General features: G+C 39.0%; 7 protein-coding genes across 19 annotated transcripts; all 7 read right to left on the bottom strand.

Annotated features, from left to right (window-relative positions):
* Nucleotides 1-1,346: 1,346 nt before the first annotated feature.
* Nucleotides 1,347-40,733, bottom strand: RALBP1 (ralA binding protein 1). Of its 3 annotated transcripts, XM_067290700.1 has the most exons (10): nt 40,591-40,728; nt 20,444-20,737; nt 13,474-13,932; nt 11,307-11,656; nt 9,867-10,028; nt 7,270-7,401; nt 5,886-5,993; nt 4,980-5,101; nt 4,436-4,559; nt 1,347-3,174 (listed from the first exon to the last, which is right to left on the bottom strand). In XM_067290700.1, the coding sequence occupies exons 2-10, from the start codon at nt 20,685-20,687 to the stop codon at nt 2,911-2,913; spliced, it is 1,965 nt and encodes a 654-aa protein (XP_067146801.1). In that variant the 5' UTR covers nt 20,688-20,737; nt 40,591-40,728; the 3' UTR covers nt 1,347-2,910. The 3 variants fall into 3 exon arrangements, with proteins under 3 accessions (XP_067146801.1, XP_067146802.1, XP_067146804.1); XM_067290701.1 differs by lacking the exon at nt 7,270-7,401 and having other exon boundaries at nt 40,591-40,729; XM_067290703.1 differs by lacking the exon at nt 1,347-3,174 and having other exon boundaries at nt 4,484-4,559; nt 4,943-5,101; nt 40,591-40,733.
* A 6,467-nt stretch (nt 40,734-47,200) lies between these two features.
* TWSG1 (twisted gastrulation BMP signaling modulator 1) lies at nt 47,201-72,927 on the bottom strand. Its single transcript, XM_067290699.1, has 5 exons — nt 72,823-72,927; nt 70,152-70,317; nt 62,755-62,854; nt 58,090-58,356; nt 47,201-49,663 (listed from the first exon to the last, which is right to left on the bottom strand). The coding sequence occupies exons 2-5, from the start codon at nt 70,272-70,274 to the stop codon at nt 49,482-49,484; spliced, it is 672 nt and encodes a 223-aa protein (XP_067146800.1). The 5' UTR covers nt 70,275-70,317; nt 72,823-72,927; the 3' UTR covers nt 47,201-49,481.
* A 2,507-nt stretch (nt 72,928-75,434) lies between these two features.
* On the bottom strand, nt 75,435-144,082 carry ANKRD12 (ankyrin repeat domain 12). Of its 3 annotated transcripts, XM_067290697.1 has the most exons (12): nt 143,953-144,082; nt 121,216-121,353; nt 113,256-113,403; nt 103,113-103,259; nt 100,787-100,981; nt 96,984-97,126; nt 95,256-95,403; nt 89,057-93,735; nt 82,045-82,143; nt 80,188-80,331; nt 77,123-77,218; nt 75,435-76,757 (listed from the first exon to the last, which is right to left on the bottom strand). In XM_067290697.1, exons 2-12 carry the CDS (start codon nt 121,300-121,302, stop codon nt 76,572-76,574), a joined length of 6,072 nt encoding a protein of 2,023 aa, XP_067146798.1. In that variant the 5' UTR covers nt 121,303-121,353; nt 143,953-144,082; the 3' UTR covers nt 75,435-76,571. The 3 variants fall into 3 exon arrangements, 2 of the variants coding, with proteins under 2 accessions (XP_067146798.1, XP_067146799.1); XR_010883323.1 differs by lacking the exons at nt 75,435-76,757; nt 77,123-77,218 and adding an exon at nt 80,438-80,596 and having other exon boundaries at nt 80,249-80,331; XM_067290698.1 differs by lacking the exons at nt 113,256-113,403; nt 121,216-121,353; nt 143,953-144,082 and adding an exon at nt 111,922-111,940.
* A 2,913-nt stretch (nt 144,083-146,995) lies between these two features.
* NDUFV2 (NADH:ubiquinone oxidoreductase core subunit V2) lies at nt 146,996-168,808 on the bottom strand. 3 transcript variants are annotated; one of them, XM_067290695.1, is made up of 9 exons: nt 168,678-168,761; nt 166,598-166,676; nt 166,337-166,399; nt 160,346-160,408; nt 160,133-160,249; nt 158,318-158,486; nt 155,663-155,772; nt 151,542-151,618; nt 146,996-150,635 (listed from the first exon to the last, which is right to left on the bottom strand). In XM_067290695.1, exons 2-9 carry the CDS (start codon nt 166,604-166,606, stop codon nt 150,542-150,544), a joined length of 702 nt encoding a protein of 233 aa, XP_067146796.1. In that variant the 5' UTR covers nt 166,607-166,676; nt 168,678-168,761; the 3' UTR covers nt 146,996-150,541. The 3 variants fall into 3 exon arrangements, with proteins under 3 accessions (XP_067146796.1, XP_067146795.1, XP_067146797.1); XM_067290694.1 differs by lacking the exon at nt 166,598-166,676 and having other exon boundaries at nt 168,678-168,808; XM_067290696.1 differs by lacking the exons at nt 166,337-166,399; nt 166,598-166,676; nt 168,678-168,761 and adding an exon at nt 162,855-162,926.
* Nucleotides 168,809-268,125: 99,317 nt separating this feature from the next.
* On the bottom strand, nt 268,126-379,139 carry MTCL1 (microtubule crosslinking factor 1). Of its 2 annotated transcripts, none has more exons than XM_067290692.1 (15): nt 378,155-379,139; nt 366,274-366,498; nt 364,559-364,717; nt 321,800-321,859; nt 314,426-315,748; nt 313,330-313,485; nt 304,961-305,083; nt 301,622-301,852; nt 299,734-299,922; nt 291,611-291,778; nt 285,667-285,921; nt 281,311-281,616; nt 278,889-278,920; nt 275,929-277,489; nt 268,126-269,357 (listed from the first exon to the last, which is right to left on the bottom strand). In XM_067290692.1, the coding sequence occupies exons 1-15, from the start codon at nt 379,013-379,015 to the stop codon at nt 269,133-269,135; spliced, it is 5,874 nt and encodes a 1,957-aa protein (XP_067146793.1). In that variant the 5' UTR covers nt 379,016-379,139; the 3' UTR covers nt 268,126-269,132. The 2 variants fall into 2 exon arrangements, with proteins under 2 accessions (XP_067146793.1, XP_067146794.1); XM_067290693.1 differs by having other exon boundaries at nt 304,961-305,053.
* Nucleotides 379,140-409,784: 30,645 nt separating this feature from the next.
* Nucleotides 409,785-437,736, bottom strand: RAB12 (RAB12, member RAS oncogene family). Its single transcript, XM_067290691.1, has 6 exons — nt 437,399-437,736; nt 423,743-423,803; nt 415,998-416,136; nt 415,341-415,430; nt 413,374-413,478; nt 409,785-411,902 (listed from the first exon to the last, which is right to left on the bottom strand). Exons 1-6 carry the CDS (start codon nt 437,643-437,645, stop codon nt 411,789-411,791), a joined length of 756 nt encoding a protein of 251 aa, XP_067146792.1. The 5' UTR covers nt 437,646-437,736; the 3' UTR covers nt 409,785-411,788.
* Nucleotides 437,737-475,258: 37,522 nt separating this feature from the next.
* On the bottom strand, nt 475,259-979,732 carry PTPRM (protein tyrosine phosphatase receptor type M). Of its 6 annotated transcripts, XM_067290684.1 has the most exons (33): nt 979,323-979,732; nt 865,521-865,643; nt 809,019-809,284; nt 797,518-797,596; nt 794,541-794,656; nt 773,610-773,784; nt 762,932-763,225; nt 703,946-704,254; nt 700,432-700,541; nt 695,667-695,868; nt 691,248-691,350; nt 664,386-664,659; nt 663,200-663,236; nt 657,870-657,944; nt 639,310-639,442; nt 575,771-575,922; nt 573,240-573,314; nt 572,969-572,995; nt 568,196-568,383; nt 536,346-536,433; nt 530,124-530,200; nt 527,246-527,282; nt 509,404-509,501; nt 496,793-496,909; nt 491,921-492,075; nt 491,487-491,622; nt 490,753-490,902; nt 490,108-490,281; nt 487,616-487,747; nt 484,393-484,518; nt 482,420-482,583; nt 480,178-480,313; nt 475,259-476,036 (listed from the first exon to the last, which is right to left on the bottom strand). In XM_067290684.1, the coding sequence occupies exons 1-33, from the start codon at nt 979,393-979,395 to the stop codon at nt 475,983-475,985; spliced, it is 4,455 nt and encodes a 1,484-aa protein (XP_067146785.1). In that variant the 5' UTR covers nt 979,396-979,732; the 3' UTR covers nt 475,259-475,982. The 6 variants fall into 6 exon arrangements, with proteins under 6 accessions (XP_067146785.1, XP_067146786.1, XP_067146787.1 ...); XM_067290685.1 differs by lacking the exon at nt 572,969-572,995; XM_067290686.1 differs by lacking the exon at nt 657,870-657,944.
* Between the last annotated feature and the right edge of the window lie 48,143 nt (nt 979,733-1,027,875).

The raw sequence follows: 1,027,875 nt of genomic DNA, 5'->3' as shown, positions 1-1,027,875 counted from the left end.
CAGTAAATACAAGCCATGCTTTTCTTTATTGGAAAAACAGTCTTATTGTAAGTCAATTTAAATATGTTTACAATAACTTGGTAATAGGAGGAAGTCTGTCTGACTTGGAATCAGTGGCTAGCTAAGGCTTTTGCTTGTATGGACTTCATGAAGATGACCTACTGTACAGGCATTTGCTTACATGACCAGGCGTTGCTGGTCCTGTGGGAGGTGATCTTTGTAGCACTGTGCATTAATTTTATTGTAAGGCACTCTGAAATGGTAAGGAAGCTTACAAATTGGTCTGAACACCACAGACCATTGTATTGTATTTACTATCAATCATCTGATTTATTAAAAAAATCAGATGTAACCTACAGAATGGCTTCTTCAGCTAATTTGCATTATTACAGCCAGTCTTCAAAATCACTGCTGCTAGCATGGCTTTTTCCCTAAGAGCACTATCATCAGATGGCTTTCCAGTAGTGCTGCCCCTAGCAGACTTGCTGGTAGCCACCCCCCTTTTGGGGAGCTGTTGTGCACCAAGCAGGGGCAGCAGGAGCAGGGGGCCTGCCCTGGCCCCTGCCTTTTGGCAGGGCAGCAGCCTGGGCTGCCCCTGCCCCACTCAGAGCCTGGTGCTTTGGCCATTGCAGGGGATGTCATACTCAGGGCTCAGAGCAGCAATTCAGTCCTTGCTCCTGCCTGAGCTCCTGCACCAGGACCAACCTCCAGCTATCGGAGTGTAGGAAAAGTGAGCACACTGCTCTTAGCCAGTTGCCTGCACTCATGCTTTTAACCATAGCCTTTAAAGGACTTTTACCAATAACTGCATTTTCAATAAGTGCATTTATCACTAGGGGTATAATTTGCTTTAATGGAATTTGAAAGAAGATTTCAAATAAACATCTCTTCAGTGTTTCAAGTTATTGATTGCAATTGCTACATTATTGCAACAGCAATTCAACTTTCATTTCAGACTTGTCAATAGTGATGCACTTCCAAGTGCTTTGTTACAGTTTGCAGGAGAAGGAATAGTGTTCATGTGTTGCAAGTAATAAAAATGTGAATAAAGTTAAGAGGATGGTTTTTACTTTTACAGCTGAAATTTCTAATAGTTATAGGGAAATAAAGACTTCAAAGACTTTTAATCAAATCTTTGATCAATTTAAAAGTGATCTTCAGCTGAGTTAGGGAAGCTTTTTATGAAACTCAGTTGCAGACACTTTTCTATAGGAGAGCTGAAATTAATAGCTTCACTTCTGTTATAAACAAACATCTCAACTGCAGGTAGCTACACAGGAAAAAGGACTATAGTCCGCATTAGAAATACTCACTGTGAGGTAGAGGATAGATAAATTAGAAACTACTTCAAATGGCTGTTGAATTTATTTGCTTGATAAATACAATCCTAACAAAATAAAAGAAGTTAACCAATAGTAAGAGATTTGTTTGAAGAACATTAGAAAAATCCATGACAATTTGATAGGAATTAGTGTGAATTAAACAAAAGAAGTTTAAATATTGCCAGCAAATATAAAATGTTTGTAATGAAGGCATGGGAGAATGCTTTACATTTGTCATCTGATCACATTTTCTGTCTTTATAAACTTTTTTCCAAATTTTAAAAAAATACTATGCTGTTTTCTATAACATATCAAAGCATTATTTGTACAAAATCAAATCATGGCCAATGATTCACAACAGTGCAATAGATAGATAAGGAATACAACCACATCCAACAGGTGCTGAAAAATAAATATCCAGATTAAAAAATAAGATGGCCTATATGCACTCTGTGGAGTCAAAGTCAATTGATATATAGACAGTACAAGTCTCATGAGTGTACTTGAAACATTAAATGGCCCTTAAATGCCAGCTTGGATGGAGGCTTTTGATTGCTAGAAGCAGTAAAATAGCCAAACCAAAAAGTAAGTAAGAAATCTCTCCCCCCCCTTTTTTTTTTTAACAAAACAAAAAAAGTCTATTGCTGAACCCCCACTACCTCCAGTTGGCATCATTCTTCAGATTTATTTGGAAAGCACAAATGGCTTGCATTTCTGTAGATGGAAATAGTATATTGCTTGGTCAGGCAGAGCTATCTTAAGCAACATAACCCATCCCCATTACTGACTAAAACATCAGTCAGTGGCTTGCTCAGAGGGACTGAAGCATTTAAAATGGATTAAGAAAAGGCTGTTGGCTGTATGGTAGCAGTATGAACACAGCATATCTTATACAGGTATGATGATGGTTGTTTTATAAATGAACAAATGGGTTAACTACATTGCTAAAAGACATTAAGAGCTCCTGATGAACATTTCCATCATACAGAGACATAAATAACATCTGTCAAGTTTTACATTTATTCAGTACATCTTAGAACAAAAATGAAATTGAGGGCATTTGTTAGGTAAACACGATAGCCTGCCGTCTCCCAACATTTTAGCCAAACCAAAATAAATTTAAAGCTCCCTTGTATATAATCTGCATCAGAAAGGTATCAAAGGCACAAGCAAGAAGTGACTAAGTAAGCAGAAATAATGTGAATGAGAATGAATAGATTCACAAGGCAAATAATTAGTAAGTTTGGGTGGGTTTTTGTTTATTTACTGAAAATGAGATCTTCCAATTCTGCTCCAATGAATGCAAATAATGGTTTTGGTTTAAAATAAAACTGTTACTGAATTATTTTAATCACCTGAAGGAAACCAGTCTTGAAATAATTGATACTAGCTGGAAAACTCTTTTGGCCTCTCCAAACTCACCTGAGTCTGATGAGTAGAAGCCACCAGTATTAGAGACAAAGTCTCCAGGGTTTAAAAGTTTCTTTACATAATGTACACAGCCAGCAATAATTTGTGCAGTTTGAATAAAGTTACAGTAATTTGCACAGTTCAGTTAGTTGGTTTTATGAATACCCACGGAGCCTGATCAAATCGGAGTTTCCTTCCTGTCTTTACTTGGTGATGGCTTGACTTGCTGCTCCTTGCTTGCTTTTGGCTGCTCTTTGGCTGCTTTTGTCTCTAGGACACTGTCTCTTTGCTGCTGAGAAACACCCCCGCGTTTTTCCGGCTCTTCCTCTTCCTGCACCTGCTGCTCTGATTTAGCTCGCTGCAACAATCGAAGCTGTACTCTCAGTTCAATGATGGCCTCTCGCTCCTCATGAATCGCTTGGTTCAGGTGATTGTTCTTTATCTTTTAAGCAAGGAAAACAAATGTCAGTGCTCCTTCTTAAAAATAATTCCTGTAGCTAGGGGACCATTAAGCATTGCACAATAATAAAGCTCTGCTGCTAACCCAAAAGGAAATGTGCACCTACTCACAACAGTGATTTAAAAACAGAATGCATGAAAAACAAAATCCACGCTCTTAGCTGGAATAGAAGGTTTTTAGTGATCAGAGACTTTAGAGCTGTAGCCATCAAAAAAGCAGATGTAAAAATGAATACTCTTGCCCTCCTTGTGTAGGTATCCAGCACTGACTTTGTTGAAACTTTGCATTTAAAAATTACTGCTGAACTTGCTTCATCTAACTAACTCTGTGGAATTCCTGTGAATTAGGAATTTTATTTAACAAAAAGCTCCTCTCATTTCATTTAGGAAGCAAGGTTAGGGAGGTTTGGTAACAAGAAGGCACCATGTTCTTCTGCCTTAGACACAGACTTTTTCTGCATATGTCCAGTCCTTGCTGTACTGTCCACTAGCCCTGTGTTTTAGTGACTTGGAGTCTGTGGCTAAGAACAGAAATTAGAATTTCTGGTTAAGGCTTTTCACCTTTCTGTGCCTCCGCTTTCTCACCAGAAGAGAACAAGACTTGTCAGTAAATGCCAAAGCACAGTTTATTATATTCAAATGAGATCTAAGCACTCAAACTCTTCATATAAGAATCAACTCTGCTTTGGTATTTTTGTCAGTCTGGTTCAAGGACCCAGTATATCCACCAGAACTTGCATCTTTTTCTAATTCACCATATGGAGAGAATGGTTATGACTATGAGTAATAAATCTCCTTCAGAAGCTGAACTAATAACAACAGCACAATGGAAAGACAGCGCTATTGGTCCTTTACAGCAGCTCTTTGCACAGTTGAGACTCATGGCTCAAGCCCAGTGAGAACAGACCCCATCAGGTTTCCCTTGTTGAATCACAGAACTGCAAGGTGTTTAGAGAGCGTGCCAGTACCAAAGTATGTGAAGAACTGCAGTCGTACAAATAATTGGGTTTATTCTAAAAGGAGAACATGTGATGCACATCCTAACCCACACCTTTGTTCCCCCCCTACCCTGGTCAACTGCTTCTGAAACCAGTTCCTCAGAGCCCTGTACAAAATACAGGCTTTCATGGCAAGGCAAAATAGGAGTAAAACAATCAGTCTGCACACATGCAACACCTCTGAACAGACTAAATCAAGTAAGCAATAAGGGAGAGTACCAGTTAATGCTAGGATTCAAATTTTACCTCCAGTTCCTCATTCTGCCTCTGCAAATCTTCCAAGATGACCTGCAGCTCCTCCTCATCTTCACTCTCACTTTCACTCTCAGAAGAATATTCCTCAGTTTCACTTCGACCATGCTGCTGGCGACTGAAAGAGCAATGACAACCCATTTAGACACCTCCTCACGTTTGCCAGAATTGTAGCAGAGTAAAACAGTTAACTTATGTCCACTGAATAATCTCCAACAGTTTTAAAACAAAAATCAGAATTTGCTTTAAAAGCTTAATTTAATAAATCAATGATATGCTATGGGGATTTTTTTGATTTTGGTACACAGAGTCTACTTTCCTTTAGACCATATTTCTGTAGTTATATTAAAAAAAATAGCCTCAAAGGTGCAAAGTTACTGAGAATTCAATAAAAGGAACAGGCTTTCAAATACGCTAGTGTTCACAGGGTGATCTTTAAAGTGTAGTTTAGAGTATTGTTTCAGAAGAATATATATGTATTTTTAATCAAAGATTGCTCGCCTGGTTGGGGATCTGATGTAAGCAGGCTCCCTTTTACCTTTGTATTTCAGCTATTTCTGCTCGAAGGCGATCTATTTCTTCTTTCTCAGAGGCAATCTGTCTCCGCAGAAACTGCTCCATGGCCAGCAGTTCCTCTTGTTCTGTTAAAATCTCATTCTCCTGCAACGATCAATTAGTTCACCTAAAAAAAGCCTTGACTTTATGGCCCACAAGGAACATACTACAGGGATTACTCTGTAATGCTGTGCCCTGAGAAGTGATGAGATAATGTGGCTCTCCAAAATACTTTCAGTAGAAGTGACTGGCGTGCCTTCCTTAAACTCCGATTCATCAAAACCTCAAAGCAAATGTAACTTCAAAACCAACAATGTCTTTTCTGAATCCTCAGACAATCATTTTACTGAATAGTTGTGGAGATGACCCACCAAATTCTGGCATGTTTGGCTGCCTACTTCCTTAAATCATAGGGAAAGCTCTGGATAACTAGAAAAACAGCTAGAAAAACTGAATTCTGAAATATGTCTTTCAAGAGGAATATGAGGGGAAGATTGCTGTGGAGAGAAGATCAAAGCTACTGATGGAAGCGAAGGAAAGCAGAAAAGCCAAAATAGCTGTCTTACTTCCTCTGATCTGCCGGAAAATAGCTGGTTAGATTTGGAAGTACCTTCTAAATATGTTAACAGGAAGGGGTCTGTATTTTTGTTGCATAGTGTCTGCTTTCTGCTGTTAACAGTCTACCAAGCTTTGGGTTCATTCCTGCAGTCAGCCATTCCTTCCCTACTTTATCGACCATTAAAACAAAGCCTTGATTTTTATGGACAGAGAGAGAACCCTAGAAGCTTTAAATTTTTCACTGTATTGGAAAGAACAGAAGTGTGTTTAACAATTCTGAAATATATGAAACAAGAAAATACCAGCAGACAGATAAATGGTTGCCATCTACCTGTGCAAGCAGAATATTTATAACTTCTTCATTCTCATTCATTTCTTCTTTGGAGACATCCTCCTTTGAAAGGCTAGCAATTTCCTGTGCAATCTTTGTTTCACACTCCTGCCAGAGAAAGAGGACAACTTTTAAAAGGCCAGCCTTCCCGGTCACTTTAATTTACTGTAAAAAAAAGATCTGTGGAATGTATTATCTTTTCAAATTTAGAATCACTGTCTCAATTATCTTGAAAGTTTACAGGCAGGTCTGTTTTTAATTTCAAAGCTTGCAAAACAGAATGCTGGAATGCTATATTCATTGCTTGCCCACCTTTCTCAGATATATGACAGTTTAAAAAATACAGTTGAAGTCTGTTCACTTTTGAGTCTTGCAGTTATTCATTTTGTTATTCCAAAACACATTGTTTTAAGCATGTAACAAATATACGCTCTGTCCAGCTAAGCTTCTAATCTTACATTTTGTTTTGCAAACAGCTGGAGTCTCGATCTTGCTATCCCTAAGGAGAGCCAGATAAACAGAAAATGTGAGTGCTCCTCAGACACTCTTAAGTTAAGATGACAAAATCTGCAGTAAAGAGATTTAAAAGGTGGTTTGATCTAACTGCACTTTGCACTGTCACAAAATAGGGAGCGCTCATCTATTTGTTTCCAGGTTGTATGAATAGTAAGAATATGCACATCCGTAGCTGGAGGTTACCTGCTCCACCTAAAGAACACCACTCTGAGTATAGGAGACTAAACTTACATTCCAAAAAAGGTCCACTAGATCAAATGACCCTTTTCCTACTGAACCCACAAAAGCATTCAAAGCAATCTTTACTATATATATGTGTACCTTGGAAATAAATGGAACAGCAAAATTGAAGCATTTACAGTTGACATAGAGCTCTTTCCTATTTTCCCCTAAACATGCATTTCCATTCTTTCACAGCTCTGTAACTGGAGAGTTACTTAAAATAATACCAGAAATTATGCAAAATTGACTCTAGAAAGTATTCTTTATGTTTTTCTTTAGTGTTTGCAAGCTAAAATTCACAGAGCAGAATGAAAACTTGAATCCACAGCCAGGAAGTGATAATAAAATTCCACAGCAGCACCTGTCCTTTCTAAATCCAAACTGTAACACACAAAATACTCATTAAAAACTATGAACATTGGAAAAACAGTCCTCAATCTGTGGTTGTAGAACCATCTCACCTTTATGGTATTTTCAATTATAAGATTAAACAATAAGGCTGAATGATGCTCCAAAAGAAACAGGGATAAACAGTGAATAACCTATGGTCATAAAATTTTGGGAAGAATTGCTGTAGTTAAAAATATCCCTACTTAAGTTTCATCTGTGATTTAGATGTTTGGTCAGTAAATAGAAAGTTACCCACCTGTCTCTTAGCTTCTCTTAGTTTCCTTTTAAGAGCTGTTAAAATTCTTTGCACCTCCCAGAGTCTCTCTTCTTTGGATAAGTCTTTTATCCCTGCCTGCAAGTCTCGGTGTAAACAGTTTAGTAGGAATTCCTAGAAATATTGCCAGAGAGATCATGGTCACTGCAATGATTGTATACTTGGTTAATTTTCCTGACTTTAAAAGTAATTGAATCATCTTTTGTGGTCAAAAGTATCTGGACTGCTAAGATGATGTTCAGGGATATATCTTAAGAAGTTCTAAATTATTTGGTCTTCCTTATTTAAATTTTTCTTCCACTGATAGTCTAGCAGAATCTTTTCATAAGTTACCTTCCTCCACTAGCATGTTTCACCTATATTCCATTTTAAGATCTAACCCATAAATTACAGCCCTCAGTAAGACTGCTAGAAGTAGCTTCATTAAGTCCCTCTTAACATCATCAGTTTCTCTGGTAGGAATCCCAAGTCTATTCTCTTTTCTAAAAAACTGCTTTACTCTTTAAATTCTTTCCAGCTAAACCATTAAGGTTTACTTCTCAAATGTAACTGAATCTCAGAGTCTCAGTATTAGCTGGTTTTTGCCAGTTTGGTTTATACCTGAGATTTACTCCTATACAGTTACTTGCAGAACAAAACAGACATATCATGTGGTCTCCCTCTCCCCAAATCCTCTCTCCCTGCAGATGCTGCAGTTTTGCATTCTTCTCGTCCTCCCTTATTTTGACCCGATCTTTGCGCTCGCTGTCATCTCTCTCCGATTCTAAGCAGAGAGCGGAAGTGAACTCCCTCTACAGCTTATTTGGTTTTCCCTCCCCTTTGCCTCCATTGCCCACCAGGACTCTCAGCACTATTTACAGTAACTGCATACAGCATTAAGGTGGTAAACTGGTAGGACTGTGCACTGCCTCTTGCACCAGAAGAGCCTGGGGTCAAACTAAAGCATTTAGGAGATTATGCTGCTTCACACAATGCGTTGTTACTTCCCTTGTCTTTAACCAGTGAAATTCACTGTCAGAGGATGATGTAACTGAAAAATGGTTGCATGATTTTAAACAGTGATTAGATAAACCTGAAGAAGGGAAGAAGAAAAATAACACAAAGTGATCATAGATAATTAAAAAACAACACAGAAAACAGATGCTACCTGCTGCCACTGAACTAAGCAAACCTAAGCTGCAGTGGGCTGGGACAGCTTACCGGGAGGTGTTGCTGCATGTCTGCCCTCTCGCAGGTACATCTGCTACCAGCTGCTAGTGTTAGGTTGCTTAGGTTAGGATCATACTAAGTGTCAGGTTGTTTTCTTACATTACATTAATCTGTTCTAATTCCACTTTCCACTGAAACCCCTCAAAGTAACAGCCTAAATGATACTGTATTTGCATAATGGTAATATATACAGAGCTGCTTTGTTGTGCTGTTTTTCAGCTCTCTGAAGTTGCAAGTCATTGAACTATAGCAGCTGATCAGGTTAGTATGAAATTTCCATTTTCAAGTTAATTCTTAGTGCATATATAAAGTTTCATGAATAACTGCAGGAACTATTAAAAGCATATGCTTCAAACTGTATAATGAGAGAATAAGCATTTTGCGAAAAGGTTTATCCAATATTACACTATTTCAAGTTCACCAAGAAACCTTCTACTTTATCTTTAAGATAAAGGAGAACAAAACAGAAAAAATGCAAACTGTATTCAAGCTTAGTGCAGTGAACTTGATTAGTGAACTGATTTTTGGATGAGATTTTTTTGCATTTTCTTCTCCTCCTACCCAGTAGATTAAGAGGGAGTATCTTTCCCCATGGACAAAAGTAATTTCTGTTGAGCAAGTTCCCTAGCTCTAAATTGAATTTCAGAGATTTGTTCCTATTTCAAAATGTATTTTGCCAGATCCCTCCCCCTAATTCTCTGCTTAGATGGTTGGGGAGAAGCCAGAAGGATGCCTTTTGGACCCCACCGCTGGTCTGTGCTGTCAGGGATGCCCAAGCGATTGCTCTTACACTGGCTGCTAAGAATGAAGCATCGTGCAGGTGCTACAGCAGGGCTGTATTATTAAAGGATTCTCACAACAACAGAGAAATCCTGTATCTGTGCTAAAGTCTGATAAGGCAACTTTAAGACAGAAGTAAAATGGTGTCTTTAACATATCAGAGAGGGGCAGACTGAAAAAAAAAAAACAAAAATCCCAAAACACCAAAACCCTTTTTGACGTCATGGCAACAGGTCTGGAATTCTATTTTCAACCAAAAACAAGCATTAACTTAAACTCAGCACATGATCTAGAACTAGCTAAAGAGGGATATTAAAGAAACCACATTCTTAAACATGTTCTCCCTATCTTCCCCCTCACCATAAAAATACTGGGTATTTAGCAAAGCAATCCAGAAAAGATGTAGCTATATTCATCTTCATAAGACCATAAAATATCTTTCCACACATGAAATGGGCAAGAATACCACTACTCACGATGTTATTAAAAAAAAAAAAAAAAAGCAAAAAGCTTATGAAAATTTGCTACTGAATATATAAAAAAACAAGGCAAAGATGCACAGAAAGAAAAACACTGAAGTAATCACCAACCTGTCGTCTAATTTCTTCTTTAATGCTTTCTTGTGTTTCTGGAAGCGCTGGCATTGTTGCCATATTTGACCAGCGAAGAGGTTTTGTCACTTGCTTTAGGGTCACATTCCCAAAGAACTCTTGAACGTGTGTAAAAAATACATATAGGACACGGTTGCTGATCTGCAAAGAAAGGACAGACAAAATACTGGTTAAGAGAATGATTTATTTACATAATTTTCTGAGTATTATGGTTCACAGCCTAAGATCCTATCTTTCTCTAGAAAGGGAACAGCCTTTAGTAAGCACATCTATGAGTAGTAGTCATGTTTCAATCTCTCCAAAGAGACTGAAATTTGGTTTAAAATGATATTTCAAATAAATCACCATATATTCACTAAGCTGCCTTCCAAGTCTGTATCTCTGAGGCATTTTCATGCTAAGTTCAGAATTTTCACGCGACTTGCACTACTGTAATTATTTCTATCACTGATAGGTATAGAAATGTATTAGATCTTTCTTTTTACTCATGTAAAGGTAGTCAGTGGTAGCTACAGGCAAGAAGGAACACTGGCCATACTGAGCTTTTGCCTGGTTGCTGGCTACCTTCTTCTCTCCCTGCCAAAAACTAAATATTTTCCACCACTTCTCTCTCAGATGATTTAAAACAGTAAAAAAAAAAATAGTTTGAAAAAAGCTGCTACTGTATTCCTTGTTTTAACATGAGACAGAAGCAAGTATTTATTTTGATGCTATATCCTAAAAGAAGAGTTACTGTCACCACCTACATTTTACCATCTGCACCACCTGCATGCTAAAAATCAACTTAAACAACAAAACATGATTGAGCCTGCATTGTTTTACATTAACTGTTGCTTCTTTTGTTAGCTATAAAGTGACTGGCACAGCAAAATAATAATACCCAGCCCTTTTGCTACTGGGTTTTCACCTAGATTATAAATTATAAAGCAGAGCTTTAGAAAGAAAACCCACACCCAGTGCTATGTTTCCATTAGGCCAAGTCTGCACCAGGATGATCTGTTTGCAGCCCAGGGTTCACTGGCTCGATATGGAAGTCAGGCAACAATACAGTCTTCACTAAATTATCACTAAATCACAAACACACGGATATTGTGCACCTGCAACAATTATTAGCTGGGTTCATTATTAAATAACTGCTGTTTACAACAGAATTAACACCCTGGCAGCAATCTTTGTAATGCTTTCATAATTAAACTGCATTTGAAACCCAAATACCAGACAAATGTTATGGCAGCTCACATTCAGAAAGCCTCGTTTCCACTTCCATATCATTTTAAACTCCCGAGGAGTTAAAAAGAAGCTGTAATTTAGCTTAATCTTATAAGCAAATTTCTGATTTACGCCTGCAAGAGAATACCTATATACAAGTCTTTCTTGGACTGAAGTTCTGCTCTAACACTTGCTGTGTGGTGCACATACCTGGACAGTAGGGCTGAGCACTATAGAAATATTCTGGATGTTCATTTTTGTTTCCAGTTCTTTTGCAATAACATGATCCATGTGCACAATCAGCCAAGAAATTAGGAGATGGTTACACTCTGGCAACTCTTTCAGCAACCTCTGGCACTCCTGAACTTTCTCAGCTTCTGTGCTCTTTCCACAAGCATCTTCAAAGCGGGGCATTAGCTCTTTGGTAAGCAAATTTTCAGGCAGTTCTCGAAGATACTGTTTCAGCAAGCTGGCTACTGTATTGGGCTCGTATTCTTCCAGGTTGGGAGATTCTTCTCGATCATAGGCTGCTTTTAGCTCATCAACTTTTGATTTTATTCCTTAAAATATGTAGATGAAGAATTAAGAGAAATCTTGAACTGTAAATCTATAATAATTATATTTAAACTTTCTGTCCGAGATGCATCTTTCATCTCTCCTTACAAGGCAAACTAACTGAGGAATACCTTTTAAAGGTTATCCAAACATGACAAAGTCAAAGTCATGACTCAAAATTACACAATCACTGCTTCTCAGAGCATTAGCTACTACTATGAGGCAAAAATACTGCACTTCTGAATCGGAGCTGGAGCCAGCATTCCCTTACATCAACGAACCTAAAACAGGGTGAGGGCAGATAGGGAAATAAAAGATCAATTGTGTATCTGCATTCAATTTCTTTGAGGTTGTTCAATTATACAGCCCTGACCTGAGCAAGGAAATATTTTCTTATCAACATGAACATTGTGCAACAAGTTCTACATATAACAACCTTCCTTTGTCAAAAATAAAACACACCTTTTATTTTCCAGATTTCCAACTGGCTTTCCTCAATGAGGCGTTTGAGGCACTGTATAACTAAAGGCATGTTTACATAATCACTCAACATAGCTAATATTTTCTGTGAGGTGTTTTTATAACTCACTGACATTGTGATTGTTCAACAGTCAGAAAAATTTTCTTCTTAAAGCTCAAATACCCACTTGAGTTACGCTCGCTTAATGTACTGCCACAGCTTGGATCACATACGAAAAGCAAAACTGGCTGTACTCTTAGCCCATGGTAAATGCAAGGTAAAATGCATTCAGCTGTATTTAGTGAAGTCTAAACAAGTTAGTCATCACACACCTGCTGGTGCTCAGTAGCTTGTTAAGCCATGCAATTGTCTTTTTGAGCCCTCAATTTAAGCAATTTTGTACACACAAGAGGGTGCTATTGCACTGAAGAACACCTAGAAAGCACAAACATGAAAAATGTGGTGTGGGAAACAAACCTTCCCCCACCAAAATTCCTAAAGCATGGCTCAAAAAAAATGTGCAACCAGAATGTTCCAATATGCAAGGTTGAGAAACTGCTTAAACTGTTACCATTTTTATGCATCCCTAACAAATACCATGCAGATCAACAGTGAAAAGAGACCTTAATGAAGCCTCCAAAATTGTCTGAAGTACTGTTTTACAGTGCTAGATAATAACTGGTTTCAAATGCTTTTCCTCAAATTCCTTTTCTCACGTGTTCTTGCTCCCTTCACCATACACACAGAAGTACTTAGAAAAATTATATTACAGGTGAAGTTCACAAATAGAACAACTGTTTTGTTTAATATGACTAAAACTGATGTTTTATAAATACACAAATGTATTATGTAAGCTGGTGTTACACAACTACCATGGTTGATTATCCTGGTGTTGCTAGGCTTAAATACTGAAGCTTGCATTTTCTGCTCATTATTTAATTTGCTCAAAGATTTTTTTAAGAAGAAAATTGTACAATGGAAGTGGATGGAAAAAGCAGCTTGGTGGGAAGCTTAAGTAATAAATGGTTATTTCTCAGCTTTGCTTTGCCCATCAACCAGCACCATACAGCTAATGCAGAAGATACAAGCTGGCCGTACCAGCACATTTTATTCATAGTTACTGTCCTACCACAAAAGGCCCAAATAATTATATTTTTATTGCCATTAAAAAGTACCACTATATTAGCAACTTCTCTGGAATTTCAGACTCATGGATTTGCTTAACTTTAGCTACTTGATTATCTTTTACGTAATTAAATTAATACAGCTTTATGTGGCTGTATGTGTTGAAAATGATAAAATAGTAAGAAAATTATAAGTAAAAAAATCTTAGAAACCTGCACCTCAGTGTGCTCAGAATACCTGAAACTCTGTAGATGCCTTCACATTTCATGCCATACTTCTCTACATAATCTATACATTCACGGAAAACTGCTGGCAGGCGGATGCCATCATACATCATGGTCCTGTCTACTGCATCAGCCAGAGGAATGCCAAACACAGGTCTGTGACTTGGAACATCCACTTGAGGTATCTCTGTCTCCTGAATTGGCTTTTTCTTTTTCTTCTTCTCTTTCCACTGTTTTACAACATCTGCTGCAGTTAAGTCTTTTGACTTCTTCTCTTTATGTTTGTCTTCCTTATGTTTGTCTTCCTTATGTTTTTCATCTTTGGGTTTCTCTTTTATTTTAAAATCCTTTTCCTTTTTTTTGGAAAAGCTGGGTTTCTTGAAGACATGTATCCCCTTGGACCGCTTCAGCTTGGAAGGACTTTCCGCTTCATCACCAGAACTGTCTTCTTGAAAGGCAGCATAACCTTCCGCTATTAGACAAAGGAGGAAGAAGCAAGAGGAGGACAGATGTAAGTTTATTTAGTTTATGTATATTTTGTAACTAGGAGAAAAAAAGAAGGGGGAGAGAAGAAGTAATGTGAATTAAAACATAGTGCCTGCCTGAGTCTTCAGAAGGTTCTCTTAAGTTGTTACAGAGTTAAGTGGACAAGGATTAATTCAAAGTTGCATATTCATATCAAAAATAAGTCACACATCTCCTGAATGATCTAAACATTTAATACTTCATATACTTACTCATTATGACAATGTCCATCTTATGGGCTATTTTCCCATTTAATAGTCAAGGAAATGCAAAATAAAAACAACTGTCTGGCAACTTCTATGTTCCTGTAATCAACAGTATAAGAATTGCTGTTAAGGATCATCTACTACATACACACATCTCTAACAAAATTCCAGTAAGAACAAACTACGTTTCAGTCCCTTATTTGCCCAATCCCTTTCCAAAACACTACAAATTTTAAGATAAGCATGAAGTTAATAAAGTTTTAACCTCAAATAAAAATGCCAAAAAGGTGAAAAAAGCCCAAGGAAACTTACTTTTCCATTAGGGGAGTAAGACAATTCCAGTAACACTAGCACAATACCTGTCAATAAAGTTGCGTATTTGTCTTAAAAAGCCTAGGTGAGAGCTTGAAACAAGTCCATGGTCAGAGTATGCTATGTCAGCTGCAAAATACCAAGTGTTGTCTAAAACATATGCACCAGTATTTTTATTAATTACACCTCTGCAGCTAGCCCTGCCTATCCTTCAGGCAAGAACAAGGAAATCTTTAAAGGTGCATTAAAAAAAAAAAAAAAAAAAAAAAAAGGCAGTGCAAACCCAACATACAAACCAACACAACTTCCAAGTCAATTAATTGTGATTTTACATACAAAGTACTCCTTATAAGGAAAGCAAGCCTGAAACCTGTTCAGCAAAGAAGATATTTTATATATCATTTGCACAGCCTAGGTCCCCCAACCCAGTGGGTAACCAGCTCTTGCTTTAACGTGATGCCCCCATTATACAGATCCTTTTACACTCTTTCATTACTGGAAATCAGTCAGTGCCTCTGCGTGAATGAAGCAGTGCACCAACAGTCAAGTGTCATTTCTTAGTGAATAGTTTTGTGTGGTAGCAAATCAGGTCATTACTTGGATTGTAAGAGAAAGCATTCACGGATGAGATTCTAGGCTGTAATTCTTACAGGTTAAAGAGCTTGTGTCAAAGGAACCAAAGCTCATTAAAAATTGTCTTCTGTCCTTCCAGTTCTGGAATATACTAAGAGGTGGAGAGTTTCTCAGCATTATTTCAGCAAATCCAAGGAGCTCTCTATATTTTGAAGCTTCCTCGTCTGCTTGGTAGAAGGCAGTTTTTAATAGTCAAATAAATACATGAAATGTGTGAAAACATGGAATTGTCATAAAATAATTAGTCATTTGACCAGTTCACCTTTCCCATCCTGGACTCTTCCCTAAGACTGCCAAACACATGCACTTTCATGGAAGAACAGAGAGATTTCAGCATTACCCCTGCCCTAGTGAATTTTTAATATAAAAATGCAAACTTTGACTCGAGAACAACCAGCAACCAGGTCTCTGTCCTCCCAGTTTACTGGCTGTACCATGCTCACTCTTTTTGTAACCTAAAATTGCAAATGGGTAAGGAAACCTCCTGCAAAGCATAAACTAAGGATTCACACCTCACTCTGATGTGGAAAGTACTGCTGATGCACCAACTACGGGGCAAAAAAAGGAGCATATTTTACCGTTATGCTTTGTGAGAATGAGACGGGTCTGGCACTGAGTTTTAAGACAGAGTTCATAGATGCAGTTCCTGAGGCAAAAGCTAAATCTTCAGCAGAGCCCAAAACAATCTGTCCTCAACATTTCCTATTGCCTAGCTTTAACAGCCCAATATCTAACGTAGTAGGGCTTTTTTTTTTTTTTTTTTTAAATAAGAAACCATGTATAGTACTGGCATGTTCTCTGTGAGTCACATACAGGGGACCTAAGTTTGGAGTTTGATTCCATCAATAAACAAAGCACCTGTGTTACATGTCTCAACACTCAGTGTTGCAACACAAATCTTCCTGCATTTCTAGCTCTTTGGTAATGTAATACTAGCAATAACATGTGTTCCTGAAACTGGTATTTCTTGACTTTATGAGAAGACATGAAGTAGCAAGTCAAATACAAAACCAGACTATTTTAATTTGTCTCAGTAACATAAGTCAAAGTTTAGGAATATATACTACTCTCAGATTACAGAGAAACTCTCACATGACTCTTCTACAGTAGCCTGATTTTCTTTAGATGCAAGTATACTCTCGATAATAAAATTACTGTTATCACTTTTGCCAGTGATATAGTATACTGAAATATAAACATCCTGAATATATACAGAAAAAAGTAAATTTATCAAAAGCTAAAAAGTAAATTTATTCAGAGTTTCTCAGCACTCCAGATCAATAGAAAATAAAATTTTGTTTGCAATAGCAGCTATTCGATTATTATGTAAGATAACAATGGCTTCAGTACAATTTCCAACAGATCTCCCTCTAAACACATCTAGTAGCCACCACTGTTGTAGTATTCATCTTCGTTAGCAATTTACACAGAAATGAAGGATCATAAGCATGGAGACAACTTAAATTTCATTGTTCTATCTAGAAAACTGGGGGTACTATTAGAGCTTCTACATGGTTGCCAGAAGTCCATACTGATGATGCATTCCTGAGCAGAAATTATTTTGGAGAAAAATCCCTCAAGATGCTGAAGAAGCAGAAAAGGTGGTGAAAGAGAACAGGCTCATCTCTTCCTCCTGGTGGCAGTGAGCAGAAAGAGCTGCAGATCGCTGGAACCCCACCCAGGCAACACAGCAACACAGGGAAGAAGATCAAGCTTAACATCTATTTGGTGACCAAAGATTTTCTGGAGCAGGTTTAGCATTCTGCTTCTGTCCCCAGATTAACCATAGGAATAGCTCAGCTCTCATCTAACATGCCAAAAGAACACATGCAAGAAAGCCCCAACACAGTAGGAATACAGTTGTCAAAAAGATTTCCTTGAAAATTCAGAAGAGTCTCTACCTATGATACTGCTGTCTTCTTATAAGAGAGTTTAGCTTACAGTTCAACTTATTCTCCATTTTCCCCACAAAAATTAAATAAAGAAAATGATTATAAATAAAAGATCCTAGCTGCATATTGAACCCATCCTGTCCTATGGTATCAAGCTCAGAGGTAAACTGAGTAAGAGATGCACAACATACAGACCCCCTATTTAAAATTGATCTCCTACAGAAATTCTGCTGAATAGAATCACTTTTTCTTTTTAAGCATTTCCTATAACCTTCATCTTCTGTAAGGAACTGCATGTTTTATGGCTTTACCAACATGTGATTACTGACAGAAGGTTAAACTTGTATTTATTTTTTTTAATCAGTTACTCTGGTTGCAGTCTCACATAAACCATTACTGGTTCAAAAAAATCTGCCTTTGCTCTCACACTGCCACATTGCAAGTTCTTGTATGGACATGCATTTTTTGAATCAGGGGAAAGATCTGAGTTAAATCTATTTCAGTTTTTTTTTAAAAAAAGAAAAAATTGCAACCCAAACAAATCTCCTAATCTAACTCACGCTACAGCTCACCAACACTAGTACTATCGCAGAGGAGCAGCGGGAATAGAAATGAGGGGCTGAAACTGTTTCAGCAGCTGATACTGCACATGAAAACCAATATTCCATTTAATTTCTTACCATTCCCACCAAATTTTTTGCACTTTAAGTCTTCCCAGGATAACTGCTTTATAGTATTAGGTTATTGCTATTAACATGAAAAATATCAAATCATACTATCCACATAGGAAAAAAAGATCCCTTACTAACATACAAAAATGCTTTCTTACAATACATAATAATGCTGATGCTAAGAATACATTATTTACACAAATAAGATTTACCTAAAAAGCTAACTTAAGAAACTTTGGGATATTTATCCTTCCCTCTGTGTACCCTGTCTCCCAGCACCTCTGAAGTCCACATTTAGAGTATTATCAAAATATCCAACAAAGACCTTTGTTGTATTAAACTTGCATGCAATTTTAGGACAGTTTGGATGACATTGTCATTAATTTGCTAACATTTTAAGCTCAACAAACATTCTGTTATAATTTAATGTAAACAGTTGTCTTTTTCTCATTGAAATGTTCAATGATATCTGTTTAAACCCCAAATTACATGACCATAGCAGTTTGCGGCCTGCTATCAAGCACATGGCCAGAAAGGCTGCTGGTGAAAAGAAACAATCTGAATATACGGCATACAATTTAAAAGATGGAATAAACTGAAGATGAACAGAAGTATAGAAGGAATAACAAAAGGCAAAGCTGGAAGGGGAGCTCCTAAATTTAACTGTGTCAAGCAACTGTAAAGAACTATTGTTCATTTACGTAAAATGTTTGCTTGGGGTATATTTATAGTAATGATCACATTTAGATGGCACATCAGGATACTGAAAGCTTCATATTTAACTTACTCTTGTGTTTGACTGGCAATTATATGGCATACTTAGAGCTAAGAACACAATTTTTACATCACAGCTGCAAGAAATAATTTGGTTCTTCCTATGTTTTGCATTTTCTTCTTTTTGAGGATTTACTTTATACCTTTAAAGCTTCTTCTAAGTAAAGAAAATTGCTTTTTATCAGCCATAAAATGTGTTGTAATCTCTTGTGGAAGAAAGCAGTTGCAGTGCTAATGTGCACAGCATTACGCATATGTGCTGAAGAAGCATTTTTCCTCTTCAACCTTCAGTTAGGCTATCACCATAAGACACACACAGAATTGTACCACAAAGAAACCCATACTATGTATAATGCTGACCTCTAAGAATTCTAAATTTAGAGGCATCATATCCAGAGTTATAACAGAAAGTTGATTTGCAAAGAGGAAAAAAGAACAACTAATGGCTTGTATATATACCCACCCAATGAATCTAAAAAATTACATCATCACTCAAATCAATCCAATATTCTGTATTAATGGTATTTACAAGAGAAAAAAAAAAAAAGGAATGTATTTGCTCAAAACCGATAGTTTAAATTTGCATAGGTTTTAACTGAAGATTAATATATTTTTGAGTTACAGCAACCACTAGGCACACAGTCTTTTAACAACCACTCCTTCTGAACTGTGGTAGAATCAACATTATTCCTGGATTCCAGGAAACTGGTTTGATTAAAAATAGTGCAGCAACAGCAAATGTATACAGGGTAATTATTTAATTAAATATGTGCACGCATATTACAAATAGTCACCATATGCATTCTAGCAAGCCAGAATATCATGTACTGTCTCTTTTTTTTTTTTTTTTGATGTTCCAAATTTCACATGTAGGGGGTAGCAAGGTATTATGGCATCCAGAATGTCCAGCCTCCAGAGAGACAGGAATTACAGAACATTATTTTGAAATTTTATTAAAACAAACAGCACTAAGAAGAAGCACTGACATTTAGGCTGTGATATTTAGGTTTCACAGACTTGAGACAGTTAGGATCTTTCCGATACCAAGAGCACTTGGTGTCATCTCAGTGTTTCTGAGCACTTTGTTCTTTCAGAAGATGTAGAAAGACTATACTGAATAAAAACTATTTCACGTTTCCAAAATTTTTTGCACAAGTATACAGGCTGGAAGTAAGATTTCTCTTTTATGGTTTTGGATGGGGGTGGAAATAGTACTTTGCTTAAATGAAAATTTCAATTTTAGACACTGATACACTGACAAAGAATGGATTCTATAGTCAGAGCTTTACTTTCTCCCAACATTTAATCTGTCAGTTCTTGTAATTCAGATCCTGATAATGGCTTGCACATTTTTGGACTCTACACTATTACTTAGGCACTGCTGGAGGAAACTTTATATTTAACCAAGAAAGTAAAGGAAGAAAAAAGCACACATTTTATTTCTCCTCAAATAATTATGCAGGGTGCACATGAAAACTTGAGATGGCAGACAATAACAAACTATATGAGTACAGGAGATGCAAAGGAAAAGGGTTAAATTTAATAAAACTGACACTTCCTAATTAAGAAGTATAAAAATCAGGTCAAACTTTCAGTTTTATTTTAGTTAGCATGCCAGCTATAATAATCAAAGAATCTTTATTTGGAAATACACTTGGAAATCTCCACTGAGAATACGAACAGATAATGGGATGAGAAGAACTCCATGCCAGGCCCAAGCACTATTTAAGACTTTGCTAATAAACATGCTTATCCAATTCTGAGCATGTGCTTTTTGTTTGTTTAAGGTTTTTGGAAGAGAAGCAGGTATTGCACAAAGTCTGTTTGTATAAGCCCACTTCTTTCACACTTAAATAGATAAAAAAGCATCGGAAATTCTACAAGGTTTTGATAGCGTATGAGAGCGCGTTCAAGAGAACGTGAGTGCAAGAAAAATTATAAGCATGAAATATGAGAAATTGCCAACTTACTTCTCTTTTCCTTCTTCTTAAATTTTCCTTTCTTCTTTCCATGCTCCTTTTCATCATCAGATACTATATCTGGAGGCTCATGCAAGCTGTCATGAGGTGGTGAAGGCTCACCAGTGCGGTACAATCCAGGGAATTTTGTAGGACTGATTTCTTCAGAGCTGGGAGTACGAGCAAGACCCCCACTGTGTTCTACCCGACGATGTTCACTGGGGCTGCTAGTGGGAGGCAGGAAGCACTCGGTCATTCTGATTCCCTGATATCAGAGTGAAATCTTCTGCTACCTGTCCATCACACCTGCAGCAAAGAAAAAAAAAACCCACAGAATTTAAACAACTGAGTTTTAGAGCACCTTGTTTAGAGCTCTATCCTGAAAACACAAGAAACAGCAATTCATTCTACAATGACGAGTCCCATTGATGTCAAGAGTCTGCTTATAACCGTATGTACTAGGCTTAGTGCTTGCAGAATCTGTCCATTAACTCCTAAGCTAATCTTGCAATATTAACACACTAAGAGAACTGTCAATTTTAGCCTTCTCTATGCTGTTTAAAATATTACATATTAAGTATCATAATAGTTAACATTTAAAATAATTCTTATAAAATTCAGGAGTTTGCATACTGATTATTAATACTTATTAAAAAACCCAACTTTTAAAAAAACCCTAAATGACCAGAATTTCTGTTCAAGTCCTAGCAGGCTAACAAGCCAACTTTAAATTTCCACATAAAATAGGCTTTTCTGGAAGCTCAAAGTGAGCACTGCATTTAATGCAAAGCTCATGTTCTTCTTTCCCCAGCATATTTTATAGATGCAAATAAGGACTTGCCTAGCCTGTTGCAGTAAGAAAAGAAGCAGCCTAAAGTCAAATTCATCTTCTATTCATGGTAATGCAAATTGAAGAAGGTAGAAAAAGAATGATTAAGTTTTTCTGGTATACAACAATCACAATTTCACATTTGGAAAGGCTTTAGTAGGTCAGCTGCACCCAGATGCAGGTACATTGTTCACTAGGGTGTTATGGTGGAAAAAAAATCTCAGATGAAAACTGCTGAAGAAAGCCAATTTATAAATTCCCAGCAATGAAGCTCCTAAGCAAAGCAAGAACTCTTCCCAGCACAGATAAATGTCAGAAATTCTACTGGAACAGATACGCCATATGGGACTTCATACCTATGGAAACAGCTTCGCTGAACTTGGCCTCTTCTGTCTAAATAGTCACTCGGATACGAGCCCTTCTTTCAAGGGAAGGAACAGAAACAAAAATAGAGCAAACCCCAGGAAAAGAAAAAGCCATTTTCACACCCACTAGTATACTTGGATGACAGCTCAAGTCTTGGTTACATGGTAAATTTAATCCAACTTAAGTCTGTGCTGCTGCTGAAAGGAAACTGAGCTATTGGAAGACAAACACAAGGGAAAATGATTTTTTTGTTTGTTTTAAGCTAGACCAGCTCTGTAACCTCACTCATACACTAAACACTCATACAACTGTCAGAGCAAGCACAAGGAAGGCTGAGTGTGGGGTGAAGGTGCACTGTGCTGCAGACCTGAAGTGATCACGGTTGCTGTGTAACCATGGCTTCAAAAAACAGAATTATAAACACAAAAGCCGCAGCAAACCTATTTCTGCCAGAATCTTAGTTCTGACAGAAATATATTCAGATATAATAGCTCTGGCTTCTGTACTAACCTATGGACCCTGTAGTCCTCTCTGGAACTCTTGCTATTTAATGTTGATGCATAGACTATAACTACAAAAAGAGAAAAAAAGAAAAAAATTAGCCAACTCTGTGCTAAACTAAGCAAACTCAGATAGTCAATATTTTATAAAACCTCAGTAAGGGAAACTAAGGATATGTACTGGCTTAGTTGGTACTCCTGATACATCACACAAACTGGACTATAAATTCTTATCCAAAACCAGAGAGCCTAAAAGAGAATAGCATTAATATGGGACACAACTATTTCCTGTGGGTTTTTTTTTTGGTCATGCTTATTGGGATCTATTTTGTTACATTTTTTATGGATATAAAATACTGCACTGTTATACTAATTTGATACTGTGTTTAAACAAGTGACTGGTGTGCTCAAGCAATAAATTTTTAATAGAAATGCACAGGTGTCTAAAGTTTCAGGCTTCTGGATATCAAAAAGGGTCAAAACTTTCAATCTAGATGCACATTCAATATTACCAATGACATAGATTGGCAATGCTGCTGCATCTTATCTGAGCATCTGAATGATCCGTAAAATTATTTCCCAACGCCTATTTTCATTTAACCACTCCCACAAAACAAACAAACAAACAAACATCACCCCCAAAATCTACCAAAAGCTGTAAAACTGTAGAGAGTATTTCAACAGTAATTCATGGAATGAAATTAAAAATATTACATATAAACATTTTCTGAGAACAGGATGGACCACACCTATAAATCAGTCTACGTCTAGAGTGAGCAAGATGGGTAAGAGAAAGAGAGGGAAAGGGCAATGTCATTGTAAAAGCACATAAACATCACCCTGGAAAATGAGAACCTACATCCTTTGCCTCTGCCAGAGCTCCTGGGATGAAGCCAGTCAAATCCCTCACCACATTACACAATGTTCTTTAACAGTGTTTTACTCAGTTACTGAGTTCCTGGGGTCTAATTTGCAGGATACTGCAAAGCATAACATGGATTTGTATTTTCCCAGGTTAATAATTTTAAATTTGTATCCACTTAAGTGGGCTCTTTTTTTAATTATTATTGGTGTTAAACTCTGAACCTTCAGTTCTCTGTATGCCAAACAGAGTGAAAAATTCATGTGTATTTGAAACAGTCTCTCACTACAGAAGATCAATCACAAACTGCTTATAGAAATTAAGTTACTCAAATCAGAATTTGAATAATATACAGTAAGACAGAGAATGATGAGAAACAAAGTATTCATGATATATTTTTTAATTGATTACTATTCATTCTTTATTCTGACTAAAGTAGAGACACTAAGAAAAAATAAAGATGATAATAGTACATATTTGTAAATGGAACAGATTAAGATCGCAGTTGCATTTCATAATTTGTTTATATTACAGTTTTAATAAAGATTTTAATCATTATTTTCTGTATGTGTAATTTCCTAGGCCTTTAAATAAAACAGAAATTCCATTACGTTCAAATTATAACAAGGCTCATCAGCAGAATCAGAGCCTTTAGGCCTACCACAAAAATCTCTTCTATTCTTACTAATGGATGATAATGCATTATTGCCATACAAATGTGTACCTTTCCTCTGGCTTTTACAAATACTTGCTGTCAGCAAGGAATGGCAAGACTGAAAAAATTTGGATCCTCTCAACATTTTGAGAAGGAACATTTCTAACTGGCAAATTCTTCTGCCAAATTCTAGAGCTTTTCTCCCCATCAGTCTCTCAGACTTGACCCCTTCTTCCCAACCTGTTCCTGTTTCAATCCTGTCTCTCTTCCCTAGCAGGTTCTTTGCTTCAAAACTCTGCTCTTGACCTATACAGTTCTCATCAGTCAGATTTAACGGATCAGTACTGCCACATGGCGAAGGCCACGCTATTCCCCCCGTTAACACACACACACAGAGCTAGTCCTCATCCCTGATTCCAGTAGGTCACTCTCACTCCCTTTGTGAGCTGACTAAATTTGCTACCCACTCTAACAGGTTTCTGCCGCTGAACTGGAAGAGTTCAACAAGCACTAGAGATGGAAAGCAAAGAAGGGGCTGAATCATGATGACAGGAGAGTGACCTCCCTCTTTGGGCAGCTCAGTTGTTTTGTGATATTGAACACTAGCTCAAGCTCTCTAAATTCCATCTTGTTCTAATTATTTTCTCCATAACTTCAAGTTTCAATTTCTTTACATCCAGTGCCAGTACTCTCACAGCTTCTGTCTCGGTCTGTTTCTCCTTTTCATCATCAGTGTGCCACACACAACACACATTCTTCATCTGCTCTGTGACCCAAATTCCTTGCTCAGTCTCACTCTTCCTCCTCCCCATGTTCTTTATTCAGTTGGTTCCTACTCTCCTGCTGCACCTTGCTTGCTTACCAGATATAGCTCTCCCTCTTCTTCCTCTTTTTCTGCTTAGTTATCAGGTCCAGTTTCCTCCTAGATATTCTTCTCCTGCTGCAGTCATTTGATTCCTCATTGTTAACTGCACCTCATCTTCTCACCTTGTCCACATTTCTCCCACTAGCTCTCACTCTCTCCCTAGTATCGCAAGAAGTTGTCACCTTCCTTACCTTCCTACCAACAGCAGACTCCGCAGCTCCCACCAGTTCTTGTTCTCTTGACATTTGATTCTTTTTCCACAAGAGCCAAGAATGTTGTTACATGAGCTCTCACAAGCTCATCAGAGCTCATCTCAGCACAGACCTAGCTATTCTCTTCAGTACCCCCCAAAACGCAGTATCAGAAACGTTCGTCCTGCTCAGCACTGAGTTGAACCTTCAAAATAACTGAATATGAAAAATAAAAAGCCTTCACTGAACACCTGAATTGTGACCTTTCTTCTATCCTCCAAAGAAAGGCAAAATTAGAAGAGGTTGTAAACACAGAAGGCAAAAGGTACATCCTTAACACAAAACCTCATCCTAGCCATCGCCACTATCTTTGAAGTCCATTCACCAAACACAAGAACGGGATGTGGGGAGAGAAAGGAAGATGCCTGCAGAACTAACATGGCCAAAATGTTTTTTTTCCTAGTCTCATTCTTAAAAATAGCTGAACTCTTCCCTCAAACATTCATCCTGAGCTATGTACCTGCTAAGTACAAATTAATTTTAAACAGCCGAGGTTTGACAAAACTGTAAAAAACTGAAGATAGAGAGGGGCATGGTAGGCAACCTTAATAGATCTCACTTATTACAATATGTCATAAAAATTGGCATTAACACATTGAAAGTAAGGCACAGTTTAAAAGACCAAACAGCTCTTGCATTCAGTACAGAAGGCTCCATTATTTCTATTTTGCATGTATGTATTGTGACTTTGCACCTCCTCACCAACTGTAAACAGCAGAAGCAAATAAAAACAGGTGATTGCATGCACAGATGCCGTTCTGTAAAACTGTTGTGCAGAATGAAAGATGCCAGGAAATTTTCTGTAACAAGAATTATGCAAGACCACACCTGAAGCACTGTGGGTGTCCCCAAACCACTCCATCTCCCCACAGACACACCCTGAAAGTCCATGTGTTACAGTGGTGACAGTCCCAAGAAATCAACAATCAAACGACAGAGGCAGAGTGGGAGCACTCATTCAGGCACCACAGCCTACTATATGATAACTACACAAAAATCAAGATCCAGAACACAGCAATATTTCATGGTCTTAGGCGGTTAGTCCCAAGAGCTAGATATTTATGAAGAAAGAGGAATTATCCTAGTAATAAGCATAGCTCACTTTGAAAAAGTAGTGAACCAGAAGAGAACAGAACAGAAAATATCACTTGTGGTCTGAAGATGTCAAAGCACTTCAGAAACAGTGGTAATCTTTCATACAGCTCCTGAAATGGCTAAAAAGATGACTCAAAGATGAGAAAACAGAGTTGGGAAGAAGTTATTTGCAAGTGCATACAAAGTCTGAGACAAGTATACATTCTGCATCTAGCTCAGACTACTACTACTATTCACTGTGTGAGCCATTAAAACTATGGTGCTTCTAAGAGATGAGCACATTGATAAGTAAGCCCATACTTAATCTTCTTACAATTACTGCTGGCTGTCAACTACAGCAACAGCTTAAACAACAAACAGTTTCTACAAGCTTAAAACTAACAAACCATTTGTTTTAGTCATCAAATAATAAATGTGCTGAGGTTTTATTAGTGCAACAAAATACAACAGTTTAAACTGCCTTTTGCAAAAAAAATGCTGTTTTCACAATGTACTGACAAAGCTTAATAAAAAAAATACTGCTTTTGCTCAAATATTTCTTAAACTGTAACTCTGCCTTGTTGGTTCAATTACATGTAGTCAACAGCAGAACAACATCAGAGGCCATCTATTTTATTTAACAAGCAGTACCCAGGTGTCCTTTTCTTTCTTTCATAAGGCAATATGGCCATGAAAGTAGAAGGAAATGGGAAGTGCATCATGTAGACAGGTAAAGCATGTTTAAAATTTCACAAGTCGGAGTAATGGCGTAAACAGAGCATTAAGTAACTCCCTTGTGAGTCATGCACTCTCCATAATTAGCAATAATTAGAGCCTCAAGGAGGGCTTTTGCAAGATTTTCTGGATGAAGAAAATAAAATATAAATTGCAGAGCTTCCAAATCTAAGAGTATTTTACAAGATACTTGATGCTGTAAGAATGTTAAAACTTACTTTAAAAGAGCGTGGGTAACCACATCAACTCAAGTCACGTAGGAACAAGCTGTACATTTTTCAAAAACAATGCCAGCAACAGATCAGCTCTAAAAGTAACAGTTAAGTGTGCTACTATTTATCTTTAGATGGATAAAGTCTGCCATGATTACAATACCATCCAAAGTATTTCCAGTTCTGCTCTGAGAGTCTGTATCAGCTCAGATGCAGTGATACGCAAATACACAAAACTAATGTATACTTAGCTCTTGCAACCAGAGAGTTATAGACCACATCCTTATCTGAGTGGACTGTTGCAGGATCCAGTCCAGGTTCAGAATAAGTAGCCGTATCCAAGTTACTCCATTTTATCAAAGGTATTGCAGCTGTTCATTAATCCATTCAATAAGAGACCCAAACTTAAAAAAAAAAACAAAAAAAACACTTTAGAAGCATCAGAAACAAGGTTGCCTGCACAGTCACATTATGATAAAACCTCAAGATATATGGTAGCATCTACTTTTCAGTTGAATTCAGTTCAGGCAAAACAGTATCTCAGCCTCTGGTCTACCAATTCTGTAGACCACCACCAGGCAGCAATTTACTGGATATGTTTTCAACAGACAGTCTTGGGGGAAACACTGGAAACTAAATCTTGGACTCATGGTAAGAGTTAAGTGCTTTGCTCCAGTGAGAACGTCCCTCAAAAGAAAGTGACCATAACTGCAGAGGAAAAGCCCCTGTCCCAGGCCCCTGTTCCATCTGCGACTCAGTTTCCTGCCCCGGCTGTGAGTGAGGTAAACCTGTGCTGTCACACTACCTGTTTTGCCCCAGCATCCTACTTCTCTGGCAAGTCACACTGTGATAATTTACATCCAATTGTCTGCTTCAGTACAGGCTAAAACAGATATCTTAGAAGAATAGCCTAGGCACAAATCTTTGTTATAAAATAATGAGCACAGCCATATACAGAGGATAGACAAACTATGCCGTGCCTGGCTCTCATGCTCACTCCCATCCTTCAAGGATATTTCAGCAAGCCCCTTTCATGTGTTAAAGCCCTTTCCCCAGTTAAACCAACTGTCATGGAAGTAGTTTCAAAATGGTACATTATCCTATGATCACAAACACATATATAAAAGGCATTCTCATAAACAACTAACAAACTAACAGCTGGAAGGACTGCCATTTAATGGCTTTACACTGCATGACTCTAGTGAAGTTACAAGCAGAAGGTCTGGACACAGCATCATGAGGCAGATACTGTTACGAAGCCAGACTTTTGCAGGATTATCTTGACTAGTAAGCTACCTGCTTACTGTGACTGCCCACCCAGAGAATCACTTCTTATTCTTCATACTTCTTGGGGAAGTGCTGGTCTACAGCTTATACCTCATACTTCTTGGGGAAGCACTGCTCTACTGCTCAGCATTTTCTCATTTTACCCCTCTGGTATACGGCTCCTAGCTCTGATGTTCTTGTTACCACAAAGTAACCTGACACCAATACCTCCACTATTCTTATTCAGCTGGGCCCAGCTTACTAGTTTTCCATTCCATAGGTCTAGTCCCACTGTTTCCCAGGCTCAGTACCTCTCCAATAGCCTTTTATTCCCTTCTTCCATTTGGCTTCATGCAGTCCAGTTCTTCCATCATCAGAACTGTACCTCTTCTCTCTCACAACCTTCTTCTGACCATTCAGATACTCAGCATCTGACCTACGCAACTCCAGTTTTACCTTTCCTCTTCTCCACACAGTGCCTCATCTAATCTCACCCCAGTGCTGCTCGTTGTTTCCCAGTGCCACCTTCTATTTTTCCCACACTTAATCCTAATTAAGGCTTCTGCAAATTACAGTTCACACAGAAGTAAGGAAATCTGGGAGGTCATCCCTGCAAAATTTAGATTTCCACTCTAAAATGTGGACAGCATTAAAAATGTTTGCTTGCTTAAAATATTTTTGTTACAGAAAAGAGATTTTTTTCCTGTTATCTTCATTCTCAGAAACAGTCAGAAGTATTTGGTTAATGCTTTTTGTTTTTGTTATTAAATATCAGCCTAAGAAACCAAATCTGGCAATTTTCAGGCCAAATGAAAATACGGTAACTTTTGATAAAGGCTAAAGTATTGAAAACAAAACTAATAATATGAAGTGTCCTGCAGATGTATCAAATGCTTCTGTAGTTCTGAAAAACACCACACTGTATAACATTCATAGCACCCTTTCTTGCTTAGATTGGCTTTAGGATCAATCCTTGTACGGAGATCCTGTCCCTCTTCTTCCACCTCCCCAACCCTTGTGCCAGCACTAACACTGGTGCAGCAGAACAGCAATTTTCACTTAAGCCACTTAACAGAGGAAGGGAAGAAAATGCAACATAATAAAGTGTGTGCAGTTTACATTTTATCAATTGCTATAAACATACAGGTTTTCCCCCCTCCCCCCCCCGGAACTATATACAAGTTTTACACAATTCACATTTCAGAAGGGAACTCTAATCCTTGGTCACCAAAGATCTGCAGCAAGTCATACATCTGTTGATGATCATATGAATTAATATAATTTTTATACTCTTATCAGTTGCTGAGCAGAGTCTATTTAATGACAAATTCCCCTTATCGCAGAGATTTTAATTATGGCATTAGATGCAATTATCATAGGGTCACACTCCAGTCCCTCAAATTAAAGCTCAGCCAACTTGAACACACCACTCTGCTTAGTGAAGTCAGTTAAAAACAAAAAATGAAAGACAATCCCCCTCTCCCCCACAAAAAAACATGACTGGTTAAGCCGAATGTACTAAAAGTTCTATTCAAAAAGCAAGTTATAAACACCACAGTGCAGAGGGGGAGAGGATGGGAATTCAGCAAACAATCAAAATAGAAGCCATTGATTTGCCATCAAATATTTACTAGTTTTGTGCTTTTCTGATATTCTTTCAAAAGCTTCTCCAGATTGAACATGATAGGTCACAAAACAAAGGACTAGAAACCAGTCTTCCAAAGAGGCTAGAACTCTGCACATTCAGTTCCGTCACCTGATTCAGAAAAATATCTTAGGCTATCTATAGCCTAAACTCAAGGCTTTTTTTTTTTTTTAAAGAGTGAATTAGCTAACACATGCTAAACTATTCCAAAAGACATGCTAAGATATTCAAAATTATAAACAGCAAATATTAAGGACACTGCACAATCTACGTTTTGGCTTTAACCCTGGCAAGAAATTTGGGATATGTCTGCACACCAGAAATATGTAATGTAATATAACACATTGGCATACCCATGATAGCATTATTTTACCTGGCACAAGCAAGAGCAGCAGTAAAGACGCAACAACACATACTGAGGCTCCTGCCAGCAGAACCAGTTCAAGTTGTATGGACACCTTGAACAGACACTCAGTTTACTTGTACAAGCAGAAGCCAGTGCCACAGCATTACCAGCATCTTTCTGATCTATGCCAATTACAATGAGACCAGAATGGGTATGCCCCCCGACAAACAATCCTTAATTTTCATCTGTTGATTTGTGCTTTAAAAGCCATTTGCTACCACATACTAACACATTTAATTTAGTACAGATGAAGCCTACCAACATTTTGTCAACTAAGTAAATCTGCTGATAATGTGGAGGAAACGACAAAGAGCGCATACACTGCTGGAAGTACTGCTATGCTGAATTCACACAGTCTCTTTTCAATCCATTATTGAGATATTGTCCTTCATAATGAATATCAAAAAATCAATTAGGAGTGGCATACTTCTTCACTGAAGTGGCTGAACTTTGACCATTATTTTATTTACAGAATTTTCAAACAGCATTAAGTCCCTTTTATGAAAGTCACTTCAGAGTCCTTTAACTGTGAGGTCAGTACTAACAATTTAGTTTATTTTACCAAAGTCAAAGAAAATCTGATTCTAAGGCATTATGATACTAAGAAATTAGCATTTTCTGAAAACAAAAATAATGCTATACAAGCCTTTACTGTTAAAACTGTGAAAGTTAAGTTTCTTGAGCTTTACATTCGATTTTTGCCACTATGTATTGAATGCAGATGAAGAGTTGTATAAATTACAAGCTGTCATTTGAACTGATAGTTCTGTAACATATGGAGAAACTAAAAACAGCTTTGCTTGGATCTCTTCACAGTGTGATATATGACACAGATGATCAGTTTTAATGTATGACTTTTTCAAGTTTAAAACCCCGTGTGATCCAGTGCAACACAGGCAAATCATATGCAACTCTTAGTGAATATTTTGTTAAATTAAAACAGAACTGGGGTGGTTGAGACGAAACCCATTCCACAGAAGCAACAGAAGAGTAAAGAAAGACTGTGATCTAAAAAGACTGGTTATTGTATAACATCTCCTCTGATTTTTTTTAATGATTATTTAATAATTATGCCATAGCCAAAAATGGAGATGCTGCAGATAAAACGCCTGGAGAAAGCAGGAAGTGAAACTTTGACTATTTTTTTCTAGGTCAATAACCACTAATGGTAACTTGATAATATACAGGAGTTTTTATCAAGTCCATACCGAGTAAAATGCATTGTAGATTGGGTCTCCATGCAAATGTTTTCCCAACTTATATATATGGATAAGAGTACGACTTTTCTGAACTTTCAGCACAGCACTTTTAGCAAAACTTTATTGTAGATGCACTTTTATTCACAAAAATAACTTTTTTCTGGTACAGCTTATTTCATTCAGAGGTCTGGTTTGAGCCACGTTAACAAAATAATTCTTCTATTGGTCAAAGTTATGTCTATACCACTTGAATCTGCCGGCATAGATACCAATGTCTGTCAAACTCCTGCCACACAAAGCAAAATTCTCTTTTGATTACGGTCTATGAGCCTGCATACAACAATAAGACTATATGATCTCTTCTGTTCAGGCATTTTTCCATTAACACCAATGGCAACTCTTCATTAAGACCACATGATGAACTTAGCCTTTATTTAAATTTCTGATTTTTATTTTTTTTTCCCCCACAGTTGGGATTCATAAATTCTGTTTTCCACCTTTGCCCCAGATTCAATCTATACCCATAGGGAAAGTTAATTTAAATATATACAAGCTCAGTAGATTATTAATTATGATTACCACCTCCAGGGCAGAGATGTTGCAAAATTTCACAAATGCGAACACTGAAAACATTCACAAATGCGCAAGGAAAGGTGTGGCACCACCCAGCTTCAGGTAGCAGCTGGTCTCCGTAGTTTTCTTCTATAGTGAATGGCTAGAAAGTACAGAATCACCCTCTGTGGTCAACAGAGGCTTTTTCCAGAGGGAAACATGAGAAGACTTCTCAGTAACATTATGTACTGAACCTACTGATTTCTCCTTCCAATTCTATTTCCATTACTTATCAAGAATGTTCTGCACCAGCAAAAGATAAGTAGAGTTTTATACAGCTTGTTTATCTGATCTGAGATTGTTAGTTTTTCCTCAAATTAAAGATAATATAAATAAAAGAGAATTCTACATCTTAAGTTACCGTGTAGAACTCACTTAACTTTCACAGATAGGAAAAGGAGGCTGAGACTTCCTAGCAGGAAGGTTGTGGAGAAGAACTTGGAAACAAAGTTTGGAGAGAGAGAATTAAGCTGAAGTACTTTTGGTAGCTATTTAAATTCCTAACAAAGGGAATAAAACTAAAAATGGACAAAAAGTGTATGATGACTATTTGGGAAGGATTTGTAGTATCATTTAACAAGTGATGAACTGAAATAACAGCAGTACCCCAAAACACCCAGAAGTTTGCAATATTTAACTTTATGCCAATTTACACAGCAAAACGGCCTTACAAGGAAACTTGTGTGAAACACCAGATTTCTACAAAAATGTATAAATATCTTTAGAATTTTAAATTAAGTTCACATACATTTTCTAAATCAAGCTTCAAGTCAACATGTAGCCCAATGCAGCAATTTTTGGCAATCTTATGGCTTCAAAGCAAAACACTAAAAAAAAAAAATCCATACAATCCTATGAAATACAAAACAATTACTTTTTCAATTTAATTACTAAAATAATAAAAACAAATGAAATAATAACACAGATAGACATTAAAACTGTATATGATTTGCCTTTGGCCAAAAAGTTCAGTATCTGATAGCACAGGACCAAACAAGTTCAGATGACCATTCCCAAATTTGTTTTGCAGTCTTGTCTACACAAGAAGAGCCAAGTTTTTTTAACAAAATTAGTGCAGTTAACTTAATAGAAGCCCTAGCATATCTAGAGTAAAATAGTTTTATTCTAGGCATAGTAGTGATTCCAGGAATAATCTAGGTACCAATGTAATTATATGTTAAAAATACACATCTATAACAAAATCAGAATTGCAAAATAGCTGATGTTGGAAGACACCTTCTGAAGATCATCTGGTCCAACCCCCCTGCTCAAGCAGGGTCACCTAGAGCAGGTTACCCAGGACCGTGTCCAATTGGGTTATGAATATTTCCAGAGAAGGAGACCCCACAACTTCTCTGGGCAACCTGTTCCATCGTTCAACCACCCTCACAGCAAAGAAGTGTTTTCTGGTGTTCAGGTGAAATTTCCGGTGTTTCAGTCTGTGCCCATTGCCTCTTGTCCTGTCACCGGGCACCACTGAGGAGAGTCTGGCCCCATCCTCTTTATGCCTCCCATCAAGTATTTATACACATTAACAAGATCCCCCTGAGCCTTCTCTTCTCCAGGCTGAGCACTCCCAGCTCTCCCAGCCTCTCCTCAATGCCCCACTCCCTTAATCACCTTCATGGCCCTTTGCTGGACTCACTCCAGTAGCTCCATCTCTCTCTTGTCCTGGGGAGCCTGGCACTGGACCCAGCACTCCAGACATGGCCTCACCAAGGCTGAATAGAGGGGGAGGATCACCTCCCTCGACCTGCTGGCAACACTCTTCCTAATGCAGCCCAGGGTGCTGCTGGCCACTTTTCCCACAAGGGCATATTGCTGGCTTATGGTCAACTTATTGTCCACCAGGACCCCCAGGTCCTGTCCTGCAAAGTTGCTCTCCAGTCAGTCGGCCCCTAGCCTACACTGGTGCCTGGGGTTGTTCCTCCCCAGGTGCAGAACTTTGCAATTCCCTTTGCTGAATTTCATGAGGTTCCTGTCTGCCCACTTCTCCAGCCTGTTACGGTCCCTCTGAATAGCAGTGTAACTATGTGGTCCCCATAATGTGGGCACTTCCTTGTTTACACGCATATGTTTGGGGCGACTCTACTTCCACCCTGTTTTGTAGATTAAGAGGTCCCTTCTGTTTACATCACCCCAGACTCTTCGTTTGCCAACCCCATCCATTACTTCCTTACTTGACCGTTGGTCATTCCCTCCCTCCCCTATCATTCCTAGATCAAAGCCCTCTTCGCCACTTTGGCCAGCCTGTTGGCAAAGTATCTGTTGTAATGATACACAGTAACTGCAAACTTCTAGGACATATGTTTGTATATGTTTTAGACGCATTCAAAGTCAGACCGAAAAAGCGTATTAAAACATTTAAGAAAAAGATTCAGAAAGAACTCTCAACCCAAGATAAAGCCAAACCACAAGAGAAAAATGTAGGTCAGGTCCTCATAAAACTGTCAACACACAAAAGGAGTATTGCAGCTAACAACTGATACAACTTCTCAGTTTGTTTTTTTTTTTGGTAGAGAATACAAATTTCAGCATATTCTAAGATATATTTATGGTACAGTCATTTTCAGAAAATTAGTTGTCCCAATTAACTTTGACAAGGAACTCTGATCTGAATCCACATCTGAGTTTGACAGTCGCATTAATCTACTGAACCACATAGACAACAAAATAAGAACTCCGTATATTCATCACTCCCTCTTTCATTTTGAAAGTTGCCTTTCATTTCCCCCAACAACTTTTAAAATCATTTTCAAAACAAGACAGATAAAAACCACTTGATTACAGAGTTTGTATGATATGAATTGTGGAGAACTACAAACCCAAATTTTCAGGATTAAAACTTCAGAAGCATTACCCTTCTCCTGTGAAAGATCTTCTCATTTGAGGTTAGCTTACAAAAGTCTAGTACAACACTTAAAGAAATTGTAAAGATTAAAACATCTAAAGAACAAAAAAAGTTGAAATCACTAGGCTGACATAATCCAAAGAGTTTCTGGGTAAATCTATTCCATCAGATGTTTTTTCCCCAAGATCTTACATTTTTAGTTTATTCAATCAATTAAAACAAACAAACAAAAAATCACAAAGAGCTCCTTAGGCTATCTTAAAATTATAGTATCACCTCTCAAGCAACCACTACTGAAAATTAAAAGAGTAAGGTGACAAAAAAAAGAATACTTTTTTTCATGTCTAATCAAAATAGGATATTTCAGATTTTGTAAAGACTGCTGTTATGGTTATATGTCAGTTAGTTCACGATATTAAAATATATTGGAGTTGGATTATTACAAATATAGTAAAATATCTGACAATTTAATATCTTTCATCAAGCCTTCTTAAACAAAGACACTCAGTGATAAGTAAAAGTATTGTATTGGAAAAAGGAAAAAATAACCAAAAATTACAGATTTCCATTGCAACACAATGGAAAAAACTCTACTAACACCATGAAATGAGACTGTTTCACTGCTGGCGTGTTTAATTTTAGAATTTACAATTTACATTCAATGTACTTTATGCTAATAATAGTTAGTGAAAAGTTATTTTCACTGTAACATAGAAAAAATTTGTTTTCTGAGTGGTGATGTTCACATTTAAAAACAAATACGGATAGGCTAAGAATATTAAGATCGCAATCAGCCTAATTACCAGGATAAGTTGCATGTTAAAGTTCAAAAAAATGATTATAGCAAAACACATTAAAATTATAGTTTCTTACTCTTATGCATAACTCCTGTTCTAAGGAGCTTGGCATGGTTTTAAAGAGAACTGAAGTTCTTGCAGAATTCTTAATCCAATTTTTGTGAAAAAGGAAAGCTGCAAATTTTTGTCATTGTGATAACTCTTTTTCCACAGTTAACAGTACTATTATAATATATTGTGCTTTTTAAAAAATATTTATCCAGCTCAAGCCCTGGTAGTACCACAGGACTATGTTTGGTCCCATGAATTCCTTCCTGCCAGATGTCTGTCTTCTAGCAAGAAGTTCAGTTATTCTTCATATAAAAGCCCAGTGATCCCACTGAAACTGTGAAAGAGGAAGCAAGCTTTGTACACTGGCTTAAGCTAGATCATATACACAGAAACATGAGAAAATCTGTATTATAGAGGACAAAAGTGAAACCCTCCTATATTTTGTCTACACATAAAGAACTGACTTGAGTGAACTAAGTGCTATCATATCTATAAAATAACCACCTTAAAACCAATTTTATTTTACTTACAATAATTTTCATTTTGGTTCAAACCTGCATTCCGATTCAGAATTTCAAACCTTACCACAGACCTTACTCCTTATGCTTCCTCTACAGCAGCCATCTGGCCTCTTCCCACCTCATGCAAGCAGCCATCACTCATCCCTTTCTTTCCTTCTATGCCTCCAGAGACTAAAATAGCCAGTCTAAAAAAGCTCAACTTCTTGTGAGCACAAAGGATAATAGGGAAGGCAGTGTGGAAATGAGAAAACTGCTGCTACTAGTTCCGAATCTGCCCCTTCCACTGCATTGAAGTAGAGGTCAGCAACTACTGTTAGGAAAAAGCACATTTCCCAGCAGATAAAATAGTGCATCTCTATATACACATACATTGTCTTCCCCAGCTTTGTTCTTTGTGTTGGGTTGTAGTTAGCAAGAATCATTAAACCATCCCGTTTCCTCCAGGAAAGACAGTGACCTGGATGGAAGCAAGCCAAGGATTGCCTACAGGGTCATACCATAAATTAACCTGTAACAGTAAAAACTGTAATCCTTCTTTTTAAGAAATCTCATATTGAATTGATTGCTTAAGGTCTGTATTTCTTTCTCCTTTTCCCAGCACTTAAAACAGAAAGACAGATGATTAATGGTAATTATTAGGTACATGCCAGTGAGGATGAAGTGACTTAAATCACTTCTTTCAGACATCATTATATCAGAATAATTACCTGATTTAATTCTGCACATAAAAAAACAGCACTGAATTTGATTATTTAAAACTAAATATAACATTGTCTCTACTATCCCTTTTTTGACTGGGATATATACCATAGTCATTCATTCAAGCTGTTAAATAGCTCCCTATACTTATTCAGATTGATTTAACTATTATTTGGTGAGCACTCTTTCTTATTTATTAGACTGTTAGTTGCTTATTTTTTATTCGGCATGTTATGTCAAGCTGCTTCTGGAAGAAATTAGGAATTGCTGAAGACAACAAATGTTCATTATCTGTATTTTTGTTTGCTCAGTGTTATCCAAGCTACATAAGGAAAAAAACAAACAAACAAACAAACAATGTCTTCTATTTAAATAAGTTTTATTTACTTACCAAAGTAGTTCACTACTATTAGGTGGTGAACTGATTGCTCCTAAACATTACAATCTCACATTTTTGAATTAGGAGATCTCAGTCTCCCATACCTACTTGGAATTCATGGATTAGACAAGAAAAACATGCCTTCCCCTTTTTCAGCGCACAAGCAGTAATAAATTAAACCAAGAACCCCAAATAAACCTAACAAATCCTAACAATCCTAACAAAATACCTATGACTGAAGCCACTGTACTTTGATTTTATCTTTTTTGCAATTTCTTCCCTATTAGTTCAAAAACTGTCACAATACTTTATTTATGAATCCTACATAAAATAATTCTACCTAAGTATGCTATCTTCTAGTAAGAACATCATAAACTATACTTTGACTGGATCACCACTCCTTCCTTACTCAACCAAGTTCCCCATGCAAGCTGCCACCCCTTCCTTTCAATGAGTTCCTGCTGTATCTGCCCATCTACTGCAGCCTGAAGAAAAGCTGTTGCAGGATCCCTGCTGTTACTCAACATAGTAAGAGAGGAAGGCTTGCTGGTGCTGCTGCCAACATCAAGGGCTCTTTCACTCCACTCTCCCCTCACAGCTTCAACCAAGTTTGTATTTGCCGAAGCCATGCCCAAGAGGTGAGGGGTGAGGGATGGGCCACCGTGGGGAGGATAAGTAGGGAAGGGAAAAGAGTCAAACCCTTCTTTTTTCTAAAATCAACCTGCATCCCCACCTTTCTGATTGGGCAGGAGACAATTGCTATTTGGACAGTAATCATCTCCAGACACCATCACATTTGGGGATGCAGCCTAAGTGCAAGACTCCCACTGGCTACATCCAGCCCAAATACAGGATTGTTTGTTTTTTTGAGCAACAATTTCCAAACTATGGTGCACAAGGTACTGGTGAACAGAACAACTGATGAATTCTTCATGTGAAAGTCTGAAGCAGGTACATGGTGAACCATCACTAGTTTTAAGGGTAGTGAGTGATTCACCAGTTCAAAATATACTCAGATGCATTAGTTCAGAGTAAAGCTTAGCAGGCTATATTAGACATACTGTTAACTGAAGAAATAAGTCATACTATATTTTGACATTTAGATGCCAGTTACATGACACCAACTTTTAAAGAAGGAAAATAAGTTTGCATTTGTTTGTATTTTTAAACAGCAGCGTTTTTCATATTGGTCTGAAATAGCTTGTCAGAAATAGCACTGTTTACTCAGAAAACATCCAAGCCTTTGTTGCAAGAAAATAAAGATAAATCATACTAGGGAAGTGCCTAAAAGATACAACTGAGATCAGAACCCCGAAGTGTGATACAGTACACATGCACATCAGTTTTGCTTTAACTACACCTATAGAATTAAGCAATACAGCTCCGAAGCAAGAATGCAGTTACTGCAATACAAAGACAATATATTCCAGTATGGACATGCACATACAGAAATGGAAATAAGCTACACTATATAAGAAATCTTTCTACTTGTGTAAGTACAATCACACCAGGGGTTCTACAAGTGAAAATATTACAAAAAAAAAAAAAAAAAAAACACTCTAAAACAAAAACTCTCAAGCCTCACAAAAAAACAAAACACACTTAAGACAAAATGATGCCAGAATTGCAGCTGAATTATTAACACTTTGAGGCAGCTATTCCCATCTTCTATTTCCATTTCAGCTATAAGGAAACTAAAGAACAGAAATTATTTTCTCAAAGTTATAAATAGGAGACCCCTAGAACAGGAAACTTAAAAAGTTCCCTGCTCTTCCATAATAACACCCTACTTTGGGCAGAATTACCTACAACATTACAGTAGGGCTTTCCAGTAAATTTCAAACATCTCAAAGTAATAAACACTCAAAACCACAACAGTTTGGAAGCTTTTTTTTCTCCCCACTTTTTACTCCTCTGCAGAAAAGAGCCCTCCAAGAGTACGTGTCACACTGATTGTATAGGACTATACCAAAATGAATTAAAGTTGTATGGTATCATTCATCAGAAGTTGCATGCAACATTTCAAATTACATCAAAAATGAAGTCAAATGTACTCTTTAAAATTTGCTAATAAATTCATATCCATCTACAATCATATCAAACATAGCCTTAATATCATCCTTGAATTACACTGCATTACAGCAATATTGAACATTTATGATAGTAAGTGCTTCAAGAGCTTTCCAGGTGAAAAATAGGTATAAGAATACAAACACTGCTGTTCTGCTGTACTAGAAAAGACTTGCACAAATCCATCTATTTTGTGCAACTAGTTAAAAGGCCTTAGACTGTTATTTCTGATTAGTATTCGTCATTAAAAATGACCGTGAACTTTAGGGACAATAGAAAACCAACTGAAACCAAAACATTCTCAGGAACAGATACTTTTAAATGATCATTGTGGTTTCCTGGTAATTTCATTATGCTTTGTCTTAACATACATAAGTACTTAAGGGAAGATCTGCTTTTTTATTCATATATCATGCACTGGTATATGATGTACACACTTTCTAAACAACATCATCAGGCAGCAAACACAGCATGCTTAGAACTTGTTAAACATACTAGATGTAAAGCTATAATGATGTCAGTGATGATAAGAGTTTTCTGATTTTAAAGATGTAACCTCCAGGTGAAGGTAAATGAATTAAAAAAAAACCCAAAAAACTCACAGAAACCAAGGACATAACCCAGAACACTCTAATCTCAGTCTGAGCTACAGTAAATCTGACACATGCTTTGAAGCGTAAGATTAAGATAATAAGAAAGTACGGTTCAGAAGGAGCCTGACATCCACGCAGGGATGCACGATGCTCATTCACATTAAGGACGTGAGCGGAAAGAAGGTCATCAAATAAAGCCTAAGGACCGGACCCCTCTCCTGAGGGATAAGACAGGAGACAAGACAGTGCTGGGACACACGGTCTCGTTCCCGGCACCCCCCCGCTCCTCCACCAGGGCGCGCCCGCCACCTCACCCCGGAGGGGGCCCGCTCTGAAGGGGAAGCCCTAGCCGGGACCCCCCTCCGCCCCCGCGAGGGCGGCTCCCTGCGCTGCGGAGCCCGCGCCGCTGCGCTTCAGCCGCGCAGCTGAGAAGAACGGCGTGCGGGGAGGGAAGAGCAGGGGACCGCCGCCGTCCCTCACCCCCGGCCCTGCCGCTGCCGCTGCCGCTGGGGGAGGAGCCCCTGCCGCCCCTCCCCCCTCAGCGCCCCGGCCGCGGGGGGAGGCCTTGAGGCTGCCCCTCCCCCCCGGCAACCGTTGCCGGGGGCCCCCTCCCCGCCGCCCGTTATCCTCCCCGCCAGCCCGGAAGTGGCTTCCTCCTTGCCCTTCACCGGGAAAGGAAGGCGGCCGGGCCGGAGGCCCCCGCCCCGCCCCGGGCACTAACCGTCGGGGTCCAGCTCGCCGGCGCGGCGGCTCCGCCTCGGCCTCACGCGCGGGGCCCCGCCTCGCGCCCCATTCCGCCTCCGCCGCCCGGCCCGCAAGGACGGCTGAGCAGCGCCACGAGCTCCCCAGCACGCATGCGCCGCCGCCTCGCTCCGCGGCGCGGGGCAGCGGCTCGCGCGGCCTGGCGCAGGCGCAGAGCGGCCCAGCGCGGAGGCGGGGGGAGCCAGGGGTGGGAGGAGAGGCGCGTGCGCGGTGGCGTTGGTGGAAGCGCGCCGGGCCCGCGCGGAGACGACACCTCGGAAGAGGCGTTCTGCGCACGCGCAGAAGGAGGGCGGGTGACGGGGCGGGGAAGGACACGCCCGCCCATGCCCCTCCCCCTGCCGAGCTTCCCGTGCGCGGGGCATGACGGGTACTGTAGTTCTCTCGGCGTACCCTAGCGGAAAGGGTGGCCAGCCGCTTTCCGGGCGGCGGACTACACCTCCCAGCGACCTCGCGGGGAGGGGGCGGCGGTGGCAGCCGTGTGTTAGGCGGTAGCGAGGTGCGGCCCTGCCGTCGACCTCGCGTCCGTCTGCCTCGCTGGTTTTTAAACCCCCGCGAGCGCTGTGGCGGGGGAGCGCGGGGGCCGCCCCGCTCCTCGGTGCAGAGCCCCAGCCACCGCAGGCCCTGCTGGCTGGCAGCACCGCTAGGGGAAGGAGCTCCTCGGACAAGCAGCCTGCAGCCTCCCGGGCGCGCAGGGTGGGAGGGGCCCCGGCCTGAACTGGGCCCCAGCTGCAGCCAGCGAGGCGCTTCGGGGCTAAGGATGGAGCGGAGCGCTGCTGAAGGGGGGCCCTGGCGTGGCGCTCCCTTCACCACTTCTGCTTCAATGACATAAAAACTTAAAAATTCTTTAAAGTTCACTGAAGCCACTCTGAGCAGACGGGAACAGCAATGTTTGCCTTTTCGAGCAGATTTACGAGAAACATAAGCATTAGCAACAATTCAAGTAGTCTATGACTAAACCAGTTGTGAGATAAACCCCTCAAAACTTGTAACAGTGGAAAGTCAACAAACATTAAAAGACACTGAATACAGATGCAAAAACTGACACAGCTCTGTAGCTGTTTACATCCAGCCTGCCTTCTGAACAACATTGCTACTGATTTCCATGTTTACACTGCAAAAGAGAGCAGCCATCTACTTTGGCTTCATCTTGTGCAACAAATTTGAGCTTGCATCATTACCAGTTTGTCTTTGCTGTTTTGTGGCATACAAGAAATTGGAGAAATACTCTGTGACTTGAGGAGGTGATCTGTGCCAAGAAACACATCTCCAGCTCAACTTGCATCCTGTTTATAGTGATATTAAAGGAATTTTGTATTCTTTGTTTCTCACCATACAAGTTCCTGATTATGTTAAGCACCTGCATATCTTGAATCCTTTTCAGGATTCCTAATCAACAAGGGAATTTGTTCCAGTAAGAAGCAGACCAATTCATTCCCACAGCCTCAAACATAATCTGTGAGCTATTGGACACATTAATACTGCGGCAGTGCGCCACCTGCTTCATTTATTCACTTGAGATTCAGTGCTCCTTAGTCTTTGTCAAATGGGCTCTTTGTGCAACCTTCTGGGGTAATGTAAAAGATCCCCCACAGGAATTTGTGCTATTCAGTAGAAAATACAAAAGGGAGGCTTGTAAACACTCTGATTAGTGTTGGAGCACAGAGATATTGTCTCCACAGCGTATTACATAACCATGCAATTCCCAGTTTCCCTCCTCCCTCCCAGAAAGAACAGTTTAAAGGCAAGTACTTACCGTTTTATTTAACTTAACATCACAGCTAATGTTTTTTGTTATGCAAAGGCTGTATTATTTTTGGCAAAAGGAGGAAAGAATGGTCACTTTAGAAACATCTATAGTAATTTGAGAAGATTGCCTGTAAGGCTCTCCACTTGAAGTGACAGCCACCAGAGGCTCTCAACTCCAAAGAATAAGTATTATCAGAGGCTGGTGTTAACCTAAGTTCACACACAATAGGCCCATCAGTTAATGAACACAGAATGAATCTTCCCCCATTTTTTGCCAAAAACAAACAAATAATTGCGTGCAGTACTAGACCAGTTCGCCACCATATGAAATACAATTGGGTAACTTTAAACTTCAGAAACCTTATTGTGGTCTGAGGCCTACTTACACAGGCTGACACAGAGTGAGACACATTCTTACATCCTACACCTCCTTACAGTCACTCTTCTTAAATTCTTGCTGTTTTAAGGACAAAGTCAAGCAAGGATTCTAAGACGACAAGCTCTCTGCTTTGAAATTCAGTCTTGCTGCTGTACCTGAGCCTCATAAACGTAATAAAATAATAACGGAGTGATGCTCTAGAAAGCATTTTAGAAAAAAAGGGAAAAAAGCAGAGCTGTGTAAATGAACAAATAATTCCCTCTCATTACCTCTCAGCTGTAAGACTGCTTCAAGAAAGCCAGTTTTGGGGCTGAGTTAGTCTTTTTATTAGTGAAAGATAATGGATACATCTTCTAATTGGCAGTCTGAAATAGTGCCTGAGAAGCCATTGTAGTATCTCAACTTCTAGGTTTATTCAAAGTTAAAAAAACTTCTCCTCTGGTCCATGTGGACAGATCTGCTGGTACCACAGATGAACTTCATATGAAATTGAGCACTGTCCTTCTTGCTTATACAATTAGGAGAGCTATGTATAAAGGGCTAAATACTAGGTATCTTCCAGAGATCAATTCAACTTTATGACTAAAGGCCAAAGTGAGCATAGTCATTTTATTATAGAAACCCTCAATTTTCCTTTGTTGACCAAGCACATATTTGAATTGAGAGGAGAGCATAATGAAACACCTATTCCCATAAAGATGAAGAAAATGTGTGTGTGACAGAACTGGAAAGAAGGGCCTACTCTTCCTGTGGCCCTCTCTTTCTTCACTCCTGTTTGCACAGCAACTTGTTTTGAATGGGGAGAGGATGTGATGAAAAGTGTTCACTCAAAACCCTTTGAGAGATGGGACTCTAAATGGGCTGTACTATTCTGTGATAACTTTAGTACAATAAGTTCTATTAAATCGTCTACCGTTGTGGGCAAACCACAATTAGACACACTGCTTAATTCTCATCAGCCATAAAGAAATACACAGCAGTCATAAAGAGGTATAGCTGATAAAAGACACTGGCCACATATGGAAACACATATGCAAAGTAATGAGAGCTTGAATATACAAAGGAAAGTGCAGAAAAAATAGATTAGTTAATGCCTTCAAAAAAACAACAGTTATTCTTAAGAAGTATCACCCAACAGGAAAAAACAGAGCCAAAAGAGCGCGTATGATAAAAAATCAACTTGCTATACTGAGCTCTGCCTATACAACTCCCATTAGCATTATGGAATTACACCATTCACAGATCTTTGTAGTAGGAAGAAAGTTTAAAAATACATATGCAGTGAAAAGGATATTAAAACACTGGACCTTGGCAGCCTTTTATCTTAGCTAGATTTGTTTGAAAAAGACCTACTTTGTTCCTTGCAATGTCTTGTGTCTAAGCATACTTTAACAACATATTACTTTGTCAAACAGATCATACCAAGAACTCACCCATCAACACCACCACACCTAGTGGCAAACCTCAGTACAAGGGGTTTTTTTTAAACCCCAATAGACATTATAATACATGAGGTTATGCGATAAAAGGCTCATCTCCGCAAGCATGAAGGAGAACTGATGCATGATGGCAGGTGGGGGAATCACAATAACCCAGTCAGAGAAAGGAGTCCCGGGGCTGGGGGGACCTGTGACCATGAGTTGGTGGGAGCAGCTCTCCTGAGCATCTTACTGACTGAGGGGGTCTCTGTTGGGGGTGTGGGACTCAGTATAGGCTGCAGGGAGAAGTGTCTGGGGGTTGTACAAAACTTCCTATGGGATGTTTAGGGGAAGAACCAAAGGTGGGAAAAGGGAGGGATCAAAGTGGTTTGGGGAGGAACAAGTGTGGGAAAATAGCAGGATAAGGGGATAAAAGGGGCTGGTAAAGTGCAAACAGGCTGCTGGTCAGGACACTTCTCTGGCCATGCCCTGTGCTTCATCACCAGTCGGTCCTGTCTGCTCACTAAATTTCATTTCTAGCTATTTTCCCATGTGAGGGGGCTCTATTCTGTGTGTACATGGAGGTTTGAGTGCCACCAGAGCGGGGCCATGAGTCACAGAGGCTGTGTCTGGGATGCCACACTGGAGACACCAGAGTGTGTGCATATGATGTGGGTCTATGCGTCCGCAGATGATTGCGACCCAACGTCAAGCCAGACTAGCCAGTAGCACAGTAAATGGCTTGGGAAGGCAGGCAAAGACCAGAGGGCCTGCAAGTTCACTACCAGAGGCACCAGGAGGTCCAAGCCAACTACTGGGGAGACCATGGGAGTTGACTGAGACACCCATTTGTGTGGCAACCAGAGACAAGAGGATCCAGGACCAGCTACTGGCTCAACTAGGTGTCTAAGGCCAAAGGGATCCGTAGAATGCGTGTGTGTGTGCACATGCCTGTGCAGGTGCTGGTGTACGCGAGGGGGTCCGTGCAGCAGCAGCTAGAGTGGGGCTGTGGGCCTCAACATGCCCAGGTGCCAGCAACTGCGGACACCTGGGAGCCAGGGCCAGTTACTGGGTAGACTGAGTGCCCAAGACCAGCTACTGGGGGATCCATACTGTTTGTATATGTACATAGATTTCCCATAATGGACCTTCACCCTGAAGCAGGGAACAGGATGAGGCTGTTGGTGCCATTTGTGTAACTGCTGAGTGCTTCTGTCTGTGTTGATCGCTGCGTGTGTGTGTGTGCGTGCGCATACGCGCCTACTGGCAACGTGTGCTCAGCCTTGCTGCTGGCTGGACATAGAAACCTAGAGCTGTGGCACCCTTGCCTCTATGAGGCTACCGGATTTGGCACACCCCTAACGTAGTAACGCATCCAGAAAACAACAGGAAGTGACTGTGAGCAAGACAGTAGCTGAATAAATCCAGCTGTTATTAGAGATATGAGCAAGTGCCCTCATAACCATTTTTGAAATACTAGATTTAAAATTCACTGGATTTATTAAAAGCATTCTAGGAAACCCAAGAAATCACATGAAAGCAATGTCACATTATGACCATATCACTCACTCACCTTCTCTGTAGGGCATCAGTGATTCTGAAAATTGGGAGCAACAAATGCCTGTGAGAAAAAAAAGCTTCAGTATGACAGCTGCAAAGAAGTATCAGGAAGGCGAGTTTCCAGGATTTACAAAGCTCATACCCTCAAAGAATTGTTATGCCCTGGTGAATAAAGATTGACAGGAACTTCAAAATCCCCTAGTACTCTTTCTCTGATGCACAGTGGCATTGTTTCTGGGCTCACAGAATCAAAATACAGGCACTACAGCCAACCTCTGCTGTTGTACCTTGTTGTATTTTGGGGAGCAGCCAGTAGGGTATATCCATGTGAATCAGCCAAAAGGCTGATCCTGGGATTTAGGTAAAGTATTCCCAAGAGGCATCCATTGCATTACGGTCTATTTCCAATTTCATGCTGCCATCTGTAGAGACTTAGCCCAGCAACTAGAGTTCCAAGAAAGGTGACTTTTCTTTTCCTTCTAGGCCTTAAAAAAGAACCTGTCCTAAAGGTGTTCTAATTCACAGCAGCTGAAAAAAGAGTCTACACTGCACTCTACTTTGTACCTCTGCCAGAAATCTCATCATCTTCTGATCAGTAGGGCTTCAGCCTTAATGGCAAGAATGGTAGGATGGCCTGCAACAGGAGAAATTACCTGTAGTTCCCTCCAGTTCCCATCATGTTGTCACAGCAGCCTGCTGGGATGGCCCGGTCCTGTCCTGGGCTGTATTCTACGCCTCTGATTTAATTCTGCAGTGGCAACTGAGTTAATTCCCTTTTGTATTATATTACTATTTCCAGAATTACACTCTGATTTCTGAAGTTTTCAGAATGCAAAGGTGAAGGAACTAGAACTTTCTATATATTTCTCTACTTCTAGAGAAAGAATAACAAAAGGCATTCAACCCCTTCTCAGATAGAACCCTAACAGACTACAGAGATTTATATAACTCTGTATAGTTATATAACTAACGCACTCCCTTTTTTGCTTCCCTTTAAGTTCAGCAATTAACAATTGTGTCAGGAAGGATAATGATAAAAAAAACTGACCAATGCTTTACTTAGATAAGATTCTAGCTGAAAGCTTTTTACGCATGTTCTTAAGTTATTTAAAGTGCATATGTAGGTGATGGTTTGTTCACATCCAGGCAGAAGCAAAATAAGAGCCCCCAAAATAACTTATGTTTTTTTCTTGCAACATGAATTAGGACTAAATGCACAACCGCCCAAAATGATTACATTTCTCTCAGAAAGATCTTTTTGACTATTAAGCAAGTTCCTCTTTTTTGATTTATCTGAAGGAAAAACTATTAAGAGTAGACAAAAAAATTAATTTTGGAAAAGACTAATATAAAAAGGTAAAAATTCTCTGTATTATTCTATCAGTTTAGAACATAACAATGGTACTTTTATAATATGCTTCCTGGTAACTTTTGCCTTGAGAAAATCATGAGAAAGAAACCACATAGACTGGTAATGTATTTTTATTAAAATACCTCTTAAAACACTCATAATAATAAAATACGTTTGATGTTGCTGTATGACATTTGCATACATACAACGCTTACAGCAAACTCTAGACAGCATCAAGAATTACAAAAATAAGGCAAGCCTCAGAAAGTCTGCATCCTCGCTACCTCCTTTCAGGCCTGTTACACAGATGTATCAAATTCTGAAGCTGTTTCACACAATTTTTCCTCGACATTTGTTAGGAGAGTCTCTTCTACCCTCCTGTCATCCACCCACACTATTCCTTTGACTTGACCTCATAGTGAAATCATAATGAGGTAAATGAATATAGTGTCGCAGATCCATGGCAGCAGGCTCCTATCCAAAAACATCAGCCCTGTTTTTCTCCCAAGAAGATTTTGAACTATAACTTTATTTTAGTTGTTTCAAGTAGTCTAACATTGCAAAATCTTAAGTATGATCTGTAGGCACACTTACTGTTATGCTTTCTGTTTTGATCAAAAACAATGCATCATCCTTCAGTTAAAAGCAAGTAGTCAAAGCTACTCTTACATATTCTTCCTCTCCATTCATTTTAAAGAAACTCATGTAGAACAAAAGACAACATAAGATATTGTCAAACAAGGGAAGAACAACTCCTTCATTACAAGCTAAGTTTTTCTATTCACGTCTGTGATTTTTCCCACTTAATCCCAAGTTTAAAGTAGGAATAGATTTCGTTATCCACTAGTTCAGAACAATAAACAAACCATCATCTTTCAAGTACTTCTGTATAGCTGAAAAAGAGACTGAAGAACTGAGACTGAGTAACATTATTTCACAAAAGTAGGATATTTTCATTTCATCTTATTCAAAGTCCTATATCAGGAGAATGAAAAAAAAAAAAAACACACTCAGGAAACCTTTTCAAATAAAATAAGTTTAAAATGACTGCTTTCATTTGCGCCTGGTACAGATAGATGTGTGCAAAGACAGTTTGATCTGCCTAGACTGAGGCTAGTGGGAAAAACATGAATAATCAACAATTTTCCTACATATACATATATATGTATATGTATAAAAATTAAGGAACTAAAGCCAACATCATTATAAATACCAAAAGCTGATCATTAACTATTCCTACTTTATTCTTACACTTAGTACCATTATCAATGGAGACCTAATGGGGTCATAATAATTGCTCTGTAACAGTCAGCATATTAAAACTTTACTTAGAAAAATGGACAGAGTGCTCTATACTCAGAACATCCTAGTTTTGCCTTTGAAGACACATCTTGCCTTCGTCAGTGACAACTTCTCATGAGGATAAAAAGTAAAAGTAGGTTTTGGAATAAATATTCACAGCAAACTACTAAATGTGATATGGGCCTGCTACCAGCTGCTCAACTGATAACCCTGTGGCACTTGCTAGTTCATGTTGTTTCATTTTTCTTTACACATTTAGTCTTTTATTTCATAAAAACCTTTCATGTTTCCTTTACTGGACCGAATGTTCGGGCATTAAGCAACCCTAGAGAAAGTGCAAAAGGAGGGGGATGCAACTGCACTTAACAGCTTTATTTTGGTATCTAAGAGAAGACTGAAAATAATTTTTTTAATGCAATACTTGCATTAAATGTACTTACGAGAATGGAGCAGATGAAATTTGGAGGGAAAGTGTTCCATACATAGTGTTTTGTTGGGCTGCCCTTCTAAGAAGTTTGGATTTTATCCATGACAGCCCATGTTTTGAACTTGAAGAGAAAGAATGAATTTTTCTTTTTTCCCAAATATCCTTTTCACAACAGAAGGCTAAGCTCAAGAACTGGAAGGTAATAAAGCAAAAAACAAACAAACAACCCCCCTCGCCCCTCCCCAAAACCAACCCCCCAAAAAAACAGTATCCACTTGATTGTTTGTCAAACTTAGAAGATGGGAATCTTGTTACCATATTCTTAAGGTTTCCCTACTCTAAACTACTAGATACAGTATAATCAATACATTCAAATCAAAGCAAAACAATCAGAACAGCAAGTATGAGCATGGCTATAACATCTGAGCAGAAATAAAGAAAAACGAACTTAAAACATAATGGTTGAAACTCTACTACTTAGCCTTGCTTACATCAATTAAAAAAGAAAAAAAAAATGATTTCAAATTTTATACATCTTTTCTTAAGCCACCTACATTTAATTGCAACCAGTAGGTATTCCACCAGAATGCAATATTTCCAATCCCCATCTCTTTAACTGAGAGAGATTACTTTGGCCTCTGTATTACTATGTTACAATTTTCCTGCTTCAAAACATGCAGTTCATGCATTTTACAGTTTTACTGCCATAGTCGACGCATTCTGGTCCAATACACTCACAGCAGGCATTGTGAAACCATCGGTATTTGGATGCTCCCATGGACTCGCAAGAGATCTTGCACTGATGTATTGACATGCAGTCATCAAAATATACCACAGTGCACATGTGTTCTAAACCAAGGGGAGGAAAAAGTTTGGTTTAAAAAGTTTCAAAATAATTAAAAAGTTTAGTTAAAAAAATTAAGTTAAACACGCACCTTTTGAAATAGGAGCGCAAATCATTAAGACTCTGAACCGCAAGGGGAAAAAACGGTGATAGTAAAAGCAGAGAGAAGAGGCAGAGACACAAGGTGCAATTATTTCTATAGTCACAGGCAAGAACAGCATTATCCCACCCCCAAGTTATGAGGAATACCTTGTAAAGTGTAAAGATGAGCTATGTCAAAATAACAAGCAAGCATGTGTCCTCTGAAGGTAAAATCTGTATCACCAAGTTATCAGTTTTACAGTTGCCAGCAGTTATTATATGCTATCATGAAAAACTTAGTTTTAGAAAAGTTAATAAAAAATAAACACTTACTTAAACATTTCCTTCTCCCCTCCACATTTCAACAGTATTCTTAAGCCATATTAAATCATAGAGTTGGAGAATCCTGTTTTTCTCAACTTAGAACTGCACACTTTTTCTTTTCTAAAGCAACACAAGCTTTACTACTAAGATTGAGAAACCCTTTCTCTCAAAGGGTTGACTCTGTTGTTCTAGCATCCATGCAATTACTTGAAATGCCCTGAAGTTTGGTGTTGTAACCCAAAATTGAAGTTGAAGCATTCACCACAATAAGAAAACAAAAACATCCCTCCCCAGTCTACTTCTAATTCTCAAAGCTGATAGATTCTAACAATTTTCTTCTGTGCACACTGGGTGATTATACTGCAATTCTGTTCACACCCCAAAAGGATCTTGATTGTATCACGCTTACTCCAGCACAACATGGCATACTTTGGGGAAAGCACAACTGAAGGCTGTCTACAGACACACATTTCACTTGCACACAGACTGATCCGTCTGTGGAGAAGTCAAGAGTTTCTAGCCAACTACTACTACTTGCTTAAGGTACGTGGCTCCAGGAGAAACATGCTTACCTACATTCCAACATGGGTTGGAAAAACGTAATCTAAATATATCTGCCAAGTCGGTGTTTATTTTTGTTGACTGATCATGGAAAACGGGGAGTAATCAAAGGACTCTGGGAACAGTGACATTCTTAACCACAGCATTTATTCTGTCTCTTGTATGTGAGTATGGTTATTAGCAACCTCTGTGGTATACAGCTTTCATGGCAAGCTCCTAAGGCAGAGGTCCTAAGGTGAGGTGAGGCCAGCAAGGAGCTCCCTCACTCTACAAGCCGTCAGACCTGTGCAATCCATTTCCCCTACATCAACAACAGATGAGCTCTGTGGTGCCCATGCTTTTGGTTGTGTGGCAAAGGACAACGCAATGTGCAGAATGAGAGCACGATGTACCTGCTAACTTTTCTGTGGACGCTTCCTCCTCCTGGACACCTGGAAAGCCTGTCTACGCTTTAGAATTATCATTTATGGAAACATACATGGGGGAAACCTGACCACTGTAAAACTGTTCAGCTACTTACTACCTGAAGAGCTGCAAGAGGGTCACAGGATGTGCTGCCAGTCCACTGAAAGCAAGATATTAAACCTCCTTGTTCAGGCTCTGAACTGATGTACACTTCTTGTGGACACTATATATTATGCAACAGGCAATACGGATCTTGAGGAGGAAGGGCAAGAGCACAGCTGAAGCAAGTTGCTTTCTGTAACTAGCTGGACCAAACCGGAAAGCTGTGCTGTGAGGAAAGCTGCAGTTGTCCAAGCAATCTTGGCGTACTCGAAGTACTGCTGGGAATGTCAACAAAATACGCTGTAGCTGTATAAATCCTGTCCCATTCTTGGCACTTCTATTTCTATGACGCTTTATAATAAAGCTGGGGGCCTAGCAAGCAGAGGAAGAGAGTTCTCAAAGAACAAAACCTCTACTTAAAACCAGCCTATATACCTACAGCTTTAGTAAGGAAACATTATTCAGAGAGGGAAGAGGAAAAGTGCAAAACAGAAGTATATGCTATGATAGCATGCGCAGAGAGTGACCAACAAGGCATACTCCTAAAATGCTCAGCAAAGCAGAACAACACTTGGGAGACACCACCAGCAGTGACTGGTGTAGCTGCCAAAGCCTCATCGGTAAGCAGTCACCCAGGTGCCACAGAGCAGCTACGGGTTGTCACAGAGAACACGCAAGGACTTGGCAGCATTTAGTCACTGGCAACAAAAGGCTCAGAATTGACTGGGTCCCAAGAAGGAACACATACCCTCCATCTCCCAGGAGGCCCAGGCACACCCACGTATCTTGTCCCCCCTTGCTCCTCACAGGATGTTTTCAGTGGAAAGGTAGGGCGTAAGAAAGCAGAGGTAAGTCTCCAGGCAGAGTTCCTCATCAAATCTAAGCACCAGTGTCCTGTCAGTCATTCAGTTTAGTGCCGGTATGCAAGCACAGGAACCTTATGGAAGTTCCTCTCAGAAGCACTCATCCTCTCTGTACCGTCTTGCTAAATCCCAATTCACTCCTTTGATACCTTTTTGGCTGTTTTCTTCTCAAGCTTGACCTTAAATGCCATAGATAGAGTTGGTATTAAAAGGCATCAGCTAGAGAGCACAGAGTCTCGGGCACCAAAATGGCAATTCCTGCTAATTCAGGAAGATTTCTTGTGGCAAAATCAGCTTTTGGCATGCCATCTCCACCTGAATGACCTAGTCTCTGAATCAGCTATAGATAGCAAGACCACTCATGGCTCTGTCTAGATAGTAGTGGAACAATCCTTTACAAGTAGCTAGAGTCCGCTCTAAAGGGTGGCCAGAAGTGCTCTCTGCTCTTGTGCTGACCTCTGCACTCCTAGTTGCAATGTGCTAAGGAAAACCATCAGGTGAGGGATGCCCAACACTGTGCACACTCTGTTTGGTTAGCCACTCCTAGCCACTTGCAGGCTGTCTTCACACCAGAGAATGACCAGCCTGGTCTGTTTTAGCAGAATGCAGCAGAAGTACCAGTTTACAAGTCCCGAAGAAGCCGAACTCATCAGATAATGCCTGCATAAACTTGAAATGAAACTCTTAGTTTGGAAGATGAGCCAGAGATTTCCAGGATGTAAGAACATTGCTGCTGAACTACCTATACCTAATTAGCTATACCTGAAGTTCCTGCACACTGCTCAGTGGAATAAAACCCACACATGTCACTATGCTGATGGGTCAGGATACAGACATGGCCTGTGAAAAAGTAGGCTGTAGGACAAAGGCAGAGCATGTGCAGTTACATACAGCAGCAGACCAGTGCAACCAGTAGTGCCATTCCTAGAAAAGCAAGCTCTGGCCCTCCTCCAGCAGCAAGATGTGTAAAGCAGCCAGTAGCTGTTACTGGCACCCTCTTCCAGCAGTCTCACCCCGCTATGCCTTCAACAGCAGGCTTAACTGTCCAGTCTTTGTTTACTCCAGGGCTGTCCTTCCCCTTTTACTCCTTCCCATAGGGCGAGCTGGCTAGTCCCAGCTCTTCCTGCAAAATCCAGTTCTGAATGTAGCATTGTGAAGCCTTAATGTAGTTCTGATCCACACAGAGACACAGTCTAGTCTAGCTCTTCACTGCAAAGACAAAACTCTGCTCTGCCTTCTTTTGCCAGCTTTTTTTTTTTTTTTTTTTTGCACACAGATTTCAAGGCCTTTTCCTTCACATCCAGTCTAAGGATCTCCTTCACTAAATACCCTATTACAGGCCACAGTAAATAGCACTGAACTAGGTTCAGAAAGCGGCTGCTTGAAACACCATTTTCTCACAGGATTAAAAAGCCCACGGCAGCTTCCTCCCCCTAAGGGCCCAACCAGTTTAGCACATTCCCTCTGTGGATCATGCTCTGGCTGGAGGTACTTAGGCCTTTCTTTACAGGTAACACTGAGATGATCTTTTACAAGAATAAACATTTCTCTTAGTGGGAGGGAGGCCAGAGGACTGGCAGCACTAGGGTCATAACCGCTGACAGCAGTCACATCCTGTGAAACTGGACAGACTGACACCCTGAACCAGTCTCCAGAACCAAAACAGAAACAGAAGCCAGGCCTCAATCTTACTAAGGTGGCAACAACAACCAGGAATATCAATCTTGACTGACTGGAGTGGAGAAGAAAGTCTGTTTCCACCTGCATATGGAAGCCAAAAGGAACAGGTCCTAGAGGACTAACCCAAAAATGTTGTAAAAGTAGAGAAGACTGTGAAAGACATTTGCTGGTGGCAGATCTGGCTAGTTCCCAATAGCTTTGCAAGAGGCTAAAGGATGGACATATGCAGAAGAATATGCTATCAAACTGATTCTGAAGTCTCACTCATTCAGAGACTTACTAGGTAAAACTAGTACACTAGTAAGAGCGTACTTTGCTCATCACAGGATATGCCTGTCCCCCTCCTCAGCAGGGTCTGTGTTTCTGCATGCACGAATGCTGAATTCTTGAAAGCAGGAGACAAGAGTTCCTCAAAGCATTAAATCCCTCTTCTTAGGCTACAGAAACAATCTCAAAGAAAAACAATACCTACAGGCTCACTAGAGATCCTGGAGAGTATTTAAATTGTTTCAAAAACCTAATTATGTAGTCATCACTTGACTCTCTCAATGCAGATAAAAAGGATATTACCTAGTCCACTAACAGCTCTTTCATTAGCATTCTGGCAATTTTCATGCAGAAAGGACTACAGAACAGAGTCTTGGCAGGTGGGAACAGGGAAGCAGGGGAATCCCAGGTACACAGCACGTCTTCTCGGAATATGAAAGTTTTTCACCTTTTACCAACTGATACTAAATGAAGGTTGTATGAGAGAAAGAACAATGTAGGATCAAGCCTAAATTCAAAAAGACCAGAAGAAACGGACTCATGTTTCCATTGGACTTTGTTATGATATTCTTTGTGCTGCAAGCAAGACCTATATTGGTACACTACAGAGAAATTCAGCAAGTAAGAGGACAAAAAACAACTACTTCTTGTAAATCAAGGAAAAACACCTTTTTATGAGATGAAGAAAACTTCCACAGTTAATTACAGTTCCCCATATGCCACCTTTGAAATCAAAGATGCTATATAATTTGTCCACTGATTTGTTTATCAGTAGCTCTAAGAGCACTTTAGAAAGGTAACTGTCTGTCAGGCAACCATACCATTTTATGCCAGTCAGAAGTTATAAAAAGAAGCAATTTTTAATAGACTCTGAGGGTACCTACAGAAGTAGTTGCCCTTCACTGGATTTTTAGATCTTCTTTACCCAGCTGGCGCTTGCAGGAAGTGGAAGTACAGAGCTGACACCATCCACAGTGTCACCAAGTGGCTGAAGTAAGAAACCCTTAACTCCAGCATAGATTTTGTTTCATCAGTTGCCAAAAGATTATCTACTTCCCTCCCCCCTCCCTTGTCAACAGCCTGCCATGATCTGAAACAATTAAGCTTAGCTAAACATTTAAACTTGCAGTTCAGAGCTCTGAGGGTATCAGCAAAAAGTAAAGAAAACATAAGAATAAAGTATGAAAGTAATCCTAAATTAATAACCTTTGCAATCCTTTCTGAAGTAACAGGTCAAACGCCAAAAAACCACTGATACAAAGAATTACACTAGCTCCAGCAGTTCCACATACTTTGGCAGCTAAAATGTTAAAAGTCATTTCACAGGAGGAAAGGGAAGACACTCATTAAGATAATAAGGGGCAAGTTTAAGGTCTAATAGCTCACAGTAGGCCAGGGCTAGAAAGCAATGCTTTATATCCCACTGCATTCCAGCTTCTCAGTGATCCACAGCAATCCTTTCAGGGCCCAGTGGCTTCAGATACCTCAAACGCAAAACTGTTTGGTTCCTGTGGCTAGCACTGCTTTTTCTGGCACACAACCAGAATAGAATATAGCAAGTCTGGCATCCTAGACCAGTTTAACGTCAGTCCCTACATGAATCTGTGTTGAAATTAAAATCAGAACTGTTTTACACAACATGACAAGGGGTATTTTTAGACTGAACCTTTCAAAATTTTGGGATGCCTTCCATAAAACAGCACACAGTCTACTGTCCCCTTTCCAAAATCTACCTCTCATTAGCCTCCTCTCTCCTTATAGACAAGAAAAGAAAGAGGCTCCTGCCAGCATTCCATGCCAGAGCTAAGCATGCAAGGGTCCACGGGTGGACCACAAAATGGAGGAGGCACAGCACTGTAAAGAAAGCTTAAAGCATGTGTGTTCCTACTCCCTAGGAGATTTTTTTGCAAACCCCTGAATGTCATGCCCTTGAAGACCACTAGCTAGTCAATCATCTGAAGGACACCTTCATTTGTAAGATCTACTATTAATCCTAGCAGAATGTTTGAGGAGAAGGAAAGGGTAAAGATACTGTGTCTTCAGTCTCTTCCACTGCAGGTTAAACTTGCATATACTGCAACTCAGCACACACACATACAGTCTTCGTCTATTACAGCAGTTCTTCTAAAAAAAATGCTAGCTTGTTAAGCCACATAATAAGCGTAACTGACCAAGGCCAGCAACCAACATTTCCTGTCTACCTTCTTGTGTTCTGACAGAATATCTGTGATAATCATCCGTGTTTTATAAGCAAACTTTAATAGGACTTCTGCAAAAGCAGAGCACTACAAAGTTATCTACATTGTGACCAAGAAAAGACAGACTCCTCAGCAGGATTACCTATTTAGATACTTAAATTATAGGATTTTGAAAGACATTTTCTACCTTTTCCAGTTCTTTGCTGACTACTAAGATGGAGGAGGCAGGTAGTGAGCAATCATAAGAAAAGATCTGACACTTATTTCTGTTCTAAGTGTCTACTGAAGTCTGAAAACCAGTGGCACTTGGTAACTATTTCCAAATATAACTTATTTTTGGAATGTCATCATTCCTATGAAAGCTCTCTGAACCTGATCTCGAATACATTCTCACTAAATGAAATGAAGGAGACTTTTCACTAAGAAAAAATTGCAATGTTATGTATTTTTCTGTTTTGTTAAACTCAAAACTCCTCCACACCCTTGAGTTGCATTTCAAATTCCAAGTTAAATCCAAAACTATCATTAGCCCATCCTGTTGGTATGGTAGTAAAGGACTGTCAGGGAACTGCCATATGGGCTGTAGTACCTAAATACACTGGGATATATTCAAGACCGTTCCAAGCATAATTTTTTTCCTAAGTATAATTTACATCTTTAAATACTGTACTGTTTGCACACATGGCATTTTGTGGCTTGCCATTTAACATGGCTCTCTGCATCATTCTCATAATGGAGAGCAAGCATTTTAATAACGTCAAAGGCATATGAATGAGATGTTTTCTGACCATCTGTTTTCCTAGTTCTGGAATTAATTTATTTTTCTAACTTGCCTTAACCAAAGGAAATTAGAAAAGTTGCCATTACAGTTCCATTTAATCAACAGCAGTCTTACTGCAAAATGTAACTAGGTCAAAGGTTCACAATGGTATGGAAAAACAATATGCCCCTCAATTAGGATATCTTTCATGGATAAGATTTAAAAAAAGCCATCACAACACCTACATATAGAGTTACTAATATTTAAAGTGTGTGTTGGGAAGTACAGCATTAATTATACTATAATAAAACAAATCAGATGTTCTTTTTTCCAGTTAAGCAGCAGTTTTACTAAGAAGTGCTTATGAGATCCTTCTGAATTTGATGTTAAGATATTCAGGGAAAGATATTTCAGATTTAGTATGGAAGTCAAGAAGCAGAGAAGACTTTCCTTATCCCACTGTTGTCACTACCTCAAATATCTCATTTTTATTCTCCAGCTAACAATACTCTGAAGTCTGTCCTCTGAACTAAAAGTGAAAATAAGGGGAATGAGTCTGTATATTGAAAAAATTCTCCCCAAATTACTTATTTTTAAGATTCTGTCATCCCCCCTCAACATCAAGAGTGATCTTGCTAATCTTGCTCAGATTTATTATTAATCCTGGATTTCCTACAAGCCATCATTCTGAAGAGTTCAAGTTATGCCAGCTCAGACTCAAGAGCTGAACATCTATTCCAGATGTAGTGGCTTATGGCACGTTGTTTTCTCAAACCTCTAAAGTCATGCATTTGAGTTGCCTAGCTCTGCACTGATATGTGATTTGGATTCAATTTCTGGTCTGTCCTGTCTCCTAAAGCACAGGTGACCGCTTCAGATTCAAGGAGCATACACTGTTAGTGTGTGCACATGAAATAACATGAACAAACTCCGTCATGCTGCAGGAAGAATTTTAGATGACAAACTCGTGGTTCAGTGCCTCCTAAGATCATCAGACACTTCAACATCATTTTGCCTGTTCCTCAGTACTTTTGCTTCACTCCTTTTGTTACGCCACATTCAAACTTAGACTGAACTTTTCACACACCTTATCTGGGAAAGGAAAAGCTGAGCAGAGAAAATACATTGAGAAGGCTCCTCCTAGAAGAGACCAGAGGAAACATTAGGAATTTAGACACTATACTTGTTACCTTTGTCACTGGAGTAAGGTGCATGGACATTGTTGCTTGGAACAGAGACATTCTGATGCTGTGGCTGGTTCACTGTTTCTAAAAAGGAAACTAGGTTCTCGTGATGCGACAGTTCTTCTGCTACAGGAAAGGAAACAATATTCCAGTTCAGCTGAGTATCCCCTTCTGTGAGTGCCCGGAAAAGTGAAGGAATTGGTTCATGCAACTCCTCTACAGTGCTCTTGGATGTTGGAGGTGTATCACTGTAATTGCGAGGATTGCACATACCTGCAGAGAAATGAAACAATGGTAACTTAGACAAAACTTCCTAAATTCTTCTTCAAACGTGTGAGAACACTTAGAAAATGAGGTTGTTTCTTGTTAAGCAAAACAGAACTCTCTTATATAAACCCCACTCTAAACTCAATAGCAGAAACCACCGAATACAGTAGGACTAGCTTCCAATACGGTAGGTTTCAGATCTCTGCAGAACTGTGCAAAACACACGTGCAAACTGTGAGATCTAAGTGAAAAGAATTCAAAAGAAAACCTCTTCTACATAGCATTTCACTTCCCTTTTTATGCTAGCATTTCAGTTGAGAGTATGAGAAGTTCAATGAAAGGTTTGCTTCCCCTGGGAAAAGAGACAGAGCACAGTATAATCGATACTAGAATAAATCCGGAATGAAAGCTTATGACTGAACAAAGATAGTATCTTGACAAATCCTGAAGTACATGAAACTTTTGATCATAATTCAAGTATTCAATCTCATCTGCTTCAGCAATGCAGTAGATCTTATTAGTCATCTGCCAGAGATGCAAAGATCAGTATCAGGAGAGAGCACAATCTCAATTACTTTACCTTCCTGGAGACAGCTGAGATAAGACTAGTTTTGCTACTTAGTTGGAAGGATCACTACAGACAAAACGCTTATTTCCAGGTTACCTCTTCCTCATTTTTCAACATCTTTTGTGGTATCTTTTTTGAAACCTATTGTTCTTTATTGTAATCCTCTTTGCCACTTCCTGCAAAATGTTTTTGTGACACGCAATGCAGGTGCCAGTTTTTCATTAACAGTATAAACACTACCATTTATTACCAGTAATGAAACTGAAGGGTACCTTCATTTAATCTGAACATAGAAACCATCACGTTTAAAATGAAAAGTTATGTCTGTATAGGTATTTAAACTCAGAAATGATAAAACACTATTAGAAGTCACCTGGCAAGAGAGAAACAAATCCACTTTCCTCATGTATATCTGGATATGATTTTGAGTAGTTTCACAGATACAGTTTTAGATAGCTACAGCTGCCAAGTACACCAATTCTTAGAGCTGCTTCTATGAGAGCAATATGGGATATACATGTTCAAGATCTACCCGCACGAGGTCGGAAAAGCATCTCCTGCCCTGTAGATGCATTAGGACTCCAGCTTCAGAGAGTGGGTTTAACTAGAACCATATACAAAAAAAACCCTTTTCATTTTAAGTAGATATGATTTTTGTAATGAACAAAACAAGAGTGAATTTTGCCCATGATGCTTTCAGCATGAGATCTGGCATATCTCAAGCAAGCAGTTAGCATTAGCAGCATTTAAAAACACGAACAACACAAGACAGGCAATTCCTATAAAGGTGAGCCAAGTATTGGGTAGGGGAAAAAAAAAAAAAAAAAGCTTCTCCCCCAAAGAACATCAGATTCCACTAAAAAAAAAAAATTCCACTTAAGCAAACTTCCTACCATAGATAATTTTCTTGATACTCCTCTCAAAGCAGTTCATTCTTCACAAATGTTCCTGGACTCACTGCTTTGATAAAAAATTTCTATCACTGCATTATCACCTTTCAGTAAGCACTTAGAATACTCACAATACAATTTTAATAAAGGAAGTCCAAAGTTTTCATTAGGAAGATATCAAATCGGGTAAGTTTGGTACAGACACATCAACAGAAAGTTTATTGGATGTCGTTGTATTAATGTTGTGAAGTGGAAACCAGTGAGATTTTCTAGAGGCTGCGTTTGTCAACTTGGATTCAGAATATGGTTTTCACTGATAAAAAGAACACACAGGAAAAAAAATTATCAAGAATGTTTATCAAAATATTGCAGGATGTGTAGTTAGTGTACATATCAATCCAACAGAAAAATACTATATTAAGATCCTGCCAAGGAACCATTTTCCACAGCTTAACAAGTAACTACTCATTCCACAAAGATCCTTCACTCTTACTATTTAAAGAGTGTTTTAACATTTAATTATAATACCATAACTTTGGACAAAATAAAAAATAAAATAAAATCTCAGCACATGAACAACTGGTAAAGAACAAACATGTCCACATTACTGTTATTGTAAACCAATGATTTAAGGCAAGAATTGATAACCAGGATTTAAAAGGTAACTATGCCGCTATGCTAGAGCTAGGTCTCCTATAACTAGAAGGAACACAGATGTATTCAAGTTGTAACGAGTCATATAATATTCCTGTCGATTTAGGAATTTTTTCTCTTTCCTCTCCTCCTCTTACCCATCTCTCTTACTATAGATGATTACTGAAAATCCAAGCTCCCTTCCAGCACCACAGTTCTCACCATAGAGATTCTAGCCAGCCCACAGAGTTGTACACTACCTTTCTTGGGCATGGATGAGAAGATGCAGAGATGGGCTACTGAAACAATGGGAGCAGAAAACTCTTTACATGAAGGGAGTAGAAGAGATTGCTTAAACATAGCTTAGAAAAATAAAGGAGAGAGAAACCTGTTGTTGTTCTCCCTCCTCCAGTGCCTTTGTCCCTGTCTGGGAAGGAAGAGCATGTTCACACAACACAAATGGCATCAACTGACCATAACTAAAGTTTGTGCTGGAGGGCAGAAGGTAACTCCTAATCTTAGAACAGACATGACCCGAAAGACAAGACAACCTGTCTACCTTTATGATAGACTTGATCAGTTTGTAAAAAGACATTGCTAATACTTGAGCTGATAGCTAAGAACTCTACTCCAGGAAGCACTGGATGTTTTGCACTCCTGTTTCCTTATTTGAACAAGACATACTTGGCTACAGCAAGAATGACAGGGAAATCTCTCATCCCTGACTCTACATTAAAGAAAAGAAAAACTCCTTCTGAATCCATGCTCTCCCAGCTCCTGTTGTCTCTGCTGATGTTCACACAAGGAGCAACACAGAACCAGCAAGAACTGAGGCACTGGCAGAACTATCAAGAGATGTTTTAGCTTAATTAATACTGGGAAACTTAAACCAAAGCCATGTTAACTCTTCTCCTGGCTATGCGAAACAGCTGCAGAACAGGGAATAATGTGCAGATTTAGAATTAAACCTATGTTTGGACTTGGGATTATGAAGAAAAAGAACCAAGAACTAGGTTCTTCCTCTCCCTAGAGAACATTTGCATAATAAAGCTTGCTTTCTACAGCAGATAATGGTTCTGAACTAGGGAAATAACCTGCTATCCCATTTCCTATCCCACATGACAACAGCACACACACACAAAAAAAAACACAAAAAAAACAGCATTACAAAAATCAAGCAGACATTGGAAGGGCAAAGGGAATGGGGGGGGGGAAAAAGTATATTTTACTTTGCAAGGAGACCACTGAAAAAAGAATTAAGATCAAATAGAAAAAATAAACTCTAAGACCTAGTTCTAAATGTACAGCCTGCACAGGTGCAGGGGCTGGAAACACTTTATGCCATTTGGAAGAATCACACCTGCACAGGGGTATGCCTTTCCACTGCTGACAGAGAGAATAAAGCACAGGCAAACTAGTCAGAACAGGGTGTCAGAAAACATATTCACAACACTATGGAAAGGAGAAGCAATGAACTGCTTTGAAAAGGAACATTTTGAAGCTAATCATCAGCACTAATTCAGAGAAGAATCAAGCAGACTGCGAAGCTGAGTGCAGGTACAGCAATCGAGATGTATTCATTTCATGGAAGCCAAAAGGATTTTGAATGGCAGCAGAGGAACCCTTCCAACCACCACAAGATGATGAAACTTTTGATACAGATGCTAAAAGTGAGATGGAACTAGACTATGAGACTATGTCCTCCTGAAGCAGGGGTAGCATTCACTTGCAGAAATTCTGGCACTCTGAACATTATGTTAGTAATACCGCTCTTCTTGTCAAGGCTGTCATCTGATCTTACAGTAACAACCGGTATGCTTCTTTCTTATCCTCCAGAAAGAGCTCTTTTTATAAATAAAAGTTTGTTGAAAGAGTTGGGCCATGCATATCTACTGCTAGTCCCAAGGATTCACAAAGGAACTCAAACCTAAAATTGTCACCTCGGGGTATTTGCTGATGCACTTCACAGTTAGAAACCTCCATACAGTTTCCAATCATATGAAGCAGGTGCTGCATAGAGTTTCATTAAGGTTCATAAGGAGTTTATGTCTTAGGGACAAAATTAGCAGTCGGTTACCATGACATTAACCAAGTGAAATCTGAACTACCACAACCACCCATTCCATGAAGTAGATAGGGCCTCCTAATATTTTGTTCCTCACACTAGTTTGTTCAGCACCCAGAGAATGAGCTCTAAGATGTTTAAAGCACAGATTCTGTTCTGACACGCTACTTCTATAATAAGACTGAAAGCTCAACATGTGGCAGCAGGAAGCAATTAAAAAATCCCAAACCAAACAAATGCAAACTTACCAACACAGTCACAGCATTCATCCCAAAGTGTGCCTAGACAGAGCATGCACTCCTTACAGCAGGAACAGTTCCCTTCCCCAGGGCGGCACTGACACAGCTCCTGAAAACAACATAAATTCATTACACCACAACAATCCCAGATGTAAAATGTTAACACAGCAAAACAGTTTTTCCTCAAGCCATAACTCAAATTATGGAATTAAAAAAAGCTTAATATACTAATATAGCGAATAAATGGTAGAATAGTTCTAGCCAAAGAATCAATCCTAGTTTACAAAAGGACATTTTGCAATCTTTTTTAAAGGTGAAATTCTAAAGACAAATCTGAAGTCATCTAACAAGCACATAAAAGAAAAAAAAATTCCTGTTCATGTAAAAACTGTTCACTCCTTTGTATGACTGAATCTACAGGTTCTTTGAATGTTTTCCCTATCACAACAGGACATTTAAAGATGGATGTTTCTTCATATATAAATAGTACGCATAATTTTTTTTAAGCTAAATTATAAGCACCATGCGCATATTTATGAAGATATGCAATGTCTACCATCGCAGCTATTCATGGATTCTAAAAGAAACTTATTTGGTGGAGTCATATAAACACAAGATTTTGCATAACTTTGAAAGCTTGTTACACATCGATCTGTATTTTAAATATTAGTGACTTCTTTTTTTTTACCCTAGCAGTCCAGCTGATTCATTTTTGCTATTAAGAAAAACACTTCCAAGACTTCTGTAGCCTCTAGAAAGTAGAAATGGGATGCATATGCATTTTTCTTTAATAGTTATTAAGCTATTATGCCAGAAAAAGCATGGAAGCAAGAACATTCAAAACTTTTTCTTCAGACTATCTAAACCTGGAGGCGCTGGCTTGGCAGTCCTGCTAAAGACAGACACTTGCAAACTTTGAAGTATGGAAATTCCCTATGTGTATGAAGAAAGTCTGAAAACCAGGTGGTCTACTTCCCTCTCTAACTCACAAATAGCAGTAATTCCACTTCAGCTGAAAGACTGTAGCTACTTAGCAACAGTATACAGGCTTGGATCACGCCATAGTGCAAAATTTGAACAGTTGAGAAGTCACTTTTAGTTACACTACCAAAGAATTTAGTTTTGATAGCATCTGTTTGACAGTCATGTTGCAAACAGTTGGTAAGAAAACAAACTCTCTTGTTAAAGATTCCATTAACTTTGTTTCTCGAAAAATGTCTGAGAATGTTCTCACTGGAAACTGGTTTATTTAGTGGAAACACTGATTATGGGATCCTTTCCACCATCAGTTTTACTGGAATAGTCATTTGCACATCTGTGCTATGGAACAGATTGGGGAAACTCATCCGGCTTAAAAGGAGAGAAGAAATCCACCTCAGTTCTCTCATTCAGTTCTGTAGAAGTGGGGAAGGGACATGTCACAGCACATTTGGGAGACAAATGAGGACAGGAGAGAAGGAAAGGAAAATGGTTCACTATGAAATTCTCCCAACCTGGAATAGCCATTGAAGGCTCCATCTTATGTAACCGCAGCTGGTTCAAGACACCACTCATTAGAGGCAGGCACAAACATCAGCTGTTAAGTTAAATGAAAGGAAATGTCTCTCTAGTGTCTTGGAAAGAAGCTGAGAGGGTGAACACCCCACTTTTAAATAAGCCTTTGCCTGTTATTGTTAAGAAATGTTAGGCAGAGAAGAAAGTTAGGCATTCCTACACCAAACTTGAGCAGCTCTTTTGCTAGCAAAGGCAAAGCACATAGGTGCATTTAAAGTTGTACAACTGCCATTCTCTCTTCATTCTGCCACACTGACAACTGCAAATGTTCACACTCTATTCAGTGCAGAGGGATCATCATGCAGGTACAAGGAAGAATGAAGAATGCATTTAAGAGGGTGAGGCCACTGCAAGGTGCTTCTGGGGCCAAGGTTCAAGAATACAGTGAAAGAAATTTCAGGGCTCCCCAGTTAAAAAGCTCCTAGAGCTAAAACAGAACATACCCCAAAATTTGCTACAGACATACTATAATGCATTCATACAGCAGAAATTCATTAATCCATCTTCCCCCTCCCCCCATGCACTTTGTCTTAGATAAGGAAGTCAGCATAAAAACAAGATTTACAAACTATTGTGTGTTCTGGGTAATGCTGGAGAAATGTTATCGCCTGCTTAGGTTAATCTGAATTGTTTGCACTGCTGAGTGACTGAGCATGGACCCCCGCTCTCCACATGCATTTCTGCAATATGCAGTTGTGGTAAGTCTTGAAGTGTTATTTACAGAGTGGAAAACTACTGAGATTCTTTTAATTCCTGAAGTTTCCTAATGTCACCTATTGCTATGCTGTTTCCAAGTGAAAGATGAAAAACAGGCTCATTAATAAGATACACAAAGTGTTCCATAAGAGGAGACACCACAAACTTAGAAAGATGACTTATGTGAATGAATGACGCATTTCTAAAGTACTTATTTTACTGTTTGATAAACAGATTGTGTCAGTCTTGAGAATAAAGATCCTGAATAAAACAACTTTAAAAACAACCATGAGTAAAAGTATTGTTACCTTGGCCAGAGCCTAACATGAATATGTATTAACATTAAAAATCTCCTATATATTTGCTTTTCAACAGTAAAACTGGGCAAACAACACTGAACATAATAAAGACGTTGCAATGCCAACAAGTCAGTATGTGGGAGGAGGCTATTCTCCATAAACTATTAAATGTAATATATGAATCAAGGCCAGAAAACTCACTAAATGTGACTCAGTTTATAGGTTGCACTATGTGAGCCTAAGGTAGGAAAATATTGGCACAGAATTAAATGCAAACCTAAATTTCGCACTTGCAACATAAGGGAAAAAATCTCTGCTTAGTGTCTATATGTGTAAGCACTATACTGGGATAGCATCACTATACCTACTAGTGTTTTAACAAGTTCTTTTTTATAGGAAGAGCTTATGAGCATTGTAACTTGACTTTTTTTCCTCCCAGCTGGGAGAGGAGGATGGAAGAAAGAGAGCAGTCTAATTAGTCTTTTGTGCAGTTGTTCAACTCCCCCTTCTCAGAGTTTGACTGTCTCTTTAGGGCAATAACTGTATGTTTTTCCATATATGTGTTTATACATATATGGTTTCCTTAACCACTTTTGAGTTCTTCTGACTGACTCATCTGCATTGGATACTTGTACAGGATACATCTTTTTAAAAGAATGCTTACATGAGACGTGGGTGAAGTGAAGCAGAATGAGAAATGCTCCTTGTTGATAGCTGGGGGTGGTGAGGCGTCAGTGGAAGAAAATATTACTCATAAGCGAACCTGGCAACTACCCAAGCTGAACTACTGAAGGTGCATCAGAAAACGTATTTTGCTAGGCAAGAATAAGCCTCTCAGTCTAAAAATAGAGCATTAAATAGGAAGTAGACATTTTCATACAATAAAGACACTTCTGCTCCAGAGAGCAAATAAAGATTTTTACAAGGTATTTAATACCTGCATTTTTTCAAAGCTTTCTTGAAATGACACAGACCATTTTCTTAGTGCAATGAGAAACAGGACCTGAAGGCATTGGCAACATCTTTGCAAACTGGAGGGGGGAGTGGAAGAGAAAAAGAGCTAATGTTTTTTCCTAGAACAGTTTAATAACAGAAAATCTCCTGGAAGCAAACCAGACAGAACTATTTTGTTAAACCAACTGTGTTACGTACTACAGCTACAACATACACACCAAAAGTAATTTTTAGATACCTAAGCCCCAAAGTAAAAAAAGTGGTGTTTATTCCATACCACAAGGCTGAAAGAAGTCTTGGAAATCCTTTCAAGTGAACTTACAAGTTTGCACACAAGATGAACAGGAGGTGAAGACAAAGATGAGAGATTTTAACCAGAATGACACAGCAACAACCAAGGTTATTACAGGCATGTAGTGTTGAAAAGAAAAAACTCTGCATTTTTTTTTAGAAAACAACCCCCTCTTTGGAAGGATCCAAAATCCATACTTGAACTATAGCCTTGTTTGTTTCCTACCTACAGCAGTATTTTAAAGAGCCTTGCATTTCAATACTGGGTTTAACTAACCATATGTATCTGCTTAATCTTTGGCAGATTTTACCAAAAGAGGTATCAATGAAGTACGTCTTTCATATTACCAGTAGCTATAACACAGAGGCAGGGAGGAAGGGAATATTTATTGTTCCAGACTAGACGACAAAGCTAGGATTTCAACACAATATGCACATATCACCCAATTCCTACTACTGCAGATAGCTCTGCACCTCAAGAGCCAGCCTGGAACTTGCCTCCTAAATCTGCTTGCCAAGAACAGTCGTGGGAACATCTCATCCCAGAAATTTCAGCTTTCAAGGACTTCCTCCATGTTGCAGGGACACAATACACTTCCACTCCACCCACCTAGCGTAACTGCTGTTCTCATCTCTCTACACATGGAAACATCAAAACAACCCATGTGTTGCAAGTCAACAACAGATGTTCTGGAATAAATACGCCATGTGCAACTAGGATGCAATAACCTACCTGAAAAGCAAGGTGACAGTCAGCTGTCAACTTCAACCCCCTAATCTCAGACACATAGGAAGGAGCTGAACCAAAGCCTTGACGGGAACTAATTTTGTGGGCCCACTCTGCCTACACTTTCAAGTCTCATCTACAACTCCTTCAATAGCTACAGGAAGCCACAAGTTTTTGCAAACACTAAGCTCATTTAGAGAGATGCCCAAGCTATTTTCTTACAGATCTTTCCTTAGAGAAACACAAAACCTAGAATACAAGAGCACCAATGAAGCTAGAGCCCTTGAGATGTAGAAGGAAAGCAGAAGGCATGCAAGTTGTTAATCTCATGCTCTGTTCTGGATCTAACAAAATAAATATTTATGTAGGGACCACCCTTAAGCAGAAAGCAGCTCATAAGGAGTGGCAGTAATGACTGTACTGACTTCTAGCCATGCTGGCAAAAGTATTTATATTAACTGTATGCTTTTTGAGAGATCAGGTCTTTTGTTTTATTATTTCTCCAACACAGGCAGCCTCACTTTCTGCATGCAGATGACAAACACTCACATTCTGTTTGTTACCCCAGTAATCTTAGAGAGATATTATTTTGGTTTCAGGCCATGGATTTTGCCAAACTAGAACAGCTATAAAAATAGGTTAGGGAAAAATGTGATGATTTAGTCAAGCAAACTCACTCAACACAGTTGGGTTTTTTTAGGTTCAGATTTCTCTGGAAGAGTTTAGAGGAGAAAAAAATTACAAAGATATATTGTGTATACCTATACAAGAAATAACATACACTTCACATGTCAGTGCAGTGCTTATGCCACAACATTGAAAGGTCAAGAAGAAAGATGATGACAGCTTAACCCCTTTAAATTAAGGCTTTAGGACTCTATATCCACAATCAGGCTAGTCTGACCTGATCTGTTCTTCTATAAAGAATGAATACTGACTGGTATGTCAGGCCTGTTCACAAGAAGAGAGTAGCCAGACAGTGAAAATGAACAACTTCAGTATTCCCCTGTAATTGTGCACAATTCAAATGGTCAACGTGTAATCTTAGGGAACCTTAGAGAACCGCATGTAATTTTGATTTTGGGGAAATACATTAAAAAGGAATTCCATGTCACCTGTATAAAAGTAAGAGAGAACATATCTACAACAAACAAAGCAGTACAGATGTCTCTTTGCACACACAGGGCTGTGTCACTACAGAGATGCCAACTTAATCTATATACAACATAGTCACGTTAGCCGCCTCTACGCAGCACTGAACCTCAGCTACCTTATTCTCGTCCTATATTCCCATCCCAACTCCAATATTCAGACCAGGCAATAAAAATAAAGTTTAAATGCTAGGTCTCTCAAACTTGACTCTGATAAATGGGAAGTGAATACTTGGGATGGAAGGTCTGTCCTTTCATGGATGGCGGACTCCATCGGTGGTAGAAAAAAAAGGAGAATATAAATCTTCCCTATTTCCCCCTCATCCCCATTCCAAGACATCCTCTAGACCAAAAGATTTCTTCCCTAAACACATATCAATGTAGCTGTACCACTGCACTGGCTATTTAAGTGCCCTGTACATCCAGCCTGGCACCTTACTTTCTAAAGGTTTCAAGCCTAGCGGTGATACGGAAAAACACAATAGGAAGGAACTGAAAAGTGCGTTAGTCCATCACACTGCATGACGCCCTACCCATTAGCAAAAAGACTGTCATTATCTTTGAAAAAATAAAAGGCAGAAGCTACCATAGCTAGCAATTCTATGCACAATGGCTGAGCTAGCAGAAGCAGCGTTTTTTGTTTTTTTTTTTTTTAGCAATAGCTCTGCTTTTGTGTTTCCAATCTACAGAGAGGCAGCAAAGAACAGTTTCTTTTAAGGAAGCTGACTGACCACACGAAGGCTACTTTCTTCAATGCGAAGTCAAAGAACAACCTCAAAGCACCTTTAGTAAATAAAGATTTGGCAGTTATCAGAACTGCTTGCAATCCTGCTAAAAAAGCATCTTTTGTTTGGCTGCACCCTGCACCTCTTAACTGTTACTATAAGATATGTAAGCTGGTCTCAGTGTGTTTAACTGTGTGGACGTACACACACAGAGTCAAAAGCAGCAGCTGGAAACAACAGTTTAGTAGTTCAACCGAAACGTCTTTTTTCTTTTTAAAGGTAAATCTACATGTTTTCAGAGTTGGGTCATTACAGTGAGTAGCCATAGGTCCTCTCTAATCAAAAACTAGATTCATGTTTTTCCAGACACACTTTGAGACTCTCAGAGAAGTTAGGTCCATCCTGGTGTTAGCTACTCTCGTTCATGTGAATTTTTAAAGCATCTTTTTATCTACCATAAAAATGTTGTATTATGAGCAGCATCAGACACCAACTACTGACGCTCTGCCTGGGCCAAGAGATTTAAGAAAGTGAATAGATTGCAAGTTAAGGATCTGACAGATAAGGGAACAGGGTAAGCACATCTGAAGTTTCGGTATTACAGGTATCTTTGAGGAACACTAATTGGCTTACATAAACCTTTCTAGGAAAAGGTGTATTTGAAATTATAGGGTCTATTCACAATATTACCAATAAAGAAGAAAGATATTGAAAACTAACAGCATGACTAGTACTGGCTTCTAACAAAAATCCAAAAATCATAATCCTTGACTTGAAACTGTTTCCATCAAAAAAAGACCAAAAACATACATATATACACATGCACTTACTATTATCTATAAAATGGCTGTTAATCTGCATTACATGTGCAGGAGTCCATAACTAACTTCTTAAAAAGCGCTATTTAACATAAAATACAGGTTAGTTGTATCACTGGATCTTTTCAAGACATAACTTCAGAAGTGGTGTTTAAATGCTTAAAAGCAAATGAAAGAAATACTACTCATACCTGTATCAGACATTTACTGACATCACTAGCACAGAGCGCCTTATTGCAGCCTGTTGAAGACTGGATCCACAGCAAGAACAGAAGGGCAGTTACCATGGGCACTGTGATGTACTGTGACCTCATGTTTCCTGCAGGTGAGCAATTTTCACGAGTACTTCAATTGGCACTGAAATAAAAACCAACAACTGAAAAGGCTATTGGAGCAAAAGTTAAATCCTATTTCCCCTCCCCCTTTTGATTCCTTCAAAATAGGTTCACATTTTGGACAGAAAAATTAAGTAAAACTGGGGTGCTTAACAACAAGGCCAACTCCTCCTCCCCACAGCAAAGCCATTTATTTGAAATTTTCTGCTATTACACCTTCAGATTAAAACTGCAATAAACTAAGATGAACAGTGTGGAGTTGTAATATCTAATAAGATATCCTATCAGCATATCCTATCAGTATTGACAATAAAAAAAAAATCAGAAGAGAAAGCCCACCAATAAAGACCTAATTCTGTAAATGCATAAAGGAAAAGTATATTTTTCATGTAAGATCTCTTCAGGTTAAAGGTGCACACAAGTGTCTCTGGCCAAAGCTATGCAGCAACACTTTTACCACTTGTATAATATTATTGCCATGGCATCTTCAACTTAAACACATAGCTGTTTTCATACTGACAGTAAGGTGTCACACAGACTTTCAATTCAATTACAAAATTGTTGTGAACTTTTGACCTTTTAAAAATACAGACACCAACATTAAAAACAGCACTACAGACTTTGAACAATGTAATTATAAATAGTCATGCAAGTGACTGAAGTCAACAGGACACAAACATCTGTTACTTCAGAGGGAAGAATTAGATTTGTTCAAAGCTTTTTGGCTTTTTCCATTTGTGAAAATTCACCATCCTGACAGGTGGTACTTGTTACAAACATAGGATGACTACTGGAGTGCCAGTTGCTTATTATTTGCATTTAGCATGTGAACGCAGTCAAAAAAGACAAGACCCTGCCGCATTAGGCGCTGTACCAACATATAATAAAAGGCAGCCCATGTTTGGGCAAGCTTACAGTGAGCCTGTATTGTTCTCATAGGAAGAAAAAAATGCCAATGGGGCACTGGATTTTTTTCTTTCAGTATCTAGAAATGTTTTTCCACTTTACAAACTCAACAAAACTCAATTAGCAACATCATAACATGAAAAAAAAAGCAGAAAAACTAGCCAACATGTAAATGAAACATGATCTGGACATGTAATGTTAGTGTCAAATTAGTATTTCTTATAATGGTTATTAAATGCTTTTGAATCTTTTAATGCTCAGAGAGCCATGATCAGTACCCATGCTGGATTGTAATGGGCCTCCACCCTAATATCCAGAGGCATACAAGAAGAACATGGGATCTTTCCTCACGGAAGAGTGTCACTTACTTTCTCTGCTATCGTAGTGCAAGAAGTTTTCCTTAAACCAAAACTGGTCCAAAATAAAATCCATAAGGCATTACATTCCAGCTAGAGGAAGGCCAGGCACAGAAGCCAATGCAAGCCTTCTGCTTTGATATATTAACGATTAAGACATGTTTTAACACTGCTCCACATTGTTTCAACACCAGTCTGCATTCAGTCGGTTATATAAAAGGTTTCTGAAAACTGAACTGGAAAGGTGCCATTTCTGTGAACACCCTGCTCCTGTTGAATTAATCCAACAGAGGGGAAAGGAGGACTGATCACTTACTCGAGATTCCCACCCCCCATCATAGTATATTCATTTCATTCCACCTAGTTCTGGTTCCCAAATTTGTTTTTCTTTTTATTCGCTATTCCTCTATCCCTCATGCATATAACCTTTCTGCCCACAACCCGTCCTTTCACATAACCACCTGTAGTTTAGTTACCTCGTGCTGAGCCTCGAAGGGACCCTTCAAGGGTTGGGTCAGGCCCGCCAAGCCCCCGATTCAGTACGTTTTCTCTCTGCATCAGCAGAACTTCTAACCAACACGCTCCAATTGGAAGGGGGAGGGGGATAAAATAAAATAACACCCCAAAATCCAGCACACCTCAGCTGGCCGGTCTCAACTGGGCCACTTCTGGCAGCGGCCTCGAGGCACGCCGCCACCAACATGGCGCCCGACGGCCCTGCCCGGGCGCCAGGCCGCTCGCGCCCCGCTACGGCGCCACCTCGGCGCGGGGCCGCGGGGGGCGCCGTGACCCCCTGCCGAGGCGGCCCCGGCCGCCGCCCCGAGGCCGCTTCCCCGCACGACCCCCGGGCTCCGCGGGCCGAGCGCCGCGGGGCGCCGCAGCCGGTTGAAACCGGCGCGCGCCGACACGGGGCGGCCGCGGGCGGGCCGGGACCCCCCGCGGGGGGCGGCGCGGCGCGGCGCGCGGGGGCCGCGGGGCAGGGAGGCTGCGGCGGGCGGAGCGGCCTCCCGCCGCGGGCGGCGGCGCCGGGGGCGCCGCGGGAGGCGCCCGAACTTTCGTCCCACAAAGAAGCGGCCGCTGCCGGCGGCGCGGGGAGCCGAGTCGAGCGGAGCCGAGCGGAGCCGGCCGCCCCGCCACCGCCTCCCCGCCCCGCTCCCGCCACCCGCTGGCTCCATCCCGCCGGCAGCGCAGCCCGCGCCCGCCTCCCGCCCCGCGCTCCCCCCACCCCCGGCGGCGGCGGCGGCGGCGGCGGCGGCGGCTCTCACCGGACGGCGCCGCGGGCCGGGCACCCCCGCTCCGCCGGCGGCTCTCGCTGCTGCTCCGGCGGCGGCGGCAGCACCGGCGCGCCTCAGCCCGCTGCTTCCCCGTCGGCCGCACGCAGCGCGGAGGCGGCGGCTCGGCCGCGCAGCGCCCCGCCTCGGGGCACCGTCAGGCGCCAGGACCCTCCCCCCGGCCGCCGCGGCCCCTCCGCCCCGGCGGGGGCGGCTCCGCGGCGGCTGCGGGGCGAGTCCCGCCTAGCGGGACGCGGGGGCGGTGGGAGCCGGGCGGCGGGTGCCGCGGCAGGGTGGCTCGGCTTCAAAGCGAGATTCCCGAGTTTTGCCGGCAGGAAGCTGCCCGCGGAAAATTGGAAGCGGGAGCGCAGGAGATGAGGGGTTCCGCGGAGTTTCCCAGCGGCGGTGCCTGCAGAGGGAGAGCGCCCCCGACCAGCAAGTGCTCCGGGCCGCCAGCGGCAGGCACGAGGCGGGGAAGAAAAGCGAGTTTGGGGGCAGCCGTGAGGAGAAGCGAAGGGCGTAGGCCGCCCGCTTGGCCCTGCCGCTGCAGGCACCTGCGATGGGGGCAGCAGCCCGGCGAGAAGGCGGCGCGGTTGCGGCTCCGGCTCCGCAGGGAAGCGGAAGGAAAAGCCTTGGAGGAGGTTCTGCAGCACCTGCGCAGGGGCCGGGAGGCAGAGGGTTACCTCCCAACTCCTGCGGGAGGAATCCAGAAAAGCCACAGCTAGAACCTGATCGAAGCTTTGTGCAAAGCAGTACCGTAATTTTCTCCAGGTTTCTGTAAAAGAAGGAAAGGGATCCTCATATTTGGGACAGTCTGTCTCAAAAACGTTCTTGCGTTGGTGGTGTATCTTCCTCCACGCCAAGCTCAAAGGGACCAAGGTAACGAGTTCGATCCCTAGCAGAAGAACCCAGGGATATAAGCAGTTTCCCAAGAGACAGCAGAAATAAGGCCTTCTCCCCCACAAGTAATTAGTCTAAGCCTATTCCACCTTCCTCCTCCCTCCACTCTTGCACCACTTTTTTGATGGAAATGCACATGGATTCGGCATCATCCCACAGAGCAGACGTGAGAAAATACATTACTGGAACAAAGCCTGGGCTCAGATCAGAGAAGCCCAAAGATCGTGGCCTAAGGGACTGAAATGCTTGAGGATAGTTCCCTTTCTTTGGGCAACAAAACTTTTACTAATCAATCTCAGTTGGAAAAAAAAAATTGTTGCATCACAGACTGTTAAGAGAAAGTTTTCTCTCTTTGTAGAGAAAACAGGCTAAACCTGAGAAACATCTGTCCTCGGATCTCCTTAGTTAAAGATAGAATACTGCTAAAATATTTTAAATTTAAATATTTTTAATTTCAACAAAAAATGTTTCTGCTGATACTTCTAGAGCATAAACTTCTTTCCCTATTTGGCTTGTGGTAAACATGCTTGAACCTCACGCTGCCCTGCAAGACCTGTGTGGCTCTTATTGCTGCCACTGAATGGCACAGGCACATCCTTGCTCTTTGTGAACAACTTTTACATTTGCGTACTGAGGTACCACTGTATAATTACTTCTAAACCCAAGTTTCACCTATAGATCTACCTAATTGTCTCCTCCATCCCAGTTTTTTTTTGCCCTCACCCCCCCAACCCCTTGCCTAACACAACCCATGCTCCTGCAACCCAATTTATCTTTTTGTAAATGAAATACTTCAATTATTCATATCCCACATTTCAAAAAGTCTGTATGAGGTTCTTCCACTTCCAGATACACATTTACTTCTTATTACTCTAAGTATTTGGAAGCAGTGAAGTTGTGCCCATTTACTACTTTTTAAACACCTTGCAGCTCTATCCCTTTTTTTTCCTCATCTTTTAAAGTACTTTTCAAATTTTACTGCTACTTTCAGAAGAATATTACATTTGTATGTTCCTCAATACATTTTCAATTCTGAGTGATATCAGTAAGACACTCCTTTGTAAAAGCAGGATCAACTTCTCCTTCCTCTAGTACCTAACAAATTAAAAGTGAGGGGGAAAAAAATAAAAGGTAGTACAGGGCAGGAATTACATATTAATTGGTGCTTTATCCAGCTTTATTGTGTTTGAGTTGCTATTACTTTATTCTTGACTAACTAGCAATGATGTATGTGCACATGGGAAACTAACACTGTCCTTATAGTCTCTTGTTCAGTGCTTGTTTGCCCTCCATCACAAGAAAAGGTACACTGGGCATTCGTACAAGCATAAGGAATAGTGTTCTGTAGTAGTTCATCAAATAATTAAAAATCAGTTCAAGCCAAGTTCTGTAAATCTCTTTTCCAGGTAACCAGGTCTCTTGCATAAGCCCCATTTCTTTCAGATGTAATTTCGCCGAAATCAGATCCCAAGCATTCTTGAATATTTTATGGCCTAGATGGTAACAAATCTTTTCATGAATATCTGTAACCTTCCACTAATAAATAATTAACTGCATGCTCATTAACAGTACTAAGGATTAAAAAGCGTTAAATTTTGTAATGCAGGAATTTTTTGTTTTCAGTTGAGCCTCTTTACATATTCCCTATAACAGGAATGATAAAATTTGATACATCAAATGTTACAATATTAAGAAATTCCAACTAATAACATGACCAATAAAATTTATTAAACATTATATTTACAACTATTTACATATCCTTCCATAGATTAATATTAAAATAGACAATATACAATTTAAGAATTTTCATTCAAAGGCATTTTGCTGGAAAAAATAGGCTCTATTACGAGACCACCATAAAAGAGCTTTTTTTTTTTTTTTATGTTTTACACAAAAATATTTTTAGTATAGTAAGTCATAGGTATGGCATTACAGACTAATATGAAATATGGTCTTGTAAATATTACAATTGTTTAGGTATCAGTTATTGAAGTAAAGGAGTTAAGAGTTCTGTGAAGCATGCAATACAGTTCAGTTTCAGTTCTTTTACAGTTACGGTGATGAAACAAGCAGCTAAATCAAACACATGCCTTGTTAAAAAGAACTGCCAAACAGGAACACACTACACTTAAAAAAACAAAAAAACAAAAAAACCCTTACAACTTTGGTGCAATAAAACATCAGACAAAAACAGTTTTATAATTAAAATATCTATTTTATACAGTTTGAACATTAATTACAAGACTATTTACATTTGCACAATATGTATAAAATAAATTATTAAAAAATGAAAACAATATTACCTCTTTTTCCAGAAAGAAAACTGTACAGTAATTTACAAAATATAATAAGATTAATAGACTATTTTCCTCCAAATATTATATTTTCTTCCACAGGCTTTTTCATCTTTTTTTTCTGTGGGAGTTCAACTGTTACTGAAGTTTCATAATACAACAAAGCTTTACAGCAGACTTTAAGTATCATTTGTTTTTCGGTGGCTGTTTTAGTTATTAACAGCTTCCAGCGCTGTTAACTCACCGTGTTTTGTCTTTTTTTTAATTATTTATTTATTTATTTTCAGCAATAAGCCCTAAAGCTATACACAATTTTTAAAATACAGATAATGGTATTTACTGGGGAACTGATTTTTAAAATTAGCATCCATCTTCTGTATTTGAACAAGACTCCGTTTAACATTTTTCTGAAGGAATAGCTGAATTATTGAAAAAGGTAGTATTCCACAGAATTAAGTGCTCTATCTTAAAAGAAAAATACATTTGTGTATCACTGCACATCAGTCTCTAGTTGTCCAACTGAAAGAAATAGACAGATGATGCTAGTTGTCATATTGGTGTCAATTCAAAGTCATCATTAACATCAACAAGAGGAACATAAAACTCCTGAATTTCATAAATGCTGATAGATTTGTATGTAGCAGGATCGAGTTCTTGTAGTTTAAGCTGCCACTCCAGTCTCTGTACCGCATTTAAAGCTGCTGCTTCATGCTGCTGCCTCATCAAAAGGCATGTCTATTTTAAAATTTAAAAAGAAGTTATTTCAATATTTGAAAAACAACAATACAATGAAAATTTAAGAAAGAAAAAAATATCTAGGCATCTCTTTAGCAATGTGGAAGACACATTTAGATGGGAATAAATAGTTTCCTCGCTATGTATTTAGGAAGTCACAGATTATTCCATTAAATTATGTATCAACAAAAAGTCTGCTTTTTATATTGCTGGACTCTCCTTTATGTGGCCCTTAAAGCTGCTACAATAATTTATACTGCACTTAAATCTACTACCATCTTTGTAGTGACATTAGAGGCTTTTCTTTATAAAAGATATAGATATGATATGAATGAAAAGATATATGGAAAGACAGAGAAATATACCTTTAATTTGTCAAACTTATCATCGACGTCCTGTAACCACGACATAAATTGTCTTGCATTAAATCGATCCCTCACTGATGTTTTACTGTCATCAGCCTACAAAGAAACAAAAATTTTTTTTAACCAAGTTTTATTTGATAATTCACTTTTATACTGTAAAACATGTGGGACATTCATAAACAATGGTTCAGATGAAAAATAAACTCTTTAAGTATTAAGCTGTGTATGAGCATATATGTTGACCACCACTTTCACTATGAGCCAGCTCCTCACTAAAAATGGGCATTTTCAGATTCCCTCAAGCTAAAGCTATTTATCATACTCTATTTTTAAAATTTAGAGTAGGAGGCTTCAAGATTTATGCTTTAAAGTCTTAATCAGTATAAGGCAGATCTTCCACAAAATCACTTTTTTTTTTTTTTTTTTTTTAAATCCAGTAACAAATGGATGTCCCTTCAGGGAAAAGCAAAAACATTAAATAGGAAAAATTAAGCAATCTGACTTAATTGGCTGCACAAGTATTTAAAAGCAAGAATAAGAAAAGTATTTTACCACCAAATCCCCAACTGTTTGTGATAGGAAAAAAAAAAAATCTGGGAAGCACTTTCATGAAAAACTAGCTTGCTTTTTCAGACTTTTGGGGAGTGAAAGATGTGTCAAAAGAGATTTAAAAAAAGAAAGAGGACACTTATTTGTCCTGCCCAGTTAAATCCATTAAAAAATTTACCCCCTCCCCCCCCATTTTATAAGAATCTGGAATATCAAATTTGTCCACTGTGAGAAACCCGATACTCTACAGATGGTCTTAAAACTAGACTATGCCAATTTAACATTTAAATAATAATCATGAGATAGCACAAGTTCCTGTTACTTTCTAGAAAAGAAAACCAAATCTCCTGGACACTGCAGGAACATGCTAACTGTAACAATGGGCAAGAACAGAAAAAAAACACAGGGCAGACACAGAAATTTCTAGAAAACAGCTGTTTGAAGATTCAGATATTCCCCAAATGAAAGTTCAACAGATTTGTTTGGAAAGAGCTCTCAACAAGGCTAGTCTCGTAATTCTGAGCTGTGGCCATTCAGGTGAGCTGTAAGCAGCTGACAGCCTGTCCGCCAAAAACCGGAGCCTCTGCCCCAGCTGCGGTTTGGCCCACATGACTCCAAGAGCCGTACGTAGCATCCACACAACATGAACAGCTCCAACGGCAAGCCTAGCAAGACCATGAAATCCTGCGGAAGCGCTTCTGAGACGGTCATTTTCCTGCCAAGTAAGTGTGATCTTTGCTTACACATCTTTGTCAGCTGTTTGCCCCAAAAGAAAAAAAAAATTAATCAGAAGATGTTTCTTCACTGTACAACAAAATTAGATTTGCTGAGAGAAGGACAACGAGAAAGTGGTAGAATGAATTACTGCAAGAGAATGATTTCTTATACATTCACTTTCTCCCTATTAAATTTCAATTAGAGCATCGCTTTCAAGCTTGTAGTTTAAAATATAGGCTTCAATGATAATTAAAAGTATACTTAATACTCTGCTGAACATTATGGGCAGTACTACCATCTTCCAGCAAAAATTACAACAGCGTGAAACACAAAACTGCTGAGGTAGTGAGAGGGAAGGAGAGACTATTTTAAGTGTAACAATAGTAAAAATGGCAGCAATACTTGAGGAAAAAATGACTTCCTCTCTCATAAAAGTTCCTTCTCTCTCACAGAATTCAAATATAAAAACAGTTTATTTAAAATCAATTGCAACATACTAGCTACATGCAGATATACCCCTAACTCAGATGTGTATCAAAGTTCTGAAAATCTTTTAAGCTGCCTTTAAGTTAGGGCAAAAAAAAAAAAAAAAAAAAGGACATTCTGAACTTTAAAACTAACGATGATGTTTTAATTGTTAACAAAAGAAAAGATCTCATTTTTGCCCTATCAATTAGGTTTATTAAGGAAATGATTATTTAAAAATTTGTCAGTACAAAGCTGAAAATGGGAGAACCATATAGTCTCCATAAAGCTGATGATACCTCTTGCTCAATCAGCTTGTTCTGCAGAGCTCTAGTTCTTTAAAAGATAGAAAAAACCTAAGAGCACAGATTCAGGAAACACTAGAAGCTATAAAAATCTTATAATAGGTTCCTGAACTAAAGTAGAATTCCATGTATGTCTGAAATGTAGGTGTTTCATTTTAAAATGCCCACTGTTCAATGTATCAACATTTTTATTACATCCATAACAGCAAATTTCGTGTTCCTTCTATTACGTGCATCTTACGGACACCAAAATGGGCTATGATGCAGTTTCCACTCTTGTTAGCAGACCTGTTCACAAAATACTGATACCATGAAATTGTATTCTCTCAGAGACATGGCTGAAGCAAATCTCAGATTTATATAGTATGCTGCTCATTTTATTTTTAACTAGAAACTACATGCTAACATTGAACATGTAAATAACACGGAGCTTCTAGGTTTGAGGTGATTTTGAAAAAAATGCTTTGATCTGGTCATGTTCAAGACCTTCACTGCTAGTAATCTGTTCTTTATAGAACAGTTTAATGACCATCTTATGGAGAGCAGAAAAGCATTATGCAAATATCTCTACAAAACATTTCAAAACTTTAAAAATCAATCTCAATACTTCACACACTAGCACTTCCCAATTCTCTGGACTGATGATGTTACCGACTGTTACATTCTGACAATTTTTGTTTTGTTTAAGCTGTTTGTGAGCTTCCAAAAAAACCCTTGTATTTACAATTTAAATTAGATTTCACAAAAACCAGCAGAATAATATTGTCATCTCATCCTTTGTATCATTTTTGGAGGTGATGGAAAAATAGACAGTACAAAATGGAAAAGCAGTATACATGTACCTGTATCCTTTTTTTATTGCACACCCAAAAGCAGCCTAATCAAAATAGCAATCTCTAATGTGCAAAATCTTAATTCCAGTCAAGTCAATGACAATTTCACCACGGGACTAGAATTCTCTCCAAACACTCCTTTTGAGTCAGATTACAAAAGAATTTTTTTCTGAGATCCCGAAATACATCTCTTTACCTGAGCATCCAGAGGCACATTATAAACCTCGGCATCCAGCAGAACAGTGCAGGCACTGAACGGTAGTGCTTGATTAGCTAGAGTTCTTGCTGCTCGATAATGAACACGTAGAACTTCTTGTTCGTTAGAAACGATAAGCTTTTCCTAATGGAATAAAATATCAATGTATAAGTGTACATTTCATAAATTAGCATTTCAGTTTGGTTCATAAAAATGTCTATGCATTTAAATATTTCTCTTTTTGGCTTACATTTTTAAAGGTGCAGGAAATGGACTGAAAGGGGAAGGGGTGGCTGTTCATCCAATCAACTCCAAAATTTTTATTTATTGATGCCAAGAATATTTCTTGGAACTGAAAAAACATTTTTCATTGTTGGGTGAAAGTCAGGCCCAGGTTTTCCACTTAGTGCTACTGAGACAAGTTCCAGTTGATGAAGAAGGTGAATAAAAAAATATTGGAGGAGATAAGAAGCCTATGATTAGCATACAAGTTGGTAACTGTCAACTGCATGAAGATTTTTGTCATGTGCTTGTAAAGTCAGGCACATTGGCCAAGCAAACTGAAGCAGAAATAGGCTTTGTGATTGGCATTTTCTTTTTTCCTTTTTTTTAAAAAAAACAACATGCAGAAGCTTCATAAATCCACAGATATGTGAAAATTCTCATTTGATTTAAGACAAAAAAAATATGGTCTCAGTTGGCCTAACCTAGTTTATAAGATTATGGAATTGAATTTGATTTGAAAAACAGTATATTTGAGCAAAATGACTAAAAATACAAAACAAGCAGAATTTTATAAGACACAAAAGAAGTTATGTATTTATTACTGTTCTGCAACATAGTGGCTTTAATTTTTATCAAAAGAAAACAAGGTGTATTAAAAAAAGTTGGGAAGATAGAAAGGTCATGTCTTTCCTTTGTTTGGTCACAACTAATTTCTTTTCAGTCAGAACTTGAACCATGTTTACATTCTTCATGCTTATTTTATACCTAGCTTTGACCAAAATACTGAATTCAAGTAAAATCCTTCTACTGATTTGTTAAGCCATATCAAAAATAACTTAATCAAAAAACCACTACATTGAGTTTTCATGAGCCAGCTGCTTGTAAAAACCATGTGGAAGCTCTTAATGTACTTTATGCATGAAAAAGGTGTCCTGCCTCTGCGTCCACAAGCAATCTGGCCTACAATACTAACAATAGATCAAAATCTAGTCTGCCCAGGAAAAATGTCTGGACAACCTATGAATATAGAAAATTCTTATACCAGGGATATTTTCTCCAATTCTGTATTCAAATTCAGTGAAGACTACAAATGTAGTTCTAACATAAATTTAGGCAGTTTTTACAAACACAATATTGCAAATAGTAACATTTTAGTCTTAGAGCTACATGAGTCTTCTGATTTAAATAAACTACAAATGTAGCTGTCAGTTACAGAATTTTACCATTACTTAAATTCATTTATTTAAAAAGACAAAAAAAAAAATTAAATTCAAAGACTAGTTCTAAAGCTTACAACCATTATTAGCTTTCAAAACTAGAATCTGCAGCTTTCTTCTCACTCCCCACTGCCCATAAGAAAATCTGAGCTACATCTTACAGCAATTAACAGACAAAAGCTTCTTACCCCCTTTAGTATACTACTAACAGTTCTCCAGATTATCATATAATACTGAATTTATATTGTTACATTTTTGTAGTATTTGTCTGATTCATAAACTTGGATGGAAAGTATTTTATTTCTAAAGTATTATTATATTGAGCAAAGCACAGTCTATCCATTAAAACAAAACAACCCCCCCCCGCCCCGAAGTTTAAAGTTGGAAATTAAAAAAAAGTCTACTTTAGTCTTACCCTTTCAATACTGTGCTGTAAACGTAGTTTCATCCTTACAACCTCCTGTTGTTTAAACAGTTCCTTAAGTGGGTCTGACAGTGAGGGAGGTGGTGTAATCTATGGAAAAAGTTTTATAAATAGTATAGTGAATATGTGTTTAACATATGTTTTACATGGCCTGTATGATTTGAGCGTTCATTTAAGAAAACATAAGCACATTATTTTTTAGGAAAGAATTTGAGAATTTTGTTATGTACCATTAATTAGGTGATTTCAACCCATTTGCAATAACAAGTTATCAGGTTTATTAATTTTATGATAAACTTTATTACAATGGCATTTCATACTGTTTAATGCTTTTAACCAGTCATTGTCAGGATGCCACAGTTATTCTTTAAAAGAGCTATACATAAGAAGATCTTAAAATACAACTTGCTTCCAATTTTAAAGACTTTTTAAAGCACAAACTGTTCATTTTGGAAGGTTAAAAACTGTCTATTCATATACAAGAACACAGTAAGAAAAATTAAAGATTTCTAAAGAAATGCATATATACAATGTCACTGGCACCCTATATAGCACAAAAGATGACAGACCACATTCCTAATCTTACAATCAGAAGGAATAAGCAAGCACACAAAACTAACTAGAACCCCAGGCAGTGACTTGGGGGGGGGGAATTGCTCCCATAAGTTATTCAAAAAAAAAATTACAATTTGTTCCTAGAAAAATATTCAGATAGACTTCTCTGAATGAACTATCTACACTATTATTGACTGGCTACACTCAAAACATTTCCCATTTTTATGGTCTATTATAGTGAACAACAGATACTATTATCCCGACTGATCTATATCTGAAATGATACCTGCAGCCCTCATGACAACTACAGAAATTAGATGTTTCTTGAGAAGTAACTAATAAACAGAGTTTTAAGGCTCTAACCAAAGTTTACTTTACTCTATGCAAGTTCTCTCTGACAGTTCAGCATGCTTTGTAGTAGCTGCTAGATGTAAGTGCATTGATACGGTTAATGCATTAAAAAGCTAATAAAATGTTTGTGGCTATCTGGATATTGCATATTACCATCATACATACTGTAAGGGTAAAAAGTTTTTTTTGACACTGCAATAACAAACTGATTTATCTACCAAAAGTTATTTAATCATTCTTATCCTGGAAAATTATTTCAGGATAATTTTTCCCCCAACTGCAAGTTAGCCAGTATTTTTAGAATTAAAGATCATATTCAATAACTATTTTTATATTCATTAAGTTATTTTTGCTGTAAAAGTATATGCAACTCCTTCATAAGTTTCAAACTGCTAAACAACACACACTTCTCTCAATGAAAAAGGCTTGGCTTCCAAAACACTGAGTAAGGTTTATGGCATTTGTCATTTTGTCAAAGTCATCAGTACATTAAAAAAATGCTACTGGAATAAACTCTCTCAATCATAATGGATTTGAATGTCTTCATGGTCAGCCTGAGATATTTTACAGCCTAGTTTTGCCTGGAAACTTTATATTCATGGCACACTAATAGCACTGCCATGCGCTTTCAATAAAATAAGACAATATGTTCCTAACACCACCATTTTTTTCAAAGTAATTTTACTAAAAAAACGCAAGATCTCTTAAAAATCTCAGTCCTTTTCTCAATGGAGAAACACACAGCAGCAGAAGATAAATCTGTCTGTAAATTTAAAATGCTGCTTCTTCCTCTAAATTTATAAACCATGTAATTTTTCCAGGAGAAATAAGAATCAGCAGCATAGGAAATAGGTGGAAGGACATAATTATCTAAACAGCAAACTTGTATATGTGTTTGTTTAAATATACAAGAGAAGCTGGCATTATACATGGGGGGGGGGGTGTTAAAAGAAAAGTCTCTTTCAAATCCCAGCATTGTTTCATTAGATTACTGCTTTGACTGATTATCAACATACAGATTTTCAAACCAATATCTAAAAAGGAAAGAAGACTTTCATTCCACCTAATACATTCTTAGCACATTTGCAGTATTACTAAAATCCACGGCACAACAAAATCATTTCAAACAGCAGGTGGCGCCATAAACTTGCAAATCAAAAGCCTCCGAAATTCAGCTCTCACCGACGGGGCTCGATTTCTCCTACAGAATTCATGATGTTGATTAACATGCTGTTTTGAAAGAGAAGCGAACAGAAATTTTATTTCTTGTAACCAGGAAAAATAAAGTACAAGGTGTACCTCCTAGAGATTCAACCGTACTAGAGGAAACGCACCCAGGAAGAGGGCACCGGAGTGTGGAAGCCTTGCAGCCAAGGCTGCCTTCGCGCGCAGCCTCGCAGCCATTCCCTGCGAGCACCCAGCACCAGCAGGAAGACTTCCTGCCTCGCAACAACAGCTCCTTCCAATGCTAGAGTTTCCTACAGCCCCTGTACAAACACCGCTTGACTCCAGCAAGTCATATTCTTTCAAAATATAAATTTAAATACAGGATTGAATTTGTTTACAGTAGTTTATCAAAGTTTTCTCTCTTCTTGAAAAGATTGGAAAAAAAGAGCCCGAGATCCTTAAGTGCTGCAAACAATTGCAGTCCCTGGACACCGCCTCCTAGAAATTCCACACTGTCACCACGACCAGATTTGGACAAAGGAAATAAACGTTCTGGTCTCAAAGAAAACAGAAATAAAAGGCTTCAAGGAAAAAAAGAGTTTCAAGGCTGCGAGAACAGCCAGAGGCTCCTCCTCCTCTGGTCAAAGTGATGGTTACTAAAGAGGCAACACAAGATGTGTAGGGAAAATACAGACACATATTTGGAACTGCAGGAACAGAGCATGAAACCAAATATGCCAGAAGGAAAAAGTGACCTCAGTTTGTTTTATAACCGAAGTAAGTTATCAGGCTGGTTTCTTAGGAGCCCAGAATCCATAAAGATGATTCTTTAAGTACCCTGAATAGAAGACCCCCAACCTTCTCAGTCTGCCTCAGAAGTCCTGTTGGAGGAACCACCAGCACCCAGGACTAGACCGAACGTGGCCCTTCAAGCCTTTGCTCCCCTGCCGCAGACGCCAGCCCTCCGCGCTGCAGCACAAACAGGAGTGCTCTTGAGCAACAGCTAAGGTTCAAGACATACCCTCACCACCCAAGCACCCCAAAACAAGCTTTCTTCGCATCCTTCGTCACAGCTACAACAGCAAGACCAACTCTTCTCTCTTTTGCCTTCAATCCCCCTTTGTGACTGTTATAAAAAAAAGAGCAACATGAGCTAACTCAGATTCGCACATAAACAAAAGCTCCATGATTATTTTCATACCTCCCTGCCCTCCTCACCTTGCCTTTGCCATTGAAATCAACAGGGTCACTTTCCCATGGAAACATTTAATACATTTGGGAAGTATGTTTCTGGTAACATTACTAAAGGGAGCTTTTGCCACTTAAGTTTCAAGGACAACACCCAAGAGCCTGGACAGAATCCCTTTTGCTAGAAACATGTTAGCTAGACAGCCAGAGAAAACTGGAAATGAATACTCCTGGTATCTTCTCTCAGGGAGCAATATAGATAAAGATGACCAAACCCAACACAATATACTGATGCATCAATCTGAAAGGCAGCACAGCTAAGTACAATTTAGATTTATTGTGTTAGAAGATTCAGATTTGTTGAACTGACCTGATATCACCTATCTCTTACTTTATATTTACATTGGTGAGAGGGAAGTCACAGTTCATATGCAACTACTCTTAAGGCCTTAGGTGATATGGGTCAGAAATTACAATATATAAACAAGACAGTGGAACTCAAATTTAAACTCACCACCTCCTGGTTCTCCTTCAAGCATCTCCTAAAGGATGCTTGAAGTTTATCAAGTGTACAAACAATAGTTTATCATTAAAAATTCCTGCACGGAGAAGTGTTGTGTTTGCAGAGCTCGTCTGTATAAACTACTTAATAATTTTAGTTTGTCGCTATTGAATGTAACAATCATGATAGTTCCCATTAAAAATACCATAAAAAGGAGTATTGCTAAACTGAAGATTTTATACTCAAAAATTAATGTTTTGTTTATAAATTGATGTATGCATTTTCCAGCAACATGAAAGTAAAGGGGTATATACATGTTATTATGCATGATATGATATGCAACTGTTAAATGACCTTTACATTAGGAGAGTTTTAAATATTTCCTTAGGTGGTTCTTTAATGATTTTCTGGTAATCTGATTTTTGCCTCATTAATTTACATAGGCTACTGGAAAGTAGATATTCTTTCTTAAATTATTATATTTAAAATATCACTGTGTGAATGTCAACATGAAGACAATATATTTAGCTTTTACACTCTGAGACTCGGAACAGTTTGTGCATAAACACTGTAATCTCCCCTTGGTTTCCAACTTCTGCTGCTTTCTTATATTCTTACTCCTAATGGAAATAAACACTAATTTCATAACCATTTATTGTGGCTTCTCAGCATCTTTTTTTTTCCCCCCCTCCTAAGTGTACAACAAAAAATTTCACCTGTTCTTTCTACAACTGTGGAAGATTAACAGTACCATAAACGTACAAACAAAACAAGTATCTAACTTTAAATGCCAGTATCAGCAAGATTTGTATGTATAGGGAAACAACCCAGAAATCTAAAAGAGATAAAAATGAGTAACTGCAATCCTTCAAGAATTATTCATATTTTTATCAACTTGTTAAAAAAACAAAAAACACACTCTAAAAAGTAATTAAAAGTCATGAAAATGGGCACATGCATTCATCTCTGATATTTACTGGACTTAAGCTATCCAAGAATTTGCACTACACAACTCCCTGAATTTATTCTCATGAGTTACAGAGTCCTTATTATACATAGTCAGAGAGACAGGAAGGAAGTATGAGGCAAATCTTAAATATCAAGTCAATAACCCTCTATTTTTCTTCTCGTGCTTACACACATTCCCATTTATGACAGGGAAACAAGCTGCATTGCCCAGGTAGAAGATGGGCCAGGGAAAAACTAAGCCACATTTCTCCACTTTGCGGTTATCCCAAATGAAGCACTCAAGTGTGATGCCAAATCAGTGAGTTGTAGCTTGGAAACAGTAGGTACTCGACTAGCAGTTGCTATTAAAACAAAACAAAACAAAACAAAACCTCTGCTTCTGGTGATAAAGATGTACTACAGAAACTACAACAGCTACTGAGAAAGATATCTAGACTAGGGAAAGCTGGCAGCCAAGCTTACTATACATCCTAATCCATTTACAGACTAAGTAAAAGTGTCATCTTGCCTGCATTTTTCCTCAGACTATAATTAACTTGTTATTTATTTCAAAGAACCATGATCACCATCAGATAAAAGAGAACTTGCTGAACATGAGAGGATATACACGCATACATACTTCTCAGGCAGACATGGGGCCTAGTGGAAAAATAAGAGCAAACAGCTTATGTGGGAATTATAACTACTTCTGGAATGAAGCAAGGAAAAATTTTAAAATTTACTTCTATACATGAAATTTGTGTTCATTACTTACGTAATCAAGGGAATCTGCAGTTTTCTCTTGGAGAAAACTAAGGCAACATCTCAAGTAGGGGCAAGTTATCTTAAAGGAGTGAACACAATAACTAGTCCATTCAGAAATCTGGAGACTGAATACTGGACACCTCGATTGTGTGTATGAGATTTCACATGCACAAGTAGTTCAGACTAGCAGACATTTTTGCCACTGAAGGATTAAGTTATTCTCCCCATTCCCCCTAAAGCCAGAGGTTTCCTTAACTTGACAAGTAACGGGCATATAATCAAATACTACTGAATTCTGACACTTCCAAGTTACTGCATGTCAGCCAAACAACTGCTTTAGGAAATCAAATACATGGTCTTAGCCTATTTCAACTACCAAGTGTATTAACTTAAACCTTTCCAAGGGATTTAAGTTAGTATGTTTACCTTAGAACTGGGGCAGTTTAAATAGGAGCACCTGGTCAGTTCAAGTGAAACAGATGATAGGTGGAAACCTATAAAGCCTCCTTCTATTTCCAGGAATAATGGTATTTCAAGGTGGTTAGCAAAAAACTCTCAATACACTATGTTTTGGAACTCCCCTGTCCCCACTTTTTGTGACAATAAACACAGAATCAGTGGTGCTGAGGAGCAAAGAAAGGAAGCATCACTCAAGTGCTACAGTGATTGTGTTGACTTGTGTAACTGGTTCTTCAGAACAGAGATTGGCAGTGATCACGTTATTTTATGATACCTTGAGGGGCACCTCCACAGCAAATAGTGATATTAACTGCACTTGTGCCAATTATTTGCTGCATTACACAGAGGACTCAAATTACTCTTTCACAATTCTGACATGGGCACATTGCTAATGATACCTATGGTAAGCTTAAAACTAGACAAATGTCCCTGAACTACAGGTGTTCTTCAGTGAAATGGAAAACAATTTCACATGATTAAATAAAATTCAGAACACTCTAAATTGATGGATTACAAAAGCCGGGACACAGCCGATCACACTTTTTGCTGTTGAGGGTATGAAGGAGAAATTGAAATAGTTAGCAGGTACTCTCTTACTTAAAACTTTAGGTGATGAACTTAAAATCTTAGAGCAGAGCACTCCATCCACCTCCAGATAAAACATAGCTTTGAATAATTAGTTTTAGCTGGACTAATGCCAGCAGAAATGTGGAGAAGCTCTCAAAAATTGTCTTTATTTTTTAAAAGGATAGGTTTTACACTAGGAAACACTTTGAAATATGAGAAAAAATTGTTTATGTACCTTTTACAGGTTTCTTACATGATTGCTTGTCTTGTAATGACTGTGACACCACTGCTTATATTTCCATCAAATGGGGTTTTTAGGTATGATGTCAATATTAATTTGACATGGGTCAATTCATGATTTTCAACACAAGTATTTTACTGAATCCTAAAGATCAAGAGTAAGATTTTTCAGAAGCAAGTTATGAAGAACATGAAAGTTAAAAAAATAAAGACAAAATATGCCTTTCATTGTACCATATACTAAAAGACCATGTTACTTACAGTTGGAATGCATATCTTGCTCAAGGGATTGCCATCTAGGAGGTATGATCCATTGAAGGTCACGTATTCATCATAATATTGAGGTGCCTGAGGAATAACACTGCACAGTAATTTACGCTTCTCTTCTATTTTTTTTCTTATGTGTAGGTATTCAAAATATGGATTTGCTCTCTCTGAACTGTATGGCTGAATCTCTTCGAGTTTCAAAGAATCAACAATAGCTGCCAAAGACTGCTGTGTTTTCTCCTTGGCTTGCAGTAAAGAAGGGTTCACCTGCACAGGCTGAGGTACACGAGATACTTTTCTTTTACGTGGGTGATGTACCTGAGCATCATCTTCCTCAGTTAATCTAATTCTTCCTTTCATAGATGCTGATGATTCAGACTCTTTTTCTGATGTCAGTGTGCAGCCAACAGGATTCTGCTTACCTTGGTTAGCAAGCAAATTTGCTCTATTTCTTGTGATTCTTTGAGGTACTTCTTGCTCTTCCACTTTTTGATCCTCAGCAATTTCTTCTCCTTCTAGTTTAACTATTTGGCTATATTTATGCACCTCTTCCTGCATAATCTGTTGTGAACTATTTTCCAAATTAGTTAAAGAATACTGTGGTGGATCATCTGTCAACATATTTTCTCTATCTGCAATGCAGGTTTTTTTATTAACTGTTTCGTTCATAATTTCCTTTGACATTCCTGAACTCGTTTCACAAAGATCAGTGTCAGCTTTATTATTAACAACATGCACTGAAACCAAATTTTCTTGTTGGCTTTTTTCATTTCTAATATCTGTAGCATCCACTGTGTTACTATCTACTTCAATTTGAGCATTCTTGCAAACAAGTTTATTGAATATGTACAAATTTGCATTTAATTGTGAACTGGGATCCCCCTCAGCATCTTTTTCTATCAGTACTGCACGCAAGTCATTCACCCTTTCATAACCCTGTGAAATATCCTTAGGAGAGCTCTCAGAATACACAGCAACGGGTGCATCAGCCTTCTTAACGTTTGAAGGGAAGAAAGCATTTTCTATCTCTCTGGTACTACTAGCATCTGTATCCGAAGTAGAAGTTGTAGTTTGAACTAGACTTTGTTGTTGTACAAATACTGAATCTTGACTAGTAGTGCCTGGTAAAGAAACGTGTTTAGATATATCTGGGAGTGGCTGGATAGATAAAGAACAAGGCGACTGAGAAGGCAAAAATGATGCAGATTCCTGAAAACTGGAATTTCCCTTAATTTCAGCATGCTGAGGCAAAAATTCAGGTAATTTTTGCTCTTTTAAAGTCCTGTTTTCAGAATTATGCATTACTACAACATTATTAGTATCTTGCTCTGATACACCATAACCTGAGCTGTTAAACTCGTTGTTTAATGAATTAAGTCTGTTAAAAGGCACATCCCACGGTTTGGTCTGCTGAATCATACCACTTTGACTACATGGCTCTAAATGCATATTAAATTCTTCTGAAGGGCTCATTTGAGCAATATTTTTAATAGCACTTGTACCCGTTGCTACCTGCTTGTTGCTGCTAACAGCTCCAGTTGGAGATGGTGTAAAGTTTGACTGCAAACCAGACATACTATTTTGAAAATCTCTTTCAAGCATGCTACACGATAGTTCTGGTTTAGGAGAAGTGCAAGCATAACTCTGAACTGATGGTAGAGCATTCTGATTATTTTCTTCTGATATTCGAGCCTGTTTGCTATGCTCAGGAACAGCAGCAGGCATACTGCATCTTCGCACCTCTACAACAGGTCTACACTCATCTAAAATGAGTTTAACATCTTCAACAGATGCTGATCTAACGTAGGCTGGTGGAAGTCTGTTTGTGAAAGGTGGCTTAATGCGATCTGCCAACTCAGCGATGCTATCAGTCTCTCTTTCAAGAAGGGCTGGTGATTTGGCACTTGCCAAAAATGGTGATTGTGAAAAAGACATTTGGGAATCAGAACCTTCTGGCATAAAGTCTGAATCATATTCAATTATAGGCCTTGGAGTAGTTACTGTGGTAGGGCAAGAATCCTCAGAGCTTGCAACTGAAACCATAGACACTGATCTTGAGCTCAGACCTGTCTTTTCACTTTCTGATTTTGGAGATCTATTTATACTATCTAAAACCAGTGATGATTTCAGATTTACAGTTTTTGTATCTACTGATTGTGATCTATTACTTGTAGCTTCTTTCTGCTGTTTTTCCTTCACGCAAGCATCGGACAACTCTGAGCTTTTTGAACGAATCAGTTCTTTGTTTTTTACTTCCGTTACTGAATGTTTTGCTTTTTCTTTTATCTTGTTAAGTTCTAAGCAAGTGCGATTTCTTAAACGTTCCTTCTCTTTCTGTTTTATTTTTTCTTTATGTTTTCTATGCCACTGCTCAATTTCCAAATCTTTAAGACTAAGCATTCTTTCAAAACTAGTTTGCATTAAGTCATCATTGACTAATCTTTTTTCTTTAGGTCGAGCATCCTTTGGTGCAGGGGATGGCTTGGGCTTAAGTTTCTCATGTTCAAGTTTTAGTTTAAGTAAGCTAGTGTGATGCAGTTTATCTTTATGCTTGTCTCTTTCTTTGTATCGGTCTATATCTTTATCTTTTTTATCTTTCTCTCTACCATCTGGAGTTTTCAACAAATCATCTTTTGGTTTTTCTTTTAAAAATGACAGTTTGTCATGCACTGTTTTATTACTTTCTGTAATACTGCATCTCCTTTCTTCTTGCACATGTTTTGAGTTTGCTACTGTCGAGCTCTCTTTATCTTTGGATTTGTCTTTTTTTTCAGATTCCTTTTCTTTGTCTTTAGTTCTATTTTTCTCAGATTTACTATATTCAGATTCTTTTTCAGACTGTTTGACTTTTCTTTCAATACAGTGTTTTTCTTTGCTTTCAGCCAAATGTCTGTCTTTATCAACCTTTTCTTTGTCATGCTTCTTATCAAACTTTTCTTTGTTTCTTTCTTTGTCATCGAGTTTTTTAAAAGTACCAGTGCTTTTTATTTTATCATTTTCTTTATGGGATCTTTCTGCTTGCTGGAAATTGGGTTTTTCCTTTACTTTCTCTATACTTTCATTTAGTTCTGCTTTTTCTTTCTCTGACTTGTATTCATGTTTTACCTTTTTCTCTTTTTCTGCACTTTTTCTTTCTGTCTTTTCAGCATCTTTTTCTTTGACTGAGATTCGTTTTTCAGTCTTTTCTTTATTTTCCTTTAAATTTTTTTCTTGCTTTTCAGTATCTGTTTCTTTTTCTATTGAATGCATGCTAGCTGCCTCATCTTTAACACCTAAGCAAAACAACTCCATTTCTTTATCTGCAAGCACAATTTCTTTTTCTTCTTTTGTTTTTTCATCCTTGAGAAATTTCTCATTTTCCTTTTTGTTTTTCTCTCTCTCCTCTTTAGTATTTCTCTCTTTCTGGAACTGTTTAACTAATTTATCTTCTTTCACCACAGCTTTTTCAAACTTTGATTTTCTGTCTGAAGAAAGAGATTCATGTTCTATATTTAATAATATATCTTCGGTTTCATCACTTTTGAAAAAGTTCTCTTTCCAAAATTCTCTGTCAAACTCGATACTTCTTTGGACCTCTTTAGCATTATCTTTATGTTTATGTTTTTCCTTTTCCCCATCCTGCTCCTTTTTATGCTTATCCTTGTCTCTTTCTTTGTGTCTTAATTTATGCTTTTTAAGTGTTTTACCTTCCTTGTCCATCTTTTTCAGAGTATACTCAGAATTCTCAAATGTTGGGCTATTATCTTCCTCTTTAATTTTAGGACTTGATTTTTCACCAAATTCTAAGTGAAAATCTTTCTGAGGATGCTTGCTTTTTTCTTTATGCTTGCAAGATTTGCTACTAGAACTTTCTACTAGATATTCAGAGTCAGTGTTGTGGTCATACCGACCTAATTCGGATTGCAATGTTATTTCCGAGCCTCCTGGTGATGAGCAAGTTTTAGTGTTTTCTTGCTTTAGTGGTGTTGATTGCTTTTCACTTAATCCACAAGGATGTTTAGGAGATTTGCCAGCAGTGATATGAAACAGATGTAAAGAAGAATCTTCTTTTGGGCTGAAAGATTTCTTAAAAGTTTCTTCCTCTCTAGTTTTATCTAAAGAATCTAACCCTGAAGTAGCTACATTTGTGACTCTAGCATTTTCTTTTTCTTGCTTTAGTTCTTGATTCTCTTTATTTTTGCTCTGATTTTTTAGTTTCCTTTTAACTTTGCCTTTTTGCTTGTGTTCATTTGTACCTACATATTCTTTCTTCACTCTTACATCAGAATGTGATGTCTCTGAAATAGAACAAGGAGAGACGATCTTTTTGTCTTGAAGTACATCTTCATCTGAACTTTCAGAACTTGAATACAAAACTCTAGATGATTTCTGTTTTTTGTTTTTAAATGATTTTGAAAACACAACCTTTTCTTGCTTCACAAGTAAACTGTTCTTTTCTGCTTCAGTCTCATCCTCTTTCCTTAAGTCTTTTCTAAGAATATGTCTGTCGTCAATCATTTTTTTCATTTCATCATCATCATCATCTTTAAACTCATACTCATCAACAGCAGATGGAGGTGATGCCTTATTAGGGACTATTTGTTTGCTGTCATTGACTACAATGTCTTTTTCTGCTTCTGAATCAACATGGCCTTCTACACTGGAAGGATTTACAGATGGAGCCTCTTCAGAATCTAGATTGAGAAAACCAAGAATTAGTTGAATGCTGATGGAATTTTCTTCACGCTTTGAGCACAAAATGGCAACTTTATAGAAAAATATCAAAGTAGAATATCACAATGAACATGGCCTGTTCAAAAAATGACCATTATTGCTGCAGTTCTTGTCATATAGCAGTTGATGCTTAAAAAAAACCAACCCCTCCAAAAAGATTTCATAATGTACAGCTACTACCAATGCCATACTCAAACATCTTTTTATACACACACACACACTCTTAAATCTATTCACTTTTTGTATGCAGTAAGATTAATTTTGATAAAATTTTGAATTTTTCAAAATAAATATCTAAAACATTAAAATGAAAGAGTAAGATACAGAATGACAGTCTTGTACTACAAAATTCATAGGAATGGAAATTATATTAGGTTTGTAATTCATGAATAAACCCAGGAGTTTCTGTAAATTTTATAAATGTATTAAACTTATTTTAATCTTCATTAGTATTCATAAAAGTCTACCACATATACCAAAGGGCCACGAAACAAGCCATCAGTTACACTGCTATATAACTGATATCCCTTAAAACAATATGCACTATACTTCAAGCCCCTTTTTGTATGCAAAAAATATAACACTATGGCAGAACATGTATTTACCCTTTGCACAGGGCAATATGTCCTATTTTTTGCTTGAAATATAGGGAAACCTTGAATAGAAAGCATTCCCTTTTATTTTTTTTCTTCTTTTTCAATTTGTCAGAGAAAAATAAACTGACTTTAACCATTACGTGACATAATGCTCTCACTCTCATAATTTTACTCAAAAGAATCTGAGTTCCTGAAGATACCATGAAAGAGGAATGAAAAGTTCCTGCCTACTACTCAAGCAAGTTACTCATGGTCAAGAATCTTTGCTTCTATGGTGACAGTAACTCCTTCTGTGCTCTGACAGGTGATATCTGCTCCAAAATCTGCAGGAATACAGTAGGGGTCAAGGATTACTGCCTCCCCATAAACAAGATACTAACTCCTCACCTTTACAAATCAGTGATTCTCTCACAGGCAGGAACTTTGACTTAAAAAGTAAGTATAACTAACTAATATTCATGTACAACACCGGCTCCTGATTCATCTACTGAGGATACGAAATAAGTGACTTTGGGGCTAAGTTTCCCAAAGAGACCTCTCATCAAGCACTTTACCATCTAATAAATATGATATTTTCTCCATATTTTTCTCTGATAAAAACCACCATTCTGAGGTAGGGCTGATTTGGGGAGGGGAGAAGGAGTCAATAAAGAGAAGGAGAGAGAGGGAAAAAAAAAAATCAGCATAAAAATTTCAGAGAACTCAATTCAATTGAGCATCTGGAAAACGAGAAGCGGATAACCACCTTAGCAGTATCAGTTGCTACCTGCAGCAACTCCTACTAGCTAATGTTACACAGAAGATTAAAAACATCTAACTTCATCTAAAGTAATACGCTTTATGCATGTATGTGTAAAAGTATGCAACTAAAGGGCTACTTCTACCTGAGCAACTGTCCTCATCATCAGAAATAGGCACCTCCCTTTTCAATAGCATTTCCAACTCTTCGGTTTCAGCTACGTCAACCGGTCTCTCCCCATGCTTGTTGGCTTGAAATGGATTTCCACCATGTCGAAGCAGCAACTTTACAATCTGTGGCATTAAATAAGCGAACTTTTAGTTTTTCCATAACATGTTACTTCACCAACAAAAATCTTTAGTTGCACATGAAACAGATAATGTGATATGTGATCCCTAACTCTTATCTATGAAGTTGAGACTGAAGAGCAGAACTTCAGTACTGAAATGTAAAGTCCAAATATACATAATCTGTTTGTTAAAAGAAGTAACAGAAAAGATTAAAGAAAGGTGTTCACGATCACACAGACATTGTATCATCATAAAGGAAAGCAACACTGACCTTTTTGTTCTTGCTGTTCTAGCATTTCCTGACACAATTCATCTGGTTCCTCACCAAATCTCTCTACTCCTGTGCACTCAATTTACCTCCTTACTCCAAATTTTATAGCACTTAGCTCTAAGGATCAGGAAAGAGTTTAAGTAGCAATACTATTGATTTTTACAGCATTTCAAAGAAGCCCAGTTACAGATCCAAATGCCTTGGGGGAAGATCAAACCACCCCCACTCCCAGCTGAGTAAGATCACAATGAAATCATCAATTTCTCTAACACCAAGGGCAAAACTGTTAAAAGTTACAACGACACCAAGGCCACTGCATTTTCAGCTCAATATGCAGTATCAGTTTATTTTTTTCTTTGCACTATGTACTAAGAATGGAGAGATTCAGCAGGCAGTGATACAGTAACAAGAAACTTCAGTTTTTTTCTAATACATACCTATGACCATCTTGGTGACATTATGTATGTTGAGACTGGACAAGCAAGATATCCTGTTTTCCAAATCTCTACTATTATTTTATTCAAGGTCCATATAAAGACCCATTTTTGTTTAAGATACCCATAAGAAACATGTAACAACAGTTAATAATAAAAATATCACAATCAGATTATTGTAATTCTCTCTAGCCTTCAAAGAAGATCCTATCAACCTGAATGTCTTGTGCGGAAGGTAATCCTGACTTAAGAATAGCTCCTACTTTTTGTCTTACAAAGCATATCACATAGTCAGTAATTAAATAAAAGAGACAGAAGGGGAGAGTGGAGTCATTTTTGCATCCGGTTTGTAGAAAACAACGATAGATTCATAAATTAAATGAATCACTGCCAATATTTTACATTATCTTCTCCTCTAAGTCATTAATTGTAATTTTTGAAAAAATAGTAAGAATATATTTACCTAAGCTCTGAGTCCATAAACAAATATATGAAAATAAATTTAGAGTATATTTTACCTGTGTGTATATAATAGGAGTATGCGTGTGTGTGTGTACACACACATGGTTTAGAAGCATTTTTCTGTTGAAAAATCTATACAGTAGAAGTCTTTCAAAAAATATTTCTATTTATTAAAAAAAGTAAAAGAAACTTTCAACCATTTAATAAAGCAGACACTAATACAAAACATCTGGCAATAGAAGTAGGGTGAAAGGCAAGATGAAACAGAAAACCAAAACAAGTTTAAGATGTCCCCAAAACAGCAGAAATAGCATTATGAAACCATTTGAGAGTGATTAGGACAGTCAGAATTTGTTCTAATGACTGAGAATTTCAAACTACTTATTTATCCCCTACCACTCCCACAACACACTCACATTTCTATGCCCACTGCTAGCAGAATCATGAAGTGGTGTATCATCATCCAAGCCCTGTGTGTTCACATCTGCTCCTGCTGCTATCAGGACTTTAGCAACATCATAGTAACCAACATTGCAAGCTTCATGCAGAGGTGTCCAACCTACAGTAAATAGTGGTAAGTGCAAGTTTGAAAGGTCAAAGATTGAAGGTTTTTTTTTTTTTTTGCTGTACTCTAAAACTCTATTGCCTTAAAACATTTCAAAATACATTCATACACAATAATTCACAAGAAGGTAATAGCATCCATCTGATGATCAACATATGCTTTATCAACTGTAAGCTTCATGCCAACAAATTCCAAACTTCACTGTGATTAAACTGAACACAGAAGTCACTAATCAAATAGTAAAAGAGAAAATCTGGCCAAAAATCCGCAGGCTAAATATGTTAGAAATTCTTTAAACACATTATTAGGTACATATGAACAGCATCATTCCTTCCAATAGTATGGTTTCCAAACTGTTTCTAGATAGAATAAATTATGACAAATTAATACAACCAGTGTTTCTTTAGAGTCATTGAACATGTACCAGGAATAGCTAAAGACATTCAGCCACAATTAATCTAGATAACAGGCTACTAACAAATATCACCAGAAAGCTGTCTTCTAGAATATTAGTCATTTTTAGGAATTTTGATTTCCTCATTGATAATCTTAAGTCCAGTGCTCCTCACTTTTTTGTAGCAGAGCCTCAGCCAGAGAAAAAGACCAACCACCACACACCATATTCCATACCTCAATAAACTCCTCTCGCCACTTGATGCCTTCCACTTCATAGATGCCCTCAACTTCCAGCCTGCTGTTGCTGTTTCAAAGCCCAGTTCTGGGAACGTATTCAGCTTTTGTTTTAAACATAGCCAGTGCAAGTCTGGAAGAGTTTATTCACTTGGACTCTGTCTCTCATCAGTAACAGGCTTGTACCTCAACTTAGGAATCCATGACTAGATCCTTCAGTAAAATAATTCCTCTTTCATCTCTCGCTCAACTTCTGACCTTCCACTCACTTAATGAAAGGGGCTTCTAACTTACTCTGCAACTAAATACTTCTTCCTGATCCTTCAATACTAAATTTCCTCTCCAATAACTACTTGGGTCACTCTCAGCACTTCCTGGCTACCTTGTTCTTCTTTCTCTCTTCTTGACACTTGTCCTTTCCCACCCCTGCCAGTGATGACACTCTTCTGCTCTCAGCACTTTGATCCCCATCTTCTTCCTTCCTTCAGTGATATGCTTCATTAACTCTCTCCATAATTCGTTCTTCTCCACATTTTACCGCTTTGTCTTTCTAAACTGTCACAATGTCCAGCCTGCCAACTCCAGCCCTGGCTTGCTCTCAACATGTTTCCTTTGCTCCTGTTCTCACACAGCAGTATCTTCACAGAAGATCTTGCTGGCAGATATCCCATAAGCAGGGTTATTTCCTCCATTACTAATTCATTTTCTCCTTCTTCAGTTCTGCCAAATTCTTAACTAAAAAAACTCAAATTCTCTAACTTCCTTGAATCCTAAATCCTTATTTGTCTCCACCCATGACTCACTCCTCAAATCCTCCCCTCTTCTTGACTTCCTCCTCTGCACAGAATTTTGAAGCTCAGCCATCTCTGCTTCTCACTTTGGATTACCCATGGAAAAGCATTTCATTTGACCCCAAACACCTCCTCCAGAATTCTTAATGAAGTCTCTTGACTTGCTCCTAAATCAATTCTCAAAATCAACTCTCAACCATCCTCCTCATCCTTCACCCTACTTTTAATATTAATTAAACATCTCTTCTGGAAGTGTTTCTATTCACCACAAGATTTATATTGGTCTTACTCCTGAACCTCCTCCTCATTCTCTAAAACTGCTCTTTTAACAAGGTCTTTTCATCTCTCCTCTGAACTTCTCTGAGGATCCCACTGGATCCACCTCTGCTTCCTTTCTCTTCTTCCGCTACAAATCACTCCTGGGCAGCCCCATCTTCAAATACAAATTCAGCTGCCCTCTCTCTTCCAAGAAATCACTTATCTGTTTCTTACCTAAATCATGTTTTTGTCCATCTCATTGATATCTTCTCTTGATGTCAAGCTTGAGCTGACAACTAATCACACCATACAGTTGTTATTTTCCTTCACTGGTGGCTCCTAACATCTCACAATTCCCACTGAGAACATAATTCTCCTTTATAACCATTCTCACCCATAACCTATGAGTCATTCAGGACAATAACCTGAACACTTTCAACAGGCTTCTCTAAGTCTAAATCCACACAGTTCTCTCAACAGTATCTCACACACTCAGAACTCTCATCCAGGCTTTCAATATATTCTTCCTACAATTATGCAATGCCTATTAAAAAAAAAAACAAACCTCAAAAATGGTTAGGCTGTTGGTACTGCCAGTTAGCTATACTAACTGATATTCTCAATATTCTCTGTATTCCCTTGGGATGCCAGCAGCTTCCCACAAATTTTATTACGTTTTCTTCAGCATTACACTTTCTATAGAAAGCGGTCTCAACAAAACCGACAACTCTGCTCTTTTGTATAGTTATTTCCCCCTCTTCCCATGATTCACTTCTACTGTGAATGCAAACAAGCCAGTGTTTAATAGCTAACATTGAGAGGCAGAAGCTCAGGAGCAGTTTGTTATGCTGTTTATAGAACATGTGTTTGATGGGTTTGAGTTGCCCTTGCATTTAAGGAAAAAAAAAAAACCCACAACCACTGAATCCTAACTTCTACAGATGCCTCTTAGACCCCCCACAACAACCTCCCCAGCCTACCCAACCCTGTATGCTCTGATTTATCCTTCCTTTCACTCTGTTCCACTCCTCCTCATTACCCCAACCCCTCTCCTATGACCTAAATCTCTATCTAATACCCTAGCTACTTCTTATGCCCTTTTGTATTGGCTGAGGAAAAAACTAGCAAGTACTTTGACTTAATTTGGTGCCTGGCCAATCAACAACTGGCAACTACTGAAGTCAAAACTGCCAGTTCTATTTTCTGTGGAGGCATTACTTGGGGTCCCTCAAATTTACCCTCCCCCCACCAATAAGACATGTAGAAAGTCACCTATTGTGAGACTGTTAAAAGCAAAGTAGGCAGAAGTTTCCCAGCAGGTTTTAAAAGTTTTTTGGGGTGGGGTCTTACAGACAAAGCAACAAGCAGTACAGACTTATTTCCTTATTAAAAAAGGTACAGAAAGATACTAAATAAAGGATACTAAAAATATGGTACAGGAGGCATCTTAATGATTATTGATCAGAGATGTAATCACAGCAAACACCAACATACCCAAACTAGTATTAATCTAGATGACAAATGCAAGCTATACCACACTTGTCTGCTTTACTCCATATTAGTTGTCCCCGTGAGACGATACACACTACAGTGCTACCAGTTTCACTGCCATTACTAAACTTTGCATCTCCTTATATAACCTACAAACACATTTTCAGTTACAGACTTTGCCTAGTATAATTTTATGAAGTTAACAAGCATGCACATTTATTTTTGTGCATGCATAGCCTGCAAGGATCCTGGTCACAACTGGAACCTCCAGATATTAACATACTATACTAATAATATACTGCATACTATATTGTCCAAGTACTACCCCTGCCATTAGAATTAAAAACGTGATTTGAAAAAGTCCTAGTCGATTTTAAGTTATATTTTTTCATTTGCATGCAGAATAAACTAAAATTAAACTTCTGAGAGGAAGTTCAATATTAATTTTGAATTTGAACAATTAAGAGAATGTGTATCAACTTACCTGCAAAATCTTTTACATTCACATTTGCACCTAAACTGATAAGCTCCTTAACCTGTTTAACATCCCCTCGAATGGCTGCCATATGTAGAGGAGTCTCCCCTCGTTCATTTCTCTTGTTAACTTTGTCTTTTTGTCTTGAAGAAGAGCTTGAAGTTTTCTTCTGTGTTGGTGTTGTTTGCAAAGTTAAGGTGGAATCTAGAAATAAGTTTTGAAACAGTCACTGTAAGTTATTTAACACTATTTTTACTTTACCTTGTTTTAACTCTTAAAGATGATAAAAATCAGCAAATAATTATGTTTAAATAAAGAATGTAACCGACTTCACATGTATACACAACATGTATTTGCAATGTAAGAAAGGGTGTTTACAAAGTCTTACTATTTTTCAAACAGATTTCAAGGACAGATAAATCCTATCCAAAGTACAAGGTTCACACTCTCTGGTATAGACTCTTTTGAAATAACACAAAGCATCGCCATGCAGATTAGTGTCATTCCCCTCCTCCCCCTGGCATAGTTCCAGCTACGTTGCTTGTGGGATGCCAGTTTAAGGATTAATTACTGGCTGTGTATTCTACTCCCTGCACTTCCTGAGATGTGTCAACACAACTGTTTTTTGGGACCTGGACAGTAAATAGCATCAATAAAGCAATCCAGGTTAAAAAATAACCTGGAGAGGAGGAAGCAGCAGCCAGGACAGGAACTTTTTAAATCACAGAGGAAGTCGTACCAAAAACCTATCTCCTGATCTGCCTGTACGGAGTTGACGTGCTAAGAGACAGATCTGCAGTATGTAATGCATCTAAAGATGCAGACATATCCAGTAGAATTTTCAACAGCACCTGAGCAGACCAACCACCCACTTCCCAAAAAAATGCTAACTTCTAAGGTGGCAGCTGCTAAGTTATGCATTCATGAGTGCCTAATTACAGGCACTTACAAAATGCCTTTGAAAATCTGGTCCCAACTCTATTCTCATTATCAGTAGCTTGATAAAATGCATTTTCTCAAAAATAAGAGAAGCAGCCACAAAGCCAGATTAAAACAAAGGGAAAGACTGTATTACGACAGTCTATATTGTATTGTCTTGTAGTCTTTGGTTACAGGGAGTGAGTTAAAATAATATTCTGTAATTAAAAGAAAGTTATTAATGTATTTGATTACGTAGTTGCTTACTGTTATTAATGTATTTGATTATTATATGGTTATGACAAAAAAAATCTATGAGTATAAATACATACTGAAATCACAGAGTTATATCTAAAATATTTCCCTCCAAATGTTATTCTGTTGAAGAATGCCTACTAGTTAAGTGTAATGCCTCACCAAAGTGGTCCAGTTCAATTTCAATTACAGTTTAAAGAAAAGTATGCAATACTTCAGATTCCTACTGGTTTGATGGAAAGGAGAGAGCCTGGAAGCCCCAAATTCTTCTGCAACTTTCGTAACAGCTGATAGTGAGCTAGACCATACCAGTCCCACAGTTTTCATCTTCACAATTCCTAGGGTTCAATCTCTCAAACTGAGAGCATGCCTATGGGTCAGGGACTCTAAGATTTTCATATATAGGTTAGACTTCCCCAGCATGAGAGACTTAAAAATATCCTTTTTTCAGAGAGTATTCCAAAGCCTGAGGAATTTTCTAAAGACACCTCCTGCTGCTCTTCAATGGGCTTGCCTTTCTCTATATAAATCTAGTTTTAAATACAAAAAGATAGTCAAATATTAATTAACTGACACCAAATTCCTTTGGAAACACTATTTACTTTTAAATGCAGATTTTATAAAAACATTACACCTCTGGAACATACACATACTTTTCTTTTACCCCCAACAAAATTGGGCCAAGGACAGTTTGTAAAAACACCCCCCCCACCACCACCATTAAATACAAACAAGTGAATCCAGTTTTCTTCTAAATGAATACAGAAAATCCTGCTCCAAATGGAGACAATGGGACAGTAGTTAAACTCCATGAAAACAGACGTCGTTTCAGTAAAAAAAAAAAAAAAAAAGCATATGAAACAGAGTGTTTGAGAGAGAAATTAATCAAAGAAAACAGATTTTCAGGTTTTACAGCTAACATAACTCAAGAACCTTGCACATAAATATAGAAGGTCAAGAATTTTCCAACAAGGCACTACTCTTCAGTGCAACATAGAGTTTTACTAGGATTATTTGCACAGAGAGAATGATATTTCCTAATTCAAAAATTTTTCAATAAAAATCAAGGTTTGTTCAAAAACAGTAGGTTTCAGACTAATCTTACGAGGAAGGAATTAAACAGGCAGGAGAAAGAAAACTGTTAACTTTGTGAGAGTATCACCTGGGCTGTTGTCTCTTGCTGTCATCTGCATAAGAAGTGCCATCTGTTTGCGCTCTGACAGAGGATAACCAAAAAGAATGCCAACTGGTGTTGATTTCTTATTTCCAGCATCCTTCTTCATTTTCTTTTTCTCCGGACCTTCTTTTTCTGGAAATATTAATGTATAATACTCTGAAACTGCCATTTTATTAAAACATTTTCATTTTTAAAGTATGTGAACTGGTGATGGGAGGGGAGGGGGGAAGAGGATAAAAACAGAAATTGCATCTTTGATTTGTTACATTTGTATTAGTTTTCGTTACCTGTTCTAATCATATCAGGATAATAAGCTACTGAGTAAAGTACTTAAAGCGTTAAGGAAGATTACTTAAAGACTCTAGAAGACAAAAAGCCTGCTGTTGCAGCAGTAAGATCTAATATTTGCCACAATTTGCAAGTTAGATATCTAAAAAATTTTGTAAGATCAGCTAGTCCACTTCCTGTCTCAAATACAGATCTGAGACTCTGTTCCACTCCACTTCTCTCAGGACACAGTGTTAATTTTTTTTTTTAACCCAACAACAACTTAATATTGATGTCAGATAATGGCATAAAAGATTGCTTCTCTCAAACTCATCCTGTTACTTTAAAGCAATTTCTTCTCCAAAATTCATACTGTCAAAACATACAGCTATTTTATATATTTTTATATAAATAACTTCTTTCCTTTTATCAGTATTTACTGAAGTTGTTTAATATTTCATCTCCAAGTTTTAATCTGGGAGCTAAGACTACACAACTGAATAAACAGATGATTTTCAGAGCTATTCAATACCTACAAACTCTCCCAGAACTCAAGACCAGTTAAATGTGTTCTCAAATCAGACAACTTTTTTTATACCCTGAGTAACAAATTTTGAAACTAGAGGTTTTTTTGTGTAGTTTGGAAACTCTGGCCTATGTCTTTCATCCTTTTCAAATGCTCTTCCTTCATTTTTCTATAGATGTCTCCTAAACAAAACAAACATTAACCTCAAAGTATGATAGAAAACAACCGATTTGTGATGAGGTAGCTTTGACTAAATTGCTTTTAACTGCAATAGTATTTAATGAGCTTAACATCAAACAAATACAAACTTTCATACATTAAATATCTTTCATACTACTTTCCAAGGACCTCCCTCCCTGGTAAATAATTTTTAACCGTATGTTTCTGGAGATGTATTAGTTTGCATTTATTTACAGCGAGGACCATTCACTTTCTGTAATTATCCAAGCAACTGCTCTTTTTTCTGTCTTAAAAAGTTCTTGTCAACTTAAATATTTTACATTCTGTAAACAGTTCATATTACTTGCATGTTACATCTATGATATCTATGTCTTTCCCCAGAGCCCTAAGATTACTGCTTGAATATAAACACATTGGATATCAGAGATGGCTCAAAGAACCATAGGAACATATTTGATGATTTGGCCTTAAAATTTTTAAACAGTTAAATTTGTAACCAAAAAGGTCAAGAAGGAACATGCTGAAGTGTATTCTAATGGTATCAATCAACAGAAATAACATCTTAAAATCCTTTAGCAAATAATTCCCTTGGTTTTCCTTCCAAAAAGGCCCAGTTTAAGTAATGCATATAGCAGACAAAACAGCTCTCTAACAATGCCAGCAAGTACTAGCTTTTCCAGTGATACCGTTCACTTTACTGCACTCTCTCATTTTGGCAGATTTCTTACCTTCCACCTTCTCAGCAGGCCATTAAGCAGTCAGACAGCATTCTGCTCCCTACAGTCACAGGGAACCCCAGCCCACCCTCCAGACTGCACTACTGACAGCAAAGAAACAGATGCAATTCAGTAAGGAGAAAGAGTGTCTATTGCCTGCTCTCTCCTCTGTGGCTGGTTGACGTGCTAACCCACGAAATAAGCAAAGAACATGACACAAGAGGTTGGACTCATTAACCAGACTTGGCCATATTAAAATGCCGAAACTTGGTTGGGGAGTATTAATATTACTTAAATAAGCCTGGCTGCCACACTGATCTATTTAGCTCTTCGTGTAACACCTTCCCACATCCTATTCTTACTGTAACCGATTACCATCTGATGAGGTACTGTTCATCCGGTTTTAATTAGTCTAAGTATTTTGGGCCACATGAACAAAAAGTATGGAAATGCAATTAAGGTACACTGAAGATGTTTTAGGGCTTTATTTATATTACCGTCCTTATCGTTGTATTGGTCTCCCAGTTTCCCTTCCTGAATCTGAATCTCAAACACCTGATTCAAGTCATTTAGAACTGGCAGGAGGTGACCACTGAGCTAGAAGACATGACTTTTGTATCAGGGATATATTTTAAAAGCTTCATTAAAAGTCTGTCATTTGCAAAAGCAGAAAATCTTAAAACAGAAACGGCCACTGAGGCAAACTTCACTCACTTTCTGCAGAGAGCCAAAAAGTAGTAAGAATTACAAATTACAAGCTTTTAAGTCCCACTGCAGTTCCTAACCATGTACCATTCCACACTCTGTTCAGCTCCTTTTCTGTCTTCTGATTTTCTCCATTTCTGCCTCAGTCCCTCCCTGTCCCTCTCCTTGTTGCATTCATTTCCTCTCTTAGCTCTTTTTCTGCCTGCCTAGAGCTCTCTACATCTCATCTTCTAGGCTTGATTACATACACAGGCCCTAGTAATGCACCACACAGGAAAGCACAGAGTGCTTTAAGAGTGCATCTTAAATTCTCTAGTGACCAAATAATAAAAGCATGCTTTTACAGACTAAACAATTATACACAAGACTACTTTAAGAATGGAAAACTACAGACTTATAGTCTATAGTACATAGTAAAAATTACAAATTTATCTATCATGTTTAAAAAGGAAACAAGGAGATCCCTTTTACATATGTAATTGTTAAGATTTTCCTTAACTGCATGCATCTCACTCCTGAACATCTAAAAATGCATTCAATATCCAAATCAACACTAGTGCCCTATTGGAAGAAAGTCTGCAATAGAAAAATCCAAAGAAAACCTACAGTGAAACTGTACTTTCAACTTTCACTCTGAATATGCAGTTCTCTAAGGATATCTCACTGCACACCCTTTGTTGACTAATTTAGTACTCCCACCAAAACAACGCATTTCAGTTTGCTGTTTCTTCCTTATGCTATTTATTGCCCATGGTTGTTTTCTAGAAAAACAGATTCATTTTCATTCTGAATTATTCCTCACAATGTTTAAGCTATGCTCAGATTGGGAAAATAATGAGGGGGGGGGGGAAGTCTTTCGATGATTTAGCTTTTACTTTTTCACTACATACTGTACTTTCCAGTTATTTTTATCTACATTTTTATCACTTTGTTAAAAAAGTCTACTCAGCATATGAGTGCTGTTTACTCACGTCTTGTGTTCAGTGTTGTCAACAACAGCAAGGTCCTACCCACATATTCAAATGCATTTCAGTGGTGTGTCAAATTATTCTTCTATATAGAGTGTGTGCAAAGCATTTCTAGATCTTACCAATTAAAGGTACCAAGTAAAAATGTAATTGCACTCACCAAGTTATAATGCAGTTGTGCCTTTATTATTTAAAAAAGCCCCACCATCTTCGTTTAACTTTACGTTAGAATTTGTATGGGCTTTCAGAAAATCTAAATAGCTGAATTCAATAAATGAGTATGTTCAACAATAAAACTAACCAAAAAGAGGTTGTCATTGGACTCCAGCTGTCACACCCGATAATCCATTTACTTGAGTATGTCCTGTAAAAAGGTATTAAATTCTCCCCCCAGTTGTCACGTGAATGCCCTGGATCTGAATCTACCGGATAAGACGACACAGGAGAAAAGGGGTGAAAGGAAGCAAAAAGAAGGAAGCAGGGCATCTAAAAGAACTACACAATCAAAAAAAAAAAAAATATATATATATATATATCTCTGGATATTTAGTCAAAGACTACTTTTTTTTTTTAATCCAAGAAAAAGAATCATACAGCTGGCGATTAAGAAAAAAAAAACACCTACGTAAATCCACAAAAAAATTATAGAGGGTCAGGAACACCCATTATGCTAACTGGGGAATAAACTGTAAGGTTTGCTTTCACTGCTCCAGGGGTATCATTGCACAGTACACTGTACACTATGCTTCGTTAGGAATGTTCTGGAACCTTGACTATAGAGCTACTCTCTATTTGGTGGTCACAATTGTGTACTTGATGCTTATATAATTTGAACAGTAATAACTTCCCTAATTGAGGAACGATATCATTTTAAAAGATTAAGCTTATGTAGAAAATCACTTACAAAATTGACAGTTAATGTCAATTTTTAAAAGCCTAATTTTTTTTCATTTTCAATACTTTGTTTTCAAAATTTATGGACAACACAAGTATCATCCTTCTTTTATATTCACTTTCTGGTCACTTTTAGGTGTTCTTCAACAGTTAGAAACATAACATTGGGGAATTTCTTATTTGTTATAAAACCCCCAAATCTCTTTAACTGCCTGTATGTTTTATCATCTTTATAGAACAGTCTTCAAAATATGCAGCCAAATCTGGCTGGACAACATTTCTTGTAACTTTTTCCTTTTGCAATGTATGCTTTCCATCTAACACTTAAAAAAAGGATTATAAATAGTCAGGGTATGTGAAACAGTGCTTCAGGTGCATGAGCACTTTTCTTGTGGAAGGGCTTCATGAAATTCGCTCACAGCGCTTAAACGTACTGGCAGGAAAAACACCAGCACCATTGGCAATTACTTTAGGAGAGCTTATGCATGACAGGTTACGTCCCAAGGCAACCAATATACGTGTATATATATATTTTTTGATTTGGACATTACAAATTCCTTGGGCAAATAATTTCTAGATTCTTTCGGAATATAAGCTGGTAAACAATATACAACATGGATTTCTCAAAACAAACCAGGCCAAACTAACCCAATATTCCCTTTGGTCAAATAACCATCTCGGTGGACAAAGGAAATGAAACAAAAAGAACAAATTCAAACTTTAGGGGTTCACAGTAGTCTAGTTTCATGTAAAACTCCCACTATAACGAGAGTTATAAAGAATAACCAAAATAAGAAATGGGTCCCTGTGAAGCTTAAAGATAAGCTGGTTAAAAGAAAATTAATAATGCTAAGGAATTTATAAGATCGAGTGATATACAACAAAAGACTAATATCCTTAGTAGTAATAAACAGTAGAAGACAGGTCAAGATGATGATCAGATCTACAGATGATGATGTCAAGAGAACTACAGTTACTATTAAAGTGATAAGGAGATCTCTGTGATCCTGATAATCTGACTTAAGTTATTTTAAAGAGAAATGCATCATGATTGACCGCTTCTTCCTATAGTCAGTTAAGAGAAAGAGAATGATGAAAATGTGATGAAGGGAACAACAGTATACTGTACACTGCAGAGAAGTAGCAATATTTTTGTGATGCCTAATTAATCAAGTTTTTGACAGGTACTTATTTAACAAAGCCAACATACACACACACAAAACCACCTCCACTTCCCACCTCTAGCCCAAACTACAGTTAAAAAAATTTTTATAAGGTTTGAACAACACATTAAGTCCAAATCCAGCAAGCAATTACAGTTTTTTTAAACAGACCCTTTAGGAGCCCCACTAACCTCAAGAAAGGACTGAAGGGCATATATTTAAATGTGCAAGTGTGTAACTACAGGAAGCACAAGTATATACATTGTGTTACTATGATGTACACATGAAGCACAAAGAGGAGTTATTTTGCTTTTCTTGATGACAGTTAGTGTCAAAAGAAATAGGACTGTGCCATGTTTGGGCAATTTTAAACAGAAATTGAAGAGACCAGAAAAAAAAAAAAGACCATTATAAACAGTCTGGAGAACATCATTTGAAAGAAGGATCAACAAAATTAAACATACTCAATGTTGTTCCAAGACTGAATTATAATTTTGGGTTTTTTTTTTGTGAATAGTCAACTATGCAATAAGATTATAAAAAATACCTATCCTTATCTTCAGAATGAAGAGATCTTCACCATCTTCAGTTATGCTCAACTTCCTAGACAAATCCACTTGTCTTTCTTCAGATTAATAAAGTGGAGCAATCAAAGAAACCTGTCCTTCAAAAAAACGGCACTTGCTTCTTATTCTCACTCAGATAACCACGTCAGGGGTTTATTTAAAAATAACCAAAACAATTAAACAAATTCATGAAACTTAAATAATGTTATTTAAGTATTCTAAATCAGTGATGGCCTTTAAATAAAAGGGTGTCTTTGGATTGGAAGACCTGAAACCAGAAAACATATAAAAATAAATGTATAGAAAATGTTTTGCCCTCACTCGTCAATTCTACCGGTCTAAATCAAAGCCTGCAGGTAGAATCTTTCATAGAATTAACTTCAATAAGGAGTAAAGCTACACTGCAATTAAATTCGATTGCAGAATATGTAACTATATCATGTTAGTTGTGGTTGCTTTGATAAAAGAACGGGGATGTGGTAACAGAGACCTCAGCTAAGGGCAGCTCTCCAAACAAGGGCAGTGTATTCAATGTAGACCTGCCCCAACAAGTAGTAGCAGTGTAGCAGAAACACCCCTGCACATAAAAGAAACTAAGAATGGGATGCTGTTGCTTAGAGATAGGTATATTGTGCTACTTGAGGTGCTCTAGTTATCTCACTGGCCTCTTCAGAAGGCCACTTCAGATGGGCACAGGTTTCCCATGGCTCATGTCATATCCATCAGCCCCGTGCAGATTTCTCAGCTATCTCAGGCATCTCAAATGGCATTACCTGACATCATTTAGGCACCTGGGCTCCATCCTAACCAGTATGAAATTATTAATGAGGTAACCTATAGGCTAAATCTGAAAATATTTCCATTAATTTGTTGCAGCAAAAGCAGTTTCTTAAGCAAAAACAATGATTTAAAACCAAAATTAAATAAACAGCAAGACTAGAAGTTTTCTAGACTCTTATGAAACACTTTAAACAGCTTGATTTCAGTCTTGTCAAAATTGGTTAGGTGTAAAATTTACTACATAGTTTTGTAGGAATAATCAAATTTTAAAAACAACTTCTAAATGAAGTTACATTTGGTTTGGCTGTGTATGTTCCTTACCACTTATGGTTTCTGGTCAATTTTAGCCAATGGTATCTGAACCAAAAAAACACCAGAAAAGAGCAAGAGATGGTATAAGAAGAAAAAAAAGAGAGGTTGAAACTGTTGATGAAAATCTGACAAGAGAGACAATATTGCAAGTTCACAGGAAAAAAGCAGGGTAAAAACTAGTATTTATCAAATAAAAGTATTTTCTACAAAAATAAAAAAGATAAAAACTTAGTTTATGTTTGAAAATTCTGGACGTAGTATTGAGACAACTCTAATGATGTAATGGTCTATAAATAACATATTCACAGAATGGTAATATGGTGTTTATAACTGATAGACCCAACTAAATAGGATGAAACCCAATTATCATGGGGCTTCAATCATCAGAAAATTTAAAGGCTAGCAACCTTGTGTATCTTGAAGATAAACCTTTTATTTTGCGTAAATTTCAGCTTTTATCCTAGATGCATTTTTTATAGCAATTGTTGATTTTTGCTCACCCAGAAACATTTTTTAGAAGACCCTAAATCTTTAAAAACATTTGGAAAAACAAACTCAATGGTGCTGTTGTTATCATCTGTTAAAGAGAATCTATTTAGCAAACCAGTAACAACATTTTAGCTATTCTGAATTTAAAAAAGCATATTGGAAGTCTAGTTATAAGTAAAATGATAGGGAAAGGATAAAGTACATCCTGAACTGCAGTGGATAATGGCAAAAAACAGTAGTATCATATATTTTTTCAGAATCTTTCTAATTATGAATTGTACATACATCCTTTGATCATGTTCCCTAGAATACTACCACAGATTTTTATAGGAAGTATCAGAAGAAAGCTGAGAAGTCTTTAAAAACAAAGAAAAACACTCCACTAGCACTACTATGTGTTCCTGAAGGCACATATATCACTTCCTTCTCTAGCGTAATACAAAAGACACCTTTAAAACATAACAGGAAGTTTTTCATCACATCTTTTTCTTTTTCCCCCCTCTGTCTCTGTTTACTCTCTCATCTCCAAAAATCAGTCTCTTCCTTCTTTTCTTGCTCAAATAGCATTTGCCATTCTCTGTATACAGTTGGCAGGGAGACAGTCTGTCAGAAGTAATAGCTTAGTCCAGTGACAGCAAACCTTTTCAGTGTCTAATGTGAAGTTTTTTTGTTTTGTTTTGTTTTAAGGATGATGCATCACTGCAGATGATCACTGATGTCAATCCTAATCCATGTCAGTGCCAAACTTGGTACCAGAATAAACAGTTAATTCTCATTGGTCTAATCTAATTGGTTATGTACAGAATCAGCACTACAAGAACTGGGTTCCGGTCCCAGTAATGCTGTGGCCTCTATGGCCCCTGGAAAGCTTATGTTCATGATTCAAGTTCCTCATCTGTGAAACAGGGTGGTGGCTCTTACCTCCCTGCCTCAGCAGTAATGCATACAGAAATCTGCAAAATGGCTTTACTGAATTGGACAACAAGCTATGATGCTTACCACACAAGAGTTAAAAGCTATGTACTTTCTAGTGTTACACTGTGTTAAGTATTTCTTGCCCCACTCCAACTGTTTAGGTCGTCTCCCTGCTACACCTTATAACAAACATTTTGTAGTGCGTGTATTGTCTTTTTGCGTATGTTTGAGTGCCTAGAATAATCCATCTTGCTTGGGGCAATCGTAACAAGAGATACTACAGCAAGAGAAATACCAAAAAAATTTACATTACCTTACAAGATGTGACAATGAATTATTTGATGTTGATGGAGGTGGGGAGAGATGACAGAAGATTTTCAACATGGAAAACATTACATAAGTACTAAATATTACTCCTAATATATTTATTTACATTAGGAAAAATAGTTATGGTCTAATACTAAGCAATAGATTTAAGAAAGCAGATGCTGGGAGCATACTTTGAATTTAATACTAGGAACATGGTCTTTTCAGAATCAAGTGGTATAAGCCTCTAAAATTCCATAAAATATCACTAAAAACTGAGATCTAAAGCCAAAAGTTTTGGGGTTTTTTTGTAATGTGACTATTTCAAATTTGGATTTAATATCATATTCTCTTCATAGTAACAAAAATAAGTATGTAACATCCAGGAGGCAAACCTTCTGCATGTAATCAATTCTGGACAGAAAGAAAACATGTACTGATGCTTATACTTCTATATATTGCATTTAATTCTAAACATGTTAACAGAATTACCAGTTTATGAAAACAGTCAAGCTTATAATGAGCACTGTATGAGAAATTACAGTATTGAATTACTAGTTCATAGTACGGAGAAATTTGGGGAATGCTTTCCAAAGGCCTTCCAGAAGGCACAGATACTGTCTTGCTAGCTACAGAACCATTGCTGGACTATGGGATACATCTAATCATGTAAACTCAGGGATAACTGTACTCTGTGAATTACATCCAAAGTATTTCGTCTTGATTTGAAAAGAGCCATGTTAAGAATGGTATCTTGAAGTCTTAAAATCAATTCTAATAGCACATGCTTAAGTTAGGAAAAATTATCAGCCTATGCAGAAGAGGTATCCTGAAAAGATCATAAGAGTTTAAACAAAATGAAAAGTTCCCTCTCCATGACTAATTTAACAACAGTTGGTTCCATAATCTTAGCAACTTTTTTTTATGTGGAGGACAAAATGCTTCCCCACCTTTCCCATACTCCCTCCCCAAAAAAGGCTACAAAAGGCAGAGAACTGTGCCTCAAAGCAAGACACCTCTCTTCATCAGTTTACTTCTTTAAGCAAATGGACCTCTAAATGACAATGAAAGGAAAGACTTACGGCTAAAATAGAAGCAAAAGAATGAGGTTAGGGAGTGACTGGAGAATGCAGATACTATGCTGGCATGCTAGCTTTTGGTAAAGTCAGATAGGATGCAGGCCTATCAGACTGAGATTCAGCAATCAGAAGCAAGCAACTTTTATACTTAGTATCCTTTTTCATAGGAAAAGAATCAATGTAGAAAACATAATATACAATTAATAAAATGAGGATGTATTTTATCAACAAATAATTAGTTAAGAAAATAAAAAGGTTCTACCTGTGTCTGAATTGCGATCTTCTTTTCTGGATGGGCTAATAGTAAAAGGAAGTTTACGTTTCATGGAAGACTTTTCTTTCATCTCCTTGCCCACATCACTCCTATCCACTTTTGGAGTTTTGTTGTAGGATGCAATCTTGTCCTTGCTCTAATATAAATAAAAAGTATACTAAGTAATTTTTGCATAAAGCAGAATAGTCTCATAATGTATACAGACTGAAAAGAATTTGCTGTGTGAGAGTGTATGTGCATGTGTGTGAATATATGTATTATATAGTAGTTTTTTGAAAAAAACTTCTAAGGTAACCTTACTAAAAATAATGGCATTTTTTTTCTTTTAAAGGCAGAATCTTCTGTGTTATTTATACTTCCCAGATACATCACTGTGGGACTGCCGTTCACTATTAGAGCCTTGATTAATAAGCAAAGGAACAATACCAACTGGCCAAAATTTATTAAGTCTGAGGATTTTTACTGACTTTCTTTCTCTGACCGTACCATAATAATCACATTAAAAGCTCAGACTGCAATTCAGACTGTGAATAATAACAAACAATTAAGAAACCACCCTCCAATAACCTCCCCCCTACCTCCACCCCAACCCCCAAATCCCTCCATACAGAATCCCTTTCCATTTCAACAAGGAGAAAAATAGTGCAATGTATCATATTCTGAAGCACAATTTACCAAGAACTTAGCAAATCTATGAAGAAATTTAATTTAACTGGTAACAAATTCAGAAAAAAAATAAGTACAAGCCATTTGGAATTTTCAGATACAGAAGCCTGGGATTTTTGGCATATAAAACATTCTAAGATAAACATAAAAACAGTGTGGGCACAGTCTTAATTTATATTTGTTTGCTTTGATAATATAGGAGGTTGAAGCATGTAAAAGATAGCAGGTTAGTAAGAAGACTGCTTGAGAAAACCCTCTGCAAAAGATGCCTTTTTTGCCTACTGATCAAGATGCAATGTACAGAGGTAGCATTTTCTCTTCATTACATGCTACAGAAACACATTACTCAGCTATGTCATATACCCCAATTCCACCACTTTAAATCACTCTTAAGAGATGAGTGAAAACACTGTCAGATTAATCTCCTAAAGGTAGAAGGGAAACGTACACTTATTTGACAATCAGTAAATATCAAAAGGCTGTTCCTTGGTACTTTTGAAGCAAGAAGTGAAGAGATTTATTCTGATTAGAGAAAATTAGAAAATAACTCCAAGGCATTATTCTCTAGAGTACCTTTCCTTTATTTAAAAAATACACAGGTAAAAAGAACAGTTCAATTATATCACTCTACCCTTTTACTTTAAACTACTGCTAAAAGGATGGACAGAAATGATTACAAAAAAGAACCCACAGAAACCCTACACAGTTCAGAAGACAAACGTCTGCACCAGGGAAGTCACACAGAAGGATACAGAGCAGCCTAAGGGAGCATTCCTGAAACAAAAGGCTGGTGCCCCCAGAGAAACCTATTTTCACTTTGAGTTTGAAAACCTGAACTAAACAAACAAACAAAAAATCCCAAAACATAGAAAACAAGCAAACAAAAAACCTCAAGCCTCTCTTGCATGCTAGAACAAGAAAAAACGGAATCCCTTATACTTGCCTAAGCTCTTGGGAGATAAACTGTCTATGCTATTACTTTTGAAGAAAACTAATCAAACATAACCAATCATTAATCCTTGCAAATGTGTGTATAGATCTAGGAAGGACAGACTTGAACTATGTTAAGCCCATTCTGATTTCTTTCACCAGACAGAATAGTTTCCCATCTCAGTTCTATCCCACCAGGACCTCTCATCCCTTGTTCTAAACAGCTTAATCCAATTATTTCTCATAGGTACACATTTAAATTTCCCTCAGTATAATAACGCGATATTAAAACTTCATTGCATTTACTAGAATTTTATCTTACATTCATTACTATGCAATTGAAAGGACCAATCAAAAAAATAATTTAGAACAGGAAACCTATTCAAATAATTGTTCTCACTTTGTTCTGTAGAAAAAAGGCAAATTTTCCATGCTTGGTAACCATTAAAAACAAGAGCTTTTTGGGTACTAATCAGTAAGATATATTGGGCAAGTGGTCACAAAGAGACACAAGTTGCTTAAGTAATTTGATAGCTTTACATTTATTCTTATTCTTAAAACTCATACATGCATTATGCAAGAAAATTATGAATGATGCACTACTTTTTTGATAGATTACTGAATGTTAATTTGTGTGATCGTCTAGTTAGAAGGAGAGACATCCAGTTGAAAATGAATACTTTTATATAAATAAATGAAAATATACTGAAAATAAAAGAACAGGCTATACACAGAAACTGAAAAATACACATCTTTGGATGAGAGTATTTTGTTCATTAGCTATCGTGGAAAGAAACATTTAGCCTTTTCAAATGAAAAGTATTCTAGAATTTGCACTCATCTACAAGATTTTCATTGTATTCAAGCTTACTTATTTTGAAGCATTTTCTTCTCCCATTTAAACTGAATGCTTCTATTAGATTTAACATAATTTAAATTATACTCGGGGAGGCATACAGAAGACTTAGCAAAGAAAGAAGAGTATTTTTACCCTTAGCGATAAACAGAAGACAATTAAAATGCTATCTAGCAGTGTACCTGGAAAAGTTTTAAATAAACTGAGCATCTAAAAGAAAATGGCAGAGACTTGTCACAGGTAATAAAGCCTACTGAACAGGTTAAGGGGGCACTGGGAACGACACGAATAGCTACTGAATGACTTTCCAGCTAGAAGGGTGCAATGAACAAGGGTGTTAGAGAAGCCTAACACTAGTCAGCATTTTCAGTGACCACTTCAGTGCTGAAATAGAAGTGCGATTACATATGCAGACAGCATCACACCTGGGAGAGAGGGAGAAGTAAAGAACATTGGCAAACAGAAAAGAAAATGACTAGCGAATTTGAAAACCAGTCTAAACTGTGTAAACTAATGAAAAGTTAGTTTCAAGTGATCCAAGAAAGCAGACTAAAAAAGTTGACATCTTTCATACAGCAATCTGTTACTTAGAAAATCTGTGAATTTTCTAAGGAGGTTCATGAATTCAAAATGAAAACTGCTAATCGGATAATACACTCAATGAAGACACAATAATGTTCAAATAAACGAGCCACTGCTGCAAAGAGAAAGGCATTACAAACTCTCCATGCCCACTACAGTTGGAGAACAATTAATGGCTTTAGACTGCAGCAGGAGACGAGTATCATGCTACTTAGTATCTGACTTCATGCCAGTCAGGCTAATTAAGTACCAGAATAAACTCCCAAGGAGAGTGGAATTTCCACCAGTCAGTTTTAAAGAAAAGGTCTGGCAAACATTTGTCAGGAATCAAGAACAGCTTACTCTGCTCTGGGGCAATGGATGAACTGGATCTGCACATCTCAACATTTAATCCATGCCTCACTGGTAAAATGCAATAACAAATAAGAGAAATTCTCCGTGTCAACAGAATCATACTTGTGTGCTATGATGAGGCATGCACAATTTTTCATCTGTTCAACACAGTCTCAGAAGGCTAAAAGAACAGTAGACTGGATGATCTCTTAATACACCTTTCCAAATCTATTTTTTGGTACTTCTACGATCAATGACAACACATGAAAAGAGACAAGAGAATACCACATAAACCAGCAGATGCACTAAGCCCAGAGAGAATGAGCCTTTTTTTTCTCCCCATCAAAGATAATTCTATGCCAAAGAGTGTCCTGCATGGTATAAAAATGGTTTGGGCTATAAGTATGTGTGGACTCTTCTAATATGAGCTTAACCTCTTAGAAAGCCAAAGTCGTTTCTCCCCTGGACTATATACCATTTATTTTCTGACTTTGGGCCATTTATGTTTTAAAGTAGAAATTCAGATAAATTAAAACTTCGTTACATTTCCATCTTTATAAAATATCTCATGCAGACACTGACTGGTCTACCTGCTGTACATAGGCTTATGATTTAGTATTTTATGGTCCCAAGATGAACAACTGAAATAAAAATATACGTACCCTAAAGCATATATGATATAAGCTCAGTTGTTAACAGGAATGTCAGTCCTAATGATTTTAAGCTCTCCGAACACCTGAAAATTTAGACTTTTCACTTAGCTATTTACTAGTTGTTAAAATAGCCTAAGTGTTAACTTTCATGGACAAATATAAAAGACTGAGTCTTATGACAACAGTAACTTTACCAAATTTCTCAGTTCAACAGCTAAGAATGCACAGTCAATACGAGCTAAACATTTTTATCAGTCATGAAGGGGAAAAAAAAAAACCCTCCAAGTGTTTGTCTTTTGTCTTAATATATTAATCATTGGAATACTCTTACCACGTATATTTAGGCCATTAGTTTTTATTCAGAGAAGAACTTTTTAGGGAATGCTGTCCTTTAACATTATTCAATTCTAAGATGTACTGTTTTGTGTAAAAATTATTGGCAAATAGGCCTCTGCTACCTACATCGTATCTATGAACATATCAGGGAACACCTATAACTCCATTGCCCATCTTCTGTTCCTTTACAGTGACAGAGATTAAGCTGCAAGAGCAGTCTGAAGAAATTTCTGCTTCAATAACAACCACACATTAGTGAACACAGAAGCAAGCAAGAACGAGCAAGCTTAGTGCAGATGTGATTTATCTCTACTATTCTACAGAAAAAATAAAAAGCCAAACATACACAAAAAAGAGAGTGATGGGTAGAACGCATCTTTTGTATTAAAATGTTTTGGGACTGTTGCAAGTGTCTGGATGTTGAAGACCCCAGGCTCTTTACATACCACCATTAGACACAGGCATCTCTGATGGCAGAATGAATGCCCACATAGTACTGAGAAAAGTGCGTGGACAACAAGATATTTTCCAGATTAATCAACATGCTTCAATATCAAACTTAGCATGTATGTCCATATTTCTAATTCCTGTACTGGTGATTAATCTTCACAACACGCATGTTTTTGTTGGAACAACCAGCTAAGGACAAACTCTCACCAGATCCAGTATGTCAATGAAATGATTTTGTGTGACCATTAAGAACAGAATGTTAAATTACTGCTTTCTAAATCAAATAAAAAACTGCCATATTTCTACCTGTATTATCTAGAGTTCTAGTAAGTGTTACTACCTTCACTATTCTGTCCTGTGAAAAAAATAAGCCTTATCTCCATATAGATCATTACATTTCTGTAGCCTTCTTTCATCAGAACATCTCTGTTTCAGAAGATTATCCAGCTTTTGCAGAGACTGCATGATAGGAGGGTAAATGGCACACCTGACATAACTGCTTCTGTTATTAGCAGAGAAGGAACAGTTTCTGGGGATCCGAGGCAGGAGGTTACTGCAGAGGAAGGTGTCAAGGCAACCAGCAAATACCGAATCAGGCACAACAGCTGTTGCTACCGTATAGTTCAGCTCCTTTGGGGGTGACTGGGCATTCAACAGCTACTCCAGAAATTGGCATCATTCTTCTGCTATGGTAGCATGCAACAGGGAAAGGAGGTGAGAAGAGAATCAGAGGTGGACAGCGGAAGAGGAAGAGGGCCCTCAGAGGTAAACTCTTAATATTTTTTTTTCTCCTCCAAATTGAAGTGCAGAGCTCTTTGTACGTAAAATGTAGAGCTTTTGGAGAAAAAAGTAACCCGCATTATGAAAGTATAACATTCTATTTCTACGTATTTAAATGTACAAACAAAGGCATTACAAACATCTCAAGTTACACCTTAGTGGGGAAACAGTATGCTGGGAAACTTAACAAAAACTGGTACATTCCAGCAAATCCCCTATTTTGGTTTGATGAAAGTGAATGAAAGATGAAAAGTTGTTTCAACCTCTAAATGTATTATGCATTTTTTTAAAGACAAAACTTGAAAAGAGTGGCATAAAGTGGGTTTGCTAGCATGAGCAGCTCTTGATTACACATCTTCAAGATTTTCTGAGGTGTCAGAAAGCTTCTTCAGAAACATGGAAGTGTCAAGATAATGAGACAGTTCCTAAATCCAGAAGATAATTTCTTTTATTAGTTAGTTAAATAACCTAAAAGCTCTACAAAACATAGCTTGTCTAAAAGTGAATAAAGAAAAGGCAGTACTGGATATCAATGAACTTCATTGCAATAACCTTCCTATTCTTGCTGCCTGTGGGGCCCCAGGGATTCCCCCCTCCTTCCTAGTGTTGAATATTCCGATTAATTTGATGATATCTCAAGCAACAACCAGGAAAAAAAAATTCTTTTCATCCCTTCATTAGCAAGCCAATTTTCCCCCATTTTATTTCCTCTGCTATCTTCCTCTTTTTCTCTAACAGTAGCTCATCACAGCTAGCAGAAATAACGTACTTTTGCCTCACTTTCCTGGGATGCAAAAAACAATCGAGGAACAGACTGAAAGTTGTTTTGCCTGATTCTTCTCAGAAAGCAAACAGTTTGAAGCAGATGCTGCACCCTCATCTTTTACTATTTTTTGTTTCTCCTTGTCTTTATATTCATTAATCTAGTGGTTTTACAGAGAAGACAAACTAGACTTCAACAACACTGTGACAGTAATGTGTGCACACACATATACACATTTATATATATATATATATACACACACACATATATATACACACGCACACAGGGAGCTAAATGGATTCTAGATGGATTCTCTCTTCTTACAGCAATAAAAAACTCTGAATTCTGAGCAACTTTTGACATTTTTGTTAAAATCTGATTTTTTCATTTAATACATATAATAGTTGTTCAAAATATATTAAAGATGACTGCTGCAATAGAAACATGTTTCACATAAAACCTAAACTACAGTTATTGGTTAACTCTGGTACAGTTAATCAAGAAATATCAATCTAATAACCAGTATTTTTAATATAATAAAATACCTTCAGAAACTGTGGCTGGATTGTCATTGACAAACAGTAAAGGCATCTTTTAGGGGAGAAAAAATGAGACGTACTCATTACTCTACAAATCATTTTCCAAAGTAATCTTACTGCTATAAAGGAGAACTCTAGGTATGGCCCAACCTCAACTTGACACACCAGATGTTTTTTCTGACTTATGTTCTCTGTGCATAATCTAACTAAAAGTATTATTCACAATATGGAATATTCTTCTTTCTTTTGTTATTCGTTAGTGCTACAGCTAAATTATGATTGTCTGCTATATGAGTGCACTAGCCAGAAAAAAAGGGAGAACTGGGGTATTTGCAACTTGGCCCTAAAAGTTAAAAAACAACAGGATAAAAAACAGTACCACCAAGTAGAACTTCAGCCTTCACATTTATGAACAAACAACCCACCTTTTCCATTACTTGACCTCACAATCACCCTCACTCTCCAACACTGCAAAAATGGATCGCACTGTTTTCAAAGTAGACTCGCCTCTACAGAAATTGCACTTAACCTGTCTGCAGCATTTGGCTTTCAAGTCCTCCTAACAGCGAGAGCAAGTCCCTGTCCTGGGTTATGAAACAATTGAAGAAATTTGTGCTTGTTCATTGGTCTGTGTTTTGCTGCAGGCCTTCAGAAACCTTTCATGTATTACTTACACAGAGTAAGACGCTTTAAATTTAATAAAATACCAATACTGGTTCCTGCAAGCATATAAAGACTTAACATAAGATATGGAAACTATGCACTAACTTACATAAAATAAACCCAACATACCCAGCTTCCTTTCAGGCTTAATTGTAGGTTACATTAAAAGGTATAAATTCTGCTCTCTATTTTAATTTCCACTTAAAAGCATATTAAAAAAAGTTACACTAAATTTTTTTCAGCACTCAGAATATATATCAGAATATATATTCTCAGAACTCAGAACTATATCAGAATATAGATTTGTATTTATTTCTTTCCATTACAATAGCATAAATCTTGATACAACACATTATTCATTCCATCAGAATTACAGACATGAATATAATTTTATTACCTTTCTTGTAGTTTGTTTCTCCACCATGGTACTATCACTGTCAGAATTTTCAATTTGAACTGTTTTTGTAGACCCAAATTTGGGCATTTTATAGCTGTTTAGCTAGTTGTATCTTGTATTAGTGAGTTCATTATGTGTCTGCAAAAAAAAAAAAGAAAAAAGAAAAAATGCATTATATAAAAATACATATTTACAATGTCACTATAGGAAAAATATGTTGTGACTGTAGATGGCAGTGGAACTGGTCAGTACTCTAAAAAAGCAGACTATACTCACAGCTGGCCTCAAGCTCCCCATTTGGCTACAGCTCCATCCTTGGCGTAAAAACTAACAGGCCTAACACAAATACGGCTACTAGTGGAAACAGTGTCGTATCAAAAAAACGCCAAGTCAGTTGCTGAACTGCCTCATCCCTCTGACTTACCTCTTTGACAGACTTAATACTTTCAGGTATTTGACAGTTCATTGCTGTTCGAAACCTCATTTCATTTTACAGGTAGTAAGACTGGGAGGATGCACAAGATCATTTCAAGCAACACTGCAAACAAAATTAAGCTTTCTAGTCTGGCAAACTGAAATATTATCTATATGAAGCATTTCAGAAGGAAGGTCAGGTCTTGATGATTTGCTATCCTTTCTGCTAGAACAAAAGACATACTGCTTTTTCCTTCTACAGCTTAGGCCTGGATCTAGGAGTCTTAATTTCCACTGTCTAGCAAATGAATTACATAAGCCATCACCATAGTATCTAAAGCTCTAGGGCTCTGTCACGTTTCATCTCCAGGGCACACCAAATAGGTGTCATTAGGGTTTCATGTATTTGATTTTTGATTTTTGCATGTTAGCTTTGACTGTACTTTTCTACTTAAAGACAATGCAAAAGATGTCTAAGATCTACCAGGGAAAGTCATGTTGTCCTAAAAACTTATGTCAGAAGCATAGTAGAGGACTGCTCTTTTTCATTTCCGGCACAGCTAGCAATACAGTCTAGTGCTTTTTAGTATTATTTATTCAGCATCTTGTTAAAACTATAAAAAAGTTGTAATAAAACAGACCAAGATATCCTGTCAGCACACTGACACATAGAAATCCATTAAGTACTGTGGTAGTGAGTTTAGCAAAAAAAACTCGCAAGCTGCATCTCTTCTGAATAATAAGAGAGGAATAGAGAAGAACTAACACTTCTCACAGTGTTCTGTGCCAGTAAGGCAACTGCCAACATAGCAGCTAAAAATTAATGGGAATAAGCAGGGCAAAAACAGCTCACTACTGTGCATAAGACTAAAGAAGAAAATATGGCAGATGAGATTAGAAAGCTAACCGAGAGAATCTGTATTGAGAACTCTCATTTGACTTGGAGAAACTCATGAGCTCTTGCTTTCAAGTCTCTAAGGTACACTGCAGGTTTTCATTCATTCTGCTCAGCTTTGTTAAGTGTCCGATGGGTTGTTAGGTCCCCACATAACACTCGGCACAAATTCCCAAATTTATGAAGAGATCTGGAGCTTAACTAAGACTCAGAAACTTACTGCAGCTTGGGGTGAAAACCAAGAGGTCTAACATATAAACATTGCTAATGGCTGGCGGGGGGCACACGCACGAGAAAGGGAGCAAGTGAACTACCTCATTTGTCTGACTTGCCTCTTCCACTCTTGTAAGAGTGCCTGAGAGGAAAGGTCATGTGGAAGGTGAAACTGCACTTGATATCATTTTAAAGCTGTTGAGGTTTTATGGGTCGTTTTGAACTGATGTATTATGTTAAAAGGGTTTCTAGGGCCACACTCATACTGAATCTTGCAGTAATTCCATACCTCAGCTAGGTATTGTTTCAGGTATAACTTTTCCATTGTTGCTCTATGATTAAAATTTTGCAACTATCACAGGGAATTTGTTGCTGTTACAGGACCAGCAACACTATTTTGGTTGTACGCAGGTAACTGACAATGGAGACCAGTATTCTTGCTTTGGTAAATGACTTTGGAAAAAAGCATTTTTTGCACGCTAGCCCTGACACCCAAAACTTCAGATTCAAACAAATGTCTATCCCAACAAAAAAAAGAAGAGAGACCTAAACTAAGGAACACTTTCTTAAAGAATACTTGGTTAAGATGAGTACTGTTGTACACCAAAAAGTAACGCCTTTTTTTTTTTTTTTTTAATTCTTTTAGCAGGAGAGGAGAAGAAATAGCTTCAAAATGCCCAATCCAAACCCCACAAAAATTAAGAAATGCTGTATTGAAGTTTGCTCCTTTCCTCCCCTTCCCCCACACCCGAGTATTTTTCTTTTAACGCTAACCACAAGCTTATGAAAAACAGGAAAAGCTTAATTAGAAGCTGTCTCACATATAACAACCTGACCCTTGTCTTCATGATGATGTCAATATATAAAATACAGCATACAGAAATTCCTACTGTTCTACCCTTACCTGAGACAAAGACACCCACCAGTGTACCCCCCTCATTTAGCATACTGTCAGTACGATTTATGCAGCACTACTGATATGGAAAGCGATCACTCATGTTTTAATGGACATCAAAGCATACCCTTACAAAAAGCAAAGAAAAAAAGGCAAGTAATACCCTTTGCTGCTGCTGTTGCAACTGTAACAATGCAATGGAAGCACTATCCTAGAATTAGTTTCCTGTAGTCTATAAAAACATTTCTTAATCCCAAGAGAAGCAACCAGTTGGTATCTTCACAGGCAGAGAACACTGTGCTGATCATGGCATATACAGAGTGCTACTGTAACAGTAAATATTTCTATTTTTATAGGTTTAACAGAAAACACAAGCCAAATCTGCTTTTGCTCACTTAGCCTCTCAACCCCTCTCATAAAGGGTTTCAGTTGCAACAATTCCCAACTGCCGTACTGCAATAAATTACGTGCCAGTGACAGCTTTTGAAAATAAATTTCATTTCGGAAACAGTTATGCTCATAAACTGGAATTACAACTCATCAATTTATTCTGAGGTGATGACAGTGTCCTGTAAGTTCTTCCTGTTGTATTTGTATATATCATCACTACAACTATTTTAAAACAGATCAACAACATGTAAACACAATCTTTCTCTACTCTTTTAATCAAAATATTTTTCACTGTATCTTCTGCGACTTTCTGTCCTTCCTTTTCCTCTACAACTCGACTCCCTGAAACTACCTCCACTCTTGTTTTGCTTCTCCCTCCTGCCTGTTCTGCCATTCCCTATACCCTTCTGCTTCTGACAGTAAGAAGCCCAGCTTCATAAGCTTAATAGAGATTATATAGCTTAGGCTTGGCTCTGTTCCTCTTTAAAATTCGCCTCATCAGCAGGGGTTGAATAAGACTAACTGAACAAGAGTTCCTCCTTCATGAAGGGCATAGTCTTCCTGTGTATCTTTTCAAGTCTTATTAGATAGAAATAATTTATATGAAAAAGCTAGAAGTATCATTTGGGGGGGATGAAGATGTTGATTTTTTTTAATACATTTTAAGTTAAGGGTATTTTCAAATAATAAAGTTATCAGAATTATAGTTTTAAATACACAAATGTAAGCGATGAAGAAGAAATCATAGGACGTTTCCATTTCCTTCACCACGTGATCAAAATTAAAAGTAAACTCACTCAATCTTTGACTCCAAGCTAATTATATTTTCAAGAGAGAACTGCTTCAGAATATCACTAAAACTTAGTATCACATATTGGATTATTAGAGCAGAACCATCACCAACTAGCACACAGCGTGTGGGAATATTTCCGGTAAATGTTCTATGCACCAGGTTGCTATTTCACAATATCAGTGTGGAATAATTTTAAAACGGACATAAACACTTCAAATATTTGAGGAAAAAGTACTTTTTTCTGAATGGCAGATTTTTTCTTTTGAGAGATATCACTATAGTCCAGAAGAGAAAGCAAACTATTCAACCCATGACCATGAGAGTTCTCATTATAGTAAGATTCTGAAGAAGTGGTTTTACTAACACTTGAACTTTATCTGTATTTGCATGCAGCTCAGTGCCATGTTAACTGATGTTCTGAACACAGCCAAACATTTGCTTGCAAAGTGAGAATGTAGAACATTATCAGGTTCTTCTAGGGAAACCTAGATCTGTCTGAGTTTCTTAACACAATTACTGGTTCGACAGGCAGCTTTGATCATATATTTCAAATCATGAGAACTCTCAATTAAAAGTTTAATTTTTCATATTTAAAATTTTCTTTGTTGAAGTTTTTTTAGTAGCTCTATTTTGTGCTTTTCAATGAAATATAGAACCTGCTTCCTACTAATGAAACTTCTCTGTATAAAACAAAATCAGATACTCTGATTATGCGGTCTTTATCTTTGGATGTCTTTCTTGCACATTTGGTATTGGTTACCAATATACCATTATTTGAAATACTGTTCTAGCTTTTCTTTCAAGCATTTTTCATCTCAGGCAACTAACATTTCTTACTTTCTCCTTAAAAAAGTAATAAAGATAGGAATTCTGACAAATCTATAAGCAGTGATTAAAAGACTAGGAGTATTTAGTTTAAAATAGAAAATGAGGCAATTTAGGATATAACTCGCTACAGAAAATGAGTGCTATAATAAATCTCTAACACCAACAAGTTACTGTATTAGATTTACATAAACTTACATATAGCACTAATAAAAGGGCATAATTTCACACATGTTAAAAAAAAGAAAACACTATGCAATTCATGCTGTATCCCACTGGCTGCTGCCATTATTGTTCAATGCCTTCAAATCAGTTCTTACATTGAGCCTCACTTCCTCAGGAACTGAGGCCCACACAATTACGCTACAAGCATACGTATGACTCACCAATGACTTTCAAGACACTAGGTGATTTTGTCTGAATCTGATAGAGAAAAGCTCTGAAAGATATTAAGCACTTACAAAATTTCACAGCAAAAGGTGGCTAGAGGAGAACAATACAACCAATAATCACTGTTTCCTCCAAGGGCAAGCTTTAGTGTAAGCTCTACTGTATTGTCTATTAGAAAAAAAATCCACGTGATAGCCCTAATAAACCACTTCTCTTCCTTTCTCCCCAGTTCCAAGGAAGAGTTTAAGTAGGAACTCGCATATTCCTAGAGTCAATCAACCATGATACATAAATCTATAAGAAATTAAGCTTCGATAGTTCTGGTGCTCATAAAACTATTTGTTTCCTTTTTGGCTTACAGTGTATTTTTACTTTCCTGTTCTGCCATTTGTCTTTCCCATAACACAGAGCAAAAAGTTACATGATGCTTAGGTAGGGTTTTCTTTGGTAGCACTTAACAGTTGATCTTGAAAGTTAGCTGATGGCCATTATAGCAAAGCAATGGGGCATAAGACTGAACTACTGTGATAATAGCAAGAGCAGATGGGTAATTTCCAAGACACTGACTGCATTTATCTGTGAGCTCAAGAAAACGTCTGCATTTAGAAGGAAGGGGATCTAGCATAAGGTAACCTTCTTTACTGTTTCTGATATCTTACTTCACTTGCAAAGGAAAAAAATAATTAAAAACACAGTCTTTTGATAAGGATTTACTGCTGACTAGGAAAACATGACTCAACTGTACAAAGTTTCTGCTGTATTTGACAGGAGTGCTTTAGAATAGCTGATATTTTAGAAATGGGCAGAGATGATGGTGATTAGTCTAAGAAAAGTAAACTTACGAAAATGACAGCTAAGGCTACATCAACATTAGCAAGAAGTGCAGCATATCAAAAACATGTCTGTAGAGTGGAATAGTTGGTAAGGAAAACTCAGAATTTCCATTAGTCACATTTAGCAGTTTTGCTCTGGACTAGTTCTAGTGCAGTCCCATGTACTAAATGCTCATTAAGGACTGGAGCACATTCAGCACATTCCTGAAGTGCATCTCTTGGTTTAGCTTTTTATCAAGGAGGAATCCAGCTAGTGGTCTGAAGCCATTCCACAATGAGAACTAAACTACAGCAAGGAGAGATGATAAGGATAATCACTCGAAAGGTATACCCCGGTCCAAATTAAAACATTGATGTAGACAGCCCCTTAGACATTTCCACAACCCCCTCGCCCCCCAAAACTTTGTCTCTTGCAAGTTTGTTTAGAAATGACTGGTCAGCTCTAGAATCTCAATGATATTAAAAGCCGATTGTGGAAAGAAAATAAAATCGATGTACAAGAATGTGAGTACAAGAAAGAGAAATTTAAAGAATTTAAAGAAATTAAATTAAAGAAATTTAAAGAATAACATATTCTTTCAGAGAAAGCCAGTTAGCCAACTTTTATGTATGTACTGGCTAACTAAGAAGTATGTATGTAGCTTCAGACTACCCATGACTATCTTTCAGTGAGATTGTCAAAAGCAGCTGGTGTTAATGCAATTAGAGAAAGGGAATGGAGAGAGCACAAAGGACCAAAATCCACAGAAACTGGGTTGTTTGTTTTTTTTTAAACTTCAAGGAGCAGAATTTAAGCAAAAGGTTATTAACAAAAAGATGTCCATTCAAGGAATTTTCAAACTCTTTCAATAGTTTTTTCCTTAACAGGAAAGTGAAAGTAACTTGTTTATTTCACCATAAAAGCATCCTTAGGCAAACAGAAGTCAGAGACGCGATTTCTTTCTTTCTAAAAGGAAGGTTCGCAAACTCCGACATTACTAGTGATAGATGAAGCACTGTGATGGGATACATAGCAGCACCTTCAAATTTTTTTTCTTCTTACAGAAAGCATTAGTTGCCTCTATGCTGACAGTTACTCAACTGTAACTTACTGCTGTACAATGAAACAGTCCCCAGCGCAGAAGAGGAAAGTGCAGGTGCTGGTCTGAGTTACTGCATGCACTTTTGACCTACAACATCCAGTAAGGAAAAGGGGCTTGAGGTACAATGAGAAAATTAGTTGGAGTGTTTTGGTTTGGGGTTGGGGACATGTTAAGAGGAGTTTGGGACTGTGGAGAGAGATCATCCAGGCCTGAGTATGCAAAGGTACAATGTGCATTAGGAAGGCAGGAAGGTACAGTAGTTTAGAGACAAGTTTTTCATATTTAAAAGTTAAATCAAAGAGCCGCTGTATTGCTTCCCGAGATTTCCCTGGCAGAAGTATGTATATTTTTATCCTTTGAATGATTAGAGCTTCAGATCAACTAAGTGAAAGAATGTGACTGACAAGGAAACAGCAGAGAGACAAGCTTGAGAGAACAAGTAAAAAGGGATAGTGCTTGGAAAGAAAGAAGAGTCCATGATCAACACAAGAACTTTTTTCTCTAAAGCACCAAATACAAACCAAATTCTTAAGTCTTGTCATTCCTGTACTCTCAGGAAATACCTGTAAAAACAGCACAAGCATCCCACCTCCATCTCCTTGTAGTTTTAACAGAGAATGACAGACTAATAACTGTTGCCAGTTTTCCTTAACTCCTTGGAAAGATGTATTTGTGAAAATGAAGGTTTAAACACTGTTGATGTCTAATGAGAATACCAAGATGAAGACAGAGGATGGGACATTGCCCAATACTTGTAAAATATTTGCCAATAACAAAGAGCTGCCCTTGGGATTCTATACCGTTCTGAGCTTGAGGAGGGAACTGGTATGTGTTTCAGTTTTTCAGATATAGTAAGCTCCAACAGGCTTATTGCAGCTCGACTTCACATCAGAACCAATACTGCTAGAAGGAGCAGATGCTGTAAGAAAGCAGTGAAGACCTTGTGAGCAGCACTGCCAGGAGATAGTAATAAAGACTGGGAATAAAGGCAGCAGGAAGGCTGGGGAGAAAAGGTACAGAAAATATAATGGAAGTCAGGACCACTTTTAAGAAGTGCCAGGAAGGGAACTATAGCCCAAGACAATGTTCTGCTAGTTCCACTCACTTTGCCCTTTTCAGTCTCTTCCCATTCCATCCCTCAGCATATTTTCTTCACCTAGCCAGTTATTCCTCCCACTTGTCTTATACTTTTTAATCTCTTTGTCCAAAAGAGAGAAGATTCAGATCCCGAAAGAACATCTTTCATATAAGAATTATCATTTCACTTCACGGCATATTGAAACATTCTCAAGGCATCTGTATGTTCTCTTTAGCCTGAAAATTTGCAAGTTTGAGGGAAGGAGAGTGGAAATCAAGATTAACTTATGATGAAGTCTCCCCTTCAGTATTTTCTGTAATATAGCTCAGTTCAGTAAAGTGAAATAAGATTCCTCCAAAAGATGGCCAAGCCCTTTTCTCCTTCAATAGAATAAGATGCCAGCCTGCCACAGAAAACAGCCCTTTAAATAGTAAGCCCAGACTTAAAAATGTCATTGGAACATTATATAAAATATTATTTTAAAATTTCAAAATGAGTGGTGATGGTAGCCACGAAAATAATAGCCTTTGTACCAAGGTTTTCAAAACAGATGACTCTATAAACACAGTTATTCAATAATCCTTGCAGTTTATTTGATCTTTGTAATGAAGACGATGAAAAAGCTAATGAAGGTGCACCTTCATTTGCACCAGAAACCTAGAACTATTTTTGCTCAAAGTCTTATAAAAACAAAGTTACATGGATCACACACAAGAAAAAAGACTTTTTTCCTCCCAAACATATTAAGCAACCAAGACTGCTGCCAGAGTCCAGCATCCTAGAAAGTAGCATGCATTATCATTTCTAAGTAGGATTACTGAACAACTAAACTCCTGAGGTGCTGAAGTCAAAACCGACTAGATATGAGATCTGTATGCTAACGGACATTTTTTCCAGAAGATGATAATATGTTAGACATATGCAGCTATAATCCGTTAAACATACACTGAAGTACATCCATATAGGCAAGCCTGGCTACTGCTGCAAGCTAGGAGCATACTGTCCATTTAAAAATTTTAAAACAGAGCACATTTAGGTTAAGAGAAGATGAAATAAGAGACAGCAATTTTCTTTGCATATGTTATGTTATTTAAAACCAAATTCTAAAATCATCACTTACTGTACCTGGTGAACACTTAAGGCTAGGAAATACAATGAACAGAACAATTTATCAGGCACTTTTTGCCCTCCACACCAGGGTGTCTTACTGTACTTGCAATTCTGTTCTTCAGCAGTAAATCAGTGAATAAGTTACTAAATACTAAGTTACTAAATACTGACTTTAGGTAGCACCAATTTAACATATCGGAGAGAACAGTACCTGAATGATGCATGCAGTGGCTTTTACAAACAAAAATGTTCTTGTGATCTTTCATTTGGAAAATACCCACGAGCTCCTTTCACACGTGATTGAGACAGTTGAGCCCACACAGGTTCCACTGTCACAGTTAGGATGAAAGAGCTGAGATCCAGTCCGTACTCTGAAACAAACAGGGTCTAAGGCAACAGTGTCTGTTGCTACATTAAGTGCAAATGCAGTACCCAGTGTGGACATGAGTCACAAATCTGGCAGATTTTATAGCCTTTGATAATAAAATATAACAAAAAGCTTTTTTGATCCAGAAGTAGAGAACTTATTATAATTTATTATAATTTTCCTTCAAAATTTGCACAATATTTGAGATGAATTTGTGGCTAGAACATGCAACACTGAGATCAGTTTTACTCCTTTCTTTGCTACACCTATTGTGCAACCTCAGAAAAAGTGCTTTTACCTCCCCCCCGCCCTCTCCACTGCAGTTCTCGCTCCAAGATTTTAGATGATACAGCAGAATAAAAGGAAAAAAAAAAAAGCCAGCCTAACACAAATTCCTTTCAGAAATATCTGCCATGAGGAGACTTGGATATGTATATTTTGGAGACTCTCTAGATCCAAGCTAATACATGGAATGGACCAGTAGACTTACTGTCCTATCAGACTATTTTTACATTTTAGTTTGAAATGTTTAGAAAATTGAGATCAAGAAATATAAGGATTCTACAAATCTTTCTGCAATAACAAAATACCAGAACTTCATTTTATAAAGGTGTCTTTAAACAGCAGAGCAGGAATGAGCAGGAACTACTCACAACCTCCAGAACAGCTTTTAATGTACTCTGAAGCACCTACTCACAGCATGCCAGACTACACTACACAGGGATAGGATAAAGTCTCTGAAAACATCTGACACTCAGGCAGCAAGAAATATTTTCCAGTACTTCAGCAGGAACTCACCACTACTTCCTACCAAAATAAAGAATGTATCTAATAGTCTAGGAATTTCTACTAGGAAGAACAAAAAATGAGAGGACATACAATCCTCTCCTATTTAGAAAACAAACTAGGAGCTTCACAGGAGTTTTGGTGCATTTGCATATACAAGACCTTGGGCTACAAATGCCTTCAAATCTATATTCTAAGAGTCTGAGTTGATTTGTGCTTGGTTTCAAGTTCCATAAATCTCACAATACTCTCAGATTTATTTCAGTGCTAACAGCAGCAGTAGACTTGTCAACCTCTTTCTAACAAATACACTCCTTTAAAGGAGTGACTGAATCCTTAGTTTTCTGATTGAATCTTAACAAGTAAAGTATTATTTTTTAACTGAACATGTGCTTACAGAAGAACACAAGGAATTTTTTGCTCATAGAATTATAGACTAGTTGAGGTTGGAAAGACATCTGGAGGTCATTTAAGTCCCTCAGTCATCTAGTAACTCAGACATTCTCAACTCTCCTTTTGTCTTACATAGGGTAGGTTGAATTTATTACTTGAACAGGAAAGAAAAAAGATAAAAGAATGCTTAGCAAACACAAGCTTTCCTATCCATTAGTAACTGGTGTACATACAAATCATACAACAGGGTTTTACAAACAGCACATCATGATAAAGAAAACTTCAGCCCAAAAGGAATTTAATTACAAAAGATTTAATTTACAAAATCTTATTCACTCATTGAAAATACCACATGCCAGTATGTCTTTCAGATTTGCTGCATGGATTCTAACAGAATTTTAAAGGTACTACTGGTTTCTAAATTATAGATATATCATTCTTCAATAAGAGTTGCACAGAGTAAGAACTTGCTCCTCTCGTGTCACATCTCATCATTAGAAATATACCTACATCATCTCCAGTTTGGACCTCTGTGATGTTCTCTTGCAACTACACTTAGAGCAAACGCCAGACAAACAGGACTGAAACATCTATTGAAGCGGTGCAGGACATCTCTCAGGTCACGCACTTCCAAGCAAAACTCCACAATTTACCTGTCACAATAAAACCAACACACTGGCACTAATTTGCTTCCAAAACCATGTACATTTTATATATATATATAAATCTATTTAATATCTTACAGATTTTTATACTTCCTTGGATTTAGCCAAGCTAGAGTCATTTTCTGAACATTCCTTTTGAACTGAACCTCAAGTCTGCCCATCAAAACCCCTCCTGAAATACTTAAGTAGCATTCAAGACAGAAAGTAGACTTCAACTTTCTCTGATCATTCTTACTACTGGCAATTAAAGGTAAATTCTAATAGCAATTAAAGAAACTTGCTTCAGTTGCTGTGTGAAAATTTTGGACATACTGATGAAGTTCCAAGGAACCACTGATTGGATATGCCTGTAGAAAGTAGCTTCACTTGCTTCCAGAAGAAGAAAATTTATTTATCACTCATACCACAATTCCTTGTTGTTTTAGCTTGCCTTGAATTCTGTTAAAGGAAAGGAAACTAAAAAACAAACCAAAAAACCCACATAAACAAAAAGGAGGACTTATCCCGGACAATAAAAACAATACAGCATTTACTGTCCATAAATTAAAAGTGGGAAGAAGGGTTTGATTTCCCATTTTTGATGTCTCTTTTTGTCTGCCATACTAAAAGCGAACAAGAGATGAAGGCACATATTGCTGCAATAGTCTCAAGAAAAAAAAGAAAAAACAAAGGAAAAAAATATTTTGTGTTGGGACTCAGAGGGATACTCTTCAGAGGAAAAAATTCTACTTCAAACAACCAAAAAGGTGGATTCTGCTTTTAACAGCAGCTCTACACATAGATTTGGTGACCAAGGTTACAGATTTACCTAACATCTTGTTGAGACAAAAAAGGAAGACAAGAATTTTGTTTTAGCAAATGAAAGATATGTTTAAGGACAATACATAAGAAAACTCTACAGGGTTTAAAACTGATCAATGCATGGCTGAACTGAGAAGGATGACTCTGAGATAAGACACAGCTAATAGAAGACAATGATGTTTTAAGTACTGCAAGAAAATGATGGAAGGGGGAAAACTGATGGTACACAGAATCTGCTCCCTTCTTCCCCCTCAAAATCAAGGGCCTGGTATCGATGACTCTGTTGAGTTTAGAATGGATTGGCCATCCATGAAAACCTCTGACAGAACAACCAAATAGACAAGATGGGGAAAAACTGATTTGAGTGATCAGCAAGGAGACAGCATTTAAAGCCAATTTTGTGGATAAGAGTACCTACCATTGTCATTTTAAAAGAATGCAGGATCAAAGAGCACAACCTCGAATGCTTGAAGAATTAAGAAGTTGTGAGGAAACTGATCCACTAAAGACTTAGAAAGAGCAACCTAAAAGATTGATAGAAGAATTGCAAAAGCTCAAGAACCACAGAAAGGCACAGAAATAAACACATACATATTAATAGAAACTTGTGGTCTGACTAAGACAGAGGGAAAACTATACTTTGAAGAACTTACTTAGTCCAAGATTCCCAGAGAGCAGAAGACAGATTTGAGAAGATGAAGAATGAAATACAAGGGAGGAAGAAGAAACAAAACCCAGCATTACACATAGAACACTCCAGTTGGTGTTCTCTGAAAAGATGCCTAGAGTATTTGGAAGTGAAGGAGGGACCAGAAAGCTACACCCATTGACAGGAAAAGGTTTAAATGCATCATTTAATGCTGTTCTTAAGACAAGGTAGATCAAAGCATGTTTATAACAGGAAGGAAGAAAAAAAATAATCACAAAATACAGCAATGAATGTAAAAAAAAAAGCAGGAAAAAAAAATCACAACTGAACAGATGAAGAGCAGCTTAAAATCAGTGCAAGAAGATAATTAAGTCTATGTAACAATCACACCAAAGAGCTACATTAAAAAATATTATGGTTACAAAATCAAGCCATTGGAAGTTTAAAATGCCAAAATTAAAACTTCCTTCACAATCTGAAACTTCAATAATTATATAATTACATAATCGCATTTCATTCTCCTTCCCCATGGCCCTCTTCCTGGCCTTAACGTATGACGTGGATGCTCAATTAACAGTTAACCAATATTTATTTTCTCATCCTGTGAATGTTGTATTTTATTTATTGCGTTTTCTAAACCTTTTGCTTTCCATGGCTTTCATCATAAAAGCATTTGATCACTTCTCAGACATTCATTTATTTCCACAATATTCCTGGAAAATGAGAATGCATTATTTCCTTCATTTTACAGATTGGGACTTAGAGTCACAGAAATATTAAAGTCAATAGCTTTAGTAATTTGCCACATCCATAATTACATCAAGGACCTGATTTTCCAGAGTATACCATGTTATACAGCACTTCATATTTGGTTTAGACCAAAGCTACCAGTAATTTTGGTTGCAATTTTTGCAACTGACTCCCTTTCCCCACCACTGCGAAGGAAAAAAGCCTTAAAGCAGCTGCCCACAAGTGAAGAAAACACTTATCAAATGCTCATAAAAAGTCTGTATTTTAGAGGAATTCCAAAACATTCAAAAAAACCCCCAAACCTAATTTTCAGGGGCAGCACTCAACTTTCATCAATGTGGGACCCTCTTTTCTCTTCCTGCAACCTCCTCCTAAATTAGAAAACTTATTCCAACTTCTGCAATAAGTCAGGAATCTGACAGCAGTATCCTTGACTACACGATGGTAGTTTATCCCCAGAGATTCATCCCGCTCATTATGTAAAGTGGAGTCCCCACCAAAAAAGGTCAAATCATGATCTCATTCTGCTATCTGCAGAACGGCAACCAAGTAATGCTACTGTACATGGCAGGTGGCATTTCATACACAGCAGAGCATGAAGGTTAGTTACACTGCACTTTTCAAAAAGAGGGGGGCATATATGGCCAAGAAGCACTTGTTTCACTTCTATGGATAACACACTCTCATTTCCTTCCTTTACTCTCTGAAGTTTCCAGTCCCAGACAGACTTTGAGCTCCTCCCACTGTAAATGTCACTCTGCACATCAAGATTATGAAAATTTGTTGGTATCTGACTTCTAAGATCATATGGAATTAATTACTGCTTATGTCTGGATAAGATACTGAAAGTTATAGAAATCAACTTTTTGTCAAAGTATCCTTGCAAGTGCTATGACAAACAATCTAGTTTCAATTTCTTAATAGAACTCGAGGGAGGGGAAAAAAACCAAAAGGTTCCTAGCTATCTATAAATGACTTCTTACATTCTTCCACATAGATAACTCTGCACGGAAGAATTAAAGAAAATGAGTATTTCAGGCTTTAGTTGGTTTACTTCTATTTTAACGTTTCACAGTAGTCTACTAAGTATTAAAACCCAGGTATCCAAAAAGGTGCCATTTTCAAAGGACTAGACATACCCAAAGAATCAGTTAGATTCACGGAACTAAGAACAGGGAAAATCCTTCTGCATTAAGTTACGTCTCCCCAAAAGACATCAAAAGACTGCCTCCCATGTCCCTGACAAGGTGCTGAGAAAAGGTATGAAATAAGAGAAGTAAGGAAGGGGTGAACTCGTTCCCAGTTGACCCCTTAACGCCTCCAAGGACACTCAGCTCCTTCCCAAGACATTTTTAAAAAAAGATGATATGGGAATTAAATTGTTTACATAACATTGTTCAGGGTGAAAACCAATGTTGACCAACCATAGCCTAAACTGACAGGCAACACTAAGGGGGCACCACCCTGAGAACAGGAGAGTGCAGAAGATGCTGCTTTGCAATAAGGACCCTGCAAGAAAAATTTCACACACTGAAAAATACACACTGAAAACTGAAGCATGGAAGCACTGAATGAAATGGAACTTGAAGGAACAAAAAAAAATTTTCACTTTAATTTTTGAACTGAAATAGTTTTGCAAGCCTGAAAACTCAAACATTAATTGTTTACCAAAAGAAAAATAAAGGGCCATGGGAGTGTTGGTGCAATAGGTACTTCCTGATCTACATCTAAATCCTACAGATATTTATAGTGAGGATAAACTTTCAGAACACAATTCCTGCTAACGTGAGATTATGGCCAGTAGAACTATTCATTACTTCACAAAAGTCTTTGGAGACCTATGGGCTAACTCAATACTGAAGGCATGTGGACTGGACACGTATGTTACTGATGATCTTGCAAAGCTGTAATCTTAATCAAATTTTCACTATAGAATTTGCAAAACACTAGTTTTTCTACAAAAGCACAAGATAGCAGGCCATTTAATATCAAAATGGCATGCCAGATCATTCAGAATGGAACAATCTATATTAATAAACCAGAAATATATTGCTGTTAAAAAAGTCATCCCATTCTCTCTAATCATCATTTTCTCCTTAATAGCCAAAGAAGCGCTACATGCAAAGCCTTTGAGTTAATATTTTATGACAAAGCTAATTTAGAATGAAAAGTGTTAAAATACTGAAGCTAAAAGTTTGTGTAACCTGTATTATGTAAAGAAAATGACATTTATATCAAAGAATGGTTAGGAATGGTTTAAAAGCAGAAAATCTTCCCTGATCCTGAAGGAGCTGTGTTGAAGCTTATGTATATGTATGTGTGTGTGTGTGTGTGTGTGTGTGTGTGTGTGTGTGTATATATGTATGTGTGTGTGCATATATATATATATATATATATATATATATATAAAAATAAAAAAAACAATAGGGATCTTCTAGCATAAAAACAAAAACATGCATTTGATCTCCCAGGAACGGTGATAAAACCTTCCTTCCAGAAATCACTGATACTGGCTCCTATTTCAGTTGGGTTAGAATGGCTCCTACATAGTGGCAAGGGGCATGATTCCTTCTGTACTACATTCACCATTTCTACAGCATTCGCGGCATTCCTGCAAGCAGGATAGTAACGAACTGCAACGAGAACTTGAGACAATCCTGAAGGATGTTTGTCAACATTCTCTTCTTCTCAAGTGCATTTTTATACTGTCAGATAAATCCCTTTTCTTCCCAAAGAACATACTAGCGCTGCTATTTTTACATATAGCTTGTTGTTCCGCAAGAAGGCACTGGGAAGAAACAAAACAGATAGCAAAAAGAATGCAAATACAACTGGTTGAAGAAATAATTGGTTTTCTCCTTGAAAGGAATTCTGCAAAATCAAAAATGCTGTAAGTTTCTCTTCAGATGTTACCAATGCTCAAGTGACCATTTCTGAAGAAGTGCTCTTATGAATATTTATGCTCTAGTTACTGTTCATATTTCTTCTTTCATAATAGAAAATAAGGTGGTTTCACTTTCAGTTTCTCTCTCATGAGCATACTTAGTTGCTCACACTGGAAAAGACCTTCTTCAAATAAGTTTTAATTCAAACAACTTAAAAAACCCCCACATTTTTAAATCAGAAGTTGTACTTTTTAGCAATTGAGATGAAATGCAAAGAAGTCTTTATGCAAACATTTACTTTTTTTTAAATTTAGATGACCAATTAAAGGCTTCACAGAGAATCTGTATAGTAGAACTTAGTAGAATACACCAGAGTGTTTTACAAGACTATCACACGCAGGTAGCACAATAACAATGCATCCTTTGACTACTAAAAATGAAATTAGTCAGGAAAAACCCATTACCTACAACAGTGGAAAAAAGTTTTATTCGACATCTGAAAGGAAAAAAGTTTGACAGTTTTAGAATTTATCAACCTTTTAACAATAGGCTCAGGAAGGAACCACAGCAAACTATCTGAAATTAGCACTTAATATTTTATTCACACTATTAGGCTGAATTCAAGGTTCAGCTGCTCATGGCCTTGAGCAACCTACTCTAGCTGAGCCTGCTCTGAGCAGGGGGCTGGACTAGACAACCTCTAGAGATCCCTTCCAAACTCAACTACTCTACGACTCTACTCTATGAATCAGAAATTCCACTGTTCTTTAACTTGGAGACAGCACGTCCACTAGCAGTTCTCTCCTCCTGCTGATATATTCGGCATATGAAACATATGAGTTAAATCTTAAATCTTACATTCTCCAGCAACTTATGCTATGTAGCCCAGAGAGCATGTATTTCAACAGAGACTTAATACAGGTGGCTAGAAAAACCTGTGTACTTTGTGGATACTGATATGATACTCATGTTAGATCACTAAGACAGCATAGAATTCAAGCTGGGAAGTATCCTATTCTTACGGAGGGACACACCTGGCTACCAAAATAAACATTTACATGGAAAAATCCCGCACCTCTTTACTCTGAAAGCCAGACATATGTACGCTTGCAGAGTGCCTGAAGGGACCTCCCGATCTACCAGACAGCCTCTCAAAATAAAGGAGATTCTTGACCCTATAAATAGGAATCTATTTCAGGAAAGAAGAGAAAGAGCCACACTTGCCCAAGAACACTGGTTCTCAGGAGCTGAAGACACTGCCCTATTGCAAAATCCATTACTAGTCCTCCCTTTTAATCTACAAGTCTAAAAGACTCATATGTTCACAGCTGCTTCCTCTCAACCTTTTTTAGGATGATTTCTGGGTTCAAAGGAAGCACCTGCAGAAATATTTTAGCATAAGATGATACTCCATTAAGCTAAATAGAGAAGTGGAGTTGTAAGCCTCAGTTTTGATCTATTGATTATTCCTTAGGCACGTAAGTAAACAGATCTTTGCCAACTAAGAAAGACACACACCTAAGAGCCCTTCTGTCAGTACTTGGACAAACTCAAAGAGCAAGCCTATTGCCTACTACGCTTAAATTCTTTATACAGGAATTTACATCTCCATCAGGAAATTTCTAAAGATCTGCAAGCCAAGAGATTTCAAATACACTTTCTATGTTACTATATTATTACTAGAACCTCAGTAATTTCTATTTAAACCTTCATTAGCTTCTTTGATAATTATTCAACTTAAAAGCAAGAAAACCCAAAGCTTATCTGCAGCAGTCCCAGAAGGAACAAAGCTTAACAACACACAAAGGCCTTTCATGGGCTAAAAGCAGAGGAACCACCAATGCCTGCCTGCTCATAGTCCTTCAACTTTAACAGGATTCAGCATGAGTAAAATGGTCTGCTCTAGTGCTGTCTTATTATTGGCAGGACCTAAAACAGTAGATGCAGAAGAGTAGGCCTGCTTATAGATCCCCCCAATCTACTGAGGATGAGAGACTGAGGCTCTCATTCTGGCTACTTTGTGAAGATGTGCAAAATATCCAACAGTCTTTATTGCCATCTCATGGCCATCCCACTCATCACACAAGTAACAACAGAATAATATACCAGTTCCTTTAGTGAAATAGTTTTTCTCAGGGGGAAAGAGGTAGTGGGGGAACAGATGAAACTGAAACAGAAAACAGAACAACCAGAAAAATGTTTGCATGAATGTATAAATATTCAGAGTATTGCAATTAACGCTCAATGTTTTACTATGTCATCTGGAAATCAAAGGGATTAGAAAGCAAAAAACAAGTTATTTTCAAGAGAAAAGAAATTTTTTTTTTAAATCCAAGTGTAATATGGTTTTCAAGACACATTACCCACTCTAGAAAAATATCAGTGAAAAAACTTTCCATTTTTCTTTTATCGGTAAGCTAGTAGTAAGAATCAAGACTACCAGGTAGCAGAACAGTGTAGAGCACCATAAAAAGTTGATTTCTCTCAGTCAGCATTCTTTGTAGCATATCATCTTGAAGAGAACATACAGAAGAAGGAGATGTTTCCACAAACTAGCTAAGGAAACTATCCATCTACCAGAGCCTGAAAGGTTTGAAAAGCCAGACACCTATTAAGCAGGACTAATACAAAAGGCTTTGAAAGAGAAAGGACACTGCAGGAAATGCCTTCAGGTAACTAAGCTCATTTCTGCTATCATCAAGTGATGGAACTTTCTAAGACTTTTACCACAATACTTTTGGAACTACAAAATGTTATTCTTTGTTTTCTATTGCACTTCATACGTTCTGAAGCTAACAGGAAAGATAGTGCTTTCTATCTCTGTCATTTTCCAGTCTCATGAATGCATCACATGGGGCAAGAGCAAAGCGGTTCCAATACACTCCATCTCCACCAGGCTACTGGCAAGTGAAAAGCTCATAACAGATGCAGGGAAGAAAGCGTCCTAAGTCTTCTTCCTCCATCTGCATTTTTAGATTTTGCCTCTAATATAAATCATAATAATCTCTCCAGTATTGCTAATGACTTCTCTTAACATAAAAGTGTGAAACCAATCCACTTATGACAATATCACCACCTGGGGCGGTGCAAGTAGCAGCCATGAAACTGGGGAGGGTTTATTCATTTGCTCTTTGCTAAAGATAGGAGCAGTTGCAGCAGATATATAGACACTTCTGGGAGATCCATGGAGACAACCCAAAATAAGCCAAGGCAAGGTCATACCAACTCTAAAGGGCTTGAAGTCTCTCTTTAAATGAATGTCTAAATTTTACAAAAGGTGTCAATAAAGGTCCTCAACTGATAAGCAACAAAGTAAGGCTCAACGAGCTTATAAAGGAACTTTTCTAAGAGTTGAGTTCAGGTATAATAATGAACTGCTAAGAAAACAGCTATGTATGTTAGCAGGGCTCTGACTTCTGTTATTCAGTTAATAAACCCATTCAGTGTCATAACAGAAATGCAAGATAGAGTTTGAGCTAATATTTATTTCATACCATCTGTCAGTAGAATCTAAGTAGAGTCTAATGAGGTAGTTAAAAATACAAGCTGATCTGGAGAATAAATGACCAATCAACATTTATACTACTCCATCTGCAATAGAATATGCAAAACAAAAAATGCCAAACATTCATGCCCAGCCCACCTCTTCATAAAATAAGATCCAAAAAATGTCAAGAGTAAGTTGTTCTGAATATGTGTATTCATAGTGCGGTAGCAGGTAAATCATTACATACTTTGCGATCAACAGTTCTTTCCAATTTTGAAGAGGACCAACTATACTAGTCTTCCAGACAATTTCATCAGTGTAAGATCTTCTAAACATGACAAACCAGTTCAACAAATACATTTTCTTTTTATATATCTGTACGCTCAATATTGAGGAAGATATTCTAGCTTAGCCATTTGTAGGTGCTAGTGTTTCAGCTAAAAGGGTATCCAGGACTTTTCAATCTAGTTAAATTCATGCTGCAAAAGGTTTTGGTTTTGTAGCAATTTAAACAGACAAAGAACGGTGCAAAGAAACCACCACTTGAGCCTATGATTGATAATCTCTACTTAATAAACATGGGCATTCATTTTTCAGTTTATGCTTTTAATCCTAATGTAAATGGTATGGCATTAACTCCCCCCCCCCAATAACACCAAAGATATCTTGACTTTTCACACAAGCACTTAATCATCCTGCTTATTATCAGTCTTTTTTCTCAAATAGGTTATCTATTGTGCAAGGCTGTTGTAAGAAACTGTAAATGAACTTAGTTTGTTGCACCAAGCTTGCTTTCTTACACAACATCTGTCGTAAGTTTTGTTGTCTATAACATTCAGAGTTCACAAATAATTTTGAGTAATTCTTTGTGTGGGAGAGCAACTCACAAAGGGATGGCAATGGGAAGGGAGAAATCCTTGCATCTTTCAGATTCAGCTGTCATCTTTGTGAAAGAACCAAAAACTCCGGCGAACTATCTGCATGCTGGCCAGACTCAGCGATTACTAGAGAAAAGCCACGAAATCAAAGAAGGGACTCACATACTGAACAGCAAAAGACTGACACAAGCACAAGAAGACTGCCACTGCCCACTGGATGCCAAGAACAACATTTCCACTTCTTGTTTTTTTAGCTCACAAGACATAGGAAAGTGTAAGCACTAAATAAAAATACGACACAGGCAATAAATGGGTTTACCACTACCTTCCCCACAAAGTATTCTGCCATAGCTCAAACACTGCAATTTTATCTGAGCAGACAGTTCCTCAAGCTTGAACAGAGACCTACTGAACTCATACAGGGTGAGATTAAGGTCCCCAGCTCACCAAGTCACAAGGTTAGCTGAGAATCTGAGTTTTCATCTAAAGAATGAAGAAAAGCAAGTGACACCCAACATCTGCACAGATCTGAAATAGTAAGAACAGGTGTAATATTCTGATGTCTTACAGCTTCACAGCACCCATGGTACTTCCTGGGCTCACCATGTCCCTCAGCCAAGTAACTAAGATGTAAACACAACCAGGTTGCCACCAACTTCCTTACTGAAAAATACCAAAACCCTTGCTGCTTCAGATCTAGAGCAGAAGTGCCTCCCCTCCAAATCATGACATGTCAATAATAATAAATTATTTTAATAAAAGTTAATGATTTTTTTATAGACACGATGATCTTGCCCTTTCCTAGCGTTCCAAGATTAAACTGCTTTTTCCCAGAACGTAAGCATATTTGGGGTATGTTTCACATCTGTCTGATAGCTTTTTGTTCCTATAAGCATTACAACTTACTTACTTTTCTGTATTAAAGTGCTATCTTATCTCATAAGCTATCTTGCAACTAAGAGATATAAAATTCAGAAGCCATACTAAGAATTTCTTTCACATGGCTCACAAAGGAAAGGCATAGAACATATCACAGAGTCTAAGCAATATCCAGAACACATCTGGTTGATAATACTGATATTAAACACTCATTTATTGGGAGTTTCAATTAAAAAAAAAATCCTTTCACTTATCAGCTATCCAATCATTTAAAAAAAAAAAAAGACTAGCTATTAATGATGGCACGTAGGTAGTCAGGCTGGAACTGGAAGGATGAACTATGCAACTGAGACTGGCATTCATTCATTTCTTGCCCTTCCTTTGTTGCTTAGTGTCACCTGCGCTGTGCGAGCTACCGTGCTCCACCTCAGAGGCGGCTGCGTTTTGGTGACAGACCACGCAGCTGAAGGTATTATTCTGCAAAACAACTGGAGAGCCTTCAGCGTTTAACGGAAGGCGTTAGAAACGAGCCACGCACCCGCCCTGCGTTTCTTTCGGCGAGACCAGGCTACCCTAGCGCGGCGGCACGGCACGGCGCAACCCCACGGAGCAACTTCTGAGGCCGCCCGGGCTGCCAAAATTCCCGAGAGCGAGGCAGGGCGGCGGGCTGCGGCGCCGCTCCCCGCGCCGCCGTGCACAACGCCATGCCGCACTCCGCCACTCGCGCCCCAGCCACCCGTGCAGGCGGGCGGGCGGGCGCGCTCCCGCCCCGCCGCCGCCGCCTTCCCGCCCCGCAGCCGCGGCTCCCGCCGGCCCCCCGCGCCCCCCAACAGCAAAACGGCCGGCGGCGAGCGGCGGGGCAGCGGCGGCGAGGGCTCGGCGGGCGGGAAAGGCGCAGCCGCTAGACGGTGACAGCGGCGGCCATGGCTCCCGCCGTGGCACTGACAGGCTGACAGCGGAGAGCCGCTGCCCGCCGCTGACATGCCCGGCGGCGCGGCGGGGGGCGCGGCAGCCCCGCCGCCCAGAGCGGACGGTGCTCCGGGGGAAGGAGGGTGCCGGGCAGCGGCGGAGAGCGGAGCCCGCGCTGCGTTACACCCCCCGCGAGGGGCGCAGGCTGGGGGCTGCCCCCCGCCCCGCCGCTGCCCGCCCGCCCGCCAGAAGAAAGGGGGGCGGCACCCCTCGGGCGCGGCCGCTGCCGCGGCGGCGGCTGCCAGCGAGGGGCTCGCACGCACAGCCGCGGCGGGAGGACGGGGGTGGGGAGGCGCTCCCCGGTCCTTACCTTCTCCCGGGGACAAGCGGCGGGACGCGTCCTCCTCCTCCCCGCTCCCCCCCCGCGTGACGGCCCTGTAGCGGGGGTCCGACACGGCCCCGGCTTTAGCCCGCCGCCGCCAGCGGTGCCTGGAGGCTCAGCCCCTGCTCCGATCGCCGCGCTCGCCGCTGTGGTTGTCGGGTTTGGAAACACCCCTCCCCCCGCTCCCTCCCTCTCACCCTGCGCTGCCGTTGCCGCTCCCCTCCCCCCTTCCGCCGCTTCCCCCCCCCTCCCTTTACACAACGTCGGTTTTAGAGTAGCGCTCCGCCGAGCTCCCATTGGCCGCGCCCGACCCACGTGGCCCTCGCACAGGGCACGAGACGCGGGCGGGCACACGCTACAGCGAACGTTACACGGCTCGGGCGGTGGTTGGGGAGGGAGAGGCGAGGGGTCAACGTCATTGTACCTCCTCCCCCGAGGGAGACGGACACGCGCGCACTGTCTCTCGGGTTCGTTTCTGTCGTGCAGGTAGAGCGGCTCGATCTCGCGCGCACGCACACGGCAGGGAATAACGGGCTCGCAGAGCGCCGGGAGCCCGGGCAGGGGGGTGTGAGGGAAGAAGGTGGTGACGGGAAGGAGCGAGCAGTGCGCACGCGTCGCGGCGTCTGTTCTGTTCTTGGCTGTTGCGGCTGGAACATTCTGGAAATGGCAGCGTCTGCGGTGGCCCGGCTGCGGCGCCTCCGACATCGAGGCAGGGAAGGGACGAGGGGACGAGAGCTTTCAAGTCCTCTCACGGCGGGAACCGACCTGGAACCACCGACGCAGCCCCCCCCCCCTCCTATCCCACCCGTCGCAGCCGCTCCCTCCCTGGGGAGGGGTTTTCCGGCGGCGATGGCGCAGTGAGTTTTAACAACCGGCGCAGTGCGCATGCGCGGTGGGCACAGCCCAGCGGCTCTATCGCATCCCAATGAGGGGGGCGCGGCGGGGTACGGACCCTAGTGGTCAAGAAGGAGCAGCTGCCCCCGTCGGCTAGGGGCCGCCTTATTATCGAGCCTGCACACGCGTCCTGCGTACCGGGAAGCTGTAGTTAAAGGGCGCGCACCTGCTGGGAGGAGGCCCTGAACGCAGGTGCGTGTGATGCGGTGCCGGAGAGCCCGGGGGGGCAGTTGGCCTTTCGGCTACCCGCCCAGGGGACGAGCCATCGGCTGCTGCGGCACGGCCAGTGCTTTCTCCTGCGCCTCGCCTTGCCTGCAGGCACATTGCTTCCCCCATCTCACTTCGCTGGGCATGGAGCAAGTGCAGGTGAAGAGCTGCAGGATCAGCTGTAAGGGCCATGCTGCCCCCAACCTCAGAAGACAGACGCATCATGCAAGCTGAAGCTTGGGCCTGATTCTATTTAAAAACCAAAACAATTCTTGCTTGCATTTTTCCCTTTCACAGGGGAGATAGGTCAGATGTCGTATACATGCATCAGGAGTTACAGAAGTAGACTGATGCTAGTCCTAGTTGTAGTGTTAAAAACTGGTCATTTGTCTGTGCCTTTTATTCTGAAACAGTTTTTGCATCTGCTTATTAGAATAGCATTATGTGTTAAGACTAAGAAATTATGTGCTTTGGTATTCATGAAATATGTTTTCAAATAATAGCCTTCAGGTTGCCTCTGTAAGCAGCAGAAGGTAGTTGGGCTGCCATATTTGCTATTTTGAGAAGAGGGCAGCAAAATAAATCTCTTCCATTTGTTCTAGCCTGTTTCCAGATTACTTTCAAGTGGTAAGGTGTAGAAAGCAGGAGTTCCTTAATTATGCCAGTCAGAAATGTAAATTTTCACAATAAAAATATAACATTTTCAAAATGAAAATAATTCTGAAGTTTGAATGGAAAGAGATATTCTGGCAATTCTTTATTGGCTAGATATCTTAAAATATGCCTTGAATAATTCAGTTTGGCAAGAGAAAGTAATATCTATTTCTATTTATAGAAGAAAAACACCATAGTACATTCTCCTTTTTAAACAGGCAGACTGTTTATCATGCCCACTATCTTCAGTGATCATAGATATGGTAATGAATAAGTAAGCAAATAAGTGGATTCTAATCTCATTCTTACTTATTCAGTATACCTGAGATAATACTTTGTTTAAGGTGAGCTATCTTGTATAGACTTCCTCAATACTCTTATCTCCACCCATTGTGGTCCAGCATGGATAGACATGGTTGGCATCACAAGTTTCAAAATACCCTTTGTTTAGCCAAACTAGTTTGATTTGCTTTCAAAATTTTATTGTACAAATCATGGTATGGATCAGTTGCAGTAGGTAAAGCAACTGCCCTCATTTTTATTTGATTTGCAGGTATGCAGGCACCTGTGACCACATAACAAAGGGAATTGCATACACTTCCTCTTCTTTAATGTCTGGTTGATTGCAGTGGTCATCACTTGAAGTAGCTAGCAGATTGAAGAGTAGGCAGAGACTATAACTGACACCGTAAGTGGAGTAACAAGCATTTCCCAAGGCATCTTCTCACAGTATTACAGGGTAGATGGTGATTATTCACCTTCTAAAAATTACAGGCTACTGGTGTTGTGCAGTGGTGTAATACTGCATTCTGATCCTTGTACATCAGCAGTAGCAGCATAGAGTTCCACAATTTCAATATGTTAATGGTATCCAAAACCATTACTAACAGGGAAAGAATCTTATCAACATGAGCACTTCTGCAGCAGATGTTAAGATTTGATGATAGTATCTATCAGTCACTAAAAAAATAGTTCTGTAAGCCTAAGAACTAGTGTTTAAGCAATGACACTCATTGCCACCACTAGATTAGTTTCTCCCTGTCTCCTGAAGCCCCTCCTTTTTACACAGTACAGCTGCAAAATTTCTTTGTAGCCCTACTGCATTCACTTCCATAGTGCTTCCCCTGACTTGCCCTCACCAGTGAAATATCTTGAGAGAAATAATTCACAGTTGATAATGCAAGATAAACGTGCACAGCATCTAGTTGACCTGTATCATTGCTCAATTCAAACTAGTAATTGAGTGACTGAGTGAAAAATCAAACTGCAGTATGAAAAGTTTGAAAATAGGAACTTTATTCTAAGAACTTGCAAAATGAACACACTGATGGATGTATACAAGACAGGCCTGTGGTAGATAGTGGCAGGTCAGCCAGTGAACCAGTTAACATTTTGGACAGATATAAGTAGCAAGAAACAATGAAAATCTGTCTGTCTGGAACTGTGTTCTGTCATTAATTTTCTAGCAGTGCATGGAGTTCATGGAAGTCTTTTTTTCCATTATCCAACATCAAATACATCACTGGTTATCCCATCTTTACCAAGGGAAAAAAACAACAACCCATTCTCCCAGTCCAGTGGATTCTTCTAGTGTGTCTTCTGCTTCCATGCTCTGACATTTCTGTTCCTTTCCCAAGACTTCTGCTCTCGGTAGCCTTACCCCCCGCCCCCAGTTAAAGGTCTCTCTTTTACTGTGCTGGTAAGAATTAGGGAGAAACAATACAGTATGGGGTTTTCTTTCCTCATGCAAGGAGAGGGGTAGGCAAGACAACACAAAAACATGGAATGATTGTTACTGCTGCTTTTACCAGTCTAAGGAATCAATTAACTTCTGCTGCAGTTAACTTCTTTTCCATTTAACACACCACCCGATACTTATATAGTCCAAGATACTAACCAGTAGCTTTGATCTGCAGAATTAGAAGCATTTAAGTACTTGACAGGTTAGTTTCAGTTGCCCAAAAATGCTATCAGAAACCATCTGCTATTAATGGTTAAAAATAGCAGAAATGATGTCCTTTCAACAGTTCTGTTATCTAAGAGTCTTCAATAATACTAGTAAAAGCACACAGTATTATCTGGAGCTATTCAAGAATCCTGGAGGAATTAACACACTCAAATCCTCCTCTTCTATTCCAGAACTCTTTCAGAATGATCAGCTTGTTAATCCTCACCACAGTCCAACATAAAGTGAATTTCACATCCATAGTTTATCACAAAGTATGCTCCAAGACTGGACTGAATATAAAATTGAAGTTCAAATTATTGAACATGTAGCAAATTACATATAAAAAGAATATTATAGAAGCCTGAATGTTTTCAGTTGGAACATCTGAAATTTGAAACCTTAAGATTTCAACAAAACCTGAAACAATCTCAAGTGTCTGAATTTATCTTTAATCATTTATCTTAACACAATGATTACCAGTTTTTGGGGGGTTTTTTGATACAGAAACCATGGCAAGTCTTTAAAATCCCTTGTGGGCCACAAAGACTCATAATTGAGTTGGATATGGTGAGAGAGAAAACCAGTAGTTCCTTGCTTATTTTCTCTCCAAGTATTTTACAGTCCTACAGCTGCCTTACATATCTGATACATCACTAGTTAAATAGAATATTGTATCAGGCAATAAGGAACATAAATAAATTGCCATTTTCCAATCAAGTCATTTGCAGAGTTATCCTGTTACGTATTACATCAAAATAATGGTAAAATGCAATTTGTGTGCAGAACACCATTAATATGACATGTCCAACAAACAGAAGACTACAAAAGATTTTCATATAAAGATGCCGATGAATGGGAGGAGAGAAGTGGGACAAGAGAGCAAATTGTCCAGTCCAGCTTTAAGAATGGGAGGCATTCTAGAGCTTTGTTTCAAACTCTGTAGTGAGCAAACTAAGCAGTTCTAAAACTGTCTCTCCCTTAAATACAATTGTGCAATCAGTTTCAGTTATATACAAAAACATGAATAGTAGTTGTAGCACTTTATAGTTCCATAATGCATAAAAAAATTCCTCATTTATATTCAAAGTATACATTAAAAACTTGCCTACTCTGATGCTAGGTTTGGAATAAGGAAATCCTTTTCTATATGAACTGGAATACAGCTTTGTTATTACAGTACAGCAAACAGTTTAGTTATAGGCTGGTATGTTAAATTCTACCTTTCCTTGCATCAAAACATGATGCTGGCTATCTCTTTATTTTATACTAGGGAAAACAGTGTCAGTTCACATAGTGCCTCTGGAAGTACTGCAGGAATGCCTGGCCTGCTACAGGAGTGTAGCCATTAAGAACATTAGAATAACCTTTCAGAAGGGTATTCAGCAACTTTAAATTACAGATAATCTTTTGATTCAGGTATTAGTTTCTTATATGCACAGTATATCATTTATGTACAAGATTTTTAATGCTTATTAGGTGGCTGCTTCACCCATGTCTTGCATTTGTATTTATAAAATTCACTTTCCCAGTTGTTTGCAATTCACTGATTTCCTTTTATAAATTTAGTATTGTACAAGCAAGTTTATATATAAAATAGGTATATATCTATTTTGCTCTCAAAATACCAACAGCAACACTACTTGTGTAACAATATGGCAAGAAATTTCACACAGCCTGTTGAAAGAAAGGTGGGACTTGAAAGGACAATATGAGATAAACATTATGTGGAGAAATTAATAGAAAATTTGACTCAAGAGGGAGAACAGTTTTGGAAAGCTATTGTTAATCAGAGTACCAAAACTAAAGAGGATAAAGAATACAGTAAAAATACTACAAATCAACTCCATTGATCACATTAGTTGTAAGAAGAGTGTACTTTCATGGCAGACAGAATTCCCAGGATTTTTATATGGTTTCAATTGATTAAAATGTTCACATTCCTTAACATTTAAATTACTTTGGAATGCACATTAAAAATATGATTCATTTGCCTGATTTTACAAGCACATATATATTCAGTATTAATATGCAATCAGTTGTTTTTGTTATCTTGAACTTTTTTTTTGGTATCAGGAAAAGAAATACCTTCATTTCCTACTTCTAGATTAGTTCTTAAAAGTAGCTGATACACAGCAGTAAGGTCAAAAAAGGACCTGTGGATCAAAAAACTACCTTCATATACTACACTTACAGTGTGTTAAACTATTCCATTGTATTGCATTTTACTCCAACTGCACGCTTTGTCTGTGTTTAATAAATTTGTACAAAAGTGACTTACTCGTTGTTCATTCTTTTAGTAGATTATTACTGTTCCTTTATTTTTTTGAAACATGGTAAAAAGATTGTTAAGTTTTTGAAGGCCACTGAATGGTAGTAGAAAGAATTAGACTTAAGTAAGAATCATCTCTTACTGAACCTACCAGATTTTTACAGAAGACATCTTGGAGCACCTTTCCTGTTACATATTTTTTATTGAAATTAAAAGTACCATGCAATGAAATTTTGTTAGAGAATCCATTTTCAGTTTGTTTGCTTATGCATTTGCCAAACCTTCAGTTTAATCAGTTTTGCTCCTTCTTCAAAGAACCTTTACTTAGTAAAAGTTGAGAGAATTGTCACTGGAGTTAACATCTTTTGACTTATTGATGTTCATAAATGGACTCTTTGAGTGAGTCACTTTACAGTCTACAGAACCACTTTTTTATGATCTGGAACTAATTATGATTATCCTCTACAGTAGTTAAGACCATGATGAGTTAGAGACATTCCAATTCCTGTTACTTGCTTCAGTTTTTTTAAAGTAGTAAACATAAATCATTTCACTGAGATTAAAGTTACTTTATTATTTTCAGAGTTTATCATATATTAAAATCCTCAGAGGTCAGCTCGAACTCCAAACCCTGGTCCCTTGGGTGGTTCAGTCAGAGAAGTCAGGCCACCAGCTGGCTCACAAGAAAAACGTCCACTCCTGAAAAATGACAGCAGTGTTATTTATTGCTGGTATTAACCTCAAATATTGTTTAATCACTGGATAGATGGTTAAAAATCTGACTTGAAGCCAAGGCCACTGTTTTCCATTGTTCTTCCTATTCATCCTTCAGAAACATGGAATACTACTGTAAGTCAAAAGGCTTTCAAATTCAAATACAGTGCCAAACATGCAACTTGATAACTGAAATGTATAATAATGCCATCATTTAGGTTATTTTTATAGGTAGGTCAAGCAAAAGTGACTTTGATCCCAGCAATACCAAAGGCTATCCAGTTTTACCAATCATCCTTAAGATGCATCCCTGTACTTAGAAGCCATAACTTTTAAGATTATCTTCTTCCTATTTAAAAAAAAAAAATCATAGAAACAATGGGAATAAATCACATATCCAAGTGAAATGGTACTAATTAATTGCTAAATTCACATATACATCTGTATATTTGGGCTGACAAAGAACAAAGGGAAATAATACATAAGAAAAATTCAGGCATAAACCTTCCACAAACTCTAGATCTTTCTGGTTATTGTCAAAAATCCCCCAAATCAGCAGGAGTTTGTTGGTTTAAGTGATCTGGGCAAAAACTCTTGATGTCATTCACCTGTTAATTAAGTACTGAGCCAGATCAGAATTCCCATTTCCTCATTTCCCCCTGTAGTCAGTCCCTAGGAACATAGAAATAATCTTCTTGCAGTTCTTTCTAGTTCTTGCTTGGCTTGGAAGATACAGAAGGGCACTGAACACACATCAAGCTGTTCAATAAATTAATGAATGCTTTTTAGCTCTAAGCAGTTAACTAAAATTCCTGTAACAGGAATTTAGTTTCTTTTCCCCAAAGGATCAGCCTGCAAGTAGTTGGCCATTATTATACAAATACAGCATACCTTGGACCAGGTTTGGGAACTCTGCCAGCCTTTAGTTCATCAATTATGTCTTCAATAGCTTTGGGTGTCAAATCTTCCTGTAAAAAAAGATCATTGACTATTAAAGCAAAAATTAGTCAGTAACTGTGCTAAATGCAGCATCCACAAATCATCAGATTAGCAGCCCCCTTGGCTGTGATCCTAGCATAGGTAAGTTTGATCCTACCATTAATACGTGCATACTGATTTAAAGAATTACGAAAAACTGAAAAGCCTAATGTCATATTCTAATGGTAAAATTTATATGTTGTACACAGTTGCAGAAATAATGTTAAAATTAACAATATTCAAGCTGGTCATGTAATAACATGGGTTTGTTTTCAGCTTCCCATTGTATTAGCAAACTGGATTTCTGCCTACCCAATACATGCATGCTGTTGCACACGCTGCATGACTTCAGCTGTGCCAAAAAATTGTGGGCACAGTGCAAGAGAACAGTTCTAAAAAGAAAAAAAATTACCAGATGTTGTGATAGCAAAATAAAGTATTTATATATATATATTTATATATATACACACATATTTATATATATACACACACACACACACGTTACTTAAAGGCTGAATTCTTTCAACAGATAAATGAATTCCCTTGGTCTGATGACATCCCAGTTAGTCATAATTCAGAAACTTAAAAGTTTGCAGATGGTGTCAAACCAGACCTTTATTTCCAAATAAAACTGTTCTAGAGTGCTTTTAAAAGCTTATCAAATACGAGTTTAAAAATATTTTCAAAATTAGTTTAAATAAAATCCATGATAACACAACTTCTCAGTCCAGAATTATAGAGAGGCCACTATAACAGAAACGCATCATTCATCCAAAGCTGCGTAAGTCAAGAATGTGACTGAAAGGAAAAAATATATATATATGAATTCCATTTTAGCATATAGTCTCGCTCCCTTTTCCTCTACCATGCCAAAGCTTTTGCTTCTTAATACTATTCTTAAGCTTCACATTTCTTCCATAGGCTACACTGTTTCCCTCAGGAAACTTTTACAACTCAAACTACTTAAGACAGCATTATGCTAGCAGTGACTCAGTGACATTCCCTAACTTTGTGAAATATGGTATATTTTAAAGTTAGTATCTGCACTAAGCTAAAAAAATTGACTTCTCACCAATTCATGGTTATGGGTTTTCCTAATACACTATTATGCCTCTCGCTCCAAGTCAGCTCTGTACTGAAAAAAGTACAGGTTAAAAGGGAAATAATTGCATTGACTAAAATTCTAGTTTCAAAGCAGAATTTCCTTTTGATACAGTATTTCTGTGTTCTCATTTTGCTTATCCTGGCTATGTCAGGAAACTCAAGAATCTAACTAAATGCAACTGTGAAAAACACCAGTTTAAACTTTAAAAATTTCATACAGTACCAGTATGCTGTATTTACATGAAATATGAAGGGTAAAAGACAGTATTTGGTTCCCTTTGTAATTATTATTTTAGAAAAATGGCACAAGTAAGAAAAATTGTCTGCTTCAGATGCACATTTTTCATTGTTGTACAGGAACAATTTCTAGAAAAGGAAGACTAAAACAGTTGAAGGAAACATCTTTAGAAGGACAGAGACAAAATATTACCTAAAAGGTTATTAAGCAAACTAAATAGTCATAAGAGTGAAATGGAAAGTGTTCTGCATTGGAAACCAAGAGGCACAAGAAAAAGTAGTAGTGTTTTATATAAAAAGATAATGAAATGCTGTCATAATATTCTGTACCACAAATCTAGCTTAACACATTAATGATTGGGGAACACAGACCAGTAAGGTTGCAACACATATAAATCATTCTGTTGTTTATCAAAATAAATGACAACAAAGGTGAATTGGAATAAAGAGTTATGAACAAAATTCGAACTTTTTTAAAAAGGAGTTTGATACCAATATACTGTAAAGAATAATTAGATCTACTCATAAATTCTATGATAGCTTAAGAAAAAAAAAACAAAAACCAAACATCGTATCAATGAAGGCACTCCCAATGTTTATCTCTGGCCAGGAAAGATCATGTTATTAGATAAAGAAAGCACAGCTCTTGCTCCCTGCAAATACATAGCCTTTACATACAGGAGAGGAAGTATAGTCTTCATTGCAAACAGCACCAGTGAGATGCCATCCAAAAAGACTACATAAGGTTTTGGAGAAGTAGGTGGTATTCAGCCTGGATATAGGTAGTATTTAGTCTGAAAAGCCAGTACTGTCTTCAGAAAGACATCCAGAACAAGGTACTGGCTACTATTTCATTCTTTACAAATGCAGGGAAAGGAGACACTCAATGAAGTCAAAGGAAAATTCTCAATTTGTTTTTCATCACTCTTTCACCATACATCAGACCTGGAGTACACAAGAATCAAACTTCTAGGGCCAAGAACTTACTTTCTGAAAAGTAAATGATGTTACTTATCAGCCATACATGGCTGATACTTCAGAAATGCAAGAATACCAGCATGTAAGATCTTTGAATCCCTAACTAAAACTGTTTTGGTGTGCTGAATGAGGATTACAAAGAAACTTTCTTCATTGGCAGGTTATTCTAAATAGTATTTCAGGATTTCTGTGGTTCATATATTTAAACAAGTCCAAAAAAAAAAAAAGTTACCAGCTTCTTACAAGAATTTTTAAACAGATAAAGATACTGTGAAGAGGATCCAAATCTTCTTAGCTATGTTCCCAAAGAGAGTTTCTGAAGAAAAAAAACTATGCAACTTCCATGCAGCCATCATTTTAGCACTCAGTAGAACCATAAAGATAATCTCCTGCTTAAACAAATGGAATACTGAAAGCAGTGTTAAGACACTGTGCCATCAGTTACACATGTACTACCATTCAGTATCATTAGGAACGTTGTATGGTAACATGTTAAATTCATGATAAAGCATGTACTGACAATGAGCTTTGTATTTCAAGATACAAAAAACCCAATGCATTGTCCAATATTCCAATATTAAACTAGAAAAGTATAGAGCTATTCTTCTGTAGTCAGGCTCCATACAGAAAGTGTCCCAGTCAAATTTTAAAAAGAGAATATTGGAAGCATCAATCAAAACATGGAGTAGGGATTGCCCAAGTGACTTTCAGTATGAACTGGATGCTTTCAAGCATCATGTTTTTGGAGCTTTAATTATCACTTATTAATGTTAATTTTCTGTAATCTTAGCTCTAAACATCCCACTTGCAATATATTGCACTTTTGTTAATTTCACCATTCTTGCAAATGTGACTGATTCAAAGTTTTTCCTCTGGGGGAAAAAAAAAAACAAAATGGAAAATAACATTTTGTTCTATACCACCACATGTCTAATACTTTTTGGACTTTTTCCACAATGTTCATATAAGCTTATGCCCCAGATTTTTTTTTTCTTTTCCATCATATGCTACCTAATGACAAAACCAGGCTGTTTGGGCTTAAAGCTTTAAAACACTGTCTGTGTTATTTCACATGTGGCCAAAAAAACCCTGAAACAAAACCCAAAGCAGAACTGTCACTGAATTTTGTTGAATATATTTAATGTTAAGGGAGCTGGGTTGGTGTTAGTATATGGAAAGGCAAAACCAGTTAATAATTAGGTTCCAAGCCGAAACTGACTTTTTAGCAGATGATACATCTCCTTAACTTGATTAAACAGGATAAGGGAAAAAGTGAAAACTACAGTAATTGGAATAAGGCTGTAATGTGGAGAGTTGTTTAAAAACAAAAATATCCCCCCAAAGAGTAACATTCTTTCTCAATTTGAAAGCCACCTGCAAGACTACTCATTCTACTATATGGATATGCCAAAAAAAGTACCTCCATAAGGATCTCTATTCATGATCTCATTACAAAAAACGAGAACATTTATGATGTCTATTTTTATAGAGACCAGAAGACATCAGTACATTATGATACAGATGAAGTGTTCTAAGAGGCCAAGAAACTACAAGATGCTGCTCTAGGTTGTAAGCTGTCCCTGCAATAGGAACTTGAAGTAACTGACCAAAGCTTCAGAATCTAGAAGAATGAAAATACTTGATATATAAAATTAATAAAATATAGGTTACGCACTAAAGAAGTTTAGTCTTTTAAAACAGAATGAGATACTTACATAATAATTGTCATTTATTTGTACCATTGGGGCATTTACACAAGCACCTAAACATTCCACTTCTATCAGTGTGAAGAGTTTATCAGGTGTTGTTTCCCCAACTTTTATACCTAAAACAATAAAGAATATTAGGTTCATCAGTGGTTATTAAATAGGATTAACAAAGCAAGATTTTAAGTTCTCCATGATTCTTTCATTACTTACATTTTGGCCTTAAACACATTTGCACAGTTAAAATCTCTTAAATGAGTCCAAATGTGAATTCTTCAGATACATTTTGGAGACTTGATTTACAGTTTTACAAATATGATTTATTAAAAAATAATCATGAAGTGACACTTCTGAGAAACAGAACAGCTCTGCTTAGGAACATTTTTAGCAATCAATACAGTGGAAGAGATAAAGAGGGAGAATATAGCTTTCATATACTGATGTAAAATGCGTAATATTCAGTGCTGAGTACTGAATTCCCAAATTAACCAAGATCTAAGCATTAAGATTGTTGGCTACAAATTTAGAAACAACTTCCCAGATATATACGTTAAGGTTTCTTTCCTGAACAGCTCTGTACGTGTACTTAGCTTCCATGACATTTTTTTCAGTGATATAACCAATAAAGATACGGACATCCCCAGCAGACAGGTAAGCCAAATAGCATACGAGAATGTGATCTGGCTGTAATAGTATCCTTTTTGCCCTCTGAAAGTACCTTCCTTTATTATAGATGGAGCCAGTGGCAAAAATGCTCTTGCAACTTACACAAATATATTATTAAGATCACAACAGTCATGGAAACCCTACTTATAAAAATTACAATTACATTATATTCAAAAGGACATATGGGTTATACAGCAGATATACAAATATGATACAGCAAATCTTTCAAAATTAAATAGTTATCAAAATGCATTCGTAATAAAAAAATGCATGTACATGTACTTTTTAATCTGTCTCTCTGTATGTACCTCCTAAGCACTTCATCTTAGGAGTTTCCCCAGGTTTTCTGCATCATATATTCTATGAATTCCTAGCTTCAGAAATGTTTGCTGGTGTAATTCAGAGCACTAATTTCTGACTACTACAATATTTCATGATTTGTTGGCTACGCATCTTAAAACCACCTCTCTCAGTCTTAAACCTCCCCTCCCCCCTCCCCCATACTGGGGTTCCCAAACTGAGTTCTCTCAAATAAGGCAGTGGGAATAGGCCATTCCAATGATGGTCCACCAGCCGACAAACTGGTGGAGTTCTTTTTCCTTCTAGCTGAACTATTTAAAATAGACACCTTTCTGGTTACTTCAGTGAACATTATTAACAGATACTAAGCTGCTGGATTTATATTAACCTGTAGTAACTGTACCTAATAATTAAGAACTGAAATGCAAACAGTTGAATGAAGATAATATTGCTATTTTAGTAAGACTGTAACATTGCAGCCTCTTGCCTTTTGATTATTTTATTAGCATAGCCACAATACTGTTCACATGATACTATTTAAACAAAGAAATTATGAAAAATATTTACATGGGAAAGACTCACATGTGCTCAAAACCAGTACTAATATAGGATCAGACAGAAGTAGATAGTGAGAATAAGGTGATTTCTCATCATTGCTATTATTGCACCAAAACTAGTTATTTATCATGTTATAGAGGTACTACACTACAAAAGCCACTTTGCATGAAATCTTTCAGCCAATCCATGAAAGAAAGCAAGCTAAAAAGCAATTTTCCTCCGTAGTTATTAGACGGAGAATGAGAACTCATAAAAGTCTAAGTAAGGTCTATGTCTCAGTAATAACTACATAAATATTCTTAGTATAGAAAACAGTTGCTTTTGATTTCTCAAACTAACAGTTTTAACAGAAATTAAGCCATCTCTGAACAGGTACAAACCATGAAGAACCTCAGCAAAAAATGCTTTTTTCAGACAACTGAGTACATGAAAGATAAGATCACAAGCAACTTTCTGCAACTCTTATCACAGTGGTTCTTATGAAATGTCAGTATAGCTTGTGACTTCATAGAAGAGAAGTTGTTAGCTGCTGATCTTTGCCTCTTCTCCACATAACTCCTTCCCCCCACCTCCCAAAAAAAAACCCCCAAACCAACAAAACCCATGAATTATCTCTACACCTCGTAAGATGTAGGAGTCTCAACTGACTTTTCATGTGAGGAATTTATAAGTTATGTTCATATTACCTTAAGTAAATTGTTAAATTTAGTTAAGTTAAAAAAAATTCAATAATAATCTTCATATAGCATATACCTGAAAAATCTTATTTTGCATATAAAAAAAGTTCTGTGGCATTCACAATCCTCTTCTACATATGGAATGGGGCTTAATTCTCAGTCCAAGATTCTTTTTCAAACATCAGTAAGAATGATTCACTTCCTGGCAAATTGCCTGTAAAACCATTAAAGGCACTCCAAAGCAATGGCCTTTTCTGTTCTACTGTACTGTTATCTTCCAATTTGGCATTTATTCTTCATTTTCAAAATCTGAAATGTTGAGTGCTTACCCCTACAATGATTTCATTCTGAATTTTAAATATTTTTGCACTGTCCCCACCATATGAAGAATTTTACTTCAATTAGGAAATAATGCGTTATTAAACCACACTTAGAAAAAGCAAATTACAAATTTGTATCATACCAAGTTTCTTCTTAATGGCTTCTAAAATACTGTCAGAGTCTCTCAGCATGCAAGGCGTGGTAGTGCAGACTTGAATATGGTATTTCCCAACAGGTTTACGATTATACATTGTATAGAAGGTTGCTACTTCATACACTCTCATGGGAGGCATTTCTAAAACTTCAGCAACCTACAACAAGGGGAAGACAGACACTATGTTGAATTCTCATAGAGCACCAGTAAAGAAATTTCATAATTTCAGTAAAGTCACCTGTCCTCTATCTGCAGTAATAGAGTAACACCAGATAAATGGGAGGGAGCGGCTATCAAAGCACAACAGTACTGAAGCACTGAGAAAAGACACCCAAGTTGTTGGATGGAGCCAATCCTGCTTGAGCACAAACTCCACTAAGCCACAGATTTGCACAGTTAGGAGCTCAAGTCAGCAGTCCTCCTCCAGCACCTAGCATCATACACACAAGCTGGTTACCCGGAGTCAGCTGGGTTCCAGCTGCCCATATTGGCTCCAGCTCATACTGCACTTGCACTCTTCTGCTGTGCGGCCACTTGTATGCATTTGCCTGCACTAACCCACTTAAGCCTTTTGGTAAAGGGAAAACACCCAAGCTGGTATTACGCTCACCTAATTCAGACACAGCAGGTCTGTCTCAGGTTCTGTGATACACCAAGGCTGGCCCTAGAAACAGCACCACTACATTTGTAGACTGGTGTCACAGCTAATAAATACAGAGAGAAGCAGGATCCATGGAGCCAGTTCTGGTATAAATATCCCTGGCCTCATTAAACTGGAACCCTGACAAACTGCTCAGGTTGAGAATTAAATGCATTTTCAAAAGCCTTATTGCTTTATGTTCCAGTACCTATAGCAGGCAAATAACAAACCATGGCAAATGTTGGTATCTCAAACTTAGGCTAAGCCAACATAAGAGGAGACTTTTCCCATTCAGTAGTAGAGATTTGAGACTTTATCCTACATTTTAGAAACAGTAACAGACAATTTGTTTTTTCTAAATGGGCACTTAACTTATTCACTAATCACTACAATGCACACAATCCTCATTTAGCACATTAAGATTGAACTTAAAGCATTTTCACTTTAAAACTGACGATACACCAGCAACACACAATATGATAGATTCATTCACGTGAACAAGAAACTAAATTTCACATTTCTAGGTATTTGATTACCATCATGTAACCTATCACTTCGGAACACTCTGCTTGCTTATTTTGACACAATTTTAATATATAATTTAGTAAGAAAATAGTCTTACAGGCACTTGCTATGGGGTGTTAAGAGACCCTCATTACACATACTGCACCAAAGCATAGTTTGCAGAAGTCACAGTCCTTAACACAGGCATAGAGATTAAGTACATTCCTGACAGTAGGGGCAATGTGTAGTGTCACTAATCTACAAGAAAGGAGAAAAAAAAACTATCATCATAGTTTTTATCTCTTCCCCAAACTTATCAGTGAACAAAACCTTTCAAAATTGTATTCCTATTTCCAGGATGATTCTGATAGGAAAAAGAGTCTATCTAAATAAGGACTGTGCAATTTTTGTTTTGTTGTGTCAGCAGTTTCTAGCAATGGACTAACATTATGTAAAGCGACAGAGCCAAGAGTTTACTGCGTCAGTTCCCCCCCCCCCTTTTTTTTAAGGGTAGTCTCATGGGGGATTCTTGTAATTCTGTGCCACATTTAAATTCCTGCATTAGTATGCTTTGATAAAAAAATGTTAATATCCTACTATTAATAGTTAGATTTTAAACAAAAAATGATAAAATTATACTTTAAAAGATAATTGAGTACCTTGTTCATAGCTGATATGGGCAACCATCCATGCTGTCTTTGGGCCAGATCTAGTACTGCCATCACAGCTGCAGATTTGTGTCCTCCTGGATAGTTGTTTATGATTGCTTCTATTCGCTTTTTAAAGGGAAAGAGGGGAGGAGAAAAAAAAAGTTTCAATACTTATCTAAAGTCAATTTTTTGCATATTTAACATGCTTTTTTGTCTGCATACCTTCTGGTTTTCAGGTGTGAACTCAAATGGAGTATCTGGATTATTTTCAGGACTGTCTCTGTGCTTAAAAAGAGAAAATAGATGTGTAAAAATAGGGTTTTCAGGAATTTATTCAGAACAGATTTACTGTTGTAAAATATATTCCTATTAGATGGTTGAGTTTCTTGAACAAAATGGATTTGATACATTTCCAAATTAAAATTTCATAGTTTTCAAATCATAAATGACTAAATACCTCCTTGAAAGTTATTGAAAATAATGACAATTATTTCATCACTTTTAAAGATGATGACATTCTTGTGATTTCCTATTAAATTTATTGAGGAATATGATACATTCAAAACAGACATTTGTTATACTGTTAATACAGTTTGGCAATTGTGTACAAACTCATCGGGGTGGATTAACAGTTCTCTCATTAACACCTTAATAAACAAGGCACTAAACAATAGCCCTTCCCCCCCCCACAACAGACCTTAACTGTAAAAACATTTAAAAGTCATCAAGAAGCTTGCTATATAACTAAAACATCTACATGTTCTTCAAACACAATATTAACTGATTTTATCATACACTCTTGATTAGAATTTGCAACAGATTTCAACAATTTTAATTTAGAAACAATTCTGAACCAGAATGGAAGAAGCAGAATATTGAATTCACATTTCCAAAGCAAAATATTCTGCATCACATAAAATTGAAATTACTTTTGATTTTTTTTTTCAGAAAATACATTTAAAAGTTTTGAAGAATGTGACATTTTCCTTTAATGAAATCTTAGTTCTGACAAAATCCTTACCCACCAGGAAAACTTTCTGTGCAGTTTTAGCTATCTCTAAGCAGCTTGTTATGGCATCCTTGAAAATACTCTTAGCTAAGTTTGATTTCAAATTTATTCAAATTTCAAATTAAAATTAAATTAAAATTGAGAAAACTTCAAATTAAATAGAAAGTTTGGGGAAAAATGCAACCTATTCTTGAGGCTTTAAGTTAAAAGTAGTCCAAGATCTGCTAGTAAATAAAGCTTTTTAAGAAGTGTATTTATGAGAAAAATCCACTCCACTGACTATCACTTTGATTGTTCTTTCGAGTAACCTAGGGTACTTTTGCAATTCCCACACCGCCTTCTTATTAAGCAGTAAAGGACACCTTGAACAATCTTCATATTGCAAGATCCTAAAAGACTTAATACCATGAAAGATTATCTCCAATGCACAACATTGTGTTCCAAGCACTCAGCATTCTCTTTATGCAGATTCTTATGTTTAGAAATTTTAATGTTGAAAGACCAAATACTTAACTTCCAATTTCATCTGTTGGTCTAGTGAGAGATTCTCTTGCTCATCTTGCCTACATCCTGGAGCAGACAGTACTACCACCACCATCGATTTGAGAGCATGTACCTCTACCATCATTCCAAGCTGCATATAAAACTACAGTCAATATATGGTTATCTACCAAGGATGACTTTCCCTAATAACAAGAATTACAGAAAGATAATTGATACACTTTGAACACACTAATCTACTATTAAGTATGATTTTATTGCTTATTGTGTGGTCTAGACCATGACATAAAACACTTTTTAGGAATACAATTGCCAGTATTTTAGACTGACCCTTCCAAATAAAGGATCTAGCTCCTCATACATGATGCTGGTGAGGGTTTTCTACCAGTTTCAATTAGAGCTTTCAAAAAGAGGTTGATGGCGGGGGGGGACACACACGACTGCTTGGAAATTTTTCCCTTACAAACTTGCTCTACTTCTTAGCTGCACAGATCAGATCCATGATAAATATTTCCATAACTTAAACTTTTCCTCCTCAAATCTGCATGTTTTTTTGTTTCAGGCTGCTGTTTTGCCTTACATACACATTTGATAGTTTGCTTGTACTTGATCTCAATTTCGTTTGCAAATAAGTATGTTTGGTTTATTAAAACCTCCCTCTGTTCAGAACAGCTGTTATTGCCAGTGTATCATCTCTAAACTGATACTCCTTCTCACACGTAGGATATTTCAGGATAACAAAGACTTTTTATCTGCAGCTACCGTCTGTCACAGTCAGTTCTGTGCAGCAAGGCCCCGAGACATGTTATAAAAGGCTACACCACAAGTGAACACTAACTAAAAACTGTCACATCTGGTGTTCTCCAGCTTCCTAAGTGAGCTTCATCTAATTCTGTACTGTGGACACAAGGCAATTTGATAGTTTTCATCAAGAGCTTACAGAGTACTAGGCCTACCGAGCTGTCTGGGATATGCCAATCACCTGCTCCCTAATCTTCCATTCATCTGAAATGTACCATTTATCTGAGACTTACATGAGCCGATTTGTTCCTATATGATAAGGATGCGTTTCTGCCTTTTTTTAAAGGCTACAAATTCTGGAGAACAAGATTAAACTCACTGCTTAAGGCCACAATATTGGAAAAGATATTACATTGAAAAGAATATATTAAGACATCCTCCCATACTCAAAAAAATAAAAACAATGTCTGGACCAATTACCACAATCTGTTGAAGAAAAAGATCTCTATCCAGACACATTTTTCCGATTCCTTTCTTCTGTGCTCCCCAATTTCCTAAAGTCTCACATAATGTGTTTTAACCTCAAGGACAGCTTGACTACAGGCATACCTCATTTTATTGCACTTCGCAGATATTGCCTTTAAAAAAAAAAAACAAAAAAAACACAAATTGCAGGTTTGTGGCAACCCTGTGTCGAGCAAGTCTATCAGTGCCATTTTTCCAACAGCATGTGCTCACTTCATGTCTCTATGTCACATTTTGTACATTGTTTATTTAGACATAATGCTATTGCACACTTAATAGACTACAGTACAGTCTAAACATAACTTTTACATGCACTGGGAAACCAAAAAAACCGTGCGACTCACTTTATTGCAATATTCGCTTTATGGCAGTGGTCTGGAACCGAACCCGCAATATCTCCAAGGTATGCCTGTATAACACATTTGTATTGCAGGATTCAGCCTACCTACTTATAGTGAGAACCGCACTGTGAGAGCCCACCCAGATAACTGTGTCCTCATGTTGGTGATATTATCTCACGTAAGGTGCTAAAGCTGCTGGATGTTTATATCAGATTCTGTTTGCTGCAACAAACTGGGCTGCTTTATTATTCTTTTTCAGTGATCTATGATAAAATTCATCTGTCCTTCTGGACACAAAGAATTATTAAAGAGAACTGAAGAATTACAGTAGCATAACCTGAATAATTTAGCTTTCACCCACATTGCAAAGAAGCTGGTTCAATATCTAAAGCAAACCTGAACCTTGAGCTATGCCCTATGGTAAATATCAGTCTAAAAAAACATTTGTAAACCAAAATGAGAACTCTGTGGCCTGCAGGTGAAAAGATATTCAGGACAGCAAACTGGTAAGAGCCCACATCAAATCAGCACAGAAGAGAAATGCCCTATGTCTCCTCCATGGGGGAAGAAGTACCCTGTATTCACTGCTTCAGCAGAAGTAGAGATATAAATGAAGAACATTGGAAATGCTATCAAATCCAAGTATTGTGCTCACCATCTTCACAAGCAATTAAAATTATATTATAGCAAGTCTCTAACTTTTTGTACAGAACTCCTATGCAGCTCTATATCCAAAGTCCACACAAGGGCAACTGATGTGCTGAGGAAACTCAGTTCATGTTTAAGACCATGAAGTAACGAAGTAGGAGAGTTAAACTTTAGCTGTTAAAGAGGATAAGGACAGGTAAAAGTCAAAGACAGAAAAGGCACGTTTAAAGAAAAAAGGCAGCTGTTGTGAATAAAATTATCTTTGAAACTGGAAGTTTTCTAGCCATCAGAAATATAGTAAATCTGGTTGCCAAGGGCAAACAATCTACCTAGTTTTTAAGCTTGATATGCTTCCATGAAGAGTATCATACAGTTGCCTGTGATGACACCAGACAATCTCTTTCCAGAGAAAGTCTCTTCTTGTGTGTTTCTGAAAAAGAGGGAGTTGCAGTAGGTAGAAATTTTCTCATTTGGGTAAGTGCTTCTGCTAATATGTAAGAAAACAAAATGACAAAAATTTGCAAAGGGATACAAGGGCACATAAAATAATACCACCCTTAAATAGTTAGATTTTAAGGCAACCAGGTCCCTCATCAGCATGTTCCCTGCTCTTACAAAAGAAATATGCTGTATGTGTCTCCCTTCCTCATACCCAGGTTTCATATACGAAAAGCACAAGAAGCACTGGACAATGTGCTCTGTTTTGCAAATCAAAAACAAGACATTTGTGTAAACTGACATTCAAAGAGAACCACCACAATGGGAGGTTAGAGTTATTCCAGAGTAAGCCCACTATTCCTCTGCAAGCAGGTTTTAACAACCTTTGACACTTTAGAAAATAAGACAGACAGCCATATGCTAGTGATATTCTAGAAAACTAAGACTTTTTTAATATTGCTTTTCTCTGAAGAAATGTGGAAAGCAATAAAAGTCCCATCTTCTGACTGTATACAAACACCTAGTATTGATTAAAATAATACCTTCAGCTCAACTCAGCAAAAAGAGTTCCTCTTTATATTTGTTTTGTTAATTAGCATCTGAAAATTGCTCCAAAGCTTTTTAGTGGCAGTTAGGGCAAACAATTACAGGCATACATAATGGCATCCAACAATCTTCTTCCCATAGGCCTTTACTTTATAGAAGAACAAATATGTCCCCATAAAAACAGAAAAATGCAAACAATTTCCTATTCTCTTCTAGCAGAAGTTCTGTAGGAGAATAAAAATAAAAGGAGTGAATGACACTATTAAATAAAAGAGCAGCAAATAACATGTAGCTAAAACACCCAGCTCTTCTTCTACCTCCCATTCTCCCTTTTTGTACTTCTTCCTCCAGTAAATCATTTAAACAGTAACATAAACATAGATAAATGCCTGGAGAATTTACAAAGCTATCTAGCTTCATATGCCAGACACTGACATCCATTAAGATGCCAAAAACACCTCTTCCCTGCTTTCACCAACCTCGGACTATTCTTGAGGTTTCCTAACTTGTCAACTTACACTCACATTTCCTCTATTCCTTGAATACTAACTCTCACTCCATAAATCACCAATGCCTGCTCAGGTTTCTGGAAAAGTGTAGGAAGCATGTACTGTAATCCAATGATAAGAAAAGCTGTAGAGACAGCTGCAGAAAGGAGAAAAAAAAACTGTCCCAAAATTCTGGGCACACAGCTCCAACAAAATGGTTAATTCTATAGTAAAATGCTGATTTCTACTATTTCTACTATTCCATGTTGTGGAAAATGCCAAATTACTAAGCTGTTGAACTGCAGAGTAGACAGAGCTCTGAATAAAGCAGAATGGGACAGAACCTCAAAGATGCTTCAGGTTCTCTTCAGAGGTACAAAGACAACATATCCATTTCATACATTTCACATTTAGGGGCAGGGCTGCAGTCATTATCACTGTTTATATGTATTACAATAATGCCTAATGGCCTCATTATGAATCATTACTCAGTGTGCTACATGACACACAATACAAGTGAGAACTGCACTTTTCAGATGCTAGTGAACTTGGCCAGAATGAGACCTAAGGGTAAATTTTGTGGCAAATTTTAGCAGTCAAGAAATACGGCCTGCCTAGGAAGTTACAGTTCAATTCAGCTTGTATGATTAAACAAATTTCCCAGCTTACTCTCTATTACCTGTTTCTGGGAAAAAACAGATTCATTTTTATATTGACTTTCAAAAATTAGAAGTTTAACAAGCTTCACTTATGAACTAAACTAACAAATTAAAAAAGGAAACAAGAACTGTTTTATAATGCAAGAAGTTTAAACAAAATCTTATCTGCAAACACATACACACAAATACTGCATGAAATGATACATTAAATATAAACCATTCTATTGAACTTCTTCAGGTGGATTAAAAAAAACATATACAAATCTTGTTATACATGCTCTTTTCAGTAAGGCAGAGAGCATATGGAAATTACTTACCACAAATAAGGCTCCACTGGCGTTGCACACAGCTGTTCTATGCAAGTGTCGGATTTGTCTTATCTACAAGCAAAATAAAGTAGATAGTGTTAAATCAATAGGCAATAATTTGCACAGCTGCTACAGGCTGCTTTCAGAACTACCTTCATTTCTAGTCTAATTGTAAATCATTGAGTGTCTTGTCATGACTAATGATTTAAATTAAGTGGAGAATATTAAGGGCTCTTCTGTACTATTAGGAGAGCACATCTCTTAACTCACCTTGATCATTTCAGACAATGTAGAAGTGAAATCCTTAACTTCAAACTGGTACTTCTTTGCAACACCTTAACGTAACTGCCTTGAATACAAATTCTCATCAAACATTTCGTGAAGAATTTTCCCAATTTGTTATTTTATATTGTGTATGCTTTCAAAAGTTTGCAGAAACTACCATAACTACTGAGGTCCTTCTCTTGTAAGCATTTACACACTTTGGCAGCTTTTATGTAACCGAATAATAACAGTAGGGTTAATAGCACAAATCATAAGGTTATGCGCCTGAAATACCAACAAAACACAGATCCATATGCAAGTTGTGTTCAACTAGTCTCTGCAGGACTGTCTGGATCTGTCATGCCAAAAGAGATGTGCACTGCTAGATTCTGATCAGCATCACTAAAATCATTCTATGATATTATCTTATCATGAGCTAACATTTTGTATCAAATTTCATTTTATATCAAGTTTATATTAATTTTTACATTGAATTCTAAATCAATTTTCAGAGTTCTTAGAGTAGAATAAATATATCTCAATAAAAAAATCCCTCCTTAACAGCTTAGCTTCTGTTATCTTATAAAGTCTGTGGGATTTCAAGTGGATCAGCATCAAATTAGCAAAAATAGAGGCACAGGCTCAGATCTGAAATCCAAGCCTAACTACCAGGCAACTATCATCACTGCTCTTCTATAAAAAAATAACTAATCAGCTCAATCTTTTCAGCAGCAGATCACATAGTTTCACCTGCCACACAAACACCACAAACTGCAGTCTCTCTCTGTCACATGAGCAGTCCTTCCAGAAAGTATGGGTTTTTTTTTTAATTCTGTATTATGCATATTATGCAGTATGCAACCATTTCCTCCTTGCTCTCCACTTCTAGTTCACCTCTAAGCAGTAGCCAGGGAAGCGATTCATTTCTATTAAGATCTCAGGGGCTAGAATGACCTCTGGGATGCACAAATTGTACTATGGACTGCAGACCATTCCTACTCACCACCTTTTCCAGGACACTCTTAGTCTATTTTCTTTATCAACTGACACAAAGCACACCAAGCTAACTGCAAGCCTGAAGTCAGTTTTGGGCCCAGCTTGAGTGCCCTTGATGAACCAGAAAACATGTAAAAGTCAGACAAAAGAAAATAAAGCGTAAGCAGCACACACAAGTGAATCTGAAATTCAGCAGACAGTGCTGAAATGAACACATAAATGAAGATGTGATACTCTGGTATAAATCTCACTAAGTGCATCTAACACAGTTTTGTCTCCAACGGGAACACCACTACATCATAAAATTCAGGTAACTAATGATAAGAAACAATCTCCAAAACACTTTATGGCACTGATGCCTGCTCCAGATCGCTCTCTGCAAGAATCTGTTTCACTCCAACAAATATAGAGAGCAAGAGCTCCATAATTCTGTGACACTTCTTAGGTCTGACACTATGAAAATACCCATCCTCCTGGTCTCTAAGTGAAAATGCTTATTCTCTCCCAAGATATTGCTCTACTCCCGAGAACCAAAAAACTGTAAAATACCAGGCTTGAAGAACTATGAAAAGTCCTTGTTTTTAAACTGCCTTAAATAATTTCAACTGGTGCGAAGAGTTAACTAAGAAGCGAAAAGCAAACTAAGAGAACTTCAGGGAGTTTCCAGTGGTTGGCCTTATGCACAAGGGTAAGTCAGAAATACTCCAGAAATATTATTTCCCACTGGGAAAAACCTCTCAATAACCTACAACAAACACCACGCACTCACTGCTAGAGCCCGCTGCAGAAACAGCGGCCCTACCGCTCACTAACCTTACTGCGGCAGGCAAGTCAGCTAACTGCGGCAAGCCCAGGGCCGCCGGCGGGGGAAGACACCCGGGAGCGCTGCCCTTACAACGGCCACGCCGCGGCGGGGGCTCCCGACCCGACCCGACCTGCCGCCGCCCGCCTCAGCGGTGCCCCGGCCCTCCCGCGGCCTCCTCGGGCCGAGCGGCCGCGACGCCTGCCCCAGCCGGGGGCCCCCGCCGCCCGGCAGACCGCCTTTCGCCGGCGGAGAAGGACGCCGCCGCCCCGGCAGCCTCTCCCTTACCGAGCGTGCCGCAGCAGCCCGAAGGGGAGCGCACAGGAACATGGCGGCGGCAACGGCAACCCCCCCCTCACTCTCCTTGAGGCCTGCGCTTGCCCTCGGCGCAGCAGCAAGGAGAGCCACCCCGCGCATGCGCCGGCGACGCCCGCCTGCGCGCGCGCGGGGGGAGGGCAGCTGCCGCGGCGGGCGCGCGCGCGGGGGGGAGGGGGCAGCTGCCGCGGCGGGCGCGCGCCCGTGCTGAGGCGGGGTTCGGGCGGTCGCGCGCGTGGGGGCCGTTGGCGGCCGTTGGTGACCGTTGGCGACCGTTGGTGTCTTTCTTCCCCAAAAGGGGCGCGGGGCTTTGGTCTTCGCGGGGCAAACGCTGGCTTGGGGTTAGGGCTGCGGAGGCAGTAATGGTGGTTAGTCCCTGCACTGTCACAGCCCTGGGAGGAAAGACGGGCTCCCCAGGATGGCGTGAAGGTGGGGGTCTCCCCCACAGCCCTTTGAAGGGTGTCCCCCACCAGGGAGCTGGTGTCTGCCATAGGAAAGGTTCCTGTGATGTTCCCCATCACTGCTTGATAGCGACTGGGTTTTCCTGGCAGCTTCTTTACTGCGTTTAAAAACGCAGGACTGACAAGATGTGTCCACGACCATAAAAGCCAGAATTTGTTTATCCAAGTGCCTGAAATGCTTGACTTCCTCAAGTGGCACGGATCCACTGAAAAAGTAGAGATCAGTTCCACAAAACAGCAACCTTATAGCCAACTATTTTTCAAACAGCAAATAGATCTCTTCCACGAGGAAAAAAAACCAGATAACCCTCCCTCATTAATATTAGTAAGAATTTACTCCGTTAGCTGGTATCTTTATTGTGTTCTGGAAAGAAAAGTTATTCAGGGCATCTCACCTGCCAATGTTGAAATGCTGTCCTGTCAGGTGTGAAAAGTCTGTGTCAAGTAACACATGCAAACCATAAGATGTGTATGAGAACATTCTGTGAATTTTAACCCGTTGTGACTTACTTTCTGTGACGTATAGTAGTGTGAAAAAGCAAATCCCTGTGGAAGCAAATATTTATAATAAAATATGAACAAAATTACAGAAACCAGTGAATTTTTATGGTTCTCAGTTTTCTTCCTCATCTTGCTGCCCAGCTTGGTTGATTAGGACATTTAAAGCCTGGACTACATGTATCTATGTTTTGACCTTCCTGGGTCAGAAAAATCTAGACCTTTGGATATCTTCTTGGCCCCTAATAAACATTCTAGTTTCACTTAATACATTAAAAATGTTGGCACTGAAGAAAATAATAATTGATTCTCTCTTCTTTAAATGCGACACATTGTTAGAAACTTTGGACACAATTCCATCTTTGTGAGACCCTTATTGTTCAGATCTCCAGGTGAGAAATGCAAATTTATCTTTTTCACTGTAAAATAAATCCACGTTCTGCAAGTAATAATTAAAAAAGAAGTAATTTTTACTGATGGGAACTCATCATTGCAGATTTGAAAGCACTAGCCAATGTTCTAGTATCTCCCACCATCTCTTTCTTCTTCCCGAGCAGAAATATCCCCCACACCCTCCACTTTCATGTCTACCCTGACTCTCAGTGATACAGCCTTATTAAATTCATGCCCTTATGCAGTTCTCAGTGAATATCTACCCACATATATTTCACCATTATAAAAAATGGTAGTGATCTGCTGGTTGACATTAAGAGTATCAAGTACTTTTACTAAATGTGTGATATAACAAAAATTCAGCCCTTTTACTGTGTTTTCCTCCATCCAGAATGTTTGCTATTAATTCAGTGTAGTTTTTCTGAAGTAAATAGGCAGAACTGCTTTTTTTACTGCAGGCAGACAGAACTGTTTTTTTTTTGTTTTGTTTTGTTCTGTCATGCCACTTGAAGCCAGGTTAAACTTCACTAGCGTAAACTGAATTTTATAAAAAACTTTTCATGGCTACATTATGGATTTGTACTGATAAAATGACCCTTCAGGACACTGTGTCGAGATAAAGGGTCAGAGTAGACAGGACTGCAGTGCCTCACCTCTATTGTTGGACCTGGAGGGCTCCTGTGAAGAAACCTGTGTATATTGGCAAGACAGATGGATCCATCCACGGATGGATGGCCCACCTCAACAGATAGGTCTAGACAAAGCCAAAGACACTAAGCAATGCACGTACTGGAACAATTTGAGATACTTTATTTTACTAGTCTTTTAGGTAATTGCACATATACATACCCACAAACATATACCTATATATGTATGTTTTTGCATGTATGTATTTGGCAACTGCTATTGTTACTGTTAATGTTTTTTAAACAGAATCCTTTTCATTTACACAAATCAGCCAGAATGTGGTACTAGCTCTCTGGTTAGACTACTGCCATTTAAATTTGGCTTTACTGCAGTTAGCAGTTGTCTTCCTGCTCCTTATTCTTCATTTCCTCAATGCTGAAAGCTACTATCAGCATTTGTAATTTAAGTGCAGCTACCAGTATATTTTTGTTGATTTGCTTTTACTAATTATTTAGTCTCTTATCAATCTCATTTCTGTACTCATAGGTTACCCTGAGATTAATTCCTCAAACACTGTCTAAAGCAATGCAATTATAATGGTGCAGCAATATTCAAGCATAGATTACAGATTCTGTTGCTAGGCCAAATTTTTATATCCTGTTGAGAATGTGCCCTAGGCATACAGTCTAAGAATAGCAAAAGCCATGTATGATTAGAGTCAGGGAGTGTTTATGTGCAGACAAGTTCATAAACATTTGATTATATAATATATAATATATAATTATAGTAATCTATTAATTATATAAGGGTTAGCCCAATACACATTTTTCATTTGGACTTTATAAATGCGTTAATAGGCAAGAAACAAAAGCATTTGCAAGCATTCAGATTTTAAACTCAGGTTATTTATTAGAAGATAATACTGAAAAAATAAATTGGAAACAGAGTGTGACCTTGAATGGGAGTCCAGTATCTGCAGTGATCTGCAGGCTTACCCACCGGCTTTGTGCATTCTGCCTTCTACATGCATTGAACATGCATTGAATAGGGACTGTGAATGTCGGCAAGCCATTTGAAGAAATTCTTCTGAAAGCAGGTCATCTGGAGAGAACATAAACACTGTCAAATGGTATCACAGGTTTCTTATCACATTAAAAAGCCTTTGATCAGCTCTGCTGTCAAATATTTTTTTAAAAAAGAAAGCATTAAGATCTTGCTAGAACCTCAGCATTAAATGTTAGTATGTTCATATTAGCCAGTATAGTATTCTATTTTAGGAAGTGTGAAAACACAGGAGGAAAATAAAAGAGGTCATATTCAATAATAAGGACCTAAAATCATCAGAAAACAAAAATTCTCTGTTGGAACCTTCACATTTCAAGACTGTGCGAAAAATTGATGTGTATCCCCAGGAGTGTTTCAAATGAAGAAAAAATGGTGTTATACTTGAGATTGATTACACTTTATCCATCAATAATTTATGTGTACTACAGAGCAGAATTAGTGTAAAATATGATCTAAGATTCATTTCTGTAAGCAAACTAGAGGCAAAGCAGACAATGAGCTGCCTGCTAGTTTAATATGCTCAGCTGAGAACTGTAAATATTAGAATGGATATTTTTTAGCATCAGAGAAGGAGTTCTTCCAACAAAAGACAACTATATGGATAGTGTTGAGATTGTGCATGGAACCATTTCTATGGAACATTTTTCTTCAGAGAAACAACTGTAGAAGGATAGAAAATGGAAAGAAAAAGAAGGAACATGGAACAGAAAAAAAGATAATGCAATTGCTTACCCACAGCACTGAATAACAATTAAGAACCAAACTGGAAGTGAACTCCAGGGAATACTAGCTGTAGGGTGGAGGCTGTCTGGGATGATAATAATCCTTACTATACCAGAGAAACCTGGAAGGTATAGTAGGTGTTATAGCATCTGAAAAGACATTTCTAAAGAAGGGATGTGACACTGCCAAAGGTAACTGGCCATATCTTCTGTGCTAAAAAGGTGCATTTTTGCAATGCTATGAACTATACATAATAGTTACAGATAAAATCTTGGTTGAAACAAGGCACCCATCAATTTTTACTGCAAGTCAACACTGCACATTGCCATCTCTGTTCCTGAAAGTCTTCTACTGTAGATCTGTTGACCTGTGCACTTGAGAACTTAGACAAGAAGAAAATGTAAGGAACAAGTGACAATTTATATCTATAGCGCTGCAAAGGGGATTGATAATCCCTTTCTTATAGCCAAAAGCATTAGAGGAACAGAAACACATGGAGGAAACAACACAAATTATTTCAGCAGAATAATTCTGCTACTTTCTTAAAAATATAAAACACATTTCATTATAAGCACAGTAAATCTTGGAATGCTGGGCTAGACTTACTAGAAATGTAAGAAAACAAAAAATCAAGCCTTGGCTATTACTGTTGAATTTGAGCTAGAAGGGAAATGACGGTTTCATTTGGTCTTGGTACTTTGCTGGTGGAAAGTGAAGCTCCAGTGAAGGAGAGGCAACTAAACTGATTTTCCTCAGCTGAGGGTCTGACCCACTAGTTTGTAAGGTGTGAGCTTTCACAGCCCATTGTATATAACAAATATGTTTCAGTTCTTTTGTTACTGATCTATTTGCTTCCATGGCTTGAGTACTACAGACACTTGTGTCTCTGTTCCACAGTTTGCATGAAGCAAATGGTAGCAGTACCAGTAAATGGTGGAGAAAGAGACTGAAAATAAGCTCAAGCAGTATTGTGTACCTAATGCAGGTAAGGTGTTTGTAACGTTGGCATCAAACAATACCTGCTGAATGAATGAGAGGAAGTTTTGCTGTAGCTAGGGAGACGTAAACTCAGTAAAATATTGACATGTGGTTTAGCCAGGTAATGTATTGTTTATCATAATGTTTGATATATATTTAAATATAGAAGTAATAAAACCTGTACTTAAAGAGGATGTGATGGCATTCCTTCATGATATAATCTGTTCTGTATACAGATGGCATTTCATATGATTACAAAAACATGATGTGCTTTTTCTTTACAGTGTACTTCCTTTAGGACACATTACCCTTTATTCAGCATGCCTGCACACTGCTTGTGTTTCTAGATGTTGCTTTAATGTTACTGAGCTCTGATGAGCAAGTCAGTCATTTGAAAAATTCCTCCACTGACAGAATAAGGAATGATAAAGGATATGTTAATGATGTTAATGATGTTTGCTATTTACACCATGGCATTGTACAAAGATATCTTTTATGTCCCCTGAATAGATGTGCTCTTCCTACAGGTTGCAAATCTAGTGTTTCAATATGGTATAGCAGTTTTAATTTCACCCTTGTGTGGAAGTACATTTCATATTATATATGAACATGGAAATGTTTTTGAAGTTTAGAAAGAATCTTAATTTTAAGTATCCTTTATTTGTACTACTCATGTTGTTTAGAAGTACGTAACAATCATTTGAATGTGTCTGTATAGATATTTGTGTTGGAAATAAAATAATCATAGTTAGCATATAATTAAGACCTAGTTCTGCAGAGATGAAGACCTCTTTTAGAATGTCATTAAGAATTACTATCTTTATTTTACAGATAGGAAAAAGTGAGGCAAATGTGTACTGACCACTGGTCACACAAGAAGTCACTGACAGAGCTGGAAAAGAACATAAGTCCACTGACCTATAACTTGGTGTCCTGTACTTTTCCCATAGGCTAAGAGAAATTCAGTTCCCAATGATCAGGCATTCATATTTCCCAGTTTACAGTGTGGGAAGGGCACTAGGAACAAATTCCTCTCAATTAAACTATTAATAGAATGGGATGAGGAGGTGAATGTATTCACACACTTAATATTGACACTCAAATGCTCCAGCTAGGAACTTACACTCCTTCTACAGTTATCTGACTCTCTACTGACTGTATATAGAGCCTGAAGAGCTACTTCCCTAACTTAGTCTCCCAAGTTGCATACTGAAAGCTATAAGGAAGAACATCCTCCAAATTGTTTAAACAATACGATTTTACTTTTTACATTGCTTCTGTATTTAGGCTAAATATTAATTTAAGCTTAGGAATGATTTGATGTGTAAATAAATAAACTGCTGTAAGAGTCACAGCTTTTCTCCTCAGCAAGGCTATGAAAGGCTGGCCTGGCCTCCACTGGCATCTCCTGACTTTCTCATGTTAATCATCCATGAAGTTCAAACACCATTCAGAAAAGGGATCAACATCTTTCTGAAGCAGCTTTGGACTTTCTTTATTCAAAAGGGCAGCTAGAACTATAATTAGGTGCAGCTAGTCTTCATTATTTAGCTCTTTTATTATTTATGTCTTCAACCCACATTGCTTGTGAACCTCTCATCTTGTTCTGGCAGAGATGGGAGTCTGACTGTTGCTCTACTTGCTTTCATGAGCTCCAAGTGACACAGCAATCACTGTGGCATGGCCCTTGCTTTCCAAGCTGGGCTTCAGGGTGCTGACCAAATGCAACAGTGAGGTTGCAGTCTCTTGCTTGCATCCCAAGCAAAAAATCTACCAATACCCCCCGTCTACCTTTCAGGCACCCTGTAATGACGTATCTAAAAAAAATGCACAGAAGCAGAGATGTGCCTTCCTTACCACAGTAACTACCTGAATATATTGTAATTCTTGCAATAAAAAAATTAAAACTCACTCACTGCAGTGTCTTCCCCCCAGTCCTGTGCTGGGTAAATTATTTTTTGACACTTTACAGGTTAATTTATTACCAGGTTCTGCAGGTCTTGTGGGGAGTGAGAGGAAAGGCAACTATACTTTTAAATGGAGCTAAATGCAGGATGGACATCATGGGACAGAGTTTTAGTTTGCTTTTTGTTAAGCTCCTGACCTTCAATGTGTTACTTGCTTTTTGCAAAGATCACGTGTGACCAAAATGATGACAGCTTTAGTAATAAGTTGCTTTGCCTTGACATACTCTTTAAGAACAATTTTCTTCTTTTCTGCAACACCCAGCTTTCATCTTTCTAGGATGCCTTTCTCCCCAAATCCTTATCTGTGAAGGGTTAGCAGATGGAAAGGCAAGACCTTGAGAACAGCCTGGTGGGTTTTGAGTGGGTGAGGTTAAAGTGAAATACAGTAGCATTGTTAAAGTAGATTTGACATTACTTCAGTGCTTTTTTGTTTTATTTTAAAGAAAATAAATAAAAATTTAGACTACAAGTTGTTTTAGAAAGAGGGAAATGCAGAAAACGAAAAGCAGCAACCTACTTAAAAGCAGTGACCTACTTAAAAGAAATTAAAATGCATTAATCCTCTTGGGGTTGAAGTTACAAAAAGTCCTAATAACAAAAAAAACCAGCACAACGAATGTGTGCATGAAAGGAGACAACATCTTCATTTCTCCCTTGAGGCAACAAAATTCTACCAGGGATGAATTTGTCTCCTAGTCAGGTTATTATTATGCACTTATTATTATGCAGTTTAAAGGGACATTTTTACTTTGCCTAGTAAGACTTTTAGGGCACTGACTTTTTAATGTGTTAGTATCTTGTCTGAAAACAAATATTTCTCACCCTGCCAGGTACCCTAGGTCATGAATAAGTCTCTGCTATCCTTGTCTATTATCCTGTTTATTAGAACAATTATATTGTATTTCACTAAGATTTTTGTTCTTTTTTTGCTGTGATGGTTGCTGACTGTTACATAGACCCCTCCGAGATGACCAGAAGCTGTTTTTTGTTTGTCCTCTCATCTTTGATCTGTTCACCTTGGATGGTCCTTCCAGGAGTTAATACTTCTGTTAGTGTAGCTCTCACTATCACTGTGCCATATTAGCCTTTCCATTGCTTCAAAGTGGGTCCCCAGGGAAGGAGTCTGTTTTACCTAATGTAAATCAAAACATGCAGACCTAGTCAGAGCTACATCCACAGCTCTATGGATAATAATTATGAGCACAGGAATTACACTTGTCTGATTTCCAAAAGCTTTGAGAATAATTAACTCCATTGGGAACAGACAAGCTAATTTGGTACCTTTGTGGATTATTAAAATCCAGCTGTTTCCACACTTTGATATCCAGGATGACAAAAATGGCTGCCACGTTGACAGAATCGTCCTGGCACACAGGTTCTGCTTACGGCACGAGAGCTTCCCACAGCAGTGTCACCACCTGCGCCCTCACACTTTGCCAGGACCCAGTGCCAACCCTGGGTACCAACAACATCACTGCATCAGTCTGGGCCACTCTTTCACCACCAAAAGTGACTATAATTCAAGGTCTCCACACTGGAATAGGAGACAGCAGGAACTCTACCAGGCCCAGAAACATGTATGCCCTTACCTGTCTGCAGCTCACTATTCCTCGCCCTCCCCCCCACCAAGATGCTGAAGTTTCAAATTTCTCATTTGTTTTCCCCTTCTGACCATGTTCCTAATGACTTACTGTCATGCTCTCTTTTAGTTTCTTATTCCCACTCAACACTATCCTTAATTATCTCCTTACCCTCTCACTCTTCTCTATTTCATCCTTTTCACAAGTCCAAGCACGATTTAACCTCTGATATCTTAAACAAAAAAAATAGTGCCCTTGAACTCACCTGCTTTTCCTGTTTATTGCTTCATCATCCTTTCTCTGAGCTTACTTAACAGTTTAAAATTGCTATCTGGTCTTCCATCAAAAACCCTCTCTAATGCAGCTTCTGCCCTTGTACTTTGCTGACACCTAAGTCTATCTTTTATTTCAGTAACTACTGCATACTTTCCTCTGTCGTGGGCAAATATCCTAAGGAAATCAATCTTTCCCCATTCATAGTCAGTCTGAATATTGCTGAAAATACTGCTTTCCTGAATTTGGCCACAAAATTCCTGTTATGACTTTCCTTTATTCTCCAATGTATTATAAATGGCTTGTTTTTGTTTTAAGGCCTCTCATGATCTCTTGCCCTTTTAAGCTGCATTAATAACATTTTTATTTCTTCTATTCAGTCCCCATAATTATTATGGTTCAACTGTACAATAGCTCTTTCTGTGTCAGAAACTGCATGACAACACGAACTATGAGACAAACAGACACACCAAGCATCATGTTGCAGCATAGAACCTGCGTGACAAAATCCATGGTCCACACTGCACCTCACTGCTGACTGTCACTCCTCCAAGATAGGCAGGGAGACACCTTGCCACTAACTCATCAAGAGAAATGCCTGTCTCCAGTGGAGGTGCTGTCATACAGGAGCACGTTCTCTCTTTCCTGGTCATCATCCTCCTGCAGGGTGACAAAAGATTGCTTGGCTTTGAACTGCCACCTCACATTTGCCGTGAAGGCAGCCATCTCAATTGCAGGATGGTGAGGTATGCGACAAAACCAAAAACATGGGAACTCATGGGCAGGCTTTTGTGTAACTCTGGTGGAGTCAAGACTGCAATTTTACTCAAAATCTGCTCATCATGCGCTGCTGACCTGTCAGGAGACTTTCAAACCCTCTGTGCATATTTTAACTCTCCTCTTCTATTAAACCATGATGCCAGTCTGCATTGGCCACTTGTTTCATTTTCAAATGAATGCCTTCATACTTCCCTGTGCTGCCCACTGTGCTGGGGAGAAATTTCCTATGTGTATGAATATCTAAAATAATCTTTCAATTCCTTGTTAAAGTTCTTTGCTCTGATGTCTAAAAATCCCATGGCAACAGTTAAGGCTGCTGGGACTGATACCAGTCCTGCTGATGAATACTGTTGTGTTGCTTCCTTGCACTTCCCCATCTGTCTATATCCTTCTGTCCTCTCTTGTTTAATACTTAGATTTAACCTCTTGGGGACAAAGATAGAAGGTAAAAAGGGCTTTATTCAGAACAGTCCCAGTGACAGAAGCAGTTCTAACTATATACATAGGTCCTGGCAGAAAAAGAGCTATATTAGAAATAACCATAAAGGCTTCTGTGGAAGTGTGGTGTAGAGGTAAGGGTAACAAAGTCCTAGCTGTATTGCAGATTCCTTATTCTCATCTATCACAGTTTCTCATCCATTTGTGGTGTGGATGATGCTAAATTGCCAAGTGTAATATTTATAATCTCAAAATCTGCTGTCTTTCCTATTTTACATGATCTAGCTGTAATTGGTGTTAAATTATTCCTATTTATTCTGGAAATACAAAATGTGTTACTTTGCTCTTAATCTGCATAGACTGGAACCATCTGCTCTGGTTCACAGTTGAAGAACAAGAGATTATAAATTCTGTCTAGTACTTATATCCAGCCCTCATTAAATAAATAATTGTTACTGCTAACAAGTCGTAAGTCAGAGAAATGTTCAATTACAGTCTTAACTTTAAGCGCATGAATGACCCATTCCCTTTTAAACACACCATTTAAGTACACATTTATCTTTTGCTTCCACCTGCTGGTCAGAAGGCAGCTTTTGGTCACCCAGGTAGAGGCTGGGTGGAGGCTGTCCTCAGGTGAGTCAGTGATTCTAAGCCCCACGTTGAGTAAAAGGTGGTTGGACAAACAAGGAAAATCATGCTGCACTCAGGTGGGGGATCAGCTAGTTTGCCTCCAGTATGGCAGGAAGCAAGTGTCAGCAGGGATAGTTGTGCGGTGTGAAGATCTATTTGTGAAATATATATATTTTTTGCCTTGCACCCAGATGTATCACAAGCCTGTTTGATTTAAAGCAGAACTATGAGGCATCCTGTTTGTCTTGCACTGGACATACCACAGGACTGTTTGATTTAGGGTAGGAAGTTAAATATTGTGTAATATATGTTTGCTTGTCATAGTTGCACAAAAATAGTAAAACTAAGATAGTTGTACCCAGTCTGCAAAAACTTGAAGGAATCAGATGACTGGCATCCAGTCTGCAAACATGTAACACCCACCTGAAGAGGCTGGACTGGACCATTGCTCAGGAGAGTCTAAAACAATTTGGATAAACCAGAACAGACACTTTCTGACCCATGAAAAGAGGACCAGACTGGTCTTGATCCATGAGAAAACTATATATAAACACCAATGATATACAATGGAACTTGGGGAAGAGAGAAGATGCTCACTTTGGTTCTGGCTTCTCTTGCTGGAAAGATCTCAAATTCGGCCACCTGAGCCTTGGAGACTAGGAACCATCAAATGATGCAGCCATCAGAAACCACAGTGCAGCACCAGGCTCATGGTATCATAGATCTAAGGCTTCACTAGTATGTTTAATTAACACTTCATTTTTAGTTGGTAACAGATAGCAAAAAAAGACGCTTAACTGAAGTGCTGGGATCTTCCTGCTGTCTTGGCCTCTCAGAACACTCCCATCACAGAGGTCCCCAGGTCCCTAATAAAAGCAGCTGCAACAGTTGGCGAAAGTCACTTCTGCTGTAGTCACCACTTTACCAGGCTTTGCAGGGGCTGTACAGAAACTCCTCTTGAGAGGAGTAAAACTGCCCAGAAGGTGAGGACAGGAGCAGGATACCTGTGAATCCAATGGACCAGATGTCCTGTGCAGGTAGATGTTGGAGTACGTTGAATACATGCACTGAGCAATAAGTATTCTCACTGGTTTTGGATATTCAGTCTATACAGATAGAATTGTTTGCCACACTTCATCCATGCCCACTGTCTGTGTCATCCTCTGGCAATCAAAATACTGATTCAGTTTTGTTTTTAAATTCAATTGAATAACATCAGAGGAGAATTTGGCATTATTTGCTTGATAGGTAGATTTTGCTGCAGTCCTAAATAAATCAGAGAAAGAAATAAGAGCAGCAAGGCTAAATGTGTTAGAACAGATTTGAATCTTTATTCAGCTTTTTTCCATGATGCAAGTCTTTCTTCAGCTCACTATCTACCCTTATGTCTGCTAAAACATATTTTGAATGGTGATGCACTCTTTCTGGAACTGTTTACTCAACTTCTTTGTTGTATTTATGCAACATTTTACAAACATGATAGGTCAAATTTTTTCATGTTGACATAATCCAATAGACTTCACTTAGGTTTGGCTAGAAGGAGTTTGTTCCAATTAGTTTTATTTACAGATTTATTCAAAATTAGGAAATGCTTTTAAAACTCTAGCTCTGCATCCAGCTTTCTGATTGGCTGACCTTAGGACTGGAAAATGCCAAGGCCTGTTTTTCTCTTGTGAAAAATGACATTCATGAATAAATGTAGGAAACTTCTAGCTCCTTATCTTGAAGTTATTATTGTGTTTTTCTGTATAAAATATTTCAGCCACCAATTTTTAAACTAAGTTTCTCAAAAAAAAACAGTTCTTTTTTCCCATCCTTAAAAAAAAAAAGATTTCCCCATAATTACACTGGTCTGACTTCTAGGGGAAGCAATAAACTAAGCTCTGAAGTGTTGAAAGGAGGAACCACAGACCTCCTTAATGGATTTAGACTGAAGTAGGTTTAAAGATACTAAGCCTTTTACTGTCTTTAAATATAGGAAATGTATTTTGTGTCATAGAAAATATAGGCAGATCTCCTGAGTCCCAGATCCTCTCAGGACTGGGAAGATGTAAAACTATCTTAAAGTCTAACAGTTTTTTTAAGATGGTTCAAGCACAGCAGACTCTCACCCTGGAGCTTTAAATCACTGTATTTCTCATGTTTCATTATGAATATAACACTTTTTTCTTAATCTGGAAAGACCTGAGATAATGAACCTTATCTTCATGTCATTTTTATGGCTGCATAAACTAGTCTAGTTTGCTTATAAAGGTTTTATGGCTCCATCTGAGCCTTATAGCTTCTTTAATCATGGGAATGAGGTCACCTGACTTCAAAGGAGAAGGTATAAAAATAATCTCAGCTCCTTTTATCATACATGGTACAAATAGCATATGTAAGTCTGCTTGGTTAGGCAGCCCTCATATCTGACTTAAACTTAAAACGTCTTCCCTTGTGTGTAATGCTGCAGCATCATACTCACACCCAGCAATACTATTAAAACTGTATGAAAATGTATCTACAGCTAGTAGTCTGGAATGACGCTGGTTGCGTCAGCTAGCTAGTAAACAGCTAGCTAGCCATGCCTTACAGAGCAACTCTATAAATGGATATATATCTTTTCCAAACAAGCAGCTGAACCCAGTTAGGATAATTTTCATCGTTGTACTTGAAAAGGTACATGCATCACCCCGTCTTCATTTCAAGTGGGAAAATCTCAATTAATGGTACTGTTACAAGAAGCAGGGCAGCAACTAAAATGATCAAGAGGCTGTTTCAAGACAAAAAAAAAGAGGTGCTCTTTCAAGCAATACATAGTTAAATGTGGAACTCACTGCTATGCAGAGTTACCAATGCCAAAATGTTATGAAAATTGAAAAAAAAAAAAGTAAATGAGACATATCCATGAAAAAAAATCCACCAAAAGCTATTAAGCCCAGATGTTACCTCTTGGCTGGGAAGTGCCTGAACTTCAGGCTGTCAGGAACTGGAAAAATTTGCTATCAGTATTTGTTTGCCCTATCACACTGTGCCCCACTCTCTTAGTCACTGATGGACTATTTGAATTTTCAGTATGACCTCGTGCACCCATTTCTATATTCATATATTATGTTCTTTAACATACATTACAAGTGCAAACCAAGAGGCCTAGAGCGGTATCATGTTTTAACATGCAAAATCTTAGCATTGAGTCCCAGTGAGGACTTCTTTCAGATGTTTGGTTCAGTTCAAACAACGCAAGAAGGAAACCTCAAAGCTTTGAGGTTAGCGTTTTTTAAAAGACCAAACTTCCAACCCGAAGACTGTGCATGCACTTGAAAGGTTGACATTTGTGTCATTGTCTAATAACAGATATTACCTCTTCTTATAAGCCTTGCTTTTCATTGTTTCTTTATGGTGAACACAGTATTTAAAACAAGGTTTTACCAACAATTACATTAGAGCTTCTCTGCAAAGATTTGGCTGATTGATTTAGCCTGTCCTGTTTTCACGAAACAAAAGGATGAAGTAAAGGGCATTCTTTAATGTAAGAGATGGACAGTCACTCTGACTAAACTGCTAATTTCTGTTAGCATCAATACCTTGTTTTGTCATAGCTTCTGTCTCCATCCTGTGAGGCTTTTGCATAGCAACAAAAGAAGTACAGTGCTGCACTTGTGAATTTTAAAGGCCAGCTTGTTAGAAAACCTGCAGCTAAAATTCAGAATATTCTGAGGAAAAGGCACAAATATGCCAGTAGCATCCTGTAACCTTTGAGATTAACACAGCTGGTTAGCTTCTGCTACAGGGTTTATTTTGTCCTTGGAAGTATCACTCCACAGACTTGTTATTTAGTGCCATCCAGTGGACACTTATGTCAATTGCTCAGGTCTGTAGTTAACCTGGACAAGATGCCAAACTCGAAGTATGGTAAAACCACAGCTCTCCAACACACCAGACTAGGTCTAACCTGGTGCCATAGCTGAAAGCCACCTTTGTCATTAGTTTAACCGGAGCTATTGCACTTTTTACTGAAGGTGAAGAATGACCACAAGTTCCCTTTAGTTGTGGGGTAGTAATTTGTCCATTTATTATTGCTGTTATCTAAGTAAATCTGAGTCTTTACACCTCAGAGGTGTAGAGAAAGAATCAGTCCTATATAAATATCTAAAGAATCAAAACATTTTGGGTTGCTAGAGCTGACTTCAATGAGATTTGGATAGTTGCGCTTTTCATGAGAGTGGCAATCAGGTGGCAGACACCACGTTTTTTATATGAGCGTGCATGCAAAATTTTAGAAAATAAATGACAACATGAAGTACTATTCAAAGGGTTCATCAACATATATTTCAGAAGACTATCTTACTCACAGTAGGTGAGCCCCTGTGTGAATTATGACCATCATCCTAAAGGAATACCATGGTATGTTTCATACAATTTTATTATGTATGTGCGATACATACTATAAGAAGAAAATTCAGTTTCTGTAAATTTGTGAATGTCCTAGTTAAACAGCTGAGGACTGCTTACTTTAATCTGAAATATACAGAATAGAGTGTCTGGTAGCTGGTGCTATACAAAAATCCTGCTGACATTCTTTTCTGCAGTGATTTCTACTTTTGAGTTCATCATGCTGCTGGATACACACACTTTAAACCATTGGTAATAGAATATTTCCATTTTAAACATGGCAGCAAAAGCTCTCCAGACATGTATGAGGCATATTATTTGTATGTTCTTAACAAATAAAACTTAAGTGATGGAATACATCATTCTGTTGTTTAGTATGCCATTTATAATATACATCTACATGTTACCTAGATAGCTACTAAGTCAAAAATTATGAGGGACCTAAGCCAAATTTTAAGAAGAAAGCAGTGAATGGCCTTTTTTTCTCAACTGCACCATGTCCTAGACCACAATGCTCAATAGTCAAAGGTATCACGCTTTTGAGTTGTAAAGGCTACGTCTTTTTCCTCTCAAAAATGTATCATTGAAATATGACACTTATCAAAACAAAAAGTTATGAACAAACACTGCTGTTTTGAAGACATGTTTAAATTCTGAGACTCCCAATGCAGTCTGAACAGAAGCAAGACATTATTTTACTACACAAACAATAGATGGCACTGCTTTCTCCTACTGAATGCATTGAGAAGGGCCTCCTTTTATTTGGGTAAGCTTCTCCATTCCTCTGCATTTAGGAGAGACTGGTAAAAGGAGGGAACTGTCCCAGTTCAAAAATCCACTTTTATAAATTTTAGATTATGTCTTGAAATGCAAAACACAAGTCTGCAGTAGACAAAGTACAGTATTTTCAAGCTACAAAATATATGGCACAGGAGTATGGAGATTAGGGAGATAATACTGTCTTTTGCAAATCTGAAATACATCTTGAAAAATCCTTATTTATAAAATTATTCTTTGATTACGACATGCAAGATAAAATGGAGAAGTCACCAAATACTTTTCACCTGATCCTTTGGCACCATTGGAATAATTTACATAATTTTGAATGGTTTCTTTTGTGAAAAGTATTAGAAGAAAACTGCTGTAAAAATTAAGGGATATTCATACAGGTTAAATGTAGCCAGAGGAATTAACCTCTTTTGGCTCACTCTGTAGCCACTGAGATGAGAAAAATTCTTCTGCAATCCAGAACATCTGAAATATCCTATAGAGGAACCTGTCTGTCCTGACAGACTGTAAAAAAAATGTGTTAGGAAATTAGTGCCCTGGGAAAGAGCTAAGAATATCACTGTTATCATGACTAAACTTCATAATTTTAAAGAAAAATGTGGGCAAATTTCTCTGACTCTGCAGAGCTCTGGCAAGAGATTTTATGCTCAGGAAGAAGTCTGAGCAAAAAATAAATTGGTGTATGAACTTGGCCGCTTAAGGAAGTGCTGTACTTCAAATCTATTCTTCAAAGAAAGGCCTGTTTGCAAAGCGTATTCTTTTCCTGTTGCCTCCTTGCGAGCAGGAAGATGATTCACAACAGTTCTTTGAGAAGAGCATGTACTTCTTTCTGCCTCTTTGCCCACAAAATGGCTATCTCAGATTTCATAGGCCAATTCCATTTCAGCTGGAGGGTCTCTGCAACTAGGCAGACAACGAATGCTGCCTGAAACCATCTACCGTATCTTTCATGAGGCAGGAAATGCAATGATACCACAATGTCTTGGGCCAGCATATGACGTTTGGATGTCTTATCAAGCAGTTTCCCAAATGTGGAGCCAATTCCTCCTACCTGAATGAGCCCCAAGGGAGGTGACAAATCGGCAGGTATATTATTCATATAAATATGAATTTATATGCTCAAGTCTTTCCAGGAAACAGAGGCCTACAATTTGATAGAAAACATACGTTTTTACGTTTAGTGACACCATTTGCCATGCAAATAACAAATAGAAATACTCATTTGCAAGCAAAGCTTTCAGATTTGCATGTGTAAGCCCATATAGGTGCATATGGGGCTCCACCTAAGGCAAATGTGGCCTGGTTAATGCTTTGGTTCACTATCCTTGGAAAATACCTCTGATGAAGTACTGACTGTGTATCCCACTGTTCCCTGAAAACCGACTTTTCTTAAGACAAATGTAAGTATTTGAAACTCTTTTTATGCCTTTACAGTGCTAAGAGATCCCTGAAAATCTCCAAGCAAAGCTAAAAGCGATTTATTTGCAGAGCTCCGAAGTTCCTCTTATTTATATATGGGTGAGGACACTCCTGTATGTGTAAGAAATCTTAATATAACCAAATCTTCATCCCCAAAATGGCAATGAAGAGTGCTGCCTAAGTCAGCACAAATTTTTATAAGCTAACCTTTGCAAGGCAGTAGCTTGTGAATAGCAATTTCTCATCTCCCTTGCTATACTGTAATTTATTGCTCTGGAAAGACATTTCAGGTAAATTTACCAAAGGCAAATGTAATGATAATGATATATTAAAAGCTCCCAAGCTGGTTAATCTTTAGAGGCAATGGAAAGTTTATTGAGAGCAATGGAACAGCCCGTGCCAGCCTCCAGTCACAAGATAAAGGTGTTTATTTTTAAAAACCTGAGTGAGGCTTGTACTTCACAGCCTATTTTCCACACTACTGCACTGAGGTCAAGGAATCTTTGGTGCTAGACAGGAAAGTGCAGCAGCTTATATGCCCAGTGCTCCCTGAACGCTAATAGGGTCTCAATGTCAGAGCCGAAATAAAAATACCCGGTAAGGTTAGTTAGAGTGTAACCGTTCCTCCGAGACTCTTGTATTCAGGATTGTCTTGCTAACACACGTAGACACAACACTGTGCACAGACCCACTCTCCATTTCATTCTGTGGAGCACCATGAGATATCACTTATGTGATCATGCTTTTGTGCTTTATACATTTTTTTTATTAGTGGGGGAGAAAGAACACCTAATACAGAACTGAAGAGTTTATTTAAATACTTTTTTTCTCTGGGGAAGTTTATCATCTCTACTGGTTTAATTATATCAGTAAGAGTATGTTAATTTTTGTCTCCTTGTGAACCTCTATGGGATTTTAAGCATGTTTTCATTTTAGCTTAAAATGCTTTTGAAGAGACATATGTTAAACTGCAAAGAGACTTTCTAAATCCTGAGAGAAACTACATAAGTTGTCATACTGTCTTAGCAGTAGCAGTGTAACTATATTGCTATAGCTGTATGGATAATTTCCCTGCACTGACAAGTTTTTGCTTTGTGGCAGAGACTCTGTATCCAGAAATACTTCCATTTTGTTCCCCTTCGGTAACAGTGGTTGGAAGCTCTACTGTGAATTGTGCACCTGTTACAAGGTGGGGAAGGAGAGGAATGTTGATCCAAAACTTAATAGATAGATGTATTGGCTATAGAACTAATTTCAGTAATGGAACATAAAATTTCACTAACGGATTCCCAGTGGAAATATTTTAATAGGTAGCAGCGCTCTCATAGCTAGTACACTATTTCTGACTAGGGACAATTGTAATTACAAGGGGCTAGAAAATGCACTAGAACACCTGATTCTCTTTCATCCTGAAGACACCCGACACAATTACTGTACATAAAAAGACCTTAAAATAGATGTAAATATAGTTTACTTTTTATATAGAGCCTCTTCACTCCACCAGAATGGCATTAAGTCGCCTGAGAGCAGGAAGAATGAAGTTTAGAGTAGCAATGGCTGTAGATAAGCAGAGAAAACACGGTTTGCTTGAGAAAGTACTAACAGTTAAGAAATGAAAAGATGTAACCCAAGAACTGTACACAGTACATTAAAGTGGATTCAAAATGGATATGTCTTCTTTATATTGTTGTAATAGTATTTGTTCACTTAATCAGGGACTGCAGTTGCTGTAAAGACTGAACATCCAAAAAAGATCAGTCTGAAAAAGATAATTAGCACTTTAAGAAGTGTGGAAAAAATCAAGCATCTGAAGTGTGATATTGCAAAAGCTAGTTTAAAGTTGGAAAGGGCAAAAATTTAAAGTAACTCATCTATAAAACTTTTAAGCATTACAATTTCTTAGCAGAGAGGCAATCTCCTATACCAGACCTCTGCTAAGCCCAGGTGGAAAAGAACGGAAGTATGTGTCTGACAGAAGATATATTTTACTGCCCTTAATTTGTGGTTGAGAGTGCAGTATAAACATACAAATACATAAAATCAGATGCAAAATGTGTGTATATTTATATTTCCTGTGATTATACTTTTATGAACAAATAATAGCAACATCAAAACAGTATTACTATTGAAATATCCAACTCCAGTCAGAGCTTTGGTATCTATGTGTGTAAATGAAGGCATATACCTGGAGCTCTACCTTTTGAAAATCTAGAGTTGACAGAGTTGTTGGTCAGATGGGAGCAGGAACTACAGAAGCATGAGTAAAATCCTAGGGAAATACAGCTCCTAGTAACAAATACGCAAAATGCAAAATTCCAAGACCTTACTGCAGGCATTTGCAGGGGCAGAAATTACAGCAAATGCGGGCTAGCAATACAGCTGTTTTCTATCACAGCAGGGAGTTTAACTGCAGCGGTGCTTCAAATTCAAACAGTTCAGAGATTTTGTTGCTATGGCAGCATCAGCCCTCCACTGTAGAAGTCCAAATAAATGCAATACCATTCAAGTCCTTTCACTTGTGCCCGTTTCATTTCATAATAAAACCTCAGAGAGACAGCATTTTTCAACACTAACACAACCACTGTATTGAGTAAGGTTAAGGGTATTGCTTTTAGGAAGTACATTTCACAGCATTTAGCTTGATGAAAAGAATCGTGGCTCATAACACTCTGAAGAATGTTTTCATGGCTAATCATGCACTGCAATCATTTTATTTTTCCTGAAAAATAGCTTCTACTGTTACATAAGCCTGCAGCTGACAATCTCAGGGACTACATGATATTTGTACTTCAGCCAGCTGATATTCAATGAAAAATGAACTTTTTTATTTATACTTACAGGAGTATAGATTGTATTTATCCTCTCACTATCCCGGTGAGGTGAGGTGAGGTGATGTTAATTAAAAACCTTTTTAAACCTGGGGATCTTCCTTGCCATCATATGAAATATTTTTACCTCTCTGCAAAGCATGACATTGATACATGTGCCATACATGTATGTTGGTTCAGCCAAGAAAAATAACACAATTTTTTTTCAACTTGCCACGCTATTAAGCTGTTTCATTCAATGGGTAATTCAGAGAGAGATTCACAGAGATTTGCCCATGGCAACTGAAGTCTGCAAGCAGGAAAATTGATTCCTGGTTTCTCAATTTCCAATTAAGTGCCATAACACTTGCCTTGAGTGCTGCTGCTTGGCTGTTCCAGTTTACAACGAAATCAGCGGCGCTACATCAACTTCTTGTCATGCTGAACTCCCTGGAACTTCAGCAAATCATTGGGGGCTAGTTGGTTTGTTTTGTCCGGTGGATTGAATGAGCAGGAAAAGGCACAAACACTTCAGCCTTATTCACTTTTACCACTGTGAGCTCCAGGCTTTGCTCCACCCACCCTGAGCAGTGGAGAATCCACATCTGCTGGTCTTGTCTTGGTCAAGCAACCACAGCGGGGCTCTGACTCCAGCCTTCCTCTTTCTACAGGAGCGCGCCTTGGACAAGGCAGAGGCAGGTAAGGCAAGCCTCAGCTAAACCTGCAGGGCAGCAGCCTTGCAGCAGTATGTGCTGGTTCACACTTAAGGCCGTAAAATTGTTTAGTAGTAGGGACAAGGGCAAATGTATAAGCAATATAAAATAGTGGGGAGAAGAGCTTCTGTGTAAAATCAAAGGGCTTCTGTATGAAAGCTTCGCACTTTTGGCAGATTGCTCTGAGGTACGAGAGCTTGGGCTGCAGGCAAAGCATCACACAATGTGGATGAAGAGACAATCTCGCTTTCAGAATAATACACAGAAAATTTTGTGAGATCTGTCAAGATCAGAGAATCCTGTGTAGGTTTTTCTCTCAATAAGGACTACAGGTTGGCAATAAGTAATTCGTATATACTTATGAGTAGCCTTGAGCCATCTCTTAATTCTTCAATCAGTAAGTCACCAAATCCTTTATTTTTGAAATCAGATTTTAGTATATATTTTTTTCCTTTCATATAATGAATTTTGTTCACTGTTTGTTCATTTTGTTCAATGTTTGACTGGGTAGGTTTCTGTGAACACAAAGAGGAAGACGAGAGCATCTTAGTGTGTTCACATTAAGACTGCACCAATTTCTGTCAACTTCTGCAAGAGGAAAATGGTATTTACCTTCAGTTTCTGGTGGAAAGGGCCGGTTGCAACCCCCTCCCAACTATATGGAGGTTACTCAAGGTAAAAGGAAAATAAATCCCCATACCTAGGCATTTTCGGTGTTGCTCTGGAGATAATATTTTTTCTATTGAGTCCAAGCTCTGAGAGCTAAGAGAAAGGAAAGTGAAAGCTGACTGAAAATTATTGCTTGGAAAGTGGCTCTCTGAAACATTTTTCCCAGTCATGAAATGCAAAATATCTTGCTGGCTAATTCATTCTTTATATCAGTAAATCTAGATACTTATTTAAATGTATACAAAAGATTAAGACAGTCCCATGCAGAATACTGAAGGCCTTTTTTATACATTAAAAATAAAATCAGATGCTGCACCAATCTTTAAAAGAACTACAGAGTTCATTCTGAGGCCAGTAAATTTGACTTTTGTACCTATCAAATTTATAGAAACTATAATAAAGAATAAAATTAGTGGATGGAGTGTAAATATGAGATATAGGGCAAAATCAGCACAGATTTCTTTTCATTGACAAGTTTATTACAGCCCTTTGAAGGTGTCAATGAGCAGATACTGCTGTTATTCATACATATGGTTTTTCAAAATCTTTCAAAAAGATTCCTTGGCAAAGGCATGTAAGCTGTCGTGATCTAAGGGAGAAGATCTCTCATGGATTAATATTGTACTGAAAAACAGGAAACAAATGGTAAGAATTAATGTTCTGTTTTCATAAATGTATTTCACATATCATGAAATTCTTGCCACTCATCTCAATAGGGTTGTACTTTAGCTAGGAAGGATGCTGAGAAGAATGGCTAGATTAATCACTGAAATGGAACACTTTCCACATAAAAAGAATAAGCAATCTAGAGCTCTTCAACTCAGAAAACAGACAGTAGGAGGAAGGGGAGGGATGTGATAGATTTTATAATACCATGAGTGGTGTAGAGAAGGTGATTAAGGATTATTTCTCGCAATATGAAAGCTACAGAAAGCTCAGTGAAATTATTGGGTAACAGGTTGAAGAGCAAACAAAAACAAGTACTCTTTCCGTAGAGTGCATAATTAAATCATTAAACTCAGTGCTGCAGAATGCCATGGAGTCCAAAGTTTAAATGGATTCAAAAAGGGTTTAGAAACATTAATTAGAGACCCTCTAGTTCCTGACATCCTAAATCAGATGGCTGCAAAATCAGGGGATACACTAGAAGGAAGATCCCTCTACATCTATGCTATTCTTCTTGCCTTCCATAACCATTGTTACAGACCACAGTGGAAAATAAGAACTTTGCCTAGGTGGGCCTGAGCAGCTATGGCAGCTTGTATGTTTGAAGCCACCTAACAAAACAAACCAAAAAACCCCAAACCCCCACAGAGGGAACTCAGAATGTAAGAAGAGCAAACCTCAAGTCTTATATATGGCCTTCTGCCAGAATATGGCAATAAGTTTGGCTCTTCAACAGAGTTGTGCTACTTTGGACTATGGTTTGGATGGTACCCCAAAATTAAAGTTTCTCAGAGAGGATCTTCCGACAACAAGGCCTTTCTATTTTGAATTTGAGATCTGAGTGAGTTCAGTTTGAGTGATTCCAACTGAATGGAGCTGTGGCAGCATAACTTGGGGGAGAAGTGGCCTCGTAGGTAAGCAATCCCAAATCATTTGGAAGCTGATAGCCAGCTGAGGACAGTCACAGCATATGGGGGCAAACTGAACATAGGGAGAAGCTCTCTTATGTAAGTGAGATATTGTGCCTACATTAGTTTCAACTAGCAGCTCCAGCAGTTGGCAGTGTACTTGGTCTTTTGTGGGGATATGGTTCAATGCTGAATTAGAACCATGGTTATCATGAAAAAGTTTTTTGAGGGTAAACAGTCTCCATCTAGCTGGACCTGGTAACTTCTTAGTTTTCCTACAAAAAGCACTTCCAGATAGAAGCAGGTAGTTAATGACTTTGAATACACTGTAAGTTGAGAATTTTAGCTCTGAGGTTTGTGTCTTGGTATTCAGTCATTCTAATTTAAATGCAACATATTAATCTTGTTGTTTCCCAAGGAGTTTTTGCTATAGATCTTTTAAGTGTCCTAGGTGAACAACAACTGCAGTAAGACACTGTCACGTTAGTGAATAACTATAAATGAGCAGACTCAATAGGACTTCATTGTTTGAGAAATGTGAATGTCCTTATGAATGTTTTGAGTCATGTTATTTGTGTTTAACTGCTGTGAATATACAAATACATACCTTCTGTTCAGTTCAATACCACAAGGTTATTCTTCCACACAGCTACATATCAGCCCTGGGATGGATTTTTTTTATTATTATTATGTGCATGAAACACTACATATCATCCTAGTGTACTTTGGAGGAGAAGAAAGGAATCCCTCAGACATGCTCATTTAGCACTCCTTTGGCTAACTAAGAAATGACACCAGGATGTTTTAAAGACAGTCTCTACAGTGCCTTTTTTAGGCAGATTAGAAATAGTCACCTTTTCGAGACTCATGGCAGTCTTTTTTAAATGTTTCCTATGTTTTATACTGCTGAACGAAGGGAGAGCAAAATGCCACTCTGAAAGGCTGAAGCTAGAAATGCGGGTGAAAAATAATACAGGCTTTTTTCTTCCACTCTGAGTCTGCACTCCTTTCTTTCCTGATCCACTCCAGAATGATACTTCTTCAGTTTAGTGGTTTACAAGAATTATTAACTGATGTGGAAAAAAGCTGCTAATTTGAAGGCATTTAGATTCCTGATGCTTCCAGTTGAACAGCTAATTTGATGAATCACCTGCCATATACAGTGCTGGGCCCAGCATCAGATTGCATTCAGCCTTATCAGCCTGTTGAAGTTTGATTCTTCATGCAAGCCCACAGGATACAGTTACTATCGCATATGGGCAGCTCTCCTTCCTGTGAAGTGGATTGTGTCTAAATAAGTCACTTATGCCCCAGCTGGCATCTGAGTTAGCAGCAGGTATTGGCTGTCTCTTAAGAGAAAGAATTACATTTAAAACAAGCAAGAATTTTCCTTGTTTTGGGGTAAAATTGAGGGAAGTTCACAGATTTGTTAAGGACTTAATGACCAAATTAACTCTGACAAGTGAAAGCAAAAGAGAATGATGCTTAGAGTAGGATTAATTTAACGTGTAGTATATACATTAGGACTCCTCTAGAATGATCTCTCCCCAGAGTATTTTTCTTACATGTATGTGAAAAATAGAGAGTTCCCTGAAATGATTATTTTCTATTTGAACTCAGCCTTTCTTATTCTCCTCCTTAACTTTTTGGTTCATTCTGGCTTTCCTCCCTTGCAACAGAATCATGCTTTACTCTTCCCCATCTCAAACATCTATTCTTGACCTTATTTGTTTCTCCAGCCACTTCCCCATCTTCTTTCATGTCACTGAGAATGATTCTGCATTCTAGGTCTTATTCATTTTTATTCAGTCTCTTGGCTCTTGGCTCTCAGAGATTTTGTTCAGCCCATTGCTTTCCCTCTTTCTTGAGAGGGAAAGGTCCACATTCACACTGCGGAGTCTGCTTCTAGAACGAGGCAGCTGGCTTTTGGGTGCAGCCACAATCTCCTGCAGCACCAGCATCCTCTGGTGAGTCTGAATGAGGTTCCTAAATACCCCGAGGTCCTGGCCTAGTGTGATTTGCTGAAGGCCAGAGAGGGAATCCATGGTAAGGAACTGAAAGCTGGTCAGGCAGGAATTTTAACCATTGGGACTAATTTCATGCGACTGTCATACTCTGCAATTGTTTAGTTATAAGATCTAAAAAATCCACATCTGGAGGCTGATTGCCTGGAGAGGAGGATCAGTAACCCTTTTAATTCTTGTTCTGCTCATATAACTGCAAATGGTATCATAACATGAGGAATCCTTTTTAAAGGCAGCCCACCTACTTGCTTTAACGACCTCCCAATATTGAGATGAATAGCTGGCACTTAGGGAAAGGGAGGGAGAGTAATCTTATTTTGCTTTGTAAACCAGAGTAAATGTGACACAGAAATTTCTGAAGGGTAGCTAATGTAGAACACAAATCTGTTGTTGTTAGTCACTTCCTATGTTGTCATTGCAATTCTGAAGCCCCTACATGACACTGTTTATTATAACAACTCTTAATTACATCTGGATTTTTTTCAGAAAGTCATTGGTGGTTTTTAAAATGTGTTTAAGCACTCATTACTCCACAGATGCTTTTTCTTTCCACACAGTGAAAGCATATGTAAATACAACTTCTCCTGTCCAAGTAGAAATATACTGAGTTGACTGGAGAACAGGTGGCCATATTCATTTATCACCTGAACCCCAGAAAGAGAGAAGCCTGCCTCCTGCACAGTTTGAAGCCAGAATAGAATTGGTCCCTCAGTGACTAGCAAACCTAACTGTAACACACTGCAGTGAAGAGTTTATGGTCCTGCAGCCTGAATAACCATCATTACAACATGAGATAGGATTGGGAATGAGAGCTGGCAGAAAAGGAAGAAGGCAGGGTGTTGTCCTTGGATGGAAGTAAAAATGGAATTCCAGTCCTCCCCACAACTCCTTCACTGCCTTTCTCCTCAGTGGGTTTTAAATTTGGAATATGTATTTGATGCAATTGTTAGTGCTAAGAATTTACTGAAAATGGTTGAACAAGCATTCTGTCCTGTTAGGTATTAGTTAGCTTAATTCCCCCAGAAGATTTTAAGGTGAAACTTCTCTTTAATCTCAAATATGTAACCCAGATGAGATCTTTACATCTGGGCTACAGAAGATTATAATTCAGGCTGCCAGCACGCATAGAACCTAAGAACTGTTGGACGATTCTGCCTGGACAATTAAGACTTATGTGCAAGGCAACAGCTGAAGTACCATCCTAAAGCAAAGCTAGGAGCTGCAATAATTCCTTCACTTTAAGTCATAAACCCACAGGATAGATGCCCAGCTAATCCCTTCATCAGGATGTGGTAATCTCAGATAGGAGAGGTCTAATTAGACACTTGCTTCTTCTGCTATAATTATAAAAGTTTCCACAAAATGACACAGTTGTAAAATGCTTATATATGAGAGGAGAAGTTAGGGTGTAAGAGTGCAAAACAAAAAGGAAGTGTTTTGGCTTACCCTGGAACTAGATACATGGATAAAACCAAAGGGCTAAATGAATGAGTTGCTTCCATGGCTCTTACAAATGATTTTCCTAAAACATTTTGAAATAATGCTCTTTGACCTATAGTGCACAAGTCTCACAGGAGTGCCACAGCATTCAGTGCTGCCCCCAAATTCTCTCTGCCTCTTTTTGCTTCCTTTACTGATGTTCTTGAAGCTTTTCTGAGCAGGAATCTTGGACCTGGAGATATCTAGCATGCTTTTTGAGCCCCCTGAAGTAAAGTAAGCCCCTTTGAGCCCCTTAAAGTAAGTAAAACACCTAACATCCTAGACTTGATTTGAACTCACTGTTATCAGCACGAGTCCCTGCTCAGGGTAGTATGAAGCTGAAAAGATGAATGGAGCATAGTAGATCAAATCTTGCTCTCTGTTTCACCTATGTGACTTCACTGGGTTCAGTGAAAATCCACAGATGTAATTTAGGGACAGACTTGTCTCACTGTGAGGAAAGAAGAGGAGCAGGATTGCTAATGGCATTTGGGAGTTAATGAAGTTATGGGATACTTAGTAAGAGACAGCTGGAGGGATGGGGGATGATGGGTGCTCATTCTATAGCCTGCTGTGCTGATAGCAGGCTACTATCAGCTTTTTAAGCTAGTCTACTGCTGCTTCTTCAACAGGCATGATATGATAGGTGTGTTAGCCATGCTCTGATGCCTGACACACTGAGCCCTTCAAGGAATTTAGAGAAGGGAACACCTTTGTCGTCAGTTCCTGATTTGGCTTGGGTGTGATCTCCACACAAAGACCTTCTCTGGCATTTGTTCAACCTTTCTAGGAGGCATCCATGAAAAGTCAAGTTCCTGGCATTAACCTCCCCATTTCTGGATGCCCTCTTGGGCTTTTGCCACTCGTCATAGAAACATGCTAGACATTGCTGCATGCAGTCTTGTTTGTTCTATGTATGGAAGTGATTACATGCTGTCTGGCCTCCATGTCTCAGTCTACAATCGAAACAACGGTGATGTTGATTTCTTTCTTCACCAACAGAATCGGGCTGGGGAGAACCAAAACATTCAGGGAAATGCTTCAGGTCTCTTTTTCATTTTAAAAACAGTTCTGAGTGAAGAATTTGGTGCTTATTAATAGTCGCATTTATTAATAGGCACAAGGCTTGCAATTCGAAATCCTCTGTCTATGGGGACAAAAGTAGTGAAAGTCAAACTGCCCATCATTGCTCTGTCAATTGCTTTTTCCCCAAGGCTATTCAGCGTAAGACCACCTTCAGAAATTAGAGAACAGTTCATTTCCATGCCTCTTGGATGCTTAGTCTGTTTACTGAAATAACAAGGATCCCAGCTATTAATTTTTTTAATGTGACTGTAGTATCTCTTCTGTACAATATCTCCATTACAATTGCAAGTGTCATCTGCCTTTTGTAGTGCACCATAGCAAAAAGGTAAAAATGATGGGATTATACAAGAAAATGAAAGTTACAGAAAAGGAAAGAGATAACCAAGAGTCCCAATCTACCACTAATAAAAATCAGCAGGTATTTTCCATTGATATCCATGAATTCTGAGTTGGCTTCTAAGGAAATTGACCACTTTCTAAATGTGATATTTATTCCCAACTCAGAAGATATGCTTCTGAATGAATAATAAAAAATCTTTATAGTTTTCAGGTATCAGGAGCATCAGAACAAATCTGAATAAGTATTTCTTATTGTTTTCTGAGTAGGTTTAAATATATCAGGTATTCAATCAAGAATAATGACCTACTGGAAACTGCAAAGATCACTCCTTTTCTTTTCATAGTTGGAAACTGGGCTACACTGTCTCATTTAACTGGCTAAAAAAGATGGGGGAGAGGAGAGAAAATAAGATAACAATGTCTTAAGCAGTGATGGCATGAAATATTTTATTCAGGATTTCATTACCATCTCTGATTCTTGTAGTTTTTAAATAAGCTCTCCAGCTGAAAACTGGTCAAAATCCAATGTGTCAAATCAAGCAGTACTGAAACAAATTTAAAGTGTGTTAGCTTGACCGATTGGGAATAAAGCCAGATGCATACAATAAAAATATGGCTATCAAAATATATCATGCCTTTAAAAAACAATCAAGAGGCTTGTTAGTCTCATCATTTACCAGGAGGGAGAAATATGAAGAGAGAATTAAAAACACATTAGGTCATTTCAGAGCGGGGAGAAAATGTGGCCTATTGTGTCTTTTTTTTAACCCTTATTTCACTGAAAGATTACAGCTGTAATATAAGCTAGGAAAAGCGAAAAAAAAAAAAAGTACAGAGTGAATATTTTCCATGTTAAAACTAAGCTTCATCAGAGACAATAAGCTAAAAATCAAAACACAGCTTTCAGAGTCTATGTCCAGGGATGAGTAGGTTAGACAGGAAAGCCTAGGAAGACCTTTCATCTACTAGCATGAGATTGTTTTCGATGTTGTATCCCTAAGTGCACTAATATCACTTTGATTATCTGAGGCTATGGGCTTTCACCACACTGAACACTTTAAGGGATATACAGATAATGTATCATTGGTTTCATAATTCTTGTGTGATAAAAAGGGATTTTTTTCCTCTTCTACTGTTAAAATCTTTCTTTCTCCAATTTTAACATCCAGTTCCCCAGCCTGTTTTTAAGCACTTACCTCTTTCCAAACAGTACTTCTTCCCCTGGTGTTTTTATCCTTTCTAGACAAGATTGTCAAAAACTCTCAAACTTAGTTTACTGCTGTCCTTACTAGAGTTAAAGTTAAAGTACTTGGTGGTGCTTTAGCTTTTCAACTGTTAAAGTCAGTGGATGTAACTACTTGCCTGACAGGTGCTATGGAAAATCTGAATTGTCATTTTTGGATTCAATTTTGTATGGAAATTTACAGTTGCTTGCATTTCTGGCAACTGGAGCAGCAAAAAAGAAACTCTCACTTGGATGCAGAAAATCTGCTATGACCTTATTTTGGAATTTAAGAAGAATAACACAAGCTTGGCTGAACACTCCCCCCCCCCCCCCCCCCCCCGCCGCCAGCCTCCATCTGCATTCCTTCCACACAGCAAACAGCCAACACAATCTTTCCTACTCTAAGAAGGCAGTAAATATATAAACTAAATGGAGTTAATAGTTATTTTCACCAGTAATGCCAGTGGTGATTTCCAGTCAACATAACCTATCCCAACACCATGCATAATTTAGCCATATTTTAAAGGTATTGAGCTCTAATTAGACTTTCATATAATTAGTTAGATTACCCCTACACACTCTGAATTCAGCCCATTCTGAACTTTGCCTGAGAATTAAGCTCTTCTTCTAAATGTAGGTATTTAGACTACCAGGCAAAACCCTCTCAGAGACAGGGACAGCTTGCTTGCAAGATACTCTTCACACTGGCTTCAAAAGGCTTGTTTACCAATTACAATGGAATTGTGTAAAAGACAGGGATAATGTAGCAAATTGATCCAAGACATGTAATCCAAGGATTTAGTCCCACAAATGTAAAGCACAGATTTAACCTTATTCCCAGTGAACTGCCTGGTACAATCAATGGGTTACTCATAAGAATAATGCTCTGCACCTTTTTCTGCATGCAAGCTCAGCCTTTTGTTAAGAAAATCATTTTAGACGAATCGGTCCTTGATGATAAAGGATGAAAATTCTGTGTCTCTTGTAGATTGGATATCATTTAAGTTATTGCCAAATGAAAAAAATATAGAATTTTATTGAAATGACTGTCACAATGAATTTTTACCTTATATTGTCTCTTGCAATGAAGATCATTCAGAGAAGAACACAGTGCTTTTCATTACTTCTGTTAATGACTGAGGTGTTGGCAAGAGGCCAAGGATTCCTTTCTATCCTAAGTTTACATGAGACGATGAGAAATCCATCATAGTCAGCTGGATCAATAAATGGAGTACAGCAACTGGAAATCTTCATGAGTTCCTCAGAGGAGGCTCAGAGGATTCAAGAACTATGTTCTCCCAGGAACTTGGTGGTACTTCTTGCTGTGCTAACTTGATGACCCTCCTAAAGAACTTCCATTTTACATTAACAATTTGACATTCCAGTACCACTTTTGGGGTACAGGTGGTCTCGAACCTCTTTTGGAACAGAAGAATGAAGATACAAGCATCAGGGCCCTGATTGCACCAAGAGGCTCTGCAGGCTCTTTCCCCCCACTCCAGGGGTTTAGCAGCCTCTGTTCACCAGCTCTGATATGGTGTAGCTGTGTAACCTTAAATCAAACTGTGGTAAAAACAGAATCACAGAATCATGGAATGGTTGAGATTGGAAGGGACCTCTGGAGATCATCTAGTCCAAAACCCCTGCTCAAGCAGGGTGACCTACAGCATGCTGCCCAGGACCATGTCCAGACAGCTTTTGAATATTTCCAAGGAAGGAGACTCCACAACCTCTCTGGGCAACCTGCTCCCGTGCTGTTACCCTCACAGTAAAGAAGTTTTTCCTTATGTTCAGACAGAGCTTCCTGTGTTTCAGTTTGTGCCTGTTGCCTCTTGTCCTATCGCTGGGCACCACTTTACATGCTCCATTCAGGTATTTACACACATTAACAAGATCCCCCCTCAGTCTTCTCTTCTCTAGGCTAAACAGGCCCAGCTCTCTCAGCCTTTCCTTGTATGAGAGATGCTCCAGTCCCTTAATCATCTTAGTAGCCCTCCACTGAACTCGCTTTAGTAGGTCCATGTCTCTCTTGTACTGGGGAGCCCAGAACTGGACACAGAGCTCCAGATGTGGCCTCAGCAGGGCTGAGTAGAGGGAAAGGATCACCTCCCTCGACCTGCTGGCAACACTCTTCCTAATGCACCCCAGGATACCATTGGCCTTCTTGGCCACAAGGGCACATTGCTGGCTCATGGTCAACTTGTTGTCCACCAGGACTCCCAGGTCCTTCTCCACAGAGCTGCTTTCCAGCAGGTCAGTCCCCAGCCTGTCCTGGTGCATGGGGTTATTCCTCCTTTGGTGGTGGAATAACTTTCCCTACAGCTGTGAGGGGAAAGCTGTGAGAAGCCTTGTTGAGGGTCTCCCCCTCCTTGGGCTAGGCTGTTGCCTGCCATTCTTGGTTGTTTGAGTTACGTTGTAGGTATGTCTGTGTCTGCTCTAGTACCTTGCTGACCCTGCTTTGCTCACTGGCTTCCCAGCTGGACCTCAGACCTGTCTTGTCACTAGAGACTTTTCTGGCAATCCAGGCTCTTGGCTGACTCAGATTAATCTCACCGAACTTGCTCTGCTCTTCATTTTTGTGTACTGTGGGGCTGCGCCCTTGTTGGTGAGGTCCCTTCCTGCCTTGCTGTCACCCTTGGCTCCCAACTCCCCTTCCCAAGTGGGACAGACCACTGCTGCTCCCTGACAGTGAGCTAAAGCAGTCTGTAATAGAGCAATTTTATTCTGGCACCATCTAAAAAGGCAATTCCAAATAGCAATACTATACTAAGGAACCCTCCAGATAAATAAAGATGACCAAAGCAGCTGAACAGGATCACCTGGTTCAAGCAGAAACTGAACAAGAAGACTCTGTTCATGATGGCAGTCTTCATGGTGACCCACTCCAGTCCCCAAAGCTATTCTCAGTAGCGTGGGGCAGAAATGTGGCAATGGAATCTGTAGCAGCTAAAACCCTGGCTTTTCTGGGAAGAAACCTGGATTTTAAACATCCATACTAGGTAGTTGTGTCAAAGCCAACATTATTTAGTTGTGTCTGGAGAAGGAGAGAAAGACAAATGTGCACATAAGAAGCAGGAGCCATGAGCTAAAAAAGAAGCCCCATAATAAGGTCAAATTAGATTAAATTAATAAATGCGAACTAATGCATCAGAGAAAAATAATCCTACCTATACTTGTACAACAATAGGTTTTAAATTACCTGTTACTACTGGGGAAAGAGATCCTGCAGTCTCTGCATTTAGCTCTTTGAAAACATCAGTGGAAAGCAAAAGACAACTCAAATGACAGAAATTATTAAGAAAGGAAGAACTAGCAAAACAGGAAGCATCATTATGCTCCAGCATAAATTCATGAGTAGTGTGTGCAGTTTTGGTTGTCTGATCTCTAAGAAAATAGCTTATAACTAAAATCAAACACTCCCCCCCCCAAAAAAAAAAAAAAAAGAGAGAGAAAAGGATGACCTTTTTCTTGCATTAGCCTTGGTATGGTAGCAAACTTCTTACATGCTTTTATCAATGGCCCAGATATGCTTTTTAACAGTTCTAATCCCTTTGAAGCTGACTGCTCTAGCTGTTAGTGGCACTTTGTACTGAGTTTCCAGCACTTGGGCTTTCTCTCCAGGCCATTAGATAGCAATCCTTACAGTACCCTTGAGGCAATTATGACTAGTATGAGTTGTGATTAGTGCTAATTTTGGAAAAAGTAAGTCAAGCATATAGCTGGGAAATGGTTGTAACCATCTGTGATGTATCCAGCCACATAAATACAATCTTCCTTTTTTTTTCTTTTACTAGCAAAACATCTTTGCTAGCAAAACATCACTAAGACATGAACTCACATATTTCATGGCACATGAGGCAAAATTTCAGAGTCCTGCTAGATAACTGAAATTTCTCAAAACCCTGCTGAACCAAGTAGAAAATCAGTCTGCAAAACCCACGAACATGGAGTCGCAGGATCTGCAGGGTTTCTGCATCAGTACGTTATAATATTTGAAAGCCGAAGCAGCAGGGTCAGCTGTATACCTGACTGCCAGCTACTGGCTTGCTTACTCCCTCTTTCTTTGCAACTCGGCAGAAATACAGCACCTGGTGTAGATATATGTCTGACAAGAAACAGTATGGCACATGGCTGGGGTGTGAGATTGGCAAGTAAAATCAAAACTGTGATGGGGCTTTCCTCTCGTACTGTCCCTCGAATACTCCTGATTTGACAGTATTTGGGGTGAGGTTCTTTCCAAGTATGCAGTGTTACTTACACATGTGTTTGCCCTATAAGGACTATTAGCATGCAGAAGAGAAAAGTGGGCTGGTTGAGTTACCAGAGGTGTAGAACACAGCTGAAATGGCAATGCTTTCTATTGTATGGAATTTCTGATTTTACTGCAAGGCAGTACTCAAGCTAATGTACTCATGCACTTTATAAATATTTTAAGTAAATACAGACTAATAATAGTTGTTCCTTTTTTGGTCAGATCTTTTACATACGGCAAGATCAGGAGCCACCCTCTATCTCACAAATTTATAACAGGGTAAGGGTTTTTTTTTTTTTTATTTAAATTAATTCTGATTTATACAAGAACAAGAGAGACAAGAATCAAGCCCCCAGTTTTCAGCTGGAGGCATTTTTATTGAAGTTGTCATTCTAGCTTTCTTATTTCCAGACAGTAAATTTACTCACAGCATAGTCTTTGTAAGTGTTTATACAGCACTGAGGAAGCTTCTAGTAGGGTGCTCCCCTCAAAAAAATGCTTGTTCCCTTTTCTGATGTACAACCCTTAACCCCTCCATCAAGCCAGTCAGATTTTTCATCTGCCCTCGTACTCCATTGCACAGCAACCCTCCAAAGAAATCTAGGAGCAAAATATGGGAACTGATATTTCTGGCGGTCAAAAATCAAGTAGATTAAAAATGTTTTAGAGAAAACATTTTGTGAGGACACTACTCTAGTATGCATGATGGCATTACAGGTTGCAGATGTTTCCTTTGTTATGCATCACACCTGTAAAGTGTCTGCCTACATGGCCCCAGTGTGACAATAAGCTTGTAGCTGTAACCAAAAACAGAATAACAAAACAGTGCTGGCATCAGAGATACTGTGAAATGGAAAGTAAGCAAGACCTCTGTTTTTGATTTGCCAAGTCAATTTTGCATGGCATATTCATATATTTTGTACTTTGCTGATACACTTAATGCATATTACAGAATATGCCCCCCCCCCCCCACCCAGCACCTTTCATTTGGGAAGTGTCATCCCCTAGCAAAATGCTAAAAATGGCTGAGAGAAGATCTAGCATCAGTACTACACTATTTTTGCCTCTGTGTGCTTTGTATGTGTGTGATACTTTTGGCAGCTGCTTTGGAAAATCTACTGTATGTTTTTCCCCCAATTATCTTCTTTTCTCCCTATGTTTTTTAGCACAATGGTATTCAGACAAAATTAGCTCCATGTAGGGCAGTAGTCTGTGTGGGTTTAAGTGAGATAAACACTGAGAAGGTAATTTTCTGACTGCTTACTGCTGTTGGTATTGAAGGGGCCAAATTTTACTCCATCTGCTACTATTAGCACAGCAAGTGGCCCCAGCCATTTTCAGGCATTGGGGGTCACTGACTTTGTCTTTCTGAATTAGAGCAGTGCAGATCTGGAGGCACTGAAATAAATAGCAAAGACTGAAGGGGAGGGCACTCAAAAAGGTCAATACCTGCTGAACTGCTCATACTCAGAGAAAGGTATTACTGGATATATGAAAAAATTCCCCTTTGAACAACGGGTTTAAATGGGACTTCAGTCTTGCACAGACCTTGTGCCAGTCCTCTGCCTGCGAGAGAATTTCACACCATGAAAAAGAGAAAGAGATTTAGGTCCAAAATAATTATACCACACTTTTAGAAAAATCAAAGTGGAAGCAATCTAATTGAAAAATGCTTTTATAAGCAGTAAATATATACCCCCAAATGTGAGTGAAAACTATTGCTGGTCTAAAATCTCTATTTTTAATAGGGTTTAAATAGGACAGATCTGAACTGAGAGAAGAACAGAAAAAATTCTAAAAATAGCCACCCACTATTAGCAGTTGCAAACATGCATTGGAACTCTTAATATAATTTAGCATGGCCTGGAACAAGGCCCTTAATGCAAATTAAACTCCCCAGGTGCCAAGGTAATAATGAGATACATTAGAAATCTTACAAAAATAAAAAATCAGATGATACCATGGGCACATTGAGCAGATACAGAATTAATGACACTTGGAGGACTCCATTTGAGGATACTCTATCTACACACTGGAGAATACTCTGAAACTCATACCTGGTGAACCAGGTATTCACCTCTTGTCCATTTTCAGGCAGATTTGGTTGAACCAGTAAGACAGGGAAAATTTGGAAGTTCAGCAGCTGGAGAGACTTGAATGGGTGCTTGAAGGGATTTGGAAGTCATTAAAGAGGTAAGAGTGGGAGAAAGAGTTAAGTGCTCCTCTCCATATCACACTATGATCCCTGAGGAGGAGGCAAATGAAGTAGCAAAATTCTTTTAGGGATCTACTGATAGGCATTTTCTGTGAAAATAAATTTGCTCAGCATCAGAAAAATAGCTTTGCTATTCTTTACATATGGAAGTGTGTTTAGTTACTACTTGTATTTCAGCAGAGCTAGGGGCAAGATCTGTGATCAGGGCCCCACTGTGGTAGACACAAAGTAAGCAAACAGCCTCTGCTCTGAAATATTAAAGCCCAGCAGTCTCAGGCAGAGAGAACATACCCAAACTAGCAGAAACATAGCCCGGTAGAGAAAGGATTGATTAAATACTCCTGTTGCCATCGCCTTGAACACTGCATTAGCACCTGTAGCTGCACTTAGGACTGATCACATATACAAGAAATGACTCAGGCTTGGGCCTTGTGCCATAGGGCATATCTAGGCCCTCCTAATACAGCAAGATGGGCCTTACTAACACAGTTACTTCTCAATCTGCATAGCTTCAGCAGTGGCCAAGAGGACTTTGTCCAGTAGTATGACTCATTGGAGGAGCTCCCGTACCTTTTGGTACTTCTCCTGTGATGGGGACACCAACAGTCAGATGCAGTCTCTGGCAGCTGGTCCGACATTCCCAAAAGCTCTTCTGACTTCCAGGAATGGCTTTGGAGGTGTGTATCTGGTGCCATATCCCTACACAGACAGGGAAGATAGGAGGGTAGTGGTAATGGTGCAGGAACTGTCTACCCTGAAAAGGTGTAAGATGAGCTCTGCAGTGGCCAGTTAGGGCAAGCAGTTAAGTCTTTATGGCAGCTTCATGCTGATGAAGGGAGCAGTGCAAAGCCTTTCTGTGGGACAGGATCTAGCCCTTTCTGGTGACTTGTCCAGATGTAATACATAATGGTCCTCCAGTGAATAAAGTGAATAAATAGCATATTGAAGTATTTTGTCGATAACCTGTATTATCTGTATCTCCATCCGCCATCTATGTTCTTAGGTATTCCTCAAAGATAAGAGATAGGAGATCACAAATGTACACTAACAAGATGTGTGAACTTTTTCAAATAAACCTGGAAATTGTCCCAACTGAAATTTCAAGAGTAAGTAAGTTCTCAGAAAGTTTAGCTGATCTTCTCTCTGCTGCTGTTCAGTATTGAACACTTTCAGGGCCCTGCTACAGCTGTTGAAGTAGTGTAAAATTACTGGAATTCTTCTCTCAGAGTGATCAAAAATGACAGGAAAAAGTAATATGAGAGAACATCTCATGTAAAATTTCTGTCACTCTGCTATGGAAAGTCCAACAGGTTTGGAGAAACAACATACTTTGGCTCAGGGGACTTCAGAACTTTTGCACATTTGTTCATTAATTATTTCTATTACAGAGGTGCTTTAAGGCCCATTTAGTGGTGCCCATTTTATTCTGAAAGTTTATAGAAATAAAATGTCTGTTCTCTGAACAACTCACAGTTTACATAGGTGAAGAAGACAAATGTTTTCCATATTTAATACATGAGGAATTGAGGCAGTGGGATGTATCTGAGACCATACAGAAAATTAATGATGGAATTAATAACTGAAACCAGGTCCTAAATCTCAGCCTTGTGCCTTAATCACAAAAGCATACATTTTCTTTAAATATATGGATTGTTGGAAATTTTAGAATGACATAGATGTGGCTAGAATGTGGCATTTAAATTAAAAGCCCAGTCAGACTTCATATACTCAGCCAGCAATATATCTGTGGGAAACCCTACTTTTAGAAAGATTTCACAAGAGATATTTGGAACTACTTGCTGTGTTGTACAGAGGACTGTGTTGCAGAATACTGATGAACTCATTTTGAACACAGATTTTGAAATATTTTTATCAACCCCTGGGCTCTGAGTGATTTCTGAATAACAAATGACTTATATGAATAATATAAGAAATGATATCCTGCAGCTGTCATCTTAATATTTACATAATAGTTTCTTCAGCTGCTATATTGATTTAGTGTACAAAGCCAAATGATTTATGTGAAAGTGCAATTCTTTAAAAAAGTTTCACAGTCACATTTTTCAAAACTTAAAAAAAACTTATGAAGTAATTAACACTGTAAAAGATATTTTCTAAGTAAACAGCAGTCCAGGAGCTGATTTATCTAGGACATACAACTTGCAGGGGTTTTGAGTTACAGCTTAGTATCAAAAAAAGTGAATGTGCTGAAAAAATTTAGCAGTTTCCTCCTTAGAAAGCAACACCTTTTGAACAAAGAAAAAATAGACCTGTAAATTCCATAGGAAGTGTAACCTGCCATATCTGTGCTAGCACCATTTAACTATTTCTCAAAACTTTAGAATCCTTGTGGTTTTCCCCTTTTCCCCTACTTGCTGTGTTTCTTGGCTGTTTCTGTGATGTGGCCTTACAGGAGAAGAGCAATATTCTTCACACCTGTAGCCTCACCTACTAGCACACTTATTCTCATTTTTCCTCAGCCTTCTACACTCAGTTTTTTGTTGGCTTTGTTTTTTGAGCAGAGCTGCTTGTCATTTTGCAAATATACAAATACCTAGGTTAATATGGTGGGTCAGATTCAGAGCTGAAGTGTAAAGCAGTATAAATTTCCTGATGTGACATGCTGGTAAACAGGCACCCTTAGTGCCTAGAGTTTTGGACAGCTAGCTGGAGTGTGATAGTCGTTCATCATGAATGGCAGTGTGCACAGAAATAACAAGAGCAGTTACAAGGTCTGGGCACTGCTGTGTACCCGGGGAACAGGTCTGAGCTCCCCAGCCCTGGGCAAAAACACAGCCCCTTCTGCCTGAAGGCACAGAGCCAGGTAAGGCTTGGAAGCACAGGAGTCGGGCTGGATGGCGGAGATGAAAGGAGTGAGGCAAAAGGATACAGGAAGGCATGACTTCTTGTCTACATAAAGATTTTATGTAGCTTGTGGAGTCAGGAAGCCTGGCCATCTCTGAGATATGAGAAAACAGGGCTACATTTTCTCTGTGCCATTTTTCTATAAAATTTTGAGAAACTCACCATAGGTTTTTAAATGGGCCATTAAAAATAATCATTATACAGCAATGAAACTAGAGGCAGCCGTGTGTGCACCCACCATCCGAAGGAACCGGGCCAGAGACGTCGCTGTAACCCAGGGTGGTGATCCGGATCTTTCCTTCACCTCTTCTTTCTTTCTTTCTTTCTTTCTCTCTCTCTCTCTCTTTCTTTCTCTCTCTCTCTCTCTCTCGTATGTTACGGGCCACTCAGCCCTTTATAAGGTTCAAGGTTTAAACAGCTTCTGCCATAAATAAAACTCTTCAATCGATTGTTTGGTATCATAGCACCTTAATTTAGCCCAAGGGTATTCCAAACACTGGTTATCTCAGTGTGTTGTCCAGGACAGCCCTCTTGGGACCTAACAGCCTGTAGCTGTTTCTAAAGGCCATGTCCATCTCAAAAGCCAGTAAGGCCACTGCAATTCCTTAACTCATTCAGGCCAAATTTAGGAAATGATCCCCTAAGAATGTATGTAAGGACTACTGCTATTAGAGACAGGCTTAAGTAAGTGAACAAATGCTTTCCCAGAGCTGCGCCTATTCTCCCTTGATCAAGTCCTTTTTAGGGATAGTTCTGTGACTACGTGCCATAACCCTGCAAACAAACACGCTCTCAAAATATGTTACAATGTAAGTTACAACTTGACTGTTTATGAGACACTTGCAGTTAATTTTTTTATTTGCCTTTCCATGGCTATTTGCCAAAATCAGCAACAGTTGATGCATATATAAGAGCTAGAAATTCTCTGAATAGGCATGCTTATATGTACATTGAAATATGCCCCAAATAGTTATTAAAATGTGATTTTGTCAGTTATGTTTCTAAACCACATCTTCGAATCATTACTGAAGTAAAAAAATATAATACAATGGTACACCTTAAATAGGACTTTTGGATAAACTTTTGGCATCCAGGATTGCATGATTCAGCCTCTAATTTCCAACATCTGCTTTAGACTGATTAGCAGAGATACTCAATACTAATTATATTGAAGTTAGCAACTATGTAAAACATAATTGTGAATCTTCATAATTTCATGGCTCTTCAATTTCTGAGCTGTTAGTAACTACAAGGCATTTAGTTGACAGTTGATGTCTGCATATGCAGATTGAGACAATCTTCTGATTTTCTTCCTGATTTCCTTCAATTGAATTATAGTACAGTTTGTGTTACTTCATCTACTTGTGGGTGAAATTGTACGTATTAGTGACCTGAATGAAAACCAGTATAGAGAACTCTGTATTGACAGTGGGAAAACAGATGTACACAAGAGAAAGAGCGGGAACTTTTAAGTGCATTACTAATAATTTATATACCTCTGCCAAAGCTCAACACCCTTTAGTTACTGCGAGCACAATTCACCATTTTTGTCTGTCCACTGCTTTTCTCCACTTTAAAATTCTGAGTCAGATCTACCACATCACTTTGCTGAGGCTGGCTGTCAGGCACCCTGCAGCTAATCAGCCCTGATGGTAAAAATGACAGTGGTATGTACAAGGGCACAAAGACTGTGATGTCAACAATAGTGTTCACCGAAGATGGGAGGCATGATAAAACAATAAGTTATATGGCTCTTTGCCAGCTGGCAAATGTAAGCTTTTGTAAGAGTTAATCCATATGGATGAATGTAGAATTAAGCAAAGCAAAATGACACTCTTCCCTGTTTTTAGCTAGAGGAAGGCCAATATCTGATCAGTTTGATTGGTGCAAAATGTTATAGTAGAAGGTGAAAATAATAATATTCATGGAGAATGTCTGAATCCTCTCCTTTAACAAGTACCCATCAAATTATTTATTAGTGTTGCTCAGTGTGGATCACCTCCTGGTGAAGAATAAGTCTTTGAGGAGCAGATCCTCTCTTTCACAATCAGGTTCTGCAACATGTCTAATTTCTACTAATTATCTTCATATAGAAACTGCAGATCCAATCCTGTAAATCCTATTTCTCAGAGATAGTCCTTTAATATGTGAGGATTCTCACAACAGAAGCATACTTCTGAACAAGGAATCGCATCCCTGTCCCCAGTATGGCTGGTGAGGAAAGAAGCTATTTAGGACTTTCCCTGCTGTTGGAAGTGTTATGGAGTACAGATTCAAATTTCGCTTTCCATCTGTCCTGAGGAACTGCGTTTAGGAAACTCTCTTTAGCACCACTACCTTTAAAGCCACAGGAGCTGGGTGTGACGCAAGCTGCTCCCAGGCTTCTCTGAATGACACCAGGGGTTGACGCCAGGTCAACAATCCCAAGAGCTGAGGGGGCTCAAAGCCACCGAGCGGCGAATGATGCAATCCACATTCCCTAAAGGGGAAAAGGGGGAGCACAGATTGAATCCTTATTTGGTGATGTAATCTGTGGTGCTTAAATACAAGCATCCTTACATACTGATTAATTGCAGCTAGAGCCAGAAATAACCAACAGTATTATTTAATATTTATACTGTGTCATAACTCCGATCTTCAGTGCAGCTTTACAGAACTTTGCAGAAAATTATGGACCTTCAGCATGAGATATCTGGTTAGAAAATTAAAAGAAAAAATATTTTAACTCAAATGAAAGCCCTCAAATATATTTAAAATTACTATATATGTATCATAGCTGATTAAGCCCTTACTTTCCTCGACAACATATAAAAAAAGAAGGAAAGTATAATTAGATGTCATGAAGCTGTGATTGTTTCTAATTCATTGGACAGACTAGCTGTCAGCAGGATAAATGAATCATCCATAGATAACTCATATTGCCATATTTATGTGAGTGGGACTTTTAAAAAGAAAAACAGTCAATAAAAATGAAATTGAAAATGAAAATATTGTTGCAGGACAGCATTCTGAAAGCATGCCACAAGTAAAAAATAAAATGTGATAAAAAGTAAAATGTGAAGCCTGTTAGCTCTTTCTACTATTGTTCATATGTTTTATTGTTTTACTGTTTATATGCCAAGCTGATATTTGGCATATACAGTGTATTGGCTCACTAATTTTGTCTGTTTCTTATTTAGAAATGAGAAGTAGGACAGTGACATGGGTATAGAATGGGGAGATCTTCCAAACAACTTTTACTAGTGCTAGTAACAGTGGAGAAACAGGTTTGTTAAACTGAAGGAACAAAGAAAGTCTGGAATAGATTTGGACATTTATGCCAGGCATTTTGAAAAAAAAAAAGAAGAAGAAGAAGCCATCTCCTCAACAGAGGGTACATTATTTTTAGTAAGTGGGAAGGAGAATAAGAAGAGCAGATCAAAATATCTGACAAGACTGAGGGGTGCTAGGGAAGGAAAGGATGAGCCAACCTGATCAGAAGGGAATAAAGTTCCTATGCTCGAGAAATAGCAAATATTCCAACTTCCCTCCAATGACACAAAGGAAACATAGGTAAGCCTTGCACAGCGCCACACTGGATGTATTGTGTATGTCACATCTCTTTGACCTGATTTTCCTTCCCATTGTCAGCAAATTTTGTTTTCCTTACAACACCAAAGCTTTAGGCTACTTTGAGAGGCTTGGCATGATACACCAAGTAAAATAACCATTAATCATAAATCAGAAGTTAGGGAAGAACATCTACTGTACACCGCGAAATAGGTATTTGGGTTGAAGACTAAGAAGCCTTAGGTGTGGGAAGGGTGTGGTACTCCAGAGACACGGAAGGTGCTGAACAAACTCCAAATCGATCAGCGCATGTAAGTACCCGTATAACTTGGTAGCCACCTAATCACAGCGCTGAGTCTGAGTGCAGAGGAAGCAGCAGAGAGTGTTACATTACGATCTACTGCACATGAGCTCTGGAGGATAGGGAGTAGGAAGTTTAAACACTGAAGCTGGCGGTGGGTAAGAGAACTTTAAAAACATCCCGAGACCAACATCCCTGTTCATCCTGTGTGGGTGAATCATTAGACAGTAACAGAATTTCCAGTGGGTACTTTTAGTGAGTAGCCTTACATATCACCAGTATAATGCTGCATTAACTTGCATGTATCCTTTGTAAAAATGGTAGTCTGTTCTAAACAGAGGAGGCCTGAATCTGATCCCTTTCTCCCTTTCACAGCCAAATGAATCGAGACCATTCCCAGGAAGATCTATTGAATTTCCTTAATGAAGAATCAGTGAGTGACAGAGACTGTGTCCTGCACTCATCCTCGGAGCATGTGACTCATATTTGATTCTTATTTTTTAATGGTAAAAGGCTTTTTGAAATCCATTTAAGTCTATTAGGGCTCCCAGAAAACTGTGCACTCACTCATTTTCTCAAAATAAATATCCTGGACTTAATGGAGCGTAGCGTCCTTTCACTACCAGTACCCAAGAACTCCAATTATGCATTATTAAGCTATTAAACTGAATTGAATGAAAGGAATTGGCACTTACTGGCAAGATCACTGTTCTAAAATGCTCTGTAATAAGCTATCGAAAAATTAGCAAGCAGCTATCTGCCATCTAAACTGCCATCTCCTACCAGCTGCCGTCATTTTGTTTGCTCTAACAGTTGGAACACATTTATGAGCACATCTTATGCATGCACACGTATACACAGAGGTCCGTGCACACAGGGGGTCTACCTGTGCTCTCACGTACTGAGCTGGCAGTAGGTTTCAGCAAGCCAACTCATTCAGAGCGTGCTGTAGGCTAGTTCCTGCAGCATTTTCCTCAAAATGACAGTGTCCCCCCTGGAAGTCTCTAAAATACACTCTAAGATCAGATAGGATATAGGGCTCTAAAAACTTTAGGATGGAAAGCAAAAGCCTCCCTGAGCGCCCCAGATAGCTTAAATTATATTTAAGATATATATATATACATATTTAAAATATATATATTTTAATAATAAATGAATGAACGGTAGACCTTCCTTCTATTTATTGTTCCATTTTGTGTGCAGGCAATGCTGAAAGGGGAAAAGAGCCATCATAAACATGTTACATTCTTGTAAGATGATATGATCCATAAACTTGGGATTTCCAAATAAAAAGCTGATGGCAACACCATAAAAGGCTTCAGGGATGTGCAAACATCAAAAATGATTATCTAATGCTTCACCTGCTTGAAAAATCAAAGAATAAGTGATTTATTATTGACTGCAAAGCAAAACAATTCAGCCTCTTGGTTTATGCGTCTTAAGAGTGCTGTCCAAAATCCACAGCCAACCTTTGTGGTCTCTGCTGCACACTGTGGATTTATGGTAAAGCAGTGCTTTTGTTGTTTTGTCTGTGCAATGCTGACATCCATTATTATACATTTCATTTCTTTTATTGCTCTTTTTATTTTTATTTTCTGACATTGATTTTATAGGTGACAAACATTCCCCTGAGTTATGACTGAGTTTCCTCCTCTCTCTTGCCCTAACACATGTATTAAAAACATATGTTTGGATCTGTCTGTTCAAAATTGCCACGGTACAGAGTGGAAAGAGCAAATAAAAATGTTAATCAATTATGCAGGGCTGATGGTGGAGTTGAGCCAGAACTACTATCCCTCCCTACTTTTAGCAGCACAATGCAGTTCATCTCCATGGAGTTCTATTGTCAATGAGCCCAATAAGAAAATACAGTCTCCTGTAAGTGTATAATAAAATCTAAGTTTATACTGTACCAGATAAAGTTGTAAGTAGTTTACAATGACTGTGCTGATTGCACTAATAAGTAGTTGCAGATTTATGACTGCAAATACATTTCTTCCACTCAGTGATGAGCTCAGTACCCATTTCATACAATGCTGACATGAGCCATTGTAGTCTAGTACATAATCTGTTCACCTGCCTGATTCAAGCAAAAGCCCTGAACCCTTCCATGCATGTTCACGCAGTGACCTGGCTAGAGCTACAGTTTCCCAAACATCATGCCTCACATTTGATACCTGAATCCCTGTTTAAACACTTTAAATACAATTTGTTCACAAAGTTGCTGAGTACTTGCGGTCTCTTTGCAGATACTGAAATGAAACGGTCTTCACCCACATTTGTTCAGGTATGATCAGTGTGTTTGGTCTGGGTGAATGACTGAGGCTTTAGGGATTTGTTTGCTTGGTGCTACTCTGAGCTGGGGTAGGGAAGCTGGCTTGTGAGGGAAGCATCACATAAATGACCCACATGGGCTTCTCATCTTGTTCCAGTGGCCTTTTTTCCTTCTTTCCAAACACAAAATCAATAAAATATATATGATATCTTTTTAAGCAGAAATCCTGTTAATTGTAACCATAATAATGGAAATGATGTGCAGTCATTTTGGACTGGGACAAGACTAAATGCACATTCACTTATTGAGGAATGTGGATTTACTGTTTCATAGTCTCAAACATTAACATTGTCCCACGCAGTCAAAAAAATTCAGCTATTCAAATGACCTGTATATTTAATAGCTGTTAGTTCAGTTGGAGGTAAACAAGCACTGACTTAGTCTAGACTGCAAACAAGGATTTTGGGACACTAAGAAAGGGCTTACACGTCTTGCTATATAGCTTGTAGAAATGAGTATAGGAAATTATTTATGAAAGTAATATATTACCAAAATCATCTCACAGACTTCTCATTAACTGGTGCATGACAAAATGCATAGTGTTACAGATGTTTGGAAAAAAAAAACAAAAAGAAAATGGTATGTCATGAACTCTCCTGAAGAGTATTTAAATGTGTGGCAATTAGATGCTTAGTATCAGTTTATTTATGCTCTTCCACCTTTTGTATATTTTTCTTCATCATTTTGCTAAGCTTGCTTTCACTCTCTCTTGGAGGAGTGTAGGAGACAAATATATTCAAAAGTTAGTGACAGTAGAGTATTACTAATGTCATCTGCTTTGAGTTAACCTATAAAATAGACAGAATGATACCAAAACTATACTACATTTCCAGTTATGTCAACTACACACCTTTTGATTAAAAAGGGAAGAAAATAAATAAAAATAGTCCAGATGTTTTAACAAGTCTTAACCTTTTCTGTAGGCTAGTTATTTCCCCATTCTTTTAAACTCTTTTCTTTTATAGATATTTATTTTCTTGAGTTTCTTACTTCCTTCAGTTAATTTTTTCCCCTACAATGTTCCTCCACCTTACTGGACTTTTAAAGATATTCATTTCACTTCTTGATCTCTGAAGGTTTTTTCCTTTTTTCTTTATGACCAGAAGTCTACATGGATTGATCTGTGACAATTTATCCATTGCTTTTCAGCACAGCTAACACAAACTTTTTTTTTTCAAGCACTTTTCAGAGCACAGAGGTGAAATGCTAGTGACTTTGGATTGGAGGATAAATAGATTTCCTCCTACAAGCATAGCTTCTGCTTCTTCTCTGCTATGCTACTTCTTGAATTCTTCTCTCTATCGCACTGGCATCAAGGAGCTCAGTTCATCACTGACTTGAATCTTGTGTAGCTGCCTATGCTCTGGCAAAGAATGTTTCAGTCACAACAAATGAAAACTGCTATGTTAGGTGCCAATGGTGGAGAAAAATACCCTCTACTGGAAATTTCTTTCCTTAAATCCATTTTCTGGTATATTTGCATTTAAGAGCTTTCTAGATAGAGGCTGCAGATATTGCAGAATGCCACAGAATCCTTATGGAGAAGCTTCCATACCCTTGTTTGAGACCACTAGGAATATGGAGTACAGCAGAGAGACCACTGTGGTACATTTAATCTGAGCTATGCAGCCTCTTCCATCCATAGTGCAGCCATACATACGCACACCTCTTAGAATACACGCAAGGAAAGTCTCTGCCTCTCTCGCCCAGCACCTGTTTTGTAGGGAGTTTTTTAAGGTCTCACTTTCAGTCCTGGGAACAGACAGTCATCCTGCCAACAGGTAGGAAATGCATGGATCACTGCCAAAGTCCAAATTTAAAAGAGTGGGTATGTGCTAGCGAAAGGCTGTATTTTGCAGGTGTGGCTGTGGAACATCTGGCACAGCTGGGGGAGTTCAGAGAGCCCTAATGAGTTAGGACTTACTGGAGATTGATGTAAAAAAAACAGTTTTCACAAACTTTCAGCCTTTCTGCTGCCAGAAGCACCTTAGCCCGCCTTGTGCTGTCTGGTCTGCTGGAAGAGTGGACAAGTCTGGGGTGGGCACCAGGGGAAGAGGGCAGAGGGTAGGCTGCTAATCCAAAGAAGCCGCTCAGGCATCTGAGGAAGAGCTGCCTCCCCACCACTCTCCATGTACAGCCTGGCAAGAGTGACTGACAGGAGTTTAATACAAATGGTTCATCCCCGCTTCATCTGTGTGGCAGGCCAGAGATACATCACCAGAGACTGTCAAACGTGCTGGAGAAATCTGTCAGTTTTTCATACATGGCAACTGTCCATCATTTATAACCTTCTGTACCTGAGCTCCTGGGGAGAAGCAAGCTGCAGACGGGGAGATGCCTGGTGGAGCTCAGGCAGCTGGCAGGGCTCCTGCGTGGCAGAGGCAGAGCGGGCAGAGCAAGGCAGGCAACTGGCACAGCGTGGGGATGTTCGCGCGGGGCCGGCCGCCGGCGCTGCGCAGGGATGTCCACGCGAGACTGAGCGAGCCCAGCACTGCGTGGGGACGTCTGACGCACACAGAGTGCCCGGCCCACAGGGGAAAGCGGATATGGGCAGCAGCAGTCCCAGGTGGCTTTGAACACATGCCATTTCAAAGATTTTTTGGAAGATTTCTGCCTATTTTTTGCGTCCCCTTTGCGCAGCTCGCAGAGCTCTTTCATCCTAACGGTTCCACACAGAGAGACGAGGCCATTTTTTGCCGGTTTGGCGTTTCTGCCCCCTCTCCAAACCCAGCGCCCTGCAGCCCCAGCGCCACCAGGGGGCGACGGACTCAACGGTTCCCCCCAGCCGCGCGCGGGCGGCCGCCGCCGCCCCCTCCCCGCCGCTCCTCGCGGAGCAGCGCCCTCAGCGGCCTCGTCCCCGCCGCGAGATGGCGCCGCCGCCGCCGCCGCCCCGACCGCGAGATGGCGCCGCCGCCGCGGCCGGCCGGTGGCAGGCGGCCCGAGTGCCAGCCGCGGCTGCCCGTGCCGCGGCTCGGGGCTGCCTGCCCTTGCTCCGGCTGTGCCGCTTTATTGAACACCGGCCCTCCTCGGGCGCGTTTGCCTTTTTACAGGAGCGGCACCGCCGTGAAAGGCGTCGCGGCGGCCGCACTGGGACGGCTCAGCCCCGAGGCGAGCTCCGCTGGCGGCGTTAGCGTGGCCGCGCGGGGCCTTTGGGCTCACTGGCCCTCAGGGAAACGTGGGAGGAGGCTGCATTACAAACGTCGTAAGAATTTATGCATTTCAAAAAAAATTTTTTTTCAGTGTGTTTAAGATCTGGGCCGTAGCCCAGGAGGCAGCCGTGGTACCAAATGGGGGAAATGACAGTGTAACTGTAGAGGGTAACTGTAAAGCACAGACCTGCGTGCGGCTTGCCAGGGCCTGGCTGAGACTCACCGTGACTCCAGTCCCTGCCTCCATCTTGAGGAAGAACGACCCCAAAATCCAGGCCAAGCTTTGTGGCTGCTAGTGGCCTTCCTCCAGAAAGGGAAGTAAAGGCAGAGAAAATAAATATTCTCACAGGGAGAGGCTGCAATGCAGAGGAGCCAGGGTGGAAAAGACAGGGGAGCAGGGCCGTGTAGCTCTGCTCCTCTTCCTCATCAGTGTAACAGCCAAGGAGGCCCTGCAGATCGTGGCAGCTGGTCCTTTTTTCTGCGGGGACCGAGGGGAGAAAGGCTAAGGCTGTTCTCTGGTGGGAGCGGGCTCTGCTAGCAAAGCTGGGCTAGGCAGCGAGCAAGCGAGGCCTTCGTGAGGGTGGACAAATATGCCTGGGAGTGTGAAAGTGGGGCTGCACGTGTTGCACTGGCCGATTTTTGGATGATGGTGGAGGTGCTGGCAAATGCAGGTGCATGTGTGTGCTGGCAGGCAGCTGGAGCGCAGCTGTGCCGGCAGTGCGGGGTTGCTGGGGGTCTTGGAGCCAGGCTTGCAGATAGAAATGGTTGCGAATAGGGCGGCATTTTATTTTGCCCCAGAAGTAAATTTTCACAGAAGGCTGGGCTTGGAGAAACTGTTGAAGGGGCTATACTCCGTGGATGTCAGATCGCGTACCCTTCTGCCCTTTTGGGATTTGCCTGAGGACCTAGTGAAACTGCAAGGTGAAAAGGTGGCATAAAACCATTTTAGCTAAAACACGCTAGCTTGACTGAGACAAAACAACAAGCAGGCCAGAGCTTTGGCTCTGGCAACCGGCACTTGGGAGCACTACCTCACCTCCAGCCACCCTCCAGGGCGGTTTTTGGGGAGTTCCCAGGAGTGGCAGCTGTGCTGTAATTCCTCCCTCCCTGCGCTGAAGGCAAAATCCAGTCTCTGCTGGACACGCTTAATTGTCTGTTGCTTTCAAGCAGCACTCTGTGTTTGTATGCATATATCTATATATGTAGTACATATATAAATAATGTAATATAGTTACATTACTGACATTGAAATGCAGGGGGAAAAAAAGAGTGTGCTCAGACAGTAGAAGCTAATTTTACACAGAGGAGTAGCCGCAGGCAGATACAAATTAAGAAACCAGGCAAATCAAACAGCCAGCCCTGGAAGCAGTGCAGAATGCCAGTGCATAACTAATTACGTATTATGAGCAGACACTGATGACTTGCAGGCAGAGGAAGGCGACATGGTTAGGATTATGAAATGGTCTTACCTCACAGCAGCCATAACCCCAGTGAGTCTCAAAATGTTCTCCCTCACAAGCATCTGCATTTTCAAAATTAGGCAAGGTGAGGCCATACAAAATCCTTTGCGGGAAACAAAAAAGAAAGCATACCCTCTGAATAATCCTTTGCAATCTCCCACTGTGATCACTTTTCTCAGATGGGCTAGATAACAACTATTAAAGTTGATTCATGGGTCTCCACTTCTCCAAAATCTCACCATTACATCTGTCAGGAGAGGGAAGGAGTAAAGGAGAGAAGGGCTGTATAATGCTTCAGATGATAGGGGTAGAGTACAGGCAAGGGAGGGTGCAGTAGGAAGGAAACTGTGCCTTTAACAGGCTCTGTTATTAACCAGGGGGAACAGAAGCCTTTTGTGGTGCCCAGGTTGCTGTTATGAAGCCCTGATCAGTTATACTCTGGATGTGAAATGAGATTTCCTGCTGTTGAGTCGCTGCTGAGTCACTGCTGAGCAATCCCTGGAGCTGGCAGCTGGGCGCTATGACAGTAAGTGTATAAATAATCTCTCAGATGACTCCAAGGAAGTGCAGTACTCTGGTAACAGCTTGATCAAAGCTGTAGCCCTAAAGGCCCTATACCAGCAAAACCAGAGAATGACATTTCGGATGTAGTCTGGAGGCATAAAGAAAGGTGTGATTTTGGTGCGGAAAGGCCAGCATTAGCTGAAACAGACCACAAGCAATTTATTGCCAGAAAGAGCCTGGCAGATAATAATGTTCTTTTCCTCCCTGCTCTTTCATGATTACAAAAATCACCTCATTCAGCTATGCACATCTGCAAATCAGAGCCAAACCTGGAAGAGCTGTAGTGGTTGCAGATATCTTCTCTGGAGCATTTGGTAAGGGTGGAGTGGCATTCAGAACTGGATTGTGCAGTCCTCAGATTTACAAAGCAGAACAATGCACAACCACAACAGAAAGCTCTGTTATGTTTTAGGTGAAGATTGCTAGGCTCCTTTTGAGGAGAAATCTCAAAGAGAGACTTAAGAGAGCCCTTAAGAGAGCCCTTAGGAGATTATTTCAGCCCTGCAAGTTAGTTTCATTAAGAGGCTGCTTCTGCATGTTGGAACTTGCCTGACTAATTTATTTATTAGTTATTGTTATGTTTGGTTGGAGAAGGAATATATAGAGACCTATACCTTTAAAGGTCTGGCAAAAGGCAGCTGGAACTAGCTGTGTGGTGCAAAATTATGTTTAAAGACATGATCGACTGGAGTATTAACACTGAATGAAGCAGGACTTCATACAGAGACTTGTCTGTCATACATCACCAAACACCCTTCTTTTTATCTCCTGCTCCCCCCTCCTGCCCCAATCTTCCATTTTGTTCATAAGTAAAAACAGGGAAGAAAATCTTTGTATTTTCTTTGAAAACACTGTCAAAGACTGGAGGAGGACAGTCTCGAGTAAAGCAGAAGACTAAAAAGACTTGAAAAGCAAACATATCAATCTGACTGTTTATGAAAAATCCTGATAAAGATTCTCTATCTGATGCTGAAAGGTCATTCTCAATGCAGTACATGTTTTCCATAGCCATGAATGGTTTCTTCCCCCTCTGAAGGCTTTTATAGAAGATGGTGAAACAACAATGCAAAATCATAATGGTTAAAGCGCAATATATAGCAGAGAACAGAGATGAACTGATGTTCTAGTGAAAGGAACAGTAAATAATAAACAAAACTATTAGGAAACATGAGAGACATAGGCCATTCTGTAGCTAATAGATAACAATGACAGTGCCCTAAGGATAAAAGTAGGAGAAAGCAACTACAATGAGTCTTTTTATATCAGTATATTTTTCATAAATATGAGAAAACAAAGTAAAAAACCCTCAAAAGACAAGTTGTCTCCATTTGTTATTAATGCAGGAGGAAGAATTGAAAGTGCCTTTGACCCCAGAGAGTGATCTGAGTGCATCACAAGTCTTCCAGGAATAAGGGCAAGGAAGATGAACTACTGAATAGTGCAAGAAATAATGGATGAATAACAAAAAAAATGGACATAAATCTGTTGCAGGATGAAGTATGAGGCAGTAGTGGCAACTTGGCAACTTGCTAAAATTAAACTAGTGAATCTAAGCATTAAATGTATCTATGGTGTATCTTGTTTGATTCACTGAGAATACATTTGAGATTGCAGTTGGCAAACTGTTTTTTAGTGGTCTAATAGACTGAATTTGAACAGAGAGAGAGAAATAAATGATTTACAACACTGAATAAATGATTTACCACATTTTCTTGTGGTAGTTTTTGTAGGACACTGTGGCTTAGTATATGTGGTCCTCACATGCAGGTTGCCCAAGTCACCAAATACTTCATACTTCAAGTGTCCACTCCTCTAGCTTTAGCACTTCTGTGGAGCCCCTCAGGAGCAGTTGCTAGAGCCACACCAAATTTTTCTTGCACACTATACTGTGCCACTCAGTGACTATGTCAGTTTGTAGTACTGTGACCTCTTGAACCTGAAAATCTCAAAGAAATGTGACCATCCTCAAATAAATATCTCATTTTAGAAAGGATTTATTTGATTAATGCATTCATTGAAATCTATCCATTTATTTAAAAATAAAAGTTTTATTTAGACAAAAAGACAACTCAAGGTTAAAAAGTGTAAGGCATGGACAAGAAAGCAGGAGAGTCAAAGAAAAAGCTCAAACACAAGATGTTAAACTCTATGACAGTAATTCAAATCTTATCTCAAATAAATGTAAATAGTCAAAATCTTGCTTGCTCTAAGCTTATAAAGGTGCCATATAGTTCCGTGATGTGCCTTATTTCTTATACCCTTTCCAATAAAGACTACTTTTAGAGGCAGGAAACAAAGCAAAACTAGCTGTTACCAAGGAGGATCACATTCCTATGACTATACAAGGTGGCAGTTTGTATACATATTCAGGGTGGAACCTGTTTTTTTTGTGTGTGTGTGTGTGAGAGCACCTTGGAGCTGGTTGAGTACAGGTTGGTTTGCACTCTAAAAAATCTCTCAGACCTGAGTGTTGCTTCTGCATGAGGTGATGACACTTAACTGTCTGAATGCAGATGAGCTTTCACCACACTGAGCCTTCCCTCTCTGCATCTCTCTTCCCAGTAAGGCAGAGTTTTCCAGTACCCTGGCAGGTTGTCCATCCCAGCTTCCACAGCAAGGGAAGCCTTAACAGGAGGAGCTTGTCAGACAGTCTCTACATATCTGAAGGCACCATCCTTTGGGAGTCTCACCTGTAACTGGCAGTTTGTTGGTGCAGAGAGCCTACTTTTTTTTTCTTCCCCTTCAGAAGCTGTTTCATAAACCTCGGCGTTTCATAAATGGTTCCTGGAGCAGGACTCCAGCTAAACCTGGCAGGAATGCACTGCTTGGGACGGCCAAACATAAAATGCTGTTATTTTCTGCCTTCTCTGCACTATTCCCCATATATGTGTGATCTGTGATATTTACAGGTTTTTAAAATGTCAAGGAGCCTACAGAGTACCTTTGATTTGTTCCAACACCTTGAAATCAATGGACTGAGAACAATTTATGCTAGCTGAGAATCTAGGCCACAACATAACTATCATGTGCTTTCCTATGTTCAGCCAGTTCCTCATTACTTCCATTATGAAAGAGAAGCTCTGAATAAAAAACTTACTTTGTCCTCATCAGTATAGATTCTGGGCTCCCTACAAACCTTAATACATTCGTCCTCACAAAATCCCTTTGAGGGGAGTGCTATTCTCCTCATTTTATATGGTGTTTAGAAACAGAGAAATTACGTGAATTGCTCGATGCCAGGGATGTCTCTTAAGTTCCAGTCTAGTGTGTGGGCTTGAAGATCATCCCCTCTGCCAGATATTATTAAATGAACCTCAGGATACAATTGCAGACTTCTTGAAGCTCAGTCATGGGTGAGTGAGATGCTAAAAATTCCTCCTGTCTCATTCCCCATTAATGGTATGCTGTGGGCATTCTCCAGCTCTTTGGCTACTTCTCTTCAGCTTTATCTGTAATTCCTCCTCTCGCATCAAGTGACTGAGGCAGTGAGTCTAATACAGAAGTAAAGGAGAATCTTGAGAGAAATTGTGATTTGATGCTGTAGCCTTCATCTGTTCATGTAATTAGCTGTTTGTGTTATTACATTTTGGCCTAAAGTCAGATCAAACTAAACTCACTGGGGAACATGCCATAAGAAATGGATTAACGTTTCTCAGGGACAAAACCTTGGGTATTGTTTTAAGAGAAAAAAAATACAATCAAGTACTATTTTAAAGGTATTTTTATGATTTAGAAAAAAAAGGTGGACCAGAGAAGATATGATGCCAAACAGTAAATTTTTGATGTTGTGATAACTCCATTTTCATGTTGCAGTAAAGTGTGAGTGGACAGGTCCCTGGCACTATCTGAGAGCAGTAGGGGACTGTGTGAACCTATGTGAGGGAACCTGTGAACCTATGAGTTTTTTTGTATCACTAAACCATTTCAATAATCTTGGAAGTCTTGGAAGAGCATTCAGTTTTCTTCAGGAGTGTGCAAATCTCTCTCTGCTGCTCCCTACATTGCCAAGGGTCCATTGCTGGTTTCCTTGGCAACCAGGGGAGAAATGGTGATAATTTCTGGGAAATCTTCATGAAATGTTCTTACACTGAGCAGTTGCCATTAGGAGAGAGCAGGTTGCACAAAGTCCATTCTCTTAATGCTGAGCTAGCTGGAGCTCGCAAATGAAATCTTCATTGGGAAAAGGCAGCAATCTCTGGATGTGGATCTTGCCCCTGAGTAAGGCCATTGGTATTTGCAGCTCAGAGCCTGTGCCATGATGAAGGGAGGGTCTGTATTTCCCTGTGGAAATACAGGGAAAATTGTGGGCTGCCCAGGGGTCAGCTCACAGACTGGAATTGTGGTAGGTTATGGAGCTCTTTGAGTTGAGCAGGTCCTGAGCAACAGGAAAGAAATAGCTGGCTCTCAGGAGACCTGGGGAACACAGGTGCTTCAGATGCGACTGAATAAATTGAGAAGTGATCCCTGCAAGTTCAGAAGGACTTGTGTATACCATGAGCTGTCTTCTGCTGAAATCTATAAAGTAGCAACAAGAAAATCTAATGGGGAAATAATCATGATGTTACCTTATGACAGTTACCTCTTAATTAATTAAATATCACCTTGTCTCCTTACCCATTGCTTGTATCAGCTTTACTGATTTCTAACCAGACCTTTGTAAGAGCCATTTATGAGACTGGAAGGAAGAGTTATCTCATGCCTGCCTGACAATTTATATCAGTGGATTTAAACAGGGGAGAGGACAGTAAATTGTTGTGACTAGGTACAGTGCTGTGAACAGATGTAAATTGCCAGCCCACCAAATACTTCACAGCCATTAAATGCACATGTGTATTGATTAATATGTGCTTTTTCCTGCTAATGGCACCAATTTGTGAACAACCAGGGTATGATTCTGACATTCATTATCTGTTCAGTGACTTGAAGGGGATTCAGCTGATTTTGCCCTTGACTTCCACAAAAATCCTTCATAGCATTACTAGTGCTCTATAGATATGAGTTACATAAATGGTGATTAGAACCTAAGAGCAAGGCTAGTACCAAACACTGCACTGCAAAAGCAAACAGGAGCTGTGTGGAATAAGCTGTGCATATTTGTATGTAGTTAGAGAGCTTTGTCAATAATAAGAAGAAAGAATGAAGAATAAAGGCTGACAAAGCCTCTTTCTTCCCTGTCCACTCCCAAACCCACACAAACTCCAATCATTTTACACTGCTTTTTGTGTCTTGAAAGAATTCCTTTTGCTAGCAGCCAGCATCTTACCCTGCGAACTCCTCAGAGAAGACAGCCTTCATGTTTTCATTTCATAAGAAAGAACACCATTGATATGTTGTCACTAATGATCAACAGCAGAGGAGGGACATTTAAAATAACTCCCCTCCCCGAAATCTGTGGGCTGAGATCAGAAACATTCTTTCTGAGCCCTGAGCGCAGTGGATTGTTTGCTGGGGTCAGCTGTGTATCCTCCCTGTCTGGCAGAGGATAGGCTTGCAGGAGCACGTGCTGAGAGCGGAAAGGCCCTAAGGAGGTTTTGGCTCAAATCTCATGCATATTTGTGCCAAACGCTTCATTTGGAGGGCAGGAGTTGGAGAAACCAACTAGGCAGAGCTGTTTGTGAGGGATGAGAGCAGGGCTGCAGTGGGCAGGAGGTCTGTGAAGTGGAGAGAAGCTGAGCAGTTCCTCCTGACTGCTGTGCTGTGACTGACCCGGGATGATGCATATGGAAGAAAGGGCTTTGTTGGGGCCGGTTCTGGTCATTTATGACAGGTTGTGAAATGGTACAAACCCGAAGGTTGATTTGTTTGGAGAAAGAGGAAAATCTCCTTTAGGAAAGAGGGGGCATAAAGCACAGTTAAAAACAACCAACAAGAACAACCATGAGGTGCTGGACACCTTGAGAAACTGGTATAAAAACTAAATAGATGGGAAATGGATAATAGCTCCACTTCTGGCACTTTTAAAGTCCTTTTATAACTATTACCTATTTTTATACTATAACAAAGTGAAAGAAAACTAATTTTGTCACTTATTTAGAGCCACATCTCTTCAAACAGCCAATTCTTTCAATGGAAAAAGCTTCATTCTTTCTTTCAGAAGCTCAAGGAAATCCAGGAGGAAAGAGAAATTTATTCACTCTTATTTGTCATCACCTGAGGCTTTAAAAAGCCTGAACATCTACTAGCTCCCTCCCCCAAGGAAAAACAGAAAGCTTTCTGTTTTGAGAGAAGACAGATACTCTGAAAAGAATAGAGAGGAAAAGATTGCTTCTACCTTTGTGATTAACACGATCACTCTTTCCTGAAAAGTTTGTTCCTTTAAAATATATGGGAAGGGTGGGGATGTAGAGAGAGGTCAGAGACAACTGAACAGCAGAAGGATGAGACAAAGACTGAGAAATCCTGTTCTGTCACAATTTGCAGTTTCACAGTTGCATCTCTTCTGTACCTAATAGTTTTCTGGTGGAAAGTAAATCATGTTTTTTTGAAATTATATAACTTTGCTGTAAACTTTGTAGAATTATAACAGGAAGAAGAGGAGGAGGAGGAATAGCAACACAGTTACATCAGTAGAAACTGTCCTTAGAGCTGTGTAAGTGCTTACGTAGTTATGGCTGATACCAGGTCAGAAAGTAGCTGCAGCCTCCACAGATATTTGAAATCAACTACATCTGCCACAAACCACACGAAAAGAATCTGGTGCAGTTCTTGAATGTGCAAGGACATATCCTTGGGGAGATAATGGCCTTAATGATGAGGTTTTGAGGGAGTTAGAAGAATTCATTAGTCATAAAGAAATCTTGATGGGCCACCCAGTCACTCAGGAATTTAAGATCATTCTTGTTCCTAGTAAGATTATATATGAATTTCAAAAACATGTAAGAAGAAACAAATGTCTCAAGGATTGGATGTGAAGGAGGGAATAAGCAAAGGGAGTGAATTTTTGGATTTTTAAAGTAATTCAAATCCCCATTGAACTAGAAATCTGACACATGAATGGTATGACAAATCAATGCATTTTGCCTTCAAAGGCAGTCTTCCTTATTCTTTTGGTTACTGCCAAAGGAAGATGCAAACCATCAGGTACAAACTACTTCCCAAACTAAAATGAAACGTGGTCATAGGATCTACCTGTTACTTTTGGAACATCAGGTTAGTTGTCACAATTCTGACAAGTCACGATTCTGTACTCAATCCCATATACACATTTTGTTCAGCTTTTAATTCATCTTTTTGTTCAGGGAATTTGAATTGCTAGGCACTTGTATATGGAACTTTTGGAGCAGGCTGATTCCTTGTTGGAAGGTAAACAGTGGACATGCAGTTTCACAGCATTCATTCTTAGTCCACTTTAATCAGAGCTGGCCAGACCAAGGAGAATGTCATTATTTGACATTGGTTTTGTTCCAGTTTGAAATAAAATTTAACTTGTCAAAGTTTTTCAGAAAGGGTGAAATTCTGGGGGGAAAAAAGTTACACGGTAAATATCAACATGTGGTAGTTTTGAAATGGCATATGCCCCCTCAAGAGATAGTCATGGAAAGCCATTGGACAAGGAAATACAGAGACTGTGATGCTCCAGAGTTGGAGCAGTCTGAATAAAGGATCTTCCATGGATCCAAAAGTTCATCTCAGCTTTTATTGGGGCTCTAAAGTGTTTTGAGGCTTTCACGTTACTGTTTCTGTGGCAGAAAATCTGGAAGTGCTGGTGGAGCAGGCCTGCCCTGGGGCAGCGGGTACTGCAGAGAGCTGGGCTTTACAGCAGTTTTACCAGCTACCTAGGTAACTTGCTGTTACTTGAATTGGATTCAACAAAAGTCCTAATGGAAAACAACTTCATAATAGCACTATGAGTTTTATAAATCAGGATTTTCTGATTCAATTTTGTTGAAAAACTACTAGCCAGCTATAGTTGTAATCACTGCCTATATATGTTTACCCACGGAGAGTCCTTTATTCTGGAGAGAGAGAACAAATGGACTCAGTGGTTCTACCTTCAAAGCTGAGCCAAAATTTGCATCTTTTAGTAGCTCCCTATGGAAGTGGCTTTAAATTAGTCTCCTCACCCCCTGCTGATCCCATCTGTTGTATATAAAAACACTGCGGCTCTGAAACACATCTCTCCATGTAGGTGCCTGGCTTCCTTTCCTTGGGTCTGGCTGTCAACAGGCAGCCCTGAGCATTGGTTTGTCTGGCTATTTGAAGCAGAGTGTGTCCATAGAGGAGAGCAGACTGTCACATACTTCCCAAGACAAGTATAACTAATAAAAAGAAAGGCACTGGGATAAAGTTGTAGCAGGGCCAAGTATCTCCATGAGTTTGGGTGATTGTCAGTATATATATATATTTTTTGGCAATGATTCAGTCTAAATTCTGCAGTCAGGATTTTCATAAGAGCTCAGCGATGCTCTTTGTCCCTCTTGGAATCATTAGTCAAATTAGCACTGGCTTCACTGGGACAGATTTAGATGAATTCAGTGTGCTTTTGAAAATATTTTCATTGCTCTTTCTAGAAATTCCATCTCCAGACATTTGTGGAAAATACAGTTTTATCTTGGTGATTATGTTTTGCTAAATGCTGCTATGTTAATTCAGGAATAGGCGTGTTTTTTTTTCTGAAGTGATTTTTAACCAGACTTTGTAAGAAAATGTAATTTAGGAGAACATTTGACAGAAGGGTAGCAGTCTTAAGTTCCTATTTCTTTTTCTTTAGAATGAGGAATTTTTTAGGCAAGAAATGTTCTGTTGGTGTCCCTAGTCAAGAACAGATTAGTGTGAACTCAAGTCTTATTTGGCGAGAGAGAGGAAGGGAAGAAGGAGAGAAGAGAGAGAGGAAGAGACAAGGGGAGAAAGTGATCATCAGCACCCTAATTTACAAAAGGCTCCAACAGAAACTCATGCTTTATTAGACGCTAATGAATCCAAACCTTGGTCACATTTAAATGGTTTTGGATCATTTCAGACAGGTATGAGGGAGAAGTTAGGAATGCTATAAATATATTTTGTGTTATTTAGGTAATGAATAAAGTGAAGTAGTTGCGATGAGGTTCTCTGGTCACACTTTATATATACTAATGATATACAGTATGGCAGTCCTCTTAAACTATTACATTTATTTTGTTATATAAAAACTAGTTTCCTACATTTATGTAAAACTGTAGGGAGGGAATCAAAGCTGGCAGATTGTCCACCCCATTTACCAACATAGTGAATGTTGATGCATTTCAGCTATATACAATACACAATAAACAGAAAAGAGCATGCAGCAACTGTTACTCTGTCCATTAGATACTTGAGTAATGGGATTTCAAAAGCTTTTCACAGGTTCAGCGTTAGCCTGGAAGATCTCCTATCCACTCTTAGTCTGCTAGAGAAAGCCCTTTCTTTTTAACTTACAAAATGATTTAATGCACTGGAGGTTTGAAAGAGATGGACTAAACATCAGTAATGCTGGAGAGAACTGCAACATCGCAGGTAGCAAGAATCATCGCAACCATTTCTGTTATACCACTTGCCAGGGGATTATTTCTTATTAGTCAAAGATCCCATGGCAAACAATGTTGCAGTCTAACAATTTTAAATAGCTACATATAGAAAAGCATTTAAAGTTTTCTAAATGCAGAAAGAACAAGAGTATATTACTACATCTTGATTCACTTGCCAGCGGTGTAACTACCAGCAATGAGGCTAATGCTGCACTTCCAAGCCCATTGCCAGCAGAACATGCAAAATGCACTTAAATGTCTCTGCCTTGACAGATGAGCTCTGGGACATTTTGGAGTGCTTTAAAGAGATTGGTGCACACTGCTGTCTTCCTGCCCCTCCCCTGGAGGTTACTGCTTCTGGAAGGGGTATCTGTATACCTGGACACATGCATGCGCCTCAGCAGTCCTGTTGTCCGACCAGAAGCTGCTGCTGGAGGTGGATTTAAGCAAGGGTGCCAGACTTGTCACAGCAGTCCCAAGCTGCCAACACTTCTGTGGGGGCTGGGACTGGTGGCAGATGACTGGGAGAAAAAACAGCTGAATGATACTTGCTCAGTGAGCATGAATCAGGGCTATAAGATCCTATTTGATAAGACAGTGGTATGCTGTTGTGCCAGTGATTCTGCTGCTCTGATATGTTGTGAAGAAGCAGCAGGAAGGTCAGAAGATGGGAAGGTCACATATTTTCTACATATCCTGATGATTCCCCTGATAAACTGCATTCATTTGAAGCCTTACATTTTGCTCTGAATTCAGTAAGAACATTGTCATTATTTCAAAAGAAGCAGTTGTAAGCTTTCAGAGTGGAACAGGATCACAGGTCCACCCTAAGTTACATTTTTGTCCCATTTCACTCAGAGTAATCATTTGGATGTTTCCTGTCTTCATCTTCTACCTTTTTTATCAGGGTTGCCTACAAAGCTGTTCAGTCTCACTGATACTCCAATGAATTCTGGGGTACATCAGACTGTAGCAAAAGAATAAATGAAATACAGTAAGCTTCTAAAAAGGTAGGTTTTTTAGCAGGCTTTTGGGACAATAAAATAATGTAGACAATTGAATGAATGGTGTAGCAAATAACCATCCTCACTTTAGTCCAGAAATTGGGAACGTTCCTGCAGGGACTTCTTTGGCAATTGTGCCCTGTGTCTGACTTAGGAGTATAATTACTAGTGATTGCACAGGCAAATGATTAGCAATGAGGGAAAATCTGCAAATGAGTCAGGGCCTTTGGGGTCATTTGTGCCTGAGGAAATTAGTGAGAAGTTCCAAGAAACCTGAAAACTAGTCACGAAGACAACTCAGTTTTGGCAAATGATATATATATAAGTAGCAACTAAAATAAACAGGGAAAGCAGAGGAAGTCAGAAAGTCTGGTTTTCCCTAAGTCTGTGTCTTATTTCCAGGCTTGACCTCCCTGCAATAATCGCAGCCCTTTAGGAGATCCCTGTCATTGCCTGCAGCTCCCACTTCCACCTAATCTTAAGCCTGGCCATGGTATCTCCTGGCCCTGCCAAACTCACACCCACCGCTTTGAAAGAGGCAGTACCTGGCCGAGGCTAGCTCTGAACTGTGTCTGTGCCAGCTGGCCAGCTGGCGCTTCAGAGGTGAGGGACAAACGCTAAGCTTATGCAGTCATTAACTCAACAGGCAGATGATTTTCACAAAACTTGTTGGAATTTAGGGCAGGATTCAGTTGCCTAAACATTTGTGCCATTGTCTACACCTGGTGTGCTGGCTGGAGACTTCCAGGCAGGACTGGAGCTACAATCCAAAATACATTGCAGACTTCTGCCTCTCCGGGGCAGCAGGTGGAGGATGTGTGTGGGCATCTCAAATAGCACTAGATGCTTCTGGCTGAGCAATTGAATTGTCTCATATTATCTATTAAGGGCTCTGTTAGTGTTAGATTTGATGGAAATGGACAGATAGACAGGCAAATGCTACAGAAGAGACCTCATTTCCTCGGGAAACCAGGCTAAAAATGGTAGTGAGTAACCACTGAAAGTGAAAATTTGAGCTACCAAATTTGATTTGAGCATCGTTGCTTGGTAATAAATTAGTTAGTGCAGAAAAGTAACTAGCTCTATAAGTCACTGTGAACTACTTTGATTATTTCATCAATTTGCAGTTAAATACTTGAAAAGAATTCCTCTATCAAGCTGTTTATTCACACCCAAACTTAACAACTTCTCTCCCTCAGACTTCTGACAAGATACAGTTATGTTGATAGTCTCTCCAAAATGGGTGCATATCTCCAGAGAACTAGATGGAGAACATTAATGTTTAGAGTGACATTAAACTGAGATAACAACTTTTAATCTTAAGCTTAATAGGACAAAGTGATCTAACAGTAAACTCTCTTTATTACCAGATTCTTGAGTCAGTCTTCCTGTAAGCACATATGTATAATTATAGAATTTAATATGCAGTAACTGTTCTTTTGAATAGTCCCCTAAAGCTTGCTCAGTTAAAATGATAACTATATGGAAAAAGGGGAGATAATGTATGCTAAAGTTTAGGATAAAAAAGTGAAGTGCATGAAAATGTGGAGTTAATGATGCAGTGTAAAGTCTATCCCTCATACAGGACCACAGAAAAGTTTTAGCCTCTGTTTCAGCTTTTCAGCTGTTTCAGCATCTCTTTCTCTTCATGAGAGTACATGGTCATAGCCTCCCACCCAGGTGGAGCTTTCCCTGTTCTAGTGCCTGAGCTAAACTGAACACGTGGCAGTCAGTTGTTTTCGCTTACTGCATATATGCTGATGACTGAGCTGGATTGATTGCTTCACCACACAAAATTATGAAAGGTGCTTGTTAGTGCCTTGTTCCATTAGGATGGGACTATTAAAATGTAGAAGTAATTTCTCCAGGGCTATATATATACAACTGGCCAGGACACAAAAATAAGATTTTTTAGTATGCAGTGTGCAATAAGTAGCAATCAATACTTCAGTCTTGGCAAAGTTTAACTCTGCAGAACAGTCTGAAGATAGAGTTCATGCCAAATAGCTGCATAGGATTTAATGCAATACAGATATCTGGAATATTTTAATAAAAAGAGGGATTACTGAAAACATTTGGCTGTTTCTTGAACATGCAGCAAATATTACTGCATTATATGCCATCTATAACAGTATTTGCTGAGCATGTACAATGTATTAAAAAGCTCTTGCACCCAGGCCTTATGAGAAGTTTCACCATCCAAAAAAATGTGCCCATTTTTAAGGTTTCTAATTAGCCCAGAATTGTTTGGTCTGGAAATAAAATTGTATTTGTGCCAAGCTCCACTGATTAAATAGCCTTGAGATGAGATATAAAACTTTCTAAACTCTTGTTTGCAAAAAGTTTTTCCTAGGACAGCAGAAAACTGAATTCTGGACTCTGAAATCCCTGATGTCTGCTCTTTTCAACTGTGGTAGAAGGAAGAAAATTTTCTTTCCAATTAACAAGTTTTCAGATTAGGCAGGATTTCAAAGACTGTCCCTGTCATGATGAAACTGCATCCTGGGCTCAGTCATTAAGCTAATGCAACACACGGAACATGCATATTAAAACTAAAACTTAGATTAGCACTTGGTGTAACACTTAGAAGAGCTACTATATTAAAGAGTGAATGGATTGTACTGCACATTATGTTCCTTGGGCCCCTCAGTGATACTGATAAATGTGAAGAAATCCACATCTGAAAGGAAAATGTGCTTTTCCTGACCCATTAGGAATGGAAGAAGGCTCTGCTGATCATCATTGCCTTCATTCAAGCTTGAAAAGAGTGAAGAAACTGACAATATTTCAAAACTCTGAACAATAGTAGAATAAATACCATTATAAAATCCCAAATAAAAGTGCAAATAGAAACTTGGGCAGAGGAAAACTCTTATTTATCAAATTCTGTTACACCTGATTGGACTCCATGTGAATAAGATCAACCCTTCCTGTACCAGACCATTGCTGAATGCTAATGGCAGGGTCCCTGTGAAAAGAAGATGTAGAATCATATGTCCTCTACTTTTCTGGCATACTGTAGCCCTAAATCACTGCATATACATAAACAGGAAGACTGAAAGATCAAACCTGTCAATGTCTGCCATGGGTGTTGACAAAATGTTGACATCCTAGGGAGCAGAGACCGATGATGCATGCACACCAGAAGGACACTGAAAAGAAACAGTATAGTGTGTCCTGAATGCATGCCAAACATTAGAAGTAGGATTATATTTCTGTGGTATGATATAAAGGAGATTATGGCATTGAGGTAGTATGTCAGGTGTTTCACTGTCCTCACTGATGAGAAAATTTCTGTGTCAAAAGGTCTCCTTGGTAGTATTTGTTCAGTAGGAAGTAGCGAGATGTTGCTGCTGTGACCAGTGTGGCCACATGCTGGGAGCTTTCAAGTAAAATTGGAACTTGGCCAGGTGTGGGTCTCCCTCTTGATCTTGTGTCCTTTGCAGTATCTGGTGTCAAACCATTTTTAATGTCAGAGTGCTGTTGGATTCCTTAACATGTGAAGACTGCCAAGAATCAAAGGACCTTTTGGAATCATACTTTATGCTTAAGAGTCTAAACTTTACTTTCTTCCTGGCTTACCAACAGTGTATGTACTATAATGTCTAGAATGATAATGCCAAACTAGTCACCACATTCAATTTTGTTTAAAGGACCAATGTTTTCTTCTACCACAAAAGAAGTTGTCTGGCATTGACATTCCTACTTCAGTGCTTCTCAACTGGTTTTATATTTGAAGTATAGGAGCCAAACTGCTTCTCTTTCAGTATTTACAGAACGTTATATTGCATGATGGATTGTGTTCTGGTTTATGCCATGATTTTATGGCATATACCAAATAGCTGGAAATTCATTCTCTAAAACCAAGAACTCATTAAAGTGGAAGACTGAAATATTTAATATATAGTAAGCTGGTGGTATAGGTGAGTGACTTCTTTTTTATGGAAAGCTAGGAACCTTCTAATCCTTGACCAGCTGTCAGTACTTTTGCTTTTTAAATTTCATATGCAGTGTTCAGAGTTGGCTTTGCTTTTCAGAGTGTTTGTTCTGTCTCAAAATACTTTCTGTTGAAAGCCCTCTAATAAATACAAGGAGGACATTTGCATGGTTCTTTAACTTTGACCTTTGGATGAGATATTCTTGATAGAAATATTCTTGAAATACCTTTTCATGGTAGTGATGTCATATCTAATGGTGATAGAAGCTTTCAGTACTCTCACTGGATGAAATTAAGGAACATCCACATTGCTTGGATAAGTTCCATTTTCGCATGTTACCTTACGGTAAGCCATTACTTCAGATAGTTTTGAAACAAACTGTATATAATGATGTATCATCTAAGAGCCACTCAAGAATCTTCAGTAACAGTGAGATAGATGCTGTCTCTGATCATAAGCAGAAGAAGCATTACAATATGCATTACAGTATGCAAAAAGGGAGGGCAATAAATAATGAGTGGAAAAAAGGAAAAGACTAACAGTAGTAAGAATATGCATTTAAATATACATATACATGCATACAAATACAGAATATGTGTGTGTGTGTGTGTGTGTGTGTGTGTGTCTGTATTTTAGCATGGACCAGCAAGAACTTGCTGCACCCTGTCGTTTTCATACCAAAAATCTGCCAAGCATCAGCAGTCTCTCCTGGTCCTTAACCTAGTATTAATTAGTTGAGGGCTTTTCTGGTGGAAATACATGAATTGGGTCTACACAGTAGTTGTGGAAGTATATGCCCAGGTATTAGTGGGCATGGCATAGTCATTTTTTCTCATAAGTAATCAGTGATAAGACTGGTATAAGTGAAAACGTGAAGGAAGCCAAGAGGGTGATCCAGCAAATAGAGAGGTATGTCTGTCAAGCAGGGCAGAACTGAGATGAGTAGAAATTATGAGGAAGAGAGACTTCAATTTGGTGTCACAGGATAAGAGTGCTGAAATGGGAGAAACCATGGACATAGCATTCAAAGTTGGAATGAACTGAAAGAACAGGATGAAACATTCAAGGAGTGAGTGAATACTCCCCTCTGAGACCTTCCTACCTGTGCAAACATAGAAAGAAGGTCAGGTTCTGTGACACTATGGAGAAAGAAGACAGCTAGATATACTTACTGTGTGGTACAAGAGCTAATCCATTATTAAAGAGTGCCCGTTCACAGTCTTGGTGGCTTAGGGTAACTAGAGCAATCAAGAATACTGTATTGGTAAAAATACAGTATTATTTGATGGCCACAAAATCTGCACTAGGCTTTGAAAAAGCCACCTATTGGAAGCTGTGTCCCTTCACCCTTCAAACAAACAAACAAACAAACAAACAAACAAAAACAACTTGAGAGAAATGTCATCTAAAAACTTCAAGTAACATAAATGAAAACGAGGTTGGGAATGCCAGTTTATGTACTAAGTATGTAGTAGGCTTCTATGATCCTGTTGTATCAATGCTTTTGTTCATTATTCCCCTGCATTATTTTTCTGGAATGTCACCATAAACACAACCATAACAACTGTTTTTGCTGTAGGAGGCTGTTTGGGATATTTGACTTGAGAGTATCTATAGTTACTTGAAGTATGCTACCTGGTAGTCAAATTTTTCTGAAGAACAGAAAATTACATGGCAATTGTATGAGTGGTGTAGAAACATCGAGATGGTATTTCTGTGTAACAGGACCTGAACTGAAATTGGTTTCACCTCTCTATGCACTATATCTCTTCAGATAGACATTTCTATTGATCTGGACTCACCAGCAAATTAGACTAGTAAATTAAACAGTGCCAGCGAAAATTTCTTGGCAGTGGGATTTGATCTTTTAAGCTATTACATGTTTTAAACAGTCCCTGTCACGGTTGTGATCCAGGTCAGTTAGCATTTTCCCCCAAAATTCTCAGGCACCCTTAGCAGGAACGTTCCCACCAGCATTACTCTGTTTTGAGGGCTGTGACTGTTCAATAATATGGATGCAGACATTCCACTTGCAGCGCCAAAGGATGGTCCTAAGCACATTTAATTATTACTACAGATGTAGCCCGACTGGAGCAATCTAATCGCCTCTGGTTCACATCTCTAGTTTTTTTGGTGCATAACCAAATGCACTGGCACTTCTTTTAAATTAAGAGCAGCTTAAATGTATGGATGATATCAGTGATAATTCTAGGCCATTTGTTCATCTGAGCTGGTGTTTGACTTGTTAAGCCCTCAGTGCATGCATTCACTGTCATGCACATGGATGGAAGTGGTAGGTACCCAGCAATTAGACTAAGGCAGAATTAAATGATGCTGTGCTTGACCGTTATGTACATGCAGAGGTAAGAGAGAGTCTAAAGCAGGTCTTTAGTGTCTTGTTTTTAATGTTTCATTTTCATAAAGTGCCTACAAGTATTTTTTTTAGGAGACCTACTACCTTTTCTTAGGAAAAGAGCACATCACCACTTTAATAGTAAAGGTGAGTATAGTGTACTTCTTAAAATGCTCTGCATGCGTTAACTTGCTTAGCTCTACAAAGCTGCTGTGAGGAAGAGCAGTATTATAGATGGAGGCATCAAAGCTGAGAAGTCCCAAAATCTCATGGTGTTTAATGTAGGAACAACGAAGTTAAAGCCATTAGCCCCAGGACTGAACCCACCAGAAATGTAACTTACTTTCACTCAGCAACCCGAATCCAAAGCTTCTTCCCCAGACATCCGGCTTTGCAGGCCAGAGGATAATAACGTTTTTGCAGAGAGTTCTAATACAGGTGACTTGAGATGGGCTGAATGCAGGAGCAGGTATCTCTTTCTGGATTGCAACCTCGTTGCAGAACTTTTCTTGTTTTTTTCCCCACCCTGTCACATGGTGTGATCCATTTTCAGGACCTGGCAAATGCAACAGCAGATTTTCTAATATCTGTGACTGAAGATGCAACAAAGCTGATTATTGATCGCTAACACTGTAGTTTAGACTGAGAGCTGTGTGGTTTTGAAATGATGTGTAGTCAGGCAAATCTTAGTCACGTGTGTATTCTAACAAGAATAAACAAAAGTTATACAACTTATATTTTAATATTGGAAATAGATTTTCGTCAAGAGTTTTCTCAGTTCCTTGTCCTGGTATATGTTCTGGTATCAGTCTTTGATCCTAGCAAAAGACATACCATCCCTTATTCCAGGAACAAGGAGGATTAGGTCCTCAGCGAGGTGGAGTTAACCTTAAGGAAAGAAAATGAACACAGGGAGAGATGGAGAGGCAATCTTTTTAAAGCTACACAAGGCTTTTTCTGCAAAGATTTTTAATACATTTTCATGCTCAGAAGATTGGTTCAGACAATCCTGATAGCACTGGGAAGAGCTAATCCTCTCCAAAGCAAATGCACCTTATGCAGCCGCTTCACGATTTCAGGGTGCTGCTTACTGATCCAAAAAGCCTCATGCATTCAGAGAGAGAATGTGGCAACTAAGTGAGTCCATTGACTTATTTCCACCTTAGCAATGAAGAGTGAATAGGCCACCAGTAGCAGATCCATCCATGGATGGAGAAGGAGAGTGCTTGAATCAGAAATAACAGAGCTGAAAACAAAAAGAAGAAGAAAAGACAAAAGGACTCTAAACCTACCCAAGGCTGCCTTGGCCAAGCCTGGTCTTCAGAAACACTTGGACGTTTGCTGCAGGCAGGAGGATGAAAGGGATGCTGCTGAAAATGAATAACTGGGCTGATCCCAAACATTTTCCTCTTGTGCTGTGGATCTTTTCTCAGAGAGGTCCTGGGTTTTCCTTAGGACTTCCTGATGTTTATTCAGGAAAAGTTCTGATGGACTTTGAGGTCCTCCTTCCTGGCCCTTGGGCATCTCATGGACACTGAAGAAAGAAGAAAGTCTTAGTCATGTGTGCCTAGACAGGTATGTCTGTTCTCTTGGAACTATCTGACTATGGAGATTTTAATTACATCGTGAAATGATGGGACCTGAACCTTTTTCTTACAATAGCAAACCACCAGTAGACACTCATGTACAAGAGCTAAGTTTATGGTAAATACCTTCCTTTTCACTTTCCTGTGCAAAGAGTATAAATTTATTTACAAACATTTAGAGATACACAACATTCTCAGTTTAACATTTAGAGATACACAACATTTAGACATACACAACATTCACAGTCCCAAACACCATTATTTTTAAGGTCTTAATTTTGGGTATTTTCTTCAGGCAAACTGCATTGTTTATTTATGAAAGTAGAGGAACACACAGTAAGATTTACCATCACGTTGTTTTCCATGGAGTCCAACGTGCCTTAGAGAAAGGTCTTAGAAAAGAGTTTAAGGACCAAATTTCCTCATTTACAGGCTTATTTTGAGGAGCTTTTTTTCTCATGAGCGGTCCTTTCTCTTAGGAAATTAGGCTACAGAAGAGGAAGGACCCTTCTGTTTATTAAGCCCAGGCCCCCAGTTTAATGTGCAACTGTGTCATATAATACCACGCATAAAATTTAATCAAACAGTGTCTTAACATTGTTTCTCATGCAAATGCCATCGAGTGCAGTTGGAACACACAGGAATATAGGGCAGATCAGAGCCTTAATCTTTCCATGACTGTTTAACATAACAAAAGCTAACTGGTTGAGTAAGCTAATGGAGAACCATGTGTTTATTAAGAGAAGGGAGACAAAGAGTGAAGTCTTCCAGCATTCAGCATGATTCTTTACCATTCAACAGAATATCTCAAGTTTGATGAAAACAGAGTATTTCCTATTTTGCAGACTCTAAAACTGTATTTAGAAGGGAATGCTTATAATAAACGTCTGTATTATATCAAGAATGACTCTTTTCCTACAGAAGAGGAGCAAGGGAGGTCATCTGAAAATGCATCTTCAATGTGAAAGCTTATACTCCACTGGGGAACTGAGCAATTTTTTTTCTGACAGGCATTTCACTGAAATAAGAGTTTCTGATGCAGATAGATTAGATTTTGAAGCAGTCCCTGAAGGTACAGAGCAATGAAATTGGATTTTAGGAAGCTCAGGTAAAAAGATATTTTAGTTAGATCATGTTATTTTCACATGCATTATTTATCTTCGAATATTACATGGTGAGATGTAGGAACCAATTCCCACTAAACAATATTGGTAATGTACAAAAAGGAGAGACATTTTGAAAGTGCCCTGTCTGTTCACATTAGCAAAAGAAAATATTTGCTGAGCTTGTATTGTTAAATTTAATGAGTCATTATTGGACGACATGTCAGTGAACTTGAGAGGTTTCCTAGTCTAATGGCTTAACTGTGTATTTGGATGCCACTAAAAATTATAAGCCAGATTTTCCTTTGCAGTAAGGTTACAGGCTTTTTGCTATATGGGAGTGTCTACCTAGCACAGGTATTTCTGAAAGATACTGCACTGTGCCATTTTTGAACAAGGCCAGGGCTGATTAGCCTGAGCAAAGAGTTTTGCTTCCAGCTCTAAGCTAGCTGCCTGAGCAATAGCTAAGGCTTACCTATATTGTGCTGTATTGTGCTGCATAAATATACATCAAGCAGAGTTGCATAGAATTTAACTAAAATCATGTTTTAAAAATCCATTTCATGTTAAGACCTATATAGGTTTATTTAGTTCAGTTTAAACTGCCTTATATCAGTTTAGGATATGTCTCTTGCAGAGGCAAGCTAAGGCAATATAAAATGGCTTTAAAGCAACACACATATGTATGCCTTAAGCTCTGCAGTGATTTAACTAAAGTGTTTTTTAAACCAATTTAGTTAAATGGGTACAGTCTTTGTGTTTTGACAGGCAGTGAAATCCTGGTGCTTTGAAGTCAGCTGGAATTTTGCCAGCATAGTCAGGATTACTTGTAGAATCTTTAGGCTGTGCCAGTGCTGGGAAGTGCCAGAGAGAGAAAATAAGCTACAGTCACAAAAACTTATCTACAAACTGGAAGCAGGATCTGGATGAACATTGCGTCTTTAGAGTAATTAAAACCCAAAATGAAATGATGGGCTTAGTTCAATATTCATGAAGCCATCAAACTCCTCAAGCACTGCTTCCCTATGAGTGTCTGAAAAAATCAGTCCAAACTCTTAAAAGAGAACAAAAAACTCTAAACCTAAAACTTCAGGAAAATAACATAGCAGAAAAGCAATCAAACTTTGTGTAACATGCCCCTTCCTTCCCCCTCCCCTCCCTCCCCCCCAAAAAAAACCCTAAGCCATCTGCCAGTAAATCATTGATCTGGACATGGATAAACCACAGGGCAAGAATAAAATATTCATAGTAATTAGTGATATAGACAGAATAGAAACCTCTTCTTTCCATTTGCTGTTGTTACGGTGATTCTTCCTCCAAACACTCTCTCCTCCCCCTAAATGACATTGGCTCTTCCCATGGCTTTCCATCTGGCTCTTGCTTTCTTGTTTATCCCAATGAAATTAGCTTGACTGCTCATTTGTCACCTTGGAGGTGTAGTAGCTGTGAACATGTGGTGCGGAGAGAGCGGGACAAGCAGATGGTACTTGAGAATAGATAAACAGACAGATGCATTAAAAAGACAGCAAAATTGTTGGTATGAAATAGCGTCTGGAAGATGATGAATTGGATTTGTGTTTGGTGAGGCATGGCCAACTCCCATATGCAAAAAAGTGTTGTTCCCTCATCCTTGTTTTCTTTGAGACTGTTGGCACAGTCTGGGGTTCTCTGCTTTGCTGAAGCTCATGGCTAAGAAGAATCAGTGATACCACGTTTGAGATAGATAGTACGCTGAGGTTTCATGTGAACTGCTGGAAAATACGCCACATTTTCCTGGCTGTTTCTCCTTAACAAAACGAAAAACACAGCTCCATAAATCTACACAAGTCACTTCTGTTATTCATATCTGCTGTGTGTTCTAGAAATAGCTCAAGTCAGTGTGCCATTTATAATTTCTGAGGTATCTTTTTTATGTGTAATGAATATGTGTACAGTGAAAAATGATAAATTTCATTATACATACACTTAACTACATCACATGCAGAGCTAGTTTGGATTTATGTCAGGGTAACTAGGATCAAAATCTGTTCTCCAGAAAGAAACAGTGCGAGTTATCCTAGGAAACTTGTGAGGAATTAAAGACACAAGTAGAGGGACAATATAGATGCAGATAGAACTGAGAAAAAAAGAGTCATCATTAATAAAAAAGAACCCTATTCCTTAGGCCAAAAACAATCTTTTGATCAAATCAGATTTTCAATGATAATGAAAATAGTATATATAAGGGTGAGGCACAGGAGAGGTTGCCTATTAAAAAAGGATACTCAGACAAAAGCAGGAAAACATTTACCTTCAAAAGTTAGCCCCACATTTGTCTCAGCTACTGAGGTGAAATTTCTGTTTTCTGGAACATGAATGGAGTGGAGCTGGGATACTAAGGTCCAAAAACTAATAAATTCTTCTCCCTGGAAGATTTTACAGCAAAATTACTGAGTTGCAGCTGTACACAAACAATCATACACACATATACATAGCCTGGATTAATGAAAAGCCAACAGTTTAAAGAGGCTACTGGTGGCATAGGAGCCCACCTTCCAGTCCCTGTGCACTGCTGGGATGGAGGGATGGGCTGGAGCTGAGGTGGACAATTGGAGGGGAAAGGGAAAAGGGGGAAGGGGAAAGGGGAAAGGAAAGGAAAGAGTGTTGCTAACGTTGTTACCCATGGCTGGGGCATGGGGAAGAGCTCTAGGCAAGACCATAGCCAGGCTTGAAGCACACTTTTAAAAGTGAGGAGGTTTCAGGCTTGTTTTTTCGATCCCTGATGCTGCCATGAAAAGACTGCCAGGAACCAAGTTGCAGCAGTCTCTGTATTTTCTCCAGACCTCAGAAGTTACAGACTTTGATTTCCCTGGATTGGGAAAATGAATCTAGCTTCCAAAATGTTCAGTGCACGTTTCAGAGCTGCATTTCATATGCTGAGGACACAAGTGGAATTACAAAACCCAGGCAAATACTCCTACTTAATCCTCATTTGTCATCTCAGAGATAAGTATACACTGCTTTTTTGACCTCAGCACAACACAGAAAGTAGAGACTAAAGATTCCTGAAATGCAGCTTTTATCCTTTTAACTGATTTCTTTCTTATCTTCATTTCAGAGTTCAGGGAAGTAAGGGGGATTTGTACACACTGGAGCCCTACTGGTTCCTCCATAACTGACACAAAATAGATTCCTTATTCTCTTTGTTATGGAGAGAGATTTTGCTCTGCTTTATAGAGCAAATATATCTGAAGTAGGCAGGGAACGAGAAAGATTTGATTTGGGACTATTCTATTGGTTCAGAGACAGTGCTTTGGCTCCCTGGGCACTTTAAGTCCCAGATGGATTTTGTCTTCACATTAGTTCTGAATAGTGTGTAATCCCACCAAGTCTCATTCACCTTAAGTACCACTGTATTCAGTGCAGTGATGCACCTCAATCAGTCGGGCTCGCTGACATCCCGTTAGCCCCAAGTTATGGCAGGGATTATGAAGGAAAGGCAGAATCCAGCCTGCAAGCATGCTCAATTGGGAGCTGGGCTGGATACCATCCTCATCACCTTTGCTCTGCACCTGGGAATGAAGAACAGCAACTTTCATCTCCCTGAGATGCTCCTTTTTAGGCCAGACCTGGTGTTCTCACTATGCTCCTGACACAACCCCTGCTAAGGTAAGACACTGAAGTTAATCCTCCCACCTATGTTTAGCTTAGCAGAGAAACTTTGTGCGGGACATTTGAGAACTAAGAGTTACTGAGCTAACCACTTCTTAAATCTGTTTTGGTTGGCAGATGTATTAGCGCCACCCTACCTCTGGGTAACTGGGAAAGGTATGTTTAAAATTCCTATACTGATCTGTTTGGAGACATAGGCTTGTAACTGAATGATGGGAGACCAGCATGACTCAGACATCTGGTGCACAAAAGAAAAAAGGAAACCCAATAATTAAATCCAAAGTTTGTTTTAAAATGCAAATGTAGTCAGGTTCTCTTGACATTCCAGTTTGCCCCTTTCTACAAAGGGAAGAAGGCTTCATACAGTGATTTCCTTTGTAAAACAGAGATTAAAAAAACCAACCAAACAAAAAGGGAAAATGTTGCATACTAGAGGGATTTGCATAGCTCATAGCTGCTAAAGTGGGTTTACTGGCTCACAAATAGCAAATAAGATCTCCTAGCACTCAGACAATGACAGGCACTGGAGAGTGGAACCACACACTCGTATCATTATGGTGACACATTTCATTTGTAAAAATGAAGTGATGGGCTTTTAATTTTAAGGTCATTTTTTTCCAAGGAATTACAAGGACAGGTTAAATGGGGTGGACTGCAGTGGGGGAATGTTCAGGAAGAACACTCCTTGGGTCACAATTTGCTGCAGGATTAAAATGAAATCCCAGATTTCCAATGTTATTTCACTCCTTCTAGGAGAAGTAGACTTCATTCTTTAGGATGAATTTCTGTATTTCTGTAGAAAGAGATATTTCATACAGATACCGCTGGCTGTGGCCAATACTTAAAGTGCGCAAAAGTGATTTCAGGATGAATTTAGGATCTTAACCTCCAAAAAACCAACATGATTCTTATTTCTTGAATTGTAAGGATATTAGCTGATGTTAGTACTACTGGCTAAACTTTTAGGAAGCTCACATGACACAAGTGTAAATTACTTTATAAAAACAGGTAAAGCTCAGTCAGGGCAAAGCCGACAAGGTGTTTCTTCTTATCCTACTGAGACTGCTCAAGAGCAATGTAGCAAGGGTCTGACAGCTCCACCTCTTTGTGTCATGACAGGACAGGGAGGACTTTCAATGAAATTGAAATTCATCATATTTAACGAATTTGGCCCTACATCACACAAAGCAGAAGATCAACATAGTTGTAAGAATGAGAAATGAAGTCATTCTTTAGTCCTCGCATTTTAGGAGGAAACAGACCCTTGCTTATTCCACAGCTGTCCATCCTGAGGAAAATCAGCATTCAAATAAATTAGATTCATGAACCTAATGATCCAACTTTTATATCAACAACTGTCAGTGCAACAGAAAGAACTCCAGTAAACTTGTGCCTTTTTTTTCTGCTGCTGTATATCATGTGTAATACTATACATCCACATAAAATAAATTTACAGTGCTGGTTGTGCAGGTGTAAATAGTTTAGAGGCAGAGGAACATCTGTCAGTCAGAACTTAATCACAGTTTTTGCATATTCCCCCTCTCTCCTATAATGAGATTGATTTGTTTTTATGTCATTAACATGGCTCAGCATATGATGAAACAGATGATGGGAGATCATGTCCTGCCACTAGTTCTACTACCACTGATGCTTGACAGATTGGTCCCTACTGCTGACTGCTGCAAAACTGAATGGCCTCCAAAAAATATTTATTTGGTTTAAAATCCTGACACTCTTCGGTTATAAGCTCATTCTTGTATTAGTATGCTACTTCTCTGTAAATTAGATGCCAAGCTGAATTTGCTTTGTGAGCATGGAAACTAAGAGGATGTGTCATTAGGTCCTGCGGAGAACAATGTACTGGAGATGGCAAAGGCACTGGCTACAGCCTAATATCAACTGACAGATCCAAGGATCATAGTCACATTGTCTTAAAATTTACAATTTACATGTCTCACTAAGCTTTTCATCTTCTGAAGAGAGAAGAACTGACAACATCTGGCAATTGCTGAAGAGTACATGGGAACATAGATTTTGTCACCTTTGGTAAGACCAGTTATCTATTCACAACCAGCAATCCTTTCTGCAGCACATATATCAATTCTCTAACAGTATCCCAGACCTCAGGCATCAGACGTTGGAAGTCTTCTATATGGCAGTGGTCTCTCTGGGATCTGACTGAAAGTGTGAAATCTTTATGGGCTTTGCTGAGCCAAACTGACTTTTACTGACTTGCGTGAATCATCCTGATGATTTCAGCTGTTGAATGTGAATAATTGCTCACCATTGTGAGAAAAGGTTTCCCAGTTTGACTTTTTTTGCTGCTCACTGCTTGTTTATCATCCAGTATATTAACTTTTCCAGGTAAATTTGGTACTGTGGTCATGTTATGATGGCTCTTCATGGAATCAACCAGAAAAAATGAAACAAAGACGACTGAGGAGTATATTTTTAACATGTTTGATCCAGGGCTTAGAGCACTGCCAAGTCATTCAAAAGCACGGAATACTAAACTAAATGAGAGGCTCTTTAGTCACAGTCTTTCCATCTGCAGAAGATGATTTTAAAATGACTGGCTTTTCTAATGAATGGCTGTAATGCTAAAGCCTGAAGGTACAGCAAGAATTTGAACGCACAACAGTGCGTCCAAGAGGAGATCAACATCTAATGGGAAAATATGAGGTGAGAGGTTTCATTTCTGCTATGCAAAGGCCCTTCTTCTACATAGACAGCTGGAAAACAGAATGAGGCCAAGGGCTGTCTTGTCTTAGCATTGGTAAGCACAGTGTCCTCGCCTTTAGTTTTTTCACTATATCTGTTCAGTATATCAACAGTTTGAAGAGCTATTGAGGCAGCATTTTTCTTTATGTCTCTTTTTCATCCAATCTGCAGAATAGGAATGAGTAGACTTTCTTGGGGCCAACTGAGATGAGGGCTAACATGAAGGTGACTCAGCTAAGAGGAGGATGCAGAGAAGTAAGGAAATTTTGTCAGCTCCTTCCACTAAATAATCTTGCTCTCTGTTTTCAGTTAAGAAATCTTGCTGGAATGTTTGTCCTTGGTGAATGCTTGGTTATAATGTGGAAAAAAAATTGTTCTTGTTGGTGTCTATGCTTGACTAAATCGGATCCTTACCAGAATTCTTGCTTTGTCCATCTTCAAAGTTGATTGCTATAATGCAGTCTTAGCTGGAGCTATTTTTGAAGATCATGAAAGTACATTTGCCACTTGTTAACTTAGCAGAGATAACTAACAAGGAGGGAAATTATATACATTTGTAGATTTGGAGAGGAGAAGATCTCCTTCTCAATACAGGAGAAACATGGCAAAACATGTCTTTACTGGTTACCATCTGGCTTCCAGATGATAGTTTTTATGTATAATGATCTATTAATTATTTATTCTTCCAGGTGTCCTAGAGAATACTCTCTCCTAGTTTAGTAGAAATTATCAGGAGATAGTATAGGAAGTAGATAATTTCTGATTTCTCTATCTCCAGATATCTGTCTGGAGTGCTTCATGATTCTAATTCAAGAAGCACCTTTAGTGAAAGATTCTCAGCTCCAGAACTTTCTGCACTCTTAAGTTAAACTAAATTTGGTACTTTATATTGCCAGACATGCCAATTACTTCTGTTCTTTCCTAAGGATTTGGTTTGAAGAGCCAAGTAGGTTGATTTGTGAGTAGTCTGAAATGCAGAGTTTGTAATGATAGTATGAGATTCTGATAGTCTCATTAATTGCAAGAGACAAGATTTTTAAACCACTCAGACAAATCTGAAAACTCAAAAATGCCCCCAGATGTGTGTAGCTGCAGTTTGGTGACTCAGTATGAGCAAATAATTCAAGGTTTAATCAAATTGAGTCACTTTGTCTTTTTGTTAGAGAAACTTTCATTTCCTTTTCAATGTATTCACATTGACAAATTCTTGGATTATCTATAAATTCTACCCAACTAATCCTTAAATGGGATCATTCAAATGATTTACTCTCAAACTGAAAATATATGCTGTGTTTGTTCAGTTCTATTGGTCATATACTATTGCTTCTGTTTCTTCACCAGGTGAACCACCAGCATCTATGAATTTTGGATTAAGCATACTATAGAATTCATAATTATAAATCTGCTCTGTTAATGGTTAGCAATTTAATTCCAGTGAGTACTTGAACATTGTTCAAGTATTCGTGCCAAGATTTACAACCACATCAGGATTCCTGTACAAAAGAAGAAACTAAAAATGTTAAGAAAAAAATTCATACATTTTTTTTCTCAGTTTTTCTCTAGATGTGCTAAATAAAAAGAAAAGCAAAATAAATCCTGACTTTGAAGAGATGATGGAGCAGAGCCTAGAAGAAATGTAAAATTGGACTGGAACTATCCCAGAGACTTTCTCCTGGAAATAAATCTTTGCAGGACAGTTATGTCTTCAGAGTAAGTTTGCTGGTCCCTCTGAAAGAGTGTGTGAACTACATTAGTGCATTTCCCAACAGCCTTTGTCCAAGAGATCATAAGAGTGAAATAGCTCTTGGGAGCCTTAGGCAAAAGTACCCAATAGTTTAGTCTAGCTTGTTTCTAAATGCTTAATGAACAAGGCTGGGCTGTTCTGCAGACTGGTCCAGCATGTGGTAAACACATCACCTGAAATGAAAGGAGAAGAAGTAGAACAACCTGCCCTGAGTCATCCATGGTGCAAGCCACATGGTAGAAGGGAAGGAGAAAGATCTTCCCTTTTCTCACAGAGGAGAAGTACACTGAGACAAGACTGTTGATTAATAAACATTATTTAAACATGAGGTAGGAAAACAAGCAGCTTTCCAAGTAACTCCCTTTACTACAGTAGCCAAGCAGAAAGCAAGCCAGCTCCTTTAATTAGGACATGATAACTTGCTCGCTTATTACTTCTATCAGCCAGCTGCAACTTATCATAACCTAGTTTAGGAGCTCCCAAGGACAGAGAGCATATTTTGCAGGAGGTTGATGCAGTACTTACTGCTGCAGAATCCTGCTCTATAACTGACATTACAAACACTATTACTACCACTAAACCCAACAGAAGAAGGTTCGGGGACAGTATTATCCCCAGGAAAACGTGTATAGGTACAGAGCTAACAAAGTAGCCAGGTTACATATGAACCTGATAATAAATCTCAATAGGAACAGTGTCAAAAAGAAAATTTATGTTCTTTCAGCTCATGCAGTAGAAGGGGGAAAGGTCATATGACATTTGCAAAAAGCAAAGCATGTGCAAGGTTTTGCTTACCCACAGAGCTACCATTAAGAAAAAAACTAATCCAAATAAAAATAAAAAGGCCCGCTGGAATAAAAATGTGTACACTGCAGAGAGGTGCACTTCCCTTGCCTTTGAGACACATTATACAATATTTATTGCCCATGAATAATTTGCTAGAGCAGTCCCTATGCACCTTCTGTTGTTACACAGACAGCACAGGCTGCAGAGACCACTTCACCACATAATGTTCACCTCCTGGAATATTTCCGGAAACAAGCAGGTACTCAGTCTGTTACAGAGTTGGGTTTTTTTTCCTTCCTCTCTCAATAAAGTAAAATGGATGTAAACCGAAATGAGCTTTAATTAAAAGTAAGCATGGCTGCACACTAATAAATCTTGCTAGTCTTTTGAAATGATCTTTTTGCTCTATGTGCCAGTCTGCAATTCTTGCCTTATCCTTCCTTCTTTGTGTTCCAGAGATTTCCCTTTTGCTCTTGCATGAGAGAAATTTGGCATGTTGACTCGTTCTTGCATTCCTGGTCAAATCATAACCAAGACTAACTCTTCTCTTTCTGCAGGAAATAAGACAAGAGACCATTTTTTTGGCTCTTCACAACTCATCAGGATACCTCATTCATCCTTCCTCCATTTCTTTCCTTCAGGTTTCCAAGTCAAGGACTTCTCTTTCTCAGGACTGATGTGTCATCCAGTTACCAACACTTTTTTCAGGAGATGAGCTCTGTCTGACATGATCTGTATAAGCTCTCGTAGCCCCATTTTCCCTTCAAAGTGAACAATCAGTTTCTTATTCCCTATGCAACTCCAGAAGATCAGAGCTTCCTAACCTGTACCCAGAATAGAAACAGCTTCACAGCTGTTTCCAGGGCTGGAAAATAAATGGTTTATCCCATCTGAAGATGTTTTTTTTGTTGCAACAATTTTACAGCTATTTTTATCACACAGTCTTTGAGACAACTTTCAGGACTCATGCGGTTTTTAGTAATGGTGGATATTCAGCCCAGTTCTGATAAGCAGCTAATCACGGGGGTGATAAGCTGAGATGATTTCCAAAAGACCAATTCATTTTTTGTGACTGTCACCAGGTCTCAACAGCTGTGCAAATATCATTTAATCTGACTGACTTAACACTATCTGGGCGCTCAATAGTGATTACTTACTTGGGAAAGCAAGTCACCCTACTTAGCACCTTCTGGAGACAGTCTTCTGCTTAACACACAGGATAAGGCTTGAAAAAAGCATGCCTTGAAGTCCATGTAGGAGCTTCATAAATTTGCTTGACTATTGCTTCTTGGCTTTCTGCCCAAGATTTTGATATTCCCTTTGCTAAATAAACCTTCGCTCTGGAGAATTTGTTTCCTTAGATGCTTTCTCAAGGTACTTTGATATTCATGTAATTTTTGTGGTTTTAGTGTTCTCTCTAGTCCTTCTCACAGCCATACAATTAAAAGAAAAAGGATCTCAGATAATCAGTAGGTATTTGTTATATCAGAACCTTTGATAATTGCACCATAGGGAATGCTACATCTTAGTCTTTGTGATAAATATGGGCAAGAGTGAAGAGAAATGAAAATCAGCCAGTGGCAGGTTTTCTTATAAGGATTCTTGGTCCTGAGGAGAGCATGGTAGAGGGAGCATGTCAGACTTCTTTAGACAGTAGGATGTGGCTACACACGTACTATATATCTATCCTCTACATATATATCATATATACATTTCTTCTGGAACTATGGCCTCATTGTCTTTGGTTCTAGCTGTCTGTCTGTCTGTTGAAGGCAGCATCTTAGGAAGGTCCCACTACACAACATAAAAGGCACCAGTGTCTTCTCTGTCCTAGCTGTAAGGAGGAAGTTATAAAAAAGCATTGTGGGAAACACTTTGCAGAGAAATCTCAGTGGACAGTGTAGCTGTAACCAAGAAATCAAAACAAAAATGCTCCAGAGAAGTTCTGAAATCCTAGCCCTTTGGAAACCAAGGGTGCATACATCATAAATCAACAGCTGCACGGAGCTGATATCTGCCTGGCTCTTTTGGGCTGGGATCTCTTTCTCTCCTATCCTTAAAAAACCCTGAGTTATATACTTTGAAATGGACATATGCTGTATGGAAGTAGTTCTTTTCATTTCAGATCCTTGCTTTCAGGTCTTTGGTAAGTCATGAGTTCCCTATCTGAAGTGGGCACCAGTGAAGAGACCTTATAGCTGCATTATTAAAACATGCTTTCCCTAGAAAATGGCAGAAATATTACTAGATTTCAGTTGTCTCAGGGTAAATCACCCCATCGCTACTGATAATGTTCCCCTACAATCAAGGTGGGTTTTTAAATGTTATAATGACTTAAGCACTCGGTGTTAGTTTCTTAGGAGATTACTGAGTAATGATGATAGAGCAATAATATTTCAGGAGCTAATATGTGATCTTATCCGTGTAAAGTGAGATCAGCGATGTATTATATGTTTGAGAGAGAACAAAACTACATTTAAGGTGTGTACTAGCAATGACATTTATTCTCCAGTCAAATGCCAAAAACAGTTGTGATTCTTTTTGAGAACTGGAAGAAGGAACTTCACCTTCATTGCTTTCAAGCTATGTGGCCTTAGGCCACCCAGAGCTCATATGACAATCTCATTAAGGGAAAGAGGAAAAATATGAGTCCTGGTGGAGTTGTGTGCATTCATCATGGGAATCTAAAAATAAAGTATGGGAAAAAAACAAATAGGAATTTGTGATGCCCTGAAACTCCTGTGCTCTGTTAAAGAAAGCAGCAGAAGTGTATTTGCTTCTTGACATAACGCTCCCAGAAAGCCCTCCTTTTTAGTGAGCCTTGTGTTGTTTATCTGGGAACTTTCTCAGTGATGTGAAAAAGAGAAGAAAAAAGATCAAAAAACAGATTGCACAGTAAGTAATCATACAAGAGGGGAAAATGTCCCTCTAAGGAGTAAAGAAAACTCACGGCAACTGTAACTGTTCACCTGGAAATATCTTCTTTGTCAGCCCCAAGTCACTCATTCTTTACTTAAAAATAACTCTTTTCCTCTGCTTGTGGACTCTTATTTGGTCTTGGAGGAGAAACGCATCCCAGGAAGAGTGCCTGAAGTCAAGAAGCCAGGATCACAGCAGCAAAAGTTTCCAAGCTCAGGGTACAACATAATTGCTGTCAGGTGTTTCAGTTGAGAAGTAAACTTGGCTGAGAGTTTGGCTACAAGTCCTACAAAGGGACAATTCCCCCCCAAAATTGGGAAGAATCCCTACACTGAACAAATGCAGAGGGACTTGTGATATCTCAGGCTTTGTCACCTTTACTTAAGGCAGGAGGTGGTAGGGAAGGAGCAGGGTGTCTTTGCCCCTAGCCACAACCCTTGCCCATGTTTTACCCCAGGCACATCTTAAAATGCAGCAAGCCATCCTCAGGGTGCAGTGGGGTCTATCTTTCTTCACAGAGTGCCAAGCCTTTGTATTAAGAGGGCTCACAGATCGCAGAGATCAGCAGTTCAGCTGAACCCAGTGGACAAATTTGCCTTTCATTTTCACAGGAGCCAAACTTTTGGCTTCCGTGTCTCTCCAGTCTTAATAGATGCTTTTTAGCAGTGCTTCAGAAGTGAAAGTTTTGGTATTCTGGGGTTTTGTCCAGAGCTGTGAAGTGTCTCTACCATCTGTTACTTGGAAGCATGGGATGCTGTAGCACGTGCTTATTCACATGAATACCTCTTACCTGGCAGCACAAGCCCCAACACTCCTTTTCTGACCAGCCTCTGTCATCCTTGTCCACATCCTAGGATGCAAATTCCTCACTTCCACCTGGACATGTTGCAGCAGTCTGGGTGGCTGTTTCAGGGAGATGCTGCACTTATAAGTCCACTGAGTTTCAGTCTCATTCATCTCTCCCCACACACCAGACTTTCTATGCAAACATAGCAAAACTTCATTTAACAAGTTCCAGAGACCAGGTTTTGGGTGCAAGTGTGGAAACCAAAGGTTACAAGTAAAATAGGTGTTAAACATAAACCAAGCCTATTCACACTAGAAATTCTTCCTAGCTGCTTTGATATCTCTCACTCAGAGGCCCTACAGCATTTTCTAGTTGTGTCTAGCCAGGGCATCAAGATCATTAAAGCTGTCTTCCTGTGTTGCTACTCAGTCCAGCTCCAGCTACTAAATACTCATATTATTTTACCAGATATCCATTGTATGTCCAATCTGTGCCGCTCACATTGATCTGCTAGTTTTGCCAGCTTTCTCTAGCCCACACAAGATGTTATCAATTTGAGAATGGGTTGTGTTACTTTTTTGTGTTATGAGTCTGTTAATGATGACTGAAATGACATCCCTCTTTGGGATGGTACCTACCTGCTTCGTCATGGCTGGAACAGTATAAATTAGTTTAGGATAGAAAGAGATAAATTGAAACTGCTGAAGAACTGGAGTATGATTGTAATTATGTAAATTGGAGGTATCAACAGTAAAACAAACGTTCAAGCTGTCAAGGCTTCCTATTGGAATAAATTTATTTATGACTCAAATGTTTACAGAGCTCATATTGTATACCAAGGATTTAAAGCAAAGCCTAAAGAAAACAGGTACACAATAAACTTAATCATTTTATAGATGGGGCTGGCACTTACTTTTATGAGAACATATGGTGAATATTTTGAAGATAAATGTATGCAATACAATTTTACCTCCAATTTTCATATTTTACAGCAAGTGGCTTAAGGCCAAACAGGATAATATCCCTATGTGGAATCTCCCACACCACTCTCAATTGATTCAAGACAACAAATTTAATGTGGGCTGTCAGTCATTTGTGGATTCTGTAAGTTGAGTGCTTTCCCAGATGTTACCCTCCATGGGTCTAAGCACTCTCCTCTCTCTGGTTCACAGCTCCTGTGATAACTAGATGTATTATTTTTGATAGCATGCTAATTTTTTTTTAGATATTCTCAGTGCATAGAACCTCCGTGACATCTTTGCATTTAAGAAACCCCTTCTGTTTGCAGCAGGAAACTGATAGTGCATTGACTCTTAGAAAGTGTTAACAAAAATCAAAGCATGTTTGTTTTTAACAGTATTTTCCCCTGTAATTCTGCCCTTTTCCTCTTGCTTTTAAACCTCAGTGCTGTAACAGGATCAGTATAAGTGGGTGCCCTTACTTGGAAAAGCTGAATGCAAAAACAGGATTGCTCTCTGATCAAGTGATTGCACCGTTTAGGTGGTTTGAATCCTACATTGGTTTTCAAAGCATTTTCTTGACTTTCCTTGAATACAAGGGACAGTTTGAACCTCCTTTTGCAGTGGAAATTAAAATTTGATCACCATTTTTCTTTAAGCAAGTAAGAATTGTATCCCTGACAGAATACTTTCCATCCCTGAGGCATCCAGTATATACTGGGCTAATGGATCAACCCTAGAAAAGCGGTTGTTGTCACACTGTATTATCATATGTTATATTTAGCATAACATTACTGAAATAATGCAAGGCCACTAGGCAATGAACAGCCTAGGAGACAGCTCCCAGGGCAAAAAAGCTTACGAGTCAGATAAAGTTTGTCTCTGGTTCTAAAATAGCTCTCACCAAAATCTAACATTTTAAATATGATGAAAATGGGGGAAAGAATTTTACCTTCGGTTGTGTTTTGAAACCCAGTGAAAGGAAATAGATCCTGGGACAACTCCTGCTGTCTGTCCTTAATGGACTTTGTGCTGACAGGGCCCATCCTCTGCTGCACAGGGACCGTAGAAATGGTACCAGATCAGAGTATCTGGCTTGAATTTGGTGCCTGGGTCACTTCAGTGACTCTCATTGGAACTAGCAGAATAAATATTAGCAAAAATTTGGCACTTTTTTTTTTAACATAGATGTTAATGGCTATAAAACTTGCCAGCAGAATCAAGCCTTGCAATGTATTTTTTGCCAAAGTTTTAAAATCAACAAAAATGTCTGGCATCAGCCAGATTCTCAGTCTGAATCTGAAACATTTGTGATCTGGTAAAGAGCGGGATGCGGATGAGCTTTTGATTTTGACTATGTCTAAACCTGAGCTTCTGGCCTGGACTTATATCAGAATTAAGGCTCAGTTTAAATGTACTCCTAATGCTAAGTGTGGACTCTCACTAGCTTAGTGAGTTATCTGCACAGCCTCCAAAAGCAAAGTTACTCCTCCACCACACTATTCCCTATGTGGCTCTTTAGTATCAAGTACTGCCAATTCAGTTACAGGCTTCATACGCACCCCACATATAGGACAATGAAGTTTCTTTTATCTGGACACTTACCTTAGCTTATATGGTCTTTGTTCTTTTAAAACGTAATGTAAAAACGGAGCTTGGCACCCCTCATGAGTGGTCTGGAGGCACATCTCCGAGGCGCTGGGAGGTGCTGTCCTTCATGCTGCAGCAGCTGTGTGTCCTGCCCTTGCACTGCTGCTCCTCTGGAGCCGTGAACGGGTTCTGCTTCTTGGCTCTGTTGCAGTGATCGATCTGCTGTGAGCTCCAGCGAGCTGCTGTAAACATGGCCAGCGGGTGGCCTGGTCTGAGTGGATTTCTTTATGCACTACAACCCCCTCCGGGCCTGATCCTCTCTTCTTTTCCTTTCTGCAGGCCTTACGTGCTTTAGGTGCACCTGCAATGGAGAATCGAGTCCCAAAACTGGAAGAAAGGGAAGCCTACTTCTGTGAAGAAATTGCGTAGTTACCAGTAATTCTAAAGCCAAAATAGTATAACTGGTGTAAGTTACTGAATCACATGAGGAGAGGAAGAGGCAATCTGTAATACTCAGTGTCTTTCACTGTTTCTATCTATAATTTGGATGTTTAAAACTTCAGTGAAGAATTATGAAGAAACATGAGGGTGACATTCAAGAGGACTGAGGAAATATCAGTTGTTAATAAACTGAGAAAATTAGATACAATAATGAACAGCACTCTAAATGTGCGACCTTCCTACCCTCCTCGTTCTTCAAGGCAGAATGCAGACTCCTACTGTTGATGCCAAAGGAGAATATCATTGTAATAATATAGCTACTCAGTCATAACCATATCAGTGTTAATTAGAAAATTTTGCCTTTTAAGATTAAAGTTGTGCCCCAGCTTTGAAACCTGATCTTATTGAGAATGTGTGAAGGAATCATTTTCAGTAAAAGGTCGTCCTCTGCAACTGCTACAGCAAACTTTCTTCATTTCTTAGAATAGCACTAGATTTCCAAGAACAGCTTTGCTGTCGTTTCCCTCTAGGGCAACCTGGTGCCCAGACAACCTGTGCTGGAGCAGTTCACAGTGCTTATCAACAACATGCACTGCGTAAATCCTCCTTTTCAATGCAGGCCCAGGTGAGCTAAGGTAAGAGAAAGTCTGCAGAGAAATGGTGCTCTGCAGGGTGTTGGGGTCTCTTTCAGCACCACAATAAAACCATGTCCCAGCTGCTTTGCTATACTAGCTCCCACCTCAAAAGAATATATGCATAGCTTCCAGGCACAGACCAAAACTTGGTGCCAGCCACACAACCAAGTGCAACATTTGACAGATCTGATCTTTTTTTCTTCCTTCTTTTTGTTTTAAATGCAGACCTAGTCCCACCCTGACCAGTAAGTGTAAGGAAAAGGACTGAGGTGGCACCAGATAGCATTTTCTAAATCTGCAGCAACATGTTTGCTGTGCAAACAGTTCCATACAATGTCCCTGCTGCTTGCCAAGCTGCCCGCAATTGTGCTGTGAAATGGCAAGAGGCCAGCGCCACCTTTGAGACTGATGTCACTGCCAGTCTGCGACATGCCTGCGAGCAGTATGTTTTCATAAGGATCCATGCTCCTTGTTTGCCACTGAGACCAATTTTTATTTGCATGAAAATCGCTGTACATGGCAGAGTGCCACCTGCAACTCCCAGGAAGTCCTCAAAGATGCTGGTTTGAACTGAAAGGTGTTTTTTTTTTATGGAGGCAGTTGAGGAATAGGCACATTTCACACTCCTAGGGTGGAAAGCTACTGAAATGCAGAGTTTTTATACTATTTATACTATTGTTTTGTGCTGTCATTCTTGGAAATAGCAGGAAACAAATGCTGGGAGTACTCCCAGCTGCCTTCCTCATCGTGCTCTGGTGTCTCTTTCATGCCAACCAGGCAGAGCAGCAGGCTGGTGAGAGGGAGGTCCAGTCTGGGTGCTGGGGAACTACTGGAAAGGCAGCAGCTGAAAGCCCACAGCCTGGCACTTTCTCTTCATGGAGGGTGGCAGCGTACCAACCAGTGGTACACAGAGCTGGCCTCTGCCCAGGGATTTTCTCCGTGACCAGGATGGTGGGGCCCAGAGGAATCAAGTCACAGGATTGCAGAGTCATCCTCTTACAGAGGCTGGAGGTTATAGCCAGGGCTGTAATGCCTCAATCTGCTCTTGCTGGTGAGTCTTTAGGCAACATAAGACATCTCTCAATAACTTTTCTTATGGAACTTAGGAGCTAAAATGCTCTGCAAGACTGAGAGACCTGCTCCTTTACACCAGGGTGATGCCTTGCTCCTGCAGATGAGCCTAGTTTAGCCTGAAGGCCCTTCTCGTTTCATGGAAGAATACACAGGATCTGGAAACATTTACTAAACCTTGCCATTGACGTATCATAAGTGTCAAGACAGCCTAGTGAACTAAATGCAGTCTAGGAAGGAGTGGGAAGGGAGTGTTTTCCAAGCTCTGCTCCACCTCACTTAAAAGAAATCATTTAATCTTTAAATGCCTCAGTTTCCCACCTGGCCAAACAGCAAACATCACAGTGGGGGAAGCAAAAATATTCCCAAGAAGCAAGTGGCTGTGTAAGTGTTGTCTAAGCTCATACAGGATCTAAGCAGGGAGAACAGTTTCAAAATTCAGACAATTACAAAAGGGTCTTAAAGTTAGATGCAGTCCTCCTGGTGCTTGCATCCTACATCTCAGCTCCTGGCCTGTTCTGGAAATGGGATGGGCAGCTGTAGCCTCTCATGGCAGCTGTCTCTTGTTTCTGCTATGATGAAGCCTGAACCATCCCTCTCGAATCCGTTGGGCACTCTGTCTTCCTGGATTAGCAATTTTTCCACTGATGGCTTCCTCATCCAGTTTGAAAAATACAAATAAATTGTCACAGAGAGCAACAGTGTCTATAAAAATGCACTCCCACCCTCAGTCACAGAACACGATCAACTAAAGGGCATCCAAACAGCATTATGAAAATAGTTAAAAATGGATCTTTTCTTGCTAGCTTGTACTGCTACTACATTACATTTCCTGAGCAGTTGTGGAGTCTCTCTATTCAGAGAGGCCAAGTTCCAAAAACCTCCTGGTAAATCTGTTTCTTTCACTGCCAGAAAAGCAGAGACAAAGAAATTCCTTTTTCCTGCCTCTACTTGCTGAAATTTAATTAGTACCACAAGTTTTTTTCAGGTAGTAAGGAAATAACTTCTTTTCTGTAGTTTATTTCAGTAGAATAGTACTGCATAGAGATTCTGTCATTAAAGTAAAGACAAGTTCCCAGTTAAACATGGTGCTGTTGCATAGAGAAAAACTTAAAAACTGTGCGAAGACATCCCAATACAACATTACTAGTTAAGCTTCACTTTTTAGCTCCACCTTACCATGCAATGTATATAACACCTAAAGCTAAAATCCACTTAATAGAATCCAACATTTCCATAACCACATGGCACACTAATCACTAGAAATAGGTTATTTACACTGCTAAAGAAGACACACCACAGAAGCACTATAGTAAGAGCAGATTATTGCATTACTAGCATAATAGAAAGACAGGTGTGGCTCAAATACCACAAACTCCAGCCAACCTCCCTTGAATTTCCTCCCACGCTTTTTCAAAGACCTTGTACAAATCACCTCTGTAGTTGACTGTCTCTGATCTGCTGGGAGGCTCCATCTCACCTCAACAAGGAGTGATTGGGCTTCAGCTTTTGTCACTTGGTCCCCTCCTAGTGTGACACATCTTGCGGGGCCGCTGCAGGGAGTTCCTGTTGGCACAGGTCAATGCCATGCATCCCCTCTGCAGCTGCCCTCTCAGTCATGTATTTGCTATCAGAGAACCGGACCGAAGATGATGGCCTGAACGCATACCCTCAAGATGCCCAATGGGCCAGGCCAAGGACATCTCAAGGATGCTAAGGCAGCCAAAGGTGTTGCTGATGATACCTTTCCAGCACCACAGTGCTTTAGCCAGAAGAAGAGTGAGGTCCATCTGTGCTGCACAGGACGTAGCCCCAGTTTCCCAGTTCCCACAGGAACTGAAGACCAGGAAAAACCTCAGCACTCCCTGCCCTACGTATGAGGCACATTTTCTTTCATCTTGAAAAGACTTATCGTGACATGTGTGTGCTTGTGTAATTAGTTATTTTCGTGTGTATACATAATAAAAACAGTCTCCACTGCACACGTCTTTCCCAAGGGAGAGGATGAGCAAATAAATTATGGGACAGATGTTAGTCATGTTGCTTATTAAAGCATGGGATGGCAGTGATCATACACTGAAGTGGCAAGCATGGCAGGACAGAGTAGAAGAGAGGGGGATATTTTTAGGTGCCAGTTTTTACATCCACTTTTTCAGAGGAGCTGAGCACACAAAGTGTCTTTGATTTCATTTGGGACACAATGTTTCCTCTTCCATTTCCTATTTAGAAAATACCTGGTTAACTGAAGGCAACCCTTCTTCAAGTGATACCTCCCCTCCCAAAACATTTGTTACGGTTAGGTTGCCTTTGGACTTACCAAAATCTTTTTGCACATCTCCACAGTGAACAGTAGTGCCTTTTGCCTGTTATTACTGTTATCTTGCTGCCAAAACCAATTTCCAGCAAGTTCGGTCAATAGACTAAACTCCAGTTAACTTGGTTTACATTTAGATCCAGGGATGTTTCCTATGATTTCCAGTCTGGTGTAACATATTTGGAGGACTAATTACTATTTCTTATTGCTTTTGAATACACTGCTGAGGGTATAGGTGTCTCACTGAAGGTTTTGCAAATTATATGCTCTATTAATGGAATGTGTAGCTATTTTAAACAGTCATCATAAAGCGATATAATGCCATAGCTCTACAGTATCTGGCAGGTGTTTTATATTTTTACAGTCCAGTGGCACCCTATAAACTAATTCTTAAGTAGGGAAGGATTTGCATGCTGTTTGATGTATGTGCCAGCTCGTGGCTTGCTGCTCCCTAAAGCTAAGGCTTGTTTGCATAAAGCATGCATCAAAGGTAGTTTTACAAACATGGCAACACACTCAGATGCTTGCTGGAAAAAGGAAGCTAGCTGTGATGAAGTTTGAAAGCCAATGTATGCATCTTCTGATAGCGTCTGTATGCTTAAGACTGATATGGAAAAGAAATCAAAATTTAACAGTAAAAATTGTTTAGAAAGAAAAGCAACAACAACAGCAAAAAACGCCATGACTTATACACTATTCTCTAGACGTTTCTGCAGTTACTGTCTTGCCTAGTCCTTCATTAGCACAGAAAAAATGCTAGGCTCCACTCACTGAGACTTGCTAAGTTGCTTAAAGGACAATTTTCACTGTCCATTTAACCTATCTGTAAAGCTCTGCATTGCATTTATCTTCTTGTTCTGAACTGAGCTTTTAGGCACAAAGACTATATTTAAAAAGAGTGCAGCAAATAGTATAGGGTGACTCAGCTTTTTAGTTTCCGAGGACTAGCTTTGCAATATTCTGCTGTTAAAAGTTGAGTGATGCTGATATGGGATAGAAAGTGAAGCTAAGCAGCATGGAAAAGTCCAGCTGATCTGCTCCAGTGTTGGTCTGAAGAAATCTCCTCTACCCTTTTTTGGAAAAGACCATTTTATAGACCATGCAAGGACTCTATTGTTAGGGGATTGGTTTTGCCCCATATATGTTCATATATAGGACAGAGAATCCTGAAAATAGATAGATAAAGATAAAACAAACTCTCGGGTTTTAAAGATAGATAAATAGCTAGGTAGATAGCTAGGTAGATAGATATAACTTTATTTTTATTTGGGACTCTGTTTTCAAGGTATGCACTTCATTCTGTTGTTTTCTGTGACTACATCTGTTTATAAGTGGTTGCTCCTTAGTCTACATGTACTTTCAGAAGATTTAATGACCAGCGTGTTGCCTGATGTGTTTTGCTTTTGATCAGAACCAGTGAGGTCCTGCCTCTAGGCATCTGGCAAGGAACTTTTTGCATTTAATGCATTATTTTCTGTTTAAACAATTCTTTCTAGGCTGTAATTACTGTGTCTGTGCTGCAATATGCACCAAGGCTAATCAGTTGATCTGTCAGCATTGTCTGCTGCCCTGACAAGGGACTAAAATCATTGCAAGCCTGACCCAATAGATGTCAAGGTTAAAAATGTCTCACTGCTTCTTCAAATTGGCCGTTTTCTGCTTTGTGACCTATGCAGGCTTGAGAAAAGCGTATGTGAATTTAAACTAGATTTTATTGAGTAACCTGACTCCCACTGTAAGATATATTTCCACATTTCCAATGCTTTCTGGTATGTAGGTCACAGTAAATTTAGTTAACTTGCTAAGTAGCTCAAATCATAATTTAATTTTGGGGTAGGGTGGTTTTCTTTCATTCAGGTCAAGAGTGGCCTCAGGTAACAGTATGCTAGTTCCTTATCCTGTTCTCTGTCCTGGCTCCACTTTGGTTTCTGAGTTGCCTCTGTCTAACCTGAAGAACCAGCACCAGAGGGACTTTCCACACTGGCTTTGGGGTGATTTGAGGGTAGCTCACTCAGCTGGGAGAAACCAGAATCCCTGGTTGTGGGACTGACTAAATCAACCCGTTCTGTAACCGGGAGCCAGAGTTAGCTGAGCAGGGCTTGCAGGACAGGGTCCGCAGTGAATGGATTAATGCTAGTCACTATAGTGCCAGGGTAGTTGGCAAAAGACAGCTCAAGTCAGGACGCCTCCAGCAGGTGAATGCAGCCAGGGAAGTGCGCATGGGATGTGGCTATGGAGGATCCTCTTTTACCCCTCCTGGGAAACCTGCATGCTTGATCACCTCCCTGAAATGCCTGTACACCAACGCATGCAGCATGGGGAACAAACAGGAAGAACTAGAGATGTGTGTGCGGTCGCAGGGCCATGATCTCATTGCCATTACAGAGACATGGTGGGATAGCTCGCATGACTGGAGTGCTGTCATGGATGGCTACGTGCTTTTTAGGAAAGACAGGCCAGGAAAGCGAGGTGGTGGAGTTGCTCTTTATGTGAGAGAGCAACTGGAATGTATTGAGCTGTGCCTAGGGGTGGATGAAGAGGGAGTTGAGAGCTTATGGGTAAGGATTAAAGGGCAGGCTAGCATGGGTGACACTGTGGTGGGTGTTTACTACAGGCCACCTGATCAGGAAGAGGAAGTCGATGAGGCCTTCTACAGACAGCTGGAAGTAGCCTCACGATCCCAGGCCCTGGTTCTCATGGGGGACTTCAACCACCCCGATATCTGCTGGAAAGACAACACAGCTAGGCACAAACAGTCCCAGAGGCTTCTGCAGAGCATTGGTGACAACTTCTTGACACAGGTGGTGGAGGAGCCAACAAGGAGAGGTGTGCTGCTGGACCTCGTACTAACAAACAAAGAAGGACTGGTGGAAGATGTGAAGGTCGGGGGCAGCCTTGGCTGCAGTGACCGTGAGATGGTGGAGTTGAGGATCCTGCGAGGAGGCAGCAGGGCACCAAGTAGGATCGCAACCCTGGACTTCAGGAGAGCACACTTTGGCCTCTTTGGGGACCTACTTGGAGGAATCCCATGGGTTAGGGCCCTAGAAGGAAGGGGGGTCCAAGAGAGCGGGTTAATATTCAAGCATCACTTCCTCCAGGCTCAAGAGCGGTGCATCCCTATGAGTAGGAAGTCAAACAAAGGAGGTAGGAGACCTGCATGGATGAGCAAGGTGCTCCTGGCAAAACTCAACCAGAAGAAGGAAGTATACAGAAAGTGGAAAGGGGGACAGGCCACTTGGGAGGGATATAGGAACATTGTCAGAGTATGCAGGGATGCGACGAGGAAGGCTAAGGCCCGTTTGGAATTAAATCTGGCGAGAGATGTCAAGGACAGCAAGAAGGGCTTCTTCAAATACATCAGTACCAAGAGGAAGACTAGGGAAAATGTGGGCCCTTTGCTGAATGGGGTGAGTGCCCTGGTGACGAAGGATGCAGAGAAGGCAGAGTTACTGAATGCCTTCTTTGCTTCAATCTTTACTGCTCAGGCCAGCCCTCAGGAACCCCAGACCCTGGAGGCAAGAGAGAAAGTCTGGAGAAAGGAAGACTTTCCCTTGGTGGAGGAGGAGTGGGTTAGAGATCATTTAAGCAAACTTGACACCCACAAATTCATGGGCCCTGATGGGATGCACCCACGAGTGCTGAGGGAGCTGGCGGATGTCATTGCTAAGCCACTCTCCATCATCTTTGAAAGGTCATGGAGGACAGGAGAGGTGCCTGAAGACTGGAAGAAAGCCAATGTCACCCCAGTCTTCAAAAAGGGCAAGAAGGAGGACCCAGGGAACTACAGGCCAGTCAGCCTCACCTCCATCCCTGGAAAGGTGATGGAGCAGCTCATCCTGGAGGCCATCTCCAAGCATGTGGAGGAAAAGAAGGTGATCAGGAGCAGTCAGCATGGCTTCACCAAGGGGAAATCATGCTTAACCAATCTGATAGCCTTCTCTGATGGAATGACTGGCTGGGTAGATGAGGGGAGAGCAGTGGATGTTGTCTACCTTGACTTCAGCAAGGCTTTTGACACTGTCTCCCATAACATCCTCATAGACAAGATCAGGAAGCGTGGGCTAGATGAGTGGACAGTGAGGTGGATTGAGAACTGGCTGAATGGCAGAGCTCAGAGGGTTGTGATCAGCGGTGCAGAGCCTAGCTGGAGGCCTGTAGCTAGCGGTGTCCCCCAGGGGTCAGTGCTGGGTCCAGTCTTGTTCAACTTCTTCATCAATTCATCAATGACCTGGATGAAGGGACAGAGTGCACCCTCAGCAAGTTTGCCGACGATACAAAACTGGGAGGAGTGGCCGATACACCGGAGGGCTGTGCTGCCATTCAGAGAGACCTGGACAGGCTGGAGAGGTGAGTGGAGAGGAACCTCATGAAGTTCAACAAAGGCAAGTGCAGGGTCCTGCACCTAGGGAGGAATAACCCCATGCACCAGGACAGGTTGGGGGTTGAGCTGCTGGAAAGCAGCTCTGCGGAGAAGGACCTGGGAGTGCTGGTGGACACCAAGTTAAGCATGAGGCAGCAATGTGCCCTTGTGGCCAAGAAGGCCAATGGTATGCTGGGGTGCATCAGGAAGAGTGTTGCCAGCAGGTCGAGGGAGGTGATCCTCCCCCTATACTCAGCCCTGGTGAGTCCACATCACAGAATCACAGAATCACAGAATCGCTGAGGTTGGAAGGGACCTCTGGAGATCATCTAGTCCAACCCCCCTGCTCAAGCAAGGTCACCTAGAGCACGTTGCACAGGATTGCGTCCAGGCGGCTTTGGAATATCTCCAGAGAAGGAGACTCCACAACCTCTCTGGGCAACCTGTTCCAGTGCTCTGTCACCCTCACAGTGAAAAAGTTTTTCCTCATGTTCAGATGGAACTGTCTGTGTTTCAGTTTGTGCCCGTTGCCTCGCGTCCTGTCGCTCGGCACCACTGAAAAGAGTCTGGTCCCATCCTCTCGACACCCTCCCTTCAGATACTTGTACACGTTGATAAGATCTCCTCTCAGCCTTCTCTTCTCCAGGCTAAACAGGCCCAGCTCTCTCAGCCTTTCCTCATAAGAGAGATGCTCCAGTCCCCTAATCATCTTTGTAGCCCTTCGCTGGACTTGCTCCAGTAGTGCCACATCCCTCTTGTACTGGGGAGCCCAGAACTGGACGCAGTACTCTAGATGTGGCCTCACCAGGGCTGAGTAGAGGGGGAGAATCACCTCCCTCGACCTGCTGGCAACACTCTTCCTGATCTGGAGTACTGTGTCCAGTTCTGGGCTCCCCAGTACAAGAGGGATGTGGCACTACTGGAGCAAGTCCAGCGAAGGGCTACAAAGACGATTAGGGGACTGGAGCATCTCTCTTATGAGGAAAGGCTGAGAGAGCTGGGCCTGTTTAGCCTGGAGAAGAGAAGGCTGAGAGGAGATCTTATCAACGTGTACAAGTATCTGAAGGGAGGGTGTCGAGAGGATGGGACCAGACTCTTTTCAGTGGTGCCGAGTGACAGGACGCGAGGCAATGGGCACAAACTGAAACACAGACACTTCCATCTGAACATGAGGAAATACTTTTTCACTGTGAGGGTGACAGAGCACTGGAACAGGTTGCCCAGAGAGGTTGTGGAGTCTCCTTCTCTGGAGATATTCCAAAGCCGCCTGGACGCAATCCTGTGCAACGTGCTCTAGGTGACCTTGCTTGAGCAGGGGGGTTGGACTAGATGATCTCCAGAGGTCCCTTCCAACCTCAACCATTCTGTGATTTTGTGATTCTGTTAACCCAGAGTCCTTCCAACCAAGAGCTCCGTCAGATCCTTCTGATCAGGGAAATGTTTCTACTAAGTTATTTAGCTCTGTGCTAGGAAGATGCAGTAATTATTTGCTGAGCAAAAGTAACCCACGTACATGGGGAGATGATTAATGCTGACATGTTGCACTGTAATACTGCAGTTTCTGAGTAAATAATTGTTCTTCTGTTCTTAATGCGAAAAGGTTGTAAAATTCAGGGAGTAACGTCCCACAGTTTCTCCTCCACTGGATATCACTACGTTCTTCAAGATGTCACCACTGGACAGGTCAATCTATCACCCTGAAAACTTGAGGGCTTATATGACAATTGGTTAGTGTTATAGACAGGCAAGGTCCCAGCCTGTAGCTCCACATGCAACAGCACAACTCAAGGTTTGCTTCGGCCAAGTCGCAGTTTCAGGGCTGCTCACAGGGAAATCAGGATCCGGCTAATTATTTACTGAACATGGCTTGGGGCGCTGGCTTCCAGGGGCTAATTCTGTCTTCCTGATTTATTTCTGCTTTTCTCCCAACTATATCAACACCCTACTACTTCTTTCTCTAATAATGTAATTTTTTTTTTAATGTGATTACACGTCTATTCATCTTGATATAATATATTTAAGATGGCTGTACAAAATGATATATTTAACTTACATTTTAAATGTAAGTAGTAAAAATAGTAAAGCTGTGGTGTTGTCAGAGGCATCACAGATGGAGGGGAACACAGATAATTTGTGGAGCCAAGGCTTTGATTTTGTCTAAGATGTGATTTCCATGACAAACCACAGTGCCATTGTACTAAGAAAATACCCTCTCAAAAGTCTTTGGTTTTGTCATGGAAATAGCCGTAACAAAATCATGGCCTTCATTGTTCTTCCTCTCATTCATGTATGCAAAGTGGATATTTTTTTCTGTACAACCAATGTAGCATGCAGAAAATCTAGCAATGAACAATACAATGCACATCTCTGAGACAACATCAGGAATCAAGGCCCTATTTTAAAGACAAACATGCTGAAGCCTTGGTCAGAGATTTGTGGTAAGTTCCTGAAGTATCCAAGTTGCTTGTCTTTTACATGGGAAGAAAATCAATGAGATTTATGTTTCTAATTGCCTAAGCACTTAAAACTGCAGTTCTCAGTAGGTAACCTGTATGGAGCACGCCTCACCTATGCAGCTTAATATCAGTGGCACCTTTTTCAACACCCCAAAACTGTGCCCTGTTGCCCATTACTGCAGGGTTTAGTGTTTTGGAAGCCACCAACTCAGTAAGAAAAAAGCATCTGCCGAGAAATGGCTTTGGGAGGAGGCTGTCCACTTGCACTGAGTGCTCTCATCTGCAGCCTAATCCCCAGGGATTACAGCAGGGAAGGGGGCAGGAGGAGGATGAGCAGAGCACCTGGGCCCATGACATTTTTCTGTGTAAACCTATTCTAAGGCCTTACTGTAGGGATTAAAAAATCCAATTAAGGTATAAAAAAACCTCTAGGGATTTAACAAGACAAAACAAAATTTTCTATTGTCAGCATTTAATAGGATTCCCATTGCACAGCCTAGCAACAGATTCTTCCCTGTTAGCACAGTATCCGCTTACATTGCTCCGCCAGACTTATTGCCATCAAAAGAGCCACAGAAAACTCAATAGCCAGTCTAGTTCTTTTCCCTCTTCTCATGCAGCCATCCATGTACTTGTAGCTGCCGAAGACACTGTATTAGATTTTTCTTTCCATGACCTTCTCATCTCACAGCTCGGCCATGGCCCTGGGCAAGGCTAGCTCCGTGCGTGAGGGAGCATTTCTGCCACCCTCCACCCACGGGCCTCCCGCAGTGCTGAGCTATACTGGATGGCTGTAAAACCAGATGCTCCTTAGGAGGTGCTTTAGGTCTGTGCAACCCCAGCCCTACCTTTCCCTCAAAATAGTTGCTTCTTAGGGAAGCACTGTCTTTTTTCAGGCTCAGTGGCCCGTTGAGAGATCCCTTGCCTGGGACAGCCTGCCCAGACCACCAAGCACTGCAGGATTTGTCTTGCAAATTTTGTGGAGGATGCCAGGATTGGCTGGAGCCTCTGCATGGTGTTTGTACAGCAAAGAAGAATGAATAATGGTAGGAGAAGTCCTGGCTTGGCTCTTCTAGGAAAAAAAATGGACATTTTGAGAAATAGAGGCAGATTTTTTTTTATTCTAGAGACATCTCTAGCAGGGCAGCTATATCTCTCATTCAGACTTTGAAGGCAGTGTGTCTCATGCTCCTGCAAGATGGATAAAAAGATGATAAACAGGGAAGGGAAGCAGACTTTGCTTAAAGCCATTATGGCTCTCTGGAAAGCAGGCTGGGCTATGTGAGGACTGAAGACATTAGCTGTCATTTTGCATGAAAATTATATGTACTCAACAGCTTAATATTACTCTAGCAGGCTGCAGTGATTTACTTAACTGGAAGTCAAACTAGGGGAACTGGGAGGAAACAAAATGCTGCCAGGGATATGATATCTCCAAAGAGAGCAGGAGGGAGCTTGATGGCTGCAGATACGGGGGAACGCAGGGGGAGATGTAAGGAGAGGAAGGATGGCATGAGCCTGACCCTTGGCCTGGCGCAGAGGTGCAACGCAGATGTGGTGCTGCCCCAAATTCGGACATTGGGTCCCATCCATCGCCGGGACAAGAGACAGTGCCTGAACACGGAGGAGGAAATGGCATAAAATCAGTGTATGGGGCTGCGGCGCTGCGGGAGCTGGCTTGTCGGAGAGCCAGCTGTGGGCCCCAGTCCTTCACCTAATTACCAGCTGAGTACTAGGTAATATCCCAGGGCCATAAGCTCAGACGCCGAAAAAAAATTCCCTGAGCGAAATCCAGCTATCTATTTCAGCCTCGTCAGGCGAAGCTACGACAGATGTCTTCACATCCCTTTAAACTAATTTGTGTGGCAATCTTTGAGGCTGCTCTTGCCCTGATTATTCATGAGGCAATAATTCAGCAGCTCCACGGACACCAAGTGAGCCACAAATCTTCTGAAAAGGCTTTTTATTCTATCTTAGAAGCCTTTAAAATAACCTTAGATGGACTACAGACCCATCATTTATTTTATAATTTATTTACGTGATTATGGAATGTGCTGGACTAATGGGGAGGGGGGAAAAAATCCCCCGACTCTATCAGTAGCAATTTTAGAAGATAAAAATCCTGGTGTTTCCAAAGGGCCAGTAGAAACGTGATATTTCTTGGTGTCGCTGTATTTGCTAATTAGACTAGAAAGGAACTTATGTTTAATTAATGTGATTCATTTTAAGATTGTCTGCAGAATTTCTATTTGCACTTAACCTTCTCCTTCTTGCTATGCGCTGTCTCACCCTTGTTTCAGTGATTTCCTGCTCTCTGGTAAGCAGTTTACCTGACAAACCACAGCCAGCTGCTTATCCTCAAATACCTTCTTATTTCAGGATGGCCAACAGCTAATGCTCTGGGCTGGTGTATTTCCTGATTTGAAAGGCAAATACCACTTTCTGATATCAAGGCTACAAAGCAGTCATCTGAATTTTCTTCTGCAGCATTAAAAAAAATTACAGCTGTCACAAGGGACAGAAGAGTATTTTTACTCTCTGGTAGCTAGTACTGCATTTGCAACTTTTTTAACTTACTTCATCTAGGAGAAACAGCTTTTAAGGGATCAGTATCCCCTGCTGCCCACCCTGGAAAACTGCTCCTGGCAATGAAGATTTTGAAAGCAAACAAGGATCTTTCATTTGTGAGTTAGGGCTTCTTTAATAATCATTGTGACTCTTCTTTGACCTTCTAAACAGTTCTTGGGCATGTTCCTCCTTCTATTCCCAAACTGAAATTCTTGCACCAGTTAAGTAAGTGTTGCAGCTAGAAGATTATCAAGATTTGGAAAAAAAAGTAGGGTGGCCACCATCTATCATTTTGTGTATTCAAACTTGGTGTGTCTACTTAATGCTCATGAAAAATGCTAACAGTGAGGCTTTGAAACAACTGTGTATCTGATGCGATCAATGCTTTGGGAGTGGGACTAGACACTGCTTTTTGGCTAGGGCACCAGAGAACCATTGGACAACAGTACTTTGGTCACTGCTACTTCAGCAAGTGCCAATTTTCACAGTGGTGACCCAGAGATGGACATTTTGACACTGGATTAATAGCCGCTGTCCTAACTGACGTGGGACAGATAAGACCTCTACCAGCTTTTATCTGGGAGCTGACCCAACAGCTCAGGAGTTTGTTCTTGTCCAACAGCTGAATTAAACTTCCTAGAAAACCAGCCATAGCACAGCAGGACAGGATGTGAAGGAGCTTATTGCTCAATAGCACAAACCAGGAAAGCTTCTAGGGAGCCCAGATGGTGCTCTTAAATAACCGAGCCTAAGCAAGGGGAAATCAAACAGGAATGAGCCAGTTCAGCCATGGAATAACTGGTCAGACCAGTCCTGGGGCTCCCAGAGAAAGCATATGGCCAGACAGATGGTACCAGGCAAAATAGCTCAAGTGCCTTCCACGTCTTGGGAAGGTTTGAGTTCTCAGCTGCATTTAGTGCTACACATTAGCCACCAGCTTTACAAAAGCTCTGGTTTTATTGGATTCTGTGTGTAATGCAGAAGAGACTTGGATTAACAGCGATCTTGTCATATTTTTGATATTACGTTTACCTGGCTTATTTTCACTCACATGAATGACTGAAAGCCACAAGCCATACCACCTCAGAGGAGCTGCGAGGATAGGTCCTGCTACCGCAGTGAGCAAACTATTTTGCAGAGGTCAGTAAGGGACTTCAGAAATCTTCCCATGGCCTGATCGAGTGTCCACAGGAGTCTGGAGAGCCCAGCATAATAGGTACCTTGCCATTACTACTTTCATGTAAAGCAGCATTCTCCTTCCCTTATGAATGAAGGAGGAGTTTGGAGGCTTTTTTTCTCCAGTCAAATGAACCACGGGAACTACGATTGGAAATAAACATCATGAAGCAATCTAGCAGTTTGTAAATACTAAGGGTTTTATTTCCACTTCACATGGTCTCCAACAGACTCTTAAACAAGACCAGTTACAATTCAGTATGCCCAGAGTTCTCAATGTTTTTTTTCCCCAAAACAAAGGAAGTTCTCAGTAAACACTGTACATAGCCAGTCGAACAGTTAACAATAATTTAAAAACTCTTTTTTGTATAGTCAATGCAAGAATACCAACAATAAAAGTACAGTACAGGTAAATTCACAACAATATTACAGTGAAACAGATTGACTCACATTTATGTGATGGTAGAAGTACAGTAGCAGTATGTACATGCACTAAAGTGCTAGGACCCAGAGGCATGCAAGTCAAGTATTGTATGTGTATTTTACAGCTAACTCCATAAGACTTTCTGAGGCATTCTTTTTTTACATTTTTTTTTTCTTGAGTTTACCTGTATTCCCCTCCATCTTAATTAATACAATTCTAGTGAACTAGCTTAATGGCTTTCTTCACTACTTAAAAGGTACTGCTTCAGCCAGTTGAAGCATCTTTAAGAACCTTACCTTTAAAAACTGATAACACTGACATTAAAATAGAATAAAATTAACTTAAGACCCTAGTTTTACATGAAAAAAACCCCCAACCCCCAAAAAACCCAAACCAAAATTGAAAACAAATATAACCAAAAGGGAGTTGGTATTTGGAGAGAGCATGAGCACGTATTCAAATTCCCTTAAAACTTAATTTACATTTTATTTTAAATCTTACTTTATCTGTATATCATTTTTTACTTTTTTTTGTTAATATACTGTATGTAGAAAAGATGGAGACAAAAATAGTTTTCTCAGCTATGAAAAAAATTAAGTTATTACAGGCACATTAACTGTTTCATTCTAGAAACGTCTCAGTTTCACAGGGTGGACATTCAGCAGCTGCGTTTGAGGGCATTTGGTGACCTCCACCACTCGATCTCACCCTCTCCAACAGAGACCGCTCACGGGGGAGGCTGCTAACGCGAGCGGCAGCGGCTCACTCCCAGGACGCGTCTGCTGGGCCCGCGGCACTGGCCAGGGTCTCTGCTGGCGGCTCCTTGCTTCCGCGCTCCTCGGAGGAAGTCAGATCTCCGGTGGACTGCGACTGGGAGGCCGTGGGGGAATGTGAAGCCCATCGGGACGGCGGGCGCCGGTTCGCTGGTCTCTCTGGCCGGGAGAAGCATGGTTCAAGGGACGGAGCTAGTGCAGAACAAGGTAGTTCCTTTGCAGCCAAGAGAGCAAAACAGTGGTTAGTGACTTGTATTAGAGGTGTTTGGGATCTGCAGAGAATTCAAAAAATCAGACTAAGCTAAGCATCTGTCATGTCACAGGACACAAGCAAGCAGCAAACATAGTTCTATGTGTGAGCTCCAGATATCTGCATATATGTCCATGATTTATGGAACGAATAAGGAGAGAATGAAAGAAGGAGATTTGGGATGAGCTGAAGTAGCTGACAAACTTCCATTTGCTAATATGCCTTGTGCTAGAAAAGAAAAGAGCTGAAAAATATATTTGCATGACAATTCAGTAAAATCCACTAGTCATCACATTGCTCTAAGTGCTGACCTGGCATAAAAGTGCCCAATTCTACATTTACAAGGGAGGTGAAAATCAACCTCTCTCTCCTTTTGTCTGCTGCAGAGTTCAGACTGACGTGTAGGAAAGACTTCCTAGCAAGAGAATAATGACTACAACACTAGTTATGACCCCCAAATGGCTTAAAGATGAGGCTTACCTACAAATTTCAACTTCTAGAACATCACTCCTGACTGTCAGCTGCTTGAGTCTGAATTACAGGAATCAGTGGTACTGTACATTAAGGACGACATTCACGGAAATAGAAGAAAACTGAAATTTTATTTCTCCACCAACTTTCCACTACTCAGGACTGATAGCCTGCCGGTGCAATTAGAAACACACTGCACTTGTGATTTTTCACCCTGACACTAAGTTGATAATTGCTTCTAATATTTATGGACTTTGCTCTTAGCACAGCTAGACTTCACGCATTGCTTTGCATGCTTATTATATCAAGATGACTGACTGTGGGAGCAAGTCTGTCCTCTGATGCCAAAGCAGAATGTCTGAATTTCTCTGCCTACTTTCGAATTTGTAGAAGCAAATCAGCTGAGTTTGTCAACCTATAGAAATGCATACACCGAGGAGAAGTCACTGGAGAGGACAAGAGAGCTGAATAAAAATCAGTCTTAGAATCAGAATGCAAATGATGATAGAGATTACAAACCACACAATGGAAAGGAGAAGCTCTGGCGTGGTGAACCAAAGAGAAACAAAGGGAGCAGTGGAACAATGCAGTAGGAAGAATTCAGTGTAGTTTCACATGGAGAAAGAGAAGAGTGACTAGGGATGGAAGATATTGGATCAGGTAACATGATATGAACTGTGAACAAACAAGGTGATATGCCATTGAATATCTCAGTTGAATTGCGAGGATCAAACATGAATGTTTCATGACCTATCAAAGACACAGAGCTGAGGTATAAGAAATGCAGCGTTTGGGGGTGCGTGTTTCAGGGCAGAGGGCCTCATTGGACTCAGGGAAGTCTCTGCACAGGGCTCACCGCAGTGCCTTTGGTTAACACGCAACCCATGGGGTGATCCGAGGTTGCACACCACTGTTCAAGGCAGAGCAGTACTCATCCAGCGTTGCAGAGCGCAAGGAACGACAGACGCGCTGGTGAGTGGCTGCAGGTCCTGCATGCATCCAGCTCCCTCCGTGCATGCTCCCTCCTCCCCCCCATAACCTGCCCTGTAAACTTAAAAACGACCCACTGTAAAACAACAGTAAAGGCTACACTATAAATCAATGCTAACAAGGAGACTGACTCCGTGTCCTGACTTTACCTCATCCCACTGGGCCTGGGGCAGCGCATGGCCTGTGATAGCTGCCGCTCTATTCAGGTTTGTTAAGAGAAAGCCATACGCAGAGCAAGACTGACAGGCAGTGCAACGTGATGAATTGAGGCTATGCAATTTTTGGTTTGGCTCTTAGACTCTTTCTAAACAGCAGCTTAAAATGATTATCTTTATAGCTCTGCTGGCTTCTGGCTGCTTTATCCTAGTTTCACAGGAGTAAAGGAGAGTCAGCATTGTAATAGCGAAATTTATTGCTGCTGCTGTCTCCCAATTCAAAAGAATCGCTATAGCGTACCCACAGATGCTGGGCAGCTTTTACGGACAGGCCGGGTGAGGCTCTTATCTGTGGCATACACACGCACAGCACAACACGCGCTGCACCAGCCATTGCTGCTACTCCAGGGCAGAGAACCGAGGGACAGCGTAATCCTGCACCGCGCTGGCTGCCGAGCCAGCGTGGTGCCCCCACCTGCAGCTGGGCTGCCTCGGGTACCTTAAGGAAATGGAGCCGTTACAAGGAAACTGCCAAGAACAGTTTTTGAAACCCCAAATGTCCTCACTTACCATATGCAGCTGCCATAGGTACCTAAGCCAGAAATGTTTAAAAAACTACTATCTTTTGGGTAATTTAGTTTAACGGTTGCTTTTGGAGGGGGGGAGCACTTCTAAGCCTGGACATTGACCCCGGGAAAGATGATTTTGGCTTTAGTTGCTAGTTCTTTCCTAGACCAGGCTGTCAGCCACCAAGGCTACGTCTGTGTTAGTGAATAAAACAGGCTCTGAGGCGCAGTGGATCGTCACAGCCCATGTCTATATGGTGTCTCCCCCCCACGCTGTGGCAGCTGGTGACCCCCCCCCACCCCGAGCCACCAGGGAGCGCCCCAGCTGGCACTGGCCAAACTGGGCTGGGACCAGCTGGGACCCCACGCACCCACCAGCCCTTGGGCTGCTGCTCAAGCCTACTCCCCACCCCGCCCAACATCACTGCATACATTTACCCGGGTCTTAAACTTTGTCAGTTTTTAAAGTTTGAACCAGCCCCCTCCTCCCCCAAATTTTCACTGAAGTTTGACCTTTTCCGGGCCGGCCTACGCTTGCGCCCCATGCACCAGCGGGAGGCTGGGGTCCCGTCCTGCGCGCTCCCCGAGCGATGCATGTGGGGAGCCGTGCGGGGCTCGGGGCGCCGGGCGCGCAGGGCAGCCGGGGCACCGCCGGCGGCCACGTCCTGCCATTAACCCGCGCATTCGAAGCGACCGCTTTCGGAAAGGGCTGGAAACAAGGCGGAAAGGACTTACAGCAGTGAGGCAGGCAGGGTTAGAGTCCCCAGGGGGCAGTTAATAAGACAGTTTGGTTCTGGACAGAACAGACAGAAAAGAGAAAGAAAGCAAGTAGGTTGGAAAGAATTGTTTTAATCAATTATTTTTCAAAGTGAAGGTTTCTTGTCGGCAAGGAAGTCTCCAGATGTTCCTACCCATTCAGATCATGTTACCGCTGTACCACAAGGGAAACTACTTATGATAAAAAAAAAGATAAGCCACTAGCAGAAGCAGATTTAGAAAAGAAAGAAGCAAACAAACCAACCCCTCGCAAACCTAGCAGAGTCTCAGAAGTGGACATGGCATTAAACAGTCCAAACATTTCTACTCAGCAGAGAAAGATGTCTTTTATCCTTTGCCAAGCCTGATTAGGGCCAGGGGAAAAACAAAAAAAGTTACTGCGAAAGAGGAATAAAGCTGTATTTTTTCCTTTGTTTGATTTTGAGAGAGTATTTCTGCTTAGGAGATCCTTAAAAGGCAAAAAAGCCACTAATTTTTATGTTACATGGATGCCCATATAAAGCTTTGATGAAAGCTATTTGCCTCTCCCTTCTTGCTCCTACTTAACAGTGGCCCTGAAAGGGAGACGCAAACTGAAATAAAAGCACTCGCCTTCTGCCACCATCTTTCCCACTTTTTTACCATCTCCTTCCAGTGCTGCCGGGTTCAGCTGCAAGTGCACAGCAGTTGCTCTGCCCTGGCGGCCAGAGGACCACCAGCTCCCTTTGCCATGGATCCACGTGGCCGAGCCTTTCACCCTGCTGTCTCCAGAAATGGGTCTGGCCCCCACTGCCATTTAGCTGTGTAACCTCCATGATTTACACCCTTGCCAGCTATAGAAGAGAAATGTTCATACTGCTCTAATATGGACAGCTGGGTAAACCTAACTTGCATTTTTATGGTAATATTTATAAATTCCATGATATGCAAGTAAGATAGTGGTTTAGCGAATTAGCAGGATAAGATACTACTAGGCTGCATTGGGTTGATGCAAATTTGCTTGTAGGCAGCTTTGGGCAGGTTAGAATGAAAATACAGAGCTACTATGAAAATGCACTGCTACTATGTATGCATATACAGGCACACATACGTATGTGCGTAAATATATATATATATATATGAACTAGATTTTATATTTTCAGCAGGAATATAAAAGCAAATTATGCAACTGGAACATCCAGAAGCTCAAATTAGAGAAGAGCTGCCAACAAGTGCTCCAAGCAAGTTTAAAAGCCATTAATATGTGATGCCCTGACTGCAGAAAAAGGAGGGCTTTCTGTGGTAAGGGGGTCACTTGTGTTGTCCGGAAACCCCCAGGGGAGGGGGGCGCCCAGCAAGGAGCGGCAGAGGGTGGCAGGGCTGCGCTGGCCGGCACGGCTCCGAGCACAGCTCGCCTCCCTGGAGACCACACTGCATCCACTGCCTCTTGCTTGCGACAAAATGTGCAAAGTGTAACTTGTACGTGGTGTCATTTGTGTGGCCAGTGTAATCCATAAATAACCCAAGGCACTTCCAGAGTCTAAACTTCTTTGCGGTTTTGTTTTCAGCAGGAAATCCACACTCCATAAATGCATCTTGCAGAGAGCCACCTCAACCGGGAAAAGCTAAGCCCGTCACGTGGACGCCCGCCACCTTCTTTTTCCAGGCACATTCTTGGGAAAGGACAGGACCACCTCAAGTTCTAAACCTGGGCAGCTAGACAACAGTTCGAACAACCGAGTAAGACTTGCAAGGAGGAAAAAGTCAGAGCTCTGAGGCTTAGCACTCAAAAAATTAGACAAAAGATAGTGAAAATTCACAAAAAGGAACAATTTTCTACCACGCTGATGGTAAATGAGTTTTTGCTAAACAGCACTGACACAAATCTCTCCATGCATCAAACTCTGGTACTGATGTTGGCTGTGTTTTGCCAACAGCAATTTGCGATGATGTGGGATGACATCAGTTTACTTATACTTGAAATTTGCTGAGACATTTAAAAGATGCAGGAGGAAATCAAGAGTTTTCAGTGATGCCTTGAAGGCAAAGTTGAGGTGAAGCTGTGAGCGTATACCACATACTTTCTAATAAGGAATGGTAATGCATTCTCAGTATTTCAAATTATAGGCAAAATACAGAGATAGCTAGAAAGATCCAGATAAATGAGGCTTCTTTCCACTTTTATTTTTTCGAGTTTTACGCACAAGCTCACTGTCTTTCATTGTTATTTATAATGGGCATGTAGGGGTTTTTTTAATATATACAAACTTTCCTATTTATTTCCTTTTAAACAGCATATAGGTAATATATCCTCAGCTTTGGACGCTCTGTTAGGAAAAACGATTATGCCCTCTGAGTAGTACCTACAAAAGAGGAGCATATCACCTCCATTTAGAACAACCAGCTAGTGAAAGGCAAAGTGCAGAAGAAAAGTCTCAGTGCTCAAGTTCCCAGAAAAGCCTCTCAACCCAAAAGTTGACTGAGAAAATGGGTTTTGTCCCTTCCCTTGAGGCTTTCTAAGGCAGGAGTGGTAGGAGCGAACCCCAGAGATGCTGCTGCTCCCCATCTCACCCCAATGAGGCTGAGGTGGCGCCAGGGATGAGCACTGCCAAAACACGGGGATGCCACAGAGACAGCCCAGGGTGGACAGCATGACAGGTTCCTGTCCCTACCCTGGGAAATTTCCCTGACCAGCTTGAAAAATGCCGTTTCACTGCTGCGCCAGAAAGAAAACAGGCACTGGTAAGTGCTGGGCATAGTTCAGCTCTCTCAGGGCTTTCCTAGACCAACTCTCTTCTGCACAAAGGTTCACAAGGAACAGGAGACTTAGACATTGACAGCTCAGAGAGCTTTTGTCCATCATTACACCCTCTTTGTGGTCTATTTCTGTAGCATATTCCTGTACCTGAGGATCTGACTCCCAATACTCGGGCATATCTGCTGAGACAGATAACTGTTACACTTTCAACAGTACAGTAAAACATCAGTATAGATTTGTTAAATATTAAATAGGTTTGTGCTTAGACTAGTTGATTCTCATTATTATAATTACTATTATTTTGCAAGGCAGCAACAATCAGTTCCAAATTTCATGCTGTTTAATCACATTTACAGACCAGAGTCAAGCTTATTCAGATACATCCAGAAAACGTACGCCGAAGGCACTAAAGTTCTGGATCAGGGCATTGTAGTCACTATTTTTAACACAGCCTTGTTAATACAGAATTACCCATTCTTGCATAGGAGAAACAGTCTACCTTTCTGGCCAGCACAATACAGAAATTTACTCAAACCCAGATTAACATCTGTTAATTTGTGATGTGTTTTGTGAGAGAAACCCCTTATCCCCAGGCATTCAGGGGAGAACCATCTTTATCCAGTAAGGGATAAAGCTCTTCTCATGCTTTCAAGCCCGATAAGCTGTCAGGATAAAACTCAGATTCTTTAACGAGTTCTTCAGTGACTAATCCAACAGTTTCAAGACTGGGACTTGCTGGTAGTACTATGACATGACTAGGTTATTGTAAATACACAGAAGGACTGCAAGACATCTCATAATGCATTTGTTCAAAGAAGGGTGCATTTAGCTATAGGAGGAAAAACAAACAAACTCATTACCTCTATGGACCCTGGTTCTACTTTGACAATATCTGCTGTGCTGTTGTCATTGCTAAGATTTGGTGGGCTGTGTGAGGGTAGCCTTCTCTCTTCCTTTAAGGCATGCTCCAAAAGTTTCTTATTCAAGATCCTGGCAGCATTTTCTGCAAGTGTATACCCTGGAGGAGCAGATAAGTCCTGCCTGATACTTGTCACCTCAGTCCCTTCTTCCTTTTGCGTCTCTGTCCCCAAACGGAGAGGACTGGGTGATCTGCCACGGGCACTTGTACATGGCTCCTGCACTGGGCCCAGTTCTGGTCTGGGTTCCGCTGACCTGGATCGACTGCTAGACCTTGGGCATTTTTGGAAGGTCTCATGAAAGATGGGGCTATGGTCAATAATGTTGAACAAACTGGAGAGGCCATCATTGATGGTGGTATGGACTGGACTCTCCCTTGTAGTAGTTGATCTAGCCCAAGCGGACTCACTGAATCCTTTTTGAGGTGTACCAGGCAATGTCCGGTTATTTGGCTGGTCTGATTTGGGAAGGATTTTCCTTTGCAACTTTGGAGAGCCGTATTTGGGGGAGCAGCATGTGCGTTCAAACTTAGCCTGGACCTTTTCAATGACAGGGGTCACTTGCCTGCTTCTTAGGCTTCTGGATGGTGAAGAGACAGGAGTGGATCCCCCCTTTGGTGTCAGACACTTGTGTGGACTGCTGGTGATACTGCGCAGGGTTTCCGTCTGCAAGCCAACACTGATCGTCTGGGTGGTCTGTGTCCCTGTCGTCCTCATCCCATTGGTTTGACAAGCCGTGTCCTTAAACTGAGGCTCTGTTGAATTAGAGTTAGAGCGTATTGCATTTCGGACAGAGAAAGCGACCTCCTTCATATCATCACTCATGTTTTTGGACATCTCCAAGCTGTGCAAGGGTGAGGCAAAGCCCACAGTAGTGCAAATAGGGCGTTCAATGGGATGAAGACCACTCTCCAGAAAATCCTTATGATGTTTGGCCAGGTCACAAGGCCATCTTCCAAACATATCCGAGGAAGCACCTTTTGTCTCACTGACACTCCCCATAGCTTTGGTCACAGAAAACAGGAAGTCTGGCTCAACCTGGTTTTTCCCTTCGCTGCCAGCTATCACTGAATTATCAAACCTACGGACGACTGGTGGGCTGTGAAAGACCCGAACTCCCATTTTTTCGGTTACACCATGACTCCTCGTTGGCTGCTTCTGGCAGTGCTCTGGGCTGGTCATGGTATTAGTTGTCATAGTGATACTGGTGGTGAGGTACCATGATGACGCCTGGAAGGGATCTGAAGCAGGATCATTCCCAGCTTTCCCCATCTCTGTCCTTTCTGCCCAGGCTTCTGCAGGCTTCTCAGCAGCCCCACCATGGTTCCTAGTGTTACTGTAATCCCAATTTTTATTGAACTCCTCGATGTATTTCAAATCATCAGGAGACAAGGGAGGGGTTATATCATCTTTGCTGCTAGATGAAGGCAAGTTTTTTTCTGGGAGAAATGGAGAAATATCCATCAAACGCTGGAATTCTGACATGGAAGAAACAGACATCGCCCTGGAAAGGGGAGCACAAAAGTATTACATTTGTACAAACTCTCATAGAACTATTTTTATTTCAGCAGAAAACTAACTCAGACAACCCTACTTTCACTAAGGACTTATATATGAAACCACTTTAGCCCCCTCTTTCACTGAAGTTCCCTTTTACTGTTTTTTAAAAGCTGTGAAATGCAAGCATTCCTGATGAGTCATTAAAAGTACCCAATAGTTTATTAATGGCTCTTAATTTACTGTTTTCTTGTGGATTGCTGCTTGGCAAATGTCTGAAGTGTGCAGCAGTAAGATGCATTTCAGAAATATATTATTGATAGAAAATGAGTCTTTATGACAATATGAGGTACACTTTTCAAAGCAAGCGCGGAGTATTTCCAACTTGCTGTGAAATCCACAGGTCTACCCCTGCTCCTGAGATTGCTCAGGCTGCACAGCTGGTGCATAGCGATATGGGACAGCCTAGATGCTGTTATATTTAACTGGCTTGGTGAGTTGAGCTCATGCTATAATTCAGCAAAAGGGAATCCCTATGTGATTATGCTAGATTCTTGGCTTTCCCCACACTTTGCTAGTTCATCGAAATTAAAAACATTCAGCTGAGTTATCCTACTGCTTCACTGTAAGAAAAATCAAACAACAAAAGAATCTTTCTGAATGGAATTATTTAAAAATGAAAATAACTGTAGTTATCAGAGTATGCTCAATGAGGTAACCAAAGCTGGATGAGGATTCAGTCAGCAATGATTATTATATAGAAATGTTCCAGAAGATACAAAAAAATGATATTGTGAGTTTTAATCAAGAACACCAGCTGCAGACTTTGGGAGCATCTATACTAGTGTTTTAATTGAGATCAGGAGCATGTTTTTGAAGTGAACCTCCTATTCAGATGCTTTGGTTTGCATTGGGGGCAATCTCAGAGAGCATGGACTGGATGCCTTTGGGATGCAAGTGAGCTGGAAGATGTTCTCAGAAGCATGACTAATGCACTCCAGCTTCAGGTGGGCATTCAGCCCGGGGCAGCAGAACAGAAATTGTCCAAAGCAAAACACCCCTGACATGCAAAGGGGTGTCAGGTCCTCAGCACCAACTGCTTTCCTCTATACATCAATGTCTATAGGTCTGCACTACTTGCTAACATAGACATAGCCTTCAGTGTAAGTTGAAGCCTCATGCACTTTCATACAGCTCAGTCTTTGTGCACCACAGCTGAGTGTGGCCCAAGTTAATCAGAGAACAGAAGCATACTGAGACAAATTAATCCCTGGATAAATCCATTAATCTGGCTCAGAAGCTGATGAGGAGGTGGCATGGTTATGCCTGGGGTTTGTGGTTTGGGCACGAGAATGCTGGAACCCTGGCCGTTGGGTATTTGCTGTTTTTCCTGCAGTTTCACTCACCTTTGAAGATTTCCTTTGTGTGTTTCTTCTTCCTGAAGCAAAACAGAAACAAAGAGGGTAAGTTATTTCTGAACCTGTTCGTGGCATTAACTAGCGGGTGTTTTGTCATTTACTTCCAGGTAGTTCCACCAGCTATGTTCATCTCTAAAAAGCAGCTGACTTTTGCCATGATAAGGAATTATAAGGTGCCTGTGGGAATATTCTTCCCTTTAAACACAAGCAGGAAAATTGTCAATCACATTAGAACAACAGACTGCACAAAGAAAGAGCGTGTCTCAAATCTAAAACAACCTTGAACTTTTATAGTCCCATGTTATCAGAAATAGAAGTAAGCTGCAAAAGACTCTTTTCCACATGTACAAAATATTTTGTTGGACCATATCTTTGTGAGTGAACTTGTTCTTTGGAGTTAATCTGCTTTACAACAGATGAAATAAGAGATAAAACATGGTCTTCTGACATAAGATTTCATTATACATTCTCTAGGAACCAACAAATGGCACCAGTTGAAACTCATTAAACTAGCTATATTAAATTTGTGGGAAAACTATTACTTGTTTCATAGGGGGAATACCTACAGCTTGCTAACAGCATTAAGACATTTTTATGGCAATTATTTCCCTTTGACAATTCCCATAATGAGTTTTTTTTTTAATAGATTCTCCTGAACCAGTTGCTCTACAGCTACTGTTTAACTGCTTATTTATATTTCTAATAAAATATAGGAAATACAAAATATGATAAGGAACAAAAAGATAATTAGGACCAATTATTGTTATTTGACCCCATGAAATCAAGTACATTACCAGCGTATAAGTGTGTTTCAGGTTGTGACTATTCAAAAAGAGCACCTTGTCACTCAGCAAACATCCTTCCAGTATTTATCCAGAGTCAGGGGAGAAACAGGACTAAACTGATTCTCCTTCCACTTATTCTGGTGTAAGTCTGGAATAACATTACTGGTTCCAATGGAGTTATTACAGAGTAAATCTAATCCAAATGAATGGAGAATCAGGCTGAAGGCTGGACTGATTTTTGCTATGGTTAGTACTGCAAAGAAAATACAGTAAAAAGGGATAGTCAGGAGGGTTCCATTGCTTCTGTGCATCATCAGTAAAACTATTCATTAAACTCCAGTCAGTTTCACTTGAGCAAAGCCGTGGAGGGGAAATGACTTTGCACAGGTTTCACCAAAACATGCTTTGAAGCAAAGAAGCACTTTGAAGGAAAGTACCACTAAGGACCTAATTCTGCTGGCAAAGTTTTTGTTAATGGTGGTAACGTCTGAAAAAGGGAAAACGTCTCCAGAGATCTCCATTCTTAAATATCAGAGTGAATTTAAATTACAGAAAACAGCAGTCAAATCCAAAGCAGTCAGTCAAACACAAAAACATCAACCCCTGACAATGGTATCAACATTTTTCACTAAGCATCTGGGCATGCATGAAATAAACAGCTGAGAAAAAATGGGTATGGAATCCTGTATTGCCACCCATACACTCCTGCCATTGAAGGCAATACACATGTAGCTACAGGTACTTAAAATTTAAGAAAGGCAGTCATATTTCTTGGTGCTCTCAATTTTTTTCTCTGTTTTCTTCCAGACAACTTGATTTCCCAATCCTTTAGCTAAGTAAGGATGTTTTTAGGTCTCAAAGAAAAGCTTAGGTCACATTTTCACAAGCTGAAGTGTTCAATTCAAGTCACACTGGTGCAACTTTGTCAGTCCTGCAGGGAGCTTGTGATCTGACCTGTTGTCGAACTTTTTCCCAGAGTGGTCAAATTTTCAAGCCTGAGTACATACATACATATTTGATGGGAAAGTTTCTGCTTCCCTGTTAGCTATGATTTGTATATCCAACCAGTATTTAATTTCACAGATGTGATTAAACTGCACAGTTGTGGTTAAGGTGACCATCCTCACCACCACGAATATAATACAACAGTTGACAGGTTACTTTGTACCAGCCTATAGGGTCTGGGACCCCAGGTTTCATTTAGCACAGATATAACTGAACTGTGAAGACCTGGATCTCGTGTCAGTAAGTGTGCTTTGGTGCAGATTTCAGCAGGTCATAGATGGCATTCACTATGGCCTGATGGCACCTCTTAGTACTGTGTTTTGGTACTTACTAGCTTTTTATGGAGTAATCTGTAACTTTGCTGATGAAGGATAATTTTATTTTTTAAAAATCTCATCTCACTGACTCATGCTAATCTGTTTAGAAGGCAACCACCATGGGATAACCAGAATTACCTCTCTACAGTACTTACTGTACTACTAGCAAAATAGAGCCCATGTTTCTTCATATATATGTATATATTTACAACCGGAAGGGGTTTAAGACCTTGTAACCCAATATGTTATGTCATATGTAGTTATCCATGAAACTGGCTTGAGACAAAGCAGAAGAGAACGTACTTCTGTTAAGCCCGTCAAGAATTTCTCCCGCTCCACTTGCCGCGACCGGTGCTCTTCAGATTCGTCAGGGGAATCCAGAGACAGCGACTCCAGAAAGAGGTTTTCTGTGGCAGTGCACCTATCGCTCTCCTTCAGCTTTGACAGTGACCGATCATCAAACTGGATGGCGTCTGAATCAGAGTAGGATCTTGACCCCATCGGACGAGGCATGTGAAGGTTCCCCTGGGTTGCAAATGGACGAAGGCTACTCTCCTTCTGGTCACAAAGAAAACTGCTTCCTCTTCGTGGGCTCACTTCTTTCTGAAGCTGGCAATGAGACAAATTAAAACAAACAGCAATTATTTATGTAGAGGATGGTATTCTTCATTCCTCTTCTATAGAACTCAGCTTTCCATAGGAGAGAGATGTGTGTGTCTTCAAGAGGCAAGTACGGCACATGGGCTGAGATCACAGCTTAGCTCTAGGGATGCCAGCTTTGCAGTACTGCAAAGTCCTCTTTCTGAAAAGGAAGAGATGTCTCAAGGGCTTTGATGCTATGCCTCACTGGATTTTGAGTGATTAAATATATATATATATATAAAAATATAAAAAAATTATAAAAAATATAAAATATATATAAATATATAAACACACACAGTTTTGCATGTTTATGTATATATGTATACCTACACATAAATACACACACACTATATATAACAAAGGCTTTGTTTTAAAAACTGACTAGCACTAATGCATGGCTAGAAAGTTGGCTATTTGTACACAACACTATTGTCGAAGAGATGAATTAGGCACAAAAAGCATGTCTGAGGAAAATGCATATTTATAGAAGGACCATCAAAGTTATTAACTCTATACTTTGCAAAAGCTGGGTGAAGAGAGGGTTGCAGCATGAGTGAAATTCAACTACTGCCAATCTTAAAATTAGACTATGTGACCAACTTTCCTTTCAGTTGTAAATACAACAAGACGGATGAAGTGAGTGATATTTTCAAACAACTCATGATAGGAGGAATATGATACATAACTCTGATGTTCTGCTAGAGCTACCTGCTAAGGTCTTTATCAGGCCCAAGCAACAATAACCTACAAATGCCTAAGTCATTGTTTAGGACTTTGAAGACTGAGGACCTACAAAAACATATTAATTAAATCTTCTTGGGTGTGTTGGGAAAAAAAAAGACATCATATGGCTCAAAACCATTTTCAGTCAGGATGCAAATAACTAAATTTGCACTTGGGCTGCAGTCAGGGGATTTTTGTTTGATTTAGGCCTGAAAAAACTGGATGCGTCTTTGGTGTTTTGCTCATTATTTACAAAATCTGAAACAGTTTGATTAAAAGGAGCTAATTTAAAATATCCCATACATGTAGGGGTGGAAGGTCTCTCCAGAGATCCTGGAGTCCTTTCCACAGAATATGAGCAGGACCCAGAGCAAACAAAAATAGTAATTGCATATTTTCTGTATAAGCAGTTCTAATTCCAAGCCCTTCTGGATTTTCATGGATCCTTATGATATGATGGTCTGGGAACTTTTAAGAGAAAACAATACAGTTTGTTGCTTACTCTCTGACTGTCAAGCAACTGACAGGCGAATAAAAATGACAAATACCAGCCTAAATTTTAAGTGACTAATGATTTTGTGTCCACATCCATCTATATCTATAAACACACAGCTTTTCATACAGGTAATTTCATGCATTTAAATATTTGGCGGTGTGATCTGTGCAGAATTAGCTTTGGTAACATAGTGGAAGGGGAGTCTCTAAGGGAAAACAAAGTGACAGTCCACTTGAAAAGAATAAAACTTTGAGCTCTGCAAAAAGTAGGTCATCATGCTTTTTTATATGTTAGTAGTATTCCCATAACTATCCAGAGTGAAGTATTTTAAATATTTTCTACATTGGTGTGAACTTTCCCCTTATCATGCATGTATTATTCAGGAACTATGTGAAAGCAGACAGGCATAAAGCATTGGTAGGAAACTTGGCACATAGGCTTCTACTATCTCTTAGACTCTGTTTTTCAAACACACACACTGGTGTAGTCTCTTCATCCTCTATGTATTTCCATACATGGAATACACACAGAAAAACACGGGGGAGAAGGACTTTAAAGATATACTAATTGCTTCCATCTAAAGCAGGGCAGGAATGCAATCTGAGAGGATATTCCACTAAAAGTCTGCAAATATTTGGAAGCTTCCTGTCACACAGGGAAATGTTTGATTGCAAGCAAAGATGGGGTTATGAATTTTTGCAGGCAGATAGTCAAGTCTTCAAATGCTATTTCTGATTATCCAGTTCTTTAAAAATAGCTTGATATCATATTTTTTATTTCCATATCTATCACTAATACTGTGAACAACTTGGTTGTACAGTAAATATATAGCTGAACTGTAGAGGTTTCAGAATAGTACCAAAAGGAATCAGTTCCAGGACTAGTTTAGGGCTATTTTGTAGACTCTCCCAAGATGACCCTGAGAGATTATATCAGGTTTAAAGAGAATTAAAGGCTAGGTAACATTAACAGGGATTCCTCTCCCCCTCCCTTTACTGTCCCCAGATCTCAGGGAAGAGAAAAGCAGTTTTTAACCAGGTTAAATCCCTCAGGTTATTGAGGATACATCAAGGAGATAACATCAAAAAATACAGTTCACAGGGAAAGAAGCATAAACATCCAAAGAGGTACCAGTGACTCTCCAAACAAAAGTTTGTGTCCATGTCCTTAATAGAACGGGAAATTTTCTGACAACTATTTATTCCCCATTTTGCATGAAGAATCCCCAAGAGGTAGTTTTGTCACTGAAACTCAACAACTAGAGACCAGCCCAGTCAAACCATGGAGAACTCAGCATCCTCTAGCTGTGAAGCCAGGGAATCAGATGAGTCTGATAAACTGCTGGTCTCAAGCCCTCCTCGCTCATGTGCATTGACTGTTCTATCTGAGACTTAATATTGGTCTGCATTACACAGCATTGTAAGTGCTTGTTCTGTTAGCTTCCCAAACTATTCTCAAAAACCCTTAGACACATGGGAGATTAAAAAATCCAGAATATCATTTATTGATATTTTAAATTAAGAAGCTCAAAAATCACCTTTCTTAGTCGATAAAGCTTTCATATTGGTCACTACCACCATGTTGGTCAGACCTACACGTTTAGTAGTGATTTTAGAAATATCCATAGAGTACAACATTTTCCTAGGTACTTCTCCGTAGATTTAAAAGCCATAGCTTAAAGTGAGGTCTCGTATTGCACTCAACATTTACTGCCTGGTGAGTTTTCCTTAGCTTCTTGTTGCAGTCCAGACATGGGAATGCAAGGTACAGATAATGGACCCTTTTCAGAAACTGGTCATGAGATCACACCAGGCTTTCATCAACTTAACATGTGAAGCCTCTTTGTGCTTCATTCAAGTGTAAAGCTCCCTAGAGAGCATGTACAAATCTGCTGCAATTCCATTTTTGATGTCCTAAGGACAGAAAGTAATCAGTTAATTGAGGAATCACAATTTTTGTTGTTTTTCTTCCTCTTCCGGGAATGCATGACTCAGAACTGAACAATGTTCAGCCAAAAACTGTGTATTAGCTATCCCTCATTGAACTTGATTTTTTTATTTTTTCTGTGGCTTCTAGCCAAAGAATAAATCCATTAGGTGCAATTTGGAACAACATTTTCAAATCAGGCTCTAATACTAAGCAGATGAAAGTGCAGATCAGCATGAAAAACAAGTGGACAACCATGCAATTATTCGATTTGCAAATGATAGCAGAGGTGTGCACACCATTCATGTGACCAAGGCCAGAAGTGTTTTCTGAATATTCAACATTGATAGCTGCTTATTTGTTATCAGTAAGGGCTCTTCACTATTATCCCCTGGGTTCCCTTGCTAGAGAAAAAGAATTCAATTGAGACTGAATAGTCACAGCAGCTGCATCTTTGGTGGCAATTCACGGATGAACAGACTTTTTTTGGCAGGAAGCTGTATATCAAACCTTGAATAACCCTGTGTGTGGGATTGAGTGTTTTAGCATGAAGAGATGCATATAAGCTTTCAAACAGAACTAATCAATGTGACCATCCTTGTCTGGGGTAAGTGAAATGAGGCAGGAAATGACCTTTAACCTGGAGCTGATTTCTCACAAACATTATTTGATATGGATTATGAGCATTCTCCTTTTATTCCCTTGTGTATGTAAACTGTTTTGTACCATGAGAAACACTGATGTAGTCAAGAAACTAAAATTATTCTTCTGCTGTTTTTTAACATAGTTTCTCAGCCCTGGTCTGAATACAGTCATGGTGCAAAGCTTAATGCTTGCAGCCAGTCATAGATGACGCAAAAGTGACTCCTTACCTGCTCTATCCGTCTGATCAGCTCCTTCTTTTGACGCTCCCATTCTCGCCGGTCTCTATCAAGTCTGTCCAGGAGCTCCACTTTTTCCCGATTCCAGTTCTTCTCGCTGTGCTGGATTTGCCAGCGGAGATCCATCACCACACTGTGACTCTCAGCCAGAAGCTTTTTGTGCTCCTCTCTTTCCCTTTTAAAAGCCCCCTTCGCATCAGAGGTGAGGCCTGTTTCTCCTGAGGCATTCTCACTCTTCCTTTCCAGCTGCCATCAAAATAAAACTTTATAAGGATATCAAACTTTCTGAAAGTAAAAGCCCATGTCTGACAAGGACTTTGAGTTAAGGCCTAACTCCACAAAGATAATTGCATAATTATGGCAATTCTTAGCTCCTAGGATCTCAACAAATGATCAAAGATGTTCAACTTACAAAAAGTTTTAAAATCAAAACAGTAAAAATCATAGTGAATCATTTTGCCAGCTCTACCAGCTCATGCTCTAAGGTATCAATGTGATCTCTCTGAAGGATGCATGGGTACCAGCAATGAAGAAACACGGAGCTGAATTCCAACCTCATCATTATCTCCGAGACACCCGCCAGGTCCCTGACCAATATTCTGCCTTTGCTCTCTCACTCAGACACTCAGTGCACTCATTTTCTGAAGGGACTTTTTGCCCAGAGTGATCCTCACCAAAAGCCTTATTGTATAGATCCTCACAACTTTCAGCAAGAGAGGATATTACCAAGACAAAGAGATGTACCTAGATCATTCCCCCATCTCTGCAGTTTCTGGTTCCTGAATTGATCTCTAGGGTGGTCAGGCAGTTAGTTGATGCTACCTTCTCTCTCTTCTCCTTTACTCTGTATTCAGGGATCAGCTCAATCAGACCAGAAGATCTGGCCCAAGGTCATGGGAAAATGCAGGCTGGATGGAGCCTCAGGAGGTCTATAGCCCGAGCCTAGCTCAGAGCAGGATCACCAGGTTGCCCTGAGCTGTATCCAGTTGGGTCCTGACAAAACTCTGAGGATGGAGACTGCACAGCCTCTCTGGGCAACCTGCGTCACTGCTGCACTGTTGTCAGGGTGAAAAAGGTGGGCTTGTGTAAGTTCAAGAATTATCTTGTGATAATGAAATGAAGAATTTGAAACTTGAAACTTGACTTTTGTTGACAACTCAGTAGCTGTGCAAGTGAGTCAGAGTGGGACACATCACCATCCCCTGGCTCTGCAGGCAAACAGGAGTGAAAAGCAGTGAAAACTCATTTCCACCTCTGAAGCCAAAGTTATCTTCAAAAACCAAAGGCAGCAGGTCTGCTGGGAAACACACTCCTTTAGGAGGAAAAGAGGACAACACCTTCAAACTGTCATATGTGGAAAATAAGTCCAATCTGTCTGAGCAAGGGGAAGTTCAGACTGGAGTCAGGAGAAACTAGTCTCTGGAACAAACTCCCCGAGTAAGTGGCAGAAAGCTCATTGCTTGAGTATTTTAAAATTGTAATGAGAGAACATCCTTCACAGCTACTTGTACTGACAGGGAGATTTCAAACACCTGCTTCCTCTACCACTAATTTCTAAAGTCCTGTTATTTTAAAACCAACCAAAAAATCAATTATAAAAACATAGGTCCTTTTTTAACCAAGTTCAAAGGACATCATGTCTCTCTCCCTTTGTGCAGCGTAAATTTGTGCAGCCAGAATGATGCTGACAGCATCTGATGAGGTTCAGATGTATGATATTTTGTACAGACCCAGATGTTAGAGACTGATGGACCTTTGCCTTTAACTATTCATACCTGTAAAATCTACCTGAAGTCAGATTTGACAGCAGTGGGATATTTCTGCCGCTATTTAACTCAATAACTCAAGCTGTCAATAAACAAACAAAAAGGCAGGTACCAGACTAGGAAGAGAAGAAATAACATCAGATATGTGAAAAATTTCAAAACAGAGCAGAAATGCTAAGATTTTAAAAGAGTACTTTTAAGATGGAATCAAGTATTAAGGATTAATGGATTAATTAATTAGGGATTAATCAAACAAATTAATTTTTTGCTCGAGTTCATTCTTTGACTCGAGTCCGACCAAAGTTAGCGATAAAACTTCCACTGACTTCAGAGGCAGTCGAGTGTAAGTGGGTGCAGCTAGCCTGACAGATGGGAGCCTGGAGACCACCATGAGGAGTCCTAAAATGACTTTGCTGCTCAACAACTGCAAATCCCACTAGGCCTTAGGGAGTAATATAATATACCCTATTTCTACATTCCTTCTCTGTAAAGCAAGGGCAACAATTACCTATCTTGTATTATGGGGTAAAATCCACTTGCACATAACAAACATAAAACAATAAAGTCTGGACTGGCTCAGACTTTCTGAGGCAGATGTGGTGTCTTTGTGTTTAACATCCCTTGGTGGACTTTGCTTCCCTGGAGGTTGTTCCTGAGGTCTGAATCTCTCCCTGCTCCCAATACCCACAGGCATACGTGTGAGGCTGTCCTGAGTGTGACTTCATGGCTCGGTCTGGTGGGGCAGCATGCCCCAGCAGAGGCACCTCTCTGCTGCAGGTCCTGGAGACACCGTCCCTGAGCATGGCTGCTCAAGAAGCCAGCAAGCTTTGCTGTCCTCCTGCCCGCTACTCCAGCACACAGACAGCTTATGCTTCAGCTCAACAATACTTAAAAATATTGCTGCCAAACTCATTGCTAACTGAAGATAATGGCCCCTTACTCTTTTTGCTACATCTTCCCTCTGTGCATCCCCAGTTCCCCACTTCCCCAGTTTATGGTGCTGCTGGAGTCACAGCTGCTGCAGCTGCAGCCAGGCTCAGCGATGCTGGCACCCATTTCTTCAGGGTTGCTTGCTTTGAGTTTACTATTCTGTGGTCCCAATGGGTTGCCTTCTGCAAGTGTCTGCTGGGACTACTAAGTAGCTGTGACACTAAATAATCATCTATACCAAGAGTGTCACTGCAGAGCTGAGATCAGCCAAACTGTAACGGACTCTAAAATGAAGTAAACTGTATACAATTTCCTTACACTTTAGCCTGACAGAGGATTATTTAAGACTTGTTCTTTGCAATATATGCAAGTCATCTTTCAAAGGGCATTAATACCACTGCAGACTTCCCAACTTGCAAGAGGAGCCCTTAGCAGAGGCTGCTGGAGCATCTGGAGTGCAGACTCAATCTCACACATTTGCCGTCTCCTGGGGAATAATGTCACTTGCAGTAGTAGCTATGGCTAACATGGTAAGTTGCAAAGACATGCCAATGTCTGCAATAAATTCTTGACCTGGCATGAAGCATGAAAATGTCAAAATGAACCTATAAAGCAAAAAATGCTCTGCTGCAATAGATAAAATTTGTATAATTATCTTTTAAAGCAAATTCCTTCTTCCTTTCTTTTCAAATCTAAAAAAAATACCAAAAAGTTGTACTACATGAATATGAATACAAAAAAGTTGAAAAGTTGAACAAGACACACTCTCTCTCTCCCCTTCCCCAAAACAGTGGGATTTTTCACTTGCCCAGCTGGAGGCTAAGTATTACTGGGATTCGTTATTGGCTGAGAGATATCAGAATCCCATAGTTAGGAGCAATCTCATTATTTCTTATCTTAAAAACAGTGCCTTAGGATCCTTCTGCCAGAGAAGATGTATATGCATTTCTGACAGCCAAGACTTTTATTTTTAATGATATACACTGTGTTAAATTTTAAAGCTCCAAAGCAGCAGGCAACAGTATATGATCATCTCTGATATGGAGTGCTTTTTTAGCAGAAGAGTTTTTTCCTTTCCTTTTATTTCTTTCTTTCCTACACAGAGAGTTCCAGCATCAAAACATACCAGCATCAAACCATTGTCAGTAGCCATTAACTAGGAGGTGTTTCTCTCGAGGAAAATGCTCTAATTGACCTCCTGCTTCACAAAAAAGGGGGCAAACAGCAGCAGTGAAGACAGCAGTGGAGACTAGGAAGGCCTCAACTCTCTACTGGCTTGTCAGGAGTTGGGCAGCTCTCTCCTGCCCCGGGGAGGCACTGCTCTCTTGCTACCGATCAAATTGACATCGTGAGAGGTCCTCTACCCACACTGACATGACACACTGGGCTATTTCAAGTTGTTATCCCACACGTTGGTTGGCACTGACCAGCAAAGGCTGTTAACGTGACTATAGGTAACACTGATGTTTCACACGTCGTTCACTAGCTCCTCCCGTACTGATTCTGAAATTGAACCTACAACAAGAACACCCCAAATTTTGAATCACTAACATTAGGTTTAGTTAATTCCTATTTCATGTTTATAATATTTCTATTTTCTATTTTAATTTTATATTATATTTTGTTTTTATGTTGCCGCCTTGCAATTGTAAACCAATACTTGTAAATCAGTGGGATGCTCACAGTGTTTGTGCTATCCTATTTGACAGTCTAATGATTTATGTGGTATCTTTTTGCTGCTTCATTAGGGACTTGATTTCATTGTGAAATATAAACCTCTTTTGGGGAATCTGCTAAGGAAGTCAGTTTCATGTCTTAAATACTGATATTTTATTCTCTTCATTTGCTTTAAGAAATAGAAGAAGAAACATCCACCACTCAGCAATTACCATATATGATGAAGTATTACCAGTAGGATTGCACAACAGTAGAGGCAGTGAAAATAGTCTGACAAAACCACCAGAAGAAAGGGTGCAAATCTCTCTTCTCCCAGGGCAGGTATGGGAGCACTGTCCCACTTGCCAAACACCAATCAAAGCGGCAACCTAGGTGTGTATTGCCCATATGAACACAAAGCACGCAAGCTCTAAATCAGCAGATTTCTCAAACTCACTTTCTCTAAGTTTTGGTCTTTGTTCCCATGTCTAGCTTAAGAAGTAAAAATGGTGATTGCTTTTATTTTCTTCTTCAAGTGATCTGTTGTCTGGAAATTTGTGTGCGCTAAGAAGCTATTGATCTGAATTGAGAATCTGAATCCACTGAGAGAAAATGCTGCTAAAATTAAAGCTGCTTCTGTCATTCGTGGAAACAAGCCTACAGTACCTGGACAGGGAAAGAAGTGTCCACATCTCAGCATTGTGCGTCAGAGTGAATCTCCTGACAGTGCTTCGATGTTCAGTAAATCTTCCTAAATGTACCATCATCTCAGCAGCAAATATTAATATTATATTTGTCTTCTGCAGAGCTGTTCTACAACTATAAATCTTTTCTACAGGACCTGAACACATTATTTCTCCTACCCCTCCCCTCTTCAATGCAGTAAACCAAAGCTTTTACGCCATCAGCTTTGGAAACGAATCCATGTGGTTTACTACTGGTTTGTTTTCATATTGCCTCAGGAACAGTATGTCTTCTGTGAACAGCAGTTTGCAACACTGCAGCACCTGGCACCAGATTTTATATACACTCTTCTCACAGTAACTTATGGCAGGTAGCTAGAGCTTTCTCTTCATTGGGGTACCATCCATCACCAGTCAGCAGCTTTGACTGGCTGGTTTAATAGTACATACTGATCTGATGCTTCAGTATTATTAAATTACTTGTTTCTCTCCCATGCAAATAATGCAGTTATGTGCCAAGGCACAGTGATGAGCTAATTGTGAACATGCCAACATCAAGACATTTTCTCTCCTATAAATGCTAATGAATACAGACAGCCCCATATCTCATTATCGCAGCTGATACATTACCAGCCAACTCTTCTGATGAAATAAAACTAGAAGAGGTTCAGTTCCTTTGTCCTCATGTATATTATATAGTACCTGCTCCATGAATACCATACTGGGGCAATTGAAACTCAAGAGGCACTCAAAGAGCAAAGCATTGCTCAGGCATCAGGGAGGCTTTAAGATGCCAGGCTAAAATGGATAAATATAGTAATTTACCTGACTGCCACAGATTTCCTATTCCATTAAGTGACTTGGCCATTCTTTACCGGTATCAGCCACTGGGGACACTACCTGCTCTAGGTGGCACTTCAGTTCAGTCATTTCCACCTCCCAGGCCGCCTTGTCCAGAGCGTACTGCTGGTGGAGCCCATGGCGCTCATGCTCGTCGTCCCGCAGCTCCGAGCGGAAGTCATCCAGCAAACCCTTCAGAGCATTTAAGAGTTTCCGATTTTCACTTGCCTGCCAGAACAAAGAAATGTTTTAATTCTAATAACTTTAGCTTCCAACTTCATTTTTTAGGAGGAAAAATGTCCATATGTTCATTGCATGGAAAAGAAAGTGCCTGGGTTACCTTTTGCATGGGAAAACTAAAAATAGCAATACCTTCTGTGTCCACTTTTTCTTGCTAGTCCTAGTTCTGAAGCATCCACAGAAGCCAAGGATACTTAAAGCATGCTGAAGAAAACACTAAGCATCCTTCTGGATTGAGGACATCTGTAATAGCTTCCCTTCCATTACTATAATCCAAAGGTAGAATATAAGGTCTGTCAGTTAGCTGTAAATCTCACACAGTCATTGCTGAGCATCAAACCTCAAATATATGTAAAGTCTGTATTAAGAAAAAGGATTAATTTTCAATGCTTTGGCATTATAAGACAAAGTTACTCTGGAAAAAAATTTGAGGTTTTGAGCTGAGTATCTCTGCTAAGGGGTTTCATGCGACTGGGCTTTTTATTTCTCTTCAGTCCCATGTAGTTCCACACAGACTAGCTTTGCAACAGCACCCAGTTTAGTACCACAGTTAAAATGCCAGGTAGGATGCTTTTCCTCTTATGGAACTGGATCAAAGAGCAAATCCCCACCAATATCTTGTAGAGAATGCCATGGTCATATTTAAAATGTTCACTAATATTTTAAATGCTAACCAGAAGCCAAGAAAAGAGTCAAATGAGAAGTTTAGCCCACAGCTGACATCAGATCTTGGCAAGTACTGACAGATATGTATGTATACTTACTCAAATCACTATTTTTTTTTCTTAGTTCGGCATTGGCATTTACTTGGCATTTATTTTCTTCAGACTCTCTAGGGACTGGCAAAACCCATCATTGTTATGTTAAATACTGAATAACATTTTTTAAAAGTTCATGCGGTATCAGTAAACAAAGTTTCCTCCTACCCTTTTTGTAGTCCTTGAATTAGGAAACAGAAATGTGCAACATGATTTATTTATCCGAAACCTCAATCAAATATTCCCAGTGAGCCTCTCAAAGATCAAGGAGTAGATTGTATCATCTGTCAAATTTTATTTTGAATAGAAAAGACTTTTAAGAAAATTGCAGGCACAGCATGAGCAGAAAAAATTGGAAAACTTACTAAATATATTTAGCATTTAATCACCTGGATCTCATGAATATGCTAGCTTCCTTGGGAAACCTAATTCAAATTATCTGGCTTGATTCTTGCATGATAGTCTAATTCATTTTATTTTTCATTCATCTTTTCAAGTGGAGGTTTCTTGCAATTCCTCTTATCTAGTGTTTCACGAAGCAGCTAAGTGGGGACTTCTTTGTAGCTAGAACAAGTAAGCAGAGGTACACAAAAAAATAAACAAGAGTGTCTCAGAGAGAGACATTCAGATATATATTTAGAATTTGACAAAGTCAGGTTGTCCTGATTTGCCTCACTATAAAACTGAAGTTGATGGATGTGAAACACCCTCGAATTCAAGATTGTTCAGATAAAGAGCTTTGGATAGTGCCCAGCGAGGACAATAAGAACAATTTATTCTGTAGCCTAATTACAAATTAAATGTAAAAATTAGGAGAGCAAGCCAGACATGCCATGTCCTTTATATCTTATTTTGCTTTCTTTAGGGGTTAGTTAAAAATTTCTTAATGATCCCTGAAGGCTCAGACTATTTTCCCAGTGCACAGGCAACACACTGTAAATTCGCAGAGCCACTGATCTAGGACAAGTTACAGTACCATGGTCTCCTGATTTTTCCTGAGATCTGCTCAGTGTATTATGCCCAGCTCTGCTGGCCAGGCACGTATGGTGGTGTAGCACCATTGCTGCTGGGAACTGCAAGGGATCAGGAGAATGGCAAAAACAGCAGAGCGTCCCCCACAGGAAAGCAGGGGTCACAGAGGGCTGCACCCCAGTGTGTCCCCTCAGTAACTCTGAAGCAGGGTTTCAACATCCGATCCTTCAGACTTCAGTTCTGTGACTCAAGACCAAAGGCTTAGAGGAATCACAGAACTTGGAGCCCTAAAAAATTAATGATTCGAGGTTGGGCTGTATAGAATAGAATTTTGCACAGGCAACTCAGCTGATTTCATGTGCACACTAGATGTTTGGCATCACCGAACCCACCTCACCAGCTTTTGTGATCATTAATTAGACATGTCGTTGCACCTTTTTCTTGAAACAAACAAGTGTGGTCTACTTTTTCCAACCCATTCAGTTCATCAGCCAAAAAATGCTAGACACATAGGGAAATGACTGCAGGTGCTCACTGACTGACCTGAAGCTGTTTGGGCTAATGAAATGTAATGATGTGCAACGTGAGGTTGTATAAGAAACACACCCACAGAAGCAGAATTAACTCCATTAACATTTAATGCCAATTAGCAGTAATCTACTACGCAGCAGCATTCTCCACTATGCACATAAGATCACCTACTTTTCAATATGTGATGAAATTTTACATGTTTCCACCATGAATTTTCATTCTGATACCCAATTAAGGCTAGATTCTCCAAACAAGTCCCTTGTGTAGTAATCAGAATAAAGTCTCTTTTGAAGATTTGTCCTTAGTGTCACAATGGGAGCTGCTGGGTACTGAATGCTTCAAAATCTGGCCTCACCTCCTTTGGAAAACCTTGACTGCAAGTGACTATAAAGTACTTTTATTCAAGAGCCACATTCTGTGTTTTCTGGTATGCTGCATCAAACTCTTTCTCTGGCAAAGTAATCAAAAGGCTCCACAAGGGAAAAGAGGCAGAAGAAGAACAAAGCCAAATGAAACAAAAGCAAGCTAAAGCATCCTCCAGCTTCCTCATTCCTGTGCATGCATTTTTTTAAGCTTTAGAGTGACATAAAATTAGGTTTTGTGAAGAAAGAAGCAATCGACTGGTACAGAGAGGAGCCAGGAGAACCTCACCGCAGGTTTGCAGCCTGCTGGTGTGAGGGCATGTCTTATTTGTAGACGTGTTACATCAGTGTCACTGCATAAGACAAGTACTCCAGGTACCCCTCTGGGCTTGCTGAGATTTTAAATAACTTGCCAATATAAATACAATATTCGTTACATTCTTCTAATTCCCGCAGAGGAGTCCCTTTTGCATGACTTTGTATTTGCAATCTGAAGTTGAAGAGGTCTGTGTGATTATTTTTCTGTTTTGCCAAACTGGAGTATTTTTAGAGAACAGACAAGGTACTTTTGAGACAATGTGCTCGGAAATACAATGTTTACATTTGGAAATTTTTTAGTGTTCTGATGGCAAAACTGTCAAATAGCTTTTGCGTAAGAGTAAGTCCCATAGGTATATAATAATGATTGTTACGGTCTTCCTGCTCCTCCCAGGGATGTTTTACTGAGCACAGGCAGAAGAAATGGGGCATGGCTGTGATTCCCTGAGCAGTCCCCCATGTAAGTAGCTGTCTCTTTAGTACCTTACCAGTCACTATAATTTAGACTGATTCACAACTGATCTAAGACAACAAAATTTAAAAAGCAGTTTAAAGTCTTGTGCACCCACAGGTCAGGCTCTACAGGCAAATGAAACAACCACTGACAACAAGTGAAAACTTAACATAGCAAAGCTCAACTCAGTTCCAGGACTTTGGAGTCTTTACTAAGTAGAGTCAATCCCAGAGATGTGAGCCTCCAGCTCTAGAAATATTTGGGACCAGAGAGGTTGTTTGAAGCTTGGTTCTGCTTTTAATCACAGTTTTTCTTTTCTTTGAGAAATTCATTTAACAAGTTAGCCACAGTTTGGGATTACAAGCAGTTTAGCAGAGCAGTGAATTAAAAACACAAGGTCAGGAGCCTAAACAGCAAAGAAGAACTGTGCATTTTCTCTCTGTAGTCACAGATCTAGGAAAAAGTGAAGCTGGATATTTGTGCAAATCATTTTAGTATATTTAGGTCTTAATTGCTATTCCCTTAGGCTTTTTTTAAGCTAAGCTTTGAAAACAAATATACGAGCAAAAAAAAAAAATCTAACTGGAGATTTTCTGGAACCCCCACAGCACAACAAGTGAGTGTATTGATTTTTAACGCTTTTTCTATTGGACAGTAGATATGTAAACTCCTTTCTTTTTACTCCCCTGAGCTTACACCACCCAACAGGCATTTCACCCTTTCTAGTCAACCAAACCAAAGCACCTTCGTTCTCCACAGGCAGCTCTCCCTGCTCTCTCCATGCACACGCAGAAATGCTCACTTACAGCAAGCCCTCCTCTACTGCACCACCAGCCTGACTTGCCTGCTTGTCTCCTGCCTGTGACCAGCCTTTCTTCTTGGCTCTTGAACCTTGCCACTTCCTTGCCCAGCCTCTTCTGCCACTCACCCTGGTTATCAGCCAAGGGACAGCATTAAAAAATGCAAGCCAGACCATTAAATATTAAAAATAAATGTGGGTTACTTTGAGTTACAGTAAGCTATTTCTTTTTTTCTGACCTAGTTATCTCAGTCACTCTTAGACCATCACAAAATTTCCTTCCTCATGTAAAATGAAGCTTAAACACTTTTAAGTGCTGATGCATTTCATCTTGGGGCTTGCCAGGCAGAAACTGCAACTCTGGGCTCTCCTGGGCAGGTGCAGTCCTGAGAGAACTCTCCCAGCTACACCACTCACCCGAAATTCCCCACATATACAGCTTTTATTTCTGACTGAGGGCTTAAGAAACCTGCAGAAGACCCCAAAGATCCTGGGTGGTTTTTAGCACAGGCTGACAAGTCAGTAGTATAGTGGGAGGTGAACACTGCTGAGATCCATGTCTTCAGGAAGGATGGGCTCTGGGTCTGCTGATACTCACAGAGCTTTTAGAGTTGGGATTTCACAAGCAAGTTTTTTTTGCTCTAGCTTTGTTCAGTTAATGGATGTATTAACTAGTGTGTTTTCAAGATTGTATGTGAATTAAGTGGAGCTGAGGTTTATAGGAGAAAGTCTCTAATGTGTGTAGAGCAAGGACCAGTTTCTGTGACCTTGGTGAGAACGGTGAAGGACCTGTATGGAGGAGGTCTGCAGGGCCAACCCTTCCACCGCAGTGAGATGGACAGTTTGAGCCAAATCATACTAAGGTGTTGGAGGTCAGCGCTTGGCTCTGGCAGAGCCTTGAGCCTACTTCAATCCACCCCTCTGTCACAGGCCTGCAGAAGACACTTCTGACGCCCTGAATTTACCACAGGATCAGAATTAACCTACACTGAGGCTTCCTATTTCTCTGTCAAAGAGTATGATTATAATCCTTCCTCCCCATTAACAACTACAAGCCCAGTCCTCCCCATTAACAACTACAAGCCCAGTAGCACTGAAAACCCTGTTCAACCCATTCAACCACATGCCTGTCAATAAACATAGTGCTTGTTGGAAGATTCAGTGCACTATAACATAGACTGAATGGGTGAAACAAGTAATAATGCTTGAGATGAGAAATATTGAGCAAACTTGCTCAATCTTGCAATGTTTAAATAACACTTTTTTTCCTGGTTGGAAGGTAGGAAACCTCTTTTACCTTCACAAATCCATTTGGGTGTCATGCACTATTTAATAGAAATATTTGCTCTATCAACAGGGGTCTGTTCCTATGGCTCATTTCTTTAAACGAGATTAGCTAGAAATGCTGTATTAGAACATCATGCAATGTTTATAAAAATGAATCACATGTGATCCTACTTATCATTGTTGCCACTTTAATTGAGATTAATCTCCAAGCAATGATTATTTCAAAGAAGATATATTTTATTTGCATGTTCTTGGTCATTTTAAGGGATATATATGGAAAGTTATTATATGACAAAGGTTGTACTGAGAGAGTATATTGGTTTATATTTATTGTACTCATTTTAGATTAAATCAGTCTACCAGTTGAATGCAGCAAAATGAAATGCTCAGGAGCATCTCTTTCACAGACTTCTTCCACCTCTACCAGAGAAAAGCTTGCTGAGAGGACAACGGTGATGGGTCTGGGTTTGGTAATGTTCCTGAAAACAAAAGTGTCTGACCTCCTCCAGGATTAGTAACACTAGACCCTTTCCAAATGCTAAACTGATCAAATGAATACTACCTTGGTAGCAAACTTCACATGAAATCGTAGCTAGAGATGGAGTTGTCAACCTGTACTATTAAAAAGGAAAGTAAAAGAGTACATGAGCTGAAAGTAGAATATGAAGTGGCATAGAGATTGCTCTTCTTTCTCTACTATTTTGCACTCAAAGACAAATTCTAACTGAAGTTACACCTCGAACTAGAGAGGTAGGTTGCAAGAGAACCTGTGTATCTCCCAGCATCAGTCTAACTTTACTATAGGATGGAGATTTACTGTTGCCCACAGTGGATCTATTAGACCACATAGACAATACGTAAACAGACACTGCATAGTCCTGAGAATTTGGGGAATTCAAAGAGAACTTAAGGAGAAGAACGGAAATGCAGAGACACACACTATCCCCAGAATCTGCAGCAAGTCCAGCAGTGTAATGTGGTCGTGGAGAGCTTTCGCTACAGAAGGGGCTCCAAGTCAGGGGCCTGGACAGAGACTGAACATAAAGCATAAGGCTACAAGAACTTTTTCACTGAATATGTGCTTTACTCAGATTTTTTGCTGCTACTTCCATTTGCAAATAATTCCATAAAATGGGATGCTGTCATCTGAACATTTTCCATTTTAAAAATATAAGAAGATGCACCTGAAGAACTACAATAGAAGCCTTAACTCTGTCCCCTTTGAATGTTTGTTATTATTCTTATTATTAGGATTGCTGGTATATTCAATGCACAAAGCATTGAATTCATATGGCATATTCAATGCACAAAGCAATGCACCAAACATTGAAAAACTCAGTGTGAGGATGTGTGGCAGTACCATATTTCATGTCAATGGATTCTTGATATTACTCAGTTAGAGAAATTAGAAATTATGAAGTTCTGGTTGAGCCTTAAATGGGACACAAGGTAGGGTGTGGAGCAAATGTCGGTGAGACCACATTTTATCAGAATATAGCTATATGTTTTCTGCTGGCAGGTGTGACTTCAGTCTTTCAGCAAAACACACAAATTTTGGATTTTGGGTAGTTCACCACACATTTCAAAAATTGTTGAATGAATGAAACAGAAGGCCTGAGGAAAAGAACAAGTGGTTACTCAATTAAAGATAAGCCTCTTCACAAGATACGTGCAGAAAAGAAACAGCTAAAGCAGTGCAACTATTGTGTACAAATGACGGAAACTAAAAAAAGGGATATTTCAGTTTGTTTCAGTCTGATGGTAATATGTCCTACCTGTTAGTTTCATACTGTTTTGTATTAAATTTTACCATACTTAGGAGTTTTTGCAGCCTTTGAAAATATATATGTAGTGTGGTGGCGAAATCAAACTTCTGATTTGCTTGTTTTTATTGAGTGCTGAGTGTTAAATTCTCTGCACATTGCTCTGACACATAGAGGCAGGGTGGAGGAGACATCAGGGAAAAGTCAGTATGATTTGCCTTTAGGTATTTCAAAACAAGGTCCAATGACAGGAAGGAACTTTTGCATTGTTTTCCCATCATCTCTAAGGGAATCATTAAATACATGTGCTAGTTTCTTAAATAATTTAAAGGAAGTAAAATCACCTCTTCTTGCTAAAAGCTTGACAGTAGAATACAATAGATATGCACAGGCAAGAGAAGTATGTAAATTCTGCAAACCATCACATACAGATAGATGTTTCTGGGCAAATGGCCACAAGAGGAAATAGGATTTTTCACTGATAGCATCTGCCAACAGGAGAACAGTAATCATGTGGCTCCTGATTAAATATAAATCTAATGGATGAAATCCATTGTAATTGCTGTGTAGCTAGAACTGCTGTTACGAGCATGATTCCAGGTGATTTAACACAGCAGCAGAATAAAATGCATCCCTTCTTAGAAAATTCACATTTTCCATTCCCAGGACATGATATACAAGTGCCTTCTGGCACGGTACCTGCTTCTGCTGCTGCAGTAATTCTGCAGTCTGCAGCTGTGGTCTGTGATCAGTGCTTTCTGCGGTGGGATGCTGAGAATAATCTGTCAGTGCAAAAACAACATCCTCTTCCTCCTCCTCTCGCTCTGCATCCTCCGCCTTTTGCTCAGACGGAAGGCCAAATTCAGGAAGGGCCTCAAGATGCTCGATCTAAAATGCATGAGATGGGACACATCAATAGTCTTCCTGCATTTACCATGGGGGAACAGAAATCTACTGAAGGACTAAAGGAAGGGACTATTTTCTCCTGAGGCTTTCTGGCAGGGTATAGTGACTTCTATTCTGTAGGCTACCGGGAACAGTCTTCCATATGACCATTGAGTGATACCATCTCACTTATTGCATATGAGAACACAATGCTATGCAGGCCTGCAAAATAGGAGATCTAACTGTTGTAGCTGTGCAGCTGAGGAGATGGATGTATGACCACCATGCAGTGTGATGGTTATAATCCATCATGCATTAATGAAAAACTATACAGGACACCGGTGGTATTGTACGATCAAGAAATGGAGATGAGGAAGTGCCCAAATCCAACACTTCATTCTCTCTATTGAATTAACAAAAACTCATGACACCAATAATGACAGGAGATGGATTGACTGTAAATTAACCAGTCAAGAAATCCAAACAGTGAAAAATGAAAGCTGTTTTGATATTAGAAGATGAGTTAGTATACACAAAAGCAAATTAGTACTGCCAAAGTAAAGTAGAAGTAAATTATTTCTAAATAGCTACTCATCTCTTGTTTCTGACTCATATTACCACAGCTGATAAAGGTAAGGATGTTCATCCACCCTCTATTTGGCATATAAAACAGTGGAGTATTCTACCTCAGCATACTCCTACGAGACCTGAAAGGTTACTTGTTCTGCCAAATGCAGCAAACACTGAAAGACACTAGGTACATAAATATCAGAAACACTGAAAAAAAATTACTTAAGTGTTTTAGCATGGTTTCAGAATTGCACAAACATGCAAGATACCGCTATCCTTCCCAGGAATTTTGGACAAAATGCCAGAATGGGCAAATATATTTTTCTACCTATGCTTTCTTTAGGTAAGATTTCCAAAGCAATTGGTAATTCTGGATGTGCAACTTGACAGAGTTTAGCAGCACCTTTTTTCACAGTGCATTTCTGGAAATCATGCCCTGTTAAGATGTGCCAGCTTGGGGATTCCAGGTTGCTTTGTATTTATGAAATTCCTGATCTTAGTTTAGTTGCTGCTTGGAAAATCACGATGATGACTACTGGCGTACTGCTGCTGACGGTGATAGACGTGTGTATGCAGAAAAGGAACAAACAAGAATGAATCACTGTAAGTTCCCACAAGAAGCTGTGTAATTCTCCTGCCAACACGAAAACAGAGCTTCCCTCCATCTGTATTGCTGAAGGCTCTGTAAGGAACACACTGTATACTTGAGAAAAATGACAGCACTCAACCCATCTAAACAGATTCGACTCCATCAGCTCACTAACACATTTTTCTTTCCAAAAATTACTCAGGAGTCATATCTTAGAGGCCTAATTAAATCTTCATTTACTATGAGAGGATTTTTCAGGACCAGATGTTTGTACTAGCTAAGGGTTTAGATTCAAAGATAAGTGATCTGTAACATAAAGATACCATGCAGAATACCCTTTAGCACAAGCCAACCTAATAAAAGACTTCATGTTTTATCTTCATCCCCTTTAAGCCCATGTATAATTATAAAGTTGCTGATGCCACATCATATTTAAAGCTTGCCCTTAAAGAAGGGGCATCCCAGTACCCATACCGCCAGTGGCAGTGCTAGAAACTCTTTCCCTCTTGCAATTTCATTGGGTTAATGTGATGGGCCAGTTACCTCTAATATGTCCTCCCCTTCCTCCTCCATTCGCTTGCCTTGCCGCCAGTGCTTCAGCAGCCACTTCAGCTTGACATATAGGAGGAAGGTGTCCTGCTTGAAATGCCTGAGCTCTTGCTGCAGCAGGCTTTTCTCCTGGCTCCAGGTCTTCTCTTCCAGTTTGTTCTGCAAAGTCAAGCTCTGCACTTCCAAATCTTTCCTCCGCAGAATCTGCAGATGCTCCTCCTCCAGCTTTAATGGAATGACAGACACAACGTCAACAGGGTCCTGTCCTTGGGATCTCCAGCACTTGTACTTAGTTGGGTGAGATGCACTGAAATCTCTAATTTGTAGCTATTGAGTCTGGCAAGGGTTCTGACGGTTGAGAAAATCAGAGGACCGCAGCTGATAAACTTAGCTTAGATAACCATATCCAAGTTACCTGCTGTGGGAGCGGCCCGTTCGTTTACTTTAAAGATGCATGAGAACTCTGCTGCTACTTAGACATTTTACACCCCTCGTGCTTTCTTTCCTCTCTTGATTGTGTCCCTGCAGTACGTTTCCAGCACAGCCTAAACTGCTGCACATAACATGCCTGCTAAATGCATTTCCAGCCATTGCTACAAGGTGGAAGTGCAGCTACCCTTCAGACAACCTGGAGTATTACCCTCATCTTTTCCCTCCTCAGCCACATGCTCGGCCCTTCCTCTGTGGTGATGCTTCACGCTCCTTCTGGAAGGGCAACACTTCCCAAGGAACTGCATCCAGCATCTCAGACACAACTATTGGACCTTCATTTCTCACAGTCCATACTCAGAGGCACCTGAACAACTCATGATAAACACTTTCTCATTCTGTTATGACTAGATAAGGGATGCACGCAGGAACTGAAGAGATAGCAATAGGCTGCAACTCTGCATTCACCATGTCTGAGTTTCAGTACTAGAAACACCAGGAAAAGCTCGCAGTTTGAAGCCCAAGTATAATTACATCTGTTTCGACACAAGCCCACCTGAAATATTATTCTTTAAAGGTGACTTCTCCCTCAATATGTCAAAACCAAATAATGGCATGACTCTGGCCCAGTAACACCTACACAAGTTAGTTGTACGACATCTCATATTCTAACTGAATATTGTATTTCCACTTTAACCAACCAGTGGTTCATATGGATGAAGAAAAGGCACACAGAAAAGGAGCACAGAACCACTGTTTACAGATGACAATTTCTACTATTTTCCATTCTGTTGTATTATTCACCTATGTGGAAAAACAGTCTCTCTCTCTGCTTACCAGCTCCATAGATGAAATCTATGAAAGCCATAGTAAATTAATGACCGCAATAGTTTAAACCATAGGAACATACTCTGAGATGAAGAACATGCATGCAGTTATGAAGAATACTTCAGAAATTCTTCAGGAGCATAGGAAGAAAGCCCCATCAATCAATACTGCTAATAAATATCAGTTTGATTTTCACAGCAAAATTCAGATGCTTAGGAGACAGCCTCCTCTTCAATGCTAGATAGTTTACTAATGACTCTGTTGCCTTTAAATTATATGCTCTGGCATAATGCAAAGTTTCAGCATATAAGCTACCATGCCTTTAAAAGTTAATGCATCTTTAACACAGACCTAGACAATATGGAAGATTTTTAGAAGAAAATTTATTATAATTTTGTTATAAAATTTTATTATAGTGAACAATCTTTTAAATAAGTATAAAAACTTGTAAATACATTCCTGATTGATTAAATCAGAATTATTTACAATAGTTACTTGCTTAAATGGGTTTATAATGCATCTTAAAAGTGATCTGAAACAAAATTAGATATAATGGTCCAAAAAACATACACGCAACTTCTGATAACACTCATGGGGATTGTAAACTGCTAGCACACATTAATTCAATGTCATTAAACATTGTCATAAATGAAATAGTGAAAAAAGAGGTTCTTATAAATTTAATCATTACAGGAAGAGACAAACAGATTTTGTGTTGATGCAGGTTCTTCCACCAAATGAAGTTATGGTTAAATACAGCAAAGATCTATGAGTCATTTCCACCAGAAATCCCAGAAGATGATAAAAAACGAGTAATATCAACAGGATGGGCATAATCTGGAAAAAATGAAAAATCCAGAAGATGCTTTTGTTCTTCTGTTTCTACTAGTTTTAAGTGTGAATAGTTAGCTTTGACTCTGCTGCATTTTCATTGTTTTACAAGCTGTTATGATCTAAGTCACTGTGGCCACAAATGCTTGCAGAAGACCCTGGTGGAGGTAACTTCATAGAGTATTATGCTTTTTCAGTGGATAGCTACTGCAAAAGAAAAGAATTTTAAGAGGCAGGCACAGTTTCCAAAAAGCATTCATGGCCAAGACAGCTAGGCTGGTTGCCTTCAAAAGCCTCCATGAGAAAGCTCCTATGGAGATCAACTGGAAATTAAAGCTCTTTATGATAGAAAATGGAGAAATACCACTTGGGCATAATGAGATTAGCTGGCACAAGGATAAATGCTTTATACCATACAGCAACTATGCTGAATTTAGGCTATGAAGTAAATTTAAAAAGAAAACTTCAGTAAAGAGCTAAACAGCCTGCAAAAATCAGCAACAGATTTTTTTGCTCCAGGAGCTAGAGATCCCAGAACGATTGACTAATATGTTCCAGCCTTCAAAAAAGCTGGGGGAGCCCATGTAACAAAATATGATTTCTTCACTGATTATGAGCAAGAGGAATGGAAACATGGGGTACTGAGAAATACAAAAAGATCCCAATTTGCATCTCACTCATGAGAGTGTAACAGCTCCTCTGACTTTAGACTAGTGTTGGATTTTTTTTTGGATTAGGAGAGGACAGAAGTGTCAAAATTGTGTTCCCAGACAGCACAGCTCTTCCTGAGCTCACAGAGAGCTGGAGGGGCTGATAAAATTCCCTCTGCAATATTTCACACAGCTTCCCCTTGCACTTATCCACCTGTCTTACTCAGACTGGAGGCTGTCTGGCGGGCAATGCCCCTTACAGCTTGATTTTTCCCTGCGCAGGATAGTCCCTACCATCCTACCATGGTTTGAAAATTTTAGGAGCTACCCTGACAACCCAATGCAATGGTCTTTTTCTAACATGGTCTACACAGAGGGGAGGACAAAGCTCCTCTCTAATGAATGGAGAAGCCAGATTCAAAGTAGCAGAACTGGTTTGAGTTGATATTTTCCTAACTTCCAGATTCTTCATTTACTTAGATGAGCTCAAAACCCACAGATTTTAGGACACAAATTCCCACATTTCTGACAAACAAGGTTATGGTCCACACATTATGGCCACGCGTCTCTCCCAGCAGGTGGGTTATGTATTTACCTGAATGATCCTTTCTGTAAACTTTTCTTGCTCCTCTCGGTGAAGTCTCGTCTCCTGCTCAAGTTGAGCCTGAAGCTCCTGTATCGATACACTCTGTACAGGTAAAACATGGGAATCCCTGAGCTGATCAGCAGGACAAAGGATAGATTTAGCAGAAAGTGTGTTTCGGTGGTGTTAAAAAAGAACAACAGGACAGACATCTGCACAGTTTACAGTTATCAACAGTTCAAACCAAAGCACAGTGTGCAAATAAACAGCAATGCTCTAAATATGTGTGGGAACTTCCTGTGTGGCCTCTTCTGAAAACTAAAGCCATGATGCTCATGTTACATGTTGCATATTCCCTTCAGGCCTCTGCTCTAGAATTGCACACGAGTAGCTGAGACAGCTCAGCGTGAATAAAGTTTGCCAGATTAGCTCCTATTTACAGGATTCCATATTTGGTGGTGTATTTTTCTATGATAATCAAAGCTATCAAATTTTAACATCTCTGCAGAAGATGTATCTAAGGTACATATATTGCCCCCAGTTATTTATTCATTTGCAATACTTCTGGTTAGACAGTTAATGGGATAGCATTTATTAAACCAACTACGCATAAAAAGTCCCTTTCTTCAGATACAGAACAGCTCTCTGCACAAGTCAACTTTATTCTGCAATTTCTGCTCAAAACAATTACTCCACAAATGTCATGGTGATAAGCTATGTGAAGAAACATATCTCAGTAACTATCTGTAGCAAAAGTACTCAAGAAAGGTTTTAATTCTGAATGCCAGCCCTACAGACTCACCTGGGATCTAACCATACCTTTCAAGTACCTCCCCTTCCAGGTGCACACTGTTTTAATCTTAATACTTTCAACTTTACATTCTGTATAGATTTGGCATCCCATCCACTTTGCTGCTGAAAGGTACTTAATTCAAAAATAAAGACCCAAGAAGGCAAAGCCACAGACCTCATCATGTTAATGTTAATTAATTACTATGTTAATTACTATGTTAATTAATTACTAATGTTAATTAATTACTATGTTAATTAATCCGGTGGCATTTAGACTCCTGGTCAGCACTTTCTATGGCCTTCATTTTGTGTCTGTCACATCGAGCTAAGATTGATTAGTCTGTGTAGATGTGATGCTCAGCCAGATTTCTCTCCTCTTCACATGTGCCAGCAGTGTGACAACAGAAAACGCTACCTTACCGAACTGCTACTTCTCAGAGTAAAGATGCACTTAAAGAAGGTGTCACTTCAGGCTTCAAAGTGCACGTAATCCCAAATTCTCTGTTGGCCAAGCTCCAACCTCAGTAGCTGTGAGGATTTAACGTAGGTTGTGGGACTTTTCTCGTGGGCTGCCCGGCCACATCCCCTGTGGCACCAGCCACGGTGCCTTCCCTTTCCCTGTGGACCCCTCCCGCACCCGAGAGCAAAACCAGCCACTGCGGCAGGCCTGCGCAGGCACTTCTGGCTGTTCAAAAAGTATTTGGGCCTGGAACAGACCCCCCTCTCCTCCTCCAGGGCAAAGGAGATACAGCAGATGGACCCATCCCACAGGCCACCCACAGTACATATACTTTCTGGGCCCCATAAGCTTCTTCTTTACTTCATACACATATTGGCTTGTGCACATGTCTGTTTTGTACCTGAAAAAGTGACAGTTTTAGTCCTCCGAAATGTACACTGAAGGTGACCAAGAGTGAGTTATCACATCATCTGTCTTATCTCCTTGTCTAGTGCATCAATGTGTCTGCAGACATTTTTTATTGTACAAGGCCAAAATTCAGTCTCACAAATAATTTGGAAAGAATGGTTTACAGTGGGATCTGCCAAGTTTGCGCAATCATTTGTAAATCAAGAGATAGTTTTATGCTCAGGTACATCAATTTAGCTTCCTTGTCCAACAAAGGAAAAATTACTTTAATCAATAATTTCTGCATTCTTTTATTCTGATCAGGCTTCTTTAAGAATACGGTATACAAGAACCAATGTATCTAGTTAATTCAAGTGTAGTTTCAAAAATGTGTGTTCCTTTCTTTACAAAATCAAAATTAGCCAGAACCATGTGAACTCTGCCTGGTGAAAACAGTTACAGCATGGAACTGAACAATTTAATCTCATGTGCCTCAAGGAAAGGAAACAGCACAATTTATGTAAAAATGTATATGTTGTTATTTAAAAAAATACAGGAAGTATACCTTATCTTAATATAAACTCTCTTTACAGTCATATTATTACACATTTAGGTAGTTAGAAATAATGTTAGTCTTGGGATTCCTGAAACTGGAAGCTGAATCACAGCAGCAAAAATAGTTAGCAGGAAAGGTTTGGGTTTTTGGCTATTCACTTCAAACATCTGTTTTCCAATGAACAATGACTTGCTAGAAGATCACTTGTTCTAATGCAGAACATAGTTCTACATTAATGTAATGGAGTTACATTGTTACAGATGTACTGAGAATGCATTATATCCGTGAAATTCGGACAAGAAAATAATGTTCTCAAGCAAGTTCTTGTTAAAAGTGCAGCCCAAGCAAAGCCAAGTTTTAGGAAACTTAGGTGCTTGGACTATGTAATAATTGTTGGAATTACTAGCAAGAGACTAAAAACATTAAGACAGATATAGCATTACAACCACTCTAAACAATGCAAATCTTTTTCCCATTGCCTTGCCTATTTATGGAAGAAAGTTTTCCACAAGCAGTGAAGTAAACGTGTTGAAAAGCAGTTGATGCATGAATGCAGAGCTGCACTGTCGAGAACACCTTTTTCCCTCCAATACAACCTGAGGACTCTTCATAGCCTATAATTTCATATAATACAATTTCTGTTAGAAGGCATTGGAATTAGCACTACTCAAATCAAGGGAGATCAGGCTGCTTAAGCGCCAAATAGATTATTGCTAAATGCCTGGATCTTAAATGAAGAATATGTAGAAATTTATCATGTTGAATTTGTATATGCAGTTCAGGTAGCTGATGTTGCATTCATGCATGTCTCTGTGCTCATATTTGGAAATCAGGCCCCTAACGTAAAATCAGCATGGTGTAGTCCGTGGCACAGCTGTGGTTTTGCTTTGGCAAACAGCGCTGCTACAACATTGACACAGTAACTGATATCCCATTAACTTCCATTCTTGGTTCATCTCCTTTTTTCTCCTTGGTGAACATAGTGCAACAGGAACAGAAAACATCGCACACATATTCCATTTATGAGGACACCCTGAACGCGATGGCCAGCACGCCACACACCAACACCACAGGAACAGACACAGACCCACTACAGGAGGACATACAGACACAACGCAACGGGAACTACAGGCTAGGGCTCCTCCGTCACAACACTACAGAAACAATTGCACCTCATCTGCAGTGTGACAACGACTGAAAGTTTTCCATGAATCTCAATTATTGCATTTCCACAGCTACTTCTGTTCTTGTCAGCCAGCGCCAAACCCTTCTCCTGAGCCCTTCTCCTCTCACCTGTTCTCACTCCACAACACGCTAATCCACGCTGATGTCTTTATCTCAAGAGGATATTCAGAGAAAAGTTATCAACACAGTGCGGCCTCACTACCCTTTACTCTTTGCACCAACACCTTTCTGCCACTCTCAGCCTGCTGAAGGCTTCAGGTTACTTTTCTTCTCACAGAATCCTACATTTCTGTGATGACTCATTTTGCAGGAGCGTCATGCACTGAAAGATACGGCTGAGTTTTATTTGTTTTCTCCATTTTACCATAGCTAATTTAAATCTCAATTTGCCTGGAAACTTAATCAGTTTATACGCAACAACTGTGAACAGCAAATTTCATAGAAGCACTGTTTTTAGCCTTTTTTTCAAGAGGGGTGGAGCAAAACAAGGCCTGAGGAGGCAGGGTAGAAAGATGGTCTCCAACATCTATGTGCAATTCCAAGGAAGTGAAAAATTAAACATTTTATACTGCTCATCTAATGCCATGATTATAATACTTTAATATTTTGACCTCACATTAACAGTCTAAAACTGCTCCTTTCGTACACTTGACAGCTGACTATTGCAAATACAGGATGACCCAGATTTGACAGGAACTTCCAGGGCCTTTTGTATTGCTTTTTACATATGATACTAACAAGCTAAATTCTCAAAGGCTGCTTCTGAAGATGTACTCTTCTTCTCCCCCCTTAAAAAACAGATGGCGTATATTCCATTTGCTAGTGCACATCAGGCACAACCACTCGTGTGGTTATTTGTCCGCGCTTACACGAAGAGTTTCTGATTCTGTGAAAACACAGAACACTTTACTCCAAATGAAAAAAAAAATCAGTCTCATTATATGGATAGTATACAACGTCCCACTGAGTCAGTTAGAACTCGGATATCCAGATTTACATCATAATGGGTCTGTCCAGCCATTATATCGTCAACCTTTATGGAATCTTGCATAGCAAGAAAGAATACGATTCATCAAAGTAAATTATTCTTGCTGCCTCTAATCTCGGTGGGAAGGAATACTGTCAGCACCAGTTTGTCTTTCCTCTTCCCACAGTTCTGAACTGGAAGCGTAGTGGACACTAAGAGATACAACTTTTTATGTGGTGCCCATTTTTGTTCACAATTAAGGAAACTCGCAATGTATAAAATGTTCACTGTTTCCTTTCTGGGGAGAGAAAATACTAAATCAATGCAAAAGAAAAGGATGTGCAAATTTTCAGCACATGGCTGGGAGTCACTGCAAAAGCCATCCAGCTGAAAAGTTTTCAACTGGAATTATGAAAACTGCACAGAAGAAACACAGACACTCTAAAACCAGCTTAAATTAAAGCATTCAGACTAAAGACTGAACTTCCCCCAATGTGTCCAAATGGAAGCACATAGAAGATTTGATACAGATACAAAGCAGGTGATAAAGTGACTTACCTAACTTGTACATCACTGCACCTGGTTGGCTCACATTTAACCCAGAAATTAATTTACAGTAATAGAGCTGTAATACATTTGTTATGGGCATAACAAGTATGAAAAATGGATAGACAGCTTATAGAATGGTCTACAAGAAATTACTCTTCAGTGTGAGCTCCAGCTGCCTACTTATTACTAGATCTTATGGGAAACCTTCTTTTTAAGACATGCTCTCACCTTCCCTAACCTATCCGCTTTTATTTTAATTCTCTGGTGACAACTTGTTCCTTTTAAGTTAATTCACTTCAGCGATTCCTATGTGTTCACTCTCCACAACATGGGAGTGATGGAGATTTTGTGGCATTTCTGTACACAAAAATAAATGCACAAATGTTTAAAAGCTGTGTGTGAAAATAATCACATTATCCAAATTTGAAATGCAAGGATGAATATATGTGTCTTGGGTGATATATGCTTATTCAGGCAAGGACAGAAGCAATACCCTGCGACTGAACAACCAGAACTAAGCAATACAGTTAGATTTTAGAACATCTGGTATCAAATACTGCAACAAACAGTGTTTGATCATCTGAAAGAGTAAAATTTTTCGTCTCCAGAATGGCTACTGTCCCTCAATAAACAGGAGGAAATTGCAGCCTGCTTTAAGGAAGCTGCTTTTTGTTTACGGATATTCCATTGGTAGAAAGGTTAAAATTCACCAGATGAAAAATTATTCACCAATTTTCCACTGGTTTCCACTTGTTGCCATAGTAATCCTCTGCTCTGTGCCAGGCATTTGCTCCATAAAACATTGTGATACCTTTTTTAGTACCTCCATGTCTTTTAGTTATGGCAATTCTTGCTTGCTCACTCACTTTTTCTTTGGATGGTAAAGAATGATTTCTCCCTCCTTCCTTAACCTAGCTCTGCTAAAATCATGAATAATGTATTGAATAGCCACTCCAATGGGCTCCAACCTCCTGCAACAGCAGTTCAATGGCTTGTTTCAGCAAGAAAACAAAGCCCTGCTCTTAGGGCAATCTCAAGATATAATTTCCCTTGGACTGTGACTCTGACCCACCTCTTTAACATGCAAATGCATTCTAATAATACTGTTGCACTAACAACTGCAGTGCAAAGACCAGACAAACGCAGATGTTTACAGTTAGGCTACAGGGTAGTTTCAAGCACAAGTCAGTCTGCATTTATTGTATTTAATCAAACAATTAGGCTCCCACGATGCTCATTTTAAAAACAGGGGGGAAAATGGCCGAATGGAAACTGCTCAGCATTGCTTGGGAAACTTTTCATTTAAAATTCAGCTTGGAAGAAAATGGACTTAGAAAAATGGGTTTGCTTGCTTATAAAGAAATCATTTGCTTAACTGAAATGGAATGTGTTCTTCTCACGCTGAAAGTCCATACACAGTAAAAAGAACATCCATCAATACTGGACAGTGTGAATATTTTCACTTCCTAAGTTAAAGCAGATAACAGCTTCCTTGCAGCCATCTCTGCTGTGGAAATGGAATGACTCAAGTTTTCATCTGAAATTTCTGTGGTAATAAAAAGAACCCTCTGGAATTTGAAAAATATATTTTTCTGCTCATTCATCTGGCACAAAAAATGGCTGTTTTTGGTAGCGCAATGTTTCAAATTAAAAAAGAAAAGAATGAGACAGATAACAAAAAATTATTTGGAAGAATATTCTGCCTCACTTGGGCTTAATTGTACCATTATTAAATGGTTGCCCATCCATCGAAATGTTTCAGTGTAAAGCAATGCAATATACTCTGTTGCTTGTGTAAATCTGATTGAAACAAAGATCTTAAACATATTCTCCATTTGGGCCATGAGCCCCATTCATGCTCACTTTTTGAGCACATCTGGACCTCATCTGGATATTGTCTACCTTTGGTTATAATTACTGGCTTGTTCATTCTCAGGCTATGGTGTGAAAGCTGGCCAGCTCCTGTTCAAACCCAATTCACTGTACACAGTTTACAAATCATCCCATCTTGGAAGAGGAAAGAAACAGGTTGTGCCAAAGTTACCCAAATCCCCTGTCTTAATAAACAGAGGGCTCATAAATACAAGACTTAATACGACAATGAGGCTGATCTAAGGTAAGAGGGAGTTAATAAGGTGACAGTATTTAAACAAAAACATTGTAAACATCTGCTTTAGTCATTTTCTGACCTAATCTACAGTAATTATTGATCAATCCAATTGCAAAAAGATCCATGCTGAACTATAAGATTTCTCGACCTCATCTTCCTGTTTTTAATATGAGGAAGAAAGACTTTATCTTTCAGTGAGAGACTTACTGTGCCCTGGATTTATCAGATAACCTTTCTGAAGTTTATTAGCACTGCTAAAAGTGAGAAAGTGGAAGAGAAGCTGCTGAACACATTAATTATTCTAACACTACCAAAACTCTGTACTGTCAGGATGTTTAAAACAGACTAAACAAAATTAGCAGGCAATTACCTGTGTTAAGATGAAGGGCCACTCTCCCTCCGACATTCAATACAGAATTTAGCCGTTTGGCTACTAGCCACCCTGAAGGTTTCTCTTCCTACTCCTGCTTTCTAATGCTTATTATTGCTTAATCACAAATACAGCTGCTTCAGCCAGCATTCTTCTTTTTCCAGACCATATTAGTGGTTTCAGATATACTAAGGCCTCTGTGTGCACCTTTAGAACCAAAAACATATTTAAACTTGGCCCCCAGTAGAAGCCACTCTAACCACCACAGTTTCAAGGTGGATTTCGCTTGCCAGTGGCCAGCAGAAAAGATTTTAAATGCACTAAGTTCGCCTTCGCAGGATAGAGACTAGAAATTGTTTTCTTCAAGACCCGTTGTAGTGTCTGGACAATTTATCTTCCTGAGAAACCAGCTGGAAAGATGTTTACAGAGGCTGATATGGCCTCAGGATGGATGAAGATTCAAATAAAAACTGACCAATGTTTTTGACAAATGGAAAAGTATTCAACAGCCATAGCAATGGAAGGTTCTGCTTTAAATGGGTATTTTTTGGAAGCTGCAGGGTGCTGTGTTTCCTGATGAGAATTACCATGCACGCCAGCATCAAACCCTCTCCTGTGCAGACTACTGCTAGGCAAAATGCAGAGAGGTCTCTATCTGTAGACCTTCCAGACTTAAAAAAATCTGACAAGGTGAAACCTGGAGTCACACACATTACAGCAGGGAATAAAACCTCTTTCAGAAATTTTTTTGTTGTTATATTCAATTGTATGTGGTCCCTGAGCCACATTTTTCCACTAAGCAAGGCTACTGGGAGCAGGGTGACGTGTCCAAAATCAGGACCGCATTTGCTCCTATGAATGTGCAGGGGGGAAGGAGGTCACCAAAAATTTCACAGCACGGGTGCTGTGTTTTGTCCAATTTACTCCCCCAACCCCTGGCTTCTATTGCTCACATCCTGGCTACGGCAGCAGGAGGCAGTGAGTAAGATGGGCTGCTTTGCTGACCTCTAGACTGAAACAGCCCTTGTCTCCTGGCCTGTAGAGTTTAATGTCTCCATCAGCTTTGCGGTGTGGGTCGGTGGTGGCTCGCTGGTGGTGAATCTCTTGCTCCTCTCCACGATCTTGTTTGAGCTGCCACTCCATCTGATCCCTCAGTTTGGACTGTTAGGTGCATGGGTGGTTTACAACAAAAAAACAAAAGGACAGGAGGGAATAAAGAAAACAAAAATGGGTAAGGTAGACGACTGAAAAACTACAAGACAAAGAAAAGCGTGAACAGAAAAAACAACTTAAACACAGTGGCATAAGAAAGTGAAGAGAACAAAACCAAAATGAGGATGAGCAAAATGATGGGCTGAAACATCTGAAAAGCAAAAAAGAGAAAGAGAGGAAAAAAGAATGCAAACACTGGTTATGAGGCGCATGCAATGAGGATGCATGAGTCAAACCAACAGCAAGCATACAAGTCATGAAGGATACGGGATACAAGGCTCTTCCTTCCTTACTTGTGCTGTGCAGAAAGCCATATCCAGTGTGGCAGATGTGGCAGCTTAGGCATGCGCCCATGGGCAATACTTTAGGAAAGGCAGTCCTTCGCTGGCTACAGCGCTTCTCACTCGCTGCTCGGTTATGGGAGTGAGCTGTAAGTAGGCTTTTCAAAACATACCACTTAGAAAACTGTTTTGGTTGGGTTCTTTTGGCAAGGCTTTTGAGAACACGCCTGACCCTTGTAAGAGAGCATAATAAAGACCTCTACACATTTCTCAGCAAGGCTGCTAAATTACTTTCACTATAAATTTTTTTTTAATTAATCTCTTCTTTCATGGGGAAACGCTGCTGTTAGAAACAAAAAGAACAGAGATCTCTACTGCACCAGTGGATTAGCCTTTTTGCCATGAGGAACCGCCTCTGAATTAAAGGAGTTGTGCAAACAAAACAAAAGAAAAACCTATAAAGTGCTTGTTTAACATTACACACTTTAATACACCGCAGATCTGAAATCATAACAAAGCAGCTGTAAGGAAAATTAGCTCTAGGGTAGCAATGCCAGCAAGAAAGAGAAACAATAAACAGAAAGAAGGCGAACGAGGGGTCAACTTACCTGGAAGTCTGTGATTAACTCCTTTCCCAGGTTACCAATGGGAGAGTCTCGAGACATGGACGTCATCGTGGATAGAAAACTGGAAGACTCTGTGAGATGGGGAAGAGGGGAGAGGTCCTCCATCTGCTCCTTAAGGCCCTCCCCAATGTGATCAACCTTCTCCAAGAAGGTCTGCAGCTCCTTGCGGAAAGCTTTCATCCTGGAGTTGATGGTGTCCAGGAGCTCTGGTTCATGTTTATCTTCTCTTTCCTCATCGCTTTTGAAATCCTGCTCTGTGGACAGGCTGCTGGTTATACGCATCTTTGCGTCATAAATCAGACTGTCCATATCAGTGATAAGGCGGTCCACCGTCCTTTCAAGCTGCTCTGCCTCGCGTTTGATGTTAATTAAAGACTCCGTGTCCTCTTTCACTCTCAAGAGCTCGGTGGAGCACAGGTCACTGACCTCGGATGGCTTCCCGCTCCCAAAACCCGACGTCTTCTCGTAAACTTCTTCTGAGTCGCTTTCGCCCCCGATCGGTCCCTCTCTCTTCGGCTGAGGCAGGCGACCCTCTTCGCTGTCGCTTTCTTTCTTCCCGGCGTCACTGTCGGCGTCGCTGTCTCTGGGGCTGGAAGTGCGTAGGCCCAGGTGAGAGGCAAGGTCGTAACGCTGCACGTTGGACATCAGGACTCTGTTCTCATACTGGAGTTTCATCACCTTCCCGCTCAGCTCGTTGATTTGCAATCTGGCTGATTTCAGCTCCTCTTGCAGAGGCCCGCCGCACTTCGAAGCTGTGTCATCCAGCCAGCCGGGCTCCTGACCAGGCTCAAACTTGAATTTGCTCAGCTCGTTTGTTAGCTGTTTGTTATGATCCTCAATCTCAGAGATTGACCGCCTCAACAGTTCTGCCTCCTCTTCCACAAACTGCAAGTGACGGCGCAACTCTGTGGCCGACTCCACAGAGTCGCCGTACGGCGAGGTAGGAATGCTTGAAATGTGGTCCCGGCTAAGACACTCCTTCTCATACTGGCACCTCATGTCCTCCATCTCAGCTTTAATCCCCCTGTTCTCCACCTCCAGTTCCACTATTTTTCTGCCCAGTATGTTGGCTTCCTCTTCCACCAGCTTCAAGCGAAGCTTCAGCTCAGCCTCCCTGGTGCTAGGTGGGCCCCCAGCCTCCCCGGTTGGGAGCGGACTGTCCACATCTCCATAGATGGACTTATATTTCTGGAGCTCCTGTTCCAGTTCATCCTTTTCCCTCCCCAGTTTGGCCATCTTCTTACGCATCAGCGCTGCTTCCTCTTTGGCAAATTGCAGCTGACACTTCAAGTCAGCACTGTCCTCCTGCCAAGAATAATCCCCCCCCCCCAAAAAAAAAAACCCAAACAGTTATATTATAATAAAAGCATGATAAGCTGTTACCATTCCCAAATCTTTGCTTCCCCACCCTCTGAACTGTATCTGGTGTTATGCAGACAATACAGAGACAGAGCTGTGCAAGTCACACCGTTGGCTTGGTCCTGCTTGAATTGGCAAAGCAGCTTGGTCAGAGTTAAAGAGAAAAAAATCAGTGTGCCAGTACAAGTGCTCACTGATGCAAGAGTGCCAGCACAAGGGCGCTTAAAATTTGGTTCTTCCCAAATACTAAACAAATTTTGTGGAAAATACACATTACTCAAATGAAAGGGTGCCAAGATTTGTTTGCATTTTCTTTTTCCTTTACTTTAATGATACTTCTGATCACTTTTAGCATCATGAAACAGAGACTAACTACTCAAATGAGGTTGCTCGTCATAATCCCAAATGTTGGGCTTCCTTAGCTAATAAGCACAACAAAGTGTGCTAAGCTGCATGGTTGCTTTGCAAAGTGAAGCAGCACGTGCTACATACTTTAATTACAGGATCTTCACAACACTGTGAAATAGCTCAAGTGCCTAACTCGCTTTCTATTGGAATAGGAAACACTGCTGTTGTTACTGGTGCTATTATCATTACGATGGAAGAGAGTGTGATCTCTCTTTCTGGTATGGATAACTGTTTAGAAGGGAAATTACTGAAAACAAATTCATTAAGCCATGGTTACATCCAAACCCATTCCATGTGAAAACCTGCATTTTTCAGTAAGCACCAGCCTATTAACTGCAAGAGTTTGATTTTTTTTTTTTTTTTGGTGTTGGGAACTCTAACATACTGCATCTCACAGAAGCAAAAACTCCAGTGTGCACTGTGCTGACATAAGAGACAAGGTTAAGTAAATTCTAAACTGATGAACAATTTCTTTGCATGAATCACTTTCATGAATTGTCATGGAGATACAGGCACTTGGCCTCATAAGAGACACATTTATCAGCATTAGCGGCATAATGGAAGGCAGTCTTTGAAAGACGATCTCTTGAGACAGCAGATTTCATCATTGTTGTGAGGCCATGTGGACATACGTGCAATTATCTTTGGAAACTTCACTTCAGTCTCTGTAGCACTATTATCTTCCACAAGCACCATTTTGTTACAGTTCCTAGTAACAGCAACCAAATCAGGAGAAAACATGACTGATTTTAATTATTCACCCAGATCAGGCTATTAAAAAAAAAGATTTACAAAACTAATTAAGGCTCAGCAGCCTGAGGAAATGATTTAATTTCTAAAGTACACATTCTTGCACATTGCTAATGGTGTCTTTTATGTTATCTAGATTAATCTCCCCCTACCCTATTTAAATATATACCAATTATGTCTTAATTCTGGCTGATAATACCTAAACAGACAGAGAATTAATTGGTTGTACATTTCTGAACTCAGTCAGCTTTGCTACTGCTTTTGCTGGGAGCAGGTTGTGGCTTTAAAATACTAAATAGTCAAAAAGTTATCTGTATATGTAAATAACATGAAACAGGTAAACAATAACCAAAATATCTGCTAATATGCGGTTGTCAGTCATCTCAGTGGTAACCAGGAGTACCCGAGTCAAACACAACTGCAATCAGTTGAGTAACTAAAACCCTGGTCTTCATGTTTCTGGCAACATTAATGTAAGGTTTGTAAATACAATCCAGATACATATAACCCATTACAATCAGAGTACTGATAAGATGGGCTTTTTTTTCCCTATCTCTTTCTCACATACGCACACCTCCTTTTCACACTGTGAAGGCAAAAACATTTGCAAGTTGCTTTTCTCTTTATTAACTATAAATTGCAAATTAAGTAGCTGATTAAAACCTGGCAAAACTCAATGCAGCTCCCACTGAAGTCACTCTGAATTTTAGTTGCTCTGGCTGGCTAAGGCTGTAAGATTAAAACATCATCTTTGGTCAGGGCTGCACAATACATTACCTCTGTTTTTTCTATCGTCAAGACTCAGTTTATCCCCACTGTTGTAGGTTTCACTCTTAAGGCAGTACAGAGATTACCGGGAAAGTTAAATCTAGATCAGTGCTGAAAATCAGAACTTGCAGGTGGGAGAATTAACTTTGGTTTCTCTATTTATCTGTTAATAGCCCAGAAAAAAATCGCATCTTACATTTTCCTTATTCTGCCTTTGTAATCCAGTATTCTTCATCGTGTCTGTTGTCTGCCCTTGGCTGCGAGAGCCTGGCAAGCCGGGGCACTAGCTAATTTTTTGCACCTCAACTTTTGCAGACAGTTGCATTCACACACAGGTTGCAAGGGACAGCCTGCTGGCACGCCTCCTCCCGGGGTGTGAGCATCAGGGATCTGCTTCTCCCCAGAGCTCAGGGGGGCTCCCGGCCTGACGCCGGCTGGATTTCATGCTACAGGGACAACAGTCACTAGGTCACACTCAAGACAAGGCAACACGCATGGGGCAGCTTTCGAAGAAAACTGCAGCGCTTCAGTGGATCAGGCCCCTAATGTTTTTGTCCGGCTTTGCTGCACAATACAAACTCAATGCTTCTGTGGAGTCAGGGTGTTATTATAGCAGGAGAACAGCGCAGTTAACTGTTCTTATAATGACACCACTTTATTGCTAGTTTTTGTGAAAAAAAAAAAGTATCACATTTGTAAGTTGTTTTTTTTTCGCAAGAGCTGAAACAAGCACTTTTTTTTTCATAAAACAAACACAAGCCTCATAGAGATGACGGATGTTAATCTCGCCTGCTAAATATGGATCCTGTTTGGAAAGGTGAGAAAGCTCGAGATCTTCCCTGCTTCTCTGTCCAGGAACCACGACTACTGAAAAGCCCATTCCCTTGACAGGTTTTCCAAAGGAACAGAACGGCCAAGAGACATTTATCAGCAACATCTAAGCATGCCAGAAGAGTAGGACTCCAACCTTCATGCATATGTCCCTCTGAAACTTTGTGTACAAGAAATATCAGCGTTTTCTTGATCAGTTGAAATCAAGTAGAAACAGCAAGAGGGTGAGATACCTACGTAGACAGCAGAGGCTTTAAAATATAAGGCAAACTAAGGAAAGGGAAATCACAGAAATTAAAAATAATTCATTATTAGTTAAACCACAAATGTAAAGGGAGAAAAAAAAGATGGATGATACAGTCTGTGCATCATTCTGGAGGAAGAAGAGGCTGGGATCTCAGGGGCTGAGCTCTGGCACAGCCTGACTGCATTGCACATCCAGTATAGGGACACTTTCCTGAAAGGTGTATGTACGGCAGACTATATAGAAAGGGAAAAACTAATGACAGTGCAAAAATGTTCTATCATTAATGGTGCTAGTCACTGACTTTAAGAGATCATGAAGGTTAAATGGGAGTTAACGATTACCGAGAGTGAATATTTGCATGCCATAGCACCACAGCTCTGTATAGCACTTCAGAGGGATGTTAAGGGAAAAAAGGCAGAAAGAAAAAAAGAGCTCTCCCTAAAGAGCCTACAGTATAATTTAGGCAAATGTAGAATGTGGAGATAAAGAAATGAAAGGGCCACTCAAATTCATTATGCAATGTAAATGACATGATGAGAATGAGGAGCTGATCAAAAATTCCCAAGGATGATATTTCTTTTCTGGCAAGAAGACACAAAGATAGATAGAGACCAACACCATCTCCTCTACCACCACCTGCTCGAGGGTACTGTCAGGCAGAAGATGGGTAAGCGTTTTGGGGTTGCAAGTCTGGTGGCAGGGCAGTACGACCAGCACCCAAGCATCTGGCTGATGCCAGTACTCCTACCTTGCGCTGGAGAACCACTTTTCTTTGTGTTTTGCCTGGTGCCTGGCATTTTCCAAGAAGTTCCACTTTGCAACTCTGCTGAATAAAAACTTTTTTCTTCAATAATACTAGAGGCGGATAGGCACTACTAAGAATTCTGTTTTTACATTACTTTCAAGACAATCAATTTTACAGGTATTTACTCAAGGTACCCTGCAATGGGTGTGGTGTTCCAGCTAATCTTCATGACAAGCTCCCAGTAAATAAAAACACCAGTCTTCCATAGTCTTGGAATATTTGGAAGTACGCAGATGGCACAGATTTACCGTTAGAATCTAAATTAGTGGCTACTTTTCACTCACAAAACATGCACGGGGATAGAAAAAAAGAGGAAAGGGTTCACCCTGTGGGCTTGAATAAGCCAAGCTCTTGTTTTCAAAGGTATTTAGCATCCAGCTTTAGGTATCTCAGTTGAGTTATTTAAATCACACCAAGTTGGCTGTCCCAACGTGCAGCATTTTGAACCTCCCTGGCTATGCCTGTCCTCACCAATTTGTGGCCCAGGGCCTGGCAGCGGGTTGACCACGTCAGGCACCTGCTACAGGGCGTCCTGGTCCCAACCAGCTCCTTGCTCTGAACCAACACTCTGCTGTGGGGACAGTGCTGGGTAATGTCCCATAGCTGGGACATGGCCAGCACCTATGCCTATAGGTGCCTATAGGTCAGCTAGGACATGTCGATTTATAACATCGTTTCTCAATCTTTCCTATCCTAAGGAATTTTTGAAGAAAATTCAAGAGCCACCTTGCGCAGTGCTGCTGCAATGGTTTTCATTTACAAACACAAATCCTGTGCTCACCTGAGTTACAGCATAAACTTTTTTTTTCCCTGGGTGGCTTGTGGGATCCTGTTCTTCTGTTGTGCATGGTGCTGAGCTGACCCAGGGCTACTCAGTTAATTTTCTTAAGTTGTTTTTAAGGCTTCCCAAGGCAAACTATGGCTGCTTTTAATGTCTGGATTTGGCAGGAGAACGCAAGCACAAGGACTCCATCCTCTCTGTACTTGTTTGTATTTCCAAGAACGGCGAAAAGGGAAGACAGCGTTGCCCACAGACCCCAGTGCACACACCCTGCCTTCATGTATGTTCATTTATAATTTGCATGTGTACATGTATATATAGTTCATGTATGTATCTTCAAGACTCATAGAAGAACAAAGTCTCTGACCTAACTGATGATTTAAATAAGTCTCTGTAACAGGCAATGCACGAGAAAAGCACAGTGCCCCATTTTAAAGGCTGATGATGTTGCACACGTGTCTGCTCTGCGGGGCCGCTACGTCTGCCTGCACCCCAGGTAAACAGGACGCAGCTCACAGGCGCCACTGCGGCCAGGCTCCCGCCTGCCCACACACCTTTTCAGCTGCACACGGGGATCAGACCAAGTGCAGCATGCTCTAATGACTTATTACGGTTATAATTACAAATCAACTGATTTTAAGACCTGTAAGTCTTGGCTGCGTACGCTGAGTCTGCTGAGGCAGGAGGACAGGAGGTGCAACCTTGTTTTAATGAAGATATGATGTTGCTCTTGGCTCCCTTCACCACGAGGTGAAACCCTATCCCCAGCTCTCTGTCTATAAACAGTAATGGTATGGATGCTGGAAAAGGCTTCAGCCCCTACCATCAGCACAAAAAGCAGAGGAAACTGGGCAGACCACTTTTCTGCGATGAGCCAGCCTACAGGATTTCAGTAAAATCAGTGTCCAAAGGGAGACAAAGTGGATAGCTCAGACTCTACCTGCGCTAGAGGAAGCAGGTATTTGATGTTCACATGCTGTTCACTGCACATGAAGGAGAAAACCCTGAGCTGTGGCACCAGAAGCCACCAGGCGCTGTTGCTGTGGGGGAACTGCATTTGCTGCCAAGATGTTCATTAGCACAAAATCTTTGGCACCACATATAAATTTAGTTGGTCCCTAAGCTATGATCCAATTACTCTGCGAGACAAGGTGATTTTCTCTGCTTGTAGAAAACCTGCAGCCTGAATCTACTGATACAAGTACAACGAACCTGAGAGGCAGCACGGTTTAGAGATCAAATCTGTGTCCTAAATTGCTTCTACATCATCTCTGGAAGGTCTTGGTAGAGTAAGGCCTAATTGCACTCTAGTTAATGTGTCTGATGGTCCTATAAACATCCATAAAAAGAAATTTTGAGTTTTATCATGTGATTTTGCTCATAATTGCATATTCTTGAAAATCGTACCTGGGTAAATGCCTTTTTTTCTTTGTGCATTTCTCTGCTACCTCTTCTCTTCAGGGAACTCTAAAATAGAAGCAAAGCTGCGTTATTGATAAGCTAAATAAAAAGTCTGCAAGTTTGAGATCACCATTATAAAACTGATATTGACTGAGGAGAAAGGGATGATATTCTCCTGTGCAGCTGGCGATTTAATTTTCTGTATTAATCACTAAAAAAGAAGAGATGATCAGGGCCTTTTCTGTGAAATTTTCAGTGCACAAAATTTCCCCCGTAAAAAAGAACTGAAATTAGTTAAAAGTTCACAGAGGCAAAATCCCTCTTTTATTCTCCTCTGGCCCATTGCAATTTTGGGGAAAACTTTCTTTTTGAACAGGGCAACGACTTATGCTTGATGAATCCAGGGCAGAAGTCCAAGAATGTTATTCACAGTGGATGTGAAAAACATTTGGGAAACATCAGAGAAAAGCAACGTAGAAAAAGGGAAGGTCAAAGATGTTTAAGCCATGTGGCATAACATTATAGGTTAATCCTTGCTAGCAAACACACTGAGGAGCCCAGATAAAGACCAAGTGAAAAAACATTCTCCATTTATTTCTGAATTTATTTTGCAAATTAGATGAGATTGGCTTTGCAAATCTTTATATCACTTTATAAAAAGTTTTTTAAGACACAAGTTTAAGTTTAAGACAGAAATGATGTCATCACCACTGTTTGGTTTTCAGAAACCTCTCAGCACTCAAATGGAAGAGGATAGTTTTCCTTACAAGTGGGAGGTGAATCACAGCCATAATGTTACCAGTTTTTGCATTAACTCTCTCAACCTTGTGTTTGAGGACCAAGTTCAAACCAGTGTGAGTTGGATCAGTTTAGATGAGGCATAAATCTGACCTTTGCAGGTTAAAGTATGCAAGTACCATACGGGAACAATAGATATCAGGCAAAGAAGTGGGAAGCTAGAAACTACCGAGTAATTTCAATTAAAAGTGGGCTGTATTGCTTTGGTTATGCCCCAAAGTTTCAGCTCTCCTGGAGCCTGCTCCCTATACACAGGAGAAGCAAATATTGGGCTCTATTTCAGCTTGCAGTTTCTTCCTTTCTGCCAATTCCAGATCCCTTTCACAGAGATTTATTCCACCACTACCTACCATGGCCTGCAGTGACTTGCAACATGTTTGCACAGAGAAGATATTTCACGTGTTTACCACTTCAACAAGCAACACAGCAGACTTCAGCAAACTCCAGTGGAAATATTAATTTTTCAGTCCATAAAGGCAGGCAAAGCCCGAAGGATGATACTCCCTAACGATCAGCCTGACACTGTGGCTTCTTCCATTTACTGCGAGATTACATTATGGCAACCTCTATTTACATTTGTTGCACAAGGGACAATTCCCTGTGTGATGGAGCAGCACACCCAGTCCGGGGCCAGCTGCAGCATCCGTCGGGCTAAATCCTGCTCTCAGTAACCAGTGTTAACCTCGTGATGCCCAATGTGCTTATGGGACTTATTTGGCATTTACAACTGTGTAACTGAGAACGTAATCTTGTCCTCCTGAGCCCAGTTCGAAGAAGCTGGTACAGTAACGGGCCTGCAAAATATGAGCTCCTGCAAGGAGGGAGAGGCATCCTGCTCATTAGCTACGTCCCCTCTTGTGCCCAGCCGTCAGCTGTCCAAAAACAGGACGAGAACTCCGGGGGACACTCGAGGCGTAACCAGCCAACGAAAGCTCTCCATGGCTTTGTGGCTTTTTCTGACTATTAAGGTAGGCTTAACTCAGCTACGGAGCTACCACAAATTATAATTATGGCATGCTAAGATGAATCTCTCCTTCTGCTCTTTGTTACACACAGTTAAATAGTTAAAAGCCATTCATACCCAGCACCATATGCGCAAGACGTTCTACAGTTTATTTTTGTTAATCTGCTCCCTACTTTAATCCAGTGATTTCCTATAACTAATGAAGCTGAGTAAGAGAAATGTTTTTTCTTGGTAAGGCAAATGTTTTTTTTCTGGGTACTGAAACAGTTTAATGAAAAAGATTTTAAACACTGAAAACATCATCTGAAAACCTGTTACACAAGCTTAGCCAGGATAAACAACGTTACTGTGTTTTCTCTTTTTTTTCCTCAGCATAGCATTATTCTGGAGACAGATGTGTGACTGAAAGCAGTCACCAGTCAGAGCGGCATCATGTCCCGGTGGGCAGGACGGGTCGCTGCAATTCAGGAGCTACGGGGCATTGTCCTGGCCCTGATACTCACTACTTTACTGTGTGACTTCAAGCAAGAGTAACTCGAGCAAGAGGTCGAGCAAGAGATATTGTCTAGTTACTGCATTTAATTTGCAAGCTCTCAGAGTCAGGGCTGAGTTTACCAGTTTCTGTGGGGGCCTCAAAGCACTGCTGTAACAAACTACCAATCGTGCCAGAAATGCAAAACCTTGTGTCAAATCCTAGCACACCTTAGGCAGGCAAAACATTACACTTAGAAACATATAACTTAAGAAACTAGGTGATAAAACATGTGGGCTATGGCATGCAGCAGAAAGTAATAAAGCCTTTGCTCAGTCATAACAAATAATACGAGATAAAGTTCAGGTAACAGAAATAGATCAGGTGATGAGAAAACTAAAAGGTAGGGATCTGGCTTTGGAAGTTGTATGCGCCACTTCTCACTGAAAAAAAAGGATTTCACAGATACAGACTAACAAGTTCTTAACAAAATGCAAAGATAGGGCCTCGCTTTAAGCATTTTCATATCGTTCTGTTTGCTTTGCATGAGAACAACCTTCTGATCAGCATTCGGCTGGAAGGTTGCTCTGTATTTCCACGATGCAGAGATTCAGCTGCTAGGCTGAGTCTGTCCTCAGCCTAAGTGAAAGAATGTAAGATCTTTGGGGGTGTCTTATAGAGCGAATATCAACGGATTATAGAGCAAAACCTCCCAAGTGTCAGTGCAGGACCAGAAACATAGGCATGACAACGAAGGACTACATGACCCATGATCTCCGTGACCTCCTCTATGTGAGAGGAACATCTCCATTTTACTGCTGCGGGACCAGGTTACGTTTGTGTATGAAACACCAGCCGACAGCTGATGTTTTATCAGCACTAAGGGCAGAGGGTGCCACTGCAAAAAGAAGTAGGCGGAATACACTACCAGTCTAAGTGATTGCATTTAAAATGTACAATAAAGGAGCATTTCCCTCTGATATGTAGGAAATTGCCATCAGAAGCCAATTTGAATTTAAGCTAGAAGGAACATTTTTATACTATTTTTTATACTCAGGAGACCAATCAGAGTTGGCTAAAAAGTCTTTCAAAGATGGTTAAACAAGATTTTATTATTCCTTTGGTTAACATAGTCTCTTAAGAAAGAGGTTACTCAATGGAAAATTTCTTTCATCACAGTTTCACTATAGCTTGACTGTGACCACATCTCTCAGCTACAGAGAAGAGCTAATATATGGGGTTAATAAACTGTGTGGTATTGTAACAGTTAAATTCTCAAAAAGATTGTTGGATGCAGTGATCACAGTATTAATAGCAGGAAGAGACACAGTGATTTTCACTTTCTCGAGGAGCTCAGCAAGCAAAAAGAAGAGATAAAGTGCATCCTTCAGTGAAATCCATTTTTAACAGACCTGAGAAGAGTCTTGCAATCTGAGCAATGAGAGCAGAAAGAGAAAATGAAATTACCAAGGTGGGGAACAGTAAGCAGCAGCCAGTACATTGGAATTAGATGTTGAGGAAGACATTGAAATAAAGTCTTAGTTAAGAGCAGTCATAAATGTGAACACATGATATGTCCCAAGTTTTCATACTAAGAGGCAAGGATGAGACTAGAGGTGCCAAAAGGAGGCAGTAGAGAAGGACTTGGAAAAAAGATGAGAGAACCAGCTCCTAATAGCTGCCAGCCTGTCTTTTTATTCACTGCTACTAATAGGAGGGAGTCATTTTGGGTGCAGCCTGGCATCTGCAGGCAGGTGCGGGCTTGACATCGTATATGCATCAAACTGAACCTGCTACATCAAGGAGTCAACCATTGAAGTGACAATGTTTGCAACTTAAGAACAGAGATGCTGGCTTATAAAATCTGGCTCTGAAGGCAATTTCTGCTACTGTGGTGTGCAAGGAATTATGCACAAGCATCACTATGGCTTATGAGCTGTATCAGTAACGTTCCATGTGCAATGATGACTTGCGACTGATGGCTTGGAAATGGATTATCACAATTTTGGTTTGCATTTATTAGAATGTACTGCCTGTGAGAGAGCTGACATTACTTTAAAAACAAAAAAACATGCAAGAGTGATCAAAAATGCTTGCTCTAAATACACCAGTAGCTTAAACAGGCTGCTTTCAGATTACTGCTACCTCTAAAGCAAACCGTTCCAGAGTTGCACATGGGCATTTCACAGTGAAAGTTAACTTCTTGCTGGCTGTTAAGCACCCTCACGTTCAGCAGTGTACAAAACATTCGGAGGAACACCGTCACTGCCCCACAGTACAAGGCTGATTCAAAAATCTTTCCAACAGACTGACCCTTTCATATCAGTTTTACTCCCAGGCACACCAGTGATTTAAATGAAGGTAGGTCTGCTTCGCACCGGAGTGAATCAGAAGAAAACCGGATTCACTTGTAACAGATGGTCAGAAGGTGCATTTATCCGCGAACAGTGTTCGTTAATTGCATCACTAATCCCTCTTCAGGAGCGCCTCATGGGAAGTGTTTTTCTGGCACTGTGCAGGACAGCGTGGGAAGGTCATGGCAGAGCATGACAAAAACAGGGGATCTCCTTGCTCCTTAACCGGTAAACTCCCCCTCCGCACAGATTTGGCTCCACTGGCCACTTCAGACAGTTTTCTCCTCAGCTTTTTGCAGTGTTCGACTTGCCAGACCCCAGCATTCATGGGGTGCAAGATCCCCCTTCAGAGCCCCCCCTCCCCGGCTTGCCCAGCCTGCTCGATAAGACAAAACCTTTTGTGCAGAGATCTGTCACTCTCAAACTGCTAATGAATAAGCTCTTTTAACAAATACACCACTGGAAGAACGTGAACCAGATGTGCTTCTTAGGAGGGGGCAGGGATACATAGCTTTTGGCTATCACACTGCAACTTTCTGAAAACTACTTCCTGCTACCGTCACCCACCTACCTGGTGAAAAGGAAGCATTTCCCATTTCTGTAGCAACATCACTCTTTTTAATGGTAGAGTGTCCCTTTTTAAGGCCTGAGGTGTCTCTAAAGACAAGGTATCCCACTGAAATGTTGTTTTGGTACCATCCGGTACTTCTGTATTACAATGGCTCTCAGTGAAAGTACAGCTGCAGATTTTTTGCATGTGGACTCTCATCTGTACCTATGGGATGGTTAATGGAACCAGGAAATACAATGAAATACTAATTGCTTTTCAATTGCTGTAGGCCCTTGAAAAAGATATCTCACCAAGCCCTGATAAAGCCGGCTTTGACGCAAGCGATCTATATCTGCACTCATTCCCATGTGTGTTTCATTTACTAGAAACCTCGAAATACTGTGATATTCATCATTCACATGACCTAGCAAAGCAAGCCATGTCTGAAATGTCATAAGCATTACAGTTTGGGATGAAAGCTATCCCTTGAGTAAAAAAGCAGCAAAGCCCACTAGCTTTCAGCACCAGCTTAAATTTCCCTGCCACTTCATTACTCTATTGTGCTAGGCTTATGAATAGGGGCTTTGGAAGAGCTTCCTTTTTTTGGCCTCTTACTGCTCACACATGGCACCAGTTGTCTCCCACTCCTTCCCAGTGCCCTTTGCATGTGCACTGACACTGCAGTCATAGAGGCTAGACTGGTGTTTACAAATAATTGGGTCTGACAGACCTGGGAACACGCTGCAGCGAAGGAAGCAGCAGGGTTACACCTGCTTTCCAAGAGCCTCAAAGGGGAGGCTGCAGCTCTAATCAGAGGTGGATGGGAAACAGCTGGGCCAGGTCAGTGTTTGCTCACAACAGAACATTTCACTTCGTATTTGGTCAGTGGAGGCTGACAAGGGGACCTAAAAGCAATATAATCCTTTTTATTAATGTAATAATTACTCAATAACCATTATAGTAATAACTGGTAAGCAATTACAGCATGGTGATATAGTAATTGTTATTAATATAATAACTGAGATGATGCAACAGACAGCCAAGATCCTAAACTGGTGTATTGTACACCAGTATACTAACTGGTGTATTGCTGTCTTATGCAATGCTTCTGACCAAATACTTCATTTATGTTTTAAGTTTAGTAAAATGTATTTTAAAAAGTCCCCACAAGTGACATTGTATTGAGACATAAAATGCCCAAATTACATGATACATGTCATGATATATAAAGAAAATTATAATATTCTGAGACCAGACTTCCCTTTTTTTGTTTCCTTTACAGGTGAAGTAAACCAGAAGTAGTACTGCTTCTCTCCCCTCCTGCTAAACCAGTGATGTGATGCTGATGTGCCAAGGGGAAATGTGCCCTTCCAGGCCTTTCATCCCTCCATATAGGCCGCTATTAAATGTGAATTCGCCATGCTGCACCTGTCCTTTAAACCCCACATCCCAGACGCACTTGCTGCTCCCCGGCTGTTGCACAGCTTCACGTCCCATCCCTGCGCCAGAGGAGGAAATCAGAAGCGCAGCTTCCTTAGGAAAGTCTGGGGCAGGAGTGCCAGCAGCACTATCTGGAGGGATCTACCGGCCAGTTGCTGCTGGCCCTCTGCCCCTCCACCTCCCTGCCGCGCTGCGGCCGCGACTGTGCCATACGCCAGCCGAGGAGGCTGCACCCAAATCGCCCCGCAGCAGCTGAGCCGGAGCCCTCGAGCGCGAGCCTGCCCTTCGCCCCTCTCGCGGGGCACACGCACTGCCTTGCTCGCCCCTCTTTTGGGAAGAGCTTCCGTTCACAAGCCGGGGTGTAATCCCGGAGATGTGCGCTGCGCTGACACAGCCTGAGCACTGTAATTACTGTATTAGTATTAGATTGCAGTAGACAGCTCATGAAAAACGTGCCAGGCAGGATATACACGCAGCAACAGAGCTGCCCTGAAACTGCTTACCAACAGTGACACTATTTTTTTGTCTGCCACAAAAACATATGTAACGGTACGTGTCCGATGCCTGTTGTTTTAGAGCAAGCATCGGCATGCCGGAGCAGCAAGGAGTAAGCTGAGAAAGAACCAGTCCCGGGGAAGGTGGGCGTCTGGCCCCGGCGATGCCAGCGTGCGGCTCTCTAAACAAAACATGGGGGCAAAATTCTTGAAGAAGATGAAACAGCTTGCAAGATTTTTATAAACCTCTTTTTTTTTTTTTCCTCTCTTGTGAGGACAGATAGTGCATCACTCTAGGCAAACTAGGCACCTGCCGGTGAAAGCAAGTCCTGTAAAACAACCCCCAATAGAGCTGCTCTATCATCGGTGTTGCTCCAACTCAACGTTGCCAGCATCACTCAGCACCGGCAATGCAAACTGCACAAAAGCAGAAGGTGAAATACTCTCCTCTCCTCTCCATTTTCACTGAGAAGTGCTTTAAATCCTAAATCTTTCTTTAAGGAATTGTACCAAATGTCCTGCTGCCGTGCCACAGGCCTTTCAGCTGGAGCTGCTGATGGGCAGCCGGCCAGGGCTGGGTTTATGAAATTGGACTGCAGGACAGGCAGTGCTCAGAGGGGATTATGAGTTTACATTTCCGAAGGAAGACAATATGAAAGCACTTAGCACCGATCAATGCACACCCAGCATGGCGTTTCTTGTAGCACAGGCACTCTATTATAGGCATAAATGTACTTTTTTTCAGCAGAAGACTAAGAAGGCAGTATATGCTCAGAGATAGATACCTGTTCTCCAACTGCTCACAAACAGAGTTAGAGCCCTTTCATCTTCCGCTCCTGAACGAGTTTGAAAAGTAATGCTACGTGGCTGCTGGTCCCTGTTGTAGAGCTGCACTTGAAAAGCAAAATATGGAGTTTCACAGTGATGGAGAGAAGCAGAGAGACGTGATCGGGACAGCACTGTTAAAGGAGAGGACAGGAGCTGAGTGAAGCCCCAAGCTCATGCAAGGCTAATGCAGCAACTTACAGCACTAGGAGAGGCAGAAAACACAGCTCTGAAATCTCTGTAGTGTTTAGGATATAGGTGTAGAAAGCAAATCTCAAAGAATCTAAAAAAACCCAATTTTTGGAACTCCTTTTGCAGAGGAAGATATGCAGAATCGCTGAATGTCTGTGCTTCCAGCACTAATGAATTAACACCTACAGGATTGTTTTTGCTGTTGGGGGGCAGACAGAAAATTTTTCGAAGAGCAGACAACTATAAGCACAAGCATGTTCAATCTCCCCTGGATTAGAACAACTTGCTGTTTCTATAAAGTACTAAATGAATTTCTAAAGAAGCAAAGAGATTAAAGGTCAACCGAGATGATCCTCAATGAACGTGCCCTAGATAGTCTTTGTAATCCTTGGTTGCCCATCTATTATTTCACAATCCTAAGTGCACTGTCCTCTGACTAAAGGTTTCTATTTTTCATATTAATAGAATAAAAAGATGAGAAATTCACGCTAGTAGATGGTGACATTTTTGAACCTCATATAATCTCTCCTTGTAACACACATTCCCATACATCATTCAATGCACATAACAGTTTACTGATAAGTGGTGTGTCACTCCAAAGACATACATATTCAGCAAGTCATGGGAGCCACAGTTCAAGTACAGATGAAGTTAGTTCTGGTATAGCAACAAGGCTATCAACTTGTATGAAAGAAATTCAAGCTAGAGTTAGCATTTGTAATTAAGAAGCAGTGGAGCACAGGCCAAGGCAAATGCAGGTGATAAGAAACGGAGGCAGCTCCTGCAACCAGCAGGCTGCCCCACCAACCTGCTGGCAACCGATAGCACACGTGGCTCCAGGAGCAGCAGGTTTAGGAGCACCAGGTTTCCCTGGTTACTGCCACGGGAGAAAAGTATTAGGCTATCTACGAGTCCAGTCTCAGCTGAAAATGGTCAGTAGGGTAAGAAATTATTAGTTAGAACAGACAGTATAACTGCAAAAGCCCCACTTACTTAGTAAAACTAGTCTATAAAAGTGTGTCAGGAGCAATCCTGACACAAACTGTACAAGATGAATATATAGCTCCATGTGGACGCACTTGGAAAGAAGTACGACAAGCCCAAGCAGGAACACGTTCCTGTAAACACCAAAAATCAAAGTGCACAAAAGCATTACGAAAGTGGCCGTGGAAGCTAACAGCAAATTAATTCTGCGTGACACGTTTTTCTGAGGCTACCATGACATGAGCAGGTTTATAGCTTATCCTTCACCATTATTCCTGCTTCTGGGCTTGGGCCGTGATTGCCTGGGAGCACAATCCCATTGCCTGTGGCCCCAAGCCTTCCCTGGATCTGGGGAGTGCTGCTTTCCAGGGGAATTGCCCAAAGGAGGAGTTTACTCTTTCAAATTTATTGGTTTTCAGCCCTCTTTAAATACATGCTGTTAAGGGTCTGACTGCTGAACTTTGTTTGGATACAGCTTTGCTTATGAAACACGGCATTTTATCTATTTTTCCTCAGCAATGGGCAAAGGAGAATAAAACAGAGAAAGCAGATGCCATACTCATGTTCTCTTAAAACAGCAAAAAGACTAGTTTCACCAATCTAGAAAACTCCAGTATCCATAACCCAAGGCAACAGTCTTTACTCAAGCAACTTGCTGGTTATTGGGATACAAGACTAAGGGACCTGGACCGTCCCTCTTATGTTAAGTTCTTACATAAATTAAAGATAAAAAAATAAAGGAGTGGGACAGCTTTGCCTGGCCATGTGCTTTGTCTTCTCACTGTATTCTATTCCAGTACTTCTGTTTAGTCCAATTCAAAATATCCAAGTTTCATCACTTCTCTTGAGAATTTACTCTATGCTTTTAGTAGTCCTAATAGGAGAGAATCTCTCATCTCTGACAACTTATCCTGCTGTATTTGTACCTATTGGTATTTTTAATACTTAAGCAGACACAAGAAGCCTAAAATGCAATACAGATGCACAGCTTTTTAATACTATCATTACGCCCAATTCTTGTGTTCCCTCGCGTGGAGTGAGCTGCGGGCTCAGCCGAGGCTGGCGTTCAGGAGCTCATGTATGAAATCTCATACCCTGCAGAAACCGCCAGCCCTGCGAAGGTTGGCACAGCCGCTGAGCAGCGCTGATGCAGGGCAGCAAGCACAAGGGCACTGGTTGTAGGCACAGTGGCTGCACAGGCCGAGGTCACTTGGGAAACTTCTCTTCTGCCGTTTCCTAACCTTTTGAGTGATTGAATTTGTAACCTTAGTCATGCTTTACACAGTATTTTTATGTTTATGCTAATAAATGGAGACTGACAGCACTGGGTTTGGAGGGCTTTCTCTCAAAGGCTATGAAGTTTTGCCCTTTCCTTCGTACCTTTACATACCTACTGTAAAATGTGCCTTTTGCTGAGACCATTTACATTTCAACAGTAAAATGGAAAAATCCCACCACAGCTCTCTGGATTGTGCTGCTGCACATCCAATCTCAAATGCAGAATGAAATATGAAACAGGTAAATAGCTCTACAGACTTCATAAGTCTCTGGAAGCTGATGCTGGCTGGGGTGTCCTAAGGTTGTAACCACAGTCTGAAATGCATAAATTGTAAGAGCTTAATGAGCTTATTGGTCCCATTTGCACAGCTTGTTGCGGTTGCTGCATAGTAAAGAAGAGGTCCCTGAAGATGATACGAGATTCAGCTTCTGAAATATAATTTTCTGACATTAACTCCGAAGTCCTCCTAATCTCTGGGTACTTGACATGCCAAAGTACATCAGAACAGGAACTTCCTCACATGTTTTGTGTCTGATTTGCCTACAGTGAAGAATCTCTTCATGTGTAGAAAGCTTTGCAAAATGCTCAGGAAGAGTAAAGTTGCAATGGCATGCATCTGCTGGTGACTGTAGGCTGGGAAAATATTCTGGGGAAGTTCCTTTTTATTATACTTATTGACATAAAAAAAAAAAAAAGGAGGCACTTTTACTATAAATCACCACATGAAATACAGGGATTTAACCATGTATACATGACTAAATACCAGGTATTGCTATGAAATATACTTCTATGCCAAAATCACACCACTTTAATGATTTTTTTTAAAGGTCTTCTCACATTTCCGTTGACTTCAGTGAATCTTGGATTAGGGCTTCAGGAAGTACCAAGCTCTAGTTCTCTTCTCTGAAACCAAAGTTTTTAGGAGACCGGACAGCATACTGCAGAGGTATTTAATGGTCCCTAATCCATGACTGCTGTTGCTCTGCTGTGATTAAAAGTCAGGCAGCAGGGATGCCTGGTAAAAGGACACGACGAAGTCAGATCATGGGGCAAGAATACAAATCTTGGATTATTTTGTGAAGCCTGAAAAAAACAGCAAGTGCAGAGCTGTGAGGGGAGAGGGGACTAGATAAACTTTTAGCTTTCCCTTGGCCTCCCGGCTCTGCCTAGCCCTGGCTGCAGGAGTGCTGCGGGCTGGCGAGTAGCTGCCAGGCTTGCCCGACTGCCAGACAGCACCGCCGCTCTTACGTTTCACTGAGGATCCTGCAGATCCTGCTGCTCTAGCAAAACAAAACAAAAGGAAAAAATCCTGAACTATCTAGCTAAATAGCCTTTCTCTACCACTGGTCAGGGCAACCGTTCCCGAGAAAGCTGGTACTCTCCTGGCAATAACAAATTTACCACTATATTCTAAAATAAAAGTGTCTGTCCACACTGGTGGATCACCTTTTGACCTGAAACATGGCAGCTAACAGCAGAATAGGATTTATCCTAGCTTGGGTGCAGAAGATTAATGACTCTGAATAATATGTATGCATGACAGTGAATAGAGTCAGCCCTGTGAAAGGACTTTCACAGACCTGCATTTTTTTTTTTTTACATCAGCATTTCTCAGATGACAGTGTCTACAACAACGAGAAGTTAATACACCTTTCATTCTTTTAATTAAAACACTTATGAAAACTATTTCTTATTATAATTTAAGTCATTGTTTGCTCTTTCTTTGTGTGTCCTAAGCCATCTGGAAAACACAGCTCCTTGCAGGTAAACTCTTTCTTTGCTCACCCTCAGGTACAGCAAGAATGCCTAGAGCAGAGTAAGGACATGAGTAGCTACTTTGAGAATTCCTAGAGAAAAATGCTGATTAAAGAACTGCATAATTTGGCCCTGCACAAAGGCTAATAAGTTGTGACATTTGAAAGGAATCCCCTTTTGAAAACACGACCTCCTTCACGTATTTCAGGTAGGGCACCCAGAAAATGTAGGTGTGCAACCACAAGTCAGTTGGCTTGCAGAAATTTTGCTCAGATATGCAGCTATGAAAAGCGATAAACAGGACAGCACTGTATATGTATTAGGACATACACCCTTCAGAGCTGCTGCAAGAAGTTGTGTTTTGCTGTTCAGAAGCCAGAGTTACGGGTTGGAGCAGACACAATCGCACTGGGTTTGCAAGATTTTATTCCTGTAAAATTCCTCACAGTCCTAAAGCAGGCTCACTAGAGCCAGGACACCTGGGTGCATACTCTGCCCTATGAACGACAAGGAAGGGGAATAAAACTGCTTTATGGGACTGATCTTCAAATGCAGCTGCTGATTAGGGATGAAAATTTTAAGTGATAACAGTTTTTAGGGAGCATCTTGAGAACAGATGCATTTCTATTCTGTTTTTAGAAACCTTGATGCACTTTTTTTTTGCTTTGACAAATTTGGAGTCCCCAGACCCTTTTGCCAGCTATTTTCTAAGATCCAGGCAAACTTTGAGGCCCTAAAATGTTACTGGGAAGTAGAAAGTTCATAAAAACACAGGCAATTAGTACCTGGTCTTGACTAAAGCATCACTTCCAACCCTCCCATTTCTTTTTATCCCTGCCCTACCACGTCAGGCTCCTGGCAGGGAGCACACAAGCTCTGGCTGCAGCTTTTGGATAAGCGAGAACAAGGAAGAAGCTGGGAGGAGCCGCACATATGGGTGTTCAGGCCTCTTTTTTAGGTAGGACTGCACTGAACAGGCTAGGGGTGTGAGCTTGGGACAAGGTACTACCCACTGTGCATGCCGAGGAGGTCAGACCCCACATGCTGGAAGGGGAGAGCCCTCAGAGATGCACGGTGTTTACTTTGAAAAAGACCTGAAGGAGAAAATAAGCTGGACAAAAATCAGGCAAAAGTTTGCAGACTACACAAATAGCCTGAAACATATAGAACTCTTAAAAACTTGCTTATCTGCAAACTCTCCAAAGGCATCTGCAGTTTTTTAAAAGAGATAACAAAAGGAGCTCAGGGAAACTTGGAAACTCCAGCCTGCCAGGTGCTCACATGCTCACTCGGTCTCCAACGCAGCTGCACACATGCACAAATAGGCACTTTTCCGTGTTATTTGAGCACCCATCAGCATCATCACAGGCAGGCACACAGCACTATCTCTGCCTCACACACATCTGCATCCACATGCTACCTCGCCTCACCAGTCTCAATGCCAGAAAAACTCTTACTGACCACCCTGAGTGACCCCCAGTTTCCTAATCTGGCTTCATTATTTCCTCTTCATTTTACATATAACCCAAGCATGAATTTCCAAAGCATTTTCACTTATATGGGAAAACTTTAGAAAGCTGTTTGTTCTTTGAAGGAAACAAAGAAATTTTAAGCAAAACTAGAGCTAGAGTAAAGCAAAATAAAACTCTAATTGATAATTATTTTTAATGACTTGGAACCGAAAATTCGGATGAGTCCTCTTCAGACTTTGCCTATTCATTTCCCTGTCAACGTAAAAATGGCAGGTTTCAGCCAAACAGTTTACCATTATAATGACAACTAAAATGGAAGCTTGCTGCAACCTTAAATTCCAAGAGGCATAATAGATAATCGATTTTAATAGAAAGCATATACTTATCTGAAAACTCCATCCCCCTTTAATTCCACCTGAAAATTCCTCACACTTTAGGAATAATAAATGTTCGATTCTGACTGGTGCTTAGAAAGGATATTTTTTTTTTACCTTGCTTTCTGTCACTAGGCTCCTGTCAGCATTATTTATGCTCTGTATCACTTGTTGCTACAACTCCAGTAATGACTTGCAGATAGTGCAAGATGAAATAAGTAGGGTCTATATTCCTTTCAAATGATTCAGCAGGGATTTTCTTTAAAAATAAATTTTTTGAATACCATTCAGCACTACTGAGACATAAAACAAAAAACTCATTATCGCCAAGTAAGACAAAAAGAATAACAAAAAAAATCAACCCCCCTCCCCACCAAAATTCAATAATCATTTCTATTTCTGCATAGCAAGGTGACTACATAGCATTCCCTGCTTTTCAAGGGAACTTCAGGTTTAGAAGTTGTGCTGCACATCCTAATGCAAGTGGCTCATCACTAGTGATGCGAGGAGGCATCCCACTGACCTCACTTCAGGCGGGATGGCACAGTCACAGCCCTGTTATGGGCAGGCCCAATATTTAAGCACACTTGTCAGGCTTCACACAGCTTCTCTGAACGACATACTTTCCCCTAGCCCTGCTTTTTCTTCTATTTAGGCACTTTTTTCTCTCCTCTGCTCTCTAACTTCTATGTTGCTTTTCCTAATAAGGGTGAATTTAACCGGTGAGCCTTTCAGCAAGCTCTCATGTATGATTTTACAGTTTCCACAAGGAATCCTAGACACATTCATGAAGGCCCCACGTTGAAATATTCAGTCACACAATAAACCTGCAAGGGAACGACACTTGCTGGCAAGAGCTAAAGGACTGAGCCCAGGGTAAGGGGCTGACAGAATGGGGAAGACTTCTAAAACTTTGCAATTACTGACTGCAAAAGTATGCTGAAAATACTCCAGGCTACCAACTGATTGTACTTTTATTAAGTATTTCAAAAAGCAACGTTTAATGTTTTCCTTTGAACCAACAGTTATTCCTCCGAATTTTTTCTTGAAATAGTGTTCTCCACACAAGCCACAGGCACTGATTTTTCCTGAATAACAGGGCCTCAAATCCAAAAGTGTTGGATATTGGAAGCAATGCCAGGTGTCCCTCCGCGCTGTAAAGGGAAACTGGTGTCTCTGCCACTGCTATGGTATTAACACATTCCCAGGGTTGAACAGAACTTGGGGATATATTTCACAGCAAGAAACTATACAGGGCCTAGTGCAGGAATAAACTGCAGAAGCAGTATTTTCCTTCTGGCTGGGTTTTAACAATGAATGCAAATGCATATAGGCTTTTATAGTCTTTGAATGTTTCTATTCAAATCTTTCCATTCAAAAGCCTTTTTTTTTTTTTTCCCCTCAACCACTGATCATGAAAACAGAACCTAAAAAACAACTGGTCCTTTTCTGAATCAATACTCTGGCTACGACTGTGCAAGAGTGTCACCTGAGGGGTGACATTTTTGCTTGGCTATTCCATCCTTTTCTAGATGAAAACAGAATAATCCCAATGTAGAAAATCTTACCCTTTCAAGGTGTTTCTTGGGAAATGAACTGGAGAGTATCCAGTTCGATGGCTGCGCCACACTACAGATAGGCTGACGCTTTTAACTCTTCTGTCAATTCTGAACTTTGCAATTTTGTTTCCTTATGATCCTGCCACTGCTTTCCTATCTGCCAGCGTGTCACAGGGGAGAGATTAGCTGCACCTCCAGAACCCACTGGAGTCTCTTTGTCCTTTCTGGCGCGGCACAGCACTGCGCACTGCCAGTTATCCCTTTTGGTGGGGGGTGATGCAACAAAGTGGCCCAGAGCCCACAGAGCTGATACTAACTCGTTCAAACCACAGAAGTTTTAAACCTGGTGATGCTTGGATATTTGTGCAGGTGTGGCCTGATCTCTGTGCACAGCTGTAAAAAGTTGCTAAATGAAGAAAAAAAAAAAGTCACATTCTTTCCCTTCTTACTTACAATTGGATGTTTATGAAGCAAACAAACCCTAAAATATGTAGACTTTCCTGCAGAGCCTTGAAGAAGCTGCACAGTCAGCAGAGCCTTCTCAGATATTTAGTCTGAAAGTTCAGCTGTAAAGGTCAAGCAGCCACATAGAAAGAGGAAGAAAAATGCCCACTCTGGGGCAGAACATGCAGATTATTCTGTGACAGAGGCCATGATTTAGATTTCTTTACAGCTCTATTTCTACAGTTTTACAGACAGATGACCAGAAGCAGCAGATCTAAGTGCAGGTCCGGTAATCAAGAACTGCTACATGCTAGTCACCACTTCAATAGCAGTTTCCTGTATCGCCTAATTTCTGGATTGCAGTTTGCCCACATATATAACTCTCAGGACTGTTGCAAGGAATAAATCTTTGCACTTTGAGTTTGAAAACAGCTGCATATTATATGTAGAATAACTACCATAGTTAAGGTCACTTGATTATTCCTCAGGCAATAGAAATTAAAAGATCAGCTGAGAGCTATCATGCAATTATCTTACATCCCATTTAGAAAAACTATCTCTGTTAACCTTGACTAAAATCTGTGCATAATTGGGCACAACTTAAAAAGCAGACAGGTATTACAAATAAATATACCTCAGATGATTTCACAGTTACACAAATAGCAGTCATAATTTATTCTTCATTTCTCTTTGATGTTCCCACACACTGAAAACGTGTCATTTCACATTATGGCAGCTATCCTGGAAATGAGCCAAATTCAGCATTGGTGTTAATAGGTGCAACCCGGCATAAGCCAACCATGATGCAGCTGCTTCCAGCAGAGACGATGTCTGTTCAAGCTCTGTCAAACTGGGAACGTAGTAGTTTTATACCTTTACGATAAGCACATGCAATTCTGCTCCCCTATTTAATTCTATACCGCTGTCTTCTTGAATGTGAAGTGCTAAATCAAAGCAGGTTGCACAGAGAAGAGAAAAGGTAAAATCACAGTAGAGATAAGGAGATTCCCAGGAAAATCCAATGGCCAGGTTTACAGCTCTGAACTGCTGCTTTTCAACTGCAATCCTGAAGAGGAGACTTTCTGATCTCCCTATTTTAAGCTCTGACAAAAGACAAAGATTTTCAAATGAAGGAAGTGCTTTGAGTTCAGTAAAAGAGGCTGCTGCTGGTATGAAGACTCGTGCAGAGAAACAAGTATGCCATGGTGGGGAAAGGGGCCTTTTCCCCTGGGGCAGGGATAAGCTAGGTGCAGCAGAGCTGCAGACGCTGATGGCTGAGCCAGGGTAAGGGAACTGCGTGTCGCAGATTCGCACCTGTGGATGACATCTTTGGTCACCTCCACTTCCGGGCATGAGCCCAGAAATGCTGTCTTGAGCAGAAGAATTTCCAGCCACATTTATTAGTTGCTACGGAGGCTTCCCAAGAGCTTGCAGTGCTCAAATTCCAGTGGCATGGGCTACAAGAGTTAAGATCTCACCCCCCCAAAAGATCCTGCCCTTCATCTGGAAATGGGCACATGGGGAAGGTCCAGCCCAGGAGAGAAAAGGTCTGTGCTCTGGAAATGTGCACCAGGCAAGACCCCAAGAAGGGGTCAGTTATAAGCTCAACCTAATGATAAAGGTAAGAGCAAACAGGGCAACTGTAAGCGGCGAGAGGGGCACAATCGCAGTGAGAACTATCTGCCATTAAGAGACAATAAACACTTCAGACCGATTTATAATTGAAAATAACACCCTGACCAACAATTAACGGGGCTGCTTAGGGTTCCCCACTGGCTGTTGATGATCTAGTCCAAAACTGAACTTGTTCCTCCACATCCTACCAGTTCTTCTGAGCCACTTCTAGAAAAGCAAGAGAGCATGTTATTTATTCAGTTACATCATTTGGTAGGGAAATGTACAGTCTCTGCTCTCTGCTGACATGTGGAACATGCCATGTAATCTCCACATCAGAAGAACAGCAAAATACTCTTCTGTCCTTATCTGCAAATGAAAGTCTGACATCGGTCCCACGCAGGCCTGGGCCCTCGATGTTCTTGCTGGATTCCTGGGGATTTCCCACCTCAGGGTTCATTGACTAATCTCCACCAGTCTGATGGAAGGACGCCAGTTCACTTTGCACTTTCCTGAACACTGTGCAATCACAGGATTCAATTTAAAGTTCCTAATGGCCAGCAATCGGCTCCTCAGACACTGATCTACCGAACAGTAGGGTGCTCAGCTACAGAATAAAGGAAATGCGGGAGAGGGCATTTCAGGCATCTGCTGCTAATGAGAGAACCATCTGTCTTTCTTCTTGGTGAAAATCAGCTATTTATTCTGACATTTCCTTTTCCCCAAACAGTTTTTCTACTGATGACCATAATATTTTAAAGTAATGTAATCTAATTTTAATAGTAGTAATTTTAGAAAAAAAATAGCAACAAGGATAACTGTTGCTATCCTAGCAAACAGAAAAATAAAAAAGTACGATGCTCTTAAGATAGAGAAGGTACAAGCTAGTCAAGCCTGTAAGTCCAACCACAAACAAGGCTTGCTGGTGATAATTACACTCATTTAAAGAAAACTATGGTCACAGCTGTGAAATGAGTTACCAATACTGAATTCTTCATATGGATCATTCTTCTATCACAAACAAAAAAAAGGCGCTGGATACTAATTAGAAAAAGCAAAGGAAAAGCTCACTGTTAGCAAAAGCTTACCATAAATATATAAACTGGGATAGACTCTCCCTGGTCTTTCTCAACCAATATATGTCTCTAAAAGGAATGAGTCCATTTCAGGATGGCAAACTGTCCTTGAATGCCTGTAAATGTGAGCACTATTTTAGCAGAAAGGTAAGAAGAGGATACACAGACCAATCAAGCAACCCACCCATCTTTCAGTATCGTGTCTCCACCGCAGCTAACACCAGCTGCCCCAGAGGAGTGGGTAAGAAACCTCATGTTGAGTTATTAAAGGACTGCCTGCCCAGGAGAGGAAGTCTCCTGTTTATTATTACCAGCTACAGACTGGCTTCACACCTCAACATGAAGTTTGTGGCCCTTTCAAGACTTTCAAGACTTTATCTTTTTTTCAAATGGTGCCATTACAATCTTGAATATTAGCAGCTAGGCAATGCTTATGCACCTCTAGCAAATGTGAATATTCTGCAATGTAAAAAATAGACTGTATTGAATTGCAAAATGTGGTCTGAAGTACATGAGTGGTTTTGGATTTACAATTCCTTTGATCTGCTGGCTCAAATCAGCAAGCATGGGCCAATTCAGACCTCAGAGGTGAAGCTGGGGAAGGCTTCACCTGTTTCTTTGGATGGGAGGGTAGAACTTGGTCTCTCTCCAACCTCCCCCAAATAAATTTTAATCTCATCTGAGTCCAGACCTCTTTGCATGGTTATAAGCCAGTTGGTAAATGAAGAACACTGGATTTGGACTTCAATTTGGACTTCTGTGAGGCAAACATTTCCCCAAATAAAAAGACTTTGCTGAGGAGCTTTGTCAGCAGCAGCATTTTCTGATGTTTAGGCTGAAGTTCAGTTTGCAAGATTTATGGAGGCAACTAGAGAAAGGACAAATACACCCTGCTGTCGTGAAGGGGGTCTCACAGGAACATACAGCTCATAGCTAGAGGCAGCCCCTATCCCTTCACACTGAGACCTTCCCACTGGCCTTCGAGATGTTGGCATCACACAACAAATAGAGTGAGCCCAGAGCTCGTACTAACCTGACTTCTCTGGGATGCAAGCTGGTTATCAGGGATCAATAGCAGCAGTAAATAAAATCTAAAGGTAAAAATCAACATGATACATGAGCTACTTCTCTTTTAATAACTTTTGCTTAACAAGGGCATTCCCACGTACCAGGAAGTTGGATCTGACTCATGTATAAGAAGGAAGAAGCTGGTCACCCCTGTTTTGCATAGCTGGGACAGTGTGCTAAAGCATTGCATAAAGTAAACAGTATCCCAAACTTTTCTTTAATCAAGCAACACAAAATACCTAAACGGGAACTGCTAAAAGTAGCAAAGCTGGCACGAACTTCTGTTCTCACAGTGAATAACGCTTAAGTAACTCTTGCTTATTTTGCTGTTTGCCTAAAGCACCTTGAATATGTCTACTTGTCTCTAAAGGCACTTTAGACAACTGTTCTAAAAAAGCTGCTTCGCTGAAAGGGAACTTGAAAAAACATTTTGTTGATATTCTTCTGTTCTTCACTACTGCAACTGAATGCTAAGTTTGAACAGATCTGGAAAAATGTACTTCCTACATAGACATTTTTTTCCTTGTTATTGTCTTTGCACTGAAAACGCAGCTGAAGGCGTGAATAGCTGCAATACTGCAAGCTACAAATATATTATTCATGTGTTAGTGCTGCTGGGACAACTGGAGCACACTTCTTCCAAAAGGAGATGTTTTCAGAGAGAACTGACAGAGCAGATTTTCCTGCTCCTCTAAGAAAAGAGAGTACTCCAGGTGCATTTGCCCATCAAATGACAGGACAGATATTTCTGGTTTTACAATCCAGTAGAGGAGGATAAAGGCCTAACAAAATCTTCACAATAACACAGAGTATGTGTCAGCAGCTTTATTCAAAGTAGTTCCTTCTTGGAACATTAAACAACATGCCAATTTAATATTTTTCACTAAATGATGAGCCCAAACTGCATCGACAGCAACGTGACCTGGGAGGGAGAAAGATTAAAGACAGCATAGTTACTCATGGGCATCTGCCACCACATTGGCTAGTCTTATTTGGTATGAGAGTGACTGATCCAGGAACATGGAGGCTATTTTATAAAAAGGCTACACTTCACAAAATGGAAAAATTAAAAAATAAAAATGAGGGTGTCAGGTTATTTGACTAAAGGCTATATCACAACAAACATAACAACCTGGAGAGGATTAGAGGAGCAATGATAGGTGGAGGAACCCAAGTAACCTAATCAGTGAAAACAGAGCACAAAAACTGGCTACTTTGATGACCATCAAAGAAGAAGATTTGACTGTTGTCCCTGGTGGGAAACCCACGAGACAGCTGAAGGGAAGAAACTCTCTTCTCTGGACTGCCACACAAACTACGAGGCTACTGCCCCTGAAGGGGCATATGCTTATTATGGGATGCAGATGGAAACAAATTTTGGGATGGTGTAAAACTTATCCAGTTTGCAGCTTGTCAGTTTGGAAAGATGAGATACAAAATTTTGCAACGCTCACTTGCTTAAAATGGGTGGGAAAATAAGTGTAAGGAAAAAGATGGTGCCACTAGACAGCCCTCATACTTATTCTCTCTTTCCACTTGGCATGGTTTATGTATCTCCATGGATGAACCCACATGGGCATGAAATGCACTACATCTGTATAGTCTACACATCCTGCACCTGCATATTTTATTTATAGGGCTGAATAAGACAGCATAGGTTCTTTTACTCCCCTATTACAGCCCTTACTAGCTGTGCTCAATTTCACTCGAGCACCTCCATTTTGACATTAATGTGCTGTGATTAGGTTCACCTATTTAGTGCCTACACAGCAAATGACCTCATCATATAAGTTTTCAGGAACGAAAAGTCACTGAAAGAAAAAAAATGAGGCCACTACTGCATTCAAAGAATGGAAATCACAGGCCTGTTTCCAAAATGTTGTACTGGAAATCCCATTCTGAAGGTTATGATTTTCTTGACAGGAACCAAACATAATCCACTAAAATCACCTCAAATTATGAATATTGAACACAGAAGGAGCCTGCTTACAAAGGGAATCAAGAATTGTTCCAGGGAGTCAGGAAGGTATGTAACTTCAAAGAACTAATTGAATCTCTCTTCCCATAATTCATCATCATGGGCAGAATATGGTGAATCACAAGGACTTTATCTAATGTGCAAGTACTACAATGTTCCTGTCCAGGCCTGACTTTAAGCTTTCATACATAGCACCCAGTTTGAATGGAGACCTAACATAAGGAGCTTTCTCAAATCTGTGTACAAGTGCAGTTATTAAGTGACAGTCATATGCGAGACCTCTTCATAGGCATTCCTGGTGTCAAAAGATCCTCCAAGTCAGGGCATTAGCAGAGCACACATTTCTCAACAGCAACATGTCTTGGGTACACTTTTTTGGCCATAAGCAGAACTGCAGTTACAACTTCAGACTGCCCTTGTTTTTAAGAACTGTACTGATACAAAAATAGAAAGCAGCTTTGAAATCTGCTGCTTAGATGAACAGAAAGTTATAGGTCTGTAGGGCCCTGAAATGAGCTAAGCTTAACAGGGATCAAGGGAAGCAGCCTTAAAATAGCAGAGATGAAATGCAAAGATACATATGACTAACATGTTCACACCTTGGTAAACTCCTGCCTCAAATAGCTGAGAGACTTCTCGAGGCAAGTGAGAGTCTGTTCTGGTCAGGATTATACTGTGGATATTTTCACCTTAGCGAGTGTGATGTTCAGTGGCACATAAGGGAAAAGTCACCCTGATACTGTCTATGCTGTGTTACTCAGCTGTACAGGCTGAACTGCACCTTCTGCTTTCTAGCCGGGCCCTGGCAGAAACACTGCTTGTGCTTTAGATTTGGAATTATTTGTTTCTGTTCTTTTGGGACAAGGATCTCCTTAATTTAGCTTTGAATTCTGGAAACGAAGCACAACAATTTGTCTAAACCACAGCTACATGACTGCTAATTTTAACATTTGTGATACATGCACAACATTCTGGAAAATGCCTGGAAAAATCTCTACCAGAACTTGGAAAGTAAATGAAAGAATCAAAGACAGAAACCAATTTTTTTTAAGATATTATTGTCAATGTGCAGGAGGCCAACATGAAACTTTGTTTAGAGCTGAACTTTATCATTCTTAAACTAAGAAGCAGAGTCTGTTAGGGAGAACAATGCTGCAGCCGTGTTATAGGGGAATAATTGGAAGACAGAGATTGCAAATGCTGCCAGCCTTTTCCCAGCTGGCAATATACCCCCCTGACTCACCTGTACGTGCCTAGGGGGAACATGCCACAGCCCAGTGGGGACTAACCTGTGTTCAGTGAAGCCACCTCACTCAAGAACTTATGAGGTACAAACACAAATAGCTTTTCAAGCACCTTCAATCACTTCAGCTACTTTTTTCCAAGCACTCAGTAGTGACCTACTGGTCAAAAGAGCATTGGTGCTGATACCAGTAATTCCCTGCTATTTGATGTCCTTGAATATTGGCTCTCCAGCCTCCAAAAAAGCTCAAATCTTCAATTTTTCTGCCTTTGAGCCTTTTAGTAAAGACACCACCACCTCACCTTTCCCACCTACCACTTGAATTCCTGCTGAACACAGAGAGTACAAGCCTGAAGTAGTCGTGTGAAGCACACCGGATTACTGAGGAAGAATAAAACCAGGCCTTGCCACTAAACTGAAGAATAAGGTTGCTTGCAAGTAGTGACTAATCCCTCGTTGTCTGACTCGATTTAAAAGGAGGTGTGCGGTAGGAAGCAAATACTTCCTCCTCAAATAGCCTTCAAATCCCAGATGGTCCATGCCAACCCCTACTCTTTCACACATGTGAGCAAGGACACCTAAATCGATCTTACAAGCAAAGGTTGCCAGCAAATTCATTTCAAGCCTGTCTTGGTATCCAAGTTCCCAGGTAGTACAGAGAAAAGCGATTCCAGCCTGGGGTTGTGGCTGTTTTGGGGTGCAAACAGTACCCCGGCTCCATCTTCTTGTTCAATAGATCCAGGGTGTGGGGAAAAGCCCAGAGCTGTCTTTCGAAAGGCCCTCTCCTAAGGAAGCAATATTTCAGAGAGGGCAGCATTAGAAGAAAGAAATGTTGCTGCCAACTCTCCGTTCCCAGCTATTTGCTCCATTGCAGCCCTGGCCCTGTGAGCACCCAACCTGCTGGGTGCTTGGCTGCCTGCAGGGCTGGTCCCAGGGGTCCCCACGAGCTACTCAAGCCCCTCATGCCAAAGTGAACATGCGCACAGCAAACATGCCCAGAGGCAGGCAAGGAGGTCACTCACATCTCCTGGATGCTTGTGGGAGGTGATGTAAGTATATGTCCACAAATAAGACAGCTGCAAAGAGAAGTCCACGTGTTAAAGGCATGTCCTCTTTGACAAGGCGGCTGTCTTTAAAACCGTAGCAAAACATATGGATATTTAAATTAACCATTACATTAAAATGACAAACCAACGGAGGCACCAACCAATGAAGTTAACTGTTTCTGGAGAGAGAAGAGGAATAAGACTGGCAAGGAGTGTCCACCGGGAAGGGCTGCCTGAAGACCAGCAGCTTGTGTGAAGTAGCTAAGCACTACTTTATTGTATTTATTGAACTAAGATAGAAATCACTTAATCCTGCTTACTCATCAGTTCTAGCCTATGGAGGATACGGAAGAATACCACTGGTCCCTCTCCCATGTGACTCAGAAGACAGTATGAAAGGCAGAATGACAATCAATAAAAATGTAATAAAATTCCCAAAATCTTCTGGGTTAAATTTCCCAAGTAGTACTGTGGCAGCATGGGATTAGTTCTTACCCACTTCTCATCTCCTCACCAGTTTATACATCTAGCATTTGTTTTGTCTAATTCTTTCCTTTCACTTTCCGCCTGTATGACAACAACCCTTGTGTGCCTTGATCACATTTAATACTCATGCTTTTCCTGCATTAGATCTGATAAATGTAAAGAGAGGCCTAATAAATTGCATATAAATCCCTGTCCAGAAGAGTTAAAAACTTAGAGGGTATTTCTGCATATATTTTAATCATCAGGAAGAAGGATTACAAATATCTCTACACGGACTTCACCCCATCGCTAGATTCTGCTTCCGCCAATCTCACTGTGAAAAATGGTGCCGGCCGGGCTGTGCCGAGCTCTGCGGCACCGTGTCCATCCCCATCGCGTCCCGGAGAAAGACCCCGGGCTGAGCCTGGCACCGAACATGGGGCACCGAGCAGCAGCTCTCCCACTGCACAACCCCGAGCCTAAATTCCCACGTGATCCTGCAGCCCACAGGCTCCACAAGTGGCTGCAGATCTGTTATGCAGCTGTTCCTTTGAGATACCTACCCATGCAACTCCTGTTTACTCCAATTTTGCATGGAAGATACAGAGCAGCAGTTAATCCTATTTTACTACAGCTAGGATTAAGCTTATACATCAATGATGGCAGTCTAAACCTTGCTAAAAATCCTTGTTAAAACCATGCATCAACTAATCAGAAGCGTATCTTTCCAAGATACATCATACATACAACATACAAAGGACAGGGTCTTTTTAAAAACTGGGCTCTAGGACTTCTTAGAAATTATCTAAAATTATCTTTGCTTCATTCACCATTGGGAGAAAATATTAAGAAGACCTTGGTTTGGTTGAATTACTGATTATGTTTTCATCTAGCAATTTCCATTTAAAAAATACCAACAGTAAGCAGCAAGATGATAGCGGGTACTTAAATTTAATTTATTTTGCCAGAGAAAAATTATATAAGCAACTGCATTACTAGGATGTCCCATTTTTAATTAAAGTTCCTGAGGAGAAGATAAGCATCAACTAAGAAAAGCCAGTCATGTCTGGAAGCCGTATTGAAAAAAAAATCAGATGCCAGAACACTTTACAGAAATGGACATTTGACATTTGAATGAGGATTTCTAATAACTCAGATGAAAGAAGAATTTGAATACGGAGCTCCAATCTAGGTCCAACTGAGATGTAACATACCTTCTGTTAGGGATTTGGGGCTGTGAAACTTCTCGGCTGCAATGAGTATTTTTTAGCAAAGTTATGCATATCAAACTGAGAGAGACATTTGCATGTTCCCTTTGGGAAACAAGCTGGGGGTGATCACTGACAATGCCCCAAACAGACGCTCAGCATTAAGGTTCAGAAAATTCTGCAGGAAATCCCTCCAGGCTACTGGGACCCCAGGTAAATCTCCATATTCCGCATTCACTACATCCTATATCCAGTGCTGCATTCATTCCTAAAACTCATGGTAATATTTTTCCTTGTACTACAGGTCTGGATGCTCGCTTCATACAGATGCATGTCTAGTCTCTTTGACTCTCCCTAAATCCTTGCCCTTAGTGATAATCATGTAGCAGTAAGTTTCACAGACTGGTGACTTGTTTACACTGTCTACAGAATAAGTTATTCCGTAATAGCTTCTGCCTCTGGGGACCCTCTACACCAGTATAAAAGTCTCTTTATCCTGGAATGGAAGAGCAAAGCAAGAGCTTTTGTAAAACATCAACAGCAGAACAACTTTTTCTGCAGTCAACACTGAAGACAAATGATGGGGGATTAAAGATCATTGTTAAAAGCTGTGATTTGGAGCACTGTGAATGAAAGGAGACCCAAACAAGGCAAAAACTCTTTCCCTTTTCCCCTATTATAATTCTCATCTGAAAAATAAAACATAACATAAAGCTGCATTCATGTATATCCCTGGACTAACTACTATAGTTGCACTTGAAGAGTAAGTATTCATTATATATTAGTTGGGTCTCAAAGCCCAATGACTATCCCTACTCTAGAGATCAGGAACAAAAAATATATATGTTTAAAATAATTCTGTGCTTCACCGTGCCCCATCACTAAGTCCGGGATAAATCATGCAAGGAATTCTATGATGTAATTTATTAACTTTTGTGAATTACAGCGAGACTCCCAAATTTAAAACATGCTGGTAACCCCAAATATATTACTAAATGTCAGTAAATATTGTGAAATATTTTCCTTTCATTTTTGAAAGTAGGCAAAAGCTACTCGTACTCTAGGTAGTTATATTGGTTAAAAATTGGTTTAAGATTGCTAGAAATTCTTACATACACAACAGCCCTTTGTATTCCTGATTTTTTTCTCAATTACTATTTTCTTTGTAGTAACTGTAATAGTAGTAAATGGCAGTATTCATTTATTATCAACACGCTCTTTCTTCTTTATTAATTTATCTTTTCCTGCTGCTGTTCAAATCCCCTGGAACTCAGTGGAGAATGTCCTCAAGACTGACTGCATTAACAGAGTAGCTACCTTCTGCCTGAAATGAGTCTCAGACATTATATAGGGCTCCATGGATGTGGCTGAGCAGCAATTTGAATGTAGCTATTCCTTAACACACCCATATATGAAAATACAGCCTCAATCTCTGTTTATGCCATCACAGGGAATGCTGAAAATAAACATCATGAGATCATCACAGGGAATTCACTTTGCAAAAAAGGTCGGGAATGAATAATACAGACAGATGAATGCTTCCATGCAAATCAACTTCATACCAAAAAACAGGGGAGGTCTCTTCCAACCTCTGCTGCACCAAAGAACAAATGGCAATTGCAAACAAAAAACAGAGTGCTTGTTTTTCATTAAGGCGAGGAAGGAAATTCTGTCTGCCCTCTGATAGCTGTTTGTGCCAGCTGAAAGTGAATTTATAGCATAATTGAAAATACATTCCTTTCCTGCTACTCGCTTGCTTGTGCTGAGCATCATTTTGTTGATGCAAATTTATCATGTTCTATATGTGAAAGAGCTGCTCTGTTTCAACAGTCCCACTCTTTGCACCATCAGCCTCTAAAAATCAGGGCATTGTAATCCTCGGCCCCCTCCTGGTTCCTTTCATGCAAACACGGCAAACAATCGCAAGGCAAAAAACAGAGCATATATACAGGCTCAGACAGCTATTATATCTTCTGAGAATTAAAAACATATTTTCATTGTTACAGGTGAATTTTCACTTTAAGTTTGGCTCCAGTGTCCCTTATTTCAGCAGCACATAATAAATGGTCTAAAAATACCTAAGTGCAGAAGCAGCCAGAAGAGGAGAAAGGGCAACCTGCAGCTGATATGTTTGTAAACAGTGCAAGTGCCCCATGCAGTAGCCTCCTGGCAAATCCGAATGCTGTTCCGTAAGAGGAACGTTTGTACATTGTTTTAATTCCCCCGACATTCAGCAAAGCAAGGGAAGGACACGTATTGGCTTCTACTCCTCGCGGCAGACATATGAATGATGCGGCTGCTCCCCAGGGCAGAAGTTGGTGGGGTGGTTCCTGCCCTCAGATGTGTTATTGCAAGAACAGACTACCTCCACTGATTATAGCAGAGGGTAGTAGACTTGTGCCAAGGAATACAATCTGTTCAGCAGATTTTTTTTTTACTGTTGTTTATGAACAAACCCTGATCCCCTGCTGAGATTTCAGGACTGGCAGTCATAAAGTAAAGCTATCGGGAAACTAAACAAATTTACTTTGAAGGCCCACTTGATCAAACAGTGAGCCCCAGATGCCACTTTTCATACAATTTTCAAGAACAGAAATACCCTTTTAAACTAGCCTTCTCAACCTCTCCTGGTCCAGGTTTTTGTTCATTACCTGTTTCCACAAAGCTAGAGTCTGGAGCAGCGGCAGCGGTACTGCGGCTGGGTAAAGGGGACTGCGGAGCTGCTGGTTCCCACCACACCATGGGGTAGGAGTAGGCACTCTGCCAGAAGATGTTAATGCGAGGTTTTAAAGTCAGAAATCCCTAGATAAATCCAGCCCTTGAGGAGAATACACAACTGCAAGGTATTGAAACATGGATATTTTACTTAGCCCTATTCAAATTGCCTTATCAAACCTCATGCAGCTGTTTACTGTTGAACATCAAGCTAAAATAATTGGTGCTTTGATACATGTGCATTAATCTGAAGGATTCATGAGGTCTATAAAAATAATCAATTGTTTGAGACAGAAAAAGAATGGTTTTTTATTAGGCAATCTGCGTCCAGAGATTGTCACTGTTTCCTCTGAAGGCTTGAATTGCCCTCACTGTGTAGCCAGCTCTGCTTTAAAAACTGCAAGTAGACAGCAATCTGACCTTTAACAGCTCCAGGGATCCCGTTCCCTTGGTAATTATATAAGTACTGTCATCAGTTTTTCTTTCTGTATTTAACATTCACATGAACTGAATGCTGAAGTTCTATAAAACTTATCATGGATTGATTTTCCTTATTTGGGTAGTGATGTGATATTTCACATTACATTTCTTCATCAAATTACTACCCAAACAGCCTCTGAAACACACCCTCAGTCATGCCAAAACCTAGGTCTGCAATAAAATAAATAAAACAAAGTAAAAAGCCAAAGAGCTATTACACCATGAGTTTTAAAAAAAAGAACTGCAGGTAGCTGTGGTCATTCTGATGTCTGTTCATTTCCGGTCAAATACTTAATCTTTTATCAAAGACCAAAAGATAAATTGTCCCTGATATGTATACTATAGAGACAGATTTTGATTGATCATACAGCCCAGCTATAATAGCTAGGATTGCTGGCAAAAAAAACCTAAAAGCACAGTCATTATGATTTCATTATGGTAAATCTTTCACTTGAAAATAAGGGTCAGTACTTTAATGGGGAAAATAGAAATTCAATAAATCCTTAATGGTGCCTAGTTGTTTTTATAATAATGGTGTTACACAGTAAAAATAATTCTTCTTGCAAATGTTTGACTGCCAATCTGGTTTAAGATTTTAAACCTTTATGAGGTAGAGTAGAATTTAAGAGGTAGAGGAGAAATATTACTATTAATGGCTGTGCTTGTAATGGCTTGATTATGGATAATCAGCTATGAGCAATTGCAACACAAGAAGCTCCTGAAAATTATAACTAAATCGGAAGCATCTCAAGACTTTCGATTTCTCTTCCCCCATTACAAGTCTTCAGAGTGATTACTGCCACATCCTCTTCTCCCAGCAGTCCCTGCTTGGGAGACAAGAGTAAAATGAGACTTTGGTGGTGGGTGATTTATCTGAACTATTTCCTCTCACAACTGCTTCAGCGTTTCCGGAAAACTCATATTCTTTCCATTCTCGTCTTTGACGAGCAGCTGAATAAAACTCAATTCCAGTGCCTCACAGCAAGCAACAAAATGACCAAACGAGGAACCAAACAAGTTTCAGGCTAGAAAGTGGATGGAAAATAAGGCTTCAATTTTAAAGAACAGATTGTAATATGATGCAACTGACAACCTTTGCATTCTAATTACTGCTCCTGTCCCCTTCAGTTATGTCAGCCCCTGACCCGGAATAATGGTGCCAGGATCCAATCAACACCCGCACTTAAAACTAGTTAACAGAGTGTCGGCTTCAGTTGCGAAAGGACAGTAAATGCCTTTATTAGCAGGCAATCGCAGCAAAGCTTGGCAAGCATTGCCAGTCTTCATATACTGAGAATGAAATGCGGAGTGTTTCAGGAAACTGAACAGAATGTATGGAAAGTCCTTTTTCTTTCTCCCTCTCTCTTGCTCTGTGTTTGCCAGGAAAAATCATGTAAAAAATGTTATGAGATCTTTCTGTTAATACCAGATTCTCTGAAGAAGTCTTGTACCAGTGAATAGCACATCCACAGCCCTGCTATTGTCATTACTTCTAGGGAAAGCATCAGTTAAGACAGAACCTGAAGCATGTGTGAAATGCTCATGCCAGTGGTGCTCATTCCCATAAACCTCTTCTTTCTGCTTGGAAAAAGTAACTTTCCCTTTGACCAAGAAATACACTGCCAGACTTTCTCCTAATCCTCTTGGAGTAAAGGCACAACAGTGCTGAAGTGGTCCACAGTACATATTCATACCGACTCGGTAGGACACCATTTCATGCAATGAAATACTTGTTTCTTCTTCCAACAATTTCATAGCAAGAAAGCGTGTGCAATGAAAGCCAGCTGCGGGTGTGCTGTTGTTTAATCTTCCTGTACAGAACTGCAGAAACTCCTTCTATTTTCCACTTTTTTTTTCAAAGAATATATAACAAAATTGTCATATATGGTTATTACTCTTACAACAGCAGTGGCAAGAAGAAGCGAGGGTTATCTTTGAATCTGTGCTCCCTGAATTGCTATCTCCTCCACAGCTGTCTGGACTGATGGATAATCCATTCAAACGAAATGGCACAACCTTTACCAAGAATGAAATCAACACTTCGTAGGATGAAAAAAAAAAGACTTAATTATTCCCTGACATGTTGTCTTTCAGTTCCTCTGGTCTTTGCACTTACAGATTACAGCCAAGACTAGAATGGAAGTGACAAATTATCTCAATAAGGGAATGTTCTTGCAGTATTTTCAGAGAAACTGAGAGCAGGTGGAACAAGCAATAGCACAAAAAAATCCGCCTGTTTTAAGATATCTTTGCTTGCCTGATGCCCTGAATAAGGGAAAACTTCTGGCAGAAGCTGTAAAGTAACTTTTTGGAATAGTATAGCTCAGCTCGGGTGTGCCCAAAGCCCTGCTCTTCAGAGCTGCCCTTAACCTCCATGGCTGGTTTCCGAACACTGGAAAGTTGAAGGTTCAACTCAGCATCCCAACTGGCAATATGCACAGAAAAAGTAAAAGGTGAAGAAGACAGGAGTGGAGCAAGAGATGCAAGAATCCCACCAAAGAGGGAAAAATAAAAGTGGAGGGAGGAACCTTTTTTTTTTTTTTTTTTTTTTAGCAAACTAACCCTAATTCCTTGTCCCTTTTTTACCTTGTAAAAGGTAACTCAGAAACTATAGAGTCACATACACTGACAGCTGACTGTAGCAGGACACTGTGGAGAACTTAAGGGCTGCCCTTCCATACAGATAATTTTGGTGGATAATGGCCAAGTTACAACAGCAATATATCCAAAAGCAATAGATCCTCTCTCTCTTCCCCTCTGTGAGTCCTCTACCTGCTCTTTGCATGGATGGAGTTATAGTGATGTGGCAAAAAGGAGACTCTTGCAGTGGGGGGCTGAGGATTAAAATTTTTCCCCTTAATTAAAGACCACTCCCCACATATATCATCTTTTCCTCCTGACGAGTGATTTCCACCATTTCTCATCTCTGTAAGTAATTTAGGACCTATTTTTTGCCTGCCCCCAGACTAATATTGGAACCTTCTCCTATAATGGCCCACACAGTTTGTGATACCTATGGCAATATGTCCTGTATCTTCTGGTCTGGGAATAACCAACAAATGAATAAAGTCTTCATAAAAGACACATGGGCAAGGCAATGGGAAACCAGAAGGACCAGACTCTGGATAACTGAAAGTAGAGATGAAAAAACAATGCTCAACTGTTTTTGATAGAAAAATTCATCATATGCAACAAAAAATATTAAAGAGAAAAGCAACTGCCATGCTTCAGTAAATTACTAGATCTAAACCTGCTTCAGAACTGTTTGTTATGTCGTAAAGGAATTACTTTATTTCCTCCTTCATCACTTTGAATATTTTTGTTTTGACACCCCTGAATCCAGGGAAAGGAATTTATTCTGAGCTGTGCACAAGCAGTGGTGAGGAGAGCTGCGTTCACCAATCTCCACGCAAGACCCAGTTTCTTTCAGCACAGCTGACTGCAGCAAAAGCCTGCTGAAGAGATGGAACTGTAACTATTTTGGAGTGATCCCTGAGAAAGGGGCCTTAAATAGAGCAATATGTACATCTGGCAGTCTCAGATGGATCATTCTGCTCCTTCTGCCCACGCAGACATTATGTTGATGTCCCTAAATATCAACCCAACTTACCTTCTCCAGCTACTGTTACTGGAGCAAAAATTTAAAAAATCATATCCAGGTAAGAATATCTTGCCAAACTTATGTTCCTTAGGCTCTGGCTTTCATCTTGCAACAAAATATATAGTGAAAAGAAAAGGAAATGTAGAAATAAGAGGTAACATACCTATTAGGGACAGGCAGTGAGGTTTTATTAGGTTCAATGAACCACTGCATTCTCAATTACTGGTACTAAAAGAAACTTCAGATTTTCTCACATCAAGGCACAAAACTAAAACCAAATCAAGCGAAGCCTTCAGTGTGTGTCCTCCCACAGAACAGAAACAGTCTCCTTCCTAGGCATTTCTTAACAGTCTGAGTGTAGGAACGGGGTGACAAAACATGACAGCCTTGCAGAGCTCCCTAATGATCTAACTGCAGGCAAAATCTGTGGGGAGCAAGCAAGTACATAAATTGCTCATATGTGAATTAGAAAGGGGCTGAAGTGCTGCACGTCACCACTTTGGCATTTATTAGGCTTGTGAAAAGAGCAAGATGGGTGAACGTGTCCTCATCTTTGGCACAAAATAAAAAGGTTATTTGCAGGACACTGTAAAACGAGCTGATTAGAGGTTGCTCAAAGACTCCCCACTGCACAATCCCACTTCAAGCCCATGTTGAATCCGTTAGACTTTTGGCCTGGACATCAACCGTGGCAATGAGTTCTGCCTAATTGTGAATTGCTGTACAAGTATTTCTCTGTTTTAAACCACTATCTGGTAACTTCATTGGGAACCTTCTCACTGGGGGGTGAAGAACTTCTTTAGGGAGCAAGGCAAGGCATGACACACCACCAGGCTGGATGGTCTGACAAGCTGTGAGGCTTTCAGCGGAGGATCCAGGCTTACAGTGCAGTGCCAGGTATATGCAAGTGGGAAAGCACAATGCTGTAACATAAAACTTGGCAAGACTATTAGATCTTAACTCCTCATTCATTTTCTGACAGCTTGAGTAGTGTGATGTTAATAATTCATACATTATCTGTGCAATAAGTTACATTCGCCTCTTAAAAATAGAGCTAGAGAAGCAAGTGTAAATAATTAATGTGCAAAGAGAAATAATTGATTAACCCCTTCAAAGAAGGACAAAAATCAATGACTGACTTTTTTCACCTGTCTAAGCATTTCCGGGCAGTATTGCCCCCAAGGTTGCCAATATGCTGATGTGACACTTATTTGTGTGTGCAACACCACCACAACAAAAGCTGCAGGCAATTTGGGAACTTTGGTAAGACAATATGAATCTCACAAAACTCCTGTTTTCACTCCAACAGACTGTCTCTTACTCCTTTCCATCCCACTAACCAGAGCTCCAGATGCTAGGATGAAATTACTGTAGATGTGACAGGAAAACAACTGGCATTTGCTCGCTGTTAGCCAGCCAAAGCAAGGAACAAAAGCTGCATGTCACGGGGACAGCGTGACTGGGTTTGCCTCCGCTGCCAGCTTGCACTAAGCATCAAATGAACAGTGCTTTTTACAGGTTATGCCCTTTTTCATTTAGCTAGAGCTCCCTGATATGCTAGAGGCCAGATTCACTTACGATCTGTGCTGGCTCCTCTGAACCTGGCATCCGGGAGAGGGAGGAAAACCGGGGAGGGCATTAAGTGAGATAACCTGAGCATCTCTGAAAGAGATCCCATGGGCACCCGTCTCCAGCAGCAAACACCTCCTGCATAAACAGTTGCCAAATGGTAGCTGATCTGAACTTTCTCAGAGAGTAGAAAGGTGAGGAATATACCTGATTAAATTCAACATATGCTCACCTGAGAGTATTCCATCCTTAAAAGTTAGCTTATGCTCACATAACAGGGGTGTACTCTGACAATCTGCTTGCCCCAGGACAAAGCCTTGCCTATAGCTTGACAAGGAAAGCAAATGGTATCATCTTCATCAGACTTATACCCCAAGTGAAATGTGATTTAGAATTTGGAAAGCAAATTTTCAAATTCTCCTTTTTTTTCCCCCAAAAGAGTACTTGAGGATTTGCTACCCATTTTTTACAAGGGCTTGCTAAAAAATCACTTTAATTATGCTGTTGATAGCTTAGGGGAAAGAATCGAAAATAAGCCCCAATTTTTCCCATGAATGTTTAATACAGATGTCACAGTGACTACAGTTTGTTTGCATTGTCACTGCTGAGGCACATGTGACACACAGCTGGATTATTTTTGGTAACTGGGTGGAGGATGGGGAGAAGGATACACAGTCTGAGCTTCATGGAGGTTGTCTCCATATCAGTTTCACTCCTGAAAGACTTCTGCTAAATACTAACAAAAAATATGTGACAAACTTAGCATAGGGGAATTTCGGTTATTACACAAAGAAGATTTCCTTATAACTAACCAGTATCTCGATAATCATGCAGCTGTGGAAGATCATTGTTCCTGCTGCAAATGCCATCACCTAAATGATGATTCTCCATATGCAAAGGCCAACTGAGGTCCACCAAAGCATTCAGGAGCGAGGCAGTGAACAGGGTGATTTAGAGGAAGCCCATCCTGGGAGCAGAGGCTTTGCTCAATTTCAGTAACAGGATGGCAGGTTTTTTGCATGATGTAAAAATCTGGATCTCATCAATAAAGTTACTATTACTTTCTCCCCCCAAACCTCACTTGAAACATTATACAAGTATTTGTAAGCAGTGTCAAATGATTGCTGGCAAGTGTGGACTTTGTAACAAATACCTAGAAAATAATGACTAGCTAGAGCTTGGTGGGAACTTATCTGCCAAATCATAATTACAGATGCACATACTGCCTGGTGTGTGCATGGTATTTATGAACATATAAGAGGGGGGCATAAAACATCTTGAAAATTGTGTTTGTTTTTTTGTTGATGTTTAAACATATTTTTAAAACTTTTAAAAAGAAAAATGGACAGTGGATTAGAAGTATGCTACAGTACTGTTCCTTCAAAAAATGTTTCTTTTCACTGAAACTAGTCCCTTTATGATATATATATTTGATTGAGCCAAATGCATTCCCATGCCTTCCCTCTGCCCTGCTTTTCGAGCGGAAGATTCCACTGTTTGTACAGCTCCTGAAATGACATATTGATTATGAATCATTTACTGTGCTTTAGGTACCAATTCATTATTTATCACAGAGAGAAAAAGGTACTGGAGACAGAATGGTGCTGCAGTACAACTTTTATGCAGTCAATGGCTTTACTTACGATTAGTGCAGAAGACTACATTACTTACAGCTCTCACAAGCAGTAACTTCTAAGCAGGGTTACTGAGTCAACATGGTGATTTTAATCACCTTATTAATCAGGCCTTCTTAGTGTTATTTGACCCTATACCTTACAAGTCTTCTCTTTGCCCTGTTTCTCAGTGAATTCCCATCATGTAAACTCACCGATAACAACGAATAGAAGTCATCTCCTACAGAAATCAGAGAATCTTCACAGCTTACCCTGTTTCATCCTGGCAAGTAAGAAAGTCTCACCAGAGAAATGACTGAAGAACATTATGTGCTACCTTCATGAACGTGTGCAAAGTCCTAGCTAATGAAAACATAGGCAATATCTACAAAGAAATAGATTAGTCTAGAAGTAGACAGTAAAGGAGTAATTTCTCCACCAATTGTGTACTACCTTGGACCTCATCTATGTATTTACATCAAAGAGAAAAGAGGGAAAAGTGATGTCAGATTGGAATAGTCATGTTTTACACACACTGCATATATTATGCCCTACTAAAAAGGTTCAAGGCAAAGAAAATCAGACTGTCATGCTCAGTTCTAAGAAGTAGCCTCCAGATGTTATTTTGCTATATTATGTATATTTAGCTCTATATTTAGATTCTTCTATCAGAAGAATGCTCTCTACTTCTAGGGATGTTAAAAGGAGTCATGCACATGTATTTCAGAGCAAAAGTTGTCTCTAAATAATATGCCTGAAAGATATTTCAGCTCATCTCATATATTTCTATCATTGTTTGAAAGTATCTGAATGCAGCTTTTCACTCTGTTAAAAGGAACAAACATCTTAACAACAAAACTATTACTTTGACTATAAAGCAGCAATTCTCAGCCTGTGCCTCCAAAGCCAGGTGCTGTGGGGAGGAGGAGAGGGTAGGACTCGGCATGACAGCATCGCCATTATCAAGTGAGCCGTGGATTAAAAAGCCTTGAGAGAAGCCATTGTCCTAAAAAGCCTATAGGTAACCTGGGAAATCCCAGTTACAGTACGTGTTGCCTTTCATCTCAGTCTAAGTGTTCTAGAGAGACATCTTGGAGACACTACTAACAGCCAGTGGACTTGCACTTCTCTCAAATGGAAATGAATGGAAACAGGTTTTCTTGCTTTCCCATTTTGCCTCTGCCCTTCTTGGCAAGAACGCCAAGAGCCATCAGCTGCAGTGATGGTTCTCCACTAACCGGATGTGATTTCCCAAACGGATACACCCAGAGAACAGCACTTGTGCCCATAGCGGTCCCGACAACCTGGAAGGCTCGAAACACAAATGGTTTCAACTCAAGATAGGACTCGGCCAAGAAAACCTCGGCATCACAGCTATGCCAGAGGTCCTTGCGAGAGAGAGCGCAGCAGCTCCAGGTCACTCCTCCCCTGGTCCTTCTGCTTGCAGCGGCAGTCAGGACAGACTGTCACCTGCTCCGCAGGGCTGCCCCACAAGCAATAAACGCCCCTTTCTTCCCCGTTACACAATTCTCATTCATTTCTTGCTAAACCGGGTCATAGCTCTCATGTCAAATCCTCCCGCAGCTGCTACCCCTGTCCGTAATCCTCCCCATCTTTGTGCCGCCTGGCTGGGTTTCCTTGCCCGACAGCCCCAGCGCTGCCACGGCCGTGTCCGCCTTTCTCTCCGCTGCCTCACGCCTCCAAGCCCACACAAAGCTCATGGGAAAACACACGCTCAGCAGCTGCAAATAACACCTCGAGTCAGTCTCCTCGCAGAGAACAAAAGCAGGTCTGGTGCCTTTTCGGCACATTTATACAATAAATAGCAGAGGCGGTTTACTCTTACGCAGGTACTGAGTTTTAGAGAGAGGATTGTTCTGAGAGGTATTGCAGGGGAATTAATCATCGCTGCATGCAAAGGCACCGACACTTTTCAAGCATGATTTCAGTTGTTTAAACTTACTCTAAATGTGTATCGTCTAGGCGTGAAATAGCTTTGCTGAGTGACTGCCTCAAGCGGAGGGGGAGGACACAAACTGTTTGACCGGTTACAAGAGTGGGGCCAAGTAAGGAAGGCATCCCCTAAAGAGGCCCTGGTCGCCCCAGGGAAACTGCAGATGTTTAGGATGGGTTAGCTGTTGTGTGGACAATGTTCACATCTCCAAGTTGAGACTTTGAGAAAAGATCTGTTTTGTGAACGCTCAGGAGAGAATTGTTAAGGGTTTCACATCAGTGCTGCATGGTCCATCAGTGTCAGATGTGCTTCTTCCCCTTGCAGCTCCCATACGGCTGTCAGGCCCCACTGGCACCGCAGGGCAGCTAAGAAGAATCTATTTTGGGGGCTGCAAGGAGGGAATGGGGGTTTCCTTGCAATTGTCACTGGGCACACTGTATTACTGGGCACAGACACTTAGTTTAAGGAAATCCCTCACAGGGAAACAGGTCTCTCCTGTGATTTAAGTAAAATTAATTTTAAGTGTACAAAATCTATATTTATCTATCATCTTATTCAAATTGATAGAATTAATATTAAGTGATGTTTGTATTTGTTCACATGATTTTAAAGGAATTCAGCTCACTGGACTGGCAGAAATCACTGGCTAAATCACCTGCGGCCAGGGCAACTTTTAGGGCAATCACAGCCTGTTCTACAGGTGCAGAAAGAATATATTCTTTGTGCAATGTATTCAAATAGTTTGTTCACCATGGGAAAACCAACCAGGGGTTGACAAGGAAGCTTATCTTCTTTTTTTAACATATGAATGGAAACCATTCAGTGACCATCAGCCGTATTGTACGCTGAACGAGATAGGAACAGAGTAGAAAAAATAATATGTGATGATGTAATTAAAAAGCATATGATAACGAATAGGCACAAAGAGACATAATTACAGCTGCACAAACAATCTTAATTCTGAATTGTCCTGACCTCTGAATAATTGACTTTACATCCTTCTCTGATTTCTTTTTTGACATTTCAAGGATTTTCCCAAAGAAAGGAAACTTTGGAAAGAGTTTTCTGAACACTGGCTGGCTGATCAAGTTGGATTCTTAATAAAGAGCAGTATTCCTCAGGAGCTGAATTAGAAAATCAGGAAAGAATAATACAAGAAAAAATGGCAGTTGAAGGGATGTGGCTGAGAGTAATCTGTTGGCGATGGTTGTTTTTTTTTTTCTCTCTGTCCCAGCAGCCTATTGACTCAAATGCCCATACTAATAACCTAGACAACACAAGAAAAAAGAAAGCATCGGCAGTGGTATGTATACTTATCGAATTTGTGAGGGTACACAGCCTTTGCTTCTAAGGCTATAAGGAAGCAGCAGCTTTGGTAAGTCACAGAAAATCCTAGCAAATTCCTAGAAGGGACAGTTCTTAAGGACATCCCAATTTTGCAGAGGATTTACTACAAAGAAGTGTTCACAGCAGTAGGAAAATTCAGAAGCTCTAACAGAGAAAGAAGTAAGCAGCTGCCACAAAAAAGGCATCAGAGGAAGGCTCAAAACCAGCTGAGAATTCCAGAGTAATAAAAAGGAAGAGCTGAAAAAGGGAGACTGAAAAAGTAGGTGAATATAACTGGTGGGGGGAAATTCAGTGAACCACAATGCTGCAGCAGTTACAGAAGACTGAAGCAGAATAACTTGGTACAGTCCGTAAAGTCAAAAAATACTCAGAGAAACATTATTACCCAGTGAAAGAAATTGCTTGGAAATGCAGTGGAAGTATTTCAGGCAAGAGTAGCAGAGTGATGAAACTACACGCTGAGAAGCAAACAAAATCTGAACAATTTTTGGAAAGAATTATGGGAAAGGAAAGCACCATATTATCCTTTGGCTCAGTCGACTGAAAAAAACAAAGTAGAGCGGCATGATTAATCAAAGTGAATGCCAGGGTACTGATGACATTTAGAGGAGAATGGGAATGGTATCTAATTGGGAAACAAGAGAACTGGATAAAAACCACAATTATTTGTTTAAAATTCTAATTAATCCATATCTTAGCTCAAAACCCATCTACAGGAAATCCTGGGGTGATGAAGCATGCTTATTAAAACAAAAACAAAAACAAAGGAAAGAGCTGGCATTACCCTAAAACCCTGCAACTGGCTCACCTATGATCTAGAAGCTCCTTATTTGAATGCTCAGTAAAAAACTGAAAACCTTTTGATGATGGGCAGTATCTGGCAGCTACCAGAACAAACCAAAAGAATCTCTATACATGTTTTGGACAGATTATGCAAAAGCTTATGAGAGCAGGTCATGAAACTGGAATCCAGAAGTGTCTGGGAGCGGGAGGGGAAGTATATCAGCTACAGCACAGCAGTAGAATAGGATATAAGAGCACTGTGAAGGACCTTGGCAAGTGACTTCTCGTCACCCTTCCTCTTTGTTATAACTTTGTTTCTATTATTTGCAATGCTGAGACATACTGAGAAATGCTGTTTAGTGAATAAAGAGGAAAGCCTATCTCATATCTACTTAATGTGACAACTTGAAATTACATGGTCAGCAGAAGTTGAAAATTCATACCCCAGTTAAAACTGAAGGCTTTTTTGAAGGAGAAGATAAGAATTTTACTCAGACTGAACAAACCTGCATATATTTCACACACACACACACACACACACACACACACACAAAAAAAAGAAACTTGTTGAAAGTATCACAGGAGATGGAAATAGGTACTGGGATAAAAGAATGTATAACAGCACTGAACACTGTAAGTGTTCAGCAGTTCTTCAAAGGATTATGACAAAAAATGAAGGCTGCTTTAAAGAAAGAGTATATTGAGAGATGTGTACAATTCTTAAAGATACTTTAGCATGCAAAATACATTAAAGGTAATCAACATACATGCCATTCCACTGCAGTAAAGAAATTGGACTTGAGGGAATTATATAGCAGGACAAAGCAGAAGTTTGGACTGAATTAAGTAATAAACATGAATTCAGATGTGAGAAAATCTTTATGTTGATCAGAGGATGATAGAAGAAAAGGGCTGAGAATAGTCAAGGATATTACAGAAAAAAGAGCATATGATGACAGTAAGCTGTATCAGGGCAAGAATACTGTCTAACTGGGTCTGGGGCGACGCTCCAGGACTAAATGAGAAAGATACTGCTTCCAAGTGCCAGCCTTCAGCTAGACGAGATGCAGAGTCAGAGTGGATTGGTAACAAGCCATATGGCCTTTGGGGCACTTTTTCTCCTGATATATGAAGGACTAGTTTTCTTATCAGCATGTTTATAATATTTTCTTTTACAGCTTCATATGTATTAGATGTTTTCAAAAAGAAATGGCCTCTGGTAGTTATTTGAAAACTTTTTGAGGCAAGAACTATCCTTTTTTGTATTTTTCAGATTTTGTCAACAACTTTGCAAACACATACTTATCTGGCACACATATCGCCGTATTTCTCAAACTTTTGAAAATGTGACTCCCTTTTGACTCATCCATCTTTTTGCAACCTGCTGAGGTCTAAATCTCCATCTTCTAACCTACTGAGATCCTCTGAAATTTTTTCCGACCCCCAGCGAAACCACCACTTGCATTACAAAAGAATGCATTGCAATTTATTCCTCACTGTGCCTTCAGAGCATCTTATAATTCTATCTGTCCATATCTCCTTTCCCTACTTCTCCTCCAGCCTTTGCCTCTTATAGGAGGAAAGTCTGCTACCAAAGTAAGGCTACATTCACTTCAGGTTGCACTGTAGTAGAGATAAAGTTGAATTAGCTGGGCTTTCCGGCTCTACTTGGCTGCAGCAATGTAGGAAGCAGGGCAAATTTAGCTTGGTGAGAGCCAATCTGAGAATCCAGCACTGCTGGAGCATTTTCTTTCCCATTGCTCACCCACAACTTAGTTCTCCAACTGTTTAATCCCAAAGACCATCAAGCAGTATCTAGTGGGCTTGTATGATAATCAGCAACAAACAAGACATTATATACAGTGCATGTCACAGTATCTGTGTATAGAAAACAGACTGTATCCTGTAACACAGTACCATATCTATTAAGACCAGCATTCACGAATAACATTGAGAAAGAAGAAGAATAGCTAAAATATCATCCAGGCTTTCCTTTTGTGTCAGACTTCTAAGTAATCTAATCTATCATAGCAACATTGGTGCTTACACTGGCTGACATTTGTCCCATCATGTACAGACCGCTCCAAAACTCTTGCACTGGACTCCTTCTCCTCATAACTCTCATGCACGGAAAAAATAGATAGGGGTTGTCCTTATTAAACTGAATCAGGCTTTGTGCCAGTTGACATGCAAGCATTGTTTGAAAGATTAAAATAACACATAATTGCACCAGCTCTCTAAATCTGACCACAGCTCAGAGGATAAATGCCTTACCTCATTATGTTTAAATATTCTGTCTCAATCTGGTTTAAAATGGAGCAGAGGCTCTGAGCTGCCAATCTGCTGTACTGTTAAGAGAAGAGAAATACTGCCACAGACCAGGATATGGACTCTGGCAAAGAGCTGTGTTTAGTACTTGGCTTCCCTTTGTTGTCCTCTACTCCTCAGCTCACTTGCTTCCAAGGATCATCGCTTCACCCAGTATGACTAGGTGTCAGCTCTAATTGAAATGATCTCTTTTCTTAAGAGACAGCACTTCTGCGCCTGGAGTGCAATGTTATTTATACATTACAGACCACATTCCTGCTGCCTAACCATGCTGGTGGCTCCCACTGTCACCACTGAACAGCATCTGCCAAACCGGCGGCTCACCTATCTGAGCTAACCCTTTGGAGACGTGTCACGCAGACCGAGTTTGAATCTAAAATAGGTGGAAGTCCCAGTCCGGGTAAAGGAGAGGCAGATTTAACTGGGCTCAAATCAAAGATAATTTTGTTCTGGTAGGAACAGAGGAGCTAGTTTAAAATGGGACAGAAGCAGCGTGAGAAGCACTGGACAAAACCACCAACATCAACCAACTACCTCTCTATTGTTTCTAAATTCCTAATACACTTGGGATAAATAACAAAGGTGAGGAGACCTTTTGGACAATTGCACAAGCAGTGTCAGCAGGGATTTCTTAAAAGAATTAGTCTAAGATGCTTGTGCATCAACCTTCCTGTCTAACCCAGGAACGCAGTTCTCCACGACTTTCCTGATTATTGCTTACCTCTTTTAACTTGTCCAGCTCATTTTGCAGTGTCTGCTTGGATATTTCCACCTCAATGATTTGCTGGCGAAGGACTTCATTTTCATCTTCTGCTTTAACACGTTTCTCCTCCACGCTTTCCAGCTCGTGGTGCAGTCTGACAGAAACATCTTTGGCTACCTGGTCAAAAGAGCACAAAAACATGAAGATGATCTGAATAGGAAGAGCAGCACCTACAGCAGGAAACATATTACAGCCCTAGATAGTAGAGATACTGGAGATTAGTACTAGAGTACTATCTACTAGAAATAGTAGAGAGTTCAATTCATCTATGAGACTGGCTGTTGATGAAGGACTGCAAGCCTTTCAAATACCAAAATGAATATTCATTTCTAATAAAGAAATCCAAGATGAAAACCTCTTCAATTCAAACCTCTTCAACCCTCTCCACCTCCCTTTCCACATTATGCTAAGGCAACAGCATGGACAGCATTAGGAAACAAGCAGACACCATGGCTGCACATCAAAGTCCCAGCATATCATGCTGATAAAAAAGAGGATGAGGAATTGTGCTATACAGCTGATAGGTCATTGATCAAAACCACATCCACGCAGCAGTCTCATCCACCAGAATTTGCTGCTCTAGCAGCAGTCACAGCCAGGCAAGAGTGATAGGAAAGCACAGAAATATATGCTAGCTTAGGTTTTCTGAGTCCAGCTTAACAAGAATGAATATTTACTCCAAAAACATTCTGAATGGTGATTCATCATTCAGAATGATGAATTACAACAATTCAGCACAAAAACAAAGCAAACAAACAAAGAAAACCAATATCTCTTTCACTTGAATCTATGGACAAGTCTTTTACCAAATAATGTATAATTTTTATGATGATAAAGTTAACATTTGTTTTCTGCCACAAAAAAAAAGGAAATTGGGTCTGACATCTTGAAAAGCTTGATAACTTGATATGCCACTCTGACTTCCATTGCTGGGAACCAATAATTCCAATTTCAGAAGGTTTTATGTTTTGCATTTTCAAGTACAAAGTGCTTAATAATTCTGGTGGTTAGCAATCCCTGTCTACAGAAGTTATTTTCAAAACAGCTACAAGAAAGCAATATTCAGATAGACAATGGCAGCAAAAGCTAGATAAAAATTATGCCTATATAAAGCTTAGCCTTGAAGGAAACATTTCTAAAAATCTGTTTCAATATGAACAGAATTTTTTAATGGAAATTAGCAGTTTTATTCTCTATTTGCCCCCTTAAATGTTATAAGAATCTGCTCATGGATGAGCACCAGAAAGAGTAGCTCATTAGGAACTAAGAAATGAGTAACTAGACTTTTTTAGATATTTGACTTAAGTAAAAAGTGAAAAGGAAGGAAACAGAATGAATAGGGAATAGTACATCAGGTTTTGTTGATATAATTTGGGAAATCTAAGATTTTGCATAACACAAGTAAAAACAAAACCCTTTAAATCTTTCAAATGCACAAATGTAACTTGACTGTGTCTCTTTCATTTGACTCAAAGAACATATTTTTTACTCAGTAACACATCTTTTCAGTATGATAAGCGGAGCAGTTGTTTTCTACCGCAGAATAAGGAAATTGGTCCTGACATTTTGAGAACTACCTCCTGTTTCGTACGTCACCCTCGCTCCCATTACAGGGAACCAAATCGCAGCCTGCTCCCTTGCGCTATGACTGGACACATGAGTCTCTCACCTACCTTTAAATCTTGTTCCAAGCTCCTAATGAGCTCTCCGTCCACTTGGCCTGTTTGTGCAACTTTCAAGCTTTTCTGCTCTGCTTTCCTGAGACGATATTGCAGAATCCGGCAGTTCTTGTTTGCCCGGTCCAGCTCTCGCCGGAGCTCCTGCAGCTGGTAAACATCTTCCTCTAAATAACTGTCACGCATTTCTTCCATTTCAGCCCGAAGTTCATCCAGCTCATCCTGTGAAAAGTCAAAACAGTGCTCCATCATACCTCGAAATCTCACCCCTGGGAAAAAAAAGGAAACGTGCTCACTAGGATAACATACTAATAAAGTGATACAGATTGCAACATGCAGCAAAAGGCATAGGAATGGCAGTTTTATCTCAGCATTGAATAATTACGCTGAACTAAATTTATGAATGCTTGCTACATTCCTTACAATTGTTTTAATAATGAAAAACAGACCAGGGTTACCAGAATGCTCAACTGTCTCCTGAAACCGATAATACCTTCATTTTACCATCCCCAATTAAAACAAAAAGTGCATAATAATTTGCCACTATCTCAACTGATTCCTTGTTTTATTTAGATTACAGCAAACCTGTTTAACAAAGTACCTCAACAACCCTTGTGATGTGCCTTTATAGCAATCTGCAATTCCTAGAAACGGAATTATCCCTTGAAAACTTTAATGAATCTTTGGCATACGAACTTCTTGCCAAATGCCCAACTGTTCCATACCAAAGTGCTGTCTTGTCTAAGCCCAGCAGCATGGACATGCTTAATGACAGATGGTTTGGGGGGCAAGAAAGTGGTTTTTGGTTGGGTGAACTCATGTGTGAATGACAGAACGACAGTCACAAAACAAAACCTTGTTGGGCCAGTGGGAATATAAACTGGTCATTGCTTTCTGAGGATTGTGAACTGTCCCAGTTCCTCATTATACCATGGGCGGCACACGCTCTCTAAAGTCAAATTTAAAGATTTGCAGCTGAACAGGATAAACTCTATCATTCCCATTTGTTTAATCTGTGCATGACTGGAGCTCCAGAGCTAAAACTCTTATAAAGGTCTTCCAGGCTCAGGGGTACAAGCCATTAAATTACTGCATGATGGCTCTAAGGAAATCTACAGCTCTATTAACTTTGAGCTAAGTTGAAAAAAGAAAAAGGGAACTCCGTCAAGAAAAAGAACAAGGAGAAGAGTATTTTTCACTATTAAGCCCTAATCAAAATTTTTCTTTTAATTTTAAGCATATTTCCTTATTTAAAGCATATTTATAGATGAAATGAACTATAAATTTTTAAATGGGGCTATTCAAAATTTCATTTGATATTACAAAGACCAAATTTTCTCTGGAAAGCGTAACTAAAATAAGATATAAGCAAAGCCTGCGGCAGGGCTAGCTGCGCTGTTACCTCCATTCAGATTTGTAAGGGACACTCAAAACACCGAGGATGGCTGGAGAGGATTTCACACTTTTTTGAGGTGGTGAAGACGCTGCTGTGGCATTAGCACCCTTGCCATGCCCCCTGCGGACTGGACCACCTGCCCAGGCCCCTGCGGCACAGCAGGGCACAGTCGTCCCAACCCTTCCCTGTCTCCCACCCCAATCCCAGCTGCACATAAAAACTTCAGTTTTTATACAGTCATGTCCTAACTCAAGTTAGCAGAACCAGCACAGATCAAATTGTGGGTGACCAGAAGACCTGTTACTTCTAAAATGACCGCTCTGAGCTCAGCAGTGAGGCTTTGCTCCCCCAAGTACGGCCCTCCAAGGTCTCTGCACGATGCTCCTTAAATGCTCAGAAAGGGCAGACCAGGTTTCTCACAATCCCGCCATACTCGTGTATGTTCCCAGTGTGTCCAGATTTCTGCAATGCTAAAACCAAGGGGCATCCTGCCCTGTAACCTCGCTGGGACAGCTGCATGAGCAGGGGGCTTGTGTGCAGCGAAAAGCTCAAGGGTTACTCCCAAGGGGCTGGATCACACTTGAGCCTGGTACTGTCTGAAGAGGAGTAATGTTAAACACAGTAGCAGAAGTTACCTCTGCAGCAATGACATACTCATAAGTTGCAAATCTATTAATTAACCACAAACAGCATACTGCGAGGAAGCAAACAAGCTCTGCAGACCAAGCTCAGCAGAATTCTTTCAAAGGGTAATTTATGGTCCAGGCCCTATGTACTATGTGTGATATAGCCAAATGCTCGGGTCAGTTTAGAGCCAACAAACTGGTGTAATTTTAAATGACTGATATTTTTAAAAAGGAAAATATAGTAACATACTCCTGAGCGAATTGGGGAGGCAAGCTCTTTCTTTCTTTTTAATATACATACTTTTGCACTATGCTGCTTCACATTTATAGGTAATTTCACAATGCAAAGTAAAAATTTAACCATGGAGATGCAGAAGAAAAAGTCAAGGTTTTAGAAACTGGTTAGGGAGTTGCATTGGCTTTTGAACCTACGAAAAAAAGTACACTTTTGTTTTAGCAGTACATTAAGTAGACATTTTGGCTCAAGTGGTGATTCTGAAAGTGCAAACTTCAGCTATCAGAGCCAATATAGCCTGCTGAGATGAACAGAACCAGAGTTACTGCTTAGGGCTGTCAACAGACTCAGGAAGCCTCTTTCAACTAGATTTAACCTCAATTAACTTTTTAATAGCATCTTCAGAAACCTAATGTTAGATTAAGAATTTGGTTGTAAACTGAATATTTTGAAACACAGTTCCACAATAAGGAGAATATCTGTTACCACAAAATTAATGAGACTCAGTCTATATTCTTATGTTTATACTTCAAGAACTAAGCAACTATTTTAGTGTATTAAGTGTCCTGCAAAGAGTAATTATAATTTTACTGCTGATATCTTAAATTTCCTTTTTATCTAAATCAGTATCTGGAATTAGCAAATCTGGCCCATTTTTGAAGACAAATAACCCACTACAATATTTGACTATACAAAAGTTCTTACTGCAACCTGGACTGGAAAGTGAAACTCTCATCATTTTAAACACCGCAGTTCCCTGAAGCAGTCATCCCACTGAAACGGCGTATTCCCGAGCCCTTTCGGTGGGCACGGAGGGTCTCCCAGCCTCACCACTCACTCAGGCTCAGCGGGAGGTTTGAATCCAATCCCTTTCCTCCCACCAAAGAAGTTCCCAGAAAAGCTGCAAGAATTAAATTTCAGCAGATAGGCATGTCTTTTATCTCCGCTAAAACTTAAGTTTTCTCAATCTCCCTCAACAGCATAACCCTGAGTTTGCAAGTCTGACTTTTTTTTATACTTGCTTCTGGTTTGGGTTATAAATGCACAGTTTGCTTTTTTTCTAGTGTAATTTTGCAGATAAATTAAAATTTAGTAAACATTCAAGAAAAATGGACTTTAAAACCACTCTTGTTTCTCTTCCAGAACCTTCTATTTTAATTTGACTGACTAAATTGAGTTTCTTTTCCACACTCATGCCCAAAAATGTTTATATAGAAAGAAGAGTGTGTCCTGAGCCCTTGTACATAGGCATACAGCAGTCTTCTGATGAGTTTTAAAACAGGGCAACATACGTCCAAACACGCGGAGGGCACAATTAATTTTGACTGTATAAGGAACAGAAAACTAGTTGCACAGGCTGCACACAGCGATACCCTGCTTTCTGTTGTAGTACTACGTTGCTTGAAACTTGTAACAGTGTAGTCTTTCCAACCAAGAGAGGAGGGGAAAAAAGGGGGGGACAGATCATGCCTTTTTGAGTGGCAAAATGAAGTCCTATTTTTATACATTAAAATAAAAAAAAATGGGAGCAGGTCAAAGTTTTACCTCTCTGAAATTTTGAAATATAGGATAACTATACATGGTTCAGATTTTGTATGACAGCACACAGCTGTGGATACTGGCATTATCTTTTACTAGTTACAGAAAGACATAATCTTGCACTGGATACAGCACACAAAACCAGTGGCAAAGATGCAGATGCTTCTGGTTCTTCACAGCTTATTCCCCTCCGTAGGTACTCGTCATGCTGCTACAGTCATTGAAACCTTGCGTGAACATCTGCTAAGTCATCGCTGCTACGATGACCTACAAATCCAGGACAGCTCCAATTCCCGTTCTGAAGTGATGGGTGCATAGAAAAAACAAAGGAAGCTAGGCTAAAATCTGCTTTATTTTTTCACAGTTTTAGCATGTAGTTATAGTGCAAGCCCATTGACAAGAGGCTGCGTAAAAGCAGAGTGTCAGCACCCAGGAGTCGCTTCTCCGGCTGCGACAGGCTACGGACCAGGACACGAACCAGCGCGCAGTGGAAACCAGGCACTGGCACGCAATGCAAAAACTGCCCAAAGTGCAAGACAAGAATGAGAAAGAAACCTTTCCTTTTCCCAGGCGCCTCACTGGCCTCACAGCCTTCCCAGCGGGATCTCCTAGGCACAAACGCAGCACCGGACCGGCTGGCCAGGAGGTTTGGCTACACGCTCTAGCTGAAAGGGTTTCATTCAAAACCCCAGAGAGGAAATGAATACGGAGAGTGATGATTTGCAGGACGATTTGCAGGCCTCACAACAGCCAGGGAGAAAAGACCCAGGGAAGTGGAAATTGCAATTGAAACTATGATGGCCCAACTTACTATACAGGCAGTCCTATCACTTTGGGAGAAAACATGTCAGTCACTAGTTAAATCAAGGGCAAGCGCAACAGAGCCAGAACCTTAACAACTACCAAACTCAGTAGTTCACAAAAAAAGTTGCTTTGGCTGTGAGGCAGTTGGAAATACTAGCTAAACTCAATCCCTGACTTCATTAAAATTTATCATTATTATTACTGTGAGTGAGAATTAAAGCTCTTTCTCTCAAGAGGTGTTGAGTTTCATACTGTGGACTTCAATTTTTTAAAAATGAAGAGAGAGATCAGCATAGGCACATAACGGCAATTAAACAAGTAAGAAAGCAGGCTTCCCTCTGTGCATCTAAAAAATGAGAGCCTGCTCCCTTCCTTAAACAGGGGGGTCCTGCTCCACGATCCCACGGGGCAATTGCAATTGCAAGGCGAAGTGCAGCCATAAGAAGCTTCACTTCACTGTACATTCCTGAAGAGGATGAGAGCCTCCTCTTGATACCCTTTAATTTAATGGTAATTACGCTATTAACCTCTGCAACATCAGCACCAGGCAGAAAGTCTTGGAGGAAAGAATATTCTTTAGGAAAAAGCTAACCTGCTTTTCTTTCCAGATGTCACCCTGATCAAAAGGAAAAAATGGAAGTGTTGGGATAAAGCAACTTCCTAACTGGCAGCTCTTTTTAGAGCTGTGCTCGTGCTCGTGCTCCTGAGCCCAGCTGCTCGTGCTTCAAGGTTCTTGGCCCAAATGACTTCCCAAAGGCCAGCTAGATGGGGACGAACAGGGATCACTTTACCAGTCATCTCAGTGGAGAGGCTCAGCTCATCCGAATTCACAGGGTGGCTGTACGAATCCAGAGGAACACTTAAATTGCTGCTCCAGTTGCAGAATTCCCCAAGATTTCAGTGAAAAAGCAACAGAGTAAGGAATCACGGTTTCCATGTCAGTCTACTAAGCCAAGGTGAATAGGCCAGAAGGGGAAAGTGTGTGCGCTGCTTACATTTCTGCATAGCCCAAATGCATACTGATGGTGTGATTTCACATCTGTATTGTGCAAAGTGAAGACACGCCTGTCAGAAGAGAAGCCATTATGCCATTAATACCTTTTATTGATGTCGTACTTTTTTATTATTGATTTAATTTATAATGAAATGTAATTAAGGTTAAATGATAGGAATATGTCTTATTTGGGATTCTAAAAAAAAAAAATCCAGTCCTGCAGCTCTTATAGTGTGTAACCCACACTCACACGAGCCATTCCTGCTGCAATGAACAGGAATACTTGCACAACTGACTGGCTGCGCCTACCTCTACACGGGCAGCCTGGTCGAGTAGTGAGGTTTCAAAGTAAATCCCCCTGCCTGAGCATTCGTTCAGCCCACACAGTACACACGAACTAGATTCTTTTTGAAATAAAATAAATGGAGAACTATGTTCCAAGCGTGCGCCAAATACACCCCAATGGAGACAGATGGGTTTGAACAACTGATGAGTCCTCTGGACAACTTTGAACCACAGGGGTGATGGGGATGTTTCACTCAAGAAACCAGACTAAATCTGGTCCAAAGGAAAGCCCCTGAACTGCATGTACGTGCAGAGGCAAAGGCCTCAGCACCAGCTGAGTCTAGACCAGCCCACTGATCTGCCCTTACTGAGCTGAATTACTGGCTAATGCAGAAACAGCTCTTAACTCAGCATGAATAAAAGATTAAAAACTGGACCTTAAACATGACTCAAAAGATGGAAATTCTAGAAACGACTATTACAGAGAAATTACATACAGAAAATAGCATAATGATGGATGTATACTGAATTCTTGACTATGAATTTACAATCACATGTAATGCCAAGTTGAAAGCTTTTAGGTTCCATTGAATTAGAAAACACCAGTGTCCAGAGGTTACATACTAGCTTGGTAACATCTGCAAACTAGGAAGACAAAAACATACAAAACCAATAATTTGTACAGCATTTAAGCAAGCACAAACAAAGGATGAAATTCAATTGTCTATGTAAAAAACTAAGTATTTTTTAATTTATCCAAAAGGCATATTTATAAAATATGTCAATATTTTTCTAAATAAAAGGTTACTTAGTATATGTTAAATCAAATGAGCAGAAACTGAGCAAGGGAGGAAGAGGAGAAGTTACAGTGGGTAACTGCTGTTGTACTAGGGTTGAACCAGAAGTTGTAGCTAGTCCTTGGTAAGTCTAGTGTTCATGAACTACAGTTTACATAATCTCTGTTTTCATATTTTGAATACCTCAAACTGTCTTTATGTAAGAGATGATGCTACCGCTACGGAAAAAGCACATCCCCCATATCACTTTACCTACTTTGGCAGAATTGCAGTAGGGATAAATGTGCTCTATAAGGCTTTGGTTGAGAATAAAGGAACCACCAACCTTTTTGACTTTTGCAAAATATGTTAATGAACTGAAGGTCCCTGCCCCCCTCTTACTATTTAGCTCTCAAACCCAACTACTTCAAAAGTCTCACACTGATATTCAAATGTGGTCTGCAGCTTGCATGCCTTTACCGGACTGAATGCTGCTAGCACAAATTAAGGTGAGAAATCTCAAAAATCACAAAACCATAAGCACCTGTTTATTTGGGGGCTGTTTTGAGTTTGCAGGATACGAGAGAGCGCCCAGTGTCTGGCAGCTTTTACATTTCACTCAAGCGTTACTCCTACTCTTGTTCCAACGCGCTTCCTTTCCCGGAGCAGTTTAAAGCACCAGAGTCATTGCCCGGCCCATGCACCCTTACTGTCCCCCGCGGGGCCACGGCCACGGCCAGCGACTGCTGCGCGGCGCACTGCGCGGTCAGGCGCGCCGCCGCCCGCCGCACGGGGCCGGGGGCCCGGCCGGCGCCTGCTGGGGCCCTTCTGCCGCTCGGCTCCAAAGCGCCATTTCGCCCCCCACAGCGCCGGGGGGTTATTACCTCCATTCTCCTCACGACTAAATAGTTACTGGGTGGGAAAAGCAGCAGGTCCAAAAGAGCTGGGGGAATACCCTTGGCTTTGCTAGCCTCTGTAACCCTCGCTAAACGAAAAAAATCACTCCCGTTGCTTCGAATCGCTGATGCTCCGCAAAGATCCTTTGACATACACAGCTTCCTGCAGGTTAATAACAAAAATAAGGGTGTTACTTCTCACAAAATATGTGAATTCATCTGAAGTGTATGGACTCAAAGATCTACAGTTTAGAGGGAGCTGAGAAATAAAATATAACCTCATATGACATATACCGCCATTTGAAGCAAAAATGAACATCATTTAGGTGTATCAGAGTGGAAAAAGGGGCCTGGAGTGGCCTCTGACTCAATTTATGCCCAGGGTATGTCACTGATAAAATTAATAAAGAAAGAACAAAGACAAAGCAAGGCAAGCAAGATGATCATCTAAGAAATCTAGGCTATTTTAGAATATATTTTTGTGCTAGTCTACACTGTAGCAGCGCTTCCAGCATATTGAACTTATACCAACACACTTGCAAAGAAAACGCCCAGTAAAGCAAAGCTAAGTAAATATCAGATATATTTTAAGGACAGTAAGAAGTGCTGTGCTTCATGCAGAAGGGTTTTTTACACTCTGTCCATGAAGGACGAAAACAGAAAAGGGGCATGTGTCAAATTTATACTTCATAACTAAAATATCACTTCTGTTTTTGCTGACGTGTTTATTTAATTGAAACAATCTGAATTAAACTTATGCCAAGATAAAGCAACAATGTTTTTATTTGTTGAGATTTGGGCCCTTTCCATTAGGATCCCAGATCCTTTAGAGGGATCTATACCTTAAACAGCTTCTTTCAAAGTTTCCTGGGACTTGCATAAGGCATGATGGTTTTCCATGTGCTCCAGACTTAAAAGTAATTCTGGAAAACAGTCATTTGTGTAGGCAGTATTTTGCTATTATAAACAGGACTGGCTAGCAATAACTAAAATTTTATCTTCTACTAGAATTTACTGATGACCTTCCAGTTCCAGAGTCAGCCACCATGACACAATTTCACATCATCTGACCTCAAAAAGTAAGTGATACCTTATAAATGCTACTCTAGTATTACAGTCTTCCCACAGAGGCAGCCAAAATAAGATTATGTAAGAAATACACAGATATGAAATCAAGGATGAAATGTCACAGAGGCAGCAAAAGAGAGACTTTACACTGTAAACACTGACCCTGAGACACTTCATGTACATGCTTAACTTTATGGTTAGTTGAGTACTTCTGGAGCCAAAGCCTCATCCAGGGTAAAATGACAGAGTCACTGGAGCTACATAAGCTCGTAACTTTATACCAGTTTGAGATGTGGCTCATAGTATTAAGTCTTAAACATTTGCAGCATCAACAGCTTGCTCTGCAAAGGCTTCCATGGAGCACTCTGGGAGACTTTCTAGTACTCTTTGATTACAAATAAAGATAAATGATTACAGATAAATGAACTAGAAGGGTTTCTTCTAGTAACCCTTTAATTTTCAGCAATCTTTAGCACTAAGCAAGTCTGTGTGTGCCTATATGTATATATCCTATTCTATATCCTGTAACTTGCTATATGAAAGATAAATTTCCCTGAAGTTTCCCTTAAAATTATGTGCACCATTCCAGATGCTGGGAGGGAAAAGGAGTAATGAAAACTAGAAAATTCAGCATATGGACATACTCAAGAAATTAACAGCTTCTTTGGGGATTTATCTAATCATTTGTCTATTTACAGCTTCCCCATTATTGCTTAACCACCTCCAGTTAATGGAGAAACAGTCGTCACCAAAGTAGAGAACAGCACCTCAGAAAAACAAAGAACAAAGCGACAAGTGAACAACTCATGCAATGCTGTGGTTTTCACTTTCAGAAGACTAGAGAAGTGTTTTTAGATGGGTTTACCTAGGAAAGGAAAGTTTGGGAATTATGCCCCTTGTTCTCCTGGTAAATTTTGAACCACAAGGCTGATTCTAACCAGTCTGACAGAAGAGCAGAACCTCCAAACTGTATGAACACAGGTGGCCAAGGAGAGAAGATGTGTGTGTGGGGTGTGTGTGTGTGTGTGTGTGTGTGTGTGTGTGTGTATACACATAGGAAACACACACACAACATATACTCACTCCCCTCAGACTTGTAGGCCTGAAAAAGCTACTGTCCAAACCAAAATAGAGTAGGGCTGGGACACAATGGCTGGAGGTGATGGAGACATCAAGGTGAAAGACTTGAAGACACTGTCACACAGGGCAAGAAGTTTGAAATAATGCAGAATAAAGTTCTTTACTTGTCAGTCGGGTCCCTTGGTCATTATGTACCAGAGGTCCAGTACCCTCCCAGTGGCCTGTCCTAGACAACGCAGAGGAATGGGCATGGAAACTCACAGTAGACAGATAATGTCCTCCTCAACATCAACCCCTTTTTTTAAGTTTCCCATAGTTAGAAATTATCTTGGACATGAAACAGGAGGCTTAATACATTCTTCATAATGGTCAACTTCACCAAATTCATTGTCAACTTCAGTACCATAACTCTGCAAATCCTGTTATCCAAAAATACAGCCAGTTCCTTTTCTGGGTACTACTAGGCCTTTGGTCCCAAAGACCAATGCAGTTTAACTACTTGTAAAAACAATTATTTTATCAAGTCTGAATTTCATTACATGTCCTCTTGTTTCTCTCATATAGAACAGAAACTTCCGATATAGGTTCTCTGCACTGTCCATCTTTTATGGACTTTAATGCATTTCTCTAATACGCTGCAGAGTCTTCCATCCAGTGTGAATGTTACAAGAGCTTTGCTATGCCCCAATAGTTTTATTGCTCTACTTCTGCATTATCCTTTTCTAGATGACCAGCACTGCCTATTGTATTCCAGTGCATATAGTGGCTATGGATCTACAAAATATTATGATATTTTCTTTGCTTTTTCTCCATTCACTTTCTAATGCAATCTAGCATTGCCTGCAGTTGCACACTAAGCATTGCTCTTTCCGTCGTGATGCTCCTGAGTTAACACAATGCATTTAAAAATGAGAAAAGTACATATTCAGCCTTTTTTTTCTCCTCTGAATGTTTTGAATTTTCAATACTGAGATTTATTTCCCATCCTCTGCCTTCATTTTTTACCCATTCACCCCCCCTGGTTAAGCTGTCTGTGGAGCTCTGGCCAATCTTTGCTGGACTTAAGATAAAAAAAAAAAAAGAAAAAGAATTAGTGTCATCTGAAAAATCTGCTGTATCATTGCTCACTCCTTATTCCAGTTCATGAAGCAGCACCAGACAGCACAGAACCTTACAGCACCCCTGCTGTTAACCTTTTGCTATGCTGAACATTGTTTCTTGTCTCCTAGCCAAAACTGCTTAACAAGACTAGTCTACCTCTTCACCATCCTCCTCTCTCCCAAGGTTACAAAACTCCAGTCCTTACTCGAGCAAAACTCCCTTGCATGTCCACGGTCATTTTGCTTGAGAAAAAATGGTGTTTGTGATATCAGGGAACAAAGATTGTCCTCACCAGCAGCAGAGTCAAATGGTACAGTATCTGTGGTTACATGATTATCTCAGTTTATTTTATTTATAGATCTTTATGGATGTAGTCTCTTTGCTGTGCCAAAAGATCATATTGTAAGTGCTAGTCCAACAAAAGGTTTCTGCAGGTCAAATCAGCTCAGTGCACTCCTGAATTTAGCTTTCCTGTTTTCTCAGAGGATGAATGCACATATACTTGCTTTTCTACCTGTACAACGATGCAAAGACTCCTTTTCTTGTTGCTATTGTTACTGTTAGTACTTCACAAGGAGTGGCTTGGTTTTTCAGTGACAAAATAACACAATAAACGGACAAGATGATACTGTCATCTTTCCCATATCAAATGAGTAATTTTTTTTCTTTCCTTTAACGGCGATAGTGAGGAAAACAGTTCCTGGAAAGTGAGGTCTTGGTAACCAGCAGCGTGTTCCCTCTGTTTTAGAAGGAGTTTGGCTGCGGGACCGCACGCCGCCCGAGCACAGCATTGCCACCCTACCCGTCGCACCGCACTTGCAATCATCCAGCCGCTGTAAAACAGGCTTTTGCGGAGAAACACGACCACACGCTTGAGCCCCTTATCTGCCCTTTGAAGCCCCGCCACGGCCCCGCTCCGCACCGAGCTCCGCGCTCCGCAGCGGCGCAGACAGGCGCGCCGGCACCCGCGGGCCGAGCGCGGCTCCCCCGCGGGGCCGCCAGCAAACCCAGCGCCGCGCCGCGGCGGGGTCGCGGGGGCGACGGGGCGGCGGGCCCCGGGCAGGACCGGGGGTCTCACCTTGAGGTACTCGTTCTCCGAGCGCAGCTCCTCCATCTCCCGCTGCAGCTCCTCCGGCGCCGCCCGCGGCGGCTCCCCGCGGCCCGGCGCTCGCCCCCCGCCCGGCGCCGCGGCGGCCCCCGGGGGCGCGGGCAGCGGCGCCGCGGGGTCCCCGCGGGGGCCGGGGGGCGGCGGGGCGCCGCGGCCGGGGCCGGGGCCGGGGCGGCTCGGCGGCTCGGCGGCGGGCGGCGGCTCCCGCTCGCGGTCGCTGGAGCCGGTGCCGGACTCGGCGTCGCTGCTGGCGGCCGGGGCCAGGCGCTGCTCGTCGGAGAGCGGCTCGGAAGGGCAGTCGGAGAGGTCGGAGCTGCTGTCCGTGTGGCTGACGCGGGCCAGCGCCGCCGCCGCATGGCCGCTGCCCGCCGCGACGCCCCGCTTCCCCTTCCTGCCCTTGCCGGGCGGCGGGGCCGCCTCGCCGCCGGGCTGCCGCCCCGCGCCGCGGCCGCCGGGCGCCGGCTCCGGCCCGCGGGCCGCCCGCTTGGCGCAGGGGGCGGCCCTGGCGGCGGCCCGCCCGGCGGCGGCGGCGGCGGCGGCGGCGGCGGCCTTGGCCCCCGGGGCGGCGGGGCGGCGGGAGAGGCGGCCCGGCGCCGCCAGCAGCCCCGCGGCGTGCGGCGGCGGCGGCGCCCGGGCGGGGAGGCTCGGCGACTTGGGGGGCGCCGGCGGCGGCTTGGCGGAGGCGGCGCGGGCGTGCAGGTCCTTGAGGAAGGGTCTGGCGGGGGACGGCGCGCGGTTCAGCCGCTTCTTCTCGGCGTGCGGGTGGTGGTGGCTCGGCGGCGGCCGCAGGGTGTCCCCGGGCCCGGGGCCGGGGCCGTTCAGCGCCTCCATGGCACGGGCCGGGGGCGCCGGGGCGGCAGCGGCGGCCGCGGGGGCGCCCGGCGGCGACAGGAGCGGCGGTGCCCGCGGAGCCCGGTAGCAGCAGCACGAGCAGCCTCCTCCAGCCTTCCCGGTTGCTTTCTCATCACTTCTGCTTCTCCCAGCCACAGCCCTCACACTTTTCTTTCCCGATCCCCCTCGTCCTGCCCCCCCCCTCCCCCTCGCTCGCTCGCTCTCTCCCGAGCACTGATTTGTTTCAATAAAACGAATCCCGATCCCTCGGCGGCAGCTTCTCCTCCTCCCTCTCTCTCTCTCTCTCGGCGGCAGCTTCTTCTCCTCCCTCTCTCTCTCCTTCCCCTCCCGCTCCCCTCTCTGCCTGGCTCGCCTCGATGCAGCTCAAGTTGTGATGCAGCCCGAAAAAAAAAAAAAACCGACTCCCTTTCCCTTGAATCCGATGCAGAGGAGTCTTTCCCAGCTGCCTTCGCCTCCGCTCGCAAATGCTCGCTCAGCCCCCCGGCGCGGCTAACCCCATCGTTCCCCGGCGCCCGCGGCCCCGGCCCCGGCCGCCGCCTCCGCCGGCTCCTGAAATAGCCCAGCCGCTGCCGGGGCCGCTCCGGCGCGGCGCTCCCCGCCTGTGCGCAGGATCCGCCCCCTCTGTCAGCCGGCCAAGCTGCTCTCCCTGCAAACTACTTTCCTCGAGCTCCCCGCACGCCGCGTTGTCGGGGCGCCTCTGCCAGTCGCTTCCTATAAGGAAGCTCGATTGGGGGGGGGGACATCGTAGTTTCCCAGCCATGAGATATATCGCGTTGCGTGTTGATCTCCCCCCCCCCCCCAAGCTAAGACTCCACGAAAACCCTCTCTCCAGAGATTTGCAGCAACAAAACAACAGCCACTGCATTATTGCTTTGCTCAAGGCAGGCACAGGTTCACCCAGAGGCAGGACTGAGTATCCGAGGGAATCAGCAAGTTCCTGGCTGGGGCTAAACTACAAAAGGCATGGACCCATCCTTCTGGAGCACAGGGATATGAAATTACAGCCCTTAAATTTGCAAAGCACCCGAAGAATAAATGAAAGGGAGGAGAGGCTAAAGCGTGGGAAAGAGGCATAGCCTAACTGGGTAGCGCACAGCAGCAACAGTCAGGATGTTTCTGACTCCTCCACTCAGGCACAGTGAGACCTTGGACAAGCTGCGGTGGCTCCCTAACGTTTATCTGTCACACAAAGATGGTAAATGCATGCTTATCTCATAAAGTCATTGGGAGGCTTAATCCACCCGAGGCTGAACGGCAGTGATTGCAGTGCGCTCTGGGGAAGTGCAGTCTAAGTGTGTGTGTGTGTGTGGGGGGACACGGTGTGCCAGCACCCGGGGGTGCTCAGGGTCTCCCACCCTGCTCATCTAGGTGCAAAGTATTACCCTGAAAGGCAAAAGCCCTTGGGACTGCTAAAGCCTGAGGGCGCCAGATACCATCACAAAAACAGTTGGGGTGGGCTGAGGTAAGGTCAGCATCTGGCCTGGCGAAAGGGTTCAAATCCTGGTCTCAGGGTGGCAGCCAGGTCCAATGCGTTGGGTCACCTGAAACGGCCCAGGTCAGCCTGTCTGGGGAAAAACTGGGACAGCGCTGGTATCCTGGGGCTCCTCGTCTCAGTAAATGAGAAGTTTTAGTGGGCAAAACTGATTTATCCTGCTGAATAGCAACACAGATGCTGCCCTACTAGTATGCAACATGTAGTCATTATTTGTAAGGCGCTAGTGGTGAAAAATTATTCAAATCAGAACTTTATTACAGGTCTCCAGAAATTAGGAGCAGCTCCTCAGCACCTCCCTGGGTAGCTGGCATGGGAAGTGCCAGCCCCACGAGCTCGCCTGATGACAGGGTTTCGGCAACCGCCAGCCCTTCAGGGGCTACCCGCGTTCCCGGGGGTGACGCTCAGCACCTGACACCTGTGAGGGCTCCAGCGCCTTGGCGAAAGCCCCAGCCCCAGGGCCGAGGATCTGGGGACACATCCCAGGGCCGCTCTCATCCCCCACCGAGGGGTCGCCTGCCCCGAGAGAGTGCCATGGTCCTTCCACACTTGGCTGGGGCAGGAGGGCAAACTGTGCCACAGAGTGCGGAGAGATTTTTTTTTTTTTCTATTGACAAATTTAGCTTCTGCTACAGCTTACAGTTTTCCCCGGTTGGCACCACTGCTGGTCAGTTTAGTTCCTTCATCCAAATGCTCCTTTTAGGTCACATGGCAAAGTATTTTTGAGCAGTTTGGCAAAGGTTGCATTGCTACTGCCTCTCTGTATGTGCAGTATAGATAAATATGAGGAAGACTGTGTGGGGCCAACTCCTTTAACATTTATACAAAGTACTCTGAGGAAAGGAAAACGCAACAAGCCTGCTCTCAAGTGTAAGCTACTTTTTCTCCCTCAGTGTACAATACTCATAATTGACTGATAATTGGATGAGATAACCAGTCTATAGAAGCAATATGAAGCAGCTCTGTTAGACTTCCATCTGGAAGAACAGCATATAAAATGTACACTATTGTTACATTTTAATGCCATGACATTTATGTCAGACTACTACACTTATCAGTCTTTCCCTACTAAGCTGCTGCGTTGTTGGTTTGTTTGGCAGCCCATTATTGGGCCGTTAGAGCAATCCTCCTTTTCCAAAATTCTAGAGTGAAAGAGATGATGGTTGCTGTATTTCATCCTAAGAAATATTAATTATTATACATGCCACCCTAGATGATAGATATAAGAAAGGTTGTTTTGCTCTAGTATGTTGCCACTCTCACTTGATTTTTGTTATTACCTTTGAAGAATAGATGGGAATTCCAGCTTCATCTACTAGATTTTTAATGTTTTTAAGTCCTGTGATGGAAGAGGAACTGCTCTGTCATAATTTATGAGTACTCTGTTTTGACGTAGTTGCCCCATGAACACAAAAGTTCAATTCAAAAGGAAAATGAAAGGAAAAAGAATGGCTCAAGATAAGCCACTTTTCTACGAACAATAGTTGAGAGACAGTGCCAGGCTTCTTTGCACTGGAGGGGAAAAGACTTAGGAAGGTTGAGAAAAGAGCACGTTCACAAAGGGCTGGGAATTATCTTATCGGGGGGAATTAATCTGTGACACTTGAGTGCCTGGCAGAGTCCACTTTGCTTAGGTTACCTTGTAAATATTACATTGTAAATACATGCATACAGTTTTTTTTTTAATGACCCCTTTTTCACTACATGCTTGCTTTCAGCTACTAAATGCTTTACTTTTAAGATGTCTTGTTATATCACTATGCATTATTGGCCACAAGTTCCTAAAGACAAAGACAAGGAGGACCTAAACTCTGTCAGACTGACTGTGAAGATGCCCTGGATAAATACAGATTCTAGCTTCAGAATAACTAAAGGCCCAAGACCTGGCAGGGAGACCTTAGACTAGAAAGGAGACTGGCAAGCAGATACCTCTATAAACATTTATCCTTGTATTGTGTGTGTCTTCCTCTCACTGAAGTATGCAATGAGGTTTGTTATCCTTTGCATTCAGAGGCATCATCAGTTCAACTAGGCATCATAACAAGTGATTTATTTACATTGACACTCAAACAAAATCGCAGTGGAACTGAGAATGTAAGACAGCTAAACACACTTCAGACTGAGGCCAATGCACAGTCACACTAAGAGCCCTGTACATTGCTCTAGCAGTATAAAGAGTTTAATAATAAAGAAATGCAGTATCAGTAACCCTTGCTGGGCACGTGCCTAGCTGGATACAGATGGCAAATTTTTGTGGTATGAGCCCAGCTGTAGTGTTTTGGCTGTGTTCCTCTGTCCTCTGCTGTCTGTGTAATGCCATTTGGAGATCCCTAACCAAGTGGTGTAAATGGGCATGGCGTGAATGAGAATAAGACCCTAATATGAAAGCTAAGTACATACCACAGAAATCTCCATTGGGCTAGGCAAATGCCCGGTAAGGAATACTGGTATCATATTTCTTATTTATTTATATCAAACCATTTTTCCCTTTACATAAAACTCACTAATGGTTCACACAGGAGCATGCCACCACAGACTGTCTATCACACTTACCCTAATTCTCCTCTCCCATTCTTTTTATTTGCTTCTAATGTTCAATTGTTGTCTCTTATCTTAAATTAGTCATACATCCCTGGTGGTGGAACAGTTTCTTACATGCTTGTGCGGCTCTTAACATAATAGGATGTCTGGGTGGTGGTTAAATAATACGAATAATCAGACACAACACTTTTACAACAAATTTATTTTGGCAATGCTGATGTCCTTTGTCTGATATATGCAGACGTTTGATAACCAAGTTGTACTTGCATAAATAATTATGAAGAGTAGATGCTAAGCCTGACTATTTAGATTAGCTATCAAACATTTTACAAAGCATAAAGCACAGTTTGGCAGTGCAGGGCTCCCTAAATTCCTTTCTAGGGCTGAGGCACAGGAGAGTTTACAATTACTTAGGGAAGATGTGAAGAGGCTCAATCTAAATGTAAATTTGTCCCTCAGACAGCCCAGCTTACAGTAACCTAAGCCTAAGCTGTTATTTTCTCCTATTCAATGAGATCTACTTCAATGACACCATAAGAAGAGATGGCTTGTAACGGCCAGGCTCAGTGTTAAAAGGGAGCGCTGATGTTTATGGAACTAAAACGAAACAGAAAATGTAGACACACAAGTATCCACGTATGCCACACATATGGATAAAACAGCATATATCTGATTGATTCTATCATTTTTCCCCCTTTATAAGTTGCAGATCATGGGCTGTAATTTCTTTGTGGCCACACTGTGCTCTGTGATTAGACAGTCCTGGAAGGATCCTAACCAGGGCCGGCAGGTGTTACAGGAGACAGCAACAACGACCGTGCACAGCTTCAACAGAAAAATGGGTGACATTTTAAAGTTCATGAATCCAATTTTTATGCAACCTCTCCCTCAACTGCTACCTCTTCTTGGGGGAGTCAAAGCCCCACAGTCCTCTTCTAAGCTTCACTCCTGGTCCCTGGAGTTACAGCTAGACGGTGACGGCTTATTACTGATCCGTACAAAAGCCTACCATTAAAGGCCTCAGTGCTCAACTGGAGCCTCTGTGCTACAGCAGTCTAATGGCAATCACTCAAGCAGGGAATGGAAATAGTGCTGTGAGCTTGCTCCTGTAAAGGACTTTGGTATCAGAAGGTGGCCACTGGGCATTGCATGGCCGCTGCTAACTCCTTCTGGATCTGGCAGGGATTGCCCCCCCCCCCGCCCCCCAAATGCAGCCGTAATCAACTCTGCTGAGAAGCAGCAGCCCCCCAACCTCTTGCAGAGGGTCTAGGGGCAATGCGGCAGGGCAGCAAGGGAAAGGTCTGACTGCGAAGCCCTCCCCAGCCGGGAGGGACTGAAGCCCAAACCCCCCAGTTTGAAGCCCAGCTCCACAAATAGCGAGGCGCTGGCACCACTATCAGTCACTCCTGCCGGGGCTGAGCCTTCGTGTGAAACCTCCTGGGGCATGGACAGGAAGCAAACACAGCTTTCTTGCCCCTCTTGCTAAGGAAAGGGCATGAGCCTCCCTATGCAAGCAGCAACCGGCCCCCATGGGCCCCTCCTCTCCCCTCCTCTCCCTCTTCAGCCACCTCTGCGTTAGTCACCGCTGTCCTAGCTGCAAATTTGCCCTCCCATGTGGTTACATGCTGCTCCAGCAGTGGGGAATAGAGCCACCGCTGTGGCATAGACCCCTTTCCCTCCGCCACCGCTCCCACACACAGCGGGCAAGGGGGTTGCGCTGGCCACACAGCATTTGCTGCTCAAACAGCAGCTATTTCCTCTGGAAAAAGACAGCAGCTCAGAGAGAGACATGGCATGGGCTGGATCTGGTCAGTGGGCTGCCTGGTGGGCAATAACGAAAGGCTCCTTTGGTCAGGGCGCTCATCACAGATCGGGGGTTTGGCTTCAGTGACAGAGGTGACTTCCAGGCAGGTTCTCTGAGCCCCAGGCCACCATGCAGCACGGGAAGGGTGGGGAAGGAGGTGGTAATCCCACTGCCATCTCCTCCAGCGAGCTCAGTCCTGTAAGCGTGGCAGAGATGCTCCGACACCCTGGAGGCCAAGGCTGCTGGGGGGCTTGGGGAGAGGAACTAGCTGCTAGCTGCCCGTGGGGGTACTTGCACACTGAGCTGAATGCTGCAGCTGTGTTAAGGGTGGGCATTCCCCAGTGCACCCAGGCCTCTTCTCACAGGAGGAAATTTCAAAGCATCAGAATGCTTTGAAATGCTTCCAGCACCGGAAGGCAGGATTTTTCCAGTGTGATGTCTCCTTGAGTGTCACAAAAGTTCATGCTGAGGTCTGACTCGGTCTGCTACCCACTTTCGCATCTCTGCATAGTACAAGCAACTGTAGGGTCCAATGGGGAGAAAAACCCCAAATTTAATTTATCGTGCTATAGGTACCAAACATCATCCATGGACCTCAAGCACTAAGAAGCACATACCCTGCTGTTAGAATTATTGCCTATTTCAGAGCCAAATGAGGCAAACATGCAGCTTCCAATATTAATGAATTTGTACTTTTTCTCCCCACAAACCATTCATGACCTCAACAACCACCCACGTGCACACTTAAAAATCCATTGTCAGCTCACCACTGTAGGTGCAAGTACCTTGGATCTTGTTATCAAAACAGGTAAGCTGAACTGTCTGTGGCACAGCACCATGTACTGCTCATTTTCTGGCTCCCTAACTTTCAAGAAATTACATACTGCATCTCAACAAGTCGGCCTTTTAAACTGGAGTTGATACAGCTTCTTCTGTTTCTGGTTAACCCTTACGTGCTACAGGTGTGGCTCAGTTCAGTTGATCATTATTTCTTCTTTGCTAACTGTACTAAATCAAGACTTTCAAAGCCATGAAACATTTGGTTGGTTTGAGCTCCTGGAGTTTTGGTGACATTCAGAAGGGAGCAATCAAATAAGTAAAGAATCGTTGGGAATCAAAGGTTGCCTGTAATCAGAGGAACCAAGAAGAGAAATAATGCACTCTGTGTCTTCCTTCATAGACACGAAGGAGTTCACACAGAAAGGTAGCATTAATCTATCAGATATTCAGAGAGGAAAAAGAAAAACAGGTCATATACTTGTTACTTACAGAAGACAGATGCTTTTCACAGATTCTGGCAGTTGAAACTGATATGCATACTGGATATGCTGTTGTAAGTTATAGAGTTATAGTTTGATATTACCTCAACACCAGAAATATTTCACACACTTATGAAACATATATTTTAAAAGCCTAGGAGACAGATTAATAAGATGACTGTTGGCTGGCAGTGTTAGTTTGGATATTCTGCAAGTGAAAGTGTCACCTTTACACTGAGCAAAACATCAGTCTTATAATATGATAAATGATCCATTTCTAATGTACAGTTGGCTGAAGAAAGCTGCATAAAATACCATATTCTGCACACACACATACCTCTGATAACTAACCAATATCCAAATATAGCAAACATTCAATAGGATTAACTTCCTAGATATATCCGTGCCAAATTTAGCAATTAAAGCTTCAGTATTTTTCCACAGAGTTTCATTCCCACTGTATTATTTCCTCCGACCCCTAGCACCTCTTCAGCTTTTTTTTTCTGGCCATGATTAAGGGATGCAGTTTCCAGCAGAAAGTAAATACAAAATTTTTTTCATTCTCACTTAAACTCCTCCTAAGATGCCGTTTGTCTTTGGGCAGATCTGCTGTATTCTTTATTTTGTCTTTTTTCAGTAATTTCAATTAATCTACCTCCAATTGATCCTAAACCTTTAGAATCCCAGGCTTTAGGGTTGGTTTCTTTCAAAGATCTAGCTGTTTTTGAGTTAAGTCTGGTTTTGGAGACAGCTGCTCCCTAGTTTTTGTGTCTGTGAAAATCCAAAACAATTGCTTCTTACGAATACCCGGACTGTGATGGTTTCGAGTAGCTTTGTCCTCGGTGCATCTGCTGTTCTGTTAGGGTTCAGGGAAGCCGCCTGTGCAACTCCGCTTTCTCAACAGTGTTTCCACGTGGCATTCCCCCTCCGACACTCCCACCAGAATTTGGGGCACTTCACAGCATCCTTGTCGTGTGACAGTCAAGCTCTCGATGACGTAGGACCTTGGCGGCAAAGCACACAGTTACTTCCTGCAGCTTAGGCTCATCTGAGCAGGCTTTACAATCAGCTGAGAAATCAATGATTTTTAAGGAACATGCAAACGCACACCCACCTGCCAGTGACTAAGTACTGAAAAATAAAGGCACAGAAGAAGCAGAAACCAATGAGTAGGAATGTATTATCCCCAGATAGGGAGAAGCACAAGCCAGTAATACTGGCTTCCATACTTCAGAGGGATGTTTGGAAATGGAGCATTGTTTGCAGAGGAAAAGAGAGGCACCATATAGATACAAAGGCGTACAGGATTCACAAAAAGCCCAATGGTGTGTACAAGGCTCCATACTCTTCCAGCAAATAAGTCATTTACTTTAATTTGTGAATTCAGACAAATACTGTCAGCACCTCCTGTTCAGAAGTCAAAGGATAAGCTTTGCTTTTTTTACTAACTTGTCTCGTAGTCAATACAATTAATATAATATTAACAATACTTGTAGTATATTACAGTCTTTATCTGATCTGTAGCAGAACCAATAATGTACGGTTTCCTTGCATTTGTAACAAATGGTTCAACAATGAAGCTTTTCACTAAAATAGTGAGTTAAGGTCCACCAAAAATATTTTAAGATCAGCAAAACATTTTTTACTGTACCATATCAAGAAAGAAGTGTCCTTAATACTGATTGAATAGCATTCTGAAAAAAAGACTTGAAAATTAAGCAATGATATAACTATTATATCTTTTTTGAACTTTGGGATGTTCTGATTTCAGGCTGATTTGAACCAGTTAAATGTCATTTAGTGCTGGAAATGCCCACATTTTATAAAAAATAAGGTATAATCTGATAATTAATTAGTGCCTCTCAGTTTGTAGGGTTCATTTCAGAAATACACTGAAGTGGGACAATGTCCTGCCACTGCAGGAAAACCAGGTAGGAGGAGGAAAAGTTTTGTATTTACCTTACCTTGTTTGGACTCTATTCTCTAGCTTCTGAAAGAAGAAACAGCTTTTTTTTCAATTTCTTGCCTGGCAGTGGAACTACAAGCCTGAATATTATCTATTTATAATCGTGAGGTTACAGCATGGTGCTAGCACAGTGATGTTAAACCTACTTGAATGCCTTACATGTGTATAATTATTCCAATATTCACACAAAGATCTTTTCACATTAAAAACAAAACAAAACAAAAACGGAGTTTCTTGGATACGTATCTTGGTCTGGGAGTAATTACAAGTTCCCTGTGCTGTCTTTTTGATACTAACGTTGCACTAGCAGCTTCCTGAACTAATTTATCCTACCACAGGATAAGAACGATCATTTGTCTCTACCGGGTGCTGTGGCGATAGGTGCTTCGGGAGCGTCAGAGCTGTGGCAGGAGTGAGAACGAACCCCTTTTGCAGCGTGGGTTTGCGAGCTGCACTGCTGCCACCCCACTGTGGGGCGAGTTTGGAAGAGGCCAGAAGATGACTCAGCCTTAGCTGTATTGTAGACACTAATAAAAAATAGCATAATGAAACTGGAGAGACTTTCACAGCATGACTAATGCTTTTCTAATATGTCCAGGAGTTTATGAAATGCAAGGAAACAGCAATTGCAATTTATTTAAAAATTTTTCTACAGCATTTTGATAAATCTGTCTTAGGAGCCTGTTGACAATTCATCTTGTAATGAATTGAAAACTGACTGCAAGGTGGGAAGCATGTAGGAATAACTGGCAAACATGGAAAGTGGTTAATAGTGGAAATCTGTCAAGGAGTATTACAATAAAATTGCTATTTTCAATCTATTTATTAACAATTAAGAAGATGTGAATGAGGAAGCACCAAATTTGCTCAAGACTGACAGGCTCTAGGAAGACCTTAATGAAATTAGCTAAGTGACCATTTTGTGAAAAATTTACATTAGATCCATGGAAGATAGTAGACTAGAGCTGAGTGAATAATTATTTCTAAAATATATTCATCATTTTTAGCTTCTGCCTATGTGTGCAAATTGCTAAAGATTCATTTTTGGTTTCCAAAATACATTACTTATTTCAGTTATTTTATATTCATAACTTGCTTATGTCAAGTTATGTCCACTTTAGCAAGTAGGACCTCAAAACACATGCCCTAATTCCTACTTCTGGGCTGGTGGAATCTGCAAGCAGCAATGCACATTGATTTCTGTGCTCTTAACCCCAGAGTAACCTTCATGTATGCATTGATTAACTATGATAGAGATTTCTAAAAGTTTAGAATTAGCTAGATTAAGAAAAGTGAAAGAGAAATGTATGATAGAGTAGAAAATGTAATGACAAGACAAGGAACATGAATGAACCTTTCTTCTCTCTTCTGTTTTGTATCAGAGGGAACTCCATAGAGTTTTTAAAATTAAAGCAAAAACATATACTCTGCACCATAGCCTATCAGCAGCAAGGAAAGCTTGGCTAACAAATTTAAAAGAAAATTTAGAAAATTACACGAGTAAATACCGAATTGGGGGAATAGATCATAATAAAAATGGAATTTTGAAAAAAATTCATAGAAAGAATGTAGCAAAGTTCGACAATTTGTAGGACTCAAAATGATTGAACCAAGATCACTGTGGCAATTTTTTAGTGTAGTAATTTTATCAGGTTTGTAAGGGAAATTTTCAATAGTTAAGAACATAACTTTAGTTTGCTTTAAAAAAGAACTATTCTGTCGGTTAAAAGTAAAAAAATTATGTTGGGCAACAACATCTAAGAAAACAGCCATCTGGGCATCTTAAAATGTGTGTGCTGAGAAAAATTTGGAGATGAGAAGTGAGCCAATCTTTCGTCACTGTTTAAAGGTCTGTACTGAACTTGAGAGTTTTGGCCATGTCTAATAGCCACTGCCAGTTTCTCAGTGCATCATCGTAACAGACCCACCCAACACATCACAGGCCTTTGTCACACCAGGATTTTGTGTCTCTCTGCATTTTATGTTATCTGATGAAGAAGCCACTCAGCCCTTAATGGGTAAGCAGCATTGTTCCAAAGAGTGCCAGCATAATGTGGCATTTAATGAGGAACATAGTATTGCAGTCTGATTTTAACAACAGCAAGTTTATATTTGTTCCACTTCTCATTTTTAATTCATTGTCACAAATGCATTAATTTTGTATCATTTGCATTATACACAGAGCCTTTCCTGCAAAAGGAACACTAAGAGTCCATTATTTTTATCTTTTTTCCCTGTTCTATTTCAGTGTTAGTCACTTCTGCCTTTTCCACATGAATCAATGTTGCTTCTCCCCCAAAACAGGCATGTGGGACTCTTCAGACAAAGTGCTGATATTAAAATTGGGGCACTTCCCTTTAGTAATAAACACTGTACAATAATGCAAAGCATTACAGTATGACAGCCGCCACTTGAAGAACAATACATACTTGACTCACTCTTTTTGCTGTCTATCAACAGTAACGTATTCGCACCTTGCAGTGCTTCTGCATGCCACACAACAAGTTGCATTCTCATTTCTTTTGGACTCTCATAGTAAGAATCTTCATTGCCACTCTCCTGAGAGATACATCAATTTTTATAACATTTCTGTTCTCCATTGAAGTGCAGGAAAAATCTTAAATGTCTATTAAATTGCCAGTTTGTCACTAACCATTTTTAAGCTTAATCACCATTTATAACTTTAAAGCTCTGTGTAGTTGCTTTAATTGTAGATTCTGTACGCTGTACTTTTTCTATTCAAGAACAAGAAAAGAGTTTATAATCTCAAGAGGCAAAGAGATTGTACTGTATGTATATTCTGTATTATTTATGTATGTATTATTTATTTTCTTGAAGAGATTAAAAAATATGAAATGAATGCTGCAGTCTAGACTAACACTGCACTATGTGACTGCATGAAAGAAATTAACACTCAGAATATAAAAAACAGACTCACTTTTGGCATGAAGTTTATTCTCCTTCACTACTCTTGCTTAAGCATCCCCATGCCTTTGTTATCTCTGCCTCCTGCATTCTCATCTCATCTAACTCTTGTTCATTCAGTGTATCAAAATCATGCTTGCCCTTTGGGCCATGTTACTACTCTCTTCAAATCTTTCTCCTTGCCTGCAGCATAATTTTAAAGATCTTATCCTACCATCTTCATGGGTTTACCCTTCCTGCCTCTTTCAGCACATGAAATATGAAAGTTCTCTGATTAGTGGTGGAAGGATGCTGGAGGCCCACAGAATTTGAATCCTTTATGTTTAAGTCTGCCACTGGGTCAAGACAGAGCAATATGATGCAAAGTTGCTTTGGGGTAAATATTGTGTGCCTGATCTGTAGTGGAGAGGGACTGCATAAACCACCAATTGAAATCTTGTTGTGACAGAAACTCACAAAGCCACCAAATACACCACCAAAAACAAAAGAGAGAAGAAGGAGGTCTGAGAAGGAGGGTGAAAATGATGATTGCTACTCAGTGAACTCAAAACCCGTGTGCGATGAAACAAGGTATGTGCCTTGGTACCAGGAAAACCTGGTCATGGGTGCTTGCCAGTGTTCTCCTATCTTACCTGTTTCAGGGCAAATAATGTGGATTATCCAACTTCCTTGCATCAGCCCAGGCCTGTTACCAGTCACTGAACATCACCACACTCACACGAAGATCCTACGTTGGTCACCTTTAATTTGTGTAATTAAGCTGGATGCCACTGGCAGATCTCAGGCACACTGTAAAGGGAACAGAGTAGCTCTAGCTCTGCTCTTCATTTCTTACCTCTTCAAACAGCAGTGAACACCTTCTTTGGTTTCTCATTCTCATATCCGCTCTCAGGTGCCTCCAGCTTAGAAAACTCCTGCCTTGCCTTCATGTCTTATCAGTACAAACTTTGCTTCAAGCTTCTTGTCGAGAGAAACTCTGACCTATTCCAACAGGACAATTATGTCCCAGCTACTGAGGGGATGGTGGTCACAGGCCCCCAAATAAAGTTGCATTTCATGGTGGACACAAAACATGGCTTCGGTGCCTTCTTTTGTGTCAAAAATGCCACGTTTTGGGCACTTGTCCTTTAAGAATTTTCAAGAACATGTACTAATTAGCTTGATGTATAACTATTTAAATATTAGGAAGTATGGCATTTGTATCAGGGTTTTTTTTCTTCCTCTTAAACAATGGAAGAATACATTCCCTTTTCATGTAGTTAATATTAATTTTATCGTGTGCCTGGGATATACCGAAAGAAATTAGGTTACAACTCTGCTAAGTTATTAATGGCTCTTCTAGCTAATCAATCTTTGTGATTAGATAGACTGCAGGCAGGTTCAGAACAACAACTGAGGTAATTCTTCAGCGGGTCACTATGATATCAGAGATAAGTCAGCTACTTGCTTCTCCGCTGATAAGCTAACTGCCCGCAACAGGTCCGTTCACTGTAACGAGGTGGCAGCGTCTTTGGCAAGTTACACTGCTGCGGAAACCATTGCTACAAGCACAAAGACTAGGGCTTAGGTTCTCCTGCTCTCGCTTCATATCCGTTCGGTCTCACTGTAACAGCCCTGCAACCTCAGAGATCAACTGTAAAACTGCAGGCCAGATTCACAGATTGTGTCTGAACTGCTTGGTAATGCTCTGAATCCATAAACTTCGGAATATAGGAAAAGTTCATAGGATAATATAAGCTGTAAACCCAATGTTACTGGATGGCATGCTTTATTTTATATTCTTTGGCAGCTTGGTGAATTTGCCCATCTGGGTTGTTACTTCAAGTTTTATCTAATAAGTGATGCTAAATAATGATATTCTTTTTATTTTTTTTCTCAGTGTTCACATTCAAAATTCTACATTGTTCCAAATGAATAAAATTTTCCAAGCAAAACTAGCTGGTATAAAGTTAAGAATTGAAGTCTGTATTGCTAACTCAAGGCTACAACACACTATAAAGCAAAGCCTTTTAAAGGATACTATACAATACATTACAGAACTAAACTTTTCAAATCAAGATATTCAGGATTAATGCTAAATTTAAATCCAAACATCATGAAAGGAAAAAAAATATACAGTCCAGCATGTCCCCCCACATGTGATTGCCTTATACTAATGCTATGTAAGAATTTACACGAGGAAAAAAATCATCCCTTACTTTTGTCTTGTGGTGATATCAGGAGGGAAAAAGATATCTTAAAACATTCATTCATTTTTTAAATTTTGTCTTTATCTAACCTGACATCATAAATACTAAAATATTCAAATCCAAACTGTATGGTTATTGTCATCATAGTGGAGAGCTCATTTTGTCTGGGATCCTCAGTCAAGTATTTTCTATTTTAGCACACACATTTCTCTGCACTAACATCTTAACTCTCACATTTTGGGAGTTTGTAACTGCTGAGATACTTAGGTTTGTGACGCTTTTGGAATAACCACAGCATATCTGTACTATATTTTGCTTTTAAGTTTGTGACAGATATTCTCAGTGCTGACTCAGTCTTGAAGTTATTTGTATTTTCGGGCAAAAATGCTAAGATTACATTGCCACTTGAGACTCTATGTCTCCTGTCAACATAATATATGCCTACTTTGTAAGCAGCTTAGGACAGGGACCGTGTTTTATATGAAGCGGAGTGCATAACCAATGCCCTTATTTAGTAATAAACCATGTTCTCATTCCTTCCGCCTGTAGTGCCCGGTGGCAGAATGGGATTTATCAGAGACAACATGAGTGGAAACACAATAACATCTACTAAAACACATTTCATATTGCTGCCTTTCTTGTCGGATGTTGAGGACGGCAAGAAGCGAGCGCTGTAAGCTCCTGTGTGCCTTGGCAGTCGATAGGTATTACGGGCTCCTGGTTCCAGAGCAGCCCTGGGTCACTGCACCCTCCGCCTTCCCAGGAAGCAACAGCGCGACAGAAACAACAGCGTTATCGGCAGGAACGCGCCGCTTCTCCCATCCCTGCCCTGAGCGCCCACAGAAATATGCTGCCTTTGAAATTCACATGCCAGGATATTATTTAAAGATTTACGGTTCCCGACTCTTGCTACAGTTCATTCTGCTTCTTTGTTTAGTTGGCAGGGAGAGGGAGGGAGGAGGGGACTGGATTATCCTCAACCCCCAGCAACAAAAGCTAGAAAAGCTCTGCCTTAGGCATTTAATAATCCACATTTCTAGAGAATTACTAAGTATGCCTGAATTATCTCCAGAAAATGTGGCATGTTTTAAAATAGTCATTCATAAAACTTGCAAAACATTTTACCTCAAAACAGTTCTAAAACCAACAGTTTTGTTCTGATCTGGTATCCACTATGGCATACCATAAGAGAGTAGCAAAACAAAACCAAACCAGCAGGCTACTGAATTAGTAGAATTAGTTAATATTTAAACTCTCTAAAGCTTTGTTTTACAATCATCTACTTTACCTTTACACTGCAAATGCTACACAGATAAAACTAATAAATGTGTATTAGAATCACTGTGATGGAAATATTGACAAAAGGAGGGGGAAAATTCAGGTTTTTGGTCAAGTGAATAATTACTTTTCAATATGAAAGACCTTTACAGTTGGAAGAGAACTAAAGAATTTGCTTCTCTGAATATAACATGGGAGAGAGGGATTTGGGTATTTGCTTATTGATTTTTTTTTTTTTTTACACAGGAAAAAAACTACCTAGTCTTTTCTCATGGTATTAGATAGATATCATGCAATGGCTCAAAACACTGATTTGCTTAATTGCATTAGTCCACTCCCCTCCTGTTATGGGAATTCAAGCTTCAATGGCAAATTCAATCTCCTAATGAGATTATGGTGTCGTTCTCAATATGAGGCTGTAGGGTGGCAGTAAGATGGGCAAGGGAGCCACATGTTCCTTGGTGACTGGCTGAGTGGTTAACCCTGGTAAAAAAGGGTGGAGGGAAAAATCAGTTTGAGTGACAGTACTTCATCCTTTAAACTTCAGCTCACTGCAGAACAAAGCATAAATAGTGCCAAGCAATGACCATGGGGAAATTACCCTTGTTTTAATCTCTGTCGCTTCCAGCTGATGTCAGTAGAAGGGGGACAAGACAAAAGACCTCAAGCTGTGGTAAAGATCATTAAAATAAAACTGCTAGAAGAGTATATAGCCATGGACATCACTGTGCCATCTGTTAAATATTATTTTCAGTTGAATGCAAATGTTTTTCTTTGTTATGCAGTTTGATACTATTATTATTATTCTACATTTAATCCATTTTCTATAGCTTGATTCCTTTTTTATCCTCCTTTTGTAATGAAGGTGCCTTCTAGTCAGCTCCACCAGCTAATCAAATTGCTTTCTCTTCATTACTCACACTGAGGTTTTAGAGCCTAGGAGGCTAACTGAAATATATGATCTTGACTTAAGTTCCATGGAAGAGCTGAAACTATGCCAGAAACAAAGTGCATTGCTATGTTATTATTGCAGTCATATTGAGAGCTGGTGATATCTTTCAAATTAGGAGGTATTTAGTCACAAACATGCTCAATTATTATACACTAGTAAAATGTGGTTGTTTTTCACTCACTGCCTTCAATGAAAAAAAATTGGTAACATTTATCCAATAAATTGTGTTAAGACAAATGTAGGGCAATATTAAAGAGATGAGGTCTGTGAATGGAGAAAGACAAGAGTTTGTTTTGTATATTACTTTTTTCCAAGGCAAAGATATTTCTGAGTCGGAAGACAACATTGCCTACCCCCATTTAAGCAGTCTGTAACCCACAAACATTGATCCTCTGAGCTTGGTTTAATTCACAAGCAGTGCAAATCTAGAGGATTTCTATTGGAACCAGTAAAGTTAGACTGTCATGAAAAATGTTTGCAAAAGCAGAATTGCTTCCATTTTCATGAGACTGCTTATGTGAAGAAAGACTGGAGATGCAAGCCTGTGCATGAAGTTGAACTAAGGGTTCCGAACACTGCAGGCATCTAAAAGTGAAAGAAAACTTACTTTGATCGCCATGTGCTACTAGTGGCTGGTTTGTCTCTCTGGCACTCTGCTCCTGGGAGGGAGGCACTGCTGAACCACTGTGTCCTGGTGCAAGGGGAAGAAGAAAAGGACAGTCCATTACAAAATGAAACCAGCAGAAGTAGCTTCTAACTCCTCTAATACACTCTAATTCAGTACAAGTGAGAGTTTAATCAATTGCCTAAATCTTTTCACTATTTTTAAATCTTAGGGACCAAATGGAAATCACATTTTAAAGAGAGAAACTTAATTATGCTCCTTCAGAGGTAGTCATTTGCCAAACAAGAAGTGACAAGGTCAGGTCTACATTCCTTACCTCTTTCCTTGTCTGTGAAGGTTTCTGGTGTCCATTACTGACCTGTCAAATAAAAGTTCCATCACAGTAGTGTTTCCTCTATTGTGGATCAGGCTACGATGGCTCCTGGCAGACCATTTTGACATAGCTGGTCACCAAGTTTAAAACAGAAAAATCAATGGGTTTTTCATTTTGTTTTTTCGTTTGTGTTTGTTTTCCCCTGTGCTTTTGGGAAAGCCCGTAATTCTTATAATTGCTTCCCGACCCTGGTTGTCAAGATCTTCTATTTTAGAAGATAACTACACTGTAATCAAAGCCACCATTACAGCACAGCTAGGCAAACCTGCCGCGGCTTTAATCTAGCTGGATTCAGATTAAAGGTTTCTGTAACCTTTGGGCTGCTGAAGTCACTTGCAGTGAAGCTGTTGCAGCCAAGCCTTCGGGGGCCCTCACCATCCTGCCAGGACGGCTGGGCGCTTGCTTGGAAGAGCCATGCGCAGGAAGAGCCTTTGCCTGACAGTGCTGACTGCCTTGCCTCACTGTGCTGGAAGCAAGTCTTGGATTGCCTCAAAGAAATAACTCCTTTTCTCTAGCACAGTTACCTAGATTGTCTGTAGTTAGGTCTTCAAAACATGTCATTCTTTGGTCTTTCAGCCCATTTATTAAATGCATAGCCAGTTTTGCTCATTAAGCTTTCATAGTTCATGCAGGCTGAGAGGTCAGCTCCAAACGCAGCAATTATCATTGTGGCTGTTGGGCACATCTGCAGCTCCTTCTTTTCAGCTCTGTTTTTTTTTTTTTTTCTGAGAAATTTTCCTTCTCTGCTTTCTTGAAGTTGCTTTCTTGTTTCTTATTACTCTAGAGCCCAAGAAAAGACATCCTGATGTACTTTTCAGAAAGTCCAGCAGTATAAGTAAGTTAACAGCTTAAAAAGTTAAAAGACTGGGAAGAAGGAGAGAGATTCTCAGTACTTTTTTCTTAGATATTTATCTTTGATACATAAATTAGAAGCCCAGTCTCTATAGACTCTCCTAAGAGTGAAAGAGATGACTCCTCCTGAGAATGATTTGATGTAGGAAACTAATTTAGGCATCCAGATTTAGATGAGTTAAGTATATGATGCAATGACTCCCTCCCACTCCTGTTCATTTTTCCACTACTCACATGGGTAGGAAATTCAGATGTATGTTACTATTTTTTTAGCCACATGATGTGACCCCTTATTTCTAATGAGAAGAGATTAACCTTTTGAAGTGTAAGAATGAAATTACACTCTCTTCAGGACTAGAGCCGTGAGCTAATATAATCACATATAGCCTAGAAAAGACCTATGCGCACACCAGAATCCCAGACCTGAAATTTGCATCCATAATAAGAAAAACAGAACCCAGGTTATTTAAATGGGCTCAGGATCACAATCCCAATCCATTCTGTTTTGGTCAAGACCAGAGAATAGTTAGACAGAGAGTGAGGATGTGAACCCAAGTCTCCACCCACTGTTTCTGTGGGAGAAAAGTCATCTTCCAGCTAGGTTTTGCCATTGACTAATCTTGCAATAACAAGAATTTTGATTGTCATGGAGAGGCCTAAGAACTAAAACGATCAGTTAAAATGCAGCACAAACACTATTTGGAACTGAGTTTTGGGTGTGTAACATATACTTGTGACAGTGTTTGGCTGTACTATGTTCTGACCACAGCTGCAAGCACTCATGTAGCCAAAACATCTGTCTCAGCTATGGAAATATTAGAGTTACTAGAAAATGACTACCAGTCATCAGGAGGGAGCACCTTCATCTGACCACATGTTATGAGAAGAATCGTGGAATATGGGTAATATTATTTGGAAATTAAAAAAGAAGGAAGGGTGAAAAAAGGCCAAGATAGACCTTTCTTGTGTTGCAAAGGAAATAGGAATAAATGGGATAAAATGCTCTCATGATTCCAATCCTGAATTTGAGGAACTCCTTAATTATGGCTCTGTGCCAGAGGTGAATGGTCAAGGACACTGCCCTTCTGACAGCCAGCAACATTTTCAAAGTATTTGACATACACTTAGGTGCTTGTGCATCCACAGGGGAGGAATAAGAAGGTATAATGTAATGGCATTAAATAGGTTTATCCAATGCAGAAAATACTTAGCTATATTAATCCATCTGCCTCCTGGTTCGGCTGTCTTGTGCTTCAGATGGGATGCCAAGTTAAATATTGTAATGTCAGAAAAGCAGGTTCTGCTACTGTTATTGGCACAGTTTGAATAAAAGTCAAGGTATAGTTTCCTGTTCCACTAAAAAGATAGCCCTACGTATGTATTTTAGAAACAACCAAAGTATGTACATTTGGATTCTAGCTGAAAGATGCTTCCAGTCATACGCTAATAATTTTGTTGGCAAGATCTAGACTACCTTCTTAAAATTATCAATTTTTTTTCCAGTTTTTCTCTTCCATTTCAATGTGTCCACCTCTGTCTTCCTTTTTCTCCATCCCTTCCAATTCTTTTGTTCTCATTTCAGTAGTTTTCTTCCCACTCCAGACTGTTTCCTCTCTACTACTTTTATTCCACAGGACCACCAGTTCTGCAGTAATCCAGAGGAACTTTCTCATCACTCATCTTCTTTTTCCTTCCCTATTTCCCTGGAACATCCCTTTCATGCCTTATGCCATTCCTCAGATTTATTTCCCCCTGCCCCACACTCCCTAATCTTAATCTCTCCTCGTGCCCTGACCTCCACTTCCTCTAGTGCTCAGGAGGCTCCTGCGAGCCCTGTCTTGTAGGTAAGAAACATACATGAGACTTCCATGCTGCTTCTCTTTGGATCCTGTCTGTGCCCTGTACTGCGCTCAGCCATCATGTTTGCGACTGGCAAGACACTGCTTTGATGGTTCAGCTGGGCACACCAGGAGCTCCACTCCAGGGCTGTGAATGTAGTCATCATCCCCGCTAATTATGACAGGCTGACAATGCAGGTTTAATACTAACAAGCACAATCTCACCTTCTGGTACCTCATTAGTCATTGCTTGTTTAGTCTTTCTCTCATTTCTTCTCTTTCATGCTTGCTCACTTCCATCTCTCACCTAAATTCAGTCTATTTGTGATATATTCATTTCCAGTCTCCATTTTCTCATTGTTTTCTCCTCAAGCAGTCCTCTAATTCTCTTGCCTATAGCAAAGGTGGCCAAATGCACCGAGCAGTTAAAGCATGGCTAAATGGTTACTGAACTCCCAAGCCCTCACTAGTGCACTATTTTCCTTTGCAGTATGGAGTTAAATGAGAAAGGGGACATGAGGGGTCATATGCTTGGGAGAAAGGCCATGATACTAGCCACAGCTGAGACATACTTTCTAAGGAAGGGCTTTTAAGGGAGATCGAAGATCAGGCTGACCAGATGTGTCTAGCATGCAGTGTGCCAGAGGAGAAAGGGAACAGGTCCAGCTCCCTCTAGTCAGCCTTCATTGAAGCCACTCATCAATAACGATGGGATGTAAAGGGAGAAGGAAAGCACAGTGAAACAGGGCAGAATTACTCTTAGCTGAATTACTATTTGGTATGCAACAGAAGGTTTGACTGTCCCACATCCCTATTCTCATTTGCATTCTCCCTTCCATTCATTTTATTTACTCTTACCTTTTGCAATATAGGAAATAGGAATCTCGATGCTTTATTATACAGCATACCACTGTCAGAAAGACACTGCAGCAGCATAACCTCCTTTCTTCTCACTGCTTATACCCTGTTTCTCTCCTCAGGGCAGAGCTGGAACATGTTAGGCTTTCTCCAAGACCAGTGACTCACTAAAATTCTACGAATAACTGAAACAAACAAAAGCTCCATCTTGATTTGATGGGAATTCAGTTTTTAAGTGGTGGTGGATTAAAATTGTACAGCTGATTCAATTAACCAGCTCTGATGTCTGTGTACCTTACTAAATCAAGCTGAAAACTGATGTACTTCAGGAGCTGCTTTTTGACCTCTTCAGAGGTGAGCAGGCCCCTGGAGGCAAATGTCTGATTTTCATTTAGTCAAAATCCTCTTTTCAGCTTTTTGCTTCTCAAACACTAATATTTACTTATGTTGAGTCGTGCAAAGCATGGCATGTTATTGCAAAAAAACTGAAATTCTCTTTGTCCCACTGACCTAATTGCATGGGGTTTCCATTTACTGGGAAAAGAGAGGTTTAACAAGTCAGGATAGCTCACCATCCATTAACAACAACCTTTTCAATTTCAGCAGATGCCTAAACTTTCTTTAGGGGCTCAGAGCAGAGCCTAGCACAACTGTGACAGTTTCAGTCTTTCCTATACAAATACATTTTACCCTTCAGTATCATGTGATGCAGGAGGACATAAAACTAAATTTGCTCATTAACCTTAGCTTCCTAAAACTGCGTGTTGCCCTGTGGACAGTCAGTAATTGATTTGAATATGAGTAGCATGCAAATGTCACCAGGTGCTAGATACTGCTAAAGAGATAATCCTGCCTGCTTACAACAATTGCGCATGGAACACAGACAGTGGGTAAAGTGAACAAGCATAAAGCACTATGTGCAGGGATTAAGGAGACGCAAAAAGATCAGAATCACAGGAACACACTTGGGATGACCACAATACTATATTAGCTTAGGTTTACAGTTATAGCTAATAGCATACAATTACTACTCTTGCATTGAAAAACATTTTCTGAGCGGATGGTTTCACCACAGAATCAGATCTGTTCCCCTGCCCCTGCTTTTCAGACTTTTAATTCAAGATGTTAGGTGGCATTTTATATAGTCTAGTACATCTTGTCCCAATAGTTGCAAAAGAAAAATGACATTACAAATAAGGACTGGAGACAGCAAAATGAGATTCAGTTTGAAGTGCACTTGTCTTTCAACATTGTTGCTTTCCAGATTTTTTTTCTCCTATTGAATCACGAGTGTACACTTTTCCAGGCTTTTGGACAGTGTCTTTGCATTTTTAAGCTTGATTTGAGTGTAAATGACTCAGGTCTCTTACAGCTTTATTTTCATATTTCATCATGGCCCTCACAAAATATCTCACAGTTTGGCTCAGTACATCTATTATGCAACTTCATATTCCTCGCTCATATTTGTTTTGTTTTGCTAGTTCTAGTCCTCGCTTGTTACTCTCTTTCTTTGCTAATAGAGCATTCTCTAGTATATACAAAATGCCGCTTAAGAGCTTTAATCACCATTGTTCTGATCCAATTTAGTATATATATGTCTACATTAGTGTTTTAATTCTGATCAGGATCATCTCCTCTTCCTGCACTTTGGTTCACATTGCATAACTGTGTTGGAGAAGATGAAGTTGATTCCTTCAAGAGAAAACTAAACAAAAAGGTGACCTTCAGGAGCATGATTAACAAATTCCAACTGCTACCTGCCTTTCAGCCCACAGGATCAGACCAGAACTAGTCCAAAGTATTTCCTTGCCTAGCTATGCCCAGTGTGGATTTTCAGCACCAATTCGGTTCTACAGATCTGCTCCTTTTGGGCCAAACTACTTATTAACATTGACTTAGTATATGCAACATACATAAGTATACACAGATTTGTCCTATTTTAATTTGGTGATGCCTTGCAGGGACCTACAGAGGAGCTACAGCTACCTATAGAAAATCCTGATTTTTTCACTAATATTTTTTGTTATAAATTATGTTGTCTCTTTAATGTGATGTTTGACTTACTGAAGTAGTTGTCACCTTCTCTTCTTCCTTCTTCCTCCCAAGATCAGAGCAAGCCACAGATACAGCATTCCAGGACCTCTCAGGTCCTCAAGAGTTTTTGAAGAGCAATTGTGAGTGCTGAAGTAAGATCTTCTGATTTCTTTCCTAAAAGATTATCATCTCTCTAAGGCATTTCATGCAAGATGACTGACTGGTTTCTTGGGTACTAGCCAGCTTTTAGGAACTCATGATTTTATGCCAGCTAGGGAAGACGATTATAATATTGTGTATGCTAGCACACTGAGACACATATGGTATGCAAGTCTTGGATGCAACATGAGCGAGCTTTAGAGAACATGATAAGGAGCTCTGTGTCATGGGGGGGGAGAGGAAAAAGCAATTTTATGTAAAAAAAACCCAGCTTAATTCCCTCATAATGAGGAAAACAATAGCCAATCCAAACTGGGTTTCACCTAAGAGCCATAAATCATCTTCAGTAAATGCAAAAGTAAAATTATAAATAAAGAATAACTAAATGCTTCATAACTATCTGCTGGGATCTACAGGAAGCTGGATTCTTCTGCTAGGCCTGGCCCTTATGTAGATTGACATGACAATTTGTTTTAATAGCCTTGATTCAGCCTTGATCTCTGTAGTAGAATAGCATCTGTTGAACAATGATGTACAGAATTGGACCTCTGAAATATGGAAATTGGATCTCTGAATTAAACCCAAAACTTACCCACTGTGATTTTAAGGAATAAGCTATACCTAGTGAATGATATTATGTATATTGTGTCCAGAGTTGGAAGGAAAAATATGTCACTCAAGGCTAGCCAATCAAATAATTACATAAAGAACAGATTTTACTGGGCAATTCTAAGGACAAAACTTTGATATTTTAAGAGTCCTAATAGAAACACAAGTAATAAGTCACATTCAGGGTTGTTTATATTTTGATTCATTTCGATTCATTTATTAGGAAATGAAAAAGGCCCAGCTAGAAACTTCATTATTTTTGAAGAAGCTGTAAAAGTGGGTCTTCAGGAAGTACAACTAAACAAATGGCATCTATGATTCAGATCACTGAAAATTACTTTAAAATATCCTTTTAATTCCAGAAAGGATATTTAAGGATACGCAGCTTTTTGCATACAGAAAAAAAGTGTCTATTTTTAATCCTTCGAATAATTTCTTCCTTGAATCAACATAACATGCTAGTACATTTCTTTGGCAATATTTTCACTGTTCACAGTTATTCACCATTATTAAATTTCTGCGTTTGAAAGAAGAGAAGCTTTGCCAATATAAGTTTACTCAATAGGAAGAAATAAGAAACAATTCCTAATCCAACAGGACAGTTTATAGGCTTATTGGTGGCGCTCCAGTGACCCCTAATGGACAATTTACATTAGTGCACATACCCGTAAAGAAAATGGAAGTTACACTGTGGAAACTGGCAGTATTCAAAACTTCTTATTTGAACCTCTGGCATGTCGACTTCTCATCATGTAATATTCACATATTAGCAGCTCATATTCAAGACAACTGCAGTTATTATGAAACCACCTCCATACTCTGATCATTTGAAATGTTTAAGCCAGAGGGAAGAGAAAACACATTTATCACAGAATCACAGAATCGCTGAGGTTGGAAGGGACCTCTGCAGATCATCTAGTCCAACCCCCCTGCTCAAGCAGGGTCACCTAGAGCACGTTGCACAGGATTGCATCCAGGCGGGTTTTGAATATCTCCAGAGAAGGAGACTCCACCACCTCTCTGGGCAACCTGTGCCAGTGCTCTGTCACCCTCACAGTGAAGAAGCTTTTCCTCATGTTCAGATGGAACTGTCTGTGTTTCAGTTTGTGCCCGTTGCCTCGCGTCCTGTCACTGGGCACCACTGAAAAGAGTCTGGTCCCATCCTCTTGACACCCTCCCTTCAGATACTTGTACACGTTGATAAGATCTCCTCTCAGCCTTCTCTTCTCCAGGCTAAACAGGCCAAACTCTCTCAGTCTTTCCTCATAAGAGAGATGCTCCAGTCCCCTAATCATCTTTGTAGCCCTTCGCTGGACTTGCTCCAGTAGTGCCACAACCCTCTTGTACTGGGGAGCCCAGAACTGGACGCAGTACTCCAGATGTGGCCTCACCAGGGCTGAGTAGAGGGGGAGGATCACCTCCCTCGACCTGCTGGCAACACTCTTCCTGATGCACCCCAGGACACCATTGGCCTTCTTGGCCACAAGGGCACATTGCTGCCTCATGCTTAACTTGGTGTCCGCCAGCACTCCCAGGTCCTTCTCCGCAGACCTGCTTTCCAGCAGGTCAACCCCCAACCTGTGCTGGTGCGTGGGGTTATTCCTCCCCAGGTGCAGGACCCTGCACTTCCCTTTGTTGAACTTCATGAGGTTCCTCTGCACCCAGCTCTCCAGCCTGTCCAGGTCTCTCTGAATGGCAGCACAGCCCTCCGGTGTATCGGCCACTCCTCCCAGTTTTGTATCGTCAGCAAACTTGCTGAGGGTGCACTCTGTCCCTTCATCCAGGTCATTGATGAAGAAGTTGAACAAGACTGGACCCAGGACTGACCCCTGGGGGACACCGCTAGCTACAGGCCTCCAACTAGACTCTGTGCCGCTGATCACAACCCTCTGAGCTCTGCCATTCAGCCAGTTCTCAATCCACCTCACTGTCCACTCATCTAACCCACACTTCCTGAGCTTGTCTATGAGGATGCTATGGGAGACAGTGTCAAAAGCCTTGCTGAAGTCAAGGTAGACAACATCCACTGCTCTCCCCTCATCTACCCAGCCAGTCATTCCATCATAGAAGGCTGTCAGATTGGTTAGGCATGATTTCCCCTTGGTGAAGCCATGCTGACTACTCCTGATCACCTTCTTTTCCTCCACATGCTTGGAGATAGCCTCCAGGATGAGCTGCTCCATCACCTTTCCAGGGATGCAGGTGAGGCTGACTGGCCTGTAGTTCCCTGGGTCCTCCTTCTTGCCCTTTTTGAAGACTGGGGTGACATTGGCTTTCTTCCAGTCCTCAGGCACCTCTCCGGTTCTCCATGACCTTTCAAAGATGATGGAGAGTGCCTTAGCAATAACAACCGCCAGCTCCCTCAGCACTCGTGGGTGCATCCCATCAGGGCCCATGAATTTGTGGGTGTCAAGTTTGCTTAAATGATCTCTAACCCACTCCTCCTCCACCAAGGGAAAGTCTTCCTTCCTCCAGACTTTCTCTCTTGCCTCCAGGGTCTGGGGTTCCTGAGGGCTGGCCTGAGCAGTAAAGACTGAAGCAAAGAAGGCATTCAGTAACTCTGCCTTCTCTGCATCCTTCGTCACCAGGGCACCCACCCCATTCAGCAAAGGGCCCACATTTTCCCTAGTCTTCCTCTTGGTACTGATGTATTTGAAGAAGCCCTTCTTGCTGTCCTTGACATCTCTCGTCAGATTTAATTCCAAACGGGCCTTAGCCTTCCTCGTCGCATCCCTGCATACTCTGACAACGTTCCTATATTCCTCCCAAGTGGCCTGTCCCCCTTTCCACTTTCTGTATACTTCCTTCTTCTGGTTGAGTTTTGCCAGGAGCTCCTTGCTCATCCATGCAGGTCTCCTGCCTCCTTTGCTTGACTTCCTACTCATAGGGATGCACCGCTCTTGAGCCTGGAGGAAGTGATGCTTGAATATTAACCAGCTCTCTTGGACCCCCCTTCCTTCTAGGGCCCTAACCTATGGGATTCCTCCAAGTAGGTCCCTGAAGAGGCCAAAGTTTGCTCTCCTGAAGTCCAGGGTTGCGATCCTACTTGGTGCCCTGCTGCCTCCTCGCAGGATCCTCAACTCCACCATCTCATGGTCACTGCAGCCAAGGCTGCCCCTGACCTTCACATCTTCCACCAGTCCTTCTTTGTTTGTTAGTACGAGGTCCAGCAGCACACCTCTCCTTGTTGGCTCCTCCACCACCTGTGTCAAGAAGTTGTCACCAATGCTCTGCAGGAACCTCCGGGACTGCTTGTGCCTAGCTGTGTTGTCTTTCCAGCAGATATCAGGGTGGCTGAAGTCCCCCATGAGAACCAGGGCCTGGGATCGTGAGGCTACTTCCAGCTGTCTGTAGAAGGCCTCATCGACTTCCTCTTCCTGATCAGGTGGCCTGTAGTAAACACCCACAACAGTGTCACCCATGCTAGCCTGCCCTTTAATCCTTACCCATAAGCTCTCGACTTGCTCTTCATCCACCCCTAGGCACAGCTCAATACATTCCAGTTGCTCTCTCACATAAAGAGCAACTCCACCACCTCGCTTTCCTGGCCTGTCTTTCCTAAAAAGCACGTAGCCATCCATGACAGCACTCCAGTCATGCGAGCTATCCCACCATGTCTCTGTAATGGCAATGAGATCATGGCCCTGCGACCGCACACACATCTCTAGTTCTTCCTGTTTGTTCCCCATGCTGCATGCGTTGGTGTACAGGCATTTCAGGGAGGTGATCAAGCATGCAGGTTTCCCAGGAGGGGTAAAAGAGGATCCTCCATAGCCACATCCCATGCGCACTTCCCTGGCTGCATTCACCTGCTGGAGGCGTCCCGACTTGAGCAGTCTTTTGCCAGCTACCCTGTCACTATAACTCTCCCCTTCCCCCATCTTTCCTAGTTTAAAGCCCTCCTTACCAGGTTGGCCAACCTGTTGGCAAAGACCCGCATGCCCCGCCTCATGAGGTGGATCTCATCTCTCGCCAGCAGTTGTCGATCTTCAAACAGGGTCCCATGGTCGTAGAAACCAAAACCCTGTTGCCAACACCAGCGGCGCAGCCAGTCGTTAACTTGGGAAGTCTGTCTCCTCCTCCTCTCATCCATCCCCCTCACTGGCAGGATTGAGGAGAAGATGACCTGGGCTCCCAGACCCTTGACCACCATCCCCAGAGCTCTGAAATCCTGCTTGATGGTCTCCAGTTTGCCCTTGGTGTCATTGGCGCCCACAAGCAACTCCACTGCTGCGGGGGGTTGGGACTCCCGAAGCTGCACAGTCTCCGAGAATACCCTGTCTATCTCTTGCTCCGCTTCCCGGATGCTGCGCAGCCTACTGACCTCCTCCCATAACTCCCTTACCTGACGACACAACTCGTCAACAGCAGCGCACCTCCTGCAGGAGAGCTGGCTGCCAGCCCAGGCCTCCCGGAGGGGCCCCAAGCACTCCCTGCAGCCTGAGACCTGCAGAGCTGCATCTACTGTCAGAGGGTCAGTCTGGGTCGCAGCCTCTGATACAGCAACTCCAACAGCCACTGGGAAACGTGCTCTGCAGCGTGTCACAAACATACCTGAGGAAACGTACACCACAGGGAACAGAAACGAAGGTTCCATTGCGTGCCCTTCTGCGCGAACTGCTGTGCAAACTACTGCGTCTGTTCGCTGCGCTCTGGGAGCTGCGCTCTAGGCCTGGCTCTTATATAGGCCTCTCCCTAGCACTGGCTAAGAGTGAACACTGTATTTAATGCATTCATTCTGACAACTAGCTATGATAAAGTCAATTCTTTTTTTTTTTTTTTTTTTTTTAAATGGGAGTCAACTGATTTTGTATCTCTTTCCAAAAAGAAATGAAAAACATTAAGGTCTAATTCAACATTTTGAATTGACCCACTTCTACAATTTTAAAAGGAATATTTGCATTCAGCACAATTGAGAGCCTTTTATAAACAGAAATTTATTTCAAAGATCCAATAAATACATTATTTCTAACTTTTCTCCCACAAGTGAGACTGTACCTGCCATTAACATGTCAAAAAGCAGTCTTCATTACAGGGCAAAGATTCATTGCTTCAGTAAAACTACTACCTTTTCCACTGAATGAGGAACTACAAACATAAAAACAAAGAATGAGGTTCATGCTGGTTGATGCAATTTCTTTTTTCTTTCACAAACTACAGAAAACTCGTGTGAATGAGCTCCCAGTATGGGAAAGAGATCAGGCTGGAAATGGTCTGCATTCTATGCTCTCCTTTTGGAAAAAGTTTCTTCTTTACTAGCTTGGTTGTCCTATTCCACTTTCCTAGCTACCTTGTTTTTTTTTCCCCACCTTAAAAATGTAGCTGTTATAAATCTTCCTAACTCAGTGGGATTTTGACACAGAAAGGCAGAGGCATTGGGTGAAAGGATCACAAAGCTGAGATGCTCGCACTGAGAGCTGGCAGAACAGCCCCATTTAGACAACGAATAATACCAGTCTGATAAGATAACCATTGGCTTCCAGGCTAACTGGATTAACTAGAAATCCTTGCCCAAATCAGAAAGACCTCAATTCCCTATCCTGTTTAAATCTAGCACTAAGTAGTGATCAGCTTACCACTTACCACTTTCACAAATAACAATGATAAAGAGGCAAACCAATTACGATATTCATGCCTTTCCCCTTCTCTGCCAGAAGTTTCTGCCCTGTCAGTACAGTGACATGAAGAACAGATGAAGCACTCAACACAAATGAGAGAATGCTGAAGTTTTCAGCAAGGGCACAAACACACAGCCCTGAATTTGCTGTAGCAAGTCACCATTCCCTGGCCTTTAACTTCCAGTCTTTTATTCCTGCTTCCTCAGTGGTACCAAATGTTGAAATCACTTGTGTACCTCTGTTCTGAAGGAGCAGAACATCTGGTGAAAGGGAGGTGTGACTGCTGCTACTTTCCAGCACACACAGCACAACAGCAGCTGTGATACCATTATTTAATTCAAGGTGTGCTGGTAAGTCAGTGGTTTTCAGCTTTTTCCATATCATGACTCACCATTACAAAAGATAAAAAATGCCTGTCTTCCTACTTTCCTTCTGTTCATCTATAAAAAAGTGATTTGTTAATAAACCCGCTGGTTGAGCGTATGTTATAAACAGATCTAAAACATTGCGGACATGATCAAGTATTTCATCAATCTCTTAATAGAGATGAACTTCAGTTTTTGTACAAGACACTGCAATCCACAGTGCTAACTGGACATGCCACTGAAATCATGTCATTTTAGGTATTTACTGGATTTAATTCTAACCACACTGAAATCAGCGAAAATACCATTCAACAGACAGGATCTATCTGCCATTATTTCATGAGAGTCAAGAAACTGCTGTGTATTTTCTCCAGCGTAAAAAAATTGGCAGGGACTAGAGGACCTAGCAACATTTGACAAGTTCTAGTGGCACAGTGCACTGGGCTCAGTATTAGAAGGAAACAACCCCCCAATACACATCCCGAAGACTGGAATGGGTTACTCCTGACCAGGGTATTTCCTAAAGAATGATGATCAGCTACCACAAATTAGAACAGATGTAGAACTGTAGCTTGCCTTTTTTCATCCTTTAATCTACCAATGGTTGTGCAGGCCGCTTACTCAAACAGTCCTTCATTAGAAGTTAACAAGGCTTGAGCTGACAGCTAGACTTCCACATGAGGCAATGGAGCAACAGGAGTAATTTTTTTCTCTTGCACACTGCTCCACCACACTAAGTGCCAGCTACGTGACTGAACTTCTTTTGAGTCATGTAAAAGTTGCAGAGAAAAAGATAGGAGGCAACACCTTCTTCAAGCTCATAGTACAGTGGATCTAAAGCAAACAGGTTTCCTGAACTTTTTATGATTTCCAATGAATAACCAAATACATTAAGCATTCTTGCTTAAATATGTCTCTCTCAAATGCAATGACTTTTCATTTTTGGTAACAGACACTGGGGTCCCAATCTACCTATATACCAACAAACAGCACAGAATTACAACAGGAAAGTTTATCTAAGTCAGGTTTCTTAATTTTTATTAAATTCAAAAACTTCAGGAAAAAAAACACAAGTTTCTAAGTACATGTAAAAACAAATCACCTAAAATAAAGTGGTTGTCAAGTTAAAACTCATTTTCCATAATTTTTCCGTCCTTGCTATTGCCCACAGTACTATCAGAAAACCTAAAAGTGCTTTAGAAATTGATTTTATCTTACCAATATGATAGTAAACCGTAAGTTTACTACATAAAAAAGCAAACTGTTTAGGCACAAGGTGGCAGAAGACATAAGCACAAATATCAACCATGCTTCCTTAATTTGTTAGTTGAAAACAGTGTGCTAAATACCAACATGGTATTGTATTCAGAATGTCCAAGCTTATTCAGTGAAATAAGGGCTCAAAAAAATCAATTTTATTTTTTAAAGTTAACAATTTTTGTGTCTTTTTTCCTTCTAGAAAACAGAGGAAGCTGCTTAAGTCAGTGGTATACCTTACTGGTCAGTACCAGTGTTTAAGCTAGAACAGTGGCAAAAGTTGCACAATGGGTTCCAGCACCGGGGAATGAAAAGTAGAGAAGCTGTAATCTGAAAAAAGACTGGTTCATATTTGTGTTCCCAGTGTAATCAATAGTTTTGCAACCACCTGCTAAGACAGCATGACAAGCAGTCACATGCCATTTGAGGGTATCAGCTGGGCTAGGTCATCCCAAGAAGGCAGTGGTGTGAGCAAACAACGAATGTCCGCTGCTCTTCTGACTACACCTAGAAGAACTGTTACACTGAAAATCAAATCATAAGAAAATTGAAGCAAGAGCTGTTCCATACAACAGATTTTACCTTTTATCCATCATTTGATATTTGCCATTCTAATAACAGGTGCAGTTCCACTGTCATTCATAAATACAAAATTTTATTTGCACTTCATTAGTTTAGAAAGACCACAACGTTTTTCAATACCACAACATTCAGGACACACCAAGTTATTCAAATATGTAACTACCGATTTACCACAACTAAACTAAACAGTGCATTTTGATAAAAGATATACCAAAGATATAATTCACAAATTCATTATCAGACAAAAACCTAAACACAGTATATGTTTGATGGGAATAATTTCCACCATTAGAAAAAAAAAATCATTTTACCTTAGGTTTCCCCCTCCCCCCCAACCCTACAGATGTCCAGACAAATACGCATATATATTCCTTAACACGGGAAAATGTATTATCTTAATTTTTTTTAAAAAAGAATTTGTCTAGGACAGCAGCATTGCTTTTTATACCTTCTTTTAGAGTTGAATACATCTCCATTTTTACTGAATCTTAACGATTCTTGCAACCAAGTTTATGCTTAAGCAGAAAATCATATATGTAATTTCAGAGTGCAATCTTAGACCTGCACCAAATGTGATGTCTTAGTACACAAAGAGAAGGTTCAGCATTAAACAAAATAAATAAGAGACTGCCAGAAATTAAACTTAGCTTTTCAATAAATCCAGTCAGCAGAGGATGCTAGAGCCAAAAGTGTTTTCACTACATTAAAAGGAAACATAATGCTGATTATGGAAGCTTTGTACATAAAGTCCTCTGTTTTAAAAAAATTCATCTTTAAAATAGTTAGCAAAGCACCATATACTTATCTTCATACCAGAAGAGCTTCTGCCTGCCTGTTTATAATAACAAGAACTATTACAACATTTATGTCAAGAATAGGTATAGATTTAATTTTCCTCCTCCTCGACTGGAAGTGTGGTAATTCCCCACAGACTGTACAATATTTATAACACTGGGTCAATAAATGAAATACACTTGTGAAGAAGAGGGGTAATAATTAAATGTTATAGATGAATCCTACACAGGATTACATATTTGCATATTTACAAGTTAGTGTGTAGCTCTGACTCAAATAACAAAGTGCAACAAGAAACTGCCAAATGATTGTAGTGCAGAGTAGTAAGGATACTTTCTTTTCCCTCCCACTCCTATTTTTCACTCTGTATGGAGTAACAAGTCAACAGCAACGGACATGTGGCCTTGGAGGAGGCAGTTCTGGTGGGATTTCTGGCTCTGGTTGCAGGGACAGGATACTGTTGGACAATTCATTTCTTATAACATCCAGTGGCATCTTAAAGAGAAAAAGAATCATCTATAAACAATCATCTGCACAGAGCTCAGCACAAAAGGAGATAGCTTATAGAGTTCAGTCAGCCAACATAAACATATAGATCTTTCAGTTCTTACTAGTAAAATACATTAGAGTAAGCTGTGTTAAGAATTTCTTTCAGAAAAAGTTACAAAACAGTGCTGAAATAAAGCCACTTCCTAAACATACAAATTACAACAAAACATGGAGTAGAATAAAAAAAGTTTAATTTAGAAGTTTCCATATCAATTCATTGTGTACATGCCTTGCTACTGATATGCAGAAGTGACAAGTATGAGAAAGAGAATGCAATTTATTTGATATGGTACAATACTGAAACAAGGAACTCCCAAGACCTAATTCTAATTAATACCCGAAAAGAAGTGGCTGTGGGCAAATGATTTATTCTTAGTCCATCACTTCCTGAACTATAAACGGCCAATAATCTTTACCTATCTTTTAAACAGTATTTGATATTTCTCAAAGAGTTATTAATTTACTAGACAATTATTAGTAGGCTTTCACTGATTACATGCTTGAGATTCACCATGAAAAAAAACTCTTGGTGGTTTTAAAAAGTTACTGTTATTCATAACACTATTTTTATTAGTTTAGTTCCAGGATAACATAAATGAAACTCTCCCAAAGGGGTAATGCAAAAAGCACTTTAGTTTGCAGTCTCAAATGTGCAATGTAATCTTCCTATCAGTTTTAAGCAGTTTAAGAATGTGTAAACAGAGGACAGAGTAGAAACATGCAACTAGTCGGCTCATTCATCACTTAAAGTGACTGCAATATTGAAAAATGACTTTCAATAATAAACCATCCTATGAAAACCCTCAACACATTAGGATTCCAGCTCAAAATCATAAAATGATACTTTTCAAATATGGCAACATAATGTCTCGCTCTAGACACGAAACATATGCTAATAAGTTAAAACATGAATCCAAGATCAAAACCAGCGTCTGACAACTGAAAATGGAATCCAGAACTTCAGTTCTGGTATGGTGCTCTTACAGCTTGCACAAAGATTACTCCTCCACTTGCTCTGCTAGATCAAGTCAGTCAAGTTGCTGACAGCTTGCTTCTCCCCATAGATCTTAACTCTCATTCCAGTTTGACTCAATACAAAGCAGAATTTTTTTTTCCTTAAATAATCTGAGGCATACTCAGAAAATTACGGCTGCAGATGAAAGCAAGCAAGCGTACAGTCAGCTGCTGATGTAAAGTGAAGTGGTGGCAAATAGAAGCAGATGTATAACAAATTCAACATCAGTATTTATGAACTGGAGCATAAAGCAAACAGTGCTGCCCACTACATATTAACTAAAAGCTTAGCTGGACAGTGTGTAGCCTGGCTCTATGTCCTCTGAAGAGGTACCTGAAGCCATTCAGTATTTAAACACTGACCTTTTACATGGTCAAAGAAACTACCACCTGCATGTTTTACCTTTTTCAGAATGTCATCAACAAGTTTTAGAAATATTTCATCCACGTTAAAATTATCCTTGGCACTGGCTTCACAGAACCGCATCCCAGTTATTTGCTGTGCAAACTGATGGAAGAGAAAATAAAATAACTACATAAAGAAGCAGATACATACTCTTTACATAAACAGCAGATATACACTCCTTACAAAACCTTTTAGAAAAACTTTTCCAAATCTGTGGCTTAACGCTAATTCAACTAATAATATTGAATCTCTAAGGTACAGCAAATACTGCCAGACATTTAATTTTCACTTAAAATTAGTTGATTGGAAATGGTTTTCTGTCTGGGCTGCATTTTTACATACTTAGATCTGGTAGACTTATGTCTTCCATTGACATGGATTGGTGCAGTTTGCCTAAGAAGAAGATCTTCTCATAAGATTTAATCTCCATTAACCACCTTCTTAAAAGGCAGAAAAGACGACTACAAATGCAAAGACTAGCCTTAGTTCTGTAATTAGCAAGGGCCTATCAAAAGCATCATGGGTTGCTGAAGGGAAACTTCCACGTATGTCCATACCAACAGTGCCTGTTCAAGATGGTGCTAGAAACTCATGCTAAGCCATATTCTCTTTTCAGTTTTCTTACCACTTCTGGAATTGGAAGAAGACAGAAGGAACAAAGGCGAGCCAAGTAACCAAGCAGGGCTCTTGCCTACCTAAAATGCACGTCCTCCATTTGTGATCCAAGACTTCACTATATCCTCTTTCAGAGCCTCTTTGCCAAAAAGGGGTAATAAGACATCACAGTAAATGAAGAAATTCCACGTGTATGACAACCTAACAGCTCTACCAGTTTGGCTCTACTACATTTTTTCAGGCAGTACATCATAATTAGTATCTACTACAGCTTTTCATGGTGGCTTGCCCAATATTAATCCCTGAACTCCATGTTGCTAGATGGGGACACTTTTTGATTTGTTGAGAGAGTCTGAAAATAGAAGAGCCTGAGATGAGCACAGGAACTTACCACTGAAGCATCTATTATACTGAAGATAAGGCTATACTTAAGTTTATACTGAATAACAAGATTGTTATACTGAATCAGATCAGGATTTATGCAGTTGTAAAGTCTACACTGAATCACACACACGCCTGATACTACAGTCTACAATAATCTTTAGTACCATCACATGGTCCTCTGTTGCTCCAATTCTGATTTCTATATAGGTTCAAAGACTCAGAAATCCATCTGACAGCTAAAAGCCTACAGTTGTGAACTAAATGACTGAAGCTCTACAACCTTTGTTCTTTGTGCATTGGTATTTAAGACTGATCTTTTTGGATTTCTTCTCTATCCCAGCTGACAAAACAGCAACCAAATTCATCAGATGGTGTTTAAGACTTGTTCTCTCTACAAGGCACAGGCAAACTAGTGTAAGGGTAAGAAAAAACTTCAGTCTCTGAAGTTCGGGCAGCCTTCATGAAGAGTTTCTGGCTGATGCCAGGCAGAAAAGAATGGCATAACAGAACACTTTTCTATTCCCTACACTACTGTGTACTGGGAGCTAATTATCACACTTTTAGTTTCTTCGTTCTTTAGAGCAAAGACGTACTGCTCCAGTAAGAAAGCATATACTTGCACATTCTACACAAGGCAGGAGATATCACATGGATTTTGACAGAACACTGCCATTCTCAGTATGCTCCTTAGGTCTAACAGTCTGGACAAAAGTAGCCATGGACACAAAACACTGTTGGCAGCAATGCCACAACAGTTTTGTTTCTAACAGTAACTAGATTTGAAAGAACAGAAATTTCTATTTACTTAGCTGATTTTGGAAGTTCTCAAGCTGAAATATAGCCACATTTACAACTTGCATGAACTTGAATCTGGATTTGTCTCAAATGTGAGTTAACTCACCTGAACACAATCTCCTCTTCCTACCACCTAACAAGGATAACAATTTGATTACACCTGTTCTTACCTTTTCTCCCTGCTGTCGAGTAATCTCTCGATCAACTTCACAGTCCAGTTTATTTCCAACTAACAGAAGCTCTGCATCTTCTGAAGCATACTGCAATTAAAACTTTTAATTAACTAAACCTAAAAACATAAGATTTTGTAATGCCAATAAAATATGAAAAAGAATCGGGCAATTCAACTAGTAAAAAAGGAATCATACCTACACAGTTCATATGTCAAATTTTTTCCAAACACTCCTTCAAGAATTCTCAACTTCATTTTTTTAAATTCCATTTTAAAAAACATTACTTAAGAATTAATTGCTCCAGTTTATCTAAGAGTGGATATAATGGCTTAATTTCACAGACAAGAAAAAACTTTTTTTTCCCCCCTGTGCACAGGTAAATGTGTAAAGTTAGAGCTCCATTGATACTTTAATTATGACAACTCTAGTTCTTGGGAGCAGCAATAGACTGCCACTTTGCATCAAAGCACATGAATGTTAAATCCCTGCTGAAAGAATCTAGTGAAATTTAGTAGTCAGTAGTTTAGTAATCACATAACAATGCTGTTTAAAGCCTTGCAGAGTCCCTTTGAGAAAAACATTAGTTCTTAAATAATTTGGAAAAAAAAAAAAAAAAAAAAACCACCCCACCACCCCCAAAATATAAAGGCCTACCTTATCGATCATTTTCATCCATTTTGGTAAATCATCAAATGTCTCCTTCTTGGTGATATCATACACCAATATGATTCCCTTGGCACTTCTGTAATAAGCTGAGGTAATGCTGTTGAATCTCTCCTGACCTGCTGTGTCCCTAAGAAGCAGCAGCAAACATTGACACAAATATTTCACCAATTCACAAAGTATAGAGTACCTTTGTTTATATTTTAATAAAAACAAAACCACACTCATTAGACAGTCTATATTGAACATTTCCTTCTGTGTGTGTGAATTGCTGGCAAAACAAAATGGAGCAGTAGTTTCAATTATAAGCTTTCATATCAGACCTACTTATCCCATACTAACTTCACTAAGAAAGACCACTGAACAGCTCTACACGTCTGAGAATGAAGCTGTCCAATGAGAATGCATCAGCAGATGAAGCTGGGTTTTTTTTGTTGTTGTTGTCAGTAAAATAGCCCTGAAAAATGAGAACAGAAATGGAAACATGCTGATCAGACTAAGACAGCTGGACATCGAACTATAATATGAGCAATGCATTGATCACCATGATTCGAGCTTTCAGAGCCTCTTTGAATCAACCACAGCCATTACTATGGTTCTAAAACTAATGCAGAGGCTCATGGCAGAAGTTTATGAAAACAGTAAGCAACCACTATACGGTGGGGGTTTTGGAAGTAGATACTTGGCTATCAGACTTACGTCTACTAACTTAAGATGTTCAAATAGCATTTTCATTCTCACTTTCAGCATGCTAGGTATTTACTCAGGGTGCATTTACATGGGAGACTATTTTTCACCAATGATACCACTCTGCCTGTACTAGCAGTAGTTTATATTCTAAAATAGTTGAGACAGAAGGGATATTTTTCACTGAACCATGAAAGCCTGCAAACTGCTTTTAATCATATCATCATGCCTGCTTATGGAAGTTTTAGGCAGTTATGCTAAAAAAATAGCAGGTGGATATCCTTGTTCTTAAAATGTGACTAGTATCATAACTGGAAAATAAGTTACAATGTGCTCCAATGAGATCAAGCAGTAGTTGCTTCAGTTCAGCCCCCAGAATCAATGGATAATTTTGAAATTTTACTATTAGAGCAAGTCAAAAGATAGACCAAAACTCTTTCCTCAGAGGGGACAGAAGACTAAGTACATGTGCGTAGGGACTCTCAGAATAAAAGTTCTAAAGGAACTCTATTCAGCAGTCACATTTTAGACAAAAGGAGGATGAATTTGGGGATGAGGTTAACGATGGAGAGCTAAAACACTACCAAAATAAAAAAGAAAAAGAAAAGTCACGTGTACAAAATGCCACATTGACTGTCCTGAAGAATTCATTCTTTTAAATAGTTTATGCACAAAAATAAGTAGTAGAATAAACTACCACAAACCTATCTTCACAAAATCTTTAGGGATCTTAACTAAATAGGCTTAAAAGTCAAGTACTTGATTTAACTTCCCTTTCTGCTGAAACTGTGACAAGTGTACTAGATAGCATCAAATCTTTACTAGTGATTTTGCAAAGTAAAGTACTGACCACTAGAAACAGATTTGAAATATCTACTTCACAGTACGTGGAAAAATATTGACTAATACTTCACAGCAGGCCAGTGGTATTGCAATATGAGACATGGAGTAGGGAGGCAGAAAAGAATGAATTCCTATCACTTCTATTTTTATTGGCATTTTTCAAATCCCATTCTCTGCAAAACTTGAAAATCACATTCACACAAACCTTTGGGACCCACAGAAGGTGAAAACAAGAGTCTGTTTCAATAATGTTGATCTCTAGTAATATTTAAGACTGGTTTTAAAAAATTGATAGATTGCTTTATCATCACTAGTGAAGCATTTTTATTAAAATAATACAAGTTCTGGCAGCTGAAATTACATATATAAATATTATTCAAAAAAACTAATTCTATTTTCTCTGCTGTTACTTCTTTGCTATGGTCAGATTTATTTTTTGGAAGATCCTTTGAAAGTTCATCACATGAAAAATTTACAAATTCTAGTATGAACCGTTGATTTTCCACATATGGATAACATTGCTTCAGGGTTCATGAAGAGACTTCTCAAATTACTATCTTGAAGAGCAGCCTCTGCTATCTGTTGCTAACCCAGTGATTGAGTGTATTAGATACAGGATCCCTTTATAGCTCCATCATTCTGAGCAGACATAGCTAGATGGCAGGTGGAAGGGCATACCTGATGTGGAAGAATGCATCAAATCTAGTTTTGGCCAGGCTAACGGAAAAGGTTGTCTTTTTTTGCTGCTCAGCGCTCCCTCTCTTTTCTGTGCCCTTATCAGACCACAGAAAAAGAGAAGCTATTCCAGAGCCACCTGACTATGCCTACGTGTCAGTGCTAAGGAAGTTTACCGATTCCATCACAAGGAGGCTATTTTTGAGTACCAAGTCACCCAGCACATACACACGAAAAACACAGAGGGGAAATAAACACACTAACGTACAACTGCCCTCTCTGAAGAGGGAGCAATCAGCACATTAGATAAGCTTACATGCAAGTGATGGAGCCAGCTCTGCTGCGCTACTCTCTGCCACTCTAGTCCTCTGCCACATCATGTTTCCCCGAGCCTGCAGTGCCGCATCCCCAGGTCTATCTGATATAATAGCCTCTCCTTGCCCCACAACACCCATGGGCTCTTGAGAGCTCCACAGTATCCCTGGCTGCTGCTCCTCTCTGCTGCTGTACCCAGGGTCCTGCACTCACCTATGCATAGGTCCTTCACCCAAATATTGCGTACCTTGTAGTCTGGCTTGCTGGCTATATAAGACACATCATGTCCTGAGACTGGTTCAAAATACTGCTGGCCAGCCTGGCTGCCCACTACATGCATTAAATGGCCAGATGGCCACTGACTGTCACCTGCCAGGTGCACTCACCCTAGTGGATTATGGCTGAATTTCTGTGCCTTGCTCTAAAACCCAGTCACTGATTTGCACACACTTTACATGAGCAATGCCTCTACTGCTGCATCAATTTTAAATGAAATCAGCCAACAGATTTCAGGATTGTAAGCATGATCTTACAGTGCTTGTTTCCTTAGAAAACCGGAAGAAAATAAGCTGATTTTGCATATCTAACAATATATTAACAGTGTATTACCCTTCAAATAGTAAGGAAAAAATTGGAAGATTGTCTCTGAAATAAGTATTAATCACAGGCGGGCAGTAAGTTTAGAAAGCTACTCCAGGCTGCCTAAACAAGCTTGTTGCAGCTTGCAACAAGCTCCGAGAAGAGTATCAAGCTGACCTTACACATAGAGACTTCCAGATATCTCATTTTCTGCTTGGTGCTATCTTTTGTTTTATAAAAACATATAGTAAATTCTTCCAATATTGAGGAAAAAAATGACACCCTCTAACGCAGAACTAAAATTAAAAGTATATCTGCATTAAAATGGCTTTCATGATAAGATATTTATCCTGTGTTGAAGTAATTCAGTTTGTTTTTCTATACTCATCAATCTATTGCACTCCAACAGCTGGAATATTTTAGTAAGGACAGCTGTCAAAGAACCAACAGAAAACTGGAATAAGAGATGAACATAATTTAACTGGACTAACATTATGCAGTTTCATGAATAATACCAAGTGCTCCTAGTTCTTTATCTGCTCTGTTCAGAATTAGCAAAGTAAGTCAGTTCATTTTTATTCAAACTCCAGAAGTCCAAACAATAAGTTACAGTGACTTGATCAATAATTTGGCATCACTTCATGATACAACAGAAGACTTCTTTTTGAATACTAAAAGCAGTTTTCCTTTATTGATTTTTTCAAGAATTTATTTTAAATGGAAAAAACACAGGCCTATTACCAAACTCTAATCACAAACACAATGTATAACTCCTTAACCATTTATCATCTGGGGGGGGGGGGGGGGGAAATCTTGAAACAACAATAAAACCTCCAAAATTCTTATTTGCCTTTGTTTTTCTACTTCAGTAACAGAAACTAGACATTACACCAAAACCACAAACATTACACCAAAAGCAAATTACAAAACCCCACAAAATTCATTTTCAAATATTATTTAAACGTTGACTTGTGATAGTGACACTATTTCAGACTACATAAAATACAATACAAATACAGTTGGTCTTAATTAAAATAAGATTGGATTATTTTTGTTTAAGTGTTCTTGCATCTATTTAAAATAGTTGCTTGAAGAAAACACAAATAGACTCAAAACTATCTTTGGCTCTGAAGTTAAATTAATTTTTTATGAGTGGTGGTGAAGTGGCCATAAAAAGGGAAATATTTTTAAATATAAATAAAAAGTTAACACTGATCTAACACTTTTACATGCTCTGTGCTTGTATGGAACTTAAATCAATAATTTGTAGTTATGGACAAGATTTTAAAAAATGTTTTAAATCATCCTAATCAAGCTTTTCCTCCCATAAACATATATACTGAAATATATACTGAAAATGTTTGAATCAATATACTGAAAATATTGAATCATTTATGAAATAAGTACTGAACAGCAGGAACTACATTTTGTTATATTCCAAGATAGGGGACCTTTTCTCAGATTATTCCTCATTTTAGAAATTTTCCAACAGAACAATTTCCCATTAGAAAAGCCTGAGCTGACAGAATCAGAACCTCCTATGAGATGCACCAATTTAAACAAACTTCAGAAGCAAATCAGGCCATTTTCCTGCCAAGTCACTGGCTTCCTTGGGCATTAAACCTGGAGAGATACCAGAGAGCTCCTTTGGCTACCTGGCTGCAGCCCGCACACAGTGACATGGAGCCACAGCTTCCAGCAACCGGGGTTGTGCTAGGGTACTTCAGAGAGGAAGCCAGCACAGGCTGCTGCTTGCCTTAGCGAGGTCCCCAGATTACTCAGGGTATACTCATTCCTGGCTCAGACAGATACCCTAATGTCCTTCTGAGCAGCTCTTGGCACACCTATGCTCCAAAGCATGAAAGTATCTTTCCTATTATTTGGTTTAGTTTTCAAGCTTTGAAAAACCATAATTTACATATGCTCAGATTCACTTTGACACTTAAGCTATCTGATGGTTCTGCTTTACTTTATCCCACAGCCTATGCTGAGTACACACATTACTTCTCATAAAAAAAAAAAACAAAAAAAAAACCTGAGCTTGTTTCATCCAAGAACTGCAACACAGTGAAGCAGGTTTATTTTAACTGCTTCTTCTGGCAGCCCAAGGGTCACTACTGCTGTTCCAGGTGGAACAGAGAAGATGGACACTACGCTACCCTCAGTGCTACTCTACTATTTTACGTGCTAAGGAGTAGGAGTCTCTGATTGACAGTCTGAGAAACAAGGGACGACGTACTGTAAGGCGACAGGGACTGGATAGGAACCGATAGGCTACGGTCAAGAGCAGAAGCCTCTACGATCTTTAGCACACAGTCTCCAATAGTAATAGGAATTTGGAAGCCAAGTCCAACTTGTATACTCCTCTACTAATAGGCAGAGCTGCGAAATTTGCTTTCAAAAGGATGTTTTGCACACCTAGTTGATACATTCAACACAGTCCTATTTCTTCATAAATTCAAGTGGTAGAGATCTGTGGAGAACACTCTGCTTATAAATTGGTCAGTGGAGAGAGATGTCAAATGACTATAAAAATACTGAAGTTAAACATTTTTTTAAGCTGCTCGTTTGGTTTTTGAAGTAGAATAATTAAATGAAAAAAAATCAAGCACATTTGGTGCTTTGAAATGTGACTTTAGTCATTTTAAGGCAATAGTTATGCATAAACTTTAGAAGTGATCCATTCACTGAATAATACAGGATTCTGTAGTACAGTTAGTGCAATCAGGTAAAGACCACCAGGAAGTGCCAAGCAACTTTAATTCTGTCTCCTTGTCAGTATGAAAGCAAACTGAATTAGGATCATCCAGGCAACTTAATTCTGCATTTTTAAACTTCCAAGCATTTGACTTTAAGTGGCTTTTATTTTTTAGTTTAACACTTGAAGCTATAATAAGAGTTCATAAAGACAACATACACACCATACTTCAGGAAACTTTAAATTTGTAAAAGGAGTGGTTATCTACTCTGCTTTTCAAAAAATTTACAAGTATGCCAAGACAGTTTTAAGGGTCAAGTATGAGAACAGCATTTTAACAGCAAATGTCCAAGAGAAAGTGATGTTTGGGGGCAGGAAGTTTTATTGATGGATTTTAATATATTTTAAAATATTTTGTCTTTATATTGTGTTTTGTCCATCATTTTAGCAGGGTTTTGCAGGGGAACAATGGTCACATTTTAGCAACCTATCAATTCTTATTATGTTTCCTATATCCTTCTAGCATATTCTCAATATGTGGAAAATAATGGTTTAAACATGTCTTTACCAACAACACATCACTCCTATAAAATATTTATTCAATGCTAGTAAGTTGTTTGATAAGCTTAGCACATTTCACAGTAAGAACTCATATTAAGCATACAATAACATCTCCACATCAAAAATTTTTGTTACCTCTGTCAGCTTCAGTAGACCCTGGCTAACAACTGCTGGCTCAACTGCCAGCCTTGTGGTCACAGGTTTCCAAACAGGGACATGATGGATGAAAACATGCCAGTAACATTCAAGTGTTAGGTGACTGATGATACCAAAGATGAAGCAGCAGCTAACTCAGAGGGAAGCAAGACAGACACATGGTGCGACAAACAGAGTTCATGGTGACCTGCCAAGAGGAGTTAGTAAGCCGAATTCACTGCATCCATGTAATTAAGAATGAGAAACCACCAGAATATCCCAAAAGAGTAACAAAGAGTGTATTTAGAGCTTTTTCCTCCTCTATGGATTGTTAGCAGCTTTAACAGTTGAACTACAATGCTCATTATGCACTGTTAATAAACTGAAGCTAAGCTACTAGATAGTAGAGTATAAGATTAGAATAATGTACGTTAATACAGCTGGTTTATTCTCTCCTAACAATGTTTATGTATTGTACTACTCTGCAAAACAAAGGAGCTTATAAGCTCAATAATTTCTAAACAGTAAATTGTATCAACCATTGACTTGGAGAATCATTATCAGGAAGCACGTAATCTGCTCCAGAAAAGAAAAGCTTAGTTCAGACTTTGAGCTTTCCACAGTAGGATGTCAGTACCTACTGTTAAGGAACACAGTCCTATCTGTATGGGATCATTTTACTTCTCAGTGCCGTTTAGTGGATATAATTCACTTAAAAGTGAAGGACGTTCAAGACTAAGTTATTTAATATAGTGTGAAAGAAACAGCACTGTCTAAACCAAATCTCAGACAAGCAGTTCAGAAAATACTTCATGCTTACTTTATAATTGCTGTTATAATGAACGTCAGTGTTCAACTGTCAAAAAAATAAAAACCAAATATAATTTCTCTAGTGTCTTCTATTTAACTTGGTCACCCTTTTTGTTTGTAGAACTCATACGCTATTTCATGCGTAGATGATTTTTCTTCTAGAAAAAAGGCTTTGAGATCTGTGATGTATGAATATTTGAGTAATTACACTCATGTACCTTTTTAAAATTTATATCCTTCTCCTCCTCCTTTACCCTCACAAAAATCTAGCAGCCATTCGTTTTTGCTTAAGTTATATGGGAATGAAGGAGAGGAGCAAAAGGATAAGAGCTAAACCAGCTTATAACAGTTAATAGTATTAGACAAGCATATTGATTCATGCTAGAACATAAAAATTAAAACATACTGCTGGTTGCACATTTGTTTTACTTACCAGATTTGTAATCTAATTTTCTTTCCTCTTAGCTCTACTGTTTTGATTTTAAAATCAACACCTATAAATAAAATACAGTAAACAGTACAGTAATTACTTCTGTTTTTTGAAAGGTGTTTTATATCAACTTGCAACAGTCTGAAGAAGCAGGAGGGTTCACACCACTATGGGCCACCTCAGGAACACTGTGGGGATTTGACAAGCATTATATAGTCTGTAAGCTGCCTTAGTTGGCAGCATCACAACATAAACCCTCCACGTTGTGCAACATTCTCCTCAGCAGGTAAAAACCAACATAATAGTAAAACAGTGGGGCATGACTGTTGGTTTTTTTCCCCCCCCTCTTTTTTCCCCTTATTCACATGTTCACGATTGACAAGGACAAGCCTGATTTACTCTCAAGTGGCACATTTCAGAAAGTGAAACCAACTTCTCCACATCAGCTTTGCTTTTCTGTGAAGCGGGAATAACACTCATCTGATTCCCAGGCTGGATGTTTAGCATTTGCTAAGCACTTTAGTAGAAGGAAGTGAGAAACTGTGGTTGGGTTTACAGGGTTCGTCAGCACTGTCATTCTTAATTCTTTTAAATGTTTGTTAGCAAACTGCTTAGGTTTAGAGTACTTGATTTTTTTAATTGCTGTTATACCTGTATGGTACTTTTTTCCATCATCTCAAAACTTCAGCCACATTTTGAATGCATGCTAAATGCTGTAAATAAAACCATAAAGACCTTCTCTAATACAATAAGATTTTAAATCTATTAAAAAAAAATGCTGGCAACCGACACACAAGACACAGTATGGTCAAACGATACCTAGACACAAAAGGATACCCATTCAACTACAAGCATGTTTAAAGGTGTAAGTGTCCTAGATAACATAGTATTTGTAGACTGTTAACCTGTTCATTTTACTATATGCTTCTATGAAGATTTTTGCTCCAGTTGTTACTATCAAACCTTTGTAGCGTGACATCTTTCTTCCAAATACCATCCCTTCTAACAGTGCTAAATCAAAAAGGGGGAAAATAAAAAGACACGAGAGCACAGTTCAGACTAGTACACTTAAACTCACACAGAAGTGCAGAAGCATACTGTGTTGGAAACACTTTTGTTACTTCACATACAAGTGTATACCAAGAAAAAGGATGAGAGTGAAGAGAGGGAAAAAGAAGATTTTTATTTTCTCTTACAAAAATTACATTATTTTTCCTAATATCTGCCCTGGCTAAAAGCTAAGCATCCCAGTTCACTTGTTTTATTTGTTTACTCATGAGAATCAAGACTGGACTATAACTTCTACAGAAAGGATCAGATTTGTCCCTTATGTAAGCTTTTCAAAACTCCTGAAAAACTTAAGTAAAAAAAAAAAGTGTATTTTGAACCCTGAAAACCAATTGCACATTGTTGACTTGACATTTATTTCAAAGTGGTTTTGAAGATAATCATGTCAGTAAAGTTGCAGGTATAACACCAGTTAATTATACTTACTTTCAAGCAATAAAGTGGACTAAGTTTTTTTTTTTTTTAAGGTTACATTTTAATAGTGGTCGTACAAAGGATAACTTCAATTCTATTTTTAGTTTGCAAAGCAGACTGTCACTTTTCAGCTAGACTAAATATGTGGTAGGATAGCTGATCTTCATTCCTCTAGACAAAAATCCCTTCAGACAGCTTGGAGCTGCACACTACCTAGTGATAAAAGTACTATTGCATTTATCACTGTTGCATTTATCCTTCCCCATGCCCTTAGAAGTGTCTAGCACACTTATTCACTAATTCTTAGAAAGCTCTTCAGCACATATGATGGTTATACTCTGCCTACCAAAACATATCCCATTTGTTCATCAGTAGGGTACTTGAGCAGTATGAGAACTAAAGCAATAAATTGATTTGTACTGTGCAGTCTACAATTTTAATGAAAATTTTCAAGTATTCAAATGCATATTGAAAAAATAAAGTGATTAAAAATTCACAATTTTAATTAATCCTAACTTTAAAAGATATCTTTCTACATTCTGGAAAAACTAGCCTCTGTATGAGTGCAAAAGTAGAAGAAAGTGAAATTGACTGGTTATGCTCTACTATACAAGATGTGGGAAATAATAATAGAAAAGCAGTAATTAAAAAAAAAACCAGCCTGTTTTTCCCTGTTAAATACCTTTTCTCTAGATATAAAATGCAACTGTTTTAAAGGTCACAGCTTTGTCTACAAGAAGTCAGCAACTTTAATCTCTAAGGAGATAAGCAATGTTAACTATCAGAGCAGCATAAGAAATTGGTTTAAACCCCTCCTTTCCTCAAGGAAGTCTGAATATAACTGGCCCCACATCTCAACTCTGACTCCCAATCTTGTCATTACATCTCATTTACAACCTCCTAGACAATTTGCCATTCATCTAAGAACTCAAATTAAAACAAAAAAAAAAATCGACTTTTCACCTCCCACAAAAACATGAATAGAAGAAACAATCTATGATGCTTATACAAGTGGTATACTTGTCCTATGCTAACAATTATACTTGTAGGGGAGCTTGATCTGAGCACAAAGTCAACAGAAGTAATACAATTCTGATGTGTAAAGAAAAAGCCCTGTAGTCACAGGAAAAAAAAAAGCGTAAATCAGCTCTGATCCAAAATTATATATTACAAATTATCATCGGAATTTCATATGTTTCATCAACTCCATAAAAAAAGTTTTATTAATTTTTTTTTTAAGGAAAATAAATAGTGAACTAGAGAGAGAAAAAACAGAAGTTTTAATAAAAGAAATTTTACACTCCAGACTTCATGGAACTGGTAGGCACAACCTATGTGCTTAACTGAAGCAGAGCAAGAGCCTCCATACCAAAAAAGATTGTTTCAAAATAAATACTATGCCAATGGTGTCCTCATTTCAGAGGCAGAGCTTTCTATATGCCATCTCAGAGTCACACTATGAAGCATTTCCCTGCTGTTAGACTTTGCAATGAACAAGGCAAAACAGCAACAGTTTCGGAGAAGTACATTCTTCTACAGAACTGTTTGAATTGTTTAACAGTTTTAAATCGGATGGCTTGCCAAAACTAAGCAGAGGTTGTTCAACTGATTTTTATAATTAGTAATGCTCCGCAAGCATCAACACAATACCAAAAGCTTCATGTCTGCCAATACTGAAGGAAAAAATATTGGCAACTTTCCCCTCACACATGAAGAAACACATAAATTCCTATGCTTGTGAAGTTTCATTACCACTACATTTTACCACAGACCAGCCAAAGATAACTGTTTTGAGTTTACATAGAGATTAGTAATTTAATAAAAACAATAACAAAATACAACCATTTGTTTTTAGTTTGAATTTTAAAAAACATCTCCTCCTCACGTTAAAAAACATTAAATGAAAAAAAATTTAGCCTACAGTCAAGGAAAACATCTAAATGGGAAGTTTTGCTATCCATACAATTGCTTCAGTTATTAAAAGCAAGAGGAAAAACAGATAATATTCTCAAAAAGTTGATCAAGAAATGAATACTTTCTGATAACACACACTTTTTAGTCTTGCATCACACTGAGAAGCAGACAACTAGATCTTTCCATTCACAGATACTGAGCATAAAGAATAGCCTTATAAATTCTTTACAGTTGTACGTGTAAAATGCTCTATTTGGACCAACTGCTGAAACCTCCCATTCTTCAGCAAAATAACTACAGTTCTTTTAAGCTCCTCTACTTAGCATAATATAGTGAAAAGTATCAAGTCTGCTTGCTGTTAGAAAATGGTGGGGGTTCATTCCCTCTCTTTTTTTTGTGTGTGTGTGTTTTGTAATAGCGCAGTGTGGATGCCGGCAGTAGTTGATTAGTTTTTTTTTTAAATCCTTGGTTCAACAAGCTCTTAATTTATAGCTGCTCTCATCAAAAATATCTTTCTTAGTGTTGTTAGACATAACTCTAAGACCTGTTAAGGACAGGCAAGGTGTCAGAATTCCTTCAAGTTTCACAGTTTGTAATGACACTTGTAGTGCTTGCACAGTTACTTTTTATGGCAGATCCTAAAACACAAACATAGCCCAAGTTTATAAAGTCTGTACATTAGTTCCAACCATGTTTAACCCTGCCAAAGGCTGCTCCAGTCTTGAAATTGTACAGTTGTAGCAACAGTGATGTGCTTGAACTAAGAAGCCCTCCAGAAGGTTGCGTACATTGACAGACAGGGATTACTAGCCCTGGCACAACACCCTATTAGCACAGCTACACAATGCTTTCTCCACCATGTGCACCCAGCTATGGCAAACATTCCCGAAAAAGATGTCAACAATAGCTAATATAAACAAGCCACTTAAGCACCTTGTGTCCTGAATTATGCAAACACAACCCAGGACATGGATTTATATAGAGCTCAATAAAAGAGAGGAATCAATAATTACTGTTGACAATTGCATTAAATCTGAACAAGGCTTTTAAAAATAAAGGATTTCAAAAGGCTCTTTCGCTGCTGCAACACTGGCAAACCACCGTATACCAATCTGTGCTTCACCAAAGGAGCTACCTGGTATCAGCACTACTAAAATCAGCTACTTGGATGCCCGACACTATCTGATTTGCATTTTAAAAGCCTACAGTCTAATTTATTCCCAACAAGAAATCAAATGAACACATGCCAGAGGAGCCAACAGGTGCACATGTTCATGATTATTTTGAAGTGTGTCCTTTGCCAGGTTGCAGCGATGTGAAGGGAACCAAAAGGCCTGTCATCATCCCCCTTCCCAATGAAGGGACAACCTCGCTCCACACATCAGTCTGACAAGGACCACTGGCAATCAACACATTTAGTTTTCTTTAAAATGATTACACTCGCACTATGAGTAAAACCTCAGGGACAGGAAGAATCCTGACAGTTTTTTCCCTTTTTGTGAATTCAACTTGTGCATTTTGGATATCAGATTCTTACACTCATTTTGCTCTGGGAAGGCCTCCTTCAGGAATCCAAACACACAACCTATAAACATTGTGGGTTTGCAAGAACTAATGGAAAAAGACAACGTGCACAAAAATACAGATCTCAGTTGCTGGTTTGGTATTTATTAAATGTTTCAAAATATACAGATTCAACTTGCCCTACCACTTAAAACAGCAAATGAGTTTTTTTTCCCCCTTTAAGGTGGATATATGTTAAAAAAGCAATTAAGTAGAGCACCACTTATTTGGCTTTTTGATGGCTTTATAAGATAAGATTTTTAGTTAGGTGTTTTGAAAATTTTACATAAAGAGCATTGTTCTTGTTAATAACATGAACTTTGCATTTAAAAAATACACACACATATGTATATATATATTTTTCCCCTCCATGCAAAGGAAAACACCCATTACAATATATATTCAACTGAAACAATGCTTTCTCTAGGAAAAATAAAGGGCTACTAGAATAAAAGGCAAGATGCAGTTTTTATTAAAAGTATACTAAACATACATGTAAACGAACTTTCTGCACACCTTTCAAAAAAATAAATATCTCTAAAAGAAAGAACAGACACTCAAAATAGAAGTGCACTAATGAAGTTCTAGATAAGGGCATGTCAGCGAGAATACCCTATCTTCTCACTGAACCAAACCTGAGACTGTTCCAGACTACATCCCCTGCCCAAGTCTAGCCCAGAACAGATTAAAGTATACTCATTTCTTGCCCCACACAGGAATAAAAAGTTATCTAATAAAGCACACACTGAAACACACACAACTGGGGCTGAATTTTCAGAGGCCTATTGGCTGTTCACATCAAAGCAATTCAATCAGTGAAAAATAATCAGAACACATTTAGAGAAACACTCACTTTAAAAATTCAAAGGCTGAATACTAAGTAACCATTAGAATTGGCATATAATTCAAAGGCTATGACAGTTTGTTTAATTTGGACATCTGACAGCATTATGCAGACAAATTTCCTTGCTTCCCCTACAATCAATGACAGAGATCATGTGCTTCTTGAGGCAAGAACCATCTCTGTTACTAGTTTGTACAGCGTCTAGTGTAATGAAGTCCTGGTCTGCAACTAAATATTAATTACAACACAAATGCTTATGACTATAGTATCCAGAAACTACCCAAGTCAATGAAAAGATGCTCAATGGTTTTGATACTGAATTTTACCACCTTGTGGGGACAAGAGGGATGATGACTATATGGACATGACCCAAACAACTACAAGAGGTACATAGGGGGAAGAAAAAAAAAAAAGCTTACAAGAACTGTTTAGAGAAAAATATAAAACATCGTATTTTATTTTACTTGAAGCTGTAAGACATGCAGTTAATTCTAAAAAATACTAAAGGGGAAATACCTCTTTCAAGGCACATACTATAAATTTAAGATTAAAAAAGATTTGGGAGCATTAAGTATTAGTCACATATGAGCCAGTTCGGGGATTATTTTAGAGGCAGGTAATGCAAGTTGTCCATAAAACTTTCGAGTGTAATTTTAGAATGATTAACATGCAGAAACTTGAGACTGCTCGCCTAAAATAAAAGTCTACATGTATCTGAACTGGCAACTGTGCTACAAACAAGAATGAAACAGACACACCAACAACAAAAAGAAAGGTAATATACGTACAATGGCTAAATTTTAAAGGTGTAATTATAGCATTTTTAGAAAACTGTCTGTGGTTTTTGGAAGTGCAACAATACAGTTTATAAACATTTCAGATGCTTGATACTTCCTTCATTTTCATTAAATTTGGAAGCTATCATTTCTTTCCCTTTTAATTGACAGTTTTGACAATTATAAAGCCTTTCACAAAATTTAAACTTTCAAAACTTTTTACAGTACTAAATTCAAAGCATGGCCCCAAAATGTTGATAAACAGAATGAGGTTGAAGGGGAAAATGGATGAATAAGATTCTCTGGGGCCTTCTTGAAGAAAAGTATATTTTAAACTCCTGATTACAGAACTGAAATAAATAGTGAACTACTGGTCTACAACTACCCAACCTGACAGGAAGATTGAACTTAATGAACTGTACTGTCCAGATTTCAAACAAGCAGAATCTATTTCAAAATGAGTACTGAATTCAGCATTCTGTTTTGGATACCAAGTTTCCCACGCCTTGGGAAGAAGAAATAAGTTGTGAAAATGCTGCTACATGTTCTTAAACAGCAGCAATCTCAAACAATAGAGAGGATTAATATTCCCAGTTGTTAAGGACAGCCTAGTGAAGATGCTTCACAAAGATCAAGCGTTTTTTTGTGATGAAAGGCACTCTAAATTCTGTGTCTTCTATTTCATGGTTTATCTAAAAACACACATATATTCTGCAGAAAGTGCATGCACTATTTTTATCAAATGAACATTTAAGTTGATAATTTCCAGACAGAAATATGAAAGTCCATAACCGAGAATCATATGCCCTCTACAATTTTTTTTGTACTGCTTCTGACACTCTCAGCTGTTCACAGCCCAGACTGAGTTTGACAGCTGCATTCCACTCTCCTTACAAACTAAGCTCGTCCGTATTTGATGCCATTCAAGTGGGCTCTACATTTTGTCTGTTTTACTTGCATATTCTTGTATACGTGCTGACTATGGGCTACAAGTTGTTCAAACAATCCTGCAGTGTTGATATAACCCAGTACCTGAATATCTCTATCAGATCATGCTGATAGCTAGTTTACAAATGAAGGAAACAAGGTGAATTTCAAATTTACTCATCTGAACAACTGCCAGGTAATTAAAGAAACAGCACACCCCCAAACACCATTCCCGAATCTTGATAATTTGCATCATCTTCCTACTATATTTTCCTATTTTAAAATATAAGTTTGTTACTTTCTAAGGACTCAAATGACTACATATGGAAAAAAAATTGCTGACTACACCTAATGCAGTAAAATATGCTAAGTTAATGCATACTAGGCAAAAAATTTCTTGCTTGATTCTTTCAGTTGTTGTAATCTCTAGTGTCAATTACAAGTGACAACACTGCTAAAAGTAGAATGCTGTTTCTAGAGAACATAGGAAGCAGTTCAATTTTACAAAAAATCTGAAGGGAGCATATGTTAACTTGAATTATTTGTTTTCAGTTCTGTAACCATAAATTTAGGGAATGGAACCCTAGCAGAAGCCTGAGTGGGTTTTCAGTCTCCTGATCTCTACTACTTGTAGTTTGTCAAGTAACCACAGCACCACATTAATGAAATATTTGTCAGTTTTATTTATGCTATTCAGCACTAGCTGAGAAAACAATATATAAGAACAGGCATATTTTAACCCTCTGAACATGGGAAGATAAGAAGGGCTAATTTTCACCATAATACTTATTATCATTGATCAGAACTTTCTTCCTTTTTCTGTGCAGCAGCAGAGACTTCTCAGCCTGAGCACAGAATTGATTTTGGGTATAAAGCAAATAAAAGGCAATCTTATTGGTATAGTGCCATGAAGCAGTAGAGATAGCTATTTCTACCCTTTCTTCCCTCCCTTGACCCCCCAAACTAAATTTTCAACACCATCTCATTGATGGGGAAAAAAAAGAAAAAAAAAAAACCCAAACTTTAAAGAAAAGCTAAAATGGGTTGTACTTGTAAGAAAGAGTCCATGGGCACAGATAGAAAGGGTAGCAAAAACAGACAAAAAGATATAAATTGCTTTTCTAGTTGATGCAGGTATTTTCCTGAAAATTTTTTTACATAGATTATTCTTCATATCAGATCACATCAAATTACTAAATTTGTTTTTTAAATGTAAATTTTATTATGATTTACTGAGAAATTATTTTTCAAAAGGTTAATAAGCCACATACCATGTTTATACTGCTTGTGAGATTAAATACTGACTAGATAACTAAAAAACTAAGGAATAACTTAAAGGGTAGTTCTGAAAAACAAACAATGATATTTTTAAAGTGAACAACCTATATCAGATGCTATAAACAAGATTCAGTATTTCTATTATAATTACATTATATGAAAGGTTTATAGGAATGACCCATTACATTCATGTTGTTAGTTCACATTTTTTAGGACAAGTAGAATTAAGAAAGGGGTTGAATTGTGACAAATAATAATAAAAAAGAATATCTATCTATATATAATTATATACTTAAGAACAGAAGCTGCCTTACATAAGACTTCTCAGATAGAAGTTAAGCCTGAAGTTTCTACCATTCCTACTTTTTATTTGATGGAAGTTAAGCATTTGCATGTATAGGAGTATCTTAAAAATAATTGATAAGAAAAAGACTACTTGGAAGAAAGATGCTACTGAGTTCTGTGAATCAAATGAGTTTCCAGCTTACATACCATTTCACAGCAACACCAAAGTAAGGCGCAACAAGGTCAAAGACCACTTTCTGTGAAGTCAAAAGCAATCTTCCACCACAGTGCATTTGTATGCTCTCCATCTGGATCACACAGACTACAATTAGCCCAAAACAGATCACAATATTCCCATCCTGGTCCACAACAAAACTTCTCATTTACAAGGTTAGCTGAATAGCTCTGCTTATGATTTCACTTATAAATCAGGACTGAAGGAAACTTTAGTGTTCACTACAAGTGGTAGTGTAGTTCCCTGTGAATAGCTGCTAAAGGAGCCAGCAACGAGCCTGCATGGAGCATCTGAACTGCTCTTACATTACCAAGAGCAAGTCCTGTCTCTGGGGATGCTTTCTTACATGGGAGAAAGAGTTTCAGGATAAGACTAAGCATCAGAAATAAGCCAGCAGGTAAGAGTAAAGCAGAGGCGCTCAATTTGATTTGAAGGAGCAGGAGAGTCAGAGGTCTTAGAAATGAGTCACTGCAAGGCCTCAGATTTGGGAGAGGAGTTTCAGGCTCCGAGATTAAAACCAGGACAGAAGTGTAGTGCCTGTGGCAACATTGGATGGATAGAAAATAATACATGAATTCTGTAGATCTGTCATGGAAGAAAAACCACAAAAATATCTGGGAGGAGCTAAGATTTGGTGGATGCAGATAGGACAGACAACTGTGGCAGAGTAGTGATTGGAGAGAAGCTGGGAGGGAAACTGGCTTTTGACAAGTAAAAGAACTCTGAGGAGGGAGAGGGACACATAGCAGATTTTTCTTTTTAATTAATATACAAAATTATCAGATCTCCATAATGATTTTGTTATAAAAGATGTATTTCTTTCAGCAGGAGAACTACTTTTGGAAAAAAAAGTGAGGGAGGAAGAAGCAAAAGGCAAGCACTCTTCCTTCCAACACCCATCTTCAAACTTTCTCACACACATGGAAAAGAGTATTGACCTTTTGGAAAGATCATTCTTTTTAATGCCTAATTTGACATTCTTGTTTCTAATTGTTAAGAGTTCTAAAATTCTCTAAGCAGAAATCCCATATTAATAAGCGCATGGAAGTCAGATAATGAATCATTAATGAAGATCAATTTTTATTTTAAAAGTATACATATGTTTGTGGAAAAAGTTAGTATGATGCCCAATATCATCCCTGCATAAACATTCTTCCATTAAAGAAGAGACGTTACCTGAACTACTAACAGGTTATTTGAATTTAACAGTCATGAATAGCAGAGCAGTTTTAGATCGCTGCAGATAAAAAAGGAAAATTTCTTCCCCCAAACAAGTTATAAGCTAACAGTAAGAACAAACATTCAAGCACATGAAACTGTAAACAGCAACATCTATTTCTCAGTTGACACCAGTGCTCCAAATCAGTAAATATTTGAGCATATTGAGTATTCTCAGTACTATGTAAATAGCAGATTAAGTAGACACAATATTCTATGCAACTAACTTAATGCTCCAAATAAATACATCAAGAGCATTTTAGATCAGTAGCACATCATGTGCTGCTATGAATACTGTGTTGAAATCTGCCAAGCTATTTTTGAACACTTTTTTCAAAGAACAAGAGCATTTTGAAAAGAGACTGAAGACATGTTGATTTGTTTTTGTTTCAGAATTTTCTTTTTCAATCTGGTAATGTAGTCTTTGTAATTTAATATTAAAATACCTTCTTTTTAAATTGAATAGATGCATTTTGTTTTCAGCAGAAACACTCCATTTTCCAGTAACCTAGAACTGCTTATCCTAAACACTTGGGGCTAGGAAACAGCCAATAGCTTCTAATAAGCCTTGGACGTGCAAAGCTTTTATCAGTCACATTTGCAATTCTTCCGCTATCAGAGAAGACCTCTGAGTAGTCTGTACATTTTCACATAAAAGACAAAGGTGCTAAATGTTGTTTTGTTTGGCCTACACTTCCAAAACTAATAGCTTAAAAACAATATAAAAATAAGGTTGAGTATTAATATCAAGTTAAGGGAGTAAATATGTATTCTAGTATTCTATTTAAAATACATCTTTACAAATAAGGTAGACAGGGCAAATGGTAACATTCTTCCAGTTACGTAGTCTTCTCAAATATCTCAAGGTATATTCATCTTACAGAATTTCCTCTGAAACTGGATCACTCACTGGGTTTTCAACTGCGTTTCAAAACACATTCTCCATTTACAATTCTCAAAAACCCAGTAAATGGTTTGTGGGGAAGAGCTCTATGATTGGAACAGCAGATCAAAGTCTGACCTCAGTTTATTTTGGAGTATGGATTATTTTCAATCTACACAAAAATGTACAAAGTGGAGGTTATTCTTTCTTACTCTATAGTGGAGAAAAGAAGGGTGCAAGCTTTCAGTCATGACTGCGGAAAGCTCTTTCATTTAGCAGTCAAAGGACCTGAGGGTATCTCAACAGCTCCCAACTTTAGTCAGAGGACCTTGAAAGAATGTCACTACTGTCAAGTCTTTCTGCATGTATTTTGGCACAAGCTGATTCCCCTGTGCTGATTTTGTGTTGGCATACTTCATACTCAAACATTACACAATCTTCTGTCTAGCAGCACACCACCACTTATTTCCTGTTTTTTCTAAAATAAGGAAGCTTCTCTGCTTCAATCACTGCCTCACTTATCTAGCAAATCAGTTTTGTTTACAAGGCACCAGACTGGAAGTCTGGACTAGAATACCTCCTCTCACTTCTCAAGATTTGCATCAGGATAGGGTTACAGAGAACAGTCCAACCTTGAAGGTACACTTGATGTAGGTCAACCCAAAGAAGACGCACATAAGTTTAACACAACGTACATAGTCCTAGAGAATTTATGAAGAATATATTCCACTATTAGTTCTACTTCCTCAACTGTATCATATGTTTAATTAAGCCCATCACAGTCTACAGAAATCGTCAGCATTTCTTCATTCTAACACATCACTTGAGGATGATGCCTCTAACACACTATCACTACCTTTATAACTTCTAAGAAGTTAAGTTACCGACTTCAAAACAAAATTGTACAGCCACTAACAGGCTGCTGGGAGGAAAAAACATAGTGCTAACAAATTTGCATTTTTAGAGGATCTAGGAAAGCATAAAAGAGCTTGCAAAATACACATTAAAACTAAAATGAGGGCAACTGTATATTATTCTGTCATTGAAAAATAGCTTTGGATAGCAATAGCTCAGTTTCTAAAATGTGATATAATCACTTTCCATCAGATGCTTTACACTTTGTTACATTCCAAGCTACAATTAAGCTAAGCACATGTTTTTTACAGTGACACAGATTTAACAACCACCTTGTTGCAAAACTCAAAGAGTTCAGCTTCAAGGATAAGTCTGTAATAACAACGCAGGCTAAACTAGCTTGATTTCCTTCCTTTACACATTCATACACTAAAAGACAGCAGGCATTAAATTACCTCAAAAACTTGTATGGATGACTAAACCACAAATAACAAGCCATTCTGCAAAACCAGGAGGTTGCTCTGTAGTTTGTTGTACGATGAGGAGCAAAACACCCCGTATGCTCAAAATTGCACTCTTCAAGAAACAAGACATGAAGTTCCCTGGATTTGGTATCACAGAGGGTTTCTTGAGGAAGGCACAACAAAAAGCTTGAGTTAACCAGGCTATGGTCTGGAATAGCATTTGAGCTCCCACTAACTGTGTGGTATACACAATGTGCAAGTTTTTAACTTCTGAAGTACTAGCAAACGCCTTGTATACAACATCGAAGACTTCAGGACACAATTACGTGCTTCAACAACCATCCCTGATGTTTTTTGCTGGCAGTGATTTTTGTCCACTGTTAATAAGAGCAAAACAGGATACTGACACCTTCTGAAAATCTGCAACAATAACTAGGACCCCCATAACCTCTTAATCAAGAGCCAGAAAGCTTGACACCATGGACTCTCTTATCATAAACTCCATGAACCTCCCAGCTTGCATACCCATTATAAAGGACAACTCTTCTGGCCAAACAACCCACCCAGGATAACGCGACCAAATGCAACACACAAGCGCAAGGCTAAGAAGAAAACAAAAAGGGACTGCTACGTAACCGCTCTAAAGGGAATGAGAAATTAAAGCCCTACCCGCACGCACGCGAGAGGGGTAGGCTTAGGGTCAGTGCACAGAAGCGAGAGGGGCTCAGCATACGGAAAACAACGAGGGAGAAGGGCCGAGGAAGGCCACCAAGCCATCACCCACGCGTATACGATCCGCGCGTTGTGCGGCCGGGCGGTGCGGCAGGGTGGCCCAGGCCAGGGAGTGCGGAGGCAGGGATGACCCTCTCCCTGAGGAGGGCCCGGGGGGCCGGGGCGGGGGGCCGGGGGTGGCGCGGCCCGGCGGACTGCCTTACCCACGGTGGACTTGCAGGCCTCGCAGAAGGTGTCGTCGGTGAAGCGCTCCATGAGGCTGGTCTTGCCCACCCCCCGCGAGCCGATGATGATCACCTGCAGCTTGAAGTCGGCGGGGCGCGGCGGCTGCTTCCTGCGGCGGGCCTGGCCCCCGGACAGCGCCGGCGACCCCGCCGCCGAGCCCGCCCCGAGGTCCAGCCCGCCGCCGCCGCCCGCCCTGCGCTGCTGCAGCCCCGAGCCCGGCTCCATCAGCGACGCATGCGGCGGCGCCGCGCGCCCTCCCCGCCCCGCGACCACCGCCGACGACTGCGAGGCAGGGCGAGGGGGAAGGGAGGAGAGGGGCAAGGCAGGGCAGCGAGGACGAGCGACGGCCGCCACCGGCTCCCTGCGCCCTGCCCCGACCCGAGGGGAACGGGAACGGGAACGGGAACTCCGCCACCGTCGCGCCGACGACCAGCGCACCGCGCCGCCCGCCGCGAGCGGCGCGCCCAGCCCCGGCCCTAGCCGCGCAGCGCCCTCTGCAGCGCCGGAGCCGCGGCCCAGCGCCGCAGTGCCGGGGGCGGGGAAAGGGGCGGCCCCGCCCCAACGGCTGCGCCCGCCCCAACGGCCCGAGGGGCTCGCGCTCGCCACCGCCCCCCTCACGCCGCGGGGCGGGGCGGCGCCGGCAGCGGGTGGCGGCGGAGCCCGCCCGTGGCTGAGTCACGGCGCGGGGAGGGGGCTGCGCGCTCCTGGGCGCCTCGCTGACGTTAAACTCGCATTACTCACGGTTCAACCCAGCCTCGTGCTCCCCGAGCCTGCTCCCTCTGGCCTTGCCAGTGTGAGTTGTCGCCGCCAGGGCACTGTGGCCCGCCGTGGGCTGACCCCGGCAAAGCGCGTAATCCTTGGGTGGAAAAAGGAGCGTGAACTTGGACGGACGCTCTGCCTGTTGGAGCACGCACCTCGCTGTTGTCTGCCGAGCGTGGGTTGCGTTGTCAAATCTAAACCTATTATCTGTACATCGGGATGACACGCTTCCTCCAGGAACCTATTTATAATAATAACCTATACCAATTTATGTGCTCAGTATGCAAATTCCAGGGAAAGCGCCAAATGGGATTAGAGGAAGTAATATCATAATTCATGTAAATGAAAATGATTAGAATGAGCTTTTGTTTGTAGTTTTTGAGGAAATTTCTACCTAAGTATCCTGGACCTGGAGTTTATAGCATCTAGATTTTTTTCAGAAATGGCCAGTGATGACTTTAAATCCCTACATAATATATAGGCCTGATCTTGGAGGTATAAAGAATTCACAGTTTTAACTGAGGTCTACAGGTAGATGAACAGTTCCTCTGAACATCAGAGTTAGGGGCATCCAAAACTAGGGGATATTGGGGATGATTTAGTCCCATTTGCTAGACTCTCCATTTGTAAACTACAAAAAAATCAGAAGGAAATGTGGAAGTGGGCTTCACCCATAGGGAACTGTTGCCTTACAGGAATGCTTTACTCAAGAGCTAATTTTCTTGAAGAAACAGCAGAGAGTTTGACAGTAAGGCTATGCTATCAAGAACAAAAAAGTAAGAGAACTAGCTTAACATTTTTCTTAATTTTCACCAGTTTTCATCACCAGAATAACTTGCAGTTCTGCAAGCAAGTAGAATGGTTTAAAACTTAAAAAAAATATATTTAACAAATCATTCCAAACACTTCTTGTGCATTCCTCTTACCCCACCCTCATCTTGGTGATTATCTGTAGTGCTGTAAGTAGGTATGTGAAGGGGCAATACATCACTATGAGTTAATCTAGCTACTAGAGTATTTTAACAAGATAACCTTTTTGTTCTTTTTTTCCCTAGGCCCTCCCCCTAGAAATAAAATGTTCTCCAAAAGCACTTGCTAAGACCCATCTGTATCACTGATAGATCATTGGGATTGCTCAGCTCTTCCTAAATTGCACAGAGCACGAGGTACTGTGTGGCCTGTTTCCCCTCATTCATCATCAGTCTTTAGAAAAGCCCTCAACTCACACACTGTGTTACATCCTACCAACTCATTCAGAGGTGATTCAAACAAATCTAGGCTGACGACTCTATTTCTGTACCCTCACAAAATGTTCAGCAACATCAATATTCATTTTCAGTCCCTCATGAAATGAACTGAACTGTGAATATCATGTTTCGCTTGTGTAGCCTTGAATGGTTTGTATATTTTGAACAGTTCTGTTCAGCAAGAAAGCTTTTTCTTGATTTTAATCAGCAGCTACAATGTACCCATGTATATTGAGTGAATACCTTTGTGCCTCCAGTCTGTCGTGTATTGTAGTACTTTTGATTCCTCTCTGGCTATTTGGAGGGGCAGTCTCAGCAAATGTACAGATTTTTCACATTAGCTGGTTTATAGCATCAAAACTTTTCCTTGAGCACCTGCTTTCAACTTTCTCAAACCGACATGCATGCTCAGCTACTGAGTATAGTGATAGATCCTCTTTTGTCAAGATCGAACTCCAAACCTCAGGCAAGACAAGGAGCATCTGGAGAATCAGTGCTGCAGAAATTAGTTTGTCCTTCCTTCAACCATTTCATTACAAAACAGAGCAAGTACTTTCATGGCAACTTTGTTTTTTTCAGTAGCTGGGCTTGGATTTTCTTTAAAAAACAGACAATACTATCACTAGCTGCTGATATAAAACTGTTTTAGATAGACTTCCAAAATAGTCTTCTGAATTCTGCTGTTTTACATCAAACAACACCATTCATTGCTTGGAGTGTAACATTATTCCTTTTCCGAGGAATCAGATATGCCACAATACTAGTTTGCTGTGTTAGTTGCCATCTCTGGGTGACCTGATTGGCATTTAAATCCCTCTGGCTGTGAGAGTTGGGAGGGGGTTGAAACCTTCATCTAGATCCCTTCCTCTCCTACCCACACCAGAAAGTGCTTATTAGAGGAAAGGTCATTATCAAAAACATGGAAAGTGTGTTCTTTGGCTGAGCCGGAAAGAGATGACATTTAGGAACTGTAAGGTATGATCCGTGGGATACAAGAATTAATCTGAAGTAGGATTAAATAGAGCTTTAATTAGCTCAGTTCATCTCAGACAAGTTTCGTTAACTTTTTTAAGTTTAAAAAACGTATTTGATTTCAGGGCAAAAAATAGCTAGGTTCTGATCTGCATATAGTTATAATGTGGATTGATTTGACTGAGCATATGATTTTTTTTTTAAACCAAAAGAGCTATTCCTAGTTATAGTTATTCCTAAACCATTCCTGGTGGGAATACTGTTTTACTAGTATTGGTAAAGTTCATACACTTTCTCTAAACTGGAACATGTATGTATGTTTATCAGTAGAAATCATATCTACACCAGAAGGATATACTGATGTTACTATATAAATAAAATTATTTGTTAAAGCTGTACAACTTTTATGGATACCCAGGCCTACACTTCAAATCATTTTATGTACACAAATGAAATATCAACATGGAAAAGAAAATAATCAAAAACTAGCTTGAAACCAAATAAAGACCAAGAAAGAGATGGGATTTTGATTTCCTCATAACTGTTTGGTGAAAAAAATCAATATGTTAGTAGGTAGTACAACCTGAGCTGCACTGTTTTCATTACAAATCAAATTGGTATTGGCCAGCAGAAAAAAGCTTGGGGGCAAAGCTCACAAGATCAGTACAGCAACATGGCTGAAACAGAACAAGAGCTTCTGACCTCTTAAAATGCAAACAAATGAGCAGAAAAAGAACCCCCTAAACCCCACTTTTTCTTAATAAGCATATTTATGGAAAAAAGGTTGTTTTAATACATTTTCAAACTCTATGCTATTCTTAAGGCAACTCTTATCTCAATATTCCCATCCCTCCTGTAAGTCCAAGACCTTAGTGCAGCTAGTGCATGTGCTTATGTTTATAAATGTGAAATGAGACTTGCTCCAAAGTGATGAGCTGTTTGAAGCTGTCATTTTGTATCTGTACAGTTAATTTCCACTTTACAGCTTTTTGTATACGTCTCCCGTCATCTGTTATCCCATAGACCTAAGCTATTTTCTTCAGGCAGTTTATTTTGCCGTCCTTTATGTCTTTTGCTCTTCCAGGCTTAATCCAGGTTGACTTTATTTCAAAAGAAATATTTAAAAGAAAAGACATAAAGAAGTATTCTTTTGGGGGACGGGGGGCAGGCTGGGGGTGAGGACAGGGTTTATTGGTTAGATCAGCCTAAGTGGCTGTAAAAAGCAGTCTTTCTAAGCTTAAAGGATATCGATGGAAGATTGACAGAGATCGATGGAAGATTGACAGAGCTCATCTTTCCAATAGAATGAACTCTTGCTACTCAGCTGAATACAGCAGCAGTTAATTTAAATGTCTCTTTATTCAATCTTTTCGTAATCTTTTCTGTGATACTTAGACTATATCTGAACTATGTCACTATTATAATTCATTTGTTTTTTCAATATCCCTTTAAAGCACCATTTGTCCATTTTATAGATGGGAAACTGAGGCCTTGATATTTTTGGTGGTGTGTAATTTTGGATGGAAAAAATTAAGAAGGTTATTTTTTGTGTAAAGTCTTGAGGATCTCCTTCATAAACTGGTTGGAACTTGCTGGTTTGGAAAGGCTGGCAAAAATATTTTTAAGACTATTGCAGCCAAAGAGAATACAAGTTAGGACTGTAAGCTTATATGTGCATGCCAATGGATTAGAGTCTAAAACCAAGATTTCAAGGTCCCCATTATAGTGTATGGGAAAGGTTATAGCACCTCAGAAGGGAAATCTGAGAAATAACAATCCTGAGCTATTCAACAAGAAAAGGTAAACATGCAAGTATGGCTAGTGTGTCTTCCCTGCAGAGTTCAAAGCTTTAGACAGCTTCTTCAAGGTCCATAATAGAATACAGAGTTTCCCTCTCAGACTACTGTCTTAATCACTAGAGCCCTGGGTTGCATCTGCTCTACAGGGAGCACTGTCTTTGGAAGATGTGGGTCTGAATGCCTGGAGGTTGGAAAGGGCGTTGCAACCTGATGTCCCACTTTGCAGTGAGCTATACACAGTGATTTAAGATATTTAAGATGAATAAATGTAAGTGGAAGTTAACTATTTCTAATCTGACCAGATTAGTGATGTGTATAGAGAATACAGATACTACATATATTTACCAAAGAAGTGAGTTTACTTTTTTTTGGTTTACTGCTATGTCATCAATGTTTTTATCACTAACTTATTGTAGATAATGCAGATGCAAGCATCAACCTCGTCAAGCCCTGCTTTGTTCTTTCTAAAGCATATCTTGAATACCTACCTCCAGGAAAGTGTGCTGGCCTGTAGATCTATAGTGTATCTGACCCTGGGAAGGAGTAGGCATTGTGGCATCTAACTTATTTATGCTAAGTGCTCTGTTGGAACAAAATTTGAGTGCTTAATAGACAATCTTTTATCAAATGTAAATGAACTCAGTGAGTTTTATACTGCAAGTTTGAATCTTAAGTTTTGTTAACTTCATTGCTCCTGTCTCTACTCTGTAAGTTTGTGAAAAGATACCAACACTCTAGGTCTTTAAGCAACTTTTTTTTTTCTGTGGAAATAAACAATTGTTTTTCCTACATTCAGAAACTTCATCAAGTCTGAATATTTTTCTTTCAGGGTGATCAAATATGATTCCTTTGTAAATTTGAGATATACTTTCTAAGTGGTTTTTAGTCTGGCACATAAACCCCCTTTTTATTATGCTCATTTCTTTCCAGACTTGAATATTTTACTTACTGTAAAAGTGAATTGAAAGAACCTGTTTCCTAGGCCATCAGCACCCATTCTCAGATTTGAAAGGAGAGCAGTTCTGAGTGATATCAAGCCATAGTTCTGTGCCTTAATATCTTTTTTCCCTAAAAATTCAGTATTAGCATCGTGTCCATATTGTTCTCATTTTTGACAAATTCCATACACGCATGGGATATTTATCATCCAGTTTCTACATGTCAGACTGAGTATGATTAAATCAAAGAAGAAAACAAACAAAAATTAGAAAATTTCCTACTGTAAACAGCTCTGCAGATTCTTTATTGTATTATTGATTTTGAGCAGGTCTCCTCATTGATTGCAGTGGGGAGTTTGGTTAAAAATCAATAGTATGAGACGGCCTCTTGATTGCACCTTAAAATTGGTACAAAGGATTGCACGGGTGGGAGGGACTTTCTACTGCTGCCATTAGTGTGAGAGTTAGTGGGCTGTATTCTGATCACAGTCACTTCTGAGTAAGTTTTCCTTTAACAGACCATGCCCCACACATGTGGAACAGGCTGTACACATGTAATTCATACCTCTCCTTATGCAGGAGGGAACAGGCAACACTGTTGCTTTCCACATCTTCCTGGAAGATGTATTTCTACACATGCAGGGACCCTTGGGAGAGCTGGAAGGAAATAAGTAGTAATAAGAGATAATTTAGACAAGGGATAGGGAAAACAGACGCTGACTTAGTCCCCATTTTTAACATAAATGCAGATGCAGAACACCCAATGCCCTTTAGCTATCTGCATGGAATCGTGTGGTCTGCCACAGGAGCTCAGTTCTGTTTTGTGGAGGCAGCTCCCCATCCCAATACACAGATCTCTTAGAATGATATTTTGCTTAATTCCCCAGTTCACAAAAGGGGTATCTTCATAAAGGAGCAGCATCTTTCTCTTCATTGGCTTCAGTGGAATGGATTCATAGTTGCACCGTGATTTCACATCTGGCCTTAATGCTGTAGTCATGCTTTACATTCAGCTTTCCAATTATATATACATTTTAAAAGTAACAAGTGACTCATTGTAAAAGAAGATGACAGTTTTGAAAACTTCAGCACACGTCTAAGAAATATGAAGTGAAACTCCATCCATACATCCATGTAAAGCTGGCTTGTTCCAGATGAACAGCAGGACACACTGTGGGAGAACAGAGAAGTCCAGTCATGGGCAATAAGTGGCTTGAATGACTGCTTCAGCCGCTGGGTACCAGTGTTCAATGCAATTTCCCCTCTTCTTCTATTGGTCCACCCATGTCATGGTCTTTCATGGTAGCCGAAGTGGAAACAGGGATTGTATTCATTGACATCTGTGGAACCAGAATGGATTTATACTGGTGTATACTTTTTTTTTCTGGATCTAAGCTTGGAATAAACTTCAGAAGGGCACTGAAAAGTGTAAAGAGTGGCTTTGTTGATGCAAGCATATTTACTTCAGTGCTATTTCTAGAAATGCTTCAAATAGACTCAGAAATAATATACTTGCTATTGAAGTGAGAAACTTAGCAATCAGAGAGCAAAAAAAGTCTTGCAGATAAATGGATCTACAGGCAAATTCTTGGAAGAAAATTAAAGCTAATGATCATATAATTTCTGACTACTGTAATATGATAAAACATGAAACATACTTTTCAAGGTATGCAATCTACAGAACTCAGGTTGTTATAATAAGCTTAGTTCATAAAGTTACCTCCTTACTTTTAATTCTATGCTTTTCATAACTGTGGCATTTTCCAAGCAATTCTGGAGAACCATTTGTTGGATAGCTTTTAAATCCTTGATTCATTTTAACAGAAATGAGCTCTGATGTTTGATAATCAATATTACTAATTATTACGATTAACTTGGAGACTGAATTTAAAATTGAAGGGTCAGAATTAGATGAAGGCATTCAAATACTTTACTCACAATAAGAAATAAGAGAAGGTTTGGAAAATCTGGAGTCGTTATATGGGCTGGCTTATCGTAAACAAAGGCTTTTAAAAACTCAGGATTTTGTTTTCTTTCTTGCCTATGTCTGAGAAATGAAGCATAAATTCCATTCAGATGAAGATCTAGAAGTCAGATCAAGTCCGAAATTGTATGTTTTCTCACTCACACAAACACAGACACATACACACACGCACACACACACACATATGAAAACTAACACTTGCTTTTAGTTCTTGAAATGCTTATGCATGACCACTAGGTGCTGCCTAGTCACTGTAGTATAACAAAACCTATGCAGTCTCATAGTTAGTGAGAGGAAGTATGCAAATTATTCATAGTATCAAACTGAATTTGAGACCTTTCGCTTTCTAATGTAGCCTGTGAAAAACTCAGAATAAAGCTCAGAATAAAGCTAAAAATATGGTAGAGGGCTTATGTGGTATAATTAGGGGAAGCATTTCTTCTGCCACTTAGTCTTGAACCCTCAATTACTGACATGATGAATAAAAAGGTATCAAGAAAATCCTGCAAGAAGCCCTTCCAATGTTTTAAGAAAGGAAAACACACAGAAAATCCCCCATTTATCCTGGCCTGACTGGTATAGAAGGGATTTACTGTTGGGCAATTACCAAAAATTGTAAAATGGAATTAAGGTTCACTTAAAAGTTTCTAATCTCACTTTAGCTCTGACGTTCATTATCATCTTAAATGTGACGTCCATTGTTTTTTAAATAACAAGTGAAGAGCTGGGCGCTTAGAGTTAACACTCAATCCTTTCTAATATACTTCATTACCTGCTAATTCTGTACATGCAACTTCAGATTAAAGACAGGCAGGAATAGAAGAAGAAAGTTTTTCTGCATGGTTATAATAGAAAGAATTAACACAAATCTCTAGCTTTAAACAAACCTGTCCATAATAGTGGTAATTATGCTTAAGGGTGAAATGCCAATAACAATCACAACATGTGAATAAACTATTCATAGGCAAGTTGAAACTCAAGGCTGCATGAAATGGCTCAGAAACCTTTGTGATTCTGCTGTGCTTAACAAACCCGTATTCTTATCTTCCAAAAGGTGGACTAGGTTGAGAACAAATAAGAGACAAGAAATAGAAATAAAAGGCATGGATAATGTGTCAATATTAGCATGTTATGATAAATTAAACTCTTATTGAAATACAACATGCAGTATGAAGAAAGCAGTGTTATCAACACTGTCCTGTTTCCTAGTGAAAAGGAAATGATATTTCATTCTGTCTTTAACTCAAAGAGATCATTTTCTTCAGCAGCAAGAATATCAGGGATGTGAAACTAGTGTAGAAAGGCAGACCAACCATTACCAAAAGTTTTTGCAAATATTTAGATTTAGTTTAGTTTTAGTTTAGTTTAGTTTATGCAGGACATGCCAGTAGAGTGACCATAAGGATGAAGCTGAAACCCATATTGTTTTCAAGGTCTGGGGAAAAAATAGATTACTGCTTGAGTAAACAAATACAGTTATTAGTAGCCTAAGTAAAGAGATTAATCACCTCTGGAAAAACCTGTCTATTAATGCCTCATGTAAAGATTGCCTCAAGGGAATATGTACTCATGTTACAGAACACCTGAGGGAGTAGGCTAACATTGAGTATGGGTAAGATTCTGAAGCAAAATTTAGGATCCAGAAAAACCTGTGTGTTCAGCTTTCAGTTTCCCCTCTCTTTAATAACAATCTGGAAATTATATATCTCTGAATGATGTTTTGATCCAGAAAATGTAGCCTGAATCAAAACACACTCCATGTCTGATTTATCAGCTAGAAATCCCAGCTCCATTTAAGCTAATGGGAGGTTGTTTTTTTCACCTCTGATTTCAGTATGGCAAGGATACATCCATCACTGCTTTGGCTGTGCTTTCACTTTAAGCACTGGATAATAAGTGCAGGCTGCTAGCAGTTGTGTGGAACAGGCAACACTTTGCTATCAGTGTTTCTGAAACCTTGCTTTTCACAGTCATAGTCAGGTCTGGGGCCTTGCAGCCACAGTGTTCACTGCTGCAGATATTCTCTCCATTTGCAGAGCAAGACTTGGAATCAACTATTCATATTGGCAGAGCTGTGTGACATTTACACAAACACGGACGAAAGAAAACCTCTATGTACTAGAAATGAGAAGAGTTCAGATTGCCCATTCCATGTCATTATTTCATTGTAATGCACATTTTGTTTCCCAGCACTAAAGATGAGCATGATTTGGGGAAGACTCAAGTTGTTTGCATCAGTCCCTTCTCAGGGGATTAGCCAGAAAAAAAACCAGATTTAAATCATGTCTAGGATACTGAAGAAGTACTGGTGGCAGAGCCTGCCCCAGGGAACAGTGACCACCTGTGTAGTGTCAAAGCTTGAAAGTCCAAATTCCTGAAAACCCTTCAGTTAATTTGTTATTTTCAGTTACACATGGCTAGCTTGAGCAAAGGACCTGCTTACTGAATGTCACTGTTTGGATATTAGCATGTAAATGCCAGGCTTGTGTCTGATCATACCGTTGCCCATGTTACAAGATTTAAACCTTTATATGTAACAAAGCTGTCTTTATGACAGGGATTGTAAGATCACTGTAATGAACGTCTAATTTTGTGGATGGAGCAGAATATTTACCGTAGGTGAGAAAAGGATATCTGGTAGCATCTTCTAAAATTAAATAGATTTATATCAATAATTCATATGCTGATGAAAGATCTTTTTGAAATGATATTAAATAACACTACTTTTCAAATGGCTCTTGGAAATCTGAGGACATTCCAGGGAGGATTTCCAGCATTGCTCTAGAAAGAGTGAAGGAAGTTGCTCAGGGATCTATTTATTTGCTTAGATCTCATACAAAGTTAACAAAACAGTTAATTCCGTTAAAAATAAAATTAGAAACTTAAACTGTCAGTCAACATCATTTCATGAAAGGCAGATTGGGACACAGCCTTGTGATGCAAGACTTAAGAAGTTCAAGACTTGAGCTGTATTAAATTTTATCACAGAGAAATTTGATCGCTGGTTGTCAATATTTACACAGGGAAAAACTAGCAGTCTGTCAGTGGGCCAAACACAGGCCCTGACCACAGTTAAGACTGCACACATGACTTCAGCATGCAATGCAGTTGGGTGGCTGAGGACCTGAATCTTGATCTTTGGGCCGTGAGGGAAGGAAATGGCACTTGTATCACTTCTGGTATCACCTACACCATCTGCCGCAGTCTGCAGAGGCCATGCCACTGGCTGCAGGTTAGTGCGGCATGTCTACCTTCTGCCCTCAGGCACAACCTTTCCTGCCTTCCTATGAAACTAGAAGTGTTGATGACCATGAAGTAACATTTGACGCTGAGCCTCATACAGCGCTATTGCTGGAAAACAACTAGTTCTTCTCTCGATTCCACACTCCTTCCTTATTCTCCAAGGACAAATTTGTTCATGAGCAAACTTCATCTCCCTACAACACTAGTTTTGTAATGTGAAACAAAGGCTATCTAGGAGGTGAAAATAATCCAGTAGCCTGTTTCCATAGCTATGTTGGTTACTGTCAACTCTTCACAATAGAACAAGCACTTATATTTGGAAGTTGAGACAAGCTTCTCACTACCAATCTGTGAAGAAAAAAAACTATGTATACCATTACCATTAAGATATCATCTCTGTTATGTGTACTTTCATATGCCTCGAGTATTTTGAGTTCCACTTAGAAAGGACCAGATTGAACAACTCCATTTTACCAAAGGAAAGAGATTTTTAGAGGTTAATAGAGTAGGACCTCTCACTTTGACTAACAAATTGATCACCCCTCTGTTGGTCACTCACGTGGAGCTTGCAACCAAGGGGTTCCCTCTCCCCTCCAGTACTTCCTACACCAGTGGAATGACCTACAATAGCTCCTAAGCTGAAATAAAAGGCATCGCAGCCTTTCAGAATTTGTGCTTCCCAAATGAAAGGGCTTAGCTTTATAATTTTATGAACTAGAAAGGTAATTTTATATACACTTTATATAGACACACCTTTGTCCAAATAATCTTTTAAAACAAGCAAATACAGATTGCTCAAATATGAATGATCATATTCTTGGCTATTCAGAACCACAAATACAAATATCCATTTTAAAGGACTGCTGCCTTTGCACTAGATCTACCTTTTCTACACAGGAGCCTGTTTCCTCCCCTGCTCATTAGCCACTGGCCTGCAGGCAAGGCAGTTCTGTTGGACCTCATTCCGTAAGCAGCAAACTAGTTCCTTCACCTTTCATGATCTTCCTTGACCTCTGGGCCCTCCCTATAAAGCCTTTTTTTTTTTCCTTTCTGTTGACCTTTCGTGGGTTTTGAGTGCCTCTGCCAATAGGAGAAGTGGTGACAGGATCTGTGGCTACCTATGCTCGGATTATTGCCTTCTACATTTTAGAGAGTTTGAAAGAAAGGAGAATGCCTTTCTAATTGTACCCCATGTTCATAGCTCCACTCAGAGTGGACCGTTCATTACTTGGTTAGAAGTCTGAGCTAAAATTATTCAGTATTCTGAGAATCAGATCTCTCCCTTTCTGTCCAATCTGTCCCAGAGCAACTTTTCTCTTCAGAGTTCCCCCTTTGCAGTACTTCTTTACGCTTTCCCTTCCTCATTTAATTCTTAAATGACCTTCATCTTATGACCTTCTTTTTATGAAAGCCTACAGTCCACCTAGAACAAATCTCAGATAAGATGAGCAAAGATTAAAAAAAGAAGTCCTGCAGAGCCGCTTACACAGCACTGTGCTTTTTAAATCTAAATCTGAATTTTTAAGAAAAGATGTTAATTACTGTATACTATTGTAAGGACCCTCTATAATTACATATTCATTTTTACTGACTTAACTGATGGCAGAGGGTGGATCAGTAATGATCTTTGGCTACATAGTGCTTTTATTTTTCCTTTTGATGAAAGGACAAGAGATAATTATAGCACAACAGAAGAGTTATATACATACAGAAAAAAAATTGTTAGTGTCTTATCTTATACAAAGCTGCAGAGGGAAAACGTTCCATGTGTAGGTTCATTTTGGTTTATAGAAAGACTTGCTTTTTGTTTTTTCCTCTAAACACTAGTGCTTCAGAGGCTCAGAATATTTTGCACACTGCAATATTTAGTTATTTAGCACCCCTGTGAATTTGCATCTTATGGGAAGAGGAATCTACCAAAATTCAAAGCACTTTCTGAATTGTTTTATTGACTCTATGTCAGGTGGTTCTAACCCTTTCAGTTAACCATAGGTTTGAAAAACAGGAGTTTTAAGTCCAGTGTAAAAAATTCCAACTACTGGAAACTCCTGTGATCTGCAGCAATCCCAAATGACATTTCAACATGTGCTTTTGCTATTTTTAAAGATCGATTTTTCATATAACTCCAGTGACAATGGGTATTATTTGAATTTAAATGGTTTCCAGAATATTTAATAAGTCTTGTGGCTGCAAAGGACTATACTTATCACATTAATAAAGCTAGACCATCTGCTTTCTGCGTTGATCAATACGTTAGTTGTTAAGGAAGGGATAAATCTGTGCTGCAAATTGTAGCTATTTCTTTGCACTCCAAACCCTTTCAATTCAGTTTTTAAAAAAAGCAAAGAGAAATATGTCCCCCTCCCCAGTCCCTAACAAATATTACTATGACTCAGAAATGCAATTTGAGATTAGGTTATCTCCATTTCAAAAGGCTCTTTGAGAAGAACAGATACGTGGAAGAAGCAAAGCCACTGGAGTCTTTGCAGACCATGATTTCTGAACTGTAATAGACTTTTATTTTATTTATTGTTAAGAAGATGCACCGCAAGATGGCTCTCTAACAACAAAAATACGCAAAAAAGCCAGAGCTTGTTCTAAAAATAGTTGTTGAGCTCTGACTGGGAGCTAGTTTGCAGGCATGTGGTGCTGTTGGAGCTGAGGAGAAGCATCTTAGCCACCCCTACAATGCCAAATGCATCACTTGTTTTCCTGGATGATGTTGCTTGCAGGAGCAACTAGGATATAACAGCGCTCACTCAAAGGTGCAGCAGTAAATAGCCATGTCTATCTGTGACAAGTTAACAGTGCTTTTGTTATGTGGGGGCTGTTTAGAGTGCAGAGTGCAATAGCACAAGAACTTGGTGGCATTGTTAGCTGAAGAATAATTTCAGAATAATTTATATCCAACCTAGAAAAAAATTGAAGCATTTGCTCTTGTTTCATAGAGCACTTTGTTTGTAGAGAGAACTTTTGTTCTCTACTATCAGTTTGAAAGGGATATAAGCATGTTCCAAACCTCCGTTTATTTACAGAAATAATGTACATAACTATGACCAGTGTCCCAATTTGCTTGCTGGAAATGAAAACTTGCATAAGAGGGGGGAGAGAATACTCCTGTGGAAACAGATACCCAGTAAAAATATCAACCACAACTTGTGTGCAGTAACAGTCTTAAGACATGCACAGTCAGAGGTGACTAGTAAAGGCTGTCTCCCAATAAGCATGTATTCATCTTGCTAGGGATGAAGCACCAAATGTTTATATGCTTGTCCTTCATCTCCCAGATTATTGTCAGAAAATTGAACATCCCTGCTTGTTGCCAAGGCTGAAAACAAACTTCAGTTCTTTTAAAAAGTGCAGCCGTTTTGGGGGGAGACTTTGGGCAGCCTCCACAGTTCTAGCATGGGAGCACATAGGGCCATTCTTGAGGTTTAATGCCCTGGACACCCAAAAGGCAAAGAATCTAGTCTTACTAGTCTAGTCTAGTTGGACTCCTCTTGGAATTTAAGTGCAAATTCAACAGGACACCAGAAGAAACATTCAGCATCTCGGACTGAATCCCCAATTCTTGCTGTGTGGATATGAGCAAGGCCAGGTTCAGACACTTGGAAGTGAGAGGAAATGCCAGAAATTATCCTTAGTTGCTCATCATCTGTTAACCATGGATGCTAGCTACAACTGAGTAATTGCCAGCGTGAGCACTTTTGTTCCATGTGACGACAAAAATCATAAATTTGCCAGTTTGAATTTGCCCTGAGATGGAGCAGCAGTGCCCTTGTAGTCAGTTAACAGCTCTCAGCTAGGTGCTATAAACTATCCAATCCATAGCAAGGCAAAAATAACTGATTAGTTCAAACCATCTTCTGCAGCTTGCTCAGGTAGTGTGTCCTGAAACGAAGCCCTCACATAGTCAGGTGTAGCAGGGGTGTGATGCTAGAATCTGTTTTTCCTACCCTCCCAGCTGCTAGCTGTGATTTCAGACTCAGTACCTGGCTGCAATTGTGTGAAAAGGCTTAGGGAGTACTAATAAATCAGAGGTATGATTTAATGTGTTAGTGGGTTTGCTGTGATTGAGCTTGTGATAGAGAGCTTAGTCACAACCCAGTGTTATTATGGCTCTAATAGAGACCACTTCACAGAGGTTTGTGATGCTAGTAATGAAATGTAAGAGGATTACTATTTTGGACAAAGATTTATATCTAGTCTTCCCAGCTCTAATAAGGTATGGTGCTAACCTGCATAAAACAGGATCTAGACTTCCCCAAAGCTTAGCAGGCTTCTGAATGAAGACTGTGGTTCAGGCAAAGTATCTATAAATGTGCAGATCTTTGGAACTGAAGGGTCTACTCTTTAAGACTCGCTGGCTCTCTGTACAGCTCCCTATGGAGCAGTCCAGCAAAATTACCAGGATAAAAGCTCTGCCTTGCAGTTTCTCAGCCCTGTCCAGGTTTGTTCTGAAGGGCTCTTGCTGCCTGGGTGCCCTCTTTTGTTACTACCCTTTCAGGTAAAACATCTTTCTCAGGGGTACCTGCTCTGTTCTGTGCTAAGGTATGTAACAGTAGGTTACAGACAGTGCCAGCAGTGTTGTAGTTTGTTGTAACATGGCCAGTGGTTGGTTGGTACATGAAAGATGTGTTAGACACTGAAATGGCTGGATCAAACTGCAAGCCACAACTGTTTTCCGCACACTATTCCATGCTTGCTGCTCACCTAACACCCTGCTCACTCCTTTCAGTGGAAGGGTAACCTCCAGTTACATCTGAAGCAAACTTAGTCTGATAAAAATGGCCCACTCCAGGTGGTACTGGGACACAGAGGGTCCCTGGACTTGCTTGATGGACCAGTCAGATTGTCTGTCCCTTGATAACACAGTTACTTGGCTGCAAATGCCTCCAGTCCTCCTTTCACCTGCATCCAGACAACACTCCACCATTCATCTGGTGAGGGCAGTTATCCCTCCTTGGGATCTCTGACTGTTAACTCAAGACTTTGCTGAAAGCTCAGCAGGTCTTATAGCCATATACCTGCTGAAAGTATTTCAACAAACGTGGAGAAGAGAAACAAAACTCTTTATGCCCCATCAACCCTTTGCAAGACAGGCTAGGTCGTCTTCTCCTTTCATTCACACCTACGGCCTTGGCATAATTTTCCCCCCTCACCATTCTTTGGCAGCAGTTTCATCCACAGAAGATGCAATGTCACCTGTGAAGCAGTGGGAAACATTGAGGCCTGGGCTGCATTTCTGCTTTCCTGGCTCAGAACTGGAGTAACTGGCACAGTGGTGACAACACTGCCGGACCAGCAGGTCAAGCATTCTCAGCCATGCCAAGAAGAGCACTCAAGCAGAGTTTGATTAAGAACAAGAAATCAGTGTCTCTGATATGGGGAGAAGACAAAAGAAAATGTACGCTCAATTACGCAGAACCCAGTGCAGCACTTTGTAACCAGCTGGATCTTTTACACAACATGTGACACGGGTTGCACAAGGGCTTCCAGGTCCAGATGTAGCTGCAGTGGGAACAGTGGAAGCACAGTGGCTGCAGCAGCATCTTGTGACCTGGAGCAGGTGTGTTGCATTGGGCAGTGCCTTTGAGGAGCTACAGCTCTTTTAATCTCCCCCCTGTTCTTCTTTGATATATCCTAACATGGACTTTTCCATGTACTGCTCTACCTTTACAAGAACAAAGGGGGTTTTGATATCTAAAGGGTAACAAGAAAGAACACGCTAAATATAAATTACATGTGCTGTCCTGTTTATTTATATTTAACAATTTGGTGTTGAAGCTTAGAATGATAGAGGTAGATCGGCCAGTTGGAACATGCCAGTATTGTTCTTTGGCAAGTGACGTTTTGTCACAGGACAGTCACATCATCATTACATTTGGTGTATCATGGAGACAACTGGGAAAAGATACAACACAGTCGAAATCTTGTGATCTCACTGTAGGTTAAAATTCACAAATCTTTGTAGATTTAAATGTAGGAAAATGTCTTTTAAAAATTGAGTTGCGATTAACCAATCATTAATAATGAAAACAATAACAATGCCTTGTAAATAGTGTAACAGTATACGCTGTGCATGCTCAAAAGTTAGCAATTTGAGTGAACTGAGTATAAGTGAAAATAAAATACAATAGGTGTTACCTGTGGGTTTCAAATTTATCACCACTATACTGTGAAATTTACAGTCTGTGACTCAAGTAATGATACTTTGATGTCTTAAGTGATAAAGCACAAAAGAGTGGCCAGCACAGAACACAGAAATGGCGCCAGCATGGACTCAACATGTAAGGGCACAATATGGAACAACAGGAAACAAAATTATGGAGATGCCCTCATTGCTTTCAGAGATAATGTGGGATGGGAGGAGTAAACACCTTTTTGAGAAAAATATGCTCTTCTGAAAAAAAAAAAATCTTATCTATTTACTTAGGCAGCAGTGAATAATATTCTTAAGGTATCAGAGCAGCAGCCAAAGTAGTATTTCATCTTGTGAGATCTGTATCTTTAATCTGTATGTCCCCCATGCCATACTAGGTTATGTAGGTGTCTGTGGTTTATCAGACTGTATGAGACTTTCTTAGATCTGGCAGTCCCCAAGAGGATGTCACACCACTAATCAGTGCTAGAAGAGGCAACACCTTTTTTTTCCTCCATGTGGAAAGCTTATGTTTCTAGGCAGCTGACAGCACCAGAACCTTTCTTTTTTCATTTTTATAGCTGAGGAGTGCCACCAACAGATTTCCTATCGGTAGACACAAAGATAGGCATAGGTAGCATTTTAGACCTAGCTGGAATGCCATGTTAAAGCTATTCCTGAAACTTGGTAGTGGGTGCATCAGGAAGAGTGTCCTGCGCACTTCTCCATTGTTGTTCCAAGGTTTTTGGGGTATTCTTTTTAAATCAATGCTCTATCAAAATATAATCAGTACATTTAATGTCTTGGAGGTGTTTTCTAGGGGGATGTAGCCATTAGCTTAGGAAGCAATCAATAGGTTAAAAAAAAAATCTGAAAAATCTCTTCATCTAGCAACAATATCTTTCAGGCTTGCATGCTACAAAATATACTCACAGCAGCTCTTCTAGGGTTAGTCCTGTAAAAATGGAGGTGCATGAGTTCCTTCATACAGATAAACTGCAGCATACCTAATCTTCTGGGAGAAGTTACTCACATGTCTTAGTGCTTACAGGACTTGTAGGTTCTGTATTTGCATTATAGATTTACAGCTGCCAATTTTAATGGTGTATAAGTGGTTAAATTCTTGCATGAAAGAGATTCCATAGCACTGTAGTAGAAGTCTGTGCATTGGTCCAAGGGATTGTTTTCTGCAAAATTCTGTACTAAATTACAATAATAATACTTTATTTGCTTAATGTCAAGCTATCATCAATCCCATGCAAATTGTTAGCTTAGCAACAAAACACCATGTAATTGTCACTACAATTTTAAGCCTCAGCAGTCTTGATTTTCAAAATACTAGTTCATCAATAAACCATTGTAAAGATTTTAAGCTCCAACAGGAATGCAGTAAGAAAGCTCTTTCTCTGTGATGCCAATAAGCTGAGTTGAGACAAGGAGGTAGATTCATGAAAGTGACAAATGGATATATATATTTTAACTGTAATGAATAAATGACATTCCTATTAATCATTTATCTACTTTCAGCTTTAACAAACAGTTCTAGTGATAATGACTAAATTTTTTGCGTTAAAAGAGTAAACTGACACATAGCTAACATAGTTAAAAAGAGCCCAGTTTGATATTCATAAATGCTAGTTTTGTATATGGAACCATAGTCAGTAATTACAACCAGGACTATTCATTTCATTTTTCAAATGTAGATACCTGGGAATGCCATTTAGTCATTACTCAGAATTACTTGTTATCTTTGATGAACTTAGTCTGTGCCTTCATCTGGTACCAGACCTCATGCTAATGCCAATCAAGAGAGTAAACATGCAAAGAAAAAAAATTTGGGATACAAATTTTAAATATGCATGGTGTCATTTTCATTCTGCTTCCAGTGAAACAGAGACTGCAGTGACAGCACCTTCTTTAAAAATGCTACCATTGGGGCAAGAAGGTGTATCACTGCTCTTAGAGAAATCCATCTCTATTCTTGTGACAAGGAATTCGCTGTAAATTGGCATTTTTCCTATCCCTCAGTCCTTTACATTTGTTCCCATTCTTATACCAATTTCAAGCCACTCACCCATACCCTGCACATCAGAGCTGGTCATAACACACTGTTCAATTATCTTATGGGAAATAGGCTGCTTCACCAGTCAGATGTTGTACAGAAGGGTATCAGTTTTGAGTGAGGCTTTTTCTGTGAAGGTTTGAAAAGGGAGAAAGAGAGCCCACCTCCCAGGACAGTGCTGTAATTGCCAGGAATCGCACGCTTGCCAAATCAGAAACCTTGATTCTAAAAACAGATGTTTTAACACAGTTCCATTTTCATGCAAACAACTGAAAAGGTTGGTTTTTCTCCTGGTACAGAATAACAACAGCAGCAGCAACAATAAGTGTCACAACCTGAAGAACTGCCACAAAACAGAAATGTCATCCTCTGGTCAACTTTTGGATACATTTAGTTTGGAGACATAGCTTAGCATCTAAGACAAAAAAAAAAAAAAAAAGACGTTGCTATTTTTCTGCAATCAGCTTTTATTTTTCCTGTCATTATAGTTAAAATACCTATTTAAGGGTTTTCCTGTAGTGCCTGTCACCATCCCCTCTAAGTACTGTATTTGAAGAAATTTTCAAATACAAATATTCAATAAACAACATTCAATAAATACAAATGTCACGGAGGCAATTATTCCTATTTTTGCCTTTGAAAAGCTCTCACACTGAATCATTAAACATCCCCAGTTTTCTCTAACCTCAGTACATTTACCTGTGGGGAGATAAATGCTCTTTTGAAGTTATGGGTCATTTTTCAAAATGTTGGTTTCCTCCTATTTTCTGTTCATTTTTCTCAAGATGACACTGCTCCACGGCAATGCTGGTTAGTACATTAGCTCTTCACCTCTGAAGAGCTGGATGAAAGATTTTTAGCCTTTCATACTTGTCCCTTGTATTTATTCAGTCATAAACTACAGCACAGTTACTGTAAAAGCAGGAGGAAATGTAGGCCAGAACCAGAGCAGGCAGCACAGTGCAAGCTTGGAGAGGGGTAATATTAGCACAACTGCAAGGGTAACAGTTGTTAACACTAACAGACCTATTTAAACCTGAACTAGGTTGAGTTGTCACTGAGGTCAATGCATTGTATCAGCTATAGCATGGTGAAATCAGGAATTAAGTCCACTTTTTCTGCTTTTTGCAGGTTTGGTGTCTTGCTATAGCAAGAATGGAACTGCTCTCTCACCACCCTTGGAGAATGCCAGGCAAGACGATCACCTTGAAGGACAGCTATTTGCATAAAGTGTTGCAAATACTGGATTTCTGAAAACAGGCTTCTGTTAACTTATTTCTTCTAGTTCAATAAAAGCACTTAAAAAAAAAGATTTTTTTTGAATTGTTACACATTACAGTGAATACAAATACATTCTTATAAATGAATACAATGCTAAAGCTTCTTATGTTAGGATCTGTCACTCAGTCTCAGTGGAACTTTGTCCCCTTCATAAAGGCTTAACATTTTCTACTAATATAAATCAGCACCTCATTCTAAGTCACTGAAATGGTGGTTTGTTTTGTTATTTTCACAAAAATCAGATGGGATCCAGTTGGCAGGCCTGCTGCAAGTGCCTTAGTGGTCAGACTAATCACCTTTAATCATTTCAAGCCCTGAGCCATTCTGACATAAAAAGGGAAAATCCAGGCATTGCTCTCTGCACCTCCATGAGAAAAACTCTTGTCTTGGGCTCAAAACCTAGTGAAGGCGATGGCCTGAGAAAGAGGGCCAGGGAGAATAATAAAATAAAGTTCAACCCAGCCTGGAGACATTCTTTATCACTGAAAAGACTCTCACAAGGCTCAGGAGGATGCCCCTGTTGTCCTTTCAAGTATGTTTTAACCTAACCGAGAAGGTGCAGGGAAAACGGAGGGATTAGATGGTGCCTCCATATGTGGTGCATAATTGTGGCTGTGCAATTAAGCAGAGCAGTGCTATTCAGGAGCCTCAGAAAGCAAGTTTTGAGAAGCTGTCTGACTTGAAGAAGGGTGTGTGTTTGTGACGGCTTACTCCCAGGAAAGGGGCTCTCAATCTCTTTCCCAACAGGGATCTTTTACAGAAAGTCATAGCAAACATCAGGCCAGGCATCAACCCATTCTGTGGTCTCACTATCCTCAGATTTCAGAAACAGTGTGTATAGGCCATTTTGCTGTTTACACTGGGGGGGGGGGGGAATAAAAAAAAAATCACAGTTTCCTACCGAAGACTGGGGAGGTTAAATGAGATTTGTTAACATCCCTGGGATTCCTGCTGGGCTGAAGTCTGTGATCTGGAAGGAGGTGTTGATAGCGTCTCTGTATGACGAGGAGACAGCATATAGAAATCGAAATGGTCATTCAGCATGAATGTGATTTGTGATTGCAGACTCTGCAGCACCTACGAACCATCTCCAGTCTTGTGGTAATAAGATGTAGAGGAAAATTTACTTTGGGAACAAAATGTTAACAGATCTTTTCAAGTGAAGTTTCTATTCTTTTGCTCAGCTTTTTCCAGTTGTTATAACAACAGTAAGAGTCGAGAAGTAAATGTATTTGATTCTCCCCTCCCTCTTGTGGCTCTCCCTTCTCTCTACTCCTCGAACTGTGCCAGTCTCTGGTCGCTGTGCCCGAGACGCTCTTCGAGCTGACCAATTCCCAAACAACCTCTAGGAAACAACTTCAGGGGCAGGGGGCAAAGGTAGTGTTAGAGACTATTTGTTCTCAACCTTTTCTGTTCCACCCCAGCAACACCCCAAAAATCCTTGATTATCCGCATTAACAGAGAGTTGACGTAGTCCATATAAAACAAAACCACAGCTAACTTAAACCATGTGACAATCAGAACATTCAGTAAAAACATAATGGGGGAGGGGGAAATAAGGCCAGTAAAATATCTGAGACTGGAGCACAGCAATCCCCAAGCTGATGCTGATCTGAGCTGATAAATCCACACTGCCCTGTGCCTCCTGCTTGTGGACACATGCAAGATCACAGAGGAATATCTCTGTAAGAGCAGGTTATTGACCTACAGCTCAAACAAGCCTGTTCACAAATAATCTAGAGGAGCTGACTACAAACAAGGTGTAGGACTCCTTTCCACCTACCTTTCAAGAAGGGCAATAACCACAAGCCCCTGAAATCTGTCCTATCCTCAGGCCGAGTTCTGTAAAGAGTGATTGATAGTCAGATTCTCCTTCTTTACCTGCTGGTTAAAGCCAACACGTGGTGCAAAGCTGTTCTAGTCTTCTTATCAGCAAAAGAAAAGAAAACCCCACACAATCCCTCAATTTTCTAGTCCCTCACCCAGCAGAGTTCCACAGCAAGATCTAAGTCCAAGGCTTATTTTTTTCCATATGCTAATGCTGCAATCAACTCCCACTCTTTAATGTGAATGTAAACAGCAACCACCCCAATAACTTTATTTCAAACCTTCCACTTGAATAACTGAGCTTGAAAATTATTAATCCCATGTTGTGGCTTCTCTATGAGCTCCAGAAGAAAACAACTCATTATCCATGCTCAACAACCAACCACTGCAGGTTTTAGTTGCCCAGTGATCATCAATGAATGACAGTACATGCAATCACACCAGGTGAACACAATTTAAAGTTTGAATGTGAAATATCCCAGCTGCTTAATGCCCTGGCTGAGAAATAAAGGGCCCAGGACCGCAAAAAATTGCAAATATTGCAGTTTGATGAACTGAAAACTAAAATCTACTAGTAATTCATTGCTTAGTTGCATTATCAGTCTTTATGGTGCTTTACTCACCTAGAAGATAAAACTGAAGAAGTTGATTGACCAGCACGTGTAAGAACATCGAATATGTTTGCAAGTTTTCCATATTTATCCTGTCCTGGTGCACTCCAGTTCTCAGTGAAAAGAAAGAAGAAATACTTCCTCTTAAAAATGTTGTTATTAAAGAACACTGCCTGCTGGCAGTTTGTTCAAGATACAAAAAGGCTTCGCCATTGGGAACATTAAGTCTTACTCTATTGGGTTAAAAAGCAAAATCTCTAGTGCTTTGTGAAAAGTATTCTGAGATGTCAGGAGATGGCAGAAAATTCAGGGATATTTAGGTACAAAACCTTTGGGAGAGACAACAATACTAAGGATTCTTGCAATGATAGGACTAAAACCATCCCATTCCTCATGTTCTACAGGACAGCACTTGCCTTGAAATGTGAAGCCTACTGATTCCCACCATATTGCAGTAAAATGATTGGAATAATATTGCAAACTCTTCCTACCCACCACAGCTGTCAGAACACACCTTTTGGTGAGTCTAAAATCAAATTGTAGTTAAATAATGGAACAGTAAGGGGAAAAAGAACTCCATAAATGTCTGGGAGATACGCAACCCTGAGAAATAATCTGTGCACCTATACAAAGACCAAATTGTACCACCCAAGCTAGATTTTTTTTTGGACAGAATTACTAAATTAATGGATGATGGGAATAAAATCTATTAAACAGTTCTGAGCTTTCAGTAAGGTGTTTGATATAGTGTGTCACAAAATCTTGTGTGAAAAATGAATATCCATCTGTGATGAAAAAACTGTCATGAGAGTTGAAGATTGAATCAAGGACTTAAGCGGGGGGAAAAAGATATGTAAAAAATAAATGACATGGCAAACTAGAAGGAGGTGTTTACTCTGCGCTTTCCAAGTCCTGTATTCATTTCACTTGTATTTCATGCCCTATTAGGGAGCTGTTAATCAGAGGTGGAGGTGACAGTAAATTAGGAGTTGTGAATACCTCAAGGAAGAAAGAAATAACGCAGAAAGATTCAACAGTTAGAAATCTGAGCGGGAATTTGTAGGAAGATGAATTTCCCCTCAGCATCAGATCTGCTCGGCACAAATAACAAGCAAACCTCAAAAACCCAAACAACCCCAATACATTGGCAAAAGGGTAAGGAAACAACCGTGGCTGAAATGTGTAGTGTTGCGCCTGGAAGGAGTGGCACGGCAAGGCAGGCACGGGCTGTGGGGCAGGGAAGCCCTCTTGACCAGCTGGCCACCAGTTCAGCCCATTTTGTAGTCCAGCTGGGGACCCTCTGGGCTGTGGGTTTCTTTCCCAGATTTCTTTATCTGACAGCCATGCTCTGCTTGTAAGGCTGAGAATCCAGCAGAGACCTGCAGAGATGGGAACTGAAGAGAGAAAAAATTAGCAATCCAACTCACATAGCACACACACAAAAAAAGCTATTTTAAGGAGTTTGCAGGACTGTTTCATATCATGTCACAGAAAGGTCCTGTCTGCAGAGTGCTGATGAAACTAGACTTCAAATACAGCTTTGCTGTACTGCTTTTACTCACATTTCTATGTCTTTTCAATAATAAATAGCATCCTCTTCCCACCTCTCAGGTAAGTTGTGCCCTTTAGAAAGATTACTTCTTGAAAATAAGCACACAGGTAACCCAGATCCTTAGATAACCCAGGCAGGGTTGTAGTGTCCTACCTTGTTCTGTATCAGGGGAAGGGAGTGAGGAACAGTTTCCATGTCACGCCACATACTTTGCCCTTCCCTGCATATAGCCTTCGCTGCTGCTGAATTAAAGATGTCTCATAGCTGTGCACATGACATCTGTGCTATTGGCTTCCAAGCAATTACTAAATAGGGTAAGTAGGATTTTTTTCTTTGCATCTTACACCTGGAGAAATGTGAGGTGAAACAACCAAATTAAGGACCAGTGTGGGTCTGTGGCAAAGCCCAGGACAGACCCCTGAGCCCTTGATGCCTTACACTGAGTGCCAACATCAGCTTCTTCTCACTTACTATAAGCTCTTATTTCCCTCCCTCCCCCATGATATTAATATTTAATCTGCAATTTGGTTGGCTATAACCATTTGTAGATCTGGAAAGCGCCTTTTATTCCTTTATAAGTGCTTTAGCAATTTATATTCTGAAAGTCTTGGACCTTTTGCGACTCATTTTTTCAGGTGTTTTTAGATTTTTGGGCAAGTTGCAACTGTGAGTGAGAGTAAAACCTTGCCACACAGACCAATTTTCTGCTGTTACAGAGATTAATGTTATTCTTTTTGGATATAAAAGAAATCTCTTGGCTGATGAACTTTGCTATGACACTGGGAGGGAATGGCTCCAGACTGCTATTCTCTTTCTTTCTCCAGAATCGCTTCACTCGGCAGCTATTCGTAGGATCCTGACCAAGCCGAGGAACTGTGCCAGTTCTTGCTGCGAATTAGCGATTGGTTCTTGTGCTGGGGGCGAAGGCTGCAGGAGCTGAGCCTTTCTCAAGGAAAGCTGGCTTGTTAAATACCTGCGAGCTGGTGCCAAAACCAACATGGCAAACAGACTTTGTGGGCAGCCGTGAGCCACGGGGGGGTGGGAGCTCGCTGCTAGTGGCCCTGGCCATTGTGTGAAGACACCTGGGTTTGGAAGGAGCCAACGGGCCCTTTCTGATTAAACCCCCCACCTACCCTCAATAAAGCACAATTTCCTCTGATTTACCTCTTCTGGTTTTCAGATAAGCGAGTAATGTTGCACCTGCTAAGCAGCTAGAATTATGCAGCATCATAAATTAAGCTTTTTAATTTGCCAAAATTTCTGGCTTATGCCATTTCTCATTCAGAGCCATCCTTCAGAGAGGCAGAAGTGGTGTTTCCAGCATGAGAGAGGGCCTGTGCCCCCTTGGCCTGCAGCGCAGGAGAAGGGCACAGCTGGCACTGGGCAGTCACTGCCAACACCACGAGAAGCTCACTGGTTGGATGGATGGATGGATCATTAGTGAAGCCATTAATCCCCGGACACTTTTATGTCAATGCTGTATTTTCCACCACAGACCCACTGCAGTGGCTGAGTAGATGACAGCATCCTGCTGTTTGAGTCCATAACACAAAATGGAGCCCGCTGCAGTGCAGGCACCTCAGGGCATGGGGGAGCACTAATGAGTGAGGTGCTTTGCTGCCATCAGATACTCTGAAAAGTTCTTAAAAATGGGAGCACAATGCTCATATTAATGATGCGGTTCCGGCTGAGTATGTTAGCACCAACTACAAATACGTTGCAACAGAGGGAGGCAGAGTGTCCTTATGAAGTTGGGCAGTTTTGACCTCCCTCCTCGCCTTTGACTCAAGGCTCAAAGCTACTTAACCTGTGAGATAAGGAATCAGACAAGAGGCTATTACTACGAATGTGTTTCACTGATAAAGACTGGGCTTTGAAGATTGATATCTCACTAAAACTCTTTAACACAGTGCATATCTGTGGGAAAAATATTGGTGACTCTGGGTTTTACATACAGGGGCAAGGTTGTGTTGGTGCTTAGTATGAGCTGTCCATAAACTAAATCAGAAATGTGAGATTGTCTCAAGTGTAGTCATTTCAGACCAAAATGGGGTGCCTGCCATTTTTTTGCTGTGAAAAATTTCAGTGGGATTTTCCCACTGCTTTTGTTGTAAGACCAAACTCAGCACTTTTCAGTGCTTGGAGAGTTGCGGTGGTGGTGGTGCGGTGGTGACTCTCTTTCAAATGGGAAATAAAAACTTTTTTGTGGACTAGAACAGACTGGGGGCCGGGGGCGGGGGGGGGGGATGTAATGTGAAAATACTTTAGTGAAAAAACTAACTTCCTATTAAAGAAATACTTGAAGTCACATTTTTGAGCAAACCTGTGAAGAGTTGTCTAGGCAGCAAGCAATACCAGTGAGGTAAACTAGCTGTATGCAGTCGCCCTTTTCCATAGCAAAAAATACATATTGATACAGCTATAGATATATGCAGATGTACTTAGGGTATAAGAACTGCATTTAAAGAACTTAACCCCAAAAGGGTAGCACTGCAAAGTCTGATGTAAGCAAGCAGTATACGAGGGTAATTTGTGGTACTTTGCAGAGAGACACAGTTTAATTTGGATGCTACTCCCTTCTTTCTGTTAAACAGCTGCGTAGCTGCTGGAAAAATAGGTTGCAAAGGAGCCAGGAAGAACAGTAGTGCATGGCATGAACCCCACAAAGGAAAAACCAGTGCACCAAGGAAAACACCGCTGCAGGGTGGCGCGGCGCAGCGTTGCCTCTTGCCTGCCTGCTTTGTGAGCAGCCATGAGCGCAGCTGGGGGGCGGGAGGTAGAGGGAGGGTTTGCGTGTGCTGACCTGGCTGCTGCGAGCCTCCACCCATGAATTACTAAGAGTCTTCAGAGCAGCTGCAGCCTCTCTTGACCTTTTTACTGCCCGCTTTATCACACCACTATTGCAACAAGGGACTGCCAGCGCTGTGGCCCTGGGGCTCTGATAAGGTGCCTGTGGAGCAGCGTGCAAAGTCGTGTGTATGCTATAGCTGCATTTACATTCTAGCGCCGGCTGAGGCAATGCATGCCCTATGATACTGACAACCACAACTGTCTGGAGAGGTATCCTAAAAAGGCTACAGTTCCTAATAGTCCAAGCGTGAGCCAGGCTGGAGCTATCTGCCAGTTGCTGTTTGCACTGGCTTGCCTCTCTGTGTCCTGGCTGGACAGCTTTCTCCCAGCACTAACTTAGGGTTGTCAGGAGGGAGTGAGCCGAGGAGCCACAGAGATCTAAAGATGCAGGCACTCGAGTGTGTTCAGGAACTTGTGGAGTGCATTCAGGCACATAGTGCCTTCACATAGTGCATTCAGCCACTAAAACTTCAGATCTCAATCAGGACACGTCACAAAAATTTTAACTTGCTGGGGTCTCTTCTTAGGGAAGATGAACTCTTAATCAAGTAAAATGTGCACATTAACCATTTATTATTAAAAAAAATCTTCTATACTACATCCCTGCTGTTAGGGTTAAAAAATTACTTTATTTAAAGTAACAATTGCTGTTCACACCTCCTAAATTAAGGAATTGTCAGCCTCCAAACATAGGCCTAGGGCTCAGGGGCAGTAGGTGAGTGTACCACATCTGAGAGAGGAATCATGGTTTTCCAACCCCAGGTGTGAAAAATGCAGGACTAAAATTAGGGAGAAAGTGGACTTAGAGACAGAAAGATACCACAGAGGAGTCGCAGGTATTCAGTGTAACACTGGGCATGGGAGAGTGACAATCTGTAAGTGCACTCATGTCTTGGGCAGGCTGGCACTGCTGAGCTGCTGCACGTGCCCGTTGAACTGCCAGCAGTGCACCCCAAATGCCCCAAGTTAGTATGGGCTTGGTAAGCAGCTGGGCTGTAACTCTCAGCAATGTGAATGCATCTGGTGGGTTGAGGAGCAATGGCTTGTTTCAGCTTTCCTTCGGATGTGGGTGGCAATATAAAAATACTGGTCTAGCTGGTCTAGTCGTTGGAAGGTAGATGAAACTGCAAAATGATGACTCCAAAAGACAGAAAAGGAGACACATGCACACAGACTTCATTGAGGGCAACACCATACACTTGAATTGATTTTGTGGGTCTGTTCAGCAGAACAGCGCAATTAATTCCAAATCCTATGGTGAAACAAACCCTTCCCAGTAAGTAAGAACCATTAAATGTCTTCTGGAAGCTGAATCAAATAGAAAATAAGGGGAATGCACATACTTCATCACCATGGGAAATGTATTCAGAGCTTCACACCTGTTAGTTATAATAAAAATATGCTAACATATACAGCAATAGGTATGATTTGTGATGTTAATGACTTTCCCATATATACATTTACTGACAAAATGTATTGCATAATTTATGAAATTGCTTTAGTGCTCAGAGCACAAATGATGCCTCCTGATTGGCTAAATTCAGTGCCATATGTTGTATATAAAATGTATTTATACTCCACCAAGATATAAATTGTAAGGAAGCCTTGAGTACAATGATAAAATTATAAATGCATTTTCCGCCGGTTGAACACAGAATTTATATTTGTAATCTTATCTTGACTGTGTTGCAACAGTCAACTTGGCTTCTGTTTTCACCCCCAAAGGCTTTCTTCAAATACTCTCTTACTAGAAGTGGTTTTTGAAGCTCTACAACCAGACAATTAAATGAGTACAAAGAGCACAATAATTACTTTATGCAGTCAGTATCATGTCAGGTGTAGTAATGTCATTCTTCCTTTTAGTTCATTTGATCTTGTGATATGCTACACTGATAGATTTGTTTCCAGTTCCATATTCAACTCAGTTACTGGCAGTTTTGAGAAAACACCTCTGTTCAAAATAATACATAAATGGGCAAAAGTTCGAAAGCTGAAACAAGTTGAAGTTATCCAGGGATTTTCATGCTCATTAACTGGTAAGAATATTTCAAATTTAATTTAAACTCTATGTTTACTTTTATATATGTGTGTATACATATAAAAATAATTTTTTATATATAGTAACTTAATTATTCCATTTCCACAATTATTAAAGTTACATTACGAGATAGTGAACCTATCCAGCAGGCTTCAGTTCATCCTTCCTGAGAGAATTTGTGTGTAAAATGTGTAAGAGAAGAGGAGAGGTGATGGTGGCCCTTATTACACCTTGTACACCTTGTGGAGGGAGACAGACCCCTATGAAGACACCTCATGCTGTGGCCATGTCTGCTGCCTTCTCTCCAAGGACTGCAAGAAAACATTCTTGGGGAAGGTGGACTTCCAGCAGGCTCCTTGGAGAGGTGCTTATGATTCAAGTGACTGAGTCAGAGCCTTGGCATGTGTGTTTCAGTTGAAATATCTGTATAGCTCTCTGACAGTCCTAGTAGACACTGGCCAGGTTGGTCAAGTCTTTTTCTATTCTTTTCCAGGCAGAAATGACGATCCATTTAACTGCTGCCAACTTCGTTGGCTGATCGATGGGCTTGCTGGCCTGGCTGAGCATTGCTCTGCAGGTTAGGACTCTTGAAAACAGAAGCAACCCCCTCCACCCCTATGACCACTCTGGCACTTGTAGAACAAGCCATTTATCTGACTGGCTGCTGGATGTATTAATATTTGAAGTTAATTTGTCTGCTTGAATAATCTGGTGCCAATTCATGTAGCCATTTATCAGTTGTAATGGGAAGATGCTGCTCTTGCCTAACTGCCTCGAGAAGGCATTACCAGCATAACCTCGGTACATTTGACATGTCTGATTATGGAAAATTACATTGCAATATTGTTCTGATTGCTTGGCTACCAAGAGTGTTTAGTAGCTTTATGTGCAAGGCTTGACCAAATTATATCTCAGTAGTCCAGATGAAGTGTAACAAATTAATTTACAATTGTTCTAGCAGTACCAATTGGAAGAGAGTGTCTAATTATTCATAAGAGTCTCGGCTAAATAGAAATCTCACGCAGCAGGTATGAGTGTTGACAGAGAGCATTTGCAGTAGAGGTTTTGGGAGGAGGGAGAAAGCTCTATTTAAAAACACCAAAGGTAAACACTGTCCAAGCCAATAAAACTCTGTCCACTTCTACCAGATGAAGCTGTGCCCCAGGCTGTATGGCTGACTGATGTGATAGGATAGCAGAAAGAAGAGCAATGCTGTCAGCATGAATGAGAGTCTTAGCTGGAGAGCAAACACTTGGAAAAGCTGTCTGTCAAAACAGGCGCTGGATGACCACAAGCTGATCCTTGAAGTCTGTTCAGGGATTCAGAATACGAGTCAGAGTAATTTGGCAAGAGAGTAAATAGGCAATAGTGAGAAAGGAACAAATACAAATAGAAAGAAAGGGAAGCACAATTTGACCAGTCAAATTGCGTCGTCAGAAAGAAACAAAGTACAGTTTAATATCTCAAAAGCTTTTATTCAAAACAATTACAACAGCACTCACTTACTGATCTTTTTGCCTGTCAAACTAGGGCACAGCTCCCCATTAGGCAGCCCAAAGAAGACAGCAGGCAAAATGATAGCAGTTTGCTCATTTATTATTATTGAAAGAGGTAAGATTTGTGCATGTACTCTTTTCTTGCTAGTTGTAGACAGAGTCTGAGTGGTACAGGGAGGCTGTAAATACTGGGATGTGAAGATTATCTAGTTTGGGGGTTCGCTTGTGTTCTGCTCGTATTTCACCAGGAGAAGGCCAATGTATGCACAAATTGAATCTAATGAAGCAAAAGAGTTGTAAGCCATTGGCAGATGTTTTTTAGTTGTGCTGCCTCTGAGGATTTGCTCAAAAGCTGATTGTTTTTGGATGGGGAATGTAAACATTCAAAATGAAAAGAAAATTATTCTTTTAAATTCTGCAAGAAAACAGAAGGCGGCTTTTGAATCTATTGTATAGAAAGGAAAAGCCAGGGTGGACAAGGCCCAGGGAACAGACTTTCTAATATTAAGTAAAACTATTTTTATTGCCATGAGGTCACTGTGAACTTGCATAATAAAAGGAATTGCCTCAGAATTCTTTGGATAAATATATTTAGTATCTTATGCTTCCACTTACGGAGAAGAGAAGGACTGAAGAACGTTAAAGCTGACATTAAGGCCAACATTTCACTGTTAAAAAGAGGCCACTGAGTCCTCTGAACTCAGCAGTTCATGAGGGGAACAACACTTGTTTCTCATCTATATAATTATTAAAAAAAACCCTTGCCACATATCCTTTTTTTTCTCTGTTCTTAATTTGAATAGTCCAGTAGAGTTCAAAATATAAGGCTGTGATCTACCAATGTGGCTAAACTTATGTTGTTCCTCTTCCCCTCCTCTAATTATCATTGGACTGTATGATATTACAACAAGGCTACATTTTGTTTTGTGTGATTTATAATTCTGATGAAATTCCTGTATATGGACAACAAAGGTCACTCTCCTTAAGTCTGGATATATGAGTTTCACAGATGTTCACGCTGAACTACACAGAATAAAGAGCAGAGTCTAGCAGATAATGAAGTCTTCAAGGACTGACATCAAATTTCATCCCACTTCTCCTGTGGCAAGGCAGTAACTATATTTCACTCTCAAGAAGTTTTATCCCCAGTAGGCTTTATATTACAGGTTGATTGTTACATACCATATAAATCAGAATTTCCAGGGGACACAACAGCAGATTAGTCCTCTATAAGTTGAACTCAACCTCTAAAGGTTACAAGTAAAGAGAGTGACTTGAGACTGGATACATCCCAGTGTCTCTTTGGAGGCTGTAATTACTAATGCAGTGTGTAATATGAGTACTAAGTACGTGATCCATCATGGTGGTCTGCCTTCTGAGTTATCTGAAGTTGATGGTTTCTGAGGGAACAACTCATAAGGGTCAAATGCCGCCTCCCAGTACAACTTCTGAAGTCATATTGGTCTGGAAGATCTCAGGGCTCTTGTGCATCTGCAACATTCATACATGGCATAGAAAAAAATACCAGCAGAGCTTTTTGTTGTGGTAACTGTTGGTTATAGACAGCACTTAAACTGTACTGAATACTGTATAGATACAGAGAAGGCCAAGTATCTGCCCCAAATTTTCTGCCACATAAAATTCAATTCCATGCCTTTCTCATTCTTAGTGAATGGGTCGGTTTGCCTTCAGTTCTAGTTAAAAATGAAAGCTGTGATACTCTCAGTCTGGCCTTTTGACTTCGGTGTCTATTTAGGTTCATTTTAATCACATGCTAAAATCATGCTTAATTTTAAGCACCTAAGCAATCCTATTCATTTTAGAACAAGTAAGCTCATATTTAAAACTGTTTGTTTAAGCACACTGTTGACTGATGGCTGTAGACCTTTTCTACAAACGCTTCTATGTCATCATGTCATGGCATGTACAAAGATTGACGAGGTCAGATGCAAAATGTATGTGACCGTCAGACTGATTTTTGTGCACAAGTGGGACTAGACAAGAACACATTAATGTAAGCATTTGTAGGACTAGGAGTTTTGATAGCATCTACTCTGGCCTGGCAATAGTATTAATGTACGTAGTGAAAAAGGGAGTTATGCTTTAATCGTGGCCTCTGAGCACAACTTCACAAAAAAACTGATTATTAGAAATATCAGGACTGTAGAGGTATGATTAAAAGTCTTCTAGCTGCTACTGAAAATACAATAGAAAAGCTTCAGGAGTAAAAATACTATTGCTTGGAAAGACTGTCAGTGAACATGAGATATTAATCTCCCCTGACACACTCCCTTAGACAGGCTACAGTAAACACTTCTCTCACTCATCATTATCCAAGCCCATCTTCTCTATGCTTTTGTGCATTGAGTGCTACAGACAATCTTAAAAAACCCAAAACATGGCGATGTATTTAAAGACCTCCGCAACCTCCTCCAGCCTCACATCTCCTTTTTACCTATCTAAATGCATGTTACCCAGAAAGAACTTCGTGTCAATATGGTGAAGGGACTGGGAACGGAGGCTCACAGCACAGGATGTACATGAACCTGGGATGAGAGGTAGGACTGTGGCCCCAGTAGGCAATGGGTCTTCCCTTAGGGTGCCGTGCTCAGCTAGAAGATCGAGACTTGAGAGCAGAGTACCAGAGCACCTCTCCTGTGCTGCACCAGCTGGCTGCGGCTGGGCCAGCAGAAGCGACAGCCCTGCCCTGAGGAGGAGTAAGGAGCAGGAGAGAAGCACCGAGTGGCTGGAGGTGGCACCCACTTAGGGCTTAGAGCAGATGACCAGGTTTCAGGCTTAGAGCAGGAGACCAGGCAAGTCTGGGGAAATCACGAGTGCGGAAGCTAGCTTTCCAGCCTTCCCCAGAGAAGTCTGCTTGGAAATATCCAGCAGGAGTGAGGAAGACTTTTTGCTGCTGGTGTTTATTGACGTTTGTGGTGGATTGACATGGTTGGCTTTCAGAAGGTCCCTTTGGTTGAAGCTGCCTGGGCACGAAAGGCGAGTGCCAGTGGCAGCGGCAGGGCTGGTCGCAGCGGGCAGGCAGTGTGCGGTCAGGGCAGGCAGAGCAAGCCGCCTCCTATAGCACCATATGTACAGGCCCCCACAGAGAGTGTGTGAATGACTGAGGCAGTGCTAATTCACACATGAGCTTACAGTGGGCTAATTTCACCAGCTAGACAAGATCTAGGCTATGAAAAACAACCAAGAGTAAATAAATGCCGATAGAAACTGCATTATTTTTCACATGGTCTGATGACTTTTAAATTCTTGTCACTGGTACCCCGTCCAATAAATGACAAGGGCCATTGGCTTTCTTAATTAGCATCAAAATAAAAGAACTAAGCTGTACATTTTTCTTTTCTTCCAAGTTTAATTTTTCTTTTAATAAAGCTGAGCAATGAAAGTCAGACATGGGTTGCACTGGAGTGAGGAACAGTTTTATTCAGTAGTGTTACTCCAGTAATGGTGGCAGAATCAGGCCCAGTTTGGCTTTTCCTTAAGTGCTGTTTTCTTTCTCCCCTCACATTTGACTCCTCTAAGTGATTCTTAGCTATCTCTCTTTGAGAATTTATTTCTTGGAAGCGCCAGTCAGATCCCCTTGAATTAGTACTGGTAAACATTAAAAAAAGTGTAAAGCTTTATGTTCAACAAGGCTCCAAGTTGATAAAATAACTGTGAAAACAACAATAAAGAGAAAATTGTGTGAACAAAAGAAAATGCAGTGACAGAATCATTCTGTTATAGCGATCTGCCTACATACCTCTCAGTTTCTGAAGGCAAATATACAACTGCTTGGTGAAGTTACACTGAGCGGCAGAGCTGCGAAATCACATTTGAATCAGAAAACTAATGTGGCTGTTAAACCTCAAGTCAACTTACAAATAAGAGCTGAAATCTTTCATTCTTTCTTTCATTTAGTCATTCTTGATGCAGGAAAAAATTCAAAACAACCACAAGCGAAAGGAGACTCAACCTTACCTTGTAATTAAATGTCAGCAGCTCATACTGGTGTGAACATTTTGGAGTGACTAATGCCGAGGGGCTTTAGGTTTGCTACTACCCTTACTGCCTCTCTGGACTCACCAAAGGAAGCTGACTGGAATAGCTACTTCTAGAAGTCTCAACTTATCCTTATTGCTACTCCTTAAAGAAGAAAAAATCTATTTCTCTCTTACTGTACTGTATTAAAGGACCAGTGTTGATTGAGAATGGACATATATGGTAATTTGTTAGATCTGGGGGAATACTCACATACAGTGAAAAAAGAAGCAATCGTTACAGTTACAGTAAAGATGAGCCCTAATCAGCACAAGGAGAAAATGAAAAGGAAGGTGCACGGATGCTGCCCAGCACCTTCAGATAAGATCAAGTCTTTGTGGTGTTTTGAGCCATGCTGTGTTCAGCTTGCTGGGAGGGTCTGGTATTTTAATATAAATTGCATTTTCTGTGCTTATCTTTTTAATCTTACTATGTGTAGTCCTTAAGCTTTGGGTTAGTACTCTGTGAAGCTGCACTGCCAGTGATACACTCATTTTGCTGATAAAGAACCCCAGGAAGCTGTCAAAAACATTGCTGTTAAAGAAAAGTTACTGCCAGAGAGACAGATATCTGTATGTGATAACCTCTCTCACTGTCACCATTGCCACTCTTTCAGAAGAGCTTAGCAAAAATCATCCACCTCAAGTCACAGAAAGAAGATGAATTGGGCAATATATATGGCTAACCATTTAAAGTGGCTTTTTATTCATTTATGCACCTTTCATATACTGGGGATTGAAGAAAACATCCCTTCCTCTATTACTCCCAAACTAGGATTGATGTGTCTGTAAATTCTGAAACTGTACTGGACTTGTAATTGTATAACTTTCCCTTCTAGAAAAGGGAAGTTGGTTTATGAATACTTAAAATGGCTGTCACAGCTGTTTTCTTCTTGTTGTCTCCTGCACACTCCCCCTCTCCAGGAGTTGCTCTTGGAGTGCCTGCCCTCCCTCTGCACCTCTTCTTTCTGCTCCTTTCTGATTCCCTACTTTTTGTCTGTTCTTGACTCTTGAAATCCTCATCTTTCTCCTTGCCAAGATATTATTTTACCGAACCCCGGATTTCTCTATCATTTTTATAAATGGATAGTTGTAGTATGGGAAGGAGGAAACAGAGTAGCTTCCTCTGCTTTCTTTGGCTAGCTCCATTTTTAAGACATCATAGTTCACAGAATGGCTTTTGGCAAAACATTACACAGGCTCTGTTATATGGGGTTGACTATGTCTATGTAAAAAGAACAAAAAACATTAGTCATATCAACAGTAAACATTGAACTCTCTCTTCCCCTGTCCCCTTTCACCTTCCATTCCCCCTAAATCCTACCAGTGCAAAGTATGTCTTGAAAAGCACAATATCTGAAATAGCGTCTAGCAGACACTGCAGGTCTCTGTCCTTAAGAGAGATTGCCATGATTCTTGCTGCATTTCAATAAATCACATTCACTTTTGGGATTACTTGGCCTATATCATCTTCTGTCCTACCATTCCTTCAGTGCACTTAGCCATCTTACACTACTTGAATCCATCAGGAGAAACTGAGCACACACACCCATATTTCAAAGAATAGATGCTGGGAACTGAATTTTTAACATCCAACAATTATTACAAAGAAGCATGGCATACTTGGTCTGTCAAGCTGTTTTTGATGAATATGATGTTGGAGGTTTTGATTTGTTTTTGCAACATTAGGGCCTTCCTTCTCCAAAGAAATCATATTCTGCAACAGGCTATGGTGCTGTCAGGGTGGACCTGAGGACCATCCTTCTCAGAGCTGGGGTAGTTTTTCATAAGTTCTTCAGTACCTCTGTGCAATTTATAGCAATGGCCTGTAGCTGCCAGCTATGTTTTAACGCAATTTTTTTTTTTTAAAGAGATGCTTTTCAGCTGCCAAGGAAGCCAATCCTCTTGCCCTCATATCTGAATTTTGCAGTGGTTTTCAACAGGTAGCTGACAAGCTGTGAGTCATTCTAGCCAAGCTGGATCTCTTAGATTTAGAGGCTCTCAAAACATTTTGACTTTGATACATTTATATAGATGCTGGCTGGATCTCAGACAGCTGGCACATTCAAAGGATCTTTTTCTGAGCTGGCATACCGTGCAGTCTGCCACTTCCTTGCATTGGGGTTCCCATATAGCTTTGGGAGGCTCTGGTATTAAGCAGCAGCTCTGCCTGGGATGTCTCATCAATACTGATGGGCAAGAAGATCTACAGTTCCAGCGGAGGGGGCAGCAAGCTGCTGCCTGCTCATTCACCTCGCCTGCTGCTTCGCTGCCGCACCTCCTGCGCTGCATCCGTGAGCATGAGACAGCTCCAGTCCCGGGAAAGAGGAACCACCCAAGCGCTCCTTGGAAGTGAAGTGCAACCATTCTCAGGGCAGGGAACAGCTTTAATCATGTAAAGCTGTCACTGGCAGAACTGGTAACACCCCATGTAAGAGAATAGGCTTACTTACTTTAAAGCGGCCCACAATCATTGCAGTGTCAGTATTCTTAACATGAGGAATTAATTTACCCTCACAGAAGTCAGTCTTCCCAAGAACAAACGCACATTACCCTCATGTTGTAGCAGTGGGCATAGGGTGCGTGACAGGGCATGCCCAAGGCTACAGAGGGATGCTGTGACAAGTTTGGGTACTGCAAGTCCAACATCAGCCCTTCTGTCACAGCGGAGGGAAATCTGCAGAATCCCCATTTGTGCATGTGCATCTGTAAACATGCAATTCACTTCTTTTTATACGTAGGCATGGGACATTTTGTTATTGGCTAGATCAACGCTAGATCACACAATAAACCCACTTTGGAGGTAGCTCAGTATTTACAAGAATTAATCTGCAAAGGGGTTCAGTTGAAGGCACTCAAGATGCCAAGAGATATTAAATTAAATGAGATTTTATCACGTATGTATTTATTGAGTTGAGAATCCATACAAGGTAAACAAATGTTTACATTATCATACAGTAAGCATTTCCAGGGCTTAATAAAAATGATTGTCACTCACTGTGCTTCACAAAAAAATTCATTTTAATGAATAAATAATTTGATGAAATCAAAAAATATTTACAATATAAACAAATGAAAAAGCTTTGGATATATTAATCTGAGCATCCTGTATTTTGCATTTTCTAATTGTATTTCTATCAAGATTCTCTGAAATGGTACAAAGTGGATAGAAATTACAGCTCAACAAAGTTAACATGATTTGGTACATGTGTTTCCATTAGTTCAGAGAAGCTACATATGATTCATTTATTATGCACATGTTAGAATACAAATATAACTAAAATCATATATTATCAAAATGCCAGACAGCATTCTCCACAGAACAGAAATGTACACTAGGCTGTGACAATAACTGAGAATCACAGGCAATGAAATATAACAGAAAAGTACAAATTCCTTCATAAGAATATAATTGTGCTCTCTTATTTACCAGAGGACTATGCTGCTTCACCACATCAATGGCTATGTATGAATATAGTGTTCAACAACTGCCATGTGGTTTGGTGTATGTTTGTATGGGTGTCAAACAGCGGCATTAGAGTGGAAAATGGGCAGTGCAAGCAGTTTTATAAACATCTTTTCGGGCTCTTAAAAAGAGCCAATTATACAAAGCAGTATAAGCATAACAGTGAGAAGTCTTCATCTCATTTACACGGATATCATGGAACAACTTGCTTTGTTTGTGGCGGTGAGAGAAGGAGCTTTGTCGGTGCTCTTTATGCTGTCAGCCAGAATTCAAATATTCCAAAGCTACTTCATAGCAGAATTTGTACTGATCCTGAAAAATCAAAAGAAAACCACAAAGTCAGTTATCAAAGGATCTTAATTAAGGGGCTCAATATTTCTCTTCTGTTAAAATTATTTACTATCGGCAATGGTCAGTGGGAACCAGTCTGCAAATCCAATTTATATTCAGATAAGAAAATCTTTGTATTAACCAGACAATAGACACTACGCACAGTAACTTACGGTACTGCTCATATTAGATATGTATTTAGCTACTCGTAGGAGAAAAATTGACTATGAATAAACAAATTGACTTGCAACCCTTCAGTCGTCTGTCAAAAAGCTCATGTAGTGCTTTATCAGAATTGGAGCTATTGAAATTCCTCTCCAGAAATGTTTATCTTAAAATAAACCCAGTCTCTAGAACTTTCCAGTTCATAACTTTCATTTTAATGTTCTTCATGAACTCACTACACTTCAGACTAAGGGCTGTTTACGTTCCTCCTCTATGTGTAGTTCAAACCCACACTGTAATACTGCGCTCCCTGAGTGAAACAGATGCATTTAGGCCTGGAGTCATTCCAATTAATTTTTGGCATTTAATGGTGATGCCTAAATTAGATTCAACACAGTTTGGATGATTCAGCTCTTCTGTTACCCAGGCTAAATTTTCAGGTACCAACCCTGTGCTTCATACACGGGACTGCTGTGTTTATTTGCAACTGCTTGGCAAGGGGGCCGAGCCCAGGCAGATTGCCTTCCCCTGGCACGCGGACCCAGCCGGCATCCTTCGGAGATGAACAGTCAGGACTTCATCCCTTTCACATCTTCAGCAGGACAAAAAGACCAGTGCTTCTCACTGACCCTCACCCACTGTGCAACCGTAAACCACGTGTTAACTGATGACTTAACAATTTTGTTAAGTCCCTCTTAAGTCCCCACACATCCTCTTTCATTTTCATTTTTACTACCGGCAATATTTAGCAATGCTACAAACATTTAAATGAAACAGAAGAGCTGAAAGAAATAGTAGCTGCAGGTCCCCTGAATCCAAGTGGTTTCTAAAAATTTAGTTTGGAAATACCTACCAGTTTTGTGACTATTTCTGTCATTGAAATGCCTCTCTCTGATGCACTTTAATCAATTAATAAAAAATAACTGAGCATGTAATGTTGTGTAGTAACAACAACAGAGTTAACTAGCTGACAGGACTCAGCCTTCACCTGAGCATCAGAAGTAGAAAGATTACAATTACACCTCAGGTATATTCTCCTTTCGATTGATGTGAACATTTCAAATGATTCCGTCTTTTGGCCCGATAAGTGATACTTGTGGCTTTGGGTCACATTTGAGTTGAGAAGAGAGTGCACCTTAAAATTTAAGAGTCCAAAACAAACTACAACAATCAAAAAGCCATAAACAAGAATGGACAGTTTCTAAGTTCTTTTACCGCAGCTGTCACTTAAAAAAAAAACACGTTAGGTGCTTATATTGCCTAAGTTATGAGTGAGATGTATGTTAGGTTTTAAGATCCTGCAGGGTTTCAAAATCTGCCTGTGTATTCTTTCGAATGAGAGAAGAATAAAAAAGAAGAAAGAAAAGAAAGAAGTATTACATAAATTATTTCTTTTCTGCTTTTATTACAAGTATGTTTCTAAATAAATGACAATTGGTCTATAATTACATAGCAGAGATCAAAATGAGATCAGCCACTCATCCATTTCCATTTTTCCATGGTTACTTTATAGTGATATACTGATCCAGCAGAATATCTGTCATTTTTAGTAAAACCAACACCTGTCTTATGGAACAGACTTTATTATTTCCCACAGTATTCACTCATGTGCGTCCTTTGTACATTTTTATTATTCACTTGATGATGGATATTAAAAGTCTCTCTATGTTAGCTAGCTTCAGAGAGGAATATTCATCTTTTCTGGGACACCCTTTGGTAGATCCAACAGCATGTATTACAAAACTCTTTGGACAAGCCGTAATAGAGATTTTGTAATAACATGTGCTACCTTTGGATGACGGCGGTGGAATTTCATGGATTTTCTGTATTGAATGGATGTGGCACTCAGACTTTTAGACTCACAGGGAAAACAAAGGTTTCAGTGAAACGGTCTCTAAGTATGAACTGTAAACATTGCCCTTAATCTAGCGAGGAAGCGCGGAACAGTTTCTTAGAATGGAATCTTAAAGCTACTCTTGGGAAATAGTATTGCAGTTACAATCCTGAGCAATTGTAGATCATCTTTTCTCAATAGGTCTCACAGCATTTTACAAAGGTGGATGAATATTCTTGTTCTCATTTTTCAGATGTGGAAACTGAGGCACAGACACATTAATATAATAAAGGCCAACAGGACCAGGAAGACAGCTAAAGTGTCCTGACTCCCTTTTACCATGAAACGATCTGCATGGAAATTCCTTTGCACCCTTGCTAGTTCAAACATTTGTTCGTACAAAGCAGCAGACCAAGAGTGGAGAGACATGGTTCCACCTCTGCTCTGCCAGTGAACTATGTGGTAATGGGAAGATTTCTGATCTACCACTGCCGTAGTTCCCCTATCTGTAAAATAAGGGAAAAAATACTCATCTCCTTTATAAGTGCTTTGAAACCTCCTAATTAAAAGGCCTTATGGGGTAGGTGTTCTCAATGCCTTCCCCAATTTACTGAAAGGTATTTTTGTATACTAAAAAATATATATTTAGCATTTAATTAAAAAAAATTCTCTGCTTAAAAATGGAGATAGCTGCCTGACAAATCTGTACTTGGAGAACTGTCACAAACTGGAATTTATAGAGAGCATTTTCTTCAACTGTACACCTTCACACTGGTAATTTTCTTTTTATTTCTATAAAATAAATGAATGAAAGATCAGTGTGTTCTGTGGACTTAAGCTCTGGGAGAACAGAGAACAGCAGGACTGCCACATCTCTATCCAAAGCTATACTACCTGAATGAAGAAGTAGGACATTTCTCTTAATATCTGGGAAATAAAAATGTATGGTTCTCAGCACGATGATTCCCCTCCTGAGAATATAAACCAGAGGGAGAAAAGCCAAAAAAGCTGCTCCCTCCCATCACTGCAAAAGCTTCACTAATATGAGATTCACAGTTTCACATTGCTGCCTCATGGCCCCATGGTGCTTGTTGCAAACTGCCTCCTCTTTTCATGCAGCTGGCAACATCTGGCTTTATGCCATCAGCCTGGATAGAGCCTGGCCTGAGGGAGAGCCTGGGACTTCACAGGTATGCTAGCTGGGAGCACTGCGATGGGGGCTGTGGTGGCGGCGGTTCTTCCACAGGATCTTCCACAGGATCCTGGGTAGAGTAGACAAGATGTTGAAATACAAGTCTCAGTCAAACCACAAGTCTCTTGTCAAACCACAGCTTGCAAAATTAGCTCAGATTGGGTGAGCATCCCTGAAGCTGCCCAGATGCTGCTTTCTGCCACTTATGATGCTAATTCGAATACAGGTGCCTCTCAAGCAGCCACCTCTGTGACAGGAGATTGTAAAACGGTGTCTTGAGGGCCCAAGCCTCAAAGCAGGGCAGCATGCTGCACCCAGCTCCAAATGCACAACTGCACGCTGGAGTGTGAGAACCTGCTGCTTTAAGCTGTTCTGCAGCTCTTGTGACACAGCAGCTGGCACTTCAGCAATTCTCCATTTGAAAAAAAAAACATAAAACACTCTCTAAGAAAATAATTGCACATGGCCCCTTGTTTCTGAACTCCTTTAATCTTTCTGGGAGATAGAGCAACCATAATTAAATGCAATATTCTGGATGTCAAACTGAAATTCATGGCTTTGATAAATATTATGCGATTAAGCTATTTATAAAATATATAATTTGAAAATCTGGCATTTCATTTTACATAACTATTATTTCTCCCATGCAAGGGCTGCTCTCCACTTGGCTCAGCCTGCTAGAAAAGAAAATTAATAAGGATGTTTGGCTGAAAGTTTAAAACTCTTAAAAAATTCAAATGAACAGAGACAAAGTCTCCTTGGGAAGAAAGCAGTGTAAAAATACTCTTACAAGTGAAGTGACTTCATTATCCCCTCTGAAAATGACTTGCTTGCTTTGTGAACAACTCCCACTGCAAATCTTGGAAATCTTACTGCGTCTTCTGAGAAAAAGGAACATTTTCTATTTAGTGATGCAGTTTAAATGCTCATACCAGAAGGTCCACCATGTTAGGCTTATTATTCCTCAGTGTCTTCACAGCATGGAATACATCAACAGCCCTCTGATGTCGAAGCATTTCACAAACAATACTGATTGCACAAAACGTCCCACTGCGGCCACCTCCATTCCTGCAATAAAAGTGATAAAAAGGCTCAACTACACTTGACTCTATGTTACAAGTTCTTCTAGTACCAGGAATCACTATGGAAGGTACCAGTTCCAGTAGTGAGAAACCACAGAATATTAATAATGAAAGACATTGAATTCAAAGCAGAACATTGTTTTTTGTGAAATTAATGGGTCAAATGAGCATAAACCTATGATTCAGTATCCATCAGGCTGAAAGCCTGAAGTGAATTGAATGGCAGACTTTTGCACCACTCTTTTTAGTGAAGTCTTGAGACAGCACAGAGAGACTGATGAAAAAAGGACAAGGTACTTCTAGATTCAGCTCAACACCCCTTTGCACTGTAAATGCACAATGTTGTAATGGGTATCAGGCCCAGAAGTGCAATACAGAAGGTGGGTCTTTTAATTTGTCTACAAGATATTCTGGTGGCTGCACTTTTAACGCGGCACTAGGTGGTGCTGAGATACTCCAGGAGGCAACATGCTCCCCCTGCAGCACCAGGCAGAGGGACTTGCTGCCGGGGAGAGTGTATTAAAGTGTATGTATTCCCCCTCCACCCACAGTTTCAGAGGATGAGAACCCAAAGTGACTTGCTAACAAAGAAGCCAGGCACAAATGCTCATATGCATGATCAAATACAGTATTTAATAATACTTTACCCTTGGTTATTTTTAATCTTTAAGAGAATCTCTTTCTTGCTGGAAACCCTGTTATTTCTACAGCTATTCTAATCAGAATCTTTAGGCTGCACTTCACCGAAAATAATAAACCTCAATAATTACCAGAGCGCAGACTAGTTAGGTAGCAGGTCTTTCAAGCCGGCTTCGCAAATGGTTGATTTTCAAAGGAAGCTACAATGTTGCACATCTGTCACATCCAGGCAGTATGAAAAGAGTGCTCTCTGCTGCCAAAACATTGCCTGATATTGTGGGACTCTTTGAGAATTTTAATTAAAATAAAGTCATTTAAAAGGATTATATTAGAGCTTTTTCTTTCTTTACTGCCTGGAAGTGACGCATGTGTGATGTTGTACAACTATTTAATATCATCAACCACCTCAGAGATAACAGTAATTTGCACTTCAAAAGGGTCTTGAATTTCAGCTGAAGGTCTCAAAACATTAATTAATCACATCGCACAATGCTCCTTTGATGAAAGTATTATTATCCCCATACTACAGATGGGGAAACTGAAGAGCAAAGATTTGCAATGACTTGTTCAAGGTCAGTGACAGTGGGAGTTACTAATACACATAGATTTTCCTCCTTAGGTCTAACTTATATTAACTACAAACCAAAGTTCGGGAAGTTACGGGGTACCCTACTCCTGGGTACCAATTTACAAAAGCACAGGCTAATGTGCATATGTCCCTTCTCCATCACGACAGCATCTTTAAGCAGGTGTTTAGTGGAAGAGGGATATGACTTCAAGCACTGAAGGCTCAGTCTCAAAAGCTCAGCTACTGCTGAGGGCAAACAGCATGTACAGTTATTAAGCCCTACCAAAAGAAGCACAGTGACAGACTGAACAAAGGCCTGCACCAGGGGAGCAAACGAGTCACAGGAGGAGAAAAAAATACACCATTATCAGAAAAAGATAAGTCAATTAAAGGGTCATCGCAACTGGGTCATCACACCTCTTTTACTTCTGTGATTTATGTTTGGAAGAGGAATCACACTCTCCAATGCTACTTTTATTCTTCCTCTAATGGGCTATAGCTGATATACAATCCTAAACCACAGAAATAAAAAGTACATTATTCTGGTAGTATGCAATTTTGATACACTCAGTGTAAGTATGAGCTTTTTCATTTGACAAGTCACAGGGCATCTTTATAAAATAAATTTGTACCCATCATCTTCTTACAAAAACCTCACAGGTTGTCAGAGGTCTACCAAAACATAGAAAGGCAAACTCATGAATTTACATTAAAATTTTTTTTACAATTTCTTGCATTTCCAAAGCTTTTGAATGAGCTGTATTATTTATTCAGTTCCAAATTAGATGGATACCTCTTCACTTCCTCACAAAACTTTTAAAACCTGACACAAATTCCATGATAACAGTATTCCCTTACTTTCGTTCTTTCATTTCCAATACTTACAAACAGTGTACAACCGTGCGCCCCTCTCCCCCGTTATACTCTTCCTGCCACTTCTCCACTTGGCGGATGAGCTTCAAGAAAGAGCGTTTTGAAACCGGAGTATCTCTGTACATGGGCCACCCCAGGAACTGAAACTGCTGCACCATCCGATAGCCGTCTTGGGGCTGCACAGATTCAGGCAACAAACAGGAAGAAGTAACAGCATTTTTTATGGGTTATTCAAATGGTACATAATTCAGATATTTGCATCAACAAGTTGTTCAGGCAGATTGCTGCTGATAAGCTACTAATGTAATTTCAATTGCCCTTGAGGAGTTATGACTTTTAATTTCCAACAGAGTTATTAGAGTAAGAGGCTTTAAACAGAATGTAATACAAATAGACTGGAATAGAGCAATGGTACAGCTGCAGGGTCAAGCAAATAATTAATTAATATCATAGCAGGAGCTTGGTAGCAAAGAGAGAGCTGCAATACAATTTCAATCATATAATCTCTGCTTTTTCACATGCTTCAGCATTTTGAAGAATGTTTGCCTGCTTCTATCTCTTTTTAAAAGAAAGGTCAAAATCTCTCAAGATATTTTGAAGCAGGACACATTTTAAAAACCAAACGAAATCCTCCAACTTATCTTGCTTATAAAAATCTGACTACATTTTATTTTACTGTGTGCTACTGAAGCAGTCAGAACCCCTCTGGTGAAATGTTACTGAACAGTTGCTTTATAGTGATTTAAAATAAAAAAAGGGGCATAGAACAAGTGCTAGTGGCAGAAAATTACAGTCCTTTGGGCAAAAGGGCATAATAAACACACACATGAAAACTGTTGTAGTCTAGGATTTGCCACTTTCACTTCCATGCAAAGTGAGCGCATTTTAGTGCCGCTTTTAAAATGAGCACTTTTTTAAACACAAGGGAATGTTGACATTACTTGTTTTCCTCTAGAGTAAGTGGTAATAGAGAGGATGTAAGATTAAAAAGATAAAGGAATAAATCAAAGTGGATGCAATATTAAATACATTCTTCAAGGGGTTTTGTCTGTTTTGTGCTAAAATTGGGAATCTCTTGATTTCCTGGCCAGTTTCTCTCAACGCAGCCCCAGCCAGCCCCAGAGTCTGCTAAAGCTCCCACTGCCACTTTTGGAGACTGTGTTTTATGTTGCCCAATTTACTGGGAATGCAAGGCCTTCAAAACACTAAAGAAATATCTTGAGGCTTAAAACCTGCTTCTCTGTGAAGAAATTAGCATTTTTGGTATCTCTTTGGAAGTGGTTTTGGGCCTTTCTCTCTTTGTCCTCACAGTTCTCGGATCTCAGGGCAGTTCCTGACTTTTTTGACCCAAGAGTGCCGTGTGTTCCCGGCTGTGGTTCGTCAGCCATACCGCACCAGTGCAAAGGCACTCGCCAGCCTGGCGGGAAGGGATGCCTGACCTGTGGCAGCATCTTTTTTCCACTCAGCTTGAAAGAGATGTCTAGTTTACTCTTCTGCCAACTTTATGGGGGCATATAAGCCAGGCGTGAGAACCTGCTTGTCCTTATACACCTCTTACATGTGTTAATGATTAGTGGGATGGGATCTTCACTAAAAGTTTGGGTCTGGTACTGAAAAACATGCCTAGTATTGGCCTTCTTTGCACAACACAATACACACACACAAGATGGCTAATTTAAAACTGCTGAAAACAGCATTGATTTCAGCATTTCTTGACTATCCATACAATCTGAATAGTGCCTTTATTTCATTTGCATTTAACAAGCTTGACAAATGTATGTGGCATTAAAATTTTTTTTACTGTAATTACGCATACAGGGCCTTTTCCTCATTGATTATGGCATGACCCAGTATTTCACTGTTGCTCTCAAAAAAACAGGCTGAAAAATGAGAATTGTTTTATTACAGTTTAACTTCCTTTTTGTGTGACTTGAGTAGAGGCAGCTCATTTGCTGATAAAATTTTTTTACAAATAATATCCTTACTCTGGCTGCATTATAAATTCGGAATATCCGGCTGATTATGTCTTCTTCTAAATCAGCTGATACGAACTCCACCTGAATAGGACCATGTCGGTGTACTCCATTTTCTGGCCAGTACTGAGGACACAACTATAGAAGACCAAAACAAAAAGAGTGCACAGTTAATCACGTGGAGTTAAATGCTGTCTCAATATGCTTTTCTAGATTTTTCTTTGTGCTACATTTATTACTTAAGTTCTTACACATGCCTTTATAAAATACACAGTGCACCATCCTCCACCAGTTTCAAGCCCTGTGATTTCACTTGTGTGGAACAAGTTTAAACAAATGCCTTTTCACTTAACTGAGCATGCTAATGCTTGCTGCTGTATTTGCCATTCTCTGGTATTTGGAGTAACACATTTCTGACACTCAATGTCAATTCTGCAATACAGTATGACAGGACAGGGGAATGCTGTCAAACATTACCACATCTAGGAGACAGCGTGAAGCCTAAGACCTAAGGCTTGGTAGCTTCAATTGCCCTGAAGTTGATAATAATTCAAGCTACATCAGAATGTGTGCTTTATGCTATACAGGGTGCATCAAATCTCAAAACTCAGCATTTAACTTTCTCATCTGTTCCACCCGTAACTGATGATATTGGCTAATATCAGCATCCCTTTACGTTTTCAACAGCTGCTCCATTTCGTCTCATGAATGTCACTTGAAAATAGTAATTATGCTTTCCTTTGTGCTCAGAAAACATTACTTCTAGGTATCTAGAGATCACAAAGTAATATTAGCATTATTTTGCCCAGCTTTAGTGTCTCATAAAACATGATGGCTTAATCCTGGAACCAATCATCATCTCTGTTAATACATTAAAGAGTAAATCAAGCCTTTCCTGGAAAACTCTGCTTATCCATTTTTCCATAAAAACCCTAATGATTTCCAGAGATATCTAGAGCAATTCAAGCATGTACCTTTTGCAAACATTCTCCAAAATTCATTATGAACCCAGGAAATTTCTGTTTGCTTGCAGGAGCATTGATCTCATATTTGGAACTTTATTTTATTCCGTAAAACAGCTGTGGTCTTCATTCTGCTGCATTGCTGCTGGTAATCCAGAGCTGAGCTGACAAATCACACTTTCCCCAGATGTTGTTTTGCATTTCTTATAACACTTTTTTCTCAACAAAGCTACTCAGAGATGACTACATTTCATAAAAACAGTCCTTTACTACATCAGTAAAAAACAGAACAGACTCTGATTTGCAGGAGTTCACTTTAACAAGTTAAAAACAGAATTTTGAAGTAGGAAAATATATTTTCATTTATTAAAAAAACTCACATGGTTCAGCCTGCTGAGCAGATTACTTTCTAAGTATTGTCTAAATCTTACACCAATTTTTGTTATGAAATACAATAGTGTATGAGATAGAAAAATACAATAGAGACATGCACCTGCCAGTGCTTAGATCATTTCATCATATGCACAATTCAGTATAGGTCTTTCAAACACGCAGGGATACAGTTCTAACAGACCTTTGAAAAATGCATAGATGATAATAAGCAGAGCTGTTTGCCAGAGCTGTTTCAGGAAGCCATGATTTTCAAGCTCCAAAGAAATCCAAAAGCATTCAGGTCTAAGCATTTTGCATGCATGTGATGCTAGCGACTCTCTTTAAGTCAGACTCACTGTTAAGGGTTGAATTTCATTTCCCAATAGAGCATAACAATCCACATAAATTGTAATATCTATACAGAAATGTAAACACTTCATATATACATAAATAATTATAACAGTAATTATTAAAAAATTTGAATGTAATGTATGTTTTTAATAATCTCTGCCCTCTCTCCACTTCTGTTTGCTCTGAGGGTTTTGAGATTTATTCCTAATGAAAAGATTGTTACTCACATTAGAGGGAAAAGGTTTAACATACTGCAGAGGCAGGTGTATTAACTGCATATCCTAATAGCTTTTAAAAGCCTGTGAGGCTAATAAATACTTGAAATAGCTGAGCATTATTGTACATTCAAAACACAGCCGACAAATTAAAAAAACTCTGTTCAGCAGTCCCTAACAGTCTGACTCCCCTGAGTCTTTCCTCACTCACTTAGAAAATAATCTTAGATTCATGAATAAAAGTTTTCTCTTTCATTTCTCTTTTTCTCCCCATAGACAGTCAAGGGCTGGTATTCAGAAATTCAGTCTTTAAAACAGAGTGTAGAATTTCTAGACATTCCTTTGAAAGATGAAACTGAAGATTACTATGTTTTTAAAACAAATTCTTCACATTAAAAAGAAATAAAAGGAAATATTTTTCTACGTACGAACAGTACTCAACAAAGCTAAAAAGATTTTGAACATATCAAGAAAAAAAATGACATAGAATCTGCTATAAAAAATATCCAGTGCTCTTATCAGAATCAGTAATGAGCAAATATTTACATATGTGGGGTCCAGATTACCACCACGTTATTCTAGCACAGGGCTAGTGTAATTCATTGGAATAAAGGAAATTATATCAGTATAAGAATGTGGAATTGCACAGTGGCAAGCTAGGCTCTAGGATGCTTAGTGATTAATGCTAGTGATTAAATTGCCAAACAGGTAGGTACAGTTTTCCAATTTTCTAAAGAACATGTACAGCATGAACAACTCTTTTGTAAGGTAATTACATCCCTCCATGTGTTTCTTTGCCCTGTTTCCTCTTCTGAAGGATGCTCAGTCTCCATTCTTGTTCAGTTCCTATCTCCTGGCTAACAACATCATTTTGTGCCAAATGTGACACAAATTTTCTTGCTGGGAACACCGATCTGTTAGTAAGCAGACCAAGGTCATTGACCTGCTTCAGGCAAGCAAATAAAAAGCTGCTGGCTTCTTTTATGACTTTTGGCTACTACTGCTGTGTTTCAGATTTGAGTCAGAATTCTACAATCAAAACAATTTGGTTTTGATCAGTTCTTCCCAAAGCATGTTTTCCTACCAGAAAAAATTGGGGGGGGGGGTGCACGTATGTGTATGTGCATTAGCATTTTGGTGGAGAAGCTGCTGATGGCCCTACCTATTCCTCTTTCCCATGCGTATCTGCAAGCTAAAAATCTTTTTTTTTAGTGTGTTGGTGTTTAATGTTGTTTTATAAAACTAATTATGTCCTAAAGCTGTTCTGAAGTGCATGTGCTGGAACGCTGAGGCACTAGCACTTCTCTGTTGATCGGACGAGTTTTCTGGACTTACTTGTGCTGGATCCACATCATTCAGCATAACTACTGAAGTGCAGTGATAATCCAGGACCAGTCTCCAGAAATCTTTGACAGTATTTGGCAAGGGATGCTGTGTAACTATAAAAGCAGAAGGTTGCTTGTAGCTCTGCAAAGAAGCAAAAAGAGATGGTAAGAGAAAAAAAAATCCATTCAGCAAAATGCCAGTAATATCCCCAAACATTAGATTTAAAAGTATTATTCTTATTTTCTATATAATTCATACAATATTTTAGCTCTTTCCTGAGATCTGGTATGTTTACAAGCTAATAAACTGCATTTGGGTAGAATATAACTTCTGCAGGTTGTGTTTCTGAAACTTATTTTATGCCACAGGCACAGAGTAAAGCCATCAGAGGTTTTTGCCTCTAATGAAACTCCTACAAAATTTTGAGCAACAGTTTTGTTTTGAGCTGTTAATGGACAGATGAATCTTGTCTGTCTGCACTTAGCTGTTAATTTGAATGACTCCTGTGTAAGGAAATACCTAGTTATTTTTCAGAAATGTTGCTCAAATTCTGGTCTATCTGACAGCAATGAGGATACCCAGGAGACAAATTTCAGTGCTCTTTCTCTTTTTTTTAATACCAGAGTATGTCATTGACGGAGCTCTTTGGTGGAATGGGTGAACTGTGGATCTCATACCAGAGTTTTCACGTATGTCCTCCTGAGTGTTGAAGGCCAGCACGGGCTGTAGTGGGGCAATTGCCGGGAGGGTTTGTCATTGCTTTCATTAAGGAGGGCAGGGGATCCTCTACATGCCTTGAGCTGAAGTATTTGTACCACAACAGGGCTACAGTCTAACCAGTTATTTGCATCCTTCAGAAGGAGTCTCTGAACAGACCACAGAACATGAATCTAATGTAGTGTTTTGGGGTAAAGATGAAGACACGCAAGACTCCAGCTCTTTGTGTTGGTTTCAGCAAACCGTAACCAGCAGGTATCAGTGCTGCTGTTGTATCAGTCAGCTGCCTCCTATCCTGCTGGTCCTGAACTGCTGCAAGTTGCACACACATCTGAGCTGCTGGAGGGGCTCTCTGCTACTCCCCGGCTTAGAAGCCCTAGCAGTTTTTTGGAGGAAATCATCCTCAGCCTTGTTCTGGTACTGAATATGAAAACTTTGCTTGCCTTTTTGCTTGAAGTGAGCTTTAAAGGCTTGCATGAGGTGACCTGACTGCAGCTAGACAGATGCAACTGGGTAGGGTGAAACGCATCTGCTGGAGACTGGGAGCACAGAGAAAGGACAAACGTCTTCTTCTGCCCTTCAGTGTAGGAGGTATTGCTGAGCCTAGCTGGGACACTCTGGATGGAAAGCATCCCAAATCCCCTCCTCCCATGGAGCCTTTTGGCCAGATATGCTTTTGGACCCAGCTCACTATTTGTTTTAAGAGTAAAGACTCATGGCAAAGCAAGCATTTCAAAGCAAATACTGAGGCACTGACCTTTCTGAGCAGTACTTAATTTACAGAACAAAACCATACTGAACTCTGTGGGAAAGAAGACAGCGTAATGGCAAAATTGTAAACTGCAGAACAAGGATGCATCATTCTAATATGAATGTACCATTGACCTACTGTGTGAACCTAGAGAAGTCACTTAAACTTTTGTTCTCAGTTTCTCTACACATATAAATAAAGATAACACACTTACCTTTTTACAGGAGTGTTTTGAACTTAGGATTATATTAAGAAAATGCTTTGGGAACTTGGAAGGAAAGAAATGCAAAAACTACTATAAACTATTATTACTCTAGCTTCACTTTTCAAAAAGGCCATTTAAAATGTGTTCATTCATTTCTAACCTCTGTTTTCTTGTTGTTTATGTGTGCGTGACAACCATAATTACTGTAGCTCTAAAGTGTCAAAGATATGCTATAAATATCCGCAGACTGTAAAGAGGGTCTAAGTGTTTTCTTACTGATATTCTATTAGCAGGATTAGAATTACCATAGATGCTTTAAAAAAAATTCCACACAGAAGTGAAGAGGAACCATTCATTCAAACAGAAATAAACAGAGAGACTGAAGTAATGGCTTGTGTACGATCTTGTACTGACAGACAATTTTTTTTTTGTTAATTACTGATTAAATTAGAAGCAAAGGGAACTAAAATATTGCTGCAAACCTTATTATCCCATTTAACTGCCTTGGTGTCTTGATAGGTAACTCTTTTTTTTTTTTTTTTTCCTAGGCCAAACTGTTAAAAATTCAAGCACTGAAGAGAAATCTAGACACATTCAATTTATCAAGAGTCCCTGACATGCTCTCTGAGCATGGCTTTGGAACCTTGGCTCTGACATAACATATGTGGGATCTTAAATGTGCTTGGGAGTTTAAAGATTTTGTGCCATGTTTTTGGAAAACAAGCTAGAAGGATTTCAGCCCTCTTGTGCTGACTCCACTTTTTGGCACTGCTCAGTTCGGAGGGCAGCTTATTCCCTTCTATTATTAATGATGTGGCGGAGACTTACATCCATCAGTGCAGCATTAATGTAGTTACTGCTCTCCCCATCTATTGTTATGAGGAAGGGCAGGCATCTGTCAGGAGGCAGAACATCCATACAGCGATTCTTTTCATGATTTCGTGGTAAAAGTGCTATGCTGCAGTCTTCCACACGCAGTGTTGGAGTCACCATATTTAAAGTCTTTCAAAAAGAATAAACAACACAAGAGAAAAATTAACTCAGGAGTGAAAGCATCCAAAAATATTTAAGAACAGATCAACTTGGGATACAGTTTCAGTGGGAGTCAACATGCAGAGAAATGAAAACCCATCACAGTCACTAGGGTTTGGAAGCAAAACACCTGGAAGCACATGCATCTGAAAAATACCCTCAAAGACAACTGCACTGTACCCTGCCTTTTGGGGAAAGGACAGCAGAAGGAACTGTCGTAGTATTTCCCTTGAGGAAAAAGAAGATTTTACTATTATCCCATTGCACTCTTTTTGATTTAACATAACTTAATAGCAATCAGTGACACGTTATTTTCTCTTTTTGCCATTCTTCCCTCCTGGGTCTGGTCCAAAATTCACATGATCATAAGTAAACACTGAAGTAGAAGCCTTCAGTATAGCTGAACTGTACAGCTTCTAAGTACGGCTAACCACAACTTACCCTAAATTCCTCTTTGATCTGGCTGGAGTTAGTCTGAGGATCTAGTTTATTCATTTCATAGTAAACGGACCTAACTTGAGAAGCTGGAACAGATGTGTCCCCACAAAGACAGGCTTCCAGGATGGCATCATGGATGAATACATACTGTTCCTGGTAAAGCAATTAAAATAATTACTGCGATAGAGAGCACATACTATTAGCATTTTGGTAAATAAAAAATAACAAATAAGGTTGGCGTTCTGATTTTCACTGACTTTACTAACACTGAATCAAGCCCAGACAAACAGTAAACAGTTCACAGAACTTTATCCCATACATATAGAAATGAACAGAGAAGGATTGACTCAAACTAATTACAGTTACAAACAGCAGTGCAATAAGCTCTCTGTAATAAAACCCAGAATGTTTCTAGTTTCCTTATTCTGCACAGTTCTGTAGGTGCTATCACATAACTGGGCCTCAACATGATGCATCCCAGAACAGATCCCCACTCTGGAGAGGTAACACTCATGAGTTTCCTTTTTCTCAGAAACCATTGCAAACATTAAGTGCAACATAACTACCTGCTTGTTTGGGCAGCGGTTCCTCATGTTCCCGTGTGGGTTATTTTCTGCATGTAATTCAATGAAATACTTTGTGGATGGTGCCTACCACAAAGGGGCTCTGGTCCTATGGGCTAGAATAATACCTTTCCTTGCGAAGCGTATAGCAATATTCCCGTAGATTAACAGTACCTCAGTCTGCACCATGTTAACTCTCCGAGATCGAAGTTCCCTCACACAGTTGTATATGTCTACAACGCCTTCTCTTTCTGCCATATCGAGCATGATGTCAATAACAATGAAGCACCCAGTTCTGCCAGCACCAGCGCTAAAATAAGAGAAGAGCACAGTTACTGTTCAGCAGAGCCTTGGAAAATGTAAAGTGCATGGGTTCATCTTGCAGGTACTTGACCAGTGGGATCATTACTGAAATCAAGCTCTGCATTCAAGCACTTGCAGGATTTCAGACTCAGTTTGGCCATTCTGGTTTATATTCTAGGTAGCAAGTTACTGTGAGTAGAGCTCCAGTGCTTCAGCAGCCTCTTGCAGGGATTCTGCAGTGCAGGAGCAAAATTAGGTTCCAAGTTCAGTGGAAAACACAGCGGAGAGACTCCCGTTCTGCCTACCTGCAGTGGACAACCAGAGGGCCAGCATTTGGTGGGCTCTTGGATTTGACCTGCCGTACAAATCCCAGCAGGCCTGTTGCATGGTATGGTACACCATGGTCTGGCCAGCCAGTGAAGTGAAACTGCCGAATTTCTCGGATCTCATGAGCACCTCTCTGTCAAGACGACAAGGGTTGAAAAAAGAGCAAGTTGGAATGTGAAAATAATTTGAAGAGTGGTATCACACGACTGTAACTTTAAAAGCCTGAGTCTTGCTGAAACCCTGCCAATGCACCCCTCTGTACAGACTGTTGAAGAGCTTTCCAATAGCTAGAGAACAAGCTCAAAGGCTATGTACTAACTGGTTTCAAACTCTTATAGTGAAACTGAGTGGTTTAGCACTAGGCTGCTTAGAAACTTTTGGTGACAAGATAGACACTCATCTCTATATTTAAGCACTAGGTTGCTTTGAAAATTCTGGCCTTAAGAGACATGCCATGATCACAAAAGAGGTCAACAGCAAGGCCATGAACAGACAGCACAGATGAAATTTTTCTCCCCTGCTCTCCACAGGAGTTTTGCTGCTGAATTCAGGGACCTAGAATTCCAGCATAATATTCCTTATCTGTTGTCTCTTTCATAGGTCCGAAAGAAACAGCTGAAGAGTAGGAAACCTTTGTGCACCTCCAACCATATGGGCTGCATTGGTAGACCTCCACATGCCCTCCCATCAGGTGATTTACTGCAGCCTGCAAGGGCATGGGTATGGTGAGACAGGTATGAATCAGAAGCTGATCATGTAAGTAATTTCCCATGTGACTTTTTGGAGCAGTCTGGATATTAAAAGGGTATATGCTAGATATGATTTTCTTAGTGCTTGTATTTCCCCCTCCCCCTTTAAAATTGTAGCTGCCAGTACTTTATTCTCATTAGAAATCTACAGACCAGAGGCCATCATACATATTTCATAAGCAAACAGCATTATTATGACATATCATGTCTAGGCTGGACTAAATGTCAATGATATTAATAACTGGTGGTTTACAGTTTTTCTTCTTAAAGATGTATTTCCTGTCTCAAGCTGGTTTGCAAATAAAAAGTCTAACTCTCTTTGCATAATGAAGTAATATAAACGTCCTAATTTATTGATAGTATGCAAGTCAAGAGAGTCAGAGATTTTCAACAGTTGAGAAATTTTGGCCATGCCGGTGCTATACGGCTGCAGGGAACTATGGCCTCTCTTGGAGACCTGGTGCTCTGACAACTCAGATTGGAGGTCTGTTTGGACTGGGAGTCTGCCCATGCTCGTCTCCTGTCGAAACTATGATGGAAAAAGGCAGGTCAAAGTGCAAAAGTGGAGGTGATATGCAACACTGGTATAGACTGAGAAGATCAGACCCTCGTTACTGAGATGACCTTATATCCTAAAGAACAATTTTGAAACATATTGAAGCCCAGGAACAAAGTGATTTTTTATTTCAAGACACTAGCAAACACATTCAAATACAATATGGTTTCTGTACTCTGGAGATTTTAAAGTGTGTTAGTTAATAGATCCTTTTGCTAGTGTAAGCAAGGCCTCCGACTCTGAATAGCTGTGCGTGGGAGGGGCATCCATGTCACAAATACTTTCGTAGTGCCCATAACTCCTGCCCACGTACGATCCCCCGAGAAACAAAGATCGCATACAAAAATGTAGTGCTGTGACTGTACAAGCAGAGGGCTAAAATGAATGCCCTGCAAAAATCCCTCATGCTGTAAACAGGCTCGATTATCAAGCAATTCACAAAATGTAAACTGCGCCTCCAAAATAATGTGCCCAGCTGTTGCACAGAGCACAATACTTCCTACGTAACCTGGGGACTAGTTTTGTAAATGCTGTCTATCATGCTAACTGTATTTTTGTCTATCATTGTTGGTTATACTCCACTACTTAGAAAAGATTTTGCATATTGGGTACTTTTATAATGGGTTTGCTTATTATACCTACAAAAGAACGATTTTCATGTCTGTAGCCTCCCTGCTGGTTTCTAAACCCAAAATAGCAACGCAACTGCATGAATCATAAAAGCATATGTTCAGCTTGGAAAGACTGTATTTTTCACTTTTTCTTTCAGCTGAAACAAACAGAAAAATGGTGCACATTTCTAGCAATTCCTAGGATGTTAAAAAATCTAGGCCCTAATCCTACAAATACTTATGGTGCTGCTGTATGTTACTATCAGATAACTGTTGTGTTGTAATTCCAAAGGAACTGCTTATGTGCCCAAAGTAAAAAGTATCTACGAAGTGTTTTCTAGGATCAGAGTGTAATTTTCAGTTCAGTTTTCTCAGTGTTATTTCCCTACTCCTCAAAAATCTCCAAACAGATTGGGTAGATGGAATAAATGGAAGAATCTCCAAACAGATCTCCATTTAAAAAAAAAAGTCAATGAATTTATCCCCAAACAAATTAACTTCTAAATTTTATTTTAAGAGCAGGTATGTGAATGATCATCTATAAATAGGCTGAGTCATAGAAAAGATGGTCAGAAGGGACCTCTGGAGGGCTCCAGTCCAACCTCCCACTCAGAGTGGGCTGATGCCCAGTCCAAGCCTCTCAAGCTGCAACTTTTGGGCCCCATCCACCACCAGCGAGAAGAATTTGGCACCACTGACTTTGTAAATGTCCTTGGAGTGGCTGTTGGCTGCCATTAGATCCCCCTCACCCTTCTGCTTCCTCCTCTCTGATGGACCAAACAAAGCCAGCTCTCTAACCTCTCCTTGCAGTCCTATGTTCTACAGCCTTAATCATCTCAGTAGTCACCTGCTAGGACTGGAGAAATCTTCTTCAGTTTCTCAACATCTTCCCTGAAATGAGGGGCCCTGAACTGGACAAATTGTGCCAATCAGAGGGGAATAATATTGAAGGTGGGAGTACACCATTAGTTCACACTCAATTTGGAGTTGACAGTAACCCCCAGGTCTTCTGACAGGGGTGCTGGTGGGCCTCCAGGAAGTTCCCAGGCTGTACTGAGGCATGGGTTAATCCACCTAAGGTGCAGAGCTTTGCACCTCTGCTTACTGAATTACTAGCCGAATTTTCAAGCCCCTTGGACTTGAGGCTCTATTGTTCAGTGTTTCAACACTGCGCTTAACTTATCTGCAAACTTGGTTAGGGTGGGTTCTGTCTTGTAATGCAGCTTGTTGATAGAGATGCTAAACAGTACCAGTCCCAACAGATCAGAAATCTAAACTTGAGAAAATTATAGTGTAAGAGCTGTAAAGACTTGACCTTTCAATACTACCAGAACAGCTAAAAAATAAGGTAAATGGGGTAAAAACAAATGTACTTTACTCAAACTACGCTGACACTGCTTTCAGAGGCTTACTGGAAAACTACCAACTATTAAAAAAGCAGTGTCTAAAGGAAATCTTTTCAGATGGAGATTTTTTTTAAAGCAATAAATGTTTAGCGCCTTTTATCTCTATCTGTTTTAATGTACTTATTCAAGACAGTTTGGTTATGAGTAACTGTAAAATCCTCTAGGTCTTTTTTCCATTCCCAGTTAAGAAGTGGAAAGCTAACATCAAAGCATGGGCTTAAAATCTGCAGAATAGAAATCAACCAGTGTCGCATCTACTTCAAAGTGTAGCCATCCTTTCTCATCTGTTTATTAAAAATATCTAAATGGAAGGAAACAACAGGCTTGAATGAATTTGAAGTACAATATATATATAGTGGTATACAAGATACAATATTTCAGTTCATTCAAACTATAATTTTATTATCATTACACTCAGGTTACCTTATTCATGCATATTTAACTACTAGATTGAAGAATAAAACAGGAGAAAAGACTAATTGTTTGTTATTGTTGATGTAAGTACACAGAGACCTCTTTGGAAGTTTCATCTACTTGGGTTTTCATTTACTTGGGTTCAAGAGTCTTTGATGCAAAAGATTATGTTCTTCAAGACCACAACTGAATACTACTTATTATTAGAAAGAACCAGTATATGACAGGTACTGCTACTAAATCAAAGGCTGTTTTCTGAGATAGTTAGTCGAAGGTCTACTCATGGAAGATACTGAGTGAACATTACTTCAATGCACATTTGGGAATCTCTGGTATTCCAAAGAGGCCCTTTCCCATTGTTTTGCAACTCAGATAAGTCTTGATACATACAATTAACACAATTCTGTCCTTTAGCAAGAATTCTGAATAAAACCCCTGAATTAACACAAGATGCCTGACATTAACCCACCCTCCTTGTTTTCACTTTCAGTAAGTACCTTATTTGTTATTTGTATGTTGTTCATATATTATAAGCTGTTTGAGAAAGCTATTCAATCTAGTAAACATCAAAAAAATAAATGGCATTTTTCTAATAAACAGCAATACAATATGCAGATTGGAACTCCCTATATAAAGAAGGACTCCCTACTAAAAGTGAAACTGTCTTGAAAAGAAAGATAAGTTTGTTACACAAATGTTTCATTGCAGACCAGGAATACACTGGACCAGCAGATTACAGTATTCACAATGATGGACTTCTGAATAATAGTGCATGCAGCTTCTGGTACAGACACAAAATGACTGTAGTGAACGTAAGATGGGAAAACAGCATGAATGTGGTTTTCAAGTGATTGCTGGGAGAGAGGCTTCGATTCCTCCTAGGCAAGGAGTATCACTTCTAACTCAAGCAGGAGCCAATGGTGATGGAAAAGGGCAGAAAAGTAAATGCGTTTAAAGAAAAATGCAGTCTACCATAAGAGGGCGCCAGGTGATAACCAAAAAAATAGCTACAAAAAGCAGGCTGTCAGTCAACAAATTTAACTTTTCCATGTTGAATTTGTATGTTACCTAGGCAGATATCATTATATGTAGAAAACTGAATTTTGAAACTTACCTTTTCTACTGCAAATGTTCGAATCACATATTCAGCCAGGAGCTCTGTTTCTATTAGGGTAACTTTGATGTCTTTATATATCTCTGTGTCATCTGGCCAGTATTTGCAGCATTTGACCTTTTAAAAATACAAAAGAAATTAAGGTTCATTTATTTTAGAAGATTCATGCTGAATACCTCCTTTATTTTTTTGCAGTGATTTATGTTTAAAAATTCTATCATGCACAAAACAATCATACTTTCTACATGTGCAAATGGTTTATGTTTAAAGGATATTAGCTTTTTTTTTTATTTTTCTTTTAAAGGCAGCTTTCTGAGTTACAGGTGGTATTTGTGTTGCATTTAGCAAAGAAAGGCAAATTTGTACCTAGCACAAGGGATATTTATATTGTGCATAAGCCAGTTACAGTAACTGTTCATTTCCTGTGCTTTCCAGCTCAGGGTGTATCCAGTGGGAGAAACTACCAAGTGAAGCTTTTCCCCCCAATTGCTACTCATTGATTTGTTTTAAAAATATCTTCCTACCTTCTAAAATGAAAATGTGTTTTTCAAGCAGGAAGGATCTTCTCTAGTATTAGAAAAATATCTGTTTTTTCAGATTAACTTTTCAAAGAACCTATTGAGAGGTCAAATGACAAAACCCAACGCTTGAAGTCAAGAGATGAGTTTTACTTCTGGACTTTAATACTGTTCTCCTAGACGACCCCAAACATGGGATTCATCTCACTCAACTCAAACTAAGACGGGTAGGATGAACACCCTCTAGAGCTGCCTTTAGCTCTGTTAGCCACGAAGTGAGTCTAGGGGACTGTAGTAGCCTAGATGTTTGCCTTGTAGGTGGCTAAGGCTAGGTGAGATGACTTCCCCTCCTCCTCTTATTAATTTCTGTAGGCTTCTGGAGCTGTGCTTTCTTGGCAAATTTATCTTGGATATGGAGACAGAAAGAAGGTGGGTTCTGTAAACTCTATTTCAGATTTTCTGAGTGCGGTCTACATGGGATGGACTGACTTCACAATATTTAATGCATGCTTCAGAAAGGCATGCAGTATTATTCTGCTGTTTTTCAAAGTGGGTGGCTGAGGAGATTGTATATTAGCATGCAGGTAACTAGACATACATAAGACTTTTCACCTCCTTCCTGTCTGTGTGGACAAGGTGGTGGGTGGGGAAGCTAACACATTAATTACATAGCCACATTTTATTCTGCTCTATTACGGTAACAGCTATGCTATCAGCACTGCAACTGGCCATCGTCCAGTAGTGCAGTACGTGCTAGGAGTAGCATCTGTTATACATCTGCTATATGAAATGTTTTCTCTCTTTCTCCCTTTCTCTCACTGAAGGGAAAACTAAAAACTGATAGTTTAATACATGTAAGTGGACTGGTTTATTTAAATATACACTTAAATGGGTTGCATAAAAAAAACACTTCAAATTTTGAATGGAAAACTGATACAAAATTAAAAATATATTAAACTTCAAAACTGTAATAATACTTCTCAAACCCATTATCATGCCAAAATATTTGTTTTACTATTATGTCTAGTCTTCAGTAAGAGGTGAAAATGAAGCACATGTATATAAGCACACAATGAAAATTGTAAAGCATGCTTCAACAGGTTTATTTATACAGACTCCAAGTTTAATATATACAGGATTATGCAGAGAGTTGAACCTTGTCCTGTCAGGCAGAAGAAAATGTCTTCCTCAGAAGTTGTTTCTAGTGAAGTAGCTGATGATCACTAACAACCTCTGTCCGGGCAGAAGATAGCTCTTGCAACACCAAAGAGGTAACGTTGGCTGATGAAGTGAAGAGTTTGTCAGGGCATGGCCAACAGTTCAGTAGTGACAACCTCATAAAATTATGAACCAAAGGAAACTCTTTAGCAGGATAAAATTTAAATCTGAACTGAGGACTGAGTGAAGGTTTGGAAAAACACAGCCCCATATCAGGATCCTCTTCAGCAAAAAGAGTACCCTGATCTTAAGGACTGGCTCCCAGCCACAAAATTATACAAGCATCCTAACAGCTTATTCCTGCTTACACAGCTGATAAAAAGCTCCTTGAGCAGATCTGAAGTTCACATAGCTCTAAGCAGGTTTTTATTTATTTCTCTATGCCTGTCTTTAGACCTAGTAACTGCATTAGTATTGGCTGAGAAGCCTTATGTTTTCCTTAACATTTCATCTGGTGTTAAACACAGTTTCAGGACTATTGGCAAACAACAGGTCACACAGCCCCTTCCACAGGGAGAGCCCCGCAGTGGGGACATCCCACAGCACTCCCAGCCCTTGGCGCTCCAGGATCAGGCGCCAAGTTTGGCAAAACTGCTTCCCCCCACTGCTGCACCAGCAGGGGGCTGACAGGCCATCAGTAGGGACGAGATGGTTCCCAGAATTACCATAAGCCCTGGGGCCCCTCTCCAGCTTACAGGGGAACCGTCCCAAGGGTGCCTAAACCTCAGGACCTCTAGCAAGCCTGTAGTCATCTCCCATGCCTACCTGTTGGCTACAAGCAATGAACAACCATTTAAAAAGCATTAAAAAGAACTGCAAGCAGTTTGGTAGTTGCTGGTATTATCTATTGTAGCATCTGCTTGATATTTATTTAGATTTCATCTTGTTTGGATGTATTTCCAAAAAACCCTGTGATAGGGGCCACACGAAACACATTGAAGGCTCATTGTTTTGTCTGTATTGTTAAAATAATCCAGACTATTCACATTGCTCAAATCACTCCTGCCAGCAAACTCACCCTTTACAGTCACTGCTGGGAACTCTCTGAAATGTTTTTTTCCTACCTATGACTAAGATGAGGTTTTGCCTCTCCATGCAGAATAAGGCAATTCATACTGCCGGAGCAGCCGACTGACAACCTCGTCTCTGGAGCCAATTTCCTCTTCCTGCCTGTTCCCTTATCCTTTCCATAGGTGGACTCTGAGCCACATGAACAGGGCCAGCACACGTATGGCGAAGGAAGCAGCTGCAGCAGTGCTCCTCGTCGCAGTCCGACTAGTGATCAGCACAGCTTTTGTAGCTAACTTTAGCCTTGTTTCTTGCTGATGGGTGCCTGCCATCCTCAAAACAGCTCCAGTTTAGTAAAATAAACAACTGGGGGGAAGGGAAGAAAAAAAACTGGCTGAATTAAATTGCTCAGCTTTGAAGGAAAACATGCCTGTTTCTATCTTGGTAAGTCTAGACAGTCTGGATTACAGCTAAAAACTAGGGACGCTTAGAAAGACCGATTTAGAAGAGCACAGTCCCCACCTTCTTTTGCCTCAACTGCCAGATTTGCATGCCCTCTTTTTTTAAACCTTATTTAAGATGATCCAGTGGAATAAGTCAGGAAGCATGGGGGGATGCGGCGGTGAAGCTGCAGCCCTTGGTGCCTCACACAGCTTGGGCCCTCAGGGGCTTTCTCATTCCCTTGCACAAGGGCTTTTGGGCACGGAGCAGGCTGGAGCTGAGCACAAGGATCCATGACAAGACAGTTTCCTGAAAACTCTCCCTACTGGAATAGGGGCTGTAACAGCTGTGGGAACGGTGCCAGAGCTGCAGTCAGAGCCACAGACCAACACTAAGCGATTCACTCACTGGGAGAAAAAAATTAAACTTTTTTTTTTTTTAAGTCAGTTTTTTCCCCCCCTACTTTTGGCTCCTGTCCTGCAATGCTGCTGCACGTGCTGGGCTTTATGCACGGGAACTCTACGGACTTTTGATGAGCCGAAAGTTAAATAAATGCCTAAAGACCCATTTCTTATCTTCTCCAGGACCTCTCAAATAAATACAGAGGGGTCTTAAAGAGGGAAGTAAATTAGACAGTGTAAATGGAAATCACAATTACAAATGTTGATTGGATCAGGGCCTTTATTTGTATAAGAAAAGACAGTTGCAACGAATATGGTTTTACTCATCTAACATGAGAAAAACTGCTGGCAACATATGTTTGTCCAGTTTTTATTTTTAGCATAGCTTTAGCTACTGTGTCTTGATGAATCTCTTTCCCTTTGTACAAACATTTGGCATGTATTTTACAAAAAAACTACAAACAGAAGGTTTAGCTAAATAAAAGATACAGGAATCTAGAACTGAATATTAAATGCATTAGAATTGTTTTTTCACACAGTTGCCATCATAACTGTAAATATCAGCCACAAAATAGAAAACATAATTTTGAAATCTCATCTAAGCAGAACTATAATTGAGAATTTGTTCAGATACACCCCACATTTACATCCTAACATATTGCCAAAAAATACAGATGTTCATCACATGATGAGATAAAAGGGTGATTGCCAGAGACATAATGAAAATGCTCTGGTTTAATCTATTCATTCCAAGGTACACTGCCCAATTGTTCCATACACGCTTATTTTACTAATAATTTTAGAGATTTGGAGAAGATGGTTATCTACTTCTCCCCCACGCTCAAAAAAAAAACCCCACAGCAAAATAGTCTAATGTGAGAAACTAAGAACTAGCAATAAAGGTGAAAAGTTGTACTTGCTATTTCTAGATACAACAAACAATGCGGAAGTAGGTAGACAATGAACACAAATTGTGACTTCTGAGGCAGTGTATTTAGCCATTTGGCAACGTGACACATCCAGCTAAAGGTGGTATGAAAGCCAGGACAGTAATTCACTTCCTTAGAGGTTTGAAATAGGAGGAATATTACAGAATTAATATGTGAGCTGGCTGTGAAATATACTTTATAGTTCCTACAGAACAGTTTAAATAACACTGATTATTCAGAGTGTCCAATTTGCTTTGATTCTGAAATATTCTTAGTAGAAGGTGATATAACTGGCTATGCACTGCATGGATTGTCATTAGTGAAGAACAGTATTATATATCCTAATTTAAAATTAACTCTGAACTAAGTAAGGATGATAAGACAGACATTAATTTTGAAGTGAAATCTCTAGGACATAAAATGAAAAAGCCAACTAAGCTCACCAGCGAAAACTTTTTACAGGTTTTAGAGCTATAACTAGGATAACAATATATACTTTTATGTGACTGACTTGCAGTAAAAGAACATCCAATAATTGAAAGTACTTTTATTTAAATACTTCCGAAACAAAAAATATATTGTGATTAAGAACATTGCATTAGTTATTAAAGCAGTCTTTGACAGAAGATAAAATCCAATCTTCCTTTTTCACAAGTTACTCTCTCTTTCTTTGCCTTTGAACAAGTCAGTTAATTGATCTATACCTCATTTTACACTTTTCTAAAAGGGGCACAGAAGAATATTGAGAAATACAACATATAAGATACTGTTTGGCACCATCAGATGAATGGATATGTATAAAGGCAACCAGCAGTCTTTCTGTTGTTCACTGCTCCCATACTGGGAGAGATCTCTGTGAATTTTATTAGCTTAGTCTAATTTCTTCCAGTGATGACTCAGAGCTGATATCTGCTCCATCTCCTGCTGCCCTATGTTCCCTTGAAGTAGCAAGGTCAATCCAGAAGTGCAAGCCTAGGCTGCCCTCTGATTCAACTTCTGCCCAGAACAGTTGGTTTTCTGGACATGTCTGGTAGTAGCAATATGCTATCTGCTTTTCACTCGAGGGAATCAGTGTGATCCCTTTGAAGAATCACATATACTGCTGTCATACCACCAACTGATAAAATTAAGCTGATAGGCCAAATCCATGATGTGGCCTCTGCAGGCATATTTTGGCCATAAAATGAAATTATAGGAGGATTGCTTTAGGTGACCCAAGCTAAAGCTGTCGTAGTGTTCCTGCCTCCATTGTGAGTACAACAGAAGAATTTGGATTGCCTCTATTTTATTACTTATGTTTGGGCACTGGTTATTCAAAAAGACTGTAAATCAGTTCACTTTAGTAAAGTCCTGGTGGGGAGGGAAGGCTGAGCACAGAGCACTGTCATTGAGAAGGGTGGTCCCATGCCAAGAAGGTGACTGGTATGATGGCTATGGGATTAGCTGAAGCTTCTCAAAGGCTGCCTTAATCCCTTGCATGACCGTGAAATCATGGGCATATTGCTCAGATCCTGAGCTCTGACGGGACTGATGCGCCTGCACAGAGTAGAACAGCAGGCACATGGAAACTTGCTTTTGTTCCAAGAGCAAAATCCTGCCATCAGCTCAGCTCCAGAGCACTGCCGGGTCAGCTAGCCAAATTATGGCACCAAAACCCGCTCAGCTGATGCTGGGCTAGAGAGCTCTACACGTTGCCCTACTGTACCAGTGCCTCCAGGATCCTTCTTCCTTCACAGAGGGACGCAGAGATTAAGTACCCTAGACTGCTGAGGAGAGCAGACCTGCAGCGGTGAAGCCATTTCATCAGTCTAGGCATTTCCAAGAGGAACTTGAGGCTGTCTTTGCAAACTGTGCTTTCACTTGCATTCAGCATCTTGGCAGCATTGTAGCAGCCAGCCCAACATGGGTATCCAGGTATTTGTGTATCCTTAAACCTCTCTTATTTACTCCTCAAAGTGAATTATCTCAACTGGCTTAGTGAGTATTAAGATATTCATCTCAATTGATTAATGTTCTCTGAAACATCATATTTACTGGAAGTAAGAGAATGCAACAAAACACTGAGAGATGAAAGCGCATCTGCTTTGAGTTACACAGGACAGTGCTAAGGGCATGCAGGTTGATGTCCTGTTCAATGGTGTGAATATTGCTAATCCGTAGACATCTCTATTAAATGATTACAAAGAATCCTTCCTTCTCTTTCCTGAAGAACAACAGCCAATTTTTTCCCCTAAGGATTCCTCCCTTGCTACACATAATGGAATAAGGCCAACTTGTTATTTCTGGTTAGAAGTTTAGAAAGCTAAAATCTGTTTTGACTACTAAAAGAATGCCATCGTTCACTGACTTGCAAGATTAATGATAGTTCTACATTACTGAATTTTTTCTTTTTTTGTTGTTGATACTCTGTAAAAATACTGTAACGAACAAGACATACCCGAATTATACTGAAACCAAAAGTAAAACAAAACAACAGAACATCACATACCATGTACGTAACATAAGCATAGTTCCAAGGCTTGCTGTGTAAATGCAATTAAGAATAAAATTCTCTCTAGATGGGGAAGGACACTATTTATAGGTTTCAGAAGCCCAGATTAGAATTACCGAGAGGTAGAGAAAGGTTTAATGCAGCAAGTTTTTTCTCTCTTGTCTCTAAAATGTTGTTTCTTTCTTTCAGAGGAAAAGTTAAAATAAAATCCTTGTCACCAGTGTGCTTACAAACTCTTTGGCATATCTCCTAAGGAGCACTAATGCCAATATCCTGAACTAATTCCAATGTAGGTAATTTGGCTCATTACATTTGGAGGCAGTTTCAGTTAGATAGAGTGTTCTTCCATTTATACTAAATACAAATGTGCTGTTTGTGAGACTTGTTAAAGAGTTGTTCTGTTTCACCTCTGCAATATCTCTGTAATGGGTGAACTGAATCTTAAATACAACCTGAATTTACCTTCATTTATTAGAGGGGTCTTTCTGCACAGAAGATTCTCAAAACTTGTAAAATGTGAGCTTCATAATAGGTTTTCATCAAAAAAAATCTGCTTTATTCTAAAAATAGGTGGTAAGTCCATTGGAAATTTCATATAGAGGTAGTTGTTATGCCGCTGGAATTTCCTGTGAAGTTTTCATCTGGTTCTTTTAATACATTTTCAATATGAAGTCTTTGGATTGGGCTTTATTTGGCAGTTTTTCTTGGATGTCTAATGCCTCTCTATAACAGATCAGCAGGTGGGTCTGAAGAAGATCTGGTTCAACAGGAAGAGTTCTGGGTTTTGCTTTTTAAGGAAACAGATTTCTATCTGCTTTATAAATGTCCCTGGAACGCTAACCAAGGCGGCACATGTGGAGCACCCAAGGCCCAAGTGCTTGTACCTGCGACTGCTTGGGCTCGCCCTGCACAGATTCCTCTCTCAGAAGAACAACTCTTTTCTGATGGGTTTTGTCTTATGACAGAGGACTTTTTTAGGTAGTCAACTGTGAGGAGAGGTTTCCTTTCTGTCAGCTGCTACGCTTTACCTCTGTACAGATCTTCCCACTGTCATGTAGATCCCCATGCTTTTCTAAGCCTGAAAGATCAAAGCCATCAGTATGTTTGGGGCAAAGCAGATGACAGCACCATGTATGTAACATATCAACCGCAGGTCCAGTAAAACCAGCACAGGAAAAGCTAAGCCACCAACTTCATGCCTTCTTTCGTTTTTCCCTGCACACGTGCAGCTTTGCTCTGGCTGTTCAGTGAACGCCAGCGCAGAAGGATGCCTCTCGTGCTTCCGGTTGCTCTTCTGCCACCCTCCCTTCCCCATGCCGCAGTGGCCCAAGCACGTCTTGCACTGAGCAGCCGCGCCGGCCCCTGGCAGGGAGAAGTCACCCAGGAGGAGCGTGAGATGGCAATCGGAAGAGCATCTCTCTTGGGAGACAAGATGGCAGTGAGAGGCAGCTTTAGCAGCACTAAGGTGCGCGTGCAGGAGTAGGGGCTATTTACCACTGTGTGGCTGGCCTGCGTTCTCCTGTTGTGTCACAGCTATTCTGCCATAGTCAAACTTGCCTCCTTTCAAACAAAGGGTCTTTTGTGTGCTCATTAGCACTATTAGCACTGGCTGTTTTCTAATTCTCGATAATAATTGCGGAACTCTAATTACTGTAATTATTATGCTCGTGGCATCAGGTTTTATTTTTTATAATTATATCTCCTGGTTTTTTTTTGTAAATACTTTGTTATATTAAAAGCACAATAGACAATCATGTATCCTAGCAGTGCATTTATATATCAACCATGTCCACTGAATTTTATCAGTGCATTTTACCATTTATTAATCAGATACTACTAAATTCCTCCTGCCTCAAGCAAAAACAAGGAGTGGGAGAGGAAGTGACTACTGACAGAATCTAATGACAAATGATGTGACATGACAAGTTGATTCTGCTGGCTAAGGATCAGTACCAGCCCAACAAGAGCAAAGATGGAGGTGACAGCTGGATGGCACAACTAAATATACTCTCAATCTTCCTGGTATACATTTTTAAGGAGGAAAGAAATTTTCAATGTGTGCAAACACCGAAATATTTCAAGAAGCAGCCTGAGACTTTGGCCAGTACATAAAGACCTCAATTCTGTTTCCATCGCTTTCAGCTGGAGGATCTAGCTATAACAGCAGTCTCTTGGAGTGAGCAAGAAATTTCTTGTTCCTGTTTTCTGATCACCCCTCCACTGGTGTGATAAAAAGTGTGGTTTCTTCTAGAACATTGCACTCTGTTATGCTAATCCTCTCAGGAAAAGATGTTGTCTGAAATTAAACTACTATCTTCAGTTGCTCTGTCATTTATAAATATGAACATGGAGATCTCTTGCATTAATATAATCCAAAATAAATATAATCCAAAATACACTATTTTGAAATTGCCCATTATCACAATAGTATATTTCTATGAATCCTGGTTTTGCTTTTTACTCTTTAGTCCATACTTTGGAAAATTCTGATTCTTGCACTAAGCTTTATATGTATTGTATCTTTAATTACTTGTCACCCCCTTTTTGCAAATTTCATTCTGAGTGGAAAGTTGTTTACCCCAGCACGAGGAGGACAGAGACTTTTTATCCCTGTGCATCAAGGGAGCTTATTTGCTTAGTATTTTGTAAAAGTTCTTAGGTCAACCTAGGCCAATGGTAAGTAAAAATCAATTCACCATTTGTTATCAAAGAACTGTTCATGCAACTCAGCAATGATTTTTCTAAATGACTGTGGGACCTCATTTAGATTTTCAATAAACAGTCACATTCTAATGAGGTCTTCATAAAACTGACTAAATATGTTTAGAAATCATTAGCTTAAATTACCAGTACAAAAGTCTCCTTAGGGAGCCCTGCAGATTTTGTGATAAGACTTTTGGCAGATTGATTAGTATAACAGCACAAGTGAGTTCTGAATTTCTGCACAAACAGTGCAAATGTGAGTGATGGGTAACAGGCTACTAGATAAAGAGCTAAATGTCCCTCAGGTGGGTTCATTAAAGAGAGAAAACAATCAAAACACATTTCTGTGCCATTTAAATACCAGGTGCACAGCAGTCTGCAGGTGCCAGGAACACTGACAAGGGTCCCTTGCTGGAACACACGAGAGCTTAAAGGGATGCATGGTTTTGACAAGTATGCCTCAGATAATGACAGATATTGGCAGATGTACCCAGACCCTGCTGGAGGGTAATGCAGGGACTGAGTCATTTGCAGCAGGTGCTTGCATTAGGGACAGCCTCGTGCTGCTTCCTCTGTCCGCAATTAAAACAGTCCTGATGCATAATGCTCCAGGGCAAAAAGCAAGTTCCTAGCACTGATTTAATGACTATCCAGCCAGTCCTAGTAAACAAATACACATACGCCCCCTCAATGATTAATTCATGAAGGACATACGTTGTGTGGCAAACATGTTAAATAGATATTCCTCTTTTCTGAAAATGTAAAGGAATTTTCCTGGCTCCTTGACATACGGTGGGCAAGAGAGTTAAAAAAAAAAAAAACAACCAAAGATAAAATCCTGCAAATGTTATACTAGCAATAGCAGTTGAAATAGAAAAGCTCAAGGTCAGGAAGGTTACAAGGTTTGCCCTGCAGGAGTGCTACCAAAAGGCCCATTAAAATCATTACTAATCAAGGTGGCACAGAGCTTGCGTTAGGGGTTGTGGGCCAGATGGTGTGTTTGCAATACGCCTCCTCGGCGCTGATGGTTCCAGCTCTGAGAGTGGGACAGAAGCACCAACAGAGGAGTGACTGCCTTGCTCTGTGGCTCATTCAGTCTCACTTCCATTAAAAGCTCATTTTAATTTCTCCTCTGGTACCACAGCTATGTTGGCCTCCAGACGGAGTGAGAACATAGTTGTTTCTACCACTGTCAGAAACAATGAAGCTGCAGGTCTGTGTCCCGCTGGGACTCCTGCACCCTGAGGAAACCTGCACTGTGGCACAAACCGCTGCTGGCTGCTGGGGGGATGTGCTGTGCAAGCAGAGATTGCCATGAGCTGCGGCTGCACCACTGGCACCGAGACTGCTGTCTCCCCTGGGTGATACCTGACAGCTCACTCTAACTGATACTGTCAAATACTGACTTTAGGAAAACAGTAAGTGGCTTCATGTAGTACGCTATTTTTGTTCTAAGCCTCGTTTAACCATCCGCTGAAAACATCCCTTTTTTAAGTTGTGTGCTTGGGTACTTATGAATTTGTATAAAGCTTTAAGGAAGCAGATTCCTGAAGAGTTTCCTATTCTTACAAATACATCCATTTTGGATTGGTGTGTGACCACCCAACTATTTCCACCCTCCTCTTCACTCAGGGGACTGGATTTTTAAAGCGGCCTCCACGGTCTTTCCTTGTCTCTGCAATTAGTTGTACATATGTTCCTGTCGCAAGTGTTAATTGCAGTCACAAATCCTACCTTTTTAAGAATAACACTGGCATCTGATCTGTTGGCATGCTTGGGCACACAGATATCTAAATGTTAGGATTTATATTAACAATTGACCACAGACATAAAGAAGAATAAACTGACACTGTAAAAGCGAACTTGTTAGAAAGGAGACAAGATCTGATACTCTGACTCACATCACATAAACAGTGATCTCTCTCCTGATGTAAATGTCACAGGGCAGAGGGATACCAGCCACTCCACCAGCATAAAATTAAAAACACATCTCAGAATCATATGGCTCACACCAAGATACATGCGCTTGACTTCTTATTTCAACACTTTGATTTACAATAGTTGCAGCAGTTACAATAAAAGCAGTATTTTTTTCATTTCAGCTGGGAGCTAGATGCCCAGAGCCCAAAGGAATTTTCCTGAAAAACATTCCAGATGAGATCTAAGACACCAGTGCATACACAAAGCTGTAAATTAAAAGACTCAGTTATTGACTGCTGTGACAAAGAAAGAAAATGGTTCCATTCAATACTTGCTGAAAGCAAAATTAGCCACAATGACTTGAGAAGTTACCAAGCAAAGAAAGAAAAGTATCAATCAGATAACTGAAGCTTTCCTTTACTACTCAGCTCCTGAAGAAGACCTCCTAGTCAACAAATTCAGTGTACAAAAGGGTGAAGCTTTTTTTTTTTTCTGTTTTAGGCCAGAAGGCTTACAGGAAGGAAAAAGCAAACAAAAAGGTTATTTAGACTAACATACCATGAGGAAGGTGCAATTTTATAGTTTAACCAATTTTTTTCAGAAATTTATTCCAGATTCACTCCAAAAAAGAAACTCCAAAAGATGATCATGTACACTGTCCTGTAACAATTCCCTGGTTTCCCTTAATAGAAATGCTATGACTAACATATATACAAAGATATGGCACTTTCCCTCTTTGGCTGTCTTTGGGGGCTGTGCTGTACAGAATGAAGCTTTATCAGTTACTTTTTGCATTGTGCTGATGTTATCAAAGCCAAACATTCAAGGCATGTTTAAAAATAATTGATAATGAACCTCTTAGCAGAGGCAGTCATAAATATTTTATGTGCTATACTCAGTATATATTGTTGATCTGCTATTTAATTTCCAAAAGCAAACACCTTGGAAGTCTTTAATCTCTATAAGTATAAAAATCACTTACCCTTCCCACTTCTACGAGATTAGTAACCATGATGATGCTGGCTGTGTTTTCATGCCATACCATCCTCCAAAAGTCATATATTGTCTCCTGCATTGGTCCTGAAACAATAAATCAAAGGAAAGGTTACTTTCTGAAAGCCTCAGGATTGGAAGCTTGTCTCTGGGGAACTTCAAGAAACAGTGTCTATACACATATATTCATACCACTATCAAGATATTTTTCATTTAGGGTCAATTTCTTTTCTTGTGATCCCACATATTTGCATTTAAGTATCTTCCCCCTGAAATAGTGCTCTGAAAGAAAGTTAGTTCTCCAACATTTAGGTATTTATCTCCCTAATACCCAGAAGTGAAATTATAAAAAATGGATAACATTACTCTTTCTCGTAACAATTGGATGATAACCCAGGGAAGGTGTATTTGGAATGAAATGAGCCTCAATGGATTACGTGGTCTTTCCTGGTTTCTGATATTTTTCTTAGTATATACTATCCATCAAATTACCCCAACTCCTAAATTGTTCTTCCTGAAGTGAAACAGAAGTTATAGTTTTTTGCTGCAGTCTATCATATTGCAAAATAGTGGGGAAAGTGGTAAAGTACCCTGGCATGACATGACAACAAAGTCCTCTGCACAACGTCCTGAGAAGAATGACCCTGAACAATCTGTGCACTTTTTAGCCAAAAATACATGGTTTCCTCTAGCATCGTGCTAAAACTGGGAACATGGGCCACAGTAGCACAGGAAATATAATGACAGAAGTGTAAAATGTTGCAAATAATCAAATCACTTTCATATATGCTGGGTCCTGACTATTTCTACCCTGCCTGTCTGTCATCACATACCTTGTGATGTTCAGTGTGCCGCCCCAATTTTCAACCACTGGTTTAAAATCACTGAGCCAAAAAGAATGAACAAATGTAAAATACTACTAATTACTATAAACTCGACATCCACAGTGAATCCATTACTGAAGTGCCACACTGCAGTAAGCAATTAGTTGCTTACCTAGAGGAATGCCATAAATCAATTAACTGGAGGACAAATGGATAAATGTATTGGCCTAAATTCTCATCTAGTGAAGAACCCAACACTCTTAAAGCATTACAAAACCTTATAGTAACAAACTAGGGCAGTGTCCAACTGATAAACAAGTTCTGGTACTTTGAGCTCTTGAAAATATAATTTTCAATATCATTTCAAATATAATGAGCTTTTGAAAATAAAATTTTCACTCTGAAAGTCAAGCTCTTTGTGAGTGACGTAATATCTGTGTTACAGGCAAGTCAAACCCAACTTGCTAGGCCAGTAATATCCCAATTATGATGTAACTTAGAACTCAAGTTTAAGAAAAAAGGCAGTCATGGTTTAAAATTTCTATCTGTGTTTTCAAAATCTACTTTGATTCTCAGCAATTTCAAGGCATAATATTATGTGCATAGATCATTTTAAGAAGTTGCCTATCCTCTCCCTTACTTTCTTTCTCTGCTTTTAAAAATGCTGCATACAGAGTTAGTTTCACTGATTTCCCTGAAGTCAGTAAACTTTTCTTTTACTTGTGTTGGTGACAGGAGAAAAAGACATTTAAAACAATATATAGCTATGACTGTAAGAACACAAGAAATGTCAAGAGGTCTCACAGAAGATTCCATGTGCGATTCCAAAGCTGGAGACCATTTTTTAAATGTAAAGCACAAAACAGCTGACATTTTTGAGAGATTTCATTCTGAAGTACGACAGATTTAAATCACTCCACCACCTGGAAACTTACAGTAAGTATTTTGCTTTTACATAAGTGTCCTGGATATGTTACACAGAATTTGTCCAGGTGCATTTCTGGATGTTACGGTAAGACAATTAATGGACATTATATTGAGTGTTTAGTTTACTTGTGTTTTTATTAACATAAGAATCAATATAGCTTTTCGAGCAATTAAAGTCACAACAAAGCATTAGAAAGGTCTTGGATCAACCTCTCCTACTGGTAAAAGGAAAGACTATTTTACTTGCTGTAGGATAATAGTATCTCTGTATAGCGCCTTCCTTCCTCTCCAATCTCAAATAGCCAGCAAAATTACCACTCCCATCACCTTTGAAATAATGTAACTAATGATAGGATTACAGAGAGACAATTTTCCAGAGTAATGCCCTGAAGGGAGCCTGCAAGTTCATGAGACATACCAACATTATTTAAGCTTGATTAAGAACAAAAAATAACAACATTGTTGCATCAAGAATCCTGATTTACAACTCAGTTTCATGGAGAAAATCTAAATGGCTCCACTGTATGCTGTCACCATAGGATTATGTGATGTTTCAAGACTGTTCATCTGAATATGATTTTGGTAAAGCTGCAGGAAACATGAGAAAAGATCCTCTGTCTACACAGCCCTGATTTCTTCTCCTTCCAGGAAAGCAGAACCCTTGAGAAACTGAAGTGGCAATGTAGCAAGTTTCTTTACGCATTTCAGACAGTTTTCTTTCCTACAGATTCACTTGAGATATGAGATGATTGGGCCCTATTTTGTAACATTCAGTTCTTTTTGACAGTTCCGGGATAACCTGCAACAAATTTTTCCTGAATTTATTTCCCCAGTCAGCATAATTTGTATTGTGGTTTCAAGATTCCTACGTTTCAGATCCTGAAATCACAAATCACAACAGAGGAGAGATTCTAAACACTGCTTCTTCCTTCCTAAAGATTTTCAATTTGTCTTTCTTTATAAAGAAAAAAAGATAATAAATGTTGACAAAAAGGAATCTTGAGAAAAAGTAATAGGCCAGAGAAGGAGTTGAGCTCCCAGAAGTCTTTCAAGCTTGATTCCAAATGTTCTTCTAGAAGAAATGTCCTATTCTAAAGTGTTGAGTATGCTCTTCTCAATCTTACTAGCCAAAAGGTAAGATAAGGATAATTAGAAGTGCTTGACAGTATTTTCTGTTCTCCTTGACTATTTTAAAGCATCTTCTTGTTTTTCCTATTCAGTTCTTACAGCTTGTCTCTAAACTTCTTTCACATTCAGGACATTGAAAGGTAAAAAACAACCCAAACCCCACCTTAAAGTCTCATAAAGTAATTCTTTTCTACCTCATTTTTCTTTTCTTCTTGACATTTTTCAAATTATTTTCTGACATATGAATAAATTATTACTCTGTCACTTGTCTCCAGCCAGAATTGAAAAGCATTAGAGGCTAGGTAGGGTTGGAGGATTTATTGTCATGAAGAGCTGAACAGTTTGATTCCAGAGACTCATGGTAGGGAGAGAAAGAGCCTATAATTGTTTTAGGAATCAAGTTAACAGATGTAAGCACAACAGGCAAAAAGGTTATTCTCAGCAGCTGCCCCCTTGCAGGAGGAAAAGGTCTGAAGAGAAGATACTGCACTGCTTACCAGTAAGCCTGTGGCATACCCCAGTAGTTACACAATATAGTAGTTGGTATCAAAGGTTTCTGCTGTGAAAAAAAATCAACAGCATATTGCAACCAGAAGGTGCAAAGCAGAGGAAAAGAAAAAAAACCCCTCAACCCCCCAAACCCCAAGCTAATTAAATGCATTATTGAAGAAACTCAAAAAAAAAGATCAGCTGAATATATCACAACCATTAGTTGTATTTACAAGAGGTTGTCAGCTGCTGCTCTGGAAATACAAACATATTAGGAAATGGAAAATTACACAGCTTTTAAAAATGGCTTAAAACTTTAAGAAGCTGTTTGTGTACACAGAGCTTTCTAGATCCTCCATTTCTGCTTGCTATTGTAAGATCCAGCTTTAACAACTGGTATATCTAACTGAGGTATGGAAATCATTTGAAAGTGATGAACTAACCTAGAATATAGGAAAAAGTGTACAGATCTAGGAAAGAAAGCAAACACACAATGAAACAAGTAAAACCTGAATCCTGAAATGTCCCTAGCATCTATTCAGACTGGGGATTGTAAATCTATGAGTAATTTTTCATCTTCTAGAAAAGAAAACAGCTTAAACAACGAACAAAGAGCTTCTAAAATCTTCTTCTGGAAGACAAAATATTTGGTCTACCTGAGATGAAATTAAATGATAGATACTAGAAACAGAAATGTGCAGAAAATGAATAGATACCTTGAAGCTCCAAAGGCTCCCCAAGGATAGTGCATGGACAGGAGTAGCATTGGCACATGTTGACAGAGGCAGTGGATTGAGAGGATGCAAGACTTAAATCTTCAGCAGCAGAATAAGTTCTATCTTGAAAATAATACAACAAACCTCCTTCCATCCAGTACTAGCTTCTAACCAGTATGAAGAGGTGGTTATAAAACAGTCCCCTCACCTACCGGCTACAGTAGTTTCCAGGAGCAATGAGAACTGTGTTCCCCTTTTACTGAAGAAAAACTTGCTACAAGCACTGCGACTGCCTAGAGCTTGGGCACTTGGGGACAACTAGCTAATACGCCTCCATAGAGGGTGCTGCATTTTAGCTCTTATTCTTTATCACATATGGTCCCTTAAAAATGAACTTGATATACTGTAAAATTTTTCTTATTAAGCGATATGGTTGCATGGCTAAGAAGGTGAAGAGCAAGCATTCCTTTTGCAAATGCACTGTCAAAAAGTGCCCATCATGTAGCAAAAATCATTCAAAATACGTGCGAAAGTGTAAAACCAAAGATAAATAAACCAAAAATAATTACCGGGAGAAGAGAGTACAAGCTATCAGATTTTTAAGTTCAAGAGTGCTCCTTTCCCTAATTAATCCTTTAGATGCAACAAACTAACTGTTAGCAGGATAACTTATGGAGAATTCCACAGCAGGAAACAAAATTACGGGGTTACTAACGTTCTGCCAGTCCAGTGATCTGATTATCCAGAAGTATGTGTTATTTGCTCTTTTTTGTAGAAAACTGCAATTAAACATTATTTTAAGCTATAAAATTCACTGACTGCAGGCAAGGCAAGATCTCTCTGAACTGAAATACATTTTTGCCCTACTCAGTGAGGCACCATGGCCAAAATTTTATCTACGGGAATTACAAGTGTATCGTTAAGTGATCAGGTTTTCGTGAGTGTTCAGTTCAGTGAGCCTCCCATTTATCTCAATGGAAGTTCTCAAGTAGTCAGCAGCTCTAAAAACCTCAACACTTATTTGTATGACTAAGTGTAGACTAAAGAGTGTAAAATTAGGTTTCACTTTTTCTTTTAAGTCAATTTAAAATAGACAGCATACTATAAAGAAAACTGATAGAACTTGCTTGTGCTGATTTAGCCAAAACAATCACATCAGCTACCACGATAAAGTGCTAGCTCACTATTTATTTTATAATGGTATAGCCACTGCTATACAGCAGTACAGCTGTACACAGCCTCATCTGCGTCCTCCCAAAACGAGCTAGTTTCTGAAGGGAAGATGTTTTGTTTCAATCTGATCAGTTGCTCATAATCCGATTTGTCAAGACCAGTCTTTACTATATCCCTGTTAAACATATCCGCTAGTATGTATTTAAATGTCATGTATCCTTCCGAGAATTCTGAAGGTTTTAGTGCCTACATGGGGGTAAGTTTAGAACAAAGCTCCCTTCTCAAAACTTTAAAAACTTGGGCAATGATCATGCAGTCTTTCTGCAATAATTCCTCTCAAAGTAGATTTGGATACTTTTCTACCATAAAATGTCCACTTAAATTGAGTTTAATTCTTTTTAAAGGCTTATACAAGAATATATTTTTATAGGGACAACATGTATGCTTATCTCCATACTGTGAATAATTTTAAAGTCTGAGATAATACCATGATTGAGATATCACTAAAGCACAAGGGCCCACCACTCATCAATAGTTATCTAAATGCATACAGATCAGTCTTTTATATCTTAAGGTGTCAACAAAACAATAATGAAATAGAATCGGGTCATACAATCTGGATGCTTCTAATGCTTTAATTAAAGTCCTCACAAGTCTGAGGACAAACTAAGACAGCAGAGAGGGTAACATACCCCAACGCAACACACCTATTCACTTTCGCTGAAGTCTCATATAGGCCTGTCACTGTAAGAATTATCATACCAAAAGGCAATAGTCATTATTACTGGCAGAGCTTGGTCATAAATGCTTCAGTGTTATTTATTAATTGCTGGTTTCTAGCTGCCATACTTCACTATTAACTGTTATTTGTTGCTACTGTACATCCCAGCCGCAAACATTTTGTGCACTAAAGAATCTAAATGAAATTAAACAAAACCCTATAATGAGCTGAAGAAACACATTCTTGCTTTTATGACTTTTATTTCATTTGATTTATACTGTTGATACAGACTGTGATGGTATATGAAATGCACATTCTAATTTTAGCCTTAAGCATATTAATAATTATGTAATCTTAACCAGGGCTGTACTGTAATTATACAGCTATGCTGACCTTCCTGATAAAGCTTTCCTGGAAGTCTCACTTGCCTTAGGAAAACACAAATAAACAAAGCTGCTGATGAGCTTTCCACAAAGTTGGTACACATTAAGTATGTTAAGCCAGCAGGCAGCCCAAGCAAGGAAGCCTGAGGCAATGGCTAGTCTTATGTCAGGTAAGGAAAAAAAAAAAAAACCCTCAGTTTTAAACCTTATTTTAACTGATTCCTCCAAGGAACTAGATTCAGAGATGGAGCAGAGAGGTGCCAGTTGTTTGCAGAGGCTGTAATTAACTCACACTGAGACAAGAAAGAACCCCATTTTGTAGATGACCATTCTACCAGAACATTATGATATAATTCATGAATAAAAAATAATACTAGTTTTAAACCAGGCTTAAGAACATACTAGCCACATTAAACACTTGCATAATCTATATCTGAGGCATAGTTAGCCCTCCAATTTTTTTTTTTGGCCCTTGCTAGGGTACTACCTTACAATGCAAAAATAGAAGACTATGCAGGAACACTATTCCACAGTAGGTCACCTCAGCTACACTCAAGTGGGTTAATCAGGACTGAGCTATGAATTTAAAATGGGTTTTTCGTGATTTCTAACCTTAGATGGATTGCCGATAAGAAACAGATCTGACTGAATCTTGTTAGCTTGACATTTCAGGAAAACACTGCTTATAAAGCAAGTTGAAATGCTTTACTGGGATAAATCCTGGCTGATGCAGCTACAGGAAGCATAAATGCTTTCTGCTATATCCTTCATTAAGGAAAAACACAGCCTCCTCTCAATATCAGCCAAGGACAGCAGAGTGAATAATAACTGGCTGATTTTCAAGCACAAACTAAATCTTACCTGCTCCAAGCTAGCCAGTCAGCAAGCACTGCTGACTGCACATCAGTATATGTGAAAATTGGCTTTCACAAAATGAAACTTTCAAAGTGCTTTCAAGTCGCATTAGCTTTCAATGAGCCTTAGACTACTAAGCGACTGAGGTGCATGCAGAAATTTTATCTATAGCTCCCACGAGACTGACCAATGCATTGGCTGGACTTCTACACCACCTCCTCCTGTATTTATGGAAGGAGTCAGCACTAGATCTTCCACAAGATGAAGAAAAGGAGGAGACTGTTCTCTATATCCTCCATCTCTTTCCAGACAGAAAGAGACAATAAAATCATCTGGCCTGTAATGTGGCCTTTACAATGTATGGTAGTGATGACCCACAGTGCTATTGTTTTATGAAATATATGCAAGTTTCACTGCTAGCTTATATTGAAAACCCTATTCTAAGCTCCCAAATAATTTCATATAAAGATGCTTAGAAAAATATATCCTTTGAATAAGGACAAAGCTGATTATTCTAGAGATCTTTTCTTTAAAATTGCTTAATTCACAAAACTAGATAATGAAGTTGAAAATAAATATTTTATAAGTATTTATATATAAATATACAAACATATTAATATAAATATACAGATATATATAAAATTGGGTAGAGTTGAATCATTTCCCTTGTTGGCATTTCCTCTGATCCCATTCTGTAGTGCTTCTGCAAATAGTCAAAGGTTTTATGGGAATGTGCTATTTATTCTCTGGAATATCATACAACATTTTCTTTTAGTTATTGATACAGAACAAACTAGGCTGGAATATCACTCGTCTCTATGCACTATTTTGTCTGCGTTATGGTACTATCTAGAAATCCCAGGCAGGGAGTGGAGCTCCACTGTAATAGGAGCTGTGTTACATACTAAATGCACATGAATATACAAAAAGTGCCCAGGACTCTCTGAGGCACAGTCTAACCATACCTGGAGAGACAACAGGAAGCAAGGTAGAGTTACAATGAACTGAACAGGCTTGGTACAATATGCGGCAGTCACGATATGCCAGTTCCCTAGCCATTTCTGAATAATGTTAACTGTCCCTGCTCCACATTTGTATTTCCACCATGTTCGGAAACAAGCCATAGCTGCACTTAAATATACTGTTAAATCCAAGACCAGACTTTATTTGTGCAGTCTTGGCAGGTGCTATTTAAGACATTTTTATAACACTACCGCTAATGCTACCAGCTAACTTTCCAACCAATAAAGTGTTACACACTTATTGATTGACATTTCTCCACGGCTAAATTTCCAATACTAGCTCAGTTTGTTCTGTATCAACAAAATAAAACGAAAATGTCATATGATTTTCCAAAGAATAAATAGCACATTCCCATAACACCTTTTAACTACTCGCAGAAGCACTGCACACTGGGAACAGAGGAAATGCCAGCAACAGAAATGGTCCAGCCTTTTCCAAGGTTAGTCCAAGATTAGGCAGAACTGAACGCAAAAGGCATAAAAGCTGTGTACATAGCACTACCGGCCACCTGTGTGTCATTAGGTCATTCAAGAAAGCTGCTTTTTCTGATATGAACTGAGAGAAAATTTAACTCCTTTTTAATGTAGTTCGTCTAGTACAATTGAAGAACTCTTCCTTTCAGGTAACACATGTCCTGTAGAGCAGGGATATTAAATGGTTTGTCCCTCTCGTTAATATTTTTCTCAATATGGACAAATCCAGCCCAAATTCTGCATGACAATAAATAGGAAAAGACCACATAGCACTCTTAGAGGTTATGTGGGATAACCCTGGTGAGGGTTATGTGGGATACTTCAGTCAGTCTGGGCTCTTGAATCTCTACATTGCGTAGCTCAAATAAGTGCTTTCCAGGAGCACTGCTAGGCAATGGCTTGCAGAGAATGTTTTTCAGCTTTTTCTTCTTATGAAACAGGAACACTTTGAATAACTAAAACTATAACAACAGGCCTCAGTCTTGTTCATGCCAGCAGAATGCGCTAGCTACAGAGCAACAGAGTTAGTCTAACTTGCCCGCGTGCTCTCTTTCTCTCTATGCCCTACAGACATTTAACTGTTTAACAAAGTCAAGCACCTCAGGAGAACAAAAGGGGGAGAACAGTAGGGGAGTCCTCTGGGAAGCTGAGATACAAGTCCAAACTGAATCAGATACAATAGAAACATAAGATTTTGCCTCTCCATCTGAGGTCAAAGCTCTGATCAGTGGACTTTGATCAGTTGACTTGGAACTCTGTCTTTGCCAAAGCAGTCCAACAGAAAGCTTCAGTTTTGCTGAAGAAAACATTGGTTTTCTGATAAGAAAGCTGTTTTAGTTTCTTATTTGTGTATTTTTCTCAATAAGGGTAATTTGTAACATAGAAAAATGAATACCTATTAATCACTCATACTAAATGGCCCATCTGAGCTTGGGAAGACAACCAGATATGGAATTTATGTTGTAGATAACATGCTGCCTGTAACATTTCCATCTTGAAAATTTCAGGTAATTGATTTGTTGGAGTAGGACCTTCATACTAACTTGTAATGCAGAATCAATTTTGACGATGGATGAGAATTTTAAGATCATTTTATCCCCTTCATAGAAGGTTCCTTGGGGAATGGGAAAAAGAACCTAATCAGTCTTTTCCATTTCTTCGTTCCATTTTTGTGTTGAGTCAATCATAAGCATCAGGATGTAATAAAATCATCACTATTCTTCTGTTCAAAAATATGAGTTCATTCTGGCTATTTGTATCTTTCCCCAAGGACCTTACTGTGAAGGAATGCTGCCCATACTTGTGAGTAAGATATTCAGAAGCTGTATTTTTTAAACTTGTACTGGAAATTTAAATGCATTAGGATGAACACTTTAGTCAGAAGAAAAAATAAGATAATTCAGTCTACATTAAAGCATAAGTAAAAATGCTAGCGAATCCAGATTTGTCATAATTCATTATCCTCACAGGTGCCTCATGAGTGAGATATATCACACACAATGTATTTTTCTATTTAAGTCTTGAGAACTTTGGTTATATTAATTTCTTCCTCTGTCAGCCTAGCATTTATTAATATATTTCAAAAGTTGAGAAATATTCAGAATCAAGCAAATTGATAAAGATACGTGTGAAGAACATTAACAAATATATGTGTATTGGATAATTTTCCCTCTAACTTCAGGATAAATACAGTAAAAATGAAATCTGCAGGACAACAAATACTTTCAGCACTGTTGTCTATTGCTGTTTTTGGGAGCACACTGGTTATTTCCACCTCTTCAAGTAGGAAAGGGCAACATTATCGTTTTTATTCTATTTTTGGTTATATTTTATGGGGGGATCACAGTATTTGATGTATACTGTAAACAAGGAAAGCCATTCTAACATGTGGACTGGATATGTGCTTTGTAGAAAAACAGTAAAATGAGCCTACTTGCAACAGAACAAGATTTAGTAGCAGCAGAGGGAATCTCCACAAAGTCCACACCTGAACATGCAACTGCATGGCAAAATACAGATGCATAAGGCAAGAAACTAATCCAACAAGCCTGTATCTTTTTTTCCAAGGCAGTGCTTCAAAATTATCCAGACTGTTATGTGCACTGGTGGCTATATCACTGTGGAGAGATTTCAATTGCCACAGAAGGATGTAGAATAGAGAAAAGATGACAGGTTTTAAAGATTTGGATATGGCGAAGAGACAAAAGTAAGCTGCCTTATTTGTTTCTGGACACATTTGTTTCTGAAATATACTCTGTCTGTAAATGTGCTGCATCCTTGTTTTGCAGGAATATCAGAAGACCAAAAGCCTTCTCACACCTGCTACCAAGCTTCCTCCAGGCTGCTGAAGACTGGCTGGAAACGAGACTTGACAGAAAAAAAGGTGCTTTGACTCTCTGATTACCCTGACAACCTCCATTTCTCTGCTCCTTCTTCTGCCTTAGCATTAGGCATCACTGTGATTGACAGGCATGTTAGCAGTACTCCATCAAGAGCGCCCATGTGCCTTCTCCATCAAGTCCAATTTACAGCTGACTCTTTATCAAGGATGGAAACCCTACAATAAAAAATCAGCTTTTCATAATTTGCTTCCCCCCAAAATACAGACATGTGATGTACATTTGCAAAGGTTGATGTTGCATAAATCTTCCTTGGACAAGTGCCTGGCCTCAGTAATTAGGAGTCTGAGCAACAAATATACCAAGAAATGGCATCTTGAGAATGTTCTTTTTTAAAAGTGTCTCTGGCTCACAAGGACAGCTTCCTCAACTCTTGAGTTTCCGGAAGATCCTAAGTTACTTCTTTGCAGCACATATTTCATAGTTGTGTTTTAAAAATTAGGACAAATATTTCACTCTTCACAAAATCATCTGTTTTATGCAATACAGCCTTGAGGCATTTCCTTTTGCCTAAATGATTCACTGTTTTGTCCACTAAGTGTAGTTTCTCATTTCTCTTGCTAGGTAATTCTGATAAGCAAAAGTCTGTCATAACTATTCTAGACTGACTTCACAACAGAGGAATCTAACCAATACCTTGTCTTTGAGACAGAGATCTATAAATGCTCTGAAGACCTGTGTGTCTGATTTCCTACCGCTCTTTCTCTGTGAGGGAGAGAATAGAAGGATTGCTTTTTCTTTCTCTGTGGCTTTGACAATGGACTACAGAAAAATCATCATTTTTCAAAATGTTTCATAAGCCTCATTAGGAAGCCAGTGAAAAAACAGCCTGCATGGGATGAGGAAATTTATATTAACAAATAAATATTAAACAATTATTCAGTATCATTTTCACAGCTTGTTCATAGTTTCAATACATTTACAAATGTTTATCAAAGGCAGGGATGGATTTTATGCAAAATGTAGCCCCCATGTGTGAAGAATATATGTGGCTCTGTCTAGTAGTGGATCCCTCAGCAACTTCCCAGTGATGCTCCTGTTCCAGTCCATCTACACACAAAGAGTTGGAGAAGTGACACACTGCACCATATCCTAATCCCCTTCCTATCCTATCTTATCTATGCTAGCTCTGCATTTACAGCCTTCTACATCGAATGTAGAGCAACAAGGGCATTTCATTCCCTATACGGGCAAAAATGCCACAGAGCTGATTAAGACAAAGACAGAAAAATAGGGAAATCATGAAAATGTTGAATGGGCAACTGTGCTCACAGAGTTATCACTAAAATTCCCAATGATAAGTAAAGGCAGAGTGAAATCCTGGTACTCTCAGGTACCGCAGTGTGGTAACTGTTTACAAGTGCTGACTTCTTGATAGTTTTTACTATGCACTGTGTGAATTTTTTCTCAACACTAGTAAAGCACCAACTTTTAAATATGTAGCCAGCATAGAACTGAATGTTTGTCCCTCTTGAATGTTGGGTCGATTTTTTTACGCTTTGGTAGGAATAATAATAATAAAAATATCTGGATTATTCTGAGACAGTTTCTGAAAGCTGTTTAAAAGTAGGGAATGCTATCATCAATGTTTGGTGGGAAATGGTAATGAAGAGAGCTTTGGTGAATTTGCCATGTGGCTTCACCATATAATCTGGGGATATCACTTCCAAATGTAAAGAGTATGTTATTCCTGTATGTATTTACATGTGAGAAAAAAAGTCATTTTTGCCATTCGTCATCACTGCTGCTGAATAGGTTAAAGACATGTTTCAGAAGGTCTTGCCTATCCAACATAGTGCTTAAGCACAGGTTTATCTCCTTCACTGGAGACAAATGGCTTCAATCACCTTTCTAATGTCTTGATGATTAGGAAGTAAAGAACAGTATCAAACACAGTTGAATTTCCAAGATTAACACAGGTGGATAGAATTCAATCTCCCCACATACACCAGGAAATCAGGCTGACTACCCTTTATCGTGCAAAAAGGACAACATGTATAAAGCTAAAAAATGTGCAAGACTGTCTTGCTCTGCTGTTTTTCAATTCTCTCTGCAATGATTTCAAATGTTAATTTCCATCTGGAGGCTAAAACCATGGCAGCAAAAGTTTCTCTGTAAAGATAAGTGTGGGACTTCCACACTGCTGTAGTTCTGACAACTTTCTGCTACATAAAAACAAAAAACATGCCAAGGAAGTTAAGAGTAGTATTATTCAAAGCAATACTTTCACTTCAGATGCCTGAAAAGAACTTTCAGTTGGAAAGAAAATGTATTTTTTTTTCTGAAAACCCTTATTAAAATGTTCACACAACATATACAGTAGTGTGTGGAAGAAAGACACGTATTTTGCAGAAAAGAGAAGACAATGAAAGGGGTTATTACAGTGGCAGGTTTAGGCTGCTGTAGTGAAGACTGTGTAAACACTTCCATTGTAAATATTTATTTCCAGAAGTTTATAACTCATAGGTAAAAACTCCTCCTGCCTGAAACTTGACTTGATGTCTCCATAAGCAGCAATACACAGTGTGAAAAAAGAAACAGTTTATCTGCTTTACAATTAGGTATATACAAAAGAAGGAGAAAGGCTACATGGGGCTTATTAAATCTAAAGCTGCTTTATTTTCAAGAGTAACCTTTTACAGTCATTAAGATATGCTTTGAAGTACTTGCATAAAACATCCTAGATCAGGTTCCTCTGTCTGCTGCAGCAAGCAGAGGGAATTGGTGAATCTGACCCATGAGGAGTGTTCAAAAGTCAGCGACGCACAAATGAATGTACTTCATATACAAAGACATGCAGTTTGCATGTCAGTATCTGCTGTTTAACACCTGATTGATCTGCTTGAAAACCAGCCCTGGTGGAAAAGGCAACAAGCCATGCTGTAGTGCTATATTAACATTCATTCGTCAGTCAAAATTTACACTTGCTGGTAGAGCGGTGGAAGAAGCATTACAAAACCTTTGATAGGGACTTGCTAGAAGAAGCTAAGTCATAGTTCAGTTACCTGTGCGAACTTCAAGGGACAGAGAACAAGTAAACACAAAGAAAGATTAATTTTTGCTGCTTAGTAATCAGTGTGAGACATGCAAGATAACAACTGTTGGCCAATACTAACAAAATCCAGCAGTGTGGGTGACACTAAGTGCCGTACAGATATTTAATGCAATGCTCTCACTAAAGCACCTGGGTAAAATTCATTGATTACCTAACTCCTGGAAACAAAGCTAGCTGCCAGTAAATTGAACAGCTCATACAAGAGCTTGATAGTCTGCTGTAGAAGAATTTTAAAGAATTATATCCATGGGAACAGGGGATATATGAAACAAAGTAGCGAGTTTTAAATTGCACCAGCTTGTTGGTTTTCTGTGACCCAATGTGCTGGCTTGTGCCAAGGGAGTCTTTTTTATCAGGGTGCCTCAGGTGCGTATCCCATCTGTTGATACCAATTACGTAGATCACCAAGTCTTTATTAGCACTAAGTTCAATCTACCAGTCACATTATGCTTATCACATAAAGGAAAAATGCTGTTAATATTTTCTAATTCAAATTGCACACTTTTAATGTATTATTCTTAAAATGGAAACAAAACCTTTTTTTTAATTATTATTATTTGAAAAAGTCTCCATTTGCTAAGTCTTTTAAAAAATATATCTCCCCCTTATTTAAATGAGTAGCAGGATGCTATGAATGCCAAGGTGGAAGATGTCGGTCTACATGTCAAAATCTGGTTAGTATGCAACCTAGGTAACACTTTAATAAACAGGTAATTATGCAACTCCCAGATCTGTTAAAAGCAGATTGGTAGTCTATTACAAACTGATTAAATTTGCCACTTTTTCACTTCAAACAATTATATTTGCTCATTACCACTTGATATGTTGAATACAGCTTAAGAACACAGAACAATTTAATATCAATCATACGAACTCCTTGGAGATTTAAAACTGACTCATGTAATGATATTTCCCTTCAAAGAACAATAGGCATGTGCACTTGCAAAATTTGGGGCGGAGGAGAAGAGGGAGAACAGGAAAAGTTATTTAAAGACTGATGCGATGTAGACATTAAGGGACTTAAACATGCAGCTTAAACTGCTGTGCTGCACTGATGTGTTTATACACCTCTATATGGAAACGTGTTCTAAAACAGAGTAAGAACATCTCTGGCTATAGGTGCAAGCCTTGATTCCTGACAGGCTTACATGAGAGGAAGATACACAGAAACACAGACTGTTTGGCATGCAAAACAAATGCCTTTCCTTTCATAGTTAATACAGAGCCTTAAATGAGTTTTAGAGATTATTTGCAGTTACCTTATCATTTTTTGTGAAAGACAGAGACCGTATCGTACTGGGAGGGTTATTACTGTGCAAAGGCTTTGTCAGGAGGCTGGGGTACTGGAGAACACCATGCACTAGTCCTTACACAGCTGCATCTATCAGGACATTTCAGACAACTTTAAAACACAGATGAGTAATTTTAACCCTATTCTACAGGTGGGAAAGCCTAGAGAGAAGGAAGGGAAAGAAACTCATGATTTTTAATCAGGCCATGGACAGAGCCAGAGAGAGGACCTCTCGAGAAACCTCTCGAGATCAATGCTTTGCTTTTCCTCCAAAATGGAGCTACAAAACCACTTCCCAACTGGCCTTAGAAATAAGATGTTAAAGATGTTATTCATTAACAAACTCACAGCCGGATTAATTTTGAATTTGCAGCAAGCTGTCTGCCCATTTTTTAATGGATTTTATTTTCTTCAGAGAGTCCATTTCAGGCTCACTGCACTGCGGGAGCAGTTAGGCCATGTGCTCTCAGCTGCACCTGCACAGAAGAAATGGATGAGACCTGCCCCAAGCAATGGCAGCTGGAACAGTCACACATCCTTTACATCTTGGAAGATTTGTTTCTACTCCCCTTATTCTCCTCCTTGACTAGGTATTTCGTGACATCGTATCAGAGAAAAAGTGTGGCAAAGAAACTGCTGGGCCTGCTGGTGATTCTGGTACTTTGACTTTCAGTTCTCTATTGCATCCAATACTTGGCTTTAAAAGCCCAAGGCATAAAATCCTCATGCTTGGTATTTGCTATTAAAGTACTGAAGGGTGATAAAGTTGTATGTAAAGTTGCTTCAGATAGCAATCTCTCGTGTATCCCAGGGAGCTGCCAGAAAGATCTTCTGGTTAATATCTTGAAGAAAACAACTGTATTACAAACTGTAAATAAAATGCCAAATGTATCTGTGTGTCTTTCCATTTTAGGATTCAGCTACAAGTGAAAAACAATAGCATCATCAGCTAAAGGTTAAATGGAACAATCCATCTCTTCTCAGAAGAGGAGGGTGTAAAAGCCCAAAGTGAATCAAGCAAATACTCTGCTCTCATCCCAGTTTTCCCCTCTGTTTCATCTGTAAAAAGACTGGACTGTGGGCTGTGGTGGGTGGGTAGCAGAAGTGGAAGATGAAGCATGTTTAGATGGCTCAGATTCGAAGATCTCAAATTCTAATTCCGGTCTAAAATTTTAAGATTTACAGTGGTGAGGCAGTTTTAGAAATAAGCTCTGTGTCCTGCCCCACTGTTATCTGACACGAAGTAGCACCTCATTTGGGTGCTAACTGACTAATGAGAGCTGAAATACAGAAAGGTAGAGATACACAGAGTCCCACTGGCAAAAGTGGGAGCTGGAGGCTGCTGACACTGGGTGACTTAGGGGGAAATTTAAATCACGGTCAGAGCTCTTATTTGACAGGGCCAACTTTTTCTCTGTCTTTATAAAATATCATTAAAAAGTATATATGCCCTCTAAATCCAATAAATACGTATTATTTTCAGTATATTATTCTCAATACCCCAGCTCATGCTCTTAAAAGACTGGGCACGTGTTGAAATAATGGACCTGGGCAACTTCTTCAGATCCCCCGGCAAATCTAGGAAGCTCTGTTATAGAATGCCTATTACAGAGAAGAATCCCTCCCAGCAGCAGAGGGGCAATCCGATTTTCACACCTATGCTATCCAAACATAGGCAAGACACTGCCAAATTGTTCAATATTATGATTAACCAGCCGCAGAAGACTTATCTTTCTCATCTGTTCCAGCTCTGAACTTGACCAAAAAATAAATAAGAACTGTGTCAAAACAGGCAAATTATGTCTTTGAAGACAAGTACAAACTGCAAATTTGTGTATTGACAAAAGGAACAGGTTCTTGCAAGCTCTAAAAGATGGCCTGTAAAAATCTCTCTCTAGATCCCTTTGAGGAATCCTCCTGCAAGTATAATGTGACTTTGGGTTCTCCACTAAAACGTGCCAACTAAAATGTTTTGTAGTCTAAGGACTTGAAGCCTAATTATCATTGATCAATAAGAGAACACACATTTTCATGTCACCATTGTCCCTCTGAAAAGTTTACTGAGTATTTCTACCATGATGTCTTTTTTCATGAGTAAGGTATGGAATAACTTCTGTCAAAAAAGGGTGTATTTTGCTTTTCCACCCAAAAAGCTATTTGAACACAAGGGTAAAGGACAGCTTACAAGACATACCTGAAAATTAGGTAATAGCAATTCAACTTGCTTGCTTTTATTTGATTGAATTTACTCTGTCGTGGATACTGACTGTGGCAAAAATGCTTATTAGAGAGCATAAACTGTAATCCAAGTAACTACATGGTGTACAAAGCCTCTTAGGTACACACAGCCAAAAAGAAAGGGTAACAAACTTACCTTGTGTAGCAATGTAGTGATTCGGTCTATGATAACCCTGAAATAAATGGGAAAAAATTATAAGCAATGTGCACCTTGGCTGCGTTGCTATGACTGAAATTTCATTTAGAGTAGACTCCAGGAAAAATCACAACAATAAAGGCAACATATTAGATGCAAAAGTTGTTCTTTATAGTGGGGGAAGGGCGAGGGAAAAGGGGAACAAGGAGCAAATGCATTTTCTGCAAGATACTTAAGTTGCAGCCTTGTACATTAGGGGACAGAGGTAAGACGTTCTTTAAGTCCCTTTCTGGCTCTGCCGGAAATGAACAGCATGAAATCCTCTCTAGCACTTGCAGCTAATAGCATTGGATGCTCATGGAGGCTGAGATATACCACCAAGCTATTGCTACTGAGTGTGAAGCCAAGTCCTTTTTTAACAGCTAAAGAATGCTAGATTTGCATTTGGCTGGGGGAAGTGTGGGAGGACGTCCACTCTACCCTCTGTGATTTGTTTACGAATTATTTCTGAACAGTAAAAGGGAGGGTAATTCTATGATTAAATGACTTGGCATGAATACTCTTGTTCACCTATAAATAGGAAGAACATAAAGCAATTCTATTTTTCTCTGAAGGGAAGAGCAACTTAATCACAAGCTAGCTGTGCAATAAAGACTAATACTCTATGGATTCTTTGCAACATTGAATAGGAAGCCAATAGGGAACAATACCATTTATACAGTATTTGACTTTCTGATGCGATGGGAGTGTCACCAAAGGTTTAGATTACCAGATGCACCAGTATGCTGATAAATCCAGTTACCAGTATTAATTTTTCAATAATGGTTAGGTTGCAGTGCCAGTCATCAAAAACAAGAGTTTAAAGAGTTTAAAGGCAATTTCTTTATAAGGGAGCAAGAGGGAGTGTAGAGATGCAGGGCAGGAAAGACTGGAAACAATTGAAGACACCTTGAATATTACAGAAAATGTAACATGAATTACAGAATTGATTTCTTAATGTGCCACTGAAGCAAAATTTGGAAGTCTATGAACTGAGAAGTGTTTAGATAGCTGTAGAGCTGCATTTTTCCTCCTATAAGTTATCAAATATCCCTAGCTGCTGGGATTAAATGATTCAGCTTCACAGCACAATGAGACACAGGGGAAAAATATAGCATAACCCTTGCCCTTTCCCTCTTTTATCCAAGAAAATTTCATTGTGTTTGTGATGGTGCCATTCCCATATTAACATGTTTATTCTGACAACAAGGAAACTGTACTAATCACCCCATGCAAGAGAAATATCACAGCTGCTTCTGTAGTAGAAAAATAAGCATTTCCAAAGGAAACCTGGCTAGCAAGATTCTAAACAAAAAATGATGTGTTTTATGGGCAAGATATCTTTTGAAGATATCTTTTGAAGATATCTGCAGCTCTCCATGCTTTACACTGAAGCCATCTTCTGAGGCTTAAGGATGAGGGTGAGATTTTTTTCTCACCCATTGTTTCTTTTGGGGCCAAATTCTCTCCATGTTTTTGTATTTCCATAATGAAAAAAGATTGCTATGAAGCTATCTTACAAGCATTTTAAATGAGACCATATGCTCCAAATCTTCCTTCCTCATTTATTGTAACATTTTAGAGTCAGATCCAAATCAGATCTCAGTGATATACTAATAGCCTAAAATGAGAACGTTCAGTTCAAACAATCCTGTATGTTGGGGAAGTTTGAAAGTGAATTCAAATCTAACCCTTCAACATGAACTCTCTCTCTCCTTTTACGATAGAAATTACTCCCTTCAGAGTGTAGTGAGATTCCTAAGTAAACATATTTCCACTTTTGCCTTTACCTCTTGGTAAACATGCTATTTTTTCAGACAGTAAGGGACTGAAAAGAAATCTAAGCTTAACTAAATGGTTGTTGAACACACTAATAAACATCAATAGAAGAAGATATTTTCAGAATATTATTGCACCTGAAATAAGCCTACCTTTCTTGTACAGCTCTAGTTCCTCCAAATTTTGAGAAAAACTTCTATTACCTTCTTTTCTCATACTGGTGATTAAATTTGAACCAAGAACTGTGACATTCTATTTCGAAGATGTCACTACTGAACAAGAAATCTTTAGCAGACCTGTTTGTTATGAAGCAACAGTTGTTTTACTTAGACTAACAGCTAGTGCTCCATGAAAATAATAAAATTATTAACTTTGTTATCCCTTTTCTGGCTTTAGATAGTATTGACTTTCTAATGATTTTCAATTCTGCTTTTGAGTTCATTCTTTCAACCAAAAACACGCCGTCTTTTAAAGAATTTATTTTAATGTAAAACATTAAGTTAACATGATGCAGAATGAACAAAGAAGCCATCTTCAATAATTAAACACCCTACATATTTAATGAAATGTCTCGCTTGCATTAGAAGTATTGGTTAACAGCTGCAGAATATACTTTGAAGGCGACTTAAAAGCACAGAGATGACAAGAGATTGCAAATCTCTGCATTAGGCATTACAGAATTTTGTCACATTAATATGCAAACAGCTTTCTTTTAAATGTGGAATGATGCCAAGTTGTTGACAGAAAGTGAAAATAACATTTTGCTAGTCCATATAAGCACCAGCAGGCAAAGTAGCCATACAGTGATACTGGCAAGGTTTCAGTTGAGTGGCGGTTTGAGGAAATGATTCCTTTCATTTGCTTACTGACAAAAACTTTGAGGCTTTTTTTTTCTGTTAGTGTACACCTAGCCTCCTACGACAGCACTTTCCAACAATGTTTAACAGCTGATTCTAGCTGTGATATCTATTACAAATTAGGAATAACATGTGAGAATAATAAGAGCTGCCTCTCTGATCGAACACAATGTTAACTTTGTTGACTACATCAGTATACGCACATCAATATAATTTCCATTGATGTAATCGGAGTTTGTTTCTCCTTCAATGGTCTGCAGTCTCACTCGAGAATGATCGTCTGAAATGGCAACAATGGAAAGAAAAAAAGTAATTAAAGACACATTCAGTAACAAATCCTTCATCAAAATATTACTTTAGAGCCAAACTAAAATCTCAGGACTTTCAAGTTCATCATTATATTGTTGTCCAGGAAAGCACTGTATCTACATTTAATCTTCATTTAAGTCATTCATAGGGCTTCCCAAATTCCCTCTGATTTTCAGTTTGAATGCCTTAAGTATATCTAACATGCAGTTATGTCTTTTTTTCCTCAACAGCCCCCTTTTGTCAATAAAATAAATAACACTAGGTTGTCAAAGATTAAGTCTTTTGTAAATGTTTCTGCCTGTCCTCAAAATAAGCTGGAGTGGCTCTACAAGACATACTACCACCGCACAGTTTCTGAAGGAAATTCATTATGTTTTCAATATGAGAGAAAGCAAAATAAAATAAGGACAAAAAACAAACAGTCAAATAGTGGGCTTGTCACTGAATTTTGCTCTACTGTGGTTGTCTATATGTAGCCAGGAATTCTACCTATTAGCAAGCACTTCCAACTCTACTTTCCAAATTCCAGTCCAAAACACCAGGGCATGAGTTAGGTTGTTGTCAGCTGCCTTGCTTTCTTGAGGATGCCACAGCAGTGATTAAGGGGTGCTAGAGGCCACAGCCCTCTCATAAAAGCTCTGTGGATGCTGGCAGGGCTTCTTCTCCCATGAGAATTTGGAACGTGCTTCTCTGGGTTCAGAAGTGACCAAACATGATGGCTTTTCCAGAATGCTGCAGCAGTTCTTGATGAAACAGTGCTTTAAGGAAATTTGAGAGTATGATCTCAAGGATGGAGGCATGGTCGATAGTCACTTTACTGATGCTTTATTTACAAGCTACCCTTGTTAATTAGATACCTGTGTATTATTATTATTGAATGCTGCCTGCTTGCTGAGTTAATCTTACTTGCAGCTGACTAAGAGGCCTTAGTGCCTGACATCATTTTGTTGTAAATGTAAATAAGCATTAGAGCATCTGAAACTTGCCATCCACATTCTCAATGGACAATTTTTTTCAACTTAACCCCCTAAAATTTAACAGATGAGGAAATAACATGAAGTGGTTTAAAGGTACGATCTCGTCATAAGCAGCATAATATTTGCCCACATTGTGGGGAGGAAGGAGAGGGCAGCATGTCCCACCTCACTGTCATTTATCAAGTGGTTCTTAAAATAACATTGTTTTAGAATGGTGAGTCAAGAGCTCTTTGAATGGATGAGTAGGAAAGGAAGAGGCAAACTGTTGATTTCATCCTCTTTTATGCTTCAAAACTCAGGGACGATAAATCTCAGAGGCTCATTTCCTTCCCTTGGGAGTAAGAAAGGGCACAGTAGTAAAACAAAAACAGTAAATCAGAATGAATTAGAATTCCAGCTCTGGGTTCCCCACAGCTAATATTTTGCTAGTTTCTTGTGATTATTGCATCTAACCATCTTTGAAAAGGAGTTTCTTCAAAGATGTTGGAAAATTCAAATCAGTTACGTTGATCAAGTCAGCCTTTTCAGCCTATTTATTCACTTTCCCAAGACTGTTTATAGAGACGTGATCTTCTGTTACATAAACCATGCTCATCTGACACTATCAAGCTATGTTTATCCAAGTGCTGTGCAATTCTCTGTTTAATTAAGCTGTTTATCAGTTTATTCAGAACAGAGTTTAGGCTTACAGGCCCTTAATTCTTAAAATCCATCTTACGTAAGAAACATACTACATCAGGAACTTTCATCTTCAGAGACAGTTGCTGCTTTTAGGCTTTTGTGACCTGATCCAACTTCTGCTGAAGTCAACAGGCTCCAGAAGTCAAGCTGGCTTGGACTCATGGTATATCTTCACCTGCATTTCCATGATTTCATGCATCATTTCCTTAAAAGCATCCTCAACAGAACAAGTCATGCTAGTGAAGATCTTTACTGTTACCTTTCTTGAGTTACTTAGGGCAAGATTCAGTTGTCTAAACACAAGCACTGGGTGCCACTTTACATACCCCAGGTTATACTGTTTAGCCTTCAGCTGCCACTGCAGAAGCATAGTCTTATGTGGGTATTGTGTTATATTTGTTGGTCCTGCACAGGTATTCTGGGACATCTGAATCCTGGCTTTGATGACTTGAACATCAATGAGTTCCACATTTGGGCCATCAAAGCTTAAATTTCCTTAACATGTCCCTAATGCACCTTAAAAATATAACTTCCTGTTATTTACTTTAGACTGATTCATACAACTGAATAATACTACCTTTTCTTTATTATTTCTGTTATTTTATTATTTCCTTTACTTGCTTCATTCTTTCCTTGCGATTTTTTTGCTTCAGATTGGGCAAAACTAAATATGTAAGTTCATGCCTGTATCTTCATATCACCTCTTTGCCCTTTTCTCTTCTCACGTGAATCTTTACTAGTGCTGCATTTGCATCTAAGTTTCAGAGAATTCTGGAGGTAATGGACTGTTCAATGCCCATTAATTTGCAGTGGAGCTGGAGAAACTCCCTTTGTCGATTGCTTTGAAAATGCCAGTTAACTCCTTGCTGCATGGCAACATTCCTTAATTTGAAAAAATTCTTTAGTCAATCAGAAAAATGTTACTGTGCGTACGCCTGTGCTTACATCAGGTGGGTTCTACCCTAAGAGATACACATCCAACACAGTGATTTTTAAAGAGCCTCTAGGTTAATTGTCCAGGTTTTTAGGGTGTTTTTTTTTCTTCATACCTTAGCTTGCTCTTAACAACTTTTCTTGTAGCTTTTAAATACACTCTTTTCAAGCTCATTGTTATTTTGATACCCTTCTATTAGGATATCAGATTTAATTTTGCACCGATCACTTACACCTTCAAAATGAGTTATGTTAGAATCTATTTGTCTTTGTAGATAATAATAGATAGTGAATATAAACATTTCCTTCTCGCTTCCCTCATGTTACATACAACATGCATATATCAGTCTGCAGACTGTGATCTCTAATGTGTGCTTTGAGTAGCCGGTTGATCAGCATACCTAACTGATAACATTTTCTTGGGAGCTGCCTTGCTGAATTCTTTGCAAATTGGCATTTTACAAAAACCTCAGCTAAAATCTTTAGCTGCTTGCAAAAGCTGTGAGCTATATTCTTATTTAGTCAGTGCTGAGTTAGGCAACAATACATAAACAACCCTTCCCACCCCCAACTTACCTCAAGGTCTCTCCTGAGGAAAAAGCAATAGATTTTACCAAAACCTGCGCATAACCCTACACGATTAGGACAGACACATAATTTTCTTAAGCAAAAAAGGTTCATTCAGCAGATTCACATCGTTTCTAGATCTTAAGGAGCAAACAGAAAATAGGGCATTTGTGTCCAATACAGAAGGAATACATCTTGTGTGGGTGACTGGACTGTGGCCATGATTGAGCTTATTGATACAGTGCCTCACAAGTTGTAGCCACCTTCATACAGTGGGTAGGGCATGCTTGTAGCCAATTAAATGCACATCACTTGGGTAATGTAAAGTATGTTGCTATTTTGACAAGCTCCTGCAACGCTGGCAGCCTGGTGCTATTGTTTTAGTTCCCTCAGAGAGCAATAACGACTACAAGCAATAATGTAACAATAGTGTCTAGGGGGAAGTTTAAATAAAGAGGATAAATGGTCAGAAAAAAAATTACATTAGACTCCCACAGAAAAAAAATACGTTTCACTATAATCGTGTGCCCATAATTGGAGGTATCTAAACCATCTGCAGTATTTTTGATTCTTTAAACATAGCATAAAATGGAATTTACTAAAATAATTTCCAGCTAAAGTCAATACTTTAACAACCACCTGGGGCAAATTTTCAAAAGTGGACCTCTAAAACTGTACTCTCAAACTCTTGAGCCAAGCAACCATTTATCAGCAGAAAAACAGTCAAAGTAAATAGGCAGTTAACTACTCCATTTGCACACATCTATTTAACAGACGACAAACTGTAGGCTGTTTTAGCCTCTCTTTTAAGATACTGCCCTTTACTCTAATGAGTTTTAATTTTAACTTGTATTCTCTGTTTTCACAGCTACATAAATAGGGAATTATTGATAACAACTCCATCCAACTCTTTCTTTTTGCTAAATACCGATGACATTAAAAGTAAATTGAGATCCAAATGATCAGAGTAACATTTGCCCTCTCAGTGAGCCTGCAGTATTACTTGTAATTGCCATTGATTTGTGTATCTGATATCTTTTACTTGCTTTCCCTTTGCTACTCGTCACTTCATTACCTCAGACATATAGCACTATTAGTCTTCTGTTTACTCCAACCAAAGGGAGTCAAAGTGACAGGTTGCGTATAACATGACATTAAAGAAGGGACTGACAAAGCTAAACCTTGACTAAAACAGCAGATCTATTGTCACAGGCTTAGACAGGAAATAAAATTTCACGAAGGAAAAATAAACATAAAAGTCTTTGGTATTCTTATTTATGCCTTCAGTATTTTTACTTACATAATAATGATAGTAACCTAATATATTGCTATATTCTCACAAAACAAGAAGTTTGTTAGACATTAAAGATTGCTTGGCAGGAAACAACCATAACCATGTGTAGCTAATTTATCTTCTTTTACATATGCTCCAGCCCATCATGATATTCACATTTCCCTAGCAAACTTCATTTCCTTTTCCAGTAAGTATCACAGTATGCCGCCCACATACACAGCAATGCAATCATGTCCAGCTTCAATCCATTCAAAATGACATGGCAGATATCATCTGCTAGGCCTCTTGCCTAACTTGCCTCTGTGTCCACAAGCATTTCTTGCTGGTTCTCATTCTCTTTCTACATCAAATAAGAGATCTGTTTTCTCTTCCTAGACGGTCTCATCCCACCAGGGCCACAGTGACATAAGGGACTATTCACAGCACCTACTGTAGGTTGCTAAGTCAGGAGCTGGGCTCTCTGGACTCCTTGCACAATCACTGCAGAGAGAGGCTCCTGCAGTGATGACTCAGGATCATTAAAATGGGCTCCATTTCTGAATCTTTCCTCTAAAAGAGCCACCCTTTTCTCTGTCATGTCTGCGTGGTTCACTGATGATGAAAGAACCTAGGCAGATCAGTGCCCAGACAGGCACTTACACTGTATACTGAAGTTAGGCAGTATAAATAGTCACCACACACTACTTCCACAGGTTCACCAAGTATTCAGATAATTAGCACTATTCTTTCTCCCATGCTGTCCCATGTACCTAGGGCTGATTTCTAAACTCCAGTAGTATCATTACATGATCTCTCCTCAAAGGCCATCTCTTGTCTTCATGTTTATAAAGCTTATGACAACGATCACTCGCATGCTGTGACCATTGCTTATACCCCTGCTCATATCTGCTTCATGGTTATCTGCCTAGCCCATACATCCACTTACATTTCATGTCTAAATCATTTAGATTGTGAAGGAACAACCAAGGAAGGGATCATCTCCTACATACACACTGGGAACTTACCCTTTATGTGCAACAATACAAGCATGTAAATAGTAATATAATTTCACTGAACTTGATATATTTGCTGCCCCAGTGTTCATGCACAGCATCTACTGCCACAGTGTTTGCCAATCTCATCGAGCCAGTTTTAGGGGTCATTCACAAAAGCACACTATCATCCCCTGCAGCTCTTCATTAGTATATCTAGTCATTATCAAGCTTGGCATTTTTAAGTAAAGCATAGTCATCCTATTTTTTTCATTGGAGTCTGCCCAGAGTTAAGAGGGCAAATCAGGATGGCTGTCATTCTGCTTTCAAGGAATACCTAAGCAGTATTGTCCAATCCTACAGCATCCAGAACCCGAAGTCAAGATACTGATGAGATCATGGGTACTCTTCCACCAAGCTACCGGGAGCAGTCTGGGAGCTGTTAGAGCTGGGTGCTGGTTAAAAACAACATTCTCCATTAGACAAATGTTGATGACAGGATGGAAGGTATACAGCAGGCTAGTGGAGAAAATGCATCGAATCTGACAGTTTTCTCAAAAAAATATAGTATCTTCCCTCACTTTTATTTTCTTAATTAGAGAAGAGGAATATGAGCCTGAGCATGAGGCTGGTGGTCATTCTTATCAGATGCTGAAAGTTAACACAATGCACAACTATGCTGTCAACACTTACATGCAATGATATTCCCATATCTATTTTTCATTCTGTTCTCATCTTTCTTAGCTGAATCCCACGGTGCAGATTGTCCTTCAAAGAAACTCTAAAAAAGGAAAGAAAGTGACATTAAGAAATGCATACAGCAATAGTTACCTTACAGAAAAAACAAGGAGAAGGGCAAACAGTACTTATGGGTACTGTTGTTAAAGTGTCATTTAACTCATTTTTTTATTGAACACAAATATGGTATTCATGCATAGTTCCAAGTTTTATCGAAAACTTGACACAAGATTATTTGCGTAACAGCAAGAAGAATTTTTGCTTGTGAAGTGCTAGTCAACCTTTCCAAAGTTGCATACCTGCAAAACTAAGAGTCCTTCATTTGTGCTGTCAAAATTCTCCTCAAAGTTACACTCACATGAAGCTGAGCTTCACCATCATTGCTGGAGTTGCTCCAGTATTTGAGAGCAAAATTTCACACTGCACTAACAGTATATTTTTGACATATTCACAACCTGCAGTTACCTCTTGGCAGATGACCATACATAAACCTACTTGATCTCAACATACATAAGCATTTAAAAATATTTGGATTCAACTGGCATGTATGTGCCCTTTACTAAAAACACTATTTATGACACAACCAAGATGATTATTTTGTCAGTTAATAAAATTGTGATTTTATGAAAGATATAATCTATCTAATATTCACTCAGCCTCTGTGCTGTATTTAATAAATTTAATGCAAATAAGAAAGGCGAAGGTGCTAAAAATATCCTTTTACGTTAATAAAACACACAAGCTGTCATAAGGGCAGCAAGCAAGTTGTTATGCACTACCTGTCCTGTGCAGTCTGTAGTCCAAAACAGTTGCTCAATTTCTTAATTTATACAGTGTATTTGTACGTCATGTAATATAAATGCATTTTATCATTTCATATTGAAATATTAACCTTGGGTTTAAAATACTTTGTTGCCAAACTAACTAGTGGAATTCTATCATGAGGATGGCTAGCCTTAATTCATGTTTTGATCTTTTTATCTCAATGATCAGTAGATTAAATCTTTTGATTCAAGAGGGGCATGAAGGCACAATACTCTACTATTTTGATAACAGAAGCCAAGAATGGTTAAGTTCCCAAGCTAAACAGGGCAAACCTAGTGAAGCTTGTGTCTTGCAAGACCTCTACACATTCTGAGTGGCTTAAAGTAGATAATGCCCATGAAATGGACTACCATTAGTGTTCTTTGCCCTCATACTTGAAGTGCATTGTTTTTCAAATCCCAATGATTTCCACAGCAAACAGCATAAAAGTCAAAATAATCCCTTGATCTCTTGCTGAGGTCAATGGAACATGGGGGTATTCAGTGTCTAAAATAAAATTTCTTTTAATAAGTTCATTAGAGTGGTGGTTTTCAACTTATGATTTGAAGACTCCTGGGAATCTTGTCAGAAGGCTTCAATTTGTTTGTCCTACAGCTCTCAGCATCTCCTTTAGAAAATTTTTAAACGTTTGCAAATTGAAATGATTAAGATCCACTAACAGAAATAAGTCTCTCCTTAATCAGAGGGTACCATCACTGGGTACAGCTCTGAGAAATGCAAATTCCTACCAGGATAGAGAAAGTGCAGCCCTGAAAATCTTAAGATGATTTACAGCTTTGTTACTGCTTGCCAAAAGGGCACCAATCATTATCTGAGATGGGCTTAAAAATCTGTCAATGGTCTCTAAAGCAAGTATTCCAACTCCAGAGCACTTTTGACCTATGCTGGATGGAAAATACTTTTGTGGTAAACCAGACTACACTGAATAAGGAATTGTTATCCCTCAGTAAAGACATTGACCTGCGTCTGAGTTTCTTGCAAAGTTCACACTTATTCTTAGACAACACTGGAAGATGAATAATTAATCAGAGTTAAAGGTAAAATAGAAATGGAAATGTTCAACAACAAAGTTCCAAAGGCAGAACAAAGAAACTAACTCTTGATAATGTCCAAAACTTGTCTGGGTATCTTCTTCAGGACTTTGGCTTTCAGACAGCTAAACCACAGAAGAATTCTAGTTTCATCACAGTCCTTCTGCTAGAGACTGGTTCACAGATTTGGTTCACAGATTTGATCGACAGGATACTACCCAGCAAGTGGTTTTGGGTTTAATTCACTAAGCATTACATGTGCTATTACAGAGAAAGATGTCTTCTGGTACAATTTCCAAGTCTATACCTTGATATGGAGGATCAAAATATACTCCTAGGGACTTCCCCCTTCTTCCTGTCCCACTAATGAACTTCTACAAAATCGCTTTAAACCAATCAATCAATTAGAGTAAGTCTCTGGAGACAAGCGGGAAACATTTGTACTGTACTGAATTCAGGGAAGATACAAAATAGGCAATGTACTGGTTTGGGCAGCCTGTCTGCTTCTCATCTGCTGAAGTACAGGTTCAATTTCTCCCACCTGCTTGGAACTTCTGGAAACAATGAAAAGCTTAATGAGCCTTAGAGATAAAGTATCTTCTAATAATATATCTACAAACCAGATAATTCTGTTTTTTAGAACACATATTTCAAACATCACACAATAATGAGAAACAGGAGACAGACTTAAGTTTCCAGCTACTGTATACTGACTTCACTTTCTTTTTTAAAAAATAGATCATAGAAAAAGAACTCCATACATAGAATTTTCTTTGGGTTTTTATCAATAAATCAGTGAATGAAAGAAAATCTATGATAACTTAGTTTTGTAGATCCAGGGTTTTTTACTTCTTTTTTGGATGCACACAGGTATTTCAGTGAGAGTGTACAGAAAAGATAATTTGAAGGAAGAGGTATTACACTGTGAGAGCATAAAAAGAAACCGTCACTGTAAAAGACAGCTGGCATGTCATTTCCTAAATCCCCTATGTACTACCATTACACAAACTGCAATAGAATGATAATCCACAATGAATTTGTAAGGAGAAATCCCATTCGTCCCACAAGTAAAGAACAGGGCAGATACCTCATAACAGATGATCTTTCAAGATCTTTCCTAACTTGTGAGAAATACAAGTTTCATTCCAGAAATTTTTTAATATCTTTCCTGATGTATCACTCTCTGGGGATGCTGCTGCACAGCAATCCACACATTATCTTAGTTGCTATTCATTCTAATTCCTCCCGTAAAGTTTCTTAAAAATGTGGGCTATTAGGAAGATATATGCACCCAAGCTTCATTCCACCAAATGTCTGGCAAGGGTAATGGAGAACTTTAAATGAGTGTAGGGCATTTCTCAAATCATTTAAAATACATACTACTTTAGCTCAAATCACACAAGACCTTGGGTACCCAGTCCCCATGATCTACTTGCAAAATGAAACATTTTTCAAACCAGCTGTTGTTACACCAGACATTTCAGCAGGCAATGCTGATCGTCCTTCTGTTATTAGAAAATATTTTAATAATCAAGATCAAACAGTTTTTGAAAACAACTGAAATATACAGCACTGCCATACTTGCAATGTAAGAACTGGTCAATAATGCAGCAGCAGGATCATCTTAGGATGAATGTGAAGCTTTTGCTTGCTTTACCTCAATGCTGCAGTGGTTTCCATTAAAAATTAAATATTTGCCGAGGGCTAATTCACCGTGGCCCTCAGACCAGAAAATAACTGCAATATCTCAAATAAGAGAGGGAGATAATCATTACAAATACTGATTTTTTAAATTATTCCCTTTTCTCATTTGAAATTCATAAGAATAGAAAATATTGGAAAGGACCTATATAAAAGTACAGTTTGAAGAAGCTGGAATAAGGGGAATAGGATGAGATATTCAAGATACATTTTGTTGCTCTGTTGACTGTCATTTCTGGCAACACACTTCCTATCTGAGTTTCTCATGCTTTAAATTAAGGATAGTAAAACTAATGCCTCTTTGTAAGCACTTTAAGAACTACAAATGTAAAGTGTTGTGTGGAATTACTATTTTTATTATTAATCCAAGGCCAAGTGACTTTTACTTCATTGTTGCTAGGTGACAACAGTGTAGTCTCCTATCATGTCATTTACAAAATGCAAGCTTTTACAAGCAATAAGAAATAAGAGTTAAGGACATCATAAATCTTGCTCTGCCTACATAATAAACAGACATATTATTCACAGGTACAAAAAAAATGCATATTCCACTGTGTAACAGTCTTAAGTCTAATCTGTGGATTTGTTTTTAAATATACGAGTTTTTATGATGTCAGTTTTGGCGCCTGATTTTCCTGAAGTGACAATAAGTTTCTCCATTGCTCATATTCATTTTTCCATTGGCATTTCTTGATAATCAGATTGAGATGCACTTTAACAAAATGTATTATTTGTCATATTCTGTTATAAATTCCTCTGGACTTTTCTGAAACTAAATGTAGAGAGTTCCTTTCACTGTCTACTTTAGGCCAGAACAGACAACTAAGGGAGGCCCTTGTCTAAACTCAGTTAGCTATTTAAGAAACTTACGTTCTTTGAATTGCACCAAAATTAAATGCCTAAAATGCCCTAAATTGGATAGTGAAGAGATGTCACTAGTTTAACCTAATATACCCTTTATGACTGTTGTGTCCAGTTTATATGTGGAGATGGCAGAAATGCATCTAATAAACTCTGAGTTCAGATCCTAGTGTTGTGGTAGACTCTTCTTTGTATTTAATGGGAATAAGGTGTTTACAGTCCCTTGTAAAATAAATACATATTTTATTTTAAGCAATTCCATTAGTGTTTGGAGAACAAGGACTTTAAGGCTCATTTAATGAAAAGTGCAAGATTTATGAGGTCTGTCTATCTGCTAGTTCATTGGCTTTTCAAAATATTCAGAATCTGCATAACTGGCAGGTGAGGATGTTTGTGTTACTTAAAAACATCATCTGGATTTTGAAAAAAAAAAGTGAAGTTATCACATTCATTTTGTTTATAACTAAGGACTTAGATTCTTAAGGAATTGGAGAAGGAACAGTCATGGATCACCATGTTAAAGAAATCTGCAGAGAGGTCCAAACTATAAAACAACATTTTTAATCTTCTAGTCACTTTGAGGAAAGATTTTATCATTGAAAAGGCATCCCTGCAAGTAACAGATCACCCCAAGAGTTTGTGAGCAATGGCAAACGATTTCACTGATGGCAACCCACTGTATGCAAGCAACTCTTCATACTTCAGTCATTGCCTTCATCACTGAAAGCATTTGTGGATGACAGGAGGCCATCAGAGAATATATTCACCATCAGCTTTTTCTTCTGTCAGCTTCAATCACCAAGAATTATGTCCAGTTTTCAAATAATGGAATTTAAAAAACATTTTACTATGCCTGTCCTTGAAAACTGTCTGTTGCAAGAGTCAATGTGAAAATCTATCTAATCAATGTAAACTGCCTTCAGCATTTATACAGCACTTATCAATGCATTACTCTAACCCAGATCTGAAAATGGAAGGGAAAAAAAACACACTAAAGACTGCTGCAAATAGAATATATTGATGTTTTCTCCCAAACTTCCTCATTTTGTTTGGAATTGGGAGCTTCCATAAGGTTCTCTGAAAGTGAGAGAAAAGTCACAAATCAGCCTTAAATAAGATACAGAGTTACAGTCCTAACTGCAGGGATATTAATATTATTTCAGGTTGTTGCTCCTTAACATGGTTGTATCTCCTTGAACTGATTAAAAAAACAAACAAACAAAAAATCTATGCATTAATAGATTCATAAAGGTCTGCATAAAGAGTTGCCTGTGGCAGGAAAGAGAATCTTTTCCTTCTCAGGTGCATTTATGTTAGTCTACAGAACACACGAGGAGAAGAGGAGAAGAGCAAAAATCTTCCTGGCCATCATAATTATTGCCTACATTAAATGAAGAAATGGAAAGGAAACTGCTAGTTCCTCCTCTGACTACCTGCAGCATGACTTACCAATTCAGATTTTTTCAGAGGCAAGATGTTTTCACAGAATCACAGAATGGTTGAGGTTGGAAGGGACCTCTGGAGATCATCTAGTTCAACCCCCCTGCTCAAGCAAGGTCACCTAGAGCACGTTGCACAGGATTGCGTCCAGGTGGCTTTGGAATATCTCCAGAGAAGGAGACTCCACAACCTCTCTGGGCAACCTGTGCCAGTGCTCTGTCACCCTCACAGTGAAGAAGTTTTTCCTCATGTTCAGATGGAACTGTCTGTGTTTCAGTTTGTGCCCGTTGCCTCGCATCCTGTCGCTCGGCACCACTGAAAAGAGTCTGGTCCCATCCTCTTGACACCCTCCCTTCAGATACTTGTACACGTTGATAAGATCTCCTCTCAGCCTTCTCTTCTCCAGGCTAAACAGGCCCAGCTCTCTCAGCCTTTCCTCATAAGAGAGATGCTCCAGTCCCCTAAGCATCTTTGTGGCCCTTCGCTGGACTTGCTCCAGTAGTGCCACATCCCTCTTGTACTGGGGGGCCCAGAACTGGACGCAGTACTCCAGATGTGGCCTCACCAGGGCTGAGTAGAGAGGGAGTATTACCTCCCTCAACCTGCTGGCAACACTCTTCCTGATGCACCCCAGGACACCATTGGCCTTCTTGGCTGCAAGGGCACATTGCTGCCTCATGCTTAACTTGGTGTCCACCAGCACTCCCAGGTCCTTCTCCGCAGAGCTGCTTTCCAGCAGGTCAACCCCCAACCTGTACTGGTGCCTGGGGTTATTCCTCCCTAGGTGCAGGACCCTGCACTTGCCTTTGTTGAACTTCATGAGGTTCCTCTCTGCCCACCTCTCCAGCCTGTCAAAGTCTCTCTGAATGGCAGCACAGCCCTCTGGGGTATCGGCCACTCCTCCCAGTTTTGTATCGTCAGCAAACTTGCTGAGGGTGCACTCAGTCCCTTCATCCAGGTCATTGATGAAGAAGTGGAACAAGACTGGACCCAGGACTGACCCCTGGGGGACACCGCTAGCTACCGGCTGCCAAATAGACTCTATGCCGCTGATCACAACCCTCTGAGCTCTGCCATTCAGCCAGTTCTCAATCCACCTCACTGTCCACTCATCTAACCCACACTTCCTGAGCTTGTCTATGAGGATGTTATGGGAGACAGTGTCAAAAGCCTTGCTGAAGTCAAGGCAGACGACATCCACCTCCATCACCTTTCCAGGGATGGAGGTGAGGCTGACTGGCCTGTAGTTCCCTGGGTCCTCCTTCTTGCCCTTTTTGAAGACTGGGGTGACATTGGCTTTCTTCCAGTCTTCAGGCACCTCTCCGGTTCTCCATGACCTTTCAAAGATGATGGAGAGTGCCTTAGCAATAACAACCGCCAGCTCCCTCAGCACTCGTGGGTGCATCCCATCAGGGCCCATGAATTTGTGGGTGTCAAGTTTGCTTAAATGATCTCTAACCCACTCCTCCTCCACCAAGGGAAAGTCTTCCTTCCTCCAGACGTTCTCTCTTGCCTCCAGGGTCTGGGGTTCCTGAGGGCTGGCCTGAGCAGTAAAGACTGAAGCAAAGAAGGCATTCAGTAACTCTGCCTTCTCTGCATCCTTCGTCACCAGGGCACCCACCCCATTCAGCAAAGGGCCCACATTTTTCCTAGTCTTCCTCTTGCTACTGATGTATTTGAAGAAGCCCTTCTTGTTGTCTTTGACATCTCTCACCAGATTTAATTCCAAACGGGCCTTAGCCTTCCTCGTCGCATCCCTGCATACTCTGACAACGTTCCTATATTCCTCCCAAGTGGCCTGTCCCCCTTTCCACTTTCTGTATACTTCCTTCTTCTGGTTGAGTTTTGCCAGGAGCTCCTTGCTCATCCATGCAGGTCTCCTACCTCCTTTGCTTGACTTCCTACTCATAGGGATGCACCGCTCTTGAGCCTGGAGGAAGTGATGCTTGAATATTAACCAGCTCTCTTGGACCCCCCTTCCTTCTAGGGCCCTAACCTATGGGATTCCTCCAAGTAGGTCCCTGAAGAGGCCAAAGTTTGCTCTCCTGAAGTCCAGGGTTGCGATCCTACTTGGTGCCCTGCCTCCTCCTCGCAGGATCCTCAACTCCACCGTCTCATGGTCACTGCAGCCAAGGCTGCCCCCGACCTTCACATCTTCCACCAGTCCTTCTTTGTTAGTATGAGGTCCAGCAGCACACCTCTCCTTGTTGGCTCCTCCACCACCTGTGTCAAGAAGTTGTCACCAATGCTCTGCAGGAACCTCCGGGACTGTTTGTGCCTAGCTGTGTTGTCTTTCCAGCAGATATCAGGGTGGCTGAAGTCCCCCATGAGAACCAGGGCCTGGGATTGTGAGGCTACTTCCAGCTGTCTGTAGAAGGCCTCATCGACTTCCTCTTCCTGATCAGGTGGCCTGTAGTAAACACCCACAACAGTGTCACCCATGCTAGCCTGCCCTTTAATCCTTACCCATAAGCTCTCAACTCGCTCTTCATCCACCCCTAGGCACAGCTCAATACATTCCAGTTGCTCTCTCACATAAAGAGCAACTCCACCACCTCGCTTTCCTGGCCTGTCTTTCCTAAAAAGCACGTAGCCATCCATGACAGCACTCCAGTCATGCGAGCTATCCCACCATGTCTCTGTAATGGCAATGAGATCATGGCCCTGTGACTGCACACAGATCTCTAGTTCTTCCTGTTTGTTCCCCATGCTGCATGCGTTGGTGTACAGGCATTTCAGGGAGGTGATCGAGCATGCAGGTTTCCCAGGAGGGATGCAAGAGGATGCTCCATAGCCACATCCCACGCGCACTTCCCTGGCTGCATTCACCTGCTGGAGGCATCCTGACTTGAGCCGTCTTTTGCCAACTACCCTACTATAATTCTTCCCTTCCGCCATCTTTCCTAGTTTAAAGCCCTCCTTACCAGGTTGGCTAACCTGTTGGCAAAGACCTGTGTGCCCCGCTTAGTGAGGCAGATCCCATCTCCCCCCAGCAGTTGTCGATCTTCAAACAGGGTCCCATGGTCGTAGAAACCAAAACCCTGTCGCCAACACCAGCGGCGCAGCCAGTCGTTAACCTGGAAAGTCTGTCTCCTCCTCCTCTCATCCATCCCCCTCACTGGCAGGATTGAGGAGAAGATGACCTGGGCTCCCAGACCCTTGACCACCATCCCCAGAGCTCTGAAATCCTGCTTGATGGTCTCCAGTTTGCCCTTGGTGTCATTGGCGCCCACATAGAAGAGCAGCAGTGGGTAATAGTCCAAAGCGTGGACAAGCCTTGGCAGTCTTTCCATGACGTCTCTCACACGAGCCCCTGGCAGGCCACAAACCTCTCTAGACATGAGGTCAGGTCGGCAGATAGATGCCTCCGTCCCCCGCAGCAGGGAGTCCCCCACAACAATCACCCGCCGCTTCTTCCAGGTGTTCCGGCAGGGCACAGGGTCTGCTGTCCCAGTTACTCCCCTTGCAGCCATGCCCATGTCCTCCTCATCCTGGAGGGCACTAAACCTGTTCTTCAGCTGCAAGTCTTTGGGAGGAGTAGGAGCCTTTCTCCTCCCACGAGCAGTGACCAGATTCTAGCTGCCTTCTACGGTGTTATGATGTACCGTTTCACACGGCACAGAGCCCTCTGGCAACTCCACTGCTGTGAGGTGTTGGGACTCCTGAAGCTGTTTTCAATTAGTATATTTTCTAAAACATTTGTATTTTTAAGTCACAGACTTTAAAATACTCTGGTATTCCCTTGACAGCTGACCAATCTAATTAAGCTAGAGCTGCATAATGAAATCATATTAAAATGATGAAACTGCTTTGGCATGCTATCTTAATGACATATATACTTGCAGCAGTTAGTGTAAGTTAGTCCTAGCTGACAATAGTGGTAGCTTATGTAGAAGAACTTTAGTTAACCCTGTAGGTTAAGAGAATAGCGTAACTATAAGAATAGAGAAATAACTTTAAGGGTAAACAACCTGTCAGTCACTGTGGAAGTTGCAAAGGTGTCCAGCACCTTTGAGATGAGCAGACTGTGAGCACCAGCAGTGGCAACAGCTACTTGTTAGGCGCCAAGTGAATTTGAATAAGACAATCAAGAACTGGGTATTCTCTACCCAGTCCTACAACTGATGGTGCCTGGGGTCTCTTGGAGAGTCCTGCACCAGGACTTGGGACTGTTTCTTCAACCTCTGGAGATGTCCAAGAGGACAAAGACACTCACAGCTGAAGGAGGACACATGGCATGGCTGGAACCGCTGCCCTGACCCATCTGACTTCTCTCCTGGACCGCGTCCTCTCTCCCAGGGAACAGGGAAATCACATAATTTGTAAAACTGCTTATATCTGTGACAAAAATGTTTTGGTATCTGAGTCCATTTAGTCGCTGCACTGTCATTTGGTCTTAATCCATGACACTATTGTAAAAGCGAGTGTCAAGGTTCTCTAGTAATTAACAAAGAATTACACACTTCCCATATAATTTTAAAACCAACATATTTATGAGATATATTGATATCATTTCTTATCTTGGTATCTAATACAGCTGTATCTGAAGTTCTCTTCTAATACATAACAGTGGAATGTAAATCTCTACAGATTCCGTAGAGTGGCCTGAAATTTGACAGACAACTTAAATTCTGTGTTTTCAGAGCCATTTGCCTTCTACCTACTTAAGTTTTAAGAACCCCATTAGTTTTATTCCTTTCAAATTCTTTAAGACTTCCCTATAAGGGAAGGTTTTAGAAGTGTGGTGAAATGTGAATTAGTAAGAGGACTGCAAAAGAACATACAATTAAAATTCTAATTTAGAAACTTATTCCCTGGCATACCAGTTAGCAATAATTTAACCTCATTAATCTTCCAGATTTATCTCCAGCAGGAAAATATAGTGTGTTGTTGGGATTTTATGATCCTTTTTCATAGAAAGGACCCTCTGGGTACAATACATACACTTACTCTGTAACTAATGTACAGGATATATCATTTTCAATTTGTGTGTAAAAAAAATAAAGTTAGTCTCAAGCAGTACTTATTTCCTCTCATGAAAATAGATTTCCTGCTTTTGGAGGATTTAACAAATGGTGTTCATGTACAGCATGTGATATTTTCATAAGTAATTCTCCCCATTCCTCTCCCACTTTTTATTTTAACATAATATGTAATGAAAAGTTTTGTTCACAACTATCACACCTTGCACATTCTCAAGCAGTCAATTTGAGAAATACTCATGACTGTAATAAGTCTGTAAAACAATAAAATGAGCCAATATAGACTCCATTGAATACCAACTGTTCCTGTGCTTTGATAGGAAACTTCTGGGGAAATACAGAAAGACATTGATCAGCACATGGGCATTATCCATCCTTTTGTGTGCAAAATTATCCATTTCATTATTCAATAACTCTGCTAGCTCCCAGCCTCCCGTCTACATTGTTCCAAAGGATGTAATTACATGTGTCAGTTGTACACTATGCCCGTAAAAGATGGTACAGACTTATTTTACTTCTTAATGAGAATTTCTGCTTACCAAGACACAGATATTTACACCGAAAGTGCAGGATTCAAGGTTATATACAGTGCACTGAATGTGTGGATAAAGGTTTTGTGATGGATTCTAAGTTAATACTTTCCTACCATTTCCAGAAGGGTAACATATAAATAGCTCAAATGACAGGCACAAAAGGAAAATACTCAGTCTGATCACTGCAATATGGTTTGAATGAGGCCAAAAAGGAGAGGTACTTTAAGATATTGGATGAAGGCAGAGACATCAATAGTGAGCTAATGCAGGCATCCAAGGTGCCATTGCAATCATCTAATTATGACTTGTTCATCCTTTAGTGAGGGGACAAAACAAAACTCACTGACATTTTAATGGGCCTCTTTTGCCCTCATCTTTGAAAAACTATCTTTCTTACCTCTAACAAAGGGGGAGATGTCCAAAGTACTCAGAAATGTTAACTGACATGTGGATTCTACAAAATGATTTTAGATACCTAGAGCTTCTCCTTTGAGAACACTATTTTGGATCTTTTTGAGCACTTTAAGCTTTAATTCCAAAAGAAAATCTAATAGAAAATTTAAATATTTCTTCTGACTCTAGCCCATTTTTCTTCCTAAAGATTAGCACTATGATGTTTGATTTACTTTACAAATAATAAAAGCTTGCCCCAGGGAATGGTTTCAAGGAGCTAATGAAATGTCATCAAAGGAGAACATAATGAGACAATATGTGCTGTGAAAAAGTAGGCAAGATTTGCTTTTTTTTTTCTTCCTACAATAAAAAGAAGAGTTTGCAGTTGGATTAAAATACAGCAAAAACAGAAAAGAAAAAAGAAAAGAAAAAGAAAAAAGAAAAGAGAAGAGAAGAAGAAAAGAGAAGAGGAGAAGAAAAGGAAAGAAAAAAGAACAGAAAAGAACACAAAACAGAAAACAGAAAAGAGAAAAGAAAAAAAGAAAAAAGAAAAGAACAGCATTTTTTTACATCAGAAGAAAAACAAAAGAAATATGTGTTTCATTGAAGTAGTAAGCTTTGTGTTGTAGTCATTATAACCTTTTGATCACGCATGTTTTATGTAGTTACTGATAAGAAGTACCCTGCTCACTGCCTACATACTCTATGTAGTTCATAAAACAAAGCTTAAGGGTTCCAAGAAAGTCACTTTGAAGTACATGGGAAATATACCAATTATTTTCCATGGCAATAGGACTTGATCAAAACTGTAGGCCAGGACACTAGCCCTTACATTTGAGTAACTATATTGTTTGAATAAGTACTATATATTTAATACTTGTGCATTTCTGTCATCTGCTTGCTGAAGACTGTCTGTAATGAAAGGTGATCAACACTGACCTGGTGGACACATAAGCTCAGGGGAAAGGTGACTTCTGACACGTCTAGCTAAGCCAGTAATATTTTTTCTTCCTCATTTTACCTGAATAAATGGGTGTAACTGACTGTAATTGAGATAGCCGTAGCTGAGCTCAGAATTCACAAAAACTCCCCGATTCTACGTTATCAGCTGACCCAAGCATAGGAAATGTGATAACACCTTAAAATACTCTGTATAGACATGCTGTTTTTGATTTAGAACCACAAAACTTGGAAAAATCTGGAAAGTAACAGAGTTCCCTGGAATAACAGAAAACAACATGTGGAGAAAGGAAACAAAGGAAAGAAAAGGTGAATTTGAAAAGTGAACAAAACCTCTCCTATCTTCAGCCAAGTTGCAATGTACATGCAGCTGATCTAACCTTTCAGAAGTGATAAAGCACCCCACAGAGTCTGCTCACTAAGTGAGCCTCAAGGGCTTTTATGAGTCTATCTAGGCCACTCCAGTTAATATAGTTTGGATAAAAGATGAGAAAGAAACAAAGCTCACATAATAAGATTTTAATTCTGCTAAGAGGAGACACTGACATCATAATAAACTACAAGATAAAAGCCTAAGTACACCGGCCTGCAGAGATGGAACACAGATCTTCTGCACACTGTTGTTTTTCCCAGTGGATAAAATAGCACTTTTCAAGGGAAATAAGAGGACTGTGGCAGGTTAAGGCAGACGAGAGCATACTTGCAGAGCCCTTGCAAAAAATGATAGCACTTCATTGTGGTGGTTCATTATCTTCCTTGCTCTTCTTCACAGGAAATTTTGGAGCCTCGATGTCTGCTTCAGTATTTACAAATACACTATTTGCTCATATATACAAAAACATTTATTCCTTCTTCTAGAACTGATCTTTTAGCCCAACATTCTCCTTGCTCTAAAGAAAAGGATCTCCTTCTATTTAAAGCTATGTGTCTACTTCCCAATTTGCCTGGCTGGCATCCAGTTCCAGTGACTATCATTTGCCCCACTCTTTGGCTCAGGGGAGAGTAGTAGCGGTGACATTAGAGTCACTGAATGCCTCCATAGCACTGGGAGTTCTTGCTGCCTCCCTACCTGAAACACTAGTTTCCAGCTTTAAAGCTAGGTCTCCTATTCCCAAACATCCCTCCGCAGGCTGTCATTCTCTGACCTCTTCCTGGAAGAATCATTTTCCCCTTTGAACAATGACACACTTCTTATTGGCAGGGAGTGGGAGGAGGGAAGCTTTGAAAAAAATGGTGTTGGTCCTAGACAATTCCATATCTCCCTCAGAAACTTCGCTGCAGGTATAAAGCAGAGAAGCATTTAACAGTATGTAAAGATAATCAGCATAGAAATAGTATTGGCACTAAGTGATGATGATGATATGTGTTGCTGTCCATTGTTAATCTAAGCATTTTTAGCACACTCACTGGATAGCAGGGTTTCAATACTGCCTCAAGAATACCTGCTAGAATGAACAGCATCTGGTTAGATGCACTAATGAATAGCAGCAGCTCACCGACCTGAACAGTCCTATTTTGATACTTGAAATGTGTATACAGTACTTCCTAATTCCAAGAGAGGTATCCCTGGAGCAGTTTATCAACCATGCCTAAAACAAGTTTTTCAAATGTATTATACATGGGATCACAGACTACTGAAATGAGCCAGACTCACCTAATGGATAAAGCGAGGTGGAAGGACTCTGTATTGCTTTAACAATGAAGGAGGGGAAAAAGAGGTTGCTGTCCATAAAGACTGTCACTTGAGGACCCCTTCTGGATCACTGATCTGACATCAGGAATGTGATATTAGTATTTTGTCACTGTATCAGTAAAAACAGAATACACAAATGACAGCTTTACAACAGAATGTATCCACAGTTGCTTTTTTGGATTGTCCAATTCTATTTCAATGTAATCAGCTAGAATATTCCTGATGTCTGATAAATAAAATTTAAAGAGCTGTTAGAAATCTTCCACACCTGTACTGACCATGTGAAATATAATGGAGATCTCTGACTGTCCCAGTGCAAATTTCTCTTCTTCTTCCATATTGGGTACCTCTCAAACAGAATACATTCAGAAAATATACTCTGCAAGTGAAATCAGTATTGGACTACCTAACAGAAAAAAATCAATATCCAGCAATAGTGGTGGAGATGCCAATTTGAGTGTCATCAATTACTATAGGACAGATGTACAACAAGGATATCCCTCTCTCCTCTAGTTTGGTAGTGTTTTACATCTACATTGCTAAGTGCAAGTAACAGCACAGTTTAGGAAAATAATGAACCAAACGTAACACACACAGAAAATAAAAACTGAACAAGAAAGGGAAGGAAAGCACCCTTGATTCATAGGACAGTATTTTTCTTGTAAGGACAATAGGATGAGGACATGAAGATGAGTTGTTTATGGAGTAAAGGAGCTAACTGTGTGGCTGAAAAGTGACAAGTTCCATTTTATAATGCAGCCAGATTAAGAAAGCCAGCAAGAAACCTGACAAACAAATAAAGGGTCAGTCACAAAGAAAAAAAGTGCAAAATATTGTTTACATTCATAGCTCTAAGAATAGAAAAAGGAGTAACAATAGTTCTGCACTTATATCACACCCATGACATTATGCTGTGGATTTTTTTCTGATGCAGGACTCTTACAAACATGTCACCTACCTAGTCTTTGTTCAGTCCTGATCTTGCTTAGTATCAAAACAATTCTTCAGTAATGAGCACTGAGATTTAATGACTTGATGTATAATTTTGTTTTTTGCAATCTGCTTCTTCATTTTCTCTTTTGCATAAACTGAGCAAAATACAGCAATTTATCAGCTCTCCATGGACATTTCAAGATTTATATACATTGCAGCTCTACATTTTTATTTTACATTTCCCTTCATTAGAACACTGCACTCAAGCTAGATTAATTGAGGCAAGCCAACATTATAAAAGCTCCACTGAATAGCAGCAGATGCCTTTATTCTCTGCATCCCTCCATAAAACAAAACTTTTAAAAATTTGAGTCTCTATATAAATATTTCCCTTATCAGACAATACAAAGATCCCAGGCATCTGTCTCTTATTAAGCCAATTACTAGTTGTTTAAAATAATCTATGAAGTTCACATTTATCAGACTTCTTATTACTAAAAGTATTGTTAGACTCCACAGGCCAAATTCTGCCAAGGGAACCAGAGAAAACCATGAAGAGTGAGCTAGATTGACAAGAGTGACTTGGCACTGAAGCACTGCAGTCCTGACACTTGGTGGAAGTCCCAACTCTTGTCATGAGCACACAACGACAAGGGAAGACTTACTGCTATGAGGTTCAGAGATGTAAGTTCAAAAGGGACTAGACTTGCCAGCTGGAGTGCTAGGGAGAACATGGGCTATGAGCAAGTCCCTAATAGGACCGCCAACATCAAATTTTAGGCAACAGGGAAGCATCTGCTTCTATTGGGCCTTCAGAAATGGATACTTCTCTTGGAACTGAGTACTATGTCCCCATTTGTTTTTTTAATGCTGAAGGCAGGAGTCATTTCAGTGCAGATTTTGGTGCTGCAATTTCTCCTGATGGTTCAGTGATTAGGATACCCTCCTGATACTAGTGATTCACAGGATATGGGATATAGTATTTTTTAAGGTTTCAGACTAAATTTCAGACTAAATCTAGGTTTCACACTAAGTTGCATCAAAACTCAGAAATGTTCTGGAATTACCTAAGATAACTTGCAAGAAAAGATTTGTCTTCCAAAATGAAATAGGCTTCTAGGACACTGGGATGGCTCAGTAAACTGATTCAGGCTCACTGAACCTGAAATTCAGGTTTTCTGCCATCCTTACAGTATCCCATTGCTAATAGCATTTAAGGTACCAGGAGAAATTTTTCAGTAGCCTTAGGCTGCCTGGACTTGGTGTAAGTCTGTCCTGTAACATGGTGGTGGTTGCACTACCTAGCCTACCTAGCCCTACCTAGCCCTCTGTAAGTTGAGGCTTAGTTCCATAAGAATCTGTTTAAAAGTATATCCAAGACAATACCCAAAATAAGCATGGCTTGTTTTTTTGCACTGAGTAGCTTGACTTGCAAGTTATCATTCTCAGTATCTTCACTGTAGTCATCATAGCTGGCATCTGAATGTACCATATCAGCTAAAATAAAAGTATTTGATTTGACACCAACATGAATTTTGGCAACAAACCAAGGTGGCTTCTCTGTCTTTCATTAGAAGATGCATAAACTTTGCCAGGCATGGGCAGAACTGTATGGTGAAGCGAGTACTTTGTTCCTTTAAGTATGTGTATCTTCATCTTTTTAAAATGTGGTCTCTATTAGTGGCATTAACAGTAATACTTTCCATCATATTTTTTTCTCCTTTTTCTGAGGGAGTAGAGAGAAAAGCAACCTTTTTTGCTGTTTTATATTATTGCATTGCTAACCTTGAGTACTCCAACATATGGCTCCTCCAGTCTAAAACAGTCTTGTGGATAGCAACATTTGAATCTTTTACGACACCACAAAAAATCATGGTACTATTAAACTTCTGGATCAGTCAGTCAGGTTTCCAGGAACGCTGGGACTTGTTATTCTCCTGCAAAAGTGGGGAACCAGGACACATCAACAGGTGACCTTACCCTCCCTCAAATCTGGAGATGCAGAATTCCCTATCCTAGTATTACCCCTTCCCACATCTATTTCTGCACCCTGGCCCCAAAATCAGCACCTCTGCTCAAGTATTCTTCTGCGGGAAACAGAAGAGTGTTGCCAGCTGAAGGGAGCAAAGTAGGAGTGTAGTCCACCTCCTGCTCCTCACTTTTCCCTGTGTTAGAGAAGGGGAACCACACACACTGCCCTGCCCCTGCCTCAGGAGAAGGAGGTAGCAGTGGCAGAGATGGGTGAGACATGTAAAGTAGGCAAGGACCTATGCAGGGAAACACAAAAATTGTAGCATACCTCATAATTTGGCACTTTTCGAAATCACACATGCTGAAGGTACCTGTGGTATCAATAATTAGCTATCACTGTTGCACCCTGTCTCAGTGCTTTTAAGTATTCTTGTGATAGCTGTGGGACTACGAATGCTTTCACCTCATTCTCCTGTGGTGGTCAGCAGGTGAGAATTGGGGTCTCCACACCTAGGAGGGGATGAGCAAAAGGCAAAGCCCTATCTGCGGGGAAAGCTCCTGGCATTGGAGGGAGCATATCTGGGGAAGGAGTGTAAATATCCAGTAAGCACAAGCAGAGCTCTGTCCGTGTGTAGCTAGAAAGACCAAAAGTTACCTAGTTTTGTTAGTTCTTTGGCCCTTGGAACAAGGCTAAAAAGAACTAACCTGATCCTTTTTGAAGATATTTAAGGCAATTCCACTGAAGTTTACCTGGGCTAAAAGAAAACATACTCCTAGTTTTGTCAACAGGAAAGATGTTGTCTTCCCAGTGAGGCCACTTCTACCTCAGCAATGTAACAAATCAATTTACAGCAGAATGATAGTGTTTTGGAAAAAGATGGCACAAAAAGAGTAGCAAATTCGTAGTCTCAGTTGACAAGAAACAAAAAAGTAATCCACAAAACAGTTAAAATTTATAGAAGCCCTGAATGCTGCAGACAGCATGGCCATTTTCAGTTTTGTATGCCAGAGATACATGTGCTTAGTAAATAACTGTAAAACAAACACAAATGCTGTGCAAAGAACTGACAAATGGAGGGAAAATATGTCAATCTCTAACGAGATCTACAATTAAACATACAAAAAGTATGTACAATTTACCTGACTTTTTACTGAATTTAAATATTTTTGTATGTTCTACCTACTGCCAGTTCTATAGACTTGATTCACAATGTAGCCATCAAGAGGTAAAATTCAAGCTGGTGATGTTGTAAAAGAAGAGACAATGAAAAACTCAGTTGTAAAATTGAAATGTGTATAAAATGACTAGCAAAGCAGCAAGACATCAAACTTGCTTAGAATTGAAAAGTCTGTCCCAGTGCAAAACCAAAACAAATGCTTTTCAGTGGTTTGGAAACTCACACTATTTAATTTCAAAGTTCATATAACTGCTCGCTTTTGCTCTCCAAAAGGCAAGAAGTGCCTACACTAGACTTTAAAGCCACTACCTCTGTACACTGGAAGTTGAATCACTCTCTTGAAAGGGCCTAATTAATGTAAACAAGATTCTTTGCAGAATAAAGCACTGCACAGAATTTGACTCCAGGATTAGGCCTTTGCATAGCAGTTCCATGCATTTTAAATGTAAACCATTTCTGGTTTATGAATGTAAACCAATCGTATTTCTTTTTTTCTCTTTTCCTTTACAGAATCATCGTCCTGCATTTCACAGTCCAATAGCAAGACAGTGAATCAGGAGAAGGGTGGCTAAAGTAAAAGAACTAAAAGAGGACGCTAGCTAACTTAAAGAGGTCTTTGAGTTCTTTATAAATTAAAGTGATGTTAGGCCTACAAAATTGACTACCGGTATGTAAAAAAAAAATCACCATTTCACATCACATTTTTTGCTTTGTACATACAGAAGCATTGATGTATTTTCCTCTGTTTTATGTCTGTTAACAGGCACACTGGGTCAAACCAGAGGTCCGCACAGCCCATTATTTTTTCTGCGACAGTGACTAGTAGCAGATGTTTACGAGAAAGTATGAAGAATAGAGCAAATAGAGAGTGAATCTTCCCCCAGCATACCCTCTTAGCTTCTGGCAATCAATGGCTTTCCTGAGCAATCTCTTCCTCAGCCAGGGACTGCACACAGCCATTGTGTTTAATAATGAATGAATTTTTCTAGCCCATTTTTGAACCCATTTATAATTCTGGCTTCACAGCATCTTGAGGCAATGAGCTCCACAATGTAATTATGTACTGTGTGAAAAAATATTTCCTTTTGTTCACTTTAAACCTGCTGCTTAATAGCTTTGTTGGGTGCTCCTGATTTCCTATGTTATAAGAAATAATGAATAATTGTTGTTAGCATTACAGAAGTAACACTGATCTCTGGCATGGCTCCGAATATCCTAAGGGGATATTACAGCAGCCAGGAATGAGTGATATTGCACCATCTTGGAAGCAAGGTAGAGACTTGGTATGGGAGCTGATAGGGTGACTCTGAGTGTCTCTAAGGATTTCCTTACTCGTAGAAGCCATATGCAGTTTCTTATGCCAACTTTGCAGAAGCTGTGTACTGGCACGGCTATGCAGAGCAGAAAAGCTAGAGTTGAAGTGTGAGTGGCTGAATGAGCAAAACCACAAACAGAAAATGCTTAGTTTTACTGAGGTTATTATTTGTCCAACTTGACCAATGACACCAAAGAAAAATAGAAACAGCTGCAGATAAAAATCAAAGCTAAATGAACAAAAGTTTAGCTGATATCAGAACAAACGCAGAGAACAATGTTTTGAAATACTCTCCATGCAAACAATGCACTAAACCATTCTGATAGCGAATAATGACTGACAGTGCTTGGAAGAGCAATAGTGGTATCACAATAGACAGAAAAACTCTTGTATATGTTCTCTCTCAAGATTAAAAAGCATGTGTCTCAACTTGACAGTCATACTTCATTTTAGAGGATCTTGGAAGGCCATAAAAATCAAAAAAGAGTTTTGCACTATAAGTTGTTCCCCATTTATTTAAGTCACTTTGTTTCTTTCCTCATGTTCATGTGGGGTTGGAGGTGGTTGCTTTTAATACTCTTACCTGAGTAAGAGATACAGGATCTGGCCCTCACTTTTCAACATTTGCTATGTCATACTGGAATTTTGTTGCTGATGTGTCATCATTCTTGGTAAGGAAAAGCACAAAGATCACTCATGCGTAGGTGTTTCCTGTAAACTGAATGACAATAGTTTCTCATGCTGAAACTCTAAGCTCTGTGATACAGTCAAGTATTTAAGCATCAAGGGCAAAGTATTCCTGTTGCCTTCACATGGATTAATCACACATAGTGCTTAATTCAGGAACCTACACTGCACTGCATGGAAGCTCCTATCTTCCCAGCACAATTATTAGGAGGTATTCGGAAGGGAAACTTTCTGGAGCTGTTGAGGGAAGGTAAAGACAAAAATCTGTAATTCCTCTAAAAAGAGGACAGTTTGCTGCCTCCTGTACTGCATGCTAGCTTGGATAGCGGAGGACAGTGGAACAGCCACAGCGACATCTGCCTCTGAACAGTTTCACCCTGTGCACCAAGGAAGGTCCTTACTCCTTGCACCTCCCTTTGGCATGTGGTGTAAGCATGGAAATAATCTCTCTCTCAAGACTCAGAGAGCTCTCTTGTACATACAACAGCTTGTTTTCTGTTACATATTAAGAGCTGCTATTACTGCACAGGCAAGAACCACTCCCTCTGCTGTTTCTGCCCTGTGAGGAAGTGTCAATATTGTGAATTGTCATCAGTCTTGAATTGAACCTCAAACCCAGGAACTCCAACAACCTTTATGCGGTTGATGCTGCCATCATGTCATTTCTGACTGCCAGTATTTATGAAATCCCCCAGGCCAGTCTGCCGTTCTCTCTGCCCACCTCCTGGGCTGCTCTGCTTCCATGGCTACTCCAGTTTTCCCACCAGCTTCTTGCCTAGGGGACAATTTCACCCCACAGTTGCCCTCCTCCTCTTTGTCACCGGTGTAAAATGAGCATTTGCCCACCTTCCTTTTTCCTCACTGACCAAGTTGCCTGCATCTTCTCACAGCTGTTTGGCAGGCTATGTCCTCTTTGCCTCCCATGGCTGAGGAGCCAGGGCCACCTCTAACTGCTAAATAAAATGATGGTGAGAGAGCCAAGCAGCTGGGGAACAGCAATAGCCCAACAACCTTCTGTGCAGGGGCATTGCTGAGATACCGCCGTGGCAGGTAACTCAGCGAGCAGTTATCATGTTGAGATGTGGCGGAACCTGACAGAGAAGAAGGCAAGAAAGCAGAAGAGAAAGGAGGCTTGCCCACCTGCTCCTCTGCCCAGCTATAGTCCACGGCAATTTCAGAGGACTTAACTTTTCCCACAGAACTTCCTGGGCTCATCAAATCAGCATGTTGCAATGAAAAATCATTCCTGCTGGAAAAGATCGATCATTTGTTCTGTTAACAGGATGATTACTAAAGTGTTTGAGGAAATGCGTAAGAACAAGCTGGTGTTCCAGTTAGAAAAGTGCTTTAAAAGATACACTAAGCCACAGGCTATATAAGAATACAAATATTCATTTCCTGAAAAATTAGGAATGGCTGTTTTAACTTATTTAAAACAAATGCATTATAGAAAATGTATGCATAGTTTAGGTATGCTGTGGATAAACTGCTGCTAGATTAAAACTACTAATAGCTAAATTATGCTAATTTGATTTGAAAAGTGTTCCCTTCACTTTATAAACAGCCAAGAATAATGTTCTGGTCATGAAACTAGGAATGGACTAAAATGCCTAATTATTTGTAGTGAATAAATGCAATCCATAGAAAACACAAAGTGTATTTATAATTAATAAAGAATATATTATAATTACATTTAACATCATTTGCATAATTTAAAATGGAATAACTACGTGACTGATTTTTTATGTCTTTTTAAAGGGCACTAATAAAATATGAAGGAGGTAAGAAGGCTTATATGAGTAGGAAGTAATGAATAATATCTTGAGTATTAAAGCACAATATTTTATTCTGTGCACATAAATTGGACCAATTCATTTTTGCAGGTGCAACGGGAAAAGTATGGTACATCAGCAGTTTTCAAAAGTAAATAATATGTTAACTGAAGAAGAGATTACGGATTCTGATCAAATATTAAATGTCTTATCTGAATAATTAAGAAGTCCATGTGGTGCAAATATACAGCATATAGTCTGCAATGTTTCAAAAACTTGTCTTTCTTTCAAATCATACTTGTCACTAGCATTTTGAAAGTTTAACCTACCACCTTAGAGTTGTGAGACTTAAAGCCATTTCTTCTGGAAACTCACGTTATGCATGAAATTAAGGTCAGTGTCCTCATTCAATTTTCTAGAGTGGTGTTCAATAGCCCATAATGATGCATAGATGGGCTAAATTTGAACCTAAACCCCAATATCAAAAGGTACAGAGTATGGATTTGATACTAGCCAAAGCATAGTAGGAAGACTGCTTAGCAAAAATGAATTGTCTAACGGATAATCAGAGTACAATATATTCTGAGAACTCTGCTTAGTACAGATTGACTATTGCTCCACCCGTGGCTTCCCTAAGTGGAAGTAAACTAGTCAGGCTGGAGAGTAATGATGTGACCGATTTCACATGCTAAACTAGCCATGTGCCCTGTTGTTTATTAAAAGAATAATCATATGCATCTGTGTATATCCAAAACACTTGAGGAAGCAGTAAGATGGAAAAGGTTAACTCTTTTCATCAAAAAACCCCCAACTTTCCTGTATTAATTACTTGGAGTTATCAGATGTGGATACTAGATTTCAAAAGTTCTGCTTGGTGCCAAGTTGACAAAAATCAGTGAAACCTGGAAGCTATTTCTTCTGTTGCTCCTATTTGGCATTGAACATGTCCCCAAATCTTCCCAGAAGAAATTAAGGAAGATTTTGCAATGTCTTCAGAGAAGAAAGGATCCTACTGATGGAGTCATAGGTCAGGAAAAAGGGGAGCAAAACTACAACAAGTTTTGAAAGACTGCTGTTGCTGCTGGACACAAGATGGGAGAAAGAAACTTGCTAAATAAAACTTAATCTTTATTTCCATGAGATAATGAAGGATTAAAGCCACACCCACACAACTGCATGCAATAGTTAAAATGCTTCCATTTCAAATGCTTACATACACTCACTCATTAAGGATCAGAAATAACAGCAGAGGTGCTTATAATGTACTACTCCAAATGGCTTTTTGATGCTGAGGCCAGCAATGCGAAAATGGAAGAAATATCTGCTAAACATGGAAGAGACTCTCAGGACAGCTTCAGGACATTGATAACTGACAGATAACAGCTCATTTTTTATTGTTAATAAATAACAATTCCTGCAGAATCACTACTACAGATTTTGTCCTCATGCATAATATGATCACCGTAACATCCACCTGGACTGCCAGACTCAGTAGAGGCAGAGACCAATTAAAAGAGCTGCCAAAACTGCTACATAACAACAAACTACATTCAGATTTTTCAGTCTAAATGCCATTTATGAATCTGTCTCATGCCTTTTGAGTGGATCAACACTTTTCCGAACAGATCAATACTGCCAATCTCTGTTTTAAGTGGCATTGCCTAAAGGGATGTGATAGTCTTGGAAGATGCACAGAAAAGGCACCAGGCATTCCTCTTTAACTGTCGGGACAGCCTAAACTTTACTTTGCACACAAGATTCAGTCTGGTAAAACCACATGAAGAAAAGCTTTGGGTGGTATTAGCTGTTCCTGCTGGGCATACCTGCTGCCTGAGATCACACACAGCTGAGACTGTTCAGGCTACAGAGCCCAGGAGAACAGAAGGTTCAAACCCAAGTAAATCACAGACTGATCAGGACCAAAAGTAGCCATGTCACAGCATCAACAAACAGATGCCTACCCCCACTGAGGGTAATCCTAGGGATATGGATGTATGCTGGCATAGGCACCTCTGCAATTTTATCCAAACAGATAAAACCCAATGAAGCCACGACCTCACTAAATCTATAATCTGTTGTAAGAATAAATTCTAATTAAACTTGCTTAAACAGAAAACAAATTAGAAAACTGTTTTTGCATATAGACACACTTTTATTTAAATCGCAGGAGAAGGCATTTAGGAAGAGTGGGAGAAGGACACAGTGAGATTTAGAAACTCCCTGGACACCTTGATCACCGGGCAGTCAGCCACACTACCGTACAGGACAGGAAGGCAGTGTTGTGCCAATGATATTAAGAACTCTGACATACTTTTCACTGGTTACTTGCATGCATCCAAACTCTGTTAAGAACAAAAATTCACAGCTATTAAGGAGAGATTCAGATTTGCACACAGCTGGCTGAGAAGCCAACATACATTCAGCAAACTGAAAGGCTTTCCTCTGAACTGAAGAAAAACTAGACAAATTCTTATCAACTGCTGTCCAGCTAAAGATTGTTGAGAATCAGTTCTTGGCGTTCAAGGAGTGGAAGTCACCCATTCTGCTGTGACACTCATTAAAAAATTAAAGGGCTACTGCTACTGCATGCACTGGGAAGCTCTATCACTAATAACACAAGTTACCTATTAGTAAAGGTAGTTTCTGGCTTAGGGTGACTTTATTTTCTACCATTTGGTATTGATGTGGAGTACCTTAGTACTTCTGAACCAAAACATGTTTTGTGGACATAGCAGCTGCCCAGTTTTACTATTGCTTTGGACCTCCCTAGGTCAGATCTCCCCAGTGCCAAGGCTTCCAGAGTTCATGAGCCTGTGACAAACCCTACAGGGACAAGACCACCTGGGATTCACAGAAGGCTGCTGCAGATCCTGTGGTAATCTAAGGAAACTGGGGTGTTCTGCACACAGTATTTTGAGAAAGGGGGAATACCTATATCACATAAGAAGTTTTATATCACCACAAGCTGTGGCTCTCCTTTATTTTGTATGGGAGGGACCACTTCTGCTGCCTATAATGAGACCACTGCCACGTTCAAACATTTAAGAGCAGACCTTAAAGATTTAACTGGGCATTCAGGTGACTGTTCTGGGCCTCATTTTAACAGATAAGATTCTACAAAAATAATAGCAATGATTTCTACAGATGAATATTTCCTACAACTTTCAGCACCATTTTCACAGGACAAATTCCCACTATTTTACTTATGTTTCCATTTCTGTCATGTTTCCAATCTCTGATGAGTTTTCTCATTATTACAAAAATAAAAAGAGAAAAGAAAGAAAAACAAACAGTTGCCTGCTCTCAGTTCTGGAGGACACAGATGTTGTCCTTAGTGTATTTACACTGTTTACTAAAGGCCCTGTTCCCACCCAATGTTCCAGGGTCTTTTTGCTTTCTTAGTAATTTGTGTCTTGCGTGATAGAGAATAACTTGCACTGATTGTAGTATTGACTGTCTCAGCTGGTGCTGCAGAATATAAAATAAAATGAGGAAAAAGGCACGATAAAAATGTACAGGTTGGAGGTGAAACAGGCCAGTTGCTGCCACAATGAACACATGTAGAAAAAGCAGCACCAGCTGGGTCTTGTCAGTGCCTGTGTCAAACTAACATCAACAAAATACTTTTTTTCCCCTATTTTCAAGATTTCAGAGCAGGGCCCCAGAAGCACAGCACTTAGAAAGAAGTGTCATGTGGCAGCATATTCATCTTCCAACCAGAAGCAAATAGAAAGAAAAGCCACGAGAGGAGGAGCGTGTTCTAGTGACAGAATTCTTTTCTGTTACGTATTTGCATGAAAGCAGAAAGTGGGAACTGTATCAGACTTCTACCCTATGTCAGACATTTATCTAACAGTGGTCTGGAGAAAACAAAACCTAAAGTCAGCAAGTCTGGTAATCTTTCTCCGTAAAAAATTTCCTCCTTGCCTGCAGCACCTTCTGTCCTGAAGACTGAGGATCTATGATTCTGCTGTTTTTAAAGAGCTTCTTTCTTGTTTTGTTTCTTAAAGCCATTTCCTCTTTACCCCAGATATTTCACTGGCCAACAGTACACTGTGTGAAAAGCTATTTGCTTTTATTGACTGTCAGCATATCCATCTGTGTATCTTTTGAAGTTCTGTTTCAATGAATACGTTTCTGTGAAGCCAGGATTTCTTTCATACCCCCATTTATTCTCAATGCTCACCTCCAAATTCTCTTCAAATTCTTCATTTCTTTTTTACGATCACCTTTGACCACAATCCCCCAAGGTGTAACTGAACACTGACCATGACCAGATAACCTGTTTTAAAATACTGCGGCCAATCTACAATTGGTGCTAAGAAGTGCTAAAAAATGAATTGGTTAACATACATTAGATAATATATTTCATGTTCCTGACCTTGATAGGCCCTCTGAGCCTGTATCCACATAGATATTCATTTATTTAACTGCAGTGATTTAGAGATTAATACAGTTACATTGGTGCAACCTCTCAGAGTGCATGCCATACAGCATAAAAGGGGCATAATCAGTACAATTTATCCTGACAGCATATAACTTCACCATATTAGGAATAGTACTGATTTAATGACACCAGTATGAAATCATTCCCTGACTAAACAGCTAAACTGCCACAAAACTTTGGGAAAAGAAGTGTGGGACAGGAATGGAGGAGAGGGAAGAAGAGAGAGAGAGAATGTGAAGAAGGCCTTAAAATTAAAGCCACATGGAGGAACCTTTTTTAAACTCTGTTTTTGACAGAGTCCTGTTAGTAAGTGAGGCAGATCTGAGAAGGAAACCATTTGCAGATCATGGCTTTTCAGAGGAACCTTTGTTTTTGAAATAATGGAAGCTCAGAACTGCCTGGCATGGAGCATAATGTGAAATTGATTTCCCAAGGCTTCAGCTACACCAAGTTGCACTGGTTTAATTAAAGGTGTGTTTTTAAATCAACTCCGTTCAAACCAGTCCAAGCTCCTGTGTGGACACTCTGGAATCGATCTGAGACTGTCTTATGTCAACGAAGCTTAATTTGGCAAAGAATCAATTTACACTGAATAGGCACAAATTTTTGTTGATTCAAAGATCCAAAAATAGGGTTAAAAATCAATCCTATTTAAAATAGTAAGATTTTGATGAATTTCTCTGTTTCTACCCTAGCTCCACTAAGCTATACTGGGCTCCAGTAGCCTAGTCCATCTCTTAAGGAAGGAGATGAACTTGCTTTTTTGTAGCAATGTGCATAAGCCTTTTGACAGATACACATCTTTGTGAAAGACACCCTGTAAGTGTAAAGCACTGTGAAACTAGGAAGTCTAAAAGTAAAAGATGGTAGGTGTAAGGAAAAAAAAAGGGATGAATTGTAGAGATCACTTCTACTCTCCCTCCCTATTTCCTTTCTTTCTGTAATGCAGAAAGGAGATGAGCATATTAGTGCTGAAAAGTGCAAACCCTGGGAGAGGAATCAGTCCTCCTCCATGATCCATACCAGCTCTCTCACCCTTTCGAACTGGGGAGCAGATGAAATTATGCACAATTAGTGTAGGGGTGCCTGTGAAATCAAGCCAAGGTTATTCTGTCAGTCTCACATTGCTGGGCCCAAGCCAAAAATCTTTCCTTTCTTAAGGGTCTGGTGGGGGATTGAAAGGATTTTAAAGATCTATGAACTAGCCGTGTGGAAATTTTCTTGAGTTTAACGATGTCTGTGCAATTCCTTACAATCATTCACACTCCACTAGATCATAAATGAAAGTTCACATTTGAGTCCACAGCTTACAAAAATGTATTTATGTTACTTCCACACTTGTGAAACACATGGGAAAATGGACAGTGACCTTGTTATTGATGTGCTGCTAAGGACATGCCACTATTTGCTCTCATTCTACAGACACAGCTAAACATAAAATCAAAATCTGCACAGCTTTATTTAAGATTCAGGGCCTGATCCTGCCCTAGGAAATAGGAATCTTCCCTAGACCATTGCAGGAACCATGTCAGGCTGTGGGATGTTTCCCTGATAATGCTCAGCCAAAATTTTCTGAGATAATCAGTCAAACACTCAGCTCCCAACAGAGAAAGAATAAAAGGGCACAATTCTGCAAAGTATTATGTTCTCTCAAACCCCGGTATGTTGGGATCTGAGGATACTCGGTATCTCAAGGGGTAATCATATTGCAGAAACAAGCAGCAAGTGATTAAGGACCAGCCTGCCCTTGTCTAAAGGTGATTTTTCAACTTTTACCCTTCATTTCGGTTGTTACCAAAATCTTCTGCATGAAGCCAGCAGGACTTAAAACTCCACAGGTGTGCTTAGACTGTGTGCTGTAGCCCTAATTATTCTGAATTGTGGTGCTAATTATTAAGTTTTATTTTAAAGCACTTATAACTGTGCATGACAGTAAGTGCTTTGTATCCTTTCACTCCTCTGAAGTGCTGCTAACAGGTAATGCACTACTTCACTTTCTGTTCAGTTCAACAGATTTATTTTAAGAGTGAATCCTGTGTGAATTTCTTTGGACTCAACCTGTTTCCCTGGTGGGACTATGTAATCCTGCTGTCTTGTTAGAGCAAAAATCATCTATGAAACTTCATTCAAAACAAATCCCCTGCCAAACTAGTTCTTCCTTTTCATTTGGACAGTTATCCTTCTGATAATTTATGAGGAAAAAGTTCTTCCACTGCCTAGTCCAACCTTGCAAAGAGGAAGGTATCAATCTGACAGCAAAGTAAACAAAAAAATCCTCAGTCTTAGCAGTGCTAGAATATATTGGGCAGTTTTTCATTGCATTTAGAGGAAAAACACCAAGACTGAGGTAGTTCAATAGAGAAAAAACCCTCAGAGACATGGCTCGTTATGGTTCATTCTGATTATAAACAATTTCTGTATATAAAGAGGAGTTTCTCAGATGCAGCTGCAATATTTTAAGTTCCCCTTCCCTGCCATTACTAGTACACTGCACCCTGATGTATTGCATCTACTGGCATTAGTCATGACTACACCTACTGTCTGTAATGGGCTGCCATTCATCAGCTTGGTAAGATTAAAATTAAGTGATTTTCCTGGAAATTGTTTCTCAGAAGCATCATTTGATCCGCTGTAGTTAAAAAGCCATGTCAGTGGTTCCATTATAAATTCCATTTTACAGTTGTCATCATCGTCTTTTTTTTTTTTATAAGTTAATTGTTAATTGTAGCTTTCCTCTAGGCTTAATGCTGGTATAAAAGGTTTTGGCTGATGAACAAATCTTTTCCAAAGACAAGAATTTTCAATTCTATCATTTTTAAATAACAGTGTCATAAAAAAATCACAGGAACAAACTTGTTTAAGTCAGCTGCACAAATGAAAGCTGACAAGTGACTAGCTCCTTCTGGGAATTAATTGCTTTCTACATTTTGGGGAAGAAATTGCCAGCAGTAACTTTAGAAGAGGCCTGAAGCATGGGCTTTGAAAGTCTAACACAACAAATACCAGTTTAAACAATTACATATTTAAGCAATTGTTATAACATGGAGTTGGCATGACAAAGCACAGTAAGCTCCAAAAAGCCACCGTCTCTTCTAAAAAGCAAGCAGCATGCACACTTGTACAAGCTCAGCAATGTACTAGTAATGACTTCATCAGCTAAAGGGCCTGCAACGGTGAACACAGTCCATATCTTTAAAACTCAGGCTTGATATATGGAGCCTCTAGGGCAGTGCAGACCTGTGCATGCCCAGAACAGAAATTGTTGCTTGCCCTACAGGGTGGAAGTAATTTAAATGACTTTTGCAGGCTGTCCCTCTTCCTTTCTCTATCAGATGAAAGAATGAGAAGTGATCTTTCTTGCTGGCTTCTACTTCAAGAAGATAGAATTAAAATTGCATCTGTATTTTCTTCTCCCTGGCTATGTAAGAGTCACACCAGAGCAAGACCCAGTTATACTTGTTCCTCTCATTTCTCACATCCTCGTTTTCACAGAAAGGTTACTTAGGATTGTGTTCTGGGTTGGAGATGCAGTGTAATTTGGACAGGTCCCTCATCTGGATAAATGGACACTATAGCACACAGAAGCAAATTTAGCCTCTGTCAGATGTAGCCTGCTCCTGGCAATGGAGAGATGGGCTGCTGGTGATCTTTATCTGCTTCTTGGACCACATGGTAGGGTACAAATCTTTTTGTCTGGTCACATTATTTTGGATCACAGTCCATACCAGGTATTAAAAGTTAACAGGGTATTTTAGAGCTTCCAATCCACCTACACATCAGATCCTACAAGTTCTTATGCAGTGCATCTTCCTACCTAAGTAACCAAAAATCATCCCATGAATTCTCATATGCTCCTAAGAAATTTCAGATAATTTATAGTCCAACCCTGTGGACTAACCCTGTGTATTTTTCTCTGTGAATTTATATTTTTATGCTACTTGGTTTTTGGTTTCAAAGCTATTGAGCTGTAATCTTGTGAGAAACTTTACTCACTGTAGATATCCTATCCACCTGTACCAGAGTATCCTTGTATGTGAGAACCACTCACATGAATAAACCCTTTAAACTCTGAGCTAAAAGAGAGAGAGAAATGGACATTTATTTTTCTATCCTAATATTGGACTGAAGAGATTTTAAAGGGTCTCAAAAAACTCCTCACTTTAGATAAGGAACACAGGCTGAGAAGTCTCTGTTCATTCAACCATACAATTTGGAAGAGAAATGGACTGTTATTGAGACTCTTCAGCGTAACTAAGCTTTTGAAGCCAGGCTTAATCCTAACCTTAATTTTGGGCATGAGAGCAAGTAGAAGCAATTTGCTTGTGTTTTGCTTTTTCACTTAGACAAACTGACTCATCTTACAAGGAAGATAGGAACTTTAGCCCAATGTGCTGCATTCCTACAGCCTTTACCAGGGTGTAGTGGTCATGACATTTAAAAATAAGAAGGTGGTAACAGGAAGGAACAGGTCACTGTAGCATGAAATGAAGAAACAGAAGTTGGATCAAAGAAAGAAAAAAAAGAGAGAGACTATAGGTACATATGAAAAATAATGATTAGGAATAGCCTCCAGCTAATGCGAAAAGGTTCAGGCACCACCAGATAGGTTTATAGCCCTATGGGCCTCTCTGAAGAGCTGCATACTTCCTCTGCATGGTGAATACTATTATTCCAAGTAATACTGCTTGTAAAACTTTGATTTCCAAACTAATATCTAGCATGTTACCAGGCAACTGTGATCAGACAATCTATGATGAAACACTGAAAAAAAGGCTACATTTTTCAGTAATATGGCAAGTTCCAGAAGAAAGCTAGTGAACCTGCTTTTTCAATATACATTTGATTAGAATTAGGCAGAGATTTCCCAGAAATGTTTTTACTTCTAACTCTCCATCCTGGCTCATCCCTATCAGAGCCTTTGCTCACTCTAGAGAGGATCCTTTCCATTCAGTATCTTCCCTCCCAGGGCAACTAGCTTACTGGGTTGAGTAATTATTTTTCCTGTTCTGTGGTACAGGTAGCAGACAGATAAAGCCAAGAGCACAGAAGACATAATAATCAGATCATTAGACCTGACACTTACTTCATATTCCTCTTTGAATCCATAGCCTTCTGCACACTTCATCTGGGTGATGTGCTGCAGCAAGTCAGCTACACGGATGGCTGGATGAAGCTGTCCGGTCTGGTAGGGTACATCCACTGGATCTCGCTTCTTGTAAGCGTGGGACTGGACCAGGCTGCTTGTGTCACTGACCATCGTGTGGGTTTCATCTAGGAAAAGAATATCTCACAATGTACTAGCTCATTTGCATTTATTAACAAAAATATAAAATACACAGATTTCTAGAGGAATGACAGAAATCTGACATCTTTAATATTGCTTCGATCTGTGAAGACTATGCCAGATAAAGGTAAATCCATGGAGCAGTTTACACAGGGAAATTGCAAGACTGATTGGAATGAGGCAAAGTCCATGGTTCTACAATGGAAGCATTGCAGAGCAGTCCAAACTATAATATTACTTTAAATAACACTAGCTGATTATAAACAAGCTCTAAATCAGGCATGTGGTTCTAAACTACATAGAAGTTTCATTCTGAAACTTCATCAAGTCCCACGGAATGAAATAGGACTTGTATTCTTCTTAGATTGGTGAACTGCTATATTTTATGCTGCAAATTTTGAGCAAATGTTTGGAGTGAGCAAAATAAAAAGACGTACAAAATGGCTTATGGTTTCATCAAGCTAGGACTGCAATGGAAATGTAAATCTGATAAAACACTTGAAAACAAACTACAGGAAGACAAATGCAAGGGTCATCTGCTCAGGAAAGATGTCTTGAGCGGCTGCTGAACATGCTTTAGGACCATGGCCTATCATGAGCCATCACTCTAGGCATGGAATGTTTAATGCCAACTAACATGCAAGCCAACAAACAAGAGAACCCAGTGGGTTGGTTAAAATTTGTACGAGACACACACTCTCCCAACCCTCCACATCTCTTCCGTGGGGCAAATGGGCAACTTACCATTGATTGGCACTTTTAAGAAGATACATATCAGGAGAAAAAAAAGAGGAGGAGAAAAAGGAAACAGGGCATAAGCAACAGTACTACATTAATAATTACAGGTAATTTTATGTTTGCAATTTAGTTTTTACAATGTGATTTCCTAAATGAGTCAGATCCTGATCTCAGTTTCACAGTATAAATTAAATTAAATCTACTGAAACCAAGTTATATTATTGTGAGCTAATTCACACAGATGTAATTGAGATCAAAACTCATTCTCAGCAATAGATGTGAAAATGCGCTCTACCTAAGGAAGCAGTATCATTTTCTTGCTGTTTAGATGGAATTTTTTATTTGTTCAGATTTGACAAGAGGAAAAACAACTCAGTTCTGAGGTTCAAGTATCATCATAAATATTCTTCTTTTTACCAAAATAATAATTTTAGGTATCTCAAAAATTTTTTGATTTTTCACTGATATTGCAGATGTAGTGCCTTGACTTGGTCAAACTACTCTTCAGTGTCTGCACACTAACCATAGCAAGTGGTTCACAAAAGTAATATCTTTATAAAAGACGATTAGTTTGTAAAATATGTTGTAGGAAAGGGAAACACTAAAATAATATTTCCACTTTTATAAATTTAATATATTACAGCAGAAAGTTCCCCAAATTTGTGTATAAAAAAGTCCAAGATTCTCATGCACACACCAAAACTGCTACCACACCTCATTAAAGGTGAGATTCTGATCTTAGTTATACCACTGGAAATTGGTGTTGAGGCCACAAAGCTCAATGGGTGGTATTTCAAGAATAATTTCAGGTTCTTTCAGTTCACAGTGATACCGAGATGTCTCAAATCCGGTTCTCAGTGGCATACAGTCAATATGAACTGTGCATTTAGATCTAAACCAAAAACAATAGATAGCAATTTATGGGTATGGGCATTTCTCTACTTTTCCTGCTGGCTTACTAACCTGATCCAATCCACAAGGAAACTCATCATTTAGTCATTAAATTTGAGATCTTTTGTCTAACGTGTGATAAAATTGTACTGTGAAGCACCTTGTGATGCATGGCATGAAACGTGGTATACAAGTGTAGGTACAGTATGTTGCTGTTGAAATGGCACCTGAAAACTACAAGGTGGCTAAGACACAAAAGACAAAAAAAGTGTAGGAAGTTGATCATGATTTTTGTATGGTTTACTTCAATTTTAGAAGCAGGTTAGAAAATTTGTTGTTTTTTTTCCACAAACTGTTAGTAACTATTATGAATGCAAAGTTATGAGATATCAGGGTCTTGTGCTATGAAACTGGTAGTTAAATCCTGCAGTTATTCTACTCTCCACCTATCGATTCCCATAAAGTTCTACAATGCTTGTTAAATAACACATTTATTTACCAGTTATATGAACTTATGGCATGGAAGATATCTGCAAATCCAGCTCAATATCTTATCTGGGCTAGGAACCTTTTGTTTCTCCAATTTCAGAAATGTGAAAATCATTAATACTAGACAAACATGACCTACACTGATGCTCAGTAACTACAGATTAAGCCACTATTATGTAAAGCACTTGTTTAGCTCCCAGTTTTCACTTAGGTTATTAGGCTAACCAAGAAAGTTTTTCTTCAACTATACGAACATTTCCACATATCTGAAACTGAGGAGTCAGATTATTGCCCCTTGCTCATTGAAAGAGTTTGCTGTTACTGATCAGTCATTTTTTTCAATTGCCTAAGAATTTTCTAATTTGCACGAATATTCCAGAGATCTTGCTGTATCAAATTTCAGAAAGGGTAAGTATATTGTGGCCTTTCTAGTAGTCCCTGATCTCAAAAACTAAACTCAACCATTCACCAGACCTGTTCCCTTCCCAGGAGGTCACAATGAAAGGTTTATTTGGTTCTAACTACAGGCTTGACCCTGCAGCCTAAAAAAACTTCACTGGGCATTCAAAGACAGCAAAAGCAGATATTAATTGCAATAAAAATCCAGCATGTAAATAATAGAAAAAGATTTTTTTTTGTTAAAAGCTATATTCCTCTACTGACTCAAGCAGAGCTGATTTAATTAATCTCAGATGGAACACTAGTCCTATACAAATAATCATAAACACCTTTTGGGAGATAAACTCTGTCTCAATGGAACAGTAGTCATAAAAGGACACTAAACTTTCAACATGCAAGCTAACAAAAATATTTCTTTTCTACAATGAAATAACTGAAAGATTTTCTGACATGAGTAAGCACGTGTTGCTGTATTAGATGATAAAGTACACGTCTAGCTAATTCAAGATCTTACAGACTTAGTAAAGGAGATTTTCTGTGTGTATTTTTGTCTGATATCTGAACTGTTTGCTTGGAGATTATCTTTTGTGAAAGCAAAATGAACAAGTAATTTTAACATCATTACTGTATAGCAAAGGATGGAAAAAAATCTGAGAAATCATTAACTAAAATTAATAATCCAAATGTGAAATCTCAAAGTTTTTCTCCTGATAATAGTACTTTTCTCCTTGCCCACCCACAAGGTCGGAAAGAACATCTACTGGATGAAGCGTTGAATGAATGCTAAAGCACACAAAAAAAATCTAACATCTCAGGCAGTTAAAAGGCGCTGCAAATTTCATTTGCATGCAGATTATTACATTGTTACAGTCACTACCATTACCTTCTCTCAGATTTACATAATGTAGAAAAATGAACAGGTTCCTTCTTAAAGTTATCATACTGAAACATACTTTGCTAATTATTCTTTCACAATAACAAGTTTGCAAAAAATCACCTTCCTAAATTTCTACTTCTTGTACGCTTCACTTTTCTTTTAAGTCCTTTTAACTTACAATTTAAAGCTAGGAATCAGTTCAGATGTCTTACATTTATACAGTGATTTGAAGAAAAAGGAGAAGAATGAAAAATACGTGTAAAGATATCAATCACTGTAAAAAGAGTAAATAGGCTTAACATTGGAGTCTGAATTCTTGCTACAGTGCATTGTTTTATCTTGTTTTTTTTTTGTTTTTAAAAATCTCCCTGTTTAGTTTAAAGTTAGGATGAGAAGAAGGTGTAAAAAAATACAAGCCACAATGTTGTCTGAGTTACTCAGGCATTGAAAAAATGCAATAGCGCCTCATGCTTATTTTATTGTCATGGTGCTGGAATCCCTCTCTTTTTGATATTGGACAATAGAAGGTTTTTCCAAATTGCCAGTGGAAATGCTTTATACTTTAACTGTACATGTTTTTAACCTATTGCTCTATCATTTTATTTCATTCCTATGACACCTGATGCATAATAAACCATAACAAACCATTAAACCACATGACTGTAAGTGTCATGTTATCATTTTGCTGTTCAGAACACTGTTTCTCCTCTGAAACTTCACTTTGACAAGCATGTCAGGAACTGTGTGGTAGTGTGAGAAGCAATGATAGCTGGTAGATGGCCAAAACTTTGACTGATTTTTTGTATCATGAATAGTCTAATTAAGAAACATTATTTTTAAGAAGTGACATCTTCAGTTCTGAGACAAAATGGAAAAAAATGAGGAAAACTATTTCAATTGCTAGGATAATCAAATTCTTTTGTGTCACTCCAAATACATGCATAAACATTTCCCCACAAAACCACTTGTTAAAATTATTTCTCTTTTTTCTCCTCTGACTTGCACTCTGACAGTAGAAATCAAGTTTGATAACTGTCCTTAGCATTCTCAATGTAGACAAGCCTACCCTCCCTCAAGCATAAAACTACAACTTTTTGCATACTATTGTCTGTACCCCAAGAACTGTGACTTTCTAAATTACTTCAGCAATAAACTTTGATAAAGGGAAATGTTCTCACCTAAAATTGCAGTTGGCACAAATGGATCTGTCATACATCATAAGCAGGACAATGCAGGAAAGGTAAAAAGAGAGAGAACAGTAAATGGTTGATAAATGTTCCCCAGTTTTCTTGCAGAAAGCTACTGTAAGCAATTAGTTATATGTTCTAAATATCTATGGGGTTATATGTTTTAAATATCTATGACAAGGTGCATTGAAACAAAAATTTATATGCTTTTATTATAAAAAGGTCCATACAGGGATGAAACCAAGACAAAAAAATTGGTTACCTGGGTAATAAGAATTAGGCACTGTTGTGCTCAATGTGTTTGTTTTCATTGTAAAGGAAGATGGTGAAGATACAGCTGTAAGGAGAAACAAAGCTAGTTAGAGGCAGTGAAGTGATATGCGGCTATTTAAGCTGGGTGATACAGGCATATGTGGTTGGCTTGGTTTTGAGCCTGTTCTGTTGTGTTTGCTGCAGTCAGGACCTATGGAAGACTAGGTGCCTCTAGTGAAGAAAATGGCTAAGGGAATTTGATCAGTTCCCTAAAAAGAAATGTCATCAGATAGAGCATTTTGATCAGCGATGACAAATATTTCTTAAACCACAAGATTAGACTGAATACTGATCCCTAAATAAAGACATCACAATGACAGAAGCTTTGATCATTAGTAAATTTACCTAATAATATTGCAAATACTGTATGCAAATATTTTACTATAGTTCATTTTCCTTCTACAGTTTTCTGATTTGCTCAGACAGATACTGTTACTATATATTGTTCTTTGTTTAACAACGGTTTTCAGGCACTGATACACAGACCAATGATGGCTTTGGTATTTAATGTTTTAACCATTTGTAAAAGCTACGGGAAAGCACAATGAAACAAATTAAGCTCAATTAGTTCCTTCATAGATCACGTGAATTACCATTATAAGCACAGATACATTCAGCAGGTGAGAGAAAGCTAATCACAAAGTATTAGAGGATGTTCAGTCAAACAGTCATTAAAGGCTTTTAAGCAAAGCTTACTGCAAATTCAACCCTAGTTGCTGTAGGTTTGATTTTCTATACAGCTTGAACTCAGATCAGTGAATGTAAGGATATTCTGGATACCAATAAGCAGACTAACAGGAAAAAAAAGAAAAAAAATGACAGGATCTGCTGGATGGGTAGGTCTAAGATTACTCCTGCTAGCTTTGATCCCTCTTTTTCTTCATTAATCTTCCAGGGCATTCAGTTGCCAGCCCCTTGTAAGATGGAACTATGTCAAAACTGTTTTAAACGATGCTGGCACTTATTTAGCCTATAGGTGAATATATATCTTTATTTTGATTATGTCTGAAACACTAGAGGGAAAGGGCTTTTGGATACAAATGCAGAGACTGGTTGAGGTAAGGGCTGCTGCAGCTAATAAAACTGTCTAGATGCAGAATGTGACCAGAACAATCAACTATAACAGGAGGTAGGAATCTCTTGAGAATAAGGTCTTATACAAAGATTATTCCTAAAGACTGTCAACCGGATTCTTCTGATGACTACATTTATTATGGAAAGTTCAAATTAAAGGCTCTAGTCCTCAACCGGTATAAAATGTTTGCCACGTCAATTAATTTCAAGTTGTTTTAAAGTGGTTTACATGAAAAGAAGATGTGGCCCCAGGAACTCACTACAGCCACTTTGGTTGCTGTGACCATTCAATAACATCATCGGAAAACTACATCATGATGACTGAAGATGAAGTCAAACCTCTTGATCTCCTCATAAAGTAAGCCATCTCATTAACTGCAATGGGATACTCTCACCAGAAAGGCAAGTCGGATTCTGAAAGATCTATTTCAAAGCAAGTTCAAAAGTGACTCAAATGCAATTTAACATTTGCAAATTCTCAGCCTAATGCTGTCAAGGGAAGTCTCATTGTATAAACCTCACAGAAAGTGTTCGTACAATTGAGCTCTTTAAAGATAAGTTCTTAAGCATATTATTAAAGAGTGGGAACTGAGCCTTGCATTCTGTTAGTACTTAAAACAGAATTCAATCTTTCATGAATTCTGAAGCTGTTCAAAAACATTGGTATACAAGAAAAACTGCAATTCGTTAAGAATTACGAAAACTAAAAATGTTGGGTGAACATATTCATTCTTTTTTTGTTTTTAGCAATTATAAAAAAAATTGTCATCCTAGTCTATGCTCAGTGCTAACCCCCAGAGGGGAGCGAGTCCTTGACTCACTCTAATACCGGAAATTTTATATCCCAAATTTTATTTATTTTCAGGATAGACCCCAAAAGACCCAGTATATTACAGTATCTCTTATGAAAATTGCAGACTGGATAATTCCACTGAGTTCTTGCTTTGCACAAGCAAGAGAAAGAGCATCATCTAGAATTGGAAATAATAAGACAATCAGATCACCATTATTAAGTTATGACATTCAAAAATAATTTTTGCCTACAAAAAAAAAGAAGTGAGCAGGGGAAGCAGCTGAAGGACTTGGGACAGCATGAGAGAGATAAAATTTTTAACATAATAGAGATTGGGGAAAGGTAAAACTACAGCTGTTCCAGTAATGTCTTTGCTCTTCTACAGATGAAAAGGACAGACGAAAAAAGCTCAATTATCCTTATTATTTTTAAAGAAATCTATTCTTGATGTCTGACAGTCTTGCTCATTAGAATATACACTGTAATGTACTGCACAGTGGGAGACTCTGGGTCCCATGGATTTTCCATGACTGAGTAATGAAGAATATTTTTAAAACCATTTGCACCTTCCTTCCACCTTACAAAAGAAAAGAAAAGAAAAGAGAAAAACTTACATCTTCCATTTAGATTGTGCGTGTCCATGAAAGAGAAAGCTTCGTCACAGTTGGTGCCTTGCTCAGTGTAGCTTTTATCCATTGAATTCACCATCACTGTCATTTCCTGCCGTGTACTACTCAATGTCTCTTTCCGCTTTTTAGCCAATTTTCTTAAGAAATGAATGTTGAGATGAGAGTGAAACAACAACAACAAAAAAACAAAACTCAGTGAGCAGACACAGCCTTCACATTGTTTAGATCAGCATTATAGCTTGTAGCTATATTATTAAGTAACATATTTACAATTATTCCTGCTTTCCAGAAACCTCAATTTATTTCACACTCATGTCATTAAACAACAGCTGATAATCAAGGGGTAGTTGCCAATGCCCTGACTTATGTTGAACAGCACCTTAATCTTTGGGGACCACCACTGAATTAAACGGGAATACTTGTATGCTAACGTGTTGTGAGCTACTGTATCAGAGACTAAACTTGATTAAATACTTTAATAAAAATGATAGGAGACAAGATTTCATTGCAACTGACAAATTAGTAACAATTTTCACTTCACATGTATAAAACTGTTTGGAGCCACTTCATTTAGACAACAAAAATAGTTAATTGGTTTACATCATACTATATACTACATGCTTGATCCCTAGACACATTGTACAGTCATGTGACATTTTAAACTGGCTTGCATTTATAAAGACTATTTTCTGTCACCTTTGTCTTGATTTCACTGGGGTTAGTCACAAGAATTCAGTTGCTACTCAGCTTGAGTGGTCTAAATGTCAGAGACAAGATCTTGATTCTGATGCTCTTACTATAACAGGGATTTACAAAGCTATAGGACTGCTCTGGACACACACACCTCTCTATTCCAGACCTGTCTCTTTCTGCCTAAACTAAAATCTCAGTCTGTCTCCCCCACATCTAATCATGCCTAGCTACCATCTCACAACATGTCCAAGACAGAGCTCTTGAGTTTTCCTTCAAGATCTGTGGGACAGCCATGATTTCTGACAGTGGTGGGTTCCACGACCATTTTACTTCTTTCCCTGGCCTGCAACTCTGTTTGCCTTAGACTAAGCCTTTCTCTAAGTCCTTGCCTACAGCCTTCATCTAAGTTTTCCAGATTCCCTCTGCATAACATCTCTAAGGTACAGCTTTTGCACAGAAATAAGTGTACCACAGACTTTCATCATCTCATATCTCAGTTAATTCAATACCCTTTTCTCTGTGAAAAATGTAATGAGCCAACTCATATTCATCCAGAAAGGTCTTTCATATATCTTCAAACAAAACTTAGAGGAGCTTATTATCTCATCTATGCTTCCTTCCATTTGCTCTTTTCCTGCAGCATCAAGCATAACCCACTTGTGCTCTCAATATCTTTCTCTTTGTTAATTCTCATTCAGTAAGAAAAAAATGATTCCCACCACTGATCAAACAATTTGATACCAGCTGCCATTAGATTTTCAGACAAGCACGTGTGCTTAGATTTTCAAACAAGTACATGTGTGCTTCCCCTTGTGCTGTCAGTAGTGGATGGGAAGAGCTTTCTGCAAATCTCCCTACAGATAGCTCATGATACTCCCTGAAACCACTGCCTACAGACACATTTGCCAAAGTACTGACGCTACTGCCTACTATGCTGAGCAGTATTGGCTCAAAGTCTCCTTGCACTCCCCATCTATCTACCCATTGCCTCTTATCTTACATTTAAATAATAAGCCATTTGTGAAGGAGTTATGGTTGTGTTCTCTGTCTACATAGTACTGAGCTCAGCTGCATCTTAGTCCATGATTAAAGCTCTAAAGGCCTTTGATATTAAACTCTTCTTATGAATAGAAGTAGTAGTAAGTGTGGGACATGGTATTAGGTCAGTGCACATAGATGTATTAAGGATCACATCTGGCCCTCAGTGAACTGCTGGATTGCAACTCCGGTCACGAGGGCATGTCCACATGATTGTAAGTGGTTGAATTACTCTGCCTTAACAACCTGCCACAGTAACTGCTCCCCGCTCGAGTCACCTGTGTTAGCTTGAGCCACCATGAATACACTTTATATTGCAACTGATACAGGGAAGAAGAGCCTTTATGGTCAGTTAATACCACTTACTGGATGGCAATTGCTTCTGACTGCGGGACTCTGTCCTGCACTAAACATTTAGCTGTTTTTAAAAAAACTCATCCATAAATGCTCATTATTAGTGATTTCCAAATTTACTATTGATAATATTACAGTACAGCTAAGAAAGAATGTAAAATTTTTGTTAAGATAATAAACAATAATATGTCACATCCTTCCTGTAGATGAAGTTTAACCAATGACTTTGTCATTCTTTTTATCTTTGGTGGACAGCAAAAATAATCTACATTAAACAAAGGTTTTGTTTCTGAGTTTAATTTAATTTTAATTTAAAGAAGTCAAGTGGAGGAGCTGGCTTACTTTCTAGACTTGATAACAAAACTGATGCTTCATTACTTCCTAGTGTATAAAGCCAGAAGGGACCATTAGATAATCTAGTCTGAGCTCCTGAATATCAGACAGTAAAATTCACCAAGTACCATAAGTAAAACAGAACATTTGTACCTTAAATCCTCCAATCTTGCCTGCTCCTTCATCCCTAATCATAATGATAGAAAAATATAATATTTAAAATAGAATCTGAGGTACATGTATTTTGAGATATATCTCCTAATGCAGGAACAATTTAATGGAAGTCCTTTAAAAGGACAGGTTTATCAAACTGATAACATGAAAATGATATATTTTTTCCTCCTCACACCCCTATCTCTGATAGACTAAGTCATGCATGGCTCCTCTTCTACTGATCCTCCTTAGCCCTCAGTTGTCAGCCACTGTGCAATTTCCAGCTAGTTGGCTGGGTTGTGAATCCAGAACCTGAACAGTGGCAATGACAGCAGTCACAGAGTGATCGCTGAAGCTTCATCCATAAGCCACACATAGTATTTCTTTTTATTTCACAGCTGTGCAGGCCATAGGAAAACGCTCCAAGATAATTCAGCAGCAGAGCAACACTTCAGGAACATGGAGAAGCAGCATTTCCTCATGAGACTTCCCTCTCTCTCCAGTTCCATGCTGGTACTGCAACATACCTGTTGCAATGATTGATCTCCTTCTACAGGCTAGAGTCAGCAGCTTCTCTTTTACCAGTTATCAGTCTATCTGGATACCTTATGCTCCTCATTATACTTCAGCATCCTGGTTTTAGAGTATAGTGATCTTCCTTTCTCCATCAGTGGACCTGCGAATACTATCGCTACACACAATTGCTGTCAAGCTCAGCACTTTCTCCAGGATTTTGTGTTTGAATAGCATACTGGCAAATAGATGATAACAACTCTTCCTCAAAAGCTTTTTCAAGAAAAGTTACTAGGAGAATTGCTCTGAGCATCATTATAGTGATACTGACCCATATCTGAAAATCCACAATATAGTGAAACATATGATTCCAGCCTTCCAGTGAGAATACAAAACAGGTATGTTCTGTAGGAGCATCTCAGGCATCTGCTGTTACAGGGAATGTCCCTTATTTTACAGTGCTATTTGTAGGAAAGCCAGAGTTCTTGCTTACTACACCAACAACATGAAGCGCAGATTTCATAACAGGCCAGGTAATTTTCTTAAAGAAATTGCACTAACATTTTCTCATTTCCTTTATTTCTCATTTTGATCCCATAATCGAACTATAGCAGATTTTTTTTTTATGACAGTAACAACTGTACAGTACTTCTCAATCTGAATCTAATTCTGAAAATAGGTCTTGTGGGAAAACTTCAAATCTGAAACAACTGTTACAGGAAGAGAAAAATACCAGCCAGACTTTTGTACTGTGAACAAAAACACCCAGTGGACCTAGCCAAGTAAACTTTAGCTGAATATAACATTTTTTACATCCCTAGTTTTCAGATATTGCTTAGTGCTAGAGTCTCTGCAACTCTTCCATTCCTTGGATCTCTCAAACCCCGAGAGGTTCTAAGCTATTCAAGATTTAAGAAACACATAAAACCATGGTGCTTCACATCACCATCACCACTCATGCTCTCAGATTTGAAGTAAATGTGGAAAAAAAAAGACTTAAATATCTGATCATCTTCACTCACAGCAAAGACTTCATATCTACTAACCGATGTTTCCTCCTTCTTAAAGCAAAAGAGCGTTACAAGCAAAGGGGAAAACAAAACAGATGGAAACTCCCATGATGATTATCTAGGATGCAATTCTTTACGTAAGGAAAGCAAAAATGACAAACTAACTATACAAACAGTGGTACTGTGAGGAAAGAGAAAATACTATACAAGTCTCAAAAAAGACCTTATATTCAGAACAGCAAGCTCAAGACAAGCGAGGAATTGTTGCTATTTTAAGGCACAAGAAATTGTGAAAAGTGATCTGGTACAATGGTAATAATACGGTAAAATGTAGAGCAGATGACTGTAAAGTCTCCCCACAAAACTTTTTGTGGGATTTAGGGTACTCTTTATTCTGTTCAGTTACCGATAGTACGAAAACCAGCCTAAGAAGATAATAAGCTAAGGTTGTATTTCTTCATTTCTTAAATTCATCACAGTCTGTCCCCATTTTAATAACCACCATGAAATGCAAATGCTGCATTTTCCCCTATACAGTCCCTTCCAGTTGAAAGGATCTCCCTGCAAAACTACAAACCTAATTTAATACCTTACTCAAAATCCTTCTTCTTTTGTGGTGTCTCTCCCAAGCCTGTTAATTTGACAACTGTTAAGATGCTGCTACATTGTCATCCTCTGTTTGGTTCATTCTCTGTCCATCTACCTTATCTGTTTTCTCTCTCCTATTTGCATTCAATAACAAGCTCTTTGTGACCTGGATTGCCTTTTCCCTCTGTGCTTGTGAAGCACCAGGCACAATGGGCCACTACCATAAATAAATAAATATAACAACAGTAAAAAGAAAAAAACCCCTAAAGGGTGACTGGGGCTGACAACTGGTACAAACTCAGGCTCTGAAAGAAATGTGCCTTCTATCTTAGTTTAGGGAAAGCGAGAAAAACACATTTATTTGAATCAAGCAAAAGCACTTCTACTTCCAAATTCAAAGGTATTCCCATTTTATCTCAGCACGCCTCATTTCCTCTTGAGCAAAGAAAGGAGAAGCAAGAAGTTGCTACTTTCCACATCTCCAGCAACACACCACTGTCACCAAGATACCAATAAGCAAGGTGTGATGGAATTTGTAACAGCATTGCTAAAAGAACTGTGCTGAATTTTTTCTTTTAATTTTTTCAACGACCTAATGAACTTACACTGTAACTAAAAATAAAATAGTTTCTTCTTAAATACAGATTGTTTCAAGTTTTTCTGCTCTATTTGTGGACAGGTTACATAATTGATTCTGATAAAGAAAGAAAATGGGGAATTTAATGCAAGATCCGTTTATAAATTAGTAACTGGCTAAAAAGATACAATACAAAGGACTAAATGGCCATTTTTCACAGCAGAGATTCATTACTAGTGAGTATCCTCCAAGAATGCATGTTGGATCTGTACTATTCACCATATACACAAATGATCTAGAAAAGAGGTGAACTGTGGGCTCACAATGTTTTCAGATAAGGCATAATTTTTAAATGGTAATAAAAATTTAAAATGAAGTTGAGAAGTTGCAAATTGATCTTATGAGGTAGAGTGACCAGATATTCACCGAAGATGAAATTCAGTGTTGACAGATGTGAAGTAAAGCATATGGGAAAAAATAATCCTAACTATACATACACAATGGTGGGTCTAAGTGAGACTGTAACAACACAACAAAGCAATCTGATAGTCATTGCTTCTCTGAAAACAACAGTTTAATGCTATGTGTAGTCAGTACAGCAAAAATTGTTAGAAATTATTAGATAACGAATAGAGAACAAAATAGAAAGCATCACCATGCAACTGTCCATGGTGCTCCCAAACTTTGAACACTGTCTGTAGTTCTGCCATGGGCCTATCCCAAGAAGGATTTCCTAGAACTTGAAAAGATATACAGAGAGGTGATGGGAAGATGAAAGGAACAGATCCTACCAGCAGAGAGAGCATATAGATAAGGACTCCTCAGTTTAGAAAAGAGATGGTTGAAGTGGGACTACAATTAAGGTATAAAAAATCATGAAAGGCATGGAGAAAGTGAGCAATGAAAAAATAATCAGTATTTCTCAACAATGTGAGAACCAGAGGGTATCTCTATACAGTAAGTTTTTTAAAAAATAAAAAAAATACTTTCACATGACACAAATAAATTATGGAACACATTGGCACAGGACACCACAGATATCAAACATAAAAATGGGTAAAAGAAAAATTGTTAGGGCTGAGTGGATATCCAGAGAACGCATTACCTATCATTGCTCTGTTCCTATATTATTTTAAGGGTCTGTCACTTGCCACTGTCACAGACATGATACTAGACCTAGACTATTAACCCCAAATTTAATGCAATTTTGATTAAGATTGAGATTTGCCAATCTCAAGGCAACTGCCTGAAGACATTATGCAAGAAACAGAATGTAAATACTTTATTTGCTTTCCTAAGACTTAGAATTAGCCACCTTTTTGCACTGTTTATCCGTTGTTTATGCTACTTATGATATACCAAGCAGGATTAATTAACCCCCAAATTAATTACTTCACTCATCTATTTTGGCTGTCTATGATATGCTGAAAAAACACACCTCATAATTACTTTTGGGAAAATACTCTAATCTCAAACTGCCTAAAGAACACCAGTGACTCAGGGATACTCAGTCTGAAGATGTCATTTAATAAAAGCTCTCCACAAGAAGCATATAAGAAAGACTGCTAATGCAACTAACTCAGTCGCTGTTTACTGTATTTTTATATTTTATTTGTTATGTTGTAATTATTTTTGTTTTAAAGACAAAATGATCCTTGTTAATAACTGAGATTGCTCTCCTTTCTTCATTAATGGTTTGTCTAAGGCAGAGATAAAAACACACTTTACAAAAATTATGAGAACTACACGTCTAAGCTGGAGTTCATATTTAGTCTACCACCTCTGTTTTTGAATATACATTGGTAACTTTGGGCATAATTCTACTCTGCATTAAGAAACTCAAAATTTGACTTTCTACTTTGAGAATAACCGTTCAGGTCAGGGCATACCCTGAATCTCTGTAAAACTCTTCATCTATATGTTCTTTATACTACTTTTAATTGTTAGAAGGTCCTCTTAGAAAAAAAAAAGTTTTAGACACCTGAATATCTAATCCAATTCAAGCAAAATGCTAAAGATTTTTAGGCATTATTCAATAACTTTCACGTTAAGTAATAAATATTTTTATTCTGCTTTATATTTCTTAGCAAAGATCCCTTTTCATCTCCCCTGAATGGATGGAGACAGAAATATGAAGCAATTGAAATCAAGTGAAGAAGCAAAATAGAAATAATATGATAGCAGTGATAGTGAAGTTCTGCTCATAGCAAACTTACGTTGTTCAATTTCACTTTCATACACTTTACATTTAAATGTAATGTGCTCAAAAATGTAATTTCACAGTGACATTAAACTGTGTACTGTCAATACTCTATCAGACAGGAAATAAAGTCAGGAGAAATGTTTTTAAAGGCACTACATTTTGCAGCAAGAACTAGTGAGTAGTTTCTAAAATGCTTTACAAGTTTTCCCCACTTCAGGAAATCATCATTTCTGAAGACAACCACAAGGAAAGTAATTGTCAAGAAAATTAAAAAAGAAAAAAGATAGGCAGGATCTTGCTGAATTGCATTGTTCCTTGCTTAGGATCTCTTAGCATGTAAGCCTTCATTAGATTATGAAAATATCCTTTTTCCTAAGAAGTCCAACATATATTTTGTATTGACATTACAAAAAAGCAAAGCTACATCATTATGGAAGACTGTGGCAGAGATTGTGAAGGTCTGACTATAGCTCTTGGTGCATAAGCTCTTTTACCTGACTTTACAAAGGGGTGGTTTATTACACTATTTTAGGTGCCTTCTCTTTTTCTTTATCAATTTCTTATGTCAAAGAAAGTGCAAATATTCATTTCATTGTTATCATGCTTTTGTTTTCTTTGATAAAAACAAAAGAATCAACTTAAAAAAATCAACTTTAAAATCAAAAGATGCCATAAGAACTCTGAATACAATATTCGTGATATCATAGTGTTTCATTTTTTTCCCATACGCCACAGTGACATAGAAAGATTTTAGCAACACCTAAATTAGTATTGTGAGGCCACGCAAGTGAGCAAGAGTGGGTGGAAGGGAACGGAGGAGGAAGATGAGTAAAAGGTGGGGATTCATTTAAATTAGAGAGTTATAAGAACTGAGTGAAAAATGAGCACAGACTTTTTAAATGAAGTTTGAGGTTAATGAAAATGGGTTTGATTTATACCAGCACAAACAAAGAATTTTGACTCTCTTTACTTGCCTTTTTACTGGTTGCATATCAGATCTTCAGTCATCTTCAGGGGCCCTGATGACAAAAGACAGAGAGAAGGCAGAGACACTGAATGCCTTCCTTGCTTCAGTATTTACTGCTAACACTGGCCCTCAGGAATCCCAGGCCCTGGAGACCAGGGAGAAAGTCTGGAGAAAGGAAGACTTTGCCTTTGTGAAGGAGGATTGGGTTAGAGATCATTTAAGCAAACTTGACACCCACAAATCCATGGGCCCTGATGGGATGCACCCACGAGTGCTGAGGGAGCTGGCGGATGTCATTGCTAAGCCACTCTCCATCATCTTTGAAAGGTCATGGAGGACAGGAGAGGTGCCTGAGGACTGGAAGAAAGCAAATATCACTCCAGTCTTCTAAAAAGGGCAAGAAGGAGGACCTGGGAAACTACAGGCCAGTCAGCCTCACCTCCATCCCTGGAAAGGTGATGGAGCAGCTCATCCTGGAGGCCATCTCCAAGCATGTGGAGGAAAAGAAGGTGATCAGGAGTAGTCAGCATGGCTTCACCAAGGGGAAATCATGCTTAACCAATCTGACAGCCTTCTCTGATGAAATAACTGGCTGGGTAGATGAGGGGAGAGCAGTGGATGTTGTCTACCTTGACTTCAGCAAGGCTTTTGACACTATCTCCCATAACATCCTCATAGGCAAGCTCAGGAAGTGCAGGGTAGATGAGTGGACAGTGAGGTGGATTGAAAACTGGCTGAAAGATGAAGCGAGGAGGGTTGTGATCAGTGGCGCAAAATCTAGTTGGAGGCCTGTAGCTAGCAGAGTCCCCCAGGGGTCAGTACTGCAGCCAATCTTGTTCCACTTCTTCATCAATGACCTGGATGAAGGGACAGAGTGCACCTTCAGCAAGTCTGCTGATGATACAAAGCTGTGAGGAGTGACTGATACACCAGCTGCCATTCAGAGGGACTTTGACAGGCTGGAGAGATTGGCAGAGAGGAACCTCATGAAGTTCAACAAAGGCAAGTGCAGGGTCCTGCACCTAGGGAGGAATAACCCCACGCACCAGGACAGGTTGGGGGTTGACCTGCTGGAAAGCAGCTCTGCAGAGAAGGACCTGGGAGTGCTGGTGGACACCAAGTTAAGCATGAGGCAGCAATGTGCCCTTGTGGCCAAGAAGGCCAATGGTGTCCTGGGGTGCATCAGGAAGAGTGTTGCCAGCAGGTGGAGGGAAGTGATCCTCCCTCTCTACTCAGCCCTGGTGAGGCCACATCTGGAGTACTGTGTCCAGTTCTGGGCTCCCCAGTACAAGAGGGATGTGGCCCTACTGGAGCAAGTGCAGCGAAGGGCTACAAAGATGATTAGGCGACTGGAGCATCTCTCTTATGAGGAAAGGCTGAGAGAGCTGGGCCTGTTTAGCCTGGAGAAGGCTGAGAGGAGATCTTATCAACGTGTACAAGTATCTGAAGGGAGGGTGTCAAGAGGATGGGACCAGACTCTTTTCAGTGGTGCCCAGCGATAGGACAAGAGGCAGTGGGCACAAACTGAAACACAGACGCTTCCATGTGAACATGAGGAAAAACTTCTTCACTGTGAGGGTGACAGAGCACTGGAACAGGTTGCCTAGAGAGGTTGTGGAGTCTCCTTCCTTGGAGATATTCAAAAGCCATCTGGACACAGTCCTGGGCAATGTGCTCTAGGTGCTCGAGCAGAGGGGAGGACTAGGTGATCTCCAGAGGTGCTTTCCAACCTCAACCATTCTGTGATTCTGTGATCTTTTTGCACTTTGTTGTTATTAGTAGATTGGTTCATTAGCATCACATGAGCTCAAAGTATAAAGAAAAAATTACTTGGCTACATCCAATTTTCAAAATATTATTGGGAGCTCACAGGTAAGAGCTGGCATGACTTAAGACATGATGAATCAGAAGAAAGAGAAAGAAAATATGGAGGGGAATGGGAAAAGAAAAGTAAAAGAGTGGAAAGATAAGGGACAGCTACAGTTACAGACATACAGCTAGATCATCTATACCTTCTCCTAAGGGTTCTTCCTCTGGCACTCAACTTCACTTGTTTCCTAACTTCTGCTTGCATAAAGTCCTACAACAGGCTATCTGTATTTCTGTAAGTGAGAGTTATAGAATTAAATCGAAGAACATCTGAGCTCATAGGAGGCCTCACACTTGGACAGGTTTTGTTTAACTGCTAATGTAGTACTGAGTGGGAACACTGGTGACTGACTGACTTTCAGAAAGAGTACCAACTGGAGCTATTTATCTGGTATATCAGCCTAGCATAACAACATTTATTTGAAATGGGCTGATTCTTGTCTTAGGTCGCAGAGAAAATTAATTTTATGGTCACTATTTAGTTCATGTTTGTCCACCTAAGAAGACCTCAATGCATTTTGGTATGATTGACAGGCTATTCAAGAAAGGCCGTGGGCTACAACAGTAAAAAGGAATTTGAGAAACTTTGGCAGAACTGTATGTTTGCAAAGCTCCTCACTGCGCTATTTCTGGCTCAAGTCAGTCACTGGTCTTGGTGCTCAGAGAAATCTGTCCATGTGCTTATAAATAAATAAGTAAGTAAGTAAGTAAGTAAATAAAACAACTCAAAATGGGAAAATTAAACAGTAATGAGATGTGAGTAATGATATTTTTCAAAACTGATCATTATCTAATTTTGACCATGACCTTAATTACTGTAAAAAATAAATCAGGCAGCAAAATCTACTATTTTACTCAACTGAACTGTCTAAGGAAGAAGAAATGAATATCTTCCCTTCACTCATGGTGCAGAACCCACTGAAGAGTGGGGCCCTGTCTTTCAAAGACCAGAGCGGAGCTCTTTTTTACAGAGGGATTGTTGCTGCTGCCATTGGCCTCTGATGTGTCAGATGTGGTTTCAGCTTTTGTTCGGGGAACAGAAGCTTTGGGCTTCATACCTTCCTCGAGGGGATCCAAAGTACCAGCCCTCAAGTCAAGGCAAAGGGACCAGACTATTTGGCAATGGGCTAACCTGAATGGAAGTTGTTTTACAGTAGAGAAAGGATGGGTGGGTGCCTGGGCCAGCAAATGAGCATATATGGAAAAAAAAATCTTTCAGTGCTAGAGCACTAGTGTGGAAAAGGGCTGAGCTCTAGTCCTTGCTTGAAGGCCTATTCCCACATTTCTGTTAAGTTATAAACTGGAGAAAATACACATTAACTGCAGACTGCGCAAAAATGGCACAAGAGGACACTCTCTTGATTGTCCCCTTTGGAGAAGACAGAGGCAAGTGTATCAAATGGAGAGAAAAATGCTCTGCTTTGCTAACTGCTGCTAACCCTGTGCTGTGCAAGGACAGATGAATGGTCTTATGCTGTGGAAAGCAGGGACCTGTAACAGCTGGAAGCAGCCAAGTCAGGAAAGGGGGGTGAGGAGTGAAATGAGTGGCATGTGCCAGAAAATACCACTATAGCCTTTTCCCTAGGAGCAGACCAGCAAGCAGGTCTCTCTCTCAGCTGACCGTCCTCCTCACTAAGTCAGTAAGTCATACTGCCTGGTCCAGTCAGTCTTGAATTACTCTCTGAAAAGCAGGGTTTAGTGAGTTCTCCCTATCAAGAAACATGCATAATCAGATGATTAGGACCTTCTGATAGGAAGGGAGACAAGCTTTTAAATATTACCTGACTGAGTGGAGAACTGAATCTGTATCTCTCTCTTGACAGACTAGTCCTGGTGGAGGAGAGACTGAGAGAGCTGTGTTTGTTTAGCCTGGAGAAGAGAAGGCTAAGAGGGGACCTTATTGCTGTTTTCAGCTACCTAATGGGAGGGTATAGAGAAGACAGAACTAGACTCAGCATGCACAGTGAAAGGACAAGATACAACCCACACAAGTTGCAACTGAGGAAATTCCCATCAGACAATAGGAAAAAATGTTCACCACCAGGGTAGTCAAGATTATTCTATGATTCTCATTAAATGCTTTAGTAATAAGACTTTGCAAACCACAGGGATTCCAAGGACTATAGTTCTGAACACAATCCCAAATTGTGCCCCTGTCTTTTCTTTGGAAGTCCTCCTTGTGAGATCCACAGTCTAACCAAGGGATAATACTAAGAAACTTATATACAGACAAATAATTGAAGATGATGTTAAATACAGATTCTCTCTGTTTTTTTACTTTATTTTTGTCACTTTTTATGCAACATGTACCAAGTCACCTTTCTAATTTGAGGAACAAAGCTTGTATAGATATTTTTATCAATAAGGCTTTTTCACTGGAAAACTACTTTTATTAAAATTGACCTGCATCATGACAATGTGACCATTTTCCATGAAAAAAATGAAATTATGTTTTGATTTTCTAATGTAGTATTAATAATATGTATGTTTTCATTTTAATAAAGGTAAATGTTCCATTTTCCATTGAGTTAGATTTGTATTAATTTCTGCTAGGTTAATTGTATATAAATGTAATATGATACTATATTATTTTACATGCTTTCTACTATGCTATTTTAACTTTATTGAAATGAAGTGTTTGGAGTTTCTGAACAGACTCTTTTCTGAAATGTATGTTCACAGGAAAATTCCACACCTGACCTTTCCTTTTGATTGAGAATATTTTTTTCCCCATGAAAAGAAATTTCATTTTCTTAGCTAACTCTATTAAAAACCAATATATGAAAATTTACAAAGAAACCTGGACTTTCTCTTTTGTTAGATATATGTCATTTTACTTATCTACAGTTAATAAGAATACCTAGATTCTTTTGTATGCAAATAAATACACATACGTAATTTCATTTTAAAAGATAACACATAAAAGAAACAACTGAGATGAATGAAAAATGTGTATGTCATATCAGGATTACAAAGAGATCTATTTCCTTCATAGCATTATGCACGATGAGTACTAAAGATTGTGCACATGGTACAAGAATACCATATTTATAACATCTCATTTAAAAAATACATTTTGCATCTGACATTTCAAGAATCTTCCTCTGTCTCAACAGCTTTGTTTTTTCTTCCTTTTCCCCACAGCATTATCATATAATCTGAATAAAGAAATAAACAGACAACACAGAGACCTACTCAGAAGGGGGTAGTTGTGTGATGTTTAGTGCCAGACAACATAAACATGAAAGCATTTCACAGAAATACATTCACGACAGATTTTGAAATTCTCTTCCTGAAGCTAATTATCATTTTAGAAAAGGCTGGCTAATGATGAGAGAGAACACCTTCGTATCCCGTAGCTGTCAGTTTTAAGTATAGCCTCACACACCTAGGGGTGGTATGCACTGCAGGTGTCCAGATTTCCTCTGCTTTCACAAACCTAGACAGGAGGTGGTGTTAAACTGATGCAAATTTGTTCTTGGATGATTTTCCCCACACCAAATTTTCACCATGTTTTCAGAGGTGTTCTCGGTGTGAGGAACTACTGAGCTCTATGATAGATACATCTGTTATGGACTTGTGGTGTTTCATCATCCTCTCTGCCCACTAGCCCACCTCCTGGAGATTTGCTATGATATTCCAGACTTCTTAAGCATTGTCAAACAGGTGTCCATCTTTAAAAGTAAATCTGCCACATAAGCAGTTCCTTCCAGAAACATAAACCTCTACACCCACAGTGCATCACTACCTGAGGCCCAGCTGGGTATGGGACAGGTGTTTTCTGTATAAAAGTAAAATATCTGGGAGCTTTCACTACAGGGTTAGAAATTTGGTCTTCCAATTCTCAGTGGAGGAAGCAGATTTCAGCTTCCTATGCAGGTTCACCAGTTGCTTCCAGGCTTGTAGAGATTCAGGTTAACAGAAAGTAATAGTAACTGTGACAGTTTTAAATATAGAGAATATTTTTCCCTCAAAGTATTAGATCTCTCCACAGATCTCTCTCTCACTGGACAGAAACTAAGGCATCTGGCTTTATCAGTATAATAACATAAAACACAGTCAAAAGAAATTGTTTAAGCTCTCCAAAACATTCCAAATGGAATTCCCTTTAGCATATTTGGTACTAAAATATAAGTAGTGGTGTAACGCAAAACCTAGAATGCAGGTTTTGATAGGCATAACCTATACGACTTATTCACTGCTTGCTGCTCACTAGTAATAGAGTCAAAAGTGGTTAAAGGCTTTTTGCTGATGAAAAATTCCCTTGTATCAGTACACATGTTCTGGTTAAATAGGCAAGTAACCTGTCCTAGATCCTGTGTAACTCCTGCAGTAGGAGATACTTCTGCCTTTCCTGTTCATCTCACCTTTTACATAAGACAATGTTCCTTGCTCGCTCTGACTCTCGAGCCACAGTCACTCCTATACTTATCTCCTCACTTGATTAGCTGATTTTCGCCTCTCTCCCAGCACAGGGAACAGCCTGCACAACATACTTGCTAGTGCTGGTAGTGAACATTCACAGACTCACATATGAATTTTTCTACACTATCTCCACTCCATCTCCATCATGTGCCTTTCATGAAATTATTTCCTCAAACCCGTTTTCTGTGCTCAAGACTTCTTTGTAAACTCAATCTCAGCAACTCAAAATACACAACTGCATATGTTTTTAACCAGCCTTTTATAGAAGTCTGTCTTCCCTCTCTTTCCCCAAAAGAGATCTGTCTCACCAAAAGTCACTGACTAAAAACCCAGAATGGGCAATACTCAGTCATGTAAGAAAGAAACATCAGGACTCATGTTTTGCTAAGGGATTGCTGAAATTGGGCCATGCTATTACGGTGGTAAGAATGGGATGCGCTTAAGATCCAGCCTGAGTGAAGTGTTCTTAGCATTGCACTAGTCTAACAGAGCTCTGCGCTCAACAGGGGGAAGGAAGGATGCTAAGTGGTGGCTCTTAAGCTGCTCACATCTTGTAAACTATTCGCGTACAGCCAAGGCATGGCGACACCACGCAATCAGCAGTGGAACTGTGGTGCCAGCCGGACTGCTTGGTAATCTGAAGCCATGACTGCAGGAGTAAATGGTCCAGGTGAGACCTCCTGAGGCTGACACCACTCAGTCACCCTAAGACACAGCTGCATCCTCAGTCCAATCCCATCCCACACAGAGTAACGGGGCTGCTGCCAGAAACTGTCATCCTCCCCCTTTCTGAACAGCGAAGGACATTGTCCTGCCCCTACTCCTCTCTTAGCAGGCATGTGTACCTTATGTCCTATGTTCAGTGGCTCATGATGAAGATGTTAATAGGAGGCTTGCATGGCAAAGGCAGATTGACTAATCCACTTCAGGGGCTCTTTACACAACTGCGGGAAGGGTAGCTGATATCATAGTGGCTTCAGGTGCCACTATTTCAAATACATATATTTAAAATCCCTCTGTTTCTAATTCTGGCAAACTTGAACACATATTAGGCTTTCTAAAAGAGGTAAAAAAGGTGTCAAGGAAAACTCATCCAAATCTTTCTGCTGTAGTTTTGTCAGAAAAATCAGTGGTATGTCCGCGATAAGAGTAACATTTGAAAAGAATGTTAATTAATGATTGCATAGGGACAAGGGACTTTTACTCAAAGCTTTGCCACCCACAAGCAGTATGATAATCCAAAGACTGAGGAATCAAAACCTTTGTATGGAACCACACTGCATGGATCTACCCTTCTGTCACAGAAACACACACAGAAACGAACACCTTGTACTTTTCCTCAATTCAAATTCCAAATTCTGTGAAAATACTTTTTTTAAAGACAGTCAGTACCTTTTATCCTCGGGAAAGGAAAAATCTGAAGCTTCTGAATAGCCCTTACATGGTTAAATTCCTTATGAGCAACCAGAGTAAAAGTATAAATAATGTTGTAGTCCTTTCCCTGCTAAAGACATCCATTGCAAACACACTACCTGTATTGTCATGGGTTGCTAGGAACTGTGATGTTTTTCAGATAGGAATAACCCCAAACAACTAAAATGCTACTGCACCACACAAAGTATCAGTCAGTTGAAATTTGCAATTATAACAATAATAGCTGGTGTTCTCATAATACACAACCAAGTACTTCAGATATATTAAAATATTATAGTTTACATGAGTGACATTATACAGGTCTTTATAGAGTTACACAGACCTGTTTGTAACTCTGTAGTGATGCGGGGAAGCTGCAATGAAGCCAGAAAGAGAACTCAGGAAACAGGCTTTCTTGCTGAAAATACTATAAGCTATTCTTTTGCACTCCTCTAACAGCAAGCAGGGATGAAATTTCTAAGATAAAATGTGGTGGGGCTAAATTTAATTCTCCAACTCATAATTTACAGAGAAAGGATGTGAACTGTGACAGATGCAAGGAAAATTGCTCTTCCTTTATTAAAAAAATAACAACAGAATTTGATGAGGAAGAAATCAGAATTGCTGCAGCAAAACTTATCAGAATAATGTAAAAATGAATTTGCATTCCTGAAGAATTTAATAGTTAATAATACCCTTTCTGAGTTTATTGAATCATATAGCTAGCACAGAATTCTCTGTTAAAGCTCTACATGATTTGGAAGATGGTACCCTGAGAGAGAGTCTTCCCCCCGTAACATAGTGCAGTTTAGATCAGCAAACAGGTGTGAGTAGTAGTCCCATTAACAGAAATCAGAGGGAGAGGTTAGTGGGATATTAACTTGCCAGACATTGTTACCACGCAGTAACCTATGGAAATATGTAGATATCTTATCGACCCAAAGAAATCAACGCAATCTGTTTTCATGGATTTAAAAAAAAGTCCAGTGAGTAGGAATGCTTCCCTAATAGCACAGTATTTGCTGTGGAAGGGATTTGATGTTATTTTTGCATGTTTTGGCAGACGTGTTTGTATATTTACTACTGAATTAGGATGAGTAATCTATAATACATGCATTATGGATATTAAATTATAGAAAAGCACCTGAAAATATCAATGGGGTTGCAACTGTTTTCTAAAGCTAAACAAATAAATATGAATGCATAACTTCAAATATATCACCTTTATAAACTAGAAGAACGTGGCAATTTCTTTTTAATGTCCTATTTCATTCAAAGGATATCAGTTTTAAAGTCACATGTCAAGAAAATGTTTTGATGAGATTGGCATATCCCAGCCTATCTAGACATCTTGTTAAAAAGCTGCATCTTTCAAGTGCAATTAGAAGAAGAGAAAGATTCCTTGCAGTTGACTTCAGTGAAGAGTTAGCTGAATGAGGACTTCAAGATGGGGAATTCCCCCTCCATCCTGAGAGGAAGAAGCACTGCTTCTTTTAAGAAGCTAACAGACTTCCCTCTGCTAACTTTTACTTGTGCAAGATAAAATGTAAAACCAGGATTTAACCATATATTGGAAGCTATTAGGCAATGGAATCCTCTTAATGAAAAGATTCTGTAAGTGCTGCACCATGGGTAGAGGTATATATTAAAGAGCTATATATTAAACCTCAAGTCACTGCACGGAGTGATACCAGCCTTCATCTGGTGGTGATTTCTAACAGTCACTAGTAACATTTAGGATTACAAACATTGGATAAAAACAAGGATTGTGCTGGTTTCTTCAACAACAAGAAAATAAATAATTTTAAACCACAGGAATGGACATCTGTACAATTCATTGAAGACACGTGTTCTCTATTTACATAGTGTCTTCCTTTAAAACACGGTAACAGTAGCGTAGCTATATGTGGGTATTGCTTTTGTAAAACTGTTTGAGACAAATAGGTGAGTTACGGGTGAACAGACTCTTTCGTCTTCTTTAGATGAGAAGCTATGGTATTTCCTTTACTACAACAGCTGCTTTCAGAAATTAGGTGAAGTTCCACAATCACTGTGTAGTTTTCCTATTCTAATGGATTTGCACATAATATTGAAAAGAATAGTTTACCAGAAGCAGACAGAAATGTTTGCATAATTTTGAATATTTTTTACATAATGAAATAGTATATGTTCCTATCAAATTCAAGATAGTAATGTATTAATATTGTGGCCTTCATCTGATAAGAACCTCTTAACTCCCTCATTCAGTCACAGCCCCTCAGCTTGTCCCTGTCACTTCTTTGCTTTCTTTTTTTTCTGCGATGATCTATGAAGCACACGTTCCTACAATTTAAGATCTCAATGCTATTTTTCTGTTTTATTAATACTGCATCATTAACTTGAGGAGTTTTAAATATTTCACAGAGTTTTAGTAATTAAAACTTACATCACTGCCTGTGAGATAAGTATGGTAAGGGGACAGGCAGAAACCACTTCACTCATCAGTAAAATGGATCTGGGAAGGAAGTTAGCAGTAGTTTGACAGCAGTGTTACTCCTTACACAAGTTGAAACAGAAAATGGAGAAGACTATTGCATTCATCCAACAGCAGAAAGGATGTCAGTAGAATGACTATTATTACTTAAATGGAGAGGTGGTCCAGATAATGGAAGCTCTGTATTTTCAAACAAGTTTGTTCATCAGCAGCGCAACTAACGAAGTCAAGCTTTCCATGGATTGGTGTCTTGTGTTTCCTCACTACTTTCACATTATTCCCAGTGCTCCTTCGGGTCCCCAAACCTGCTCCCCAACGTTTCCCAGCTACCTCTCCTGTCTGTGGGACTAAATAAGCAGCATCAGTAGCTAAATAGTAACGAGGCTAAAAATGTGATGAAATTTAACAGTCTCCAAATACCTGTAACTTCCCTTTTTAATATGATCCAAAAAATGAGCAGAATCCCCTTAGCACTGCACTGGGACAATGATTCAAAATAAACTTGTGGGTCCCCATTTAGCATGGAATTTAAAGACAAGTTTAAATATAACTTAAGCTCTATAGAGGATTACATCTAAAAGTGCTGAACTTCAAGCAACCACGAAGTGACTAGGTTTATGGCAATTATGGACTTCTGACGCTGACAGGCTGGGAGCTAATCATGTCTTGCTGCAGTTAGTATTTTATCCCATCAGTCCAATGTCCCTGTCTTCACTCACCTTGCCCACTTTTTATGTAGGTCTAACATTTTGGATTTCAGGTTCATTTGTGGCGAAACCTTCATTGATCTGGTGTTTGAACAGCACAATGTGGAATAGCTTGATTGAGGTCCTTAGATATTTCTTTACTAGAAATATTAAATAAAGGTAGGGAAATATTTCACAGTAGAATAAAAGGTAAGCTCAGTACCCTCTAGAGGAGCCCATCTCTCTCCAATGAAGCCAGGGATACTAAGATATTAAATGATGTGTATTTACTTAACACTTAAATTAAATGGAAAGAATCTGATCCTAGTGACTTTGGTGGGACATAATCCTGCACACAAAATTAAACATGTTTTAAGTTTGCCGAATTAAGGGCAGACGAATGCATTGGCTCTGAATTGCTGAAGGTGGTCACGGGCTTTAAACAAAGAGATAGGCAGACAAATACTAGCTACATTTTTATTTCAGCACTGGTCACTTTCTAACTGCCAAGTAAATCCATGACTGGCTTAGGAGCATCCTATACTGGTGCTTCCCTGTCACTAAACTAGGATGTAAGGAACAGGCAGAGTAACTTCTGGTAATTGTATCTAAGAACTAGTTTGCATGCATAAGCACATCTGAGTTACTTTGATCTGCTTCTTGGCAAAAATGTGTACTGCCCCACCACACAGGTTGAGTCAATAAGAAGCAGGAGGTAAAAATAAAAAAGGAACTCTGCTTGCTTTCTTCTTCACTGTGTGCCATCACCACACTGTCTTTCTACTGGTTTTAGAAAGAAAAAAAAAAGGTGTAATGGTTAATCTATTGTTTATTCAAAACCACCAACAGAAGTTAATAGACAGTTATAAACTAATTGAGTGCGTCTGTAGTGCTATCTCCTCATTCATCTCGCTTATTCAATTTAGCTCTGTTAGTGTTCCATATGGTACAGTGCCCCTGCTGCCTGGAACAGTCATTCATTGCAAAAAACCCCCCTCTAACAACAGGAAGCTAATAGTTTAACTATTCCTCTAAATTTGTTTGACAAAACTGACATTTAGTACGCCATGTCACGTTGTCAGTAATCTGCAATTTACCCTTAGGCTGGCAGTGGATGCTCATTTTATTTACCTCTCATAGTTAAAAGCGTAATTAATATTCCACTCTGAAACAAAGATTAGAGATTTGACAAACATTGCAATTTAAATTCTCCATTATAGCAAACATTAAAATCAAACATTTTCCACACGCCCCATTGCATAAAGGACACGTGTAGCTGTAATTTAACTTTTTAGTTTTTAATACCACAAACTAATTTCTGCTGTCAGTTTAATGAGCCGGAAAACACAAATCTTGTTGCTCTCTGTGTGCACAGGCTGGGACAGTTAAGACTGTAGAGAGCTTGCATCAGTTTGCTTCACAATGTTTCAGGCAAAATCCCCGCATTACTGTGAGATACTAGCATCTAAAAAAAGAAAACTCTTAAAGACATTTTTTAACAGTAGGCTTCAATACACACAAATGCTTCAAGAACAAAAATACTGTAACACCACAGCAGTTTTCTGAATTGCTGTAGCAATTGCTGAAAAACTCCAGAAATCTGGGTCTGGGCTGAAACTTGTCCACAGGACCAAGCACAGTGAAATCCTCCCAAGATTGCATAGGGAGGGCATGTCCCACTTCTCAGTCCTCTTTTGCCTTGCTCTACACTGAGTGCAGGCTAGGCAATCATTTAAATCATGTAATCACTGGTTTAAGGCAGAAACGGTTTGCAGAGATTCCTGTCCTGGGTCAGCCTGAAGGCAGGGGCTCGGCTGGGCTGTGCCTTGCCATCACCCCTTCCCCACTGCCTTCTCCCTGCTGCGAGGCCAGGCTGGCACACTCCTCCTCCTCCTCATGCCCCTCCAACCTTCGTTTCAGGCCCACGCACTTTACACGCACAGCAAATTCAGAAACAACCGCAGTTTTCTACTCACAGCGGTTACGCTCAGTGTAAAACTTCCAGAGCTGGCTGCTTGGTGGTGTTTGCACTGCAGCTGATTTATTGTGCCAGATCCTGTGACAATAGGGCATATTATCAAACCAGCAAAGTAGGGGGAGCTCTCAGAGAAATAAATGACTGCAGCTTCAACTCATGCTAATTTCCATTGGAATTCCAGCTCCATAAATTCTGTGTGACTGATTTAAGTTATTACCATGGAGAACACCTTTAGGCAACCACACTGCCTCATTAAACATGGAAGCCTAGAATTATCTCCACTGTAAAAAATGTGTGTGTGAATGTGTGTGTTTCGGAGACATACAACAGGATTTTTTTTTTAAGCGATTTTCTTCACAGCAGCACTTAGAATGCCAAAAAAAAGAGAGCGTAAACTCAACAAAGAGGCTGCTGTTACTCTCTTCTCAATCCATCCTATGTAGTAACCCACTGACTCCTGACTCCTTCACAAGACTTCATTAGTCATTGCCAACTTCAATCTGCTTCAGTTATTTTACATTCAGCTCCCAAAGGAAAAGCACTCTCCCCACTGATCGCAGGCTAAACTAAAGATAAGCCGGCTCATTTTATAACACATCAAGCTAACATGTCTTGAATCACACTAGCATCACAAACCAGGAAGAGAATACGTGAATATTATTAACCCTGCCACAATGCTAAGTAAGAGAGAGATGTACATTTCTAAAACCGGGTCTCCAAAACAGACTGGAATTCAAATTTTAGATGAAAGGAGGTTACTATAAGCAAAATTATTTCTGTCCTAAATTTCAGAGGATATTTTCTCTTTCATAATGTGTGTTTGCATATAAAAACTGTCTTAATAGTAGTATTACACTTCAGAAGAGGGCTGTTCAGCTGATGTACAATTTGAGATTCTGTGAACAAATTATTGGAATGTCCCTGTTGAGAGCAAATATTTGAAAAGGTTATAGCATTTGAATGGAAAGTTATTTAGATTTTTATTTTACTCAAAATGAGAAGTAGTTTATGAAAATGTATAAATCAGGAGATAATCAGCAGAGTCCCAAAGGTCAGAATCACAGCTGTTGAAAAAGGGAACCTCATTATTCATAATGTAACAATTGCCATATTGCATTAGACCTGAGCCCAACTAGTCTAATATACTGTTTCTGCAAATGGCCAGTGCCAGATGTTTTGTGGAAAATATAAGAGATAACATCAAAGGCAGATGTGAAAAAAACTGTTCCTGAATGCCTAATGGGAAAAGATTGACTGAAATTTTGAAAATACGAAGTTTTATACCCCTTCCAAAATGCTTTTAAGAAGCATTTCAACCCAGCATTTTAACTATTTTAATACTGCATGTTCTTCAAATCCACCGAGATGTCCAGTTTGCCTTTGAATTTTACTATAATCTTAGCCCAAGCAGCACTCAGTGACAAGGAGTTTCATAGTCTAATTATGCATTATGATAAAGTATTCTCTTCTATTTTATATCTAAATTAATTTCAAAATCTGTTCCTTTAGTGCTTGTATTAGCTGACTTACGGAGAATAAGAATTCCTGGTACTATCCACCATTTGTTAATTTATTTACTTTTACTGTGTCTTTTTTTATCTTTTTCCTTAAGTGACCAATGCGCAATCTTTGAATTTCTGCTTTTTCTCTCTGTAATTATTTTCAGTGCCTGACTCTGCAACTTCTCTCCCTCTTCAAAACTCTTTCTTGGATGACGCCTAGCCAAATTAAGAGCAATTCTAGAGTTGTACAACTCTACTGCACAGTTGCCCCTTGTAGCTTGAATTCTTTCACTACTTTATTCTAGCTCAAATTCTTTCACTTCCTTATGAGATTGATTGAAGTACAGACTCTTAAAAAGTTGGCTGAAAGCCTTCTGTGTTTCTGAAATGGTCTAACAACAACAAGGGCTGGATTTTGTAATAGCAAATTAAGAGATGAACTTGCACTGCAGGCACTGCATTTCTTGCCAAATCTTAGGCAGCAATGCTTGACTCAACTCTGTTAGATTTTCGTCTTCCAAGTAACTGGAGTGCCAAGATGGCTTTCAAGGAAAATTGAAGGGGCACAAACCATGTTGGTAGCCCTCACATGCAATTAGTGTGCTCAATTGGCTCAGCATTACCCTCAGAAGAGGAGGGAGGGACTTCCTCCCTTGGGAGCTCTAGAATGACACAAAATCCATTAAATCCTCAGGACACCAAATTGTGAACACCTTCCTTATAAAGGAGAAAATGGGAAAGTCAGACCTTCATTTGAAAAAGCTAACAAACATGCAGGCAACGCTCACAGGTTTCTTACTTGTGTCAAAATTGTAGTCCAGTGTTTGCTTTCCCTAATAGTCAGGGGCTTGTAAAGATCTGTTGTATATCTGTGGCAGGCATGGAGATCACAAGGTTTTCTGTAAACTAGTCAGAGCTGCTTTGTCTGTTTGCCATGTGAAGTCTGCCCCAAAGCTCAGTCTAGCAGACGTCAAATATGAAGACTATAGATGTTCTCATTTGGCTCTTTGTGAATTCTGTGCTGAGATTTGCCCCATGTATCGCAAAAATCACCTACAATTATTTTGCCTGGGCTTTGCATGGCCTTCCCTATCTTTAAACTTCCTCCCTCTGATAATGCTAGAACAGGCTAGATAAAAACAATACAGCATGTTTTATTTAGTCAAGAGTTATATATAGCTTCATGAGAGAAAGAGGAGAAAAAATATATTGGATGCATTTACCAGTTGCTTTTTTCCCCCGCCCTACTGTTAAAGAGGGAAATTAAATATGCTACAACTGCTGTGGCAAAGGAAGAGCAATAATTAAATCCCTGGCATTTTCATGCTCTTCCAAGTAAGTGACACGCTCTAATCAAGAGACCTTTAACTTCGATGAGAATGGTCTTTAGAAGAGACAGAGACAAAGGAAACTCTGAATAAAACATCTTGTTTGAAGGTTCTGCTTGAAATGCTCCTATCTTTGAATGATGTCGAAGGCTTGTTTCGACATTTGTGCTCTAAATGCTGACATCAAATTTATGAAGAACAGTGTGGTGGGTTCTACATAATACAAAGTCCTTCTTTTGCCTAATTCAAACAACAGTGACAGCAAAATACTGCATTATTTCCTGAGCCATCCAAGAAGTTCTTGACTCTAACTATGCCACTCTTTTGAGGTTTAATCAACAGAAATCACAGGGGTTCAAAAAATAATAAAATTCTTACTGATAGTATCTTTTTAGTCTAGTCTGTGGGAATCTACCATCAAAACATTCAGCATGCTTTCTAACTGTGAGCCATTGCAAATGCTTTGCTAAAACTGACAAAATTAACTTAGATTTCAAATCTTTTGCAATAAAGCTTCTTCTCAAAGAAATGCAATTTTCTCAACAAGGAAAATGTCACCTAATATAAATTCCACTTAGGAAATTGAAATTCATTATATACCTAAAATGAGACTATATCATATTATACAAAATATGCCAACATTATGTCCACAGATGACTGGGTAGGCAATTAAATATGAAAGCTAACTGAATAAACAGAAGAATTCATTTTTGGCAGTTTAGATCACAGCTAAAGATGTCTTTTTTGATGTGTCAAATTATTTTCCAATGTATGTATAATATGTGCCAGTGTGCGTGCATCTTTTTGCATCCCCAGGCTAGTGGTACAGGGCAATATAATATAATATGACTTTTTATATTTCTGTTGTATATCCTCTTAACCAACCTTTTCTGACTATAAACTCACATTATATGCAAATAGGATATGCCACAGTTAACTGACTTTACTATTATATATTTAATTTGATGATGCTCAGGGCTTCTTCTTAAAATCTTTCACAGTGAACTAATTCATTCCATAAACTTAAATGTGCTCTAGGACGTTACTGTATTGTAAATTGTTTTTTCCTTCTCAAAAGTCTATTAAAAGTAAACTTGTGAATCTGCTCTGCCATTAACATTTGGGGAGAAAGAATGAAAATTTTACATTGGTAACTATAATAATGTGAGTGGGTGCTATGCATGTAAATGTTCAGCACCTCTCAAGAGTGTGTACCTTAAATCCCTGATGAGAAAATTTGCTTTTGTAATCGCCACATTTTATTAAACTGTCCTCACAATATTGCACTATGCATTGGGCCCACTTATCAATCCATTTAAAATTTTTAGAAACTGAAAAAACCCTTTGTGTGCTCTCTCATATTCCTGCCCAGAAAAGATGACTTACCAGTCTAAAGTGTTGGTGTGAAATGCCCAGAAAACTCTCAAGGGAGTGTTTATACTCCAGAAAGATTAATTTGGATATTTACCACTGCAATAGGTAAGTCACAAGTATTTATTTATTTTTCAAAAATTTTGGAACCCCTATGGTTTTTGTTGGTTTTATCTCAAAAGAATGGCAGAAATAGAGCACTGATATTATTTCAACAAATTCAAAGCTGATTTGTGTGTAAGTTCAGATCTAAAAAAAATTTCTCTTTTTTGCTGTGGATGTGCAATTGTACTGTACATCCATCAACTGTTTTGTCCCAAGAAGAGCATGGATTGAAGCTGTGTTGATTTTGGTGTACCTTTGAAATAAAAGGTGCAATATAATTATACCATATTACTGTATGAACTATGACACAATATAATAGAAAATAAACTTGGGTGTAGATTTGCTGTAGAGGGAGAAATAGATGACATATTTCACCAGAGGTCTCTTCCAGTGGCAATGAATTCTTTATCTTTAGGTGTTTTGAAAGTTCCTGTTCTTCTGTAGTTTTCTAAGGTGCCTGGCAGCTAGTTGAAAGCCATAAAATTTGCAAAGCAGCTCTTGCCAGTAAAGTACTATTAATGTATGCTGTGTTCAGGTTGTGTATATGCTGTGTGAATGTTTGTATGTCTGTGATGGATGAATCATTAGGTAGATAAAGCTAATTGACCAGTACAAAACTGTTGCATCGACAAATTTAATTTTGCTTGTTTCAGACAGTACCAAAATATATTTCCGTGACGAATGACTGCTCCTCTGATGGTTTGGTATATAGGACTCCTAGCACATTTTAGTCTATAATGGACTCTATATATCAGTTCTTTGAATGCTACAACACCCTCTCAGAGTTTGTGAACACTCATTGATTTTGCTCTTTTGGCTAGAATGCTGACGTCACTGACAAGCAAAGTAAATAAACTGAAATCATTTAACAGAGCAATATTTTCGTCAATAATAGCAAGAAAACACTCCATAAAAGTGTCAGTAAAGTTATCACAGAATCACAGAATGGTTGAGGTTGGAAGGGACCTCTGGAGACCATCTAGTTCAACTCCCTGCTCAAGCAAGGTCACCTAGAGCACGTTGCACAGGACCGTGCACAGGTTTTTGAATATCTCCAAGGAAGGAGACTCCACAACCTCTCTGGGCAACCTCTTCCAGTGCTCTGTCACCCTCACAGTGAAAAAGTTTTTCCTCATGTTCACATGGAAGCGTCTGTGTTTCAGTTTGTGCCCGTTGCCTCGCGTCCTGTCACTGGGCACCACTGAAAAGAGTCTGGTCCCATCCTCTCGACACCCTCCCTTCAGATACTTGTACACATTGATAAGATCTCCTCTCAGCCTTCTCTTCTCCAGGCTAAACAGGCCCAGCTCTCTCAGCCTTTCCTCATAAGAGAGATGCTCCAGTCCCCTAATCATCTTTGTAGCCCTTTGCTGGACTTGCTCCAGTAGTGCCACGTCCCTCTTGTACTGGGGAGCCCAGAACTGGACGCAGTACTCCAGATGTGGCCTCACCAGGGCTGAGTAGAGGGGGAGGATCACTTCCCTCCACCTGCTGGCAACACTCTTCCTGATGCACCCCAGGATACCATTGGCCTTCTTGGCCGCAAGGGCACATTGCTGCCTCATGCTTATCTTGGTGTCCACCAGCACTCCCAGGTCCTTCTCTGCAGAGCTGCTTTCCAGCCGGTCAACCCCCAGCCTGTCCTGGTGCATGGGGTTATTCCTCCCCAGGTGCAGGACCCTGCACTTGCCTTTGTTGAACTTCATGAGGTTCCTCTCTGCCCACCTCTCCAGCCTGTCCAGGTCTCTCTGAATGGCAGCACAGCCCTCCGGTGTATCGGCCACTCCTCCCAGTTTTGTATCGTCGGCAAACTTGCTGAGGGTGCACTCTGTCCCTTCATCCAGGTCATTGATGAAGAAGTGGAACAAGATTGGCCGCAGTACTGACCCCTGGGGGACACTGCTAGCTACAGGCCTCCAACTAGACTTTGTGCCACTGATCCCCTCCTCGCTTCGTCTTTCAGCCAGCTTTCAATCCACCTCACAGTTTGCTCCTCTATCCCACACCTCCTGAGCTTGCGTATGATGATGTTATGAGCAGCCTCAGAAATTATGTATCTTTTCAAAGTTTTCATACCATCTTTTTGAGTAAAATGACTCCCTCCATTACTAGATCTGAGCATTACAGATCACAAAGAAGAATCTGAGGGAATGTGAAGGAATAAAAGTAACTCAGGATGAAACTGTGAAAAGACATACACGGAATAATTGGCTGAAGACAATGTATGGATATCAAGTCCCAATCCAATCACTGCTCTGAATCCAGCTCAGACAGAGTTTTAGACAAGTTTTAAGTGAACTACAGAAGAATGACTTTTCTTACCACAAGACCTTCCATTCCTCTACCCTTATTGGCACATTTCACTGATGCAGATATTAGGCTGTGGGCCATCTCCTTTCATCTCTGAATCTTCCTCCCCCTTCCTTCTCCCCACCAGGCCCCACCTCCCCAAAAACTGTTACTGACATCAAGGTATGCTCTTCCCTTTTTTCCCACTGTTTTGTAGTCTGTAAGAAGCCATTGTGCTTTCAATACTAATCTTCTTTCTATTTATATATCAATAAAAAAAACCCCTAGACTGCAACATTTTACTAAACGACTTCAGGGATTCAAAAAAGAAAACAAGCCTATTTCACTTCAAAATGTCAAAATTCAATTCACTCTACCATGCTATTCAGCACACACAAAAAAGGGATAAAATATATCCCAAAGTGTAGTGAGTGACTACCAATCAAAAAATGTCACATTTAGGTAGACGGCTATTGATAAACCTCTGGGAGGAACAGGAAGAGGTGGGTACTAATGACCATAATTATACACATACACACTCCAAGAGAGGGAGAAAAAATGTGACAATAAAGACTGTAAACTGTATACCCAGGATAAATACTAACTAGTACTAAAAACAATAACAAAAGTGAGTTCACTATTGTCTTGATTAGGCATCCTCAACAGAGTGATAGAATTTGTCTGTGTTCTGTTCCTTCAAAAACAGCAATAGCAGTTTAAATAAGTAGAGAGACTGTTTGAAGATTTTGAAGGTCTCCCCCCTCTCCGTTTTCTTATATCTTGAAGACTGTCTCTATTCTAAAGAGATGATTGCAAAATAATCTGAGGAGGATACTTTCAACTTCAGTACCAGCCACCAGAATTCCTCTGTGTCTTCTTCTCCAATTTTCATGACAGTATGTTTACTAAGAACAAATTCACAAACAGTTAAGCCGAAAAGAGTAAATCACTCCTAGACATATAATGAAGGTTGGGTCTGAAAGCACGTTTTTTAACTTTCTGCAAGGTATTAAATATGGAAAGACTGCATTTCAGCCATTAAAGGGATGTTTCATGTAATTTAGAACATTTAATTATTTACTTATTTATCACATCAACAATGCTAGCAGAAACCTTATTTGTTTTAAAGCTAAGATATTCTGATCACACGACGTGTTTTCAGTGCATACACTGTACCATTCAGGGGTCTATTCTATTCTTGCTTGCATTGTATTGTAATGATTTCAGGCAGTTCAAAGGAGTAATCTAAATACTGTAAAGCACACAGAGAGATGCATGATTATTTTCTACTGTCAAAATACCTACCTTTTACTTGACTTTAGATTAGCTCAAGATAGTGTATGTACAGCCAAGAGAAGGAGAAAAGACTATTCAGAGACTGCATGTCAGCTAAATCAGCAAAGATGGAATCAGTGTGACTTGCTCCAGCGAACAAGGTACACCTTATTCTCCTCATCACTGTGAAATCTCTTTGTCCAAATCAAGGCCCAGAGCTGCATGAACAGTGATTATAGCCCCTGAGAACCCAGGGATCAAAGGACAACACTGCCAACCAGCACACCTTGCCATCCCTTGGTCTCCTAGCTAGTAATTAATATGCATACTATGCATTGCTAAAAGGCACTGATTATACGATTTTGTACTTTCTACTATTAAACTCCATCCTCTTTCCACTGCTTCTGTCCTCAAGGTCCTCAGTTCACCCCACATCATTTCCCAGTCCTCAAGATATTTAAAATGCTTGCTAACTCACCGGCAAACTCCCTTAGCACTCTTCTATTTATTTTTTTTGACATGATCAGCAATGGCAAATCAGCAAAGATCAGTCTTTAGACTGACACTGGAGAACCTCCAGAAGGAGGTTTTGCCATTAATATAACCATTGCCATCTCTCCTTTAATCGCCTTCTTACACGTCCTACAATTCCTTTAATAATTTCTATCTTACCCAGCTTAACTAATACACTCCCAAGTGGCACCATGCCGATTATTTTACTGAATTCCAGACAGACTGACCAACTAAGTTCTTGCTGTGTGGAAAATCAAATATATCATGACACAAAAATATCCCATTAATTTGGCATGACCGATCCTTGATAAGTCTATTTTGCTTATGATCCCATTTTCATTTAACCCCATGTTCAAATTCTTTTCTTCAAAATTTGTTCTAAAGGCTTGCATAAAAGTAAGGTGATCTGAGTCAGTAGTTGCCCATGTAGTTTTTTTCCTGAAGATGGGTACTACATTCAGTATTCTCTGGTCATACAGCACCATACTGACTCAATTCTTGCTAGTGAACCTATAATTTCATGTAACAGTTCTTTTAGAATGTGTGAAGGTGGATCATTTGTTCCCTCCAGCTCGGGTGCATCAAGGGTTTTGAGTTTTGCTCACACCCTACAGGGGTAATTTCCATTTACGTACCTTCATCCCCATCAGTCATCCTTTGTGACAGGCATTTATCCCCATGTTAACCATGATCATAAGGTACAAAAATAGTCTGAGCTCAAGAAACCCCTCTGAGCATGGAGACAAGGAGGAAGCAGGACAGGAAGGGTAAATCACAAATGGAGAGCAGGTCATGTGTCAAATGACTTAACTGATTATACTTGCACCTTTGAAGATTTGCTTGGTAAGCTATATAGTCTAATAACCTTAACTCAGAGCTAAAGGAAATTACTCTGTGAGGAATAATAATTGCATTGATTTTGTAGTTTCCATCATCCCTCGGTCTGAGTAATGCTAAGAGGAAATGAAAATATCTTTCTGCTGCTGCTCTGATGTAGAATATCATATTCTCCCATTCTACAGAGGAACAGAAAGCCTGACTTGTCCCAGAATATGCAGAAAGATTTTGGCAGAGCCAAAAATTTAACACAGGCTGTGCAAGCCCAGTGCCCCAGCTGGAAAATAATCCTTCCTTCCTATTCGAAGTCTTAAAAGTCAGTGCAAAGTTACATGCCTAGTGCTACTAGCAAGAATTTCTGGTATAAGCTGAGAGCTCATAAAATGGAAATGACAGAGGAGGTTAAAGACCTGGATGTATTATTTATCACAGTATTATTATGAGCTATCAATATGATACAGCCTTAAAAAAGGAAATCCAATTCTAGGATGTATCAGGACAGACATTTCCAGGAGAGAAGTATTAATGCCAGGGTACAAGGCCTCATCCGGACTCCTCCTTTGCCACTTTCAAGAAAAAAATTAACTTAGGTTGGATCTGATATAAAGAAAGACTTCTGGGTTATCTAGAACAGAGATCTTATTTAACAGAGGAGAATTAAAAAAAAGCACAGAAGAGGCGCATAAGTTCCACATATAACACAAATGCAAATATGTGGACACATGAAGTCCACACTTAGATAAGAAGGACTATATGTCTGCCTTCTACAGCTAACACCTTGGAGATTAAAAGAACCACATGATTAGAGGTCAAGGCTGACACAAGAAAAATTGTCTATAAACTGGGTGTGCTGGAAGTATTTGTGACTACAGAAGTAGTCAAAGTGTGGACCAACCTAAAAAACATTTTAAAGTAAGTAAATTTGTGAAAGTAGTTTTGTGACTTGATTACCTGAGAAAGTGATTAGATGTGATAAACCATCCAGTCCTAGACCTCTATGTTCTTAGAAATTCATGTGCTGTGATAATCAATATAGCAATGGCAATATTTTCATTCATGACATGGTGCATATGGCTTTGTATTGATTTATGCAATTTGGCAAAGCAGGATGTCGGCCTACAGAGATAGAATGTATGATTTTCTGTATAAGAAATTTTTGCGGCTGGATAAATTGCATGTTTATCTGCTGGAACTGAGATGGAGACCATTCTTTGGCTACCAAGCAACCACTCAAATCTGATGTATTTTAACTTCACTAAGTTTTCACATTCTTACAAGCTTTTTTTGGCTGGTTCACCCAGAAAGTAATACTCAAGTGGGCCAAACCTTGCCAACACATAACTAATAATAAAACAGCTCTTAATAAAAGCACAGAGGAGGTAGAATGCAGATAACATGTTAAGCCTTTAGCCTGATACTTAGATTTCACTCATTGTCACCAAATTTTACAGCAGAATTTAATTAAAACTAGAAACTAAGTGAAGAGAATTTAGGTTAAAATGGGCTGCCCATCTTGATTAAATGGGATATCTTTATCAAGCAAGGGCAGATACTATCTACAGTTCTATCATGTTACTTGCCTCCTCTGATTTATTCCAAACAAAAAACGTGTACTAAGAATTTAGTGAGGACAACCCTCTGTGACAGATTTCAGCATAAACATTGATTCATAGACATGCAGTCCTCAAGTCAGTAGTAGACATAAACAAAATATGAATTGAGCAATGCTGATCATACATAAGGTTTCAGTTCAGCCCAACTTGTTTCATAAGGACATACTTAAATACCCCTTAATCCAAAGGGCACCAGACATGTTATGTATCCCTGCATCAAATGAATGACTTGCCTTGTCAGGACAAGAGACTCTATTCTTAGAAAATATCATATAGGATCATATTACAATATGATCTAGTATATTAATATCATTATTTTTTTTTATTTTATTTTTTCCCCACATTAAGTGCCTAAAGCTGAGAATCGCAGATTTACAATCATCCCTGACTTTTAGTGAGAGCTATCCATCCTCAGATCTCTTGCAATATTGTTGCCTGAGATAGTAAGTGAAGCGAGTTTAGTGATTAAATAATACTATAAAACAGAAACCCAAAACAGAATCCAACCATAACAGACCAGAGAGGCCCTCAGAAATCTGCTTCCTGAAGCTGAAGCTTTCAAGATTGGTTCTACTTTCAGGAGCCTTGTGCCCGTGTTGACTGGCTACAGTGGTTTGATGAGTATGATTTAGGCCTTGCATGATTAAGCTGCCTAATTTTTTCCAGGTATCAAGCAGAAAGTTCTCTTCTGATTTCCCAGGAGAACAGACTTTTATTCTATTGACTTAATTAGTGCACAAAGGGATTCACAGCTAAAGCTGTTCATAAAGGCTCGACCTCTAAAATATCTTATTTAAAAGTGTTGGATCAATACATCCTGGCAGTATTTTTCTGCTCTGGCAGTGGAAAATAGCCATTAAATTTACTTAACTGGATAGTTAAGTCCAGTTAATGGCTGATTTGAATCTTCAAAGTATCCCAAAGCAGCTGGAGTGTACCAGTGAAATCTTGCCCTTATGGTTTTGTTTTGCCTTTAGCAGAAACATTCTAATGAGGTTCTCCTATGTTAAAATATATACATTTTTAACCTCAAGTCTGTCTTAAAGTATTTTGGGGGAATTTTAGGATGTTAAATTGGACTTTGAGAGCTGCAAAAAATAAAAACCTCAAAATAAAAGACAATTTGTCCTGTGAAGGCTTTATTTCAGTTCGGTTACACGTTCTATATTTTAAAAAGTTAATTTGTACAGTAGGTATCTTGATTTTTCAATGTATTATGTTCAATATTTTTTACAACTTTACACAAACTGCAGTAGCAAGCAATTACTTCTTACAGCTTTTGCAATTTAATTTTGAACAAAATATGAAGAGGTGGTTTACAAAGTCTAGGGGCTCAGATGTAAAATGGAGAATGGGCTTTCATGTACTCAATTAAAGAGATTGTCAGGAATATGCCTTTATAGATGATTTACTGAAAAATGTTGTGCATTTTATTTTATTTTTAATGCTAATATGTTTAAAGGTCAGTGCACGTGGCTCTTTAATTTAATAAGCTTACAGCAACTTGGGGGCAAACTAGGAAGACGGGTCAAGATGCAGAAAACCTGCAGCACAGCCTGGAAGATGGACCCTGAAAATACCTTTATGTGAGATGTCTGCTTACATAATATATTGCCATGCAAGGATCTTTTGTAAATTAAAAGACTGAAAATGCTGATGTTACTCAAAACCGTATTAGCAGAATCACAAGACAGCATGTGGCCCGATTAATCTTATGAACTCAGCATTAACATATTACTAGAACACAATGTAAATTACACATTTATGAGCATATCAACTTCCAGTGCACAGCAACATATGCCCTGGAGTACATTCTGAGACTAATTTTCTTCTGCAAATAAAAACACAGGTTTCAGAGCAATGACCAGTAGTACCTTCAGGCTCAAAAAGAAATAATGGAGTTATATTATTATCACTTGCCATGAATGGCTGCTTCAAATTTCTAACTGTCTCCAGTTTCAGATTAAGGCTGTCAATACAAAGCTTAAGAAATAAATGTATATGCAAAGATTTATTTGCTATAAAATATCCTTTCAAGACAAACGGAATTCAACACATATCAAGCATCCATGTGTTGCAATAGTAACAGCTAAATATCTTAAAAGTACAATACAAATAATGGCAGACATACAGTAAGTATCTTTAAAAAAGATGGTTATTATTGGGTTAGGTACAAACAACATAAGGACCATCTCGCCTGCCATGGTTGAATTGTGTGATTTTTAATGGTGCCTATAGGATCATTATTGCCTTTTCTACTTTTACTGAAGTTTTAAGTGAAATATTGAGAAGATGGGTAACTAAGTATTGAATCAAAGGCTTATCAGGAGCAGAATTTGAGTCTGGGATCTTAGATCATGCTTGATATAATCTTGATACAATGTTCGGTACACCAGATCTTCCTTGCTCAGTTTACTCTGGTAAAATGGTTTTCATTATTTTCTGATTCAAGAGACAGATTTGTGTGCAACATACCTATTTTGGTGATGAGACACTGAAAAGTTAGCATTCAGACTGGCTTTGAGCAGAGACCCACTTGACCAGGTTCCAGGCCCTCAGCTACAAAAGGCCACAAGATCTATCCAACAATATTCAATAAGTCTGACAGTGAACATGTCAAACATACTGTTTGCTTTTAATGTGCATACCAGCTGTGCTGCAGGGGACTTACTGCATCGGGAACAACCACGCTCAGCCTTTCCAAAATCATTTAGGCAGCCCTACCAATCACAAAACCATTTTCCCAGTGTCAGAGGGTCTGACACAATGTAGAGCTAGAAAGTTTTGTCTTCTCTTTCTTCTAGCTTAACACAGGATGCCAGTACAACATCTATCAGGCACTTCTATCTAGATCTGACACCAGCTACAGATAAAACAGGAGACTCAGAAACAGTTCAGGGGTCCTGGCTCCTTGCATGTGCTCTGGGCATACCTTGAAACTATACTAAATTGCACCACTTTAATTCCCTTCACCCTTCATGACCTGATTTTCATGGACAGGAAACAAGGAATGATCTGGTTTCAGGGCCTCAAAGTGCATGTTCCTACCCATCAGTTTACACACAGATAGAGGGGTCTAATTTATTCTAGAGGAGAGCATTGACTCAACATAGAGCCAGCACAGAAGTGTAGGAATGCAAAGATGTTCTTTGCAGCACATTTGCACAAGAGCTTCCTTTAACATGCACTGAGGGCTTGTTGTAGGGTTGCAACACAACTGATTAATGTATTGAGATTTTCCATGATTCACTTAGTGAAAAAACTTCCTGTAACTCAGCTGTAAACTGATGACAGTGCTCAGAAGCAATAACCATCTGATAAAATAAACAGAAAAAGTAAAGGTTGAAAGTATTGTTTATGAGGGATAAACTTCAGAAAGTTCAGATATTTGAAAAGCAATTCAAATATTTGGAAGGTCATTCTGAATGATAGAAAACTGTCAGATTATTTCCTGCTTTCTCTATTTCTAAATATCTTAGGATGTTCTGCTAACAAAATATGTATCACAGATGCTCCTAGCTTTTGTCTTCCTGATGTACTGTGCCAGATTCTGAAACTAGTTGCCTGTTGAAGGCACTTCCGAGTATTCAGGACATTTTGCTAGAACAGACCTAGTGACTTCAATAAGATGATATAGTGGGGTCAGATGAGACAGCCTTGTGAGGTCCCTTCTGACCCAAATTATTCAATGAGTCTGTGTCTGTTTATCTGTTGAGACTCCCAATGCCTGGAATAGCCTAAACTCATTACATAAATGGCTATATGTAAATGAAGAATTCTAAAAAGCCTTTTCAGGAGTTTTCTCTCTCGAGGTCTGGATATTTGGTAGGAGCTTATACATAGTTGGTACCTCTGTCCAGGGAGAGAAAAAAACTCAGAACTAAGTCCACTCGCATTTCTATTTACTACAACTATCCTCCTAAGATACGCTTGTCTTGTTCTGACTGAGCTCAAACCAAAGATTTTTAATGTAGTCAAAAACAATTAGAGTTCTACTGAGGAAAATTTGCTTTCCTTCAAAAACAGGATCTTTGTCTACCTTGGTTGACGATGCACTCAAATACATGCAGTACAAACTCGCATCTAGACTGAACAGAGGGAAATAAATCGACCCTTTCTTTTAGTATCTATGTCAAAATGAAACAAGTACTTGAACAGAAGTAATAACATGACCAGCCTGGATTCTCTTGGTGCTCAAATATTGTAAATGAGAGAAAACAATTTGAGGGTGGCAGCATTCTGCACCACATCACTCTAAGTACACACCAGGTGCACACTGTGGTGTAAGGAGAGCACTATTTCTGCAAAGTAAACATTTTGAATAAAGTACCACAACGATTCAAACATGAAATGGAGCTGCGCATTGTCTCTCATTGGAGGGAATACATGGGAACACATCAGCCGCAGCAGTCCTACATCCTGCCTATGCTACTGCCAGACTGAGTAGGCAATAAATCACTTCTCTGCTACAATCACAACAAATAAGGCCTAATAAATATCCACTGCTACTTTAGACAAGCCAAGGAGTTCCTATTCATAAAGCCGTTTGCATAGATCTAGGCTTTCTTCTGCCATATTGTGCTCTTGTAGTTCATTATGGAACAGATTGAAAGCATCCTGCTCTTTCCTATGTTACTTGTTTATAGTTGACTGTAGTATGACATATGTGCATGCAACATCATCTGTTCATTTATTTTGGAGGGTTTTTCTTTTGTTAACATCTGCTGACATCCAACCCCCCCCCAATAAAACACTGTATTAAAAAATCAGTTTGCACTTGGCTGGCATGAAAATAGAGACATATTTGCTGTGAAAATACCATTTATGCAACTGGTCTTCAAACAATTAACTGTTTTACAAGCAACAGAAAAATAAGCTCTGTGAAAACACACTGCAGCCTGACCATATCACTAAGTATTGTGAATGTCTGCAAAGTGAAGTGAGGTGTTGAGCAAACAGTAAGGATAAGGAATAGGGACTCAGTACAGCTGGAAAATGAGATATAGCCACCTGACTTCAGAAACAGCCTTTGAACTGCCAACTGTATAATGAAAGTAAATATCTGGTGAGCAAGAATTCACTGGCAGTTATCAAAAGAAAAATAGTTGGTGTCGAAACAAACCAGTACTACAAAATTGCCATGGCAGGTTGCTTTTCTTAACAACTTGTTCAAGTTGGATTTAGCTTTTCTGCAATTTAACATGTCTCTTCAGAAAGATGGTCTGTTTCTGGCTAAAAGCAACCTGCTGAAGACCTGGCTGAATGCTAGCTTCATTTGAAGTTCTGATTTGTTTATCTTAGACCTGCTTGACATAATTGCATATGTGAGAATAATCATTAGATGCCTGAAATAGGACTGCATTTATCTGAATGGAGAAAAATGGAAGAACTTTCCTAAATAATAGTTAGGTGCAGTATTTTATTGTCAAGAATTTTCTGTCCCAGGAGTCAGCGCTCTTATATTTGGATGAAGATTGAGCATCGAATGTATGAACTGCAGCATCTGCAAGCTACACATACATTAAAAATGAACAGGAAGGCAAGCATTTAACTGCTGAAGGCTGAGGGACACATTTGGCTCAAACTTTTTTTTTTATGAATAGCAGGCTGAGATACAGAACCCTGCTCTAGCTTTGCCTCTCATGTTCTTTGTGTGACTTCATTCATTTTAAAATCCTCAATGGAATTTGTGATAGAAATGCAGCCTTTTATGCTGCTACATCAACTTAACTTGTGGAAGCTGATTCATATATCAGGCTTTTAACCTTATTATCATGTGTAACTAGGTAATGATATGAAAAATGTATTTTCCAAAAATGAAATCATCTTTAAGTGCAGGATCACTGAAAGGACTTAAGTACAGTGCACTTTGCCTTCCTTGTGGCTGTGCGGTGTTATTTACTTGAGAACTACTCATCTTTCTCACTCCTCGTTAACTCATTTGCCACCTGAAAACGGCACAAGAATATAATTTTGTAATGTTATCACTCCACAATGACATGAAAATGCCTTTCCTTTTGCATTCTATGCGCTGCCCAGAAACACAAAAAGATTTAGAGGCCTAGTTCAGTATAGAATATCAGTATTCACATGCACATTTCTGGCAGAATTTTCTGCAAAATTATGGGTTGGTTTAATGCTATGGAATAGAAAAATGGCAGCTGCTGCTGCTACAATGAAGGGTAGAAAAAATTCCAGCTGTGGATATGAGCTTCTTCTTTCAGTGTAATACAAAAAGTGATATTTCTTGTGACTGTGTGTATAAATGTAATGTGCAACTTTGGCTTGTTTCTCTCTAATCTCGTGTTTTCAGCTACTTTCTTCAGGATTGAAAAAAAAAAAGAGATGCTCAATACACCACTCCCACAAACAAAAGTATCCATGGAATAATTAATGAAAGCTGTGTAATTTCTTTTTTCTATTTGTGAATCAACCCGTAATTTCAATCTCTTCTGATTTCAGTATAAACATTTATTTTTAGCTTCAGAGATGAAAAGCTGACGTGCTTGGTAAAGAGACATTCAAAAGAAATAAGGCACAGGAAAATTTTAATAGCTATTAGATATAAGCGTAAAAATGCCATCTGTATATAAACTCCAAGGAGCATACAGGGAGAAAAAAATGCAGTTGACACGTTTAAATGTCTGTATTTCGCCAATAAATTAGCTACCTTAGGAAAATTTCCAGTATCAATAATAAAATAAAAGATATGACACTGTCTTGTAGCAGAGCTGCCTGGATGGTGAAAGAAACATAACAGTCTGTCCCCTTCCCTTCAATCTGAGAAGGCAGAGGGTAATACCAGAATGTCTTGTTGCATTATGATATGGGCTAAAATACAGAGTTGCCATTTCAAATGTGGGCCCTCCTGAAGCTTCTGTGGACCTCGGCCACCTGTTTCTGCAAAGCTTTTTATGTCATATGAATAAACGGGAACTTCTGGTATCACGGCAAGGCCCCGCCGGGTCACAGGTCTCAGGTTCCCGCTGCGCCTGCCTCCACTTCAGGGACGCGAGAATGCTGCCTGCCTGGCACAACTTTGGGAGAAGGTGTGCGGGTACTGTGCCAAAGGGGAGAAGGACTCAGGTTACTTTTCTTCCCGCAGCATACTTTTACTGCTGTATTACCAAGAATTTTAATCCATGGGGTACTGGCTAATTATTTCCCTGCTAAAAGGGAAACTTGTGGCTGTTATGCTGTGAGGGAAGTGTGCCAGCAGCTGAGGTACTGTCAGCTGAGGATTTTCAATGCTTTTCCTTCTACTGAAAGAGCTACCTCCGTCTTGCAGACATTTTCTTTCTCTGCTTTGCCTCCTGGGACTTATATTGCCCTTAGCTGCAGGGTCCCAGTCACAGCCGGTCAGCTCACAGCCTACCGTTGGGGGCACACTCTTCTGACAACACACAGAGCTAACCGGACTAGCCCTGCGGTGCTCCTCGCCCCCGCACCTGCCTGCGCACCCGGACTCCAGCCTGACTCTCCAGGTGACATGAAGAGAGACCATCCGAAAGCCCAGAGGCCTTGCTTTCCTGGCATGACTGGAGATACGTGTCAACCACAGCACTCAGGAAAATAGTGCCCAGCGCAGCACCCACCTGTCCTGCAATGGAGTTCTTGCAGGAGGGACGCCGAGGCCGAGGACATAAGGTCTGATGCACTGGCCAGGAAGCTATCAAAACTTCAGCGGGATGACCTGGCCCCTTGGCTATTATCAGTTTACAGCCATTTGTCTCATGCCTCACTCTCTGATGTCTATACGCTGCTTTAGGTGTTTCCTGCAATAAAGCTGGAAAGCTTTACTGTAAACGCCTTATGTCTCAAGACCTTGAACAAGTAGAATTAAAACCCTCGAAGCACCTCAGCAGGGGCTTCCAAAATTTCTTCCCCAAAGGTAAGTGCTGAGTTACAAGACAGCAATTTAAAGGGCTGAATGTCTTGCTTTTGAAAAATTATACATGCAGACATCGCCTGAGCTAAAACCAGCATGAACAACAGAGAAGGGAAAGCCTGTTCCACTTGAAGTTGTAGCAGGCCATGTGCTTTTCTGCAGCAAAATTTTACAGCTTAGTCACATGGGCTTAAACCCACCAAAAGCCCATTTCAGCATGAACATAACGTGAACCGCAACGGAATCTGCAGCATTCCTACAATCACCTGCAATAAGGACCTTACTAGAGAAAGTAACAGGACTAAATTAACAACCTTCATTTTGAAAAGCTGAGGTATATGGGTTATCATCAAAATGCTGGTACTTAAAGGTTTAACAAGACTTCACCAAAATAAGTTTCAAATTCTGTTCTTCAAAGATTGATAAAAAGCTGCAGTTCACAATCAACACAGGGAAAAGACTCAAAGGAGGCACTTATTTACTGGCTCTTGGGACAAAAATCTGTTTATTGTGCAGTGCACACATACATGCACACCTACAGAGCTTCAGATTACAGCTTGCGAAGAGGAACAGAGGTGTGAAATACCTGACATTAGTACCCTGGCACTTCATTTCCTTCACTTCAGATACATCCTCAAATGATATAAAAATAGACTAGCATTACTTTCTGAGGTGACTAAGGATCTTTAGGTTTGATCTACATACAACTGCATTAATAATAGATTAAGGGTTGCTATCAAAGCAAGATCACATGCTCCAGAAGGAAGAAACTACAAAGTACAGCTGTCAAATCACTCTCACTAGCTAAAGCAAGGGCAAACTAACCATATCTGAACTTCTAGGACATTTGCTGGTCTATTCAACCTCTCTTTAACATTTCATTCCTGGGCAATGACTTGCATGCACCTGACACACACTGGCATTCTCCTTCTCGCTGACCTTGTATAGACATGGAAAGAGAAGATTTTTTCTTCAAAGGTACCACGGAAGGACATAATGCAATAACACAACAGCTCACAGAGAGTGAGGGACCACAGCATTAACATTTTGTTAGTTGACAATGAAGAAGTAGCAAGTGATACAGGTTTATTTAGCATCTAAATCCAGTTTGTCATGGATTACTCGTTAGTAAATGCATGATGCCACTTCAAAATGTATAAATCTTGAATACCCTTTAACTATTTGTTGTTCCTCTGTAAGCATACCACCCTTTTAAATATGCATCCTAGTCTGTCTGGCCTGTCAATATTTTAAAATAGTTGTTTTGGTCTACTGTCTGCTAAGTATCTGACAGCAAAATAATCAACCCCCCCCCACCTTATCACTATCTTTCTTCAGACAGTTCTGCCACAGCCTACTGTAACATCTGTAAAGTGGACATTTTTCAAGGACAAATTGAAACTGAGCATGTGGAAGTTACTAAAATGACAACAAACGGCTAATGCACATGGAGATTCCTTTTGTCACAAACAGATGGGATTTGCATGAATACTTATGAAGAAGATCACAACAGAAAAATCCTAGATGACTGGTACTCTGGAGGCCAATGAGATGTGGGGAAAATGAAGACAGGCCAGTTTAACTTTGAACTTTTGGTGGCTAATCAGAAGTCATGAACCAGGACAGAGAACTTTAATGCTGCATTTTCCTTTCTGGATAGTTACTGAAACATACAGGCATTATTTGGCTTTCAGATAACGAAAGAGAGAATAGTTATTCATTCGAAGCAAATTCACAGCTCTCAGAATAACATCAAATGATTTTTATAGGGTATCACAGCTTTCTGGACCACTCCAGAAAAAGGAAAAGGTCTTGTATGCCATTTTTATGGATTCAGAAAATTCAAACCCTAAATCTAGTATTATATAGAAACACAATGGAAGTCTTTTGGACAGTATAAAGTATAATTTGGATTTCCTCACTGACGTTAAAAAGGCTTCTGAGAAAGACTATGCAAACTCATCTGACTATGAAAGTAGGTATTTCATTATTCATAAGTAATCTTTTATTATTTCTAAGTGCAACTCACTGTGTATATACAGGGTTATCTATGAAATGGGTCTTCAGAAAAGTCTGAGAAGCTGCACATTTCAATGACATTCAAAATCAGCCACTCATTTTGAAAATCACAAAATAAGTGACCATTACATGGAGTGAAGGAAATACGTACACATTTCTAGTGATCTTAATGGAACTTAACAGAACTTTGCGGAGGCTACATCTGTATCTTCCTGTATTGAAAATTTAGACCATGGAGTTTCTACAGGCCAAATTAGAGTTCTTAACATTTCTTCTCCAAGGAAAAGCAGATCACAACACTGCTGCTGATTATTTCCTTTCTGCTAGCTACTTTTATGATATGATTTTCTGTTCTCTCACAGAGTTTTGCTGACTTCTGAGAAGGGTTTTGTCAGTATGCTCACTTTGTTTACAGCTAATACAAAGTATTTCAAATAGTATAGGACAAAAGACATTTTAAAAGATTGTGTGGGGAGTTTGTGACATTTATGACATCATTATAAAGGTATTTTCTTAACATCTCTTGCATTTGACTAGGCATGGCGAACAGAGTAATTTCTAGCAACCTGCTCTGCATGATGCAAAACAGAAACTACTCTGTCTAGATTTTCCACGCCTAGCCAAATGCAAGACGTATACTGTGAAGATCCTGCACTATAAGCTTAGCCCAGTTTTTCATCAGACGCCGACTCTGGCAGGACACACAGAGAAAAACACAGAAAAACTTGGCTTCCAAGATTCTCCATGAAAGGAAAAAGGCAGCATTAGGCCTGTGGCCAAAAACGCTAACCTGTAGGCAGTATTTTTTTAACCCACTAGACAATAATGTAGGGATTAGTAACACCTATGGGAGATTAAGAGAAACAGAAAACAGCATTGCTCAGATGAATCTGTTTACAACAGAATATCAAAACAGTGACAAATTCAAAAGGATGATGGTGAGATGAGCAATGGGACTGCAGAAGGCATTTCTTGTGCTACTAAAAAGCAGCATGAGTTAGAAGAAAAGGGAAAATAAGTTTTCATATTTGGATTCTGTTATTAGTAATAATAATTTAATATTCTATGTTTAACCTGTATAAATAATCAGAATGGCAGTCACAAGCAGAGCCCACAGCCCAAAGCGAAAGTATCATTAACCAAGAGCAGCATGTCTTGGAGCTCTTGTAGTGGATAGTAACCTTTTATTTATTGTTGAGGTTAATTTCCCTTTCTGAGGGTCACTAACTTGATCTTATTTGCTTGACTTACTGTTGGTCTTCTTTAATCATAGCAAAAATCCTTCATAAGTAATGCCTGTGTGAATGCAGCTAATTTAATCATATGACCTTTTCCATCTTATTTTCACCCTATGGCTATTTGACTCCTTCTAATCAGACAGAAAATTATTAGATTGCAAGTGGTATAGTACACTCAATGATTTTGTTTATCCATTTCTGAAAATCCTGAAATGCTAAATTATTACATTATTATTATAGTAGTTTTCATACCTTTATCCAAGGAGCCTACCACTGCTGTATGTGGGCTTTAAATAATGATAATTAATTCTCAAATAGTAATCCTTACTCACAAGGATTCAAGCAGTAAAGCTCAGATGTTGATTACTCCTACTGTGAGAAAGGAGGCAGCTCTGCAGCCACTGAAGTGTCAAAGCACCTACTGTCAGAGAAAACAGACTTTTCACCTCTCCCGATGGTTTTGCAAGAGCTACTCATAAGTAAACATGTGTCTTTGAAAGTATAGGTGGTTAATCCTGTCTTAGCTGGTGATGTCTCCATCACTAATTTTTAAGGTACTAATTTTCAGACAACATATATTTTCAGGCAGTGCTGACTCTCTATTTAGAAACATGAAGATTGAATTTTGTCAAATCCAAGCAATGGCACAGGGAGCATGAAGTTATCTCTCATTATCAAACCTCCAACAGTCCTGATATCACCCCTCTGCAGTAGTTAAAAGCAATTGAAATTTAAGAAATGAGGAGAATAAGGCACTCAAATGTTTAAGAGCCCTCATCAGCAAGTTGGTGGCAGAAACTAGATCTCCTTGTTCCTAGACTCATGCTCTTCCTGTAACCTCTTTGGAAACTCATTTAAAAAGCAATTGTTATTATTAAATTTTTATGCCAGGAAGAAGCCCACAGGAAAGAACTGAACATCAGGATTTCTGGAAGGATGACTTCGAAGAGCTACCAAGTTATAGTCCATGCTGGTGTGAAAGGTTTTGCAGAAGTGTTAAAATTAGAAAAACCCTGAGAAAGTTGCAGGCTTACAAGTTGTAGGCTTCCACTGAACAGCCATATTTTCCCTCTACCACCACAGCTCCGTCACTGACCAGTTAATGTCCCTTACAGCGCATGGCAGCAGTCATGGCAACATTTAGAAGTAATCAAAACCTGCTGCAATCAACTTAAAACAGCAATTATTGGGATCTGAGAGAGGGACATAATCTTGCTGAAGTGACTTGATTACCTTGTTTGTCAGCACTATATCCCTCTTTTTCTTTAATGGCAAAAGGTACAACCTGGCCACAGGTAACTTTCAGAAGTCAATATGCAGAATAAAAGAATGTGCCTTATGAAATCAAGTTTACATTCTATCCATGCATGCCTTGCAGCAGTACATATTTATATGAAACACAGAAAAACAGCTAATTCATTACATAGTACAGGACAGTGATTTATTAGTTCTTTGCTGTGCTTTGAGAAAATCTGGAATTTTAATCTCATATAGTTTGATTTTGCAGTGTCCTAGCAATTCTATCCAGTTGAAAGTAGCACCTGCATCTGACCTCCCACAGACCATGTTTCTCCATTCAGCAGGCACAGAAAAAATGTATTCCTATTCTTTAACCTTTAATTAGTACTTAGCTACATTATGCATGCTTAGGGCAAGATTAGCCATAAATGCTTCCAGGGGCCCTGTACACTTACTAGTAACCCTCGCATGTAGACAGTATGTATTTCACCCAGAACGAACAAGCAGAAGAATATGTAGTGGAGAGGGTTGGACAGCATATAATTAAACTTGTTTTGCATATTAGGTGAGCAACTAAAGTAGAAACCATTACTCTCTGTCTGCAAAGCAACTCCCAAGGTTGTTACAGGGAGAGCCACAGAGTATACATCTTGCAATATCAAGTATATGCTGCATATGACCACTGAGAAATAGGCTTCTTGTTATGGCATGGCTGAGACATCCAAACATGGGACCAGATTCTGCAAGGTGCTGAAGTCAATGGGAATTAAGGACATTCAGCACCTAACTGAATGCAAACAGAATATCAGAATAGTCCTGGTTTTAGATATTTTTAGGCAATCAAATTTAAGTGGTTATGCTCAATTTGTTTTACTCATTTGATATAGGTTTTAACATTGCAAGATTTTAAAGCAGCAAAGCTTTCCACTGTCTAGTCAAATTACCAGATGTAAATATGATATTTCCTTTAAGGACATGATTTTAGGGACCATGCTGATTTCATTACATTATACTGTGGAGGAAAAATATATTTATAATCTTAAAAATCTCATCTAATATGAAAGCAATCATACACCAAACAACTAAAACAAAATGTTCTACTGAATCTTTCTGTAGGAATATGCGTGGTGTTTCATCACTTTGTAAATCTGAATACACCTGCATGGACTGGTACTCACTAATGTAAGCTATGAACACTTTTTGCGAACAATACTTTCTACTTCTAGACTGCATGTCATTGAAGAGTCAACTAATAATGATACTTATAAATTAATTTATTTCAAGTACAATATAACAACCATAATCAGCTATAAATCCTTTTGCCCTATTTGCATTTGCTGCATTTGCCTTAATTACGCTGTTGCCTAATTACGAAGCTCAAGCTAGAGGGGAACTCACAAGAACCAGTGGTGCAGAAAGCTGAGGACAGTTTATTCCACTTCATGGATTTATAACTTTCTACTACTGCAAACTGGTTGGAACAGACTCTGTTTGTGAGGTCATTAACATGTAAACAGTGTCACACTGAAGACACATGGCAATGACCTACCATGCTAATGAAAAGTGATATTGAGTTTACTAATTCAGATAAGGGTACACAGATTGCCTTTTCTCTAAAGCACAAGGGCCTGTCACAGAAACAAATGCGTGGTCCTTGTTGCAATTAATTTGATTCTTGCTCTTTTAAAGCTTTACTTGTAGATTTAATTAAAACTTTCATGCAGCACACACTTTCAGGAAGTATCTGTTTAACGCCTTTTTCTCCTAAATTAAAGAAACAAGTGAAGGTTGTGATTCAGAGAAGAACAGGCAATCATAAAATGAAAAGCTATTCTTAATACAGTAAGTATAAGTAAATACACAGTACTGTGGGTGTTTGAGTATGCTTCTTATAATTAATGTTACATTGGAACTTCCATGGCGACATCATTTTCAATTGCTTAAGATAAAAACTGTCCTTGTTGGATGCAAAATATTGCATGGTAAATTTCAACCTGGAGGTGAATATTTTTAAGGCCTTAGCAAAATCAAGCTTTAGATAAGCACAACAGAGGAAACAAAAACAACTCGCTCTTTTACCACAAAAATAAAAAATAATCCCAACACAAAAATTTCTCACAAATATATTTAACTCAGCCTTTCCTTAATTTTAACATGTTAAATATGTCCACAGACTAACTGTCCAAGCAACAGTCCTTTAGCAAATATGAAGAAAAAAAGGAATTACAGAAAAAGGTTATGCAGTAACAGGAAGATATTCTGAAGTTCTCAGATTCGCCTCTACCTCTCTTCTGCTGAAGCTGAGAGGAGGTGTCATGAAGTAAGGTTGGGGCAGCAGGTGTGACTCTGAAAATCCCATTCCAACATTTTAAGAATTCAGTTTTTCACATACCTATTTGACCTTTAGCTCATTCTGCAGCTATTCTACCATGTTCCTGTTTGCTTGCCCCCAGCTCCTAAAATGGAAGGAAACTGTTCGCAATTTAAAGGCCTGGAGTGCCCCTGTAGAGTAATGCTTTGGTGGCCAACTTGGAGGGCTCCAAATAATACCTCAGAAGACAAAGAAAAGGTGACTGCCTTTCCAAGGGGGTTGGGAGGAATCCACAGAAGTTTTGGGTTTCCCAGGGAGGCCTCAGTGATGAGCCATGAACCAGGCTAAAATGGACCACAGAAAAAGATGGTCAGGTGTGAGTGGAGTTAGAATGAATGACTAGGCAGTAGACATCAAGCCCCAGGAGATAAAGCAGAGCACAGAGAGAGAATGAAAAGAAGGATATTTTAAGGAAACATTTTTCAGGACGTACAGATAATGCAGTATCTGGGGAAAAAAGGGCTAGAGGAAAGAGAAGGAGGGAAGGAAGACAAGAAACAGCATAGATGAGAAGAGAAAGGTCAGTAGAATAAGAAGGAAGGCCTCAGAGCTGAAAATGAAGATTAGTGCTGAAAGAGAAAAAGCAGCTGGAAGGAAAACAACAAAAGTAGGATTTAAAGAGTATGTTAGATAAAGCCCTTTGTGGATAGAGAACTGGACAAGAACATTTCATCAATGCACACTATTCCAACCTCAAAAGAGGTTTACAGTGCTTTGTATTCCAACAAAAGGGAGTAAAAACCTTATTAGCAAATACCTTATTCAGCAAAAAATAAATATATTACTGGCTCCTGCTGGGAACTCCTGCTGGGAGCCTGTATTAAGACTCTACATGCAACCAGAGTCAGCACCTTGTTCTCCTTTTTTTTTCCGTTAAGCATGCATTAAATGCTCCCTGATGGTTTACTAACACCCCTATGTGTTTCTCTTCTTGTCTTAATTTAAAATATTTTCCATAATCTGAAACTGGGGAATATTAAAATACAGACATGACTCTTTCCTCGCTGGTGAATAGAAAGTAAAGTTCTACTATCAGTTATAACTGGATATTACAGCTAAGGATCAGGACCTTATTCTATGAGGCATCATAAACATGACAGTCTTACCTTAAAATCTGAGTAAATAAGAAGCATGAGGTATTTCATTTGCCTTTGAAAATATACTGTGAGCCATGAACCTAGTCAATTTGAAGGCCATAATTACAGTGACAATTGCCAAACAGGACCATAAAATGCAACAACACATTCGTTTATACCTAAAGCATAATCCAATACACATTTTTAAGCAAAGGCTGTACATGTCTATGTAGCCTAAACTGTTACTTGCTGCAGACAATATGCATCTACTATTATCTCCAATATAAACATGTTGGCCAGATCCATACCAGCTGCTCTACTTTTTGCTACTTACATCCCTGCGGGAGGAAAAGCACACCATCACTTTGCAATGGCAGACTCTGAGTGCGTAATGGCTCTAAACCACATGCTCCTCCCATTCCCTTACAATGGTGAAATGTACAGGCTAGAAAAGGCTTTAGTTGTCCTTTTCCTTCAGACAAGCCAGAGAAGCCTCTGGCACCTCCATCTTGTGTCTTCATGATCAGAGGAATCAGGGGATGAGAAGGGAGAGAAGCTAACTCCCTCTGCAGGTGCGCTGGGTTTAATTTAGCTACCCCTAAGCATTTGGTCCAATGTCTCACACCGAGGGATCTCAGAGATTCATGGTTTGTGTGAGAAACCCTCTCATCAGAAGCGGTCCTGAGCTTCAGCTGCTAAACAGAAAAATAAATTTGTTCCTTTACGTTCATCAGCTCAGTACTGACAGGAGTGGGTAGTTTCTGGCACAACCCTATAAAATTCTGCCCTGCTCCCACTACTACCTCTTCTTACTTGGATCACTGCTGCTGTCAGATTGCCCAGGGACTAACAAGAATTATGCAAGACTTTTCTGACAGTTCTACACATTTCTGTCTGTAGCTCAGTTTAAAAGCTACAGTCTAATAATAATGAAAATAATAATAATAAAACCTTTCTTGCATGCTTGTAAATGAAATAGAGCTTTGATTCTGATATCTATGAGAGGTCTTTTAAAAGGTTTTGTTTTGTAACAGGGCATTTGGGACGCATGAAATGCCAGGCTTTGTTTGATTTGTAAGCACACAGCAGTCCTATCACTTTGCTTGCTTGCTTAGTTCTTGTGAGTCTCAATTTCACAGCTGATGCAATCTCGCTGGCTACACTTTGCATTTGGGCCATTGCCCTGAAATTGGGAAGAACCCTGATCAGAGAGAATCCCTGCCCAGACTCTCCCACAGGGAGGCAGAGGGCCAGAGTAACCTGGGGAAGCAGAAGAAAGCAACTGAGATCTGGTTTCTTACCTTCTCATGTCAAAGCCAGGCACTTCACTGCAGGAAAACAATGGCCAAGAAAAATGACAGAAAGAAAATCTGGAAATGAATGATGCCTTTCGTCTGCTAGACACTATGGAGAGCAACTGTTTTTCACTCCAGGGATCTTGAGGTGGCAGTGTAGATTTTAAAGGAGCTCAAGGAATACTGTAGGGAAGAAAGGAAATGAAGGGGAGAAGGAAAAGGAGCCAAGACGAGATATTTTTCTTGTGAAACAAAGAGAAAAAATGAACAGATGCTACCTTGAGACAGATTATCATTAATCTAGCCATAACCCTTGCAGATAGGGTCAAGAAAGGTATTTCAGCAGAAGCATCTCCCATGGGATTCAGGGGTTATATGAAAGATTACAGATAAGAAGTTCAAACAAAAATATAATTACTCAGAGAAGCTAATGCAATACTAATGGATACAACGCCTCAGTGCCCTACATCTCTCAACAGACAGGAACATCATGTTACAGATGTTGTTATTTGAGTAGTAGAAGAGATTAAACCTGTGGTATACAAGAGCAAAGAAGTCCTAGGCTGGATTCACTATGTGATTTCTTCTACCTAGTTTCCTTTAATCATTTTTCTTCTGCTGGTCCCCTGCAAGGCTGAGATACATACAACACCACATCTACCTTGTTCCTTGTAGTCCCATCCTTTGCAGACACCTGCTGTTGCTTGGTTCAATATTTCATTAAACCACCCTGTAGCTTCTTTGCTGTTAATACATTTACAGTCATACAAAGTATGACAAAGCATGTTTTGGGCTTAGGAAGAGTAAGTTTTCAATGTCATTGTACAATAAATTTGTACAATGAAATTGTACAATAAATACTAATACTAAAATAGGGAAAACTTTCCTGTATCCTATCACCATCATCCTAGTGATGTATCCTATCACTTTGGATATTTAAAATGACAGAAATTGAAATTGGTGTTTAGATACCTAGAGACGCAGAAATGCCATGATGGTGTCAAAAAGGCAGGAATTACACCTTTTACCTAGGGAAGATTCCATTTCAGCCTTAAGCAAAGTGCATGAAAATGATTCAGCTTATTACACCCTCTTTTAAAGTCTAATTCAACAATTATGGCAAAATCTCAGTGCCTAGAAAAACTGCTGTTGACAGTATTTGCATGACTGATTTGCAAACCAAATATTTAGGAAGCTACAAACAATGTCAATAGGCTAAGTGAAGAATGAATTCAATCCATGATTTTATAGAGAAGATGCTCCCTCCTGCTGAACTGGTGGCACTGATTGAACCAGACTCAATATGGGACAGTAATACAGATACTGAAATACAGGGGTAGCTTCTTTAACACATATCTGTCCCTATCCTCTCTCCCCCTCCAGAAAGTATATACTATATCCCAGTTTTATTTATAATAAAGTTAGTCTTTCTGGCTTACCCTACAAGAGTATATGGAATCCACAACTTCTGAAAAAATCTCAGAACTCAATTCAAATCCCTGTGTATTAATTTAGAAAAACAAGACATAGCTTTTATCTATGTGGAAAGAACCAAGTCTGTAGACTGCGTAAGTATTCATTTTTCCTACAGTCATATTGGTTTACCTAGTAAATGTCTCCTACCTTCAGAAAACAAGCAGTGTAAACGGAAACTGCCCCTTTAAGGAGTGAAAACCCCCAAACCCTCAACTCATCTGCAAATTAACTGCTTGACACTGAGGGAGCAAGGACTGTAACTGAGTGTAACTGTGTGACCAGCATAGCAATCAATCACTTCTGATACCTCACCCTCACTCTCTCTGTAGCACACATATATTTCAACCCCCCCAAACCTGCAGAATGTTATAGATTAGGGTTTCTCATCCAACCCATCTGGGCTGATGTGGTTTTGAAAAGTCTGGGTACCTTCAGAAACGACTACGGATTTCCTACTTGTAGGTATCAGAAAAATAACAATAAACATGCCCAGAAAAGATGAACGAGAGCACAGCTATTCCTCCATGAGTAACTTTGGTAATCTTATCTCTTGCAGCTCGAGAAAGCTATTTCATGTAGTTAGACCACTGCCCTGGGGGTTCACAAAACTTCAGAAAGAGCTAATAAAGAAAAGGGATTTACTTACTGGTGGTCTGAGCACTAAGGATTATTTATACTTTTTCTACAGACAAATGGTAGGGAATGTAGATACCAGTCTTGGCTATAAAGCAATACAATCAGATCCAAAAGAATCAGAAGGAACAAGGAATCAGAGTAAGAAATAATGACTTCAGAAAGATTTTAAACAATAATCATGTAGTGTATTTTAATTAAAAAGAAAATTTTAGTTCTGGGATTACTTAGTTTCTCTGCATGGAAGCTAGATATTGCACCTCTGTACTCAAAGCATGTGGCACATAGCCTACTAATGTATTTTTCAGCCATGGGGATTTACTAAAACACCTTCCTTGCTATTTTGGGCACTGCAAATTATCCAAAAATTTCAATATTGGCATTACAGACTTTGCCAGATGCAACAGAACTCCTGGGACATCCCCAACTCATTTAAGCCTAGCTTACATGACAATTACAGCAGCCCACGTTCATTTCGGGTTACATGCCTCTATGATACGAGTCTATGTAACTATGCATATTTAAAGATTCAGAAGAGATCACAAGCTTAGTCTAACAGATCAGACACATCAAACAGTTCAAAAACATTCATGTTTCTCTGTTCAGTGTACCCTCTACCTGGAAGAAGTAAACTGATGGACTCAGTCTATTTCCAGGAGCAATTGCAGTTGAGAATACAGAACTGTTTCTAACACCTCTGGTTATTTTCAAATGGATGCAGAGGTTTGATATGGGATGACTGCGTATTTCCTAAAATCAGCCAGAAGTCATTCTTAACAGCTTAAATACCATTAATATTTTGGAAATGTTATTACTAAAAAGTAATAAATCCCTCTGATTTTTAGGGTCTTTGGGAAAATCTGCTAAGCTTGTGCTTTCTGCCCCAGCTACTAGGACAAGTGCAATGGGCCTGGGGCAATGAGCCACAAATTAAGCCTCTGTACAGAGACCCAGAAGCCAGCACTGAAAAACCGCTAAGGAAGAGAGAGACACAGAGATAACTTAACTTAGGACGGACTCCCAGGCTCCAAAGCTCAACTTAGATACATGGGAAAAATAAACTTCAACTGGGTCTCAAACTATCAAAATCTTACAAAAAAAAGAGGATATGTTTTTATTTGCATTTCTATGAAAAAGTTCATTGTAGAGTGAATTTTCCTGCAGGAATAGTTCTGTCCTCTTTGAGTCATACAAAAAGTATCAGGCAACAGGACCTCTATACAGTCCATTTCAGTAATTTTTCAACATTATTTTAGGCTTCCTGAATGATATTTCTGTACAGAGGGTGTACCTGTGAAGCACTCCCATCCTAAGTCACCAAACTAGATGACTAGTGCTGGGACAGACAGTATCAGCTAGATTTGATAATATTAAGAGCCCAACATGATTAATATTTTCTAGGAATACTGGGAGAAGAACTGTCTCTCATTTCCCTACTTTAGCACAATTTGAAATGACTTGTGATAAGGCACAAAAATCGAATAACATTATGCACCTAACTGCTGTGCAGCACCATTGTTGCATAAGTACTTAATTTCAATAATAATCATAATATGCCATTCTGGTATCGAATTCAAACTGATGGACAACAATAAAAGCTACCTGTGCAAATCTGTATTTTAACTGGGCATACATCTTACTCCCGGCAATGTAATGGAGCCTTTTCTTGACAGTTACAGTCTATAACTATCTGCCCCAGAATCTGGGGCTGAATTTTCATTAAACTGAATTCCCCACATGCTCTATCAGGGGCACTGCCTTGAGCAAACTCAGACAGTACGAACCCTCATTTTTCTGTCTGTTGCTGGGGTTTGCATGACTGCAGTTACGTCAGCTCCTGGCTAATGTTTAATGATGTCCATAGGCAGACAAAGCCTCTGTCTAAATCTTAGTCAAAATGAAAATCTCAGACATGAAAGTTAATGGTCATTGGTCAGCACACTGGGGCTCATTCCCACCTGAACTACAGGCTTGTCTAGTTCAGCCACCACAGTTACACAATAAACTATAATGTATTTTTCCTGCTCCGACCAATGTCAATGGGGTTTTGCCCATCAAAAAAAGTGCCAGGAGACAGCAAAGTTGTGTCAGTGCTGGCTGCCATGCTGGGAACACTAGTCATTACAAGTGCAGATCGCTAATGACATCGTCCCCATTCCTCCTTTTTTCCCACCTAGAATATTCTGCTAAGTCAAAAGACCTGCTGCAGAGTTAATGAGCATTATGAAATTTGCTCTGATCTCAAGAACAAAAGAACTCATAGAGGACTGACTACTGCCAGACCAAAAAATCCTCTACCTGACTGAGGAGAAAGGTAGAGAATACAACAGTTCTCAGGAAAGGGAGAGTGGGGGGAAAGGCTCTGGCAGAGGCACTTAAGCTCATTAACAAGAAGTATAATTCTTAATAGCAGTACTCAACTTCTTTTTTGTAATGTCTCTTGACTGGCTAACTAGCTAATACAAGATAAAATGGAAATAGCTCGCTGCCAAATACGCACAGCTGTAGGTCCACCTCTGATGATTCATCTGCAGCTCAAGGCATCTGCCAATTTTTTCTTTTTTAATTTTAATTTAGGATGGCTCTAGAAATGGCAGAGATTGCAGTCTACTAGGGAAAGGGAGCCCACAGCACATAAGGAAATCAACACACAAGACAATGGTAACTATTTTAGTGCATAGATGCTTGGTTGGATGTCACAGCTTGCATTTACAATGACTAATCAGTAAACTTAAATGTGATACTCAGTATAGAAATGGTAAATTAGCAATAGCAGAGTATTTCAAATGATGTTTCTAAAAATACAGAATGTTTTATAATCCATACCAACTTCCTCAGTTACAAATAAAATTGGAATAAGATATGCACTTATCTCAGATCTGTGTAACTCCACAAATTTCAGTGAAGTTGCATGGCGCATAAACAGGTGGAGAATTTGGCCCAAAATATTTCCTCATATCGCGGCCTGATTTTTTCTGCTCCTTTCTGGGAACTTACTTCCTTTTACTTACTTACTTTTCCCCAAACAAGGAGCAAAATAATACATAGATTGCACAATTTCTTTTGGAAGAACTGATGTAGCCAAACTACAAAGCTACCATATTTGTATCACACTAATGAAAAGATAGGTCTTTTCCTGAAGTCACCACCGTAAGAGCATCCCAAAGAGCCGAGACAGCCCTATTCCATCTACTATTAACAGTATCTATGACTGCAAAATTGGGGACAAAACTTGTTTGTAAAGCTTATAGAAATATTTCAGTTGACACGTTTTCCATTGTCACTGGAAAAAAGGAAAACATCCAATTTCTTTGAGTAATGAAAGTGTTTCATTTAATGTTTCATTTGTTTCAATTTTTTTGTTTTGGCTTAGTCTTGAGACATGAATCACATTAGAATATTAATTTAAACATATTTAGTAATTATGGCAACAACATACTATATGACTTACTATATTATACTTCTCTGACATTTTAAAAACAACATTTAAATGGCCCCAAACTGAATATTTTTCTGAAGGGCTATTTCATAGAAAATATGGTCTTTTCATCTCAGCCTGGAACAGAAACAAATTTTGAAATATTGTATCTATGGAAGAGAGAATTTTTTCTGACCTTCACATTAATACAGTGCTTCAAAGAACAGTTTAAAAAATTGCACTATATGTAAAGCATCAAATATCGTAATATGAAATCTGAATTACAAAGTAAATGAACAGTTTAAATATATTTAGAAGTCTTATGGAATGTCAACTAAGAGGTTAAATTTTGGTTGCTTTAATTCATCTGAAGTATGGTGAAGTATCTGCTTGTAAGATTTTCTACCGAGAAAACATTATTTTTTCTGTAAATTCCACAGAAGAATGTTTGATGCTCCTTTTTTTTTTCAAAATATTCTCTGAAAACTGTTTACTGAAAAAGTCTCAAGAGCAATTTAAAAAAAGCAGTGAGAAACATTATTTTTCAAATGAAAATATAATTGAAATGTACTCCTTTCAGCAGATTCTTCTACCATACGTACCTGAAAACCTGTACTCTGTCTCACTATATGAAAGTATCGCCTAGTTTCCTGCTGCTTTTAAATCTGAACTTTAAAATGGATATCTATTACACAGGTGATTTTTGCTGCTGGCCAATAAGATTAAACAAGCTTAAATGCATCTCATTTCGCAATGAAGCAAGACCCCTAATATTGAAAAACTATTGTGGCTTCCTTGTACCTGGAAAGCGAGAAGAGGTGAATAGTCTCTGAAAGGGACTTACTAAATTCACAGAAGAACCCTTCTCATTCACCACCTGTTGACAGCAGTGAATGAAACAAAGGCTTTGGATAAATAACGAATCATATAATGGTATCACTAAGGACAGTATCAAAATGAAAACCGTCTTTACTTGCTAAAAGTTATGTTTCATCTCGCCCTCATTTTTTGCCTGGTGTATTAGTGCTCTGTTCTTTTAAATCCATCCAGGTAATGGTAACTCACGCCATTTATGCACAATCTTTTTTCTTGAAAAAGTAGTAATATATACACAGCAACAAATGGAAGAGCTTGTACATGTCTAACCAATGCTGTATTTTCAACAGAACAACTGAGAAAGAAACTGCTAAGTAAGTTCTGAAAATCGTTACTTAAGTATGAAAATTTCTTGTAGACATGATAGTGATAATTATGATACCTACTACTTTTTAATTAAGAAAATTCATAACATAACTATATTCAAAGAACTCTAATGCACAGCATGAGGCACTGGAAACTGCTTTAAAATTAAATATTTCTCTAAATTATTGACCGTGTTGTTTTTATCTTGGTATAGCTTTTTAAAAATTTGGTTTTCATAAAGGAACTTTTAACATTAGCATTCACTACTTATGCATGGAACAACATGGCAGAAAGTGCGTCTCTGATGACAAAGAAGTTACTTACAGGTAATAAGTGTAGGAGTGATAGCTTCTTCTGCCATGATGGTGGAAGGAATAGGCAGTGGTGGAAAAGATGAAATGGAAGGAAAGAAAAGCCAAATATTAATGTATGAAAAACCAAGATGAAACTGAGACCAGAACTGGTGATACAAATGAAAGGTAGCAAGAATGCATATCTGGGCATATCATGCAACGAGTCTGGAACAGACAGATGGCATATCCAATCTCCATAAAATTTTATGCAATACAGTATATAATGCTTCTCCAACTGTTAAATTAAATCAGCTTCAGGTAAACCTACTAGCTAAGTAATGATACTTAATGTGTATATATATATATATATATATGCATATAATGCATACACAAACACTCCCAATTAAAGTGATAAACACCTTTGATTTACATTTCAACCAGATTAGGAATGAGGATGTGGAATTTCTAATATGTTAGTAAGAAGTTTAATAATGAGGAACTTCAGAATATGTATTAAGTAGCTTCTCTTCTTGTCATAATACTGAAGAATTTTTGGATATCCCTTTCTTTACTTAAAGAAATCAAATATTAATTTATTCAGCCATTAACAGGACTAGGACTTGTTTCCAGAGGGGAAAAAAAATGGCCACAGGGCAATATATTTCAGTTTTTTAAATATTCATTTAGTTTCTGAAGAAAAAATTACTTGTGTTTGTAATTGTGTCCATAATTGTGCCCATCCAAATGCCTTTAAGTTACTTTACATTGAGGAAACTTCCCTTCTTCCTGCACAAATAAAAAGGCTATGCTTTATGATTAAAATTATTTTAGTGGCATTTCCCCATGTGGCAGAAGAAAAAAAAGAACTGATCCCGTATCCCTGTTATTCCTGTCTGTGTGTTTGTCACAGCGAACGAGTTGGAGTCTCAGCATCACCATCCCTGCAAATACAGACCCAGCCAGTCCTTCCCGCCTTGCGTCCTGCACGCCCAGACCCTCCATCAAGACAGGCGCTGCACGAACACAGAGCATACAGGCTCTCCAGCTAAGTTTTTCTGCTGTGTTTCTCTCCCTTCTTCCGTTATGAGCCCACTGCAGGTATGATTGCAACTGTCCGAAAGGGGCAAGTTCCAGCCTAAATGAATTCTGTACATTGACTCTAATTAAAGAGAGGCTTGAGTTCTTAAAACATCTCTGAACATAACTTCAAGTAACATTCATGTGTTGGTAAGATAAAAGACTGAAAGAAACTGTGCAGGCATTTATAATTTTTACAGCACGTACATACAGCCCTTTGACTATAGAGAAAACATGTAAACAGGCCTTGCAAAGGACTATAACTAATGTTAACTTGCCTCTAGCTACATGCTTCAGGCATTCCTTTGAAAACCAGACTTTCATCAAATTTTCTCTCTCATCTTCTTTGTGTGAAGATGCCGTTAGAAATATTTCCCAGATTTTACTCCCATTTTTCTGATGCAAACAGTATTGTTCAAACACAGAGGTTAGATATTGAATATTTAATCATGTAGCACACCTGCAAAATATACACCTGTTAAAACTGAGTTTTAAAAGATGGCTGAGAATAGAGTAAGGGGAAAGCTGCAGAAACAGTGGCACACTGACTCCACCACCACAGTTCCCACTGCATTCAGTAAGGGTACAGGATTGGGTCCTATCGAAACAGATCTACTTGCCTACTCTGTTAGCAAGGGGTTGTTTTCGTATCTTGTTCAGTCATAATTATGTTTCCCCCAACCTTTCTTTTCAGAATTACTCATTATCTCGCTCTCATTTAGAATCTCCTGACACTGCCAACCCTATTTCTTGCCATATGTTGCCACGACGGGGATTTAATGCAATTAGTATAAATGTTCTCATACTTCTAAAAGTTGTGTAGTAATTTGAGAAACAACAATAAATATAATTAATCAGTGAAGCACGGCTGGTATTTATGTACAGAATTCTGTCAGATATGTTATAGAGATGAATTATTCTGTATGAAAAAATGCTGAAAATCCATGTCCTTTAATTTGTGAGAACATGTCAAATTAAATATTTGTATGAGATGAGAAAAATTAAAGGTCTCAAGCTCTGGTTATTTTGATATTGTTATAATTGAGAGATTTTCTATATGAAAGTTCTTGAAAAAACAGCACTGTGGTTTTTGATTCTCAAGAATACCAGACACTGACAAAAAAAGGGTAAAAAGAATGAAATTTGAAACCTACAGGAAACAGAAAACTTCAGACTTGTTCTCAGATCCCATGCAAACGCATAATTCATGATTGGAGAGATTTAGCTTTGTTTCAGAAATGTAGACAAGTTACATTTTATTTCCTACACAATGTATAGAAACTTGCTCTCTCTGTATGTCTGAAAAATTCTTTCTGTAAAAGAGACTGACCTAAAGATTTTGGCCAACCTAGGACAAATTTTCATCTGTACAAGGAACTGTTCATGGCTCTTCAGTCACTTTCCACTAGAGATGCTGTTTTATGCCAATAAACTGATACTGTGTACAATGAAAATATGAAGCACTTTTATATCCTTCAGGACTGAAGACATACATAAATTTCCTAAATATGACTTGTAGAATATGGCCCCACTACAAACTTATCAAAACCAGTGCACCTGGCCACAGGAGGATTGTCCCACTAGAAGAGGAAACTTCTGGAGCTGTATAATTATACTAGAGTGATTTCTTTCATCGTCTCTCTTTTGTAACTGTTCTACAGGGAAGGAGAAGGTTCAGAGGTGGCACTGGGAGAAGACTGGAGTTTTCCTTCAAACCTATTATCTTCAATTTCCATTCTAACTGTTGAAATTGTTGGCAAAAGGTGTAAAACTGAACAGCCTGATTTATTATCAGGGAATTGGATCAGTCCCAGCAGTCCCAGCCCAGCTCCACTGATTACAAAAGTAGTCCTTATCCACTGCCAACAATCAGGGTCTCCGACTTAAACAGATGCCACAAATTCATACATTGGAAACTACTGGAAAGCTAAGGCATAGATACAGGTGAAAACAGAAACTAAAGATATGCACAGGAAAACAACCCTTTTATGGAGAAATGCAATGATCACAAACTCCATTCTGTAACTGAAGCAGAAGCCAATGTAAGCAAATTTTAATAACCACATGCTTACTGAACTCCCACAGCAACAGCAAGATGGTGGCCCAGAGAGAAATTGCTGTCCCAAAGACATATACGCCCTCAAGCAAACCTTCGACCAATAAATCTGATTTCTCAACTTCTGCATCTTTTTTAAACTTTAAAACTTTTTTAAACTAAAAATATGAAAAGAAAAGAATAAAGTAATAGGGTTCTGATGTTTCCAGGTCTCGATTTAATTGCTATTGCTTTTCCAAAGGTTGTGGAACAGTTCTCTCATTTTCACTCATTCACTCATTTCACTCTCATTTCACTTGACCAGAAGGTGACCTTACTTGCTGCATTTTTTATTTTTTATTTTTTACGAAGTCCCAAAGGCTGGTAGAGATCAAGGGCCTTGCCTGAGTTTTTATATTCAGGACCACATTTGAAATCCACTTTATTGTGGGAAAATTTTGTGGAAACACATGTGTTGGCTTCCACTGGCTTTGTGTTAACTCTTAAGTGAGAGATTCAGAGTGCAGCTGAAGAAAGGACAGCGTACTAGTATTATTCTGACTTTACAGAGAAGGATAGTCTCATTGACATGACCATATTGATATTAGAAATAGCCTAAAGGTTGCTAGTCTACGTGACATGAAATCTTTATGCAGGAATGTGGATGAATGGCTAAAGAAAAGATAGACCTGATAAAGAACTTGGAACAGCCAGGTGGGGAGAGAAAGAGTAAAGCACTAATGGTCTTACCCTGACCCAGGTGACAGGCATACAAATCTGGGAGTCTGGTTAAAGACTGTGTACACAGAACAGGTTTTAGCATCTGTGCTACTTCTCGCCTCACTATTGACTCCATACCATATACTGAAGAGTCAGGTCACCTAATCTCTCTGCAACTCAGTTTGCAATATAAGAATAACTACTTCAGAAGACCATTATATTGTGAAATTAATAATGATGCCTAATGACTAGCGATATTTGCAGAACCTCTCCACTTACAGCTTTGTCAATGAACATACTCAAAGCATATCTGTGCTGCACTCAAAACTTTGCTTTGAGAATTGGTCTTGCTTTTTGGCTGTCCACTGAATTAAAACCCAAAGAGGCTGACCTGTGAAAATCATGTGCCTGGCACCAACTATGCAAAGAATGGTTGCTGAACTTAGATGGCTGTCCAACCCAAAGAAGTATGTTGGACATGGTTATCACATACAGTGAAACTACTTTCCAGTTCTCTTGACAATGGAAACAAATGGTTTGAGATTAAGTTAATGAAGCATTGTGAAGCCCCAGAGTAAGTTAAATCTACTAGTGAGATCTGGAGATCAAATATAAAAGGACCCATTTTTGTGAAAGAATAACAGATAGTATATGCCTTAAGATAGCAGAATGTGAATGAGATATTGCCGCAACCAACTCCAATCAAGAAAAATTTCAGAGTACATAGATTCAGCACAGAGAAACCTAACATTGTAGCCTGATGAGTCCACCATTCATAGTGCAGTGGGGAAAGTGGTTCTCAGAGGAGAGGTGCCACAGAATTACAAAATGCTGTTTTATTTTTCAGTCAATTCTTTACTCAAGTAAAACTCCTGTTAAAGTAAACAAAATGATCAAGTGCAGTAGTCAAATGATACACTAGCTTGATAAGATTGTTTCATGAAGTAGCAGCCAAAGTATCATAAAAAAGCACAAACACTACAGTTAGACTAAGCTTGCAGGATGATTTATACATTTTCTTCAAATGCATAATGTATACACAGTAACCGAACCAAGGTGAAACCATAGGAGCTCTCAGCAGTGTAGTGAATTAATGCACCAATAACAATCTACTGAATAATCCGTTCATCTTTTGCTTAAGTCATGAGTGTAATTGTATTCAAGACTTTCTATGCTACAGCATCTGTGTTAGGGGTCTGGGACACAATATACCTATCTCCTGAAACTCTCATTAAAGCCTAGTCACATCCTGTTACACAGAAGAGCCACTCTTACTTTTTAATATTTGCCTCAACTCATTTTACAGTTTGTTTTGTTCAAGGCTGCAGCATGATTCTGGGACATGTTTAAATAAGTTATTGGTATCATTCTTTCTATATTACACAATAAAATGGTGTGTATTTGGCAACAGAGTTCCTGGACAGGGTTATTGTACTTTCAATACTTTCATCCTTATCACAAACAGACTTATTCCAAAACTCAAAGAAGCTCATGTAATGCACTTTTTTTTCTAACAACAGAATTACTATGAATAAGAATTACTGTGCTGCCATGGACAGAAGGAATCAAGTACTCTTCTTCATTAACATCCATTGAAACACTTGGGATTTGAGCCTTCCTACCTCTAACAATTAGACTATCAAACAGCTTTTCCCTAGAGAATGAAACGAGATGGAATATTATCCATTCACTCACAGACCCTGACATCCTCTTTAGTTTGAAACTATTTGGACCTTCTGCTGCAATGTTCTCTGTGTGAGATTAAGAAGATCTTGTCTCCCTTGTATGAATATATTCTACCTTTGGCACAAATGATTAAGGAAAGAGAAAGGGTGATGAATATCGGTCAGGAACAATGTGAAGTAGGATTGACCACACAATGCAAGAAGACTTCCTTACTGCATGTCAAGTGCTGCGACTGGCCCTAGGGAGGAGTTTGGGAATTCAACTGTTAAAATGGAAGGGACGAATGACACAAGGAATCAGAAGCAGGAAGAAAAAAGTACTGCAAATCAGAACAGATCTTAACTCTGCTACATAGTAATTTATTGAGAAGATTTGGTTAGTGGGTCTGTTTCATTGCCCCAGTCAGACTTACCCTGGGGCTTAACTCTCAGTCTCTTCCGTATGGTGACTTTTGACTGCTTTTTCTACCTTTTGTCATGAACTAGCCCTCTGCCCTGGCCACAGTTCACCTTTCTCTGTGCAGAGCCCTTCTAACTCCATTCATGGCCCCACTTCTGTCTTCAAGGAAAGTGAAAAGCAGCTATTTCTGTTGCCTGCCCTGAGGCACTGCCAGGCAGCTGCCTCCTTAGCTGTGCACCTCCTCTGTTTCAATTCTGGAAGAATTTCAGGCAGCTCAGGGGTTTGGACTATCTCACAGCTGCCAAACTAGTTAACGCACAATTAAACCACTAGACTGCAGATAATGTTGGGATGAGCAAAATCAGGCTGAGATTGCTCACACAGGAAGAAAAGGGGATAATGCAGGGTAAACAAGGCTGAGAGAGGTTATGGGACAATAAAGTGACAATAGGTAGGAAGCACCGGATATAGAAGGAGAGTTTGTGACTCAGCCCCTCTACACAGCTGATACACATTCCCAGACTCACCTCTAGAGGTGCAAAAGCTCACATCCCTTAGGATACGACCTAAAGCCTCGACTCTATTTGCTAGTGAATTTTTCCCAGTCTAGATTTAGTTGCCATCATCACACAGGCTTTTTTTTTCCTGATCCCTGCCACCTCCCCAGCTATGAGATATTTTATTCCTTTATTTTTTCCCTTTTACAATGTTGAGAGAAAGGCAACCAGATTTAAGTCTGGCACTTCTTATGTTGCAGCAGTTTTCAAATGATTTTAAAAGCACAACAATCTCAATGCATGTGTGTGTTGAACCAGCATTTGGAAATGTTCAGCGCCGTTATAACACTTTCATTTGCTTTCAGGGAATGAAGTTTATGCAGAACAAGACAGACTCAATTCTTAGCACAAATTACCTTAGCTTACCAGTCGAATTACTGTCTGACTGAGGTGTTCTTTTATATTCAAGATGGGCAACTCAGATTTCCGAAGGAAATGAAACTATATCTAACTTTCACCTGACCTGCTGGATAGAGTGGAGACTCACCCTTTCAGGATAGAGATACTGTTCTATTATTAGAGCCCATCATGCAGTACTAATGCACAAAGTGCTAGAATCATTAACCTTGAGCTGCTTTTTTCTTTTATCACAAAGCCACAAACATTAATTCATAGAAAATGCTATGGGATAAAAGAGAGATTGTGGTTTTATAAAATCACAAGGCTTTGGGGCAGTGGCAGGGAGCAGTATTTCCTGAACTCCGTGGCAAAGGGCACTATGGTGGCTGGATACTTTTGCCAATATCAAACTGAAAACTGCCATAGGAGATGCTATGACATAAACATGTACATAGAAAACATCTACCAATTGCTCACCTTTTCTTCATTACCAGCACGACCCCCAGAAATATAATGACGAACAGCAAGATGCCTGCAATGACTCCAGCAATTTTAACAGTATGGTCGGTCTGCTTTTCAGGCTCTGGATCTGGTTTTCGAGTGGCAGCCCCTATGGAATCAGTAAATGTAAAAGAGGAGGGAGAAAAAGAATAAGGATGTTATTCTTCTGATTTTTATACATTTAACCTACCAACGTAATAAATCTTATCCCGGGCCAACAGACATCAATGGTTGATCTTTTGAAAAAAACCCTGCTTTCATATGCATTGACAGAAATAGAATTGTTCATATTATTCCATGCCATTTTGCTAAACCACAACACAGGTTGGATATCACAGCCAGGCCTGACCCTTTTATAAGAGCCTCTTCACAGATACAAATTTCTATATTTTTATTATCTGTTCTGGCTCCCTGTTCTTTCTGCCATTTAGAAACTTGCTAACAACACAGTAACTGTCCTAAGCCTTTATCCAAATTTGATTTGCTGGAACATTTTCCTCAATTATTTTTCATAAATGAAGCCGTAATTCCATAACATATTAGCTTAAACACCTGGAAAAGTGAGATAAGCTCATTTACCACGCATTTTACCAGCAATTGTTTTTTTACACAATAGACTTTTTTTTTGCCTTTGGAAATCTAAATCTAGGTCACATCTGGTAGGCAAAAAGACTCCTTCTAAGCAATTTATTCACAAAGTGGGAAGCAGCTGATGATCACACCACTGGCACCTCCATTTAATATCTGTTTAAATGAGATAACCAGTGCCTTACAGCAGCTACTGTCTTAGCTTTTCCAGCTTCTCCATTTCAAAAAAATAACATCATTTGTACTGTTTACTATATAATGTGATGGAACGTCAAATCCATGTCTGATGAAATATCCATTTCCTCTACTAAATGAGTTCAGGATGAAAAATGTTAAGGAAGCAATATTCAATTCACAAACCGATTTTTTTAGGACTTCCATTTTTTTTTAATCAAAATGTGGTAGTATTTATCATTTGAGGCACCATGCCATAAAGTGGACGCAGGGATTTATGTGTCACTTCTCTGCTATAGCCTTTTTGGGAAGGAGGAAGGAAGAGTAAAGTCTAACTAAAATATAATATTTTAAGGCCACACTCATCTTACTGTCTGGATTCCAAAAAAGATTTTGAAAGCACCAATTATATTTTACTTGCTTCTTCATTTCCTTTTTTGGGAAGAAAACAATTTAGTGATCAATTTACATGCAGACGTATTTTCTGAAAATTACAAGGAAAAAAATTCTAATGCTTCTTATCAATCATAACCAGCATTTTCAAAGATAGTGAGTACTTCTCATCTCCCACAATTATACTTTTGGTCTGCATCTTCAAAACACCTTACCACCATGAATGACAGGAAAACCTGGCAATTCGTATTGATGCCATAAAAGGTGCTAAGTTTTAATCAAAATATACCTGGAACTAATTGTTCCATGTTCTTTGGAAAACTCTGGCCCTGGCACTCTGTGTGATTGATAAGCTAGAGAAAATGATCTGCTATCTGTCTCTGTGTCCAGCCCCACCATATCACACTCCACAGTTATTCCCATATCAATGCATTACAATTCTGAACTAGTGAAATTCTTACTCCATATGAGTAAAGGCAACAGAATCTGGCTCTATATGTTCTGCTATGCATATGCACAAAATTCTGTTATAAGCAGTTCTATTTTTATTTTCATTGTATCATACATAAATGCTTTTTATAAGGAAACTCTTTATTACTGTAATCTGCACAGCACTCAAAAGTGTATGAGATATTTAGAAGATTTCTAGAGCATCTCCATGCAGAAGGCAGCTGTTGAGTTGAACTTGGCAAACAGGAAGCAGTGAATCAAGTATGATGTAAACAGTAAGAGATGATATGGACTTTGCTGTCCTGTTTAAAATCTAAAACCCAGGCAAGGAAGAACACAAAGTTAACAACAAGCAACATCTTTTCAAATATAACTTCTAGGACTGGTTTCTTCCAGTCTTGTCTTCGTTATCTCCTTCGGGCCACCTTACTAGAACACTCACCAGTAATGCCCTCTTCAAATCAAATTCTGCCTTACAGTTTCATTCCTTCCACTAAGGCTCCTAGTGCTAGCTCACTAGAATCATGGATGTTCCACATCAAAAATAAGTGAAGGCAGCCTTGCTACAATTAATGTGTTTTATCCAATGTCACGTCTGTCTGTGACAGCACAGGGTTCTCACTTCAGTAGAACTGATAGGGTTACACTACGCAGAAGAGAGAATATCAAAATCTGATTCAGGGTACATGTTTTTCACATGTCACAGAGCACAACTTTTATGGGATGCCTTCAATGATACCATGCATTACCCCCTTGGGAATCATGGACAAGCTGGAGAATCCACCACTGTTGCAAATCCCACAAACAAAGTCAACCCACAAGGAGAGATACAGAGCCTAACATGAGGATGCTAACATTCCTATATTGCATCAGTGGTTTATCCAGTTGAGGGATCATCTCAAATGGGCCAGGGAAAGGTGCAGGTAATGCCACCCTGAGGTAAAAATGGAATAAAGCTTCCCACCATGACACACTCAACCTGATTCATAATAGAGATGGTCTTAAACTGGAAACATGATGTTTTCAACCCTTTTAAAAATTGCTATCATTAAATATTACAAAATCTAGATATTGACATTAACTCAATTCCTATTTGGTTGCATTCAATATCGTATTCATTCCCTGTCTGAATGTGGCTCCTTTCTTAGCGTCAGTGGGTTCCCAGTCAAATAGGGTAAAAGAAACAAATCTATCCGATGTATTTATTTCTTTAATTTGCTGCCTTTCACCTTTCTTGAGTGTCTCTTGAGTCTTTTAGTATTAAAAATTCCTGATAATTTTTCTTAATATTATTTGATATTGTTTATATTTTCAGTGTAGCTCATGTTATGTTTACATGCAACTAATCAAAGTTATGTCAGTCTTTCTCATTTCTTACATCTTCCTAACAGCCTTATCTGAATCTCCTGCTATGCAGCACTTTTGCTGTGATGCAGTAATCAGTACTGTACCGTATTCTACCTGAGAACAAACAGTTTTTCCAAAACAGGATTTTTAAAAATTATCTGTGTGGTATTCCACCCCATTCTTTATCCCCCCCTAACATTCTGTCTGGTTTTCTTTTGACACCAGATGGACACTGAACAGGTCGCTGATGTATTGTTTACAGTGAAAGCTGCATCCCTGTCTTCAGCATAGTGATTAATTTTGAACCTTCTATGACTTGAAGGTAATTCACATTTTCCTCCGCTGAACACTCTGTGGCATTTATCACAACTGAAATTCGAGTTTGTGCTGCTGCCAGTTTATTCAGTTTGGTTTTGTCCTGCTGAAATTCCTCACAGTCTTGTGTGAATTATATTAACCTGAATCACCTAGCATCATATTCAAGAGCTGCTGCCTCAACATTCACTCTTCCCTGTGTTCAATAAGCATACTGTATAGCATATAGTGTTAAACCTTTAAGTACATTAGCTACGATAAAAGTTGGCAGTTTATTTCTCTTCGGTTCCTGTCTGATAGGCATTTTTTGATCCAATGTAATACTCTGTCTCTCCCCTCATAACTACTTTTTAACTGACTTTTAACCCATGGCCACATGAACAATTGCATTGGCACCATGGAGAGAAAAGTAAACTGTGTTTTGGGATCTGAGCAGCCGGGGCAGCAGCTGTGAAATCCATTTTGCCAGCTGAGAAACTGTAATGTCAACCTGTGCTTTTAATTTTATTTGTATCTTTTCAAGAGAGATTTGGAAAATGACTGTTGCAAATCTTAAAGAAAAGGTTGGCATTTGTTTCTCTTTGACACACTACTGTACTGACACATTCTAAAAAAACTGAGTGAAATGTAATCTTTCTATATAAAAATAATTACCCACTATTGTATCATGATATTATAGTCCTGGTATTTATTCTATTTATCACTGTTGATTCAATCAATTTGTCACATACAGTGATTTTTAAATATATAGCTATAAGACTAGTGGTCTTCTGCATCTCCAGTAGAGTATCTGTTTTCAATGACAGACTACATTTTGTTGCCAACAGCTGAGCTAAGCCACTGTATTTTCCTTACAACACTGGACTTGATGACTTATTGCTTTTTTTGCTTGTTTTACTTTTAGACTTTTGGTTCCACTCCTGTATACAGACACCTGACCTTAAACCTTGCTGAACAACCTCTCTTCTGCTTTCTTACTGAGCCCATCTGGGGTAGTGGATTTAGAAGGATCAGGGCAAAATGGACAAATATATTGTGGTCCATCTCTACAGAGGTAATAGGTCACTTAAAAGTCGTGAGTGCGCGATAGCTCAAGGAAGCTGTTTAGGAAATGAAGGGACAGGGAAATGCTTCCTGCCAGTTTGAAAAGGATTAAGGTGCTGACTTTGGAAAGTCCTAACTTGATGAGAACAAACTACAGTGCTTCCTGCCTGGAGTGAAAAGCAGAGATACACTCTCCACATCTCGACAAACCCCAACATGCCACAAAACCCAGTGAAATGGGCTTCCTGCATTAAACTGAAAGACAGTAACATTGTTTGGTTCCATACCCTTAGCTATTTACATTTCTAATTAATCTCACCCTTTCCAATTTCCCCTGTACATATTTATTGCCCATTCTTTGGGGCCTTCCCTGTAGTTAGATTTCCAAATGTGAAACATCTTTTTTTTCTTAACCTAGAAAAACTGCCATTCAGCTGGCCTGATTTATGCCTTTCCGTCATGGTTCCCCTTTTGTTCAGCACCTTACAAGACTTGGTGATTATCTTTGTAAGTAGGATCCATGAAATGCCTATAGATTTTGCTTCACTTATTTTTGACTCTCAGACCTTTTCATTTAGCCTTTTCTTTATATTGAAATCTTTTTTTCTGAAGTTTAGTGATTACTCTGCCACTTTTCAGCATCTTACCTCGTCTTTAGATTTTGAAGCGAATTCTGTTCTAGTCACTAATATTTAGTGTCTGCTGCAGTGTGAATTCTTGAATTATTTCATGCAGTGAAATTCCTAGTTCTGTACCCTTACTTAAATGATGGGTTAAAAGAGAGGGTAAAAGGTAGAAGGGCTTAAAAGACAGGGTAAAAAAATCCTGTATCTTTGAAGAATTCCTAGTTCTCATCCAGGATACACAGGTCTGGTATTAATATAGAAATAATTCAACCTTTGGAGAAAATTGTTCTGCAATTTCCTTTGATGGGAAATTTCCCTTTCCTTTGTGATTCAGAAGGCACAAAAGTGCCATGTTACTGATCAAAACCAAAACCTTATAAACAGTAGTCTTCTGTAGGTAGTTTGTGAATAGAACAGTTTAACTATTACTCAAGAAAATGGAATCAAAGACTAGGGACTGAGTGAAATAAGCAAGTAAAATATCATTCTCTTAAATTACATGCAAGCTTGTTTTCTTTCGTTTGTCAAAACCAATGAGAATTTTCTGCAGTAACAGAAATGGAGCTCCACCAAATTAAACAAAAACTCTCTCTCTTTTTAAATTAACCAAGTTTGGACTTGATTTTGCAATATTGATGAAGTGCCTTCTAAAAAAAGGTAGTTATGTCATTGTATAGAAAAGAATGACCATTAAAATAACCCTGGCTCAACAGCCTGGAGCTGCTAGTCCTATTTACAAACAAAGGAATACAATAAAAGCTACATCTACCAAAGACTAGCTATAGATTGTTTTGTCTAAAGCAATTTTTATAAAATCCAGACATTTTTTCTCCTATTGCAGTCAATAAATAATCCCTTCCTTTAATAAAGTAGATTGGTCTCATTTTATTTCTCCCACTCAAGGATGATCATAGTTGCTGCCTTTTTACTTTCTTTCTGCAGCTTTAAGTTCTGAAAAGGTACTTGCTTGATAAGTCACTGTCAAGCCTTTTCCAACTGAATTTCACTCATAGGTGTTCCAGTGACAGATGTAAAGCATAACTTTAAAAAGCTTTAAGGCAATAATACTGTTAGTTTAGATTGTCTTAGTCTCCAGTAAAACTTATTTGTTCTGTTAGTAACCAGCCCATAATTTTTTTTTTTATATTAACTAATGACCCGTATTACACAAAAACTGGCAATGTCCCATTGTTTCTCTCTAGAGCAAAGTAAATGATCACCCCTACAAGGTTTCACATTCTTCTGAGGCATGTGATCAAATTATTATGCAGGCGGTGTGATTCGACTATTATCACTTCTCAGCACCTAACTTTTAGCTTATTTCACACAGTAGGTCAGGAAAATGAGATGTTATACCCCTGTGTGACAGCTGCACTGTGATTAGGTGGCCAAAATCATGCAAAATGGTACAAGGTAGAACAGAGACACTGATGTGTGATGTTTCCTTTGAATATCCATCCCCAGAGTCCTATTGACCAGGATTGAAAAGATCAGAGAACTTGGCTTTAAAGATTCTGACCATACCCTCCAAGGTCATCACAAATTACAGGACTGAATGCAAAGGCTACTATCACTATTGCTCCCTATTATTTGTATGATAGTAGGACCTAGAAGCTCTGAATTAAGTGGCAGCCCCGCTGTGCTAAGAGCAAACACACAGCAAAGCAATCTTTGCCCCCCAAACCATACTATTGAACTGAGATAGGCTGTAATAGGCAGGTGTAGCAACCAGAAGTAGGTGAGGGAGACAAATACTCTTAAGAAAATGCACTTCCAGTACCCAAATAAATGACCCCCTCTATCCTTCCTGCTCTTGTAGCTAGCTGGTGTCACTCAGCATTTTCAGTAAGTATCACAGTAGAAACAGATCTTTAAGAGTGATTTGAAGGACAGAGTAATGTTTTTATGGATGACTTTGGTCAGGGTGTTCCAAGGATGGAAGGGAATAACATAAAGGTTCTTGTAAGAACAGCAGACAAAGAGGTGCCAAAAAGTAAAAGGTTGGGATAAAGGCCACTATGACAAAATAAGAAAGCACACAGATAAATTTTTCCTGAAGAGTCTGTGCTACTGGTATGAAAGGGAGAGCTCCAGAGAGGCAGGTCTTTTTCATGAATGTAAAGTGATCAACGGGGATTCTAGCCCTTTATCGCAGACTGCAAAATACACCTGAATGGGACAGCGGTGGAAAATGTCCAGTTTCCCCTGCAAGTATTTTCTCTGCATTTCTCCCCCTTGTAACACTCATTTTTAACTCCGTGGCAGCATTGTCATTGCTACAAAAAGACAAGCCAGTCTAAAATGCTTTCTATTTGAGTTTCAAGTTCATTCCAGATGCCAGGATTTGTGACTGCCTTGGAGAAGACCCAAAACACATACAGATTTGTAAATGAAATGAATTACTACCCTGGCTAGTCTGTTTACACTGTAAGTGACTGGCATTCAGTCCTTATCTGCTAGCCAGCATGTATTCCGCTAACGAAAGTCTTTGTTTTATTACTCCTGGTAGAACTCCAGCTAAGGGAGAAAGTTCTCCCTCCCCTTCATCATTGCGAGCTTTCAAATCAATGTTCCTACTTCTCCTTTGAAACTGTATTGCTTTTTTGTCCATATGGTGGAAGTTATGAGGTGTTGGTGGGCAGGGTATATTTGTGACAGAAGGTGGTTTTGATCAGCATTTTTTTTTCCTCTCTCTAGTCTATGCCTCAGATATATTAGTTTTTATAAATGCCTTGACATAAGGCCTGCTTTACTTCTCTTTTTATAGTATTTTCCCTTTCTGCTTTCTGGCTTCTTTTGGAAGTGCTCATGTATAAATTGCCTTTTTCCAAGCGGCAGGGATTATGTTTTCTTTCTGTTTTGCTCAGTACCGAAGCCATTTGAGTGTTGAAATCAATATATCCTGGTTCTCCCTCCTATGACATCCTAGCTCTCACTAAATCTATTTTTTGAATGTCTGGGACACAGGGAAAACGGCACTCATATTTTAGCAGGAGAGCATCTCCTCCATGATTTATGATCCTCGCTACAATACATATTGCTGCTTAGAAATCTTCCTTTCCTAAAAAAGAATTTTGTACTTCCACAAGACAACCACGCTGATTTAGTATACTGTTTATTTGGTGTTTTTTAAAAGCATGAAAAACCTGTCTTGTTAAATCTCTGCTAAGAAGGGACTATTAAAATAAGCCTCCACTGTGTAACAGTAATTATGAATTATTAATTTTGTTTGTGATATTCTTTACAAAAAAGTAAATATGAGTGACACAATTGCATGAAAAGAAATGCAAAGAACTACCTCACCAAAGAATATGACTCATTTAGCTGACTATCAAGTGAACTGTATCTCTCACCGGTGGCTGGTTCATGTTAGTGCATGTGAGCAAAAAGACTTTTTTTAACATCTGTATTTCTGGTTGTCAGGAATAATAATATTCTTTATAAAACATGCCTAAAACAAATAAAGTTCCTAGCTTGACACATATCTTTTGGTCTCACAATGAGCTATGTTTTTATGGGATTTCAATCTGGACTCCTGACATAGGATTCTTCTGAGGCTGCATTAAAAAAAGAAGAAAAAAAAGAAAAAGAAAGGCTTGTAAAAAACAAGCAAGCATGCCTTGATAAACAGCTCTTTTTCTCCAGGAAAACAGATACTTTCTAACAGCTCTTCTTTTCCCCTTTTCTCTTAATTAAGGAAATTTAACTAACCAGAATACATAGAAATTTCCTCTCCAGTGGGCAAGCAAGCAGTCAAAAGACCCCACTTGTACTGAAAGAGAGACTTAAGTTCTGGCACTTCAAAAGCGCTAAGATCATTAAGTGATGTCTAAGCCATACTCAACAGCCTTCACCACATCCAGAAATTAATAACCAGTATAGAACATACAGAAATCATTTATTTTGTTCTTTGGAAAAAAATAATTTCCTAAGGAAGAAATATAAATACGCTTTGCAACCTTAAGTTTTCAAATTGCCTTAAAGGGTCCCTCCACTTCATTTTATTTTATTTTAGGAGAGAAGTCTGGTTACATATTTACAAACCCCCACTCTGCAGAGAAGTGGCTAAAGAAGCAGCCACAATGGTGCACATCACAGATCTCTACTTCAACGAAAGGAAAGGTCATGGCAGTGTATTTGAAAAAAAGACTCCATATCTGAAATAAAAGATAAAAGCCAACTACTATGTAAAGAAGAAAATGGACTTTTTAATGGAACTGCTATCTGATCACCCAAATGTGACAGAGGTCAATATGAATCCATGAAGTCCAGCCACATACGATGGACTGTAGATGCAAATTCCTAAGCAGGAAGGCTGCCTGGTGAGCAATGAAGCATACTTGCATCAAATTAGCTGTAGTCATGCAGGTCTCTCATCCTGAATACTGAGTGACAATAAGGGGGTAAAGTCTGAGAAAGAGGCACCGACAGAGGCTGGAACTGAAGATATCTCACAGTACTTTGAAATGTAGGGCTTGTTACTAACTGATGCTATTCTGTGTAAAAGAGTCATTGGAAGTGCAGCAGCATCCTATAAATCTGAGTTCTGGGAGCACACTGGAACCTTTAAGTCTCCTAGAAGTCCTATATGTATAATGAACAACAAGGACGGCCTAAAGCACCTGTGATAGCATAACCTCAAACCAACAGTACTCAGAGTAGAAAAGTGACTCTCAAATTAGCTCTAAGGAAATGAAAGTCAGTCCAGACTGATCCTGTCCCTACATAATGAATTTCTTAAGCAAGTCAGTATCACTTTCTAGTCACTCCTGTTAAAGTAAGTGGCTAATTTATCATCATCCTCATTATGGACAACTGAATTTCACCCATTGCTGAGGGAGACCTCTGGTTAACTCTCATGTTCTCAATACCATACCTACTCCTGAAACCATACTAGAAAGCATCAAAAAAAAATCAGACATCTCTGAAGGTTTGTTTCAACTATCTTCTACAGACAGAAAAGGTTTGAAGTGGGTTTGCCAGTAGGTGGATTGCCACAGTCAAGAGAGTATTTCTTAAGCTCAGGCTTTCTGTATGTTTCCTCAAAGCTCTGCCCTCTTTACAGGAGATAATATGTGTTTTTTGTTAGTACTCAGTTGGCCTCCATCAGGCAGGGGAGACATCAAGTCAGATCACAGTAGAGAAATGTTCCAACACTTGTGGAGCTGAGTTACTCAGGGTGAAACTCAACTATAGAACTAGATTTTCTTGGCACAGACACATGCAACTATTTCATTTCATTCTCCATCCATGAATGCAAGGGACCACCATCCAGTATGGGAACTGATTAACATGAAAGCTACAGGTAAGAAGCAGTAGAGCAAGATACTGTCTTCTGATGCAGCTGCCATGGGGGATTTAACTTCAGGAACACTAATGAACCGATCCAAACAGAAAATCAGTGAAGGCTTAGTAACTTTGCTGTTAGGAGGAATATGGGGTGTGTGTGGGGGGAGACGGAGGGGACAGACAATATAGTAAAGCAATCCCAGTTTTAAGGCTGTACATCAATGCATTTTGGGGTCTACACTGTCACTGACTCATAGAAGAGGCTGACATTCTTGGTGTTTTCCACTACCAGCCTCCCTCCCCATTGTATCCCTTATGAAGGGTTCTTTGGGAACCTTACAAAAACGGTCACTCTCTAAGAATTTACTTATCATTACTCACCACCTACCTGTTTCCTTGGAGGAAAGCATAATGTAGTTCACTCTACTCAAAGAAAAATGAAAGCATATATGTGATGATACATACGGAAAGGTAAAAATGTATTTATGATAAACTTATAAAAAACAGAATGAAAGACAACCCCTCCTATCATAAAATGTATTTAAAAAACACTGTTTTGGGACAGGAAGGTTGGTTAGAAGAACTGGAAATGAGAAGCAGCACAAGAAAGGCAGAATAATTCCACAGAATTTTAAATCTGTCTTTATGCCAATACAGGGCCAGTACTGCTTTTGTTCACATTTCAAAAACATTTACAGTACTGCCCATAAAAAAATTGTCCCAACTGAGGCAATGTTAGATGAATGAAGAATCTATACAGGGACAAGAATAGACTAGGCCTCTTCTGAATGCATAACTGATTATCACTGATTTGCATTTCATTTTTCATATATTTCCTGCAGTTTGTAAGGGTTAAAGGAAAATCTCAAAACTGTCACATTTGATTAAGAATGACTTAAAAAGTCATTTTGCTCTTCAGTTTTTTTCATATCACTTTTAATTATCGACATATTTACTCATAAACAGAAGCTGTCTAATTCAATGATGGCATACTGCAACATGCAAAATATGACCATTTTGCTTCAAAAAGGTTTCATGAATACTTTGTTTGGTCAGACCCAAGAAGACTTGCACTTTTTCCTCTGTTTCCCCTTGAGTTTCAGTGCTGAACTCAAAAGATGAAACAGAATGTAGAACTCCTGTATTTCCCCGGATCTTAGCTTAAAACCATGTGAGACAGCAACTTCCACATGCTTTTACACAAAACTATGACTCAGCCTTTCATTTGCACAGGAATTTTCTATTTACACAGAAACTTTCTAGTGGTCAGCAATAACCACTAGGAAAAGGATAAGAAAGTTCATAGTTTTGGTAAAATAAACACTTGAAAGTACACACACATATCTGAATGCCTCTCACTGGGTTCTAGAGTCATCCGTGCTTAAAGTCTAACTTCCATTACTGCAGAGAAGGACATTTTCAGTATAATGTCTGGAGAAGGAGGTATGGAAATCCAGTGAGCAATTATACTCATGGCTTGCAAAGTGTTCAGATATTACTCCAAGCAGACAAATGTAGCATATATATTTATTAAAATTTCAGTTATTTCATGGAATCTAGAAACTGAGTGAATTGCTGAAACATTATTTTGCCTAAAGTCCTGTGTCTCTTGATTTAAGCCAATGATATTACTCTGTTCCATGCTATAGTGCTCTTAGCACACTGTTACGTTAGTTTCCATATTCATATAGATGTAATCCATGTAATATTGCATTACACGTTTATTAAAATCCCTAGTGAAGCAAACACCAGATTTTCAGTACCTCAGAAGAACAGGTTATTTTACCCAAAACAGGTCCCATGTTTTCTTTCAAATTAAAATTCTAATTGCTTAGCATTTTATGAATGCAATCAATAACTACAGATGGGAAACAATGGAACTCATACTTTTTTTTAGATACCAATTATGTCTCTGAATTTCTGACTCTTCCCTTGTCTCTCTTTAATTTTTCATTGTGGTACCTGCAAAACATGTTCAGCTTTGAACGTAACAATCAGAGGCATCATTTTTTATATAGAAATGAAGTAACAGACTTCATTTCTTTTGTATACAATACAGAACCATTCTCTAAAATATTAATTATTGATCTTCTTGTTTTGTTTGCCTTTTCTGCTTCTCTACAGATTGCTGAAGTTGAAATATTTTGGATGAGACGTGATACTTATCTGTGCCACACAGATGGCAGAGATTCCTCAAATTTATTAGTGTTTACCCTGGTCATTCATTCATGTTTTCATTTTTATGATTGGTTTTTATGCTTCCAATCTCCATAATGACATTTGGAAAACACAGCCAAAAAACCCACCCAAACCAAACCAACCCTGAACGGCCTCGTGGATATCCTTATATTAAGATGACAAATTGCTGAGCAAATGGATTATTTTTCAAGTTAGGGTGAACAAAACAGACATCTTTAGTGGCTGAAGCTAAATTTTGTTTCAGTCTCTTCACTAATGAAATACTCGACACTTCGGATCATATTCTTCTCTCAGCTATGACTAGATCGCTCTAATTTCCAAATCAGTTAGTTGTGTGCTTGAGGGATGCAACACAGCTCCTGTGACCACTGACTTAACTTGGTGGCACCCAGCTTTTTGACTCTTCTGAATAAAAAATGAACTCTGATCTCCACAGTGCAAAACCTAACTCACTAGGCTACTTAGTCCTTCCTAAAGGATTAGGAACGATTAATGCTTCCTCTAGGTCATGGGACCTTCTCCAGCTGTTCCCAACCCAGGTGTGCAGCATCACTGGCTCTGGGTGCACTGTGACAGGGTGTCCAAAGATTCCCAGCACCTCGGCCAGCCACACGCATCTACTGCCTCACCACAACTGCTGCCATGGCCTGCTGCAATTTCCCTTCCTGATGCCCCTAATTACGCAGCAGAGCGGCCAAGACCCTGCTGTCCCCAACCTGTTCGAAGTAACAGCAGCTGACTGGGAGGAGGTCCTGAATCCTTGACTGGGGCCTCTGGGTATTCTGTAATGACTAGAACATGTGCAAAACAAAGGCTGCCAATTTATTTTCAGAAAACCTTGCAGGAATTCTTACTACTGTAAAACATGAAGTAGAGTACTTAATACCACTGATAGAATCACATTGTTAACTCACTTCTAACTAGTTCAGATGCTGTACTGTCTACAGCTCCAGAGCATTTGTATTTATATTTTGGGTTGGTTATTTCAGCATTTGTGAATGGTTATCAGCATTACTATTAGGCCCTCTCTGTATAATTGTTTAACTTTAGCTCTTTTGTTCAGGTGCTCTGTGGAAAATTTATTTATGTTTAAAATACTAGATGCTTTGGCTGCACTGTTTTAAAAAAGAAAACCTGACATTTGACTCTGTAATGTACTAAAAAAAAAAAAAAAAGGAGAAAAGGAAACAGTAGCTCCCGTGGCACTCCTATATCCTCTTAACATTTTCTTGTAACTATGCTGTTCTATAGATGAAACTGCCATTGCAAAAATGACAAATATAACACATAAAAGAACAAAAAAGGGCAATAAATCACGAGTGACACTCCAGCCCATTAAAATGCATTCAGCTGGTGTTGCAGAAAGTGGAAAGATTTCCCTGTGCTTTACATTCTGCCCAGCTGAACAGGGAGGATGGGAATCCTTGAACAACCAGCACAACAAATGTTGGGGCCACAATGTAAGAACAGGCTCAGAATTTCACTTTGGAGAGTCCAATCCATTCTCGCTCTGCTTTCCTTGTCACTTGGCCTTGCAATAGCAATGTAAGATGGCTTTGACATTACATCATATAGTTGTTCGCTCTCCCCTTGATGATTATGCATAACTGCCACTGATGTAAAGGGGGGCTGTTCAGAAGCATTAAGAGATGAATAAACTCCTAAAATGCTGTACTCATCCCACATTAATATATGCACATAGTTTTGTTACTACAGACAGAGCTGTAGTGTCAACTAGGAAATCATGGATTCTCAGTTACCCAAACAGCTCTTCAAGTTCCATCATGTCAGAATACATCTAAGTCAGTGGGTCAGGATGCAGGAAAATGAATGTGAATGTCTGTCCAGCCCTTGTTGCTACACCTCAAATGCATTATGTCGTACAGGAGAGGCCACAAACACTGGAAAAGAAATAATCCAGTTCCATCCAACAAACTAGATAAATAGGAAAGTAGTCCTTCTCAAATTCATGCTGCTATTTTTTGTGTTAATAAACAAACTATGTTGTCAGTAATGCAGCATGAACCTAGAGTAAATCCCTTGACACTAAAAAATTTTAATGAGGCTGCAATTTAAGCAATGATTTCAATTGAATTTTTTTACTTTTACAGTGGAATGGCTGAGAACAGAATCTGACCGAGACTACTGCAATAAATCTCACACTGAATTTCACATCTGAAGATATCTGTATATTTTATTATGCTGATAACTTCATAAGGGAGGAGAAATGAATTGGGATTATTTTTATGTCTGCTTTTAACGTGGTTATAAAATATGCTGTTCATCTAGACCTTAAGGTATGTAGGGTAAAAATCATTTGAGCTTAAGAGCGTCACTCCCTTTTTAAAAAATTCTTCTCAATTCTTAAGTAGCAGCTACTCTACAAAACTTCTGACATATCCTGTTGTATCTGAATTGTACCAAGTATTTCATCTATGGAGACTGTACGATATAGAACTCACACTTCCAGCTGCATGTGTAATTAACAGCGGGCAGTAAAAAGGGTGTTTTATGGAAATCAGTCTTAATAATATCTAGGGAAGAACTGGCCGTTCCACTAAATTACAAATGGAAATATTTTAATTTAAATATAAGTAGCTCAGACATATTTCAACAATTAAGAAAATGCCTGAAAGAATGAACATCCTAATCATAATTCCAAGCATGCTATTTTATCAGAATGCAGACAGAACAAAATAGATGAGGGCCAAGTGAATACCAAATATAGCCAATTTAAAACTATTACATGAAGTGTCTCTTACAAAATAGTGAAGCAAACTGCAAATACTTTCAGGATTTCTCAAAAACTTGGATTTGTTATTCTACTTTAAAGCCAAGATCATTCAGTCACTCCTATTATATAAGTGATAACTTTTTTGCTAATCGTCTAAATGATTTCAATCATATGGTAAAATTGTATTTATGTAAACATGGAGATGATATCATGAGGATCTGACAGTGTGCTTCATGTATACAGAGTCTTTATTTCTGGCTGACATATGTTAGATATTTAGATATGATCCCTATCTGTTGGAGAATATGGGTCAATTAAGTGGATTTTAAGTTAGTTAATTTTTGCAAGGTTAACACTGAAAACTAAATACAAACCCCCAAATCTGAGTTCCTCAGTTACTATGCTATTGAATCAGTGATAATAATGTATTCACTAATATTGACAAGATTTATTTGCTTATTTTGGCTTGTAAGAATCAAAATTGTATGGTTGCCTTTGCAGCATGTAATATTGTACTATAACTTACGTCATATGCCTTTAACTGCAACTGGAAGGAAAACTTCTCCTTGCCAGAGGCTCCAAAGGAATATTGAGTGGCTGTCAAGATATTTAAGGGGAATAGCAGCTAATCCTAGAGCTGGAAGTCACCTTATTCTTATACGAGAAAGAGGGAGAAAAGAAGGACAAAGTGGAACTAATACTGCATGGTTTAGAAACTGCACCAGTAAGGACCAGGCTGAGTTGATGATGAGGGTGGGGGAACTGACTGGGAGCAGCATTAGCTCGAAAGCTGAGCTGTCCTATCACAATTTTCTTGAAGAGTAAGACCTTTCCAAAGCATTTATAATATTTAGGAATGTGGCCAAGATTTTAAATTTTCATAACGCAAGCAGCAATTTCCCTCAACTTTGCACCAGAAAATAAGAAAATCCCAACCCTGCCCTCCTCACCTCTAATTATGTATCTCAAGTGCTAAAAGACAGAAATCATTTCTTGGTCTCAGATCTGAATACTTTGGTGCTGAGGAAAGAAGTGAGGAAAAGGCATTAAACAGAATTAAACAGGAAATTCTCTGTAGCTTTACTTAACAGTAACAGCTGTAAGCCCTGCAGTAACTGCAGTTGGCAACAGCCCTACGATTTCCACATAAAGGAGTCCTTTTACATTTATATTCTTTCCACAGTCTGGGTATCTGTAGGAGAAAAGTGTAGGGATAATGTGCATCATTCCCTGTTCCCTCATGTCCAGTCAGCTCCTGTCAATCTCCTTGAAGAAAATCTCTGGGTTCCTCATGGACGCAGCAGATACCATTATTGCCTTACTACCCTGAGGTGGGAATGAGTGCCTAAGGCCCTCCTAAGCAGTATGTCTCTGTAAAAAATCTTCAATTCCTGTTGCTGCCATGGGACCCAACAGGCAGGCTGGCTGAAAGATTTCTTCACTCCCTATTACAATTGTGGCAACTGAGCAGGAAGGTATTCAAGGCTCCTGAGGAAGATGCTTCCTCCCTCTTGATCACACAGTCTTTCTAGCATTAAAAGAGGTTAAAAAAATGAGGAAGGGAATTCAGAGAGTTTCTAATATATTTCACATATTAGATAGCCATGAATGTTGTTTGCTGTTATCACTTGGTACCTTCTCTTTCATTACACAAATTAGTTTCTGTTATAACCGAACTTAAAAAAAAAAAGGAAATAAAAATCATAGATCTGACAGACAAGTAAAGGGTGCCAATGCTATGAGCCGCCAGTGACAAAGCAACCAAATAAATTCTCAGCCACCTGTCACTACACTGTATCTCTGTCCTCTCACTGTTAACTACTATAGTCATCTCCCTTTTGCATAGGAGGCATATCTGCATGAGTTCCTACAGCTACCAAGTTTTGCATTAAAATAAATAAAAAATAAGACAAAAGAAAGAGAAGAAAAATATTTAGTACTCCAAATGGAAAAACAGATAAGCTTATTTGAATCCTGTGATAACGAAATCAGAACTTGTTGAAGTTCAAGGATATGGAAGAGATGCTGTTTGTCTCTTCAAAGTTTTACATGTGTTCTGAAGTAAAAAATAATTGAGCTAAAGAAATGTATGCAGACAGGCCTTTTGCCAAAGCAGTAACAAGAACAAGCTAGTGCTTCCTAGCATCGTCTAAATACATTATTTTGGTTAGTTCTTATGTTATTACATAATACAAATATACATGCAACAATTTTGCCTTGATTGATGTGGTAACTTGGGCATTATATATCACTCAACTTTGTTTTTACTACACATACCACAGTGTAAAAAGCTATAGCAGACAAGTCACTAATCCTCTTATCTTAAGCTGAATAACTTAACTGTCCCTTATTGACTATAGCACTATGCAGATGTTAAGCATCAGAACTCCTCCTTGCCCCTTAGACACCATGGTAGCAGCATTTAGATGCTTTCCAAGTAACTATGCCTGTATTCTTGATAAAGGTGATTTTATCACATGCTAAATGCTGGTGGGACTAGGTCTAACTTCCCCCATTACATATTCCAACAAACTCACCTCAGGTTCCAGAGAATTTAATGCACTTTTCTTCTATTTGAAAATAAAAAGATTTCCAAATCCCTTAAAGATTTATGAACAAGTTTATTTTCTGGCAAAATGAATCATTTCCCCAAGTTCATAAAGATTTTCTGCTACATTTTGAACTAGACCTCAAGCAATCCTCAGTCTAATCATTGTCTCACTTGTGTACTGAATTTATTTTGATAGTTAAATTTAAAAACCTTACAGTTTTGTTCAAGTGTCACTTCCTAGGTCATTTTATTTTAAGTCTAGAACCCATATCTGATATAATTACAAGGGAATCAGTATTATTTCTTTATTTTAATTTTATACATATTGAAATGCTGCTAGAAAATATGATCTTCCCAACATTCTGCAGTAAAAAAATCCATTAGTACAAGATTTTTACTCTAACTTACACACGCAACTCTTGAGCCTAAAATAAATTATCTAGATATCCTAGTGTCTTGGTCTAATAACATAGAAAAAAATAAACAGGTACACACACATATATATTTATATTCAAACCCTGACTGAATTTACAAATGAAGCAAAGCCAGGTCTCTTCACAACATTAGGCTTGAAGGAACATTCCACAGATCACATACACAATGGAGACATGCAGCGGAGTTGTACATACATGGATGTGTGCTGAAGTTTTGGTGCCAAGCACACAATTTAATTTAATGGAGCTGAAGAAAAACTTATAAACAAAAAGAAACTTTTAACATAGAAAACTCTCTATGAGCAGAGAATGAAGAAACCATGAGGGAAAAAGAGCCAAAGAAAATGAGACAGAAATGGGCATGATGACTTGTCTATACTTGAACATCTGACCTGTTAGTTGGTCGTCGCCTGCAGCAGGGGCGATGCGAATGTATGGTGTTGTAAGCTGAGTCACGATTATCGCAGCTAAGGCAAAGGAAGATTTCCAGGTCAGCATGCATGAGGGAAAAAAAAGCCAGACTGAAGCTAGGCCAGCAAGAAGAACCTTGATCATTAGTTTATTGTCTGAACTTCTTACAAATAAAAAAAGAAAAAAAACCCCACAAGTTCCTTTTCGTCTTCAGTTGTTAGTTTGGTTATTCTGTGATATTAATGAGCTTTTGTATGTGACTTTCATTCAGCAAGAGGAATCAAAGCACATTATTTGCATATAGTGATTTGAGGAAACTGGAGACAGTTTAGCTCTGCCCATAGCACTGGGCTTCCTAAGTGAAAGTTAGCTGCTTATTCATATTCTCTAACCTTAATTTCTCTGGGTAACTCATACTAATTTCACTTTTCATTTTCTTATTTCATCATAGTACATTTTTCCTTTATTTCGCTTGAATATAATCTCTATGCAGAATATTCTTGAACTAGCTAAGATACATTTTTCTTGTACCTATTTAGGTCTTTGATTTGAAAATGCAAACACTGCACATATACTTAACTTTTTCAGCGTACAAAACATGACCAGTGACCGTTAATATTCTTTGAGTTATGTATGTAGGTAACTGCTTGAGGTACGAGTTTTAACTAAGTTCATATTCTCCTACCAAGAAGAAAGCCAAAGAGCCTGAATTGTCTGTGTGCATGCAGTATTCTAATTTTTCTATCAATCAGAGCTGTAACAATCACTGACTGGTAAAGATAACTATTACCATAGCTCACATTAATGAAAGCTCATATTTCTTTGTTCGCTAGCAGTTCTGTGATTGGTCTCTAAATGGTTAAACATACTATGATACATACATATTAAGGAATATAAAAAAATTAAAAGGTCAGATCCAACATGATGCAGCTGGAGAATGATGCAAAGAAAAAATATTGGAAAATTAAGGACGAGATTATAAGAAAGATCACTAATTTACATAGAACAGCCTGGGTGCTATTAGAAATGTAGCAATGAGTAAGGAAAATAGATCATCTACCATCTGCAGACAATTAAACTCAAAACTGCTGCTGCATAATATTTTGAAATATCCCTCTGCAACACTGAAATGCAGTGTTGATGGTAGCTGTTAGAGTACTGTTGCTATTGGATTTAAAATACTGTAATATTCTTTTCTCTCTCATAATTAATGAAAGCCTCCCAATATTGCAAAATTAGAACAATAATGTCTCCCTCTTGAGAGCCGGGATCCTAGGAGATAACCAAGTTGTCTCTATCCAGTGTTGTAAGTCATATCAGGAAATATAGTCTTAATATAAATCACAAAGTACCACGAAGTTGATAGCAATATACTTAGAGGGGTTTTGGGATGTTTTCAACTATGCCTGCTGAGATTTTACAGTCATTTAGCTTGAAGAAAGAGTAGGTATATGAAAGCCATATTTCAAGCAAAATACAACAATCTTTATTACCTCTGGTATGAAAATCTCTCCCTGTTTGTTTGTTTGTTTATCTTGTCACAAGGAATGAGAGTGGAAACCCTGCATTCTTCACATTTGTACATACACCAAATACTCACAGAGATCCTAGAAGCCTTCCTCTACAGAAAACTAAGATCAGAAAACTCTGCACCATATGAATATGGTGTCTGATCCCTCTCCTAGTAGAGTCAGTGGCAGAGGTTCCCTTTGACTTCTGCAGAAGCAGGACCAGATCTTTCAGGTATACCAACCGCCAAATTTCTGATCCTAAATTACAATTACAATCATTGCAAACAAGATTTTTATATGATCTCTAAAAAGTCATATGTAATAGAAGTTTTATTTGTAAAGATGTAATGGTCATAAAACAAGAGCATTTTTTAAATGTTTTCAAATTGAGGATGCTTAAAATGTACCTGATGGAATTATAAAGTATTATCCAGCTACAGACTCTGCACATGCATTCGACCCACTAGAGGTAGGCTGTGCTTTTCTAACAAGAAGCCTGTCGATACGACCATACGCTAGCCTGTGCACTTTGGCTCTGATCCAACAACACAGCTTCATGTGCACCAGTTGAGCACATGTTTAGGAGTAAGCGCATGCATTATCCTGTTGACTTCAACTGGAATGGAAAGTGAAGAGCCTACCAAAGGGCTCTGCTGCATCTGGGGCAAGAGCACTCTGCATCTTTACATTACACTTACTGTTTTATTTTTATTTAAAAAAAAATTGAAAAGCATACAGTGGACCATGGATTGAACATTGAAAAGCTCAGTGACAAAGCAGGTTTCCAATGATCTCAACAAAGTTTCAGGGGCATCAATAACTTTTAGATAATCTGGAATTGGGGTAACTGAAGGAAAAAGAGTTTGTAAGTGATGCAGCTATGCTCATGTCAGGTTCTGAATCCCCTCTGTTGGTCCTGTGCGCAGACTTCAAACTAGCTAACCACATGCCCTTAACATGGACTACGAGCTGGCTTGGGCCAAGATCAGTTGGCTCAGTAGAGCAGCTTGGAGGTTGCCTCGGACCATCTGGATCTTGGGAAGGGTTGCTGATGTGCTTGGTGCAACCCTCAGACTCGGGGGGAAGGGGACTGCAGAAGCTCTCTGTGCTCCTGGAATCAAGAAACAACTGGACAGTTGGCTGCACTGGCACGTTTGTCTGTTTTACAAGGTATATTTTATGGCACAGGCCTTCATCCAGTAACATCCTTATATTTCTGCTTAAGACAGAATAGTTCCAATGTACTCGGTGAGATTACTCTATGTGCTCAAAATTAGGTACATAATTGAACTGATGAGAGTCTTAAAGCATATGGTTTCCCACATACTGTATTACAGTCTGGAGCACCTCTACTAACTTCAGTGGCCTACTCAAGCTTATAATTATTTTCAGGATCAGATCTTAATTTAAAAAAAGATTGTGTCAGTTTTATATGTGATGAATGGCCTAAAGCACTTCCTCTTAGCTTTAAAAACCACTAAACTTCAACTGTCAAGGATAACAAAACCCAAAATACAAACATTTCAGAAATGTTACTTGTACACAAAAACTAGATGTTGTAATGGAGAGCGTTTGCAACCTTATCTGTACAAAGCACTGTAATACATAGATCAACACAATGAGCATCTAATACAGCTTAAGTAGCTTACTGTCTAATATCTATACCGTAGTTGCAAAACACACTGGAAAACTGCTTATCGCTAAGAGGTCAGGCATTGTGGTCAGAGTAGCCTTTGCATCCTGGGGTAAGGGCGCTGTGTACGTTGTATTAGCTATTTAATAGTAGCGGTGGTGGTGGTGGTAGGGGGCTTAGATCTTTTCTGCACTGTTTATTCAGGTGCCTTAGCAGATAGGCGGGGATGGAGTGAATGGGACAGTGCAATTCTGCCTTTCCTAACTGCAGCTGGAGCAACCTGTGACCTACAGACATGAGCCATTTTTGCTATTTTTTTCTAGCCCTTGTGTGAGAAGTCCAAAGAGGGCATGGCAGTCTCCTTTCTCTTAAGTATCTCTGTTAGACCTAAAGGGGAAAAAAATCTGTACATATAGGTGTGATTAATACCATCTTATTAAAATATGTCATGATCTCCATTTTATTTGAAAAAATAATATAGTTTAAAAATATAACAGAGTTATTAAGTTTATAAGCACAGTAATCAGTGCTTCAAAGAAGCCCCTCAAGAAAGTTTTGCACCAAGGACAATAAATGCCATCTAGGACACCTCTTGTTTCAAAGTCCTCACAATTACCCCTCACATTATTTTACAGGCTTCACAAAGGTATTATGAGGAAGTCTGAAATGTGCTTTCAAAACAGAAATGTATGGAGATTTGTCTCAAATAAAAGCTGCATTTTTCACATCTCCTTCACCAAGCAGGTTACCCGAAAGTAGCTTGTTGCTATGGAAGCTATTTCAATCCATAAAGCTATCCTCACTTCTCAAATGAGAGAGCAAGATTTTTCAGTCAGTCAAGTAATTGAAATGGTTGAACATCCATTAGTGGTTAAGAATACAAATCTTCAAATAATTTAAAACTTATTATTCTAATCACCTATTATGATTTGTGAGGTAATGTAATCCACTGCTGGCATCACTGATGCTTCCAGAAAACAACACAGGATTTAATTTTGACTTGAAATCAATCTACATTGTATTGTTTTTTAGTGAAGATACTGAAAGTTTGCTACAATAAGCAGTGAGTTAGTAACATAGAAATAAAACTATTATTTCCTTCACTTTGAAAAAAATATAAAACAGTTCAAATAGACATAAAAATTGTATTTGTTACATAAGGGATGGCCAGCCTTTCAACAGAGACAACTATATGCTGACATTTCAGTTCCTTTTAAGAAATGAGACTCTCATCTATCCTACGTAGATATAGTGGTGGTGGCTGAATTGTGAAGTCTACATCTAATGGGTCAATGACAGGATCAGTTATGTTAAAGACAGTCACTATGAGACATGCATGATCTTCCAAAAGGAAGAGTGGTATAGAGCTGAAGAAATTTTTGTTTCATACTCTTACCAGGTGCCCAAACTGCAAGGTAGTATTAACTCTTTCTGTTCACAGCAGTATTTCCCTTCCTTTTCCTCTACTATAATCTCCAAATAATCATACTATCCTATCGTTTCTTTTTTAGGCCTTGAAGTTGTCACTTGCTATAGGTGCTAAAAAGCTGAGACTACTAAGACAATCACAGACAAATCCTAGCCTTGAAAGTAAAATATATCAGCAGTACGCTTTATCTTTCCTGTCTGGGGATCAGACCTGGAACTCATGCTGTCTCAATTATACAAACTTGTCTCACAAATGGTAGTATGATGTGCTGACATTCCAATAAATAGAGCTGATTTGTACCATGAAAATGAAGAGCTTGATTCCTCCACTTTTCTTTTATAAAGCAATTAAGATAATTACTTATGAGTAAGTGTAATTTTTCATTACTGATATATGAACAGCCAGTATGCACTCTGCAACTGGCAATTTTGCAGTTCTACTGTATATAAAAATGTCCAAAATATTTATTGTGAGATCATATAAAAACCCACAGAATATACTTAAAAAGAAAAAGTGTTCAAGTAGACAACTAATAATGAATAATAAATTTATTATTAAAAACAAACAAACAAACAAACTTCCTAAATCTCAGCTAGAGATGCAAATGAATCATTTAAAATTCTGTGACAGGTTTAGTGATGCCTTCTAGTAATATAAACATTTCTGGAAGTTTATAAAGACCATGTGAAGGAAAGGTCAACAGCCTGAATAACAGAACACGACACAATATGAACATACCTTTTGTGGCTACCCTGACGCAGTCAATTTTGGTTTCCTGTGTCAAATAAAGAGGAAAAAGGTCACATCTTGTGTTTCTAAACAAAGAAAGTCATCTATGATTCTGTTCTTAAAAGTATTGATAAAATGTGATGAAAGTGTTCATTTAATGTGCTTCATTACATATTTAACCACTTCCTAAGGAACTCCAATGTGTTTTCACAGGTTGGACAAACAAAACCTAATCTGCTTGGGTTTCTAATATAAACATTTCTCTTAACATTCCTCCAAAAGTAGAAAATATGTGAAAGATATTCACAAGAACACAGGAAAGTATTCAATGTTTTTCCTTTGGCAACTTAATGACCTTGAGAGATTTTTCTTTTTCTTACAGATAAGTATAGTTCTAAGCATCATGCTAGACAATTTAAGAAAGAAAAATAATCAATGGTGTTTCACATTTCTGCACTGTCAGTGCACTGTGAAAGAGGAATCATTATGGTATCTGGCAGAAAACATTTCCAGGCTGTCAGTGCGGACAGCCAAAGCTTATCAAGAACTGAAGGGCTCTGGGTAGGTCTGTCCAGGAAATGAAAAACAATTCCAGGAAGAATTAGCCCATTGAAACATGATGTGCAAAGGCCTTTTTATACACTTTTCATTTCAGTTCCATCTACTTATTTTTCTTTTACTGTTTGCAGAAGGAGGAAAAAGAGTTGGGTTCTAATTCAGTCAAGACAAGCAAATGAGAAAATGGGAGTTCAAGCTGTTATAAACTAAGGTAATGGGATTGGACAGACCAAGACAGATGTGCTGAAATCCAAAATCAAGTTTGGCTGACACTTAACGAAAAGAACCACACTTTCCTTTTCAAAGCAAGAAAACAAAAACAAAAAGAAAGAAATAAAAAAGCTAGTCAAACAGACTCACTGGGCAGCTTTTAGACAATAATAAGGCAGAATGGTAATGTGTTACTTTGCCTACTGTCTATTGAGAAAATGTGGTGTTTTCTCCTCCTCTTTGTTGTAACCTTTAATCATTAAGCGATACTGTGTTAGGAAAACTGGTATTTTTCAAACTCAATGTGTTAAATTTCATGGTTACTTCATTTTCTCATTAGCAACTGAATTGGGCATCTCACTAGTTGGTGCCAATCATCTATTTACCTACTAACACCGTATAAAACCACACCTGTCATAAAGCTTACCCCATTGGCTCTGCTAGCAGCTTGAAAATAGATGCTGTAGCTTTTATGAGGAAGAAGAGGAGTGTTCCAGTAACCACTGTACGTTTTGTTATCACCAATAGTAAAAGGCTGAGCAGCTTGTAGACCGTTGGCTGGAAACTCTGCAGCAAAGTAGTACTGGGAATTCAAAAGGGTGGCATTCTGGAAATGAATGGGCACTGGGTAGCACTTCAGGATTTCAGTTGTCTTTTTGGTTCTCCGTGGGCGCTCTTCTTCAACCACTATTTGATAAACACTAAGAGTTTAAAAAGGAAAGAATGAGAGAAAAATAAGGGTTATTTTAAGGTTTAGGCACTCAGTTTATTCTAAAACCATAACGCCACACCAGTATTTATGGAAAAAAGATGACTGTTAAAAGCAAAGGACATAGGAAGAAAATGACATTTCAACATTCAGGTTTATGAATTTATTCACACTTGCTTTAAAATATTTTGTTTTAGAAAAATAAAGTTAGCCAGAAACACCATAGATTTCTATATGGCCAATACATAGAACACATTCTTGTTCGAACTCTTGTACATAAAAAGGTTGCCTGATTAGTGTTAAGATGTAAAACAAATACTATTTTGTTTATAGATGTAAGTATAAAGCTATAGATTCCATCCTCCAACCTGCTTATTTTGTCTGAATGAAATAAGTGGTAAGATAAAAATTAATAAATAAATAAATCACAAACAGATAGGGAATAGCATTTGTTTAACTGTTGACATTATAACTATTTATAAAAGCACACACAGAGTAAATTACAGTCTTTTAAAAATTTTGGTGGCACACTGACTGTTACTGAGCCAGAATTAAACACTTTTTGATAGCTGCTATTCTCACTCTGCAAAGCACTTTTACACATCTTAGAGATAACCATGTGTTTAAATGTTCCTGCATTCTGCAAAGCAATTCAGTTTGCACTTGTATTCTTTGCTGTACTGGGACCCACAGGAAACAGTCTATCTTTCTCCACTGTAAAGGTACTACGGACATTCAAGCAGGAGCAAAGAACTTGCGATGTCTGCTGTATATGCAACCAGTGAAGTCTTTGTATCCTTACAGTTGCTGTAAAAGCCTGAGTCAGTGCTTTCAAATTTGTGGAGTGGGAAGTCCATGTCTGTAAAGAGGGTATGTTTGCAAGTTTATTGCTTCACTGGGGACCAGTGATTCTTAATCATTATTTGTCTTCTGGCATCTTGATTTCAAGTAAGTGAGTCAGTAACTAATGTTAAAGTGACAATGCGTCTACATTTTTGCATGTGATCTATATCTAACAACAATTTATGATATTTCAAGTCCATAATTCTTAAAAAGCAGCAGTCCTGCTGCTATGTTCCTTTAAGATGAAACAGCCATCCAGCCTTCTGATATGTTGTCCCCGCTCTGTCATCTGTAGGTAGATCATTTTGTTTACAGAAAACCGTGCCGAAGGTACAGGGACATTCAGGCTGGGCTTCTGTGGGTCAGTCAGTCCGGACCAAAAAGGGCCTACAAGTTCAGTCATATCACTGCATGACCATGGTTATTCCCCTTTGGAGGGCAAATCAGGTCTGGAATCATGAGTCAATTTTGTGCAGCCACTGAGGCAGCTCGTGTCCAGCACCCTCGTTCATCCGCTGCAGTCCTGCTGGACTCCAGCAGCTTTGAACGCTGGCCCAGAGCTCTCCAGCTCTTACGATCTCAGGAGCCTTATGGCCTCAGCCCATCATCAGACTAACATACTGCTTCTACACTCAAGTTGACTTTGCACCTTTAGGTGATGCAGTGCTTGAACAAATGCATTCCCCTAAAACTGGTCACACAAGGAAGCAGGTGTATCACCTTGTTTTTATTTCTGTCTGGGAGATCCCAGTTGCCAACACCCAGGTAATAGCTATGGATAGAAAAATTCAAAATTCGTCATATTTTTATGATGATGTTAATAATGAATTTATAATTGTGCAGCCAGCAGTCAGAATCTCGGTCATACACCAGGACTGCACAATACTAGGGCAGGTCTGCACAGCCTTTATAGCTGAACATTACCAAGAGGGAGAAGAATTCCAAACTCTTTGGTCCTTTTATTTCCATTTTGTTACCAGACCTAGCAATAGGCCTAGCTCACAATGTTTTTAAGACGTAGTATCTCCAGCAGGAGACACTGCACTTTCAATGTTCACAAAAAATGACTGGAAAATGAACACTGAGAATGTTTAAAACCTCTTCTGCCTGAATTAGTCTTCAGTCAGGGATGGAGATTAGTTTAATGTTCATTTGTAACACTTCGATTTAGGTATCTTCATGAAGATGTCTGTATGTCTATAAACTTCCATTACACTCAGTTGAGAGCTAATCCATACAGGTGACAGACCTTAAAGCCCTACTGAGCTGACCAGTCAGGAGGTGTCTACTTTTGGGCAAACTTATTTGCTTTCTAGGCTCCACTGCCTGTAATAACTAAACGGTCAGCTCACATGTAGACACAAGTGGACACCTAAATTTAAATGTTTTAATCTGAAGTTGAACTGCAACCAGAAATCTATCTGTTTACAAGCAAAATTTGGTACAGCCAGTGAGACAGACAGATGTCTCAAGTGCCCACCTGACGACTACAGACTGCAAGTTCTGCAGCTCTGTACAAGCCTACAAATAGAACAGAAAGATTTTCATTTGTTGATCAATTCCATGCTGAGCAGTAAATAAAGGTCAGTACATTGCACCTTTTTTTGGGGGTTTTATAAATATTGAACTGCAAAAACTAGCCATGAAAAATCTAAGCTAAAAATTAATCACTGTCATTGCAATCTTGTTTTTTCTCCTCCAAATCACAGAATCACAGAATCGCTGAGGTTGGAAGGGACCTCTGCAGATCATCTAGTCCAACCCCCCTGCTCAAGCAGGGTCACCTAGAGCACGTTGCACAGGATCGCGTCCAGGCAGCTTTGGAATATCTCCAGAGAAGGAGACTCCACAACCTCTCTGGGCAACCTCTTCCAGTGCTCTGTCACCCTCACAGTGAAAAAGTTTTTCCTCATGTTCAGATGGAACTGTCTGTGTTTCAGTTTGTGCCCGTTGCCTCGCGTCCTGTCGCTGGGCACCACTGAAAAGAGTCTGGTCCCATCCTCTCAACACCCTCCCTTCAGATACTTGTACACGTTGATAAGATCTCCTCTCAGCCTTCTCTTCTCCAGGCTAAACAGGCCCAGCTCTCTCAGCCTTTCCTCATAAGAGAGATGCTCCAGTCCCCTAATCATCTTTGTAGCCCTTCAGTTTCTGACATGAGACTAGCAGCTGATTTTCTAGAGCAGATCTACAATATAGATACTGTTTCAGAATCAAAATGGAGTATTGGAAAAAAGAGTAAAAAGTGATGTAAGCATCTATTTCTGCTTGGTAGAGAATCTGGGCACATCTGCCTAACACCACAGCAAAGGGAACAATCCCAGGGTTTCGCTGAAGCGTGATGGATGGTAAGGTAAGTTTTGGATCCGGCTGTGGGCTGTCAGGAGAGTATTGTTACCTTTTTACTGCATCAGGAATGAATCAGGAATGAATCCCGCATCAGGAAGGACATTGGACCAGGTTAAGTAACATTATCTGTTTCAGTATTGGTTAAACGGGTATGCTTTTCATTTTCCACTCAGTGATTATAGTTAAAAATTGTAGATATTTTAGGAACAAATCTGTCATTAAAATGCTCCTTTCCTCTTTCAAATTCCTATCAGTTATACTACATGTGCTACTCCATGTATATTACATTTTAAATGCCTGCCATCTATTCATCTTCAGATACATTAAAGAAAGAACTAAGTTGACTGGAGCAATTTCAAACTCAAAATGTCTTTTCATCCTTACTCCACAAGACAAATTAGATTTGCAAGAATCCAGACCTCAAATCTATTTGCTCTTTAATAATTTAAGCATTGAAAGGTCAAGCAGCTCTCTTCTGTTCCCCTTTATCAAAGTCCAAGTGCTAATGAAAAATAACTAAAACCTATCTGCTGCCCAATTTCCACACAGTGCTGTTTCTCTGATGTAAATTAACACATTATGAGCACCTGGGTCAGTGGAAACCTGGCAGAACTTTATGAGTGATACGTTTTACATTTGTATAAATGAGATCATCTTGCTAATGAATTTTACAAAATCACCCCAATTACAATTATAATCCAAAAGCTTGCTCTAATTCTTGCAGTTAAAATTGCTTTCTTGAAAACGTAACAGCTGAATTGCCTATGCTGAAAAGGGTTCAAGCTTAATGAACTGAGCTAGCACTGCATCAGAACTCTATTATTCCTCTGATCTATTAATCATATTTCCTGCTTGTTTAAAGTTGCGTTATTCCTTTTCCATACCTCTACATTTCAGAGAATAAAGTCTTCCTACCTGTAATCTGAAGAATAAAAGTGGAAGGTGCCAAAAGTATATCAGCTATTCGTAGGACTTAAATTGAACTTTCTGAAGGAAAGAAATTTAATTTAGGTTTAATTCAAGTTATACTGTTCTACTATAGAATTCCAATGCCTTAGAAACTTAACACAAAATCTACTTTTAGATAGACTGAAACTTATTGTTGAATCAAGAAAGGACAACATGGGAATTATTTCTAACTCAGGGTTCAAATATTTCAAATTTTGGGAGAAAAAAGGTGTCTGGAAAAAGGCAGCATTTATGTATTTTTAAACAGCTTTTTGTTTTAATAACTGCAAAATGGTTCTAAATTTAAATAATTGTGCAAAGGCACAGATAAAACAGCATAAGGACTGTAACTTTAGTTTAGCCAGTAGACATACCAGGTTTCTCAGATGCTTACTGAAATGGGATTGCTTAAAATAAAATGTGTTCAGCATCTCCTGAACATATCAATTTGTTTTCAAACAAAGCCAAAAAAGACATAAAAGAAGAAGAAAACATTTTAACCTCATATTCAAAGATGCTAAGAATACTTAGACATTAGACAAGTGAATCAAACATAAGGCATTTCATAATAATTTAAAAGAAGACTTAAGTGTATACCTAACCTTAAGTATATGAAATGATGGGTTTTAGTAACTTGCTTAATCAGGATATTATTACACATTGGAAAGTGCAAAAAATCAAAATTTAACTTAAAGTCTTAATCAAAGAAACCAAGTCATTTTCCAGAAGAGGCTACTTGGATACAAGCATGGATTTAAGGATTCTTAATAGAAAAGTTCTTAAAATGTACAGTCTAGGTATACATCAACTGAAGCTCATGAATTTATAAATTACATCTCCAGGAAAAGTAATTCCAAACTGGAAACAAAGAGAAAACAAGCTTGATTACTTCACTATTGAAATATCAGCCCAGTTTTTCATCCTTTCAACAGTCTTGATGCGTCACCAAAATGGACGCAACTTATTGAAGCCTTCAGAAATGTACAAAGACTGCAAAGCTTTTAAGCTCCACTAACACTGTTCTGATCAGCTTTGTAAACCCTTAGTCTATTTTTGCAAACTGTGTGTTAACAGTGATGCTGTAGAGTCTAATTGGAAATTTTCTGTTCTTTATAATAGGGCCCTTTTTAGTCTTTTTAAAAACATATATAACTGATACATTTTGTCTCTATATCTCTTGATTGTATGCTTGCTTTGTTTTAATGCCAACAGAATGAAACAACAGAATAACCCCTTAAATCTACATATCAACTGTTATTTCAGTTATTTACTCCTATAATCTTATCTATATGCTAGAATCACTTCACCCTATTCTTATATTAAAATGTTGAAGTTCCAATAGATAGCAAGGTTAAGAAATCCAAAAAACACTTTGTTATCTCAGTTTCAAGTCCATTAATGTACTCTTTTGCTCCAATTTGTAACAGTCCAGCAGATCCCCACACTTTCACCAGTAGTTGTCTGGATACTGAAAGTTCTTCTGCCTGGCTTGTTGGAGAGTGTGCTGCCACTTAAGCCCTTAAACTTTTTTTTTTTTAAATATCGGTTGCTTCATCCATGTTTTGCTATAATACCAAAACTTCATATATCTTTGCTTGTTACGTGTTAAGGAACAAGTTTACTAATCAACACGGCTTCTTTAAAATAAATACTTATCTTTGTGAGACACTTTTTGAACATAAGCTGCTAGCAACACAGCTTCCCTCAATCTCTGTTGCCAGAACAGAGTTCTGTTGTGACGTGTTCTCTCTGACATGTTCACAACTCAAATCTATATGGAATAACACTGGAAATTTTGATCTATTTCTTTCCTTACACTTATCCATATATTTACTGGATTCTTGCAATCAATGCTGTAACTTATTTACAGTACCAGAAATTATATGTAAACCATATCTTTAAAACAAAAAGAGGGAAATTACTCTTTAAAGGACAGGAATTAATAAATTATGGTTAGCAGGTAAATGGAAGAAAGCTACTGAAAATTGTCACTAATTTTCCTCCTACTGAGCAGGGTCTGTATATTTATCACAGATGGCATCAACCTCAAGTGACGTTGAAAATCCCTGATTTATTGGGTGTCTCAACATTAAAGCTACTTAGGCTTTGCCATTGGGTCAGGAGTTTTAGCAACACATAATAAATAATGATCAAAATATACTCTGGCTGCTGTCTTCTTCAGTACAAGTGTGAAGCCAGGGAACCAATTACACCATAGTCCTGCCCCTCTGATCAGTGTGGAACTCTGCAGATTTTGTCAAAGGGATAAGAAGAGATGTTTTGTGTTTACATGTCAAATAGAGACCATGGCAGTATTCAGACCAGCATTTACAGGCTGAAAGGACTGGGTACAGCAATAATTGTCCCTGAGGTGGATACTGCCCCGCTGCACAAAGCGTAGCCTGAAAGAACACAGAGTAGCCTAAGGGTTTACAAAGCTGATCAGAACAGTGTTAGTGGAGCTTAAAAGCTTTGCAGTCTTTGTACATTTCTGTACATATCTGGGAGGGATGCCTCTTCTTGCTCAAGCAGTAAAAATTAAGCAATCTGTATAGCAGCTTGGGTTTTTTGTTTTGTTTTTTTTTGAGAGAGACAGAGAACTGGCATTGCCAGGGGTGGGATAGGGAAAAGGTCAAGGACACCATGGGATTAAGGCCAGGGAGCTTCTAATTATCAAAAGGACAGATTGAGTTTGCCTATTTATGACAGAGAAGCCTGTTCAAGAGAGCTCCCTCCCTTAAAGTACTAGCAGGAACGTCTTATTTGGGAGATCATAGACACCTTTTAGGCTCTGTTCAGGAAAAATCCAGCCTGATCTCCAATAGCTTCTAAAATGAGAAAAAATGAAATAACTGAAAAAACCCCACCCTTGAATAACATGTTTCAGATATAAAAATACAGAACTTAAAGTGAAAAGGAAAAAAAAACTACAACAACAAACCACAGCTGCAAATTAAGGTTTCTGTGCCAATACCAACAATGATGCAAGTACTGTAAAAGTAATATACTAAGATTTAATTTATATAGGGAAAAAAAGAAGAAAGATTGGGCAATGTTGCACATAATGTTGACAACACAGAAGCAATCAAAATTCTTGCAACTGTTCAAATTTAAGTGCTTGATATACCAATGTTTTAGAGGTGTATCACCTTTTCTTTTGAGTGAAGGGACTCTTTAAATTACTAGAACTTGTTGTTTGCATGTTTACTTGAAGACAGGGAGTTTTATGGAAACAAAAAGTTCCACAATCTTTGACACTTTTCTAAGTCTGTGGGATAGTTCCTGCTTCCACTGGGTAGGAAAGGGAGCAAGACAACAAATATTTGACTCTAGCTACTTGCTGAAAATTGAACAGGATGATTCTGCTTCCACAGCTGGCTTTATTTTCTGACTTTGCAAGCCCAGAGATAACTTTGATTAGCTTCTCAGAGGCAGGCTCTGTCCTTTTTTTCAGAGACACTATTACTAGCAACTGAAGTTTCCAGCTCAAGGTAAAAGTCCTGTATTGAAATTGAAAAAAGGCCACAAATCTTTCTGAATCTGACCTAGAGAGAACACAAGGAGGGCTAAGGTAACCCAGCGCCTCCATTGTCATGCAAGGAGCCATATTTCTCAGATCAGTCAAGGCAGAAATACTTAAACAGCTGTAAAGGAGGAGATAAAAGACAGCTTAGGCTCAGCCCCTAGAGGTACTGCTGAATGTATACTCTCAGGTGTCGTAATAAGCTTTATTTTTATAGGGCCAAGTCCGCTGAAGGGACGGGATCTAGTTTTTAATGTAAAACTCTTAAGCCTCTTTATGACTGCCCAACTGTTTCACATGGACAGTCTCAAACACTTAAAAGCCACTATTTACAAAGGGGATTTTCTGGCAAAAAAATACATCCAAGCAAAGCTCTCCTTAGCATTCTTATGTATATATACAGGATATCCCTATGGTTCTTGTATGGGGAGTACTAGGTCACTGAAAGGTAAGGGTATTTGCTCGTCTTTCCTCCAAGGACATTTGCCAAGGGAGTAGGATAATACATTCCCTGGAGAAAGAAAACACTTGTTACATGATACCTTAATTGTAGCACAGTCAGATGGGCTCTGAAAGTGGTAAGCACTGGCCACCATAAGCTCATTATGGATTTAAATGTTTCTGCTAAACACAGAAGAACTGATAAATATCTCCTTTATGAGTTTGGACTTCCTAGGATTTAAGGGAGACATCAAAGTGTTGGCTCCAAAAATTCTCAGAAGAAGATCTGCAAGAAACAAATAGGAGACAATGATGCATGCTCCTTCTGTCTTCTGATGGCCAGAATGGTGCCTCCTGATCCTGATGACACCATGTATTTCACTTTCTCCTTTAGTTCCTCATATATGGATCTGTTGTTTTAGAGAATATATGCGCACTAAGTCAGGGACAGAGAATGTCCAGCAGACCTTCAGCCTTGTAATCTTAGATAATCAGGTATTTGCCTGTCATACAATGTTTGCAAAATGAAGGAATTTATGATTTTCTGTGTTTAGATTATGTTATCATAAATGCTGACTCAAAATGTAACTTTGTTTTGTAAGCAAATTCAGAAAGAGAGAGAGGGAGAGAAAGAAAAATGTTTTAAGGAATTAGGTTTGTAATTTTTTAGAAGGCGGATAAAGGATTGCAAACAAAGATGTGTTAGTGGATAATCTGCATTAAAAACATATAGTATGATGCTGGACTGCAATTTTAACTTTCTCCAGTTAACTTTTATCAAAGTCTTTCCTTTGGCAAATCAATAAATTCAATACATATATTAACCTACACTTATTCACAGCAAGTATTAGTTTACTCCTAGAATAGTCTATTAAAATTGGTAAGACCTGTTTGACAAACAGGTATATGAATAGTGGTTAGATGTAATGCCAGTAATAATTGTGGCACCAGAGACTGCTCTGCTATAATTGGGATTCACTGATTGGCAAAAGAATCAAAACTGTTCTCTAAAAAAAAAAAAAAAAAAAAAAAAAAAAAAACACTTTGATAAATATTGCTGAAAAAAACTCTCTCTTTTTTCTTCCTATAGAGCCCCACGGTTAATTACTTTTGATTATTTAAATGATGCCTAATTAGGATTTGCTTCAGAGTGATACTACCACACTGGTACACAAGCTTAAGAAACTATATGTTAGAATTATGAAGACAAGGATGGCAAGGATCCAACTAAGTCTCCACAACTGTCACCTACTCGTGAAATTTCTTAATTCTAAAATAAAATAAAGCTATTCCTACCCCCACTGTCCAAGGGACTGACTATTAATATATACTGATGCCTTCAATTTGATGAAGGACGTTGTATTAGTAACTCCTCACACACAGAAATAATCATGTATGTCTACTCCTATTTCTTCTATAAATATATGTGTATAGGTCACTTTGTCATTGAGAAGGTAAAGCTTTCAATTCTTATTTCTTCCGCTGAAAGAAAAAGATGTTCTAAAACACTGTAGCCCACAAGAAAAACTATTATTAGAAACACTGTACTTTTTTCTGAAGCAAACACTTATATCCTCCCTGTGACTTGTGCTCTCCATACTTGCAATGGATTCATGTATTTGGTTGCTTTTCAAGCTTTCCAAGTGTAAAGGAAATATGTAGATTTTGTACATATTCTGTAGTCCTGCACCATAATAAAGTGAGTGCAAAATGAAAATAAAATTAAACCTACTTATGATGGTACTATTTCACACTGACTGCATTTTGGAGAAGTGTAACTGATACAGAGCAAGAGAACATATCCATAAATTGTCTCAGGCATTAACCGTATATTGGCTTGATGAGACAGACATCTTAGATCGTAGATCTGCCCACACTGAATCAGTGATACCTAGCTATTAAATACAGAGTGCAAGTGACAAGCTAAGGAGGGCTCCAGAGATTTGGCAGTGTATTTCTCAGGAAAGGAAATATTTATATTAGTAATTAAATCATTATTTAATTAATAATAGGCAATTAATTGATTATTATCATGATTATATTATGAAACAACATCACATTTTTATAAGATTTCTGGGGAAATTGCTTATCTAAGAATGACTGCTACCAGATCTCTGTCTACTCATGATGACTTCCTGAGTATTTTTTGAACTGCTCTAGAAGCGTCTTCTGACACTTGGCTTCTCCCATAAATAACTAACTGTGGTATGCACAAGCTGATCGTCCTTCTAATAGGTATGTCATTGTTTTATTTTGGCCATATAAAACTTCTCCACTGATCTCTCTTTTATGGATAAGGGACAATAATGTTCCATTTACATTGATCAGGTAGTTGGGATTTAAATGCCATTTGAAACAGAAAGCATTTAAAAGCCTTATAAATAGACTAAGACACTACAAATTTTACGATGGGAAGTTTAAAACTTTTACCCAAGAACATGCCATAATCCCATCTGCATTCCACACCTCATCCGTGATCACCAGCTCCCACCCTCAATCTGCTCAGCTCCTTTTAATACCTCCTAACTATCGGCTGGGAAAGAGGCAACACATGCTGTGGCTGCTTCCAAGCTACATATGGGCTTGCTGGTATATGAGTTGTAGCTGTCTACTAGCAGACCAAATGACACTACTTCCGCATGGATGCTAATTTGGGTCTTTCCTCTGTACCAAGAGGTCCCAAACTACCATTTTCTTAAGAAACCAAGATAAAATTAGGTGTGAACTTTAACTTAGTTATGTTCCAGAAAGTTTAACTCTTATCCTGGATATGTTATGTAGCACATACAAGCCAAGGAGCACTTCCTCCATTCATTTTACCAGTGAGCACGTTTTACTCCTACTCAGAGTAAGGGCTCAGTCCCTCCAGATATCAGATACTATTGATCTCTCTCCACAAGGCTTTATGCTCTTAACTTAAAGCACAAGCAGCATTACCACTAACTTAAATGGTGCTGGCCTAAACTGAGCTAACTGAGCGAAGGCTTTGGATTCTCCAGAGCTTTGACTGACTTCACTACAGAGCAATATAAAACAGGATGCCTCCTACCTCCTTTGCAGTCTGCTCACCACATAACTTTAAGTTGAATGAAAACCAGGGATGGATTGTGAGAATAAAGGAAAACATTCCACAAAGCCACTATTTTGAGATCTTCTGGTGGACATGATGGAAGAATTGAGTGAAAAAAGAAATAATCCTCACCTGATAATTACCTATACATACAGCTGCTTATTATGACACTAATCACAACTGCTTGAGCTGTTTACAGCCATTCATAAATATTTTTTTCTCACAGGTAATTTTGAGAGAGAAAAATGCTATTTCCCTTTGTTTTCATTTTGCAGATAGGGATGGAGAAAACATAATACATTGACTTGGAGGAAGCTACACAGACTGCCTGCAGCTGAACCAGAAATAAAACCTCAGTCTCATCTGCCTCTTGCTCCAGTGCTGTATCTTCTAGGCCATCCTTCCTACAGTAAGACGACTACGACTTTCAGTAACCAGAAACACACTGTAAGTCCCTTCCTGGCCTTCTGAAGAGATATAGCAGCTCTTCATCACTACAACAGAGCTCTCCCTTGGGGAAGATGGGCCTACTCAGTATCTGGGCTACATTGCTGTGTACAAACAAAACAAAAAAAAATTGTTACAGAGATATGTTTCAAGAGGTTACTTCTGCTGATATCAATGATTTAAGAATCCGTTTTATAAGTATGGAGCTTCTTCTACCCTGTCCTCCTAGTGTCCCCTATCTACGTTTTTCTCAAGCAATCCTCTATTCAAAGCAGGGTGGGAAGGAGGAAGGGGAAGACAGAGAGAGAGAGATTGCTGCAAACTCTGCTGGAATAGGAATGTGAGTGAGTCCCAAATTATGTGGGAGGCGTTTATAATGAAAACTACCAATCATCAAAGTTATTTAGTTTTAGGCAACATTTCTCTCCAAACTTGCTTACAGTTATTGATATGACAAGCCTGTCTCCATCTTTCAAAATCCACATTAAAAACACATTCTTTCCAAGAGTCTAGAGTTATAAAAATAATCTCAGTATGCAGTATAGTGTAATGAATGCATTTTGGTTTATTTCAGCTTAAAGAACAAACAGCATAGCACCTTAAATACTCAGGTTTTTACATCTGTCATGCTGTGGAGGTGTTCCTGCTTAGCAAAGCTCAGAGAACAGTATGCAACTCTGAGTACAAAAAGCATCTGACCTAAACTGATCTTGTTCATAAAATGTAATAATGAAAACAGGTAATAGCTGGTCTTGCACAGATAATTTTTGTTAGATGCCACATGTTTGATATAATAAACAGATCCACAGTGTCGAATATTCCATTCTTGTAACTTTAATTTCTCTTTGTCCTGGTTTGCTCAAGATAAGATCAGTCCTAAATTGCTTTGGAATATTAGCTGGGTACCACGAAAGCATTTTGTATTCTCTCAACCATAACTCATTACAAGGAACTTGCTTGGCATCAATAAGTCACTATCGCTTTTGTGTGTGTATATGTGTGTGCGAGAGTGCGTGTGGCTCAAAACCCTGCCGCTAGGCTATTTAGTGATAAAATCTGATATAATAAAATATTAATTACAGCTGAAAGGTTGGGTGAGAAATATGAACTCAATTACAGCCCTATACTGTGAACAAAGGGCAGGGTGAAAAAATCCTTTAGTTATGGAGGTTTGGGATAATAAAAGAACAACTAGAACATTAGACTCAAGCTGAGTGCTCCCTAAAAGGCCACCTGTTATTAATCTGCACATCAAGCATAGAATTTCAAGTAAATTAGGTTGGGATGAAAGATTTTTTCTGCTGATCTTTTTTGTCTTAACTAATCTAAAGTTTTCTTTATTGGAGCATTCTTTTCTTTGATGTCATTGCAATTTAAAAATTAAAAATTTGTAACAAGTACAAGGACACAGCAATTATAATGAAAGGTTAGATATCATACACACTATGCAAAATGATCACCTTATATGGTACAAAAATAGATAATAACCAAGAGTCATTTCTAAATGTCTTTGTTTCAGTCAGATAAGACTGCTTCTCAGAGCCAAGCTGAAGCAGATGTGAGCCTAACATCTTAGAAAGCCATTTTTTTTCCAAAAAATACCAGCAGTGCAATACAAATTATCTTAAGACTCTTTTAATAAACATGTTTCTGTTCATCTGTTCAATTTACCTGAGTGTGGAGTTCAGATGAATTACCAAGGACTTAACAAAATGTGACCAGATTGTAAACAAGCACAACTGTGAGCAGAAGTTAGTCCAAATCAAATAATATGACCTTGAAATCCCATGCATAGTAGTGAATCGTAAGGACAGAGCAATCTTATCTATCATTGCAGGCTAAAATGTGCCATTATATCATAAAATAAGATTTTCATTGTCTGAAGAATTGAATCCTTGAAGGTTTAAGTTTTTAACACTGTTTTCTGTTTCAATGAATTTTGCTGAAACTATGGCAATATTTTTGGTACCAAGCCACAAAATATATTTTCAATTAATTTACATTTATGATACTTGGAACAACCCAGTGACCATTTCAAAGCTTTTTAATCAGCTCTCTGTTCTTTGCCTAATTTCTTTTTAAAAAGAACACAGAAAAATGATAAATTCATAAATATAAAGAGAAAGAAAATATCTTGGTACAGCAAGCAAAGTGCTTTTATCAGCCAATATTACACTATTTAACTCCCAAGTTTGCAGGTTGCCCAGGACAATTTATAAAACAACTGGAAGCATGGAATAAGGATTAGAATTATAGATTAAAAGAAATTAAAGAAAGCAAAATTGTCTCAAATCATTTAGCTTAAAAAAGAATGAAGTTAGAGAGGATCTGAATGAAATATTCAAAACTGAAAGCCATGGTAGAGCTGACTGATCCTTTCAATCTGTCTCAGAGAAAGAAAATATTGATGTACAGTGCTATTAAAGTACAAATCAATCAGGAAGAAAGAAAAGGAAATTCTCGGGGTCTGAACACATGCAAACCAATACACAACTACCAGTGACACCACGCAGCTGATCTCAGAATAAGAAGTAATATTTGTGAAAGAGTATGCCTGACTCTAATATGCAAAGAAAACTCAGGAAAGCTTGCAAATCATAGGTCTGCTTCTCACCAGGCTGGAAAGATGCATTACAACACACTTTCAGCTCTGGTACAGTCACTGATATGTGACCCGTCAGATTCTGGGGGGTTCCTTCCAGCTACACAAACCAGGGTGAAAAGCAGGAACAAGCCAGTTATTTTTCTCACTACAGAATATGATACAATGCTATTCCCCAATCTTCATGATGGAGATAAGGAATAGACTTAGCAAGGTCTAAGAGATCAGTTTACTTGGATTCCTAGGAAAACAGGAGAGAAGAACCCCACTTAACAGGAAAGTTGCTAGTTCTTTAAATCTAAATCAGATGAATGTGCTATGTTCTTTAGACTGCATAATTTTGAGATTTGAGAATATCTTTAGAAAATATTATACTATGCTGTTATCAATCTACAATGTTCAGAGATGCTGGATGTCATGATGAAACACTATATGGAATTCAAAAGGACTGAATAACAGAGTAAGAGGCAGCTGTCATGCAAGAGTCTGCTTGAGTATTTCTACATTCAAAGAAATCCAGGGCAACTTGCAAACCACAGGTCTGTTCCTGAATAGCCTTGAAGGAAATCAGAAACTACACAAAGATAAACTATAAGAATAATGAAAAAAAGTATTTGCAAAATAAAGTGAGAATAATAGATAAATAAATAAATAAATAAATAAAGAGAAATAGTCTTAAGGAATAGGAAGATTTCCTCAGATCTAAACCAAAACAGAAATGGTAAGATACACTATTGCTCATTTTCCTCTACGCAACTTCCAGTTTATTTTTATTATATTAGATGCTGCAAGTGCAAGATGCTGCATCCTAGATCACTGGTTTTCGCTTGTGCTCTGCAAATTCCTAGGGGTGCACAGTTAGGTAAGAAAAAGAAATCTATGGCTTATAGATGTAAAGTAACAATGTAGAGATCTGCACCTCTACTGGAATATTTTCAGGGGTTTACAAATCTAAAACAATGTAAAAAAAAGCCAATAGACAGATGGGACAATGCTACTATAAAACACTAAAACACTTCTGTTATGAAACAAAGTTTATAAGTAAGCAATACTCTACTTCAATACTTTCCAGCAAAACATAAACTCTTGCAGTGATATGACTATGCCATGGAGAGTGGCCATGAGGTGTGGAAGCTCTGCAAACGTAACAACATCCACACGTGTAACTATAGGAAATTGCATAGCTCTTACTCATTTACCTATGAATGCAAAATAGCACACACATGCAAATTAATCAAGGAGCTTGGGTATTACACAAAAATGAAGAGGTAGTATTTAGAACAGGAGATCAGCTAATATATTTATGACATAATGTTAACACTAAAACAGTGAGATCTTTTTATATTCCACAAAGCTGTGCACGGGAAACCTACTCCTGAACTGGGCTGGGGAATTAAGCAAACAGATGTATTAAAATAAGTGGATTAAATAAATAGAGGGAGAATGCTTATTTTCTTCCTTCTTCAAGGAAGCTCTACAACCTGCTGGTTTGTGTGTAGCACAGAAAAAAGAAATGTACTTGCTGAGACAGCTGAATGAATGCACAAGCCAATTTCAACAGGTTTTTTGATTCAAAGCTTGAAAACTGTTTATTGCTCATTAAAGCACTCACAGAGGATATCAAGTTTTCCATCTATTCAACCAGGGGATACAACATGGAGCCCTGAGAGATTAGCTCAAACAGATCTGCTCTGTTGGTTTAAGATGCAGTTTCATTTGTCCATTCTTCTTCTGCCAGATGCTATGCCTTCATGGGAGACTCAGTGGAAAGGAGCACATGCCTGTGCTTCAGTTGCTTACCAAAAAGTCTAGTGTTACCACATAAGCAGCCCAAGGACTAGATACATTTTCTCCTGCCAACTCTGCTGTGGGACTGGTAAACTCTGACAGAAAGGCAGAACAGTTAGTGAGAGGCAGTGATTTCTTATATCATCACAACAAAATTCTTGTCTCCCAATGCTATCATCTCCTTCCACAACTAAAATGCAGTGGGTCCTCATCCACAATTTGGAAATGGAGATTACTGCCTCTGTTCATTTCTGTCCTTCTCTACCAAGAAGGCTCTGCAGGGCACTCTAATCAGCAGTGCAGAATGATGCAGGCAGATACAGAAAAACAGCCTGTTTTTGTGGCATTGTCCCCAGTTTCTCAGGGCTTCTGTGGATAAGTACAGGGCTGACCTTCTATTCTGCCCATGAAGGTATAACTCTTCCTCCTCCCTACACTGGGAATGATTCTGGTAGGATTAGGTGGCACAGAAACCCTGGCAGCATGACACCTTACAGCTATTTCCACAGGAAATCTGGCCACAGATAAAAGCTTCTGTGCAGTTCAGGATTAGAGCAGCTGTTAAATACAGATGAGATTCTTGCCTTGCGCTTCTACTGTCCTTTGAGACTAATCTTGAAAACAGCTTCAGCTCTAAATATGAGAACACAGTTAATTTGTTCGCCCTCATCTTATCTCCCAACGGGAAACTCTCCCTAAATTCAACATTTTTAGACCTCTATCCTACCACTCGCTGAGATCGTTTTAGGCTGAGGCATTTATATTGCTCCTGACTAAATAGTTGCTGCTTTCAGTTGTAGAGCCCAGTAAGTGACTCTAATGTTTCTTTATGTCATTTAATGTAATCCAGTTGAACAGATTAGCTTTTACTTAGCAATGCTTTACAGTCATGATGCTTGTTGTAAATGCTGGCGATTTTCTTCCCCACTTAAATGAGAAAGAAAGTTTTCATGTTAATGTTCAGTAAAATGAATAATCCTTCAGCATCAAGTAAGGGAAATGGCAGTGTTTCACAGGGAGCACATTTATAGCTTTTCTTCCTTTTTCCATGTAGCATTCCCCTTTATTCTTTCATCTTCTTTAATACTACTTAATATCAAATGAAAACATTTACTTGTTTGCTTGGAACATAACATCAAAATGCTTTACTATAACAACATACAAAACAGCTCAATCAAATATTATTTACACTGAGAGTTAGGAATCCTCCTATACATTTGTGTACTAGTAACAGAATCTTTATTAATCCAGCCATTTATATGAGTTCTTTATTCACTAGTAAACCCTAACCTTGTTCACAAAATACAACCAATACTGAAAGAAAAAATTCTGAGGTCCACCACAGTATGAAAATGTGCCATTGTCGAAGAATCTATGGAAAAAGCAATTTAAACAGTAGAGTTTACTTTCACGTTGTAACCCAAATTAGGAAAAAAAAAGTTGATTTTTGGCTCCTTGATCTGTATGACCCTCATGACAAAGCTCGGGCTTTAATGGGGAATGACATACACAGACCAACAGAAAGGGATTTTTGGCATCACAGTGCCCTGTGACTAGCTCTCACACAATATTGCATCACATAATCACTTCTGTAAATGTATCCATCTACCACCTTTCTGACATTATATCTGCGCCTGTTTCAGCGTTTCATTCCACCATTGGTTAGAGACTTTAAATTTGATCTGTTTATTGACACACTCTTTTAATTGAAATTGTTCTTTTCCCTCTCTGAAGCATATCCCTTGGATGTATTTTTAGGAAACAATCATATCTTAGCCTTAGTTGGCTAGCCTAACCAAGTCTAATTCTCCAGTCCTTTCACCTGTGACACAGGTTTGCCGTTTCCCTGATCATTCATGCTGTAATATTCTGCTGCTGTGGTGCTAGTGTAAATTAGTATTTCTTGAACACTGGTAGATCACAAGTGTGCATAGCAGTCCACACGGGGTCCTGCCAGGGCCTTGTACAATGGCATTTGCAACACTGCCAAACCTTCAGCACTAGCAGAGTCTGAGCAGCTATGACTTCCAGGATGACCTGCGAGGCTGGCCTGAGTGAGCTACCACTAAAAGGTATTTTAGACTATCTACTTGGGACATCTCACTTTGGAATCTTGCACTCAAGAGCAAAAATACTGATGAGATTCAAACCTCCAGGAAAACAGAAAAACTGTCAGGAGGTGATAAGCCACACTGTAAAATCTTATCACACATTGACATCACAGATACGGGAAGGTGACACATGCATAATATAGAGTAATATCAGTACCGAAAGCTTGCAGAGACAGGAGTGCGTTGTATATGCCTGACAATTCCTAACCACAGTTTTACAGGGATTCTGAATGGGTTGTTCAGCACCATAGTCACAAACAGCTAACTATGTTGATCACACATAGCTGCTGTGGTACAGTTCTTCAAAAAACGACTTTAAAATGTCTCCAGAAAAGTACATCCCCACATCATCCTGTCCAACAGTCACTCAGGAGAATGTGGCTGACTTCTGTACTCCTTCAAACCTTCCACAGCACACAGTAAAACCAAAACAATCCCTGGCATACTTCAGTAAAAATGGGACAACGGCATCTCTTTCCTCCATTTTCAGAGTGCTCTCGTTCTGTGTTTGAACTCAAGTATGTATAAAATGAGAGCACTTTTAAAATCACGCAATGCTGTAGTTCCCAGCGATAGTCATAACTCTTTGATTACGATCCCCGAATTCTTCAGGCCTGTTTTAAAATTAAGCACCTATCTCTTTCAAGGCAAGTGCTCAGGAAATACACCTGAGCCTAATTCACAGTCAGCAGGAAAGAGGAACAGGTTTCTTAAGAAGCCCAGAGGACTGTTTGGAGAGATTAAGGTAGGGCCTTTCACACTGCCTCTCTGACATGATTAATGTGCCCATAAGGTAGGAACTGCCTAAACTCAGCCAGTAGGAGAGGTTTACATATGAACACCTGAAAGGCACTTTATGCAGGGCTTTACAGCATAGCTGTCCACCTGCTTAGGATACAAATGCCTGAGCTCTCTTATAAGAGATATGTGACAGTGTCAGGCCTGCTTTTTCTACAACAACCTAATGGTCCAAGTGCATCCTCAGAAGCTGGAGGCCTGAGCTCTATGTTTCCTTCAACCCGAGAGGCTTTCGCCACACAGCTCCCACCTCCTCCCCACCTGAACAATGTTATTTTGGCCTCCTGCTGATGTTGGCCCAGCATGCAGACAGAAATAGAAGAATCACAGAAGCAGGGGAGCATTCATGAAGGAACCTGCCTAATCAAATGGCTGGACACTCTCCTTACTCCCCTGGTTATTTCTGCTTTTTATTCAACAACCATCTAAAGTAAAACACATCCAAAAATCTGGGAGAATGGAAGAGGACTTCAGGTCTCTTACCTGAGTAGGAGCAGTTGTAAAAGCTTTATGCTCCCAAATAGAAGTTTCTACTAGGTTACTGAAAATACAGTAAAACTTGAGAACAGGCCGGCTGATTTGCTAGGGCTTAGCTGCCTAAAGTCCTCCTAGGCTATACAAAACAGTAGGTTGAACAGAGCAGCGGAACACTGTCCTCCTTCCTGTTAAAAGGTCAGCATGGTCCCCAGCAGGGCTTTGCCATGAGCCGGCTACCATTCTCCCCCAAATTTCTGGACACGCATCAGGGCCCATTCCCAACTGGCAGTCTGCACGTGGCCATTCTGCCTTGGAGCTGAACAGGGTGAACACGGACTGTTTTCAGCCACTAGGCCTCAGTGCCAGAGAACGGTACTGGGCATACGAAATCCACTAGTGAAAATGCAGGCTCAAGGTCTGAACTTAAGTAGGCTAAACAGGGCCTTTGGAGCGCTGAGTAGTGTCCTTCCTTGAAAAATGACCATGAAAAAGTGACACTGCTCTCTTGCAGGTGTAGTTGGAGACCAGTCTGCTCATTCTAATAAGCAGATCTAACAAAACCATGTTTCATCAAGTCTGACAGATGTTGGCATTCCAGCGCCAGAGAAAAGCAGTCTGAGTTTCAAAAGCTTATTGTTTACCAAATGAACTGCTCCTGGACTTCAGCCTTCACCAGTAAGACCAGAAACACCCAGAGATCCAAAGGCTGTTGCAGGAGAACCGGCCTAGCCGAACGAGATTAGCATGCTGTCGGAATGAGAGGGAATAACAAAAGCACTACAGAGAAGACTGTCATCAGGAATTAGGCAAAGATACCGTCTCCACTACATCCTACTTAAGGGCAGCATATTGAGGGAAGGTCAAAACATGAAAATGTGGAGCACACAACAATGCTGCAAATTTCTTAGTTGTCATTTTATATACAAGCCCTAGAGAAAGTACCGGTGAATTATGAAACTGAAAAATAATCTATTCAGAGATACAGAATAATCTATTCTCTCTTCTGTTCTTGAACTGCTCTAGCTCTCTTTATCTGCCATATATTAATTTTTAGTAATCACATTGCTAAATCACAGATCACATTATGTGCTGGGTTCTCAGTGGCATAGACTACTACTTAAAGAAATCAGGAATTAATGTTCCATTTACCCAGGGACTTTGTGAGAAATCACGGTAAAAGTTATCATGGACATTTCAGAACAAGTCAGGAGGACACATGAGGCTGCACTGAGCATGCCGAGGCAACTCGTAGAATAAATTCTAACTCAAATCACAGTGAAATCCAAGGACAAGTTCTACTGCATAGCAAAAAAGAATTACGACATTTTTACAGCATAAGCAATTACTGTACTGTTCTCTCAATGAAACTGAAATTGACCCTTTTGCTGTAAATAAGTATACTTGTTGCTATAAAGAAGTGACAATTATGGGCACCAATATAAAACCCCATTGCTTCAGTATCACAGACATTCTCAAACAAGTTTACTGGCTGCCTTATGGGTTGTAAAACTATAATCTGGAAATACAGTTTGCAGGCAAGAGCTGACCCTACAATTCAACAATACAATTCAACGCTTCATGTTTACAGACCCTTAAACAATATAAAGTATACTTGTGACAAGCAAATAAAAAGAGCAGATTGTAAGTTCCCGTCATGCTATTTAGGCCTTGTGGTCTCACAGTATTTCAAAAGGCTGTATTTTAAACACGACAGTTCAGAACACTAGTAAGTTAGTAATGCCCCTTGAACATGTATAGTAACATTATTTCAACATAACCATTTCTTTATCACAAATCCACCAAACATCTAGACTGTTTTATCAGAGCTCTTGAAAAGCAGAAAGTTCACTTTTCATTTATCAGGAAGCTTTCCAAATCTCTCCCTTCTCATGTATACTTTTGATAGTTCTCTCCTCAGCTGTGTCTACATCAGATTTTCTTTTTTCTCATTACTGCATTACTACCCATGTAGTGTCACTGGGAATAGAAAGAAATTACAGTAACATGCTAGAATTACATAGCATGCTCGGCAGGAATTATAAGAGGTCAGAGCTAAAAATACTGATATTGTAATGCTTTTATTTGCATGTGCAGTTGCAAAGTTTTTGCCCACACAGAAAGCAAAGATGTCTCTTATTGTGCAAATCAGTTTTCTCACATTTCAGAACTCATTTGCTCACTTATCCTGAATTTATAATCATACTCATAATGTCTGCCTCCATAATTCATGCATGGAAATTCATCCTGCTCTTTTACCCTGCATTACACAAACTTGGATTGAGATGTCTGTATCTCTTCTTCTCTGAGAAGTGGGTTTCAACTTTTAGGCCCAGTCCTCAGCCGGGCATGTACTTGCAACAGCAAAGCGAGTGTCCCATGGTCTCTTTAAGCAGATTACAGAAAATATCCTGAAACTTCTGCATTCAGAGGGCTCGAAACCCCGCTGCTTTTTAAGTTCTAATGATATCTGCCACTGCTTTCCAAATATCCTGGCCGTTTTTTCTGTGGATTTCTTTATTGCCAGTGAAACAATTTAGTCTGCTGGCTGTGTGAGTGTTGTAGCTCTGTAGACTGTAAACTCCAAGGATAAGGGTGATTAGTGGCTTCTCTGGAAAGCTGTCAGTCAGATTGGAGGGCCCTGCACAAGATCTCTCAAGCTTCCCCGATGATCCCTAAGATGTGTCTTTTTTTCCTTGGAATATGTGAGAGAGGGATGAGAAAGCAATTGCAACCTCTGCTTCATGTGCAGTGCCTGGTGTTTCTAGCAGGGCACTGTTGCATCACATATGACATGAGTTGGTACTTTTCGGATGTGACAATAACAGTTTAATTTTCTCCTTCCCACTGCTAATCAGTGGGTAGGAGGTAGTTCTCTTCTCTCTTTCATTTAAGGACCATTGTATTACCAGTGCTGCTGAAATGGTGAAGCCACATACAGAATGAAATACTACCTGAACTTCGGCTGAAAGAGCCTTATAGCCTTATGCTATGAATTGTCATATGAATCATGCTGTTCCTACCCCAGGGTCTATATGCAGACAGCCTTAATTCCACCTGTGACAATGAACCTAGTATTTACCACATGCCTTCGAAGGAATGGATTAGGCCAGCAAGAAATGCAATTCTCAGTAGAATTTAGACTGTCTGAACACATCATGAAGTGTTTACCTGATGAAGTAGTAGAAAGGAGTATACTGCTTTAGATAATACACAATTTGGAACTTCTATGATATTCTTCAGTTGTATTTCAAAATATCTAAAAAATTAATATGGCTTTTTGGGCTGAAGTACAGTATATACTACTTCTCCATGGAAGAGAGATTAGAAGTAAGTTAAGTTTCAAAATCAAGCACTGCAGGTAAAGAAAAGTCAGATTTATTTTCCCAGTAAAACTGTTCTTTTTTTTAGGGTACCCATTCTATGTGTTGAAGACAGGCAAACTGATGATATAGGGGATGCATTAAGAGTACACAAACTGCATTCACCCTAGCATTCTCTCATTTCTGTGGTGAATTTCAACTCCAATGATTCATAGATTATCTGTGTGTGGTTTCCTTCGCGTGTGTTTTTTAAGGTTCTTTTAAATTACACTACTTGGAGTTGTGACAATCTCTCTCTCTCTCCCTCCCATCCTGCCTGGGCTTTTCAGCACTGTAGCACAGGCTGCAGCCCCAGGAGCTGCAGGACTGACTCCATAAGCTCCAGACAGGAATGAGCCTGGCATCCTAAAGGGGCAATCGAGGATTTGATGCCAAGTACTGCATCCTGGAGGCGACAAGCTAATACAATTAGCTCTGCTTGGCCTCTGCACTGCAGGAAAGGAAAGGTCATCTCCTATCCACAAACCCACCCAAAGACCACGCAGGCAGAGTTGAGTCTGAATGGTCTTGGCTTGTTTCTTATCCTTCTTCCTCCTTCCCCCAGAGTGCTGACTATTGCCAGGTGTTCCTGGTGTTATCTGGGCCAAAAACTCTGAGATATTTATACTTAGGGCTTTTTGAGGATGTGGCATAGGAGAGCAGGAGGAGGCGGATATGGTGACAATATTTTGCTGATTATGCAAGCGAGATAAAGAAGTGGCAACACTCAACCTTTATTATGGCTAACCTGAATGGAAGTTTATCAGGAAAAGAAATTTTGCTTCTCCCTGCAGAAGTTAAAAGCTTGCAGCAAAACACAGAAAACTATTCCAGCAAAGGTCACAAGAACCTTTTATAATGGAATGAAGTAGAAAATCGACAGGGTCACTAGCGGTTCTTTCTAATGTAAATGAGTAACACAAAATAAATATGTGCAATCACTGAGCATCACACTTTTCATTCCTGTGTATGAGTCAGATCTTTCAAATAAATTAAGATTCCTCAGCTGAAGTAAATGGAACTGCACCAGTCTATGTAACTGCAGATAATCTGGCCCCAGGGTCTTTTAAACTTTAGGCTAACTCCCACTGGAGAAGTACAAGGTAGAAATGAAATTGCCTTGGAAAAGTGAGTCCCTCAATAAATGCTGAATAGCTCTTATATGAGAAATACTTACAGCTGTATTCTTTACATGACTTTTTAAAAACTATACTAACTTTTAAATATATGTATCTTTGAAAAAAAAAAAAAAGGTCAATATCCACACACAACAAATATATTCCACAATTTCCACATGGCCATCATTTTAAATTCAAAAAGAAAATCAAAATAGCTCAGCCAACAGCTAAATAAGTAAATACACTCATTGTTACTGTATGCATTACTGCTTTAAACATATGTAATTCCAAGATAATCTCCTTGAAATAAACACAGCAGCAGCCATAAGACATGCTAGACCTGAAATTGAAGACAAAAGCAAGCAGTATTTGTCGTATTAAAACTCTGACAAAACACATTTTAATCATGTCTAGCTTTATGAGTTTTAAAACAACCTGGAATGCCATTTGGCCTTCACGATTAATGTGTACTTTATCATTGTAAACAGAGCTTCCTGAACATTTCCATACTGTCTACCTTTTGAAGCAACATTTAGATAATCTACATCTCCCTTTCTCTGCTGTGGTTATTGCGATGGAATTCTAAATAAGGTATCAGACACCAGGACTTTTTTTTAATATTTAATTAGAGAAAAAAATTAATCACAGAAAAAACGCTGGATTTCTGAATCAGGTATATCTGAATTGGGTATCCTTGGGTATTAACTTTACTGATTTGAATGGTAGAATTTGTGCTCTCTTTATCCATCTCAGGAATTAAAGAATTTTATGTAACATGGCTGATATGTTGATCAATAAAACAACAACAATCATTTACACTTCAAGTTTAGTGCAAGTTCAAAAATCTACATTAACCAAGCTGGTGGTTGTAGCAGAATCAATAGACAGGCATCTTTCTTAGTGGAGTGCATAAATTTAGTATGACTAAACTTTCAACACCCAATGAATATAAATTAAGATAATAAAATCCATATACAAAGTGTGTTCTGCAAGCTATGCAATGACAATATGCTCGAGAACATAATGTACAGTAAAATGTTAAAAGTATTAAGAAACTTTTACTTTAATTTTCACTCTCTGCTTCACTCAGAATTTATATTGTGAGTTCGCAATGAGCATTCATTTTATTTTAAGACCTGTTGCAAAAGACCTTGGTAGATTTGCTGTAATGTGTTCATCTGTTTCTGTCAGTTCTACAGTTTGATGTTTCTTTAAATCCCTCCTCCTATTTTTCTAAGCACTCATCCCCTTCTTTGACATACTTAATCTCCAGACTAGCTCCTTGCTATTGTCACCAAAGTTTCTGATGTATCACTACTGCTATAGGAATCAATCATCTTTAGTTCATGATGCAGATGAAAGGAATGAAACTCTTTTCTTATTTATGGTCTAACATGTTTGTGTTTATACAATAATGACTCCAACTAGTACTATTTTAATCCAAATGCTTGAATTCAGAAGGATTGCACTACAGGTTTAGGAAATAAAGAGAAACCTCAAATCATTTAATAAATCCATTCTGTTTCTAATCTAATCTTCTAAATCAGTTTCATTAAATCTGATGTAATTGCTTCCTGTTTTTTCTCAGCTGGTTCAGACTTCCCCAGCAGGTCACATTTTCTTTTTAAAAAGTTGTCTAAATCATCAGCTGAATGGCATTTCTTAAATTTTAAGTTTTATATATATATATACACACATATACATATACACACAGATACCAGTGCAACAATATGTTGCATAAAACAGAAACTAATTCTATTAAATACTGAATATTCTAAAGAAACCCAAAGAACATTTCATTCACTTATATATGAATATACCAGATCTATATTTCTCAAACCAACAGAAATTACCAAACATGTCAGCATCAGAATGGAAATAGCTGATAGCCATTCACCATAGACATAAACTCTTCCTAACAGTAACAAAAGGATTAACCGCTACTGAGTCTACCTGCTTTCTCAAAAGCAAAAAAACCTCCTAAACCTCTGGAAAAATCTGTATTTCTCTAACAGGTATTTTCATCTATTCAGGCTATTGAGCTCATGACTGGTTCTCATTCAGTCTAGCCATTCCACTGTTTTCCTCTCTGAAAAGCAGGCTTCTTTTATTCTAATCAATATGACTTGCACAGTAGTGTATATATCAGTCTGTGAAATATACCACTGAAAATTGGAAACTCATTAGCAGATATTACATAACATTAAAGAACCAGAGCTACTGTTTTTCTATTTTCCCCCCCTATTTTTGCTCTCATGGCCAATTCAATGTAAATAATTTATTAATGTTACTGTCCATATTTTTTAAAATTGGCTAACTTACTAAAAGCTGATTATCCTAAATCTGTGAAGTAAACAAGAAGTGTGACTATTAAAGACATAGTAGCTCAGGATAAAAAATGTGATATGCCCTTGAACTTGTAACACTGAAGTAAGCAATTACCTTAAAGAAGCCACCCACACAACAGAACCATGGCTTTGTTCCTTATCTTCAAAGAACAAGCCACTTGCATCTGGATCAAATCCTTCAAACAATACCCGAGCACTCAACATCAAAGCACTTCCATTTTCTTCAGTTATTTAATTTAATTAGAGCTAATACAGACATGAATTTAGACACTGATTGCTGTGTAGAAAATCCCCAGAAAACATGTTCAAGAAATTAATCAATTTGGTTTTAATTTTATAAATATTTTTCCCCTAGTACCTGACAGGAGCGCCTCTGCTCTGTGCAGGTTTCAGCAAGACTGTCACAGTGCTGTCAGTTTGATTCAAAGGTGTTTCGAGTTCATACGGTGGCATAGAGGGTGCTAGAATAAGAAAAGAAAAGAGGCAAAAATAATCGTTTTTTCTGTATTTGTTCTTTCAAGACCTGTGTCTTTATTTGAGTAGATAATTTTAAAGACTTTTGCAAAAGACCATATTGTTAGTCTAGCATGCCTTCAGTTACAATGCAAATATCAGATAACTGTTCAATAACATCAGCAGAAAAACAAAGAAAGGCCAATTCATTGCCAATTTTAAGATGTCCAAGAGATCCTTACAGGAGTAAGCCTTCAGAAAGCAGTGAGAATCCATGACTTGACAATCAAATCCTTTTAAGTTATCACAAGAGGAGCACCTGAAAATGTACATGCCAAAGTGGCTGTAGTTTCTGAAAATGGGAGCCCAGCTTTCTCAGTATGTCTATGGCATCTGGATACACTCTCAGAACTTGCCATTTCTGCAATTTTTACTAGCGTTGTAACTGTCACGGGGCTATGGTCCACCACAGACATCACTTACAATAATGACACATGATTAGTATCACGAGAGCTTATCTTAGTTTGAAACCACACTCAATAGCACTTTGGCAAACTGACTCTTCATTATATGGAATTACAGTTGTAACTGAAAGAAATGATGTCTCAGTTACTGTCTTTCACTATTGTGACTTCTTTCATTGCTATCATATGGTCACATTACTCACTATATTGGATGGAAGGGTGCTCAGTAAATTGGTTGTTTAATAGTCTGTTGAATCCTTATTGTACAACTGTTAATGATGATACACATTTAATAGATTTAAAGGTTATAAAACCAAAAAGTCATCACTGCAACGATCTTTTTGACCACAGATATAATGCAGGGCAAAAAACTTCCCTAAATTAATTCTCACTTGAAACACTAAGTACATTTGGAGGGGAGGAGGAGATCTTTTCCTTAGTAGGCTCTTCCAGTGGCTAATTATCCTTGGCATCTGAATTTGGCTAGCTTCATTTTCCAGCCATTGGATGCTTTGCGTACCACACTGATGAAGTTAGTAAGAGCATACTTTTGCTCCACATATAGATAAAGTCAACCTTAAGCTTCTCTAGTAAATTAAATAGCTCCAACAACTTGAGTCTCTCTCTTTAAGGTGTATTTTCCTTTCCTTTTTACCCTTCCAGTAGCAGCTGTGCCTGTCTGAAAGGTGTATAAACTTCTTTGTCCTTTATCCCTCTTATATTACCCTATTTACCCATCTAAGGATTGCATTAACACTTTTGTCCATAACACTTCCTAGTCAGCTGTGAAAAATTAATAATATCTTTATCACTTTTCATTGGTATTCATCAGTTTTGAGATGCTGCACAAATAAAAAATTAATCTTCAAAAAACTCCTTGTGAGCTGAGAGGGTATTCTTATCCTCTGTTTACAATCCTGGATGTAAGGCACAAACGTTCAGACTCATCTTTTTAAATAATTTGGGTACCCACTTCAAGGCACCTAAAGGCATAATATTCCAGAGAACTTTGAAGACTCAAACACAGTTTTCATTGATTTCAGCTGCAGTTTTGAATATTCAGCTCTTGTTCAAATAATGCGTGAGTCTCATGTTGAACATCCGGAAAATGAGGGAAGCACAGAGTAACTGCAACTGTATGAACTCTGAACATTTTGGAAACACTGTCAGTGTCACTTCTTGTCCTTGGTCTTCCTACCTACATCTGAACAAGTTTTTTAATCTTTCCAACTTGTGACTTGTGCAGGATAAGCTCTTCTTTCCCCTTTCTCCTGCCTGGGTTAGGATTGTTCCTCCTCCACACCATCCATACATGAAGGAGGAGCTTATCAGTAAAAAGAGAGAACACAGGAGATATACTTCCTCTTCTCACCTTTTGCAAAGGCACAGCCTGGTCATGAGCAGTAGAAAGCTCAGACCTGCTGTATGTGTGGCAGGTGACGCTGTGGGCTAATGCCCACACAGGCACGGCTCTGAAAGCTCAGAGGGTTTGAGGTTATTTGGTGAAGATGGCCTTTATGGTGACACTAGCTGTTCAATTCCAGCAAGTTTCCACAGGTTGTGTGCAAACTGCAACATTCATAGATTGCCAAAATCTGGACAGGTTTTCAGAGAGATGGCAAAGTAATGCCTCTTCCCTGCTAAATACCTAAATCTCTGTTTGAAAGTGGGAATGTTTTGGACACCAGAATTTTTCATTCTGTCAGCCACGTTCCTGAAAATGGATGAAACTCTTCTGGGTAAGAGAGGCAGCATGTAAAATTTCAGCCTACACACATGACTTTTCACAGAGTTACAGGCAACAGAAAACAGTGTCCATTAATTCTGACGGCAGGCACTGCTACTAGCTCTGCTTTTAGTAATACACATTTACATACAGATCACTTCATCCATCAGTGGCAATCACACAACTGTAGAATGAAACATGGCAACTGTTTATGGTATAGGATAGTACTACTCAACAACTTCTGACAGGAAATTAAGAGTATTTTATTCAAATGAAAACGCAGTCTAGATTCAGACAAATTAAAATGCAACAACTCAAGTTGGAAATTGGACAGAATGCAGTGTTGCCACATCATCAGTTCTGAAAGTACTGTGAAATCTTTTATCCATAAATGTTCAGCATTTTGGTATGGAGAGCACTGACCACATCAAGAGCCTCAAAGCCTTACAGCGGGGCAAGAGGACTATGGGGCAACACCACTGCATGAAGAGGAGGGCAACATATTCGACACCAAAAATTCTGTCAGGCTTTTTCAATGATCATAAGAAATGTGTATTCTGCTTCTATTTTTATTTCAACAAGAAGTAGGCTTTAAGTACCCGGGATAAATCATAAGTGTTCGCTGTTCCTACAGTACCTAACAAGAAGTAAGGAGAGAGCAGGGCTCAGACAAGACCGCTTGCTGAACCTCGCCATGTGCTTGCTTGGAGCTCAGTCTCATTTCAAAACGTGCCTGTAATGCCCATTCACACTAATGACTTTTAGTTGGTGACATACCAAATTTAGGAAAGAACAACAATTTAAGCTCCAGCACTGTTCCCAAATGCCTGGATTCTTTCCACTCTCAGCAGTCTCCTTTCTTCTTTATTCTAATAAGGCCTGATTCTGCCATCCTAACTCATATCAAGTTCTTGCTATGTCAGAAGTTGATTTCTGGCAGAGAAAAGTTCTGTGCACTGTAGGAAAGGGGATGGAAAATGGACCCTGTATTTACTGATCTGTGTTAATTATGTTTATGCTTTTCATTATGAATAACTTTTAACTTGAAAAATATCAACTGATTTTTTCTCTACAATCACCTGTATTGACAGTAATTTCCACCTTGCATTAATTGGCCTTTCTTATAATAAAAATTAATTGCTCTATATCTGATTAACACTTCTTTGTTATTTTTTTTTCATTCCACACTGATGACAGAAAATGAGTGACGGGGAAAAGTACACAGATTGAGAGTAAAAGAGAGAAGATGAAAAGTTTTGTACCCAAATACTTTGCTTTACTCTTTCTGAAAAGCAAAGTTGTACACAAATAGATAAGGCAATTTTTGTAAATATTATTGAGAAGCCATAGTGCAGCTGTCAGTTTAATTCTCAACAAGATTGTAGAGAGGTGGAGAGAAAAGGGATTTCAACTGTAACTTTGCAAAACATTTTGCCATGAATTACATAAGCATTTTAGAGTATGTAATAGTATTGCATCCCATTAGTTAGAGGAATAAAGTGTTCCTCTGCCTCTGGGAGGGCTTTAAAATATTGTTCATGGATCCGCAGAAGTGACAGAGTCATGCTGCTCTTATCTGAAAAGCACTAGTCTTGATGTTCTTGTCTAATACAGTTTCATATCCACCTCAGTCCACACGTCTGCTAGGAATGTATGCGGCTGGCAGTTAGCTACACTTTCTAAGCAAGCGCTAGATGTATAGTATTTCTGCTCTACTCTCAATTGTTCATGGCTCATTAAAGAGATTTTCCAGCACCGTTACTGTACTAATTTAGAATCATGTCAAGGCTGAATAAGCTCTGAATGGAACCCTCATCCTCATGTCCAAAAAGCCCTACGCTAAATGTTGCAACAGCAGCTGGCACTGATTTCAGGCACATAATTCATAGGGCTTTTTGCATGGTAAGTTACAGTTGTGAATAGGAATTTCAAAGTACTTATGGTCTAGCTGATATTCAAGCACTTGAAAGTTTTTCAAAGATGTTAGTGTATGTCGCTTTGACATCTTCAGGTATGAACACTTACTGTATCTTTTCAATTTGCTGCTTGTAAAATCCTAGAAGAAGTAGAAAACAACAAGAGAATTACCCGTGTCATTATTGTAAACAAACAGTAATATTCTTTAGTCAAATACCTGATATTTTAGTGGTGAATTGGTTTGTGATTGGAGGTCCAAAGCCTTTAGCTGTGCTGGCTCTGATGGTAAAAGAGTACGTAGTGCCAGGATATAGTCCAAAAAAGAGATAGTGAGTTTCATTTCCTAGCTTTGAGACTCGTCCACTTTGATTGGATAAATCTATTTCTGGGTCAAAAGAGCTGACTGCTTTGTAGGTGATCTGCAAAAGAATAAGAAAGTTATAAACAGTTTTGAGCAGATGAACGAAGATTGCATCTTCATCCAGTAAACCCTCCTGATGTATGCGCTGTCAGACATTTTATGATAAGCTATCTTACTCTCTTATACTCTTCAAATCCCGAATCCCATGAAGGGACACAGAAACTCAGCCATAACTGGTATGAGTTATTACTTTTATAGATACAGAGACTTAGAGGCAGCTAGATTACAACTATAAAGAATGGGTTCAGGCTTACATTAATTCCTTTAAGACGCCGGCTTTCACAATGTCATTTTTTGAATCCATCTTACTGTTTGTTTTGAGCAGCAACAATCAGCAACATCAAAACAACCAGGTAAAAACAGATAAGTAAATGCCAAAATGTGTGGCCCCAGGTTTAGCTGACTTGACTATAATTACACTTTGCTCTGAATAAGATCATCCTTAGTAGATGATAAGGGCAGCTTAAGGTGAATTCTTCAGAAACTGGGTAAAGCTTGTCTTTTAGTCTGAAGCTTAGATATTGTAATTGCTAAGTTGGAAATTTTCAGGTTATTAAATTGTACCTTTGTCAGATTCTCATTTAAAGGTAAGGGTGGGAATGTTAAGTAATATATGCAAAATATATACTGTATCCTGTGTTTCTTCTTTGATTCAGTCTTACTTGTTTTCATAAGTAATGTTAATATGAGTTCGCAGTAAAGCTCTATACAGATTTTTTCTGTTAGTTACTAATTTCCATGTACTGTAATGAGAATTTAAAAATAAGAAATCCATTAAAAAAATAAAAAGTAAAAATGATTCATCCCTCCTTTTCACTTTTAAATAGTTTTGTTTGTATGCAAATATGTATAATTCCAGCATTAAAATATGTGATAATTGACAGTCTTTTTGTTACATTTATGCCATATTATTATAATTAAGAAGACATATAAAATAATATTTAGATAGAAATATCTAAGTGTTGGCATTGCATAGCTTAAACACTTGCAGTTTTCTAAAACCTCTGACTTAACGAAAATTGATTTTTACATGACCCATCTAATATAACACCTATAAAATGCTGAAAATGAGTAATAAAAAGTCTGATACAGTCTAGACAAACTCTGACATTCTTTTGTTAGATATAGGCAGATCCTCTACAATTCCTCATCCATAAATTTAGCTGAAAGTGCCTTAAAAACCCCCAACTAACCTTCCCAATTCTAACAGAAGACAGAACATGACACCACCAAGTACCTAAAGTTGAAATTAAGGTTATATATTAAAAAAAATCCCCCTTTCTGATAGCAAGCGTTGTTACGTCTGTCTGTGGGAGAGTGGGCAAGTATATTTTTGGTGATTTTAAAAGACAGGTTAGACAACTACCTGGCAGCTATGCTTTATACACAGCTGATCCTGTTTTGGAACTAAATGAACTCTTGAAGCTCCCTTTAACTTGTTTTCCTAGCTTTCTATAATTCTTAACTGCATTTCCCAGAATGTCAGGTAAATTTTATTTGAAAGTAAACCAGGATGCTGGAAATTTTGCAGCCTATGTTAGATTCTTAGCAATTTTTACATTTAATTACTAGACAGTTAAGTGGCTGATGTTCTATAACAAAAGAAGCTCCTCCATGAGTCAGGCAAACCACAGTAGAAGTAAGTGTTTTGATTGGTTAAAATGAGCTTGTTTTGTTTCTGTATTTTACTCCTGTTTGTAACACTGTTTTTTGGTTTTTTTTGAAAAACTAATTTGTCACTTCCACCATGCCGGTTCAGCCTTGCAGCAATGAAAAAGAAGGGCACGAGGGTCATGTTTTCACTGGCTGTTCACAATTTTTATCAAATTTAGATGAAACCTTATACAAAAGACTAATCCCTTTATTCCTACAAACTGTAGACCTGTACTGCTGATAAAGGAGCAAAATGGTTTAAGAAATTCATGTCATTTCTTAATCTAAAAGCTTTTTTTCCATTTCAAATATTGGTAAAATAATTGGATTTGCACCTAATTTCACAACAGCAATGAATACTTTAATGCTTTATATTTTAATGTACAGTTTTTCCCACCAGGTATATTAAAAGACTGTCTACTTTAGGCACTAAAAATAAGTGCTGGGCCCCAGAAAACAGACTAAGCTATGAGATTTTTAATAACACGGAAAGTTACATACTCAGAATAAGAAATGCTAGACATAAAGGTGTGACTGAGCTTTTTCACTAGGAGCAGGGATGCAGACTAAGGACTGTGCATTAAGTACATTTGTCTAATAGGATCAAGGCCCTGGGACCTTCTGAAAGAAGGTGTGTGCTGCTGTGGTCTAAGGCTGCCTCTTGCAAAAAAGGCTACGCACTGGTTGCCCAGGAAAGAGCGACCTTGCTTCTAGGTCTGACTCAGCACCTGCAGCTTTTTGTCTTGCCCCAGCTGAGCATCTTCAACTAGACAAAAGCACGCAGTGCTCTCGTCCCTGCTGTCCTTCTGGCCCTGTGACTCCTTCATCCCTGGTATTGCTCAGCGGTGACGGGAGAATGGAAGGCACATTCAGCCCTAGCCGCAGCTCAGCGGCTCAGTCACTCTCCTGCAGGCAGGGGTCTATGAATTTGAAAATCCCTCAGGCTGAAATGTCTACAGCCTAAGTCTCCTGCTTACTAGGTGAGTACTCACCTGCTAAGCCTTTCCGCAGAAGTTGAATGCCATGAGCACCGTTGTTTTTATGGACATACCAAACATACCATATGTTTTGTATGAAAGCAGCTTCAGTGCCTATGTTTTTTAGATCAGTACTGTTGACGTAGGCACAACTAAGGGCTTAGATGTTTCTTCATCTAAACTTTGGCATGCAACAGGGCATTGGCAGGAGCTAGACACCTCACTTCTCAAGCTGGGGTGATCTGGAGCTTGGCTGGGTGTGTTACCTTGACAGTACAAAGATCAGCCAGAGAGGTGCCTGCTAACATCATGGCTAGCCTAAAGCAATCTGTTGAACACAGGTACCTAAATTTCATCTAAGTTGTCTTGATTTTATCCCGTGAGCAACTTCAGTTAGCCAAAATATACCCAAAGTATACATTGGGTAAAATGTTCCTGTGATTCACTGTGTATATTTGTTGGCAGCCAGTAGTTTGCCAGTCATGTTTATAGAAACACTGTGGTATATTTTAGGCTAATAAGCAATAGTCAGGGAGACAAAGTATTGGCAAACAAGTCTTCAGCAACTTGATACCTGTTCATATTCAGCCACCTGACTGGACTGAGTTGACATCCTCAGAACAAGAGGCCATTTGATTGCATAAGCTTCTTGTTTTCTTCTACTTAAAAATTAATTAAATCAAGTTTTTGATTTCACTGATTGTGTTGCCCCTTCCACCTCTGCTGTACGACATATTAGATAAGCAGTGTAAGGAGCTATCAGTATTTTATTCTCTCTGCAATATTCTCTTTACTATTGGAATACTGGGTTCTTTTGATGTTCTGAGACTTGTACAGTCCTGAATACTTTAGAAAGACTTGTAAAAGAGTCTGGTCATGCTATTCTTCTCCACCTCTCAATGCACCTAAACAACTCCCATTACAGTTGATGAGGTTATACATATATACTTAAAAAGAACTGCATGAATACAGAGCACATATTCCTCAGCAATATAATCAGACGTGCATGCAATGTTCTTAAGCAGAAAGATAATTTTCCAGTGTTTCTATGTATATAAAGGCTAGCATTAACAAAAACACTAACATACTATCTAAAGCATTCTGATCCCTGAAGATACACAACTTTCTGAACTAGTTAAGAAAGTTAGCTTTATCAAAACCAGTTCATACATTTTCATAGCATTTTATCCTCTCACAATAAAACAGTTTGCAAAACAGTATCAATAGGGTACCATTCAACTTAACTTTTTTCTTATACCATATCTCATTTAGGTGTTGTTTTTTTTAAACAAAGCATTTCAATACCAGATTTGTAGTAAGGTCAGGTAAGAGGTTTAACAGTGATTACTGTCTGACAGCTTAATCTGTGCAGTCTTTTGTCAATTTTTCTAAAAGGTATTCAGGCTGAGGTTCCATATGAGGAAAAGCAGCAAATTTTAGACATGTAACAACATATAATTTTGTTGAATTTTCATTTAAAAATGCTAGATTTTTTTTTTAAATTGTGCCTGCTTGTTTCTATTACAATAGACTTGCTGTAATGAGTCTCAGAAATGTGATGCTGTCACTACTGTGTTATGTCTCCTATTTTTTAAGAATTCACTAAGATCCGCCTTTCAGTCTTTTAAATATTTGATCTACATTACTAGATGGAACGCTATATCATATGGATCTAATAACAGCTGATAATCTGGGACACTCTTTAAATTCTGGAACATTTAAAGCTGATAATCCAGGAACATTCTTGTTCTTGCAGTAATTCACTCCTACATTAGATTTTTTTTATTAGTTTATAAGTACTTCTATCGTAAAAAAACCCTTCGTTTTCCAGAAACTGACAAAAAATCATTTTTAAAATTTCTGTACTGACTATGTGCTTTTAAAAACCAAAACTATACATGAAAATGAAAACATGAAAAAATGCTTGATACCTCATACAAAGTAATCACACCATATGTTTGCGCTGGCTCTCTCCACTGAAGAAAAATCTTCTCTTCAAAGGTACTCCCTTGAATGGACTCAAGTGGTACAGCACTCGGGACTAATGTATTAAAAAAAGAAAAAAAGTGCTGTTTGAGAAAAGTTGCAGGAGATACTCACTGTAGCATTTATGCTCTCAAGGCTTAACAACAGTCCATCAGGTCTCAATCCCCAGTCGAAATACAGTTCATATTCTGCAGGTATAATCAGCATTTGGTAAACTGTGAAACAGATCACAGATGACTCTCTGCTCTTCTTCACCCTCAGTAAAACATCTCACTTGTATATAAACTTTTAGGAAACAGCACCTGCTATTATTTCCCCAAGACTGAAGAAAAGACCAGGGTAGGTCAGTGATGAGAAGAATTTATTTAACTGGATAGTACATTAAGGAAACATACGTGCCACTTGCAGTGTAAGGATTTAGCGAGTATGGCACTTCCCTAGTAAAACGTTATTGATGAAAGAAAAGGACAATTCAGCTTTTTTTTTTAGGAATTAGGTGGTGTCTCAACAATAAATTCTTGTAAATAAAACCTACTTATGACACTTACTCTTCAACAGTATTAATGTCCCACACCAAAATGGGACACGTTCCCATGTTCATGTATGAAAATGGAAAAGTATCGAAGTAACAAGTTACCATTCTAGCAGATTAAACTGGAGTGGGCAGCTTGGGAAGATGAGGCACATTTGGCACAGAACAGTGATTCTAAATGACGTTAGGCCTGAAGCCTTACAATGGGTTGAACATACAGAAACTGTGAAGTTGACAAATTGAAAATCTGGTATTATTTGTGTGTCTTGAAGTCTCTACATTTATGAGAATCAAGACTGAAGCGCCACGGATGGCAGAAAGCTCTGATATTGTGTCAACTGCTCTCAGATATCTACCCATGCTTCCTCCTTGTTCTGCAGTGGTTACCTTATCCCGGAGCCAACCTCACCATGCTTTTCAGAGATGTATACGCAGCACATGGGCATGTAAATGCAATTTTATTTTTGTAATACCACATGCAATGGAATGTGAAAAGAAAATCCTATAAAATGTACATAGGACTACACATGTGATAGGAAGATGCACTTAAGATTTTCTAGCTGCTAGAGAAAAAAGATGAAAAATACTTGGTAAAATGGTTGAAATAACTTTTCAGACCCCTTACCGAGATTTACCTGAATGGTTAAAGAACCTGCTTAGCAGGACATCTGCTGACTCCTTCCCTGCTAGTCCCCTCTCACTCCTCCATGCTGTTGGTCCAGGAGCTTATGCAGTTTAAGGCTTGACAATCATCTTCCCTTATTTCTCAGAGTCCCTTACTGGAATTCTGCTGCCAGCAGGAAACTCCAAGGCCACAGGTGATGATGGTTTCTGAATTTGCTTACCAGTCCTATATGAACCAGTAAGATTGCACCTATAGGGCAACCTTGAGTCTGGGCTCCCAAGAGGGAGAGAATTGGCTAAACACATTTGGAACCTAGGGTTAATGATTTATGTGTAAAGAAGAATTTAATATAGTGTAAATAAATTATGAGTATGGAAAAACATTGTGATAACCCTCTAAAAACACCTGAAGGCCATAAACATGGAGCAGCTCTGTCATAAGGAAGGTCAAACACTGGAGCTGTAGGATCTCCATCTTTGGAGAGCCTCAAACCTCAACTGGAGAAAGCCCTGAGCAACCTGCTCTAACTAGATCTGCTTTGAGCAAATGGTTGGACTAGATGACCTCTGGAGGTCCCCTGCAACCTACGTGATTCTGTTATTCTAAAAATTAGGATCCATATGCTTTGTTCTGTTACATCCACATTTATGCACCTTACTGAAAGTGTTAAGTATACTAAAAGACTATAATTTTTTAAAATATATGCAAAAATATTGCAGAAACAGAATCGTAAGACTTTCAGGCCTGATATTTCAAAATTGATTCATATTATGCAAAGAATATTAAAATATTATCCAAGGTATTCTTTCAGCCACTGATGCTGGGTTTTAACAGACCTTGGAATAATATAAAAGTTCCAGAAGGCCAGGGAAAAGCAAGTATTATGTAAAATTTTAAGGCAAATATATAAATGACCCAGAAAACAATAAGATCTTTAGCTTTGTCATCCTGGACAAAATCTTAATAGGCTTACAATAGACAGAATCAAAATTAGAGGACAAAAGAAAAACTTATTCTAATTAATTTTTATGCTAGCTTTGTTTTGTCAAATCTGTTGCATCAGTTACTATACTTTCATAAATTGTTTAATTTATTCCCTCCTATATTTTGATTACAAAACAACATTACACAAAACCAGTACAGCATATATTAAATGATTAAATAGGTTTAAATGACAGACTTCAAGTATTTATTAAAAACGGAACTCATTATTACTGTTTTTTTTTTTTCAGAAATCTTCCCAGTGTGTTTGCGGAAAGTCTATCATTGATCCATAAGAAAATACAAAGATTGCAGATGTATAAAGCAATATGGGTCATTTGATGAGGCCTATTTGAACAGTAAGCATTTTGTGCTGGCTAAAAGTAATGTCAAACAAATGAAGGCACACTTGTAGAGGCCACCAAGGGACTATTCTTCAGAGCAGACTATTCTGATAAGGTGGAGAAGATTCTTGGCACATGACCAACTGAACAAGGAAGTCCCACTTTGATGTCAGAGCTAACAGTGCTCCAGCAAAGTCTCTCCAAGCATAATTAGGATAATATCACACAGGATTTAGGAGAATGGTATTACCTTTTCAGGCAGCATTACTAAAGCATTACTGAGACACAGTAGCCAATTCTGCTGTCCATGCTTCAAGAAAAGATACTGACAAATTATGTCAGTGCTCAAAATGAGCAAATGAGATCTGAAAATCTCATTTTAGTCAAAATCTACCAAAGGAAAGGGAACATTTATATATTTGAAGGTAAGACATTGTCTGGATAAGCAACTAACAGGTGGTTGGAAAGCCAAAGCTAGAACAACTGAAATTGCAAATTAAGAAGAAATATTTAATGGTGAGATTATCAACCCAAAGAAAAACTTGTGTGAGGACACTGTGGGCAATCACTTGAATTTTCTTCAAATTCATACTGGACCTTTTAGAGGCAAAACACAGCTCAAGCAGAATTTATGGGTTTACTGAAGAAATGATTAGATGATGTTTGATGGCACAGCTTATGTGAAAGATCATAATGCTTATAATGCCCCCTTTATTGACTTAAAATTGCTGAAGATGGTGGAAAATTTGCTACAAATTTTAATGAAAGTAGAACAAAAACTTATAGAGAAAGAGGCTTGCTCGTTGACCACAAATAATATGCATGTACAATTAATGAAATATACAAAAATACATTAAAAGTAATAATAATGTTTCATATTTTTATACAACCTCCTAATTTGTGTGGTTGGTTTCTTGATTTTGATTTGTACATGAATTAATTTGCACGTTTTTTAAAAAGTAAATACAAAAACTCACCATCTTCATCAGTTTGTACTACAAGTTCTTGGCTTTCTTTTCGTCCTTCGGGATTCATTAGCACCAATTTTATGCTGATATTTGTGTATGGTGATAGATTGGTAATTGTGTGCTGTGGATGTGAACTTTCTGTATCCCAGCTTACTTCTTCTCTCACTTGCTCTTGTCCTCCAGCCTGGTAACGGTAATGGATTGTGAGGTTGTATCGATGGCAACGTGTAACATTATATCCAAATGGTTCCCAGCAAACAGTGATTTGTCTAGATTTGATCTCCACAACCTCTAGTTTCCGTGGTCCACGCATTGGATCTGTAAAATTACCAACATAATTCTGGTATCATATTTATGCTTATTAAATTATATCAGAAGTAATATTAGTAATAACAAATTATATGATTCTGTAAATACAACATATCAGTAGAAACTGAAGTTCATTCCTTTATCTCCCATATTGCAAATGAAAATAAAAGCACAGGTCTCATGAAAAATCAGAAAAAAAAAAACACCAAGAAAAGGAGAGAAGTGTCTTTGATAAAAAAAAAATTAAGAGAAACCAGAAAGTTTTTATCACTAAACTCAAACTGTACAACTCAGTTTAAATGATGCTATCAATTATTTGCAAAGAATAACTATGTCCAATTCTGTTTACAAATTAACAGTTTTAGAGCAAAAAACTCCACCTCATTCAAGCAAAAGAAGTATCTAAAAATATAAGGTAATTTTAGAGGAAAATTTTCACATATATGGTTAGTTTCTCCCAGGACTGTTTATACAGAGAAAAATATTAGCTTCTTCTTCAGCTGTTTCTGATTTATTTTCAGCTTAGACTGAACACAATTAATCAATCTCTGTTTTGCCAGGACATGAAGTTAATATTCCGATTTCTTTAAAATAGTCTGTAGGTTCTTTTTCCCCACAAACACTAGCTCTTAGTATCTTGCTTTTTACCACATCCAAAACAGCCTAACACCTCACTTTGTAATAGTGGTTTAGTACAGAATCCAAAGAAACACAGACAAAAACCATCTCAGTTGATATCTTTACTGCAGCTGAGTCTTCCTAGAGACCTCCCAGCTGATAATGAGTAATAGTTCACAGCTAACAAAATCATACCCGGGAACATACCGTGATCTATAAACAAGAAATTTTTCTCAACTTAACTGTCCAAAGATTGCTGCTGAGGGAAGCTAAATTCCCTCCATTCCTGCTGCTCCCTGCAGTCGAGTTGGGAAAGGTGAACCCAGGTTTCCACCATAATACAGCATAACTGCTGAGTTGGCGTGTGCCCCACATTTTCAAAACACTGTCATTAGTAGAGCTATTATACATATTTAGCAATAATCTGTTTTTTTTGTGCTGGAGCCCTCGACAAGATTAAAGGCAATGTCTGGTTTTATCCACTGCTTCACTAGTTAAATGCTCAGAGGACTTTTAATGAGCTAGAAGCCTCTTAAACGTAAACACATTAATATGCATCTTCCCTCTTTTATGTTTATTAATCAACATGTCTTCACTTGAAATGTTCTGAACAATTTACACTGGATTTCATCTTTTTATTTTTTAATAAAATCCCTGCATGCTTAAAATATTCGTTCAAAGATGTTATTCATCTTAACTCCTTGAAGAAAAGGTGTTAAGAAATTGCTTGTTCTCTGTAACACCTACAAAGCAGGGTATATCTTCTTCCCCTTTGAATACTCTGGCTTTTTTTTTTTTTAATTAATTGCCACCACCTGACACAGCATTGATCAGCAATGTAGAATATTTGCCAACTGGTGACCAGACAGCAGAGTAAAGCAAATTCAATAACAGATCTATTCTTTGTCTTTCTTCTAGTGACTAGACTGACTGGTAAAAAATCTCCTCACATGATACTGCCAAGTCCTCACCTCCTACTGATAAATTAGTACATAGCCATTTACCTACTTCCCAACTCAGATACCCCAGCTAAGAATCCTGATCATTGGGATATTTCCTACTGCTACAACAGTTAAGATTAATGAGAAGCAAATCTCAAAGACTGGCAAGTCCTGAGAGTTTCATATCTTCCTTAAGCATTTACTTCTGCATAATTCGGACAGGAATCTCATGAAAAAGGTGCTTTCCTTTTTTGTTTTCTATTCTAAGCATTTTTTTCTTTCAGGTGAGACTATAAATAGCAAAGATCTTTTAATCAATATTTTGGAACTGCATTGTTATCTGGATGGGCTAAATGGGACTAGAAAATGAAGGAAATTAAGTTCACAGTGGCAAGAATAAGGATCAGCCTGCTTAGGTTCAGAGTAGGCTCATCAGAAAACTCAGAGCAGAGCTGAAAAATCTTCTTTAGAGACATAAAACTAACATAAAACATTTTAAAACAGAAATCAAGTGGCTATATAAAAAAAAAAAAAAGGGATTAACACCTATCCAAGATTTCTGCCCAGGAGAAGGATATTCTTATGTCACGTAATCTTTCTTAGTTAAAAGTACAAGTTAGCTCTCAGGTTAAATCTTGAAGTCATTGCTGTGAGAATGACAGTTAGTTTCACACTTCTAACAAAACGGACAAGGGGAAAAGAAAAAGAGATTGAACTGTAAAAGGTGGGACCACACAGCTTGTGTTGATATTCCCAGGATACAGCTCATCAGACAGTGCAAATATCCTGGTTGCTTTGACTCCTGACTTGATTCTCTAATCTAGAATATCAGATAACTAGACAGTTCACATCTGTTTTTATTACCGTTCATTCACAGATTATGCAACTAAGAGGTCATAACGATCCCTTTGGAGGATAAGTGTAGTGGGGACCAATTTCAGCACTGAGTGGAAAGGAGAAAGGGAGAGAAAAGAAAAAATAAGATACTGGGACAGGGCAAAGAAAAACATATAATGCTGGAAAATAAAGCAGGATCTTATATGTACCAGGTGAGATAACTGCTGGTCTATGGGGGATGTCTATTGATAAAGCCAGGCTGAATATCCCAAAGATATCTATCCATCAAAGAGCTTTTGAAGATTGAAGATATTGGCCTGTACTCTAAAGAATTTACCATTTTGTTTCCTCAATCTCTCTTTTAAAGTCTCAAAAATGGAGCTTGTTAATGGAATAGACTACGCTTTATTATTTCTTTCATCAAATAAAACTAATTCCTGAATTACCACTGTTTTATTTGTTTTATTTTATTTTTCTTTCCAATATCATGCTTCTCTTATTTACCAGACATGGCTTCATTATAGGCCTGAAGATACCAGTGTCTAGAGGTGGCAAACTTTTTTATTTAAATTACTGTCAGTCTGCCTCCTTTCACACTATTCCTGTCATTCTCCTTTGCTACAGGTTTCAGAACTTCTAATCTGCTCTGTTTAGCAGAGTGCTCAGTCATAACAGACACGTTTGCTCCAAATACATGGCAGTTTCTGGTTAGAGTAAGATAACCCACAGAGTAAGCTTGAAAACAATGATGGGAAACACATTCACTTTAAACCAGAAAAAGAGGCTAATGGAATTTTTGGATTAAAAAGATGTGGTTCAAGACAGTCATGAAAAATAACAGTAACAAAAGATACATACTGTAACAAAAGGGATGAAAGGAGTTCCCATTTGATCACCTATCACTGAGCTTCTCGGGAGGTGTCTTTGTATACCCCAAAAGACCTGCTTACTGTGAGATGGTTCTGAGTGCACAGTGCATCCAATTTGCAGGAAAGTATATATTCTTCATCATGAAGGACACAGGATACTTGGGGAATGAAAACTGTTCAATAAGACTGGAAGAATTATGGCTAATGAATTCAAAAACTAGTACTTAAAAGGGAAAGCTGAATTAACTACCACAGCATGAAGACTTCATTTAGTTGATTTTATTTTGTGCAGGATTGTTTTACCCTCATACTTTCTTATGGGTACACTCCTAAATTTAAGTGAAAGAAACATGCTATAAAGATATTGTTCTTGTGCTCATGAGACAGAATCACAGAATCACAGAATCGCTGAGGTTGGAAGGGACCTCTGGAGATCATCTAGTCCAACCCCCCTGCTCAAGCAGGGTCACCTAGAGCACATTGCACAGGATTGCATCCAGGCGGGTTTTGAATATCTCCAGAGAAGGAGACTCCACAACCTCTCTGGGCAACCTCTTCCAGTGCGCTGTCACACTCACAGTGAAGAAGTTTTTCCTCATGTTCAAATGGAAGCGTCTGTGTTTCAGTTTGTGCCCATTGCCTCGCGTCCTGTCGCTGGGCACCACTGAAAAGAGTCTGGTCCCATCCTCTCGACACCCTCCCTTCAGATACTTGTACACATTGATAAGATCTCCTCTCAGCCTTCTCTTCTCCAAGCTAAACAGGCCAAGCTCTCTCAGCCTTTCCTCATAAGAGAGATGCTCCAGTCCCCTAATCATCTTTGTAGCCCTTCGCTGGACTTGCTCCAGTAGGGCCACAACCCTCTTGTACTGGGGAGCCCAGAACTGGACGCAGTACTCCAGATGTGGCCTCACCAGGGCTGAGTAGAGGGGGAGGATCACTTCCCTCCACCTGCTGGCAACACTCTTCCTGATGCACCCCAGGACACCATTGGCCTTCTTGGCCACAAGGGCACATTGCTGCCTCATGCTTAACTTGGTGTCCACCAGCACTCCCAGGTCCTTCTCCGCAGAGCTGCTTTCCAGCAGGTCAACCCCCAACCTGTACTGCTGCATGGGGTTATTCCTCCCTAGGTGCAGGACCCTGCACTTGCCTTTGTTGAACTTCATGAGGTTCCTCTCTGCCCACCTCTCCAGCCTGTCCAGGTCTCTCTGAACGGCAGCACAGCCCTCTGGTGTATCGGCCACTCCTCCCAGTTTTGTATCATCAGCAAACTTGCTGAGGGTGCACTCTGTCCCTTCATCCAGGTCATTGATGAAGAAGTTGAACAAGACTGGACCCAGTACTGACCCCTGGGGGACACCGCTAGCTACAGGCCTCCAGCTAGACTCTGTGCCACTGATCACAACTCTCTGAGCTCTGCCATTCAGCCAGTTCTCGATCCACCTCACTGTCCACTCATCTAACCCACACTTCCTGAGCTTGTCTATGAGGATGCTATGGGAGACAGTGTCAAAAGCCTTGCTGAAGTCAAGGTAGACAACATCCACTGCTCTCCCCTCATCTACCCAGCCAGTCATTCCATCATAGAAGGCTATCAGACCTGTGTTAACAGTTCATGCAGTACTTGAAAGTTGTTGTCCTAGCAATAGTCTATCATTGTTACCTTGCATCAGGCAAGGTAAGTGGTAACTCTGCAGAAAAATGTCATTTCAGAGTGCTAATGACAACTGAAATCACATTTTTTAGAGCAGAAGGCAAATACAATACTGGTAAATGGAGATTAACATTTCATACCTATTATATTATATGCAATACATACACCTCATACAATGACAACTGCTTGATGATGCTTTGTTTTCACCTTACTTGGTAAAACCCCACCTGCAGAAAGGGTATAAAGCCTCTCTGCTTGCTCTGCACTTCTCTGGCTAACCTGATATTCTGCTGCTCTCAGTATTCTAGCTCTTATGTGTTGCTTCGCCGGCATGAATCACGAGGTAAACTGGAAAAACAGGGCCTACCAATTCTTAAAGAGAAGAGGATTTCTTCCCAAAGGAGCACCATGCCTGTGGCTCAGCCAGGTAGCTCGTACTGATTCCCCTGATGGTGCCTGCAGCACTTTTCGTGCTGCGCTCGTTCTGCCAACTCAGCCGGGTATCCAGCAGCGAAGCCTGACAGCCGCAGCTCTGACCTGAGGGACCGGCAAGTCCTGCTGTAGCTGCTGGCATTTCAGCATCCCATTTAATCGGTGATCTCACTTCTTCTCTGTTCAGCCCTGTTTTGCTGAGAACACGGAGCAGAGACTGACAGGTAGGAGCAATTTCCATCGCAGCTTCAATTTGCAGCTCATTTCTCTGGAACTTCGCGCTTTACCTCTTACTACAAGTACAATGCTTTTTCAAAACTCAATTTCACAATCACAGAGCGACTTTTAGGTATAATTTTAGCATCCTGTCATTGATCATCAAATCTTGGGCTGAGAATGAAAACTCGCACTGGAAGTTTTGTCTTTTCTGTTCACCATCGACTGCACAGACCTATGGAAATAAGAGCCTAAGAAAGGAATGGCACGGTGATTTTCTGCTACTCCATGATATTTTAGTAGCAGCAGAGATCTGACATGTGTTAGGTAACATTTAGAAGACATCTGAGCCATAGGAATCAAGAACTTATTTCCTCTTTAGGTAAAATATTAACATGGATTAGCCCTGTAGCAACTCTCATGATTTAAATTTCAAATTGGACTCTATTATCCTTTCACAGAAAGGAAAGGATCATCAGGATAAGAAAATATAACAATTTAAGATGAAAACAGAATCCCCTGAAATTTAAGATATTATCTTATCTAAAAACATATTATCATATACATAAAGCTATTTTAAACACAAAATTTAATTAATGATAAATAATGAGACTGAGGAATTCCTGGCTTTGTCACAGTTTTTCTAAGCAGTCTTGTATGAATCACTTAACATCTCTTCACATCAAATCCCTCTGAGGGAAATGATGGAGTATTCCTCTGAGTAGTCTAGGTTCAGTATCAGAGGGCGTTACGTACAATTGAGTAAGGAACTTGCATACTATGGCAATGGAGACCATAAGCAGATACACACTTCAGGCTTGATTCTGCATGCTGAATCAGGGCTACATCGGATTCACTTTACTGAATGGGAAATACCTTCCAAGGAAAAGCAAAACAGAACAGCTGAGAAGGAGACATGCAAAGTTCACTCTTCCCTGCAGAGGAACTAAACTATTAAACATTTAACATTTTCTAACAATGGAGATCATATTTCTGACTTTACACATATTTATGCACACCGTATTTCAACCATATTTCTCCTTACTTGGTAAAACCCTACCTACAGAGGTTATAAGGCTAAACTTCTCTACTTACTCTGCAGGTCTCCAGATAAACTGATATTCTGTTGCTTGTCATCCTAACTGTTGTGTTATGCCTCAGCAGCATGAATCATGAGGTAATGAAATATTATTTCATCTATATGGGAACAGACTGTATGCCTCATGAGCCAGCAAAGTCTGTTTTGTCTTGTTTTTAAAAAACAAATCTCAGGATTTTTACATCTAGAGTCAACACCAAACAAGAAATTAGGTAAAATATTTCACCTGTTCAGCTCCTCTTACTTGATTATATCCAATCTATACATGACTGCAAAGAATCTGATGTTTACACATTTGGTTTAACAGTTTTGTGCAAGATCATATTCAGCTATGATGGGACTGATTTTTATACTGCAATTATTCTTTGTGCGAGTTCAACAACAGACTGAAGCTCAAAAAGAGCTTTTCTTTGCTCAAAATACCATGTGATTTGTCCAAGCTGGTAACGGATCAGGGTTTTTCACCTTCCAATTTACCAAAAACCGCAGAGGGCAGTGAGGCAAGAAACAGTGGGCAAGGTTTTGGGTGGTGTAATGTAACAGATTAACAGATTTTCATGTAGGTCAATAGAAACACAATGATTTGCAGGGATGACTGGAGAAAGAAAATGGGTACCTTACCCTCATTATTGTTCACACTGCCTATTATTTGGGTTACAAAAGAAAGGAATCACTGAGGTAACCAAAGAAACATAGGGACAAATGACTAAAAGAAACAGCAAAATCAACACCCTAATATGATTTTGCTGATGTCGTTGTCCTGCTGAGTCCAAACATTTTAAAATCAAATCAAAGACTAAGCTATTAGTGTACACAAAGCTGTTGACAATCCAGAAACAACCCCTAGAGTAAAGAGGGACGCATTAGAAGTCAGTCATTTTACTTATCTAAGAACACAGTGTGTGGTGACAGCAAGCAATAAATGCTAAAAGCAGCCAAGAACAACTATAAATTTGAAAAAAAAAATTGAAAAACCAGTTTAATCTGGCATACCTCTGCTTTCTTTCAGCTGCAGAAATTAACAGCAATAATTACCAAGAAGATTAATCTGTGGAAAAGTAAATGACTGCAGAAGATCCTCAGCATCTCCTGGAAAGATTTCAAGTCAGAGTATTTAAAACTCTTACCAATCTTTCACTGAGAGTTGCTACATAACATTTCCAAAAGACATGCCTCCCACAGCAGAGCAGCAACTTCCATCAGTCTCCAAAAGTACTCCCTGACACTTTAAAAAATGTGGGGATGCGTGCCCTTCAGAGCTAACGTAAGAAAGAACTCTGAGGCAGCAAAACAGAAACGATAGTCACCTGCTCTCCAGAGAAGACAGGAATAATCAGATATATATAACTAGTAGCTGAAAACTGGAATATGTCTGTTTTTCTTTGAGAGACTTCTGGAAAAATGGCTTCATTTTAATTATATTCTATGGTACATGTCTTCCACAGTCAAAATGCCAGTGAAGGAAGACAAACAGATGGATGTGCGTACCCTGAAGGTAGCAGGATGACATGAGCCTTGAGCAGTGGCCTGTGGGGATACCTTCTGCACCCTTCCAAGTTATTCCAGACTTCAAGAAAATTGAGAGGCAGAAGTAAGCCTCCTGCATAAATTTCCCCCAACACCTCTGCTAACATGATCAGCATCCACAGTGTCACAACATAAAAAACATCAATAGGACAAGAATTAACAACTAAAAAAACATGTTTCAGATCAACCCCATCACAAATAGTTTTTGGTTCTGGACCAAACCACTTCCTGTCATCTGGGAACCATGTGATTCTCACATATAGCATGAGCTCATACTCAGCCTTCTTTTTTCCTGCCAGAGATGCCAGCAGTCTGCTGCAGAAAACAGAAAAGCTAGCATCTCTCATATTATCCTGTTGCCAATAAGATTGCAGGAACTGATGCTAACACAGGCATTCTTCAATGTGGAGCAAGATGCAAATAACATCTCTTTTCTCGTGCTTCCACTGATTTTATTTTATCGTATACTTCGCAAGTACAGTATAGTTAAACTTTACACATCTGTATGAGGTATGACAGCTTTTCTCCTGGTTTATATACAAAGAAACTGAAGCTCAACATGATTGAATTATCTGCCAAAGGTTACAGAGCATCAGCAAAATCAGTGGAACCTTAATTCTCATTTCTTATTTCTAAGCCATTAATACGTAATAGTCAACAGATTTGCCTTTGATTTGTGGCCAGAACTGCTTAGCCCAAAACCTGGGAGCTCAGAAAATGATAAAATACATACTCATAGCTCACGGCAGTAAAATGAGCAGGCAAAATGCTTAAAATGAGCCAGCTTGAATCCTCTTACTTCTCCTCAAATTCAGCTGTGAGATATAACAGAGATCTACTTTTTCCAGGAAGGATCATTCTTGTGAGACAACCAAGATATTTAGTCAATTATAATTGACTAGAAGACCCACTAGAAACACATTCTAACAAGCATACAAGCGATCAGCTCACCACTTAAAAATAACAGAGTACAGTTGGTGATTGAAACCAGATGAGGCACTGGAATTAGGCTTTTAGTAATATTTTATCACAAACACATAAATGAGTGATATAATCCTGCATAAGACAGTTTCCTTAACTTTTTCATCTCTTTTCCAATTCAGGGCTATACATATACCATGAGGCATATGTCTTCCAGGCTGAAATTCACAGTTGCAAAATATTGGTATAATCATCAATAATATCCTTTTAAAGTCAGTAGTATTTTTTATGTGTCATTTTCTATACAGGGTTTACTTTCTTGAGAGAGCTGATATGAACTTTTCACTCTATAGTAAAATTTAAATCTGAGCCAACACAAATTGATTCTAATATTTCTTTATGTTGCTGTCTTTTTATAGGTATACTTTAGATGGTGAGTCATTTAAATTCTAATATATTTAAATAAGGAATGAAAGAAAAACATCACTTGATATGTTTTTGTCAAATTACCTACATTACATGATTACTCCTCCACAATCAAAATCAGATTTTAACTATGAGTGATACAAACAAGACTACATCCTGAATCTGCAACAGATTTTAGCTGCTTGTTTAAAATGACATACCTAGCTATTCAGTAATCACCTTATAATAACCCCTTTCATTTCTAAATCCACTTAGCCATCAGCCAGTAGTGAGAAAAATGCTGGCAGTGGTTTTTACAACTACACATTAGTTTTACATTTCATGACAAGCTAATTCTAGAGAGTTTGAAAGACAGACAAGCATGTGTTCTTAAGGTTTTCTTTCTTTTGCATGAAGGTAGCATACATCTAACTGAGAAACGAAAAATAAAGGAGTGCAGACATATACTTTTCACTTCACACTTATGGCAGTGACAATTTATCCCAACGTCACCCCAGGAACTTCAGAGAATATGTAAATCAACAAGAAATAAAATGCAGTGATAAATACCTCTCAGCACAAATTAAGAATTACTGTGGCAAGACGGCAAATAAAGTGCCCATCTCTGTATGATTCCCAAACTCAGGCTTGGATCAGAACTATCCTTGAGGCAAATTAGAGTTGCCTATACTGTCCCTTTCAGTCGAATCTATCACAGGCATCTAACCCTTTTTCTGGAGTTGTTCCCGAGTGCTTTACAGTGCCATTATGGTCCCTTCCTATCAGAGGTCCAACAGCGGTTCAGTCATCAGACACCGTTACCGCCTGACATGATACACAGGCGCACATTCTCATCGTTCAGTGGGATGGGTACCCCCCTCTGCAGCACCCCTCAGGAGGAAGCAGAGGAAGCAGACTTCCAGGCCATTTCATGCAGTCTACAGCCCAGATGCTGCTCATATTTGGGAAGCCTCAGGCAACGTGGAGGAAGCTGAAGGTCTGAGGACTTGCTCCTGTGGCCCCTGGCACCCTTCCTCCACACACTTCCCAAGCAACAGTACCGTGCTCGCTGCACATGAAAGTTTTTGGTAATAAAGTGTCAATAAAGAAACTTCCAGACACACTAAGTGACGGTGCAGGGGGCTGCTTCATAGTTATGGAAGGCATTTCCACAGGATTGACAATATTCATGGGAACAACAGACGTAGTCTGACCATGCACTACGAACAGGTCGTGGAAAGGGGAAGTGGCTTTAAAGATGTTACTTTAAACATGGTTCCACTCCGCGGGCAAAAAACGGGAGCCCGGGAGAACACTATAAACTTTTAGAAGTTCTGGTGGGGGAAAAAAATTTCTGGCCAATTTTCTCTGAATGGAAGTGTCTGGAATACATCTATGAAATGCCAGTAGAGCACACTGCTTTCTTTATACACTAATACAGTGTATGTCTTTTTGTACAGTAAGTGCCACAATCACTTTGTGGTGATTGTCATTAATATGAATGGCAAAGCATGCCTCTTGCAGGGGAAGCAGGTATGTGCTACCCTCCAAAGCAAACAACGGGGAAACTTATTCTGATAAACTCTTTGCTCTGACTGTCATGCCACACATTAGCATCTCTGAGCTCCTTATGTTTCATGGTACAGTTTCTTAAGTTGCCCCAAAAGTCAACTGGAAAAAGATTAAAAAATGGTGTAAATTAGTGAAGGCTTCAGCTGCTCAATACCTGCCAAGACAGCAGAAGCACAGAGACTATTCATTATGTTCTGGAAAAAAATAAATGGGCAATGCTGTTTCACAGATCAGTCAGAATAAGATGTAGCAGGGTGTTCTGGTTATCACTGTGGCCTATTGCTACTGACAATTCACATTAATTCAGAGCAGTTATATACAGTGGTGCTAGCTAAATTGGGGATTTAAGACAGACTTTTATTGAACTCAAGTGACAGGACTCCATGGTGATATAAATCTCGGTAAAAGAGAAAATGCCACCAATCAATGTTACTTATCTAAAAAGAATATTTAACATTCCTTCTAATCTGATATGTGCAATCAACCTTAACCAAATGATGTAGAGTGAGATCAGTTTAGACAAATAAGTCTCAAATGCGTAAGGCTGATAAATGAATCGGATTCTCTGTATCAACTGAGAGAAGAGACTTTGAACGTTAAAATGTATGTGTCACACGGGAACAGCAGATTCTGTCTTTCCTGCTGCACCATTAGGCACTGCTACAAAACACAACAGCAAATGAAAGGGAAGTAGCGCAAAGTTGAGAAGATCTTCTGTTTAATTTGTGATAAGATCCTTTTCCCCAAAGAACCTCCTATGTTCTTCTGAGTCAGTCCGGATACAACCTTTAACCTTCCTTAGGTTAAGCACATCCTTGAGACCTTTCCAGGAGCTTAACACAAGCTCGAGGAGTTACGAGCTACTGACTGAAGGAAAGTGCTTTTTTCACCCACCAGTCTAAACAACCATCTTTCTATACAATAAGCAACTGATAAATTGGGTTTTAAAATACTAGCTGCAACACTGAACTCTGACTCCTTTCTCAAGGTAGCTCATACGAGAATAGTACCTTATTCAGACTTCCTTAAAAGAACAAAATACAAACTTCTCCTTTGTTATGAGGATATCTCATCAAGTTTTGGATGTTTTAATTTACAGTGATATTAGCACTGACAGAAATTATATATATAAGGTTAGTTTTGTTTTTCTGTGTATTAGGTTACCTTGTACGAAAGGAATTTCTTGTTGATTAACTTTCCCAATCAATAATTATGCATAACTCCTTTAAACACTAAAAGAGTTGAAAAGTACCTACAATTGGGGTATATATTGACTTTGGAGGGTTATAAATTCAAGCTTTTCTTCCTGCCATATCACAGTATCTGGAAAACTACTTAAAGAACTCTGCTCCAAATTGGTCCCTCCCCAACACCCCTCTGGCAGATTTTACTGAATCTTCCTGTGACAGCTGAGGAAGTTATTTGTCACCAGTCTTAAATTCCACCTCTTTGCTACACCATTCCCTGTAAAAAGCAAATTCAAGCAAACACGTCTGCTCATGAAGTGAATTTACACTGTTCTACTTTAGCATGAAATACAGAAAAGAAACCAGCCCATATTTGCTTCTGACACATTAACCACAAGGAAGGAAACTTCCAGCAGAGGAGCAAGCGGAACAGGCAGGAAAAAACTAACGCTTCAAACTAATACTCTTTGTCCTCCAAAGGCTTGTCAGAGTCTTAAGATTCCCATAAAAATGCATTTATCTGGGACTTTAATGGAGGCCTCAAATACTGAGATATATGATACTACTGACAAAAAGAGTTGACAAAGGAATGCAACCACAGTATTAATAAGAAAAGATGAAAATAAACTTGCTTTTGCATAATGTATCACAGGTTAGTTAAGTCACCCATTATACCACACATGGTCTTCAGCGTGTGTTATTTACTGTCTCTAGTCATAGAGATTAAAAAATTTTAGGACTATATTCCCTACATTGCCTGCAGCCTTCCCTGCTTTAATTGCTACAGGTCACTTTGCATTTTTAGTTGTCCTTCTGCTTCTTTCCCCTCTGCTAAATTTGGTCCTGTCAGATGGACTTAAGAGCGTCTGCATTTCTGTCAAAACCATAACTGACATGGAAGAACACAAAGCAGCTACCAAATATTCAGGAAAGTGGAGGTTATGGGAGGTTGTTAAAGTACCTGGAAACTTGAACAAAGGACTAGATTACGGTTTCAGAGGTCAAATATGGGCTGCTGCTTTATTGTTGAGACAAAAACCACTTTCGCAGACCCTTCAGGAGCTCTGGATCACAATTTTATCACGCAGTTCAAGGAAAACATAGAAGAGGTGACTAGTAAAAGTCCACCAGAAAATAAGCTGGTGTGGCAAATTATGGGGCTGCATGTGACAGCAGTTACAGAAAGCTGAAAACTGTCTCATTCTATCACTAGTGACCCAGGATTCAAAGTCCATTAAGCACTGTTTTTTCCAATTGAACTAAACTAATGGAAAATAATTGCTGCTCTGAAAAAGGTCATACATGAAGTAATAAAAAGCAAGTGCTATAAAGTGGCTATTTATATATTAGTCTAATTTGAATTTATAAATTGCTGACATCTGTTATACATTACAGTTTTCTTCCAGGCACAGAGGTTTCTGACCACAGCCTTTCCCCTGTCTGTATCATGATCATGAAAGTAAAGAATTCAGGATATTGACTAGCATTTTGCAATTTGAGCAGTGTTCAGGTATTCATCTTTAAGGGTGCTTTTCACTAACAAAATGAGGAAGACAGATTTAAAATGCAGGACTAGAAAAGACAGAATATTGTTTTTCCAAGCTATGTAACAAGTATTTCTTTTGGAAAACCATTAAATTATGCATAGAAACAGTTATTTAGGTATTCCTTCGAGTTAGGCAAATAGCTATTGATTTCAGGGCCTCAGTTTCCCCATCTATAGAAACGCAATTTAACAAATGAGCCCGACCCCTCAGGGGAACTGAAAGGCTAAGTTAACAAACATTTGTTAAAAGCAAGGAGAGTCTACAAGAGCTCGAAACCAACAGCTCCCAGAGCTTTCTGTCCCAGAATAGGCATGGAGCTGCCCTTATTTAAAAATTTAACTAAAGTTTTTGATAGTTTCATTTCAGAAAATAGGTAGTATTCAGAAAGACAGAAACAACACATAGATATTTTAAGCATTAAAATTGGTATTTATGTGACAGTACATGTAAGCTCGTATTTGTAATTCAAAATTCAACCTTAAGAGATGGCAACAATGGAAAAGCTACTGCTTTTGCATTTGTAAAATGGCTGAAGAGTCGCCTGTTAGAATTTTGAATTATGATGATGCTTATTTTTCTCTTCAGCAATTTACATGCATACAAAAATGGTGTGCTGGATTTAGTATACAGATATACACAAGCTCTAGAAATATTCATATAATGTATAACCTTCTTAAGCTAGAAGTTTCTCAATAAATAAGTCTCTGCTTCATGATTATGCAAGTCTGCCAGTAGCAGAACTGTATTTTCAAATAAGTTATATTTGTAGGACCAAATATTTTTATTGACTTGTAAATGGGATTATGATACTCAGAACTCCATTCTAACAGTTAATCTGAAAAAAACAGAAAATAGGCATTAGTGGGGCTTTCTAAACATTAATTGTTCATGTTGTACTTTGAAAGTTACTAAAAGTTACTTTGTTAAACTAACTTGGAGATATCCTATGTTCAGACTGTAGAACTTATTTGAAAGTTCTTATTTGTTGAGCAAATTATTTGAATCTTGCTTGAAAGATACACTCTTATTTGAATTTGCCTTGTGTTGTTATTTTGACATTTTTCTCCATTGCCTTTCATCTTTACACTAGCACCTGGTTCAAGTGACACAGTTAATGTATCTAGTCATACCTGGTGAAGAACTGAGTACTGAGGCGTTAGTCAAAACTGTATGGTTTAAGCTGAACTGGGTCAGGTTACAGGAGCAAATTATCTCAAGATAAAGTAGATAATTAACTTAGATTATGTTTGCTACTTTCTGGAAAGTGTCTTTATAGAGAGCAACTTACTGCTCCATGGAAGAGCAGTAAACTACTCTGTATTTACAATGTAGTAGCCAAGGTGCAGTTAAACCACCCCTTAGCCTACCTAAAGGCAACCTACTCGATGAGCTGGACCTTCAGAAATCTGAACACAACAGTGCTAAATGGTGCAAACACTCCTGTGAGGACTTCTTGGGTAGATCTCAATGGTCAAATGTAGAGACAAATCAGGAAAAAAAAAAAAAAAAAGACAGAAAGACAACATAACAGAAACTTGAAATCAACAACACTCTATTTTCTCACTTGCCCCCTTTAGCTAAAGTCAAAGTAAATAGGTATTTTTCTCATAGATGATGTGGCTTAGTAGAAAGACCACTGCACTGGGGATTTTGAAATCTGGGCTCAATTTCTGGCTTAGGCACTTGTCACTGCAAGATCTTAAAAATCTCTATTCAATTCTCAACACCTCAGATTAGAATAATTAAAGCCTCTGTCTGTAAAACATTTTAATATTTATGGCTCAAAGGTTTATATAGGAACTAGATATTATTCTTATTTCAGCATGTCCTGAAAGTTAAAAAGAAAGCAGCATCAAAATCAGGCTGTCTGCAGCTATTCCACTGCTGAGGATATTCTCCAGTTCATATACTGCAGTTCAAGGCTAAATATAAACAGGCACTGTTAAGTTTGACAGTGCTTCTACTACCACTATATGGCTTTAGGAATGCAGACAAGCTGATGTCAGGGAAGGCAAGAGCTTAATTTAAGACAAACAGGTGAGTTAAGATAGACTTGGTATTTTGAATATTTAGGTCGGATCCAGCTAGCAGTGTTCACTGAAGAAAGAATAAAGGTTCAAAAGCTCACTAAATGGTAGGCTGAAATATCCAAGAGATTCTGCATTATACAAAATTTTTTAATTTTTGATGAGTTCACAGTGTACTAAGTAGTGAAGTATAAAGCAATCATTTTAAATTGCTGTATCAGCAATAGTAACATATTACTATGATAATTAAAACAATATTATTTTTAAAAGTTACAAAAGACTATTCAGACATATTATCCAAGAAGGAATATCTTTCTTCTGATAACTACATTTCTGTGAGTCTGCAAAATTATTAAAGGCACAAACATTTTTTTCTCCTGCTAAATAGCTTGTTAGATATGCTACAGAATAATGATTTTAATTAAGAATTAAATTAAAAAGGGAGGTTACATGAACAGAACTTTTAAGAAGCCCTCAAACAAATTACTGTTGGTCTTCTGACAGAGTATTCTGAGCAAGATCTTCCTCCCCCTTCCTTATATTGATTTCACTACCTTAACTCATAGATGCAAGTATTCTAATCCAGGAACAGTTTCCAACTGAATGAACGTAACAAAATTAGGCCTTTTAAAAGTTAAAGCAGAAGGGGCTTTGCATGACTTACCTCAAAAGCACATAGGTCCACTTCAACTCATTCACTGAACACTGTATCTAATACCACCATTATGAATTTAGGTGAATAGGGGCTTGAGGAGGGCAAAGTCCTCATGGTGACGAGCAAGCACACCTTTGCTTAGGAGTCAAGATAAACTCAGTATGGCCACAGTATGGAACTGCATAAGTGATAATTCACAGCATAGTGTTCAGCTTGGGCAATTGCATTCTTGATGTAACACCACTGATCTGAGGCTTCTTCTAATGCAGGCTTGTGACTGTAACAGAAAGGATACCATTCTCACATAACATAACAATATGGCCAGAGCAGTGAGCCTGGGGAAAATCTGTTTTAACCTAGAAATTATGGGCTAAAACGTGGAAAGAAAAATCCTTCCGTAAGAGTTGTTTTCTACCCGAGTTTGTGAGTGAATTCAGCCACTGTGTAGGCGGCTGTCACAGCAGACGCTCTGTGGCCCAAGACACAGAGAAATACCTCCTTTGTCCTCTCTACCACGCTGTAACACAGCAATTATCTGCAGAGTCCTATGGTGCATCTAATCCCTGCAATGGCTTTCTGCCTACAGCAACAGGACCTTAAAAGCTCCCAGCCATCTCAAGACCTATTAGTGAAAGGAGCCTGGGAAGAGCAAGTTTTGCCTTAACAGAACTAGAGTGTGGATGAAATGCAACTGTAAGAGAAACAGAGAAGACAGACAAGCTCCAAATGCACTCAAGTTTCCCATCACATAACAAATCCTCATCAAGAAAAGTCAAAAAGTGCCATTATTACAGACAATGGGAGATAGCTGTGTGTAAGGTCAACTTTCTAACGTATTGAGGGAACTTTTCCTCCTTCTGAACTATGGTTATGTTTGAATGCATAAATGCCACAGGAGAGGTGGTCCCTACATGATTATCTTGCACAATGTGGCATGTACCCAATGCCATGACTGACACAAAGTCCTGTGCGTTGGAGGCATCCCAGGAATTTCTTTCCTTGCTGTCTTGTTACCTGAGTGACTGCTGCCATAAAGGCACACCAATAAGAAACCACAATTTTGTTTCTCCTCATTTCTCTCCATTGCCCTTGGCAAAACATGCAAGAAGTGGAGAGTGGAGCAAAGGCTCCAGCTGTTCTCAAGTGCCCCTGGGAAGCACAAGAGACTCACAACACACAGGCATGTAACTGGGGAGCTAACTGGGGCGCTCAAGGATGCTGGAAAGTTTTGGTTATTCCTACAGCCATGCACAGATGATTTGTGAAAGCTGCAAGTTAACTAGAGTCTATGATAAGAACTGGAAGTGCCAATGTCTCATCAGAAAGGCTATTCTTAGTATGTTGATAGTTTACTTTAGCAGATTCAGGATATACGAAAAAATATCTGAATGAAGACAAAGGTAAGATTCAAGGCTCTTTCTCTGAATTACACTTCAGTTCAGAGCGTCACCTGTCTCTAGAGGGAAGCACTGTATGTCAGTGCTGTCATCGAAAGACCAAAACAGGTAACGTTTACGTGTGCGGTGCAATGCCACGTTACATATTTGTAAGAGTGCTTTAAAAAGGCAAACAAAGAGCTTTAAACAGCTTAAACCATCATTACGGAGTTTCTGTGTTCTGCCAGAGGGAAATCTAAAGCACGGTGATGGCTTTCGTTTTTCCAGTTTATACCAAGTCACCTATCCAAATTTTCTCTAGATAAATTTGCAATAACAAGATTAAAAACATATACAAGAAATCAGTTACAAATGGCAGAACAAACCCTAGGAGGCTTCTGGCAGCTTCACAGGCACTAATCATGATCCATATATAAAAGGACCCCTCTGCAAATTCACATAAAATAAGGCAATAATTCCATCTATGGTTTCCAGTGACATGAACAGATGATTCAAGACTCAATCCTGTTGTTTATGATGTTGCTAGAACCTCGTGATAAAAGTAAAGCCTAATATTTATAACTATGGATACATTATTCCCCACAGTATGTTCAGCAGACCATAGGATTACCTTCGTGTCTGTGTTGCTGAAACAATTTTACTCTCAATGCAAACAAAAAGCTCTTTAAAATTACAATAAATGTACCTATTTGCTTCAGCAAAATTTGCAATTCACTTCAGATTTTAAAAATGGAAATAGTTATCCTGATCTTACTGTAAAACTATTTCTTAATTCAAGAGGGAAGCACATGGACAACAAAATGAATAGAGCAACAGTGAAGACATACGAAATAGGTGCATGAAGGCTGTCCTAAATATACATGAAAATACTTTATTCTCACCTAAGGCACGCTCTGAAATGCCCTGGAAGTGCATCCTAATAGCTAGTTTGAGCTTTCTCAATTTTCTTAATTGAGGAAGAATGAAGAAGAGCATCTGAAATATTCTGAAGGCAATCTACCCAAACACTGACAAATACATAATTCTCTGTGTAACACCCAGAAGTAATAACAATAAAAAAATCACCATATGAACAAAAAATGCCATTTTGAAAATATAATTAACAGTCAGAAAAACCCCAAACAGTATCACAGACATCACTAAAAATCATGAGTTCCTTTTTTAGTTAAAAAAAAATTACAGGATTTTAGTGTTTCCAAATAAAGCTGTAGAAATGCATAAACAATGCTGGTATCAGTCTTAGCACTCTTCTGGTTATCTTGTGTATGCCTTCAGTATGAAATTTAGAGGTAGGTATAGATGTATGTCTTCCCAGGAAAGAAATTCAGCTGTGATTTACAGACCACTGGTGTGTAAATATGTTTGTATGCGCATTTATTAAAGCTTGGTAGCCCCTATGGCAATACTAATGGTTGCTGTTTTAATTTATAATACACCTGCACATCCAAAACTTAAATGAGGCAACATCAGTATACTAATTTTTATCTTGAACTCTATTGTTGAAGTAATATAGAAAAGTCATATTCAAAATTTTATTATCATTGGCTAATATTGTGAAAACAGACAAAGCAGCTCATAAGTAATTTGCTGGTTAATTGGGATAAAACTGGACCATTTTAAAAGTTACGGAAAGAAAGTAAAGAAAGACCACAGACTCTATGAAGATGCAACCCGAGAACCGCAAAGAGGGAGCACTATCAGGCATAAGGTTAGCACAAAAACCTTCTGCTTTTATTAAAAGCTTAATTCCACAAAATACAGGGTTCACATTCCTGACTCCCAGCAAGTTTGTGGGGGTGATCTTCCCATACAAGAAGTTGCATAATGGTTGGGAAGTGTGGTGAAGTCTGATTCTAGAGGAGACAAAGGAAACATTTTCCTTGGAGAAAGGCTCGCAGAAGCTACCGTTAAAAGGTGGGGAAAGAAAGAGAGAGAAGAAAGGGAGGGAAAGGGACAGGGACAGGGACTAGCAGCTTGTCTTAGCAATCGTTCCGATCCGAGAAGCATATGGATAGCCCCATTCATACGCCTGTCAGGCTGAGAATAACCATGCCCTTTCAGTCTGAGTCTGCTTCTGTAAATAATTTTTCAGTGCTGTTGTGGAAATAGAAGACTTAACTCTTATAATGTAATATCTGAGGTTGAAGAAGAGCAACGACCTTTGCATAAATAAAACATCTGTCTTGAGGCATACCATCTGGCAAAATAAAGCTGATAATTTTTAAGGTTTTCTTTTCTTTCGCAACTGACACCACTTCCTAAAATTTGTTTCTCTCACTTGCATTCAAAACACAAACAACTTCATCAGATGGCAAATAGCTCACCTTGCGACCACAGGCTAACAGCTCAATCTTGTTTTATAGTAAAACATTACCTATTTCAGTACAAACACTGTCTTTTCGATTCAGGCAACCTGACACCTAATGCACACATCCAGGGGCAGAATTTGGCCGTGTGAGTGCAAAGGAAATAAATCTATCCTTTCAACAAAAGACAAATTACAAGGTTACAAAGCTAAGCCAAGCGTATTGCCTAGGGTATCTGCAAACTGCTTGCAAACTGTTCACCTACTAGTTGTAAAGGAAGAAAATGAAGGACTAGAGATCCTTGTAGCTGCAAAAAAGCAGTACTTTTTCCATTCATTTCTCTTTCTTTTAAGCACATATCTTCAGTTGATGGTTTTCCCTTCTCTACATGATGGTTCTTTAATCTTTCATACCGATTTCTATCATGATAAAATACTGTCAGCATCCACTTTCATTAAATATTTCATGATTACTTAGCTCTAACAAGGTGAAAACTTTCTATGATTTGTCCTGTAGGTTTCAGATGTTTAGTAAAATCCTATGAATACACCAAGAAATATTCATGCTTTAAAACTTAGCTAGGTATATGTTGTGACACTGAACAATAGCTAGTAAGCATTATCTCTGAGAAATGCATGTATTCAAAATAATTCATGAGCATTTATTATGTCATAAGCAAAGATTTGAGCATACAGCTTCGTTTTTATCCATCCACCAAAATGTCTTCAAGAGTAACACAAATTATCTACACTATTATGCAATGTTGGTTTATTTTATTAACAAAAATTATAAAGGTATTCCCTATCCAATGAAAGAGTTTGCTATAGTGCCTAACCCTAGAAGTAGTGAGAGGCCTCCATAAACCTACTTTCCCTTGTAAGAAATAATGTTATGATCAGTTAATTTTGTCTGTAAGCTTGGTCCAGAGACATCTCTGCCTAGGAAAACTTTATCTACAGTCTTTACAGGCTATGTTCTCTTTGCTTCTTTAGCAACATAACCCTGTAAGCTTGTGATTTCTAGCAAATTGATTCGGAGTAGATTTGGTGCTAATAATACTCCTGTCTTGTACCTACTCCCATGTGACGTTTTAATAAATTCTTTGGGAAACCATTGTAAGCTTAGGGTTTGAAATGGGTGTGGCATACACCTCAAAATCAATATGGTGAGAAGATAGTTGCAATCATCAAGCAATAAGGCTGTCCCGCCAGACTGGTGACAAACTTAGTCTTGCAATCTGGCATGACATTTTCCCAGAGCAATTCCATTTCTGTGAACAAGCCAGATTTACTCATTTTCCTGCAAGGTAGAAGGCAGACAACATCCTTTACCAAAGAGGAGCGCATTTGTTCAGCTCTTAATATCCGCTCTGAGACTGAAGATCAGATCTGCACTTATCCAGTGGGCAAAAGATTTAGGCTATGTGAAACATATGGCTTCCACATGTGATAAAAGATCAGACATTAAGTTACAGATCACCCTACTGGAAAATGAAATAGCAGTGAGGAAAGAATTTTGAAGATGTGAAAACCATGACAATGCTGAGGTTCTCCAGAGAGTCTAAGTCTGTAACAGGGGTATCTAAAGGATTATCATATAACTCCAGTTGAAGCTAATACCATGAAGCTATGTAAACTGAATGCAGAATTCAACCTCTAGATGCAATCTTTTCTTTGCAAATGTACAGATATATCGGAAAACTACTCTTTCTGAAATACAATGATTTCTGTCTCTACAAGACATGGGAATATGAGTACACCCCACCTTTTCAGCTCATTGTGAGGTTTTCCTTAGTAGTCCACCGACTACCTATTGATACTTAGATATATAAGATGATAATTGCTTAAAAGCATCATGGCTATGTTTTCAGATGCCTAAGGTACTATTTAACAATGTGAATGGGGTGCCTAATTGGAGGTCTGTATCAAAGACACGGCACCCTTAGCAAAAGCTCTTCATTTATTAGCAGTTTTGATGAGGAAAGCAGGAAGTAGTTTCAGAGTCACTTAAAAGATAGGCATACCATATCTCCTGGTCTCATGTCGGTTCTTTTTCTCAGATGACATGTGGAGCCTCAGGGAGAGAGCAGCTCTGCACATATTTCATGTCTTGCTTTGCTTTTGCAAGCAGCATTGTGCTAAAATATCCAGACTTTGCACCTTAGCCACTATAAAGGTAGAACTAGAATTAAAGGTCAAGCATGTCTGCTGCAAAGCACTAATACTGCAAGTGCATGGACATGTCAGTTGTTAGTTGGGAGCATATGACTGACACATCTCTAACTGCGTCCCTAGAGAAACAGCATTATTTTCATACTGGCCATATTTCCCACAATTTGCAGATGAGGCTTGTAGCAGCTGCTGATGCAGTTGGTGATACTGGCAGGAGCTGGCAGTGATGGAGTAGCTAGGGTATCTCCTGGTATCACGAGAGGAGAGAGTGAATGTGACTTACCAAGCGACGGTAAGATAGCTCCAAACATGATCAACTCCCAGCGGAGCAGGAGCAGTTGCTCTAGAACCACCACTGTTACTAAGTGCCAGCCCCAAACCCCCAGTGCTTTCCCTAAGCCACAGAGCCCTACAGAGCTTGAAATGCCCCTTTTCCAAAGTGATGCCATTACTTATACATTAGAATTACTATAAACAGGGTATTTTTCATCACCCATTGTACTTTTAGCACATTAGTTGAACTGTTTCCTAAGGTTAGGGAGTATAACTAACAGAAAAGATATATGTGCCACTCAGTCTCTTCCTTCCTGTTAAAAATGCCTTTCGTTAGATATGTAAAATTTGAGCGAGGCTAGGAAAACTGACTGCAGTATCAGAGCTTTCTGATACATGGAAGAAAAGCTTTCTATTTCTTTTAGTTTTATATGCCACTGGTTTTTATCTTTGATTATAAGTCACATTTTCAGAAGAACTGTTTTTATTTTTCTGTTAGTGCTTATGAATCTGATAAAGAAATGTGTTTACATTTCTCCTCTCTATGCTCTCTTTCACTCTTCTTCGGCTATTTTTTAATCCTAAGGTATCCACTCAGAGTTTGCACAGCTATATCTCTGGCTTTCTTCTGAGTATGAACTTTTGCTAGGAACTCTAAAGCACACTGCACTGCTTTCCTCACGCTGTAATGAAACAAAATCAGCTCGCAGAACATAATGCAGAAGAGACTGAGGTACAGAACATATATTCGGTATTATGAATTGCAGCTTGAAAGAAAAGTGAGGGATAAGGGATGTGAGACCAAAATAGATATAGATGAATAGAAGATGAACATATTACTGAAGGACTCAAGTTCACTAGACAGAATCAGTGTTTCTGAATTTTCATTAGTTCCTCACACGCTGTGCTCAACAGAATTACTGCTGTGTTTGCTGACACAATCCGCTGGCCTCCAGACACCGTAACAGCAATGTCCCTGTCAAACCTGACACCTGTTTTTCATTTCCAGACATTGATTCTCCACCTTACAGCCAACATATTTCATAAGAATAAACTGTTACCATTATCAGCAAAATATTGATTAAAGCAACACTGCAATCCCTACCTGTAAATTTATAGCCTTAATTTCCAGTAGGTTTCATCGATTATCTTCAAGAAGAGGAAGATGCAAGGGAGTCATTAACATGTGTCAAGTAAAATGTTAGCTAATCTCTCATGCATGTATTAAAGTTTAAATAAAAGAAAACAATGAATAAATAATTAATTACATGGAGTTAGAGAGAAACGAAAAGGAACAAGCACCCGTTCAAAGCTGGACAACAGAAACTCAGCATTAAGTTAGGAAACAATAAGCCACAGACCTTATCATCAAGTAATAACATGGGCAAAGTCCACAAGGAAAAAGAGCATTACCCTTATTTTGAGATTCTCTCCCCTCCATCACCCCCTGTAAGTCCCTGCACATTCAGCCTTCAGCCTGGTACCAAGGTGAATACTCTCTGTCTCCGTGGTATTACCAAAACCCAGCCTGACTTCAGTCCCTGCGTTTCTAAAAGCCTTCCTGTCCAAGTGATCCTGGATAAATAAAGTCCTTTCTCTCTGGCCTCCATATTTCTCATATTCCACCTGAAACAGCAAAACTGCCTGCTGCCATTTGTCACTTTACTCTGATATATGCTATTATTAGTAACCCATCCATTGTTATATTATCTTTAACCTCCTCGTTATGAGGAGGTATTAATCTCCTCTACATGAGTATCTCCACAGTCAACATCCTCTTAATTCCCTCCTCATTTACTAAGTTTGTAGCAATTATTTTCTTCATCTCAATTCCTCACCCTTGGCTCTCTACTGTTCTCAGCGTGCATCAACATGTTTTATTTCCTCTGACAAATTTTTTCTCCACTGTTCTCACTTTCTGGCAGAAAACCCTTTTGGCTGTTATTCTTTGGAGCCCTGGTACTAGTTAGCTACTGTAGAACAACTGCACGACACCCTCATGAAAGGTGCTGCAGCAGGTACTGTGCTTTATCATTTCAGCAGGTGCCTAATTTTATATGTGCAAGTTGAAAAGTGGGGCCTGTAACCTTCTGGTCATCGAAGAGCAGGATCAGAATTAGCTTGTTAAAGTACACAGCACTTTGCCAAAACAGTCTAGGAAAAAAGGCTCTTCTGAGTCTTACTCGCATATGAGGACACTCTCCACTATACAGTGTCTCTGGGATGAACAAGATCTCTGGGAGACCCATGGGCCCAGTGGTTTTCTTGCTATCCTTAAAAACAGCTGTGTTTGCTCCTTCAGTTACCACTCATGAGCAGCAGCCCATTCTACATCTGAAGAACAAATTGGGAAATGTAGACTATATTTCTAGAAATGAAACTGTTCTGATCTAATTGAATCAAAATGCATTTAAGTGCCTAAAATAAGGATCCAGAATTTGACTTCTATTTCACAACCTCCATTTTCACTAATTACAGCTCAACAAAGAAATGCATACGAATGTACACATTAGTTGTGTGAACCCTGTCAGCTGGAAACATGGACAAGTTATAAGCAGAAACTTATAATGACTTGTGAAGGTTATTTTCATGAAACATATATCCTAGAAGACTCTGAAGTTGCAGAACCTGAAATATGCCAAAACTACAAGGGCACCATTTACTTACAAGAATACATTTCTCATTCTATAATTCCAGTAAACTCATTCCCTGCCTTCTTCCAGGAACAATAAAGAACATGTAATTCCTCTATTTCACTTTGATTATTGAGAAAAATCACACACAGCTAAACGACAAAATAGGTTTATTATTTAGATTTCATACTATAATTTTTACACCTCACTTAAGATATTTAATTATCTTTTTTGTATTGAAAATGTCGATCTCTAAAGTAAATGTATGCAATTTATTTAGCTTTTACAAAGTTGCGTTGTTTCCAACTGCATCAATAATCCTCTAGTTAGGGAATGAAAATCCTGTACATTCAGACTGTACTCTTCATATTGTAAATAAAATAAAAAGCTTTCCATTCATTAACAGCATGTTATGACTCACAAATGTGAAAGAGCCAAAATAACTGTAAGTAAAAATACTGAATCTCGGCTATTCATTTTTACCAGGCTCTACTCAATATCCTGGAGCTCTTTTACATGGCCAGACCAAAATTTTGCTGGAAATCAATGACAGACAATAGTTAGATGAGATGTATATGCTGAAACAGTAAACTCTTTGCAAACTGCATAAAATTCAGGACAGTGGCATAAAGGTTCCTAAGGAAAAATATATATAGTTATCAAATTATATGCAAGTCATTTTTGCTGCTAATGTTGATATACATTTCAGTGCAAGAAAAATACAGTGTTCATTACGACTGAGTTGCGACCAAAATTAGGGAGATAGGTCATTACTCCTTCAATTTACAGTGCATAATACATATTTTGCAACCTGTACAAACATTATGCTCTGTTCTATTCAATTGTGCTGGTAGAGTAGCTTATGCTTGGTAAGACTGACATTTTTCTTCTGAATAATGCAGAGAATCAATACCCTAATTCAGAAGGAGGAAAAAAAGGGATGTGGTGGGGAATTTGCAGAAAAACTGCACATGGACTGTGCATATTAAACAAGTCCCAAGAGTCCACAGAGCAATACAGCTGACTAAGCAATGAGGTCCAAAACTGTTATAGAACTTTTGTATACAGAGACTGTTTTGGGTTTTTTTTTTGCCTTTCTTTCTTTTAATGGTCTATGAAATTCTCATAGGCCTATAAAATTTGGAAAAGAGATTTCATCTTCTTTGGAGCAAATGATGGTTAAGCAGTTATCCAGGTTGTTGCCAGAATCTTAATTTTGTCCATCAAAAAATGTGAAAAACTCTGCTGGAAAATTATTCTTACTTTCTAACCTTGCATGCAGGATGGAAGCATATGACAAACTAGGTCAAATAACTAAGTATAGATGCCTGGCACAAATATATAGGGATATAATCAGTATCAACATCTAGAGACCTGCTTTGCTACTTAAAAACAAGGACAAGCATTCAGTATGTGACATCAAGGCACCTGAAGTATGCATCAGTCTCCACTAAAAAAATCAGCTATGACCTAACCAAAAATACTAATATAAGGGGTGAAGATCTTAAGTCTTTCGTAGCAAAGGAACAGGCAGGCTGAAGGCTACTCAGATAAGCTGGATATTTTCAAACCATCTGGGACTGCTGATCATCCTATTTACTCAAAAATTGACTGGTGATAACTCAAATATAATAGCATTTATTCTGGGAAATTTGTGGGTGAGACGTGAAAAAGGCAAAAATAATACTGTTTTTTTAAAAAAAGATATTTCTAAAAATCCTATAGAAAGAGATATGAAGAATTACAGACTCACAGAATAATCAAACTACTGTACAGACAAGACACAGAAACCCCATCCCCAAAAGTTAGTAGAAGACAACATAGATTTGTTAAGAACACATCCTGTTGGAGAATTACATATGTTTTCTTCCAATGACAAGGCAATAGGCCCTGTGTATTGAAATGAAGCAGCAGAGACCCTATTACTTGGCTTATTAAGGCTTTTGATACTATTTTAGATACCATTTTCATAACCCAGAGAAGCTAAAGAAGCTCAGCCTAAACAAAAATACTACACTGTGGGCTCAAAAAAAAAAAGAACTCAATGGAAAACTATACTGAAAATTTGAAAATTTGGTTCTCTGCCAAAATTAAATGTAGTTAACAGCTATCTGTTTAGGGTCTGGTGGTATTAGATTTTTCATTAATGGTATGCATGACAGGCCATTGAGCCTTAGGAAAAAAAATCACAGGGCACTATTCAGTAAGTACAATTGCAAGATGCTACAGTTAGGCAGGAATAATGAACCATACAAACATCAGATAGGGAGCAACTCCTTTGGCTGTGTTTCTGATCTTGGAGTTAATACGAAGTTTGCACTGTTAGGCTCAAAGGGTACAGTCTAACTGATGGCTGGTTACAAGTGGTATTCCTTGGCGGCTGCTCCTGGAGCTGAGGTTGTTCAGCATATTCACCAAAAACCTGGAGAGTGGGACACAAGGCACCCCCCTAGGTTGTAGACGAAAAGAAATTAGGGGAGCACTTGATTCGTGGTAAGGCATGTCTGCCATTCAGAGCGCTCTCAACCAGCTGCAGCTGAAGGAATGGGCCAACCTCTTATGTTTGACAAAGAGAAATGCAAAATCTTGCACTGAGAATGGAACAACCCCATGCATCAGTACAGGCAGTGACCAGCTGCCTAGGCAGCAGCTCTTTAAACCTAGAGATCCTGGTGGAGGGCAAGGTGAACATGAGACAGCAAATGTGCCCTCATGGTACAAAGGCTAACTGCATACAGGGCTGTATTTGCAAGATCACAGCAAGCAGGTCAAGGAAAGTGAATATTCCTCTGTATAAGGCACTGGTGAGGCTGCAGTTAGAGTACTGCATACATGTTTTGGTTCCTCAGTACATGAGAGAGAACGACGACCTGGAATGATTCAAACAGAGGGCAGCTAAAGGGGCCAGAGGGAATGCATCATATAACGAGGAGAGGATGAGGGAACTGAGCTTGTTTAGCTGAAGAGGTATTTTTAATTTTTTTATTCCAATACATGAAGGAGAATTACAGAGAACAAAGAGCCAGACTCTTCTTGGAGGTGCAAGGACAAAAAGCAAATGCGGAAACTCCATTTAGCTATTAAAAAAAAAAAAATCTTTACAGTGGTCAAGCACTGGAACAGGTTGCCCAGAGAGGCTGTGGCATGTCCATCTTCAGAGATATGCAAACAGGACCAAAACAAAGCCCTGAGCAACCTGATCTAGCTTGCAAGTTAGCCCTGCTCTGAGACGGAGATCGGACTCGACGACCTCCAGAGTTCCTTCCAGCCAAAACTCTGTGACGATTCTTTGATGTTATGACTTATGAGCAATATCACACGTTGCAAAAAACCCAGCACTGCTGGGACTTAACTGGAATGCAATGTTCTGTTCCAGGCACAGCAGTGCACTGCATTTTTTAGAAAACTTCAGGAAGAAGGCCAAGGAAGAGTAACAAGTAAAATCATAGAAAACCTGGCACATGAAAAAGTTAAACAAATTAAGATAATTTTGCCCAGCGACCAGAAGACAGAGGTGGGTCAAAATAACAATCTCCCAGTATGTAAAAAATCATTGCTAGGAAGAAGGGAATAATCTTCGCCTCTGCCTCTACAGCTAGCTGATAGGAACAAGATATAATGGGTTTATACTGCAGCAAAGAAGACTGAGGTTAGAGATGAGGAAAACTTCTAACAGCATGGACTGCTGCAAAAGATAGGCTGAAGAAATTGCAAAATTTCTTGCTTTGAGATTTTTAAGAAAAACACAAAAAGATGTCAGAAATGAAACTCAGCTTACATGCTGTATAATGAACTTCAGAACATGGGGAGGCAAAGAAGGCCAGTTGACAGTCTTTCCATTCCAGGACTCTATGAAAAGCAAATCATGCTGACACATACAAATGAAAAAAAAAAACCCACTAAATATATTTTTCCCATACAGCTTTTGACTAAGAAATACTTAAATACTAGTATTGTGTAGTTATTTTAGAACACTGCTCTGAGTTACTAATATGGTTTGCTTTGGGCTAGCACCTAAGAAATATGATCCGGTGTTGTTTCCTTGGAAAAATGTTTTTAGTAAAAAAAATGAGAAATTCAAAAAAAGGAACAGAGATAGCTGCTTTCTTCCTAAGAGTTTGTCATTAATTTTTCCCTCTCAGTACTTATTTTTTGAAATGCAGTGCTAAGTTTGGACTAAATACCTAGAGCTTCCAAAAATCTAGACAAAGGAAAATGTAGCTGCCCATTGGCAGTCCTTGACATCAGCATTAAAAAGGAAGTGCTATGGATTCCTTTGAGATTATAGTATGTGATGAACAGAGACAACTGAGAGTTCCAGGCTATTAGGTAGAATATAGTATCTTGTATATTTTGTGACTATAGCTTCAGAATTCTACTTATGTATAGTACTGTGGTCCAGAAATCAAGTTCTAATTTTTACCTTAAAAAAAAAAAAAAGCCCCAACAGTCTAGCATTTAAAGTTTTGAGAACAATCACAGTGATGACAATAGCCTGTAAACTGAATGTTCTTTTTTAAACAGCCAGTAATTTAAAACAACAGCTTCAGGAGACTTAAAATCTAACTCTGACGTCAATAAATTCTTAATTCTAAAACCCATCTACACATTAACGTCATTAACTCCTCGCTCTTGCTCATTGGCTATTTCTCCCTTCTTCCCCAAGGTGAGGTTAGCAGCCACTTGGATCCCAAAATGTAGGATATAATATTCTTTGGAGTGTGTGTGTGTGCACGCGTGTGTGTGTGCGCGCGCGTGTGTGTGTGTGCACACAGGCGTGTGGGCAGGAGAACGTACAGAGAGGAGCAGGAATTTGAGTGATCATTTATAAATTAGCACTTCTCTCTGCTTAAAGGAGGCAGTTCATGTAGAAATTAAATGGGATCCTAGATTTCTCAAGTTGGTATTTTCTCTGCCTTCTAAAGAAGCTTAAATGCAACGATGACATGCCAATAAAAGTTTCATTTCTTTTTCATAAGTAGGCCAAAGTAGCAGATGTCTAGTTTTGCCTAGAGGAAAAGAGGTTTAATGGTGTGTGACAAATAAGAATTAAAAAAGAAAAAAAGTGAGCAACAGTTCTTAAATTCTACCTGTTTAGAAAAAAACATTGCTTTAGTCTGTCATTTAAGTTGTACATCCCTACTTATATCGCATTAGAACGACAGTCGTAATTTCTCATTCAAGATTGGATATTAAAAATCACCACAGCGACCTTTAATATACTTAACAGTTAGCTCCTGATTGTATTAAAATCTTGACCCACTACTCATCTCTTGAATGACACATCAGAAGTGAAGTAGGATAATATAGATAAATACAAGGAATCAGTGATGTCATTCCACACACAAATGCTGCCAAATCCAGTTAACTCACTTGACTGGTTTAAAACGCAACACTGGCTTCCCAGAGAGGATAATGGACTAGTTTATGAGCGGAAATTAAAAAAGCAACAAGGCGACACAAGTGATAGCAACCTATCATAAAAAGGACATCTTTTGAAAGGGAACAGTCACATATTATATGAAAGTAGTTTTCAACAGCAGCCTACTAACAAAACATGTCACTTTAAATACATTAAAAATAATAATACATTATGTCATTAAATGATCAACAAAACAGACAATATTCTCCCAGTAGTGCCTAATCTAACAACAATAATAATAATCACTTGTATCACCAGGGAGCCTAGGATATGTAATTATTCAGTATGCCAGTGACCTAGGAGCTAAACACACAAAGTTAAATGACAGCCCTTGTCCCCTGTTCTCATTCTCAGTAAGATAAAAGATAAAATCAGAGACCACAGAACAGATTCAGATAGAGGGATGGCAGAGTACAAGGGAAAAGTCAGATATACAACATGCACTCTGCTCCAAGCAAGAAAATTCCCTACAGTCTGTACTTCAAAACTCAGAAGAAATAACATCACATATCTATACCCAGCATAAGCATTTGAAAGATCATCCATGAACAAACTCCCTTATGTTTGACAAAATCTTATTTGGAACTCATTTCTTTTCACATAGTGGACAAAGGGTATTATGGATTTAGATATGGAGAGATTATGATCATCTTCACTGTCATTCTAGATGATCTATTTAAAACACTTAGTACTATACAGAATAGAGTTAAAACTTACTTCTCACATATTATTGTTTTTTTTGAAAGAAAATGTCCAAGCGTGGCTGACTAGATCCTCTAATTCACTTTGATCCAAAATATTCTTTATAGTACTTAGGCAGGAGCCTTGCATATGCTATGATCTTGAACAACAAAAAAGGGGAACAGAGCATAGGACTGGAAGGGACAAACCTTGGCACCAAATCCTGCCCTCCACAGTCAATGTTAACTCCACATTCCTACCTTCCCCTTTTTATGTATAGCATAACAAAACTAAATATGTTTCTCCCGTTTTTCACCAAAGGTCTTTGATACAGAAACAAAAATTGTCTTCTGCTACTCAAATCTTAGCATGTTTTTACATTCCACAAAAATTCATACTCCAAACTCCAAAAGCCCCTTGAAAGCAAGCTGGAGAAAAGAAGATCTTCATTCAGGATGCCACAGAAAAAGCTTTAGGACATATATTTACTCTCTTTTTACTAATTCGAATGAAATGATCACAAATAATAATATAAAAATAACAACAGGATTTGTGAATAACAATATTTTATTTTGTCGGGTATGTGTTGTGAATGATGTTTTAAGGCATTTTTTTAAATCAATGATTGAGGCCAGTGCAGAAGGAACTGTACACATTCTATTTGTTATTACGTACACATTTTATGACCTTTTGTACTCTGATTGAGTCAGCAGTAGATGCGCTAAACACCATGTGTAATTGTAGATTTATTGAAAGAAGACAATTTCAGCAGTTCAGGAAGCTTATCAGAGTGAGTTTTGCAGATGAAACTGCGCAATATTCTTAGAAATGAAACCTGAAGGACAGAGAGGAGCAAAGCCTGTTCCTCAAGGCTCTGGTTGGCTACCGGAGCATGGAAGTGAATATTTGTAATTGACAATTTTTCTCTGTATTCATAGCAATACATTACTGGGATGCAACAAATACTGAACAGTCACAGGGAATGCTGTAAATTTTCCACAGTGGGAGGTTTTTTGACAAGATCTACAGACTTGCATGACTGTAGACTCATATTCCTTATGCACAAAAAGAGCTCCTCATTCAGAACCTACAAACCACAAGCAAGAAACAGCTACCCTTCTGTCAAGCTCTCTCCTTCATTACTGCCTACTTTGATATCAACTTTTTACATTTCACTTAGCAGTAAACAACTGAGGCATAATGTACCCAAAAGAGGCAATTATCCTTATAGTTCTAATTGCTATGCAATACTTTTGCACTCTTTTCCTTAAGAATGATAGAATACAAATGTTTGCCTTTTACAGAAACAATATGAAGATGAAGGTGCTGCTGCACTGATCTATGAAGATTTCACCCACACAAGTAAATAGCAAAACCTGAAAAGAGCTGTGCATTTTTTCATCATCATTCCTTGAGCTATTTCCAACAGCACTTTAAAAAGAACCAATTACCTTTAATTTTGCTTTTTGGATGCTGATGTTGATATGCTATTATGAGGATACAGGACAAAAGTCTGCTCTCTAGTTCCCATGCGGTGGCTTAGAAAAGTTGCTTTAGTCGAAGGTGCAGGATTGCCATGGATGACTCTTCCAATGGCCCCACATGTCTACAAAACAGACTGAGAGTCAAGTCCTACAAACTGAATCTGAGTGCAGCATTTCCCTACAGAGGCACATGCCTTCGCGCAGGTTAAAATAATGTTTACACTCTCAAGTTCTTCAAGATTTTGTGCAACGTAAGCCATAGATAGATGAATTAGCAGTTTTGTAGGGTGGAACAAGCAGAGAGGGTTTGCCAAAAGGAAGGTTTTCCAAAGGAAGGAGGGAATAAATGAAGAGAACCAGAAAAAAATTCTGTTCCTATTACTCCATGGAAAAGAAAGCCATCCACTTTGGAAAAGAAAATCATGTGATTTTTTGAACACTTCCTAAAAGGATAGTTAAAAAAAAAATCTGGAAATTTCTTAACACATACATGATGTAAAAGGAGGAGGATTTCCTTTTTCTTTACTGATCTGTTCTAAAAACAATTCATGCAGACAAAAAAGGGTTTCTTCCCCTCAAAAAATTTATTTTAAGCTTAACAATGAAACATTTCACCACCTCTCTTCCTCACCCCTTAATTCTCCCATAGTGTTTCAGCAGCTGTTTATTGATTTCTTAGACATCTATTTTGTATTGTACAGGACTTCACTGTCAACCTCCTACTGTACACATCTGATAGTCTGCAATTTCTGTGATATGTAGCAGAATGATCTGATATTGGTAGTTAATATGGCAGCAATATTAGCATCTCACTCAGTAGGCAAAGACTTCTTAAGTAATGTTGCTCTGCTAGTTTATCGAATATTCGTATTATAACAGGCTGAACAGCCTGCAAACTATTCATCTACATTTCATGGATCATCTCCATATCAAAATATTTGCTGATCTTTCAAGGAGCCAGCAGGACATATGCCATCTAAAAATCTTGTAATCTGCACAGCCATGCTTGGTACCAGATAATATTGCAAAAATATTCCAGAGATTGAAATTCTGCCCCTTTTCTGAACATTACAATGATGTTTGACAGCATTAAAAACTAGGATGCATCATCTTCCTAGAAAATTTACATCACACTTGAATTAGTATTATAGAACTTCGTTCAAGTAATGTTTTTAGTTTGTTCATATGCCCCACAGTCACAGCATGTCCCTTTCTGGTTAGAAGCTCTAAAACTTAAGATGTTTTGGGGGATTCTCTGAATATGCCCTTTAAGTTAATTATTGTAGTTTGTGCTTGCAGGATATAATGATTATGGAAATCAGTCTTGTTTTAATTTTGTACCTTTCCTGGTTTCTTAATTAAATCAGACTAGAGGTGAATATCATTATATATGCCCTCATGGAAGAGGTACTGAAATGACACACAGTTACATAGTACACATCTGATTTTCTGGTATGCCACCAGGTTTGGAAACGTAAAAAATTCTGCTCAGACCTCTAGAAAAAAAGCTGCAATCCTGATACATCATTCTTCTAATCTGCCATTTTGAGCGTATGGCTCAGGAGGAAAGAGATTTGCCCAAACTCTTTTTAACCAAAGCAGCCATTTTTTGAGAACAGAAAATGTGTGAATACAGCTCTTCTGAAGGACAGCAAGCTTTTAAAGCATTAAATGTCCCCAAAGACTTGTTCCTTCTTTGAAGGACTAAATCCAAACTGATGAACAGGATTTCACAGCTCACAAGAAAAACACATAAAACCCTGGATTTTGTTCCACTGTTTTATAACAGTTTTAAAGGAATTATATTTCAGGTTAGATGGGCCCTATTCAAGTGTTCACAGACATAACTTTTTTACCAAACCACCTCAGGCTAAGGTTGTGGAAACTACCCTGGGTTAGATTTTGTTCCCACCATAAGGCTGAGCAGGTAAGATGTATGCCCACCAGCAACTGGATCAGACCAAAGTAGTTCTACTTGTGACTACTGAGAATAAAAAAACTCCTGACATTAAACAAGGGACTGTCAAGGTACAAACTTTCACCACTTCATATAAAACAGTTTAGCTCTCTGTTCAAATTTGCTTTAGAAGGGCTTATTGAACTTAAATCTGTTCTTGATTAGCTTAAAGTTGTCTGAAAATTAAGAGATGCACACAGACTTAACTCAGGGTAAATTAGGCTCATATACAAAACTGTATTCACCTAACAGTATATTCTAAGCCACTTATATTATGCCCTGTTAACAGAGCTACACAATAGCTAGACAAAGTCTGATTAGCACCTGGCCAGCTTCTACCTCATGTACACTTGCCTTAAGAACAGTTTAAAGCCACAACTTCAATTAAACCATAAATTACTGTTCCAGTCAAGTTTGCATGGCTGTGAGCAACAAAAATGAAGATACAATCAATTTGCTGTTGTTCAGACTAAGGGCAAGAGGGGATAATTGAGACAGAGCAAAAAACTCTCTAGGTGACACAAAATATTTGAGTAAAGTAGGCCACTGAAAGTTGAAATGAGAACGTGCAATATCGGTGTAATGGAGAAAAGACTGTGGAGAACAGGTTCTGGAGCTAGTGCCAATTCAGCCCAACATTACGCAAACGTAGCTAAACTGTTTCCAGACCCCGGCTAGCTTGCTGGAAGCCAGCTCAGGCGCCTGCATTTATGGCACAACATACCGTGAAGTTGGATGATCTGCCTATGGATAACTGTGAGTTGAGTGTGGCTCAGAGTTACCCAGCAATGTACTTAGTGAATGCAGATCATTATAATCAGAACTATTGTGGCTAGAAAAATATTAGCTGAAAAAGTAAGTAACCCAAGGGAGTACATTTAAAATAAATATTTACTGCTGCCTGCTTCACCTGGAACTTCTTCCTAGTTTGTATGTTCCATAGCAACATACGCTTCCTTTGAATTTTTACCTTTATTAAAATAGAGCCTAATGAACCTATATTATACAGCTACTCATGGTAACAGCAGCTGAATTTTATAAACGATATAAGTACTGCTTAGGGATAAGGCTACTTCTAAAAACTTGCTTCATTCCTTAGCTTTTGCAGTGACCTATTGGTTAATGGGGTTTGGGTTTTGAAGGGGAAAAAAAATAAAGAGCAAATCTTCACGTATTTTCCCTACCTGAAGTTCTGAGGTTGGGTCACACCTGTAAAGAGTGTATGAACTCAAAGGATTCTTCAGAAAGAATCTGAAGCCTTTCAGAACAGACTGGATGTTTAGTCAAAAACTACTGCATCCTTAATTAGAAAACTTCTTTCAGGGACATATCTTACATATTTTAGAAAGACTTGGCTATACAAGTTTGTAGCAAAGCAGAACAGAATATGGCAGCACTGCAAGAATGTGGCTCTTCAAAATGATTGTCTAATATCTAAGGGAATTGTTCAAGTGCTGAGCATTTTCAGGATTCATTCCTTCTACTACAGAAATATTACTCAGGTGGTATACTTTGCAAAGCACAAACACAGCAAAAGCACATTTTCCAAATGTTCACCTGTTCTTCATAGGTGGATTCTCTCTTTCTAAACACAATACATGACTAAACCTTTTACAGTTCATTCTTCCTTTTTTTAGAACCATTCACAATAAGTTACCAAATATTCCTTATTGATATCTGGAAAAAAGATATATTATACTTCATCTTTGACAAGATTTAGTTCTACTGTCACTAAATTAGTTTAAAACTGGATATAAAAAAGCATTCCAGCTCTACAAACACTGCTTTCTTCTATGCACAATGTAATAATAATACAATAATATTAAAAAAATATTTTGTATGGACCAAACTGCACAAAAAATAACCAAAAAGCTTCACAGTACAAATATCTAAATGCTTCCTGCTAATCAAGCATTACCAATATGGAACATTTTGTGTGCTTAACAATGAATATATATAATGACCAGCAATTGTTACGTACACTCTTTATCCAAAGTTTAGAAAGCCCTTACAAGTGGATGAGAAACCTTTTTATGCTGAGTCAATTTAGGTACAATAAATGGGCACTACTCTAAATATTTTACAATAAGTAGAATAAATGTGGCGTAATGTTTGTATCATGTTCACTGCAGGTATTTGATCTCATCATAGTGTCTCCAAATTCAGGTCCTCTGATGCAAAGCCCTGGTCTCGTTTTGTACCTGAGGGCACTCCTGGGTAGAGTATTATCGGGTGCGAGGCCTCAGCAAGCCCATCTGAGTTTGTGTCCTAGCAGGCTTCCCTTGATGTGCTACAATGAGAGTGCAATACAGCACTGTGGCATAGGTTTTCCAAAAATATGAAGTGTTGTTTAATCTCAATAACAAAAACAGGGGGAAGAGGAGCTTTAGCCCAGCTCACACTCTACAGGAAAGCATCTTTTAGGAACTCTTACCCAGACCTAATTTGGGCTAACACAAATCCTATCTATCCCCTCTATGCCTGAAATAATATAATTCCTTTTTCCCTATTTCACATTACTCTTTTGTCATCGCATCCCTTTAATCATCTCCGAATGCTCAGTTCCCTTGCTGTTGGTCAAATGTCTATGCAATTTAAGTGGAGGCTGCAGAGAAGAGAGAGGGAGGAGGAAGGGAGGGAAGAGAAACAAGAAGTGTGGAGACGCATCAGTATTGCTTCTATCCTCTAGAGATCATAAGCAACAGAGTAACAACAACATGCACTCATAAAATTTGAAATTCACAGAGTGTTACCACCTGACTTCATCTGGATGACAAAGTCTGGTATAAACCCTTTGCTTAGCATAAACGAATCCCCAGGATCAATGTTTCTCATCTGAGAATCCTGGGGCTCTGCCAATTACTTCTGCATAACCCTGAGCAGGGAACGCGTCAGGCCTCCAGTCAGTGGCCTTACATTCACTACACAGAGTGCCACATGCAGTAATGGCACATCTGTACAGACATTAATTTGCTTATGGAGGTCTGCAAACCAAAGATGTTGGAAGAAAACTCACTCAAACTAAATGCTTTACACAGGCAGGTGAGTGAATCATTGCACCTTTCACTCTCCTCCCCATTACTTTAATCTTTCTAAAGCTGAGTATCTAATTTACCAACACAATGAAAGTACAAATAAAGTGCTATAACCTTATCTCAAAGATTGATTTTGAAATTAAGGTAAAACCGTAAGAGAAATGTACTGTATAAGCACTGCATGGAGTCACCAGTCATTGCTCTGGGGAATACCAATTAAAAACAAAGCAGTAGTGAAATGATCTCTCTGCCAACAACTTTACACAAGAAATGGTTGTTAACACTACCTGCATCTGAGGCAAGGCAGCTCCTTTTGATACCCATTAAAGATCAGGGCCTGAGTCTCCCTCATTCATGCTGATGCTAATTACACTGATGACTGTGAAGCTCCTTTAGATAAAGCGACGCCTCAAGACCTGGACTTTTTGCCTGCAGTCTAGTACAGCCAATTCAGCATTAATCACGTATAGTAATTAAAAAACTAGGAAAGGACCACACAATATGAATTTTTCAGAGACCTAATGGTTAAAAGGAAATCATTTACTGATAATAGTAATGAGCACAATAAAATAAAAACATGAAAAATACATGAAGAATAAGATCTACAACCTAGTCACTGACTCTTTATACAAGTTATTAAGGTGAAATTCACATGGTGTAATTAGTTTCTACATCATTAGTGCTATGTGTTTTGGAACCACACACACTTAACTACAGGTATCATTAAAGTTAAGGAACTGTTTCTTTTATGAGGAAATATTTGCAGCTCGAGAAACCACAGACTAGCCATCAGGGGAAAAATACTAAATATCTGAATTTAATCATATGTTCTTTCAGCCTTAACAAATGAACTTCAGAAAAGTTTAGTACCAACGCAGTAATATCAGTCCAAGCTGTGGAAAATATTCTTGTGGTTAAAATGAACTTGGATGAAACATTTTAGATGTTTTTGTAGTTGGAGTTACTGTTTTCACATGCCAAGCTCACCCCTGATTAAAGTAAGCTCACAGAGAAAGCTAATACGCTTTTTCCTATCACTCTCCTCTTTTCCTTTTTATTTGTTGTTTGTATGAATGTAACATTTGTAACAGAGTGTTGATTTTCTGACACAAAATATTTTGACTTGCAGATTGTTAAAATGGTGGAACATATTTCCTCTTCCTTTTTTTTTTTTTTTTTGTTCTTTTGCTATTAATGCTTTTCCAAGCAATAGGTATATTCTCTGTGTGATATGTGCTAATTTGTTTCATCAACTCGGGAAGTGATTGTACAATGAAACTAGGTGCTAAGTACGGGCTAAACTACAACATCCTGTAACGAGAACATGTCCCCCACCCAAGGTGATTCCACTGAGCTAGCGAAACTGCAGTGTTAGTTTAGATTACCTAATGTGGCGGTATTGCACAACTGTATTGTGAAATGTGTGCACACGACCTGAAGGTCATCACTCACAACGCCGAGGAAGACTCCAGCCTTCATCCCCACGACCACCAGAGGGCTGAAGAAGACCCCCTAACAACAGTCGGCGCAACCGCAGAAGTTACAGGAGGTGCCCCGTATACCCGGAACTAGAGCCGCATATAGGGAGACTGCGAGCGGGGGAATTTTGCGCGCCGTTGGTGGAGCAGGAGACTCCCCGGCTGCCCAGCGCTGTTTTGCTTACTTGTAACTTGCTCAATTATTCTATTAAATTGGATTTTATGCAAACCAATTAGAGTGGTCGTGTTTGCCTAAAACACTCTGCAATTGTATCTTGACAGCAGATCTGTAGACAAGTCACCATTTATGTTACAATTCATGACATTTAAGATTCACAAGTGCTGTTCTCACCTGATGGTGATCTAGTTACTTATTATAGCACAATCTTGTTCTATAAAAAGTAGCAGAATTAATTTGCTAACTTTTTCCATGAAAGGATAAGGTATCACTTCTGTATTTCCAAAAAATATTTCAATTCATGATGTAAGAGAAATTTCACTATATATCTGCATGGTAAGAGGATTTATATAGGCTGAAAATCTCTTTTATCATCTCCTTTTAGAAATAATGTTTTCATGATTTCGTCTTAAAAGACTAGGCACCCAAAATAACTTTCTCTGAGCTCTCTCAAAATTTAACTTTCAAAAGCAACTCAGTAAGACTGAATGAAACTGGTCTGTGAAAATTAAAGGCCTTCAACCAAGTATCTTGGCTTGTTTCCTTCTAATGAAACAAATGGCTAAAATCTACTCTGGACATTCGGTTATCTGCATGATAACTTTTAGCTCTGCATTTCTAGAGAAGCCATGGAACTGGCAGAAAATTATAGGAAAGCAGACGCACTGCCTGGAGCCTGAATCCAGTCCTCTACGAAGTCACTATTCCTCCTGACATTCTTCTGCAAAAGTATTAGTTGAAACTTAGACCAGGAACTATTTCCTAAAAGACTTCTCATTTCTAGGGACCCTTCTCACTCATTTAACACTCTCATGTTACAAGATGTTGAGGCTGTGCCGCCTTCTGGCTAATGTCCAAATTGTGACACTTATTCTTTTTCCAAATGTGCTCTGAATTGCAGAATGCTGGTGTCTGCCAATAGACCTTCCTTGTACATGGGGTCATACAAGGTTTTGGTCAACTAGAATATTATTAATTGAATCTCAGCTACTCCTTTGCACCCGGGAACTGTTCCATACTGAAGTTAGCACTGTTTGAGCAAGTGCATGTTTAACACAGGCCACTGCACAGTATCTCTGTGGGAAAAAAAGTCTAAGTCTGAATAATCCAAAACACAACGCAGCTCTGGAAATCTGTGTGGAAATACAGCTTTCATTTTTCTAAATCTAATTTCTGAAAGAGCAGTTCTGTCTCTTTTGGTGTTTATCTGAATCCCTGGAGGAGTCAGTGCCTTGCTATAGATGAGATTGCTTTTGTCTAGATTTATTGCAAATCAATGTGTTCTGAGTTCACAGTTCACTCTGGTTATATTCTAAATGACTTTGCTCTTGGATGATGGCTTGATGAAAATGTCATCCAACTAAAGAAAAAAGTTCAGCACCACAAGTTTCAAAAATGCTTTACAAATCTCTGGGATTATAGAGAAGCCAAATGGCGCATATGCATCAAGTGCAGATGCTCCTTTAATGCTGAAACCATAGGTTAAAAAAAATCCTCCCTAGTTTGAAAAAACCATCCAAGAAACTGTCAAGAGTTTCTTGGATCAAATTCAACTCTGAAGTCGCTCTTTATTTTACCAGGAAGATTAACTAGATGATGCAGGACACTCACATTTCTTTGATTCCTTTGATAGCATTCCCTTTGGGATCCCTGTGATCTCTGTCACAGGGCAATTTTGCTCAAACCACCTGAGGGCCTACGCTAACTGCAATTCCTACACATGAGGGAAGAGAGCTTCTTCTTTATTTGTGAACTTTCCCTTTGGAGACTTCAGCAGACTTTGGTCAGCCAAGGACAATAGACCATAACTGAAAGAGAGTCATGTGGCTGAAGCTTCACAGATGTTTCTAGGTCCAAAAGCAGAACTAAGGAGAAATGTAGGTGCCCACTGCACAATCCATAAAATCCCAGTCCAAGAGTTAGGTATCTGAAGGCTGGGAAATTTTTGTGGTCATTGCTAAACCAAAACTGTGCTATCCTGTGAAAATTCAAAATACGTTTTGAAAACATAAAAAAAAGTGTCACAGTTCTACAGAATAAGCATTACAGTTTAAGTGCAAATGTGATTCTAAGTGCCTTGCTAAACAGGGATGGGTGAAAAAATGGTTGTCTGAATCAGAAGCTAAATATGCATTAGGAGGCAGAGAGGAAAAAAATAAAGATGCTAGACAAAATAAGCAGTCACATAAAGATAGGAGAAGTAGGCAGCATAGAAGGATCTTCTAAGAATAATTTGGTAAACATTAGCAGCATATTTTAAAAAAAAATCAAGCATCTCAGACTTTTATCTACTAAACCCAGTATGTACTTTAGTAGGGAAGGCGGAAGTCTGGCATGCCTATGTTTTTCTTTGATTCTGTCAGTCTTTTTTTAGTCCCCTACAGACTGTTCAATTGCCTTCTGTTGTCTCTCTCACCTCATTTGGAGGGTGCATGGCTAAAATCACAGCTTTGTTCTTCCAACTGTTATCTATGTATAAAGTAAGTCACAGTTTTCAGATATCAAAACATCATGAGAACATAAAGAAGTAATTCATCTTAGTATATGTAATGTAATTTCTAGTCTATTTTGGCTAGCAGTGGTATGTACCTGCAACACATTTTCATGGTTTAGCTCTACCGGGTACAGAAACTCTATATTGAAAACATACTTTATTAAAAAATGGGGAGGTATGGGTAAACTACTGGCATAGTGTTATCTGGGTAACTGATTTAGCTACAGCAATGCATTACATATATTTTTAGGAATATAACTGTGTCTTTTTTGCTAAATCTGACCAAAAAGCCCATCCAACCAACCTCGCTCATCCATTAAGAACTATTAACGAAAGAAAGAAAAAAACAAACAGACCCAATCTTTCTCACAAAGCAAGAAAACGATTTTTCCTTTCTTCTAGAACATACAACTTTGGCATTAACGCTACTATTGTCATCCTATTCTTTAGCAGCAAAGCTCCCTAGCATCTCTCTCAGTATCTCAAATCAGTTGCATAAAATCCATAGCAACTAACTGTTCAGAATTTTGCCTTTTTTCTGGTAAGGAAATTTCCTTTTTTATATTACATGTTTGTACAACTTCTAATTCCACTAACATAATAACCAGTAGTGTCCTTGGAACACTTGTTGAGAGAGCGCAGTCAAGGTCTTACACTTTAACTCTGGCAATTGCCCATCTAAAAATGAATGGACACACTCAGGAAGGTTAAGGACACATTTATCTTCTATATTCAGAGTAAGAACACATTCTGTTCCTTTTAAGAAAGTCAAAGCCTTGTCTCAGGGTACACAGAACTTAATTGACAAGGGCCTAAAAGTGAGGCTCTGAAAAACATGTTCTCGACCTGTTTTAATGTTAGTCTCTGATCAATGGATATTAGGACTGATGTGTCAATGGCTTTGGCTGGTCTTTACACAATTTCCAGCAGCAGAAAATCCTATCTTTTTACCAGAATACTTTATTTTTGTCACTGAAGTGACTTGTGGGTACTTACAAAGATGCAGGAAGTTAGTCTCCCTAGGAGGATTCTATCATGAGTGGTGAGAGAGAAGAGCTTATTTAAATAACACTTTGTTTGGATCCTGCGCTGAATTTTCCCCATTGCAAAGCCTCTCCTTCCATGTTGATGACAGAAGAAATTACTGAAGATAATCACTGAGCAGCACAAGAATGGCTTCCAGCAGCACTTGTGAAATCTGAAGGTAATTCTCAATTAGCTACCCATAGTTCTGCCATATCTTAGAAAATAAGCTTATGGGAGTAAAACTTGTTGTTTCTATACAGACCAAGCTCTCTAAGGGACCACAGTATTTCCTCACATTATGCATAGCAATTCTGAAGAAAAGTCAGTGTAAAGTTTATTACAAAAATATCAGCAAAACCTTTCCTTTTAAGTTTGATTGAATAAGCTAAAATTAGTCTAATCTTACTGGTTTATTTACTTTCTCCAAAATAAAATTACTTGAAATAACAGCATGATGCTAGTACAATTATACAGTGTAATCAGATTACTTATTAGTACCTTGAAAACAAACATTTCTACTTTGCTTCTCTAACTACTCCCGATAAACGTCTTAGACTTGCCTCAGAATTTATTTTTCAGCAATACATTATTATTAGTTTAAAAAGTATCTAATGTTGTTTGAATTATTGCTTAATCAACTGTGCTTTTCAGGACTACGCCTACATAACCTATTGTGCAATATGGCTTATACATGAAAAGCTGCCCAAAACTGGTGTCAAACATGATGACTACAATGGGAAAGTTAACGAGACGGAGGAAAGAGGTTTTCTCCAAGGATACAAGCAAAAGAAAATGCTAGAAATCAGCAAAAATGTGGACCCAAGTTGGAATGAGCTAGCAAGCGTCAGCCAAAGCAAAACTTGAACGTTTGCCAGAGCAAAAGCTCAAGGGTCTCCTGATCCCCCTCCAGAAAGATGCTACCTAAACGGAACAGACTCTCTCCTCGCTTCCCCTCTCCAGAGGAGACTGATTGCACACTGAATCTCCCCCCCTTCCCATACACCAAAAGATGCTCATCTGCTTTTCTCCCCTTCTGTTTCTCTGTATGAAGAGTTAGGAGAAGGCTGTAAGGAAAGGCAGCTCTTTGAAGTTGTAAGCTCGGAGCAGGTACAGGCTGACTGACCTGCGACAGCTTCCACATCTCTGACTACAGGCTGTCTCATTCAGAGCAATCCGGAGTTGCAGCACATTGCAGCTACTGTTTTTTATCGGGAAAAAGTGAGTCTGGCCATAATTTTTACATCTAACAGCATGGCAACACTGTTAAGGCTTTCCCGCAACAGCAAAACTGGTAATTTTTGCAATTCCTGGAAACTTAAACCCAAAAATTGGCAAAAATGATTTTTCTTCATTTCTTCACATGTGCCCTATGCTTTTCCTACAGCACCACATAATTGTTCAAATGGAGCTGATTTGAACTCATGGTAAATTTGGTACTATCCAAGGCAAGTGACATCACTTTAATTCTTTTTAAAAAGAGTATCTGAATCATTCATATTCTTTAACACTGAATATTGAATAGAATCAAAGATTTTCATTGACTTAACTAATGGATGTTATGCAGTTAATTTTAGCCTAGCATCATCCATTCCCTGTTAAAGTAAAGCAACTAAATACCTGTGAGAATTAATTTTGTAACCTTAACACTGACCTTTTGCATGGGAATTAGCACAAGCAAACACAGGCTTACAGATACCAATGCATATAGTTAAGTTTTCATATACATTTCTTTATCAGCCTGTCTTGTCAACTGTTTGTATAACTCTGCCAAATATTAACCATTTATACTGAAATGACTCTTTCCTCAAGCTGGAAAACAGCAAACATAGCAAACAGTTCAGCTTTTTCTGAGAATGAGATTAAGATAATTCTATCCAATCTTAAATGTTTTTTAACCATCATTTAATAGCCCCATCATCCCTTTTGAGCCGGAAATGATCTTGGATAGAAAATTTAAAAGAAAAAGGAAATTCTTTAACTGTGTTCATAAAAATAAACTCAGCTTTATGAGTTGCAAATTTGAGAAATAAATAAGTCACCACTTCTATATGATTCAAGAACTTCATAAAGATTTGCTCCAGTCAGTTCCATACCTGTATTAGATGCACCTCCAAATTAGTGTTGCCCTGCTGTTTCAGCTTGTCAAATCAACTGGGTATTAGACTAGAAACGTTACAGAAGATGGGGCAAACTGTCCAAGGCCATGCCCCTTAGAGCTTCTCAAGAGTAGAAAACAGCTTCAGCCTTTCTATTTGAACAAAAACCTCCAATCAGATCCACTAGAGGACTGTATAGCTATAAAGCTCCAAATGCAGAATAAAATCTTAAGATGTTTTCTATTTGCAAACAGCATAGCTGTAACCATCAAGGCATAAATAAGCTTGTAAAGATAAGAGTCTGTAGTCTGAACTAAAAGAAAGGAATATACAAGCCAGCCTCAAAAACTTGCAGTAATGTACAGGAAGCAGCTAACTGCATAGACCAGGATGAATGCAGAACAGTACTTTTGTAAGGGATTTTAAGATATTAACATTGACTGCTTTCATAAGCAGTGGTCTATAAGTCAAAAGACTAACAGTAAAATGGTTATACACACAAAGCTAAATTATCATTTTGAATTTTAGTAGGCAGTTTTTGAAAATTATCATTACGGAAAAAAAACAAGTTGGTTGTTTTATGTACTCAGTGCAATACTGTACATTAACTGCTTAGCAGAGATTATGTCACTGCAATACAGAATAAAATAAATTAACTTTGGAAGATTCATACCAAACTATTCCGTGATGTTAAAGGAACAGAAATAGTTTCACTGTTGTTACAGATTAACAGGCAAGGCCAAAGACATTTTTACTTAGTCAGAGTACCAAGTTTTCTGAGTACATGAGAATCTTATTTTGAGAATAGTGGCATGTACATTTTTCGCTTATTTAATAAACAGATGGTATAGTAAGAGGGATTTGTTGATGATGAGTAGATAATAATAATTTGTAATAATTAACATATAACAATAATTCATAATAATTAACAAAGGTAACAGAAAAACACACAAAATACTTCTTTAAACATGGAACTTAAGTGAGTATGTTGAATGAGTGAAAGAATCACCTGACATAGGCACTTGAGTGGATTCAGTGACCCCGAAAGTCCCCCTGTTGTTCCCACCCGCCACTTAAATGAGAGCAATTCTGAGCTTTACAGCTGGCTCTGAAAAACTGGTGACGCCACTTTTTCAAATGTGTGAAATAACAATCTTTGCTGGAGCTCCCTTGGAAAGACTATGTAGGAATGAACAGGGTAGCCTCATAATATGTTCACTCTTTTTCCTTGAGACCCCATAAAATGGTTATTACTTATCCATGACAAGGCCTCTGATATAAAGAGATCCAGTAGATTGCCTTGCCAATTCCTGAGATATAACTTCTCTAGCAAAGGCGGTTAAGATTAAGAGTTCAACACCATCAACATAGTAACAATGTCCAGCATTGCAGCTTCTTCCCATCAAACGGACTTTAACTTTCAGCCCCTTTTAGGTGGCAGCATACGGAGAATTTTGATAACAAACAGCATGAATCTCAAAATTCACAGGAGACTGAAACACTGATAGTTGATACAAACCAGTGAAGGGTTGACGGTGCTGTTTCGATCACAGGGCTGTGTTCTTTTAACAATATGCTTTTTCATCTCGAGATGCTGCTAAAGCAAATGATACTCTTGGATTCTAAAGGCAGCACTTGAGACGCGTATGGTTTTCTTCACATCTAAAATTAGCCTCCTGCAAGTTTGTGACCTTCTGAGGGAAACCTAACTACTATCTTCAGCTTAATCACCCTTGAGCAGGATCATTACAAATTACTCTTGAAACTTGTATGAAAGCTTCATGTAAAGCAATATGTTTTTGCATCATCTTATGATCATGAGAGTCACCACTGAAACTAACCTTCACTTTATCCCTTCTGTTGTTTAACTATTTATTTCCAATTCAACGTTCTCTATACTGTTCTAGGCCCAGTGGTTACAGAATTAATTCTCAAACTTGTATTACGGAATTGCTTTTTTTTTGCATGTTCTTGATGATTAGAGGCCTTAATCTGTGTGTCTTGCCTTTTCATGTACTCTTCCCCACATACAAACCAGAATGACTTGATTCACTAAGTACACAACACCTGATAGCTACAATCACAAAATACCAAGGTGAAAACATCGTGTTCTGTATTCACTGGTTTCTCATTGCTTATTCAACATTCAACTACTTCTTCAATCGTTTAAAACATTCAGTTTCATTTTCTATAATTCTGTGATCTTTTATAGGAAATGTTGGTGAAGCATGAAAATTATGAAGTTCCAGTGTTGGACAGCAAAAGGCTCATCTCAGTCAATAATTGGAAAATTTGAAAATCAAAAGATATTATCGCTTTTTGTATTAGAAACTACGCTGCTCAAGACAAGACAGAAAATACACCAGAACCTTGATAAGATACCATTATAGAGACCCTACTTCTTGATGAATAGTCTTAGATTTTGACCGAGACAAAGTTAATGTTCAGAAAGAAAAAAAGACTGAGAAGTTCTGTTTGCACTATATTATGTTGAATTACTGCGACACATGATTCAACCAGCAGAATTTTTCATCTACTTTTACAAAAATTAAATAAATAATGAAAGAATTTGTAGTTTCTTTTTAAAACAACTAACAATGCAATGCTATTTGGCAGTGAAAGGTTCTTTGACAAAGAAATGCTTTCATTGATTATCCTGAATTATAAATTATAGCTCTCTAATTCTTCTTCTTATATAAATGAATACTCTTCACAATCTAGTCTTACATGTCAGAAAAAAGATGAAACTTTTATAATGGAAATTTAATTATAGTACAATTTTTGCCAGCTGTCATTCCAAAGTCATCTATAATTATGCTCAGGTCATTAAAAGCTATTTTTTGTCATTTACTTGGCCAAACATGCCAGTTATACATTGGGTCATCCTCTTAAATTCAACACCACACAACAGTAATTAAGTAAATTATTGAATAGTTTTTGGCTTTTTTTACAGCTAATTGCAAACAAAACATCTGCAGAAACAGTCAAAACAAAGAGCAACTGACAGGTAGTTTGATTTCTGTTTCGAAAGTATATGAATTTTTATAAATTAAATGACAGTTCTGGGTGCCAAGAGTAAATACTTATTATAGCCTTTTTGCTTTATGTGCATTTTCCCATACATATAATACTAAAAGATAACAGTCCACTCTAAATATCATTTTCTACAGCAAAATTTCTGGATTAAAACACTTGCAGAACACTTTTGGTCAGTTATGAATCACGAACTAATGGATGAAAGTGAACTTTCCCCTTCCGAAAAGAAAATCCTGTTTTTTTCCTTTACGAGGAACTAGATCAAGCTAAACAGTCAAAAAGCATGAACCAAATGCACAGATAAGTTTTAACATCTTTATAATAATAAAAATGATGCTTAAAGGATGGTAGATATTGAAAGGCAGCTAAATGCAGACATCAGAACTATAAATTTGCAAACACAATTGTTAAAAGTAGTTTGTATGAGACTTTTTATATTTCTCATTCTAGAAAAGATCATCCCATGGATGAAAGAACATGAGTACTGGAATGCAGGAGTCCTAAATCATAACTTTATTGGCAGTCTTTTTTTAATCTGCTTTTTATTCTTTTAATACAGTACTTCATATTTATGTTATACATTGAATTTCTCAATTTAATTCCTTATTTTCTTTCAGATACACAACCACTTGCTTGCTCAAAATCTTAGCAGTCAAGTGCTTTAACTGCTTTGGGCCAAATTCATCTAGCCGTGTCCGTATGCAGTAGTGGAAAATAATATATAGCAAGTGAAGTTTATGTTGCCTGTAGAAGAGCCTGGGAAAACCTCATTTCCAAAGGGATGCTCCTCCCTGCCTATCCAAAGTACTCAGCAATAATTAAATGCATTTCTCAACAAAACTATTCTTTTAAAGCTACCTGAAAACAGTTATAGAAATGGACGTCTAGCATTCTTTGTACTGTCTCAATTTCATTTTTCTGCAATTTCACACAGAAATGTGATACACATTTGCTGGCCAGAAGAGATCCTTAGATTCTAGGACAGAATTATGCATTTAGAACATTTGATTCGTTAGTGTTTTAGGCCAGAAGCCAGATGAGAAAGAGTTTTTCCTCCAGTGTCAGGATATTTCTTCATCAGGATCTTCTCTGATTTCAGATCTCAGGCTAGATCTCTAGTCTATAGTCTAGACTATAAAGTTGTAATTGTACTTTATGACAAAAAGCAAAAATTCCAGAACTCCTAGCACCAGATATTCCTAACATGGACAAAGTTAGACTGAATTCTGCGTACAACCATTCTGCCTTTGTAAAACAGGCAAGTTTGCAAAGCCAAAATGCCTCTCGATCACTGAAAAAAACAGAAGCACCTGAGACTGTCACTGTTTTTCTTTGAAGCAGGGTAGAATTAACTCACCATTCAGTCTGCAAACTTTTGGATTTACTTTTTTGTAATCAGTTTTTCTAAAGAGAAAATTAAAAGGCTCCCAACTTAGATTGCTCAGTGCTTCTATATAATTCCTGGATGCTTCATGCTTCACAAACGCTCCAGTAGAATTGTGCAGTACATGTTTTTACAACTGACCAAAGCTGCAAGACAAGATAGCACATGGTCTGAAAATCCCAAACAGAAAGGATGAGCATTACAATAATAAAAGAGTAGGATGCCTGTCTGTTCATCCATCTGCACCTTGTAATATCCTTTAAAACCACTGGTGAATTTCAACCAAATAGCTTGTTTCAAATTTAACCGAATTTCACACAGGCCTGCCAGAGTTTATTTCCGATAGATGAGAGAAACCCAAAATGGTGCATTCATCCAGGAGGCTCAGGGAAGGAAGCAGAAGTCAAGCATTAAATATTCCATTTGATAGCAGATTCCTGGTCAATCAGCTGCTGCCTCCTGCCTTGCAGGTATGCCGTTAAGGACATGGAGACCAGGGAAAACAGGATTGCCATCATAAAGTGGGGAGATTCAGAGGGCAAATCCTTTGGAAATTAGACTTCCATTGCCTATGGGATAACTTATTTTCCTGGATGCTAATACAGATGGCTCAGAAGACCACTCTACTTTTTTTTTTTTTATGAAACTTGTTCTTGATGATAAATACAGCAAAGAGAGGCAAAGGCTCTGCAGTAAAACTCAATGAAGCTTAGTAAGTAAATATTCTAAGACATTCAATAAGGCCTGGCAATTTGAACTTCTTTCTAAATAAACCCAATAAACCCTGTGTTTACTTCTCTATATAGTCACTTGACTACTAAGTAGCATTTAAATAGGAGTCCCTTTTTTCTTTATTACAATGCCGCAAAACACTGGGCATAGCATGAGGCCATTATCTTTTGCTACCACTGTTGGATGAAATATCTTGTTTCCTTGGGCGTTGACTTAGATCCACAGAAGCAATCTTAATGTTAGGTAATATGCCATTGGGATTCCTTTAAAGGTTATGATAAATCTGCTTCCCATACTTCCAAAAACTCCAGATTAATAGAGATTTTCTTCGCTAGCAGAGCATACATAACAGACATGAGCTTGGGGGGTTAATGTAGCACTTCTAAAGCTTCCCATCATGCTGGGGCTTCTGGCAGTTCTCAGGCAGCTGGACCAAAAAGGCACATGTGCCTGAGCTGTCAACACAGCAAAGGTGGCAGGTCATTGCTTTCCTTCAGCATCTGAGAGGGACTAAATCATTCATCCCTGAATGGGCCGGAAAATAAACCTACATAACAACTCTTCTAATTTAGCCTTCCAAACAACAGGTCTGATGTACACATATAGTGTACAGTAGTAGTTTGCTGGAAGCAGTTATATGACAAATGCTTTTGTAATTTTATACGTCTCAAAGCCTAAATCCTCTCTGGTTATAGGGGAGATGCTTCCATTCATATATGCATTACATATATGTGTACATACACATTCATACACACTCTCAGGCCTACATATTTTATTATTATTTTTAGGTATAAGTTGAAGAAGTAAATATACTTAGGCCACTTCAAATGTACAAAATCTTCGTCACAATTTGTTTTGGTGCTGCATGAGACCTTCTCCACTAAGAGGAAAAGACATCTTTTCCCTTCTCATTTGCTAATATTTTTGCCAAAAATTCAGCATTATTAATAAAGAAGTGAAGTTCACCTGTAGCTGGAACGCGGTTTGGCATCTCTTCCTAGTCTAGGAACAAGTGATGTGAAAATTTCCCTCAAAAGAGGGGAGAAAGTGCTCTGCAGACAGCTGTTAAGTAAAAGTTCAAGGCACCCGCAGAACTCCACAGGGAAGCCATCTAGCCAAGAAGTGTTCCCCATTCTGTGTTTCTAATCACTTTGACTACCAATCCATTTATTTAAATCTGCAGTTATTTGTAGTAATAACGCATTCTAAAAGAAGGGCCCAAAGCACGATCCATGTTCAATTTGTTTGGAACAGAGTAACATTAAGGAATGCCCTATCAATATATTTGGCCAAGTACACCTAATTTACCACTTCTATTAAAGGTGCTCACATACAGGCCTTTCTTTAAGCCAGCACACTGCCAACTTGCTGTTTCTTTCACTCAGTACCCAGAAACCCTTCCTGAATCAAAGTTGGATGAATTCATTTTTTGAGAGTGTTTTTCTGAGCTTATCCCTATAATTAATAAGAGATTGCAACAAATCTGGAGATGGAGCTGTGTCATAGGAGAAATCATATTATCTACTTTTTTTCTCAAGGGTCATTATGTTTCTTCACATTCCCTCCACTTGACAGATGAGAAATTAATAATTTTGCCCCTCAGGTTTGCTATAAGATGGTGAAGGTTCGTTTGTCTCAAAGAGCAGGTTAATTTCCTCCTCTGCAAATGTTTTGAAGTGGGAATCTAATAAAGTGAAGAACCAAGTCTCATTTTATACAACTGCTTTTCACATGATGGAAGACAGTCCTACCTGACACTTCTTTTTACAAACATTCAGTTTCCATTCTATTAAAGCATATATAAATGTTATGAAAGAAATCTAAATGCTTTTCCACATTGTAATGAATAGCTCCTCGAAACAAACTGATCTAAATATCAGGTTTCAAACTCCATGTCCTTATCATCATCAGAATTTGTTTATGTTCCATATATACTCATGCACATGCTACTTATGTGGGGCTGAGAGAGAGGACCAAGAATGCAAGGATTTTCCTGTCCTCTTCCTGTAAATATAGCCCCCTTCCAGGTGGTGGGGAGGGAAAATGTTCTGTTCCTCCAATAAGAACTCTGGATGTTGTAACAGAACCAAAAATATATATTTGGAGACTGGTGAAGACAGGGAATTGCAGGCATTAGTAACTTCTACGTGATACCAGCTGGTTTAGTGCCTGATGCTACAAAATGTGCTTGTGTGCACAGTCTGAAAGTTCACTGAACAGAGAACCTGACCTGGGAACTCCCCAGTGAAGGAAAGACACATTTGGCACAAAAGAGCAGATAACCTGATAGTTTTTTATTTTCCAAAAGGAAATGAAACATTTGTGGTTCCCTATCACTGGCAACCACCTACGTGAAGAAGCATACAAAAGGATGCTGTAGAACAGGAGCCTCTGACTATGATATGCAGTCTTTCCATCATGCTGAACCTCAGTGCCCAAACAATCTTGGGGAAGGACAGAAATACAGCGTAGATGTCATGATACATCCCAGTCTGTGAAAAAAGTCCAGGAGAATTTAATTGCTGCCATAGTGGCAGCTTCTTTTCTCTGAGTTTACTGCAGTTTTTTGTCGCTTTCATGTACTTAAGGGACTCACTCAGGGGAATTCTAGTCAAACAGAAAGAGAACTGAATTGAAAGAGATTTTTTTTTAGAATTTGGATTTTCTTCTCTTTTTTTGACGCAAGGTCTCCAGTGGCTGCCAAGGAAGAACTCATATAGTAGTCACAGCTGGACAGTATCCGTGTTTTTGGTAGCGCCGTTTCCAAAAAGATGCATGTCTTTGGATGCCTAATCTGACGTAAGTGATAACTGGCACAGTGACATGGACATGCATCCCACTAGACAATATTTTCTTGGAATTCTGTTAAAATTTATCAGCTTATCTTCTGCACATCTAAAAGCTGCTATTCCAAAAGCTCCACTGCACAAAATTCAATACTGCATTTTACTCTTCTAAGACAGTGGACCTTACATGGGAATGGTTTGTAGATCAGAAAGGCATGTGGAGAACGGATGATACAGTAGCTAGACTTTATTTCAGATTTCTATTAAAACTGCAAATTGCTTCCACAATAAAAGAGTACATGAAATGGGAGTTCAGTGTAAGTAGTTCAATGTAGAGTTCCTGCAGTCAATTTCCTGCTAATGTTTATTGCAGCTTCAGTTTTAAAAGGGTGACTTTAGAAATACCATTGAACTTTTCCATGGAAAGTAAAATGGTGCAATACTTGCAACCCTCCTCCTCAAGGTTCTGGCGTTTGTGACCCAAGGTCAAACTCTGATACAACGCAGCTGCATAACCTTGGTTCAAACTCCTAAGAATATTGCTAAGTTGCGAGAAAGAGCTGTAAAAAAGTATTTACAGCACAGCTCAAGTTGATATTCTCTCACAGTCACAAAACTAAGTGATGTTAAGACTTTATTATATGCCAGGAAAAAGGAAAACCTTTCACAGGCAATCCCCCAAGGTACAGCAATAAGAAGGAAGAATTTAATTCTCAGTGACACAAAGATCCTTCTTTTCTTGAGACAAGAAGGCCAAAAGATTCAAAGAAGCCTCCAAGGACTGGGAAAGCCGATTCTCTGGCCCATTTCGGGCTAGAGAAGCTGTTCTGCAGAAAGAACTCACCTTCCCTAACAGTGGTATAGGATGGGGAAGGGTATGGAGATGAACAGCAAGTACCACTGAGATTCAAGACAGAACAGAGCATGAACACTGACAGAGAGACCAACTACAGAATTAATGACAAAAGAAGTTGGGAAGAGGACACGGGGGAGGAAAATGGGGAAAGCCAACTGCAAAGACAACGGATTATTCTGAATCTCACACACCAGGAGCTGCAGACTGCCCATCTTGTAGGTCCTGGCCAGTGCTTTGTGTCATGTGGCACGGAGTACTAGCTGGCATATTTGTGTGGGCAACAGCACGCTGCTGTTGCATGCAGGGCTCCAGGTAGCTGCAGCCCAGGAGCGTCTGCCTAAAGACACCGTTGTCTGTTTCAACCCAAAGCAGTTAAAAGTCCGCAAGTACTGTATAAATTGTAGGGACTATCTGAAACAGGAGGACGGGGAGAATAAGAGAGTTTTAGGCTTTGGCCTTGGATCAGGCTACAGCTTTCGACAGAGTATGTTGTCTATGTGAATACTGTATTCCCCTGCATTTTATTAACTGGATACAAACCTTATATACTCGTGAGTTATGCACCCCTGTTAACAATGAAAAGGAGAAAACACACAAGTCAGGTAACATTCCCAAGTCCCTCTTGTTCATGTCTGTCCTCTGATCATTTTCAGGATCTGGTAACAGGAGATGAGGTCTTAACAGATGAGAGGGCAGAGAATGCTCACGCCATCAATGAACATTTTGGCACACGTAGATGCTTTCACAATGCCTGTGGGCAGCACAGAAAGCAGGGAAGTAATTCTGACGTCTTGAAAAATTACCCAGTTGTAGCTAAAGTAGTGAGCAAAAAGAATACTCTTTGGGAGTGGGGATTGAAAAGAGTTCCTCTGCTGTTCTTCCAGACCGTGGCAAGCTTTCTAGGAGTAACAGAGTTTCCAACCAACCTGCTGCAGTGATTCAAGAGCTAAGTTGAACTGGAAGTAACAGCTTTCTTCCCAACAAACTGAGGTGATGGGGTGGAAGAGACAGCAAAAAGAACAATATTAATTAAAACACTCCTGTTACTTCCTCATATATATTTGGCATTTGTGAATTCTCTGCCTGGAAAACCACTGGTTAAATTGACACGGATTATTTTTGCAAACACTCCAGGGCAACAATAGTATCTTAGCAAAGAGAAGCACCGTTTATTTGACTTAAAAAAAGATGATTTGGAGATATTTTGTCAGAAATGTCTTTCAATACTGGACATTTCAGTCCAATAGCTCCATTTTTAGTAAAGCATTGTAACAAAGAGGCCATAGGGAAGAATTTGCAGGAACTTATTTAGTGGTTCTGGATTGTTCAGAAGACTGTTTTCACTGGGGCACTGTCTTACCTTCAAGGTAGAAGAATACGGGCTGGATCAAGTCTTTAAAGTGCATGTCAAAGATGAAATATGTTGCAAAGCACAGAAATAGAAAATGCTATCCACAGACACGTTGATAAAGGTAAGAGGAAATTACAGAACACAAAGGACTTTGCTGATCCTTTAACATTTCTATTAGGTTTTACTACTGATGGTTCCACTGTTCGGGGGTCAGATTTAGAGAAGATTTGGTTTGGGACTTTTTCAGGCACCTGATGAATCACAATCTACGTCAGTAAGGGAAAACAAATTTTTGATAACTATTTTACTTTGAGATCCTCAGACTTATATCCCTCATGGCAGAACCACTGTTGATTCTGTGCTTAGATACAGGATGATTTATTTGGTTCAAATATTTGTGCAGCTATTGAGCTTCAAGCAGCGGCTGGGTAAGGGAGAGAGAGTATGGGAGCAAGAGTGAGGGGGCACATGCGAGCATGGTCTTTGTAACAGTGGTTGCACTGTGAGTCTGACACCGAGCTAACATTCGTATTTCTCAGATAATGGTGTCTGAACTGTGAAGGATTCTGATATACTGCCCTTAAATAACTGTAATTGTGGGCCATTTTGAAATTTTCATTTAACAAACAAACAGGAGAGAGAATGTACATCCGAGTAATTTGACATATACAGCATTATGGAAAAGTTCCAACATGCACCTCCTGCCCCCCGATTTTTTCTTAAATAGCAGCACTCTTCTGGGCTCATACACCATATGAGACAGTTACAGGGTGAGGGAGATCTGAACCCAGCAAGTGGTAATTCAAATTCCCGTCACTGAGGAGGCCCTGGTTCCAGACCTTGGGACTAGGAAAGCTTTTTTCTAAGTCTGATTTAGATGCCGTTAACTATGGTCAAAACCTGTTAACCCTCTCCCCTTTTCAAACCTGAACTCCACATTCTAAGATAAATCTAATCCGGATCTGAATGTCATTCCTCAGCCTTACACTGCAAGAGCACTTACATTTATATTACACTTCATCAGAAGGAAGAAAAGCACTTCAAAAAGTATGTAACAACTGCTCCACTGAGGGCAATGCAGCCAAGTCTGGAGAGATTTTTTTCTTCATTTCCTGTGCATTCTAATTATAGATGGTTTTATTTACTAAAGTTACAGATCACACTTGTCTATTACAAGTCTCGGAAATCTCATTTTGCTAAAATGAAAACATATTTCAAATGCTTCGGAGAACTATTAAGATTATCTAGCATACTGCTTCAAGTCTCAAAGTGGTTCCCTAGGCCCCAAGGGAACAGGCAAGCAGCATACAATTATCACAGTAATTAAAAAGGTGCAATGACTCTTCTCTTAAAGACTCCTGCTTTATTAATTCTATGGTATGCTTTGGAGACTGGCATTATTTTACTCCTACCCAGCTTAATTATACTGTCATTAGTTTATCAGCATCTCTTTTTAACCCCTCAGGCCAGTTATTAGCATGTCACTTGCTAGCAGTTAACCAATAACCACTACACCTTCAAAGCAGTATCTTCTGCTATAAAAAAGTCAATTTGTGGAGACAGATTTAATATCGTCATTCAATTTAAATTTTTCAGTCAGCCATTACTTTCTGCATTTAATTTAAGAGGGTTACTGTTTAGCTTAATGAAAACACAAATAATGCAGATATATTACAAGAGTTTACTGGATAATAAAATATTTCCAGTGCACAGTGTTTTATGAGACTCAATGCATGTTTTAATACTCAACAGTATCTACCACTGAAATGCCTAGAAAGCATATGATGGTCTTAAATAAAATTAAATTTCTGAATTTCTCTCTCTACCCCCTTAGCTCAGACAGGCTTTCTTACACAGCATCTAATGTTACATTATCTAATCATATGAGCGAGGAATCAAAATATGAGGAAAAATTGGTTTAATTTTAATGTACCTGGAGTACTTCTGTATTAAATATATACAGCACCTTGTCTAGACAGATAATTTTAGGTTACCATGAAAGGCATAGTGACCTAGAAACTCTCCTGAAAGGAACTCTAATTAATTTTATGTCCTAATTTGACTAAGCTGAAGTTATTTTAGTCTAACAAAGAAAATCTTATAAATACTAAATACTTAGCTACTGTGTAGTGCCTTTTAGTATTTTCATTAAATGTTACTTTCTTCCTCTCCTTACCGGAAAGAAACACGAACAGAATAAAAAACTGTCAGTACTTATGTAAGCTCGCATCTTCAAAATATAATGCTAGAATTCTGCCTGTAAATACATTTCATTATATATTTGGCATCACACCAATCAATTCAATCAAAGTGCCATTTAGCCACTGGTTGGTGGCGAGGTGGCTTTTTGAGAAGTTACTTACTTCCATATGCAAAGGAAATACATAATTATTTCCATTGAAATATGTAATTATTTTTGGTACTGTTAAAAAAACTAATAATAGTGAGCAGTTCTTTAAAACATTATAATCAGTAAGTTAAAACCAGTTGTTTAACTTCATTTCCTGGAGGTACACTTCTACCTATCTTCCACCAACTTCACAGCAGCAGAAAGAGGATTCAAAAGACCGGGGAAAAATAGTAATGCCCCAAAAATCCAGGTCACAATATATTCTATTTATTTTCCAGCAGCTGAATCCCTAATTAATATCACTGATACTTTTCCTGAAGACGATTGTGCAATTGTTTTTGTATAATAGGTCTGCTTTGTATCTTTTTACGGGAGGAGGTCAGGACTATTAACTATAACATTACAAAACAGGAGCCAAGATCTTTATACAACACCACAAAAATCACACTATCTCATTTCATGAAAAGACATGCTGTCAGTCACTCAAGAAAGCAGTCCTCATCTTATCTGCTAATTGAGACATAAGAGTAAATACTTTTATCTCTTTCCTCTTTATCTACAGATTTAATATGCCTGACATTGAAAACAGGGAAAAAAAAAAAAAAAAACCTTATCCAAAACAAACAAAATTCCTATCAAGCTTGAAGCTCTAAACTCTAGCTGGGGAAAAAAAAAAAAAACCAACAAAAAGAAAGGACAAACCAATCTGCCCCCTAAACCTACACTGACAAGAGAAGGTGTAACGAAATAGAGAGGTTTCAGTGGAATGCTGCATACCTGAAAGTAAAAATTGTTTATCTATACAGCACTCTACATCAATCACTTTCAGGCATGAACAGGTATGATTTGATCTACGATCTACTGTGGCACTGAAGGTTGGTTTCAAGGTCATCGTAGTTGGCAAATGCTAATAACTTATACTTAGAAGCATTTGGTCTTAATTTCTGCAGCCTGCTGGTTTAAGGTAGATAGTAACAACTGTTAGTGAAATAACCTATTTTCAACTCTAGAAAGACATTAGCAACTTTCTGATCGCTTTCTAGTACTCACCAGCACATTTTGTTCTTGTTTTAAGAGCTGGGCCAGGAGATCCTGTTCCTCCTTCACCTGGTCTTGTAAGTAAGACGCTGATTTCATATTCTGTATCAGGATCCAGGTGCCCGATCTTATAGCTTGTTGAGTCCACAGGCTGGATGTCATACCAGCTTCCGCTTGAAGTTCGATACTCGACTTCCCTCTGAATGATGGGTCCATCCCCATTGATGGAATTGGCATTCAACTGTATCCACAAATAAGTTGCGCCAACTGAAGACAGCTGAGGTGGGGCAATGGGAACAGGTGGCTCTAAAGTAAAATAAGTTACAAAAAGTAGTAATGATTAATCATACTGCTATTTTTTCCTGCTTCTAAAATATTAAAATAGACAATTAGTGTCATGCTATATTAGAGTGGAAGACTATATAAAAGATATGCACATCAAGAAATTACCACTACAGATTAATTTACTTATTTCCAAGAATCTGCAGTACACAAACTCTACTGCTTATGCACTTAGACAGTTTAACCTGAAGCTTTTGTTTTATACCACCTAGCTTTGCAGCTGTAATTCTATTCACTAGACATTAAATGGCATCTTTTAACTTACAATTTAAAAAGAAAGCTGATCTCAGGTTCTCTTACCAAAATACAGTTCCTACTGGATGTAAATATAAGTCTTACTCAAAACTAACATTTTTAAAATTGATAAAATTGATATTTCTGTCTATTCCTAGGCATAGAACAATGATTTCTGCATGAAAACAAGAAGTTTTTTTTCCATTATTTCTCAAAGACTGTACTACTCAATCTTGAGATTTTCAGACTACTGTGTAAGCAGAATAAATAATATAGTATTTTTTCAAGTCCTGGTTAATCAGAAAGAACTTCTAAATAAGAGCTGGGGGAATTCTTGAGTCTTCACTGTGAGTCTGACTCTACTGCATGGCATGGCTTATTTTCATTAACTACCAAATGAAAGCAGTACTCTCTCTCACAAATTTAGCATATGTGTGATCTCACAATAGTTCGCACTCTACAGATGTTAAAAGTGAGCAAAATTTTAAAACCACTTACTATTATGAGACGGACATCTCATCTTCTTTTAAATTACACTACAGAAGTAATTTGCAGACCATCTTTTTATTAAATAACACATTCTTCTTTTCTTTTCCTACTGATTATCCATGAAATTAGTCTGCTGATGTTTCATGCATCACATCAGCCTACAATTTGCCTAACCATTGGTTAAATATATTCAAGTAGAATGAAACTGTGACACTGTAATAAAGCAGTATTTGATCCAATATTCTTAATGTACCTATCAGCAAACACTGCCACCTTCTTAACGCTACACAGAATACTTGATGAAAGCAGAACATTTGTCTTCCCTCAGCTGTGGATTCAGATTTACGCTATTCTTCTGCTAACTATTTCCCAAAGTGTTGAGATACAGATAGTCAAACAGAAAGTTGAGCTGATATATTTCATAGTTTTCTCAAAGACTTCAAAGTCAGAGTTAAAGCAAAGAAGGTAAAAAAATGAAGCACAGGGCAGAAAGGAACTCTGGGAACAGCTATTAAATATTTCCTAAGAAACAGCAGAGTTGTTATTTTAACAAACACATAATTATCCAACATATGTTGCCTTTCTGTCTTCTGTAAAAGAAAAAAAAGGGTACTTCACTTCACTTAACAAAGCATTAAACACACTGAAGACCATAGCTGAAGATCAGCTGTGCCTCAGACCAGTGCTACATTTCTAACTAGCACTGTACGCTTTTGCATAAACTTAAAGCTGTGCAATCTGTTAGCAATTGCTGAAATATTACACCACAAAATAGCACACATAGGCATTGGCATTATACATTTTCATCTTAAGAAAACTAATTGATTACCATCACGAAGAACATGATACAGCTGGCAACAATCCCCAAAGTCTCCAAAGCTGCCTGCTAATCAGAACTGACATAAAACCAGCTTAAATACGGTGGCAGGTTCTAGTACATATAGAAAAGAGCAGCACTGTGTGCGTTTTCAAATCACTAGGGATAATACTGTTATATGTCATCAACAATATAAGGCCAACTGATGTCCTCTTTTGGTAAGACTGCAGTTTTATCGAAATTATAGTTCCTGAAGTATACAAACCACAGCTTCATATGGTGATAGCATGTCTTGAAACAGTTCTGACTTGACTCAAAATGATTGAGCCTCAATTTAAATCATTAGGCTGTTTTGTGAACCAAGGCATGAAATGGAACTTTTATAGAGCATCCTAAGGCATTTACTTAACCATGCTGAAAGAACAGTTAATTACTTTCAAGTTTCAAATGTTAGTAAAGACTGCTGAAGTGCCATTCAAAATGCAAACTCAGGACTTAGGTCACAGAAGTTAGTGGTTACACCAATTCATTCCAAGTATTACAAGTACTTGAAATAGACAGTATTTTATTGTCTTTTTATCCTTTCGGGCATATTTTTCATTCCTCTGTGACCAAAGTGCAAAAGGTTAATTCAAGCTGCGTGACTTCAGCAAAGCCTGCATATGTTGCAGTTTAATACTAGAAGCGCAGTTTAATACTAAAAGCAGTCTTCTCACTAGGGACTGAGGTTACATACAATGAACCTATCATTATAAATACGATGCTCATTTTTATCTGACTGGTTACAAAAAAAAAAAAAAGAGAGTCCCAAAGTTAAGTAGACACTACAGTACAAACAGGAACTGAAGCATCCTACGATACTGAACCACAATGAGCAAATCACTTATTTTTTGAATATTCTCAAAATATTAAACTACCAAATATAATGAACCGATTTCATGACTAAGGGATGAAAGCTGTTCTTCCAGCTTATTCACTCATTCATATTTAGTCAGAATTAATCTGGATATTTAGGACATTGAGAAGTTGGAATCAGCTAATCAGGTAAGTGCCAGACTGCAGCACCATCTTCCTCCACTAAAAGCAGTTTTACTGGCAGCCACTGGAGTCATCTCCAATAAATACCATGCAAATTACTTTCTGATCAATAATTTTATGAAAATGGCACAATAGATCTGTGACTCTACAGTCGTGCACATTCAAGGAAGGCCCTATTTTAACCAAATGCAGAGACAAGTTTGTACTAGTGGCTGTTCAGTTTGATGATTTAAAGTTTAAAGAGGAGATCTTTCTTGCTGACCTCTTTTGAAACAGAAGCAAAGCTATTTGGTACCATAAAACCCTTTAAAGTTTGGATTTCAAAATAGAATATTAATGTAACTCAAAAAAGAAGGTGAATGTATCCACAACTTCAAATCTAATGCTGTACAGATTTGCACAGGTGACCTCTTCTGGAATTCTAGGACAAATGGTGATGGGCACAGTCACTTATGGAAAGAGAATCCTGGCCACCTACAAAACCAGAGGGCAGAGTCCAATGACGGCAGACAGCAGAAAGCTTTAGACTGATGCTGTAAGGTCAACCAACGCAAATGGATCAGTTACAGTAAACATGAGAAAAAGACAAAGCCTTCATAATAAGGAGTAGCCCTTTTCTTATACAGAGGACAAAATAAATTTAGTCGTATATGTATATGCACTATTTATTCTTTATGCACTTTTATATTAATTGCAAATACATCTGAATCAGCAACTCTTTTTTTTACATTGCTTTGTGCTTTAAACTATATGGGATTTCCAAACATTTTCTGCAAGATCCTAGCACCTTTATGTTTTGCAGTTAAATTTTAAAATTTTAATAGGGAGTGGGAAGGCATCACACAGACATGCCAACTGAGATAATATAAATCTCTGAGATTTAACTGAGTTATAAACCAGAAAAAATAGACACTTCTTGTCTGCTTGTAGCTCAGAACAACTTGCTTGAAAAATGAAAGAAAACCACTTTAAGGGTAGCAATAATATTTTTTTGATTTTTTGAGTTGATAAACTGGGAGAATAGGTGCCATGCCGCATTTGGGGGGAATAGGGAAGTAGTATTCCTCCTGCAAGCTAATTTTTTTTAATTAAACAGCAACTGTTAGAAAGAGAATGCCAGGATAAGCCTAAGTGATACTGTTCAATGCATCACAAATAGGTGAAGTAGTAAAAAATAAAGTATCAGTCATAGAATCTCTAATGCTATGTCTTCATTAATAACTTCTAATGTAATTATTATAAAACTAAATTAAATCAGTATGATTTTATAGTCTTGAATTCAGTTAAACAGTCTTATTTGAAGAATATTTTTTCTTTCATCTTCCTCTCCATTTTCATGTTGTGCTCATCTTTTGAGCATGCAAACGATTCAGTCTCTTTGGAAACAATGGATATCAGTGCCATTCTGCAGCATTTAATTCTGGATAAAGGGCAAAAAATACTCCCTTAACAAAAGAAAGGCGATGATTTTGAAATACTACAGTTATTCACAGGGTATCTTTTCAAAAAAAAGTTACTAAATATCTTTTGCCAAAGCAAAAAAAGAATATCAAAATTAAACAACACCCATGAGCAATATAATGTGTATTGCATGTGAGCAAACTTTAAATGTTTGGAAACTGAAATATAACCAGATTACACTATTCCTTTATTGGGATTGTTTAGGATGAAAAGCTGACCTGACATAGTATTCTAATGTTCTTAAATGATGAATTGAAAAGTAAATTTAAGTAATTTTAATCTTATATTTTTAAGTAAATATAATCTATACATACTCCGAAACATTACAGAAAAAAAAAGTGCCATTGTACCATACACTAATAAATCTATGCAGGTACAATCAGAGTAGCTGGGTATTAGTGGATATCCCTGAATTATTATCCACCCTTAACCAGGTACAGACCGTTCCCTTCCCCAGACACATCTCCTCCCAAACCCAACCGCTCCAAATTGCCATTCCTGACTCGGCAGCTCTCCACCCTGGGCCAGAGCCTCGGCCTCTGCTGTTCTTGCTCCATCCTCGTCGTTGAGCTAAACAGCATTAAACCCAGTCACCCTTCCTAGTCTCAGCCTTGCTCTTTTTTCCTTTTCTCTCCACTCTACAGTCACCATTCCTACATTCAAATACCACTAAACTCCAGCCCCACGTTTGGTTTTTGCTTCCTTGTGCTGTATCTACAAGCTCTGCATCTGCTCCTCTCCCCACCTGCCAGCCTGCTGCTGTTCTTACAACCATGTTTCTCCTTCACACCTGCTTTTCTTCTCCCCTTCCCCATTTCCACTGCCTTTCCTATTAGCCTCAGCCTCCATCCTCATCTCCTACACACACGTGTATTTATGTGTGTATGTATACATACATAGATACGTATGTATGCATATCGTTTTCTGTTCCACCTTCTGCTTTCTTTTCCTAGCTTTTAGTGCTTGTGTAGTACTAGTTTTTATCTACCTCCCCTCTCACTTATTTCAAAACACCTCTCCATTTGCCATACCTTTCAGTCCAACAATAACAACCTCATCCAAATATGCAGCTTCTTGCCCTTACACCTCTCTGTATCCATATTACGCATCTCAGAGTTTTAGCTTTGCAGAAGTCCGGCTCAGAGAGGTGGAGGGCAGCATACTGGTAAGCTCCCTACTTTCGATTCCTGTGCCTGGATCCAGCACAACGCAGAGGAGCTCAGATCAGCCTGCATTTAAATTCTCTTCACTGCATCTAGACTTTTCTGGGAATTTGAGAGTTAAACACAAGAGAAGTCCATGGCACATATGAGAAGTGTTCCTTTTCCTTTTTTTTTTTTTTTTTTGTAGCTTGTAAATTGCCTATACTTGAAAGCAGATTTTTACAAGAATAGAAAAACAGAAGTATTCTTGACACAACTATTACCCTCCTGAAAAAATCTTATGTTCCTTCTCCAAAGCCTAGAGGCCCCAACACTTTCCTACGGAAAGTTTGCCAAGATGGATGAACTATCTCAACTGTTTTGTCTGAAAGTTTCTCAGAAACCTTCAGACTGAGGCAGGCACCCATTCTGGAAAATATCAGCCTGAAGTCTGTTTGCCAAAATTATGAGAAATCGAAAACAAGACTTTATAGTAGGAATTGTCAGGCAACTTTAAAAATAAGTCCTATTACCAACTCTGTTCATAAAAAACAGGACGGAGACAGATGGATCTGAAAAGTATCTAGCATGAAAGATTAGCTGGAGAGCAGAAGAAAATATGTTTACCTGTGTATATTTAATGTATGAGAACAACTGACACCACAACATAAGCAGTCTTTATTATTTTCTTATTGTGTCTTGATCGCAAAATGATTTTGCCCTCTGGAATATATTCTTTGTTCGAGAGGTCCAAGAGGACCATAGTATGGATTAAGAGGTTCAGCTGTATTTAAGGTGTTAAATCTCCCATTTGAAAAGATGCAGACATTTATGCCCCCAACAGTACAGATGGCTACCTTTCTATGCCCTTACTTAAAAACTTAACAAAACTCCTTTTAACCTATTTGACACCGAGGTGTACCTTGTTTAAACTCAATAAGCAGTCTCAACTCCATAATAATCTGATGTCTGCTTGGACAGGCTCATTCTGTTCTCCTAAATCTAATCTGTGCTCTATCTTCCACTATCAGAAAAATCCAACCTAGACACTGTATGTAGAAGTCTAATTAATGTCACCAAATACATTTAATCAATTCTACTCTACTATTTTCCTTTTGCTCAATGTTCGATTACTTTTACGTCACCTATTAGATACAAACTGCTGTTTTTTACAATAAGTGGGTGATCTGACAAGTCCAATTTCATGTCTCCCATTAGATAAAGTGACATTTCAGTACAAACTTAGATGAGGATACTGTGTAGTTTGAACACACACAATGACAAGGCACTTGTCTTTTCAGCCTTTCCTATCAGAATAAACACTTGGGTAAACTGAAAACCTCCCCTTCAGGATTTATTTAAATAGAGCGGTCAATACTTTATTTCACCGTCATCTAAAAGGCATACAGACAACACAAACAACTTTTCAAAAAATCCCTTTTTTCCCTTCATGTTTAGGGCCAGACTAATTGTTCGGTGATAGGCTTTTTGCTCATTAACTAGACAATATTCATGTTCACAGTTCTTTAATAAGATATCATGGGATTAACTGGCAGATCTTTAATTGCTTTTTTTTTACACAGAGATTAAACCTTGTTACAATCATTCCTACTCAGGTAAAAAGAAAAAAACAAAAAAGTAAGAACACTTGGTAGGTTCTTACATATCTCTCATCTCACAATTTAAGATTTAATCCCCACTGCTTTGTGATTTCAGTCTTGGTTTGTAGCCCCTGACACTAGTGGTCCTTTCACTGATTTCAAAACTTCTTGTATTTGATTTCCAGTGCCACAGAACATCATCCCATAGCAGCACTATAAACCTTAAAGAGGGTTACATAAGAAAGGAAGCGCAATCTACTTAGAGTAAATTCCTATTTAGTGAAACTACATCTACAATTAAGTAGAAAAAGTTGCACAGAGTTGTAACTCACTTTACTGGCCAAATGTCTCCAAGCCCCTCCTCAAAAACAAAGATATTTAGAAAAAATTCAAATTCTAAAGTGGCATTTACTTATTTGTAACCTGACGTAAGTTCAGTAATCAGAATGAAGCAGAGTACAACAGATCTGAAGAACTGACTTTCTTTTTTAACTTACAAATGCTAGGTTTGTCTCTCCTATCATCCTAGCAGTGTAATTCAAGAGAAATTCCACTAAAGTCAGCTTAGTTACACTAGCGTAAATGAGAAGAGAATTAGATTCATTGTTTCCAACAAAGAAAGGGGAGTAATTACACTACTATTTCTATACATACTATTATTAAGCCATCAGTAATTCCCGAGTATACCAAGCATTGCACACAGTATGGGTAAATGTACATTTTTCAAGATTTATTGATGGTAATGGATTAAAGATAGATATATCTCTACTGAAATCAATCCATTATCTTTGAAGCCTGTTAAATAACATTGCAGAAGAGCTGCCAAGGAAATTAGGAAATATAATTTCTTAATTATACGCCATCAATAACAAAGTATATTTACTAATTAGCCCCTAATGCTGCTATTTCAGTATAGTCATCTAAGGTTTTACAGCACAATGTTTAAAACAGGTCTTTTTAGGTCAGAAGGAATGACCTGCAGGTGGTCTCATAAAAGCTCCAGTACAGGCAATGGGGATTACCATAATTACTTTGCCACTCTACAAGTAGTTAATGGGATTACACCCTAAGGCTATCCAATTGTTCAGAGCATCTAGTGCAAATTTTCTGAAAGAATCTGGGTAAGCACAAATGCTTTAATGATTGGCTAAATAATTTCATCTCCGGTCCTGCAAAATGAACACTAATAAATTAAAACACCTTAAATCAAAGAAATTGAAAAAAAAAATCTAACTTCTTTGGCTTTCTGTATCTCCTGTCACTGAGGCAGTCAGTTTTTCATCTTACTCTTTCACACACCTCCCTTTGCTCCTCTTGTTTCCACTGATGTTACCTGTAGATGCCTCATCATTCCTTTTGGGGCTCATCCTCCACCCTTTCATTCTCTCTTTGCTGAGTTCCATACACTTTCATTTTTGGCCACCCCTTTTATTTTATTTTCATGCTATCTTTCCTTGGGCTGAAATAACCTTAATTTTTCCACTATTCCTTATAATTATATTCTCATCCCATCCTCTCTGTTTGTTTCTTTCTTCATCTGTCCATTCACATAGCTTATCTAAGTTTTTATACTATAATTTGTTTTGTCATATTATCTTTGTCTATTGGTTATCCACAAGCTCCATCCTCTTGTCTTGTTTCCCTCCAGTTTCTCTAAAACACATCAACTAAAACCATATTCTTGCTTCTGGAAGATGGTTCCTTCTTCTTCAAGGCTCCCTCTTGCATCTTCTACTGGTGACCTGATATTCCCTGGTCTAATCTGTATCCCAAGCTTGGTCCCCTCCAATCAACTAAAACAAAAAAAAGCTCATCTCACACACACTATTCTAACCATATCACCTTTCCATTATTCTGTTCCTCAATTTCTTCTTAAACATCCTCCTCCATATTTAATTCAAAAACCCCATCCTTACCTATAGCCTATCTGCTAACCTTCCTATAGCTCTTCTCATTGTAAAGTCTTTGGTTCTCTTTACTTTGCCTCATTTTTTTCCTCAAATAGCTTTGTTATGCTTTTTTTTTCAAACTACTTCTTCATCTGATTCTTTATGCATACCACTATTCTTCCTGTCCTTCAAACCCCTCCTCCTTTAGCGCTAGTTTTGTTTACACATCTTTCTATATTGATTTCAGGAACAAGGTCTGTGCTAGATTTTGAGCTGTAACAGTTGTCGCACACCTCACGTATTGCCCTAACTTGGCTGAACAAAATCACAGACAATTTAGGAATTTAGGAAAAGGATCACATCTTTGAAAAAGTTCTGACAAATCCCATGTAGGTTTATAAATATACAAAATTATTATAGCGTTAGGAGAAAGAAAAGAGCAAATCCCAGACTAGCTAACAATAAAGCCCCTTATCCAGTCTACTGTGTCCAAAATCAGAACTGCACAAGCTCTCATAATGCAATAGGTACTGATTCTTTAATTAGATGACTAAGTCATAAGAAATGTTAATTTGCATCTTAAACCAAAAAAATAAAACCCAGAGCATAATTTGGAAAGCAAACTGACAAGAATATAGTATGTGAAAATTAATTTCTTGGTCTTGTTACAACAGAGTCTATAACTTTCTCTAATACTATTAGAAAAGCTATAATTACATAGTCCATGAGAATCTGAATGCTATTCCCAAAAGGAAAAAGTCCTATCCAACAAAGGATATTGTTTCTGAAAATCAGACGATGCATCACAGAAGCTACTGTTTCCTCCCAAGTTTCTAAAGGAAAATCCCACACTTGTGGTGGATTTGGTTTTAGGATACTCATTTTCTCCTTTCCAACTTGGATCAAATTGTATTCAGAAAAAGAGAAAATGAGCCTTTAGCCCTTCCTGTCACTTCCCATTTGTTAAGTACAGAATTGACCAGCAAGTGAAGGCACATAACAGAATGATGTGGGGCTACATAAAACCTATCACAGTGCTCCATGGCACTGCCAGGTGCTACAGAATCTGTATTTTTCCTCTGAAATAATAAAAATTAAATTATGTTCCTCCAAAGTACCAGTATAAAAGTAAGAAGCAATAAAAATGCAATTTATAATTGCATAAAATATGCTTAATGTCATAAAATTGTTTCAGCATGCTTCTCCATAATAAGGATGGACATTTTTACATGCATTGTATTTACATGCAAGTGCTTCCTGCTGTTTTTAGAAATTCCCTCCATATATTGGAATATGTGTATTTTAAGTGTTCTCATTTACTGCAAATAATTCTTTCACATAAATATATTTCACATACACATATTTTTGGAATATAATCTCCTCATAGGAGATAAAGTGCCAGTATTCTATTCATACCTTTAAAAAGAAGTACATTGTAAATATACTTTCAAAAACAAACAGTGCGTTTTGGGGAAAAACTTGTTAATTAGCACAGGCTTCTTCTGTTATTCCCTTGTTACAGCTGGACAGACTCTTGAGATTTACGTAAGTAGAGTCTATTTATTGAACCTCTCATCGACTTCTACAGGCTATAGGTGACATCCTCAGTGAATTAGCAATTGCAAGTCCTTATTCCACACACTGAACATGGAAAAAACTAATTTTACTGTGAAATACCTTTGACTATCAGCTCCGCATAGTTTGAAACACCAACCCCTCCTTCAGTCCAAATCATGCAGCGGTAGTTGCCAGCATCCCTCTTCGTGGCATTCACCACACTAAAAAGAGCTACAAATCGTCGAGAGTTGAACACTTTTATGTCCTTCAGAGGTGCATCCCTTACATAAATGCCCTAGGCAAAGAAACAAAAATAAAGAATATTTTTAGCAGCTTTTATACAACACTGAAAAACATTTTTATTTCTCTCAAGTCCCCCAAAAGAGGAGGGAAGATAAAAACAGAAGTCTGCAGTGTTACTTTTACAGATGTTTCCACCATGTGAGACTTTTCTGCCTTCCCATGTGAGTTAAAACATTCATCAGCAGTGGGCGACCATTCATCTGGAACAGCTGCTTTCAACTCTTCATAGATTAACTAATACAAAGATTTAAGAGCAACGTAACATTTATGTGCTTGGCTTACTTTACACAAATATTTGAAGTTTTTTGTTTTAAAGAAACATGAAACCCAGCATACTCAATCTCTGCTTTCTCTTCCTCCCACATCTGCTGCTCAGTATACGCATCTTCCACAGCTTGCAAAGAAATATAAGTGGATGGTTCTCATATAGCAGCATTGACACCTGGGAATATCAGTGACTCAGGTAGAATAGACTAGGCGCAGATTTACCACGGCAAAGACTAACAAGGCTGAAGCTGTCTCCAGTTCCCACTTCCTCAGCATGGTACTGGCAATTGGGCAATTTCCAATCTATCTTCTCCTCAATTCACCATACTGCATGTAGGGCATAAGAAAATAAGCTACATAACAGTCAAAGGAGCACAAGCCCCAGCTAAAGTCCCATGCCACCGGCTTGCTCCCTCACATGATCCAGTACGTTTGGGGGAAGGAAAGGGGCAGGGCAGCAAAGAGAAAAGGGCAGAGATGACATCTTGACATGTGATGCAAAGATGAGGGCACAGAGACTTGGCTCCCATATCCTCATCAAAATTCGTGCTCCATCTGTCCATGAAATAGGGTACGTGCACTACAAATGACAAAAGTATCTTCGCAAAACTTAATAATCAAATTACTAGAGCAAGCTGGAAAAATTTTACACAAAATCTATTCAAAATTTATTCAAACAAAAACCAGCACACTCTTCACGGAAATGTATGCATTTCAACAAACTGAAGAAGCCTATGGCCATTATCAAAACATCAATAGAAACAGTGGAGAATCCTAATGGGTGCCTCCCAGGATTTAGTCTCTTTGCGAAGGCATATGCACAGTCCTATGGTATTTAATGACATCTGTTGTTTTAGTAGTTTTTTCTGACTTGAAGAGCTTCAAGCAGGGCAAAGAACAGTCCTGTGCTACCTAGCTTCTATAAACTGTTCAACACAGGTGGCACTGTTTGTTTTTCTGTCCTGGAATTTGTAGTTTGTCCAGTAAAATTTAAAGACCTATATAGAAAACGCTGACCTCAATTTGTTAATTATGGCCTTTAGTTGTCACCATTTTGAAAATAACCTTAAAATGCCACTTCCAACCATGAAGAGTTGCAAATAACAACCATATTAAATTGAATGTGTACATAAATCACAAACCCAAGTCAATTATAACATTAATGCCAAAGAAGCAACATAATTAATAGTAATAATGATTCTCATTCTTTTAATAGATACATTAAGGTAAGAGTAATTTCCTTTTCAAAAAGAAATGTGGGTCATGGACTTCAAGAAAAAACTTGCAAGATGCCCAAATAAGAATGCAGTGTCACGCCTTAAAAATTACTCAACCTTAAATTATTACTTGAGAACTACTTCAGATAATTTCCAGCTCCTTAAAATTCCCGGAATTCTGAGCTGGAGATAAACTGGCTCCTCTGACATGGCAAGTGACATAGCAGTTACTGAAAACACAACTTGGAAAGAAACATTTCAAACAAAACTACCATTTTCACTGGTTTTGCCCCAGGGATATCATTCTAGCAAGAATGGTAGCAGACAGCAGGAAGCAAGCGGAGCAGGTTAATTATGATTTGGAGTATGAATATTATTTAAGAGCAACATTAATTTATTTTTTCTAAGGCAATGAATGATTAATCCTAATTATCTGAGTTGTTGAACTGTCACAGATCACATGGTTTTAAAGTGTGTTTCTACAATTTTCAGATTTTTAAGGACTCTTTGTGCATAGCCAAGTCATGTGCTTAGGTTACATCCACCCACGCTAGCTTTTCTGGTTTTTTTTCGAGTTGCAACATCAGTAAGCTCTACAAAGGCTATTTTATCCTGCCAAGAAACAAGGTAAGTTGTTCTCTAGGGAATGACATATGGCCAAATGGATTAATTCTAGTACCTAAACCAGCTCAGCTCATTCTGAGTGAGAACAAATATCTCTGTGCTCCAGCCTGCCCTGTAGACTTATCCTTAGACTCAGGGCTCCCACATGCAGAATATATTAGGATTTACTAGGATTCTCCTGAGTTACAACAGAACTGGAGAACAGTGGGAATATTTCAAGAATAACTTCTTGCTGTTCTGTTCCCGTCTACCAAAGGCTACAGGAAACTGTCACAGGGAGAACGAGGAGGTGAAGGAAGAGGGAAAGGCCATGAGGCAGTGTCGTTTCTGCCTTTAGCTGAGGCCAGGCACATGAAGAGAGGAGACCGCGCAGAAGTAGGACGCGTGCATGCTTCCCTCTTGCCCTATGCAGGCCTGCACACGAGCCTGCAGGCAGTCCTGCTCACACCTCCCTGCAGCCTCACGGATGTCCTGCAAAGCGCAGCCTCGGTTGTAATTTAAACTGTCAGCCGTCCATGAAAGGAACTGCTCCAATATTGGCCCCAGAAGATACATTTCACACCTTTTTCTGTACGTGGAATGAAAATCTGCACTGATCAATGCATTTCAGAATTTTGTAATAAATTATTGTTTCACTGGGGTCCCATAATCTTCTTCATCTTCTCTTTATTCTCAAACATAGCATCTTGTTTGATTTCAAGTATCTTAACTGCTGTTCTAAAACAGAAAACCTTAGTTTGATCAAATAATCTACTATACGGCCATGCAATACATGCTATCCATTCACGTCAATAATTTTGACTGAAAAAAGACAGAAGCCTAAGCAGATTTCAGAGATGCTCACAGGAACAAGCTACAGGAGCTTTAAAAGGAACTCAGCTTGCCTCTACAATGCTCTATTTAAGCATTTTCAGCCCCCACTGAAATCCAGATGTGAAACAGGTTATTAGGGGTTGCTTCAAAATTCATGAGGCAGCTCCAGAATAAAAAGCCTTTATTATTAACATTACAGCACATCTGTAAAGTATATGTTAGATATTATTATTAATAAAGATTATCTTGACTGATTTCTCTTAAACATTACAAACTCACAGAGGCAAAGTGCAGAATGTCTAATTATATGTTAGAACTCAAACAGTCCTACAGAAATCACTAACGTGACACTTCCTACTAGAACTCAAAGAAAAGAAAACAGGCTTTTTTTTCTTTAGTCTCTTTGCAAAAAATGTTTGTAATGAAAATTTTGTGTCTGCAATAGACAAAGACTAAAACATCATTCCTTTATTTTCCACAAGAAATAGTAGTTCAAGAGAGCAAGTTTTTCCTCTCCAAGAATGACAGTAAACAAGTAGGAAGGCTGCCTAATTGAGCTGATTTTGAGTTAAGTATAAAGGAATTGAAAGGAAGGTAATGAATTCAAGTATATGACGAATTCAATCCACAGGCATTATGAAGGAGGGTAAAAACTGGCTGCATCACAGTTAAAACAAAAAAAGCCCAAATCTATCCCCCCGACACTTTATTTCAGCAACAGCCAAACAGCTAAAAATTATTTTTAGTCTGAAAAATGCTGTTTATGAAGTGATATAAGAATACAGAAAGGATTCTGTTTTAACTGTACCCACACGGCCAGCTTTGCTCTCTTTATTTGTGATTCATATTTCTTTCTCACTGATGCACTGCATAGTGTCTTCAGCAAGCTACACAGGTATGACAACGGTCGCTCCAACAGTAGAGTTAACTCTTAACTCTGAAATTTGGAGGAGGACCTCAATATTTTTTTCTTTTCCCTAAAAAACAGGTCTGTTTAAGCACAATGTATGATAAATGACCACCTCTCTGCTCCAATTGTCAAAAGCTATTTCATGTAGAATGGTTAGAAATAACATATTTATATCAACTGAGCATTCATTTATTGAACCTATTTGCAGATCCGGAAAAAGTTTTTAACAAAATATTTTCAGTAGCATTCACAAGAAATAAGATTCTTGAGACTCCCTAATGCAACATTCTGAAGTCCCACAAATAAAGCAGATCAGTTAGGATCTATCACTTTAGTAATTACAGTAAATAAAAACTTTATCCCAGTTTTTTTAAAGTAGATTCTGAAATTCACTGACAGATGTTTCAAACTAGCAGTTTTTATATGGAAGCCTATCTGAGTCTTCACAAATACATCATATCTTATTGAAAATTAAACAAAAAATGACAAGTCTATAATTTACTAATCCCGTTACACAAAACGGTATAAAATTCATATTTTACTACACCACACTGTGGTGATGAATTCACTATATCAGGTTAATATGAACCTTAAAAGAGGTTCTCAGAGCAACTTTGTAATATCTTTGTGTCAGTTTTTTAAAACAACTCAACAAGATAAACATATTTCCTTTTACTTCACTTGGTAGCTCTGTTTTGCCATGTGAAAGATTGAGGCTTTACTACAGATTAAGACGGCTAGCTTGTCCTGCCACTGAGACTGGGAGAGCAGTGTGAACATGACACTTTATTCTTTGGAAAGAAGAAACTGCCTTAACCATTTAATACTAGATCTGCTCAGACTATGAAGGCTAGGTCCCTCAGGCAGAGCGATCTAACCTTCTTAGAGTAGAAGAATTTTGACCACAAAATAAAGATTGCAAGATGCTGAGATTCAAAAATGAAAAAAAAGAAGAAAACAGATTCCAGTGGCTGCTGAAATTTTTCAAATGTTCAGAGAAAGCTTTTAAGAAAAAATACACGCATTCAAAAGTGCTATTTAAGCCAACTGATGACTATATTTAACTGATGAGTCACTTGTAGGAATAAATTTTCTATTAAACAAAGTGTTATTTAATATACATGGATGTGAAAAAATTCTTAATTTAATGTCACAGCTAACGCAGCCAGAAAATTCATATTCCTAGTGCCAGCATATTAAATGCATACAGAGAGAACTTAAAGCACCTTAAAATGAACATTATTCTTCCATTCTAGGCAAGCTAGAATGAAAAAAACAGGTTGATGGTTATTTAAATTAGGCTTACAGTCTCTTGTAGGCAATGAACTAACTCTAAGTCTTTTAAATGAACAGCAATTTAGCAGCAACAAGATATATATTAAACCTTTCAGAAATAGTTTTAACAAAAATGCAGCAGTAATTCAAAGGGATTGGATTTCTAGGATGTTAGAACCTGCACTACCACTACATTAATCACTCTCAAGGCATGTTTCAACTCTTTTTCCAAAAGAGACTTAAGAGAAATCATTGGCCAGTCACCCTCTCTGTCCATAAAGGCAGATTAAGCAGCTTTTCACGTATTTAATAAAAGAAAGGTTTTGCGTTATCCCACTTTCAAATATGCACATTTATAAAATTATGATTAGATTCATACCAGTGGGATCTCAGACAATATCAGCAGTGCCAGAAGTAATTTTGTTTAAAACCTATGTAAAATCTAAATCAAATAGTAATTAATACCTCAATAAAATTGCTTCCTGAGTTTGTATTTTTCATCCTAATAATTAAGATACTTGGCTCTACCTCTGAATTTCTAGAATTGCTTTCATAACCAAGACAACTGTTTGTCAACCTAGACTAGAACCACCATAGATCCTGTGATTATCCTATGCTTATTCCATCTGTGGAAGATAATGTGTATTTCATTCAAGTAATGAGGCCACACTGGAAAAAGATTATTATTGTCCTATTTGGAATTATTCTACTATGAGCCAGAAATGCACTTGGCATGTATAACTAATGGGCATTCAAGCAAAATGTTATTTTACCCTTCAAGAAAGATTTCAGGTTTCAGTATTTTAATGTTTGATAACCGACCCTTTTCTTCAAATCCCACAGCTATCCATAAATCTCTGTATACTATGACCAAAATGAAATGCTTGTTGGAGACAACAGGTAATATTGTGAAATACTACTAAAGTCACAGATCTAGTAGTCTTTTCATCAAATTATCAAATATTAAGCAAAGACATCTACTGAAGATACAATTAAACATATAGAAAGTAAGCAAAGAGATTACCACATTTTCTGCAGTCATTAAGCTCAGTGTAATATACCCAAAACAATTGTTCTGTGCTTCTGTACTGAATTGTTTTGTATCATTCTGACAAGAGCAAAAATGTTATTACTACACAGAGATTTTAAAAGGGGGGGAAAAAACCCCGCTCAATCTATTTTTTTTTAATTTTACATGAAAATTCAGAGTAGCTGAGAAGTGTTAATATTCTCCAATAACTTTTTAGTGCTTACAAAAATGTAAAAAATCACAAGCCTTCTTGGAATTCATTTTTACTAGCACACAACAGAATCTAAAACCACTTGTAGGGAATTATATCCTCAGAAACATCTGGAAAAAACAGAGCACTAGAAAGTTTCTCTCTAAAGGAAAAGTTTACACTTCATAAAGAAGTTATGGCAACAGCCCACATATCTGCTAAGCCTTTTGCTGAACCCATAGCCTCGCTTTGGATTGCATCAAATTCTTTGAAATATGGAATCTTAAGTACTTCTCATCATATTTCTATTGTGTTAAAAATTACAACAAGTCGGATGAATGCCTTGCTGAAAAATGAAGAGCTATATATGTGATTTTAAATAGTCTGTTTTGGAGTTCTACAGACACCAGCTGCAAAGGGTCTGGGAAAGATTAAAGAGTGACAGAGTGAAAACGAGAAAGAAATGAGCTTTAGCATACCTTTCATTGATACACACAATGCAAAATACACTAATGCAGGCATTTGTCTGCCTTTTCTATCCAAGTAGGTTACAGGACAGCTAAAATACAGTGCGCTCACTGTCCCAGGCTCTCTTCATGGGTAAAGTGCTACCTTCCTAGGAAGAACAGAGGCACAGGAGGAAGAAATTCCAACAGGTAAATTCTGGGGACGACAAATCTATCCCCAAAATTAAAACCACCAGAATAGCCAGCAAAGCCAAAGGGACGACAAAGTAGATCAAGGAAGAAGTAGCCAAGAGTGAAAGAAACAAACACAAATGTTTCGTGACCCAGCAGCTAGGCCCTGTGCAGGGTGAGACAGCTGCCTCACATGTTACTTCATGTCACAGAGAAGCTACTGTAGAGGGAACTGGCTGGAGGTGTTTTAGTCTTAATTACAGTCAGTCACATAGTTCAACAACTCCCCCACATCCCCAAACATAAACCTCCTCCAGTGCTCTATTTCCTTCCTGTCATCTTTCCTTTGGGCTTAATTTAATCCTTACTTCAGTTCTCTGTCTCAGAACAGCTTAAACAGCCCCTGGTGTCAAAAAAGAAGCCCACGTTCAGCTCCAAGTTGAACACCATACCTCCCAGCAGTCAGTTCGTAAAATATAAGTACAGTATTCATTGTAAAGGCCACTGTTTCTTTCTCCCAAAGGTCCAACAGCACAGCACAGAAAGCTGATTGAATTTATTTCACCGTTAGCTTATATCTGTCCCTAAGTGATTCCACTACTGCTGAACAAGTCACTATGCTCCATATCACGGCAGTCTTCAGGGTCCAGAAACAGGCATACTTAACACACTGCTGAAAAGCGAGCTGAATGTAACTGATCCCCAGTGGCACAGGTGAACTGTTTCATTATCTCAGATTGTCATTTACTGTTTACTAGATTATTAAGCACCCCAGGATAACTGTAGGATTAACACATCACACTGAGTTTTGTGGAAAATGAGTACTACGTCAGTCACTTCATTTTCAAATTCAGGTAAGAACATCAAAAAGGTTAGGCTGCTAAAAGAAACAAACACAACACCCCCCAACTCCTTTTCTTAAGTATCATATCACCAAACGAGAACTTGTCATAGCTGGAAAAGGACAGGGATGGCAGAGAGGGATGGATTCAACTCAGAACTGCAGAAATCCCTCCTAACTTGCATATGTCCCTAAGATTCCAGTTAAGCAAATTTTCTGCATACCAGTGAATGCAGTTAATGTATGAATATCTGACAGTTTCTGAATATCTGAAACACAGTTCCCAAATAGAAAAAACAAAAAACAAAACAGGCAGACAGAAAGAGAAAAAAACAACTTCCTATTACCACAAACTTTTTGTCCAAGTCCAAGTTAAATCCTGGTTAAATAAAAACAATAATGGCTCTCTTAGGTGACACTTCTGACACTTCTTGTATCTAGATGGGGCAACAGGTCACCTTCTTCAGCAAATGAGGAGGATCAAAATCTATTAACATTGTGCGGTACTCAGAAACAAACTCTGTCAAGCTGTTTCCAACTGTTTTAAGGTTCTGTACTGGTGTCCACAGCCAAGGCCCCAGCAGATTTCACAGAGCTTCCAGTATTTCTCTAGAAGTGAAACTTCTGCATTCACAGATTTTTCAGGTTTACTTTTTCCCAAAAATCTCTTTTGGTCACACGAGATTACTACATAGACAAAGGATTAAGAGTTTAGAGAGTATTCTTGTGATAAAAAGGCTATTTTCAAGAGGCAAGACTTTAATATCCCTGTTATAAGTTTTCAGACTGCATATTCCCTTCACAAGCAGCAACAATTACATATGTGTTGAAAATGAAACACGAATTTTAGCATCATAAGCATACTTTTGGCAAAGCACCGTAACCTCGAAGCAGGCTCCGTCTCTCCCAGGCAGCTGCTGAAGCGAGGCCTTTGGAGAGCGTTACCTTTATCGCTCCTTGCAATGCGAGGGAGAAGCAGGACTAGCGCCACTACAGAGCTAAGCACCTCTCTCTCCCGAACCAGCCGTGCTTTTGTTCTACTGTAGCAAAGGCAGCTTAGTTTTCTGGCATTATAGTCATCATATTTGCTTACAATCACATACCTAAAGCTTTTAGATGTTGGGTTTGGGGGTTTTTTTTAGCATCACTACCAGCACGGTCTGCACTGCTTGCTGACCTAAGAGTGTCTGATGTATCAAAGTTTTTGACTGATGCCATATGTAAAACTTTATAGTGACTTCCATCAGGTATTGTCACCAGAAATCTAATATTTTGGATAACAACTTAAGTTTCCAAAACATTTTCTGGATCCCTTTTCACTCAGGAATGGTGGGACTGGTTCACAAGGTTGGGAGTGAAATTTATTCTTCCAATTACCCTTATATGCATTTATTTAATATTATCAGCAAAATATGCTGATGTTTCTTCATGGTTACTGACATTTTGCTCTTGTGACTGGCTGTACAGTCTGTGTGGATGAGGAGGCTTACCATGTAAAACAGCTTTGCCGGCCAAGCTTCTGGAATGTTTATAGAGGGAGAGTATAAGGCTCATTTTTGTCTCTGTTATTACAGTGGCATCATCTTAGACAAGTAGCGTAAGGCTAGCAGTTAGATTCGGAGTAGCTTTTGCACCATGTGGCTGGCATTTTAGTTTCACAGCAGTGCATTTCATTGGTCATAGCAGCTCTGTGAACCACAGCTGTGTTACATGGGGAGCGGGTGGAAATAAGATGTCAGTCTAATATCCATCAGTGACTGAACGTGGTCATTGACTTCGCATGTTGGCCTGTATTTTTCCGTTTATTCTACAGTTTATTTTTCTAAGGAACATCCAGGAATCTTTTGCAAGAACCAGCCTTGGCAGCACACCACTGTGGTGGAAAGGCTTCAGTGTGCTTGGATGTAAAAACAGGAGGGTGGTAAGTTGGCAATATTCCTGTTTCCAAGACTTTCAACTGTATTCCAGTTCTCTGATTTTGAGAAACTAGTCGTAAACCAACCTTAGCACTCAAAAAAAAAAAAAAAAAGGGATAATATCAGAGTATGCAGCATCTGATGTGCCACTCAGCCTCTCTGACAATAACCTATAAAGGAAAGATGGTGTAAAAGGAGGAAAGTGACATTTAGCGTACATTCCCACAACACTCCAAACACATGTTTTGTAAATTCAGCCGCACATGGTTTACTGATAAAAACACTAAGCTGGAACGGTTTCTGCTAGTCCACTCTGAAACACTTCACAGACATATTGATTTGGAAATGTCCTTCTGTTTCTTAAATATGTTGGCCTGGATTTATCATTAACCATACATAATTATATAATTTCTCTTAGTGTCTGGCATCATTAATAATTGAAAATTCTGTAACAGAAATCTTGAGCAACAGTGAAAGATTAACCAAACTCACACACAGATAAGAATAAAACTAGTAAGCCCAAGAAGAAAAAAGCCTGTCTGGTTTCACCCCTGGTGAGAGACTGCATCGCAAGGGATAAAAGAGAGAGACGGACTGTTCTGAGTGCAATGCCGCCCTCAATCCTGTTGCCCAGACAGAAGCAACGCAGTTGTTCACAACAATGCTCATCACATACACAACGAATTTGTCTTGCTCAAAGGATGAGCACCTAACCTTTGTAGAAGAACTGTTTGGAAGTTTAGGTATACACATTCAAAAATGTATTTGACTTTTCATATAATCTAAATACATACTGTTTTAAGGTATAAAGCTTGAAGCATATGCATTTTCTCACAGCTAGAGTAGAGCAACAAATATAAGTATAGATACCTTGTCACAAGAATTTGGTGTGGGATCTCTAATACATACTTTAAATTTTACCAAGTTTGAATTGATGTTCAGCAAGAAAGCTAAGATTTGTTACACTTCTTTTTATGCCTCTCTTTAGGGAAAGAGAAAACAAAGTAAATTAAATCCTTCTATCACATTTTGTCAAAGTTCTTACAATGCAGAAGATGAGAACAATTCAAGTTTGTCTCCTAAAAATTAATTTGACAGAGTTTGTGCAAATTAAACCTCGAGCAGAATTCAAATAGTCATAAAACCAAAAAACTAATATAAGAATATTGCATGTAGCTCTTTATAAAATTGGGCTGTAAAAGGAAATTGTTTAAGTGAAGAACAGGGATATGCAGATAACAATGCATTGTTCCACAGATGCTTTAAAGTATCTATTCTTTGCTTTTTCTTTTCTTCACTTTTACAAAACATAGGAAAAGGAGCTTCTTTTTTACGCTTTTTATATTACTGTAATTTTACATGCAGTACAAGACTGCAGCACCTGCACTAACGGATGATTTTGTACTTCTGACACTCTCCTAGCAACATACTACTCTCCCACATAAATTGCTGGAACCAGAGCGTGATCAGAGGTTTAATAGGTCAGAATTCACTGATAGCCAAAGCCCCATCCCAACTGCTTCGTGGTTCTTCTCCTGTGTGCTCTTCTTGCTGAACATTTCCTTTCTCTTCCTTTAAGACTGACAAATTGTTAAATAAGAAGTAAGATATGTAAACTGACACAAATAGGATTTAACAGAAAAGATGGTCCAAGAGGGAAAAAAATGGAAAAAAAGAGAAATCTAATCAACTACTGAAAAACAGTGTGGGCGTTGACACACAACGTCTCGTCTCACCCAGGAAATTCCATTTCAGTACCTCCTTCTCAGTAAATTTGCTAAAAGCTACAGATAAGAATATTTAATTAAATATTATCACATAGTCGCAGGATCACTATGATTGGAAGGGACCCCTGGAGATCATCTGGTCCAACCCTCTTACTGAAGCAGGGTCAGCTACAGCAGGTTGCCCAGGGCCATGTGCAGTCTGCTTTTGAGTATCTCCAAAGAAGGAGACTCCACAACCTCTCTGGGTAGCCTGTTCCTGTGCTCTGTTATCCTCACAGTCAAGAAGCTTTTTTATCATGTTTCAGTGGAATTTTGTGTGTTTCAGTTCATGCCCATTGCCTCTTGCCCTGTCACTGGGCACCACCAAGAAAAGTCTGCCTCTCTACACACACACACACGCACACACACACACACACACACACACACACACGTCAGCTATTTATACCTATTGGTAAGATTCCCCTGAGCCTTCTCTTCTCCAGGCTGAACAGGCCCAGCTCTCTCAGCCTCTCCTTGTATGAGAGATGCTCCAGTCCCTTAATCATCTTTGTGGCCCTTCGCTGGACTCGCTTCAGTAGCTCCATGTCTCTCTAGTCCTGGGGAGCCCAGCACTGGACACAGCACTCCAGGCATGGCCTCACCAGTGCTGAGCAGAGGGGAAGGATCACCTCCCTTGACCTGCTGGCGACGCTCTGCCTAATGCAGCCCAGGATGTCGTTGGCCTTCTTTGCCATGAGGGCGCATTGCTAGCTCATGGTCAACTTGTCCACCAGGACACGCCAGTCCACCAGGTCCTTCTCTGCCAAGCTGCTCTCCAGCAGGTCAGCCCCCAGCCTGTCCTGGTGCATGGGGTTATTCCTCCCTAGGTGAAGGACTTGGCACTTCCCTTTACTGAACTTCATGAGGTTCCTCTCTGCCCATCTCTCCAGTCTGTTGAGGTCCCTCTGAAGGGCAGCACAGTCCTCTGGCGTATCAGCCACTCCTCCCAGTTTTGTATCATCACTTGCTGAGGGAGCACTCTGTCCCTTCATCCAGGTCGTTAATGATAGCTTAAACAGTAGTGGCCCCAGTATCAGCCACTAGGGTACACCACTAGTGACTGGTCTCTATAATGCAGTATATGCACTGTATTCATTATAAAGCACAATCGCTATACATAATGAACACTAAACATAGGTGCTAACATGCACACAAGTTTTTCTGTTAGCTAAATGTAATCATGATTTGGGTTTTTGTTTTTTTTTTTCATTTTTTAGCTTAAGCTAAGAAAATTGGCAAGAATTGTCTGGCTGTCCTTATTTGTGTTAGTCCCCCAATTTTCCTCTCTCCTCAAAGAACATAGGACCTGCTGACCAATTTCAGGCAAATTTGGGGGAGTATTTCAGGTCTTATTATGTTTGTAAAAATACATGGCACGGTACTGCAGGGATACCAAAGTTGTGCCATGATGAATGAAGCATAGGCTTAAGTATATTATAGGCATCAGAAAATTCGTATTTAAGGCAGATAATGCAGGAAGAGTTTCAATCAAAGCTCACAACCCATTGGACATTGCATAATCCAAACATGAAAAACAGTTACAGGCTTCGTATGTTCTGCTGCTCATAGAACAACTTTTTCTATCATGTAGTAAGATTACTATACATTCAATGAAAAACAAATAAATAACAACCGATTAACAAAAATAAATGAAAAAGATACAATATTCAATGTAAGAAAGGCACTAAGTATATTCTGTGGAGGGGAGACCCAAAGAAATTAAGGCAACAAGAACTGAAGTGGAAATAACATTAAATGTTTCTGAGAAATAAAAAAAGCTTAACTTTCTTTTATTCGATTAGACCCTCTTCTCCCCTTTTGTACAGGGCACTAACTATTCTTCCAACAGTAGGATAGAAAAGCACCTCAGGTTGCTACAGCACCTTAGTATCTATGAGGAAAACATATCAGCATGCACACACTTCTGCCTGTACTCTTGGCAAAATCTTTAGCTTATACAAGTTGTTAAATCTCTTCTAAAATCACTGGACTCATGACAATTTGAACATCTTCCTTAGGACTATGTCATTGCCCAATTTACACTGACAGTGCCACCTGCTTGTGTTACTAGGTTGTTATGTGTGTAAATGGTTTTATTTTTAGTAAAGAAAATATTGCTTATCTCAGTATTCAAAAAATGGTTGCAACATTTTTTTACTCAAGTGTTTCCAGACTTACATATGAAAATGTCAGTTAAGCAGGTGAAAGCTTCAGTAAGTTTACAACATGGTGAAAAACGCTTATGAAACTCTAGGACTTGGGATTACTTCCCAGGATGCTTTACATGATTTACATAAACATGCACATGCACACACACAATTCTGTATATCCTATAAATACACTCTGTTTTCAAAACTTGCCAGGAGTCATAACACTGGTTCTACACTCACATGAGGTTGTTTTTGATATCTCTTATTTGTGTGTGTGTGTGTGTGTGTGTGCTTTTTAAGGAAAATGCTTTCCAGAACTCACTCTGACACAGGATCGTACATCTTCTTTTGAATAATAATAAATAATGCATACGGTTTTTGCAGTTTTACAGGAAGGGAAATAAAATCTTTCATCCTCTTCAGCAAAAAATTATCTAAGGTACACTGAAGTAGGGTGAAGGACAGCTTTCAGGAGAATCAAGAAGAAAAGCCAAATCCCTTATTAACAGGTAATAAACTGTTTACATCTGGTAGAGAGGACTGGTCTTTAGAGTGCTTCTGTTCTCAGTTTCTTGGCTGCAAATGAAGTGGTGTGTGTTCTGCATGTATAAACAAGAGGTGTGAAGGATTTCAGCCTCTCCCCTTCAATCAGAGAATACCATCAGTCTCCCGGTATTGGTAAGTCTAATGCTGCTGCTTATTAAGGGCTGTCAGACACATTCTGTTATAAGCCCCACTTTTTGTTTGTTTCTCTTTGACAAATTTTTACTCTTAGTTCTATATTTCTGCAATATAAGGCATACATCTCAGACTGTTATTCTTAAATAACTACATGAATTCCAGCCACTTTTGAAAAATGAAGCTAGGAAAAAGATATTACTTCAGCTCTTCACTGTTTGAGGAACCTTTCTCTCAAGAAAAGCTATCCACATTATGTCAAGGTACAAATCTGTGAAAAATGCAATTCTCACATGTTTAGTGATACTACAACAAATCTTTAGAAATTAGTATCACAAGAATTTTATGTTACCTGGATATCATCTGAACAGCTATTCCAAAAGCTTGCCTGGGAGAACTCAGTTATGAGTCTAAGTGGAGAGAAGGAAGATAGTTCATAAAAGAGAGAAGATTGAGGGCAAATGAAAATCTGGATAGGAAAGACTGCGATTCTGTGGTAGGAAGAAAAGAGAAAACAAAATTGACCCAGAATCAGCCTGCGGTGGAGAGAAATGGGACTGGCTGAGAAGAAGGACTTGGGACAAGGTAGGAAAACTAGGCATTGGATGAGCATCTTGGCAAGATACAACGAGACTGAGGACTGGAGATATGAGAATTACAGGTTGGAGATTAAATCTCAGTATAATGGACAAAAAGGTCTGTGCCCAAGCAAGCACATTCTTTTGGAGAATTTGAAGCCATGTGTGGTCCCAGAGCCTTATTCCTCTGCTGCTTATTAATACTGCATGGCAAAATGTTTCCTCATCTAATGTAATAATCAATTAGTGCTATTCAGAGTACTCAACTAGCATGAATCTGCATAATGTAACTTCAGTTTTCAATCTTTCTCACATACAATGTGGATTTAAACAGGATGCCAGGATGGCATTTCTGCTTTTTTTTTTTTTTTTTTTGCTATTTGTCTTTTTAAACTGTGAAATACACATACACATTCATCAAGGAGAATATTATTAAATTTGTAAAATCAAGCACTATGAAATTAGAAAATGCCAGAACTAAAACTGCTTACAAAACCTTATAATGTCTCAATGCGCATGCACATTATAATACATTCAGGCCACAGGATGAACTTGCTCTAGGGATGAACCAGAGTCATGTAGGCTATGGTGTGAATTAAACAAGGGATCCCTCACTAACTGGTGACAAAAGTTGGAAGCTAAGGAACAAGACAGAGAATTGCAGAATCTTTATGATTTTATAGTTTAACAGCTGTGCTTCTGTCACAGAGATTTTATGTGATGTCAGTCAAGCCAATTAAATGATACTTTGCCCAGGAATCCACTAACTGTGTACTCATATTCTAGATGCCTGGTTGTAGGCTTTGAGGTCGATTTGCAGAAGTGCTGAGCACTCACTATTGCAACTAATGTCAGTGGATACTGAGCATGGAAAGAGCTATTGCCTCACACGCAGAAAATCAGGTCCAGATGTCTCATACTAGGTTTCTAAAAATAAGGGATACATTTTACTTTGATTTCTTTCCGTCTCTATTCCTCAACTGTAAAATGAAGATAATATCACTCCATCATCACGCAGAAGTAACTTATAACTTAGTGTAAAGCACTAAGATTAGTAACAAAGATTCCATCAGAAAATGAATAAGCCTGCTTTCAGAACTGATTTGTATAGCATTTACTAAATAAAGCAAGGCCACATATATACTAGTGAAAGAACCTGAATATTATGGAGCTATTCATCAACTGAATACTGTCCACTATATTGAATAAGCTGGGGATTCTGCAGGAAAAAAAAGATGTCAGTAAGTAGCTTAAAAAAAATAGGCTCAAGAGGTTCAAAATTTAAGGCTGCAGAGGCATAACTTTTCCTAAGTACTGCCTTGAATATATTAATATTTAACTAGTTTTCATTGGATACTAATTTTAATTTAAGTTACTATTTAATACAATAGTTTGAATATATATTTATGCAGTATATGCAATTTCAAACTTCATATGCTTACAGAGAAGAAAATATATGTATGTGTGTACACTGGGCTTGGATTGGAAGAAATTTACCTATTTTAAATAATTACTAAATTTTCTAAGCCTAATTTTTCCTTGCAAGCTGCAAATTAAATTTCTGGCTCAAAAGTGCTGATAGAAAGCAAACTGTTTACTTTTTAAATGTGTGCACCAAAAGAAGGCTACTTCCAAAAAAGAATTCTACCCTCTTGCTCCTACAATACAGATTTGTGTTTCTTCTAGGAATTTACTAAATATAACATTAACAGAAGCTTTCCAGAAGACGTTGCCTCAGCTGCTTTCACCTCACTGTTTCATCAACTCTTTTGTGTTCCCCGTGTTCATTTCCTTCCAAATTCTAACTACAGTTCCCACCCACAAATGTATCTTTTTTTTCTTCTTCTGAAATGTCTCCAGTCCTTGGGATTCCCAGTTTCTTTACTGCCTACTGCTTTATCTCATTGTTGGTGTTAACTTCTGGCGTTTGTAGTTTCAAAGATAAATTTGTTTAATTAAAAAAAATTACAGTGATTGCTACAGCCTGTATAGTGGAAGCACAGAAAAGAGCGCCAGAATCACATTTTTGCCCAATCATTCAATAGAACAGAAAGAGTAGTCCCATACTGACAATACCCTGTGCTGCCCACAGATGTGACAAAGAAAATGTTAGCAGATGGGACACATCTGTTAATTACAAACATTCCTTCATTAGTGTCATTAGATTTATTTTGGGGTGTGTTCATGTTCAGAACATAAGCTAATGAGGACACTGAATTCATAAGCATGCAATCTAGCTAACGACCCTTTTAACTGGACATTAGTTACAACAACAACAAAAAAAACTTGTATGATGCTGTGTTGTGTTCATGACGCCTTTCATTTGAAATGATATCACTAAAATTACCCACAATCTGTTGTCAAATTATCTGATGTGCCTGCAATCATAGCTCGTGCGCTAGGGTGCGCTGCTGCCTAGTAGGGGCGCGCAGAACGTGTTCTCCTGGCAAAGCACTGCACTGCACTGCACTATTGAATAGAGAACAGCCTTCTGTCTCCCCTTCCTCAGAAACACTAAGTACTCGTCACGGACAGCATCCTGGAACAAATCTGATGGCCCTATAGTATTATTTGGGCAGCTAACCTGTGAGGTGTGGTATGCTCTACCACCCTCTCAATTGCAAAAATTTCCGTAATATCCCATAAGTTAACAGACTTCATATTCAATTTTTTAGGGAATTAAAGGTGGGATAGGCTTGAAAAGAAAAATAAAATTGAATAGATTTCACTTAAGAGTGCTTCAAGGCCTTGCTTTATTAAACTAAGAACACCTATGCTGTTTGCCACTTTGCTGAGCAAAGACAAGGAGCATAAACTAACCAAATCAATTACAATTATTTCTTTGTTTTAAGGACCATCTATCCCTCAAAGTCCAACAGAGTGTAAAAATTAAACTATTTATTTACCAGAAAAATGTAAGCTACTGAACTTAAAGTCTACAGCTGAATACAAGTTGAGGGGTACTGTCTGAAAGAGAGAACTATAGGAATGAAATCCTGCCACTACCTCAGTCGGTCAGAAATATCACAGCTTCAGCTGGCTTGTGATTTTACCCAGGTGATCTGTCTGTACTTCAGACTAACAATATGAATCTGAAAAAAAATGGTAAGTACTAGAAATCATTTGGGAGCAAATTATCTCTGGATTTTTTGGTATTGCCAAGTCCAGTCAGATCAAAAATCCTGGTATGGCTTACATGAGAGAAAGGCCAAGAAACCCCTGATAAAATCATTATCTCCTTTTGTCATCACCAGGAAAGGATGGTAAAAAGGGGTTAATATTACTGATGGACAAACCTGGCATATCAGAGCATTTGCACAGCCTGTTTGTGGTACGTCTACAACCTGGATCCCTATTACCTAAGTGCTAGCATGAATTTTTCCACACTACGGTACTTGTTCTATTCCAGCTCTAGTGTGCCTAAGAACCTATTTAATTAAGATCTTTTTATAACAGATTATTGGACCTACTGCTACCAGCAGCCAAGGGATCTTAAAAGGGTCCATTTAATTCCAGTCATATGACATAGACAAGACCACATTTTCTGTCAGCTATTAGAGGTAGATGCATTGTAGTCATGGTCCTGCAGGAGAGTCATGAGATGCTACAGCAGGCGTTTATCAAATTCCTCAGTATCACACCAGGAAACCACATGGTCTCGCATGAAACGATAGAGAACTCCTGGTCTGTGGTCCTTTTACCCAACAGTGATCTAGTACGCTAAATACAGTTAATTCTGTTGAAAATTGTATCACGGAAACTTGTAAATCTCAAATACTAATAATCTTGAGATGCAGCGTTAAAATGTGGCGCTGTCTGATCATTCTTAGTTTAAGTAGCAGCAGACATTTGTGGTAGCTGGCAAATAAGTACAGGAATGAATCCAAACAGTTCAGGAGATCCTGTCAAATTTCCAAAAGTTCGTATACAAGGGAACACCTGGAATTTGCACAATCTTAGATCTATTACCAACAGGGAGTTGCAGTTATACAGGCAGGCTAAATAAACAGTGGCCCTGGAGGAAGCAGAAACTCCTCAAAAAGTAATTGGCAGCAGTTCTTCACCACTTTCTTACCCTTTATGCAGAGAGAAAAAAAAATCTCCTTGTAACCATGCATAAACAAGGAATGATTTAATTGAGCTCAGCAAAGATATTCTAGAATCATTACTGCTAAGAAGAATAATTTCATACTGAATAAAATCTAGAGGGAAATTTAATTTCTAAAATAATGACATTCCAGCATTGCAAATAATTATGTAAACGCTATATTCCATGCGAAAAATTCAAAGGCTGAAATGATACTGCCAACAAATCTGTGCAAAACTGAGTGGAATCAGAATTTCATCATACAGAATTCTACTTTCAATTTTACAAGAGAGTGTTATGCAACAGTTCAAAGGCACTATAAAGGTTATTACTGATGAAATAACAACCTATTATTTTCCCATAGTTGCTAATCGCTTTTCATGGTTGCAAAATCATTCTTTCAAAAAACCTCAGTGAATTAGAAAAGAAAGGATTTTAAATCTGCTAATTCAACAGTGTAAAACTGACCATGTAAAGGGCTAGCTGGTTAGAAAAATGTCAGCCTTATATAAGCATAAAGGTTGAAAATACCCATACAATACGCAATAAAAATGAAGATTTCCACTGCCTTCTACTGAAATTCATCAGGCTCTTTCTAGATAAACAGAACAGTTAATCATATATATTTATACACATAAATATCTGTCTTCGTTTTTCAAGTGGTTTTACTCATTTGTTTGTGCATTGGTTTTCTTGCAACTTTTCAACTTTTAGCCTGTCCCACACATTTAAATCATTTCTGAAATCTGCACACACCTGATGAAATTTTGCACCACGTGCAGTGCAAAAGGGAAACAATACTAAAGGTCTAAAATTGTTTGAACAACAACAACAACAAAAATACAGAATTTCATCTCTCTCTCCCACCTGTTATTCTTCAATTTCTCCTATCCCTCCCTCTCCATGCACTGCAGTTTTGTCTGACTGATTTCTTTAGACATTGTTTTAAGCAACATTATTGCCATCTAACAGACAAAGTCCCAGGTCTAGCATGTTACTTTTCACATATGGAAAGCATGGAGATCTGGGGGTTGGTATTTCCCTAATGCAAAGTCTAAACACAGACTATTGTTTGTAGTAGAGAACAGACAACTTTGGAATGAAGGCAGCCAAGACGGCGGCTAAATTTGCATGTCCTTTACTAAAACAGATCAAGGAAGATGCATCTGTTTGATACACAGTTACACATATGGATAAGGAAACTGTTTCTATTGAAAGAAAAGGTGAAGATCTTTAAATCAAGATCTAACACCTACCTAGAAGTTATATTATTGAATAAGCAAAAATTATGGGTTCACTGAATATGTGTAAGATAACACACAAGGTTACATCTGACTGCCATAATGATCTTCTCCAAACTTAAAAAGTTAGAAAGCTATTTTAGTAGAAAGTACTAGCCTAAAAAAAGATAGAGACAAGCCAAGAATGTCATTATGTATAATGTTTCAGTTAGCCAGAGCTGGTGCCAGGAGAAAGTGATGTGCTCTTCCTTGGGGATTTAGCATGTACTCATGATCTCCACAGATAACATAAACATTACCTTTATTTTTAATAGTACACCCCATTGAAACAAGAGAGGAAAATCTTCCAGTATCAGTTTCTACAAAAGAACACATACTACACAGCAGTTCAAAGACACTAATCTAATATTGATAAACAATCCAGACAACTCTTTTTTTTTTCTTCCATGTTTTACATTCCTTTCAGAGTGGAGAACTTCCCTCTTCTCCCCTCAAAATCTCAGTCTATTAGGAAAGAAAGAAATTACCTGTAACCAGAGCCTGTCGCCTGTATTTGTTCTACCATTGGCAGTGCATTGAAAAGTAGCAAATTGCCCTGCATTAACTTCCACACTCTGAAGACGCAAGAAATGGGGAGTTTTTGCTGTTGAAAGAAAAAAAATAATGAAGTTATGTAAAGTGGAAGTACCAGTTATGATTAATACACTAGAGCACATGAAATAGCCCTGCTTTAAAAGGTTCAAATGAAACATTGTATTTCAGGTTGTTTTAATTTTATTTTTTATTCCTTTGTACCTGGGAAATAGCAGAAGAGAAGGGTGCTATTTTATTGTTCCTGCTGTGCAAATTATCTTAGCTCAGTATCCCTCTTGCAATAACACTCTGTATTAATAAGTAATTGATGTTTTGAACAAAAACATATTAGATACTTACACTACCAACTAGACAAACAGTAAGAAGTTAAATGATGTTGTCAGGGAAACAGGTATCTCTTTTTAACTAGGTACAGTTTCTATAGAGGAGGTCCTTTAGAACTGTAGCCTACCAAACAGCTAAAATGCTAATATAACACTTCTCAACAACTACAGCTATATTCTTTAAATACAAGTCTTTCCAATGACACTGCACAAAACCAAAACATGATGTGCTCTTCATACCAATACTTATTTTCATTTACAATAAGAAAATGCTCTCAGCAACACTGAAAGCAATACAGCTGCAAACAACCTAACCAGTGAAATATCTATCTGAACAAGAACTTTGTCCACTGGTGGAGGAAAGATAGCATGCTTATTTTTGCCTTACTGGAAAAAGTCAACAAAATGAGACAGAAAAATGTAGAAATTTGATACAGAGAATTATCCCAGAAAAGGCAGTATTCCCAACCATTCAAATCTTATTTGAGTTGAGGGGAATTTTTGCACTGTCTATATTGGCAGATAAGCCAGGCTTTGAACACTGCTTTTAGTCATGGAAATGTTAGTACTAGCAATACACTGACAAACTAAACATACACTTTCTAGCAGAGCATCTAAACTGTTTAAAGTGTTGATGATGTTTTCTTAGAAGAGCTTATCGCTGGGGAAATTGAAATTTTGAGGAATATATTAAACAACCAGCTACCACAATTCAAGAAAAATGGCTAGCTAATATCCAGCATAAGGCAGTATAAGAAGGAGGAGATGGAATAAGATAGCCCAAATTAATATCTCACCACAGGAGGAAATGTTGTCATGATTAATGTTCTTATGGCAAAGTCTAACAGACATACTTTTTTTTTTCCCCCCCACATCTGCTTTTAACCCCCACTCAGTTTTTCCTCAATCTTCCTCAGCTCTGGGAAAACGAGCCTTTCTGAATTACCAGGCATGGCCTAAGTAGAAAGGGGATTTGGATAAACAAAGAAAAAGAACCCCCACACCCTTTCAGTTCTTCATGCTTGTGACTTGCCCTCTGCTTGCACACTGTCCATACAACCCGGACAATGTTTAGTAAATATTTTCCAATTCTATTTTTGTTTGAAAAGTTAATCCCTCCAAAAGTATTTTTTCTAGCAATATCTGTACAGAATTGAAACAGAAAGAATAGCATTATGAATCTTGCTAAGTTTTTGACATGAAGTAATTCTATTCCAATATTCACACTTTTTTTCAATTTTCTTGTAGAGAGCGTAACTGGTTTGATGTCTTAATTTCAAGATTTTAGTTACCTTATCAAAGAACTGTTTCATTAAAGCTATTAGATTTCAACATTGTCATGTTAGCACCACACATATATGGGGTATAATTCAATCTCTACATTAATAAGAGCTACTTGCAGGTTTTGAGAATTGATCAGTAGAAATGTACAGACTAAACCCCTCAAAATCTGTGCAGATAAAATTATTAAGCTGATAAAATGCTGCTTTAGACTTATCCTATTGAATTGAAGATAGAAATTCAAAATGCAGCTTAAACACAAATACTGTCTAACAACACGAGAGCCTTCCGTGTTTATTAGAACTAAGTGAATCAGAAATAACAGAGCTGCATAACTGTCTTCATATTTGAAGAAATTTCTGTGTCTTCTTGCCAGTAACACTAAAATCGTTTTTATGAGGTGCTTTAGTATTAACCAATAAACCACTTTTTATTTTAAATGACAGTCTTGCTTACAAACCACAAAGAATGCATGCAGGTGCAGTACGTCATAAGAAGCAGGTGAACAAATACACAGATGTTGATGCCTTTTTCCCTGCTCAGTCATTTGGTCAGTAAGATTACAACCCACAACTCAGAATGTATGATTTTAATATGTCTTATTTAACAAATAGCAAATACGTGAAATAATCATAGCTCATTTAAGTAGTCCGTTCAAAGATACCATCTAGATTATTCCATTAAAGCTTTCATTTACAAGGTTTTATTTTGTCATCTTCTTTAAAAGAGCTATTAGATAGTTAAGTATTACACAGCCTTCCTTAGGGAACAAGGAAACATATGTGAAGCACAAGGGAGTAAAAAAGTGCAGAAATCTAGCCATGAACCCAAAGCACAATACTGGGGGAAAGCGCCCTAAGCAATCTTGCTTAGCAAAGTCACAGCCCTCAGCCAGCTGAGTTTCCTTCCTTACAAGCTTTGGAAAAAAGTCATATATATTCAGTTCTTGCTTTGTCCATCTGCTCTCACTAATGCCTCAGCCTGTGGCTGCACTGAATTTTTGGTGCTGACAGAAAGCTGGTCAACAAATTGTCATGATTTTTGTTCAGAAGGAGTTGTTAGACGCCCCAGCCAGGGACTGATCCTCATGTCAATCGCTGTACACAAGCTGCATACAAAAACTTGTCTTTAAAGCCAAGAGGGTGCAGTGCTCAAATACTAGCAATACTTCATATGTACTCAGCATAATTTTACAGCAGTGACATTGTTTTCTGACATTTGCCTTATCCTTTGCTTTAGGCTTATTGAAGCATAGTGCCATATTCATTTTGGAGGCCTGGCTTAAAAACAGCATATAGGTACTTACTGCATGGATGTCCTAAAACTTTCACTTCATCAATAGCCACATATCCAGGATGACCTGAAGTGACCACCTCAAAAACAACCTGAGAAGTAAAAAGAGAATTTCAGTTAGCAGCTTTGTAACCATGAAAATATAAAAATACTGTGTTATAAAAAAAAAAGTCAATGCCTTCAACATTTTGAGAACTACTTGAAAATGAAAGACAATCAAAAACCTTCAAAATGTGTTGTTCTTAATAAATAGGGATGATAATATAAATCACATTTTTTAATGTTTATACCATGTTTGGAGATTTACCAGTGTGACCACATATAGTTCACAATAAAAAACAACCAGAAAACACCCCAATATTGTGCCTGCCAAAATAGTTACTTAATAATCACCTGATGTGTTAATATTTTATTTTGGATTCTTTGTCTTACAGAGCAAAAACCTACTTCTATTTAATAAGTGACACTTACGCAGTATACAGAAATTTCTGCAGTATCAGAGACATGCATACCTGTTTTCATGAGTGTATTTTCCACGCTCTTGATCTTCCACCTACTGCAGTGAAATAAGTAAAGCAGATCCATTGGCCACGGTTTGTTTAATGGCTATAAATAGGTCACAAAATAAACAGACTGTTCTTGTCATTTGAATTAAGCACACTCAAAAGTAAACCTCTCCAAACTTTGGCAGCCTTAACTTTGAACAGCCCAAGAATGTTTATGTGGAATAGAAAAAAATATGCCAGTAACATTAGCAGGTACATTTTCAAAGCAATGCACAAGAAGTTCATGCTCAAATCCAAGTTGTGAGGTGTTTTTTTAATCCTTCTCTTTTGCTTGAAAATTTAATCCTAATTGCCTCTAGTAACTATTCTCAGGAAGCACACTGAGGAAGACAAAGTTTAAAAACTATTTTTCACATATATGCTATACTTGACCTTGGAATAGATGCAAAAGGACACTATGTACCATATCCTTTACTGCGATTATTTCAGCAGAAAGAGAATGATACAGAATGCAAACATGTCACAGGGATAACATACAGCCCTATAATATTAAATCACACTTTTCTGCTACTGAATAAACACTCATAGAATCACTGCTTCTGAAATTAAAACAAACTTTGAGTTGAGTAAATACTTCAACACCTCTTCCCATCTCATATGCCTTGGTTTCACCCAGCCCTTTTAAGTCTTGTTTTAAATTCAGTCTCTCAAATTATTATCTCATCCTCCATTATCTCCTTACCACACAATTAAATCCCTCTCTTATAATTCCTTTCTAGATCTCTCTGATGCAGCCTTTTATTGAAACAATCTTCACAACAATCTCCTGTGAATTCTTCCTACCTAAATATAGCTTGTTTATAAACCTTTGCATATTATAAACTGTTTTTGAACTCTAAGTGTCTTGATCGCTTCTTTCTTGCCTCTGCTTTCTGCCACCTTTCTCTTTGCTCCATCAGTGAATATTCATCCACTTCTTCTCTCCCAGATAGCATAGTATCCATGCTAGATTCTCTCCATTTCTCCTTCTCAATCTCACTGGACTGAAACCTCTGTAAATGTGGCTTTAACTTTGCAACGCTGACAAATAATCTAGTTTTCATTCTAGTTCTGTTTCCTGTTCAAACAAAAATTTCAACCTACAGTACTAATGCTGCCTCCCTGGTGAACCAGGCAACAACTGCAAAACACAGGATGGCAATGAGGAAAGTTCAAAAGGCACCAAACAATTTTTGCAGAAACAAGATCTGCAAGAAGTGGATTGCTCTGTCACAGGCCCCAGCCTGTGGCTTTCTGAACCTCTGGACTGACTCTGCTGGCACTCAAATTTGATACTCCTGATCCACAGCAACAGAGTCGGGGGCACGTATCTGGCGCCCAGCATTCAGTATAGCATCCAGAGCAAGCCCATTCAAAATTTCAAAGCATCTCTTTCCTACAAACAAGAGAGGCTTTTGGTGGAACCAGCCTTAGGAACTATTTTGGGAAAAATACACAGAGTAGAAGTAATAAATAGCTCTTAACAAATAACTTATATTCAAAGACCTGAAAGAGCCTTTCCAAAGAAAATCATCATTACCCTAACCTTAACAGCCTTGAAATGGAAATACAGAGACATAAGTAATTTGCACAAATTAACCTGATGGTAGCTCTGATGGTAGGTGCAAGACACAGAATGCAACTCCCCATTTCACACTGAATTTTGAAAAAAAGATCTTGGAGTAATTCTGTCTATTAACAAACGTAACAGTATCTTTCTCTGTTCTTGGGTTTGTATGTTTTCAGTTTGCGTTATGTTCTGTGAAAACATGGTTATACTGGTGCCCTGGAGGAAGGAGACTGCTTCATTTCTTGGGAAGCTACCAAGACTATTCAGTCGTCTGAAAGACCGTAGGGCAAGGGAATCGTGGCCTAGTCCTGGGAACCTGCCATTCCCCGCAGGGAATGTTACACCCTGCTGGGATGTTACACCCCGGCAGGGAAGGGCAGGGAGCAGCCAGCCAGGTCTCAGAAACAGGGGAAATGTCTCCTGGGGAAATATGCTGCCACTAAGGAAGTCACTGAGTGAACAAAACCCAAGCACAGAGGCAAAGACCTGCCTGTAAAAACACAGAAGGCTGGGGGAAGAGCTGTCTCTCCTGCCTTCCCTAGTTGCTTTGAGTTTTCTCCATCAAGAAGACAAAAATATTACTGCCCAATGTTTTAACAGGGTGTTTTAACTAAAGAAAATGTTGCATAAACATAAAATGTTGCCTTTTCCCAATAATTGCCTGACTCCCAACAACATCAAATACCTGAACTCCAGAAAACAAAACAAAACACAAACAATACCTATTTAGAAGATCTTGAAATATTTTTTTGATTCCGTAACTGGGGAGCTTAGAAGCCAAAGGAGAATCTGTAGCAAAGCACTTTCTTACTGCAATGCGCTCACAGACAAACAAAGCTGGCAGATTCTAAACACTAAACAGTTTCTTCAGCTCACAGGCAGAAATTACAACCTTGAAATAACTAAATTGGACATATTTATGACAACAGATGAAGACTCAATGACTGACCCAAAATATCCTGCCCCATCTCTAGACAACATACCAAAATGTCATTACCACAAATAAGCCAGACAATGTATCAAGAGACTGCCAGCTGCACATGCTATTAAATTACAATTATTGTCATTAAAGAGTGCAAGTTCCAAGGGAAAGTAATACAAGTTGAAATACCATCAGTTTAATCATGCTTCCATTAAAAGCAATGGTCAAGCTGATATCAACTTTAATGGTCAGAAGTTTGGGTCTTTCCTGATATAAAACATGCATTTTTCAGTAACTGGAAAGAGACCCTACAGCCAGTAGTGACATACCATAGCCAAAAAGACATCACTGGTGTGCCTTATACTTTATTTATTCAAGGACATGGCACGTACTACAAGTGCAGTAATATAGTTTCCATTCTGAAATGAAAGTTCAGGCTCTGAAATACTATTATCTTCTGCATCAGAATCTAGTCTTGTGTTTTATTTGGATTAATAAATTAAAGATTATGGGCTAAAAGATAGGACCATTTTCCCCTTTTACACTAAAAAAGGAATTTGGTCCCATGTATGACACATTTCTGAAAGTCCTACTAAGGTAGTGCACACTGTAAGAAACTGCTCAGGAATGGACTTAGAAACACACTTCTGATAACTCATTCACTGAAAAGTTTATACTCAGGGCTGTCAGGACTATTCACAAATCTGGATCAGTTTCGCTAATAGTTTCACTAATAATTTCACCAGTAACAAAAGCCAGAAATTTAGTGTGTGTCCGTTTTTTTTCCATCATTTTGCATTTGAAGAGTTGCTGGGTTTGAAGAATTTAACTTTTCTTTTACTCTAGACTCTAAACTTTGTATCTCATCACAGCTGACACAACATCTGCAGGCAACACATACGACTGCAGTCAAAATAAAAACAACAGTCCAGAACAGCAAGCTGGGCAACCCTTTGATTTTCTGGCTATTATTCTGTCATCTTATCAGCCAGGAAACAACCGGTTAAAACACTGACTTCACTTGCTCACAAAAGCCTCCACCGAACGTGGGCCTGAGTGATGTTTTACACCACACTACACCTCACGCCTGCCAAACAGGAAACAGGGAAGCGGCTTAACGCTGCACTGTCCCTGATCCTCCCTGCTTCACTGAAGAGCAAAATTAGCTTTTCATTCCTGCCATTTCCCCTTTCTGTGTATGAACAAAGAAACAGGGTTTGCTCGCCCTCGTAAATGCTTACTGCTGAAAATGTGCTCCTCGAGATAACTTGTCTGTTCCCAAGAACAATAGAAATAAATAGTTTTTGTTACTACACAACCTTGCTTAGTAAATTCCTGCCTTTGTTGTTGGAAAATTACAATGCCTTCAGCCAAAAGGTGGACTGTACCTAATATAAACACTCCCTACTTCACACAGCTTAAAATAGCACTCTGAAAAAAGAAAAAAAAAGAAAAGAAAAAAAAAGGAGTATTAAGTAATCTACTAACATAAGGCTATAACCCCCACTACGTGCAGTAACTCTGCTGAGATTCCTTTAGTTATATATCCCACACCGTCTACGGCGCTTACTGCCTTTCCTCACTTTCTGCTGTATTTCCCACATTGCCCGTCTTTGGTTTTATTTTACACCAGGGGTTACAAAGGTGCTAGGCACAGTCTTGCTCCAGAAAACAGGCAGCGTTTCGGATCGCAGGGGCTGGAACTCTGACTTGTCCGAAGGCTGCTTGGAGGATTGCTGGGGCATCGCCGCAGCTACTGCTACGGGTGCCTCTCCAAAGCCACGTCATGGACATTTCCAACCTGGTCCTTCTCAGAGCCTGCCAAAACCTGTCAGAGCTTCTTTACTTGTGCCCTCAGCAGCGTTGCCACACGTGTAACATGGCCTCAGCAGTGAGAGAACAGCACCTTGCTTGTGTGACAAAAAGCATGCACCTCATTACCCATTACAAATGGACATTTTTAGATTGTTGGGTTTTTGTTTCTTTTAAACTTAGGTATGTTGTCTACCCTGGCCCATCTTTCTCAGAATAACTATTCCTAAGCCAAGCAACTCAATGATTTGGTAGTGGTTAAAAATGTAGTGCATTTCAAAGTATCTTTTGAGGGGTAAGTGCAGCTTAAGAACCGTGTGTGTGCAGTATAATGCAACTCACACAACACATGAGCGTGTGAGCGTGACCTTTACTGCACAAGAAGCTTAATTCGTTGTCCTTCCTGATGACTTCAGTACATGATGTGAGCCAAACTCCAAGTACAGCATGTACACAGCAGGTTAGGAAATAAATGGAAATTTACGCTGAGATTTGAAAAGGTAGCTTGGATCTACTGCTTCTTATTCCCTAAACTCCTAATTTACAAGGGAAAGTGTCAGAACGGTAAAGGGTAAAGCTCATCTTAGCGTGAAGTGATAACATCCAACTCCTTTGTGTCCTTACTAAAAAAGGATGCTGGAATTACCCCATTTTCTCATTCCAGTTACATAGAAAATTATGTTTAAAGAAGGTGCAGCGGCACAGTCAGCAGCCTACTCCACTGGAAGGTATTTTTAATTCTTTCAATTCCATTTTTGAATTTTAAAACTGCAGTGTTTGTTGTTTGATTTAATCAAGATTTGTTTCAGCTCACTGCTGTTATGTCTCACTCCCAGCAAATTACAAAGCAAATAATTCAAAATATAAAAAGTGATAGGGGCAGCGCGGAACTTACAGTGGTGCTGCGCCAAATTGCCTGCTTGTAGGGGGAAGAGTCGGGAACACATGCCACTCACCAGACTCAACTCTGGGGTGGTGTTTCACATACTGTACATTTCTAAAACTGCAAATGCTTCAAAAAATAAAATATATTTCAAATACTATAAATTGTTCTGAGAATCATTAAGTAACCTGAAAAAATTAGAAAATCCAAAATGAAACAAAAACAACCCTGAACCCAACGTTTTTTCCTCTTGCTAGAGGATCCAAACTAGGAAAAATCAAAACATTAAAAAGAGAGGGGGAAAAAAAAAGAAAAACTCTCCCTTCTCCCCTCCACATACAGGAACAGGCTTCGAAGACTTACTTTTAGCTCAAAGCACCAATTTTAGATCCTTTCAACCCACGGAGACTGGTCCCCAAGAACCTAACAAGCTCACCACTACCCATAGAAATCCACATAGCGTTTAATCCTCTTTTTCTGTCTACATCCTAATTCTATTTTAATAAGGAGGAGGGTGAAGGCCCTTGTTTTGTTTTGCCAGGCTGTCTCTAACGGCATGATAAACCCCTTCATGCTCTTGTTAAAGGTGCACCAAGTAGACAGTATTTCAGTAAAGCAGACGATTTCTCCTGTGACCAATGATCCCGTAGGGGAGCACTCCTAAAGGGATTCTCTAATGCAAAAATATGACTGGTTCCTGTAGAAATATCCAAGCTACTTTGAAACAAATAGCTCAGAGACCAGGAGCCACAGCAGAAGAGAACAAGCTGTGTGGATTATCTTTGTCCTTCACAAAATGTTTGGCAGCTTCAATCTCTGTTACTGCAACTCTACTGTAATCAGTAGCTGGACTGCAATGTAGACATACCCTAAAGTCAAAGGCAGATGTTAAGCAGTATCACTTAGAAGATCATTAATTAAGGAATTAAATATATCTTAATCACCAGAATACATGAAAATTTAAGTTTAAATGAGCAGTAATTAAAGTACTAGTAGTGTTCTTACATGCAGGTTATCATTGTGATTTATATATCTAGTACAGCTTCCGTACAGGGTGAAAACTACACAAATAATTACTTTGTAAAAAGAAAAGCGTACACTAAAAGAAAATAATTACTTTTCTCAGAGCCTATACTTCTAAAGAGTCAATTCTAAATGAAAACCCAACATGAAAGGTATTAATAAACTTGAATAACTATGGTGTTACAATAATAACTGTTAATTATTAAATCTTTTGAATGTTTTGCATGTATGTGTTAATAATACATGGTTTAAACAAACAAATCTTTAGATGTTGGATTAAAATCAGATTCACTCCATGCTACACAGCCTAATTTCTATTCAGCTACCATTAGTGGGAGTTATTTTCCCTACATTTTTCATGAATCAACAAGAAAACAGATTAACATCACTGTGTTTTTAAACATCCTGAATTGTATAATATTGTAACTCGGAAATGTTATCATATAATTTGTCTTAAGGGGTTTGTAGTATATTTTGGTTTTATTTTCAGCTGGACACCTTGTAGGTGTCCTACTAATGGAATGGAATGGAATTATATGGCAGTCATGGGTATGCAGATGCCTACAGAGATATACAATTTAAAACAAAACAAATCATACAATTACATTCTTTGGTCCTTTCATCTACTAATGCAGAGTATTTTCCTGAAGATTATTCATCATTAAATTGCCAACCTTCATACATGAAATGTTAAAAAGGCTGCTACCATTTCTTAAACAATCTTCTCAGCAGAATCTTCCTGATTTTGTTCAATATGATCAGACTGCCTCAGATAATCCCTGGGGGAAAGTCTTGCAGATTCTGGAGATTATGCAAGAAATGCATAGATTTCTGCCAAAAGATCTAGTGGTTTTGAAATCAAAAGGATAGGAGCTCAGAAACAGAACTGATGTCAGATGGGTCCTCTGCTTTCTCCCATCCACACATTCAGTGATCCGAGCTCTCACCTAACTTGGACACATGCTCTCGCAAGATCCACATATACACTCTCTCCTTCTCCTTCTTGCATTAGAAATCTCCGAGAGAACAGAGGCCACCAAAATGGAGATGATCGACTATAAGGTGTCAATATGGAGACAAAGCTTACTCAAGAATAAATTAGCTTATTTACGTTTAAATCAGTGAAGCCACACTATTCTACGCTGATTCCTTGGACACCCAAGCGTATTACTAGAGCATAAGCCATTTTGGCACATCAGCTAAATTGCAGTACTTACTCAGATATAATCTAAGATTGTATGCAGCAAATGCAAGGAAAACAATTTACTGTAGTCCTTAGTGAAAGAAGGATAGATTACGTCAAAATATCTATATTTGCAAGGGCTAAGAGAGAGTACATGGTGTCCATTACAGAAAGACACAGGTGTCTGTTACATATCAGTTGATGCATGGTAATTTGATAAATTGCAGTACCACATCCAAGCATCTGAACCTGCAAATATGGGTGAACAGCCCAGATTTCAGCTCTCTAGGGAGAAGTGAAATAAGAAGGTTATCTTTCTACTTCTATGGGCAAATATCCATATTCCTCAGACATCAGTTAGAGGCATCATGCTGTTAGAAATCTGACACATTATTATTAATATTGATAACACATTTAAAACTGTGTGAGCTTGCCTATACTTTTATCAAAATATTAATTTAGCTTCAACTTACTAGCTAGAGAGAGTCAGGGCTTCTTCTATCAAAACTCCTCTGTCTACTATTTTGGTTCAGAGCTATAGTGAGGCTTTGTAGCATATCCCTTGATTGTCTTTATTTACTGAGTGCTGATTTGGTTCACGGAGCAGCTCTGCTGCATACAATCCAGACTCCTTTCAGAAGAACCTAAACTGGAAGCTCCTAAACTGAGAACCTCCTGCTTTTTCAAGCATCTCCAAAACATGGTAAAGCCTTGCAGTGCAACAGAGGCATCTAAATCAGTGCTTGCCATAAATCTGTTTTGTTGGCCACTCAGTTTAGGCTAGCACATGGGATTCGTGCAGATTGCCATGGCCTGTACACCTTCCCTCATAATCAACTACTTGGAATTCCTGCTGATACAAAAGTTTGCTTACATCTCCATCTCACACGCCAGGCAATGATATAGCATATTAGGGATGCAGCATTCTGCTAGAAGCAATGGCCTCTTGATAAATGTGACAGAACATCACCTTTCTCCTACTTCCATGGCAATCACATGATCCATGACTGATCCCCTGCTTGCAGGCTGCCCACAAGAACTGCGAATAAGTGGTTCTGTACTACAGATGTTGCGTTTCTGTGAACCTCCAGTCCCATGAACCTGAAGTAGTTGCCCAGAGCCATGCAGAACATCTATGAGAGATGTGCACGGCAAGAGGAGCAGGACTGCACCACTAGCACTCCCCTTGCTGACTGACTGAGAGTGAGTGGATGTGTAGTTTTTTGCTTGCTGGTACATGGAGAAAAGAGCATTTCATGCCTGACTGCTCCCGCGGCTGATAATACCTTTGTGTTTTAAACAGATAGGCACACTTCAGCCTGGAATAGTGAGGGAGTAGACCATGTTCCTGACATGAGTATAAATCAGGGTGTCCAGACCACTTGCAGAGAAGGCAGATGGTTGTGTACACAGCTGCCAAAGGACCTACCTGGTCCTTGCTATTCCAGTCAAGATAGAAAGGCTCTTTGGCATCACTGGAAGGCATTCTCAATGTTGGCATCAAGTCTGTCATGTGCAGCTCACAATCTTGCAGTAAGGTGACCAAATACAAACTGCACTTTCACCGTGCAAGAGGTAAAGGTGTGGCTAAATCAGGCAAGGACTCTGTGATGAGGATATGGTCTCATTTCCTGGAGATGCAGGTGATATGCAGCTTCTCCCACATTGCTGAGGAGCACCTGAACTCTGCTAACAAACCTGCCCATCCTGAAAAGGGGCCAGTATCCCCACTGAGCCATGGGGCCATTCATGTATCATGAGTCCTCTCAGTGAAGCCTGCTGAGATGTCCATGAAGTGGATCCTCACCATCACCTCCATGACAATTAGCTGTGGCAATTCTTAGCCACTTTGGGCAAAGCACTGGATGTGAATGTGGATCCTGTCAATACAGGACACAACCCAGGAACACATTGTTGGAGGTAAGAGGAACTAGAGGATGATCTCAGAGATCTCTGTCATCACTTTGTCTACAGTGCAACTGCTTACCTGAAACTGGTTAGCCACTAACAAGTAGGAATCATTGGTTGCCAGGCTTGTGAGCAGTCACTCTCTTAAGCAAAGGTACATGACACATTGTTCAGGGATCCTGAACTTTTGTACAACAATGACAAAGTTGTGGTGCCAGCTTATAGCAGAGCAACTTAATAGCGCACTCTTGGATCTCTAAATTTTGCACCCACTGCTGGTTATCCCACATTCCAAGGACAAGATGGACCCAACACTGCAGGCTGATCTGTTGGACCAGGATTTTTCTGCCAATTGTGTGTGATTGCTGCAAAGCAATCACAGTGGGAAGGACTCTAGGAAGTTATTCAACTTGCTCTTTTCCTTAGAGAAAAAAGGGTTCAAAACGAAGGGCTTCAATTCACTGGAGATGTCCTCACATATCAGCTGCTGCAGCCAAAGAAAGAAGTCCTCCACAACCCCCTGGATCCGCAACCTTGCAGCAGACATTGCTAAATTCATAATGAGAGCATGGAGTGGACAGCAAACACCATGGTCACTCTAACAGCATAAGCAGGAACAGAAACAAGGCTCTGCCATGTGTGACACTGGCGGTCAGGGCAATGTATGAATTGACTGCTGTACGTATGTATGTATGTATGTATGCTGTCATCCCCTGCATGAGATCCACACAGAGTACTGTGAAAGGACAACACTGGACTTCCTAGGGAGGCCTGCAGTCAAAGAATCTCTATTTTTGGGAAGCTTTCCTTTAGAAAGCTTCAAACCATATGCATAGTGACAATGTTCAGCAACAGAGACCAAATTCAGTCCAAACCAACTTTCCAAACTATGAATAAAGATGATGAGAGGACCTCAGCAACAGCTTTGATCTACTGGTCTGCTCCTATTTTACTGAGTTACTTACTCATGCAGACATAGCCTATATTTTCAGGAGAACAAGGAAAAAATTATTTGAACTATTGTACAGCACTAAATGACTGTATGATCTGTAAACTTTCCTACAGAAAAGCAGCATCCTAAGGAACTGTCAGATGAAATTCTCACTAAGTCTTTAGGACATAATCAGAGGAACATTCCTATGATAGCTATTCTTATATTATGATTAGTATTGGATAGAATGAATGAATATTGCATTCAAACTGAGGACTCAAACAAAGGACTCTGCTGGTTCTAAAGTAACAAGTATTGCTGATCTAAATCAAACTTGAACACTTGACTGCAACAAAATCTATTGGCATTCAATTCCAGCGTCCCTAATGAACTGAATGTATGAGTGAATTCATTATAGAAAAACAGAGGTAATTGACTGAAATCAGTGGCAAAATTTCTAAATTGTTTCAACATTATTATTTCATCTACATTTAAAGCATGTGTGTGTGTCTGTATACATATATATCATACACTTCGATAAATGTATGTATACATATAAATACAGACATACATATATTATATATAAAAACAGACACCTGGCATCATCTGAAAGAATATAATTAAGACAAAGATCAGCATAACATACTGAACATCCTGTTTTGATTTAAAGCCAAAATGATGATTAAGAACCAGGCGCCTATTATAAGAAACAAAATTTCATAAAAAGTAAAACATACCTGATAGAAATTAGGCCAGAAGGTGCTAATTGCCAGTTCTGCTCTGTTCCAAGTACCAGTGGTAGATGTGTTCCAGACTGGGTTACCAATAGGGCCATCATTGACTTTCACATATACATTCAAAGTGCCAGGGCTAGATCCACTCTTGCTTGAAACATAATAGTGGAAATCAATACAATGTGTATCATTTTCTTTTAGATGAGGCAGCAGCAGGTGAGCTTTCTGTCCAGCAAATCTCCCAGATGTATTCACTAACATGAAAGATCCTGCAAAATAAAGTCACTGTTTCAATGTCTTCATTATTTTATTTTCCCCTCCTTAATATGGTGATTTGTAATTACAGTTTAATTTTAAAAAGTCACTTTATTTTGCTTCTAATAATGTAACAATAAGTTCAGTGACCACAATGTGTTTCATTGAAGTGTACCATTGAAATAAATCAACTTAGAGAAAAGATGCACAGCTAAAGAGTTTGAAGGGCTGAACAGTCATTTCATTAGAATAATACAAATTGTTTTCAAGACAATTGTTGTGTTGAACTAGAATCCTAAACCCAGAGTAAAGAATTCCACTCATATATATACTACGATATCATAGAAGGAAGAAAAATACAACAGGTTAACTATTTTGGAAAGAGGACAAATCAACAAAATACATGGGATATTTTAAAGCATGTGTTTTTTATAAAAGTCTAAAAATGAATATGCTATAGATGTACTTTGGGATACATGCATAGCTAAGTGCTTTTATAAAAATAAAGCACACATTTCTCAAACAGATATTAGGAAACAACTTTTTTTTTAATTGAATGGGTAATGATCCCTCTGAATTTCAATGAGATGCAAACTCCTAAGTCATTTCTTAAAACAGAATGTAGGTGTTCAGAGAACTTCAGTCCAGACCTCTATCTTAAATAGGTTTAATTATTCAATAATATAGTTTTGCAGTTACCTTAAATTATTTATCAAGCATAATGCCTCATGAATTTTCTTTCTAGAGAAAGTAACTGAGTTTCTGAAGTTGACAAAGACTGAAATGAAGTGTGATACAAAGTAATCTGAACATTTTACTACTTAAAAGCCATTACTGTATACTAAAACTATAGACTGCTAAATACTATAACATATTGGGACAAATCTTTATGCATTAGCTACATAAGCAGAAGTCACTGAACAAGCTTTTCCAGTTAAAATGTTCAAAAACCTCATACAACATAAAATAGACCATTATACATTTAAAATTCATTTGCATTTCTGGGGCTCCTCGTACTGGCTTCAGGTACACTCATAAGGAAAGCTTTTGTTTGTTTATTTTAATTTAGCAGAAAAAAAGTAATATTCTTCCTAGTGCTCTTCTATCGAGGGATTGGTTTCTATGAGTTTCATATTGCACTATATTCAAATCCTGATCATACACACATCTGCAACCATTTATTTCTTGCTGCGTTTCAGTAGTCTATCATGTAGGAAGGAGAGAGAGGCACAAGCAGGAGAGAGAAAGGTAAATCCCAGAATCCTGGATGGGGCCGCCAAGAGGCGGTGACGTTCCTCCTGCCCTCTTGGGAAGGGCGCAGCAAGGACGAGCTGCTGCTCTTTCTGCAGGCTTCACACACGCGCTCCCCCTGCCGCAGCCTGTCCAACAGCCCCCCATACTTGCAGCCCATGCCCCGGCTGGTTTTGACTTGCCATGCCACCATCTTCAGCACTTCGGTTAGCACAAAATTAACTTCTGCAAAGATGTAATTAAGGAGAAGACTCCCGTACTTATTTTCATGCATGGAGAGGAGAGCAAGCAGGTTAGTAGCTTTCAGCCTTCTCAGTACTTTCTTCAGTATGATGATTCCTGAATTATTTGTGGTCTTGGGCTTATTAAAGTATAAAATTCATATGAGTTGGAATTTTAGCTCCTGTTGCTCAATGTTTAACTAGTACACTGAAAGGTAAAGTATGAATAGGCACACGGCTGGAACAACAGTTAGTCCTGTTTTTTTTTTTTTTTAAATAACACATTTACCTTTCTTTATAACACTATAAAGAGTTTAAAATAAAACCAAAGAAAATATACTTGGGTACAAAGGGGAAGCAAATAAATTTTAAATTTAGCCACATAGATGTTTGCTTGAATCACAAAAAAAACTAATATTCCTTCCATCACTTAGGACACGCACTGCTGTTCAATTTGTTCATAGATATTTTAAATGTAAAACTTTTGAAACATTTACAAGTGCTTAATGTATCAAAACAATGCTTATAGCATTTATGACTTCATTAAAATTAAATGCCAAGCGTGTTTATATCCTAACACACAGAATGCCATGGAGAAAAGGATACCTTCTTTTCTTCCTCACCTTAACACTGCATGCAAGCATAATCATCATAACCCAACCAATTTTATATTCAGTGCTGTTAAGAATCCTACAGCCCTTGATAGAAATATATTTTTAAGAACCATTTCGCTTGTGATGTCCTGAATAACATAGTCTGTATTTATACTGCACAACTGAGCAACGTGAATAACTATCAGTGGTCTTAGAAAAGGAGTATAGTCAGCCTGTTTTGAAAACGTGCCTACAACTCCCTTGTTGAAAGTGAAAAAGTACAAAAGAGCTTCTCTAACCAAAATAAATCTTATGGCCTCCATTTAAAGAAGTAACGTGATTCCCTTTTGTAAGGAACGGAAATCTTTAATGAGAACAAAATTAGATTGCGGTACATTATTTAGATGTGCTATTTTAATTTTCAGCTACAAATGATCTGGCAAGCTCTTCCTAGCTCATGAGGCAAGACGCAGGAGACAGTGACGCCAATGCATCCTCTTAATTGTTTGACTAAACTTACGGCTCAGTCTCAGGAAATGAGGCACAAATGGCGTAACAGTGCCATGATAGGTAAACTACATCAGACAGGTCTTTGGGGAGCGTTTAATTCCCCCTTGTGAATGGCTCACTGACTAACACTTTCAGAAGCTGAAGTTTTGCTTTTGTTCCAGTGAACCTGGAGCAGCACGTTGACACATAGAAGGAAAAAAAAAAAACTTTTAACAGGGTTAAAACTAGAAGAACATTCAGTCATCTAGCCTGACCTTCTAAACACAGAGCTGAGTAATATGTAGTAGCTTTTTGTATCAAACACAATAACTTCAATTCTAGCCTAAACATACCCTCTGGAAAGCATTTAAAGTCGAATTTCCTGAAAAAAGGAGGCATCTGAAAGACGGGTACAGGAACAGCCAACTTTCTGAGAGCCTGGTTTCAGAGCAGAGAGCGGCAGAGCCCTCTGCTCGGCATGCAGCCTCCTCACAGCAGGTACGGGGCACGGCTTAAGGCCATCACAAGGAAAGCCCCAAATACCTGTGCATTAAACTACCTATAATCAGCCCATTTAATGCAGAGCCATTTTGAGCTAGCCAAAGGAAAAACTCAATATAGATGCACCTTTAACATGCCCCATCTTGGAAATTGTGTGCTTTACTCGAGGTGGAACGTGCTCCGGCTAACGTGCTCACACCTACCAGCATGTGGGCAAATCTAAAGTTCACATATAAGCCACCAGCACGCTGTGGGTTTGACAAAGGTTAAGCAAAAGAAAACAAGGATTACACATTTCACAGAAGCTCACGATCAATACATTATCCTTGAAAGGCTGCCATCTCGTGAAGGAATTCAATCAGTCTGGTTTGACAAGATCTGTTTTTCCATTCATATGATCTCTGTTCTATAAACATCAACTTTTAAAGGTGAAAAATAACACAAATTAAAATCAAGTGTAAGCAGGAGTAAAGCCAGTAAAATCAAGGCAAAAATAACGAAACATAAAACAGTTGAATTTGGGCCTTAGTTTCTACACCTAGTCTAACTATGGATCTCCCTACAAGAAAAAGGCTTAATATGTACAGTACTAAAAGGAAAAGGCATAACCTTTAGACAGAAACTATTACATAGATTTTACTTAAAACCATGCCATATGCGTAAAGGGTAGAAAAAAGCAAACTGAGAACATTACAACCTTTCTTACAATGTTTTTCAAATCTACTCAACTTATCTTCAATGTTAAGTCATGTAGAAATTTTCTCTATCAACTGCTACTACTGTCATCTGTTAAACTGATTGCTAAAATGCTACTATGCCAGATGGCTATACAAATCTAAAGCATGCGGATAAATTCAATACACAAATGAACACTTTATTTTGACTGCAAAAACAAAACAGAGTTCTCAGCCAAGGGAAAAAAAACATGGCATAGTTTGTTTGCTGGAGAGCATTAACAAGTTAGTTGTTCAGTTCTACAGAAAGGTTTTGTCACGTATTTGGGCACCTGACAAACATACTCCAAAAAATAAACACATGTAGTCTCTGTTGTATCTACTAGGAAACAGTTATTTGTTAGGAAACGTGAACTATAGTCAGATTCCAACAGAAAACCCATAAAATTATAATCAATTCAGTACTCATAAGAAAAGATAGCAAATGTGCATATTACTATAGATATATTCCTTTTAAAATGAATGATTTCCCTAGATATAGTTTCATGTTAAACACATGGATAATTACAGTTTCCTCAGTCAACAAGTTTAAATGGGATTTTTTAAGGTTCAGTGCTCAGGTCTACGTTTAGGTACTACACGCAATTCAATAGTTCAAAGTACACACTGAAATCAAACTCGGAAAAAAACCTCAGGTAGCTGATGGTGCTCAGCATCCACTAAATTCAATTTAGGCTTCTTTAATCCATGTGTATTAACAGTCACAAACTTGCTTAGTCACCCATATTTCATCATTTCACCCAGAGGGTTTATACCAGCAAACGGGTGGACTTTTACAATTACTGTTGTTTTTACCACTGGTTCTATCCTTCCTCATTGCCAAAATGCTTCAGCAGTAATTCAGCAAATATTTGACACATTAAAATACTAATCCTAAGAAGATGCAATACTTGAAAAATACTTGAATACTTGAAAAAGGCAATATAGACTAAAAATCTTCCAGAGTAAAGAGTAAACTGGCCACCAAACTTCCCTGTAATTCTCATTAGCATCAATAGTAATTTTCTGTGGGGCAAGTAGAGAGGGAAATGAAAATTCTATAATATTTATTGCACCAGTTTTTCAGTAATAAATAATATGACAGCTTTTATTTAGGATTTTGTACACAAAGAGATGCCCAAAAGATGGAGTGATATAAGAACAGCAAAGAAAAACAGTTTGTTTAAAAAAAAAGAGAGAAAAACCTGACAACTGGAAAAGCAATAGACTCTCCTACAAAAATGATGGAAATAGCACAAGAGATATTTTCTAGTCACTTCTGCAAGTTTTCACCACGTCACATCACCTTGTTGAGAGACACTTTTTATACTTGGAATGTCAAATGCAATGAAATTGAATGCAATATCATTTTTCATGAATGAAGAAAATGTGACTGGTGAGCAAAAAAAGTTACTTTGTTGATTTTTCAAAGTCCTATACATGGCTGAGAACAAATGATTAGTTTTCCTTCCAGGCAATGACAAGAGACATAATCCATCCAGGAACTGAAATTTCATTGATATGATAATAAACGTAAGTTAAAAAGTACTGGAGTTTAATCTATTTAGTCATCAGAATGTGAGGATTTTGGCTCTCGATATTTGAGAAATGTGCTAAATGAAGCGAAGCAAACGTTCTGATTTTAAGAACAGATATTGTATGTATTACCTTATTCATAAAACATCTTTCAGGTGCAGAACCATATCTTGATCAAGCTGAAAGGTTTGATCTTATTATCAAATACGCTGTGATATCTTACTAGTCGGACACAAAGGGTTTGTTTTTTACTAAGAGAACAGCATTCCCTAAGTGCCAGCCAACCCTACTGCTATCACTATGAGGCTGCTATTTTCTGACTGTAAAATATCGCTGTATCATTTCTAGCCGTGCTCCAGTTGCAAGATACCTGGCGATGCTGAGCACGTGACTCCTGTGAGTGCCCAAGGCTACGTACGTGACTGCCCCAGACACTGGAATTGCTGTGCGTATGCAGATGAATTGCAAGGCTCAAGCATAATGGGTCCCACTTTCAAACAAGGAAAAGTCAATAGATACGTTATTTATTATATTTCATAACTGAAAAATGTGTACTGACCCACTTGGAAGTATTGCAGAAAGCAGAAGTTCTGAATTTAACAACAAAGAACCTCAAGCTCTAATTCCCAAAGCTAGTAAACAGAAGAGTTTCTGTCTTCAGGGTTCTTTTTCTACTATTTAATAATTTTACAGGAAAAGGAAAAATACATTTTCTTGTAACAGTTGAAAATAATGGAGCTGACGAAATTTGAGAAACCTCTCAAATCATGACTAACAGTACCTGAAGAACCAGGAACAAAAAAGTGCAGTGAAAAAGAAGAGGTAACGACACCTCGGAAGCTGCTCTTACCTAAGATTATGAGAAACCAGAGAATTTTGAGCTGGGTCCTGAGGCAAAAGAGAATCATACAGTTTCTGAAGATGGCATAGCTGCAGTCACCAGTTTAAAGGTGCAAAAGAGGAAAGCAGAGGAAATATTTCAGAATTTCAAACCTGGCATTCTGCAACTACATAAAGTGAAGGAAAACATGAAAAGAATGGATCAGGATTTTCTTTAGTGATATCTAACCACTTGCAAAAGGACAGAATCTATTCAAGAGAGTTGCACCCAAACAGACAACTTTCAAGAAGACTGCACAAGAGAGTCAGGAATAGTAAGAATCATAGCTGGACCAAGTTAAGATGGAAAAGATGTATTTTTTTAATGTTAAGTACTGTATGAGGCAGCTTAAAAATGAACTATGCGGTTATCATCATGAGCACCTCCCACTGATGGGCACAGACAATTTCACTGGTGATGACCTTCACAAAATATCAAACATCTGCCTTCCTATCACAGAATCAAAGCAAGCAACATCTATTACCCAGCAAAACAGGACACTACAAGAAAAATTAGCAGAGGCCACTGTGAACCTGTTGGGGCAAGCATCAGGGCTAGTTACAGACGTTTTTACTGAAACAGAAAGTCAACATATATTAATATTAAAAAGTTTTTTAGTAGTAGAGTAAAAATCAAAAATAGGTCATATCATTGTTCTTATATATTCAGATTTTTACTGTATGCTTCAGTCTGATTAGGAATCTGGCTACATGACAGATCCTGCTTGACTTCAAGTGTGAACCTCGCAAATCCTATAAAATACAATGTTCTGTCAAAACAAACACTGGGTTCTAAAACAGCTTTCTTCACTGCAGTATTTCTAGTCAGGATAGGTGTTATAGGAGAGGAGACCATTCTTAAATAAACAGGATGCTGGCAACAGCACAGGCCCCCAAAATAGGACAGCAGTATTCAGTGTAGTTTGAGCTACCACTTACAGTGCCTGTTCTTCAGAAAATACAACCTTTCTTTAACTGAAACTCATAAGAAAAATTACAACATATAATGCAAACTATTATTTGACACCTAAATTACTCATCCTTCTACATCACAAAATGAGACAAATTAACTAATTCAGAGCAATATGAACTAAAGTTAGTTTGGATATTACTTCTGCTCAGATACATCATTTGGAGAGGCCATGCAGTATATCAATACAAATAAATATCCCTACAGTTTGCACTTACTTTGAATTGGCAAGATGAGAAGTGCCAGAGTGCAACAGTTGAGGCTCTTCCTCACAGTGCCTCAACTAACATCCACCAATTCTGTTAATTATCTTGTAGAACATAAGCGTCTCAGGTGAGTCGTAAGCTCTCTTTTTAGCATCACTTATTCATCTTAAGTTTCATGTTATAATTTAAATCATTATTAATTACAATCCTAAAATAAAACCATCAATCATCCTAACCTTTGAAATGTTTACCTTCCAAATTTCCAACTACAAAAACTCTTGAAAAAAACCCAGTTAAACTATTTTATTCCTAATCCTGCACACTGTACAAAAGACCAATCCACTTCTACCCGTAACTTTAGCTTAGGTTTAGCCTAACAGCTAAGAAGCCTAAAAGCCTTATAATTCTTTCACCAAATTCAATTTCTTCAAATTCTTCCTCATCTAATATGCGTAGACACATCTTCCATTATTTTGTTGGAAAAATGTTTTGATCAAATACGAACATGAAATCACATATTTCTGAATCATGTATTTGTGCAGTCACTTTTCCAATAGCCAGAAATCTCTGAAAGAACTGCCTTCTTGATGAATGCTGTTTGTTTTTTCTATCCTTTTCAATATTTAAAGAATTTCAATATTTAATGAATTTCACTATTCGCCTTATAGTCTTTGTTCTGTTTCCTTCATGAACCCTCTAGATTTTCAATGTATTGACATTTTAAAGGCTGTTTCTTTTATAACTAATATTACCTCTCTCCTCCTTTTTAAGTTTATTGGCAAAAAACAAGTAATGTATAGAAAGTCCATACACACAAAGTTCACAGATGATAAGAGAAAACAACTGCATATGGACAAATTCTGAGAGATCTGTTTAATGTTTCAGATTCAACTTCTGAACCAATCATTACCTTTATATAAAAATAGAAAGCAGAGGAAGAAATGGCCAATTATTCACATGTTGGAGTACACCATACTTTAATTACTGAAAACAAAAACATCTTCTGGTGCAGATTTAACATGAAAAGTTTTTGAAAAGAAAAATATAAAGGTTATAGGTGAAGAAAAGGAAATGAAATGAGGGAGGGGGTTATGGACTCTGTCAGGGAAACGTATCAATTAAAAATTCATGACTCCAGGACTCAGGGAAACTTTTAAAACACAAAGCTATCTAGCAGCATCTCCCCACGACTGAAAAAGACAAATTCAGGCTAAATTTTCTAGAGTAGAGAGCAGGCAGTTATCCAAAGCAATCAATTTCAATTAACTAAAATTAGGGGATGAAGTGGATCCTTCCAAAGTCTCCTTCACATAACATAATATGCAAAGGAACTGGAATCATCTCTGCTTCAAGAGAGATGGCCTTTAACAGAAGAAGGAATTTTGTCGGAGTGGGGGGACGGGCCCGGAGTAACGATGAGTCTCAATATGAGTATGGTCGTTCTCCCTTTATTCAAGCTTTTACAGAGTACATATAGACAATGAGCAGAAGCTTGCGTTAGTAACAATGCTACTATTGGTTAAGGCCCCCTGTATACGCGCGATGTGCCGCGACAGGATTGGTGTCGGGCGACTGCTTGTGTTACTAGCTTTGTGGTCAGAGCTGTGCTGCCTCCCCTTTTCTTGATGTCGACACCGGCGATGTTCCTGTTTTCATCGTTTAGAGGAGACTTCAAGGACAGCAGCTTGCCCACACGCTGAGCCTTATTCTATGTAATCGTAGGCGGGATTGCTCACTTTTAACAGATCATGGCCCTTTTGGCCTAACCATTCCTCCACAGAATTTAGGGTTTCTGAGATGAAGACGTAAAGTGAGGCTCTGACATACAACAGCATAAGAGCCATAATAGATCTTCCCCAATCCAGTTTGCAATCAGTGTGTTTCCAGAACAAGACCATGCTTGGAATATACACAGCCATACTAAGGAAAACAGTATATTGCAAAGTACTTTCCTGCATTTTGCACTGTCTACTGAGCAGCAGAGATATAGTTTATGCAAAGAAGAAAAGACAACACTATTGTCCTACAGCTGGATAGCTGGTATGTAGAAAATGATGAGGCTGTCTTTTTGCAAACTATACACACACTTAAGGAATGAACACTACAGAGGACTTACCTGTTTGAATTAAAAATACCATACAGAAAGGTATATACAGGGTGTGCATATATATATATTTATATATATATGAGATAAATACAGAAGGAAAAGAAAAGCTTACAAGTTTGGATGAACTCTTCTATTCACAGTTTAAGATCCTGTAAATACAACATATCACAATTTTTTCAGGCTTCAATACAGTGGGTCTAGAATCTTGTTTATTTGGAACAAACTGAAGGAATCTGGAAGGAAGACCAGTGAATACTGGGTTTGTACAAAACTTTCTGAAGGATATGAAAAAGGAACTGCAATTCTACTCACAAAGCCAATAAGCCAATTTTTTTAAGTAAACCACCTCACTTGCCTGAATACAAGGCAGGTGCAATTCCAAGGCAACCCTTTTTGGGGGGTGGGGGTGGCATTAGCTCTCAAGGGGTTGTGTTGCTCCTCTTGACCCCAGAGCACCACCCTAAAGGCAGCACAGCCCCTTCCAGAGCTCCAGCTGTGTGCAGACTGGTGCAGCTTTAGCCTAGACAGCACTTACCAAGGAAGCACCAAAGAAGCCCGAGGCACCCAAAAAATCCAATAGCAACTAACTAGCCAAGGTATGCTGTGGCTCAGGAGGGGTTTTTGTTTGTTTTTAAAGGGACTGTACTCCAACTGGGCTTCAAAGAGTCAAGCCTGGCACAAGGCAAAATTGTTTGTTTTAATTATCTTTCTTTAAAATCCCTCATTTTATGTTTGGCCTCATATGGTATGTTATAGTAGTTCTACCAGCTCCAGCAATAGCTGGATACTAGCTACGGATACTAGCTACAGATAGCGACAATAGTGCTACAACCTGTAAAAGCAGTAAACTGATTTTAAAAAAATGTACTCACAATAGGCAGCTTCCCACAAATGATAATCTAAGTTTCCTTCAAATTCTCTCAAGAGTCCTGATGCAGTCATCTGGATTTCTTTAAAGCTGGACTAATACCTTTTACCAGCTGTAACATTTTTTAACTTTTATGTTACGACTGGATTTCAAACACACCAGAGCTTTGAGACAGACCTGTCTGCACCTTTTCTTTAAAGTGAACACACCAAAAAAATACCAAAAGGGCTTTAAAGAAGCTATGTTTTATTAGAGCATGAACTTAAACAACTCTCTTCTGTTTGAAAACAGACATTTGAAAACAAACATCTCTTCTGCCGAACTGTGTCTTTGCAACAAGGTCCCTTCCCTCCAGACTGCTTTTCACACCAACAATTTTCAGAGGCCTAGGATTTCAACAGCTACTTGTTGCTCTCTCAATCAATAGAAAAATCTCCCCTTTTCATCATCTCTTACCTGGTTTTGTGTCTAGTCCCCGCTACTCTAAGAAAACTCTGTAAGCGCAAGCTTCTGCCCTGTTCTTCCCTGGGAAAGTGCCACCCGTGGCCAGGTGCTCCCAAAGAAGAAACCACCCCTCCCCTTCAACGAATTGCACCTAACCAAAATGCAGAAAAACATGAAAAAAACCCCTTCAACCATTACCTCATCTGTCACACACAGAACGACAGTATGTGCACAGAGTTTGTTGTATTTTCCTTCTGCTTTCAAGGAAACAAAAGGAAGTTTCCAACCTCACAAACAGAATTCTATTTTTTAACCCCCAAGGCTTTCCCCTCCTCCGAGGGCTACACTGCTGCAGGTGCTTCTTTGGCTTTCTTGTCTTGTCCATCCCTAACAGCGCACAGTTCCACCAATTAATTCTTTAGCCTGCGATTTTGCAGTGAGATCCAGGGAGAAAGAAGTCTGCTAGTCTAAAATCTCTCCGAAATAAAATATGGAAAGCCAAAATATAGGATTCAGTAAATAAAGAATTAAAGAACAAGAATAGAAAAAGTAACAAACAACACGATAACAGGCAAAACAGGTCTTGTTTAAAAAAAAAAAAAGTGCCTGGTTTTATGGTTGGAGGGGATTACAAGTATAGCTGATAAAGATAACAGCTAAAGATGTGAAAGATTTCTGTGAAGTGTTTAACACAGTAAATACAAACTGATTAAAACAACATGACAGAAAAAGGTGTATGTTAAATGGATTAAGAGCCAAATAGATAAGAGTTCTCAAGATGCAACTGTTACTGGGGAAATCCCAATAAATGAGGGATGGGGTTCTATTAGTGGGATTCTCTCTGGAGCAGCATTAAACTAGATGCTATTTAATTCCTTTAACAAGGACCTGACAACAAACATAAAACTGTTTCAGGTAAAATTTGTAATGGGTACAAGCACTGGCAAAAAACCAAAAAGTGTCTGAGTAGCTGAATGCAGAGGGCCCTCAGGACCCGGGGTGACAGCTCCCGTCCCAGCCTGACAGACGCGAGGCTGCTGCAGCGCCGTGTCCCCAGGCCCCCAGCAGCGAGGCTGAGCTCGTATGCCCAACAGGTGTGCACAGCTGGCCACAAACACCAACCCAGACAGGAAAACAGTGCGTTTACCAGCACCCCTATAAACACACACAGCACAGACAGCCCCATCCTCCTCCTCTTCCTCTCTGGCTAGTCAGAGTTTATGTCTGCAAGTGCAATACACACTCTGGTTCTCCCCACTGCTGGCCCCGAGACCCATGAGCCCCTGAAGGGTCACGGTCCCACACTAGTCGCTGGCACTTAAACCTCTTACCCTACTCTCTGGCTAGTCTGGTTTGAATATTACTAGCATTCACACAAACACACACACACTCAGAATAGAGAGCGCACCCACAAGGAAGATGGCTAGAAATTAGATTTAATACGAATATAGGATAGACTGTGGTCAACAAGCACCAGTTGCAGTCAGACAAGCATACTGAGTGGTCACCTGTTTACTCTTCATCAGCATCTTTTATCTCCTTTTCCCTCTATTTTCCCATGCTTGTTCCTCCCCAAGCTACCTTTATCCCTCCACTTTTCTTGCCTTTGGTTCTTCCCCTGAATATCCTATAGTAAGTTTTGCACATTCCCACAATCCCCTTAAAATATCCCATATTAAGTTTTACAAAGTCCCCAAACTTGCCTCCCCCTGCACCCCATAATAAGCCTTATGCCCCTTTGGGCAATAACCTCCTAGGTTTGTGTGGCAGTTTGGGAAGAGAGTTTCTGCTCTTCAGCTGCCTTGGAGGGTTTCCCACCAGGGAGAATGGTCAAATCTTCTCCTTTGACAGTCCAAGGGAACAGCCTGTTCAGTGGTGAGGGTCCCTCTCCTTATCACTGCTCCTCTGATCTTAGCCAGGTCTTTGTGTTTATTCTGATATAGCCTTTAATCACATAACCTGACACAGAGCCTTCTTGATCAGCTGGAATGCCGGAGTTCATTCAAATAAAAAAGTTTTTTTAACATACAAATGGCAAATTATATGGAGAAAATTGTCCTGTAAGAACTGATGCCACAAATATATTCAAGTGAGTCTTTGGAGTTACCACAACATACAGTGTTGCCTGCAAAGTGTCTACTATGATTTGCTGCAGTTCTTTTGCACTAGGAGGCTGGTACATTTTTGTAATTCCCCCTTACAGATGAGAAGATTTAACCCCAAAGAAGGAAAACAGAGAAAAACTTAATGAGGGAGGGTTGCGGGGAGGACTAGACATTCTGAGGTCTATAAAACTGCCAGGAAATATCATATCCATACATATTTCTTAAGAATAAGAAAATCTGTCAGCACATTGTTTCAGAAGAGCTGATCTTCGTGGACATTTCTGCCCACACAAAGTTGCTTTATCCAACCATCATGCCAACATAACCGGCCCATAATCACAGAACTCTAATGTCTCTAATGGATTTTCCTATTTTATAAGGAAAGAAAAGAAAAATTACTTTCTAGATACTTTCCTGCTTGTGCTGTGTTCTTCAACAGGAAAAACAGAAATACTTTTCACTAGAGACATGCTGGAGAGAAAGCAGACCCACTCTCTAAATTCTTTTCTAAGAAAAAATCCAGAAAATAGAAAAATAGGTATGGGGAAAGAGGGAGTAGAATGATGAATTAATCCTAAAAATTGTCCTGGAGAAGTTTCACAAAGTTTGTTTGGATCTCCTCTGTTTTGCTAACATCACCTCCCTTAGTGATACTGATATACCCACATTAAGTCTCACTTTCTGTAACATCAGACATGAGGCCTCCTTAAAGGAGAGGTAAACTTCAGTCAGTCCGCATGACTATTTGATCAGAGATTTCACTACGGTTCAGTAAACTCAAAACTGGATATATAAAAACCAAAATCTTTCATATCCCTTTTCAATTACCCCTCTAGAAACTGATGCAGCTGACCTAGCAGTTTTCTCTTGGCATGTTTCCAGGAAAAAATAGCAATAGCAATGTGACAGTTCTTCGTCACTGAGCCGGACTGAGCGTGCGCAGGTGTAGAGTTCTTCAAGACAAATGGCTGTTACACTATTCACAACCTCATGTCACCTCTCCCTGCCACCCGAAGAAATAAAAAACGTGGAAGTAAGCACATTCACTTGGGCGTTATTTGGTTAATGGGAGAAGAGAAGAGCTGCTGCTCTCCCATCATTGCAGCTTCCAAGCATATCCCCAGACAGAGATTCTGGGTAGGACATCACAGGTTTAAATCACTGTGGAAAGGCCCATATTTGAAAGAAAATCTTCGATTCTCTCTTTTGCCCAGTATTAACAAAAAAGTAAAACCCCTTACGTTTTGCTACTTTTAAACTTTTGCTACCTGAATATAAGGAGAAGGTAGAGTGCAACTTGAATCAGAGGCTTTCAGCAAGGACTGAGCCATTGCCGTGAGGGTAGCAAGCACAATTCCAAGCGCCGTTTTCCAATAACTCCCTTGCCTATCAACTTCCATTTTACTGTAATTTGGCATTTAAAGCATGAGACAGGTTTTTTGTCACTCAAGATAACTACCTGTAAAACCAAACATTACATGCCAACAATTAATGCTGTAGCCCCCAAAGTCTTACTTCTTTTGTAAGCACATTCTCGTTGTTACCTGACAATACTGTCTTTATTTCTGTAATCCATCCAACCATGCAATCTGGCAGTTAAGAAACAATACCCAAGAGATAATCAGACACCAGCTTTAACATGTTTCAGGTCAGCTCCTGGGGTAAACTATTTATTCTTCAGGTAAAAGCTGAAGGTAAAAGCTTTGGGGAAGGAGAAATAATAAAAATGGAGGGGGGGGGAGGGATGTGGTTGATGCCACATATTATCTTTATTGAAAGAGGACGGGGTTAAGTGCTATTGCTACTCTTCTCCCTTCCCAATGACAGGCTGAAAGGTTTGTTAAACACAGAGGTTAATATAAAAAGCTTCTCAAGGCCGGAAGACAGTGAGCTTTACAACTTTTATAGAAATTCAATTTTGTTTCAGCTTTAGGTTGCTGGGTTAATGTTTGACTAAAGATCATATCTACGTATACTCTTCAAAATTTCAGACTACCCTAGCACTAAGTTACTGTTCATTTAGAAGCAGGCTGTCATTATACTTCTGCTTAGAGTATGCATAGAAGGATTACTGTAACCTGGCTAATTACCAATTTCCCAGCTACTGATAAAGGCAAATTGTAACCCTAATACAATCAGGTGTGTAAACCAGCAATAAGGTGTTGCACAGATTAGTATCTGTAACACCACACACAGAAATGTCATCCATCTTTTGAATTCCACTTCCAGAGGCACTCAATGTCTGACAGTTTGTTACAGACCTGTAATATAGAAAACAAAACACTACTATTGCCTGTGGCACTAAATCCCACAACTATACAGAGCCTTCTGAAATCTTGTTTGACATCAGTAATTTTAGAAGCATATTAGCCTCAAGGGCCATTCTGTTACTGGAGTAATTTACTCCTGGTTTTATGAGTTTGAACAAAGATAACACATAAGAAATCTACCTTATCTATCAAAGGGTAGGGTGGAATATAAAAAAAACCTCCATAGATCTACACTGGACTATAATGTAGTGTTTAACTCACCCTTTTGAAAAAAAGCAAGTGTCTTTTTCTTGTACGTTGAACACATTCATTTGAATGCTCCCTTAATATGGAGCATATATAGCCTAAACTGTTTTACTTCATGTAAAAAGCCCTGCTCAACAATTAGAAGCTCACCAATATAAGTAAAACCAGAGATGCTTTCCTAAAAAAAATATATATTTTTTGTTTTTCTGAACTGAATCAATCATCGAAACTACAAAACACAGGTAGTGGGTTGTCCTCCTCCCGTTAAATTAGAACTGATTTTAGATTAGCATTTACAGCATTTTTCCCCCAGGAAAGCATTGCAGAGACCTTAGTTAAGACTTGCTGAGTAAAATTTTAAGCACGTCAGGGCCTGTGTTTAGCTGACGAGCAACACAGCTCAGAACCTGAACTCTTGAGCCCTTGCCTGCACAGGAAAGCTGCATCAGTATAAGTAATTTACTGTTCTTAGTATTAAATTTTATCACTATAAAAGCAATCATCTGCCCCAAGGCAAGTGCAAGATACTTTATGCCTGAAGGCATTAGCTATTGCACTCACCACAGGACAACCTATACACTGCAGATACTTATCTTTTATTGTCTCATAGCAATCAGCCTGCACACTCATAACTATATTATAACAATGTAAAAGTTAAAAACTGATATAATAACATATGCATTTGGGGCTGTTACTTCAGTCTTAAAAAAACAAACCAACCAACCAACCTGGTCTACACCAAGATTTATACGTGTATATATATATATAAATATATCAGCTTGAAATATTACAATAGTTGGACTTATTCCGTAAAGGAATTAGACAGACATTACATTTCCACTCCTGTATTCCTTTCTCTCTTTTTTTAATGGACTTATGCCTTAGCCATAGAAGTAGCTGACAGCATTTTCTACAAATTGGTATACAGAGCCATAGTTCTCTTAGGTTTTCTCCTTTTAGGGATCCTGTTATGCCTAGAAATGACAGAGAGAAAAGTGAAATATCTTAAGTGTTCAGATTTATTTCATTCTTACATAATTTCCAAATTCTAAAGCAAGTAAAAAGTATAAATGTATTTGTTATTCAGTTATATAGGCAATTGAAAGCATTTCAGTACATGACAAAAAGAATAAGCAAAAATAATTTAAGGCGTGAGGATTTTGTTTGGTTAAGGAATAAACTTTACTATTACTTCCACAAATTTGAAATCTCAACTCTAAAACTGAACTCTTTTGCAAAAAACAACTTCTTGGCATTCCAAGGAGAAAAAAGACTCACTCTTGGCTATTTTTTTTTCCAGATACATTAACTGTTACAGTACAGTCTATCTTTACAGGCCCTTATCTATAAGAGATTATGTCATATTCTACATCACCAATAAAGAGTACTATACAGGTTGCCAATCTATCTGTGTTTACTCACCTAATACTATCCTTTGCGGTGTCAACAGTCAGACTTTCCCAAGTCATATGAATACTGATGAAGTGGGAATTTTGCTTTTTGTTCTTTTAAAGAGAATTTTTCCAAGCCCTAGAAGGGAATGTTTCCAAGTCTGGTACTGCAAGGGCTGTTTTCTATATCCTGCTTAGTATCAACTTGCTTGCATCTTAAATATAGCAGAAAACATCTCTAAATCATTTAATCAGTACACATAATGAAATTAAGGTACTTACCTCATGGAACTATATATTGACTTATTCTGTGCAGTCCTATTGAAGATACTGTTTGATATACCTATTTTCAAGTTATAATTTGCTAGAGATGCATTAAAGTATTAATTTGGGCCTTATTTATCCTGAAAGAAGCCCTCCAGTTTTCATGATTCATGATCCCCGGAACCAGATCATCCCCAAGAGAACAATGGGGTCACTTCTATTTTTCTTTTTTCCAAGGAGGAAAGCATAAGACTCTAATTAAGAGAAGAGCTTAATGATGTGCTTAAGTACTATTCAGAAAAGCACTTAGATACTTACTTAATTCAACTTCAATAGGATTAAGAATTGAGAAGGCACATATACAGTAATGATGCTTTCTTGAGTTCAATTGCAGCGACACGAAATTTCACATCTTATTTAATTTTGGTTAATTGAAATACCACTGTATTAAAGGATAAATTTCTCAGAAATACCTAAGTGATACTGTGCCTATCTACCAATCATGCAATACCATGATGGAGGTCCGGGAGTTAATTTCATGAGAGCTAATTTCTCAACAACCTACAGCAACTAGAGACAGCAATTAAGGAGCTGCAAGGTCATACAGGCACCAATATATACCGTACATATTAACAGAGTTTCTGGACTAGCCCTTGCCCTGACAAGAAGTGCTAATTAATTCAGCAAAACTCAGACTCCTAAGTCCTGAGGCTACTTTTTTAACAATATTTATGTGTCTCTCAGTAGACCTGTAATTCCCAAATAAAGAGCTACAGTAAATGAACCATGCAAACCCATATCTAGGAATTAAATTGTACAGTGTTTTCAGCTAAGTTTTATATTACAGGTGGTTGGTGGTCCATAAGATGTGTTAAGGCTTAGTAGTAATGCTCATGTCAAAAAAAGTTTGGAGAATGCTGACTTAAACTCTTGAAAATTTTACTCAAGTTTAGAATTTAATCCAGTTGTTGTTAAATATTAAGGCTAAAATCAGTAGTTGGACATCTGAGCAATTCTGAAGGGGGAGGAGGGATAAATAACTCTTTTCTCTGCTGTGAAAAGGGAATGGGTATTTACGTGTATTTAGAGTATGCTGCAGGATAAAGCTGAATCAAACAGAAACCAAACTAAAAGACAAGAAGTGCTCTGCCCTTTTCTTCTTGCTCGATTTTCTCTTACCTTTAAAGCTCCTGTGCTGAAACTTGGACATGATAGCAGAATCCCCCAGATTATTCAAACGAAAACCAGGGAATTTAAAGGACATTTTTAGATCCCCTCACGCTTTTCCACAGCAACTTAAACCCACCATGCCTGGTGCTCCTGTGACACGTGCGGCTGCTCCCCTCGCGGGGGCATGGCCCTCGCTCGAGGGCTGCCGTCCCTGCGGGCCGATGCAGCCCAAGCCCGACCTTTAAAAGGCTCCTCTCTCCCACCAGCGGTAGGGAGCTCCTAAATCCCATCCCCGGAGCGCAGCTCCGAGAGCGTTGGCCCCACTCCGTCCCCTGCTCGGGCTCAACGCTGAGCCTCGCCTCGCCTCGCCTCGCCGCCCCGCCACGGCTGTTTGGGGCGATGCCTGCGTGCGCCCCGGGCCCACGCTCCTCCTTCCCCACTGCGAGGATACGTCACGTGCGTGCCACCCGAGCAATGAAAAAATCACTGCCGGTCTCTCTAAGCGAGCCGGCAGGGCAGGCGGGGAAGCGGTGCGGGTGCCGGGCCCTGCGGCGCGCCCCCGAGGCCGACCGCAGCGACCTCCGTACGAGCACGCTGCCTGCCGCTCACGGAGGGCGTGTTTCACAGCGATAGCTTTTTATTTCTGCCCCCCCAATATTAAAAGTAAATTGCTATGTAGAGGCAGGCAGCCTTAAGCTTAGCCTTATATGCAGGCAGCCATTAAAACAAGCAATGTGGGAAATATATTAGTAGTAGCTATGCTACACCACTGACCGGTTAAATGATGGTTTTATATTTTTAACATTAAAAAAAAAAATTATTTTCCAAACTGACTTATATTCATTTTGTCTGACTGCAATTTAATTTGATTAAAATATGACTTTAGGTCTCAATTCCATTAAACTTCCTTTTATCGTCTGTATCGTCTTCCTTTATTGTCTGTTTATCGCCTTTTATCATCTGTGAATCATTTTAACATAACTTCTGAAATGCTACAGAAGACCTTCTTTGTTGTTATTTTAAAAGCCTGTTTCACATAACCTAAAATAAGCTGTACCTCATCAGTACAGGACAAAAATCTTCACAAATATTATGAAACACTATCACAATGAACCAGATTACATTAAAATATTAAAGAAAAATACTAAAATGAGTAATTGCTACACTCAATTATCCTTCAGGATATAATAAATACTCAGTGTTTCATTTAGACTGCTACTTTGTGTCAAAAGCAGGAACATAAAATATACATAAATGTACACACATAAATTCACTTTTAGGCAAGCCACAGAATCACTTGGCTTTATTAAGACATTGACAAATTTGTTTCTCTTCTTCTCTCATCTCACTTTTTGCCTTCTTATTTTGCCTAAAATAATTATTTTATTTGATATCATTTTGGTTTGATTTACCAAAACCAAAATTACAACACCACAATTTCTTTTCCTGGAATTTTTGCTGCCATCTTTTGAACCTTGGCTACTCTATTGTGAGAATGCTTCAAGTCTTTATTTTTAACTGCATTAACGGTGAAGATTCAAATATATAAAATGTGTATCAAATTTTAAAGTCTCTAATCTGCAGTCAGACCAAGAACTTTTTTTTTTTACATTATACATTTCACATTTCTTTGTTATTAAGAATTAACATAATACTGTATCCTTAACTCAACTTTTGATCAACTGTGTCAGAATCTCTTTCTGTATGATAAAAAAATGCTCCCTGTAACTTTCTGGTAAAAAAAATGTTATCATCATGGAAAAAAATATAGACTATCATGCTTCATTTCTTCATGGATCCACATTCATTTTTATTTTTAAGATTAATATTAAAGATGATATTTGGAAGACTAATGAGCAAAATATGCGTTCTGCAAAAGATTACTGCATAGTATATTAAAACAAAGAAGTACCTGAATAACCCTGCCACTTAAATAGGTATTGTTGCCATTTTACAGACAGACAGAGCAAAATTTGGATCCCACTGAAGACATGCCGACTTTAGTCCAACTAGGATTTCACTCGTGAAGTTAAAATCCATCATCAGCAAACTAAGGGAGTTTACAGTTTGGCTACCAACAAGCCATTTTAACAACCATTTACATAGCTTGATTTTCAGAGTTTCTCAGTTACCACTCAGTTACCATTTCAGTGAAAGCTGTCAAGAGCATGAAAATCACAGGTTTCCTATTTAGGCATCCAACTTAAAAAAAAAATCTAAGCCTGAATCTTTTAATCAAATGATTTGCCAAGGAAATCATATCAGTGGCAGAACATGCTCAAACTAAAAGCTTTATTTACAGCCTGCTATTTTTTAAATCAGCTACTATTACACGTAATACCTACAACTATAATACTTGGCAAAGATGAAAAAAATATAGCCTCCATTTTCCAGTGTACTTCATGTGTGTTAAGCAGTACTTTGTATTTAGTAACATGCAGTCGTTGATCAATACATTCAAACCAAAAAAGGAAAAGAATTGAAAAATAAATCAGCAATACATATGGCACCATAAATACACATTTTGAAGTTGCTTTGGAAGTTGACCTGTTTTGAAAGACACCCTCTCTCAGAGCCTCCTTAACAGTCCCAGCTCCCAAGTCCCCACTTCAGAATGGCTAGAAAACAAACTATAAACAAAACCACTATTTCCAAACCATCTGTCTTCTATTTCTTCCTATCATCTACAAGGGGAAGGTTGAGGGTAGTCTACTAAAAAGCAAATGCACGCTTACGTTAGCAGATGTTAGCAATGTTTTCCACATGCTGTACAATTATGGATTTACAACTTCAGAGATTAAGATTCTAAGAACACACTGAAAACATCTGAAATGAAATTCTGGTAAGCATACTTTTTTGAAGTGCTTGGATACTTTAAACAGATATTCTGAAATGGTTTGCTGAGACACAAAAGTTGCCATGCAATGCACAACAAACAGCTAAGTACTGAATGCCATTTATACACAAAATTAATTATCATGCTAAAGGAGCTGTACACTGGTGTTCTCATTTTGCTGAAAGTTTATGCCAACTCCTGCTACTCTGAAACACCATCTGACGAAAATTAATCCCGTTTTTACTCTCTTATGCAAGTCTCTAAAGATTTCTCTATCATCTTTATCATTTCTTTATCATTTGAAGTGTACTTATTTTAAAAGAATAAACATTTTTCAGTTAGGCAGCAACTTCATCCATTTTATTGTACTCAGATTTGATTTTTTATCATTTTTCACTTGATTTTTCTCAGGCCTCTGAGACCAGAGGGGAAGTCTAGAGCAATGAAGACTTGCCCTCAGTGAAAGAGGATCAGGTTACGGAACAAAATCTGGACACACACAAGTCCACAGGCCCTGACGGGAAGCATCCACTGAGGGAGGTGGCCAATGTCACTGCAAAGCCCCTCGTGATCATCTCTGAAAGGTCACGGTCATCAGGAGAGGTTCTTGAGGACTGGGAGAGAGTAAATGTCACCCCTGTCTTCAGAAGGAGGATCCATGGAACTATGGGCTGGTCAGCCTCACCTCAATCCCTGGGAAGGTGATGGAGCAACTAATCCTACGTATAATTTCCAGACATGTGAAGGACAGGAAGGTGACTGGGAGTAGTCACCATGGATTTAAGGGGAAAGGAGAACTCGTGCTTAACCAGCCTGACAGCCTTCTAAGATGACTGGCCTGGTGAATAAGGGGAGAGCAATGGATGTTGTTTATCCCAACTTTAGTAAGGCTTGTGACATTGTCTCCAATAACATCCTTACAGACAACCTGATGAAGTATGAGCTAGATAAGTGGTTAGTGATCTGGCTGAACTCCCAGGCTCAGAGGGTTGTAATCAGCAGTATGAAGTCCAGCTGGGGCCAGTCACTAGTTGTGTCCCCAAGGGGTCAATACGGGGACCAATACTGTTTAACATCTTCATTAATGACCTGGATGATGGGACAGAGTGCACCCTCAGCAAAATCTGAGGGAAAAATAGGGAGGAGTGGCTGATACGCCAGACGGTTTTGCTGCAGCTCAGACAGACCTCAACAGGCTGGAGAAATGGCCAGAGGGGAACCTCATGAAGTTCAAAAAAGGGAAATGCCAAGTCCTACACCTGGGGAGGAATGACCTCTTGTACCAGTACACACTGGGGGCTGACCTGCTGGAGAGCAGCTTGGCAGAGAAGGACCTAGGCGTGTCCTGGTGGACAAGTTGACCGTGAGCTAGCAATGCGCCCTCATGGCAAAGAAGGCCAGCGACATCCTGGGCTGCATTAGGCAGAGCGTCGCCAGCAGGTCGAGGGAGGTGATCCTTCCCCTCTGCTCAGCACTGGTGAGGCCATGCCTGGAGTGCTGTGTCCAGTGCTGGGCTCCCCAGGACTAGAGATACATGGAGCTACTGGAGAGAGTCCAGCGAAGGGCCACAAAGATGATTAAGGGACTGGAGCATCTCTCATACAAGGAGAGGCTGAGAGAGCTGGGACTGTTCAGCCTGGAGAAGAGAAGGCTCAGGGGGATTTTATCAATGTGTATAAATACCTGAGGGATATGTGTGTGTGTGTGTATGTGTGTGTGTGTCTGTGTGTGCGCGTGTAAAGAGGATGGAGTCAGACTCTTCTTGGTGGTGCCCAGTGACAGCACAAGAAGCAATGGGCACAGACTGAAACACATGAAATTCCACTTGAACATAAGAAAATACTTCTTGACTGTGAGGGTGGTTGAACACTGGAACAGGTTGCCCAGAGGGGTTGTGGAGTCTCCATCCTTGGAGATATTCAAAACCTGACTAGACATGGCCCTGGGCAACCTGTTCTAGGTGACCCTGCTTGAGCAGGGGAGTTGGACCAGACAATCTCCAGAGGTGCCTTCCAACCCCAAATATTCTGAGATTCTGTGACTCATGCAGTCAGACAGTCAACTTGACAGACTTCACCCTATGGTGAACAATTAACTGTTAAAGGCATGTAGGCTATTTCTATGCTTTGCTCATCATTTTGATAAGGCCTGTCATGATATAGGAGGTAAAACTCACTAAGCTTTAACAAAATGTAAGTTAATTTGCTGAAGAAATAATGTAAGAGAGATTTTTATTAAATCCTAATTACTTCTACTTCATTAGCACTTCAGTAGGAGGAATGGCTGATATCATTATTGTAATGGAGGTCAGTGAGAATGAATCAGTCCAGTCTTACAAATATACTGCTTCTCCTCGTCTTTTTCTAATGTTTTATCACCTTTTCTTGTATTTCAGTAATAAATTCACAGACGTCATACTGGGAAAGAGAAAAAGCAATGACTGAAAAATGTCAATGGTAGACTAGCTCTTATTGCCCATTTTAAAAAACTTCATCCAGAACTTTCTTCAGCTGTAAGGGCTAGCTTTTTTGCTAATAGGAAGTAATTTAACTTTGAGCCTTGTTTGACAGATGAAAAGAATATATTACAAATCCCTTTATTTTGTAAAAAATCAAGGGAAAAATGCTGCAATACATTCTGATAATGGCTACTTCAGGATTTCCCTTGTTTTGCTAGACTGGCTCAAATAGGTAGACAGGAATAATCTTAAACTCCTGTTTTTCCTATAATACTCTTTTTGTCTGCCAAGCATTTTAAAATGAAAGCAGATCAGTACTGAAAACTGATTTAATTGATTACAATTTATAAGCCTAGTTTCACTGATTTAAAAATCTTTAAACTTGATTAGAAAAATTGCTGTCTTGAAACCCCCGGAGTGAACATTTTATCTTTTGTACCTAACTACTGTTTTCAAATCCTTCAGAATAAAAAGCAAAGGAGGAAACAAAGGCCTAGCAAAAGAATCAAATCCTATAAAAACTAACTCCAGTAAAAACTATTCATTTCTATAAAGGCCTAGGATTCCTAAGGAAGAGTGCTTTAAAAACTGTATTTTTTTGAATGGATAAACACTTTTTGCCTAGTTCACTATGTTATTAACATATGCTGCCATCTATTTCAGACCTGCAAAATCAAGTTTAAGATCCTCACACTTTGTGTGCCCTATTCTTTCTCCAATTTTCTGTAGCTTCTTCTCCTGGCGCACTCCACCTTACTTTGTTCCATCGGGATGCGAACCTTGGCAGCCCCTTTGATTTGCTCCTCGACATCTCCAGTGTACCTTCGCTCTGAGCGTGAGCCTTCTCTCTGACTCAGTACGCAACAATCCACACCCTTTCTTTATTCAAAGCAAATGCTAAGAACACAGCACTAAATCAGTTCAAAAGGGCACTCAATATTTGCTTCAATAGGAACAGCCTATTGAAGCAAATCCTTGAATATTGTTCTTCCCTCTGCCTTGATTCTCAATTCTTTAATTTAATTGGGCCCACTGGTATCATAATTTCTAAAAGCGTACCTGGATCTTATATATATGTCTTCACACTATTCTTGTCTGGTTTGTCCTGATCTTGTGGGTACTAGGAAGAGTGTTAAAAGACAGATTGAGTCTTTGCGTCCAGTTAGAACTGTAAGTGAAAGTAGGCAAGTAGCAACTAACATACGCCTGGGTCTAAACACAGGATCAGGGTCTTAGAGCTCGACTGCTATAGAAAGCATTCACATCCTTAGTTGTTTTCTATACAGCACTGGATTAAATTTGTTTAACAAATAATAATAAAATACGAAAGGATGAGCATTGAGGAAGGGCCTTTTTCTACTTTACTATTCAAACTTACTCACAACCCACCAATTATCTATCTACCAATTAAGTGTGCTAAACTACATGTGAAAAGCATCCTTTAGGTGAACTAATTTTAATCTTGGATTAAACAGCAAAAATAAAATTTCCTATCTGTAAAATCTCCAGTGATTCTATAGCAGATGGAAAAACAGTACTTGAGCCAAAATACCATCACTTCAGTTATTCTCCATAGCATTCGTTTTATTTCATGGCAGCTAAAAGATTTCTTTTTTCTTTTCTTTTGAAGATTAATTCACTAGTTCAGTCCATTAAAAAAAAATTTGAAAACACTGAGGATTTTAGGAGATGCTAGTGAAAATGTTGCTTAAGGGTCCTCAAAAGCCCAAGAAAATCACTACCAGGAAATTACTTTTTAATCAAGCATAAGGAGGAAAGCATAAAGTATTTTACAGTAATACATCACATGCTTAAACAGTTAGAAAACATTATTTTCACTTTTAAAGAAATCAAACACCCAGAAATAACTGATATTCTCTCTAATATCCACCTTATATCCACATGGAGGTTAAAAATCATGTTTTCCTGCATCTTATTTTTTCTTACACATATTTAACACTAAAAAGGTTTAGTCATTCAGCTGTTTTTTTTTTATTTTTATTTTCCATCTATCTCAGTAAGGACAGTACTGAGCAGAATACACTACAGTACAGGAGACAGTCCTGTCCCATACTCTCAGGATTGTAAGCATACGCTAGCTATTTTCCCTTTTACACTACTCCATTTCAGGTAGTAAGGCTCCTACACCTAGACAGAAGCCTACAATCCTTACCCGCCTCCCCCCACTCCCCTTTTTAAATGTCTTTGAGAACGGAGAGGGAATGGGTGCTTATTGCTGTCATTATTTAGTAATGGCCCCAATATTTAAATAGCACAGGTAAGTATTATTTTAGGGTTGGATATGTCATGAAAGCTCAGATAATATGATAATGGAGTAATATAAATATTTGCTATATATTTTTAACTAGTTTTTATTTTAAAAGAAAATCCAGTGGAAGTAATTCTACAGAACACCCTATTAGAAGTTCTGTGATCTATTTATACATTTTTCCTGATCCTTCTGCTTTGTTTTGCCACAAATCTTCACACAGATCTTTTGTAATTTTTAGCCTCAAAATAGTCAAACTGATCCTAGGCAAGAACAGATTCCTGTATCTTGCAAATCACCACTGAAGACACTGACACTTACGACCGGTGCACTTGTCCATCTGCACAGTGACTCAGGCCCTAAGATCAAAGACTCAGAATTGGAGACTGAAAGATTTCAATTGCCAAAGCAAATCTCTAGCCCTTCGAAAGCAATCTGCATAACCAGCTGACTAGGAAGGCAGCAAGGCATATAGTTATACACATGCATACAAATGTAAATGCTTACATTATATGTTGACCTGATAGTTCTTAGAAATATTTTTAAAAGACTTCGTGTTCTTGGCAAGTGATGTGAGAACACTAACTTTTATGCACAGCTGCAAAGGAAATTGAATCTGAAAAGAAACCCTCAGACTTGAAGAACCTGACAGGATACTTTGTCCCCTGGCAAAGGCGGAAGAGGTGCAGCTCAGGCTTTCTGAAACTGAGTTCCCTACAGAACAAGGAGGCCTTTCTCCAGCCCTGCACTAATATAAAGAGAAACTGCCTGAGTCACCTGAGAGCTCCAGTGAGAAGGATATGCTCCATTAGGAGCAAAACCAACATCTGTCATCTTATGCAGGGATATCTGTATGCTTCTAACACATTTCTTTACAGTAATTACCCAATGATGAGTGCAAACATCTATTATAAAATGTCTGTATTTTATCTATGGCTCTACCATTAAGGTCATTTTTTATGTCAGTGAAAGTTGGAGTTAAGAGTGGATTGCAGACTTACAGTCAGCATCATTTTTTTTAGAGCAGAAAACAATATATCCGTACTGTTAGGAATCATGAACTGGTATAAGCGACTCTCAGCTTTATTTCACACTCTGACACTGCCTCATCATCTCAAGTGAGTCACTTAACCCGCACACATCAATTAACCTGCCCGTAAATTATGCAGGATACCCCATAGGCTCATGGTTGTTATGAGGCGTTTTTCATTTTTGTAAGAACATTTGACATTCTTGGATAAATATGAGTGCAAAGTTTATTACTGCCAGCTAATGAGAGATTACCTTATGAGAGGGCAATCTATATGCTATGTGCCATTTGCAGTTATTTTGCATGATAAATGATTCTTCTGAATAGTCATCAGTGGTGAATATCACTTTTCTCAATCCCTGTGATGTTTCTCACATTTACAAGCTTTTGCTCTAAGCATGTAAGATGACAGGCATTAAACAAGGACTATGATTGTCAATTCACACAGAAGAATTTAAATAAAAATGATGACATAGCATCTACAATAGATGACCTTTAGTGTTCATCCTGTTCTGGTAAGAAAAAAAATAGTAACTTTTTAAACATTATTACTATGTCCTTGCTTAAATTTATTGTTTCTTGAAAAGCAGAATCCTATGTAATATTGAGTCCAAATACTAAAAAATAACACTGTAAAAATTGTTGTGCAAAGGGAAAATAGCTAGTTTATACTTACTGCCCTAGTTAGACATAGCTCAACACAGACTAGAGTATGTAAAAAATAATCTCCATAGTCACCTTCAACTTCAGTTATTTTCTTACATTTCCTTCCTTATATTTAAGTAAAAGCACTAAATGGGCTAAGATTATTTATTTCCACTCCACAGATGGAACGAGTCCAAAATACCTGGTTCTACTATTTACATCTTGCAACAAAATCCTCTCAGTACAATAAATAAAGCAGAAAAATAATAAAAGCATTAAAGCTTACAAAGATATTTTGTCAATGGAAGATGACTGAGTTTGGATGACTGCTCATAACAGGGATATTAAACAGAGTAGGAGAAGAGATATATATTAATCACAACAGAAAGGAACAAATGAAGGTAATGTATATTTTAGAATTTGCTGGCATTAATAACTACCAAGTTCAGTAGTACTTCTCACACTTAAGTAATTAACACTATGCATAGATCTAGTGAAAATATTCTAAAAAATAAAAACAAGGGATTGTATTTCCTTGGTAACATACTTCCTGAATCTTCCACTTCTAACTGAATCTTTCACTAAAGCTGAAGCGTTAATCATGACATATCAAGATTGTGATAGGTAATAATTTGTTACATCAACTCGTGAAGTGATTTTACCATGAAACTAGGTGCTAAGTACTGGCTATCACCACAGTGATTGTACTGAGTCAGCAGAGTGATATTGTATTGTGAAATGTATGCGCGTGACCTGAAAGGCACCACGTACAACGCAGAGGAAGACGCCAGCTTTCATCCCGACCCCCCCCAGCAACAGCCGGCGCAACCACAGAAGTTACAGGCATATAAGGGGACTGTGAGCGGGGGGTCGCGCGCGCCGTTGGTGGAGCAGGAGACTCCCCGGCCGCCCAGCGCTGTTTTGCTTACTTGTGACTTGCTCAATTATTCTATTAAATTGGAATTTATGCAACCCGGCCCGAGTGGTTGTCAATTTGTCGCGTTTACCCATAACAATTTGGTGCCGTGACTCGGATGCAGGCTTCCCTGGTTTCGGGACTCTGACTCAGGGGAGGCGCCCCATCCCGTCTTCGGATGGCCCCTGAGTGGGTAGTTCCCCTACCAGAACCTGTATTTCCGAACCCTAAATCAGGACAAGTAAGCAAAAGAACTGCAGTATCCCGTAAACTTTGTGCACGAAGATCCGAACGAAGACTCAGGATTGAGTAAAGTATTGGTAAGTGGTTCCGTTCGGTTGGGGTGGGATCCCCGGAGCACGTCTAAGTGAGACGTCCCCAAGGGACGAAGCGAGAGCGGACCCTACAGTAGTGCGGTTCCCATTGTCCGCGAGGGCGTGGGCCACGACCTAGGGGAGCGATTGAGCGTGTGTGTGTGTGCTCCGGAAGATGGGACAGAAAAAGAGCAAGTCTTCTGATCCCATAGAGGGCTTTACAGTCGATAGCCCTTTAGGATTAATGATTAAGTATTGGAACGATTGGCCCTCCCGAAAAGGCAAAAGTCGAGAGAAAATGGTACATTACTGCATGCAAGTATGGGGTGGGAAGCAGATTAGAAGAGACCCCCTTTACTGGCCAATATACGGGTCTTTTGAAAATTGGATATGTCAGGCCCCAAATATATATGTGAATTCAAAGGAGCCCTTTAGTTTAGAAGAAAGTGAGTATGCTAGTTTATGAATAAGACCAGATACTCGAACCATGATATTTACCCTGAAAGAGAAGGGTTCGAGGAAGAAAAGCAAAATATTGGAGGAACTTCCCGTTTCTCCTCCCCCCTATATTCCCTCAGCTCCAGCTCAAAACCCAATACCAGCCCCTCCTCATAGCCCCCCCCCAACGACCCCGGACTGGGATCTAGACCCTCCTAGTTCCCCAGAAGAAACCCGAAGGGTCACGAGGAGTCAAACGAGGGGAGGTGGGCGACCTGATCAGCTGTACCCCTTGCGAGAACTCCCCATGGGAGGACCGCAACCAGGGATGGGTTTTGTGTCAGTGCCCCTGAGTTCAGGGGATGTACGGGATTTTAAGAAGGAAATGGGGAATTTATTAGAAGACCCTTTAGGGGTGGCTGAAAAACTAGATCAGTTTTTGGGTCCTAGCCTTTATACATGGGAGGAATTACAATCCATCTTAAGCATATTATTTACAGTGGAAGAAAGGGAAATGATCCGTAGGGCTGGGATGCGGATTTGGGATCAACAGCACCAACAAGGTCCCACAGCAGATATCAAATGGCCCACCCAACGGCCGGACGGGGACAATCAGAATGCTGAGCATCGGACACATATGTCCGATCTAGGAACCATAATAGTTCAGAGAATCAGGGAATCTGTTCCCAGGGGGCAAAATATTAATAAGGCCTTCATGGAACAACAAAAAAGGGATGAGACACCAACAGAATGGCTTGAGAGACTTAGGAAAAACCTGCAACTTTATTCCAGGGTAGACCCCAGTACCCCTGTGGGACAGGCTCTATTGAAAACACAGTTTGTAGCAAAGGCCTTTCCAGATATCAGAAGGAAGTTAGAGAAGTTAGATGATTGGCAAGATAGAGGACTGGATGAATTGCTGAGGGAAGCTCAGAAAGTGCATGTGCGAAGGGAAGAGGAAACTCATCGGCGGCAGGCAAAGATTCTGGTGGCAGCAGTCCGAGAAGGACAGAGAGGGATCCAGGCGCAACCTCCTAGGTCGTATAACAGACCTAAAAGAAAGCCACCTCACCAAGAAGGACAACCCAGAGAAGTCGTGATGAGGGACTTGAGGCAGGTTGAGTGTTTTTATTGCCAGAAGAAAGGGCATCTGAAGAGGAATTGCAGGAAGCGAATGCAGGATGAGCAAATGTTCCAAGAAGATTAGGGGGGTCAGGGGCTCTATCTGCTGGGGACTCATAAAGGAACCGAGCCCTTGATAAAATTGAAATTGGGTCCCCAGCGACAAGAAGTAGAATTCCTTGTGGATTCTGGGGCAGAAAGATCTACTGTCCAAACGGTACCCTGGGGGTGTAAACCATCCCCAGAGAAACTACAAGTGATAGGAGCTAAAGGAGAACCCTTTAAGGTCCCAGTAATTAAAAATGTGAAAATAGAATCAGACTCTCGATTAAGTGTGGGATCCTTTTTATTAGTTCCCGAAGCTGAATATAATTTACTGGGCCGAGATATGATGGTTAGTTAATAGAATCAGGGCCCCTAGACAAAACTTGGTCGGCCCAGGCTTGTGAATTGTATGCGGTTTTTAGAGCCTTAGAAATTTTAAAAGGCAAAATAGGGACTATATACACCGACTCTAAATACGCTTATGGAGTAGTACATACATTTGGGAAAATATGGGAAGAAAGAGGACTGATTAATTCGCAAGGGAAGAATTTAGTGCACGAAAAATTAATTAGAAAAACTTTAGAAGCTCTGAGGGGACCTCGGAGAATCGCGGTAGTACACGTTAGGGGCCATCAAAAGGGCACATCTTACCACATAAGGGGAAATAATCTAGCAGATGAAGAGGCAAGAAAGGCAGCTTTACACCTATTGTCTGAAGGAAAAGAGGGCCAAGATAAGCTAGATACCAGGATGAGTTTTACTAAACAGGAAACAGATAAATTACGACAGATAGGAGCCCTAGAAAAAGAAGGTAAATGGGTGTTGCCCAATGATAGAGAAATTGTATCCAAAGGTGTGGCTTGGAGAATCATGAAAGAATTCCACCGACAGACTCATTGGGGAGTGCAAGCATTAGTAGACCAGTTTGGAACCAAGTATATGTGCATTGGAATATATGACATAGCAAAAAGACTAGTGGGAGAATGTTTGACCTGTCAGAAGGTTAACAAGCAACACCTCAGAGAAAAAGTCCCAGGGGGACGATCAATAGCCAAGAGGCCATTTGAGAAAATACAGGTTGACTTTACAGAACTCCCGAAAGTGGGCAGGTATAAATACCTATTAGTTATAGTAGATCATTTAACTTACTTTATAGAAGCCTTTCCCGTAGCCCGAGCTACTGCGAAATCGGTAGCCAAGATATTGCTAGAAAACATCATACCCCGGTATGGGAATGTATCGGTCATAGACTCAGACAGGGGGCCACATCCAAAGTCATTAAAGAAACATTAGATCCTTTAGGGATCAAGTGGGAGCATCACACTCCTTGGCATCCTCAAAGTTCGGGAAAGGTAGAAAGGATGAATGGGGAAAAAAAAAAAAAAAACAGTTAACGAAGCTAATGATGGAAACCCAGATGAATTGGATCAAGTGTTTACCCTTAGCCTTGTTGAATATACGAACTCAGCCCAGAACTGACACAGGAGTCTCCCCTTTTGAAATGTTATATGGGATGCCATATGATTTAGAAATACCAAAAGAACATCCTAAAGCAGAAGAGAGATTATTACAGAAATATATTACAGAGCTTATGAAGAGAAGACAAGAATTGATAAAGAAAGGACTAATAGTACAGAGACCTCCACTAGATGTAGCCATTCACCGAGTTAACCCTGGAGACAAGGTTTTAATTAAAACCTGGAAAGACTCATCCTTGACTCCCCACTGGGAGGGACCTTTCCTTGTCTTGCTTACCACAGACACTGCTATTCGCACTGCAGAGCGAGGATGGACACATGCCAGCAGAATTAAAGGGCCGATCTCAGAATCATCGTGGGAAGCCTTTGGAAACCCGGACAATTTAAAAGTAACCTTTAAGAAGAAACCTAGAAACCTCGATAAGTAAGACCACATTTTGTAAAACCTCACATTGTATTTGTTATCCCTTTGTGTGTTATAAATATAGGATTTGTAAAGAGAAGTAGTGGACTCATTGGTAGCACGGGTACCTCCCTAGCGGCAGTTGTCGCCTTTGTTATGGCAAATTGACCCATTTGACATTAAAAAGGGATCTCAAGAAAAGATCGGTGGAATGGTGGGAAGCTTTTGCTAAAGGGGTACAACCAGAGAAAGGTTGTACCTACGCCAACCACCCCGATCACATAAGGCCAAAATTGAAAACACCAATTGTAGGTGGACCGTGCCGTATGTTGAGTGTCACTCTGGAGAACTGGGAAGCGTTTAAAAATCCAAAAAGCTCATACAGGAGGTTCCCCTGAAGAATACGGCTGCTGTTGAGAAGACGGTACACCCTGCTGCTCTGAGCAAAAGAGTAGGCAGAGGAGACAGAGACGTATAGAAACTGTGGGGATCGAGGCCGACAAGCCACCTCCTAAGCAGGGATACCCAAAATTGTAAGGCCCAGACTCTTTAAAGTCCCAGAGACACTTGGCATCACGGATCGCCCCTCCAAGGCATTAAGGGTTCGTAAAATATCTGTTAGCCCAGCCACGGGTCCACTACTCCTCTGGAAGATGATTGTGCTAGGCTTATTAGGAAGACGAATCAAAGGGGGAACATAATATACACCAACCCCTTAAGTGGTCATTAATAAGGTGGGAGGATCAAACAGTGATCCAAGTACGAAGTGTACCCGGGAGTCCTACATTCACAGCTACTTTATGTGAGTTGGTGCCTATTGAACCATGTCTAGATCATATGGGGTTTTACTTTTGTCCTAGTTCTAATCCTGGGCAAGGATACTGTAAACTCTTATTATTGTGCTTATTGGGGATGTGAAACTATAGCCTCTGATTGGACTCCAGGAGCAGGATCAGATAAGTTTTTATCAGTAAAATGGGGGCCTTCTGGGTGTATCCCCCCTAAAGAGGATTTCCAGCTGGGGTATCGGGGAAGTCCCCACTATACCCCCCTGGGAACTTGTAAATATTTAATGATAAATATCACCCGTCCGGAAGATCCGGGATGGTTCTTGGGAAAGACCTGGGGAGTCTGGTACTGGGAGACCGGGACCGATAGAGGTGGATTAATTTTCATAAAGAAAGAAAGTGTGCGACCTACTCCTCAAGCAATAGGGCCGAATTTAGTTGTTAAGGGAGTAGAATCAGGAATCCAACCAACGGGTGCGATCATGAATTCGACAAGTATTCCTATGAATCACCCCACCTCGAAAGATACTGTTGTAATCTCAGAAAGTAAAGCCACAGAGAGGATAGACAATCCTCTGTAGAAGGTTGTGCAAGCAACCTACAAAGTATTAAATGCTACAACCCCTAGTATAACTACCCATTGCTGGTTATGCTACGACATAAGACCCCCTTTTTATGAAGCAATAGGAGTAAATATAACATATACCTTAAGCAATGATCCAGCTTCACAGTGTCAATGGGAAGATAAGAAGAAGGGATTGACTATGGAGCAAGTTACAGGAATAGGAATGTGTATTGGCAAAGTGCCAAAATCAAAGAAAAAGCTGTGTGGATCTATATCATTGCAAAACCACATCCCTAAAAATGGATGGGCTATTCCCACCAAAGGAACTAGATGGATATGCTCAAAAACCGGCCTGACTCCTTGTGTCTCCTTAAGGGTGCTTAATGAGTCCCGAGAATATTGTATACAAGTAGAAGTAGTCCCCAGGATCTTGTACCATCCGGAAAAAGTGATGTACGATCATTGGGACACCCCTCATCCGGTCCGAGTAAAGAGGGAACCAGTCACCGCGATTACTATAGCCACCTTACTGGGCCTCGGGGCAGTGGGAGCGGGAACCGGAATTTCCTCCTTAGTGATACAACAGCAGAGCCTTAGCACCCAAGGGCAGCTGTGGACGAGGACTTAGAACGAATAGAAAAATCCATCACCGCCTTAGAAAAGTCGTTAACATCACTATCAGAAGTGGTGTTACAGAACAGAAGAGGGATGGACCTTTTATTTTTACAACAGGGAGGATTGTGTGCAGCCCTAGGAGAAGAATGTTGCTTTTATGCAGATCATACAGGAGTTGTCAGGGATACTATGGCGAAACTGAGAGAAGGCCTTGAAAGACGTAAAAAGGAAAGAGAAGCCCAGCAAGGGTGGTATGAATCATGGTTCAGTCATTCTCCCTGGCTAACAACCCTATTGTCTACAATCACGGGTCCATTGGCTTTATTAGTACTTGTGTTGACCTTCGGACCCTGTATAGTAAATAGAATAATTAACTTAGCTAAAAGCAGACTCGAAGCTGCCCACCTACTGTTGATAAGAAGTCAATATGAACAACTGAATGAAGATGAGAGTAAGCATAACCCTATGCTCCTCCTGGCACAGGAGGCTGTTGTTCGATTTGATGAACAAATTAAAAAGGACCAAAACAAAAAGGGGGGATTGTGATAGGTAATAATTTGTTACATCAACTCGTGAAGTGATTTTACCATGAAACTAGGTGCTAAGTACTGGCTATCACCACAGTGATTGTACTGAGTCAGCAGAGTGATATTGTATTGTGAAATGTATGCGCGTGACCTGAAAGGCACCACGTACAACGCAGAGGAAGACGCCAGCTTTCATCCCGACCCCCCCCAGCAACAGCCGGCGCAACCACAGAAGTTACAGGCATATAAGGGGACTGTGAGCGGGGGGTCGCGCGCGCCGTTGGTGGAGCAGGAGACTCCCCGGCCGCCCAGCGCTGTTTTGCTTACTTGTGACTTGCTCAATTATTCTATTAAATTGGAATTTATGCAACCCGGCCCGAGTGGTTGTCAATTTGTCGCGTTTACCCATAACAAAGATGAGTATGCACCCTTACAACTCTTTTTCCTCTTAAGTCTTCAGTTCTAGTGGAAGGAAAAAATACATAGTCTATTTTACAACACTGTCAAAACTAGTTTGGGGCATCAAATAATTTCCTGAAAAGGAATTTGCATATTATTTGATGCATTGTCTCAGAGGTGCTCATGACATTTATTAGAAAAAGAGTCTTGAAAAATTAAATTCTAATGCATTATTACAAAAGTTCTCCATGGCAAACATTTAAACAGATGCGGTGAATGATGTACCACTTGGAAATAACTGTTATACTGGATAAACAGAGGTCAAGATCAGTCTGAATAACTGGAATAGTCTATTTCCTTATTAAAAACACAGAGATTAAAGAAACTCAATTTCTTTGTCAATTTTTCTTTCTAACATAAAAAAACATGTAAACTTGCACCTCATGCAAGTTTGGTGTTTCTTCCACAGTTCAGAGAAGTTGGGTGAGGTGGCTTGAGTGAGCAGACAGCTGTATTTGTATGCCCCCATGATGTGTTCAGGGAAGGGGCAAGTAGATCAGACAGAGCATGACTAAGACTACTTAGTCTTAACATTGTTCATGCTGAATTGATCAGCCCGAAAGAACTCTGTGGAGGATTAGCATAGCAACAGTTGCCATTACTGAATCAATGAACACAGCTAAAATAGTTGTATCTGATGGCAGACATCACTGTTTTGAGCCAAGTTTCCTGAAGTAAGTCAAAATGCTGTAGATAGTATCTAACTCTAAAGTTGACTCTGCTTTTGAATACTGGATGAGATGACTTCCTAAGGTCCCTTTCAACCTAAATTATTCTATGAGCATATGGTGAGAGACAGCTGTTAGACACGGTTCCCAATGTTATCTTAAACAAATGTATTTCGAAAAGCACCAGCAGCAGCACTCATCCTTCCAAGTTAGGGATGCGACTTCACTTTCAGGAAGGACACAAAAGCACTGCGAGCACGGATGCTTGTCAGCTTCCCCCTCCCAACACTGTTTCACTAACACTGTTTCCAGTTCTGTGGGTCTTAAATAAACCTAAGTTTTGCTAATGCTGAAAATGTTATGAAACAGGCAAGTTAGCTATACACCTAATATTTCTCATAATGTAACTTCCCAAGCAAAGAGTAATTCATCCACCCGGAGCTAAATACCCTCTACTCTCCCACAAACTGCTGTTCACTCCAGAAGATGTGCTGCTGCTCGGGCCCAGGTGACTCTGAATGCCAGCTGCCTAATGCACCTCTTTGGCTAAACTCACCCTTCCACACCCAGAATGCAAAGGGAATTTCCCTGGTGTTTCTTTCCGAGTGATGTGTAATACTGTGATGCACGTTGGTGAGAAAAACTTTGATGATGACGGGAATAACGGAAGTAGCAGCTAGAACAACATCCCTAACCAAGACATCTGTGCAATTAACCCTGCAATAGGTGTTACTACAGAACCACAGATGAGTTTAAAATATTTTTTTTAAAAAGGCTTAGACAGAAAATATGAACTTCTATGTCACTTTTGCTAGTTTGCACAGGACACTCTAGGAGTCCAGATCTCTTCAGCTTAAGTTTACATTTACTGTTATTTATTTGATGGGTATGTTATGTTGTAAACAAACTCAGTGAAGCTTGTATGTATTTGGCCACAGCGGACAATAATTTATTATTACTTGAAGCTGGAAGTGGACAAAATGTTTTCTCCATAGCAAGAAGCAAAATCTGGCATTAGCAGTCTTAAAAGATGCCAAAGTCACCAACTTGCCTTGAGGGAATACACTTTTATTGGTTGACTCACAGGAAACATCTTGTTGGTATCACCTTTTTCTGTTTTTTCTTTGTTTTGCTTGCTTGTTTTAATTAAAGTAGGGATAAACTATTTTCCAGTTTTACTGAATGGAAAGAGAGCATGCTGACAGAAGGATGAAAAGGTCTTTTCTCAAGAGATGTACTTAAATGCATAACCTTCAATAACCTTTAGCTTCTCTAGGTGTGCCATGAACTTTTGTTACAGTCAAATGGAGTTTTTTGAAATGGGCAAAGAATTTTTTCAACTGCTTTTGATAGGTAGGTAATATAGATTAACAGGTAATAACCGGTAGAAATACAGAAAGTAGGCTAGTAAGCCTTCCAAGGCCTACCTCTGCAGCCCAGTATTTCTTAAAAATTTTGTAAGGTCTCCCATTAGAAAAACTAATTTGAGCATGCCCCTTTACTCAAATGACCAGATAGCTAAACAATTAGGCAAATCAGGCCACAGTTTAAACCGCACTTTAAGCAACTGCGGGCCAGAGTTGCTACTCAGAACAGTCCACAGATTCCTACTGCTCCCTCCTGTTTATTTCCATCCTATGGGGCTGCACAAAAACCCAGATCAGGAACCAGAGGTTTTTTTGTTTTCTTTGGGGTTTTTTTTTGCTGGCGGGGGGAAGAAGGGTGTCAGGTCACAAGTGCACTAATGACTGGAGCCCCAGGAGGGACCCTGTATGCAGCTCACAGTTTGCTGCTGGACCCCAATCCTAGCCCCGGCTCTGCCCGCTGTGGGCAGGTCCTGTGGTGGCAGGGTGCCTGCGCCGGGGCCACCCCCAGCTCCCCGTCCCCCATGGAGCAACTGCCTCACACCGCTCCTCGCTGCACCCTGACACGGAGGGTTGGTCAGGTTAGTTACTGTAAGCGTGTGTGAAACTACTGCTTAAAAAACAGACATCTTCCCAGCTCATGCACAGGAAATCCAGACGTAGGCACTTCCTCTCCTGTTGTGCAAGTCTTGATAAGGAGTGAAATGCCGAGCCAACGCTGACATTGAAAAGACCACATTTGTCGGGCAAGATAGCACTTACTGAAACAAAGAGCTATTGTTCTGGATCTTCTGCAAAAGCAGTTACAGCAAAGTTAAACACTTTCATCACAATTTGCATGTTTGGAGGACAACAGCTCGAGAGCTACCTGCTAATGAATTTAGGCTGAGAAAGCTGATGCAAGAAAGCTTTCTCCATCCCCACAACTGCTGATTCTTCATCTATCTTCAGCAAAACCTTCATGGCCCTCCTGGATTTCCTGCTAATGACACATGAAGAAAACTAGGTGCGATCAAGATATGGGTCCACCTCCAAGACGGAAAAGAATAGCTGTGCAGCCTACTACATTTTTTCTAAGGATGATCTCATAGGACAGGAAAATAGTAGTTGAAAGTATAATGTGGTCTGGAAAGTCTTCTAAAAGCTAGAGTTATATGATCGCATTTCAAATTGTTAAAAAAAGGTATTTTCAGGATTAGCAAGGTAGATGCATTTGACAGAAGCCAAGAAGCCCTCATTTCAACTTTAAATTGCTTTAGTAAAAAAGAAACTACTGGAAAATACTAGACAGAACTGTTCAGAAAAACTTAATATTCATTAGACTTGAATGAATATTAAAACACAGAGTTACAGCTTCTTATTGGATGCTCTTCTTTGGTTTTGTTTTGTTTTTTCTTTCTTTCCCCCAAGTCCCTTGCCCTACAAATTCTGTTCCAGGAGGTATCAATTCTATTGACCACAACATTATTTTATTGACATGCCCTGCTCAGACCAAAATATCATCTTCATCTGCTTATTGTGCACAGATTCCTCTGATTCCTGCCAAAGGTGAAAAGGGACAACATTTATTAATTGCGGGGTGTCTTGAAATAGTCTTAAATGCTGATTGCCAATGGTCGGAGTGCTCTGTGAAACAGAAAATTAACAGATCTGCCTGACACTAAAAAAGCAACCCAGTACCTACCACCAGATAGTAAAAAGTGCAAGTACTTTTTCTAGCACTTTTTTTTCAAGCATCCTTTTCTAGACTTATGGGCTGTATTTGTTCTTCCCCTAGCCAATGTTAACGAAGTCACATCCCTGTACATGTGCTGAAAGTGTCTTGCCTCTGATCTCATTAATATTTCTAACACTCAGGAAAGGTTTAAGAAAAAGCTGATCCTGTAATTTAAAAATTTCGTGCATGCTTAAGTAACCAAGTGTTTTTAGAATGTGATTTAGCTAATTAAGAAGGCTTAAACTCTGAGAGCAGCTTGCCTTTGAGCACTAAGTCTGAGCAATGTTTGAGCTCCTCTCCCCTTTCTGTTGAGGGGCACAGCAAACTGCAGTTGGGGACACCAGTACTAGGGTGGATTCGATGTCAATCTATCCCAGCGCTCAGTATCTTGCCTTTGGCAATACGAAGTCCTTTGGGGATAGGTGCTATGAATCCTACAGTAAGCAGATCAGAGAAAATCAGGATTCTTTACTAGTCTTACTGACCTCTAGTAGTCAAAAAAAGTTTTAGACAGGAAGAGAAGCTTAAGCTCCCACCTTAGTGACACCTTAGTGACAATGCCTAGTACGACTCCGTACAATCATGTTAGAGTTTTATTGCCTTGAATTTTTTTCTTTAGTTATTTGTATGGTAACAGCTGGTATATGTTATATAACCTGCATATCAATATTATACTATTTTCATTATATAATTGTTTGTATGAAACTGGTTGTTTTATTAACTGTTTTCAACAAAGACTGGAGTAGATTTGGTAGGGTTGGATTTTGGGGGGTTTGTTTGGTTGGTTTTGTGATTTTTTTTGAAGAAACCTAATACTCTAATCTTGCTGATCTTGTTGACAAGAAATAATACATATATTTGGAAAGTGCTGTTGGCTGAGTGTGTAGAATAGTAAAATATGTAGTATGTTCCCTGGTTCCTTGTAAAGAAACAGAAAACAAAATACTTCTCTTCTCCCAGAGGAACTTGGATAAAATCAAGTACATTCCTATCCAAGTCTCAAAGCAAAAATGTTTCAAGGATCTTTATAAACCCCTTGCAACTACAGACTAAAACTACATTTACATTTCCTCAATGTAACAGAGAGATGTAAACACAATCCCCCAAATTAAGGTAAAATAACTACACAGAACAGGCTACTCTTTTTTTTGTTGATACAGAAAAAGTATGCAGGGGCAGAGGGGGAGTAGGAAGAGATCAGGAGAGGAAAGGATGATACAGAAACAATATTTTACCATATTCTCCTCTTAAAAGTTTATCATTATTCTGAATTGCAAGCAGCATATACTCACAAAATACATTCCCTTACAACTTTAGTTGTAAACATTTGCATATACCAAACTTAGTCAACGTGAACTCAATGGCAGTGATGGATGAGGTCATGGTAATTCAGCTTCAGCCCCTAGTCTGATATAAAGCATTACTAAAAATCAACGTGCGTCATTCAAGTTTCAAGTATGTTGTCCTCACAGCTTCCATGGGGAAGTTTTGTTTTATTTTAATACAATAGAACATTTCTCTCCAAAAAAGACATTTTAAGATTCATGCAGAAACTTCATTTCCAGCAGTGAGATTTGGCTCTTTTGAAAGACCATGAGAATAGTTGAGGCGAAATGCTTTTTGGTACCAAACAAAGAATGTACTAAACAAAGAAAAACAGTAATTATACTTTTAATTACTGTGCTATAATTAAAACGTCTTGTGTAACAAACTTCAGAATTGTAGACAAAGAATATCAGACGAGGGCTAAACTTGCTGTCATCTGCTATCTGCACTTAATTAGCAACCAAAAAAATTGCAGAAAAGAGGGTATCTGTTTCTAAAAACATACTTTTTCACAATTTAACCTTGACATGGGAACAGGCACGTGTTATGAAACTTTGTATTAAGTACTGAATTATTCCCTGAAAAAAAAGCAGACTGTAACCATTTATCTCGAATGTAATGAATGCAGTTGTGTGTTTGGAAGCCAAGTCTCTTCATGTGCTCATTTCAAAGTAGAGCCAGCTACCTTGCTCAGAATATCCTGTGCCTCAGCAGATGTACTGAAAATAATCAATGTGGTTACATCCAGTTGTTAGTCAGGCCTTCTGGAGCTGGAATACACGCAGCCATAAATATTAATGTGTGTGCTTTTTTAGACCTATCTTCAAATGTTCCATCAAATTTTCTTTAAACGAGGAAAAACATAAAGGAACACATTTTAATAGCAAAAGCAAAGCTCAGGCAACTATCTTAAGTAAAAAAGGGATATCCCAGAATCCTCTAGGGAATTTGATACTCTGTACTTCCCTAGACTTCACATCATTGATATGCTAAAACGCAGTACACCAACAAAGCTTTAGTTAGGAAATCAATTTGTGAAAAGTAATAATGGTTAGAAAAAGCATCTAGAGTTAGCAGCAACAAGGAGAGAAATCTGGCATATAAAAACCAACAAGACAGCTGATACAGAGACTAAAGTCTGTGGCTAGTATATCCAGCAGAATTTAGAGAAATGTTGTGAGAACTCCCTGACCACAGAAATCTCATGCACAGACTAAGCTTGAAGCAGAAGGCAAAGAGAATGAAATTCTTGCAAATAAATGTATTCTCTCAAGAAGCATTACGGTGCATGAACCAGACAGAATAGGAAGGAGAAGAGAATCTTGAAGTAACAAATCTTTGAATTAACAAAAATGAACAATAGGCCTCTTAGCAATTAAATTCTGCTCTCATTACAAAACACTCTTATTTCACAGTAATACAGAAATTCTGTGTTTGGGACTACTGTTAGGCTTTAGCCTTATAGTACTAGTGTAAGGCTAGCTGGCTCTCAAACTGCAGGAAAAAAGAAAACCATACAGCTTCAACATAAAACAGGTCATTTGAAGATAAGCAGGCTACCTATTAAAACAGTGTCCCCAGGTTATATCATTCAAACACTTTTCTTCTTAATATGAGTAAAATTCACCAGTGAAAGAAACTAACCAACCTGAGATTATACAGGAGGCTTATCTACACTCCCTTAAGCAGGGGGGGCTCTATTTGCCAAATAGAGAAGATAAATAGCAGTGCTCTAGTGGTTGATGCATTATTGCAGTATCAATTTTTATCTCCATATTACAGGTGTAGAATGGCTTTCCCAAAAGAGTATTTTTATTTGATTGAAAATGAAATAGGTAAATAAAAGCTCTCGAAGGAGCTCTTTCCTGGAACTTTTAAGGTAAATTCATTAAAGGGAAACAAAACCACAAAACTTTTTATTCATGTCTGGATAACTTCATATGTGCATTGCTAAATATCTTTCAGCAGACCATAATAATTACAGATTTCAGATTCAAGATATAATCTATTTTGGAGCAGATCTTTTGTGACCCGCTTGCTGCTGAGTCAGAACATTGCTGCTGTTCAGCACAAGTGATCTCTGCCAGTTTGCAAGTCACGTAAGTAAAATGCCTGAATTGACATTTCCCACAAAAAGTTATTTCTCTAAACAACTTCCTGCCTTGACAAACACCCTAACTTTGTATTAACAAAATTAATACTCTATACACCTCAGTGATCCTTTCAATATTGTATGGGATGTTTCATGCTAAAATTAAATGTGGCGAGAAAAACACCACAGCTCACAAGACCTAAATATCAGTACTGAAAGAAACTGAATCTCTTTATCTGTGCCACATCAAATTACTTAACTGCAAAGTGCCAGAGGCTTAGGCTGCCTGAGTTTTCATGGAGCATGTTGTGCACATGAACCTCATGCTGCAGCTGACCAAGTCTTTTCTAGGGCATGAGGGTTTCTTGTTTCAAGCCTGAAATCCTGGCTAATGCTGCTATGCCATGGCCTTCCAGAACTGTGCTAGCATCTTCGCGCTGTCCTGCCCTGTGTGATTTGGATTCACCAGCGCCCACAGGTACTAACTCAAGGGTCCATGCACCGTACCCCACTGCTCGGGGAGAGCCCTCCTCAGAACGGCCTCCCGGTCAACCCAGCATGGACCTGTTGAAGGTTAGCACTTTTGGTGTGCAGCTGCCTAGTAGGGAAACCTAATGAGGAAATGCCCAGGAAAGTGGCAAGGCTAAAATCCCTTTCTTTGGGTATCCTACGGGCTCATAGGAAAGCACCTTGCCCCACGCCAGATACAAAACAACTCAGAAGCTGCTTCTGAAAGCCAGTCCTTTCTTGCAGTGACTGGATAGGGCTCCTCCTTGCCAAATATAGGGGTAGTGCTTCCTGCCACTTAATAGGACTCAACTCTAGTTACTTTTAACTGAAAACTATTAAAATGCTGTGGACATAAGGACTGGAACTGAAGACTCACCCCTCTTCACCTGCTGTTCTCCTAGAGCCTTCTCGAGGGGCCTGACAATTCTTCATTTCTCTTCTATAGACTGAGTTCCCACCTTGACTGCTCTTCCGCAGTAGCACATGTGCAAAAGGAGGGCTCATGACTAACAAGGTTTTTCACCTTGTGGATAGGGCCTTCCCCTGACAACTGCAAGATAAAAACTGAAAAAAGCCTTCAGAGAGGAGCATCTCCAACTTCTCTGAGCAGTGCTCCGATCACACAGGTCCTATGCAAAGAAACAACTGCCTTCTCTCTCAAATCCCTGCCTCCCCTCCCATATTTCTTTTGTGGCCTTCATGACATAAAAAAAAGAAAATAGATTAAGGATCATCATACTGTCACTACATGCCTGAGATATTTCTTGTGCAATTGCAGCAGACAGACATTCTGGGGAAGAACATCTAACTTCTGAGTTCAGGCTGGAGACAGATGCTAACATGCTCAAATTCATACGCACTACTAGGCACTTGGAGAACTCCTACTTTACAGCATGACATATATGTTGTTTAGGTGCTTCCAGGAATAGGTGACAGTGCACCACGGTACGCTACCCTCAAGGAGTTTCCACAATCATTATTTTGGACTTGTGCAGCTAAATTCCACTCCCATCCTACTGTGGGTTCCTAAGTTCCTTTTGTGGGTCTAGGTCTTATTCTTGCTCTTTTCTGATCTGAAAGCGTTTGGGGTGTCAGGAAGAGCTGAATGCCATAACAGCAACTAATGAACTGTGAAGGATACCCTGTGCAGTCATGCTTCAACAGAAACTAGAATGACACAAGAGTTGACTGTGACATCTAGGAGAGATAGAGAGTATAAGAGTATGGGGGAAAGCAAGAACTCACAGCTTTTGCAAAAGGATGTTTCTCCTCCTTTGGGTAAGGAGAAAAACAAAATAGTAGAATTTTTGAGTAGCAATGCAATAGTATTTGAACTTAACACAAAAAATATACTATATGGAGTCACTGCTAAGAAAAGTGCATCTGTAGCTTCCATGTTCTAATATGAATATGTATGTATTCCAAAATGATTTTTAATGATGTATCATGTGCGAAGCATAGAACCGTGATCATCAATTGCTTGCATGCAATTATCACAAATATTTGATGTTATTAGCTACTGCAACATTATGACTTGGATAATTATCTGCACCTGTTTTCTCATAATTAAATGGTTGTGTACATCATTAAATTTTCAATGAGGTCCAGACAGTATTTTTTTTTTCCTTTGTGCTACTGAAATACAGTTGATTAGAGATGTTGTGACTTCTAGATGAAGAATGCATTATTTCAGCTGGTGAGGGAAATAACTATATTGCTTTAACACTGAGAACAAAAGTACGGAGCTCTTTAATTCAGCCCATGGAATTCATGAAAGCATTTTAATTGCTTCTTTTCCAAGTGCAGAGTTCTGCAAACATATACAAGGAAATTAAGACTGTCTGATATTTTGAAAAATCTGGTTGCTTCAAATACAAGAAGACTTAAATTCAAGACAAAATAGAATCCATCCATTTTGTTTGTATACTAACCTAGCTCAGCAGCCACCTTTGCCACCTGATAGACAGCCACATAACTGTCCACAGCCAGCGAGCAGAACTCCAAAGTGTAGAAGTCTGGAGACACTTAAAGACACACTGCAAGTAGGAGTTCTAAGTGACTATATATAGTCTCCTAAATGCACTGCTTTTGGCTGATCCAATTACTTTGATTGAAAAATATTGTTTATGCCCACACACTAAGTGAAGAAAATCTGGAAATATTTCCCACTCTATGCCTTTTTTTTTAGATATTTTTTCAGTGCTACTGCTACTGAGTACCAGATTTAGAAATATTACATGGAGTATTTCCTATACGGTTTGACTAAGGTATATGAAGTAATTGCAATCACACAGTCCTCTGACAAGAGGAGGAAGACAATAGGAGATGCTAAAAATATGTTGTTCTTAAACTATGCTGAAAATTTTTTTGGTCAGAATGAGGGCTTGGTTTTGACATTGATGAGGAAGAAGCTTTCTTTATCACTGCCTTGTGCACCAGAGTGATTTTGAATTCAACCCAAAGATCAAGTACTCCATAAATGACAGGTTTGCCAAATAGCTTTCTGATGCAGCATCTAATGACCTCTACCTCAAATCACTCAAATCAATGACTTTTTGGCCACTCTTATTAAAGTCACAGCTCAAGCTGCTAACAAAATGCTATCAGTCTTCAATGCCTGCCAACAAATTAAGTGCTATAAGAGGGGATGAAAAAAATCTCCCATAAATCTAACCGAGACAAGAATTCCCTCCTTAATTTCAGCAAAAAGCCTTAAAATAATATGCCAGGAAAATGATTCCCTGAAGATTCATAATGTTTGCTCCTAAAGAGGAGTGATGGAGTCCATCTTCCATGAAATGCTCACTAGCATTATAACTGTGACTATGACTACATTCTCTTTATACAGAAGAACTGTCTTAAAAGACAAACTGCTAACTCAGAAAATAACTGACTTGGACCTTGAAATGGAGGCAGTCATGTTACACACTTTAAAGCCTGTAGATGCAATGAAAGGTTTTGATCCACTCTTTATTAATTTCTAAAGGGCAGGATGGATGAGAAGAAATCTAATGGGATCAGCATGAGACTGAAAGAAAAGCCCTGAAGACTGCAAGAAATTAAGACGCTTTTTTTTCCAGTAGATTAATTACTAAACAAGAAAAAGCTTATTTAGGAATACTCTGATTATTCCCCTTCCTCCTGATCTTGCAATTCTGAGAGTGTAGTTCCTGAAGGAGCATCCTCTGACTCACTGTTTATTCACAGTGCTCATAGGCTTTTTATTGGTCACAGCTTTCCTCAAACTGGCTAAGTATTTTCATCCTCCGATAGGAGAAAACAGCCAGGCAAACAAGCACAAAAATTCTATTGCTACTTAATGAAGGTCTGCTGAAACTGGAGGTGAAACTGCAGTGGTTTTAATCAGATACCCTTGGCAGTGATGGTATAGGAACACAGCCTTCAGCACTGAGTGAGTACCTAGGAAACCCTACACCAAATAGAGCATGTGCACTTCCTTTATATTACTATGGGGTCCCAAACTACCTACATTAAAACTACTTCAGGTACATTTACATGTTTCAGACATACCCACAGGCAAGATTTACATTCTGTGGGGCCTCCACCAGAACTAACTGAATTTTTCTTTTCCAGACAAAAATAATTGAGTTCAAAAATACCAGTTTATCAGATGCTAACAAGAAGGTAACTGTCCCTAGTCCCAGACAGAACTACATTAACTATTAGTTACTGGCCACGCCAAGATGAAGCACTCTTCCCCTCTCCTGTTGGGATTCCCCTACCTCATCTAAATAAATTTATCATGGACATACCAGAGAGATGAAACAAACACACAAGCAAAAGCCCAGTTATTCAGTGCATTTCCACTTCTAATTCAGCAGGGAAATCTGAAACAAGCCTCTGGCATGCTTAACCAGCAGGATATTGTCTGGCACTATCAGTGGAATATGGGAGAGAGAAGGGGTTTCCAACGCGTAACAGGAAAACTTTGGAATCCTAAACATGTTCATTGATAAGAAATCCACTTCAAACCCAGCCTCAGTGTTTAGTTTATTATGTTAGCTGCTTCCCAGCATATATTAAGGCAGGTGTTACATATAACCTCAGCAGGAAAAGTATAATCGCAGCAAGTAAATGAGTTAGGCTAGAGGGCTTGCTTAGTACTAGTGTTGGCTTGGATATGTCTGTGTGGTGCTACACAAATATTTCCAGCAGGCAACTTCATTGTCCAAGTTGCTCTAAGAAAGCTCTGGTTTAATGAGAACAGAATACCACAGACCTTTCAAATAGGCTCTGACTTCTGCAGAAAAGGAGAGCTTCCTCAGAGAGAGAGAGAAAAAAAAAAAGGCGCATAATTCATGGTATCATCAGCTACCAGTCAATCATCTTTTACAAATCTTTAGCAAGTGTTGACTGGTTCTAACATAGTGTCTCCCATACATTTCCACTAGTTGCAGCATGCCCTGTGATATATTTAATTTTGTATGCAAACATCAGATGGCTACTTGAATGCATAAGAGAACAGGGCAATTGTTACATCCCTCCTGGTAAATTATAGTTATAAATACTAAAGAAAACCTGTTACTTCGGGGGGAAAAAAAAGTCAGTCTTCTATGTTGGGCATTAACTCAGGAATCACACTGTTTATATTCAAAATACTTCATTCCCCAAAAGAAGGGAAAAAGTGTAAAATAGAAGTCACATGCAAAGAACATTTAATACCTTTGTATTAGCTACATCATTATCATATTAATCTCACCATTTTGTCTCAAAACTAATAAAAATGTAGGCAGAAATACACATTCAAATAACTTGTTTAGTTGCCTAGTTAGCAAGCTAGGAACATTGTCCTTCAGTACTGGTTCTGACTCAGTGAGCAGAATTTTTTCTTTTCTTTCTCCTTGCAAGACACTAGGCACTATCGTATCCCAATGCTCTGATTTGATCCATACCATATTTGGGCCAGGTGCTGAAATCTGCAAGTCAGGCCAGAAATTATAAAAGAAAGACTTTGAGAATCCTATCACATCAAACATAGCTGGTGGCGCTAATTTGGTTGTTGAACAAATCTTCTAAGCACGCTGCTCGCTGAGTCTTAGGGTATGGTTTTCCGGGAGCTAGCTCAAAGCTGCCCAACCTGTGGTTCAAGCTAGATGTGTACGCTAGGGTTAGCTGGCGCTGGGCTCTGTGCTGCACCGTACTGACAGCATCTGATAAAGCGTGTGCAGTTAAGTGGAAACCAGCTTGAATGCATCGACGTGAGTCAGAGCTGCCTACCGAAAAGGACTCCCTGGAAGTCATCTGAAGCATGTTCCTAATGCCTGCAGATATTAGCTGCATGTGCAATAAAATGCTTAATATGCTAGTGGTTCAAGTCTACAAAGTTCTACAAAAAATTAAATGTAACTTGAACAGAGTGAACAAGGTGCAACTCCCACACCTTGATATTAATTTACATTTTCTCTGGGTAGCATTCAAATGAATAAGAAAATGCAGCTATTTAAAGTCATCTGGGAGAAACAGCATTCAGCAAGAAACATGTAGAATTCTCTGCTACACAAATGTAAACAGAACAAAAGCATCCCTGCTAACACAGAACACAAAATGTCATGCTAAAATATATTTAATGCTAAAATACTCATTACACTGAAAAGCCAAAGTACCATAACTTCACACGGTAAGACACTGTAGTTGGATTTAATATAGACTAGCCAACTGATTACTTCAAGATTTATCTGGCTTTTAAAAATGGATCACAAGTCTTCTACGCACAATTAAACAACAATGTACATTCTTCATGCAACCACTTCACATTCTGTAACATCAAACAGTCCTTTAAATCAGTATCTTGTTTTATGGAATATCTGCTAGCTATGCATATCTGCTAGCTGTGTATCAAAAGGCCATTTTAAACAATCATTTATATAAACAAGCTTTTTCTACAGACACTGCACAGACATTGCTAAGCATTTAGCAACACTAGATATTCAGGATGCAAATAACTATACAAGGCCTTTTGAAAAAAAATTAAATATAACCATGAAAATTATATATTATCATCTCATAAAGCACACACAGAATCCTCATTCTGGCTTTGACCAGCATGATATTAAGCATTAAGGTCTTTATTGCTCAAAACATCCTTTCAATACACTGAATGGCAGCCTGTGAAGATCTGATTTATAATTGATCTTGAAATACTCTAAACAGAATGAAAGGCTGATGCCAGTGACTCATTATAAATGCAGTGACATCCCTTTAATGACATCAAACCCATTGCTGCATGGAAGAAAAATGATGCTACTTCCTTTAGAAATGAACTGGAACTGTGAAACACTGTAGAAGAATATTACGCAACTGAACACAATGTTTTGGAATAAAATACACGTATATGAGCAGAAATTATATGCGGCAAATAACAAACACAGAGCTCGCTCCTGACGATATTTGTATTTCTTGTAATAATCTGTACAATTCTTATTGCATTGCTTTCAGTGACAAGACTCATCTCAACAGTATATAAACTAACAAACTGCACTCAAATATCTGAAAATTCTATTTGATCTGAAGTTTGCATTCTTTTCTGTGGGTTTTTTGACCCACGTGAGCTTTCTCAACTCTTACGCTACTCATTCCTCAAACTACTCCAGATGGTCACAGAATCACAGAATGGTTGAGGTTGGAAGGGACCTCTGGAGATTATCTAATCCAACCCCCCTGCCCAAGCAGGATCATCTAGAACATGCTGCCCAGGACTGTGTCCAGATGGCTTTTAAATATAACTCCAGAGAAGGAGACTCCACAAACTCTCTGGGCAACCTGTGCCAGCGCTCAGTCACCCTTACAGTAAAGAAGCTTTTCCTCATGTTCAGATGGAACTTCCCGTGGTTCAGTTTGTGCTCGTTGCCTCTCGTCCTGTCGCTGGGCACCACAGAAAAGAGTCTGGTCCCAACCTCTTGACACCCTCCCTTCAAATACACATTGGTAGGCTCCCCCTTCAGTCTTTTATCCAGGCTGAAGAGTCCCAGCTCTCTCAGCCTTGCCTCATCTGAGAGATGCTCTAGTCCCTTAATCATCTTAGCTAGCCCTCCGCTGGACTTGCTCCAGTAGCTCTATGTCTCTCTTGTACTGGGGAGCCCAGAACTGGACACAGCACTCCAGATGTGGCCTCACCAGGGCTGAGTAGAGGGGGAGGATCACCCTCAATGCAACGGTACTCATTGCTTCTCAAGCACGTGTTGCAGATCTCCGTTCCTGAATTCTTGTCTCTTCACTGATAGCAACTGCCATACAGACCACAAGCAGCAAACCCACATGCACATACATGAATGTGTGTACAGATGTGCATGTGCACATATATATGTATATGCACACATGTATATTCACACACACACACTCACTCCCCCAGCTTACATCCTGTATTTTTTCATTCCTTATCCAACCAACCAATGGCTCTGTTGCTTCCAGTTCTTCTGCTCTTGCCTTCCAGGATTCAATTTATGCATCTGTACTCTTCTGACCGATCACCAAAAGTCAGAGAGATGTTTCACTACTGCAGTCTCACACACTTGGCACATATTCCTTCCTATAGACATCTCAGGATAAGCAATAGTTTGAGTGTTAATATAAAGTATCAGACTACTCTGTGGGACCCCTCTGTGGGGACTCCACAGGTTCAAAATGCTTATAGACCATGAAGAATTTGACAGGACATGAGCAAAACCAGGACTATGGAGAGAGAGCAGAGCAGGCATAGATCAGAGAAGGAAACTAGTATCTGGAAGATCAAGTAAAAATCAGATTAGAAATGCAGGGAGAAAAGCGCCAGGAGACTCTTTATTGCTACTTCCATCATCACAGAACCTAAACAGGGACTGCTGTATAAATGCAAAATAAAAAATGGAATAACTGAATGAAATAATGAAATGGTACTGCTTAGAACCATGGGAAGGGATTTAAGCACATCACTTCTTTTAATACGCATAATGACAAAAGAAAGTTTTAATAATAAGAAGGCTATGTAACTGTTTACAGGGAGCACCTTCCCCACAATGAGCCAACATCAAAGAAAAATTAAAGATCTTTCTCTGAAAATTTACCAGCAAGATAGTAAAGGCTGTTATCATGGTGCAGCAGAAAATAAAACTGGTATATTGATACTCAGTATGAGGTAATTAAGGAGGGTACAAAAAAGAATCAAGATGAGTAGTTTCTATTTGATGCAATACAGATGGGGAAACCAAGCTAGGAAAAAAAAGCCAAAGTAGCTGGTTTGGAGAACGATCTTTGCAACTACATTCCAAATGCAAACAAGCAGTATTAGAGATATGACAGACTGCAACACAAAGATTGTCTGTAGCAAAAATCTGCAAGAACTGGCATAAATTGTACACGCATATTCAACAGAAAGCCAAAGCTGAAGAAGACACTGATGCGACATGAGCAGGATCAGAAGAATGGTGCTGATGTCCAAGGTGATCAAAACAGTTCTGAAAAGAAATAGCATCCAAGAGTTGAAATGGACTGGGAATGTCTTTATGAGAAATCAAGTATTCATAACAGGTCCTAAGTGCTACTATCTTGGTGTACTTTTCTGAAAATATCTTTATTAGATTACAGCTAGAGGGTTTACAATTAATTATAACTGTAACTGTGTATTATATACACACATTAATATCAAAGTAACTGCTGTAAAAGTTCTGTAGGACAATGCAAGATGACATTAATATTGAATAATTGTTTCTAAAATTGTACTTTTGATCAGTATTATAAACATATCTTCTTGGAACAGAAAAAAAGAGGATAAAGACAGAAGCTAAGAAAACGGAACAGCCACATTTCCTACAGCATTTTGAAAACTAAAAATGTAAAAGAACAAAGTCAGTTTCAATGGCAAATTTAGTAGTTTTTTTCCTGACAACAACTCTTCTTGAAACTAGCAAGTGAACCACCTCTTCATTTATTCCAGCTGACTCACAGCACCCTTAAAACAGAAGAGCAGTGGATTAACCAGCCTCATTCAAGCACTAACTCTATACTTACTTTAGTAACAAGAGCTCATTATATTTCTACTACAGTAACAATCCAACCGGGATTAAAGCCCATTGTACTAAATATTTAGAAATTTTTTTAATATAACTTCCTGTTTTTCAAAAACTGTAAGTCTGGCAAAGAACTATTAATGTTCAATATTAGATAACTATAACTATATAGTGTGTAAACAAACACATACACATAAGTGCCCACACAAGTACGCACGTCATATGCCATTTATTTTGTCCGACTGAAATAACATATCACTTAAATTCAAAATAATTATCTATCTGAAGTACAGCTACTTTATCTGTCAATAGTCTCACGTGTAATAAAATAAATCAAATGCCATAACTAGCGCACTTTCCTCTCACTGACACCAAATTATACAAAATGTTATATATTGACATCAACTCATTCACTGAAGCATATTGCCTGAAATTAGGAATGTTATGTGCATTAATTTTTCTACTGACAAGGGACTACTGAACTGAGAGTACTCGTTTCAGTCTAGTATTACAACATCGTTGCATAAAGCATTTTGCTGTCAAGCCAAGAATTCCCCACAAACCATTAATCTAAGATGTTCTATTCATTATCATTTGAAGTTATTTTTTCTCAAATATGTAGCTCAGAAAGTGCTGACAAACTACTTCAAATCATTTTTTAAATGTATCACATAACTCTCTGGCTAAGGCTAACTGAAAACTAATTAAAACCATTAAGAAGACGATTTGAACAAGAACGGGGAAAAAACTGTTTAGATGAAATGAAGAGGAAAAATTAGACACCAGGGGACTGAATCGTGTCCTCAGACACAATGCTTCTTGTTTTCAAAAATTTGAGCATTTCTTTCCCTGTCTTAAGGCCTTTGACCTTTTAAGGCATCGATATCCACAACTCTCCTCAGACTAACTTGTTCATTTTCTGACTCAAGATTCTCAAAGCAAATTTCACTTCCTTTACGGGCAGGGACAGATTGTATTTAGAGTTTGGGAAGCTGTATTTCCAAATTTAATTTCTTTTTACTTGATCATCAGAACATTGTCTTAGTCCTCTATTCTGACAGAAAGGCAGAAATATAAGCTAAATGACACCTGACAAATAAAATTACATAGACATACATAAAAATACCAGTTCCTACTTTGCCTGGACTCTTAGTTCTGGGAGGAAAAAGAAAAGAAAGAAATCAATCTAAAAATCTACGGTCATCACAAGAACACAGATCTATCTGAACCTCTTCTATCTACCAAGGAGACTAAGTAACATATACTGAAAACCTCTTGCACAAAACCAAGTGGGGAAAGTAATGAATAAAACTTGGAAGAGGAAGAGCATTTCCAGTGGCCTGACTGCTTTGAGGAAAAGAATATACAGCTTGTGCTGCAAGCAAGATAAGCCATGCATCCCCGTGCATTAGCTCCAACTTGACAGACAGTATTAAGCAGCAATGAAATAGTCCAGAAAATTTTTAGCAGTGTGCGCCAAGACCACTGGACAAGAGCCAGTTTGAAAAAGAATCTGCAAAAACATTCTTTATCTGGAATGATGAACGCAGTTGAGCCAGACGATTGAGTGCCAGGACCCAGTCGAAAGGAACATTTGTCTTGAAGTTTAGGGTCCCACCTCAGCCAGAGGAGAGTGAACAGAGAAGGGAAAGGCACTTTATCCCAACCATCAACCTCCAGTATGATCTTGTCCACAGTACACAGCAACAGGGACAAGTCTATAGCGAGGAGGGCTGAGGGGATTTTAAAAAGTGAACAGTATCCAGGGCTGATTAGTGCACATCATAGTGCATTTATTAATACATAAGTGACAAGTGCTTATATTCAAGCTTTGTTTATACAGTCACTCCTAAAGTTTCAAGCTGTTTATCTCCTAATTCCCTTATCCCCAAAATAAGCAAGGAGCATTTTCTTAGGAAGGGCAACTGTTAACAGGATTTTAGGTAAATCCCAAAGTGCAGATGATTTAAAGAACTAATTGAAATGGATGTTAATGAAACAACAGCACAACCATCAGCAATGCTTGTATGCTTTCTGGGTGTATTTATATGCCCATAAATCCCCTGCTAAATTATGGGACCAACATAAAGCAGTTGGTGTGGTGTATTAACACAGAAATCCTATGGTGCTACAATTAGAATTTTTAGAAGTGTTTTCATTTTGGCCACTCTTAGGTAACAGGCAGTGTATGAGAGGCAATCTCTAACAGCGAAAGTAGGTTCAGAGCTGGACTACAGGCAATCATACCAGGAGCTGGAGATCAGTGCAGGGGGGGAAGCTCTCTAACATGCCCAAAGAACATCATGAATTTTTGAAAAAAGAATAATTGATAAATTTTAGGCCAGCGAATATTTTAAAATAAAGGGTCAGAGTGTACACATTTGTGTGGGCGAGGTGGTAAAGGAATGAGTGTACTGCTAGAGTAAGTTTATAGTTCAGCAGAATGCAAGGGTTGTTGCTATAGAATTAGGTTCAATTGCATATAGTGCATGAAGGACCTTCATTAAATAATATTATCACAACTGTCTTTTAAAAATAAGTGTAATATCATTGAAACATTTTGTTGCTGAGTATCTCTCCTCTCCTTTTCCTCTCACCCCTTTTTCACTATTTCTTTTCCGAACAGATTTTGATTAATATCTCTTTCAATATCTGTTTTCAAGACCTAAGACCATCTTTGTTCTAGCTCTTATGATTCCTTTTGAGTTTTCCTTTTATTTAGTTCTGTCTGCCAGTTTCTAGTACTACTCTATATTCATTTTCACATAATCCTGTTTTCTTTCTGCCTTCCCGACGACTGGAAGAAAGCTAATGTCACCCCAGTCTTCAAAAAGGGCAAGAAGGAGGACCTGGGAACTACAGGCCAGTCAGCCTCACCTCCATCCCTGGAAAGGTGATGGAGCAGTTCATCCTGGAGGCCATCTCCAAGCATGGGGAGAACAAGAAAGTGATCAGGAGCAGTCAGCATGGCTTCACCAAGGGGAAATCATGCTTAACCAATCTGACAGCCTTCTATGATGGAATGACTGCCTGGGTAGATGAGGGGAGAGCAGTGGATGTTGTCTACCTAGACTTCAGCAAGGCTTTTGACACTGTCTCCCATAACATCCTCATAGACAAGCTCAGGAAGCGTGGGCTAGATGAGTGGACAGGGAGGTGGATTGAGAACTGGCTGAATGGCAGAGCTCAGAGGGTTGTGATCAGCGGTGCAGAGTCTAGTTGGAGGCCTGTAGCTAGCGGTGTCCCCCAGGGGTCAGTCCTGGGTCCAGTCTTGTTCAACTTCTTCATCAATGACCTGGATGAAGGGACTGAGTGCACCCTCAGCAAGTTTGCCAACGATACAAAACTGGGAGGAGTGGCCGATACCCCAGAGGGCTGTGCTGCCATTCAGAGAGACCTGGACAGGCTGGAGAGGTGAGTGGAGAGGAACCTCATGAAGTTCAACAAAGGCAAGTGCAGGGTCCTGCACCTAGGGAGGAATAACCCCAGGCACCAGGACAGGCTGGGGGTTGACCAGCTGGAAAGCAGCTCTGCCGAGAAGGACCTGGGAGTGCTGGTGGACACCAAGTTAAGCATGAGGCAGCAATGTGCCCTTGTGGCCAAGAAGGCCAATGGCATCCTGGGGTGCATCAGGAAGAGTGTTGCCAGCAGGTCGAGGGAGGTGATCCTCCCCTCTACTCAGCCCTGGTGAGGCCACATCTGGAGTGCTGTGTCCAGTTCTGGGCTCCCCAGTACAAGAGAGACATAGAGCTACTGGAGCAAGTCCAGCGGAGGGCTAGCTAAGATGATTAAGGGACTAGAGCATCTCTCAGATGAGGCAAGGCTGAGAGAGCTGGGACTCTTCAGCCTGGATAAAAGACTGAAGGGGGAGCCTACCAATGTGTATAAATATTTGAAGGGAGGGTGTCAAGAGGATGGGACCAGACTCTTTTCTGTGGTGCCCAGCGACAGGACGAGAGGCAACGAGCACAAACTGAACCACGGGAAGTTCCATCTGAACATGAGGAAAAACTTCTTCACTGTGAGGGTGACAGAGCACTGGCACAGGTTGCCCGGAGAGGTTGTGGAGTCTCCTTCTCTGGAGATATTCAAAAGCCGCCTGGACGCGATCCTGTGCAACGTGCTCTAGGTGACCCTGCTTGAGCAGGGGGGTTGGACTAGATGATTTCCAGAGGTCCCTTCCAACCTCAGCGATTCTGTGATTCTGTGATTCTGTGATTCCCAGTTTCTATTTTCTAACCTCTAAGATCTCAACACACTATAACAAAACCTTTACTTTGCAGAACATCCCTCACAAAAATCACTTTGAGGACCTGTGTACTACAATTAACAAAGAGATTTACACAAAGTAGCATTCTAATAATGATACCGCCAAGACACGTTGAATAAACACATAAGCTAATATCAAAGAGAAAGAAAGTGAAATAAAAGAAACCAACCGGATGGCATCCATTGATCTGAGGAGGGCTTTATCAGCGTGTTCACCTGATCCCAGTTAAGGTCATCATCATCTGACTGACTATAGCCACAGGAACTAAAAGGCTCATCGAAAGTACAGCATCCTGTAAAATAAATACACAGATGAAAATTAAACCAGGCATGCAGATTATAAATGATGAATCTACAATCCTAACAAATTCAATTTGTAATTTTAAAACATCTTTTAATACAAGTGATCATATATGATACATGTATTAATCATCAATTTCTGAGATGGCATAAAACATTGTGCCACAGAAAAGAAATCCTCAGAGGTAAAGGGGCAATTACAGACAAATTTTCTCATATGATACAATTATCAGGTATCAAAAGTAAGAAAACAGAATAAAAAGCAATCAAACCTCCAGAACATTGAAAGACTTGATGATTCACATTCTTCCAGAAAAAAAACAAACTGAGAATCAACTTTTTAGAAGAAAAAACAGAAGTGGAGGAACATCAGCTCCCACCCCCGCAGCTCGGTTTGCAAGCAAGGGAAGGCCTAGATACCCCCACGCCAGTGCAGCGCAGCGCAGCGCTGTGTGCTACAAACAGGTAGCGGCCGGGGGTGCCTGGGGGATTCAGGCCCAACGGTGCACATCTCAACATGGCTACCTACGCACAGCCTCAAATGCGCTGAAAGAAAATGGCATTTTTTTCCCTCTTTTTTTCCCATTCTCTTTAAGTTGTGTAGAAAAGAATTACCTGCTAGAAGAGTTAGATTAGCCCAGGGTGAGGCAGGGTAAAATCAAACACCGAGAATTTAGAACAATGAAGTCTAACATAATCCATAAGGAAACTGAGAAGCTTTGCTGCTTTCCTTTGGGATAGAATAAAACTTTTCTAGCTTTCTTATATTGTTCTCTCCTAACAGGAGATTAACATAGGGTTATAAAAATGTTTTTTCTGTGTTTTCTTCTGATGTTTGACATTTTACTCCAGTGAAAAATGATGTGCTTTCTATTCAGGAAAACGAGGGAAAACCTAGTCATGAAAACTTCAGCCCATATTAAAGTAAATTCTTCAGCTGTTCCAACAAAACTAAGCTTTGGAGCTATCCATCATCTTTGATATCTATTCATACACACAGCAAACAGTCTTGCCAAGCTTTATTAAAATAGGAAACAGACAAAATCTACATAACAAAATAACTTAAAAAAACTGAATTTTCCCTAGAACATTATAAATAGCATTACAAAATACCTTCTCAAGAAATTAGGAAAATATAAGACAAAGATTCATTATACCTTACAAGCTTCACCTAGCTAAAGCCCAGCCTTCCTAATAGCCATTCCTAGTTTATATTTAAGATCCATGACCTGTATTTTGCAAGCATATAATCATTAATGAAAATTCTTTTTGTAAGCAACCACTAAATAATTTTATTTTTCCCCTTACAATGCCATCATTTTATTTTATTTTTAATAAGCGTGCCATGTTTGCCCTATAGGCTTGGACACAGGTTATCCAACACTGTTCTCTGTTCTAAAATGCCTTTATATAGAAACTCATTAGCTCCAGGTATGTCAGGGAAATTAGCACTTCTGGATATGGCACCTTTCTACACACTTTTAAGTGCAGAAGTTTCAATTAGATATTCCACTGGGAACAGAAAACCCATTAAGGAACTTGCAGTTCTAAAATCTAGTATTTTACCTCAAAGGCAACAACAGATAGAAAATTATCTCCCTCCTAAAGTTAAACAAATTCAGAAATTAAAAATAGATTTGTTTAAAGTGCACCAAATGATATCTGTTACATTTCTAGGGGGAAGGCTTAGAATATTAGGCAGCCTTTTATATATTTGTTCTAATGCTTGACTAAATATTACCCAATGCAGTTAAAATCTTGCACAAGTTAAGTTTCAGGCACAAAAGTAAAACAGAACTTTCCACACTTTTTTTTTTTATTTAAATGCAGGTGAAGCAAAAGGTAGTTTTGCAAAGGTATTGCAAATGACACTAAGACGGAAACATAAATAGGAAGATATAAAGAGCACAACATAGTCTATCTTGGCAAAAAATATTTACATAGATTAAAAAATGGCATACATTAATGTTTACATATTAAACACTGGACTGATAAATTCATGGAATAGCTCAATACCTCATTACATTGTACCACTAGTGATAACAAGCCATAAGAAAGTTTAAGGTATTTTCTTGTTCAAATGCAGAATCAGAACCAAGTACTGTAAAATGTCCAATACTGGCAAAAAAACGAAGGGTCTGTGATTCCATATGGTATTAAAGACTTCTCCCCTTGTTCCTGGTTAGGAAGTTGTCAAGAAAATGGATAAATAGGACAACAGATGAGGGAAAGTTCTACGTGTCCAGACCATTGCTCTGTCAACACAGGACTGTTTTCTTCTTGTTTTTTCTCACATTTCTCATGTGAGTCTATGGCTAAGTTACCCTGTCAGGATACTTCCTTTGTTGATTTCATCTTTGCCACTTACATCCTTCAAGCATTTGCAAATTTACTGTCTTACTCAACTTCCTTGAAATGGGTGATCTCTACCTGCCACAGGAAGAGTTTAAAAGCAACTTTTGAACTCCTCACCCCATTCCTAAGCTACTTCCACCCACAACTAATAAACTGTAACAACAAGTTCAATTACTACAAGAAATCAAACTGCACAAGTCACCTGTGCAGAGAACTGATCAGCAGATACAAATTGCACAGGTATCAAAGTCATGTTTCTTCCATGGTCAACCATGAGGATAAGATGAGTATTAATGAAGGCAGTTGAACACATACAACTTTTTCTGAAACTGTTTTGTAGATTGAAATAGCATATATGGCATATGCATGAGCTGGAAGTATAGAGAAGTTTATAGACTGAATAAAAATGACAAGGGACATCTGAGTGGAACAACAACAGCTGAATTAGCCAAAGAATAATTATTGTAAACCAAGAATCATGAATAGTTCTGATGGCTCATATTTGTTCCCTGAAAATTCTGGCATTCACATTTGACTGTATTACAAAGATACTATAAAGCTTCTAAAGTTCTTTAGAAATGGGTCACAACAGTTGACAAAACCCTTCATTTGCATCTTCTCGTGCCCTCCTGCCTTCTGGAGTGCTCCACCTGTTTTCTGTTCACACTGTTCTTACTGTACAAGATCTCCAATTCACAAAAAGCCACATACGACATCAACAAGGGATGGCAACAATCTCAACTATTAGAGATCTTTAACGCCTCTCATTTTTTGCACAGTTTGGAAACACTAGTCACCACCAAAATAGGTGGTGGTTTATAATCAGCTAAAAGACTTAAGAAATTTTGCTCATTTTTACTATTTATTAGAATTTATTTTAACAACTAAAACACACATTGTTTATTTACTTAAGTCAGAGTTTCTGAATTTTCATAAAAACAATAAAGGTGTGCTAAGTTGATCTTCTTTAAATCATATTACTTTTGCTGATAATAGGAACAGTTGGAACATTTTTTTAAAGCTCTATAATCAACCAAAGCAAATTCCCTGCATGTTAAAATTTTATTAATCTGGACACCTGAACTGTATTTTAAAGAATGATTCTTTTAGGCTTAGTAAAACACTTAAAAATAAAACAGGAAATATGTATCCTGTTAAGATTCTTTGGCTTATTCTGCATTTTATAGATATTTTTGGAGTCCTAAGATAAATTGAATTGACAAATGCACAAGATGCAACACAGTCTATTGCAAACTATGGTTCTTTCAAATGCAATCATCCCTTTAACCATCACTGAATCTAGTTCAATATAGCTATGCCATTGTCCAAATGTAGTATTTCCTGAACGTTTCTATTTGCATTTGGTTAATTTAGCATAGATCTTGAAAATTTAACGATTTTCACCTGGGAAGTTAGCTAAGATGAAAACAACTAGTGAAAGTACATGGGATAAAGCATACTCAATATTTTTCCTAATGTGAATTGAGTTTTACTTAAAGAATTCTGTGTGTTATAGCATAACTAAGAATATCTGTTATTAAGTATTCTTCGAGAATTTGGGTTAAGTGACAAAAGCTAATGTAGGAAAAAAATTCAAAGTTATGCCTGACACTTTGCTTTATTCCTGTTGGGTTTACATACTGCAAAGATCTCAGATCAAAATGTAGTTTTTATCAAAAATATGCTGCCAAATTTACAAGTGTTGAAACTTGCAATGCTTGGGAGTATCAATGTTAGTATTGGCAATGAATTTATATATGCAAGCTAAGTGAGATACAAGGGCTCTGCATTGGGACAAAACACGCATTTTTACAGAAAAACCCTACGGTTTCTGATCTGCCACAACATCATACATTCTGTTGCAGAACGGTAACTCAAAATTTGAGTTTATTGAATGAAATATTGAATTGATATTCTTCTTTACCTCCTTCTAAAAAGATTTTAAATGCTGTTGCCTCTGAATTCTCAGTTACACTGGATGTGTGTTTATGTTGGCTAACTGTAACTACAGTGCAGCTGTCCTTTGAGACAGAAATAAAGGTTTCAATATCTGATCAGAAAGCTATCAGAAGGCTTTGGTAAGATAGGAAAAGAATAACCTCCTATAAGGCAATGGATCTTTTCTTTCCGTCTACAAAAAGGAGCCTCTGTCAAAACAAAGAAGATGCCATTACTCAACCAACCCTGTTCCCTCGTGTCCTAGCAAACATCAGTGCATCCAACACCAATGGACCAAGCACATTAGCTGAATAATACACCAAGGCAAATCATAAGTGAAAGAACTGAAAAGTGTGACAAAACACAATCATTAAGCTTCACTAGATTGTGAAGGAGTCAGCTTTCATCCCCGAGAGTTACTGTTGAGGACTCCCTCCTGGGGAAGATGAGACAGCACTACTGTGCTGCCTTATGTTTCCTTTCACATTTTTAAAGTTTAGATTTTTGGACAACCATCATACCTAGACACTCTCATAACAATTAAAAAAATGTTCTGAGAAACACAGCATTAGGTACAGTGGCTTGTGGGCACCTAAGCTGTTGAATCAGAGAATAAGCAATGCAACTGCTCATTCAGGGGCTGATAAGAAATCATGGGGTGGAAATTAAAGTGCCATTCTAAATTATAAACTGGCTAGCACAGAAATCAAAAGTAGGAATCAATGGACAATTTTTAGCATAAAAAATTGAAAGTGTTATCTCTAAACCGATATGACAGGTCTTATTTGCTGCATTATTTCTACTACAGATAGGTCGATGACAAAAATTGTCTAATACAAAAATCTTCACATCTGTGAAATCAATAAATGGTTGATCCAACAAAGCTTCAGTTGAACTAACATAGCTACATAAATAGACATCTTTAAGAGCGTACTGAAAAACAGGACATAATGACCTGCCTGGAATCTCCTTTGTATGTAGATTCTCAGCAAAAAAGCCTCCACCTGCCCTTTCAATGCTGGTATAGCATGACACATTAAACAGACTTTCCAGACAGGCTAGCTCAGGAATAGGTAGCAAAACATACTCTTACAGCCTCAAAAGTGTACAGAGAGCTGCCACATATCTGCAATGACATATACACATCAAGAATTCCTGTCCATGCTGTACAAGCGAGCTTTCAGCAGAGGACACAGTTTTTTTAAAAAAAGAACATTTTTATTTTCTCTCAAAATAAGCCAAGTTTTTAATTTATACTATAGGCAACTGTTCAGAACTGTAAAATAATACTGTAATCTAAATTACTGGTTGAAGAATCTGAATAACCATGTGCTGCATAAAGTCAACCCAATTTAAAATAGCATCTACGTTCATTTTGTTAAGTCTGCATATGTGTGGGGGTGAGGGAGAAGAGCAAGAGGAAATGGATTTAACAATTAAAGAACTTTACTGATTATGGGTGTGCTCAGGGTTTTGAAAAAAGTAGAGGAAGGAAGAATTATCTGGAAAAATCTCATAAGCCAGGGTGAAGATGATGAGGTAAAAGGATTTGGATGGGATTTTGCAGCTAAGAAAGGCCAGATATTAATTCTGGGCATAAGGGAGAATTTGACAGGTGGAAAATGATATAAAATTGTGCTAGGATAAGTGAAAAAGCTGGTATGAGGATGAGAGTTCAGAGGATTCTGAATCCAAGGACCAATTTTGACAGTATCATAGGTGATGACAGCACATAGAAAAAAATCAGTTTCAAATAAACTTTTAAAGTTGCTATTTATGAGACTTCAAAAGCTTACCACATGTTCATCAAACATTTACAACAGTTCTCTGTCCCTCCTCCACTTGCCTGACAGAAACTGAATTGACGCAAATATCTCCAAAAACATTTTGGCTTTGGTGACTAGCACTTTGTAGCAGAGTTGCATTTTCTGGAAGACAGAATTGTCAGGCCTAACTTTCCCAGGAAATCTGCCCAAATTTAGCCAATTCTATGTCTTCTGAAAAACAACCACCTAATATTGAGAATAATTCGAGACTGAGGCTCCTGAACTCTGCAGTGAAAAAGGAAAAAAGCCTTCAGACAAGGAACAACTCTCTCCCAAAGTTTGTCTTTAAACTCCTTTCAGATACCAAAACACAGAAACACACACCAACCACTAAGGATAAAAAGAAAATACTGAATAAAAGCTCATAATATAAATACTGTCCATCTCGTGCAAGCAAAAGATATCCATACTATTGTGTCCTTTGGATATCAATTAATATTTAAGAGGCCCATTGGAAAGAGGGTGTAAATTAACATTTCTCAAGCAAACTTATTTCTGGCACTTCTTAATGTCTGTGTGCTTGACTTTGCAATATTAGCAATAGTTTTTCTTAATGTATGGTGTGGTTTTATAACGGCAAGTGCACATGCACGCTTACGTATACAAACTATACACATGTTGCAGTTATCAATAATTGAACATTTCAATATTTCTTTTGATATGTATGTTCTAATCTGTTAACATATAGGATTGTTTAGAAATATAATTAGAAAACCCTATTTTGAAAGGTATTACTAAAACAAGTATGTTTGCAAAAGTCATTTGGGTTTTATGCTTTAGTTATAGGGAAGGCTATCATGATAGGTATTAAAATTACTAGCTGGTCTTCCAATAAAACACAAGTTAACACCACTAAAAGAGATATTCTTTGTACAAAAGTAATAATAGCTGCTATGGAGAAGGTATTTTTTAATTCCTTTTTATGAAGATTATATCTTTTTAAGCATTATTTTAATGCTTAAAAATTGAGTTCCTCATCAGGGACATCACTTTATAAGTGTAATAAGTATTACTATGACATAAATTCTTCGAAAAGAAGCCTTACAAGAAAAATCTCCATTGGACATAAAGTACATACTATGGAATGACTTTTCGAGAATGTCGTTGTCAAATAAACTCATCTCTATACAGCTTGGTTTGTATATATAACAGAAAACAAATGCTAAATAAAAAAACTCATTGAAAAACAGAGAAACAAATCACTCCAAAACTATACAAACTGAAACAATCTAAATGAATAATAAGGAAAAGAAATTCTGACCAAAGCATGATAATTTCTGCCAGAAATGACACACATTGCAGAAATCTACTGGCAATTGCCCTGATATAAAGTAAATAAATATCAAAGCAATCCATACTAAAATGAACCCTTTCTGGCTAAAGACTGAAACCATTAATATCCAAAAGGTACACTGTGCAAGTAGAAGTCTGATTTGTAACATATATTTAACCCACAGATGTACAGCTCATTAAAAAAAGATAAAATGGTGAATACCAGGTGCAAAAGGGAGATGGATGATGTACTGTGATGTTTTGGAATTGTCTCAACCTGCAGAAATTCTGGAAGGTGGCCAAAAACACTACAAAATGAATAAATATAAGATAGACATCCCATATGCTTTGTATACGTGACAACATTACACTTCAAAGTATAAAATCTCTTGTATAAACTGCCTCAAAATGTTTCAATAAAAAACCTTGACTACAAATAACAAACCAAGAACCTTTTTCATACACTTAAAATAGAATTAAAAATTCAAAAGACATTCTGGTAGTGGAAAAAGCCTTGCGAGAAAACCAAAAATACAACTGAACATCTTTTTTATATCACTTCTATTGTCAAATTCACTTATTTCTATTGCTACCTGTTACAAGTGTGCAAAACTCCATCTTTATTAAGTGTGCAAAAGTATTCAATCATCTTGGTTACCAAAGAGAGGAGATGCTAGGAAAAAAATGTCTGGGAGTGCTATTATTTCTCCGTTTACTTCAAATGGAGAACAGTAAGGACATGCTGGGAAGAAGTGAAACAGATGCACATATTCCAGTAACACACACAAAAGGTAACAATTAGATACACTCTTTTTTGACAAGTGAACATGCAGTACTTCTTAATGGATTTGAAATGACACCTCTATTTCGCAAAACTACAGTAAAACACATTACAGTATGTTTTCTGTAGTCCTTCTTAGTGGAGAGAAAAGAGAGAGGGTAATTTCAGTTTTGCCTCTGGACAACACATTAGCCAGCTGCAGCAGTCAGCAGCACTTCATCCTTCTGTCAGCAGAGGGACAAGACACAGACCATCGGTATCTCTCTCTTCCACTCAGCATCTATATGTGATTTCTTAGGCTTGATAACAGAAGCTGTCCCTACCAATTTCATTATTTTGTGGAATCTCTCTATCCCTTCCTCACTTGGTTTTGTTGCAATTTTACCTGCACTCCTCCTTTCAGTTCACTGAGTAGAGCTTTTGCCAGAACATGCCCGGGCATATGCAGCTAGAATTAAAAAGAAAATATCTAAACAAAATATGAAATTATTTGTTTCGTTTCTTTTTTTCTTGGTTTCATTTTCTCCTTGAGCTACCAAGGACTAATGGCAAAATCCTAAATTATTTCCTTAGGTAAAATGCTGTCCTGTTGTAAAGGGTAAACTCAAAATCCACTTACCATTAATCTCTCATTATGGTGCTTAGGGGGGACACAAGTGGTTGTACTGATCCACTGAAGAGAGGCAATTTCAACAAAAGTAAGGAAAAAAGCTTTTTGCCTTCAGCAGCTCCATATTAGTGTCACTTTGGCAATTAACTATCCTAAGAACTGGTTATCCCTTTTCCAGGTCACTTCACCTAAGCACCCCAAAAGCTCTGCATGTCATTCAATACAATGCCATAGAGCCATCATTAAAGGGTTTTTTCAGCTGAGAGGGCATTAGGAAACAACACAGAACCGTACAAGCAATACTGAAGAAAGAAATGTCTATACTGGAAAGTCTGAGATGAAATAAAATGCAACTCAGAGGGAAAGAAGTAACGGAGTGGGGATATCCAGCCTTTTTTTAATTTGTTTTTTTCCTTATCCTCCTCCTCCTCTCTCTCTCTCTCTCTCTCCAGCTAGGAGGAAGGGACTGAAATGCATGCCTCGCATCCAAAACCCATCATAACAAATGTCCTACTCTCTCCTCTCTAAGGTACTTCACCTTACTGAGAAACATACAGTCATCAAGACTGGGATTATGAGACCACAGCAGACAATTTCGCTAACATCAGTTCAGGCAGCAATGTATTAGACTTTCAGTTTGTCACAAGGACGAACCTTTGCATGCTACATCCACCCTACGCAAATGTTCTCGGCTGTGCAAATGTGTATCGGCTGTGCAACGGCAGTCTGCTACAAGACAGGCAAACCAGCTCCCCCGAGCCAACCCCGCCACCCATTCAGTGCACAAAGCCAGCAAGTTTCTGATCCCAGCGGACTCTGCATTGCACTAAGCTTCTATTTAATAATTTTGAAAAATGGCACTTTTTTTCTTATGGAATTACTGAAATCCAAAGTCTTCATTCTTAACTTGAAATTAATATAGTACGCAATTATCCCAAAATGCTTTTCCCCCAACCATCGGATGAAACACGTTATAATGGACGTGCTTAGATGAAGACAAGAAAAAGCAACACAGTAACCAACCACGGTTCCTCTGTCTATAGCTGAGTCAAGATCTATACACGTTTCCTCATGCAAAGCAGCTTTAAGCTGAATTTCATACTATGAGACTGTGAGAAAAAGGACTGTTGAAGCAATAGATTTATCACATGAATTTACAATTCAGATAGAGTTAAAAACAAAAAAAATGCTCTCACTAAAGCTCTCCCCCAAGCTTTACTCCATAAGTAAACCACTTTGTTTACTCCTTCCATTACAATGTTAGGTAAATGGACAGACATCATTGACAAACAATTCCCATGGAGTCACAGAATAGTCAAAAGATGGTATTTTAAATTACTATAACTACTATATAGCTGTATGATTACTATAACTATGTGTTAACAGCACAGTATACCAATTTATATTAGAATGAGAAGTGAATTAGAAGCCAAGTTCTGATTTTAAAGTTCAGTATCATCTCTTTCTAAAGTCAATATATATGATGGGGCAGAACAGTTCAAAGTTTTCATACAGGTAAAATTCAGCTGTGAGTCAATGGTCCCACAGCAAACTTTAAGACACCACCAATAGATTAGTAGTACGGTGTAAAATACCCTCAAAGTGAGCTCCAAGACTCATTTTTTTCCTCAGCTTCCACAATGTTTATTGAAGGTTAATATTGCCTATGAAGTTAACAGACAGTGGCGATAAAAACAACCTGTTCTCTCAAATTCAATCTTGATAGGCAAGTGATTAACTATCATTTCATTCGACTACCAGGACATACTGAGCTGAATAATTGTTCTAGTATTGTTTTTCTGCTGTTGTCAAAAACCACTGTAATATCCTATTTATCTATATATAAAGGCATTTCACTGAGAAACCTGACAGCATTCTCCTCATCTGCCAGTTGAGCTTTTAAAATGTATCTTCACCTTTAAACTCTTCAAGCTAAAAAACACAAGTGTACTTGAAGCTCAATCATCCTCCCTGGTGCTGCTCATTTTTAATGAGCCTCTTGGCTTTATGTCTGCCAGAAGACAGACTCCACAAAGCAATCTCAGCTGATGTGAAACCAATGCCTGATGCTTCTCCAAACTACTGTCTTTTTGAGCCTGAAATCTTCCTGCTAAACCCATATGGGACTGATGGGCCATTTCAGTCAAACCCGATTTCACTTATTTATCACAAGCTTCTACTTAGAAACTCTACCGTGGATTGCTTGTACACACAGTCTGTGTCGAACTTTGAACTTTAAAAAGGATTTAAGCAGTCAATCTCAATATCATTATAAATCCAACCGCATTACTTTCCTATTGATTGTGAGAAAATAAAAGTTTGAAGCTTGATTTCATGGGTAATCTTTCCATTTGCTTGATGAGTTCTGCAGTTGTTACAGACCACTCAGTGCATCCTGTTAGATAACAGCATATTAAGCTTGGATGAGAAATCCAGACTATTCACAGCACAATTCTAGTTTTAAGTAAAGAACAAAGGCTGTGTTAGCTTTGTTGGTCTCGGAAGCTTTTCAATTATGCTACAATTAACCCCCCCCCCCCCAAAACCCATTAAACATGTCTGCATAAAGGATTCTACAGTCTTAAAAATATTTCCATAAAATTAATACTGTTTAAGATGTATTTTATGTTTATTCTGCCTGACATATCAGAAATCCAGATTTGGACAGAATATATTGAAGATTATATTCTACTTCGTAAAAGGAGAGGACATAAATAGAAAAAAATGGACATGACATGTTGGTGTTCATTCCATTTGTTGTTATATCACTTTACAGATGGTATTTTTGCTTATGAATTTTAAGTGAAATAAACAGCCCATTTAATTAGATCATAAATAATGCTTTGAATTTTGATTTTGACACTTGAGAACAAATGCCAAAAATGAATTTTATACATAGAAAGAATTAAAAAAAAAAATGCAACCCTCTCCCCATCTGCTAATAGAGGAGCTATTGGCTCCCTCCCTGTTTTTTAAATCAGTAAGTTTTCTTCCATACTTGTCTTCATTTGATCTTGGGGCTCTCCTTCGAGGAGAAAGAATATTGCTCTTTTTGTTTTGCTTTTTAAAGTTACTGGGTATCTTTTTTTCCATGTGTGGCTATGGACTGCTGCAGAGCATCCCAACCCATTTTGTTGCATGATATATCTCTAGCTACTCAGTCAATAAGTCAAGAAAATACTCCTCTCTATTTAGGTACTGCTGACAGTACAACTCTTTATGTCTGGATGAGAAAGAGGACAGGACCTCCTGTCTGGAGGTTTTATCTGCACTGCTCAATGAATTAACCTGTAGGAGGTGCCACAGTGACGAAGCAGTCAAAAACCTCCAGCAGGCAACTTCATCACACGGGTAATTAGCTCACTACATCAATAACGCCTCCGGTCGTTAGCAGCGCCAAGCTTGAATCCCAGGTCTGCTTGTTAAATTCAGTCAGCACAACAGGCTTCCACTGTGCCACAGGTATAAATAACGTTCTATTTTTAAATGCAGTTAGCTGCTGCTTTTTTTTTTTTTCATTTTTAGTCATTATCTCTTGCAATAAATTATACTTTATTTCATTCATCACATCTATAACCTCCTGCCAGAAGGAGAAGAAATAATTAATTTTAGAAACCTCTGACATTTTCACAAGGTCTGATCAACCATAAAAAGAGACCCGTATTTGAGAGTCTTAAAAGCACTGCTACTGCACGCCAAGCTTATGTGACCCAAGGAGTGAACTCTTGAATCTCCCATGTAGCAGAGTAGAGCATTACCACTGCACTGTCTGGATAAAGTAATTATTTCCAATTCTTGCTCATAAGAGAATTAAGTCAATACTAAACTCGCTTAAATCTTGTAAAAGAATGCAAAGACAAATCGAGGCCATGCAAAGCTTTATGTTTTCTAACTTTGGAGAAACCGTTGCAGATTCTGGATGTGAGTGATTTTTGCACCCATGCCCTAATCAATCCAGACTCTCAGGCTGATCCAAACTATTTTTGCTTTCCACTAATTCCTACTCCACGCCTTACAAAAGGGATATTTTGTCCAGGTCATAACATTGGGATAAGCATCTCTGATCCTTTGTGAAAAGAATTCGATATTCACCTGGCATTTCCAGACGTAACTAAATAGGGGAGGTCTTGTCCTCCCAGTTCCCAAAGCTCCCTTCATAACGGGATAATCTAATAAAACTAAAGGTCATATGCCCACGTCTCCAAACAGTGTAGATTAGCACTGCACCACTGATTTATGACAGGTTATTTATACTAGCTCAGTTTTCTGTTTAAATACTTGAAAGTACCTATGTATTATTGTAGCATTTTATTAATATTATAATTTTATTATACATTCTATTTTTACAGTGTGTATACAAACATATACACATATAAAGTATCTTCATTAATTTACCTAATTACCTATGGAGAAAACAATAAACAGATGAGCTTGTGGAGCAGTTTTCTTCTTATTTAAATGTATCATATTTAAATGTTTAAAAATGTTAATAAAAGCTTAGTTTGGCCTTTATTTTTTGACATATAAAATAGTTCTAAAGAACTCAGTGGGTGCTACGAATTGAGCATCAAGTGTCAATGCAGTTTAAATACAGGGATATTTCAACAGAATGTGAGATACTCATAGATTACTCTGTCATCACCTGGTCTAACCCAGTGCACTGCACAGATGTCAGGACTTCACATAATTAATTCCTACCTGAACCACAGCATATCTTTTAGTGACACATGCAATCACGGATTTTAAAGATTTTAAATCACGGAGATGTCAGAGGTACTGAGTTAACTGCATTCTCTTCTTTCATAATCTATCTGAGCACTACTACCAAGGTCTTAACTCTCAGTTCTGTTCACAGGTGGAATTTCATATTTCTGCTCCTATCATGTCAGATCCTGGGTTGCAGTCCCCTGTCATATTCTCAGCCAGCCTGACCTCTTCCGATTCCGCAGTTCCTCTGCTCTCTTTGGAACTGAGAGTGATTGTCCACAACTAAAACAGCTTTGAAAAGCAAAATATTATTTGTTCAGAATAAAAGCATTCTAGAATAATAGTTTAACACAATAAATCAGTGCATCTTTCATGTTTTTTCCATAATGGTTACCCTTTCCAGGACTTGGAGGAATATTCTGGGTTTTTTTGTTTTTTTTTTTTTAATCTTTCTTCACAAAATGCTTCTCTGTCTCCACTGGTGCTGGACAGATCCTGATGATTAATCTACTCTTTATCACTTGAGCAGAAGCTCCTAATGGTTTACAGCCCTCCAAAGTATTTACTCCCATGAATTAGCAAAACAGCTGTCTCTTTTCAGCTTCAGGCTTGGAAGCATGTCATTCTCCTACAATCGTTTCCTGGTATTTATTTCAAGATTATATATCTATAGCTATTGTGTTCTTTTCCTGTTTGTCTTCCCCTCCAAAAAAAAGCTTTCCGACAGAACAGACTAGTCATTCCACAACTTCACCTCACACAGGTCACTTAGAGCATTTGTGAAATTACTACATCTCAGTATTTTTAGATACTTACTTAACAGGGCCACATGTACCAAAGGAAATGTTCGCTTCAACCCTAAGTTAGTCGAAAAATGAACTGCATCACCATTAAAAATTGCACCTCACTCTCAGACTAAATTTCTTTAGTGTCAGCTTCCAATTACTCAGGCTTAGTATACTTTTGCCTGCTACTCTGTGGGTCCTCTCAATTATTAAATAGAGTCAAATGTCTTAAATTTGATATACTAAATAGCATCAAGTGGCAGGTATAAGGAGTTTCAAAGACACATTTCCAAACTCTTGATGGTTCAGCATAATTCCTCTTCTGAGCTCCCTCAAGTTTGTCATCCTTCATGAGTTGTGGCTACCAAAGCTGGATGAATTATTCCAGTGACATTATAACAATGCCAGGCACTCCTCCTGTTTCAGATACTTCCAATAATACATTAGAAAACATGGCTGCCAAGCTTTTTCAGTGACTAATTTCTTAAAAGTGTTTCCTTAGGCTGGAGGCATGTCTTGGTTTCTGTGTCAAACAGATACAGTGCCTTCTCATGCTCCAGCCTTCCAGATCACTTAGTTCTCTCTCTAATCACTACTTACCATGGCACTAGCCCTGTTGTCATCTGCAAACTTTTATTGGTAGTGATTCTGTATTTATCTCTCATCACTAATAAACAGGTTAAACAATGTCAGGCCTAAAATTAATCCTCAGAGGACTGCCACATACTCTACAGTGATTACTGACTTCAATTATGCTATTGAGACCTATTAGCCAGTTTTGGTTTTTTTTAAACACACTTGATATATGCTCTGTTGACTCTACATCATTACAGTTACTAAATCAACATGTCACATGGCACCAAATCAAACATTTTACAAACGTTAAATGTCACATATCTTTGACAAGTCAAACTTGTCCTCTCAAGACATCATGTTAACTTGAAGAAAGATCTGTTTCCCATAACTTTGTGTTGACTGACGTTAATCAGTGAAGAATTAAAGGTATGTTAAATAATTGTCAGCCATTCTGCTATTTTGCATTGGATCAATGTCTGCTTGACAGGCTTATAATTACTTGGCCATCCCATTCATTATCATGAATGGTCATCCCATTTGTTAACCCCCTATCTTACCAATTTTGTATAATTCTTAACTTATTTTTTTATGCACATAGCTATCTATTTGTCCTTCTCCTCCTCCCTCTACATTCTCTCCATTTTTATAACCTCTTTTACCTCTTCTCTTAAGATGCTGTTTTGACCAGGGAAGACTGTAACTGATAAGGGTGTGGGTGGCCACCTCGAAGACCATTAGATCTTCCTATGAGACTCCCATAGGAGGCTTAGCTCTAGACTTGCACCACACCTGCTGGAAGCCAAGCTGGGAGGGTTCAGTCACAGGCACAAGAGGACACTTACCCCCAAGGGTCCCAGGGCACCGCCACAGGGGAGGGCTGAGCTGCACATGCACATGGCTTACGAGGTAGCCAGCAAGGCCAGCAGCTTCTCCCTCCCACCAGTGGGCAATTCACATTACCAGCCAGCATCAGCACTGTGCCATTACAGCCTGCAACATGGCCCTGGTGTGGGAACTGCATTTAAGCTGCATGCGAGATGTGTTTGGCTGTGTTCTTAACAAGGATAATACAAACAACTCTGTTAGTGCAGTTACTACTGTTCTGTGTACAAATATGACTCTTGCTTCCTCTGTCACTTCCAAGTTCATACTGCTTCTGGAAGTGGAACTAAGCTCCTATGAATTGTTGGAAATAAATATCTTATCCGGCTAAAAAACAACAAGCAGATTATTATACTTGTGTGGTTTTATGATGCTAGTTAGTGATGGCGCCAACACTAGTAAGAACAACAGCGCCAATTCCCAGCCCAAGAAGAGATCTAAATTCTGAAACAGGGAAGCTCTTTATCAGAGCTACCTTTGCTAAAAAAGAGCAATTAAACACAGAACAATAAATCAGATTTATTCAGATAGAACCTATCAGTCCAAAATGTTTCATGAAAATGACATATTTAGGCATGTGCTCAGAACAATGATAAAAAACAATCACCTGTAACACAAAATGTCCTCACTGCCAGTGAAGTCACTGCCCTCTCAAATACCTCTGCTAAGCTGGAATGAGACTACTGCCCATTTGAAAGTCTATTTACTTCTAGGGTCTTCCCCCCTCCCCCACTATTTATTTTATTCTCAGGGAGGAAAATATGCAATATAACTCACCTGAAATGTTTAACGTTATGCTGTGAAATGTGATATTTTATTTAGAAAGGCATTGATTTGCAAACAATGGGGCTACAGAAATAAAACCAAGTTTGACAAAAGTAAATAAGTGACTGAACAAACATTCATGGAAACAGGAAATTCTGTGCATGAGAATTTTTTGGAGAAAGATTTATAATAAGCTTTTGTTTTATAAAATTGGGACTAGTAGTTACAAGAGGAAAGGCCAGTTTCCATTGCATTTAATTTATTTTCCTTAAAAGATCATCTTATAGATGCAAAATTTAAACCATAGTTGACAAAAACACACCTCTGTCTTTCACAATTGGGAGAGTACTACAAATTAATGGACTGCCTTTCCAAAGAAAATTGTCTTATTTACAAGAAGTCAAGCTTCCCTTATTCCATACACAAGTTGCACTTGGCCATGTTTTCACAGCATTCTTAGGTAGTTTGTGCTTTCTCTTTTTACCTAACCTTTACCTAACCTCCTGTACTAAAAACTATAAATCCTTCCCTTTAAGGACCATCTCTCCGTAATCATCTTTGCTTATCTTTCACCACATTGCCAAAAGCCCCTAAATAGTATCATCTTAGGCTGCCTTTCACTGCCCCCCATCCTAATCAGTTGGCTAATTACTTACAGATATCTCAGTGTCATGCTAGAAGATGTTTTCTGAGCAAAGATAAGCATGTGGAAAGAGTCCCCTGCTTCGAGGGCATGGAAGGCAGCCTGAAGACAGCCACAGGATGACCAGGAGCAGTGGGCAGATAAAGCTAATTAGCGCTGCGTACGGGGAAGGAAGATGCAGTCGCAGCCACTGGCAACAGACAAATCTGACAGGCCACAAAAGCTGACGACGAGAAGATTTAGTGAAGAAGAGAAGTCAAGGGAAAGGCTGCAGTATGAGTAAGGTATATTCTAGTGGGATAGCAGGGAATGAGACTTTGGATTTCAAATGGGCTATACAAAGGAACATCAGCAGATGTTGTGGTAACTGATACAGGAGATGAGAAGGGCATATAAAAGGGTTTTCTGTGAAGGAAAGAAAAGAACAGATCCAATTTTAGAAATGTTAAAAAGGAATACATGGAAATACTTGCAGATGGTATGCATATATGAGGGAAAAGAAAGCATCAAAGATATACTCTTTTTAACAAGATTAATGAACAATCAAGGAGTGGAAAATGTGGAGACAAAAACACTTAGGAGGAGTAAATTGCAGCCCCCCAACTTATGTGACTCCTTAGCAAAATGATGGTGGGTTAAAGAGTATAGGAGATAATCCAGGAAAGATGAAAAGGACTGGATTAGGAACAGAACATCCTTCAGACTCTTCTGTGAAGAACAGACTTCGTGACAGGAGATAAGAGAAGGAACAGTTATATGTACAAAAGTTAAAAATAGTTTTCAAAACCAATGTTCTAAAACTATTAAGCTTATATCCTGTCATTACGTTTAGGGAGAGAAGAAATACAGTACAAGCCTTAAAACACATTTTGGGTGATTTAATAAAAATGCCACTATGCGGAAATATCTTAAAGATTTTTATGGATATTTTGAAAGCACTAAATAACTTTGAAAACTTCTGAAAAACATACAAGAGCATTTCACTGACAGGTAGTTATGATACTGCTAATTCAGTGTTCACTGAACAGCAGAACAAGTACAGCAAAGGCCCTTAATTGATACCAAGGCAAATCTGTGGGGATGGCATTTTACTATTAAGATGAAACAAAATTACGTTAATTCAAGTTTATGGAGCTAATATTACTACATCAAGGAAAACTGGAAATCCAATATCCACGACTTGTGGTTCTGCCCTTTTTTAATTAGAATGCTTTGCATTGTGCCTAAGTGCAAGAGGAGCTTCAGCGCTACATTACAGATTATGAACTCATTTGAAAACATAAATGCGACACTTCAGGAACATTTGCGTGCAGCACAGCTTTCCAGCAGAACCCCAAGGGGGACATTTTGCCCAGTAGTTTGCTCCATCGAATGCTTCTGGGGACAGATCCTCGGCTTGTTCAAGCCAAGTCACACAGCGCAGAGCGGCGCTGCTGAATTGCACTGTGACGGTTAGGCTGACAGGCGGCTGAGCAGCTGGCTCTGACCTCCAGGCTGATGCACTGGGTAGGACTGCAGTCGCCTTCCAGCAATTTAAAGAAGAAAGCCCGAGAGCGCTTAGATTTGTCCTATTTCATATCCCGTTAAAACCAGCAGTTGGCAACATTCTTGCAACATGTCAATCCATAAACTGCAGATTTGGGCTGTGGCCAGCACCCCATGTGCAGCTTCTCCTGCAGCATTACTATGAGCACTGCTGTTATTATGTTCTCTCCACAATTTGTACAGATCGTCCACAATTAGCAACGTGGTCCAGAAGCAAATACTCACCCTAAATCATTATGTGCCAAGGCCTGGGACCCAGCATTAGCGAGCCATGAGTTCTTTCACATGGCAATTTCTTGTGGAATAGCAGAACTCAGAAAAATGTGTTACCCTTTTCTCTAACCTACTGATGGAGATATCTGATTTGATGTCTAATTTTCAAGTATGTAAAAAAAATACTACTTGACTACCTGGTTAATTGGCCTTTCACCTTTTTATCTTGTTTCTCATTAAAGGGGAGAAATTCTATACTTTGGCTAAATTATCATACCAGCAACATATAATAGTTTACTCATCCATTTGGCAAAGCAAGAAAGAAACTGAGGCACCTGCCAAACCTAGGGGTTAAGGATGTTCAGGCCTGCAACAGGACTTACCTCCAAAATTTTAGGTATATAACTGAAATGCCTAAATTAGAAGTTTAGTTTCCTTAAGACCCCGGCCCCCAACCATATAAATCAAGGGGAAAACCAGGAACATCTATAGAGCAATCCAAATTTACAATGCCACTGTTTCCAATTTAGGTTTGGTTGTTGCTATTTATGTGCTAGACACATATAACACTTTTTCTGTGCAAGTTTGTTTTTAAAACAGTTTTGAAAAATCTCTAGTTCAAATTAAATGTTTTGTAACAAATGTCAAAACTGCAAATCAGTGAACAGTAGCAGTAAGTGGATAAGAGAAGATGTGACTTGCCCAACTCAATTCTCCAAATCTGTTAAGGCAAAAGTTGTTTAATACAATTTAATTCACCCTAGGGTGCAGTTAAATAGTTATGATGGATGGCAGCTTATCTTAGTCTTTTCCATTTGTTAAATTATGATAGATGAATTATGCACATTACTGAATTTCAATGCAGTCTTTCTGTTCACTGTCCCTGTTTTATGAAAAACATCTAATCAACAAATATTCTAAATCCATCTCCATCAGAACAATACAACATCCTACAATTATGATAAAGAAGGTGAAGACCAAAAATGTTTCAGACTAAGTCCCTTGACATTGATAGCAACAGTAAATGTATGCATATAATCTAACACATTTGCTACCACCTCTGTTTCAAATTAAGTAACTGAACCTGTACTTGATAAAAATGTATCTTTATTTTTACCACTTTGAGAGAACTTTGGGGGAGGAAGGACCTTAATGAATCAAAAGCGCAGAAGTCATAGGCATTTTTTCTTGAGCAATTAGCTAACAAGGTATCAAAGTCGCATTTTTAAAATCATGCAAAAACAATTATTTCATAGAGAATAAACAACATATACTTCTAAATAAAGTAGTTTCTAAGAAAACCTTATTTGAGTAGCTTCTTGGTAGTTATCTATTCTCTGACAACACCTGCACAGAAACTCCCAGGAGGTACAGTCCAAGTCATTTTAATGTATACTACAAACCCCCAGAACCCTAAGCTAAAAAAGAAAACAAAACAAAAACCTATACTGTTTAAATTTTGAAACTGTTTTATCTTGCAATAATTGTTGCACGTCACTGCATTTGGCTTTTAGCCATTTTAGTATTCTTGCTCTATCAATGTGGCATTTCAGGAGAATGTCTGTTTTATTTTGAATGATGTTCTTCAGCTGAACTGTATTTTTTTAATCAGAGCTGTACAGTGTCTTGAAGTCCTCAATTTGGAGGAATCTGTACAATGAAAATGGCTGGTATCAAGGTTTTCCATAGAAAAAGAAAGTGTATGTCTCCATATGTATCTCTGTATGTATTAGTAAGCTGTACTGCATCTCAAGATGCCTGACATGTCTGACAACAATTAACAGAAACTGCTTCTGATTTTAAATGCACCGGTGTGTGACAGGAGAAACTCCATGAAACCTACAGAGGTACACCAAGGAAAGACAAGTCTACAAGAAAATCTAATCAAGCTTTAAATTTGCCTCTCAGACTTACGAAAAAGAAACAAAAACATAAAATCAATGATTTCATATGACAAAGTAGCACATATTTCAAACATTACAGAATATTTACTCTGTATTTGTTGTTGGCAAGGTATAACGACAGCGCTGCTGAGGAACAGCAGTGTGCACGTGATTCAAACTACCAATCTGAAGCATCTTCAACATTAGTTTTTCATCAAACAGATGCCAGGAGGACTTAGCTGTGAAAGGTTAGTCTTAGTTTAAAGAGGAAAAAAAAATTAACTTCACCAGCAAGTTTCTCCATCTTTGAAGAAAAGATTCATGAAAAGTTTATGAAAGTGCAGACATCAGGCAGTAGCTCTGTCAAATCTCAGAGAGCCAGGCTGACTGGCAGGTAGGTATCTTCACCAATACATCCTGACAGTTACATACAGAGCATAAGGAATTTTATTTCAAGTAAAGTTTATAAAAACTAAAATATGACATTTACAAGATTTCTGAGCAAAAAACCTCAGGGACAAATTCAATCTGTATTACCTTTATTTTATCTTGTTTTTCCTGAAATATATTGTCCTGGATTGTTATTCTGATGTCTCCTATTCTGAAATGGACCTTAATGCTTAGGAACCACATTGTCACATTGAGTCTGCCAGCAGCTTTCAAAAAGCATTTTATCTTAAATATAAAGTGTTTTCCTGCTTGCAAAACTGGCAATACAGCTGGCAGAATTCCTCATTCATCCCTAGCGATACCACCTATCGCAGGAGGTTAGATCTGAATCATCTTCCTTAAAGGAAGCTTGACAGTTCATTTCAGAGTTTCCTTTTTGTCTCCAATTTCTAAGAAGAAAGCAGTGTACATTCAGAAATTTTAAGCAGCTGTGCACCATTGTAAATGCCACAGAACTAAAATAATGTTGCTCAGAATTAAGTCTGTCATAGTTTAAAGCATCAAAATTGTTAAGCAATTCTCAAGTGACATTGTAATTATACAGTGCAGCCGCAGTGATGCTATACTTAAGGTTGAAAGAGCTATTCCTATCTAAAATCCCATTTTCAGCTTCTTGTGAATTTGTCAGAGCCCTTCCTTTAAGGCATTTGTGGCACAGGGCAGCGAGAAGCACACTTTTTTGACATGGGCCTCCTTCACAGCTTTAATCTTTATTTAAAAAAATTTCTGCTCCTTAGAAAGGTTAATATGCAAAGAGCAGATAGAAAAATAGCTATAAATCAAACTTACAGAAAAATAATTAAATCAAAAGTTACATTCTTGTGCCAGTGTACTCTTTTTGGATGAAAAAGCCACGCATTTACTTGAAAGCAAGTTCTGATAGCAACGGAGCTACTAGGAGCCAGTAGGGGGAAAAAAGGAATTAAGCATAGCAGAATTTGGAAGGGATTTGGACAGGTAAACCAACTGTTAAAACACAAAGATCTCTATTTAGCTCACCTCAACTCAATCAGTGACACAATTTCAACTCCATGGTCCCTACAGTTAAGGCTGTGATGAACTCAAACATGCTATAGGAAGTGCTTGCATTGGATTCCATGCACGAGGCACCCAATTTCTCAGCTGAACTATCAGGTATGAGCTCAGCCCGGTCACTCCTTCCCGACAAGTCTAGCTTGTGCTAGATGCTACCAACCCTACTGTGATCCCCAAATGAGGTATTTTTAACTACAGACTCCCAAGACACACTATTCATAACACAGGCCATACTCAGCATATCCCACAGGGATGGAACAAAACATAGCAAAACATAGCAGTGGACACCTCTGAAAAAGCAGCAGAAGAGGCTTGCCCTTTCCCAGCTTTTAAACCAACAGATCAGACCTCAGTTTACTGGCCCATGTAAGCCCTAAATTCTCTTGAGGAAAGACACTCTCCAACATTCTTGTTAAAATGTAATATTGTACAGAAGACGATACAAAACTCAGCAGGCCAGAGAAGAGGAGACAGTCAGATTGCTGATGATGCTACAATCTTATAATGAGAGAAGTTACCTAGAAAGTAAAAACCCTCAAGCTGTAAGAGGAGAAAAACAGCCACCAGGAAAAAAAGGCAGTAGACAATTGCAATAAAGAGCAAGTTCTGGACTGTCAGGATGATGCATAATGCCAGAAGACCCATGGAGAGCTTTTGGGGATTCATTTGTCTTCAGTGTTTCCCTGTTGCTACATTTGACAAAGTGAGCTAAAGAGGCTGTCTGCCTGCTCTGCCAACCATCCTGAAATGTCTGGCTTTCTCTGTGTCCCATGGAGAACGCCTAGTTTTCCCAAACATAAATGTATACCCATTAAGAGTTCAGGATTTCACTACAATATCCCAAAAAAGCTTAGTGGTGCAGCATCTCAGCTCTTTTGTTTACTGGATTTGGACCTAACGCACCTGATGTCAGGCCCTGAAAGCCAGAAAGATCATAGCATCTTGCCTTTTGTTGGTAAAACTTATTCACTCCTTGCTCTGTCTGGCTTCAGTAAATCAAAGTTAAGGCAAGGATTAAACAGCATTATTTCTCCTTTTTTGTATTTGTTTACAGTAAGGGAATCCAGAGAACAAGAAGCTTTCTCCCATTCTTTCTCCTGACCTTTTCATCAGCTGTTATTACTCCACAACTTGTCACAGTTCTGTAAATTTCTGGGCTTTATCAGATACTTACTAATTTACAAAGTATTCTAATACAGGGAATAAAAGTATAAAAGTAGGCTCAAAAATCCTGCTTTACTGAACTGCACAGCTCTGGAAAAGCACTCTTTGCTCAGAGGCTAATGCTGGTCAAAGCTCCCTTTGGCCATTATAAAAGGAAAATAAAAAATGGTTAAGGAACATTAAGTATTTATGAGTCCTTTTTGGTTCTCTTGTTAAAAACATACTTTTTATAATGCGTCATACTCATTGGGGTTAGAAGGCTTAGTGGGTGATATTAAATATTTGATTTACAAGAGCAGTGGCTTGTAGGGAGAAGGGGGAGGACAGTAGTTTGTTAAAAACAACTTAACTTTCAATATAGTTAACTGACAGATTGTATTCCAAGGAGCTCTATCTGACAGCATCTAAGGTTCAAAACAGGGCACTGATCAATATTGTCAATCTTTATATTGAGGATAACTTTTTTTCACTAGCAATTATCTTCAGTTATTACTAGCCTATGAGCAAAGGATGCCTGTTCAGTTATATTAAAACCTTTCCAGAATACATAACAACTGTTTCCTTACCAAGACTGCCTTTTTACTTGTCAAGGTTGACCAAAGAATAGAGGGGAATCATCTGCCATTATTTCCATCCTACATCATCTACATTGTATTTAATCCTACAGATGTAGCAATTTTTCATAATAACACCGAAGTGCAAGACCATGAATGTGTAGATCTTGTTATCTAGCTTCCAAGTGCCAAACTTAATTACTGAGATCAGTCCTTGGACTGCATTTTACAAGTGAATGTGCTGAATTTTCACTGAGACAAAATTAGTAAGTTCACTTGGGTTTTTTTAGTGGATAAAGTTTCTTCCTTGCGCCTAACCAGAATATATACTGCAACTGTCCTTAATCCCTATAAATAAGGGCCCAGTATCTCAAGGATTTAACCTGTTTATTCTAAAGGACAGGGGAGGAACAGACCAAAAGTTCTCTTAGAAATATATTTTAAATCCTTTGGTAACTCTGCAATATAGGAAGTGAGATGATCTTAGCAAGCAAGTTCATTTCAAGACAGCTGAATAACAGAACTCTTGCTATAGTTCAAACACCAACACCTGATTTAATAATAACGATAAAAAGAAGTCTTCAGATCCTTTCTTTCTTAGCATGGAAATTAAGAATGTAAAAAGGGAGATCAACAGAGCCAGGATGCAAATCAATTATTTAGAAATTGTTAGAACAGTAGTATAAGACCTGATAAGCTCTTATACGCTTGTGAGAGAAATACAGGAAATTGTAAAATTTACCACAAAGATTGAAGAAGCATTAAATCATAATCAATATCAGAATTAACTAGAACTAATTTTTATTATTCTTTCTTTCCAACTTCCCAATGTATAGTTCTAAATAAGTTTATTTGAAGCATCCTTGAAATAGAGCTTTTGAGAGGAAATGATGCAGGTGGAATAAAAGCAGCAGGAACATTTTACATCTGCAATGACTAACCACTGAAATGCACCAACATCAGCTAAGCATTCGGTTATATTAAACTTGAACTAAAGCTAAAATTAACATACTCTCTGCAACTAACTGGATAGTGTGGATTTTATTAAGACTTAAAAAGTTCTTCCTCCTTTATATCTACATTGAACATGACATTTTTCCTTCCTCTCAAAAGCAAGAAAGGTGACAATTATTTAATCCCAGTTTGGACAATCTAGGCCCATTTCAATACTAGTTACATTTCACTGAAATAATTTTCAGGCTAAACACTTGCAGTGACTAATGCTAGGCTGGCATCTTCGCATAGGTGATGGAAAGAACACCTTAAGTCAATAACGTAAAATGTTTTCACCAAATAAATTAGTCTCTTAAAGATGTAATCTACAGTAAATCATTCAAAAGAGGCCTGATTATAATTTGTAGTCTTGCAGAACAGGTTAATTTAATATAAAGAAGTTGGAAGCTGCTCTGTTTCACAAATGCCAGCTGATTGTTTCGCACACATAAGTCTTGGTCATTAAAAAACAAAAAACAAAAAACCCCACACGCCTAGAAAGTTATACTTCCTTTTAGTCAGCTACAAGACAGAATTTTTTCCATGAAGATACACAGAAATATATAAGATTTAGATAGGTGAAGAACTTCCAGATATGTTAATAAGAGAGGCAGTTAAGCAGTCCATCTTTCGAAAGATTAATACCTGAAAGGTGATTTTCCTCAGTGCCTTATGTCCACTGCCAATGGCTGACATATCAAGAACAACCAAGGAAGAGGCATTTACAATGCTTTCTGTATATAGACACTTCCCCACCAACTGCAATCTCTGGAGATAACTATAAAATATATCGGTTTCCATATAAGAATAATTTATGATCTGATGTTTAACAAAATGTTGGACTTCACCTATACCAAGACTCTTTTGAGACAACATATACAAAGCCTAAACTCCTTGTGTTTATAAAGCACAAAACAAAGATGGAGATTCACAGCGTATTCAATGACAACAACTGGATATTATTGGTAGATTCAAACTAATTAATACAGAAATAATCCATACACTGTATTTAAAATAATTATCTGTTTGAACAGCTTAAAGATTTGTCTTGAATAAAAATCAAAATGCTGACATAACAGTTAGATTTTTTTTTAATAGAGCCATTTTTATTAAACCAGAAATCAAGCTTTCTAGCAAATTTGTCAATCCTTAGAAAATTAATTGTGCATCAACCACTACACTAAAGTTTGGAAAGAAAATGACCAGACTCCAAAACTAAAAATACAACACCCACTTTATGCATTTTTTTCATTGTAACAATGTCACTTATTCCTTCTGTCTTGGCAGTTTGCTAAAGGTCAGCTTGTTATATAAGAGAAAAAGAATTCTTAGACCATAAATTAATAAAGTGAGTTATATGACATTCCTTAACAACATTAAAGTTATTTCCCACTAAAAGTTTTGGGGAAACATTAAATTGCAAGATTTTTACAACTACACCTTCAAATGGACATATTTAGTCTTTCAAATACGTTGTGAGCAGTAGGAGGAAAATAACTCGCTACTTACAAAAGCCAAAGCAGTGACAGAAAGGAATTTAAAAAAAAAAAAAACTTAATGCTCCCTGGACACTACAGAACATCAGAAATCCATTCTTTGATGATGCTGTAATGAAAGAAAGTTGCTCTGGTAATAAATACAAAGCCCCAGATAAAAGCTTACAGGATTAAAGGATTACATGAAGGTTATTAAAGAGGGTTGGGTTTTTTTTTCAGATGATGATCATCATCATCATCATTCGGTTTGGAAGTTTAAGTAATAAGTTTGTATTTAGATTGTGTTTTAGCTTTTGGAATAAATGCATTCCTTATTTTCTTTCAAGCAAAGCCACACAAGTAATATTTAAGAAAATAAAACAAGTGCTTAACTTGATCTTCAAATGCACAAGGAAGATTTGTTTGCAACATAAATCTGTTGTACTGGCATAGCTTCATTAAATAGAGGTTTTAATTCTGAACTGGCACATTATATGTTTCATTTTTGTAAGATTGTCAAGCACTGTATTTCCAGCATTCCCTCCAATGAAAAGGCAGATCTACATGAAAAATGAACCTATCAGTGTAATGAATTACACTATTTATTACTTCTAAAATAAGTAAGCGACTAATGTTAATATACGCACATCATCCATATACATTATACACAAAGTTCACTGCTGACCAAGATTAAATGCACTGTGGCCTCTTATTTTTACTTACTGATGAAACTAAAATGCAACTCATCATTTGAGCAAACTTGTTTTAAAAAACTGGAGTTTTCTCATATATCTCACGTTATCAGGTTTTGGTACATCCCTAAGAGAAAATTCCAAAATTTAGAATATACAACTGCAACCCCAAGGGAGAAACTCTCAAAGTTATTTGGAGTTACTATGATTATTTACAAATACTGCTTGTGCCCAATCCACTATGGTTTTACTGACTTTTATTGTAGTTAAACTGACTTTATTAAGTATGAAATACTAACTTCAGACATGTAGGTACTGAATTAATGAGCTATTAGCAATATATACTTTCTTTTAATGCAGCTGTGTATTTTGCAATTAAAATTTCATTGAGAATTATCTGATTTCTTTAAACTGTAAAAATGAGAAATCTTCAATTTTTCAGATTCTGCAATTCTTCAGTGAATATTTTCTGAAAGACATACTAATGTTCCCTGAGTATTTTGAGGGCATGGCTAGTATTTGAAGAAATTATTAAAGTTATTAAAACAGCACTCTAGTTCTTTTCCTATGTAATGAAATACATGACATCTCCTTGGGAACTGATTTGTTCTTAACAATTAAGCATGAATCTAAACTCTTGCTAAGGGCAGATCTGTAAACACATGTTTAACAACAATAGTGAAACGTAAAACAAAGCAGGATAAAATATGAACTTTTCAACTAACATTCACAGAACATGGAAATATTACTTAAAATATCAATCTTATCCCTTCCAATACTCTTTAACTTCTAACCTATCATCTTAATATAACTGCTAGAAAGATACTGCAAAGTAGCCATGTAGCAGCCACCCTACATTTGTCAAAAATAAATGATAGGCTTTGATGCTATTCAAAATTATAAAAAATTCACAGGTATTTCCTTGGCCCTCCTGCTTCTGGTAGAGGGAAACTGTGGAAGAGTGTACATGAAAGGCACAGGTTGGAACTTATAAACAAGTCACATTCTTCCAAAACGGTTTCATCAAGTTCCTTGCAAGAGAAGAACCAGTAGCAAGATGCTGGGTATTCTAAATTTGTCTTCTACAGTAATATTAATGGAGCCTAAGAGCGGCCTGACAAAAGACCACAAAATCCAACTGCTAATTCTGCAACCTCACACTGACTTGGATCTTTTCTCTGCTGAAGAGTCTCATATTATATTTAACCCAAGACTATAAAGAACATGTACTAGCGCTGTTTACAATATGGGAATATATAAAAGAGGCCACTGGAAGAAGTAGTAGCCTGAAACCTTGAAAAATTACTATTACCTGAAAGCTCAAATATATCTGTATCCCAAAGATCTCACCAAAATCTTCTATAGATAGACGGTACTCTTGGCCTTGGAAAGCTCCCATACAACTTCGAGTAGTTGACTCAAACACATTATTGCGGTAGGTGCATTCATAAACTCTCTTTGTTGTACTTTATGTCTTTTACTTGCAATATTCACCTAACCTGCTCTAGTTATAAAGCTTCATACATATGGAAAATGCTGCTTTGTATATGCTAACAATCCTGGCAAGCTTCCTTTCAATAAACCACTCCAGATGTTAGTCTCAGTAATTATGCCTGACATCTCTCAGCTTTAGTAATGAAATACTGCTGCTACAATTCCTTGTTTGTATTTCTATGGCTCATGCTCAGATATAAAAACTCCAGAGTTAAAACAGCCACATCGATGGGCACTGAATGAAAAACTGCTAAAATGAATATACAGCAATAGCATGATCAGCATAAACAGGATAAACAGGAAGCTCTAGCTAGGAGTGGCTGCTGCTAATGAGCTCTCTTGGTTGCCCTGACCAGAGGGAGTTGGGACCTTTGATCCTGGTGGCCCTTGATGAGGGTGGGTCAAGCACCCTCTTAGCCAGTGCTAGGGAGAGGCCTATATAAGAGCCAGGCCTAGAGTGCAGTGAACAGAGGCAGCAGTTTGTGCAGAAGGGTGCATGAAGCTACCTTTGTTTCTGTTCCCTGTGGTGTACGCTTCCTCAAGTATGGTTGTGACATGCCGCACAGCGTGTTCCCCAGTGGCTGTTGGAGTTGCTGTGTCAGAGGCTGGGACCCAGACTGACCCTCTGACAGCAGATGCAGCTCTACAGGTCTCAGGCTGCAGGGAGTGCTTGGGGCCCCTTCGGAAGGCCTGGGCTGGCAGTCAGCTCTCCTGCAGGAGGTGTGCTGCTGTTGATGAGTTGTCATCAGGTAAGGGAGTTGCAGGAGGAGGTCAGCAGGCTGCGCAGCATCCAGGAAGATGAGCAAGAGATAGACAGGGTATTCTCGGAGACTGCAGCTTTGGGAGTCCCAACCCCCCACAGCAGTGGAGTTGCCAGAGGGCTCTGTGCCGTGTGAAATGGTACATCATAACATCATAGAAGAAGGCTGGAAACTGGTCACTGCTCGTGGGAGGAGAAAGGCTCCTACTCCTCCTGAAGACCTGAAGCTGCAGAACAGGTTTAGTGCCCTCCAGGATGAGGAGGACATGGGCATGGCTGCAAGGGGAGTAACTGGGACAGCAGACCCTGTGCCCTGCTGGAACACCTGGAAGAAGCGGCGGGTGATTGTTGTGGGGGACTCCCTGCTGCAGGGGACGGAGGCATCTATCTGCCGACCTGACCTCATGTCTAGAGAGGTTTGTGGCCTGCCAGGGGCTCATGTGAGAGATGTCATGGAAAGACTGCCAAGGCTTGTCCACGCTTCGGACTATTACCCACTGCTGCTCTTCCATGTGGGTGCTAATGACACCAAGGGCAAACTGGAGACCATCAAGCAGGATTTCAGAGCTCTGGGGATGGTGGTCAAGGGTCTGGGAGCCCAGGTCATCTTCTCCTCAATCCTGCCAGTGAGGGGGATGGATGAGAGGAGGAGAAGACGGACTTTCCAAGTTAACGACTGGCTGCGCCGCTGGTGTTGGCAACAGGGTTTTGGTTTCTACAACAATGGGACCCTGTTTGAAGATCGACAACTGCTGGGGAGAGATGAGATCCGCCTCACTAAGAGCGGCACGCGGGTCTTTGCCAACAGGTTGGCCAACCTGGTAAGGAGGGCTTTAAACTAGGAAAGACGGCGGAAGGGGAGAATTATAGGGCCAGGGTAGCTGGCAAAAGACTGTTCAAGTCAGGATGCCTCCAGCAGGTGAATGCAGCCAGGGAAGTGCGCGTGGGATGTGGCTATGGAGGATCCTCTTGCATCCCTCCTGGGAAACCTGCATGCTTGATCACCTCCCTGAAATGCCTGTACAACAATGCACACAGCATGGGGAACAAACAGGAAGAACTAGAGATGGGTGTGCGGTCGCAGGGCCATGATCTCATTGCCATTACAGAGACATGGTGGGATAGCTCGCATGACTGGAGTGCTGTCATGGATGGCTACGTGCTTTTTAGGAAAGACAGGCCAGGAAAGCGAGGTGGTGGAGTTGCTCTTTATGTGAGAGAGCAACTGGAATGTATTGAGCTGTGCCTAGGGGTGGATGAAGAGCGAGTTGAGAGCTTATGGGTAAGGATTAAAGGGCAGGCTAGCATGGGTGACACTGTTGTGGGTGTTTACTACAGGCCACCTGATCAGGAAGAGGAAGTCGATGAGGCCTTCTACAGACAGCTGGAAGTAGCCTCACGATCCCAGGCCCTGGTTCTCATGGGGGACTTCAGCCACCCTCATATCTGCTGGAAAGACAACACAGCTAGGCACAAACAGTCCCGGAGGGTCCTGCAGAGCATTGGTGACAACTTCTTGACACAGGTGGTGGAGGAGCCAACAAGGAGAGGTGTGCTGCTGGACCTCATACTAACAAAGAAGGACTGGTGGAAGATGTGAAGGTCGGGGGCAGCCTTGGCTGCAGTGACCATGAGACGGTGGAGTTGAGGATCCTGCGAGGAGGCAGCAGGGCACCAAGTAGGATCGCAACCCTGGACTTCAGGAGAGCAAACTTTGGCCTCTTCAGGGACCTACTTGGAGGAATCCCATGGGTTAGGGCTCTAGAAAGAAGGGGGGTTCAAGAGAGCTGGTTAATATTCAAACATCACTTCCTCCAGGCTCAAGAGCGGTGCGTCCCTATGAGTAGGAAGTCAAGCAAAGGAGGTAGGAGACCTGCATGGATGAGCAAGGAGCTCCTGGCAAAACTCAACCAGAAGAAGGAAGTATACAGAAAGTGGAAAGGGGGACAGGCCACTTGGGAGGAATATAGGAACGTTGTCAGAGTATGCAGGGATGCGACGAGGAAGGCTAAGGCCCGTTTGGAATTAAATCTGGCTAGAGATGTCAAAGACAACAAGAAGGGCTTCTTCAAATACATCAGTAGCAAGAGGAAGACTAGGGAAAATGTGGGCCCTTTGCTGAATGGGGTGGGTGCCCTGGTGACGAAGGATGCAGAGAAGGCAGAGTTACTGAATGCCTTCTTTGCTTCAGTCTTTACTGCTCAGGCCAGCCCTCAGGAACCCCAGACCCTGGAGGCAAGAGAGAAAGTCTGGAGGAAGGAAGACTTTCCCTTGGTGGAGGAGGAGTGGGTTAGAGATCATTTAAGCAAACTTGACACCCACAAATTCATGGGCCCTGATGGGATGCACCCACGAGTGCTGAGGGAGCTGGCGGATGTTATTGCTAAGCCACTCTCCATCATCTTTGAAAGGTCATGGAGAACAGGAGAGGTGCCTGAGGACTGGAAGAAAGCCAATGTCACCCCAGTCTTCAAAAAGGGCAAGAAGGAGGACCCAGGGAACTACAGGCCAGTCAGCCTCACTTGCATCCCTGGAAAGGTGATGGAGCAGTTCATCCTGGAGGCCATCTCCAAGCATGGGGAGAACAAGAAAGTGATCAGGAGTAGTCATCATGGCTTCACCAAGGGGAAATCATGCTTAACCAATCTGACAGCCTTCTCTGATGAAATAACTGGCTGGGTAGATGAGGGGAGAGCAGTGGATGTTGTCTACCTAGACTTCAGCAAGGCTTTTGACACTGTCTCCCATAACATCCTCATAGACAAGCTCAGGAAGCGTGGGCTAGATGAGTGGACAGGGAGGTGGATTGAGAACTGGCTGAATGGCAGAGCTCAGAGGGTTGTGATCAGCGGTGCAGAGTCTAGTTGGAGGCCTGTAGCTAGCGGTGTCCCCCAGGGGTCAGTCCTGGGTCCAGTCTTGTTCAACTTCTTCATCAATGACCTGGATGAAGGGACAGAGGGTACCCTCAGCAAGTTTGCCGACGATACAAAACTGGGAGGAGTGGCCGATACACCAGAGGGCTGTGCTGCCATTCAGAGAGACCTGGACAGGCTGGAGAGGTGGGCAGAGAGGAACCTCATGAAGTTCAACAAAGGCAAGTGCAGGGTCCTGCACCTGGGGAGGAATAACCCCATGCAGCAGTACAGGTTGGGGGTTGACCTGCTGGAAAGCAGCTCTGCGGAGAAGGACCTGGGAGTGCTGGTGGACACCAAGTTAAGCATGAGGCAGCAATGTGCCCTTGTGGCCAAGAAGGCCAATGGCATCCTGGGGTGCATCAGGAAGAGTGTTGCCAGCAGGTCGAGGGAGGTGATCCTCCCCCTCTCCTCAGCCCTGGTGAGGCCACATCTGGAGTACTGCGTCCAGTTCTGGGCTCCCCAGTACAAGAGGGATGTGGCCCTACTGGAGCAAGTCCAGCGAAGGGCTACAAAGATGATTAGGGGACTGGAGCATCTCTCTTACGAGGAAAGACTGAGAGAGCTTGGCCTGTTTAGCCTGGAGAAGAGAAGGCTGAGAGGCGATCTTATCAACGTGTACAAGTATCTGAAGGGAGGGTGTCAAGAGGATGGGACCAGACTCTTTTCTGTGGTGCCCAGTGACAGGATGCGAGGCAATGGGCACAAACTGAAACACAGACAGTTCCATCTGAACATGAGGAAAAACTTTTTCACTGTGAGGGTGACAGTTTTCACTGTGAGGGTGACAGAGCACTGGCACAGGTTGCCCAGAGAGGTTGTGGAGTCTCCTTCTCTGGAGATATTCAAAAGCTGCCTGGACTCGATCCTTTACAATGTGCTCTAGGTGACCCTGCTTGAGCAGGGGGGTTGGAGTAGATGATCTCCAGAGGTCCCTTCCAACCTCAGCGATTCTGTGATTCTGTGAAATACAATATTCTATGTAAAAATTACCAGTTATACAGTATGGTTTACTATTCTGCTTAATAAAGCTGCTCTTTCAAATATCATATACATATGTATTGCTACATGAAAGACAAAAGATTACCAGTTTTATCATGTTAGTACTGTATATCAATTCAAGTAGTACTGTATAGCCTATACCGTATATCATGTATCTTAATAACATATATCATATGGAGTTCTGTATGCGAATATAACTCCTATCTTGCTTTGAAGAATCAAAAGTAAACTACATTACAGGTCTGTTACCACAAGGTAAGAGAAGCTAACATGCACACTGAAATTTCTGAACTGTGGAGGTGGGGATCAAGATTCAAAACTCATTGTGCCTATGATTTTATTAAATCAATTGGACTGAATATGTGAAAGTGTTTATACAAAGATGTGGTTAAATAATTTATATCCACAAAACTTCTTTTCTTCAGATGTGATCTTAGAGAATGCAGCTCCCAGAAGATGTATTTTAAAAGATGTGTACAGTTCCTACACTGAAAAGTAAATCTGCTCAAGAAGAAATGATCAGATCATACTCTCTAGGGGTATTCAAATTTTCACATGAAATGTCAACACTAACAATAAGTGATTAAATCAGTACACAGCTATGGCTGACACTTGAAATTTCAAATATTAATAGTGTTGTCAATGTTGTATGGGAGACATGGAAAGAAATTTATGGAGGAACTCATTTTATATCAAAAATATGCAATATTTCTTATGGTCTTAAGCCTTGTTAGGTGTCAAGTCAATATTGCTGCCAATATTTATCTATATCAGTTAAATTATCAAATAATGATGACAATTTCTTAATGATAATAGCTTTCTCATAAACTATACAAAAATACTAATTAGGTTATCAAATCTACTATGACTACCTAGCAACACTAAACCCCATCACTAAGAAGTAACTTTCAGAACCTATCCATCAGCACAAAACAGTTTTCTTTCAAATAATTAAAAACAGCATAAAAGCCATTTTAATTAGTGACTTCTATGGGACTAAGATTAAGCTAAAGTCATTTAGATCAGTATGAACTTAAGTGACAGCTAATAGGAAATCTTATTAATTGAAAGCCAGGAAGACACTCATAATTATTGTAATATGCCATTCCACCATTTTCATCATGTAAAACAAAAGCTTCAGCATACCCAGAAATGAAAGATCTTCCCCCAAAGTCTACATGAAGTACACGAAATAGGCTGTTCCTCCAGCCAGTAAGTAATGGCAAGTAACAACAGTATTATGGCTGTTCACAAAGACTTGTTATTCTGCAAATTTATACCATAGCTCAAAACCATTGATGAGACTGCTTAATAGCAATAATGACCGAAGAAACAGAGGCGTCCTACCACTGAACACTTGATTTACGCAAATGTAAGCAACCGTCGTAAACAGAAATATTTGGACACAAAACTGTTCACACATATGGCTGCCCATCCCCACGGCAAAAAATAAACCAGTCTTCTGAAGCACTTCCATGAACCCAAGGTCACTCAAAGCAGTTGATGGTTTTTAACTTCTAAGTATTTTCAGGTTTGGTTTAAAGTAGTCAGAGGATCGTTATCTGCAATTCTGAAAAATCTCAGTTTACTAATCATATGGACTCTGTTAACAAGAACCACTGCATTGAAAGAAGTGAATCAGTGCCGACTCTGTTATTCGCAGTAAGGTGGATGAAATGTCCTGAAGATATGGTGATTTTATTTAACCTAGACGATGCTACTAACTTGGTGGGTTGGGTTTTTTTCCTGGTAGGATGAATGGATACAAAAGAAAGGATTAAGAAAAGCTCAGAGACTGAAATGGAGCAGTGAACAACGTATTTTGGAAGGGGAGACATTAGAAGAGATACATTAAATGCTTCTGATGATTCGGGAATTTCACTTAGGTAGATGTTACAGACACACTGTAGATTTTAAGACACCATTGTTACATCTAAATTCACATAGAGAATTCTCAAGCTCAGAACTACAAAAGTGGTGCTGCATATTTAAACCCAGGTTCACTTAACTCCCTGTGTTTTTTTCACGTAGGAAAGTCTGTCTGATGGCCTAGAACCAGTCAACAGAAAAGAGTTGACATGGGAGGTTACAGACTGCAGGAGCTGAAGTTTGAACTTCCAGAAGGAGTCAGCTCTTTCCACACAAGGCAGAAAGTAAAGGCCAGCACCAGTAAGGACTTCTCCAAGTCTCTCTTTTCTCCTCTGTCGATTCTAATCCTCACCACCACTCTTCAAAGTATACTGTGGAGCAGGATAAACTGAATCTCTCAGAAGTAGTAATGGCAGGTAACACATCACAGGCAGAGCTTTGTCTCCCCACAGACTAGGCCACTGACCTGCATTTTGAAATATTCAGAACACACAAAATAGAAATGTTAAATCTTACATGTTGACTATGAGAGAAAAGATGAGCCAGATGAAGAGAAGACAGTAATGACTACACTTGGTGGAAAGCAATAAATTACACTGCTGTATTTCATTATGCAAAGCAGATAAAGGCATTTTACATAGTTTACAGTATTATTTTCTGTGGTTCCCGCGAAAAGAGGACAACGTCCAGCTGAAGAACTCTCTCTTGGTCTCTCTGTTCTTTGGGTTGAGCCTTCCACATTACTAACCCAGGCCCAAAATCAATAAAGCGATTTAAATATATGCTTGATTAGGCTCTGAAGAGCCTCACTATTTAACTGAGCTGGCCACATAACAATATGCTTGCATTAAAACACACTGCTTAACTGGGTTGTAAAGACTGAAGTAATGAGTGAAAAAAAACATCAACCCTGCCTCTGAAGGCAAACAGACTGGGTGCTACATGAGACACCAACTTCGAAAGCCAAAAGATTCTGTTAAAAAATGTTTGATCAGCAACTCCTTTTAAAATTGCTTAACGCTAGTTTAAACTTCTCAGTTTAAGAGGACTCTCCAGAGAGAAGCCACTACTCATTGTTCCAAAACCCATCAGAAAGAATCAGGCTGCTATGGCAGACCCGGGAACATTTCACAAGTAAGTTTTTTCAAAGGATCAAGACAGAACATTGTGAACTCAGACAAGAATACAGTCCTGTATGTTCTTATACAATATTCAACAAAACTATGCTGCCACCTGTTCCCCAGTAAAGATATTTTGAATTTTCTGTAACACAGACCATACCATCTTCCACTCCCCGGTAAGATAATCAGAACTATTTTGGTATAAGCCTGGAGTAAGCCAGCATTAAAAAGTTTATAAAAGAAATATTCATGAATTCTTCAAAAATATCATTACAGCCTTTACCTTTTGAGCTGTGTATGAAGGTCTGCACAAAACAAAGCTGCAGCTTTCCCTCCCAGCCAATACGGCACTGAACAGTCAGTCATTCTTTAAAAAGGCAAGATTCCTATTTGTGGTACTTAATACCAAGGCTCAGCCAGATGCGTCCAGACAATAATAACTATTTTTATTACTGGGTTTCAGAGATAAGAGGATTCTGTCATTAAAGTGTTCCCTTATGCAATGCTTATTCCTGCTCTAGTATACAGGCTAAGATTGAGAAAGCTTGGAATTGATCACATCCATTTGTTTTAATAAACTCCTCTACTTAACTTCCCACACTGTATTGGCTTCATTGTCAAAAGAGATTTAAATGATGCTGATTAAATTATGTAACTTTTAGATTAATTTCTAATGTGTATTTGAAGATGCAGCATTAATTTATGGTGCATTTTCTTCCAAAATATGGTATACAGATACCCAGTATAAACTACTAAAATGTAACAAGCTCTGTTTCTAGTCTCAATAAAATAAATAGTTCTTTGGAGGTTAAGTTCCTGTACTGTTGGTGCAACGTGATGTAAAGAATTATTATTTGGAGATCTGATGAAAGCGTCTTTTCTTTCTGCTTGTGATATTATCTTGACAGCTGCATTGCTTGAATACCTTTATGTATTTGCATAATCATTTTACTGTTCTCTTGGGTTTTGTGCACATTTTCCAAATAAAATTTTGTTTTTATTTTGATACTGGCAATACTGTATCCATGCACGCTGAACACAGTTACTATGTACTTAATTTTTAAAAAGGTAACCTATATATATGTATCTGGTATATCAGAATGGATTTTCCAGTTTTCAAATTAATCTACTATTTTCAAAAGGTGCTCTGTTATGCTTGAAGTTTAAAGGCAGAAAAAGATGAACCAGGTTCTTTTGTGCCCAGCAGCTCTTGCGAGTGACAGCGGGTCCTGCAACACGGCACGGGCCCATCTCAGCAGCAAGCTTTAAGGAACCAACCCCACCAGTTTTAAGGAAGGACTGCGGCGTGTAGCTGGGATCCTCACGTTATGACCCCGGTATTGCCGTGAGCCTGCAGGATTCAATCCCACCCAACCTCAAAGGCGCACAGAGGAGTGGATCTGGGGCACTACCACGGCAGTAAGGACTGTTTCTACAAATAATGAAAAAGGTGCACGTTTGGTATCAAGGCAGTCTCCTGCAGCATGGATACACAGTGCAAGTGAAAGGTGGATGCAAATATCCCAATGTGAACAGCTGGACAAACTCCTGAACCTTCCCAAACCTCAGGCTGGAAGCCCATGACAGATCTAAGAGCTGAGCTGGTCCAGAGGAGAGGTCTCACCTCCTCAGACTCTCCTCCACAGCTTTTAGTTTCACTGCATCACCAATAGAAGGAGAAATAATAATCTCCAACCTATCTCCAACAATTCAGACTACACCCTTATCTACAAAAAGTAAGGAGAAAATCTGAAAGTTCAGATTATGCAAGAACCAATGTTGACTACTGACTAAACCAGAGACAAGGAAGAGGAAAGGCCTGAAAAGGCAGGGGTTGAGACAGCACTTTCTAATACTAATATTCTATTAGTGTATATTTTTGTCAGTAAAGTAGGCCTGAAATACACAGCTCTGGATTCCCACAATACAGCTTGGAATAAAATAACTCTCACTCCTCTATGCTGGTTAAATAAGCGGAATATGCACAAGAATTTGTCAGGAAGGTTGGTTTGTTTTCTTACGGAAGCATTCTTTCTCTGAATTATGGACAGGCAAAATACAGGCCAACAATAGTTTCTGATCTAGGATTTGTCTGCAACACAGATTATGACAACGTTTTTTTTTAAAAAAGTCCATTTTAGAACTGAGTTCTTTCACATCTTGACTTATAACAGATGCATACAGTATATTACCTCAATCACATGAAATTGAACTATTTTAGGAAGAAATTCAACTGTTCAAGTATTTTCTGGAGCAGTCAAGACAGCTGTAAATTCCTGTTTCCCTTTCTATTTGAGTATCTCATACTGTGAAATAGAAACCTTAAGTCAAACCATTGTAATTAATTTTATATTACACTGCATTATCAGCTTCATATTCTAACACCAGATAGCTAGCCAGTATCATTCCAACTATAACCACACAAATTTATTTCCTGTATGTTTACAAGAGTATTAGTTTAAGAACACATTTACCGGAAAATGTGGTTTTCTGTAGGCATATGAAATACATTGATTTTTGCAGTAACTATTCTTCATAAAGCAAATATTGCAACATGCTTTGCAAACTCTTACTCTCCTACTGGAATTATATTACATCTTCAGCTTTCTGTAGTTATCATTAATTTTGGCCTCTTCTTTATTTTCAATCTGAAGTTAATTCCCCAGCCAGTATGTTGCTTGCTGCTTTGAGGGATTAAATATAAGGGTTTATGAAGAAAAGCAGCTTTTCATACAATGCTATTACACCATGACAGCTTTCACAGAAATTGTTGACTCTTGAAAAATACATGTTAGACACACATGTTGTTCATTTAAAAAGAAATATTATCATATTGAAAAATAATAAAAAAGGATTATTTTAAAACATTTGCTAAATATATACACAATCCTATTACAAGAAGCAGACAGTAACATACCCATACTCTCAGCAGAAAACACACACGTACATTGGAAATACTGGAAATTTATATAAATTATATAATTATTCTTCCAAAATATATTCAAAATAATACATAAATTTTTACTTCTAAAACCTCTTAAGAAAACGGTAAGTCCAGAAAAGCTTTCTAGTAATACAAAGTTATAAGTTGGTGTTCTATATGTCAGGGCCTCTCATTTTGTCTTACTGCAGATGAAGTATGGCATTCATCTAGAGACCTATATGGAAATTTAGGCCAGTAATTAAACAGTTTATGTAATATAACATATGGCTTATATAATATAATGTACCATATCTGTGCTAATGTCTAAGATCTGTCTAATCAACAGACGCAATAATAGTGGAGAAAGGTTTTGTGTAATTGTTGACCATATTCTCCTTTATACATGCTTCAAACAGAAACTTACAGCTAATTCTTTAGTGATCAAAATACATTCAGACTTTGCCTTAAAAAATGAGCAACTTCAGCTGAACTTGCTAACCTGTCTGAGCAATAAGTACAACAGCTCAGACTTTTCAATTACATACAAATGGAAAAACATTAGTGATTTAAAGTACAAGGGGGATTACTCTGTTGACCAGACTTAACCTGGGCCAGACCATCAGCGTGCTGGAAATAACTGCAGTATCGCTCCTCTCACTCCCTTTCCCAATGGGCCTCCTGGACGGCAGAAGGTGCCCAATGGTGCAGGAGGCTGCAAGAGACAACAACTGTGCTAACGTTTCAGCTACCAACAATTCTCCACAGTTGAAGGAATTTTCCACAGCAGTAAGAGGGAGCCTAACAATATCTTCTCACTACATAATAGCATGCATTCAAAGCCCCAAGTTCTGTATCACAAATTATAAAGAAAATTGCAAAACGAGTGCTTCAGTCAACATGCCAGCAAGCCTGCCTCAGTGGAAAGAACATGCTGCAACATGATTTCATTTCACTGAAAATCACATCGTATGCAAAAAAAGAAAGCACCTATCTCAATATCCTCTACAAGAGATAATCATTCAGATGTGTTCTCTTGCCTGAGGTGCTCTGAAATGCTAAAATGAAGAATATTCCTAACTTCGGTTAATTTGCACTGCATTACAGCTGAGTGATTTAAGTAAAAAAATATTATTAATATTACATCTGTTACAGATGGAATAAGTATGGATAAGCATAATCTTTTCATTGTTTCATGGAACCACAATCCACCAGCAAGTGTACAAATCTGCATGATATTCTCGGGTGCTGGATTTAAATTTAGGTCTCAGAGAGAGATGAAGTATGTGTTAGATCTCAAGCATGCAGAGCATCCCTAGTTGACTAAACAAATAACCAAGCTTCCAGAACTCATCTGCAGAGATAAAACACATTTTTATTTCATCATAATCCACATAATTTCTCACTTGTTCCTGATTTTCTGACCACTACAGAGAATAAACACAAGAATGGGTGCTGCACGGGGACTCGGGAACCCGCTGCTCAATGTGGCACCCTGTGACATGCTTCTTGCATGACATCAGGGAAGACACAGATGAAAGTTTTGCTGGTGTAGCTCTGCCAGCAAAAGCCCCAGCATAAACTTGTGCCCAATTCGGCAAGGGAAATAAACTGTTAGCAAAAGCATTTTAGTTCCAGTGTAATTGCACATATACTGAACTTAAACTAGCACATAACTAGCACTTCAGAGTAAGCAGAGAATATAAAGTATATACAATATCTGTTATATGCATTTTGGAATATGCAAATACCCGTAGCTCTCACACTTCTGGATGACACTGCTACACTAGAAAACCTTTTGAGTTTTGTCCTGTAGTCCCTGGCTTCAGATCTAAAAAAGCAGTAGTACAATCATTTCTCCTGAAAGAGCACTATGAGGCCTAACACACTAAAGATTATAAAAGATCCCAGATAATCAGATAGAATGAATCGTGGGTGGTCTTACAGCCAGAGATTTAAAGCAACAATCCTTTCTCCTTAAGTACAAAAACTTTCCTTTCCCCGTCTGTCACTGATTATGACAAGAATATTCAAAAGGTTCCTGAGCTCACCTCTCATTTTTAAGTATGCTGAATATGCAACCACAAAATTACTGTTACACCCGTCCACCAGAGGTTTTATTTGGCTAAGAGTACTTCTCACCTACTTAGTATGCACAGGCCTAAGGGGGAGATGGTAAGAGGTCCATTACTTCTACATTTTATTTTCTTTCCCCTAACATTTCAGGCAATTAATTCTGAGCATTTCATTAAAATTAAAATTACATAAAATGCACCCTTCCTCCTACTGATTGGCCATACATTAGACCAGGTTTTATATCACCTATTAAAGAGATTATAGACAACATACAATCAATGGGGCTCACACTGAATCCAGCACCAGAAATTTTGTGAAGAAAGAGAGCTTTGGTCTTCCTCGTCATGCCGAAGATATTTCATATCAGTGTAATGAAACCGAACAACAAGCTGCTAGCTACCAGAGGTCTTCCGGTCTGTCTGTAGAAATAGTATTTTGGAAATGGATACCCTTTGCATAATTAAGTTTAACTTTGAATTAGGAGATAAAAAGAAGAAAATTGTGACTTCACGTAAAGCTGAAGATAGGCCAACAGAAAACCGCTGAAAGCTGAGAGTCTGGGTCTTTGATAAGACTGGACAAGGCAGACAAAGAAGGAAGGGAGGAAGACTGATGCAATAGTTTGTTTTCATAAGTTTGGCACCATAGGCTAACTTTCACATACGCTCAGTTTGATTAACACATTATACATGGAGCCTGGCTATTTCTTCTTTTAATGTCAACAGGGAATGTCTTCTCTTTGACACTGCCCCTGTATTTCCAGAATTTAAGTTCTAAAACAAATGGAACCTTTTCATGTAGATGCAAGACATGGTAGGGCAAGGCATTTTTTGCAGTCTGAGAACAAGTGGAGTTGTCTGTATAGTCAGACCTAAAAGCAAGCACTCAAAGCTTTTGAGAGTCGCTCCCTATTTAAGTTCCATTTTAATCACTAACAAGATTACCCTCTAAAGGCTAGTTTATCTGTAACTTCTCAGATCTTCCAACCTTCCCCCCCAACCCAACTCCTCAAAACTAAAACACTCTTTGTATCTGTTGGAAATTCTCCTCCCCCGCACTCTTTCCAAGTTGAGAAAGAAGTTCTGGGTATTTCTCAAGATGAGTGATATCAGAAAGATTACACAGAGCATTCCAGCTCTTCCACCTACATCTGTCTTTCTGGATGCCATTCAATTTCTCAAAGTTTTCTTTAAAGTGTTTCCCTAATAAGGCTTTGCCAAGATGGCCCAGGTATGCAATTAAGTTAAGCATGAAGAACTTAATTTTCATATTTATCTCAGAAACCTACAATCCTCTTCTTGGACTATATGCATTAATGATATCACTAAAACAGAGCTGTAATATTCTCAAGGTTTGATTTTACACACTAGCAACTTCTCTTTCATTGACACTATGGAAATAAATCATCAGTGAACACCACACAGTAAAAGGTGGCACAAGTACACCCCTAACAAACAGAATTTCAAACTGATATCTGAACGATAATGCTACCAGAAGCAGTAATCATGCAGTAATATGCCTGAAAGCTATATGGCATCTGACCTTGAGATGTCTCATATACAGCAAACTTGGGTGTTTCTGCAATATGCACTCCACTGCTTTTAACTTTAAACTCAATGTGGGAGAAGCAAAGTCAGGTATCTGTGTCCCAGCAACTCAAGACATACCCTCTATACCCTTTGGGATTCCAGTCCTGTTTACCAGCAAATCTTGCTGTTTTCTGAATAACCTTATGAAAAGTCAAGCACACAAACTGATTAATGACACAGCACAAGAGAAAGGAGTCTCATGAAGACAGTGAAATGGACCATGATCCAATTCATTCTCAACAGAAGTATAAAACTAATGCACAAAGCTGAACCTTTCATTCTCTAGAAACATCAGATTCATATTGTTCCTATCTCACTTTTCTAAGGACAAGCATTTCTTACTGTAGTGATTTTTTCACCCCATACTATTTCCAATAGCTTATAGCTAGAGGGGACTGGTCCAGTCTCAGAGCATTCATTTTCACCTGTATGTCCTTATAGTAAGATCAAGATTTCATTTAAGCCATAGGATTTTAATAACCTGGCAGACCATGAGCCATAAAATAGAGAATAGGATAAAATAAGGTTATCACTAATGACCAAGGCAGTGAACCAAATAAGCAATGTATTGCCATATAACCTATGTAACACACCCCAGTAAAACTGAGAGAATACTTTGAACAAAAGCTCAAAGGAAAGAAAAATAAATGGCTCTCCCTTTTTTAATGAAATTGCTTAGCCAAAACCTCAAGTATATAGTTATCTACTGGATTTTCCTTGATTGAAAAGGGGAAGTAGATAGGAAGTTCAAAATCAAAGCTAACAACATGTATTTGGTCACTTCCATCAATCAAGCACTCTTGTGAAAGTATTGATCTCTTTGAGCAATACACTATGCCTGCACATTGGCTCACTCAACTTAAACACGAAACCCAAAACTGACTTAATTAATTATGATTTTAAACTAGATCTCAAGCACTGAAATTTACCGTACAGGTATCCTAAAACTGAACACTAAACAAACCCTTTACAGAAAGCACGATCACAAGAGTGCACAGGATAAATCTATGGGGTTTTACACAAATAGCAGATGAATGATTATCTAATTAAGCTTGCCTTTGCAAGCATATCAAAAGAAACTGAGCATCTGTTTCTCACAATGAAGAGCTGGAAAAAAACCCAAGAAAATGTAAGTTAATCACATACCAAATTTTGTCTTCATAATGCTGACTAGCTACTGACAAACGGCCTCTCTTAAATCTTGTGGCTGTCTAAAAAATTTGTTCTCTCTCCTCTTGGTTCACTATAACTTCATCTTCAAAACTGAAATAAGCAAGGATAGTTAATACTAGAGAGAACTGTAAAAGGCCCTCAGCGGCTTGAAATAGTAATTTAAAAATAACTTAATAGTCTCAGATCCCAAAGAAACAAAATGCATTCTAAAGGATTTCAAACTTGAAGCACCTTGCCCAATGAATAGGTATTTGGCTAAAATTTCTGGACACCAACAAATCCGTATTTTAGTCTTCAAATTTCATGGGAATCACCTGCTTTGTTAGGAATATTTTAATTTTTTCCCCCCAACTAAGCTTCAACCACAAATAATTTGTGGCCAAGTCTAACATTTATCTCTCAAAGGTGGTTTAGACAGGAGGAAAAAAAAATAAAGACCACAATAATAAGAAGCACCCACAATCAAAGCAAAATAATGTAGCAAGTTGGAGTTTTTGAAAAACTGAAAAAAGAATTAAATCCAAATCAGAACTTCCAATCCAATAATATGAATACAGAACCCAAAAGAAAATATTCCACACTCTGCAGATCCTCTCCAATGGTTGAAAGACTTTCACTAAAAATAATCTGAAGTCATCTGAGAGAATAGATGAATTAACTTTAAAGCACAGCTTTATGTAATCAATATCTACTAAAGTATTATCTACTAAAATAATCTCGTGAATAGAAAAGTTTTAATATAAACTTTAGTGGAAAATCAGGCAGCAGTAAATTGTAAACATGGTATAGCTGTTCAGATATGCCTGTTGTTTAACACTTGAACACTCACTCAGAAGTACATTTCATGGAATAGAAAAACTAAGGTATCAACGTCTTGCTTGTCTAACTCAAGTGAAATAAATCAATTTAGCTAGCACAGAAAAATGTATTAGCAATGAAGACTGTTACTAAATTGTAAGTGTTCTCAGAGTTAATTTTCTTTTTTCCATGCACTTTAAGACACAATGGGTTTGAATCAATACCTACCTAAGATAATAACAGCAGGTTGAAGGAAGTTGGTGAAAACATGGCGGCAATTACATTAATGCCTATCACTAAGAACATGGTAACTACAAATGGTGCATTGTCACGCTTATGAAAGGTATGTTAGTAGCTCCCAGGCTTGTGTAGGACCCCCATGCCAAAACCGACCCAGCCCAGAGCACACTTTTTCTTTTTTAGTATGTGCAGAGTAAGATGAACACAGCTTATACGGTCTGCATCTGAGAAAGATGCACCTCTGTCACCTCCAAAAGTTTTTTTTTTTTTTTTTTGTAACATACTGTGTACCGAATCCTCTGCAACAACATGGAAACTGCAGCTGAAACAGTGTGCTGTGGTTGCTTAATAAGCAGAGTTGCACACTATAAAATTCCAGGAATGTCAGGGAGTCATTAACTTTCCGGGGAGAATTCAAATTATTAGTATTATTTTATAAGAAACCTCAAATGGTCTAGTTACCTTAGAGATCACCTGCTCTCCTCAGCCCAGGCTCCTCTGAGATAATAAATACATTCCAGTAAGAATTGCCCTCTCCTTAGGGAAGAAGGCATTTATATGAAAAAAATTACTGTAAAAGGCTGTTAATTTTGGTACTTTGTCCTCCATGTGCATTTTTCATTAGATATTTCTTTCTTACAGCCTTACAGATCTTATGTAAGATTCGATTCACTCTCTTCCATCTCACTTCAGCTTCTGGACGGAACTAGTCTGCGGGCTGAAGTCCTCAAGTTTATCATATTTGCTGAAAACATTTATTTAGTACAACTAAAAAACAATTCCTTTATTGTATTTTTCTTCTGTGTTTATTCTTTTACTCAGAAGATAAAAATCTAGAGCTTCAAATAAATGCCTTTAGAAAAATATGTAAGAATATACTTGTAATCAAAATCATTTGGTTCCAGAACAAACTCATCTAGTTAAGCAATGATGTTCTTCCTGAAACTAAATTTTCAATTAGTTCAGTAAAAACAGGAGAAAATCAAGGATTTATTATACAAAGGAAAAGTGGGTCAATCTGAATCTCAATTGTTTACAAGCGGAGGAGGGTTCAGCGCTGCGTGTCGTGATCATAACTGGTTTCAAGTTTGTCAACTGTAGTCTCTCTGATAAGGGTTGGTAGGAAGTCAACTTTTATTCTTTTAGCCCAAGGCTGAGAACCAAAGAAAATTATCGAAAGAACATTTAATTGACCTCATAGTGCTAACTCAGTCCACTTTGAAGTGATAAATGACCAGCTCTATGGGGCTCCACTTTGAAGAGCTTTAAATAGCCCAGCAGCCCCGTAACACTAAAAGGTTCTGCTGTTTTGACCCTGCTCTCCCTGCAGAGATGCAGGGAAAGGTGGGAGGGAGTAGAGAAATTCTGTGCTGAGGGCAGGGAAGAGAAGTGGACTGAAATTTTAAATGATTCATCCACTTAGACATAGAGTACGTAGTTGTTTATATTACTGAGAGCAATAAATACACTTTAATACATGTTTAATCTTGACTACTGCCCAGACTTTTTTTCTCCCCTCAAACCTCCTAAGATACAAATACAGAAATAGATATGCTGTAATTGAATTTTTTTTTTCCAGTTTTAGAAGCATAACTGCCTAAAGTTTTTGATAACATAAAATCATTGTTCATTTATCATCAATTCCTAATGACTTCACTCCAGAAGGGGTCAGTATTAAATTTTTTTTATAATTTTTTTTTACAACGATTTATTCACATCATTACCATCAAAGGTAATGTGTAACTAAGTCATTACCTGCACTTGCTATTAAGAACACCCTAACAAGGACCCACTCCTCCCATTTTAGTAAAATTACTGTTTCCTGCTGATATCAGAGTCTACTGAGATTATACTTGCTGTCAGATTTTTACAAATCACAGTTACAAAGCATTATAGCACGCCAGCTATAATTTTATAAAAACACCTTCTGAATTTACTGGTGAAGTCTTCAAAATAAAGGCCAAGTTACCCCTAAGAAAATAATTTTTACAAAGTTCACATATTTCATCTATCTTCTAAAAATTCTCATCTTCATATTCCCACAACTATCTGAAATATAGATATACTTACTCACCTGTGCATACAGAAACTTAGGCTATGAGTACATAAAATACAATCAAATGTAAGTAAAATACATATTAAGGAGAGATATTGACACTTGATGCATTTACTTCTCAGATATACACAATACAATTCTTCCAAAGACACCAGTGCTTTTGTTTCAAATGAATACAAGGTAACATGTATCCATTCATTAAAAAAAAGAAAAAAAAGTGCAAGTGTTTTTACTCAAAAAAATATTTCTATGTACAAGAGAGAAAAAGAAATCGGGAAGTGGTGGTGATAAGTTAGTCTAACAATGTTCTGCTGGACTGAAAGTGTCAAAGTGAATAATTGATTGCCTGTGACATTGCAATAGCTTGGACTATACAGCAAAAGAGAAAGATCCCTAAGGACCAAAGTGCACATCTTTGTAATGGGAGCAGCTGTAATAAATCTAAGCTGACAAGTATTCAGAGACTGAAGCAATGTTCCATCAAATATTTTTAAAGTCAGTTCTACACAAGTCAACCCAGCTTTGCCTGGAGATTTATCAGACATTTAGCTGGTGCGCATGTGATCACTTGTTAAAGTGAAGAGGAAAGCAGAGGAAGGGGACAAGCCAAAGAAACCAGACCAGAGCACAGTAAGATTTTAATGCTTAAGGATGAACTTTCACATTTTGTTAAAGTTTAGAAACATTTAAACATCAGTCTTTTTACTTCACATTTTTTCAATATGTTTTCTTCCCTAAAGGTTGTTATTCATAGGGGGTGATGGAACAACCCCATCTTCTTTCATTCCCTAAATTTGTGCATATTTTTCAATCACAGTTCTCGAATGAACAAAAAAAAATTTTTTAAGAGATGCACATCTGAGTTGTTGTGCATTTCCTAACACTCTTGTCCATTTTCTAAACTTTTTCAGAGAACTTCTTTCTCTTCATAAAATTCTGCTCAGAAACCCAGTCAACTCAACATAAAAAGTACAAGTAAAACTTTTGATTAAACTGGAGTTTAGAAAGCAATACTAGGCAAATAGAAAATATGTCAATTTACCAACACCCTTCACTCTCTGTTTATGCAAAAGAGTAAGAAAAATTACAGAATCACTGTTTATGAAGCACCCCTCTCAAAAACAGGTCAAGTCTGTTTAATATTGGGAATTCTTCGGAGTACTTATCAGAAGAGACGTGACAAACCTTGACATCAGCAACCCCCCCAACATCTGGCAACAAAAAATACTTATGCCAAGTATCAGCTTAAACACCAGGCTGATTCTGTAACCTCCTTCCATCTACACTGACATGAGAAGTGTACGGAAACACATTATGAAGTTGAAGGGGAAAACAGTAAAGTGAATAGCTCTCCCTTGTGTACTGTAACTCAGCATAGCTCAAAGACAGATGCTGTTAACAAAACTTTGCTAAGGTTAAGGCTGTCCCAAAATTTAGACATCCATAAAATGAGAAAGCAATGACTGGAAGGGAGGAGATAGGGCAGGGAGTGGAGTGATGAGAGAGGAAGAAACATCAGTTAAAGGTCACGAAATAAGAAGGGAAGGCAGAATTGCACACCGTTTCACAAAGACCTTTCAAGAGAAGCAGTGGAGCTTAGCACAGTGTTAGACATTCTCTAAGGTTAGCCCTGGACTCTCAGTCACCCCATGTGCATCTCTAGTCATCTCCCTTAGTGCCAGCAGGACCCAACTCATAGGGCTAGAGAAATGTTAATTTGGGGGTTGGTTTAATATAAGTGAAAATTAAAGATGCTGGCGAAAGTTCTTAGGTGGATGCTGGACGGGAAGAGCCCAGCTGCTCCCCAGACCTTCGAGTCCTCAGAACTTAGTGGACCTGAGTCAACTGATTTAAGGATCCAAGAGTCTGAAAATATTTGTACAAAAAGCTTCAGAATCTCATTGCCAACAGGAAATTCTGCGATTCTTCTATTTATTTACATTGAAATTTCTCTATCCAAGTCTGGTGACAGCCATCTACCGACAATTAGGTTTACAGAGTGAACAGAGATGATAAACTGTCACATAAACTGACATATACAGTTCTACTCATCAGATGATGGAAGCTGGCATCAGCTTGTCTGTATGAACGAGAGATGACAGGACAGCGTGGAGATGTATTGTAAGGGGCCGTTAAGGCCCCTAAAAGCAAACACAAGCAGTGTATAATTGATGAAATAAAGATGTAAGAGCCGGATGGATTTCTAAGAGGTAGTCTTTTCTGATCCTCATTTTGTTCTCCTCTAAGTATACAAGAGTCGCTGCTGTTGGTGATGCAGTGCTGTGCTAGTACCTGCAGTGGCAGAAACCCACCAATAGATTGGGCAGCCACTGCTACTGCCACAGAAAGCTAAATACAGCCCCCTCCCTAAGAAAGGAGATTCAGAATTACCTCTGCTAAACTGAGATTTTCTCAGTCAACAAAGAAATGAAGACTAGAGCAAGGTGAACGATTCCATTTTGAAGTATCAATCCAGTTTTCCTTTTGACATTTCTGATTGATTTTTAAATTACTTAAAGGAACTTTAAAAAAAATTAAGGAATTTCAGAATTTTGAAATTCATAACTAAGCACTTCTATGCACTTACGTGTATCAACCTCAAACTGATCAAAGAAAACTAGCTGTAGGAAGACTTAGGTCCAAAACAACATATTTTCCCAAGATCATTATATACTTCTATTAATTCCTTTTTTTTTTTACTGAGACTCTTCAGAATTATTAAATTACTTACTATTCTGAGTAGATACTAACACACGAACATTGATACTCCACTTCAAAAGTTCCTGATACAGAATTACATGATAACTGCAGTGCTGGTCTTTTAATTTCAGGGGTGGAAGAAGGCAGGGACACATTAAGGAAAAGCAAAGAGCACCCATCTGTTTCTGCTTTACTGGAGTTCAATACAGCAATGAAAATTATGACGGCCTTGGTGGGGATACTGTGCATTGGCAGCACTGTGTCTGAAAAGGAACGCCACGAGGCCTGAGCTGCAAAAATATGGTAACCCCAACCGGTTTTAAGCTCTCTAGAAGTCTGTTTAGTGTAAATTTGTCATTTGCACTCCCTCTATAATAAAGAGGAGATAGCCACTATTTAAAGTAATACATTCCACACTAAGAAACTTAGCTAAGACAAGTGAGATGGAAGTGAGACCCTCCAAGACGTATCCTGCCACTAACTGCTGAAGAAGCCTAAATAACTAATTGGACAAGAAGTCTAACTTTAAGACATCTGAAGTTAGAAGAAATAAATCACTCCCCCGTTCACAATACAGTAAAATAGGGCTGGAACACCAAAGAACTTATTTTTCATGATGAACTCTACCTCCAAATAGAAGAATACACTTCAAAAGAAAGGGAAAAAAACAGAGGCTCCAAAATCAATTTAAAAATTAGTTCTAGCTCTTTCTCACACTTGAAAAAGCATAAAATGACAGTTCAAGGCTCCTGTCATTCACAGAAACAGAAATTCTTGGGGAAAAAAAAGATCACAGAATAAGGTGGCCAAGATTAATTTAAAAAATTAATACATCATCTTCTTGTTCTTCTTAAACACTTTATACAACAGCAAAAAGGCAACGTGGCCATTGCCTATACTGATTGTTGCAGAGCACAGAAATAGCTCTAATAAATTTTGCACCTATTTGGTGTTTAAGGCAAGAACTCAGTCCTCCAGCCTCTCCAAAACATGATTAATCGTATTCAATGGAACCACTCACAATAGTAAAAACATTTGTATATGTGGCTGTTTGCAAAACGAGACCTAAAGTAATTTTGTTCTACTTGACATTCTGTTTTATGCAGAGAGCTTTTATTTTCCTTATACTCATATTTTATACATGGCAGCTTGGAGAACCTCACTTTCATCAACCTTTGCACCTTTCTAAAATCCTCTGATGCATTACAGCTCGTGTCAGAATATGGCAAATCTTCATTCCCCACTTGAGATAAAGGAGGAGTTTGTTACTTGAAAGCATAACACAGAAGAATGAAATAAAATATATAATTTGCTGTAAAAAGATTAACACATAAGATTCATGCATCTGTTTTTAGATCACCAAGACAACACATGCTAAGTGTAAGCATGTTGTGTGAGCTATGCTCAAATAATCTAGGATTAAAAAACCTGAATAAGTAAAATAATTATCTGAATAAGCAAACAATAATAGGAAATAATTTTCTTCATTTTCACTTCTCTGAATAATTATACCTTTGGGCTATTATGAATAATTTATGAGTTGGCATGCAGTTTACATGTAGGCCTGCAAGTCTATGCATTTATAATAAGATCATTTCAAATAATTCTGGGGCATTCCATGTCTGGTAAGTGACTTCTGCACAAACAATCTTCTTTTCAGCCTTAAGGTACTTTCCCGAGTGCCTTGTTCAGTTAACAGAAGCTTAATTTAAAATATATATATATATACATTTAGTTTATTTAAACCTCTTTCTCCCAAGTACCATTCAATAAGTCATTAAAGTCCTGTAACTCCAAACTTCCTTAAGCTTTGCGAAATATTGACTAACTACTTAATATATTGATCTTTACAGTGATTAAATTTTTAAGGCACTTGAGACTAAATTTTGGTAAAGGTAATATCTTTTTTTTCCAGCAGCAGATAATTATGTTGTGCAGCCGAATCTAAACCATTCTGAGTACACCACATCAGTCTTAGAAGTACAACATTGTTTCAGAAACAAAAAGTTGACTCATAACTTCAATGTTCTGTATTCTGACAAAGGAATATATGGGTTCCATTTAAAACAATTACAGGCCAATTGTCTATTGAAAGTCTTGTTTGCCAAGAACTAGTTTATTGTACACACACTTTAAAAAAAAAAAAAGCAAGAACAACCCCCCCCTTTTTTTTTTTCTTTCGTGTACAGTGAATTTTACTCTTGACTTGAGATGAAAAAGCCACTTGCAAGTATACAATAGAACTAAACATTTTATTCTCTCAAGGTCATTGTGCAGATTTGTAAACACACAGTATTTTTTGTCTTACAGCATAAAGTAAACTATACTTAATGATCACAAAACTACTGTATAAAGAGATAAACTAGAACAAAAGATCTTTTGCAAAATACAATTTAGCCTTTATGTATCCATTCACAATACTGGCATTTTTTTAAACAAAATTGTGGCCTTTTAAATAAAACATTTTTGGTTTGGTTTGTTTCTAATGTATTTATTTCTTTACAGTACATTTTATTGTTTCTTCTTCAAAATGCAACAGAAATAACAGGTACCAACAGAAACTGTATTTTCAAAGCCCATAAATATATGTACAAATTATTTTCTGTTTATTATGCGACATCCGCTGTACATCTCAAAAATATTTCCACTGTGCTCCTGTACAATTTAAGTCCACAGTATGGAGTTTATCTTTTCAACTGCATTACACTTATACACCTGAACATGTCTTCACAGTACACTGCAATGTTCTTCAGAAAGATTTAAACAACAACCAAGAAAAAGGTTTCTGACAACCACCCAGAGCACTGACATCTCTCTATCTTCCACCCACCACATTTTGCTAATAATATCTCAGCAGCTCAGCCCTCTGAAGATCAAGAAGGAAGCAGATGACGCTTTCAGTATGCCAGGAGAAGGAGGAATACAGGGAAGCAGGGGAACACCAGGAAGAAGGAGTATCAAGAGCTGCTGAATTTTGTAGCAACTACCAAAACCCAACTCAATCAGAAGTATGGATTACCTTTCCTTCAAACCTGGCTGTGTTAAAGTCACTATTTGCCAAGAACTACTACACAGATTCTTTCTGTGCAGGAAGGAAAAAAAAAAAAAGAAAAAAAAAAGAGGACACCAAAGTTTGATTTCAGAGTATAAGATGTAGGAAGAAAAAAAAATTTTTGATAAACCTGGTCAAAACCCCCCAAAATGACTCAAAGTTCTCCCCTTAAAATAATTTCCTTTGTCCTAACATCCTCCATCTCCTCCTACCAATACTTTTAATTTTCTCTTCAACAAAGATTTGGCCTTTAGCAGCTAGATTACTCTCTGATGCCCTGAAGAAATAAACTGTATAATCTTTCAGTAATGCTAAGTGTCCACTAGTCCTGGTCTTGCTTATCTTCATCCCGAGCAGCTCCATCCTACTACTGCTTTAAATTACTGAATATGTAATAAAGCTATTGATTTATTTATTTTTTTAAATAAACAACAAGCTTAGTAGTGGACTCATGACAAAATGTTATTCCTTCCAGGAGGGGGCAGTGAGCAACACCCAACCAACTTGGAAGTTGTTGGTATTAGAGAAGTACATCCAGTTCCTTTAAGAGAAAGTAAAGGTCACCAGCCAGAGAACGCAATTCCAGATGTCCTTTCTTGCCTTTACTGTTTGTCATTCTGCTGTGAGAGCAACCGCTCATTTAAAATTCTCCTTCCATAAACATAAGTTTCATCATATCCTAGCACATGCTTATATTGCTTATAATGTTCAAGTACACTGGCTAGTTTCATAATCAAAGTTCTAGTATCCTCCTCATTATAAATGAAACAAACACAAACATTTAAGATTCTTAATCTAGACACCCATTCAGGGAAGGGTAAGAGGCAGAAACAACATAGCTACATATCATTTGCTTGTGATATAAATTAGTAAAAATGTGAAATGAGTTAAAAGGGAGAGAATCAGCAAAAATATTCTGCTTGAATTCTGAATCAGCAATGCAAGCATCCACATTTAATGTTAATATTAACTAACGTTAAATCCCCCAACTCCCCAGTATTTATTGACACACCACAAGAAAACTTCATCATGACTAGTAATACACATAAATAACTGGATGAAAATTTTATGTGGAAAGGTATGCCAATGTATGATCTTTTATGCAAGAGAGAGAAAGAGAGAGATGCTGCTCCATGTAACAACTCCCATCCACACTGGGCTTCCTCAGGCAATTTTATACCCCTCTAGCAGAATAGGCATGTCAAGAAGAGAGATGAGAAAAGCAAAAAACACCAGGTTCAGACATATCCTCGCAAACACCAGTATAAAAAGAGCATTAAAAAAAAAAGTAGATAAAGTAAAGGTATAGAAGAGAAAGACCCGTGGACTTTCAACGCATGTGTTCTGAACCACAGAAGCATACCAAAACGCTGGAAGGATTTAAATTCAGAAAACATGCCCAGAGCTACTAGAAAAAATAATTTATGTTCATCATAAAATAATTGAGGATGGAACGGACCTCAGGAGATCTAGTCTAAGTATCCTTCTCAAAGCAGGGTCCACTAGAGCAGACTGCCCAGGACCATGTCCAGTCAGGTTTTGACCATCTCCAAGATGCCTGGGCAACCTGTTCCAATGTTCATAATTATCACAGATAATTATATCAGATTAAAACTAAAATTAAATCTATCTAAAACAGTCAGACTTCAACTAGAAATCATGAACTTTCTTTTTAAAACCTACCATCAGATAGATTCCACTCAGACCAAGAAGTTACATTATTAGTGACTGTCAGAAATGCAAAGATGATTCAAATGAATTTGGCTCAATTTTATGGGAATGACAATTCCATTACATAGCCAAGAAGAAGCTATAGCTGTTTCCCTGATATCACTCTGCAACTCTAAACGAAATGGGCAATTTAACATATGATGCCAAACATTTTCTAAGACACAGATGGCACCAAACTTTTGTATAATTTCTTACAGAAATATCAATTTTTTTTTTATCATTACTGAATTAGTAGTCATTTTAAAAATCAGTTCATCTTAAATTTATCTATGCTGGATGAAAATCAGTTAGCAAGCACACTACCAAAACAACCTTATGATTTGGCACGGGTTGGAAAACTTCCAAAATGCCTTAGCAAAAGAGCAGCAGATCTAGGAGGTGGCCTGGACACCACGTGCCAAATGCAGACCATCCATTGTCTCTGTGTGATTTACATAGGAACAAAGTATTGCAGCATTCTGGTCTGTCACAGAGCAGCTGAGCTCCTTCCCAACAAGCAAATAGATAATTCTCATCCTCCTCTTTGGCAAGACCAGTATCCGTTACCTAACCCAACCTGCACTTCCTCACCCTTAGCTGCAAGGAAGAGAGAAATCAAGTCATTACTACTCATAAGTTCCTTTTGAAAGAAGGAAACAGAGTCATTAGATTCCACTTACCCAATGGAGGAAGCATGCAACACCACCAACATTTTTTAAGTGTGGCAGCCAAAGAAACCATTTTTACTAGATGCACAGTCGGAAGTTCATTTATTCAGCTATTTCACATGACACTCCCTGAGCTTCCACCAGATTCTGTCCTGATTTAATACTACCTTGTTCCCTGAGAAAGTACTGGCCAGTCTCCAAAAACCTCTGCTAGAAATCATATGGGAGTAGGCAGATTCCACATAGCATAGAGGTCCATATTAAATATTAAAGATCCAGTTAAGTGCCAGTAATCAGTCCAGCAGACTCAGGGAATGTAACAGATTGAGATTGCTCCTCAAATGAGACATAAAGGACAAGCAAACTCTAACACATTTTTGGATCAGAAGTGTTCTAGGCACAGCAGTAACAAACAAGGCTGCTTGAAAGAAGGCTCCTTTAATAACTGGATGTTCCCCTTGTCCTCCAACAGGGATCTATTTATGAAGGTAGTTACAGAGTAAATTTATTTAGCAAACTTCTTATAACTTAAGACTTCACAGAAGTTCTGTTTCCCTGGGGAACTAAGATTCAAAGATCTAGAGAAAACTGGGATACCTGAAACTTTCTTGGAGCATAAAATACCATCAAATCTTGCTACTTCCATAAGAATCCAGAATTCTCTTTGGTACATACACTGATTTTGTCTTCTTGTCCAGATATTATTCATCTAATAAAGAGAGCAATTTTTGTGATTGTCTCTGTACTCTGAAAGTTAAACATACGTGCATCTTGCACAAGGAAGCATGCGCGTCTGATTGGAGTGTCTATGATGAAGCAAACACCTTAATATATTAACCCCATTTTCACATACATTTAAAGATAAACATGATGCAAAGCAGACAAAAACACTGCATAGACATAAAAAAAAGCCCATTTATTTTTTAATTGACATTTGTAATGAAGTAAAGAAAAGCTGTGGGAGGAGGGAATATATGGATGTATGCATATATTTTTTACCTGAAAGGCAGCCAGCACAAAAGAGGGTCTGATACATTTATGCCATGCAACATTTTACTACATAAATACTGAAAACTAAACCTAATAGATTACTAGAAGAATCCTGGGTTTTCCATAAGGGAACCTCATGCTGTATCATCACATATGAAATCTAAATCCTGTCATGCACAGCAAGATTCTTATTCCTCCTCAGAGTACAAAAATCTGTAAAAATACAACCTGAAATAAGTAATTATTTTAATGCAATCAGAACTGTTATCTGCAAAACTCTTGCTAGGTGCCCTGTATTTTAAATGGTTTATTAAAAAGGAAAGCTGGATTATCTCTAGAGATCAGTCTTTTAAATTAATATCTTTTATGCTCTAAATAATGTAGGGTAGCTAAGTAGCAGAGAAATTGGAAAATTTAAGAGTAACATTATAGATGGTTATAAAAAATTAACCCTTCCATTTTTTTTTCCTTGAAGGAATCCTGCTACCTATTCTTTTTAAATCCATGGTAAAATATCTGCAAATACTCATGATATTGATTCTCATATTTCAACAAACAGCTTTTCTGTATTAACATTAAACATGCAATAGCACCTATCTGGGAGCATAAACACCCGTATGCTACATGTAGTTTCTATCCAAAAAATAAAGGTGAAGACCCAACGCAGTCACATCAATCAGCACAGCTTCATAACCAAGTATAAGGAATTCCTCAGTGTAATAATAGACAACATGACAAATTTCATATTTTCTAGAATAGGGCATTAGAGATACATGGAAGATGCACACAACACCCAGACTTCTCTCTGCCTTCACGATCTCTCCCATAGCAGCTCAGTGTGCAAGACTATTAAATAGACAGCACAAACATACAGACACCCGAAAATGAAGACCTAACCAGTGATATATTTTGTCTTTCTTCACATACCAACACACTTCCCAGAGGACCAGCTGCAGTTTTGCCCTTGACTGTGCTATATACAAAGGAATAAGAATCATCTCTTGTTCTAATAAGACACCCTCACTTAAAGGGTTCCATTAGGCACCCCTGGGGATAAGATTATTCCTTGAGACATGTCCATATTAAAATCAGGAGGCTACAATGATAGAAGGCAACAGATGCACACGTTTTTGTCCTACTACTAAAGAATAAACCCATTACAGCTGTTCACAATCCCTGAATAAATTAACACACATTGCTAAGTCCTTCAGCAATCAAAATCTACAGCTGATGAGCTTTCATTTCACATTATTTTCAACGAGGTAAAACAAAACAACACACACACACACACTTTACAACTGAACACGCTACATCTGGTCTTTGGTTTGCAGGTGGGTACCCTCTGCTTAAAGAATCCTGTAGAACCTCATTTAAATTTTTATAAACTGCATGAAGAAAGTGCATTACAACAACTCTACAAACTGTTCTATGACAGGAACTGCAGCACACAGGGAGAAGTAGCAGAATTTTGGAAACCTTCATTTTCTTTTAATTCATCCTATCAATGCCATTTGTATTTTCTTTTTAATGGGTTTGAGTAGATAAAGATTATTTCCTATTCCAAATAACTACCTACTCTTGCCACATCAAGATTTAAATTATATACCAGCTCTCACAGCAAGCGATAGAACACTTGGCTGTAGATTTCTGATGAATTCAGTATTTCCTTTTTAAAATTATTTCCTTCTCCTCCTCAGAATAAACAAATAAAAAAGTAAACCTCCATCCAAGTATAAGCTGAATACGTATAAAGGGACAATGATTTGAATCATCCAAGATCTTTAGATATCTCTTTCCCAGTTAATGGTCTCCCCAAGTAACAACAGATTTCAAGATCAAATCTCTGCATAGTTTCAGTGCTCTTAATCAAAACCCTGCACTGATGTATAGCAGTAACATTAACCATAATTATATCTATTTAAATCTGGCCTTATTTCAGAGAACTCTAGGTATAAGCGATCAGTTACTGAAGACACTTCTGTAAAAGAAGAGCTTCCTCCCCCATCTTCAAAGAAAAGGTTTGGATGAAACAGAGGGGGAAGCTGAACGTCAACAGAACAGTAATGGGGAAAAAAGGCCCATATTACTTACTGGTATCAACATGAAAGGTAGGATTTTTGGTGAATACATCAGTTTGGAACTTACCTCCCGCAGCGAGTCACATAGTTACTGTGGTTCTTCTGAGAACTTACTCTCACTCTTAGCAAGAGCATCAAGCCATGCATCACCTTGTCCTCTCTCAGAGACTAGACGGAGGTTATCACCAAGGCATTTCTTTTCCCCACTTAATGACTGAGATGGCCAGCTTTTTAACTGCTCTCCGTCTCTTAGTTAGAGAATACACAAAAAATATGTAGACATTTTCACCAAGGACTCTTTCCCCTACAACATGAGCTTTTATCTTCTTAGACCTCTCAGGAAGAATGCCTAATCTGTAACACTGATTTGGAAAATGCACGAACACTCTCACATTTGGCCTATAAAGGAAGCTGTTTTGCACTGCACTTTCCAACCTCTTTACTAAGATCCCAGCTGAGCAAAACACAGTAATAACACAGAATAAACAGGAGAGTCTGGAAGATTATTTTATATGCAAAGTATATTTTGATAGTGGTATTGTGATTGTAGTAAATTCACAAAAGAATTATGGAAGCAATAAACTGCCTACCTGCACATTCTTGGGTTTCTTTGCTTCATTAAAAAAAATGAATCCTGAATGATACTTGCATGAGGTCAATGTTCAATTAAATCTTAAGTGTTCCTTTCATGGCTCACTTTATAATTTTGCTAGAATATACAGCATATAAAATGAGTAATGGAGCTCGTATTTGTATTCTGTCATTCTATATTAGTGTTGTGTACAGAAATCAAGATCTAAACAGTTAGCGATGAGTGAGGTGAAGAAGGGAAATGAAAATGTCAAATACAGGAAGAAACTGTTAAATGGCACCAAGTGCCTGGGTGAGGTGTTTGTCTACCCATGTGCTGCTTGTCTTTCTCAATCTATCATCAGAAAGGACAAGGAACCTCAGGAGGGATGAATGTCCTAAGTCAGAAGGATGGAGTGGTCTACATCCTTGACTGCCTCAGGCAATAGCATGCTTGCCCTAAACTGTCAGTTTATGGTCTTCACTGCAATCTGCCTCCTGTCAATGTGAAATTCAGAAATTGGAATACGATGTGACTTGTAGCCTTCAAAAATAAAGAGCATACATTTTTTCAAATGATAAAAAATGGAACAATGATTACAGGCATTTTCTGGGGGGATCATAGCATGGGAGGGAACACACATTTCAGTGGACTGGTTTGCCCCATTTTTCACTCGAGCTAATGATGATAGCTGAGAGACTGACTGGAAGTGGTTGGCCCAAAAGACCATCTGCCCATGAAAGAAATAGGGCTAGAAAATGAAAGGAAGTACTAATGGAAATGTAAAGGAGAGAAGCAGCAGTGCTATTACTATCACTAAGAAAGGACTGGAATAACAGAAGCCTAAAGCTGATCAGAATAGTTAAAAATGAAAACAGACACACAGAAACTTGGTAAAGTTTCTGCATGTTAGTTCAGCTCTTCTGTTTCACAGTAGGTAAAGAGATGATGAACAGGAGGGAAACTACCAGGTTGTACATTTAACATTGCTCTTGGAGATAATACAGCACAATAGTGTTGATTAAAAGACCATAGGGCACCTGCATCTAAAAATAACGCAAACATGAACATGTTAGGTAATCTCAGTTTGTCCTAGTTCTCCTTTTCCAAAGTATATATATATTTTTAAATGCGATACTGAAGGGCCAAAGTGGTGGAAAAGGTGTTTGAATACATGGCAAACAGAAGAGGTCTATAGAAGTGTTCAGCTCAGAACAGCTACTCCCCTTAAAGCTCACTGAGAGGATTATACCCTATTTCATCAGAAACAGTGTTTTAGATTTTATTTTGTTAAATCTTTCTTATACCTGGGGATTTCAAAAGAGTTATTTTTTACATTTGCTAAGGATATTTTATAAATCAAGGCGCATTATAAATATTAAATATTCTGGAATATTTACAATAATACCACAAATCTTGAAAGAAATCAACCCACGGTTATCCATTGACAAAAAGTCAAAGCATAAATCTGACTGTTTTACCAGAAGGGTCCCTAAAATTCATGTCCCTTTAAGGAAGTCTGGACCATATTGGGGTCTTGCAGTGAAATTTTTCAATAAGAGAGTTCTTATTAGTCTACCATGCAGCCAGTTAATCCAATTGAATTTTTTTTTCTTATGATACCGAGTCTATCCAAAATGCACACATGATCAGACTTAGACCTTTATTGCTAGGTTTTAAAAACAGACCAGAAAATATATCCTAGAAAAATACAGAGATGAGAAACATGGGGAAAGGTAGGGAAGCAGAAATGGGGAAGAGAAGTAATATTTTTGTTTAAAATCTCCAATAAGACTTAATATTTAGAGTCAGTTTAAAATTTTAAAATAATTTCTATAACTTGCACAGGCTGCCTGCACATAAACCAACAACACAAAATTTCACAACTGTTATTTCCAGAAGCATTCAGTAGATCTACTTCTGCTTTCACTGATGTCCACAGTGAGACTCCCATTGAGTTCAATGGCGGCATAGTTAGATTGAAGTTTAAAGCATCTGACACCCAACTTTACAGGCACATGACAAGTATCAGTGTTGGTCTTTGTGGGAATCTGCAGGCATCTGAAGGCTTGTCACTGTTTCATTTTTGGGTTTTACATGTAACACATAACTGGAGATTATGCTAAAGCAGAGGCTACTGCTACTCTCGTGCAAAACTAGAGGTTTTCCCATCTCCTAACAAGATAGGGAAGCCCAGACAAACACATGCTGGCAATTTAACAACAGACAGAACAGGTGAAAAGGATGCTGAAAATACAAGTGTGACCACCCCAGCTGTGGGGATTCACGCCCAAATACCAGGTGCTTTAAGCAGGAGTCCAGGCAACCTGCCTCCAGTGCAGTTACTACTATTAGGGCAGCTGAACCAGCATCAGAAAGGATTTTTTTAATGGCCTCCAGAATCTAAAATGGTTGCTGGTATAGGTGACCTTGGCAGAGGTATATGCTTTAAATGCAATACAGTCATCAGAAGCTGACTGTTTATTTCTTACGAGGTTTTATCCCAGGCCAGGCCATGTTTTCACCTTCTCCCTCACGTGTGAGCACTGCTTCTGACCTAGTATGTGTATATACACAGGAAATGAAGTGGTTGCTGGAAGACTGTTACACAGCATTGGTATCTCTTCTGGATTTCTCTCATGGTGCTGCTTGGTACAAAGACAGTAAAGATCAAAGACAGAAAGTAAATTAAAAAATGCATCAATAATTTAAAAATTTGGAAGAATTATCTTTATAGGCTATGGAGATATGGAAAAGTGTTTAAATGGAAGGTAATTCAAAGAAAGCACTGTTTACACATTGGTTTCATTTTTAATCTTACTCCTGTTATTTGATCATATTAGAAAAAAGCAGCTGAAGATTCAGTCTCAGGCAAATTCTCTCATTTTTTGAATATTTTGTTTTTTAAATATGCAAAATCATCTTAACATCTTCTCACAGTCCCAAGATTTTTCTGCTTACAGTTCCACTTACAGACACAAAAAGATATGTGTATATATCCTCACAGACCAATAATTTGGTGTTATATCAAGTAACAGCATACTGAAGTCCCTCCTCCACCCCACAAAACACTTGAAAGTGAAGTTATCAGCCTCACAACCCTAGTCCTCAGAACACAAGCCCTAATAGGGGACTGGCTGCCACAAGCCATATTGGTCAGGCCATTTCTTAAGACCCACAGGCCAATTCCCATGGGCCATGGGAGGAAACACAAGTCCAGTCTTCAGCATCCTGAATAAGGACCACAGCTACTGAGCTGCTGAACTCCTACCAAGGAGATGAATTGGCATTATCTCCTGTTCCTCTTCACTGCTCTGGTCATCTAGCAGATACTTCTTTCAAACTGCAAACACCTCCTAAATTCATAAGGACCTACCAAAACAGCATCTTCTGGTGAATAAATTATTTGTCAATCAAAAAAACAAACCAAAAAACCCATCCCCCCCCCAGCTTGTGAAAACAACTGCTATGGATCTGGCATAGTTCTGTGCTCAATTTTAACATCTTTACTCATGTTATAAAATACCTTACTCCTGAAACAATCTCACTAGGTGCATTTTCAAGTCATCGCCCTAGAGGATTACCCACCAAAAAAAAAAAAAAAAAAATCCAAACCTCCCCATGATTCAGCAGACAAGTTGTACTGGTAATATTTCGAGAAGCGTACTGGAGACGCTCCACTGCCCCTGCTTGCTCTGACCGCTCCTGGCTGCTCTCTCTGACCCCTGCGAGTTCCCTTGACTTGGATCCTTCCCAGGATGTTCCTTGTCTCTCAGCAGCCCCCTCTGGCCCTCACCTCCTCTATCCATTTCTTCCAAGGACTGGCTTTCCACAGGAAAACAGGGCAAAACAGGCTTATTGAGGCTCACTGATAATGTTCTTCCAGGATGGAAAGAAGAGAAGAAGGAAAAAAAAAAAAAAGTTCAGCAGACGATAAGATTTTTTAGGAATCAGTCTCTCAATACCCACTTTCCCTGAAAAAGACAGAAAATAAAACATAACTAGGACTGTCATTCTCCCTCCACAAGCTCAGTACCCAATATGGGGAAGAAGGGAGAAAGCCCCAGGTGCAGGGTGGGGGGGAAAGAGGAGAAAGAAATAAGCAGCCTTTATACCTTATGACACCAAATTTCTATCATAGCAGGACTAATCTCCATTTACTCTACTAAGATGAAGCTTCTTTATGGAACGCTTCATAGATGGCAGGAGATTATTGTTCGCCATCCATCAAAGACAGAGATATATTTTTTTTAGCCCAATAGATTTATACACAGAGCTCTACTGAACGCATGTAATAAAGTTGTTTCTCATTTAGCAGATTATTCCCATGTGCAGAAATAGCATCCCAAATGTAAAAGTAATTCAGCTTCACCCTCATCCCACCATAACTATATATCTGCCCTAATAGTATGATCATCACTGACCACATCCAAGTTGCCTCAGGTGATATGAATTTGCAATGATCTTATGAGACTAAAAATAATTTAATTTGAAAGAAAGAAAAAGGCACAGAAGATACAAGTAAGTGGCAAATTGCTCAGCTGTTCCTTCTGAATGCAGCAATCATAGAAGGAACAGCTCATTTTCAAGACAGCAAGAGAGCGCTGAATGAAAACTGGTTCTTACATTCTTCCACCGCCTCAAAAGGTAAAGCCAAAGAAGGTTTACAAGTATCTTAAAAAGAGAAAATGCAACTTTTTTATTCAGCCCAGTGGATGAAAATCCTGACAGCTTTTCCAATATTTGCAAATTCCTAATATAAAATATTCTGTTGGGTTTTAATGTGTGTTTTTTTAATTATTATTATTGTTTACTATTCTCCACGTTTGGAGAGTCTCTTCAAAGCCTTAGCTAAAGCTTCCTATTGGGAAGGTTATAGCCAGGTAGTGCACAAAGGGAAGCATTAACAGTCACAAAACTGATAATGTAACTATACTAACTTTAAATTTAAATATACTAGGGTGTTGCTTTCACCCCAGCCACTCAGAAAAAGTTGCTTAAGGTTCCAGTTAATAAAAGGTCAGTCTTTTTTGCTTATTTTTTAATATCAGAGGAAACCCCAGGGCTGTTACATAGAGCTCTGCAGATGCTGCAATATGGAAGCAAAGAGAACAGCTTGTGGGGGGGGCACCCAAACTAGTGACCCCTTGGGAAACCCTAAACGCTCCTGCTCCCAGGGCAATAGCGAGGACGGGTCTGCTGCGAGGACACGTGCCAGCACACAGAGCTGCTGCAGGCTGGCATTCTCTCCTCTCGGTGCTGTTACCAAAAATCTGCAAAACGTACCTTGCCTTTCCACAGCCACCCTCTACCTGCTTGTACCATTTCTAATCATCTATTGCTTTAGCAGGTCAGAAGAAGCTTCCGCACTTTTCTGAGCAAAATCAATCCTTATTATGAAGATGGGGCATTTCAGGTTCAGATTAGCAATCTATCAAACTTCATCATCCAAACTGAGGTGACCCAGAAATTTCACCTGCAACACTGAAGCACAAAGTTTACACTGATCTATCCCATATATTCCATCTGCCAGTAAAATCAAGTATACAACTGATCTGAATTACGCTTTCCACACTTAAAGGCTGCTTTCAATTAAAAGAACAAGAAAGCAAGCAAACAACCCCCCACACACTATCAAAAAGAAGACATTAAAGGAAAGTTGGAGATGAAAGATTTGGAGAGGACGTAAAGGGCAAAATAAGCAAAAAACAGATGCTGCAATAGCTGTGGCCAAAAGAAAAGATCCTTTAAAACAGAACATAAGAACAACAAGGAATACATGCAAAAAGAAGGCAAGGAGAAGCAGCAAATGTAATACAAAGAATACAGCACAGGGGAAAAAAATAAAAGCAAAGGCTAGCTTGGAGTGGAGAGGAAAAGAAGGGACGAACCAAGGCCAGCAGAAATGACATGAGCCTTTTTAATAATCAGAAGTCATTACAAAATTCATGAAATCATATTAATTTAAACATTTTAAATCAAGTGCATTTCAAATTTTTCACTTCCTGAAAGCAAATGAATTATTTTCCTCTCTTATTTATGCACAACCAACACAGCACACTTACTTTACATAATTGTTTAAAACATTTCTTGAAATATGAATGTTGCAAAAGCAAGCCAAATATCACATGGTGTAACTGCAAACCATAATCAAAATATATTCTGATAAAAATAATCATGTTTGAAGAAGGCTTCTAATGTTCTATAGCTTGAACTAAATAATGATGTATGTATTATTATGTAGGTAAAAGCAAGATATAAGATAAGTTCCAAAACTCATCTCAAATACCTGAAAATACACACATTGTTTCAAACAGAATCATTCAAAAGGAGTTAGAGGACAAGCTGTTGAGTACAGTAAGCTAACCATTTCCATACAGAAAAGCCTCACTGAATAAAACAACTATAACACTGTATGAAAACACCACACATCAGTAAGACTTTATACCACGCCTAGATCGTGCTGACTCAGCATAACCTTAAAGATTGTTGTTTATTTCCTGGAAGTACAGCTCTATAGCTCTACTTTCATTATAACCTGTATGTAACATTTAAGCATGGGGACTTGCTTTCCTATTTCTTCCTTGAGAATTAATGAGCCCACAGAAATATATTTAAATAAAAAGACAGGTTAGGTTTGATTCCCATTACCTATTCCTCCTTTTACAGCTATGTAAATCAGAAGGTGAGAAAAACTTACCATCAAGACAAGAGCACCAATTCCTAGTATTTAAAAAATATTGACTAAGTTTGAGCCAGAAGAAATGGTGTATAATTTTAGGAAAAACTTTCATAGAAAACTCTTTCAAGGCAGGAGTTTTCTTTAAATATCTTACCTTCTTAACTTGGAAATATTTTTTTTTTCCTTTGAGATGACAGATAGAATAAGATACATAATAAAATTCTGAGCTTTAAGAGTTCATTAATTTGATATTCTACATTTGGGAAATATCTTTTCATTATTCACCCAGCTCCTAACATTATAAAGCACACTATAAGCTCAGACTAGTGAACGCAAGACCACTATTAGGATGCAATCTGACTACTTAAAAGATGCACAGATTCTCCACCAACCTAAAAAAAAGTCAGAGCGCCAAGGTTAGAATGAGATTGTAGCAACTCAAATTATGGGTGCCATAACTTCAATAGACAGATGACTATAATAAGCATTTTTATTGCATTCAACTTTTAAAATAAATTCTCGTGAAAGAAAAGTAGTAATTAAATATTAAGTAGATAAAAAGCAAAATAAGAAGCTTGGAAAAAGGTTTCTTTTTTTTAAGTATTTCTTTATTCTTCTTGCTGTTTTATTCCCTGAATCCAATGCCACTTCAGTATACACAGCAGTATACACAGCTTTTCTTGCCCCAAAACTCTATTTTCTAACTCTTCTCTTGTCTAGCTGCTGCCAGGAAGACACTGCTAAGCAATGCAATCAGCCTCTGAAGGTAGTCAGGGTAAGAGGAGGAAATTGTAACAGGAAGAAAAGAATCAGAAGGTAAATTCAGCAAGTTTAAAGATGAAAATCAGTATTTTTGCAGAATGAGAAAAATAAACTACTATATCATCTTGATACATAACATTGGTAACAGGAGGTGGTCATTCAAAAATACGGAACCATTGAACTAGGTGTCATAACTTGCACATTTGTAAGCTGGTCTGTCTTACACCAACTGTATTTCTTCCTGTGCCCTTCCACTGAGGGGAAAAAAGAAGCCATAAAGACATGAAATATTCCAGACCAAAGTTAGAAAGCCAATGTAGCAACCACAGCTAAATCATCTTCGTGCTTCTTTTGTGCATGGCCAAGATATAGTGTTTATTTTTCTTTAAATGGGAACATTGAAAAAATCATCGATGCCTGTCGCTTCTCCATATTAGACAGCTGATGCTGAAATGTAGCCCACACTGAGAAATCAATTCTGTGCAAAACTCTGCAGTGTGTGCACCAGCAAGTTATATCTCAAACCAGTTCTCTTCCATCTCCATGGGCTACCAATGGCACTAACATAATCCCAGAGTAGATTAGCAATTCTTTACATAAAAGTTCTCCTTTATTCTAGAGAGCTTTAAGTCACGCTCTTGCAGCCGCAACAAATACGGCCAAATTCCTTCCCACTCACCCCTTCATTGTGTCCCAGAGGGGATTTGCTTGGTCCTAGCAAGGAACAAGATAAGACTGTCCCCAACTAAGTCACCACAACTCTCCCAGTAAAGGGAGATCAGGCAAGAGTATATTTTGGCATGTGGACTGATAGCCTCCAGGCAAGCCATGACCTACTTTCTTTTTTATGCAGAATCGGCAGGAAGCACCCAACTACCCACTTTCTGAAAGGCAGAGCTATTGGCAACTTTTGTACCATGGGATACGTGGCCACCCACAGCCAAAGGGTTCAGGAAAGGATTTTCTGAGAGATGGGGCAGAACTCACATTGGCTATGCCTACCTCTTCTTCATATCAGAAAAGGGAAAGGAAGATGGGCTGCAAAGTCTAATTTTCATTTGTTGCAACTTAGGCAGCTCTATTAATTCTTATAGGTGAGGTGAAGGGAAACTGGACAGCCAAGGACCTGATCTCAAAAGTAAAGCGGATAGAAGGCTGATGGGCCAGGAGACAAAGTCCGTGGCTGCCTCTGCACACATTGCAGGTGCAACCTGCAATGAAAAGTAGCCTAAGAGACTTTGAGCTTTGGGAAAAAGGGGCAGAAACTATTTGGCTGTAGTGGATGACCTCTCCTAACTCAACACAACTCTTAAATGGGACTTTCTGCCATTCAGTCCTATGTGATCTATCTCTACATTTCCTATTTCTGCATATGAGCCAAACAGGAGAGCAAGGTAGATCATTTCAGCTACTACTGCACTAACATTGTTCTTTTGAAAGCATTATTCGATGTCATTACATTCAGTGGCACCTTAGATAAAAAAAAAAAAGAAAAAAAGACCTATAAATTCTCTTTTATCTCTATAATGTTAAAGGCACAATAATTTGCACATTTAATACACTGCATAAGTTATAAATTAAATCAAGGGCTTGAATTTTTAAGAGTTCTCATTTTTAAAATCTAGTTCTTCAGCACAGAAATGAACGGCTCCTTCTAAAAGCCTTTAAGGAACATAAGAACTGTCCTGTTTCAGTACAACCACTTTGTTTCATAAGCACCAGACATTTGAAAGGCATTTTGCATTAATAGTTATTATCTTGACACATTCAACTATGAAAAATAAAACTGAGCTCCTTTCATTACAAATTTGATATCAGATGTGATTACTTAATGTAACAACCTATGATGTTTCTTACTCATGTAGGCATATAAAGCTGTTCAGAATGAACTCCTATAAGGAAACACAAATGCTAGCAAGTACTCCAAAAGTTCATGTCTGTTGCTATATATGGAAGTAAGTAGACGCATTTTTGAAAGTTCCTTTGTGGAGCTGGGTTTCTTTTAACTTGGTAACAACAAGAACATTTAGGGAATACGGTACATTTCTCTGTTGTATGAATCACTTAATACAAATATCAAAAATACACAGCTATTACTCCAATTTATGCAAGCTGCAATACCTATTTACTAGCTTAAAGGTAAAAGACAGCAACACTGTCATTTGATCCTGGACTATCCACCACATGCCATGGACCTGCTTTCGTTTACTGTTCTGCCAACATTCCTGCGAAGGACCCACTGCAGCCTGACACATCAGAGGCTAATCTGGAGGTTTAAACAAACGGTCTCTACTATCTCTCAGCCTTCGAACGTGCCGCATCAGAAATCTGATGGATTAACAAAACGTTGCTACTGCTAATTGCTGACACCGGAGTATTTAGGGCACTGAGACAATCACTGGAATGAATGAATAAATAAATAAATAAATAAGAGGCAGAGAGAGAGAAGGAGAGAGGAAAAAAAAATTTTCTTGCTTCCCTCTACCTTCATAAGTCTTGCTGTGTCCTGTTGTGAAAGACCTCTGACCACGTGCTTTATCACCTGGTCCCAAACAAAGTAAGCTTTTTTCCACATTAAATGTTCTTTGGCTTAGCAGCTGTAACACTGACACTTAAGCCAAACATGAAGAACGAAGAAATATTCTTACGTTTACTTCCTATAAAAGCGCATAATATGGGAAGAGGCTAATGCAAATGAGAAAGTCTTAAACTATATAAAACCAGGGGCCTGATCCTTGGGGGGGAGGGGGGGAGGAATTTTCATGAGTTAACCGATCAGCCTTACTTTTACTGACATAAAAAAGCTAAGTTTGGTATTAGAGAGAAAGGCAGACAGACAATTTTACTCAGTCCAAACCACAGTTTACTTTGCCAAACAACAAGGTTCATTGTCACAACGTGGAAACAAGGTGGGGGTTTTTGTTTTGTTTTGGATTTTGGGTTTGTTTGGTTTTAGGTTAATAACCAGAAAAAAGTCCCTAAATCCATAGGAATCTCAGCAGCTAATAATCAAGAGTACTGAGCTCTTCCAAACTCTGATTTACCCACTAACAACATAAGTTTATTCAAATTTAGAGAACTCAAGAAGTCTGCGCTGAAATCCCTTAAAAAAAAAAAAAAGATTACAGAGAAGTATACAATAGATACTCTTCATAGCTAAAGACAAAATACCAGGCATTTTCTGTGATGTGCCAAAACACCAATACGCATATTCGCTGGGGAAATCCCAACAGATAAAAGGGTGAATAGAAAAGATGGATGTCACTGCAGAAAGGAGACAAACTAGTAAACTAAATGGCTATTCAAAGCTAAGGAGAAAGCAAGCTTAGACAACCTCCTCCACCCCACGCAATCAGAAAATACAACTTTCTCCTGAGAGGAGAGGACACAGAGGACACAGAAACCAAGATGAAATTTCAAGAGAGAAACAATACCTGACAACATTTATTTTGACCAGACCAAAATATTAACATTTATGTGGCCTGCTTCTGAGTTGAAGGCAAATAACGACCCATTAATAAAATGTGTGTATTGACTACCTCTTCATGATTTTGTGCAATGATCTTGATATACAAACACTCACTCCTGATTTTCGATTGATAAAAAACCAACATAAGAGTGATTTTTCAGTACTGTACAGAGTTTATGATTTCTAGAGTTCAGTCGGCTAACTTCTCAAACTGCTGCCACCTGCTATTTAAAAGCTAAAGCAGCAGCAAAAGGCAGCATTTCCGCGGCAAGCGATGGCAAGTTACAGCCTCAGCTTCTAATGGCCAACGCTTAAAGCTAACCAGGATTTTTAACTTTGCTGTACAATGTGCTCCATATATTGCAAGTGAAGTAACCACACATGCCACAGTATTTAAAGCCTGGGTATCCTCATAACCAGTGTAGTGCCACTACTGTGGTTTGCTGTGGAAACTCTAGTGGTTTTTCATGACCAAAAGTGGTTGAAATTAGTCCCCATCACCAACAAATTACTGCCCATAACACTCCTTTCAGCAACATAAGAACCTGAATTTAGAGATAAACATTTTCTGAGACAGCACTTCTGTTTTATCTTGAAGAATGCCTAATGGCACTAAACAAAAATACAAATGACAAAACTCTAGCAAAAGTGATATTAAAAAGATTTGCTATCTCTCATCAACATTACACAGTAAAACCAGATGTTAACTTCTTGTCGGTGTTTCCAAGAACTTATCAAAGTGAAAAAAAAATGCAAAAAAGCATTTGCTAACTTCACTGGTTCACAGATGAAAAACAAGAAAGGGAAACATGCAAACACAGAGGCTACATATGTTGAAATGCTGATTTCTTTGTTATTTCTCTCACCATACACAATTCTACAAAACTATCATTCATATGTTCTTACACACATATTTTTCCATATTTTTTGTTTTTTCAGTGATGAAATTCCATCTGCTTGTCTTAATTTCAATGATAGTCCACATTAATTTCGATTGCAAGATCAGATGATATTATTTTAAGATTAAAAAAGGAATTAAGATGCTTTGTTCTGGAAAAAATGCAAAAGTACAAACACTTGCCATACATTTCTGAATATGCGTTATAATAGGCTGAAAAAGAACTTCCCTAAGTCCAAAGTTATATCAGTATGATTACAGTGACAGTTAAATTTTGTGTTAAACATATTGTATTGCTTTCTTAAATCTACATGTTTATGAAAATTTTAACACTTGGGAATGACTGATGCAGTGGAGGCAACCTCCAAGTACCAAGATTCCCAGCAGTATTACAGTGTGTAGTCTTTGCCACAGGTGACTAATGTCCAACCCAGTCACACAACTTCTGGTTGTCACTTCCAAACACAAGTTTGGAAAAAGAAAATTACTGAAGATAAGATTACTGGACAAGTCTGAACCAGTACACTGAATTTATGCAGAAAAATGATTTTGAATTTAAAAGTGATCAAGCAGAATAATTTTAGATAATTAAAAAACAATGTTTTCCAATATTGATGGAGAAGCAAGAAAATAGCCAGTAGACTTCAGCATATGCTGCAGCTCTGATTTACACTATGTCATTGGAATTGCTGCACTTCAGCAGTTCATCAGTCCTAGGAGCAGAAATCAGGATGATGAAATATATTCTGTTAAGTAGAAGTGAAAAAGGTTTAGCTTCAGATCTTAAGCTAATTCAGTAACCCTTCTAAATATGCATCGTTCTTTTTGGTTTCCAGTTATCCTTTGATAACAAAAAAGATGCAACTCCAGCAATGGCACAGTTATTTCACACTAAGCCTTTGGTCGAAAGACTGCTGCGCAGTCTCCCTGCAGCTCTCTCTCCTCCTAAGTACAAGAGCCACTGAGCACAGGAGTGTTCAAATGAGGTTGTTACTATACGTGTGGGAACTATAAAATACTACTAACTCCTTTGACCTAAGTCACTGCTTATAAATGCCCACCACTGGAGTCAGTGACAGACTCCGCAGTTCATGTATGAACCAGAGACCAGAATCACTGGCCCTGGTTTAACTACTCCCCCTATGCCTATACAATCTCAAGACTGCTTAGAAAATGGAAAGATTGGAAATTGTAGTTGTATAGGCTATGGGAGTGTTTCGATTGTATTATGTTCTTCTCCACTCAATCCATGATGTTTCAGGGTCTGAACTAATGGGATTTTCATCTTAGCAGCACACCGAACTTCAGATAGACATGTAATTTCAATAACTGAAGGACTAGGACAAGCTATTGAAGTTATTTTAGATACACTAATTTTTAAGAAGATGGTAACCTTGTGCATTTAGCAGATACTTCAGCAATTTTCTAATTCTCTTTCTAGCCCATGTCCAAATACTACTAATTACTTAAAATAAATACTTACAATGACCTGGGAGTTTTTTCCCCGGGCTATGTTTCATCTGATTTTATAGCAATTATTTTCTATGCCTATTGCTGTGGGAATAGTGGCATAAACAATTAGAACACTGAACGGCAAAATAGGTAGAAGTTGATAAATGAAAGTGAGAATTATGGCCACATAAAACCTTCAGGAGGTGGGGCAACCTACAAAAGAAGCAACACTCTCAGAAATGCCATTTAAATTACAGAAAAGAGACCTTAAAAGAGAAACCTCACAATTCACAAATAAGAGGTTATTTGCTGCTTTAAATTCATCTTTAATTACTTTATTTTCTTTATTCAACAGATAAACTAGGGCAACACTCAAATGTGCCATTGCATTTCTGCCAGCCTGTCTATTTAATAAAATTGTAATAGTAATTTTAACTGAAATTATTACCCAAATTTGGCAAATTTGTCTTTTTGCAAAGAATAGATTTGCATTTTTTTTCAAGACTAATGATATCCATTATTTGTCGTAATTCTCTTGCAGGCTTTCTTCTTTTTCAGATCACACTATGATAGAAACATCTTTTCTACTGGGAAACACTTATTAGTTGCAATCCGAATGTGAACTAACAAAAAGATACTATTCCTTCTTATTTTACTACTATTCTTACAGGACAACCATATTACCCACTAGTATTTAGAGTATCTATTTGTAGTATTACATCTACTCCTGAATAGAATGGTTAAATTTGGGGTTAAAAAGTTTGTGGGTGGAATATGACTGACCCACTGTTATTTAGCAAAACTGAATCGCAAAAATATGCGTATAAACCTTTATATTTTTAGGCTCATTAAAGCCATTCAATTATTTTTAAAAATATCAATTTAATTTTTGAGGACATATATACAGAATGAACCTTCAGAGAGACAAAAGTAACGTCTCCTCTGCTTCATTTAGTTCTTTAAATTAGTATGAGAGTCCTAATGTTTTCATTATTTGGACTTTAATCTACTGATTACTTTGTTGATGTAGGTTTATTAATGGATGGGCTCAGTGCCCCCAATTAATGACTTTAATTATTGGCTCCTTGTGGGATTTTTCCTCTCTTTTTGTAGTTGGTGGGCAGCCGCCTACTGTTTTTTTTAGATTCTTGTCCTGTTTTTCTTAAAGACAGTATACTTTTGTACTTGCTGCAGAAGCAAATGCACTCATAACAGCAGTGAACTGCAACTCCACAGGCATAACTGGAGCTCTCACCAGGGTCATCCCATTTAATAGCGTTCCGCTCTCCCCCTCGTTATCTCCGTTGCTGAAGCTCTCCTAACGAGCGCCCCACTTGCATGTTTTATTTTCACATCTCTTCTGCATATCATATGAAGCTCTTGTAAAAGTCATGGTGTTCAGTTCCTGGTCACATAGCAACAAGTCTGTTTAACTCATGTAATCTCTGATCTTTGCTATAAGGCAGCTGATTTCCAAGGGTTCAACGAGCTGTTATTTGGGGGGAAGGAGGGGATTAGTAGCACCCAAATTAATTTCAAAGCAGATACATAGGAAAACACTTATTCTTTTTGTATTCTACACCGGCAGGGGTTTTCAGCAGGGAAAGCTACCTCTGAAATTGGTTGATTCTGCAAAAATGCACAAAATACTGATCTTCATAAAAAGATGCAAAACATTCTGGTTCTCTCTGGATTTTTTTTTTATTTTTTTTTAATGGAGGAAATGATTATCAAGGAACAAGCAGATCAGGAGGGGCTGTATCTTTGGGTCAACAGTTGCTTTCCTGAGGACAGCTGTTCTTAGTACAATACTTCTATTTCTTATATATTGTCAATTCAACCACTAGTCAGGTAAATATTTTGGGATACGATTTTTTTCGAGCACCTCAAGCTGCCTTTTTGCTTTTGTAAGAATCTGGCTTCACAGCCCCCTGTATTTTCAAACAGTTCTTCAGTTCAAGGATGAACTAACTAAACCAGTAGAAATTCCTACACTATAATTCGACTTGCACACAGAACCCCCCTCAGGTGCCATTCAGTCCTCAAGGGAAAATGATGAACCAGCAACTCAGTAGCAAGCTGGAAGCACAGTGAAGTCCTTAGATGGTGGTGCCCATGCAAACAGGGAATTCAACATTTCCATTTCATGTCGATCACAACTGAAAGTGAACATTTTCAATCTACAATGGAGTAGCCAGATAGTATAACTAATATTTAAATTTAAGCATGTGGAATTATCATTATTTTTAAGTGAACTCTTATTTTACATTCCTAATTTTTTAATAGCATCTGAGTTATTGAGGTTTTCTTTTACCCAACATTTTCCAGTGTTTCAGTCACATATGTATCAGCTGAGACTTATACAAAAACTTCATTTTAGGTACTGCCAAATTATCTTGCTGCAGAGCTGGCAACAAATGACTTCTGAAAAAAGTCTAGCTGACCTTTACCTCTCCAGCCTAAAGCACAATTAGTTCTAGTCATAGTTAAATATATATATATATGCCGACCTCAACATTTCCAGTTTAGTTTTCTTGTTATTCAGGGGGGAGGGATGCAACCTCACTAGAAGTAGTGCTCTTAAAGTGATGTAATTTGACAAGAATACAGGCACCCTTTGTGTTTCTTTTTCTATCCTCTATCAGTTTTTGTACCATGGAAATATAATCCATGCTTTGTCATGCTGATCTCCTATTTTTGTTTAGGCCAAGACTAAAAAAGTAGTGACAGATTGACCAGCTAATCATATTCAAGTTACTACCTCAGGCAAATGACTTTAAACACTGCATAACATAATCCTGATTAAGTCCAAATAAAAGTATTAATTAATTCAACAATATTAATATACAGAGGCTTAAGAACTGTCCTCAGGACACATCAGAATGTTAAACATACTAAAAATAGCTAGGAAAGAGAATGTAACACTGAAGAGCCAAGTATCTTTATTAGAAACACTCTCTACTACATACTATTTAAAAGCAAATTTCGCCTTGCATAAATGAGTTTTATCAGAAGATAAATGAAGGAAAACAGCACACTGGTCTCGCACACAATGAACCAAGTAAAAGCTCTAGGAATCTGGGTGCAGCACCCCAGGATCTCCTGCCACAAACCATCACAGCTCATCAGCACGTCCATGCAGCAAGAGCTCCAAGTTTCCCTCAACATCCCCGATGCGCTCTGGTGTCTCCTGTCAGCTGAGACAAAGAATCACTTCATGCGACTAGTAGGAACCTAACTACCTTTGAGGTTTTTTCAACTGTTAAACATGCAGAAGATCAGCCAGTGAGCTCCAGCGCTGTTACGAGGGACTGACAGAGCACTAGCAGAGCAGTCACACAAGCTTCCCCCCTTAGGACAGGCGGCTAAAAATACAGGGTATTTGGGAAAGCTTTTGCTTTCATTTCTGACTCAAGGTCTACATAAAAAGTGTACAGCCCGGGTAATCCATCCTTAATTATGTCTGAGATTTCCTGACCTTTGTGTTCAAATAACATGCTTTGTGATGGTAGGGTGTCACAAGCCAGTTTTCATTACAGTTATGTCAGTATTAATCACACAGGTATAATCACGAGTACCTTCATTTGCTGCCACTGCATTTCCCTGGTAAAATTCCAGAGGAACTTGTTTAAAATTACTTAGCTGTATTACTAAGCTCCAAGTATGGCCCTATGAACCTGCAGAAGTTACTTACTGCTTAGGATCATTCACTAGGGTTGAGAAACTCAAAACCAGAAGAAGATGTCAAATTACACATTTCATTAAATGAAGATGCATCTAAGGTTCAGTTTTACAGACTTGCTTTAGCTGAAGCAAGCTAGAGCAAATGGAGAGCACCAGGAAAAGCAGCTAAGGCTGCAAATACATTACCTATGTTGTAAGACAGAGGAGAGATTCATCTCATACAGTGCAAAAACATTTTTCAGCAAAGGAGGATGTTAAACAATGACTAACATCCCACTAGGAGCTCTGCTAAAATCATATTGTTAAGGGTTTCCAAAAAGAGCTGACTTAAGAGATTTCTGAATCATGCATAGTTATTTCAGTAAATGACTATGTAAGAACTGAAGTCTTGGAAAACTAGAAAGTTTCAGAAGATAAAGTTGTGATGATCCTTAAAAAAATGATGACAAGAACAAGAAGTCTCCCAATCTATCCCTGCATCCTGGTACGCTCTCCAGTGACAGAACAGTTGCTATAAAGTTCAAGTAAATGAAACTACTATAAATCAGCACCAGTTTATGGAAAATGCCTTGATAAACTGAAGCATAATCTCATCAAAAGGAGAAATTTATCAAAATGCAGCAGTTTTGACACAATGCATTTATTTGATGGGGGCTTTACAATACTGAGTCAAAGAAATAAGAGTAAGAAAATCTGCATGGCACATATTAAGTTAACTAAACACAAGCAAGTGACATGTCTCAAATGGTAATTAATTAGAAAAAAATCACTATCAAGGTACGCTTGTAGTGGGAGCCGTTAGCACTGTCCTATTTAGTGTTTTTATTAACAACCATTAAGGAAGTTGCATCATCCCCAAATTGAGTTTGAAGATGTCAGAAAGACTGAGGAAAAACATTAAGTAATGAAGAGGAAAAGGGAGTGTTACACAGAAACCTGGGTAATGCTCAGTATGTCACACACTAGTAAATAATCATTTTAACAAACAAATCCAAAACCTGTATTTAGAAGCAAAGGATGAGTGTGGAGAATGAGGGCCTCCATGCCAGAAAGGAAGTAATTAAAAAAAATAATAATCTGCCAAATGTGGGTCTTTGCAGAACAGTGGGGCCAAAGAAACACATATAAGCAGAAGTTGGGAGTTAACTCACTGGACATTAAATGCTGTGGTTCGAGCAAGACTTAACTCTAGGAACTGGTACAGCCTAGAGGACGTGGGCAGCCAAGCCCTCCCCCCCCCAATAGTCCCTTCTGGTAATGTAATCTATGAACTGTGTAAAAATTTCCATAACCCAAACCCCAGATTAGCTTCCTTTGAAAGGAAAGCGAAACAAAAGAAGGAAACTGGCCTTCAGCAGGCAGTTGTTAATCTCTCTCACCCTTTAATTTTGTTTGTTCAAAAAATACTTTTCAGTTTCAATTTACTATTAAGCCCAAAAGGGACCTTGCCTAGTAATTCAACTTTTCAGAATAGCAAATTACATTGTTTTTCCAAACAAAAAAAGTCTCCACAAGTTGTCTTAATAGCAAAGAATATGGATCCCTAAAGAAGAATTTCTGTACAGAATTTCTGCACAAAATTTCTGTAAAGTCATGACATAAGATGCAGAGGTCAAAAAGTGCGGATACTATCAAAGAAGCAGAAATAAATAAAAATGAAAACCTAGGAGGCCTACCCTGGAGATAATACATATTCAACTGACAGGATTATATCTGGTATACGCTAGATTTTTCATGAGGTCTAGAAGCTTCCAACAATGCATATCCCACTGGGATATATGCAACTAAGCACATACTTATCATACATATAGAATTTCTGCTTTTCCAAAATAGTTACATATATATTTACCTAATCACCAAAAGTTTCAGAGGCAGGAGGTATGAAATTGCCATTCTGGTATTTATGGAGTAAAGGATTAACAGTTGTTAGAGTTGTTAGAGTTGAGACCGTAACATGCTCTTCCTGGTATTCTCAGCATTGTTAATATCCATAATGAGAATTCAGCAGTATCAATATGGATCTTTAAGGAATATTAATAGAGGGGAAAAAAAACCCTAATATTAAACTACTGAGCTTATTCCACTAATGTTAAAGTGCTAGGCAACAAATGAGCCAGACAGCCCTGATGTGCACAATCTACAGATTGAGACATTCCTCAAACATTCCTTTCTTAAGCTCCTTAAAGGAAGCAGCTGATAAATACAAGCAAAATATCAACAGAAACAGTAAAGCAATGCAAGGGAGGCTGGATACTATCAAAGATGAACATTTATATATCAGATCCAGCGCTAACAGGACTTTAAAATGACTATGGCAACAAAAAGAGAACTACGAGCTAGTCCAGCTAGATTGCTTCTTAGCACGGATGACCCTGAGCTCAGTACAAAAATTGTGTTACATATCCTTAATGTGGGAGGCCAGGAACACTTTTTAGTAGGAGCAGGCATATTTTAAAACATCTCCATGAAGCTCTGACTCATAGCAGGCAAAACTTGCCATAGACTATCTCACAACTGGTAAACAAAGATATCACCCTAATTGGGCAGACAGACAAACTCTACTACCATATTTTAGAGAAATGGAAGGAGTCATCAAGTCCAATATTAGTGAGAGCGTGCATACTAACCTGCACATACCAGCAGTGCACATTTCCAGAGAAAAGAGAGCAAGTAATTTGTTTTAATGCAATCAATGCTTGCTCTTTTGTAAAACAGTTAACACCATCGAGTATCCATGTACTGATTTCTCTAAATAGTGGTTGTATTTGAATTAACTGAATTCCTTTCAGCGCCATTATTCCTCATGATTTACTACTGTGGAAGCCTTCAGCATGCACTACAATGACAGCAGTATGCTGAGCTGCAATTTTGCCAGAGGATTTCAGATTTTTTTCCTCATTCACAAGTATGCTTTAGATCAGGCTAGATACTTAGATTCCAAACGTTAGAGCTTGGTAACGACCAGATCACTAAATTGTCCAACCTAGTATGAGGATATATAGTGTTGCCCCTGTAAGATTAACAGACTGATTGTGATGGTTTGTTCTTCAAAATTTGATGGAACATTTCAGACTTCTATATTTCTTTAATAAATAAATTCTCTGCTGTCCATGTACTCTCACTACAGCTGAAACAATACTTTTTTTTGCCAGTCTTAGCAGAAGAGCAGTTATTGCGCCAGTGCTGATCTTTTACCCCTCCGCAAGCCCATGTGACTGAACCTCTGAATCATAGTTAGCCTAGGAGCTTACAGATCAAGCTCAGCCATCTGAGAAACTACTCTTTTCTACTGACTCTAAGACTCACCAAACCTCTTGTCTGCAAAGAATTTATCCTGAACACTTTACAGAGATATTAGCAAACAGTTACAAAACACATTACTGCACTGGTTCCCCAAAGACTCAAATAGAACAAACCTGTCCCATTTCATATTCTTGATTTTAAAATCTGTGCCCCACTTAGCAGCTGAGGAAAGAGAATGCCTGACCTGAAAAAATGCCTCTACCTTTTTTTAACTGAGGAGAGAAGCTTGTAAAAGTTGGCTATGCCTGAAGACATGGACAGAATTTTAAGTATTCTATGTCTTGGATAAGGGGAGGTGATCAGTCACCAGGTTCCAAAAAACATTTCAAAGTTCGGCTAAGAACGTCCCTGAAGAGATACTCATTTTTAAAGGGAAGTAAATGTAACGATATCTCAGGACCAGGTGTGCTGACCTGAACAAAAGTGCCCTTACTTCCACAGCGAGAAGCCACTAAATGGACTGTTAATCGAAGGAAGCCCTGAACCAAAAGAAAATAATAATAATAAAAAAACTGACCACCCAGCTTAAAAAAACTAGTAAAATAACTAAAAGCTAGCAACTGGCCATAAGCTTTACAAAGACTGTGGGAGATGGACTCTATTTTCCCATTTGCCCATTGGAACCTGTGAATTCATCTATCATTTTGACAGTACCCTTACAGCACTGAGTGCATATACAGCTGGACATTTGAGACATTAATTATCTGAAAGACTTTTAGGGAAGACTTTTGGCTTTTCTTCAGGATGCCCCTTGTTAATATGGCTCTTTCTCAGAAGGAAGCAAAATGTTTTCAATTACTGCAAGTTCTACTTTGGCTTCAGGTTCCTTGGAGACAAGTTCTGCTGAAGATGATAGTGTCCTGTTATCCTGGCAGTGAATTTCACGATGCTTCGCACTTGCCATTGAAGTCAAAATACAAATTTTTCAAGGGGAAGGTGAAACAAAGCCAGACCCAAGTGGATGTTCTTTTTACCTGTAAGGGAACCTAATCAGAGTAATTTTGGCTTCATTGCTGACTAAATGCAATATAATGCTAGATGAGGGAGTATGTATAAGTGATCCAAAGGGCCCAATGGCAGATAGAGTATACCAACTTTCCCAATACCATCATTAGTCTTCTTAAAAGTTGTACTTTTTCTTCGAACAAGAACTTCAGCTCCTGAAGTCGCTGGAGGTTAATCTTTTTAATTAAAAAAAAACAAAACAAACAAACAAACAAAAAAACACTATCTAATGCAAGGGAAACAACAACCTAAAGGACTGAAAACATGAAGCTGAGGTCAAAAAAATATTTTTGCTGATATTACAGTAAAAAACTTCATCAATAAAGTTCAGTATCAATTCTTTTGGCTACATAAATCAGGAGACTTCTATATACAAAGAACATTTTTGGTAGAAGGAAACAAATACCATTAGAAGAACGGAAAGAATTATCGAAGGTCTGGGAAAAATTGCCATCTGCTGAGAGACTTATGAAGTTCAAACAATTACTTATTTCAGAAAAACTGAACAGGTGATTTGCTCATAGTCTAAGGAATTTAAATAAGAAGGAGATTTCTGCTAATAGACAACTCTTTAATCTAGCAGAAAATGCATAATGAGACACAACAGAGCAGAATCTTGAAGCCTAGACAAATTCAACCCAGAAACAGGCATCCATTTTAAGGCTCTAAGAGATGGTGATTAAGCACTGAGACAATTTACCTCAGGATTTGGCTGATTATCCATTTCTTGGGCTTGCTATATCAATACCTTTCCAGATAGAGGTGCAAAAAAAAGAAAAGAAGTTATGGGTTTGAAGGAAAATGAGAAAGCCTAGATGGACAGCCTAAATAGATCAAAATCTACAAATCTATAAACTAATATATTTGCTCTTTAACCTCCTTACAGATGAGTCACAGCAGAGAAATGATGATCTTCAGAGCAAAAATTGGAGAAGCTAAAATTTAAGATATCAGTATCAACACAGCAATTAGCATACACAGAATTTAGATGGACTGACTGTGCAAGAAGCTTTTCAAAGGATGGAAAACTATCCCAAGTTTGCGGGTATTTTACCAGACTAGATTCTCACATTACCTTCCAATTCCTGTAGCATATCTTCTAAACAGCAGATACCACATTAGCAGGTTTAATAAGAAATTTAAATAAAAAGTGTATTATTTGGGGGTGTTTGTTTTTTCTTTGTAATTGTAATCACAAATAATGCTGTCCCACTTGGTAGGAAACCAAGAAAATCCTAGGACAAGTAAACCTAATATTCTTTCAATGCTATTAGCATTTCTGCCTCCTCCTCCTCTCAAAGAAAGGAACCATTCCATTTAATAACTGATTCTTTAAGTAAATAAATAAATGAGGAAATAAAATAAAACAAACTGTTATAGGCAGGACTGGGAATGAATCCACAATGGCAGCCTATTACATACATTTCTAAATGTCTTATTAAAGACCTTATTAAATACAGTGCATTTATCCAATCCATCATACAGTAAAGAAATTTAACAGCAAAGATATTTCAAATGCAATGTAATCCCAACACTCCTTTTTATATTAAAAACTATGAAAAAAAATGCAACCATTGTAAGCCATCTGCAAAAAGATAAAATATTTCTTTTTATGAAGAACATTTTTGAATGTTAAATACTTCCCTACAAACCTCAGTCAATCCCAACAGATATATATATTTTTAAACCATCAGTAAATGTTCCCTGGGGCAAAACTCATGTAAAAACTACAGAATGTCTCCTGGTACTAAACCTCTGTGAATCAAGCTTTTAGATACTTGCAACACTCTGGCATCAAGACATTCTTACAACTCTGAATTATTTATTCACCCATCTTTGTGCAACTTCCCAAACACCAATGGGGACCAAGAGGATTTCAGCTATTTGATGTTACATCTTCTCAAGTGGCTAAAGAGGCTATAAAGCACCCCATTGCTTAAGCCTGCCATCTCAGTTCCATTAGCAGTAAAGACCTCTCTATTCAAACCGCTAAGTAAATCCTCAGAGAGCCCGGGGACTGTTTCATGCTTGAAAGCAACTGTTAAGAATTTGACAACAACCAAACTGTTCCTATTTAATCCTTCTCCCAAGGTAAAAAGAATTATAGGTAAACATATGCCTTCATTATTTGCTTTGCTGCATTTCAATACTCAATCCCACACAAAATTGCCAGCCAAGGATTTAATGCAATCACTTCTGCATTTCAGAGCTATTGCCTTACAGAATGGAAAAAGCTTAATAAGGGTTATAGAGTTGGTTAGCAAACAACTCTATTTTCTATAACTCACACTAGAGATTTTGCAAAGGTAACTTTAATAATGCAAGTTTTTTTTTTTTCTAATTTGGGATTTTAAGGTAGGCCAAAATAGCTGTTAATCCATTCTTTCCGGCAATAACTATTTTTTCTTTTTAATTAAGAGAAACAAAATTGATCTATTACAAAATATAACCCCTCTAGTCTTACTACATATATAGATCCACATAAGCTTTCTTTTGGAGTTAGTAATATATATGTTAATCAAATACTAGAATACTGAGGAAGGCATCTTTAGGTACACTCTGGAATACATTAAAATTAAAATCTCAAGCCTTTTAATTCAAACGTGAAAGAAATCTAAAGTTTTTCAAGGAGCCTGACACTTTGTTACTCTTAGGGATGTATAGTGATTTTGTACCTCCAGCCAGAATATTTGTTACTTAGTCCATGTTCTTTGTGAACAAATGTGAACCAAGACAAACAGAATAACGACTGACTGAAAATAAACATATAGCCATGTTCTGGTGCAGCAGGCATTAACTGACAGAAGGAGCATGGGAATCGCAAAGAAGCAATTCCTGTAAAAGCTGTCGCAGTCCTGGTAGCAGCTTCGTCACAGCCACTGCGATGGGAGGCAATGTCTTCAAAACGAAATGGCACAGTGCAATAGCAGGGGGCAAAAGGGCTTTGCAGGACACAACAGCTGGTGCTGTCGAGCAGGCACCCAGGCCCTCTCTTTTACTCTTTTTCTTTAGAGTGACTTTGGTCCAGTCTCAAGGCACAGGTACCCATTAGAGAGCGCTGGGTGCATCTCCTGCTTTAGTTTCATAAAAAAGGATCCAAATTTGAAAGCTCCAAGTGTGCTTCACAATGCAAACTGAAATAATACTATGCATTATCTGTCATGCCCCCCCTTTTTTCATTTTTTTTCTCTGAATGATCAAAACTTGTCATTCATGTTAATAATGCTTCCTAGAAGTAAACAAACAGGTCATAAAAATGAACATGAGAAGCGAAGACACTTACATAGTTATTGTAGGGCAAATTCTTCTATTTAAAGGAAAAGAAATGCTCTTTCCTGTTAATTATGAAGAAAAAGCTTCTTTGCAGTTGCAAACTTTGAGAGCTGCAGTTTTCCCTACCATTCAATTAGACTTTCCTTTTTTCCCCCTAGACGATCACACTTTCTGTTAAAACTTTCTGTTCTTTTCATAAACATAAATAATAAATTCCTTTCCTGTTCTGTGCTGCTTAAGGAAATGGGCAGGGTACAGGCTTTATATTACTTCTAAGGTTTTCTGTTGTGTCAAGTCTTTACAGATGTCTTAGTTGCGCTTAATGCAATACTGAAGCACTGTGCAATACATTACGAGAGGAGTAGCAAATTAAAAGCTAGTACCTTAATAGTCATTACTCTTTCTTTGTGTCAACTGTTTGGAAAGTTCTAAACAATTTGGCATTAAAAATACCATTCTTTTCTACTCCATTACATCTGTTGTAACCTATACTTCCTCTACAATGACATTTGAGTACAGCAGTGCACTAACTAGCTACCTTTTAAAGAGTGCAAAACATAATTAGTAATATATCACCCCATCCATGTGCAGGAAGAAGCCCAAATGAAGACTTCAGTGAATTGATGATTAGGTAAATATTTTGAGATTTCTTCAATATATTTACTCTCTTTTAAGTTTCTCATTATTCTTCTTGAGTAATGATGCTCTGCTGAAGAGTTTGCTTGTTAGAGCCAAGTTTCACTTCTAAGGAAAAGAACTGTAAACTAAGTTGATAGGACAATAAATAGAATAAATGTGTACAACAAAATCCTTCATGCAAAAAGAGATGGAAAAGAGGCTACTGATGGAGAGTGAATGAGCTTTCTTAGATGCACCTGCAAGGTATTTCACGTTTGCACATATTCAAAGTTCCATACTGTATTATCTGTATCTAAAAACAATTATTAAAACCATAGCACAGTATGATAAAATATTTCTCACATACCCATTAGTCAGGGTAAGAAGTCAACCAAAAGATATCTTTATGAACAAATATAAAAAACCACCCGCCTAATTGTGTTATTCCTGTATAAAGATACACTTGAAGTTCTACAAAAGTTATTGCTAGACTAAGATTTCTGCTACATTATAAATATGAAATAAAGCTAACCAAATCAGCAGCTCGTATGCCTGATTTTTCAGAAACTGTTCTAATAAAGCTGTTGTGATCAGTGTTTTGCCCTTTGGTTTTTTGACCTTGTCCTTTGTTTACAGGTTGTCAGCTTTCCTAGGCCAAAAGCACCTACTGCTCTGTCTACACAGTGCCAACCACAAGGCCTGTTTGGTTCTCAAGTCCTGGCCTGCTACTCATGATGAATGATAAGTTTTCTTGCTTTATAACATGTTTCCATGTTCCTTTTTCCTAGTGTTTAAGTACAGTATTCCTAAACAGTAATCAAGCGTTCCACTACACTACAAACAACATTGTGGGGCAGGAAATTTGAGAGCTAGATGCGCATGCCTCATGTATACCCCTCCTAAAAAATTCATGACTGCATGAGACACAACTCATTTATATTCAAGCCCCCACATCCTGTACGTTTCTTTCTATAATTATGATATTGTATAGTCCACAAACAGCCTAAGCACTAAATGATATACTGTAGCTGTTGCTAAGGCAGCAGCAGATTCACATGGGTGACATCTAGCCAGTGTTTCACCCTTAGAAATTATCAATAATTAAGCTGCTGTTCCATTAAGGTTGCCACAACTAAAATCTTTATTTGTTATGAAAACTTCATGTAAAATAAAATACACAGGTCCAGACAGTAAAGACAGCAAATATTTTTTAGCCTTCAGAACATGTACCACAATCATTTTTTCAAAGTGCAGCAGCAACTGGCAGGCTGTGTGACCACTCATACAAAGTACTCAGAAAAGAAAACAAAACCAAAAACACTTGCACCAAAACTGTTTTATGACCAGTTTCACTGCTAACCATAATGTTTTATTTGAATTAGTTGTGTTGTAGGTATCTCCATCTTTGGGTATTTTCAATAAACTCCTATCACTGCCTTTTTTGAAGTCAATACAAGTGCTTACAAGACCAAGAATCTTCAAGACTTTTTTGCAGAAAAAGAAATGTAACAAGGAGCTAGCAGTTTTTTGTTTCTTCCCAGCTCAAATAATTTAAGGCAAAGAGTAAAAATAGGGAAAAGATTTTAGTCTGAAGCAAATAGGGGCTAAAACCTTTCTGAACTCATTACTATTCCAGTGTAGTGTATATATACATATAAATACAATTTGATTATAATTAAGACCAGCAGTGAATAGCTAAGCTAGACAATTCCAGAACTTATTTGCAGAGAAGTGGCTGTTTTCTCCTTGTATAAAATTTCTGGAATAGAAACATCCTCTCAGTAAGTTGTATATCAGGGAGTGAATGCAACATAAACTTAATATATGCCAACACAGAAGTACAAAACCTATGTTAAATTATTAACATCAGCCTGACTGATTTTATTAGAACTTACTGTCATTATGTTAATAAAGAATGAATGGCAAATTAGTAATTCACACTAGCTGCATTACAAGGCAGTGATACTTAGCATGGGAGTTTATATGAGACTGGTAAAAATATATTTAGATACAGAAGATTATTTGCACAAGAGGTGTCATAACCAATATAAAACTTGTCTAATTAAAACAAAATTTAAGTTAATTTTCCTGCTATCTCACAAGATGACTCCTACACACAGATCAGCATTCCAATGTCTATTGTGAGTACTGGTTGACAGGATTTTTAAAAATCCTAAAAATTTCTATTAAAAATTGCTTTAAGAGGGTTTATTTAACATAACCTTCCACTAAATAGGAAGTGCCTACTAAATGGGGAAAACATAAATGATGAAATTATTATAAACATCATCTTCTGTGTGTGTGTGTGTGTGTGTGTGTGTATGTGTTATATATATATACATATTTGACTTTCCTCCTAGTCATTTTTAAGGGTCACCCAGAACCAATAGGGCACCTCTCTCATATAAAGTCCAATAAAACACAATAGGATATCAACTAGAAGACATTGAGAACTTCAGTGGAAAAGTATACCAAGTCCTTCTATAGTACCTACCAAACTAAATAAATAATTCTAATAGTAATTCCTCCAGCAAAATTATGTAGCAGGGATATGGTTTTCTTTCAAATTCTACAGATCTTCAACACACCGAAGACTAGAAATCTTTCTCTCTTTTCTTGAGCAATATGGTTACCACCTGTCAACTGCACCTTGCTTTGCTGTAGAACACACGAAGTTGGAATATTGGAGTAGAGAAGGTAATAGAGAAACTTAAAGAATTATGTACTACTGTCGAAATGGCGATCAAGGCTGCTTGAAAAAGGAACACCTTTAAAATTGCCCTGCCTTTGACTTCTTAGTCACCTCATCACACCCTCAAACTAACACCTCATTTCCCATCCCAAGCCTCCCATATCACATATTTTGCATATATCATATGTGTATATATATATATGATATATCACAATCTGCTTCCATCCCCACCAACTGCTTCCCAACTCCAGTTAAAGCAATGCTTCGTAAATGTTCAACGTTAATAGTTTATATTGTGTGTTGGCAATCAGTCCTTGATTTGCTGCCAGTTAAGATCCAATTTAAACATGGCTTTTGATTATCAGTGTCTATCACTCATACTATAAATGTGATACTGAGAGTGTTTTTTCTGGGGTATTAGGCACACCTACATCAGCTCACGTAGTAACGTGGTCTCCTAAGGATGCTCTAGAGACCACAGAGTGTCCTAAACCTGCCAACACAGGCCTGAGCGGAGGCAGAGCCTCTCCCGCCACCAGTTGCAGTCACGGAGGCTCTCTGCGCTCAGGCTGACACAACCACACCATGAGAGGACAGACGGGTTCTGCTGCATGCTGAGTGCTGCTAATCTTAAACATGGAGAAACACTTATATTAAAAACCAAGCAGTACATCGGTGCAGACTTATTCAGGTCACAGTGTCAAATACCTGAACTTTTGGAAATGTGATGCTCATAAAACCTCACATCTTTCATTTTGTCCATCTAATCTATGCGTTCGGAAAGCAGACAGGAAAGTCCTATAGAAGGGCCACATATGATCACGTGAACAGGTATTGTACCAGGTTGGTTGCAGAAGACAACAAAATCTGGCTTCTGCCATTAAAGACAGCCTTCAAGAGCTGGCAAAATATTCATAGTTGCTATGACTCATTCAGAAAATAAATAAATAAATAAATAAATAAAGGAAAAGGTGTTGAATTAGTCAGTAAGAGAGAAGATGAACATCCTTCTATAAAACAAGGAAACAGATCTTCCTTTGTAAACTGCTTTGAGATTTGCTGATGAAAGATACTACATAGTAGACAAGCATGGGGAGAATAGGCCAGTGAAATTATTTGACTGATGTTATCTGAGATCTTTTTGGCTTGGTATGTCTGTACCCTCATTATTTTATTTATTTACATGAAAATGATGCACTAGACAGGTATTTCTTACCTAACATGTATTTTTATGTATGTACCATTTTACCGATACTTAAATACATATATTTCTGTTTTTTAAAAAGTGAGAACATTATTTTTATATGCATTTGTAAATAATGGTTAAAATATTTTTAAATTAACCCTGATAGCCTTAGAGTGAATTAAGAGCTCATGATGAAAATGCTGACAACGCTGTGACAGACAACTAAAAGTTTTTGCTTATTTCAAGGCTACACTGTTATTAAAAGTTACAAGCATTTTGCATATGCATATAAAATTCTGCCTTAACTAAAATAGTATGACTAAAATATCTGAAAAATGAAAAAGCACCAAGACATCACTACTCTCTTCTTAGTCTGTTGCGAGCATTTAAGTAATCAGAATGTAGCAGTTCAGTTGCTAATATTAGCTCAGCCAAGATAATTAAAATCTGTTTCTCTAGACATTAGAAACTGATTTTTGCATTGACCCCTAAAGAGATTCTGCTTCACCCACATCATCATCATGAGAAGGAGCCTGGTTTTCCCATCGCATCTAGCATAACTTTAAAAGGAACAGAACAAAGAAATATTTCAATTACACAAATATAGTATGCTTCCTTTACCAGCAGTGTATCACACAACAAGCACTCTCTATGCCCATAAACCAGCAACTACATCAGAGGAGATGATGAGAGGTCTAATGAACATAAATTTTCAGTGTCCCAAGAGACTCAAGAAAAATGAAAAATATTACAGAGACTATTAAAAATATACACGATCAAAATCAGATGGATTGGTATTAGGCTACTATTAGGGCACTAGAGATCTGGGTTCTGCTTTCAATTTAGGCACAAACTTTGTCCATAATATTGAGCTAATCGCAATCTCAATACCTGTATTCTGAGAATACAGGAGCATTATCACCCACTGCACCTTAAAGGGAGGTAGATCATGTGGCATAATTAATATTTATACTTTTTGTTTACTTTTTCAGAAGATCTCAAAGGACATCACACTATTCTTACATTGCACCAGTACATTTCTGAAGAGTGAATTAATGAGAAAAACAGAAGCCAAGTAGTGTAAGAGTGCATATTCTAATCCTAAGCAATAGCACTTGAATTCACCATATGAGAACTGGACTGTATAATACCACAAAGAGTGGAAAAGAATCACTGAAGGTAAACACAAAAATAAACAAATAAACAGTCACAGTAACTGTAATATGTATGCATGCTCACCTAACTCTAGTGTGAATTACAGTGCCATTGCTGTTAACAGTAATAAATTCTTGTTGCTGTGTAAACATGCTTAAAACTGTCTCTTGTTTTTTTGTTATCATTTCTTCAAGTTAGTGTAATGCCAACATCAGCAACAGCTATTGCAAGCAACCCGATAACAGATGGGGAGACCAGGGTGGGGTAAACCCTACCACCACCTGACCAACTCAAAAGATTCCCTTGAATCTACTACAGAAGACAATAAAAGCGGAACAGAATATAATAAATCCACAGTAAAATGAAACCAGAACTTTAAACCCATTAAAAATACCTCACAAGATACACTAAGAAGTCCCAAGCAAAGGAATTTCGGGTATAAAGCACTGCACAGACTATGCAGATACTTTAAACGGTGTTGGAACTGTACTGTGAAAAGAGGGGCAACGCACTCCGCTCTGTAAGCGGAGTGAGCGGCTTGTGCTATTTCATACACAGACCCATCCAAGAGTCTCCGCTTGGAAGTTACTACACAATTCCCAGTAGGACGTAAATTCATACCTTAACATGGTGCGCATGAAATTTATTTGCAGATGAGCCCTAAATGCAAGATAATTTATCCTGTTTTTAAAACAGTTATCCACACTGATAGCATGTACCAAGAGGGAATTAGTGCTGTCTGAATACCCACACTGGCTTCCTGAGCATTCATCTCCTGATGTGCACAGGCACAGCCTTACTTGTTCTTAGTTCAGTAGCATTTCATGATCTATACCCAAGAGATCACAGAAGATCATGATCTAATGTTTCCTTCTAGCCTTAAACTACACTGTGCTATGCATTTGCAGCAAAACCAATGAGCCAGTGGAATTCCACTATGTACTTAATAAATATTTAAAGCTAAAAGGTAATTTAGTTATAATATACAGGTCATATTCTGCAAAAAGCAGAATTCTATTTTAAATAATTCATTCCATATAAATGTACCCCCAAAAAGGCTATATGTAACACCAACTCATATTAAAAGTACCAGTTAAATCACCCATTCCCCTATAGCACTGCAAAGAAATGAAGGACCAATTAAAGAAATTCTACTGTAGAATCACCCAGGTAAGATCCAAAACCATGTTTCAACCACTGAACTTACAAATACACATAGAAAAGTTTTCACTGATGAAATTAAAGTGAAAAGATTAAACATTTTTCCCCAAGTTTACCTAAAGAACTCAAACACCTGGAGTAAATATATATTCTTCTATAGCTACAGCAATTTTATTTTAATAATGTAAATAAATGCTACATTTCATTAAAATAGGTATGATTACAGGAAAACATTAGCTTAAGTGTATCTCAGCCTTCTATATCATCAGCGACAATACACATTAAATCACACATACAGATCTACCAGCCTATTTTCAAATGTCAGCTATTTGATTTGTACATTCATCTGGCTTGAGAAGTGGGCTGAGCATTAATGATTGCTTTCTTTAAGCTCACTGTGTTTTTGTTTTTTGTTTTTTTTTTTAATCACTATTGGTTCAGGAAGGCCTCATAAAGAACGACCAATATAGATTAGCCTTAAATTCTACCCCAATTTGGATTTGCCATTATTGGCAGCCTGGATAACACCAACTCCGTGTGGAAACGAATCTATGTCAATGTTATGCTCAATTAAAACTGCAGTGGGCTGGCCAGGCTGCCACAAGGGTGCATGGGGGAAAAAAAAGTGTTTGCTTAATTTTAAAGACTTTTTTTTTTTAAGGTAAAACTATCTCTGTAAGTTATAACCCCACTGCAAAGAAAGAAAGTACCCAGAGACAAGCAAAGGAATACCTTTTTATGACTGGTATGCATATGAGGACTTGAAAAATTAACTTGACATCCATTTGTTACAGAAGCAAATCTACCTGCTAGAGTGAAAAATGCACGCATCATCAGGTCCCCTAAAAATAAAAAAAGCTATTCAGACATTATTTTATTTGTTTAGATGTAACATACTGTAAGCAGTTTTATTAAATAAATCAAAAACTTCAGTTGTTTTTTTCATGCCATTTATTCCTTTCCTACACGTAATAAATGAAGTATATACTTCTCCATGTTTCACTTCCCCCACACCTTTGTTTACCTTTTCTCTTCTCCCTGGCTTTGTTCTACAGTTTCTTGTCTTCTGCTTCACAGGGTTTCCCACACTTGATTTTCTATTCCCTTTCCTTTTCCAGTTCTGCCCAAATCCTCTCTCTCTTCACAATTCCATACATCTGCCTTCTGAATTGCCCCTGCAATCTGTCCCTTCCAATTGTCTTTTCACAACGAGGACAAGGAAGTTTACTACACGCTTAAGAACTAATGCCAATATGAAAAACTAATATAGAATAGGTTCTGAGTGCTGGGAAAGTTCCTGAGATACTTTAAAAAAAGAACAGACCCCCCCCAAAGAGGCTGTTCTTTCATTACACTGTTCCTGCAACTCTCTGACACTTGTGTGAGACATGGGTGCTGCCAGTGTGGAGGCTATCCTCAAGTCTGCCTGCCACAGTCTACTTTTTAATCCTCCTCCACAACAAACTACTACAGTCCTTGCTTCTGCATTTGTAGCTAGAGAGCAAAACTGACCTGAAAATTGACAGTTGTGCTGGTGTCTGCAATGATACATTAAAATCAGTTTGTCCTTCACACCCATCTAAGAGCTGAATAAAGAGTAGCAGAGGCATGGAAACCATAAACTGAGCATCACTGTACCCGCTAGCACTCAGTTCATGGTTTCAAACTTTCCTTTCCAACTCTGACATCTAGAATCACTCCTTTATAGCATTAGTTTAAATTGTGAAGGTGCCGATGCAGCCGTAGGTGAGGACTGCTTTCTGCTTGTCACAGTCAGGTGGGGTTTCAGCCATGCAATGAAACTTCGAGGTTGGATTTCTCCACTGTGTAACTTCTGCTTGCTGCTTTCATCAGGGGCCCTCTTTTATGATCTCACAATCCCACTGCTCAAGGTCCTCTCTAAAATGAGGCAAGTCGTCCTCGTGAAATCTTGATTCGACATCCTGACAGCAATGAGAGCAGGATTACAATCCTTCCCTGCTGATACAGTGTTCTTAATTAACAGCTGAACCTTCCCCAGCCCAAAGCTCCCTTTTCTCCCAAGCACACCACTAACATTACTGTGAATATATTAGGGCTGTTAACTACCGTCATAAAACCACAGGAATACCACCTTACAACGCCTTCTCTCTTTCTTCCATGCGAGGGTAAATTTCACTATTACAACAACTACTAGTCCGTGGGATATAACCAGTGCAACACTACTATGCTTTGTGTTGTAGTAGCATCAGCTGCTGTTCAAAATTCCCTCCTCCCACCAGAATACTCAACCAAACAGCCACAATTAATACTAACTGAGAGAGAGTAGCATGGTAAAAAGTTTATTCATTAATACTGAAGGAAGCAGGGCTAGAAGTAGTTTGGGTTGAGTTCTGGTACTGTTAAAGAGCGTGCCTGTGAATGAAAATAAAAGGAGATACACATTTAGGAGGCTTCTCTTTTTATTTCCCTGATGGCGTAAAACAAATATGCCAGCTGTGTGGAAATGTTCACAGCTATATCTTATGTACATCAACTCTAGTATGCAAAATTCTACTTATCTGCAAAGTTTAAAAAAAACACTACTCATTTTTGTCTTGCTTTCAGCTGACAGTTTTTTAAAACTGGCACTTCTGTGCCCATATGTGTGTATGCACAAATTCAAATTACAATAGAAGCCATGTGACTCAATACTGTGACTAAATAGCACGTGCTATTTCATCTTTTCTATTTTATCCACTCAGAAGACAAGCTTGGCACACTATTAGCTAAAACAGCAGCAACTAAATAAAAAGAACCACTTTGCAATGTTTTGAAAAACTTAAACAAAACAAAATATGTATTTTAAATGGCATAAAAATTGCATCTGGAATCTTGATTCTGAGGCGTTAAATCTCAACAGAGCCTGTCGAGATTCCAAACCCAGAAAGGAAGAGGATGAGTTTATTTGAGGCATTCCTGAAATCTCAGCTACAACACACCAACTCCTAATTAGAAGTCTGTCATGGTAATTAATTTAAACATGGAATAACCCATAACCTTTTCACTGTTCAGTGATTACTAGAAAGATGCTTTTACTGTGACTATAGAGTTCTCTCAAAACATGAACTTTAATCCCCTGGAAATGACCAACATGTGTCATCTCATTACTTGGAGCATTTTTGGCAAGAAAAAATTTATTACTAAAAAAAGGCAGCAATGGAGACTTTTAAAACAAAAGTCTCAAGTGAACTAAAAAATCCCTGTGAATAGCAGTGGGCCTAGCATCCAAAGCATGTCTGGTCAGGCCCATTTCTCTGGCTTTTTAATAACTTGGTGTCTACACAGAAAGGGAGGTTTAGGCTTCTAAAGCACTTGAAGTGAAGAGAACCCAACTGAAGCAAAAGTCAAGAATAATTAAATTAATGGGGGGAAAAAAAAGTGTGAAAAACAACAACAACAAAGGGTTGGGCACAGCATAATAATATCTAACTCCACTGTAACAGGAAAACATCTTTGTGCCTACTGTTCCTTTCCACAGACTTCTCTAGAGGCATCACTTCTCCCTCCTTCTGCTGTTTTAAAACTCCCCATGGAGTCTCAAAGTTAAGACTAACAATTCTTCCTTTCCTGCCAGCATTTTATCTGGGACAAAACTCAGTGGAAAATCTATAGTTCTTATCCTTCAACTACTAATTTCCCTCTACAGGGAATTTTTTTAATGCATCTTGCTCCTTTTAGAAGTTCTGCAATTTGTTTTCTGTTTAATATCTGTGTGTATTTTCTCTCTGCTGAAGTTTTTAATTGAAAGAGGCATCTTCTCTAGAGAGGGCCCCAGTGTTCTCTGGTATTACAGAAGAATGTTGGTGCCATACAATGAAAATCTCTACTATGAAAGTAGTAAATATATGCCTTTAAGCTATGTGACATTTAAAACCAAATAATTTAAAATTTGCTTTCTGGAGTGAATATCTCTTACTTGATATAGGTCATCAATTTATTATTTAGTAACACAATCTAGCTGAAGCTGTCACTGCTACAACTGTATTTATCCTCAACAAAACTGGACAGAAAACAAAGTTTACACTGTGGCACCCTTAAAAGTACCTGTCAAGACTAAGAAAAGGTATTGAGAAAGACCCTCCTGCCAGATATACTTCAAACAGAATGCACTCAGAAACCTAAAAAATCCTTTAGATTTTGCCTTTTTAGATTTAAAATACTCTGCGATACCTTTTCTCATTAAACTTCCTCTCCTACATGAAAATATTAATCCAACATACTGGAAAAGAATGTAAAGCTCTTATGTTACAAGTCCATATAACCCAGAGAGGTTGTGGAATCTCCATCCTCAGAGATGCTCAAGCCTCAAGGGGACGAGGCCCCGAGCAACGTGGTCCAGCTCTGAAGTCGGCCCCGCTTTGTGCGGGAGGGTTGGACCAGACAGCTTCCAGGGGTTCCTTCCTACTTGAATCATTCTGTGAATCTAATCCTTTCTAAAAGCAGCTGAAACGAAACTGCAGCACATAAAATGCAAAGCATTATGACTGATCTCTTAACAAAGTCTCTGTGGCTTTTACCTACGCGGGGTATTGATCAGAAAGCCATTTTCCCCTCCACATCTGCATTTCACAGCCTCTTCAACACCGTTAGAACAGTAATATCCATTCTTTGAAGGAGAAAAAAAATCAGCAAGTGTGGACCAAAGCTGCATTACCACTCCTGCTTTTGGAACCAAGTCTTCCTTCTTGAAGGCAAAACATGTCAAGAAACATCCAGGGAAAAGCTGACAGCAAGAACCTCATACTCAAGACCTTGATTTAAAAGGAAATAGTAATATTTCCTGGCTCTCTCTTCTACCTCCATCTGGCGAGGCTGTCTTTCAAGATTATGGGAGGACAGTTACAACAACAATGATGAAAGCCACATTCCCTAAAAGAACAGTCATGTGTAAATCTCTCCCTTTTCACCACGTCTAAAAGCTTGGGCCTCTGGCATCAGCTTCTAACCATACCTGTTCGAAAGCAGGCAACGTGAGAAGCAGCCACCCACTCCAGGCAATGTTCATCCCAGCAAGAGCACTCCGCATTTGCAGTTTTTGCCTACTGACTTCTGGCAACACACTGCCCATATATAACCAACCTGACATACAATGAAAGATACACACGTAGGCATTTTTGTTTGATCTAGTACAATATCTATATTTTTAAGGATTTTACAGCACCTTTACTTTAAAAAAATATATATCTAAATGATTTACAGTATTGGCTGCTATAAAACAGTGCTCAACACTTCTTCCAAGCAGGATCCAGCCTGCAGAATACAGAGAAGAGCAATTTCACTCACACTTAAACACTTACTATGAAGTAGTAGATAGACACTAGGAACAAAAGTTTAAGTTTAGAACTTAACTTAAAAAATCCTTCAGAGATTCTTTTACTTTTTGCAATCAACAAAACAAAACTGATTCTTCTTATTACATTACAACTTTATGAGCAAATATTTATTTCACAGTGCCACAGGATTCTGCTTGCAAAGACTACAGAATTACATTTTAATTCAGAAGCTATGGCCATGAAGCTATTTTTCAGTTTGCTAACTTTCCTTTTTTTTTTTTTTTAAAACTGTGAAACCATTTATTACCATCTCTGGTTTTTTTTTTTTGTTAAGAACAAGTAGAGTTTATTATTTGGACCTAAGTTCTTAACCGTGTCCCTTTAAAAGTTTGTACTTTGCCAAGTATGTAAAAAAACAGAATTGCACACGTTTTAGCATATGAGGTCAAACCACCATATTTTCAAGTGCTGCATGATGCCTCTGGCAGAAACCATTAACTACACTTTCAGAAGATAAAACACCCATAATGCATCTAACTAGTTTTGTAGAGCTTTTCTGTGCATCAAAAAAAAAATCTGCTATTAACAAGTCTTAAATACTGCAAGTAATATAGTTAGATATTATTAGAAGTTTTTAGACTTTAATAAGAGCATTCTTATTCAATAAAAATGACAAAGTCAAATCGGTTTTGTTTTTTTCTTCTACTTGATCATAGTAACTCGGAAATTCCCTGTGCTATAAATTACGGCTTCTAATCCTCCTCCTATACAGTAGAGTCCCTCTGCTCTTACAGGGAGGGTCAAGGTAAAATGCTTGTGATGTATAGCTGAAGCCTGCCGTTCCCTATTTATCAAGCCCTCCAGACAACAAAACTGGTGCGTATGAATCGAATACAAGTAACACTAATGCATTAATGACTGACATGTGGCAGAGACACAGACACAGAGATGTAGCTTGACATTAATGGAGAGATTTGCCTGTGGTCATGCACATAGAGGGGAGAAAAATAGACCCACCTGCCTCATGTTTTAACCTGGGTATGAAATCAAACGTCAGACAAGATTAATTAGATGCCTGGAGTTTTATTCTCTTCTGTTGATAGAAAAAGCACATTTCCATAATGTGAGGAAGCATTTATGTGGATAGCAAATCAGGTTGACATTGAGGGAAGGTTTACTTTATTGTGAATGCTAGCTGTGCGGTGCTTGTCAGTGCAATTATTTTCTACTCAAGTGGTTTGCTTTTTAACATTTTATTATCTTAACAATAAAAACCCTGGAAGAAATAATTATTTATTATGTTAATTCTTAGCTTTTTATTATGAATTTTTGCAAAACAGTTAAAACTTGCCGTTTCCCAGAAATAAACCAGATTTACTAATATTCAGCCAATTAAGGGGGAAAAAAAGAGAGAGGGCAATAACAATCTCTGTATTGGTAAATTAGTCACTAACCGGTCAATTTGTACACTTATCAGCTTCCCCATAAGCTCTATTTTCATTTATTCAATACCCAACCATTTCTAACATCATTTTGATTGAAAACAACTTCAAAACACCAGGTCCACTGCAGCACTTGTTTATAAATAATGATTTAAGCAGCCTGAAAGGCAGCAGGGCTTTAGACCATTCTGAAAAAGCACTATACTCAAGGACTGCATTTTAATTATGGAAACCTTTTAGAACATCCCTGTTTTATTAACAGTAAGTGAAAGACTATAAACAAGGCTTCAGTATGCACCACTTCTTCTCAATCCTGCCTGAAGCCCTCAAGGGGAAAAAGCTCCAATGCACTTTCATTTCTTCCCCCAAGCATTCTCCTCTCTGAATGCCTCTTCTCACCAACTTTAAAATTCAATTTAACATAACAACCACATAGTTACTCTTCTTTTTCCTGAAAAAAAAATTTTTTTTTTAAACAAGTGTTCCCTCCTTTAGGAATAAACATCAAGGCCACAGCTCTCAAACTCCCACAGTCTAAATGCAATACAGAGAATACAAGCAAGTCTACGCAGAAAAGCACTGCAACTAAATGTACCTTGAAATGTTCTTAGCTTGCAATGCTTTTATAATGCTTTCTGTCCATGCATGAACTGTCCCTACATTTCACACAGTGACAGTGTTAATAATTCCCTGGAAAACTTCTAGAAAAAATTCCCTAGCTCAGAGTCCAGTTCTGTCTGCATCCATATAGCCTACAATAGCTTTTTCCTATGGCAAAGATGCAACACTTCAAGGCTTGGAACAACAGTCCTCCCAGCTTCTGCTAACACCAGCAACTCTCAGGCTGCCATGCCCAAGACGAGAGAGAGGTTTTTCCATTGCTCTCTGCTTCTGAACCAGTTTTTTTCCTGTACTTCCCACTCGGAGGTTTTGCCTGTAGCAGCAAGAAGTTCCCTATTAATATGTAGCAGATACTGTAATTAGCACTGGAAATCAAGTAATTACCTCACAACTGTTTGTCCTCCTGTCCCCTCTCCCATAATCACAAACCTTTAAGAATAATAGAAGCTTACTCAAAGCCAAAACTTTTCATTCCTGATTTGAATCACTGGTATAAATGGTAGCCCACTGGATGGACCCATCCTAGCAGGGGACAGCTCTTTGAGCGCCCATAAATCAAGCACATTTCCCACCTACTACAATGCAAACCAGACAGTTGGGCTGTTCCTGCCACTGAAGGAACAGAGGTAGCCAGGAGGCTGCTGACAAAGGAGGGGAGGAAGGAGCATAAAGGAAACTCTTCCAACGGAGCAGTGGTAGCAAGAAGTAGGCTTTAATGGAGTGGATGCTCTGTAAGAAGACTGAATAAGCTTTGGATGAAGGAACTTTTGCCCGCAAAAGGATTTCAAAACCTAGATCCAGCCTATATGGTACCAAGGTTAGCAACGTGGGACCATCCTGATCAAGATTAATGACATGGACCAGTTGTAGACCAGGATATAATCAGGACAGGCACATAATTTTAACAAAACTTGTCCTGAACTCAGTATCCAGGACTCCCTGCTATGAAGTGCCCTACCTCTCATCTACTCTCCCAACATCATCATCAACTTGTGTTGAAGATGAGCCACACATTGCAGCAAAGAACACATTTACCAAAATTCATACTTTGAAATTATATCCCTATCCCAGTTCATTCAGCAGATAAGGCCTTTAAGCCATCACATGGAACACAGATACTGAAATACACAGAGTTCTTCAGGGCCAGACTCCTGGGCTGCTCCATACCTGCACCTCTCATTGCCCCCTGCTATTTTCTGGAACCTATTTCCTTCCCAGCCACGGGAGGTTGAGAATCAACAGCACAAACTTAAGTACTTGTTTCTGCAGTGGAGGTAGCTTTTTAGCACCCAGTTAGTCGCTACTGGATGTGCCTTGCAGAAGAGCCACCATATCTGAAACGCTTGAATGAGCGCCAAATAGAACATAGAATAAACTCAAATGCCACCATTCAAAGGCACCAGATCCATATTCCATTCTCCATGTCCAGAAACGGTGTAACAATCAAGCATAGAAGTTCTCCAAAATCAATTAACAGCTCACTTAATTATTTGTTTAAATCAGTAACTACTTGCAGTTGAGGAGAAAGTGGTTATACACATTGCCACCACCACAGAAGGACACCAAGCATGACTCAATGTTCTGTTCTCTGCTGCACTGCCTCCAGAGAGAGACAGTTGCACTTACTAGTGATGTGAAATAAAGCTGGCCCTTCTAATTTGCTCTTCCCATTTCCTATGGAAACCTGACCTCTTGTACAAAACGTAAAGAAAGAACACAAAGAAAACAACCATTAGAACAACAGTAATGTTTAGTTATCACTTATCACCCTACCTAAAAAACCTCAATGCCCCCCACACAAAAAACCGCAAACCCTCCCGCAACCAACCAAGACTCAACTAAGAAAATGGGCAAGACTAACAAAAATCGGAATAGAAAGACACACTTTATGAAGTACGCTTTAAGTACAGAGGAAGGAAAGAGAAAGGAAGGAAAAGACAGCAAGTGGGCAGAGATGGGGATATAGAGGGTTTTGGAAGGCTAGTCCTTTCCATCCTGCTTACGGACACCTAAATCAATGAGAAACAGCATCTGCCTGGCCAACCTAGGGAGCTGTGCCAGCACGATGACACAACAGGACAGCTTTTCTGGGTAACATTCACCAGTGCTTTACACAACAGAAAGCAAAATGGGTAGGAAGGGGAACCTTTCTTGCGACAGATTAGAATTTGCAGAATAAGTATAAAGCAATTCACTTGCTTTTTTTTTTTTTAATATATACACACCTCTAGCATATTGTTTTAGGCCCTCTCAGAACATCAGTTTAAGCCTAGAGAGTCTACAACATCAGTTCAGTCTTTCTCACATGAAGTATGTGCTCCAGTGACCTGCATTCTTCTCTTCTACAGAAGGATTAAAAGTCTGATTTGGTACAATTATTACATTCCTAACCATGCCTCTGAGAGAATATACCAAAGCTCAGAAATTCCTGGATTCCCAAATTATTTCACCTCCAAATCTGATCCAGTATAAGAAGGATGTGTTGCCAAAAGGTAGATAAGGTACATGCTGAATTTCAGCACGACTGCCCCCCTTCACCACAATTTTTGCTTGAAGTAGTCTTAAGCTGTGGTCTCAGGACATATACAGCTGCGACTGTATAAGAAAATGCTAGAAAATTTCTGTAGAACTTACAAGAACAAGAAATACTTTAACAAGCAGGATAACTGACCTGGGAGCAACAAAGAAACACCTAACAAATGCAGGCTACTACAGACACACCTGAAGACAATTAGCTTTTGCAGTGACTTTTGGCTGCTCTACTCACAGTAACATAATAAATACAGAACTGATGTACAGGGAGCAAAAAACCCAATGATTCAGTGCTGAACCTTCTGAAGTTTCTCCCTCAGTGCAGACTCACAAATTGTACCAATATACTCTATAGAGCATATTAGTAAACTTGATAATAAACTAAAAAAACTCTTGAAAATATAGGATAATATAACACAAGTCATATATGCTCCTACTTTCATTTATTATCTGAGCATTTCTAATGGCATTGAAGTACAGCAGTAAAAGCGAGAACGTTAAGTACATGCAAGATTCAGAAAATTTCAGATGTAAAATAAGAACAGTTCCTCACAATAGTGTAGAATGCCTTCTTAGAGTATAAAGTTATAGAGCAAAACTTGACACCATTCAAATTATATCTCATGTATATACAGGAAAGTGCACGGAGTAGCAGTGAATATCTTCTCTTAAAGAACCTAACTTTACCAGGGGTGTGAGACATTCCTGTACCAAAGGCACAATAGTTCAGGAACATCTTACACATCAATGACAATTTTGTTGCAAGAGATGTCAAAATCCACCAACTCCCACTTTATTTATTACCGATTCACCGCTGGAGGCAATGAGCTCCATCTTCAACTGGGCTGCATTAGCTGACTGACTTCAGTGCAAAGTCAGACTGGAGAGCATGAACCATCTCTGAAAATAAGCTCAGCTGACCCAGCTAAATTTGCACAGAAACAGATGAGGAGTGCTCATGAAGTCTAGCAGAGCACAGCTGAGTGACAGGGGAAGTAACCTTCATTTCCAGGTGGGTAATGAACATCTTGGGAAATAAGTTCAATAAACCACTCAAGTTAGATTTTTAAGAGTTCATCTACCTGAACTCTTAGAGGAATACAGCTTTATCAGACTCATCATCCTGTTATACAGCTGCAGCTATTTTAAAGCTTTTGCATGATTTCAACAATTCCCACCCATATAGTTGAGCCCCACACTTAGTGTGTGTGCTCACGTTCAAAGTAACCCTTATATACAACCTCATTTCAGTTAAACACAGAGCCTTACCACTTTCAGGTAACCAGGGCCCTGCTCAGAAATCTTCAGTTGCTCTCAAGGTCATCCTGCATTTTGAACTTCTGCGCCCATCAATAATGCGGAAGTTAGCAAAAGAATTCAGTTGCTCTCTCTGAGCTATGCCAGCTCTGGAGAAAAGATGATGGTAAAACTTCCTCTTGTCATTAAAAAGAGAGGCGACAGAACCCAGCCAATACACGGCTTCCCAAAGCTCTGTGATCTAATTCTACACAAAAGGCTTAATAAGGTTTAGACTCATAATACAATTAGTAATTTAGCTCACAAATTAGGCTATCTATTAACACTCCAGCAGAGACATCAGCTGTATGAGGATTAAGAAGGAATCGTCTACTCTCAATGCGGAGTGAAAATCTGAATGCTTTAATAGATCACTTCAGCTTCTGCTCATGAGAACGCATCTTGCACTGTAAAGAATGCCGTAAAGCACTGTCAGCATCCGGTTAGAATATGTAACTTGCTTCAATAGGATCTATCTTAATGATTTGGACAGCAAGCACAAAGCAGGAACTGTCAAGTTCATCTTAAAGCACAACTTAAACCGGTTAAATTATTTATTTAAAGAAGTTTCTCACAAATTAAAAGACAGTATAGAATACACTGCATATGCATCTATATGCATTATTAGTGCATATAAAAAAGGGCCAAAATTAATACATAAAAGGGACAAAATGCAAATTAAGCGGAGTTATTAATTCTAAGACAAGTCATACAACTGCAGTATTTGAAAAAAGAAGCAACAGTGTTCTAAGTCGTTGCATAAAAAATTTATTTTATATGTATTAATAAATGAAGCAGGTGTGTGTAATAAGATTCTGCATCTTCCTCTCTTCATAAAGAGTACCCAAAAAATTTAGAAAAAAGCTGACACCTCTAGCATGCTACTTAACAGCACTTTGTCCACAAAGAAAAGAATTCCAAATGAATTTTGAAATGTAGGCTGAGTAGGCAAAAAACACTCTCTACTTATTACCACTAACTAAAATTTCAACCACTGTGTCCAAAAGTTGCTGCTCCAATTTTCAGGACATTAATTATTTACATTATTACAAAATGCTGATATTGTTAAGACTGTGTTCATGCTTAATTGCGTAACACCTTATGTACCTGAAGTTATTATGTTATTGGGGTTTTTTTGTAATTTTTTATAGCATGCCCAAATCTCTGACTGCATTCATCTTTAGGTTTTGAGTTTGTATAAATAGTTCTGTTTGCATAAATAGTGCCAGGATTACTAATTCTTTTCAGCTTGAAGAAAAAAAAGGGGCGGGGAATCAATCTTCAAAATGTCAGTTTATTTCACACTCTAGTAAAAAACATTAACACACAAGTAATATTATGAATAATGTCCATCTGGTCTGAAATCTAGATCGGGCCACAGTATCTCATTCCGCACTAGCACTGCCTGCTGTTGCTATTAAGTGCTCACTGTGACTGCACTCAGTGCAAAGCAGCAAAAAACTTAGCCCTGTTCACTTGGATTACATGCTCATAACCATATCCTCTGCCATCATGTGTCTTAGCACGTGTATTGATCTGATTTGTCTCAGCAAAAAGAGCTCTCTTTTTATGAATAAGACAGCCAGGAATTTTGCACCTCAGCCTCTGTCACAGCCCCCTCAGACACTACATGGCCTTCAAGATGCGCACGCAGGTCTCCCCACTGCCAGGGCACCGCAGGACTCCAGGGCAGGGTCACCAGCCTCTGGCCCCCCGCTCCCCTCCCAGCTCCGGCTCCGCTGCCCAGAGGCAGGAGGGGGCAGAGCAAAGCACAAGTCATTTGTAACATGGCCATGAGGCGCAGGCATGAACAGAGTAACAGGGAAGGAGGTGGAGGAAGCACAGAAGTTAGCAGCTAAGCAATATATTCTTAAAAGTGGCCTGGTGGTTAACAGCTTTGTTAAATATGTATGTTATTTGCTGTGGAATAAATGGTATTAAAGTGCAATTTTAGAAGGAACTGAGAGCAGGTAAGAACCCTCCTTTTTCCTCTGCACAAAATTCCAGAGCACACAGCTCTAGCAGATTACTATAATTGGCCAATTCTTTCTTTTATTGCCAGACCACTGTGTAGAGTCAAAGCACTGAAATCATGTGAATGGGGCTGCTGATGAATGTCACGTATTTGTTCAATGGCAGTTTCAAGCATACAGATCTGATTTTTCTGCAGTTCTGCTTCCAAAGGTCTGGAAATATCTACCCGTTCTAATTCTGGCATACAAGCCAGAATTAATTCCTTCCTGCTGCAAATCTAGCATGGCACTCTGCAGTTTTTGTGAAGCCTCTAAGAGTCAGTTCTGGAAACGTGCGAGATTTCACTCTCAGTAGGCGAATGACTCCCAAACTGTGGTTTGCAAAACTCCTGCGATCCACCCAACCACAAGCATGCAGCTGCTTTCAATTTTCATTCATCACTGAGTCATAACAGGTATTTTCCAAAATAAGAATTTAGTCTTCTACAGATTGGATCTGTTTCTCCATGTGAAATCAGAGTAGGAATTTCAAAGAAGCAGACAATGCATACGCAACAAGTTGTGTAGCCTAAATTTTCCTTGAAATTGGTGTACAGTTAGACCTAGCCCAGGCAGTCTTTGTCTGAACTTCTCAGTCCACACATTTGCAATTAACTAAGGCTTCAGCCCTGCTCTCAACTTAGAAAATTACCGGTAGCCTTTCAAGAACTCAAGTCTACTATATAAGAAGGTACAGATTTATTGTCCTGAGTAAGATTGAAGTGCATGTTCAACGATGGATCTGCCAGTGAATCAATCTGCAAGTACAGTAGTACATTTGCTTACAGCTGAAAATACAGCCAAAGTAGTCCCAAATATTATTCTTAATGAGTTACTTCCCTGTCATTTCCCTGCATGGATAAGCTTATGCTAGATACTGGGCTACAAATTGAAGAATATTTTAATGCCTCACATCTTTTTTGTGGCTGTAGGTTTGTAATGTGGGTAACACTTTATTCCCCAATATTCAGGATGCAAAGAAGTAACAGATTCTAATGGACAAACTGACGACTTCTGTTTAAGCATTTGTACCTGTAAAGCACCGGCTCTGAAGTTTCTGTAAGACCCATTTAAAAACCCAACCCACTTTTGCTGCTGTCACATGGCTGCAGGGGATGCCACTATTTTATTTGCCAAGAATGTATTTCAACTTGTCTTGGGCTTCTGGGCCCTACAAAATTTCAATGTATATTTGTTTTAAAGGGTGCATGCTTTTCTCAAACACTCTCAAGTAAATAAAACACTCAAAATCCAGTATTTTCAAAATCCCCAAATGAAAATGTTAAGTTAATTCACATAAATCCCTTACTAGCCTAGATTTATGTAGGCAATTCTAACAACAATTCAAGTAAAAATAAATAAAACACACCTCATAAACTCTATATGTGGTCTTCAATCCATGTACTTTTTTGTCACTATATACAGAACACAGATATAGGGCAATACACAGGCTTGCATTTCTTATTTCCAACATCTAACATTTTTACATAAATACTAACTTTAATTGTGCTTTGATTTTGTTTGTTTCCTGAAAGACATTCTCAGAGCTAACCCCAAAATGTTGCTTTCCTATTTAGGAAGGTGCTTGCAGAGGTTTTCTCCCAAGCCAGACCCAAATCAAGATGACATCTCAGATACGGTAGACTGCATCGACTGCGTGATGTCTTACAGTTATTACTGGGACAATAATTTATCTTGCATAACTGAGAAATTACTTCAGTAACAGCAGTCTCTGCAGAAGTCAAAAAGAAAACAGCTGAAGTGATGTGTTATGAAAACGCTTATATTAAAATGCTGTAAACCCTTGTAAAATAACCATCTACCCATGGAATTAAGAAAAGGTAACATTAAGCTAAAGCAATTCTCAGTCATTAACGCAAGAACTACCCCACTGAGTACTGTGGTTCCTGCAAATGTCCACAAATCTCTGTCTCCTAAAGATGTGAGATTATTTAAGCACAGTATGGTAAGCTCCTAGGGAAGCTTCAAGTTATGAGTGGTGACTAACGCCTGTTGTAAAGTTCCTCTAAATACATTGTGGGGTTCTTAACTGTGACCCCTCCCCCCCCTTTTTTAATGGAAATTTAGCAAATGATTTCTCAGCCATTAAAACTAGTACTGACCAAAACTAGACATAAGCCCACAAAAACAGGGTTGAAGAGCCTGCCTAGGAAGATACTCACCCATATTACAGGAGAATTTCAGAGTCGCAAATTAAATCCAGGTCTCCCACACCTAGGTAGGGGTTCTGATCACTAAGCAACTGACTATTACAAAAGGAATTAAAGTATACATATCTCTTCCTCATGCTGTACTCCAATGATATCATTTTATGCTATGTCATCCCAACATGGAACAAGAAAAATCGGTAATCTCAGTAAATTTCACTGAGCGAGAAAGCCGTTTCCTGGTTAAGATAATACAACATGTCTTAAAACAGCAATTGTGTACTTTCTCACGATATTACCGACTTCCAAAAGTTATAAACATCAGAACATTTTTTGATCCTGAACTGTACTGTTTAATTTGATAGAAACATCACCACAGTAATCATAATAAATTATACATATTCTTATACAGACAAGCACACAGTGTCAAAGCTTGAAATAAATAAATTTGCTTTCTCAAATTTTCAGCATGTCCGCAACCACACTCTAAACAGACTGTTGAGTTGCTAGTTAAAAAATTGGACTTCTAACAATTATTTTATTTACTAGCACTACAAGGATGGAAGAGGGAGTAGATAAGAAGGAAATCTGTATTTTCAAATGATACAAACATCCAAATCACAGCTAGGAAGAGAGAACAAGTATATCAAACAACTACAGAGAGGGCAGTTATGTCTGATCTGGGGCCCGCCATAGTTCATTGAGATCGAAATTCACTTCCATGTTTGTTTCCCACTGTGAGTATGTCAAACTGGAAAAAAAAAAAAAAACAAAAAAACCCCATGAACTGGAAAATAGCAGAAGCAAGAGAAATGGGAGTTTCTATGCCGATAGAGGGCAATGTGTGTCACTTCAGGAGATTATCAGCTTCTCCGTGAGATATGACCGGGTAATATTCTGTCTTTTTTCAAAACTAGAGGTTTGTTTTCTCTAGATACCCTCAGAAACTATGCAGACTTTGTAAGCAAAACTTGAAGATGTGTGTAACTATATGATGTTGGTAGATGACCAGTTTTGCAGTCATAAGCTACTGTATCAGCCATGGTAGGATTACTAAACATCAGCTCCTGAGATAAGGAATTGGTTAACTTTTTTTTTTTTTGGGGGGGGGGGGGGAGGGTATTACAGGCATGTGATATTTTCTTTATTTCTTTCTACTAGAAGATGAAGAGCTAAAGTGATGAAAGAGGTAATCAGCTGTTAGTTGTTCCAAAGCAAAAAATACATTTCTTGGATTAACAAAACAGTGCTGTAAAAAATATTTATAAGAATAGCTCAGCACTGAAGGGGGTGGGGGTGGAATGACACCACCATCCAACCTCCCCTTCAGAAAATCCTACTGTAACCAAAACTTGCTTCTCTCTAAATTAGAGCAGAGTGCACATGTCTAGAAAATAAGACACAAAGAAAATGTTGGTTTTACACCTTTCCACAGAAAAAAATTACAGATTCATTATCATTACACTTAATCATAATTGTAAAGATAATCAACTATTGCTATGGAAAGTTGTCAGAAGACATATTGAAGCCTTTAATATGTTATAAAGAAAAGCGTGTTCAAAATTAATATAAGTAGTAAAATGTGAATAAATATAAATCCTTTTATGTTTTCCAGGTGCAATTTAACTGACTTTTAGACTTCAGTTTTTTATAGAGCATTTTCTTTTCCAGTAAGTCTTTTATACTCTTACAGAAAGTTAGGCCTGCCCTTCCTTCCCACCTCTGTCCCCAAAGACCCCACCTCTAACCTGGCTTCACAACTTCTTCCTTCTAACACTACCAATCTTTTGTCTGAGCAAATCTAGACATTATTTTTTGTTTCCTGCCATTGCTCCTTAATTGGCAAAGGGTCACTGTGGAGTGAAATGGCTGACACTTCTGTGTCTCACCCTCAAAATCTGGGCATAAAAATGTGTTAGTCAGATATGGAAAAAATTGTCTCATCTTCATTTTTAAAGCATGGGCAGGGACTTACCCACTGCAATTCCCAATAACATTAATGGAAGTCACCTGGCTTAAAAACTAACCCAAAACTCAGTATTCCCAAGAAAGTACAGAACTCCCCTGACAACACCACCACTGATGAAAAGAATTATTTTGAATGCACAAGAAGTCTTCTCACAATGTAATAAGGAACTATACTCACACAGCACATAAGCTTTTATTTAAGACAGATTTGGGGATCAATCAAAATGGTTAAGATATAACCTTCTCAGATTTCTGTAGCAAAGACCTTTGCATTTAAACCACTAGGAAAGTGCTAACAATTCCTTTGTAATTTGAAGCATTTTTCTGTATTTTATTATATTAGAATATTCATTCTTCCCTCTGTTGAATACTAACACTGATACGGAAATGAGCCTTTTTACACATAATCAAAAGTTAATTTGTATTATATCAACCTGGTGCAAACAAGTCACCAATGGATTGAAATTCTTTAGGTCACAAAAATTCATCAAGTATTTTCACACCTCCCAAATTCCAAATATACCTGCATTCAGTAAAGACTAGTTTACAGCCCTTCATCTTTCTGTGGTTAGAAAAGAGGATTTAGAGATGCAGCTACACCTAGTGATCAGCGGTAGATCACAGCAGGCACAACTAACGACACATAATGCAAGAACATCCTTGTATTACAAAAGCAGAAAGTAATATGTGAAAATACTGGGATGCAGAAAGTGACACAGTAGAATTCATTATTAAACTTTTTTTTTTAATATAGCACCACATGCTCCAAATTGTCCTTTAAAAATAATCCTTTTTAATATGTTGATAACATTATTTATTTTATTAAATTAGAAATACAGGTCTGGAAATTATCAGTGAAAAAAAAACCACATGAAATAAATACAACCCCTTCAATTCTTGTTTCTAAAAAAATGAGGAGATCTAAGAAAATTCAGGTACATTCACATATTAACACACAATAATTTATTCTTGGGAACATTTTCAGAACTAATTCTTTTCAATGTCACAAGTGCATGTCATTTTCTGTGGAAGCACTTTTACAACCTAGTCACAAAGCTACTTCAAAAGAGTTTTTTGACAAGGGTACTGATGAGCTTTAGACACAACCTATTCCTCTCAAATGACATTTCCTTTAGCATAAAATTGCAACATGCAAAATAGGGTTCATTCACAGATCCCAACCCCACAACATAGGGGACTTTGTTCAATCAAGTCCATGCCTACCATCTTCCAATAGGCAATTCTAACTGATGTGAACTGCACCAGTTATCTTAGCAATAGCGTGTAAGCCTAAACTGGCCACTAGTAACTAGACTGCTCGATGTATTTGCTGATCATCTCAATGTACGAATGAGTGGGCATGAAAAAATAAACTATCTCTACATCTCTCCAGGTCAGACTCAAATGACATAGTGAGATAGAGTTCAGAGGCTTACTCACTCTATCCTAACATGTTCTGTGATTTGTCTGAGGATTTGGACTTTCTAGCTGCCAATCTAGCAACTTCCATGAGCATTAAATACATTATTTATCAAAAAACTGTGCTGCTATATTGTTTCAGGACACTGTAATTTGTTTTTCCTATGGATTCTGAAGTTTACTAAATTGTGAGACCAAAGAAACATTACAGGAATTCTTCAATATCATTATATCCTTGTAATATTCTGTAGGGTTTACTTTAATTTCTGATGTGGTTTCATTACTAACTAGCGACACCAGAACAAGATCAGAATAGTAATATCTGAAAAATATGAACATTTTCTTTTCTGACAAATTGCAACACTTCCACAGAACATCAGTGGAAGCCCAAACTCACATTTATATGAAGCATATAAACTTCAGCACACTCTGAAGTTTCCCAGTTTACAGGGAAACTCAAATTTTAGTTTATTTCTTCTGTGTCTGTCAGAAGTCCTTTTTTTAAAAAAAACCCACATATTTAGAAGCTGATTCTTCAACACACTAAGTAATTTGCTGGACTATTTTAAGCTTGATTACTTCTAGCTGTAAAACACAAATCGGGTCATTCACTGATGTAAATGATAGCTGTAGTAGCAGCAGCAAAAAATCTTGGCCAGAAATGAGTTTGGTTTGAGAATCTTCTCCCAGAGCTCATTCAAGTCCACATCAAGAATTTCAGTTGGAATAGTTGTGTTGATGAGCTGACAACCATGTCAGCCACTAATAAAGCTCAATTTTCACTAGCCTATGTTACTTCCCTCAGGATGTGCAGGAAGTAGGACTAGATGGATGGGTAGACAGGGAGGAAAGCAGGTGGAATAAGCAATTTGAGCAAAAGCAGAATTTGTCAAAATGAGATATACCACACTTCGAGTTCTTTGCTGGTAAAGTGATCAGAATAGCTACACCATCAAAAATTTCCAAACACAGGACTCTGACAAATCTGAAAAAAAACTTTTTAAAAATAGTTAATGATAACAGAAACATTTTATTTTCCATCTATTTCTTTGGTTGCCAGAAGCTTTGTTTCAGCTGGGATATGATCTATAAAGACTTTATCTTCCTTCTTTTCACTTACCCACTTTGCAGTGACCAAAGCAAATGATCAGCATCATCACAGGAAGTTTCAACCTCAGCAAGTCAAACTTCTTCCTTACATCTAACCAACTGTTTTTGGAAAGTGTGATTCCTGTTTTCAGAGTGCCTATTCCCAAGAATAAAAATATGAAGGCACAGCCTTGTATCTATTCAGAATGAAATATTTTTATATTTCATATTTTTATATATATATATATATATTTTATCCATGAAATAGTTTGAAGACTACTATTCTATAAAAACTTTACTGGTCACTAAGTAATTTGAAAGTTTTGTACAGCACTTTCCCTCCTGTTTTTCTCCTCGCAATTGCCATTAGCCCTGGTACTAAATTAGTTACAAATGGCCTTCTACAAGCACTTGTAGGCCACCACTCAATAGGGCTCATACTTACTCCGAGGAGAAGCTAAAAATCAAACCAGGATCATAAAAAGAATGTGTTCGCATACAACCTTCTAGTCACCTTCTATAGCAAATGAGAATAAAACAGCTTAATAATAGGCCTCCCCTAGGTTGGGCTCAGGTTGTAAGCAAAAAGCACCAATTTCAGATGGCTGTGTGCAAATTTAAATCTGTCAGAAACATGAGGCCTTTAGAAAAACACAGTTTTAGAATTCTATTACACATCCCCTTGCCTTCAATTTCAGTTACCCATTTTGGTATTTGACAGAACTCATCACATCCAGACCCTTCATTTTATAGAAAACCTTGTATTTAGGCTTACAATGTCCCTTCTACCTTTCCTCATCTCTGTGTTTGACCTAAATCCCTTACAGGAATGGATTGCTTTCCCTAGCCTGAATAATCTACCAAGGTGACGGAGGAAGGAACACCGTACAGTCAGGTGGCGTTTCATGCGACAGTAATGTCACATGTTTCAGGGACTTTTGTAATGTTAGCATTCAGTTGTCACATGGGCCCAGGTAATAACATTTATACTACGATTACAAACACAAACTCGAGATATGCTCGAGTTTCTCAGAAAGAAACTAATACTTCTCCACTCTTGCAGAAACACCGCAGCTCCTTTCTAAAACTTTTTAAATAAGAAGCATTGTCCATTTAGTACAGTGCTTTCACTACTGTCACTTGATTTCAAATTCTTGAAACCATTTGCTTCTTGATGACTTTAAAATCTTTAGTTAAGGATTCATAGAAAATCTCATTGTTATTAACTGTTAAGCTGCTTTCAAAAGATTACTTGAAAGCTTCCAGACTTTAAAAAGCCAAGAGCTGATTTTTCAGTATGATTATTTTCTGAATAAGAAATTCAAATACCACAATAGCTGAAGGTAACATTAGAACCAAGGTCTGTAAAAATAAATCAGTAATTTTAGTAAAGGGTAAAAATAAAAATGGAGATAGAAGTGCCAAAAATTACTTAACTAACCCACTGCTATTCTTTGCTTAGAACATGTGTGGAGTTGGATTTTTTCCTTTTTTTTTTTTATGAGTTCGATCATATAACCCCCATCTGCAACAAGGGACAGCTATTACAAAAGATAACTACACAACTCAAGGACAGACTTTTCTGTAATTTAATTTCTCTGACACTGATGCATCAAGCTTTTAACAAAAGCAATAGCAAATTTCTCCCCTGAGCAAAAATGATTCCCAGGCACACGCTTCAAATGGTAAACTACAAAAATGGAAAATTCATCAATTTTGTTCCAAGTGAGTGCCAGGAATCAATAAAAAAAATGTACATTCATCTTTACAAATAATCTTTATACTTAATATGTAACATACATGCATTTATGCACACAGGGAGAGAATAGGCCAAATTCTGCATTCAGCAACATCATCTGCAATTTCACTGAAGTCTGAATTGCAGTGTCTCCTATTCAGTACTTCAAAATATGTTAATTCCAACACTTCTGAATAACTGTATGCACAGGATATTAAATCACTTAAGGACATTTCTGAATTGTTTGTGTTTTATATCACAGTTCTTTCCACAGCGTGTGGCAACGGCACTGTATACAACAGCTACAAACCTAACATTAATGTGGGATTGCTCTTCAGCAACACGGAAGGCACTTAAATGCTGACCCTAGCATCGCATTAATATCTCACATGCAAAAGTCATTTAAATATCCAAGAGAAGAAGAGTTGCCTAGCTTAACTTTAAACAAGAAAACAGTTCATGCAGGTCAGCAATGAGTTATGGATTTATCTTAATAAGGCAAGAGCTCTTGCTGAAGTCTGGACACCAGACTTCCAATATTAATGAGTTATAAGACTAATATACGTGTGTTCAGTTCCATAATTCACAACAGAGGATAGCTTCACCCTAACATGAGCATTTGGAAGAGATTTCATCATTGTTATGTATCCTCTTAGCAGAAGAGCATTTTTCTGCTCAGGAACCCTCTGTCTTATCTGCAGTAAAAATACTGAAGAGAAATCAAGGGAAATGCAGCTGAATACACAAAGGGTTCCTGCAATCTAACAAGGTAGCAAAATATTTTAAAAATAATTTAAAAGTGTTTAAAAACGGGCTATCAATTCCTACACACAAAACTTGGTTGTGACATAGTGCTGCAAAGAAGCAACACGTAATGTACAAAAACACAAACTATTCAGCAGCCAGAGCAACAAGAAAAGTCAGAAGTACTGCTTCCCACCAGATCAAAGCACACTTAGCAAGAATTAAAGACCAGATGTCTTCAATTTCTTCAATGTGCTTCTCAGCTGCACTAACTTCACGTCAGAAACAAACAAACAGAGAAAAATCTGAAGTTACTCTTTCCAACCGAACGCAGGAACCTGTTTCACAGTCCCAATTTCTGCCCGAAATTATGGGTTTCTCCAGCGCGCATTTAGAAATTACGTGGGCAGGGGAGCAAGCCGGAGGATTCAAGACTAAGGTAACCCGCCTGAGACTCCAGTGAGAGGAGGGAAGAAAAAAAAAAGAAAAAAGAAAAGAAGCGTTGAGGGAGCACTTGGCCCTGCTCGCCGGCACCGCCGGGACGCAGGCACGGGCGAGGGCCCGGCGTTTCGCGCTCCGAGCACCAGGCACCGGCGCTTCCCTCCGGCCGCACCTCGAGGCGACGCCGCGCTCGGGGCTGAGCGGCCGCGCAGGCGGCGGCGGGCAGAGGCGCCTCGGGTCGGGCCGCGCGCAAGTTTCTTCGCCATGGGGCGGCCGGGGCGAGCGGCCGCGGCGGTGGCGGCTCACCTCGCCCTCCGCCGCGGGGCGGCAGGAAACTTTGGGGAAGTCGGCGGCGGCGGGAGGGCGGGTGAGCCCCGTCCCGCCGCCCGGCCCCGCGGCCGCCCCGCGCCCTTCCCCTCGGCGCCCCGTCCGCGGCCCGGCACCGCCTCGCCCCGCTCCGCGTTACCCACTTGCTCTTCCCCCGCGCACGCAGCGGCTCCCAAGTGCGTCCCCCCCTCCCCCGCCCGAAGCGGTTGAGGGGGGGACCCCAAACCCAACGGCCTCCGGCACCGCAGCTCCCCCGCACACCCCCCGCGGCCGTTTGCTCGCCAACGGTCGCCGCCCGCGGGCCGGGAGACTCCTTACCTGTGAACGTCTGCGCTCCCGCCGCCAGCAAAAGTCCGGCCAAAGTCGCCAGGCAAGTTCCAACTTTCCCCATATTTCCAAGCAGCCCCCCTCCCTTTCCTGCTCCGGAGCCAGCAAAGTGCCAAAGTGTTTGCCAAAGTAGGAGGCGCCCCTCTCGCCCCCCTGCAGTCAGTGGGGCAGGCGGGGAGGGGGGCGCCCCGCGGGCTCGTCTCCTCGCCGGGCGTCTCCGGGCACGGCGAGAGGCGCGGCGAGAGGGGCACCAAGTGACGACCGCCGCCGCCCGCCCGCCTCCCTGCCTGCCTCCGGCGCCGCGCCGCTTCCCCAGGGCGCCGCCGCACTCCTCCCCCGGGGCCGGGGTAGCCCCCAAGCGCGGAGCCTCCTCGCCCGGCGCCGCCGCTAGTCCCGGCTTCGCTCGGCTCCCTCACTGACTCGCGGTCCCCCCCGGCAGGCAGAGGGAGCGCGCAAAGTCCCGCCCAGCCGCCGGCGCCGCCGCCCGCCGCCGCTAGAGGGCAGGGCAGGGCGAGCGGCCGCGCAGCGCCGCGCACGAGGGCTTGGCGGCGGCCGGCGCCCGCCCGCGCTCCCTCCGCCTCTTCCCGCGGAGCCGCTTTGTTTGCCGAAGAGGCGGCTCCGTGCCTGGCAGGAAGATGTTGAAAGTTCCCGGCCAGCGGGGAAGAAAAGGAGGAACCACAGGGGAAAAAAAAAAAAAAACACACAACTCACCCAAGCGCCTCGTTAACTTCGCGAGCCGCGGGGCTGCGCCGCCACGGCGCGAGGGAAGCGCCCGAGCGCGGCGCTCCGCCGCCGCTTCGCCTCCACGGGCAGCGCGGAGTCTGTCGGCGGCGCCCGGTGGAGGCCGCCGGCTCGTGCTTCCGTGAGAGCGGCGAGTGTAGAGCCCTGACCCTCCGCGGCACGGGGCCGATGTTGAAAAGAAAGAGATTGAGGCGTAAATGGGTTTCCCTGGGCTGGCGACAGGCAGCACTAAATAAATTAATAAAGTTAAGTTAATAAATTGCTCTTAATTCATGTTGCTACTAATAAAACTTTAGCTCCTTAGCCTGCTTTCAGTTACACCCACCCTTCACCCCTCCAGAGGGTTTCAGTGCAACTCCTGTGAGAGAAAAAAAAAAGTCTAGAATTTGCAAGATGAGATATTAAATGATGAAAGCAAAACCATTCTAAAATGGCACTTAACCTTTCATTATTCACAATCTATGATTTCTAGCATTTTTCTCCACAGCAGCCATGAAATAAGTTGCTTGATAATCCATTTCACTTTCCAGCTTTGACTCCTGGAGGCTGTAGTCCCCCAACTTGTTTATTGGTTTTAAACTAATTCTTTCTAAATTGGACGGCTAAAGGTGGAAATATTTTTATTGGCTATCGCTTTCATGAAGGCTTTATTTTTATTTCAAGCGCAAATGTCAGGCCGAATTTAATGCCTGTTTATTCCCTAGGGTTGCAAATGAAGCAGTAAAAACAAGAATCTAAATAATGCTGCAGTTAAGGGTCTGAGTTAGCAAACCCAAACTTAGGAGCTCAGGGTCTCCCTCCGGAACAGGCCCTCGGATTTTTGTGCCACCCGTGCACAGCTAGCCAGCTTCAATCCCTCCCGCCTTGCAACTGAAGCCTTAACTGCACCCATCCCCCTCTTCTGTACTGCAAGTTACAGCACACATAACAGAAAGTACGCACAAATCATTAATTTTACATAGAATACGTCGTCCTCAGACTTCGGCACGTAGCTGTATCATGTCCTCCGACCCCCCAATTGATTCTGTTGTCACGATATTGCTGCTATGTTTTCACGAAGGAACGTGAACTTTTAGCTGTGTGGGGGTAAGGCAGCGACCTCGAAAGCTAACACAAGGGGGCAGAACAGCATTAATTGTTGCATTTCCTGACGTCAGACCTCCTTTGAATTGTGAGCTTTTTCTGTTTTTATTCTTTGCCTGGAATTTCCCAGTCTTCCCCCCGAAAAAAGTTACCTTAATTCCCAAGAACTTGGAAAACCTAGTGGTTTGTAGCGATACTAATTCTAACTTTTTGTATTTTACAACTTCTTCGTAGGTGCATAATTTATGCATGTTTTATGTTTTCTAAAAGCTGTTCTATCTTCTCAAAGTTAGAAACTATAGATAGTCTTGAAAATGTTTCCTTTGTAACTACAAAACTGTTTAAAAAAAAAACCTCAAGAAGTCTGATAATAAGCAATTTAACTTACAATAAATTTAAAATTTATCTGCTCGTAGTTCTATCACTAAAAATCCTGAAAACAACAGTCAAGCCAGTACTTATGCTAATGGTAACTTCTTTCTAGGTTCATAATGTCCAGACACACATAAAAATTATCTGCTCAGCTAACGTCAGTCCTAACACAGTGCAAAAGAGCATCATGTTATAACATATAACCTTAACTCTGACCCCATTTTCTTCTCAGGCAAACAAAAATTCCACTCTTGTATCCACGGCTCTCCACTCGTACCTTAGTGAAGATGAAATATAAAGTCACCCAGTTCTGTGGATTACAGAAGTGCATGTAAGAGTCTTTGGTCACAGTTATATTAGGAGTAAGGCTAAAATCATTGAACTTCAAGGACATAACCATTCTGTGTTAATTAGAATAAGTCCAAGAAACAGTTAAGCTCTGGGGAATAGCTAGAACAATAAGAACAACTGAAAACACAGGTCACACATGGTTGATCAGGAATTAAGTTAGCTGCGTTTCACTGACATTTGAGATTGGAGTGAGTATGAAAACAGTCCAGAAGCATTACAAAAAAAGTAGAGCATTAAGAAAGCACTAGACAGAACCACAGGTTCACCAGTGGTGTGAATGCAAGAAAACCTCCATGAGAGTTCATTAAGAGCTAAGCTGAGGCTGGAAAGGGGATTGGAAACATCTGCAAAGAAATTAGTTTGCCTCTTGTTTCGAATTGAAAAACAGGGGCTTTGCATCTGTTCTTGAACCGAATCACCTCAAAGAAATACCTGAAAGCAGGATTCCCACCCTCCCCCTCACTTCAGGAACATACGAGATCACAAATATTGACTAGTTACTCTTGCTGGAAGGGATCAAAGAATGAAATAGCTGAGTAGCAAGGCACATGCACTAAGAGAAAAATGAACCTGAAAGTTAACAATAACTATCCCTTTTCAAAATTTTAATGTACATCAATAGCAAATGCACTCAAGCAACCTTCATTGCAAGATTTTTGTTTGTTTTTAAATATGGAATTTTTAAATTACAGAATCACAGAATAGTTGGGTTTGGAAGGCACCTCTGGAGATCATCCAGATCAAGCAGGGTCAGCTAGAGCAGGTTGCTCAGGGCCGTGTCCAGTCAGGTTTTGAATATCTCCAAGGATGGAGACTCCACAACCCCTCTGGGCAACCTGTTCCAGTGTTCAACCACCCCACAGTCAAGAAGTATTTTCTTATGTTCAAGTGGAATTTCATGTGTTTCAGTTTGTGCCCGTTGCCTCTTGTCCTGTCAGTGGATACCACCAAGAAGAGTCTGGCTCCGTCCTCTTTACACGCGTGCACACACACACACACCCCTCAGGTATTTATACACATTGATAAGATCCCCCTGAGCCTTCTTTTCTTCAAGCTGAACAGTCCTGGCTCTCTCAGCCCCTCCTCATATGAGAGATGCTCCAGTCATTTTAATCATTTTTGTGGCTTTTTGCTGGATTCACTGCAGTATGTCCATGTCTGTCTAGTCCTGGGGAGCCCAGCACTGGGCACAGCACTCCTGGTGTGCCCTCACAGGGCTGAGCAGAGGGGAAGAATCACCTCCCTTGACCTGTTGGTGACGTTCTGCCTAATGCAGCCCACTGTGTGGTTGGCCACCTTTGCCGTGAGGGTTAAAATTATTGAACTTCAAGGACATAACAATTCTGTGTTAATTAGAATAAATCAAAGAAACAGTACAGCTCTGGGGAATAACTAAAACAATGAGAATAACTGAAAAATGAACAACAACTGAAACTGAAAATTAAGCAACTTGATGATAAATTGTGTGTAATTATACTGTTTATTACACAGACTTGACTGGTTCAGCTGCCCTCTCCCGCTAATCTCTCTCTTTCAGATCCATTTCCAGTATTGCAGATCTCCGAGCTACTTCAGACAGGTAATTTTTGAAATTTCCAGACTGAAAAGGTGAATGATACTGGTTTTGGGAGGTTCAAGATCCAAATTCTTAATGTAATGGGGAAACAGAAACAAGTGCCTGACCAATGGCAAGAAAAAGTTCCTAGTATATAAGCATGCATGTGTTGTTAACAATTATACATAGTGTGTTTATCTATTTAGCTGTTAGCGTTCCTTTAAGGCACTATCAATATTCATTACAGCTTTTCGTTCTATACTACTGGCACAAGAACAAGTAAACATATCTCAAATTCCATAAGACATCAAGGCCACACATAATCTGTAGCATGAAGTCACCCTTCCTATAATGATATGAAGTGGGAACACTCTCTTGCTCATGTTACAACACAAATAGAAAGGCAAAGACTGTTATTCAAATATTGGAGGAAAGCCCAAACATCCTGCCTTTTTTGACCCATGACAATGCTGATTAAGTGGCCAAGAATGTTGGCTACAGGGCTGTCACCTGATCTGTTCGATGAGTAGAAGATAACATCACTCACACAGCTTAAAGCTATTTTTCCACAGTATAGAATAGTCAGGCAAGACTGATTTTCACTGGGACACTCCATCTTGTTTTTCTGAAGTTCAAACAGATAAACAAAACTTATTGAGTCTTTCAATGACACTACTCTTTAAATATGATGAAATAAGTAACTTTCTTCATAGGACATTATACAGGGCTGTATTTTCTTAGATAAGTACATCACTCCCAGCTAATTTATGAAAATACAGTGTGCTTTTTTGGAAGAAAGTAAGGCAATTCCAATTCTATGTTTTACCAAAACTATTTGTCAGCTACGGTGAAATTCCAGAGTCAATCCTTGATCTAGAGGACCACTTAAGAAAAACTGTGTGATCTCTATAGGTCCAGAGAGAATATGCCAAACTGCCAAGGTTTTCTGTTTCTTACTCTTTCTTCTTAAATACAGAACAACATAGTCTCCTTTAACAACGTTGGCTTACCTGTAGGTAGTTTTATCTTCTTACCCAGATTTTGACTGATACTCTTTACCTTTTCACTGATGATTTTTGTGTCAAAAATGTCAAAAAGAAAAAAGCGTGCTTATCTTTGTGACAGGATTTATTGATTATATTATACTCATTAAATTATATTCTATTGCATAATATTTAATATATCTATATTCATAGAAGCTGTAAAAGTTTCATGTGTTACTGAAGAGTTATTTCATTGATAAGTATAGCTTCCTGAATAAATCTTTTAGTGTTAATTCAAAAAAAGTCAAGTCCCTTCCATTTTTGTATGGGTTGAGTAAGGACACAGTGGTGTCCTTAAAGGATCGTGTCCACCCCATGCCCTGTCTTTGCCTGCCTCTGAGGAGCAGCAGAGAACTCTTTGGAATCTAAGGTCAATCTACACCAGCTGCAAAAGTTGCTGCATACAAAATGTTCCTCCTCCAGTAGAGGCCGATCGTATTTCCTGCTTATTGCTGCTGGGGCTTGCTGGCACTGGAATTGATCCCTGATCATTCATTTGGCACTGAGAGGCGCAAATCACAACTGTGGCTACTCCCTGTGAGATACCATCATGTATAACATGACTTCATGCTTTTTTTGGTGCTGCTAATGATTTGTGCAAGCAACAATAATGATCCATTTTGTACCAAGGACACCTTGCTTTATGTGCCTGTTCTTGATCATCATGAAGTTTGGTGGCGATAAAAACAATGAGGAGCTTGTTTTTTAATTCTTATAAACCAACATTTTTGACAATATCTGAAGGAATTCTACTCCTGGCCTTAACATTAACCTATGGGTGGGAATTGAAACAGAAAACACACCTGTATCTTTGAAAAATTATTTAAAAGCCTAGGAAGAATCAGTCTTTAATCATAACTCTTAAATTTTGAATTTAATATTCTTTGGTCACCTAAACCTATTTTGGAAGGGTAAAACATTGAGAAAAGAATGGGGAAAAGAGGTCTGAAATATCCAAGGAAACAGTGGGGAATGCTTAGGATTTAAATGTCAGGAAGAGAGAAAAGAGCAACAGATGACATTGTGCAGAGATTGTTAGTTCAAGCCCAAGAACAGATAGCTGCGTTGTGGAAGAGTATCATCTATTTCGTCATCTCACATTTTTCTGTAATAAGATGGATATGACTGAGTGTAGTCTAGGCAGGTAGAAGCTTGTAGCTCATAGAAAAAATAACTATATATGCAGTGCTGTCTCTTTTGCTGGAAACAAAGTTTTGGTTCCACAATCAATATAGTCTCATTTTACCCACACATACAATTTAAAAAAAAACAAGGAAAAGCATACCTTGTATCAGGTCCTGTTCTTATGTGTTTTGATGTCTGCAACCGAAATCCTGTCTTGTCTTCTGATCTTCAGCATTTTATCAGAGATCTATTGCATTTAACAGTTTACAAAGACCTAAAAATCATTGTGGCTTTTTAACTCTTAGAAGTATTTTATCGCTCTATAGCGTATGTGAGAAGCAGGACTCTTCAAACTCGAACTCTCTGTCAGGGAGCAGCGAGGGGACAGGAAGCCAGGAGCCAAGCGTGGTAACATCTCCTGGCAGGGCTGTGCCTTGCTGGCCAGGACCTGTCCCACTGCCCCACATGGGAGCAGAGTGGCCAGGTTCAACCAAGGGTCCAGACCACCAGGCAAATTCATGGTGATGAAGCAGGTCCAAGGTCAAGCCAGGAAGTCAATCCAAAGGCAGGGTAAAACACAGCCCCATGATGGCTGGGTACCTCCGTGGCGCCAGGCCAAGCCCACAGCTCAGGGAGTCCATGGTCAGGCAGGCAGGGCTGGAGACCCGCACCACTACAGTGTCATATGGCAGGGACTGATGACCCTGAGCTGGGCTGAAATGGGGCCTGGGCCTGGGACGGGGAGGCCCTAGGTGAGGCTAGTCAGGACCATTAGGGCCCATTAGTGCACTCAAGGCCCTGACACTTTCCTCCTTTGCATCCTCAAATATATCACATAGCATTTGATATTTTCTCCAGCTTCTCATACCTTGGGGGGGAAAGTATCCTGACTGTATTTTTTTTTTACTACTTGTTCCTGGCTTCTCCCCAAATGTGTAGTCCTTAGCTGTGTCTTGGTCAACAATATCAGGAGGTTCATACAGGACAAAAGAGACCAAAGTAGTTCAAATCCCTAATATTGTTAAACAAACAATTATGCCAACTGAGAGTTTATAACCTTCAGATTTGTGTATGGCTGAATGGGATTGGTCAGGAGCAGAAACAGATGGAGACACTGGATTGATCAAACACAAATACTTGCAAATATTCATATATTCAGTCTTCAAAGTCTGTACAAATACAGTATGTAATATCGTCTTTGTCAGCCGTTGCTTTGATCTTGTCATTCATCTGGGTTAACATCCTCTTCTATTACAAATTTAGGCTTAATTTCATTGTCTTCAAAGTTTTGTACTGTTCCACGTCTCCTTACTTATTTGAACTTTAAGTTGCTGTTCTTTTTCTATGCAGTGCTTCCATAATCAACTGTGTCAAGAAATGAGCCCAAAAGAATCAAAATTTAGGAGATAAGCACTGTGAAGTAAGCTAGCTTCTCAGTCTTCTAAGTCAGAGTAATTGTTCCAAAATAAATGAAAATACACACACTGAGTTATACTGGCAAATCTATGACATTATATTTGTTCTGCTAAAAATATTCTAGTCCACCTCTCTGCATAGATAAGCAGTTTGCCAGAGTGGGTTTCTCCGCAGGCTTCCATCCGATGGAACAGTCCCGTTAGTAATAATCCCTAAAGATACTAGACAAAAGTTTGTTTTTCAGATGTCTTCATATGAGGCAGAGGAGTGAGGCAGACAACTGGAATAGTAATGTCTTATGGCACCAGTACTAACTTTGACTGATCACGTCTGCCAGAGTCCTTCAGACGGTGTTTCCAATTAGGGTCAGGAGAAAATATTTCTCACATCTTAGGTCCATTCCACCAAAGATGCACAGGAGCAAAAACCAGCTAAAAAGCTGTGTTCAATATAAGGTTAGTTTTCTTTCAGCCCATGGATTTCTTTTGAGTGTGTTCACTCACATATATTTTTTCAATAGCTTTGAATTAGCATCAGATAATAGTATCTGTGCCTTGGCATGAGATTATGTTTTTCCAAAAGTTCATTCTCAGCTGATTAGGAGTTTGTGAAACAAAAGAAGCGAAATATGCAGCCTATTTGTTACCTTCCTGGATCTCAAAAAATAGTCTGTGGTAGTTGAAATTAGAGTTCCTTCTGCCTCTTCATTACTAACACTTATCTAGCAATGTAACATTCATGTTGTTAACAGCACCTCTAGACCACTTCCTACTATTAGTTTGATGCAATCATTTTATGAGATGCAAGAAATGTTATTAAACTGGATCTTACTGGAACTTGAAGTTAAGATTTTTTTTTTCTACAGTTGTAGTTGAACAAAAGGCAGTGCACCTTATATCTTGTTCTTGTCTTTTGATATAAAATTGATTTTTTTCCTGTGAACTCTACTTTGACAACAATTTATACTGTTGCAAACTCTGTGATACCAAATCATCTGAGGCAATTCTGAGCAGGCTGACATAGTAGTCAGTGATGCAAAATCCATCAAAGAGGCAACATATGAACACAGATGTAAGTACAACCCTTCACCCCGCTACCTATGTTGACTTTAGGTATTTATCTTAATATGTTACAAGGTTGTTGATAAATAAAGTACATGTTATAATGATGACAACTCTACATTGTGCAGTGTGTGTCAGTCATTTGTAGAATTCATTTCATATTTAAGTATTTGGAGATTTTTTGGAAAAAAATGGTAATAGCAGATCAGGGGAGGTACTACAAAATTGAAAGGTTACATGTAAAATCTATGTATCTGATTTAGTATTTTGTCTGTTTCTTTGTTTTATTTTTTATATTTTTGCTTTTTCAGAGTGGGGAGGAATATATTTCCATATACTTTTGATTGAATCCTTGTTGGTGTTCGCTTGTGCAGAATGATGTAGAGGCGTGAAAGTTAAATGTGCTTCATACCATCATTTTTTCCTCTTGATTGCTTTCATACCAACAGCAGATGTCCAGTGAAGGGACACAAATATTTCCCTTTAGCGAGTCATTCCACTGAAAATAATGGGAGCTTGTTTAAATAGTGTGGCCCTGAGGAGACAAAGGGGTGAGCAAGCACAGGAGAAAATAAGAACAGAAATGTACTCAATCAAAGAATGACTCTATTTGCATGCAGTGAAATTTTTAGCAAAGTTACACATAATAAAATCAGTGGAAATTCAACTACCCATTGATTTGTCAAAGGCACTGGGAATGATAACTTGAAATTTGTTGTGACCATGAACGCTATTGATTCTCCTGCTCCATGCACTATTGTGCTAAAAAATCAATTATTTAATAATCGATTTTATAGTAACTGTTAAATTATTTTATTAAGTCTAAATTAAGAATTATGATGGATACAAATGTATGTGCTACAAGCATAATGCTGAAATGGATTCTTCTTACAACTTAAATAACCATTCTGATGAGACAGGAATGATTACCAAAATAAAAGCATGATAAATAAAAGTCAGAAAGGCTTTGCAGATTTGGTGAATCATTAAATATTACTTGGCTTTTCAAAATGAGCACTGATCCTGCTGTTGCTTATTGTGCAGAACTTTGATTGAAGTTAATGGGAATTCTATGCACAGGAAGGCTGCAGTGTGGTAGATCTGTTTTTCCCCGTCACAGCAGGATTAATGGGAATTACAGGTGTGTTTTGGGGCAAAAACATGACCAATATGAAAACAGTCTTTGCTAGCCGAATTGAAAGGGCTACATTAGTTACAGCTCTCAAAAAGATGGATCTCTGTGGCAACTGAAACAATGTTTTTTTTTCTCCCTTTTCCTATGCATTGATAAGATGTGAGGGTTGCTGTGGAAAATTTTCTCATGTTGAAGAACTGACCAGTTATTGTCTGAAGCTATAAACTAAGGGTATGCTGTTTCCAAAAAGTGACAGATGCTAAATCAAGAGGCAATAGGTTCTCATCACAACGGCTTATTTTTATTATGGTACAAACAAAGAAAATATATTAAGAGACTTCTACTAAAAATCCAACACTGGTAAGTTATAAAAAACCTAACTTAAAGCACTTCTGTGACTTCAGGGCTATTCTTCTAACAAATTCAAAGGTTCTGGTGCAAACAATGATTTGACAGAGCTCTTCAGAATATGACCAAAAGAATTATGTATGGTAACCTTTGTGGTCATAATCATTGCAGATATGAGTTAAAATTTTCCTGGCTTAGAATTTCTCCCTTCTGAGCACCAAACATTTTGGAATAATCCGTATCCACAGCTGGAAGTAACTACTTCCATCTACCTCTTGTCTAGATGATCTCTGAAATGCCTCACAAACAGGGATACAGAATTTCTGAAATAAAGTAACTGAGAAAAACTCAAAAGGAGAAATAAGAATATTTTTGCTTTTTCATGACTTTAATAGAAGAACAAGCCTGTGCCTGATTTGTCTTTTAACACTTTTACTAGTACTGTTCCTATTGGATCAAATCGTACTCCCACTGAAACTGTTAGTAACAGTTCAGCTCCCCTTACATTTAAGCTGCATTTTAGGATATTAGGCACCATCCTAACCTCATAACAGCTCTCCATTGTCCATCCTGATTTCACTGTGCAGATGTACAAGGATCACCTGCTACCAATGAGGCAAGGATGGAACTGAGAGGCCAGACTGAGGCCTATTTGGTCTCTTCATACAGAGGAGAACCCATAGGGCTTTTGAAACTCTTGGGGCTGCCACCATGACTTATGGGCACTATCACATTTAGGCAGCTAAGAAGCTGATGGAAGCAAATGGCCGGTACACTATGGTGGAATGATATAGCTGAGATGAGAACAAGGAGCAATAGACTGCCAAGTTATGCACACGGAAAGACATGGCTCTCCTAAGCCCATTCCCCAAATCATAAATGTCCCTAGGGCAGTGTGTTCTAGCATGAATGACACCAGTGGTTCCCAGTGATGCTCACTCTGAACTTGCTGCAGATGTGACAAATGTCTATTAGAGTGAAGTGGGCAACTTCCCCACAGTTTCACAAATGCAAGCTTAGAGAATGCTGCCCACAGACTTGTGCCCCCCTTGCTATCTACTGTGAGGTCACACTGTCCTGAACTTTTTTTATGCTTCTGCCACCTCCTATGCATGTAACCAAGGTGTCAACTAGTTGCTGTGTCTCTGGAAGAGAGGCCTGTCTGGAAAGAGCAGAGGTCCATGGCACAAAACAAGATTCAAACAAGTGACATTTGCACTCTTCTCATGACCCATTGAACTGAGAGATATTTTGAAGTTAAAGAGAAAGCTATAAAACCTTTGCTGTCCTGATACAAAGAGCCTGTAAGCAAGGAGTGGACCCTTCCTCCTTAGTGGACCCAAACAAGAGTACAAGGACTCCTAGCTCCATGGAGACTAGCAACTCAGGCTGTAAATAAGCCATCTTCTGATCAAGCCTTGAATTGAGTGCTTAGGGAAGTAAAGAGAATGAAAATATGAGGTTCTCTACCTTTTCCCATTAAAATAATCACCAAAACAAGGAGTGTTTGTGTGGTATACCAGAATAGGTCACAAACAGAAGGATGGACTTCCAGAATCAGAGTGTCTAGCTCAGTCCTTCCCTTAGAGTCAGACTGGAAGAGCCCAGAGAAACTGTGGAATCTGTATCTTTGGAGATTTTCAAAACTCCTTGCTGGACAAGGCCCTGAGCAATCTCATTCAGCTTTGAAGTTAGCACCTCCTTTGCGAAGAAAGTTGAGCTAGATAACATCCAGAGATCCCTTGCAACCTAAATATTTCTATGATTTGCTGAGGAACTGCAGTGACAGATGGTTTACTTGCTCCTAAACGGGCAGAGAGTTAGGGAAATCATACTGATTATGAGCAAAAACAGAATCTGAGGACCTTGACATGGAGTGGATATTGGATAAGAGCTTTTACAAAATCCTGAGTGAGTGTCTCAGTAAGTACCAATGCACTCTGAAAGCCTCATCAGTAGACTGCAGACTGCAACCAGTTCAGCCAATCTTTGGCATGTAGTAGATGGCTACTGGTATGGAGTGGGAGGCCACTCTTATCAGGAGGCAAATACTGATCATTTGTGTCTCAGCTAGCTTTCCACAGATATCAGGAAGCTCAGACTTTCTGTCTACAAGAAGTCAGTCTTGTGCAAAGAGTTCTAAACTGCCAGAGTAACAGTGGAAGATGCAGAAAGAAAGCAGAAGCTGGGCAAAAATTTGGAAATGCCGGTGCCATGGCTGTTGCTGTTGCATGCCTGGAAGGCCTGTATGAGGTGACCTAGCATGGCTTGAAGAAAAGGAGCCACAAATGTTCCATCTGGCCTGACAGAGGACTAAGCATGGTAAGCAGACCTGGGACTACCTCACAGCTGCAAATTGTGTTTCTGATAATTGTTATTCCATTTTTAAACCAGCTGTCCCCAAAATCGGGCTGCACACTGTACAGCTAGCATTTTGCCATAATGTAGCTTTATGCATCTTAGCAGATTATGTAGGTCTGGCTACAAGTAGAAAGTGACACAGGAAAGCATGAAAATTGTTTTGTATCCAAATAATAAACCACTGGGCTTTTCTACTAGGCATGCCTTTTGTATTTTTGCATACCAGCTTGGAGATGCTACGAAATGGCATCCAGGCTTGCACTGGCCTTTCCCTGGTAGAAAAGAGGAGACAGGAGAAGAGCTAGACAAGAGGACAGCAGTGGAGACTGCTTTGGACTGTCTGGAAGCAGCCTGGGCTTATACGCAAAAGGTCGCAAGGCATACTGTAAACATCTGGTGACCCCAGGCTCCATGATTCTATTGCAACTTTGAGCAGAAAACATATGTGTAAAATGTGATCTCTAGCAATGGCCAGGATCGAAGTGAAGGAATGTGGATGCACATATGAACATTGGGATCAGGACTGTTGGCCCCCCTGTTGGCAGCTCCTCTTCCTTCCTGTCTCTGCCTCCTCTTGTCTTACTTCAGTCTCAGAGTTGTGCAGCTCAGACCTGAACCTCTGAATATACCATGCTCTGGTCTACCCTAGCTGTTTTAGAATAAGTCCCAGAAGGAGATTCACTGGCTCTTGGTTCCCATGCCTCAGCATCCCTGAGGGCTTAGAGAAGAGTCCTTCTCTATCTCTTATTCATTTGTATCTGATTGGAAACAAGGAATGACTGATGATGTGCTTCTAACTAGTCTGACATAGAGTAAGTTCTCTGCCTAGCAGAACTGAAGCTGCTGGTGGTTCTGGGTAGTGACACATGAGCAGTCCGTGCAGCCCTTGTGCAGAAGCGTAGATCTGGGGAGACTTAGATCAAAGCAGAGCAGGAAGCATTCCTGCAGCTGCACCAGAGTTGGTTTGTGGCAACATGGGTTATGCTTTCTGTTGTCCAGGATGATCTGGAAGCTTTTTCCATTTCTCTCACCAGTTTAGGAAATAATCTGAAAGTGGTTGTGAAGCTATTCAGCACATTTGGCCTTAAGGCTGTCACTGAAGATGCTTTTACAAAAAAGTGGTAGCTATTAGGAAATATCTGGTTTTGTTCTTGTCTTTTTCTAGGTCCAGTTTTGAACTTTGTGTGTTTGGTTCTGTTAACAGTCACCAAGTGTAGTGGTAAAATAATATTTTTGATTTAATATGTCTAAAAATGGAATCTGAAAAGAGTTGAAGGGAATTGAAAATATAAAGATGAGTGACTTCTTAAATTAATCTAACTTGTTTAAGTATGTGTCAAAATTTTTGTTAGTCAATATTAAAAAGTACTGATCGCACAAGAAGATAATGTAAAACAATATTACTTTTGTAATGATCATAATGTTGACACATGATTAAAACAGAAGGCTGTTGCTCTGCACATCGAAGAAAAGAAAGAAAGAAAGAACCAAGAATTACACATAATGCTCCCTATTATAACTTGAGAGTATTTTTGCCCACTTAAGGTGACTTTCTTCAAACCCAATGCTTAAATCTACAGTTACCTTAAGTTCATTTTAACCTTTTAAAAACCATTTTGCCATAAATATGCTTCAGCTTCTTTAATCTGTTGCAGCTCACATGGCCATGAGACTTTCTTCATTAATAGCTGAACTCCAGCTGTATTAGCTATATCCATCTTAGATAGACATAAGTGAAAATGTCCATTAGATTCACTGAACATTTTAGGTTTTACTGAGAAGAGAACATTTCTGGGCTGCTCCCGATGCCCTTGAGAGCAATTTTTTCTCATTTTTCATAATTCTTTTCTGTGATTCAGTTTTTGTGAAGAGATTCTAAGAAAAATACAAAAGGCAGTGTAAAGAAAGGTGAGAGTGGATAGCAAAGAAACAAAGAAAGGAAAAGTGCAGTTAAAAAACAAAACAGTATGTAACAGAAGCATTGATGAAGGAGGAAGAGGAATCAGTGACACAGAATAAAGGGACCAAAAAAATGAAGAAACTATTGTGTCTGCACAGAAAAGTGGCATTAACCAGTGGCTAACATTACAGAAAACTTTGAAATAGGAATGGTCCACTTACATTTCACAATCCTTTTTGTCCATCCCATTTGCAAAAAAAAATGCTGGAGGAGAACACTCTGCCAGACAAAATGAACAGAAAATTCTCATTATATATGTATATAACATGATTGGTGATCTCAGTTGATGACATTTATCTTTATGAATTCACTGAATTCTTTAGGTGAGAGAAATCAGAAAAGATATCAGTGGCATTTTCTTGGCTTTGCTCAGAGTGAAACTAAATGTCAGTGTCATTGTAAAGATGGGCTTTCTTGTGTTATACATGCATAGTATTGATTTTATAATGAAGTGCATTCTATAAAATGCAAAGTATTTTATACACTTTAAGAAATGAATGTTATGGATATTACTCATACACTAACAGGAGTTTTTAGAAGCCTGATCTAATGTTAAAAGAGATGTTTTTGTGCATAAATAGTTTTAAAATACTGCAAATGGTGGAAAAGTGTTTTTTCAGATGCGGCGATGAAGTGAATTATAACTTCATCAATTAAGAGGTCTGCTTTGTACTATGCACTGAAGGGATTCTTGGAGTTCACACTGTGCCTAGAAAATATGTCATCAACAATAGCCGCCTTGCTTGGAGAAGACATGTAAGGCTCCTCTGAAAAAAGCAGTAACGAGGGCTGCAATTCAGACTAATAACTTCAGTTGACTCAGGACACCTAGATCACCCTCAAGGACCAGTTATCTTTCTGGACAGATTTAAGTGGGAGAACTGTGGATTAGTGTGAGTGGTGATGCTTTCATCATCTTTGAACATACTGCACAGAGAGGGGTCAGAGTGGGATTCAGCTGTGCCTAAGGGAATTGCATAAGGAGAGCTCCTAGATCAGAGAGGGCAGAAGAGACTGACCAGCCTGAACTTCTGACAAAAAACAGGTTTAGCGAAGAGATCAGTTTAGATTAGGAGGAAGTGTGCCAAAGCATCTGCAGTTGTCAAGAGTTTTGCAAGTTAAACTCAGAGGCATTTCTTTGCTGAACCTGAATTCCATGTTTTTCTGGCACAGACTCTGAAGGGTATAAACTGATGTGGAAAACACTCTGTCACATTATATAACTGAAGGGCTTGGGAATGTACAGAACCTGCAGTAAGTTAGGCTGGCGGACTATCACATTAAAAAGAAAAAGGATGCTAGACAAGAAATCTAAGTTCACGAGTGTTAGAGAATGTCAGAGCTAGAAACTCTAGAAAATATGACAGGACTCAAACCAGAGGTACATGGCCTGGAAGCACGTGAGAGTGAGTAAATGGCTCTGTTTTCACCAGTTTAATCGGTAATGAGGTTAGTTTGTAACCAAATGATCTACCCTGTATTCATGTGTATTTTGCTGCTGTATGTGCTTATGTACATCTACAGAAAATAAATGTATTTATATGACAACGCTTAAAACACATATGTATACATGATCTGCATGGTCAGTTTTGGCAAGATCATATGCTCTTGATGTCATATTCCTGCTGGTAAAGTGCAGCTCTGATTTCAGTTAGACAAATCTTTCACTACTTTTCAATAAAAAATGAAAGATTATCTGCATGTGAGACAAAGCTATACATTAAGTATATGGCTAAAATGTCACACATACTGAGGGAAAATCATTGTCAAAGCAAATGAGCATTTGGATGATACAATGATAAGAATAATGTAATTAAAATCATTTTCATACCACTGATTTTATCACCCCATTTTCCACGCTGTTCCTTCTAGCCATATGCTTTGTTTCCATCCAGATCTACTCATTAAGAAACAGTGTCTAACATTTGGTATAGGCAGTGCTGAAGATCAGGTCCTGTGATTGTTTGAATAAGGATTAATTCAGCTGAAGAGCTAGGAACATACTAAAAAAGAAGGGAGAAAGAAGACCGATAGCTGATATTGGAGATCTGAAATGGAAAGTCCATGAACGAAGCTGGATGAAGAATTGGCAGGTAGAGGAGACAGATGATCAAAAGGATTTGGAAAAAAAGTAAGTAAAGGAAGGGAAAATGAAAGAGACACAAATAAAGATGAAAGGGAAGAAGGAAAAAGGATAAGAAGGGGAGAATGAAAAGGAGCCTGTTATTGGTAGCTGGAGATAAAAGGGGAGAGGGAGGATAAGGCGTAAAATGAGACAGGATTTAATTATGCATACTTTTCTTTAAATGGCCAACTAGCCTGGAGTCCCAGGGGCCAAGCGTCTGTTTCAATTTGATTGGTGGAACAAGCATGTTGTGTATCATAGCTAAAATATTTAGCAGCTATGATATACTGAAAAGAATGCAGAGTTTTCAGAGATGGGCTAGGCAAGATGTGATGCTGGCGATCAGACTGCTGAAAGACCAGGTACTTGAGTAGCATGACTCATCCCTGGACTAGTCTGACAGGATTTCACATACACTCCTCTGCCAGTCTGAAAGTGGCATTTGTGTACATTTGTGTAACCAAGGGCTCCTTTACTCTTTCCAGAGAGCGGAACCATGTGCTTAGCTATTTTGCTAGACAGGGCCCAAGGAAGATCTTGTAGAGTATTCAACACAGGAATTGCAGCAAAGACAGCCGTGTCTCTTTGTGCCACATCTCTGCCTTGAACTATACCCTTCACTCTCTGCTGTGCTTTTGGCATCATCATTCCTTCCCCTCCATATTAGATGTTAAGAGGTGAAGCAAGGAATCATTCTTCAGTGAGAGCCAGGCTTTTTTTTTTTTTTTTAAGAATATTATTACTGTTTAGCACATTTACGTAATCAGAGGAGCCCTCTTACGCTCAGGGGTTAGGATTAAGACTTCTGTTGTTTGGGAGCTTTAGGATTGGGGTTTTATTGTTATATTGAACCTTGATAGGTACAAAGGTTTTTTTTAATTGCTGTGTTTATAAAACCTTACATTCCAAATTTGTGAAGTCCTAAAGACCATAGCTGATATTTTCAGTTCCATCCTTAGATGAAGAGATCTATCTTCATCCTCCTGGTGTGGTATGCTAGCACTTGAAAGGAGCTCCACACATTCCTGCAAGAATCGCTGATCAGTGAGGGAACCACTGTCATGGTAAGAGAGGACTGACCTATTCAGCTGAGACCTTTTCTAGGAACAAACTTCTAATGAGCCTCCATGAGGTACACCTTTTTTTTTGTCCTAAGCATTCTTAGGCCAGACACTAAAAATAGTTTATCTTCTCCTGATCTGCTCTCTCAGAGACTAAACACCACTGTCAGAAATGTTAACAGGATTGCTCTACAGCTGAGATGACTCACAGCATTGAACTACTCTTCATGATAGCGATAATAAGATTTTATATTTTGAGGCCTGTTTTCTAGTTCTATCAACATCAACAGTTCTTGGATCTATTTTCCTTTCAATGTCTCTTGGATCTATTTTTCTTTCAATATCTCTAGTAGTGTTATATTACATTAATTTTTATGACACTTTGTGTAGGATTGTAGTGCCTAGTGCTACCATGTAAATAACATGCATAGGAACGCGCAATGTACTTCATCTCTCCAGGTATGTATAACTCATAATAGGACTTAATCTACTAAACAGTGAGGTCAGGGCATACCCTGGCCTCTTGGTCCTGCAGCAGTAACCAGGATGCAATGTAACACCCTGCCTGCCTGCATAAGCTTTCCTTTCTATGAAAGGAAAAGATATGTGCAGAAACTAGTGGATGACTATGGTCAGGACTCACTTTTTGAGTACAGGAGGATAGACATGCTCCTGAAACCACCAATTTAGATGTAATCAGAAAGACCAATCTCCATCTTTTTCTCAAAAAGGCCATTTTATATAGGGCTATATTAACCTTACATTAGCTTTCTTTCCCCCTTGCACCTGTCATCTTATGTTTCTCTCTTTTCTTCACTTGAAGCTGTGATCCTGTCTTCCCTAAGGAAAGGTTTCTAATAACATCCCACTATTTCCTAAATGAGTTCAAATCTATTTGGTTTAGAACCCAAGTGCCAGCAGGCCACTGCTGCCATTTTTAACACTATTTCAGATTCATCTCCTCTGAATCTCTTCTGAACACACTTGCAAGGTGTGACCTAAGGCCTGATGCTAATGGAACGTTCACATTCTGTTAGTACACCGTGTGTACAGTACTTTCCTTCTCACACTGATTTGCACATGGTTTGGAACTAAGAGAAAACCACAGCAAAAAGAAGGAGCTCACCTATTGTCTTAAATATTGAGAGATTTGTAATACTGTATTTTTCTATACTTTTGTGGAGTTATTGTTTACCCAAGGTTTTGCTTCATTAGTATTCCCTTATAGAGGTATATAAGTATAGTGTCCTGATTGGCATGGACTTCTTTTGATGTATATTTAAAAATATATATATATATTGCAGGGGGAGGGGTGGGGAGGACAAAAACATAACCACCAAAGAGACAGGCTGAGTTCTTTCAGCTATTGGAAAAATAATTAGCAGCTGAATTTGTTATTGTTTTCCTGCTATCAAGAAGAAAACCAACAAAAGAATGATGATCACAGGATATATGATATGCCAGTTAGATGCCTGCATCTAAGAAACTCATTATAAAGCACTTTTATGGACATTATGGATATTCTGCCAATCGGATCTCTGTACTGACCAAATAAATTTCACCTTCTTTTAAAGTGACATGATGAAAAGACAAACAAAGAAGACACCAAATGTTAACTCTTACAGCCAAGTCTAATCTTTGGATTTAAACACAACCTCTCAAAAGACTTCAAAGAAAGATTTACACAGTCATCTAGTGATAAAATTGCATTGAGCCAAAAAAAAGAGTCTTCACACTTGAAATTTCTGTATTTTTCAGTACTTAATACTTAGGCATTCAGTGGAGCAAGGAGTGGAACCCAAACTGCATTCCCGAAGAGGATGCCCTAACAACTAGCCTTTCAAATGATGCTTCTTTTTATTTATTTATTTATTTACTTACTTACTTACTTGCAAACTTGCTTACTTACTTACCTTATGAATATTTCAGTATTCCAGGCAAAACAAAACAATTTTGCTTTTATTCTAGAAAATGTTGAAAGGAAACATTTCAACAATTTATTAATTTTCCCTCAGAAACAATGTCTGTTTCATGAACAGACTATTTTTAAGTAAAAACTGTTTTGGTGTTTGATTTTTTCCAACAGCTTCATTACTTGTAAAATCAGCATGGCTACATTGTTGTATTTTAACACATTGTTCTTTTTTAAGAAGCAGAGTTGAAAATTATTCTTTCTACTTCAGTCATTAAAATAATGTTCAAAATGTCAGACATTTCAAATTCAGATTTCTGGTGGTTTATAGTCATTTTGTAGAAAGTGGAAAACAAGCCTTAACAAACATACAGAATTCCAATGTGGCGGAAGAGCTAAGATTTGTCACTGGATCATATTTTTTTGGTGAGAGAAACCAGTAAAAATGTTATATGGAGAAGAAAGAAGTCACTAGTGCTGAAAGAAAATGTAGGGTATCTTGTCTCCAAAAATCTGCAGTTTGTGCTTACTCTAATTCCAAAGGCATATGTGGAGATAACCACTTCCAGTTATCTGTTTTGCCACTATTCTGGGGTAAGCAAACATGAAGGAAGAAATCATGGGTTCTTCAGAATCCATAAGAGCTTGTCTGGAAGTTGAACTTGCTATTGTGTTTCAGAGGAGAATTAAGGTAACATCTGCCATTCCCAGAAATGGTAAAATAATTAAAAAGCTGTTGTGGATTTTGCTCCATCACTTTTAAAACCATCCCTGTGTCCTGAATGGAACAAAAAATGGAAGAAATATTTTTTCATCTAAGATATTTTTAGTACAGGACATAGAGAAACATCTTTGTTCTCCTCCTAACTACTTGGGGTTACTGTAGCTGTTTCAGGCAGCTACTAATTTAATGGACTTCAACCTCAGCCATCAAAGAAGGAGTGCAAGCAAGGCTGCTATCAGTCAAGAAGGCATGTGCAAAGGTTCTGCAAGGCTTCTGTATATTAAGTAATAACAAATAAACTATTTTATTTCAAAATATTAAGACTGGATCTGCCCTCACTGTGACCCATTTTTCTTAAAAAAAGATGGTGAGGAATTGGTAGAAAGACAAAAATGTAGAACTATGTTTATTCAGAAGTTACTCAGAGTATTAGAAAGATGTTACACATTCCCAAATCCTGTAAATTCTGTTTGTGATATCAATAAAAAGGCAACTTTTGATATACTTTTAAAATGGGATACTATTTGAAGATAAAGAAATGCTTCTGGTGAGTTATGAATGCCAGCTAACTGCTCAATAGGTAGACCATTTTGGCAGCTGGACATGAATTTAACTGGACTGCATCATATTTCTTTGCTGACTCAGTTTTGGAGCATGCCAAATTTTAGTAACAGCTAGCCAAATATTTTATATGATTTTTCCATTCTTTTCATAATTAGAAAAAAATCCTCCTCTTTATAGAGCAGCAATCTGTTTAGAAAATGGAAGCAATGAAGTTATAAGTTATTTAGTCATAACTGAAAAGTAACAATAAACAAAATAAATGCACAGAGCAATTGATCTGCAAAATTGATGCAACTGTACACATTTAAAATTGTATACAACTTTTATACAGTAAATCATTTAGCAAGTTGTTTCATTTACTGCATCCAGTCTCCTACTAACATTTCTCCTCATTCCCAGATAAGCTTTCAAGAATAATAAATATCCCCTTAAGGGGATATGCTTTAAAGCAAATAACCACTGCCAAATAATTTATCACATGTAACCACTGGTCTCCATCCTTAATTACTAGCATTTCATTCTACTACTAGTTTAACAGAAGTTAAGTCTAATGCCTATTCTCAGTATATTCTTTTTTTCAAGAGTTTCTTTTCATCTCATATTCAGAGTTTGAACCAGACTGTCCCTTTTTTGTGAAGAAAAGCATTTCTGTGGAACTTCACCTATGGGACTCTGTGGCAGAGAGAATCCTATTTAATTCTTGGCATGAAACATATAAAAGAAGTCCTTGTTTGATTCAGGTTCAATAAACAATAGTTGGTACTTATCTACATAGGGTAAGCTCTATGCTCAACTTTTGGGTGGGTCAGTTTTTGCCTACTGTTCAATATTTATTTCTCTGTCTTATTTGTTTCTTTAATTTATTTAATGCGGCAATGTTGGGATGCTGTTTTTCTGGGAACTGAAACAGTTAGAATGAATAGTCTGTCTCTTTGTGGTTTCACTGAACTTTTTTCAAGGTCATAACAATTTACTAGGGTATGACTGTCTGTAAGAACCAAGTTACCAAAAATTTATTCTATTTTTTAAATGGCTTGGCTCTGAAAAAGGGAGAGGAATAAAACAATGCACTTTCAGTATGTTAAGGGGGATCTAGTTTATTTCACTAAGAATACTGAATAACTGTAAGATCATATTCTGCCCTCATCAAACAGATGCAACTCCTCTGACATGAGTGGACTTGTGTAGGCGAGTGTCTTCCAGCTTTGGTGTTTATTCGGAAGGAAGTTTTAAATAGAACTGATGATTTCAAACAGTATTATAAATCAGTTTTGATTACACAGAACTATGAGATCTGCTCCTCTACTTGCAATTTATTCTGTTAAAGTCAAATCCCCCTCTGGGGTAATGGAATAGGCCATTCAGCCATCATAAAAAATGAGCAGGCTTGATCCTGACTATTTTTGTTGCACTGATGGGTTTAGCTAGTATTAACTATTCTTTGAAACCAGCCCTCCACCCAGGGGCAGATTCCACCATTCAAATTCTTCCTGACATCAAGAGCCTTGACAGTGAGCCTGGGTCATTCCAACCTTGGCTTGTAACATAAAATGCTATGTATAATATAGCATGTGTTATGCCATGAATGTGACATTTTCTGCTCAGATTGCCAAGGGGCTCATGAATACAGGTGGATGCATGATGCTCGGAGCTGGACTCTACAATGGTCTGAACACTACATGTGGCTCAGGTGTGGTATGGTCCCTAGGGAAAGATCCTATATAGGATCTGTAGCATCTAGAGAAGAATCTGACTGTGAGCTCATCTAAATAAAAAGTGAGAGGAAAAAACAACATCACATCTGCTTCCACCTGGACTACTTGGATCTTGACTTAGTGTAATTGAGACATCACTGAATTCAGGGAGGCAGTGATTTACCTCAGCTACTCCCCACCAGTACATGGCTACAGAACAAGAAAACCTGTGACTTCAAGAGGTAACTCTGAGGCCTGATGCCTCTTGAGGCTACTCCTGTTCTGCTGCCACTGATCTCTTGGTCAGAGAATCTACCCATGCAGTCTAGCTAGCATAATCAAGTGTGTGTTATGTTAGAAGTTATTTTCCATGGGGACTGCCAAGGGGCTACTGGCTACCAGTGTGTTATTGCATGCAGACCTGGGCTCCACAATTGCTTGGGTATTATACCTGTGCCTGTGTTTTACACCTGTTTAACAGTCCATATGCGTGTACAAATTTTCACAAATGCTAGACTAGACTATCAAGAGCCCAATATTTTCATCTTTTAAGAGGACTAGGGAGGAAACTTCCCTTTAATATAAAGGCAGCAAAGTAGAACTCATTCTGAAGGACTTGCACAGGAAACAGTTAAGACTTGAAATGTCACCCAGTCTCTGTGGAGGAGGAGTGCACCTCTCAATTTTTCCTCTGAGGCAACAAGATCTATAATCAGTTAATGAAATGTTTTTGTGAATCAGAACTAGTGTATTTCACTCAAAGTATAGTATAAGATAAAGCTACATGAAAACTAGTTACACAATAATGAACATGCTTTATGTTCAAAGCAAAGAGAGTAGGGCTGCATTTCAATAAGCACTGAAGTTGGGTTAATGGATTGTTTCTCAGAATGTAGATTTTTCAGGAAATAAAGTGGTAGTTCTGTTACTTTTTAAGGAAGACCAATCTGTCAATAAAAATCATTTTCTCATATAAATATAAAAAAAGGCAGTAGAGTTGCAAAAGACTATATTAGAATTGAAGCAGTAGCATGTTATAGTACCAACGGATATATGAATGAATTTTCTTCTCATTTGTTTGTTTCACTTTTTCCACCTTTCCTTAAGTAGCTTGAGGATAAATCTGAAGCAGTTTTTCCATATTTCCTCATTTATTCTTGCCAGCAAATTCCTATAACGAATATAGGTTTCTGCAGCTATAATGATTAAATAAATTCACTGGCTGTGCTCACAAAGAATTGAAACAAGTCCAGTATTTGTCTTTGCCTTATCACAGTATACATACTGCAGATACTAATTTCACAAAATAAATAACTAAAATATGTTCCCAAATAAAAGATTAAAAACGTGTAAGAAACTGAATTAGAGTGGCTAAAACATTTCACAAATTTGCAAGAAAAATATGAATTGTGTTTTGTTTTCTTAGACTGTAGGGAAGATATTATCCACAAAGTCATAAGAAATAGAGCCAATTTATCCCTAACAGAAGACTATGTTAGGAAAAAACAAGATAATCACATCTCCACTAAAAACAAATACGTACATTCTGGGCACATTTTTCTAAGGAACCAAGTGGCAGTATGGCAGCTCAAGGCTGTACCTGGAAAATGAAAGCAAACCTCTAGAGGACTAGAAGGATTCCATGCTAACTGCTGTGAATAGTGAAAGTTTTCCTTAGAGGAAAACACCAGTGAAAAATTATGGTTATCTGTTTCCAAATATAAGTATGAAAAAACAAAATAAATGCAGAATGCAAAAGGAAGTACTATAGTACTAAAAGGCTCTCTCAGATTTCTTGAATGACTTATTTTCCAATTTTAGAATGCTGACACAAATTAGTAGAGAATTCTCGCTCAGTATTGCCCATCTTTATTGTTTACTGCTTATTTTTATAGCTACTTCCTCTACCTCCTTACCCTTCTAGTAGTTATAGATTTAAGTTTTCCCATTCCCATTATTCATTCTTTAGAGAGTGTGAAAATCCAACAGGCCTTGTGGGCAATTGTCTAGTCTAAGGATATCAGACACAATCACATAAAGCGTTACTTGAAATAGGACTTGGAGCTTGCATCTTCCTGAAGTGTGGACAGAGCCTGTTTGTATCTTGTCTGAAAAATGAATATAGATACACCATATAGGTCCCTAACATAGGCATCATAACTGCTGTCCGTTGATTGCATAGGGAGTCAGCATCTGGCAGCCTTGGCTATTTATTAGACAGCTTGAACAACACATTGCTCTATTGAACTTCAGTTCCCATAGTAAAGCTGTCTGAAAAATATGGTCTTCAATGACTTTAAGAGTGCCCTCTCTGCCAGAGTACCAGGACTGCAGCTCGGATAGCTGCTTCTGCTGTTGGAGTCTAACTCTGCAGCAGCGGGAACAGTATTTACAGTTGATGGCCTTGTTAATTGATCCAAACTCAAGTTCGCTGACCTTCAGACATACACAGATGTTGTCCACTTACTCTGACTTTTACCCTGTAGTGACTGTGGGATTCCTGGAGGCAACATTTTGAGGAAAATTCCTTTGAGTTGATATTATTGACATTTGCTGTGAAATATCACACAAACAAGGTTTGATGGACACATTTTTATAGATCTTGAATTAAAACAAAATACCACACTTCGAAATGCAGTGTGATACTTATTATCCTATCCTACTAAGCAGAGTTGCATCTATGAAATATGCACATTCAGATACTGGGTTATGGACTCAATGTGCTGTCCAGAATCCTGCCATATGAACTGGTATTCAACCATATGTGCAGACAGTGTGCTAACAGAGAGGCCAGCTCAGAGTTCTCTACTCGCTTATTATTGAAGCAAAACTTTTAGTAAGCCATGTCCTGGTCTAACTGAAGTCTGTGGGAGTTTTTCGGAACAAGTCTCCTTAAAATAACAGGATCTAATCCCTCCAACCCCCCCACCCCCAAAAAAGAAAACTTTAAAATATTTTAAAATTATTTTGGCAATGTAATACCAATGGTATGTAAGTTAATCTAAATGCTTGCATTACATGGGACATATAATGCAACATTTACTTTCACTACATCTTTAAATTGTTTTTCTTCCAACTGAATTTTTAGTGGCAATGTTAAACAACCAAAATGTTCTTTTTTCTTCATGATTCTTGATTTAATTTAGAGGAGTACAATGTCTGCTAACCATTAACTGCCTCTTTATTCAGACAAGTAGTTTAAAAAGATGGCTGTATTTTTACATGCTTTACTCTCTTTCTTTCTCTTTGTGGGGAGCAGGACCTGGCTGCCATTATAAGCTGCTCTGTAAAGGTGTTATCTTTCAAGTTTCTCCTAAAGGTATTCAGTAGTAAGTTGTAAATTTAGCAGATTTTTTGTATGAATGTTGTCCTTCACCAGGAAGTTTCCATACCGCCACCATTTTTATGGCACAGAATTATGCATGTATGTCTAAAAAACTGAGGAAGAGGAAAGAAGAAAAAGGTTGATACTGTACAAATTGAATCTTAAAGAATGTACGTATGATACACCATATCCATACAGTTCTTATCACATATAAAAAGAAGAGACCTTTCAAGAAAAGCCTGGTTTCTACCAACCAAAGGAAGAGTTAATTGATGGCTATCCTAGAAGACAAAACTGTGAGTGCTTGATCTCTTAAATGCTGGTACTTTCATTAATTCCCCACTCAAATGGCTCAAAGAGAAATAAGTCAATGATTAAATTCACAGGATGGATGATGTATCCATACATTTTTAATATATTACATTTAATAATCATATAATGCCTTTTAAAAAATGCTAAAACTTCCTGATTTCATTACCTCACCACCTGTAAAATATCATAACCCCTAGAAACCTTTTCTACATGTTTCCTCTCAACTTGCATAAACTGTATCCATTTCAAACTTTATTTGTCCAAAAAAAAAAGCTAAAATTATCAAGTTTAATTTTATTTACTTTCTTACTATATACTTACTGTTATACTTTCCATATCACTTTAGGAATCTTAGCTTTCCTACTAATCAACATTGCATGGTAAGTAGAGGCATTCACACCATCTACTTCAGTCAGGATAGAGCATGTTAACAATCAAGCCTCTGTATATTAGAGATGTCACCAGATAGTGATTCAGGTCACCTGTATCTAAAAATACAGTGTCAACCTCTCACTGTAGGTCCTAAAAATATTCAGTTTAAAGCTGTAAATTAGTTTTTTTCCAAAGGACCCTTTTCATCACCATCATTAGGTTCATAGCAAATACAGCTCAGAAAGGAATTGCCTCTACTTCCATAAGCACAAGTAACATAATGTTTAGAAGTGACAGAGCACATGAGAGGCTAAAGCCAGTCGTCTTGCTTTCTTCATTGCTGTTGCATATACGTATGCCTGGAAATACTTCCTGTATTACCACACACAATGACTTCTTCTCGATCACATTACGGATCCGTCATCTACTATCGAGTGTCATTTGAATGACGTGTTAGGAGTACTTCACGTGCTTCATTTCTATTCAAATGCATAATTTTTACACATTAAGACACATTATATCTTCTTTTGTTGTGTTTATGGTTTGGCCGTGCTGGCAAGATTATCCTAAAACAGATAAACTTTTAATTTCATATAATCTATAAGTTGATTATGGGATCAGATCGCAACCTAAAGCTAATGGGAAAATTCTAATGAACCTCCACGAGAAAAGATCCATTTTTAACATAAGTTAGAATTAAAAGGTATTGATCTCAGTAGAGATCTCTTTTGGACCTTGCTCTTCATAAAATGCTAAGGCATCTGTAATTTCAGCTATTTGCTTTCCGCCTCCTCAAAATTCCTTACCTATTTTATTTTATTACCTGTCCTATATCTGAAAAGATCATGACACAGTAATCCATCATGCTTAAATTTGACTAAAGATTGTGAAAATCCAAATATGTTAAATCTGCTGGTTCCCTCTTCTATCCATACCAACAGTGATTTCATTAAGTACTGTGATTTGTCTGAGACGATTTACCTTTCACAAATCCATGATGACTCATACTTATTAAATTGTTCTCTTCCAGACTGAACAAATATTTAAGATAGCCAAAAATAGTATATCAAAAAACTCAAACTCAAAAGTTCTGCTACTATTGGCCCAGGCTTTGACACACTTAGGTGGACTCCAAAGTATCTTCTTTCACTAGTTTCCAGTTGAGATTTTTTTCTGAGTAAGTTATTATTAAGCCTACCTAAAGGTGGCAGAATCTCTCTCATAGATATTATTCTTAAGATTTAATATGGTGTTAATCACTACAACTTCTGAAATGATGTATTTCTGATCTAGGTAGCTTTTCTTTCTTTTCAGCTGGTAAAACATTTGTTTATTCATATTATTTTACAGATCTAGATATCTAAGGTATATTTTCATTCACAAAGATGAGGCGTTAGAAATATTCTTCTACTTATCTATGGAGGGTGAAAGAGGCTTTAAAGCACTGGAAAGACTAGCTGTAAGAAACTATTTGAAACAATTTGAAGAGTATTTATTTTACTATCTCCCTTGATAAGTACAAAGTGTATCTGTTTTTAAAAATATGTTTATTTTAACATAAGACTGTCCTAAGCAGTCTTGATTTTTAGAAGTTGCCGTTTCCTTATCTTTTTTTTTGTCTTTCATATGTCACAGACTTTTGATATGCCTTTCCTGAATCATGCTGTCCAAGTTAGGGAAAGGTTAGCAATGCTTGTGGAATCAGTGTAAGACTTTAATCACTGTTGTTGTTTAGGCTTCTTTTACAGTGTTTGCTTCTTCCTCTGTTGTACTCACTAAGTTAAGGACTCTAATTTAATGCAGCCAAGTTTATGTAAGCTGTACAAGATTAAGAAATGAGAGGTGGAGTGGAAAGTGAGTCAGCATATACTAGTCTCCAAGACAATAAAAATTAATGGCTTATAAAGGAAAGAACTAATGTTGGAAGAATGAATCAGAGAAACAAGAAAACAAAAATGAAGAGCAGGAAGGCAAGGTGACCACAGTACAAAAATGAAATCTTAATGATTTGAATTAATTTTTATTTGTCCCAACAAGCTGCACTGTTCTAACAATGAATTTGCCAGAAATCTAGAATTGTCTCTACGGCCCTGGGAAGCATCTCTAATCTGTGCACTGAAACATATGAAAGAGCCAGTCACTGGCACATGCAAAGACTGGAAGCCTCCACTCTCACTGAAAGTTTCTCATATTTATGAATACATGTTCTGAAAAACAAAATTCGCTCCATTAATTTCCTTGTCAACATCACTCAGTAATTCATTGAATCTAACTAGGAAAGCCAATAACAACTCCTGCTTCCTCCTCCCCCAACACTTTCAGGGCATTTTTTCTTTTGCAACTCATTACTATAGAAACAATCTTTCCTAAAGTATTTCAGTTTCAGAAAGCAATGCTGTATTAAAGCCATTCTGCTTATAGAACATTTTGTTTCTTATTGAAAATGTCTCAGGTGAAACACTCCATGGCAATGAATGTTTTCAAGAAACAATTTTCCCAAACACAAGTGAAATGAGCATTTACTGCTATGGCAGCATCATCATGGTTTCCAAAATAACACCAATGAAGGTCATGTAAACTTTCATCTTACCCATTTCATCCAGCGCTGTATGTATGTGTGTGTAAATTTAATATAGTATAGAAATACAAGCCTGGGAAGATTCGCATCATATATTTGCTTTCATAAAGTGATCAAGCACCACCTCAAACAAAGGTAGAGAGTTTGCCTCAGATTTCCCACTGGGAGGCTGTTGCAGAACCTAGTTGTTAGGAAACTTCTTTTTCTTAGAATTAGATATTTAATTTCCACTATGATTTTATCCACACTTACGTTTCAAACCACTTGCTCTCAGGCAAGTTCAGTCCTTTAGTTTAAGGAATTCTCTTCTCTCTCTGGTGTGTATCCTCATAATGAAATTATAGACAGCAGCAAGATCCACTCACAGTCTTCATCTGCCTAAGCTATGGAAGCCACACCTCCTACACTCTTGTCATAAGAAAAGATCTCCTTTCACAGTACATTTTCAAATTTCACAGGGGTTTAGTGCTTCCTAATCCTCTTTGCTCTTTTATTTCACACTGATGCCTCTATATTCCTGCCTCTCTCCCCCTTCAACTCATCTCTACATCTCTACATGTCTCTTCACTCTTCCATCTCACCAAAGCTTTCAATAGCTATCCTCACATTCACTCTCTCCCTCACCTGCCATCACAATGTTGGGCTTCAGGCAGCAGCTGGCAGTCTGTTCCTCAGCTTAATTAGTGGTCACCCTTGAACTTCACAGGAAGTATCTGTATTTGGCTCCTCTGGACTCTAGCTGCACTTGGACCTCTTAGAGAAGTTTTTGATTCAATTCAGTGAGTTAATCTCGCTGCTTGCTGAAACTTCCAAAGCGTGTGCCAGAAACAGTACAACTCCCTGCCCCTCCCTCAGAAAAACTCGGCAAGAATATTTGTTCATTAAATATAACAAGTTCAAGATAAAAATATATGGAACAGAAAAAACTAACCCAATGTATATGTTTTGCTGTGTGAAAGTAAGTCTTAAAGAATAACCAGTAATTGCTCTGTTTTCATGAGCTAAACTTAGTTTTGCACTAGCAGCTCACAAACCCCTATGCCAAGTAAGATGTTCTGAGAATTAAGGAAGAAAGAAGTTTGTGGTTTGGGAGGAAAGGCAAATCCATTCTCTCTCAAAGACATGAGAGAAATAGAAGATTCACCATCTTCTGTTTAAAGTCATTATCCAGCTGGATCAGTTTTAAATGTCACATGTTCCAAATACGTGTCATATATTGGGACAGAAATATTTCAGTGCCATGAGTCCTACTGAATCATCTTTTCCAGTTGTGCATCCAGGACTGTCTTCCCTCACCCCTGCAGGCTGAGAGCAGCCTAGCCTGCATTTGCATTGCCCCAGTAGACACGCGCATTTACACTGCATTGATGACAACTGTACAGCAAGGAAAAATTTTGCCTGGAACATAAACTGCAGAGGAAAATCCTGTCCAGCAATTAGCATCACAAACAGCAAATTAAGAGATGCTTACAGATATAATATCCGTGAGCCAAAGAGAGGAAATTGTAGTAATCACCCATTGTGTCTGAGCAGCACTTTGTACTGTGAAAAAACTTAGCATGAATATGGTATAAAACTATATTGCAGCAGGCCTATCATTTGGAAAGTGGGAGGGAAAGAATTGCTCCTCTCCTCCCCCCCTATTTCTCCTTTGAGTTTTCTCCTTGCAAATTCATGTCAATAGCAAACAAAAGCTCACAGTGCAATAAATGTGATGATAATCATCTTTCAGTGACCCCCCCCACAAAAAAGAAAAAAAAAAAAGGGGGATTTTAAATGGCAGGTTCCCCTGAACATAATAGAGTTTTATCATAATGGTTTGTTAAAATGGGGCTTTGCTTTTGATGTTCAAAAGCAAACACTGCTGTACAGGTACATACACTGCTTGCAAGATTCAGGCATTCCACTGGGCATGTTGGCCCTTGGGAAGAAGGAAGTCTTGCAAAGGCATGGGAAAACTCAGAGAAGCCCTGTATACCCGTGTGGGTACTGATTACCTGCATACAATTGGAAGCTGTGTGGAGCAGTTTTCATTGAAGTGCAAGCAGCTGCCACTATCCTGCGCTCCCAGCACAGAACTAGAGATAGTAACACAGGAAGTCTGCCTCCACAGATGCAAAGTTTCATTTGCTTTTATCTTTCATGTAGATTTTATAAAATAAGGTGAACTGAAAGAACTAGGCAACAATTGGAAATTTCAGAAATAGTTTATATTAAAAAAAGCTATTTCCTATAATGTGAGCATAGCTTGTGCTAGATTTCAATGGCTGAAGAGTAAAGGAGCTGTCTGTGAAAGGTCCAACATTCTCATCTGGAAAAACTTTTAGATTTTATTCCTTTGTTTGGCTTGAAACAGAGCTTTTTTTTGCTTTTGTTAAATCTTTAACTGAGGTCCAGGCCACAGCACAAGTAAAAGGCAACATGCTGGCTAGAGGCCATCGTTTTACATTTTAGAAGAAGAATTTGGAGTGAAAACAGATAAAAGCTATGGGGGCCCTGGTCAGATGGCAGTCAAAAGACCTGCAGGAGCCAGAGGGAACAGAGTCCAGCATATCTGAATCCTGGCTCAGAAGAAGTCAATGATCAGCTGAAATTGGGGATGATGCAAGGGAAATTTAAAAGCCTTCCTTGAGGTACTGCTTCAGCACTTTGTCTAGTGAATAAAGGAAAAATACCATCAAGAAGAGATTTTCATAATTCTGGTGTCAAGAAGTTCTGTGAAATGTTCATATTAACCACTGTCACTCCAATGATATTTCCATAAAGAACAGAAGCTGCAGAAGCACAGAAAGCGAGAGATGTCTCAGAACAAATAAGAAGACCTGGAAAACTAGAAGAGAACAGATAAATCACTAAAGAGTTGCACAGAAATCTAGTCCACGTTCATCATCACATGGGAATTAGAGCAGCAAGCAGGGAGGAAGCAGAATGACATACACTGGGTGAGGTAACTTGTCAAGGAAGCAGAAGAATTTAGTTTGAGGAGCACCATGCTAGAGAAGATACTAGTAGAGGTCATTGCTTTTGTGAAAGCTAATGAGTCGGTTAACATACAGCGGCTCCAAACTTGAGGCCTGCCAGGCTTACAATGCTCATGTTTAGAAAAGACATAGAGGTCGCAAATTGCAAAGGAACCTTTTAGCTTCACTGCACAGTCTGAGACAGGTGCAGCCAATGCAGGAAACAGTTGCAAGGAACAGGGAAATACAGGAGGTGTGCCTGGAAAAAGACAGCTCTCCCTGGCTAGTCACTTTTGCTTTCTCAAATTTTGAGCATTTTAATTGGAACAGTTTAAGCGAAAAATACAGCTCCTGAGAAACACTTTTTCTTTTAAAACTGAAATAATTGTTGAACACTTTGAAAGTCACATTGCTTCTCAGGTGGATTAACAGATATTCCTGCTTGCAAAAGAGGAATAATCTTTCAGTCATAATGGTACCAAAACATCGCTTCATATGTTAAGTATATTATTGGAGGTATCTATATTGTTATTTTTACTCACTGTGCCATTTCAGACAAATCCTGTTTCCATTGTCATCAGTGTATGGTCAGTGGAAGTAGGATATCCTCTCCACGCTTCTGGGGCACAGTTTTGCTTCCCTCATTTATTACTGTTTGCCGGGGCAGAGTATATGACCATGTCAAGCAGAACTGAGCCCTCCATCACTTTTGTGCTCCTCAAAAACACCATGAAATGGTTATCACCCCAGAAAAACATCAGTAACTCCAGCTTTTACTGGAGTGCTTTAATTGCTCTAAGTTACTTTGTTAAAAAGCAAACAAACAAACAAACAAAAAATAACGTAGGTGGACTCTGTCTCACCTAACTATAACTACATTAGAAGAACTTGGACACTGAGAAAAGACACACACTAGAGTTTTATCTTCAAGGAGTTTGTACCATTAAACAAAATGATTTAAAATTGGACAAAATGTCTAACCTTCCACTCCACACACATAATCCCTGATGAGCCTATTGACACTCAATGTACCATGTTCATGATTTATTTTTGTAAATGCTGAAGCTCCTGCTGTCACGCAAACATATTATATAAATCTACTTGGATGGGAGGGTAAGAGGGAGGAGAAGGCGGAAGGAGGTTAGAGCTGAGCATTCATTGTTTCAGAAATCCATCACTAACTACATATATTAAAAAAAAAAAAAAAAAAATCATTTAAGCAGTTTTCCACATGTGCTATTGTTAAACTCTGCTTGTCACACAGGAAAATGTCTTGTGTTGCTGCACCAGGCCCTTGAAAGGAAATGGAGTAGTTCAGCCGGTCACTTTTCTTTTTTTTCCCCAGTTTCCATCATTGTGTCAAGGTTAAAATTTGTTTTCCTTAAGGATAATAACTGTAAAGAAGCACTCACTAGCATCGATAGCCTTGAATTTTGTGGTTTGTCTTTCTTTTTAAGTTTAAAAGTTTTTAAGGGTTTAAGATTGAAGTTATGATGCACGATTCAATGTAGCAGCCCTTAGCATTGTATTAAAAGGACATTTCCTTAATTAGAAAGTTTTTCTGCAAGGAGAAAAGTGTAACTAAAGTCCCTCCAGAGAGATTTCACTTTTAACTGGTACTTACAGCCAAAAAAACCAAAAACAAACAAACAAACAAAAAAACCCACAAAAAACAAACACCACAAACATCCCCCCCTTCCCTCCTTACACACTCACCTTATTGCATAGCTACATATATCTGGACTGTCTCTATAAAGATGAACTAAATAATCTTTATTTGTAGAAACAGGCTTTGCTAGCAGAAATGAATTACAAAATGCATATTCACAGACATTGCACTTGCTAAAATTTTTGGAAGTACAAAAATAAATATTGACTACAGTTTGTTTAGCGATCAGAAGCAAATGAATTCTTCTTATTATAGTGCATCTGTATTTAATGGTACAAAACCATAAATAAATGCTAGGTTTCTTTCTTTCAGTAGCAAGCATAAGAGAAATTCTGTGCATTTGTTCTCTCCCTCATTCTCCACCACTGTATGTAGAATTCTGTAAGAAAAAATTCCTTTCAGGAATATTACATTCTAAAGATCACTGATTGTTAAAATTGTACTACATTCTTTTTCTATCATCTTCCTGCACTGAACACATCCAAGACAAATTGCTATTGCTAATATTATTGCACCATCTCCTGTTGTTTTCAGCGGCTCAAATTCTGTGCATCATCAAATCCTTTCCTATACCTACTATATTGGACTTCATTTTCTCCTTTTTTTGGATTATTTTTCCTCACTAATTATTTGCATTCCATGAAATGTATGACAGATGAACAACTTACTATTAAATACCACATAATCTGTACAGATAAAGCCCAACCAATGTTGTGTTGCCCTAGTATGAAGGGGTGCAGCATTGTTCTTTTTGCTGCATTTTTACTCAAGAATCTTTTTCTAAGCAATCTCATGTAGTCTCTACTGTTGCAAAGAAAAGCCTTGGGACTGTAAACAAAAATTTGGCATTGCTCTGAGTCCACAGAGAACAATGAAAAGAAGATCCAAATATTGGCCAAAAGACAATATTTTAAATATTTCCCTGTTAACTATTTCAGTGTTAATGAAGACAACAGCAGGTGTGACATAAGGTGAATGTTTGCCCCCAGGCCAGGAGCTTTATGTCACAGTTTGGGAACTCAAAGGGACAAGATTTGTAGTCCCATCTTCTTTCCTCTCCTGACCCAGCTTAAACATTGACTGAACTGAGCTTAAGGCCATTCGTTATTTAAGAACCAAGGCCATTATTAATGCAACAGCTGGCAGGATCGAAAATGTGCTAAGCTCTTTACAGAGTTGTAGAGCGAGCCAGGCCTCAGTACCATAAAGCTGATATGTCAGTGGCAATTTTAGACACAAAAGCCAAATCTGCTACTCTTCCCTCTCCCTCTTTCCCTCTGTCCGGGCAATGTTGCCTGTCTAGCTCACTTGGAATATCAGAAAATGCATTTAGCACCAATAGCTTTAGGAAACTAAATTTTGCCTCAGCCTCTTAGTTTTGAAAACACTTACCCAAACACAGCTATTTTTGCAAAAGCAATAAGGATTAATAGCAGACTGTGGAATCAGTCACTTCTGGTTGCATGTAAGTGGAAAACCCCTTCAACCATATCAGGGACTGAAAAGATGTCAAGAATAAGCTCTTCCCAGATCTAGCAACAGCCACTTCAAGTAAGAACTCGTGCATATTAACAGAAATTTATACTGCTTTTCGTGTGTAAGATGTGGGGAAATGGTGGCCATCCTGTCACTTATCAATCCATCATTAAATTACTTTAAACAAACAAAAATGAGGAACACTGCAATAATATAAATTGTATTTTTAAAAAGAAGCTTGATATAGATTAGTTCCAACTTGTCTGTGAGATACTGGAAAAAAATCAGTATTTTCAGAATCCAGGCTTTTCTGTCTCACATATTCTGTCTCTTTTAGTCAATTCATTGGAAATGACAGTTCAGTGTGAACCAGCAAAAAGTTATTCTGTCTGGATCAAAGGTTAAATCTCCAGCTCCCCTCTCTAATCATAAATAAAGTTTTGAAAACACGTTTTGGAAATGATATTTTGTGAAGTGAATTTCAAGGTGGCCTTTTAGGGTAGCCAGTGTTACAAGAGTCAATGTTGCACACATTGTGCAGGAGAGGGAAAGAAAGAGCTCATGTATAAGGGGTTAAGTAAGCTTATCAAAAATGCTGTTGCTGAGCTGCATTTTTCTCCAGTTGAATTCCTACTCAGTAGCAATTTACTGTTTGGGTCCTCCTCAAATTAAGTCTGCAGTTTTCATTACGAGGGAGGGGAAAGGTGTGCGGGGGAACCAAAACTGATGAGGTATTCTTTACACTATTGATGTCTTCATTTTTTCTTCCTTTGTCACTGTTATGTTTGAAAGAAGAAAACAAGGAGTGATATTGAATGGGCAAAATGAAAACTGCCCACCTGGTGAAAAGGAGGGAAGGGCGAAATCAGAAGGGTGAGTCAGCAGTTCCCTAAACATTTGCAGTATCTGTAATTTTTAAACATGAAAATTGCACTGAAACAGAGAGAGGAAAGTGAACTAATTGGAAGAGTGTGCACATCTCAATGCAGCCGCAGAATGGCAGCAATAGGAGAGAGGAGAGTTCTCACCTGCTTTTCCTCCCCTGGTTGCTCTGCCTTCCCTGCAGGGAGAAAACTGACACAAGCCTTCATCTCTCAAAGAGGAATCGTTAGCTCGAAATGTAGTCAATTAAAACAAACAGTTTACCTATCTGCGTCTAGATGCATCCCCAAACACCTATATTATTTTTCCAGAGATGTTAAAATCATATTATCTTAGTTCTTTTTATCCCCTTCTTTTCTTACTGTGCGATGCTTTTGTCCCCCTCCTTCCTCAGCCCCCTCCCTGCCCAGGATAACAGAGTGACTAGACAGAGCAAACATTGAAGCACATAATACATGGATTGCTTTCACATGTACAAAAAACAAACTGGCAGAGACAAAGTGAAAATTTAATAGGTTCCTTTTCTCCCTCTTTAATTTCAGCTGTTATTATAGCAATATAGGTAAAATATTTTCAGATGGAGGTGTGATTTTTAAATTGATAATGTCTGTAAGTTCAGACAGTGATTAAGAAGTTACAACTCCTAAGCTTCTGCTTGCTAGAGAACTGGCATGTCAGGCAGAACGAAAAGTGCAAGGATGCTCTACTGAAATGTGTTCACCCAGATCATCACACATGATTAAGATCATGCACAGCCTTCTTGCAGGAAGGCACATCTAGAGACTGACCATCACTAGACTGTATTTTTGTTACACTCATCTTACCTCTTGATTCTTGGAATGACTCTCTAGATAAGATTCAGAAGAAGCCATACAATGTCTAAGAAATTAATTAATGCTGCAGTCTTGTTAGGGTTGGTTTTCTGCTGCTATGCTTAACTGATTATTTTTCTGAAGGTGGTTCTTGAGAAAAAGAAACTCGATTAAAATAAACAACCCAATCAAAACAGAACATTTTCTGGCAAGTAAATGTTTCTAGTGAACAGACAGGCATTGAATACAGTATGTAGTGTGTCACATGGTTACCACATTTGTCTTTGATGCAGATAACTAAAATGGCTAAGAGTCTTATCTTTTCTTCAGAGATGCTGCATACGCAGCTCTGGCTTCAGTGGGGGTTGCAGGACATCAGCACCCCCCAAGACTCCACCTTACAGAGCCATAATTCACATTCAATCCATCTCTTCTACATGAACAGGTATGTAAAAATATTTCCTCAGAACCATAACGCTTCCATTATCTCCCATTTTAGGATATTTGAATGCTGTTCCTATGCATCTGTCTCAACAATTAGCTGACACTATGTAAAAGGCACCATTCATTTTGCCTGTCATCCAATCCCCAGACACATCTCTATGTGTGCATAGAGGACATTGGTATACATAAGACATAAGAACTGAAACATCAACCTGTATTTTTGATGAGACAGTGCAGAAGGTTTGGATTTAGGTCTAAGTCCAAGAACAAATGGAATTTATAAACAGTTTGAGTGAAAGAAAAATCTTTTCCATGCACTTTAAGTTATTTTCTTTCAGGACTCAAAGGATCACTGTCTGGAACCATTGAAAATCCCTGCCTTATATGACAGACAGACCAGAACTACTAGAAGCAGAACTTCTGTTGAGAGACTTACTCATCTGGCTTTCATAAATAATAACAATATGTATCTTTACAGCCCGTCTCACTTTATATTTGGTGGATCCTGTAATTGGGTTGTGAAGATCGCCTGTCTTGCCTAGGTATCTTGCAGACTGTCCCTAAGACTCAGACAATCAGAGCAAAAATGAACTCTGACCTAGGACTCCTGTGGATTTCACCTCCAGGAGAATACATGACCAGGCTTTAAACAGTGAGCATTCCTTGTATTAATTCACTATAACTTGCAGGGAGCAGCATGTATTCTTCTTGTATCCATTACAGATCTCAGCAGCTTTTACAAGGATAAGTTATTATCCATTACAGCAAAGAAAGAAAGGACACTAAAAGCTCACAACAAGATACTACACTTCCATCACAGAAAAACCGATTATCAGCCAGTTTTGTATTTGTCTATGTAACACTCGAAACACCAGTTAACTATCTTTCTCCTATTAATAATATCTACATTGTGCTATGCAGGAAAAATGTCTTAATCAAAATTAACAAGACACAAAGTACTAGCTGGTTTGCAATTAGCAGACAGCATCATTGCTGTATCTCCCTAATAAGATGAAACAGGAGAGAAAGAAATTGTATGCTGTAGATCAAATAACATTTCAGAGATTTCTGAAGTAGTGTAAACAGAATGACTCCCTGTTGTGATAAGTCATCTTGGATCAATGGCGGATCTGGAATAATCGCTGGCATGTAACTGATGAGGAGAATGGAAAATATGACATAGTGAATTTTATGTTATCAGAAGAACAGCTTCACTTGAGTCTGCAAGACTGTTTGACCAATTCTGTACTAGGTAGGAGACAAACACTAACGTGGTTGGTTTGTTTTTGCAGACAGATGTCTACAGTGCCACCCTTTCTCCCTCTTGTTGCCCAACCTCAGGCCAAGACCAACATGATTCAAAAGCAGGTTTCACTTATCTGACACCTACATGTGCTGCTTTAGAGGGAAGAAGCTTAGAAAAATGGCCGGGGTTTTGAGGTCATCTCTGTAACAGTATTAAAAATATTAACTGGCTCATAAATTTGTTTTACCAGAGTAGCGTTGCCTGACTAAGCCTGTATCATTTTTATTGCTAGCTACAGTTATGTTTATTGACAGACAAGGATTATAAAACGATGACACAAAGCAGTAGTTATTCTGGGTTCCAGAAGGAACAATAAATTCTCTGCCTCCAGTTCTGGAAATGTTTCAAGGCTTTTTCTTCATGAATAGTTACTCTATAAAGCCACTGTGTTTTCTTGACTAGCATTACTCATTTAGTTCACCTGTGCAGCTCCAATCAGTAGAACAGAGATGCAGAAGAAAGAGTGGTATAAAATTTACAAAGCCCTAAATAAAGACAGAGCTGAAATTATCATCATCTTTTTTTTTTTTTTTTTTTTTTTTTTGTAAATCTTAGTCACCAACATCAAGGGCAGACTTTCATCTGTCTAGGGATATTTCTAAACATTAAAAAAAAAAAAAAAAGCAAACAAGAAAGCTTGATAAACATAAGGAGTTTTAACTGGAGACCCCATCTCCCCCACAGAAGAAACTCCCAAAATATCTACATTCCTAGATACACAAGAAAGTGACTCAAAATAAATTATGGATCAAAAGTCTATTGAACCTCAAGTTTCCAAATGTTAGTCATCTGGTTTAATGACATTCAGAAATTGTAGGGTGTTTTCTGCCCAGTGCAAGAACTGACAGGGTGATGGCCAACTTCAGTTTCAGCCTATTTCAGATGTCAATTTTTTCAAACTTCTATCATTTTTCTTATCCCCCTTTTGACTTTTTAATATTCATCTACATCTTTCTTGAAGTCTGAAGCCTCAAACTGGACATAGCACCCTAGCTGAAGTGTCACTGGTCTCAAGAATAGCTAAACAGTTATCTCTTGCCCTTTATAGATGAAGATGTATAGAATAAGAAAGAATAAGAAATCTTTTTTTTTTTAAACATAGTGTCACACTGTTGCCACTATCTGTGTCCCCCTAGCTTCTAACTGCTTTTCTGCCTTATACTGCTTCTTAACCAGTTTTCCCCTTTTCATATATGTGAAGCACTTCTATAGTACTTGCATCTGCCATTAGCAAATTTCATCCAGTTGATTTTGGAACATATTTCCGGTTTCTAGACCTCCTTCCAAATTTGAGAACATCCTCTTTATTTCATCTTTCAGGTCACTGATCATGGAAAAAGAACTGGGCTCAGAAATACTCTGTTTTAAATATCTTCCCAGTTTGATAACAAACTATTGATAGTTTCTCTTTGATTTTGTTTTTCAACCAGCTGTGAGCCTTCTCTGCAGTGATTTAATCATATGCCTTAATTTGCTTATGAGAATGCTACATAGGAGACTCAAGAGCCTTGCTGAAGTCGAGATACATCACATCTACTGCTTCTTCCTTATTCACTTATCCTGTCAAAGAAAGAAATTAGATTGGTTTGATACAATTTGTCCTGGACAAATTCACATTCACTAGACTATCATTACCCTCGAGGTGCTTATAAATTGATTGATTGATCCTCCAACCATACTGTTTCAGTTCAAAGAAAATCACTTCACCAGCATCTACTTCAATGTGCAGCTTATTGAGCTCAGTTCTGTGATTTCAATTCTGCTTCTGCTGGCTTGGTATGGTCCTCCCAAAGAAGCCTCATAACTATCTCAAATATGCATTCTTTTCAGTACCAAAAGGAAACCAGGTTTTAAGAGCTTTACCTGCAGTACTCAGAGCATCAGACCTATAAACATTATCCATGCTCATTAAAAAAAAAAAAAAAGAAAGAAAAAAAAAATCACCCTGTAACTGACCTTTCTACTGTATCATCAAACAAAAACATTACTTCCTGTTGATGAGGGTGACTGATCAGTTCTGAGGTGCAAACTGCTAGAGAGCATGAATAATTATTTGTTATCACTTTTGCAAAGAGACTGCAACTAAATAACATAACTCTGTAGTTGGAATTATTGGTAAGCAATATTTGTAATTTATGTAAATGAAGCTGCCCAGAACTGGCTCATCTCCTTTTTTCCCTACAAAGGGAGCAGATAGTTTCATTTTTCTAAGCCATTTGACCCTGAGGCTTACATTTGGGATTCCATGCTAATAGACACTACATTATTATTATTTTAATTAGAAAAGCTGCAAAAATATTCTACTGAGTCTCTTAATTCGAATAGTGAACTGGCACATAGAACTTAATCCTACAATGATTTCAGCACAGAGCTATACTGAGCACAGTTGTTTTTTTGCTCAAAACAAACTCAATATTTTGGCATGACATCCTCACAATGCAGAATTAAGTTACTGAAGAGGAGTTGGAACCCAAGCTGACCACAGTAAGCACTCCACAAGTAAATACGGCAAATTTGACTTGCACACTGATGACTTAGAGTAAAGGATTTTATTAAAAAAGTTAACACACAGAGATACCTAATTCTATAGTTTTTACTCAGCCAGAACTCCTGCAATTAGAGAAAGGTAGTCTGAGTTTGGTGTGAGCTGATCAGTCACTGTCCTTGGTTTCACTTTTGTTTGACCTTGGCCCTGTATTAGGCTCTGCTATGGCAAAAACTGCACAGAAATTCATTGGGATTGCTCCCACCAATAACTAAGATTTTTAGAATCACTGAACTGTTGATTCTCATCTGTGGAACATGCATAAATGATACTTTCCTACATGTTTGTGGGAAGAACTGGGACACAGCTTTAGGGATCAGAAAAGTACCAAAGTAATAGATGATTTGTTTCAAAGATTGTGCAAAACCTGAATAGGTCATTATAGTATAATGTGATCTAAAGAAACATTATGACATAGAACAAAGTGAATAGATTTATGATATAATTTCACTATTTCTTTCCTCAGTGTTTACAAATAGATAATTTTTTTTTTTAATTTTGGCATCTACCAGTGTAAATCTATCCATTTGCTTCATTTAGTGAGCAGTTAAATAACTCTGCCTCCTTATATACATTTGTGAGAAAGGTTGCCTATGTTAAGATTTACATGCCTACTTCTTCCACTTGTAACTAAAGGTGTGTTTGTGTTTCGCAGTGGGTTATGGCGTGATGCCTGAAGTAGATTTCATCCCAGCTCATATGCCCACTAATTGTTATACAGAGCCTTGATACTAACTTAAAGTGAGAGCAATAGAAGTCCTAAAACACAGCACTGTACCTGCACCAGTAAGCCTTGCCTTTCAGCTGCTGGCCTGGGACCAGGGCTGGGATGGGGCTGGGTTGCTTCCTGCTCTTTTCCATGCAGACCTTCCCTGAGAACATTCCTATCACTTTTTGTGTCCCTGCCATAGATCTTTCAAGATATGGAAGTTAAGGTTATATAACCCTACAGTAGCCAGAATAAGAAAACAAGCAGATCCTCAAATGTTCCATAAAAATTAAAGAGCTTTATAAAAACAGCAAAATAAGTTCAAAGATGCAGATCATCTTAATTATTAGTTTGAATATGAGGTTTGGACCATATCTTAGGTTACCACCATGGTTTTCTCCACCTAAGAAATAACAACAATGTGAGCTCTCTTTGTGACTCTGCAACTACAGCTGGCTAAGAACATTGTTCCCAGGGCTGTGTGTGCCCCTCCTGACAATGCCAAGGTTACTTATGAATAAGAATCACGTTTGCTTCTGCTACATCAGAAAACAATTAATCTTCATTGTTTACCGAACAGAGGTAATCAAAAACAGTAAGGAAATAAACTGTATTTTCAGGAACCTATGAAGATATTACAAAAAACAAAGGCAAAAACACAAACTACAACTGAGGAAAGCTCCTAGTCTGCCTCTTACAAGAAAATGAAGATATTTTTACAAACAGTTAGATTACTTGCTCAACATTTTAGTGAAGACATATTTGATGGTACAGTGTGGCAAAGGGATCCAGAACACCTTATATCCTTATCTGGTTTGGAATAAGTTAAAGCCAGAGCAGTTACACAAGAGTTGCTTTATTTTGCTTAGGTTAGATTTATGAAGGCAATTTTAGTAATACCGATGGTCAAATTTGGCTCTTTTTTACTAGGGTAGAGGAGAAAAGAATAGCTATGAGTAGCCAGGCATGCATGTGAAATTTGGCTCCTTTTTACTAGAGTGGAAGAGAAAAGCATTGCTGTGAGTAATGAGGAATGCACGTATAAGGTACTGACACTGCTCACCACTATAATTATAGGGATAGATAAGTTTCACATTTCTATACCTAAACAGTGCAAATACAACTGTAGGATCTGCTGATCTTTTGGGGGTTCAGTGGTGTAGGCTTCACACCGTACTTTCAGACTACAAGCCACTACACTACAACAGTCCACTGCAACCTGCTATACTACGATCCACATAAAGTGTCTCCTCCAGTGTGCTTTATGTGTGTGCCACATAGACTTGGTATCACTTTAACTCAGTCATAACTTACTTTAGCAGAAAGCATTGAGCTACAGACTGGCTTTCCAAAAAATCACAGACTTGGAAAGGTAAATTATATATCAATTTTAGGTGGTAAGCTCACTGTAGCAGAATACCATTTGGAAAAAAAACATGCTGACAGTCAAACTAAAAATGATTCAGTTTTGTGGTAAATACCAGCAGGACAACAGACTGTCTTTCTTAGATCCAAATCCTGGGGTAGTGTTATACATAGAAAGAAGTTTTAACAATGTGTAAGTTTTTCTACAGAATTGTCCTGGAGTATCTAAGCCTTGTAGAGGTCACTGTCAGCTACCCCACTACTCTACAACTAGCTGAGAAGCCAGCTGAAAGCTCAGTTTTGGGCTTCTACTTTTTAATGCAGTATTGCTTTACTGTGATTATTCAATGAAATGCTGTGACAGACAGGTTTCAGAACGTAAAAAGAAATACCTTTGTGAAAGTAGTTCAAGCCTCAGGCCTGTTACTAAGTTGCTCACTAATGCTTGCAGTCTCTGTGGATGTTGCTCCTGTGGGCATCAGAATTATGCAGAGCTCCTTGGGCATGAGGTGGGATTTGAAATGGGGGACAAAGTGACAAGGGCTGGGGAGAAGATGACATTAGTTACAGTGGTTATTTCAGATGAGTTAGAAAAAGGGTAGGCAAAGAGAAGGACACTAGACAGATGTGCAGCAGCAGTCCATTTTAAAATGGTGGACTGTGCAGGCAAGCAGTGCTACTCTATGAGACACCCTTGACTGAGACACGACGACAGCATGGCTAACATCCTGCGCAGGTACTACTGATCCTAATAGATCTGTCCTGCAGATTCGAATGGGAGACAGTATATTGCTGTGTCAAACGGAGCTAACAAAAGGAAAAGCTAGGAAATGGGGAAATCTAAGAGAAACTTCAGAAATGATCACAAATTGGACTAAGGTCCTGTTCTGTTGCCAAGTAGTTACTCTGCCAGACAGCTTGGTGCTGTTTACCTTGCATACTGCACAGTGAAATTTGTTCTAGATGACCACTTAAAGAGCTAAAAAAAAAATATGTTTTTTAGGAAAGATGGTCTTCAAATAAAGTGAAGCATAACTACTCAACAGGCTGGGAATGCTTTGGGACAGTCTGTTAGGACAGATGGCTGTTAATAAGAATGGTCTCTTGACCAGGTTTCTCTGTCTGCATTCCAGGTGCCTGCACGTAAGGAAGCAGATCACATGTACTGTTTAAAATGTGTATTGATTTGCCAGTGGAGAGAGAGAAAACTCCATCTTTGATAAAGAATTTGATTTGATGATCATTTACAGACCACACCACACGAAGTCTTGACACTGTTTCTTCACCCTAATTACTTTGTGAGCCATCTGGTGCACCTGCTGTTGCAGCAAGGCAGGAATAACAGTCTTACACCCTCCCTCCCTTTTCTTTTCCTTTTTCTCATACTGAGATGGATCTTTTAAGTGAACATCCACCTGACATGTCCAGACAGTGCAGATGTAGACGCAGGTGCAAACTCGGTCAACCATGCCTCCAGATGGCTCTTACTTATTAAGACAGCCAAAGTAATACACAGACAAAGGACCTCCAAGAAAAAAAAAACAAGACTATCCTGCAGGAAAACAGTAGGTTTAGAGATGGAGTTTATAAGGATCCTGAAGATGTAATCACCTTTGAATTTGTGGTGAAAACAGGACTGGTCAAGTCTCCTTGAAATTTGGATGAAATGACAGATTGATAACTAATTAATCGCCAAAGTGTTTAAAATGCAATAGTCTCTCCTAAAGGCTGATTACATAAGAATAAGTGCCAGTAACTAGATGCCAAGATGAAAGCCATGGCTTCCTTTTCTCCTGCTGAGTAATGTGCTATGCAACTGAGAAAGTCAAGGGACAAAAGCAATAGGATATTTTATAGTCTGACTTCTTTTAAACATCAGAGAAAACAGACTTCCAATGGCTGAATTCCAAACAAATAAACAAGCAAGCAAACAAAAAGAAGTAGTTGTGCCTTCCCTCAACCTCTCCCTTTAACTACCAGCCCGTAAAGTGTGAAAGTTCAGAGAAATGAGTTTCAGGCTTAGGAAGCTGATTCACTGAACAAGTTAGTTTGGGCAGGAGAAGCTCACAGGAATCTAGTAGCCAGCTCTGCTTCCACGATTGAATGAGTTTCCCCATGTTAATATGAACACTCCTTAAGAGCAAGGCATCAAAAAACCCCCCATATTTTTCAGTGAAGCGTTCCAGCATACCTTCTTTATGACTATCACAAATCATTTAGGGCTTTCCTGGCCTCCAGGGACAGCACAGAAAAGCCCCTCCTCTCCAGTGATCATCTCAGCAGCCATGCTGCCTAAATGAGTGCTCCGCCAAGCAGAATTAATTGAAGCTTTCCACCTGTATCTTCCTGAGAGAGGATCTGTGGCAGAGAGCCTGCCACTGTGCTACTTGGGAGAGTGGGTCCAAGAAAACAGTATGCAAAAGTGATGGAAGCTGCATGTGCAAATCCAAAGGGAGGGCTTCTTTGGCCCCGGCATTCTGATAGCAATAAAAGTGTATTTTGGTTTGGCCAAGGAACAGAATAATCCCTGTTCTAAGCACTATAGAAAGTGAGAAGAAAATGCAGGGGAAGGGCAAGCAGTGTTCTTTACAATAGCACAGCTTAGTGAGAGGTGTGGTTACAATACAAACACATCAGGCCAAGTTCCCCAGTTTTAGTCCAAAATGTCTATGAAAAAGGTTTAGGACTATGTCTCTTCTGACAGAGTGTTCTCTGAATTTTCCTGTCTAGAGAGCTCCTTAAAGTCTGAAGTATCAGGGCCCTCAGCCCAAAGACTCATGCTGCCGTGAGGGTGTTGGGATCCCAAAGCTGTGCAATAATTCCCTTCCAATGTAAGTACCTTCACCAGAGCTACAGTTCAGGTAACTTAGTTCTGTGAAGGGTTTTAGTGTGGAGGAGTTTCTGTGGAACAGCTGATATATCTTTGATATATCATCAAAGAGAATCAAATTAATTCCAAATCTCTCATGTGTCTGGAGAAGAACAGATATGTATCCCAGAGACCAACCTCCTCCATCCAGCTTCCTCCCTTTCTCAGAGGCTTACTGCCCTTCTTCTGGAACAGAAAAAGGTAAAGCTTTGACTTTGTGAAGACTATCTCCTTCCTTTCCTATTTAACCAGGGCTTCCACTGAACCTTCCAATTGGGTATTGGGATATAAAAAGTTATCAGAGGCACAAGCAAAACAAGTTGAAGGGCAGCAAAACTGGTAGAGTTAGAAAGTGAGGCTTTCCCTACATCTCCAGGCCTTGTTCAGGCTACTTCCACAAAGTAGCTGCTCACATCCAGATAGACAGGACCATACTGGTAGGCCTTGCCCTGACTTATTCCCTGTCCTCCTGGTGCTTGGGAGGCCCCCAGGAATCCTGGGCAATGGAAGATGGAGTTTGAGGTTGCCTGTGCTTCCCTTTCCTTACTTTTCCCTCCTCTCCCCTCCTCGGTGTCAGTGGGGTCAGGCCCTCACACAAAGCAATCAGAAGGGAGGATGGCTTCCTCAAGGAAGCAAAGAGAGAGGCAAGAGCAGACCAGGGGAGTGTTGCCTTGACCTTTTGTATGAAGGTATCTTCCACTGCCATAAGACAACTTTGCTGACATAGTTGAAAAACCTTGAAAATTATTCATATTTACAGAATTTAGAAGTAAGAACTTTATCCATGGACTAGTACCTATTGCACAAACCCAGAACCATGAAGTATCTCCCTACAACACAGACTTTAAATGTTTTGCATTAAGCAACAGATGGAGACAGAGGAGTAAAGGAGGCAGAAAGATAGTCCTCACCAACATGATAGACAGTGTTGTTAGCTCAGCAAAAACCTGACTGTTGACAGCTTTTTATAGGTATATGGAAAAGGAGAGTTTTACTGAGGTTTTGAAAGAGGATAATGCAAACAAGAAAGGAACCATATTCTAGATTATAATGCTTTCCAAAATTTCTTCTTAACACAGCACACAGGTACATCAAAGCCTTTTCTTAAATCTTGTAATCTGTGCTGTGTTGTGAGAACAAACCTTTCCCAAGAAGCCCTGTTTTATTTATTGCCCATTCAGTCTGCTAACCATATGTAAAGCTAAACATTTGCTAGTCTTCCTGGAAACTAAGCCAGCCAAACCACTGAAGAGATATATTTAGGAAGGGGGAGCTGTAAGGGACAGCTGGAGCATATCTCATATACTTCCTTGCTGAGGTGCTATTTAGCCTTGAGTGAAATAGCAGGTACTCATATTTTAATGAATGACAGCCACGCAAATTCAAATGAGGAAGTTGTGATCAGCTCTTCCACAGAATAACAAAAATTTGACTAAATCTATATTTGATTTTGGCCTATAAATATATTGCCATATTAATGACCTCACTCAAAGGCAGCCATAATACTGGAGCAATTTGTTTCTATGAAATCAGGGCTTTCAGGGGGTGCTTTAATTTGAATGTAAAATTCAAGGAGAATGCCTATGCTTTTTGATGCTGGATATTCATTGGGCAATTTTTGAATTCACTGAGGTGTAGTTATCACCAATACTGGGATCTGCATGTCAAGGCTGTACTCTGTGGGATGGATTTGTTTTACAATGTTGTCTCTTTTTTGGATTCACCATGATCTACAATTCATGTATATCAATTTGCATTGTGCATTCTGAGCAGCTTACATTGGCAGCAACACAAATTTTATATCACTTATTAGTGATATAAATCAAGCATTTCAGCTCTTGAATAATGATTAAGCTGGGGCCCATAACTGGGAGTAGAAAATTTAGGATCCTCCTTTCAGAACAACAGGATGATTCCCACAAAAACTGCTCTCAGTGGGCTGCCTCCAGCTCAGGCTTTTCCTTCCCCTTTTTGCCGTCGAATTTCCATTTGGAGAAACAAAGAGGCAGGCCTAAATGAGAGCCTTTGCAGTACACTGTAATATTGCAAGAAGCAGAAGAAAGAGCGTACAGCCTGGCTAAAGCAACATAACTCTGTAAGAGTTCAGCATAAGAAATTAGGACCGAAAATTATTCAGAAATTACTTTCAATAGCATTAAAGTTATAGTTTCCATAGAGGCAAGGTTCCCAGTGATTTCAGATAGCTGGGGGACAAACTCTGCTGGGGGAGAGTCCATGGATTGCACTGAAGTCAGAAGGATTACTGCATATAGGAAGTTATCCTTTGGC

Source organism: Apteryx mantelli, chromosome 2 (genome assembly GCF_036417845.1).
Source record: "Apteryx mantelli isolate bAptMan1 chromosome 2, bAptMan1.hap1, whole genome shotgun sequence".
NCBI lineage: Eukaryota > Metazoa > Chordata > Aves > Apterygiformes > Apterygidae > Apteryx > Apteryx mantelli.
This window is presented reverse-complemented; position numbering and strand designations above follow the sequence as displayed.

Bases quoted from the DNA above. Each gene is read 5' to 3' on its own strand.
- RALBP1 (XM_067290700.1), bottom strand. From the start codon at position 20,687: ATGACCGAGTGCTTCCTGCCTCCCACTAGCAGCCCCAGTGAACATCGT. The intron at 13,933-20,443 runs GTAAGTTGGCAA...TTTGTCTAATAG, and splicing joins TAAGAAGAAGGAAAAGAGAA to CGGAAGGTTATGCTGCCTTT. The intron at 7,402-9,866 runs GTTGGTGATTAC...CAATATTTCTAG, and splicing joins AAGAAGAAATTAGACGACAG to GAATTCCTACTAAACTGTTT.
- TWSG1 (XM_067290699.1), bottom strand. From the start codon at position 70,274: ATGAGGTCACAGTACATCACAGTGCCCATGGTAACTGCCCTTCTGTTC. The intron at 58,357-62,754 runs GTAAGTTTGCAT...ATTTCTCTGCAG, and splicing joins TGAATGCTGTGACTGTGTTG to GTATGTGCAATCCTCGCAAT. The intron at 49,664-58,089 runs GTAACAAGTATA...CCCTTGGTTTAG, and splicing joins ACCTTACTCCAGTGACAAAG to AACACATGTGCACTGTGGTA.
- ANKRD12 (XM_067290697.1), bottom strand. From the start codon at position 121,302: ATGCCCAAATTTGGGTCTACAAAAACAGTTCAAATTGAAAATTCTGAC. The intron at 82,144-89,056 runs GTAAGTAACATG...CTTTTTCCATAG, and splicing joins GCAAGATATGCATTCCAACT to ATTACACCACCTCCCTCACT. The intron at 77,219-80,187 runs GTAAAGAGATGT...GTTTCTTTGTAG, and splicing joins ATGTGCCTCTGGATGCTCAG to GCTGATGACAGTAAAACATC.
- NDUFV2 (XM_067290694.1), bottom strand. From the start codon at position 168,806: ATGCGCGGGGTGGCTCTCCTTGCTGCTGCGCCGAGGGCAAGCGCAGGC. The intron at 155,773-158,317 runs GTATGATACAAA...TTATTGTTTTAG, and splicing joins AGCCATTAAGAAGAAACTTG to GTATAAAAGTTGGGGAAACA. The intron at 150,636-151,541 runs GTATGCTGTATT...GTCATTTTTCAG, and splicing joins GTTCCCAAACCTGGTCCAAG to GAGTGGACGTTTTTCTTGTG.
- MTCL1 (XM_067290692.1), bottom strand. From the start codon at position 379,015: ATGGAGGCGCTGAACGGCCCCGGCCCCGGGCCCGGGGACACCCTGCGG. The intron at 321,860-364,558 runs GTAAGCAATAAT...CTTCTATTTTAG, and splicing joins AGCTGGACAAGTTAAAAGAG to AGTTCCCTGAAGAGAAGAGG. The intron at 281,617-285,666 runs GTAAGGAGTCAC...TCTCATTGCCAG, and splicing joins TGATCAGACGGATAGAGCAG to CTTCAGAAAGAAGTGAGCCC.
- RAB12 (XM_067290691.1), bottom strand. From the start codon at position 437,645: ATGGAGCCGGGCTCGGGGCTGCAGCAGCGCAGGGCGGGCGGCGGCGGC. The intron at 415,431-415,997 runs GTAGGCCTTTAT...TTTTAATTGCAG, and splicing joins GGATGAAAATGATCGATAAG to TATGCTTCAGAAGATGCAGA. The intron at 411,903-413,373 runs GTAAAACATGCA...TTTCTCTTTAAG, and splicing joins TTGATGACATTCTGAAAAAG to ATGCCACTGGATGTTATAAG.
- PTPRM (XM_067290684.1), bottom strand. From the start codon at position 979,395: ATGGGGAAAGTTGGAACTTGCCTGGCGACTTTGGCCGGACTTTTGCTG. The intron at 657,945-663,199 runs GTATGTTCATAT...CCTTTGCCTTAG, and splicing joins CGTCAGGGTAGCCACAAAAG to CTGCGATAATCGTGACTCAG. The intron at 639,443-657,869 runs GTCAGATGTTCA...CTGATTCCATAG, and splicing joins AGGCGACGACCAACTAACAG to GGGCTGCCACTCGAAAACCA.